General features: G+C 43.7%; 2 protein-coding genes across 9 annotated transcripts; both read left to right on the top strand.

Annotated features, from left to right (window-relative positions):
- Positions 1 to 208,553: 208,553 nt before the first annotated feature.
- FAT3 (FAT atypical cadherin 3) lies at positions 208,554 to 849,051 on the top strand. 8 transcript variants are annotated; one of them, XM_025188675.3, is made up of 29 exons: positions 208,554 to 208,811; positions 349,200 to 352,508; positions 487,341 to 487,655; positions 613,269 to 613,330; positions 664,433 to 664,747; positions 666,704 to 666,914; positions 667,323 to 667,391; positions 682,433 to 682,572; positions 702,050 to 702,325; positions 704,730 to 704,940; positions 711,914 to 715,987; positions 725,378 to 725,574; positions 726,282 to 726,435; positions 728,829 to 729,062; positions 756,555 to 756,944; positions 759,511 to 759,725; positions 762,372 to 762,509; positions 766,389 to 766,532; positions 768,301 to 768,498; positions 771,248 to 772,046; positions 790,586 to 790,720; positions 791,623 to 791,780; positions 808,518 to 808,986; positions 826,885 to 827,038; positions 828,267 to 828,922; positions 832,068 to 832,181; positions 839,419 to 839,478; positions 842,543 to 842,578; positions 843,197 to 849,051. In XM_025188675.3, exons 2-29 carry the CDS (start codon positions 349,217 to 349,219, stop codon positions 843,814 to 843,816), a joined length of 13,836 nt encoding a protein of 4,611 aa, XP_025044460.3. In that variant the 5' UTR covers positions 208,554 to 208,811; positions 349,200 to 349,216; the 3' UTR covers positions 843,817 to 849,051. The 8 variants fall into 8 exon arrangements, with proteins under 8 accessions (XP_025044460.3, XP_075775488.2, XP_075775491.2 ...); XM_075919373.2 differs by lacking the exon at positions 208,554 to 208,811 and adding an exon at positions 208,940 to 209,096; XM_006112202.5 differs by lacking the exon at positions 208,554 to 208,811 and adding an exon at positions 317,247 to 317,596.
- A 198,643-nt stretch (positions 849,052 to 1,047,694) lies between these two features.
- LOC102444642 (melatonin receptor type 1B) lies at positions 1,047,695 to 1,050,958 on the top strand. The gene has a single exon (XM_075919372.2). The coding sequence runs from the start codon at positions 1,047,817 to 1,047,819 to the stop codon at positions 1,048,576 to 1,048,578; it is 762 nt and encodes a 253-aa protein (XP_075775487.2). The 5' UTR covers positions 1,047,695 to 1,047,816; the 3' UTR covers positions 1,048,579 to 1,050,958.
- The last annotated feature ends 102,475 nt before the right edge of the window (positions 1,050,959 to 1,153,433 follow it).

Raw genomic sequence — 1,153,433 nt, 5'->3', positions numbered from 1 at the left:
TGCCTGGGCCTGCCTTGTTCTTGTCCAACACTGGTCTGCTCCCGCCCTGCTTGGTCCTCACTCCAGCTCCACCTCTTGACTCCAGTTCCCAGGATCTGACTTCTGCTCCAAGCACTAGGCCTGACACCCAATCCAAGCACATAGATAGGGCACTGGAATAGAAATGGGTTGTCAGTTTTAGTTGGCTGTATTGCCAGTGACTTCATCACATGACATAACATGTAATTAAAGATTAATCTTTAAATCCTGGAAACTCCAGGACAATCCTAGTAGGTTGGCAAACCTAAAATAGATGGACTTCAGCTCTGACCCAGTCTGGAAATCTTTGTGCTTACCATTAGAGTGGCTATGCTGACACCTGTTTTAAACCTCTGAGCATGACTAGGATGATGAGAAGCCTCAGCTGTCTAAAATTAACCCAAGGGCTCATGAAGTTAATAAAAGCAGGCTGCTTTCCTTAATGCTTTCTAGCCCCTGCTATTTCCTACAGGAACAGAATGGCAGGGGCTGAGTCTAAATCAGACCCTGGAGGCAGATGTGGTCCATTCTGGGGGGGCTGCACCTCGTACCCAGTTTCAGTAAGAGCAGCAGCAGATATAGGGCAAGGTGAATGGGGTGGCTGCCCTGGGCCCCGCGCTTCAATGGGCCCCGCGCCAGGGCTGGTGTGGACTGGCCCAGCGGGGTACCGGGAATTTCACAGTGGGCCGTCTGCTGAAGGGCCAGCTGGCGGCTGCTGGAAGAGGAGGGAGATTGTGACAGGACGCCGCAGCTCCACACTTTAAATTCCCCAGCGCCAGCCAGTACGGGCCATGTGGGGCCAAAGGAGTGCATGCATGGTATGCTGAGACACCGTACAACAGCCGAGAGGGGAGATGCCTGGGCATGGCATAGCGTGACATCACGGCACAGGACTTTAAAACCGCATGGCCCAGCATTGCACCGCTTGGTTCACTATGTGGTCTGGAGCCTGGGCCGGGGTTGCAGCCACCCTGCAAACTGGAAGGCAGAAGGTGGATGGCAGAGGAAGGGGCTTGTGCTGAGCGGAGGGGGGCAGGTCAGGAGAAAAAAGGGGAAGGCACCAAGGGACAGCGTGGAGGAGAGACAAATGCCAGGAGGCCAAGTAGAGACAATGAGGAAAAGGGCAGGAGGGGAGGTGTCAGTGGGAGGGGGACAGAGTGTTCTTTTTCTGTAAAGGGAAATCCTGTCTTACTAATCTATTAGAGTTCTTTGAAGGGGTTAACAAACATGCGGACAAGGGGGATCCAGTAGATATAGTATACTTGGATTTTCAGAAAGCCTTTGACAAGGTCCCTCCCCAAAGGCTCTTGTGTAAATTACATGGCCATGGGATAAGAGGGAAGGTCCTTTCTTGGATTGAGAACTGGTTAAAAGACAGGAAACAAAGGGTAGGAATAAATGGTAAATTTTCAGAATGGAGAGGGGTAACTAGTGGTGTCCCCCAAGGGTCAGTCCTGGGACCAATCCTTTTCAACTTATTCATAAATTATCTGGAGAAAGGGGTAAGCAGTGAGGTAGTAAAGTTTGCAGATGATACAAAACTGTTTAGGATAGTCAAGACAGAAGCAGACTGTGAGGGACTCCACGAAGATCTCACCAAACTGAGTGATTGGGCAACAAAATGGCAAATGAAATGTAATGTGGATAAGTGTAAAGTAATGCACATTGGGAAAAATAACCCCAACTATATGTACAGTATGATGGGGGCTAATTTGGCTACGACAAATCAGGAAAGAGATCTTGGAGTTATCGTGGACAGTTCTCTGAAAACTTCCTCACAGTGTGCAGCGGCGGTCAAAAAGGCAAATAGGATGCTAGGACTTATTAGGAAAGGGATAGAAAATAAGACCCAGAATATCTGCCCCTGTATAAAACTGCCCCTGTATAAAACTATGGTATGCCCACATCTGGAATACTGTGTACAGATGTGGTCTCCTCACCTCAAAAAAGATATTTTGGCCTTGGAAAGGGTTCAGAAAAGGGCAACTAAAATGATTAGGGGTTTGGAACGGGTCCTATATGAGGAGAGGTTAAAGCAACTGGGACTTTTCAGTTTAGAAAAGAGGAGACTGAGGGGGGATACGATAGAGGTCTATAAAATCATGAATGGTGTGGAGAGGGCCGATAAAGAAAAGTTATTTATTAGTTCCCTAAATAGAAGAACTAGAGGACACCAAATGAAATTAACGGGGAGCAGGTTTAAAACTAATAAAAGAAAGTTCTTCTTCACACAGCGTGTAGTCAACCTGTGGAACTCCTTGCCAGAGGAGGCTGTGAAGGCTAGGACTATAATAGAGTTTAAAGAGAAGCTAGATAATTTCATGGAGGTTAGGTCCATAAAAGGCTATTAGCCAGGGGATAAAATGGTGTCCTTGGCTTCTGTTTGTCAGAGGCTGGAGAGGGATGGCAGGAGACAAATCGCTTGATCATTGTCTTCGGTCCACCCTCTCTGGGGCATCTGGTGCTGGCCACTGTTGGCAGACAGGATACTGGGCTAGATGGACCTTTGGTCTGACCCAGTACGGCCGTTCTTATGTGATGGTGGGAGAGGAGAGGGTAAGGGCATTGGGGGCTAAAGCGGGGAGGAGGAGGTGCTGGGAGAAGGCTTGAAAGGAGGGGTGGGCATGAGGAAGGTGGAGATGGAGCAAGTTGTGAGGGCACAGGGGCATGAGGGGAATGGGGCAGAGGGTGGTGAGAGGGTGGGCATCAGGGAAAAAGAGGGCAAAGGGTGCAGGGGCAGTGAGGGAAGAGGGAGGCACCAGGAGAGTGCAGGGGTAAGGGAAGGTGCAGGTGCCAGGGGATTCTGGGGTGAAGCAGAAGGACAGACATCCTTAGGGGAGGGACTAGCACCAAAGGAGAGAGGCAGGGCAGGTGTGTAGAGGGAGGTGTTAGGATGAGGAGGGGTAGCTCACATGATCAGAGTGGGGCTACTGAAGGAGTGGGCCCAGGTGGGATGCCTTTTTTCTATTTTTTCTCCCAGCGAAAGGGGGGGGCCCAGCGAAATTGTGCTGCCCTGGGCCCCGCAAAACTCTCATCCGCCCCTGAGCGAGAGAACAATGGAGCTCAAGTGACATTCCAGAGAACACCTGCATCTCAGGAGATGCCTAGAGGCCTGAGACCCAAAGGGGAGGCATTTGACCCAATCAGGAGACTGAGGTACAATTCATGTGGTAGCCATGGCACAAATACTTCTAAATGGCTAATAATTAACTCTTCTCCCAGATGCAGGGGAGCTGACCCCTGGGCAATGTGGGGAGGAGGTTGGTTCCACACGCCCAGAAGGGGTGGGGCTGAGAGCAAAAGGGGAGGGGCTTAAGTCAGCCAGCCCTCAGCTCCACTCAGATCACAGCATGCCCTACAGCATTGCCTGGAGTGTGCTGCACAGTGCTCCTGTCTCCCCAGGCAGCCCCGAGAGTCACCTGGTGGCAATTTAAAGAGCTTGGGGCTCCAGACCTCTTTGAATCACCAAGCCCTGAGGCAACTGCCCTGTTTGTCCCTCTTCTGCTCCCCCACAGCAGGCCTGCCCAGACCAAAATAAAAGTCTTAGCATGATCCCCGTCTCCCCTGTCCCCCTCCGCTTGCTACTTCACTAGTTAACATCTTTGTTCCGTGGAGCTCAGTGAGTTAATATATCATAACAAAGGCTGCTTCGTTCCTCAGATTTCAAAAGTTATATTACCATTTTAAAGCCGTACTTACAACACGGGCAGAAGAAAGCTCAGAAGGGGCCACTAACAAGCAATCTCTTTACAAGTATCGTAGCTAATAAGAGAGCTGCGCTCATAAACTAAACAGGACTCCCCTCACCTCCCAAAAAGGAATTCCAATGAGCTACTTTAGCAGTGAACCTATCCAGTCCTTTGTTGAAATGTTGATACCTCTGTTGCCTTTTTATTCAGTTGCCTTTGGCTTTTCCAAACACTTCCCACTGACAGGTTGACATGTGGATTCTATATTTCCTGTTAGACTTGCTGCACTTTAGTTTCATAGTATTATTTTTTAAAGATTGAGAGAAACTGAGCATGTTTCTACTTTACTGGTGACATCAAAAACTCACCATATTCCAGACTGATTTCCGGGTTAAGTTCTAATCTTGGCATGTGTGCACACCAACAGACATGCTCTCTCTCTATTTTATATGGGTGCAAAGAGTCACACAAGAATTGTGGTTATTTGCATATCCTGTCTCACTTCTAAAGTCAGTATCCAGACAGAGTTGTTCTTCTGGTACAGTTTTAGCTCCTTGAAGGCTGTTTAAAAGAAAGCTGTACTGAATCCCTAGAAATGAAACATTGGTCTGCACCAAAAGGAGGAAATTAAATGAATGATTCAAGCCCACTTCCACTTGCTGAATGCTACTTGCCACCATCAATGGTTTGGCTAAGAAAACACATGGTTGGGTTAGTTGTCAGAAGGAGATGAGAAATCAGCGTGACGTGTTGGTTTGTGCCAGTTAGTCACTGAGGGTCTGCCATTGAAATGCCTGGACTGGAGGCAACCAGGATCTCTTTCCCAAATTGTGGCAGTATGGGCAGGGTTTGTCCTGTAGCAATAGGAGTTTCCCCAGAGCCAGATTCCCTGAGATCTGCACATCAACTTGCAGGAGAAAAGAGCAGTCTCTGCCCTAATTTTTACACTCAGCCTCCTTGAGAGCACAGCTTCCAAGGATATTTCTGCATGTTAGTGTAATCCACACTAGGCCTCTCATACAGGATGGCTTGGGTTATGCTACCTTTTGCAAGTTATCTGGCTAGGAATAGTGTGAGACCCTAAGAACCACAGGTGAAATTCTGGCTTCCGCAAAGACAATGGGAATTTTGCAACTGACTTCATTGGAGACAGGATTTCAACTCACATGTTGCAATCAGAGCTGCCTCATCCATAGGGTGGTTTGGGGCAGCCACCCCAGGCCCTTTGCTTTGGGGGGTGGGGCCCTGTGGCAGCCATCTCAACATGTTGGACCTTTGGGATTATCTGGGGGCCTGGCACAGGGCTGCCATAACTGTCACCCCTCTCACCCCCTGCATGCACCATGGTAGCAGGAGCCAGAATGACACAGCAGCTTGCTCCGCTGTGCCCTGTCCCACTGCCCTCCCCCAGCCCACTCCATGGCAGCAGGAAGCAGAATGCCCTATCCCTATCTGGTCACTCCGGCTCCTGCCACTACAGTGAGTGTGGGTGGGGGACAACCCCTGCTGCCGCCTCAATGTAATCCCCCAGCTTTTGTTGCTCAGGGGAGGGGACTCGGACAAAGGGGAGGAGCAGGGTCAGGGTTTGGAGGAAGAGATGAAGTGGTGCGGAGCAGGAGCAGAGATGGGGCAGAACCTATGGGAGGGTGGCCCTGGGCCTGGGACACTAGGGGATGAGGGTTGCTCTAGGCCCAGTGTCCCTCTAGGAGTAGTCCTGGTTGGGATGATACTGGGACAAGCAAGGGAGGTCTATGTTTGGCTATTAGAGACATTAATTAGACCCAGATGAACATTTAAAAACTAAACACTTTTCAAATGTACAGTTCACAAAATTTGCAATGATATATGACAGAGAAAATAATTTGCAATAAAGAACAAAAACAATTTTTTATTAGAAAATAGTTCTTTTTTTGCAAAGAAAATAATAAAAATAGAAACAACTCAGATTCATCTGGAGAGTAATTCAAATGTGGCCAGGGAAGCTTTCCCCAGGATGAATCTGGTCTAAATAGTTATACATTTCCTTTACATCACATCCTCTTCTTTAATCTTTGGTGTTCAGTATGCAATTTTATATGTGTTTTGTATTTACATTTTGCCTTTTAACTACAAGTCTGAGAATTACTGGTATGCAGGTTGTTTAATGTTTAGTGCCATTTCTGCTTGTATTGTCATTATCTTCTACGCTTCATGAAGGTTTTTGTGGTTTGTATATGAATTTAAGTTTTATTTTTATTTCTTTGTTATCTGCATATGAGTTACTGTCAATTGTAAAAGAATAGAATATGTGTATGTAAATATATGTAATTAAATATATATGCATATATATTTAATTTAAATGAATACTTTGTTTTCTATAGTGCCCTCCATCTGCACATCCTAAAATGCTCCATACATCATGATGCAAGTAATTACGATCCATTCCAGTTTACAGACACATAAAGAGGCTCAGAGAAGTAAAGTCTGTTGCTCAGAAACACGTAGGAAGGAAGGGTACGGTACTTGCCCAGTAAATCGGGACCAGACTTCCTATGTGATCTTGGCAAGGTCCCTTAGACTCAGAGGCTATATCTAGACTGTAGGCTTCTTGCGCAAGAAGCTTTTATCAGGAGAGATCTTCCGCAAAAACTTCTTGCACAAGAGCACGTCCATACTATAAAAGCACATTGAGAAACTGATGCACTTTTGCAAAAGAGCATCCAGACTGCATGGACGCTCTCTTGAAAGTAAGCTCTGTTTGCTATGTACAGAATAGCCACCAGGGCACCTGTGCTTTTTCCTCTTTCCGTGCAAAAAATCCCTCTTTTTCGTCCATACATACCTTTTTGAGAAAGAGTTCTTTCGCAAAAAGACATTCTTCCTCGTAGAATGAGAAATACCTACACCGGAAAACCCCTCTGTTCTTTTGATTTTTTTGCACAAAAACACACATGGGATGGGGACGGTCCGCAAGTTTTTTCCAAGAAAACTCTGTAGTGTAGACGTAGCCAGAGTGCCAAAGTTCCCCACCTGAAAATGGCAATAATACTTCCTTACCTGCCAGGAATATTATAAAGGCACAGTACATTAAAGACTGTGAAGTACTTTGAGGTCTACTGGTAAATAGCGCTATATGGAGTTACATATTATTAATTCAAAACTCTTCAGAAGTAAGTACAAAACATATATAAAAGGGGTTAATGAACACCGAAGAATAAGAATAAGGACTTTTCATTGCCTCAAATAGCATTTTGATTATGTCCTCCATCTGGGCACATCTATACAGCAGGGCTAAAGCCAAAATAAGCTATGCAACTTGAGCTACATCAATTGTGTAGCTTAAGTCGAAATAGCTTATCTCGGCTTTTGATACTGTCTACATAGCAGGAAGTCCAAGAAAGAGCACTCTTCCTCTGACTTCCCTTATTCCTCATACAATGAGGGTTACAGGAGTTGGAGTAAGAAGTCCTCCAGCTTGACATTTTTTGACATTATGTCGAAATAACGGCTTGCTATGTAGATACAGACTGTTATTTCAGAATGTCAGTTATTCCAAAATAACACTGCTGTGTAGACGTACCCTCTGTGAACCACAATGAAGTAGTCTCCTGAAACTGACACCTCTATTTGGCCCAGTTCCTCTATTAACAGTCTGGAAAATTATATCCTATAACTATATGATGAATTTCATGGGGGTTTTTCCTGCAGCAGGAAGTAGGATAGTAAATTCCAGTTGTTGCTGTGCTGACCCCAAGGGATAATTAGCTCCTTGGCCCATGAAAAGAGAAATTGCTCTTGCACATTTCTCAGGGGTCCATCTGTTGCTGAATGAGATTTTGTGTCATTTACTGTACGGTAGCTCATAACTCCTGCCAGCCACCAGTTACTATAGATGAGCTCCATGCTCTAATATCATTGATACTGAAAACAAGCCGATGGGCTGCACCACCTGCTGCACTGAGCACATTTTTTGTACAGTTTCATAACTGGATAGAAATTGCAATGTGAACAGAGCATAACACCGAGCAATGAAAACAGACTGGGGTGTATTTATAGTGTAAAACTACCACATTATCATTAGCAGCTCGCATTGACTGATACTCCAATAGGGCTCTGAGCTCCTGAGCCAGGCTTGCTGTCCTAATGTGCTGTGTGATGTACAAATGCATAGTAAGAGTCAGTCCCTGTCCCTGAGAAGTATATGGGCTAACCACTGAGTTTTTCAGAGCTCTGCTGCTAAGCTTCAAAGGCCATTAGTAAATGACCCAGCTTTTCTGTTCTTGTTGTCAAGAGCTCACACCCCAGCATCTTGGTGTCCCCTTCAAGATTCTTGCAAGCAAACAACATCAAACTGAACATGTAAAACTATTTGGGGGAAGGTAGAGTAATATTTTTGTTGGGGGGAGGGAAGGGAGACAAACAGAAGCCAATCACCCTTGTGGCATTCACAAGCAGGAAATGATGGAGAGATTCCTTTTCTAAAAGTAGCTAGGTTGCCACTCATAACTGCCACATGTAAAAGGAGCCATTTTAACATACTTATAAAAGCTAGAATCTATAGCAGAGTCCATTACAGAGGCAGGAATGTCACAGTAAAACTGAACCATCTGTGTGCCTTATTTCAGGGACCACACTAACCCTTTCAACCCTTTCCCAATGCTGCTCTTTTCTGCAAAGCTCCATACAACAACAAAAAAACAGGCTGGTTTCCTCAGGATGGCAGTTTGGTATTTACTGAGTACAGGACTTGTATACCTAGAACTGGCAGGCTCCACAGCAGCAGCATTCCAAACCTCCCTCCCCCTCCAAAAAATCCCCACACACCCTCACCTTGCAGGGACATTTAGTACAAACACTTAATTTTTTTCCTAACGGAAATTTGCCACTCCATTTTAATCCAATTACAATATAGCTGTTCCTGCAAACAATATATAGATTGAACCTCTCTAGTCTGCCACTGTCAGGTATGCTAATATCAATGGTCCAGCATGATTTTAGTTAGCTGGGTGTCTACTTACCATAGGTATGGCCAACTTTCCTTCAGTCTTATAAAGTTTGTTTATATCCACCAGTCCTGGCTCTCAGTGTTCTGTGCTGTTATATAGCTCTAATTTACCCCCAACATGTCTTCTAAGAGCCCAGTAAGCAGTGGAAGTGTTGGACAATATTGACCTCCCATGGTATGGAGTCACCACTCAGGTCCTGAGGGTGCCGGACTAGAGAAGAACAACCTATACTAGCACCCTCTATAAAATGCACCTCCCAGTTATCTCTGGATGTGCTGCCTTCACTGGCTACCAGCAATATTCTTAGAATGTAATAAACCCTCTAATGCAGAGTTACTTTATTTCGTTTCCACTGTGCGTGCTACACAGAGCTATTTAATTCTCTAGGGTGCTGTCTGCTGGAGGAGGAGGAAAGATGAAATGACAATTGTTGAGAGACAGCAAGGACTAATAGGGACCTTGTGGGAGGCAGGGGGGCGGTCTCTTCTCACCTCTACCACTGATCTACTTTGTGACCTTGGCAAGTCACCTCACCTTTGTGCTGCTGTTTCTTCTCCACCCTTTTGTCTGTTTTGTCTGTTTAAGGTCACAACCCCCTCCACCCAAATTCCTCTCAAATCCCACACCCCCTCCTGAACCAAATCCCTTACCCCAAGCTCTCTTCTGCACCCAACCTCCATCACAGACCCCACACAACTTCCATTAATATCATGGAAAGGCAGGGCCCTTGACAACTTAACAAATTTTTGGAGTGGCCTCTCATCAAAAATTATTGCCCACCCCGCTTGTAGATGTTTTCAGAGAACTACATGTTTTGCTAGTCTATAAAGTACTACCAGACCATTTGTTGTTTTTATCCACCCAATGTGCAGCAGCAGTCAAAAAAGCAAACAGAATGTTGGAATCATAAAGAAAGGCATAGATTTAAGAGAAAAAATATTATATTGCCTTTATATAAATCCATGGTATGTCCATATCTTGAATACTGTGTGCAGATATGGTTGCCCCATCTCAAGAAATATATATTGGAATTAGAAAAGGTTCAGAAAAGGGCAACAAAATGATTAGGGGCATAGGACAGCTTCAGTATGAGAAGCAATTGATAAGAGTGGGACTTTTCAGCTTGGAAAAGAAACAACTAAGAGGAGATAAGATAGAGGTCTATAAAATCATTTATGGTATGGAGAAAGTAAATAAGGATGTATTATTTATTCCTTCTCATCACATAAAAACTAGGGGTCACCAAATGAAATTAATAGGTAGCAGGTTTAAAACAATAGGAAGCATTTCTTAACACAATGCACAGTCAATCTGTACTCCCGGCCAGAGGATGTTGTGAAGGCCAATGCTAGAAACGGATTCAAAAAAGACCTAAATAATTTCATGGAGGATTAATCCATCAATGGCTTTAGCCAGGATGGGCAAGGATCATATCAGAAGCTGGGAACCTTCAACAGGGGATGGATCACTTGGGGGTATGTCTAAACTACACTCCTTTTTCGATAAAGATATGTAAATTAGACATATCAAAATTGTAAAGCCGGGATTTGAATTTCCCACACTTCATTTACATAATGGTGGCCGCAGCTTTTTTTTTGAAAACTGGCTTTTCGAAAAAAAAACAGCAGTCAAGACGGGGATCATTCGACAGAAATGCCCCATTTTGAAAGATCCTGTAAATCTTTCGAAACTGGGCATTTCTGTCAAACGATCCCCATCTTGACCGCAGGTTTTTTTTCCGAAAAGCGACTTTAAAAAAAAAGCCCTGGCTGCCATTATGTAAATAAAGCATGAGAAATTCAAATCCCAGCTTCATTTACAATTTTGATATGTTAATTTACATCCCTTTATTGAAAGGGGGATGTAGTTTAGACATATCCTTGGTGACTACCTGTTCTGTTGATTTCCTCTAGGGCACTTGGCATTGGCCACTGTCAGAAGACAGATTACTGAACTAGATAGAGCTTTGCTCTGACCTAATATAGGTCAGCATAGGAGTCCCTGTCCATATGTAGTGGTCTTCACTCAGGGTCCAGTTAAGTAATGTGGCCTAGTGGTCACAGCCACAACCCCAGACTGCCCAAGAGTATTGTGGGGAAGGGAGCCCTGGCACTCCCACTCCAGCAGTCTGCAACCCAGGGCACTTTGGGCTACCAGTAGTCTGGCAACCAAGGCTGCTTAAGGCTGTCCTCCCTAAGCCTCTTCCTGTAATACCTTTCTTCTCCCCTGCTCTCAGGATCAGCTGAGTGCAAGGTCTTCTCATGATGGGGAAATCCAAACCAAAAGTAGTAAGAGGAAATTACCAACGTCCAACATCACAGAATACTTCCCTCACTGGTTGTTTCTGGTGTGGATCCTCCTTCCCTCAGGAAGAGCACCTTTGGACAGTGATGTCAGAGCCTTTAGGCTTCCTTCCACTCTGTGGGAACGTCTACGCTGCGTGGCTCTTTTGAGATAGCAGAGGTATCCCAAAATACTTACCTCGCATCTAAACAAGCCACCTGTAATTTTGAAATATTTTTCGAAATAATGGGTGCACTATTTCGCCATCCCAGTAAACCTTGTTGTACGAGGAATAAGGGATGGCTTGAAATAGTGCATTATTTCAAAATTTGGTGCTGTGTAGATGCGCCAAATTTCAAAATGAGCTATTTCAAAATGGATTTGAGATACGATACCAATTTACATAGCACAAATTGTGTATCTTATTTCGAGTTTAGGGTGCTGTGTAGACGCACCCTGCATGCTGGAAGTTTCTCTCTCTTTTAATTCCTCCAGGAAATAGAGAATTTGTTGCAGGCCTGGCTGAGCCCACAATGGCTCAAAAGGAGGTTTGTACACCCAACAGCACCATCCATTGTGCATCATGGGAGATACAGTCTGGCTGAGTAGCCCAGCCCAGAGAGGAGAATGAGGTTATGAGAAAAGCTGAACTATACTTCCTATTAAGCACAACGGCAGCATTTCTAAAGTGTAATATTTCAGTTTCAGACAGAATGCCGGGGGTTTAGGCATTGACAGGAAGGGGGTTGGTGAAAAATCAATTTTTTTCCACAGAAACCACAATAAAAAATGTTTAGTCCAAGCCCCAGTTTTATGGTGAAAAATTGTTTTGACAGAAAAGGTTTGACTAACCCTATTAGCTAGTAAATATTTGCAGAGCGCTTTGTGTAGCATCCTTTGCTAGTCTGTAACCATTAATTTGAATCAGAATTTCTAAAGGACATTTCTTCCCTTTTCTCTCTACAAGATATTGACATAGATATTACTGATGGTGATGTGCATAAATAGCTAGGATATGATACACTGCTCTCTTTACATGGGGAGCACACTGAGAAGAAGAAAGGCATACATACAACCAGGTTTTATAGAGCTATGCAAAAAAGCCAACAAGAAGGCACAGAAATAATTAATGTGATATTTGGAAAGCTGTTTCTCAATCTCTCTCTCTCTTTCTCTCTTTCACCCTCCCTGGGTTGGTTACCTTCTACAACTATTTATTTTCTTGATTAAATGATTCTGAGCTGTGCAAAAGAGACTGTAAATCTTCTGTTCAGCATAGCACTGCTGCTGTACAGACTGTGTGTCCCTCAGCCATTTAGTGGGTCTTTAGTACTTTATTTGCAGCACTTTTATTTTTGAGAATAACTTAGAAATCAGCCTGGGCAGTTCTTTTCTTTCCATCCACCTTTTTTTATTCCTTAGGTAAGTGCTTCATTGAGGTGAGCATGATTTTAATCGCTGACCTGTACAAAGAAAAAATGAATCAAGGAGCCAGTCATGCAGTTAGTGCAGAATAGATACTGTCACTGATAATATGGTCTTATTCCCTGCAGTGTACTGCCATGTGCAGAGCCCTGTCCAGTGCAGTGCGGGGCCTGGAGCATCACTTCCCAGTGCCCCATGCACACGGCCCAGGTCAACTCCCCCTTACCGCAGGCCCTACCTTCGTTCTGATTTTGCTCACCCCACCCTGGCTCGCTCCACCCTTCCCCACCTCTGCTCCACCCATATTCTTCCCCTGCTCTGCCCTCTTGTCTGCTCCCCCATGCAAAGCAAGCTAAGGGATTGCCTGAGGGCCTGGCATATGGTAGAAGCAGGGGTGCCCCCCATACTCAGTGCGGTGGGGCACCAGAGTGCCCAGCAGTGTGATTTGCTCCGCCCTCTCCCAGCCCACTGTGCTCCACTTGAGCCCATGCAAGGGGAGGTGTGAGTTTGCTTTCTTCACTTTCCCACCTGCCAGCCAGAGCTGGTGCTACAACCTTGTGGCTGCTGGCTGACTGTGAGGCTGCAGCAGCGGCACGGGCTCCCCAATGCATGGAGGAAGAGTAGGTGGTGAGCTCCCACCACGGACCATCTGGGAGGCAGCTGCAGACCACTAGTGGTCTGGGGACTGCACATTGAAAACCACTGCTGTACAGCATACCTTCTGAACCAGAGGTTATGGGCTTAATGCAGGCAGCATTGGATGAACTTGTGGGGGCCTGTATTATGCAGGAGGTCAGACTAAATGCTCATGATGGATCCTTTGGCCCTTAAATATAAATCTATGAACTATGATGCCTCAAGCTCCCACCATTTTATTTGGGCAAGATATAGCCCCCGTGTGGTTCTGGTTCATGACAGAACAAACAAAAAATGCAAACAAAACATGCCAGTGAATTCAGTTACTGTTTGCAATAAAAGAGATACATTATCAAGCTACTGGATTAATCTACGAATACAACTAGACATCTCCACAAAATGCCCTGAGCAGAACTCTGTGGTGCAATACATAAATGTGCAGCTGCTCTCAGCACGGTTACATAAGGAAAATCAGACTGGTTCTCTTGGACAAGCTGTTCATTGATCAACAGTGCCACTTCCGACAGCATGAGGTGAGACAAACAGAAAATCAGTCCAGTGACAAGGAACAAGGAGAGGCAAAAGCCGAAAAGGTTTGCTTGATGCAGAGACTCTGGTAATGAAAAGAGCACAGTAAGAGAATGGTGTCACAGTAGGCAATTCTATGCTTCAGGTCCCTTGTTTTAAACCAGGACCCAATTAAATATATACTCTAACCACAGGTGAATCCTCATTTTGCCACCTTGTCCATGGATTCACCATAAAGGGTTATGTACATTCACAGGAATAAACTAGTAAAGTCGGGGTGCCCACAGACATCCTGCACCCCTGGGTAAGCAGGAAGGGCAGCTTCAAGTTCCCAGAAGAGGAGGGACCTTGAGCAGAAAGAGAGAGGCTGGGGAAGGAATCCTTCAGTTCTGCCTGGAACGCGCCACTCTGGGCCCTCCCCCAGTCCTCAGAGCCATCTGGAATGAACTACAGTGGTGCTCCAGTGGCACTTTAAAGAGCCCGGGGCTCTGGCCACAGCTGCTCATGCAGCAATGGGCAGGAGCCCTGAGCCCTTTTGAATAGCCAGGCCCCAAGGCAACTGTCCCCTTTGCCCCTTTCATGTCAATAGGCCTGGGCAACGTGCAAACTAAATTCAGGATCCTGAGGCATATTATTCTCACTCTGCGAGTCTGCAGCCACCACCAGCTGCAGTTTCCTTCTTGTTTTTCCATTTCTTATATCCTTGCCTGCTAACTTCCTGGTTACTTGATTGCATCTTGTTGATTTGGGAAGTACTTTTTACCATTTGACCCTTCCATGTCTCCTTCCTTTTCTGTCTCTTAGAAAGTGTATTTACAGTTATCGGTGTCAACATACCAGTCATGAGAATCATCCTGCCAGATTTCACCTGGGTCATACTCTTCCTTTCCACTTCACCAATAGGTCATTGTGTGTCTTTCCATTTCACTTCTTAGTCATGCTGCTAATACCATTCATTCCTGGTATAACAATCGACCAAATGTAGGGGTAAGTGTGAAACTGTGCAGCTTACACCTTCTGTATAACATATACATGACACCCACTCAGACCAGTTTACATCTGTTTCCCAATGCATAACTTACAGCAGTCAGTAGGTGACATGCTATGGCCTATGTCAGGCAGAGGTCAGACTGCATCATCATGACGACCTTAAAATCTATAAGTTTATGAACTTGCCAGTAAAGCCAATCACCCTCCTTTTTATTCCCATCTGCACATTGGCTCAGAACATCTCCCTTTTCTCTATAATAGCGAATTGGAAGTACATGCAATATACTTTGAAGTGGAAATTAAGCTAGATTTTAACTTTGGTGACTGGACCCTGTTTGCTTAAGTGAAGGCCTTCTAGTCCAAACATTGTCCTCTCATCACAGAAGGTATCCATCACAGGATGACTGTCTCCTTTAAGGGGAGATGGAGCCAGCCACAGCTGTGCCATAATTAATTAGGAGTATTGGATGGTAACTGAACAGTCACCTGGAAGAGCCACCTTCTTTGTTGAGATTTTATTAGCTTGGCCTTTTGCTACCCCAGAGGAGGGGTTAAGTTTCATTTGTGACTGGGCCAGAGGGCTAAGCTTCCCCCATGGATCCTCCCATCACGTGGAATGCAGGGGGGTGCGCCAGGCCCCTCAGGTGATCCTCAAAGCTGTCTTATAGGGGCATGGGGTTCCATGGAAGAGAGAGGGTGGGGTGATGGTGGGAAGGGAGGGGACTTGGGGCTGGTAATGGACAGACCCCCCAGCCCACGAGGAGTCCTGTGAGTCCTAGGTTAGATTGTTCAACCACTCCAGCCGGGGATGGCCCATGAGCCGGGAGTCTGAGATCCTGGTCTCGTGGGTGGAGCTGAGGAGACCCAACCAGGGGAACGGAGGCAGGAAGTGCCCCAAGTGCCATACTTGGTCACTAGGTGATGGTACAGGCCAGACCCCCAAAACAGCATCCAGATTGTCTGTTAATCTCAGACCCTCATCCTGACACTGGGCCTGCCTTCTCTCTCTTCTACTGGTTTAAATTGAGACTTATCCCAGTGCAGTGCATGGAACTGACCGCAGTGTTAAACTGGGCTAACCAAGAGCAGAAACAGGCCCAACCTCAAAGCATCCCTTGAGTAGTTTCCAACAACTTCTCCCATCTTTACTTGCATCTGCCACAGAATGACTCTTGGAGACAGTCCCTATATTTAACCCTGTGGTGCCTCCAGGTGAGGGCTGCATTACATCCGTGGGAGAAGCTACAGGGATATAAAAACATACTTAGTTGCTACTTTTGCTCTGGTGGTCCTGTGGCTAACTAAAGGAATTTGACCTCAAAGACTGCCGCTCCTTTATCTTCCAGAATCATTTACTTCATGAAAAATCAGTAACTCCTTTCAAATATGTTTGCTGACTGTATTGTGATAGTTTTGGAAACAAAACTCACTCACTGTAAAACTCTTCTGACATCATCTATTAAAATTCTTTGAGGTTATTAATGGGTTTTTACAATACTCTCAATTATACAGATATGCTTATGGTCAAAAAGAGTTAACCAAACGGTAGTGTAATTCATCATTCAATTGCAGTAAGTTGCAAATTAGAAGTTGTATGATTTTCTCCACCATGACCGGAACAATAAACATAAATTTGCATCAAAACTTGACCACTTTAACAAATCCTTTGCAAAATGAAAACTTGTTTCATTAAGAAAAATATAAGCTGCCTGCTTAAAAGACAGCTACTGGCGGTACCCAACAATGATCCCTCTAATTTTAACATCCATGTATAGATATTTTTTAATGTGCATCAAAGCAAGTGCAGATGTGTATCACGAATAGAAACACATGCTGTTGGCTGCGGGCACTCTGCTAATCAGCTGGGCAGCATTTGAATTGCTCCTGGGTGGCTGCCCAAGTGCACAGCGTACAAGGAACATTGGTACCCACCACTGCACAGCATCAAAGGTCATCAAGTGCACTCAGCCTGTCATCAGCTACAATACTTTAATAGCTTTGTGGTCAACCCTCTGCTCCTGCTGCTGGGTAGCTTGCAGCCAAGGTTTCTTTCATGTCCTCTGGCATGAAATGTTTCAGTGGAACATTTCCACATGCTTAGTACATCAGGCAGCTGATCTAAGGAGGCATCAGCAAGGTGGGTTCCACCTACAGTTTAAATTATATTATTTACTGAGCAAAAACACCCTCCAGATTTGTGAACACTACTTTCTACCTAATTTGTCATCCAAGCTCAATGGAGAGCTTTACAGCTATTGGCCCATGTTATGGCTCGGTGTGAGATACACTTGCTATAATTCTATGGCTTGTGGTATGCAGGAGTCAAACTAGATGATTACAATGGACCCTTCCAGTCCACCCAAAAATCTAAGGGTGAAATCCGGTCTCATCACAGTCAATGAAAAAATTACCATTAACTTCAATGGGGCTAGGATGGTTGGCAGAATTCTGCCCATTTTGCAGAGTAAGAAGCTGATATGCAGAGAAGTAACATGATTTGACCACATTACAGAGGAAATCAGTAACAGAACCTAGACTCCTAACTGTGGACCCTGTGCTCTAATCATTGCCAGACACAATTTAATTCAAAGGTTCAAATGTTCAAATGCTTCCTTTTCTCCAGGTATATCTTGCAGCAAGGGGGCAACGTGTGGGGGGCATGAGAGGGCATGTGCCTTCCAGACACCATGGGCATGATATGTCTTTAATTTGTGGAACCACTGCCACAGAAAGTCAATGAGGCCCAGAACTTAGCACAATGTAAACAGGGATTGGACATTTATATGGATATATCCAGTCATAATTAACAACAAAAATTCAAAAGGGACAATAAGCTTTGCGATTCAAAGCTTAAATTAATCTCTGTTTTTTAGAGATCAGGATCAAACCTAATGTGGGCGGAGGGCCAAATATCCCAAATTGTCTTCACTTACCCTGAGATCGACACTCCAGAAATATATCTCCCAGGATTCAATTTTGCAGGTCTAGTAAGGACACCATAGAAATTTGATTAGTTGAGTCCAGCTGGAATTGCGTATCTTTCTCTGGTAGTGTAGACCTAGCCTATGAGTGAGATCTTTAACTGCAAGATTCTCTCTCTCAGAAAGAGATATAATCCCCATTGGTTGAGATATTATGCTTCCGATTCAAGAAAGCACTGGAGCAGGTGCTTAACTTTACACATATACTTTACACATATACTTTACACATAACTTTACTCCATTGACTTCACTGAGACTTAAACATATGGGCTGCGTCTAGATTGGCATGATTTTCCTGAAATGGATGCTTTTGCTCCGAAAAAGTTTTCAGTTAAAAGCATTTTCGGAACAGTGTGTCTAGATTGGAATGGACGCTTTTCTGCAAAAGCACTTTTGCGGAAAAGCGTCCGTGCCAATCTATTCATGCTTTTCCGCAAAAAAGCCCCGATCGCCATTTTCGCAATAGGGGCTTTTTTGCGGAAAACAAATCTGAGCTGTCTACACTGGCCCTTTTGCGCAAAAGCTTTGCTCAAAAGGGACTTTTGCCTGAACGGGAGCAGAATAGTATTTCCGCAAGAAGCACTGATTTCTTACAGTAGGAAGTCAGTGCTTTTGTGGAAATTCAAGCAGCCAGTGTAGACAGCTGGCAAGTTTTTCCAGAAAAGCGGCTGATTTTTCAGGAAAACTGGCCAGTCTAGACTCAGCCATGCTGACTTTAATGTTCTGGTTAAGTGATGTCCTGAATGGGGGTGCTTTCCTGAATAGAGGTCTTAATGCTCAGCTAGTCAAATGAGTAGTCAGCATTGTAAAATTGAAACTTTTCATGTTAGATAATATTTGTGCTGACTTATATCCCCAAGCCACATTTGGTTTATTTTTACATGCCAGGGAGCCAGACACATCTACAAAACTTTCCATGCAAAGAAATAACGAGCAGATGCTTTCACAATGAATGCTTCAGTTGTGCCTTCCCAAATCCAATAAGCCACCTCTGCCTTTTCAGTTCTCTACAATGTTGGGGTAAATCAATGGTACTCCCTTGAGTAAAGATCTCAGTTGGGGTAAATCAATGGTACTCCCTTGAGTTCACTTTACTTTGACTGATCTATTCCAGCTCAGGATCTGGTTCAATTACTTGAACTGGATCAGAACAACTAGCAAATAAAATACAAACCAAAATGAATCAAGCTAGCAGAGTATTTGGATCCCTGGATCCCTACTTACAAGCTCTATGCAGCACCTGTTCTCTGAAGCAGTCTGTTCAGCCCAGCTTTGCATAATCAACGTGTCTTTTGACCACTGCATCTCAGAAAGTCGCAGAGGGAACAACAGCCACAGAGTTGCCACTCTTACTAAATTCCCCTACACCATACCTCAGGCTTGAATATGCAATGCTTTATCACTGTGAGGAACGCCTATGAACACAAGCCATCCCAGTTACTATCACCTGTATGACAGTAACAAGGCCCTATTGCAGTACAAACACACGAGGAAAGAGAGTCTGTGCCCTGATGATTTTATGGTTTAAATAGAAAAGGCACACAAAGGGTGGGAGAAAAGCCCACTGAGGACAATGGAACTCTTCATACCAGGGTTCCCTTGTGAGTTGTCCAACAGAGAATCGCAGAAGTAGAGTCTACAGGAGGGGTGGGCAATAATTTTTGCCCGAGCCACTTCAAAATTTTTTGAAGTAGCCCTGGGCCACCCCAGAAGGGGCAGGGCCTAAACAGCTACCCCATCCCCAGACCATGATTGGCAGAGGCTTGGCACGCTCCCCCACCCCCAGGCCAATCAAGGCTTGGGGGCCGGGGAGCACAGGAAACCTCCTCCCACTCTGTGAGGAGCACGTGGCACATTGAAGTGCCATGGGCGCCTCACAGGGCCGGGGCAGGGTAAAGAAAGCTTCATGCAGCTCCCCCACTCCGAGGCCCTGATTGGCTTGGGGGTGGGGAAGCATGTGAAGCCTCGTCCGCTCTCACATTCCAGCCCCAATGATTCACCCAATTGTTCACATCCCATATGCCGCTGCCCACCCATCACCATCATGGATTGATTACTGGACCCAGAAAGTCTGGTAGGGCTGTGAATTAAATCCAGGTCTCTTCACACCACAAGACCACCCTTCCTCTCCACCAGAAATGATAGAGGGAAGAGGAAGGAAGAGCTAGTTTGTGTAAGTGCCATTCAATATACAGTACATAACCATTGCAGACTCAGGCCTATAATTTCTGTGTCCTTTTCATACCAGAATCACCCCCAATAATATTCACTGTAAAATGCAGATACTTCCAACAGTAACATACAGTGTCTTTACTTTAACAGCGGTGCTCCTTTATCACGTATTTATTTTAGGATCTTCCCTGTAAATACACAGATACAGAGCTCCGATGTAAAACATTTATTTTTTTCTAACAAGATGCTTCCCCTATGAGCCACGCTGTGCTGTAATTAAGTCTGAAAGAGTAAAGTGGCCCTACCTAACAGGAGTCATCACAGCAGGTTCATCCTTTTGTTCATATAATCCAAAGAAAAATTGTGTTAGATGGACTCCCATTTAGAAAAAGACACAAACACGCATAATAACTTGTTAATGATTTTAAAACCCCAACAAATCCTTGGTAACATTTATGCGTGAGAATTCAGGTAACCGCTGTCTTCTGAAGCATGAAGAAAAATAAGAAGGGTCCTGTGGTTAAGAGTCCAGCTTGAGACTCAAGAGAGAGACGCTCAATTAGAGTGATCTTGTGCCAGTCACTTAAGTCCAGTTCCTCCAAGGTACTTAGGCATTGAAATCAATGGAGTTAAGTGCCCCAATTCCTCTGAAGACCTGGGCTTTAATCGCTATGGGAAAATGTTTTAAGATATGTGTAAGTCCCATTTTCAAAAGTGATTTGGGCACTTGGGGTGGGATTCACAAGAGAGACCTAGGTACCTAAGTCCAACAATTAGGTGCCATTGGCATTCACGAAACTCCTGTGTCACGGATCCCCAAAATCAGCCCACTTTGGAACAGTGCTCAAGATCCAATAGGAGTCCCTCTCTGCCACTAGGGTAAGTCATGGTGCCTCACCATCTCCTCAGGCTGCCTCTGGGCCGTCAGCACTCCTCCTTCACACCAGGAGCACTGCTCAGTGAGTCCAACTGTGACGTGTACAATATGAAGGAGCAATGCACCCTCGCAAGCATCTGCAGTGACACTCAGCCAGCATCGTCAAAACCAGAGTTTATCAGCTGAGTGGAACGCAGCACAGGAAGACTTAGGTTAGCACGGAGGTTACAGCAGAGACTATAGCCCTGACTTCTCATCCAGGCATGGGGTGCTCAAACCCTGCTCTGTCCCAGGGCCTGCCCTCATTCCAGCCCTTCCCCTAAGCCCTGCCTCTGCCCTGCTTCTTCCAGCCTCAGCTCCACCCCACCCTGCCCCCATTCCACCCCTTTCCTCAAGTTTCCTGCACCCACACCACCACTTCCCCTGCTCCTCCCCTTCCCTCTTGGATGCAATGAGGAGCAATGGTAGTTCGAATTAGGAGCTTTAATTCGAACTACCTAGCCCATGTTGCGTGTAGCCGTTGGCAGGTAGTTCGAACTACCGGGGCATTTTAAAATGGCGGCACCCGGGAACATGCAAATAAAGCCTGGGGGTATGTCTACACTACCCCGCTAGTTCGAACTAGGAGGGTAATGTAGGCATACCGTACTTGCAAATGAAGCCCGGGATTTGAATTTCCCGGGCTTCATTTGCATAAGCGGGGAGCCGCCATTTTTAAAACCCCGCTGGTTCGAACCCCGTGCAGCGCGGCTACACGGGGCACGAACTAGGTAGTTCGAACTAGGCTTCCTAGTTCGAACTACCGTTACTCCTCATTTCACGGGGTTCGAACCAGCGGGGTTTTAAAAATGGCGTCTCCCCGCTTATGCAAATGAAGCTCGGGAAATTCAAATCCCGGGCTTCATTTGCAAGTGCGGTATGCCTACATTACCCCGCTAGTTCGAACTAGCGGGGTAGTGTAGACATACCCTGGGATATTTAAATCCCGGGCTTCATTTGCAAGTTCGAATGACTACATTAGCCTCCCTAGTTTGAACTAGGGTATTAGTGTAGACATACCCTTTGGGTGCTCCATGGCACACACAGGGCTGCAGAGAGAAGAGGCAGGGCCTTGGGCAGAAGGGATGGAGCTAGGGCTAGCCAGCCCTTCTGGGGTACCCAGAGCATATCATGCAGCACTCTGGAGGCAATTTAAAGAGCCCAGGACTCCTGTGACAGCCCTGGGCCCTTTTAAATTGCTGGGCCCTGGACACCTGTCCACTTTACCCCCCATGTTGGCAGCCCTGGGCACAGACTAATCTGGGTAGCCAGAACCCAAACATTGTCTGTCCTTCTATCTTACCCTCTTCATCAAACTCCCAGGTGTGTGCCCTGCCTCCTTCCCACAGCCCACATTTAACTTCCTCCTCACACACATGCCCCTCTCCCCACGGTACTTTCTCCCTGAGCTGAGGAGATGCAGCTCACCCTCCCTCCTGAAAGGCAGGTCAGTACAAATCTCTCTGGGTCATTGGTTGCTAGGTGTCCATGTCCAGGCAATTGGGTTTGTCATTGCCTTCTCAAGTGTGCAACTGATATAGGAATTAAGGACCAGACCGCAAGGCAGTACTCGCCTTGGTTTAGCCTACCCCAAGAGTACACAGCTCTTTTCCTTTAACTTGAAACAACACAAGGAAACTGAGGCACACATAGGCTTCATAACAATATTGCAAAATCTCCCCACTTCATCACATCCTGCTAAGTTGCAGTCAAACCCTGTCACTGCCTGAAGTCCCTGATCCACAAACATCCATTGGCAACTAAGAGCCTAAATACCTCAGCAGATGTGGACTTACGTGCCTGGCTTCCACTGTTAAATTCCCCAGTACTTGCATTTTGACACCTGGGCCTACATAGGGCCTCCTAAGTCCTGACACTGGCCAGCAGTCCAGCACCTAATTCAGCCCCATCTGAGCCCCAGCAAGATTCTCAACCTAGACGTTCCCCACCCATCTGACCTCGGGGTCCTGATCCACTAGATGTCTTCTGAGCATGTCTAACCCCAGATGGTGGGAGGCTGAGGAGGAACTATTGCCTGGACTTTCTTTCTTCCCTAGATCATTTTTCTAGAATACTAGTCGGCACACTCATCCAGGATGTGGGAGATCCCAGGTTAAAATCTCTACTGCGTGTTATAGGATTGGGATTTTGAACTTGGATTTCCTGCCTAGCTCAGAAGAGCATGATTCACACTGGGCTAGGGAATATTCTGGTGGATGCATCTCTCAATCTCTCTTATGGAAGCTGTACCTAAATAGTTATTATGCCCACCTCCCAGGTGGGTACTCCAACCAGCAGGCTATCAAATCGCGCTCTCTCAGCCAATGAATATTTTAGAGGCCCTAATTTCTGTTGACAACTACAGTGGTACAATAATGTTTGAAGCCCAGGAGGGTTAATCCTCAATTGTTGTGAATCAATATAGTTTCATTGCTTACACCAATTAACACTTGCTGCGAATCTAGCCCCATTCCTTCATTGCAGATTTAATTCAGACTGGCTGCTGGAGCTTTATTCGTGTTCTTTAACTCATCAAGAGCCAAAACAAAGGCTCCGCTCCACTTCTGCTGGGTGAAGGGAAAATAAACAAGTGGAACTGGGTCAAGGAAAGGGTCAACCCTTTCTTTTGCATACAAAGAAGCCTCTTCACAAGGACAGAGATCTGTCTAGAACCTCTTTTCATCCTCTTTTAGGATTGCTTCTGGTTTTGCTGCCAGCATGCACTTCAGGTTCTCAGACACACCTGCACATCTTTTGAAAGAGCAGCTGCATCACCTTCCATGAGGCACGAGTGGTGGTGGGTGGAGTTTAGAGCTTATATTTAGAAATGAGGAAATGAACTTATATTTGGAACTCCTGCTCCAGATGGCAGAGGAGAAACAGCAATAAGCAGGGAGATGTTCTCCTCAAAAAAGAAATGCTCTTGGAAGGTTACCAGGTAGCTTGCTGAGCAGCATGGGCTGATCAAAGGTAAGAAGCAGGGAGATGAGATGTGTGGGCCAGGTAGTTTCATAAATGTGAAAGAGACTTTACGATTTTTGTTTCCTGAGGGTATAAAGTATGATCCTGTCTGTTTGCTGGGCCAAATCCTCAGTTGGAGTAACACTGTGAAGTCAATACAGCTACACTGTTTGATGCAACTTGAGGAGCTGGCTCCGTATTCCCAATGAATTGTTGTCATCTTCAGGTTTTGTAAAGTCAATCCCAACCCATGATTGACCCTGTCCTGGGAATAAACAAAACCCCACCTCCCATCTCTACTCCACTAGGGAAGCTAGGATGAGGCACAGGGAACATTTAAAGGGCCTATGCCTATTCCAGTTTTATTGGAACATAATAGTGTGACCTTCAATGTCATGATGCAATCCTGTATGTGCCTGATGTTGCGCAACCAATCTTATTTATGAAAATTTCATCAACCCCATCTTACAAGATGTCAGATGTGCATGACTGTTTCCACTGTGCATTACTTAGGAATGTAAATTATTTACTTGGTTTGTTTCACCGTTTTGTTATGTGCTTCCTCCCCCACCCTGCCAATAGAGAGTTCCTGTACAGCATTAAATGCAGAAGCATTTTCCTATAGCAATATATTTTAATAAGAAAGGGGGAAAGTTTCCAGACCTCAATTATTTATGTTCATATGGGGAATATTTAAAATTCTCCTCTCCGAGAAGAAAGGAATACACAAAACGCATGTATGATTTCATCAGTTGGAAGAGAGCAACCCAGAGGATTTCTGAATGGCACCAGCTCTCCTTCTGAAAAAGACCAATATGGTCCGATCCTCAGCAGATGTAAACTGGCAAATCTCCACTAACTTCAGTGGAGATATGCCAATTTATATCGAGTATCTGGTGCGTCAAATGAACAGGGATAATTTTGATAGGATTCTGAAGAAAATATTTTTAAAACCTTCAGAATTTCATAGAAAACAGTAATATAGCCATATTTTGGGATTATGTAGATTAAGGTTCCATGGATAACTAGTCTATACATGGTGGGTGCATCTAGACTGGCAAGATTTTGTGCAAAAGTAAGTGCTTTTGCGCAAAATCTTGCCACCTGTCTACACTGGCCACAAGTATTTGCGCAAGAACACTGACTTTGTATTGTACAAAATCAGTGGTTCTTGCTCAAATACTCCAACACTCCCGCTCAGGGATTATTGCGCAAGAGGGCCAGTGTAGACAGACAAGTTGATTTTTTGTGCAAGAAAGCGTCTACACTAGCACGGATGCTTTTGTGCAAAAGATGTCTTTTGCGCAAAAGCATCCGTGCCAGTATAGACACTCTCTTGCGCAAATACTTTTAACAGAAAAACTTTACCATTCAAAGTATTTGCGCAAAATCATGCCAGTCTAGACACAGCCGGTTAGTAAATTACTACTAGAAGTTTTAATAAATAATCAATTCCTATCTGTTTTATATAGTTCAACAGCACAATAGATCACATCTTGTAAACATCTATAATACACTAGAGTTATGTGCTTATAATCACCTACAATGCACAGACTTAGATTTCTAACATGGTTCTGATCTCTATCAGTCATTTATTAACTCTTTGTCAACCATTTATAAATTAACCCTTAGCATAAATCATGACTTGTTTTTAGAAACCACCTATCACGTATTAGCAGGGATATAACTCTTATAGGTCAAAAGTTATCTTCTGTTCAGTTTTGTAGGACGTGTTCTAAAAAGTCAGTGATAATGCAGTATCACTTCTACCTTCTTAAAAATAAAAACCCTATAACATTTGAGCAAAATGGGGGAGCTTCAAAGGCTACTACATTTCAGCAACATTCTGTAATGAAAGTCCATTATGAGTTTCATTATATTCTTTTTAGTAAAGAGGAAGCCCAATTCTGTGTAAATTACAAAATTACATTAATGGAACTCTCAGACATAGGACAAATTCAACCATTCATTGAGTTATGGTCTAAGCCTTTGAAGTAAAAGGAAACTGAGGGCTCTTGGTATTGGGCCTTAGACTCTGGCTTATAGTTTTCATGAACTCTCTGAGACCCTGTTTCTGAGTGGTTCAAAATCAATTAGGGTATGTCTACACTACCCTCCTAATTCGAACTAGGAGGGTAATGTAGGCATACCGCACTTGCAAATGAAGCCCGGGATTTGAATTTCCCGGGCTTCATTTGCATGAAGCCGGCCGGCGCCATTTTAAAATGCCGGCAGTTCGAACCCCGTGCCGCGCGGCTACACGCGGCACGGAGTAGCTAGTTCGGATTAGGCTTCCTAATCCGAACTAGCTGTACTCCTTGTGGAATGAGGACATGTAGCCGCGCGGCACGGGGTTCGAACTGCCGGCATTTAAAAATGGCGCCGGCCGGCTTCATGCAAATGAAGCCCGGGAAATTCAAATCCCAGGCTTCATTTGCAAGTGCGGTATGCCTACATTACCCTCCTAGTTCGAATTAGGAGAGTAGTGTAGACATACCCTTAGAGTTGTGGCTAGGTAGCATCTCTCAGGAAAAGGGCCTGAATGAAAAGGATCTGTGTTAATGATGGACAAAACAGAGAAGTCAAGCAACTGCTAACGTAAGAGACCTATTTTCCCCTGTTCTGTAGATGACCATTTCTGTTCACACAGTTTCATCTACCATCCTCAGGCCAAAAACCTGCAAATCTACCTTTCCACACCTGCCCCCTCTCTCTCACTCCAGTCCCACATCTCAGCTGGGTTCTGATGTCTCCTTCTTGATCTCTCATTGTTCCTTTGGCCAAAACAAAAGCTGTCTTCCCTACCATCTCCCCCAACTCTCTGTCCCAGTCACTCCACAGTTGTGCCCCTCACTCCCACAATTCTCTGTCAGTGATACATCCACCATTATCACTTGCTCCCGTTACTATTATTCTATTATTCTCTGTTTCTTTTGATAGCACCGCAATCATCTCTGTCTCCCAGGCAACTTCACCTGCTCCTTGGACCTTCCCGCATACACTGCCAGGCCATGTCTTCCCCAGCATTTCTCAGGTCCAACTCTTTGTTCCTGTCTTAATATTTAAATCTCTAATCCTCTTTTCTCGTGACCTTCTAACATCAACACTGTCCATGTTCAGTGCATACAAAAGACAGCTGCTTAGATCCAGTTGAAATCGGTAGCAAAAATGGAGGGGGTTTCAGCTCAATGTGATTGAAAAGATATAACCACTTTAATATTATCTAAATTCCCCTCTGTTCTTCCCCTACCCTCTACGGTGTTTTTGAAATCTTAGCTATCAAGCAGGAAGGCATTTAGGCAGGTATTAAAGTCTAAGCAGTTAAGATTATTCAAATTTTCCATGACTGTCTTCAATGCAACTGACGTGCAATTACTAAGAAAAGTTCTTAGTGATGCTTCCAAGTTGCATTAAGACATACAGGAAATATTATTTTCTTTCCTTTAGAAAGGCCCAGCTTTGTAGCCAACAGTTGTACAATATTATTTAGTACTTCTGTAGAGCCAACAGACCCTAGTCATCAGCAGGAGGGATTGAGCCTGCAACCTTGGGAGCTAAAGCCATATGCCTCCACAGCATGAGCTAAAAGCCAATTGCCTCTCAGCTAAGGCTGCACAGCAGACTTTGCTCTCCCTAGTCAGTGATCTGTTACACTTCCACCCAAGAGCCCTCAGGCAAGAAAGCACATGGGTGGCCTGTACATGGATGGAATGGGTCAGCTGGCACAGCAACAACAGCAAAACCAAATGACAATTTCCTCAGCTGGCAAATATTAGTGAGAAACTTTCACAATTTGCCTGCCAGCTCTTTCCCCACCTGCAGGAAGGAGCAGCAACCCACTGGCAGGTACTGGCCTCCCAGAGCAACGTCTGGCAAGGCGAAAATCCCATACAGGGGAGTAAGAATACTCCTTATGTTACCTTCCTGCTGTGCGTGAGGAAGAGAGAGGCTCATAACTGATCCCCTAATCATCAGATTAGCTTCCAAACTTCTGGATGCTTATCCAAATTCAACCAAACCATTTGATCTTGGTCCATCACTAATCACAGGGGTCTGGCTGCCTGCCACTCCTTTAAGAGACACAGACATGCCTTGTAGTCCAAAAATCATAGCTACAGGCCTTCTTTTGATTTGCTTACGTGCTGCGTGTAAGCTGCCCGATCCTTTTGCAGTAGGGTAGAGGAATCTTGTAAATCTCAATAACCAACATACATGGAGCATGCAGGCAGAGCAGAGGGGACATCAAATAAACACATGTCCAGCTGCATTGGCCATTGTTGGCAAGTCCCCCACACAGAATTTAGGATTTTATTTGGTGCAGAGCAAGTTTTGGAGGCTTTGATTTGTTTCTCTTTTTTTTTCTTCCTCCCACAGCTCCCCCAAAGTTATTTTTTGTTAAACATCAGAACACTTTTACATTTCCACTAGGTCCCACAAAAAGAATGCAATACCAAATTACAAGGACTGCAGACTGAAAACATACAGAGCAGCCTAGACAATAAACTGTCTATGGACATAAACAGAGTCTCTGTCTTTGTCGCGCTCCCGCACATACACGAAAAAGCCTAATGAATCAAACAGTCATATGAGACTTGAGGCTTCTGGCTGCACAGCCGGCCAAATATGCCCTATAGAGTGGGAGCTGTTAATTTAGCATGACTTTCTGAATAGATACAAAATGAGTTGACTGGTAGCATCTCACTTGCCAAAAAAGCTCTGTTTTGTTTTTAGAGCACCCAGAGATTATGAAAACAAGTTTTCTGGACAGAGTGACTGGGATGAAATGGTTTCTCACGCAGTGTGTGTGCTAGAAAACCCAAAGCTGAGTCTTCGAAGTGCACACAATTGCTTTTTTTATTAACATATTAACCACTGAACAAAAATAAGCACTTAATGCTGCCGGCATACAGCTCATATTACATGGTGAGATTATCTGATAACTTTTCATCTCTTTCTGTGCACATCCAGTTGTTAGTGGACTAGGAAACGTATATTCCATATATATTACAATAAAACTGGCTTACAAAGCAGGATCCTACTGCCAACACAAGTGCTCCTCTTCTTTCCGATACTTCTTAGCCAATAGCAATGCCAAATGAGAATGCTCAAAACCCGGGTCAGACATGAGCAAGCCATTTACACCATGCTGGTAGCTTTAATATGAACTGACTAGTCCACAGATTGCCACAGTGTAAAAGGATGGATGATTTTTCAGTTCTTGCTTATCCCCATATGCTGTCTGCTGCTCTAAAGTGACTATTTCAGAGGCATTAATTAAGGGCTAAGCAGCCAAAATCATGTAGTAAAGCAACTGTACTGAAAAACCATATAAATATGTGTGTGTTAGGGGTGGGATATCACTTGAGATGTACTTTTTTCACTATCTGGATTTCCTCATATAACAATTCCCTTTCTATTTCTTGCTTGCTTATTTTCTGTTTGTTAATCAAACAAATGAATGGTCAGAAAGTTGAATACCACAACAATAACCCAGACCTGCCATCACCTTCTATTATCCATCTTACTCTTCCAGCTACCACCCCTCTTCCCCCCTCCCTACACACACACACCTCTTGCTGCAAATGATAAGACTATCTGATGGGGGGGGTGGATATTGCCCATTTAGCAATTTATTGCAAGAAAAAGGCCATTGTGATAACTAGTCTTGCTGGAGTACCATTTTAATAATCAGAATGGAAGTGATTTGTCAGGCCAGCACAACTATGTTGGAGCTGGAACTCTTCACCTGGCTGTTTGCTTCTGTTCAGTTTCATTTTTAGCCTCTCTCCAAACTACAGGAATAAACATTTCATAAAAGCATCTATTTTAGTCCAGTTCTGTGGTCTCTAGCCACATAAATTAAAGTAACATCCCCAAGCTACCACATGGTATTTATTCAAAGGCCGGAGAGGAATTCTATTTTCAGAGAAAATTAGAATATAAATGGAGGTGAAAGTCTCTCTTTCTCCCTTTCTCTTTTGCAGAACAAGTCACAGACATTGTTCGATGCTTCAAAGCTAACAATAAAGGCCGTCATCTTATTCAAGTTGCTGTGCTCAGTGCTTTTGTTCTCAAAATCTATTTCACCATGTGTAAAGGCTTTCTGAGGAGTTAATATATACTGTATAAGTATTGTCTCCTTATAAAAGAATTATTGCAGTCTAAAAATAGTGGCAGCCTCACTACATGCATTTGAGATTTTCATCTTACGGAGGGAGCAAAGTTAACATCCACTGAGCAGATACAAAATTATTTACAGGTACCATCCACAACAACAAAATCCACCACTGGAGTCAGAAGACACCTCTGGGCTGTGTCTAGACTGGCCAGTTTTTCCGGAAAATCAGCCACTTTTCCAGAAAAACTTGCCAGCTGTCTACACTGGCCGCTTGAATTTCCGCAAAAGCACTGACGATCTCATGTAAGATTGTCAGTGTTCTTGCGGAAATACTATGCTGCTCCCGTTCGGGCAAAACTTTTGCGCAAAAGGGCCAGTGTAGACAGCTCAGATTTGTTTTCCACAAAAAAGCCCCAATCGCGAAAATGGCTTTTGCAGAAAAGCGTCCATGCCAATCTAGACGCTCTGTTCCGAAAATGCTTTTAACAGAAAACTTTTCTGTTAAAAGCATTTCCGGAAAATCATGCCAGTCTAGACGTAGCCCTGTTGTGTAATAGAGATATCAGTCTCCCATAACTCTGATCCACAACAGTCCAAAAGCCAGGGGGGGAAATAACTTAAATTTCTTACAGGTACTGTCTTATTGCAACCCGCCATCCTTTGGGAAGGCATGTATATTCTTAGCATATTTTTGTCTACACTAGCAAGGAGGTATAACAGGTAATTCAAACTAGGGCTTTATTTCGAACTACTGGGTCCCTGCCACGTGTAGACGTGGGCAGTTAATCCGGACTTGTAAATTTCAAAAATGGCGACCGGCCGGGAAGATGCAAATCAAGCACGGGATATTTAAATCCCAGGCTTGATTTGCAACTTTGAATGCCTACATTAGCCTCCCTAGTTCAAACTAGGGGACTAGTGTAGACATACCCCTAGGCTATGTCTACCCTGGCAAGTTCTTGTGCAAGAACATTTTGCGCAAGGATTCTTGTGCAAGAACTCTTGCGCAATAACACGTCCACACTGCCATGTGCTTTTGCGCAAGAGCATCCATGGCAGTATGGATGCTCTCTTGCACGAGATAGCTCTGATGGCCATTTTAGCCATAGGGCTTTCTTGCACAAGAAACCCCTGCCGCATGTCCACACTGCCCTCTTGTGCAAAAGCTCTTGGGCAAGAGGGCTTACGCTTGTTAGAAAAGAGGATAGTTCTTGCGCAAGAAGCCCTGTCTTCCGCCACTGTACTGTAAATCTTCTTGAGCAAGAGAGGGCGGACAGTGTGGACACTGTGGGTTCTTGTGTAAGAATAGCCATTCTTGCTCAAGAACCCGCCAGTATAGATATAGCCCTAGTCAGCTCTATAGTACCTCCCAGCCAGATCTTTAAATAGCTCCCTGCTGACTCCTGCCAAGGCTTAGCACCGGGATGCACCCCCTTATTTTCATCTTTGCCAACAGCACATCTGTCTTTGCAGAACTCTTGTGTTCACGCATCTAATACATTTCTGTGTTTCCCAAAGTCCTGCCCACATGATGATTTTCTAAATCACTGTTAAATGGAAATAAAAGGCCCAAAGGCTTGGATGAATCACCCATGCTTTTAATGCCCTTTCTTTATGGATCACCATTATTTATGTACCATTCCACAATAACAGCGGAAACCTCATTTTCATGGAAATCAGCCTTCAAGGATTTCAGACTTATTTGTTTATTTAATGACCTGTTAGAGATGTAAACTTTAATTCAGGTTAAATCAGCCCTTCCCATATCACTCTTACAAACAGAGCCACAGAAGAGGTCTGTGGAAATGAATAAAACTGAAACACGTAATTTGCTTTGTTCTTGTTTGTGGCCATGGGCTACATGTGGCCCAATAACATCACAGATGTGGCCCAGCTCAGCTATCTAAAGGCCCACTTGCCAGCTGGAGTCTGCCAAGTTACCATAACAGAGTCTGATCCAGACAATCCCACCACTCAGCACAAAGGATTGGAACTGAGGCCTGTCCCCAAGAACCCTGAAGTCCAGGACAGCCATGCAGCAGAATCCAGAGCAGGCAACTGGCCCACAGCACATTGGGCTTCTGTGTCCAGGGCTCCCAGCCTTCCCCCACAAGCTCTGCGGTCCAAGGTACCTGGCCAGCCCCACTGTGGCTGAGGAAATTACAAGACAAAGGTCTGGGGCTTCTGGTTGGCCTCACGGGGTCTGGGGCTGCAGCACAGAGAAGGTTCGGCAGCTGGCTGGCCCCATACAACATGGATCCAAATTGGGGTCAGGATCCAGACTTTCACTGCCCTGCCACCCAGCCCCTGTAGCCTAGGCAATGCATTGTGGGCTGCATATGTAGCCCACAATGTGTAATAAGTCAAGAACCCTTGGCTTAGAGCAACTGAATAGTATTTACAAAAAGGAGGGTGATCCAGTGGCTAAGATGCAAGGCTGTCTTGGGAGAGCTGGCTTCAGTTTGCTGGGTCACCTTAAGTTTTCTATGTGACCTTGCGCAAGTCATTCTGATGCTCTTGAAAGGTTTATCCTAAATCCCTCTGGAATGGCATCCCAGTGCATCAGCACCCACCTCTGGTCAGGCAAGGCATGGCACAGAGTCTGCTCCGATCAGCCAGGGGGTCTGCCCTTCTTGTCTGAATATTGGGCTTAAGGTCATTAATTTCTGTCTGACTGGGGTGTCCCCTTATGACTGGCTGAGGTTATTTGCATGTTGGCCTCGAGAGGCCTGGGACACCCTTTAGTTCTTAAGTCTTTGTTAGTGGGTAGGTTGGGAACCAGGACCACCTACTCCAGTAGGCTCCAGGTTAGGTCCTTTAACCCAGGCAATCAGAATAAGTCCCCAGCAATTCTCCTGCTGTATCCTGAACTCCATCCTACCTCCCTTGCTGTAATGAGTCATCTGTGAGCCTGAAGAAGGCATTGAGACTGATGAGTCATCCCTGAGTGTACTTACCTGAAGGTGCCACATCAATCAGCCAAGACTCAGACCATAAGTTCACTCTAACTAGACTTCCAGTGACAGTAGCCACTCCCGTCTTCTCAGCATGGCTACTTTGCTGGGAATAGCCCCGCATAGCTTGGTGTGGGACAGATTACTCCCACTCCTGCTCATACTCTATCTAGGCTGCTCCTTCTTCTCCTTCTTCAGCCTTGTTCCTGCACTGACCCCTGGCTCTGAGCCTTGCCCCAGTCACTAGGACTGACCGTGGTTACCTCAACCCCTAGGCCTCACTAACTACTTCTCAGGTTCTTGCACTTGGTCCTTAAATTTCTGCAGCCTGTGGTTCTGGTTGTTGACAATCTGGGGCAGTTTCTCACCAGCTGGCTGGCAAGACCTCCTTCTCTAGCCTGCTTGCTCTTCTGGCAACTGCCCCATATCTCTTCTTCTCAGCATTTTTGTTCTCTCAGCTGCTATGAGGCTGCCAATCCGCACTGGTTGGCAGCTTCTGCAGTACCTCCTTGGTTGCCAGGCACACACACGGTCTATACACCCTATGATTGTCCCATTTTCCATTGTACCTAAGTTTTATATCCTGCTCATGCTAGTATCTGAGCACTTTCCAGCAGTGCATTAGGCAATATGACTATATATCTATTCTTGTGCTGTTTGTTCTCTCATCCTCTCCCAGAAGAAGGAGAAGCATGTGCAGAGGAGCATCAAATTTTGATCTGCACCTGAGTCCCATTGACTTTCCATGGGACGTAGCGGCATAGGTGACATTGCTACTCTTAAAAATAGATCTGGGATTCCTAAACTCTAGGAGGTTTGAGGAAGTTTATCTTTAATCTCCCTTTGCCTCAGTTCCTCCTCTGTAAAACAGGGCTAGCACTTCTCCACATAGCAGTGTTGTGAGGCTAATGGTGTAGCAGAGTGTGAATGAGCTCTCCCCTGACATCTAGTGATGAGTTGTGGAAGAGACCTTCAGGAGCTGACCTCATTTGCATGAACACACCCATCCTGCCTAGGTGCTCAGCATAATGGGATTGTTTGCCCAAATGATCCCTTCTATCTGGCGTTAGATCCCCAGTCTCCTTGTTATTGGGGGCAGGAGTAATAAAGGGATGTTATCCTTGTGTGCATCAATGGCAGCAAACTGTACTTGGGGCTCACCATCAGCTAAATGGCACTTGCTAGACAGGGGACATGGGTGCCAAAGCTTGGTGAGCTGTGAGAGAAAGGGTGGGGATAGGTATTAGTAACAGAATTTGTTTAAGGGTGTTGTTTACTATTTAACTCTGCATCTGTTCATTGTGCAATAACAGGTCTGATTAAAACTCAATTGAGAATCTTCTTACACAGCTTGGAACTGTAGGTTAGAACTTCATACACCTATGCTTAAGCATTAGATTTGTTTTGGAACAATGTCTCTGAAGCAGGAGACTCCCCAGTGTGCACCAGCAGTGAGGCTCCCTCACTAACAGCTGAAATCATTGAGAGCTGTGTTAAGTGGTAGGACCTGAAAACATCCTGGCTACGTCTAGACTGGCATGATTTTCCGCAAATGCTTTTAACGGAAATGTCTACACTGGCATGTGCTTTTGTGCAAGAGCATCCTTGCCAGTGTATACGATCTCTTGCGCAAGAAAGCTCTGATGGCCATTTTAACCATAGGGCTTTTTTGAGCAAGAAATTCATGTTGCCTGTCTACACTGGCCTCTTGCGCAAAAGGGCTTATTCCTGAATGGGAGCATCAGAGTTCTGGTGCAAGAAGCCCTGATTTCATACTTTAGAACATCAGTTTACTTGCACAAGAATACGTGGCCAGTGTAGACAGGCAGGAAGTTTTTGTGCAAGGCGGCCACTTTTGCGCAAGATCATGCCAGTGTAGACACAGCCCCTGTTAGTGGGCAGCTGAAGTGCAACAATTGGCTGGCAGGGTGGTGGGCAGAAAGGAGTTAAGTGCTGATTGGCTGTCAGAAAAGTAATGAGTGAGTAAGGTGCTGCCTTAGTCCCTCTCTACCCAGGGTGGGAGGTGAATTCTTCCAATGCACCTTTGTGCTCTGGGTCTGCAATGACCAAGGACAGCAATTGTGAGCAGGGTGCAGAGAAGGGATGGGCACATGAAAGGGACTTTTGGTCACTGGACTTAAGAACAAACAAAACAAAAGATATACCCTGGGATGGGGCTTTTGCTCATGCTTTTGTGTTTATTATTCCTGTTCGCAGTATTTTCTCAAATTAATGCTGGGTCACTTCCCTCCTTTTATTAAAAGTTTCTTTTTTACGCACAGACTCTGTGCTTGCAAGAGGGAAGTATTACCTCTTAGAGATGCCCAGGTTGGTGTGTAATTGTCCCAGATCACTGGGGGCTCAAGATAGGTTTGTATTGTTGAAGAGGAACCCCTAGATATTGAACCTAGTCCTTGTTGCTGCCAATTCCAATGAGCAGAAGAGTTACAAATATAAGAGAGACAGTACTCAGATAAAGTATGGGGCCACACAAATAATGCACAGTGTGACTCCTCACAGAATGCTAATTTCAAACTGTGCTCTGTGCACAGTGCCTGGCACAACAGAGCCTCGATCTTGGATTAAGATTGCGGTAGTGGCCCCTAGGTACTACCACAATACAAATACTAAATAACAATACTGGTGTAAAGTGGCTGTTAAGGCTGTGATTTTTAAGGCACACCTGCAGCCAAAGCAGGGCAGCTCACTCAGCCCTGACTCACCTCTTCAACAGAGCCTGCAGAGATTCATTATTCCAAGGCTGGCCTTATGGCTCAGCAATGTGGGCAGCTACCCAGGATGCCATGGTCGGGGGACGCTTTGGTCAAGTGGCTGCAGAAGGGCTGTACTTACCTGGAAGGTGGGGGGAGGAGATAAAGGGGGAGCGCAGGCAGGAGCCAAGTGCTCACATGCACACACACCCTCTATTCTCCTGGCAGCATGAACCTGTAACACTGCTACCATTCCGCCTGCTGCTACTCTGTCTACTCATCAGACACCCACTGCTCAGACACCAATATCGAAGGGACATCAAAGAAAATTTGTCCAAGGCACCATTTTCCCTAAGTCCATCCCTGTATCATTGTCGTGCTGCAGCAGCCTATCCCTGGGCAGGGCCTTGGTCATGTGACCCACTAGAATGCGTATTTCACTGACCCGTCCAGAGCTGCAAATAGCTCTGTGCAGCAAAACTATTTGACCAGGACCCTGTTGTAGCCCCCATAGTGTTACAGCCTCCCTTGGCTTCCAGCCTGCCCCTGATCCTGTTCCTGCCCCAGCCTTGCCCAAGCCTCATTCCAGCCCATTCCTGCCTGGTCCATGCCCTACTCCAACCATGTTCCATCTCCGTTACTCATCTGCTCCAGCCCTGCACCCTCCTCCAAACCTCCCCTCCCCCCTCCCCCAGCTGTTGGGCTGACTCTCACCTAGCTTTGGCCTTTTGGCCCGCATCTGGACTCTGAACACGATCCTGATTTGACTTGCCTACAGACTCTGAGCTCAGTCCTGACTCACAGCCTGTCCCCAAACCTTCATTCAGTATTGCCCTCGGCCTAGTCCTGACTGTACATCCAGTTTCAACCTTTATACTTGTTCCTGGCTACAGCGCCAACCAACAGGCCTGACTGCCTTGAACCCAGTGCCTGACACAGGCCAGCAAATGAGCCTGTAAAGGTTAGTGGCAGCTATTCCATTTTTAGATGCCTAGGAAAGTGGCCTGATTTTTTCAGAAACACTGAGCATACAACAGCTCCTGTGTTAGTTGTAGTGCAGTCAATGATGCATGTTGTGTTTGCTTAAGTTTTGACCTAATCTGTACTGAAGCCAATCACATATATGGGACATAGTGTCACATTTCACTCTGAAACAGCTGCCAAATTATATTGTCCTAGGCTATGTCTACACCAGAAGCAAGGGGTATGATTCCACTGCTTTGTCACACAAACTCATGCTAGCTTGCCAAGCCGAAGAGCCAATATAAATAGCAGTGTTACCACCGAAGCACAAGTAGTACATGGCTAAGCGCTGCCTAGTACACACTCGCCAATTTCAGGCAGGGTTGTGCTCAGCATGGCTCGGCCACCCCTCTGCTCCTGTGACTGCTGCTACAGTTAATGGGGTATTTTGCTTCAGCATCAGTGGCAGCAGGCTCAGACTGATAGCTTGACATAACTAAGGTCAGAACATGTGACTCTCCAGGTATTTCAAACTTTTCAGGATTCTTCTTTCCCAAAGAATCTCTAGTAAGTCTTTTGTTATACGGCCATGTCACCTATGGAAGCATTTCAGCTCTCTTACAAAGCAAATGCTCCACTGCAAATTTCATATGCCCAAAAGCTAAAATAAAAGCGGTGTCTCCTAATGCTGCCCAGATGCCTTTGTTAAAAATTGACTGAATTACTGAGAGAACTATGTAATTGATGTGATTTAAATCTGCCTGGTAGTGTATTAAAGTTCTTGCTATGAAAAAGCATCAAGGAACGTGCTGCTAGATTTTTTTTTCACAGAAGGAAAGGCTTGTCAAGCACAGGTGTGATGGGGTCTACCCGGCCTTTATGGCTCTCTACCAGCGGTCTTGCAGTCCTACACTACACTCTGCCTCGGGAAGCAGTCAAGTAACCAGAAAGGAGAACCAAAGGTGGGTCCTCCAGGCCTCTTTAGAGAGCTCTGATGGAAGCACCAATCAGACAGCAGCAGATGCAGATAAAAGGGGCTGCACTGTATTGAAGGTCAGTTCCTGGCTCAGATGGGTAAGGAAGGGTGAACCTCTCTGGCCAAAAGTGCTTAGGGACAACCAGAGTTTGTTTCTGGCTGCATGTGCTCAAGCTGGGTTCGCAGCTCTACGGAGCTAATAGGCTGGGTAGGAAGAGGCCTACCAAAGAAGCATCAATGAACTGAACTCGAGCAGCATGTGGTTGGTGTGTATAGGTCCACTGGGCTGGAACTTGGAGTAATGGGCAGGCCCAGATTCCCCACCGCCACGGTGGCATGAACCACAAGGGAACTGGATTTATCTGAGAGCCCAAAGAATGGGCTAATCTTAAAGAGCAAGCGCACGGGCTGAAGATCCTAGCAAGGGCAATGGGACTGTTCATTTATTAGACTCTTTACTACCCTAATGGGGGCTCATTTGGACTTTGGGGCTTGGCCAGAGGGCCAAGCCACTGAAGACTCACCAACATCAGACAGCAGCCAGCTAAGAGCATGAGGAGTGAGGAAAGGACTGTAGTTCATGCCCAGACTGTAGGAGGTGTGTCAGAGAGGAGTGCACCCATTATAATGGGGAAGGGAAAAAAAAGAGCCATGGGAAGGAAGAGATGTAAGCCTGCTTCAGTGAAATGCTACTGCATGTTTTAAAGGCAAGAACATTGTCAAGAAAGGTGTACAGAAGGGCTAACTACTATTGCAATGTAGAGGGTAAACTCCAAACCAATGAGAAGAGATCCTAGCTGTCAACCCAAATTTCTATAAAAAAAGTCAAACCATAACAAAGTATCAATAAAGAATATTTCCTTCCATGTCCATCCACTCTTTAGCATCTCTGAAAGCCTGAAACTCCTATCCACGTATGCAGTGCCCTAATCTACTGCATGCTAGAAACTGTACAACACAGAATAAAAGATAAAACATATATAAAATGCAAGTACTCTTGACTTATTCAGAATTCCCGTCTAACATTTAAATGAATAACAGGGAAGAAAAGGAACACAACGTACATAAAAGGAAACACATCCCATGATGTTTGACTCTTTAGACAAGAGGCTATTATAGCTCACTTAATAAAACATCTGTAGTATCAAATTAATGTAGCAAAAGACAGTCAACTATTGGGAAGCAACATACTTTTTTGGGATTACAGAAAGATTTTTGTCTCTTTAGTTCCCCCAACAGCACAACTTGCAGTTAATATGTGCTCATTATAATCCAAAAAGGGGTGGCAATTGTTTGCCAACATGTTTGATGCCCTTCCTTGCGCCTCTTCCTTTTGGCTCTTTCCATGTAAAATGTTATATGTCAAGCTCACATTCTTTAAGTTTTTTGCATGTATACATGCCCTTGGATGTACTCATGGCTTCTATTGAATTTACTAGAAGTCAGGTGAGTCCATCTAACAGCAGAATTTTGTCTTGGAATTAGTCTTTTCTGATGCTAATCAGTGTAAAAGTTTGGGAAAGGTACGTGTGTAACTTTGGAGTCATCTTTATCTAGTATTCAAAGATCTCCGTAAGTATTAACTGGAAAGATCTTGGCCTTTGATATTTTGGTGCAGCATTGAAACAGTGTTTTGAAATAAAAAATTCAGAGTCCTGTTTAGGGTTTCATTATTTTCTTTAGTTGATTGTTAGTTGCAGGAGAGGAAGCTGTCATAGGAGGTTTTAGAACTGTGCAGTGGTTAGGAACTGAAAAATATATGGTTTATTGGAACTTTTCTCCTTTCCTCCTATGAGGAATCTTGGTCAATTTAAAGTGCTTATAGGCTGCTAATTTAAAGAATACATGGCAGACCTAATGTGATCATGCTAGATCAGCTTGATGAACAGCTTTGCCGCTGCATTAGGAGCAAATAGGGCCAGAGACATCTAATCTGGAGGCCAGCAAAGAGATTATGGCAAACAATATGAGTTGCATTCATATCAAATAGTTCACGATCCTTATCCTTGCCACAAATAATCTAGGGACTGGCAGGAATGTTCTTGGAAGCAGCCCATTTAGGTGAATATTAGAGATTCTTCACAGAGCATGGATGTTGAAATCATGGATGTAAATATTCACATTGGCAACAGAATCTAATAAGAATTACAGTTATCCAGTGAGGGAACAGATATCAGAAGGAATGACCATACTGGATCAGACCAGTGGACCATCCAGTACAGTATCCTGCCATCTACAGTAGCTGACACAAGCTGCTTCAGAAGAAGGTACAAGAACCCCTGCAGTGGGCCAGTATGGGATAAATTAGCCCTAGGGAAAATTTCTTCCTGACTCGCACTAATTAGAGGTTGGTCTATGCTCTGAATTATGAGGTTTTATATCCCTGCAAAAAGTAGTTTATTTTTTAAAATAGTGCTGCAATACATACATAACTTTGTGTCTTATCCAACCTAATCCACATACCTAACATTTTGAATAATAATTACTTGCAATGAATTGTTTGTGAATAACCCACAGATCAGAAAAGTATTAATGGAAATTTAGTGAATTATTTTAACTGATTGATTAATCCAAGAATAAGCATAAACTGCTTGTGAACAATTCATGAACAGGAAAAGAACCTATGTTCATTAAATAAATTAGCAGCTATGGATTATTCACTCAGCTCCAGCAGAATGCAATTTCTGTAGAAGGATTAAGGTCTCCTCTCCTGTGAAAAGGGTGCTGAACTCGTTAATGTTCACACGTCAGAGTTGAGTTGTGTCCAAAGCCCAGATCCAAGCCAAAAGCTATTGATTCCTGTGACGTTTTTTAGACTTCCTAAAAAGTCCCCTCATAGATCATCAATTGCTTAAGAAACAGGAAATATAGGGTAGGAATAAATGGGCAATTTTCAGATTGGAGAGTGGTAACTAGTGGTATACTCTGGGGAATCTGTACTGAGACAGTGCTATCACGAATCTGGGAGAAGTGGGTAAATGGCAAGGTGGCAAAGTTTGCAGATGATACAACAATACTCAAGATACTTGAGACCAGAGCAGGCTGAGAAGACCTACAGCAGGGCTACTCAACTTCGGAAGTCACAGGGACCACAGTGATATTCACAGCACATACTGAGGGCTGCAAATTAAGTGTGGTTGCATAGACATACAAATGTATATGCAAATAGTTTCTTTCACACTGATGGGCATGAATACAAAGCACTTCCCACAATACCTCAGTGCTCCCGGCAACTCTTCCTTGGGGCCTAGAGATGCCAACACCCTGTACCCGTCTGTTCTAGCCAGCCCGTCCACTTGCGTCTTTCAATGCTCACCCTGCCTAGGAGACGCTTCACCATTTTGGAGCATGTTTCCAGTGGAGGCCATCTTCAAAGGATTCCACCAGCGGGCTATGTATGGAGCACCACGTAAACCCAAACCAAACCGCAGGCCACAAACAAATGGGCTGTGGGCCTCATGTTGAGTAGCCCTGACCCACAGAGTGCTCTCCCAAAAGTGAGTGACCGAATTCCATCTGCCATTTTGTTGCCCAATGTTGATAAATGCAGAGTAATGCTCATTGGAAGACATAATCCCAACTCTACATACTAAATGATGGGATCTAAATTTGCTCTTTCCACTCAAGAAAGTAATCTTGAGGTCATTGGGGCTGGTTCTCAGAAAACATCTGCTCAATATGTAGTGGCAGTCAAAAAAGCTAACAGTGTTAGGAATCATTGGAAAAGGGATAGATAACAGGGCAAAAAAATGTATAGTGTTGCTATATTAATCAGTTAATTAATTCATCTACGTCTTGAATACTGCCTGCAGTTCTGATTGCTCCATCTCAGAAGAGATACATTAGAATTGGAAAAGGCATTAAAAAGGCCAAAAAAAAATGATGAGGGGTATGGAACAGTGTCCATATGAGTACAATTTTAAAATACTGGAACTATTATACTGGAAAAGAAACTAAGGGGACAGAGATCAATAAAAGCATGAATGGTGGGGACAAAGTGAATATTTACTCCTTCACATAACACAAGAACCATATATCACCCAATAAAACTATAGGGAGCAGGTATACAAACAAAAGGAAGTATTTCTTCACACAACACACAATCAACCTGTGAAACTCATTGCCAGGGGATGTTGTGAAGGCCAAAACTATGACTATGTTCAAAAACAATTAGATAAGTTCATACAGCACAGGTCCTTCAATGGCTATTAATCAAAATGGTCAGGGAGGAAGCCCACAGGTGCTGACTCCAGGGATCCACCAAGGCCAGAACATCCACCGGGAAAAATTAGCAGGCACTCAGCACCCATGAGAATCCTACTTCCCTCCTCTGCTCCCCTTCTTCCAGTGCCTCCTCTTGCCAGCAGCCCCACTGACCAACTCCTGTCCCTTGCTCCCAGTGCCTCCTACTGTCACAAAACACTGGATTGCAGCATTCAGAGGCTCTGGGAGAGAGGAGAAGGAGGGAGGACACAGTACACTTGGGAGAAGGGGAAGAAAGAGGCAGTGGTGGAAAGAGGCAGAGTTGGCATGGGGAGTTAGTGGAAGGCATAGACTGGGGGCACGGCTTGGGGCAGGGAGAGAGGTCAAGCAGACATGGGTACCCATGATGCAACCCCATGCTGTGGGTGTTCCTAAAGCTCCCCCAGCTAGATGCTGAACTGAATGACAGCATATAGGAATCTCGATAACTGCCCTGTTCTGTTCATTCTTTTTAAAGCTTCTGTCATTGGCTACTCTTGGGAGACAGGCTAGTGGGCTAGATGCACCACTGATCAGACCCAGCATGGCTTTTTTATGGGCTGGAATTATTTCTGATCTACAGTCTCTGACTCCAGCCTGACTCTTGCCTCCTGATTCCAGCCTGTTAATTACCTCTGGTGTCCATCAGTGTCCTGACTCGAAACTTCACTCTTGCCAGTTGATCTAGTGGTTACTCTAATCTCCGTTCACTGACTTCCACCTTGTGGCTATCCTCAACACCTGCCCAGCTTTGATATATAGACCAAAATACCTGTGCCCTGGTCTCCTTCACTGTAGCTCTCAACAAGGGATACACAAAGAGGTCTTCCAGGGGTACATCAACTTATCTAAATATATGCCTAGTTTTACAACTGGCTACATATAAAGCACTAATAAAATCAGTAAAAACTAAAATTTCATGCAATCATTTGTTTACACTGTTCTATACAGTATACACTGAAAAGTAAGTACCATATTTATATTCCAGTTGATTTATTTTATAAGTATATGATAAAAATTATAAAAGAAGCAGTTTTCCAGTACTAGTGTGCTCTGACACTTATATTTTTATGTCTGATTTTGATAATAAAACTTGATTTTAAATGAGATGAAACTTGGGAGTACGTTAGACAAATCAGATTCCTGAAAATGGTACAGAAGTCTGGAAAGTTTGAGAGCCACTGCTCTGCCTTCTGCAATGTACTGCAGAGATAGGCTCCTAATATGGTGTTTAGATCCAGAGCTGACTTTTCCTAAAGTTCTTGCTCACATCCAAGCTTTATTTCAGTACTGTTCTTTCTCTAGCACTGAGATTAGATGTCAAGTGCTTAGTATGCTCCAGCTCTGAACTTTGGGTACAGCACCCATTATTATCAATACGTTTTCAAGGAAATCTTAGCCTTGCATGATTTATAATCCATTTCTATTTTGATCTTTCTCTTCATTCTCTTCCGTTCTCCCTTTTCCTCCCTGAAAGCAATCCAAGTGTTTGTGTTTAATTATATTCAATGCACAGTTTTTCCATGATATTATAATCCCCCTATGGAGAAGAACTGTTAACAAGCACTGCTTCACTAGTGTTAGAAAAAAGAGAGGAAGCTGTTACTAATCAACTAAGACCGCAACATCACTTCTCAGCTGATGTGCAGGAGTACAGTACATGCTGACTTCCCATCCCAGGAGGTCATGTATGCCATCTCAAACCAGCTTCTCTGACTAAGAGCAAGAGTCCTCATGAATCAATTGCATATGTTGTTGAGGGAGCTATGCATCTTCATCAGATTTAGTAATGCTTCATATTTGCATTTTTAATAGCTATCTCTGCTTCCGTTTATTTTCCTTAAAAACTGTACTCCTCAGCTCTTTTGAACAAATCACTCATACCCGGCCGCGAAGGTTATCATCTCTCAAACTCTGTAATTAAACATACAACATAATTTGAGTGATGAAGAGCTGCAATTGTACCTGTCAAACTATGAGTAAGTAGGGCAATTGGATACAGTAAGACATTTTCCTTTTAAAAAGTAATAAATGTATAGAAGAAAAAGAGCATTCATAGTGTAGAGTATTGAAGGCAGTCATTTCAGTTGATACTTCAATGTATCTCCAGACAAAGGGTAGATGAAAGAATAAGGCGAAATAATGAGATGAACTTGGGATCTTTTTAAAATGACTAGTCATGCTAGGCAAAATAATCCTTTCCTATTAAAATATATGTTAGTAAGTAGAGTGACCATATTGATTGTTTCCTTCTCATATGATCTGAAAAAGCAACCTGTCATTTAGCGACAGGTTACTGTCCAGTTACTATCAGGCTAGGCATCAAGATTCCTGGATCTGTTCTTGCTCGTATACCAGCTCATTGGGTGGGAGTAGGGGTGGTACTGTCCCAGGAGGGAGGAGGCGTAGAACACTGAATCCTGAACTTGAGCCGTAAATTGTTCCCCTGTGAGACCCATTATTCCACCGTAGAGCGGGAGGCACACATGGTAAAGTGGGTCTTCAACGCCTTCCGGTATTACCTCCTAGGTAGCCCCTTTACACTCGTCACAGACCATGCTCTTCTAAAATGGCATCACAGTATGAAAGACAAGAATGTGCGAAACATGAGCTGGTTCCTATCCCTCCAGCCTACTCTTTTCAGGTGACACACTGGCTGGAGAAACCCATGCTAATGCTGTTTTTTTTTCCCTTGGTCAGCACGGAGAGGAGGCATCTCCCCTCCTCTTCAGGGGGAGGGTGCGTGGCAGGATGTACCAACCTTGCACTGGGCCTGAAAGAGTTAACCAGGGCTACCTGGCTGAGAGAGCCCCATCCCCACAGCTGGAGGACAAGTATAAAAGCCAGTGGAGCAGCTCAATCAGGGCTGACCGCAGCAGAGAAAGGAGCTGCCACCAGAGTGCTGCAGGAAGAGCTATGGAGAGACCAAACTGCGGAGGCCACTGTTATATTGGAGGAGTGCAGTGAAAGGACCTGGGCCCCTAGAAACTGGAACACTCATGAGGTGGAGCACACTTTAGAGAGGCCGGGAAGGCCTAAATCCCTGCCTCAGAGGTGGGCTGGGAGTACCCACCCCATAACAATCTCCCTAATGGGTTCAGAGAGAACAATCATAACCCCTCTCAGCCTTCTTTTTGCTACACTAAACAGGTCAAGTTCTTGCCGTCTTCTCTCCTAAAATAAGCCTTTCATTCCCCTTGTCATCCTACTAGCTGGTCTCTGCACTTGTTCAAGTTTAAAATCATCTCTCTTAGACATTGGTGACCAGAATTGTGCATAGCATTCCAAATGAGATCTTACCAGTGCCTTGAACAATGGCATTAATACTTCTCCATTCTGTACTGGAAATGCCCTGCCTAATGCACCTTAGGATCACATTTGCCTTTTTCACAGCCACAACACATTGGTGACTCATAGTCATCCTATGATTGACCCATACACGCAGGACTCTCTCCTTCTCAGTCACTTCCAAGGGCTAAAGCCCCAGTATTGGGCATTCCCTGAAAGCTGTGCACTTGTGCAGCCACTCAAGAGAGATTCAAATACCACCCAGCTGATTTACAGATGCCCACAGCTAGGTTATTTTGTACCAGTGGTGCACATTGGCACATGCCTCATGCACATAAAAAATTATTCTGCATGTGGATGGAAAAAATCCGCACATGGATGGAAAAGATTACAGGGAACACTGGTTACTATTAAAAGCAACTAAATATCAAGGTCTTCAGATTGCAATAGCTCTGTAAATGCAACACAGAATTCCTATTGACATTATTTTTAATGAGTCACAAAGAAAACTGGACTTTGAAACCCATTTTTAAAAAGATGAAAAATATTGACAGTAAAGAACCAGTGTGTGTTCTCCTACCCTCCCTTTACCCCACAATAAATTAAAGGGTTAATAAATACTTATTTGGAACAATGAAATAAAAATGAAAGTTTGCTAAATTGTAAAATTAAAGCTTTGTTAATTTTTAATAATTTGATAATTTTATGTGGATATTTTAATAATTTGTAGTATGGATAGCGAATGAGTACTAATAAAATAACACTTAGGTAAAGGCCTTTCCTGGCATGAGTGTGTTTTTTGCCAATTCAGAAATTTATATAAAAACAGATTAGTTTAAAATTGTGATATTGTTGGCATGATTGGTAGCATGCTATGCTGGAAGACCCAAGTGATACACAAAAAGATAATGATAAAGAACCCCCTTTTTAAGATCCAGAGTAGGCTGATACAAAAAATATGATATCAACTTCAAAATCATCAAGAAAAATGCAGAAATCGGGGAACCAAAGCTTGCATGTGCATTATGTACAGGTTACTTAAAAAATAAAGGGTTGATGTGCTAAAAGCCAATTAGGTAATTTGGAATGTGGAAATGTATAAAAGACTCAAGTGAACTTGGGTCCAATTGGAGAAACAGCCAACCGGAAACAAAAGCATGGAGCGTTCAAGACCAGATCAGGCAATCGGGAAGGCAACAACTATCGTGAAAAGTGGAAATACTTCCTGGAGTCCCCAGATGTGGTAACTTGGTCTTATTTATCTACTCAGTCTCGTCTGTTGTTGTTTCGCATAAATGTTTTCAGATACAGGGTGTGTCTATGCTGCAACACTATTTCAAAATAACTAGCGCTATTCCGAAATAACTTAGTTTGTGTCTACAGAGCAGGCAGTTATTTCAAAATAGTGTCAAAATAATGTCAAGCTGGAGGACTTCTTACTCTGACTCCTGTAACCCTCATTGTAGGAGGAATAAGGGAAGTCGCAGGAAGACTGCTCTATTTCGAAATAAGTGATGTGTAGACACTCCCTATTTCAAAATAAGCTATTTCGAAACAAGATACACAATTGATATGGCTCAATTTGCATAGCTCATTTCAAGTTAAGCCCTGCAGTGTAGATGCACCCTAAGTGACAATAATTCTGTCTCAAATTGTATAAGTAAGGGCAAAAATTGATTAACATTAAATTGGGTAGACTCATGATGCAGTTTCCCTATTTTACCCCCAATACCAATTAATAAAATAAATTATTATGATTAGCCCCTAATTGCATAACCTTACACTTTATACTAATGACTTTCATCCCATTTCTTTCACTTCAGTCTTCAAGGTTCTAGATCTTTATTAGATCTTGTCTTACGAGATAAAGAGGAACAGATCACAGAACTAAAAATTACAATGGTAGCTAAGGTATGAGCGATTATGACTTGATCATATATACGTAAGCAAGAAAAATAAAATCCAGACCAGTAATACGTATATATGTGATACTTTAAGAGGTCTAGTTTCACAAATTTAAAAACAGTTATGAGACTCACTAGCTATCAGGAACAATATAATCAGAACATGAATGATAACTGAGAATAATTTAAGAACATCTACAGCTTGAAACTCTCTAGTATGGCTACATCCTTGGTCCAGCATGGTTTTAGTTAGCTGGATGTCCACTTATCATGGATGTGGCCAAGTTTCCCATTGTCCCATAAAGGTTTTTTCAGCCACCAGTCCTAGCGTTCAATGTTCTATGTGTTATTAAGCTCTAATTTACCCCTAAATATCTTTTAAGAGACCAGTAAGCAGTGGAAGTGTTGCTAATGCTACGAGACAATATTGACCTCCCCTGGTCCAGTAAATTCTCTGGGTCCGCACCAGTCAGGACCCAAGGGTGCTAGATTAGAGAGGTTCAACCTGTATAACAAATAGAAGAAAGGAAAGTTTGTAGTAGTTAATATAAATTAGAAATTAGGACCTATAGATAATTGCTAAGGGAAATAAAGGAACACACAGAGAACTCTATGGCTTGCAGAGTTACAGACATTCAAGGAGTTTTTTAATATATTAGGAACAAAACGAATCTTAACAATGGTATTGGGCCCATTACTAGAAGGAAATGGTAGAATTATCAATAATAATGAAGAAAAGGCCACAGTGTTCAATAAATATTACTATTCTATATTGGGAGAGTAAACAAATGATATAGCTTCTTTATATGGTGACACTCCTCTTTCCATTCTACTAGTATTTCAGGAGGATATTCAAAAAATAAGCTACTAAAGTTGGATATTTTTAAATCAACAGGTTCAGATAATTTGCCTCTAAGAATTTTAAAGAGCTGGCTGAGGATCTCACTGAACCATTAATTTTGATTTTTCAGTCCTGGAGTAATAGGGACGTTCCACAAGACCGGAAGAAAGCTAATGTGCCAATTTTTAAAAAGGTAAATTACCCAAGTAATGCTAAGCCTGTCAGTCTGACATGGATCCCAGGCAAGATAATGAAGCAACTGATATGGGACTCAATTAATTAAGAATTAAAGGAGGGAAAATGTAATTAATGATAAACAACAGGAGTTTATGAAAAATAGATCCTGTCAAACTACATATCTTTTTTTAGTGAAATTGCAAGCTTGATTGAATATACTAAGATTTGCCTAATGCATTTGACCTGGTACTACATTAATTTTTTTTTATTAAAATACCAAAATGATTAACATGGCACACATTATATTGATTAAAATAGCTAATTGTTGAGTATCAAAATGTATTTGTAAACAGGAAGTCATCATTGAACAAATTTAACAATGGAATCCTGCAGGATCAGTTCTTGGCCTTATGCTATTTAACATTTTTAACAGTGATCTAGAAGAAAACATAAAAGCATCAGTGACAAATTTTGCAAATGACACAAAAATTAGGAGAGTGGTAAATAACAAAGACATAAAGTCACTGATTTAAAGTCATTATCATTTGGTAAACTGGGCACAAAGAGTTTGCATTTTAACACATCTTGAAACAAAGAATGTAGGCCAGACCTACAAGACCAAGGACTCTCTCCTGGAAAGCAGTAAGTCTGAAAAAGATAGGGAGTAGTGGCAAACAGATGAACATGAAATTTCCGTGCAACAATGTGACCAGGAGTTAATGTAATCCTGCACTACATAAACAGAAGAATCTCTAGGAGTAGTAGGGAGATTATTTTTTCAAACTCCTTGAATGTCTGTAACTCTGGATTTGGCACTGGTGCAACTGCTGCTGGAAAACTCTATACAGTTGTGGTGTCCACACTTCAAAAAAATTGTTCATGAACTGGAGAGAATTCTAAGATGAGCCATGATCCTTCTAAGAGGATTATAAAACAAGCCTTATAGTAATAGATGCAAACACCTCAATCTATTTAGCATAACAAAGAGAAGGGTAAGGTGTGACTTGATTATAGCCTATTAGTAGCTACATGGGGAACAAATGTATAATAATGGGCTCTTTGATTTAGCAAAGAAAGGTATAACATGGTCCAGTGCAGGGGAAGATGACCATTTCGCAGGGCCCAGGGCAGCACAATTTGGCGGGGCCCCCCTTTGCCACGGAGCATGCACGGTGGCACCACACGCATGCGCGGGGCTTCTTGAAGCGCGGTGCCCGGGGCGGCCGCCCCACTCGCCCTGCCCTATATCCACCCCTGGTCCAGTGGATGAAAGCTGAATCCAGACAAATTCAGACTGAAAATAAGGCATAATATTATTAATAGTGAGGGTAATTAAGCACTGCAAAAATTCACCAAGAGTCAGGTGGATTCTCCATATCTCATAATTTTTGCATCAGGACTGGATGTTTTTCTGAAAGATATGCTGTAGGAATTATTTAGGGAAATTCTATAGCTTGTGCTATAGCAGGTAAGACTAGATGATCACTGGTCCCTTTCTTGCCTTGGAATCTATGAATCTGTTCATCTTGTTAATGAAAAATAGAGATAATAGGTTGGATAGGGTTAGACTGTAAAGGACCTTAAAATGAATATAAGGAGCTTTTGTTTGACATAATAGAGAAGAGGGAACCTTTGTAGGAATGCAAAGAAAGGGTGACATGGTAAAAGTGGTAGTCTGGGGAAAGGATTTTTGCAGTAGCATTCTCAATGGATATGACTGGAGCAAGTTTCATTTAAGCCAGAGAAAAAAATGTTGCACTAATCAAGATGTGAGATGACAAGAGTTTTAGCAGTGTGGATGGATAGGAAAGGCCATATCTTAGAGATTTATCCTGAAAGAACCTGTAAGATTTAGACATAGCCTGGACATGAGGAGTTGGACTGAGGTGTGAGTTGAAGATGACACCCAGCAGGTCATGGGAGTGGTGAAGGTCTCCATGGGGGATTCAGAAAAGAGGTAGCAGAGAAGGGCTGGGGGAGATTAAGAGTTCTGGTGTAGCCACAATGAGCTTGAGCTCATGGTTAGACATCCCCCAGGAGATGTCATGCCACTGGTTTGGCCCTGTATAGGATTTATAGCTGCTTAATTTTGAATAGCTAGGATTCCCCACCTGTTTTAAATACCTAGCCAATAACACTGTGATGCAGCCTGACAACTAAAATGTTCCGATTTAGGAAGATTCACTTTGCTAAATCATAGCAGTGCATCTGAACCACTGTCTGTCTAAGTTTAACAACATCTGGCAAATAAGCATTGATTCATTATAATGTTTATAGCGCCATATGGCGATATGTCTGCAATGTCACCTGCAGGTTGAAATAAAATCCTTGTTAACACTATTCCTTACACCACACACACACACACACAGATATTCACAATGTTGATTGCAATTGTGGACTAAGAACACATAAAAGAAACCTCAGAAACAGCAACAGATTGCTATGAAGCCTTAATTACAAAAGGGTTTAATGCTTTTAATTACCATGGAGCCTAATAAACCAGTGATGTTTCTTGTTTTCACTACAAACGCAAGCATTTCTGCACCATAGGAAATGACTGATAAGCTACCATTCTGGTCAGTAATTATTGTAAACTTCTGGAAGCAAAAGAATCCAAGGTCATGTGCATCCAAGATGCATATACATAAAGTCATTTTCACTCCTTTCTAGCAGTCTCCTATGGAATATCAAGTACTTTCCACTTTCACTTGGGATTCCATGTTTCCTCCTCAAACAAGGACATTTTGAACTCATTTTAATCTTTCATTAGTGGAGTTTACCAAATTGTCTGTTTTCTGAAGCCTTGCTCTTTAAGAGTGTACGGGGGAGTGAGTGGGGAAAAAAAGAATCAAGACATTTTTCTGGTGCATGCATTGGGGAGGTTTTCCTGCTCATTTCCTTTTGTAGGCAAAGTGAGTATTCTATTCTATTTTATCAACAAAATCTTGCCTATCTCTAAGCACAAGATGATTTACAGGGCACATTTTAGACTAATAAAGATGAAAACTTTTGTGGCGAAAACATATGTTTCAAGGCTATAGGATATTTATTTTTAAAAGCCTGTATCATCAGGCATCACTTCTTGCAAGTCTTACATCTGTTCATGTTTTAAACGTTCATGGGCCAGACAAATTAATGCACTATATTAAACTGGTAGTTCTCTATCTGCTGGCAAGCAAATTAAACTATTACTCATTTATTGGAGGCCTCAGCTTTCACACTGAAAATGTAAAACCAGCTGCATTTTGAAGGTGGTTTGTGGCTTACATTCACAGAGAAACAGGAGTTTTACAATACATTGCCCAGTATGCTAAAAAAGCAGCACAACAGTATGGAAATGGAGATGCTTATATTTGCATTTTTTTTCCAGATCAGTATCCTCTGGCTTATATTGTGCAGAACTGATGAATCTCATAGTTGTGCATTTCCCCCCAATTACTATTTAATTTTTACTTTATTTCTCCCAAAATGGGTGTTAAAATGAAAAGTAAGTAGCAATTAGGGGGTAAAATGCACAATTATGTGATTCTTGACATCTAGCACAGCTTTTTAATAGTGATAGCAAATTAAGCATGACAGCCCAGCAATTTTACCCTGCTTTTGGTCAGCTGGGGAAGGCACTATAGCCTTGAACCTGTGCCCAATGAAATCAGTAACCAAGTGTTGCCACTGACTTCACTGGCAGATAAACTGAGCTTGAGGTCAAAATCCAGATTTTAAATGGTGTTTGTGATCATGAAATGACTAGATAACACTATATGTTGTGTCAAAGTTTTCAAACTTGGGTACCTAAAGGTAGACCCTAATCCATAATTAGGCATGTAAATAAAAGCATCCTGACTTGCAGAGAAGCTAACCATCACAGAGCTCAGGGAAATTTACGAGAGCTGCAAGTTCTCCCTAACTCTGAAAATGAGTCAGCTTTCATTTAGATGTCTAAATATGGATTAGGTGCCTAATTTTAGGCAACTATATTTGCAATGCTGAGCCTTGCATCATAAAGATCAAGATGACATCCAACTAATGGCAGACATGGGAGATCTTCTAACAGTTCTCATGCATGCCTGACAGGAATATCAGCAGTATTGCATTCTAGAAGAACCCAGATAAGAATGATCCTGCTGATCATTATTAATATAATAATACCACCAAAAGGCCCCAACTGAGATCAGCGTGCTATAGTGCTAAGAACTATACATTGACAAAATGGGAGAGAGAGTTTCTGACCCTAAGAAAAGATAAAATAGACTTAGGAAGAAAGAGAGTCCAGTAACACCTTGGTTTTATGAACACTAATTTTCAAAAAAAACAGTAACACAAGCCACTTTTCTTGCTAGAAAACAAGAAAAAAATCACATAATATGAGTGATGGTAACACTTCTTCATGTTCTGATGTCTTCAGAACACTGGAAATCACTTTTCAGTGGTTAGAGAGACCAGAAAAAAGGGATGTGATGCACCAACATGCAGCATATGCACCGGCCCTACTATCATTATGGTCAGTTTTATGCATTTTCAATGTTAGGAACTCTTCCATCCCCAGCTCGTTCATAAAATAGAAATTCTGCTAGCCATGCTCCCCATTTTATAGCTGGGGAACTGAGATGCACAGTAATTAAGTGAGTTCCCCACAGTCGCAGGGTTATTCTGTCCCACATCTGGCAACCAAACACAAACCACTTGCATCTCAGTCCAGTCTTTAACTCCAAGATCACCCTCTCCCTTACGCTACATTCTAAAATCAGTGGGTAGTCCTTTCTCTTCCAGAGCCTCCTTCACAACTCAAAAGAAAATAAAAATATTGTAGGGAAAACATTTGGGCCTCAGGTGCTCAAGTGCACACTGGATATTACCAAAGAAAGGGCATAGTTATAGCTCTTCTATGAACACACTGTATTTCACATGACCCTAAGGCATTCTAAGGTGCCCACACTGAAATGTCTGGCTATTGGGCACAGAGGAAATCTAATTAAGAAGAAAAATAAAAAATAAAAACTTTGCCTTTGAGGCTTTAAACAGTCTTCTTGACAGAAAAACAGGTTCTTCGTTTTGCCCCAAGTTCACTCTCTACTGAAAGGTTTTCTTTGAAAAGGAAGTGTTTTAATTTTCTGACATATAAACCAAGCAGTGATGTTTTTATACAGTAGTTTTTATACAGGAACTTTCTGAGCAGTGGACAAACTAGTGATCTGTATCCACAGACACTCACAGGCACATTCCTTTAAAGGATGGTAGTACATAGGCAATTAACTTCATGAAAAGTAGTAGCTGCTGCAAGATTTCAAAATGGTTACTCTACTGTCCAGTTAAATGGGGCATCTCAGGACACTCAGAACAGTAGCAGCTTGTATTCTACTCAGTTAAACCTTGTTCAAACTGTATTAGAAAGGAGATTTGTAGAATGGAGGGTAGAATTGACAGAATGTTGCAAATTTTTTCTTAATAAAACATGCAGATCTTCCTCATGCTATACACCATATTGCTTCTATGGAGAAGGAAAATCTCCTGAAGGCCAAAGGCCCAGCTACTCAGTTTCATTTGGCTTCCAAATTGCAGCTGAGAAGGAAGGTCCTACCTGTGCTATTCGTGGTATTTTTAATTTGAGGACATTTTCTGTACTGGCTTCAACACAGATTAGCATGGTGCTGGCTCTAGTCTGTCTGATAGCTGACTTCCCCTAGTTGTGGTCAGCCACATGCAGATTGCTAGAGTGCAGTAGGCTTTCATCACGCACTTTCCCCATCCCAAACCACTCACCCACAGGGTATGTCTACACTAGCCCCCTAGTTTGAACTAGGGAGGATAATGTAGGCTTTCGAAGTTGCAAATCAAGCCTGGGATTTAAATATCCCACGCTTGATTTGCATCTTCCCGGCCGGTCGCCATTTTTTTTTTTTTTTTAATTTACAAGTCCGGACTAACTGCCCGTGTCTACACACGGCAAGGTCCTGGTAGTTCAAAATAAAGCCCTAGTTCAAACTACCTTTTATTCCTCCTGGAATGAGGTTTAACAGGTAGTTCAATTTAGGGGCTTTAATTCAAACTACTGGATCCCTGCCGCATATAGACGCAGGTAGTTAGTCCGGATTTGTAAATTTCAAAAATGGCAACCGGCCGGGAAGATGCAAATCAAGCACAAGATATTTAAATCCTGGGCTTGATTTGCAACTTCGAATGCCTACATTAGCCTCCCTAGTTCAAACTAGAGGGCTAGTATAGACATACCCACATAGATTACAGGAGTGTTGGCATAAGAGGCAGCTACTCCAACTCCTCCATTGCAAGGTAATCCTTAGGTGACAAGACCCACTTACCTTCCAGCACAACTTGAGAGGTTCAAAGAGGCAGAGAATCTGACCCAAATGTCCACAGGATTAGCAAGAAAATGCATAGATTTTAAAATTAATAGATTATTATAACCTTTATAATCATCTAGTTTGACCCTCCCACATAACACAGACCACAGAACTTACCTAGCATAACTCCGGTTTGAACTACAGCTGGGCTCTTAGAAAAATATCCAAATCAGCAGTGATGGGGAAATTCATCCCTTGATAAATTATCCCAGCAGTTAATTACCCTCGCTGCTAAAAATCTGCACCTTATTTCCAGGCTAAATGTGTTTATCTTCAACTTCCAGCTATTGGATTTTGTTATACTTTTGTCTGCTCGACACTGAATGGACCATTATCAATTTTTGCTTTGCAGGTAGATACTTCTAGATCTAGACACCCCTTAACCTGCCCTTTATTAAGATAAATACATAGACTTAAAGAGCCCAATAAGGCTTTCATCATTTTCATGGCTCTTCTCTGAACCCTGCCCAATTTAGGAGCATCCCTACCCTGCCTGAGTCATGGGCAGTTTTTCATTCTAGATCGGGGTCTCAAACTCCCAGCCCACAGGGCAATCCTGCCAAGAGTAATTGCACGATCCAGACCAGGTCTCCTAGTGGGCTATAAGGAAAGAGGGGGTCCTATCCTTTACCAGCCCCCAAGGCCTGCCCTTTCCCACCATTGCCATGCCCTCTCTCCGTCATGACACCCCATGCCCCAATCACGCAGCTTTGGGGATTACTAGGAGGGCCTAGTGTTATGCAGCAGCAAGTGCTGTGGGGGAAGCAGATCAAGTGCACCCATCCAGTGCGCTCTGCTTCCCCCATAGCTCCTGCTGCCATGGGAAGTGTGGGGGGACGGTCCAAACCACCTCCACCATGTGGTGCCAGGCTCCTCTGGTTATCCCCAAAACCACAGGCGATGGGGTGCCATGATGGGGAGAAGGCAGGGCAATGGCAGGAAGGGGTGGGGTTTGGGGGCTGGTAAACGCCAGTCTCCCACCAACGGTACACCAGGAGTCCTGGACTGGATTGCACAATCTCTCCCACTGGAACAGGCCTGTGAGCCAGGAGTTTGAGACCCCTCTTCTAGATTATGATGATTCAGACAGACCAATGACTTGAAGGTAGGGTGGGGGGAAGAGAGGGGTTCCTACATCCCAATCCAGTGTCCTAACCACCACGCTGGGAGTGTCTGTTTTACTCTTACCTCTGCCCCAACATACTTTTTAGACTAAATTATTCCAACCATCTCCACGTTTATACCATTGGATGGCTGCTGACATTTCAAAGGAGCACCTCTCAGTGGGCACACACACAAATGCCATGTTAGCTCTCTAGGTGAGCATTCACCAGCATGTACTGGAATTTCAGACACGTGCACTGAGTAAACTAGGCAGCATCTTTCCTTCCTGTTGTCTGAAACCTATGGAGGAGAGAGAATACAATGGACTAGACGCGGGTTCGCCAAAGTGCAAGAATGCCCCACCTAGAGGCATGTGAAGTGAAAGACAGATCATCCCAGATCTGCAGTCCATCAGTGACATGCCTAGGCTATAAGAAAGGCATGGCAGTGCACAGAGGACAGGGTCAAAACAGAGATATCTAGCAAGCAATATGCCTTTCATGGTGCCGACCCACAGGCCACAAATGCTACACTCCCTATTGTTTTCTTTTGGAAGCCAAACTTTTAGTGGCAGTAAGTATGACACAATGGTGATGAGGGATCCAGCTGAGAAGTTACATGATCTCACACATATAAGTGATATCGGCAAAAGCGACGAGGAGTCCTGTGGCACCTTATAGACTAACTGAAGTGTAGGAGCATAAGCTTTCGTGGGCAAAGACCCACTTCGTCAGATGCATGCATCTGATGAAGTGGGTCTTTGCCCACGAAAGCTTATGCTCCTACACTTCAGTTAGTCTATAAGGTGCCACAGGACTCCTCGTCGCTTTTGCAGATTCAGACTAACACGGCTACCTCTCTGATATAAGTGATATGTATCAGTATCTGAGAAGTAGTTGCTGTGTGAAATAATTCATCATAGGGGTCAATTCTCTAGACTTACTGCTTCAGTACAAATATAAATGAAGTCCAGATGATGCCTGCCATTTAGGGTGTGTCTAAACTACATGGCTCCATTGATGGAACCATGTAGATTAGGCTGATCAGCAAAGGGAAATGAAGCTGAGATTTAAATAATCGCGGCTTCATTTAAATTTAAATGGCTGCCGCGCTGAGCCGACAAACAGCTGATCAGCTTCGTAGGATGAGGTTTACCGGGGAGGTCGAGAAAGGCTTTCATGTCGGCAGGCAAGCGTCCAGACTAGCGCGCTGAGCCGACAAACAGCTGATCAGCTGTTTGTCGGCTCAGCGCAGCAGCCATTTAAATTTAAATGAAGCCGTGACTAACTGAAGTGTAGGAGCATAAGCAATCGTGGCTTCATTTCCCTTTGCCAAACAAACAAATCTGTCGACGGAGCCATGCAGTTTAGACGTACCCTAAGGGTGCATCTGCACAGCACCCTAAACTCAAAACAAGATACACAATTTGCACTACACAAATTTCATATCTTATTTCAAATCTATTTCAAAATAGCTTATTCTGAAATTTGGGACATCTACACAACACCAAATCATATATATAGTAGGCCAGTGTCTATGAGTCTGTAACGCCGAAATGCTGGCTGTTCTCTCTGGGAGGCACTGTTGCCTGAAATGCTGGCTGTTCCCTCTGGGCGGCACTGTTACCTGAAATGCTGGCTGTTCCCTCTGGGCGGCACTGTTACCTGAAATGCTGGCTGTTCTCTCTGGGCGGCACTGTTGCCTGAAATGCTGGCTGTTCCCTCTGGGCAGCACTGTTACCTGAAATGCTGGCTGTTCTCTCTGGGAGGCACTGTTACCTGAAATGCTGGCTGTTCTCTCTGGGCGGCACTGTTGCCTGAAATGCTGGCTGTTCCCTCTGGGCAGCCCGTGCTGCATGGGGAATGCGAGGCCCAAATGGCCGCTTGCGCTGCTTGTGCCGCTTGCTCCCCAGCTAAGCTGCACAGAAGTCAGCCGAGTGCCACGGTGGGAGGCGAAGGGGGGTGGGACGGTGACATGCGGCGTGACAGTGGCTCCAGGTCCCACCCACTGGCCGTGAACATCACCGCCCCGCCCCCCTTCACCTCCTTCTGTGGCGCTTGGCTGACTTCTGCACTGATCAGCCAGGCCGCCGCGGGGGAGCAAGTGGTGCAAACGGCCGTTTGGGCTCTGCACCCCCCATGCAGCATGGGGAGTGTGGAGCCCAAACAGCCATTTAGGCTCCGCGGTCCCCCAAGTGAGAGGCAGAAGGGGGAGGAGAAAAGAAAGAGAGAGACGGAGAGAGAGGTAAGAGGTGGAGGAGAGCTGGGGGGGGGAGGCAGTAGGAGGAGGAGGAGAGAGAGAGACGGAGCAAGAGACCGACGTGGAGGAGAGACCTGAAAATCCTGTCTTATGATGGGCTAATTGACTAGTTTCAAAATAATGCGCTTTTCCAGCCATCCCTTATCCCTCATGCAACGAGGCTTACCAGGATGGCAAAATAGAGCACCCGTAATTTCAGAAAATATTCAAAAATATGTATAGCTGTGGGGGAGCTATTTCGGGATACCTCCACTATCCCAAAATATCCATGCAGTGTAGATGTGCCCAAAGAGGCTGAATTATGTGTTCACTGAGACTGGAGCATAAGTAAAAGATGCACTATGTCTGCCAGATAGAACAAGGCAAACTTTGCTAAATCTGCCTCCAGATACGGACCTAACCATGTTCTAAATGCTGTTTGTTTCAATTATATGGTATACTCCCATTGAGCCAGACCACGGTAATAGGGGAATTAGAAGCTATTTCCCCTGTCCTGGCTGTGCTCAGAGACACAGCTGATGGAGGTGTCTGACTGGTGGGGTGTCTTATCTTCTAGGAGAACTACCCTCAATGTTCTATAGTTTCTCTGTTAACTGATTTCCAGCTTTCTCTTGCAACATAAAATTCAGCACCAGGAAGATTAGTCAAAGAATTTTAACAAGAAAAAATTGGATACCCTGGGAAAAGTTGAATAGGAACAAAACAAAACAAAAATAGAAACAGTTAAATTGCAGACTTGCTTCCATCCTAATTAAGAGTTTATGCATGAGCTCCAGAGATGTGACTATTTACTTAAGAATATTTTAGTAATGTTTTGTACAGCTGTTTCTATGTGAGGTTTCAATTAGCATAGCATAATGACAGCCCGACATAATACTGCTTCCTTTAGAGCTGTTGGAGGAGGCCAGGCAGTAAGAGGGCTGGGAAAAGCTCTAAAAAGCTCAAGAGTGATGCAGAGACAAAGTTGTAGGGATAATAAGGTTTTCCTGATTCTAATAAGGCTCATTGATCAATGTTAGAAGAAATTAACTCTTTTCTGTGATTCCTTAACATGGTTTTGCAATATGCTATTTAAAGATGATTAGTATTGAACCACCTTAAACAAGAGGGGAAAAATAGCAAAGTTCAACCTTCTGAGTTATTCTTTCACAGTTTGTTAGTTAAGCACATTGAGATCCATGGAGGGAAGACTGTAAGCATTTTCAGGACTGCACCCATGGGTTCTTTGTACTGGTACAGCTGTTGTTAACACCTGTCCTAGACTCAGAGGCTGCGTCTAGACTGGCAAGTTTTTCCAAAAAAGCAGTTGCTTTTGCGGAAAAACTTGCCAGCTGTCTACACTGGCCGCTTGAATTTGCGCAAGAACACTGACGATCTCATGTAAGATTGTCAGTGTTCTTGCACAAATACTATGCTGCTCCCGTTCGGGCAAAAGCCCTCTTGCGCAAATGCTTTTGCGCAAGAGGGCCAGTGTAGACAATGCGGTATTGTTTTGCGCAAAAAAGTCCTAATTGCGCAAATGGCGATCGGGCTTTCTTGCGCAAAACCGCGTCTGGATTGGCACGGACGCTTTTCCACAAAAAGTGCTTTTGCGCAAAAGCGTCCGTGCCAATCTAGACACTTTTTTCCACAAATGCTTTTAATGGAAAAACTTTTCCGTTAAAAGCATTTGCAGAAAATCATGCCAGTCTAGACGTAGCCAGAGTTTTTAAAGCCAGAAGAGATCATTGTGGCCACTTAGTCTCACCTCCTGCATAACACAAACCCTGACTGGTGCTATGACAAAACAAGTATGAGTAAGAAGAATAAAAAGGTGGTCTAGGAGGGCAAAGAGCCATGATTAGTACCATCTCTTTATGAGGTTGTGGCTTGTTAGCCTGTGTCCCTTCAGTTTTCTTTTCTTTGTATCTGATGAGGCCTATTTCTCTTAACTGTCCCCAACACGATAGGTCTAATTTTCAAACTTTTCATCAGATTTCTTCCTCTCCCCCAAACTCTCTTGAAAGCTTGATGCTCATCATAGAATGTTCTATTACAATTACAGCCTCAGAAGTGATGGGGAGAGCAAAATAATTACCTCAATGGTTGTATATGTGATATGCCCATCTTCCTCATTCCTTATCACTGGCTTGCATACAACATCCAAAATCATTGTCATGACTCTGGCACCACCCTCACACACAGCTCCCTGCCCTGAGCTCCACACACCTCCAAGCCCCTACCCTGACTCGTGCACCCCCCCACATCCCCACCCTCTAGTCTGAGCCCCCCTAAGCCTCATGCCTTGAGCTCCCTCCCATTCACCCCACGCTTACATTTGTTACAAGTACTGTTGTATCGACCCCCAACCTCCTGCCCTGCGGTCCATTTCCGCACAGGGTGTTTCAATATGGCAGTCCCTGCAAAGGACATTCTTGCATGGATGCCCAAAAGGAAGAGAAGAGCCACATCCCACAGAGGGATGGTGCAGATGACAGGAAAGGACCAAAGGACACCAAAGAGGTTTGGAATAGATATATAGATGTGGCGGGGGAGGAGTATTTGCATATTCCTCTACGCCACAGTGTTATACTCTATGGGTGTGTCTAGACTACGTGGCTCTGTCGACAGAGCCATGTAAAGTAGTTTACTCGGCATAGTCAATGAAGTGGGGATTTAAATAATCGTCACTTCATTAAATTAAAAATGGCTGCCGCACTGTGCCAACAGTCAGCTGATCCAGCACAGTGCGGCAGTCTAGATGCGGCATGGTTGACAAGGGAAGCCTTTGTTGACCACTCTGGTATGCCTCGTGAAACAGATCCCTTGTGCCTCCTGCAAGGAGGATTACAGGATCTTTCTAAAAAGGCTTTCTTTCTCGACAGAACTCGCTCTAGACTGCCGCTTTTTGCGGACAAAGTGCTGAGTCGGCAAAACACAGTGGCCATTTTTATGCAATTTAGGCACCGGATATTTAAATCCCTGCCTCATTTGCAAAGTCGACCTGCCTAATCTGCATCCCTCTGCCGACAGAGGGATGCAGCCTAGACATACCCTATATGGGTAGGAGGGCAGAAGGGAGGAAGGAGAAAGGGGCATAGCTGCCTAGCTTAACTTGTGATGGCAAAGCATTGCAGGTCTCAGAAGGGACTAGATCAAGGCTTTATGGGCAGTACAGTGCCTTCGTACCTCAGGGGAATGCCAAGAAGCATTCAGCCCCCAGGAATGTCTCCCAGAGACCCCTAGTTCACCCACAGTTATACACCCTTGTGGAGTGCAGCCTGCCCCCTCTCCTGGCACAGATCTACTCTGGAGCAAATCTCAGACTGTGTGCTGGAACCCCAAAGAGGATCGTGACCCATTTTAATGGGTTGCCAGGGCTTGTATTAGACTTGGGGGACTTGGGGCTGAAGCCAAAGACCAACCACGCCTTCCCAAGGCTGAAGTCCTCAAATTATGGCACCCTGCAGGATGGTTTTGCCTCCCCCCCATGTCGGGGGGGGGGGGTCGTGTCAGAAGGGGGTTGTGGCCTAAGGTCCCAGTAAATGGCACGCCCATAAACTGCCTACTTAGTCCCACACAGGTGCTCAAGGAACCCATGCAAGGTGCAGAGGAAGGCCGACCCCCAACCTAGCATCCAGCCTGGTGGCCCGGGAGGGACAGCCTGAAACAGGCACCTCTCTCCCAGCCTGAACACAACCACAGCTCAGGTGTCCAGGCCCCAAGGAGCCCCCTGCTGCAGTCCAGGTGATCCAGCCCCAGACAACTCTCCCCACCACCGCTGCACCTGGAGTGGCCTGGGTGGCCTCGACCCCCCCCCCCCCCATCTCACCATGGCCGGAGTAGCCTGGAACCAGAGCCCCCTTTCCAGGCCGAGCCCTGGAGCCCCCCCTTACCTTACACCAGGCATGTCAAACAGGTGTCTGGTAGGCTGCATGCAGCCCAATCGAAGTTGTTTGCGGCCCACCAGTACATTTTTATAAAAGAATAAAGTGTGGCCCGCTGGTCGCTCTGAGCACATAGCCAAGTGCAGATCACAACCCGCCAGCCGTCCACTCTGTGCACAGCTCCCCAGTGACTGCTATGGCTGGCCAGCCACTCTGTGTTTGGCACCCCAGCACATGCTCATGGCCAACCGGCCGCTTGGTGCTCCAGCACGTGCTCACAGCCAGCCAGCTGCTGTGCACAGCATCAAGCACCTGCTCACCGCCAGCCACTCTGCTCACACCCCCCAGCGCCTGGAGGAAGAACTGTGGTGGCAGCGGCAGCGATGGCAGCTCCGGGACCCAGGCATTCGGTTGGAGCAGAGACTGGGAAAGCCTGGCTCTAAGGGAGGGGTGAGGCATTAGGTTGAGGGGCAGGGCTGGGAGTGCCTGGCTCTGGGGGAGGGGGAGACATTAGGTTGTGTGGGGCTGGGAATGCCTGACTCTGGGGGAGCAGAGGAGGATACTTTGCTAATATTTTGTTTTTTATGTATTTATTCCCAAATAAAAACACAACATGTATTAATTTTATATCAATAGATATGTCCTTTTTTTGCAATTACACACATAATTATGTTTATGCAAAACCTCAAACTTACAAAGTATCTCAAATTTTCACAGAAGCATGTTCTATTTGATTAACCACTGTCTATACTTGTTTTTATGTCAACAAATTATTTATCATATAAAACATTAAAAAGTACCTTAAATTTATATTTAAATTAAAATATATATGAGCCAATAACAACAATTTTACACATCAAATTATTGTATCATAGTCAAACAAAACCTGAAAAAATATTTTAAAATATACCTAAAACATAATCTATAATAATAAATAATTACGATTTTCCAATAGAAGTACATTTTCTTTGGTGGCCCTAAAAGCTATCAGTTTTCATTTGTGCAGCCCTCAGTAGCCTTCAAGTTTGACATGCCTGCCTTACACCCTACCCTCTGACCCTATGCCAGCATCCACACTCAGGCAGAACTCTTGAACTCCAATTCTCTGTTCCAGCCACGAGCCCCTCAATCCCGTTCTAGAGCTCACACACCCAGCTGGAACCCTCACATTCCTGCACCCCAACTCTCTGCCTCAGGCCTAAGCCCATTCCTGCACTCAGAACCACTTGACCCCATCCCCGCCACATGAATTCTGTTATGTAGATCAATATGAAGGTGATGTGCTGCACATCACCTCCATGTCACACATCACCTTCACACTGCACATAACAACATCATTCCACTTGGGTGGAAAAAATTAGAGGCAACACTGGTTGTGTTGTAACAAAGATGCCTTGCAATTAAAGCACTGGGACTTGGTGTATTCAGTTCCTGACTCTGCAATGTTCTTCCTGTGTGACTTAAGGCAAGTCACTTGATCTCCACTGTAGCTCAGTGGACAAGGCTGACAGTGGGATCCTCAGCTACTCTGGGGCTGAGAGCAGGAGCCTATGCTGTCAGCTCTGGATGTCTGTTGTCAGCCCTGGGGCCTGCCTTCATCCTGAGTGGCCAACAATGGAAAATCGCTGAAAAGTAATAATGGAGTTTATTACCACAAATGATAAAAGTCTTTATTACTTTTCAGCAATTTTCCATGGCTTCTTCACAGCTCAGCCACAATGTTATGACAATCATCCCGCAGTTTAAGCAGGGCCTTAATTATTAGGAATTTTTCCATTAATTTCAATGCGAACAGGGCAAGGGCCCATATGAAGAACCTACACAAACCTGATATTATATGATTTGCAGCAGCCTCAGACTTTCTCAGAACCAATGTTCCCTCTAATCTTTTCTATCCGTGTGCAGAATAATTTTGTATGTGCTGTAAGACATGTGCAAATGTGCCCGAACAGTAGAAACAATAACTCAGCTGTGGGTGCTCTGCTAATTAGCTGGGCAGCATTTGAATTTCTCCTGAGCAGCTACACAAGCATACAGTTTATAGAGAACAATGCCTGGACTAATTCTAATCTCACTCGTATCTGTGCACATCAGAAACAAGTCCACTGAAATCAATGAAGTTATACCAGGATATACCAGGGTACTTACAATCAGATTCAAGCTCTACTTCTCAGGTTCTGCTGGCATCATTCATCGTGTCAATGCACAAAAGAAGAAACTAACAAAAATATTCATTTCAAGCTCATTGGAAGCTCAGTAGAATAATCAATATTTACTGAAAGAAAGGGGGGAAATGGAAAAGAAACTTGCCGTGGAAATGTCATCCTAGAGGTTTGCAAATAAAATTTATTGTGAGTAATTGGGGAAAACAACACAACTGTATAAGTCGTGCCTTTTATAGGGGCATTGTTGAGATAAAACAACCCCTTCCTCCCCCCCCCCCCATATTTAATTGCCTTTCACTGTTTCATTCATGTTTGCTCACTTTTTGCATCTCAGTTAGCTTGGACAGTGTAGTAAACTTGGTCTTCATTTTCGTTTCAAGTCAATTTCAAGCTGATTTTGTTCAGTTTGATTTTATGATGAACCATGACAATGAGCACAGCACATACCTATATCAAGTAATTGCATGATTGTTTTGCCACAACTGTCTTCCTTCCTCACCTCTTCCCCTGTTGTTGATTGCCCTAATTGTTGTGTACCCTCTGATTTACAATCTGAAACATATAGGAGCACCCTTACGCACAAACATATTCCCTTTGAAGTTAAAAGGCTCTACATAAGAACAGGTGTCTGCCCATGTAAATCTAAATGCAGGATTGGTATTTAGATTGTAAACTCTCTGTAGGAAGAGCTATATATTCCTAATTGCTCTGCAAAGAACCTAGTGCTCTTTTCTCCCCTGAAAAATAATACATACCATTTTCAGATGGAGAATTTTTCCATAAGAAAAGATCATATTGTCAAAATCTAAACTTTCCTTTTGAACACAATAAAGCCAAACAGGATATTTTTGTTTCAAAATTATTTTTCATTTAGAAATGTATTATATTATAAACTATAATGTTCATTTGTAAAGTCTAACTCAGAGTGAAATGTTTTGATTTTATCGAAAGGGAGTTTTTTAAATGGCCTGCAATTAATTCTATGTTTTTAATTTTGTTTTACAGGAAATGTCAGCTGTTTTTGTTCTTATTCTGATGCATAACAAAAACATTTGGAAATGCCAGAATTTCCTATGGAGTGGAAATTCTGAGTTTCAACCTGCTCTATAAACAAACAATAACAATAAATTTATACAAATTATTTAAGCACAAAATCCTTTCAAAAAGCAGTGTCTAATATTGGCCTAGTTTGAGTCCCCATTATCCTTTTAAATTAAGCCTAGAATATCACTTGAAAAATGAATATTCTGAGTAGGTATTTTCCATTGATTTCTAGGGAACCATGGTCATTTATACCTCCAGAGGATCCACAGAGGATGCATTTATGAACATTTCTTCCACTTATTATAATGCTACTTATTTCATTAGTATTCTCTGTATTAAGCAAGGGAACTAGTCTCAGACAAGTAGATTTATTCAGAAATTATTTGAATAATAGCATAAAGAGCATACTTATAAAGTTTGCAGATGATACAAAGCTTAAAGGGGTTGCAAGTGCTTTGAATGCCAGAATTAGAATTCAAAATGATCTTGACAAACTGGGGAAATGGCCTGAAATTAACAGCACGAAATTTCAATGAAAAGAAATGCAAAGCACCACACTTAGGCAAGAACAATCAATTGCATAAATACAAAATGGGAAATGATTACCTAGAAAGGAGAATTGCAGAAAAGGATCTGGCGATTACAGTGGATCACAAGCCAAATGAGAGTCAATAATATTATACAGTTTCCCAAAAAAGGAATATAATTCTAGATGTATTAGAAGGAACCTTGTGAGCAAAACATGACGAGTGATTCTCCCATTCTACTCCACATTGATAAGGCCTCAAGAAAGCATTGTGACCAGTTCTGCTCATGAAGATTGTGAAAAAATTGGAGGAAGTCCAGAGAAGAACAACAAAAGTGGTCTATACGGGGCCAAATTTCAGAAAAATCTTGTCTTTCAGAACATCCCTTATTCCTCATTGTGTGATTGCTGAAAGAATGCATCTGCTTTTTTGGAAACTGGTCTGGAGGTATCCTGGAAAAGCTCTGCAGTGTAGACATACCGTTAGTGACTGAGAACAGGAAAAAAAGCAATAGGCTTATATTGCAGCAAGGGACATTTAGGTTAAACTTCCAAACAGTGAAGATAATTAAGCAGTGGAACAATATTACTTATGGAGGGTGTGCATCACTGAAGAGTTTTAAAAATACATTAGGCAAACACTTATCAGGGATGGTCTAGATCAGGGCTACTCAACTTTGGAAGCCCTGGGGGCCATAGTGAGACTCACAGCACATGCCAAGGGACACAACTTAAGTGTCGTTGCATATGCATGCAAATATATATGCAAATATATGCAAATAACTTCTTTCACACTGACAGACATGAATACAAAGATTTTAGGCAAGAATACATAACACACAGGCCCCATGTTTAAGTCCATGTTGCTGATATTAATAAAATGCAATATTTACCCAATTTCTACCTATATGACAGTACTTTTAATGAGCAATGACAATCCAGGAATTTAACTACTAAAATGCATATTAACAGAAGACCATTATATTGACTACTTTTTTGTTTTGGCTTCCACCCACAGGCCATGTGTTGAGCCGCATGTTAACCCAAACCGCACTGTGGGCCGCAAACAAACAGACCATGGGCCACATGCAACACACGGGCCACGTGTTGAGTAGCCCTGGTCTAGATAATATTTAGTCCAGTCTCAGTGCAGGGGATTTGATTATACTACCTATTGGGATCCTCTCTACTCTTACATTTATATTATTACAGTAGCATTTAGATTTTCAAAAAGCCTCTAAGCACCGTGCGGACAAGTAACAAGAAGACACCCTTCTCTAACAAGATGTATAATTTGCATTTGCCAAGACTCAACAGTTGCATGAAACAATACATGGAAGGGTGGAAGAGACCACTGAGGGTATATCTACACTACCACCCTAGTTCGAACTAGGTGGTTAATGTAGGCAACCAAAGTTGCAAATGAAGCCCGGGATTTGAATTTCCCGGGCTTCATTTGCATCTTGCCGGGCGCCTCCATTTTTAAATCCCCGCTAGTTCGGACTCCGTGCCCGCAGCTACATGCGGCACGGAGTAGGTAGTTTGGATTAGGCTTCCTATTCCAAACTACCGGTACTCCTCGTGGAACGTGAAACGAGGAGTACTGGTAGTTCGGAATAGGAAGCCTAATCCGAACTACCTACTCCGTGCCGTGGGTAGCCGCGGGCACGGAGTCCAAACTAGCGGGGATTTAAAAATGGCGGCGCCCGGCAAGATGCAAATGAAGCCCGGAAAATTCAAATCCCGGGCTTCATTTGCAACTTCGGTTGCCTACATTAACCCCCTAGTTCGAACTAGGGTGGTAGTGTAGACATACCCTGAGAGAACAAGATAACAAGAAATTATCAAGTTTTGCATGATAGTTTCAGCTTGCCACCTGCCTAAGCAAGCCATTCAGATTCAGTGAATACATTACTACAGTCCCAGATGCTGGAAAGAGACTTTTCCACTGTATAATCTGTTGACTGATGCTGAAACAATCTGTATCAACGGGGGTTAGACCAGAAGTCCCCAGCTGTGGGGTGTGCCTAAGGGAGCAGTCAGGGGGTGCAGCAGGACCTGGACCAGCGCCCATGTAGGGTGGAAAGGGAGCGTCACCCTGCCCCACTCTGCACCCAGCTCCACTCCAGCCTCATCTTGGACTTCTGGCTCCCAACCATGACTGTGGCTCTGCTCTCAGCCCCAGGTCCCAACCACACCTCAGCCCCCAGCTGTGGCCTTGACCATGGCTCAAGTGCCCAGCACCTGCTCTCAGCCCCACCTCCAAACTGTGGCCCTGCTGCTGGTCCTGACCTGCTCCCAATTGCAGCTCCCAGGAGATGCAGATAAATTCCATCACTGGTGGGGGAGGAGGGCAATAGAAAAAGATTGGGGATGACTAGATTAGACCCTCAGCCTCTTCCTGTAACAATTCATTTTAAGATCTGAAATGTTCCTGGCACATGCTTTGATTTTTTTCAAAGCACTTATCTTCCATGAGGAGGAACAGAATGCTACATACAACAAGCTCGAGCAGCGAAGACAAAAAGATGACAGTGGAATTGAATAAATGGAGGAGATTTACTTTGTCAATAAGCAGTAGTTACCTGAAGCATTAGAACAGAGTACTTCTTGCATATTGGAGAGGGATGGCCTAATCTACCCATTTCCTTGAGTAACTTCTCCCCTACACCTTCTCTAGGCTTGGTGAAAAATTAAAAATGAATCATACTTTTTTCTTGAACAGCACTTTTCATCCACATAGGAGAACACAATCCACTGGCTGGAAATTGATGAATTCAGACTGGGAATAAGGCATATATGCTTATTGGTGACAGCAATTAACCATCAGAACAACTTCCCAAGGGTCGCCGTGGTGTTTCCATCATTGACCATTTTTAAATCAATTTTGGATGTTTTTTTTTCTAAACGCTAAATTCTAGGAAGTATTTTGTAACTACAGCCCATGTTACACAGGAGGTTAGACTGGTTGATCACAATGGTCCCTTCCAGCCTTAAAACCAATGCATCTATTCTACTCCATGTAGGCTCTTACACTACTCTCATCACCACAGTATCAGAACACCTTCCAGTAGTGTATTAAGTGTAATGGCTGACATCTGGCCACATGACTAACATTTATTTTGATTCCCAGCTTCATGCTCAGTTCATCAATTAGGCTCCATCTGGTTGTTTAGTAAATAAACGCTATGCCAAATTTTGCTTTCATTTATATGCATATATAACCTACACATCTGCTGGGTGTGGTGTATTGTCCCTTGTAGTGTCACTAAGACTACTTACAGAGATAATCATGAATTTTCTCTACAACCTTAGCTAATAGCCACCTTGCTTTTAGCTCATGTGATACTGGCTCATATATAAGCTCCAGAGATGCCATGTTCAGTTCCGCCTGGCGGCATTACATGTAGAATCCCAACAAAGCTGGGGATGTAACAAAGAAGAATTTGGCCTGCTTGTTCCAACTCATCTGAATAGCTCTCTCACCTATATGCCAAAATGAATTTGCCAGAATCTTGTGATGGATCCCAACTACAGATCCTTTATTCTATTCTCCCCTCAAACTGACATACATACAGATACATTTTGCTCATTCCGTTAGTGGGGCTTTCATTGGTGAACAGAACAAATTCATAATACATGATGGAGAAAAAGCAAAATTATTCCCTTATGTTTGTTTCAAAACAAGGAGCTTGGCGTTTACAACAAAACCAAATTATTTAAAGTATCTTGTTATCCATCCACCACCACCACCAGCAGCCCTCTTCATCCATATAACCCCAGTTACACTTTGACATGGGGTGTCCCAGAAAAATCGAATCCTTCAAGTAACTGAAACTTTGCTTCTCATAAAAACTCATCATAAGAGGAAAATGTCAGCAAAAAATAATACAGAATACCCAGGTTTTGGTTAATACCCATCTGCTAAGTAAAATGTACTGATAGGATAAACATAAAAGAGTGTATATTTTTATAAAGAAGCTTACAGAAAACATGTTTATTAGCGCTTATGTATGTTATATTATGCTTCTAAGAGCTCACTCCGAGGGATTATCTCTAACTCTTAATTTGCAAATGTTGATACTTTTGCATCTCATTATCTTTAATACAGACTTTGTAAATTATACAGTCACTGCTGGCAAAAAAAAAAAAAAAAAATGCTCCAAGAGATTCTACAGATCCTTGACATACAAAAGGATGTTTAATACAGTAAAATTCCAATAGTCCAGCATCCAGTTGTCCGACACTCCTGATAGTCCGGCATCAACTGGAACCCGGAACTGTGCAGGTCAGCCGCTCTCACGGCCGGGCCTCTGTTAGCCGCATGCACGCTAACGGCCCCCAGCACACACAGCGTCCAGCCTGCACGTGCTAGCAGCCAGCCGCTGAGCACAGGCAGCTGCTTTGGGACCTGGACATAAAGTTGGGGGAAAAGGGGGATTGGGTAACAGCAGGAAGGGTAAGTGTTTGGCTCTGGGGAAGGGAAGGGGAGGGGAGGGGGATTGGGTTTCACACGGCATCCTGGCCAGCTCATTGAAAAACCGGCCGCTCGGCACACATGCCCCAGCACCTGGAGGGAGATGCACAGCTGTACCAGTAGCTCTGGGACTCAAGCATAAGATGGGGGGGGGGGATTGGGTTGGGAGTATGCCCCCTTCTAGTACCTCCTGGTACTCCAGCATATCCGAAAATCCAACACTACCTAGGTCCCAAGGGTGCTGGATTATGGGAAGTCTACTGTATCAAACATTTTAGCTCCATTCATAGCCTACATAGATGAAGGATGTGTTCTGGAGCTGCGTCATTAAGAGTCTGTACAAGTTAAGAATAGGAACCGCATGATCGGGCAGATGCATGAGTATCCAATTTTAATAGACTAAAACACTTTGAAAAGAAATGGCATTGAAAGCCATTAATGAGCTGCACTGCTAAGGAGTTTCAGAGTAGCTAGGCTATAATACTGGAAGTACATTCTTAATATTAGAAAAAGAGAGAGAAAATCTATGTAAAGTGCTGTAATTTTTCTGAGGTTGTTCTTCATAATAAGCACACTATTCACTTGTGCTCTGCAAGGCTTAAATGACAATGAAAAACTGACAGAAAACATTGGGTCTATTTGCATGTGCAAATTTTTAGAAGTTTGCTATTGTAAATTGAAAACTGTACACACAGTATAGTTCTGTGCAACCTTTGGAATTCATTATTTGAGCAAATACGAGTTATCTGGAGAACGGAAAGTGTATGCAGATTGTTGATTGCCTGAATATGCAAAATGCAAAATAGTCAGGCCCTCAATTTGGATGTCTAAACTGAATGCCATTTTGTGGGGGTTAATAATAAAATAAATCATAAAAATAATAATAATAATAATTAACAATTCAAGTGACAGTCGTCATTGTGAACTATGTCAGGATGTCACTATGAGAGTAAAGTCCTTTATCAATAGAACAGCTTGGCTGGGCAAGCTTCCCACTCTAACCGTCTATAGGGTGGAGCCAGCAGCAACCAGGCCCAGGTCCAATAACGAGGAGTTCCTTTTAAAAAATACAACATAAAACCAGCTCAAGACCCCATCCAGTGACCTGAGAAGATTACACTCCACCTTTGGGCACCTCTGTAAACAAGTGTGCTTTGGTGGGCCACTACTGAGAGTATCTAATTCAGGATGAACTGTTTAGAGACAGGGCAGTCATAGCCCAAGACTGGTGGTCCCTCACTTACAAGGCACACAAACCAGCCCAAAAGAGAGTGGGTATGTCTACACTACCCCCCTAGTTCGAACTAGGGAGGTTAATGTAGTCATACGGAGTTGCAAATGAAGCCCGGGATTTGAATTTCCCGGGCTTCATTTGCATGATCCCGGCCGGCGCCATTTTTAAATGCCGGCTAGTTCGTACTGCGTGCCACGCAGCTACACGCGGCACAAACTAGCTAGTTCGGATTAGGCTTCCTAATCCGAACTAGCTGTACACCTCGTTCCACGTTCCTCGTTCCACGAGGCATACATCTAGTTTGGATTAGAAAGCCTAATCCGAACTATCTAGTTTGTGCCGCGTGTAGCTGCGTGGCACGCAGTCCGAACTAGCCGGCATTTAAAAATGGCGCCGGCCGGGATCATGCAAATGAAGCCCGGGAAATTCAAATCCCGGGCTTCATTTGCAACTCCGTATGACTACATTAACCTCCCTAGTTCGAACTAGGGGGATAGTGTAGACATACCAAGTTTCTGTTTCTCTGCACCAACTAACAAGAAGTTATACGAGCAAGTCCCTCAGACATTCCATTTCCCCTGTATCACCACCAGCAGCACCGCTTGTATGGATGAGTGGTTAAAAAAACCAGTCTCATCAAATAAAAAGTTCTTCTAATCCCAAAGGACCAGCAATATGCCCAGGTCAATGTGAAACTCAGACCTTACCCAAAATAATGCTGTGGCCAATCCTTTAGGGTATGTCTACACTACAAAGTTAATTCGAACTAACAGCCGTTAATAGCGGCTACACATGCAAACCGCTAGTTCAAATTTAAATTTAGGTAAACCTCATTCTACGAGAACTAACGCCTAGTTCGAATTAAGTAGTTCGAATTAAGGGCTGTGTAGCCACTTAATTTGAACTAGTTGGAGGCTAGCCCTTCCCAGGTTGCCCTGGTGGCCACTCTGGACCAAACCAGGGAAACTTTTCTGCCCCCCTCCTGGCCCCAGAGCCCTTAAAGGGGCACGGTCTGGCTACACTGCTTGTGCCAGTTGCAAGCCTGCCAGCACCCAGCCAGCAGACCCTGCACCTGGCACAGCATGAGTCAGCCACCTGCTGACACCCAGCCCTCCGCCTCCTCCCAGGACCAGGCTGGCGGCTCCCAGGAGCCTGCCCGGGGCCACAAGAAGTGGGCACCTGCCTGGTCTAGTGCGGAGATCGTGGACCTCATCGAGGTTTGGCGGGAGGCCTCCAACATCCACGACCTCCGCACTAGGCACAGGAATGCGGCTGTCTAGGGCAGGATAGCTGCCAGCCTGGCCACCAAAGGCCACATGCGAACCCAGGAGCAGGTTTGCATGAAAATCAAGTTGGTCCAGTGAGACCCCCAACCCTGAGTCCTGAGCTTAGAACATAAGAACATAAGAACAGCCGTACTGGGTCAGACCAAAGGTCCGTCTAGCCCAGTAGCCTGTCTGCCGACAGCGGCCAACACCAAGTACCCCAGAGGGGATGGACCGAAGACAATAACCAAGCGATTTGTCTCGTGACATCCATCTCCAGCCTCCCACAAACAGAGGCCAGGGACACCATTCCTACCCGAATTAGTTTTTAGGTCTAGATGCACTCATTCGAATTAGCTTAGTTCGAATTAACTAATTCGAATTAAGTTAGTTCAAATTAGGGTATGTCTACACTAGCCCCCTAGTTTGAACTAGGGAGACTAATGTAGGCATTCAAAGTTGCAAATGAAGCCCAGGATTTAAATATCCCGGGCTTCATTTGCATCTTCCCGGGCACCACCATTTTTAAATGTTCCACGAGGAGCAACGCTAGTTCGAATTAGAGATCCTAATTCGAACTACCTACTCGGTGCCACGTGTAGCCGCGGGCACGGAATTCGGACTAAGGGACATTTAAAAATGGCGACGCCTGGTAAGATGCAAATGAAGCCCGGGATATTTAAATACCGGGCTTCATTTACTACTTCGAATGCCTACATTAGTCTCCCTAGTTCAAACTAGGGGGCTAGTGTAGACATACCCTAAGTGCTGTATTGTAGACATATCCTAAGTATCTAAAATCTAATGGTTTACTCATAAAAGAAAGAAATGGAAGAGAAAGTTAAAATTGTTAAAGGAACTAAATACATACAGCAATTGCAGAGTTCTTAATTCAGCTTTGTAGCACTAATGGGCAAAGTTGCTTGCTTAAGTCAAGATTCTGGTTACTTCCAAATCATTGGAAGGACCTCAGTCCCTTAGTTACAATGCTCCCATTAGTATAAATTAATAGTCCAGAAGCTTGAGCAGTGGAGAAGCCGGAGCAGGAAAGAGGCAAGGAGGAGGCATTTTAAGGGCCTTTTATATCTTCTGCCATGTGGAGGGAATCCCATTATCCTTACTATGGAAAATTAGTCCACAAGATGGTGTCCAGTCACATGAGCCACCACATGGGCATGACTCAATTCCTTGCAGAAAGAAGCTCTTGCCTACATGCTAGTCAACATTCACAGGAAAGTCCATTCAGTGTAATGAAGAGTCTCCCCACATCATTGTGAGTTTAAGAGTCCATTTGATGAGCCACTGAACTTTAACATTCCTCCGAGGCATGGGGTTCTCCATCCACTGACTCTGCCTACAGGCATCTCCCCCACAGTTCCCATTGGCCAGCAACTGCAGCCAATGGAAGCTGCTAGGGTGGTGCCTCCAAGTAGGAGCAATGCATAGAACCACCTGTCCCCCTTCTGGGGCCTCGGGAACATCCTGGCTGCTTCTGGGAGTTGTGCAGGGCCAGGACAGGCAGGGAGCCTGCCTCAGCTCCACTGTGTCACAGAATGGAAGGCCCCTGCGGTAAGAACCACCCAGCCAAAGCTAAAAATTGCTCCCGCCCTCTGCACCTGAACCTATTGCCCCAGCCCTGAGCCTCCTTCAGCACCCAAACTCCCTCCCAGAACTTGTACCCTATACCTCCCCCTACATCCCAGCTCCCTGCCCCAGGCTCAGCCCAGAGCATCCTCTCACACTAGAACCTGCACCCCGCCCCACAAGCCAACCCCCAGCTCCATCCCAGTGACAGTGAGTGAGGGTGGCAGACAGCAAGTGATGGAGGGAGCGGGAATGTGCAAGTGAGGTGGGACCTCAGAAAAGGAGCACGGCAGGGCAGGGCCTCAAGGAAGGGGCAGGACAGGGGGCGGAACAAGGTTTGGGGTTTGTGTGATTAGACAGTTGGCAACCCTAGCAGGCTGGGCAGAGACACTGCCGCGCCATTAGTGATTTGAGTGCTTTTGGAGAACTTGAAATAACAAAAGGCTACTAATGAAGGCTGTTTAGCTCTATCTTTGAACAGTGGGGAGAACCAGGTGAAACCAGTCCAGGACCCCTTAGGGAGAAACACATGTCCTTGCTGGGACACCTGTTCCCACCTCTCTCACTTTCACAGAGGTCTGGCATTCAAGCCCCTAGATTAATGAGATCCTTCTAGTTGAGGGCGACCCCCTCATTTGGAACAGATTAAGTACAGTTCTGCTCCCTTTTATTCATACAATGAAGACAACAACATTGATAACAACATTTCACTACCCCTGCACTCAGCACTAAAGTAATTAGTAACCCAACCTCAGCCAAAGTTGATCACTTTGCAAAACCCAGCTCTCTCTGCTGGCTATCTTGGCAGGGTAGGTGTGTTCATGTAAATCAGGGGTGACCAACCTGTGGCTCTGGAGCCACCTATGGCTCTTCTGAAGTTAATATGTGGCTCCTTGCTCAGGCACCAACTCCGGGGCTCTAGCTATAAGTGCCAAATTTCCAGGGCCCAACTCCTGACTCCACCTACTCCTCCAAGATATTGTGCCTTGCTCCTTTCCTCCCCCCCACAGCCTACTGAGTGCCATGAAACAGCTGATTGCAGTGGTTAGGAAGCATGGGGAAGGAAAAAGAGGCACTGATTGATAGCGCTACTGGTGGGCAAAAGATGCTGGAGATGGGAGAGGAGGCACCTGATGGGGCTGCTGACAGATTATTGTAGCTTTTTGGCAATGTGCATTAGTAAACTGTGGCTCCTTCTTCAGGCTCAGGTTGGTCACACCTGATGTAAATATAGTTTGCTCCTGAAGTCTCTCCACCTCTCAGCTAACTGTCAGGGGAAACCTCCTTCAGACCCTGCATACACCACACCAATATGACTTACTGAGGTTATTTCAACATCCATATCCACTCGTCTTTGGCTCATTTGCTGCGACTGCCAATTTTGTTGATGGTATCTTGATATGGACACCTGTTCTCTGGGGAACAAAACAAGACCACGAGTTCATTTCCCTGTCCTATAAGACACTAATGAGCTGCTTGATCTCAATCCAGACTTTTGAGTTCTCAAATATAAAAAGGCCTTAGATGACAAAATATTCCTTTTTACATTCATGTGTCTGAAGCCTTTGCTGTTGCTTTTCATTTTGAAGGGTCTCAAAGACTTGTACAGACTCTGTACAGGGATCACTTTGCCAGCCCCTGAAATATGACTGTCACTATGAAGGAAACCCAGCAGCAGATCTGTAACAATATTCACTACGAAGTGAAGGGCAGCTTAACTAGGTGTATGGATAATATCAGCTGCAGCCACAAAACACAGGATTAAAGGCCATAATGGATAGACTCTGATGTTTTAGGGCATTATTCAACCAGTAATGGATGGGGATAGTACAAAACATCTCCAGGAAGTAAGTTATTCTTTTATTTTCCCCTGTGGCATTTCTCACACGTCCCTCTGAAGCGTCTGGTGACAATCATGGTCAGAGAGACGATCCTGGGGTTTCTGTGATTATACAGTTGGCAACTCTAACAGGCTGGGCAGTGGCCCAACACAAGTGGTTCCTATGTCCATAACTTTAAAAGGACAAATTCTGCCTTCTGGTAGGCTCCTTGCAAATTGGTGCATTTTAACAGATGTAAACAAGGGCAGAAATTGGTCCAGTTAGAAAAAATTAATGGAAGCAATCCTGAGTACACTGAAGCTTCAGAGAAAGAAATACTTAAATAATGTAACCTTGTATAAAGAATAGCACATTCCTGGCCATGCTTAGGGGCTGACTGTCCAGGCAGGTGCTGTCATGCTATTCCTAGAAGATGTAACTAAATCTTATAGCAAAACATTGTTCTTGCTGAATTCCTCTTATTGCAGTCACTGAAGGCTACGTCTAGACTGCAGGAATTTGTCAGCAGAGGCAATGCAAATGAAGTGCTCATTAGCATTTCTCCCACTGTCATTTGCATAGTTTCTTCTGATACTTTTTGCGGAAGAGGTTTTTGTGCAAAAAAAAGCAGTGTAGACGGGCCATTTTGTGCAAAAACACCCTCTTGTGCAAGATCCAGTATACCTCCTTTTTTGAGGCATAAGGGATCTTGCTCAAAAGGGTTTTTTTGCGCAAAATGGCCCTGCCTACACTGCTTTTTTTTGCGCAAAAACCTCTTCCGCAAAAAGGATCGGAAAAGACTATGCAAATGACAGTGGGAGAAATGCTAATGAGCGCTTCCTTTGCATTACCTCTGCCGACAATTGCTGCAGTCTAGGCACAGCCTCAGTGTTTCCCTGTAGTAGGTTAAGTTATAAGCCTGTGGCACATTCTGGTGTCAGTGAGAGCTGTGTCTTTACTTCAAAAAGGGTGGGGTTTGCACTGAGATCATTATTTTGGTATATAATCCAAGTGGAGATAAGACCCAGGCAGTTTTTGCCTTCATGGACCTTGCTGAGATAAGCCCTATTCCCCCATCTGAGACTGACCTTGACCAGTTACCCTGAAGCAAAAACTACCTGTGTCTTGTCTCCACTAGGATTTTACATGAAGATACCAGACCTTTTTTTGGTGAGGACACCATCCTGGGCCATCAGTGAGAGCTGCCCATAATAGGCCAGTTTCCTAGCTGCTGTAAAGTATTACAACTCATTTGATGTTAATGGCAATTTCCAAACATGACAATATGTGTACATCAGAGTGCAGTGCTGGTTTACCTAAATCAAGGTGTATCTGAGGGCAGCAGTGCATCTATAGGATGTACATTGTAATGACAGCATCCTGCAGTTGTACACTGTTCTCTGCTTTATCAGTCTGCCCCAGGAGTGAGATGTAGGGAATTACCTGTTTTCTGTTGTTTCTGAGACTTTCATAAAACTTATTGAGGGTGCTTATTGAGACACAAGGAATGCAAGGAGAAATGGATTGAAAATGACTCCTGAGCCCTGAGGACATTTCACAGCACTAGCATAGGACCAGGTGGCTTGTAAAATATGTAGGAGAGCTCTGGTTTTCCACTTCAATATCTTCTCCTTGGATCAACATTTAAAAAAGAGAGTTTCCTCAGGCCTTCTAGGTGACTGTCCTGAGACAGCATCACATGTTAGTTTCATTTTTGTTTTGTATAATATTTTTTAAAACTTTCCCTGTGATCTGATGGAAATGCACTTTACTGGCTAAATGAGTTCCAAAATTAGGGCCATACTCTGAGAAGAGCAGAGCACCATTAGATCCTGTTGGAACAACAGACTCTTCAATGCTTGTGTTTAGTGTTAGCAGTTGAAAGCCCATTGTATTCTATGCTGTGAACGATTCTCCATAGATTCCCATGCCATAGTTTCTGAGCACCCTCAAATAGGGCATTAAGCAGGGTGACTGAACATTTGTCACATGTTGTTTATTCTCTCATGGTGGTTACGTCATAGTTAAAAGTGATTGAAGAGATGAGAAACCCAGATCCCCAAAGGATTACAGGTAGGCTCCTAAGTGCTTTTGAAAATGGCACAGGCTCTGAAGTATCATTTTCAAAAGTGACTTAGGGCCAGATTTTTAAAAGAATCTAGAAACCTAACCATGCAAGTAGGTGCCAAATGGGATTTTCAAAAGTAGGTTAGCTACCTAATCAGCTTATGTATAACAGATATATACCTTGTCCTAGAGTACACATGACAAGTTGCTTCTTGTCACATCATCTTGTTTCAAGAACATAACAAGATGTTTTTCAACCTTACAGTGTTTCTGTTTGCGGACAATTGTACATGGAAAGAATCACAAATCGGCTTTTGTTCACTCTGATTGTTTTTTATGTAGAGTGTCTGTTTTGGAGTGCCTTCTGGGAAGAAGTCTAATGACTAAATACATATATACCACAAATTATATGTATCCTTTCCTAGATATACTTTTCATTTGTTTCTCTTTCCTCTTGCAGTTATAACCCAAAACCTCCCAGGACAGCAGAGAACAGAAACAGAAGCGTTCAATGATCATTGCACAAACGGGATAATATTTGACTTCTCAGTCTTTGTTATAAAATAATCTGTTTATCAGAAAACTCCATGTTCTTTATAACCTACATGCCATGTAATGCCATGTCATCCCTCATGCAAAAAGGAATACCTGGGAGCCATCTTGCCCTTGTCTCTGCTGTGTCCAGACTCAGGGTTTTTTTCGAAAAAAGTAGCCTTTTTTCGAAAAAACTTCACCTGCGTCTAGACTGCAGCCGCGTTCTTTCGAAATTAAATCGAAAGAATGCGGCTTTTCTTTCGACGGTGGTAAACCTAATTCCACGAGGAAGAACGCCTTCTTTCAAAAGTGCTCTTTCAAAAAAAGGCGTTCTTGACAGCAAACAGGCTTTTTAGAAAGAGAGCATCCAGACTCACTGGGTGCTTTCTTTCGAAAAAGCGGCTTGCTTTTTCGAAATTCCGCGTGCAGTCTAGACGCACTCTTTCAAAAGAGGCTCTTTCAAAAGAGGCTTTCGAAAGAGGCTTGCAGTCTAGACATAGCCTTTATGTCTGGTGGTCTAGATTTCGAAAAAGAATCTGTTTTTTAAATTTACATTACCAAACATGAAATATTTGTGTATTTATTTACTATATGTCAAATTAAGCCACAGTGCTCCTATCAAGAATATTCAAGGCACAAAGCCTTCCAGGAAGCTGAGTCAGTTTGCAGTCCTCCGCAATGTGTGTCTTGGTTTGTGGCTGTCCACATGGACATAGTGGACTGTTCCTAAAACACCACCGGAATTCTGCTGCAGCATAAATTCCACATCTGGTATGAAACCAAAACATTTGTGAGAATCACTAAATATTTGGGTGGGATCAAATTTCATGATGACTCCAAGTATTTTAACCCAAAGGAGCATTCCTTTCCCTATGTACACAACCCACATAACTGCGCTGTGATTGTTGTGTACTACGGTGGCATGAGAAGAAGAATGTTTCCTCTCTCACGTCCACTGACAACAGACACAGTTACTGTGATACTGTAAATCTCATATGCACACTAGGACACTGCCTTAAAAATTTGGTCTTTGGTCCTTCAAGCCCTGTACTGCTTGAGCTAAAGGCGAATTACATTAGAGCTCAGTTGTGCCTTTCCCTTTTGGACTCAGTCATGTGAGATGCTAAGCATGTCTGCAAGGGGCTGAACACTCTCAGGGTAAATCTACACTACAAAGTTAATTCGAACTAACGGATGTTAGTTCGAATTAACTTTGATAGGCGCTACACTAGTGCTCCGCTAGTTCGAACTTAATTCGAACTAGCGGAGCACTTAGTTCGAACTAGGTAAACCTCATTCTACGAGGACTAAGCCTAGTTCGAACTTACTAGTTCGAATTAAGGGGTGTATAGCCCCTTAATTCGAACTAGTGGGAGGCTAGCCCTCCCCAGCTTTCCCTGGTGGCCACTCTGGCCAACACCAGGGAAACTCTATTGCCCCCCTCCCGTCCCCGGACCCCTTAAAGGGGCACGGGCTGGCTACGATGCCCGTGCCAGGTGCAAGCCTGCCAGCACCCAGCTAGCAGACCCTGAACCTGGCACGGCTCGAGCCAGCCACCCGATGCCCCCCAGCCCTCTCCCTCTTCCCGGGACCAGGCTGGTGGCTCCCGGGAGCTTGCCCAGGACCGCAAGAGGCAGGCACCCGCCTGGTCTAGTGCGGACATCGTGGACCTCGTCCACAACCTCCACACTAGGCACAGGAAAGTGGCCGTCTAGGGCAGGAGAGCTGCCAGCCTGGCCACCCAGGAGCAGGTGTGCATGAAAATCAAGGTGGTCCACTGAGACCCCCGACCCTGAGCCCTGAGCTTACAATGGCCGTCCTGGGTCAGACCAAAGGTCCATCTAGCCCAGTAGCCTGTCTGCCGACAGCGGCCAACCCTAGGGACCCTGGAGGGGATGGACCGAAGACAGTGACCAAGCCATTTGTCTCGTGCCATCCCTCTCCAGCCTTCCACAAACTTTGGGCAGGGACACCACTCCTACCCCCTGGCTAATACCACTCCATGGACCCAACCTCCATCACTTTATCTAACTTCTCTTTAAACTCTGTTCTAGTTCTAGCCTTCACAGCCTCCTGCAGCAAGGAGTTCCACAGGTTGACTCTTTGCTTTGTGAAGAACAACTTTCTGTTACTAGTTTGAAGCCTGCTACCCATTCCTTTCCTTTGGTGCTTCTAGTTCTTCTATTATGGGAACTAATGAAGTACTTTTCTTGATGTACCCTCTCCACCCCACTCATGCTTTTATAGACCTCTATCCTATCCCCCCTCAGTCTCCTCTTTCCTAGACTGAAAAGTCCCAGTCTCTTTAGCCTCTCTTCATATGGGACCTCTTCCAAACCTCTGATCATTTTAGTTGCCCTCCCCTCTCCCACCCTCTCTCTTCCCCTCTCCCACCTCCTTTTCCCAGTCTCCCCCAGTTTTGTTCAATAAAGAGAGATTCTATTTTTGACCACACGTTTTCTTTATTTTGTACATCAGGAAGGGGGGCTAGGGAAGGGTAAGTGGAAGGAGGTGAGGGAGGAATGGGGTACGAGCCCCCGATGGAGAGGACTGGGCTGGCTCTGTGGGCTTCTGGGGATGGAAGCTCTCCTGCAGCCCCCCAATTGCCCCCTCTCCCCAGATGGCAGCCTGCGGCAAGTGCAGCCGGTCTGATGGCCAAGTGCTGTGATGTGCCCAGTGTGGGTACTCCGGGCAATCCAAGCCAGGACTGCTTTGCAAGCAGGGCACCCCTGAGAACTGTCTGTCTGGGGTGGGGGTCGGGTCCCTTTAAGCACAGCCCTTGGCTAGCCTGAGACAGCAGCTCCACGCTCTAAGTCCTAACCTGATGCCCTGCCGGCACTGCTTCCGGCCATCCTTAACCCCGGTTCAAGGTCCACTTAATGTGAAAATGCTTGTTCGAATTAGCAAAATGCTAATTCGAACTAGTTTTTTAGTCTGGATCCGTTAGTTCGAATTAGCGCTGTAGTGTAGACATACCCTCACAGTGGGAGCAAAGGAAACATAGTACCTCACAGGAGTGCTTTGGGTTTGGGACCCTCCAAGCATGTCATTTAAGTATGGGGTAGGCGTGGTCCTATCTCCTCCTTGCTCACTTGGGTAAATGTCGCAGTCTAGGGGGCACACAGAGCAAGCAGTCTCTGCGCTCAGGGCACATAACAAATACATGTGTCTCCTCCTTCCACTCCGGGGGCGCAATCAAGCCTTAGCTGGCAGTAGTAATCAGGTGTTCGTGTGAGGCCCAGAGGTGAAGGAGCTGGTGGGCTGGGGCACACGGCTGCAGGAGGAGACATGGGGCACTCCAAGTCTGGGTCCCAGGGCTCTCCTATGGGCTGCTGTGCTAAGCAGCAGGCAGACAGACGAGTGAAAGGGCTGGGCAGAGGCACCCCCCAATGGGTGAGGTACTGCCTCAGTCTCAAGGTTCTCCCCATTCAAGATACATACCAGGACATTGCTTCCTGTTTCCCTTCCCATCGCTGTGAGGGAGTGAGGGGGGAAAGTGCAGTTTGCTATGTTCCCCTCACTCTGGCTAGCGAGGGCAGGAGGCAGACAAGCTGTGCACTTTCCTCTCCCTCACAAACAGGGACAGGAAGAGGAAGAGCAATCAGCATCCTGGTATGAATCTTGAGGGGGGTAAGGGAGGCTTCAGCCCCTGTTGCATTCCCTGTACATACCCTTACACACACCAACCCCTTGCCCTGGGTCTCTACATGCCCAGGTCCCTAACCTGCACCCCTGTATACCTCCAGACCCCTGACCCAAGCCTCCACACCCCCAACTCTGACTTCTACACCCCCCCAACCTCTGTGCTAAGCCCCTCCTCACCCCAACTATCACTCCTGTACCCCCACACTCCTAGCTCCCTTCCTTGAGTCCCCCACACCCTGAAATTCCACAACCCCCAGCTTTGAGCACCGAACACTCTTACATTTCTTATAGGTACTGTCATAATACCACATGGGCTGTGTCTACACTGGGCCACTTATTCCGGAAAATCAGCCGCTTTTCCGGAATAAGCTGCGAGCTGTCTACACTGGCCCTTGAATTTCCGGAAAAGCAACGATGCTCTACTGTACAAAATCAGCCGCTATTCCGGAAAAACTATTCTGCTCCCGCACGGGCATAAGTCCTTATTCCGGAACACTGTTCCGGAAAAGGGCCAGTGTAGACAGCCCAGTAGTCTTTTTCGGAAAAAGGGCTTTTCCGGAAAAGCAGCCTGCCAATGTAGATGCACCTTTTCCGGAAAAACTGAAAACGGAATAGTATTCCGTTTTAAGCATTTCTGGAAATTCATGCCAGTGTAGACACAGCCATGGGGAATTACTGGTTAAACTGGAAAAGATAGGGATTAATATGAAAGTTGAGAGGTGGATAAGCAACTGATTAAAGGGGAGACTACAGCGGGTCATATTGAAAGGTGAACTGTCAGGTTGGAGGAAGGTTACTAGCGGAGTTTCTCAGGGATCAGTTTTGGGGCCAATTTTATTTAATCTTTTTATTGCTGACCTTGGCACCAAAAGTGGAAGTGTCCTGATAAAATTTGTGGATGACACAAAGTTGGGAGCTATTGCCAATTCAGAAAAGGATCAGGGTATCATACAGAAAGATCTGGATGACCTTGTAAATTGGAGTGATAGCAATAGGATGAAATTTAATAGTGAGAAGTGTAAGATTAAGCATTTAGGGATTAATAACAAGAATTTTAGTTATAAGCTGGGGACACATCAGTTGGAAGTAACGGAGGAGGAGAAGGACCTCGGAGTCCTGGTTGATTATAGGATGAATATGAGCCGCCATTGTGACATGGCTGTGAAAAAGGCTAATGCGGTCTTGAGATGTATTAGGCGAGGTATTTCCAGTAGGAATAAGGAGGTGTTAGTGCCATTATACAAGGCATTGGTGAGACCCCATTTGGAATACTGTGTGCAGTTTTGGTCTCCCATGTTTAAGAAGGATGAATTCAAACTGGAACAGGTACAAAGAAGGGCCACTAGGATGATCCGAGGAATGGAAAACCTGTCTTATGAAAGGAGACTCAAGGAGACTCAAGACTTGTTTACCTTAACCAAAAGAAGGCTGAGGGGGGACATGATTGCACTTTTTAAATATATTAGAGGGATAAATACCAGGGAGGGAAAGGAATTATTTAAGCTTAATACCAATGTGGAAACAAGAACAAATGGATATAAGCTGGCTAGTAGGAAGTTTTGACTTGAGATTAGATGAAGGTTTCTAACCATTAGAGGAGTGAGGTTCTGGAACGGCCTTCCAAGGGAAGCAGTGGGGGCAAAATATCTATCTGGCTTCAAGATTAAACTAGATGGGTTTATGAAGGGGATGGTTTGATGAGATAACATGATCTTGGTAATTAATTGACCATTCATTATCAGTGGGAATAGGTCAATGGAGGAATGATAGGAGTTACTATAGAGAACTTTCTGGGTGTCTGGCTGGTGAGTCTTGCCCACATGCTCAGGGTTTAGCTGATCGCCATATTTGGGGTCGGGAAGGAATTTTCCTCCAGGGTAGATTGGCAGAGGCCCTGGAGGTTTTTCGCCTTCCTCTGTAGCATGGGGTACAGATCACAGCTGGAGGATTCTCTGCATCTTGGGGTCTTCAAAGTATTTGAAGGCTTCAGTATCTGAGATATAGGTGAGAGGATTATTCTAGGAGGGGAGGGTGAGATTCTGTGGCCTGCACTGAGCAGGGGGTCAGACTAGATGATCATAATGGTCCCTTCTGACCTTAAAGTCTATGAGTCTATATAACAACCTCCCCCCCCCAAACCTCCTGCCCTGAAGGGCCCCCCAAGGGGTGTGATAGGACAGTACCTGTAAGAAATTTAAGTTACATTCTTTCATACACGTGAAGCCAGGAGTGTGCATTACAGGTGAACCAGCAAACCCACTTGTCTCCTCTCTACTACTCACCCAAAGCATTTCACAACTCAATGAGGAGTAACGGTAGTTTGAATTAGGAGCTCTAATTCGAACTACCTAGCCCATGCCGCATGTAGCCGCGGGCAGGTAGTTCGAACTACCAGGCATTTAAAAATGGCGGCGCCCGGGAACATGCAAATAAAGCCCGGGATATTTTAATCCCGGGCTTCATTTGCAAGTTCGAATGACTACATTAACCACCCTAGTTCGAACTAGGGTGGCAGTGTAGACATACCCCAAGAGAGGAGCGCACAGCCCATTCTGCTTGTAGATACAGAAAGTTAGAGAGCACACCAGAAGCACCCTCCACGGAGTCATTGGAAGCCTGGGGGGCCTCCTGAGAGGGGGGGACTGGCTCCAAAGTCAGGAGCAGCTCCTGGCTCTCTGGCATCATTGCCTGGCTGGCCTCCTCCTCCATATAATCATGCTTCTCCTCTACCAACCCGACCTGCTGCAGACTGATGCCAGGTGGATCTTGGCCAGACTCGATGACCACGGCAGGGGAGATGACCAGTTCCTCTCCCAGGATGGCATCCAGCTGGTCATAATAGCAAGAGGTGTGAGGTGCCGCCCAACACTGTCCATTCTGCTCCCTGGCCTTCTGATAGGCCTGGCACAGCTCTTTTGTTTTGAGCCTGCACTGTTCCCTCCAGGTTCCTATTATGGCCTTTTTCTGCCAGGCTGATGGTGATCCTGCCATAAGATATTGGAATTCCTCTTCTTGGTGGGGAGTTCCTGGAGATTGGACTCCTCCCTCCACATCTCGATGAGGTCCAACACCAAGGATGCATCTAGACTACATGGCTCCATCAACAGAGACATGTAAAGTAGTTTACTCAGCATAGTCAATGAAGTGGGGATTTAAATAATCCCCTCTTCTTTAAAATAAAAATGGCCACCATGCTGTGCTGGCAATCAGCTGATCTGGCACAGCGTGTCAGTCTAGACGCGCGTGGTCGACAAGGGAAGCCTTTGTTGACTGCTCCGGTATGCCTCGTGAAACGAGGATTATTTAAATCCCAGCTTCATTGATTATGCCGAGTGTTATAAGTTCTCTCCTTCTTTGGGGGTGTCTCCTCCTCCCCCCACCTTACAGTGCTGAGATTGTTTGTTGGCGCGGACGCCTGCGTTTTAGTTCCCTTCAACCTCTTCCTCCTCTATTAGACACTAATCCCGGATATAGCCCTCCGGACGTATTTAATTGGTTGGCCCCTCGGACTGGGGAAGAGAGCTCAGGCCCATCCTCTCTCCGAGCCCCAGCCCACGGCCTTAAGGTGGGGAACTTCATCCCTGCTCAGTGGAGGGGGTCGTAGCCCCTAAACCCTCCACTCATGGGTTTTGCAGTCCCACCCTGGGCCACTTCTTCCCTGTTCCATTATTTAACCCCGGTCTGCCAGGTCGGGGTCAGGACTCAGCACTGCCCTCCCCCACTCCGTGTCCTTACACCCGGCGTTCAGGGTGCGTGTCTCCACGTCTCCCCAGCTGTCTCTCCCAACCGGTCCCCTTTCCTGCTCGCCTGCCTCTCCCCCTCTGGCTGCCCCTGCTTCCTTTTAAACCTCCCATCCCAGCGTCTGGAACCGGTGCCCCTCTGACGTCCCCGCCCCCATCCTGCAGCATCCCCTGCTTGACATCGCGAGTGATGTCATCCGTGAGCATCTGCGACGGCGGGCGGGCTGCGTTCCCCTCTTTGCCGTCCATGCTCGTCTCCACTGCTCTCCAGCTGGGGCTTCCCAGTGCACTCCCATCTCTGCTCAGCCCCCCCTCGCGCTCCCAGGCTTGAGGCTCAGGGACGGGCTTAGTGCGGGGCCAAGGCGCCCCGTCACACTGAGTAAACTACTTTACATGTCTCCGTCAACGAAGCCATGTAGTCTAAACACACCCCAAAAGTCTCTCCATAGTAGTCCGGGCTAAAGTTATTCTGCATCCCTGTGCAGCAGAAACTGTGGAAGCAGAAATGCTGGCAGCCATCAGAGTATCTGAGAGAATGTAGGGAGTGATCATCTCGTGGTGTGCTGCTCACTCACACAGGGCTCACGAAGCTGGCCACATGGGACAGACCCTTTTCCTGTTCTCTGGATGTTTAGAGCTCAGCAGAGGAAGAGCAGTGGAGATGCCAGGTGTGGCCACAGCAGTCAGAGCTGACAGCTGCAGGAGGCCTCCGGAGGCCAATTAGTTCGAACTAATGGCACCGGAGCATCCACACAAACGTTACTTCAAGCTTACAAATTCCGAATTAGCGTTATTCCTTGTGAAAAGCAAGAGTATAGAGTTCGAATTCCATGGCCCATTATTCCAAAATAATGGGCTTGGTAGCATGGTTGCACCACTTACAAATTCAAACTTGGGGATTATTTCAGACTAAGGTCCTAGTGTAGACCAGGCCTGAGTTAAAATCCTAAAAGTTTTCAGACCCCCAGCAGATGAACCCCGCCCACTCTTCTGTCCTGTCTTGCAACTGAAAAATGGTCGTGATGTCCAAGTTTGTAAGCAGCTGCAGAGAGCACAATGCCAGTCATATTGGCCTACAGAGTCACTGGATGCAGTTCATTATTGTGAACTGCTGTGGGACACTGTGAAAATGAAAGGTGCTAGATAACATCGTCTTTTATTCTACAGAGACATTGCAAAGCAAACTTTGTTCTTAGAAAAATGATCCCCTCCGGTCTTTTCTGTCTTTTGAGCTGATTCTGTAGCTAATGTATCCTGTGTGCACTGACAGAATCAACATGGAAACTATTGTGGGTTTTTTTTTTTCCTTCCTCTCTGACAAGAGGATTTTTTTCCTGGTACCAAAGCAATCACAAAGAGCTGGCCATGAATAAAAATCACATCTCAGTGACTTATCCTGTTGGATATAGATGCAAGGAATTAAAGCTACATCAAGTTCAAGGTGCAATTTCATCACCCACTGCAATGGCCCCGATGTGCATGACCGAGGAAAGATGTAGATGCATCAACAGCAAATGAGAGTTACTTTGACATCATTCCCTGTATACTGGTTTATGGACCCTTTTCTGGAGCAAGATGTAGCTCATACAGTCATATCAGAAAACAGATCCATACTCACACAGCTAAGTAATGACAGAGATACCAGTACACACAAACCACCACATTAACTCACATATTTGCAGAGCAGCTATAATATTTAGAAGCATTTCAGAGCCTGAGTCTGCACCAGAGAAACTTTGTTCTGAACTTCCATGAGTGCAACATCAAAACCTTAGGGTATGTCTACACTACCCCGCTAGTTCGAACTAGCGGGGTAATGTATGCATACCGAACTTGCTAATGAAGCCCGGGAAATTCAAATCCCGGGCTTCATTAGCAAGTTCGGTATGCATACATTACCCCGCTAGTTCCAACTAGCGGCGTAGTGTAGACATACCCTTAGTGCGGGAAGTGTGTCATTAGTGTTTGTTTGTTAAACTTGCACAAAATATGAATTATGATGGTCACCAAGATTCTGACTCACTCTTTGGCTGTTTTTCAGTTGAAGCATCATATCAGTCCTTGGCTGGCCTTTTCCATTCATCCATTACATGTTTGCAACGGACTCAAGCTCCGTCACATTTCATTTTCCTCCCTTCCCAGAATTCCCACATTGCCCCTTTTGCTTCAGTAACTGCACTAGTTCTTGCCCTCATTCGTTTTAAAAATACTCTCCCCACACACTTTGCTATGCTATTCTGGCAGGATTTAATTCATCTTGCAGCTTGCTCTATATTTTCTATCCTTGATTCATTATTTGAGATGATACCACATGGCATTTCTATAGTTCCTTGCCTCTGCAGATCTCAAAGTTCTGCGCAAAGAAAATTTATTATCCCTGAGTTACAAATAGTGAAACTGAGGAAAATGGGGGTTCAGGCCAAACCTTCCAGAATTAGGTGCCTAAAGATATGGGTGGATATTGGTGGGATTCCACCAGTATAAGACACAGTGGAATATATAGAGAACCAGTCAATTGGGTATCTGTTTTTTCCACAAACAGCAGTTTTGCAGCATTATATAGAGGGAGTTTTGTTTTGCTGCTGCCTGTGCAGCAGAAAAAAGAGAACCCTTGTTTGCACACTATTCACCACATTTCACAAGTTCTAATATCATCTATAAAGGGGGAAAAAACATTGTTTTTAATGTTAATGGTGTGCCTGTGGATTTTTAATTTTGACCAATGGAGCAACACCCATTTATACCAGCTAACTCAATCTTAATACAGCCTGAGAAGAGAGACAGATTTTAGGATGACTTTATGGTGCAGATGAAAGTCTATCAAGCATAACCTGAGACCACTAGCTTCATTTTGCTCACAATGTAAGGGTTTCTTTTAAATTCTTGTTATGGACTGAAGTCAGCATGTCCATGCAATAGTTGCATCTAGCTTTCATCATTTGTTTTAATCACGTCAGACTTGTTTTGCCTCCAGACATTTTGCTATGACAACAGTGATTAATAAGTATAATTCAGCACGGTTGGTATTATTAAGAGAGTAGGATTTAATGTTCAGGTGACAAACACGTAACTTATTATTTTAAAGGAAAATTCTTAAATTAAGTCAGAGTTTAGAAAATATTTTGTCTGCAGTGGATAAAGCAATGTTTTCCTGTAGCACTCACTTTGTAACACATTCATACTAATTAATGAACCATATCATTTATATCAAATCATTAGAAACAAATGGGCTACCAGATTAAAAATTTAGAAGAGTTTTCTTGTCAATTAATCATCCTTTATGTATCCAACAAACAGGTTATTTTGCAAATACATGGATGCAGTCCAATTCCATACACAATCTCTCTGTATGTAGAAGCCAAATTCAGCTTGCAAAATGGGCCAAATATTTACATATAGAGAGAAAAATCAGAAGTGATTTCCTCAGAAATAAACAACTCTGATCAGCCCAGAGTGCCAGTCTCCGTTGCTCACTTGTTAACTTTTCAAATAAGTGCCTTTCTGCTTTTCACCAGGCTACCCTCACATTCCAGAGGCACTCCCTATAAACATGCACCAAGCTCTCTCACTACTTCCTTCAGACTTCTCCTTTGCTGTGATGTCTCCCAAAAAATCACCCATAGTGAAATGGCTGATGAGCTGAAACCACTGCTTGTCATGTTGGCCAATATTATCTCATTGTTTCCATGTACTACCCTTTCCATCTATCTGTAGCCATCTGTGACAGGGTGCAATTCACCACTGTGGCACCCCCTGCTGGATGCCACAGGGGCCAGCTGTGCTAAACTGTGCACCCTCTTCCAGTGGCATCTCATTGCCCCATTACTTCTACTCCAGGGATTCACATCACTTCCAGAGCCATGGTGTACTCTTTATGACACAGCTCTCTGACTGTGACACACTCTGTGCCCCTCCCCCTTCTGGGGGAATGAACTGCAGTCTGACAGTCCAGCCACTTTTCTCATTGATAAGTGGGGGCAGAGGAGGGACCTGAGCCTACTCACTACTATGAATCCCAACTCAGAGACCCTCTAAATGGCAAACGTATGCTGTGTCCTTTTTCAAGTGCCCACTGTACTTCCCTAGGCCACTTCCTAGCAGCCCCCAGCATCTTCTCCACCCATGTCTCAGGGCCTCAGTCTATCAGCAATCAGCCAGGAGCTTGCTCTCACTGCCCTGGCCCTGCCCAGCACGGTTCTATCTTTCTTCCTCCTGCAGTGCAGCCAGTTCCCTCCTCAGGCTCCAGGGAGCAACTGAACTTGCTCTGTTCTGTAACCCTTCTTGTATTGCCTGCCTGGCCCTAATTGGCTGCTCCTCTCAGGCCCTCTCTGGTTGGCTGCTCCTGTGCAGCCTCCCAAGGGCTCTATTACCCCCTTATGGGTCAGTGTGAGGCAGACACCCTACCACACCATCTATGGTCTCCTATATGTAGATTGTAAGCTTCTGGGAGCTTGGATAATTTTTTTGTTTTCTGTTTGTACAGCACCTTGCTTAGTGGGGTCCTGGTCCACAACTAGAGATCCAGGTGCTGCTGGAACACAAATAACGAGAACAACCACTAAAATCGATTCCAGGTATTAGACACCACCTGGGATAAAGTGACAGAGCAAATGGATGAGGCGCTACCTGATTTCTGGAACAATATGAAGTGTCTTTAATTTCCAATTACTTTAACCCCACTTTATTCCCGTCACTCTTAGAAGACACTTCACACCTCATGGGACTGGACCTGAGCAGCCAATTTAACATTAAGGCCTGCCTTTTAGATAAAGCAAGGCATTGGATGCAGGGATTTTTTTCTACCAGAGTCTGTTTTTTTCCACTTCTGCCAGGACAGTCACGTGTCTGAGCAAAAACAAATATGCACTTGTTAGCAGGATGCCCAACTTGTGTTATGGGTGAAAATGGCTGTTTGGCTCTGTACTGTGGGGAGTGCACCTGCTGCTGAGAGACATGTCTATAATACGGATGCCGGGATTGAAAACATGACACCTACAACATCATCAAAGCTTTCAAACTGGGTGCCTAACAATAAGCTCTCAATTCTATGTTTCAACACTTAAATAAAAGTAAGATGCTGTGCAGATGTGCTGGACACCTGCAGCTGTCCTCAGCCTCAGATTTATGGCTGCTCTGCACCTTTGAAAATGAAGCTGCTTTTATTTACCTGGCTAAATATCAATTTAGGAGCTTGACTTCAGGCATCCAGGTTTAAAAATTACACTGTATTGTTATAGGGGATTTATATAGTCTCATGGGTGCCAAGGGAGCTCAGCTACTCATAGTAGAGGTCTGCTTAGGCCTAATTTTAAAGTCTGACTGGAAACAAGCCCACGCCAAGACCACCCAAATGCTAACTGGCCTGAACTCAACACTTACCCCCTAATTTGAGTCATTGCCGTCACCAGCACCTCATCCATGGGTCTCAGCCTGGGGACTTCCTGCTCCCCACAGTCCACCATGACTGCATCCATTTCTGGCTACCTTCTGCCCATGGGGTTGGTGCAGCAGGTGCTGCATGCGCCACTCTAGTCCGTCACTTTGCCTCACCGATTATGGCCTGAGAGACAGTGTGACTTGGCAGCATGCTCGCTGTGCGAGGCACACAGAGAGTGCAGCAAGGTGGTGGTGCCAGTAGGAACAGGACATGCAGCCACTACTGCACCAGCTCCACAGACAGGAGGAGCCAACCAGAGACACCTAACCCAATCCAAGCCCGAGAGTGTTGAATTGGTTTCAGACCTGACAGGACCAGAACCTAAAACCAGTTGCTGGGGCCTGTCAGGTTTGAGGATAGGTACCAGGACTCCACCTTACAGATCCAAACCTCATAGCCCTCGAAGAATAAAGACCTTATCTCAGTCTGAGTACTGCACAGTGCTAAGCATGTTGCCAGGGTTCAGGAATAAATAATAATAATAGTGGCAAATGGTCTGTGTCCAAAAGCAGAAGCTGTATGAATTAGAGGGCTCATAATTTGCATTGAATGTGGAGTTAGATTTACTTCCAACTCAGATAACAATTAAGCATTTCACCTCACACACACCATAAACACAAACATGAAAAGCCTAGTGTGGGGGTCTTGCACCTTATGCTCAGGTTTGAGAGCCTTCAGCACCGGCTTACTTTATCTTCAAAACAAGCCACAGGGCCAGTTTCTGCCCCCAGGCACATTTGAACACAGAACCAATGAAGCAGAAGTCATCCTATAGCTTCCTAAGAATCGTGTTTAAACAATTATCTGATTTATACAACTGTTCTGTCCATGGGGGCAGACCATAGGTGATTTGTGGTAGCACTTGGGAAGTGCACCCCCTTTGCACACACCGAATTTTTAATTGCTAAATGGGGTGCACGTGTCCCTTCCCTGCCCCTCTGGGTGGTCCTCCCTACACCCATCACCCCTGGGCTAGACCATGGAATTTAGCTCAAGCTTGGAGTAACAAACAGCACAGAAGTGTCTGGAAGTCACAAGTTGCTCCTCACTTCTTCTACTCTGGGTGAACTCAGTTGTCCCAGCCCTATACCTGAGGTTCATCTTACTTGCCTCTCTGTGGGGATGCTAGCCAGTGAGTTATGTGGATGGAGCCTCCTCACATTCTTGCCCCAGCCCATGTACCTGTAGGGAGGGAAAGTAGGAGCCTGCAATAGCTTCTTTCCTCCCAGCGCATAGAGTAGAAATGAGAGTAGTTTACAGGGGGAAGCTAAGGGGCGTCTTTCCCCACTATAAGGGCACTATAAGGGCCTCATTACCCTAATCATGTGTATGAATTTTCCATAAGAAATTATTGCACTAGGAATATGCCCAGGCAGCTACAGAACCATTGGGTACCTATCCATCTGAGGACCATTAGCTGACCCATCTGAGGAAGAACAAGGTGAGAAACTGCTCATAAAGGCTTCTGAGAGAATACACCTTTATCAAGAGTGGATCAACTGGACACACACATCCAGACCTCATGTTCTTCTAAATTAACAGATCCTTTAACAGCACAATAGCTTGTATTCACAAGATGCCATTCAATGGAAAACTGACTTTGGATTTTTTAAAGCCCTCTCTAATGAGAAATTAAAGCTAAAGAAAGATCTTATCAGGGAGATTTGGAACACTGTCTTTGGGCTGAGAAACAAAATCCCTGAATGCACTTTTGTGCTTGCAGTCAGTGAATGTTTCTGGCTTCTTTAAGGAATTTCTTTAGTTAGCTATTAAAAGAGATTGGAAACAATCAGATAATCTCTTGCTGATGATTTTTGGAGTAAAGCATGAAAAGAACTAGAGAATTTGATCCCTCATTTCCACCTCTGCTACTTACATTCTCTCTAGATATGCTCACTCTTTTGGTGTAGACTGATTAAACAACATCTGAATGTCATAAAAGGAAAGGAAGGTGGGGTGTGTTACTGAAATTTTTGGCCCAAAAGAAGATTCATCAAATTTCCTTGTAAAAAAAAAGCCATAGACTCCATTGTGAAAGAGTCTTGTACATATTCAGCTCCAGGGAAAACTGTACTATTTCCTTAGGGGTACACTGTCAAAGGCATAATGGCCAAATTAGGGTCTCAAATCCCATTGGCATCCAAATTCCCATTTGTGGCATTGAAAATCTCCCTCTACATGATAGGAAGAAAAGAAAAGTTTCATGCTTTCCTATCAAGCCTCTTTCCAGAGTTAGTCCATTTCTATTGGAGAGGAATCTTTGAGGTAATTAAAGCACAATTTGTAAAAGTAGGGGAAAAAGGAAGCCACTCTTGTTGAGCTGCGAAGATTATCACCTATTCCATCCGGAGTGAGGAGTAACTGGCCTGTACATTTTCTAGCATTGCTTGTGAAAATCTTATGAATTCTGGAGTGCAGGTTTCTCTTGGGCTTGTAAAATTCTAGAGGCATCTCTTCACTAGGAAGAGTGTGACTTTGAAACCATTTTAAGGAACTATAAATGCCAAATGGGTAGTAGCTGAACATTAGGGAACAGTGTTTAGGCACCATAATCTGTATAACCATGCAGTGCAGTGCACTTCTCTCTGACTCGTGAAACATTTCTATATTTTAAGGAACATGGTAGTTTTATATAGTCAATACAATACTCATGGATTTACTAGCTAATAACGGAAAGTATAGATAGTTCAATATTATATATTGAAGTTAGCAACACTAATGAAACAATAGGAGTCAGTATTAGAACAGCATTTAATTAACAATTTAGCAGGGATGTATTTCAACTGAATGCTTTGATCTGATACTTACAAAAGGGAGTTTTTGAAGTGGTGTGGAGTAGGAGTGAGTGTTATTTATTCACATTCTTTATATTAAACTGGCTCAATATAATCTGGGGCCTAGCATATATCCAAAATTGGAAGGAGGTTTGTTTGCTGAATCCAGGTCAGACGCAGCCCAAGACTCGGGAAACCTCACGAGAGCAACTATATGCATTAGATTTCCTAATTCTTGCGACAGCAAGGCTTAACAAGAGTCTTGCAGAAAGTACACATCCAAATGCACATTGCACATCCAAATGGAATATCAAAACCAGATTATTTTAGATCTGAATATCACCTACTGGGCCTGTCTCCAAGGCAAGTGGAAGTAAGTAACAAAATTGGTACCTATTACCAATGGATTCATATATAATGTTTTGTAAAATTGGAACTCTTGATGCTGCAAGTGAGCAATATGCCAACACCACAAAATCTCCCCATTGCTTCAGCACAGCCTAGAAATGTACCATGACCATCCATTATTCAGTAGCTATAAAAGCAAGAGCATTGAAATCCATTGACTTATCACAATATTACAGAAGAGATTAAAAGGACCTATTAGATCATCCAGTTTTTTTCCAATGTTCTGTCAGTCACATTTTGAACAGTCATCCTTTGAATATGTGGGCTTATTTCTCTTAGAATGAAAAATATAAGTAAAGGTTATATTGTTTCTTTCTCTACTAGCCCTACTTAATTGCTTTCTCTGCACCTGCTTTGAAAAAAGATGTTGAAACAATACTTTCAAGTAGTCTGACAACTTCATTTAAGATTCCAAGACTAGGATATGGAAGTTCACTTAGAAAAATTATCTCTTGGGTTTAGCAGACAGAGTAAATTAAGGGCTACATTTGAAAAAGCACATGTCCATTTGCACATGTAAAAAATGCATGCTGACTTTTGCACACATTCTTTTGCAAACGTATCAGGCTATTGCATGTTCAATCAGCCCCTGCATGCACAGTTACCTGATTTGCATGCATTTTTAGGTCAAGTAGGTCTCTGCTCTTTTGAAATGTAGTTCTATCTGTCTTCGGTAACTAACTATGTCACCAAAGGAAGCAGCATATCACAAGTCTGGAGGCTACTAAATAGAGCATTCACTTATTACTGTAAGGATTGATTTAAAGATTGCTGAAGTCAGTCAGAGACTTTCTGTTGTACCAAGTCATTACACTAGCAGCATTAACTGTGAGAAAGCATGTTTTTGACTGACAGACATGAGGACCAAATTGTTCAACTGAGGATGGAAGAAATAACAATCATCTCATTAGGATGAAACATAGATGTAGAAACATAAATGAGAAGATCAACACTATAACTTTCAAATAAGTCCTGCATTCAAGTACTGGTATAAGCTTAAGTGGCAGACAAATAGATTTTCGCACAAGTCACTTCACTATCATTTGGCACCCTATTGTCACAGCCATTTTTGCTCAGATTCATGTCACATCCCTGCTATTTTGATAGCTGTCTTATTGTAAAGTCACCTTGCAGGACTCTCCTATAGCCTGATTTTTTTCAACTTTATTGCTAAAATGATTTGTTTACCATTTGTTTACTTACAAAATTTACTGGCAACCAGAAATAGTTGCTCAGTGGCTATGAATAAAGCTATAGGATATTTGCAGGACAGTCTTCATGAGCACTGAGTAATAAAAGGGTAAAAAATACCATTACAGTATGCAAAACTGATGGCCACCGAATGTGCCTCTCTCAGATAGAAGTTACAGTTTTCTCATTATATTATCAATTCATTTCACTGATAAGAATGGTAAGCTCAAGACACTGTCATGGGGAATGGAAAATAATACATCTGTGTCTGTTTTCTATTCATACCAAAAACACACTGATGAAAAACACAGTACATTAGCCGTTGAATAGTAATCTGTTATGATAATGATTCCATTGCTCTCCTGTGGGTATTGAGTTCCTTGAAAACAGTGCAGTTTGTCACCTAATGTTGAAGTTAGTTCCTCCTCAAACAAACCTTGGTGAGTGCATTCATATGTTCTGTGATCCTACAGTCAACATCATACTAGCAAATGTATTTACATGTTGATTTAAAAAATAATTAAAATAACATTCTTTTACTTTTCGAGCTGTTAAAGTGTGACTATTTTGTTTATGGAAAGCTGATAGTATAACTACAGGTATAATTAAACCTACATTTTTCTTCAGTATGCCTTTAACAGAGTCTACAAAGAAATTATGATCTTGCCCTAGCTTTGGGAGACTTCTTATATAACTTAATTTCTCTACACCTTAGGTCCCCAGCTGTAAAGTGATGTTAATACTCTGTTGTGTCTTTTGGGATAGGAACAATGTTCTCTCTAAGATTTTCCTTTTGTGAGCAGAGTGGGTTTTGTCTTGTGCACCAATATCGAGATCATGTGTGCTTCTACGGATACCTGTCACTGTGGTACCCACCAGTTACTAACAAATATCTTGTATATGTTTTTTAAATGTTATGGAAGAAAGTGTTACACTGGGAACGATGTAACATGTTAATTTAGAGTGAAATTAGACCTCTTCTGACTAGATGTAACTGATCCCAGAGTCAAAAGTGAGGTTCGCCTGGTAATCTGTATCTCTATCACCGGCAATTTATGGACCCAATAATGAGGCAAAACAAATTTTGAGGCCAAACCGTGTATTTTGAATTTAAACAAACACAAACAGGAATAATAAACACAATTCGCCCACCCTATCCCTAGAATCCAAGAATATTGGAAAGATCCCAATACAAAGAAAAATACAGGACTATGTAGCACTTTAAAGACTAACAAGATGGTCTATTAGATGATGAGCTTTTGTGGGCCAGACCCACTTCCTTAGATCAAATAGTGGAAGAAAATAGTCACAACCATATATACCAAAGGATACAATTTAAAAAAAAGAACACATATGAAAAGGACAAATCACATTTTAACCAGAAAGGACATTGTCTCAACAACTTAATTACCTGCATCCTGCTTCAAAAGCCTTTTAAAACTGCACTTGAAAGGGAATCCTCTGAACTGTTATTCATGCTAAAATTCGACATTTTGCACAGGGGTCTTAAAGACTCTAGTTATCTTACCCATTACAAAGATAGCTTCCCCAATTATCACCTCTAATATCATTAGCTCACAGACATTTACCTTCCTCCCTCCCCCCCACACCCCCCTTCTGTTCTGAAATTTGATTTGTCCTTTTCATATGTGTTCTTTTTTTTTAATTGTATCCTTTGGTATATATGGTTGTGACTATTTTCTTCCTCTATTTGATCTGAGGAAGTGGGTCTGGCCCACGAAAGTTCATCATGTAATAAACCATCTTGTTAGTCTTTAAAGTGCTACATAGTCCTGTATTTTGCTTCAGCTACACCAGACTAACACGGCTACATTTCTATCACTATTCTAAATACAAAGAAAGGTATACTTTACAAAACATGTGGCGATTGGTGCCCACAACCTTCTACTTTGTGGCTAATTGGAAGCCTTGAAGGAGGACAAGCGAGGAGATCCCTCAAAGCAATAATCCTCACCTCCTGGCAGAAGAATGCTGGAAGGACCCTCAATCACTTGGAGAATGGCTCCTCAGGATACGGTACTGGTCGCCCTTCAGCTAAACCGTCTGGTCCAAAAGTTAATTGGTGGTAGATGATAAGTCCAGTCTCAGTCCAATGACTAGCCAAATATCCTCCACATAGGGCATTCCCACACACAAGGTGGCTAATGTGTCAAAACCAAGGCCTCACCAAATCAAAACCATTAATCCAAGATGACAGGGGAAAAGGATTGGAACCACAGGGACTTGGAAAGATCAAGGAAACCAGAGGAACCAACCAAACGCCTCTCGAGCCAGAGTTTATATTCACTCTGAGGTGGGAAAAAGATGTTGATGAGCTGAGTGCAGAATTAGGGCCATGTACAGCTGGTGAGTGGAAGTGGAGTGAGTGCCCATTTTAGGAATGAGTGCAGTGATGATAGGGCTGAGTGCAGCTGTTACAAATGAGTGCACATGGCTTAGAGATGGGTGCATAGGTGGGGTCATGTGCACAAAGCTGTGGTTTTGGCAGGAAGCTGCATCTGAGGAAAAAGCATTCCTTCAACAAAATGGAGATTCTATGGACTCCATTTTGTATGCCCTTGTCAACATAAACTCATGTTCAGGGTAACAAAATAATACTAAAACAAGTGATAGTTAACAAGGTACATGACTTTAAATAATATGGAATCAAATAAATACAATTAGTACTGCCAAATTTTCAGCAGCCATGTGGAATCTTTTTATATACAGAAGTGTATATATGGTCTCTTTTGGAAAAGGGGTCCTTCCTTCCTTCATCAGATGCAGAAACTGGATGTTTTCTCAGCAATCAAGGATTAAGCCCCATTTGTGAAGTATTTTGTTGAATGCCTCTCCTTAGTACTCCTGGATTTTGCTTTCCATTTCTGGTTTACGTGAACAAGGGTTTGATTCTTTTGAGTTACTTTCGGGCTATATCTTGCCATAGACTTTTAAATAGATCTCAGCATTGGTATTAATGAACAGCTTTGCTTTTAAATGGTAGCACAATATGGCCAAATTCTCTCTATAGATTTTGTGATAAAAGCCAATGGGCCAATTTATTGCACTCTTGCTGTCAGCCCAGTCCTGTTTACTGGAGAGATGCCCATGTGAAGGAAAAAAGAAATCTTTGGTCACTTATGTTGAACTACATTGAGGCCAGGGAAGCAACCCTCTGCCACTGTATTTGAGCCAGGACCTTTTAATGAAGTGGGATACTGTAGAATATGAGAGGACCACTTTATGTGGCCTGTTGCTCCCTTGTAATATGAGGTTTGTGCCACATGATCTTATGCTGTGCATTGTCTCAGGTTTTGCCCAATTTAGGAGAGGGGGGGGACACCAACTTGCCTTCTTCTACTGCCTGCACAGTATTTGCCTTGTTCACAGAAGGGCTGAGTCCCACTTTCATACTGTACTCCCTGATCCACTTAAAAAACAAAACCACAACTTCCACTACCTTTAGGCTTCCTGCAAATCTGAGGTTCAAGATGTCAGTCTGGTCAGATTCAGAGGTAACAAGTAGTCCTGTGACACCTTAGAGACTAACAAAAATATATAGAATCATGAGCTTTTGTGGGTAAAATCCACAAAAGTTGATATATATTGGTTTCTGTTATTTCTACTTCAACTCATCTGCTGAAGTGGGTTTTACCCACAAAAGCTCACGATTCTATATGTTTTTGTTTGCTCTGCAGTGGTTCCCAAACTTTTCGGCATCACACCCCCTTTTTGATTTTTGAAAAACCCTCATTTTGAATTACGACCCTATTCTCCAAAGCACTTGCAGCCCCTCCCAGTTTCATACCATCTGCAAACCTAATAAGCATACTCTCAATGCCAATATCTAAATCGTTGATGAAGATATTGAACAGAACCGGTCCCAAAATGACCCCTGTGGAACCCCACTTGTTATGCCTTTCCAGCAGGACTGTAAACCATTAATAACTACTCTCTGAAAACAGTTATCCAGCCAGTTATGCACCCACTTTATAGTAGCCTCATCTAAATTGTATTTGCCTAGTTTATTGATAAGAATATCATGCAAGACCATATCAAATGCCTTACTAATTAATCCAAAAAGTCATGACCCACTCCTCCTTTAATTCCTTCTGGAGACCCACCTCCACATGCAGCCTATAAAAATTCAGCCAGTTAAGGCAGGATTGCTAACCCTCAATACGCAAAAATAATGAGGCAGACCCCCAAAAATCATGCAAGTGGCTTAAAATCATGTGATTTATTGAAACAATAAATGTTGCTTTCTGACTTCCTAGTCTGTACATTTGCTAACTTTGTGTTTGTCAGCTTTTCTCTACAAACATGAGGTCTAGAAACTTACTTTTTTAAAATGAAATCTGAGACTCTGAAATAGTCACATGAATCCAGGAGCTGGGGCTTACATTCAAATATAAGAATGGCCATAGTGGATCAGACCAAAGGTCAATTCTGTCTTCTAATGTTGTCCAATGCTTCTGAATAAACAGAACAGGTAATCATCAAGTGACCATCTCCTGTTGCCCATTCCTGGCTTCTGGCAAAAGAGGCTAGAGATGCTATAGTGGATCTGTCCTCCATGATTTTATCTAGTTGCCTTTAGAATCCAGGAAATACATCAAATATCTCAAAACCTCATGATAAACCTGTGAGAGTTAGCTAATAATGTTAATGATGGCTAAATTGAGGAACTGATAGGGATTAATAAAATTATTTTACTTATAATTAAAATAAAATGCAATATAAGAGTCATTTATTTGATTATATCTTCTTCTGCCCTGTGTATATCATCTTTATTAGAACGCAAGTATTTTAGGTCAGGGAGTATCTCTATGTATTTTGTATAGTGCCTAAAACAATCCTAACTGAGATTTCTCTAGACACTACTGCACTATGTCGTTAAAAAATAATAATAATACTAAGCACATCAAATAACAGGAAAATCCATTCACAGCAATTACTATTTGATCTGAGGAAGTGGGTCTGGCCCACGAAAGCTCATCATCTAATAAACCATCTTGTTAGTCTTTAAAGTGCTACATAGTCCTGTATTTTGTTTCAGCTACACCAGACTAACACGGCTACATTTCTATCTCCTTTCATAGTAGTTACTCCATGAACAAATGAAAAAAAATCCCTAAAATATATAATTTATTATCCTGAACCTTTATGAGCATTAGAATAGATTATATAAGGATATGGGATAAGAAATCTTTCAGTTAATATTGGTTATCTTTTTAAAAGACATACCCTAGCTGAAACAAAAGTTATGGATTAGAGACAGAAATCATTGAGTGAGGTTCTATGTGCTGTGTTATGCAGGAGGTCAAATGGGATTATCATAATGGGCCCTTCTCTCCTTAAAATCTGTTAATCCTTTACCCACTGATGTCTCTGAGCACACAATCAAGCCCCATAAGACCAGAACTTGATAGGTGAGGGCAAAAGCCACTCCTACTTGTAACAGAGGTGCTCCACTGTAATGCTGGCTTGGTTTTTTCCAATTTGTTTCTCTTGTCCTAATCAATAAGAAAATCTGTGCAATAAAACCTTAAGAAGGAAAACATGCTGACTAATTAGCTGGATTTTTTCTAATTCCTGAAGTAGCTAACCCATTCCACTTGCTCACAAGATCATTAGTCAGCAAATCTCTTCCATTTAATCTTTGGTGGACAAAATGAAAAGGTTCACGCTTTATATTAAAGGTACATAAACTGTGTATTAAATTATGTTAAAGGTATATGAATAGTTTGTCAAAAGTTATTAAATGATTAACAGATGTTTTAATAAACTGTTTACCAATTTCTAGAATCCTACAAGTCAAAAGGTTGCTTGTAACTATGGCTTATATCCATCTATCATTCTTTTTATTTATGAATTTATACACATACACTCACGTCTGCAGCATATTCATGTAATCTGTTTAAATAAAAAGACTTCTTGTGAGTATGGAAAAGCAAAAAGATTATTTTTACTCTTACCACTTGTTTAAGAAAAATAATATAAATACATGTAAACATACTAGTCTCTTAGCTTCAACCATTTTAAAAACTCCTCTGTTAGAGGCGACTTGATTAGATGCATAAATCCTGTGACTGTTGTCAATATTCCTAATTAAAAGAGACAATTTCAAAATCAGCTGTAGCACAGAATGCAGATAAATGTGGGTGTGAACAATAAGGGATTGCTTTATTATAAATCTGCATGACTAACATTTTCACAGTGATATGTAAGGAAGCTTATAGCATCTGTTTCATATGTACCAAAATTCAATTAAACTATCAGCCTTGAATTGCTGTAGGATAAATATCAGCAATGGAAAGTTTGACTCAATTATTTTAAGATTTTTTTAAACATCAAAAGGTCACAATTCAGGTTGCTGATGCCGGCAGATTTATTTTGTGATAATTAAATAGTTTTATCACTTAGATCTGTGAGTTTTTAAAGGTCTGTTTTTCAACAATTATTCCTCCTTGGTTTTGGCAAGCTCCCCTGAGCTATGTTTGCTGATGTTCAGAAAAATACAAGGCCAGACCCACAAATGGTATAAATTTGGTAGTTCCACCAAAGCTTAATTAACTGGACACTTACACCTGCTGAGGGCACTCCTCATAGTCCCAGATGCCATCTGTTATTTCTTAAAAGGAGATATTTACTTTTGTGAAATGAGTCAAATAGGCCCTAAGCCTCCAGTGACTCAAAAGCATAAATTTATGTTTTTCTTTCAAGCGTTTTCATCCTTCAAATCCTCGCTTCCCATATGACTGACAGGAACTTTGTCTTATCTTAGATCCATTCCTATTTTACTGATCTCTTTCTGAAAGAAGTTAACCTCTGACCATGTTAAAGGCTGATACCCAGACTCGCCAGCCACGGGGAATGTGTGTGCTAGACAGCTAATCTCCTTTCAATTCAGAGGAAAATGTATTCCAATATTTATTGCCAGATAAAACCTGCTGATAGGTAGTCTGCTTTCTCAGCACATAGCACATGTTGTGATAAGCATCACAGCTAGTAACTAGGAATTAGATCCTGCAAGCAGCCCCTTGTAACCACACAAAGCCCTACTGGAGTCATTCAGGCTCTGGACAGGGGCTAAAGTCCTTCCTCCTTTCCCTCCATAGAGCCAGTTGCAGGATGATTGGGTCCTTACACCGGTAGGGCACAATCTTACAAAACTGTAATATTCCAAGTGATGGTCTGCTGTGAAAAATGCCTTTTGAGTCATTGTGCCCTACAGTAAGGGTTTGCAGGACTGGGAAGGACTAGGAGATTGGTTCTGTGTGTTTAAATATCTAATGAAGAGAAAAAAAGAAGAAATAAAATAATGGCTTATTTCTATCTGATACTGTCCTCCATCTTGCCTGCACTAACTGCCAAGATGGATATACAAAAACCTGTGCTTCTGCGTGTTCTCTTTAAAGCTTATGGAAAACTGCAGTCCACTCAGAGCAGGAAATGTGCAATCCTCAGGGTGCAAATCACTGCCAGAGGGATGGAGAGGAAGAAAAGCTATGGTCTACTCTTCTTCTGCACCAGCCTACTTTACTGGCTAGCAATGGATTGGGGAACATGCCTCATCATCCCTCCCTGAGCTCCTTCAACTCCACCATAGGCCTTGTCTATGTTTACCTGGAGATCAATTCGCTGAAGATCAATCTTTCAGGGTTTGATTTAACAGGTCTAGTAAGGATCCACTAAATCGAATTCTGATGGCACCCCCATGGTATTCCGTGGGTTTGTGAGGAGTAAGGGAAGTCAATGGGAGAGTTTTTCCCATCTACATACTGCAATTGGGCTATCGGGGAAATTCAATTTCAGGTACATCAACTCTAGCTATGCAATTCTCATAGCTGGGGTTGTGTACCTTAAATTGAATTTCTCCCCCAGTGTAGACCTGGCCTCACTGTTGGACTAAGAGGCTAACTATATAATCTGTATAACTGTATCAGTCTTTATTCAGTCTTTCATCCTACTAGAGAATGAACCCATTTTAAGCTTAAGGTTTGACCACAAGAGTACCTCTTTTCTGTGCAGGAGATGGAGATTTCTTGGCAGCTGGCCCCAGACAGTGGAATGAAGGGCCAACCCAAACTTCACCACCTTGCACTCCAAGAGCAAGGCTCGCTTCTTCAGCTTGTCTTCTCTAATAGAAATCTAGAGCAACAGGTGCATCTCAAAAAGAAAAGCCTTCCAAAACAAAATATGCCACTTCACACACAGCTCTCTCCCTGGGCAGAGCCTGGGAGACAGGGCAAATCACAGGTGACAGATGTTTAACATTCCACTTAGGATACTCAGGCCTGGCCTACACTAAACCAGGCAGATCAGCTTGAGTTATGCCATCCAGCTACACAAAATGTAGCACACGCCACCATCGGCTGCCCTTACTCTTCATGGAATAAGGAGTACAGGATGTCAGCAGGTCTGCCCTCAGCATTCGATTTGGGGGGGTCTACCCTAGACTCGCTAAATCAAATGCTAGAAGATCAATCTCCATAGACAAGCCCTCAGATATTGCAGTGAGGAAGACAGAATAAAAACCCAAATAAAACAGAATAGAGCCAAATGCTGCCCTTAAATGCATGCAGATCACTCTTAGGGCACTTCTAGACTGCCTGCGTTTTTTGAAAGAAGATATGCAAATTTGGCGTGAATTTGAATATCTTCTTCCGATCCTGTTTTTGGAAGAGTTTATTCGAAAACAAAAAGCAGTTCAGATGCAGTTTTTTAAAAAGACGCAGTTTTTTAAAAAGAAACTCTTTTTCGAAAGACACCTCGTTTTTTTAGGAAGAAAAGTTCTTTTGAAAAAGAGTTGTTGTTTTTTTCAAAAGAACCACGTCGAGATTGCTTTTTTTTTTCGAAAAAACTCTTCCAAAAAGAGGATCGGAAGAAAATATGCAAATTAGCATCGAATTTGCATATCTTCTTTCAAAAGCCGTGGACAATCTAGATGTGCCCTTACTGTCATGAATAGGAAATGTGCCCATCTCCAAAGGCATTAGTCCTCTTTAATGTGAGACTGGTCACCTATTGGCCACATGTGTTTAAATATCTCATGTACAGAGATAAGAAGAAAACTGTGTTGAAGATTTGCTTTTCCATGCAATACAGCATTTGAAGTGATCACCATTAGTTCACTAACAAATATGAGATGAAAGGCCCATTGCCAGCTGGATCTTTGTGCTTTTCTAACGTAACTAAAAGTTTAAAAGTATCAGAAAGGTGATAGCTTATTTCTCATCAATTTACTACAGAAATGTAGATTTTCTAAAGACTTCAGCTGCCGTGTATTTCACATTAGTGCCCTACAATCTCTGTAATTCTTGCATTAGTTGCATTGATTGTTAATCCATTTGATTTGGCAGCTAGCTTCAATCAGTTATATTAGTTGACTTAACATTTCTAAGAAGCTTTAGAAAGTTTCCTGTCTGCCAAGTAAGTGAAACTTGAAACAGTATTGAACTTAAAGCTCCTCTTTATGTCTCTTTTTTAAATTGAAACCTACAAATTATGCTGATTGCTACCCCATTGCTACCCCATTGCTGCTGTGCTGTATCCCCATGTGTCACCTTATCTTGAGCTACGCCTGATTCCTGCAAAATGTAAGCACATAAGTGAAGTATGTATATTATATTGTCCCAATGAAGACACTAAGGCCAGGTCTACACTAAAGGGGAAAGTTGACTTAAGATATGCAACTCCAGCTATGTTAATTCTGTAGCTGGAGTGGAAGTATCTTAAATCCTGTTTTGGCACCATCCACACAGCAGGTGGTTGACGGGAGCAAATGCTCACATTGACTTCCCTTGCTCATCATCAGGAGCAGGACTACTGGCCCTGATGGGAGTGCCCTATCAGTTTGAATTAGCATGTCTTCACTAGACCAGCTAATTTGAACCCTGAAAGTTCAACTGCAGCAGTTTCTATCTTCTCTGTAGTGTAGACAAGCCCTACGTTTATTCACATATGTAAAGTAATTCATGTGCTTAAGTGTTTGTGGAATCAGGGCCTGGATCTGTGACCTGTTCACAGAAAGATTGTGTTTTAGTCTATGATTAGCACCAGTACAATGGGGTCCCTGACTGAGATCTCTGGGCTTCTGCTGTGCCACAAATAAAAAACAGGATGCTTATCTGAATCCATAGAAAGTCTAGATTTATAATTCTTCAGATTAATTGGAATCTATATCCCAATGATATCTTGGAACTGCCTATCCTAGCCTTCGCACTCCACTGACTTTCTCTTCTACTTCAATTTTCACGGAATGTCATTTAATTAAGTAGCTGCTTGCTAGGTAATTTCTCTATTGATGGTAAAAAATTGTGCCTCATTCTGTGAAGAGCACTTCATTAATAAGATGACAAGACCAGGCAGGACCATTGCCACATTTCTGTTTTGAGCAGGCCTTTTGAGACTGCATAGTCACCTCAATGATAATCCAGTTTTATGTGTTTAATTATGTTTATTGTAGTTCCCAGTGAATGTTCTCAGGGAAGTAACAGTGAAGAACAATTGGCATACTGATATGCAAAGCTTTACAAAAGCCTTCATATTTCTTGTTTGCTATAAACCTGATTCAGTATTTAATTACATTAGTGTAAATCAGAACCAGCTACACCGGGATCAGGGAAGTTACACTGGGGTAACACTGTCAAGGGAGAAGAATCAGGACCTGTCTATCAACCATGTTAGCTCCATATTCCATATGCCCTCAAATCCCTCTGTCTCGTCACAAAAGCCCTCAATACCTTGCCAAATAGGTCCTAAAGTCCTGCCTCTGCTTCTGTTGAAATCAGGGGGCACTTGAGTCTCATTTTCACTTAAAACCTCTGCATTTTGTTTTGGCTATTAAATTACATTGACATCCATTTTTCCCACTGCCAAAGCACTGAAACACACCCTGGCTACGTCTACACTGGCCCCTTTTCCGAAAGGGGCATGTTAATTTCACAGGTCGTAATAGGGAAATCCACGGGGGATTTAAATATCCCCCGCGGCATTTAAATAAAAATGTCTGCCGCTTTTTTCCGGCTTTTAGAAAAGCCGGAAAAGAGCGTCTACACTGGCCCCGATCCTCCGGAAAAAAAGCCCTTTTCCGGAGGATCTTATTCCTACTTTGAACCTGTGACCTGTGAAATTAACATGCCCCTTTCGGAAAAGGGGCCAGTGTAGACGAGCCCCCTTAGTGTAATTCACTCCAAAAAGAACTGTCCTTCAGTTATGATAACTGGAATGATAAGATATTGCAGGCTGGTTTCTACACTCACTAACACACTGCCACTGTATTGTAGGGTATAAAGTATTATTTTATTACCGCTATCTTTTGTGACACTCCACTCTATATTTGTTATATTAATATTATTATGATATGATTATAGCATAATGATGATGTATTTTATGCAAGATAAATCATGTAAGGTGTCATTGAAAAGATTATGATTTGCTGGAGATTATTATCGTATTTGTATGCATGTATCATTTTTTGTATCTGAAGCTATAAATAACGACTATGTATCTCTACTTCAAATGTAGCTACACCAAGGTAATGCCCATGAGACAAGATGCTTTCTGTCCAGATAGAAGGTGGGGAAGAGTCTATTCAGGGCAATCAGACATTAGAAAAAACAATAGGGCTTATGAGAAGCTCATCTCCAACCTGGGGAGCATTCGTAAGGATAAGTGTAGACAGCCTGTAAACAATGGCTTCCATGACTCTCCAAGGACATCTTGGGATGTCAGTCTTTTTCCACAAACTGGTCTTTGAAGTAGGAACCAAGCTTTGAAACAAAGGGTTCCCACTATACGCTAAAGCTATATAAGGCAGGGAGTCATCTCATCTGATGTTCTTCATTCCCCATGCTAAAGGACTCCTGGAAACACCAGAGGAACATGACAGGAAGTGCTGAATCCAGGTTCAAGGGATTTCTAGCCTATGAAAGACTGCTGATTCCAAGCTGTAAAGCAAGTGCAGCCTGCCTCTTGAGAATCTGCAGCATGCTTGTATCATTTCTCAGGGTGCGAATCTGCTAATTCATATTCAACCTACTTAGTATCTTAAGGTAAATTTGTGGAGTTTATTTATTTACTGGGTAATCGGTATTGATCTCTTTGCTATCACTTTAAATCTGTCTTTTGTAATTAATAAACTTGTTTTGCTTTAATCTGAACCAGTGAGCTTTGACTGGTATGCTTGGGGAAAATCTCTGCTTGTTTACCACAAGTGTGCATTCTTCTCTTCACATTTAAGGAGAGGCAGATGGGGTATTAAACCCCTTTACTGGCCAGATTTGATCAGGGAAGGACAGAACTGCTCTGAGGCCTTAGGCTTAGAAACTGGTGGTTAGAGACCCTGCATATAAGTTCAGCTGGATGCACCCCTACCTGTGTGAATTCTGGCAAAAATGCAGGTTGGAGGGCTTTGCAGCTTGTCACAGCAGTACAGTGTGAGAGGGAGGCCCAGGCTGGTGTGTCAGGGGGCTCAGTGGTACCTCAGTTCCAGGGGCGACCCATCACATCATTAACTTAGGAAAGCCAGGCATTTAGGTAGTTATGATATCAAAGGAATCTCTCCTTAAGTCAGCCATTTCTTCTACACTATTTGCCAGTTTTTTACTGCTGCTGAACAATTTCATTTTTCAAAATTTCTCTGCCTGGTTTGGAGAAAGTACTAGAACCTGGGATGCCTGTATTACAAGGTCAGTTCCTTAGCTATTGTACTATTGGCCATCCTGGAATGTTGTTATAACTGGCAGGTTTCCTGAGAACATTTCTGTTTAGACAAAACTGCATTTTTTTGACAGAAAAAATGTCTAATTGTAACAGACAACATGATATATTGTAGCAGTAAGTTTGATTAGTTTTCATTGTTCACACCATATGAACATCTGGGAAGCAATTTAATTTGCCCACTACTACTGAAGTATATTTAGACAGTTCTTCTCCTGATACCTCCATATTGTGAAAATCCCCTCCCTGTGGTAATTCTACCTAGAGATTGGCTAGGCAGAAATCAATATTTTTTATAATTTTGATGGATAACATGGCTGTGTATATTTCAGCTTTTTTTAAAATTATCAACTAAAATTTTCACAGCTGTAGGAAATTATAGGCTGGTCAGATAATCATAATCATGCAAAAACACAAATTATCCGCATCACATGTCTAATATACAAAGTAAATACCCTTAAATCAAATTCTAAAAAGTTCTCAAGAAGCACTTTTCTTAGTTTTCCTCTCTGTAAATTTTTATTAATATGGGTGGAAATATTTCACACTGGTTTGCATGTGTATTGTGAAATTGACTATGGCTATGTCCCTGGTGCCTGTGTAGCCTAGTGGCTAGGTTGCTGAGGCTACAGCTACACTGCAGCAGTTTGTCAGAAGAGGAAATGCAAATGGAGCACTCATTTGCAAATCTTGCACTCATTTGCATATTCTCTTCTGATCCTTTTTGCAGAAGAGGTTTTTGCGATAAAAAGCCCTATGTAGGTGGGGCCATTTGTTGGAAAAAATCCGTTTTGTGCATTTCCTTTTCCGACAAACTGCCACAGTATAGACATACAGGTGAGTTTCTGGCCAAGGATCTGCAAATGACTCCCTATCCAGGTCCTTACATTTGGGGTGTGGCCCCAAGAGTCTAGATTACTCTTAGTTGGGGCTTCTCAGTAGGTTCTCCCTATTTGTGGGTCTTTTGTCTGAATACAGCCTGAATCAATCAGCCCAACAGCTTCCATCCTACTTATCCACAGTAGGATGGTCAGCTTTGCTGGATCCTGAAGGCGTGCTCATGTTTGCGGGGCTTTCTAAAGTTGTATTTCATGTATGGATAGTCCCTGGGCCTCTGCCCCAAACCACCACACGTAAAACACAGTCCTGATCTTGTGTGGCACAAGGATCTTCACTGGGTACCCAGCAGGATGGGTTACAGTAGACTTCCCCGAGTCCTGGGTTAAGTAGGGGCCTCCAGTTAAGCCATGGTCTCCCAAACAGGGAGATGGTGCTGTGCTATTGAGTTGGGGCATGTGGATATGCCTGAACCCACGAGGCTTTTCAGGAGCAGTAAGGAGGAGAGGATGTTCTTGAGCTACCACAGCCCCTGCTCAAATGTTTCCCCAAAAGCCTCTGAATCATCATCAGGCCTCATTTTGTCAAGCTTGAGAGGAGCAGGTGAAGGCACAGGCACAGGAACATGCAGCTCTGCTGGGGTTGTGGGTTGCAGCCTCTTGCATCAGCTGCTGTTGTTGGGCTGCTAATTCACCAATTAGCTGGTGCTGGTGCTAGACTATGTGCTGCAAGAGCTGCTGCTGTTGCTGGATTTCACTCAGCCATCCACTTCAGCAACAGCCCCATCTCCATTCACAGGCAGGGCTCACACCCACTTTTTATTTTTCCTTTGTTCAGTCCCTTGAGCAGGACCAGGGCTCTGCCCACATTCTCCATCACTTGTGGCCCAGCCCCTGGTGGCTGTGTAGCCTAGTGGCTAGGTCACTGAGCAAGCAGGTGAAAAGGAGGGGCACTGCCTCCCTGCCCCCCCCCCCTTGTGTTCCTGGCCCAGGAACTCTGAACCACTCTCTACCCAAGTCCTTAAAGTTGGGGAATGGCCCCTTGAGTCCAGATTCCCCGTAGCTGGGGCTTCTCAATAGGTTCCCCCCTTTTCCAGAGGGATAGGGTGGGAGATTACTTGCTCCGCTGGCTGCTGAGTGGACAGGCTCTGGCTCATGCCCTGAGACTGCTGAACTGGGATCCTGTCCCCTTGCAAGTCAGCCCTAAACTGAGCCAGGCTCCTTCCTTGTCTCCTCTCTCCAGGCCTGGCACTAGTTGCAGGTAAAGCAGGGCAAGGCTAGCTGGGCCCAGAGGCTTTCTTTAACTCCTGGGGTGCTGGACCCTCCTTTCTCTGCTCCCTCACATTGACATTTATGGCCATTTACTTACAAAAATCGAACTCTTGCAAACCTATCTACTGAGAACAGTTTATTGAAATTACACAGATAACAAAGAATTCTTTGCCAGTCCTACAAAACATTTTTCCTCTTGCTCCCACCCTCCAACAAAAGAAATTGTTATAAATGACAGCCTCCTGACTCTCCCCCCTCCCCAGAAATTAAATAACTTTTGTTCCGGGTTCCGACCTCTCCCTCTGCATTAACAAGGGCAAACTATACCATCTTTGTCTTTATAAATATATATGTTTTTAAAAGTGTTAGTGTAAGCTAGAAATGTTTCTGTTTTCATGTCAGTCTCATATTGGCCCCCTGAAAGAGCAGGAAACCAGCTGAACTGCCAGCAAGCTGGACAAGCATCTATGCATCTCAAGAACCACCCATTAAATAATACTGAATGTACAGTATGTCAGGACAGCGTTTTTGTACATTCCCTCAGTCTATCATAGCAGCTCTGCGCAGGTAGCTAGCATAATAGACATCAAGAGAGCCAGATGCAGCCCACATGTTGTATTTTGCCTGACCCCTGTGCTAGATGCTACACAAACACACAGCAAATACACAATCCCTTCTCCAGAGAGTATACAATATATGTACAAGACAAAGGACACAGGCAGGCAGGGGAACACAAGGAAGTAGTGAGCCATCATTTCCTTCCACTTGTCCCTAACAGGCTGTATTTTAACAATTAAATGATTAAATAAGCTGGATGAAATGTTCATTTTAAGGCTTTTGCCTTTTCACACATAAATTACATTTCTTGTTTAATCTCTGCTTTTTTTCCTAATGAGCTCTCTCCACACACACTAATGGCTCACAGCTAGTATCTCTCTTCAAACGAAATGATTGGGAAGCGGTGGTGTGTTCTCACAATAGATAGTAATGTTATTCTCTCAGCATCTAGATGTGGTTACACAGAAAAGACAGGAAAACACCATCATTCAGGCACGTCCAACTAGAACTGGGTGAAAAAAAATCTGTATTTTAGAAAATATATTTTAATGAAAATTCCGATGAAATATAGGTTTTTCATGATGTTTCAGGACTGAACTTTCTTTTTTATTAAAATTGATGACAGTGAACCACCTCCCATGTAAAATTGTGAGGCTGATTCATGCCTGAGAATAGTGGGCCCATCCCCATAGTCAAGAGAAATGAGCCACAGGACTGGGATTCTAGGTTCAATCTTACCTGCAGTAAAAGTAAGTAAATGTCATTGCACTTCCATCACTATCATGTTATGGGGAGAAAGAAAGACCTCTTGCACTGGTTCTTTTTATAGATACAAACATAAGTAAATGTAGATAATCGCAGTAAACCATGCATGTATCACTGCCCTCTACTGGATGAAATCAGAACTAGTCAGGAGTGTTATAGAGCTAGCTGCCTGTGCTTTTAGAGCAAGGGGATTTAACCAGTGTTCCCTGTAAGCTGTGAGCTTGGGTAGCCACTCAGGAGAGATTCAAATGCCACCCAGCTGATTAGCAGAGTGCCAACAGAGCCCACAGTCAGTGGCATGTGTTTCTATTGATGGTGCAAATCTGCGCATGCCTTGATGCGCATAACAAAATATGTTCCACACGTGACTGGAAAAAATTAGAGGGAACTTTGGATCTGACTCTCTCCTATTGTTGCTGTGGAGAGTCCACTTGCCCTCATGGACAGCAAAGTGACAACTAAATTTACCGAGTAAACACAGGTATCTGACTATATACTGGAGACAGTTTTATTCATATACAAAAACTAGATTGCAAAGGGCACTGCTCTTCCAGCCCAGGAAAATGTGAGATTTCAAAAACTTTTCACATCCTGAATTGGGATAGAAAGTCATTTAGTTTGCAAACAGACCACCTGAACAGTAATTGAGTTCAGGTCAAGCAAAATGCTTCATTTTGATCATTTTGAAGCGTATTTATTTGTGCCTCCTTTTTTACTTATAATTAGATTAAATTTTCATAAAAAAAAGTCATTTGAACCAAAATATGGACTTTCTCATTTCAAAAATTTCAAAATGCAACATTTTGACAACCTCTAAACTTGTTTCCAGTTTTTGAAACAAGAAAGTAATCAACGCCAACACTTTCCCAATAATGGTTTTCACAATGAAAACCCCAAACTCCACACACACACAAAAGCACAAACTCTAAATAACAGCACTGTGTGCTTGTAGTTTCCCCCTGTATGTGATACAACCACTACGATCAGTTGAAAGTTATTTTACAAGGAAATACCCTACTGCAGCTATATCATAATTAAGTTGAATTTTGGTGTACTTTTTCATCATTCAGAAAATAGTTACAATTAACTTCTCTTCATATTCTTCACATCCCACAGAGTGCTCCTTCCTTCTTGCATTAGCACTACTTGTGCAGTTACTTAGAATGGCTATTGGCTTTTGTTTGGCTGGATGCAGGACCACCAATGGGAAAGGATAAGGGGGGCCACAGGGGATAGTTGCTCCAGGGCCTGGTGATACTGCAGTAGTGGTGATGCCCTGTGCCCCAAGCCCTTTAAATCACCACTGGAATGCCACAGTAACTGGGGGGGGCATACTAGTGTCGAGGTGGTTCTGAGGGCTGGGGAGGGGCTGGCTTGTTGCACGTTCTGCCCTGGCCCTGCCATTTGTGCTCGAGGTCCTGCCTCTTCTGTAAGCATGGAGCCAGGCTCCTCCCCCACCTTGCCCAGAAGCATGGCATGGTTGTTGGCTAACTGGCTCCTAATGCTTTTCATCAATGAATTGATTAATAGCATTAGGAGATAAATTTATCATCCGTGTTTGCAGGGGCTTGAAAAGAAGGTTGCTGAAGTCAAAATTGTCGGGTGGGGAATGTCAAATTACAAAGTTGAGTATCAAGTCAACAAACTAAATTTGCTCTTGACGATGGTTTTAGCATATGTGGTGCCAAAGATGAATGATGCTGATTAAAAAGGAGTGAAGAAAGGATTATCACCTCAGTGTGGATCCTGCTGGTGTCATTAGCACTACCATTCAAATAAAGCATGTTGAATTTTTCAGTGGCTTCATAGCTTTACTGTGAAATTGCAGGGGTCATTGTGCACTGGTAGTTGAGTGCAAAATAAGACAAAAGTGGAAATAAAGTAGGATATAGCCAGAATAAAAGCACACAAAGAATGAGAGGATATGGTGGTTCTGTGGTTTAAAAATTGTGTCTTCATGGGGCTTCATTGTGGATGAAATATTTGTATTGGTGCTGCCAGCTATAGTGAGATATCACTTAGAATGAGCAGAGATGCTTACAGTCACTATGAAAGAGCCGATAGTCAATGACTGAAAAAATGTAAAGCGCCATTAGTGTTAAACATTATTATTGTAATGATAGTAATGGGCTGTCTGAAGGGACAGTGTGGTCCAGTGGCCACTACAATGGACTGAGATTCCAGAGACTTTCATTTCTGCCGCTAACTTTCTCTTTCCCTTGTTCACAGAGATGTAGCCATGTTAGTCTGTAACTTTAAAAAAACAATGAATAGTCCTATAGCACCTTAGAGACTAACAAAATATATATATCCATCTGAGGATGTGGGTTTTGCCCATGAAAGCTCAGGATTCGATATATAGATATAGATATAGATATATAGTTAGTCTCTACTATAAGGCCATGTCTGCACTACAGATAAGATTGAAGCATCTGCAGTCAATCTTCCAGGTTCAAATTAACAGGGCTAGTGAATAGGGTTGGCAGATACTTTGAGCAAAAAAATTTTTTGGGGAAAAAAAAGGTCACTGCGCCTTTAAATCCCACAATCCCCGCTCCCCGTACCCCTGCCAGACGCAGCAAGGGAAGAATGTCCTCACTGGCCTTCTGTCCAAGAAAAACAGAAAATACCAGACATTTTACATGTCCGATATTTTCTAGTTGTTTTTACCAGAAAGGGGCAACAAATAATGGACTGGATGAAAACCGGATACCTGGCAATCCTACTAGTAAAGACATGCTCGTTTGAACTGAGAGGGTGCTCCCATCAGTGCTGGTAGTCCTGTTCCCATGAGGAGTAAGGGAAGTCGAAGGGAGAGTGTGCTCCTTTTGACTTCCCGCAGTGTGTCTGGTGCCAAAATTTGAGTTAAGATATGTTGATTTAAGCTATGCAACTAATGTATCTGAAGTTGTGTATCCTAATTCAAATCCCCTAGTGTAGACCATGGGTAAGATGCTACAGGATTACTCGTTGTTTCTTTCCCTTAGGTAAGTCATTTAATCTCTCTGTGCCTCTCACTCTTTCCCTGTTTTTCTCTCTTTAGACTGTAATCTGTGTGTGTTGTGCCTATCTCTCCTTGGGTGTTTGTTCAGTGCCTCACACAAGGAGGTCCCAATCTTGGATGGATCCTAATGTAATATAGATAATTAATAATAAATATTCATTAAAAGATTTGCAGTGTGAGTGCATGATATCCAAACAGGCAAAAACAACGCGCCCAAGTACAATGCAGACATTTCATGCACAGTTGCATCCCCATTAAAGGATGTGTTCTAGCATAAGCTCCATTCCCATTGTGGTAAGCTTGATTTTTTTTTAAGTGTGCATTACACTTATGAGATTTTCCAGTAAGTTATTAGTTTTTCATACCATTACTTTTAGCTGTACAATCAATCACAGATAGCTTTAGATATTCAAAATGTTGAAATAGGTTCCTTAATATGCAGTATTTTAAGTGATTAAACTTCATTTACCTAAAAAAAATCTGATGTGTTGATGACAAGAGCTGAATGTCACATAGTGGGAGATAAATTGCACTAATTAATTACAATGGATAAAATAGCTACATAACTGTGCACCGTTCCTTAAAGTAAGAATAAGTAATATTTTCTCTGCATCTCATAAAAGGAGCATTAAAATGTTATGCATGACTCCTATTCCTATCTGAAGCTGTGCTATAGAAATTGCAAAGGGGCTCTGTCCAATAATAAATTACTTGCAACAGGTGGCCAAGATTTTGTTCTGAAATTTTATTTCCAGTGCGTACATTGATGCAGCCTATTTAAGCAAACTTGCCTTGCTGTATAATCCAGATAAGAAGAAAAAAAAATTGAAAGGGCTTATTAACCCCAAAGCACAGAGTGAAACGATGTCCACACCCAACAAAATGCTCTTTCCTGGTGTTTCATTGAATGTGACTTCTTCTGGCTGTGTTTTCTGTGACTGTGTGTAGACTACAATGATTTATCGGGAAAAGGTACACAAATGATGCTCTGCAATTTGCGTACCTTTTTCCGATAGTTTTTTCGGAAGAAGCTTTTCCAAAATTTGGCCCATCTACACTGTGCCAAATTTTGGAAAAACCTCCTCTTTTGGAAGACCTCTTCTTCCTTGTGGAAGGAGGAAGACAGGACTTCTGAAAGAGCGCATATGCTCTTCTGCAATAAAAAGCGGAAGAGCAGACACGTTCCCTGGATGCAGCAGAGTTTTTCTGGGATACCTCTGTTGACGTGCCTGTCTCTCCTTGGGTGTCTGGATACCCCAGAGTATAGATATAGCCTGTCAATAAGCTACACATGGCAAGTCATGCCTGACCAATCTGATTAGCTTCTATAATGAGGTAATTGGCTCTGTGAACATGAGGAAGTCAGTGGATGTGCTTTACCTTGACTTTAGCAAAGCTTTTGATACGATCTCCCACAATATTCTTGCCAGCAAATTAAGGAAGTATGGATTGGGTAAATGGACTGTAAGTTGGACAGAGAGCTGGCTAGATTGTCAGGCCTGCTGGGTGGTGATCAACAGCTTGATGCCTGGTTGGCAGTCAGTTTCAAGTGGTGTGCCCTAACGATCGGTTCTAGGGCCAGTTTTGTTCAACATCTTTATTAATGACTTGAAGGAAGGGATGGATTGCAAGTTTGCAGATGACACTAAACTAGGGGGAGAGGTAGATATGTTGGAGGGCAGAAATAGGATCCAGAGTGACCTAGACAAATTTGAGGATTAGGTCAAAGAAATCTGATGAGGTTCAACAAGGACAAGTGCAGAGTCCTGCACTTGGGATGGAAGAATCCCAAGCATTGTTACAGGCTGGAGACTGTCTGGCTAGTTCAGCAGAAAAAGACCTGGGCATTACAGTGAATGAGAAGCTGGATATGAGTCAACAGTGTGCCATTGTAGCCAAGAAGGCTAATGACATATTAAGGTGCAATAGTAGGAGCATTGCCAGCAGATCTAGAGAAGTGATTATTCCCCTTTATTTGTCTCTGGTGATTATTCCCCTTTATTTGTCTCTGGTAAGGACACATCTGGAGTATTGTGTCCAGTTCTGGGCCCTCCATTACAGAAAGGATGAGGATGCATTGGAGAGGGTCCAGCGGAGGGCAACCAAAATTATTAAGGGGCTGGAGCACATAATCTACGAGGAAAGGCTGAGGGATTAATCTACAGAAGAGAAGAGTGAGGGGGGATTTGAGAGCAGCCTTCAACTTCCTGAAGGGAGGTTCCAAGGAGGAGGGAGAGATGCTGCTCTCAGTAGTGACGGATGGCAGAACAAGGAGCAATGGTCTCAAGTTACAATTGGGAGGTCTAGGTTGGCTATTAGGAAAAACTATTTCACTAGGAGAGTGGTGAAGTACTGGAATGGGTTACCTAGGGAGGTAGAAATCTCCATCCATAGAGGTTTTTTAGTCTTGGCCTCACAAAGCCCTGGCTGGGTTGATTTAGTTGGGATTGGTCCTGCCTTGGGCAGGGGTCTGGACTTGATGACCTCCTGAGGTCTCTTCCAGCTCTATAATTCTATGATTTTATGAGAGTGTTTATGTCTTTACCATGACTGCCTTAATTAGCATGTTTGTCAGAAAAGCAAATTTGATACTCTGTTTGCACACCAACATGGGCTGTGACAATGCGATGGTAAATCCAAAAGCCCAGCAGGCCCTGGGAGAGTGTGTCACCCTTAGGAAAGTTCAGAAGGAAAGAAAAACTTCAGGCAGGTTAAAATGAAGTGTCAAGTTTTAGGGCTGAAAAATGTTTCCTTAAACTCAAATTTTACTTCTGTGTCTCCACTGTGCGATTTTTAATGAAGAGACTCCAGGTAGTGTTTGCAAGATGCACTCTGACCCAGCAAACTTCATATCTTACACTTCAGTCTGTATGAATTGTAATGAAAAGCAAAGGGGTATTCCTCTCTCTCTCTCTTTCTCTCTCTCTCTCTGTTTCTTTCTCTCTCTGGCTACGTCTAGACTACGGTGTTTTTCCGGGATACAAATAAAAACAATACATTTTGCTTTGCCCATCTTGATAATAATTATAGTATAATGCACTGTAATAGCCTCTGTGCTTTAGTAACATTTTATCTGTTTTTTTCTCATCTACAGAGTTTGTTTGTCTGTTTGTTTTTATTCGCCAAAATGGCAGCTGTTTTTAAAGCTACGTCTACACGGCCACTTTATTTCACTGCAACTTTCTGGCTCAGAGGTGTGAAAAAACATACACAGGGCCAAGCGCAGCAAGTTACAGTGCTATAAACCTAGGTTTAACAGGCCAATGCTCAAACCACTGAGCTATCCCTTCCTCCACAAAAAAGTGCTATAAAGTGGCAGTGTAAATGGGCTTCCAGCGCAGGGAGCTGCACTCCAAGTGCAGTTAGCTACTCCCCTCAGGGAGATGGTTCACACAGAGTGCTGAAAGAGCTTCTCCCAGAGCTCCTGCTGTGGCCACACTTTCATTTTAAAGTGCTGCCATGACTCCCGATATCATAAGCGAACAGGAAAAGAGTGACTTCAGGAAAAGGAAAAACAAACAAAAAACCCACCACAACTCTCCGGTAGAGAGGGAACCAGATTAGTATTAGCTACTGACCAAGCAAAGAAAGATTATGAAGGAAGATTAAAAAGACTTAGACTTTTCAGCTTAGAAAAGAGAAGCCTAAGGGGGGATATGATAGAGGACTATAAAATCATGACTGGTATGGAAAAAGTGAATAAGGAAAACACTTATGCCCACCATATAAGAACTAGGGGTCACCAAATGAAATTAATAGGCAGTAGATTTAAAACAAACAGAAGGAAGTTTTTCTTCACTCAGCACATAGTCAATCTGTGGAACTCCATGCCAGAGGATGTGGTAAGGGCTAGGACTTTAAAAGGGCTCAAAAAAGAGCTAGATCGATTCATGGAGGTTAGGTCCATCAATGGCTATTAGCCAGGATGGGTAGGAATGGTGTCCCTAGCTTCTGTCGGAGGCTGGGAATGGGAGACAGTAGAGGGATTACTTGATGATTCCCTATTCTGTTCACTCCCTCTGGGGCATTTGGCATTGGCCACTGTCAGCAGATAGGATACTGAGTTAGGCTCTGTTTCTCCAGAGATGGGTGACAGGGGTGGGATCATGTGAGGATTACCCGTTGTGTCCCCTCCCTCTGGGGCATCTGATATTGGTCACTGTTGGCAGACAGGATACTGGGCTAGATGGACCATTGGTCTGATCTGGCTGTTCTTATGTTCTACATTGAGGCCCCAATCCTGCAAACCCTGGCAAACACGCTTCAAGATAAAGAACTGGAAAATGTTTGTGGTGACAACTTTAGGGTGACTTGTACAAATAAAACTACTTTAAAAAAATCTACTTATAAAAATACAGGGTGTTGTTACTACTGCCAACTTGTGAGTCAACCTCAACATGAGCGTGCTTCTCAAAAAGGAAGACATTTTCCCAGGAACACAGTGTTCTGTATGACTTGATTCAGGAAACACAGAACAAGTGTCATTAATGTTCACTTTTTAAGCTAAAGAACAGCTTTGACCCAGTATATGCTCATTGGGCTATTCTCCCCCTCTGCACGTTGCCCATCACACTGAATGCTTATTTTCCTAGACTGTTTGTTCCTGATAAAGAAAGAACAAGCTCTACTCAGTGAAGCCATGGATCCTGAACAGCCAGGTTTTAGCTGTAAAGAAAATACAAAATGTCTAGAGAGCCAGGGAATTTCATATGTCTCCAAAGTAGTTCCTAGGACACCATATGTAGCACCACAACTGTCATACAAGGACCTACAGTCTTCAATTAAACACACAAAAATGTCTGCAGGATTGTGTCTCTCTTTCCCGGGGAGCCACCTGCCACCCTGCGCTGCTGCTTCTGTATCAGAGGCAGTAGTGTGGGGTGCCAGGCGGAATCTGGTCCACAAAGGGACCCAGTTTAAAAACCAGCTCCCCATGCCGACCAGCTCAGCCTGCCACCCCACACTGCTGCCTCTGATTCAGCCTCTGTCTGCAGTGTGCCCAAGTTTGCTGTGGACAGAGGCTGCTTTGTGGGATGCCAGAGCAGCCTCTGTCCATGGGAACTTGGACCTTCTGCAGACAGGGGCTGCTGCCGTGGAGCAGCCTCGGTCTGCAGTGAGCCTGGGACAACCACAAACAGAGGCAGCAGCCTCCCCTGTCCTCCTCCCTCCCCGCAACATGCTGCTGCAGGTGGCTCCACAGAGCTGGTGCTGGGGGGAGCTGGCTTCCCCCAGTACCAGCTCTGGTCTCCCCTCCTGCTGTCTCTGTAGGAGGCAGCAAGGGGGGGCAGGTGGGTCCGTGGAGCTGGCACACATGGAGAGCCAGTTTGAAAGCCAGCTTCCCATATATGCCAGCTCCCGCCTGCCCCCTCTCACCTTCCATGCTGCTGCTTCTCTATCAGAGGCAGCAGTATCGGGGTGGAGAGGCACGTGGATCTGGTGCTCGTGGGGAGCCGGACAATGGACACTGGATCCTGCCTTTCCCCCCACTTGCTGCCTGTGATACATGTGATTAATGCAAAGGCAGCAAAGAGAGGGGAGTGCATATAGTCAACAGGATTAACCGATATGCCAAGGCTTATCAGTTAATTGTGTAGTCATTTACACATTGACATCCCTACTACCTCTACTACACAAAGAAAAATGTTCATAACTTATTTTTTTCTGCTGGGGGAGAAGTATTTTTATTATTTAAATTACAGTAGTGCCTGGAGGATCCCAGGACCTCAAGATCCCATTGGGCTGGAAACCGAACAAACACATAATAATAGGCTGTTCCTGCCACAAAGGAATAGACAAGGCAGATAAAGGTTGAGAGAGAAATTAAAGGCAATGAGAGGTTAAGTGACTTGCCAAAGAACACATATAACACTGGCAGTAGATGTGCAGGTTACATACTTCCCTTACCTCAGGATGTGTGTCCCGTGTTTCAGAAACATAAGTTGAAATTCCAGACGAGCCCCTCACATATAATGCCAACAAGCAGAACTGAACCTGGGAACTGATTAGCTTCTATGATGAGGTAATTGGCTCTGTGGACGTGGGAAAGTCAGTGGATGTGATATACCTTGACTTTAGCAAGGCTTTTGATACAATCCTCCACAATATTCTTGCCAGCAAGTTAAGGGAATGTGGATTGGATAAATGAACGGTAAGATGCTTAGAAAGCTGGCTAGAAGGCCGGGCCCAGCGGGTAGTGATCAATGGCTCGATGTCAGGATGGCGGTCGGTTTCTAGCGGAGTGCCCCAAGCTTCGGTTCTAGGACCGGTTTTGTTCAATATCTTTATTAATGACCTGGATAAAGGGATGGATTGCACCATCAGCAAATTTGCAGATCACACTAAGCTAGGGGGAGAGGTAGATATGCTTGAGGGCAGAGATAGGGTCCAGAGCGACTTAGACGAATTGGAGGATTGGGCCACAAGAAACCTGATGAGGTTCAACAAGGACAAGTGTAGAGTTCTGCACTTGGGATGGAAGAATCCCAAGCATTGTTACAGGCTGAGGACCAACCAGCTAAGTAGTAGTTCTACAGAAAAGGACCTGGGGGTTACAGTGGACGAGAAGCTGGATATGAGTCAACAGTGTGCCCTTGTAGCCAAGAAAGCTAATGGCATATTAGGTTGCATTAAGAGGAGCATTGCCAGCAGATCCAGAGATGTCATTATTTCCCTTTATTCGGCTCTGGTGAGGCCACATCTGGAGTATTGTGTCCAGTTCTGGGACCCCACTACAATAAGGATGTGGACACATTGGAGAGGGTCCAGCGGAGGGCAACCAAAATGATTAGGGGGCTGGAGCATATGACCTATGAGGAGAGGCTGAGGGAGTTGGGTCTGTTTAGTCTGCAGAAGACAAGAGTGAGGGGGGATATGATAGCAGCCTTCAACTTCCTGAAGGGAGGTTCCAAAGAGGATGGAGAGAGGCTGTTCTCAGTGGTGACAGATGGCAGAACAAGGAGCAATGGTCTCAAGTTGCGGTGGGAGAGGTGCAGGTTGGATATTAGGAAAAACTATTTCACTAGGAGGGTAGTGAAGCACTGGAATGGGTTACCTAGGGAAGTAGTGGAGTCTCCATCCCTAGAGGTGTTTAAGTCTTGGCTTGACAAATCCCTGGCTGGGTTGATTTAGTTGGGATTGGTCCTGTCTAGAGCAGGGGGCTGGACTTGATGACCTTCTGAGGTCTTTTCCAGCTCTATGGTTCTATGATAACTCTGGAGCGTAGTAGTGCATGACCTTCTACCACTTGCTCTAAAAACCAATCAGCTCTCAGCTTAGGCTGTAGAGCAAATTCTTTCTCTCTGTAAGTAGTCTAAGTGCCACTCCATGGGACAGTGCACCACACCCATTAGGTGAGTGGGTTACACACACAGCCAGTTATTTGCAGCACTGAAAAGAGAACCTAACTCTTCTGATTCCCAGTCCAGTGCCAATAAAGAGTCTCCACTTTGGGTAGGGGGTGAGATTCCCAACTTACACAGACAAACGTCAATGAGCTAGTGAACTAAAAATCAACAATGTAACATGGGCAGCAGAAAGAGATAGCAGGGGCTAGCTGTGCTGAGTACAAACCCATGGGGTTCAAGGAGGGTTGTACTTGACATGGCTAGCCTATGCCACCACTCACTGCTGCCTGTGATCTCCCCCACTACACTGCTACTTTTTGCATGCTAACTAAATTACAGCTAGTGCATGGAAGCATACACCCCCAGTTCCATGTGGAGACCTTCCCTCAAAGTAATTGCATGGGATAATAACAACCGGGGCGGGGGGAGGAAAAGATAGTGGGGAAGATAGCTTAGGTGACTGAGGGAAGGCAGAGAATTAAATCTTAAAAATAACACGTTAAAATATAATCCAGGTATAAAGGCAATGAGCAAATGGGTAAATGTTGGAGAGTTAGGGTCAATAATGAATTTGAGACAGATTCTGTCACTCTACAAGAAAAATGAATGTGGCTGCTGATAGAGCAATGAACCTCTCAACAGGAAAATATGGTCCTTAGTGTATAAATAATAGAGATAATTTGTATGGTTCGATTAGGTTTATTGAACAAGCAGATAAAGTCTAATGGAGCAAGGGATTTTACAAATTGTCCGTGGACCCTTTTCTCTAGTGCACCATAAACTTACAGACATCAACTATCCATCTCTCTACCCCACAAAATAGCAGCAGATCATCTAATCCAATAAAAAATAACAGATCAAGAACTTCCAGGTAGTCCACTTTACTGTTCACTGTGATGGACAACAATGCAAAACACCAAGAAAGATTTCTTGTCATCCTAAAACTGCAAGTTCTTTGTATAAAGAACATAAGAACAGCCCTATGGGTCAGACCAATGGTCCATATAGTCCAGTATCCCGTCTTCTGACAGTGGCCAATGTCAGATGCTTCAGATGAAATGAACAGAAACGGTGAATCATCAAGTGATCCATTCTCTGTAACCATTCATAGCTCCCGGCAAAAAGAGACTAGGGTCACCATACTAGCTCATCCTGGCTAATAGGCATTGATAGAGTTATCCTCCATGAAATGATTTAGTTATTTTTGAACCCTGTTCTAGTCCTGGCCTTCACAACATCCTCTGGCAAGGAGTTCCACAGGTTGCTTGTGTGTGGTGTGAATAAGTACTTTTTGGGGGGTTTTAAACCTGTTGCCTATTAATTTCATTGAGTGAACTCTCATTCTTGTATAGTGGGAAGGAATACCCGTCATGATTGTTCAGACCTTTATCATATCCTCCCTTAGTCACCACTTTCTGAGGCTGAAAAGTCCCTCTCTTATTGCTCTCTCCTCATACTGCTGCTATTCCACACCTCTAAACGTTTTTATGTCCGTTTCTGTACCTTTTCCAACATGAATGTATCTTTTTTTGGGATGGGGCAACCAAGTCTATATACAGTATTTAAGGTGTAGGCATAAGCATGGATTTATAAAGAGAAAATATATTTTCTGTCTGATTCTCTATCCCTTTCTAATGATTACCAACAGCCTGCTATGATTCCCACTGCACATTGAGTAACTATTTACAGAGAACAGTCCACAATAACATCAAGATTTCTTTCTTGAGTGGCAACAGCTAATTTAGACCTCATCATTTTATATGTACAGTTGGGATTATGGTTTCTAATATGCATTATTTTGCATTTCTCCATATTGAATGTCATCTGCTATTTTGTTGCCCACTCACCCAGTTTTGTGAGATCCCTTTGTAAACTCTTCGCAGTCTGCTTTTGATTTAATTATCTTTTGTTGTTTTGAATTATCTGCAAATGTTGCCCTTTACTCTTTATCTCTTTTTCCAGGTCATTTATGAGTATGTTGAATGGTACTGGTCCCAGTACAGACCCCAGGGGGATTCCACTAGTTACCTCTCTCCATTCTGAAAACTGATCATTTATTCCAACTCTTGATTTTCAATCTTTTAACCAGTTCCTGACCCATGAGAAGACTTTCCCTCTTATCCCATGGGGTATGTCTACACTAGCTCGGTAGTTCAAGCTAGGTAGGGTAATGAGGGCAAGCGGAGTTGCAAATGAAGCCCAGGATTTAAATATCCCAGGTTTCACTTGCATGTTCCCGGGTGCCACCATTTTAAAATCCCCCTTAGTCAGAACTCCGTGACCGCGGCTACACGCAGCACAGACTAGGTAGTTCAAATTAGGATCTTCATTTGCAACTCCGCTTGCCCTCATTACCCTACCTAGCTCGAACTACTGAGCTAGTGTTGACATACCCATGGCTAGTTACTTTCCTTAAGAGCCTTTGGGGAGGGACCTTGCCAAAGGCTTTCTGGCAGCAGCAGATATAGGGTAGGGCAAGCAGGGTGGCTGCACCGGGCCCCGCGCTTCAATAGGCCCTGCACACGCACTACTACCTGTCAGCTGTGGCTGTGGCGCATGCGCAAAATTATGCTGCTCTGGGCCCCGCGCTTCAATAGGCCCTGCACACGCACTACTACCTGTCAGCTGTGGCCGTGGTGCATGCGCGAAATTATGCTGCTCTGGGCCCCGCGCTTCAATAGGCCCTGCACACGCGCTACTACCTGTCAGCTGTGGCCGTGGCGCATGCGCGAAATTGTGCTGCCCCAGGCCCCGCGCTTCAATAGGCTCCACGCCCTGGGCCCCTCAAAACTCTGATCTGCCCCTGCTTTCTGGAAATCTATATACTCTGTATCCACTGAACTACCCTTGTCCACACACTTGTTGACCCCAAAATAAAACGTCCTGTGTAACCATGTTATTTCGAGAGAAAACCCTTCTCTCAAAATAACTGTTATTCCTCATACAATGAGGTTTACCAATTATTTTGAGAGAAGGGTTTTCTCTTGAAATAATGCAGTTACACAGGGCATTTTATTTCAAAATAGTGCCCAGACGCGATTATGCTAATGAAACACGGGATATTTAAATTCCGGCTTCATTTACTATTTTGAATGCCTACATTTGCATCCCTATTTTGAAATAGGGTGCAAGTGTAGACATACCCTCAGTGTTGCTCTGGACAATGCACCACACCTCCGAGCCATACAGCAGCACTGATTTCACATTAGAAGTGAAAATGAGTAGTTTGGTTCTTATTGAAATGGCTCTTGTACCCCAGACTGGTCGTAGAATGGTAAAGGCTTGTTGTGCCTTTTGTATTCTTGCACTGGTGTCCTCTTCAGTTCTTCCATTCTTGCTAATAATACTCCCCGGCTGTGTCTACACTGGGCCACTTATTCCAGAAAATCAGCCGCTTTTCCAGAATAAGCTGAGAGCTGTCTACACTGGCCCTTGAATTTCCGGAAAAGCAACGACGCTCTACTGTACAGAATCAGCCGCTATTCCAGAAAAACTATTCTGCTCCCGCTCGGGCATAAGTCCTTATTCCGGAACACTGTTCCGGAAAAGGGCCAGTGTAGACAGCCCAGTAGTCTTTTCTGGAAAAAAGCCCCAATCGCAAAAATGGCGATCGGGGCTCTTTTCCGAAAAAGCGCGTCTACATTGGCCACAGACGCTTTTCCGGAAAAAGGGCTTTTCCGGAAAAGCAGCCTGCCCATGTAGACGCTCCTTTTCCGGAAAAACTGAAAACGGAATAGTATTCCGTTTTAAGCATTTCCGGAAATTCATGCCAGTGTAGACACAGCCCCCAAGTATACAAACTGGTCAACTTCTTGCACTGCTTTTCTTTCAATTGTAATTTCACCTTCCTGTCTGTTGTTAATATGCATCAACTTGGTCTTCTCTTGACGAATCTTTAAGCCCACTTGCTCAGCTGTTTCTTGTAGGGCATCCGTCTTCTCTTGCATATGCTCTAATTTATCTGCAAGCAGGGCTAAGTCTTCTGCAAACTCTAGATCTTCAAGCTTACTAGTCTGAGTTCATTGGAGTCTCCTGCCTTAGTCAGCATATGCTGTTTTTGTGACCCAGTCTAGGACAATCAGGAAGACTAATGGAGAAAGAAGGCAGCCTTGGCGTACACCTGTTGTGACCTGGAATTTTTCCAACAATTTTCGATCATGAATTACTTGGTTGGAGCATTCTTCATACAGTTTCTTGATGATGGTAATCAGTTTGCCTGGAACTCCATAATGTTACATGATGGTTCAGATGAACTGCCTGTCCACACTGTTGAAGGCTTTCATTAGGGCTCTGTCTAGACTGCACCCCTTTTGCGGAAAAGAGATGCAGATTAGCCACAGTGCAATTGCAAATGAAGCGGGGATTTAAATCTTCCCCGCTTCATTTGCATAAACATGGCTGCCGCTTTTTTCCGGCTCAGGGCTTTGCCAGAGAAAAGCGCCAGTCTAGGCGGGGATCTTTCAGAAAATAAAGCCTTTTCCGAAAGATCCCTTATTCCTCTTAAAATCAGCCTTGAAGACTTCCTCTTTTGTAATTGCCCCGTGTTGATGTCTAGGGGTTCTCCTGCTTCTAGCTGTGTTGGATTTGTTGGTGGTGGTCTGTTTAACACGTCTTCAAAATGCTCCTTCCATCTGGCTAGCTGCTCATCCACTGAGATAAGTAGCTGACCATCTTTCTTTTTGGCCAGTCTGTTTGGGTTTCTCTTCCTTCCACTCAAGACTCAAGTTGTATTATACAGGGTTTTCAAGTCCCCTTATTTAGATGCTACCTCTGCTCTTTCTGCAATCTCATTTATGAAATTTCTTATATCCCTACTGAGACTTTTCTTTACTTCCCCCAGCAATTTCACGGTATCTGGATGATGCAGCTTGTTTCCAGCCTGTAATTCCAAGGATTGCCTCTGAAGTCGTATTAAAAATTAGTGTCACATTAGTTATCCTCCAGTCAGTTGGTAGAGAAGGTGATTTAAATGACAGAAGATCTGCAGTTTCACATAGGAGTTCACATTTACCTAGAACTCTTCAGTGAATGCCATCTGGTCCGGGTGACTTATTACTATTAAATTTATGAATTTGTCTTCTATTGGAACCTCAATCTGGGACAATTCCTCAGTTTTGTCACCTAAAAATTAATGATTCAGGTTTGGAAAGCTTTCCTAACGTCCTTAGCTGTGAAGAGTGATGCAAAGAATTGATTTAGTTTCTCTGCAGTGGTCTTATCATTCTTACAACCCTCTCTCTTCTACATGGCTATAATGTACCAACACACATTGTGTGTTATAGAAATAATGATAAATTAATGTATAAAAAATATACCTGAAAGAAGACAAAAGCCTGTGCTTTGATATTCCTGTTACTTTAAATAAATTGATATCAGTTGTAACTATTGGCCAAACAGTCATTTCCAACCAGTTGGAAGGAGTTCGCTTCATCTACAGAATCATTTAGTAGCATTTTTTTATTTTATCTAGCTGAAAAAAGTGACTGCTGAGAGACATAGTTATGGCAATAATAAAAGTTTGGCAATCAAATCCAATTTCAGAGAGATTTCAGCAATTGTATCTCTGAAGTTTTAACAGTTATAGCAATGATATTAGCAATCTAAACTACAGACTTACTGTAACCATGGATTCTCACCTGGTATACCTCCCTCCCACCCACATGCTTAAAAAAAAACTTAAAGAATAAATAGAAACTCCAGTAAAATCCACTTTGTTGTTTAAAACTTATAACATAACTCTTATGAAGCTTCTTTGCAACTTGCCCTCTTTCTACACAGCAAATGTAGTGGTCTGAAACCTGTGCTTGTTTCAAATCTGCAAGTGCCTGTCAGTGTTGCTTTTCCCTGCCCAAAGAACAACTACTTTGGAATAAGGATGTTAAGAGGTGGGTAATACACTAATAACTGGCTGGATAACCATTCTCAGAGAGTACTTATTAATGGTTCACAATCATGCTGGAAGGGCATAATAAGTGAGATTCCGCAGGAGTCTGTTTGGGGACTGGTCCTGTTCAATATTTTCATCAACAATTTAGATATTGGCAAAGAGAGTACACCTATTGGCTATGTCTACACTGCACCCCTTTTCCAGAAAAGGGATGCAGATGAGACAAGTCGGAATTGCAAATGTCGCGGGGATTTAAATTTTCCCCACTGCATTTGCATGAACATGGCTGCCACTTATTTCCGGCTCGGGGCTTTGCCGGAAAAAAGCGCCAGTCTAGACAGGGATCTTTCGGAAAATAAAGCCTTTTCCGAAAGGTCCCTTATTCCTCTTAAAATCAGGAATAAGGGACCTTTCGGAAAAGGCGTTATTTTCTGAAAGATCCCCGTCTAGACTGGCGCTTTTTTCTAGCACAGCCCCAAGCTGGAAAAAGCGGCAGCCATGTTCACGTAAATGCAGCGGGGAAAATGTAAATCCCCGCTGCATTTGCAATTCCGATTTGTCTCATCTGCATCCCTTTTCTGGAAAAGGGGTGCAGTGTAGACACAGCCATTAAGTCTGCAGATGATACTAAGCTGAGAGGAGTTGCAATTGATTTGGAGGATAGGGTCAAAATTCAAAATGATCTGGACAAACTGGAGAAATGGTCTGAGGTAAATAGGGTGAAGTTTAATAAGGACAAATGCAAAGCACTCCACTTAAGAAGGAACAATCAGTTTCACACATACAGAATGGGAAGTGACAGTCTAGGAAAGAGTACTGCAGAAAGGGATCTAAGGGTCATAGAGGACCACGAGCTAAATATGAGTCAATAATGTGTGTCTGTTGCAAAAAAGCAAACATGATTCTGGGTTGCATTAACAGGAGTGTTGTGATCAAAACATGAGAAGTCATTCTTCTGCTCTACTCTGCTCTGATTAGGCCTCAATTGGGGTACAGCTAGACTACAAGTTTTTGTCAGAAAAAGGTACGCAAAATGCAGAGCATTTTGCGTACCTTTTTCTGATTATTTTGCCGGAAGAGGCTTTTCCAACATTTCGCCTGTCTAGACTGGGGCTTCTGTATCCTAAGAGTATTGTGTCCAGTTCTGGCAACCACATGTCAAGAACGATGTGGAGAAATTGGAGACGGTCCAGAGAAGAGCAATAAGAATGATTAAACATGAGCTATGAGGGAAGACTGAAGGAATTGGGCTTTTTTAGTTTGGAAAGGAGAAGACTGAGAGAGGACATGATAGAGGTTTTCAGGAATCTAAAAGGGAGTCCAAGGAGGAGGGAGACAAATTGTTCTCCTTGGCCTCTGATGATAGGACAAGAAGCAATGGGCTTAAACTGCAGCAAGGGAGGTTTAAGGTGAACATTAGCAAAAAGTTCCTAACTGTCAGGCTGGTTAAACACTGGAATAAATTGCCTAGGGGCTGGAGATATTTAAGAGCAGGTTGGATAGACATCTATCAAGGATGATCTAGATGGTGCTTGGTCCTGCCATGAGGGTGGGGAACTGGACTCGATGACCTCTCGAAGTCCGTTCCAGTTCTAGTGTTCTATGATTCTATAATCATATAGTCAATAAAATTTTTATCAACTACACAATTAGTCAATAAGAGAAGGCTTCCTCAATCCCAGTTTGCACAGGGTCCAGGAGCTACCCCTGTTGCACCTCTGCAGTTTAAATGTAGTAAGAGCCAGGTGCACTAGCAGCCCAGCTCTTACTATATTTAAACTACAGAGGTGCAGAGGAGTAGCTCCTGTAACCGGCGTGAGCTGGGACTAAACCAGGATTGCTCAGTCCCAGCTTGTGCAGAGTCCAGCAGCACCTGTTCAGTGGGTCCCAGAGGGGAGCTGGGATCCCCCGTGGACAGGGGCTGCTGCTGGATCAGCCTATGTTTGTGGCCACCGTGCAAAGGGGCTGCTTCGTGGAAGCTTCCTCTGCCCACCCACCCCGCACTGCTGCCTCTTTTAGATATAGCAGTGTCGGGGGAGCAGGCGGCACAGCAGAAATAGTGCTGGGGGGGGAATGGATTTTAAGCTAGCTCCCCAAGCACAAGATCCTATTTCCCCACCCCTCTCTGCCTAGGCTTATCGGATAGTCGAGGACTCACATCCCTACTTTAAAAACTAATGGGCTACGTCTACACCCTTTTCCGGAAATGCTTAAAACGGAACAGTTTTCCGTTATAAGTATTTCCGGAAAAAGCGCGTCTACATTGGCAGGATGCTTTTCCGGAAAAGCACTTTTTCCGGAAAAGCGTCCGTGGCCAATGTAGACGCGCTTTTCCGGAAAAAAGCCCTGATCGTCATTTTCGGAATCGGGGCTTTTTTGCAGAAAAGACTACTGTGCTGTCTACACTGGCCCTTTTCCGGAACAGTTTTTCCGGAAAAGGACTTTTGCCCGAACGGGAGCAGCATAGTTTTTCCGGAAAAACACTGACAATTTTCCAGTAGATCGTCATTGCTTTTCCGGAAAAGCAAGCGGCCAGTGTAGACAGCTCGCAGCTTATTCCGGAAAAGCGGCTGCTTTTCCGGAATAAGTGGCCCAGTGTAGACACAGCCATCAGGTTTATTTTATTCAGGGTTTGAGGGATGAAAGAGAATGTTGTGCCTTCTAATTGGTCAGAAGCTAAACTGAGTTTGACCAATTAGTCATGCTCTCCAAGGCTAATGGCTGGACTTCATGCCCAAATTCCTCCCTGTTCACATCCTTACAGCCCCATTATATTCAAAGGGATACACAGTGATTGTTTGTGTTTATGGCCTGTATATCAATCAATGTTTGAACTGGGAATGATCATCCTTGATCCATCCCATGACTACTCCTTCCCTGAACTCCTGTGTCTGTCACTAACTTATCGGGTTGGAGTTATTTTCCTGGGTGCTGAAGAACTGGCCGTATAGCCCCCCAACTCTTTGATAGCTGCCTTTATTTGATGGCAGAGGATTGGAAAGCCAAGTACAGCCATGTGTTAGGCTTTGTTATCCATGTCCTGCTCATTATTAGCTGTGTCGCTGTTCAGTCTAGAGACCCCCAACCGCATTGTGCTGGATAATGTACAAACATACAAAGGAATGGCCCTTGCCCTTACAATCTGAGTATAAGATGAGAGAGAACAGGCCATATTTGGAGAGAGGAAGGAGGGTTGTGCACAAGGCTATACTGAGATAATCCAGACCTGCAAGATAACCAGTAATCACAATGGCTCCTTAGGAGGTCGTTATTCCCAACATAGGCATTTTTTGCCATATCGTTGTAGGGACCTCAGCTAGATCACAGGGTATGTGAGACCCAAGGCAGCTTTTCTGGGATTTCAATGTAACAAAGAATGTCCAGTGCAAAAAGATTCTAGAGCCACAGTGAGAACCAAACCTATAGCACATGACTATTACCCCTTGAGCAAACAAAATTTGTATATATGAAGCCACAGTTCATTCCACCAGAACTGACTTTCCACAACACCCACACGCGGAGCCACATCCATATTTGTTATAAATCAGCACTGTTGTGTGGACTTCAGTTCAGTTGCCTGAGTCCCTTCACTACCATGTGTTTCAGGAAGCAGCACAACTTTCATAACTGCTTGTTTTGGAGGCACTAGAGAATCATCTGCCAAAAACTGCCACGTATTGACTGAGCTCTGATCTACTCTCCCTCTCAGCCTGAATTAGAACCCATGTTTATCTCCCAGAGACTGAACTTCAACCTACCTGAAGGATCCTGAAATGTCATGGCACATGATTTTACTTAGATTTAATTCCTCTAATTGCAGCCAGTTATATAACTATGGCAATTAATATTCTAACAATGGTTATCAAGTGACGAGTTTGAAGTCTCACATTTATATAGTTATGTCTTTAACAATGTTGTGATAAGTAGCGTTAAAAAGGTTATGAGGGTATATCCCTTTTCTGGTATGCATGTCTGTGAAATGAAGTTTATTTTCTATTATTTCAGCTGAATAAAACCCTTTCCCTTTCTTTTTATATGTTTAAAAAGTTTTACAGTGGGATAATTACCACGGACAGATAATTTCATTCGGAGCAGATTCTGCCACCTTTATTCACACTGCATAGTTTTTTATTCCTTGAAATAGTCCCATTGTAGTCAATGAAATGGCTTCTGGAATAAAGACAGCTACTCGGTGTAAGGAATATCAGAATCTGGCCCTTGAAAATGGAAACATGAAAAGCTGCTTTTCTTTCCTCCTGTTGTTTGAGTCTTATGATTATATCTGTCAATAAATAAGATTTGTGACACAACAGTTAGGTTTAAAGGCATCTGTGTAGGCCACCATGATTGGAAAATGTAAGAGTTTATTAGAAAATCAGAACATTGGAATGCACAATAATTCACAGGCTAATCAGTGCTGAGAATACTCTGTTCATTACAGATTTCCATTCAAACTCCATGAGGAAAGATGGTCTCCAAGGTTTAGATGCTTACTTTTTTTAATTGACTCAAAACACTACAGTCACATACCTTTAATCAGTGAAGCCTAATATCACACGTCACAGAGCCTTTCCTTTTCCAGCTAAGCTGTCCAGGAGCAGAAATGCTGCCTGGCACGGTGCACCACAGTATGACAGAGACCTACCTCTCCAGATAACATGCTGGGATGCGGACGGAAGGGGATGGGGAAAGCACATGGGTTGTGGTCTAAGGTTGGTACATGGAGGAGACACATGGGGAGATCTCAGGGAGAGGTCTGTTGCCTCCAAAACAAGCACTCCCCATGTGACCTCCTTACCTGACCCCCTTTGACTGGTTCCCCCTTTGTGTCCCTCCCCACTAGTCATTAAGAGTTTCATTTTCCCCGTAAAACAGTGGCAAATATTGTTCTACATATACTCATTCCTAAAAACAGGAGATCCTTTTAAGTCTAGAGGTGTGATAATCATTAGTTCTTCATAAATACACTCTACAGATAGAAAGTAAGAAGCTGGCAGGAATGGACTATATGGAATAGTCCATTCTCATATAAAAGAGCAAGATTTCCAAAAGTGTCTAAGGCGGGGGTGGAGAACCTTTTTGGGGTCCCGGGCTGCTCACCCTCAACAAAGTCTGTTGGGGGCTGCACACAAGTGGGAAGCAAAAAAAAACCCCTTACTTATGTGGTCCCCAACTTAGAAGGAGAAAGATACCCTCACACACCAGCCCCCAGGTTCCCCACTTCTAGTGTAAGGGCTTCTTTATACCTAGTTCTCAGCAAGCTGAGGTTTGTGTAACACCGACAGAACCCAGTTGTCTCTGAGTGGAATTGAACCTGAGACCACTGGAGTTTAGTGCATGAGCTTCTACATGAGCTAAAAGTCAGTTGGCTTGGTTAAAACTGTAGGGTAGATTCATTATTCCCTGTGTACGTGGTCTCAGTGTCACTAGATGGGGCAGTGTCACAGAAAATGTGTGTGTTACAACCACACTATCCTGCCCCACACTAACTACCTGTGTAGATTCTGCTGCTGCACACTCTCCTTGTGGGCCTGTTTCTGTTCACTTTATTCATGCTTCACAACAGAGTAGATCAAAGTACACTGTGGAACTTGTGATGTGCGGCAATTAGAGTGCAGCAAGCTAGCGCTAAGTAGATTTGATTTACACTACAACTTGCTGAGAATTTAGTGTTTGCACAGACAAGGCCTATGTGACTTAAGAACGCTAGTTCCCCTGAAAATCAATGTGCAGCATCAGGCCCCAGGAGTACAGGAGTGCCACCCTCCCCAAACTTTCTTTCTGGATTTGGCAAGTTTTTATGCTGCTCTACATAAGTTTAATCCCTATTTTATCTTTTAGCTTGATTACTTCCCAAGTTATATGCACATACCAAATAAACAGGAATGACGGTATATCTTCCCTTCAGCAGTCTCTCCCCTGTGGGTCATAAACTTTATCCCTCCACCCATTGAGAAGATGACAACTAATCTACTCATTGCAGGACTAAAGGGTAATGGGAAGGCCCATCTGGTTCTATGCAGGTGAAGTTCCCCACTCATACAAGACTCAGCCAACAACTTACTGTCCTGAGCTATTAAGTCAATTGGTACACTTAGTAAAATAGACAGATATAAAATTAATTTAGCAACCAACTGAACTTCCAGCAGTAAATCAGAATGCATGGCTTTTACTCCCACAAACAAAAAACAAGTTTGCTACCTATCTTGGAGCTGATTATGTGATCTGATTTTCACAAAGGACTCTCTCTTCTTTTAGGTTTAGAGGTCTAATTTCATACGCTCTGTGGTTGGGTCAAAACATACAGAGACAAATCCAATCCCTTTTCTGTGGCCTCTGATGGTGCCTTTCTGACAGAAGTAATGCACAATGAGGAGCCTTGGAGGTGATCTAAGTTATGTCCATTTGTAATGATTCTCATGGGGCCATGATGTTATCTGGGACAGCTGAAGTGCATCATGCTCAGACGCAGCCTTCCTACTCCCAATGCAACCCCTATACCAGCCAGAAATTCCCGCACGAAAGGGGAAACCTCAGCTGCCCACTTGCGACACAACGTTAGCAGGGCTAAGGATTTGACCCATAGTGTTTAACCTACTTTTTAAGAGACTCACATAAAACATCAGCCTACCACCCTACATTAGCAAGTGTTCCTACCTCCCATATCATTGTAAAGCAGCGATTCTCAAAGTGTGGTCCACGAACCACTAGTGGTCTGTGGCTGCCTCCCAGGTGGTCTAAAGCTCAAGCTCAGCCCCGTCTTCCTCCCCCACACAGCGGGGAACCCACGCTTCCTCTCTAGCCTTGCGACACTAAAGCTCCAGCTTCTGTCTTGAAGGGTGCGCAGGGTGGGAGGTGAAGAAAACCCCGACCTTCCCCGCCAGACCCAGCTCACACAGAGAGAAGCAGATCACCTCTCCCTTCTCCCCCCCAGCAGGATCTGAGCTGGAAGCCAGAGCTGTTGCTGCAGCCTTGCAGCCACGCAGGCTGCAAGACCGTAGCACCATCTCCTGCTTCTGGCTCATAGGATGCACGGTGGGGAGGTGGGAAAGGAGGATGCAATAGGGCGAAGAGGCCGGGGCGGCCTAGCAAGTGCAGTGGGTGGCAGCATGGAGCCGAGTGTGGGGCCCTTTGCTGAGATGCTGCAGGTAGCTGAAGAGGCCTTCTGCGGTGGCAGCTTCGAGCTGGCAGCCGAGGTGTACAGCTCAGAGCCGGCTGAGCTGCCACAGCCCGAGCAAGGACTCTGCCTGCGCCGGGGAGACGCCCTGGCCTGCATCCACTGCGTGGCTGAGGCCCTGGAGGCCTACAGCGCCGCCACCCACCTGGCCTGCCTGTGGCCCGAAGAGCTGCGGGAGCCAGCCGAGAGCCTGGCACTCCGCCTGTGCAAGAAGGTGATGCACCTGCCCCCCCGCCACGCCAGCGCTGATCAGCTGCTCGCTGTGCCAGCGGCTGCTGTGTGAGCAGGTGACCCTGCTGCTGCGCTGAGCCCACTGACTGTGGCCACTGCCACCAGCCCCACCGCACCACCACTGATGTGCCTCGACAGCTCCTGGGTCAACATGTTATTGGGCAACCTGCCGGCTCAGGCTCTCTGCTGTGTGGGGAAAGAGAGGGACTGAGTTCCCCACTCCCCACCCTACTGGAGGAACAGCAGCACCGTGACATGCTGTCCAGAGGCTTTCCCCGCTGTTCCCATTGTCCCGCCAAAGGGAGTGGCAGGCGTGGGGTGGGGGAGGGGCAGTGCTTGGAAGCAGCAGGGGCACAAAGCCAGGTAAGTGCCCCCCCTCGTGCCCTGACCTATGCACCCCAATCTCCCTCACTCCCTCTCTTCCCTCCACTAAGACCCTGCACCCCAGCTTGCTTCTTCAGCCTCCCTTGCCCTGCACCCTCCATCCTTGCCAGATACACCACTCCCAGCCTGCTCCTACACCCTACCTCCCACCCAGACCTTGTACCCTCACCCCTTCCTGCACCCCACCTCTTGCTCAGATCTTGCACCCATCCCTATTCCACTCACTGGCAGCCCTGTTCCACACACTGAACCCCTTATTTTTGTCCCCACCCCAGAACTTCAGGGGGTTAACAAAATCCACTAACTCCAGAACCCCAGAAAATTAAATCTGGCCTATGGGAAGCCCCGAACCTCAGTCTTCCGTGTCCCGTCCCCTCACCCCATGGGGCTGGAGTTTCAGAGGAGTGAGGTGTCTCAATTGGGGGCACATCAGTGAGGGTTGAGGGGTTTTGGAGGAGTTATTTTGCTTCTCACTTGTGTGGTCCCCAAATGATTTTTCTGCAGGTCAGTGGCCCCAGAAAAGGTTCCCCACCCCTGCCATAAATAAAGAAAAGATTGAAACCTTTTGTGTTGGGCATAAATTAATATTTTACTATGTTTAAAATGAAGTTTGATAAACATGAGAATGTTAAAACACTTAATCTGCTTAATAACTTAAATTAAACCATTCTCCCTAGTGTAGCACTAGCTTGGGCGCAATTATGTAACTGACAATGAGTTTCCATTAGATACTGATGATCCATGGAAAGTTTTGCCTTGAGCCAAGTGGTCTATGGGTCACAAAGTTTGAGAACCACTGCTGTAGAGATTCTGTGACCACTTTTTAACCCTAACCAAAACAAGGCACAGTGAAGTATTTCATCCAATTATGGAAAGGAATTAAAATATTCTGTAGGATAGATACATTGTCCAGAACTTATGGGACAACCATAACACTCAAGAATTTCTCCATGCAAACCCTTTTAAGGCTGGGAGTTGAACAGCATAACTACACCGCACTATATTCTTTTAGAAGCAGGCCAGAAAAATGATAATTAAGTTAAGTACAGTCTTCAAGAATCATTTACAATTTCAGTAATGCACTGGATCTTCTTTTATTACTGACTCCAATATGTATTTTTGACAAAAGGGCCCCTGAACAAAGCATTTAATTTCTTCAATTTAAAACATCTTGCAAGAAGTTGGGGTTTTTCTATCCAAACTCTGGAATACCCTTTAGTCCTTTAGGAGACTGCAACAAATCTTTCTGTATCTTCTCAAGGAAAAACAGAAAAAAATGACAATTAAAAAAAAACACATGATCTCATCTAAATTTAGACCATTACACTATTTATTCACCCACAGACTTTTATTTCTTACCTGTTAAATTTCACTGCCTGGGAGCACAGCCAAAGAACAACTGCTGGAATTAACACCCTCTGTAAAGAAGCAACATTTCAGATATTTTGGGAATGTCCCCATAGTTCTTCCAGTTCTGATGAGGAAAATATCTTAGAAGCAACTAAAGAGATGATAGCAGTTAATTGGGACCCCAACCCTCTGCTTTGTCTTTGGGGAATGATTACATCTAATAACTGTGAAGTTAAAATCAAGTAAGCAATATTTTGGAATCTCAACACTTTGTGCAAGAAAACGTCTTGCCAGCACATGAAAATCTGAAAACTTTCCAAAAGCAAATGCTCTCCACAGATCTTTCTTGATGGAAGAGAGGAGTTACATGTTGGACATCAAGGGCTGCATTCAATATTTTACAATATGAAATTAATTCTCTAAGTGCAATGGAAAAAACTGGGATAACTAAAATGTTTGTAATTACAGACTGCTATAGAGTAATACAAAAAGGCCTGATGGAGGAGAGGGACCATAAGTGGGGTTTAAATTGCCCATGCAAAATACTGTTACACTTTGGTTCGGTGATGTGATGGGAGCCTCAAGGGTTAAAGCTGACTTCCCACAGAAAACTACTGGATGATGGTGAAACAAATTATTTTTATTAAGTGGAATGATTTTTTCATCAAAACTAACAATTAGCAAATGTTTTTTTTAAACTAGCAATTGATCAATACTTTTACAGGGTAGAAAACCCTAAACTTAGCTGTACTTAACTAATTACAAACTTCTTTGATTACAATTCAACCATACTAAATCACTGTCTCTAATTTGCTTAACAAAAATACAAAAACAAAGACAATATAAGGATAATAAAAACTTTGTCCAAAGCCAGCTCCTCTATGGTTATTTTAGGGCAGCTGGTGGAATTAGTCATAAATCTACTTTTACAACTTAACAACTCCGGGGCTTCTATTTCTAACACTTATACTTAGCTTAAATACAACACTACTACACAACACAAAATTATACAATTTACACAGTGTGGTTAACAGAACTTAGATACGCCTTTACAGAATTACACAGTGAAATTAACACAATTTAACTATTAATTAAACCAATAACTAATACATTTAAGCAATACTTACAAATCTAGCAACAATAACAACACAAAGACACACTAGAACTCGGAGCATGCTCAGGACTCGTGCACCCCTATATTTGACTCGAAGGGTGGGGAGGCAGCCTCAGGGTGATCAATCCTTTAGCCGAGCAAAAAAAGACACGTGCCCTCAATACACGGAACCTCCGTTGAACAAAGGGGTAGAGGGTCTTTTATATAAAAATTCGGTGTCTAATACCATGTTAGGGTCTGCATTTGGCAGGGCCTGATAGGCTAGTGATGAGGTAGTATGACAATACTGCCCTATAGGAATTTTCGTGATGTATGCGTGATCCCCTCGTGGACAGGACCAGATGGGGCATAGTTAGTATGAGACAGTTGTGTTTTATTACTCTATGTTTTCTTTTTCTCTTGCCTCTAAGACCGGTCAAGCTACGGTCAAATGAGGCTTATCTGTAAGTGCAGCTGGGCACTATCTAGTCATGCTCACCTCCCTATTTTCTGGTACCTCTGAGTTCCAGGATGCCTGTAAGGTCAAATTCCATTCACAAAAACTGCATTGTGCTTCCCATGTTCCTCTGAGGTCTGGGTTTTGTGTGAGGGGCCTTGTGTGGCAGGATGGGCTATACGCGAAGGCCATGGACAGAAAAAGCCTGCTTTACAACAAATACCATCCTCGTAGAGAAGTTCTCCAGCCAGCATAGAAACAGCATAATGGTTCTCCACTGGCCTTGCTTCATCACTCAGCCATGGAGGGTATGACTACTTCACAGTGTGCTCTGGCTATTCTGGTACAGCATAACAACCCTTACAGAGTCAAATCGAGTAACAAAAAATCCTGAAGCTAAGCAGATGGCCTATGGTTTGGGATGGCTTTGCAGCACTTCCTGTAAGCTGAGCAGTTGGGCAGCCACCCAAGAAAGATTCAAATGCTGCCCAGCTGATTGGCAGAGTGCTCATAGCCTCCCACAGCTGGCAGCATGTGTTTCTATTGGTAGTGCACATCTGCATATGCCTCAGTGCACATAACAAAATGTATTCCATACATATCTAGAAAAATTAGAGGGAACAGTTGGTTCTGAGTGGTTTGGTGTAGTCCTTTTCTCCTATGCCCCCTGTCCACTCCATGATTAGCTATTGGCTTCTATGCATTATTTGAAATACCATTTTATTTGAAAAGTTTTCTAATGACGGTTGAATCGAGCACTCAAAAGGCAACAGATTAACTGAGTTCAAACTGAAGTCAAGGTTAAATTCATCTTAAATTGAGTCTCCTTAAAATATTTCTCTTTGCATCAATATTTGGCAAATAAGGCACTGAACTATCAGTACAGGTTGAACCTCTCTAGTCTGGCACTGTCTGGCCTGGAACATCTCTGGTTCAGCATGATTTTAGGTAGCAGGATGTCCATTTACTCTGGATGTGGCCAGGATTCCTGTGGTCCCACAAAAGAGTTTGTTTACAGCCGCCAGCCCTGGCTCTCAGTGCTCTGTGCTCTTATTTAGCTCTAATGTACCCCTCAGTGTCTTCTAAGAGCCCCATAAGCAGTGGAAGTGTGGATAATGCTGCTAGACAATATTGGCCTCCTGTAGTTCAGTAAATTCTATGGTTCAGCACTGGTCAGATCCCAAGGGTGCCAGACTAGAGAGGGTCAACCTGTACAACTTTACATACATTAATGCACTTTCAACTTGTCTATATGGAGAGTCAGCACATGACAAATGGGAATGTACATACAGAGCAGGGGTGGGGAACCTAAGGCCTAGGGGCTGGATGCACCTTGCCTGGATCCAGCCCCGAGGCTCAGGGCACCCCTTCCAGCATTGGAGAGCCCACTCTGGCACTCCAGTGCCCCCACCATCTCCCTGTGGGGCTGGAGCACACACAATCTACTAGCCTAGGAGCCTTAGGCGCTGGTGTGTGAGGGGAATGTGGGGAACGTCTCTCCTTCTCAGTCGGGGGCCATGACAGTGAGGGTGTGGGGGGGGGTGGTTCCTGATTCTCACTTGTGCATGGCCCTGACGGATTTTTCTGTGTGTCAATGGCCCCTGACCCAAAAAGGTTCCCCACCCCTAATACAGAGCATTCCAGCCTACAGCAAAAGGCATTACCAAACCTGTAGCACAGCTTCAGGGTTCACCCAGCCAGTGAGTGTGCAACAAACTAAGGATATGTCTACACTAGCCCCCTAGTTCAAACCAGGGTGGCTAATGTAGGCATTCGAACTTGCAAATGTGTAACAGTACTCCTCCTGCAATGTGTAACAGTTAATCCGAACTAAGTACTTAGTTCGGATTAACTTCTGATTGCCACGTGTAGCCACGGGCAGTCAGTTCGAACTAAGAGAATTTTAAAATGGCACCCACCTGGGAAGATGCAAATGAAGCCCGGGATATTTAAATCCAGGGCTTCATTTGCAAGTTTGAATGCCTACATTAGCCTCCCTAGCTCAAACTAGGGGGCTAGTGTAGACATATCCTAAAGGATTGTCAATTTCAACCCCAGCTCATCACCCAGGAGACATGCCCTTCTGCTAAGAGTGGGCCTCTCAGTGTGAGATAAGCACTTAATTTGTTTAGGACCTGATCCATTCGGTAGCAAAGCTCCCACTGAATTCAAAGGTACCAGATTGGAGCCTTAAGTTCCTTAGGAAATGTCAGGGTTCATACATTTACCATGATGTGCTACCATGTAAAACACCTGTTGCACCTAAACTTCTGACTGGAAAAGGAATCCTTTCCTGCTCACAAGAGTGTGTTAAAATATCACAGAAGTGTATTTGCAAAAACTACAATACATAACCTGGGAGACAGGCATTGGCTAGGAAATTATGGAAAACAGGGTCATGTTTTTCCATGTTTTATTTTAAATGTAGAAATCTGTATGACTGTGTACTATGATTTATACTAACACATTGCAGTCATCATTCTATTTTGTTTCTCCTTTAGGTTCCCAAAGCTGATTGCTAAAAGTTTTCAGTTGTGTGAAGAAGAGAGAAGCCTGTGATATCTGAAATGCCTGATGTTTTTCTTATCTGGCTGAGTAGAATAGCTCTTGCTTATAATTCCACTGAGAATGACGTTTCATTTTTAAACAGTCTTAGATATGCATTTGGAAACAGCTCTGGATCAAGGAACTTACATACTCAGCTGCCTTGTAAAGATTGTGTTGTTGAAGATAAATTCTCAAGAATATTGTAAACAATTTTCAGATATGACAGAAATGTATTGTAAGAACCTTGGGAGAAGTCCTGTCTGCATTAAAGTTAATGAGAGTTTACAAGTTTTGTCATTGACTTCATTGAAGTCAGGTTGTTCCCCTACTTGGTTTGTTTTAATACAGTACCACAAGAAACTTTGATAGAAATGTAGCCATGTTAGTCTGGTGTAGCTGAAACAAAATACAGGACTATGTAGCACTTTAAAGACTAACAAGATGGTTTATTAGATGATGAGCTTTCGTGGATCAGATCCACTTCCTCAGATCAAATTGTGGAAGAAAATAGTCACAACCATATATACCAAAGGATACAATTAAAAAAATGAACGATTAAAAAAACTTTAGCTCTTCTACTCTTGCAAACAAGTGCCAAGATACTTTAAGGTTTAGGTCAAATGTCCCTGTTTAAATGTCCCACACAAAAGACAGCACTGTATCCCCCAAAACATGCTGTAGGGCAGGGGTGGGAAATCTACAGCCCCTGAGCTGGATCTGGTCCCTCACTTGCCTGGATCCAGCCCCAGAAGTTTAGGGGGGCCCCCTTCAGTGCTCTAGCACTGCAGCCCGCCTGGACACCCATCCATAATTGCAACCAATAGGAGCAGCAGGAGGTGGTGCATGGGAGCAGTGAGTGACACAGAGTATCTCCCCCATCACCCAAACCCTGCACTCCCACGCCACTCCTACATCCTATTGCCCTTCTAGACCCCCTCAAGCCCTAGCCCACACCTACAGCCTCTTCTGCCCAGACCTCCACCGCCACTTCACTCCTGCACACTACCTCCTGACCAGACCCCAGCCCACTCCTGTTCAGATCCCATACCCTCACTCTGCTCCTGCATCCTACTGCCAGCCCAGCTGTCCCACTTCCAGCCCACTCCTGCATCCTGTCACCCTCCCAGCCCCCACAATTCCTTCCTGCACCCTTCCTCCTGCCCAGGCCCCACACCCCAAGCCCACTTCCCAGCAGCACCCTTCCACACACTGACCCCTCTAATTTTTTATCCAGAGCCTAAGGGGCCCCACAAAATCTACTATCCTGGACTCCTCCTAGACTCTGGTGAGTGAGGGAAATGTGGGGAGTGTCTTTCTGCTTCTCAGTTGAAGGCCACATCAGTGAGGTGGGGTTTTTCTGCTTCTCACTTTTGTATGGCCCCCGACTGATTTTTCTGTCAGTCAGCGGCCCCCAACCTAAGATAGTTTTCCCACCCCTGCTGTGGGGACTAGGAAGGAAGAGGGCCATCTACTGAATCACCAGCATGATTCCTACAACTTGCTGAGTTGAGTGAAGGCTTCCAGGGACTAGGCTTAACATTGTTTAACTTGGGAAACTGGGTGAAATCATAGTCTGAAGTAGTAAGCTACATTTGCAAGTTTTATTAAGCTTGGCTTGACTGGAAGGCATTCTCTGGAGAGTTTAGAGGGATGAATATTTTTTTTCAAAGATTCATAAAAGTCAGTGAACATCATATCTCAGGGGATATTTTTCTCTTCTTGAGAACAGTATATATATAAGCTGGAGTTACCAGGCATTGCTCTGGAAACCGGAGGAACAAAATGTAGACAAACAGTAGTCCATTATCTTTTTTTGAATGGTAGAAAAGTTGCACTGATTTCTATAGGGAGTAAAATATAGGTCCGCGTCATCCCTGGAGGGGGGGTACACGCAGAAGGGGCGCCTCAGCATGCGCCTGGGGCTCCAGGTGCCGCGGGGGGCAGGGCGGTGATCGAGCCGTTGTGCGTGTGCGGGTCGGGGCACTGCGTGCCAGCGCGGGGGGGGGGAGAAAGAGGGTCTCTTATGTAACCTTGCAGGTGGGAGGGGGTGAGTCCTGGATGGCGCTGGGGGCCACAGGCGGCAGGCACAGGACCTAGGGAGAGCGGGGCAGCCCGTGCAGCGCAGCACGGCAGGTTACTTTTTTATTTTTACAGCTTGAGCTCGGGCCCAAAAGTGCCTTAAAACCTTGTCCTGGATGAAAGGTTATCCCATGCAAAGTTTGGTTGCTGTAGCTCTTATACTGTCCAAGTTATTAGCTCACAAACTTACAAACATTCTCTTTTATATATTAGATATATGTACACACACACACACAGACCATAATACAGCCCATAAAGTTCTGCAAGAAGAGGTTCTAACATCCTCCTGTATACACACTCATTAAGGCCTAGATTCAGCAAAGCAGTTAAGCATGTGCTTGTTACAGTGATACAGAGAGAGGTCATTCCATTTTGCAGAGGATTTAAATATTATGAAATATGGTTAATTCCAACAGAAAATGAAAACCCAAATCTTTTTAATTCAGTGCACCAGGGTCTCTGACTGAGAGATAATCCACCTCTCCTCAGGCCACAGACTTTTGAAGCCTTATGGTCTCCAAATACAGGGCAATCTGCCTGGTGGGTTGCCCCAGAATTTCGGATCTTAAGATACTACGTCCAAAGCACTCCACCTCATCATCTGCCCATATGTCAGGTCCTTGAAGCCCTGAGATCTGTGTGACTCTGGGGAAGTTTGTCGAAGTCTCCTGCAATGGGCTTAATTTCATATCAATAGCTACATTTCACAGTATGTTTAGTTGAAATGCCATAATTTTATTTGAAAGTTACTAAAAAAAAAGTTCTCTTCATAAGCTTGATTTAAAGTAGGACACTTCCTAAGGGAAAGAACTTCAGATAAGAATAAAGATACCACACAGGCAAATGCACGTGGTGACATTTCAGTTTAATTAAGAGGAACACTGTACAAACAGTTGTTATTAATATCAAAACAAATCTGATTCCAAACTGCTGCTGGCAGATAAATTAAAATAAGGTGCATGCAATTGACTGTGCCTGAAACCAGGCTGCTTTGTGCTATCCCCAAAGAGAGGCAGCAAAAGCTCTATGAATAAGTACCATCTGAGACCTCCAGAGAGACAGAGTGGTGCTGCAGACAGGATATTGGCCGAGTATTCAAGAGACCTGGGTCCTCTTCCCAATTCTGCTGCTCACTTGGTTGTGTTACCATGAATTGGTCCCTTTTCCACCACAGATTCTGCCTCTGTGAAATGGCATTCTCTTCCTTACAGGGTCCTTTGAGAGCTGTGGATGACAAGCACCATATCAAAGAATTTTTGTTTATTATTAAATATGTAAGCTGCGCAAAGACCATCCTGTCTGGGGTGAATTTCACCCACTTAAAACAATTGCATTTACATTTACCTGAATCAGGACCTCCTGTTTGTGTGACAACATTAACATGACAGCAGTCAGTTGTGGATGGGACATCAAGGCAAAAGGAATTAGAATTCAGTGCAGTGACTGTCATTAAAAAGCCATCTTTACCAACATACAATACCGAGGTACCAATCTGTCTCAGCTGCGATTCTCAGCATTGCGGTATCTGAGCACCTCACAATCGGCAATATATTTATCCTGACAATGCCCAATGAGGCATTATCCCCCTTCTGCAGACATGAACTGAACCGTGCAGAGACTTGCCAATGGTCACCAAGAAGCAGGGAATTTAACATGAGCTCTAAGGTACCACTTCACCATCCTTCCACTCCAATCAGAGCCACTCCGATACCTGGCTTATCAATAAATTCCAAAAATGGTAGAATAGGATGATGTGCCATGTACCAGTGCATGGTCACTACTGACAAATTCCAGTTTTTAAGAATAACTTCACATTATTGTGTGACGCTGTTGCAAAAAAAAGCAAACATGATTCTGGGATGCATTAACAGGTGTGTTGTGAGCAAGACACAAAAAGTCATTTGTCCACACTACTCTACGCTGATTAGGCCTCAGTTGGAGTATTGTGTCCAGTTCTGGGCACCCCATTTCAAAAAAGATGTGGAGAAATTGAAGAAGGTCCAGAGAAGAGCAACAAGAATGATTAAAGGTCTAGAGAACATGACCTATGAAGGAAGACTGAAAGAATTGGGCTTGTTTAGTTTGGAAAAGAGAAGACTGAGAGGGGACATGATAGCGATTTTCAGGTATCTAAAAGGGTATCACAAGGAGGAGGGTGGTTAAACACGGGAATAAATTGCCTAGGGAGGCTGTGGAACCTGTACCTCTGGAGATATTTAAGAGCAGGTTAGATAAATGTCTATCAGGGATGGTCTAGACAGTACTGGGTCCTGCCATGAGGACAGGGGACTAGACTCGATGACCTCTCGAGGTCCCTTCCAGTCCTAGTATTCTATGATTCTGTGATTATGGAGAATGATAGCTATTTTTGGTAGCCACTTAGCTGCCTTCAAAAGTTTTGGCATGACTTCATTCTCTAGAAGTAATCACACTGATCCTTTCTGAAGGATCTAAACTGGGACATCATATGGCAGTGGTGGGCAACCTATGGCCTAAGGGCCACATGTGGCCCACCAAGATTCTGTGTGTGGCCCAGGAGACGTGTTTTTATCATTGCCCATATGCAGAGTTGCCAGATTCCACTGGTTTCTGTCTGTGTAGTTTTTTTCTACTAGTTTTACTAAAATGTCACCCAGGGAGAACAAGGACACATGAAGTGAGGTGCATGCTTCCTGCAACGACATAGATTGCGAGATGCCCTGTGCTTTTTCTGCATCCAGCCAAAGTGTCACTCTGGTTCAATCCGCACACCCTGCAAGTTCAAAGCACACAAGCTCAGTTAGTAAAACTACCCTGTCCCAGGGGAACGTCTAAGTTATGACAATCTTGTGCCCACTGAGATGAAGGAGGGCCCCTCATGTGGCCTACTCACTAGCCTGGGTTGCCCATTATTGACATATGGGAAAAGAGAACATATTTTCAAATATCAGATGGGTAGGTGTGTTAGTCTGAATCTGCAAAAGTGATGAGGAGTCCTGTGGCACCTTAGAGACTAACAGATTTATTGGAGCATAAGCTTTCATGGGCAAAGACCCACTTCGTCAAATGCATGCATGTCTATAAGGTGCCACAGGATTCCCGTCGCTTTTGCATATTTTCAAAGTTACTGGTGGGAAGTACCATGAATGCAGTACAGAGAAGTCTCTATCAACAAATAACATACATATACCATACGGAAGATGGTGGTTTCTCCTCTGCACATGCAGGGTATTAAGGAAATATTATGTGCTTTCTTACTCATGCAGGTATCCAGATTTCTGGTTATGTCATGGTGAGATTCTGAGTCAATTTGAGCCTGCGACCATCTCTTGAATACAGGTGGTCAAGGAATGGGCAGGAGCACTGACTGGAGCTATATCTAGACTGAAAACTTCTTTTGGAAGAAGCTTTTCCAGAAGAGATCTTCCAAAAAAAACTTCTTCCAAAAGAGAGCTCCACACTGCCAAAGTGTATCAAAAAACAATCTGCTTTTTCGACAGCATCCACACTGAATGGGCGCTATCTCGCATGTAATCTGTGATTACTATGGGCAGAATGGCACCAGGGCACCTGTGCTTTTTCCTCTTTCCTCTTCCTGCAAAAGAACTTCCTCTTCCCCATCCACATATGCCTTTTTCTGAAAGAGCTCTTTCGGAAAAAGGCTTCTTCCTCATAGAAACAGGTTTACTAATTTCAGAAAAACCCCTCTGTTCTTTCGATTTTTTTCAAAAGAACGCAATTGCAGTGTGGACGTAATTGAAGTTTTTCAGAAAAAACACTGTTTTTCTGAAAAAAAAACCTCTGTAGTGTAGACATACCCTGTGTGGGGTCTTGTTTCTCCCATTTCATCTCACGCCACCATTGCTACAGTGGCTGATGCAGCTGACCCACCACTGAGGGTGTTATGGACTATGTAAATGACTAGTTAAAATTAGACACAGGCTGGAGCTATACAGGAAACCAGGAATCAGTCACAGTTTGGTTCAGAAGCAGTGCAGTTACAGAGTGCCCCTTAACTAGACCTTGTGATCCACAATCAATCCCTGCATAAGTGTCTGAGAAAATGGTGGCTACGTCTAGACTACATCCCTTTTTTGTAAAAGGGATGTAAATTAGACGTATCGCAATCGCTAATGAAGCGGGGATTTAAATCTCCCCCGCTTCATTAGCATAAAAATGGCTGCCACTTTTTTTCGGCACGGAGCTTTGCCAGAGAAAAGAGCCAGTCTAGATGCTGATATTGAGGAAAATAAAGCCTTTTTGGAAAGATCCCTTATCCCTCTATGAAATAAGGGATAAGGAATCTTTTGGAAAAGGCCTTATTTCATAGAGGGATAAGGGATCTTTTGGAAAAGGCTTTATTATCCTCAATATCAGCATCTAGACTGGCTCTTTTCTCCGGCAAAGCTCCATGCCGAAAAAAAGCGGCAGCCACTTTTTATGCTAATGAAGCGGGGGAGATTCTTGCCTGTGGGAAGAAAGTGTTACAGTTTCTTGGATTCACCGGCTACTACAGGAGAGACATCCAAGGATACTCTAACCTGGTTGCCCCATTGTTCAGATTAATTGCAGATGAACCCCAGCTCAGAAAGCAAAGCCAGAGGTTCTCACTAAGATACCCATTTTCACCTAGACAGAGTAATGTGACCAGGCCTTATAAGAGCTGAAGATAAAGCTCACTACTGCACCAGGATTGGGGTATTCTGATTAGTTTACCATTCATGCTCCAAACTAAGCATCCATGAAGGGGCTAGGAGTTGTACTAACTCAGGTTCAGTCTGGGAAGGAGAGAGTTTGACTTTATGCCAACAGGGGCTTAATTCTCTTAGAAAAAAATATCCTGTCCATAAAATGGAGGTTTTGGCATTAAAATGGGCAACCACTGATAAGTACAGAGATTATCTTCTAGGGCACAAATATATTGCTTATTGACCACAATCCACTGTCCAACATTACCAGTACTGCCAATTTGGAGGCAATCAGTCTCTATTGGCCTGGGGACACGGGAGAGGCAGGGTAGCTGTAGGCCAGATCAACGCTTGGCAGGCCAGATCCAGCCCACAGAAGCTCTCTTGCCAACCTCTGAACTAGAAGGACTACCTTGAATCTGTGGACTCATGCCTATAACTGAATCCAGCATGAGTCCACTGGTTATTTCCTATGCTTTTTAGTTGAGGGAATGATAGAGAGAATGTATTATCATAATGCTTGAAGCCACCAAACATCATCAGAAACAACACTGCGACTGCAAGACATAGGGCTTCCCCACTAACTCCTGGAAATAAGGTGCTAGTGGGCAGGAAGAATAAAGGAAGACAGAGACTGATGAACAGATGGGAACCAATCCCCTATGTTGTGACCAGATGACAAGAGGACCTGCCTATCAGTGCTGTACATTCAGAGTCAGGAGGAGAGGAACAAGTGATACACCAGAATTAAATTACCCCATGGCTACGTCTACACTGGCATGATTTTCCAGAAATGCTTTTAACGGAAAAGTTTTCCGTTAAAAGCATTTTCGGAAAAGCGCGTCTAGATTGGCAGGATTCTTTTCCGCAAAAGCACTTTTTGCGGAAAAGCGTCCATGGCCAATCTAGATGCGCTTTTCCGGAAAACAAATCTCTGCTGTCTACACTGGCCCTTTTGCGCAAAAGTTTTTCAGAAAAAGACTTTTGCCTGAACGGGAGCAGCACAGTATTTCCGCAAAAGCACTGACAATCTTACATGAGATCGTCAGTGCTTTTGCGGAAATTCAAGTGGCCAGTGTAGACAGCTGGCAAGTTTTTCTGGAAAAGCAACTGCTTTTCCGGAAAAAGTGGCCAGTCTAGACACAGCCATTGTGTGTTCCTATCAGTGAAAACAACCAATCAGCAGGCAGAGAGGTACAAATGGCCAGAACTTGAGAGAAATTTCCCATTGGAGTCAGCAGCAGGGAAAGTACGCACTGGGGGTTCCATAGGTTGACCAGGTTCTAAAGGGCAAAGCAAACTAGTGGGGGTGGGGGTGACACCCACTGGGGATACGTGGGGCATGCGGGCTGAGTCATGTAATGAAAGGGAGCTAGGGCATGGTGTAATGAGTCACAAGCCACAGACCCAGACCATTTTGACTCAGACCGTCTATACTTTCACCTGGAGAAGCCTGACCAGACTGAAAGGATCATGAAGCAGACAGACCAAACTGAGCAAAGTCTGGACAAACCTGAGAGGATCGAAGGGCAGAAAGAGTTGGACAACCAGACTGGACAGGGAAAAGGGACTGGGTCATCCTCTTAACGAGTAGGGGGGAAGTGTACCACAAAGTCCAGTGAGGTTCAGTAGCAGTGGTGGGAACTATGAGATATGAACTGCTAACTGCTGCATGTTGGGAGAGCTTCCCAATTCTTGTTGTGATGGGACCCTGTGCCAAGCTAAGGTGACTTCGGCCAAGTGGGTCCCCCACTAATGGGATCACTTAGACCAATAGTCTGTAGTTTCTCTGTGGGCAAAACAAATAATTTATGACCCTGTAGCCTCCGAGCTGGAACAAAGCAGATGCACAGGGAAATTAGCACCTAACGAGGGGCAAAGTAGTAAGTGGCCTGTGGCCCCTGGTGGCCCAGTGCAGGGTTGATACTCGCCGTCACACCTACCAGGAAGTGCCCTCTGCCCTCTCAGAGGGAAGTTTTAGAACTGAAGCTGTGAGCAAGCAGCAAAGAGAGAGGAGGCCACTAGACTGGAATCCTGGTCTGTGTTTCATAGAATCATAGAGCTGGAAGAGACCTCAGAATAAAACTTTATTCTTGGTGGTTTGTCTGAGTCTAAGGTGATACTCACTGGCACATCTCTGGCTGGGCTGCTCTTTCTTCCAGTATCTTTGCCATTGCCAAGCTAAACACCATGGATCATCAGGATAGAGGAGTCATGTGTGACCTTCTTCTTCCATAGCAACAGTGTACACAAGAGGGCCAGCAGTGACTGCCATCAGTTAACTCTTCTTTTGGCAAATGACTCACAGAGAGTTCATAAATGACTCCGAAAAAGTAGGCCAACATCATCTGTGATGTCAATGGCATTGCATTTATTTAAAAGTGTGTTGAAGTTGGCTCCATTAATTAAAAATGGGACTGGTCCCACAAGCACTAAATTTCTCTCCTCATAACGTAAACATGGTGATAGACATACCAGCTGCCTGTAACCTCTGGATTCTCCCTTGTTCTGCAGCCTAATCTCTTAACCAGATGTCTTGCCTTGGTTTTATTATAATAAAAAAGCAAGTCGTTTGTGCCCTAAATCTGATTTATACTGTACAATGGGCAATATATCTAGTGTGCCAACATTTTAGGAATAAATCTAGCAAATGTACAAATTGTAATATCTACATCTGCAAGTTTAGTGCCTTTATATAGACAACTAAACTCAGTCGGCAGCTCAGCAAATTTATTTCTTGGCAGTAGTTCAGTTTTGAGATAGAAAGAATGTTCTTTGTAAAAGCCTCTGTTCTTAAACATCTTTGCATGTCTTAATTCCCTACCACTTCTTCCTTCCTAGCCAGTAATTGCTTTTAAGTTGCAGTTTTTTAAACCTGTAAAAGAATAAGTGGAAATTATCAAAGCCAAGAGAGCTGAGACATCAACAAAGTTAAACAACAATCAAGGCAGCATTTTATCTTGCACTTAGATTTTACGTCTGAACTAATTATCTCAACCTAGATCCTGGCACAACTCACCATTATAATGGAAGGGATGTTTTAATGAGAAACCTACATCTTTATATAGTCACTGTGCTTTGAGTCATTTCACATTGAACCATCATAGGATCAATACTACAGAGCACACCAGTGTACTGTAGTATTGTGAACATCCTGCTGACTGGCATTCAGATTTCCATTTAATTGTGCTCTTATTTAAAATTCTGCTGCACCTGCAGTAGAGCAAATGAAATCTGCAAGCCATTTTGTATGGTTATGAACAAAGAACACTTTAGATACATGTCAGGTAAGTGCTGTAGACCATAAATCAACAGATGAAGATATGTTTAAAAAAAACCCTGATTCTTCAGGCAGGCAACCCTGAAGATGTTTAACAATGAATTTCTCCACAATGCAATGTCCCCACTGAGGCTGGACAATGGACCACATCTGTAATGATAGAGAGAAAAGAGAATTTTCTTCAACTAATAATTCTTTAGATTTTTCTGTGGGTGAGAGTTGCCATAGGTGAAGCATAAAAAGAAGGAGAAATGTCAAAATCAAGAGTTTCAATAGACTGTCTCATACATCTTTGACAAACATACTCAACAGATCTGTTTATGACAAGTGTGGGGTCAATTTCTAGTGGTGCTTTAGATATTGGTGATTGTCAGTGGTATCTCTGGAATGTTATCTTTCAAACTGCAGTAACTGAGGCATTCAAACTTCTGTGATACAATTTCCCAGAGCTCCAACAGACTTCTTATATATTTACAGCAGCCTGGAAAGAAAGCCAACAGAGCCTGGAGTCTCAGGGGAATCCTCAGCAAATATTTTAAAAATAAATAATGTACATTTAGTTCCCACACTTCCCAATCTATTCACTGTTTAACTTTTTATTGATAAGAATAAAAGGCTGTTTTGCTGATGCAGTCACAAAGCAAAGTAAAATTACTGCACAGTAGTGGAAATATTCTATTTTCTTCAAGCTGCTAAATCTACTCTTTGTTTTAAAATAGATGTTACCATTGGTTTTTCGGAGTGGGACTTTCAAGATTTTCAGCTAAGTTGTGCCTGCAGAATATGAATGCCTCTGAGAGCACATGTGCACATACATTCATACCACTACTTGCTTGCAGACCACAAGAGTTTGAGTGCACAAATGCATATTCTGCATGTTTGCCTGCGTATGCATGTTCTGAGTGCATAAAGTAGGCACTTATGTTTGAAAATTGTGACTCAAAGCTCATGGTGTGTGTTTGTAGAGGAGGGAACTCAGAATCCATTGGACAGCAGTGGAGTAGCACATGCCATGGCAGAAGATGGAACATACTTTGCAACAGAGTCATGTGTACCTCCCCACACACTATATATAGTCCACTAGTTAGGAGACAAAGGGACCACAGATCAGAAGGTCTCCAATCTGCTGGGCTTAGGGGATAGGGCATTCGCCTGGGGAGTGCAGGGTTGGGGGCTTGAGTCCCACTCCCTACCCCCACCCACCCCGGGAGCAGCCAGACAGCAGCCACCGCAGGCCGCCGCAGGGATGGAGCTGACTCCCAATTAGGAAGGCAAGATAAGGGACCCGCTGAAGGTAGGTAGGTGGGGTGGGTTCTGGAGTGGACTAATGGATAGACCTCCATTCTGCTTGGGGGTGAGTGTAGGTTGCACCACCCAGCTCCTCCCTGTTCCCAGCTCTGCTCCAGTCTCCACCTGCAGCAGCATTCCTGACTACCAGCCTCACCCCTAGCCTTGGCACAGCTCTGCTCCCGGTCCCAGCCTCAGCTCCAGGATGCAGCTCTGTTCCCAGCCTGGGGCCAAAAGCTGAGTTGTACCTGGTTGGTGTTCCGGCTGTCAGCCCTCATTGCAACCCAGTTGTGTCTCTACTCCCACTCTGGCCTCACACCCAGAGGTAGCCCCAGCAGCTGGACCAGCCTTGGCCCCCCACCCCTGTTTATATCCTCCCCTCCCAAGCTGCATCCCCATTCCTAGCCCCTGCTCTGGGAGCCTTGGTAGGCACGGATACAGGAAAGGAGGGGGGGTGTAATCCTCCAAAAGTTTGGGAACCGCTGCTATAGATAGACATTCTGTTCTTGGCCCACGGTGACATAAGGATTGAAACAGTCTCTACTGCTTGCTCAGGAGGGACTGCCATATGAACTGGGGCAGGGCCAACCCTGGGGCAGGGCCAACAGGGCCAACCCTATAGACCTGTCGGACAATTCAAGAACTACATTTTTACAAAGTTTGAACGGCATCCAACTAAGCTAAAATTATAGATGGGCCTGATGACAAGGTGATACCCCATCATGGGCTAGTATCTGTTATACCTACATGGTTAGTAATTTAGCAGCTTCTCAACCAGAGGGAGTGGGACTAATAGGGTGAGGTTATAACTTAATGGGCAATTGCACCTCATAAAAGGCTGAGGGCGTCTCTACATTAGGAAATTATTTCAAAATAATAACTCCTGAAATAACTTTTTTTCAAAATAAGCTTATTTCCCCAAGGAAAGCAAGAGTACCAATTTTGAAATAACTAGACTGTTATTTTGAAATAACGGGCTTGGTAGTGTGGGTGCTCTGCTTATTATTTTGAAATAACTCCCTAGTGTAGACATGCCCCCAGCCTTTTATGAGGTGCAGGTGTCTCCATTAAGTTATAACCTGACCCTACTAGTCCCACCCCCTTTAGTTGAGACAGGAAGAGCAGAGACAGCTAGAGGCGGTGGACACTTCCTTTGGGGGCCTAGGTTTGGGGAATTGGAGGGTGGGGCGTGCTAAGGAGCCTGGGGGGGAAATATTGCCCAGGCAGCACCAGAGCTCTGGCAAAGGGGCAAGCACTCACCTTAGCCTGGGTGATACTAGGCAGGCTGAGAAAGTGGTCTGGCCTGGGCAGCTGTGGCATGGTACCCCTGCTTCGCCATCCCAGGCAGCCCCAGTTTGGCTGCTGCTTTTCTGTCAATTGGCAGTAGCTCCTGTCTGGCAAGGGAAACAGCCCTTCCTCCTGCCCCCAAAACCACAGCTTCACCCAGCTGCCCCTTCTCACCCAGTCTGGATCCTGCTCCCACCTCCAACAGCCTTCTCCCTGGCACTGCCAGGGCTGGCCCGGAGGAGAGCCTGGGTCCTGGCAGCCCTGTTCACCCCCTTCCTGGGTACAGCAGAAATAATGTGGGGGAATATTGTGGAGACCCCCCCCCCCAGCAATTCCATTGCAAAGGCACTAACCCCTAGGCTCTCTAGTTCCACTGCCCCTGGAGACACTCATGGGAAGGGGCCTGAGTGAGTGTCTCCAGGAGCATAGACATGCCAGGACAACTCAGTCTGAGAGGCCAGTGCTCAATACCAGAGTTGGAGAGAAGACTCCAGAGTACCCCAGAAAGGGCAATGAAGACAAAGCCCAGGGGATTTGCTGAAACACTTTGGGCTTAGTTTAAACGTAGTCACTTAGGGTATGTCTACACTACCCCGCTAGTTCGAACTAGCGGGGTAATGTAGGCATACCGCACTTGCAAATGAAGCCCGGGATTTGAATTTCCCGGGCTTCATTTGCATAAGCGGGGAGCCGCCATTTTTAAAACCCCGCTGGTTCGAACCCCGTGCAGTGTGGCTACACGGGGCACGAACTAGGTAGTTCGAACTAGGAACTAGGAACTACCTAGTTCGTGCCCCATGTAGCCACACTGCACGGGGTTCGAACCAGCGGGGTTTTAAAAATGGCGGCTCCCCGCTTATGCAAATGAAGCCCGGGAAATTCAAATCCCGGGCTTCATTTGCAAGTGCGGTATGCATACATTACCCTCCTAGTTCAAATTAGGAGGGTAGTGTAGACATACCCTCAGTTCACATTTTGTTACCCCAAAAGGGATCTAAATTCGAAGCATCTCTGCCAGCAGGCTCACTTGTGCCCAAAGGCACATGGCCTGCAGAGGGCAGTAGAGCAAGAACCCCTGCACTTAGGGGCGCTAAGGCAGTGGGTACCAGAATGTACAGCCCTGGGAGAACTTGGATTGAGATCTCGATTTCTGTGCACACACGCCAGGTACATGCACACACACAAAGTTCATCTGATCCATTATAACACTGAACTGCAAAATCGGACTGTGTCTTGGGGGTAGGGATTGGGCTCAATCTGATTTGCAATTGAAAATACTCTCTCTCTTCTCCAGCAGTAAGATTCCACTATCCCAGAGCTTTAAAACAAAATCAAAAACCAATCCACAACCCTTTTCTTCCCCATCTGCCTCCTCAATAGCTGAGAAAGCAACGGCTTCCCATGCATGCAGATATACGAGCACATCCCTTGCCAAGCAGGCAGGAGCTGACCGTTATTTCTAACTGCAGCTTGCAACGGCTCAGCACTGCAAAATATTCTTTCTTCCTTCCCAAAAAAGGGAAATGTCGAAGTGCCCAAACTCCTTGGCAGCTTAAGGTTACTTCTTCATACATTGTACTTGCATATTTGCAAACCAAACTGGGAGTTCTGGAAATAACAATAAGCCTCTGCTTTGCCCTTACAGTATATTACAGACTGGATAATTTTATCCCTGACTTTAAAGGACAGCCACTCCAGTGAGGAGAGTGGTCATTCTTTATTATTTATTTATATTAGCTGCTGAGTTACTGCAGTTGAAATACCCTTGCAGCAAACAGCTGGCTAAGTCGGCACATGGAATGTGGGGTATTCAGATCTTTTTGGGAGAGGGGCTGATCTTACAGCTAAAGCTCAAGGCTGGGAATCAGATTACCTAGTTCACTTCCTGGTTCGGTCACAGGCTTTCTGTGAGACCCCAGACACTGAGGCCACGTCTTCACTGGGGTAAATCAACGCTGCTGCAGTCCATCTTTTGGTGTTCAACATAGTGGGTCTAGTCAGAGGACGCCCCCATTGGCAACCAATAATCTAGCTCCTGCAAGGAGCAAGAAAAGCTAACAGGAGCATTTGTTCCTGTCGGCCTCCTGCTGTGGAGATGGCACTAAAACTTGAATCAAGGTATATTGACTCCAGCTACATAATTAGTGTCTCTCGATTTGACCTTCCCCTTTAGTGTAGGCCTGGCCTTAGGGTATGTCTACACTGAAGAAAAACATACACAGCAGGTTTGTGTCAGCAAACTCTGGCTGCGGGGGCTATAAAATTACAGTGTAAATGTCTACATTCATGGGGTCCTAGTGCTCAGATTTCAGCCCAAGCATCTGCCCTATAATTATATAGCCCCACAGCTTGAGCTCTGCAAGCCTGAGCCAGTGGATACAGGCCAGCTGTGGATGTTTTGTTCCAGACTATGCTTACACAGTTACTTGGACTCAAGTCAGTGAACCCAGGGAGATAGAGCCCAGGGCTCAAGTGTCTACACTGATTGTAAACCTTAGGTAAATAATCTTCTAACCTGATATGGAAACAGTGGCTCTGGATTCCATACTGTAGCACACAGACCTCCGTCAAACCAGCCAGTTCCTAGACTCCCTGGCATCCTCCTAAAATGTGGCTGCTCTAGACCTTTAGCCATGGGGCACTGTAGGAAAACTTAACTGTCCACTCCGCGTGTTATAGGAAGCTTGAACAGCCGGCCAATATATCCTGCGGAGCGATCATTGTGGTCTGTGTACTCCCAGCAACAGGAGCCAGGCTCCCAGTAATGCCAACAGGCAGAACCGAATCTGGGATATCTGGAGCTTGGTGCTTGAGCCTCTACTGCATGAGCTAAAAGCCAGCTGGCTGGTAGCTAAGGCTGTAGAGCAGACTCATTAGTTCCTATGTAAGTGGTCTGTCTCAGTGCTTATAGATGGGGCAATACACCACACACAGAAGGTCTGTGGGTTACACCAGCATTATGGAGGAAGTGCCAGTTGAACAACTTCTCTTGCTTGTGCTTCACTCCTGTGTCAGAAACTGGGCTGAGTTTCCATGAGATGCAGGTGGATATTTTGGGAGCATTTTCTGACCCACCACGGGCTCCTGATGGAGCAAGAGGAAGAGGACACAGACATGGCAGATGTGAATTGAATGATGCTGTTCATGGCTATCAGTGTAGCTCCTGATATCCCCTAATAAGGCGAACGCTTTTGCATCAGGATCACAGGCACAGACTGGTAGAACTACATCATCTAGTAGAGCTGGGATGACCAGTAATGGGTCCAGAACTTTTGCATTAGAAAGCTATATTTCTGGAGCTTTGTAATAGCTGTCCCCACCCTCCAGCATAAAGACATCTGCATGAGGGCTGCTATGTAGGTCTAGAAGAGGGTTGGTTTAACCATGTAGAAGCTGGTTACCCTGAACTGCTACAGATCCATTGCCAAGCTGTTTGGTGTTTGTAGCCCAAGGTCCAGTGTGTTTCAGCAGCAGCCCTGGGAACTACAAGTTGTGGACCACAAACTGCAGCATGTTGGGAGAACTTCCTGGTTCCTGCCAGGATGCGCCCTCTGCTCCCAGCAGGGTCTCAGCAAGGACTGTGCTAGAAGCAGCACACAGGCTGCATGCTGAGAGGAGGGGCTGCTGAACTGTTTTCCTCTTCTATGGTTTTTACAGAATAAAGCCTGTTCCTGGTGATTTGTCTGAGTGGGTCTGGTCTGAGGTGGACCCCCCCCCACACACACACATAATACACAATGCAGAGCACACCAAGCAGCCTCAGGCCTAGCCTCCCACAGGGGTGTAAGAAGTCACAAGGCTTCCCCTATGCTGAATAACCTCACACTGGGCTAGCCAACAGGAGGGGTTACATTTTTTTTAGCTAGAAAATAAACTGTGGTAAAGTGGTGTCAGAGGTTTCTGATGCAATCAGTCGTGTGGTTTGGCCCATGCTGGTGGGCAAAGATATTTCTGGGGTAATTGCTGGTTTTGAGACAATGGATTTTGCAAACTGCACCAGGTCATTGATGGGACTTCTCTGCCCATAATTTGCCCTCCTCCAGCAATACAAAAACATAAACCATGGAGAGTACTGTTCCATGCTCAAGCAGATCTTAAGGGACCCCAGAGTCCGATTTAACAATGTCGGCATGGACTGCACTGGAAAAGTCCATGATGCCAAGAGGGGTTTTTGGCTGACTGGGAACATACATTCATGGACTGGCTGGGAAGATATTCCCACCAAATGGCATTGTCATAAATGAGTGACTGCCCCCACTGTTATATTCTCAATGGTCCTCATTCAAGTGTTTACCTTTATTATTTAAAATATACCTTGTACGATGTAATACAGGCTTTCTTAATAAAATAAAAAGCTTTATTCATAAGCCTGTATTAGGAAAGTGCTACATTAACCCGTTGCCAAGCAGCCCAGCTGCCACTGCCACACCAAAACACCAATAACACTAAAGTCTTAAAATAATATGTCCAGACAAGTGGAAACAGTGAAACCAGGTACTAGACAGCACCCGCCCAACTGTTGCATGTCTTCACCCTGACCCCCATTCTCCTTTGCCTTCCTTCCACATTTGCCATCCACTTGGCACCAGGGAAAGGGGCAGAGGCATCCATGGGAAGGAATCAATATGGAGGACTGCATGGGGTACAGGTCCCCTGCCCAGCTGTTCACAGGGCCTGATTGCATGAGCTTCCCAGCCCTTAAGCTGTACACGTTGTTTCTGGACTATAGCACAAGAATCATAGGCACAAAGAGCTACAAGAACCACAGAGTGGTTTCAGGGGATGGTACAGATACAACAAGAGCTGGTCTTCTTGTGACCATTAGAAATAGCAGCTACTCAGACAGTTCTTTCTGCTGAGCTCCATCATCCTCCCCTAGCAAGTGCCCGTTCCCTTGCTGAAACCCTGTCTCCAAGCTGTGCAACCAGTCTCAGACTTCTCTATTTCTGTAAGTCCCTCTGTCCGTGATACTGAACCTGCTTGCTGTTTCTCTTCAGAACTTCAACCAACAGCTCATCACAGAAACACTTCCTCTGGGAATGGTCCGTGAAGGTACATTGACTCAAGCTTCTGCTGCAGTCTAGGTATACCATGGAGGTGCTATCATCTGCAGAGGTTGAAGGGCTCAGGATAGGGCAAGCTACAACGCACACGACTACTGGGAGTGATTCACTGTCCCATATAGTGGCACTTAGACCACTTATACAGAGAAATAATCAGTTTCCTTTCCAGCATTTGCTGAGAGCCAGCTGGCTTTTAGCTCACACGCTACATGCTCATGCATTAAGCTCTAGAAGCCCCAGGTTCAGTTCTGCCTGTTGGCCTTATAAAGGCAAGGAAGGTTATTGTCTGAAACAGCTCAGATTATTCCGACCAGCATAAAATATTTAAGAAATACAGGTGCATATATGCTGTAAATTCACTCTGCAAAGGGTAGGAAAATAGACTATGGAGTCAAAATAATCATCAGTGTAACTTAGCACTTCTGTGTTTGCATCTTATCAGGATTGGAACAGGACTGTAATGGAGAATGCAAATATGTGTTCCGCCTTTTGTCTACTTTCATTTCACTTTATACTATTCCTAGGAAATGTCACAAGAAGGCAATAGACACATCATCCAAGAAATTTGGCTTATCTCAGTTTTCACAAAGGTGACTTAGGGACAACAGATATGCAAACTGTCATATGTGGTGGAGGAGTGTAAAATTAGAAGACTCAAAGGTGGACTCCTAGACCGTGCTACTCTCAACAATTTCTCAGTTAGGTGGCTGAACAAGCTAGATATTGACTTGTGACACACAGAAGATGATGACCATGGTGAAAATGGATTAGGAGAATTTTCTAACCCCTGCAAACAAAGGCAGAAACATCGCAAGCAATATCAATAGTAAACGAAGCTATAATTCCCCTGAACAACATGAGATAATATGTTTTCCATCCAAGTTAAAAGCAGGAACGCTTAACCGACAGCACTGCCAGGCTATTGTCAGACAAAAGAGCTGCAGTGGCTGTTGTATGCTTCCAACTCCAAGTATGCACTTGAAAAAGTTCTTGTAAAATTAATATCTAATGAATATTGTAGGAGAACATTCTGACTCTCACTATTTTGAAAATTGACTGTACAGTACAATAAACAGATGGAGCCACAAATAGAACTTTTGTTTTTGAAGTGGAAAAATGTTTAATAGGAAAGTACTACAGCAAGAGAGTTGGAATCCCAAGCCCTTTGTTTTAATGTACCTACATCACATTTAATTGACTTGGGGGATGATGCTGATAATCAACTTTTTAAGCATGTAGAAAGTAACATGAGGGGAAAAAATGGCATGAAAATGCAGCTGTAGACCAGCAGTGCGCAACCCATGGGTCATGGCTGTCTTTCTGGGGGGTCACAGTGCTTTGATCCGGGCCAGCTGCCATTTTGTTTTCTCGGCTCAACATCCAACATACATGCATTGGGGGCGGGGAGAGTGGCAGGGGAGAGGACCAGCCCTTTTTTTTTTTTGCTCAACAAAAATCTTCCTGGCCCTGGGGGTGGGTCGCGAATTAAAAAAGGTTGAGCACCATTGATGTAGACAGTTCAGTGCACAGTCATAAAATATTAAAGCTTCAGAGGGGTAGAAAAGTTAGTCTGTAACAGGAAAAACTTTAAAAAAAACCCAAATAATCTGGTAGCACTTTAAAGACTAACAAAACATGTAGATAGTATCATGAGCTTTTGTGGGCACAGCCAACTTCTTCAGATGACCAGAGTGTTGGATGTCCAGAATCAAAATAAACAAGGAAGGAAGGGGGGGGGGGGGAGGAGAAGGAAAAAATTGGGGGGGGAGGGGACAGAAAGAGGCAGAGGGTAGATAACTATAAAAGAGAAAGTCGAGTATGTATGTAACTAGAAAAACTGGAAAACAACAGATAGTCTTTTAACACCTAAAAACTAGATAGCTAAAAGAGGCAGATAAGAATCATAGTTAGCAATTAGAGAGGAAGAGAACTAAAACCAGATTCTACACAGACATAAAGAACCATTGGCACCTTCATTGTTTGGTTGGTTAATAATGTCCCAGCCATCCAATATCTCGATTTAAACCATTAGCATGAGACTTAAACTTGTGAATGAATTGTTGAAAAGAATTGAGGAAGATACTATAAGTGGAGATAGTTTACCATGTGTTAACTATTAAAGAGGTATAGGCGTTGTTGGAGACATTGGGAATTATGGACAGAGGAAGGCTAGGAACTATATTATAGAGTTATAAAAATAAGAGATGGAAGAGACCTACTAAGTCAGGTAGGCTACCCGGGCCTATGTGAGGACCCTAATACCAATCCAGTAGTCTTATCCATTGCACTACAGCAATGTACAGGCAGTCCCCGACTTACGCGGATCCGAGACCAGGCTCGCCCCGGAGGACACGGACTGTGGGACCTCGCGGTCCTGCCGCCCGTGTACTCCGGGGCTTTCTCCGCGTCTCCCTGGCGCTACTGGACCAACTCGGCAGCACCCCAGCTGCTCTGCCCCAGGCGTCCTGATTCAGCCTCTGCTGGTCAGTTTCAGCAGCGGCTGAATCTGGACGCCAGTTCCGACTTACATACAGATTCAACTTAAGAACAAACCTACAGTCCCCATCTTGTACGTAACCCGGGGACTGCCTGTACTGAATCACTACCTCTAACAGTTTTAGTGCTTAAGGCCTACTGACCTGCAGCCACTCTCCAGGTCTCTGATTGGCTGTACAGAAAGCATTGTCATTGGATGCTTGGACTGTATGAAGATTCTAACAGGAAGAGGAAACTGTCTGAGCAATAGACCATTGCCTGCTGATTGCTATTTTGCCTGACTTTGCCTTTGTCTCTCTGACCAGGCCCCACTGCCCATGATGGCCCCGATACTGATTGACCTTCTAGCTATCCAACAACTGCACACACTTAATCATTGCTCTGGACTGCCACCAGTCTACCTCGGCCTTAGGGCATCATATAGCGTATAGTCCTGCTTTACAGCCCAATTCCAGATTATCGGAAGTCTACTCTACCTGCTTAAATACTGTGATGAATCAGGTCATTAAGTTACCCTTGGCCAATATTTTCCTCCTGCTAGTTCTTTAAACGCATTACCCTGTTTGTTTCAACTGCTGCTTGTGACTGTACGTTCCATACATTAGCTGTGCTCTCTCTAAGGAATTCCTCTTAAATGCTTTTAGCGCCTGGGCTATAACTTAAGTATGTGCCCCTGCTGTTCTCCTGCTGTTCCTGTATTTGACATGAGCTAATAATAGCCTTGTAGCATTTATCTTCTCTATTCCCCTCAGAATTGTGTTTACCTTAATGAGGCCTTCCTACTTTCCAAAGAATCCTCTGTACATTTTCCATTCTCTTTGAATACCAGATTCCTTGAGCCGTGTTATCATTCTGGTTGCCTTCTGTTATGTGGTTCCCATTTCTGGTGTGCAATTTATGTAATACGTCAATTGGAACAGCACACGACATTTGACTTCACTAGCTCCTTGCATTGTGGATAAATTTTACCAAATTACATTGAGCACTCTTGCTTCCAATGTGGATCACAGAACTGCATTTGCTGTAAGTCCCTGCCTGATCTAAAGGGTCAAAGACGCATTCACCCATAGCCACAGACAGTCTATAATATAATCTCATCATAGAGCTTTCATCCTGCCATAGAGACATTATATGCCAAGCATGTCATACTTTAACAGTTTATCACACCACCATTTGGTGGTGGCTACCAGTATTGAAATTTATAGGGAGCTGAAGATACAGATTGTAACTGCAAGACAACATGTAATGCTGGGGAGAAACATCCATAAATTAATAATGTGCTATAAACAGGCTTGGCAAATTTTTATTTTTATAATGTTGATGGATTCTACTGATGTTTATTTAAGCATGTTTTTATTTTTATTTATTTAAATGTTCACAGATGTGAGAAATTATGGGGAATCAAGTAATGACAGTAGACACTGCAATTCAAAAAGTTAAAGCTTTATAAACCATTAAAACACACTGTCAACATCACCTATCAAAATATGCAAAATAAATAGCCTTAAATCAATAAATCATACCCATTTTTTATTTCACGCCTGTTTTAATTCATTCACTTTTCCAGCTGTAACAAGCCTAAATCCAAAGTCTCAATCACTGGTTTTGACTAACAAATTCTCAAGAAGCATTTCTCTTCCTTTGTCTATCTGTAAATCTCCATTTTTATACTATATATTATTATTATATTTTTATCAATTTGGGTGACGTGAAATCAATGTAGACCAAAATTTATCAATACAAATCCAATTCTTAGAAGTCTCACTACAGAATAATACACTGCCTGGGAAGATGTCTGCAAAGGGCAAGGCATTAGCAAAGGGAAATACAGGGGAAAGCAATGAGCTCCTGTTGACTTCGACTTGAGTTCTGAGTGCTTAGCACCTCTGAAAAATCAAATCCTTCCTTCATTTACTCATTTGTAATGTTTACTTCTCAGAAGTGTCATTAGATTGAACTGATTAATATCCATAGATTTCACTGTAAGGACTGATGATGCAAATGCGCAACAATAAAATCAATAGTGAAATAGCACAACACATGAGTAAGGGAGGCAGTGTGGTCTAATGGATGAAGAACTGGTCTAAAGCCCAAGAAAATGGGGTTCCGGTCCCAAAGAGCCAATAGAATTAGCAATTTATCTGTGAAATTCTTAGGCAGAAGCTGAATAAGAGCCCCCACTAACAGAGATCATCAATGTTTCCCTTGAGCAGAGAGATTTGCAACTATCCCCACAATAAATGACCAGTTACTGCAGCCATTGCCCAGTTTCTGCTATTCCATTAACAAATGGGCTAGTTCAGATGCTCTTTAGAAATTGTCTTCTGGTCTGCCCAGCTACTGACATTTCCCTGTATATAGGTCTGATATTTCATTAAGGTTGGCATAAACAATCAGTTCAGGATAACAACAGCCCACCAGTTCAACAACATGGGCCATTCAAGAGCACATTCAAGAGGACATCAACTCAGTACTTTATTTTCATTCTCTCTCTCCCCTGAATAATGCAAAATTTCAATTCTCATCTTCAAAGCCTTCCATGGTCTTTGCCCAAGTTACCTTAGGGTACATGCACACTGCACCATAACTCAAAATAAGATACGCAATTTGAGCTACGCAAATTGTGTATCTTATTTCGATGCTATTTTGAAATAGCTTATTTTGTCATGCGCCAAATTTCAAAATAAAGCGCTATTCCAAAACGCCCCTTACTCCTTGTAGAATGAGGTTTACAGGGACGTCAGAAAAGGGAGCCCAAAATAATGGTATCCAGAAATAGCATTGCAGTGTAGACATACCTCTAGATCCCACCAGTTCCTTCAACACCATGACTTCTTGCCATGGCTGCATTCTTCTGGAACAGCAGAGCTGTAAAGCTCACATGTGCAGGAGATGGGACTTGCTCAGCTACCAGCTGACAAATCTGGAACTCACTCCCAGTAAAGAGTAGAATAAACATGAACCACAACACTGTCAGAGAAAGCTGCAGAGCACATTACTTCTAACCACAGTAAAGCCACATTTCTAAAATAAATCAATAAATTGCAATTTAAAAAGAAAACCACAAAACTCAGCACAAAACAAAGTCCAGGCCCCAATGACTGTGGAGCAGTGGGAAAGAGATAAATATATCTATGGGTATGGTTTATAAAACAGGTACCAAAATGGTATGTACCATATAAGACTCTAGATAGATAAAAAGATAAGTCATGAAAAAATGCACACCAAGGAAAACAGCATATTGTAATCCATTCTGCGATAATAGAATCCATTTATAAATATAAATAAACTCATTTATATTTTGTGGGTTCCATTATCATTGGGCTGTGTATTTATAAAAAGGAAGGAAATTCATTCCCCTGGTTCAGAGGTTCTTCAATACACAGAGACAAGGAACAGACTTGTACAGAGTTAGGAATTTCTCTGGCTTACTCCACTGCAAATAAATCACTGATGTAATACTTCTAAAATGATAAACAAGTGCAGCTTGTGTCAATAGCAGCAATTCTGCAGCTCTTCTTACATATTTACTGCCTAGAAATGTATTAAAACAAGTGTAGTAATAGCAATAATGTTTGTACTGCCTATACTCTGAGGATTAATATTAATCATGTTTATTACACAGTAGCCTCATTGTCTTAGGTACTGCACAAACACAGAGTAGTGGACAGACCCTACCCCAAAGGGCTTGCAATCTAAGGACACACAAAAGGTATAGAATACACAAGCAGAGTGAGCAATGTGATGGCAACAAACGTAACATTAATGTAACTTTTCTTTTACTTATGTCATGGTGTTAAGCCAAAAGCACTTACATCTGCTGTTTATACTTGCTCTGAGCTGATATGAAAATATTCCCAGACAAGGTAGCAGTGCAGAGGCTTGAGTGTTTTACCAACAAAAACTTATACACTAATAAATCTGAAGGGTACATCTACACAGCAGCATTATTTTGGAATAACTGATGTTATTTTGAAATAACAAAATGTGCATCTATTCAGCAACCCATTATTTTGAAATAATGTCAAGATGAAGGACTTCTTACTCTGTCTCCTGTAACCCTCCTTTCACAAGGAGTAAGGGAAGTCAAAGAAAGAGTATTCTTCCTTTGACTTCCTGCTTTGTAGACAACACCAAAACCCGAATTAAGCTATTTTGACTTCAGCTATGCAATTGACGTAGCTGAAGTTGTGCATCTTAATTCAACTTTTGCCCTGCTGTCTAAATGTTCCCTTAGTCTATTAGGCCATGTCTACAATATAAAACTATTTTGAAATAACTAAATTTGACTTAATTTCAGATTTTACAAAATCGAAGTAGCATGTCCCCACTACAGGGAAGCTTCAAAATTAGTCCGAGGCAGGCTCCGTTAATGTGGATGCACTACCTTGGACTTAGAACCCCAGGGAGCTGTGGGAGGCCTCATGAAGGCCAATAAGTTTGAATTAGCAGCACTGGAGAATCCAGACTACCGTTATTTTGAAATTACTATTTTTAAATTAGTGTTACTCCTTGTGAAAAACAGGAGTACAAAGTTCAAATTCCACGGCCCGTTATTTCAAAATAACAGGCTTGCTAGTATGGACATACCGCTTATAAATTCGACCTTGTAGGGGGAGGGTTATTTCAGAATAAGGTCCTAGTGTAGACCAGGGCTAAGGTGCCAGGGGATTCCTTGTTGTTTTTGCAAAAAAGTAGTTGCTACTTTAGGATGAAGGGGGCATGGGCATCACCTGGGGAGGGAGCAGAGGCATAGCAGGGGCAGAAGGCAGATGTGGAATGAGCATAGCTGGGGGGGACAGGAGGGTGGGAGCCAGGAACAGCGGCATGAGGCAGGTGTGCTGCCATGCTGGACATGATGGCACACACGCAGTCACACTGCTCGAGGAACTGGCCCCAATCACGTTCCTGCCACTCGAGGTTGGCATGGACCTTGTGCTCCAGGGTCTGCTCCATGCCTTCCAGGACAGTGATGTGCCCCCTGTGTCTCCCTCTCTGTATGTTCTTCACAGCTGGACCAGCCAGGAGTGAAGGGCCAGCCAGTCCACCACAGCCACCTGCCAGAGCCCAGGGGACACGAAGGCGCGCCAGGGTCCAGGAGAAGCTGATGCAGTGGCACATCACTGTCCTGGAGGGCATGGAGCAGACCCTGGCACACAAGGTCTGCGCCAACCTCGAGTGGCGAGAACGTACCTAGGGTCAGTTCCTATGCTCCCTCCCCAGGTGATGCCCATGCCCCCTTCTCCTGCCCCCCCTGCCAACCCTGACCCCGCTCTAGTTCCCCATCCTGGCCACCTCCCTGTGCTCCCCGCACCCACCTGACCACAACCCTAATGAGGACCCCACACCCGAGGTAGCACATGGAGCCGCCCACTATGCCCCACACAGTTATGAGTCCCTCTCCCAGTTAGGAGCCCCCTGCCACTCTCAGTTAGGAGCCCCCTCCCCCACCCACCTTTTGTTGATGTAATATAAATAGACAATATTTATTGCTGAAAACCAAAGAGGTGTGTTTATTGTGAAGTCAGGGAAGGGGGGAAAGGAGGGGTTGAAGTGGGGAAGGGAAGGAGGCGGCCTTGGGGAGAGTTACTGGAGTGCTTGAGAGAACCTCATGGCCTCCCGGATGTGCACCCCGGACTTGTGCAAGAAGCCTGCAGTCTAGACGTAGCCTGTGTGTGTGTAACTGTCTTATGTTAAAGATTGGCAGTTGATTCCTAAGAAAGAAAGAAAGTGAATCCTATTATAATTTCTATTTCCCATATTTTGAGGGCTCCTATAGAAAATCCTGCTGTAGTTTCTTGCAAGGATAGGAATTCATGGTCTGTGCAAGTACTGTAAGTCAGATAGAGGAATTCTGTAGCACAAAATTGTTAAGTACATTGACTTATTTCCCTGATACATAGGGTACATTAATTCCACATGGGGAGGTGGGAGTCAGCTAAATGTCATATACATATTACCATAATTCCTGATTTAGAACATTGAGACACCAAGATATTAAGTGACTTGCTTTAAACCACACAAACTTTGTGACAGAGGCCACAAGCAGGCAGTATCCTGGGTCCAGTGTCTTTACCACACAACCATCCTTCCTGCTTGTGTTTACACTCTGTAGTCAAGAGTAGAACAGGCAGATTTCTATTGCACAACCCATATGGGCTATTAACGGTTCAAACAGTCAAAACTACCCGTTGGATTTCAAATCACATTTAATGTGCCAGAAAGTTGTTTTTGTTCATGTTGGACTTTGGTCCAAATGTACTCAGCCAAAATTGCCAGAACAAACAAAGGCTGGTGTAATAAACCATATCTGGGCTCGCTCTAATCACATTTGCCTTGGGATCATCCTAGGTTTAGGTAATTCAGGGAGGACATAGTCAGTAAAACTGAAAAGAGGACAGGTTTAATTGGGTCCTGCATTAAGCTCTACATTCATCAAAGAGATCTAGCCAACCCTAACTACCACGATCCCTCCAGCACAAAAGGACACAGTTCCCTAAATACCTTCTGAATAAAAGTACTGTGGTCTGATCCTGAAAGGAACTGAGCATGTACTGGAAAGTGCTGAGTATCCTCAACTCCTATTGTAATTACATTAACCTCAATAGGAGCTAAGGGCATTCAACAACTTTCAGAATCAGGACCAAGGACTCATTCTTCTACCCATTGAAGTCAATGGGAATTTTGCCACTGATCTCAGAAAGAGCAGGTCTGTCCTCTTATGTCTCAATCCTGCTAGGTGCTGACTGTCCTCAACACCCATTGAAGTAAATGGGATTAGGCATATTTAAGTGCTTTGCAGGACGGCAGCCAGAATGTTCACGATTTTGAATCGAGCAGAATCGAGCCTCTCCAGCCATATTCTCAAGCCTGAGTAACTCGATGTAATCAAAGGCAGAATTTGGCCCTTGATTTTAATCTAATAGAAATCAATTAGGCTACGTCTACACTGGCCCCTTTTCTGGAAGGGGCATGTAAATTTCAGCAGTCGTCGTAGGGAAATCCGCAGGGGATTTAAATTCTTTGAAGTAAGAATAAGAGCCTCCGGAAAAGGGCACTTTTTCCGGAGGATCGGGGCCAGTCTAGACGCTCTTTTCCGGCTTTTTTAAAAGCCGGAAAAAAGCGGCGGACATTTTTATTTAAATGCCGCGGGGGATATTTAAATCCCCCGCGGATTTCCCTACGACGACTGCTGAAATTTACATGCCCCTTCCGGAAAAGGGGCCAGTGTAGACGTAGCCTCACTGTCTCTGAAGAACCCATATAGTTGCTCTAATATGGTTGCAAAGGTTATCATATGTCTCATTGCTAGAATTGAGACGGTTCTTGCATTGTTCAAGGGATATGGGCCCAGATCTCCAAAGGTATGTAGGAGGATCTGGCCTGTGATGAATCGGGCTTTCTATTGCTGTATTTCTCCCCAAACATATGGCTAAACCACTATCCATCACGGCAACATTTTAGTTTAATACAAACATTTCATAACAAGCCCCATTCTCATCTTTTCCCTCATTCTTTGTCTCATGAAGAAATGTGTGACAGGTTATATACACATAGGCTACGTCTAGACTGGCATGATTTTCCGCAAATGCTTTTAATGGAAAAGTATTCCATTAAAAGCATTTGCGGAAAAGAGCGTCTAGATTGGCATGGATGCTTTTCCGCAAAAGCACTTTTTGTGGAAAAGCGTCTGTGCCAATTTAGACGTGCTTTTCCGCAAAAAAGCCCCGATTGCCATTTTCGCCATCGGGGCTTTTTTGCGCAAAACAAATCTGAGCTGTCTACACTGGCCCTTTTGCGTAAAAGGACTTTTGCCCGAACTGGAGCAGCATAGTATTTCCGCAAGAAGCACTGATTTCTTACATGAGATCGTCAGTGTTCTTGCAGAAATTCAAGCGGCCAGTGTAGACAGCTGACAAGTTTTTCCACAAAAGCAGCTGTTTTTGTGGAAAAACTTGCCAGTCTAGACAGAGCCATACAGTCTTGTATAGGCTGGTTTATGAAAACTGAAAAGAAATAAAATATATTACTAAAAAATAGACGCATCCATCCCACCTTTCGATGAGAAATGCCATTGTATGTGATGTCAATAGCCCCTGGGTATCCTAGAGAGGGAAATTAAAATGGCATTGCTATTAACAATCAGAAATTATATTTTGGGGTATTTCAATCTGTTCTCTTGCAATATGGCTGTTGCTCAAGTAAATTGGGTTTTGTTGTTGTTTTTCTTCCCCCTAGTAGAAAGTCTGATTGGATTCTTTACATATGGTACAGTACATTCCAGCTGTCCCTATTTAGCAGAGAATGCCCTGTTTGGGGGCTGGGTTTGTTTTTGTTTTGGCCTTAATTAGCACTGAAATGTACCCACTCCTCTCTATTTTCATCCAAAAATAATCTTTTAATCTAATGCATTTCAGTGGGTCGAAGGGGGAGCTCCTGATTCCACCTCCCACAAGATTTCCCTGTTTAGTAGCATTCAGAGCTTGGCACCCAGGACATCGAGAGGAAACACGGAGAAGCTGTGCTAGTCTCGCTCCCTCTCCCTGCCCTGGATTTTCATGCTCACAGAAATAGACTCAGTAGCCATCTGTACCTCCACTTCTAAGCAAGTTGAATGTCAGCATTCCTGGGGCTCTTCCAACATTACACAGCTCAGGGGAAGCTGCTGTTAGCTAATTCAAAAACCAAAGGGGCTCAACATTTTCCACTATCGATATGTTCCCTTTCATCCTGTGGGTCTTTAAAAAATCCACATGTCTCTGTAGCAAAGAGGGAGAAGTATTATAAAAGGACCTCTTCAGGTAGGTCATACTAACTCTTCCCCCAGGAGGAACCGCATGCAGACTCCTGAGTTTGCTTAAGGAAGAGTTTAAAGGAGAGAGCCCTCTTATGCCCTATTAATACTAGGAAAAGGGGGGAGGTATTTAAAATGTGATGGTTAAGGTGCTGTAAAAGTCTGGTGTAGACAGGGCAAGCTGTAGTTTTGCCTCCATTCAACTGGTTGAGATGAACACCAGACTCCCAGTTTTCTGTTAATATTTTTTAAACATTCAAAAAGCCATTTTTCATCAAAAAACATCCTTTTCCCGCCATCACTAGAGTGCTATATTTGGAATGAGATAGGAAGGGTTAAGCTTCAACTGATTGTGTACAATGACTTAGGCCCACATCCTAAAGGGTATTTAAGCTTCTAACTTCCATTAATTTTAATGGAACTTAGAAACCTACATCCTTTCGAGGATCTGAAGCTTAGGATCTGACCCAAAGCCCATTGAAGTCAATGGGAAGATACACATTTGTATGTTGCACATAAACCCCTTGAATTCAGCTAGTACAGAGAGAACAGAAAATACTCTTGAGCTGAAGTCACTAGTTTTCTATCCACAGGCATTCACCTCCCAGTAAGAACGAAAAGGCCCATGATTCAACTGATGGCACCATTCTCTCTGTTCCCCTTACCAAAGGGTGGATCCCAAAGAGCGGTCATTTTAAAATTAAAGTCTTGCTATTTTACTGGTAGTCATGTGACACTTGCTAGTTTTCTTAAATCTCCAGCAGCTCTGGGAGTCATGAGATTATATAAGAATCTGGGGGGAGGGTAAGTTGCGTTTCTGTTTGTATTTAATGTAAGTTTCTAGTCTTCCTGGTGCTGGAAAAAAGCTTGACATCATTACTCCTAAAGGCTTGAAAACCTGAAAGCAAATAACCCATCATCATCCCCACTAAATATGGTGTTTTTAAAATTATATGATTTCAATGCCAACTTCATGGGCAGGTCTGACCCATGATTTCTGAATACATATAATGTCAATATCAGATACAATGGGTTGGATGGGGCCTGTATGAGCCTCTGGTTGCCAGAAGCAGCCTCTGGCCTCCTTCAAGGAGTATCTCAGCTGCCATTTCATATAAAAAGTATGTTTCAAGCTCTTTTTAATGCAAAGATGACATAGAAAATGTAAGTTGATTATGAAGGTTGAAACAAGCAGTTGGGTGTCACTCCTGGTGGAACTGAATGGTTTCCAAAGAATCTTCACTCTAAGGTGATGAGGTATAAAAACTTTGCAGTGGACAATGAAGAGTTGGAAGTGAGTGTATCTGCCACCCACAACTCCAGCATCAGAGCAGAGAGCATCTTAAAGGCTGGGACACAGCTGTCCAAAGGGGCCCAGAGAGAGAAGTATCCTGTGGATCTCAGACAATGGTAATTTCCTCTTACTACTTTTGGTTTGGTTCCTGCCCCCAGGCAAAGGCTTTGTGCTGAGCTAGTCCTGGGGAGGGGATGACAGGAAGAGGCAGAGAAGAAAGCCTTAAGTAGCCTTGGCTGCCAGACTATTGGTAGCCCAAAGGGCCCTCGATCAGAGCCTAGTGGAGTAGAAGGGCCTGGAATCCCAACCCCACAACCCCTTTGGCAGTCAGAATTTTTGGCCATGACCACTAGACCACATTCCCCAACCAGACCCTGAATGAGGACCATTACACCTCCCTAGAGTCTCTCGGACTCCTATCTATGCACAGGGTTGTAGGGAATTTTACAGGGTTCACTGAAAAATTCTGACATCTTGCTGAAAGGTGCAGCACTCTTTGAGGCTGGAATGAAGTTTGCTGCTGCTCACTTGGGCGGTTACCACATGCTTACCAATTATTGCTTTGCCCATAGCAGCTGCTACAGGAAGAACTTTCTTCCTGTTCGTTTCTTGGAGTACTACAGGCCATGCTGCATGGTCCCTGGCCCCCACTGCTTGTACACAGGAGGAGAGGAGGGTCAGCTAAGCTGCTGCTGGGCTGCATTAAGTTCCTGTTTGCATCTCTGTCACCTGCCCATCCCCTTCCTCACACACACAGCTTGAGGAACTAGCCAGGAGTTATACGTGACCCTTCCACCTCTAGCCAACCAATCATCAGAAGTTTATTGCTCACCAAATCAATTACCCCATAGCGAAAGGAGATGCCACGGGATAATCATCCATCATTACTACTGCTTTGAGGAACAATGGCTAGGTCAAAGGCTCTGAATGGGGGAAGAAAAGCGTTGGGTCAAGATTTACTGGGTCAGATGTAAGGGGTCAGTGTTCCCTCTAAGTTGCGTGCTTCAGCAGCCACCCAGAAGAGATTCAGATGCCACCCAACTGATTAACAGGACTCTTTTACTTATGCTGGCTATTTATGCTGCATAAACAGACTGTTGCTCTGTCTTCATAGAGCGTCTGGATCTTAGCTACAGTTACATCACTCGCACATGCTCAGTCTTGACCATTGCCTCAGAATTCTGATTGACAGCTCTGACCTTTAAAACAAGTTCTGGCTGGCATGAGTGAATTCTGACTAGTGAGAGGCTTAACTGACTGACATTTCTGCCACTCCTCCCTGTACTGCACATCTTAGTAGTACGATACTATTGACCATCTGGCCTTTCCCTGGGCAAGTCTGGTCTTTGCCAGGCCACATTTTTGCACATGCTCAATGGTTGCTAATCTTGCACGTGCCCACTGAGCTTACCTAAGAGCTACGATTCTTCTGAACCACACTCACATACACTTGGCTCATTGCCAACACACATTTTTTTTCTTTTATGAAAGCCTAAGTTATTGCTAAGCATGATTAGGGTCAGTAGCATCCATCCCAGAGTGGGTGATTTTTACTTATTCAGAAGGGAGACCAGAAACACTGAGAGTATGGCTACACAGCAGCATTATTTTGGAATAACTGATGTTATTCCGAAATAGCATAGTGTGCATCTACACTACAAGCCATTACTTCGAAATAATGTCAAGTTGGAGGACTTCATACTTCGACTCATGGGAGCCCTCATTTCACAAGGAGTAAGGGAAATCGAAGGGAGAGTGTTCTTCTTTTGACTTCCTGCTGTGTAGACCGAGCCAAAAGACAAGTTAAGCTATTTCGACTTCAGCTACACAATTGACATAGCTGAAGTTGCATAGCTTAATTTGATTTTAGCCCAGCTGTGTAGAATACCCTAAGTTATTACCAGAGAAAACTCTACAGTCTCTCTGGGTATGTCTACATTGCATTCCTCCTTCGAGAGAGGAATGCATATACAGACAAACAAAATTGCAAATGAAGTGCTGATTTGAATTTCCCACTCTTCATTTGCATAATGGCAGTCAGCCACTTTTCCGAAATACCGTATTTCAAGAAATAAAATGCAGTCCACATGGGGTTATTTTGAAAAGAAACCCTTCCTTCAAAATAATCTTTAAACCTCATTTTTAAGGAGTAAGGGTATTTCGAAGGAAGGGTTTCTTTTAGTAATAACCACATTTATTTTTCTCGAAATACGGTATTTTGGAAAAGTGGCCAGCCACCATTATGCAAATGAAGCACAGGAAATTCATGCTTCATTTGCAATTTCATTTGTCTGCATTTGCATTCCTCTCTCGGAGGACTGCAATGTAGACATATGCTGAAGTGAGGCACAGAGGGTAAGTAAAATGGGAATGATAATACTTTTCTCCCACACATTATCTTTCTGTGGGGTAGCACACTTTCTTACGTGTTTGAACAGTGGGGCCCCAATTCTGACTGGAGTGTTTAAGCGCTAATGAAAGATTAGAATATAGAAAAGAAAAATTAGAATATAGATTTTGGTTCCTAAAACTGTGTATGTTCCTCTATAGCATGCAGCTACTTGTATACAACTTGTTGCCATTTTGCTTTAATTTCTTTCAAATTATTGGTCCTTTTTACAGTTCACATGCAGATCATGCATTTCACAGCTCAAGCAAAAGGCTGCAGGACATGCCACTAGGTCATATGAACCAGTCAGCTTGACAAAAGTGCATTGGCTAGCGTTTTCTCTCACAGCATAGACATATTATACATACAGTCAAGGAACAAAGAATACATGCATCAAGACACTACTAATACAGTTACAAAGCAAAAACTACTGACCTGACATAATTACTCTATAAAAATTCATTGTAGCTGTGTTTTACTTCATTTGCATATATGACTGTGCAAATACAGAATAAATGGATATCAGGTACATTAAGAAAACGGCTCTCTCTAAATTCCTGGGGAATTAGAGAATAATGCTTTTGACACAAATATACTTTGTTTGGACAAGTATTCAAATTCTGTAGGGTTATAGGTTATATGACTTTCCAGAATGTACAATGCTACATTGCATGATGGGAATGCTATAGCTAAAGCTTCACATAGCCAATTACGGACTTAGCCCTCAGGGAGCAAAAGGATTGTTGCCTCGTTAAGGGAAAAAGCCGGATACAGAAAAGAAGATTTTCTCTGTGAGTTAGTGTATGAGAGCAATTTAAAGGAGAAGTTTGCTAATATGTATTTAGGCACAATTCTGAGAGGTACTGAGTGCCATTAGCTCCCATCCAAGGCAGTGAGTGGGAACTGAGAGAGTTCAGCAATCAGCACTTAACAGAATTGTGCATTTTGTTCATATGAATTTTCATTCTGAACTGAACAAAATATACTGGATTTATTGTAAATAAATTGTTCTTGTCTTTGAAGTCACAAATATGGAGGGGAGCACTTTTGTGCTATAACTAATATAATAATCCTTGTTAATACTTTTTGTATTGTACAAATATCCATTCGTGTTCTCACAACACCCTCTTCTCCGACAGGTAAGGCTGGATTTCAGTACTGGTGCATCTCCAGTTCAGAGACTGAAAGCCAAAGCAGAGACATACCGATTTCTCTGGCATCACAAAGTCAGTCCTTGGCAGAGGCAAGATTGGAGCTCAAAACATGTCTGATGCCAGCGCTTGTCCTCATATAATGCTGTCTCTCTCCAGCATGCTTGAATATGCAGATGAAAGTTGCCCATGTGGCTGGTAATTTGTAATTCCATCTGTGATATAAAGTGTGGAGTGATGGCCTAACTCTACTCCCATTAAGTCAGCAGTTTAATGTAACACACACAAGATGTGATTAGGCATACTTTAATGCTAATGATAGCCCTACATTTCCACTAACCATATGCTAGACGTTAGTCACCAGTGACTAAACAGCATCATGATGATTCCAATGTAGCATTTCAAAGTTAAATACCTATATGAAGCAAAAGCAAAAAAGTGTTCTACTGATTAGAGCAGCATACCAGTCATTTGGTATATGGCCTTGGGCAATGGAAATTAAGAGCTGACATATTGAGGATCTGAGCCTTAGCTTCTCTTTCCTTCAGTTATCCTGTTTCTACTATGTCTGTCCCCAATCCTACAACCTCTTTCTTTTATGCTTAACTTTAAGCACACTTTAAGTCTCTTTGACTTCAGTGAAACTGCTTGTAGTGCACATTCTAAGTTAAGCACATATGTGTCTGCAAACTCCAGCCTTATTTGTTTTTGTTCTAGGGGTGTTGAGAGGTTCAGATCATCTGTGTTTGTAAATTGTTTTGAGATGAAAGGTATTGGGCTAAGATACTATGATCTGTGTTGTACAGGAGACTAAATGATTGAATGGTCCTCTTTGGCCTTAAACTTTACGAACTTTATAAACCAGATGGAATGATGCAGGGATACAAAATGTTCTCTTAATGAGATCAGGAAAATTGGAAAACCACATAGTAAAGAAAGCTTCAAAAACAGAATTTAATAAGTAATGAATGACCACACCAATGTTAGCCATCTAGTGGGCATATGTAGTAAGCAACCATCAGCATATTAATCCTCATTCCCACCCCCACTCACTGCATTATTCCAAAGTGTATCATTTTCAGAAGTGATCTACTTCCATATCTAAATTGAATGACAAGAAGAAAACTGAGAAACTAATAACAAGCAGAGTTGGGCTTGACCTACAATATTCAGATCCTGATTTCAAAACCCTCTGAAGCATGAAGGTGTCTGGATTTAGTGCCCCAGATCAGGCACATCTCTATTAATATTGTAAACAAGCATTATAAGTGCAATAAGCTCTCAACATCATAACCGAGAGAAAAAAATCGTATTTAATGAATGCCTTGCCTTGAGTTCCATCAGCAGGGGGTGCATGTATTATTCAGTTATATACCTAGCACCATTATGGAGTTGCTCTTAATTAAACTACAAGTGGAACCTCTCAGGTAATCAGAATTCAGGGCTAAGTTGCACTTATTCCACCATCAATATATAATAGACAGTATTAATCAAATTTAGAGTTCTTAGTTTTCAGTGATTATTTAATGCAAACAATGACTCATTTTAGGAGATAAAAATTGTTCTTTTAATATGATTCTCTCTTTCTTTAGCTAATAATTTGTAAAGCACCTATTGCCACAAAAGTAACCGAGCAAGAAACAAATGTTTAAGGGCTATAATGAGGGACAACCTGAGACTCAGGCTATTCAGAATTCTACTCCATCTGATCAGCTATGTGACATGTTGTGAAATTCCATTGTGAAATTCCAGTCACTTTTCTGTGCCTCTGTTTCCCCTCTCACAATTTATCTAACTTCTCTACTGAGACAACAAGCTCTTTGAAACAGGGACTCTCTCTTGCTATGTTTCTACTGGGCCTAGATCAATGGGGCCTAGTGAATATGAAAATAACATGAATAATTAGCTGCCACCCTGACCCATCTACATATTTCCAAAAGCTGTTCCTCTCCTATTACATCCTAACACCATTGTTCCTCTTTAGTCTTTCAAAATTATGCAGATCACGTCGTATATGAATTATACTTCAGGGGACTAAAATAATAGCAAGATCAAGCGATTTATTTGGGACATTCCTAGAAAAAGGGGAATCCATATGAAGATCTCAAAGCTGCAAACCAGCATTTGCATACTGTCGTATTATAGTTCCCAGAAGATAAAAAAATATATAGAAAAGGAAAAATATATTATTTGGTTGGGAAGCTGTGGAATCAAAGAGCTTGATAAATTGATGAATGGGATTATATGATATGGTAGCCTGTGACTACAGGGGACAGGACTCTCTGACCCAGGAAGTCTACACTACAGGACAAAGTCAAATTAAGATACACAACTTCAGCTATATTAAATTAAGCTTCTGTTGCAATTCTGCACATATTCCTAACAATTTTTAAATGATGTAAGAACTTTGCATTCCTATAGTATCTTCCATTCAAGGATCTCACTGGACTTTAAAGACATTAATCAAGCCATTTAATGCCCCTATTTGGTATGTGTCATACTCATTTACAGAGGAGGAAAATGAGGCTTTTCTCCAGGTCTTATTGAGTTGAGAATATGGGTCATCCTCGCTATAAGTCCAAGATACATTCTGAAAAAACTTGGACTTATAGCAAAACAACTGAAAGTGGGGAATATTTTCCAGCAGCTGACTTCCATTTACACAAATTGGGAGGGTGGAGGGGTCTGCACAACTTAAGAGCAGGGAATGGGAGGACTTATAATGCATCCGTTCCTACAAGCGTCAACAACTTTAGTGTGGAACAGATGTATACCAGGACAATTTATAGCAGGGACACCCTGTAGAATGCAGAATACGTAGCTGGAGTCAACTTACTTAAGCCGAGCTTGGTAGTGTCCCCACAGCAGAGGTCTTTGTGTTCAGTTTAGCGAATCTGAACTAAACTCACTAAATCAAACAACAGACCATCAACCGTGGCAGTGGCAATCTTCCTTTTAGTGTAGACAAGGCCTTATACACCTTTCTGATACGCCATCAGTGGCATTGTCAAGGCTGTTCCCCACTCTGGCATTATGAATGCAGAAGTTGGGAGCCCGCAAGAGCACTCCAAAACCTTGCCTCTACAGGCTTTGGTACAAAAACTTCCCCCCACAAAATCCTAATACCCAGATTTTGGGGGACTTGCTGCCACCATCAAGTGCTTTTGGACCCCAAAATAAAACAATTGGGGTAGACACTTGAAATCAACCCCAGATGTACCCCAAGCTCTTTTTCTCCAAAAGAGCTTGAAAAAGAAAAGAGAAAAACAAGCTGCAGTCTCTGGAAGCTGACCCCTCAATCAGAGGCATGCAGATACACACAGACAGACCTTCCAGGACACAAGAATCAACCAGTACCAGTTAATTAGAAAAAAAAAATGTTTCATTATCAAAACAAAACTACAGTTGCAAGCATAGTAAATTGGCTAGATGGAAAGAGACACCATTTGATATAAATACCCAGGGAAAACCCCTGGGCTGTAATGCTTAGTTATAAAAGAAAAAAAATAATTAACAAGCTCAGACATGGTTTCCAAACCCCTAAACAAGGAAAACAACAAAATCCTGACTATCTAAGCTTTTCCCTACTTACACATTTTAAGAAGTCTGTTCTTGGAGAGAGAAGCATCTCCCTCAATACCTGGGAGAAACTGCTGTGATCTCAAACAAAGAAGAGAGAGAGAAAAAACTTTTTTCCAGTTTGAAATTCCTATCTGCATTGTTATTGGCTGACCGCCCAACACCTTTGCTAGGCACCTGAGTTAACCCCTTACTCACCAGGTGCTGGTCAGCGCTCCTGATTATGACAGGCACAAATACAATTTTAATTAAAATTTTGCTCTTCATGTAGCCATTTAGACTTGTATTTCCTCTTTTTTTAAAAAGACTTGGGGGGTTTTATTCTGGTACCATATACATTTTTTTAGAGAACAGTTGTTAAAATTTCACACAGGAAGCACATATATAAGAATTAAGAACCAACTGACTTCTCACAGACTTGTCAATGGGGGAATGTGACGGGGCATCAAGACCCCGCACTGAGAGCCAGGGGCTCTGCGCCCTGGCAGACAAGCCGCGGAGCAGATACCAGCTGTGTGCTGGCTGCTCCCAAGCCGCGGCTCAGCAGGGACGCCGAAGCTCAGCTGAGCAGAGACGCCGCGGCTCAGCTGAGCGGAGGCGCGGCTTGGCAGGACAGCCCCGCGGCTCAGCTGAGCGAAAACGCGGCTCAGCTGGGTGAGCGCCAAGACGCCGCCGGAGAGGTGCTGGGGCCAGCCCTAACGGGCCGAAAGACCAATCAACGGTGCTGACCAGATCGGGGGCAGGACGAGCGCCGGTGTGCCGGCCCGGCAGGAGCGTCAAATACCACCGGGCAACGCGAGCAAGGGGAGGCAGGACGGAGAGACGGGACTCACCAGGAGGGACCTTGGCATTCCCTGACCCGTCGCCCTGCTGAGACTCGCCGCCGCCGGGGTAAGGACCACGGAAGGGAGAAAAGGAAGTAGCCCAGGGCAGGGCGGTGAGGAAGCCTGTGGGCTGATGCGTTTAGGGGCACACCCCCATCAGCCGGACCCAGACTGGCAGTCAGTCGGAGTCCTTAGGGCCCTGGGCTGGGGCCCGTGAGTGAGGGTGGGCCCGGACCTCCCTTTTCCCCCCTCCGCGTGGGGGAACGTGTCGGATGAGGAGCACTCAACGGTGAGGGGCTGGAGAACCTCGCTTATGGGAGACCTGACGTCCCAGGACGGGGACGACACGGGCAAGTCTAGACGTGGCGGACTCGCATCTTCCCGTCCCCCTTTCTCCCAGATAGGAAAGGGAGGGTCAAGGCAGTCACGGGGAACATCACTGAGTTTCTAATGTTTCTAATGGGGTTCCACAGGGTTCGTATGAGGCATGACAACAGTCAACATTTTCACTAATGATCTGGCAGTAAATATAAAAATCACTCTGGTGATTTTTTTGTTTTGTGATTGGCACAAAAATTAATGGAGTGGTAAATAATGATAAGGAAAGTGCAGTCTGGAATGCTTGATAAATGGGGCCAGTTCAAACAAAATGTGTTTTAATATGGCCAAAGGCAAAGCTACTCCTCTAAGAACAAGGAACACAGGCCATTACTACAGAATGGGGGATTGTATCCTGGAATGTAGTGATTCTGAAAATGATTTAGGATTCCTAGTGGATAAGCAACTCAACATGAGCTCCCAGTGCTATGTTATGGCCAAAATAACCCTAATGCACTCCTTGGATGTATAAACAGGAGTAGCAAATAGTAGTAATTTGGTGTTATAAAGCATTGGTGGAATATTCCATATAGCTTTGATGTCAACATTTTTTTTAAAGAATGCTGAAAAATTGGACTGAGTAAAAAAAAGCCACAAAATGATTTGAGGGCTGGAAAAAATGCCTTAAAGTTTGAGACTTACAAAAATCAATCTGTTTATCTAATCAGAAAGAAGATTGAGAGATAACTTCATTACAGTACTACCTTCATGAGAAGGAAATGCCAAGTACTAAAAGGGTCTTGAATCTAGTGGATAAAGGCACCACAAGAACCAGTGGTTGGAAGTAGAAGCCAGACAAATTCAAATTAGAAATGAAACACAATGTTTTAATGACAAGACTAACGATTGCAACAAATTACCATGGGAATGACTTCCATTTATATAGTCCCTTCCACTGAGAATCTCAAAGCACTTTAGCGACTATGAGTTGATGCTAGAGTAGAGGTGCTACTGCACCTCCTGGCTTGTTGTAGTAACAACAAAACCCAAATACTGTACATGGTTTTCATGATTTCCCTCATCAGAACCTCTGCTACATAAAATTGTTCCAGCACGCCCGCTATGGATCAGATTATCTGAGCCATCTGACCTGCATTTCATGCAGGATAAAGAAAGGGACAAAAGTCATGATAATCTACCTGCATACTTCCCTGGCAGTGAGTGTGCCAGCCCAGTCTCTAGTGAAAAACAGAATGAAGTCTGCTCTATTTTATAGCAGGTGCGCAGGGCTCTTAGTAGTTCAGCTAGATACCACAGCATCTGAGTCAGAGCCCTTTCTCTCTGGCATGCCCTTTCCTTACTAGTTTAAGTCTGTTTGGTGCCATGAAACTAATCCAAAGGAGCCAGAGAGGTGATCAGCTGAAAATTCCTCCTGTGATGGGGAGCTCTCAACTCATGTGTATCCGAATTAGGCCATGTGTTGGGCTTAGGTACAACAATATTAATGTTTTTTTCCCAGTTCATAGCTCCAGGACAGTCCCTTGGCACTGCTGCAAGATGATGTAGGTCACAGCAGATCCTAGCCTGTTCTAACTTATGCTGTGACTAGGTCTTCTTAGTGCAAAGAATGAAAGAGGCAGGGGCCTACACAGACATTTAACTATGGCCCCTATTGGAGGGGCACATTCTGTGCTGATCCCTCCCCTTCCCCAGGAGTAGCTCCCTCTGCCTTCCCTCCCTCCACCCCGAACTCTGTCAGGAGATCACTCTTTCTTATCCCCTGCACTGGGCCCGCAGAAGCTTGCTCTCTCTACCCTCCCTCCACCACAGCACAGAGCCACTGGAGTTCTGTGTCCCCAGTGAATACTAGGTGGTGGGGGGCTGTGCCTCTCCTTGCTCCTCATACATGTGCACATCCCTGTGATGACCCAACCCTTTCTCCTGGACCAAGCAGGTTTTGGCACAAGAGAGAATCTGAGTTGCTGGCTCTGAACACTGGAGGCGGTAAGGCAGGATTCTTTTTTTCCCTTAAAGCAGGGATTCCGTCTCTTTATTTTGTCTGAAGAATACAGACTACTTCCTTCAAATGTACAGCACGTCATCTGTGAGGAAAGATTAACTTTTTTCAAGATTTACAGTAAGGCTGTTACTTAGTTTAGCATTACAGTAAACCCTCGCCATTCACAGTGGATGTGTTCTTGACACGAATGGTGAAATCTGCAAATACTGGGGTTGGGGCGAAGCGGAGTGAGTGTTCTGTTTCCCCGTGGCACCCAGCTGCTGCAGTGAACTCCCCGCAGCTCCTGGATGCCATAGTCAGGGCCTCTCTCTGGCCCTGCACTCACCATGGTGACTGGGAGCCATGGCGAAACAGTGTAATGGGGGGACAGGGCAGGGCAGCAGGAGGAAGAGGCGGGGTTTGGGGACAGGAGAGACCTCTGAATATGCAAAATTGTGAATAGCGATTCTATGAATCACAAGGTTCTCTTTATACTTAATTATAAAATTGCTGCTTAAATAACTTTTACTTTTGGACTCATGAATTAATTACTGATTTCTGATAATTGAAAATCAACTTGCTTGTAAATTTCATCAGCACTTGAAGAAAAGTCTACTTTCAAACTTTATCATTGTGTTAATTTTGATGTACTGACAAGTTTCATCATAACTTGTTTTTTTTTCCTTCTCCATCACGATGTTGGTTGACAAATATTTTTGACAAGTTAATGGCTACTCCAGACTCAAAGCTTTTGGTTAAAAACAATAATTATGTTTCTAGCACTTGTGTTTCTGCAGAACATCTTGAAAACATGAAAGAAGCATCGCACACACCAGTTAGAAACTTCAAAAGAGTCTCATTGGCCTGCCAGTAATGATCCTTTTAACAAAAACAGCATCTTTCTGAAAGGACACAGCTGGCTCAGGACCATTTCCCCAGAATTAGAGCTGCTTTGCATCGCCAGAGTAAAACGAGCAGCTGGAACATACCAGTGACTCTGACCTCACATTTTTAGTATTCCAAGCAATAGCGATGTAATCCACTAGTGTGTTTGTATTACAAGCCCTCTTCCAAATCTGGACCCAATCCACAGACTCCACACCCTAAGTTACAGAGCAAGTGAGCGAGCACTGGTAGCTCATGGGTTTAGCTCTGGCGGTCCCAGCCGGTTCCAGTTCTGTTGGCCAAGATGGAGGCTGTCACAATGGCATTTGTCAGAAGGTTAATGGTGCTCATAGCTTAAAGTAAGGTTTTATCTGATACCAGGCCTGTTTGAATATGGTCTTTCTATTTAATATATAGAAAACTGAGAGAATTAAATGTAAATTCATTCCCATGCCAAAGTTCTCTTACATGTTGAGCCCCCATCTCTATCTTAACAATAGAGCCCTCTCCCTCGTTTCTAGAGAGGTTCACATCATACGAGATATGGCTGGTGATGATCCCTTTTCTCCACCACTATCTGCATAATTGCCACTCTATTTCCTCCTGTAACAATTGTACTACTACCCTGTTAGATATGGGCTGCCCTTATTGCCATGTTGGGCTGATGATAAAATGTATCAAGTAATCATAGAACACTAGAACTGGAAGGGACCTTGAGAGGTCATCAAGTCCAGTCCCCTGCCCTCATGGCAGGACCAAGTACCATCTAGATCAGTGGCCACCAACCAGTAGATCAGGATCCTGGTAGATCCTGGAGCATTTGACAGGTGATCTTGACAGATTTGGCCGGGTGGCTATCAAGTACCAGCACTTCAGCTGCTCCTCCCCGGCACTGCCATGCTCCTCCTCTGCCTTAGAACTGTCCCCACCCTGAGATTTCCACTTGCTAAGCACGGTGGAGGAGTCACTGATGTCAGGGATGATGAGGCTCTGCCCTTCTCCACCAGGAGCCGCTGCTGGACATGCTGGCTGCTTTCAGAAGTGGTGCAGGGCCGAGGCACGGGGCACTGAACCACTATCTGAAAGATGCCTGTGGTAAGCAGTGCCCAGCCCACATCCTGACCCCCCGCCCTGAACCCCTTCCTGCATTCCAGCCTCTGCCTCAGGGTCAGCCCAGAGCCCCTACCATACTCCAGACCCCTTGTCCCAAGAACAGAGTCTCCACACCCCCTGCTCCAGGCTGGTGAATGTGAGTGAGGATGGGGGAGGGAGAGGAAAGGGAGTAATCAGGGCAGGGCCACAGAAGTGGTGGGGAAGGAGCGGGGCCTTGGAGAAGGGGCGGGGCAAAGGTATTTGTGTTTGAGGTAGATTGTGGGGGGGAGCAGCTTAAGTGTGGGTACTTGATAGCTGCCCAGCCAAACCTGTCAAGATCACCTGTCAGAGGCTCCAGGATCTACCAGTAAATCCCAGTCCACCAATTGGTGGCCACTGGTCTAATGATTCCTGAATCTATTGGTTCCTGAGTCCACTGACCTGCCCATGGAAATTTAGACCTTTCTCTAGAAAAGCATTAGGCTTAATGGGCATTAGGTGCATAAATATCTTTAAGGATGTGGGTCCTAATCACATTTTTCCCTTAGGGCAGTCGGGAGAGAGGGATCACTCATCTGACACACTCCATTGCAAGAGGGCTTTATATCAATGAGTATGGCCAAGCTACTGAAAGACTCATAGGCTTTTATTTTCCCTTGGGGCAGATTCCTGTGGATTTGAATCTTTCAATTAAATGTTTCCAGACATACTGAGAACCAAAATAATCAGTGTGTTTGTTTGTAAAGGGAGCTCCCCTACCATAACCACACCATCTCTCTTACTTGGCTAAGTAAATACAATGGCCTCTGTTAAGCATTAGGTCAGACTAGATGATCATAAGGGTGCCTTCTGGCCTTAAAATCTATAGAAATATGTAACCTTTAAAACATTGTAGATTTATAGAATCTTCTGATATCCGGATATGATAAATGATGGATCAAGATAAGACAACAGGTTTTGGGGGGTGGGGAGGGGGAAACAATCCTTAAGAGATACTCTCTGGCATTGTTTAATATTGTTTTATCATACCCTCTGAATTTGTCTCTGTTCCTCCCACATACACGCAAGATATGTTGTCCATCATTTCTCTTGTGGTGGTGCCTTGGTTCCCCTGTCAAATAGCAGCACCCACTTGTGCTAGGAGCTGTACATATATAGAACAAAAAGATGACTTGAAGTCTAAGAGCTTGAAGTCTAAGTCTTACAATCTGTGTTCTGCCATTAGCAGCCTGGAACTCAAATGCAGTGTCTGAAAATCATCTATTTTCAGTGGTCTGACAGGGTTCTATTAACAGCAAAAAAAGCTTTTTCATCAGTGTTAATTTGCAGCCCTATTGAACCTGTTTTGCCGTTGCCTTCCTGAATGGGGCTTCCCTTAGCATTCTGACACTTGTAGACACATTGACCAATTTATTTTCTTTCTCCCCCTTCCCCTGGCATCAGTAGACTTCTAATCTTCCTAGCAGACATGCCTTTTACACATACAATATGATCACTAGCACAGGGGATGCTGTTAAATAGAGAGACATAGCAGTGGGTTAATAAAAGGCCTTCTGAAGAATTAAACTACTTGCCAGTTGCCACAAGAAATGTCACACACAGGATATTAAAAACTGTATGTCATGGAGTTTAGTGGTGCATGCCTGTTTATACCCAAGGTCCTGCAGATTGCCTGTCTGGCTGAAACTGACGGCTGAATCTGCAGTTCACCTCCACTATCTCTTGTTAATCTGCTAGCAAAAACTCTTCCTTTCACTTACTGCATTACAAGATATGAGAAGCTCATTTGCTGTGAGTTGAAATGGCCTCAGCTAGTATAGCTGTGTCACCTCTAACCGCAAGAAAATGTTTCCTTTATTCTATTCCATTGCTAATCCTCACCCTGCGTACATTAAATTTTCTCACCAGACTTAATTGGGGCATCGTAATGAGAGCCATCCCCCTCCTTGCAGCCATTATTTCTAATATTTTGCATGGACGTGCTTTATGGATGTTAAGTCATCTTGATATTATATTATAGGTATGAACTGGAAAAATACAAAGTGCACTGACCTAGACATCAGCATGTTATTTTTGGAGTGCAACCTGCCTGAATTAAATGACAAAAACATCAGTAGAGCAATGGAAAGATTCTCTATGTTACATTCATTTTAAGAAAGTAAATAACACAAGAAATAGGCTCAAGATCATACTTGAGTGGTGAAAGAAAAATACTTAATCCATCATCAAAGACATTTAGAATAAAGAACTACATTTTGTCTGTGTTAATTTTTATATTACTTTTGTAATTTCTGTGAGTGCTCTTTCGTAAAGCTCTAATTACATTGCAAAAAATTAATGTTGTCATCTGATTCACTTGGATGCTGTGATTGTCTATATTTAAGGGAGACAGTCTAGTGGTTCAAGCACAGGAACTGGAGACGAAGGGCTCCTCTACACTGGCGCTGTAACTTTCTCACTCAGGGATGGGGAAAAACACACCTCCAAATGCAGCAAGTTGCAGCACTGTAAAGTGCCAGTGTAAACAGGCTCCAGGCACTGTTATCTGCTCCCTCATGGAGGTGTCTTGAGCTCTGAGCCAGCTCTCTCCTAGTGCTCTTGCTGTGACCACACTGCTACCATAAAGCGCTGCCACAACTGTGTTTTAATCTTAGAAGTGTACGCAAAGCCTAGTACTCTTGGGCTAAGTCTAGACTGCAAGCTTCTTTTGGAAGAAGCTTTTCCAGAAGAGAACTTCCAGAAAAAACTTTTTTCGAAAGAGAACGTCTACATAGCAAAAGCACAACGAAAAAGTGATCTGCTTTTTCAAAATATAGCATCCATATTATTTGGACACTATCTCACATTTCAGTTGTGATTACTGTGGCCACAGTGGCCACCAGGGCACCTGTGCTTTTTCCTGGAGGCCTCTTCTTTCGAAAAAAACACTCTTTCCCATGTCCACAAACACCTTTTTCTGAAAAAGCTTTTTTGGAAAAAGGCTTCTTCCTCATAGAAAGAGGTTTACTGCTGTCAGAAAAACCCCTCCGTTCTTTCAACTTTCTGTTGAAAGAACGCAATAGCAGTGTGGACATAAGTGTAGTTTTTCTGGAAAAATGGCTGTTTTTCCAGAAAAATTCTGCAGTGTAGACATACGCTTGTTTTCTAAACCAGATTTAAATACTGAATCTTCATGAAACCTTAGTCACTTATTCAAGATTGCTTCCTCAGTTTCCCATTCAAGATTGCTTCCTCAGTTTCCCATTCAAGATTGCTTCCTCAGTTTCCCATTCAAGATTGCTTCCTCAGTTTCCCAATCTGTGAAATGTGGGCAGTGGCGAGTTAATGTATACAAGACACTTTAAAGATTAAAAGCTATATATACAAAGCAACGATACACAACTATTTGGTTCCTTTCATAACAGTGTAGCAGACAGAACAATACCCCAGACAAACCATTATTTAATTGAATTAAACTTTACTGAATTGAGTTGTTTAGGAGTTTATTGAATTAAAAATGCAAATGTGTATGCACTATGGGGGAGCTTACATATTTCCATGAGAAAGAGGGACCACAGCCCTTCAGGAACTAAAATCAATGGTGTTTGTGGGATAGAGGAAGGGGAAGAGGGTGTAGGCAAATTCATTCTGGTTGTAGCACTGGAGAAAGCAGCCACCCAGCAGCTGGAGAGAGGAGAGGAGGCCCAATCCTTAAGAAAGGGTTGGAAGATTTTTGACCTACTGAGGCCGTTGAAAACGTAGATGCTGGGTCTAATCTGAAATTGTGATGAACTTGTCACCACAGGAAAAATCTCTGTGGGGTCTAATCACCAACCAGAGCCCTTGTTGGAATGACAGGGTGATCTCTAGTGAGCTTATCAGCATGTGCTTTGGTTTTTGTGGTGTTTTAAGAATGTTTTCTCTGAAATGATTTCACCTTAATCATAGAACCATAGGGCTGGAAGAGACCTCAGGAGGTCATAGAGTCCAACCCCGTGCCCAAAGCAGGAACAACCCCAACTAAATCAGCCCAGCCAGGGCTTTGTCAAGCCAGGACTTAAAAACCTCCAGGGATGGAGATTCCACAACCTCCCTCTGTAACCCATTCCAGTGCTTCACCACCCTTCTAGTGAAATAGTTGTTCCTAATATCCAACCTAGACCTTCTCCACTGTAACTTGAGACCATTGCTCTTTGTTCTGCCATCCGTCACAACTGAGAACAGCCTCTCTCCATCCTCTTTGGAACCTCCCTTCAGGAAACTGAAGGCTGCTATCAAATCCCCCCTTACTCTTCTCTTCTGCAGACTAAATAAAACTAACTCCCTCAGCCTCTCCTCATAGGTCATGGGCTCCAACCCCTGCATCATTTTGGATGCCCTCTGCTGGACCCTCTCCAATGTGTCCACATCCTTTCTATAGTGAGGAGGATGGCCATAACTGGACACCTTGTTAATTATCCCTTGGTTTTGTATTCTTTCTTCCATAACATTTAATGTGCATACTTAGAAAGGGCTATGTGGCAGTTACTTAATTGTGGCAGATACACTGTGTACTGTCTCTGGGGAGAGAAGGGAACAGGCCCATGTAGACAGTCTGTTTATTTTATTTGTTTTGTTTTGTTTTCCAGGTAGGTCACAGTATAGTCAAGGAGCTGTTCAGTCTGGAAATATCCCAGTCAGAAGGGAGAGAGATGGCAAGGGAGCCGGAAGCCTTTGCTGGATCATAGAAGGGGAATACAGATGCAGTTGCCCTGAACTGTGACAGACTATTACATCAAATGCTTATCCACTCCACAAAGCAAACAGAAATGGGAAAGTGTTCACTGTGTGTAGTTTTGGAATGTAACGTAGCTTTTCTGCAAACATTGCCAGATTGCCTAATTTTTTTTAACTCTGTTTACATGTCTTTCAGATACTCCTTTCCCTTGATAGGACACAGAGGTTTTGCTGCTTCTGGAGTTACATTTTACTCTCATTTGAAAAATGTTGCTGTGAAAGAAGATATCACTTTCAATTTTAATTATGGCTTTTCCCCCTTCCGGAGGGATAATGTCCTATGACACAGAATTAAAGAAATACAGTATTGACAATGATTCCAGATGCCAAATGGTATGCAGTAGTAACAGCCAAAAAGAAAATACAGGCAGTCCCCGGGTTACATGGATTCGACTTACATCGGATCCCTACTTACAAACGGGGTGAGGCAACCCCGCACTAACTGATTCCCCCCAGCAGACCAGGGAGAAGCGAAGCTAGCGTCCCCCCTCCCCCCAGCAGACCAGGGAGACGCGGAGTGGCTTTTCTCAGCAGACACCTCAGCTTGAGAATAAAGGACTGAGGGAAGTGAGGTGTGGGAGAACAAAACTGAGCTCTGGAGAAATGTTTGGCTAGAGTTTCCCCTACAATATGTACCAGTTCCGACTTACATACAAATTCAACTTAAGAACAAACCTACAGTCCCTATCTTGTACGTAACCCGGGGACTGCCTGTACTTTTCTTTTCAGATGGGTATTAGTCCTGAAATAAGTCTTTTTTTAAGAAATACACTTGGAGCCATTCACCTTGTTCAGGGATCCTATCAGATCTCACAAACCTGGGTGGTGGCGTACTTGAATAAAAACCTCAGAGGGATACTAGGAGCTGCAGAAGGTTGTGACATTGATTCACAAGTACCCCTTTTTCTAAGTCAGCACTGAACCAACATCCCAGGATGGTGCTAGTGCGGTCTGTGCAGGTGGGATTCCTGTATTTCAGCAGATGTCCAATTAATATGCTAACCACTGTGAATCATAAAAGATTCTGAGACACTTCTTGAGGATTTGAGGACCCCAGTTCAAATGGAAACTCCAGTTCAAATGGAAATTCCAGTCAAATCGCAGCTGGGACAATTACACTCTGAGTCCCCACATTCCTTAGACACTTTTCACTGGATATGCCATTTGTCACCTCCATTCTTAAACTGCAATGTCCAGTTGCTGAGGGCTATTAATAGCTGTGGGATGTTGAACAACTGCTGCATTTCACTTCAGAGGTGGCTCCCTATCAGTAGTGACTCTCTCTATTTTGTACATTTTTACAGCTTGATGGCCATTAGCCAGGTAATGGCAACAGCTGTCATTTTATTAGATGGGATAAAAAGACATTACAGATATAAACTTTAAAGCTTCAGTGCATAAGCCAATCGCAAATTGTCTGGTGTCAGCAGGATAAAACTTTCTCTCTCAGCAGGTTATTCCATCATTGTCTATTGCAGGACTTCTTACACCTTCCGCTGAAACACTTGTTCGTGACCACTGCCAGGGACAAGATGCTGGATTAGAAGGACTTTTATTCAGATCCACATTGGCAATTCTTGTTTTCCAACTGCCCTGAATATGGTAATTCCTAAAGCAACTGCATGTACCTCTTGCTATCTATTTGTCAGCCTTCCTCCTTCCAGTTACTCATCAGCTGCTCCTTGCTCTCTACTGGCCATTTCTAAGATGCACTTTCTCTGCTGCTCCTCTCAAATTTCTCAGCTCCATGGCTTTCTTCTCTGACCTCAGCTCCCCTCCCAGTAACCTTGTTTCTCAGGCAGCCCCTACCCTTTGTGCTTCGCTCAAGTTCCTTCTCTACCCCTCTCCCTAGGACTGACAGCCTGGCTCCATGGGGAGGAGGGAGGGCCTGCTCTGCACCCTGGAAGGCATGGAGCCTGGGACAGAAGGAATGGGCTGGAGCTAAGCAGCCCTCATTGTTGCCTGGAGAGTGCCGCACCTCCCGCAGGCAGCCCTCAGTGTTGCAGAGAGCATGCCGCGTGGTGCTCTGGCAGTGATTTAAAGGGCCCAAGGCTCCAGCCATTGCTGTTGAGTTGTATACCACCCAGGCAGTTGCCCTTTTTTTTTTATATCACCAGGCAGTTGCCCATCGGCAGGCCTGACCCCACTATTCTGAGGCTTACTCCTGACTGCTCACCTACTGTTCTTTCAAGTCCCTCCTTAGCAGGTTAGTGGCAGTCCCTCCTCCTGCTCTGGGTCAGTGGGAGGCCATTTCACCTCAACAATCAGTGGGCATCATCCAGAGCCAGGGAAACTGCATGCTGGAGGTATCCTGAGTTCATCTCAGGTTAGCCATTATGGGATGATGGTGAAAATACTGTTGTCAATAGCAGAATCTTGATTGAGGAGATCTTCAAAATTCCCGTTCCAGCATGCATTGACAGCTTCCCTTTCTTTGCTTAACTTCTCTCCAGCCTTCAGTGTCAGAGTGGCTGGCCCTCAGATGCACAGGCCACAAATGGTTTTAATGGCATTGGAAAACCCGTGCATATCATAGGTTTAATGAGGTGTTAAAGCTCATTTGACTTACCAACCCATCCCCTGGTCTTCACCTTCTTTGAATCTCTGTGTTTACTTCTTGCTGAGGAGACTTCTTTAGCACAGAATTGATACCCTTCTGCCAGGCACAAAAGGCCTTACATTGGTGATCAATCAGGTCTTGTATTTCCCAATCATTTTCATCAAACCAGTCCTGATGGTTCCCAGTAGAGAATTCTAGCATGACTTCACAGACATTGAGAATGCTACATCTGAACTAGGAATGTAAAATCCCAGTTAATCAGTTAACCAGTTAACCATCATCTTTATCTTGTTTACTGATTAAACAGTGGTGCAAGGTGTGGCTGGAGCCGCTCCCCTACCGCGGGTGGGGGCTGCTGTGACCAAGGTGCACCCAATGTGGTTGGGCCCTGCTTTGGCCTAGCTGAAGCACTCCCCACCTGCAGCAGGCCCCATAGGACTGGAGCAGCTACCTGCCCAAGACAGGCAGAGGGGGCTGCTCCAGTCCACTGATTAACTGTAACCTATAGAGGCAAGGTATTCAAGGTTTCTTCCGGGCCCCCATCTTCTGCACTCCGAGTGCTAGAGAGGGGATCAGCCCTGACTGTCACCTTGAACTAACAGACACACCGGTGTCAGAGGCCCAGATGAATAGAGCTTATCAGGACCCAGCCACCCACTGGGCCTTGTGTGTCCTTTGCCCCCCCACCCACACATACATCTTTTTGCAATGTCCCAGTTTGCACTATCTGTAACTCGAGTCCAAAACTGAGCTTCTTAGGAGACTACGAGTCAGTTCCTGAGGAGCTGATCTGTCTCCCCCGAATCTGCCCTTGGTGGTGGTAGGGGGATCTGGGCCTCCCCTCCAGATCCCGACCCAGGGCCCTAAGAGTGTGGCTTTGCTCCACTGCTCGGCTGGTGGGGGCCAACCCCACAACTCACCAGCCCACGGGGTCTCTCCCTATTGGGAGTCAGTCTGTTCTACCCCTGCCCTGGGTCGCTTCCTACCGCCTTCTCCGCTATGACGTTCGGAGTACTTTCCATTTTCCAGGGACTGCTTTCAGCCGCCGTGGCCCCTGGGCTCACCAGGGCAGTCACCTCTGCCTGTCAGTTGCCCCTCACCACCTTCCCTTGTCCCGCCGGCTGCCTGCCAAGAGGCGAGGATGCTCACACACCTTGACTGACCCCTCGCCCTCCCACCCCTCCCCTAGCGCATTCCGGCCACGTTTTATGACCTGCACCGGAGCCGTGACATCTGCACCAGTAGCGGCCCTGGTGCATGCCACACAACGCCTGGGGAGGAGGGGAGGGCCTCTTTCCACCAGAGTGTCCCGCGGCTTCCCCCCCGGATAGTGCAGGGCGCGAGCGCAGTGCGGTCACATCTGCCTTGTCACAGAGCTGAACAAACAAACCACCTTGCTGCACCGGGTCTTAATAATTATGATTAGAATTAGGCCCTGTTCCATTGATGCCGTATATACAGATAATGAGAGGCAGATTCTGCCTTGACCAACTTGCAGTCTAATTAGAGAAGACAACCAAAGGCTGGGATAAAGTCATTATCCCTATTTTTCAGATTAACTGAGTTTTAGAGAAATTAAGCAACTGTCCAAGGTTAGACAAGAGCTGGGAATTGAACCCTAATCTCCTATGTTTGAGGCCAGCATTTTAAACACAAGTCCATCCTTCCTCCAATTAATTATATAGACTGCTATCCCCTCATGTCTCCTCCATCATGCTTTTATTAATTAGCCTGTTGCTTGTAGGTATCATAGTCGAAATAAGTTATCATGAGGAGGGTTACAATAATTTTCTTCAGGAAATATGGCATGCATTCTTGTGAGTGAAATTAGACCCAAAAGGGAATAGAAAACCAACACAGTGCGAGCTGGTCCTTTAAGAAATGTAGGAAACACCTAGAAGAGTAAGTATCAGCCAGTAAGGGTGATGCTTACCAGTTAACCGGTTAATCATTCATATCCCTAATGTGAACACATCCTCGGTACAGTTGATTCATTCCAGATATCTTTCTTTCAGATTTGTCAGTTTTTCACTAAGGTGCTGGCGGAAGAGATCACAAGTTATCTGCACCTTGAATGCCTCCATATAGATTTTGTCTATATTATTTCCACTGAAGCCATCACTTTGGCGCCAATCTGATGGTCATGATCAAGTGGATTAGGTGGTGATTGGTACAATAGCCATCACTTCCAGTCACAGCTTGAGTAATGCTCATGTCTTTGTGATCCTGATCCCAGACAACAACATAATCAATCATGTGCCAGTGCTTGTGTAAGCCCTCCTGTTGGCTAGCCATTGTGAGGTTATTCAGCATAGGGCAGGCATGTCCAAAGTCCGGCCCACGGGCCAATTGCGGCCCGTGTTCCGGTTTAATACGGCCCCACAGGTAATTTGGCAATATCTATCTTTTATGGCCCCCAACGAATCCATATGTATTGAGATGAATACATTGTAAAATCTCAGTTAATGTCAGTTGGTCTAAATCAGTTATAAATATATTTGGACACAACATGTATACTTGGTGTTATGTTCCTGTTCATATTTCTTTAACTTAAAAGTTGACAGACAACCTTTATTACCAATAATATGTAATGTACTTTACAATGTTCCTGACATATATTTCAGCTTCCTGGATTTTTTTTTCATCTGGCCTTCAGATATGAAAGGCAGAGTGATTTAACACCTGTTTAGATTTGTCATCCATGTGACGAAATGAAAAGTATGCTGTTTGCAATAAACTTTGCATAAAATAGTTAATTTGCATTTAATTTTAATGGTTCAAAGAATGTCAGGCAAAATGGTCGGCCCTCACGCATGTTCACTTCATCAAATCTGGCCCTCTTTGAAAAAAGTTGGGGAAGCCTTGTGACTTCTTACACCACTGTGGGAGGCTTGATGTGCTCTGTGTTGTGTATTGTGTTTGTGTGAGCGCACTTCAGACTGGACCCACTCACAAATCACCAGGAACAGGCTTTATTCTGTACAAAACATAAAACAGGATCACAGTTCAACAGCCCCTCCTCTCAGCATGCAGCCTATGTGCTGCTTCGAGCTCCTTGCTGAGACCCTGCTGGGAGCAGAGAGCACATCCTGGCAGGAACCAGGAAGTTCTCTCAACATGCTGCAGTTTATAGTCCATAACTTGTAGTTCCCAGGGTTGCTGCTGAAACACACTGGACGTTGGGCTACACCTAGATCATGGGTATTGCTGTCTTGCTACTCTCACTTCATGTATATTATTTTGCAGACAATAGGTAAACCAGGAGAAGGAAAAAGAGAGCTAGTTATGTCACAAACATTGAGTTATGGACTAGTCTCCAAAGAAGAGTGGACTTTTTTTTATCTATTGCAACTGGAAAAGACACAAGGTGGTGGCTGACAATCTCTAGATGGGAGATCTCACTTGAAGAGAGAGTTGAGTAATGTCCAAATGTGATGTGTTATGGAAGAAGGAGAAGAGCTGTTGCTTTACATGATTTATGTTGCCAACTCCTCCAGTACTGTAGTTTTCAATGTACAGTAAGAACAGCCAGCGGATTAGACAGGCATCCTTTCGGGTAAAGTTGTTCTTAGGTGGAAATCAAAATAAATGTAAAAACCAAGGGTGACATCTCTAAAAATTAATAGGAGTTTCAAAACATGTAGAATCAAGGCCTTTTTGCTCAGCCTCTAAGGTGTCTCAAGCTGTCCAACCAAAAGCTGAGGCAAACAAAATAGTCACTTATAAAGATTCCAGTCCTATGGCTATGTCTACACTGCAACACTTTTTTGGGATACTGGAGTATCCCAAAATAGCTATCCTGCATCTTCACAGCAAGCCCATTATTTGGGCTTGCTATTCTGACGTCCCTGTAAACCTCATTCCATGAGGAGTAAGGGACATTTCGGAATAGCGGGTTATTTCAAAATTTAGTGCCTGGTAGCCCACGCCAAATTACGAAATAAGCTATTTTGAAATAAGATCGAAATAAGATACACAACTTGCATAGCTCAAATTGCGCATCTTATTTCAAACTACAGTGCAGTACAGAGGTAGCCCTAGTGTTCCTGCTCCATAGGTAGACTGCCGGTCTGAACTGGGAGTGAGAGTCATGGAGGCAGTACTCCTTGGAGTACTGCAATAGAGGCACTTCAGCACACCATCTACCTTTGCCCACCTCCGTGGCAATTGGCCTGTGGTAATGTACATTCTTTTCTAGGGCAGGCATGTTAGCTTTGTAGAGAGGGGATGTCCATGTCCCGCAAAGCCCTTGACTCTTTTCCATTCCTCCACATTGTCCTTGGTCTGTCCGATAAGGACCAATGGTGTGTAAAGTGTCCTTTAACTTCCCTTGGGCCACATTAATCATCTTTCTCAACCATTACTAAATGAATAAACTGCCTGTGAGTGGGCCCGTGACAGAGTGCCAACTGTGGCTCCCTGCGTATCCAAGTGATTGAGTAACAGAGAAGATTACAGGTTTAAAGGGGGGGGGGGCAATTAGCCTGTTATGGAGGAAATGTTGACATGTAGGGGCACTGAAGTAATTAGCCCAACAGGGGAAGATATCTAATTGCTAGCTGTGGCGGAGCACACTGAGTGGAGGTCTTCACTGGACCCATGCATGTACTGTGTTCTGTAGTGCTTGTAACAGAGCAGTGCTGGTTCACAGTAGCAGAGTACATGCATCTTGTGAGTAAGGGTGTGAAAGGTTAACCGGTTACCATCACTCTTAACAGGAGAGGCTTATTGGTTCCAGCTAACTTGTAAGGGCTGGAGCAGCTCTCTACCTGCTGCAGGCAGGGGGCTGCTCCAGCCCTGTGGGACCCGCCACAGGAAGGGCTGCTCCGGCCAGCCAGCACAGCCCCTGTACGTGGCAAGCCCAGCCTGACTCCCCACACCTCGCAGGTTAGATGCTGTCTTCCTGAGAGTGGAGCCAGCAGGGACTGCTGGCCCCATTCCTGGGGAGCCAGCTGCAGAGCCCACAGCACAGCCTCCCCTGTAGCAGCAAAGCTTCCTCCCCAGGAGAAGGGCCGGCGGCATCTCTTGCCTACTCTGCTTGCTGTGGGCTCTGCAGTATAAAGCTTATTTACTTTCCTCCTCCTCAACAGCACAGGGGCTGTCAGATGGGGAGTGGCTTTATACTGCTGAGCCCACAGCATGTAACTGTGTAACCTCTAGGATTTTCAGCAGTTACATGATTAGCTTTTTTAAATGAACTTTTGCATCACTAATTGTGATTAAGAGACCACCCACACAGGCCAGGCAGAGTAGCACACTGGGAAGTATGAGGATCACCCTCTGATACAGTCTTATTACTTGACCAAGTAATAGAACGTTTTTCCTCTCTCTGTCTTATTTTTCTTTCTCTCCAACATTTCTACTTATTATCAAGTGTCATCCAGCATAAGCAACCACCACGTACTGAAGAAGTTGGTAGGGAATGACACATCTGGAAGCAGACAGAAGTGGGTGGGAAATAAAAATCAACGGCTTAGATTGTACCTGCCAAGCTGTCACAGATAACGGCTGCAAACATAAAAATATAATAAAAGGAACATGAATATACAGCAATAATTGTGCCAAGTATCAAGGCTTTTACCAATAACTAGTTTCTAATTCAATAATTCTCTTATGAGCAGCTTTCAATAAGAAAAAAAATGAAGCATCAATAACTGTAAAAGAAAAGTGGCATGCATAGATCCCTACTGATAGATGTCTCCCCTAATGGGAGATGACAGCTATGAAATGAGACCATGAAATGTTGGCACTTGTATATATATTGTTTGTATAGTTTTTAAAACTAGGTACTGTGAATGTCTACAACAATGGAAAAACCTGTGAACCCTACTCTCTCTTAATTATTAGCTTCAAGCCTGCAAACAGGAGTTTTGTGAGGGACTTCTCCAAGAAAAGGAGGAGTAGCTATGTGACTGTTGGAGTGAGGTCTGTGTAGGGCAGTGGTCACCAACCAGTAGATCAGGAACAACTGGTAGATCTTGGAGCCTTTGACAGCTGATCCTGACTGGTTTGGCCCAGAGGTTATCAAATGCCAGCACTTCAGCTGCCCCTCCCCACACTGCTGTGCATCTCCTGCCCTTTGCTTTGGAGCTGCCTGCCCCTGTCAGGAGCCTTCTGCTTGCTGTGCAGAGCAAGGAATGGAGAGGGAGGACACTGATGTAAGGGTGCCCCCTCCCACCGTGCATTCTGTCTTTGCTGGCTGCTTTTGAGAGTGGTGCTGGGCCAAGCCCGCCTTAGCCCCACTGCACCTCAGCCAGGAGCCACTTGTGGTAAGCAGTGTCCAGACAAAGCCAGCTCCGAATCTCTGTCCCAGTCATGTACCCCCCTATACCCTAAGTCCCTGCCCTAGCCCTGAGCCCCCTGGACCCAAACTCCCTCCCAGAGCCTGTAACCTGAACCATCTCTTGCACCCCAATTCCCTGCCCCAGGCTTAGCTCAGAGCCCCACTATCACTCCAAATTCTTTAGCCCAAGTACAGATTGTATGTCCCTCCCCCTCCCCCTGCCCCTGCCTGGTGAAAGGGAAGATGGGGAGGGAGGGAGGACGGAGTGAACAGAGACAGGGCCTCAAAGAAGAGACATGAAGGAGGCGGGGCAAGGGTATTTGGGTCTGAGGTAGATCCTGGATTGTACTTAAATTCAAAAAGTGATCTTGTGCTTAAAAAGGTTGGAGACCACTGGTGTAGGGGCTTGTGTACTGAGCCTAGTGGCCTGCTAGGGAAGGCTGAACGCTTGTTAACAAGGCTTTAGCCTGCCAACCTTTGATCCCTAGCTCTTTTAGGCACCTTTGGCAACAGGGTGGGGCTAACTCAGGGAGAACCAGGGTTCAAAATACAGCTTGCAAGTGGCCAGAGGAGCTAAAGCAGTGGTAGGGTTGCCAGGTGTCCAGTTTTGAACTGGACAATCCAGTATTTTAGCTTTCTGTTCGGGAAACAAATTGAGAAAATATAAATGAGGATTTATAAATGTCCGGTATTTTCTAAATAAGTTGTAATGTAGATTGTGATGTAATGTCAAGTGTGTCTGGTATTTTTGTTGAAACCATCTGGCAACCCTAAGCACTGGTTTTCAACCAGCAGTACCCCTAGATCAGTGCTTTTCAAACTTTTTTTCTCATTACCCAGTTGAAGGAAATTGTTCGCAACTCGCAACTCAACCAAGTTTGACTCGAGCGGGCCTGAGAAAGAGAGCTTTGGGGTATAGGAGAGGGCTCCAGCTTTGGAATTGCAGGGGTCAGAGCTGGGGCAAGAGGGGCTTACCTTGAGCAGCCCCTGGTCAGCGGTGCAGTGGGGGTGCTAAAGCAGGCTTCCTGCCTCTCCTGGCACTGCAGACCATGCTATACCACAGAAGCAGCCAGCAGCAGGTTCCCAGCCAATGGGAGTGTGGAGCTAGTGCTCGGAGCAGGAGCAGTGTGCAGATCCCTGTGTGCTCTCTTTGCCCTTTCCTCTCAACCAAGGAGGTGGGCCTGTTGCACAGTCTGTGGTACCAGGCTAGGCAGGTAGCCTGACTTACCACCCCTGCTGGTCACCTGATCTCCCTGCAGCAATGAAACCTAGTCTGGGTCACGACCCCATAATTTGAAAACTGCTGGCCTAGAGGTACGCAGAGGTCGTCCAGTGGATAAGTCAACTCATTTAGACTTAGGCCTACTTTTACAACAGGCTACATAAAAATCTCTAGCAAAGTCGGTACAAACTAAAATTTCATACAGACAATGACTCACCGTGGATAGTTCTGTGAAAACATCTGCTCAATGTGCAGCAGCAGTCAAAAAAGAAAGGTACCAAAACTGAAGGGTATGGAACAGCTTCCATATGAGAAGAGATTAAAAAGACTGAGACTTTTCATCTTAGAAGACAGATGACTAAGGGGAAATATGGAAGAGGTCTATAAAATCATGACTGGTGTTCTGAAAGTGAATAAGAAAATGTCATTCACCCTTTAATATACCACACACAAAAAGGGTCACCCAATGAAATTTACTTTCAGTGGCTTACAGCTCAGCTGGTAAAATTTTGCTCTGGTCAGAAACTTGATGTATAAAATCTCAAGTCTTAAACAGGAAACGAGTATTTTACAACACTAATTCAGATTGTATTTGTTTTTGCATTTTGACAATGAAAAAAAACGTTGTTGCCCATTAAGGGTCAAATACAACTCCCACAGATGTTAATGGAGCGTCTCCTATTTCAGTGGATGCTGGATCACACCTCAAGTCCATACTGTAGTTTTCACTACACCTGGGAAACACCCAAAGAAGCCACTTTGGTGTTATGGACCAATCAGTCCCAAGCTGTGGACTTGATCTTACTAACAGTCATGCCTATGCTTAACTTTACATTGAAAGTGACATCAAAGGGATTATTCCTCCACATAAAGTTAAGTGTGTGCAAGTGTCTGTAAGCATGGAACCTTGGCCCAAAGGACTGACTGAAGTGACTGCACAGAGCTACTGGGGATACAATAGCTTCCTCAGAAAATCCAGTAACTTCTTGACTACCCTGTATAATGTCCTGAATTCTAGAGTTGTCGGTGTTTGCATTGCAACAGCACCCACAAAATCAGCTTCTTTTATTATCATCAACTTTTTATTCTTATTTTCATGTCAAACATGTTTTGCTATTCTATAAAATCTTTCATCTGATCAGCATTAAATAATCTTTTCAGCATTAAATAAGCCTCATAATTATTTCTCAATGTATTTATTATTGTTATAATGGCCTACAGGCCCCATCGCAAGATCAAGATTCCATTGTGCTAGGCCCTGTAGAGAGACACACTAGAGGCTGTCTACACTGGCAAGTTACTGTGCTGTAACTTTCTTGCTCAGGGGTGTAAAAAAATATGCCACCACCCTGAGCACAGCAAGTTAGCTATTCCCCTCATACAGGTGTTTACCTGAGTCACACAAAATGTCCAGTATTAATTCAGGATTTCAAGTCAGATATCTTGCATGTCAAACTAGTAGCATATCTATAACACCATTCTGCTTTTTAATCAAGGTCTTACATGGGTATTCTTCAGTGTAATATTTCAGTGCTCTGCTTTTATAGCCAAGCAAACTAAAAGGGAGGTTAAGGGACTTGCAAGGGTTACACTGCAAAAATCAGGCTACATCTTTGCTGCAGGCTTTTTGTGCAAGAAACTTTTTGCAGAAAAGATCTTCTGCAAAAACTTCTTGAGCAAAAGTGCATCCACACTAATTTTGCGATGTGCTTTTGCGCAAGACAGTGTGCAAACTGCATGGACGCTTTTACGCAAGGAAACTCTGATGGCCATTCTATGAATGGCTATCAGAGCACCTGTGCTTTTTCTGATAGGCTCTTTTTGCACAAGAAACCCCTGTTGAGCATCCACACACACCTTTTTGCGCAAGAACTCTTGCGCAAAAAGGAGTTATTCCTCGTAGAAGGAGGTATACCTACACTGCAAAAAGCCCTCTCTTCTGCCGTTCTACTGTAAATGTTCTTCCGCAAAAATGTGCTTGAGGTGTGGACGCTCTGCAGGTTTTTGCGTTTTTGCGCCAAAACCCAGTGACTGAGCTGTGACTAGAATTTAGAACTTCACTTAGTATTCCATGGTCTAATCCTGAAAAAGTACTTCTTGCTTTCTCAAACTCCCTAAAAGAAAAAATGGTACAACCCCTGGTTTCAACTCTGTAAACAGGATTCATTCATGGAAAAAGCTATCAAATTTGATACCCTCCCATTGGAAAGGAAGTGTTCTGGTATCACAAATATGTATCTCCTAAGGTCAACCCAGCTCAGAATCTGTTCTTTGAAACTGGCATATCTGATATCTTTGAACCTAGGATAGAGGCTAATCAGATACACTCCTTTTAGAGTTCGTGGTGTGCCCAGTTATGCTAAAGCGATTCTTGATGGATTGTGGAAGGAATTTAAAGGGAACAAATAGAAAGGAAAGGCTAAAAAGATCTGAGCTGACTGCTGCCTCTACCTTTGCCATTGTCTCCTTGTTTGCAATGGCATCAATTAAGGAGATAAGTCCACTCTTATGTTTCCCTTTTACTCAGAATGACCTCACTGTTGAGGGTTTAAGTCAAACCTTTAATGTTCCTTTAATATGGTTCCAGGGAAGTTAATAGTATTGTGCTGAAAATCACAATCTAGCATTATACCAGTGAAGTGTTTTGACTTGAACTGTCAAAATCAATTTTTGGATGCATGATATCATTGTCCTCATGAAAGGAAATAGTCAGAGGGGAACTGCAGTTACTATCACAATAATACAGGCAGTCCCCGGGTTACGTACAAGATAGGGACTGTAGGTTTGTTCTTAAGTTGAATCTGTATGTAAGTCGGAAGTGGCGTCCAGATTCAGCCGCTGCTGAAACTGACCAGCGGCTGACTATAGGAAGCCCGAGGCAGAGTTGCTCTGCCCCGGGCTTCCTGGAATCAGCCGCTGATCAGTTTCAACAGGCTGAATCTGGACGCCAGTTCCGACTTACATACAGATTCAACTTAAGAACCCCAGGAGTCCCCAAGTCAGCTGCTGCTGAAACTGATCAGCGGCTGATTCCAGGAAGCCGGGGGCAGAGCAACTCTGCCTCGGGCTTACTGTAGTCAGCTGTTGGTCAGTTTCAGCAGCGGCTGACTTGGGGACGCCTGGGGCAGAGCAGCTGGGGTGCTGCTGGGTTGGTCCAGTAGCGCCCAGAGCGGCGCTGCGGGACCAACTGGCAGTGCCCCAGCTGCTCTACTACAGGCGTCTGGAGAAAAGCCTGGTCAGCTGGGGGGGGGCGCACTAGCTGCGCCCCCCCCCTCCCCCAGCAGACCAGGGAGACGTGGGCGGCAGGACCGTGACGCACCGCGGTCCCACCGCCCAGGTCTTCCACAGCTTTGCTCCCCGTCTCCCTGGTCTGCTGGGGGGGGGGTTACCCCCCCAGCACACCAGGGAGACGCGGAGCAGCTTTTCTCGCCCCGGAGGACGCAGGCAGCGGGACCGCAGTGCATCTGGGCATCCCGCCGCTCCCGTCCTCCGGGGCGAGAAAAGCCCCTTTCGTAACTGCGGATCCGACATAAGTCGGATCCGCGTATCTCGGGGACTGCCTGTACTCAATTGCAATTGCAATGGCTTTTGTATTAGAACTGAGGATCTTCCTTTTTAAATGGCAATTACAGATCAAGATAATCCAGCTATAGCACCCATCCTCAATTACTAATATGATGACACCTAAAGGCCCAGCAAGGTACCAGAGTATCATTGTGCTAGGCACTGCACAAAACAAATAACACAAAGATTTTCCCTGACTGAGAAGGATTATGAGAGAGTGAAACAAGATGGCAGGCAGGCCTGCTGATGGTGGGGACAAAGGAGGGGGGATGGTGGGGACAAATTGTCCTGGGGCCTTGCAATTCAAAAGGGCCTGGGGCTCCTGGACACCTTTACTGCAGCAGCAGCCAGAGCCCCAGGCCTTTTAAATTACTGCCAGAGCCGCACACAGTGTGCTCTGGATGGCTCTGACGGTGGGGGTGTAGCACTGTCTGGGCGGTGCTGAGGGCTGGCTACTCTGACCCCACCCTTTCCAGACTGAGGCTTTGCCCCTTTTGGGAATGCAGAGCCGCTGTCCTCATCTTGCCCAGGGGCCTGGTGAGACTGTTGGCTCCCCTGCTGGCAGGAGGAAGATTTTTAGGCGGGATCATTAATCCTTAAATCCAAAGTATTTAGCTAAAGCCTTAGTTGTTAATGGCTAGTGTGTCCCTTGTTAGTTTCATAGATTTTTAAGATCCCACTGAGAACATGTAACCAGACCTCCTTTATTACACAGGCCACAGAATTTCATCCAGTTACACTTGTGTTGAGCCCAGTACCTTATTAAATAGTTGGCACTACTGAAAATCAGCCTGTGGTGCAGTTCCTTCTCAGAGAGAGTATGCCAAGATGAGTATAAAGACATGCGGACAAATGTCCCTAAGGAAAACTTCTGCTGTGGGCTCCATTTAGCTGAATTGTGCCTCCACATCTTGTTTCTAAAGTAGAGCAATTTGTTACAGTTTGTCACAATTTATTAACTCTTAACACTGACTTAGTGTTATAATTAAAATATCTCTCACTACCAGCAGATGTGAGAAGAAATCCAAATTGGAGTGGGAAGTTTGCACCTAGTTCTGTAGCATCATCTGGTCACTGAGTACCATGCTCTATCACTTCCCAACTAGGTTCAGAATATATGATGAGAAATTAAACTGTAGGACATGCTTCTGTTTCTTGATTGCAGATCCACAAACATCTGTTACTGATGTAGGTGATTTTGCCTCTGAGAGAAATAAAAAGTGATGGCCAATTGATATAGAAATAAATGGATTTTTTTTTGTCAAATGATGAAACTGAAAACAAGAGCATTGGCCAAGCAACTCCTTAATTTCATCCTGTCAGATGATTTTTTCAAATAACTGTTTTAGATCCCTATTCAGCAAAGCCATTACACATGTCCCTAAATCCATTAATAAAGTATTCACCCATATGCTGAAAGCATGTGCCTTTCTGAATTGATGCTTTAAACAGTAGATTGTAAGATATAATCTTGATTACTTATGAGATAAAAAACTAAACTTGGAATATTTTCAGTTTTGATGTTCTTTTAAAAAAAACAAAAACAAAGCTGGTGTATATGAACAGTAGAATGGCACTGTGGTATCTGTTATAGGCAGATATAGTAAAGGTATCTTAAGAGTGTGATCAGCATTGCTATTGGCTGCTTGTGGACTCATGCAAATTCAGTAAATGGGCATCCCTCATGTCTACCTCTGGTATTATAGTTGCCAAAAGTTAAAACAACTCTTTTTAAAAAAAATTTCATGCCTTTTTGGGCATAGGGCCCAATTATCCCCCCTGCCCTTTAGCAGCTTGAGGCTCAGTAAACTGTAGGTATGTCTACACTGCAATTAAAAACCCATGGTTGGCCCATGCCAGCTAACTCAGGGCTTGTAGGATTCAAGCTAAAGACCTGTTTAATTGCAGTGTAGACATTCTGGGTCAGACTGCATCCTGAGCTCTGGGACCCTCACCCTCCTACGGTTCAGAGCCCAGGTACCAGCCAGGCCCCGGAAGTCTACATCACAATTGAACAGGCCATTAATCTGAGTCTAAGTCAGTGGGCGCAGGCCACTGATGAGTCTTTAATTTCAGTGTAGAAAGGCCAGGCTGGGCAATGAGTAATTTCTTACACCTGTGTAAAAATAATCAGTAGTATTTTGAATTAAGCAATTGGCAATTCATATCAGATTTGATTCCTTTCAAAATTACTTTCACAACAGCCCTGGGGAACAACTTCTATTAAGATATTTTTTCATTATGCAAATAGTTTGATGTTTTGAAAAATAGCAGGGTTGCTAACATTTGTTCTGGTGAAGTAAAATGTGTATTAATTTGCCTAACCAAGTGACTCTAAAATAGTGTACAAGCAGCCCTTTGCATTAATTCAAAATGAAATGTCAGTGTTTCATAATTCATGACAATATGCTGAGATTTATTTTTAATAGTATGCTGCAGGTTCATTTAAGATCAGATATAAAGTCAGTCTGTCCTTTCTTGGAGCACTTGGAAGCCTTGTCTCACTTCGTTTTATTTTTTTTTTAAATTTACATTAGCTGAATAATCAATAACTACATTTTCACCATGAATTAGATTAAAAGTAAGATCATATATCCCTGTAGTGGGTTATTAAGATCTTCATTAATGTGGTCATCTTTGCAGGAAGGTGTTTCGCTTGCTGTTTGTAGAAGATGGCATATGGGAAGCACAGAGCTATTTCTAGAATGGTATGTGGAGTGTGATTACATAATAAATCAGACATGATAGTTGTATTATTTTGTTTTGAATAGTAATTCTATAGATGGTTATGTTTAGGGGCAGCTGGATCAACTAGACTGAGATGGGACTTGGAGTCAGGACACCTAAGTTCAGCTGCTGATTGACACAACTCATTTAACCTCTCTGGGCCTAATTCTGCTTTCAGAGCAGTGTAAATCCAGGTAATTCCACTGAAGTTAATGAAGTTACACTATTGTAAAGCTGATATGAGAGGACAGTCTGGTCCTCTATACCTTAGTTACTCCATATGCAAACTGTTTTCCTCCTTTAGGAAAGTAATCTACAAATGAACAAAATCCTACATCCATACAAAGTGATATTGCTAATCAACAGAATTCCCTCCCTATAGTGGATAGTTCAGAGAAGAGCAGCAAAAATCATTACAGGGCGGGAGGGATTGATTAATAAGGAAAAACTGAATTAACCACTAATACTCATTAGCATTTATCTACTGTAACACTCAGTAAATATATAAAAGGAAGCTTGGCAGAACTAGACTTTTTATTTTTTTATAATTCTGACAGATAATATCAATGTTTATTTTTAAGCACTTTTTTCTATTTTTAGCAATTAAAATGTTCAGAGTTGCAATAAATTATGGGGCTGTGACAATTATATAATGACAGAAGACACTGAAATTCAAATTGTTAAAACACAAATTGTCATATGTCAAAATACACAAAGTAAATATCTTTAAATCAAGCTCTGATAAGTTCTCAAGCAGCAGTGTTTTTACTTTTCTTATATTTAAATTTAATTAATTATCAGTGGAAGTATTATGTCATCCGTTTGCTGTGTATGGTGAAATCAATGCTTACTGACATTTACTGATAATAAATTCCAAGCTGATGTGTATAAGTTTGGCTAAATAACAACAAAGGAGATCTATACAGATATAAGTCTGTAAATATATGTAGGGTGCATTACCAAAGGGTAGAATTAAGACAACAGAAATTAAGGCCAAATAGGGTGGGGATAGATGGAATAGAGAAAGAACCAGCCCTGACTGTGAAGTCCATAATCTTGGATCTTGTGGAACAGTTTTAATAAACTAAACCCTATTCTAGGAGACATTTAAAAGAAAAGTAAACAAAGGATTGTGCAATATTGTAACACATTTAGGGCACTGCAGTCTCCCTACTCAACAAACACAGCCTCCTCCCATTTGAGCTGAAGGTAAATATAAGCAGTATAAGAACTTTGACACACAGTTCTGATTCTATCCAGTAGAGGGCATAGGTGTACACATACACTAACCAGACTGGCTCATTGGAGCACAATCTAATATGTTTTATCCTAGTATTTTAATTTCTAGTTAGAGGAATTTGTGTTTGGCTTTATTTATGTTTTTTGAATGTTATCATTCACCCATACAGGCATTTCAAAAATATAAAGAAAAACACACAATACCTCAAAAACTTAAAAAACAGGCTACATTTAGTCACAAGTTTTTTTGAAAGTAAGGAGCACTATTTGTACGCTAGGACCGAGGCGCTCTGAGTTCCTGGCTCTAGAGGGGGATTATGATTTTTGTGGGACCCTGGGTCAGAGAAAGGCAGGACCTGCTCTACCTCTTCCACTCGCAGTCTCCCCTTCCATCTCTTCTCCTGCAGGAGAAATGAGGGTCAAGGCTTGAGTCTTACCCTGCCGCGCCCCCGTGCCTGATGCTTCTGCTGGGGACCGAGATAGGGGAACATTAGCTTCCCCTACTTCCCAACAGGAGCAGTTGGCAAAGGGATTGGGGCAAGACCCTACAACCTGACCCTATTCCCTGACAGGAGCACTGGGTAAAAAGGGAGAGTGGGGTCAGAGTATGGGGGTGTCCATTTTTCTGCCCCCCCAAGTGGTTGGGGCCCTGGGCATACACCCCATTGACCAGTGGCTAATTTGCCACTGCCTGGCTCTGCCACAGACTTCTTGCCTGACCTTGGCTAAATCAGTTTTTCTCCCAATGCCATCTGTAATAGACTATATTTCCCCTCCTACTTATGTTTGTCTTGTCTGTGCAGAATATACTGGTAAACTCTTAGCAACAGGAACTGTTCCTTAGTTGGTGTTTGTATAGTAGCTAGCACAATGCCTTCCTAGTCTCAGATGTTACTTCTTCAGACTACCATAATGCAAATATTAGTAAGCTCTTAGTAGTAATAAGTTTTACTGGGTGACTCATTATGAGAAAAACAAACATGAATATAAAATGACTTGTAGTGTATTTTTGTTTTAGTAAAAGGTAACATTTTTATGTATTATTTTATTTGTATTTGTAGTTAGAGTTTTTAAATAAACAATTTGTGTTTGATGTTTGTTTTTTGATTTGTCAGTATAGCCTGTATAGTGTGATTAATATGGGCTTGCTGTTTTTTCCCTCACCTTTACACTAATTTATAATCTCAGATTGCCCAATGCATCCAGAGTGTTTTTTGAGATCTGTGAAGGAAGACATGCTGTGGTTTTCATGGGGAACTTTTCTCCTGTCCTCTGATTAGAAGTCATGCTTAGCAACTGTGACCAGCAGTAAAGGGTTGGGCAAGAAAAGAGTGAAAGAGCAACAGACTAGAAAATAAACTAAATTAGCACTTCAAAGCACTTGCACTGATGATAGCTGTCTTTCTCAGATGCATTGTGTAAGCCATAAGGAAGCAACTGTACCAGCAGGGAACTGGACTCCAGCTCTACAAAGAGAGACAAACTCAATTTACAGATGATGTACCTTTACTGTAACATCCCACAAAAATAAGGATAATTGAGCATCCCAAATGGAAAGAAGCTGATAAGTATATAAAAATGTTCTGAACGGTAGAACAAGAGAGGTGCCTTAGGGCAAATTTACCCTAAGAGCAGCAAAGGTGCCATAATGGATCCACAGTTCAACAAGAGGAATATTCTTATTGTGTAACAAATAGTAAGTACCATAGTATATAAAAGCCTATCCCAGTACTCAAAAATGAAGAGGCTCTCAACCTAAATAACTACAGAGGCATAATCTACTCTCATATTTCCTGCTCTCAACAACCGGAAACTGCCAACCAATGGAGTAAAAACCTGAAAATGCTCGGTGCTAGACCCTACATCAGGAGTTCTCAGACTTTTGATTATCGTGACCCCCCTCTAAGTTGCTCACGACCCCCTGGGGGGTCAGGACCCACAGTTTGGGAAACGGTGCCCTACCTAATACCAATATATGAAACACTGGGGCGGGGGGGGGGGGGAATCAATCCTTTAGACTGCTACAAATCCTTGTGCAGTTATCACAGCAGACTACCCTCACTACTGCAGTGAAACTAGCAAAGCTAAGCTGGACTCTTACCAAGTGTAGAATCCAGGAGTACACACTACACATGAAAACTGAAAACCCTTAAGCACCCATTCAACCCCAATAGGAACCAATAGGGCAGAGAAGAAATGGAGACACCTACTCCACTGTCTGACATACAAGACAGCATGAAAAAGATATTTCCCGTAATTATGGACCAAGATAAAAGATTTTTCAAATCGAAAAAGAAAAAAAGGGGAAAACTGCTATAAGAAAAACAAGCAGTAAAAGAGGAAGCATGGTTCTAAAATTAAGCTGCTAGCCTGGTTCATGGAATATATAGGTTCAGTTCTTTGCTCCACCCCAGGCTTCCTGTGTGGCCTTAGGTAAATCATTCAGGGAGCAATTTTTAAAAGTGCCTAAGTGATTCAGACACCTACCTCCCATTTTTTTCATGGGCATTAGGAACTCATCATGGGTGCTTTTTGGAAGTCTCATGCTTAGTCTCTCAGTCCCCTAGCTCTAAAACGGGGATGATAGCAGGTCCCTCCTTCACAAAGGTGTTGGCAGGATAGACACATTAGATATTGTGAGAGGGGGCCATAGGCTGTGACTCATCATACACAGCCCACCTGCTAGGGGATCAGGAATAAACAGTAAGGACCAATGGGCCAGGGGATAAAAGCAGAAACGCACTGGGAACTCCTGGCCTGGGCTCAGGCTTTTCCATGCCCAGTGTGTCTCGCCCTGCCTGCCACTGAAGTGCTGTTGCACTGAGCTGAGGGTGTGCGCCGGTGGGCTGGGTGGCGGCAGCTGGGAGGATGTAGGAGGGTGGCAGCAGGGGACGGGAGAGACCGAGAACTCGGTGTCTGCTCTGACGGGAAGGCGGCAGGCGTGCGAGAGGAGACGGAGCGAGCGGTGTGTCTGTGGTGGGAGGCAGCCGGCAGACTGGGAAGAGAGGGAGCGTGTGCGCGTCTCCTGCCTGAGCCGAGCGGACACGGAGGCTGAGCGCCCGTGTTTCCCAGCGAGCAGGCGGCGGGAGCGCGGTGAGTGTGGCTCTGTCGGCTGGAGAGGCTCCACGGGGGGTTAACGATGGGGGGGGGGAGAGGAGGCGGATACCCTGGAGCGGGCTCTCTCCCGGTAGGCTGCGCTGTGATCAGCTCGCCCCCTTCCCCCTGCGCTCCGAGCCCGCAGGCAAGCAGAGTCCGGAGCTGCCGAGCGCGCCGCGCCTCCCGCCTGGCCCCAGTGCCGGCTTCGTGCTGCTGCCTCATGGAGACCGGGCAGCGGAGGCAGAGCGGGGAGCCCCGGAGCTGATGCCATTGGCGGGAAGGGTGCGTCGCCTTTGCTGCTGGGGGTGGGCCGGCCCCTCGGCAGAGCCGGGCGGGCGCGGAGGGAAAGCGCGTGGAAACTTTCCACCTTGCAAACTTGCCTGGGCGTGCACCGCCCGAGCGGCCGCAGAGGAAGATGCAGCCGCTGCCCCGTGCACGCTCCCAGGGGCTCGGCGCGAGAGGGAAGTTTGCACGTGCGAGTTGCCAAACTTAAACCGGTTCGGTTTCGGTAAAGCAGGAGAAAGTCCCCTGCGGGCAGCGGAAACCGCCGAGCAAGTGCCGCGGCGCTCTGGCCGAGTTGTGCTTTTGCAAAGGGGGAGAGCAAGTGCTCCTCCGCCCCCTGCCCGGTGCGGTGCGGTGCAATCCTGCCTTGCTCCGCATTAAGCCCAGTCGCAGGCTGGAGAGTGCTGTGTGTGTATTTGGGGGGGAGGGAGAGCTTTGTGCTTATGCTGTTCAGCTGCGTTTGTGACTAGCCAAGCCGGTCGCGGTGCCTGGCTGAGGCTTGCAGCAAGCAGGCGAGGGCTCCCGTGTGGGAGGGGGATTCGCTCTTCCTGCCGGCGTCTCGCGGCGCGGTTTGCTCGCTGGAGGTGCGGGGGAAGGGCCGGGTGGCGTGCGGCGGCTCGCATGGGCGCGGGCTTCCCCGGGAGGTGGCGACGCGGCTGCTGAGACGGGGGAAGACACGCTCAGCTGCTGCCTGCTCGGGGCTGGTGGCGAGGACTCCGCCCGGTGGGGGTCGCCCAGGGGAAGTGCGTGCAGTGGGCAGTGCTGGGGGGAGGAGAGACAGCTTCCCCCACTGCTCCCCATTGAGCCCTGGGGCCGATCGCTTTCACTTGGGTTGCTGCACGCTTGAGTCAAGTTCGGGTTTTTGCTGGGGGGAGGGGGTTGAGCCTGGCAGTAACCGCTCGCCTCTCCCTCGGCTGCTGCCTGGCCAGAGAGCAGCCTTCGCTTTGCCTTCTGCAGTTAATGATTAGTTCAACCTTTGTAGGGCAGCCGCGGGAGGGTTGCTGGGGCGGGCCGTTTCCATCCCCGCTGCATTGGTTTGCAAATAGGACTGAATTGCCATTGGCCAACATCAAGGGGCTGAAGCAAATATCAGATGACCGCGTTTCCAGTTGCTGGTAAATCTAGGCACGGAGAGATCTACCGCTGCCCTGGTGTGGGGACTGGGAGATGGGGCCTTCCCACCTCTAGCGTCAGTGAGGAAGAAAATCCAACCTCTTTTGCAACTCCTTGAACCCTGCTGGATTATTTACGCGGGGGGGAACAACCAGGCACTAAAGAGCCGTATCGGTGTGTGCCTTGTACTGTGTTCTTGGCGGCTTCGTGCCCTTGCTTTGTGGTTTGGAGAATTAAGGTTTGGCGATTGTCCTCAATGCCATTACAATAAATGAAAGTAAGAGGGACATAAAAGATTAAAAACCCCGGCACTGTGAGAGCGCTGCAGAGCCGCAAGCTTCCCTTCCTGCAAAGAAAATGCTCCGGGAAATGAGAGCTTTCCCTCTGCGCTCCTTTTCTGTCCCCTTGCATTGCTCTCAGAAAGGAGCAGCGGCATTTGCTCAGGGGTTTGTTTTAAAAAAAAATCTAACTCTGCCCCGTAGAGAATGTATTCTCCACATTTAGCTTCCTTTAGTGTTGAAGGGAGGCTTTATGAATGATCAGGTTCCTGGCAGAGGATTTAGAAGCTGAGAGCGCGCTCTGTGAATTAGAGGGGAGAAATTCTGCACTGTTCTCTAACAGCTGAGGGAGTGCTTTCCCTGGTCGCTTAGTTCTGAATTGAAGCAGTTATATAGGGGGTATAAACCTCAGCTTAGAAACCAGGATGCCACAAAACAGCACGGGTCCAGTTCTTGCTGCCCTTTTTTGCTGATGCAGAGTTTATCTTTTCAATTTAGCCAAAGTTACTCTTGTTTCCTTGAAAAAAATCCGATGATGGCACTAGGGAAGGAACAAACAATCCCTCTGAAGCCAGTCTGTGTTCTCAAAATGCTGCTGTGAAAGAGTTTGGAGAACTGTGTCATTATCATTGTGCTGAAAAGATGTTGCAGGCAGGTTGAGAAGCCCAAATTAAAACCATTTGACTGGTGTTCCAGAAACCTGCGATATGGTGCTGCATATTTTTTTATGTCAACTATGCATCTAGTGTCACAAATACTCAATAAGTTGCCTTGACTGTACTTGCCTTTAGATGTCAAGCTTTTTAAATGAGCCAGAGACTTTCTAATTAAAGATTGTATCTTTTGGAATCTTAATATCTGTATAGTAATACATACTAACTAGCAATAAACTGAAGACGCTCATTGACTTGTGTGTTGGGTTGCTATTTTACTGCTGTGATGAATGGCAGGATGAAATGCTAGATTCCTTTAATGCTGTTCTTGTTTCTGAAAAGTGCATTTTATTTTATCAAGTTATGTTTTCATTGTTGCTATCATCAAATACGGCAATGTGACCAGATGGTATGTAGTGGATGGATTATGTCAAATAGAATGAAGTGGGCAATTATAACTGAGTAGAGTGTCTAGCCATTACTTGCTGATATGATTTAGTAGCTCTTATTCCATTATGAGCATTAATATATTTGGAGTTCTCTGATGTTTCTGACGCACACAACCAGTACAAATGTTGCTCAGATTAATAGTTTTCTTTTACTCATAGGAGAAATATCTGTGTAGTGGAATAGGATTTGTTATCCTATGTGGTCCCAGTACAGGATACCTTTCATCTCTTGGATGAAGGTTTAAATCAAGCACAGGTCAATAATGACAGAAAGGTTTGGGGTTTTTTAACCGTCTTCTGGCTCTTTGATTGTTTATGTGAAGGGTTTCTTGACTTGTCTTTAGTTCACATTACTAGCGCTGAAATCCTGCTTCCACTGAAGTCAGTTGGAGCTTTGCCCCAGGTAAGGATGTTAAGAAGTAGGTAACTGACTAATCGTGCAGTCAATATAATTTGTATCGACTACACGATTATTCGATAAGAGGAGGCTGGGATCCAGGGACTAACCTTGCTGCAGTTTAAATGTAGTAGCAGCTGGGCAAGCAGGTAACCCAGCTCTTACTATATTTAAAAGGCAGAGGCGCAGCTAGGGGTAGGTCCAGGACCTGGTATAAGCTGGGACTGAGCAGTCCCAGCTCATGCCAGGTCCCAGACTGCTGCACCTCTGCCTCCTCTGACTGCAAACCTCTTCTGCTAAGCCCCTTACCCCCAGCATGGAAATGGTGCTTGAGGGCAGTTCCCGCCCCCAGCACTGGCACCTGCTTGCATCCCCCTCTTCCCTCACCCCCACTGCCTTTGATACAGAGGTAGCAAGGTGGGGGGGAGGGAAGCAAGTAGTTGAATAGTGATTTTGATTACCCGATAAGCCTAGGCTTATCAGGTTGTCAACTACTTGACTAGCCACTTACATCCCTAGCCCCAGGCTTCAGTGGGACCAGGATTTTACCTTCGAAGTAATCCCTGTGAGTTTGGGAGTTACATTGGTACCTAGTGTGGAGTAGGGATGTTAAAATGCATTTAATTAATCATAGAATCATAGGACTGGAAGGGACCTCAAGAGGTCATCGAGTCCAGCCCCCCGCCCTCAAGGCAGGACCAAGCTCCATCTACACCATCCCTGACAGATGTCTATCTAACCTGTTCTTAAATATCTCCAGAGAGGGAGATTCCACCACCTCCCTTGGCAATTTATTCCAATAATTGACCACCCTGACAGTTAGGAATTTTTTCCTAATGTCCAATCTAAACCTCCCCTGCTGCACTTTAAGCCCATTACTTTTTGTCCTGTCCTCAGAAACCAAGAGGAACAAATTTTCTCCTTCCGACAGCCTTTTAGATATTTGAAAACCGCTATCATGTCCCCCCTTAATCTTCTTTTTTCCAAACTAAACAAGCCCAGTTCACGAAGCCTGGCTTCATAGGTCATGTTCTCTAGACCTTTAATCATTCTTGTCGCTCTTCTCTGTACCCTTTCCAATTTCTCCACATCTTTCTTGAAATGTGGCGCCCAGAACTGGACACAGTACTCCAGCTGAGGCCTAACTAGTGCAGAGTAGAGCGGCAGAATGACTTCACGAGTTTTGCTTACAACACACCTGTTGATACAACCTAGAATCATATTTGCTTTTTTTGCAACAGCATCACACTGTTGACTCATATTCACTTGTGGTCCACTATGACCCCTAGATCCCTTTCTGCCATGCTCCTTCCTAGACAGTCGCTTCCCAATAAGGGAACAGGCTATCCAATAAGTTTCTGGACTGCATTGGAGACAACTTTCTGTTTCAGAAGGTTGAAAAAGCTACCAGAGGAGAAGCTGTTCTGGATTTGGTTTTAACAAATAGGGAGGAACTAGTTGAGAACTTGAAAGTGGAAGACAGTATAGGGGACAGTGATCACGAAATAATAGAGTTCATGATCTTAAGGAAAGGTAGAAGGGAGACCAGCACAATTGAGGTAATGGATTTCAGGAAGGCAGATTTTGATAAGCTCAGAGAACTTGTAGGTAAGGTCCCATGTGAAGCAAGACTGAAGGGAAAAACAACTGAGGAGAGTTGGAAGTATTTCAAAGGGACGTTGTTAAGGGCCCAAAAGCAAACAATTCCGCTGTGTAGGAAAGATAGAAAATATGGCAAAAGACCAGCTTGGCTTAACAAGGAGATCTTGCATGATCTCAAAATAAAAAAGGAGTCATATAAAAAATGGAAACTAGGACAACTAACAAAGGAGGAATATAGGCAAGCAACACGGGAATGCAGGGGCAAGATTAGAAAGGCAAAGGCACAAAATGAGATCAAACTAGCTACAGGCATAAAGGGAAACAAGAAGACCTTTTATAAATACATTAAAAGCAAGAGGAAGACCAAGGACAGGGTAGGCCCACTGCTTAGCGAGGAGGGAGAAGCAGTAACAGGGAACTTGGAAATGGCGGAGATGCTCAATGACTTCTTTGTTTCGGTCTTCACCGAGAAGTCTGGAGGTGTGCCTAACGTAGTGAATACAAGCAGAGAGAGGGTAAGTTTAGAAGATAGGATACACAAAGAACAAGTTAAAAATCACTTAGGAAAGTTAGATGTCAGCAAGTCACCAGGTCCTGATGAAATGCATCCCAGGATACTCAAGGAGCTGATAGAGGAGGTATCTGAGCCTTTAGCTATGATCTTTGAAAAATCATGGCAGACAGGGGAGATTCCAGAAGACTGGAAAAGGGCAAATATTGTGCCCATCTATAAAAAGGGGAATAAGAACAACCCAGGAAATTATAGACCGGTCAGTTTAACGTCTGTCCCAGGGAAGATAATGGAGCAGGTAATTAAGGAAATCGTATGCAAACACTTGGAAAGTAATAAAGTGATAGGGAATAGCCAGCATGGGTTTGTGAAGAACAAGTCATGCCAAACTAATCTGATAGCTTTCTTTGAAAAGATAACGAGCCTTGTGGATAAGGGAGAAGCGGTGGATGTCATATACCTAGACTTTAGTAAGGCATTTGATACGGTCTCGCATGATATTCTTATTGATAAACTAGGCAAATATAACTTAGATAGGGCCACGATAAGGTGGGTGCATAATTGGCTGGATAACCGTAGTCAGAGAGTTGTTGTTAACGGTTCTAAATCCTGCTGGAAAGGGATAACAAGTGGAGTTCCTCAAGGGTCTGTTTTGGGACCCGTACTATTCAATATCTTCATCAATGATGTAGATATTGGGATAGAGAGTACTCTTATTAAGTTTGCAGATGATACCAAACTGGGTGGGGTTGCAACTTCTTTGGAGGATAGGGACATAATTCAAAATGACCTTAGCAAGTTAGAGAAATGGTCAGAGGTAAACAGGATGAGGTTTAATAAGGAGAAATGCAGAGTGCTCCACTTAGGAAGGAACAATCAGTTCCATACATACAAGATGGGAAGCGACTGTCTAGGAAGGAGCATGGCGGAAAGGGATCTAGGGGTCATAGTGGACCACAAGTTGAATATGAGTCAACAGTGTGATGCTGTTGCAAAAAAAGCAAATATGATTCTAGGTTGTATCAACAGGTGTGTTGTAAGCAAAACTCGTGAAGTCATTCTGCCGCTCTATTCTGCACTAGTTAGGCCTCAGCTGGAGTACTGTGTCCAGTTCTGGGCGCCACATTTCAAGAAAGATGTGGAGAAATTGGAAAGGGTACAGAGAAGAGCGACAAGAATGATTAAAGGTTTAGAGAACATGACCTATGAAGCCAGGCTTCATGAACTGGGCTTGTTTAGTTTGGAAAAAAGAAGATTAAGGGGGGACATGATAGCGGTTTTCAAATATCTAAAAGGGTGTCACAAGGAGGAAGGCGAAAATTTGTTCCTCTTGGTTTCTGAGGACAGGACAAGGAGTAATGGGCTTAAAGTGCAGCAGGGGAGGTTTAGATTGGACATTAGGAAAAAATTCCTAACTGTCAGGGTGGTCAAATATTGGAATAAATTGCCAAGGGAGGTGGTGGAATCTCCCTCTCTGGAGATATTTAAGAACAGGTTAGATAGACATCTGTCAGGGATGGTGTAGACGGAGCTTGGTCCTGCCTTGAGGGCGGGGGGCTGGACTCGATGACCTCTCGAGGTCCCTTCCAGTCCTATTATTCTATGATTCTATGATTCCCATCTTGTATGTATGGAACTGATTGTTCCTTCCTAAGTGGAGCACTTTGCATTTCTCTTTATTAAACCTCATCCTGTTTACCTCTGACCATTTCTCTAACTTGCTAAGGTCATTTTGAATTATGTCCCTATCCTCCAAAGAAGTTGCAACCCCACCCAGTTTGGTATCATCTGCAAACTTAATAAGCGTACTCTCTATCCCAATATCTAAGTCATTGATGAAGATATTGAACAGTACGGGTCCCAAAACAGACCCTTGAGGAACTCCACTTGTTATCCCTTTCCAGCAGGTTTTAGAACCGTTAACAACAACTCTCTGACTACGGTTATCCAGCCAATTATGCACCCACCTTATCGTGGCCCTATCTAAGTTATATTTGCCTAGTTTATCAATAAGAATATCATGCGAGACCGTATCAAATGCCTTACTAAAGTCTAGGTATATGACATCCACCGCTTCTCCCTTATCCACAAGGCTCGTTATCCTATCAAAGAAAGCTATCAGATTAGTTTGGCATGACTTGTTCTTCACAAACCCATGCTGGTATCACTTTAGTACCTTCCAAGTGTTTGCATATGATTTCCTTAATTACCTGCTCCATTATCTTCCCTGGGACAGACGTTAAACTGACCGGTCTATAGTTTCCTGGGTTGTTCTTATTCCCCTTTTTATAGATGGGCACAATATTTGCCCTTTTCCAGTCTTCTGGAATCTCCCCTGTCTGCCATGATTTTTCAAAGATCATAGCTAAAGGCTCAGATACCTCCTCTATCAGCTCCTTGAGTATCCTGGGATGCATTTCATCAGGACCTGGTGACTTGCTGACATCTAACTTTCCTAAGTGATTTTTAACTTGTTCTTTGTGTATCCTATCTTCTAAACTTACCCTCTCTCTGCTTGTATTCATTAAGTAACCATATAACTACTGGTGTGCATGGGGAGCTGGTGCGCATGAGAAGCTGGGGTTTAAGTCAGCTCCCTGAATGTACTGGCTCTTGCCTGCTGCTTCTCTCTCCCCTCCCGCCCCCCGGCACTGCCACCTCTGATACAAAGGCAGTAGCAGAGGGGGCAGGCGGCTCCCCACGAGCCGTTACACAGGGAACCAGCTTAAAAGCCTATTTTAAAAATGTAATTTTGTTCGGTTAAGAGGTGTATTTGTGGAAAAAAGTGACTAAAAAAGAATGAGCCTGATTTTCCTTTCACTTAAACAAGTGGAAGTGCCTGGTCTTGCACTGTTAATTTTATCGTTAACTTAAGTGAGAGAGGAGCATTCAGTGCAAGTCCATTTAAAATCATTAGAGTTGATTTTAAATCAACTCCAGTGCAAAAGAAGTGTGAGATTAGCCCACCGACTGTAGCCCACCGACTGTAGCAACAGCATAAACACAAAAGACAATAGGGCAGGTCTATGAGAAAGAGACTGAGATCTAGTATTCCACTTCCTTTCCCTGGACTGCACAGACTCCCAGCTCATTCCTGTGTGCAAGTGCAGGGAGTTGATTTTGATCTCTAAAGCCTTTTGTGGTTTGGGTTGTGTGGCTCCTGAAGGCCATTCCTTTCCTTGTGTTCTAACCTGATCCCTGATAACACCTCAGTCTCAGATCTTGTAGCTCTGGGTGCTGGAGGCAGGTCACTTACTGTGGTTGTCCAATGACTGTTGCAGAGCCCTATTTTTGACACTTCAAGCAAGCTGCAAATTTTATTTATTTGCTTTGGGTAAAATCCTCGCCCTACTGAAATGGATTGGGAAAAAAAATCTACTTATGTCAATAATGCTTGGATTTAACTCTGTGGTGGTGGTTTTTTTTGTTTTGTTTTTGTTTTTTCTCTGAGGGTGGGTAGGGGGAAGAAGGATATGTGTTCTGGGCTCTGTGTTGGAAATTTCTCTTTTATCTTTAGTTGATATTGAATTTTGTTGTTTTTTCTGGTGATCTGCCTGAGTGCCAGCCTAAATGTCAAATACATAAAATGCATATCACCAGTCAGCCACTTTTTCTTCCTGGGTTATAACTTTTCTAATCACGCTGTTCTTAGGTCATGCACATAACTCCCATTGAGGTCAATAGCTGTGCCCTGATCCATACCCACATGCAAAGTACCACTCCTTCTGGTTCAACCATCTTCTCTCTGATTTTCATGAACTCCTGACCTGTCTTGTGATCTGGGAGAAGCCTGAAAAGAATTTCTTACCAGGGTAGAAACTTGATTTGGGAGGCATAAGAACCAGGGGTGGGATCCACAAACGGATGTAGGCATTGCAGTGCTCATTGTCACAGCACCCAGCTTTTCGGCACTTACACAACAGCACTGTAATCCACTGCTGGTGGGGAGAGCGGTCCGGAAGAAAGTGATCTACAAAAGCCATCTCACTAGGCGGATGGCCATTTATGCTAAGCAGTGGTAGATGGTTGTGTCCTATGCTGCACCCCTCTCTATTTCTGCTTAGTGATCCACAAGTGGCTGCCTTCAGGCAGGTGGATTAAGTGCTTGCCTCATGCCCACACATATAGTAGATAATGGAGAAGGAGATCGTGGTGCGGCTGCCCAACTTATAACTGGTGGTGAGAGCACATACATGGAGTGTGGGAGACACTGGTCAGTTCTCCCTTCTGATCGAGGTAGGAAGGATTTGAATAGACATTTCCTACCTCTCATGACCGCTCTAACCACTGGGCTATGGGCTAGTCTGAGATGGGGGCTTCCTTTTAGCTCTCGTGTTGAAGTTGCTGCATTATGAAGAAATTATGAAAGAGGAGATTAGAGTAGAATCATAGAAGGCCATCAGGTCCAGCCCCCTGCCCAAGGCAGGACCAATCCCAATTAAATCAGCCCAGCCAGGGCTTTGTTAAGCTGAGACTTAAATGCCTCTAGGGATGGTGACTCCACTACTTCCCTAGGTAACCTATTCCAGTGCTTCACCACCCTCCTAGTGAAATAGTTTTTCCTAATATCCAACCTGGACCTCTCCCACCGCAACTTGAGACCATTGCTCCTTGTTCTGCCATTCATCACTACTGAGAACAGCCTCTCTCCAGCCTCTTTGGAACCTCCCTTCAGGAAGTTGAAGGCTGCTATCAAATCCCCCCTCACTCTTCGCTTCTGCAGAATAAATAAACCCAACTCCCTCAGCCTCTCCTCGTAGGTCATATGCTCCAGCCCCCTCATCATTTTGGTTGTCCTCAGCTGGACCCTCTCCAATGCGTCCACATCCTTTTTGTAGTGGGGGCCCCAGAACTGGACACAATACTCCAGGGCTACGTCTAGACTGCAAGCCTCTTTCGAAAAAGGCTTTTTCGAAAGATACTTTTGAAAAAGCCTCTTTCGAAAAAGAGCGTCTAGACTGCAAGTGGTACTTTCGAAAAAGCAAGCCGCTTTTTCGAAAGAGAGCACCCAGGCAGTCTGGATGCTCTCTTTCGAAAAACCCCTGTTTGCATTCAAGAACGCCTTTTTTCAAAAGAGCACTTTCGAAAAAAAGCGTTCTTCCTCGTAAAATGAGATTTTGCGCCATCGAAAGAAAAGCCGCGTTCTTTCGATTTAATTTCGAAAGAACGCGGCTGCAGTCTAGACGCAGGTGAAGTTTTTTCGAAAAAAGGCTACTTTTTTCGAAAAAACCCCTGAGTCTGGACACAGCCCAGGTGTGGCCTCACCAGAGCCAAGTAAAGAGGAATAATCACATCTCTGGATTGACTGGCAATGCTCTTCTTAATGCAACCTAATATGCCATTAGCCTTTTTGCCCCCCATGTGACTCCTCCCCATGCCAACTCTAGCCTGGGGGAGGCCTGGGATAATGTCCCCTTGGTTCTAGACCTTGCTCCTACCCTGCTTCTTCTTGCCCTGCCTCTCTCTCCCCCTCCCCCAACACCTTCGCTGAGCGACATGGCCTGCGGGACTAGCGGGGTCCTGGCTGTGGCAGCAGGGGTCAGGCTCACCTGCAGTGGTGCGGGAAGTAGAGCAGCATGGCTGTAGCTCGCTCTGCTCCTCTCGCAGTGTCGCTCCACTTCCCACCAGTGACTGCGGGGAGGAGGTGAGGTCCTGCCCCTCCCGTGAGTGACGCACCTGGGAGCCAGGGGAGTGTAGCCACCTTGCTCTGCTTCACCCTGCCGTTCCGGTGACTGCAGGAGTGCTGGTGCCAGCCCCTCTTGGCTAGTCCCCTGGTCTGCCCAGAGGCTCTGGCCTTTTCCCCTACTGCCCACAGCATTTGGGGGGGATGAAGCCTGCCCCTTCTGTTTCCCCCCCATATCTCTCTGCTTGTTGTCACATGCGCGCTCTTTCTCTCTGACCCAATGACCATATAAGTATTCACAGCTGAACTGTCGCTAGGGCTAGAGAGTCAGAGACTGTGTAGTCCAGTGGTTAGGGAGCTATGTGGGCAGTGACTGGTTAGGGAACTCTATGAGAGGTGGGAGACTTTTAATCAGAGTTGTCCCATCTGTATGATGCTTGGGGAGGGCAGGGTCCATGGCAGTTGCCTTAATCATGCTATGGGCAGCCCTGGGAGATTACTTGGGGGGCCTGGTACAGAGCAGCAGCAAGAGCTGCCCTCCCACTCACTGTGGCAGCAGGAGTCGGAGTAACCTAGCAGCCTGCTCCGCATTGCCCCACTACCTTCTTCCAGCCCGCTGCACTCTGCTGTGCCACGGCAGTGCAGGCCTCCTGAGGGATGGCCTGCTTTTAATTTAACTGGAGTGCAACAAGCTCAGTGAGAGGGATTGAGGAAACCTTGCATCAGAACATCCCAAAGCTCTGTGGGTTGAGAGGAGCCCCTATTTCATATCCTCTCTCTCCCTGTTCAGGGACAGAAGAAAGAGCTGTGCTCTAATTATTGGGCCCAAATCCTTCTGCCACCAGAGTTTGTGTGGGACCCGTGCTGAGAGGCTGCTCATCAGATTTGGCTCCACATGTGATTTAGGTGACAGAAGATGCATTTTTCTCTGGTTCATGAATCACTCTGGGATGGGAAACAGGTGCCTGGAGGGAGGCAGCAATGCATGTACTCTAAGGGGGACTCTTATTTGAAACACTTAGGTGCCAAATGTATTTAGGTGCCTGCAGATTTGGTAGGAGTTTTGTGGATTGCAGTGGAGGCAAACTTGGGAGTTAGGTGCCTAAATCTCTTTGTGGATCCATCCATAGATGGCTTGACTGACCTGAAATTCCCTTCTAGCTTCAGTTAACTTAGTGGATTTTTTTGGGTTGTAATAGGAGTATATCATTCTGTACAGTTTTAGTGCCTGATCCTTAAATTTACTGGGTGGAGTTTTCAGAATTTCAGAGTTGGCTAATTTGCCCATTGAAATCAAGGGGAATTTTACCATTGACTTCTGTGAGAGAACAGTTAGGCCAATTCTGTGGGCTTCTGCAAATCCCTTTGTGCGTGTTCCCAGGAAAATTACACAGCAATTTTGGTTTCAGTTCTGAATAGCATGTGGGTTGGAGGGAGTGAAAGATTGGGAGAGGAATTCATTTTGATGATTTTCCTCCAGTGCTGGTGAGAAATGGTTTGTTTTCCACCAACTCTGAATATACGTAACACAACTTGCTGATGTGTATTGTGCAAACCAGTTGTAAATAGCATTTTGAATCCTGCTCCTCTCCCCCTCCCCCCCCCGGACTTAAAAGATTATTCTAGTTGTTGAATGAAACATAGTTACAAAAGGTAGCTGTGAGTTTAATTGTAGCTTCAGGACTCGAATTAAATCAAATTCCAAACAATCTGATAGAAATTACAACCACTTGAATGTTGTTAAAGGTTAAAAGTGAGCCATATTGAGAGGAGCTATTAGTGCTTTACATTTTTAAGTAGAGGAGGTTATTAATACTTCAACTTTATTTAGAACCTACATTTTGCCATATAACTATCTGAGCACTGCTTAGGGTAATGCAGATTAAATTTAGTGACAAGTGCATATAATGATGGTATAAATGTCCATTTTGCCATCAGATATGTTGCACTGTTCTTTTAAATGTTAAACATCATGATGTCTCCCATTGCTTATACAGATTATGGCATCTAGAGCGTCTTAAACTAGAATATCTATGTTCTGCCATAGGGCGAAATGTTCTGTTGACTCTTCAGATTTAAATGTTGAGATAATTTTGACATGTACATGGCTATTTTTAAGACTGGGATTTGGAATTCTGTGTTTCCTTTAAATGGCGATTAAATAATGGCAGCTCATACTGTTGTTAGTTGGGCTATGTGGAGTCATGTAAGCTGTGAATCATATGGCATGAGTAGGGCTGTCAGCTGTTATTTCTTTGGAATGACCTATCTTTATGGGTGTGTGTGTGTGTGTGTGTGCTGCACTGTAATGCATACGAGGGATAAGTATCTACTCCTTTCCCCTATAGCTTTGTTACAATAGTTTGAAGTAGTCATCTAAAGATTAGTGTTTTCTGCTGAGATCATAAGAGGAGGAGCCTAAATCCCTTGGGCACCTTGAAAATCTCAACTGGCTTCTTTGCATCATCAGTGTTTTGGATAGCCTGTGTTACTTTCTGTGCCCTCATTGTCTCTGTGCCTATGTTACTTCTGTTGTAGTGGCCACATCTCAGAAACTTCACTCTCTGCTAGGAAGTCTGAAATTTCTCAAGTGAATAAGGTGGGGGAAGGAACATCAACTTCTGCAAAAACATTTGAAATAGAAGATTTTTCATCCAACGTCTGAACAGGAAGAGAGGAAAATGTAATTATTTTTCCTGTGGCCAGAAGAAGGCTTCAGATTTAATTAAAGACCTTACTAGCGAGAGGCTGTTCATTCTGGTAAGAATCCCATTGCCTTCACTGCTTCCCAGAAGCCTGGGGTTAGGTATGATTGGGATGTTCAGGTCTTGTATCTTTCTGCATCTTATCTGGATAGTGTGGCCTCCATCTGTGGTTGACATACAGGTTTTGTCCTGATTTAGGGAATGCTCTTCTTGCTGACTGTTTCTTTTTTTAAAAGCCGATACAGAATCCAGCTGCACTTTTAATTTGTTTTGATGGGTTCGTAATTTGTGCAGTTATTAGTTGCCTTTTAAAATTGGGAAGCGTTTTTAAAATCTTGCCATCAATCATCAACGTTTTAGTGATTTCCCCCCCCCCCAATTATGAATGCGCTTTGTGCTATGGTTCAGGTTTGTGCTATTTGCCATATTTTTATGGCCTTTTCCAGGGCTTATCCTTACTACATGGTGGATCCATGCTGCAGTGATTGATCCACCAGTGATTGATTTATCATGTCTACTTAGACACAATAGATTGATCTGTGAGAGCGCTCCTGTCAACTCCAGTACTCCTCTAGGATAAGAAGAGTAGCTGCCTCCACTGACCTTACTGCATAGAAGACACTATGGTAAGTATATCAACTTAAGTTACACTATTCGTGTAGCTGAAGTTGGGTGGGGTAGATCAAGGGACAGGGGCATAGTGTGGACTAGGCTTTAGTCTTGATCTTGTATCTTCTGTTTGCAGTTTCCAAGTACTTGGTGCAGCTCCTGTTTTGGTAGGGGTTTTTAGCCTGAGTTATTTGTGCAGAAGAATATTTCAAATCCCAGTTGAAGACTCTCTTGGGATAGTTTTATCTGATTACTGAAAAGTACATTGATATGTATAATTAGTGCTACGTGTATTTACTCTGTGCTACCTAGATAGTGTTTGCCCAGCCATGCAATACAGTCAGGAAGAACTAGGAATGGCTATATATTGTTGGTTCTCTTCAGGAGGTCACAAGCTTCTTTGCTGGTGTCCTTTTGAGTCCTGTACTTTAGGCTGGGGCTTGGAAAAGTACTGCAGAATTGTAGGTATGCCTTAAAGCAGTGCAGGATTTGGTTCCTTTTTGTTGTTCCTCCCCCAACCATTTTCTCTTCCCAACATCTGTTGCATGGGTCACACTTGAACACAGTTGTCTTTCTGTGTACATAGAGCAGGGTTTTAAATCATAGAATCATAGAACTGGAAGAGACCTCAGAAGGTCATCAAGTCCAGCCCCCTGCTCTAGGCAGGACCAATTCCAACTAAATCAACCCAGCCAGGGCTTTGTCAAGCTGAGACTTAAACACCTCTAGGGATGGAGACTCCACTACATCCCTAGGTAACCCATTCCAGTGCTTCACCACCCTCCTAGTGAAATAGTTTTTCCTAATATCCAACCTGGACCTCTCCCACCGCAACTTCAGACCATTGCTCCTTGTTCTGCCATCTGTCACTACTGGGAACAGCCTCTCTCCATCCTCTTTGGAACCTCCCTTCAGGAAGTTGAAGGCTGCTATCAAATCCCCCCTCATTCTTCGCTTCTGCAGACTAAACAGACCCAAGTCCCTCAGCCTCTCCTCATAGGTCATATGCTCCAGCCCCCTAATCATTTTGGTTGCCCTCCGCTGGACCCTCTCCAATGCATCCACATCCTTTTTGTAGTGGGGGGCCCAGAACTGGACACAATACTCCAGATGCAGCCTCACCAAAGCTGAATGAGGTAAAAGTCTATAAAATGTCAGTTGACTTGCTGGTGACTACAGACATGAATTGGAATGGTAGGAGGCTAGGAGATGAAGTGGAAATGTGGAGGGATAGCAGTCCAAGAGTGATACAGATGGTGCATAGGGTGCTACCTGGCCTTGGAACTAGTAGAAGGCAGCTGCAGGAGAGCAGGAATCTGGCAGTAGCAAAGTTTTTGGGTGTGGTGATGGAACGGTACAGAAAAGGGCATTAAAATGTAACTGCCTTTTTCCTCCCCAGGTTACTCAGGAGCAGGTCACATGCACAGGTGTGCCTGGGCGCCTGATGCTCTTAACATAAAAGGAGATCCTGAGTACCCCAGTGGTGATGTTGTTTAGTTGGGGAAAACCTATCCACAGTCCCTTGCTCATAAAGAATATACAGTGGCGGTGCCTCCACCTGGCTGGCTCTGTACACACTTAATGATGTGCCTTGGGAGCCTCCAGGAATAAAATTATTCCAGCAATAATCTGGATCTAACTCCAGAACAATTATAAATAATATACATATAATTGATTACATGAAATTGAGCACACTTTTACTTAAACTCTCTTTGAGTTGTTAACAGTGAATAACAACAATTAACAAAGCATACAGAAGTAACAGGAACTTATCTAGCAGGCATTTGCACTGCCACCACCTATCCCACTCTAGAGTGTGCACTCCTCTGGACTCAGAGTCCCAGAGGGTACGTCTACACTAGCCCCCTAGTTCGAATTAGGGAAGCTAATGAGGGCGACCGAAATTGCAACTGAAGCGCGGGATATTTAAATATCCCGCGCTTCATTAACAACTGAAGCGTGGGATATTTAAATATCCCGCGCTTCATTAACATGTTCTTGGGCGGTCACCATTTTGGAAATTGACTAGCCCAGAATAACTGCCCGTGTCTACACAGTTAACGAATTAACAGTTAAATCTCATGGAATTCGAACTAAGGGGTTTATCTCAGAATAGCGCTTCTCTGCTGCGTGTAGACGCGGGCAGTTATTCTGGGCTAGTCAATTTCCAAAATGGTGACCGCCTGGGAACATGCTAATGAAGCGCAGGATATTTAAATCCCGCGCTTCATTTACAATTTTGGTCACCCTCATTAGCTTCCCTAGTTCAAACTAGGGGGCTAGTGTAGACGTACCCAGACACTTGCAAGGGCGCGCTTGAAGAGCAGCAGCTGTAGTGGAGTTTCTCTGTAGTTGATGTGTGTGTATGTGAGTCCAAGCTATGCAGCAGCTCTGGTTCACTGGGCTGGCTTCTCTGCCTTTCTTTGGACCCAGAGTTAGTCTATACAGTAATTCCTCATTTAACACGGTGGATACATTTCAGAAAATGATCGTGCTAAGTGAAAACGTGTTACTCGGGGTCAATTTTCCCATTGAAAATAATGGAAAAGGTGGGGGTTGTGTTTCAAGCACACGTGCGCTCGCAGCTCCAGCCTGCACTTGTTAGCAGCTGGGACTGGGACCTAGGGTTAGGGGAGAAAGGAGACTGGGTTATAGCCGGGAGGGGAAGTGTTTGGCTCTGGGGAAGGGAAGGACAGGGGAGGGGGCTTTCAGCTGGCGGCTCGGTTTTCCCAGCTGGCTGGTCACTGGCAGCTGCGCGGAGCTTCCTCTGCCTCCTTACAAAGCAGCAGTGGTTTGCTGCTTGCCATGCAGTTCCCCGGTGACCCCCTCTGACCAGATGCCTTGCGTCCGGCCAGAGGGGGTCATCGGGGAATGGTGCTGCAAGCGGCAAACCTGTGCCGCTTTGCAGGGAGGCAGGGGAAGCCTCGCTCAGCTGCTGGCCACCGGCTGGCCCTAGGGGAAATCGTGTTATTGCGGGGACGGGGTTGTGTTTGAAAAATGCCCCCCCCCCCCCCAAAAAAATCATGAATCACGAAAACGTGTCAAGTGAGGAATTACTGTATCGCTGAGGTCTGTCCCAGGCAGCACTTTCCCAAAGAACCCAATTACCCAGCACACAGAGGAGGCTGAGAGGGTAATGGAGTCCTTCTGAGCCACAGGCACAGCCAGAGAGTTTCTTCCCCTCCAGGGCAATCAGAAACAGCCTGCTAGATCCCAGTTCCAAAGGCTCTCGGTCCCAGTCTGTAGCTGCAACATAAATGCTCCTGGACTGGATAAAACTCCTCCACAGCAGCCTGGCTCTCTTTTGTTCCAAAAACAATGGCAAATCCACAGACTCCTGAGAGTCTCTCTCCACATGGGGAGCCTCAGGCTAAAACTTCCTTCCTGGTTTTCCTCAAGGGCTCACGGGAATTGTAGTCTTTAGAGCTAGATTGCAGCACATAGGATCCTCTCAGAAAAAGTCCTCAGCACCTTTAGTAAGGGGACTACAGAAAGGAAGTAGGAGGAAGGCATGAAAAGGGACAGTGATAGGAAAAGATTCTTATCCATATGAAGTGTAACATTTTCTGGACTTAATACTTGGAAAACTTTAGATGGGTAATGTTATACTATTTGAAATATTGGTGAGCTAGTATAGAACATGTTTTCAGTTTTCTTTGTCATTTATTATATTTGCAAGCAGAAAACTTGTTTGTGTATGTAATAATATCTGGGAAGCAGTGTGGTCTAGTGGGTAGGGAATTCTGTTTAGAGTATTCCTCAAATTCCTAGTTCTGGTGGTGACTTTGGCAAGTCACTTAACTTCTCTCTGCCTCAGTATTTTCATCTACAAAATGGGGATACTTCGGCTTGTCTAACTTTATTTAAAGCAATTTGGAATCTTTGCAAGAAGAGAGCCGTGCACGTTCATTGTAATGAGCAGACTAAGGCTACTTTAAAATCCTTTTCATATAAGCCCAGACGTGATTTTTTCACTTGGACTAGCTTACATTTGAAAGTCCATTTGTAAATGGGTTTTACTAAGTTAAATGTTAATTTGGAAGCTAACGGTCACTTTGGAGAAATCTTCAGTTTTATTATTTCTCTGCTCTATAAATGTTTCTTACCCAGAATGTTTTTAAAACAAATCTAGCATTCCATCATTCCTGCAGACATAGCTGATCATTCACAGTCTGCTTGAACTGCATGCGCTGCCCAGAGTTAGTCGTTCTGGTGTGCTGTGAATCTGCCCAAAAAGGATAACTGACAAGAGAATGATTTAGAAACATTCTCTAATGATATCTGCTCCCCCCTCCCTTTTATTTTTGCACAGACTAGTGTGTATTTGGTATATGAACGAGAATTCTGTTGGAAAAGAACAGCAGGTCAATATGGAAAACACATCCTGCATATATTGAAAAGTAATTTGTTTCCTCATTGTTAGATACTAAAGAAAGAGGAGCAGGCTTACTTCCTTGCTCGTTTTGAGTAACCTTATTGACTTAATTGGAACAGTCGTATGAATAATGCTTACAGAATCAGATCTTTATGAGAAACAATATGCGGCATAATCCATTAAAGTGCTCTGTGTATGGAATGGGAGCTCTATGCACAGAGCACTTGCAGGATAGGGTTCATAAATATTATTGCAGTATATTTTTATAAAGTAAGTAAAGCTGTGCTTAAGAGATCTTAAAGGTTTTAAAATCACCGATGATAAAATTCCAAGTTCTACAGCAGGGGTGGGGATCCTCAGGCCCAGGGGCCAGATGCTGCCCCCAGTTTGCCTGGATCTGCCCCCCAAGAGCTAGTCTCACTCGCAGAGTCGGGGAGCCTGTGCTGGTGCTCTCTCCCCCTTCCCTCCCCACTGTGGGGCTAAAGCACACACAGTCTACCAGCCTGGCACCTCTCCAGGCTCTGGTGTGCGAGGAGAATGTGGGGAGCAGGGTTTCCCAACCTATGGGTCAGGACCCAAATATTGGTCACCATTACATTTCAAAAAGGTCGCCAGATGGCTCTTAAAGAGCCATTCACCCTTTTTTTTTTTGAATTGCCCCGGGTCCCCAAGTCTTCCTGAATTGTCAAAATGGGTCCCCATCTGGAAAAGGTTGGGAACCGCTGGTGGGGAGTGTCCTTCTCTGTCAGGGGCCACATCAGTGAGGGTTTGTTTTTTGCTTCTCACTTGTGCATGGCCCCTGACTGATTTTTTTTTTTTTTTTTTCTGTGGGTTAGTGGCCCCCGACCCAAAAAAGGTTCCCCACCCCGGATCTATAGAGTGAATTTTATGGGAGCATTTTACCTGTTCTGAGTACATAAATATATTTATTTCTGAAAGTTAAAACTTTGCTAAAAGGTGATAAAATGATTTAGAATGTATTCTTATCTCCATTAACTGATGTAAATCTACAGCATCTGCTTTGACATTGGTGGAGATGCTATAGATTTACAGCAGCCTAATTGAGATTAGACTGACTTTTTGAGTTTTAGACAAAAGGAAACATGAATGCCTTTTCATGTGTGTGTTTCCCTGCCAAAAGAGACTAGATGACTTACTCTTCATACTTATCATGTTGTTTGAATTTCACACCCAAATATTTAGCAGTAATGATAGCAAATATTTTAAAACATTAACCTGAGCTTTAATTAAGGGGCCTAATCCTGTGCTTGGTTAGGCAACTCTTAATGAAAACAACTGGAATTATAATACATGGTTACATTTGAGGATAGAATTTAGCTCTCTCTAAAATGCTGTTCAGTGGGAGAGCTAGCAAAACATCCTTCTAAATTAAGATGTCCTGTGGCATGGCATTTGATCAGGTATGTCTTATGAAAACCAAAAGCAACAAGAACTCCTGTGGCACCTCAGAGACAAACGTAGTACAGCATAAGCCAGCGGTGCGGAACCTTTTTGGGAACAAGGGACTGTGTCGGGCGGCTTCCCCAGTTCAACAGTAAAAGTTGGTTCTCCCCAGCACCGTCTGTGCAGAGGGCAGAGGCGTAGCGGGGACCAGGCACGAGCCGGGAATCAGGTGATTCTCAAGTTGTACCCAGTCCCAGACACTGCAAATCTGCTTTTTAAAAGTATTGAGAGCCTACCAGCTCTTAATACATTTAAAAATCAGAAGCACGGGAGGTTGGACCCATCGCAAGCAGCAATGAGCTGTCCCGGCTTGTGCTAGGTCCCCCTTGCTGCACTTCAGTCCTTTAAATGTATTAACCAGCTTTTACTGGGGAAGCTGCCCGACACAGCCCCTTGATCCCAAAAAGGTTCCACACCCCTGTCTCTTAAAACATCTAAAAGGCAGAGCTGCAGTGGGGTCAACCGCCAGGACCAGGAGCTAACCCTGCTGCAGCTCACCTGTTTATAGACTAGTCGATGAGTTGATTAAACTAAATTTTTAACATCCCTCCTGTAAACCATTGATAATTACTCGGGATGGTTTTCCAACCATTTATATACCCACCTTTTATAGTAGCTCCCTCTAGGTTGTATTTCCTTAGATTGTTTATGAGAATGTCATACAAGTCTGTATCCAAAGATTTACTAACGTCAAGATGTACAACATCCACCACTTCCCCACAGTTCACAAGGCTTCTTACCTTGTCAAAGAAAGCTATCAGGTTGGTTTGACTTGATTTGTTCTTATGTATCACCTTATCTTCCAGATGGGGGTGGGCAATAATTTTTGATGGGGCGGGGCCTCTCCAAGATTTTGGTAAAGTGTTCAAGAGCTGCACTTTTCTATGGAAAGGTTGTGGGATCTGTAATGGAGGTTGGGTGCAGAATAGGGATGTTAAATTTAGATTAATTAACTAATTGAATAGTCGAGGGGATTTCTATTGACTATTCGAAGGCAGAGGCACCCTTATCGACTAATCGAACTGCTAGGTTTTTGCTACATTTCAAAAGTGGAAGCCCTGCAGGGAGCACAGGGCCATTGCGAGACACTCTGCCTGAGCCTTTGAAATGCAGAATTGCAGCAGAACTGGTGCAAGGGGAGTCTGCTTCAGTGAACGCTCATGCCGTTTCCCTCTGTGCCTCTACCTCTACTGCCTACCGTGGAGATGGTACAGCAGGGAACTAGCTTTTAAGCTGGTTTCCCCCAGCACTGGCTCCTGTTCTCCCCCCACCCCTCGGCTGCCTCTCTCTGCTGGAGGCAGCAAGGGGAGGGTAAGTGACTAGTTGATTATCCAATAAGCTTATGCTTATTGGATAGTCGACTATTCACTTACGTCCCTAGTGCAGAAGGGAGCTTAGGGTAGGGGACTGGGGTATGAGATGCCAGGTGCAGGTGCTTTGTCTGGAAGGTGTTTTCTTGGGCAGGGAATTTAATTTGAAATAGTGGGCTTGCTGTTAGGGTTGCCAGGTGTCCAGTATTGTACTGGATAGTCCAGTATTTGCGCGCCCTGGTTTAAAAAAAAAAATCAGAAAATACCGGACATGTGCAATGTCCAGTATTTTCTGACTTTTCTGGCTGCGCACCTGACAGAAGCTTGGCGTGGGTGGAGGAGTGGCTGGAAGTCACGGCTGGGAGGCGGGGCCGTGATTGCCGCTGGGAGCCCTCGGTTGAGTGTGAGGAGGAGGAAGGGAAGCCTCCTCCTCACTCCTGCATCGCTGGGAGCCTGCGCAGGACAGGCAGCAAAGGGCCCAGGTCAGTCCCGCTCTCCGCTGGCCAATTTGCTCACCTCTTCCCCCCCCCCCCACAGTTCTCCCCCACTTCCCCTGCACCCCGCCCCAGCTCTGCTTCCCGCCGGCCTGTTCCTCTTCCTGATCTCCCCTGGCCAGCGCTGCTGTACTTCTCCCCGTCCCTGCCCCCCCTTCCTCCCAGCCAATGCCGCTGCACCCCCCCAGCTCTGCTCCCCTCCTTCCTCGTGGCCCCCGAGCTCCCCCCAGCTGTTCTTCCTGCCCCCCCTTACTCCTGGCCAGCGCCTCCCCCTCCTCTGATATCCCGCAGCCAGCCCCATTCCGCCCTCCCCTCCCCCACCGACCACCCCTGCTTCCTGTTGGCTCCCCCATCTTCCCCAGCCAGCCCCGTTGCCCCCCCCCGGCTGTTTCCCGGCCCCCCCCCTTCCTGGCCGGTTCTCAAACCTTCCTCCCACCCCAATGAAGCATGTCTAGTTGTTGTTGTTGTGGGTTTTTTTTTAACTACTTGTTCTCTCCCCCCCCCCCTTTTTTTTCCTTCAACATTTTTTCCTGGTGGTTTTTTTTGGGGGGGAGAGGGGTGTGTTCGGTATTTTTGTTTCAGCCATCTGGCAACCCTACTTGCTGTGTACATGCACGCTACATTATTCTGAAATAACACTGTTGTATAGACATAGCCAGAAGAGTGCAAAGGTTTAAGACATCTTTGCTTCCAGAAACTCATGTTTATTGCCAGGCATAGTTTGGCTCATAGAAGACTCTAGCTGTATGCTCAGAGTACCACAAACACCAGGACAGTTGTGTGCTCCGAGTTTTCTTTCTTTGTAACCATTTCCTTTTATAGTTGGCTGTCTTCTTCAGGCACTGTGTGCATGTGAGCTAAAACAGAGCAGAGAGGAACGTGGAGGGGATGGGAGAGAGGAAACATAAATCCCAGTTCTTTTACTGTTAGCTAGTGAGGCTTGCTGAGTAGCAGCAGGCATTAGCAGACACTTAATTGTGCACAAGGTAAGCTTGGCACATTTCCAGCGTGTCACTGAAGTAAGAATTATGCTAATCAGTTGGGACAGACGGCGTGTATTGATTGTACTTAGGTGTTTCTTTCCCATTAAGAACCCTTTAATAATAATATAAAGATAATAAGAAGTTATTAAAAGGTAGTTATCTTACGGTTCTTTAGATGAAAGAGTTTTTTGATATGTTGTCTGGGTATAAACTCTAGGGCAGTCAAGAGCCATATCTAAGTGCTGAGTCTGTTATACCATACTGCATCTATCATTCAATAGAGAATTATATGGGTATGCAAGTGATGATTGATGACCGTTTAAGGACAGGGAAAAGCAGATGTGTCACTATCTAGGTTTCTTTTGTACTAAAGAGCCAGAGTGTTTAACTGCTGGGGATATTTTTTCTAGGTTCACATGCTGTAGAAGGTGTAAAGTAGGATAGGGATCTTAAAATGCATGCAATTGTGTAACTGGCTGCCGAAAATTTCAGTGGTTACATGCGGGGCGGCATACAGCTTCTCGGGAATGTGTGCTTGCAGAAAGCTTGTAAGTTGGCTTGTGGTGTGCACTGGCTGCCACTCCGCACTACCTTTTCTGTATCAGAGACAGTAGTGTGGGGAGGCAGCTGGCTCCCGGTGCCCATCGGCTCCTGCCTGCCATCCCACTCCCAGAGAACCAGATGCGGTCTGCGCCAGCTGCCTCTGATACAGAGGCAGCAGAATAGAGTGGTAGTCAGCTTTCCAGGGGCTGGTGTTTGCTGGAAGCCAGCTTTTAAGCTGCCTCTGATATAGAGGCAACAGCATGGAGCAGCAGGTGGCAGCTTCCTGTACATACTGGCTCCAACCAGTACATACTGGCTCCCCAGACTTTTAAGTCAGCTCCTGGCGAGTACCAGCTCCCACCTGCTGCCCTGCACTGCTGCTGGCTCCCCGTGAGCTGGACCAGGAGATGTATGTAACCGTTTGGGTAACACATAAGTTCGTGCTTATTGGTTACCTGTTTAAACAGCTATATTCTTACATCCCTAGTGTAGAGTAGTTTGGTTTTCATAAAGTGGTGTCGTTTTTTTGTATTTTGGGGGAACTTAAGACCTGCAGCAAGTTAGGACTGAGGTAACTAGTCTGTAGTTATCAAGCAACAGAGAAATCAGAAAGGGAAAAAAGAGCCATCTAGTTCTGTCCCAATGCTGTGTAGCTCAGTGAGCTGAAAGAGGCCCCAGGCAAGCTGCAGCAGTGACAGAATGAGCCTGGGGGAATCTGGCACTGAGATGGTGTAGGTGGTTTAATTGGTTGTTCATGATCCAGTGTTAAGAAATCCATTAAATAAACTCAGCCACTGAGAAGGCCATAAATTCTAACTTACAGCTAAAGATAAAATCCAGCTCCAGTGTTTATCCAGATGCAGAGCAGAAACCCATCGAGTTCTGCTGTAGAGGCAGAGGCTGGGAGTAGATTACTCATGGCAGGAACTACCCAGATTATTAAACAGAGTTCATAGTAGCTAGGGAGGTAACCATACTTAACTGGTTAACCGATTAAAAGGAGAAGCAGGCAGGAGGCCGCTCCAGCCTGGCTATAGCAGCCCCTGTCGGTGTCCACTTCTTCCCCCTGCAGACCTGCCATGGACAGGGGCTGCTCTGGCCAGGTTGGATGGCCCAGTCTGTTCCAGCCTCCACTGGTTAAGCTTTCACATCACTAGTTTGAGCCTAAATGGAGATTTAGACAAATCTCAGTGCATAGGGTTGCCAGATGGTTTCAACAAAAATACTGGACACACTTGACATTACATCTCAATCCACATTACATCTTATTTAGAAAATACCGGACGTTTATATTTTCTCATGTATATCTTCTCAATTTGTTTCCTGAACAGAAAGCTCAAATACTGGACTGTCCGGTTCAAAACCGAACACCTGGTAACCCTATCAGTGCACTCTCTGAAAGGCTAGATATAAAGGTGGAGCCCACAGATCTCAATGCATGGATGGATGAGAAGAAGGTATTAACTCTGTTAGCTATTGGGAAACTTTCTGGTGAAAAGGAAATACTCCACCAAATGCTTTTAAAATCTTTTTATTTACTTGTTATCATCATTATTATTTATTAATTTCTTTGTAGTCTAGACCTTGACAAAAAATAAGAGACTACCATGGCCTTACAAGATTCCCTTGTGGGCATAGTTAATTCCAGAGCATTCAAGAGAGACCATTCTTGATTTAACACACAGTAATATACTGGAATTGGTTGAAAAATATCTGTAGTCATGTCACTAAGTAACAGTGACAACAAGGTAAGTTTAGTATTCTGAGAACAGAAAAATAGTGGGACAAATTCACACACCCCTTGTACATTAATAAGCTGATAACAGGAATGAAATGACCCATTATATCTCCCACAACATCCTCCCCAAACAAATCAGACAACCCAGACTGAGCCTTCTAGGAGTATGTTGCATCTGTTTCTGACAGTTGTAATCTCCCAGCTATTTCTTAAAGTGCAGGTTTATTCTGAAATAGGGATGTAAGCGACTTCTCAATTAGTTGACTACCTGATAAGCGTAGCTTTGTCGGGTAGTAGTCACTACTTGACTAGTTGCCTGCCCCCCTTGCTGCCTCTATCAGAGGCAGCTGGGGGGAGGAGCAGGAGCCAGTGTTGGGGGAGTTGGCTTAAAAGGACATTTCCCTCCAGCACCGTCTCTGCAGGGGACGAGGGAGACAGACGCAGCAGAGGAAATGGCACACACTGAGACTGAGCAGTCCCAGCTCACGCTGGGTCCTAGATGCTGTGTGTCTGCTTTTTAAATGCAGTTAGAGCCTTGTGGCTCTTACTACATTTAAAAAACAGAGCTGCAGCAAACCCCCTTATCAACTGAGGAATCAATAGAAATTCCATCAACTACTTGATTAGTTTCCTAACTGCTGTTTAATGTCCCTATTCTGAAAAGAGATTTTTGTTTTTGGAGTCCATTTTTTTTTTAAGTCTCAGTCATTTCCTTAACAGATGTGATGAATTTATAACTGAAAACATGGCATTTTTGTCCATTGGCAGCCCTCTATGCTTAACCCTGGGATTTTAACATTTAGCTGGGTTTATTTCTTCACACACACATTTCCTATGATGATAGAGCAGAATATAGCCCATAGACTCTCTCACCCTCTGCATCTCTGTCCTTAGTTTATACCCTCAATTGCTTTTATGGAAGCGTGTTAGCACCAACTTGGGGTGTAACTGAGGGAAGACTTTATCTAGCAAAATCTGTGGTCTGTTGCTATTTAAAAAGGAAAGATTTTTAGCTTGTTTTACAGATCCCAGGCAGAGTTTGCAGATCAAATTATTTACAATACTTGTTTTCACTTTTAAAGTCTGACGATAAAAGATTCTGAAGATAAAATTGCCTCTCCATTTTCCCCAAACACCACCCTCATTAAACTCTATAATGTAATTTGTACAGAATGTCATCAGAAAAACATGGAGGAGGAGGAGTCCTCAATTTAGTAGACCACAAATATTGTCATACAAGTTGTAGGTCTAATTTTGCTGCATTAGGGATGTTTCTACTTCCAGATCTAATATGCAGTGAACTAATTTTCTTCCTTTCTGCTGTCCTTGCCCATTTCAGATTTTTTTCATAGGCTCAGTGAGTCTCTGTGTTCAGAATTTCAAATTTTACCAGCAGGAAACTTATGTGTCTTGTTTCTTTATTTAATTTTAAATAGAGAAATATCAAATGAAATAGCAGCAGCTTATTAGTGTGTAAATTTGCAGCCAAAACCAAACAGTTGTGTTCTAATTAACATGACGGTCTTGGAGATGCCTACCTTCTCTCTTCGTACTTTCCATTGCCGAGGGACTATTGGAGGATTGTACTTGAAAAGATTCTAAATCTTCTGATGTAACCTCATCATTGTGACATACAGTGGTGTGCATTGTATTGGGTAAATACCTACCTAGCCTAGTCAGAAAAATAAAAACACAACCCTTGGATACAGGTTTCCTTAGAATTTAGTTTTAAGCTATCCACAGCAAGTGTATTTTTTTCATTACTTTCTGGAACTAAAGATATATAGAGATAATTTGATATTCATATCTAAGAGGAAGTGAGAGGAAGAAAAATGTGTGAATAAGATACATATTAGGTTACATCTTTTAATATATTTGTAGTTCAAAGAATATGGATCAGAGATTATTACAAGTTTTAAGTTTTCTGGTATTTTGTAAAGTATTCTTTCCATTACAGTGAGTTAATTTAGCCCCACACTCCATTTGCTAATTTGTGGTGCATATGATTTCCATCTCATTAAAATTAATTTCTTTGCCATGAGGAAAACTTGCTCAAGTCATTTCTTCTGATCTTTGGTAGTGTCACGTAGTCTCAGTAAGACTAATAGCGTAAAGTGGTGCAGGTTTCATAGTATTTATTATACTCATCATTACAAAAAAAATTAGCTTAGAAATCTTCCCATTGCATGTGTAACGGGGTCAATGTCTTAGAGCTGTTATGCCAAAATATCAAGATTTAAATCTACTCCCCATCTATAATTAGTATCTCTCTCTCTCTCTGAGAGGAGGGGTAGAGCTAAGCTGTCAATTTTTGCAGAATTGTAGCTTACACTTAAAAAAACTACTGATTTCCTAGCTCTCACTCTTGTAGCGAATTAAGAGCTCTTTGAGGCAAGGGCAGTCTTTTGATTCTCTGTTTCTGCACCACCTGTCACACTGAGGTCTTGGTCCATGAATGGGGGGCAGGCAGGATGTTGGCATAGCTTCCGTCCAAGGGGGGCTCAGGCACCCTGTGGACAGAGGCTGCTGCTGTGGACAGAGGCTGCGCTGGCATCCCACCTGCCTCACCTCCACCATGCTGCTGCCTCTGTATCAGAGGCAGCAGCCCAGGGAAGGGAGGGGGAAGGCGGCTCTGTGGGATTCAGTGCTTGTGAGGAGCTGGCTTAAAAGCCTGCTCCCCCGAGCACAGGCTCCTACCAGCCACCTGCAATGCTGGCTCTGTGGGAGGCATCGGAGTGGGGTGATGCCTCTGCAGAAACCAGCATGCTTGGAGTCGGCTGGTCTCAAATATCCATTGACATTTGTGTGTTATCCAGATGCTTGATGTCCCCTAGGTATCATGACTGTAGATCATGGGCAGGGAATCTTTTTCCTAAGAGGTCACTGACTCTCCGAAAAAATCAGTTGTAGGCCACACACAGCCTTTGCACAGTTGGGGTGAAGGTGAGTTGCAAAAACTCCGGACTTCCCATAGGCTCCAGCTTGGGGTCAAAGAGAAGGGGATCAAGATGCTGGAGGGGGCTCTAAACTGGAGCAAAAGTTTGAGGTGAGGGCTCCACCTGGGTGTAGGCTCTGGGGTAGAGCCGTGATAAGGTTTTCAGGATGTAGGAGGGGACTTTGGGCTGGGGCTAATAGGTTTTGTTGCCAGATTTGCCCATTACTCTGAGGTATGCTCATTTATTAGGGTTAATCTGCTGGGGTGGGGTTTGATAATTCTATCCATGTGCTGTTTGTGTTTCCAGAGCCCTTGTCAACACTAGGGAGTTATTTCAAAATAACTCCCCTTATTTTGAAATAACAAGTGGCGTGTCCACAGTACCAAACCCATTGTTTTGAAATAAAGGGCTGGTTATTTTGAAATAACAACTCCTTCTTTCCACAAGGAATAATGCTTATTTTGAAATAGTTTATTTCAAAACAGCAGTTGTGTGGACATTCCACTGCTACTGTTTAGAAATTACTCCCCAGAGTCATTCAAGATATTTACTCCCCAGTGCTTCCTGCGGCTCTAAGTTGAGGTATCTGCTCCCGCCTCAGCCTTGTGGGATCTCTGCTGTGGACGGGACTTCTCCGGCCAGGCTGGAGCAGCTCCTTCCTGCGGTGCGCCTGGGCACCCCACAGGCAGGAGCTGTTGTGGTGTCCTGTCTGAAGCCATGTCTGTCTACAGTGGGCCCGGGCACTCTGCAGGCAGGAACTGCTCAGACAGAGCTGGAGCAGCCCCCCTGCTCATCCCTCCTTTAATTAGTTAACTGGTTAAACAATATGTTTAACTGGTTAGCCCAGGCGTGGGAAGATGGAGTCCACGGCCCACTAAGATATCTGATCTGGCCCCCAGCTGTCTTGCTGGTGTTCCGTCCCCAGGCCAATTGAGACCTGGGAATGGGGGAGCATGCAAAGTCTCTTCTCCCCACCTGGGGTGCATGGCACCAGATGGAAGCAATTTGTGGTTCGCTCTAGGTGCTGCGGGTCCCAGGCAGGGTGGGGATGGGAGATAGGGTTGCCAGATGGTTTCAAGAAAAATACTGAATACACTTGATCTTAGATGGGGGGGGGGGAATCAGCTGGCAGGGAGCAGGGCTGGTCAGGAGGGGGTTGGTGGGAGCAGGGCTGGCTGGGTGAGATCCGGGGGCAACCGGCTGGTGGGGAGCAGGGCTGGTCATGGGGGCTCGGAGGGAGCTGGGCTGGCTGGGGGGAACCAGTCAGCGGGGAGGGAGCTGGTCTGGGTGCACGCAGATCCTGGGGCGGTGCCTGTCCTGCGCATTGTCCCAGTGGGGTGCACAAATGAATCCAGCCCCGGGGATTCCATCCTGCTCCAGCCCTGCCCCCCCATGCGTAGTTACATACCGCCTGGCTGGTAGATACGCTCATGCTGCATGAGTGTGTCTACCGGTCAGGCAGTACACAACTATGTACTGATACTCATGATGATAATAAAACTAATTTAATTAGAAAATACCACTGCTAAAATTCAAGAAGTGGGTCTTTCTGCAAAAATTATTGCCCAGCCCTGGATTAGCCAATTGAATAGGATTTAACTGGACAGTAGTGCCAAGTTGCCTTGGACTCAGCAGGCTGGGCTGACTAGCACTTCTTAAGCTTCCATCCCCGGTTCAGTGTATTCTTATCCTCACTTTTATAACACAACTATTCTACGGTAAACTAGTCAATAAGCAAACTCCACATGGTTTGTGGGTGCTGTAGAGATTTTTATTTTAGGTACAAGGAGCGTTGCTGCAGAGCAAATGGGGAGGCCAACCCCCCCCCCATCCTTGAATGGAAAGTTATTTATTTCCAGACAATAACCATACAGTCACAATATTAAATCTAAATTTAATCTGATGACTAAAGTCAGGGCTAGCAAACCATAACTGATCACATAAAGCAAGGTCGATAGACTATACTTAGAGGGCAGGTCTAGACTACCCTCAGCTTCCAAAAGAAGATATGCAAATTCCACACAAATTTGCATATCTTCTTCTGATCCCTTTTTCAGAAGAGGTTTTTTTGGGGAAAAAAAGCCATCTAGATAGGGGGGGTTCTGCACAAAACCCCCATTTTTCAAAAGAACCCTGTAAACCTCATTTTGTGAGAAATAAGGGTTCTTTTGGAAAAGGGAGAGTTTTGCGTGAAACACTTTTTCCAAAAAAGGGATTGGAAGAAGATATGCAAATTCAGCTTGAATTTGCATATCTTCTTTTGGAAGGAGAGAGTGGGGGAGAGAGAAGGAGGGAGGGACGGATGGACGGACTCAGGCCATTCCTGGCTATGAGCAGTATTCTTTCCAAGGAGCTCATAATACAATTGGGCAGCTTCAGTATTTCGGATACCAATAGAGGATTTATTACTAGAATTGGTCTGATCTGGGTGCATGTAGGCATGTGTTCATTAGCATCTGGAGCAGAGATTTCCCATCAGGCAATGCCTTCCTGCTTTTGGGTCATGGAATCAGAGGGTTGGAAGAGACCTCGGGAGGTCATCGAGTCCAACCCCCTGCCCAAAGCAGGACGAACCCCAATTAAATCATCCCAGCCAGGGCTTTGTCAAGCTGGGACTTAAAAACCTCTTGGGATGGAGATTCTACCCTTCCCCTCTCCCCCCCCCCCCTTCCCCCGAGGTAACCTATTCCAGTGCTTCACCACCCTCCTAGTGAAATAGTTGTTCCTAATATCCAACCTAGACCCTCCCCCACTGCAACTTGGGACCATTGCTTCTTGTTCTGCCATCCGTCACTACTGAGAACAGCGTCTCTCCGTCCTCCGTCACCGGGGAGGGGGGGAGAGGGGAGTGCATTGGGATGGGGAGATGCTGGGGGGGCCTGGCTCGGGGAAGGGTGAGTACATTGGGATGGGGGGGCTGGCTCTGTGGTAGGGGTGAGTGCATTGGGATGCTGGGGAAGGGCTGGCTCTGGGGGATACGTGGGTGCATTGGGGTTACTTATAATTTTTTTTTAAATAAAAGATACTTTATAACAAAAGGAAAAACTTAAAAAATAATAGTCTGGTTACATTTTAAAGACTAACAAACATATAGATCAGGCATGTAAAACTTGAAGCCCGGTGAGGGCCACACTAATGAAAACTGATAGCTTTCAGGGATACCAAAGAAAATGTACTTCCGTTGGAAAGTTGTAATTATTTATTATTATAGATTATGTTTTAGGTATATTTTATAATATTTCTTCAGGTCTTGTTTTAATATAATAGAATAATGTGGTGTGTAAAATTATTTACTCATAAAATATTTTTTAATTTAAATATAAATTTAAGGTACTTTTAAATTTTGTATATGATATATAACTTGTTTTGTTGAAATAAAAACAAGTATAGACCATGGTTAATCAAATAGAACAGGCTTCTGTGAAAATTTCAGATACTTTAAGTTTGAGATTTTGCATAAACAATAATTATTCGTGCAATTGCAAAAAATTGACATATTTAATATAAAAGTAATATACATTTTGTGATTTTTATTTGGAAATAACTAAATAAAAAACCAAAACATTTTAACAAAATATCCCCCCACTCCCCAGCACTCCCATATCCCCGTTCTAACCCAATGCCTCCTCCCTCTCCCAGATCCAGGCACTCACAGCCCCTCCCCCAATACCTAATGCCTGGGTCCTTGAGCCAGTGTTGCTGCCACATATTTCTTCCTCAGGCACTGGGGAGGCATGAGCACAGCAGCCAGCTGTGAGCAGGCACTTGGTGTCTGTGCAGAGCAGCCTGGCCAGCCGTGATCTGCACTCGGCCACGTGCTCCCAGCGGCCAGCGGGCCACACTATATTATTTTATAAAATGTAGTGGCAGGCCACAAAAAATTTTGATTGGGCCATATGCAGCCCGCCAGAAGCCTGCTTGACATGCCTGATGTAGATGGTATCATGAGCTTTTTGTGGGCACAACCCACTTCCACCCACAAAAGCTCATGATACTGTCTACGTAAGGGGTAGGCAATAATTTTTGATCAGAGGCCACTTCAAAAACTTTTGAAGTAGCCCTGGGTCACTGAGGAAGGGGTGGGGCTACCCAGACCATGGTTTGTCTGGGGTAGGGGAGCCCCTTTGCCCCCTCCTTCCCACTTTGGACCCATGTAGGGCAGGAGTAGGCTTCTGGCGCTCCCCCACCCCCAGGCCAATCAGGGCTTGAGGGCAGGGGAGCGCGAGAAGCCTCCTCCTGCCTTGCAAAGAGTATGTGGCGCTTGGAAGCACCATGTGCTGCTCTCAGGGTGGGGGCAGAGCAGAGAAAGCTTCACATGCTCCCTTGCCCCCAAGACATAATTGGCCTGGGGGCAGAGGAGCAGCAGGGCCTCGGTGGACCAGATCCAACCCACGAATGCCTTTTTGCCTACTTCTGATCTACATGTTCTGTTAGTCTTTAAAAGTACTACTAGACTGTTTTGTTATTTAAGTTTTTCCTGTTACAGACTAACTCAGCTACCCCTCTGAAGCTGATAAAAAAGGGTTCTGTACTATACCATTTCTTTTTGCCTCCCTGTTTCCTTTCTCCTTTGGCAAGTTGGGCAGGCAGGAGTTTTAGTAAAATGTATCAGATGTGCATAGAGTGCCCACTCTACCTCAGCTGGTACTGGATAATCAGAGCCTCCGTTCTAAAGGAGTTGGCATGACTGAAGTGATAGATCACCCCACATTTTGTTGCAGATTTTCCATCTCCCAGTCATAGCAGAGACTTGAGAAACCCATGTTAATCCCAACTAAAAGTTTTATACATGTTTGGATGTTGTGATTGTGAACACCTGGAGAGGCAGTCTGCTCAAGGCAAAGTTGGCCCTGAATCTTGATATCTATGGCTTCAGTTGAATGGCTTGTATGAAATTTGGAAGAGCAACTCAGAGAGACCTCTCTCCTTTACTTAAGGATAGAATATCATTGCAGCCTGAAGGAACAAGTCCTCATGGCAGACAGAAAGCCACGCTTGTAGGGTATCCTCAGCCTTAGGCTACTTACTGCTTCAAGTGCCTTCAACAAAATGAGGGTGATTCTTGTGTTGTGTTAATTTTATATACGTTTTTCAAAGTGTTATTTTAACAAGGAAGTTAATCTCTTACATTCATAACTTTCATGTAGTTTTTTGCTGTGCGATAACGTGAAAAACAATTGAGTTAACTAGGTAAGTAAATGGGTAGGAAGCATTACAGACAGGAGTGGCTTAAAGCGGGCTGCGGCAGCTGGTTCCCCAGGCGGAACGCGCGATCGGCACCCCCACCTGCACGGCCGTCAAAGGGGTGATGTCATCATCATTGGGCGCTGTTGAAGGTGGCGCCCTAGGCGACGGCCGAGTTGTCCTATAGTCACAGGCCGCCCCCATTACAGATTGCTTACAATAAATTTATTAGGTATCTTGTTAGTCTTTAAAGCGCTTCATAACTTTTTTCTTTTTGTTTTACCAAGATCAGATTAACATGGCTACCTCTCTATTACAATAAATACATCTTTTTTTACTTAATTAAAGCAATGTGTTACTCATTTGCTGTAGCAGTGGTTTTAAATGGTTGAATGAAATATATTGATGAAATTCATATTTAGGTTGTATAACATTAATTTCTCTTGTGTTCTATTAAAACGTACATATTTCAGAATTTGACATTTTTTCATGTAAAAGTCATGAACCTAATGAGAATGGGATATGAACAAATTAAAGAGAGAAAAAATATTTAACAATGTAAACTACAAAACTTTATAATTTATATGTCTGTAGTTAGTAAAATAAGTAATTAAACAAATATTCTAAGAAGTAGATTTCTTTACAGTGGTGTAGTGAGGAGGGTGCGGGGGGGTGCCAGTATAGTCCCCCTTCACTCCCCCTGTCATCCCTCTGCCTGCTGCCACCAGCTGGAACTACCTCCTCTCTGCCCCCAGCCCGACCCCCTCCACCTCTGCCAGAGGGTTAGCGCGTGTGGAACCCAGCCCCAGACGGGAGGGGGTCAGGTAAGACATGGTACAAACTCCCCCCACTCCTCCCAGGGCCAGGCTCAGCCCACCCTCAGGTTCGGGGCTCACCATTTGGCTGGGGGGGGCAATTTTGCCTTTAACTCCGGGCGCATAACACTCTCGCTATGCCTCTGCTAATACGCCATTAGCCTTCTTGGCTGCAAGGGCACACTGTTGACTCATATTGAGCTTCTCATCCACTCTAATCCCCAGGTCCTTTTCTACCAAACTGCTGCTTAACCAGTTGGTCCCAAGCTTGTAACAATGCTTGGGGTTCTTCCGTGCCCAGTTCAGGATTCTGCACGTGTCCTTGTTGAACCTCATCACATTCCTTTTGGCCCAATTCTCCAATAGAGTCGTTCCATACTCTATCTCTATCCTCCAGTGTGTCTACCTTTTCCCCCTAGCTTAGTGTCAGCTGCAAACCTTGCTGAGGGCACAGTCCATCCTCTCCAACGTTCCTGCTAAGCCGAGTGGCCGCACAGCTTTACAGGTGATTCATCAGTCCCACTCAGTCAGAGGCTGAGGGCTCAGTGCAGGGAGCTGACTGACTGGATGGGGCTGATTCATCACCTGTGAAGCTGTGTTGCTGCGCAGCTTAGAGGGAACACTGATTCCCTCAGCCAGGTCATTAAACCAGCCCTAGAACCGAACCATGGGGCACTTCATTTAATACCAACTGCCAACCAGAAATCGAGCTGTTGATCGCTACCCATGGCTAAAGCAGATTCCCTGTCTTCCCTGGCCCTGCACCACTCCTGGAAGTGTTTGGTGTGGCCCCTAGATGGAGAGCTAGCTGCTCCACATGCTGCCCTCCCCTGCAGACACTATCCCTGCAACTCCCATTGGCTGTGGTTCCTGGCGAGTGGGAGCTGTAGAAGCAGTGCCAGCAAGTGGGGGTCCCTGATCCCTGCTAGCAGGTGCTTGCAGCACCAGCCCAGCAGGGGGAATGAAACTCTATGCTTCTGGCCTGCAGCATGGAGACTTGCCCCAGGCCGGATGTAATTAAGCAGGGGAATGGATCCAGCTCATGGGCCAGAGATTCCCTACCCTGTGTAGATGATTCCAAATATTTATGCATTTTCAGACTTGTCTGGATTCGTAATTTTCCTACAAAAGACAAAAACGGCCATACTAAGTCAGACCAAAGGTCCATCTAGCCCAGTATCCTGTCTGCTGACAGTGGCCAATACCAGATGCCCCAGTAGGAGTGAACACAACAGGTAATCCTCATGTGATCCATCTCCTGTCACCCATTTCCAGAGAAAATGGCTAGGGACACCATTCTTACCTGTCCTGGCTAATAGCCATTGATGGACCTAACCTCCATGAATCTATCTAGATCTTTTTGAACCCTGTTAAAGTCTTCACAACACCCTCTGACAAGGAGTTCCAAGGCTTACCCTGTGTTGTGTGAAGAAAAAACTTCCTTTTGTTTGCTTTAAATCTGCTGCGTATTAATTTCTTTTGGTGACCCCTAGTTCTTGTATTGTGGGAATAAGTAAGTAACTTTTCCTTATTCACTTTTTCCACACTAGTCATGATTTTATAGACCTCCATCATATCCCCCCTTAATCTTCTCTTTTCTAAGCTGAAAAGTCCCAGTCTCTTTAATCTTTCTTCAGATGGGATCCGTTCCAAACCCCTAAGAATTTTTGTTGCCCTTTTCTAAACCTTTTCCAATGCCAATATATCTTTTTGAGATGAGGCGACCATATCTGTATGCAGTATTCAAAATGTGGGCATACCATGGTTTTATATAGAGGCAATAAGATATTCTCTGTCTTATTCTCTGTCCCATTTTTAATGTTTCCTAACTTTTTTATTTGCTTTTTTGACTGCTGCTGCAAACTGAGTGGATGTTTTCAGAGAACTATCCACGATGACTCAAAGAGCTTTCTCTTGATTAGTTGTAGCTAAATCAGTCCCCGTCATAGTGTATGTATAGTTGGGATTATGTTTCCAATGTACTTTACTTTACATTTATCAACATATTTAATTTGGCATTTTGTTACCCAATCACTAAGTTTGGTGAAATCTTTTTGAAGTGCTTCAGTCTGCTTTGGTCTTACCAAACTGCTCAAGACAGTTATCTGCAGATTTTGCCACTTCACCGTTTACCCCTTTCTCTAGATCATTTAAAAATAAGTTGAATAGGATTGGTCACAGGACAGACCCTTGGGAGACCCCACTAGTTACCTCTCTTCACTCTGAAACCATTTATTCTTATCCTTTGTTTCCTGTCTTTTAACCAGTTATCAATCCATGAAAGGACCTTCCCTCTTATCCCATGAGAACTTACTTTACTAAAGAGCCTTTGGTGAGGGACCTTGTCAAAGGCTTTCTGGAAATCTAAGTATACCATATCCACTGGGTCCCCCTTGTCACACGTTTGTTGATTCCTCTCAAAGAAGAAACCATGTTGACTTTCCCTCAACAAATTATGTTCATCTATGTGTCTGACGACAGTTTCAACTAATTTGCCCAGTACTGAGGTTAGACTTACTAGTCTGTAATTGCCAGGATCACCTCTTAGAGCCCTTTTTAAATATTGGCGTCACATTCGCTATCTTCCAGTCATTGGGTACAGAAGCTGATTTAATGGATAGCTTACAAACCACAGTTAATAGTTCAGCAATTTCACATTTGAGCTTTTTCAGAACTCTTGGGTGAATGCCATCTGGTCCTAGTGACTTGTTAAGTTTCTCAGGTTGCTCCAAAACCTCCTCTAATGACACCTCAATATGGGACAATTCCTCAGATATGTCACCTAAAAAGAATGACTCAGGTTTGGGAATCTCCTCAATAACCTAAGCCATGAAGACCGAAGCAAAGAATTCATTTAACTTCTCTACAATGATTTTATCATCTTTGAATGCTCCTTTGGCATCTCTATCATCTAAGGGTCCCACTGGTTGTTTAGCAGGTTTCGTGCTTCTAATGTACTTAAAAACAGTTTACTATTTTTGAGTTTTTGGCTAGCTGTTCTTCAAACTCTTTTTTTGGCGTTTCTTCTTGTATTTTACACTTAATTTGATGACGTTTATGCTCCTTTCTACTTTCCTCACTAGGATTTGACTTCCACTTTTAAAAAGATATCCTTTTATCTCTCACTGCTTCTTTTACTTGGTTGTTAAGCCATAGTGGCACTTTTTTTGTTTACTGTGTGTTTTTTTTTAATTTGGGGTATACATTTAAGTCGAGCCTTATGGTGTATTTGAAAAGTTTCCATGCAGCTTGCAGAAACTTTACTGTTGTCACTGTATCTTTTAATTTCTGTTTAACTAACCTCATTTTTGTGTAATTCCCCTTTCTGAAATTGAATGGCACAGTGTGGTGCCTCTAGTCTCTTGGCTATTGTGGAGGTTGGAAAGACCTCTCAACATAAAGCATAGCAGCCTCAGGTCTGCCTATTGGTTTCTCTGCAGCCCAGAGTCCCAGCAGCACTTTAGATGTATGCCTTCTGTGCTGAGGCTTGTGCTGGTCTTGTGGCAAGATAATTATCCCCTAGTGTTCTGAAACCTCTTTACATTTCCTGTGTTCTGTCTGAGCGCCGTATAGAGACTGGCATAGGGCGTGATACTTTTTGGAAGGTGCTGTTAAGCATTTTTAAGCTTTGGTGATGCTTTGTTTGAACTGGGTTATATTTTTCTTCCTCCTGCAATTATGTCTAGATTTTGAAAAACATGCTGGGTGAAATTTTTACAACCTATGCTCTGAAATATTTTAAAAAAAACTTATTTATAGAAAGCTATTTCTGTAAAGTTCTCTGAGTGCCTTCAGGTTTTTCCACCACTTGTTGCTAGAATCTTGAAGGATGATAATGTGTTTTTCATAACCTTCCCATGTATATTTTTAGTTAATATTTTAAGAGGCGCTTTATTATTTGAGGAGAATCATGTCTCATTTTAAGTTGGTAATAGGTGCATGAAAGTGGCACACTTTCTCTAAAAAGTGTAATTGAAGGTTCAGTAAAAATAGCTTCAGGCTACGACAAATATTTTCTTTAGTGTGGCTGACTCATTTTATTGATATATATTGTTTTGTAAAGTGGGGGTGACTTGCATTGTTTTCAGCCAAAATAACTCTCATCAATCAATGTAAGTGGGTAATTTATTTGCATAGTCTCATTGTGGAAGTGTTCCAGAGACATGATTTTTTTTTATCATGCACTGCTAGACTCAAGAGAAGAAAAATGAAGTAATACTTTAAGTTCACAGTTAGTCATAAGCTATTCTGCAACTTTTCCTCCCTTCGTGAAAGCATTTACATTTTCTTACTATTGAACACTGCCTACAGTGGAATCAGACCAAAGCAAGGATTAGAAAGGAAATTATACTTTGTGACTCAGTGCTTTTGTCACACATTGTTAAAATGTAAATGAGATGCATGCAGAGAGGTCATCTGTTGTATTCAGTGGGCAAACTTGTTCCTAAATGTTCATTGCAGAATACATTCAAAAGCATTAACCATTTAATTACACACTGTGGGGCTATAATACAGGTATGAATATTTATTCTGAATTTTAAAAGTGTAAAGCACTTTGCAAGTGCTTCATATTATCACATATTAAATATTGGTTAATTGAATAGTTGAGTAACCTTATGGATTCTTATCTGTTACTCGACCATTCTATCGTCCCTAGGATGGGGCTGACAGCCAGGGCACTCTGGCCTCACTCCTGAGGAGTCCCCTGACAATCTGTACAGCAGCCACTGTATCAGAGGCAGGAGTGCAGGGTGCTAGGTGGCAGGTGGTCTACGAGGGGAGACAGTTTAAAAACCAGCGCCCTGTGGGGACCTGTTTCCCTGTGCTGCTGCCTCTGATAAAGTGAGGGGTGGCAGCAGCACCTGTCCTTAGTTTGGATTAACTGTTAAACCTCATTCCACGAGGAGTAACAGTTAATCCGAACTAAGGACTTAGTTCGAATTAACTTTAAACTGCTGCATGTAGCTGCGGGCAGTTCGTTTGAACTAAGGGGGATTTAAAAATGGCAGCTGGATGGGAACATGCAAATAAAGCCCGGGATATTTAAATCCTGGGCTTCATTTGCAACTCCGGTTGCCTGATTTGCCTACCTAGCTCGAATTAAGGAGTTAGTGTAGACATACCCTAATAGTTTAAATGAGTAACTGGTAAGCTGGTTGTTTCCCCATGAGGCAGCAGCACAGGGAAGCAGCTGGGTGCCTGGGAGCGTGGCTGCAGGTGGGAGCTGGTATGTGTAGGTAGCTGGCGTAAAAGTCACCTCCCTACATGCACCAGCTCCCAGGTAGTCAGCTGCCATCTTGTTCTGCTATCTCTGTATGAGAGTCTGTAGTGGAGAGCAGCAGCTGGCTTCCTGGGAGTGGGGCTGGCAGTTCATTGGCTGCTGGCCCCGCTCCTGGGGAGCCAATGTGTATCCGCTAAAATTTTTAGCGGCTACACAGTTACAAAAATAATAGTTTTTAACACCCTTAGTTAAAGGTAACATATAAGATCATTACAACTGTAAGAAGTTAGTGGGAAATTGTTTTGTATTTTTTTTTTCTGCTTGTTTGTGGATTGCCACTTGCTGTGTTTGGTCTCTTGTACTTTGACTCCTCACTTCCTCATGTGCACTAAGGATAAGTAACAGTTAATTTACTAGTTGAGTAGTTGATGGGCACTTCGGCATTCCTCCTCTGAAATGCCCCGCAGAGCTGGGGTCAACTGGGGATCTTCAGCTGACCGCGGGTTCTGCGCAGCATTTCCCCAGAAGCTGGGGGCAGCTGGGGACTCCCCAGCTGATCCTGGGTTCCATGGAAATGCTGTGTTGGAGTCCGGAATCAGCTGAGGAGACTGCAGGTGACCCAGGGCTCCACGTGTGGCAGCACCACACAGCTGATCCCGGGATCAGCTGTGCGGCACTGCCCCTTTGAACGCCGCTTCGGTGTTTCAAAGGGGCAGCCGAACAACTGATCCCCAACTCAGCTGTTTGGCCCTGCCACTTTCAAGTACCCCCTTTGTCCTCTCCCCTTCTTTGCTGCCTCTATCTGATAGAGGAGCAAGGGGGGGAATCAGTTAGTCGACTGACTATCCGATAAGCAAATGCTTATCGGATAGTTGACTAGTCGAATAGTCCTTAACATCCCTAATGTGCACACCAATCCCCACGATGCTATATCTGTGTCTGCTCAGAAGAGCAACAGCAAATTAAAAATTGAGCAGGCAGCCAATTGACACATGGAACATCTAATCTGCTTGATCTTGTCTACACTAAAGAAACTTAGAATAAGTTCACAATGTTGCTAATGTTCTTCTAAAACATGATATCCTTTTAGTTTTATCTTATGAAGATATGTGAGGTGGACTTCCATGTACGTTTAGATAAGCCTTTTGCTCTGTACTTTTCCAATATTGCATTTTAAGGAGTGATTTCCCCTTGGCTCTTTGAAAACTCTGCTGCTTATACTGAAAGGGACATCATTTAGTGAGAGGGCTGCTGTGGTGAACTATTGTTGCCACAGAAGTGAGGGCTGGAATCTAAATTCCTAACTCCTAGGACCCCTGAGACTTCAGGATACAGTGTAATATTGAGAGAAACCGAGCTAATGCTGTGACTGTCCAGATGTTACCCCACTCACTTCAGCATCCGATACTGAGGCATACTCCTGGTCGAATTCTTGGTCTAAAAATTAACAGTATTTAAAAATTCTGCATATTTTGTTTGTCAAAATAACACAATTTAATCATGCCAGTTTCAATTATTTTGTTGAGTTATTTAAAATAAAATTAATGGAAAATGGGAGTGTGGAGATTGGAGGAAATCCTCAAATTACCTTTGTCTAATAGTAATGTAACTAGGTTTGAATCTTTATTTCTAATTATTAGTCAACAAATATAAGTAGCCATATTCTCGGTATTACATCATAGGCAAAGTACTGGAGAATCAAATTCACTATATACAGGCAGTCCCCGGGTTACATGGATCCGACTTACATCAGATCCCTACTTACAAACGGGGTGAGGCAACCCCGCACTAGCTGCTTCCCCTCAGCAGACCAGGGAAACGTGAAGCTAGCGCCCCACCCCCCCAGCAGACCAGGGAGACGCGGAGCGGCTTTTCTCAGCAGACACCTCAGCTTGAGAATAAAGGACTGAGGGAAGTGAGGTGTGGGAGAATAAAACTGAGCTCTGGAGAAATGTTTGGCTAGAATTTCCCCTACAATATGTACCAGTTCCGACTTACATACAAATTCAACTTAAGAACAAACCTACAGTCCCTATCTTGTACGTAACCTGGGGACTTCCTGTATATTGGCAGCTGACCATCTCCAGAAAGGCCATTCGTAAACAGATCGCAGAGTACATTTTCACTTGAAAAATTTTCAGTCTGAAAATGTATGCCAATTATAATCATTAAAGCATCATAAGCATTTATAACACTCCACTTTCATTTACAAGATGCTTCCTTTATGCCCTCTGGCAGTGTAAAGGGATGTTGCAACTTTTTCACCCATTTTATCCTCCTACAAGAATTCACTAAGAATGGGAACAACAAATTAGGCAAGCTGCTACATTATGCTCTGCTTGAGGGGACAGGGCCTGCCTCATGCCTGCTTTGAAACACCCCAAAGCCCTGCCTCTCTCTGCTGGGCATGCTGCAATCATGAGCCAGAGACAGAGTCTCTTGCTTACTCACTTGTAGGCCTGTCCATCCCTACCCCCTATAGTGATTGATGTCTCCTCACACAAACATGCCCAGGCACCACACCACACACGATGCTGATTATGTTTCCTGGATGCTTTGGGCTGTCAGGGAGGAGTGAGTGATGGCTCTTGTGGCTTCCCTTTGCTTCCCCATGGAAGTAATTTTTCTGGGGTGAAGCAAAGAGATCTGTGGATGACATGAATGCTGCACCAGTTCCCTCAGGAGAATGAAGAGCTAGGTAGAGCAGCTGTCTTCATTGCAGATTTAGCCTGGGCATTTCCTAATCCCCCTTCTATCCACGCACAAACCTCTCCCCTTAGTTTAGTGGTGCTTTCTGATGAGGATAGCTCACCAGCTGGGACGTGTGGGATAGAAATCTGATGGCTTTTCATTTGGGCTAGTAATCTCCTTTTGCAGTTTCACTCAAATGCTAATATTGTCCAGTGCCTTTCTCCCACCCATGTGCCTGGAAGGACAGTTTCTCTCACAATTTATTGGATGGAAAATCACACAGAGCTGCTCCACTCTGAAGTGCCCCCACAGTCTTAGGGTGCATCTACACAGCAGGACTTAACTCAAAATAAGTTATGCAAACTGAGCTATGTCAATTGCATAGCTTATTTCAAAACTGGGAGCATCTACATAGCACTTACTTCGAAGTAGAACACTCTTCTTCCCCTTAATCTCGTACAGTGAGGTTTACAGGAGTCGGAGTAAGAAGTCCTCCAGCTTGACAGTATTTTGAGATTATTTAGAAAACTGCCTGCTGTGTAGACGCGGACTAAGTTATTTCAAAATAATGCTAATTATTTCTAAATAATGTTGCTGTGTAGATATACCCCTAGTTACACATGGGTGAGGACAGCACTAGTGAAGAGGCCGTAATTTGCTGATCAGCCAAGCTAACTCTGTAGAGAAGACTACAACTGACTGGAGAGTGACAGTTCCATTTCCAATGAGGTTCTGAGTTTTCAGAACTGAAACAAATGGGAGGTCTCATGGTTAGGGCACTGGTCTGGCATGGTAGACCTAACTTCAAGTTTCTGCTCTCCCTGATCACTCACTTATAGAAAGTCTCTTTCCTTCCCTATGTAATTTCCAATGGAAATTTTGTGAAAATTAGTATAGCTTGGAAAATTGGAAATATTCCAATTGGCTCTACTGAAGACATACCCCAGGTATGGCACTGCTGTTTTCAACAAGCTCCCTAGAAGATTGCTAATGGCTATAACAGGCACTGTATAATATGTGGACTCAAACTGTGAAACTTTGTGGGCAGAAATAGGCTTTTCTTAATGAGGGAGGGAGCACATTTTTTAAAATGACTTTAAAAACTCAGCAGTGAGAACTCGTGAGCATTCAGTTTTCCACCTAGGAGCTAAGGAATTACTTGAGCAGTCATATTTTTACATAAGAATGGCATTTTTCTACAGCCAGCAGTGGGGAACCTTTATTCTATTGGGGCCACTGACCCGTAGAAAAAAAATCCGTCAGGAGCCACACACAGAAGCCCTGAGGGGAGCAGCCGGAGGCTCAAGGCTTCCCCTAGGCTTCGGGGTGGGGCCAGAAATGACACATTCAAGCTGTGAGTTGGGGCTCTGGGTTAGAGCAGGGGGGTTGAGCTGCAGGAGGAGGTGAGGGCTCCGACTGGGGTGCAGGCTCAGGGGTGGAGTTTGGGATGAGCCGTTTTGAGTGCAGGAGGGAGCTCTGAGCTGGGGTCAGTGGGTTTGGAGTAAGGTGATAGGTAACAGCCAGCATGGATTTGTAAAGAACAAATCATGTCACACCAAACTAGATGGGGCTACTATAAGGTGGGTGCATAACTGGCTGGGTAACCATTCTCAGAGACTAGTTATTAATGGTTCACAATTATGCTGGAAGGGCATAACAAGTGGGGTTCCGCAAAGGTCTGTTTTGGGGCTGGTTCTGTTCAGTATCTTCATCGATGATGATGGCATAGAGAGTACATTTATTATGTTTGCAGATGATACCAAGCTGGGAGGGGTTGCAACTGCTTTGAAGGATAGGGTCAAAATGATCTGGACAAACTAGAGAAATGATCTGAGGTAAACAGGATGACGTTTAATAAGGACAAATGAAAAGTACTTCACTTAGGAAGGAACAAACAGTTTCACCCATACAGAATGGGAAGCGATTGTCTAGGAAGGAGTAAGAGAAAGGGATTTAAGGATCATAGTGGACCACAAGCAAAATATGAGTCAACAGTGTGACACTGTTGTAGAAAAAGCAGACATGATTCTGGGATGCATTAACAGGGATGCATTGGGCTTGTTTAGTTTAGAAAAGAGAAGACTGAGAGGGGACCTAATAGAAGTTTTCAAGTATCTAAAAGGGTGTTACAAGGATGAGGGAGACAAATTGTTCTCCTTGGCCTCTGAGGATAGGACAAGAAGCAATGGGCTTAAATTGCGGCAAGGGAGGTTTAGGTTGGACATTAGGAAAAAGTTCCTAACTGTCAGGGTGGTTAAACACTGGAATAAATTGCTTAGGGATGTTATGGAATCTGTATCACTGGAGATCCTTAAGAGCAGGTTGGATAGATATCTATCAGGGATGTTTTAGATGATGGTTGGTCCTGCCATAAGGGCAGGGGACTGTACTTGATAATCTCTCAAGGTCCTTTCTAGTTCTAGTGTTCTGTAATTTTCAGGATGTTAACATGTACATGGTTCATTGATAAGCCTGGGCTCATCGGTTAACCCACGTGATTACACTCACACACACGCACCCTCTGTATCCAAGGCAGTGAGGTGGGGGAGTCAGAAGCTGGTACACAAGGGAAGCCGACTTTCAAGCTAACTCCCTGCTTCCTCCACATGCTGCTGCTTCTGATACAGAGACAGCAATGTGGGAGAGAGGGCAGGGAGGAGCTGGTACCAGCTCCCCATGCTTGCTGGCTCCTGTGGAGTTACCTGCCCCCTGTGCTGCTGCCTCTGGTAAATTTCAACCATTACCCATTTACAAAAATAAACTTATATTAATAGCCCTAGCTTGGAGTACAGGAGGGGACTCAAAGCAGTGGATGGGAGTTGGCGTGCCAGAGATAGTGTGGACTCTGGCTGGGGTTGTGGGCTCTGTGGTAGGGGTTGGGATGCAGGACAAGGTTCATGATGCAGACTCTGGGAGGGAGTTTGAATGGAAGTGCGGGTTCAGCCTTGGAGTGTAGGTGCAGGGTCTGAGAGGGAGTTAAGTTGGAACCCCCTCCCACATCTTGGAGCAGGGGGTTGGAAGGCAGGAAGAGTTCGGGGTGTGGACTCAGGTGACTCCCAGTTGGTAGCATAGTGGGGCTAAGGCAGACTCCCTACCTGCCTTGGTTCATGCCGCTCCTGGAAGTGGCCGCAAAGTCTGGCCCCTAGATGGAGAGGCAGGCAGCTCTGCGTGATGTGCACTACCCACACCTGCAGATGCCTCCCCTGCAACTCCCACTGGCCATGGTTCCTGGTCCGTGTGAGTGGCAGAGCTGGTGTTGGCAGATGGGGGCAGCACTTGGGGCATCCCCATTGAGCCTTTGCTAGGGGCCTCCGGGACATGCCATTGAGGTGTCGCTCGCAGCTCCCGAGGGTGCAGTGCAAAGAATTCCTGCGGGCTGGATGAAATGAAGCAGTGGGCCAGATCTGGCCTGGGAGGTGCAGTTTCCCCATTCTTGCTCTGTATCTCTTACCTGTGGAGTAGAGGGAAACCAGCTATTGTCTTCACTCAGTGTAATGCTTTAACTCTCTCCACCCTTGCAGAATGAGAACTCAGTTGAAGCTGTTTCATTTTAAACTAGAGTACTCCTTGGTTAACAAGTGGGAAGGGTTTCTTTCTCAATGGAGTATTCAATGAGGATGAGTTGAAAGGAGATTTTTATCTAGCAGAGAAAGGTGTAACACAATCCAGTGGCTGGAAGTTTAAGGTAGACTAATTCAGACTGGTAATCAGGCATAAAATCCCAATGGTGAGATCATTGAAAGAATTTGCAGGAGAACCTCAGAGTGACATATACCAGAGTTCCAAACTGGCTATCAACCAGACACCTCAGAAACTTAAGTACAGAATCAGTCAGCAGCAGACAGAAACCCCACCCTCGCACACACAACAATAAACATACAAACAAACAAAATACAGTGCTGTGTTAAACTGCCTTTTAAAAAAAGAAATGCAGAAGAAATTTTTTTCTTAATAGTTTCAAAGCTGTATTAAGTCAGTGCTCAGCTGTAAGCTTTTGAAAGCATAACCGTAACATGTTTGGTTAGAATTATGAAATGTTTGAGATACAAACAGTCTCCATTCCTGAAGGGTTTGAAACTGAGGTTCTACTGTAGGGTCATAGTGGATTTTCTGTCACTGACATTTTTAAATCAAGATTGGATTTTTTTTCTAAAAGTTATGCTTTAGGATGTAGCTAATGATTTTAGTTTATTATCCAGTTATGTGATGATAGGAGTTAGAGATGTGAGGGAGGATGTACCAGAGGCAGCAGCTGGCTCCTGGGGCATGCGTGGTATGCAAGGGAAGCCGGCTTAAAGGCTAGCTCCCAGTGTGGACCAGCTCCAGGGGAGCCGAGTGCTGCCTGGCGCTGTGCCATGGGCAGGGGGTGCTCCAGTCTGACCAGAGCAGCCCTTGTCTGTGGTGGGTCCAGCCCAGGCATACCACAGGTAGGGACCACTTTAGCCCGGCTGCCTGAACCTGTTTAATAGGTTAACCGGTGAAACTTAATATTTAACGGTTAACTAACTAAGCCGGATTTTACATCCCTAGATGTTAGTAAATTACTAATTTTGGTACCCCATTTGAGATACCTAAGGCTCAGTCTGCAGGTACCCAGAAGAACACACATTTGTACCCCCAAGGGGGGTATAAAGGAGTTCCAAAAATACTAAGAGCCATTTTGCAGATCCAGACTTTTTTTCCTGAAAAAAATCCCCCAAATTCCTGATTGTGTGCTCATTAAAGAATTTCCATGACACTTCATGGAAGCATGAAGGGTGTTAAATTATTCATGATTTTTTGGTCAAATTTCAGGGAAAAATAATGCTAGCTCCCTATAATTTCACCTTATAGTTTAAGTTTAGAGAGTGCATTGTTCAGTTCCAATCAAACATTTTTAAAGTAGATTAGTGGTGTATGATGGCTGTCACTCCAACTCAGAGTTGGCTATGCTTGAGTGGCAAATGATTCCCCTGCATTGTGTATGTACATTTACAAAATGCTGTTAGAGCGAAGGAATTAACGAACTGGAATGCTGATTTTAGCGTATCCCTCTAGATTTTGCAGAGCTTCACTGAACTGAAATACCTTCTTTGTTCTTAAAACAGCCCCCACTGCTTCGGCTTTTAATTGCAGGTATTACAGCTGTTGAAGAAAAAGGAAAAGATGACTGGACAATTATGTTCAGAAGCTGGGGATATGTCAGGGTCCAGACTTTAGATCTTTCCTCATTCAAACTCAATCACAGATATACTTGTATGCTAGAATGATTTCGTGGAACACAGAAGCTCTTTCTAATATTAACCTGACCCTAAAGTGCATTGTGTCTCATTATAGGCACTGGGTTGAATAAACTGATTCGACAATAAGCATGTAGGTCTACAGGGACTGCAGTTCAATAATAGAAACAAACAGGAACAGATATTTAATATGCTGATAGAAACCTGAGCCTGATAAAGGAAGAAAAGGAATTTATTCGTGCACAGAGGCACCATGACTTGTGGTAACTGTGTGTTAAAGAGGGGAAAAAAAGAACAAGTCAAACTTGTGCACTAAAATGCACGTGCGTCTTGCATATCAGTCAGCAGTTATAAGTGGAGAACTTCTGTGTGAATGAGCTGAATCTTTTCAATCCAGACATGTCAGTAATTGGCATCTACCAAGCATTCTGTCACATCTGCTTTTTACTTCATTACCTAGTGATTGACTTCTTAGGTTTTACCAGTTCATAAATCACCTTATTTAGGGAGGCCTCTTACTTTGCTTTGTCTTGTGTTTTGTTTCTGGTATATGGAAAGATTGATACTCTTCTCACAGTCAGGGGGAGATTCAGCTGCCCTGCTTTTTTTTCCTTAGGTCTATCTCTATTACCACGGGCCGTCGATCTAAGTTACGCAACATGAAGACGTGCCCTTAGTGATGTAGTAGAGCTTCTTGCATGCAGCATCATAATAGAGCGCAAGACTGGCCATGCAAAGTGACTTTACATAAAACAGATGCCACAAAAGCAGATTGACTGTGCCCATCAGTGGAATGCTTAATACAAAAAATGCAGAATTAAAGACAAAGGCCTAGATTCTCAAAATGAATTAGGTGCCATTTAAATTATTGTTTTCAGTGTTATAATTGTGTTGGTCCCAAGATATTGGAGACACAAAATGGTAAAGGTAATATCTTTTGTTGGACCAGCTTCTGTTGGTGAAGGAGACAAGCTTTTGATCTATGTAGGGCTTTCACCAACAGAAGTTAGTCCAGTAAAAATACTGCCTTATCCAACTTATCTAATTAAAATCAATGGTATTTAGGTACCCTCAAGAACCTAGGCCAAAAATCTTACCTTTGCTGAATTGAGTGTGGTAGTATGAAGTTGCCTATATTTGAAGATCCGAGAGGAGATGAGGGAGAGGGATTGTGCTCTGTAGTACGCATTGGGTTGGTCCTTTTGTGTCCATTCCTGTGATATTATAAACTGAGGCCCTGATCCTGCAAGCCAGTGCTCCTGTTGAGTTGAATTGTACTACAGGCAGTCCCCGGGTTACGTACAAGATAGGGACTGTAGGTTTGTTCTTAAGTTGAATCTGTATGTAAGTCGGAACTGGCATCCAGATTCAGCTGCTGAATCTGGACACCAGTTCTGACTTACATACAGATTCAACTTAAGAACCCCAGGCGTCCCCAAGTCAGGCGCTGCTGCTGAAACTGATCAGCGGCTGAATCAGGACTCCTGGGGCAGAGGAGCTGGGGTGCTGCCGGGTTGGTCCAGTAGCGCCCAGAGCGGTGCTGTGGGACCAACCGGCAGCACCCCACCTGCTCTACCACAGGCCCCGGGCTTTGCTCCACATCTCTGTGGTCTGCTGGGGGGGGCACTAGCTGCGTCCCCCCCCCCCAGCAGACCAGGGAGACGCTGAGCAAAGCGGTGCAGGACCCGGGGCCGGACCCGCGGCCACTTCCATATCAGCTGATCTGGAAGCGGCCGCGGGTCCGGCCCCGGGTCCTGCGCCGCTTTGCTCCCCGTCTCCCTGGTCTCCTGGCTCCCGCAGCAGACCAGGGAGACGGGGAGCAGCTTTTCTCGCCCCGAGGAGGCGGGCGGAGGGACCAGGCGTCCCACCGCTCGAGTCCTCTGGGGCGAGAAAATCCCCGTTCGTAGCTGCGGATCCGACGTAAGTCGGATCCGCATAACTCGTGGACTACCTGTACTCGCATGCGTCCTGTTACAAAACTACTTAGGCCCTGATCCTGTAAATACAGGAGTGAGAGCCGAAGATAGTCTTAGAGTTCAGGTTCATGTACCTAAAAAGGAATATCAGCCACTATCTCCTGTTGTGGCTGTTAAAGGTAATCTATTTAGGATCATCCAGGGTTTAACCACACCCTTTTAGAATTTCAACAGGGCTAACGGGATTCTGTAAAGTAACAAGAACAAAAACCAACAAAATTGCCTTTGGCCAGAGATTAGGGCTGGGGAAAAGTCTGAAAAGTGAATTTTTGCATTAAGTGAAGAAATGTGTGAAGATGGGGAAGAGGATCTTTGATGGATAATCACTTAAACTGTTCCTCAAGCTTAACGCCTGGTGTTTGTTACTAAGCAAGCACATGAGTAAATACAGCTTATTTCCATATGTGGGTGAAAGGTGAACTCTTTACTCAAAAGACTTCAATATGCCTTCATGTGTGGTTAAAATAATTCCATATACTAACTATAGCATTTGTAACTAACCATGTTTGATGGTTCTTGGAGGGAGGGAGGGGGGGGGGGAGAGGGGGGGGGGGAGAGAAAATATGTCATATTAGGATACTTGACTTCTTTGTTTTGTTCCATGTTGCTTGGTTGAGATGACAAGAAAATGAAGTGGAGCTTTTCTGTCTGAAATATTTATTCTCAGAGTGCTTTAACATGTCTGGAATCAGGGTTGTTTTAAAGTTGAAAGTATCATTTGGATTAGATTGAATCTTCACTCAGGAGTGTAAAATGCGATAGCAATTTTATATGTATGCTGCATCATTCTGAAACTCTTGAAAATCACAAAGCAGTCTTCACTTTTCAACTGTATTTCTGTCCTCTCAGTTATTGGGTAGGGCGAAATCACTTGTATGTTCAATGTCAAGAGTTACATTTTCTCTAAGAAGAGAAAGGGGAGAGGAGAAGAGAAAATGAAGTGTTAGTACACTGACAGCATAATCTTCAGTAATGACCTTATCTTTAGCTGCCATTTTCTTAATGGAGTTTGCAGGCTGAATTTAGAGGTTTGTCTGCAGCTCTTAACGGGCTGACACCAACTCTTAAAACATTGCAACGTGGAAAGGAACTGAGGACCAAAACCTGTGTTTCTGGAAGGCAAACCTGCCATGGGAGTCAGTGTAAGGTTTGCTTGCTTTCCTGTATACAATAAAATAATCATGTTATATGTATAAATGGGCTCACACAATAACTGGATAATTTCATGTAGGATAGATCTACCATCCAGGATATTTAGGGGTGCAACTATGCCCTGATGTCCCTAAATTTACAACTGCCATAAACATCTGTCAGTGACAGGATACTGGTCTAGATGTGTTATACTTAAGAAGCAAACGGGATCTTTTTCAAAGGGGGAAAAGGCAGTACACCACACTTATTGTAAATAGAGCATAGAAATCAGCAGGTATGTCAAGGCTATTCACTCTTGCACTTTGAGTGCAGAAGGTGGGGGCCTGCAATAGGGATGTAAATTTAGATTAATTGGCTAATCGAATATTTGATGGAATTTGCATCTATTATTTGATTAGTCTGTAAGCCTCCACCTTTGAAGTGTAGCAACTGCCCCAACACTTCAAAGGCAAAAGTGCTGTGGGGAGTACAACATTTCAAAGCAGCAGCATTGCATGGAACCTAGCGTCAGCCACTCCCCAGCTGGCCCCGGGCTGTACGCAGCGTTTCAAAGCAGCAGACCCTGGCTTCCATGTGGCCGTACATGGTGTTTAAAAGCAGCAGTGGAGCACCTTGAAGCACCCTTGTTGTTCCCTCCCCCACCCTTGCTGCCTCTTTGTGATAGTAACTGGTGTCAGTCTTATTGGTGCTTGTGCCCGCTTAGTGGCCAGTTAGGCTGGGCATGAGAAAGAAGCCAGGTTCTGTTTAAAAAGTTGCAGTCTGATGTTCTGAAGTTGTCTTCATAGGACTAACCCAAAATTTCACGGCTACACACCCCAATTTAATGGTTGTAAGTCCCAACTTTAGTCTATGGGGTTTTGCAGTGTCATGCTGAAGTCATCTAATTCTTTTACCTGAAGGCTGCTTCCATTGTCTTGCTCCATCAGTACTTTGATGAATATCCTGGGAGCATCTGCAGCTGGTTTACCTTGTTCACAGGTGTATGCCCTTGCTTTAGAGTCCTCAATTCTGCCTCTCTTGAGCCATCCTGAATTTGACCGATTCCTGTGTTCACGCCTCCTTGTTAACCATTCTAACCATGTGGTTCTGGAATCTTCTGACTCTTGTCTTCCCACTTTCACACATTTCTCTCACAAAGGACAGTTCATTACAGAGAAAGGAGCAAGCAGAATGTACTTACAAAGTTTAATACAACTTGTAAACCATTTCTTACAAATGTATAGTACCTATAATAACTAATTTCTCATTAACTTATAATACCTAATACAAAATATATATTAATACCTAGCAGCTGCTATAAAACAAAGTCTATGAAACAAAATCTATATAAGTACATAAAGCAAAGCTATAAAATACTAATTACTACTTCGTATCAGGCCTACAGATAGACCATTGATCTGAGTCATATGGTCATTCTTATGTTCTTGTTAATTATATGCATGGTGACCATTCAATTTTTTCATGTTTATCCTAGTCTGTCAAGTTGCTGAGCAGACTTCAGTTCCTTTGGTTTCTGTGTTAGGATCTCTGCAGCTAGCACCACTTGTGAGCAAAACTGATCAGGAAGAACATCTAAACAAAACAAAAGTGGAAGTTTAAGAAAATCTTATCCGGTGCCTCCAAACCCAACAATGTCATTACTGCAAAAGAAAAGGATTTGTTGGTTTTAGGAAATCTAAATAATCCTGGTTAAGAGAGGAAATGAAAGTGTTCACAGTATCTAAGTACATACATAAGGAGAAGAATTCAGATGAGTGCATTTTGATCAAGCAGACAAAGGTGTAACAAGACTCAGAAGATGGGTTGAAGCTAGACAAATTTAGAGTAGAAATAAGGCTCCTCCCCCCCCCCCTTTTTTTTTTTTTACAGCAAGTGTAATTCACCAGTGGAACAATGACTCTAGAGGTTGTGGTATACACATTGTAACTTAAAGACTTTCATTCAAAACTGGATGTTTTTCAGTAGTGATACGGTAGCTTGTCTAGAAATCATGGTTTGATGCAGGAGTACTTGATGAAATTCTCTGATCTTGGTTATGCACAATATCAGAATAAGAGTCCCATCTAGTCTTAAAATGTGTGGAAAACCTTGCCAGGATCAGGTCCATTTTTTGCTTTCATTCAGTTATTTTCTGTACATCCTGTTAGTGGATATGAACCTCCCTGTAAACTACCCGGTTATTATAGTGTGGGAATAATCCTGTTCCAGGGAGGTTTTGCTTGCAAAGCAATGAATACAGTGACTTTTGGTTCAGTTGCATTCTTGAGCCAGGTGTGTTTCCTATAGCTGCATCTCACCAGGGCACTCACTCAGTGTTATAGCTTGCATTCATTCTTTATCAACTGGTTTGTTTATGGCATCAGTTGTGTCAATTTTATGGATGGGTACATAAGATTCACTTTTTTTTTTTTAGGAGAAACTCATTTGCATCAGTTCTGTTTGCTTAATGCTGTTTAGGGTGAAATGGTTACTCAAACAGCTAGATGCCATTTTCAAAGGGGATTGATTGGATAATACCAAGATGGTAGATGTATTGAGCTGCATGGCTGTAAAGGACACACAAGAGGCCAAGGGAAAAGCACCCCAAGTCATTGTTACATAGTACCTATAAAACACCAAGCTATTTCTAAAATACTGAACTAGGTTCTGGCTTTTCCCCATAGCACCTCATTATCTTTCTCTCCCCTTCCCCACTTATCAAAATAGTAACATAAAACTTAATAGAAGAAAAGTGAAATTCCCTGAGAAACATTCACTGCACAATATAGTTAGCCAGTTCATTGAACTTAAGTGCTGTATAGAATCAAAATGATGTAATCATTAAACATGTGCATAAGCATTTACAAAATCCTTGGTTATCAACTTGGGGCTATTCCCCTAAAATCAGTGGGGCTGCTCTATTGAGTAAAGCTGAGTGTGTGCATAAGCAGTTATAGGGGTTATTGATATTGCTTTCAGTGATGTTGCTGCACGTTTTGGTAGCTCCAAGAGGTTTGACAAGATTATCTTAAAGTTTTGCTGGAAGCCCCACTGCTGTAGCCAATGTCAAAACTGATCAATATGTTATTACCAGAACTACTGCATATATATAGTAAAGGGAGATATTCCATAATTTGGGCCAGAGGAGCATCTGCTACTTGGAAAGAAAGCAGGCTGCCTTGGAGAACAAAGAAAATACTATTTACTGTGTGATACTGCATCTGCGTTTATTCTCATCAGTATCTGCCCTAGACACTAGCCGTATTTCTCATGATTATGCCCTGGAAAAGATGGGTCAGGCTACAGTTACTCTTTTGTTTTAGTGCCTCCAAAAAGGCGCTGGAGGGGCCCTGCACTGTATCTAACACAGCAGCCTCCAGTCCCATATAGGTTCTGCGTTAAGTAAACTCTGTCAGGAATGCTTGATGGTAATTCCATGGGATGTTTACAACCAGCAAAAACAGAGGCATCTCTTCAGGGCTGTAGGGACTGATGCATAAGGGTTACATTGGTAAAACAATTGTCATTTACCCTACGCAAATGTTCCCCAAACAGTGAAGTTGGATTAAAAGGATTGCTCGAAGTGTGCAAAGAGGACAAGTTTGTGCATGTTTTTTTATCAGTTGTCCTGTTTGGGGTTAATGACAGTAAAGGGGAAGGCAAAATGCTCGGGTCCCCAGAAATCTGTGCTGGAGGCCTGCCAGGGCAGAAAGTGCATAAGCATAGCTGCAGGTGGCTTGTTAGGATGTAGTGAAACAGTTTTATAAATCCCTTTTTCTATGGAGCAAATGGCAGTAGCACCAGAGACTAAGAGATTGTGCTTGGAAAGTAAAGTAGATAATTGTATGCAATTAGATCCAGGTTAAGGAATTAGACCTTGGCTATCCAACATTCATGTCATTAATGCAACTCCAGGTTACATAGCCAGGTGTAACCTACACCTACTCAATATGTTACTCTGTCTCTCTCTACTAGTGGCTGGGCCACATGCAAATGGTGATGGGCCTGCTACAGACTTGGCTAAGAAACCTGGTTCTCTTAGATGATATGGAAAAGGCTCATGCTTTTAGATCTAGAAGTTTCAGGTTTGGTCCCTATAGCTGTTGACCTGCCTACAGGTATGGAGTACCAGAAGAATGCAACTGTAGATCCATCTTGGCATCATTGTAAAATACTAATTCAATGGCAGCTTTACAGTGGCATGGTACCACACCACCATAGTGGTAGTAAAAGTTCAGAGAAATCAGTGTAAACCATAAGTTCTCCAGACTGGTCTTATTTGCTTTATGTATGTTTCTATAGTAATAACTAAAGGCACAAAATGCAACCTGTTCTTTCTGTGACTGAAAACCTGATCCTAAGTTGCAGAGGATCTGCTGAGCAGAAGGCAGTGACAGCTGAGGATGTGGGTTGGGCTTCTATAGAGAACATGGGAAGTGACTGTACTTCCTTCTCACATATTCTGGTAATACTGGAAAACAGCTGGATTATTAAGATGCAGCTATAGTTATAAATGATTTGAAAAGCAAATTTTTGGTGCTAAATAAATAATTGTAAAGTGCAAACATGCCTTGGAGGACAAAAAGACACACTAATCATACCAATGTGCCCTAATAGTACTTTACATCGCTGCTGAATTGGTAAACACTTAAAAAAATCTGTCTGCTTTACATACCATCACTGACAGCTTTACACATAACATACTGCCCATACATTCATAGTATACCTGGTTTCACGAGGCTTACCTGTGTCGATGAAGAAAGGCTTCTTTGTCGGGGCATCGCGTCCAGACTCCCCCGATCTGCCGACAAACAGCTGATCGGCAGATCGGGGCAGCCATTTAAATTTAAATGAAGCCGCGATTATTTTAATCGCGGCTTCATTTCCCTCTTCCGATCTGGCTAATCTACATGCCTCCGTCGAAGGAGGCATGTAGTCTAGACACACCCCCAGAGACAGATTTTCCAGGACACAAAAATGAACCAATACCAGGCTAATTGATAAAAGTTTGCTTTTTTTTTTTCTAAACTAAAACCATAGTTGCCAGCATAGTGACTAGATGGAAAAGAGCCACCAATTAATCTAGATACTCAGGGGGACCCCCTGGGCTCAGGACTTAGGGTATGTCTAAACTACATCCCTTTTTTGATAAAGGGATGTAAATTAGACATATCGAAATTGTAAATGAAGCCGGGATTTGAATTTACCAGGCTTCATTTGCATAATGGTGTCCATGTGTGTGTGGTGTGTTTTTTTTTTTTTTTGAAAAGATGCTTTTTGGGGGGGAAAACGGTCAAGACGGGGATCTTTTGACAGAAATCCCCTGTTTTGAAAGATCCTGTAAACCTCATTTGATTGTGTAGCACCTAATAAAATTATTAATGCTTAAAAAAATTTAGATGCAGCCACTGACCTATGGAAAAGTCAATCCGAGGCTGCACCGAGGTGAGAAGAAACGCCTCCCCCCAAATAACCCCCAACACTTCACTGATGTGGCCCCTGACCTGAGAAGCAGAAATTCCCCTTGCACATCAGTGCCTAGGAGGACCCAGGCTAGTAGATTTTGTGGGTCCCTTAGGCCTTGGGGTGGGGTCAAAAATGAGGGCTTCAATGTGTGGGAGAGGGCTGCTGGGAAGCAAGTTTGGGGTGTGGGATCTGGGTGGGAGAGAGGGTACAGGAGTGGGTTGGGGGTTGGTGGATCTGAGAGGGTGGTAGAGTGCAGGAGCAGACTGGAAATGCAGAGTCTAGGTGGGAAGCTGGGTGGAGGAGCAGACTGGGGGTAAAGAGTCTGCCCAGGAAGTAGGGTATAAGAGTGAAGTAGGGGTGGGGGGCATGGCTGAAGTGCCAAAATCCAGCTCTCCGATGCTGGGGGCGGGGGGATCCTGAGACTTGGGGTGGGAGCGGGGAGGGGGACAGATCCAGATAAGCCAGGGGCCATATCTTGCCCTTGGGCCTTAGGTTCCCCACACCTGGCCTTAAGACTGAACTGTGAAGAGCAGCCTGGGATTGTATAAAGACTCTTGCAATCTGATCCTTTTTATTTTCCATCTGTCAAAGCTTCATCAGGGGAAGTTTGAGTTGCAATATTGAGCTCTCCTAAACTGGGTTCACCCTGAATCTGTAGCGCCCCGTAATCCCACCAATATCTACTCTATATCCATGGATACCCACTGTTCATTTGTGCAGCTATTGGAGTGGATGCAGATACAAAAAAGGCTGGGGGAGGAGCTCTCTAAATGCTTCTACCATGGAACTTGTCCTATTCTACCCTGCTTCCCAGCTTTTACTGGGGAGCGGAGTTGGGATGCGCTGGGTGAGGAGCAAGGCTAGGGCATGGGTGCTTATCCCCCTCACTGTTAGGAGCACCTGGCGGGGCAGAGTGAGACAAGCACCCGTCCCCTGGCCCTACTCCTCAGCAGGAACACCCCGACACATACACAGATGCTACTCCTGAGAATAATCACTCCGAGGTGGCTTGCTGCTGCTGTGGTGATGCGGATATGCATAATAGGCGGGGAACGGCTAGCGGATCAGATACATGTTGGTTTTAGTAGATGTGTATTGGATGCGGATCCACATTTTTATATCCACACAATGCTCTATGAATATGGACATTGAACTATAACTTATGAACTAATTCTTAGAGGACTCTTTGCAAATCCAAAGCTCACCATCTTTCCTATAAAAGCGACAAGGAGTCCTGCAGCACCTTATAGACTAACAGCTGTATTGCAGCATAAGCTTTTGTGGGCAAAGACCCACTTCGTCAGATGCATGTAAAAACGAAGTAGGTCTTTGCCCATGAAAGCTTATGCCCAATACATCTGTTAGGGTATGTCTACACTACAAAGTTAATTCGAACTAATGGACGTTAGTTCGAATTAACTTTGATAGGCGCTACACTAGCGCTCCGCTAGTTCGAACTTAATTCGAACTAGCGGAGCTCTTAGTTCGAACTAGGTAAACCTCATTGTACGAGGACTAAGCCTAGTTTGAACTTACTAGTTCGAATTAAGGGGTGTGTAGCCCCTTAATTTGAACTAGTGGGAGGCTAGCCCTCCCCAGCTTTCCCTGGTGGCCACTCTGGCCAACACCAGGGAAACTCTATTGCCCCCCTCCCAGCCCCAGACTCCTTAAAGGGGTACGGGCTGGCTACGATGCCCGTGCCAGGTGCAAGCCTGCCAGCACCCAGCCAGCAGACCCTGCACCTGGCACGGCTCGAGCCAGCCACCCGACGCCCCCCCCGCCCTCTCCCTCTTCCCAGGACCAGGCTGGCGGCTCCCGGGAGCTTGCCCAGGACCGCAAGAGGCGGGCACCCGCCTGGTCCAGTGCAGACATCGTGGACCTCATCCACGACCTCCGCACTAGGCACAGGAAAGTGGCCGTCTAGGGCAGGAGAGCTGCCAGCCTGGCCACCCAGGAGCCAGGAGTTCTGTATGGGAACTAATGAAGAACTTTTCTGTATGCACCCTCTCCTCCCCACTCATGCTTTTATAGACCTCTATCATATCCCCCCTCCATCTCCTCTTTTCTAAGCTGAAAAGTCCCAGTCTGTTTAGCCTCTCTTCATATGGGACCTGTTCCAAACCCCTCCTCATTGTAGTTGCCCTCCCCTCTCCCACCCTCTCTCTTCCCCTCTCCCACCTCCTTTTCCCAGTCTCCCCCAGTTTTGTTCAATAAAGAGAGATTCTGTTTTTGAACACAATTGTCCTTTATTTTGTACATCAGGAAGGGGGGCTAAGGGAGGGGTAAGTGGAAGGAGGTGAGGGAGGAATTGGGTACGAGCCCCCGATGGGGAGCACTGGGGTGGCTCTGCGGGCTTTTGGGGGTGGAACCTCTCCTGCAGCCCCCCAATTGCCCCCTCTCCGTAGATGGCAGCCTGCGGCAAGTGCAGCCGGGCTGATAGCCGAGTGCTGTGATGTGCCGAGTGTGGGCACTCAGGGCACTCCAAGCCAGGACTGCTTTGCAAGCGGGGAACCCCTGAGAACTGTCTGTCCGGGGTGGGGGTCAGGTCCCTTTAAGCACAGCCCTTGGCTAGCCTGAGAAAGCATCTCCACGCTCTAAGTCCTCATCTGATGCCCTGCCGGCACTGCTTCCGGCCATCCTTAACCCCGGTTCAGGATCCACTCTGTGTGGACATGCTAGATCGAATTAGCAAAATGCTAATTCGAACTAGTTTTTTAGTCTGGATGCGTTAGTTCAAATTAGCTTAGTTCGAATTAACTAATTCGAAATAAGTTAGTTTGAATTAGCGCTGTAGTGTAGACATACCCTTAGTCTATATGGTGCTACAGGACTCCTTGTCGCTTTTGCAGATCCAAACTAACACGGCTACCCTTCTGATACTTGACATTTTTCCTATGAATCTCATCTCAAAACCATATTAACATCTGTTTGCATGTTGATTTTTTTTTTAACCAATGCTCTCTTCCTTTTTTCTTTTCTAATACATTTTAGTTTAGTTATTAAAGATTGGCTCTAGTGTGTATGTGGGGTAAGATCTGGAATATTAATTAACCTGGGAAGTAATGTGTCCAATCCTTTGGGAATGGTAGAACTTATATGATGATTAAGATGTTCAGCGATCCTCCTCATATTTGATTTGGGTGTTTTAGAGGAGGTCTAAGGCTGGGTTGCTTAAAGTATTGTTAGTATTGTTAGTTTGTGGGTAACCAGCAAAGTGTAATAGAAGCTGTTTTGTGCTAGCTTAGTAAATCTATGCATTGGAATATTCAACAGCACTGGGGATTGTCTGCCCCATTCTTTGCAGTTCACCCTAAAATGAGTGATCTCAGGTGGCTCCTTTGGGACCCTGGTCACAGCAGGTAATAAAGGAATATTTGGTAACATTCATTTCTGTGAATGTTCAGAATTTAGAATTCTTAGAATTCAGTAGCTTTTCCAGCTAGAGTGACCTCTGGCCTTTGGCTGCTGTGGGAGGTTTTAGATCTTGTGCCCCCAAGCAGTCCACTTGGTCAGCAGAAAGTCTGGTTATGCTGTGAATCCGTCTATTTCATCTGCACTGATGGGGACTGCAAAGTTGCACTAGAAGGAGGACAACTGAAGCTCTTCTCTAAGTGACAGCACTTGCTTTCTGATTATGTTGGATCCCCTTGAAGCTGAACAGTTTGTGCACTGTATACCCAGCAAAAAGCATAAGTAACTCTTCTGTACGAACACAGATCTGTGTTCTTGCCCTCATCTGGCCAAATTCAGAAATCATTTAGCAACAAGCAAAAATCCCCTTCACTGCTCTCTGAGGGCCTATTTTGATTTGTTTCAGGACAATACATCATTTTTTTTTAAAAAGTGAACTTAAAAATACCCAACACAGTGGCTTTAAAAGACTGCCATGACTGTGCAACAGTTGCGTAGCTACCAAATGGTAAATGGCCTTTCCCCATGTAAGTGCTGTTTGGAAGCTCCACATGGGAGGCAGCCCACAAAGGAAAGGAACATAAGACCCAGATGAGAATCATCAGAGAACTTCACTTAGAAGCTATGACCATGAGACGTGACCAAAAAACAAATGATACATTTGTGAAAGTTAATCCATCCTCTGGAGAGTATTTCTGTCCAGTGGGTTGTAACTCTTTTGGGGCAGGTCAGGTACAGATCTGAGCATGCAGTGAGTGCCTTTAATAGAGGGTAGTTGTGAAATACCAACTTATACCATCTACAAAAGTCTTCAGTAAAGAGGATGATGGTCAATTGGACCACATATCCACAGCAGGTAGGATAAGAACTAAATAGCTTAGTTTGCAAAAAGCATGAATTAGTTTGAATATTATGAAAAGATTTCTAAGCACCAAAACAGGTTACTTACGAATTCCTGTGCTTGTAAGTTTTTAAGAACAGGTTAGACAGATATTTAGAGATGGTCTAGGTGTATTTGGTCCTGCCTCATTGTGAGGATGAAGGATGAACTCTAGATGGCCTGTTGAGATCCTTTCTAGCCCTACATTTGTATAATTCCATGTAACCATTTTGTCTTGTGGCAAGCATTTTGAGATGTGGCTGCTGAACAAGAGAGACTGCTAATGAAAACAGTATGTTGACGGAGAGATCAGGCCTGCAACTTTCAGCTGTAGTTGAGCGCTCAGCACCCCTCCGGTGGGATTAGGTACCTTGCCCAATTGGCTCAGAACAGAGAAGTTTTGTAATTGAAAATATATAGCGTGTCATCACCTCCTGCAGACCCAGTAGCAGAAAAGTACTTTAGAATCTGTTAGAGAATGTAATGCTTCATATAGAAGTTTTACTGTGGGGTATAATTCTCTATCAGATTCCACAAGAAGGTTTTAAAAAGGAAAACGTATAAATAGAGAATTCAAAAATTGAATTCTGTAGGATTTTCCAAGATACGGGGCTGCTTTGGTATGCAATGAGGTTTCTCCTTGTCCTCTGGGACAGACAGGCAAGACTAGAGGTTAGTCAGGCTGAAGGCTACTGGCATCGTGTTTGGATTCCCCTTCTTCACTTACCAGTTTGATTTCCACCTATCAAAGAACTCAGGGACAGGAATGGAACATGTAGCTACCCTGGCTGCTATTTTGAATGCAAGGCAGAACAGAGAAAGTCCTCACCTTCTGTTTTTCCTGCAGTTACCCTTCTGTGCTTGGTTCCTTCTGTTCACACTTTGAACTCATGTATGTTTTGTGTGATTTGCTGAAGCCAATCGAAGTTTTTTCTGAGTAAAGATGATGGCATTGGGCCCTACATTTGAGAACAAGAGTGTTGGATTTTCTTTTATCATTGACATTTTGAACACTTTTTTTTCTTTAGCTGATAACACTATCTCCCATGAGGATCATTCATGAAACTTGAATTTAGTCATTTTCAGTCATCTAAGATGTATTCCAGATGGTTGTAGGTTGGAAAAACTTGTGAATGTTAAAAGCAATGCAGTTCCGTAAAGTACACTTGACATTTGCTGATCTGCTCCACTGTCCATCGGTCCTGAGGGAATTCTGCAATTTTACTATGGTTCCAACAGCAACAATTGTAGAATTCCCCCAGGACTAATCTGGATAGCAGGGGGATGCATGTGACGCTGGTAGACCGGGCATTACCTCGTGTGAAAGCCCCAAGCCTCATTAAACACTTCTTAAGAACACATCACCAGAAACCAGTGTGTTACCTGTGTGTTATCATGTTCAGTATAGATATTTAATGCTAAGTTGATAAAAGTATGTTTCGACTTTATAAAATGCTTGTATGGCTGCTACAGGTATTGATGTCACTCATAACCTCTATAGCCCATGATATAAAGCTATACTGAGTGTTTGCATTGTAAACATTCTGTAATTGTGTAACTCATCAAACAATAAAAGAAACATTGATTAAGGTAAAGTGTTCAACCGTAGCGCATCGAAGGCAAATGAATTTTCGCATATCATCAAAGGACAGATTTTGTTGACTTCATAACTCCCTCCAGGAAAGAGAGCCCTAGGCATAAACTCATCCCCTCAGTTGAAAGACACTTTGAATTGACAGAATACTATAACTGTCACTTTGAATCACAGACTGAAATTCAATGCTTGCTTGCTTTAACTTCTCAGTAACTCTAATTTATTTTTTTCTAATTACTAAATCCTTAGGTAATTTATTACAGCATTGGCTACAAGGATTATCTTTGATGGTGATCTGAGGTATGTGACTGGTCCCTTGGGACTGGAAGTTACATGAATATTTTGGTGATCTTCAGTGTAGATGACCAATTATCACCAAGTACAGCTTTCCTGGCAAGATAGACTGGGGAGCTTACAGGACTATCTGTGACTTCATGGTTAAATTGGGTTAGAGTGATCCAGGGGTTGACATTTGTTACTGGGTTGGTGAAATGTAATTATAGAACATATCATCAGTCCAGGGTATTTGCGCTGCTTACAACAGTCCGACCTGAGGTAGGCACATATAGTTGTGAGCCAGTGCAGACTGCATGACAATGGTAAGTGGTTTTTTTTTTAAAGAACCTAGAATTTTGAAAGGTTATGATTTCCTATTGCTGTTCTTCTGCCTAGTCTATCCCCTTCTAAAACCCTTTGGCTATTGAGCCATGCTCCTAAGAGCAGTAAAGTTTTCCCTTAATCTGAGTTTGTGCTTCTTTAGACTAGCTCTTTGTTCCTGGGAGAGAAAACGAAATTAACATCTACTGAAGAACACTGCACAGCTGTTATCTGAGATGGAAAAAACAGGGACCTTACCAGCCCTCTGTCTAGCCTGAAGCCACAGAAAAGCATGTAATGGAAGCAACATGAAAACATTTGGCTCAGTCTCCATTAGTTGCATTTATGCGATGGATTATCTAAAACCTGGTAGCCTGCTTTTCAGAAGTGCTAAGAAAGCACAAATCCCAGTAAAGTGTTTGGGAAATTGCAGGTTCTCACCTTTGGAAACTAGGTCCTGAATCTGTAAGCTGTTCCTTGTTTAAAAATCTGTGCATTTTGAAAGAGTTTCTTTAAACTGTTTTTCTGTAGCCATCAGAACATAAACTGCAATGTATTTTTGTTTGTCTCCACTCCACCTTTTTACAGTCTCTTTTTCATTCTCCAGATAATTATCAGCTTGGCTATCTGTGTGGCTAACTATCCTATCATGAATGCTGCAACTTGTCTTTGCCTTTTAAATGACAAATTAGTCCACATAATCATCAGAATGCGCTAATGGTTCTTAAATAAGGAAACCCAAATCCCATTAAAAGGCTTTGCAATTCACCCAGATTTTTGGCCAATATGTAAGATGCCAGACAGTCAGTAAAATAATTTAAATGACTGGTATCCAGTACGATTTTTGTGTGGATTTTTAACAGTTTGAGTAGGAGGAGGACAACTGTCTTATGTTTGGGTAGTATAGTAGTAGTTTATTTCAGTAAAATGGGAATCAGTGAAATAGAAGCTGTAGAACTTTTGAATATGAAAAGTGATACAAATCAAAAGGTGGTTCCGGAGGGGTTGTGACTAATCATATTTTTGGGTGGAAGAATATGTAAAATTTAATTTAAAACAAAAACAATCCTATTAGGTGTTGTTAGATGTGAGCTGAAAAATGCAGAGATCACCACCCCCAGCTAAGGTTCAGACTTTAGCCTAAAAATGCAGAGTCATGAATGTTTTTGGTCACCTACAATACAGAGGCACAAGAGAGATGATGAAGTAATGTTTTTGTTAGACTAAAAGAAAATCAATATTATAGACTTGTTGCTTGATGTTTTTTACTTGAAAACAATAACAATGATTTTAAAATAGGAGCACAACAATGTTTCTTTAAACCCAGGATACATTTCTGGCAACCATTTAAATCTTGTTTTTTTTAAGCATTAATAATTTTTTAAGCATTAATAATTTTAATTAGGTGCTACACAATCAATTGAGACAGACATGATCGTTGGCCAGAAGAGTTTACAATCTAAATATAAAACAAGACTAAACAAGAGTGGAGGTATTAAGAGGAAGAGGTTGCAAATATAAAGTTGGTACTTTCTTAACTACATTCATGGCCTGAAAACAGTTTTCACTGGTCAGGGTGAACAGCAGCTGTGCCACTGCACCTCCCTGAGAGCTTGATCCAGTGACAATTGAAATGAATAGAAAGGCTCCCATTGACTTCTGGAAGCTTTGAATCAGGCCCAGGGTTCTAAATAGCAGCACCAGAAACCTCCAAGACTTAACTATTTTCACTCTGCTAGGGCACGTCTACGCTACACAGACTATCGACACTTTTTAAATGTATTAAGCACCGTCAGGGAGCAGCTACAGTTTAAAAGGAGAAGCACAGATGGGGGAGACCAGAAGCGTGCCTGGAATCATATGTGTAATACCTTTTAAAAAGCAGAGATGCAGCGGAGGGGACTGGGAGCAAGCCTGGACAGCTGATTCCCGGCTTGCTCCCGGTCCCCCCCTGCTGTGCCTGGGCTTTTTAAATGTATTAAGAGCCTGGCAAATCTTAATACATTTAAAAGGCAGGGCCGCAGTGAGGTTAGTGACTGGAGACTAACCCCCTGTGACTCTGCAGTTTTCCACCTTATCGACTAATCAAGTCATCAATGGAAATTCCATCACTACTCGATTAGCTGATTACATGCAGTTTAACATCTCTACTGCCACTCTATGGCTGCGGATTTAAGAGACTTCCACTGCAGCTATGTCATTTATGTAACTGGAGTTGCGTATCTTATTTCAACCTTCCCACGTAGTGTAGACCAGGGGGGGTGATCCCAAAGAAAAGTGCAGAGTCACAGGGGGTTAGTTTCTGCAGTTTTCCACCAGTTTGGGACAGTTCTTAGGTTTAGCAGGGGAGATCCCAAAGAAAAGTAGAAGGACAAACATAGCATCTCTCTTTAAAAAGGGCAACAAAGAGGATTTGCGGAATTATAGACCAGTCAGCCTAATTTTGATACCTGAAGAGATAGTGAAACAAACTGATAAACAGTCAGTTTGTAAGCACCTAGGAGAACAGAATTATCAAGGTTGGCCAGCATGTGGATTGATCAAGAACAAATTGGGCCAAACCAATCTATTTTTCTTTTTTGATAGTGTTACTCATCTAGTAGATAGGGGAGAAGAGGAAGCAATTGGCATGATATAACTTGATTTTTGATGTAGACCAGGACATAGGCAGTTCAAAATACTGTTTGGAGCTATAGTGGTGTGGTCATGCCTAGTGGTCAGAGCAATTGCTAGGCACTGGAACCAGAGTTCAAGCGAAGCATCAAAGCTGGAGTCAGCATATTGCTTGGCAAACTCTCGGTAGGCTTTCTGGTCATCTTGGGTCTTATGGAGCTTCTAGCTAATGTATGGCTGCTGGATTAGGAACAGTCACGAGTAGTTCAGATTAAAATCAAAGATGACTCCTTTGGGGAAATAGGAGTTTTGTCTTGTAAACATGTGTTCCACATGATTTTGTGCAAATGGTGCATGGGGTAGTTGCGGGGACCAGCCATCCCAGTTTTAGTTTATGTAGCACTGGGGGGGGGGTCTTTTCCAGAATTTGATCCATTTTTCCCACCTGACTATTTGTTTGGGGCTGATTGGCAGAGGTGAGACGGGTGTGTATATCGCAGGGCTGTAATTCTTGGAGGTCCCGAAGGAACACATATGCGCTCTTTCACATAGACTGTACCAGCTTGGACTTTGTGGGGGTGTTTCACAGATTTTAATAAGGCATTTGACACAGTCCCACATGACAGTCTTACAAGTAAATGATGTAAATGTGTAAATGAAATTATTATAAAATGGATGCACAACTGGTTGAAAAATTGTACTCAAAGTAAGGATGTTCAGAAGTGGGTAACTGGCTAATCGTGCAGTCAATACAATTTGTATTGACTACACGATTAGTTGATTTGGGAAGGTGCTCAGTACTGGCTCATGCCAGGTCCAGGAGCTACCCCCGCTGCATCTCTGTAGTTTAAATGTCGGAGGAGCTGGGCAGCCTGGGTGATCAGCTCCTACCTCATTTAAACTGCAGAGCTGCAGCGGGACTAGGTTCCAGACCCAGTGCGAGCTGGGACTGAGTCGGGCTTGCTCAGTGCCAGTTCGCATGGGTTCAGCAGCCCCTGTCCACTCTGGGCTCTACTGGGGAGCAGCAGCAGTACAGGATGCGGGTAGGAAACACCACTGAGACATCGCTGGGGGGGAACCAGATTTAAGAGGGCTTGCCCCAGCTCTGGGTCCTGCTCCCCCGACTTGCTGCCTCTGATACAGAGGTAGCAAGGGATGAAAATGTGAATAGTCGACTCGACTACCTGGCAGCCTAGGCTTATTGGATAGTTGACTACTTGCTTCCATCCCTAACCAAAGAGTACTTATTAGTGGTTTGCTGTCAATCTGGGAGGGCATGTCAAGTAGGATCCTGTGGGAGCCTGTCATGAATGTAGTTCTGTTCACCATATTCATTAGTGACCTGGATAATGAAGTAGAGAATGCAAATTTAATATTTGTGATTGACACCAAGCTGGGAGTGGCTGCAGGCACTTGGGAGAATAGGATTCAAATTGAAAAGTACAATGATAAAGTGGAGAATGGGTCTGAGATTACCAGGATGAAATTTGATAAAGACAAATATGAATTACTACTCTTAGCCAGGAAAAATCAAATGCATAACTACAAAATGGGGAGCAAGTCAAGTGACTAGGCAGTAGTACTGTGTAAAGGAATCAAGGGTTTCCCATTGCACTCCTTGTCAGTACCCAAGCTTAGGAAGTTAATGATCCAGCCAGCAGATCAAATATGGTGATGAATCCTGGTCTTGTGCTACCTGAGGTATGTTGTGCATATGCTAAGAAGAACTGGATCATAAATTGAATATGAGGCAACAGTGTGATGCAGTTGTGAAAAGGCTAATATAATTCTGGGGTGGGTTAACAGGATTGTCATAAATAAAACACAGGAGGTAAATGTTCCGCTCTTCTTGGCAATGGTGAGGCTTTAGATTAGGGGTAGGCAATAGTTTTTGATAGGGGACCACTCCAAGATTTTGGTAAGTGGTCATGGGCTGCACTTTTCTATGGAGGAAGTGCGTGGTCTAGGATGGAGGTTGGGTGCAGAAAGAACTTGGGATAGGGGCCTGGATTTCAGGAGTAGGTGTGGGGTCTGATTGGGAGTTTGGCTGAAGGAAGGAAGGTTATGACCTGGGCAGGGGATTGGGCTGCAGGGTCCAAGATTGGGTATGGATGCAGGAGAAGATTCTGGCCTAGGTGAGGAAGTATAGGAAGGGGTGCAGCATTTGGGAGGGAGTTGTGACCTGTGGTGAGAAGGTGTAGTGGGTTTGGGTGGTGACCCGGGACAGAGAGTTGGGGTGCAGGAAGGGATGGGGTGTGAGGGGCAGGCTCTGGCCAGGAGGCGCTTACCTAGGCAACTCCCGGCCAGCAGCCCAGCAGGCCACTCAAAACATCTGGCTGTTCCTTGCAGCTGTTTTGGAGCTGAGAGATTGTGCTGGAGGTGGGGGAAGCATGCAAAGCTTCCCCCTCCCCTCTGTTGTTTCAGACATCAAATTGAAAAATGAGTTGTTCTCTCAGTTCTTGTCAGATGCTTCTTGGATAGTGTTTTTTCCTTGTGAGACTTGGCATGTATTTCATCATAGAAGATCTTACAGATTAACAGGTTGAGCATGAGAGTTCATATAACCACTACATTCAGTGTATTCCACAGCGTCAGTTGTTTTCTGTCCATCACTTCCCTTTTCAATCCATTTAACATGCATCCCTTTAGGGCTTAGTCTCATATCTTACTCTGAAATATATATAGTAGTTAAGTGGGGAGTTGATTTCACATGAATGGCTTGTTTGTCATCAAAGCGGGTGGGATAGAAAACTATCTCTGACATGAACAGGACAATTCTTTAGATATCTTATTTAATGCTTCAGCTGAGGCGCTAGGGTCATATTCTTCAGTATATTGATTTGGAAAAACATTTGGACTCTCATAAGTGCAAATGTTTGCATATTTAATGTGGTTGGGACTTCAGTTATTTGCATTAGAGATTGTGCTAGCTCTGATTTTAATAAGACAGGTATTTTTTTTCCGTAAGTAAAATAAAGAAAAGGATTAGTGTAATGACACAAGTTAATTTTTTTCACTGGAAATAATGATTTCCAACAGCCACAATAATGCACAGTATTCCCCTAGTGGGATCTCGAGTCAGGAAAGAAATTAACTCCTGTTAATACTGTATATTAAGTTAGCACTGGCAAACAAAATTGAAGATGAAAAGAAAATGAAGGGGCAGGAAAAGAGGCCTCATAATTCAACACTTGACAGTGCCATGTGGGACAATCAGGTTTAATTTCAAGTCCTGGGTATTTTCTTCGAAGTCTTGCAGATGAAGAAGAAATTGTGAAAGCGTGAGCCAGATCTCACTTCATTGGAAGCCAATAGGCGTTACCTCAGACTCTGCTATTAGATCCAAGCACTCTGTTTTGGCTGGAAAACGGATGCAGTATTGACCAACTATTACTCCTGAGGGCATTCTGGGCCCAAAAATTAAAAATTCTGCACCAAAAATTCTGCATCCAATATTTTAAAATTCTTCAAAATTCTGAAAATGTTGTTTGTCATATAAATGTGGAGATTCCAGCATGGCAGTGGGGAGCACAAGCCATTGGCTACACAGAGGTGGGCAATGGCCGTGCAGCTCCCTTGAGACATGGACTCAGCGGTGCAATCGCATCCAACCCTGACATGGGCCTGGCCCAGCAACACCTCCGAGCTCTTCCCCTCAGTGTGGACAAGCAGGATCAGCAAGGCAAGATCCAAGTGTAGAGGGGCTTAGTGTGTGGGGATCCAGGTGTGGATTGAGGGGTTTCTGAGTAGGGCAATTTGGGTGCAAGTAACTCAGTGGGGGATCTGGGTGTGTGTGGGATCTGGATACGCAGGGGCTTTGTGGGGGGTTCTGGGTGCAGTGATAATGGGACTCTGCAAAGGGCTCCAGGTAAAGGTGGCTGGGGTTTGGGGGTAGTACCTGAGTGTGAGAGGTCCAGATGCTGGGAGAGTGGGCCTCAGTGGGATGGGGATCCAGGTGCAACTTGTTGGGGCTCAGTGCAGTGGGGAACCACCACCACTCCTCCTATCCATCACAGGGGGATAATGTGTGTAGTCGATAGGATTAACGAATAAACTCTGGCTTATTAGTTAATCGTGTAGTCGACTACAGGTTGACATCCCTTCCTGGGCACCCAAAACATACAGCCGGGGAGGATCACGTGACTGCTCTTGTGACTTCCCTTTTGCTTTCCTGTCAGAAAATCACTGTTCTGCAGGGAAGCAAAGAAATCTAGGGCCATAAATTCTATGTATGTGCAGTGGCGCAGAATTCCCCCGGTATACATTACAATTATAAATTGAAAGGTAAATAGCCGTAGGGCTTGTAAAGTATTTGTTAATGTATTCTTACATTTTTGACATTGCTTTGGATGGAAAAATCAAAAAGGCCTTATTCTGATCTTGTGTATGCCTATGTAGAATTGGTGGAACTTGGTGGATTTCATACTGCAAGGGGCTCCCATTGCAAGAAGTGTTGATTACACTAGTCCCATCTGATAGTGCAGGCCACATGCCATGAGTTTGGAAGCAACTGCTATAGGGTTCTAAGCATGAGGCTCTACAGCAGTGGTCCCCAACCATTTGGGGTTGCCGGGCGCCAGGGGGCGTGGCCGTTCGCCCGCCGGGGGGGCGGGGCCCCCCATAGCCACATTCCGGGGCCGGCGCTCTCCCCTCAAGCGCCGTGCGTCCAGGGCCGGCGCTGGTGCTCTCTCCTCCCCCTCCCCCAAGCGCCGCGCGCCCGGGGCCGGCGCTGGCGCTCTCCCCCCCCCTCCCCCAAGCGCCGCACACCCGGGGCCGGCGCTGGTGCTCTCTCCCCCAAGCGCCGTGCACCCAGGGCCGGTGCTAGCGCTTTCTCCCCCCCCCCATGCGCCGCGGGGGGGTGAATCCGCGGCACCCCCGGGGCCGGCTCCAGCACCGCGCATGCGCCACGTGCCCGGGGGCCAGGCCAGCCCTGAGCACTTGGCGGGTGCAGAGAAATGCCCCCGCGGGCGCCATGGCGCCCGCAGGCACCGTGTTGGGGACCACGGCTCTACAGACTCTAACTTTCTGTGCGTTCTCACCGATACTGAGTAACAGGCGACTGCCAGAAGTAAAAAGGGCAAATACCTTATGCACAATGGATGACATTTTCACAAGTACTGAAGACCTAGTTTCAAAAGTGACTTAGGCACTTTGGCACCAAAGTCCCATAGGCTTACATTGATACTTACGTTCCAAAGTGTCATATTTGAAAAGGGGACCCAGGTTTCTAAGAGATTTGATGCTTACCCAGCTACGTTGTTGCAACCCAGAGCTCAAACCAGCTGTTCCCAACCCACCACTAATGGCCGTCCACTGTATGGGAAGTAAGGCTAAATGTCTCAGTTTGACCTCTCCACACTTTGCTGATGTTCTTTATCCTGCTGCTGAAGCTACTGCAGTCCTCCAACTGGTAAATCTTTTCCAGCTGTGAGAGTTCAAGTGCCAGCACCCAGGGTTCTTACTGCTTAGTCTTCTCTCCACAGCTGGCTCTTAGGATGCTGTCTCTGGCCAGACTGGCCTTCAGTGATTTGAGATGCATTTGCCTCAAACACAAGGGTGCAGGTGGCTTGTCGCCATTTGTACCGGATAGAGTATGGATCCCTCTGTTGGCTAGAAATAGAACCGGGTAGTGGAGTGGTCTTCACTCCTCAGGTCCTCTTCCTCCAGCTGAGCTAGAGTGGGGGGGAGGGATCCTAGTAAAGAGCCAACAGTTTCAGAGCAATACAAACACATCCCAGGGCCAAGCAGAACATTGTCTTCAGATTGGATAGCACTGTGCTAAGTCCTGAAGCTAGAAAGTTAAACTATGAACAGTTAGTGAAACTAACCTGTGGCCTCGTTTCCCTTCCCAAGCTAAGGCAAAGCTCCCTCCATAACCCAAAAAAACAAAACATTCCACAAATGAGTACGAATGTCTGAAGTTCTATTTTATGTTTTTATCTCCAGCATCCTATTTTTTTTCAAAAAACTAAAAGAATGCTTTTAGTGTTCCAGTTCCTGCCACTACAAATGCTTTGCTAAATCAGTTTTTTTTAAACAGCATCTATCTATAGAACTTGCCATTGCTGTTAATGCAGTCAGAAGTTTGGACAGTGTTCATTTCTCTTGTAATGTGGCTAGTTCTATTTCTGCTGTGTGCAAATACTGTCCGATCGACAATATTGAATTGCAGTCCTGCCTTGTATTTGCCAAATGTCCAGGTATTATTTAGTTATCTTTGTCTGCATTAACAAGCCAGACAGGACTAGAAGATGAACAAACCTTAGGGTCTTTCTCTAAGGAGAAATTGTCCCAGTGCGAAGGGCTTATAGGGGAGGACTGACATGATTTAGTAGACTCTTGGGTGAAGTGTCTAGATGTTTGTCCCATTAAGAAGAAATCGAAAGGAACCTGTCCTCAGTATGATGGCTTTACAGACATCACGCTAAACCAGAGCAAGATATGGAACAATATTGGACGGGGAAGCCTTGCCCCTCAATAGCTGCAGGTCATGTTCCAGGTGGAGGGAGGGACAGTATAAAAGGGCTCCGGGAGACCAGAGGAAAGGGGAGAGGAGGTATAGGAAGTGAGATTGAGCTCTGGAGCTATAGGCAGTGACTAGGGTACTCTGGAAACAGTGATCAGGAGCTGTATTGCTTCAAAATACGAATTAAAGGTTAAGAACAAGACTTTTTCCCAAAAGATGCATGTATTACATAACCAATAGAGGTTACAGCAGGAGGCAAGTTTTATAGAGAAACCAAATAGAAATTGGAGGCTGCCACATATTCATGGCACTTTGAATATTTGAGCCTGATGCTGGTAAATACAGGTTTCAATGGGAGTTTCAGGTACCTGCACTTCCTTACACCCCCTAACATGGGGGTTCAAACTTCATCGCACTGCGATCCCCTTCAGAACAACAAAAACTTGAGCCTACCCAAGCCTACCACTCTGTGTGGAGGGGACAAAGCTGGAGCACCGCTGCCTTGGCAGGGAGCATATAGGTGGTGCCTGCTAGAGATGTAAAAAGCTGTTTAAAAACGTAACTGTGTAACCGCTAAATATGCTACTGGTTACATGGGCTGCGGACTCTATGGTAGAAAATTTACATATAAGCTTATATATACTGCAGAGGAAAGATGTTAAATAGCGAGTAATTTGCTAGTCGAGTAGTCGATGGAATTTCCATCAACTACTTGCCTAGTCAATAGGCACTTCTGCATTCTGCTGGGGCTCTTGTACGTTTCAAAGGAGGAATGCGGATCTCCGTGTGCAGCCTCTAGGGGTGAGGTCAGCAGCCAGTGCACTCTGGCCCCACTCCCGATGAGCCTCCTGCCACTCCACACTGCTGCCCCTGTCTCAGAGGCAGCAGCATGGGATGCCAAGCAGGAGCTGTTTCGTGAAGGGAGCCATTTTAAAAACCAGCTCCCCTCGCAGACCAGTCTAGGGGGTGTCTGAGCTCTCAGACCCGGCGCAAGCCGGCAGTGAGCCTGGCTGCCTGCCCACTTGATTCCTAATACATTTTAAATGCAGAGCTGTAGCAGGGGTAGGTCCTGGACTTGGCACATGCAGGACTGAGCCAGGCTGCTGGCCAGCCAGCTAAAAAATGTACTGGGAAAGGGGAAATGCATGTAGTCTATAGCACTAACCTATAAGCTTTTGCTCATCGGTTAGGTTAATTGACTACTCTATTACATCCCTAGTACTTGTAAGAAATTTTAAGTTACTTTCACCACTGCTCCAACCCACATTTTGAGAACTGTTGCAGAATGATCCACCGCAACTGAGCATGCTGTGGAATAGTTGGTCACAACCCTGTACTTCAGAGGCTGCTTCCTGTAAGTGGTGCTGTATATTTTTAGCCCTTGGAATCTATTGGCGTGTTCCTGCAATTTTTGAAATTAACTGCTTCCTGGTGCTATGGCATGATTTTGGTGAGCATTTGCGGATATAAAACAGTGTTTCTCACAGTGATCTGAGAAACCTGCTATCTGTCCACACTGGTGTGTTTACTTACTGGTGCCATGGCCATGGAGCCTCGTGACTCCCATTGGCTCCAATTTGCTATTTGCAGCCAAGGGGAGGTGCGGGAAGCAGCGGCCCAGCCTATGTCACTTCCCATCGCTCTCCTTAGCTGCAAACGGCAAAATGGAACCAATGGGAACTGTGAGGCTCCGTGGCCATGGCATGGGTAAGTAAACACACCGGGGCAGCCAGTTAATAGATTTCTCAAAGTCGTTTTGCAGATCACTTTGAGAAATAGTAATATAAATCCATGTCTGAAATGTTGTGATTCTTTCTGAAATTACTTTACTGTGTGTTGTGTTACTTACTATTTTAGGTTGCATCTGCATCATTCCTTAAGCATCATAGCAACAGCCAGATAAATACAACCACAATATGTAAATAAAGCACAGCTGAAAGTATGTCTAAAGCTCTCTGTGTTATAACATTGCAGCGTCCATAATTCTTGGCTAGTAATTGGGAGAAATACCTTCGCGGATTATATGAATTAGCTTGCTTGCTATATTGCTTTAAAACCATATGATTACATTTAGCAATTTTCTCTCATCTGTATGTATGGGGATTCTCAGTAAAAAGTCAAAATTTGTCAACAGTTGTAATAATTTTATCCTATGTGAAAAATCAGAAATAACATTAGGTGATACTGGAGACACGGGTATGTGTTAAATCTTGGGAAATGTTTACTTTGTATCAATGATCAGTACATGTTTGACATCTATTAACATTAAGAGCATAATGCATGCAAATAAGGTAATAGACTCCACAATGTTTGGGATTTTGCAAAGAATTGCCTATACAGGTTGAACCTCACTAGTCTGGCACCTGACTGGCGACAAACCAGAGAATTTGCTGAAATATTGGAGATTAGTATTGTCTAGTAGCATTACAAACACTTCCACTGCTTACTGGGCTCTTAGAAGACATTTAGGGGTAAATTAGCTAAATACCAGCACAGAACACTAAGAACCAGGCCTGGTGACTGCAAACAAACTTTATGGGTTGATGGGAAACTTGGCTACACCTATCATAAGTGGACATCCGGCTAACTAAAATCATGTTGGACCATGGATGTTCCCAGACCAGAGAGCACTGGACTAGAGAGATTCAACCTATCTAAGCATCTGTTTTATTGATTCATGTTTTTTGGCTAGCTACTTTGGGTAGAAGATAATATGCAATCAAAGACTCGATTGTGATAGCTTTGGGGCAGTGATCTTTGTGTCTGTTGGTAAAGCGTCTATCACAGTTTTTGATGCTGAAAAATTGAAAAACTCAGTACTTTTGTTTTCCTACTCTAATTTTTTTTAAAATCAATATATAAGGAAAATCCCTTACCTTTTCTTTGACCAGCTTATGAAAGCATTCAACTTTTTTTTAAAAAATTGTATTTTCCAATTAGTGCTAACTCGAATTCACTTTAATTTGAGGAAGATTAACAAAGTTTAAAATATACACTTTTTATAGTATCTTTATAAGCCGAATTTATTTGTATCCTTTTTAAAAAAAAATTGATCAATGTAAGAGGTAAGGATGTAAGTGAGTATTCGACTACTTGTATTCTCCCCCTCACCTGCCTCTATATCAATGGCAGCAAGGTGGGAGGGCGGGGGAAAGCAGGAGCCAGTGCTGGGAGAGACAGCTTAAAAGCAGTTCCCCCCAGCACCATCTCCGTGGTGCTACCTGCCCTCCTCATGCTGCTGCCTCTATCAGGGGCAGCAGCAGAGGGACAAGGGGGGTGTGAAGCAGCCTCTGCCTGCGGTGAGCCCAGGTTTGCTGTGGGCAGAGGCTGCTCTGGTAGCAACCCCTGCCCACAAGGGGGTCCTGAGCAGGGTGCCTGGCTCTTTCTACATTTAAAATGAAGAGTCGCAGGGGGGTTGGTCCTGGATGTGGTGTGAGCCGGGACTGAGCCGGGCTTGCTCAATCCAAGCTCATGGCGAGTCTGGGACCCACCCCTGCTATGGCTCTGCATTTTTAAATGTAGTAAGTGCCAGGCAGGCAATCCGCCCAGCTCTTACTCCATTTAAATTGCAGAGCTGTAGCAGGGGTAGCTCACGGACCCAGTACGAGCCAGGACTGAGTGCTTTCCCTTATTGACTAATCATGTAGTTGATAAACATGTTACTCACTCCATGATTAGTCAAATACCCACTTCTTAACAACCCCAGTAAGAGGGGTTTTAAGGTTTCTTTTTTGCTATCCCCTGCTCTCAATTGGTAGAGGAGCAGCGTGCATGCTAGATAGTTGGAAGTTGGCAGATGTGTCTCAGGTTCCTGACAGACTATAGAGAAACTGTGACTTGCTCCATTGACTTTAGTGGGGACAGGATTTCCCCGAGATAAGTGACTCATCCTAGGTCACATGTGCTGGGTCAATGGAATACCATAGAACCCTGGGCTCCTAACTCCTAGTCTGGTGCTCTGTTGAGGTAGGCTGGCAATGTAGAGCACTCATAGATTTAGATGCATATATCTAACCACACAACAGCTGCTGAAATCTATAAAAGGATTTCTGCAGCGATTTCAAGTCTCGCCCCAGACCAGTATGTGACTGTGATGTTGTAAGACTAGTAGATGAGATTTGGAAGGGTAACTGGCTAGCACAGAGTGAATAAACTGGAAAAGATAGAGAAATACAAAAGAAGTATGCAAGCAAATTATTATAATAATCTGGAGTATTCTAAAAATGGGTCAGGCATTTTCAAATAGAAATGTGGTTATCTAGCTGACAGCATCTCTTTAATCTTCAAGTTGCTCTTTACAATAATTTCTTTCCCCTCTGTCAGCTGACATGAGTGCAGGAGTAGATTTTTTTCTGATTAATGCTTTATATATTTTCCTGGGCTCCAACTAAAATAAAGTTGCAGTATGTTTTAGACTTTTTTTTTTTAATTGAGGGAGGTTTGCTTGTGGGAACATTTTTAAGAGCAGACTCCATTAGAGAATATAGAAGGGTGTTCTTTTGAAATAATGTATTTTTAGTTTTGGTCTCTTTTAATCCTACTTGGGAAGAAAATTAAAGAATGAACAGATTGATTATAGTATATTTCATGCGTAAAGCTGGAATGGAATGTCAAGTCATATTCCCCATCCCTCCAGGGAGGAGATACAGTGATATCTTAAATAGCCCTAGGTCGGAGTATATTACTTTAATAATTCAACATTTTGAACTGGGTGAATTAGAAGATTCTCACTGAGCTGAGGGTCATGAGTTCAGGTATGCAGTTATGATATGAACGGGTCGGAATATTGAGAAGGGAAGACAAGGAAATATAAGGGGCCTGCAAATATTTGCTTCTAATGAGGCAGAAACACAGGTTCTTTTGTCTTGCCCTCTCACCCCATCACCTAGAGGTGGCCTCAATTCAAACTGATCTATCCTTTAGCTGCATAGGAGTGGCTAAAATATAGCTACTTCATTTCCCCTGCCAGAGGGGTTTTAGTGCATAGTCACAAAATCTTCTGTTTTGATTTATGTTCAGGGTGGTTTTTTTTCTGATTTTCTTGCGAGAAAGTTGATTGGGTTCACTTCTTTCTGATCAGGGAGAACATTTTTGTGTCAGTTTAATAAATCTGTGAATAACTATGATGTAAGACAATCATGATAGAATTGGTGTCACAGAGTTAAAAGAAGAAAAACAACAACAAAAAGCATTGATTCACTCCCAGTGTGTAAAATTAATGCATAAAATACAGTGTGCGCAGGAAAGCTGGGTCAGGGATAGGATATGCAAAGATACTCTGATGTTAGAAGCTGGAAAATGCAGTACCTGGAACTTGCATTGTGTGATCTGTGTGCGTGTATTTATTAAAAACAAAAGAAACCCATTTTCTCGGAATGGAGCAATTTAGTCCATTTACTACTGCTAATGATATTGCAGCTAGGGGAGAGCAAAAATCCTCTATGGCATCAGAAGACAGAGCAGCTTTCAAATGATTTCAGTTCCTGCATTGGCCTAAGATAAATTGTTTTACCTCTCTCTCTGCACCCTGCTGGTGTTCTGCTAAACTGCTGCCTCTGGACCTGGTCCATAGCCCCCTGAAACAGTGTGATCTCATGGATAGGGCATTCGATAGAAAGTCAGGAGACCATGGCTTGGGGAGGCAAGCCCTTCATCTCTGGCTCACCAGAGCCCTGACTACCTTGCCAGCCCCCGTACCATGTGGCTGCTGGCCCTTGCCCTCTGTCCTAGGGCAGCAGCTGTAGCCTGCCCCAGAGCGCCAGACTACTTGCAGGCTCCAACATAACCAAGAATGCTCCCCCCCTGTAGCTGAGCTGCCAGCTCCAACACTGGGCAGCCTGAGTGGCCCCAGCACTGGGAAGTCAGGAGGCTCAGTGCAGCCCCCAGCCTTTGCCACTGAAAGAACAGCTGGGGGAAGGGACTTGGGGGACTCCAGCGGAGCATGCTCAGGGCCAGATGAGGGAGTTTGGGAAGGCAATGCCTTCCCCTGCCTATGATACCCACCACCCATGCAGGAAACTTAGTTTTTGTTCCTAGCTGGGCCTCTGACCTGCTGTGTGACCTTTGGCAAGTTTCTTCAGCTCCCTTTCTTCGTGTCTGTCTTGTCCACATAGATTGTAAGCGCTTCCAGGCAAAGATTGTCTCTTGTTCTGCAGTGCCTGGCACCCTGTTGCGTCCAGGCGCCGTGCTACGACAACACAATTAATGATAACAATGACTGGAAAGACCCTCATGGATATCCCTGGGCTTTGGAGCTGGTCCTGATTCAATGAGCTGCACACTTGTCTCCCTCAAAATGTAGTGCACCAGCAGCTCCCTTTAAAACCAATAGATGAGGGCACTTGTTGCCCTTGCAGAATCTGGCACCGTGATGTCAGATAAAGCCAGGCCTCACTGGCACACCTGAGGGGTTTTTTAATACAGGCAAGGAATTCCCAGGGCTCTCCTAGACTGACACAGAAGGGAGGAAGAAGAATTCAATTGAATTAATTTAAAATGATAATGCTTGCCAGAGTCATCCTCTGAAGGATGAGTGAGGGTTTTGTGCATTTGCCAGAGAGCTGTGAAGTTGTCAGCCATTTCAGAGAAGGAGGCGGTTACTTAATAAAGGGTTCCAGGCAGGTAACAGAGCCAGAAGTGATGCTAAGACCACCTTCTGTGCAGGTGCCCTTCCACTGCTATGGGTGGGTAATGACCCAGTTGTCATCTATTTGAAACAAATCCCTTCTTTGGTTTTCTTCTCATCCCCTGCATGTCCCCGGGCACTCCATTTCACACATCTAAAAGGTGACTGGATGGACTTCCTCTTGACCTGTGTCTTCAGGATTCTAGCATCCAGATCACGGCTTCTTCTACAGCACTTCCCTCCACACTTCTAAAGGCAATGTCTGAATAATTCTTATTTATTAATAATAATGTATGTTTAATTGGAGTATTTCATTCTGAAGATCCTAAAGCATTCCACTTTAGATCCAGCATCACAGAAATGGGAGCCCCATTAGTCTTGGAAAGGGGGAGGGGACCATATGATGCACAGGGGATGGGAAGCTTTGGTCAGTGACACCTTAGCAAATCCCTCTGCTTACTAAAAGTGCTGTGGGGTCTTTGCCCACAGAGAGCAGAAAAAATTCTAAAGGTCATATCTGAAAGTTCCCCATACAGTGAAAAGCGTATAACTCAGGATGCAAGGGCTGTGTTGATCCTACTGGGACTTGAGGCTGCAGTTTGAGAGAGTTGGTATTTCAAGCCAGCGGCTTAGATCAGTAAGCATGCCCTTTGGACAGCTTTTTTGGTAGTGATCTGCTCTGAATGCAGAGAAAGGAGGATGAAAGCTTTTCTCCTGTAGTGATCTGTCTGTATTCTTAGGCTGTGGTAACCTGTTAGTCAATACTGCAGCTTTTCTCAAACAGCCTTTAATAACTTGACCAAAACCTAGTCTTTCCCGTCACAGAAATAATTGTCATATTTTGATTTGAGGGACCCTGTTAAGGCTTTTAGGCTTTTGCTACATCTACTTTGACTGGTGCCATCTGACAAGAAGGTTTGTGACCTAAGAGGCTTAAACTGTTGCTTTCTGGCATTCCTGGTGTAATGGACAGGAGGAATACTGACCAGCACCCGGTGACTAAGGGGCTAAGCTGAGGTAACTAACAAAGGTGTTGGCCAGGGGACCGGGAGAGCCAATCGAAATAGAAAGTTGAAATTTGAATTGTATATAGGTTCCTTGCCTGCTTTCTTTGTGTGAGAGACAAACCAGAATTGAAACACAGTGATTTAAACCCAGACAGGACTACCATGTCTCCAAGGAATTCAGGGCATGGGAGAGGCCTGAACAAAGAGAAAATCAGAAGTAAGTAAAAGGGAAAGGTGAGTCCAGTTGCGTTCAGGGCAATTTTCTTTATTTTGTGGTTTGGTTTGAACTGCTCTGTGTGATTCTATGCCTCCCCTTCCCATTTACTACCTTGCATTGTGCCCAGAGACTTTTCTCTGTTTTTTTATTTGTTTTCCCTAGTGCTCTGTAACATCTACCAACCAAGTATGCTTTATCTTTTTTTTGGTAATAAAAATCACTTTTTTCAAGGTGATGATTTGATTATTGAGTCCTGGAAGGTTTCTCAGTCTGTGTGTATCTGCATACCTCTGACTGAGGGGTCAGCTACCAGAGACTACAGCTTGTTTTTCTCTTCTCTTTTTTCAAGCTCTTTTGAGGCAAAAGAGCTTGAGGTATTTCTGGGGGTGATTTCACCCCTGTTTTTTAGGGATAAAAAGCACTTAATGGTGGCAGTGATTCCCCAAAATCTGTGGATTATGATTCTGGGGGGAAGTTTTTGTAACCAGTGCCTGTAGAGGCAAGATTTTGAAGCTCGCTTACAAGCCCCCACCTTCTGCACTTGGAGTGTCAGAGTGGGGAACAGCCCTGAACCTTGGTTAGCTTACACTTGTGTTTCTATGGCTTTAAGAAATTGCTGTGTGATCAATGACTAGGATGAAAATAGCTTGTCATTAAGAGCTAAAGTCAGTGTTCTTGAAAATCAGATGTGTGTAATATTTTATGTAGCAGACTTTCCTTTTAATAAAGGAGAAGGATTGCCTGTTGGTTGACTCGGGAGATAGGTCATGGATTACACACAAAGCAGTGATCTCCAACCTTTTTAAGCATGAGATCTCTTTTTGAATTTAAGTGCAATCCAGGATCTACTCCAAACCCAAACAACTTTGCCCCACCTCCTTCCTGCCCCTGCTCACTCCATTCTCCTTCCCTCCCCCATCCTCACTCACTTTTATCAGGCTGGGGGCAGAGGGCTGGGGTGTGGGGGAGGGGGATGCAGGCGCTGATTTTGGGCTAAAGTATTTAGAGTGTGGGAAGGTTTCTGAGCTGAGCCTGGGCAGGGAGTTGAGGTGCAGGAGGGGGTTCAGGGTGCAGGCTCTGGGAGGGAGTTTGGGTGCAGGGGGACTTGGGGCTAGGGGCTGGTGCAGGAGGGTGTTGAGTCCTGGGGCTGGAGTTTGGAATGTGGGCTCCAACTGGGCACTGCTTACCACAGGTGGCTTCTGGTTGGTGGTGCAGGGGGCTAAGGCAAGCTCACCCTTACCCTGGTCCTGCACCACTCTCAACAGCAGCCAGAAAACTCCCTCCATCCTTTCTCCAATCTGCTCTGTGGAGAGGTGGTACAAGGTGTGGGAGGGGCTCTCTGATATTAGCACCCCCTCTCCTCTTCTTCCCATGCCCTGCCCAGCAAGCAGGAGGCTCCTACTGCTGAGGGCAGGAACAGCATAGCAGTGCTGCGAGGGGCAGCAGAAGTGCCAGAACTGGATAGCCTCCCAGCCAGACCTGTCAAGATCACCTGTCACAGGTTCCGAGATCTACTAGTAGATCCTGATCTACTGGTTGGTGACCATTGCATAAAGCAATGGTTCTCAGCCTGCTCCGTCCCCTGATCCTATGTTACCACAGAAAGAAGTTATGAGATTCCCTCTTCCAGCCAATTCAGCACCCTCTCCCCTTTATCCATAAATAAAGAGAGGGCATGCATGGACCTCTGACCTGTCCATGATTCCCCTTTTTCTGAGAACGTCTACATAAGAGCAATTTGTCAGTTCTTGTTTGTCAGTTCATTTGAGCAGAACATAAGACAGGATAGTTTTGAAGAAATTTGTACAGCTACTGCTCCTCATCCTGGCTCTCTACTGGTCCTAGGATTGGGGCTCTGATATCTTCTCCTGAGCTAAATTCACACACACAAATTGCAGACAGTGAAATATAGAATCAGAATACTTGCACTTAAAAAAAACCCAAACCTTTTCATAAGTTACTAAACCTGTAGAGATTTCTTTAAAATTAAAAAAAAAAAAGAACCTCAGATACTTTAGGCTTTGAATTATTATAAAAGGAAGATTTGTGACTTGCTGTGAAAGCATTTAATACTAGGTAAGTGTATTGATCTAGTAATATAGCCTGCAGACTTAGCTGTAAATAATTGTACAGTAGCCTACACATTATCAAAAATAATTTAGAAATGTATGAGCGAAGAGGTTATAGACTCTTGGAGTAAATCAAATAAAAGTTAGAGGGAATCTGGATGATGTAATAAATTTTTAGAAAGACTGGTATGAAGGACTGAGGGGTGAACAAAAATGTTAGGTGCATGAAAATTTCATTAACAATGATTTGCAATATGAGTCTGCAATGCCCCAATTTTCCCCTTTCCCCTCAAAAAGGATTTTAATGGAAAAATCTACTTTAAGCTGCCTTTCTAGGAAATTGTGTGAGATTTCTCCCTGCTTACACTCGTGTAAAATCAGATCAGACTACATTAAAAACCACAGATTTACACTGGTGTAAGTAAGAGGAGAATCATGTCCTTAGTTACTGCTTCTCTGAGCTTTCTTTAAGTATATCTTATTTAATACTAGCTGGAGTTACCTGATGTTGCTCGGGAAACCGGAGGAACAAAATGTAGAAAAACAGTAGTCCATTATCATTTTTTGAATGGAGAAAAGTTGCACTGATTTCTAAAGGGATTAAAATATAGGTCTGTGTCATCCCTGGAGGGGGTGTGCGACCCCGGGTGGAGGGGAGGTTACACGTGGGAGGGGCTCCCCAGCTTGTGCCCAGGGCTGCAGGTGCCATGAGGGGGCAGGGCGGGTGCCCGAGCCATTGTGCGCATGGGGGTTGGGGCACTGCATGTCAGTGCGGGGAGAGGGTGGGGAGAAGAGGGTCACTTATGTAACCTCGCAGGTGGGAGGGGGCGAGTTCCAGACGGCGCCGAGGGCCACAGGTGGCGGGCACAGGACCTAGGGTGGGCGGGGCGGCCTCTGCAGTGCGGCGGGTTACTTTTTGATTTTTACAGATTGAGCTTGGGCCCGATCAGGTCCAAAAGTACCTTATTACCTTCTCCTGGATAAAAGGTTATCCCATGCAAAGTTTGGTTGCAGTAGCTCTTATAGTGTCCAAGTTATTTAGCGCACAGACTTACAAACATTCTCCTTAATATATTAGATATCGTGGGGACTGATCCGAATCCCTTTGAGAACAATGGAAGACTTACATAGACATCAGTATACTGTGGATCAAGCCCCTGCATAGTAATAATGAATTGTCTAGTGTAGGGATGTAAAAATGCATTTGTATGAAGTGAGTGAGGCAGCTCTGCACTGATGTATGGATTGTTTGTTATAGGCCTATCAGAAGTCCAATGGCTAACTGAGCACATTGCTTTTTATAGCCCGTTATGTAGCAATCTACAGTTCACAAAAATGTGAAAATACCTGTCATGCCATGTAGACTTCCTTATTAAAAGGTTAGTCTTCGTTGAAATTTGCATTAATATTTTAATCAGATTAAACTTCTATTACAGTTCTTGGGAATGCCATTTAAAAAAAATCAAGTTTCCTTTAGCATTCCTTCTTAATACTTTCTTAATTTGTATTATCCAAAGCACATTTGGAGAGGAACAATACTAGATATTTAAAAGGAGACATTTTCTCTCAACACTTATTTTTTCCTTTTAATGAGAAGCTTCCTGTTTTCTGTGGAAAAAATGGGCCTTTAATTTTTCTGGCATTCTGTGTATCTCTTCAAAAACAAAGGAATGGTTAGAGTCAGAAATAGTGTATCTGTAATGTTTTATCTAGGAGCCACACACACATTCTAAAGTGAAAAGTATAAAGGGCATGCACAGCTTTTTTGTTTCAGCTGACGCTCACTTTGAAGGGAGACTTGTCATTCTCTTTTACTTTGTTTGCCTGTGCCTGAAGGCAGTGTATTAAAAATAATAAATACTGTGATTAGTACCAGATGGAATAGCTTAGTAGTTAAAGCATCAGGTTTGTACATAATGGAGTCCCCAAAACCACAGCTCTAAACCCCATGAGTGTCTTGACACAGTACTTCTGAGAAATAGCTGCAGAATTGTAGCATCACTGTGAATTCCCCTCTTTGTGTGAGTTCTCATCTACACTGCAGTCCTTGATGCAAAGCTCTAAAGAGTCTGTTGAGCCTGGCTTGGGTCTTCCTCACAGAGGTGAATGTCCCAGTTTTGTTTGTTTGTTTGTTTAGATTTAAGTGATAGGGAAGGTGCCTATGCAGGAGTTCTAAGCACCCCCAACATGCAGTCTTACAACAGCATAATACACCCTGTAGTATGGAAAACAGACATTCACATAAACCTCCCCTCAACTCAGCCAATCTGGAATCCGCTACAGAAAAGTTTCTGCTCCATCTTGCCAGGGAAGAGTCTATGTGGCTATTTTATGGGAGTCAGGCAGGGACCCAACTGGGCCCCTCCCAAAAGTAAGTAGATGAGTGAACTCCTAGAATGAGGAGAATGTCTGTCTTTGTAAAGCACTTTGAGATCTGCTTATGAAAAGGGCTGTAAAAGAGCCCAAGTGATCATTAGTTCACTGTTGGTTGGTTGTTGGTTGGTTGAAGCCTGATCCTGCAATTCTTAGAAATTTAGAGTTGGATGATTCCTGGAATCTGATTGAGACATGCCCTACTATGAGGTGATACAGGAGGGAAGAACAGCCTTGGGTCTCAGACATTTTTTCCCCCATTATATGGAGCACATCTTAACAGAAGGAGGACCGGAGATCACCGACTGTCTCATGCTCGATCCTGAGGCAAATGTAGCAGTTGTTTACCCAGGAAAGTAATAGGAAGCATATAATGTATTGAAAGTTACATCTTCGTGGGCTTTTGTTTTACTTGGTTGTACCTAATACAGTAAAACTCCTGATAGTCCGGCATCAAAATGGCAAGAGCCTAGGGAGTGAGCTTCGGCAAAAAATGAGTCACAAGGTAACAGCGGCAGCAGCTGAACTGAGCAAAAAGGGTAAAAAAGTCTTAAACCTAAAACATTACAGTATACTGTATACAGTATGTACAATAAAAAGGGTTAAGAACACTTTATATACAGTATATAATGTATACAGTGTATATATATAACCAGTTTATAGTACCTCCTGATAGTCCGGCATATCTGATAATCCGGCACCACCTAGGTCCCATAGGTTCTGGATTATCGGAACTCTACTGTACTCCTTTTACAGAACTTCAGGCAGCCAAGTGTATTTATCTTCATTTCCCATATTCAGGCTCCTTTCCCTCAAAGTAAACTTACTTGTGGCCATCACATTGTAGTTGCTTTACCTGCTGGGACAATGTTCTTCAGAAATACCCCACAGCTTACACAATTTATCCAAATTTTGGAGAGCAGTATTAGCAAGTTAGGGAAAATGTAAAATGTAGTCCTGTAGACCTACTTCCCGCATATTTAAAACACTTTGCATATGCTAACAAGAAGCGTCTGCTAGACCTTTCATCGGAAATATGGGCATTTGGTTCCTGTACAAGCTAGCAGTATGTAGCACGAACTGAGGTTGATAGAGCGTATGTATTGCTTTACGGGTCATTTTGAGAGACTTGAACCTTTACAGGATCTCTGAGGGCAGTAACACAGAAGTATGAGAGTAATGTACACCCAGGATTCAGAAAAGTGTTAAAGCCCCCCAAAAGGCAGCATTTGGAGTAATTTTTCAGAATGCCTAGATTCAGAATATGAAAAGAATAGATCCATAGATTTTTAAGGCCAGAAGGGACTAGCTGAGTATCCTGTATAACCAGAGGTTCGATAAAAATGGAATGATAGTTAACTGGACTGGGGCTTGGGAGACTGGATTGAGCTGTTTACTCTGCAAAGACTTTGTGTGTGACCTTATTGTCTCTGGCTCAGAGCCTCAAAAGTTATTTGAGCATCTAGCTCCCAGGAGAGTAAGGCACCTAACTACTTTGAGGCTCTGTGCTTATGTGCCTCAGTTCTCCATCTGTGAAATAGAAGAGATTTGTTTTGTCTCTATTCTTTGTTGTTACTGTATATTGTCCAGCTGTACCAAAAAGGACAGCAGACACTTTATGGATTTAATCAAGCCACAATGTTATTGTTAGGGATCTGCAATGACCCAGCTGGGCAAGCAGTTTCCATGTTTATTCAAATAACTACTCAGGGCTTCCAGAGACTGGTGCAGTGCCCACACCACTGCAGGTCCTAACCAAACCTAATGTTGGCCACCTCGAGGGGAGGGAGGGTGGTTGCTGCCTTGTTTGCTGTCTGGGGAAAGGATTTCAAACATCTGGGCTTGCACCTTTTAAAACCTTTCACCCTTATGTTTCCGGGGATGAGTCATCATCACTATGCTGATCCCACCCATATTGTTGGAGAAGCTTCTGATCCAACCCAGTAAGCCCAGAAAATCCCCCCTCCTCCCTGCTTTAGGTACAGTGTGGTCATTTATACAGTCCCACCACAGTGGGATCCTGAATCTAATTGGGGTTTCTCTAGGTACTGCTGTAATGTTATAAAAAAGATGTACCGGTAGGTATTTGATTTTTTTTTTTTTTTTTTGCTTTTTACTTTTCTAGTTAACAGTGCACTAGTATAGGCCTCCTGTTTGCAAAGGGGCAAGCTATTATCAGTTAACATGGCTTCATTTTGCCATATGATTAGGCTGTAAGAATTGTACCAAATTGAACAAGCTGAGCAACCTTTAATATACACAGGAACAAGATTGCAGGATTGGATTATCAAATGGGAATAATATGTATTGCAGATTGATAAATGCTTGGAATCTCCATTCAGGACACTCATGTAACACTTGCAGCTCCCGTGCAGTGCATGGGAAGAGTGTGCTCAAGTGGCTGTTTCATAGTCTGAGACATCTGGTGATCCGCAGTTACAGATCGGTTGTGTTAGCGATGAATTAATTTTCAGAAAATTTTGATTCTATTTAGATGAATCATTTTAGCATGGAACTCTCCCTCTGGGTTACACACTTGTGTGCTCATTGTGTGGAAGGCAGGGTATGTTTTCGGTTCATCTTGCATTTAGTGCCAAAAATGTAGTTAACAGTATTTAGCAATGGGGTCTTCTATGTAGTCGTTTTTAATGCCTCCTGTTTGCCCTTCCTCTTAACTCTAGCAGCCACTTGCTATGACTTTGTTGAGGAAGTGGAGAAGAGAGCCCTGATAAGCCGCTTGGCAGTTCCCCCGAGGGTCAATGCCGGTCTGTTAGCAAGGACTGATGTCTGAGTAGTGGGACTCTGCCTTTCCTCACAAACTCAGTGGTTTGCCTTGGGGATGTTAAATTTAGATTAATTGGCTAATCGAATAGTTGATGCAATTTGCATCAACTATTTGATTTGTCGATAAGGGCACCTCCACCTTTGAAGTGTAGCAGCAGCCCCAGGGCTGCTGCTGCACTTCAAAGGCAAAAGTGCTGCAGGAAGCACAGGGCCAGTGGGAGACTTAAGCAGTTCCCTGTTGGTCCCGTGATCCCTATGAGTCCCCAGCTTACCCTGGGCTCCGTGTGGCGCTGCTGCTTTGAAACACCATGGGGAGCCCAGGGCCAGCTAGGGAGTGCCCCGGGCTGCATGCAGTGTTCAAAGCGGCAGCGCCTCGTGGAGCACCAGAACAGAGATGTGACTGGGTCAAGGGGGCTTTACTGTCATTGTGCTTTCTCTATGCTGTGACCAGATCCAACTTGTGCCTTGAACAAGGGTTTTATTGCCATGGAAAACTTGGGCTGATCCTCCTGAGAGGTTTACCATTGAGGTCAGTGGGAGCAGGCCTTTTATGTAAAGCGAAACACAGGTTGTGCTTGCTTATGAGTAAGGCTCTGTGTGGAATAAATATAGTCCTGTGGACAGCCACAGCTACGTTGTAAGGCATCTTGTTTTATTAGGAGCATCTTTGTCCATCCAACCACAGTGAACAAGGTGAGGGGGGAAAAAAATCTGTCTAAAATGGGGTCCGTGAATTATCTTGTGAAGCCATGGCTTGGACATAAAAATCCTTGGTTTTGGTGGTTTGATAAACATTAGCGATGTAACTAAGGAGAACTCAGTGGATTAAATTGACTTAAAATTATCCTGATGAGCTATGCTAGTGTAACCCACACACCAGGACAAGGACATTGTGTGTGCACTTACTGGGGAAACTGTCCTTCTGGTTCCCTTTCTAAATGCTGATTAATTGCAAATCTTCAGTCTTGGTAATTCTTTGGCATATTATAGAGTGGCATTTTCTACTGAAGAACTCTGTTCCCATTTAAAAAAAAATCCTCTAATATCTTCAGAGCACATCATCAAGGTAAGGCTAACTTAAGTTTCTTAAAGTGGGTATTTGGAGTTCTCTGTGACTGCCTTTTGGAGAACAGTGAGATTTATTTTTAATGAGAACTGAAGAATAAAAAAATAGTATCCATGGAGAATTGTAGATCAAAGGTTTCTTCATTATAAAACAAATGAAAGGTCTCTATTCTAGAAGTGATGAATAAATTGATAAATTTTTAATAGGAAGAATAGGCAATAAATGGTAATTTAGTTCTTTTGGGGCAGAGGATCATTTAAGCAGTATTTAAGAAGTCTGATTTTATTCCTAATTTTGAAGGATTCAGATATTACAATCTATAATGATATCTAAGGGAGTGAATGGGGAAGTCTGTAATTTAGTTCAGGCTGTGGAACTGTACCCTTGGCTCACAGACCAGTGCTTTTGTCCCTTCCCTCCCCCTGCCAGTGAGACATACCGACACACAGCTGCTCCTTTCCTCTCATAGTGCTGCTGATCGGATTCTGAACTCCTCATTCAGACGATACCATCCAGCCCTGCCCTTTGGCAGCTGGATGCTACATCAGAGTGGCCACAAGTAGACTTTAAGGCACTTTGCTGAATGCCTAGGAAAGCACAAGCTTCCTCAGCAGAGAGGCCTGCTTCTGCTGGCAGGCGGTAGGATGAGCTGAGCTCTCCCATGGCATGCGAATGAGGCCAAGCCTTGGAGCCAGATAATGGTGGCTGCTGATCCTGCACTGTGCTTCTGAGACGAAAAGAGAAGTGTGGGAGCAGGAAAGGCTCTGGGCTGCCCACAGAATGGACTGACCCAGTCCCCATTCTCACTTTCAGGAGCAGCTGCTGTAGCTCATCAGCCTTCATTCTCCGAGCCTTCTCACTCTCCCTTTCTCTCATTAATGCTCCTGACCTCCCCTTGGCACTGCATCGCTCCCCTGACTCCAGATCACCTCCTCTGTTTGGTGATGGGGGGCAGGGAACCCCAGAAGAGAGGCCCAGAGGGGTATCTCTGTTAGTCTGTAACTTTAAAAACAGGAAGTAGTACTGTGGCACCTTTGAGACCAGTGATGAAAGTAACGGAACATTTCTTACAGGCACTGTCCTGTTGTAACCTGGGCCCCGGCCAGCTCTTTAAATAGCTTTCTGCTGGCTTTTGCTGCAGCTCAGCCAGCTCTTGCCGGAGCTACACACTAGGGCGCACCTGCTTTCTTTCAGCTCTCTTTGAGACCAAAAAATATATATAGTATCATAAGCTTTCATGGGTAAAACCCACTTCATGAGAGGAGTACCAGAAGAGAGGGCGAGACATTGAAGGGGGGAGTCAGAAGCGATGGAGAAAGGGTCCTCTGAAGAGAGCGTGGGTGACTTGAGGAGAAAGATACTCCTGGTGGGGGGGATAGTCGGGCGAGAGAGAGGGGGAGGATGTGTGTGAGAGAGAGAGAGAGACAGACAGACAGACAGACAGACACAGGCACTACTGAAGGGACGGTGGAAAGAGGAGGGCTGGGACTGCTGGGAATTAGGCTAAGGAGAGGCGCTAGAGAGTAACTGAAAGATGAAATGCACAATGCCTTGAAAGGAAGAAAGGCTGGGGGTGGATGGAAAGAGTGATTAATTATTGCACTCTATAGAAATATAAGACTGAAAGAAAACAGACATGGACTGGACAAAGGAGGGGAGGGCACATACTCTGAAATTCACCTAGGTTGGCCCGCAAACACAGCAGTGATGGGTTGATGGGTGATTCAGAAATGTGTGTAATAATAACAGCACTAATACATGCCTCGGGCTTAGTGCCAGTAACTACTCTATTAGCACTGATAGTGTCTTGACTCCAGGAGTGCTGCTCTATTATACTGGGCTTTTTCTGTTTGTATTTATCCATGACCCACTTTTCACATTTGAAACCCTATTTTTTTTGTCAGTAGTAGGACAGTGTCCAATCAACCCGTTTCTGCAAGGAAACCCTGTCACTTCCTGTAAGAGTGTCTTGTGTACCACTCTGTCACCATCTGGGAACTGGCAGTGTCAGAGGTCAGGAGAGAACATAAGCATCCGTGGAGCAGGGACCTTTCAGATGTGTTCAGGAATTTCAACTTTTCTGCTTGCTTTCAATTTTATTTCTTTACGTGTCACTGTGCCAATCAACAACGGATCCCTATTGTTTTTCTCTTTCTTTCTCAAAAAATGTTAAAAGAATAGAAGTAATTGATATTTTTATAAAAAGAGTATATTCAGCCATGCTTTTTGGTTGGCAGTCTGTATGGCTAATACCCTTATTCATTTTATGCATTCCTTCTTCTGATCAATTTTTACGCCTTGATTTTTATGTCCTACCTCTCACAAGTATTGTGTACTAAAAGCGCTACAATACCTCTGCACAGTGGTGTGTTATCTTAACAGAGCTAGGTTGCTCAAACACACCTAATGCCCTCAGGTGGCAGCTATTTCGATGTGGGAAATATGCTGATACTTACAGTTGTTTAAATTCTGACTTCTCTGTTACCTCACAGCAATGCAGGGGAAAAATGTGAGCAGTATTTGCAGTGCTTGTAGCATTTTTTAAGTACTCTGCAAATATTCTGTTAACATAAATTAATAGATTTTTTTCAACCAGAAAAATCTGTGCTGTGCATCCTGGTTTAAACCCCTCCCCTCCCCACACACACCTTTTTTAGGGAAAAATGGTGATTTTTGTAACCACTTTTATATTCTTGATTCAACTCATTGTGAATAAAGTTTGGAAATGGTTAGTCATGGCATAATTTTTTGCATGCTTTCTGCTTACTTGGAATCAGAAAATGTATGTGTATACTTTAAACCTTTCACTGAATTCCTGATAAAATGCCTAAGCTTCACAGCTGGTCATGGTGGCAACAAACTACAGACTGCAAACCTAGATGGATGACTTTCAAACTTTAACCCTTAGTAAACCACAGATGAGTGATTGTATCAGATATTTTAAGCTCTTCTTTGCCCCTGATATCAAGACACTCTGAAACAAAAGAAGAGAGATGTATTTGAAAGTTTAATAATTCAGTTTCTTAGCTTGTAACAATTTTAGATGGTAAATGAATGATCTGATATTATTGTCAGTAAAGGTACAACTAAAATTGAACAAATCAGTAAGTAGGAGGGACATTTATTTTTCTAGATAGTTAAGGTCTGGCAAAGCATGTGTTTCAAGAAATGTAATAATACTGTCTCGGTACCTATGGGCTTACTCAGTGTCACTGATCTTGTTGATTGTGGATGCTAGTTGGAAATCAAAGACCTGTGTCCTAAAAGATGTAAACAAAAATAAATATTGTCAGGGCCATTCACCAATCTGGCACTCCAAGGCTACGTCTACACTGACCCCTTTTCCGGAAGGGGCATGTAAATTTCACCAGTCATCGTAGGGAAATCCGCGGGGGATTTAAATATCCCCCGCGGCATTTAACTAAAAATGTCCGCCGCTTTTTTCCGGCTTTTAAAAAAGCCGGAAAAGAGCGTCTACACTGGCCCCGATCCTCCGGAAAAAGCGCCCTTTTCCGGAGGCTCTTATTCAAAGTAGGAATAAGACCCTCCGGAAAAGGGCACTTTTTCCGGAGGATCGGGGCCAGTGTAGACGCTCTTTTCCGGCTTTTTTAAAAGCCGGAAAAAAGCGGCGGACATTTTTATTTAAATTCCGCGGGGATATTTAAATCCCCTGCGGATTTCCCTACGACTACTGGTGAAATTTACATGCCCCTTCCGGAAAAGGGGCCAGTGTAGACGTAGCCCAAGTGTAGAAGGTCAGGGCCCACAAGAGAGCTTCAAAGTCTTGCCTCTTACAGGCACTGGTTACAAAAAACTTCCCCCCAGAAACACAATACACAGGTTTTGGGGAACTGCTGACACCATCAGGTGCTTTTTATCTCTAAAAACGAGGGGTGAACACTTGAAATCAGCCCCAGAAATACCCCAAGCTCATTTGCCCCAAAAGAAAAGAGAAAAACAAGCTGCAGTCTCTGGTAGCTGACCCCTCAGTCAGAGGCATGCAGATAGACAGACCTTCCAGGACACAAGAATGAAATCATCACCTTAAAGTGATTTTTATTACAAAACAAAAAGATAAACTTGATAAAGCATACTTTGTTGGTAGATGTTACAGAGCACTAGGGAAAACAAATTAAAACACAGAGAAAAGTCTCTGGGCACAGTGCAAGGTAGTAAATGGGGAAGGGAGGCATAGTATCACACAGAGTAGTTCAAACCAAACCACAAAATAAAGAAAAAATGTCCTTAATGCAACTGAATTCACTTTCCCCTTTACTTATAATTTTCTCTTTGTTCAATCCTCTTCCATGCTCTGAATTCCGTGGAGACCTGGTAGTCCTGTCTGGGTTTTAATCATTCTGTGTCTCTCAACTCCTGATTTATCTCTCCAACACAAAGAAAGCAGGCAAGGAATCTATATCCAAATTTCAATGTTCTATCTCTATGGGTTCTCCTGGCTGCCTGGCCAACACCTTTGCTCGCTGAGTTTAACCCCATAGTCACCAGATGCTGGTCAGGACGCCTTCTGTCCATTACAAATATAGAAGACATCTTGATACTAAGGTATTCAACTTGGAAAACCCCTACAGGCATCCAGCTCACTCTTCATTAAGCATTTTTTTGGGGTCTAACTCTGCTTCACACCGTTTTTACACCATTGTAACTTCATAGACCAAGGTGAGTAGCAGCTGATTTTCAGTGCTGTATCAGATCAGAGAAACACCTCATGGTATTTTACCCTTTCTAGCTATACATACCAGGGGTGTTAAATTTGGGTTTATCAGCTAATTGAATAGTCGATGGAGTTTGCATCGATTATTCAATTAGTCAATAAGTGTGCGTCTGCCTTTGAAATGCAGCGAGAGCCCAGCTGGCTCTTGCTACATTTCAAAGGTGGAAGCGCCAAGGGGAGCACAGGGCGAGCAGGGAACTCAAGCAGTCCCCCATTCGTCCCGTGCTCTCCGCAGTACTTTTTTTTTGAAATATTGCAAGAGCCCCATTCTTGCTACATTTCAAAGGAGGAAGCACCGACAGTTCCCCATTGTGCCTATGCTCCCCTCTCCTCCAGAGATGGTGCTCGGGGGAAGCGGATTTTAAACTGGCTCCCCCAGCACCGGCTTCTGCTCCCTCTCCCCCCCCTTGCTGCCCCTCTCTGACAGAGGCAGGAAGGTGGGGGGAGCCACTAGTTGTCAGTAGTCGACTATTCGCTTACATCCCTAATACATACAAACTTTTGAAAGTTGTGTGTGAGCCTCTTTTCAGGAAAATAAATCCCATTGCCCCTCAGTTCAGCCTTGCCGTGTTACTGGGATAATGTAGGGGAAATTTGTACTGTCACTGTTCCCTGCTTTTGGCCAAAAGATAATGAACTCTTCAAGGGATGATGTTGAGTCAAATTTGGCTCAAAATTTAGCTTTTGTAAAACTTGCTCCTAGAATACTTGACAGCACTAGAAATAGGTTTGGTTTTGTTATTTTAATCCAGGGAAAAATTTGTTTCAGCACATGAACATATCCTTGCAATGTAGGTGACCTAAACATTGCTGCTCTATGTTGATGAATGAGAACTTGATGAAAGGGACTGGCCAGTTTGCATTAATTCCAGATATGAAAAATAAACATTTTTATTTCTTTTTTCACTATTGAAGTTGGTGTACTTTGTATATAACTGTTTTTACTTTTAATAATCAAAATGTTATATGATGTTGTCATAATACAGGTATTGATCTTATTTTAAAAAATATGATTTGGCCTGGGTGCCTTCCTTTGATTATTTATAGTGCCAACGGGAATGCTGGGTGTTGTCTCAAGGATTTATTTAACTAGTGGTTTGGAACGGCTGGTGCTTGAGAATTAAAGCTTTACTAGCTGGCCTTCAGATATCTCCCATATATATTTACACCATCCCTCAGTGTTCAGTGGTGCCTTACATATCCCCCCACCTTTGTATTTTCCACACACTCATTTATCTTCAAGCCTCATCTGGTTCCAGCTTTTGTGCCGATTCAGCTGTTTGAGTTTGACTTGGTTTTAGGCCCGCAGTTTCTGAATGTGTTGGATGCATGTGTTTTCATAGCAGGACCTGGATTGCTGCACTTCAGCTTCTGTAGTTCACCCTGTAGAAATCGTTATCTGTGAGACTCAGGGTACATCTATACAGTCAGTGGCAGCAAGCTGCCAATCTCCAGGGGACCAGCTTAGACTTCGGAGGTTGCACTACCACATTAGAAACAGTTGTATAGATATTGCAGACGTTAATTCCTTAGGTGTCATTCAGAAGACACAACTGCTAGGAGCTCAATGCCTTCTAGTGCCCTACCAACTTGAAGGAAATTCTTACATTCATGTTTTCTAAGGTGATGTCTTCACTATGCAGAAGATTGATGATACTGCAGTTGATCTTCATAGTAAAGATCTGCTAAATCGAACTCAGAGGGTGCCCCCTATTGACGCTGGTACTTATGCTGCTTGTGAGGAGTAAGGGAAATCCCATTGACCTGCTGCTTTGGAGACTGTATGGAAACTCGAATTAAGGTATGTCCATGTCAGCTATATAATTGATATAGCTGGAGTTGCATGTCTTAATTCGACTTTTCTCCTGCAGCGTAGACCTGGCCTGAAGTAGGAAATTGTGTCTTTCTGTGTTTTCAGCAGTGTCTTGCACACACAGTCCCCAGTCTTGACTGGACTGTAGAAATTTGTCAGAACCAGCACTCTAGATTTTCTTTGGACCCCAGTGTAGTTAGGTGGATTTACTGCTGTGGTGTCTTCACAGGTCTCTGGCTCTGTCGATGATGGTAACCAGAAGGCTGCTTGCACGTGTGCTCAATGATGTGGGCCCAATGATCACAGCAGACCCCAAGAGAGCCCCCAAAGTCCACAAAACAGACACGGATAAAAGGTGCCAGGTCAGGTTTATTGTAGAGCGAAGTACGGTAACAGTTGTCAGAAGACTCTGCTGAACCACTATGCACATGTACTTGCCACAATGGAATGACTCAATCAGTGGGAAATTTCCACTTGCCTCCCCTCCTCCTGGTCATACAAAGGGTGTCCCCCCCAAGATACCACCTTATATACAGGTACAACAAGTCACACCTTACTACTGACACTGTCAGGTTGCCACCCTCTGACGCTACTTAGACACCACCCATCACCCTGTACTTCGTGGTTTGATTAGATTATTTCTATCCATCATACTGTCATTTTAGACCTTTTCCTGAACCTGGGTCTGTATTTGTGAGGAATGGGTACCAAGGTCTTTTTTTTAATGAGCTGGTAGTACCATGTGATTTCCACTTATGACCAGTACCAATTATTATTCTGCACTCGGGCCTATTAACAGTTAATGTTTTGCACTCTCAGTCCTGTTTGTGCCAAGTTCTGTGAGCAGGGGCCTTCCTCTTGCTCACAGCTTAGCTTTGCTTTATGTGAGAGATGTTTTGTCTATTGTTAGCTAGGCCTCAGCTCCTCAGGCCAGTCCTGTGCTGCATGGGGTTAAGTTTTAGGCCTTTACTTACTATATCCAGTCTTAAGTACTGAAGCAGGTCTGTGCTCTCAAGGTGCAGATTAGGGAAGTTAAATTTAGATTAATTGGCTAATTGAATATGAATGGAATTTGCATTGACTATTCGATTAGTCGATAAGGGCCCCAGGCCTATTGCTGCACTTGAAAGAAAAAAGCCCTGCAGGGAGCATGGGGCCAGCAGGGAAATCAAATAGTCTCCCACTGCCCCATGCTCCCAGTGGCGTTTCAAAGCGGCAGTGCCACATGGAGCCTGGGGTCAGAGCCCCCAGGCGGCTCCGGGCTCCATGTGGTGCTGCCACTTTGAAATGGCACAGGGAACACGGCATCAGGCTCCATGCAGAATTTCAAAGCGGTAGTGCTGCATGGAGCTCAGGATCAGTGGGGGACTCCCCAGCTGACTCTGGGCTCCACATGGTGCTGCCGCTTTGAAATGCTGCATACAGCCTGGGGACTGCATACAGTCTGGCCCCGGGCTTCATGTGGTGCTGCTGCTTTCTGACGGAGGCAGCAAGGTGAGGGGAAGTGACTAATTGACTAGTTGTTCACATCTCTAATGCAGACAGTGTTTTAGATTTTATTTGTGAAATTTGGTTTCCTGCTAATTCAGCGTGCAGATCATTTGAAAAAAAAAAGTTAACCCAATGTAAGAAAAGAGGGATTACCCAATATAGCTTAAGGTAAAGGTACAAATGTGTTCTCTCATTTTTAGATCAGTGAGCTTACAAAAATTCAGATTTTCATTTTGATTACTTAAAAACAAATGAATCTGGCTAGCTGGTTGTTCCTTAAGCTGGTAGAACCTGGATAGATTGTGGAATCAGAATCTTTGGCTCATATGTGAGAGGGGTCGATTTACTGTAATGCTTTGTCAGCTTCCCTCTCTAGTTCTTTGTAGCCTCCATGAATCTCCTTCTGAAAGCATGAGATCAGTATCTGTACCGTATTATTCAAATTGGTTTCCTCATTGCCACTGTGCCTGCTAGGAGGGAGTGGAGTGAGCTGTTGTTGATCTATAATGCAGGCTGCTCCAATTAGTTTTAAATTGAGACACAATGACCCATAAACCTTCTTGAATTCCTGTCCACAGTGGCTTCTAAGATCCTTTTTAAACCACAACATGGTGCTAACCATTTTCCCCATATCATTTATTTATATATGTTTGTGTTTCCACCCAGCAGAAATCAGGGTTCTTTGTAGGCTGGTTTGGCCCCTGCTCTGAATAGCTGGCAAGATAAAATGACAAATAACAACCAAAGGGGCAGGGGGAAGGGTATACCACAAAATGGTGATCAGCTGGGTTATGGGCACTTGTCATTCATATTTTGTGTCATTGTTAATTAAAATCTTTGTTACAGAATCATAGTTTTATGGGATTTTTCGGGGGGGGGGTAATCAGAGCTGAAATGTAGGAGGAGAGAAAATGGTTAGAGGAAGAGAGAATATCTAAGGAGTCGCAGTGCTCAGTGAGCAGCAGTGCAGAGTGAGGATCCCAGTGGTGGGAGAAATCCAGAGTGCATGTTCCTGAAATAAACAAGTGAGCCTGTGGAGGGATACATGAAGGCCCTTTCCAGCTGTGGCTGCTGCTGTGCTCCATGTGAAGTGATTTGGGCTCTATATCTGGGATGGAAGGGAAAGGGAAGTACATGTTGAACCTCTCTAGTCCAGCCCCTTGGGACCTGACTGGTGCTGAACCAGAGAATTTGTCAAACCACGGGATGTCAATATTGTCTAGCAGCCTTACCAGCACTTCCACCGCTTACTGGGCACGTAAGGTAAATTGGAGCTAAATGACAGCTCAGAACTCTGAGAGCCAGGACTGGTGTCTGGAACACATTTTATGGGACCGTGGGAAACTTGGCCACGCCCATGATAAGTGGACAAGAAGGAATAAGAGATCCTCCGGAAAAGGCTTTATTTTCTGGAGAATCACGTCTAGACTGGCGCTTTTCTCCGGTTTATCTCCAAGCTGGAAAAAAGCGGCAGCCATGTTAATGCAAATACCGCGGGGGATATTTAAATCCCCCGCGGATTTGCCTATTCCAAAATGCTACATTAGCATCCCTTTTCCGGAAGGGATGCCAGTGTAGACACAGCCCTAGAGTTCAAACAACTGTGGTACCAGCTTAAAAATCTCTCATCTGTCTCTTGATGTGAAGAGAGTCCTGGTTTCCTCCCTCAATCCATCAGTTCCCGTTTGGGGGGCTGCTGATGGGAGAAAGGTCACAGAAAACGCAATTCTGCTTTTAAAATTTCTTTTTGGGCTTTCAGATTCACCACTGACATTGCTCTCCTGGGTTTTGTAGTTCAGGCAGAGCAGAAAATAAGCCAAGAGCTGAGGACTGCAGAAGCTTGGGCTGGCTAAGACACTTAACCTACTGTAGCTGATGGGAATCTCCATGTAGAATGACATGCTTTTGTGAGCATGTGTGCATAACAAGGAAATGGGGAGGTGAAGACATCAGTGTATAGACAGTCTGATTGACAGCCCAGCTGGTGGAGATCAGTAATTGGAAATTCATTGCACATAAATCTTCCAGTACTTACCATGAGACATAGGAAAAGATCTAAGTAGGGAAGCACTTAACTCTTTCAGAGCACTCGTAAGATTGTCAGCCTTCTAAATACTAAGCCAATGACTGTATTTTACTTTAATTGTTTTCATAGAAAATTATGACCGAAAAGGTAGGGACGTAAAATCCCATTTAATTAGTTAACCAGTTAAAGGTAAAGTTTAACCAGTTAATTGATGAAATGGGGATGGGCAGAGGGTGCAGCTTCAGCCTGCTGGGCTAGAGCTGCCCCCCTGTATGGCGCAGCCGGGCTGGAGCAGCTCCTGCACCATGTGTTGGGACTGCTCCAACCCAGCTGCTTCTAGCCCTGAGCTGGTCTGCCATGTGGGTAGGGAGTTGGTAGCCTCATGCAGGGCCAGAAGCGGCAGCCTCCTGCTCCACTTCCACCATGCGAGCTGGCAGCCCTCTGCCTATGGCAGGCCACAGATGGGGGCTATTCCCAGGTAATGGTTAACCATTACTTAGTAAGAATCACCTGTTAAGGGTGAGGCTTACCAGGTAATGGGTTAACTGATTAACCATTACATCCTTAGAAAAAGTGCCTTCAACTGATAGCATTTGTTTTAAAAGCTTTAATTATGTAATGCTTATTTCTGACCTGTTGTGAAATGTCTCTAAATTTTCAGCTTGTTCCTGAAAACATGCCTTCAAAATTTGCCCCAGGGAATGCATTTTTCCTTTGCGAAACTACATTTGCACCTGACTTGCATTTCCATATTCGTGAGTTTATTTTGTTTCAGACTCTCTACTGGAGAGTCTGAAATTGGATTTTCTGGGGCTGAAAGATCCCTCTTTGGTTTTTCTCCCAGACTGTGGGAGTCTGTGGCCACATATAGTTATCTACACTGGGTAGCTTATGTTGGGGCCCTGTTTTAAGTCCTTGCAAGGGGAACCTTCCCTTTGTGTGGCTGCGTGTGTCTTTTCTAGTGGGGGATCAAAAGAATAATGTTCCAACAACATTCCCTCTAATTTTTTCCATCCACGTCCAGAATAAATTTTGTTCTGTATACCAAGGCATGTGCAAATGTGCACCACCAGTAAAAACACATGCTGCTGGCCATGAGCAGCAGTAGGTGCTCTGCTGATCAGCTGAATCTTGCCTGGCTGGCAGCCCAAGTGCACAGTTCACAGGGAACAGAGTATTCCAATGAACTCCAGAATCCGTTCTTCCCAGAGCCAATTCAAAGGGGAGAAGGCCAACATTTCTTACTTTTGGGTATCTGTGTAGCGGTTTTTTTGGGAGTCCAGGTTGGGTATGTGTGGGGTTAATTCTGCCAGGCTTATCCTGGCAGTTTGCTGTACTCTCCAAAAGACACCAATGGAGATCTCCTACATGGGAATCACTCCAGTCCTTTGCTGCTTAGGGTGATTTCTCCCCCCGATGACAGCAGTTTACTCCTTTTAAAATGCCTCCTCGACTCCTACCATACATGATTGTCAGGACTAGCCTCACCCATGATTGCCAGGGTTGGAGTACTGGGGCTAGCCCTGCACATAGGGTTCCTCAGATGCCTTCCTCATGAGTCTGGGGCCTGTGTACCCCATCACATGTGCCTGTGAACATGTAAATATGGCTATATTCTACTCCCTGATGCTGTGGCTGATTGCAGGTGCTGGAAACAAACCAGATACATTGTTACATATTCCATTTTTAATCAGTTTAATCATTGGTGCTCTGTCCTACAGTTAATAGAGTTTGTTTCTGTTGATCACATTATGCATTATTTACTTTGGCAGTCTGTTTTCTGATCTGCTATTTGAATATTTGTCTCTCAATTCATGTCGATGTGAAGTATAGGCATTCAATGAAGAACACTATTTTAGTAACCCTGCAAAATGGAAGGCCACTTAACTATCTACTATCTTTGCACGTGCACAGGGCAACTTATAATTATCTAGGGAGTGAAATACAGTGCTAGAATGTGATAACAAAATAGCTAATGTCCCTAGATTTGTGATGTTGCTTAATAATGCTGCATCATAGTCAGGTATTTCTATAATTCAGTCATGCAGTCCATGGAAATAAAATCTTAGTAAATTATTGCTTGTAACTTCATTTTGCCTTTAAGATGTAAAAATGTCTAGACAAGTGTTTTGCGCTCTTAAAATACAGCCTTTGGATTAAAACTGCTATCCCTCACCTTTTGCTTTTCTTGCAAGGCCGATCATAAGTACTACAGAAGGATTCCTTAAAGGGAAGCTCTTGGCTACATTCTTAGCTCATTTTCAGAGTACTTTGTATTAATTATATATGACTGCAGTGTTCTGGCTCCTGATTACTAAATCTCCCATTTTGGGCTCCTTATAATGGGCCGTATGTTCTTCTGTTATCATGGGCAAATCTTAGCAAGGAGTAGTGGCTTAGTTTCTCCCTCAGTAGCTGCTTGAGTTATTCTCAGATCTTTGGCCAGATCTGTTGCTTCCTGAACGGCTGTTGGCCTTATAGTTTTTTTATTTTTTTTTTTATTAGTTTCTTCTTTGGCTGTTCAAATTAGCCTCACATCCTGTGTAAATCTTCCATAACAGTTTCCATTGATAGCAGCTAACTTGAATTTATATAGCATCTTTTATGCTGAATGACTCTAACATGCTTTATTTATTTAAAGGGTTCTAAGTGCCTGTAGTATCTGGATGCTGAACTAACATATTAAAATATACAAAACTGTGATCACTTATCTGCCCTGAGAGGCTAGTCTTGCCACCGCCTCTTCCAAGAAATCTTTGTAAACCTAATTACAGTACATGTATGGTGTGGTGTTGACTTGAACACAAAAGCATATTCTTTTTGCACCATGAGCCTCATTCCTCATCTGTCTCCATCCTGGAGGATGCCATTGAGTTCACAGGATGTATTGATGAGCTCTCTGGTTTTTCCTTTAGACTCATTTGTGTGTCACATGACTGTTTGGTGTGATATCTCATTTAACTCCTAACGTGTCAGGATTTGCTCATCACCAAATGTTGGATGGATTGTGGTAGCCTTTTTTCTTCGGGATGTGAAGGGGCCAGATCTCACCTCTGTGCTGGCCACTTTTCTCTCAGTGAAAGGAATGTAGCAGTGGAAACTGGCCCCTAAAGACTGTATTTTGACATGGGGAGGATTGCTCCTGACAGGGACTGTGGAAGATAGCTGTATTGGCTGCCTTTTGTGGACCTTAACACAAGCCCCACTATCAGGAAGAGGAAGAGTGAGTTGACGATGGAGCTGGCCACATTACAAAACAGAGAGAGATCAGGCAGTGCTGCAGCTCATATACCATCCTGGTGAGGCTGCCATAAGTTAGGCCTCTTTCCAGCCTCCAGAGCAACCTTGGATTAGGAGAACCATCTTGACCACCTTTAAAACCACAAATCCCTTTAGAACTACTTGACCCCTTTCTCCCCTGAGCTGTGAGTTCTCTGGTATATGTCTCAGAAGTGCAGCATTGGCTTTTTCCCAATGTCAGCTTAAAAGAGGGGGAGTGTGTTCTGGGGAAACATAGGGCACAGCTACATTAGTAAGTTCGTAACAGCACAGGTGCACCCGTGCAGCTACGCTGCCCTGAGTTTTCTAATGTAGCTGCTGAAAGTCGATGGGAGAAGCTCTCCTGCCAACATAGCGCTGTCTACACCAGCACTTCTGTCAGTGTCACATTGCTGAGGTAGGTGATTTATTCACACCCCTAGTGACATAAGTTATGAGGACATAAGCTGTAATGCAAATATAGCTTTAGTTGGCTAGAGTCAGGTCTACACTGGACCTGGAAGGTCGGGTTAAGGTTTGCAACTCTAGCTATGTAAAATAAGTAGCTGAAGTCGGCTTATCTTCAGCTGAGCTTGGCGCAATTTTCACGGAGGGAGGCCAATGGGAGCAAATGCTCTGGTCGGCTTCCCTTATTTCTTACGACTATGAGGAGTACCGGAGCCATGCTTAGTGTTTGATTTAGCAGGTCTTAGATATACCCACTAAATCAAATGCCAGAAGATCCATCTCTGGCACAGCAAGTGAAGATGTGCTCTAAATATTGACTTGTAGAGAAGACTTTACCCACTGAATCCCCAGCATCGCTTTGCAACATTTTCATTTTCCCCATGGAAATACTGAGTAAGCCCACTGATTCTTACCACTCTGACTACTAGTAGGTCATCATGCGCCAGTGAAAATTAGTTTGTGAGGTGTGTGACTCCTTCCTGCCTCACTCCTTTACTGAATGGTTCTTCTTTCTCCGGTGATATCAAGCTACCCATAATCCCTGCCTCTCCCTTCTCATATGCCTTCTTTCAGTGGAGCACTGGATTTTTCTCATCAGCCAGTTCTGGGCTCCTTTTGCCCACTGTCTTTCCACTCTTTCAGAGTGTCTCTGGGAACATTCATAATCCTTATGCCTCTTTTCTGCAGGTAGGTCTCAGATTCTGATGTGGCTACAAGGTTATTCTCTTCATGGGGATGTGGATCTTTGTTGTTATCATCGGCACTATTTTTGTGCCTTCCACCAAGACTCCTTGGTCAGTTAAAGCCCATGACTTGGGCATTTCTGCCCTCTTTCATGAGTCACTATAAAATTCATGTGGACTCCATGCTGCTTTTGGGATTCCTCCAGCCCCACTGTGGGGTCACTGACATGCCACATAGCAATTTATTACATCTAGTATTGTAGCTTTCATTTGTATTCGACTTCCTTCTCCCTGCCTTCTTCCCTTGTTAATAAGCCTATGTGGTGGTTTGATTGAGGCACCTTTGTTTGAGGCACTATGCATGTGTATGGTACAGTACAGTCCCTGCTGCAAAGCATTTATAATTTGAGGTATAACCGAGGAAGGGGGGAGGAATAGAAGAGGACTTGCTGCCGAGAGAGATTGTGACTTGCCTAAGGTCACAAATGAAGTCTTGTAGCAAAGCCAGGATTTGTACATAGATTTCCTGAATTCTGGTTCACAGCTTTAACTGGAGGACCGTTCTTTCTCTGCAAGCATTGTTGTTTGACAGATAACTGAGTTCAGACCCTGCAGTAGGCTGGAAACAAAATAAACCTACAAATATGGGAATGGTACAGTATAGTCATGGAGTACATATGTTTAACAGGGAATTCCTGAGCAGGGGCAGGGTAGAAGAAGGAGAGTGGAAATAGGTGCAGAAATTTCCTAACAACAGTTTGGTGGGCCTCCGTGATTAATGAGAGTGGGAGTCTAATAATCTAACCTACCGGCTGGTGGTCGCAAGTTCCTGAAATGCAATTTCTAAATAGGAAATTGGCCTTTTATCTTTGATACTTGCTACATAATAGATCAGAGCATTAGTCAGCTGAACCTGCATGGTGGTTTATTGTGCAGTTGTAAATTGTAATTATCTAGCTAACCATCTCTGATGTTAAGCTCCATAAAAGGTTGGTTTTACTTTTTTTTTAAATCTACCATTGCATGTTCATTCTGTTTATTCCTCTATTAAAATGTAAAAGAAAGGGAACAAATCCAAATTTACTAATCTCAATGAATCATTTCTGTGGAAAGTATGTATATACCAATTCTCAGAAACATGACACAAACCCCCCTCATTTGGTAAATATTTAAAATGTTCAGACATTTCTCTCATTCTTGTATAAAGACAAATCAGCATGTATATTCCATTGTTCCTATTTTAAAGTGTCAATGCTTTGAAGTCAGGATTTATTTTATTTGGTTGTGCGTGTGTATGTGTGTGTGTGTGGTCTGGCTATGTGGCTGTGAATATGCAGGATACATTGTGCTAAACAGAATTGAAAGGAAAAGAGAGACAGAAATTCGCCAATTTATTTGCCTTTTAATCATCAAAAACAATGTCTTTTAAAATCCATCTAAACAACCTAAATAAATATTGCCTCGGGCTTTAAGTCTTATAGAACAGGAGCGGTTAAGTTGCAATGAGCAGAATTGGCGATGCTTGTAATAAAGTAAATTAGCAGTTACATGGTATAAAAGTGTCCATTTTTTTACCGTTTTAATCTCCCCATGTAATTAGGGTCAAAGATGTTGGAGAAACATGTATGCATTGCAGATTTCTGATGTTTATTTCAGTGCTGACGTTTTTTAATGTAACTTCTTTCAGAGAGAAAGGGGGGAAAATCCCTAGCATGTTTGCATTACAGTTCTGTAGTGTTCAGTGTTGCTCCATTAGCACTGGTCATTAGTTCTTTCCTTCAAAGCAGTGAATGCTGATTGTCCTTTCTCTTTCAGTACTAGCCCTACTTCTTTGATAAATCATTTTAGCTTGGACTTTTACTTAGATGCTTGTTACTTCTCTTGTAAAGTGGGTTTCCGTGCAGATGATGAGAGGAGAGGATGATTCATGTTGCATTATCACTCCTTTCCCTAAACTATATTAAATCAAACATTAAGATATGTATGGTCTATTCAGTGGCATTTCATTGCGGTGTCATGAGTGGGTAGAAGTTGAGACTGTCATCATTTTATCTTCCCTCTCCTCTGTCCCCAGAACCACGGGGCAGAGGAGGTCTCTGAATCCTGTGAAGGGAGAAATATGGTGGCATGTACCAATCCCACAGTTGGCCTAAAGAGGGTCTGTGGGTGGAGTTAGCCTCACCCCACTCATCTGTAGTAAGTGTCAGACCTGGAGGGTGAAAACCTGAGGCTGAACCTGGCTCAGGTAGGGCCTGACCAGGAAGGAGAGCAGATATTTGGCTCTCAATGAGAGAAGCATGTCTGGAGTCTGGGAGCGGGTTGCAACTGCTGGCAGATGGAGCCTCCTGGAAGGGGGGGAACTCCAAGAGGGAACCCAAGGCACTTGGAAAGGAGCATCTGGAAGTGAGTCCACTCAGGATTCGGTGAACTTGTGGAGGGGCCTGCAGGGAACAGGAAGCTGACAGCTGAGTCATGGATTGCCGGTGGAGAGGGAGGACCCTGGCTTCCTCCCACCAGTCCATGGAGGAAGTCTGAGTGGAATTACCTTTCTCCAGCTTGGGGTAAGGACAACTGAAACTCCCTGGTCCCAGGGATAGAAAGCAGAGTTCAGGCTTGGACTGAGGGTCCAGCATGAAAGCTGATGGACTGTTGGTTTAACCCAGAAGGGGTGGGCATATAAGTAACCTGGACAGGGAGAGAGGAAAGGAAAGGTTTGAGTAGCAAGAAGCAGACTTCCATAGGGCCAGAACAGCAGGGGACACTAAAGGAGAAGAGCCTGCAATTGCACATCCAGGCTCCATGAGCTGTGCTAGCCAGTGCTTCCAGGTAGCCAGTCTTGCAGAGCCCAGTGAGGCACTCAGGCTCCAGTGATGGGAAGCCAGAGGCCGGGGGAATCTTAAGAGCAGGGCAGGTTTAAGACTGTTTGACCCTATGGGCACTTCTTTCTGGGAGACCAATCTGTGGGAAAGGAACCCCTTGCTCCAAGCCAGGATCGACAAAGGAAAGCTGCCTTCTTACCCATCAGGATCAGCAGGTGCATGGTCTGTTATGGTGGGAGATGTGGGGCCAGGACCATCTTCCTTGGGTCTGGCAACTGCTGCTTCTCTCTGTGCAGGAGGCTGACTGTAGACTCAGGAAGACACCAATGAATTGTTTATAGTTAGGTAACATTTTCCAGCCTTCTCACCAAACTCTGAGAGCTGCTTCTGCAGGCCTTTCTTCTGGCTCAGAAATACAGTACCAAATGGGGGACTCGGATTCTCACATCTCCACTAGGGAATCACCATTTCCCCAGTGTAATGTTCTACTAAAACCAAGATGTGCAGTTTTATTTACTGTCATGAGTAACCTAATTCCTCTTGCACATGCGCGCACTCAATCTGCCTGCTGTTGATTGTGATACATGGGTACTATATTAAAAAAGTATACTGTACTTCACATAATAGACAAAGGAAACCAACCCAAAGTCACACTCTGGTTGCTGGCAAACACATCTATGTGTGTGTTTTTAAAAATTGGAGAACAGCCGAGTGTTCATTTCCTCTGTGCTGTGAAGCTTATTCCGCCTATGCTTGGTGGGGAATGTGAGGACTTGTGTTCACTGGCAAGAAACTTCTGCAGAGGATGGTAAGCTGCCAGCTCACAAGAGTTCATCCTTTAGGACTGATAGGAGCTGCTTCTGTCCTTTAGGCCATATTGCCCTTTAATTCTTGCAATTTGGAATAAAAAGGAAGTTTCTAAGGAAGCAGCACTTCACCAGCATAATCAGTCCCTCAATTGTCCATAAAATGGACTAGAATGAGCCTGAAGTGTTTTGGGGGCTAACAGTTTTTGACTTTACTTTAAAATCTGAAATATTTCTGTACATATGAAGTGAGCAGTCTTGTTATTAATGCACTGGACTGGGACTTGAGAGATCTGGTTTCAGTGCTGTGCTCTGCCCCAGACTTTCCTTGATGTCTGTGGGGAAATCACCACCTAATTTTTCAGAGCCCGAGATTTCCTGTCAGTAGAATGCTGGTGCTAACACTGTTCTACCACACAGAAGTATTGGGAAGAGAATGATGCATTTGCTTGCGAGTCAACACCTGGGCTCAGTTTTTTCTATCCATGGCCAGCGGGAGCTTGATGCACAGTGGAGTTCAGGCATATAGACTCAGGGAGAAGGAAGAATAATTCTTCAGTGCTCTTTGTGCCTGGTTTTTCAAATGTTGCATTTGTAAACCTTAAATGGAACCACTGATTTGTTCTCGCTATCCAAAGTTTGGTGTCTTAAATCTTACTGCCTTATGGAAGGGAGATGAAAGTTTGGAGGGTATCCTCAATAGGACAGCTTGGCTAAGCATTGTTTGGAAGAGATCTTGGTAGATCATAGACTTAAACTGAGATACATTGTATACAGCGAAAGCTTATTATGTGAACCACTCAAGTGCAGTCACTTCTGGAGAGGTATGTAACTACCTTTTAACAACAGGAGTTAGCTCTACATTGCTATTTACGGTAAGAAATGAACTTCCAGTTGAAACTGCCAGGATCATTTAGCTCAGCAGAATGTAGTATCTTATAGTATAACACTATAAGGCGACTGAGGGCGGAAGTCCTTTCAGAAACAGGGAGGGCACCATAGAAAGATGAAGAAAATAATCTGAACGTAAATAACCTTATTAAATAGCATATAAGATGTAGAGGAAACTGCCAAAAAGAATGAAATGGAATGGAGGTAATGTTGGACAGTCATTAAATTGCAGTATTTTATTCTGTTTTTTCCTCCCTTCAGTTAGTCTCATAACCTTAAAATTATTTAATCATGGGCTTTTTTTATTCCTTTAACTCTTCAGTATCTTCAGTAGCACTTGTGCATGAATGTCTGAACATTTTGAATTGACCTTATTCTTATGGAAATGCGATCTCCCATTAATTTAACAGGATGGATTTGAACCTGCTGCTGTAAACCCAGCTGTTCAGTCAATGAACTAACTCAATGTTTTTTTATTGTGGTTGGTTTGTAGATTAGGACCACACCAGAAACAAAAGGAAATAGCCGATACTGATAATTCAAACTGGTATTTGTGTGCAAGTCCACTTCTGGGTTTTGTTAGCCTGAATTTTCACTAGTCCATGAGAAATAAAATATCTGTCTTCCTTTGCCTAGCTAGTGACTGTCTTTCATTTCTTTGATTTGAAAATATGGATTGAAAATATGTGCAATGGAGAAAAGTTCTTACCTTGAGACTCCCAAACAAGCAGGTCAGATTTAAACACAACGTTAGAACATTCTTCTATTAATGCGTGTTGTGCAAATTATATCAGTCAGTTGTAGATTGGATTGTATTAATTTGCAATGGCAGGAGTTAAGGCTAATAATTGCTTTTTCTCCATAGTGAAAGCCTGCAGCAGATTGTTTTTACATGGCAATCTGTGATTGATAGTTCAGTGAAAATAGGACCAGAGAGGGTTACTGCTTCCTACCCGCTTCCCCTTCAAATTAAAATAATTTGCAGTCTAAAGTGCATTGTGGCACGTGCTGTTGGTATGAGCCAGTGAACACATTACTGATTCCCTTAAAGCAACGAACTTGTTAATGCATTTCATTTACCAACCTATGCAATTATAGTGTGGGGAATCCACTTAAAACAAATGAGCTTCTGATACAATCCCCAAACTGGTCAGCAAACTTCCTGTCTATTTAAGAGTACATTAGACAACAGAAATTGACCTGGTGAAAGTCAGTTTGAGAGTTGTACTCTGTCCATTGATTTGAAAGATCTGATATATATACTGTGGAGCCTTCATTGAAGTAAGTTACCAACTTTATGGTTTTTTCAAGTTTCTAACAAATGGTTAACATAGCTTGTCACTTGCACTGGTGGATTTTTCTCTGTGCTGTTGGATCATCCTGAGATGGATGAGTAAGGTGGTTCCCCCCCCCCCCCAAACTCTAACAGTCACCAATTGAATGGCTGCTTTATTGTTCAACACTGCTAAAACACAGCTTATTTTAGATCAATCATAGTAAGGAGCTAGCAAAGTACAGTGTTAATTGGGTCCACTGGAATTCTTATTCTCCTGGGACCCAGAGCTTTGTTGTGGGGGAGGGGAAGGCGAACCCAAGGCGAACTGCATAAAATATAAGTGCATTAGACATCCAGGCTTCTGCCTGCATTGCTGGAAGTGGAGACGGCTTTTTTTTTTTTTTTTGCAGAATTTGGAAACTTACTGTTTCATTCCCATTCATTTTTGGAATTAGCTCTTTTTTGTGTGTGTGGAGGAAAAATGATATGTTTTATTGTATTCCTCTCTTTCCTGCAAAACTGCAGAGCTCTGCTTTGAAAACTGCTGCCCTAGAGAGCAGTTGCTTGGCTATCCTGTTAGCATTGTTCTAATGCTCATTCCATATGTATGTCACATAGAAGCTCTCTCCTCCTCCTCTGCTCCCCTTCCCCCAATCCAGGCATTTGCTCCCCCCCTTCCTAAAGACAGACTTTATTTTTTTTCCAGAAAGCTTGCAAGCAGGGAAATTCAAACTTAATGATCCTGTACAGTTGGGTTATGTATATAGCCAAGGCCAGTTCCTCCCAATGCAAGGAACTATTACTATTTTTTGCCTCTCTCTCCTTGTGTAAGCACAAGGGTTTTCGAAATTAAGATCTGTAGTTCTTTTTGCTTTTCCTCGTTACCGTGGTAGCATGTATCTCTGTTGTGGAAGAATGAAGCAGACAGGCTTGAGTTTTTTATGTTCAGTGCTTTTGGGACCACTACTGAGAAGTCCACAGAGGGATGTGTACAGCAACTGTACCCACTGAGTTTATTATGCTTATTGGTCACTTATTCTGACTAAAAGGTAAGGGCTTCTGTAACGTTTCTGTTAAAAGTCTTTGTGCATTGTTTTGTGCAGTGATTGTTTGGTGTTTGTAACTAATTGGTCCATGAGGAGGAAGGATATGAGAGTTTTTGATTTACATGTTGTACATCAACTAGTCAAAGCTCTTTATATCTGGGGTAGGGTTTTTTTTAATGTCATTACAAAATAGGATGGATATTTGCTAGCACATACACCATGTATTTCTGAAGAAAAAAATTTGTTTCCTGAATTTTTTTCCTTTTCATCACAAGTAGTTCTCCCACGTTAATATTGGTTGAGGTATAAAGGCAAGCCAAAAACTTTGCATCTTATCCTTTTCTACTCCTCTTTCCCAACTAAGAAATTCATTTTCTTTCTCTCTCTCACTCGTGCGCGCGCATACACACACACACACACACACACACACACACAATATTTGGCAAATATTGTTCATTATTTCTTTTTACAGTAATTAAATATACTCAGATACTCTTTGCAAGGTAAGAATGCCACAGTTCAGCAGACAGCAGCTTATGCCAGTTTTAATATTATTGGATTACAGTGCATACTGTGGAAAGTTATTAGTTTCCACAGAGACCAGTTTAACTGGGGGTGTTTGAGGGAAAAGATATGGTTGCATTGAAGCTATCCTATCCTGGGAATGGATAGGGGCTTAGAGAAGCACGTGAGATATTATTTCTTCTTATGTATTGTGCACAATAATGATAAAGTTTTATTATGTCTGTGGAACAGAAAATCAAATTATGGATTGTTTTTTATTGAAGGTTACCAGAAGAAAATGAGTAGTTACCTAAAAGGAGAGCCTAGAAGGCTTTTTAAATTATTCTTTATAATCAAAATCAGATTTGTAAAAATAATTGTGTGTGATGCAAATTTTATGGGAGGAATAAAACCTTCACTAAACACAAAGCAGCACAGGATGCTGTATCATTGTGATCTTTGCAGAAACCTGTTAAATCTATAACCTTCACGAGCAGAAATCCCTTGCCCAAGTCCATCCTTTTAAAAGCTCTTAGCTCAGAGGGCTCTGTTTTATGAAACATATTTTGGCATTGTAAAATGAAAGTGTATGCATTCACTATTGATCAATCCCTTTAACTGTTACATATTCTATTTATTTTGGTGGTTTAGCTGTAACATTTGTAAAGGCTGCATTGCTTTATTAAGTACTGCATTTGTAAGGCTCCATCTTATTCATTTATAGTTTTTGGTTCTCTGCATAGAAAAATGCATCTGTTTAAGTGCTTTTGTTTCATCTGTTTTAAAATGATCAGTAGTAGATTCAGCTGAGCAAGCTTCTTTACTAATCTTACTTTGCTTTGAGTCTTGCCTGTGCATATTTAAATAACTGGAAATTCTGCCAAATGTCCAATGCATTTAGTTTGCAGTGCTTTAAAATCCAAAGGTGTGAAGAAAAAGACAGCCGGCCCGTCTTAAGGCATGAATTTCTTCATTTACAACAGTTGGGGTTTTTTTAATGTCATTACAAGATGGGATGGATATTTGCTAACACATGCTCTGTGATGTATTTTCCCATGATTGCTGCTTTATATGAGTACAAAGAAAACAGTCATTTAGATAACTGACGTCCTTTTTAGAGTATAGAAATGAAAAAGCAGTAATAAGTTAAAAATTGGCATCTGCTAATTATACTGAATACAGATTGTGAGCTCTTTGCAAGTCTTCCCTTTCCTTAGTGTTGTTAGCATATTTTAGCACTGGTAACCAAGGGAAAGGAAAGCGACTTGAACATTTCCACATAAAAATGATGACTGGTGAAGATTTTTTTAATGTTTTTGTCCTCTCTGAGATGGAAGGATATCATATGGCCATGTGGTTGCATGCCTTTGGGGAAATTGAAGAAAGATCATTGAGACAGAATTGTTTAAAAATTCCTATTGATTCATTTTGACCCATATTGACCCACACATAACTTTCAGGCATGAAACTTAGTTCTCAAGCTAGGTTAAAACTTGGGAATTTTAGATGTTCTTGGTCTCTGAATATTTGATTCACTTTTGCTTCTTGAAGGGAAAAACGGTTTATTTGTTCTCATCTGCAGGCATTCATAGCAAGTATTATTTTGATCTCTTAATTCCAAAAACTGCAAGTGCACCAGGAGGACCTTATCTACCTCAGAAGTTATGATTTGGCCTCTTTGCTTTCTCATTGCGTAACAACAGCCCTAATCTGTGGGGACTGAATGGGAATCTGTCTGAAACCACAGACGTCCATTGCTCATGCTAAAGGACCATGCCCATCTGTTTGAAGCAGCATCAGATTCATAAACCTCTTGTGTGGTTCAGCCACTAGAGGGGGGGAAAGAGCCACTCTATTTTAGTGTGGGCTATAGCTGAGTACCAAGTTTCTCTGAAGGAGGGATTAGTTTTCTGTATATTGCAAACTCCCTCCTAGTTATTTGTAGGATGAAGGCCTCTAACAGAAAAGTTAGCACTGGGGAGACTGGGGCAGCAGTTTTGGCTAAAGCTGTTGTACTAATCTATGCCATCTACTAAGGGCAAACCCCATGGGGCTGCTGTTTCTGTCATTCAACGAGCCTGCAGTGGTACATGATGTGGGAGCTGAATTGTGTTGCCTTGGCTTGATGACCTGAGAGGTTGATAAAGGGGTCTGGTGCTTTCATATCTTGATTGTTGGCTTGAATGTAATTCTCAATGGTAATTAGTCAAAATTATTACTCACTAGTTTCTTAGTGGATTGCAGATATAAGTTGGTGGTCTTGTTCTAGTTCTAAATGGACAGATGTGCATCTCACACAGTTGGCACTAATTGATTATAACTCCATCCCCTTGTCAGTGTTCTGTTCCCAGAGGCGAAAGAGACAGAAGATGGTAGAACTTTCCTGCAGTGTTTCTGGCAGGTTAGGGTTGAAGCTTATTGCAAGGGCTGTGTGGAAATCTTGTGCTCTGAATTGTTGCATATTACAATTGCGTCTTTATTTTTTCAGTCATATGGGCCTAATTATGCTGAAAACTCAGGGAGAGAAAGAGAGAGAGAGAGAGAAAGAAAAATAGTTTTTTTTAGTTAAGCATGAAAATACCCTGTTTTTAGGTTAATTGCAAAAAAGTCTGTCTCTCTACTAGGAATTCAGCACCTTTCATGACAGCTGTTGTTTGTTCTTGCAAGGAGCTTTTTGAAATAATGAGGTATTTGTAAGAATAATGGTTGTAGATTCAAGCCTTAAATTAACTTAGAGACTGATCCAAAGTCCATTGAAATCAATGAAGCCTTTTCCTTGACTTTATTAGACATTGGATCAGGCCCTACTAAAGTGTATATTTGTGTATGCCTGGGTCTATGCACCCAAATGTGTTGAGAGCTTTATATTTTAAGAAGATAAATATAATTACTAAATTAAAACTATTTAAAACTTCAACATATTGTTTGCTATGGGCCCAATCCAGCGCCCACAGATGTGAATGAAAAATTCCCATGTATTTCAGTGGGTGTGGGATCAGGCCCAGTAAACAAAAGAACATCTTTATAAAGAAGTGTTTTCCTCTGCAGTCCCTTCCCTCATAAGTAAATAAAAGATCAGTTTTTCTGCATGGGAATGTTGAATTTTAAACTGACACAACTAAGTGGCCAAAAGACAGGCTTATTGCATAAATAAAATATGCAGGGTTTGGTTGTTTGAACTGCATTAGCATTATAATGGAGAACTGCATGGTGAGTTGGCTAAGGTGGCCAGGCAGAACTGGGGGTGCTTGTTGTGCGGAAATACTAAGAACTGTGAATTCTTTCCTGAGCCATAACTAAATAAATCCATGTCCTGAGCAATTAATGAATACAGAAGTGTGAACAACTTTAAGCCACTTGGGATGTTAAAATATATATACTGGATGGTACTTTTGTTCTTGTTCATCCCCATGTTCTCTGAAAGAACCAGAAAAGTAAATTTTCCTTCCGAGGGCCAACTTAAAGGTGTAACTGCTGTTAAATCCTATGTCTAATCCAGCGCACGTTATGCTGAAACTCAGCCTCTGAAACAGATTATCTTTTGGAAACATCTAGGAATCCCAGACATTTTAGCACCGAGATTGGAGCAGCTGAATAAGGAATACTGGTTCCCTCTGGAATCCTCTTTCAGCTGCTAGGGCTGGTTATCCCTCAGACACCAAGTAGATTGTCTAGCATTCAACAATAATACCGTGAATACATTTAGTGCATTTCATCAAGAGATCTCAAAGTGCTTTGTAGACATAAACTAATTAAACCTCACAACATGTCTGTGAGGTAGATAAGTGGTAAGCACAACTTACAGATAAATAAGATAAAGCACGTAGAGGATAGTAGCCTGATTTTTCATGGTACTGAGTGCCTGACATTCCTACTAGAGTGAATATGAGATTCAGGTGCTCAGTAATCAGGCCATCAGTAACTTGGCTGAAGATTTTTCTAATTAACTCTTGTACCCTCCATCATCAAAACAACATTGCTATTTCATACCAGTAAATCAGACGTGTAAATATATATATATATATATATATATATATATATATATATATATATATATATATATATATATCTCCAATATGGAGGCAGTGTACGATCAGTACCGCTGTAGTTCAGTTCATGGAGGTATATTTCCCTATTTATAGTTCTCTGCTGTTATCTTTTAGCTTCTTGCAGCTGTGAAACCATTTCCAAAGCGGAAGAGCTCTTGGAAAATGAAGGGTGGAAAAACAGTGCTGTGTGATAACCCGGAAGAAAGCCTCTGATGAATGCAGGGGTGGGGAACCTCAGACCTGGAGGCTGGATGCGGCCCTTGGCTTGCTTGGATCCAGCTCACAAGGCTTTTGGCCTCCATCAGCATTGGGGAGTCCATGCTGGCACCCAAATCTCCCCACTGCCATACTGTGCATGTATGAATCATGAAGAAGACAAGATGTGGGCAGGGAATAAAATTCTTGTGCATGTATCAGTCCACCCATTCAGAGGTATTGCTGAAACAATGAAAAGAGGAATGATACAGCAAAACACACTTTTAACCTTTAGGAAAGAACATTAGAGTGGCTTCCTACATCCCTGTAGAAAAGAGACCTTACTGTGCACTTCTCGTGAAAGCGGGAAGTCCGTATCTCTGGTCTAGTAGAATCTGGAGTCCCCCGTGGATGTCTAATCATTATGCTACATAATTGCAACAAAAAAGAAAATAAGGATTTACAAAGGGGGATGACTCAGTGGCTGATGTGTCAGCCTTTTCTTTTTGTACTAAGGCAGCCCCTATTATTATCAATATGGAAGAGACTCTTTGACCTGCTGTTCCAACGGTCCATTAATGACTGATATTGAAATAGGCACAACAGATTGGCATCTGTAGATTACTAGAAAGTAAAATATCTTCATTGATTACTTATGGATGGATTCTTAAACTGGAATCTTGCTTTTTTGTATGATTATAACATAAGAAAGACACAGGGTCAAGGACAATTGCTACGGGCAATAAGATACCTGCACTCTATCTTCTTACTGTGAGCCTGGAGCTAGGTCACTATATTCAGAGCATAGGAAGTTATGGACCATTGCTGTTTTTTTGACATTGTAGTGGTCTGAATAGTAAGGAAGATGTTGATTTGAGTGGAATTGTCTGGAGATTTGCCTTGACCAGTCTTACTGTTAGAAAGATAAAGAAAGAAATCAATGCTGGAGAAAAGGATGAGGTAGACAGGCAGTGTGAATGAAGTAGGGGTTAGCTAGCCCAGCTAGCTAGAACTATCAGATATGTTTAGGAATAAATTTTGGGAAAAATCCCATCATTATGGGACCATGAGCATGAATTCAGCAATTCTAATGTAATACAGGGTATATGTAACACATGAGATATTTTAAGAGAGAAGAAAAAGGAGTTGCTGGGGAACCTATGGTTATAGTTTCTAGAACTTTTAACAAAAGTTCTTTGGTAGAGTCACCCACTAAAAACATTAATCTAGCAGGATCAGCCAGTATGGCATAAAAGTGATTTTTCAGAAACCATTCAATCTCTAAGTATCTGTGAGAAAGAACTGTTTGTGATGGAGAGAAGAGATTAGTGAATTGCTGCAAGAATCAGCATTTCAGATGGATTGTCACATTTATATATCTGTAATCTGGAAGAAGAAATGTGCAGTGAGGACACAATTTACTGACATCAAAATGAAAAGACTAATATTCTTAAACACTAGAAGATGCCAAAAGAGTGGGGCAGATAAGTTGCCTTCAGAACTGTGCCAAAACACTAAGGGTACGTCTAGACTACAGAGTTTTGTCGACAGATACTGTCGACAAAACTTCTGTCGACAAAGCAAGCTGCTTTGCATCTACACTACCATGTCGACAAAGGACAGTTTACATGCAATAACACCTTCTGTCGACAGAAACTCTGTCGACAGAAGGCGTTATGCCTCGTAAAATGAGGTTTACCAGCGTCGACAAAACTGCTGAGTTCTGTCGACGTTATGTCGACAGAACTCAGTGGTAGTGTAGACGCAGGTATAGTTTTGTCGACAAAAGCCCACTTTTGTCGACAAAACTCTGTAGTCCAGACACACCCTAAGAAAGAGAAAAAGTAAAAAAAGATAGGGTGCTAAGACTTCTCACATAACAGCAGCAAAAACAGAGTCCTGTGACAGAATATGTCTTTGGATAGGAGCTTCGGGCACATTGTTCGAGCACTTAGCTATATGTTTTGGAAGTAACATTTGAAATAATGAGGAATCCTGTGGCACCTAAAAGACTAACAGATGTATTTGAGTATAAGCTTTCATGGGTAAAAAAACACTTCATCAGATGCATCTGATGAAATGGTTTTTACTATGAAAGCGTATGCCCAAATAAATCTGTTAGTCTTTTAGGTACCACAGGACTCCTCGTTGTTTTTGCAGATATGGACTAACATGGTTTATCCCTCTGAGATATGAAATAATGTATGGCTATATTCTTATATAAAAGGCACTGTATCCGTGGAAATGATGCACCAAGAAGAAACCTGCATTTAACGGTGATGTAAAGATCATGGTGAAAGATGAGATTACTGAAGACACTGGAATTCTGAGCTGTGTCCACTGCTAAAAGTAGAGGACACTAAAGCTCAGTGAAAGAGTGCCTGGGTCAATTAATGTGGTATTTCTTTAAATAAAGGTTGTTATATAGAGCAAGCTACTTGGGCAATGATGAGAGCAGCTACTTGTTTTCCTCAGTAAAACCTGAGACATATTTCAAGAACAGAAATAATGTGTGAGGGTACAAGTGGTAGCCACAAGAAGTGCAGATCGATTTTATATTGGCTTCCTGTCCTTAAAGCTGCCCATGGGCCTAGAAAATAACACTGTATGTGGAATAAAAGTGATGGGAAATAAATATTTGTTTTTAAATTGCTTCTAGTAATACAGCTGTAACTCAGCCCATGAATATGAATGATGATTTCTCAGCATTAAAGAAATACATTTCAGACCAATAGGTTCCCTAGAATTCCAGTGAAAGGTTGCAAAATTTCTACTGATGCACCTGGAAGTTGTGTGCGTATGAAAATGTCTTGATATTATTTGTTGTTGGTTGTGAGATTTAATTGAGGCTCAAAATTTAAATACTTATTTTGCACACAGCTCTCATAGGCAAGTAACACTGTCTGATGCATGTGCCATGTGATACTTCATGCAGAGGCTCTCTAGCAAGATGCCAAGAGAGGACTGTTCATACATGGCAGACAAAATGGTCCTTTCTTTATATGCAGCTTATTAGCTTTTTTCAAACTATAGCATGTCTAAGCTATCATTGTGTCAGAGGAATTGACAGTTTTCATGCTAAGAAACTGTCCAGCAGCATTGGAATTTACATTCTAGGTGATTTAGGAGGTACATTTATACAGTACTCTCCAACTTCATTACAACACTGTTTCCTTGGATACTGAGCATTTAGCATATCATTACAAGACAAACATTAAAGATGCTTGGTTGTTATAATGGTTTTAATAAAGGTTTCTCTTAGTTCATGAAAGATTGTTATTCTCTTTACCAGAGAGGAAAAACAAGAGGGAAATTATTTTGTCAGCTAATTTTTGCAGCTTACTTTGAACCAAGAGCAGGTTGTGTTTCCTAATATCAGCAAAACTTGTATGTTGTTAGTGGAGTTATATTGTTGAATGGGGTTTAAATAGGTATTGAAGTGCCACTATTCATTTCAGCTTCAAATTCATGCTGCTTTGTTTGTGTAGACTGTAACAGCAGTGAAGAGAAGCTGTTTAAATGCTAGGTGACAAGTAAAATCTGCCACATTTAGAATGAGTGATGTGAAGTGTAGTTTTATACTTAATTTACCTTTTTTTAAAAATAGTATTGCATTTATTTGACTGCACCTTGCTAGTTTTGGTTAGGTTTCTTGTAACTACTGTTTGTTGTAATAGAGAATCTTTTCTCCCTCAGCCCATACTGTGTGAGTATCAATGTAAGTCAGTATTTTCAAACTTGGGTGCCTAAGCTAAGGTGATGAAAGCTGTAGTTATCTAAAGTCGTATCAATACAGAGAGGTAGTGTGCAACAAGCTGTGTTGTAAATTGACAGCAGTCTAGCCTGCTGTGTACACATCAGCCTGGTGGACATGGCCACCATGGACTAACTGTTCTGTAATATGCTCTGATTACTGCTGTTCAATTTCAACCAGAATGTGTGGTATACGCCATACGTATGTGTATCTGGATTTTTGATAGAACTATAGCTCTGCGATACTTATTACACACATCATTTATGTTTATTGGAAATGGTACTTGATAAATATTGAACTCATTGGAGAGTATTTTATATGTCAAATACAATCAGTGTTTAACTGTTCTTTTGAGACTGCTTAGGACTTAAGAATTTCATAGCACAACAAGGATTTAAACCCTTAAATGTAGACCCTGGCCACTCTACCAATATCTGCTTTATATTCACAGACCTGTGAATCCATGAATGTTGATGTGGCAATTTGTGGACCATTTTTGTGGATCAAAGATCAGATGCAGATATAAATTTTGTATCTCAAACCCTACAGTTGTATCCCACACCAGCATGCTTTAGAACTCAAGCTGTAGAGGTGCCTATAGTGAGCTCCAGAGGTCCCAGGTTTGAATCTGCCTGATGGTGGTCATAAATTCTGGGCTCGTTGGGGATCTCAACTGGGTCTCTGAAGCTAGGGATGTGCTTCCTCAGTTAGGGGAAGAATGTAACCCACACACCTAGTGTGGTTCACTGTCCCAGGTAGTGGCACTTAGACCACTTACAGTAAGAGATAAGAACAAGGGAGCTCTACAGCCTAAGCTGAGAGACAGCTGGCTTTTAGCTCGAGTGGTAGAGACTCTTATAACTAAGCTTCAGAGATCCCAGGTTCAAATCTACCTAGTGGCAGTTACAAGATATTGGTATATTATATGCAGATACAGGACTCTACTTAAATGTCTTTAGTTCAGTGAAACATTACTGCAGTTGGACTCAGTTGAAATTATATATATATGTTAAATAAATGTGGCCACTTCCTTAAAGGGGTTGATTTAAGTAGGAGCTAGCTTCTCTTAGCATTAAAAAGTCTCCTTTAGTTCCCTATATTTTCTCTGTAGAGGCAGTATATCACAGCTCATTTAATAAAATATAGTCATCATTCCAGAGAGAGACAAAATACAGAGAATAATACAATAACATTTGGACATAAATTTCTGGAACAGGTGTAAGATGGTGTTTTTGTAGTACATTCTGCTTTACAGAAATTCTCTTCATAGTAGCTTTCAAATGCCAAAAGCTATTCAGAGCCTTTCTTTATAAAGGATGTATAGAAATATATTAAGTTTACAACATTTTTTTCCATACCCATAAGAGTTAGCATGGCTCAATTGTGATGCTATTTTTCTGTGTGTATTTATATTATTGCAAGATTTGTCTTACTGCATTTAAGATTCCTACTGTCTTAACTCTTTCTTTCTGTTCGTTGCTCATGCCTCAAAAGAACCAAGGAGGCTGAGATTGTATCCTTAACTCAGGCAAAGTTCCTTTTGACTTTAGGGACCACTTAGCCAGGGCAAGGCATGCATGATCAGGTGTGGATGGAGAAATAGTACAAGTGACAACCAATCATTGTACAGCAGTTTGTCTGTAAAGGATTACTGTGTTTTAACATGTGAAACATCACTTTCAGCTGGGTTTTCTGTGATTAACCTTTCCATACCCATGGCAGGTGGAACAAAACACTGTTATCTACATTGGGATATGAGAGTCCCAGAAAACAGCTGTTAGTTTTTTCCCCTCCATCTTTTATCACGGAAACTGGTGGGCAAACCCTTGGCTGCCGCTGAGGAACATGTGGCACAGGTTTGCTGTAGATGGAGGTTGTGTATAAGTAGCAATTTGCCTTTATCCTGGGTACCTGTGTACAAGTGTGTTCTCTGTGGTGTAGGGAAGAACAGATAAAGGTCTGCTGTATCTTATACCCTCTGCTAGTGATACCAGAATAGGAACCACATAGGGTCCCTCAGTTAATAAGGAATTAAAAAACCCTTTGGGGTCACCTGAGCTTCACTGTGGGGAATCCAAGGGGAGTAGAGACCATGAGAGTATTTGGACTGCATTAAGGAGGAGATGATCCCAGAGACTACCTATGTTCATATTTTGCACTTCTGCAAAAGCTACTGCGACAAGTGCCTTGTGTGGGTAGGATGTCCTTTGCGGGCGGAGCTTGGAAGTGAACACCCACTTTTTTTTTTTTGCCAGTTTGACCTTGGGTCACAGATAGTAACTGACTCAAGGAAAGCCATTGGAAAGTGATAGGGTATTTAGGAGATGAGCCCATTTACAAGGGAGGAATTGAGAATTTGCAGCTAGATTTTTTACAAGTATATTGGGGTCAGACAATTTTTTTGTTTTTACACTGGTTGCCATTGTGTAGGCAGCAGTTCGCATGCAGCACTGCCTGACCTACTGCTGTAAGCTTTCTTTTACTCTGAGTACAGGGAACTAATAATGCAGTTTCTCAGTTACCACGCTGTGGATAAATGTACAGTGTCAGAGAGCAGTCACTGTAAAAAAGGGAGAGGGGTGGAATAATGACACGATCCATTCTTTTGAAATTGTGACACCTGTAGTACGTGTGAGTACTATTGTAGTGTGAAACATTTCTGGACAGAACTTTGCAGACACTGGAACGTGTTGTAGGAAGGCAGGGTGATCTGGCAGGTAACATATTGTTGGGAGCCCTGGAATTCCTGATTTCTAACCTTGAGTCAGCCACTAATTTCATGTGTGCTCTTGAGCAAAGCCAATTGTCTTGGTTTACTAAAATGTAAAATGGGAAAAGAAATATTTTCCTTTCATGCAATGGTGTGTGAGGATTAGGGATTTAATGGAAACCTTTTTCAAAAGCATCTAAGTCTCATTTTCAAAGTTGTGATATGTTCTGTGTTTCAGAAAGTTAATGGGACGTAAATGCTTCTGGAAACCTTTACCCAGTGTCTTCAGTGCTTTCAAGAAGTATATGATAGGGTGTTTTGCAATAGTCACGGTGCTCCAGCATGGCTAAATTTGAAGCTTTCCATGCCTGCTGTAGTGTTTAGCACATTTAACTAGAACACAAAGCTTGCCAAGAGAAAGGATGTGCATTGCTTACTTTCTGCAACCAGTAACACTCGTCATGCTGTTCTCTGCTTATTCTTCAAGCTGTATTCCTGTTTGATAGCTGATTACAAGCCTTAACCAAAAGGAGGATATGGCTCTGTTAATGAGAAACAAAAGACAAATGGTACTGTTTCACCTATGAAACTGGCCCATAAATGAAATTATGCTGTTTTAGAGGATTTCCTTTAATATCAAGTAACGGTAGTTATCTAAGGTATTTTTAAGATGTCTTACGTAATATCACAGGCAGTGGTCATCATGCAGTTCTAAAATACTACATGGTGGTGCATGACATACTGCCATGAGGGAAATAAATGCTGGATTATGGATGTAAAGATTTGATTATTCGATTAGTCGATAAGGGTGCTTTTGCCTTTGAAGTGTAGGCTGCTGCCCACGGCTGTTGCTACACTTCAAAGGCAAAAGCACTGTGGGGAGCATGGGCCCAGTGGGGGGAACTCAAGCAGTTCCCGGCTGACCCTGTGCTCCCCACAGCATTTCAAAGCAGCAGTGTTGCATGGAGCCTGAGGTCAGCTGGGGAGTCCCTAGCCGACCCCAGGCTCCATGCAGTTCTGCCTCTTTGAAACGCTACAGGGATCTCTGCATCAGGCTCCATGCGGAGTCTCAGCAGCACTTGAGCAGCCCAGGGTCTGGCCTAGCCCTACCGCTTTGAAGCACCCTCTCCTCTCCCTCTTTCCCCGCTGCCTTTTTCTGATAGTAGCAGCAAGTGTTGGGGGAAATGACTAGTTGCCTAGCCTGTCAACTGTCCAATAAGTATTTGCTTATGAGATAGTCGACTAGTCATTCACATCCCTGTGCAGGATCTCAGTAACACTGCTTGGTTGACTTCTTAAAGTAACCCCTTTACTATTTTTCCTAGAAAAAGAATGCCTATATCTCCTGTTGAAATCCTGATGTCTTTGTTATTAATTTTCTGCTTTATATTGTACTCTTGGTCTCACTGACTGTCCTGAAAATGTTAATTAAACGTAAGATTTATATTAGAAATATTTTTTTAAAAAATACCCCACAAACCAATAAATGACTGCTTAAAAAACCCAGCCAAGCAATAAATACATTTTTTAAAATATGAAGCTTTATCCCTTTGAATTTTTATTTAGGAAACACACATGTATGTGGTATGTGTGAGTGCGTGTAAAATGTCAGTGTAAAAATGTGTCAGGTACTAAAGCAAGGGTGTCTGTAGCTTCAGTGAGAGGACCCGTGACCATTAACTTGAAGGCAATAGCATATTTATAAGCCTGCATTCATAGGGCACAAATAGGGGACAAAGAGACATATTCCTCTTGGTGGGATGGCATGTGCTTAACCCTAATTGATGTTTTTGCATGTAGAACTGCAGAATCGAGGGCTTGCCTTTGTCACTGGTTGTCAGACTACTGATGAAGTGTGGTATTTGTTTGTGGAGTGGTTAGCTCAGTGAGGATAGGATAGCCAAAGATCATTCACGGTTTGACTATATCTAAAATAGTATCGTGAAATACTCCATTCACAGTAGAATCGTAGAATCATGGGGTTGGAAAAGACCTCAGGAGGCCATCAAGTCCATCCCCATGCCCACAGCAAGACCAACCTCAACTAACTCATCCCAGCCTGGGCTTTGTCAAGCCGGGACTTGAAAATCTCCAGGGATGGAGATTCCACCAGCTCCCTTATTAACCATTTCCAAAAATACTTCAACTATTCGATTAGTCAGTCAGTCGATATTTAACATACTTAGTTTGTAATTCCATGGATTGTCCTTCCCTTTTTTAAAGATGGGCACTAAATTTGCCTTTTTCCAATCATCCGGGAACTCCCTCAATCACCAGGAGTTTTCAAAGATAATGGCCAATGGCTCTGCAATCACATCAGCTAACTCCCTCAGCATCCTTGAATGTATTAGATCCGGCCCCATGGATTTGTGTATGTCCAACTTTTCTAAATAGTTCTTAACCTGTTCTGTCCTCCTTCCCGTATTTTGTTGCTTAGTGCAGCAGTCTGGGAGCTGACCTTGTCTGTGAAGACAGAGACAAAAAAAAAAATATTGAGTACTTCATCTGTTACTTCATCTGTCACTAGGTTATCTCCCTCATCCAGTAAGGGTTCCGCACCTTCCCTTACTATCCTTTTATTGCTAACATGCCTGTAGAAATCTTTCTTGTTACCCTTCACATCCCTTGCTAGCTGCAATTCCAATTGTGCTTTGGCCTTCCTAATTACACTCTTGCATGCTCGAGCAATATATTTATACTCCTCCCTAGTCATCTGTCCAAGTTTCCACTTCTTGTAAGCTTCCTTTTGGTGTTTCAGCTCTCCAAATAATCAGATTGGATCACCTTAGATGGCTTGAGTCATAAGTTCTCAAACTTTTTTTTTTCTTTCAGATATTCATGTCCCGCTGTTTCTAAGGAACAGCATCTCAATGATGCCTGGGGTATAGAAATCTATCCTGGTCGATGTGCTGCTGCACCCTGCACTAGCAGGAAACAGGCATCTGAGCTGCGTTCTTCTCCCTGTTTACCCTTTAAGTGGGATTATGCTTGTGACATGAATTCTGACTTATTTATTTATTTAAAATATTTTTACCCCACCTCTCTATATAAGTTTTCGAGGTGGCTTACAACATTATTAAAACACTCTGTGTATACACACTTATGCACGCGCACACACAATTACAGATAAAAAGTAAAATTCCACGTGTTTGTGCAATAAATATTGTACTAGCATCTTTTATCCATAGACTGGCCCATACCTACCATTTTAAGTTTCCCTATTTCTGCATATACAGCTACTGAAATAGGTATACAGTCCTCTTGAGTTTCAAAGGATTCTCCCTATGTAAGCGCAAATACTATCCTATTGTACCCTGGAAGCAGTAGTTGTAAATCCCATATATTTTCCTTATTGTGTACTGTGACCAGCGAGTTTATACAATAGCATGTGTGCTGTCTTAGGGAATACCTCAGCATCCAGCATGGCCAGCAGAGATTCTGGAACTGCTATATAGCAGCAATATAGCTCTTAGGTGAAAATTATTTGAAAGTAGTTAAAACAGTAAAAAAGCCACTTGTGTCCCAGTTCAATGCCTGAACTATGACACTATCCTATTACCTCATGTACAGTTCTTAAAAAAGAAAAAAATGTCTAGTACTTCTCAGTTCTTGTCTAATTGCCATCCACATTTCCTCCGACCCATTTCCCTTCCCCAAAGCCACATGACTCTGAACTCTCCTTTCTGTGTGTCTATGTTCTTCTGCCTCTAGGTCTTCCCCCACCTCTTTACTCCTGGAGTACAGCCTCCCTGATCCTTTCAACTGTGCTTCCACCCTGTCCTTGGATTCTCTAGCAGTACCCTTCTCCTGGGTACCTTAAGTCAGTATTAAGAACATGGTGGAACTGCAAGATACTAATCATTCACGCTGCATTATGTCAATTCCTTCCCCTTTCCTAGGGCTGTATATTGGTTTAACAACTAGGAATGTGATCGTGTACAAGTTTAAACTAGGATTGTCATCATGTAGACGACTACACAATTAACCGATAAGCCTAGGCTGTATCAAAGGCATGATTAACAGATACGCTACGCTGTATCAGAGGCAAGGGACGGGAGAGGGCGGCGCAGGAGCTGGTGCCTGATAGAGAGGCAGCAGCGCGGAGGGTGATGGGGGCAGGCTTTCACGCCAGTTCCCCACACCTGCTGGCTCTGCAGACCCACCTGTGCCCCTCCCCCCCTTTGCTGTCTTGTAAAAAGGCAGCCGGGAGTAGGCAGGAACTGGTGCTGCAGGGAGTTGGCTTAAAAGCTGGTTCCTCCCAGCATCCGCTCTCTACTGCTGCCTGCTCCCTCCCCTCTGGCTGCTGCCTCCTATCAGAGACAGCAGAGTGGGGCAGAGGGGAGGCTGCTGCGAAGCAGCCTCTGTCTGCGGGGGCAGGGTCCCAGCTCCCCATATCCGCATCCCATAGAGCAGCCTCTGACCATGGCAAGCCTGGGCCCAATTGGACACAAGCTAGACAATCAGACCCCCCATGGACAGGGGATGCTGCTCTTGTATCAGAGGTGCAGGTGGCAGGCAGAGCAGGTCTGTGAGGGGAGCCAGTTTAATGGGGGGATGTTTTTTAAACTGGCTTCACTCGTGGAAAGTCTCTGCCTGCTTCCCCATGCTCCTGCCTCTGAAATAGGGGGCTCCCTGGGAGTGGGGCAAGGAGCACACTGGCTGCCAGCCCTGCCCCCAGGAACTGTCAAATAGTTGTGTAACCACTAAGAAATCATACAGTTACATAGGTATTGAATTATACAATATCGGACATTCCTAGTTTAAACGGTTAACCAATGAACCTGGGATCATCAGTTAATCTTCACGGTACATGTGACTCCTCCCCCCCCCCCCCCCCCGCCCCGATAGCAGCATAGAAGAGGTGGGGAGCAGGCGGGATCTGGTGCTCATGGAGAGCCAGCTTTTTAGCAGGCTCCCTGCAAGCGCTGGATTCCGGAGAGCCGCCTGCCCCCAGCCCCCACCCCTCAATGCTGCCTCTGTATCAGACCGACCAATGAGAGCTGAAAAATATTTCTGGGAGCACTGAGGCCAGCCAATGGGAGCTGAGACATTTTGCTAAGGGGGGGGCAGCCCACAAAGCCTCCCCCTACCCTCCGTGCCCAGAGCAGAAAGCCGCAAGGATCAGCCAGCCATTTTGAGCAGGCCAGAATCCTCTCCTGCACCCATACCCCCTCCCAGGCCCTGCACCTTAAGCCCCTGCCCCAGATTACAAACCCCCCTTCACCCAAACTCTCTCGCAGACCCCACACTTTCTCCTGAACCCCAGGGCCTTACCCTGAGCTCCTTTCTGCATCCCGTCTCTGTCCCGGACCCTGCACTCCCTCCATAGAAAAGCGTGGCCCTTGACCACTTACCAAAATCTTAGTGTGGCCCCCCCGATAAAAAATTATTGTCCATGCCATATCGTCACACTTTCTATAGGAGGAAATGTCAATACAAAACTCAAAGTATTATAATCAAAATAGGTATATGCTTTTAAAAAAAGCCTTTGAAAGGTAGCCCCATGAACTAATTTGATGATTTTGAAGCTGCTCAGTAGTTTCCCCCTTTTAAAGTAGTTGACAGCATTGAAAAGTACATGTCAGGATGTGGGAAGGGGGTATTGGTACACACACAGCTGAAAAAGTGTATATCGTTCTTTGTTTCCTGCCAAATGGACCACTAGGGGACAAGCTAAAATTCCCTAGTAAGATCACTCTGTGGAATTCTCCTTCTAACACAGCTCACTTGGTAGTAAATTATTCCTTTTTTTCTCTTTCCACAGCACTGTTTTGTGGAGGGGGGGGAGGAGGGGGAGGACAGAAGGGGTAAAGATTTGAAAGGCTCTATCACCACACCAGCATCTGAGGAAGACAACAAATAACTGAAATCATGTTAGTAAGTTTGAAGTATTTAATGGTGGACTGATATATGACATTAACTGGTGTTGTATGGAAATATCTTCTTGCACCTGGTATAAAACAAAGCAAGATATTCATAATACATTGCTGAGTGGTTAAATCTTCGCTTGCTTGGGGCTGTCTTGAATTACACTTCCTTCATGCTGAGTGGGCTTTTCTCCTGCAAGATTACATTCAGGCTGCAGAAGGATTTGCTGCTATGACAGAGGTTAGAATTTACTGCCTTGCCTGTTGCAAAGGGATTACTCTCTGCAAAGGTCATTTTCTCGTCAGTAGCATATCTACCATCAGTCAGGTTCGTTCTCTCTCTCTCTCTCTCTCTCTCTCTCATGTGTGTTTTGGGGCCAGCCATTAGTTTTTCAAAGCCTCGTGATGCAACCTGAATTCCAGTTTTCAGTCTTTTATTTCTTTTCCTAGGCAATAGTACCATTGCTTCTTGTTAATCTGTTTTGAGCTATTGTTGGGGGTCACGAAAGGAACATATATGTTACTGCCCATTGGCAGACTTCTTTTAAATGTTTCCATTTTGCACCTCACACTATATGGTATTTGACAAAATGCAGATTATTGGCCCTGAGTAAATAGGTAAATACTGTTAAGGAATCCTTGGCAACCTATAGTAAAACTTCCACCGTTGTGCACTGTGATGGTTTGGTGACAGGAGTAGAAATCTGGTCTTTGTGCTTGCAAACCGGTCTACTTCTGATTTAGCTCCAATCAGTTGGAGCCAAAAATGTACTTTGAGTCTGGACACCCTAGTTAAACTGTTTCCTTCCAGTTGAGGGCAATGGCGTGCATGCACACTAGTGAGTTTGTTACAATATAGACAACAAATCATGACAGAAATCTTTTCCTCTTGCTATTTTGCTGCTGTTGTTGCCTGTTTTATTATGGTGAAATGCACATAATTGGTTCCCAGTTCTTCCAGAAGCAAGATGTTCTCCCTGTGCCACTGTAGAACCCCAATGCCATCCATAGGGTTCCTTATGTGTTCAGAGATCTGCCTAAGTGGAAACTGCAGGATTGGGGCCTTGGTGACAGTGTCTCAACAGATATGTAACTGTGTTGTCTACAACAGTCTAAGTGACAGGAAAGAGGATTCAGTAAGATTTAGGGTGATTCTAACAAAATCTTGAGCTGCTGGTCATACTTCGGATGTGTCACATTGCTGTGTTATTTCTACTTCAGCATTGATCAGGAAATAGAATTCTGCTACTTCCTATACGCTGTCATTAGAATCTGTAGGGCAGTTAGGTCCAATTCCCACATGCACTCATCAGCCTGTTAAATTATTGATTTAAAGAGCATGGTCTCAGAACATAAAATGCCAACATTAGATCGCTAACGCAGGGCTTAAACACACACACCGGAAAGAAAAACTTTACAGATGTCTACTGTGATAGGCCACTCTCTCAGCAGATCACTGTTCAAGTCGAGGGCTCTGAAGAAAAGGAATGAATTTGGCATTGGCAAAGCTGGACAAAAACTGTTTGTTTACCCCCGCCCCCCGATACCTGCTTCTTGAAACAGGGTGAGCTTCCTCTCCCAGCAGCTCATTTGGAGGATAAGTGGGGCTGGAGGCTCATCCTATTCTTGAGTTGTATGTGAAGTTTGAGGCACAGATTAGTTTCTCTTGCTTTTCAACTAGGGATATATGCGACTGTTCAAGTAGTTAACTACCCCATAAGCTAGTCTTAAGGGATAGTTGAATTGACTACTTGCATTCCCCCTGCAGACAGCGGCTGCTGGATCTGGCACGAGCCGGGAATGAGCAAACCTGGCTCACACCGGGACCGGGAGCTACCGCTGCTGCAGCTCTGCATTTTAAATGTAGTAAGAACAAGTTGTATTGACTACGTGATTGGCCAACTACCTGTCTCTTAACATCCCTATGTTCAACATTCTGCTTTGTCCTTCCATCTCATGGTAGCCCTGAGGGAATTCTCCACTGTGGTGGCAGCTGTCCTCCAATCTGACAAATTCCATAAATGATCACATCCAGCCAGCTGGCTGGTAGAAATGCCATCTCAGCCCACGACCATGTAGGTCTTTGTCTCTTTCTACAGCTTGGACCTCCCTGGTCTGGCACCCTCAGAACCTGAATGCCTCGAAGGAGGGAGTTTGCTGAATGAGGGTAGGTCAAAGCTATGGCTCTTCTGGGGATCCCCTCGGCCACCGGCCCAACCAGTGTGCTGTCCCCAGTTGTTGGCAGGGCTCCACTCCCGGCTGTTGCCCCACTCCAGTCCATGGGCCTCTCTGCCCCTGGCTAGCAGCAGCTCTACGCTCGCAGCTGGCACGGGCTCCATGTTCCTAGCCATACGTGGTGTCATAGCTCCTTCCCCACTCTGGCACAATAAATGCAGGAGTGGGGGCCAGCAAAAGTACCCAAAACCTTATCTACCAGGCTTTGGTATAAAACTTCCCCCCAAAATCTTAACCTAGATTTTGGGGATAAAATCTCCGCTGCCACCACCCAAATATTAAGAAAGCAACCAGGGAGAGACTACTTGGGAAATCTCATCCCTAACGTTCAAACCAGAACACACAAATTAACCAATACCAGGTTAATAAAAAAGAAAAGAGAAAGAACTTTTATTATCACCAGAATATTCCTGTTGCAAGCATAATGACTAGATGGAATAGTAACAAAATAATATACTCAGGGAGGAGAAATGTACCATGGGCCAGGAACTTAGGGTATGTCTACACTACCCTCCTAGTTCGAACTAGGAGGGTAATGTAGGCATACCGCACTTGCAAATGAAGCCCGGGATTTGAATTTCCCGGGCTTCATTTGCATAAGCGGGGAGCCGCCATTTTTAAAACCCCGCTGGTTCGAACTCCGTGCCGCGCTGCTACACGCGGCATGAACTAGGTAGTTCGAACTAGGCTTCCTAGTTCGAACTACAGTTACTTCTCATTTCACGAGGAATAACGGTAGTTCGAACTAGGAAGCCTAGTTCGAACTACCTAGTTCGTGCCCCGTGTAGCCGCGCTGCACGGGGTTCGAACCAGCGGGGTTTTAAAAATAGCGGCTCCCCGCTTATGCAAATGAAGCCCGGGAAATTCAAATCCCGGTCTTCATTTGCAAGTGCGGTATGCCTACATTACCCTCCTAGTTCGAACTAGCGGGGTAGTGTAGACATACCCTTAGTTACAAAGGAGAACAAAACCCATTTTTAAATGCACAGACCAGATCCCATTTCCCAAACAATAAAACTTAACAGATGTATCTAAACTTTATCCTACTTACAGACTGTGAAGAGTATTTTCTTAGAGGGAGACATCCTGTCCCCTTCAATAGCAGGAGAAAAAAACACCCAGAGACAAAGGAGGGAAACTCAAAAATCCCTTCGTCCTAGTTTGAGATTCCTACTTACATTCCTATTGGCTAACTCTTCCTGAGTTAGGTATCGTTAACCCCTTAGTCCCCAGGCTGCTGGCTAACCCTCATGATCATGACATGGGGCTTCCCTGTTCTGGCTGCGGAGGCTTCCCTGTTCCCGTCTGGTAGTGGATCCTTGCCCCCAGCCAGCAGAGGCTCTGTGTCCCCAGCCAGAACACAAGGGCTCTGTGTCCTTGGTCCAACTACGGATGTTGCTGGGCCAGAGAATCCCAGTCCACAGAGGTTCAACCTGTAGCAGATGGCCTGCACAAGAGGCTACTATAGCTGGTCGAGAAGCTAATCTGATGGACTTTTTATTTGGCTTAAAGGGTCTCAAAGAATGGACTGCCCCTTAATTGGCACTTGTTAAGGATATTCAGGATGATCCAAGAAGTGTATATATCACTGCCCTTAAGTAGTAAAAGCTCATTCCTTACAGGTAGGGTGAGCCCCTGGGTCAAAAGCATCTGACGCAGTAGACAAATCAGTCCAGTGGTCTCTGAGCACTCAGTTCATACATTCCCATTGCATTAACTGTGTGGGTGGTGGCGCTGCTTTAAGAGGCATCACTCAGATGCATGAGGACACTGGCCAAGTTCACCCCTCTCCCCCAATCTGACCTAGACTGCAGCCCAGATTGTGGGAGCCAAGAGGAAAAAAGGAAATGTCACTCTGACATTGCACTACTGTATTCCATGAAGGGCTCCAGCGATCTAGGAAGTTTGGATCAGATGGGAGCACTCTGTGATAGAAGTTATTGACTGGTTTGTCAGAGTGGCTGCTAACAGGATAGCTGAATGTAGAACTGTGACTTGCCACAGCATGGTCAAGCTTGTCTTTCTTCACGTTTAAGTTCCTTCTGAGCACTGTCCCTCCCTTCATTCCTCTCCACGTTGCTTCATTTACATGATTGTCAGATGCTCACATCATGTCTTTGCACCTTTGCACCTTCTACACCCCCATGCCATTCCTTCCTTTAAGTGTACTCCTCAAGATGTGCAGTTACCAGCGGCTTGCTTAAGGAACAGACAATGACAGTTGTTGATTACCGTGTATCAGTGTTCCCTCTAATCTTTTCCATCCGCATGCAGATTTTTCTACCTATGTGTAGAATTTGTATGTGCACATAGGCATGTGTGAATGTGCACCATCAACAGAAACAAAGTCTAGCTGTGAGCACTTTGCTAATAAGCTGGGCAACATTGGAATGTCTCCTGAGCAGCTGCAAACACCTCCAGCTTACAGAGAACCAGGCTCATTGGTATATGAGTACATGTTCATATCCCTATTGTGTACAAGAAGAGGCTGCCTCTGGTAATTATTGCTGTTGTTTCTTTCCATTGCAGTAGTGCTTATGAGTCTTACTCCTAGATCAGGAACCCCCCTTTCCATTTCACCATTGTACCATGAGAATGGGCAAAATCCAGCCTGTCAAACATTTTTCCTTCAGCCCACCATGACCCTCCAGACTGGGCAAGAGGAAAATGTCCTGTGATGCAGCAGAGTTTAAACAAGCAATCTGCCTGCCTGTCGTGGCCCCAGCCACACTGCTCCTGGAAGTGCCATGGCCAGAGACTGCTGGCAAGTATGTCTCTGCTTGCCCTTTGGGGGAAGGGGAACAGCAGGTTTCTGTGTGCTGCCCCTGCACTATCCTCACAGCTTCCATTGGCCAGAAAGATGCCAATGGGAGCTGTGGGGAGGCAGTGCTTGCAGGTATGGGAATTGTGCTGAGCTGATGATCCACTGCTCCCCACGCCCCAACTGGTGCACAGAAACACTCTTGCCAGCAGCAGTCAGCAGTTTTGAGTGGCATGGGGCCATCGTGGCATGTGGGCAACCAGAGTGCCCCGCTGTGCTGCCGGCTGGGAGCCACCCATGATAAGTGTCTCCAACCTGAGCCTGAACTTGGCACCCTCTCCTGTGCCCCAGTCCCTGCCTCCGATCAGAACCCCCTCCTGGACCGAAACTCCCTCCCACTCCCTGCCCTCTAAGCCCCTGCCCAAAGTTCCTTCTTGCACCCAAACTCCAACCCAGGCCCTACATCCACTCATTAATGTTGTTGTTGGTTGTCTCTCAGGAGCTGAGGAAGACATGTTGTGCACTTCATTTGTGGAGACGCATGTGGCTCTGGAGCCCAAAGGTCGAAGCACACATGCGGCTACAAATAGGGCATGGGACGCCGGTTGTCAGGACAGGAGAGAACACAGCTCTATGTCGTCTTTCACATGCAGCTGCGAGGCGTTGGCGGCAGTTGTCCTCAAACTTTGTCACTGCTTTTCTCGTAAAGGAACGCCAATTAGTCCTGTCTGCAGCGACTAGTTCAAATTGTCGAGGTTGAACTCCTGTCCACTGCAAGTTGGTCTTCAGGTTATCCTTATACCTCTTCCTCGGGCGTCCCTCTTTGCGACTACCATGTACCAGCTCCCCGTAAAACAGCTGCCTTGGGATCCTACTTTCATCCATGGGGAGAACATGGCCAGACCATCGAAGCTGGATCTGGAGGATCTTGGCTTCGATGCTTGTGGAACTAGTTCTATCAAGCACTTCTTGATTAGTAATTTGGTCCTGCCAGCGTACTCGCATGATTGATCATAGGAAGCGCATGTGGAACTGCTCCATCCGCTTGATGTGCCTATGGTACAGGGTCCATGTTTCACAGCCATACAGGAGAGAGGTGAGGACCACAGCATTATATACCTTGAGTTTAGTTGACAGGCGAATATCTTTGTGCTGAAGAACTTTAATACGCAAACTCCCAAGTGCCTGACTGGCTTTCTGGATCCTCGTTGTAATCTTTGTCAAGGGATCCATCACTTGATATTGTGCTGCCCAGGTACTTAAAGCTGTCCACTACCTTCAGTTGTGTACCATCAATAGTGATACATGGCTGTGGAGGAGCACTGTTTGGTGCAGGCTGGAAGAGGACTTCTGTCTTTCCGAGGCTAAGAGAATCTGTCAGTGATGGTCTGCAGGTGGTCCTCTTGGTGTGCCATAAGGGCGCAGTCATCAGCAAACAGTGCTTCGGTGATGAGCCTCTCCAGTGTCTTGGTCTTTGCAGTAAGATGTCTCAAATCAAACAGTGAACCATCCAAATGGTATCTGATGTAAATACCAAGATCTAAGTCTCTGACAGCATGCATGAGGACGGGAGCAAAGGACAGGTTAAAAAGCACTGGGACAAGTACGCAGCCCTGCTTCACGCCATTGGAGATGTTGAATTTCTCAGATGGCACACCATCCAAGAGTACCTCTCCTGTCATGTCGTCGTGAAACAGCTTGATGAGTGAGATGAACTTCATTGGGCAACCCACCTTCCTGAGGATGATCCACAATGCATCTCTGTTAACCGTGTCGAATGCCTTTGTCATATCAATGAAGACAGAGTAGAGATTCATATTCTGCCAAGGCACTTCTCTTGCACCCATCTCACTACGAAGATCATATCGACAGTACTGCGGGCAGAAACCACATTGTGACTCTGGGAGACTCACTTCTGAAACTGTCGAAATCAGCCTGATCAGGATGATGCGGGTGAAGATTTTCCCGGCAACAGAAAGCAGCGAGATACCTCTGTAGTTCCCGCAATCGGCTCTTGCACCCTTGCACCCTTATTCTTGTACAGAGCAATTATCACGGCATCACGGGGAACAGATGGCATTTCTTCCTCTTCCCAAATACTGGTCAAGACATTATGAAAAACCTTAAGTGACTCCTCATTAAATGCCTTGTACAGTTCTGTGGGAATTCCATCCTTGCCGGATGCCTTGCTGCAACTCATCTGCCTTATGGCCTTTCTAGCTTTGTCAATAAATGGAGGATCTCCCAAGTCTTCAAGGATTGGCTTCTGAGGAATCTGTTCCAGTGCTGACTGATGGACTGATGATGGACGGTTCAGGAGCTGACTGAAATACTCTTTCCATCGGTTATTAATGCCAGCCTTATCCCTAATCAATGTGGTTCTGTCTGCAGACAACAAGGGGGCAAAGCCAGACTTGGAAGGACCAAAGACAGACTTGATAGAGGTGAAGAACTCCCTTGAGTTATTTAAGTCAGCGTAGTGTTGCTCCTATTCAGCTTTCTTCTCCCACCAAAATGCACGATCAGTGCGGATTTCTTGCTGAGCCTGGGCCTGGAGAAACTTAAACCTGTCTTTCTTTGAGATGGAGCCTGGGTCATTCTGCCACTCCATAAATGCCTTGTTCTTCTTGGCAAGCAGGTCCTCAATAGTACTGTTGTTCTCATCAAACCTGTCTTGATGATTGCGTTTCTTGGGACCCAGCACTGACTTCGCTGTCTTCATCACGATTTCTCTAAACTGGCTCCACTTCTGAGTTGGGCCTCCAATCAATGGTCTGTTGGCAGTCAACTTTTCATCAAGGCTTGACTGGAACTTGCGCAAATGAGAAGGCTGCTGGAGTCTGGCAATGTTAAAGGCTGTTTGAATGAGCTTTGGGCATTTGGGGTGATGCTGAGCAATGTGTATTTTGAAAATACTGCGGACAAGCCTATGGTCAGTCCAGCACTCTGCTCCTCGCATGGCTCTGGTGATAAGAACATCCCGAATATCACGCTGACAAACAATGACATAATCTACCATGTGCCATTGTTTTGATCTAGGGTGAATCCAGGTAGTCTTGTATCTGTTTGCCATCCTGTTTGTAATGAGGAGGTCGTATTCTGCACATTTGCTCAACAGCAATAAGTCGTTGCTGTTCATCTTACCAACACCATGTTTGCCTAACTCTCTCTCTCATCAGCTGTGGTCACAGCCAACTTGGGCGTTGAAGTCTCCCAACAAGATCAACTTGTTGTTGGCTGGCACTGAGCATAGAATGGAACTGAGATTGATGTAGAACTGTTCAATTGTCTCCTCTGTGCTGTTCATGGTGGGAGCATATGCACTGATGACTATTGCATGCCGCTTGTGACTAAGGGGTAGGCATAGCTTCATGAGCCTCTCATTAATATAGACAGGCAGGTCCGAAAGTTGTTTCATCAGACTAGTCTTAATGGCCAGGCTGACTCCATGAATCGTATCCTCATTCTGCACTTTCCCTTTCAAGAAGAAAGTATAACCACTAGCTAACTCAGTGAGAAATCCTTCTTCAGCAAGCCTGGTTTCACTCAAGGCAGCGATATCAATACCGTAGCATGAAAGCTCTTTAGCGACTAAGGCTGCTCTCCGATGAGGTCTTACTGTATCCTCATGGTCCATGAGCGTACGGATGTTCCGCGCTCCCATTACCAACTTTTTTTTTTTTTTGCACGACATAACCTTTGCATGAAAAATATTATTATAGTGGGAAAGCCTTTGCACAGAGATGATCCCACTCTCTCGGTCTCAGAAGTCGGAATCTAGTGGCAGGAAAAAAATCGTTACTTCTGGAGACTACCTAGGCTGCATTGGATGGCCATGTCACCTTAAATACTCTGACATGCCTCACACATTCCACAGTGCGCTGCTGCAACGCCTTCTCAGCCGTTGACTCATAAGGATTTCCTCCGCCTGATCTGTCGAAGCAGTCTTCGCATGCTGGGGTGAGCAAGTCTCTAACTCACCGAGGGTTTCAGTCCGATCGGTTACACTCACCTGGTTTAAATGGCCTGTCAAAGCCATTGCATGGGGTGTGGCCGTTGCTGCATGCAAAGCAACTACGTGGAGCCAAAGGTGAGAGCTGGGTGCCGGTAAAAATTGGTACTACCATGCAACCCCATACACTCCACTCATTAATGTAATGTTAAAGAAAAGTGCAGACTGTGACCACTTCCCAAAATTATTGCAGTGGCCCCCCTGTAAAAATTATTGCCCACCCCTGTACTAGATGATGTAGAAACGCAAAACAAAAGGAGGGACCCTGCTCAAAGAGCTATGGGTCTAAATGCACCATCAGTTCAAAATCACCACACCCTATAATTAACAGTCATGAAAGCCATATCTACACTGTGTCCCTCACCACTCCTACATTGTATATGCTTGGGCAGGAGAAAACGCCATAATTAGTGTACATAGTAAAGCCCAACAATATAAAAATAGCCCTGATCCTGGTGTCTGCAAAGCACTTAAAATTCCTCCCTTATTTTGAGAGATCTAGAGCCACCTTGGCTGGCTTCCCTGCATGTTATAACATGAAATTAAAAATGAAAGTCTGCATTTGTTAATAGAAAACTAATTTCTTGCTTGTAGGCAATGTCGGAAAATTCTTTGGTGTGGTTCCTGCCCAAACATTTCAAAATCAAATTGAAATAATAACAATCTTACGCATTACTTCAAAGAGCAACTTTTTTTTTGGCAAGGAGTGCTTATTAAGTGACATTTCTCATTTTTTCTAGGTTGCTTTGTACTTTGTTTCTGTAACTATCACATGACATTTCCTGTGCAACAACCATGCATGCACGATTAGGCTCTTTAAAAGAAATATCCGATATTAAAAGGAACTAGTAAATAAAATAACCGAGTACATTCCTATGCCCATTGAATAAGATATCCCCCAGGACACTGAGCTATTTTGAGGAGTATGAGGAAGTAAGAAAAACTGCAGTTAGGGGCCTTTTACTATAAAATGTACCCATTATATCTAAATCTGATGCGCCCTAACATTAAGGGCTGGTTTTCCTAGTGCTAAGCCCAAAGCGGTAGTCACAAATAAGATGTGTATGTACTTTTTTTGGGTGGAATTTAGGGCCCAGTGGTCAAATCCTGATCTCATCTATATTAGTATAAAGCCAGGGTAACTCCATGTACTTCACTGAAGTCACACTGCTATAAAACCAGAATAATTGAGATTTGGTTTTGGCGTTAGTTCTTTAACTACAGATTGGACTGCCTTGGACTGACACCCTTGGGACCTGACTGACAAAGCAGTTTGCCGGACCAGGGAAGGTCTGGGAAGGGAAGAGCCCAGCCTCCCCACTGGGGTCCTCTCATCATTCACCTGGCCCTACTGCCCTGAACCCCTGCTGGTGCTAGTGTCCCCACTGGCTTTCCAGCCCCACCGGCTGTTGGCTCTGGTGTCCCGCGGGTTCCGCTGCCCCACTGGCCAGCTCTGCTCTAAGCCACCAGCAGCCTAGGGCTCTCTAGTTTAGCAACATCTGTGCCCTTGCTGGACCAGAGGTTCAATGTGTGTTTCTGAAAACAGAGCCTGGCTGTGACGTGTTTCCACACAAGTAAAGATACTTGTTATAAAATCTGTTTGTGTTGCCCTAATATGTTCCCTGCCTTATGGTAGTTACCTGAATTTTTCATTAGGTGTTTTGGATAATTAGGTGTTTAAGTCTCAGCTTGACAAAGCCCTGGCTGGGTTGATTTAGTTGGGATTGGTCCTGCCTTGAGCTTGATGGTCTCTGAGGTCTCTTCCAGCTCTATGATTCTATGATAATATAAATGTACATTGTAATATAAATATCTGTTTTATTTCTCCTTCTGCAGCATGTTGGTCCCTTGGTCTGGCGAATGTAAGGGTGAACATGTGGTACATCATTTTTATTAGCTGTAATTAATATAATGGAAAAACTCCTCTCAAGGAGTTGAGTATAGATGTCTTGGGGACATGTGTAATGAGCATGAATGGACTCTGTTGCAGAGAGAAACTAGTTGGAGGAAGCTGTTTTGTGGACTTAGCGGGAGCTAGGCCACCAGACTGGGTATAAGTGGGATGCTACCCTTCACTGTGTTACTCTGAGGCCTGTTGCTCTGAGGCTGCAGTGCTGCTGTTCAGCTGAAATGTAAAATCATTTTCTGTTGTAAACCTGCAAACATTTCACTTGGGTAACTGCAGAGGGGTACATTTCCTTTGAGTGGTGGATTGAGGCCATGATTGCAGTGGAAAGGGAAGAGTCTAAAGCACGCTTATGACAAAGGCATAAAATAGTGGTCCGCCTGGTAAATTATTTGAACCATGCCACAGCGTATAACCAACAGAGCCTTTTATTTTGGTATTAATTTGCTTTCACATGTTATAATTTCTGTTTCTGTACGTCAGCCTCCATGCCAACTTTTTTAGTGGCACAGAGTTTATTGCTGACGCCTTCTCTTGTACAACAGTGTCTGCCACACTAGGCTGAAGCAGCATTTTTTAGAAGCAACTCCCGGAATGAATCACATGAAGTCCCGTGGAAAATAAGGGAGTCTTATTTTGAAGTTTTAATGGGTTTGCTGATTTCAAAGAACAGCAACTGCTCAAATGTTTTTGATGCATGAGATGGCAGTAAAGCCCCATCTTTCCTCACCAGAAGAGAAAGTGCCATCTTAACTTTTCACCCAGGTTATTGATTTCTGATAAATCAGGGCTTGCAAATGCCTAAAGCATGTTTCCATGAGGAAACTGCACCCTCTGTATAACTTCATGCATCCAGGGGTTAACAGTGTTATTTGCTTTTGTGAATTGCTTGATATGCTCCTAATAATCATATTCATGTTTAAATTACAGAATGAAGCCAATCTAACTGTGCAGGGGTATTTGTTCAGTAACAGACCCAGCCCGCAGGTTGTATTATCTCCAGTAAAAGAGACTTCTGTTGTCTCATTTATACAACACAAAAGAAAACCTGACGGGGAGTGAGATGGGGAGAAGAAATTGCCTATGAAAATAACTTGAGAGAGTTGATCAGTGTTATTGATTAAGCTGTTAGGCTGTAGAATAAAGAGTCTGGAATCAGGAAGCTGAAGTATGTAAAATGAACATAACATCAGTGAAATACATTGATTGCCTTTAGTACTTAAAAGTGCAACTGTCATACTGTTACACTGGAAGTATTAACTCTGACTTGAATTCACATTCTGAAACTCACATGCAATTTGTACCTCTCCCAATAAATATTGAACTCCCATTGGAAACTTGAGCTAACCTTTGTTGTTATCAACAACTCTTCTTACCCCATTTCTGCCCTATATTCTGACATTTCCTTTATTAGAATTGCAAGCAGCTTTGAAATGTTTCCTTTTCTGTGAAAATCAGAGGAATGGGGGTCTTATAGTAACTGTCTTTTAAAAGAGACTTTTTAGTCTCCTAACTATTGGGAACAAAATCTCTTAAGGTGCCTGAAAAAGTCAGTTTTTTCAATATTGACATACCATTTCATATTAATTATGGCAAAACTCCAATACATTTAAAATCAGTGGAAAGACTCCCATTGATTTAAATAGCTTTTAGGTCAGGTTCTATATACAGGGAATTTTTCTTACTTGACTTTTTTTGGTAAACTTACTAATGAATTAGCTAAATCTTTTTAAAAACAAGAAATTATAAAGTAGAAGCAATCTTGAAAGTGTCATGGAACAATAACTCTTAATATGTTTCAGCAATGTACATTATTTTGTATTTATGTTTTTTAATTGTAGACATTCATAATATATATGGAGTGTTATGGCAATACATTAGTGAATATACTCAAAATACCTTGGTATTGTGCTTGGAATGAAGTGTAATGGTTTTATTAAAACAATTTTGTAGAAGAAATCTGCTTGTTTTCTGAGATGCTAGAAAAATTTGTATTGGGGGCGTGCTGGAATGCATTGAACTAAACGGTGAATCTTATATGATGGAAACCACTTTAAACCAGTGGGTGTGGTAGCACTGCTACTTCCAGCACCTATGCTTGTTTTTAGAGAAAACAAGACAAAGCAGGAAAACTAACTACTGTACACACACAATCTTATAATGGCTTAGTACAGGTATGGGCAATAAGTACCCTGTGGGCCAGATGCAGTTCCTCAAGGTTAGCCCCTCTCTATATCAATGACCTAATCTCCTCACTACTTACTATTCTCCTAATTTAGAAATTCCAGAGATGTTGTTCCCTATGAATATGAAGTTTTGAACAGTGTACAATTAATAAGACAACCAGCAACTACAGAATAGTGAGGGCAGAAATGTTTAAAACCTGGCTCATTCACTGTGCATTCCGTTACATGCACACACAATGAGGCAGAGAAGGCACATGGAAAAAACAAAGTTTGTGCTCATGTAATCGCAGGCTATAGCATAATATATGTGCACAAGGGGGTAGAGTTAATGTCTTTCAAATAACCTTAATTTTAAGCAATCTTAATTTGTTCTTAATTATTTTGTATAGGAATATATAATTATAGTAACAAACTGGTCAATGTTTATGTATACCATTGTTCGCTCCTGGAACTAATGAAACCTACTATTTTACCATTCTACATTGTCTGCACACAATTTGATACTTGCCCACCGCATCATTACAGATTTAGTAATAGCCCCTTTGGATAGCATCCATTCTTGCCTGAAATACCAGGTTAAAAAGATGGGCTTTGTAGTATGCTCTCGAAGTCAGTAAGTCTGGGCTCTTGTCGATCTACTAGTGATAATGGTCTGCAGTCACTGTGTGTCATTTATCCTGTCTTATATTATCCTGTCTGGGGTTTTGTGGGTATTTTGTTTGTCACAGTGTTTTTTATTTTTGATGGTGTGTGCACGTGCATGTGTGATTGGTCTGATTTCCTGTTGCTTATAATCCAGTAATATATAGTCCTATATGTTGATACAATGGTGTGTCCTCCCACAAGTTTCTCGCTATTAGACTAACATTCTCTACTTCAGTTCTACCACACTTATTTGTCAGCTAAGGCCACCACTGAGGCTATGTCTAGACTGCAGGCTTCTTTCGAAAGAGGCTCTTTCGAAACCATCTTTCGAAAGAGCCTCTTTCAAAAGATCGCGTCTAGACTGCAGGCGGATCTTTCGAAAGAGAAATCCGCTTTTTCTAAAGAGAGCGCCCAGCGAGTCTGGATGCTCTCTTTCAAAGACGGCCTATTTACATTGAAGAACGCCTTTTTTCGAAAGAGGAACTTTCGAAAGAAGGCGTTCTTCCTCGTAAATTGAGGTTTACCGCCATCGAAAGAAAAGCCGCGTTCTTTCGAATTAATTTCGAAAGAACGCGGCTTGAGTCTGGACGCAGGGGAAGTTTTTTCGGGAAAAGGCTACTTTTCCCGAAAAAACCCCTGAGTCTGGACACGGCCTGAATGTATTATTTTTTAATAATGCAATTACTGAACACTTTATTTGCAATAATGGCATTTTTCAGTGATGATTTCTCCCCTCCCCCATATTAATTGATTAATTATTCTTTTCTCTTCTTTTGCCTTAGGATGAAAGAATGATGTGATGGAGGTGAATATGGGCTGCTGGTCAGGCACACGGCCCCCATTGTCGTACCTCACCCTCCTGCTTGTCAAGCTTTTGGCCTGCATTTGCCAGGGGCTTCAAGGGACAATACCACTTGGCTTTCACTTTACACATTCCATTTACAATGCTACAGTGTATGAAAACTCAGCAGCGAGGACCTATGTCAACAGTCCCAGTAGAATGGGCATTACCTTGTCAGATCTTTCATGGGATATCAAATACAGGATAGTGTCTGGCGATGAAGAGGGCTTTTTTAAAGCAGAAGAAGTCATAATTGCCGACTTCTGCTTTCTCAGAATAAGAACTAAAGGTGGGAATTCTGCTATATTAAACAGAGAAATCCAAGACAATTATTTATTGATAGTAAAAGGGTCTGTCAGAGGAGAGGACTTAGAAGCATGGACAAAAGTGAATATCCAGGTTTTGGATATGAATGATCTAAGACCTTTGTTTTCACCAACAACTTACTCTGTAACAATAGCAGAAAGTACTCCTTTAAGGACTAGTATTGCACAGGTGACAGCAACAGATGCAGATATTGGGTCCAACGGTGAATTCTATTACTACTTCAAAAACAAAGTTGATCTCTTTTCAGTTCACCCAACCAGCGGAGTTATTTCTTTAAGTGGCCGATTAAACTACGATGAGAAAAACAGATATGACCTTGAAGTTCTGGCTGTGGATCGTGGGATGAAACTTTATGGAAACAATGGAGTTAGCAGCACTGCCAAGCTTTATGTTCATATTGAACGTATAAATGAACATGCCCCAACCATAAATGTGGTAACCCACATACCCTTTCCATTAGACAAGGAGCCTACATATGCTGTTATTAACATTGATGACCTAGATGAAGGAGCTAATGGGGAGATTGAATCTGTTTCCATCGTAGCTGGAGATCCCTTAGAACAGTTCTTACTGGCTAAGGAGGGTAAATGGATGAATGAGTACAAAATCAAAGAGAGAAAACCTATTGACTGGGACAGCTTCCCCTATGGTTACAACCTTACTCTTCAAGCAAAGGACAAAGGGTCTCCTCAGAAGTTTTCTGCAGTCAAATTGGTCCACATTGCTAGTCCCAAGAGAGAAAGTGTCCCAGCAAAGTTTGAAAAGGAAGTTTACGATGTGTCTATTAGTGAAATTTCCCCCCCTGGAGTGGTAGTTGCTATAGTTAAGCTGGTGCCTGAACCACAAGGTGTGGAATATAAAATATCTCCAAATCAGGATGCTGAGTATTTTAAAATTAATCCCAGGACAGGTCTTATTGTCACTGCTTGCCCTTTGAAAATAATTGAGAATGAACTCTATGAGTTAGAAGTAGTAAACAAAGATGGTGATTTAAAAGCACAAGTTATTGTCAGGTTAGAAGATGCCAATGATCACATTCCAGAGTTCACACAGCCTTCGTACAGCTCCTTTGTCAATGAAAGTGTTCCTGTAGGAACCAGTATTTTGTCCGTTTCAGCATTTGACAAGGACAGGGGAGAAAACGGATATATAACATATAGCATTGCCAGTCTGAATTCACTGCCTTTTACCATAAACCAGTTTACTGGTGTTATTAGCACCTCTGAAGAACTGGACTTTGAATCCTCTCCAGAGAGCTACAGGTTCATTGTCAGAGCCTCAGATTGGGGTTCTCCGTATCGTCATGAAAGTGAGGTTAATGTTACCATATACATAGGCAATGTCAATGATAACAAACCATTATTTGAGAAAGTGGCTTGTCAGGGAGTGATTTCATCTGACTTTCCCATTGGTGGTCACATCACGGCTGTATCTGCAATAGATATAGATGAACTAGAACTGGTGAAATACAAAATAATCTCTGGAAATGATCTTGGGATTTTTTATTTAAATCCTGACTCTGGTGTGCTGCAACTTAAAAAGTCTCTTGTTAATTCTGGTATAAAGAACAGCAATTTCGGTCTTAGGATCACAGCTACAGATGGAGAGAATTTTGCTGATGCTATGTTCGTTAATATTTCAGTAGTACATGGGAAAGTGTCCTCAAAGACTTTTAGCTGTAGAGAGACTAGAGTTGCTCAGAAGCTGGCAGAGAAATTGCTCAAGAAGGCAAAAGCAAATATGAAGTTGAATTTGGAAGATGGCTTCCTCGATTTTTATTCGATTAACAGACAAGCTCCATACTTTGATAAATCCTTTCCCTCTGATGTAACAGTTAGAGAGGACCTTCCAGTTGGTGCTAGTATCCTGAAAATAAAGGCCTATGATGTGGACTCTGGATTTAATGGGAAGGTTATCTATACAATTTCTGATGGTAATACGGATAGCTGCTTTAATATTGACATGGAAACCGGATTGCTTAAAGTTCTTATGCCCATGGACCGGGAGAAAACAGAGCTGTATCTCCTTAACATTACAATTTATGATTTAGGTAATCCCCAGAAATCCACGTGGAGACTACTGACTGTAACTGTAGAAGATGCAAATGATAACAGTCCTGTTTTTTTACAGGATAGTTACTCAGTTAATATTTTAGAAAGCACAAGTATCGGTACAGAAATTATCCAAGTAGAAGCCAGAGATAAAGATCTAGGATCTAGTGGTGAAGTGAGTTACTCAGTATTGACAGACTCGCAGCAGTTTGCCATCAATAGTTCAACTGGAGTAGTTTATGTGTCTGACCAACTAGATAGGGAATCGAAAGCAAACTATACACTAAAGATAGAAGCCAGGGACAAATCTGAGAATGGCCATCAGCAATTTTCTGTTGTTCCTCTTAAGGTTTTTTTGGATGATGTGAATGATTGTTCTCCAACTTTCATACCATCTAGTTACAGCGTGAAGGTCCTTGAAGATCTGCCAGTTGGCACTGTAATAGCTTGGCTAGAAACTCAAGACCCAGATCTTGGTTTGGGAGGTCAAGTGCGCTACTCTTTGGTGAATGATTACAATGGACGATTTGAAATAGACAAAGCTAGCGGTACCATCCGCTTGAACAAAGAACTCGATTACGAGAAACAGCAGTTTTATAACCTGACCGTGCGTGCTAAAGACAAAGGACGTCCAGTTTCCCTCTCTTCCGTTTCTTTTGTAGAGGTTGAAGTGGTGGATGTTAATGAAAATCTCTACACACCTTATTTTCCTGACTTTGCAGTCATTGGATCTGTAAAGGAAAATGCCCGCGTTGGAACAAGTGTGTTACAAGTGACAGCTCGAGATGAAGACTCTGGAAGGGATGGGGAAATCCAGTATTCCATCAGGGATGGCAGTGGACTCGGAAGATTTAGCATAGATGAAGAAACTGGTAAGCTTAGAATCTTTATTTTATTGACTTTAATCTTCATAGACGTTGTTACAAAAGCAAAGCATGGGGATAATTTTTTCACTTGAGAATGTAACATAAGTTCAGATCTTCATAATAGGCAAAATAAATTTGTAAATATCAACGCTTCAGACATAAATGCGATAAGGTCATTACATGGACACATCCATACCACGGTGGGTGTATAATACACATTACTTTGTAGTTAACATACAGTTCCACTGAAAAGCAATGGTGGCTATGCAGTGATTCCATTACAGCTATCATTTTATCTGTTGATAACTGTAAATTAATCAAGTCACTCCTGCAGACTGTCTCTGCATTCTTGACCTTGACTAACCAATAAAGTAAATGAAGAATGTGAAATAGGCTTAAAGATGAAATCATTCCTATTTCTGTGGTGGGTATTACTCATAAAGCAAGCTTGCTGTTGTTTTTCTTAACATTCAGCAGTTTAAAACAATATGTCATGCTGCATCATATGCTTTCAGATAACACATGGCTTAGTTTGTGCTAGTATTGATTCTCTTTGTACTAATGTTTCAGACATGCACATTAGAAAACAATATTTGAATGCTGATTAAGAAGTTTATGTTTTAAAAGATTTTAACTGCTAAGCCACCTCCATTATACAACATAAAAATCAAGTAGGAGAAACTGTGTAGTAAAACACAGTTTTAAAGCTGGCTGTTTAAGTATCTAATAGCCGTTGGCAATAATGGTGCAGCTGTGATACTAGATTAAGTGTGGAAATTAGAAAACATTAGTTTGCATCTTAAGAAATTAAATTAAATATGTTGGGTTTGCTGTGGTTTAAGTCAACCATGTGTTTCTTTTTTCTAAAGCTTTTAATTTTGAATGTGGTATTAAAGCATTAGATTAAAAATGTATCTTTTGGCTAATTCAAACTATTTAATCAAATATCAAAATTCTAAACTGAACATTATGAAAAACAGATGTTGGGTCTAATATGAAATAAAAGCACTGAAATCATCTTAAAGCTGTTTGAACTACAGTCTATGCACTGCAGTTGGGCACAAACAATGTATTTATAGCACTTTGGCCAAAATAGTCAGATGTGGTTGCCTGAAGCCATATTCAGGGTTGTCATTAAAACAGCCTCTTTGTAAGTGCTGAACTCCTCAGCTGAAGACAATGGGAGCTGTAGATGCTTGGCCTACATTGATTTAGGTAAATGGATTTAGGAGCATAGCTTTAGATGTGCATGGTAGGGGCCAACAGCCTTTCTGGGCTCCAGGGCAAGATGGGAAAGTCCAGCTCTGCACCCTGTGGCTGGGGCTTGGCAGCCCTCAGTGCTGCCCTCAGTGCTGCCCAGAGACTGCTGCGACTCTCCCATGCTGCCCACTAGCATTGTTTTCCTGGTGCAGGTTTGAAAATTTCGGTGTACAATTTTATCGAGTGGCATAGTATCCTACAAACATACACACACAGAGCTCTGGTAGAACTCCCTCTGACCTGCCACTCACCATGCTGTTGTGCTGATCTCCCACCTCACTGAGCTCCATATGCTTTTCAGTCTCTTGGCTCTGCAGAGTCCAGGCACAGCTCTTGGCTGGAGTCTCTGCACACTTCGCGGGGAGGTGGAGGCGGGGGAGGAGGCAGGTCATTTGTCTAGCACTTCGTCCTGGTAGCTGAGACCCCCACGGTTTAACGGCATCGTCCCTGGGATTTGTGCTAATCTGTCAGATTCCACCTTCTCTCAGAACTCCAGCTGTGTAAGGGCTCTCAGTATATAGTTCATGACAGTAAAAGCTAACTGACAACTAGACAGGCTTTGCACAGGATAATATGGCTAAACATAATATGGCTACGTCTACACTGGCCCCTTTTCCGAAAGGGGCATGGTAATTTCAGAGATCGTAATGGGGAAATCCGCGGGGGATTTAAATATCCCCCGCGGCATTTAAATAAAAATGTCCGCTGCTTTTTTCCGGCTTTTAGAAAAGCCGGAAAAGAGCGTCTACACTGGCCCCGATCCTCCGGAAAAAGCACCCTTTTCCGGAGGATCTTATTCAAAGTAAGAATAAGATCCTCCGGAAAAGGGCGCTTTTTCCGGAGGATCGGGGCCAGTGTAGACGCTCTTTTCCGGCTTTTCTAAAAGCCGGAAAAAAGCGGCGGACATTCTTATTTAAATGCCGCGGGGGATATTTAAATCCCCCGTGGATTTCCCCATTACGATCTCTGAAATTACCATACCCCTTTCGGAAAAGGGGCCAGTGTAGACGAGCCCCATGAGTCTTTATTTGGATAGCATGAGAAATGCACAGATTTAGACAAAATAACCACACCTGTATGTATTTTCTCATCTCAGTCTCTCTGACCTCTGCTGTGAGGACCCTTCTTGAGCTTCCTCTATTTGTGGTTTCTTCTTGAAATGACTGCTGAGATAAGCTCTCTTTTATAACTTCCCATCCCCTTTGTCAAGTGACCCCACTGTTCAACTTGATCAAAGTCCCTCATCAGGTGATCTGGGTAGACTGATGCTTCTGGGTAGCAGCTAACTCCTTGTCCAACAGCGCCTCTGTTTGAAAAGAAGATCATCAAAGCTCAACAACCCTCTGTTGCTTTCTCTGGACCGTTATTGACTTGAAATTTCAGACCAATATGGAGTCAAAAGAACAACAGAAAAGGTAGCAAGCCTCACATTCAAAATGGAATTTGCAGCCTGACACAGATACCTAGAAAGAGCCTGCGATATCAAACAGAATTCATAAACTGTGCATATTCCCCAAAGTGTCACATTTAGGGTTGAGCCAAACAAGCCCAGCTAAAGGGCAGTGGAAGTTACCTGGTGAAGTTAGGAGTTTAGTATTCATTAAACTGGAAGGAATTGTTAGAGAACTGTCAGAAGAGTTAATTATTGCAACACTGAAGAATCTCTTTGACTAGATAATCTATTTTGTATCCTGGATCCCAATTTGTTTAAAAGATTTGACAGCCTAGATCAGCAAAAGACATTGCATACTTAATTAACCATGTGCTTGACTTCAATAGGACTTGAAGTAGATTCTTAAATTAAGTGCTTGCTCACATGCTTTCCTGAATTGAAGCCTAAATTAATTAATCTTTACGATAGTCCCTTTAAAATAAATATAGAAATAAATATATTTTTCACATAATCAAACAACTCCCTGATATTAATTATTTCATAAGACTATTTTGAAGGATTACCTCACAGCAAAGCATTTAAAAATATTTTTTCCTTTGGTTGTCCTTGTATTGATACTTCAAAAAAAAAAAAAAAAAAAAAAAAAGCTGCAATGAAATCAGGTGCTTTTTACCACCCAGAATGGTGACTACAGTTGCCATCAAGGCTGTGTGGATTTCCTGGTTTTGGAGTCACTCCAGTTTTGCACCTTTGTAAACTGAGCGCAGAATTTGGTCTGTTTGCTAAATGGGTGATATCCTTAGAGTTTTGCTGTAGGGCTAGTGAAAGCCAAAAAGCTGAAACATGATTCAGCTTTCTAGAAGCAATGAAGCACTGAAACCACAGAGTGAATTCATTTACAAGAAGAGAGCTGTTTGTTTACATTTTTATGCTTACTTTGTCACCTTTTAAACTGAACTACTTATCCAGTGTTTGTGTAAGTGGATGTAATTCCGACTTTACACTGTTGTCTGTATCGCTGTATTTACTAGCAAAGCTACATTAGAACAGCCATACTTGCCCAGTATCCTGTCTTCAGACAGTGGCCAATGCCAGGTACCCCAGAGAGAGTGAACAGAACAGGTAATAATCAAGTCATCCATCCCCATCACCCATTCCCAGCTTCTTGCAAACAGAGGGTAAGGGCTAGGCATTAAATGTTTAATCCTGTTTAAAATGTTAACCAGTTAGACTGTAGTTTAACCTGCCCATCGCTGTGGCCTCTCCCCATTTTTGTATCTATGCAGCACTCTTATGATAATGCTGCTCCACTCAGAGGTGGTTTTAGGCCTTAGCTGGAGTTCTGTGTCCAGATTGGTCACCAGTTATGTGGAAAGGATGCAGAGAAACTGGAAAGGATCCAAAGGTGAACAACAAAGACGGTCAAAGGGATGCAATGCTAGTCATATGAGCTAAGACGGGGGAACTGGATACATTTAGTTTGGAAAAGAAGAGATTAAAGGGGAAGGGGGGGAGTATGATAGTACTTTTGAGATACTTGAAAAGGCTGCCGTAAAACAAGATGGAGAAAAGCTGTTCTCTTTTGCTACAGGACAAATGGCAGTGGGTTAAAATTACAGTACTTAGGGAAAACTTCTTAACTGTCAGAACAATAGGACAATGGAACAGATGTCTAGGGAGATTGTGGAAGCTTCTTCATTGGAGGTTTTAAAAAGGAGGCTAGATAGCCATCTGCCTTGGATGGCTTAGATACAACAAATCCTGTGCATTGGCAGGGAGTCAGGCTAGATGACCCATGCCACCCTTCCTAACGGTATGATTCTGTGGACAATTTTTTTCATTCCTATGTGCTAACTAGAGAGGCAGTTTATCTCCTTTCCATGTATACAGTTCCAAATTCATGGGCTTTTTTCCCCCTTCTTCATTGCTTGGCCTATTCTTTATGGGTATGTCTACACTGCACACTTATTTTGGAATAAGCTATTCTGGAAGAAATACTCCGAAATAGCTTAGCTTACCTCGATTTAGAGACCCAGGAAGCACTAGGGAGTAATTACTTTGAATGGCCCTGGAGAGGAGCTGTTTTGAAATAGCTGTAGTATGGATGCTCCCCTGCTGCTATTTCAAAATTGCTATTTCGGAATAGGCTTTATTCCTTGTGGAATAAGGTTTACAGAAGTTGGAATAAACAGTCCGTTATTTCGAAATAATGGAATTGCAGTGTAGACGTTCACATTGTTGTTTTGAAATCACGGCCGTTATTCCAAAATAATGGTGCTGTGTAGATGCACCCAAAGTTTTCTTATTTGGCTGCTTCTGATTAGTTTGTTTGTAGGCCAATATTTTGCCATTAAAAAGCCCATGATATGATATTGGCTGTTACAGAGTCTGATGACCGTGTTCTGTTTCCTCAGCCAACACTGCTTTTTGCAGTGGGTTGGTGTGTCCCTCTCTTTAGTTTTCTTAGACATGCTTGGGATTTACATTCTGTGTGTAATGCTGTTACACGTGGATCCGAATGTTGGAATCTCGGTGGTTGTATTTCAGTAGACACTGAGGCATCCACATGTGTACTGTTTACTACTAATGTGAGGTTCTAGATTCCAGGAAAACAATGCTAGTTAAGGAAAAACTCATTCCCTGCATCCCTCGTTGTCTCTTGAAAGGGTAGACCATCTAAGACAGATGCTGCTTGCTGTTTTCTCAAGTTCATGGGCTTCAAACCAATTTAATTGTGTTTCCTATACCTGATCTCTTGTTCCCTATCTGGTACTTTCATACATTTATCTTCTGGTTATATCTAGTTATCAATGACTACTTTCTCCTTCAGAGGAAAACTGTACAAAATGGTTTCTGAATCATTTGGAATACTGAAATCTACTAAGACAAGTAACATGAACACAGCTCTATTATGTATTTTAGTGAGGTCACAGTGTGCTTAGGTTTTTACATTGGTCAAGCTTTAGAAGGCTACGAGTAGCATTTTGAAAGTATCCTGCATCAATACCCTCCGTTGTTCTTTATCTAGACAGTAAATATGGAAGTATTTCCACTTCACTCTCTCAAATCCTCATTTTTATATTTCCATGGTGTGATGACACACCATTTTTAATTCAAGCTCTGCCTTCCATTCTGGCATCTGCTCACAACAATTTGCCCAGGTGATGAAACTCTTGGTAATAGGCTTGCATTTACCCCAACCTGGTGAAAGGAATTGGCAATGGTTGAAACAAAATGAAATGATTTCTTAAACAGAGAGACAGGAGACACATAGTGCCTTCTAGTATTGTGATCTCAGTATACTTCATGTGCATCAATTAATGTATCCTCCTGGCCCCCCGATGGAAAGAACAATCCTCTCTCTAGTTACAGATGAGGAAACTGAAGCACAGAGTTTATAGGCTCTGATTAGGGAAGCACTGAAGCATGTGCTTAGGTTCCAGTGAAGTCACAGCTATATATAGATGTGGATAAAACTCTAATGTTGTTAAAATCCTGTGGGATCTTTAATATCCATGAAAAGGAGGGACAACATTTTCTAAAGCTGCTCATTCATTTAGGAATCTAAATCCTATTTTCAGAAATCACTTAGGAGCCTAAGTCACCCCCCTCAACTTCCAGTATACTGTTTAACTCTGAATTTTTCCTTTTTAGAAGAGTGAATAACTGAGTTGACCCTGTCAGGATATTTACTGTCGTCCTAGGGTTTTGTTTTTTTTACCTGAAACTTTAGACCAACAAAGCCAAGACTTTAGTTTTAAGAAATGTTTCTCGTTCCTAAAAGATAAAAAAAAAAATTAAGGATTCCACTAAAGGAGATGGAATTTCAAATGATTACAAATTATATATAGTGATTCACTGTCACTAGTGCAGCAATTTGATGCACAGTTTTGAAGCCTTTAATTTTTTCTCAAGAGTGATTGAAATATCCTGACAAACTGTGTCTAGAGTCCAAAAAAAAAAAAAAAAGCCAGTCACATTTGGACAATATTATGGCTTAACTTTACATGCAATGGAAATATGAAACACCAGGAAAAATACTGTTTACAACAAAATAAGCCTTCTCCTGTTCTCTCTATTTGGAGAAGAAAATAAATGTATTGCTTCAGATTACTTGCAGCTCTCTGCTATCTTCTAAAATAGTTTTGTAAATAATGAGTATGCAAGTTGAAGGATGCTGCCATTCATCATCACAGCTTTAGGAATTATGGAGTTTGATAAATATTTATGTGGTGCCAGCATAATGTTTCATTGAAAAAGAAAATGAAACGAAAATGAGCTACGGTATTTTTATTGATGAAAGTATTTTGTATTTGCTGACTAAATCTAAAAGTGGAAACTGCGAATAGGCGACGGGACAGATCCCTTGGTGATTACTTGTTCTGTTCATTCCTTTTTGGGCACCTAAGATTGGCCACGGTCAGAATACAGGATACTGGACTAGATGGACTTTTCATCTGACCCAGCATGGCTGTTCTTATGTAAGAATTGCATGCAGATTTCAATCCAATTTTATTGAATTCCTGGTTCAAGTATTCACATTATTAGGTATAATGGGATACTCCCAGTTTTCATGTCAAATTAAGGCATTTACCTGGGGTGGAATTTTCAAAAGTACCTAGCTGACTTAGATTCTCAACTCCAATGTTCAAGAATGACATTAAGTATATAAAAGTGTCTCTCATTGGAAGTCAGTGGAAGCTGGGTCATGGGAGATGTAGTTCAGCCAGGGAGCTTGGCCCACAGAGAAGAATGGGGGCATGAGGCACCTGAATTAGAACCCCCATCAGGTAGAGCCACGGCATTTTCCATGTTGAATTTTTGGATTTGAGCTAAAAGTCTTCAGCAGTAAATTTTTTCTATTCAGTTTTCCCCAGAAAAATATAAAAATATCCACAAGGAAACAAACAACAATGTTTCTGCCTAGCTCTACTGCTGAGGAAATAAGGATTCTGATATACACAAAAAAGTGGTAGTATCATCATTGTTTATTGTTTTCCTTCAATGTTCTCTTCTCCAGTACCTAGGTACTGGTCTGGATGTGCTTTTGAGGTCCCTTCCTGTCCTGTTATTTTATGATTCTGTCTTTCTGTTAGCTTTTAACTTAGCCTTAAGTAATAACAAAATCAAAACTTTGTAAAGTTCCTGTGTGGAGGCTAATGTTTCTGACATTTTTCTAGGAACAAGTAATAACAAAATCAAAACTTTGTAAAGTTCCTGTGTGGAGGCTAATGTTTCTGACATTTTTCTAGGAACAATTTAGGTTTTCTACCTCTTAACTGTAAGGGATATGGTGACGGATAACAGCCATTTTTTATTTTTCTCATTGCATATGCACAAACAGTTGTTCATTTCTCCATATTTATGATTTATTTCCCCTTGTAACATTAGAATGCTTGTTATGACAAAATTCTGTTCTTTGGGCTGTGCATCTGATCTTACTGTGATATTCTGTCCTCGTTGCCTATAGTGGAAGTTCCGTGGAACAGAATTTCAGAGGTGAAATCCACTGTGTGGTTCAGGGAGCAGAATTCTGGCCTGTATCTGAGACTCTGGAAGCTTGCCCCTTCCACCAGCAGAAGTTGGTCCAGTAAAAGATAATACCTCACCAATCATGTATCTCTCATATCCTGGGACCAATGTGGCTACAATAACACTATCAAAATGCTTTGTCTGTGTCAATTGCGAGTACAGCATTCTTGTGAAATGCATTTCTCTGCCGATAGGAGTACTTTCTTGTTCAGCTCTAAATTCTCTCTGGCAGTGCTTCAGAATATAGTCTTTCCCCACTGATGGCATCCAACCAATTTCTGTAAAATTAATGTTAAGATAATCCTTTTGTTGTTCAAATTAATTGCAACAAAAACCTATTTGTCTTTGATGTAATCGTGTGTATGTATATACATTTTGCTGTCACAGCTGACTGCAAATTACTAAAAGCATGAGGTCTGTCTTGATTTGACAGGGGAAATTTTATTTTAATCATTTAAACTTGTATAACATACATCAGCCTTTAAAATATTTATGTTTAAGGTGCCCTAATATAATTATGGCATATTTTGAAAGTTCACTTATGTGGAGTCAGTTTCACAAAATTATTCCAGTCAAGCTGTTCAACTCACAGCTTAATACCATGTAAAATGGTTTATAATGCACAACTTTTACAGCTGTGTGTAATTTTACATGTTTTTCCTTCTTTGGAATATGCCACTAGAGAGCCATCAAACATCACTGTCATTTGCAACCACCTTTATTATCCAGGATGCTCCTGATAATAAAACATTAATTCTAGATCATTTGAAATAATTCTATATGGTAAGAATACACAACCTATATTTTTCCTTAGCTGTCACCACTTACTGTATCTTACTAACATTAATGTGTTACCAAAAAAAAAAAAAAAAAAAAGACAGACAGACAGAGGAATCCAAATATATTGAAGGCAGGAAGGAAGGCTAGCTTTGGATTTTGGCGGTGGGGTTGGTTTGTTTGTTTTTGAGAGAGGGGGAAGTTCATACTTATGGAGCATTTCTAGTGCTTTGAAATAAATTATCAAAAGTGTATGGCCAAGTGTTTCTGTCTCTGGCACATCTTGTCATAGTTCCATGTCTAGTTGCACTTCTGCTCCCATTATGACCTTTTTGTTGCATGCCCTGCAGTGTCAGGCCTAAGATTGTTAAATTGCGGTTATCTGGCTCATCGTGTAGTTGAAGCAATTTATATTGACTACACAATTAGTTGATAAGGACTGCTCCACAGAGCCGCAGAAGGGGTAGCTCCAGGAGCTGGTTCATGTTGGTACTGAGCAGTCCCGGTTTGTGCCAGCTCCAGGAGCCACCTGTGCTGCAGTTCTGCATTTTAAATCTAGTAAGAGCTGCCGGGCTCTTACTACATTTAAAATGCAGACACGCAACATCCCAGACCAACACAAGATGGGACTGCTTGGTCCTGGCTTGCACAGAGTCCAGGAGTCAAGGCTGGCCACCGCAAACAGGGACTGCTACCAGAGCAGATTGTGGTCACGGCTAGGGGCTACTGCCAAAGCAGCTCCTGCACTGGGCCAGCCCAGGCTGCCATAAACAGGTGCTGCTTGGTGGCAGCAGCCCCTGTCTGTGGGCAGGGACTCAGCTTCCCGCTGGGATCCCAGCGGACATGGGCTGATGCCAGAGCAGCCTCTACCCACAGTGAACCTCTGCCCGCAGCTGGCAGAGGCTACTTTGCAGCAGCCGCCCTTATCCTCCCCCCATTGTCTCTGGTAAAGATGGTGGGGGGGGGAGGAGGCTGGAAGGGGAGGAGAAGCCAGAGCAGTGCTGCAGGGAGCCGGCTTTTAAGCTGGCTCCCTTCCACCGCTGGCTTCTGTTTTGTAGAGGCAGCAAGGTGTGGGGGTGGGAAGTGAGTAGTTAATACTCTAGTTGACTGCCTGGTAAACTTATGCTTATTGGGTAGCCAACTAGTCAACTACTCACTAACATTCCTAGTCAGGCCTCCTGCTTTTTCCTGAGTGTTGGGGGAATTATGCAGTTTTACCACTCTTAGACTATGTCCTGGACTACAGTACCCTGCATGTCAACCATGATTAGCCCACAAATCTGATAGTTCTGGTGTATGCAGTTCCTTTCAGGTATATGTAGCCCTGGTCATTTTGTCCTGCTTGGTTTTCTATACCCTCCTACTAAATTAAACCAATACATGCCATAGTGAACATCTTAATAACCAGGTCAACTTACTGCATTCAGAAATTATAACAGTGCAGCCCCAGGTTTGTCACACACACACTGTTCATGTGGAAATGACTTTGTTTTCGAGGCTGTGGTAGTCAATTAGGAGCAGAATCTGATAACATCATTCCTATTTAATTCCTCATTTCTCCACGAGTGATTCCATGGAAGTCGGTGAGATGACTTATAGCTACTTAACATGAGTAATTACCAGGATCTAGCCTGTCCACCTTTTTGCACTGGTTGTTGCCAGCTCTCATTACCAAATAACATCCTTCCTTTCGAAGATGATCTTACATTTTCATATGCATTTGCCCATGTTTTAGTCATGCTTTCTTCACACGAAGATAGTCTGTATGTAAAAATCCCCATCTGTCTAGTTTTGTGTTCTGTCTTCTTTTTATATCCAGTTAATCAGTAATTTAAATAGCATTAGATATAAAAGTTTGACATGTCATTCAATTAATGGAGATGTCAAGACACACTGCACAAAAATAATAGTGTTCTGCTTCTGTGACCTGTCCTAGACGGGGTAAGGGGGATAACCTCCCTGATCAGGAATTAAAAACTGAACAAACCTCAATTTCAATTACTGTGAGCACATCAGTGGTCCTGCAGTTTACACAATTCTGTATTTTATTGGAAGATAAAGGCAGATTTATAAGGCCTGATGCTGCAAATGCTACTGTTTGTAGCGTTCATTGTTGGCTGTAATACTATTGAATTCAGATTGATTTGAGTAGGACTGCATCTGGTAATAATCCAGGAGAAGTTCCGTCTGTTAGCCAATGCTTTTCTACTAATTAAACGACTTTTTTCCATTTTGATGTTGAGCCAGATATTTTAGTTCACAGGTTAAAAGCTATAGCTCTTTGAATTGATAGAAAATAAGGAAGGGTCAATAAAAAAAATGCAGCTGTATATTTAAATGGGAAAAAATTATTTGAGTCTGGCTTTCTTTGGAGAAATGTCTGTCTGTTGTGATTTGAAAGGTCTCTTTCTGAAATGATTACAGATTATATCATTCTTAGCATTTATGTATAAATTGTAACCAAATGCTGCTGTTGCTTCAGTTTTTTCATTGTCTCCCTTCCTCATGAGCCCCAAAGCTCTGGTCTGTGCCCTGCTGGTCTCTGGACAACTCTCTCCTCTTAGGTCTCCCAGTCTTCCCTTCAGTCCATTAAAAAAAGCTGCTTCTAGATTTGTTTTTCTCTCTCCTTTAATTCAGTCATCCCTTTTCCTCACGCCCTCTGCCAAACTTCAAATCTCTCCACTAGCAACCCACCCAAGGCCCTCATGCAGCAGAATATTTTTAAAGTGTGTTTCTAATTGTAAGCACATGAATACTCCCATTGACTTCAGTACCTACTCACCTCATGGAATCTGGGCCAAACTTCACTGTCAATCCTTCACTTGTGTTTCATGTCTTGCTATTTTTACTTCTTGGTTGATGCTGTGTTAACTCTTTATGCTTCCCTGCATCTACTCATGGCTGCACTCTTTTTATTCACACTGTCCCTATATGCCAGGATGAATCTCATTTCCTTCTCTTCCTTTAAATCCCTTCTCAACACTCCTTTCCATCAAGCTAGACTTCAGCTCTCCTCTGGCTCTCGGGCTACAGTTTCCAACTTTCTTCTGACCGAACAGAACTGAGCACCCTCGCCCTGGCCCTTCCCCTCCCCCTGCCTCCCCCCCTGAGAACCCACCCCACTCGCTCCTCCCCTCCTCCACTATTACTTCTCCTCCCGCACCTTCACTCTCTTGCTCGTTTTCACCGGGCTGAGGAGTGTCCTTTGTCAATGGCTGCACGGGTGAAGAGGACACCTGACCACTTCACTGAAGCCACGGTGTGTGAGTCTGTATGAAGAATGATAAAGTTAAGTAGCTAAATTTTGGAAAATTAAAGGAAAATGTACGTGCTTTGTATTTTTTTAAATCCAATCGTTTAAATAGTGTTATTTTTATTAAGTTAATTTTATTATGGATTTCTTATAGGTTTTTTCCATTTTTAAGTAATTTTTATTAAAATGGGAATTCCATCAAGTTTATTTTTTCCTTTATCCCTATAAATTCTTATCATTTGCTGTGGTTTAACAAAAAAAGGGCTATAGTCAGTTTACTTTCCTATAACATTTTCTTCTAGTTTTCAAACCTTAAACATTAATTTAGCTGTGCCAAAACAAAGCACTACCATAAATATCACTTTTCTGAAAGGTTTATTGAGAAGCAATCCTAGTCTAGGTTCATCTTATTTTTCTGGCTCATCTTGGTTGACTCTCTTTCAACATTCAGTCAATGTCATGTCAGTTTTGAGGACTGTAATTGATCTGGTGATTCTGTCCCTCTTCAGTATGGCTTTATGAGAAGCAATCCCATTCCAGGCACATTCTGTTTTTCTGGCACAAACAAATCTTTAAGATATGACAAGAGGAAGCTGCATACCTAATTTGTGGTCTTAGTTCTTGCCATATAGGAGGAGTTCTTGTTCAGAGACACAGACAAACTCTCTAAAATATATAATATTTATTTACTTATTTACTTTTTTGGTGTTCTCATTTCGGACCCCATGCAGCAATGTACTGAGAATTTCCTGTAGGGTCCAGAGTATCTTCAACTGCCATTGACTTCAAAGAGAGTTGAGAGGACTTTCTTACGACAGTTTTAGTTCGGGACAGTTTAACCTCAGGAAATTATTCTTATGGCATAGTATGAAGACCAGGAGCTTTGCATGACTCAGATAAATATATCAGACACTTATTCAGATAATGGTAGCATGCACCCTTACATTAGACAGGAGAAAATATGCTTTGAAGGTCATCCACAAATTGACGGGGATTGGGGGTTAGTAAGAAATTCCCGCTAGGGCAGATGAGATGTTCTGTTTGGATCAGTTAGTTTATTGTGCAATATGCAGCATCCCTGGTAGCTATGTTAGTGTTGATTTTTGTTATAATCCGGTTGTAATTAAGTGATAATGGTAATGGAATTTCTCACTGTGTGTCCAAAAAGCTCTTGTCATATGCATCTTTGGGCTAGAGACAAAGCCTTTTATTTTCAGAGTGGGAGACAACATTGTAGAGCCACAACTCTCTGAAAGAGATCCTGTGAGTCAGATTGTGTAACACTGTGAGACTGCTGGCAACTCTGTCAGCACATGGCAACTATTCTCAATGCAGTTCCAGTGTGATATCCGGTCTGCCCTTTAACAGTGTAACACACCTTTGGCGACCTGCCAGATGCCCTTAATTTCCATGGACTTCTTCCCAGGTGATTTGCAGTCTCTTTTGAACTTGCCACCAGTAGGAATGATTAATATCCAGATCTGGCCACTGGCTGAGTGGTGGAGTGTCCCAATTGTTGGGAATCCTTAACAGGGCCAGAATCTGTCTAGCCAGTTACTTACATGGCCCTCATTAGGGGAATGACAATTTGTAATGAATTATTTCTACCAACAGTACTGAGGACAGAAAAGTCTGTGCCTTCAGTACATGCATTCAGAACAAATGGGCTGAATTGCATCATGTCACCTACAGAGTTGTAGTCACCACCAATGCACTAATGAGATCTGGTGCTATGTGTTAGTGTCTGCTTCCTTGACAGCCTGTTGCTAGTTTTAGCTTTAACAGGTAGTTGAATCTCAGGAGCGAGCACCTCCGGAGGTATGAAATTTCTTCACAAAGAACAGAAAAAAAATAACTGAAAAGAAATAATGTGGTTTAAAACGGGGCTGTTTGCAAGGAGACTGTGGCTATTTGCGGAGAGTGAGTAGGGCTGGTGTTTAGCTGAGTTAAATAAAAGGCAAAAGCTGTTAAATAAAGAAGATTTCATAAAAGCCACTGATAACTCCTAGAGCAGAGTGCTGCCTGAAACCTTTCAGCATGTTTATAGACACTCTAAAAGCATGGCATGTGTCACTGAAAATAAGACACTATCCGGGTTGTGATTTTGTAAATAAAGTTACAGTTTGGACTGGTGAAGCTGTGAGTGAAAGAATGAATTTTGATGCTTTGGGTCACAGGATGTGTTATGCTATAAAAGTCATTCTCAGAGAGTGGTTTGGAATTTCACCTTGTCTGGGCTGATCAGTGAGGAGAATAGCTTGGGGAAGTATTTTCTCATGAACAGGTACTTCACCGTCCCTCAATGCATTCCCCATGGGCCAGAAACCAAGTGGGTCTTCCCATGTGTGTGGGAGTGGAGAGATGTTTTGTGGAGGCTTTTCTCCAGTGCTCCCAGAAGCTTGTTGTATCATGGAGAGAGGGATAGAGATTTCATAATTAAAAGCCAAGGAAGTGGTGAAAGTCTCTCTGGCTAGGGATCACCTGAGCTTCTGTGTCCTCTTGGATTTTTTTGTGGTCAAATAGGACTTTAAATTCATGCTATAATAACTTTGCATTCGCCATACCGACACAAAGGATAGTGAGAGCCACATAGTTTTATTAGCCTTACTTTTCATTGGCCACAAGCCATGATAGCAGGCAAATTACTGAACTGTTACGTTATTATAGTGCAGGGGAGACTACTTGTTTTCTTTCTTCATTACTAAAAATCTCCAACTGAAACATTCTTTTAAATTGGCTCCTCAGCTATTTCCTGCCCTTCTCCCCCTCCCCCACCAAACCTAAACTAACTTTCTCCTACCTTTGGTTTGATGGTTTGGACAAAAGGAAAATTCAGGCAGCTCTAGGAAAATTTCTTCTTCCTTCACATCTCTCAGGCCCATTAACCCACTATCTGAATCCCTCACAAGTGTTTATCTTCATAATGCCCCATTATCTCCATTTTACAGATTGGGATTTGAGCCACAGAGAATAAAAGATTTGCCTGATTCGCGCAGGTTTTCTGTGCCATAGCAGGGACTAGGACCCAAGTCTCCCAAGTGTTTGGGCACTAACCCTTTTTCCTCCCTCTGGCCTTTGTTCAGCCCCCTAATTAAAAGAGTTGAGGTTCCCAGCCTTGGAAGGTCTAGCTAGAATGTGAATGCTGCCAGAAATGATTCTGGTAGTCAGAAGGTGCTCAGATAATGCAGACATCTGGATATCACCAGTATGCAGAAACAAATCTTTCCATCTAGTCCCAAATTCAGTGCCCTCAAAGACTGGATATCATTCTGCTCTTCCTGAAAGCAGAAGAAATTTCTGAAAGAAATTCCAAGACTGAACCCACAGATTTGACCAGAGACAGTGGCGGCCCGTCAATACAGGTGAACTAGGCAGGGTGCCTAGGGTGCCAAAATAAACGGCCGTTGAGGGGTTTGGAGGCGGGGGCGCCTATCTCACGCTGATTGCACATTTCGCCTAAGGCGCCAGTTGCCGGCAGCTTGTTTAGGGCCGCTCCTGACCAGAGACCTTTCTGAATTATAGGTGGCATTAGAGAAAGATGAAGATACTCAATTGTAGGAACAAGAAGGGAAAAGCATCACAGTTAATGAGCAAAGTGTCAGGGTTTGAGAGGAGAGAAGTGCAATGTCTTGCAGTGCCAATAAGCCCTGAAAAAGAGCACAGTAAGTAAAGTATTGAGCAACCTAACTTCCGGTAGAAGAAATGTAGATTAGTGACTTTGAGACTTTTGTTTCTCCTGACCTAGTTGAAAAAAATTATGGATGCCTGTGACCCAACATAATTATATATTTTGACTAGAGTGCAGGCTCTGGGGTAGGGCTGGGTATGAAGGTTGCAGGAGAGGGGTCCAGATTTGGCACAGGCTTACCTCTAGTGGATCCCTTGCAGTGGTGTAGCGGAGGTGCGAAGGTAGGTTTCCTGCCTATCCTTGTACTGTGGTATGCACTGTTCTCCAGAAGCGGCCAGCAGCAGGTCCAGCTTCTAGATGCAGGTATGCAAGAGGCTCTGTGCATTGCTCTTGCTTGCAGGCACTGCCCTCCCCACCCCCCACCAGCTCTCATTGGCTCCCACGTCCAAACTCTGTGGCTTGCTGCTTCTGAGGTGAACACAGTCCACAGTGCCGGGACAGATAGGAAGCCTACCTTAATACCCCTGCTGATTACCTACACAAGAACATAAGAATGGCCATACTGGATCAGACCAAAGACCTATCTAGCCTAGTGTCCTGTCCTCCAACCATGGTCAATGCCAGATGCCCAAGAGGGAATGAACAGAACAGGAAATCATCAAGCAATCCCCCACCTGTCACCCATTCCCAGCCCCTGATAGAGGCTAGGGACACCATTCAGACCCATCCTGGCTAATAGCCAATGATGGACCTAACCTCCATGAATTTATCTAGTTCTTTCTTGAACTCTTTTAAAGTCCTGGTCTTCACAACCTCCTCTGGCAAGCAGTTCCAAAGACTGCCCATGCGCAGTGTGAAGAAATACTTCTCTTTGTTTTAAACCTGCTACCTATTAATTTCATTTGGTGACCCCTAGCTCTTTTGGGAACAAGTAAATAAATTTTCCTTAGTCGCTATTTCCACACCAGTCATGATTTTATGGACCTCTATCATATCCCCACCTTAGTCTCCTCTTTTCTAAGCTGAAAAATCCCAGGTTTTTTTAATCTCTGTTCATATAAGACCCGTTCCATACCCCTAATCATTTTTATTGCCCTTTTCTGAACCTTTTCCGATGCCAATGTATCTTTTGAAATGAGGTGACCATGTCTGTACATAGTATTCAAGATGTGAGTGTACCATAGTTTTATACAGAGGCAATAAGATGCTTTTTGTCTTATTCTCTGTCCATTTTTTAATGATTCCTAACATTCCATTTGCTTTTTTGACTGCCGCTGCACACTGAGTGGATGTTTCTGGAGAAATATCCACAGTGACTCCAAGATCTCTCTCTCGAGTAGCTGTAGCTAAATGAGTCTCCATCATATTGTATGTATAGTTGGGACTACTTTTTGCAATGTACATTACTTTACATTTATCAACATTAAATTTCATTTGCCATTTTGTTGCCCTGTCACTTAGTTTTGTGAGATGTTTTTGAAGCTCTTCACAGTCTGCTTTGGTCTTAACTATCTTGATCAGTTTAGTATCATCTGCAAATTTTGCCACCTCACTATTTACTCATTTCTCCAGATCATTTATAAATAGGTCACCTTACAGCAAAGCAACCCAGTGCCTGGCTCACTACATCCCAGTTCTGGGTCACAATCCACAGTTTGAAAACTAATGATGTAGATGATTCTTAAACAATTAGAGAGAACTTAGGGGGATGGAAGGGCAGTAATGTGTAAATAGTCACTTTATTCCTTGGCTTGAAGACTAATTAGACATTTTCTGCTGTACTACTACTTGGTTCGGCACACGCATAACTCATCTATGCAGGTACAATTTCTAAAGGAGGTTTGTTGCTAAAGGAACCCTCTTGTTTAAAGTGTTTTGGAATGGAGCTGGTAAAAATGTTTGACTTACCAAAATTCAGTGTAAATATTCTTGTAGGGATTTTTCTTCATTTTTGTGACAGGCATTTGATATTTTTCAACTGGCCTAAAATGGTCAGAATTTTGGGGACATTTTGATTTAAGAAAATATAAAATGTTTTTAAAATGTCTCTGTTTCACCACGCCTAAATTGCTGACTTTAGGAGGTTTATGTAGAAAGTTTTAAACAATTTTCATTATTTGAAGACATCTGGCTTTGTTTCTTTATGTTGACTGATCAACCAGAGAAGGGTGTCTGATACTGTAAAGGTTTGTCTAAACTGAAGATTACATCATTATAACTCTGCTGGATGAAAGAAGGAACTGGAAGTTATAACTGATTGCCAGGATCTCTGTTTTCATCAGGCTTTTGGAGAAAAGGGGAACGAAGATGGAATAGGGCAAGGTGTGTGACTGAAGGCTTTATTGGACTGTTTTACTCCTGATTACAGCTGGATATTGTGAAGGGCTTAGGCTGATTGGGCTGCTTATTTGTATGCAATAATATATGTGATGGCAGGGCCCCTAGAATTTTGGTTAGGTTTTATTGCTTTTATTTATAGTGATTTCTAAAACAAAAATAGAAAATTTAGGGTCACTTACAGTAAATTATGTAGGGGAAAAGCATCCCCCAGACAATGAGCCTAACCTTTTCATGCATCTCTTTCCCCATCTATACAATGAGTCTAATGATTACCATTTCACAGAAGTGCTGGGAGGCTTGCTTGACTAATAGTTATAAAGAACTGAGAGTGCCTATGGTGGAAGTCAGTATCCAAATGCACAGTGTGGTATAAAACAGTTGCTTGTTTGCTTGCAGTGAAAGGATTTTAAAGGGACCCACTTCTTTCCTGTTCTGTTCTCCAAGGAAAGCTTTTGAATCACAACAACCTTTGAAAAATAGTACATTTATTCCAAATAATTAATTCCCCCTCCTCCCAGTTAACTAAATTTGTGTGCTGTTCATTAAAAACAACACATTAATTTTAATGTAAGGTTTTTACTGTGCAGGAAAAATTGTGCCACCTATGGGAAGACTGAGATGCTTTTAAAAACTCTACCTGCAATCAGGGAGTTGGGCTTCTAAGTCAACCTAGCCTTTAAAAAAAAAACTGCTTGAATCTTTATTGGGCCACATTTGCCTTTTGAAACAGTCTGATAGTGTCCCCTGGACCATTCAGGTTGTGCAGAAGGAAACCTTTGATATCATTTATCCTGGCCAGGTCATGGAATTTCTCCAAAATAATTTTTCAGCGTGTCTCTAGAAAAACCTTGATTTAAAAATTACCGGTGATGGAGAATCCATTACGATCCTTCTATAAATTGCCAGTTGTTCCAAGTATGCCTTACTTCCTGGGAGCAGTTCCACTTAAGTTATTGCAATCGCAAACCTGCTTATTATTGGTCTCTGTTGTCTTATTTTACAAACAGAACTGTAGGCTGGATCTTGTTCACCAAGGTTAGCCCCTAGTGGGCCCCCACTACTATATTTACCTGCACAGCTGTAAGTACAGGCAATTGCAGTTCCTGTTAGCCACGGATCACCATTCCCAGACAATGGGAGCTGCGGGGAAGCAGTGTTCCAGTCTCTGCTCTCCCATTGACTGTGAAAGGTGATCCGTGGGCAATGGAGCTAAGGTCGCTGGTACCTGCAGCCGTGTAGGTAAATATAATGGCAGCGGCCCACTAGGGGCTAATCACAGCAAACTGCTACCATGTTATTGCCCACTTCTGCTATAGATATAGTCCCTGATCCTGTAGAATTTGGTATGTACAAACTTCATTTCCCGTGTGGGCCTGTAACTTGTAACCTCCCCCAGGCCACTGTCTATAACTATTTGTTTGTTGTTCAGATTTCCAATGTAATTATGATGGATTGTTATTTGTATTGCATTAGCCCCCAGGAGCCTCACTGGTGGACCAGGTCCCTATTGTGCTAGCTACTGTACACACACAGAATAAGAAGAGTGTCCCTTTGTTTAGCTTTGGAAAGGCACTTGAGATCAATATTTCTCTCTTGACTTATCCCATGAAAGAGTTTCAGCAGCCATCAGTTTATATTAAGTGCTGTTTTCTAAGAGTAATTGTCCTGTCAATAAAAAGTCATGTTCTTGTTTTCAGTACAATACACGGAACTTTCCTGGTGATGAGAATGAATCTCAGGAACTGATTTCCATATTATGGGCTTCAGGCCAGGTTATTAAGGTAGCACTTAGAAACAGAAAGAAGTAAATCAGTATTGTCTATAGTTAGAGCCCTGCAAATCCGCAGAAATCTGCTCCATGTCCGTGGACTGTTTTTGTAGATAGTGGATCTGATGTGGATACAGCCATACAGGGCTCTCTACTCACCAGCTGTGCTGGCCTGTGGCATCCAGCTCAGACAGCCCAGGGGGTGTAGCGCACTTGGGACCAGTGGCCAGCAGCCAGTGTTGGGATTGGGCAGCAGACCGGAGTTGGGGCTGTCCAGCATCCATTTGCCATGCCACTTCCTGCAGGGATTGGAACGGTGGAGCCCCGGTGCTCTATCCCTCTGCCCCTATGTGGCGTAGCACTCTCAGCTGCTGCTGTCATTCATGGGTCCCTGGGAGCCACTTTCCACAGCTCCTGCCCTCACATGGTCTTTCTCCGTCAAGAGTCCGCCCCCCTCCTCCATACACACACTCCTCTCCGCTTCCACCCTCCTTCAATCACCAGCCCTTGTGAGGAGGCTTGTGGATGCAGATACACATAAAAGCCAGCTAGTAGATTGTGGATTGGAGGCATGTTGATTCTGGAGGATGCAAACTGGATGTGGGTCTGCATTTTTTGTATCTGGCCAGGGCTCTACCTATGGTGTCAGAGTTTTGGGTCCAGACTGCTAACGGAATTTTTTAAAGAAGGCGACTGCCTTACCGGATAGGATTTAATTGTATCCTGTTGATTTACTTACTACCTTTCATACTGTAGTATGAAACTAAGCAGGCTAGTCTCTCTCTCTCTCTCTCTCTCTCTCTCTCTCTCAGTTTTAATTTCTGGTTCTCATGTGCTGTGTCCAGCAGACTGATCATAGTGATGTGGTTCCTAGCACTGCAATGAAATTTGTGTCATCCTGGAAGTTTGGGAAGAATAAAAACCAGGAATGAACATTTTCACTGATATTACACATCAGGATTTTCTGTTCTAAAAACATACACCTCTGTCACTTAAGTGAAAGAAGATGAGTTTGGGGAGTAAAATTTTCATCCTGATACAGTGTAGGAATGTAAAATCCAGTATGTAAACACATTGTTTTACCAGTTAACAGATTAAAGGGCTTGGGGGGTAAGTGGCTGTTGTTGGCTAGAGTGGCCACATCACCTCAGGCAGGAACTGTCTTGGCCAGGCTGGAGCCGCTCCTTCTTGTGAGGTGACTGGAGCTGCCATGGCCAGAGGCTGCTCTCACTGGAGCAGTCCCTGCCCACAGGAGGAGCAGCCCGCTTCCCACGGCAGATGGGGATCTGCTCCAGCCCCGACCAGTTGACTGGTTAAACATTCACATCCCTAGTGCAGTGACTGAAGGGTGCTATACTCACAACCCCAGAAGCAGATTCCACTCTGTCCAGCAGCTGTGAGTAAGTGATATGCACAGTAACTTCAGAGCATCCCATACACTGGTTTGTGCAGCACTCCCTTGTTAAAGCAGTGCATAAGTAAAAATAGATTTTAATGATTAGTAACTGACATAAATGATCCTCTATTAGTCTGGCTACATTTTTAGATGAAATATTGACAATAATGATTAGGGTTATTGGCAGTAGTAAACATAGGGTTGCCAATGTCTGGTTTTCGACCAGAAAGTCCAGTCAAAATGGCAGTGTTCGGCCAGATATACTGACTGGACACCAAAGGTCTGGTTACCAGATAGGAGTAGGGTTGCCAGGTGTCTGGTAGTCACTTGGTATTTTCACCTCCTGTCCGGTAAAAAAAATTCTGGCTTTGGTCAGGAGGCGAAAATGCCGGACACCTGGCAACCCTACAAACACTCAGTGCCCACCCTCCTCTTCCTCCGGAACCACCCTACCCCCAACACCCCCAGCCCCCATCCTCAGTCCCCATGCTTACCTGGTTCCGCAAGGCTGCTGGCACAAAATGGCTGCTGACCAAGCAGTGCTTCCCGTGGGTCTTCGTGATCAACCGCTCCCCGTTCCTATCCCTGCACTCACTCTTAAAGGGGACATGCTGTTTTAATGCTGTTTTGTTTGAAAAAATTTTTTTTTGCACAACAACTTTGGTGTCCCCCCCCCCTTTTTTTTTCCTTCTACAGAATTTTTTCCCGTGTTTTTTTTTTTTTTTTTTTTTGGAGGGGGGGGGGGTGTTCGGTATTTTTGTTTCAACCATCTGGCAACCCTAGATAGGAGAAGCACCACATCATCAACCCACACCAGCCCTTGTTCAGCCACTCTGCTTCCTACTTTTATCTCATGAGTACACAGGCTGCACGTTGGGAGTTGGAGCTACTGGCCTAGCCCTGGAGCAGAAAAGCAAGGGAGGGGGAAGTTGGTGGAGGGAGGGAGGTGGAGAGGATTCAGCAGTGAGGAGAGGGGAGAATAACAAGAGACTGGGGTGGGGGAAGGAATGGGTGGTGGAGGGGCTTGGAGGGAAGAGGCAGAGGGGGGTCGGAATTCGGAGGGGAAGAGGTGGTGTGGGACAGGGCCTCGAAGAAAGAGTCAGGGTACAGTGTCTGATTTTCAGAGACAGATTGCACCTCTGAAATCCAGGACTATCTAGTCCAGCAACATCTGTGGTCTGGCAAGGACCACAGATGTTGCTGGCCAGAGAGCCCTGGCAGGTGGGAATGGGAGTCCAACGGGGGGTTGGCGGTGGCCTGGGATCCCCTGGCCGAGCCAGCCATGTAGGGGCTGGTGGTGGTTGGGAAGCCCCAGTCTAAGGATATGAAGGACTAGTTGACTATCTGGTAAGCAAAGGCTTATTGGATAGTCGACAGGATAGTTGACTAGTCGTCCCGTTTCCCCCCCCCCCCATCTTATAGCGGCAGCAAGGGGACGGGAAGAAGAGGGGGTACTTCAAAGTAGCAGTGCTGCTTGAAGCCTGGGGCAAGACCCTGGGCTTCATGCAGTGCTGCCTCTTTGAAAAGCCACATGCAACCTGGGGCCTGCTGGGGTGTCCCTAGGCTGCACGCGGTGTTTCAAAGCGACGGCCCCGCTTGGAGCCTGGAATCAGCAGGGGAGTCCCCAGCTGACCCTGGGCTCCACGTGGCGCTTTCGCCTTTGAAGCACAACAACAGCCTTAGGGTTGTTGCTACACTTCAAAGGCAGAGGCACCCTATCAACTAAACGAAGAGTCAATGCAGAATGCATCAACTATTCGATTAGTCAGTTACCCGATACTTAACATGCTTACCTTATTCAGACCTGCGCATGGAGGGCTGAGGCCGGGAAGTCACAGCCAAGAGTCCTGGCCAGGCAGGAAGGTGCAACCCCCAGTGGCGGGGAGGGGGGAGGGGGGATGGTGGCTGTGAGGCCTGCTGTAGAGGGGCAGATCCCACCACAGGGCTGATGTCTTTGACCTCCCTTAGTCCGGCAAACTCTCTGGTTTGGGATCACTCATGCTCCAAAGGTGCTGGACCAGGGAGGTCCAACCTGTATTAGAAAGCTAGCAACCCTAAGTAAACTGTGAACCACCCATAAATGTTAACACTATTACTTTGTCCCCTACATACTGTATTTTTAGTTTGGTTCTCAATCTAATGTTAAATCCATACTCCAGGAACCAGGAGTGAGTTTTAGCCCTCTAATTGCCCAGTCTCTAGCTACTGGAAATAGTTGTTTTGCTTTTTTTCCTCTGTGTAATGTTAACATTTAGGTGCAAACTCTTAATTACTGTAAATGAATTATAGCAATAACACAGCCAATTCCATGTAAATGACCATTTTGTTCCTAGCTGTTTCAAAGGGTTTTCCAATTTTGGAATAAATATATAGAGTGCGGGGGCTCTTTAAAGGTCAAAACTGTTTACAAAGCTCTTTCCTGCTTGGCTTTGGTTTAAAAAAAAATTAAACTGGGTTTCTGAGATAAGTTAATATATTTACCCAGATTTTAAAAGGTAATTTTCAAGGATACAGAGATATTATTTACAATGTATATAAAAAGATTACAGAGAATTAATATAATTGTGTAAGAATATTAAATAATCTCCTGGCTTTTGCTGTGAACCGTAACATACATTCATTCCCATTTATTTTCTGTTTCCACTTACCTCTGATCTTCAATTAACTGGAAAGTTGCATTGCATTTTCGGTGCTTTTTCCTTTCTCTCCTGAACATTTTCTAGTTACTTCATATGCATTTTAGTGTCCTCAGCCCTGTCTCATTGTAGGCAGTTTTATGCCCTCTCTATCAGTTAATATCTAAGCATCTCCCATACATTAGGGCCTGATTCAGCAAAACACTTAAACCTTACTGAAGTCAGTGGGATGTAAGCACATACTTAAGTGCTTTGCTGAACAAGGATGAGATTAGTTATGCACTTCGCTGAATTCAGGTCTTCATGAATTTGTCTTCATAGCTCTTGTATGAGATAAGGAAGTGTAGTAATCTCTGTTTTATAGCTGGTGAATTAAGGTACATAGAGAAGTTGCTTGCCTAGCATTGCACCTAAAGTTTGTGTAGAAATGAGGCTTGAACATACAACTTTAGAGTTATAGTTCTGTAATCTAATCACAAGACTATCCTTCCTGGTGCAGCATGAGCCCTTATCTTCTCTCTTTTTTGCCATTTATTGCTTTGAGTTCATGTATTTGGTCTTCAGGAGATGCACATTGACTGATGCAGGCAGTGGCAAATGGTCTAATTTGCTTTGTTGAACATGCTACAGTTTTGTTTGCTATAGCTCCTATTGGCCTCTCTTCTGTTGACCTTGAAGTAGATGTTACTTCAGCTCTTGTAGAGCAGTGGGCCAATGCAGTGTGGATGTCCTCTGCCTTCACTTAAAATGCATTCTAATTCTTGCTGTTGAGCTGCTGTCACATCCTCAAACTACCTTTTGTAACAGCTACATCTTACTTCTCCTTATGACATTGCTGTCTCTTCTCTTCAGTGCTGGCAGATGGGGTGAAAGCTTGCCTGAAAGGGTCTTGCTTTGCACTTTCTATGGGATTCTGCTTTCTGTTTCCCATCTTGGCCCTCGTTGTGCTTTTACAGTTCTCTCAGTCCTTTTGATGGGACTTGAGATCCTCAATCCCTTCAGTGCTTTTGAAAAATCCCACCCCAAATTCATGTGGGCTCTACAAACTCGTGGTCATTTCCATTGTTTTCCCTTGCAATCAGGAATGATAGACATGAGTAACAGTGACATTTTAGGAGCTTCAGGAGGTAGCCGAGTTAGACTGTTACAGAAAAAAACAACAAATGGTCTGGTAGCACTTTATAGACTAACAAAACATGTAGATGGTATCATGAGCTTTCGTGGGCACTTCTTCAGCTGACCGGAGTTATGAGTAGGGGATATGAAAACTAAAAATAAATAGGAGAGGGGGGAGAAAAAGAAAAAAGGAAGGGGTGTGTGAGACAGAGCATCATTAAGTATTTGGAAAATGGGTACTTAAACCTAAGTAGATCAAAGTAAATAGATAGATGCTAAGACAGGAAGGATACCACTCACAGAGCTGTTAGCACCTTCAGTGGTTGTGTAGTAGGTAGTGTCCTAGCCAGCCCATATCATGATTGAGTCCATTAGTATGTGAATTGCATTTTAAATATTTTAACAGCCTCAGTGCGTATACACTTTTACATGCACCAGGCTTGGAAGCATACCCCCTTTGAAAACTTGAACAGTTATTTTCCTTTATGACTCAGTTGCTGTTGTGCAGTTATTCAACACATGACTGTTCAGGTAACCTCTGTGTGTCTACAGGCGGGGGCATGAGTTTACACCAGCTTGGGTACCAAAGGAGTTGTTGATGATCCATCCCCTCCCCTACCTCACTAAGAGTTTGAGAGCAGGTTATTGTCATCTGTTTTCATAAGAACAGCCATATTGGGTCAGACCAATGGTCCATCTAGCCCAGTGTCCTGTCCACCGATAGTGGCCAATACCAGATGCCCCAGAGGGAGGGAATACAATAGGTAATCATCACCTGATCCCTCTCCTGTCATCCATTTTCAGACAAAAAGAGACTAGGGATGCCATTCCTACCCGTCCTGGCTAATAGTCATTGATGGACCTAACCTACATGAATCTATCTAACTCTTTTTTTTTTGAACCCTGTTAAAGTTGTAGTCTTCACAACATCCTCTGGCAAGGAGTTCCTCAGGTTGATTGTTTGCTTGAGTGAAGGAAAACTTCCTTTTGTGTGTGTGAAACTTTCTGCCCATGAATTTCATTTGGTGACCCCTAGTTCTTATATTTTAGGAATAAGTAAATAACTTTTCCTTATTCACTTTTTCCACACCAGTCATGATTTATAGACTTCTATCATATCGTCCCCCCCCTTAGTCTCCTCTTTTCTAAGCTGAAAAATTCAAGTCTTTTTAACCTCTCTTCATATGGGACCCGTTCCAAACCCCTAATCATTTTTGTTGTCCTTTTCTGAACCTTTTCCAATGCCAATATATCTTTAAGATGAGGCGACCGCATCTGTATACAGTATTCAAGATGTGGGTGTACCATGGTTTTATATAGAGACAATAAGATATTCTCTGTCTTATGTACTCTGTGGAGTACTTTGCATTTGTCCTTATTAAACTTCATCCAATTTACCTCAGACCATTTCTCTAGTTTGTCCAGATCATTTTGAATTATGACCTTATCTTCCAAAGCACTTGCAACCCTTCCCAGCTTGGTATCATCTGCAAACTTAATAATCATACTTTCTATACCAATATCTAAATTGTTGATGAAGATATTGAACAGAACCAGTCTCAAAACAGACCCCAGTAGAATTCCACTTGTTATGCTCTTCCAGAATGAATCTGATCTGTTAATAACTACTCTCTGTAAACGGTTTTCTAGCAAGTTATGCACCGCCTTACAGTAGCCCCATCTAGGTTGTATTTGCCTACTTTAGTGATAAGAAGGTCATGCGAGACTGTCTCAAATGCTTTACAAAAGTCTATATCTACCATGTTCACCCCTTTTTATCCTATCAAAAAGAAGGCTATCAGATTCGTTTGATGTGGTTTGTTCTTTACAAATCCATGCTGGCTTTTACCTATCACCGTATTAACTTCCAGATGAATTTCTTAATTACTTGCTCCATTATCTTCCCTGGCATAGAAATTAAACTGACTGGTCTGGATCCTGGGGGAGAGGGGAAAGGGGAGTGATCTGGGTCGGGAGGAAAAGGTCTGTAGTTTCTTGGGCTCTTGTTAACTTTTTTATGGATGGGCACTCTATTTGCCCTTTTCCGGTGTTCTGGAATGATTTTTCAAATCAGATACCTCCCCTATCAGCTCCTTGATTATTCTAGGATGCATTTTATCAGGCCCTAGTGAGTTGAAGACTTTTAACTTGCTCTTTCTTTATTTTAACTTTGAAGCCTAGCCCATTTCCAATACCACTCACTATGTTGGACATCCTGTCATCATCAATTTTCTTGATGAAAACTGAAACTCAGGAGTCATTATGCACCTTTGCCATTTCCAGGTTTTCTGTTACTGTTTCTCCCTTTTCACTGAGCAGTGGGCCTACCCATCTTTAGTCTTCCTCTTGCTTCTAATATTTTTGTAGACTGTCTTGTTACCATTTGTGTTATCAAGATTTAGCTTGTTTTGTGCCATTGTCTTCTAATCTTACTCTCCCATTTTTGCGTTATCTTCTTATATTTATCCTTTGTAATTTGACCTAGTTTCCACTTTTTATATGACTCCTTTTCTGATTTGTAGATCATATAAGATCTAATGGTTAAGCCAAGGTGGTCCCTTGACATACTTTCTGTCTTTCCTATGCACTGGAATAGTTTGCTTTTGGGCCCTTAATAATGTATCCCTTTGAAAAACTGCAGACTCTTTTCAGTTGTTTTTCCTCCTAGTCTTGCTTTCCATGGGGCCCTACCTACCAGCTCTCTATTTCCTAAAATCTGCCTTCTTGAAATCCATTGTCTTTATTTTGTTTTCTCTTCTACCATTCCTTAGAATCATGAACTCTGATTCATGATCACTTTCACCCAAGTTGCCTTCCACTTTCAAATTTTCAACCAGCTCCTCCCTATTAGTTAAAATCAAATCTAGAACAACTTTTCCCCAGTAGCTTTCTCAATCTTATTAAAAAAAATTGTCTCCAATGCAATCCAAGAATTTATTGGATGATCTTGTTATCTCAAGGGAGGCTGGAAGCCTTTGTTCACTGAAGGAGCATTTTTTTTTGGATTCTGATGTCTACACAGGAATTATGCTTTTGATTTTAACAGGGTTTTTTAAAAAGTGGGTTGAGTCTGTTTTGGTCACACTCCATGACACACACTGTATGGCTACATCTAGACTGACATGAATTTCCGAAAATGCTTTTAATGGAAAAGTTTTCCATTAAAAGCATTTTTGGAAAAGCGCGTCTAGATTGGCAGGACGCTTTTCCGCAAAAGCACTTTTTGCGGAAAAGCGTCCGTGGCCAATCTAGATGCGTTTTTCTGCAAAAAAGCCCCGATCGCCATTTTCGCGATCGGGGCTTTTTTGCGGAAAACAGTACTATGCTGACTACACTGGCCCTTTTGGGCAAAAGTCTTTCGGAAAAAGACTTTTGCCCGAATGGGAGCAGCGTAGTTTTTCCGGAAAAGCACTGATGATTTTACATGAGATCGTCAGTGCTTTTCCGGAAATTCAAGTGGCCAGTGTAGACAGCTGGGGTGAGAGTAAATAAGTGATTGTGGAATACTTTGTTAGTCTGTTTGTTAAAGGAATCCAATTTTAGACTTTTATAATGATCACAAGGAGGACTTCACAGAGTCTTAGGAATCAGAGATGGAAATGACACTGAGCCTCTGGCCTTGTCCCTCCGTTTTCCCATTGCAATATTTCCCCTGACGTGTATCTAGAGTGTTCTGTTAAATCCAATTTTGAATGTCTCTGGCAATGGGACTTCTTTGAATTTCTTTGCAATGCTTATTGCACGCTCGAGCATAAGGTGGTGGGTTTGATCCTTTTGCAGAGAACCAGGGTTATAATTTGCCAGGTGCTCTGCAGGTCTGCACCACACTTTCATATGATACTTTCAGGAACTTAATAGGGTTATTATTACTCTTCAGCTCCTGCTTCTTCCCTTCTGACTGGCTTCCCTGTTCTATTGCTGTACATAGCCCTTCTCCTCCCCCTGCTTCTCTGACCTCTCTATTCCACTGCTCTGCTGAATCCCTTCTCCTCATCACCTCTGAGAGGCAGCTTAGATCAGCAGCAGCTCTGCTTAGACCCCTCTTACTGTTCTCTCCCCTTGTGTCTGTCTGGAAGATAAATTCTAAGGCTCCTCCTTTCCTTGAGGGAGCTTATTTCTCTCTGCTCCATTCCTGCTTGTTCCCCTGGTTGTGATCGTCTCTGACTGGCATCTCAGTGTTGCTATGCCTGATGGCACTCAGCCTGTCTTCAGAGCCCTAAAAGACAGGCTGCCTTGTGCTTTCAGAAGGGTTGGAGAACTGTTAGCTGATTGTTTCATCTCTGCTCCCCTTGCTACCAGCATGTCTCAGTGAGGGAAAAGCAGGAATTAGCCCATCGTGTCACCCTGCATAATTTGTGAAAGTCTCTGTGTACTAATAGTGTTGTATAGCTCTTAAAGTCTGCCCTTCTCCCACTTCTGTCATTTTGGGGTAATTTTATTCTCTCTGAAGCAAGAGTCTATCCTCCTGGTATTTGAGAGACAGACTTATACCTTATGGCATGAGAAAAAGCAAATCACTTTCTCTGCCCCTCTTGCTTCTCTCTTCAGGTGACTCTCCACATTGTGACATGGAACTTCCATAACTGTGTCAGTACAATTAATCGAGGATTCGTTTTTGATCCACCAGGCTCTACAGTCTATAGCTTCATCATTATATTCATAGGAAGCTTGTCTGGCATGAAGACAAATAAACGGTTTCATGAGTCAGTGGTTCAGAGAACTGGAGCTGGAGCCTTTAGGTGTCCCTTGGCTCCCCATAAGAACAAGGTTTTAACTGCAGTTCATTCAGTTTCTTTCCTAATTGTATTTTTAGCACATTAGAGGGCTTCTATTCTTATTGGCTTTGTACCTAATTAGCTTGTCCCTAAATAAACGCCACAGTGCCTCCCTAGCTACATACACTGAAAGGGAACATGATTCTTACTGCCCCTATTGTAATCTGTTTTATGTTGCATAGATATGATGAATTTGTATCACCTTTCAACTGAAGAGGCCCAGTTTATAGCTGGTTAGCTGGGAAAATATGTATATTTTAAGCATGTATTTTATTTTTGGATGCTACCATGATCTCACTGAAGGTCTGATTAAAGCAGAGTACCTCCTACATCCCCAAACCCCAATACAGCTCTTTAGGTCCCTGAGAATGTAGTCCTATTTCATTGTCTCGGTCTGTGTATTTATCATGCATCCCCCCACACTGTGGTCTCTTTTCATGGTTCCTTTGGTGCACTATGGATGCTCACCTATCTACCTGCCATGGCTAACCTGACTTTTAACTGTGAAATGTCCTTCATATTGCTCACAGTTTGTGCATATGTCTGGATTGCCAAGGTTGTTCTCTTCAGGGTTAGTTGGAGGGAAATGCTCACCAGGAGGTAAATGTAATCAAGTGATTAGACTGTAACCACACTGTGAACTCCTAATTTAATGAAAAAAATCACCCAAACGATAAAGTGTGTAATTATGCTAAATTCCACAACATTTGGGTCACAAATGGATTCTTCCTCATGTACAGATGACATCAATTAATTCCAGTTATAGCTGTCTGTTAAGCAGCAGATTTGGTAATGCTTTATATTAAGTGGACATTAATTCCTGCAAAATTATGATGGGATTCCTTCTGAATTGCTTATTACTGCCAGACGAATATCTGGAGAGTTCCATCCTCATCCTAATGCAAGAACAATGAGCATCAGAGGAAATGATAGGAATGCCTTGCTTACTGTGACTTTATCCCCCTTGGGAATGTATCTTTGCTTTCCAGCTTTTGCAGATTTTTTTTTCAGCCAATTTAACTTTCCATTTATTCGCCTGACTTTGCAAATGATTTACAATTTTTTTTTAAAGTTAATTTCAGTGCTGGTGAAAGGAGCCTGTTTGACAGCCATGGAGACTGCCGTCATCTGCTTATCCCCAGATAAGGTCTGACAAAGTCTCTGCTGCAATATGAATTCCCCCATGCTGCTCAGCCGAACTTCAAACTTGTCCTAGAGGACAATATCTCTTCCTGATGTGAGCAGGATGATACTGTCCAGTCTTCATATGCAGTCAGATCTGGGGTTTTATACTGAGACTTCGTGTTGTATTGCTGTTGTACTTTCCCACTAAGGGTGGATACCACACTCGTTTTAGAATAGTGATAGAAATGTAGCTGTGTTAGTCTGGTGCAGCTGAAACAAAAAATAGGACTATGTAGCACTTTAAAGACTAACAAGATGGTTTATTAGGTGATGAGCTTTTGTGGGCCAGACCCACTTCCTCAGATCAAATAGTGGAAGAATTTGTGACAATTTTCTTCCACTATTTGATCTGAGGAAGTGGGTCTGGCCCATGAAAGCTCATCATCTAATAAACCATCTTGTTAGACTTTAAAGAGCTACATAGTCCTATTTTTCGTTCACACTCATTTTAGGCACTAGACTAAGTTTACTGACTAATATCATACAGGCTGTCTCCTGGGAAATTCATATTCCACCTTAATGAGTCTTGCTCGTGTCTGTTATGATGTGGGTACGAATTACAGGACTGAATCAGAGAATTGAATCTGGAATTGATTTAAAAATGGAATATAGCAGAAAATAGTTTATTTCATTGATTTCAGAAGAACATCACTAATCAATTTTGTTTTCTCACTTTAGTTTTGTTGGCTCTTAATGAATTATACATTATGTAATATACTTGTCTTGTTTTCTTGCCCTTTTATAATTCCCATAAGAAAATACTCCTTTCCTGTCATTCTACTCCCTGATTTCTTCCTGTGATCTTTTATTAAATCCAACTAAAATCCGCTAGCCAAATGATATACAGAATTCTTCCTACATGACCTCAACATTAACATTAATAATGGGAGCATACTGTATTTGTTTTCTTTATTAATTTAAATTACTAACAAAGTGAGTTAATCAGGTAACATTCACGTTGGACCTACATACTTGAAATGGAAATGATTTCTTGTCTCCTGAATTTTTGCATTAGGTGGAAAATTTCAAAGAGCATTATGGCAGCTGCATTAGAATATCTTTGAGGATTCTAGTTAAATATTCTGTTTATAAGTGCTGCTGCCTAGTGATCTAATGAGCATAATATCAGTCTCCCATTGCATTATATCTCTGAGATTTCCTGCAGTCAGCAAATGCATCTCCCTTCATGCAGCATGTAGAGCTGTTGTCAGTTGGTGTTATTTAATATGATGGGAGTAAAAACTAAATAAATTCTGTTTTAAGTGCTGTCAAATTATCATTTTTAAGTCTCAGTCCTTGTATTTTGTATTTTAAAGAAACCCCTCATTTTAGGGCATTCAGTAGAAAATTAGATCAGTGTTGTAAGATAATGACTGTATTTCACAGTTGCTAGTTTAGATTGCAGGGTAGTGCATTTACAGAAGTACCCACTCTTTTTTAAAAAAATGGATTAACTGCACTTGGATTTTCTTGGATTGTTGCCAGCTTTTGGTGGGTTCTTGTATGAACTATTAGGACAAAAGAAACACTTTAACATAGGCATTCAGGGCATGACATTATGGATGTAATTCCTGAAGCTGCAGGAATGATTTCAATAAAATAATGTTGGGCTGTATAAAGTCACATTGTAAATTTGGGATGAGATTTTTCAAAAGCATGGCTAAATTACCATTGCTACAATGGAAGCAGATTAAAGCCAGCACAGAGTGTCTTTGCAAACCTCTTCTCTTAGTATCTACTTTATATAGTCATAAATGCATGTACAGTATTACACTCAAAAATACATTAACAGAACATAATTGAGATTGCAAAATCAAGTACTCAGAAGTTAGTAAGTGCCAAAATTAAGGTTACCTGGGCAACCTTAATTTGGCCTCTGTGGGTGTGCAGTATTATACAACCTTTAATTATATGGTAACATAACAATTTTTTCAGCAGGATTCTTGCTTCATTTGGCAGACTGGATGGATTTTGTTTTACTCTCAATGGACAATGAAGTGACCCTAGTGCTTATGTACAGCATATGATTCAAACCCAGCTCTAACGTCAGAATTACTAAGTTACTCTTGGGTTTTTTTCTGGTGCTCATCAGTGTACGATCTGGGTGCTTCAAAAACGTCATCTTGATTTCACTGTGCCCCTATGGGATGAACATATATTATATTTATTTTACAGACAGGGAAGCAAAGTACAGTGAGATTAAAGTCACAAGTATCTGGTAAATGTTGGGTGCTCAATTTCAGACACCTGATTTCTCAGTGTATGTAGAATAATACAGCACTGTATGTTCAAAGTACAACTCCAACTGATTTCATTCACAGTTGTGAGTGCTGAGCGCTTCTGCAAATCAGACCGCAGAACCAAACTTGGGAATAGCTGAACTGTTTTGGTTGACATTATCCAAAAAAATCTCACCCTGAGACATGCAACTGGCATGGAAATTTCAGCCCAACCTCTTAAAAATTTGGCAAAATTACAATAAATTGAAAACAGTATCTTATAATGGAAAATGTTGGGCAACCTTAATAATAGGCGTGCTACCAACCCTGACTATAATAAGAATGATGTGTATAAAATTACATATTCCCCAAATCAGAAGTTGTATTCATTTCTTCTGGCCTTTTCTACTTTACCTGCCTATATTTATCGTTTGAGGGTGGCGGGAATGTTAGTGTTAGCTTACAGATTTGAATGTTTGTTGTAAATGATGTGTAAAATCAAATAACCTTTCACTGATAAGTTCGCAGCTGAGTGAAAACAGAAGTGGCTGTACAGTGTGTGTTTTTTTAAAACAGGTTTTTGAGCCTATAATGTGAGAAAAGTCAGTATATCAGCAGTTAAATACTTTTCTAATTGCAAAGTCTCAGGAAGCAATTGTCATGCTTAGCAGGGTGGTTCTTCATATGCACACATGAGTAAGAATACAGAGACGCTGTTTTATTCTCTCAAAAGTTCATGTACACTGTTAGAAAGTATTTATCCTGAATAACTCTAGACTGAATACAGAATATTTGAGCAGTACCTGGTAGGGATGTAAGTGACTAGTTGATTAGTTGGGTCAACTACTCATATTCCCCTCCCTCCCCCCTCCCTTCCTCACCTTCCTGCCTCTGTATCAGGAAGCAGGAGCCGGTGCTGGGGGGAGCAGCTTAAAAACCAGTTCCTGCCAGCACTGTCTGTGGTGCCTCCCTGCCCCCTGCAATGAGGGGTGGGGACAGGGGAGGCTACTGCAAAGCAACTTCTGCCTGTGGCGGGAAAAAGGTTTGCTGTGAGCAGAGGCTGTTCTGCATCCCACAAAGTTGCCCCTATTAGCCGGGGGCCCCAGAGGGGAGGTGGAACCCTCTGTGGATGGGGCTGTAGGACGGGTGTCTCTTACTACATTTGAACTGCAGAAGTGCAGCAGAGGTTAGCTCCTGTACCTGGTACAAGCCAGGCTAGCACTGGGTCCAGGACCTACCCCCGCTGCAGTTCTGCAGTTTAAATATAATAGGAGCCAGCTTGTCTGCATGCCCGGCTCCTCCTACATTCATATTGCAGAGCCGCAGCGGGGATAGCTCCTGGACCCAATGTGTGCCTTCCCTTATCGACTAATCGTGCATACCAACTTCATGATTAGTCAATTAACTGCCTCTTAACATTCTTTGTTCCTGGCCTAGCTGAAAGTACTTAAGTTGATTCTGAGCAAGCTTAAGTAAGGGGTTACCTACTGCAGAGCCTGGATACTTATTACTTCTTGATACTTATTTAGGTCCATTTATATCTACTTAGTCACATCCCATCTTGCCATTACCTGGGAATGAATCGGCTTTATTTCCCATCAGCTACTGGGCCAGGTTTCTGCCAATTTCACCTGTGAGTAGGTCTGCACCTGCCCACAGTTCACAGTGTGGGCTTGAGTAGCTGTGTGTCCCCTGCACATGCTCTGGGTGTGAACTGAAAAGTTCCTGCTTTGCATTAACATGCTCAGCCAGGATTACATCAGTGAGAAGTAGAAACTTTTTAGTAGCACTCACAGTGTACACACAGGGGAGTTACAACACAGTACATGGGGCACATTGCCATTCACAAACCTATAGTCCCACTTGTCGGGCAGTGTAATGTACCCTTAGTTATATAACGTAAACATTTGCACCATGGTCCCTTTCCTGAAGGTTTTTTATTTAAGTCCACCCTCTTTTGCCTTCCCTGTCACTTCCACTACCATCACTTTGTACATGGGTACACGTTAAATTTGGGATTTTGATGTTAAGTACCTAATACGGGACCTGACTTTCAAAGGAGCCAAGCACCTGCAATTTCCACCAACTTCAGTTAAAGTTGGAGGACTCAGTATCTTTGAAAATTGTGTCTCAGAGCAGTGATAGGCGGCTAGGCTAGTGTGTGGAGCACAGAAGTGGCCCTCCTTCATTTCAGTGGGTTGCAAGATTGTCATAACCAAGACTGTTCCTGGATAGGACAGATTTGCTAACTGCCCTTGTGCACCTGGAATTTGCGGGGTGTGCCAATTGAATTGTAGCAGCACCTTGACTGGATGCAGAGGGAGCGTACTTCTTTCACAGTAAATATTGAGTGCAATCAGCACCCACCTCATTTCATGTGCCCATGCTTTATATGTGTATCATTTTAGTCACACCAGGAGGGGGGAAAAAACAACTATACGAATGGAAATCTGCAGAATCTTGCATCCTTGCATGTGGGCAATGGTAAACAAAATGTCTCTCAGATCTCACACAGAAGCCAGATAGGCCGTATGTGGCCCTCAGGCTGCAGATTATCCATCACTAATCTAGAGTACAATCCAAAATCCATCGAAACCAATTTCCTGTGAACTTTTTGAGGAAGCCCTGATCTAAGGGCTTTACTATAGGCTCTCAAATTAGAAAACTTTGGTCAATGTCCATTTCAGTTCTATTGTGTGATTCTATTTAATCTCTGCTCCTTTCTCATTCTGCCCTTCTCATCTAGGCTGAGCACAAAGCAGCACATCTTGCTAATTATATGGAGAGGTTCAGGCTTAGAAGCAGGATGAACAATATATTGGGAAGTTATGATTTATTGGCAACATGGTTAGAGCTACTGGATACCCCTATGAAAGTGGTCTTGAAACATGATACCCTGCTAGCACTGTATGTATTGTGGTCTGACTGGTGAAATATGAAAATGTTGCACATTTATCAACAATAGCAGATAATTCTCAAGGTTTGGGGTGGGGAGGCGAATCTCATTTTAGTATCAGCAGCAGCAAGGGGGGGGAGGCGAGAGCCAGTGCCCGTGGGGAGCTGGTTTCCATGTATGCTGGTTTCCAGAGAGCTGTCTGCCCCCATCCCTGCTGCCTCTCAGAGTCAGCAGTGCGGAGGGTAGGTGGGATCCTGGTGTTCAGGGAGAGCCAGCTTAAAAACTGGCTCTCCATAATCACTGGATCCCGTGGAGCTGCCTGCCTCCTCACCCCCGCACTACTGCTTCTGACTCCCCTCATGGACTGACTCCACCTGCTGTCCTGTGCTGCTGCCTCTGATACAGAGGAAGCAGTGTGGCCTAGAAGGGGACTCGCGAGGAGTCGGGCCAGGAGCTCACTGACTGCCGGCTCTGCCCCGCAGGGGGAAGCATTTTAGTAACCGTGTAACCTCTGAAATTTGTGTGGCTGTAGGATTGCTAAAATAAATGATATCTAAAATCCTTATTAAAAACATTTCCATAAAACATTTTAAACTCTGTCAATCATTTTGCTATCTATAGTTTACATGCTGGTGCAATGTGGGATAAGGGCCTTTCGGTATTTGTTTGGGGTGGTCTCCAGACCTGAAACAGACAGTGGGAGAAGGGCAACCAGAGATCCCCGTAGCACATGTATTACAGAGGAGTGGGACATGCTAACTTCTTCCAAGATACTGTTATTCTGTGACTGTCAGATGTTTATGAACTAAGGGAAGTTTTGCACCCATGCTACAGTTCTTATGAAAACAAGCCACAAAGGGGATCATATCTAATCCTTTACTGACACACACACCTTGACTTGGAGAAGAGAAAGTTGGATTTGGAAGGAGGAGCAAAATGTCCCTTTTCTAAAATGTTTGCAGTGAAAAACTTGTCATGTCAGACAACTTTCTTTACAAACTCCGTGGTATCCAGTTATTCTGAAATAAAAGTTAAAATCACAACAAGCATCTAGACGAGTACAGGCAGTCCCCGGGTTACGTACAAGATAGGGACTGTAGGTTTGTTCTTAAGTTGAATCTGTATGTAAGTCAGAACTGGCATCCAGATTCAGCCGCTGCTGAAACTGATCAGTTTCAAAAGCAGCTGAATCTGGATGCCAGTTCTGACTTACATACAGATTCAACTTAAGAACCCCAGGCGTCCCCAAGTCAGCTGCTGCTGAAACTGATCAGCGGCTGATTCCAGGAAGCCGGGGGCAGAGCAACTCTGCCTCGGGCTTACTGTAGTCAGCTGCTGGTCAGTTTCAGCAGCGGCTGACTTGGGGACGCCTGGGGCAGAGCAGCTGGGGTGCTGCTGGGTTGCTCCAGTAGCGCCGCTCCTCGGCGCTACGGGAGCAACCCAGCACCGCCCCAGCTGCTCTGCCCCAGGCGTCCAGTAGCGCCGAGGAGCCGCTGCTGAAACTGACCAGCAGTGGCTGAATCAGGACACCTGGGGCAGAGCAGCTGGGGTGCTGGGGGGTTGGGCCAGTAGCGCCGAGGAGCGGCGCTGCGGGACCAACCCAGGAGCGCCCCAGCGGCTCTACCCCAGGCGTCGTGGGCAGAAAAGCCTGGTCTGCTGGGGGGGAGGGGGCACTAGCTGCGCCCACCCCCCGCCAGCAGACCAGGGAGACGTGGAGTAAAGCCGCAGAGGACGCCCGCAGCGGGACAGCCCAGACGCACCGCGGCTGTCCCGCTGCAGGCGTCCTCCGAGGCTTTGCTCCCCGTCTCCTTGGTCTTCTGGTCAGACCAGGGAGACGGGGAGCAGCTTTTCTCGCCCCGGAGAACGCGGGCGGCGGGACCATGGCTCATCTGGGCGTCCCGCCGCTCCCGTCCTCCGGGGCGAGAAAAGCCCCGTTCGTAACTGCGGAGCCGACGTAAGTCGGATCTGCGTAACTCGGGGACTGCCTGTAAATTGCTTTCACAGTAAACACAGGATTGTGAATAAAGTGACAATGATTTTTTTTAAACAAAAACAATAAATTAACAAGCTTGTTTTCAAATTTAGCTGTACAAGGTAAGCCCGTAAGCACTTGTTTGTTCTTTTTTATGACATATTGCTTTTCAGCCATGCAGTATCAACAGGCAGGAAGAGTTATCTGATAGGAAACACAACTAATATAGCTTGAGAAAATAATATATGAAGTCAAACAGAGTATATTTATGAGCAATATTGAAAACACAGTTCATGGGGTAAAATACCATCATAAGACTAAAATACCATCATAATAAACTGAATGCCTGGCTTATAGGCTATGTGGGATATAAATCATTTTAAATCAATTTAGTTACTGTTTCTTAGCAATTTGATAGGAAGGAGAAACATTGTAATTGGTAATCAAATGCTCCTTTGGGAGCTTCAAAACTGCCAGATGATTTTGTAAGTACACGTTAATCTGTTTGGGGCAAATCCTGAGAAAACATACATTCTCAGTGTAAAATTGGTCAGAAAACAGATGCAAGGAGAAACATCTCAGAACTCGAATAGGGAAGGAATGCGTGATTTTCCCACAATGTAAATACAACCCTGGCTCTGCTCCCCTACCAAGTCAAAGGCCAATCTACTCATGTTTTATTCTCTAAGGGTATGGCTACACTAGCCACCCTAGTTCGAACTAGGGTGGCTAATGTAGTCATTTGAACTTGCAAATGAAGCCCAGGATTTAAATATCCGGAGATTCATTTGCATGTTCCCCGGCGCTGCAATTTTAAAATGCCCGGTAGCTCGAACTGCCTGTCCGCAGCTACACATGGCACGGGCTAGGTAGTTCGAATTAACACTCTTAATTCGAACTACTGTTACTCCTCCTGCAATGAGACCCACCCACTCACTTGGCAGTTGCTCCTGAACCCACTGGGCTCTGATTGTCTCTGAATCCCTGCAGTAGTGTAAACAAAGGGCTATTCCAGGGAGCTTTGAGAATGAGCGTGTGTATTAGACTGTTTTGAAAGTTTGTTTGTTCTGCTGTTGAAGTAGCCAGTACAAAAATGTACTTTGAATGGAGTTACGTTTTATGTAAGGAAAAAGACTTTGTTTAAAAGGTGCTGTTTTTGTAATGGAGTGCCAAGGGTTTATAAATCTCACTTCCTTTCTTGCTTTTCATTTTGTCCTTTCTACCCTTTATGTACTTACTGTGTTCTCTCTGTTTCTCTCTCTCACTCACCATACAGCGGTAAAATTTAAGGCTGGATCCTCTACCAGATCCTCTAGTCTGACCATCTGTGTGTCAGTCACCAAAACCACCTTTCACCCACACACTAAACCCAACCACTGATAACTGAAGAAGGTATAAAAGCTTCAGAGGGGTAGCCGAGTTAGTCTGTAGCTGGAAAAACTTAAAGAACAACAGTCTTGCAGCACTTTAAAAGACTAACAAAACGTGTAGCTGGTATCATGACCTTTTGTTGGAAGAAGTGGGTTGTGACCACAAAAGCTTATGATACCATTTGCATGTTTTGTTAGTCTATAAGGAGCTGCAAGACTATTCTTCGTTTTTGAAGAAGGTATGATAGCCCACTGGAGATTGGACTGTTATGTCACAAGAAGAGAATGGAAGGGCCCAAGGAGCACTGGTCCCGGCCTTCAGACAGATACTGAGAGAGATCCAGATGGTCCTGGCAAACAACCCACATCGTGGAGAAAGGCAACAAAACTCCCAAATCTCTGCCATTCTCATATGGGGAAAATTCCTTTCTGACCCCATATATGACAGTCAGTTAGACCTTAATGTGTGAGGAAGAAACAGCCCATCCATGCACTTGAGAGAGAATGTTTGGTGCTACCTCAGAGCACAAGCTTTCTTCTTCCAGTGTACTATCTCCTGTAGTGACCATGCTTCAGAGGTAGAAGACCAAAAACCTGAACAAATGCACAATATATCAGAATGCAGGGGATATGCGGAATCCCTTCCTGACTCCTTGAAGCCTGAGATTTTAGGAGCATTCTGACATGAACCAGAAGGGAACCTCAGGGCTGCTGAGCCCTGTCTCCATCATCACAATCAACCCCACCATACAATCTCATTGCTAAATTAATCTGCTTCTCTCTTAACTACTTAAGTTGTGTGTTCGTACAATTCCTACTGGAAGGATATCCACTTTCTGATTTCCAATCTGAACTTGGTCATGACCAATATATATGCATTTGTTCTAGTGCCCCCATTATCGTTTTATTATTAAGATCTTCATCCCCCCTGGTTTTTATGCTCATTGTGTATTTGTAAAGAGTAAGAATATCCCCTTCCAACCTGCATTTCACTAGGCTAAGCACACCCTACTCTTTTAGTCTCCTCTTGTAAGAGCGGCTCTCTGTGCTCTTCATGGTCCTAGTACCTCAGCTCTGCACTGTTCTGGTTTGAATTAATCTTTCTTCAATTCTGGTCACTCACATTCTACACAGTATTCCAGCTGAAGTCTTACGAGTGCCATGTATAAAGTTATTAATAGTTCTCTACCAACTGGACATGCCTCCTCTAACACCTCCTCAGATCACATGTGCCTTTTTCGCAGCCATATTCCATTGATGGCTCACAGTTATCCTGTGAATGAGAAACACCCTGCCGGGTCTTTTTCTCCCTCAGTTGCTCCCTACTGATAAACCTTCTGTTTATATCAGAAATACTTGGTATTAGACATGAAGCTTGTGATTTGCACCTTGTGCTATTAAATTTTATTCCTTTTCTCTTACTACAATCTTCAAAGTCATCCAGATCTTCCTTTATAATCTGATCCTTCTCTGTTGATAGAAGTTAAGTTCTACTGATGATCCTCTCAACTTTGTATTGTGAATAAATTTCATTAGCATACTCCTATTTTTTGTGTCAAGGTTATTAATAAAAATACAGAAATAAGATCACTGCCAAGACTGATCCTTGAAGAACTCCATTAATAACCTCCTTCCAGTTTGAAAGTCCCCCTTTCAGCACAACCTGCTTCTGTCTTCCTTTTAGCCAGTTCCTTTCCCACCTTATTAGTATACATGGTATACTGATTCCCATAGGAAGTCTCATTTTCTCTAATTTAACTAATAGTTTCCCATGAGGTGTTGTGTCAAATGCTTTCTTGGAATCCATGAATGTTAAAACTATTACATTTCCCTAATCTAAAGAATCAGTTAGCACCTGAACGATGGATCTCAAGTTATTCTGGAATGATCTACCTTTGGAAAACCTATGTTGCATTACATCTCCTTTTCCATTTACTCTCATTAATTGAATTTTTCTTTCCTCAATATTTATTCTAAAGCCTTGCATGCTACTTAGGTCTGTCTCATCCCTTTCTCTGCTCAGTATTCTACCCTTCTACAGCTCATGAGAATCAGATAATTAGGAACAGATTGGAAGCCGTGCTGGGCTCATCAGAGAAGGATTGCCAAGTTGCTACAGATATGAGCTGGAAATAAAGAAATGTAGTTGTTGTGGCATGCTTAAAATTCTTGGCTCTGTCCTGTGGAGTCTGGGGGGCCGGGGAGGAGAATTGCCTGTTTGCTGAAGCTCATGTAGGGAGTGAGAACCATGTACTTGTTTTGTGGTTGTTCATAAATTCCACCAAAATGTTAGTTGGTGGTGTTTTTATTTACACAGGTAAAAGGCAATATGTTTTTGACTTCCCACCCCCACTCCGCTTCTACTTTACCACCAAAAAATTGTGTAGAACCTCTATCATTGTTGTAAAAAGATACTTTTAGGAAACTGAAACTAGGATAGATGTTGATATCATATCCAGTCATCATACTGTATGGTTCATATAACAGATATCAGTAACAGACATACTGTATATTATTTTTTGTATACTAGAGAGACAAAATAGACAAGGTAATATGGACCAACTTCTTTTTGTGGAATGTATAAGCATTCAAGCTACACAGATCTCTTCAGATCTGGGGAGAGAAGCTGTGTGTCTGAGCCTAAAAAAGAAAAAAGAGGCTTCCTTTATCTTTTGCCCCTCATATCCTTGGACCAATGTGGACACAATGCTGTAAAATCACTATAATGGAAACTTAAAATCCAGCAATCCAGTATAGGTTATATAGTAACTGGGAATGGAATATCTTATTTTCTTGTTTCCTTTATAGAAGGCACATACAGGCAGTCTCCGGGTTACGTACAAGATAGGGACTGTAGGTTTGTTCTTAAGTTGAATCTGTATGTAAGTCGGAACTGGCGTCCAGATTCAGCTGCTGCTGAAACTGATCAGTTTCAACAGCGGCTGAATCTGGATGCCAGTTCTGACTTACATACAGATTCAACTTAAGAACCCCAGGCGACCCAAGGCTTTGCTCCCTGTCTCCCTGGTCTGACCAGCAGACCAAGGAGACGGGGAGCAGCTTTTCTCGCCCCGGAGAACGCGGGCGGTGGGACCGCGGCTCATCTGGGCGTCCCGCCACTCCCGTCCTCCGGGGCGAGAAAAGCCCCGTTCGTAACTGCGGATCCGACATAAGTCGGATCCACGTAACTCGGGGACTGCCTGTAGTGTACTAGGTGCTTTATAAGGAACGAAAAACTTGGGTTTTCAGTCAGCTTGTTACTTTTGAATTATGCCTTTGCAAAAAAAAGCAAATTAAGTTTTTGGTTGCATTAACATAGTATACAGGTCCCAAGAGACAATAATACCTCTCAACTTGGTGCTGAATAGGCCTTGGCTGGAGTCTAGTGTCCAGTTTTGGTCACCAACGTATACAAAGGAATGTAGAGAAATGGGAAAGGATCCGGATGATCAAAAAGATGAAATGCAAGACATATGAGCAAAGGCTGAAGGAACTGGGTATGTTCAAAAGCAGATCCTGAGGAAAAGACATAATAGTGGTCTTCAAACTGGTCTCTCTTGTCACAGAGGGCAGAACAAGTGGCAATGGGTCCAAACTACAGTTTAGCAGTTTGAGTTTAAATCTCAGGAAAAAAACCTTTCTATCTATAAAAATAGTAGGACAATGGAATAGACTGACTCATAGAAATCAAAGTGTCTCCTTTACTGTAGGTTTTCAAAAAGAGACTGGATAGCCATCTGTCTTGTACGGTTTAGACACAACAAATCTTGCATCTTGGCAGGGGGTTAGACTAGCTAACCCTTGTTCTCCCTCCTAACCTTATGGTTCTATGAATCTAAATTTGAGTGGTTTTTTTACTATTGTCTATATAAATGTATTTAATATTAATGTTTTAACAATTTCATCGGATGCATTCATTGGTACTTTGTAGAATTTGCTTCACTTTTTAATGTTTTGTGGGTGTGTAACTGTTTTGTAAATATAAAGATAGCTAATGAAAGGATCTATAGCAGATAATGTGTGTAGTTTATTTGAACTGCTCTTTGAGCTATCTAATATTTCCCTTTTGCATAACAACTTATATTTTCCTCTCCCTGCTACCCAGGTTATCCAGGAGCTGAATAGGCTGTGCTTTGAATGGATTTTTGTGGTGACTTTTCTTTAATGTGTTAAGGATTGAGTTTATAATCTTGTAGTAGAAGCTAAATTGTAAACTGATGATTTCTGGAAGGAAGATAATGCTAGATTGGAGAGATGGGAAGAAAGCTCTGTTGTTAGGGTCTGATCCAAAGCTCTTTGTGATTTCTGAGGTTTGCATCATTTCCATATACACTATGGGGATTTGTAGCTTCCAAGGGCAGAAAAGACTCATCTAGTCTGGAATCCTTTACAACATGGGCAACAGTAGAACCTCCCCAAAATGATTCCCAGAATCTGTCTTTTAGAAGAATATACAGACTGAATTTAAAAATTGCTAGTGGAGAATCCACAACGGGCCTTGGGTAGCCTGAGTTTGCTGAGTACGGATATCATACTGGATTTGTGCCATGTGAATTGCCTAAAGCAACTAGTATGAATTTGGAACGCTGAAAAAGAGTTTGGGACTCCAGTAACTAATGTGTAAATCATGTGAAATTTCCAAAAAGAGGGAGGCACAAACTGGCAAAACACTGTACATGTACTCTATACCCACATGTGTCCTGCATGCACATAGGCAAATCCTCAGCAGGTGTAGATCAATTTAATTTAATTATACCAGCTCAGAATCTGGAGCTTGGGCCATTGCTTTCCCTTCCCTTTCTTTTTCCCAAGCTACAAAGGCTTCACTGTCACATTCTGCCAGTTAGTGTTCAGTGCTTTGAATGGATAATGTTTCCAACACCATTTTTAACTTATAAATATTCTGTATTTACTATAAAAAAACTGTCAGTTTTTTCGTGAACATGAAAGATTGATAGTGCTACCCCAGGAATTGAGTGTGGTTATTACCAAGCAAGCAATAATAAAGCAAGCTGCCCACACTTTCCTCTGCTCTTCTGTCTTGCTCTGTTGCACCTAATTGTTCCAGACTGTGAGCAGAAATGACCAGTTGTGGGGGGGCGTGGGGAGTGGTGGTTTTATGAAGTCTAGAAACAGGGAGATGGATGAAACCATCAAACTCATTAGCACTTCTTATCCAGTGAAAATTTTAGTCCAAGTCTGGAGTGATAAATAGCCATTGCCGTCTGCCATCTGACTCTGCCTCCCTCAGTGCAAAGGCACATTACCAGGGTGTCTCTGACTGGCTGCTGCCCCCAGATCTCTGCTTCACACTGTGAAGGAAAAAATCCCTATAAATTGCTGCTGACTCGGTTACTGTGGTGCTGGCGGGCCAAGAGTTTGCATATGGATTTGGGAGGTGGAGGCAATGGTATGAAAAATGGCTGTTCCCTTCCACCTGTAACTCACCACACAGTGAGCCTGAACCATTCAGAGCTCTTTCCTGAGTGCTTTCGCCAGGTTGCTCTGGGGGAGAGGGAAAGGATTTGGGATAGAGGGATGGCTCTCTAGTTAGCTTGCTGGATTGGGAAAACTAGGCTTCTCTCCCTGCTTCACCATAGACAGGGTATGTCTACACTACAAAGTTAATTCGAACTAATGGACGTTAGTTCGAATTAACTTTGATAGGCGCTACACTAGCGCTCCGCTAGTTCGAACTTAATTCGAACTAGCAGAGCGCTTAGTTCAAACTAGGTAAACCTCATTCTACGAGGACTAAGCCTAGTTTGAACTTACTAGTTCGAATTAAGGGGTGTGTAGCCCCTTCATTCGAACTAGTGGGAGGCTAGCCCTCCCCAGCTTTCCCTGGTGGCCACTCTGGCGAACACCAGGGAAACTCTATTGCCCCCCTCCCGGCCCCGGACCCCTTACAGGGGCACGGGCTGGCTACGGTGCCCGTGCCAGGTGCAAGCCTGCCAGCACCCAGCCAGCAGACCCTGCACCTGGCACGGATCGAGCCAGCCACCTGATGCCCCCCAGTTCTCCCCCTCTTCCCGGGACCAGGCTGGCGGCTCCTGGGAGCTTGCCCGGGACCGCAAGAGGCGGGCACCCGCCTGGTCTAGTGCAGACATCGTGGACCTCGTCCACGACCTTCGCACTAGGCACAGGAAAGTGGCAGGAGAGCTGCCAGCCTGGCCACCCAGGAGCAGGTGTGCATGAAAATCAAGGGGGTCCACTGAGACCCCCGACCCTGAGCCCTGAGCTTACAATGGCCGTACTGGGTCAGACCAAAGGTCCATCTAGCCCAGTAGCCTGTCTGCCGACAGCAGCCAACACTAGGGACCCTGGAGGGGATGGACCGAAGACAGTGACCAAGCCATTTGTCTCGTGCCATCCCTCTCCAGCCTTCCACAAACTTTGGGCAGGGACACCACTCCTATCCCGTGGCTAATAGTACTCCATGGACCCAACCTCCATGACTTTATCTCACTTCTCTTTAAACTCTGTTCTAGTTGTAGCCTTCACAGCCTCCTGCAGCAAGGAGTTCCACAGGTTGACTCTTTGCTTTGTGACGAACAACTTTCTGTTACTAGTTTGAAGCCTGCTACCCATTCCTTTCCTTTGGTGTCCTCTAGTCCTTCTATTATGGGAACTAATGAAGAACTTTTCTTGATGCACCCTCTCCACCCCACTCATGATTTTATAGACCTCTATCCTATCCCCCCTCAGTCTCCTCTTTTCTAAACTGAAAAGTCCCAGTCTCTTTAGCCTCTCTTCATATGGGACCTCTTCCAAACCTCTGATCATTTTAGTTGCCCTCCCCTCTCCCAAGGGAAGGGTAGACTAGGGAAGGGTAAGTGGAAGGAGGTGAGGGAGGAATGGGGTACGAGCCCCCGATGGGGAGGACTGGGCTGGCTCTGTGGACTTCTGGGGGTGGAAGCTCTCCTGCAGCCCCCCAATTGCTCCCTCTCCCCAGATGGCAGCCTGCGGCAAGTGCAGCCGGTCTGATGGCCGAGTGCTGTGATGTGCCAAGTGTGGGCACTCAGAGCACTCCAAGCCAGGACTGCTTTGCAAGCGGGGCACCCCTGAGAACTGTCTGTCCGGGGTGGGGGTCGGGTCCCTTTAAGCACAGCCCTCGGCTAACCTGAGACAGCAGCTCCATGCTCTAAGTCCTCCTCTGATGCCCTGCCGGCACTGCTTCCGGCCATCCTTAACCCCGGTTCAGGGTCCACTTAATATGGACATACTAGTTCGAATTAGCAAAATGCTAATTCGAACTAGTTTTTTAGTCTGGATCCGTTAGTTCGAATTAGCTTAGTTCGAATTAACTAATTTGAACTAAGTTCGAATTAGCGCTGTAGTGTAGACGTACCCACAGTGTGTGTCATGCTGAGCAGGGTGGTTCCTAGGGGGGTGCAGAGCCCAGGGCAACCTCAACACCTCCCCACCCCGGCCCCAGGTGTGGGGCTTGGGACAATTCTCCTGCCCCAGTCTCTGCACCCAACCTGCCCCATTCCATACCTTCCTCCAAACCCCACCCCTGTTCCGCCTCCTCCTGCCCTGGTTGTACCCATTCTTCCAAGTGACAAGAGCCACTTGGGGGATTGCTGAGGGGCTTGGCACGGGATGGCCGCAAGGGGTCCCTCCCTTCCCCTGCACTCATTGTGATGGTGGAAGCCAGAGCAAACTAGCAGCCATCTCCCAGCCGAGTCGCTCTGCTTCACTGAAACAGCAGGAAGCCGAGCTCTCCAGCTCCCTCCCTCCCCCTCAGCCATTCAGAGCCTCATTTCTCCACCTATGAAAGGGGGATAATAGCAGTTCCCCCTTCCCAAAGCTGTTGTGAGGATAAATACGTTAGAGGGTGAGGTGTTCAGATGCCATAGTAATGGGGACCTAGCAGGGATAATATGCTATGCATTTAGGTCTTGATTCTGTTTCCATTAGAGCAGGACTGGGGCATTCATTACCATTAGTACGACTGGGGCAGTCATTAGTCGGGGGAGGGGCATGTACCATCAGATCCAGCGGGGAATGTCACTGTGCCTATAACTTTTCTTGTGTGGGTGAGAGAGGTTATAAAATTATTTAATCATGTTTGTCATGACAGTGAGGGTTAATTATCCAAGTACCCATTCATCTCTACCTCTGTGGAGTGTGTGTGTTTGTGTGTAATAGAGGGAATAACAGCAAATGTTGGCTTCCTGGATGCTGATTCCAAGCACAACAGTGCAGCGCTAAAGTACATTTTTTTGTTTCTGGCTTTCACCTGTTAGACCATGGATCTAAATTAAAGGAGATTGTGTATCTCCTAGAACTTGAAAGGTCATTGAATCCAGTCCCCTGCCTTCACAGTAGGACTAAGTACCATCCCTGACAAATTTTTGCCGCAAATGGCTTCCGGAAGGATTAAACTCACAACCCTGGGTTTAGCAGGCCAATGCTCAAACCACTGAGCTATCCCTCCCCCTTCTGCCTCCTAGTCTTCTTTCATTCTTACCAACGAATGACTGGCTTGACAATACTATTTCATTGGGATTCTGTGTGTTGCTAAAATAAGGAAGTTTTGACATGCTCACACTGTATTCCCACCCCGCCCCCTTACTTCCAATGCAACATGTTGATGTTGCATTGGAAGTAAGGGGGCGGGGTGGGAATACAGTGCATGTATATTTTAAAAGGCTTATTAAAGTCAGTGACAGGGGTCTTGAGGAAAATGTTAATCAGGCAGGCTCTTTGCAAGTGCCCATTTACTGCAATCTTCTTCCTGAAAACAACTGTGTAAGTACTTAACCACTTGCCAATTATCCTGCTCCAGGACAAACTGTGAATGCTTTTCCAAGTGAGAAGGGAATCAATGGAAGCTTTGATAGGAAACCCACTAAACTTCAACAAGCCAATCGCAAGGCTGCTTTGCCCTGTAGCAGAAGATGTTAAAAGAATCCCTGGTCACTTAGCAGAAAATTAATATTGACGGTTTTAGGGCTTTTTACAAAAAATAGTCTGTGAAGCTTGAGTCCCATTACCTAAGGAAACAAACAGCAGGACTGTTAATAACTAGAACGTGTTTTATAATAATCAACTATCGCTCTTTAATCTTTCCTGGAAGGGATGATAACTTTAATGGTGAGCTTACATGCCACTTCAGATGCTAGCTAAAGAATGAAATAGCTCTTGCCTCAAATGAGATAGTAATACACTCATTTTCTTTTGGTGTAATGAGTTGCCTTTGCATAGTTTTGTCACAGAGAAAATCTCGTGTGAATCTTCTTCTCATGAGATGTTTTGTTCAGTGTCTTCCCAAAGAATGGTCTTATTCCACATGCTACAAGCCACAACATTTTAATCTAAGAAATCTGCTTCTTACATTTCAAAGAATATTTCAGATTGAAATTTCTGCATGATAATAATACAACCCTGTTTATTCTTGTGTATGACCAAAGGCATCTAGGCACTTCACCAAAAAAGACCCCAAAATATAATTGAGCATAAATGAGCAATTAGATCAAAGATGTTCATGACAATAACATAGCCTCATCGCCAGCAACTAATATACAAACATTACATAAATAAACAATGCCATATACATAATACAAGCTTTATCCTTACCTGTTCAGAACTAGAGACCATCTGGCTGCATTTTATCTAATCTAAGCATACTTTGACACCAATTTCCTCCTGTTTACATGAATCCCATTAGGCTTTCAATGCTGATTCTCTGAAAATTTATCATTTTATGTCCTAGTCCAATTCTGTTCTATTTATGTAGCTTTTTATACCTCCCTTCTGACCACAGAATCTGAGCATCTTCCAGTAGTGCGTTAATCGATGTCTGTCATGTGTGGTTTGTTCTGGTTCTCACTCTGTATTCAGTGGGAAAACTGTGTGTGCAATAAGTGTTTGGAAGGATTTTAGTTTTGTTTTTGAATGCTCAAGTCACTTTGTGTTTTCATTAGAGAAGGCTAGTCCAGGAAGCAAGCCTGGCAAACGGTGGTGAGGTTTGTGGCTTGTCCTTAGCTCCAGGCAGAGTTAGTTCTTCGTTCTTAGCTGAGGCCCTGAGGAAGTTCTGTCTACCTTGTAGCTTTACCCTTACTGTAGTGTGTTCCATTTCCCTCTGTCTAAACGTTATCCTTATGGCACAGAGTTCCATTGTGCCTGAGGAATGGAGTTGTCAGCCATGGTATTCATCCCAGAACTTTTAGGGGATCTCTTGGAGGACTGGGCCGCTGAGCTGAGCTTAAACTCTGTGTAACCCCCAAGGAGATTACTTAGATTCCTGGGGCTCGGTCTGCTGGCAGCTCAGGGAGAGGCACGCTGAGTTTGCCTTGGCTCCCCCTCCCTGCCAGGGACAGAGGGTGCCCGGCAACCCATAGGGCCGTGGTCACCAACAGGTCGATCGCGAGGCCTTGACCAGTCGATCGCGAGGCGTCCTGTCCGCCCTGCCCCCATTTCCCTCCCACTCCCGAGAAACCCCACTACCTACCTCCAGTGAAAATTGAGATAGTGTAGGCTTCCCGGGGATGGACAGAAGTCCCTCAGCTTAGCGACACTTCTGGAGATTCCGGAAGTAGCACTAGCTGCTCTGCTGGGTGTACTGCGGGAGGGAGCATCAGCTCCCTGCACCGCACAGGAGGGGTGAGTCAGCCCTGGGGGAGGCGCATGTGCGGGGTTTCCCTGCACCGGGGGGGTCGGCCCCCGGGGTAGGTGCGCGCGAGGTTTTCCTGCGCCAGGGGGTCCGCCCCGGGGCAGGCGTGCGCACGCACGCTTGGCTTCCCTGCGCGGGGGGGAAGGGGCGGTTGGCCCCCAGGGCAGGCGTGCACGCGCGGGGCTTCCCTGCGCCGGGGGGGAAGGGGGATCGGCCCCCCGGGCAGGCGTGCACGCGCGGGGCTTTCCTGCGCCGGGGGGTCGACCCCAGGGCAGGCACGCGCTGGTTTCCCTCTGGGGGCAGATACAGGGGACTCTCTGCTTCCCCTGCCACCCCACTCCCCACCCCCCAGCCACAGAATTCTGTCACCCCTCCCCTCCCCTCCCCTCTCCTTCTCTCCCGTCCCCATCCCCTCCCTCCGCTCCCCGAACTCTGTCCCCATTCCCCTGGCCCCAGCTACAGAACTCTGTCCCTTTTCCTGTCCCCACTGGCACTCTGTCCCCTGCTGCAGAACCCTGACCTCTGCCCTCTGCCCTCCCAGCACCCTGTCCCCTCTCCCCTTCCCCCAGCCACAGAACTCTGTCCCCACAAAATGTATAATTATAAATGCTTCATTTTAGATTTAAATAGCATGAATAAAAAACAGATCATTTATTTCATAACTATAAACACGTGATTTTAATTTTATACATTGCATAATTTAAAAATAAACTGTTTATCAGAGTGTGTAAGTAAGGGCTGGGGATAGCAAATGATGGACAGGAGGAGAATAGAGAGGGTGGGGCTTCAAGGAAGGGGCAAGGCGGTAGATCTTCGCCTGTTTGGAGATTTAAAAAGTGATCTTGGGTGTAAAAAGGTTGGAGACCACTGCCATAGGGAGTGAGATGCACCTCCCAGGGAGTTCAGGAGGGGAAGGAGGAGCCATTGTTGGGGGAGTCTGGAGCCAGCCAGGGCAAGGGGAGGACTGGCTGTGTGGGACCTAGTAAGCCCCAGGCCTGTATGCAGGGTTCCCCCTGAGAACTAGCCTCTTGGCGGGCAGGATCCCTCAGCTGGGTTTTATTTCTCCACTGTTGATTCCCAGTTTGTGGAGTTTGCTGGGAGGCTTCCCCAGCCAGGCTGAGTTGGCTCTCAGGCTCCCTGGGTGAGACCAGTCACTGCATGGTCAACTCTGCTCTGTCTGCTGGTTCGGAGCTGCTGCCTGCTGTGTGTGTCTGAATGCTGGGGAAGGAGATTACAGTTTGAATTTTGGTGCAGTTGTGTGGCCTGCACCTTGAGCCTTGCACCCCTTTGTGGTGAGGGGAAATTCTGGGACCGTAGCAGCCTGATTCCTGCCTGAAGAGGATTCCTGCCAGAAGAGACCAGCCGCTCTGCGGTGACGGAGTCATCTCTGAACCTGAGGCTCCTTCTTGGAGTGTGTGAGGGAATTTGTTTGAGGATTTTATAACCTGCTGCATAGTAAACCTGTGGAGGGATTTACTGCCTTCTCCCATGTGAGTCCTTTGGGCTGTACTGGACCCAGTCAGCCCCACTGCTAAACCACTGCAGAGAAGAAATTTGTGGTCATAAGTCATCAAGGGCCCCAACAAAGTACACGTACCAACAGGACACTAATCTTACAGTTGCTGGGCACTGGTGACCCTAAAAATAGTGTTTTACCCTGTTATATTTCTCTCCTGTTTAATATAATTGTGTTTGTATTTGTGTGATTTTTTGGGAGTCTCCAACTATCTGGCAAGTACGTGGGGATTACCCTGGGTTAGAATTTTCCTCCCAAGCTGCCCTAGTGATCCTGCCAGGAAGGAGTGAGGGTGGTGGAGGCACCGCCAAATAAATCCATCGGAAAAAATAAAGTTGAGTGGATGGTGGGATCCAGAAGAACCCAGACCTGTCCATCAAAACCTGTAAGCAGATTGGCATTAAAGAAGGTAACCGGGTGGAGAAGGGGCGCTACATCTGTAAGGCTGCTTTTTTGCTTCCGTCAACCCTTCCATGCTTATGTGAACACAGTGATATTAACTGTGAATTTCAATAACTTTTTTGTGTTTTTATGTATTGCACGTACAAACCATAGATGGAGCCCTAAGTTTTCTGGTATTCTGCAGCCACTCCCACAGCCATGTGCTTGCCACAAGAAGTAGCTCCTCTGTGTTTGGCAGAAAATATTTTGCCTGCTGTGTCCAGCTGTGTGGGAGTGCCCCATCAGATACAATGGGAAATCCAACTAATTTTGTTCTCTGCACCTGGGCCTAGCAACTCAGTCTCCAAAGGTGAACCTGAGAGAGAGAACTTTTCAGGAGCTAGGCGAGTGGAGTGGTGGGCTACGGAAGGAGGAGATTCCAAATCTCTGCAGTAGTAGCTTCGTGATTCTGCAGCATAGTAGATCTAAGCTCTACAGCAAGCCCACCCCCTGCATGACAACACTTGGGTCTTTGTAGGAGAGAAAATTGTGTGGCCACTGGGATTCAGAGTGGCCATGCCTTGGAGATCAGGAGGTCTTGCACTACCGAGACAATCCTCTGACTTCCTGCTGCTCATCTGCTTTTGGGTGCCAACGCTCTTTTGGTCCAATGTGGTGTTCTTTGGCAGGTCTATTCTGAAGCATTAGTAGAGAGCGAGTGTGTGCCATTGACTTATTCACCATCACTTAACATTATAATAGTAATAAAAAATCCTATTCTGTAAATTGAAAGAGGGCTTTGTGTGCACTCCAGCATGCTGGATTTTTAAATGGTATGTCAACATGACATAGAAACCAGAGTGCAGTACATTGTGCTAGAATCTAGATCCTAGATTCTGCAGTACATTGTGCTTCTTTCTATCGTTGGAAATATTCATCCACAGAAGTTTCTATTGAAATAAATAAATCAGGTGTCTAACTAGGGATTTGGGAATCTAACCAGAGAGGCTCTGGTTTGAAAATATTGGCTGGCTTGTCCAGACTATATTATTACTCTCTTTTGGAATGCAAACTTTTTGTGGTAGGGAATGTCTCCTTCTGTTTGTACAGTTTTATACAATCTACTTTAAATAAATAATAAATATGTTAATAGTAAAATAACACTGAGTTACAATATAGCAGATGTGGTGGACAGAGGAAGTATGGAATCCCTGGTCCTTGTGTGGTTTATTCTGCAGTCTTGTGGGGGAAATAACTTGTGTGAAGAATTCTGGAATGAGAGAACTTTTGGGAGCAGAATGGGGGTATGTCTACACTACAAAGTTAATTTGAACTAACAGCCGTTAGTTCGAATTAATTTTGATAGGCGCTACATATACAGACCGCTAGTTCGAACTTAATTCGAACTAACGTAGTGCTTAATTCGAACTAGGTAAACCTCATTCTACGCGGACTAACGTCTAGTTTGAATTAAGCAGTTCGAATTAAGGGCTGTGTAGCCACTTAATTTGAACTAGTGGAATGCTAGCCCTCCCCAGCTTTCCCTGGTGGCCACTCTGGGCACCACCAGGGAAACTCGTCTGCCCCCCTCCCGGCCCCGGAGCCCTTAAAGGGGCACGGGCTGGCTACGGTGCCCGTGCCAAGTGCAAGCCTGCCAGTACCCAGCTAGCAGACCCTGCACCTGGTACTGCACGAACCAGCTACCCGCTGCCACCCAGCCCTCTGCCTCTTCCTGGGACCAGGCTGGCGGCTCCCGGGAGCCTTCCCGGGTCCGCAAGAGGCGGGCGCCCGCCTGGTCTGGTGCGGAGATCGTGGACCTCATCCACGATCTCCGCACTAGGCACAGGAAAGTGGCCGTCTAGGGCAGGATAGCTGCCAGCCTGGCCACCCAGGAGCAGGTTGGCATGAAAATCAAGGTGGTCCACTGAGACCCCCGACCCTGAGCCCTGAGCTTAGAATGTCTGTACTGGGTCAGACCAAAGGTCCATCTAGCCCAGTAGCCTGTCTGCCGACAGTGGCCAACACTAGGGACCCTGGAGGGGATGGACCGAAACAATGACCAAGCCATTTGTCTTGTGCCATCCATCTCCAGCGTTCCACAAACTTCGGGCAGGGACACCATTTCTACCTCCTGGCTAATACCACTCCATGGACCCAACCTCCATGACTTTATCTAACTTCCCTTTAAACTCTGTTCTAGTTGTAGCCTTCACAGCCTCCTGCAGCAAGGAGTTCCACAGGTTGACTATTTGCTTTGTGCAGAAGAACTTTCTGTTATTAGTTTGAAGCCTGCTACCCATTCATTTCATTTGGTGTCCTTTAGTCCTTTTATTATGGGAACTAATGAAGAACTTTTCTTTATGCACCCTCTTCACACCACTCATGCTTTTATAGACCTCTATCATATCCCCCCTCAGTCTCCTCTTTTCTAAGCTGAGAAGTCCCAGTCTCTTTAGCCTCTCTTCATATGGGACCTGTTCCAAACCCCTGATCGTTTTAGTTGCTCTCCCCTCTCCCACCCTCTCTCTTCCCCTCTCCCACCTCCTTTTCCCAGTTTCCCCGAGTTTTGTTTAATAAAGAGAGTTTCTATTTTTGAACACACGTGTCCTTTATTTTGTACATCAGGAAGGGGGGCTAGGAAGGGGTAAGTGGAAGAAGGTGAGGGAGGAATGGGGTACGAGCCCCCGATGGGGAGGACTGGGGTGGCTCTGTGGGCTTCTCGGGGTGGAAGCTCTCCTGAAGCCCCTTGATTGACCCCCCCCCGGATGGCAGCCTGCGGCAAGTGCAGCTGGTCTGATGGCCGAGTGCAGTGATGTGCCGAGTGTGGGCACTCCGGGCACTCCAAGCCAGGACTGCTTTGCAAGCGGGGCACCCCTGAGAACTGTCTGTCCAGGGTGGGGGTCGGGTCCCTTTAAGCACAGCCCTCAGCTAACCTGAGACAGCAGCTCCACGCTCTAAGTCCTAACCTGATGCCTTGCCGGCATTGCTTCCGGCCATCCTTAACCTTGGTTCAGGGTCCACTCAATGTGGACATGCTAGTTCGAATTAGCAAAATGCTAATTCGAACTAGTTTTTAGGTCTAGCTGCACTAATTTGAATTAGCTTAGTTCGAATCAACTAATTCAAATTAAGTTTGTTCGAATTAGTGCTGTAGTGTAGACATACCCTTGGAGCTTTAGTGGTCAAGTAAAGAACTGTATACATCAATGGGGGGTAAACACCAGGGAGGGAGGGAGAACGGTTTAAGATACAGGATGCTGTTGGCACAGAACAAGTGGATATAAATTGAATAAATATTAATCTGGAATACATTTAGGCTACAAATTAGATAATTTCCAACCCTCAGAGAAGTGAGGTTCTGTAAGAGTCTGCTAATGGGAGGAGTCATGGCATGGTTACCTTCCTAGGGTAACCCACTCCAGTGTTTCACCACCCTCCAAGTGAAATAGTTTTTCCTAATATCCAACCTAGACCTCCCCCCACAGTAACTTGAGACCATTGCTCCTTGTTCTGCCATCCGTCACTACTGTGAACAGCCTTTCTCCATCTCTTTTGGAACCTCCCTTCAGGAAGTTGAAGGCTACTCTCAAATCCCCCCCCGCTCTTCTCTTCTGCAGACTAAACAAACCCAAAAACAATATTGCTACCGGTTTTCTTCACGAAACTAATGTGTGAATAGAGAGGAGCAACTCTTTAAATGTCGGAGATGTGCTAGCATTTTACATAGAAAGGGCCAAGTCATTTTGTAACTCTAACCAACTGTTTATAGAGTGGTAGCTGATAGAATGAAGGGCCTCCCTATCTCCACTCAGAGAATTTCATCCCAGATCACATGGTGCATTTGATTGTGCTGTAGTCAGGCAGGTGTTTCACCTCTAGCTAACATGACTGCTGATTCCACGAGACTGCAGGGCCTCCTTGGCTGCTTTCCTAGAGCAGGTCTCTGTTCAGGATATCTGCAGAGCAGCAACTTGGTCATCAGTGCACACATTCTTGCCACACTGTGCATACCTTGTCAGGGTAGGTATGACACTGGCATTGGCCAGATAGCATTGTAGTTGGCATGTGTGACGGCGTGTCGGGATTTTCCCATCTCCTGCACCCCCGAAATGGCATGAACAGACTCCACCAGCCAGTAGAATGGAGGTTGTTTATTGCCCCTCCAGGATATAGCACAGCACAGATGTAATCTGGTTACAGGAACTGGGGGCTAAGAGGCCTCAGTGCTCCCCTTGAGATAGGGGAGTCCCAGCCCCCCTCCCCAGCTCCTTCTCCCCTGCTTTCCAGCCAGGAACTAACTCCTCCTCTCCAAGCCCTGCCCCCCAGCCAGGGCAGCATTCCACCTTCCTTTGTTTCTCCCCATGGGGGGTGGCTGGTTCAACAGGTTTGGAGTCACCTTTGCATAATGAGGTTTTCCCTGCTGGGTCTTGCTACAGACAGCAGAGGTCACCACAGCCCAGCAAGTACCCCCACTACGTCACAGCATGTCCATGTATTCCGAACCCCCACCTCTTTTACAACTGGTCAGGAGTCATGTGCCTTGGAATGGTTATGTGGCAAGTTGACAAGCACTTGAAGAAGAACAAACAGTTACTAACCTTGTGTAAGTGTTGTTCTTTGAGATGTTTTTCATGTCCATTCCAAGACCTGCCCTCCTTCCCCTCCTATTGAAGTTGGCCATACCGGCACTATGAGCGTGCAGCTTCAGAGGGCAATACAGCCAAACCAACAGATACCACTGTGGGAAAAAGTTCTGGTGACTGTGCTGTGGTCCCACATACACCTACATAGGTATGGACATGTGCAAGACATCTCGAAAAACAACAGTTACAGAAGTAACCATTTTTTGGTCATAAAATGCAAACGGGCCTACAACTGGGGACATTCTTCAAAGAACTACAAGTAATTCACAGGGTGAGTAACATTTCCTTTTCCCTCCAAAGTTCAGTGTGTGTCACAGGAACTAGAATCCAATTTTTCAGGACACAGTCTTGTTCAACAAGATGGCTCCTCAGGGAATGGATGCAGAGAAAGACACGCGTCTTTCTCCATTCTATGATAAACTGGTACAGTCTGTGTCTCTTTATTCACAGACAAGCCAATCCTCTGTCTGTTTCAATGTTCCTTTTTACTTCCAAATGGTTTTGAGGTTTATAGTTTATTTTTGATGATTTTCTATTGACTTTTCTCTGTTGCTGCTGTGGTGGACAGTTGAGCAATTTGTTATATAATTGGCTATCCAAGAAGGGGTGACAGCTCCCTCCTGCTTGAATAAATGCTCACCAAGACACATGATGCCTCAGTAAATCATTTTTACTCCAAGACCATAAAAGTATAATTTTGAATAAAGTTACATTATTCCTTACATTTTACCTATATACACATCTCAGAGTGAGTATTGAAAAGTTATAAGCATTCAATGCAACTACCCTTTCAGGATTATTTTCCTCTCAAAGTGGTGTATTAGGTGTAGTGAGTTTGTCAGGTCTGAGGCAGGAATTGCTTAGCACCACAGGAGTTTCTTGGCGCCAGTGGCCTTCTGTGTCATAATTCTTAACAAGCCAGAAGACTAAACCTACTAGCTATTATTTAGTGGTGTGGGGCCTCTTAGTGATGGCCCAGGTAAATGCATTGGTGAGAAGGCAGTCAGTCCAAACAAGTAAGTGGTAGATAGGATTTCTACTGGAATTCTCTCTTCAGTTTTTTTCAGGATGGCATCTTTCCTAGAGCCTGCTGTCTAGTAAATAAGTGATATTTTGGGCACATCACCCCCTCAGCACCTCTCTCCTCCCCTACATCACAGTCTATTGATTGTTTGGCAGAAGTTAATTTGTGCTGCCCGTCACTGACTTCCTTGTTGGTGTAAGGGTGGGAAATGGAGGGGTCTCTTTTCTCCTTCCCCCAGTATCTTGGCTGCTGCTCTGCCTCTTCTTCCATTTTCTGTTCTCTTCCCCTTTGAATACCTCAAAGCCTGCTTTTCGAGCCGTGCAGCACCTTTCAAAACTCTGGCAGGGAGAAGAATGGCATGATTTGTGTCAATTTCACGCAAGGGCAGAGGGTTCTGGATATAACTTGTGAAACTGGCTCAAGATTAGCCCATTTAGCTCTGACTATGGGAAAGTTAGTGGTGTCAACAGAAGCAGGACAGGGGAGTTATCTGTCTGCAAATGTGGAAGGGCAGGCTCTGGATCAGTTAATGGGCACAAGGTTATCTTTGCAACCTTTAAATGCAGGAGCTTAATTTTTTACATTTGAGTGGAAGTTCACATTCTACAGATGGCTTTGATAAGTAGGCAAATGGATTTTTTATCCCCTGTTGGTTATTGCTATGAGTTGAGCTGAGAGTCAGGTATTAAAGATATCTGGGAGAGGGAAGCGTGTAAAGGCATTACAGGCCTATAACTAGAAAGGAAAGAAATCCAGTCTTCGCAAGAATAGCACATCATAAGAATGGCCATACTGGATCAGAATAATGGTCTATGTAGCTCAGTACCTGGTATTCCAATGCTAGCCAATGCCAGGTGCTTTAAAGAGAATGAACAGAACACAGAAATTGTCCTGATTCTGGGAGTCAGAAACTTAGGGACACCCAGAGGATGGGGTTGCATCCATAACCATGTTGGCTAATAGTCATTGATGAACCTATCCTCCATGCACTTACCTAATTCTTTTTTTTTTATTCCAGTTATCTTTTTGACCTTCACAACATTCTCTGGAACAAGTTCCACAGGTTAACCAGGCATTTTGTGAAGAAAAACTTCCTTTTGTTTGTCTTAAACTGGCTGCCTATTAATTTCATTAGGTGACCCCTGGTTCTTGTGTTATGTGAAGGGGTAAACAACATTTCCTTCTTCCCTTCCTATCACTCAAGATTTTTTAGACTTGTATCATATCACCACTTAGCCATCTCCTTTCAAAGCTGAATAGTCCCACTCAGTTTAATTTCTCCTCATATGGATGCTGTTCCATATCCTTAATCATTTTTATTGAACTTCTCTGTACCTTTTCCAATTCTAATATATATTTTTGAGATGGGGTGATCAGAACTTCACACAGCTTTTCATGTGTGGGTGTACTAGTGATTTATATAGTGCGACTATGATACTTACTATCCATTCCTTTCATCGTGATTCCTAACATTCTGCTAGCGTTTTTGGTTGCACTGCACTTTAAGCAGATGTTTTCAGAGAACTATCCACAGTGATGCCAATATCTTTCTTGAGGGTTAACAGTGTATTTAGGCCCCATCCTTTTTATGTATAAATGGGATTATGTGTTCCAGTGTGCATTATTTTGCATTTATCAACATTGAATGTTAATATAATAATATATGGAGATACACCTATCTCATAGAGCTGGAAGGAACCTTGAGAGGTCATCGAGTCCAGTCCTCTGACCTCACGGCAGGACCAAGTACGATCCCTGACAGATTTGCCCCAGATCCCTAAATGGCCCCCTCAAGGATTGAGCTCACAACCCTGGGTTTAGCAAGCCAATGTGCAAACCACTGAGCTCCATTTGTACACCAATCCTCCAGTTTGGGGAGATCTATTTAGCACTCTTTTTGGTCTGTTTTGGACTTAACTCTCTTGAGTAATTTTTTTATCTCTGCAAGTTTTGCCACCTCATTGTTTGCTCGAGATCATCTATGAGTACATTGAACAGTACTGGTCCCAGTACAGATCTCCAAGAGACACCACCATTTACCACTCTCCATTTTGAAAACTGACCATTTATTCTTACCCTTTTCCCCTACCTTTTAACCAGCTACCTAATTCATGAGAGGACCTTCCCTCTTATCCCACAACTGCTTACTTTGCTTAAGAGTCTTTTGTGAGTGACCTTTGCAAAGGTTTTCTGAAAGTTCAAGGATACTACTATATCCACTTTATTGCAGGCTGAACCTCTCTAATCCGAAACCCTTGGGAATTGACAATTTCTGAACCAGACAGTTTGCCAAACCATGGGAGGTCAATATTGTTTATCAGCATCACCAACACTTCCGCTGCTTGTTGGGCTGATAGAGGACATTTAGGGATAAATTACAGCTAAAGAACAGGACAGAACACTGAAAGCTAGCATTGGTTGCTGTAAACAGATTTTATGGAACCACAGGAAACTTGTCCTCGCCCATGAAAAGTGGACATCCAGTAAAATCCTTCTAGACCATGGATGTGTCTGGACCAGAGATCTGGACTAGAGAAGTCAACCTGTACTCTTGTCTGCATGTTTGTTGACACCCTCAAAGAATTCTAATAGTTTGGTGAAGATCAGGTGATCTCTCTCCTGCCATCCTTCTGCACCTTCGGACAAACAGAGGCTAGGGACACCACTCCTTATCCATCCTGGCTAATAGCCATTAATGGACTTAACCTCCATATATATATTTAATTCTCTTTTAAACTCTGTTATAGTCCTAACCTTCACAACCTCCTCAGGCAAGGAGTTCCACAGGTTGACTGTGCGCTGTGTAAAGAAGGACTTCCTTTTATTTGTTTTAAACCTGCTGCCCATTAATTTCATTTGGTGGCCCCTAATTCTTATATTACGGGAAGAACTAATAATAGTCAGTCAGTTTACCCTGTACTGAAGGTAGGTTTACTGACCTGTAATTGTTAGGATCACCTCTGTTTCCTCTGTTTGTTTAAAAATCCGCATTGTATTTGCCATCCTCCAGTCATCTGGTACAAAAGCTGATTTAAGTGGTAGATTGCATACCATGGTTAGTAGTTCTGCACTTTCCTATATGAGTTCCTTCACAACTCTTGGGTAATACCATCTGGTCTTGGTGAGTTCTTGGTCTTTAATTTGCAGTTTGTTCCAAAACCTCCTGTATTAACACCTCAATCTGGGACTCTTCCTCAGATTTGTCATCTAAAAAAGAATGGTTCAGATGTGGGAATCTCCTTCACATCTTTGGCAGTGAAGAGCTATGCAAAGAATTCATTTAGCTTGTTTGCGATGGCTTTCTCTGCCTTGAATGCTTCTTTAACACCTTTATCATCTGGTGTCCCCACTAATGGTTTGGTAGGCTTACGATTTATGATGTGCTTAAAAAGTACAGAGTGATTTAGCAATAAAATACTTTTTTCCCCCTTGTTGAATCCCTTCTAATGATGCCACCATCACAGTTGAAATGCATTCTTGACTCCAGTTGTAAATCAATACAATTTTGTATTTAGTTTCCTAGAAGAAAAAGTAGAAATCCTAGGGGTGGATAGACAGGCAGATATAACAACTCCTGTATCCTGTTGCACAGGACAAGGAATCATCTTGTCTATTTCTTTAAGTAAAAGTAATATATGCATAGATTTTATTTAGTTTTGGTGTCCAGGGTACTGGAGTCCTTGCAGGGCTTACTTTCACCTATTTGGCAGATCATGCAGTCATTTCCCGATACTATTAATAAGCATGATTTTATCAATATTTGCAAAATATCTGAAAATAACCAATCAAACTTTTTAGGTTTTTCCTGCAATGAAAGGATATTATCACACAGCATGATTTCGAGTGAGAGAGTAGTTTTTCTCTCCTTTTCTTCCCTCCCCAAAGAAGTTAAGAAAAATTCCCCCAAACTCCTTAAAAAACAGATCTCTTCATTCAGGAACTGGTTTGTAGAAGCTAAAGTTGCACACTCCACTACATTGTGGCTCCATAAATTTTACAGTTACATATTTAGAAGCAAAACTCCATTTCATCCCTCACTGAAGCAATAGTTGATACAGTTTATCTAATTTACCACATCTTAATTATTATTCATTAGTCTCTGAGGTTAAGTAAAAACTATTTTATAAATCCCTGTATTTATTGTTGTCATATGAAGTGTTGATATTGTTTTATTGCTTTTATGTGTTTTCCTTTGTAAATGAAATGAATATAATATTGCCAATGAAGTTTGGCCCCATCTGTATCTCTTGGCTGCCATTCAGAAATCTTCTTGGCTGGCCAAATTTCTCTCTTTCTATAGCCTATCTCATGTAGTGGTATTTACGTTTAATGAATCTTTACTTGTTTCCATAGCTATTTGGCAGCTGGAATGACAGTTTCCCTGACTGACAGCTTCACTTTGTGCATGTGTTTGAGAGATTAATATGAGCAGTTTCCTCTGAAACATTTTAACCTCTCTTTTGATGGTAATGAAAAATTGGTAATCAAAAGCCAGTAAATCATTACTGAGGGATTGAACACTTTATAGGAGTGTTTACTAATATCAATTGTGAATTGCACCCAAACTTAAATCAGGATTGACCAAAATAAGACATCAAACACTTTTCTAAAATGAAGTCCACAGATAACAATGAAGGGTACACCATGTAGTTCCCATTATGCACTGCTTTATTTCAATCCATTGTTTCATAGTTAAAGCCTATTGTGCCTCTACTCTGTTTTATTAGATTCAAATATGATTTTTGGGAAAACTGGGAAAATGTTCCATCAAGTTTGGATGCCTTGTACATGTAGGAGGTACTGTTAAATATTGCATTTGCTGCTGATATTTCTTATTTCCCATTTCAGGTGCAGGGGCTACCACAAATATTGTAGTAAAAAATAAACAGAGCTCATGTAGCAAACATCCCCTTTAAATGGAGCTCACTGCAAATCTATATTAGTTTTCACTGAGATGCATATACTTTCTGCGCTAAAAATAAAAATATTCAGTTTTGGAAATATGTGTTAAAAACAAGAGATAAGTAAATGGGTTTTGTACAAGCAGTGGTTTTCTCAAAAAAACAAACACACACACACAAGCCAAAGTCTGATTGCAAGACTTAGTAACAACATTAAGAAGAAGAATTTTTCCCCCCTTCCTAAAAATATCCTTTCCTGATTTAGTGCACCTGTCAGGCACTCGTCAGAAGATGTCAGTAACTGAAATTCCCCAAGTGCACACTTTGCTGCCTTGAAAAATGCATGCTATGTTGTTCAAGGGAATGTTTATGGCTCAGGCATTGTATTCAGACAACTTATACAGCTAGATGTTACCAGCAGGAGAACTTACATCAATTTTTTAAAGTAACTGAAAGTCGGAACAATAGATGAATAGATAACAAAATTATTTTTTAAATCCAGGATGAGCCAGTTGATTTCTAACACTAATAGTCTGATCTAGCAGAAAACATTGTCTGGGGTTATGAGCCTGGGTAGGCCAGCAGTGATCCTAATCAGGGGAAAGCTCAGCTAACTGCTAAAGGATCCGAGGAAATTCTTCTTGGGATTGTGTTATGGGACTATTGCATGCATCCAGAAAAATTAGGACTATTGCTATTTGCTAAGGGTCTTGATCCTGGGCCAACTGAATGGCTCACATTGACTTCACTGGGCTATGACTGAGGTCTTCAAAAGCAGAGAAGTAGCACTGTGCTTTTCACTGTGTTCATATGGGAATGAAATTAAAAGATTTAAGGAAATTTGGACACCTTAGCTAAGTTTTTAGAGGGACTTTTTCTCCATGTTACAAATCTTACACAGCTCTTTACAACTGGTAGCTTCTTCTCAGAGGTGACTAAGTGCTGGAATGCTGCTGGTCAGATTTTGAGATGTGTCGATACATGAATGAGCGAACCAGTCTTCCCCCCCATACTGCACAATGTGCTGTACAGTCCATGTATTTCCTGATCATCACACATTTAACCACAATTAAAACCAATACAATAAGGTGGTATTTCGAGGTATGATTTTGCATTCTTTTGCCTTCATTTGTTATTTAAATTATGTCTAATTTATGTGAGGGGCTTTTTATATTTGTATCTTATGTGTTGGTTGCCTTTTACTGTGTAAGTAGGTGCCCATGGATTATGCAGAGATAGGAGCACTTTATAAATAAAATTATTAATGTTATTGTTATATCTTGGTCGGTCTTCAGTATATTTATTAGTGCTAAATATGCAGCAATTAAAGGATATGGGCAATTGATTACTTCTTGGGAATGAATATACACTACTAAATGCATTTTATTTTCTAGGACACATATGAATTAAATTAAAACATGCTAGGTAAGTATACTGCCAGACATTTAAAGTGAGTTACTGTTTTTTAAAATAGCCATTGTATGTAAATTGCATGTTTAGATTTTTGTTATTAAATTTCTGCAAAATTTATTAAAACATTCAAATCCTAGCCAGAAATGTCTAATACAAAGCAGGATTTTACAGTAAATCAGGAGAAATATAAATAATAGAAGAACAAATATTGAAACAGTATAATATCCTTCCCCAAAGGAAAATAAATTAGAAAAAGCTTCATCCAGCATAGCATAGTTGAAGTATGCACATGCCTGCCTGCACATGTGTATGTGTGCATGTGTATGTGAGTGTGCACAAACACACACACACACTCTCTCGCTGTACATTTAATAAAATAATTGGTTACATAATAGTTAATAGATATAAATCCTCATGTTTTGATTTTCTTTTTTAATTTAGGGCCTTATTTTTAAAACATGGATGCACAAAAATACACAGTAGGGTTCAAACAGATGGAACAACTAAATGAATTAGTTGCATGTACAAAGCAGATAATTGTACATATAATTAACAGTTTTCACCCAGGCATACGTATTTAGCATTTTACAGCATTGGGTTCTTCTTTCGAAAATTTGCCCCATGGTCAGAACACAGCAGTTGGAATGAGACTGAATTTCCCTTTAATTCTGTTTTTTAATCACAGTTAAAGAGGCTAAGGGCTTCTGGGCTGAGATTATGTCAGTATCTTTGGGCAGTGTTCGTTACATTCCAACAAAACATCTTCTCACTTATGGCAATAATAGGATACATATTTCCGTTAACCAGTACTCTGTGACATTGCACTCTGTCTCTGCAGATGAATTGTTCGTAGCTAGAGTTGCGAAGCCTGAGACAAAATTACTGTTTTTCCAAATTGCACTTTCCCCGAGTACTAGTATTTTTAAATATTTTGTGGCCAAAGCCGCTGCACCCCTTTTTTTGAACCAATATATCATTAAAAGAATACAGGTTGGACATCTCTGATCAGGCACACTTAGGACTTGACCGGTCCCAAACCAGGGCATTTGCCAGAATAGAGATGGTTCCCTGCCACAGACCCCCACCTGCCAACTCTGCCAGTTGTGTGTGTGGGGGGGGGGGAGGTGGAGGGACTCCTTCCAGCCCCTGTCGGGCTGCCTGCTGGGTTTCTGATCCTGCTGCTGCTGACCCAGACGGACTGCCTGCTGCACTCCAGCAGTCCGCGCTGCCATAGATTCCAGCTCCACACTACCATCGGCTTTCAGGGGTTGGCTGTGGCCCTCATTGGGCTACCAAGGGCTCAGGATCTGGTCCCATCCCTGTGGCAGCCTGTGGGCTCTGGCCCTGCTTCCGCGGGCTGTGGGGGGCTCTGGCTCCATGCTTCTGTGGGCTGCTGGGGCTTTCTCCAGCCCCAGACCCTGTCCCACTGCCATGGGCTGCCAAGAGCGTGGGCTCCTGCCCCATGGTATCCCACAGGCTCTGGTCCCCCTTCCAGGGGTTGTCAGGGGCTCCAGCCCCATATTGCTGGGGGCTGCCGCCAGCTCTGGCCTTGGTCCCTCTTCCATGGGCTGCCCAGGGCTCTGGCCCCGGCCCTGCGCTGCCATCGGTTGTTGCCGTTCCAGTCCTGTGCTACCAGGGTCTTCCCCGACCTGGTCCCAGTGCCGCAGGCTGTCAGGGCCTACCACCAACTCCTGCTGCTTCAGCCCAGCCTTTTCTGGATTGCTCTCCTGCCACTAGGCTACCGGGGTTCTCTGACCCAGGACCATCTGTGGGGGACCAGAGAATTCTGGTTTTGGGAGGTGCAACCTGTAGTGTCCACCAAACTTCCCAATAAATAATCTAGGCATTTCAGCAGCTTCCAGCAAGAGTTATGAAGCTGCTTGTGCCAAATGAGCAGTTGGTAAAATAAATTTAATTATAGCTTGTTTGTGATCGAAAAGTTTTAGCTTCAGATCATACATTTAGCCTCATAATTATGCAATTTTCGGTCTGTGGACTGAAAATAAAATCTATCTGTCTGTCTCGCATTGAATCCACATTTTGAGAGATTTGCTTGCAGAGTGGGTGGACTAATTTAAATCATTGATTTAAATAATTATTTAAATCACCAGACATTCATTGATTTAAATCAAGTTATCAAAAAAGCTAAGACTCAAAGGCTCTGTATCCCATTGTCAATCAATGAAGCCTTTCTCACCTCATAAGATTTGCTTCTCTGAAAAACTTGGCAAATGCATCTGCCCCTCGGTATCTTAAGCGCAATGGATACTGTGTTATGCTGAATACGCTTAATTGCACTGTTGCCCTTTTTGCATTGGCTACAGCCTGTCAACTTTAGGATATTGTCAGCAGCTTAGTTGTGCTCCTGAGCGGCTCCTGAGCGGCTCCTGCACTTACATCTCATACATATTCAGTTTGGAAGACTTGTGGAGATTTATGTGCTTAATAGCCAGTATCAGGCTTTTCTGAAGAGCCCTGGAAAAGAATTGCATGGGCAAACTGAGGGAGACAAAATGGGAGAGCCAAGAATGGCCAGCAGCACAAACCACGTGGCCTACAAACAATTCGTTCCTCTGTTGTCTCTGGCAGCAGAGGAATTTCTGGGCCCCATGACAAATGAAACCAGACCAAGCAATTAGGAGGAATACTCCAGTGCACCAAGTTCCAGGAGAGATGTGTTGAACTTCAATGGTCCCTTCCAACAGTATTGCTCTCTGGGTACTTATGAGACTCGACCCATAGCTCAGTGGTCCAGTCGAGCAGAGCTGCAAGGGGATTACTTATGTGCTTCAGCTTCTCTGGAATGCTCAGCACTTGGCAGGATTGAGCCAAGCCCTTATACTGTAGCAATGGAACATAATATTACTTCTGCTGCCATCAGTAGTCAGACAGTTCGCTGACTGGTCCCCTCCCTGGCACCCTCTCCAGTGGAGATGAAGACTAAATAAAACATGGGGACAGTAATGCTCTCCAACTTCCAGAGGAGTTCTGTCTCAGCAAGCCTGGAAATACCCTAGCAGGGAAATAGGGAAGCATGCACTACTGGAGTTTTTAGTATACCTGCTTTGTAGAATATGAGGGAATAAAGTAATTCTATCTCCACAACAGTTACTCTGACATCTTCACTTTCCAAAACGTCTAGAAAGAGAATAATATAACTAACTCGGAGATACCAACCGTCCCAGCGGGCAGTGTTCATGTAAGAGAAATGACTCTTTACACAGTGGATTTCACTTATCACAGAGGAGGTAATAAATGGACTATTGGTTAAGTAGACACATATAGCTTTTCCAAACTAAATACATTTGCTTCATTTTTCTGAGCACTGCTTGTCTTTCGAATCAGAGGGAGGGGAATAATTGGCAAGTGTGCTAATGAGATGAAGGTGTTACAGAGATTTAATTTCCCGAAAAAATAAATCTCCACAAGCTGTGTAAACATTTTTGGAGGGGGAGGGGGAGCGGGTGATAAATGACAAAGATATTTCTGAGTAACAATTGCCTGTTTCTTTCTGTCCAAGAGACTCAACAAACAGTCGTGGCTTCCCAATAGCTTTCAACAGTAAACTACATTCTGGAAAAAAATAATCCCTCCCAATCTAAATAATTTGTAGACCGTGACTGGAAAATAAATGTAAATAAACATAAAGCACCCAAGGAGAGACTCAGCAGGATTTTGCTTATTTTCAATAATATGTCATTTTTGACTGGAGATTACCCTGAATTGCTCTTTGTGTTCGTGCATGCATGTGTGAGTGAGCGAAGTGTGGTGGTACACACCATAGCACATATTTAAGGCTTAGTTTTCCATGTAAGGCAGGGATTTTTTGTTATGTGCAAAGAAAATAGTGTTCCCTACCCAAAATGATAACGTACGACTTGAGTGCACAATAAGTTTTCTGAGATAAAATTAATTTTGAAAAAGGGTCCTTTTAAGAAATTTAGCAGTTCATTAAACACTTTTTTTTTATCCCAAATGATGATAATGAAATAGCAGACTCTTCAAACTTTCCATATTGCTACAACTCAGTGAAATCTCATGCATAGGCTATAATCAAAGACATTAATTGCAATTATGCTTTTATTGTATTGAATTGTTATATAGTCTACAGACAAAACCAGGTCAATATTGCTCCACCCTGTTCTCCCTCTGGTAGATCTCTGGCCTCCCCATCACTTTGGGTATTACCACTGAAACCCCTTGCTCCAAGTAAACCCTTGCTCTACTACTGTGTCCTTTTCATGAAGGGTCTTCTCCTGCTCTCATTGACTTTAATAATGCAGCATGAAACCCAGAATCCTCTTTCTTTACCCTCCTGCCCTAGTTTTTGTAGACCTGTCACCCATGTTGATGTAATAATAGATATGTAGCCGTGTTAGTCTGGTCTAGTTGAAACAAAAATCAGGACTATGTAGCACTTTGAAGACTAACAAGATGGTTTATTAGGTGATGAGCTTTCGTGGGCCAGACCCACTTCCTCAGATCAAATCAGATTTAATCTGAGGAAGTGGGTCTGGCTCACGAAAGCTCATCACCTAATAAACCATCTTGTTAGTCTTTAAAGTGCTACATAGTCCTGATTTTTGTTTCACCTTGTTGATGTCAGTGCCATTTTACAGCCCTGATCTCTCCCATCTGTGGATTCAGGCTGGGCTTACACAGATACCCCAAATAAAGTGAATATTTATTTCCTTTCATTTAGGGAAGCCATATTCCACAGTTTCATATCCTGAAAGTGTATTTAGTGAGTTTGCCTTAAAAAAAAAGTTAAAGATTACTTGGAACACTAGATAATTACAGCAAGAAGCCAATTGTAGAAGAAGGGCCAACTTCACTAGTATGCCTTGGTTTCTTGCCGCTGGTCCAGTTTTGCAAAACAGAGTTAACTGGCTAGTGTTCTTTGGCAAGTTTAGTCTCGAGTGTGTTAGTGAATTAGTCAAAATTTCAAAAACGAATGTGTTAAGGTACATATCATAGGTTTTCGAACATCCCATGCGATGACATTTAATAATTTTTAGAAAGACCAAGGAAATTCCTCCACAAAAAAAAAAACACATTAAGGTGGATTAGTACGTGTCAGTAATTTAAAAGATTAACTTAAAAACCAGTGAACAGTCTTTCAGCACGATAGAGACTAAGAAAACCTGTAGATGGTGTTATGAGCTTTCGTGGGCACAACCCACTTCTTCATCTGAAGATGAAGTGGGTTGTGCCCACGAAAGCTCATAACACCATCTACAGGTTTTGTTAGTCTCTATGGTGCTGCTAGATTATTTGCTGGTTTTTAAGGTTTTTTTCCAGTTACAGACTAACACGGCTACCCCTCGGAAGCTTTTAAAAGATTAAAGCATACATGGAGGTTTCATAAATTCTAAGGCCAGAAGGGACCCTTGAGATGATATAGTCTGACCTTCACTATAGCATGGGCCACAGCACTTTACTCAATTAATTGCTGATTGAACTAGAGCGGATCTTTTAGCAAATCATCCACTCAGGAATTACTAGTGATGGAGAATCTGTAATAACCCTTGGTAAACTGTTCAATGGGAAATTACACTCACTGTTAAAATTTACACCTTATTTTTAGCCTGAATTTGTCTAGCTTCAATTTACAGCTTTTTGGATCTTTTATGTCTTTCTCTCTTAGGTTGAGGTTTGTTTCCTGTGTAGATACTTACAGACTGTGATCAAGTCACCTCTCTAATTTAGTTAATCGCAACGGCTTAAGCTCCCATATAAGGGTTTGTGAACACAGGGAGGATAATCCTCAATTTCAAGGAGATTAATTATTTCTGACCAACTCCGTGTGTGGACAGGCACTGCATACCCCAGGGAGTTTACAGTTTAATTTTCATTTCTAAGAAATGCAGGCTGTTAAGATATGTGAGTGCCTAGATAAACCTCTTAGGGTATGTCTACACTACCCCCCTAGTTCGAACTAGGGGGGGTAATATAGTCATACGGAGTTGCAAATGAAGCCCGGGATTTGAATTTCCGGGGCTTCATTTGCATAAAGCCGGCCGGCGCCATTTTTAAATGCCGGCTAGGTCGGACCCCGTGCCGCGCGGCTACACGCGGCATGGACTAGCTAGTTCAGATTAGGCTTTGAGGTGGAACGAGGTGTACAGCTAGTTTGGATTAGGAAGCCTAATCTGAACTAGCTAGTCCGTGCCGTGTGTAGCCGCACGGCACGGGGTCCGACCTAGCCGGCATTTAAAAATGGCGCCACCGGCTTTATGCAAATGAAGCCCCGGAAATTCAAATCCCGGGCTTCATTTGCAACTCCGTATGACTATATTACCCCCCCCCCCAGTTCGAACTAGGGGGGTAATGTAGACATACCCTTAGTTATTCCGAGATAAACCTCTTAGTTCGAATGAACTGTTAAACATCATTCCACGAGGAGTAACACTTAATTCGAGCTAAGGGGTTTATCTCGGAATCCCACTTCTCTGCTGCGTCTAGATGCGGGCAGTTACTTCGGGCTAGTCAGTTTCCAAAATGGCGACCGGCCGGGAATATGCTAATCAAGCGTGGGATATTTAAATGTATCCGATCTTACAATGTATTCTGCATGGGACACATCCCTACATTGCCCATTGGCTTTGGAGAAATGAACCTCTTTAGAGATTGGAATATTGCTTCTCTCTCTTCTCTTCCCCCTCCCCACTTCCATCACAGGTATTGCTGGATGTGTGCTTGTGTCTTTCAGCGAGATATTTACAATCTCTTCTGTTCAACTCAGTAGGGTTGATATCCTGTGATGTCATTCAAGGATTTGTCTTTACATTGCTAGCTGTCAGTACAGGAACTGCTTGGTTTGTGTGTTTGCTCAGTGCCACGCACAGCAGACCACCTCACCCAAGTTAGGGACCAGCTGTTTTGCCGACAAAACTTGAACAACGTCCGTATTGCAATTGTGTTCTTTCGTAAGAAATTGAAAGAACAGAGGGATTTTCCCGGCATTGGTAATCCTCATTGGTAAGAACTCTTTCGCAAAAAGGCGTGTGTGGACAGGGAAAAGGAAGTTTTTTTTCAGAAGAAGAGAACAGAGCACAGGTGCTCTGGTGGCCATTCTGTCCATAGCAATCACAGCTTACATGCGAGAGAGTGTCCATTCTGTCTGGATGCTCTCTTTCAAAAAAGCAGATTGCTTTTTTGATGCTCTTTTGTAGTGTGGACGCTATCTCTTCCGAAAAAAGCTTCTTCTAAAAGAAGCCTGTAGTCTAGATCAGTGGTCCCCAACCATTTTGGGTTGCCGGGCGCCAGGGGGCGTGGCCGTTCGCCCACCGGGCGCCCGGGGGGGTCAGGGCCCCCCCAAGCGGGGCCCCCCCATAGCCGCATTCCCGGGGCTGGCGCTGGCGCTCTTTCCCCTCCTCCCCCGCTTCCCCAAGCGCCATGCGCCTGGGGCCGGCGCTGGCTCTTTCTTCTCCCCCCCCTTCCCCAAGCGCCGCGCGCCCGGGGCCGGCGCTGATGCTGACACTCTCTCCCTCTCCCCCCCCCCCTTCCCCAAGCGCCGCGCACCCGGGGCCGGCGCTAGCGCTCTCCCCCAAGCGCTGTGCGCCCGGGGCCAGCGCTGGCGCTCTCTCTCCCCCCTCCCCCATGTGCTGCGGGGGGTCAATCCGCGGCGCCCCCAGGGCCGGCGCTCACCGTGCGCCACGCGCCCGGGGCCGGCTCCGGCACCGCGCATGCGCCACGTGCCCGGGACCAGGCCAGCCCTAAGCACTTGGCGGGCACCATGGCTCCCGCGGGCACCGTGTTGGGGACCACGGGTCTAGATATAGCCTCATTGCAGAGCCTTTGGCCATTATCTTTGAAAACTCGTGGAGATCGGGAGAGATTCTGGATGATTGGAAAAAGCCCATCTTTAAAAAAGGGAAAAAGGACAATCCAGGGAACGACAGACCAGTTAGCCTTACCTCAGTCCTTGGAAAAATCATGGAGGGGACCCGCAAAGAATCCATTCTGAAGCACTTGGAAGAGGGAAATGTGATCAAGAATAGTCAACATGGATTCACCAAGGGCAAGTCATGCCTGACCAATCTGATTAGCTTCTACGATAAAGTAACCAGCTCTGTGGACATGGGGAAGTCAGTGGATGTGATCATAGAATCATAGAATCATAGAATAATAGGACTGGAAGGGACCTCGAGAGGTCATCGAGTCCAGCCCCCCGCCCTCAAGGCAGGACCAAGCTCCGTCTACACCATCCCTGACAGATGTCTATCTAACCTGTTCTTAAATATCTCCAGAGAGGGAGATTCCACCACCTCCTTTGGCAATTTATTCCAATATTTGACCACCCTGACAGTTAGGAATTTTTTCCTAATGTCCAATCTAAACCTCCCCTGCTGCACTTTAAGCCCATTACTCCTTGTCCTGTCCTCAGAAACCAAGAGGAACAAATTTTCTCCTTCCTCCTTGTGACACCCTTTTAGATATTTGAAAACCGCTATCATGTCCCCCCTTAATCTTCTTTTTTCCAAACTAAACAAGCCCAGTTCATGAAGCCTGGCTTCATAGGTCATGTTCTCTAAACCTTTAATCATTCTTGTCGCTCTTCTCTGTACCCTTTCCAATTTCTCCACATCTTTCTTGAAATGTGGTGCCCAGAACTGGACACAGTACTCCAGCTGAGGCCTAACTAGTGCAGAGTAGAGCGGCAGAATGACTTCACGAGTTTTGCTTACACCTGTTGATACAACCTAGAATCATATTTGCTTTTTTTGCAACAGCATCACACTGTTGACTCATATTCAACTTGTGGTCCACTATGACCCCTAGATCCCTTTCCGCCATGCTCCTTCCTAGACAGTCGCTTCCCATCTTGTATGTATGGAACTGATTGTTCCTTCCTAAGTGGAGCACTTTGCATTTCTCTTTATTAAACCTCATCCTGTTTACCTCTGACCATTTCTCTAACTTGCTAAGGTCATTTTGAATTGTCCCTATCCTCCAAAGAAGTTGCAACCCCACCCAGTTTGGTATCATCTGCAAACTTAATAAGCGTACTCTCTATCCCAATATCTACATCATTGATGAAGATATTGAACAGTACGGGTCCCAAAACAGACCCTTGAGGAACTCCACTTGCTATCCCTTTCCAGCAGGATTTAGAACCGTTAACAACAACTCTCTGACTACGGTTATCCAGCCAATTATGCACCCACCTTATCGTGGCCCTATCTAAGTTATATTTGCCTAGTTTATCAATAAGAATATCATGCGAGACCGTATCAAATGCCTTACTAAAGTCTAGGTATATGACATCCACCGCTTCTCCCTTATCCACAAGGCTCGTTATCTTATCAAAGAAAGCTATCAGATTAGTTTGGCATGACTTGTTCTTCACAAACCCATGCTGGCTATTCCCTATCACTTTATTACCTTCCAAGTGTTTGCATATGATTTCCTTAATTACCTGCTCCATTATCTTCCCTGGGACAGACGTTAAACTGACCGGTCTGTAGTTTCCTGGGTTGTTCTTATTCCCCTTTTTATAGATGGGCACAATATTTGCCCTTTTCCAGTCTTCTGGAATCTCCCCTGTCTGCCATGATTTTTCAAAGATCATAGCTAAAGGCTCAGATACCTCCTCTATCAGTTCCTTGAGTATCCTGGGATGCATTTCATCAGGACCTGGTGACTTGCTGACATCTAACTTTCCTAAGGGATTTTTAACTTGTTCTTTGTGTATCCTATCTTCTAAACTTACCCTCTCTCTGCTTGTATTCACTACGTTAGGCACACCTCCAGACTTCTCGGTGAAGACCAAAACAAAGAAGCCATTGAGCATCTCCGCCATTTCCAAGTTCCCTGTTACTGCTTCTCCCTCCTCACTGAGCAGTGGGCCTACCCCGTCTTTGGTCTTCCTCTTGCTTTTAATGTATTTATAAAAGGTCTTTTTGTTTCCCTTTATGCCTGTAGCTAGTTTGATCTCATTTTGTGCCTTTGCCTTTCTAATCTTGCCCCTGCATTCCCGTGTTGCTTGCCTATATTCATCCTTTGTTAGTTGTCCTAGTTTCCATTTTTTATATGACTCCTTTTTTATTTTGAGATCATGCAAGATCTCTTTGTTAAGCCAAGCTGGTCTTTTGCCATATTTTCTATCTTTCCTACACAGCGGAATTGTTTGCTTTTGGGCCCTTAACAACGTCCCTTTGAAATACTTCCAACTCTCCTCAGTTGTTTTTCCCTTCAGTCTTGCTTCCCATGGGACCTTACCTACAAGTTCTCTGAGCTTATCAAAATCTGCCTTCCTGAAATCCATTACCTCAATTGTGCTGGTCTCCCTTCTACCTTTCCTTAAGATATATCTTGACTTTAGCAATGTTGTTGAATTGGTTTCCCACAGTATTCTTGCCAGTAAGTTAAGGAAATATGGATTAGATAAATGGACTATACAGTGGATAGAAAGCTGGCTAGATTGTTGGACCCAACGGGTAGTGATCAACAACTCAGTGTCAGGTTGGCATTCGGTTTCAAGCGGTTCCAAGACCAGTTTCGTTCATCATTATATTAATAACCTGGATGAGGGGATGGATTGCACCCTCAGCAAATTTATGGGTGACACTAAGCTAAGGGAGAGTTAGATACATTGGAGGGCAGGGATAGAGTTCAGTGTGACCTAGACAGATTAGAAGATTGGGCCACAAGAAATCTGATGAGGTTCAACAAGGACAAGTGCATAGTCCTGCACTTGGGACAGAAGAATCCCAAGCATTGTTACAGGCCGGGGATCAACTGCCCAGGTAGCAGTTCAGCAGAAAGGGACCTGGAGATTACAGTGGATGAGAAGCTGGATATGAGTCAACCGTGTGCCCTTGTGGCCAAGAAGGCTAATGGCATTTTAGGTTGCATTAGAAGGAGCATTGCCAGCAGATCTAGAGAAGTGATTATGCCCCTTTTTTCTGCAGTGGTAAGGCCACATCTGGAGCCCCCACTACTGAAAGGATGTGGACACATTGGAGAGGGTCCAGCGGAGGGCAACAAAAATGATTAGGGGGCTGGAGCACATGACTTACTAGGAGAGGCTGAGGGATTTGGGCTTACTTAGTCTACAGAAGAGAAGAGTGAGAGGAGGGGGCATTTGATAGCAGCCTTTAACTTCCTGAAGGGAGGTTCCAAAGAGGAGGGAGAGAGGCTATTCTCAGTAGTTGAGGGATGGCAGAACAAGGAGCAGTGGTCTCAAGTTACAGTGCGGGAGGTCTATGTTGCTTATTTGAGGAAAAACTATTTTACTACTAGGGTGGTAAAGCACTGGAATGTGTTACCTAGGGAGGAGGTGGCATCTCCATCCCTAGAGATTTTTAAATCTTGGCTTGACAAAGCCCTGGCAGGGTTGATTTAGTTGGGGTTGGTCCTGCATAGGACAGGGAGCTGGACTCGATGACCTCTCGAGGTCTCTTCCAGCCTAGGATTCTAAGCCCTGAGCTCCCTTGCCAGCTCCATACACTGCCATTTCCCTTCCCTTTCCCCCAGCTAAAAGTGACTTGCCCTCCAGCCCTGTGGCCAGAACTGCCCCATGCCAAGCCCACCCACCAACTCAACAACAAGCATGGCTCCGGCCAGCCAGGACTCACCCCTTCCCCCTGAGAGAGGGAGGTTGGTGAGTGTAGCAAGCAGGGGGTGCAGCCCCCTAGTATAAATGTATAACAATAATTTGTTAATTGTAAGTCTTGGCAGATATAATGCACAGTGTCTACTTATAGCTTTAATGCGCTTCTCTCAGCTGACAGAGAGGTTGACATGACGACTCAGTAGGACCTTTCATTCTCTCACTTCTGACAGTGAAGCCTCTACTTTTACAGTCCAAACTATTTCCTTGCAAAGTTTCAGGTGTCGGCCCTTTTCTCTCTCCTTGTTTCTCTCATGTCTTTAAAGTAAACAAATGTAGGTGTAGCGGTTGTGGTTCTTGTTTTAAATGTTCAAAGCAGTTTCCTCATTCCTTTGCTGAACTGAATATTAGCTCAAAGTTACACAAAGTTAGTTACATAGAAAGTTTCTGCCCAAAGTAATGCTTTTCAAAAGGCATTTATACACTGTGTAAATTGTCGTATGTAGTTAGTTTTCAGGATCAGGCTCTTAGCTTGCGTATTGTCTGAGCGCATGGTCCCAGCTGCCTATGTTCTACAGAATGGTTCTCTTCTCTATAGACTTCTCTGTTTGAGCTCAACAAATAATACAAAATAATATATCAATGTTTGAAAACAGAGTTGCCCAGTGGAAATGCAATTCTGTAGCTGGTGATTGTATAAAAGGCTATAATGCCTGTCAAAGCTCACTCTTGTAGCAGCGCGCAGTAGCTGAAAGCATCATTTTACTTTTCATATTCTAGGCTATTTGCTTAGCTCTATCAAATTTATTCACTTTTAGAGGCCTGGTAATTCTCACAGTTGGGGGTGGGGAATAGAGCAAAAGAAATCCTAACATTAAGGCCTGCCAAGAAGAATAGGAGAGCTGGGCTTTGTGGGTCTGAGGAAGATCAAACAGAACCTAATTGGTTTAAATGGCCAGTGTAGTTGAGAAAGGAGTACTTTTCCTATGTGGGTAATTTTTACTGACAAGATGTAATGCATTCTGTTATAACGCATCAGTGTTTTCCGGAAGAATGAATCTCGGTAGGACTCTGATAATATTCAGAATTACTGAGACGCTCATTGTGCACTTTCTAGTCTCTGGAACGCAGAGAAAGTTAGGCTACAGTGTTCTGAGGAGCTACAATGAGCCCGGGTGCATTTTGAGAGCAGCTGAGGTATCCCCTGAGCCAGCTCACTTAAGTGTGTTCTGGTTCTGCTACTTAGCTGGGAGAGGATTTCATCTGTGTAGAACTGGAGTGTCAAAGCCATTCAAAGGAGAGGGCCATTTTTAATAATTGCCCATGGGTCAGGATATAAATCCAGTATCAGAGGGGTAGCCGTGTTAGTCTGGATCCACAAAAGCGACAAGGAGTCCTGTGGCACCGTACAGACTAAGGGTATGTCTACACTACCCCGCTAGTTCGAACTAGCGGGGTAATGTATGCATACCGCACTTGCTAATGAAGCCCGGGATTTGAATTTCCCGGGCTTCATTAGCATAAGCGGGGAGCCGCCATTTTTAAATCCCCGCTGCTTCGAACCCCGTGTAGCGCGGCTACACGGGGCTCGAACTAGGTAGTTCGGACTAGGGTCCTATTCCGAACTACCGTTACTCCTCGTGAAACGTGAAACGAGGAGTACCGGTAGTTCGGAATAGGCACCCTAGTCCGAACTACCTGGTTCGAGCCCCGTGTAGCCGCGCTACACGGGGTTCGAAGCAGCGGGGATTTAAAAATGGCGGCTCCCCGCTTATGCTAATGAAGCCCGGGAAATTCAAATCCCGGGCTTCATTAGCAAGTGCGGTATGCATACATTACCCTCCTAGTTCGAACTAGGAGGGTAGTGTAGACATACCCTAACAGATTTATTGGAGCATAAGCTTTTGTGGGCAAAGACCCACTTTGTCAGATGCATGTAGTGGAAATTTCCAGAGGCAGGTATAAATATGAAGGCCAGAATAAGGCTAGAGATAATGAGGTTAATTCAGTCAGGGAGGGTGAATAAATCCAGGACTGTGTGTTTGTGTATATATAGCTATATATTAGAGATGTGGCTGTGTAGACAAGAAGCTTTTTAACCAATCAGCCTGGGTTCATTGGTTAACCCTTTTGGTTACATGCAGCCCCCTCCCCCGGCTACCTCTGCATCAAAGGCAGTGGGCTGAGAACAGGTTCTGGTGCCCATGGGCGGGGGGGGGGGTGTCAGCTTTTAAACTGGCTCCCTGCTCATGTCAACTCCTGTGATGTTGCCTGTTCCCCCACTCCCCAGCTGCCTCTCAAAGAGGCAGCAGGGAGGGAGTGGGAGCAGGGTGCTTGCGGGGAGTCAGTTTAAAAGCCGGCTCCCCTCCAAGGTACTGCTGCCTCCCCGACCTGTGCTGCTGCCTCTCATACAGAAGCAGCAGCTTGAGGGAGGGAGGGCAGGCCGCAGCCAGTACAGGTGATCCCTGTGCATACCAGCTCCAGCCGAGCCAACTGTTCCCCCTGCCTCTGATACAGAGGCGGCAGGGTTGGGGAACAGGAGCTGGTGCTTGCAGGGAACTGACTTAAAAGCTGTCTCCCCGCTAGCACCAGCTCCCTCCCCTCTCACCCTGGGTAAATATGTATCCACTGAAAATTTCTGCAGATACACGTTTACACAAATAAACGATTTTTAACATTATACTAGCACAACTTGCCCCTCTCTGACGGGAGACGTACATGTAGCCTCCTTCCTCCTTGCTGTTCCCAAGGGCGGGGAAGCTTGGGCAGGCTCAGGTTGCACGGCCTCCTCCCTCCCCACTGCTCCTGGGGCTGGGGAGGCTTGGACCGGCTTGGTCTGTGGGGCCTTCTCATTCCCCACTGCTCCAGGTGAGGAGTCAGATTGAGGAGACTTGGACTATGTGGCCTCTTCCCTCCCCGCTGCTCCAGGGATGCTGGGGTGCCCGCGCACTCTTCCCCTCCCTGTGGTGGCGGGAGGGCGTGAGTGCATGTAGCCTCCTCCCTCATGGGGGGGGGGGGAGTTTGGGCTGTGCATCCTCTTCCCTCCCCGCTGCTCCAAGGATGCTCGAGTCCATGCGTACATGCTCATTCCCTCCCCGTGCTCAGCATGCTGCTCCTTTTCCTCTCCTCCCCATGGTGTGGGTGGGGCTTCAGTGGAGGGGGTGAGACTGTAGGGTAGGGTTGTGAGCTGGCTCCCTGTAGAAACTTCTAAAGTCTTCTCAAATGTTCTCTGTGGCACATGACGTGACAGACACCTTTCCTTCAGTGGGGACTTTTCCAGGGAGAGTGAGGGAAGAATACAGTTTTTATGTAGTATGTAAACTTGCATTTATTATTTGTTCAGTACCTAGTAGTTTCATTCCGTATTACTCAGTGTGAAAATTAGGGATGTAAGCGAGTACTCAAGTAGTCGATTATTCACTTCCTCTGCCACTGTGCTGCTTCTGTGTCAGAGGCAGCCAGTGGGGGGAACCGGAGCCAGTGCTGGGGAGAGCTGGTTTAAAAGCTGGTTCCACCCAGCATGTATTCCGAGGTGCCACCTGTCTCCCCACCTTGTGCCACCTGGCTCTTACTTGGAATACGTGGAAGAGCCATAATTTCATTGATAAGCTCAGAGAACTTGTAGGTAAGGTCCCATGGGAAGCAAGACTGAAGGGAAAAACAACTGAGGAGAGTTGGAAGTATTTCAAAGGGACGTTGTTAAGGGCCCAAAAGCAAACAATTCCGCTGTGTAGGAAAGATAGAAAATATGGCAAAAGACCAGCTTGGCTTAACAAGGAGATCTTGCACGATCTCAAAATAAAAAAGGAGTCATATAAAAAATGGAAACTAGGACAACTAACAAAGGATGAATATAGGCAAGCAACACGGGAATGCAGGGGCAAGATTAGAAAGGCAAAGGCACAAAATGAGATCAAACTAGCTACAGGCATAAAGGGAAACAAGAAGACTTTTTATAAATACATTGAAAGCAAGAGGAAGACCAAGGACAGGGTAGGCCCACTGCTTAGTGAGGAGGGAGAAGCAGTAACAGGAAACTTGGAAATGGCGAAGATGCTCAATGACTTTTGTTTCGGTCTTCACCGAGAAGTCTGGAGGTGTGCCTAACGTAGTGAATACAAGCAGAGAGAGGGTAGGTTTAGAAGATAGGATTCACAAAGAACAAGTTAAAAGTCACTTAGGAAAGTTAGATGTCAGCAAGTCACCTGGTCCTGATGAAATGCATCCCAGGATACTCAAGGAGCTGATAGAGGAGGTATCTGAGCCTTTAGCTATGATCTTTGAAAAATCATGGCAGACAGGGGAGATTCCAGAAGACTGGAAAAGGGCAAATATTGTGCCCATCTATAAAAAGGGGAATAAGAACAACCCAGGAAACTACAGACCGGTCAGTTTAACGTCTGTCCCAGGGAAGATAATGGAGCAGGTAATTAAGGAAATGATATGCAAACACTTGGAAGGTAATCAAGTGATAGGGAATAGCCAGCATGGGTTTGTGAAGAACAAGTCATGCCAAACTAATCTGATAGCTTTCTTTGATAAGATAACGAGCCTTGTGGATAAGGGAGAAGCGGTGGATGTCATATACCTAGACTTTAGTAAGGCATTTGATACGGTTTCGCATGATATTCTTATTGATAAACTAGGCAAATATAACTTAGATAGGGCCACGATAAGGTGGGTGCATAATTGGCTGGATAACCGTAGTCAGAGAGTTGTTGTTAACGGTTCTAAATCCTGCTGGAAAGGGATAACAAGTGGAGTTCCTCAAGGGTCTGTTTTGGGACCCGTACTGTTCAATATCTTCATCAATGATGTAAATATTGGGATAGAGAGTACGCTTATTAAGTTTGCGGATGATACCAAACTGGGTGGGGTTGCGACTTCTTTGGAGGATAGGGACATAATTCAAAATGACCTTAGCAAGTTAGAGAAATGGTCAGAGGTAAACAGGATGAGGTTTAATAAAGAGAAATGCAAAGTGCTCCACTTAGGAAGGAACAATCAGTTCCATACATACAAGATGGGAAGCGACTGTCTAGGAAGGAGCATGGCAGAAAGGGATCTAGGGGTCATAGTGGACCACAAGTTGAATATGAGTCAACAGTGTGATGCTGTTGCCAAAAAAGCAAATATGATTCTAGGTTGTATCAACAGGTGTGTTGTAAGCAAAACTCGTGAAGTCATTCTGCCTCTCTACTCTGCACTAGTTAGGCCTCAGCTGGAGTACTGTGTCCAGTTCTGGGCGCCACATTTCAAGAAAGATGTGGAGAAATTGGAAAGGGTACAGAGAAGAGCGACAAGAATGATTAAAGGTCTAGAGAACATGACCTATGAAGCCAGGCTTCATGAACTGGGCTTGTTTAGTTTGGAAAAAAGAAGATTAAGGGGGGACATGATAGCGGTTTTCAAATATCTAAAAGGGTGTCACAAGGAGGAAGGAGAAAATTTGTTCCTCTTGGTTTCTGAGGACAGGACAAGGAGTAATGGGCTTAAAGTGCAGCAGGGGAGGTTTAGATTGGACATTAGGAAAAAATTCCTAACTGTCAGGGTGGTCAAATATTGGAATAAATTGCCAAGGGAGGTGGTGGAATCTCCCTCTCTGGAGATATTTAAGAACAGGTTAGATAGACATCTGTCAGGGATGGTGTAGACGGAGCTTGGTCCTGCCTTGAGGGCGGGGGGCTGGACTCGATGACCTCTTGAGGTCCCTTCCAGTCCTATGATTCTATGATTCTATGAGAATAGTCTCACCACTGATGCAGATTGCAACTTTTCCATGCCAACCTGTTTTGTACAATTCTTGTCTATATCCATAAAGGATCCACCCAACATGTTGGAGGTCTTCCTCTTGTTCTTTTTACACCTCGTGGATACCAGTGAAGTATATGCGCTGTCCATCTGTTACCTTTCAGTCTTGCTACATGGCCAGCCCATCTCCTTTTCTGATCGTACATAACTTGGCTGGTATTGTTTACACCGCTTCGTATGCGCAAATAATTGACAGTAACATGCTGTAGCCTGCTTACACCCACCATGCAGCTTTCCATTGCTCTTTGGGTGATTTGGAGCTTTAATTCCTCTGTAAGTGTTGTGTTCCAGGTTTTGCAGCCATAGAGCATTACTGGAAGGATGCTGATATTAAAGAGATGGGCTTTCATGGTGGTGGTGGAAAGTTTGGTATTGACAAAAACATTGCACAGACAATCCAGCCCAACCTCCTCCTCTTGCTCAACTCCAGGCCCAACTCATTGTCTATTTGCAATGCTTGTCCAAGATACTGTGACAAAGTCCCTTGGTAGTTCCCTGGGGTTTCTGTGCTTCTTGGCGGTTACTTGAGTGCCTCAGAGACTCATGGAGTCCCCTTTGTTGCCCTGGGATTTCCCTAGAGGCAAGGGTCCCCGCTTACCAAGTCATTCTCATCACAGGCCAGTCCCTGGGGTTCGGCATTCCTTGCTCTGCTCTGCTCTCCAGCTCTCTTCTGTGCACCTTCCAAAATCCCCCATACTGCCTGGGAGGAATCCTTTTATAGGAACCCCAGAGGCCTTAATTGGCAGCAGGTGCTTAATTAACCCCAGCAGCAAGCTGCCTCCTAATTAGGCCTCTATTTTCTACCTTGGTATTCAGGTGAGGCTAATTTGGAAACAAGAAAGCATTAACCCACCTCCCATTTTGGCTGCCTTCTATAAGAGTTTTGTAGTTTGCAGGTTGTGGTCTGTCACAATACATATTGATCTATGAGCTCGACAGTCTGTCCATATAACTGCACGACGTACTCTGAACAACATACATTTTTCATCCACTTAGTTTTTCCAGCGTGGACGGTCAGGCCAATCTCCTTCACATTCTTACCTATGTCATCAAGGAGGGTTTGCAGTGTTGTGGGTTTCAAAGCATTTAGGACAATGTCATCTGCAAAAAGGAGCACCTGAAGAACCTCGCCATCAGTCAGAAATCCATCTTTCACTTCGATTTCCCACAAGATGTTTTCCAGGACGCTGGCAAACGACTTTGGTGAACAAATGTCCCACCTGGCTCTTACTACATTTAAAATGCAAAGCTGCAGCGGTCCTCGCTCTGTCCTGGCTCAAGTCAGTCTGCGTCCTACCCCTGCTGTGCCTCTGAAGTTTAAAAGTAGGAGCCAGGCTGCCTGTGTGCCCAGCTCCTACTACATTTAAACTGCAGAGCTGGAGCAGGGTTAGCTCCTGGACCAGGATGAAATGGGACAGAGCGTCTTCCCTTTTCGACTAATAGTGTAGTTGATACAAATTGTATCAGTTACACGATTAGTCAGTTACCTGCCTCTTAACATCCTTAGAGAAAATATATGCCCATTTAGGCCACTTGCTGCTTCTTTCCTCTCTCTCCTCTTTCTGCTTCCTAACTTTCTGTGCCTCTCTTTCCCTGAGCAAATCTCAGTTCAGTGTCCTAGAGGGCCCCACTTCCACCCTTTTTCCTTCCACTGAAATGATCAGCAGTGAAATAGTTATTGGCGACACTGAAACATCCTTATTAACTTTAGTGTTCACACACCAGTGAATTAATAAGAATTGGGAGTTCACACCTCTGAGTCATTGTTTCAGGCTATCTGCAAACTCAGTCTGACATCAGTTATTCTGGTCATATTTGAAAGTTTATTTCTGCAGCAGGGAGAGTCCGAAACTTACTTTATTTGTATGGGTTTTTAGATTGTTATTATGTCATGCTGGCCAAATATATATATATCATTCCTACTACATCCTGCCCCTTCCTTCATAATCACGCTATCCCAAATGCAGCAGCACTGATACAGTTCTAATGTACGGGAAGGGAGGCTGGCTTTCTGGAACTCAGCCTGAGGGACTGACTATACCTTTGTCGTGCTTTGGAGTCCAGTTTCAAAGGGTTTCCAGCCACTGCCTCCCTACAGAGTTAGGTTGGGAAAGTAACTGCAGCCCAGGTTTTCATTTATCGACTCTGCAGTCAAGGGGTATTAATGTGTGCTTTCCTAAGATTCCCATCTCCATGTGCCTTAGTGGTGTCCTCGTTCAGATTTAGGAGGAATGAGAGAAGTGAAGCTCCAGGTTTTAGGAGAAGCACACTGGTCTGATGGTGCTACTAAAACGTTGCTTTTGTTTTAGTGAATGGATGCCAAAATGTTGTGTATCTTGAACACTTGATAGATATTAGCCAAAGTTTGTTGGTTTTGTACTACATTTTTACTTACCCACTTTGCCAGCTTGTTCTATCAAATATATTTTAAATAAGAGTCAATTACTAGAGTACAAAATGCTTCTCCCTTGGTTTAACAGGGCCTAAGACAGTGGTGGGCAATAATTTCTAAAAGGAGGCCACTTCAGAAATTTCTTCAGTGGCCATGGACCACCACAGAAGGGGCATGGCCTCAGGTGGAAGGGGTGGGGCCAAGAGACTTCTTGTGCTCCTCTCCACCCTGATTGGCCTCGGGTGGGGGAGCGCAAGAAGTCTTTCCCTTCCCTCCTCCGCCCCACCCCCTAGAGAGAAATGCCAGCTGTTTTAAAACAGCTGGTGGTTCCCTCTAGGCACCTACAGGAGGAGACCTCATGCGCTTCCCTACCCCCAGCCTTATCAGTGCCTGTCGGTGGGGGAGTGCGTGAAGTCTCCTTGTCCCCGCAAGAGCACGCCACAGCTAGAGAGGTGTGTTACTCAAGCCGCCGTGCACTCTTGCAGGGGTGAGGAGACTGCGTGCGCTCCCCTGCCCCCAGACCCTGATTGGCCTGGGGTGGTGGAGTAGCAAGGCGGCTGCAGGCTGGATCCACTGGCTTGGTGAGACGGATCCGGCCTGTGGAGGGCCCTTTGCCCACCTCTGGCCTAACACAATGTTCAACTAATCTGTTTTTTTTTTTAAATCAGCTGTTAACCTTTCTGTCCTCCTGCCCTCCCGTCCTGTCTAAATTTTGCTATATTTGGATATTCAGGTCCAAATTAATCTTAGACCACTGTTTTTAAAATGGTTGAGATTTTTTCCTCATTCACAGATAAGACAAGGAACATAAACATTGACACTCTAGTTGCATTAAAGAGGCAGTAAATAGTTAAGCAGTTTTTTGGTTCTGGGCAGTTTGCTGTTTTATTTTTATTTTGCAGTAAATGAGTGATGTTCTTCGAAGGGAGCTGACGCTGGAAAATCAGAGCTCTACTGAAGCGTAACTGTGATCCCTACATTGTCATGTTCGGTGCAAGTCCAGCACAAAAGTGAAGCTTTTGGGCAAAGCTAATTATGCATCTGAGGAAAACCATCTGATGAATATTTCTGTGTGTTCCTCTGTTAGCTTGTGACAATGTATGTCCTTGGCTTTGGATTTGAAATGGTTTTCAAAATAGCTTTTTTCCATGTTGTACACCTAGAAACAATCCATAACACAAAAAACAAATGACAAACAGGCGGTCATGACTTGTTAAACTAAACTGGCACTTGGTAAGAAGAGTATAGGGCTTCATGTGAATACAGAATTAACTTTGTGAAATGTTTCTAACTTTTTTCTGTTGCTTTGGGAGCCGTTTGTATCTGTCCTTTACTGCAGCATTGCTCAGATTTTCATTCAGTTGCATAATAACAATAGGTTTGCTCTGTAGCGGTTGAATGCTGTGATACTGGTCACATCATTGCTGCTCAGCAATCTTAAAATTATAATGTGAGGAGTTGTCTGCTTTACAGATTTCATAAGTATAACTAGAAGACTTACTCTGTGTTGCCTGGGTTCTTCACTGCAGGGGACTGGTGGTAAGTTTATTATGACGGATAACTTGACATTATTTGTAAAGAACAAATCATGTCAAACCAATCTGATAGCTTTTTTGATAGGATAACAAGTGTTGTGGATAAGGGAAAAGGGGTGGACGTGGTATACCTAGACTTTTTAATAAGACATCTGATACAGTCTTGCGTAAACTAGGCAAATACAACTTAAATGGGGCTACTATAAGGTGGCTGCATAACTGTCTGGATAACTTTTCTCAGAGAGTAGTTATTAATGGTTCACAATCATGCTGGAAGGGTATAACAAGAGGGGCTCTGCAGGGGTCTGTTTTGGGACTGGTTCTGTTGAATATCTTCTTCAACGATAGATGATGGCATAGAGAGTACGCTTATTAAGTTTGCAGATGATACCAAGCTGGGAGGGGTTGCAAGTGCTTTGGAGAATAGGGTCATAATTTAAAACGATCTGGACAAACTAGAAAAATAGTCTGAGGTAAACAGGACTAAGTTTAATAAGGACAAATGCAAAGTGCTCCACTTAGGAAGGAACAATTCATTTCACACATATAGAATGGGAAGTGTGAAGTGTCTGTCTAGAAAGGAGTACTGCAGAAAAGGATTTAGGTGTCATAGTGGATCACAAGCTAAATGAGAGTCTACAGTGTGACACTGTTGCAGAAAAAGCAAACATGATCCTGGGATGCATTAACAGGAGTGTTGTGAGTAAGACAGAAGAAGTCATTCTACTGCTCTACTCTGTGCTGATCAGGCCTCAACTGGAGTACTGTGTCCAGTTCTGGGCACCACATTTCAAGAAAGATGTGGCAAAATTGGAGAAGGTCCAGAGAGAAGCAACAAAAATTGTTAAAAGTCTAGAAAACATGAGCTGCGTGGGAAGGCTGAAGCAATTGGGTTCGTTTCGTTTGAAAAGGACAACACTGAGAAGGGACATGATAGCAGTTTTCTGGTATCTAAAAGGGTGTCACAGTTTGGGAGCGGGGAGGAAACTGTTCTCCTTGGCCTCTGATGATAGGACAAAAAGCAATGGGCTTAAAGTGCAGCAAAGGAGGCTGAGGTTGGACATTAGGAAAAGCTTCCTAACTGTCAGGGTGGTTAAACACTGGAATAAATTGCCTACGGTGGTTGTGGAATTGCCATCACTGGGGATATTTAAAAACAGGTTAGCAGACATCTATCAGGGATGGTCTAGACAGTGCTTCGTCCTGCCATGAGGGCAGGGGATCGGACTTGAACTCTTGAGGTCCCTTCCAGTTATAATATTCTATGATTCTATGATTACCACCAATTAGTATTACTATTGTGATTTATTGTTCTGTAATTGCATTTGCCTTGAGGACACTGTCTATCTGTCTTTAAATTCTGTTGAGCCTGAATCTAAATCTTTGCTTCACAGAATTTAGATTAATGTCCATAAAGTCAGATACAGATTTTCTGGCTCTTGTCTGCTCATTACAAACAGAAATATTCTAGAGTGCAGTCACCTGTTCTAAGAGGACAATGCCAGTTAAAGCCTTCTCCAAGGCATACGTTTGATAAGATTTGTCATTCTTTTGTCTGCAGATCAGAGACCCTGCATTTTAATTTACTATACATAATGCTTTCTTAATGAGTTCCAGTGGATAGCCATTGAAACATGCCACTGCAGCTGCTGGTGTGATTATGAAAAAAGAGTCTCTTATTTGATTTCCGTGATATTCCATGATGGTAACTAATATTTGCGGACAGAGTATCATAGAGGAAGAAAACCCCCTCCATTTAGACTTCAGTATCTCAAGACTAAGGTGCTAAATCAATTTATTTTGTGTGCACGTGTGCAAACTACTGATTGAAACCTAATGAAAGTCTTGAGAGACTCTGTTTTGCTTTGTATGAGAGAACCAAGTAAAACTAGTAACACTATTAGGATTTTTTTAAAGGACTAATTAATTTCCTACTATAATACCAGAAGCATTTTACATAGCTCTCACAATAAATGCAGATGGAAGAGAGGAATTAAAATAATAATAAAAAAAACAGATGGACTGAAGCTGCAGAGCTATAATAGAAATAATGCGTAAATGCTGTTTGTTTACATTTTTCTTTTTTTGATTGGTTTGTCTTGTTTAACTTCCATGATGCAGCAGATTCCTATTAGGGAACGGTTATCTGGTACGCATACCACGTGATGCTCGCTGCTTATGATTAACTGGCTTGGGCTTAAGGAGCACCCCCCGCTGCAGGCAGAGGGCTGGTCAAGCCCGGTGCAGGGAGGAAGGCGTGTCAGCCTGACCAGAGCAGCCCCAGTCTGTGGCAGGCCCAGCTCACCGCAGGCAGGAATGCTCCAGCCCAGGCAGAGCAGCTCCCATCCATGGGTGGGGGGTGGGGCCACTCCAGCCCAGCTGTGGCGGGCAGAGGGCTTGCTCCATCCCTGCCAGGCTGGAGTCCCTCTCCTCCCCCCCCCCCCTACTCTCCCCCCCCCGCATGCCTCCATTTAACCGGTTAATTGGTTAAACAGGATTTTACAACCCTAATTTCTATGCGCAAGATGCTGACATGTTCGCTTTGCATGGGTGTCAGAGCTCTTTGTTACATCAGGCAATGTTGTAACATACTGAACAAGGTTAAATGCTGATGCATTTTCTGAAAGAGGCTACCATTGAATTATTGGGTTGTATGGTTTTCTAAATTATCATTATGTGTATGTTGCTAAGCCTAGAGGCCAGGATTCCATTGTGTATGAGGCACTTTACAAACATATAGAACTAGAATAAAACAGATGATTAGACGTAAATACAACCTTAGGTTATTAATTACTGTTCAGTGGAGCACTTCTTTAAATCCACAAGGTTTTCAGTTTCTTTAATTATCTCAGTTTTGATTATTTTATCCCACCTATCCCTTCCCACTCATGCTTGGGATTTTCTTGCTTACCATCTGTTTGCATACCTCATACATCATCTTCTCGGGTTTTACATGCATGAGAATCTATTTTAGATTCCTACTGTAAGCGAAACCTGGTAATTATGATACATTTTCTAAAATACTTCACTGTATGTTGGACAGTTACATTCATGTTTGTTATTGGTGTGTGTGTGTGTGTGTGTGTGTGTGTGTGTGTGTGTGTGTGTGTGTGTGTGTGTGTGTGTGTGTGTGTGTGTGTGTGTGTGTGTGTGTGTGTGTGTGTGTGTGTGTGTGTGTTTGTTTGTTTCGTGGCGTAGAAGAGGCCTGCCCATCTGTAATAAAGTCAATGGGGCTTTGAACAAATGGAGGGGTTTGATTGCAGGATTAAGCAACAGATCAACATTTTAAAATATAGGTAACTAAAATGAGGCTCCTAAAACAAGGCAACATTAATTCAGGCATTACCTAGCTTTTAAATACTAGACTGTAGCCTTTAATGTTCTTTAATATAGTTTTTATATGTAATTTTCTATGACTTTAAAAAAGCAAGCTAAAAAAAACAAATTCTGTCGTAGGCTGCTATTTAGATACTAACATGGTTCATCGGTAGGGCTGAAATGTCTAGATCCACAGCCACTTGATCTAACAAAATAGTGGGTAGTGGGATAGGTTGTCATGCACTGGGTGAACGAGCACTTAGAGGGAAACACATTGCTTGCTTGTAGGTTTCACAGAAGTTTGATGATAGCACAGGAATGGTGAGACCCAAGATATTGTGGGTTCCATTCCAAGCTATGGGAAGGGGGTGTGTTCTAGAGATCACTAACCCTCTGCCCTTGTCCCCTCTCCTGTCTTCTTCCCACCTTCTGAAAGTCCTGATCTCAGTCTGCTCCCAAGGCTGCCCCATTGCTCCTTCATGCTGCCTGGGCACCAGTTGGGGACATATGGGAGTAGAGGAGAGACTCTCTCTTCTATTTTCTTGTGTCCAACACCACAGTGGCCCATAGCACTTGGGAGCAGCAGTTACAGGAAAAATCCTGCTCAGTTCATGCAGCCCTGGAATAGAGCATGCTCAGTGTTGGTAGAATCAGAATGGAGAAACCAAACACTACCACACTGTCTACTGAGCCAAACATTAGCACATTGTCTACCTGACATTTGTCTGAGAACTTATACAAAACAACATATTGTTCCCCAATTGTGTTCTGATAAAGGGTTGAAGCATTTTTGCTGAATTTTCGAAACAAAATAGCCCCCCCCCCCAAAAGACCCTCACTCTGAAGGAAGCACCCTGAATGAAAAATGTCAACTTGAATTGAAAACCAAGTCATACAAATAGGAGTCTACTTCAGTCACAGAGAAATCATACATTGTTTGTGGGTTGGTCAAAGCATAAAGAGCAAATTTTGTAGATGTCTGCATACATTATATTCCAGTCCACCCCCTCTTCTGCTCCGCTGCTGGTGGCAGGTTGCTTTCAGAGCTGGGCTCCTAGACAGTAGCTGCTGCTGACTGGCCACCCAGCTCTGAAGGCAGCACAGAAATAAAGGTGGCAATACCACAATCCCCCTAAATAATAGCCATATTTTATTGGGGAGACCAGATTTCATGAACCATGGATTTGGTAGGCCTCTACTTGTAATGAATATTTCAGACAACCTTAACTTTAAGCAGCACTACCTGCCTAGGCTATAATATTATTTTTGTGCGGGTGCACCCACATGTGAATATTTAAGAAATTTTTATTATTTTCACATTAATTCATCAATATCAATGTACTGATTAAAATGAAACAACTTAGTACATATTTTGGAAAAATACCTAGCAAAAATTTGGGAGCTTCGAAATTATTCTTCTTTGGTATTTATAGAGATAACAAGGAAAATGACTGCTTCCAAGTAATGTAATAAAAATGAGGACTCTCTGTTACCCCTCATTAAAGCAGACCACTGTACACTTATTTTTCTCTGTGATTTTTGTGTGTGCCTTATTCATTTTCTGACTTACCATCTGTCTTTCCTTGGCAAAACAAAGGAAAAAAAGAATTTGTATGATATGGTTTGAAATATTATTAATTGTATATTTTGCATGAGATAGGGTAGTTGCAATTAATAGTGAACATGTGTTTGAAAATTCATCACAGGGCTTTCTTTTATGCTTTATGAAGTCCTATGCAAGCTCTCTGAAAATGTTTTGTGCTTAAAAATTCCTGAATTATGCAAGAAAATTCTATATACTTCTCAAAAGAGTATAGTCTGTCCTACATACATTAATTATTTATTAAATAGAATGCCTTTTTTAAAATTGTTTTTTGGTATCAGTAGCACATTTTTTATTGGGACGGACAGAACTGCACTCACTGTTAGTAGCATGAAATTAATGGATAACCAGTACTCATGCGGGCTGACTTTATCAGACATGTAGTCCTGTAGCTCTTTCGAGATGAATCTCTTTCTGTGTGCGTGTGTGTTTGTGTGTGTGTTAGTCCCTAAGATGCTATAAGACTTCTTCTTTTTTTAAAGTTACAATCTAATACTGCTACCCCCTGAGACTTTTCATCGGACATGATGTACTTTGATCTCAATGTACTGATTCTTGATATTCAGAAAGAAAATATTATGCTGGTTGGTTCTATATAAATATTAAAATGCCGTTTGAACCTCTCTAGTCCGGCAACCTCAGAGACTGAATGATGCTGAACCAAGGGAGGTCAATATTGCCTAGCACAGTAACCAACTCATCCACTGCTTACTGGCCTCTTAAGAAACATTTAGGGGTAAATTAGAGCTAAACAACAGCATAGAACACTGAGACCCCAGACAGGTGGCTGAAAACAAACTTTATGGGACTACGGGAAACTTAGCCTCATCCATCTGGTTAACTAACATCATGCTGGACCACAGATGTTGCCTGACCAGAAAGTGCCGGACTAGAGAGGTTCAGCCTGTATCTATAAATACATCATGAGGATAAACATCAGGGAGGGTGAAGAGCTATTTAAGATGAAGGACGTTGCTGGCCAAAAACAAATGGGTATATACTAGCCATGAATAAATTTAGGCTAGAAATGATAAAGTTTCTAACCAATAGAGGAACAAGATTCCAGAATAACTTCCCAATGGGAGTAATAGGCCAAACAATTTAACTAGTATTATAGTGGGCCTCGGTAAATTTAGAATTGGGATTATATGATGAGGCTGCCTGAAATAGGAGATGGGATTCAGTTTCCAGGAGGACCCCGCTTGTCCTGTGTTCCAAGGTAATCGTTTAGCTAGTTTTGTAAAGTACTACAGTTTGGTCCTCCCTGATCTGGTTCCTTCAGGACCTGACCTTTCCCTAACGAGAGAGAGTTTGCTGGACCAGGGGAGGTCAGCCCCTCTGCCAGTAGACTCTGAGCTCTTTCGTCGTCCATCAGCAGACTCAGCCAGGCTCCCCTCCCAATCCCCTGGACCTGCCCCAAGGCCTCTTCGTCTGAGCCACCAGTCCGCCTGCCCCTGGGGCCAATGCCACCAAGCTCCACGGCTAGCCCTAGGGCCGCTGCTGGTCTCTGCAGGCAGCTGTGGGATGTGGCTCTATAGCAGCCCCAGGCCACTGGACTTTGTTGTCCCAGGGCTGCTGCCAGGCTCCTGGCCACTGTGCTTCGCAGTCAGCCCTGGGATGATGAGCTCCACTGCTCTGGGGCCAATGGTGGCAGGGTCTGCTGCTCTAGGGCTGCTGGCAGTGAGTTCCACTGCCCCAGGGCCACTGCTGGGCTTGGCTGCCTATGTGCTGCTGGCAGGCTCTGCGGCCAGCCCTGGGCTTCACCATCCCCAGCCTCTACGGGGCTAGTCGCTGGCCTCCCAGGACTCTCTGGTCCAGGGACTCTCTGGTCCAGCAACATCCGTGGTCTTGCCAGACCAGAGAGGTTCAACCTGTTTTTAGTAAAACTGTTTAATTTAAATCCTCAGCAACTACCTAAAAGTCATTTCTCACCGTTTCTGCCCTCCGTCTAGTTCATAGAATTTATTTTTTGTTCCAGCAGAGAAACCATTTATCTTTTTCTTAAGTCTTGCCAGCAAACACAGAGTGTGTTGTGTGTCTATTCCTGCAGTGTGACAATTCTAAGATTAAAATTTCCACCAGTCTAACCTAATTGATTTTTCTTTTGAGATCCACCAGTTCAGCAGAGCCTTGGGCCATTTTTCATCAGATTGAACATGATTTTCATCTGCCTTTAATGTTGACCAGTCGTTTCAAGCTGCAACTCTGGCTTAGGAGAGTAAAAAGAGAGGAAATAGGCGGTGATAGCTAAGAGAAAAAAGGAACATTTGCCCTGGGGTTCGCATTTGTCAGGGCTGATCCCCTCTCTGGCACTCTGAGTGCATAAGGTGGGGCCCCACAAAGACCTTAAATATCTTGCCTCTAGGCTCTGCTTACCATAACTCTCCAGAGTCACAGATATATTAGCTCTGAGAAATAAACAAAAGCTGATACCATCAAGTGACTTATCCCTGAAAAAGCAGGAGGGAACACTTAAATTCCTTCCCCAGGAGTACCTCAAACTCTTTTGCCCCAAAAGAGCTTGAAAAAAGAAAAGAGAAAAACAAGCTGCAGTCTTTGGTAGTTGATTGCTTGTCTTAGGCAGGCAGACCCACAGAGAGCCCTTTTTCCTTTCCAGGACACAAGAATAAAAAAAGTGATTTAAAAAAAAAAAACCAAAGGTATACTCGATTGATTGTTAGGTATTACAGAGCAACTAAGTAAAACAAATTAAAGCACAGAGAAAATCTCTGGGAACAGCTCTTAGACTATGTCTAGACTACAATGATCTATCGAAAAAAGGTACGCAAAATGCGCTCTGCGATTTGTGTACCTTTTTCCAATAGTTTTTTCAGAAGAGGTTTTTCCAAAATTTGGTCCGTCTACACTGGGCCAAATATCAGAAAATCCTCCTCTTTCAGAAGAGCCCTTTTTCCTCGTGGGAGGAGGAAGAAAGGGCTTCTGAAAGAGCTCGTCTGCTCTTCTGCAAAAAAAAGTGGAAGCACAGATGTGTTCCCTGGACTTGGCGGAGTTTTTCCGGGATACCTCCTGGAAAAACCCCATAGTCTAGGGGTAGCCTTAGATAGTGAATGGAGGGGAGGCATGGATTCACACAGAGCAGTTCAAACCAAACCACAACAATAAAGCAAAATACCCTAATTGCAACTAAATACAGGTTTCCCTTTATTTACTCATGATCCTTTCCCGGTTCAGTCCACTTCCATACCCTGAATTCCTTGGAGGCATGGTTAATCCTGTCTTGGTTTAAATAATTCAGTGTCTTTCAATTCATGGCTTAACATCGCTCCATAAAAAGAGCTGGCAAGGTGTCTTATACAATTCAAATTTCAGCACTGTATGCCCATTGGTTCTTCAGGCCCCCTGCCAACACCCTTGCTAGCAAGAAATATTTGACTTTCTTGAGCCTGAATTTGCATTTTGTAAGAGGCGGGAAAGTCTGTGTGTGACAAGAGAGATGGTACTCAGCAGACCATTCCCCGAATGTGGTACTGACTTCTCATCTTGTGAGGTTACGTAAGAGGTGCTTCTGATGGATGCAATTTAAAGAAAAGCTGCCACGCTCAAGCTTAATCGATAACAAACCAGAACACCAACCCAGATGGCAAGCTGAAGCACTAAGAGATGCAAGGTTGGATTGTTTCAAAAGTATTCAGACACCTAACTTGTGTTGCAATCAATAGGAATAGTTAGGTGCCTAAATTCCTTTAAAATTTTAGTCTTAATTCAATTCCAAAAGGTCATGCAGAAGTCTGTGATGTTAGTCTGTAATTGAACCAAAATCACCTGAGTGAGTCCCAATCCAGTTCCTTAACTGTGTGCACATTCTTCATCCCTGAAATAGCCTTTCCCTTCCAAACAATAGGCAAGAGGAGAGTCGGCGTCTGTGTTTATAGTGGGCTTTTGGAGTTATATCTCTGCCCATCCATCACCGTTTGCTCACCACGGTTGTTTTTTGAATGTTTTTGTGACTGTACATTATCAAAAGCAATATGTCAAATGATGCTTTTTCTGATGCAGTCATTTGTTCTAGCAACCATGCCATTAGTTGTTTCTGATTTTAACGCAAGTGATTGTGGTGGTAGCCTTCACTTTGAAATGGGTACTTCGTTTTATCTCTCAGTCTCTCTTTTTCTTTGTGTGTGTGGGTTTTTTTTAAAATCTTTCAGATGGTTTCTTCTTACTTGAGAGTTAAAGTTGTTTGTTGTTTTGTTTTGTTGGCTTAAGCATAAGATCCTGGAAGTTCAGAATGTTCCAGTAATAGAAGGATGGTGTGCTATAAATGGACTTTAGGAAGCAGATAGTGCTTTTCATTATCTGAGAATAAGAAAACATGCTTCATGAACCGCAATAGTTTCATGAAACAAAGGTCAAGCCCCACATTTTAAAGGATGTTTTCAGCTTTGTTTTTAAATAGTTTTTTTATTCTAGGTCCAAATTTTGTCTTTAAAAAAAAAACCTCATGGAACTTTTTTCATGACTATTACTGTTACAGGATTCAAACTACTTGGGTGTCTTTCTGTTTTTATTGTAGGTAGGGTCGCCCAAAGCTGTTAGCAGTACTTCTTATTCTGCTCCTTCATGGATATGCTAGGTATGCCAAGACATTTGGTGATCAAGAAGCAAACAAGCAAATATAGTTTACAGGCATGAAGGGTGAAAGGCTGATAAATGCACAGTATGTAATATAGGGACCAATGTGGTGTTTTGTTTACCTAGATTTTCAGTATCCAGTTTCTAGTATTGGAAAAGCCCATTGATTTTTTTTCCAGCTAATGTTATTTTGATTAATTTAATGATCCTTGGAAGGATGATGGATGTTACAGGTCCTAGCTTTGGTGCTTATTTTGTTAAATGATCAGAATACACATGACAAGAGTAACTTTAGTGACTCTATCAGACCTGGGAGGCAGTAGGGAGCTCCCAGAGGAATTGATAAAACTACACAAAATTTGTTTAAGGGCTGCAGAAAATGCTTTTCAGTGGGAGACTTAAAAGAGCTCAGTCTGTTAAGCTGATCAAAAAGAATATTGAAAAATGACTTGATTACAGTGTATAAATATCATAGGATAAAAGTACCTGGTATTAAAGGTACTGTAGTCTAACAGAGAATGGTAAAACAAGACACAGTGACTAGAAATAAAAGCCAGGGAAAATCAAATTAGAAATAAGGCCCAAGTTTTTAACAGTGAGCATGATTAAACATTACAACAAATATCAAAGGAAGTATTGGATTCTCCATCTTACAATGTCTTCATGTCAGGACGGGATTCAGTTCTGGAAAATAGGCTGCCGTCTAACAGAAGTTATTGGACTCAATGCCAAGGTAACTGGGTGAAACGCTGTAGCATGTTGTGACACACAGAGCTTTTGGCAAATGTCCATTGTTCATATTACATAGTCCTCAGCTCAGACCTTATAAATTCATCACACCAAACATATATCTGGCAGGATACTTATGCCTGATGGTAGGGATACGGTCCAGAGCGATCTAGACAAATTGAAGGATTTGACCAAAAGAAATCTGATGAGGTTCAACACGGTCCTGCACTTGGGCCAGAAGAATCCCAAGCACTGTTACAGGCTGGGGACTGACTGGCTAACCAGCAGTTGTGCAGAAAAGGACCTGGAGATTACAGTGGATGAGAAGCTGGATATGAATCAACAGTGTGTCCTTGTAGCCAAGAATACCATTGGCATATTGAAGGGCATTAGTCAAAGCATTGCCATCAAATCTAGAGAAGTGATTATTCCCCTTTGTTCAGCACTGGTTAGGCTACATCTAGAATTTTGCATTCAATTCTGTGCCTCCCATTGCAGAAAGGATGTGGACGCCTTGGAGAGAGTCCAGTGGAGGGCAACAGTGAGGGGTGATTTGATAATAACTTCAACTACCTGAAGGGGGGTTCCAAAGAAGAAGGAGAGAGGCTGTTCTCAGTGGTGACAGATAACAGAACGAAGAGCAATGGTCTCAAGTTGCAGTGTGGGTGGTCTATGCTGGATATTAGGAAAAATTATTTCACTGGGAGAGTGGTGAACCACTGGAATGGGTTACCTAGAGAGGCAGAGGACTCCCCATCCCTAGGGGGTTTTAAGTCTTAGTTTGACAATGCCTGGCTGGGATGATTTAGTTGGGATTGGTTCTGCTTTTAGCAGGAGGTTGGACTCCCTGACCTCCTGAGATCTTTTCCAACCCTATGCTTCTAAGACAGGGATGTTAAATTTAGTTAATCCACTAATCGACTAGCTGATAAGTAGAAGAGCCACAGCGGGGTTAGCTCCTGGTCTAACCCCCTGTGGCTCTGTCTTTTAAATGTATTAAGAACTGGCAGGGTCAGCTGATTCCCAGCTCAAGCTGGGTCCCCCACACTACACACCAGCTTCTTAAATGTATTAAGAGCCTACCAGCTCTTAATACATGTAAAAGGCTGGAGCACTGTGCAGGGGACTAGGTACAAGCCAGGACAGCTAATTCCTGGCTTGTGCCAGGTCCTTCCTGCTACACTTCTGATTTTTAAATGTATTAAGAGCAGGCAGGCTCTTAATACATTTAAAAAGCAGAGGTGCAGCATTTGGGACTGGGCGACTTCCCTGTCCCCCTGCGGAGACCGTGCTGGGGGGAACCGGTTTAAAGCTAGCTTCCCCTAGTGCCAGCTCCCCGTCCTCTTGCTTTTGCTTATCAGATAGTCAACTAGTCGCTTACATCCCTATCCCAGAGTAGGGTGGTTTCACTTCACTCCATTGAACTGTAGCAGCACTTTGATTTCGTGCAGAAGGAGGGCATAGCTCTAACAGTCAGTGTTGCGTGCAGTCAGCATGCACCTCATTTCATGTACCTTGCTAGTTTTGACACTGATCAGTTGGGGAAAAAACATTACAATTAATAAGCAGCAACTAAAGCTGTGGGTTGATTGTTGCTATGGTGAAATTGGATATGGTTTCTTCTGAAATTTCTCTGAACTTCTATTTTTTAACAAAAACCATTTGCTTTGTGAAGAAGAACTTTCTGTTATTAGTTTGAAGCCTGCTACCCATTCCTTTCATTTGGTGTCCTCTAGTCCTTCTATTATGGGAACTAATGATATTTCCATAGTAGGAAATGTGTAAAAGAAAGAAAAAACCCTGATGTTAAAGATTACAAAGTGTCTGACCTTGGCAGTAGCGTTCTAGATACAGTCATTAGACTAAAAAACAAGGTTGACTGTCCACACAGAAGCGATGTCCAAAGTTAAATCTACTATTGAGAGGGAGGGAGAAGATAGATGGGAAGAAGAGGAGGATCATGAATGGGACGATGACATGCCATAGAAGTGATATTCATCCATTCAGATTGAGAAGCAGATGTTTAGATATCTTAGATGTAAACAAAAAGAACCATACGTAGCAGACATCAGCTTTTTGATGCATGCCCTGGATGGGGATAGAGCGATAGAATTGAAAGCCATATGGAGAACAAGCAGGACTTTGTGATTGGGGCAAGGAATTAATTGTAGGACACCTTTGGAAGGTTATTGTTGATACTGTATAGGGATGGGAGGGTACGTCTACACTAGCTCGTTAGTTTGAGCTAGGTAGGGTAATTAGGGCAACCGGAGTTGCAAATGAAGCCTGGGATTTAAATGTTCCTGGGCGCCGCCATTTTAAAATCCCCCTTAGTCCGAACTCCGTGCCCACGGCTACATGCGGCATGGAGTAGGTAGTTCGAATTAAAGATCCTAATTCGAACTACTGTTACTCCTCGTGGAATGAGGAGTGGAATGAAGGAAGGCAGGCAGCTGGTCTACACGGGGAGCTGGTTTTTAAATACATCGTTTTTGATATAGAGGCAGCATGATGTGGCTGTGTGCTCCCTGGGAGTGGGGTTGGGAGTGCACTAGCTGCTGGTCCCGCTCCTGGGGACTATCAAATAGTTGTGTAACCACTAACATTTCATGCAGTTACATTACTGTTCAGTTACACTATATTTAACATCCCTACCAGAAACATCCATAGTCTGGAATGAATTTAGTTAGCTGGATGTCAACTTTTTGTGGGTGTGGCCAAGTTTTCCACAGTCACATAAAGTTAATTTACAGCCACAAGTCCTATCTCTCAGTGTTTTGTGCTGCTATTTAGCTCTAATTTATCCCTAAATGTCCTCTAACAGCCTAGCAAGCAGTGTTGGTAATACTGCTAGACAATATTGACCTCCTACGGTCCGGAAAATTCTCTCGTTTGGAAACGGTCAGGTCCTGAGGGTGCTGGACTAGAGAAGTTCAACCTTTAGAAGGACAGAAGTCAAACTTAAAAGCATTTAGTGAGATTGTGCAGGGAAAATAAGCATAAGTGAGAAAAAAAGAGATTGGAGTTGGAATGATAGCTAAGGATCCAAGAAAGATAATGTAAGATTTTCAGCAGGTAACAGCAACTTTTATTGAGACAAGAAGAGATCAAGTGGATATAGATGTTGGTGATATCAGGAGCAAAGGTAAGAAAACAGAAGGTGACAAGTGAAAATGAAGAAGGGAGGTGCTTTCTTCATAGGGTATGTCTACACTACACCGTTATTTTGAAATAGCTTATTTCGAAATAACGCGTCTACACACACAATGCATTTCAAAATAGCGTTTTGCTATTTCAAAATAGTGCATCCACACTAATAGGTCGCTGAATTGTATTTAAGGCCTGTCGGAACTGGTTCTGGCAGGGCATCAGGTCAGGAGTGTGGCTGCTGCCTGAGGCTATCTGAGACCTGTGCTTAAAGGGACCCACCCGGACAGCCGGTTCTAATGTTTTCCTGCTTGCTTGCCTACCTCGCTGAGGGACAGCAAAGCATTTTTTTCTCTGCGTGCTCTGGTTGCCCTCACTCAGGACACCACACGACTCTGCAGCAGGAGCCGGAGCTGCCCCTGGGCACTCTGGTGCTTCTCCTGGACATGTTGCTGCGAGCCTTGTAACATGTTCTACAGTCAGTAACAGTCTCCCTGGTGTGCCCCCACTGGGGGCTTGTGCCTCATTCCTCCCTCACGTCCTTCCACTTACCCCTCCCTAACCTCCCTTCCTGCTGTACAATAAAAGACACATGTGTTCATTACAAAAAAGCCTCTTTATTGAACAAAACTGGGGTAAGTGGGAATGAAACTGAGGTGAGACTGGGGAAAGAAGGTAGAAGAGCGGAGGAGGGGGGGTGGGAGAGGAGAGGGGGAAACCTGGGAGGAGAGAGCTGGCAGGGGGAGGCAAGTGGAGAAGAAGCTCAGGGCTCAGGGTTGAGGGTCTCCCACTACTGTGGGTGCAGGGGCCTCGGTATCCCTGGGGGTGTGGAGAGGGTGGGGAGGAAGAAGCAGGAGGGGGAGGAGGAGTGGAAGGAGGAGCAGTAGCTGAGGAGGCAGCAAGCTCTGCCCCAGAGTTGATCACCACCCAGGATACATGGACTGTCATGCCCCCAAGGATGAGGTCCATGGCATCAAAATAGGGGCAGAGGTCTGGGTCTGCTGCTGGTTGGGAGCTGCCCCCTGTGGCCCTGGCATACGCCTGCTGCAACTCTTTTATTTTCATGCGAACCTGCTGGGTTCGCATGTGGCGTTTAGTGGCCAGGCTGGCAGCCATCCACCTGTAGACGGTTGCGTTCCTCTGTTTAGTGCGGAGATCATGGATGCTGGATTAGGTCCCTGATCTCTACTCTGGACCAGGCAGGTGCCCGCCTTCTCTGGCCCCTGGCAGACTCCTGGGAGCTGGCAGATTGGTCCTGGGAAGCGGTGGAGGGCTGGGTGGCACTGGCTGTCTGGCTCATGCTGAGGCCACTGGGTCAGATGCAGCTCCGGGAGGGGAGGAGGAGAGGGAGAGGAGTTTTCTTGGTTGTGCCCAGAGTGACCACCAGGGCACCCTGGGAAGGGCTGGAGGCCCCCTATTTCGAAATAAGCATCTACACAACGCTTATTTCAAAATAGCAATTTTGAAATTGGTGTTATTCCTCATGGAATGAGGTTTACCGATTTCGAAATAAGCCCTCTGCTATTTTGATTTAATTTTGAAATAGCGGTTTGGCTGTGTACATGCTGGTAAAGTTATTTCGAAATAACGGCTGTTATTTTGAAATAACTTTGTTGTGTAGATGTACCCAAAGACAAGATGTAGTTGCTGCTGCCTTTACTATAGCTATTTGAGGAGGAGGATCTGCAGATGGATCTAGGAAGAATGAGCATGATGCAACAGAACTGTGGCCCTCCTTTTGTCTTAAATATGAACGTGACGCTATCATAGCAGTTAGTGGGCAAAAAGATGGAGACTGATTGAGTTAGCAGTCAGTTGTGAGGAACGTGTACTGCAAACTACACATTCCCCTTCTCTGTATCTTGGTACACAAGGTGAACGGAGTCTTAGATGTCTGGAATAGGGATGTTAAATTACAATCAGCTAATCGAGTAATCAGCAATGGAATTTCCATTGACTACTCGATTAGTTGATAAGGAGGGTACTTGCAGAGTGGCAACTGAGTTAGCTCCTGGCCTGGGAACTAACCCTGCTGCAGCTCTGCCCTTTAAATGCATTAAGAACCGCCGGACTGTCACAACTTGCTCCCGGTTCCTCCCTCCCCCCCCTCCGCCCCACTGCATATCTGCTTTTTAAATGTATTCAGAGCCTGGGGCTTTTAATACATTTAAAAAGGAGACGTGTGGGGGGGAGGGGAGGAGCCAGGAGCGAGCCAGGAATCAGCTGTCCCAGCTCACTTCTGGTCCCGTTCTCCCCTTCCTCCCCTCTCCCCCAACTTGTGCCTCTGCTTTTTTAAATGTATTAAGAGCCCAGCAGCTCTTAATACATTTAAAATGCAGAGCGCAGCTGGGAGGACCAGGAGCGAGATGGGACAGCAGATTCTTGGCTCGCTCCCAGTCCCCCACTATGCCTCTGACTCCCCTGCCCCCCCCAAAGATGGTGATGGGGGGGGGGGAACCGTCTTTTAAGCCACTGCCTTCTCCCAGAATCGACTCCTACCCCTCCCCCCCGTCCCCGCCGCTTCTCTTTACTAGAGGCAGCAAGGGAGGGGAAGTGTGTAGTCAAGTCACTACTCGACTACCCAATACGCATGTGATTATTGGATAGTCGGCTGGTTGCTTACATCCCTAGTCTGGAGAGAATGTTAGTACATAGTGAATTAAACGCTATTTTACTGGACCTGCTGGACAGAGGCCCCAAAGTGTGCTGCTGTCTTTCCAGGCACGGGAAGGAGATCATGGTTGATCCCTATACCATTGTGAATGTGAGCTGGTAGATGGGTTATATAATTGAAGGATACAAGTTGGTAAAGAGCTAAGCGAAGGTTAGAGATAGTGTGTGTTGACAGAGGGATTGGAAGGCATAAGTGATTCGTAAATGAGAAATCCATTTAGTATTAATAATTTATCTCTCTTGATGGGTTAATTTTTTAAAATGTTCTTCTTTTAGTAGGGAAATAATAAAACAAGAGAGAAGGGGTAGACTGGTGACCTATCTAGTCCAATATCCTGTCTGAAGCCAGCACCCATTACTTCAGAGGAAGCTACAAGGGATGTCGATAGGAGATAAAATGCCCACATGGGAATTATCTTCCTTTCACTAATCACCGTGTTCCCTTGGGATCCACACCACTTGTGAAATGACGTGACATTTCCCAGAAAGCAGGATGGGCTAGATTATCGCAGTGGCAACTTCCGACTGTGAAATTATTGAATCTGCTTGTGTGAGGAGTACTGCTTTCTGAGAGGTGATCAGAGTCACACTTGTATCAGGAGAACCCCAAGCGGGCACATGAGAGGCTGAACTATCCCCCTATGGACAGTGGTTTATTACAGTTGTTCGCTTGAGTCATTGCTGGAACTAAAGCACCATTATTGACCTGAAGGGGGATTTTTGCCCTTGTGTTAGGCTCTCTGAGTGGACTTAGAGACAGCAAGGCCTTTTGCATCCCTCTTGTATGAGTGGTGAGGGGTGCAGGACGTCCTAGTCCACCATATGTTCATGTTTAATAGCAGTTTATAAGTATGTGAACCTTTCCTATGGGATATGGAAAGACTCTGGGGTGGTGTAAATTGAAATGATGCAAAGTTTATTGTGCATTTAACTGAATTTAAATACCCAGAAACAAGCACGAGGGGATTCTTACCATTTGCAGTTATTGGCTTTAATAAATATTCTTGTAATTGAATGTGATTTAATAAAAGCAATTTATTTCCAGCCTTTCAGAGTATGTGTGTGACTCCCTGGTGAGAAGGCAACAGAAGGGGGTTAATCAAAATAACTCTTATTTTAACTTGCTCTCTAACGCAGGGCGGGAAAAGAAATACTAAGCTACTCTGATGAGTGAGTGGGCTTTTTGTGTCATTACGTACTGCTTGCGATGAAGGATACTACACTTAGGGATTTATGGTTGAGACAGCAGGGGCATTTCCTTGACCAGACTGATACTTTCAATACACCCTTCTTTCACATCTGAAATAGGGATGTAAAATCTCAGTTAATCAGTTAACCAAGTTATCCTGTTAACTGATTAAACGGGATCCTGCTCCTGCACTGTCCCCCCGGTGCACGGGCCTGCCGGCTGCCACTGCCATACTCCCCTCCCCCAAATGTAGATAGATCTATATAGTGGATAAAACCCTGGCCCTGTTGGAAGTCACGGAGAAAGCTGCCACTGATATCAGTAGAGCCAGAATTTCACCCATTATGTATATATTTACTAGAAGATTTACCTGGAATTGCTCTGGTCCTTCAGGGCAGAGGGCTGGTGGTGTGGGGGATGTAGGAGTCAAGGCATAAGTTGGGGGGGCTCACAACAGGTAGTGGTCAGTGCAGGAGTCAGGGTAGGGGCTTGGGTGTGCGGGTGGAATAAAGGCAGGGGGTAGATGTGCTGGCGTAGATGTAGAGGGATGCGAGATGTGTGAGGGGCTCAGGACAGGGAAATCGGGGCAGGGAACTGTGAGGTCGGGGGGTGGGAGTGTTTCACTGGAGCTGCCCAAAGTGGTGACGATGGCATTGCAACTGTCGGCTTCCCCGCCCCCCCCCCCGCCCCCGTGGTTTCTAGGGGTGGGAGAGGGCTGCAGTGAACAGCCCTGGCCATGGCTACTCTGGGAGGGTGTGGGACTGTCCAGCCCTGGCCTCTGGTGGGGCTCCTGTGGTGGAGAGAAACGTGCATCTTGGCCCCGACCCCTGATGGTTCTGGCCCTGGTCCCTGATGGTGCTGATCTGGGGTGGTGGGGCTGATAGCTGGCAGACCCATCCCTGACTGGAAGGAGGAGTTGGGAGTGAGGAGGCCACTTAGCTGGGTCGGAGGCTTGCAACATGGAGAGCCCTAATCCCAGCTGGCCACACTCTTTCTGATGTGGCTCCGTCCCCCCTCCTCCGAAGTTACTCCACAATATCGTTATTGTTTACGCTTGCTTTCTCCAGTGCTTACTCTGCAGTATAACTATCCCTCCTATTAGCCCTTCCCTTTCTGTGTTATGGAAATCAGTCCCATTCCAGGCATCCCATTTTCTTGGCACAGCCAAGCCACAACCCTTGCTTTAAGTTAGGATAAGAGGAAGATGCGTACCAAATTTGGTGGTCCTAGCTCCTATCGTTAAAGTGGAGTTCTTGAACAAGCATCCTCACAGACAGACGGATGGACAGACTGACAGACATGCGCACAAACTCTCAAAACATATCTCCCTCTATATAGATATAGATGTATTTATCTATCATTTCTATGCAAATATATGCTCCTATTAGTGCTCCAGTACTAAAATGTGCACAATTTAACATAAATCACTTTACTCTTCATGTTAACATGAACCCGTGTGTACTCCATGCATAGAAAGATTATTAAATAAGTACCTGGGGATAAATGTGAGTGATCCTAATGTGTGTTGTTTTAATACAAATAGCATATTGTACATGTTATAAGAAAGTGTAAAATTCCTTGAGGCACCAGTGAGCCTGTCATGTTACTTTCACTTATCCCTGGGCTGACTGAAAATGGGTTGTATGACCAACTTGTTGAAATGCCATTTTGAAATAAAAGTTTGGAGTCACACGTGACCTCATTCAGTTAAATGGTTAATCTGAAAATGTCTTTCAGTTAATTGAGGGATATTATATTATCTGTTGAGTTTGAAGTTAATGGCAGCTAGTGGAGGGAAGTCGAGTCAAATACCCATCATACCTACAAATAGTGGTGTTGTGTCCATAGTTTACTGTATTTCTTGCATGTGCACCAAAACCCGGTTTTGACCACCAAGCTTGTGTGAGGGTGGGAGGTAAGGGGGGGGAAGACAGTTTGATCTAAAGAAAACAGGAATCATGAAGTGAAGAGTATGTCAAAAGAACATATTTAATATTACTCTAAAATAGCATTCCTCCCCCGAGCTGATCTGTGAATATTTTATTACATGAATGTGAAACAAGATTCATGATTACAAATTTATGTAAACACCACAGTAAGAACATCTCTTTGGCAGGATTTCCTAACTGTACAACTTTTATCCCTATACAGTGTCTTTCTTTAGCTTACTGCCTGAGTCCATGTCGTTTTAAATCACCTCATTCTCTACACTCGTTCTCTCTCTGAAACCACTTCTTATTAACGCCAATAAGGTATTTTGATTTGGGACATAGTGTGTAAGGCTCTGTACAAACTGAAGTTGAATTGCATCAGAATTGTATTATGCATTTTCCTGATCTTGCAGTCCTAATTTAGCCAGATACTTAAGATGTCATTTAGTCCATCTATATTCAGCACAGATGTTACACACACACACACACACACACACACACACACACACACACACACACACACACACACACACACACACACACACACACACAAATATACTCTTGCATCCCATTGAAATCAATGGGAGCCATGGATTTAATGTAAGTTCCATTAGGACCTGAATGCCTGGTGGAAGTCAAAGGGCAGTCAGTACCAACAAGAAGGTGTTCAACACAAAGGTACTCAGAAGATCTTTAATCTATTCCCAGCTCTGCCACTGTTCTGCTTTGTGGCCTTGACCAGTTTACTTCTTCTCTGTGTATTTTCCCCCTCTGTTTGTTTTGTCTATTACACTGTGAGTTTTGTCTATTACATCGTGTGCCCGCCCTGACCACCCAACACAAATGTCCGAAAACTGTCCACGATGGTCGACCAGGGCCTGGAGGACCATAGAAAAGTAGCCCTTTCGATTGATGAATTGGGCTGCTCGATGGGGCAGTGCACGGATGGCAATGTGTGTCCCATCGAGCGCTCCTCCGCAATTGGGGAAGCCGAGGGCAGCAAAGCCGGCCATGACGCTGTCCAGATCCGGTAGACAGATGAGCCTGTTGAGCAGCTCCGAATTGATGGCCCTCACCACCTGCAGAACGAGACAGACAACAAAGTGTTAGAAGGGGTGCCTTATGTCTTAGGAGGAGAACCCACCGCCCACCTTCCCTCTCAAACAGCCCGGGAATCCCCTCCTCAGAACCCCCCCCCCCATTCAGGGTGAGTGGAGGAGCTCCCTCCCACTCCCACTCCCACTCCCCTTGGCCCTTCCTGACAGTCTCCCTTCCCCCCACCCCAAACTGTGACTGTCCCCAGACAAGGACTTACCTCCATCAAGACGGCCCCGACAGTAGATCTCCCCACGCCAGATTGGTGTCCCACGGAGCGGTAGCTGTCGGGGGTTGCCAGCTTCCAGAGGGCAATGGCGACCATCTTTTCCAGGGGGATGACGGGCCGCAGGTGGGTGTCTTGCTGTTGCAGAGCAGGGGCGAGCCAGGTACACAGCTCCTGGAAAGTGGTCTTTCTCATCCTGAAGTTCCGTAGCCAGTCTTGGTCATCCCAGATCTCCATCACGAGCCGGTCCCACCAGTCAGAGCTGGTGTCAAACCTCCATACACGCCTGTCCACGAAAAAGTTCGGAGGCAAGGGCAGTGTGGCTGCCGGACGGGGGAACCCCTCGTCCCTCTGGTCTGGGTCCAGCTCGGGAAGGAGCCTCATGATTGTCTCATGAAGATGCAGCAACAGCTGCAGTATGGTGGTGTGGGGCCATCGCCTGCCATGGGGCAGCTCTGGCTCCATGCCAAAAATAAGGGTCTGCAAGCAGAAAAACCTCACAAGAAAAAAGCTGCTGGGGTGTCCCAGGAAGCTGAGCACTCCAAAGCAGCACTGCAATGCCTTGCAAAATTCCTCAAGGGACAGCAAAGGCAGCTGCAGGAGCAGAGCAACGGGTGTTCAGGAGTGTCCCTCTCACCACGCGTCTCTGCAAAGGGCAGGCAGGCAGCACCCGGAAGGAAATGCTGCCCCCATGCCCTGGCCGAAGCAGTTCCGGGTGGCTTTCAATTTCGAAAGAGCGTCCGGCAGTCTGGACGCTCTTTTTCGAAATAGCGGATCGATCTTTCGATCCGCGCATTGTAGTCTAGACGCACTCTTTCGAAAGAGCCTCTTTCGAAAGATGCTTTCGAAAGAGGCTCTTTCGAAAGAAGCCTGCAGTCTAGACACAGCCATGTTTAGCTTGTGGTCTGTTATGACCTGTAAATCCCTTTCTGAAGTTCTCCTTCCTAGATAATCACTTCCATTCTGTATGTGTGAAACTGATTGTTCCTTCTTAAGTGGAGTGCTTTGCATTTGTTCTTATTAAACTTCATCCTATTTACCTCAGACCATTTCTCTAGTTCGTCCAGATCATTTTGAATTATGACATTGTTCTGCAAAACACTTGCAACCCCTCCTAGCTAGGTATTTGCAAACTTAATAAACGTACTTTCTATGCCAATATCTAAATCATTGATGAAGATATTGAACCGAACCGGTCCCAAAACAGACTGCTATGGAACCCCACTTGTTATGCCCTTTCAGCATGCCTGTGAACTGTTAATAACTACTCTCTCAGAATGGTTATCTAGTCAGTTATGCACTTATAATAGTCCCATGTAAGTTGTATTTGCTTAGTTTATTGATAAGAAGGTCACATGAGACCGTATCAAATGCCTTACCAAAGTCTAGGTATACCAGGTCCACTGCTTTTCCCTTATCCACAAGACTTGTTATCCTATCAAAGAGCACTATCATATTGGTTTGACATGATTTGTTGTTTACAAATCCATGCTGGCTGTTACCTATCACCTTATTATCTTCCAGATGTTGGCAGATGAATTCCTTAATTACTTGCTCCATTATCTTTCCTAGCACAGAAGTTAAATTGACTGGTCTGTAGTTTCCTGGGTTGTTCTTATTTCCTTTTTTATAGATGGGCACTATATTTGCCCTTTTCCAGTCTTCTGGAATCTCTCCCAACTTCCATGGTTTTTCAAAGATGATAGCTAAAGGCTCAGATACTTCCTCTATCAGCAACTTGATTGCTCTAGGATCCATTTCATCAGGCCCTGATAACTTGAAGACATCTAACTTTTCTAAGTGAGTTTTAACTTGTTCTTTTGTTGTTTTATATTCTAAACCTACTCCACTTCCAGTAGCATTCGCTATGTTAGGCATCCCTTCATCATTAAACTTCTTAGTGAAGACTGAAACAAACAAGTCATTAAGCACCTTTGCCATTTCCAAGTTTCCTGATATTGTTTTTCCCTCTTCACTGTGCCTACCCTGTCCTTGGTCGTCTTCTTGCTTCTAATATATTTATAGAATGTCTTCTTGTTATCCTTTGTGTCTAGCTAGATTGAGCTCATTTTGTACTTTTGCCTTTCTAATCTTTCCCCTGCCTACCTGTGTTTTTTGTATATGTCTAGAAGAGAGAGTACAGAGTAGAAGATGGATGGATGTAAACTGAGAAATTACTTTAGGGCTTGGGAATGAGTCTTTCATTAGAATCTTGGTATGAAAATCTGTGGATTTATAAGTTAATATTGGTTGAAGCTGATGACAACAGTTTATTAGTTTTACAAGGCTTAAATTAAATATAATGCAGAGAGAGGCTATCAAATGATTTAATCTGAATAAATGCAGCCTATCTTCTGCAAGAAAGGGTGGAACATTTTCCATTAACCTGGAAGATGGAAAATATAAAATAGTCCTGAACATGCATTCCTTCACCGCATCTTTGCTTAAATCCCTCATTAAAAACAATAACAAAATCCTGAACTAATAGCAATCAGCTTGCTTGTACTCTACAACAGTGCTTTAAAACCATCTCCTTTCCCCTACGCTGCTGCCTCTGATAAAAGCTGGGTCCCTGTGAGCGCTGGCTCCCACATGCCTCTCCTCAGGGTGGGGAGGAGGGGAGGATGTGGATCCATGGGAGGTGGTATGCCTGGGGAGATGGCTTTTAAGTGACTCCCCGTGTGTACGGACTCCTGCCTCTCCTCCTCCTTCCTGCACTACTTCCCTGTATTAGAGTGCAGGGGGCAGGCAGCTTCCAGGTAGCTGGTTCTCATGGAGAGCCTGCTTAAAAGCCAGCTCTCAGCATGCACTGGCCCCTGCCTGCAGAGGGAGAGTTGGCATGTAACCATGAAGGTTAACTGATGAGTTGTAGACTATCACATCCCTTCTGTATTCCTACAGCACAGAATGGCCGTGCTGCCATGGCCTGTAGGGTAGCAGGGCCTCCTCACTTATGCAAGGGGGTGGGGAAGCAGTTCGGTGGGGACCACTTCCTCTTGCACACTTTCAGTCTGATACTCATGGTGCACTCCCTCCCCCTCCCCCCCCTCCCCCCCGTGTGGATGTAAGCAGGCCACTATCCAGCTTTGTGACTGACTGGTCTAGGTAAGCAAAGGGACCAAACTACTCAGGCAGGGGTCAATAGCAGAGTTCTAGCTGAGAAGTCATAATTTAGGGCTCAGATCTCCATGATGCTGAGCACCCGGATCTCCAATAACTTATCTGAATAAAAAGGAAAGGCTGAGGGTCAGTTGAGCATAGTCTTTATGTGCTTCTTCCAAAACTAACAAAACTCCACTGTATTATCAAGTAGGGGCCAGCCATCACCTTGTCTCCTCTGTTTGAATGGGATAACCTGTTCCTCTCTCCTTCACTTGTCTTCAGTTGATGTGATCTTTGGGGCAAGGGCCATCTTGTTTTGAGCTTTCACATCTCCCAGCACCCAGGGCCTGCTATCCAAAACAAATAATAAATAATAATCTTTTTTTTTCCCAATGAGAGAAAAAAATCTTTTTGCCAGTGTCTGAAGGTGGGTTGACAATCAAACAGACATAGGTAAGGAGTGCATGGCTGCGAGCATCTGAGCTCCCATATGGAATCCTGCTGGTGGCGATTTGGCCCGACATCAAATTAAAGGCAGGTCTGAGTGTTGGAGAAGCGAGCTGGAGGTTTTCAGCAACCTCCTTGTTGCTGTGTCATGGTAGAAGTGGGTGGGATGACTCAGAAGAAACACAGGAGTCGAACTCAGCAAGGGTTTCTTCTCAAAGAAAGAAAAATGTATTTAACTGGAAAGCAGAAACAGTGAACAGAACATTCTCTCAGCCTGAAGTTTAATCCAGCCCTAGAATCCTGAGTGATGAGCCAGCAGTTAACCGGTTAAACATATTGTTTAACCAGTTAACTGATTAAAGGTGGGCAGGGGTACCCCTACCCTCCGGTGGGCTGGAGAAGCCCCCCATCTCGCTCCATTCCCCACCAGTTATCCTTAACTGCTAAGCCTCATGCATTAAGGGTGAGGCTTACCAGTTAACCGGTTAAACATTCACATCCCTAGTTTCCATAGGTCAGTGTTTCCCAGATTTTTGAAAGATAAATCCCGTTCAGGAAAATAAAACAAGTCATGGATCCTTTTGTATCACTGTCATGTGATATTAAAGATGGCCTACATATCTTAATCTTTGCCATTTTCCCTCCCACTTAGTATTTTCCCTTCCTTGTTTCCCGTCCTCCTTTTCTTTTTTCCCCTACACACAGTTTAGGAAATGTTGAAGTAGCTATTTTAAATTTTTACTCTGTGTGTGTGTGTGTGTGTGTGTGTGTGTGTGTGTGTGTGTGTGTGTGTGTGTGTGTGTGTGTGTAAAAAATGCAGCTTTCTGTTGTCTGAAATGTTTTTATTTTTTTCAGTCAGCTATGATTCATATGAAATAATTAAGAGGATTAGCATAGAAAATATCATAATAGCTAATTTAATTAGCACCCATTGAAGTAAACAAGGTAGTTTAGACCTCAGAACTATTGGTTTAGGCTTTGAGCTAGGTCAGACAAAATATCACAACATTGGTTATGCTCAATTCAAGTAATGACGGTCTTTTGAAAACTTGATAAGTGCTCATCCGACTAACTAAAATCATGCCAGATCATGGATGTTGCCAGACCAAAGAGTGCTGGATTAGAATGGTTCAATCTGTACAAGGATTACAAACAAGAGTTAGAGACTAATAAAAATATATATAGTATCATGAGCTTTTGTGGAAAAAACCCACTTCTTCAGATGAGCTGGAGTGAAAAAAACAGTGGAGTGGAAAAAGATTACAAAGTCACTTTGTGTCCTGGTCCTCTCATATAGAGTTTTGCATCTCTGTTGTTTGTGATAAAAAGAGAGAGAGGAGGGGGTGTGAGTGTGTGTGAATGTGTAATAAGCGAATCACCAAAATAAGAAATGGAAAATCTGGCATGATTTCTCTTGAGATTTCTCTTCTATAACCCTTCCTGCATAATCACTTTTATGTTTCTGGTCTTAATTAGAATTTTGAGTGCAGTTATGGAAGACGTATATGTATCCCCTTGTTGATTCCTTCATCTGATTTGGCATCTACAAATGCATTTCTTAGGAATTAATTAAATTGCTTTTGACGAAAGGCCAGTTCTTTTGTGTTCACTGTTAATTCTTAGCTAGGTAACATGTAATTAAATGATAATCAGCTTGAATTTCAGCTTTATATTTTAGGTATATGCTTGTTTCTTATTTCAGACTTGTGTAGTCAGATGGCTATCTAGCTTTAGTGATCTGTAGAGAAAAACACACTCACTCTATAGGAGAAAAGACAAGGCTGTCAGTTTGAAGGGTTTGAAAGACTGCTGGTACCATATAAGGTTACAAAGCCAGTTTTTGTAAAATAAATCCTTAGTTTTTCTTGCATGACTTTTCACCGCTTTCTTTCTTTCTTTCTTTCTTTCTTTCTTTCTTTCTTTCTTTCTTTCTTTCTTTCTTTCTTTCTTTCTTTCTTTCTTTCTTTCTTTCTTTCTTTCTTTCTTTCTTTCTTTCTTTTTCAGTGTGAAGAGAAAGGATTATCAGTCCTGCGTCATCTTCATCTCCGTCACAGTAAGGGTGCTCAGTGCTTGAGGTTATAGCCAAGGTCATAAAAAGAGGCTTGGTAGTGGGGTGGATTGATTTAAATCAGTGTGATTTAAATAATTATTTAAATCCCCAAGTAGAAAGCCTCAATTTAAATAATCGGTTTTAATCAACTTTTCTATTAGTACTTCAGTTATTTTCTAGAAGGTACATTCACATTGGCTGATATCACTATTAAAATATATTGATTTACAACTAAATAGAGCCTTTATTATAGATTTTATACATCTTTGTGCTACCGAGGGGGATGCATTATACCTATATACATTTGTTTAAGCAATTATATCGCTTACTATTTTCAGATTCTTATTAAGCAATTATACTTTTTTAATATGCTAGAAGATGGCGAATGATGTTGCTTATTTACTAGATGATTTGATTTTTTGTTCATTGTCAGACTGTATTAGGATGATAACTGGAATTTAAACACAGAACACATCATATAAATATATTTTATTAAACAAAACAAACCCTTAATACAGTGCACAAGCTATTGTGCCATATTTATAAAGCTCAAAAGTTAGATGGTTTCCCCTAGATGCTTTCTTTATATAGAAAAGCAACCTTTAACTCAAAGCTTTTGGTAAGGCTTATGGGTTCAATATATTTACTTAAATTATTCAACTTTTATTTAAATTTTTGAGATCAAAATAAGTTTACACCCTAACATATTTTGTATTTAATTCAGAATTCTATTTTAAATGGTTTAAACTCAAGATTTCAACTGCTTATCTAAAAAAGCCAACCCTATTTTAACACCCCTATTTCTTAATCTCTTATTTTAGTTTTTTTATGAATATGACTTACACCTCTTTCATTAGGAAATTTATCTAATAATTCAAATTTTTATTGTTTCTGGGATAACTCACAGAATTTAAATACAGCCTTAACAGCAGATTTTGAGCATTGTTTAGACACTATATAACTTAGTTGCGTACACGCATCTGACAGTGCTTTTTACTCACAAAAGCTTATGCCCAAATAAAACTGTTAGTCTTTAAGATGCTACAAGACTCCTTGTTGTTTTTGTAGGTGTTGGTGTTCACAATTGCCTATCTGAAAATGTTCTTAAAAGATTCTTCAATTCTGAAAATTTTTTATAGGATTAGCTGGTGAGGACACATGTGGAGTATTGTGCATCCAATTTTGGGGCCTCCAATATAGAAAAGATGTAAACAAATTGGAGTCCAGCAGAGGGCAATGAAAATGATTAAGGGGCTAGAGCACATGCCATATGGGGAGATAAGGGATCTGGGCTTAATCTGCAGAAGAGAAGAATGAGGGGGATTTGCTAGCAGCCTTCAACTACCTGAAGAGGGGTTCCAAAGAGGATGGAGCAAGGCTATTCTCCATGGTGGCAGATGACAAAATGAGAAGCAATGGTCTCAAGTTGCAGTGGGAGAGGTCTGGATTGGATATTAGAAAAAACTACATCACTAGGAGGGTGGTGAGGGAGGTGGTGGAATCTTCATCCTTAGAGGGTTTTAAGGCCTGGGCTGGACAAAGCGCTGGCTGGGATGATTTAGTTAGTGCTGGCCCTGCTTTGAGCAGGGGGTTGGATTCAATGACCTCCCGAGGTCTCTTCCAACCCTTATCTATGATCTATCAGAGTTTGGTCTTTATTCCAAGTCTGACGTTTATCCCACTTGTCCTTATGACTATAACAACCACTTGCAGGCTAGTTAAGTCCCAAGTTAGCCAGAATTCCTTTTGGGGTTCTCTTTGATCTCTCTTCCCCTCTTAATTTACCACAATCTGTCTGGAAACATTAATGAATTCTGGTTTTGTTCAGCTAATTAGGCAAATATCCTAGCTCAGTTATTCTAACTGGAGTTGCTTTTTTTAAATGAAAAGTGATCTCTCACCTGAATGAGGTAATTTTGGCAAGCCATATGTGCTATAGCAGATTCAGGTATGCTATTTTTGAGAAAGCAGTAGGGTAATCTCTTTTGCCAGAAGCACAATGTTCACATAGGGATGGAGATGGGGGAGGGGAAGAGAGAAAATGACTTTTATTTATCTTTGGGCAATTGAGCAACAATGTGGTGTTCCTCGGGCACTCTGTGTAAGTGTAACATCAATTTAATAACATAAGAAAAGGCATTTTTATTCTAGTGTCTGGTTGTGATATTGTCTCAAGTTAATAAATTAAATTTAAAATGCATGCAGAGGTGTAATAGTGACATTTTGTTCTTTATCATTGTCAGCACTAAGTGAAGGGAAAGAATTTAGGAGATTAAGATGAGACAGAATTATTTATTTTTTTGAGTCTCCAAATGTATTACAGAAAAATTGAACTGAGACCATTGCTGGAGCTAACAATGGTGCAATAAGGAATTGCTGTTAAATTAAGAAAAGTCCAAATTTCATTCAGCATCCTCCAGACAGGAGATTTTTTTTATTGACTTGCTCCTTTGAGGCTGTATGCTCATTACAGTATGATCAAAATAGGAATTCTTTATCTGAAGGTGCTGCTCATCTTTGCTAGCTGGCTATATAGGAAATGAGGTGGTTAATTAGTTCAGGACATAAAATATTACATGGAATTTGCCCCCAACACTTCCTTTGTTGTCAGGGTCAGCAAGTGTAATTTTATTTTAATTGTGGCTGAGACACTGTCTTTCTTGTATGTTCATAAAGCGCCTTTCTCCACTTAATGACAAGAAACTGTTGGGAAATCATATTCTGTTCTGTGAATAGTAGTGTCCCTAAGGGAGATTATTAATATATAGAGGCAGGAAACAAAGCTGACTGATGCATGAATGTCATAGAAATGTTTTAGGGATTTTCTGCCATCCATGTCTGGCAGGATCTTTTCTTTATCTTATAGGAGACTTTTAAAAATTAAAGGTGAAATCCTGATTCCTTTGAAGTTGAAAGTTTTGGCATTGACTTCAGTGAGGTCAAGATTGTACCAAAATCTAATAAATAGCATACAGAAACTAGTTTCTATTTGCATACTGGAATTTCAGGATGGGAGATGTGTATGGGTCAGGATGGGTGGTCACAGTGAATGTTATAGAAGTGCTGTAACTATATCTTGTATAAAACTTCCTAAATTTCTAGTTCTTCCTAGTAGGGATGCCAAGGAGTAGTTGACTAGACAATTAACTGATAAGCCTAAGCTTATCTTGTCAACTACTCACATCCCCCCCTTGCTGCCTCTGTGTCAGAGGTAGCAGTGGGGGGAGGGAGCAGGGGAGGCTAATTCACAGTAGCAGCCCCTGTCTGCATTTCCCAGGCCAGCCTCTGTCCACGGCGAGCCTGGGTCCCAAGCTCCCTGCAGATAGAGGCAGCCTCTGTCCTGAGGGAGCTTGGAACGGCTCCCCATGGATAGGGCTGCTGCTACCCCGTGCCGCTGCCTCTATATCAAAGGCAGTTGCATGGGGTTGCAGGGTGCTCCCCGAGAGTGGGTCCAGGACCACGCTGGCTGCCGGTCCTGCCCTAGGGACTATCGAATAGCCCATGGTAATCAATAACATTTTGTGTGGTTACACAATTATTTAATTATACGGTAGCTAACATCCCTACCATAGACAGTGCTAAAATACAAGGAAAAGATACAAGTTTCCCACACAGGGGATGTATCAAATCAGTCTCTCAGTGGTTCCAGAGTCTGGTGGCAGGCTATGTTGAACCCTTTACCACTAGTTGGCTGGCTGCACCCAGCCTACTCTGGTAAGGACTGAGTGTTCTCTGCTAGTCTGTAAATGAGCCTCATACGGAAGTGTCCTTCTTACTGTCCAGCTCCTTGGTCTGCTCGTTTTAAGCTCCTCCCTACCCCCCTTCTGACCTCTCCCATTCTTCCTGTTGTCACCACCCACATCCTTATTTTCTCCATCTGTTCTTTTTGTTTTCAAATATGCCACTGTCTTCCCATTCTGAAAAAAAAACTGCCCCGAAGCCTTTCTTGGTCTCTGAGGATAGGATGAGAAGCAATAGGCTTATACTGCAACAAGGGAAGTTTAGGCTGGACATTAGGACAGACTTCCTAACTGTTGGGGTGATTAAACACTGCAATAAATTGCGTAAACGCTGCAATAAATTGCCTAGGGAGGTTGTGGAATCTCCATCTCTGGAGATATTTAAGAGCAGGTTAGATAAACATCTATCAGGGATGGTCTAGATGGTGCTTGATCCTGCCATGAGGGCAGGGGACTGGACTCAATGACCTCTTGAGGTCCCTTCCAGTTCTCGTACTCTGTGATTCTAAGTCAGTGCCCCCTAACTCCTACCGTTACTGCTGCATAACGGTGAGTAACTCTGATCTCCTTCCTGTTGCCTCTGACTACAGTATCAGTTCTCATTGACTTCTCTCTCTGTATCTCCTGCAAACAGGTTGTTGTGCTTCTGCAGTATCTCCAAAATCCCATTCCCTGATATCCATCCTTCTGCCATTGTGTCCCAGATAGACCACAGCAAGCTGTCTTTTTTTGCCTGATAGCCAGCCATCTCACATAAGAACTTTGCTGCAAAGCCCATCTTCCCCACCTTTTTTATAAGTTATACTCTAGAAACTTCCAGAGACCCCAATAAGAATGGGGACTAATTATAATTTCTGCCCTTATATCCTTCAGTATGACTTAAGACTACGGGTAATAAGTGTAATCAAAAACAGAAGGGAAGGGAAAGCAGGGAGCAAGGAAACAGAAATATGAGTATATATTGAGCCTGTGAACTTCCGGTTCCTGTTCCTCACACACCTGCTTTGTTGTTTCCTTGCACAAGTATCTCAGTGCTTTCTCCTGTGCTACCCACTGCATCTGAAATTACCCTCATTGTGTCTGAACACCTTGCTGTGTCCCTGTACTTCAAATTCCAACTGAAAGCTCCCATTGCCAATAGTCCCTTGGACAATGACAAATGCATTTTAAAAAAGAAAGAGGGCTTGAACTGATATGATGTCTCATGTGTCAGCTTCCCAGCCAATGCCTTGATCAGTATACTCCTTCCTCTTTGCCTGATGCTTATTTCTCTTCTGTACTCTGGTTCTCCCTTACTCAGTTTAGAAAGTAATCTCTCTGGGGCAGGGATCTTGTTTTTACATCGTAAGTAAAGTGCCCTTGGCATATCAGGTGTATCATATGAATGATAGATGATAAATCTATTGAAGAAAATGACATTTCACCATTGTAAACCTGATGTGGTGTGAGACCAGAATCAGGTCCATAAATTATAAGCATTTCAATTTTCAGAACTCTGTAGTCATCAGAAAGAGAAGGTCTGAGTCCTTTAATGCTTTAATAGCCTGGTACAGTGGCACTTAGAGTTTCAAAAATGCTTGTGAGTCTTATCATTTTACTGTTATGGTGTGGGTTTGATAATGAGGACAGCAAAAAGCAATTCCAGACATGTGATCAGTTTATGAATGGCTGTAACATAGTGGTTTAATATTGCAGCTCTGCAGGAAACCCTGTACATGCCTGATTATCTTTACCTATTTAAAATAAAACAATTATTTATAGTGGAAATAAAAATAAAGCATCTGTTTGTCCTTGGAGGGAAACATAACCTGTGCTTTGCTATGATGGCAGATGCATATATTGGGATTTCTGTCTTCCCTAGTGCTTTAACCATTTCTGTGAAAAGTACGGCATGCCTTTGCACTTTGCACTGTATGAACTTGTGATAAGTTTGCCCACTGGTAAATTTAACTGCAGTACAACAGTGTGCAGTGTGAGGTGTTACATGTTTACCTAGTTTTGCAGAACGTGTCTCATTTTGCTTGCAGGACTACAATTGGTGGAGGGATATTTAAACCTTTGGATACACTGAAGTCTTGGTTAATAATGTAGGAATCTTGCATTGGGAAAGTTGTGTGTGTGTGTGTGTGTGCATTTATCTTTTTTACGTATCCTGACTGCCTCTGGAAGAGTTAGCAGATGTTTCATTTGAGTCATGATGCTAGATGTCACTGAATGGAACTGGTGCTTTAATTAGGTGGCAGCAGATGCTTGTTTGGTACTGCGCATGTTAAAGAGCACTCGTGCTGAGAACGGCATTGTTCTCTTTAGTACCATTGCTGCCTGCAGTGATATTTTCTCATAGCTTCTGCTTCCATTTGGAATTCTGTGTTATATGTGGGCCCTTAGCCACTGGATTACTTTTTGATTGTATTTAGATGGGGAAGATCAGTTCTGCATTTGAGACCTCTTAGAAGAATTTGCCAATCACCATGCTTGTCAGCATTCCAAGATCTGTCATTTCAGGGTTGCCATTTGTTCTCAGATTCCCCCTAATCTGTCCACCATGTTACATTTTTGACAGGGTTTATAACCATACAGCTTACATGTACAACACCAGTTCCACCACTGTGGCTTTGAAGACAAGGCACAAGATGTCTCCTGGGGCCAATTACAGCAACTGCAGGAAAACTGCTCTGGAGCTAAGAGTATTTTCTTTCTGATACTCCCAACCTTGTCTGGCCAGCAAAGTGAGACTAAGTTCAGGTGTTTTGACCACAGGTCCTTTTGGATCATATTTTTGGGGAAAAGAACCATAAATGCACAAAAATTGTGGTACACAAGATTTTAATAATTTCGCTCAGACACTGGCCCTAAGGATTCCTGTATATGCCTGTTTCAGTTAGTACCATTGTCAATAACAGGGCCTTTTACAAAAACTGCATTGTGATTTATTTATTTACTTTGCTGGGTTCAATGCCTGGCCACCATAAGTTTTTTTTTTTTTTTTTTGTACAAACTTCAGACTTCGCTATTGTATAGATGACTACCTATTACATTAACTGTATTACTCTAAGTGCCTAAAATATTGCTTCTGCACAGTTCAAAATTCCATTTATCTCTTCCAGATGTTTTAGATGAGAGAGATGTGAAGTTGTATTGTTCCTGACTCTGCCATAGATTTGTCCGGCTATTAAATGGGCTCACTAATTCATATGTCTTGTGCGTTTAATTAACATTTGTAAAAGAGTACAAGATCCCTAGATGGAAGGCATGATAGGTAGAAGTTCAAAATGTTAATTAATAGGAAATGTATCAATTCCATCACTTTCTGTGAAGTAAAACTTAGAGGGACGCAGAAGTTTGATTTGCAAATTCTAAAATATATCAAATAATCCAAATTTTACAATGATTCAGCAAGGAAAATAAAAATGATTAAACTGCAAAATGTTTCAAACAAAACATTTGCTCTCAACAACAATAAAAATAATATACTTCCATGGTGCACTAATAAAGCAAATACAAATTTCCAAAGATAACTGCCTTTTTCTCATAACTGATCATTTTTCTGATCTTCTGCTTGATAGGTTTTTAAGATACATTCTGTTTTAAAGGAACAGAACTTCCCAAGAATATAGCTTTGCATTTCACCTTGTCAAAGTGAGCTTTGTAAAATGAGTTAGTATCAAGCATGTTGTCAGAGTCTCTGGTGCTCAGAACTGGGCAAGTGGACATATTACATCTCAATTAAGAACAGAAGATAAATGTGTGGTAAATGCAGTTCATAGGTTAGAGTCATTTAATGGAAGAAATGTAAATTAAATTGGAAAACGATCTAAGGGATCTATAGGAGATAAGAATGAAGGAAACTCAATTAGAAGAAACCATGGTTTCTCCTGCTGTTGGATTTGGGATAATTTCCTGCCTTTTTATTGCTACTGTAGTTGGCAAAGATGCATTTTAAATAAAACAATAAAATAACATTAAATTGCATTCTATGGTTTGCTCATATTGCCGTTCCTTTTACAAAAAGGAACCCTGATCTAAAATACCACGTAAATAGCCAATGGCATTGTTTTGCTGGTTTAAACACAGACTTTAGGTTAGCTTTGGGCCAAGCACAAACAATATTTAAAATATGTTTTGTCACAAAGCAAACAGTACAAGAAGCTGTTAAAAGCTAAAATATTCTAGAGTGCAAATTCTAATGCCAAGTGCTCATCAAAGTGTAATCTAAATAAGAATATTAATTTGTAAGGGAGCCTATGCAGATAAAAGAAGTGTTGGCTTGTGTATGCGCTGGCCATTGATTTTTCTTTTATGTTGCCTTTTCTTTTTCTTCCCTTACATTTGGCATATGTGTCTGCATGTGTATAATATGTACAAACTTCTGCATATACAGTTTTACTGACACAGATAAATGTGGTGCAGTGATAGAAGGCTCTGCAAAGCATAGCCAGCAGTAAGCACGCATCTGTGCATCCATAGTAAAACTCTTATTTTCTGTGGTTTATTTCTTATTAGCCCTTGCAGCTAGTAGTTTTTCTCTAGCAATAATATAAGAAGTATTGATACTGCCACATTTCATAATTTACTTTTGGGGTGTGTTACGGTCTCCCTCCTGGTGGGGGGGGTCTTCACCCTGTGACTCTTCCCTATTAACCAGGTATTAGTCCCTTTGTGTCCACCTATGATGCTAGAGTTACTCACTCTGCGTAGTCCATGGCCTCCTGCGCAGGGAGGGTAGAGAGACCTGGGCTTTCCCTCACTCCAGGTCTCAGCCCAGGACCCTAAGAACAGGGCCAATGACCTCCTGTTCGGTCGTTGTGGCCGTGCCCACAACTCACCAACCCGCGGGCACTCCTTCCACCCTGTCCTGGACTTCTTCCTACCCTCCTGCTGGTCTCCAGAGTGCCGCTCCCTTTGGGTGAACCCAGTCGGCTCCCACCAGTGTGGTCCGTCTGACTTCCCCCTCGCCAGTCTGGTCCAGTCCTGAGCATGGCGGTCGTCTCTCAACTCTCCCTCTCACCAGAGTCACTGTCCTCCTTCTCCTGGTCGTCCTCCCCTCTCCAGAGGGGCCGCCTGCTTTTCAAAGCTGGCGCCCTCCCACTGGGACGCCGGCGCAGGTGCTGTTCCGCTGGCTGGCAAAACGGCGCAGGGCGCTACTGCGCAGGCGCCCGCAGCTACAGTGGAGAAATCCGGACACAGCTGCCCGAGCGCCGCGGTGCTGGTGCAGAGCGCTGCGTCAGTGCGGGGCGCGGAGGTTAGCCCTTCGCGGGCTCCTGCCACCCCGTCACAGGGTGTCATATTTTCCCCTTTTAGAAAGATCAGTCTGTATAGTTTAGGGATATTAGCTATTGAGTAACTGAATAATAGTGTAACTGCATCAAATATTAGTGGTTGCAAGAGCTCAGGCCCCCCGCAGGGAGAAGTTGCTCTATGGCAGCCTCCCCTACCCCCGATTGAGGCAGCAGTGTGGGAGCAGGGGGGCAGACAGCTCCCCCCAAGCGCCAGCTCCTGCCTGACCCTCACCTCTGTGGGAGGCAGCAAGAGGGGTGCTGCACACAGCTCCGGGGAGCCAGTGCACACAGAGAGCTGATTTAAAAGCCAGCTTCCCTAAAAATTGATTTTCCATGTGTAGCAACTCACACCAGTCCCCCTTCACCTCGCTGCTGCCTCTGTATCAGAGGCAGCAGTGTGAGGGATGGGGCAGGTGGCTTCGTAGGATTCGGTGCTCATAGGGAGCCAGCTTAAAAGCCAACTTCCTGCCTCCCACCTCTTCCTGCCTCCCACCTCTTGCTGCCTCTGTATAAGAGGCAGCAAGAAGTGGGGAAACACATGTAATCGATAGGAATAACTGATAAGACCTGGCTTATCAGTTAATCATGTAGTCGACTACACATTGACATCCCTAGCGTAGTTTTAAAACACTCTAAATTTGAGGTGTTGCGATTTTTGGCTACAAATTTCAGCCTAGTAGTGTTCAGCAAATAGCATAAAATTGATCATAAATAAATAGATATCATAAAGCAAGTATTTATGTTGTGTCCCTGAGCAGGATACAAAATGGATGAAGAGAAATAGGTCTGCTTGGAAATGGAGACAGTAATGATCTTTGGCTATACAGGTTAAACAGTGTATGGTTTCCGGACAGTGTATGGCAGTGCAGTCCAGTTGCACATCCGATTTGTCAGAATAGTTTCACAATCCCTTGTTCTCTAACCAGGAATATTGAGCAGGAAATAATAGGTGTTAGAGTTTAAGAATTACTGTGGTTTCCTCTCTGCCGGAGGCTTTACAATTTTGCTGCACTACTGAGCGCTGATGAAGTGTGTTGGGCTGCCACTTTTGGAATGGATTATTCATGCACTAGAGCTTATATGGTTTAGAGCAACACTCAAGTTGATACTGTTAAAGCTATTTTGGTTCTTTTCTGGCTCTCCTAAGCAAATGTGCTTTAAGGAACAGGCATTTGCTCCATCCAGATAAAATTCTGTTTTCTTTCCAGTGAGCCTCAAGAAAGTACTATTGGCATTAAGGCAAGTTGATTATGAGAATTTTTTTGAGTATAGGATTGTGTTGGTAAATACACCAACTATGAAAAGCCACACTAGGGTGAAAATGTTCACAAATCTTTGTGGAAAGATAATCTAGTTTCACTCGTACAAGAAAGAAAATAGAAAATGTCTTTGACATGAATTCGTGATTCAGTTTCTTGACAATGTGCTTGAAAATGGCTTTGGAATTGATGTGGATGTTGCAGTTGTCATTTTCAAATAGTACTTAATTTTGAATTGAAATTGTTATATTGATATGATATGGTAAAGACAATGTCTGATTTAAGTTATTTAAGAGTAATGAAGGATAGAATGTTAGTCTGTAAAAAACGTAACCTTGAATGATAGAAAACCTAATGTGGCTTAAGAAGGGGACTTGCACATTTTCAAGTGTTACAAAATGCAGGTTTCTCAGAAAAGTTAAATTAATATCAGCTGCCACTTGCAACCTCAGTGTTTGTCTCATCAGAGCTCTCCTAAATGTAGCAAAATTAGGCCCAGTAAATCAGTGGGAGATCCTCAGGGAAGCCCATGTCCTGCAGGACATTACAATGGTGATTCACTAGGAGGCATTTGCGATGTTGAGACTTTGCTAAACCAATGTATGATGCTAGCAAATGCACAATTATTGGAGGTTCTGTCATTCAGTTAAAATATGAACCTAGGGTTCTCACTTAATCTTACCATTAAAGAGCCCATGACGATTTATCTATCGGTAGTGTGCTGGCTATTATGTCTGAGGCAAATTTCAGCATAATGATTATATTTAGCCTGTCTGATTTCCCTTGTCACATTACTGGTGCTTGGGCAACTATGCATAGTGGTGGAAGTGGGAATCAACCCCCCTTTATCAGATCAGGAGTCATACCTAGTGGTTAGAACAGGAGAATTGGCGTCAGGAGTCAGGAACAGAGCCATGGGATAGAACTGAAAAAACTTACAAAACAACAAATAGTTCTGCAGCACGTTAGAGACTAACAAAACATGTAGATGGTATCATGCGCTTTCGTGGGTACAATCCACTTCTTCAGATGAAAAGCGCATGATACCATGTACATATTTTGTTAGTCTCTAAGGTGCTGCAGAACTATTCATTTTTTATTTATTTTTTCAGTTACAGACTCACACTGGGTTACCTGGAGTGATGCCAGGTTGGGTCCACGGCAGGAGGCTGGGAACAAGCAGGCATGGGATCTGTTACAGCCATACGCGCATGCTTTCATCAGCTGCTGGTACTGCTGGATTTAAGAGCTGTTGGGCTGACTCTTCCAACCAGTCAGGCCGGCTGTGTTTGTTAGATTGCCCAGAGACTAGCTGTGCTGCAGTCCCAGATTCCTGACACTTGCTGTTTCAGTTTGACAAGATAGGGTTCACTTCTTGTCCTAAGCTGTTGTATGGGGTTTAGAGTTGCCAGGTGTCCAGTTTTTGACTGGAACATCTGCTCTGAAAGGAGGGACACTTGTGGCTTCCGTCACCCCCACTGACTGGTCCATTTAATGTTTGGTTGGCACAGAACTGCCAGGCTCCCCACTCAGCTCCACATGGCTCCTGGAAGCAGGCAGCATGTCCAGATCCTAGGTAGAGGGGGGCAATAGAGGGCGGAGTGGGGGCTGGCCCTGCACCTAGGAGCTGGTTGGTTGTGCCAGCCACTTCCTGGTAGCTGGCTGAAGTAAGCGCCACCTGCAGCCCTCACCCACTTCAGCATCCCAACCTCCTGCTCCAGCCTTAATCCTGAGTCCCCTCAAACATGCAAACTTCCTTCCGGAGCCCACACTCCCTCCCATGCCCCAACCTGGAGCCCTCTCCCATACTCTGAACTCCTTGGCTCGACTCCCACTTCCAGGCCAGAGGCCCCCTTGTGCACCCCAAATCCCTCCTCCCCTGAGCCTTCACCCCTTCCTGCACCCCAACACCGTGCCCCAGCCTGCTGAAAATGAGAGAGTGAATGAGGGTGAGGGAGAGCAAGTGACAGAGGATGATGGGATGGAGTGGGTGGAGACAGGGCCTCTGAGAAGGGTCAGGGCAAAGATGTTGGGTTTTGTGCAGTTATAAAGTTGGCAGCCCTGGAGGTTGATGTGTGCTATTAAACAGCTGCCATTCCAGAAGTGGTCATAGTGATGCTAAGTCCCACATGGTCACAGTTTTTGAAATGCTTTTGGATGGATACTGCTATATAAGTGTATTATTACTGAGAAGATGCTGCTTGCTTACCCTCTATTCGATCTCTGAGGGACTTCCCACATGCACTGTGCTGATGAGGTTACATCAATAATAGTACCTAACTGGGTCATGGGTAAGATAAATGCTGAGTTTACTATAGTTCCCTAGTTTTATAACCTTCACAGTTATATTGAATGTGTTGCTAAATGACTAATATAAATAGTAAGATCCTGTTAGTCAGTGCCATATTCTGGCAATGCACAGTGGTTAAAGTGATGTCACCAAAGAAATGGGATGTTATAGAGGCCATGAAATGGAGGTCTCTGGCTTTGGAGGACGTGAAAACCTGGAATTTTTTTTTCAAGTATTTTCCGCTCGCAACCCTGATTAACCCTGGTTAATTTGGTGCTTTCAAGAAATTGGTTCAAAGAACGCGATTGCTAGAATTTTCGTATCAGCGTGCAATCTTTAATACCCGTAGAAATTATATTAGTGAGAATTGGCTCCCGATTTCTCTTTTATAAAGCTGTCAAATGCAATATAGTAGCAAAAGCAAGGACTTCATGTTGATGCAGCATTAAATGTGTACAGTCAAAAGTGGCAAGAAGTAAGAGATTTAAGCTTCTGGCAGGAATGTTAACTAGCTTCCATTGCATGTTTCATATGGTTTACAGTGGTATGCCTTTACAATATAAACAATATAATACTAATCTATGCATTTAAAGAGAAAAATGACTTTAGAAAATTTTATACATGTACAACTTTGTATGGAGTTTTTGTTGTTTATGGGACCATTCCTTGGCATGATCTGATTCTCATTTCAATTTATGGGAGTTTTCCCCATTCATTTAAATGGTAGTTGGGTTAGCATTTTAATATGCACTACAATTTACAGATTATAATATATTAAAAGGGGGGAGGGGCGAATTTTCAGTCAGGAGCCAAGACGCAAGCCCCTAAATCCTGCTTTTAAACACCTTTAAGCACCTACATAAGTGGCATGATATTCAAACTTGCTGAAATGGGGGCAGTGGATTCTGCTTGCTATAGGCCATCTGCATGCTTGGGTTGGTTTCTGTGCTTACTGGGACCTCACTAACATTCAGAAGAGTAGCTAGGGGTTCATGACTTGAAGGGCCCTAAAGACAGATGGGAAACAGTACATGGGTTACCTTGTACTCCTGACTTCCAACAGCTTTAAATCAGGTCCTTATCATGCAAACCAGCTCTTGCAGTAGTTATCAAGAGCAGTCAGCATATTAACTGGACTGAAACTATTTACTTTTGTATATTGTATTGACAGTTTATCTCTAATGGAAATAATCAAACATCTACTGAAGGAGATAGACCAGTGTGGGGCAACCTAGGCCAGCGAGTGGGCCACATGAGTGGCCCTCCTTCATATCAGTGGGCCACAAGATTGTCATACCCAACATATGTCCTGGGAAGCATAGTTTTGCTAACTGCGCTTGTGTACCGAGAATTTACAGGATATGCTAATTGAACCATTGCAGCCCTTTGATTGGATGCAGAAGGAGTGCATAGCGCTCATCATGTTGTGTGCAATCAACGCACGCCTCCCTTCACCTACCCTTGCGTTAAGTGCATGTCACTTTTGTAATACCGGTAGGAATTTGGCAACCCTGAGCGTGGGCAACGGTAAACAAAACGTCTTGTGGGCCACATATAGAACCCCAGTGGGCCACTGGTTGCACACCACAGGTATAGACACTATTTTTATAAACATCAAGGCTTAGCTTATGAGAACTACCCAGGCGACAATTACCTGGGATAGGCATAATATTAGCTCTCTTTAAACCCTACATTTTCTTCCTTAATCTTCAGGAGAAAAATCTTATCTACAAATCATGATACTCTTTACTTTTTTAAAAGTGGGGTGCCTTAAAAGTTTTTTTCAATATAATCTTTACTTTCCAGTTTTTCAAAAATAGTATAATTGGTTAATGCCAGGAGTAGGAGCTAGGCCTGATCTTTGGGATTATATTTGTGAATCTCATGAAGAAAATCTGCAAAGCGACTTCATTATCTGCCTTCACATCCCTCGTTAAAACTCTTTTTTTTCTGTGATGGCTGCAAAAAACTTAACAGCAGCTGCTGGTCCGCTGAAACCACTGCTTGTCGTGCTGACCGTGTTTTCTCATTGTTTACTGCTACTCCCCTGTCTGCCTGTCTATCCATCTGATGTTCTTTTATCTTTGATTTTATGTTCCTCCTTCTTAGAATATGTGCCTCAGGCAGCATGTGACTGGGATTCATCACCATGTTTGGTCTACTGGTTGGATCATTACCTTCCACTACTTGGACCAGGTACCGACAGGGAGAGTGGTCTGACCACTGATCCATGGCTTGTAGTATGCCCCTTTAGGCAGGGACTATGTTTTGTTTCTGTGTGAATACAGCACCTACCATAATAGGATACTAGTCCATGACTAGGGCTCCTAGCCACTACAGTTATACAAATAATAAAATTAAGGCTTTTTTTTTAAGTTGTTAGCTTTTGTAAGATGTCATTATCCAAATAATCTTAAATTTATTTCTGCTAACAAGGAAACATTAGCAAGGAACAAGGCTTGAGTGACACGTGTTTTGTGGGTCTTTGAAGAGGCTTATGAGTAACTAGCCACATTTAAAAATTAATCTCTTTTTGGCGCGTGAACTTTGACGAAACAGAGTTTTATCATGTTGTTTATATTCATGCTTACTTTGGTGTAATGCAGTCACATGCTCATAAGCATTTTTATTTGGAGCCCTAGTGATTTTCTGGTTCCTAAATTGTTTGTGTTTGACCACTTTGAGTAAAGGTGGAGGAGTGAAATCCAGTTCTCGCATGCCGTAACAGTATTTCTTCTTGTTTGAATGAAGATCACTATGTTTATTCCACCTATGGGTGCCAGTGCACCTGAGTCCAGAAATGTTTGTTAGCAGCGTCCATTGACCTGCATGTGCATAGTGCGTCTACTCATGCCCCCAGCTGAGGGTATACTAGGTAAGATGCACCCAAATAAATTTTAGTCTTTAAGGATTCTATTTTGTTTGCCCAGATGCAGACTACCCCTCTGATAATGCATGCTGTATTTTATATTTTTCATCTTAGTGTAGTTTTTCAGTGTATGCCATAGGCAGGGATTTACCATTATCAATGGAGAAAATGGCTACCCCTGTCCCTTTTTTTTTTCTTTTTTGGCTGGTGAAAGAGAGAAGACTGGCCTCTAGGGGTACCTCTACACAGCAGCACTATTTTGGGATAACATTGTGAGTATCTTAACAGCAAGACGGTTATTTCAAAATATATTTGAAACAACGGGCTGTTTATTCCAGATTCCTGTAAATTTTGTTGCATAAGGAATAAGGAAGACACCAGAATAGCAATTTATTTCAAAATAAGTGCTGTGTAGACAGCTCCAAATTTCGAAATAAGCTGTTTTGAAATATACAATTTCATAGCTTATTTCAAGGTATGAAAAGTTGCACACAACCTTTGCAAAACTAACGGCTCTGCTGGCATGTTGCCAAGAGCCCAAGGGCTGTGTTTAATTTACAGAGAAATGTGCGTAGGATTTTAATCAGAGATAAATGCACATTGTTGTTGTTTTTCATTTATAATGTTCTTAGTTCACACAGTGATTTGAAAATCACACAGGTCAAATGTACTTTGAGGGCTGTAGTGAAAGGAAGGGAGGATAAAGGATGGTCTTTTTTCTGACTCTAGCGTCTTGGTATCTGGGTTTCTCTCTCTGTGATGATACCATATGCATTAGGGAATGAAACATCAGGCTTTTCGGGGCTTGCAAAGTTTTGTTTTCTATAGAAACGTTATAGGAAAAACGTAGTTACAAATCTAACAACTTCCACAGTGGATGGAACAAAAAGCCTTCTCGTATACTATCTATCTGGAACTCAGCTGTCATTTATAGAAATTTAGTGAGTCTTTCATAAAACATGGTGACAGTGGATGGGAACATTGTATGTCAAAGTGTTTTTCAAGTTCAGCTGAAAAAAGGTCTGAAAATAACTCAGACCTCTTTTACCACCATCCCCTACACTATAAAGAAAAGATTCTGTATTACTGATGATGATCCTTGACACATCTTGATTTGTTCACAACAGGGATGACTGCCTCACTTGTATTTCTCTTAAAATGTATTGGCAACTCAGACATGAATAATGTCATACCGCATCCATGAAAAAGCTTGTAGCTGAAAGCACAAATCTCGACTTCTCTCTACTTTTGTGGCCATTGAAAAAAAAGTTCCTTTATTCTGCAAATATTTTCACAGTTTTAACTACCTTGGATATAAGTTGTTGCTTGGGAGTAAAATAGTGGCTACGGCTTTGAAGAGGGCGAAATCTTCTCTGAGCCTCTGCATTCATACATATTCTCCACTCTTCCTTCCTTATTCATTCTCACTAATGCACAGCTGTTACAGCAGGGGTTCTTAATCTTTTTACCTTCACACGTCCCCTGAAAGTGAACTTCATGTTCACACTCCCCCCCCCGGAGCCATTTTGTGCACAGCCTAGCCCCGCCCCCTCACCTGACAGGAAGCTAAGGGGCGTGGCTAGGACTATAAGAACTCTGCCATGGAGCTCTGTCAGGGCTCAGCCTCTGTGGGAGACAGAGGCCTGCCCAGAGCTCCTGGATGACGAGGCTGAGACCTGGCCAGAGCTTCCCACAGCCGCCTTCCCTCAGGCCAGCAAAGGCTTCCCTGCCTGGGCCACCGAGGCCTGGCCAAGCCAGCCAGCAGGGCTACCCTCTGACCTAGAGGAACCCAAGGCTCTACTGCTCCTGGCGATTTGGAGGACCGGCCTGAGCTGAAGGCCTGGCTCGAACCCCGAGGCCTGCCTGAACCCTGGGACCTGGCGAATTAGCTGGACGCAGCCGACTGAGCTAATTCCCAAGTCCGACGGCTGGTGGTGCTGTGGGGTGAGTGACCCCGTTACAATGCCTAAATGAATAATATGAGCTTTTTACTTTGAACCTTTTCCTAACAAATTTACGTAATATTTGAAGATGAAAGTCAGCAATGCTCGCGTACTGTTATTGTAGTGTGTCGTCACATAGGCCTGACTGATTTGTACTGCTATTGTAGTGTGCCAATCTCTAGAAGTTAATAAGAAATGAATGTTTATAATTTTAATTCATAATATTAATTATGAAGAAATCTAAACTTTAGAATTTTATCCAGTGAGAAGGCAATTGCAATAAATTTTCTGGGAGGCACCTCACACCTCCCCTGTATCCCCTTCACACCTCCCCTGGGGAGGCGCACCTCACTGGTTAAGAACCCCTGTATTACAGGAATACATTCAAAACAAGGTTTGAATTGTCTAGTAGAATCTTTTCCACCTTCTAATGTCTGTGATAATATTATATCAACCACTCTGAGATATGCACACCGATTTCATGCCAATGAAGTGAACAGCACACATTGGTAGTGAAATGTCATCATTCAATTCCAGAGTTAAAACCACACTGAACTGGATCATTCTGAATGTCTGCAGGATGTCTAAGACCTTTCTTATGATTAGTTTCAGTCTAGATGATGTTCATCCCGCGGCGCCAGTTCTGCTTACCAAAAGTGGCCCACTAGGCACTCGCATTCCACGCCCGGCTCCACGCCAGCGAGCCGGGCTTCTTACCCATTTAAAGTTTGAGAATAGGTTGAGATCGTTTCGGCCCCAAGACCTCTAATCATTCGCTTTACGAGATACAACTGCGGAGACGGACGAGCGCCAGCTATCCTGAGGGAAACTTCGGAGGGAACCAGCTACTAGATGGTTCGATTAGTCTTTCGCCCCTATACCCAGGTTGGACGACCGATTTGCAAGTCAGGACCGCTACGGACCTCCACCAGAGTTTCCTCTGGCTTCGCCCTGCCCAGGCATAGTTCACCATCTTTCAGAAGATGATGTGGCATTGGTTAACATTTGAGAAGTTTTCACATCTATAGAGCTTAGACGTTTTAAAATAAAGTTCTCTTTCTGTTGAAAGGTGGGGTGGGAGAAGGCACCAGTAGATCACAGCAAACATCAGATGGGCTGTTAGTTGTCCCCTGGATCCTGATCCAAAGCCCAGTGAAATTAATGGAAAGGCTCCTGTGACTTCATTGTGCTTTGGCTCAGGTATTAGGAACAAAGGCCATGTCCAGACTCAGGGGTTTTTTCGGGAAAAGTAGCCTTTTCCCGAAAAAACTTCCCCTGCGTCCAGACTCAAGCCGTGTTCTTTCAAAATTATTTCGAAAGAACGCGGCTTTTCTTTCGATGGCGGTAAACCTCGTTTCACGAGGAAGAACGCCTTCCTTCGAAAGTTCCTCTTTCGAAGGAAGGCGTTCTTCAATGTAAAGAGGCCGTCTTCGAAAGAGAGCATCCAGACTCGCTGGGTGCTCTCTTTCGAAAAAGCGGATTTTTCTTTCGAAAGATCCGCCTGCAGTCTAGACGCGATCTTTCGAAAGATGCTGTTTCGAAAGAAGCCTGCAGTCTAGACATAGCCTAAGTGGATCCTGTAGATGTTTCTGTAGCAGTAATAAATGTGGAAGAAACTATTGGGCTTCACTTGGGAGCACTCTTGTGGGGAGTTCCAAAAGACTGTGTTAGCAGAGGATATGGGGAGGAGCCCCATTTAGAAAACATCCAAATAAAAGCGGATAAACTTTAGCCTGTTTCTCAAGTTCTGGTTTCGTGGTAGGTGAAATGACAAGACATACCAAGTAAAGGAAATTAATCTGTAGCTGAAGCATTTCAATAAATCATTTTAAAAATCCATTGGAAAATACCTGTTGGCTGTTGCCAATGCTCATTTTGTGATTCTTTCCCTCTAATATGCAGAAGTGCAAAGTTACTATTAACAGCAGTCATAAAATTAAGTAAGGTCTCAGAAAATACATTTATTGTCACCTCAATACTAGTGGAATTCAGCTTCATAAACAGCCGTTAATTTCCCTGCACATTCCCCTGCTCTCCTTGGGAAAAGAAAAATCAATCATTTCAATTTCTGTTAAAGTATCTCAAATAATACCTCTTGACTTTTTGATAAATTAACATATCTGTGGCTATTTATTCTGCTTCTCTTTTCGTTATCCCTTCCAAGTTGGATTTATTTATTTGTTTGTTTATTCCCAGAGCATGTTGTTTATTATGGGCTCTTTTCATTTGCAGAATGTCATTTCTCTTCTGGACTTCTAGGTATTTCCATCACTCTTCACTACATATTTCATTCAGGTTTCGACAGAAAGTCATTATGTGGCAAAGCTTGCTGACAAGGGATATTTAGAATAGACTCTCCCTTTGTCCTGAAGCACTGTGTTACTTCCTTGTGTTAGGTGATTAATGTATCTGATCAGTAAGGACATGGGCCTGATGTTGCTGCCAAATGTTTTTATATTGCTGGAATTCATGCCATTTGCTCCCTCGCTATCTGTGGTTGGGATTGAAATTCTAGGGAGCTCTTATCATATAGGATGTTCACAGTAAAAGAGGTTTTGGGTTTTTTTGTATTTAAAAACTTTTAAAGTGCAGAAGTGAGTTGGTAGCCTTAGTATACTCCATAGTGGACAAGTATTCATACTTCAAAACCCTCTACTAACTCACTGTGTGGGCACTCTAGTCTCTCCAGTGTCAAGCAGAAATCAGTGGGGAGGGTGCTGGATATGTCACAGTTTCAGGGCAACTGCACCTGCATTTTCACCTCCATGGCCTGTCGAGGGCATCCACTTAGAGCTGGGGCAAGGAATTTTTTTTCAGAGAGTGGCCACTGACTCTTTAAAAAAAAAAATTACACCATCCAAAAATCAAAAACACCCTTACCAGTGAGAAGCCAAGAAAGAAAACCTGAACCACCAAACCCCCTCATTATTCACTTGCTCCCAATACTCCCAAAGTGGAAAGCAAAAAACCCCAAACCCAAACCTCACTCATACTTTGCTTAACACGCACCATGCTCCAGCCCTGTGGGCGGGAGCATGTGCTGAGGCTCAAGGCTTGAGCCGGATCAAATTAAACTGTAGGTTTCCCACCATTGATTTAGGATTTTCTGGCTCCCAACTGCTACTTCTCCTGAGTTGAGATCCACGTCTCACTCTCTCCTGACCAGGGATTTTAAAGCTGCTCAGCGCTCTGATCTACACGGATATGTCTAGCAAACAGTCTACCTAAAACTCCGGGCCTGCACTTTGCTTTCTCGAAGGGCAATGACGAGTGTATTGCTCACAATTACAAGTTATCACATAGCTCCACCTAAGCAAGCTCATTTATTCTTAAACTAAGTTACCTCTCCTGCAACACATTCTCTCCTTAAAGGCAATGCACAGCAGTGGCGTAGTGAGAGGGGAGCGAGAGGTGGCAGCTGCCCCCGGGCACTAGGGTAGGGGAGGTGCCAATTTAGTTCCCCTCTGCTCCCCCTGTCATCCCTCGGCTCGCCTGCTCGTCCTCCACCTGATGCCGGTGGCTGGAGCCTCCTCCCTGCCTCTCCTCCCCCAGCCCAACCCTCCTCCATCTCTGCCGGTGGGTTAGTGCATGCGGAGGCCCAGCCCCAAACTGGAGGGGGTGGGAGAAGATGTGGTACAAGCTCTCCCCCCTCCTCCCAGGGTTGGGCTCAGCCATGCACCAGGTTCGGGGCATTTGCCCCCGAGCATATAACACCCTTGCTACACCTCTGAAGCAAAGTGAAGTGGGTGAGCAGAGCCACTTCTTAGCCACAGTGCTGGTCTCTCCAGTTTGGTGTGAGGGTGGGACCATGGATTTGTCCCCTTCCACACACGCCACTAGAGCTAGTACTGGAGAACTAGATTTAACCCGTTTAAAAGGATAATCGATATCTCACTGCAACAGGCTGGAATCGTGATTGAGTCAGGCTTTTCCTTGGGACTCCCACTGGAGCACAGACTTTCTACCCGAATCAACACCCATAAAAAATGGCTGGTTTGGCTCCAAGGCACAAGTGCAGCCCTGAATTTGTAAAGGATGACTCATATCTCTTCTGATTAGCTTAATAATTGTATAAGTCTTCAGGCTGCTATGGAAAAGTCTTGTGCTCTATGAGGTATTCAAAAACAGACCATTAGTGTTGGCCCATGAACAGAACTGCCTCCTGAATGATAAACGGATGCATTTAAACTCCTTATCTAATACAAAATGCATCTGTGGCCAAATCCAAGATTCTTGTGTTACCATCCTGCCCTATAGCTTCTTCACTAATTCTTCTCTGTTAGCAGCATGACTTACATTGCTCCAAACTGTTCTTGTAAATATAGCTCATTCTCACGGTCAGCTGCATTGATGTTTCTGCCAGAATTTTAGCATTGGGTTAAGGTAACTGAATGGTCTCTGTATACACTCCAAAGTGGTGGAAAAAATACAGCTGAAAGTGTTTATTTTGGTACTATTGCACTGTCACTACATGTTTGTCACTCTTTAAACACAGAGTCTGCTCTGAAGTCAATAGGAAGTTAGATTCTGAAATTAGGATTGCACCTATGTAAGAAATTCTGTGCCACAGGAGTGGACATTTTAAGGGCCCTATGATGCTTTTACAGAAGTCCATGTAGTACGTGTTACTGATTTCAGTGGAAGAGAAAAGGGTCCGTATGTCACTTTAGACTGAATTGAAGGTGGATGGATGGATTTTGGAGAAGAAAATGCATGGGGTATGGTTAGGGCCCTACCAAATTCATCGTACATTTTGCTCAGTTTCATGGCCACAGGATTTTATAACTCCTAAATGTCATGATTTCTGCTATTTAAATTTGAAATTCCGCTGTGTTGTAACTGTAGGAGCCTTGACCCAAAAGGGAGTTGTGGTAGGATCCCAAAGGTTATCGTAGGTGTGTTGCAGTATTGCTGCCTTTACTTCTGAGCAGCTGCTGGCAGCAGCATTGCCATCAGAACTGGGCAACTGGAGAGCGGCGGTGGCTAGCCGGGAGTCCAGCTCTGAAGGCAGAGCTGCCAATAGCAGCAGTGCGGAAAAAAGGATGGCAGGTATGGTATTGCCACCCTTATTTCTGTGCTGCCGCTGACAGGGTGCCATCCTCAGTGGGGTACTCAGCCACCAGGCATTGCTCTCCAGCTGCCCAGTTCTGAAAGCAGTACAGAAATAAATACCACAGCCTCCCCAAAATAATGTTGTGTCCCCCCTACAGTTCCCTTTTGGGTCAGAACCCCAATCAGTATATCAGAGGTTAAAGGCATAGAAAATACCAGATTTCATTGTAGGAGACCAGATTTCTCAGACCACACCATGTTTTTATGATCATGAATGAGGTAGGGTCCTAGGTACAGTTGAATATGTGCTAAAGGGTGGCAGTTCTACATAGTCACTCAGAGTGGGTAGGAAACCTAGTGACATTTTCTATCCTCAGGAGACAGAGTATTTGACCCTTGATTAAATAAAGAGTTTGATAGGTTTCAATGGCAAATCGTTTTATTTGCTACCATTCATGTTTCAGACTGTCGATTAGCTGGGACATATACAGTGAGTGGCAAGTTATCACTGTTTTAATTTTAAAGCAATGTCAGTATTATAATCTTCATCCACTGTCTGTTTCAATGTCAGTATAGCTCTTCTGTAGTGACCTCTAAGAGAGCCTTTTCAGAAGGGGAACTGTCTTCTTGACATCAGTTGTGGTCACCTGATGCCGTCGTTCTCAACCTGTGGCCTATGGGCTGCTTGTGGCCCAATCAGCACATAGCTGCAGCCCACGTGACATCCTCAGGGCCATACAGGTGTTATGTGGCCAGTGTTTCCTCAGCTTTTCCTTACGGTAAGGATGGAGGTGTTGAACAGCATTTGAGAACAGATGGCTGAGGATAGATTCCTAGTGTCATAGTGTCCATATGTATGTTTAATGATTTAGTCATTTTTGTAATTGATATGTTTTATACATATGTGTCATACACTCCTGCTAAACACCAAGTGAAGATGCACCTTTCATTGTCTTTGAGTAACACATAATACTCTGCTTACTGTCTTTCCTGCAGGAGTTATATATACTGCGGATGTCCTTGACCGAGAGACAACCAAATCCTACTGGCTAACAGTGTATGCAACTGATCGTGGTGTTGTCCCACTCTACACTACCATTGAGGTCTATGTGGAAGTTGATGATGTGAATGACAATGCCCCTCTGACCTCTGAACCCATTTACTATCCGGCTGTCACGGAAAACTCCCCAAAGGATGTATCTGTCATTCAGATCCAGGCCCAAGATCCCGACTCAATCACCAATGAAAAACTGACATACAGGATTACAAGTGGAAATCCTCAGAACTTCTTTGCTATCAATCCAAAAACAGGTAATGAGATCCCACTCCATTTTGTTTCTTGGTCAATTCACATCCTGTACAGAACTGTTTTCTCTCTGTATCTCTTGCATTGGACTCTTCAGAAGATGGGTTAAAGAGTTTTTTTTTAAAAAATGCTCAGGGAAAATTGTTGCGCATTTTTTCCCCAACAGTCAAGTTTCAATTTCACAGTTGATTAACTAGCACGACAGTAACCATAGCTGCCGTGTAAGGATCATGATGTCGTTGTATACACCTTTGTGACCATAAACACCTACACTGGCAGAGGATACATCACAATGTTTTCTGTGTGCTTTTATGATGCTATTTTTCTTACTCATTTTTTCATAGTTTCTTAGTATTACCCATCAACTTCACCTGAAGGATGGGACTTTGCTGGGCTAAATACAATTAATGCAGCTAAGGAAGATTTACCGGTGGACTTGAGCTGTTATAGTTTATGGGACAAAATGCCATAGCCCATATGGTTGTAGACTGAAAGGGTTGGGGAAGGGATGGGTTGGAATGGCAGAGGCAGGTTCTGGCTGGGAGGCACTTACCAGGAGAAACCTGAGGCAGACTGTCTGCTGCAGGCATGTGGCTCTGTACTGGACTGGATTGGGAGATGTGGAGAGAGAGGGGGAACAAGGAGGGAGAGAGAATGCTTCCTACACTGCCCTCACTCCCAGCAAAAATACTCAGCTCCTGTTATCTAGAAATGGAGAGACTGGCCAATGGGAGCTAAGAGACTTTGCTGGGGGGAAGCGCGAACAACATGACAAGTCTCCCTCCTCGCTCCCCAGCCCTCTAGAGCAGAAAACAGCTGGCTTTTTAAAGTGTGAGCTGTCTCTGCCTAAGAGTTCCGGCAGTGCAGCTGCGGGTTGGATGCAGCCTGCTGGGAAGCCTCTTGCCCACGCCTGCTGTAGACTGCACAAGTCCAGATTTGTCAAGTGCAAGTTATTGAGCTCAATACAAGAGTTAACTGGATGCAATTTTAGACATACATTGTACAGCAGGTCAGGCTACCTGATCTAATGGTCTTTGGGTCCTTAATCTACACAGACTAATACCAGCTGGGGTTCTGAGCATGTGAGATGTTACAGATATGATGCTATCATTGCGATGTGGCTATTCTTCTGAGTTGCACTGAAGTCACCTGTTAGCTTACCCGAGTCCCAGTTCAGCAGAACACTTAAGCACATACACACTGATATCACTGGGCTTTTGCATGTGCTTAAAAGCTTTGATGAAGAAGGCTGCTGTAAGTGCCACACCTTAGTTGGAAGACCAAGAATTAGCACACAGGAATAGAAAAGAATGGCATAGGTGGTTGAGCCTGGACTACTTTTGTTATCCTGCATGAATAAGGATAAGATAAGATAACGAGCCTTGTGGATAAGGGAGAAGCGGTGGATGTCATATACCTAGACTTTAGTAAGGCATTTGATACGGTCTCGCATGATATTCTTATTGATAAACTAGGCAAATATAACTTAGATAGGGCCACGATAAGGTGGGTGCATAATTGGCTGGATAACCGTAGTCAGAGAGTTGTTGTTAACGGTTCTAAATCCTGCTGGAAAGGGATAACAAGTGGAGTTCCTCAAGGGTCTGTTTTGGGACCCGTACTGTTCAATATCTTCATCAATGATGTAGATATTGGGATAGAGAGTACGCTTATTAAGTTTGCAGATGATACCAAACTGGGTGGGGTTGCGACTTCTTTGGAGGATAGGGACATAATTCAAAATGACCTTAGCAAGTTAGAGAAATGGTCAGAGGTAAACAGGATGAGGTTTAATAAAGAGAAATGCAAAGTGCTCCACTTAGGAAGGAACAATCAGTTCCATACATACAAGATGGGAAGCGACTGTCTAGGAAGGAGCATGGCGGAAAGGGATCTAGGGGTCATAGTGGACCACAAGTTGAATATGAGTCAACAGTGTGATGCTGTTGCAAAAAAAGCAAATATGATTCTAGGTTGTATCAACAGGTGTGTTGTAAGCAAAACTCGTGAAGTCATTCTGCCGCTCTACTCTGCACTAGTTAGGCCTCAGCTGGAGTACTGTGTCCAGTTCTGGGCGCCACATTTCAAGAAAGATGTGGAGAAATTGGAAAGGGTACAGAGAAGAGCGACAAGAATGATTAAAGGTCTAGAGAACATGACCTATGAAGCCAGGCTTCATGAACTGGGCTTGTTTAGTTTGGAAAAAAGAAGATTAAGGGGGGACAAGATAGCGGTTTTCAAATATCTAAAAGGGTGTCACAAGGAAGAAGGAGAAAATTTGTTCCTCTTGGTTTCTGAGGACAGGACAAGGAGTAATGGGCTTAAAGTGCAGCAGGGGAGGTTTAGATTGGACATTAGGAAAAAATTCCTAACTGTCAGGGTGGTCAAATATTGGAATAAATTGCCAAGGGAGGTGGTGGAATCTCCCTCTCTGGAGATATTTAAGAACAGGTTAGATAGACATCTGTCAGGGATGGTGTAGACGGAGCTTGGTCCTGCCTTGAGGGCGGGGGGCTGGACTCGATGACCTCTTGAGGTCCCTTCCAGTCCTATTATTCTATGATTATTCTATGATTCTATGAATGCTGCTGCAGAATGGACACCCTATTGTGTTTATCAAGCTGCCTCCCATCTATTCTCTGCCTTGCAAACCTCCCTAGCCTGATGTGCAATTGACAGCACATTCTGTGGCCACAAAAGTGGTAGCATATTTCATAGCAATAGGCAGAGATTTTTCAAAGCAGTGTGGACTTTCCACACCTCCCCCTCCCTATGCCTCTGTTCATTCTAATGAAGGAAGCCTGCATGGCCAAATGCCTCTTGCACTGCTTTTAAATAAACTTCACTCCGCTTTTTTTAAGGACTTACATCTGTTAGCTTTCAAGTAGAAAAGGAGCAAAACGAGAAGGTGTATGCGCACTCCACGGTATATACAGTCAGTTGTGAGCAATAACAGGTGGTAAATAACTTTCAGTATTTGGCCAGGCAGCCTATATGTAGTAAAAGAATCAGTGGAATTCTTTGCAGGCATAACCCTACAGGGCTGGCCTTAACAAGTGCTCTCACTTGTGTATCTGCTACATTTACACAACCTAAGGCCCAAATCACACCCCTTCCCATGATAAGGAATGGGAGAGGAGGATTAATCCATCAGTCCTGCCTCCAAATCCCCATTGTGAAAGAAACCCCACTGAGCTGGATTGTAATAATGCATTTGCTTCCCCTGCATTGGCTCCCCAAATCTTGCAGCCCAGTCTGTTCAGTGGAACTGCACTTCCTCTGATGCCAAGCACACTGGAGCAGGGACCATCTTTTTGTTCTGTGTTTAGACGGCAACTTGTACAGTGAGGTTCAGGTTCAGCAAGATGGCTACAGTTATACAAATAGTAATGAAAATAGCTAGAAGAGAGCCGCCGATCAGTGAAGCAGGACTGTTTCTTCTCACAGGGGTGCCTCCTTTCTTTTCAACAGGGAGTGCACTTTGAAGCTTGCTGTGCTTAGTTTTACAAGGTAAAACTATCACATGGCTGGAACTTAGAGGCTTCAGCCATTCCCCTCTAATCCCTCCAAACTCTGAGATCTTGTAGTGCTGACGGCAAATAAAACTTTTATTAAAACTTTTAATATTTAACATTTATATTTCACTGGCTCAGGAAGGACCTTATTGTGCTATGGGAACCCTCTGGCTAGTGTATGATTTGCAAAGGACTATGTACATGTGGGCTACATCTGCTCCTGTTGTGACACCTACTTAAAGACAAATAAAAACTCTGAAATCTTGGCAGGATTCCTCCTCAACCCCTCCCCTCAAAAAAGTTCTTCTGTGGATGGATTGATGGCATATGTATGTAGTGGTTCTGTGGTGCTGAGAAAGGAGGCTTTCAGTGTTAAAGCTGGGGATTGGAATCACAGTCTCATTAATTATTGAAGTGCTGTGGGGTTTAGCTGCACAGTTCTTGGTGACAGCAATGGGAGAGAGCCGAGAGAGAGACATACAGTGTTAGCTTTAGTAAGTAGCCTTCAGCTAGCTGCCCAAGCTACTTTTAAATCTCTCTCAAACCACAATTTTTTTCTCACTGATACTGTTTTTATAAGAAACAAGTTCACAGTTATGGTGTTTTCTAGTAATTAAGAAATATATTTATAATTTTCCACTATATACTGAAGAAACTTGTCTTAGACTGTTGTGTAGCATGCTGGCTTTATATGCTATCTGACATTCCGCAAAGCTGTAATTTATGTAGTTCTTTGCAAGGCAGACTTATATGCTGCAATATGTTGTAAAATAAGTAAAGATTAAAATGTTTAATATGAACCAAGATATAGCACAGTTGGTGATGTGGCAGTCTAAGTCAGTAGTGTTTGTGTGTTCCTGTCTCAGAATAAGACTATTCAGCTATGCCCTGCGGATCAATACAGTTCTAAAATGTTAGCAATAATAATCTTTCATCTATGACTAGTCAGGCTTTGTGGGTGGAAATTAAAGTAGTGCCAAATTTAGGCCTCTACTGACATGGAAAGGAGTCACTGAGTATTCTTGCACACAAATCATAAATTCAACAAATCTTGGCTTTGTTTTGTGGTGTGTGGATTGTGCCATATTTCCATAGAATCACTTCTGGTTTTATAGTGCTGTTTCTATACACTCAGTTCACCCATTCATACATGGCCAAGTTTTCCACCTTCTCTTTCTTCTAAGCTTGACTTCATCCTCTTCAGTGCTTATGCCAGTCATATACACGTGTATAATGTTGATGGGATGGGTTTGCAAGTACCTATCCATATGTTTATATTACACCAGAGAATATCATACACTCATCACCATAGTATATGGACCTCTGGTGAGGTATGCCATTGGGATGCTGGAGATTTTGGTTTGATTCTTGGCTGCGCCTCAGGCTTTTGGCAAGTGATTTAAGGTGAGATTTTTTATGGGGTATTTTGGTGCGGACTTAGTGTGCAGATCGTTACTTAAAGAGATTTTCCAAGTCCCAAGGCTCCTCGCTCCTGTTGAAAACAGTGGGAGTCAGGTGCTCAGGCATTTTTTATTACCCCATGCAGTGCCTCTCTGCATCCTTAGATACCAGGTATGTTAAGAACCATATCATAGGGTAACCTCTGAAAATCTCAGTAGTTACACGGTTACCCATGCTGCAAAGCTTTATACTGCAGATCCCATAGCAAAGCCTCCCCAGGAGCAGGGCAATCAGCCCTTACCAGCCCAGCTCCTGGCCTTCTCCCCGGGAGTGTAGCAGGATGCTTTTGCCCATCCGGTTCCCAGGGAGCGGAATTTGCTGAGTGTAATCAATACTGTTAACTGATAAACATCTACTTATCGGTTCAATGGTTAGTCATTTATTCTCAAACATCCCTACTTGATACCTTTAACTAGTTGGTCCGTAGCCCTTTGCTTCCTATCTGTAAAATGGAAATGATAGTAGTCAAGGTGTCTCTCACATCTCTGTACAGAAGAAGCACTCAAAGGCAAAGATTTCTGAAGTTTATAGGCAGCGCCTTGTAAAATGGAGCCCTCTTCTTGGCTGTAGGCGCTGATGAAGTACAAATAAAAATACTATCAATTTAGTTCACTCTAAAGTGAGACTTCCCCTCCCCCTCCTGGATGAGGAAATCTTCCTCAGAGCAAGAATCACAGAGTGAAGACTTCATCCAGATGGTCATGACAAATAGGAAGGCATTAGCGCAGTCCTAAAGTTTTTCTGATGTTTTGGGGATTGGCATATGAGACCCCACCCATTCTCGCCTCTTGTAGATTGTGCTCTGACAGAAGAGGATGAAGAGGAAATTATGACCCTGAAAAGTCACTTCTTCCAGGTCCTTGCTCCAGAGTATATGTTTTTGTGTGGATGTCACAGCTGGCTCCAGTAACCCTTGTTTCTACACCTGAGAGGAAAAAGACAAAAAGAAACTGTCAAAACACAGCAGGCATTTTGAGGCAAATGCTTCCTCAAATTTACATTCCTCCTTTCATGTCCTAGATTTTGTTACATTGTATAGCTAAGTGGCAACCAGCGGGCTGTGATGTGCTGATATGTGTAAGTACAGGCACCAAGCCGATAATGTAGTACATGAGTGTGTATGAAATCATAAATCATCTATGCTCTCTTTCAGGGAGCTACTAAAGGTTGATTTTTCCTGTAGAACAATGAATGGTGTTCACTTAATTTAACAAGGCTAACAGGACATCTCTGACTTTTACTGATTTATTGTGCAGAGGTTGTTTAAATTCAATATTGACCTTTTTCATGGATAGACGTGAACTTCAAATAGGAAAGGACAAATGGTAGCTGCAGCATGGACATGGTCAAAATAAGGAAACATGTTCAAACTAGTTTTGTAGACACCTGTACTTAAAATGGCAATGAATGTGTCTCCACGATTAGTGCTGCTCAGCAAGTGCATTTGCATATGTATGATGAAGAGGTAACGTTTTCAAAAGCACGTTAGTACCCAACTCCCATTGATTCCAATCTCAGTTAGGCACATAGGCACTTATTGAAGATGTAATTAGGGGGCTACCTGCCCTCAAATCTGTCCCCTTGTCTTATTTTCAAAAGTGACTAAGGGCCAGACTTACATAGGTTTTTAGGCCTCTAAAAATGCAGATAAAAGCATTAGTAAAACCTGTCACGTTAGGTTACTAAGTACATTGGTAAATCTGACCCCTAAGCAGTAAGGTTCCTAACTGCTTCGGGAGTTAAGCTTCTAAGATATTTGAGCACCTTTTAAAAATGTACCCATAGTATCATCCTTTTTCATGGCTAGACTCATCACACCCACATGCAGGTTTGCCTTCTTGGCCTGTCCTCCCTGCAGGGGGTAGAGCTCAGTCTTACTTTGACACAGGGATATGTCTAGACTACAATCCTCTGTGACCAGAGGGATGTAAATTAGACATACCGAAATTGCTAATGAAGCGGGGATTTAAATATCCCGCGCTTCATTAGAATAAAAATGGCCACCGCTTTTTGCTGAGATGGCAATTTGCCGGCAAAAAGCAGCAGTCTAGACGGGGATCGGTCGACAAGGAAAGCCTTTTCCGACTGATCCTGTAAACCTCGTGGCACCCTCTGGCGACAGAGGGATGTAGTCTAGACATACCCTTAGGGTGTGTCTAGACTACAGTGTTTTTATCGAAAAAAGTGGCCTTTTTTTGAAAAAACTTCCCCTGCGTCTAGACTGCTACCGCGTTCTTTCAAAAGTAAATCAAAAGAACGCGGCAGTTTTTTAGACCGAGGAAAACCTCATTTTATGAGGAATAACACCTTTTTTCGAAAGCTCTCTTTCGAAAAAAGGCGCTATGTAATGCAAACTGTGCTTTTTCGAAAGAGAGCATCCAGACTGTCTGGGTGCTTTTTCAAAAGTACTGGTTGTAGTCTAGACGCCTTTTTTTCGAAAGAGGCTTTTTCGAAAGTATCTTTCAAAAAAGCCTCTTTTGAAAGAGGCTTGCAGTCTAGACGTAGAGTTAATATGAGGCAAGTAAATAAACTTCATGAACTCATGGGATACATCTGTGTGTATTTATAGGTGCATATGGATATAAAATCATAGAGTGAAAGATAAAAACAGACAAGAACTTTGGTGTTGTGTGAAGTGTCAATCTTGAATTTCTAATCATTACTAGAAGTGCAGTGAGGGAAGAAAACTGTTGGAAATTCCATGGCCATGCTGAAGAGTTAACATTGAAGCTAGTATCAATTATCTTTGAGAAGATGGTAGAAAAAGATAAAATAAATCAGAGGAGAGAGTTATAAAAAAAGATTGATTAGGGCCGTAAATTCTTATTTTTATTTCATGTATGTAGGTGTTAATTTCACAGCGGAGTATAGCAGTAATTTACTGCACTGATTTATTACTTTTTAGTGCTCTGAAAGAAATGATGAATTTTAGTTCAAACCATTACTTTTTTTGGGTGGGGAGGGAAGAAGGAGAGAAGAAGGGACAGTTCCAGATTATTTGGACAAATCTAATGGGCTTCTGTTCAGTCTAATGCAGATTATATTAAGACATATTTTAACTAATATGATTATAGGCAAATTCAGCTGTCATTCATACCACCGTAAATTCAAAGTAAGTATTGATTTTAATGGAGTCACACCAGATTTATATTGATGTGTTTGTAATTTAAATTTGGCCCTAATTTGTTTGGTGTGTTGCCAGTACACTTTAGTGTTTTCCATTTGATTTAACAGTGCCTGACCAAGAACACTCTCAAATGGACTTTTTGCTGTTTTTGCTGAAACAGACTAACTTGGCTACCCCTTTGAAACTAATATGTGCTTACTTTGGAACATGAGCTTCATTAACATAATTGGAAATGATAATGTAGCCCAGTGTTTGATTTAGTTTAGTGCTTCCTGGCTATGGAACTACCTGGCTTTTCAAATACAGGCAGTCCCCGAGTTACGGACGGGGATTTCTCGCCCCGGAGGACTGGAGCGGCGGGATGCCTGGTCCCGCCGCCCGCCTTCTCCAGGGCGAGAAAAGCTGCTCCCCGTCTCCCTGGTTTGCTGGGGGAGCCAGCAGACCAGGGAGACGTGGAGCAAAGCAGCGGAGGACCCGGCCGGACCCGCGGCCGCTTCCAGATCAGCTGGAAGCGCCGCGGGTCCGGCCGGGTCCTCAGCGGCTTTGCTCAGCGTCTCCCTGGTCTGCAGACCAGGGAGACGCTGAGCAAAGCGGCGGAGCACCCGGGGCCGGACCCGCGGCCGCTTCCAGATCAGCTGGAAGCGCCGCGAGTCCGGCCGGGTCCTCCGCTGCTTTGCTCCACGTCTCCCTGGTCTGCTGGGGGGGACGCAGCTAGTGCCCCCCCAGCAGACCAGGGAGACATGGAGCAAATCCGGGGGCCTGTGGTAGAGCAGGTGGGGCACTGCCGGTTGGTCCCGCAGCACTGCTCCTTGGCGCTACTGGACCAACCCGGCAGCCCCCCAGCTGCTCTGCCCCAGGCGTCCTGATTTAGCCGCTGCTGATCAGTTTCAGCAGTGGCTGAATCAGGATGCCTGGGGCAGAGCAGCTGGGGTGCTGCTGGGTTGGTCCAGTAGCACCGAGTAGAAGCCGCGCTACTGGACCAACCCAGCAGCACCCAAGCTGCTCTCCCCAGGCGTCCCCAAGTCAGCCACTGCTGAAACTGACCAGCGGCTGACTACAGGAAGCCCGAGGCAGAGTTGCTCTGCCCTGGGCTTCCTGGAATCAGCCGCTGATCAGTTTCAGCAGCAGCTGACTTGGGGACGCCTGGGGTTCTTAAGTTGAATCTGTATGTAAGTGGAACTGGTGTCCAGATTCAGCCGCTGTTGAAACTGATCAGTTTCAGCAGCGGCTGAAGCCAGTTCCGACTTACATACAGATTCAACTTAGGGACTGTAGGTTTGTTCTTATCTTGTACGTAACCCGGGGACTGCCTGTACTACAGACAGATTCTGAGAAAGGCCTGGATAATTTTATGACTCTATGAGCTTGTATAGGGTTAATGAAGGCCAGAAGCGCAAATGGTTGGGAGAAACATAAAATGTCTCTGACCAACCATAAAGAGTGTTGAGCAATTGGTAAGCTGTATTATGAGACTGTTGGCTTGTCTCCCCCACTGGTGGATTGACGCTGCAGAGGTTGATACACTGGATTGATTTAGTGGTCTATGACTCACAAATAAAGGTTTTTTGCTTTTCTTCTGGCTTTTTGGGTTGGGAGTAGTAGTAACTCTAATCCCATTTCCCTCCAAGAGGGGGAAAAAAGCTTGTGTAGCTTTTTGACTGCTATGTTCAGAATGGGATGCTGAGGCATAGAGAGATAAAGCGACTTGCTCGAGATCACTCAGGAAGTCTTTGGTAGAGCAGAGTTTGAACCCAAGTCTCTGGCTAGTGCCCAAATAAGAGGACTGTGCTTTCTCTTCCAGTCACTGAGGCTATTTGTATAACTGCTCATGAACATGACAAAGGGCATCACTATCTATACCAAAGTAAACATATTTGCATATTTTTCTACAGAAAAATACAGTTTGATATTTTTCTACAGAAGATCAGTGTTATTTGGTGATGTGCCTCTAGCTGTTACTACTAGGCAGAGGCCCTATCTCAAGGCCATTAGAGTTACAGTCTACATCTACAAACTAGAAAATGGAAGAGACACAGGGTACCAAGTCCATCTCCACGCTGATGCACATTATTCCCTGTAGTATGTTTCCAGTTAAGTCCTCCATGCAATCCAGGTTTTGGTTTTGAGCCAGTCCTATAACTTCTCTGTTTCCCTATTTTTAGAAATAAGAATGGTGTTTGCCTACTTCATGTCACTGTGGTCAGACTTAATTCCCATGGAATGCTTGAAAGGTGAAAAGTGTTGCCTAATTGACAGTTACTTAAAAATAAGCTATCTTACCCATTACCAAGATAGCTTCCCCAATTATCACCTCTCATACCATTAACTCACAAACATCCCACTCTCCCCACCTCTTATATCATCAATTCACAGACACTTACCTTCCTTCCTCCCCCCCCCCCCCCGCATCTCCCTCCTGTTCTGAAATGTGATTTGTCCTTTTCATATGTGTTCATTTTTTTTAATTGTATCCTTTGGTATATATGGTTGTGACTATTTTCTTCCACTATTTGATCTGAGGAAGTGGGTCTGGCCCACGAAAGCTCATCATCTAATAAACCATCTTGTTAGTCTTTACAGTGCTACATTGTCCTGCATTTTGCTTAAAAATACAAGGCCATTTGCCTCAGGAAGCAAGATGCATCTCAAGCCACCCTAAAGCAAATCAGTATAATCTAGTTGTACAAGGGTTTTCAAACTCTGTGTTGCAGCTTGTAAGGGCATGTTGGTAGCTGGCTGTGAGATGCTTGTTTACCTGTGCCTTCACAGGTATGGGCGATTGTGCCTCCTATTGGCCACAGATTGCTGGTTCCAGCCAATGGGAGCTGCAGGAAGCAGTACAGACTGGGACACTGCTTCCCGCAGCTCATATTGGCTGGGAATGGTGATTCGCAGCCAGCATGAGCTGTGATCACCAATAACTGTGGAAGCACAGGTAAATAAAGCATCTTGTAGCTAGCTACCGACTTGCACTTACAAGCTGTGATCCAGAGTTTGTAAATCGCTGGTCTAGCGGCTAGGACACTAGAGCAGGAGTTAAGAGCCTTGCATTTGGTTCCCAGCTTGATTTCCCACCTACTATGTGATTCTAGGTGGAAACAGTTCATTTTCCTGCCTCTCTCAGTCCATCTAGTGACTGAAATTTCTCCTGAGAATGGTGTGTAAGTGTGTGTAATGCTGCCCTGATCTCAGGTGGTGCTAATGTAATGTTGCTTTTAATACAATAATAAATAAAACATTTCCGTCTCCTCTGATTAGAGTAGTTTCTGCTGAGTTTTGTTTTGTTAAACATCAAAGGCAATTCAGCTTGCTGAAAGTTCCTGATAGCAAGAGTTTCTCTCTCTTTTTTATCAGAGGGGTAGCCGTGTTAGTCTGAATCTGCAAAAGCGGCGAGGAGTCCTGTGGCACCTTTGCCCAGTTCAGTTAGTCTATAAGGTGCCACAGGACTCCTCGCCACTTTCTCTCTTTTTTAAAACTTTACCAACAGCTCTGCTTTTACTCCTCGTAATTGCCAGCTCTATTTTTCTGTAATCAGCACATTTTAATTGGCCCACAGAACATTTTGCAAATCTCAGTGATGCCACCTTTGTTCCTGATGAGTAGCAGTACACTCCATGAGCATGAATATTGATTTAATTACATCATTGTGCCATCAATCATTAATTCTACCATCAACTTTTAAGCAGAATATTGTTTCAGTGGGGAACTCTTAAAAAGGTTGGTATAATATAGACAAATAAGTTAATATTGCTTATAGAGGAAATTGCTGTTCCATAGGAAGGAGGTTGGCAGAATCAGACCTTTATAGCTAGATCTTATTAAGTCAATGGGAATGTTTTTGTTGACTTCAGCGGGACTTAAGATCAATCCCTTTCAAAAAGGAAAAGTAGTGATCCTAATCCTGGGACACCCTCTGCATGCTTCCCTGCAATTAAATAATTCCTTTCGGTCTTCCTGCCCATACAGAACTTGGATCTCAAAGCCATTTGAGATGTGAAAGTTTGGCATTAATTCCTTGTGAATGTAAATTATTGTAAATGATTTCAATTACCTTACCCTGTTCAAAAGATTAGCAAGCCAGAATCTCTCTCCTTTTCAATTCAATGCTGGTTATCATCTTAGTTCTAAAATGCTATTTTGTCTCTTAGTATCATTTTTTATTAGTAACATTTTGAGGCACTATGATTGTCATAAATGGTCAAGCAAATAGCTACACTTTGATTTACTGCACACAGTCTTTCACCTCCCACTGATACCCAAGATTAGTAATTAAGGCTGTTATATACTTACGGAATAATATTCATTGAATTGTTTTCAGAGACGGAGACAAAATTGAGATCATTGGATAAAAGATACTATAAATTGTAACGGCAAAATATTATTCCTGAAGCAAAGGCACACTAAACATTTGCCAGTATATTTTTTCCAAAAGATCTATATCACCAAGGTATTTTTCACTTTATGTCCTAAACTATTATTATTAATAGCAGGAAACCAAATCCAAAAAACACCCTTCAATAATGATGCACTTCTGTAATTCAAGACTGCAAGTCAGAGTAGAAATCGACAGGCGGAAAGAGAACTTTTGAGAATTATAGGAATATAGATAACTTGAACAGCTGAGTTCTTGCTGTGATCAGAGATGCAGGGGGACTAAGGGCAGAGCTCCGAGTATTCTAATGTTAGATCAGCTAGAGTTGTTGGTATTTTTAATTACTACCACTTTACAATCATTCACTTAATTTGCAGCTTTTCCCTTCAGTGATCAATAAACTGTAAAACTTCATTACTAAAACAGTACCACTCAAACAATATTTGGAATAACACTTTGTGCTATTGTCACAATATAATGTGCCTATATCACAATATAAATGGGAAATTACAATCAAGCATGTGTGTATTTAACCCTGTATTTAACCCTGTGCTAGTTAACATTTTTATAAATTACCTGGGAGAAAATGTAAAACCATCACTGATAAAGTTTGCAAAGACACAAAAATTGAAGGAGTTGTAAATAAGAAAAAGGATCAGTCCTTGGCACAAGAAAGAAATCAGTCCTTGCCAAAAGAGCAATCAATATCTATCTATTGGCATACTTGATGCAAACAAATATGCATTTAATATGGCTAACTGCAAATATATACGTCTAAAAGCAAAGAACGAAGGCCATGTATACATGATGGAGGATGCCACCCTGGGAAGCAATCACTCTGAAAAAGGTTTGGCGAGTCGTGACAGATCATTAGGAGAACTTGAGCTCCTAGTACAATACTGTGGCCAGAGGCTGCATACAAAGGGAAATCACAAGTAGGAGTGGAGCGGTTATTTTATTTCTGAATTGGGCACTAGTTTAACTGCTGCTGAAATTCTGTGTCCAGTGCTGATATCCACAGTTCTAGAATCATAGAACTGGAAGGAAGAGACCTTGAGAGGTCAGAGTCCAGTCCCCTGCTCTCACAGCAGGACCAAGCACTATCTAGATCTTCCCTGATAGATGTCTTTTTAACCTGCGCTTAAATATCTCTCTAGTGATGGAGATTCTACAAGGAGAATATTTTTTCTCCCTCCTCCTTGTAACACCCTTTTACATGCTTGAAAACTGCTATCATGTCCCCTCTCAGTCTTCTCTTTTCTAAACTAAACAAGCCCAATTCTTCTCTCTTAGGTCATGTTTTCTAGACCTTTAATCATTTTTTGTTGCTCTTCTCTGGACCCTTCTCCAATTTCTCCACAACTTTCTTGAAATGTGGTGCCCAGAGCTGGATACAATACTCCAGTTAAAGTCTAATCAGCACAGAATAGAGTGGAAGAATGACTTCTCATATCATTCTCACAACATTCCTGTTAATGCATCCCAAAACAATGTTGGCTTGCTGCTGCTTCTTCTTCTTCTTTTTTTTTTTTTTTTTGCAACAGTGTCACACTGTTGACTCGTGTTTAACTTGTCATCCACTATAACCCCTAAATCTCTTTCAGCAGTACTCCTTTCTAGATAATCACTTCACATTCTGCTTGCGTGAAACTGATTGTTCCTTCCGAAGTGGAGTACTTTGCATTTGTCCTTATTAAACTTCATCCTGTTTTCCTCAGACCTCTAGTTTGTCCAGATCATTTTCAATCATGACCCCATCCTCCAAAGCACTTGCAACCCCTCCCAGCTTGGTATCATCTGCAAACTTAATAATCATACTCTCTTATGAAGGATGAGTATTCTATAGGAAGGAAGAAGGATGTTGATAAATTGGAGAGGGTTCAAAGTGGACTACAAGAATGATAAAAGGGTTAGAAAGCATGCCTAATAGTTATAATGGTAGACTCAACTAGTTCCATCTATTTATCTTATCAATGAGAAGGTTGAGGGATAACTCTGACCATACAGAGCTAATGGGTGCACAGTTTTTCAGGTTTGCTATGTGTGGATTTTCAAGACCTCTATGTGTGAAAATCCACACATAGCAAAACTGTGTGGGCGCAGTCTACCTTCTGAGGATTGAGGTTTGAATCACTGATGATAGAGTATGATGTTGCTTGGTTTGCTAAAGAAAAGGATATTTTGAGAAGAAATCCTGAGAAATACATGAAAAATGTATGCACACTGTACTTAAATTGATTTCAAGCTACTTTTTCGTAATGTTAAAAGTGTGGTATAACCAACGTCATGAATAAATAAAGGAGCTAGCTCTGATACTATGCTTAGCTTCACTTGTGAGAGATGATGGGAGACTGTTAAAATTCATGTCTAGCATTTAGAGTACTCTTAGAATAGAAGTATATTCTGAACAGTATTTTATGGGTGTTTTTTGTGACAAGATATACAGTATGTCAGTCATCAAAAAATAAATAAGTGCAATCCTGTGCCAAAGCTGAGTTCTACTCCTTCAACTTTTATACAGTTCTCAAATACAGTACAGACTTCCCTTGCATAGTGGATCTATTTAGTCCTTGTGTTTCCTACAGCTGGAAAACAGGGCAGGGTGGACATGGTATAGCAACTATTGTAAAAAAAAAAAAATTGAAATTATGATTTTTAAATTTAGTCTTGGGCCAAAGTAATTACACTTACGTTCCTGTGGGCTAGCCTCCCAATTCCATATGAAGCCATCTAAATTCAGGAAGTGGCCTGATTTTCAGAGCAGCTGAGCATGTAGCTGGTAGGGATTTAATTGAAAACTGGGGTCTCCGAGCACATTTTGAAATAAATCTAATTCTGTTTCAGTGTCTGCATCCCTGATTTTATCAAGTAGTTTAGCATGTACCTACCTTTGTACATGAGTATTGTTCTGTTTACCTCAGTGGGACATTCCACATGCTTAAAGTTAGTCACTTACTAAAACAGTGTTTCCCAATTTTATTTGACCATGGAACCCCTATAGTTACCTTAAAAAAAAAAAAAAAAGGCCCCTGCCACATTTTGTTGAGCAAAAAAAAAAAAGCCCTCGCCGTGGCTCTGTCTCTTTAACGGAGGGCGGGGGAGTGCTGGCTCTTCGCGGAACCCTTGCTTTCACTTCGCGGATCCCCAGGGTTCCCCGGAGCACCAATTGGGAAACACTGTGCTAAAACATCTTGTGGAACTGGGGCTTTTACGTATACATTGACAATGAACTTTAAAGACACTTGGATTTGACCAAGTTGATTGTTAGAAAAGATTGCAAAACCTTGTTTTAGGGCATTGCAAGCTGGGATGATGCCACTGTTTTCTCTGGGAACTTGAAGGCTTTAGGATTTGGCTGATGTCTCATATCACCTTGCTGCACGTTTATTTCCCAGAACCACTTTTCCTTCAGAGTCTTTTAGGTCAACTGATGCATACATAATATGTGTTTTAAAGCTAATATAATGTATATTGTAAGCATATTCTTGCTAAGGGTGTGAACAGTTAACTGGCTACCTTTGCCTGTGGCCTGCCTCAGGTGAACAGCTGCTGCTTCAGCTCTGCATACGTCCTGAGCTAGATCACTGCATGGAGGGGAGCAGGAGCCAGCTGCCCTAGAAGGGGCAGGAGCAGAAGCTGCCCCACTGGTGTGGCTGCTGTCTCTTGCTATCGGCCTCCCTGAGCCTTGTGTGGGGCGGGGGAGGGGTAGGAGAATGGAGCCCTCACCGCAGGCAGGGCTGCTGGCTCCTTCTGCAGGACCTTCCCCTGTGTGGACAGAGTGGCGGCAGCGTGTGTGTGTGTGTGTGTGTGTGTGAGAGAGAGAGAGTGAGAGATCCTGCTTAATCGGTTAACCAATTAAACCTAAGGTTAATTGATAAACCAGGATTTTACTTCCCTAATTCTTGCCTCCCCCAGTCTCTCTTTTTCGTAAAGAAACAGCTGGATTTCTCAGATAGGCACTGGGATATGCTTTTCTATGTTCTTGAATAGTGGAACATTAGGCTGCAGTGTTCTCATTCTGGTGCAGAAACAAGCTAGAAAAGTATGTTTACCCACAGCTCTGAAGTTCCTTTAGGAGGTATTGGACATGCCTCCTTTTAGCTGTAGGCATTAATGGATACCCCATAGGACTCACCACTTTGGTGGCTGAACATTCAGTTACATTGTTTACACCGCTATACGTGTAATAATCACTTGCCTTACAGTGAGAGACTAAAGAAGTTCAATCTATGTAGTTTAACAAAGAGAAGGTGGCTTGGAGATGAAGAGACAAATAGATCATGCTCTATAAAATAACATAATCCTCAGTAAGTGGCTAAAAGATAGGAAACAAAGTATAGGCATAAATGGCCAGTTTTCAAAATGGAGAGAGGTGAATAATGGGATCTCCCAAGCAGAGCCATCCTGCCCATAGCGTGGTTGGGGTGGCCACCCAATGCCCTGTGCTGTTGAGGACTCTGTGCCAGAGGTCCCAACCTCCCTATGGATGGGGAGAACCAAGGGATTACAGGGGCCTGGTGCGGGGTGACATCAGGGATCATCCTCATCCCCATCCAACCGCCCTCACTATGTGGGCAGTGGAAGCCGGAGTGTCCTGGCAGCCTGTTCCGGTCTGCCTGACTACCTTCCCAGCCGGCCACACGTGGCTTCGCCATGGTGGCTGGAAGCAGAGAACTCCAGATCCAGGGCACTGCACTTCCTTTCACTGCGGAGGAGGGTAGGGCAGTGGGGTGGAGCAAGCTGCCAAGTCACTCTGGCTCCTGCCACCAGGGGATGAGGAAAGTGACCTGTGCTGCTGCCGCTGTGCCAAGGCCCCTTAATGTCTCTGGGCATGTTGCTCGGTTGAGGAGGTAAGGGAATTGGGGGATTGCCCCAGTCCCAGCGCCCCCCTCAGGATAGCCCTGTTCTCAAGGATCTGTACCATGGATCTGTTCAGTTCAACATATTCATTAATGGTCTGGAAAAGGGATTGAACAACAAAGTGGCAAAATGGCAGATGATACAAAATTATTCTAGATAGTTAAGTCTTAAGAGTGTGAAGAGTTCCAAAGAGATCTCACGAAACCTGGTGAATGGGCAACAGAATGGCAAATAAAATTCCACATTGAGAAGTACAAAGTAGTGCACAGTTGAAAAAAATTAGTCCCAACTACACCTGTATAATGATGGGTTCTAAATTAGCTGTTACTACTCAAGAAGAATTCTGGGGGGGCATAGTGGATAGGTCTCAGAACTTCAGCTCAGTGAGCAGCAGCTGTCAAAAAGGCTGGTAGAAGTTCAGAAACTATTAGGAAAGGGGTAGAAAAAATTACATAATGCCACTATATAAATTCACAATGCACCCATACACTTGAATACTTCATCTAGTTCTAGTTACTCCATCTCAGAAAGGTTAGAGTGGGATTAGAAAAGATTCAGAGAATGAAAGAAAAGATGATCGGTGGTAGGAAACAGCTTCTGTACAAGGCAAGACTACAGTGATTAGGGCTGTTCAGCTTAGAAAAGAGATGATGGTGGGGGCATATGAAAAAAGTTTATAAAATAATAGATGGTGTGGGAAAAGTGAGTAGAGAAGTGTTACTACTTTTCTACCATACCAAAACCAGGGTCACTCACTGGAATTAATAGGTGGTAGTTTCAACACAAACAAGAAGAATGCTCTTTTTTACATAATGCTCAATTTTCCTGTGGAACTCATTGCTATGGTATATTGTGATGTCTAAGAGTGTAACTGGATTAAAAAAAGAGCTAGATATGTTCATGCTGGATAGGTCCATCAATCAGTCTTAACCATGATGATTAGGAGGCATCCTCATGTTTGAGGGTGACTCTAAAGCTCTGACTGCCAGAAGCAGTCAGATACTGTAGACAGGATACTGGACTATCTGGACAATTAGGCTATGTCTAGACTACATTTCTCTTTCGAAGGAGGAATGTAAATGAGGCAAATTGAAAGTGCAAATGAAGGGCGGATTTAAATATCCCATGCTTCATTTGCATATTTGTGTCCGAGCGCTTTTTCGAAAAAAGGTTTTTCGAAAGTGAAAGCGCAATCTAAACAGGGTTCTTAAAAAAAAAAGAAAAAACACCTTTTTTGAAAGAACCCATATGCATTTTTTCAGGAGTACGGGTTCTTTTGAAAAAGGTTTTTTTTTTTTTAAAGAACCCCGTGTAGCCTGTGGTTTCACTTTCGAAAAACCCTTTTTCAAAAAAGTGGTCGGACATGAATATACAAATGAAGCGTGGGATATTTAAATTTGCGCTTCATTTGCACTTTTGATTTGCTTCATTTACATTCCTCTTTTGACAGAGGAATGTATTTTAGATGTGCCTTATGTCTGACCCAATATGGCCTTATAAGTACCCTTGTGGCAAAAAGATTTCTGATAGCAGTGGACTATTTTATGTAGCAAAGAAAGACAGGACTCAAAGGTTGGTGTGATGGATAGGAAGAGTGCTGGCCAGCAACCAGTGACTAAGGGGTTAAACTCAGGTAGCTAGCAAGGGTGTTGGCAGGGGGGCAGGAGAACCAATGGGGGATACAGTGCTGAAATTTGAATTGAATATACATACCTGGTCTACTCTTCCTTTGTGTGGATTCTAAGTGCTGCAGGGACCAGAATTATCATAAACCTGGACACCCCGGACGCCCCATCATCTCTGGTATTGGCACACTCACTACTGGTCTATCCAGCTATGTAGACTCTCTCCTCAAACCCTACGCAACCAACACCCCCAGCTATCTCCGAGACACTACTGACTTCCTAAGGAAACTACAAAACATCGGGGTTGCAACTTCTTTGGGGGATAGTTTACTGACAGACCGGTCAGTTTAACGTCTGTTAAACTTCTTAAACGTCTGTTGCAACTTCTTTGGGGGATAGAAACTGACAGACCGGTCAGTTTAACGTCTGTACCAGGGAAGATAATAGAGCAGGTAATTAAGGAAATCATATGCAAACACTTGGAAGGTAATAAAGTGATAGGGAATAGCCAGCATGGGTTTATGAAGAACAAGTCATGCCAAACTAATCTGATAGCTTTCTTTGATAAGATAACGAGCCTTGTGGATAAGGGAGAAGCGGTGGATGTCATATACCTAGACTTTAGTAAGGCATTTGATACGGTCTCGCATGATATTCTTATTGATAAACTAGGCAAATATAACTTAGATAGGGCCACGATAAGGTGGGTGCATAATTGGCTGGATAACCGTAGTCAGAGAGTTGTTGTTAACGGTTCTAAATCCTGCTGGAAAGGGATAGCAAGTGGAGTTCCTCAAGGGTCTGTTTTGGGACCCGTACTGTTCAATATCTTCATCAATGATGTAGATATTGGGATAGAGAGTACGCTTATTAAGTTTGCAGATGATACCAAACTGGGTGGGGTTGCAACTTCTTTGGAGGATAGGGACATAATTCAAAATGACCTTAGCAAGTTAGAGAAATGGTCAGAGGTAAACAGGATGAGGTTTAATAAAGAGAAATGCAAAGTGCTCCACTTAGGAAGGAACAATCAGTTCCATACATACAAGATGGGAAGCGACTGTCTAGGAAGGAGCATGGCGGAAAGGGATCTAGGGGTCATAGTGGACCACAAGTTGAATATGAGTCAACAGTGTGATGCTGTTGCAAAAAAAGCAAATATGATTCTAGGTTGTATCAACAGGTCTGTTGTAAGCAAAACTCGTGAAGTCATTCTGCCGCTCTACTCTGCACTAGTTAGGCCTCAGATGGAGTACTGTGTCCAGTTCTGGGCGCCACATTTCAAGAAAGATATGGAGAAATTGGAAAGGGTACAGAGAAGAGTGACAAGAATGATTAAAGGTCTAGAGAACATGACCTGTGAAGCCAGGCTTCATGAAGTGGGCTTGTTTAGTTTGGAAAAAAGAAGATTAAGGGGGGACATGATAGCGGTTTTCAAATATCTAAAAGGGTGTCACAAGGAGGAAGGAGAAAATTTGTTCCTCTTGGTTTCTGAGGACAGGACAAGGAGTAATGGGCTTAAAGTGCAGCAAGGGAGGTTTAGATTGGACATTAGGAAAAAATTCCTAACTGTCAGGGTGGTCAAATATTGGAATAAATTGCCAAGGGAGGTGGTAGAATCTCCCTCTCTGGAGATATTTAAGAACAGGTTAGATAGACATCTGTCAGGGATGGTGTAGACGGAGCTTGGTCCTGCCTTGAGGGCAGGGGGCTGGACTCGATGACCTCTCGAGGTCCCTTCCAGTCCTATGATTCTATGATAACCTCCCCAATAACACCATCCTTGCCACCCTGGATGTAGAAGCACTATACACCAACATCCCACATGAAGACGGATTACAAGCTATTAGAAACACTATCCCAGAGGAAACCACTGCCAACCTGATAGCAGACCTATGTAACTTTGTTCTCACCCACAATTATTTCCAGTTTGAGAACAACTTATACCTCCAGATCAGCGGCACAGCCATGGGTCCACGCATGGCCCCACAGTATGCTAATATCTTTATGGCTGACCTAGAACGTTTCCTCAACTCCCGTCCCCTTTTACCCTTCTCTACTTACGCTACATCGATGACATCTTTATGGTCTGGACGCATGGCCAAGAAACACTGGAGACATTCCACAGAGATTTCAACAACCTACACCCCACCATTAACCTCAGCCTGGACTATTCCACACGAGAGATCCATTTCCTGGACACCACAGTACAAACAATGGAAAATTAGACACCACCCTCTACAGAAAACCCACTGACTCATACAGTTACCTACATGCTTCCAGCTCCCATCCAGCACACACCATACGATCCATCATCTATAGCCAAGTCCTTCGATACAACCGCATCTGCTCTAATCCCACTGACAGAGACCAGAAACTTCAGGATCTCTACCAAGCATTTATAAACCTCAACTACCCACCCGGAGAAATAAAAAAGCAAATTGAAAGAGCCAAACGAATACCTAGAAATCATCTACTACAAGACAGACCCAAGAAAACCAATAATAGAACACCACTTGTCATCACCTACAGCTCCCAACTTAAACCTGTCCAACACATTATCAATAAATTACAGCCTATACTGGAACAGGACACTAAACTCCAAGAAGCTCTGGGAGACAGACCCATAGTCTCCTATAGACAACCACCTAACATCAAGATGATTCTTACCAACAACCATAGGACATACCACACTCTAATACCAACCCTGGTACCTTCTCTTGCAACAAACCCCGTTGCCAGCTTTGTCCACATATTCACTCTGCTGACACCATTATTGGGCCTAACCAAGTGAGTTATAAGATCAAGAATACATATTCCTGCGCATCCAGAAATATAATCTATGCCAGTGGTCCCCAACGTTTTGGGGCTTCCGGGCGCCTGGGGGCGGGGCCGCTCACAGGCCACGTGACTGGGGGCGGGGCCAAGCATGCGCCGCACGCCCAAGGTCAGCACTGGCATGTGCTGCGATCCCGGGCAGGGGCTGCCCAGGTTCCGCGCGGTGCCCCCGGGGCTGGGGCCGGGGCCAGGGCCAGGGCTGGCGCGGCGCCCCCGGGGGCGGGGCCAAGGCCAGCGCGAGGGCCGGGGACGGCAAGGGCACGCGCGGCGCGTCCGGGGGCGGGGCCAAGGCCGGCGCCAGGGCCAGCAAGGGCATGTGCGGGGGCCAGGGCCAGGGCACGCGCTGCGCACCCAGGGGCAGGGGTCAGGGTCGGCACCGACACGCGCGGCGCACCCGGGGCCAGGGCCGGCCATGCGCCTGGGGCTGGCACCTGCCGCACTCCCGGGGGCGGGGCCAGCCCAGATTGCACCGCGGGCGCATGTAAAGGGCCCAACGGGTGCCATGGCGCCTGCGGGCAACGGGTTGGGGACCACGGATCTATGCTGTCATGTGCCGAAAGTGTCCGTCTGCTATGTACATTGGACAAACGTCTCAGACACTTCGCCAAAGAATCAATGCCCACAAAACAAACATTAGACAGGATCACAAAGAAAATACAGTTTCTTGCCATTTCAACCAGGAAGGACACTGTCTGAATGACCTAATCACATGCATCCTACTTCAGAAGACTTTCAAAGACTTTCAAATTCCTTGAAAAGGAATCCTCTGAACTGGCATTCATGCTAAAATTTGACACTCTCCGCAGGGGGCTGAACAAAGACCCCAGTTACCTTACCTATTACAAAGATAGCTTCCTCAGTTATCACCTCTAATACCATTAACTCACAGACATCTTCCCTTCCCCACCTCTAATATCATTAACTCACAGGCATTTACCTTCCTTCCCCCCTCCTCCCCCCCGCATCCCTCTTCTGTTCTGAAATGTGATTTGTCCTTTTCATATGTGTTAATTTTTTTTAATTGTATCCTTTGGTATATATGGTTGTGACTATTTTCTTCCACTATTTGATCTGAGGAAGTGGGTCTGGCCCTCGAAAGCTCATCATCTAATAAACGATCTTGTTAGTCTTTAAAGTGCTACATAGGCATGAAACAAAATACAGGACTATAAGAAATACTGGACATGGGAGTAAACTGGACCTGGAAATACAGATCAGCATGGATAGTGAGTAGAGGGAAAAGTGTATCTCGTCATGATCAGGTTATTTTTCTTTATTTTGGTTGTTTGGTTTGAATTTCTTTGTGTGAATCCATGCCTTCCCTCCCCCATTCACTATCTAAGAGTTGTTCCCAGAGATTTTTTCTGTGTTTTAATTTGCTTTACTTAGTTGCTCTGTAACACCTAGTAATCAAGTACGCTTTAGCAAGTATATCTTTTTTTTGTGTTAATAAAAATCACTTTTTTAAGTTGATGATTACAGATGAAAAGCTGCTGGAAAGTAACAGGTATACAAGTCTGCTTGCCTAGGCTGAGTCGTTAGCTACCAGAGACTGCAACTTGTTTCGTCTTTTTTTTTCCAAGCTCTTTTGGGGGCAAGAGCTTGGTGTACCCCCGGGGGAAGAATTCAAGTGTTCCCCTCATTTTCTTTTAGGGTAGTTCACTTGATGGTGGCAACTTTTGTTTTTGCTTTTTCTCAGAGCTAGTGCATCTGTGACTCTGGGGAGTTTTTGTCAGCAGAGCCTATAGAATCAAGGTATTCAAGGTTTCTTGCAGACCGCCCCCCCCTCCCCTTTTACACTTGGAGTGCCAGAGAGGGCTTCAGGCCTGACAACTGGAAGTTGAAAGTAGGCAAATTTAGGCTAGAAATAAGGCTCCTCATTTTTTAACAGTGATGTTGATTAACCATTGCATCAATTTAGCTAGGCCAGGTGTTTTTCTGAAAGGTATGCTCTTGCTCAGTGAGATGTGGGATGGATGCAGGAATGACTTGTTGAAATTCTATGATTTGTGTTCTGCAGATGGTCAAACCAGATGATCATAATGCTCCTTTCTGGCCTTAAAAATGAATGAATCAATGATGCATACTCTAATTTTTTATATAATTCTTAAGATCTCATGCATTCAGATAACAGATTTCCTTTAATGTGTGTCTAGAATACCATTATACTGGGCAAGGTTGTTCAAATAACCCCAGCACATTTACCATAAAGGTGTGTGTAATGTTTCTGCTACAAGAACAGTCTTAATGGCAAGTTGCCTCAAAGTGGAAACATGATACTTTCTGTTGTGATACTCAAACATTTGCAGACTGTTTTCAAATCACTCAGTGCTAGCAGAATGTAATGAATCTTTTCTTGTTAAAAATTTGAGATTAAAAGTTCCCTATCAGGTACAAAGCAGCTGTAGATGCATTTGACGAGGTATATGATAAGACTGGCTTGTTCTTTTTCTGGGGACAAACAACATATTTTTCATCTTACAGACTTCCTGTGATTTGCTATGCTTAGAGAAATTAATTTTGACTCTTCACACTATTTAATTTTAAATAATTATTCAAGCATACGTAACCACAGACATTTACGTAAACAGATGGATGAGTAATTATGCATGTAATTAGAAATTACTCTTAAAATACAAAAGTGCATTTAAATATTCATCTGCCTTTTAAAAAAGTAACAAATTCACTGTTTTCAGAACCTGCAAAGTGATTTTATTAGCAGAAAATTTTAAAAGGACTCTTCCCCCTTCCCCTCCCCCCACATATCAGGCAACTATTATCATGTGACCATAACATGAACAACTGTATGATCTAACTGCTTTAGCTATTATCCTTCCCCTGCTTTGAGTTTTGTCAGTACTTTTCATTGTGTTTAGTACAAAATTGATTTGCAGCATTGTTGGAGAAGGGATCGTGCGTAAAATTTAAAAGCAACAAAGTCCCATTTCTAAAAGTGACCTAGCAGCCTAACGGCAACTGATGGTCAATGGGACTTGTCATTTTTGAAACAGAGTGTAGTCTTCAAAGTCATTTAGGTGTGTAAAATTTTTACCCTTCATTATTTTTTTCCAGAGAATTGACTAGCACGTTGTTGCATGTGGTCTTGAGATACAGCCATTGGAAACCATGCAGCATTTTAACTAAGATAAACACAAGTAGATTGCACCAGGATAATTGAGTCTATTTGAGCACTGTGGTAAGGAGATGTACCTCCATTGTTCTAACATGGCGCTGCTGATCCACAGAAAAATCAAGTGGGGGGGGGCCACACAAGTGAAAAGGAAAAATAGAAAAACAAATCCCCACTGATGTAGCCCCTGAGTGAGAAGGAAAAAGACACTTCTCACATTCCCCTTGTACACCAGAGCTTTGGGGGACCCCGGGCTAGTACATTTTGTGCAGTCCAGCCTCACAGTGGGACAGTGGGAGTGGGCTGGAGTTCTAGCACAGGCTCCCCCGGTGCTGGGGAAGAGCTCCAAGCCTCAGGTCTCCAGATCCAGGCAAGCGGGTGGCCACATCCGGCCCCCAGGCCTTAGGTTCCGCACCACTGTTGTAACGGGTGGTGTTGCCCTTGCTTTTGCAACAGCAAAGTATGTCTCTGTCTGTTATTTTATAGTTGTTTTTTTTAAAAAAGTTTCAGTGATTATCTTGAAATACAGACAGGTTAAGATCCCTGCTCTGCTCCCATAAATCAGTGGGATTTTTGCCACTGTTGTAGCCAGAAGCAGAATTGAGCCCCAATTGAGTGTGAAGTGAGAAAATGAGAGCATGCAAAATAATAATTTGCTTGATGCAAATTCACATCTAAGATAACTGTCTAAATTGGCTTCTGTGTCTCTATATTAAATTAGTTTTAAATTATGTAGTGAAAATGGAAAAAACAATCCTCTAAGGTATTTTAAAGAATGGATATTTTCCAAACTTTTGTTTCCTTTGGGTATGTAATTTAGAGGCAGAGAACATTTTTGCCTATTTGTTTTGTGATATGTACTATAATTTGTGGGATTATTCTGTGTTTTTTTGTTTTTAAACAAACTTAATATAAGGAAACAGCATTTTTGCTGATAGTCTTTTGGCATAATCTCTCAGTGAAGTTGATCTAATTTACATTGCTCAAAGGTGTGAAAAAGCCTCCTTCATCCTCTCCCCCACGACAGAATGACATGGATGAAGCCGAAGTCTGTAATGTGGACATGGCCTTTGAATTCCTTTCTGGTGAAGACATTCTATGCTAATGGACGAGCGCTTTCCCACTGACATATTGCTGAGATGGAGTAATAATGCCCATGGGAGATTATACCCTGCCAACATAGTGCACCTTCACCAGGCGTACTACTGTGGCGCAGCTGCACTGATGTACTATCGTTGGGTAGATTTCCTCTAAGGCCGTATGGAATTCTTAGGCCATGTCTATATTAAACTGTCCATGTCTACATTAGACTTCGGCTGTAAACATGTCGTTTGTGGTGTGGAGAGGTGTGATCTTTGACTGACAGCTGTCCCAGCAGAAGTCACTAACCACAGACACAAGTTGTACTGGCAAAACTGTTTTTTACTAGTAGACTTCTTGTATATCACAGGCCATATGATTTCAGCCAGAACTTACCTGCATTAATCCTGATAACTTGTATCTGACTGAGTCATGTCTTCAGACAGGTCTTGATTTGAAGACAGGAAAAGATAATGAATCCATTGCTTCCCTTGGTAGTTTGTCCCCTTGGTAGTGGTTAGTCGTTCCTGCTGCTAGATATTTGTGCCATATTTACCATTTGAATTGTCTGGGTTTTAAATTCCAGTCATTGTTTCTTGTTACACCTTTCCCTGGTAGGTTAAAGAACAATTTAGTACCAGGTATTCTGCCCATGAAAGTACTTGAACACTGTAATGAACAGTTACCCCATTATGGAAGGTGCAGTATGTTACTGTAATGCAGAAAATAGAGAAAGCCCACACCTATGTTAATTGTTAACATAGGTGTGGCCAAACTGTAACTGGCCTCTAGATAAGAAGCAGTACATCGTTTTGCTTCCTCAAAGCAACAAATGACAGTTGCATTACAGTGTACCCAAGAACTTCCCTGCTGGCCTTTCATAGCCAGGAAGGATGAGGGTCCAACTTGCATATGGAGGCTCAAAGCTATCTAAGCACCTCTCTCTAATGTGAGGCCATAAACACAAAGGCTAGGCAGTCCCTCCCTTTATTATGCTACATTTGCAATATATCCTGGCCCTCTCTGGTAACTTGGAGGACCATGAGTTCTATTGTCATTGCACAGCACCTCCACAATCCCAGAAGTGGCTGCATGTCCCCTTAACACCTATGTGCGGAGGTGATCAGGGAAGCTGCACTAATGTCTGAAATTCAGACAGAGAAAACTCAGAGTATCGTAGCAAGTGCAGATTATAACTTATGTCAGATGAGGTGTCTGTGTATCCCAAACTGAACTGATTAGCCACTTTATTTCTTTTCAAAGTATGGATGAATATAGTTTAGTGATTTGTCATCCTGCATAGATTTTCACCCTAAAGAAAACTGTACTGAGTTATTTTTAAGGACAGTAGATTTAGAGGGATGAAGGTTTTTTTTCACTTTTTCATCAATTGCTGCCTTTACGGACAAAAGCTAAGGAAAATTAGTACCATGTCTAAATGCATAGTACTGTAATAGCCATTTCTTTGGGGGCATGAACATCTAGCCAGCTGATTTAAATTTCCAGACTTCTCAGCTCTCTCTGACTATTAAAGAATGGATGAAGACCATGCTTCTGGTATTTTTGAAAATTAGTATTTTTCTATAACTGCAAGGTAGTGACTCTTAGGGAAGATTGTATTTGTTTTTGTTTTTTCTTTGCTGTCAGTTTCAGGCCTGCATACATTGCAGACCAACATGGTTGTGAGTCTATCAATCATGATTGGTGAGTGATGTTGTGTGCCACAAAAAGGAATAGTCCAATCTTGTTTAATCTGTCTCCTTGGTACAGTGGTCATGTTTCTACTTGTCAAAGTTTAGCCACTGGGACTGTGGATGCTGCTTCTCTATGCTAGTGGATCCTTTCCCTTTTGCTTACAATGTGGTGTTCAGTTCATTATGTGTGAGATAAACATGTTAGTACATGCAGCAGTGTTAATCCAAAAGACACCTAAAGCATTTTACAAACAACAGAAGGTGACACATTATACATAAGGACCATCTTGTTTACTCATGAGTAAGGCTGTTGCACATTCCGAGACTTTCTGGGAACTCTGCAGCTTCTGCAGCAGTCAATGCAGCTGACCCCTGGGGCCACCCAAGCAGCTGCTTCTCTGTAGCCCTGGGCCACCCTCCTGCCAACCAGGAACGTCAGTAGCCACCCCACACCCAGAAGCTGCAGCACTGTTTCCCCTCTTCCCCCACTCCATCAGCACCTGTGGTGCCTTGGAGCCTCCTCCCTCCAGAGTAACAGCAGTACCCCTGGCACTCCCCAGAGCATCCAGGATGTAGTTATGGGTATTTGTAATACAAGTCATGGAAAGGTCACAGTCGGTAAACAAAAATTCACAGCTCCTCTGTGAATTCACGGGCTGTGAATTTTTGTTTACTGACTGTGATTTGTCCATGCAGTTTGATGCAGGTGAGATTCTATGTCTGTGTTTCAGACTAGCTGACCTAATGGTCCCTTCTGGCCTAAAAATCTATTAATCTGTGTTCCAGGTTGTTGCTGCTGTAGCAGGCCGTAAACCTGGCAGTTGTTTTAGGATAGACCTGATGTGGAAACACTCTTGCCTGAGTTGTTCTTTCACATAGGTCAGCGATATTGCAACCAGCGTTAAAAATGGTATCAGTGAGAGGCAGGTCAGGATCAATGACTGCAGAGGGCATTCTCTGTCTCTCTTTCACGCTTTTAAACCAGGGGTGGGGAATCTTTTTACTATAAGGACCATTGACCCACAGAAAAAAAAATCAATCGTGGGCCACACACAGGACTGTGGGGGAACATGCAACCTCAGAGCTGTCCCCCGCACTGTGGTGAGCTAATACTTGTGGTTCCTGCTCTGCAGGAGGGTCTGGAGACTTATGGTGGGGACAAAATATTCAGGGTTCAGAGTGCAGGACGGGGCTGAGGCAGGAGGATGTAAGGGCTCCGGATGGGAGTGTGGTCTCTGGGGTGGAACTGGGCATGAGGGGCTTGGGATGCAAATGGGAGCTCTGTCTGGTGCTGAGAGGTTTGGAATGCAAGAGTGAGCTTGGGTTGGGGAAGGAGGATGTGGTGGGAGCACTAGGTATGGGAGGGAGTTAGGTTTTCTCGGGGGTCTGACCTGGGGCAGGAGGTTTGAGGTAAGGGCTCCAGCACTTACCTCAGGTGGCTCCCAGTCAGTGGCACAGTGGGGCTAAGGCCAGCCCTGCCTACCCTGGCTCTGGGCTGCTCCTGAAAGTGGCTGCTATGTCTGCTCCTAGATGGAGGTGCGGCCAGGTGGTTCCGCACAGTGCTTACTCTCCACCCCTGCAGGCATCTGCCCCGTAGCTCTCATTGGCTACAGTTCTTGGCCAATGAGAGCTGTAAAGTCAGCGCTGGGGATGGGGGCAGCGTTCATTGCTTCCTTGATTGTCCCTGCTGCCCCTAAGCGCAGGGGTAATATGGCCGCTTCTGGGAGTTGCACGTAGCCAAATGGACTTTTAACGGCCCGTCAACCCTAGCCTCAGGCCCACAGTGCGGAGACTTGCTGTGAGCTGGATGAAATTAAGCAGTGGGTTGGATCTGGTCCACAGTATGTATGTTCCCCCCACCCCCTTTCTAAAAACATGACCAATGTTGTCAGCTCTCTCAACTCTTTTCCTGAGTGGTAGCATTTTGCCCAGGGCTGGAGCCAAGTTTGGCAATGACATGAGAAGATTCAGCCCTCACATGAATTTGAACCCTGCCTGAGAGAACTGATTGATTGGCTCTCTGATCATCTACTGCATCAGAAAAAGCTGAAAGCTGCTGTAAGCAGAGATCTTGCTTGCCCTGCACAACTGGAAGCTATTCTCTCTAGGTGAGAGTTGTGGAAAAGCTGGAGGAGAAAGGGCCCAGCAGCTGCTCTATTCCCTTTCCCCTTCCTTATGCACAGGGGTGAGACAGCTCATCTGTAACTCTCCCTTCCCTCCCAGCAATTCGAGGCCTGGGAAAGTGCAGAAGGTCCTCTGGTGCTGCCCCCTCCCCTCCAGCCTAGAAGAGGGTGAGGGGAGTTCCCTTTCTTTGCCCAGCTGTACTGCTCCCCTGCAAAACTGCAATATGTACTGTGAGGCATTTGTCAGTTCCGAGGACAATTAGGTTTCTTCACAAGTGTAATTTGTTGCTAAATTCGTGCCTGAGATGCTGTGATGATGGGCACTTTAGAAGTGCCAAGATGAAATTCTTTTCTATTCTTTTCAGGTTTTTATCACACACCTGTCACCGTGCTGGCTGAATGCCTTTCAGAACTGCATTAAATGGCACTGCTAGCATCTCTGGATAGGTATTTACTTGCTATGAATAATTAAAAATATTATACTGCTCAGCACCTGAGCAAGATTGGGGCCCATGGAGACACAGTCACTGACCTAAAAAATCTTACCATCTAATTAGCTTTTTAAAGAAGAGACTGAAATGTAATCTGAACCCTGGTAGGAAGGCATGGATTTTAAAATGAGAAGATAATGTCGTTTCCTGTAATCATCCATGGATCTGGGCTGTTCTTCTGAGCACCAGTCTCAATAGATATTTCTTACTATCACAGGACACAAGAGATCATTGCAGACGTCTTTCTAGTGTCTCTACTTACACATTCACAGAAGGCTTCAATCTTGCTTTTTCCTCCAGTCACTTTTTTTCCCTCCTGCTCTTCCCCACAGTTACAGTTCTCAGTGGCAGCTAGGAACCACCTAGGGAGCTTGGGCAGCTGTGGGGAGGCCATGCCTTCTATCAGTCTTGGACAGGTGACCAGAGTGCCCAAGAACAGCTCCTGGCCTGTATTCATGCCCCCAGGATACACAGGCCAGGGCAGATAGAAAGTCCACGGCTCCCCATGGTGGCCCGGGCTCTCTGGGCAGCTCTTACCACCCCCTGGCTTCTGTCCAGGATATGGGGCAGAGCCTTGGGACAAGGGAAGAGCAAGGAACAAGGCCCCGTGGTGGAGAGGGATGTGGGGGGCCCCAAGGTTCTTTCTGTCCAGGGCCTAATACATTCATCTGCCTATGCTTCTGTTCCATGATACTTATCTGGCACCCTTACTGCATTATGTGGGTTTCTCCCAGTCTTCTGTATATTTATCCTCACAACATCTCTAGGGCAGTGCTCCTGTCCTCCATTGTATAGATGGGGAACTGAGGCCCAAAGAGATTAATCACATGTGCACACAGTAGCCGAGAGGTATGCTTTGCAACTTGAGTAGCAGGAGTGCTGGAATGGTTGCAAATCATACCTCCCGGCTACTGTGTGCACAGTGGGGTACAGGAAGCCATTGAATGAAACTGTGTATGCAGCATATATGATGGAAGTCAGGCATTTGGTTGCTATTATTGCTTTAAGGCAGTGTTTCTCAAAGTGGTCCGTGAAACCACTTTGAGAAAGTTGGCAGCTGGCTGCACCGGTTTGTTTCCTTACCGGCGCCGTGGCCACGGAGCCTCGCGGCTCCCATTGACTCTGGTTCACCATTTGTAGCTAAGGGGAACTGCGGGAAGTGGCATGGGCTGGCCTGCCACTTCCCCCGGCTCCCCTTGGCTGCAAACAGCAAACCAGAGCCAGTGGGAGCTGCGAGGCTCCATGGCCATGGTGCTGGTAAGTAAACAAACAGGCGCAGCCAGTTAACATGTTTCTCAAAGTGGTTTAATGGACGACTTTGAGGAACACTGCTTTAAGGTAAGGGATAGTGCTTCCTCTTCCAGGACCTTTAGTTCCAATTCCCACCGGGTAGACATGCTTGTGGTAACTGTGCAGAGCTAGTGTGTTAAAGAGTATGTGGCTGGGATGGCCACTCGAGTATGTACCCAAAGGGTTGGGCAAATTGTCTGTAAACATGTATTCTGGACTACTGCACATTCTGCTGTACCACTCTGCCCCTTTTACATGCCATCTGAAGCAGAGCTCGTGTGTGTACATCTTCCTGAGCTGGGACTCACATCTCCCAGGGGCTGTGCAGGCATATGCTAAGTGATTTGCAGAAAGAGCCCAGCAACTGCTCACTTCTCTCCCTCCTCACCTGAGAGCAGTGAAGTTGGGACAGCTCTTGTGCTGTTTTCCCAGCACTCGCTGTGACAACAGACCTGGTAAGTGATAGGGTTGTGTGTGAAGAACCCCAGGAATTGTCTTTCCCTGTACTGCCCCCAATGTCACATAGGAAATCTGCAGATCAGGGAGTTGAATCATCTCAAATCCCAGGGGTGGGAAACCTTTGGGGATGGACCCGGACTTTAAGGGTTGGGACTCCCTGCTCCAGGAGTGAGAGGAGCCCTGAGAAACTCAGGAGTCAAAAAGACTCAGCCTTGATTATTTAGGGGAAAAAAAGGCTGGTTAAAAATCGTCTCTCTTGATTTTTGGGAGAGGGAGAGGCAGAATGCACAATTTGTGACGTTTGGTTTTGAACATGGCATGTCTTGTTGCGGGAGAGGCTTGGGGTATGTCTACACTACCCCGCTAGTTCGAACTAGCGGGGTAATGTATGCATACCGAACTTGCTAATGAAGCCCGGGATTTGAATTTCCCGGGCTTCATTAGCATAGAGCCGGCGCCGCCATTTTTAAAAGCCGGCTAGTGCGAACCCCGTGCCGCGTGGCTACACGCGGCACGGGCTAGATAGTTCGAACTACATAGCCATTATTCCTCCTCGTTCCACGAGGAGTACAGATAGTTCGGAATGGTTACGTAGTTCGAACTATCTAGCCCGTGCCGCGTGTAGCCGCGCGGCACGGGGTTCGCACTAGCCGGCTTTTAAAAATGGCGGCGCCGGCTTTATGCTAATGAAGCCTGGGAAATTCAAATCCCGGGCTTCATTAGCAAGTTCGGTATGCATACATTACCCTGCTAGTTCGAACTAGCGGGGTAGTGTAGACATACCCTTGGTGAGCTGCTGTCCTCTCTGGAGTGAGATCCCAAGTTTTTCTTTTTGCAGGGAATTGGTTAGTGGGCCCCACATGCTTCTCCTTGAAGAGGAGACCCACCACCAAATGGGTAGGGCAGTATGTGCAGCCAGCCCTACATGAAGTTCCCTACATGCAGGTCCAGCGAAAGAAAGCAAATGATATGTTGTAAGCATCCTAGGAGAGGGACCTCTTTTTTTCCTTTGGTTGTTCACTACTTACCACAATGGAGTCGTAGTTCATGACTGGGGATCCAAGGTGCTCCCAGAATAGAAATAAGCAACAATAATAATAATTGGTGAGGAACCAAGTACTTCTATACCTTCCGCGCCCCCCCCCCCCAAAAAAAAACCCCACGTTTGATTTGGGCTGCTTTTTATCTTGTCTAGAGGAATAATAATTAATTCTGTTCTTTAAATCCTAGATATATATCCTATGTGATACATGTGACTGTAGCTTAATGAGAAAAGGAGAGTATACAGGGCTGTTTCTGAAAATAGAACATCTTTGTCAGCAGTGGCATGTTAGAATATCATTTTTATACTGATTAACATATACTAGCAATTAAGCAGCTTTAACCTTTCAACCTCTATGCTGCTGCAGGTTAATGAAAATGTAAAATGGAGAATATGTCCCTCTGAAGAGGTTACATGAAAAAACATGTTAAGTATGACTTATCAAGATTTAATTTACACAGCAAATACAATTATTGTTTTGACTCTGGCTTTCAAAGGATAATGTCCAGAAAAAAGAATTGCTCCAGCTAAAAGCTATTTAGTAATTAGGTTTAATAACTGAAGGGAGGCAGAGCCGGAAGAGAACACTACTTTACTATTTCTCCCTTTCTTTATAGTGAATCTAATAAAATAGCAAAAGTGCCATCTCAGATCAAAATTCTTCACCTAGATCCACATCTTAATGCTCTCATGATATTTTGTTCTCCGCACATGCACAGCTCACAGAATGGTGGGAATAGGAGATTCAGGTGTGTAGTTATAGTAGAATATTAGTGTTAAGAGTCACCGCATATATGTGAGAACTGAGTTTTGTTCACAAGTTTTAGAGCGAAAGGCCATTGCCCATTGGCTTGAAAAGTGACCTGAAATTATTAATCAAGTTCAAAGGTACAGAACCTTATGCATTAATGAAGATAAAATTGTCATTTAAAGTACAGTCATTTTTAAACACATCAGTTTTTGATAGTGGCAATTCTGCACATGTTCAGTACAGGTGCTTCTGCCTGGCAGCATTGATGAGTTAGGAGCAGAGTGAGAGGGCTTTTTAAACTGTGTTCAGCTTCACTTCTGCTCTCTAGTATCCTGGGTAACTGTGAAACCATCAAGGATTATGTCAGCTTCATGATTCTGCTACACGTAAGACCATAGCAGCAATACAATAGGTATTGGAGGCTCTTTCTTTTTGAATGGCTAAAATAATGGAGACATGAAGTCAGAGACTCCTTCCCACCCCCAACCTTTGCAGCAGCCAGGAGGCTAAGGGAGGGATATCTCAGCTATCATGTGCTCCTTCCCCGTACTGCAACAATAAAGAGTCTGGGGACGGACTGGAGTAACAGGGATCTTCTATTCCTTCTTACTTGCAATACCAATGAGGCTTTGGAGAAGAGTCCCCTTTATGGTAGTTAATTATAGGGTGGAGCTTCACAGCTCTCCTAACCAGGCTGTATAAAAGAAAGCCCACCACAGGTTGGGCCCATAAAAAGTACTCTGGTAGAAGTCCCAGCACATTCTTGCTTCTCAGCAACTTCTCAGTTGCCTTTAGCCTCCCCCTTATCTTTAGCTGTTTTATCTATCTCAAACTAGCATGTGGTTTAAAACAAATATTCACACACTGTGTATTATATTAATGGGGCAAATTCCGATTACCTCCCCAAAACTCCATTGCCACACCTTTAAATAAAGGCAGAGCTTGCCACCAACATATGAAATGTATTTCTGAATCTATAAAGTTATCTATAAATAGCAACTGGCCAATAAGCAATGAAATATCAGTTTGGGAAATAATACAGACTCTGATTAAATAGTTACACATCAATCCTACCATTTTCAGACATCACCTAGCAAGTGTGATAATGTTGCACTAATTTGACTTAGGGATGTCAATATGTAGATGACGTCACGATCAACTAAGCTTGGTTTTATCGGTTTATCCTGTTATCTACACGCTTCCCTCCTGCCCCATGCTGTCTCTGTATCAGAGGCAGCAAGGGGGGGGGAGGCAGGAGCTGGTCCCCCCCGCCATGCTTCTGCCTCTGATAGAGAGGCAGCGGCGCAGAGGGTGAGGGATGCAGGCAGGAGTTGACACACATGGGGAAACTGGCTTTTAAGCTGACTCTCTGCACATGCTGGCTCCATAGATACACCTGCTCCCCTTGTTGTCTCTTCAGAGGCAGAAGCATGGCAGGGGCAGGGAAGGCTGCTGCGAAGGAGCAGTGGGCCTGGGCTCGCCACAGACAGAGGCTGCACCGCAGCAGCACCCCCTGTCCATAGGGTTCTGAGCTCCCAATGGACAGGGCTGCTCTGGGCCAGAGCAGCTGCTCTCCATAGGGAACTCAGACCCCCGTGGACATGGGCTTCTGCCTCTGATACTGAGGCAGCAGTGCAAGGTGGCAGGGGGCTCCCCAGGTTTGGGGCTGGGAGCACGCTGGCTGCCGGCCCCACCTCTGGGGACTATTGAGGTGGGGACTATTGAATAGTCATATAACTGCTAAAAGTTGACGCGGTTATACAACTATTCGATTGCATGCTATCTAACATCCCTACTTTAAGTATGGGGCAGGCTCCTGCATTCTTGCAACAACAAAAAGGTGTCTTAAGTAATATCTGCAGGTAGTACTGGGTGGCCTTATGCACTCTGAGCTGGGCAGAGCCTCAGAGGAGGCACAGTGTGGGAGAGCCTCATCCCCCACTAAAATGTATAGGAAGTGGGATTAACAGAGGTAAAACCCCAAAGGAAGCCTTAACTGGAGGTAGGAGATAGATAGATTTTGGAGCTTACTAGAAGCTAGAGAATAAGGACCTGCAGACAAGTGCCCTATCCCCAAGGCCACTCAAGGACCCACCCCACCTTCAGGGGGTCCTGCTTTGTCCATCCTTGAGTCAGCTGATGTTGGCTGCCCAGCCGCTACCTGGGTTGGTGGAATCGAGCCCACCATCTTAAACTCCCCAGGCAAATAACTGATCTCCTAGTCCACTCCAAAGCCCACCCCACTTCCTTACCTTCAGAGGGTTCCTTATCCTGTGTTGGCTGTCTGGTCACTCCCAAGGTGGACAGAGGGTGTGACTTGAGCTGCAGGAGTAGGGGTTGGGACTGGTCCTTATTCTCTAGTTAGCAAGCTCCAAAGACAGATCAACCCACTCTTCTCCCTCCAAATTTTAAAAACAAAAACTCAAGATTTTTATGCCAGTCTCATGAGTTTGGGTTTTCTGACACATGATTTTTGAGATCTGTGTTGGCAATACTGATAACATTGTTTAGATGAATTTTTCCACTGTATCTCTGTGTGCCAACACTACCCTCTTGCACTGTTTTAATCCAAAAGCATGTCTAGAACTTGAACCCAAATATGAAATCACACTTCTATTTAATCAAATCTGGTCTGTGCTCATGAAGCACTACTAGCATAACATCTGTCTGCGTGCTTCCTACAGCTTTCTACACCTCCCCAGTATCCTGTCTGTTCTGTTAGCAGCTGGATTAGTGATGGGGAGTTGTAGCTCTGCATAGTACTTTAAACAGGACATAATGATACAGTGAAAAGGTGGCACTTGCAGTCATCGGTCATTTGGCCATGTTATCAAATGCCTTGCTACAAAGCACACATAGTTAAGAGTTTTCCCAAGCAGACCCTAGATATAATTGGGGAAGATGTCTCTCAAGGCAAGTTTAATAAAAGGGCAAACTTCTCATTTTCACAACATTGAGATTGATTCAACATCCCGAGTCCTTGAAATAGAACAAAATCTGATATATGTCTGAGACACAAACTGATGGAGGTTTAGGAGAGGGTGAGACTGCTTGTCAGTCTACCATTATGACACTGTACGGGGGACGGGGACACTCTCTTTCTCTCTCACCTTGTGTGTTCCAAGTTAAATACATATTTAAGTGTGTATACTCATAGAATATAAGAAGGGCCATACTGAGTCAGACCAAAGGTCCATCTAGACCAGTATCCTGTCTTCTGACAAGGGCCAATGCTATGTGCCCCAGGGGAATGAACAGAACAGTAATCATCAAGTGATCCCACCCATGTCACTCATTCCCAGCCTCTGACAAACAGAGGCTAGGGACACCATTCCTATGAATCCTGGCCAATAGCTGTAGAAATAGAAGCTTGATGAACCTCCTCCATGAATTTGTCCATCTCTTTCTTTATCTGAAAATAAAAATCCATTCAGTTGGTTTTAACAATACAAAGTACAGTCACGGTGGTTCTAGTGTTCCTTTCTTGTGGAAGCTACCACATATGTTCAACCCATTTCCTATCATTTGCACTTTGTAAAAAGACAAAAAATTGTCGGGAGGGTTTGCAACTCAGATTCTTTCCTTTTGAGCAGTCTTCTGTCACCTGCATGTACAACTTAGTACCTCATCACAAATAGGTTCATGCAAAACCAGTAAAGCCATTGTCTTTGGGAGTACATTTGTGATTATGTGTTTAAAAGGCATTGATTTTGTGATATTCAAAAAAAGAGAGCCAATGCTACATCCACCTTCACTTAAAATGACCCATTCTGTTCTCTGGCCTTTCCTGTACATCCTGTGTCTCTATAACAGTCTTGTTTTCCAGAGAAGAAACTATCCTTAGTGTCATATATGGAGCCTACTATTTCTACAGTGCTTAAATAATAATATACTAAGCCCATAGACACTAGAGATGGAGAAGACTTTTTGATTGATCATTGTATCCCCACAAAAGATGTTGGATATTAAACTGTGATACAATATTTAATCGTATCTGAAAGGAGTAAGTCAAAATGCTTATTGTATCATTGTATTTTTGAAGGCATATTGTATAATAAAAGAATGGGAACGTTGGTTCAAATTAAAATTAACCTGATAATCGGGGAGTAGGAGTAAGAAGGTCACCTTACAAGAGCTTTTGGCTTTTAAGATTTTCTTCTTCAGGAAACATCTTTGTGAAAGTCAAAGTTCACTATCCAGTGAACTTAAAATTTTGTCAGATGAGCCATTTATATAGGGCAAAATTAGGACATACTATTTTCCCATTTCTCCCTCCCTCCCTCTCAATTCTGATTCTCATATTTATATTAAGGTTCTTGGATTTGACTTCTGATATTGCTAGGAAAGAGCAAATGAAAGACACAACTTACACTGCCGCTGAAGTGCTGAAGAAGAGATATGAGGCTCTTTAATATAAAAGGAATGTGTAAATCTAAGAGACAGGTTTGCCTGAGGCTTTCAAAAATATTCCATAGGCAACAAAAAATGGAAAGTACCAAACAATTTTAAATGAGAAAGTAGATACAATACAAATGTGCACAATTATTTTAACTCTGGTCTTGTCAAAGACGAACAAGTATGTACCTGAGGGCAAGGCGGAGCAGAGTGAGAGGATAATTTTGTCCTGATATGATTGAAATAGCAGGACAAATCACCAGGACCCTATTGCTATACTGAGCTTAAGTTGTTTAAAAAAGGAGTGTTGAGGACTAAATGTGAGGGACTACAGGTTGTACCTCCAAAATCCAGCACACTCTGGTCCAGCAATATCCCTCCTCTGGCAGGACCAGAGATACTTCTGAACCGGAGAGCCCAGAAGCCTAAGGGTGAGAGGGACAGCTAAGGTTGAGGCAACAGTGATTGGCAGCCTTGCTAGAGGCTCCACAGGACTGGGGTCAGAGCCCTAGGATAGCCTCCAGCATCCTGTGTTAGCGCGAGGCTAGACTGGAGCTGGAGTTTCCTGGTTCCCCATAGGAGTGCAGGGCCAGGGAACTGCAACAGCCCCCTGGGAGCATGGGGCTGTACTAGAGCCCTTCAGCAGCCTGCTGGAGCATAGGGCCAGAGCCCCACAGCAGCCCACTGGAGCACGGGGTCAGCGCCGGAGCCCTGCGGCTACCTCCAGATGGGCGGGGCTGGAGACTCATAACAGGAGCCGGAGCCTGTTCTGCCCAGGGAGCCAGCAGTAGCTGAGCAAGCAGCCCAGCCAAGTTTGGGAGGGGATGGTGGGGTGCCTGCTTGGGGCATCCTGCCAGCATCAGGTGATGGGCTTGGGAACAGTGGCAGGGCACCTCCCCAAGGCTGGCAAATTCTCTCGTTTGGGACCAGTCAGGTCCCGACAGTGCTAGACCAGGATGGTCCAACCTGTAGTCTCAGTTCTGCACAGCTAAAACTTCATGTGGGGTAATATTGCTCAAGAAACAAGGACATTATGAGCACATAAAAAAAAGTTGTATATGCAGCTTAATTACAAATGCTAGTGACTTCAGTAAGAGATAGGATAGAAAGTGTGCTGTATGTTAACTCATTTATGCCATTCCCAAAGAGTTTCACATTGAGGCTAATGAGTCTTTTGTTTTTAAATAAATATGGGGTAATTATGAGAGAATGTATCTACTTTAAGATTTCATTATACTGGTGTAGGGGAGAAAACAATAAAACCAAACAAAAAACAGTTAAATGGCACAGTGAGGGGACAAATCGTCCTCATGCATGAAGAAGAAGCTGAAGCAGGCATGTTCAATGAGGATGAAATTTTCTGATATTTTATCTGCTAACATTGAAGTCATGTGCAAACTACAGTTTTTCAAACTCATATGTTACTTGACCAAATCTATGCAGATTTTCACAGGGATGGAAAAAAAATCGTGACAAGACTTGCCAAATTTTAAGTCCTAGCTTGGGGCCAGTAGAGCCTTTCAGATGAAAGGAATCAAGGATATTTAATGTGGGGAAAAATAACATTTTTGCCTGGCCTAATTCTCAAAAACAGCTGAATCTGTTCAACTGAAATCCTTCTCTTCTCCCTCTAAAAAGTCACCCTGGGGCAGACACCTGGAATGTAAAATTTCAGCCCAAATTGTTAGTTTGGCAAAGACATTAGCAGCTGAGAGTAGGATGTTTATATGGGGAAGTGTCAGGCAACCTTAATAATAATCAGTGCTGCCAGCTCACTTAAAATACTCAACCGAAGTCCTGACTGATGTTTAGAAGTTCATGGCATGTCAGGAGGTACATTTGCCTGAGGCAAGCCTGACAGTGCATTATTTTGGATGTATTGTACTTGTTCACTTTTTAGTAATAGTCTAGTGGATTAACCATCGATTTTGGGGGGGGGGGACTTATTAGGGCTATTAACAATAAAATATACAAGAAAGAGGTAATGTAATATGTATTTGATTCCTCTAGGAGCTATAGCAAATTGTAAAGAATTTATAGTACTAGTGCACATGGCATGTATGATTGTTTTTTAAAAAGTTGAAGCTTACTGTGATGCAGAGGCACTCATTTTAGATACTATTGTTATATTTAAATCACCTTCTTGGCTAGGTAAGTATTTTTTTGCTTGATCAGATTGACGGAGGGAGTGTCTCAAAAGTATGTTCTGGAGACCCAACTTGTGTTTGTATTTCTTGGGAACAGGAGGAAATCTATCCTACTTTTACCTCTGTAGCACTTGCAATAGAGAATCTAATAAAACTTTCAGATATTACCTCACCCAGTTCTTTTTTCCTGCCTTTACTCACTAATTCTGGAAATTCTAATTGCTGTGAAATTTAGAAATAAGAACAGAAACAGCCTCAGAAAGATACTTCATATCTTTTAAATCTGTGCAATTCTAAAGATGTTATTAGAAATAAGGTTTTTCTCTCACAGTTGTTCTTGCTCTGTGTTGGAAAGCCATACGGATAGCTAAACCTCACTTTAGAATGATTCAAGGGTCTAACTTCTCTGTTGGCATAATTCCATTGAATTCAGTGACATTATGCCAGCAGGCAGTTTCTTCCAGAGCCTTTTGGAACTGAATGCACAAATCTCTTTCCCATCCACTCTGGTTCTTCCCCAGACTTAGTTTCATCTTGGGATGCACAGTCTAACCACAGAAGATGTGCACAAAGCAAATGATTGCAATTTTCCAGGCATTCTCTGAGGAAGGTTTTAACTCCAGCAAATATGGAGGGCAAAGTCCTTTCTAAGAAAAGTGGGTTATTTTATTGTTTGAAGGATTATGAGGCTTTTGGCTGGACACATATGGACAGTTTGCTTTGTATGTTTTGGGACAGATTTGCAAAGAGAAAGGTATAAAATAAATACTGACTTAGATGCCTGGGAGCAAAATTCTGTGCTTACTGGCACTCATTACAACTTCATTGGCTCAGTTTAAGTCAGATGTGTTACAAATCAGTACAGAATTTTCCCCTTCCACTGTTAATGGAAAAAAGTAAATTCCACATCTGACCTGTCTTTTTTTCTCTTTTTGTAATTTAAGGTGGAAGCACAAAATGATAACACAGATATTGGGAATGTCACATACTTGGGGATTTTCCTACCTGATGTAGGACTGCAGGTTTTATCCATGTTAAACCGTTAATTGTAATTAGAGGCACTCAAACACTGCCAATAAATTTCAAAGGGATTGGAAATGCAAACCTCAGTTGTTTGGATGATACAGGTGTTCTACTAAAGATAGTGAATGGGAAGGCAGCTAATTCTGTTGAATTCTTTTATTCCTTAGTTCCTCTAAATTAAATGTAAATTAGTTACAATCATTTTACTTCCATTATCCACTCTCAGCTAGCAATCTTGATATCAGGTTTTAAACCGCAAGAACTAATCAATCAGGTGAAGTGTGACTTCATTTTCTGTAAGCAAATGGTGTTTCTGATGGGGAATGGAACAAGTAATTTGATCACATTTTAAGCTGCATTGAATATGTTACCTAATGACATATTATGTCAGTAGTGTTAAACTTTTATTTTCTAACATAGCACATTTTGAAATCGGGGCAAATGTTTGGAATGGTAGAGATTTGTCATCGAAATAGCCCCACATGGAGAATGAGATAGCAATAATAGGAAGGGGTCATTCAGAATTACTCCTGTTGTAAAATCATTTGGGGGGTTGGAATGATGGCAAGAAAAGATATACTGCGATCAACAAAATGCCATATGTTTTCTGAAATGGACTGCATTCCAGCAGGAGCTTTCTATGAGATAGGCTTTTAAAAGTCACAATGTTATCTGTGCCTGCTGACTGCCACTGTTTCAGGACATACGGGATCAGGCTAATAAGCACAAAGCTACATAAAATCTGTATTGCAAGTAGATGCTCCACAAGTTTGCTTCACTGAAGTTGGTTAGTCTTGACTGTTCAGGGTAACTGTATAATGGCACAGATCTGAATTCTCAGGAGGATCTAACTATCTTGGAACATCAGTTTGTTAAATCCCTTCATTATTATTGTTGTGGTTTTTCCCCTTATGTCAGTCGCTTGCTCTGCAATGGCTTAAGATAATCCATATTTTGTATCTTTTTATTAATAGATTTAGAGCTATGTTGAATCCTTGCCCACTCGGATAATCCACTAAAATCCCAACACAAACACAGAACATCCATGTAATATTTCCTACATTGAGGGAATGAGTGAAAGAAAAGTGGTATGCTTTTTCATAATGAAGCAGCTACTTCTATTAGTAGTAGTAATTAGATAACATTTTTTCAGTGGCATATATTAGAAAGAGGAAAAAATCTGCATGACAGCTTCATCGTTTCACCCTTGTTTCACTTGTTATATTTGTTGGGTACCCCGAATTGTGTATAAAAAGCTCCTTGGTAGGTTGAATTTACATAGTAAATTTTGAATTAAACTACTGTGCTTCATTAAGTAACATTACTAAATCTAAGTTATTTATTCATGTTAGATACACTTTTGGGCTGCTAAATTTCAGAAAACATGTAGATGTGAGAAAATTGGAACAAAAGACATTTTTATCTTTAGAGGCTATTCTTATTGAAGGCCTGCTGAAAAAATAGCAGACACTTCGTTGGTATGAAAGGAACCATGCTGAATATATATCAGCACCACTGGTTCTTCCACACAACTTTTCAGTGGTCATCTACCAAAGTGCAGGAAGTTATATCGGAAATAGAAGGGTATCTGCACTGTTTTTGAGAATGGACTTGTATCTGCCTTTTGGTGTGTCACAGTGTGCCTGAACGTCAGCTATCTCATTTAGGTGTGGGGTAGCCTTGACTGCTTGTTGGGATATGAGTGAGATTTTTTTCTGTCTGTTCAAACCAGGCACGCTGAAAGTGGTTAAAAGATGATGTGTTTGTATGTACTACTATAAAGGAGCAGTGCTGTATTGTAAACAATTCCTTTCTTTCTGGGACAGTGCCATGAATTCTAGAAATGCAAAATCATATTACAGGACGATCCTCCCTTGCCTGGCACCCTCAGGGCCTATGTGGTCCCGAACCACAGAGTTTCCCGGACAAGGGGAGGTAAAGGCTCCCTATCCAGGTGTAAGGCTCTGCTCATAAGAACGGCCGTACTGGGTCAGACCAAAGGTCCATCTAGCCCAGTATCCTGTCTGCCAACAGTGGCCAGCACCAGGTGCCCCAAAGAGGGTGGACCGAAGACAACGATCAAGCGATTTGTCTCCTGCCATCCGTCTCCAGTCTCTGACAAACAGAGGCCAAGGACACCATTTTATCCCCTGACTAATAGCCTTTTATGGACCTAACCTCCATGAAATTATCTAGCTTCTCTTTAAACTCTATTATAGTCCTAGCCTTCACAGCCTCCTCTGGCAAGGAGTTCCACAGGTTGACTACATGCTGTGTGAAGAAGAATTTTCTTTTATTAGTTTTCCTGCTACTCATTAATTTCATTTGGTGTCCTCTAGTTCTTCTATTTAGGGAACTAATAAATAACTTTTCTTTATTCGCCCTCTCCACACCACTCATGATTTTATATACCTCTATCATATCCCCCCTCAGTCTCCTCTTTTCTAAACTGAAAAGTCCCAGTCACTTTAACCTCTCCTCATATGGGACCCGTTCCAAATCCCTAATTATTTTAGTTGCCCTTTTCTGAACCCTTTCCAAGGCCAAAATATCTTTTTTCAGGTGAGGAGACCACATCTGTACACAGTATTCAAGATGTGGGCGTACCATAGTTTTATACAGGGGCAGTAAGATATTCTGGGTCTTATTTTCTATCCCTTTCTTAATAATTCCTAGCATCCTATTTGCCTTTTTGACCGCACTGCACACTGTGTGGAAGTTTTCAGAGAACTGTCCACGATAACACCAAGATCTCTGTCCTGATTTGTCATAGCCAAAATAGCCCCCATCATACTGTACGTATAGTTGGGGTTATTTTTCCCGATGTGCATTACTTTACACTTATCCACATTAAATTTCATTTGCCATATATTACCAACCACCTGACCAGGACAGCGATACTGACATTGAAATGCTGAGGGAGATTAGAGAGGCTACCAAAATAAAGAACTCTATAATAATGGGGGATTTTAATTACCCCCGTAGTGACTGGATACATGTCACCTCAGGAAGAGAAGCGGAGATAAAATTTCTCAGTGGCTTAAATGACTGCTTCTTGGAGCAGCTGGTGCAGGAACCCACAAGGGGAGAGGCAATTCTTGATTTAGTTCTGAGTGGAGCGCAGGATCAGGTCCAGGAAATAACCATTACAGGACCACTTGGGAATAGTGACCATAACATAATAACATTCAACATTCCTGTGGTGGGAAGAACACTTCAGCAGTCCAGCACCCTGGCATTTAATTTCAAAAAGGGGAATTACACAAAAATGAGGAGGTTAGTTAAACATAAATTAAAAGGCTGGGGCTGTGCTCTCTGCCACCTGCTGCTGCTTCCAGCCCCCCCACCTTCCACCAGCTCTGCCTGGGGCTGCATCCCACACCGTGCCAGCCCTGGACAGGAGCTGGCCCTGCTGCTTCGAATCATGGCCAGGGCTGCACCCCTAGCTGCCGGCCCACCTCACTATAGCACCTTTCAGGGCTGTGCTTTCTGCTGCCAGCCCCAGCCAGAACTGCGCTCCTGCTGCCTCCAGCCCCAGCTGGGGCTGTGCTTCCCCACCATGGCAGCCCCAACCCAGACTATGGTTCACACTGTACCAGCCCCGGCCAGAACTGAGCTCCCCACCTCACCAGCCTCACCGGGGCTGTGCTCCTGGCTGCTAGCCCCTCTGCCTCTAGCCCTGGCTGGGGCTGCGCTTCTTGCTGCCAGCTCTGGCCAGGTCTGCTCTCCCCATCGTGCCAGCCTTGCCAAGAATGCGCTTTCCACCGCCAGCCCAGCTCAGGCTGCACTTCTGAAACTGGGGAGCTGGGGCTCTCTGGTCTAGCATAATCCATGGTCCTGCGGGACCACAGATGTTGCTGGACCAGATAGCCCCAGATTTTAGAGGTTTAATCTGTATAAACCAAACTCAGTGCTCATTTCTTTGTAGTGTCTCTTGGATGAAATGAGTACTGGGTACGATTTGTGCTGCAGTGTGAGTAACTGGTGGAAGCTAGTTTTGTATGATTTGAGATTCTGTTCTTTGTTCAATTGTGCTAAACGAGTTCATTAGCACACACGGAGTATCATTTTACTCAGTGCATGGAGAAGACTCAAGAAATTAAAATACATTCTTTAAATTAGTCTACCCTATGCAATTGCAGAATATAGGAAAAAAATTAATGATTTTTTGTTTTATTTCAAGCTTTTATCTCCTAGGAGAGCTGGTGTGATAAGCTCTTTCACGAATTTTAAAGATGTAAGACAATGCATAGATTCTGTCCAGTCAGACATTTGATGTTTTTTTATTTTGAAAGTACGCACTTCACCTAGTAAGTAAAAGTGGGTAATGCATAATGCAAGAGGGAACATAAGCAGAGTAATAGTTGATGTGTCATTCCCACTTCATTTTCTTTAGAGTTTATACTATACAGTCTAATCTAAAATTCACTTTTAGGTCAATTTTTTCACTCTCATTGATATAAATGTTGTGCTGGTGACAAGTTCCAGCTTTGACCATCCCAGAGACGGTGATTGTTTGTGTGATGTAGAGACCAGTTGCCTGAAAACATAACTGAGTCCATCAAATATGTGTCAAATAATATAATGCAGGGATGACTGGCCCGCCAAGCCACACAGTTCAATCTTCACAAGTTTGAGAGTAGAAGCACACTTACCAGGTGTTGGGGCTTCATCATATGCCTGCCAGGATTTGGGCCTTTGACTCCACTTCTGCTGAAGCCTTTAGCCTGTGCCCTGCAGGGCTGAAGACCCAAGACCTCCTTCCCTGCCAGAAGCTTCTGCCCCACTACCTCCCTGGAATACAGAGGTTCCTAGGACACCCTCCTCTACCCCCGCAATTTAATAGCTAGAGAATGGAGGCGTGGCAAGGAGGGCTCTTTGAACTGCACTTTAACTTTAAATGAGGAGTGTGAGGCTCACAAGCTATGGGTTGGCCTCGCTGGTAATAGTAACTGAATCGTTTTTTACCTGTTAGATCTTTAACAATCCTGCTACTAGATTTTAAAGAACTGTGCTTTTTCATATGCAGCCAGTTGTAAGTTATGGTATTGGAGCGCTCTAAGTTTGTGACAGGATGTCCTGTGGATCCACTAGAGCCAACAGCACTTGAGCCTGCGGAACAGGTAGCAGGTCTCAAGTCTCCATAGCTGCAGCCCTTGTTACATCTGCCAGCTTGGTCCCCGCTTCCTGGTCAAACAGGATATACAGGCAGTCCCCGGGTTACGTACAAGATAGGGACTGTAGGTTTGTTCTTAAGTTGAATTTGTATGTAAGTCGGAACTGGCGTCCAGATTCAGCCACTGTTGAAACTGACCAGCAGCGGCTGAATCGGACACACCTGGGGCAGACCAGATGAGGTGCTGCTGGGTTGGTCCCGCAGCGCCGCTTCTCGGCGCTACTGGACCAACCCAGCAGCACCCCAGCTGCTCTGCCCCAGGTGTTCCCAAGTGAGCCGCTGCTGAAACTGACCAGCGGCTGACTACAGGAAGCCCAAGGCAGAGCTGCTCTGCCCCGGGCTTCCTGGAATCAGCTGCTGATCAGTTTCAACAGCGGCTGACTTGGGAACACCTGGGGTAGAGCAGCTGGGGCGCTGCCGGGTAGGTCTCCGCAGCACTGCACCTTGGCGCTGGGGGACCAACCCGGCAGCCCCCCAGCTGCTCTACCCCAGGCGCCGGCGAGAAAAGCCTGGTCTGCTGGGGGGAGGGGCGCACTAGCTGCACCTCCCCCCCCCAGAAGACCAGGGAGACGTGGAGCAGCTTTTCTCGCCATGGAGGACGCGGGTGGCAGGACCGCGGCGCGTCTGGGCGGTCCTGCCGCCCACGTCCTCCGCGGCGAGAAAAGCCCCATTCATATGTAGGGACCCGACATAAGTTGGATCCACGTAACCCGGGGACTGCCTGTAGTGAAAGGCTGGCTCAATGAGTAGCGTGCTAGCTTGTTCTTTGTTCTAGCAGAAGCTTCCTGTATGATCTTCAGCAAGTCACATAATTTCTCTCTGCCTTACTTCACCACTAAAGGTAATAAAGGGGCACTTCCCTACCTCACAAGGGTGTTGAGAGGAAAAATTACATTTAAAAATTATGACTCACTTGGGTACAGCGGTAATGGGGACCTTATACAGACCTCACACAGATAGATAGGGTTGTGGGGCATGTAGGCAAAATAAAGCTAAAAAACAACTTTTAATAACCCACAGAGTTTAAAATAGGTTATTACTTAAGTGGGTTTCTTATTTAACAAAATAGAATCACACTTTAATTAGGCTTTTACTTTAGAGCAGACCTGGGAAAAATATGGCCCGCGGGACAGATTCTGCCTGCAGAAGCAGCAGGGAGCCCCAGAAAGGCTCCCCTGCTTGCCCCACAGCTCCGCACACTGCTCAGAAACACGGCTGCTGGGACCCATTTCTGTTTCAAAACTGTAATCCTGGAGGTGAGGAGGGAAAGCTTCAGGAGCTGCCCTCACCGCCAGCACAATCCCATTGGCCGTTTTCTGGCTAGTAACTGGCCAATGGGAGCTGCCTCTTTGAATAACAGGCAGCCAAGAAGAACCATGCCCTCTACCCTCACACAAGCACATGGCTGGGCAAGGAGACTGATTGGCTGGGAAACGTTTTAAGCATGTTACCCACTGAGCCAGCCTTTCACTATATCCTGTTTGACCAGGAAGTGGGGACTGAGTTGGCAGATGTAACAAGGGCTGCAGGTATGGAGACCTGAGACCTGCAAACCTTTAGCTCCATAGGCAGGCAGGCTAGTTTGGCTGCTGGCCAGTAAGTCTGACCAAAACCTTCCTCTGGCACCCCAACCCTCTGCCCCCCCTCAATATATACAAATCCTCTGCCCCCTGCTTGCAATCATACCCCCTCCTAGATCTGGCACCTCAATCTCCTGCCCCAGATCACAACCCCTCCTACCCTAGGTCACATCCCAAACCTCTGCACTCCAGTCCCCTGCCCTACGTCACAATTGCATCCTTTACCCAAACTTCCTCCCAGACTCTATTCTCCCTCCTGCACCCCAAACCCTTACCCCAAGCTCCCTTTTACACCCAGCCTCCATCCCAAAACTCCTCTTCCATTAATATCATGGAAGTGTGCGGCCCTCAACCACTTTTCAAAATCTTGGAGTGTCGCCCCCCCCCAATCCAAAATTAATGCCCACCCCTGCTGTAGAGTGTCTGCAGAAGTTTTGTCATCTGTCTCATATAATTCCTTCACACCTCAGTAATAACTCTTTTTCTGTACTACTGAAGTGCAGCCGCAACTGAAGCTGGGGAGGTGCTAGCTAAGTAAAAATCTTCCCATAGCAGAGTGACTTGTCTATTCTGTAAAAGGCAGCCAAGTCTACCCACACAGACTGTTGCTGGCCAGGGATTATGGAAGATTCAGGCAAGGAGAGCCAGCTGGCCGCAGCACAGAATGTTTGCAAGTGCCTCCATCCACTCCATATGGTAAGCTGGAAAAAGCAAAGAAGATAATCTAAAATATATCTCCATTGCCACCATGAAGTTACAAAGGACAAGGGTGTGAAGCTGAGGGACAGCCAGGCAGCCCAAAGTGGTCACAGACTTACTACAACATTAAATTACCTACAAACTGCAAATGTTTTCATAATCTTAAATTTGGAAGCAGTATTTCTCCCTTCATTTGCATTAACGGCAGGGAGAACATTTGATCTTCTGCTATCTCTCCGCTGATCTTTTCCGGCAAGATTCAGAAATATATCAATCTATATACTCCTCATTACTGTAATATCTCAAGATTATTATGGATCATGTACAGTAAATAGTTAAAGACCATAGTCATTATTAGATCCCTAATGTACAAACACACAGGTGTGAACATAGTCCCTGACCAAAAGAGCAAAGTGAAAAAAAAATGGTTTAAAGGAAACATGCATTTCCAAAGGGTGGGTTTCTGTTTATTTCTCTCTTGCACATTTTAATAAGATTCAGGTGTGGTTTGGGCTTCCTTGACGGAATTGTTAACTAAGGGTATGTCTACACTACAAAGTTAATTCGAACTAACGGATGTTAGTTCGAATTAACTTTCATGGGCGCTACACTAGCGCTCCGCTAGTTCGAACTTAATTCGAACTAGCGGAGCGCTTAGTTCGAACTAGGTAAACCTCATTTTACGAGGATTAAGCCTAGTTCGAACTAGCGAGTTCGAATTAAGGGGTGTGTAGCCCCTTAATTCGAACTAGTGGGAGGCTAGCCCTCCGCAGGTTTCCCTGGTGGCCATTCTGGCCAACACGAGGGAAACTCGTCTGCCCCTCTCCCGGCCCCGGACCCCTTAAAGGGGCACGGACTGGCTACGGTGCCCGTGCCAGGTGCAAGCCTGCCAGCACCCAGCCAGCAGACCCTGCACCTGGCACAGCTCGAGCCAGCCACCCGATGCCCCCCAGCCCTCCCCCTCTTCCCGGGACCAGGCTGGCGGCTCCCGGGTGCTTGCCCGGGACCGCAAGAGGTGGCCACCCGCCTGGGCTAGTGCAGACATAGTGGACCTCGTCCATGATCTCCGCACTACGCACAGGAAAGTGGCCGTCTAGGGCAGGAGAGCTGCCAGCCTGGCCACCCAGGAGCAGGTGTGCAAGAGAATCAAGGTGGTCCACTGAGACCCCCGACCCTGAGCCCTGAGCTTACAATGGCCGTCCTGGGTGAGACCAAAGGTCCATCTAGCCCAGTAGCCTGTCTGCCGACAGTGGCCAACCCTAGGGACCCTGGAGGGGATGGACCGAAGACAGTGACCAAGCCATTTGTCTCGTGCCATCCCTCTCCAGCCTTCCACAAATCTTGGGCAGGGACACCACTCTTACCCCCTGGCTAATAGCACTCCATGGACCCAACCTCCATGACTTGATCTCACTTCCCTTTAAAGTCTGTTCTAGTTCTAGCCTTCACAGCCTCCTGCAGCAAGGAGTTCCACAGGTTGACTCTTTGCTTTGTGAAGAACAACTTTCTGTTACTAGTTTGAAGCCTGCTACCCATTCCTTTCCTTTGGTGTCCTCTAGTCCTTCTTTATGGGAACTAATGAAGAACTTTTCTGTATGCACCCTCTCCACCCAACTCCTGCTTTTATAGACCTCTATCCTGTCCCCCCTCAGTCTCCTCTTTTCTAAGCTGAAAAGTCCCAGTCTCTTTAGCCTCTTTTTATATGGGACCTGTTCCCAACCCCTGATCATTTTAGTTGCCCTCTCCTCTCCCAGCCTCTCTCTTCCCCTCTCCCACCTCTTTTTCTCAGTCTCCCCTAGTTTTGTTCAATAAAGACAGATTCCATTTTGGAAGACACATTATCTTTATTTTGTACATCAAGAAGAGGGGCTAGGGAAGGGTAAGTGGAAGGAGGTGAGGGAGGAATGGGGTACGAGCCCCCGATGGGGAGGACTGGGCTGGCTCTGCGGGCTTCTGGGGGTGGAAGCTCTCCTGCAGCCCCCCGATTGCTCCCTCTTCCCAGATGGCAGCCTGCGGCAAGTGCAGCCGGTCTGATGGCCGAGTGCTATGATGTGCCCAGTGTGGGTACTCCGGGCACTCCAAGCCAGGACTGCTTTGCAAGTGGGGCACCCCTGAGAACTGTCTGTCCGGGGTGGGGGTCGGGACCCTTTAAGCACAGCCCTCGGCTAGCCTGAGACAGCATCTCCACGCTCTAAGTCCTCCTCTGATGCCCTGCCGGCACTGCTTCCGGCCATCCTTAAGCCCGGTTCAGGGTCCACTTAATGTGGACATGCTAGTTCGAATTAGCAAAATGCTAATTCGAACTAGTTTTTTAGTCTGGATCCATTAGTTCGAATTAGCTTAATTCGAATTAACTAATTTGAACTAAGTTAGTTCGAATTAACGTTGTAGTGTAGACATACCCTAAGAGTCCAGTCTTGATTCTGTTGAACTCATACCATCATGACTGGCTCTGGCTTGAAATTCCATTTGCCAAGCCGAACTCTGCTCCCTTCTTACATTAATGTCACTTGGTTTGGGAGACAGATTCTTCTCTCCTTTATAGCCCTGAAGGATTTCAGAAGCATATTTTGAGGGCAAAACTTGGCCCACATGATCTTCATCAGTGACACCATTGCATGACTTAGGTAGCTGTATAGCAGTGGTCACCAACCAGTAGATCGGGATCTACCAGTTGGAGCCTCTGGCAGGTGATCCTGATTGGTTTGGCCAAGAGGCTCTCAAGTGCGAGCACTTCAGCTGCTCCTCCCCCCCACTGCTGCTCCTCTTCTGCCCTTTGCCTTGGAGCTTCCCCTTCCCCTGGGGAGCCTCCTGCTTGCTGTGCAAGGCAGGGGAGGGAGAAGAGGGTGCTGATGTCAAGGTGCCCATGGAACAGAGATGAGGCACAATAGGACTTGGGATGGAGTTTGCTGGCTGCTTTAGGGAGCGGGCCAGGGCCAGAGCAGGGGTGAGCCTGCCTTAGCCCCACTGCACCACCACCCAGTGAGCCACCTGAGTTAGGCAGGGCCCAACTGGAGCCCACAGCCTGAACTCCTACCCCAGTCAATAACCCCCTCCTGCACCTCAAGCTCCTGCCCCAGCCCCGAGCACCTCTGCATCCAAACACCTTCCCAGAGGCTGCACCTAGAACCCCCTCCTACTTCCCAGCTGCCTGAGCCCCAAGCTCAGCTCAGAGCCTCTCTCTCACACTCCAGATCCCTTAATCCAAGACCAGAGCCTGCACCCCATCCCTCTGCCCCAACCTGGTAAAAGTGAGTGAGGATGGGCAAGAGAGGAAGGATGGAGTGAGCAGGGGCGGGGCCTTGGAAAAGGGACAGGAGGGAGGCGGGATAAGGGTATTTATATTTGAGGTAGATCTTGGACTGCACTTAAATTCAAAAAGCGATCTTGTGCTTAAAAAGGTTGGAGACCCCTGCTGTATAGGGTTAGCTGTTTAAAAACTTCTCTTTTTACCTGTAAAAGGATACAGAGTGATTGGAGACACAGTATTGTTTTTGCAGTCATTTGCAGAACAGAGATAGCTGTTCTCTGCCTTCTCTTATTGGAGAGGGGCAGAGCTTTGGGCTTACAGTAGCACTGCTTACTCTGTTCTACTTTAAAGTTTAGCCTCCCCACTACACTTTAAAGTAGAAGGGGCTACGTTGCCAGAGCTTCCTATAAGCCAAATTCAGAAGTTCTGGCAGTTTACAAGACTCCTATTTCTTAAGACCACCACTGCGACAAAGAAGACACACATATTAAGAATTGCACAGAAGCTGTTATACTTGCTAGGATAAAAGTTATAGGGTCTTTATTCTTCAGGGGCAATTGATCATCCACTGGGTAAAAATAATTTTTTTCTCCAGGATGCCTGGTATTGCAGAGACAGATACATACTGGGGGTTTTACATGCCTTAGGAAGCATCCAGCAGTGACCAGTTTTGGAGATGTAATGCTGGACTACTGTAAATGAATCATTAGTTTATTTCAGTAAAACTATTCTTAGCCTCTTCTAAACAATGAGAGGTGACATTGTCTCCATCTAAGGAAAGCAACTCAGAAGAAATTAATGAAGGACACATACATGAATGAATAAAAATATATGTGCTTTGGAATACAAGATTCATAATTTATTCTTGAGTTCACTGGTTGTCACCCATTCACATTGTTTTTGGCTCTGATTTAGAAATATTTGTGGAAAGCACAAGACAGAGAGGTCACAAAAGCCATAGTTTATGCAATAAAGCAGTTCCTTCAAAGAGATTGTATTATTTTAATCCTTTTGGCTGCGAGAACACCTAACCATAGAACATGGACATGAACGATGTAAAATTTCGATTAGTTGATAAGGGCACCTCCACCTTTGAAGAGAAAAGTGAAAGCGCTGCAGGGAGCACAGGGCCAGCGGGGGACTCAAGCAGTCTCCCACTGGCCCTGTGCTCCTCACAGGGTTTCAAAGTGGCAGTGATGCAGGGAGCCCAGGTTTAGCTGGGATGCTGCCGTTTTGAAACGCCACAGGGAGTCCAGCGTCAGGGAGCCCAGTGTCAGGCTCCCTGTGGCATTTCAAAGTGGCAGCACTGCATGGAGCCTAGGGGTCAGCGAGGGAGTCCCCAACTAACTCAGGGCTCCATGCGGCGCTGCCACTTCCTCTCCCCCCCCGCCTCTTTCTGATAGAGACAGCGAAGGGGGGGAAGCGACCAGTCGACTAGTGTGTCACCTATCCGATAAGCATTTAGTCAAATAGCCTACTAGTCGTTCACATCCCTAATGGATATGTAACTACAATCCCTGTCCTGATAGATCTATCAGAGAAACTGTCATCTTCCTGGGGCAATAACTCATAGGCTTTGTCTACACTGTGAGTTTTTGCGTCAGAAAATATTTTAATGAGGAACTCAATAGCATAAGTTGTGATCTCATTAGCATATTTTCTGCCATTTCTTTTTGCACAAGGGGTTTTTGTGCAAAAAAGAAGCAGTGTAGCCTCTTCCGTTTTGCTCAAAAACTCCATTTTGTGCAAGATCCTTATGCCTCTCCTGGAGATCATGACTTATGCTAATGAGTCCCTCATTAGCATATTTTCTGGTGCAAAAACTCGCAGTGTAGACATAGCCATAGTGAAACATGTAATAGGGATTTGGTAAAGCTCACTCTGATCTTTTACCTAGGGATGTCTTGTCCCTCCCCCCCCCCCGCCCCCCCATCCCCAGTCTCAGTATCTGTCTCAGTTCTGACTGTTACCTGTAGAACTGGATAGGGATCTAAAATCACATTTAATTAGTTAACCAGTTAAATGTTAAGTTTAACTGATTAAATCGGGATAGGTGTGGGAAGACAGTGCTGGAGTGGCCCTATCACCACAGACAGCGGCTGTGGACTCCTAGCCTGTTCAGGAGCAGCCCTCTGGCAGACTGCGGGCGCGTGGCTGCTCCCCAGGTACCAGTTAACTATTACCCAATAAGCATCACCCATTAAGCTTAACATCCCTATCACCAGCAGCAAGACAATGTTCATATCCCAAAGCGGTAGTTGCTGCACTTCAGGAGTAAGTGTGATGCTTTGTGTACTTTAAATGCTTTGGAGTGCTTCTGAATGACACATGAATAGCTAGGGGAGTTCAATTAGTGATCTAAGCATTAGATGGCAAATGCCTTGATTCTCTGGAACTAGAGGTTTGATGTTGGCAGAATCAACTCAGTCCTTTTTCCTGTGCTGGCACATGAATTGCAGACCATGCAGCTTATTTTGTTTTCCTATTTTGGATGAGACCTTAAAACCAAAGACTCTGCATGATCTTTGTAGAAATTAGAGCCTGTTGCATTTTTCTAATAGTTGGAATTTGCCAAGCCACTCAGCACAATATTTTACCTCATGCAAAATCTGTAAAATCTGCCTTCAGAGCTCTCCTGAAGCCTTCAGATGCTGGCTGTTCTTCAGTGTAATACCTCTCCTACAGTATAAATTTCATCGAATGACACTGAGTTCCTGAGAATAATAATAAAATGTGCTAAAACACCTTTTTCTGCAGTAGAGATGGAATTTGAAGGCTCCAGGACTGCATATAGTTTTTAAGCAATTGAATTCACTCAGGATGAAAACTTCATAATTTTAACTTGTTGTTATTATTGTTATTATTATTATTTATTATTATCATCAATAATAATTATTCTTTATTATTCATTTTAGTATTGTAGCCTATATGTTTTTAAGAATGATCTGAAAATCATATTTCTAAAAATGTGGTGATTTTACTAGGGTTATAAATATCCATTAAAAAAGTTAACCCATTAACAGGACAGCTGAGATCTGTTCAGCCCACCATTGGGCGAGGGATGGGGGCTCCTCTAGCCTGGCTCTCCATGGGTGTGTGTGTGTTGGCTGCTCCATCTGGCTAGAGTCTTGCTGTACCATTTGTGGGGGCTGCTCCAGCTGGTCAGGATTCCACCGTGCCACACCACAATCGGGGATTGCTCCAGCCAGCTTAGGTTCTGCTGCACTACAGTGAGGGAACTGGTCCAGTTGGCCAGGGTCTGGCCAGCCAAGCTGCAGTGGTTGGGGAGACTGCTCTCCCTGCCTGTCCCTCCTGTTAACCAGTTACCTGTAAGCATTGGTAAGGCGAATGCTTCCTGGGTAACCTGTTAATCAGTTAATCTTTTACATCCCTAGATTTTACAGAATCAGTGTGCTACATACTATTTTATTTAACATCCTTTCATGACCTGGTAATGATTTCTAGTCAGCAGCAATGTTCCCAGGAAGGTGTGACATCTTGAACCTTCAAAATGAGAAAGGGGAAAAAATAGCAGTGTGTACATTTCATAGGCTGACTTCCCTTTTTAGCCTTGCTACTCAGGATGTTGAGTGTATGATTCTGAAGCTGCTGGATTTTCCTCTGAGCTTGTGCAGGTCACCTTTAACAAGACAGGTTCCTAATAGTTTGTTTCAAAGGGCAGGCATAGCAATTGTCACATCTGTTCTTTGGATAGTCTCTGACAAAATAAAGAACACGTCCATTTTCAGCATTTGTACCAAGACTTTGTTCATATTAGCCCCCAACAGTGAAATGCCTGACTCCTAGATAGAAATTCTGTGAGCCTCCCATATAGAATCTGATCTGATTAGCTGAAGTGGGGCTTGTCCTTGGTCCATGTTATTGTAGATAGCAAATTAGGAGAGAACCTGCCAGTTGTCTATAATGCACTGAATCTTTTCAGAAGGCACATATCTGAGACAAAGCATCTGAAGCAAGACCAGTCAGAAAAAATGATTCAAGGACTCACAAATTTGGTGACTTAAAACAGATTGTAACACAGGACTGAGCACTTCCTAGGGCTTAATTCCAGCTGCCAACCTGTGAAATTCCCCTTACTCATATGTTTCTGAGGAGAGTTGTCAGAAAGGTTGCTGAAGAGGCAAAAAGGTGACCAATTGGTACTCACACTATGAGGACTGGGCTGATGCCCAGAGGAGGAACTCTTTTTGCTTATGTTACCTTGTTTAGTTTGAGTTTTCCCTCTGCTGAGTAGTTGCATTTTGTTTTCACTTAGTCACTGCACTGATTTACCCAGCCTAATTAGAAGTGTGTTAGCCATTTAAATGAACAAATTAAGCAAACTGCTCCAGCTCCCACTGGTTAACCAGTTAACCATTAACATCCCTAGTATTTACCTGTTCTGAGACTGAAAGATGCTCTCCCCACTAAAATATAGCCAGTGTATCTGTAATTCCTCTATTTTATCCTATACAATGCAAATGACACCTATTGTCACATGTGGGATGTAATAACTGAGCTTCAAGCAAGCAATCTACAGCAGAGGGTAAAAACAAGTTTTATTGCACCTGTGGCTTGATGAAATTTTAATGAAAGTACAAACTTCACTCAACACTGAAAGCTAGACAGAATATTTGACATGGTTTTTATTTATTTGTACAAAACATCCTATTTTATATTTGATTGTGCAACATTTGTGTTACTTTTTCTGCCTAATATATCTTGGGAACAATGTCTAGTGGGAACCAGACCCATGGTCAGTTATTCCCATCTCTGCCCCTGATTGACTTGAATAACACTGTGACTTTGTACCTAAGCACGTGCCTGAGTTCAAACATGAATAGTTCTATTGGCTTCAGAGGGGATTAACTGCATGTCAAAGTACCTTACTGAACCAGGACCTTACATAGCACACTACAACTATCATTTATTCATCACATCATTCATATGAAGATATCAGTACCCACATTTTTAAATCTGGGAAAACTAAGACTCAAAGGACTTAAGTAATTTGTTCATAATCACTCAGGAAGTTAATGTCAGAGCTAGGATTGGATATTCTGAATTTAGACCTAAGACAAATGTTAAAACAAATGGCAGAAAATTGCACCCACATACTGTTTTCACCAGTTTTTGTCCTGTTTTTCTCATTACGTCTGGAAACATGAAGTAGAACATTGTACTCCCTAGTTTGCATAGTCTTTGGTAGACTCCCATGGGAATTTTGAGACATATGTTTATTCATAAAATGCTTTTGATTTGATCTTTTTTTAAAAAATAATGCAGAGTAGAATTTTTTCGCATCTCTGGCAAATTTGAAAGGATAATTACTGTTTTGCTATACAATCTTAAAACAAATTAACCAAGTAGAAGGCAGTTTAAAAGCAATTATTTGACATAAACTGAACGTAAACTCTGGTGCCAAATTTTCAAGGACACCAAAGTGAAGTCAGTGGGACTTGTGGGTGAAATCCTCCACACCTGCTGCGTGTGAGGTACGTCCCATGTAGTGACACTTAGACCACTTACAGAGAGAAAGAATGAGTTTGCTCTACAGCCTTGCCTGAGAGGCAGCTGGCTTTTAGCTTAAGCAGTAGGGGCTCATGCACTAAACTTCAGAGGTACTAGGTTTGGTTTTGCCTGTTGGCATTATATGGGCACTGTCATCATTTCTGAAAATCACACCATTTATTTAGGTGCCAAAATGTATGCAAGCCAGTTTTTTAAAAAAACACTGCTTTAGTTAATATGTGAAGGGAAACAGTGAATAAGGTAGTCACACACATCCTGACCACCTGAAGGACTCTGGATAAAGTCATCATGTGATTTATGTCTGTGTGTAATAGTGTTATCATTTCACCTTTCTGTTGTCTTTGCAAAATTGAAATACACATATATATGGTTATAATGATAAATCCCATAATAAAATCTTAATTACAACCAAAAAAAACCCCAATTTGTTGGAAGAACAATTAGCAAAGAAACAGCTGCTTCATTAACATACAGATGCAGGATAATTGCTTCTGACATAAAGGGGACATTGAGAACACTCAAGTGTAAAGATTCTTACCAACTTTTTTACCCATGCAGGCTATGCTGTCCCATGGCCATGAGCTTTACACAACAACCTATGTATCTATTTTAGGTTTTATACCCATCATCATGGTATCTGAGTACTTTCCCCTGAAGAATCATAGAATACTAGAACTGGAAGGGACCTCGAAGGTCATCAAGTCCAGTCCCCTGCCCTCATGGCAGAGCCAAGCACCATCTAGATCAGGGTGGGCAAAATCAGGCCTAGGGACTGGATCCAGCCCACCAAGCATTTCTCTCCAGCCCACCCAGATTAGCAGAGGTGCATACTTACAGCCTGCCGCATGTGTTCAGCTGCACCCCCACCTTGCTCCATCTGCAGCAGAGCTGCTCCCAGGATTCTCCTGCTAGCTATATGTGTGTTGGGGGAGAGGGGGAAATACTGTAGGCAGGATGTCCCCCTGCCCCTGTACCCCATCTTTGCAGAGCAGATGTCAGGGAGAGGAAGACACATAGCCAAGCTGTTCACATTTCAAGTATGGATAAGCGACTCAGAGGAGTGCCTTGTCTTAAGAGGCAGTGCATTGTTTCTGAGATTTCAGTTGTTGTGCGCTCTTGCTCGTGCAAGTACGCGTGCACGCACACACACACTTACTTCTCCTCATATCCTATCTCTGCAGAAAGGGGAAGTGAGGAGACAGAGTAGGACAGCTTTCCCCGTCTTAGAGACCGAGCACAAGAACAGCCATACTGTATCAGACCAACGGTCCATCTAGCCCAGTATCCTGTCTGACGACAGTGGCCAATACGAGATATCCAGAGGGAGGGAACACAACAGATAATCCTCTTGTGATCCCTCTCCTGTCACCCACCTCCAGAAAAACAGAAGCTAGGGATACCATTCCTACCCATCCTGGCTAATAGCCACTGATGGACCTAACCTCCATGAATCTATCTAGCTCTTTTTTGAACCCTGTTAAAGTCCTAGCCTTCACCACATCCTCTGGCAAGGAGTTCCAGAGGTTGACTGTGCACTGAGTGAAGCATGTGTCTTCTCTCAGAAACTTACCTATCAGCAGCCAGTACATACACTCTGTGCCACTGTTATACACAGTCTGTGCCACACTGTCTCTGTGCCTCACACACACAATATCACTGTCACACACACACGCACTCTCCAGTTCTCTGTGCCACACTTGCTCAATCTGTACCACAAAGTCTGTCTCACACACACAGTGTCTCTCTTTCACACTCACACATTCTTTCTCTCCCTCTGTAGCCCTCAGTCCCCCCACTTTTTCAGGAGGCCCCGCTCCTTCCTGGGGGAGCTTGGAGCCAGCCCCTGACCACATACCAAAATTCATGAAGCACCTCCCCCTGCAAAAATTATTGCCCATCCCTGACCTAGATCATCCCTGATAAATGAAGTCAGTAGCTATAGTGAAGTGGTCTTCATGGAGTGTGTCTCTCTATGGCGGTCAAAATTCTGCTTGGGATAGGGATTGGAGGTTTTAAATGTTTTTAAATTTCCTCTGTTGGGCGTGGGTGGTAGTGGTTTAGGGTAGAAGGAGAGTGGGGGTAGCAACCTGCTTGCCTAAGGGTAAAGCGCCTAAAGCTGTCCATGGTACCCCTGTAAGATGGTGAGAACAGGTTGAATCTCTCTAGTCTGGCACTCTCTGGTCTGGCATGATTTTAGTTAGCTGGATAGTCACTTATCATGGGTGTGGCCAAATTTCTTGTGGTTCCATAAAGTTTAACTATTACCAATTCTGGCTCTCGGTGTTTTATGCTATTAGTTAGCTCTAATTTACCTCTAAAAAACCCATTAAGCAGTGGAAGTGTTGCTAATGCCACTAGACCATATTGCCTTCCCGTGGTTCAGCAAATTCTTTGGTTCAGCACCGATCAGGTTCTGAGGGTCCCAGACGAAAGAGGTTCAACCTATACTCAGATATCACAGTGATGAGCATGGTATTAAAGCTATGACATTTTGAAGAATATTTACCATGAAATGGTAATTATTGGTAGCTGATGGATTTTTAATAGGGACCATTGTGCTCTTTCACCAAAAGTGAGATTCTCCTACCATTTAACTATGGGACCTGCATTTTACCTTATTAAAGAAACGTCAGGGACAATTTTGAAAAGTGCTTAAGGAACAGATTTTCAGAAATATACTGAGGTGCCTAAAGATGCAAATGGGCATCTTTCAAAAGTACGTGAGCAGATTAGGCATCTAACTTCCATTGATTTCAATATGGAAATTTGGCCCTAAGTGACTTCTGCACCAAGGAGTCTGAAGGTTTCTCTACCCTGAAACTGTTGTGCTTCAGTGTAGAAACTCACTACAGTGATGGGAGGAGTTAATTCACCTCCCTGAGAGTTGAATTCTTCTGTTCACCCAGCACTGTCTACACCAGGGGTTATGCTGGCTTAATGACGTCTCTCGGGGATATGAAATGTTCACACTCATGGGTGTCATAGTTGGCTCAACCCAATTTTTAGTGTAGATTGTAGTGTGAGATTTTAGTATGAGATTTAAGTTCCTAAATCACCTAGGCTTTTTTTTTCCAAATAGTTACAAAGTCTGCTTATGATTCACAATTATGTCTGCAGTATTGTTTCTTGGTATTGCTTTAAGGAACACGTGAGGTTACAACACTGAAAGATATACAAAGAAAAATACATTTACAGTAATCTTAGGCATTATTGAATTTACTATACTATATTCTGTGATTTTAAAGCTGACAGTGACCCTTTAATCCAATGTTTTTGTAGCTCCAGCGGACCAACGGGATCAGAATGGTGCCATCCACTCCAGTCTGTATATCCCAAACATGTCATTTTGAGATCTTTAATCCTTTGAATTGCACTGACTCCAGCCCATGTACCCCAGTGCAAAGTGAACATAAAACACTGATAAATCAGACTGTTGATGATTTATCCCAATTGACACTTGTGTACATGATTCTGCAACAAAAGCACCTGGGCCATAATATTTTTACTTTCCTTTTCAGCTACATTTTCTGAATGTTTGTTTTCTGCTGCTGTAACTTTTCAAAGACCTAGATAATGTTTGTTTCAGTTGCAATTGTGAATTACAAGTCGTTTTCACTGCAGTATTGTGTTTTCTTTTAGAACTTCCATCTGGAACTGACAAAGCATTAGCATCCTCAGGAGGTAGTTACTGAAATATAGTGTACTAATTCAGAAGTTATTTATAAACACACCAACGTCTCAGCACAATAAATACAGTTACAATGAATGCAGATAGCAGTGCATTCTTAATTTCCAAATCAGGTGTTTTAGGTTTGTCAAAAATAGTTTGACAGGGAAACCTGCATTCTCTTTTCACATATGCTGGTGTGAATCAGGTACAATTCCACTGAAATCTTTGGATTTTATACCATTGCAAGGTCTACATTTAGTTTTTAGCCATTAGTGTAACCTGAGTAGCTGCTCCAGTGCCAGCACCCATTGTAGGCACACGGCATTGGAGCAAATCATGGTGCTCACTGATATAATGTTTTTGCATTTAGGGTGAAATATTAGTGCCATTGAAGTCTATGCCAAAACTCTCATTGGCTTCAGTAGAATCAGGATTTCACCCTAGAAGTTTTCACAGCTGTACCTCTACCAGTGGGTAAAAATCCTTCTCCTGGTAACCTTTTACATCTGCACTTGAAAGGGAATCCTCTGAACTGTCATTCATGTTAAAATTCGACACTCTCCAAGAAGGAATGAACAAAGACTCTAACTATCTTACCCATTACCAAGATAGCTTCCCCAATTATCACCTCTAATACCATTAGCTCACAGACATCTAACTCTCCCCACCTCTAATATAATTAATTCACAGACACTTACCTTCCTTCCTTTCCCCCCCCCCCCCCCCCCCGCATCTCCCTCCTGTTCTGAAATGTGATTTGTCCTTTTCATATGTGTTCATTTTTTTTAATTGTATCCTTTGGTATATATGGTTGTGACTATTTTCTTCCACTACTTGATCCGAGGAAGTGGGTCTGGCCCACGAAAGCTCATCATCTAATAAACCATCTTGTTAGTCTTTAAAGTGCTACATAGTCCTGTATTTTGCTTCAGCTACACCAGACTAACACGGCTACATTTCTATTACTCTCCTGGTAAGGCCGTACTAAGAAGAAAACTTAAAGCCAGAGCATACTGAATAAAAGTAAATGGTTATCAGCCTTGCTTATTCTTGGAGCTGGACTTCTAAGACTCCTGTCTTTGGAAGATATGGGTTGTGCCCATGAAAGCTCATGATACCATCTACATGTTTTGTTAGTCTTTCAGGTGCTACTTGACTATTTGTTGTTTTTTAAGTTTTTCTTGTTACAGAGTAACTCAGCTACCCCTCTGAAGCTTTTGGGTATCAGACAGTATGCCCCATAGGGTGCCTCTACATTGCACCCCTAGGTCAAAATAAGGCATGCAATTTGAGCTACGCAAATTGCGTATCTTATTTCGATCTAATTTTGAAATAGACCACTATTCCAAAATGCCCCGTAACCCTCGTGGAACGAGGATTACAGGGGATGTTGGAATGGTGAGCCCATTATTTTGAAGTCTATTTTGAAATAACGTGCTGGTTCAAAAGACACGGAATAGCTATTTCAGGATACCTCTGGTATCCCGAAGTAGCACCATAGTCTAGATGTACCCAGAGTGTTTTGAGGATCTAGCTGTTATTTTCTGAGTAGAGAGCAAACATGTCAGTCTGTAACAATCACTGTATCATTTGTTCCCCATAATGGTAAGTCACTCCAGGCATTTGTAATCATCTGAAACTTTGAACAAGCATGGAACCTCTCACTGTCAACAGAGCCCAGCTGCCTTTTACAGCTCTCAATTGGAAAGGCCAAAAAAAAAAGTCAAGATTCCACCTTTTAGTAGACATGAAATCAGATCAGTCTTCATAGCTACTTTTAAAGCTCTTCTATGCTCTTAATTATGGATCCAGAGTAATGACATCCATGAGGCAACTTGTTTGCTTCATTTTATTTGCATGCAACATGCCAGCTTTAATAAAAAGAAGCAATCTCAGGCACGTGGTAATGCTAATGTTGCTGTTCCGCTTTGTGGTTCTGAAGAAACACAAAGTGTTTTAAAATAAATATTTATCTTTAAAATCACCCTGTAGTATTAGATGCTAGTGGAAGTTGTTAGTGCTCCATTCATATTGTTTTTCCTGTCAGATCTCAAAAGGTTGCAGAGTATAAACTTGTGATATTCAGTTTCTGAATAATCTGAGGCATGTTTAAAATCTTAATATTTGCAATTAGTCCTTAAAGTACGTACATGCTAATGTAAAGAGTGGGGAAACAGCACCAATGGAAAATGGTTAAACCTGTGCTTAAGTGCTTTGCTGAAATGGGGTCACAGTAAAAGAAGGGGAAGACTGTGGCATTTAGAAAGAAGTCCTGAATAGATGTGGTACAGAACCACACTGTATCAGCAAGAATAAGAAGGAGACTTTGCCTTCACTCCAGAGGAAGTGTGGTGTTTTCCAGAGTGGGATAGCTATCACATGTCACTTGTCTCACTGTAAGGGGAAACAAGGCATTTGCAGTGTTTATCCTGATGTAGTAGATGAGTTCAGCACTGTTTCCCCTTCGTTCCCCCCGAGTGCCATGTCCCTGCTGTATTTTTACAGTGGGATAGCTAACATGCATTGGAAAACACACTTTTTTGTCAGGGAAGATATTGTCCATTTTCGAGGCTTATGAGAGGTATGCATTGTGTAGGTTTGCAGGGAGTTCTGTGCCAGAAATTAAAATTCTGAACTCACTATTTTAAAGATTGTCAAAATCACACAATATAATCTCGCGGATTTCAGTTATTTTCTTAATTTATTTAAACTACAATACAATGAATGGAGAATGGGAGTGGGGTGCATTGGACAAAACCCCCAACCCCCCGTGCCTTAATAGTAATATAGCCAGGTGTGACTCTTTATTTCTAGTTATTAGCAGACCCGTATGCATGGGTGCAGGTTGTGAAGGGTGCGAACGCACCCCACTGTGGTCCCCCAAGTAAGCATGCTCCTGCATAGGGCTGGGAGCTGCTTCAGCTGGACTGTTCCAGCTGGTTAACCGGCTAAATGTTTGGTTATCCTAATGTTTAACCAGTTAACTGATTAAATGGGATTTTATATCCCTAATCCTTACCTCGTGATACTTATGGTAACTTCTTCCCCGGTACATGGAGCAGCCCCTTGCCCACAGCCTAATATGGGCGGAGGATGGCCTTGCAGCCGGCAGCCTCACAGAGCTGGGAGCAGAAGCCATAATAGTCCTACAGGCTGGGGGATGCTCCAGCTAGGCTGGAGCTGCCACCCACCTGTGGGATCTCACTTAATCGGTTAGCCAGTTAAACTTAATGTTTAATCAGTTAACTGAATGGGATTTTACATCACCCATGTGGGGACAGGTAATGATGCACCTCTCCGACCCCTGTTGAGTGTCCTGCCCCCTGTGGTGTATTGGGGGTGGGGGTGAACAAGAGCTAGTAGTTCCTGTGCTCCTCAGAACTGGGAATTCAGGGACTGCTACTGTGAATGTCCTATGTGCTGCTGTGGGGCAGAGACGGGGGAAGCTTCTTGCTGAGCCATCTGCGTCTGCACCTTCTCATGGGATCTGCCCATCATCTGGGCCTAAATACAGATCTTTGTCCTTCGCTCTTGATCTGTGCCAGAGATCCTCTTCCCATCATTGTGTTCAGAGCCAATAACGAATTTCCCTATGCAGTGCACAGAACAGATAGAAATTCCCTGTGTAGCTTTTTCTCCCATTCCTATGCAGACTCATCACTTACATGGTGCAGGTAGGTTTGAAAAGGTCTCTCTTCCTGGGTAAATTGCATTCCAAGAAAATCAAGGACAGATGCTTCCCTGGCATGTAAACATATACAACCCCTTTGAAGTCCTTATAAGCCAAGGTGGAATGGAGCTCTGTGTGTCTTCTTTATAGAATATAGAATCAGTGGTCATTTCACTGATCTTTCTGATTTTTCCTCTTATTCTGTTTTGCATTGGCATTTCAGCCTCTGCTATTGACACATCGTGTTATCAGCACTTATGGGGAGGTGGCTGGTTAGAGTGTATTCAGATGCTTTGTCTGCCAGCACTTGCTCTCTGTTAGCAACGCACAGTAAGTCAGTGATGTTGACATTTGTGTCTTAACCTCCTCCCACCCCCAGCACACATACATGCCTTCTAAGACAGCGCCTGTCATCACCGCGAAAGACACCCGAGGCTACTAAAGTTAGTATCTTGAAACTTGCCACCATCATGTTGTCAGCTTGAGCCCTCAAAAGACTTAAACTGATAGCACTGAGAGCAGTGCTGTTACTGTCAAATTTCAAAGATAAATGCGCGTAGATACCATACTCACTCTTACTTTTCTTTTAATGTAACTATTGGCAATGATCACATCTCCCTCTGGAGAATATCTGCTGCTGCCTTGAAGTCTCCCCTGCAAGTTGTTTCCTACAAAAAAATATCTCATTGATTCCCAATTTTTTTTTCAGAAGGTGCAACACATTTTAATAGAGCAACGGCCTATGGTGACATCCCCTTTACATTCAGAATCACACAACATCCCTGTAACTACGTTAGCAGTTGATTACATGGAAAAATGACATTAGGAAGATGTTTAATGTATTTTTTAGCTGTCTTAATGCAAGTTAACCACTGAAAGCAGGATGTCAGCACTATCTGACCTCCCAACTCTACAATGACCATGAGAAAACACCCTCTTTTTGTTGTCTTGTAAACCAATCTTTTTGTGAAATATTTGAGTGTCAAGCTTTCAGGTTCTATTAGTTCTTGTGCCCCCTAAAATGATTGTCAGAGCTCTTAAAAACATACATTCTTGGGCAGCTGGTTCATACTAAAAGGCATTATATTTTACATCTACGAGAAACCTGTTGAGGCAATTTAGGAATATTATCACAGTGGCTTGTTTGACAGACAGCCCATAGCAGAAGCCCTGTGATTTTTAAGAGGTTTGGGTTCTATTGGTTAAAGAAACAGTTAACCAATAAAGTACAGAACATATGTAAGACTGCTATTATTAGAACTGTCAGGATAGATTTATTCTGCTCAATTGCCTTTCTCAGCTATTAAGCTTGGTTCTTGTTTGCTTCTCGTGTATTCATTGTATTGAGTCCAGTATGGACCTGTCATTATTACTGCCTTTCCTCTTTCTTTGTAGCTGAAACAATGGGTCACTTATAATTCCTTCCAGGAGAGGGAGACAGAAAAACACAGATTTTGCTAATGCCACTTGCCTTTTTGCAAAGGGAATGCTGCTTTTCAGACTCAGCTAGTTCCTCTGTGTTCCTCCTCTGTTCCTCTTTTCTCTTCACTTCATTTTTAGATTTTGTTTTTGACTAGTTGTAACATTAAAAGGCTTCTGGAGAGCTGCTCACCTGTGGACCCTCCTTTATACCTGGATTTGGTCAGCCAGCAACAATAGCACATTTTTTTGATAAATTTCATACTAGAGTTGTTGACACATGTTCTGACAAACATACTGCATGCTCCAAATACGAAGCTGATTGGAAGGAAGCATGTAACAATAGAAACAACAATGTAAACCAGATTAATTCAGAAAACACTGACAGAATGCTACACGTGAAATGGGTACTGAAGCTGTGTAAATGGGGATGTATGTATGTACTGCATATGTGTGAATATGTGTCAGCATTTGGCCTAGGCTCAGCAACTAGTGTGTTCATGCATTTGGGTTCCATGTTTCCCAAATGTACAGAAATGTTTCTAATGATTTGTGGTGAAGCTTTTCAACAGACGGTTGCATACACAAATGTTTGATACTGAAAATTTTGAAAACAGTGAATATTCACATAATGAGGGTTAAGTTACTTCTAAAGACCCACTGACATCTCATGGGAAAAGTATATATAGTTGGAAACATTGAATGTACAACATAAGTATTTATTTTTCAGTGATCCAGCATGTATTCTCAGAACATCAGCTTCACTTCTATTATTTTCAGAATTCGTGTTTTAATAATATCCTCTGTGCCCTTAAGCCAGTCTCCCTGACCTCATGCCACTTGATTTCCCACCCTGCCTTTCCTACTAATCTTAGCATCTAGCTTTGTTCTGCTTCTTGACATAATTTTACTACTGCCTGAGTGAGAGCCTTCTCCTCTGCAGTTCCTGCAATAGGCTTACATTCTCGCTGCATTTTGCTGCTTCATTTATTCTTATTTGCAGGTTGACCTAAAACTCATCAATACCACGTCTGTATTGTCTATTTGGACAGTATTATTTAATTCTGTGTTGTATTGGTGTATGTGTGGGTGTGTACCAGCGCATGCACCCTACAAAATAAAATTATATTTCTGTCTCGCTTGTTAATTTGTTCCTATAGGAACATATACATGAAAAAAGGTCACTGTTGCTTTGGAACTTATTTGCTTCTATTGTTCTGTTTATTCCTCACTGGACATTGGGAATCCTCTGATTCTAACATCATAATACAATAGAACATCGATTTTGTGAGAATCAGTCTCATGAATAACCAGTTATACAAACCATTTTTCCCTATGAAAAAAAATTCCTACACAATGGAAGTGATAATGATGAAGAACCAAATCAACATTTCTTCCATTCCAGTGCCTTCTGTGTCCTGGAAATATGTTTGCAGTTGTATGATGGATAGGAAGAAAGTAATGCTATATACACCATACTGCAATTTATGCAGCATTCCTACTGTAATTTTGAAATGTTCACCTTTCTGAACTCCTCAATCCCCAATTAGTTTGCAAAATGGGGCTACTATTGTAAATTGTTGTGGAGGTGATTATGAAGTCATATGCATGTGCTCATGGCTGCTTTCAGGTAAGGTCTAAGGCACAACAGAGGTAGGTAGGTGGCTTTCTATGCAAACCAACTGATTTTTCATGCTAACTTCTCTAGTAATGAAAACGTCCCCACCGCCCCCTCCAGAATATCTACTATATCAGCAGATTTTTTTTAGTATGTTTTCCACAGTTTTCTCAGAGGAGTCAGTGACTTTAAAAATGAACTGCAAAGAACCTGTGTCATTAAATATTTCATCGCAGTTACAATCTGCTTGTCAGTTCAGAAAGTGAACTCATCATTTTTGTTTTGAAATAGCATATTTTAATGAAAATCAACTGGCTCCCAACTGGGTCTGCTGCCTGGTTGTAAATTACTGCTGTGTTGGGGCAAACAAAGAAAAAAGAAGAGGAATTAACACTTAATATTTTAAATGTTGAAATTGGTTTGTGAACTGTTGGGCTACAAGTACAGTATACATACTTAATAGAGTCTTGGGAAACAGCAACAGACAGCTAGGGGACAATAGTTGCTCAGCGTAGGCTTTATTACACTATTGGTGCTAAGTATCACCTATAAGGTGCTGTGTAGGGGCCTTTCTTTGCACAGAACCTAAGGGAGTTCTGCACATCACTGGAGGTAATCAGAGTCTTACAATATCTAAGCACACAGCTTTTATTATTTTATTTTATCAAGCAATAAGCAGTGGGAATTAGAAACAATACTACATAAATCATCAGTGCAACTCACTGCCACTATGTATTGAACTTAGTAGTTTTTTTAAAAAGTTATGATACTAATGAGATTATGTACAGGTGCAATATATCACTAGAGCCCAGCATATCTGCAGATACCTGCTTTATATCTGCAGATATCGGTGTGTATACCCATGACTTATTTTTGTAGATGCAGATATAGATTCCAATATTGTATTCCCGGAGGGTTCTATCTACCTCCCTCCCCCATCCCTGTCAGAGCTGTTCCCACTCTGGCACTCCGAATGCAGAAGATGGGGGCCCACAGAAACCTTAAATACCTTGCCTCTATAGGCTCTGCTTACAAAAACTCCCCCCAGTCACAGATGCACTGGCACAATCACAGAAGCTGCCACCATCAAGTGATTTAACCCTGAAAAAAACAAGAGTGAACACTTGAATTCCTTCCCCAGGGCTGTGTCCAGACTCAGGGTTTTTTTCGAAAAAAGTAGCCTTTTTTTGAAAAAACTTCACCTGCATCTAGACTGCAGCCGCGTTCTTTCGAAATTAAATCAAAAGAATGCGGCTTTTCTTTCGACGGTGGTAAACCTAATTCCACGAGGAAGAACGCCTTCTTTCGAAAGTGCTCTTTCGAAAGAAGGCGTTCTTGAAAGCAAACAGGCTTTTTAGAAAGAGAGCATCCAGACTCACTGGGTGCTTTCTTTCGAAAAAGCGGCTTGCTTTTTTGAAAGTTCCGCGTGCAGTCTAGACGCTCTCTTTCGAAAAAGGCTCTTTCGAAAGTATCTTTTGAAAGAGCCTCTTTCGAAAGAGGCTTGCAGTCTAGACATAGCCCAGGAGTGACCCAAAAGGGCTTGAAAAGAGAAAAACAAGCTGTAGTCTCTGGTAGCTGACCACTCAGTCTTAGGCAGGCAGACACACAGACCCCCTATTACTTTCCAGGATAGAAGAATCAAATCATCATCTTAAAAAGGCGATTTTTATTAACAAAACAAAAGATATACTTGCTAAAGCGTACTTGATTGCTGGGTGTTACAGAGCAACCAAGTAAAACAAAAGTAAAACACAGAGAAAATCTCTGGGAACAACTCTTAAATAGTGAATGAGGGAGTGAAAGCATAGATTCACACAGATAAGTGCAACCAAGAAACCAGAACGAAGAAAAATACCTGGATCACAACTGAATACACTTTTTCCCTTTACTTACTACCCGTGGTAATCCATATTTCCAGGTCCCAGTTCACTCCCATATCTAGTATTTCTTATAGACATGGTAATTCTGATTACTGTATCTGCTCCATCCAGCCCTTAACTTAGAATCCACACAAAGGAAGAGCAGACCAGGTATCAATATTCATTTCAGCTTTTAGCACTGGATCCCCATTGGTTCTTCTCCCCCCCCCCCCCCCCCCCCGCTACCTTTGCTAGCTACCTGAGTTTAACCCCTTAGTCACCGGGTGCTGGCCAGCACTCCTCCTGTCCATCACACCAATCTTGTATCCCCATAGGGTTTTACCTATCCTCCACTCCCATCCCATGTTCAGATTTTTCACACTTGCTTTCTGATCACCCTAACCTACATGGGTCCAGATGCTGAACCAATAGGGTAATTCCTGTACTACAGTTCAGACCCCAAAGGTAAAACTATAGATTCTGATTATACAGTTTGGCAGCAACATTGTGCCAGTTTTTTGTTGGTGTGGGTATGTGGAGATAGGTGTTAAATTATAATTCATTCCTGTAATGATTCTCTATCTTGAGAGAGAGAGAGAGAGAAATGGGCTATTAAGGTTGGAAGTGAGACGTGTACCAGGAAATAGGTGAAATAGTGACCAGAGAATGTATAAATGGGCCTCAGCCAAAGCACAAAACCAAAAGGCATAATAAAGCCAAACATACTGTATTGTAAAATGATCCGCAGTGCTGTAGGATTCCAGCACTCAATTATATCTATATATAGCATGACTTCAGCAGTGTTTCATGGCTGTCTGTATACGGCATGATAGAAATTTTAAGTTTCAAGCTAGGCTGAATTGTATTTTAAAGGATTTTTGACCCTGAAGCATTTTGAAGCAATTTGTCCAATGCTTGAAATCCAGGAGTGCCTGCTGCTTTCTGTCTAACATGTGACATGGTTAAGTTTGTGGAAGTAGAGCTGCTGTTTAACTCAGTCGCTGCTGTGCTGCTTGCAGCTACTGTCTTTTCTAAAGCGATTCCAAGCTAATGCTTATTGTTCACTTTTGATGTCTCTGCACTTAATTAATAGTAGCAATATCTATACTAGATGATTATTACAGGTTTTGTAAAATGAACATCCTTTTACAACCCCTAATAAATCATTCAGGGACAAGTGTCTACATTATTTTCAGTATGAGTAAATTATGCACAGGGGCAAAAAGCTGCTAAGAACAAAACTCCAGAGTATTATTCTCTTGCTACATTGCCCTCTATGCAATATGAAATGTTGGGGAAAATGAAAGACTTAATATTACATTGTGACAGTCAGTTGTAAAGAGGGCTAAGGGTTGGCCCCTGGTTCTTTGTTCAAAATGTAATGATAATAATACATTTTAGCCCGCTTCTCAAATAAAATCTAACACAGAGTAGCAAAGACTTTTGTTTACCACTGCTTTTTATGGGATTGTCACCTTATTAGCCACAGACAAAAAAGAAAAAATGGTCTATTAGATGCAGAAACTGAATAAATTTTATTTTAACCATTCTACGTTAGTTGCTCCGAGCCACCTCTTATGGGCATTCGTAAGGAATTACCATCAAGCAAAAATGATCACAGCTACAGTGAAAACAAAATCAATGCAGCGTTAAAAATGACAACATCGATAAGATCAACATTGGTAATCTTTGTGGGATTTTCCATTGAACCAGCATAGTATGTTAATTTCTACAGTAGCGCTTGTAAGCAGAGACAGTATTTTTTGTAAGGTGTCTTTAGGATGAGGTGGGATGGTTGTGAGCTTGGTTGTTCTAGGAGGCAGCAGTGAACCAGATGGTTATGCCCCTCTTTGCTATAAAAGCTGCAATTGCCTTTTTACTTGGCGTGAATCGTTCCAAGGAAAGATAAGTGGACTTGGCTGTACAAATTATAGCTAAATGCTTTTAAGTAATGGGGGAAGATAATTCTGAATTATCCCTTCAAAAGAGCATGTTATCACTCGAGCAGAGGAGGCAGCTTTCATGTATATCCCATGCATTTTTGTTGCCTCCGTTCTTGGCAGTAGACAGATCTTCTAACACTGGATTCAGTTTGGTTTATTTTGAGTGAATATGTAACACTTGTAATAGGGGCCAGATAGGCATTCCTGGGAAATTAAGCTTTCTGTAAATCCACAGAAAATATACAACACAAGCAGCAACAGAGTGAGCTTTTTCACATTGCCTTGCCAGGAGAGAAACAACCTCTAATAGAAAGGAGCTCGTAGATTGACTAGAAAGAATGATTCCATTCACTGCTTTGCAAGACTTCCTGTGTGACCGTGGGCAAGTCACTTTACCTCTCCAGTTCTCCATCTGTAATAGGGATATGACTGGCTAACCAGTTAACAGGTAAGCATCACCCTTACTGGGTGATGGTTACCGGTTATGGTTAACTGGTGGGCTGGAGTAACCCACTGGCCACCATGGGCAGGGGGCTGCTCCAGCCCCGTGGGGCTCGCCATGGGTGCGGGCGCTCCAGCTTGGCCAGAGCAGTACCCGTCCGTGGAGGGCCCAGCCTGATGAGAGCAGCCCCAGCCCATGGTGGAACTCTAGCCTGCCTCTGTTCAGTTAGCTGGTTAAATATAGTGTTTAACCAGTTAACTGATTAAGTGGGATTTTACATCCCTAGTCTTTAATACGGGAATAGCACTACTGTGGATAAAGAAGACATTGAAAAGATTTGAGGATCTTCATACAGTAATGGGTGACATAATTTACCATAATGAGAGAAATCCATAAACATTCAAACTTTGTTGTTTCTAACATCACCCACATTCTGAACTCTGGTACCTCAGTGGAATTTGTTCAGCTGGTAGTTACTAAACCCTGTAAATGTGAAGGCAATTATTTTAGATGGGACTGAGATGTTTAGCTGCACTTACAAGAGGTCTCTGATACAATGTGTGCATTGAATAAACATTGGTGAAACTCTTGCTGCTTAGTGAAGTACGTGGTGCAGAAAATCCCCCTCAGAAGAGCATTAGCTTTGTGACAAAATTCACAAAGTGTAAGTGGCCAAATTAATGCGGCTCCTGCATAGTAGTGTTCATTCTATCAGACTGTAAGCTCCTTGGGTCAGGACCTTGTCTGCTCACTGCTCTCTAGAGTACAGTTCATATTTTCATAATAATATCTGTTTCTAATCCTTGTAACTGTGAGGCTCCATTGCCTTACTCTTGTTGAGAACTAATTAAACAACACTGTTAAACACAAGCATACACTCATATGTGAACAGATGAACTCTCATGAGTCATTGTCATAAAATGATGGAACCACTAAGAACCTGCATTCCCTTGCATGTTCTTATGACGTTGTAGACAAACACTTCTAAGAAAAGTGGAATTATTCCAGCATTCCCTGGGTGAATGTATGATCATATTCTTTCATGTTTAAAGTGTGTAGTGGAGCTCTAAACCCCTGGGCCTGAATACTGTCAGGCATTTTCTAGTGGAAAATATTGTGGGAGTGCATATAGTCCAAGTCCCTTCATCATTTGGCTTGCTCTCAAGTGATTTCTTCTGTGCAACAACAGGACAGAAGTGACAATCCGTAAAGAAAGGGAGAGGTCAAAAACTCCCTCTGTTGCAAGACAGCTTCCAGTCCTTTGACAGTCAGGCAGTTGTTGACAGACCATTAAGAGTTCTAAAATTGATTTAATTTTTTTATTTAAATGAAATATGGTTTGGTAGTGGAAGTAAAAGAAATGGCCAAGTGCTTTGACATACAGAGAAACTGAAAAGGGAGCTAGAGTAAAATAACTGGGGAGAATTGGATTATTTTCTTTACAAAATTATATATTCATAGAATCATAGAATAATAGGACTGGAAGGGACCTCAAGAGGTCATCGAGTCCAGCCCCCGACCCTCAAGGCAGGACCAAGCTCCACCTACACCATCCCTGACAGATGTCTATCTAACCTGTTCTTAAATATCTCCAGAGAGGGAGATTCCACCACCTCCCTTGGCAATTTATTCCAATATTTGACCACCCTGTCAGTTAGGAATTTTTTCCTAATGTCCAATCTAAACCTCCCCTGCTGCACTTTAAGCCCATTACTCCTTGTCCTGTCCTCAGAAACCAAGAGGAACAAATTTTCTCCTTCCTCCTTGTGACACCCTTTTAGATATTTGAAAACCGCTATCATGTCCCCCCTTAATCTTCTTTTTTCCAAACTAAACAAGCCCATTTCATGAAGCCTGGCTTCATAGGTCATGTTCTCTAGACCTTTAATCATTCTTGTCGCTCTTCTCTGTACCCTTTCCAATTTCCCCACATCTTTCTTGAAATGTGGCGCCCAGAACTGGACACAGTACTCCAGCTGAGGCCTAACTAGCGCAGAGTAGAGCGGCAGAATGACTTCACGAGTTTTGCTTACAACACACCTGTTGATACAACCTAGAATCATATTTGCTTTTTTTGCAACAGCATCACACTGTTGACTCATATTCAACTTGTGGTCCACTATGACCCCTAGATCCTTTTCTGCCATGCTCCTTCCTAGACAGTCGCTTCCCATCTTGTATGTATGGAACTGATTGTTCCTTCCTAAGTGGAACACTTTGCATTTCTCTTTATTAAACCTCATCCTGTTTACCTCTGACCATTTCTCTAACTTGCTAAGGTCATTTTGAATTATGTCCCTATCCTCCAAAGAAGTCGCAACCCCACCCAGTTTGGTATCATCTGCAAACTTAATAAGCGTACTCTCTATCCCAATATCTACATCATTGATGAAGATATTGAACAGTACGGGTCCCAAAACAGACCCTTGAGGAACTCCACTTGTTATCCCTTTCCAGCAGGATTTAGAACCGTTAACAACAACTCTCTGACTACGGTTATCCAGCCAATTATGCACCCACCTTATCGTGGCCCTATCTAAGTTATATTTGCCTATTCTTCAAGTGCTTGCTCATGTCGATTCCAATTGTATTTGTGCACACTAGATGCATGGTAGTTGGAAGTTTTTTCCCCTAGCAGGACCTGTGGGCTCAGCTTAGACATCCCCTGGAGTCAGGTTGGCGTAGGCACAATATATATAGTTCTGCTGATCCACAGCCACTTTGGTTCTTTATTACTGCTTGTGACGGTTAGCCAAATTTCTCATCTCTGTTACTTTGGCAAGCCTTCTCTCTTATCAGTCTTCATATTGTTATTTTCTGTAAGTAGTTAGGTCAGTAGTTAGTAATTGTAGTTAATTAGTCATTACATATTTAGAATTATGGTAAGGAGCTGTTTTGGGGGGTACCTACAGTTCCTCTCTCCTCCCTTCCCCCGAGATGTACCTCAGTTCCCAGGATATGCACAACTCGTAACAAGCCTATGTCCAGAAGTGACCCTCAGTCTTCCTGCTCAAAGTGTCTGGGGGCAATGGCATCAGAAGGACCACTGAAAGATCTGTAGGGGATTCCACCCCAGCATTCAACAAGAAAGGGACCAATGGTTGAAGATCCTTCTGATGGAGATGACACTGCATCTTCACTCAGAGCAGGCTTTGGCCTAGCCAGCACCTAGTATTTCAGCATCAGTACACAGTGCTCCAGCATTGACATGGGAACTTTGGCACCAAAAAAGGACTTGGTTAGAGACAATCACCATCAGCAAAGTTCCTTGTAAGGGGCTTCACACAGCGTGCAGCACCGTTCCCAGTCGCTGATGCTCTGTAAGAAGTTGTTGTTGGACAGAGAAGTGCTTACCCACACAGAGACTGGGACTGAAGGATTTGAGGGCAGTGAGACTTGCATTGGGCCAAATAAGCATGGCACCTCGTGGCTCAACAAGGGGTCAATCAAGTCAGACTTGTCAGGACTGCTTGCCCCAAGAGAGTCACAGAGAGGTATTGTAGTTGTCCTCCATGCTGGAGATCTTTGAAGTTACAGGAGAACTCATCACCTTCACGGTACCACCTTTTCCATCCGAGAGAGACAAAAAATCACAGTACCCTTGAGAACCTCGAGGCTGTCCTGAGGTAAGCCAGTGATGATTCCACATCAGTCACTGTCGCCTCAACTCCAGTACTTTTTGGCAACACACTTGTAGGGGAGAAGCACCAGCCCTCAGTCTGTCAGCACTGCTCCCTGACAACATTGGGCACTGCTCCCCAGTGGTCTCCCTACAGTGACTCCTACCAATTGAAGGTAAAAGCCTTTGTGTCCAGGCAGAGCCAGCACAGATCGGAGCACAGATGCCTGAGGATGGACAAAAAGAGAGAACAGTTTCCCCCAATGCCGTGGCCTGCACAATGGCAGACCCCAGCCAGTTGCCATTTTGGAGTCACTGGGCGTTCCATCAAAGCCAGGGTTTCTATTCCGTAAGGTTGGTGTTGGTGGCCTCAGAATCCCATATGTCTCCCCCACCTGCCTCAGTGCAGCTGCCCCATACCATACAGACCACTACACCAGAAGACTCACCCCCACATGGTCCCCTCAGTGCTGAGAGCCAGGAGCAAAAACTTTTCCCAGTTAGAACATTGTCTTCATCCTCACCAGGCAAGGTAGTGCCTTGAACCGCTGTGATTCCTACACTTGAAGACAGTAGGATCCAGCAGTAGCTCCAGAAGATGGTGGCTCAGAACCTGGGCCTCCGGGTCATGGAGACATCTGAGTCATTGGACACCCTGGTTGACATTCTGGCCTCCTGTGGAGCCTCCCGAGTTGCCCTAAAACCCTACAAGATACCACCAAAACAGTATGGCATGCCCTCACCTCCGTGCCTCCAGTGGTAAAAAAGATGGAGAAAGTATTTTTTCTCCCCTCTAACAAGCTTGAATACTTTTATTTACACCCACCACTGGACTCTTTAATAGTGGTGGTGGCAAATGAATGGGAACATTAAGGGCACAAAGTTGCATCCCCTAAAGCTGGAGATGCAAATAAGCTGGATCTCTATTCTGTTCTACTGAGGGGGCTCCAGCTTCAGATTTTCAACCACCAGGCAATCCTTAGCAGATATATCTTCAATTCCTGCAGCACTATGTCAAAATTCAAAGAGATTCTAACAGAAGACTCAAGGGCAGAGGTTTCTGCCTTAGTTGAGGAGGGCAAGTTTGTGGCAAGGGTTTTGTTCCAGATAACCTTGGATGTTGCCTATTCAGCTGCGGCCATGAGGAGAAGCTCCTGGCTATAGGCATCAGGGTTCCTGTATAAGGTCCAAAAGACCATCCAGGAACCTCCCATTTGAGAGCTTGACCCTTTTCTTTGATAAAAGAGATGCACAGCTTCATAGCAGAACAGACCGGAGTATTCTAGTAAGTGTAACAGAAACAACAGCAAGCAGCCTCCTCCTTCATCAGTTCAAGTGAAAGAGTCCACCAGTCAAAAGCGAGCCTTTTGAAGGTGCACTTAAGGGAGATGCACCCCCTTCGAACACTGGATCCAACCAACTCCTCATCCTTTTCCTGCTGACTATCCTGTGTGGGCCCAAATTGTGTCAGACTATTGAGTACTCCACATGGTAGAACTGGGTTATTCTTTGCAGTTCGTCATCTTCTTCCCATTTCACCCCCTTTCCCTGTCCCTCGTCAGGGGCCCCTATCACAAGCAATTTATAATATAAGAAGTGTTCATGCTCCTAAGCATGGGGGCCATGGAAGCGGTTACTTGAGAGCTAAGAGGTAAGGGGTTCTATTCCTGTTATTTTCTATTTCTGAAAGACAAAGGTTGCCTCTGGCCCATCCTGGGACTGAGAGTCCTCAACAAGTTCAAGAAGAATCTGAAGTTCTAAATGGTCCCAGGAGACTAATACGTGGCCCTTGATTTGAAGGACACATATTTCCATATTTCAGTAACCCCAGATGTACCTCAGGTTCATGTTGAACCACAATCTCCATCAGTTCACAATCCTCCCCTTAAGATTGTTGGCAGCAGGTCACGTGTTCATCAAGTGCATGGCAGTCATGGCTGCTTTTTTGCAGAAGCACCGTGTGATGGTGTTTCCATATGTCGACAACTGTTGATCAAAGTCTACTCCAAAGCACAAGTGGATGCGCATGTATATCTGATAAGGGCAACTTTCAGTAACATTGGCCTCCTACTGAATGAGCAGAAGTTAACTCTGTCCCCTGTCCAGAGGACAGATTTCATAGAAACAATATTGGACTCAAAACAGGTGAGAGCATTTTTACCAGAGACACAGTTTCCAGCCCTTTTACAATGACATACACAGCCTTAGACAATTCCCTACCAACATGGCAAAGAATTGCCTGAAGTTCCTCTGTCAGATAGCTGCCTATACTTACATCATGCAGCATGCCAGACTGAGGCTCCTACCCCTTCAAGTGTGGCTAACCTCAGAGTGTTCCCGCAAGCTGCATGTGCCGAATTCCCTTCTCCAGACTTCATCTATCTCTTTCCCTGGTCACAAACACATCAGTGATGGGGTGGGAAGTACATCTCAGGGAAGCACCGGAGGATCTCTTATTCCTACTTTCAAGGGCTTATTTTCCGGAGAATCACATCTAGACTGGCGCTTTTCTCCGGCTTATCCCCAAGCCGGAAAAAAGCGGCAGCCATGTTAATGCAAATGCTGCGGGGGATATTTAAATCCCCCGCGGATTTGCCTATTCCAAAGTGTCTAATCTGCATCCCTTTTCTGGAAAAGGGGTGCAGTGTAGACACAGCCTGGGACTTCTGCATAGCTCGCTTAATACACCTGGAGGCATATCATCTCCCTTAAGTTCACAATAAGTTGGCAAATCATCTTAGTGGGTATTTTCACAACCATGAGTGATCCATCCACATGGTCTTCATGAACACCATCTTCCAACTGTGAAGAATTCTCCGAATATACTTGTGTGCAACAAGACACAATAGGAAGTGTCCTCATTTCTTCTTCCTGAATCACAGCCTGGGCTAGGATGTAGACACGTTCCTTCTTCTGTGGAAGGGCCACCTCCTTTATGCATTTCCACTCATCCACTACTTCCACTAATTGTTACTCAATGTTCAGAAGGACAAAGCGTCAGTGATATTGATAGCTGCAACTTGGCTATGTTATTACTGGTACACACATCTTCAGGAGCTGTCAATGGAAACTACTGCTCCTCCCAAAACTGATAACTTAGGACCATGGCCATCTTCAGCACCCCAACCTTTAATCTGTCCATCATACTTAGAATCATCATGGCCAAACTTAATGGTGCTTGCTTGCTCTGATTCAGACAGGGAAGTTTTCCTTGGCAGTTGGAATCCATCTGTTACAGCCACCTACCTAGACAATGGAAGAGATTCACAATTTGGTGATTGCAGAAACACTCTCCTACACACTCAACTTTGATTACCTTCTGCACTTGAAGCAGCAGGGGCTTTCTGTGTCATCAGTAAAAGTCTACTTGGCTGCCATGTCCGCCTTTCACCTAGGTGCAGAAGGCCAGTTGATCTTCACTAACTCAATAGTTGGAGGCTTTCTTAAAGGACTTGACAGGCTATACCATCAAGTATAGCAGTTGATCCTGGCCTGGAACCTTAACCTGGTTCTTTCCAAACCATTGTGACCCCCTTTGACCCATTTGCAACATGCTCTTTGCTCTGTTTCTCGTGGAGGGTAGACTTGTTTGTGGCAATAACGTGTCAGGAGGGTATCTGAGATTAAGGCCGTAGTGTCTGAACCTCTTTACACAGTGTTTTATAATGACAAAGTTCAGTTTGGGCAGCACCCAGCCACCCTCCCAAAGATCATCTCCCAGATTCATGTTAATCAGAATAGTTTTCTCCCAGTGTTTTTTACTTCAAGTTGTATGTAAAAACTCTTTGGATGTTCATTGGGCATTAGCCTTCTATATTGAATAGCTGAAGCTGTTTAAAAATCCATTCAACTATTTGCCACAGTAGCAGACAGAATGAAAGGGCCTACAATCTTCTAAAAGAATTTCATCCTGGATTACATCATGCATCTGGACATGCTACAATCTGGCAAAAGTACCTAACCCTTTCCTGATGATGTACTCTACGAGAGTGCAGGCATCTTCAGCTGTGTTCTGGCTCAGGTTCCAACCCGGGAAATTTGCAAAGCTGTCACATGGTCCTCAGTCCAGACTTTCATTTCACATCAGGCCACTAATCAGCAGGCTAAAGATGTTGTAGCTTTCAGCAGAGTGATGCTTCAACCAGCAAACCCAAGAACTCTGACCCTGACTCCTGGTTCCTGCTGGGGAGTCACCTAATTGGAATCTACATGAGCAAGAAGAATAAAAAATGGTTACCTGTCATTTGTAACTCTTGTTCTTTGAGATGTGTTGCCCATGTCCTTGGGAGGAGTGGGTCCCTGTATGCTACAGCTAGCACTGCCCTTGCAGCAAATGGGAGGAGGGTGCTGGAGGCAGGGGGAGGGAAGGAGGAGTAGGGTGAGTAAATCCTTTATTTTTGATTTTCCATCTCTTCCATCTGCTTATGCCAAGTATTTATCTTTAGATGATTTAGTTTCCCCATTAGGCAAATGAACCATAATAAAAGCAGCAATAAATTAACTGAGCTATATAATATTGAATATCTTGTGTAGATGGAGCAAAGAAACAGGGAAAAAACACAGTTGCTAGATATTCAAACTTGGAAAGCATTAGTGAATAAAACAAAGTTTATGTAGCCAAGTCTGTGTGTGTTTATAGAATGCGTTTCTATGTCCTCGCTCAATTTTTTCTGTCTCTGTTCACTCTACGGCTGTCACGAGTTTGCCACACATAATTTGTTATGAAACAACTCTGCTACAAATAAGCAGGTGACTTATATCTACTGTTTAAGATTATCTGTGCACTTCCTGCTGATCAAGTTTAGAATCTTATTGCCCTGGATCTTCTTGATCCCACCAAAAGTCCGCTGAACTTACATCTGAGCAACTTCATAGAAGCAAACTAGCATGCCCCGAAGTCGTTAGGAATGTTATCAGTCCTGTCAGGGAAGGTATCTTGCATAGTCACAAACTCCATCAGTTCCTGTAATTCTGACATTAATGTGTAACATAAGGCCAAGTTTTTCCTAAAGAGTTACAATAGTTGGTAGTCATAAGAATGTAAGAACTGTCATACTGGATCAGACCAAAAGTCCACCTAGTCCAGTATCCTGTCTTTTGGCAGTGGCCAATGCCAGGCGTCTCAGGGGGAATGAAATAGAACAGGTAATCTTTAAGAGATCTATCCCATTATCCATCCCCACTTCCTGGCAAATAGAGGCTAGGGGGACAATCCCTGCCTATCCTGGCTAACAGACAGTGATGAATGTGTATGTCTAGTTCTTTTTTAGCCCCTGTTATAGTCTTGGCCTTCACAACACTCTCTGACAGAGGTCCACAGGTTGACTGTGCATTCTGTGAAGAAATACTTCCTTTTGTTTGTTTTAAACCTGCTACCCGTTAATTTCATTTGGTGACCCCTAGTTCTTGAGTTATGAGAAGGAGTAAGTAGCACTTCCTTATTTAGTTCATGCATTGATTCTGTTCCTTGTCATAACTGTCAGTCATCACTGTCCAGCAGATGGAAAATAATAACATCTTGTAACACCTTGCACAATGGAGTGCTAGACACTATAGTAACATAAATAATAATTAAGGAAACAAGTGAATAGGATCCATCAGATTCAGTCCCTAATTCTCCAATCTAGATGAAACTTATACCTAAGGTCCTTATTGCACATGATCATTAAAGATCCTCTGTTATATTTTGCAGGACAAGGGTTGCTGAAGTATCTTTTGTATCTTATGAATAATTATGTGTTGTTTTCCTAAAATTCCCTATTCATTTTTTATTGATTACAGTATTCCTCATTACTTACAAGTTGTTAGGTGGTATTGTTGATAATGAATACACGTATTAACTGCAATAATGATTATGGGCCATTTAGGACAAACTACACGGCTACTTTTATTTGGAAGAATTTCTCATTTGTTCTCCCACTTGTGCTGGTTATAAGTTCTTTAGGTACATTACAAAATCAGTAGTCAAAGCCAAGTTAAAAAAAGATGGGAGAAGGGAGACGCTCTTAAAACAAAATGTTCCCCACTGCAGAATGACCAACATACCATCATTTTCACACACCTCCATCTGGAAATAACTTTCCCATCCAGATCATTAAGGGGCTGAGGTGCTTGACTTATGAGGCAAGACTGAGAGAACTGGTCTCATTTAATCTGCTGAAGAGAAGAATGAGGGGGGATTTGATAGCAGCCTTCAACCTCTTTAAGGGGAAAGAGGTCCAAAGAGGATGGAGCCGTCTGTTCTCAGTGGTGGCAGTTGACAGAATGAGGAGCAATGATTTCAAGTTGCAGAGCGGGAGGTCTAGGTTGGATACTAGGAAAAAATATTTCGCTAGGAGGGTGGTAAAGCACTGGAATGGGTTACCTAGGGAGGTGGTGGAATCTCCATCCCTAGAGGTTTAAGTCCCAGCTTGACAAAGCCCTGGCTGGGATGATTTAGTTGGGGTTGGCCCTGCTTTTAGCAGGGGGTTGGACTCAATGATTGTCTGAGGTCTTTTCCAAACCTAATTATGTATGATTCTCTGATTCCCTCAAGATGAAGAAGGAGGAACCCCTAAAATCCTCAAGGAAACAAGCAAGATTTACAGAATGTCCTTAATGCCACCCCATCGAGCTTCTGACATGCTGTGGGGAAGAAAAGATGTGAATTTATTGGTTACAAAGCCCTTACCCAAGAACACACGGCCAGGGTGAATGAAGGGCAAGCAGCACTTTAGCTTGGGCATCTAAGCGGATTACAGTTACTTCAGATGATTGTGACTGAAGTACCATACAGGGAGAGAAGTGTGTCTCAGGCAATTGGGATCTAACCCATATATGTTTTTCAAGATGAAGCACGACTCCTTATGCTTTATCCTGGAACCTGTTGATATTCAACATATTATATGTAACATGCTCTGTCTGATCACCCCTTAGTTAGAGAATTGCCACATTCAGTAATAGCTATTCCTGTTTGCATGTATTGATCTGTCTAAGCTACACTTCAGAAAGCATTTTGGGGAAATGCTGAAAGTTAAGCATGTGCTTTGCTGACTTTAGTATGTCTGCTGTTTTCCTCATTCAAGAACTTAACACATTTTGGACCCTCAAAGGTTACCAGTTAAGTGGAATCTTTATTGTTAAATGAAATGAAGCCACATGAGAAGTGTGTACTTTTAATGCTCCAGTTCTGGCTAGCTATTCATCCAAAGTTCAGCATCAGTGGGAGTTTGAATGCAGTGTTAAGGCAGGGATTTAGATGACTGAATCTATGAAACTGGTAAAGCTCTGATCTTGGAAGCAGCAGCCCCTGTCATTCCTTGTTCTGACTCTTGTCTTTTTTTTTAAACCCATTTTTCCCTCTTGTGCTGTATTATTTGCTGAAGCACAAGTTCCTGAATCCATGACCAAGGCAATCTCTTGCAGCAGCTGAGGCCCTCGTTAATGAGGGTGTGATCACAAATCCTCTTGTCATCCAGAAAAGCAGGCAAAGCTGGCAGAATGCTGCAGCATCAGCATTAATAGCTGAACCAATTTGATATTGCAACCCCAAGTTTAAAAAATGACTGTCAAGTCAATTATTGTTCTGGGCACAGCACAATTGTAGTACTGGCTGCAAGCCATGTCTCCATCATGACAGTTCAGTTTGATGTTACAAAAAAAAAGAGTTTCGGCTATAAACTTCTAACAACAGGAAATCCTTTTTATGTAGAATGAAATTCCCTCACCCACCAAAAACATCAAAAAGGCAAGAAGCACAATACAGAGGTAGACAAGAGCATGAAAGGGCTGATTTTGAGGTAGTGCATTTCTTAATTAAGAATCAGCAAATTAGAATCTATCTACTTATCTACCATGAAGCTTACACACAGATGTATTTGTATCACAATGGCTGAAAAGACCTCTTGATGCATAAAAGGGAGTATCTGTTGCTGCTCTGCAGTCTGAGACATTTCCTTCTGAGGTGAGAGATTCTGGGTCACTGTGGTTGTGGCTGTTTACTTTTAGACTTATTTCACTGCTTTATTAAATCAGACAGACTTTTTAAGAAGTATCACTTCTAAAATGCTTATCTGCACTGACAAAGGTACATTCATGGCCTCATTAACCTCCTTACTGTGAGAAGAACAGAAACTGAAACACAACATTGATAAGCAAACAGCCTGGGCTATCTTTGCATCAGCACCATGTCCAAAATTATATTCTCACAAGCTAAGAAAGCTGAAACACTTTGACTAGGTTGTCCTCCTTCATCAGGGTTTCTAGTTTGAGGTTGTTGGTACTTGTACTGCAACGTCACAAAGGTGATTTCTCACTCTTAGGTGCCTTAAACAGATTTAGGGGCTCTTGTATAGGGTGTATATGGGCATGTCTATGCAACAGCAGTATTTTGGAATAATGGATGTTATTCTGAAATAACGGATTGCACATCTACACAGCGTGCCTGTTATTTCAAAATTATTTCAAAATAATGGGCTTCTTACTCTGACTCCTGTAAACCTCACTGGATGAGGAGTAAGGGAAGTTGGAGAAAGAGTGCTCTATTTTGAAATCAGTGCTGTGTACACATGCCCAAATTCGAAATAAGGTATTTCAACTTAAGCTACACAATTGATGTAGTTCAAGTTGCGTAGCTTATTTTGAGTTTAGCCCTGCTGGCTGGGTGGCTGGGTGGGTAGGTAGGTAGGAAGAAAGATGCAATAAACGCTATTGCAGTACTGAAAGTCCAACTTTTCCTTGTTAATACTAACATGATTTTGTTTTGAGGTATCAGAGATTTTATGGCACCAAGGGAAAGCTTCAATACAAGTATAGTTGTATCCTCTGATTATAAATAAGCTTATAGAATTGTAGGGATGGATGGGAGCTCAAAAAGTTATTAAATGCAAACCTCTGCAAGGCACAGGAGAAAGTAAACCTAGACCATCTGACAGATGTTTCTCCAACCTGTTCTGCAAAACCTCCAGTGATGGTGATTCCACAATCTCCCTTTGAAGCCTACCCCAGAGTTTAAGTACCCTTAACCAGCAGTTGAAGTCAATGGGGTTATTCATGTGAATATTATTAGTTACCTGCTTTAAGTGTTTTCCTGATTACGGACTTAACCTATGGGAGGTGTGTTTAAATTCAAATAAGATTCACAGCTCTACTAGTGACATTTGCAGAAAAAAACCCCGCAGCATTTACAAATTAATTCAGTATGTATTTTAATCTGTGGCAATAGCACAGAAGATCAGACATTTTTTTAAGTAAGTGATTTAAATTATTCCACATGAACACCAAGCATTCTGTCAGTATTTAACAGATAATATATATTTAAAAGACGTCCCCCTCCAGGAACAAAATAAAAATACATTTCTAGCATATCCCTCAAAATAGCACTGGAGGTGGTGATGCGGGAGATGGAAGGAGAATGCACACAAGAACGCAGCTAGGGAAACAGATACAACAATGGTTAATATTAGAAAAATGACCATGATAAAATGACCATATGGTATCACTTTAGCTCAGTGTTCTGGTTGATTTCAGTGTCCAGATTGCAGATGTTCTTTACAGCAGCAAAGGTGTAAAGTGTATACATTTCAGCAGCAAAACCAGAACACCTCAGGGCTCTGAAAATGCCTGGTCACATTAATGGTTGGAAGAATTGCTTCTGATGATTACCACTTGCTGGTTTTTTTTTTTTTTTTTTTTTTTTTTGGTTTTGGGTTTTGTTTTGTTTTTTGCTTGGAAGGATTCTGAGTCTGACATCTCAGTAACCTGTAATAATTTGTTTTGGTCCAGGAGCATGATTAACTTGTAACATTGTCATTTTATCTTTTATCTATTTTTTGACAGATTTTGATTAATTCTCCACTAAATGAGTTAATTGGTGCACATTATTACAATGTCAAGCTTTCCTGTAGTATGATGCCTTTGTCATGTGATTAGCTGTCCTGAGGGCAAGAAACCAATAAAAATAACATTCTTTGCTTGTTATTTGCACCACTACTCTTTCATAATCTATCATCAACCTATGTGTTTCCTATTTGGGCAGAGTACAAAGTTAACTACAGTCACTGCCACTTCATATTCTATGAAATATGATCACATTGTTTATATGAGAATTTATATGGCTCTTCATATAAATTCATCAGCAGCTTTCCCTTACAGAGCTTAAAAACTGTACCATACTTATTACCTTATTCTGTATTTTACCAAAAGGTATAAAGTACCACATGACAAATGATGGCAGAATTGGGTGTTTCCACCATTAATGCTGCCCTTATTTGGAAAGCATGTTCAGCCATATAGCCAATCTTCCCTTGTACAAAAATGAACCTTTTAAAAAAAATTGTATTTTAAGTTTTTGCACTTTATTTATGTCAGTCTCTGAAAGACATTTCGTGAAAAGAACAATTCTTAAAATCTGTGGATATGAATTGTAAGATAAAAAACTTAATTGCAGTTTAGACTTCAGATTTATTTGAAAAGGGGATAATGATAGTAATTACCCAGTTTGAGTTTTGTAGGAGGCTAATTAGATCCCAAAAGCATTTGTATGCACAAGGCAAACCATAAATACAAAAGACCATCTGGTCCTTATCAGCTTACAACACTAACACGGTCTGTAATTATTTTTGTGATATTGTTTTGATGTTGACATTTTATGTTGCAATCCATCCTGTCCTGGTTAGGGAATAACCTGTAGTACTGGAAAGTCCTGTTGGAGGAAGGTTTTGTCCTAGGTTTTTCAAGGTGTTGACTCGCTCTAGGTATATGTTGTGAAAGATTCTGTATTTTGTCTGAACTACAGATACATTTTAATATTTTAGTCTGTCAACAAGTCATTATTTTTTAACTGAACTCAGCTGTCTGTGTTACCTGAGTTCTAGCTGGGGCTCTGCTATAATCTGATGTTAATAAAATAATTTCTAAATATGTGAGGCAGGGTTCATCAGGCCTTGAAACAGTTTTTAAGTCTTTGAAATTTTACTTCGAATCATAGCGAGAACTCTGAAGTCCTTATTCAGGACTGGAGCATGACTCCCTGGTTTGTGTGTGAGCATTTACTCCTGTGCATGTGGCACCCATCCAGCTTCCTAGGGAGAGCCACACATAAGTTGGAGGAGTGGCAGGTGTGCTACATGTCATCCCTCCCACCAATCTTGCTGAGAATCTACTGAAAACTAACAAAGCAACATTTCAGCTGAAGCTTTTCAGTAGAATTCTTCCAAACTACGTTGTGACACTAACCATGGCTACCAGGATTGTGTGTGGTGCACCTTGCTACCACCTGCCCTTAGCATATGGAAGTCTTGTTTGTTCCTGCTGTGGATTATCTCTTGACTCCACCAGTCTCTGGCAACAGAAACACCATCTTCTGGGCCTTCTCAATTCTTGATCTTTCTGTAGAGGTTAATGATAGGATCGTATTAACCTGCATAGTCTCTAAGGGTATGTCTACGCTGCAACACTATTAAGAAATAACTATCACTATTCTACATCTACACAGCAGGCAGTTATTTTGAAATAATGTCAAGCTGGACAACTTCTTACTCCGACTCCTGTAACCCTCATTTGTATGAGGAATAAGGGAAGTCGGAGAAAGAGTGCTCTATTTTGAAATAAGTGCTGCGTAAATGCTTCCTATTTCGAAATAAGCTATTTTGAAATAAGCTACACAATTGACATAACTCAAAATAAGCTACGCAAATTGAACTAAGTCCTGCAGTATACATGCACTCTAAGGTGTGTCTGCACAGTATCGTAAAGTCGACATAAGATACTCAGTTTGTGCTACATAAATTGCGTATTTTATTTCGATTGTATTTTGAAATAGCTTATTTCGAAATTCGACATGTCCACACAGCACCAAATTTTCAAATAATGCTCTATTTCAAGACATCCCTTAACCCTCGTGGAACGAGGGTTACAAGGATGCTGGGATAGCGTGCCCGTTATTTCAAAAAATACTTTGAAATAATGGGTGCATTTCAAAGACGTGGGGTAGCTATTTTGGAATACCTCTGGCATAGTCCCTCTGTCTAAATGTACCCAGAGTGACTCTATGGAGTACCCAGTGTCTGTTCCACTGACCTTTCATAGAACTCTGATTCTCTAGTTTCAAAGGAAAATAACACACTAGTTTACTAGTTTCACTTCAGGATCATCACTCCACTCAATAACCAAAATATATCAGAACACTCTTTGATGCTCATCTGAAAATAGGGTCCTCCCTTCTTTCTCATTGTTTACTTCTTCCTGTCAATGTTCTTCTGAAGTCTCTGCCGGCGTTTGGTTTAGCACGCTAAGCAACTTCTGTCCTATAACACAATATAAAATGGCCCACTAGAGAGAGGAGAGTCTACCATCCTGGTCTAGAGAAGTTTGTTTTAAAACACACTAACTTCATGACCTTCTCACTGCTGATCTCGAGTATATCATTTTTAGAATATACACATAACACTTCATATGCTTTCTGTACATACATCTCACAGAGATTATGCTGACCAGTGTGATACTTGCTTTCAGTAGAAAACTTCCATGGCCTCTTATGGTGAACTCATGGGATCTTTGCACATTGATTTACCCCTCTGGAAGTTGGCAGCAAGAGTCCTTGAGTCATATATGGAATTACCCTTGGGGCAGGGAAGATCTAGCATGAATTGTGAGTAGGATAATAAACAGAAGCATGCAGATCCTCTTGAGGATTTTGGCATTGTCTAGAGTCAAAGCCTTCAGGTTCCCATTTATTCAATGCTCTGTTCAGTCCGGTTTTGAGTGACTCCATCATTTCAAGGGCCTGATCCCTTTCAGTGTTGGAAAAATTCTCCTGATTTAGGCTAACCGTTCCTTTTCCTTAATTCATCCTCTTACTTCTCATTATACGCGGACTACCTGAAACATCTCTCCTTGGTGGTTACATCCATCAAATTCTTGTAATATGAAAGAGGTGTTTCATGTTTATTATAAAGCAACAAATGTGCTTAAGAGGTAGCTTTTAGAAACGATATTCCAGTGGCTGAATATGAATGCTTTTCACTGAATGAGAGAGAGCTTTTTGTTTCACAGGTTGTTCTCTGGTTTTAAAGGCTGAGATTTCACATCTGTACTTGAAGTGCTGTTTTATTGTTGTTTTAATTAGCTGGGAACTCTGGAATGGATCAGGATTAGGGGCTCTGTTACCTGCCTGTCCAAAAATGTACTGAAAGAAAACAGTTTCTACTTATTCGTCTTCCATTCTAAAAAGACAAAAATAGGGAGGGAAACTCAGTTACAACATACAGGCTAAGTGACCTGGATAATGATAGGCATTTAGTTAGTTACTTCCATTTTATTTCTTTAGCCGAAAAGAACACTCATGCAAATCATGAGGGAAACAATCCTTGTCGTGAAGGTCTTTTTTCATGTAGATCTTTCACCCAGTGTGAAGAAGGGGGAATAATTAAAAAAAAGTGCCTGGAAAATCACAACATTTGGCAGGAGAATTTTGGTAGGTATAGTAATTTGAAATACTCTTCAGCAGTGTTCCCTGTAAATTGAGCACTTGGGCAGCCACCCAGTAGAGATTCAGTCTGATTAGCAGTGTGCCCATAGTTGGCAACATGTGTTTCTACTGGTGGTGCATATTTACATGTGTTTCTACTGGTGGTGCACATTTACACATGCCTAAGTGTGCAAAAAAAATGTCTTCTGCATATGGACAGGAAAAATTGCTCGTCAGTACTTCAAGATCTGATAATGAAAAGAACTATGTGTTGTTGTTGTTTTAATTCATGCTTTCAGAAAGACTAGATTTGAATATGATGGTGTCCTTGAAAGACCATAATTAAATCTCATAATATTTTCTTTAGGAATGTTGATTCCCTTGGACCAATTGTACTGAGACGCTCCAGCTGCTTTGTTCCCTTCTAATCATGCATAACAGTCATAAACCCCATTTAGCTGGTCAGTCAAATTGGGTTTCAGCAGCTTTGCATCAGTGGAAAGCTGTCAGGGTGAACTAGTAAACTTGTGCCTTTTTAAGACTTCCCTGGAAGCACAGCGATACAATATATACAGTGAAGTTGCATTTTATGACTTTTGATCATCTGGTGATCTTATCACATAACAAAAAATAAATTGCCTTCTGCCCTAGCCAGGAGTGTGGTATCCAAAAGGTTAAGCTAAACAAGAAGAGCCAACAATAAAATGTGTGAATTTAATCCCTAATATAAGACTGCTAGGAAATAACAGTATGTTATTACTAAAATTGTTTTGGGGGCTTATGTGGAATCATTTTTTGGTTCTCTTCTGGGATGAGGGGGGAGTATAGCTGTTTGTATGAAATTGCTTGAGATTAGTCGTGAAAGTGCTGTTGTGTGTGTGAAAGAGACAGATAGGCCTGCTGTTTTCTAAGGTGATTGAAGTAAATGGCTTTGCCACAAGCTAGTGCTGAAGCTAGAGAAGAGCATTTATATTGTGTGATGCAGTCTCTTCTCTTCTCCCCTCCCCCTTCCACTTTGGCTGCTCCTCTCTTTCTGTCCAGGATCTCAGTCCTCTCCAATTCTGCTCCAGTCTCCATCCTCCTTTTTAAAGGACCTGTCTTTTATCACTGTGGCATCCCCCAGCCCACAAGTTCTCTGGAAGGAACAAGCCATTCTTGGGGCAATAGAAGTGGAGGATAAGAGTTAAATCCCAAATGTTCATGCAGGACGGCCACCATATTTTTTTTTATTTATTTCTATTCAATACAGCATGCAAAGAGTATATTTTCTAGACAGGACACTGTTCCAGGTGTTTTATCAGGCCCCATCCTTAGCATATTTCTCTTTGTCTACGTGACATGGGATTTTCTTCACTTGCCAATAAAGTTGGCAAAAAATAGCTAATAAAACTTGCATTTTCTAAGCAAAATAACAAAAATTGGTAACGCATTTGAAATGTTTTTGCTTAATGCCATTTTGGAGTTTGAGAGCCATGGAAAAAGTTATCAAAAATTTAGGGTGTGTGTGTGTGTGTGACAGAGAGAGAGAATATTTCTATAACTTTATAAATGATTATCAAATCATTGACAATTTTGGCATGGAAGACCAGTTCATCAACTCATATAAGTCTGGTTGGCTCCACTGGCTTCAATGAAGTTTTGCCATTTTACACCAGCGTAAGATCTGGTCCTCAATTCTGACTGACAGAAGCTGCAAATTCTTTTTTGGTTTGTGTAGCTTTTAGTGCTGGTTTCTGGGAAGATCTCTCTCTCTCTGCTCTCTTCCCCCCCCCCCCCCCCCTTTGGTTTAAGAAGCCTTTTGAGCGATATTCAGATTCAAGAAAGCCAATCATATAACTTTTAGGGAGCCTCCCATCAGTGTTTGGAATTTCTTGGAGATTGATCAGGAAGCTGTAAACTCTTACAAGCCTGTACACAGGAATCTTGGGGGGGAAGGGGGGTCCTTTATTTTTTTGTAAATGTGGACTGCAAGAGTGTGAATGCACCCTCATAGCCCTACAAGTAAGCGAGAAAATCAGCCCCAGCCTTCCACCAGTCGACCAGAGCATGGGGGGGGGGATGTAGGCTCAAGCAGCATGCTGCTCCTGCTTTCCCCTGGCCAGCTGGAACATGTTTATGTAACCCACACACCCAGATAAGAACAAGGGAGCAGACACTTCGCCAAAGAATCAATGCCCACAAAACAGACATTAAACAGGATCACAAAGAAAAAACAGTTGCTTGTCATTTCAACCAGAAAGGACACTGTCTGAATGACCTGCTAACCTGCATCCTACTTCAGAAGACATTCAAATCTGCACTTGAAAGGGAATCCTCTGAACTGGCATTCATGCTAAAATTCGACACTCTCCGCACGGGACTTAACAAAGACCCCAGCTATCTTACCCATTACAAAGATAGCTTCCCCCATTATCACCTCTAATTCTATTAACTCACAGACATCTCCCCTTCCCCACCTCTAATATCATTAACTCACTGGCATTCACCTCCTTCCCCCCCCCCCCATCCCCATCCCCCTTCTGTTCTGTAATGTGATTTGTCCTTTTCATGTGTGTTCATTTTTTTTAAATTGTATCCTTTGGTATATATGGTTGTGACTATTTTCTTCCATTATTTGATCTGAGGAAGTGGGTCTGGCCCACGAAAGCTCATCATCTAATAAACCATCTTGTTAGTCTTTAAAGTGCTACATAGACCTGTATTTTGTTTCAGCTACACCAGACTAACAAGGCTACATTTCTACCACTATTCTAACGCCTAAACTGAGCACCAACTGGCTTTATAGTTCAAGCTGTAGAGACTCCTACACTGAGGTTTCAGGTTCAAATCTGCCCTGTGGCAGGTCCATGTTTGTGTGTTTTCACACCCTTTGTACACTCCTACATATGGGCCTGTCTTAATATGAATTGTATTTGAATTGCACATGCATGGATTCACTTGTGTGTGATATGTTCAAAAGCAACAAAATGGTTTGGGGTACTCAATCTAAAACAACTCAAAGGGGCCTGAGGTTCATTGGTGAAGGCAGGCCCTTTTAAAGTGTCTTGAGGATGACACTCAGAAATGAAAGCATCCAGAATCATTGTTGAAAACTGTGGGCTGTATTGTTGTGTTTGCATGCATATGTTCCTTGCTATATTTATTAAGGTTGAGAAATGAGGCACTGAAAATCCCATGGAGATGAAAAATGTGGCTTATGTAATGTACTTTTGTGTACAGTACTCTAGATGTTAAGATATTGTCTCTTTATATTCGTATGTATTTGCTCTTTAAAATTATGTACCTATATGCAAAATACAATTCACAATATCTCTTAATGAACATTTATATTCACTAGACAGTTCTGCTCAGTAATACAAATTGCATCTCAGCTGAAAACTGAGAACTTTATTTTTTTAAAGGACAGCAAATATTGGGAATGGGTAATCAGCGAGTAAACCTGTGATCAACTTTCTGCTCAGACTGGCCTTTTCTGGAAGCCAAACATTGATCAGTGGGACCCAGATCTGTCGGAGTCATGTCCTAACATTATTGGGTAGGTGGGAATTTACTCAAAAACTCACCCATTTGATTTGCTGTTGGGCATGTGAATGAGCACAAATTTATATTGTGAAATTGTTTTGTAGCCTTCTCTTGCTTTTTGGCTTGAGAAAGAGGAGTTCAGCATCCTTACAGAAACAAGCAGGTTGCTCTAAAATCTCTTTTTTGGAGAGAGTGAGCAAATTGGCTCATTCAGTACTTGCAACTTAACATAAGCTTTGTTAAAGGAGATGGAAGTGTGCTAGGGATGCAGAGAACATGAAGGATGCTCAAAAGTGCCATAAGAGCAAATGGGCAAGCACTAATGCGAGCCTCTGGTAAACTTGTCAAAGGGAGAATGTGACTGATGCTTCGGCTTCCTTGGTACAGAAGCAGGAACCGAAAGGCATGACTGTGAAGCTACTGACTAAAGATGCTCATTATCACAAAATTTTAATGATGGCTGCTGGATGACAGAGACATTGATTCATCACTGGAGCTAGCCAGGCGAAGGAGAAGCCGATACAGTTGTCAGTCTGATCACTAAGTATCTGGATGCTTCACATTCTGACAGCTCTATCTGGTATGTATGTTATAAAATCTTCTTAACTGACACTCGAGGGGAGAACCCAGAAGGTCTAGCTAATTTATCATCTACCTGTGGTATAGCTACAGCACCTGTCATCATAGAATCAAAGTACTTTCTTCCCATTGCTGTTCAGCAGAAGTTCAATGCCTGTCCAGAAAGGCTGAATGAAGGTTACAGTTTCTAAGCTGCCTGTAGAAGATACAGTATTTGCAGTACCGACCACCTGCTCTGTTCATATTTATCTTGGCTATATTCCCTTTTTTGCTGCCCAAAGAGGAGCAGCAGCTGGAACTACAATACCCCATTCCATCTTACCCACCTCTTAGGCTTCCTAAAGGGCTGAGATAGTCAGAGCTTCTCCCTGGCTGGCCACTTACTTTGTCAGGCAAGCAGTAGCAGCAGTGGGTTGGGGCCCCAAGACTGCGTGGAGAGCTGTAGCAGCCCCATGCTGCTACGTGCACACAGTACTCACAGCTGAGGTGGAAGGCAGTTCGGGAATAGGGCAGCAGCCCTGCCCAGCAGCCTTCTGTTCCTGGAGCAGATGGTGTTAGGCTGTCGACAGCGTCTCCTTCAAGATCTCCTGATAATATGTGATTGTCACCGTGACTTCAGAACATGACCTCACTGCTGGAGTCACCAGGCCCAAGCCTGTTACGCTCCTCAATGGCTAATGCACTCCTGGAGCAGCATGGGGAGGTCTGGGCTGCACAGATAACAAAAGCTTCTGTCCAGAAAATGGGGAAAGGACTTTATTGACTAAGACAGGGTGCGGTCACAGAAGACCCCTTGGGGCTGCTTTATGGTGTGCTGATATAGCCACTGACACTCACTTTCTTGTTCTCTGGGACTCCTCACCAACCTGTCCTCCTGGGCCAGATCTCCTGGTCACCCCCAGCCAAGGCACAGAGCCATGAACACCACCTCCCTCCCCTGAAGAGCAATGCAAACGCTGCACCCAGGAAACCAAACCCCAAAGGGGACCAGATCCCCAAATAATATAATTAAGTACAAACAGTAGGATTTAAGTGATTGCAATTGGAAATTGAGAGAGCAAAGTAAATTACAAATTTAAAATAAAACACGCAGCTAGTTTTAACACACTAAAGCTTATTTCAAACTTACCTAAAATTGTTCTATTTTGGACAAACCTTCAATCCCGGGAAGATCTTTTTCTTCATAGGGTCCCCAGCTATTCCATTGGGAGTGTCATGCCAGCCAAAAACAAAGAGACTGATAGCTTTTAAGTGTAAATAGTCTTTCTTTTGGGTGGGAATTATTTGTTTCTACACACACACCCTGGAAAATTACCTGGTTAAACAGAAGTTGGTTTGGTCACATGTTTATCTAGGACCAACCACTGCTCAAACTTAAGAGACAAAACCAAGTGGTTTAGAGGCAATTAAGTTACTCACCCAGGTTGTCAAGCATTGGAAACTGTCTTGATGGTTTTCATTTGCACATTTAAAACCATAGACCATTCCACATCCTATATTTCTAACTTACATACAAGAGTGATACATACACCAAAATACAGATCCAGCAGATTGAGACATTAAAATGAATAGGATACATGTGGGGGGAAAAATTCCAAGATCTGGATACATCTACACTGTGGGCTAAAGTCGAATTAAGATAGGTAACTTCAGCTACATTCATTGCGTAGCTGAAGTTGAAGTACCTTAACTTGGTATTTGGCGCTGACTGCACTGCAGGAAGTCAAAGGAAGAACACTCTTCCTTTGACTTCCCTTATTCCCCATGAAATGAGGATTACAGAAGTTGGAGTAGGAAGCCCATTTTTTAAAAAAAAATTATTTCAAAATAACAGGCTTGGTGTGTAGACATGCCCTCTCAGTCTGACCTGAGGGAAAATTCCTTTCCACCTCACATATGACAATCGATTAGACCCTAAGCATGAAAGTAAGAACCACATAGCCAAGCATGAGGGAGCTAATGCTCAGTTCCTTGTCAGAGCCCTGGCCCACTCTGTCTAGCGTCCCATCTTCAGTCATAGTCATCTCCGATGCTTCAGAGGAGGAAGACAAACAAAACAAAAGTGTAGGAACATAAGAATGGCCATACTAGGTCAGAGCAAAAGTCCATCTAGCCCAGTATCCTGTCTTTCAACAGTGGCGAATGCCAGGTACTCTGGAGGGAATTAACAGAATAAGAAATTGTCAAGCAACCCCCTCCTCCCCCTCCCCTGTCACCCATTCCCAGCTTCTGTGACGAGAGGTTAGGGACACCATTCCTACCTATCCTGGTGAATAGCCATTGATGGACCTATTCTCCATTAATGTATCTAGTTCTTTTTTTAACCCAGTTAAAGTCCTGGTCTTCACTACATCCTCTCACACCCAGAATACATTTGTCAGTGGGAGAATCCTTTCCTGACCGTTGCATGTGATTGGCTGAAGCTCTGGATGTATGAGATTTTACGAACATCTAATATACATCAGGAGTGCTCAGGGCTGCCCCATCAAAGACAACTCTATCATACAATCACACTCATAAATGTATCCGTCTTTCTCTTAAAAATTAAGAAGTTTATCCCCATGACTTGTATTGGGATGCTGTTGCTGAAGCTCAGCTCTCTGATGATCAGGTAGTAGCCTGGAGATGGTAAAAAGGGATTAAACGAGTTTAAGGCAAGACTGCGACTCACCGTATGTGTTCACACAAGGAAAGGAAATTCCTCTCTCCTCATTATGTATCTGGGCAGGTTATCCAAAACTTGGCTCCAAGCATGTCCAAATAAGCAGGCCTATTTACCCACTTACTCCATCCTTTCAACAAGTGGCAGGGCATAAGTAGAACCTTGGTTCTGCCCTTTCTATTCACTGACTATAATAGCCTAGCTAGCACTGGGGATCTGGGGGAGGAAGATATGTAGTAATTTACTACTGGCGTAGACCAACAGTAAACTACTCATCTCTGGAAGCAAGGAAGAAGCAGGGTTGTAGTTGTGAGTCATGATTTATCCTGTGTTATCTTTATGATGGTGTAGATTAGACACAAGCCCTTCTTTAAGAATTTAAAGACCAATTAAAGACATAGGTCCAGATTTTTACAGGTAATGTTGACATCTAGGTTCCATTTAAATCTGTGGAGATTAGGCACCTAAATATCTTTAAAAATCTGGCCCATAGCAATTTGAATAGTACTGTGGGTCCATATTAAGAATCTTTGCACGTACATTCTTAAAATCTGATGGTATTCATCCCATAATCACAGTTTCTGCACTTGGTTGAAAAAACACATACAGTCTTAGACTTTTTTTGGGGGGTGGAGCAAGTTCAATAATTTGTCCCTAACTAACAATATTATTACCCCCATCTCTATCTGTGTTGTACTTAGACTCAAATTGCCAGTATCTGACAGCTGGCAAATAGTGTAGTATGAGATGAGAACGCTCTGTGCCAGGAACTATTACTGCAAGCAGGCGCTAGTGTGATGACAGGTTTGAGAAGTGGCAAACACAATCTGAGAAGTGACATAGAAAGGAATTTCCCAGTTATTTCTGCTTCATTGCTTGTTGGGCAGCAGGAAGGTTATAGAGAAGTACTGCTGACTGGAAAGGTCCAGTGCACATTTTCCAGACGTGTTTCAAAATAATCCCTCTATAATTAGAGTCTGCTATTTATTTATTTATTGAGAGAGACATTCAACTGTTGACAGCTGAGGTTGAAATCTGAATTTAGCCATAAGCAGAGCTGCAGATGCCCGTGTTTTCACATCAGTAATAATAATCATTGTCTGACTGTATAAACAGTAAGACTTCAAGACTAAATTGCCAAAAGAAAACAAGACTTTTGAATACTAATGTGCTTAGGAATGTTAGCGAGTAGTCAGCTAGTTGACTACCAGATAAGCATAAGCTTATCAAGTAGTTAAGTGGAGTTTAAACTGTATGAAAGGCAGCAAATGGGAGGGAACAGGAGCCAGTGCTGGGGGATCCGGCTTAAAAGCCAGTTCCCCCAGCACCGTCTCTGCAGTACGCCTGCCCCCTCTATCAGAGGCAGCAGGTGGGGTGGGGGGAGGGATAGGGGATGCTGCTCTGGCAGCAGCCTCTGTTCACAGTGGCCAGGGCTGGCTGCCAACAGGGCTGTTGACAGAGCAAGCCCTGCCTGTGGCCAGCTCTGGCTACTGAGAGTAGGGGCTGCTGGACTCGGTGGGAGCCAGGACCGAGAAGTCCCAGTTTGCACTGGTCCGGGACGCTGCGCCTCTGCATTTTAAATGTGGCTCTTACTACATTTAAAATGCAGAGCTGTAGTGCAGGTGTCTCCCAGAGCCAGCACAAGCCAGGACTGCTCAGTCCCAACTCGAGCCAGCTCCGGGAGCTAACCCCGCTGCGGCTCTGCAGAGCAGCCCTTATCAAACTGAAATTTTACAGATAGGCAAAGTGAGAAAACGTATTTGTTTGTTTTAAGAATATGTTCCTTATTTATTTAATAGTACAAAGTGCAAGGTCATATGTTTAGGGACTAATACCAAGAATTTTTACTATAAGCTGGGACTGTATCTTTTGGACAATAAAGACCTGAGTGTATTGATTGATCACAGGATGACTGTGAGCCCTTGTCATTTTGAAATAATAAGTGGAGCGTCCACACTGCCAAACCCGTTATTTCAAAATAAGGGGCTGGTTATTTCAAAATAGTAACTCCTGCTTTCTATGAGGAATAATGCTTATTTTGAAATAGTCATTTCAGTAGTTATTATTTCAAAATAAGTTATTTCAAAATAATTTCCTAGTGTAGACATGCCCTGAGTCACCAGTGTGATGTGCCAGGTGAGGTATTCACCAGGTGAGGTATTTCCAGTAGAGACAGAAACGTATTAGTACCATTATACAAGGCCGTGGTGGGATGCCACAGACAGTATTCCAGGTGAGGTCCCACCATGGCCCACAATCTTCAAGAAATATGAGCTCAAACTGGAACAGGAAGAGCAGGTAGGGCAATTAAAGGAATGGCAAATCCACTTTTTGAGAGGAGGCTCAAAGAGATGGGCATATTCAGCCAAAACAAAAAGAAGGCTGAGGGGAAATAGGATTGATGTATATAAATACAGCACTGGAATAAATGCCAGAGAGGGAGAGGAGTTATTTAACTTATGCACCAGCATGGACGCAAGAACAAATGGATAGAAACTGGCCATCAGCAGGTTTAGGCCAGAAATTAGATGAAAGATTCTAACCATCAGAGGAGTGAAGTTCTCAAACAAACTTACAAGAAAAGCAGTGGGAGCAAAAAAACTGACTGGCTTCTGAGCTTGTTTTAAGCATATGGGGGGGAATGGCATGATGGCACTGCCAACAGTAGTATGCAGCTGATCTGCAACTGCTAGTAGAAAATATCTCCACTGACTGGTTATGGGACACTAGATGGGGATACCTCATGTACCCCTGAGCACCCATTCAAAGGCTGGTTGCAATCTGGCTCTGGCACCAGAACAGGCAGAATTGAGTTGTCTGGTCACCTCATTGAGAGATTTGTGAATTATTAAAAGTGTAGCTGAGAACAATTACATACAGACTGCCCCATCCCCACCCTCCCTCATGCCTTTATTCCAGCACATGGTCCCAAAGTGCCAGCTCCATGTCAGATGAGAATTTCCCTCTGCCAGGTGAATGGGCCATATATAGCCAAATTATGTCCTCTTTGCTCCACTCAGATATGACCCTAGGTCTCACTAAGACTGAGAATCTGGCCCTACTCTTTTTTTCCTGAAATTTTCATTGACAAATTGAAAACTGTAATATTTTGTTTTGGGAATGCTGCTGTGTGGTGCCTCATGGGAATTGCTGTTCAGGTGTCTTCTGCTCCCTTTCCTTTCTGTAAGCTGGGTCCCCTAATTGGATGACATCTCCCATGATATGCCACAGTATCTTCTCATGGGTAATGAAAAGTGATTGCAATGTGGGAGTCCCAGGTTGGGGAGCTTCGTAAGCAACATAATCCATATGAGAAGGCCAGCCCTTAGAGGCAAATAGGGACATGAGGAAACCAAACTACAACTCCCATGAGGTTCAATACTGAGATATCTAAATCTAAATATTTCAATTTTTGACTGAAATATTTTGGATGGAAACTGAAAACTCTTCAAGTTTTGGGTGTTTAGTTTTCATTCCTTGAAAAACCAACATTTTCTTTGAAAAGAAGAGATTTTTTTCACCCAACAGTACATTTAATTGAAACCCCAGCTTCCATCGAAAAAGAGTACTCATGCACAATTTTCAACCAGCTGATTTTTGGGGGGGGGGGGGGGCTATGAAATCTCTGCTGAGATTTGCAAGGTAGACTGCCGTTTTTTGGAGAGCAAAGTAGTAAAGCATGACATAGTACATATCTACTAGTTCTTGAGGATAGTCCATGCCAGACTATAAGTAGTTTACTGTAAATCAGACTGGGGCTAAACTATTTTTCAGTGAGGGATCTCCAGTTCAACCTCTGTGTCAGGTTTTGTCATGAAAGTGTCACTTATACCAGTCCAATTAAATATGGAAATTCCTTAAATATATAGCTGTTATTTCATGTGTAGAGCTAATGGAATTCTTGGTTATATTTCTGTCTCTTGTACACACTGGCATTTTTTTAATAGCTTCTTCCTGAAGTTAACAGTCTAGCTTTTCTATGCCTTTGACACTGGCAGTTACATGGCTATGTAAGAACTGGCTTGAGGAATTGTTGAAGTAACTTTTCATGTCTGGAATTGCTTGGTGAATACTCTGCCACCTCGATTCTCAATATTTTAAGACTTTTTATAGCCAAGTTGGTAAAAAATGCTCCTTGTTTTCCTCAACTTTGCAAACAGAATGCATGGGAATTCTGCATATGCCATGAACCAGAGTGTTTGACATCAGATTTTAATTATATATGATTGTTTTTGCCTTATTTTTTCCATCGTCTCAAACAATTATTGTTATCCTTATAAATCTGTCTTCCCTTCCTTTTTTTCCTATGTAGTCAAACTTTCACGGGCAAGGAAGGATGGTACAGGTAGGTAGCACCATCTGTACAGTGAGGATAATAAGACTTCTCTATCTCACAAGAGTCCTGGGAGTTTAACAATTGTCAGGCACTCAGATAATATACTGTCATGGGTTATAGATGACCTTCAGAACTCTAAAACCATTTTATTTTTAAAATGTATTTTAATTCATCCCAGATTCAGAGTAAATGCCTGAATTTGGGCCATTCCCAAATTGGTGAAAATCCTGTCTCTAATGAAACCATGCCATTCTCTTTGCAATGCTCTGTCCACTTCCTTTTCTGACATACTTGGCCAAAATCAACTCCCTTCCAGTGAGTCCAGAAATCCAGGCCAAATTTGACCCACTGTCAAATCAGTTCTATATTTGCTGCTTTTCCCTCTGATACAATTTTTGCAGTATGTACAGTAAATTGCTCTCCCAGCTGATTCAGAAAAAATGCTGAATGTTTTCCTGTTGCATGCATGATTCTGGCACCCTTACTGTTTCTGATGGCAACGTTACTTCTATTTCTATGAATCCTAGAACTCTAGGCATCGGCTGGAGAGAGGCAACCCTCCACCCCACCCCCCAAAAAAGCCAGACAGTAAGAATAGCACTGCAGCTGGAACTACAAAGATTGTGGGAGATGGAAGAATTAGTTTTGCCCTTGAGAAACTTTGTGGAAAACATAAACCAATGTTATAGGTTATTTATTAATTTATTTTTACCCAGCCTCACGTACTGAGTTGTTATAGACCAGATCCATCAAGCATAATTTCATAAGTGTCCTGTAGGTGTCTTTATCATTACTGTTTATTAGTTTATCTACCGTTAATAGTGTGCATAATGTAAATATCTTTGTGGGAGTATGGTCTGTTGGCTAGGGCACTAGCCTAGAGTTAGCAGGGACTTGAAACTAGATCTGCCTGCACCACAGACTTTCTTTGTGACTTTGGGCCTCAGCTCACATCTGTAAAGTATGGATAAAAGCACTTTCTGTGGACAAATAAATTAATTTGTCACCTACTCAGATGCTGTGGCAATTGAGGTATTGTACCATAAGTACAATGTTAGATAGAAGGAATCTGTGCATACCTGCCTAGCACAGTGAGACCCTGCTTAATGACTGTGTTTCTGAGGTGCTACCACAATACCTAATAGCAATGTGAAAGATCACCACATGGGAGTTTGGGATCCCTGGGAATTCCAGCAGTGAGGGTTTTTCTCCTCCTTTTACCCAGTTATGATAAATTCACTTTTTAAAATGGCCCAGAGTTACCTAATGAATTCATGATTCTCCCATATAGATTTCCTTGTACCCTGGAGAAAAAGACTCGTAGTATAAATGTAAGGAGAATGGGTGCAAATCATTGTATTGTGCATCAAGCACTGTTCTTGCTTGCCCAACCACAGAAGGAAAGCAGCATCTGGTTTGATATGTTTGGAGGTTGTTTTAACCCTGGATTACTTTATTCTTCAGATTACATTCCATAAGAGGCAGTATTTTTCCCAGTACTAGTTGACAAGCACATGGTCCAAGCCTCTTTAAAAACAAGGCCAAGCATTTTGGCAGGTCCCTTTTGAACCGCAGAGCTCAAGTGCTGACAGTTTAGGCCTGGTTGAATGGAACAGCCTCAGGACGATACTGATTAATGATGCAGACACAATCCTGAAAAGAAATGGTTGAGCTAAAGGGGGTGATGTCACCCCTAGCAACAGATGGGAGACCTCCTTCTCTCTCTCCTGGTGCTGCTCTTGTGTTCAATGTTTGTGAATAAAGAACAATAAGGCTACCACGGGGTTAACTGCCACTTTTATCAGTGCCTTTGTGTTAGCTTAGCCCTTTCATTAGAAATGTCATTGGCTGAATTGATTATTTTTTTGTTTTGCTGTCCAAACGCAGAGTTCTAATAGAAAAATCACAAGCAACTTTTAGCTCTTGAGACCTCATGCTAAAAGGGGCATAATAGCACGTAAACTCTCTTTCCTGCAAATGTGGCAAAACCAATTGAAAGTAGAGTTGTTTTATAGAGGCTTCTGATATTCCAGCAAATTGTTATGGGTCAGTGGCTATTTCCATTGTAAGCCTCAGCTGCTCACGGTAGTTGAAAATGTCAGTGTTAATTACAATTAGGCTAAGATCTTGCCTGTACACACAAGTGGTGCCACTTTAATGACACTAGTATATTTAAAGCAGTACAACTCCACCTAGTGTGAACGCAGTATAAGGTGCTTCTACTCATATAGCTTATTCCCATATTTTAAACCCATGAAAAGGCACCTTTATACCAGTAGGATTGGGTCCGTTAGGGGTTGTCCTGGTGTAACTATTTTTTTAAGTTTCACACCTAATTGACATAGTATAAGGCCTAAAATGTGGCATGGAAACTTGCAGACCGAGTGCTCACTTTTTTCTTTTTATCTGGCATGTGTATGTATAAATGGAATTGTGTATATAATTTACACTGTTTTGATTGAAGATAGAGGGACCACTTTTGCCTTCTTCCCGATCATCTCTAGCCTTATATGCTGCTCCAGTAGCATAAAAAAGTCCCAAGGGGCTAGAGATTACACCGGGCCACTGAAAGGACTTGGGCAAATGGCAAATGCCAGAGGAGGGACAAAGTGGGTTGGCTATGGGAGAGGCAACAGGAGAACCTGGGCTGCTCTGCGGCCCACAGGCAGATTCTAGAGCTGATCTGATTTACACCAGAGGTCTGTCTGTAACAGCCCATAATCTAGAGGGACTTCAGGTTGCATACAGCCACCTTGGTGTATGTTCTTCCTTCCCTTAGGCTGCATCCTCTGTACTGTACCTCATAGGAGTCAGAGCCAAGTCTCCTAGGTTTCAGTTCTGCCCTCAGTTGATCCATTGACTTGCAGTAGTGTGACTAAAGGGAAAATACTCCATCTATTGATACTGTCTAAGGTTTGTAGGTAGACAAATGTTTTCCTTTTGAAAAATAAATTCATTTGATTTGTATTTGCCTTTCTTGCTTTAACTGACAAAAATAATGGCTCAAGTTTTAAAATGTAAATAAGCGGACTAGTGAACATTAACTGTTCCACTGTGCCTGTCATTTGCCCTTGGTTTGGTACCTTCATCCTGCCAGTGGAACAGAGTCCTTTGCAAGGCACAGATCTGAAGCACCCTTCAGTGCCCTCTCACCAGTGAAACACAAAGAAGGGTGTTCAGTGCAATGTGGTTAAGATCTCCTGGCTGCATGAGTAAGTCCTCGAATAACTAGATTGACTGCCTTCTGCAAAGGGTTGATTTCCGTATCAAATATCATGTATTAACATACCTGTTAACTGTAGCTTTGCAGTTCTGTTTTATTACTAGCTTTCTTTGATACTTAATCCATGGATAGTTGGAAATGAAGGTGCAGTGTAGGCATGGCATATTCAGCATGAGCCTTCACGAAAGGAAGTGTCTCTTCACATAAAGCATTATAAGCTTGTGAAACTTGTTTCCAGGAAATGTTGTGTAAGCTAGAACTTTAACTGTGTTTGAAAAAGAATGAGTTAATAGAGGATAGGTTCATCATTGGCGATTAGCCAGATGGCCAGGGATGCAACCCCATGTTCTGGGTGTCCCCAAACCACTGCCTGCCAGAGGCTGGGACTGGATAATAGGGGACAGATCTCTCCATAATTGCCTTGTTCCATCTGAAGCATCTCTCGTTGATCACCATTGAAAGACACAATGCTAGCTAGATGAACTGCTGGTCTTATCCAGTATGGCCATTAAGTGGGCTGGACATGGTCTGAAGTGTGTTATAGAGAGATATGTAGCTGTTGGGGCCATCACTGTGGGGTTTGGGTACCAACAAAATTACAGTACATCAAACCACATTGTGCAGGGTTGCATTCCCTGTCTTATCACTCTATTATGATGCCATTATATAGAGAGGAAAAAATGTGTGTTTATTCTGAAAAGTGGTAACATTAGTCATCGTTCTGATTTCTGCGTCATGAAGATTCCACATTCATGGGCCAGCTTCCGAGAAATTCCTATCCGGTGTTCTTGTGTGACCCTCTCCCGCACCAACTCCAGTGGCGGGGAATGAAGTTTGCTATGATAGGGGATGTGAGAGTTGGGCCTTAGAGAGGTTGACAGTGTTTCTCTTCCTTTTAAAACAATGTAATAGAATTTGTTTAGCCTGTGCCATTTGCTGCATTTCCATTGGTGTCACCACATTGTATATATTCCCGTCACTCTCAATAGGTATAATCTGAACATGAAAATTGTTTTGGATCCTCAAGGGCCAGTTGCTGGCCTATCATGGAAAGAGCCCTACAGGACGTCCACATTACTGCTTTAGTAGGAATATACTGATAGAAAAAGGAATAATATGGGCGGGTGGGAGGATAATTGTTTGTCCAAGGCAGGGGCGGGCAAAGGGCCCTCAGTGGGCTGGATCCAGCCCGCTAAGCTACTGGATTTGGCCCGCAGCTGCCCTGCTGCTCCCCCACCCCAGGCCAATCAGGGACTGGGGGTGGGGGAGTGCACAAAGTCTCCTTGCCCCCACAAGAGCTCATGGTGGCTAGAGAGACACCATGTTTAAAACAGCTGGATTTTATTTTAGGCTGCTGCACACCTTTGGGGAGAGGGGGAAGCTTTGTGCACTCCCCGCACCCAGGTCAATCAGGGCCTGGGGACAGGGAGCATGAGAAGTATCTTGAGTTCTTGCCCCACCCTGCCAGGGGTGCGCAGTAGTTAGAGAGAGACCCTGGCTGTTTTAAAATAGCTGGCATGTCTCTCTAGCCACTGCACGCTCTTGGCTGGGCACCTAGAGGGAACTCCTGCTGTTTTAAAAAAAAATCTGCATTTCTCTCCAGGGTACAGGATGGGAAAGGGAAGGGGAAGACTTCTTGTGCTCCCCTACTCCAGGCCAATCAGGGAGGAGGGGAAGCATAAGAAGTTTCCTGGCCCCGCCACTTCTGCCCAAGGCCCCGCTCCTCTTCAAAATTTTCTGAAGTAGGCCCCTTTTAAAAATTATTGCCCACCCCGGTCTGGGTATACCACATCCACCACTTCTTCCTTATCCGCAAGGCCTGATATATTAAAGAAAGCCATCAGATTGGTTTGACATGATTCATGCTGGCTGTTACCTATCATCTTATTATTTTCCAGATGCTTGCAGATAGATTCCTTAATTACTTGCTCCATTATCTTTCCTGGCACAGAAGTTAAACTGATTGGGTTGCTCTTATTTCCCTTTTTATAGATGGGCACTATATTTGCCCTTTTCCAGTCTTCTGGAATCTCTCTCAACTTCCATGGCTTTTCAAAGATGATAGGTGAATGCCCAGATACCTTCTCTATCAGCTCCCTGAGTATTCTACAATGCATCTCATATGGTCCTGGTAACTTGCAGACATCTAAGGGTATGTCTACACTACAAAGTTAATTCGAACTAACGGACGTTAGTTCGAATTAACTTTGATAGGCGCTACACTAGCGCTCTGCTAGTTTGAACTTAATTCGAACTAGCGGAGCACTTAGTTCGAACTAGGTAAACCTCATTGTACGAGGACTAAGCCTAGTTTGAACTTACTAGTTCGAATTAAGGGCTGTGTAGCCCCTTAATTCGAACTAGTGGGAAGCTAGCCCTCCCCAGCTTTCCCTGGTGGCCACTCTGGCCAACACCAGGGAAACTCTATTGCCCCTCTCCCGGCCCCGGACCCCTTAAAAGGGCACGGGCTGGCTACGATGCCCGTGCCAAGTGCAAGCCTGCCAGCACCCAGCCAGCAGACCCTGCACCTGGAATGGCTCGAGCCAGCCACCCGATGCCCCCCAGCCCTCCCCCTCTTCCCGGGACCAGGCTAGCGGCTCCTGGGAGCTTGCCCAGGACCGCAAGAGGCGGGCACCCGCCTGGTCCAGTGCATACATCGTGGATCTCGTCCATGACCTCCGCACTAGGCACAGGAAAGCGGCCGTCTAGGGCAGGAGAGCTGCCAGCCTGGCCACCCAGGAGCAGGTTTGTATGAAAATCAAGGTGGTCCACTGAGACCCCGGACCCTGAGCCCTGAGCTTACAATGGCCGTACTGGGTGAGACCAAAGGTCCATCTAGCCCAGTAGCCTGTCTGCCGACAGCGGCCACCCCTAGGAATCCTGGAGGGGATGGAAAAAGACAGTGACCAAGTCATTTGTCTCGTGCCATCCCTCTCCAGCCTTCCACAAACCTTGGGCAGGGACACCACTCTTACCCCCTGGCTAATAGCACTCCATGGACCCAACCTCCATGAAGTGATCTCACTTCTCTTTAAACTCTGTTCTAGTTGTAGCCTTCACAGCCTCCTGCAGCAAGGAGTTCCACAGGTTGACTCTTTGCTTTGTGAAGAACAACTTTCTGTTACTAGTTTGAAGCCTGCTACCCATTCCTTTCCTTTGGTGTCCTCTAGTCCTTCTATTATGGGAACTAATGAAGAATTTTTCTTGATGCACCCTCTCCACCCCACTCATGCTTTTATAGACCGCTATCCTATCCCCCCTCAGTCTCCTCTTTTCTAAACTGAAAAGTCCCAGTCTCTTTAGCCTCTCTTCATATGGGACCTGTTCCAAACCCCTCATCATTTTAGTTGCCCTCCCCTCTCCCATCCTCTCTCTTCCCCTCTCCCACCTCCTTTTCCCAGTCTCCCCGAGTTTTGTTCAATAAAGAGAGATTCTATTTTTGACCACACGTTTTCTTTATTTTGTACATCAGGAAGGGGGGCTAGGGAAGGGTAAGTGGAAGGAGGTGAGGGAGGAATGGGGTACGAGCCCCTGATGGGGAGGACTGGGGTTGCTCTGCAGGTTTCTGGGGGTGGAAGCTCTCCTGCAGCCCCCCAATTGCCCACTCTCCCCAGATGGCAGCCTGCGGCAAGTGCAGCCGGTCTGATGGCCGAGTGCTGTGATGTGCCCAGTGTGGGCACTCAGGGCACTCCAAGCCAGGACTGCTTTGCAAGCGGGGCACCCCTGAGAACTGTCTGTCCGGGGTGGGGGTCGGGTCCCTTTAAGCACAGCCCTCGGCTAGCCTGAGACAGCAGCTCCATCCTCTAAGTCCTCATCTGATGCCCTGCCGGCACTGCTTCTGGCCATCCTTAATGTGGACATGCTAGTTCGAATTAGCAAAATGCTAATTCGAACTAGTTTTTTAGTCTGGATGCATTAGTTCGAATTAGCTTAGTTTGAATTAACTAATTCGAACTAAGTTAGTTCGAATTAGAGCTGTAGTGTAGACATACCCATACTTTTCAAAGTGATTTTTAACTAGTTCTTTTATTTTAACTTCTAAGCCAACCCCATTTCCACTAGCATTCACCATGTTATGCATCCTGTCACCATCCATTTTCTTGACGAAAACTAAAACCTCTGAAGATTTTAAAAGGGAGCTGGATTATGGCAGAAAACATCTCACGTTCCCACAGATTTTGTGACTTCTCTGTGCATTATTTTTATCCCACAGTATCCATGTATTTTTTATGTTGAAAGAACAAGCTTGGTCCTGAGCTTGCCTTAAAGCACAATCCTAGGAGTCAGAAGATACGTGATTTAAACCTGGTTTTGCCAGAGATGTTCTGTTTCATTATCTCTGCACCTGAGTCTCTTCTTTCTATAAAACGGGAGAAATATGGGCCTCAGAGGGGGTTAGCTATGAGGCTCATTAACGATTATGAAGTGTTCTGTAATCTTTAGATGAGAGGTGCCATTGAAGTGAATAAAACTGATATGCATGTTTGTTTTTATTCTCTTCTTTGTTCGAAGTGTCAATTGAAAAATTATGAAATTATTCACAAGTTGAATTTAATGTCCAAGTTTCCAAGATATTGAAAAGAATACAGAACTTAAAGTGATTTAAGTGTTAATTTCAGTCCTATGTCTGAAGCGCTTTTGGTTCTTTCTGGTTTGGGATTAAAAAAATGCTTTACTGATCCTTAAATCAACCCTTTGATGCTGTAAAACATCCAGAAAGCAGAAGTTTACTGCAGTGGCTCAAACTGTAGACCCCTGTACTGGCTGACATCATATACTTGTAATTGGGAGCTACACGCTTTGAAATGAATTGGGCAAAGATAAATCATTTCAGCCTTTAGATGTAGATAGTGAAAGGAGCAGATATGTTCCATGCTCTCTGTTGAGGCATGTCGTGTGCAAAGCAAGTTGCTGATGTTATGGAGTTATAATCAAGGATATTTGCTCTTTGCCAAGTAATGGGCTTGCAATCCCATTTTAGTGGAATGTGTTCTTGATACAAACTACCTTAACTCACATGGAACTTAAACTTATTTCTTACTCCCCGATCAAAACTTTCAGGCCTGAGCACCTCACAGAGAGGAACATTAGGCGTATATGTCTGTAATCTTGTTTCTTGTTCAAGATATGTTCCTGATGACTTAAATGACTGAACCCTCCCTCCCCCCCCCCCCCCCACACACACAGATTGTAAAATAGAAAAGTGGATCATTTTGACCACTGTACAAAGCCTTTCATTACTTACTGAAGGAGAGCAAAGCAAGCAGAAAAGAATGCCGTGCATCCAAAAGCATGCCCCAATCTTTCTGCTTGTTCCCAGGGTTCTGACAACAGTGCTGCTATGAAAATAGCTTTGAGGAGGAAGAGCATGCTGGGTAATGAGATGCAAATGAGTACACCAAACATTCCACTTTGCCTCAGAATCACAGTATCCAGTAGCGCAATAAGAAGTATTGCAAATGAGTCTGAATAAGTTTTACCCAAACTACTTAGGCAGCATGTGGTGTTGCTGCTGCTTCTGACCTTGCAGTAGCCATGAAACAGCAAAAATGCCTGGCTAGAATAAAAACAGAGGAAGGTAGGAGTAGGGATGTGAACAGGTAACTGATTACCCAGGTGATGGCACAGTCCTAGCCCCGGGACCGGAGTGTCCTACAGCCTCTGGCAGCAGCTCTGGGGCTGGCAGTCTCCCAGTCCTGGGGCCATGGCTAGAAGCTTACTGACAGCAAAAGCAGCAGCTCCCGCCCCAGGGCTGGATCCTGATTAGTAAGTTAACCGGTTAACGGATTAATCAGGATTTTATGTCCCTAGTTAGGAGAGAGGGGATGGAGAAAAAAGAGAGATTATTGAGCAAGAGAAATAATTATACAGATAATGGGAAAAGAGATGTTGATGGAAATGTAGCCACAGCAGCCTGTAGACATGATCTTGCTCCTTGGGCTGGGAACACTACTGTGCACAGTGGGAACGTGTCTGGTCTCTGTTGTCTGATTGAAAGAGCAGCATCCATACTCCTTCCTCCTCCAAATGGAAGAGGTCACTGTGCGTGACCATCAGAGGATGATGAAGTCAAAGATTGGGGAAGAGACTCAAACAAAAAAGAAAAGGGAAAGCCTGAAATGGGGGTAGGGAATGGAAATGTGTTTAGGCTCTGTAAGAATGATGGCTGAAAGTAACGATGTTGTGATGGAGGAGGAGAGACTTTAAAGAAGAAGGAGATGGGTGTGTCCTTGGAGTTGTAACAGCCCCCAGCAGCATTCCAGCCCAGCTTTTGGACATTCCTTCTGCTGCCCTCACAGATTCTCCCATTCAGTACTCCACCACCTGCCTGTGTTACCCTGGAGACCAGCATAAATTATATAATGGTTCCTTTGGCTTTAAAGTTTATGAATTGGAATCCAAGTCCTCTTGGTCCTTAACTCAGCTCTTTCCATGCTCCCTCTTTTCTGTCCATGTTCACTCCCTTGCACTCATCTTTTTGTTTATCCATCCCTTACAGCTTCCTCATTCAGTTCCTTATTTCATTTCCCTTTGAGAATTTCTCATCTACTAATATTTGAGAGAGTTTGTGTGTCTGTTTGTTCAAGAACTCCTTCTAAATGGTAGGAGCTAGGACCGCCAAAGTTGGTATGCAGCTTCCTCTTATAACTTAAGGCAAAGTAAGGGCTTAGATTGGGGGGGAAGGGAAGCAAAGGGGCATGCTGTGTGTGTCTTCCATGTTTATGGCGGGGATGTGCTTCAACTAAGTTCCCTTTCTCTTGAAGACACCAGGCCTGTTTCTCCTTTATTTACCTCTGTGTTGTTCGCCCCTCTCTCAGGCACTCCTAAGGCACTTTACAGGGCTCATGCATCTGAGTAGCTGTCTGGGGAGAAGTGGGGAATTTTCATTTGGAGGGGGTAGAAATTGATTTTTGTAGGACCTGAGAGAGGAGAGAGTCTGTTCTCCGCTGCTGCTGTTCATATCCAAGTTATTATTTATCAGGACATCTGAAGTCTGAGATGGTTTTTATGTTTATGATGAAATCCATTGAAATAATTTTTTTTTTTTGTCATTTGGGGATTATTCTGATGGACAAGGGAAAGTATAAACCCTAGGTAAGAAAAGGAATTTATTTCAGTAATTGAAGATTTTCTCTTCTCCCCCCGCCCTCCCCTAGCCCTTTAACAATTTACCTCAGAGAACAATTAATGAGTATTACATTGGTGCTTTGCAGGACTAATAGGTAATAATATCTATCGCTCACACAGTGTTTTTTCTCTATAGGTCTCAAGGCACTTTTCAAGGCAGAGCATTGTTATCTCCCATTTACTGTAGGGGAAACTGAGACACAGAAACACAAAATGACTCTTGTAAGGTCACATAACATGCTGGGAAGGAATCTCAGGTCTCCCAGAGCAGTTGGCTAGTCGATGAGCCACTTTGCAAATGGTAACAGTTCTTATATGTTCCAGGGTATTCATTAGGTCTGTTCCTGAGATAAATATGTCATGAAATAAGACCATAAATCTTGATAAGAGGCTTCATTTTGCAGCTCTGCCTTCTGCCTCTGGCTCAGGGAAGCTCACACCGCCAAGGAAGAATTTTTATTAGAGATGAAGATGGGATTTACCTGATGTTGATAATAGGCAGTCAGCAAAGGGCACTGCTAACATGGTGCTTTGGCTGTTCAGATAAACCTTGGCTTTGCTAGGCTGCAGACAATTGCTTGTAATAAGGAATCAATCCCTTTATTCTGATCACAGTTGGGAGAAGAGGGAGGTGTTTACCAATTGTCAAGTATAGTGCTCATTCATAATGTGGGTGGAAAAACGTAAAATCACTTTCCTTTAAAAGGCGACAAGAGAGTCTGGATTAGGAGGCACAAGCGACAGCTCTGTTAGGGGATGAACTGTCCACTCCTCCCCTACAATTGATAAAAGAAAATTCCAAGGCTTCACCATGCTGTGACCTATGCATATGGGTAACAAAAGCACTGGCTGAGGACTTAATCCCCCACCCTTTTTATGGCGTCGTCAAATGTTAGAAGCTAAGATCAAGCAATGGTTGGTAATGCATTAAACAACAGAATGGCAGAATTTGCACATCTCCTTACTGCTGAGAGCACCATCACCTCCCCTTTCCTCTCTTTCATGTTGTACAAGTTTGCTTTTCTTTTCTAAAGAGTGAAACCGATTGGCATAAATTCTAACCATGGGCTAGCTAGGCTCACTCAGTTTTCTGCAGCATTAGCAGGCCTTTGTGCATAGAAAAATTAAAGGAAATTGTATAATGATCATGTGTATTAGATACTAAACTAGCCAGGAGTTAGATATATTTATAGCTACTTCTGCAAGTACTAATTAGATGCTAATTACAACCAGAATGGAAAGCTGTAATTTCTCATTGAAAATGAAAGAATGACCCTAAGGAGTTGTTAAAATCTGCACTGAGGCATCGTATTAACAATTAGTTGTTTAGGAGTCACTGATTTTTTTTTTTTCTGAAGGGAAAACACAAAGGAGACAAATGTTTTTATTCTAATTTATTTATTCATTTATCTTTAAATAAGAAACTTGTCATACCTTTAATCTGAGAATCAGTGTGGAGGAGCATTGCTGTGAGCTTGTGTCCTCCGTGACAGCCCCCCACTTTTTAGGGTAATTGTTCAATCCTTCCATGGCATTGAAGCTATCATAGACGTCTCTGGGCTATTGAAGGCGATAACACAAAATCATCCATTAATGATGGCGTGATTGAAGGGCCTTGGAGGTTTGGACACTTATAATATATGTTTATATTTTTAAAATTATAAATGCACTTACAAATTCTGTATAGAATGATATAGTTGAAGGCTACAAGTGACCACAAGCTCTCTTGTATATCATGAGCCACTAAACACTGCCACACCACCAGAATTAGATGAAAGTATTACAGCTCTCAGAACATTAAAGTATTGTGTGCCACGGGCAGAGAACAGGAGGGAAAAAGGTGCACCAGAGTAGTTCAGATAATTGATTTAGTTACACATAACCAGATTAATTTCAAGCCAGCTCCCTGCATGTATCGGCTTCTACAGAGGCTGGGGGGCAAACAGGAGCCATCCCGGGGGAAGCCAACTTAAAAGCTGGTTCCCCCCAGCGCTGACTCCATGGTGCCGCCTGTCCTTCCACCACCATCCCACACTGCTGCCTCTATCAAAGAGCCATGTAACTGCTAAGATTTCATGGGGTTACACAGCTATTCAGTTACATGATATCTAATATCCCTAATATACATATTATTTAATAACTATTTAAATGGATGGCCAACTAGCTGTGGAAAGGCTGAATGGGAGAGAGAAGGAAAAATCCTACTATCCTCATACACATCTCCCCCGGTATATACAAAAGTTTTTTTCTGCCATGTGACAGAATGTCACGTGGCAAAAGTGGCCAGAGAGAGGGGGATTAGTGAGGGAAGTGAGCAGGGAGAAGCCCCCCTAGTGTAACTAATGAAAGGATTGCACCCATTTCCGTTGAACTCTGCTTTAATCTCAATGATCCATGTGTTTGTGATAGCCAGGCATTTTTGTTACAACATATCTCTAGGAGGAAAAAGCCTGAAAAGGGTCTTAAGTTGTACAAAACGAAGTAACTAACAAGTCAGCTTGGAACTGCTGTCTTTGCTGGCTTCTCTTGGCATAGAGAGTGCAGTTCAAAGTCTCTGAACTGGTGCTCATAGCCATCGATGAGGTTGGTCCTGGCTTCCAAGCTACACCCAAATAGGTGAGCTCACTCTCTGAAGAAATTAGAATGACTGTGAACTTCATCCCATGCAGGACTAGCTGGCTGTGAGTAGGATCTACTCTCTCACCTGTTCACACCACACACACAATGAATTAAGGATTCTTCAAACTGGGAAGAAAGAAAAAAAAATATATTATTGCTTTCTGTGTTAAATAACACAGTTTTCTGAGGCAGCCTTACTATGGCATTGCTACCACTCTCCCATAATATTGGAAGGCTCTCAGAGACTAGATTAAGAACAGTTAGGATAGAAAGAGGGATGATTCAATGGTTAGGGCCTTGGAATACCACACCGTTGGTTCTCTGCTGTAACAAACTTCCTGTGTGACCTTCAACAAGTGGTCAACAAGGATGGAGGCTGGCTCAATTGATTAAGAGAGCTTTAAACTAAGAATTTGGGGGAGATGGTTGGGAGATGCCCAGGTAATCTCTACGCCAGATTTTAACACTGAGAGGGAGAAAAACGAAGTAAGAAAGGATATTGCTGGGGGTAGGAGAATGAACCTGAGGAAGGGTGGGGTGGATACTAGTCTAATAGGTCATATTGGAGGTATAACGTCCGTGCCAAATTGGGTAAAGAATGTGAATGAGGCCAAACAGCAAAAATTAAGATGTTTGTACACCAATGCGAGGAGCCTAGGTAACAAAAAGGAGGAACTAGAGCTATTGGTCCAGGAAGTGAAACCAGATATTATAGGAATAACAGAAACATGGTGGAATACTAGGCATGACTGGAGTACAGGTATTGAAGGGTATGTGCTGTTTAGGAAAGACAGAAATAAGGGTAAAGGTGGTGGAGTCGCATTGCATATCAAAGATGAGGTAGTTTGTAAAGAAATAAAAAGTGATAGAACGGAGAAGACAGAGTCTGTTTGGGCAAAAATCACATTGGGAAAGAAAACTATCAGATCCTCCCCTGGGATAGTGCTTGGGGTGTGTTATAGACCACCAGGATCCAATTTGGATATGGATAGAGACCTCTTTAATGTTTTTAATGAAGTAAATACTCATGGAAACTGCGTAATCATGGGAGATTTCAACTTTCCAGATATAGACTGGAGAACAAGTGCTAGTAATAATAATAGGGTTCAGATTTTCCTAGTTGTGATAGCTGATGAATTCCTTCATCAAGTAGTTGCTGAACCAACAAGGGGGGGATGCTATTTTAGATTTGGTTTTGATGAGTAGCGAGGACCTCATAGATGAAATGGTTGTAGTAGGCAACCTTGGCTTGAGTGATCATGAGCTAATTCAGTTCAAAGTAAATGGAAGGATAAACAAAAATAAATCTGAGACTAGGGTTTTTGATTTCAAAAGGGCTAACTTTAATAAATTAAGGAAATTAGTTAGGGAAGTTGATTGGACTAAAGAAATGATGGACCTTAAATTGGAGGAGGCCTAGAATTATTTGAAGTTAAAGTTGCAGAAGCTGTCAGAAGCCTGTATCCCTAGAAAAGGGAAAAAAATTATAGGCAGGTGTGTTAGACCAAGCTGGATGAGCAAGCATCTCAGAGAGGTGATTAAGAAAAAGCAGAAAGCATATAAGGAGTGGAAAATGGGAGGGATCAGTAAAGAAAGCTACCTTATTGAGGTTAGAGCATGTAGGGACAAAGTGAGACAGGCTAAAAGTCAGGTAGAGTTGGACCTTGCAAAGGGAATTAAAACCAATAGTAAAAGGTTTTATAACCATATAAATAGGAAAAAAACAAAAAAAAGAAGTAGGACCGCTAATTACTAAGGATGGAGTAGAGGTTAAGGATAATCTAGGAATGGCCCAATATTTGAACAAATACTTTGCTTCAGTCTTTAATGAGGCTGATGAAGAGCTTAGGGATAATGGTAACTTAACAAATGGGACTAAAGATATGGAGGTAGATATTACCATATCTGAGGTAAAAGCCAAACTTGAACAGCTTAATGGGAGTAAATCGGGGGGCCCAGATAATCTTCATCCAAGAATATTGAAGGAACTGGCACATGAACTTGCAAGTCCATTAGCAAAATTTTTTAATAAATCTCTAAACTCAGGGGTTGTACCATTTGACTGGAGAATTGCTAATATAGTTCCGATTTTTAAGAAAGGGAAAAAAAGCGACCCGGGTAACTATAGGCCTGTTAGTTTGACATCTGTAGTATGTAACATCCTGGAAAAAATCTTGAAGGAGAAAGTAGTTAGAGACATTGAGGCTAATGGCAATTGGGACAAATTACAACACAGTTTTACAAAAGGTAGATCGTGCCAAACCAACCTGATCTCCTTTTTTGAGAAAGTAACAGATTTTTTTAGATAAAGGAAATGCAGTGGATCTAATCTACCTCGACTTTAGTAAGGCATTTGATACAGTACCACATGGGGAATTATTGGTTAAATTGGAAATGATAGGGATTAATATGAAAGTTGAGAGGTGGATAAGCAACTGGTTAAAGGGGAGACTACAGCGGGTCATATTGAAAGGTGAACTGTCAGGTTGGAGGAAGGTTACTAGCGGAGTTCCTCAGGGATCAGTTTTGGGGCCAATTTTATTTAATCTTTTTATTGCTGATCTTGGCACCAAAAGTGGAAGTGTCCTAATAAAATTTGCAGATGACACAAAGTTGGGAGCTATTGCCAATTCAGAAAAGGATCGGGATATCATACAGGAAGATCTGGATGATCTTGTAAATTGGAGTGATAGCAATAGGATGAAATTTAATAGTGAGAAGTGTAAGGTTATGCATTTAGGGATTAATAACAAGAATTTTAGTTATAAGCTGGGGACACATCAGTTGGAAGTAACAGAGGAGGAGAAGGACCTCGGAGTCCTGGTTGATTATAGAATGACTATGAGCTGCCATTGTGACATGGCTGTGAAAAAGGCTAATACGATCTTGGGATGCATTAGGCGAGGTATTTCTAGTAGGGATAAGGAGGTGTTAGTGCCATTATACAAGGCATTGGTGAGACCCCATTTGGAATACTGTGTTCAGTTCTGGTCTCCCATGTTTAAGAAGGATGAATTCAAACTGGAACAGGTACAAAGAAGGGCCACTAGGATGATCTGAGGAATGGAAAACCTGTCTTATGAAAGGAGACTCAAGGAGCTTGGCTTGTTTACCTTAACCAAAAGAAGGCTGAGGGGGGACATGATTGCACTTTTTAAATATATTAGAGGGATAAATACCAGGGAGGGAGAGGAATTATTTAAGCTTAATACCAATGTGGACACAAGAACAAATGGATATAAGCTGGCTAGTAGGAAGTTTAGACTTGAGATTAGACGAAGGTTTCTAACCATTAGAGGAGTGAGGTTCTGGAACGGCCTTCCAAGGGAAGTAGTGGGGGCAAAAGATCTATCTGGCTTCAAGATTAAACTAGATGGGTTTATGAAGGGGATGGTTTGATGAGATAACATGATCTTGGTAACTAATTGTCCATTCATTATCAATGGGAAATAGGTCAATGGGAGGGATGATAGGAATTACTATAGAGAACTTTCTGGGTGTCTGGCTGATGAGTTTTGCCCACATGCTCAGGGTTTAGCTGATCGCCATATTTGGGGTCGGGAAGGAATTTTCCTCCAGGGTAGATTGGCAGAGGCCATGGCAGTTTTTCGCCTTCCTCTGTAGCATGGGGTACAGATCACAGCTAGAGGATTCTCTGCATCTTGGGGTCTTCAAAGTATTTGAGGGCTTCAATATCTGAGATATAGGTGAGAGGATTATTCTGGGAGGGGTGGGTGAGATTCTGTGGCCTGCACTGTGCAGGGGGTCAGACTAGATGATCATAATGGTCCCTTCTGACCTTAAAGTCTATGAGTAAGTAACTTTGATTTTCTGTTTCAGTTCTCCCATCTGTAAAATGGGGCTTATAGCAGTTCCTGCCTCATAGGAGTGTCATGAGGATAAATACATTGTCAGATGCCCAGTTACCTCAAGAATGGGGGCAACACAAGCAGTGTTCCCTCTAAGCTGTGCGGCAGCACAGCTTCACTGGTGATTAATTAGCCCTGCCCAGTCAGTCAGCTTTGTGCATGGAGCCCCGAACCCCTGACTTGGCGGGGCTGATTAATCACCTGTGAAGCTGTGCTGCCCTGTAGCTTTGAGGGAACATCAAACAAAAGTACCAGATATAAATTCCCAAATAGGCCAGTAGACAAATGCTGCTGACATATGAGGATCTTGGAGTTCATGAGCGGAATATTGGTGTTGTGTTCCCTTCGCATATTCTAAATATACCATCCAAGAGTTAGAGGAAGAGAATGAGAAATAAATTATTGAAAGTCAGTTTATGCATATAAAAGTCACATTTTGCTCTGTTATATCTGCATAACTCAAACAGTGGTTTTAACACACAACTAACGCCATGGTATTCGCAAGCTTCCTTGGATACAAATTTTCTCTGTCTTGAGAAGACAAACTGGCTGCTAGACTAGTTACTAGAAGGCTTATTATTGTGTATCTCTTCCTTCTAATGTTACTGTTCTCAGAGATTATTTTGTAATGTAAGTATGTACTTGTATCAGAAGATGAGGTGGCTATGAAGACCCTCTGTGTAGTATGTGTTAGCAACCTCAGTAAAATGTTTGCAGTCGGATAAACATATCTTTTCTTGTATGCCTGTTTTAACAGTTATACATGGATCTTTCAAATTTGCCACTGGGAACTGTAATTATATGGTGGTGGTTCTTTTATATTATATGCTGATATTCATAGTGAAAGACTTGGTTGCATTAGAAAAAAAATGGGTTTGGCTTGTTTCAGTTTTAGAGTTTGTTAGGCAGACTAGAATATATGTTTAGCCTGGATATGTGGTACATATTTTAAAGTAACATAATTTGTGTATTTAAAGTGAGAGATAATAAAATGCATATGGAATGGACAGACACTGAATATACTAGCATGTGAATACACTTCTCCCTCCTTTAATCTTGATTAATGATGAACATCACAAGTCCTGGCATAGAATATGAAAAACCACCATTTTTATAAGAGTCCCAGTACTGTTTATGATTTTGAAACGCCTAAGCTGAAATTGTTGTCATAGCACCTCTCAGAAGCTGTCATTTATATGCTTACTATCTTTTTGAAAGATATCAAACTATATGGGCCAAATTTTCAAAGCCTGCCTCCTGTAAAACTGAAGTTGGTTGTGTAAACAGAGAACTGTGCATGTATCAGACTTGCATGTCAATTACAGGCTTTGTGCACCCAACTGGTATGAGTGCCAATTTTATTAGCACAAATCAGGCATCTGTCTTTGAAAACTTGGCCCTGTCTATACACACTCACACAAATGTCTTAACCCCCACAGAAATGGAGAAATAGTGCCATCAAGGAGCAAACATGCTGAAAATGTCAACCTGATATCATTCATCCTCACATTTTGTCACCCTAAATTTAGAATTTTGATTATCTCTTTACTTGAAGGAATCTGCCCTTTTCATGTTTTCTAAAACTCCCAACACCACCCTCTGAGGAACTTGGAAACTAGTTATAATAAATGCAGCTGTCTTTGGGATAGATAGTTGTTTAACAGAGCACAATAATAGCTATAGGTATGTCTAAACTAGCCCCCTAGTTCGAACTATGGAGGCTAATGTAGGCATTCGAAGTTGCAAATGAAGCCCGGGATTTAAATATTCCAGGCTTTATTTGCATCTTCCCGTCTGGTCACCATTTTGAAATTTCATTAGTCGAGACTAACTGCCCGCGGCCACACACGGCAGGGACCCGGTAGTTTGAATTAAAGCCCCTAATTCGAACTACCTGTTGTTCCTCCTGCAAGGAGGTTTAACAGGTAGGTCGAATTAGGGGCTTTAATTTGAACTACCGGGTCCCTGCCACGTGTAGCCGTGGCCAGTTAGTCCGGCTAGTGAAATTTCAAAATGGTGACTGGATGGGAAGATGCAAATAAAGCCCGGAATATTTAAATCCCGGGCTTCATTTGCAACTTTGAATGCCTACATTAGCCTCCATAGTTCGAACTAGGGGGCTAGTGTAGACATACTCTTATAAAATAACATAGATGCAATCTAGTAGGAATACCATATTCATTTGAAACAAATAAATGAATTTAGGTAAGCATCAGAATTAGCTTTATTAGCTTAATTGGCTAGAATGTGGGACTAGTATATTTACAAGTATTATTAATATTGGTTTTAATATTGTAGCAGCATTGAGGAGCCCCCCTGTCCTAGGCGCTCTACCAACATAGAACAAAAAGAGAGTCTCTGCTCCAAAAGAATGAACAAGTTAAATAGATTTTAGACTATGTAACCAGAAAATAGCTCTAAATTTTATTTTCACACTTCAAAAAAATTATGGTCACAAAATTCTCTCTCACACACATATCTTGATGTTGCATATTTAATAATTTCCATATTAATATTGTTGCAGTTTCTGAATTTTTCTAACTGCCAGCACAACGAGCTGAAGCTGGTGAGTCAAAATCAAAATGATCTCATTTCCTCTTGCTCCATGCGCTGCTTATTATGAGAATTGTGGGATGACAACTTGACTGGAAATTTTGTAGCCAATGCACAAAATAGAACACTCCTCCATAATCATATCGGCTCCCCAGTTCTGACGGTTAGTTTAAAAAAAAAAAAAAGCCAAATTCTGTCCTTGAATGCATGTTCCAAAGACACCCATAGAAGGCAATATAAGCTGTGTATTTTAGCACAGAATTTGATCCACTGTTTGTCATTAAAATCAAGCAGCTTTCTTTCAAGAAATGCATCAGGGACAAGTAATTGAAAAGAAAAGGTGCTATTTCAGTTGTTTGGGGGAGAAGGAGCTGCTTGTATTTTACTTTAACCACATGTTACAAAGAAAGCTTAAATGTTTTTTAAATGGTAGCATTTTATGTTTAGCTTATTTCAAAGAAAGAGTTTGTTTCATTCTCATTGTCATGTCAGCAAAACCAGTAATGCGGTAATCTTTAAAGTAATTGCATGGTCTTCCTAATATTTTCTTCAGTATAGTATCATTCATGTAAGATCAGAATACATTCTCTCTAAATTAGAGGTTTACATGTGTAATTATATAAAATGATATGTTTGTTTATATCTCCAAGCCAAATTTAAATTATATTCTGTAATTTATCTTTGATATGCAATTTCACTATGTCATTTGCTAATTTATTACGCTAGATGAATGTGCTTTTAGACTGTTTAAAATGCCTCTCACTCATTGTGGATAATAAAATTGCCCTGATTATTGCTATCCATTTCTGCTCTGATCAGTGGTTAGAACAGTAGGCATGGAGTCAGGAATTCAGAGTCTGTGAGATGTAAGGTGAGTCACTTACCTGTGTCTCAGCTTCTCTTCCCGTAATATGAGGGTGATAATACTTGTTAATCCTGCAGCGGATGCTTATAAATTGCTTTGAGGTCCATGGACGAAAGGCTCTGGAAAAATGCAAATTAAGACTAGACAGACTTCTCTGGACCCACAACTTGACCTGGATTTAGACTGTTTTGATGTTAACAAAAGTTTAGTAGACTCCCCACTTTAAGCATCTCTTTGGGAGCAGATGTGCCAGAAGGTCAGTTGATAGGATGTTCTTGTCTGGTTTGAGTGGAAGCCAGAAATGTCAGAACATTGCCCATGCAAGCCAAGACACTGGATTAAGCCTCTGAAGCTTTCTGGCTAAACAAAGTTCTGTGATTACAAAGACATCCCCAAAGCTGAGCAGGGGACCTTCTCCCTGTCCAGCGCAGGGTAAGATGACTCTCCTTGACATCTGCACTCTAGGAACAGCATCCTCCCTTATGCCAGATGGCCTGGGAAAGACTGGATTGAGCATTTCCCAGCTGGCAGCTGAGAAATGGGGCTGCCCTTTGGACACAGCAGCAAACTATCTTCCCAAAGCTTCTTCTCCCCTGCATACGGCAAAGGGGAGCATGGCAGCAGCCCCGAACCTTCCTGCTCCACCAGCTATCAATAAATACAGCTCTATTGTCACATTTACCCATGGCCTGCTGGTTGGCATTGGATGGGTTATATCAGTGCCCCCCTTTCAAAAGAGGATGATACTCACTAAGACATCTGTTACAACACCAGTGGTTGAATTCTGCTCTGATAAAAACACATGAAATTCAGCTGAAGTCATTCATGGTGGGGCTGACATCACTTGCTCACCATCAACAGTTTTTAAAGGGAACGTTTATAGCTATGTCCGTGTTAGATGATAATTTGATTGAAGAGCATATATGAGGTATTGTTCCATATGGAGACTGATGGCTGCTCCTCTCTTCCTGTAGCCATTCCTTTGAAATTGTATGTCCCATTTTTGGAGTAGGGACTTGCTCTACATTAGTACATGTTGAACTGCTCTGATCTGGGACTCTCCGGCTGGATATAAGAACTCTTGCACCAGAGAGCCCCAGGAAGCCAGTGCAAGGGAGCGGAGCTGGGAGCCCAATGGCTTGAGTGCAAGGGATACTCTGGAGCTCAGGGGAAGTGGAGCCTGGCTGACCGTGGAGCCCTTGTGGCCCTGGGGCAATCCAAAGAGCCTGGTAGCAGTAGAGCCCAGCAGAGCCAGGAGCCCAATGAGCTGGGTGCAGAGGACCCTGAGCAGGTCTGCTGATGGACTCCTGGAGAGCCAAGAGTCCATCAGCAGAGGAGCCAGAATTGACCTCCCCTGGTCCAGCAAACTCCCTCCCAGGGTGCCAGACTGGGTGGGAATGGTCCAACATGTATTTAGCATTATATTAAAAGATTTATATGGTCCTGTCTGGGGGCGGGGTGTATGCAGCCAGGCCAGCTTGGCATGGCTTCACTGGGTTGCCGGGTGATGCTGGGATGGGGGTGAGCTGTAGCTCCTGTAGGAGAGGGTTGGGGCTGTGCTGCCCGGTCCCAGGAGAGAGCAAGATGGTGATCCCCAGCCGGCCACTCCTTTCTTGGTGTGGCTGCCCCCAGTGGTCACTGTGCAGTATTGCTGTCCCTCCAATCAGCTCTGTTCCTCCATGTTATGGAAAACAATCACATTCTAGGCACAGCCCATTTTTCTGGCACAACCAAACCCCAGAATGGGAGCCAGATTTGCTTGGAGCCTCCGGATAGAACTATAACACAAATGCCTGTAGCGTAAAGAAAAGCCCAACAACCTTACAAAAAGCACACTTGTGAGAACTGATCATAGTGACCATTCCTTTTGCCTGTCCAGTGGCATGTGTCAGGGTGTTTCACCAATTTAAAAGTTCTGTTTGAATAGTCATTGTAAAACTTTCATTTCAAAAGGAGAGCAAAGTGTGCTCTTCCCAAGGGCGTGATTTAAGGTAGAAATCATAAATAGAGTTGCCAGACATCAGGCTTTTAACTGGAACACTGGTTGAAAAGGACCCTGGTGACTCCAGTTAGCAGTGCTGATTGGGTCACTAAAAGTCCAGATGGCAGCACACTGGGGCTAAAAGGCTTGTTGTCTGCCCTGACTCTGTGTGGCTTCTGTGGCCAGCATGTCTGGTTCCTAGGCAAAGGGGCAGCCGCAGGTCTCTGTGCACTGCCCTTACCCCTAGTGCTAGCTCCACAACTCCCATTGGCTGGAAACTGTAACCAGTGGGGGATCCCGCAGTGGTGCCTGCAGGCATGAGCAATGCCCCTTCATCTATAAGCCAGAGGGAGAATATGCTGATGCTTTTGGGAGTCACGTGAAACTGAAGTAGGCAGAGAGCCTGCCTTAGCCCTGCTGTGCCACAGACTGGGACTTGCTTGAGATAAGCATCGCCTGGCAGGACCCCACACCCCAAACCTCATTCTACACCCCAGCCCCTCTGTCTCACATTGGAACCCCCTCCCGCATCCTAACTCCTTTCTAAAGCACATCTCTCAACCCCCAGCCCTGTCCCCTCCCACACCCAAATTCCTCCTAGAGCTAACATGCTGCACTCCATCCTGGACCCTAATCCTTGCACCAACCCCATGCCCACCATAAAGCCCCCACTTCCCACCAGATCCCTCACCCTCTCCCCCACCCCAGCCCTCTGCCTCAGCCCAGTGAAAGTGAGTGAGGGTGCAAAAGAGCAAGCAACAGAGGGAGGAAGGTGGATGAAGGGATGTGGCCTTGGAGATGGAATGAGGCTTCAGATCGGGCAGGATCAGGGTGCTGGGTTTTATGTGGTTAGAAAGTTGGTGAGCCTATGTCACTAACTATGATGATTGACATGCAGCACATTTGCAAAAGTGTTTGGAAAGGTGTGGGTTGCATTCGAGTATCTGACCTTCCGTCCATACTCCTTATGCATGTACATTTCTGGCTTAAGAAGAAGTTGGGCACCATTTATAAATAGTGTTATAGCAAAAAAGAGAGTGGGAAGGAGGGAGGGCCTAAAAGAGATGAGTCATATCCTCAGCAATGGTGTAAGCGCCATTGATACATGCCCTTGCCTTGAGCACAGGTTTCTGTAGTGGTGTCTTAATGCCACAAAAGGCCTTAATGAGTTCCACTTGAAAATCTTGTTGGTACTGAAACATTTTCTTAAATACAGTAGATGCTCATTAGTAGGAACATATTGTGCCCTTTTGCTATGTTGCTCCTTAAGCAGCTGTTGCTGTTCTAGGGGATGTCAGTAAGTCACCATAGGGAATGGTTGCTCCTAAAGGGTGCATGCCCTTACAAAGTGTTGCTGCAAACAAGCATTTTCCTTGTTCTCATATATGATTATTTGCAGTGTCACCAAATAGAGTTGCATGCGTAGTACAAACCTGACATCCACTGTGACGCCTTACTAAACCCACACAACTTCAGTTATTTTTCAATGCAGAGAACAGAATTCTATCCAGCTGAGATTGAAAAGGTCTATTGTATTTTTTCCATTCCTTTGCTAGCACAGGATTATTCCCAATAACAACAGTATACAGTTTGTTCTGATGTTTTGTCAAGTCTAGTCTGGTTTAAATCACTTTCTCTTGGGAGTCTGTTTTTCACTCTAATAGATCTTGCAGTGAGTCTGAAATATCAGGAAAAATGTAATTGTTAATTTAATCCGATTACTCCTCATAATTATGACCTCTGTTTTAGTGGTGAATGAAGTGATTCCACTTAAGTAGAAAGCGACAGTGTGTAGAGTGCTTTGACATTAAAGGCATTATATAAATATAAGGTGTAATAATAATAATTATTATTATTATTTATTATTAAAACAGATCAAGGTCATCATCAGGGTAGATCCTCTCATTGAACAAGTATGTCTTCTAGCTCAGTAATGGGATACTACTGCTCCTGTTTTTAAGTGAACATGAAAAATGAATACTTGCAAAGTATATGGTACATTTATCTTCAATAAAATATATACCTCTGGGAATATATACATCTGGGATTCAGTTGTCTTAGTACTAGTCAAAATCTACCTCCAAGACAGCACTCAGTATATCTTGCTATTCAAAGAAACACTTTGTGTGAGGTAAAGGTGGAAATTTTTAATTGCCAATGAGGAAGAAATAAAAGCGATAACTGTTTTAACAAAATAGTAAGCTAAGTAAATTTTGGAAAGTCTGTAAGAGTGTCTCATATTTTCTTTGTTTCATCTAAATCCTGCATGAGGTTATTAGTTTATAGAAGAGCATAATTTAAAGTAAAGTTTCTTGATCTTTTTAATGTAAAAAAGTTACTCTGTTTAAAGGCTCTTTATACATAGAACAAAATGATGAAATTACAGCACAAAATCTTCAGTGTACGAGAGCTGGAAATCATTATACATACAAGTAGCTATTACAGAAATAAACTTCTTTGTCAAATATAATAACAAAAAAGAGATAAAAAACATTGGAAAGTTAAATAACAGAATGCATTGTTCTGCATTGGCACAGAAGTAATCAGCATCAATTGTTCAAGAAGTCTACAATCTTTAATGGGGTTCTTGCTGTAAAATTACACTCATATGCAAATGATTGAAATTCCTAATTGCAAGACAGTTTGTGAATCTTCACTGAGGTTTTTTAATTTACAACACTAGCTACAGTGTATTAACTGTATAAACACAATTATAACACATTTTCAGTTTTTACATTGTATATTTTTCCCATTACAGATTCATTTTCAGGCAAACATGGATTGTGGTGATAGCTGACCAAGATCAAGAAAACTAGGCATGATACTGTTCCCCCAACCACTAGCCCTAACTTTGGAGAATTAAGCAAATAAACTTGTTTCTTATCGTCAGTGGGGAGAGACATTGACAATCAAACATTCTCCTTTTTCTCGTAGGTCTGATTACGACAACATCAAGAAAATTAGATCGAGAGCAGCAGGCAGAGCATTTTCTTGAGGTAAAACTCTGATGGGGAATACAGGGGGTTCTCTGTCTTCAGTTCTTACCAGTTTTGAGTAATCAGCGTAAACTTTGTTTCTGATACCACACCTGTTGTCTAATTTTCCTGTTAATTATAAAATCAGGGTTTTTCCCCCTATTTCTAAGGCAAAGCTTTACCCTCTCCTGTTGTCTGAAAGAGTTGCACAAAGGAGGAATCTGACTCACTATGCAGGGGAAATAATTAAGTTGACAATCCACATAATGCTTTTAAACTGTAGAAATAGACAAATATTCCCTTTTTTTGTAATCTCTTTCGGTTATAGCAAGTTTTTGTTACTTGTTACAACAAGTTAAAATATTTCAGAGAAGCATTTGATCTTTCAGTTGACTGTGTCCCTTTAATGAACTTCTGATTCTGCACGTGGATATCTTTGCACCTTGTGATTGCTGCTGTTGAAGGATATTGGATTGTTCCCCGTATACCAAATTAAACATGTTTAAATCTTTGAAGGAGTGAGACCTAATATTGCATCTTGAATCTATATGCAAAACCATATAATGCGAGTGGAAGTGAAAACTGGTTTTGCTCACTTTGGCTGGATTATCAGGATGGTTCATTTTTGAAATTTCAAATTTAAACCCATCAACTACAGTTTGAGTAAGAAATTATTTTTTGCAGTGGAAGGTTTATTTCAACTACTATTTCTCAATAGTATGTGTCCTCTCCTCTGAATAACTATCTATAATATGCGTGCCTCTGAGAAAACTGTATCTGTGTATTGACAAGTCCAATAAGTGATTTGTGTATTGCCACTCTAAAAACCATGTGATAAAATGTTTCCATCCTTTTCCATATACACTTGGCTCTGATTTCACTGTAATTTATTTTACTGAAATTACTCCTGATTCATAATGGTACAAGTGGAAAACCAGGGCCACTGTGTAAGATTATCCTGTAGACACAGGCATCCATATAATGTTTTCAGAAACTTTCCTCATAGAAGTGTGAACTAAAGACTATCAGGGAATATCTGGATATATTAAGCACTTTACAGGAGCAGAATTGTGGGGTTTTTACATTCACTATTTGGCAGAAGAATGTAATAATCCCTTGCTTTCAGATATTCCTTCCCAGGGTTAGTACTGCTTGAGGGAAATTCCTGAGCTCTTGGCTTAGTACAGAGCAACAAGAGAGGAGGGTTAATTTCTTACCCAACCTGCTATTCTCTCCCTCTCTCTCCTTGTATTTTTCTGCACAATCCCAAACATCCCAGGCTATAAATAAATGAAAAAGTATAAAGGGAATTTTTTCTCCTTTAGGGGATTTCTTCAGTTGGAAAGTTAGCTAAGTAATTCTTTATTTTGATAACTAGAGATTTTTCAGCTTTTATTGCTGGGGAGATAGCCAGCAGAAGTGAATTTGGCATAGATTTTTAAAGTATTATTAATGAGAAACTTGGGTCTTAGACTAGGTGTATGAGGTAATATCTTTTATTGGACAGATTTGAGTCTGTAAGTCTTTTTGCATCTGTGTTTTCTCGGGAGATCTGAATGAAACACACCAGATGCCAGTTTTCCAAAGGATTCACCCCCAAAAAGGAAGCATTATACATCTTGACTTTAGCAATTACCTTGACTTGACTTTAGCAGATACAATGATATACCTTGAACAAAATACAGGACTATGTAGCACTTTAAAGACTAACAAGATGGTTTATTAGATGATGAGCTTTTGTGGGCCAGACCCACTTCCTCAGATCAAATAGTGGAAGAAAATAGTCACAACCATATATACCAAAGGATACAATTAAAAAAATGAACACATATGAAAAGGACAAATCACATTTCAGAACAGAAGGGAGATGCGGGGCGGGGGGGGAGGGGAAGGAAGGTAAATGTCTGTGAGTTAATGATATTAGAGGTGGGGAAAGGTAAATGTCTGTGAGCTAATGGTATTAGAGGTGATAATTGGGGAAGCTATCTTTGTAATGGGTAAGGTAGTTGGTGTCTTTGTTGAGCCCCCCATGGAGAGTGTCGAATTTTAGTATGAATGACAGTTCAGAGGATTCCCTTTCAAGTGCAGATTTGAAAGTCTTCTGGAGTAGGATGCAGGTAATTAGGTCGTTGAGACTGTGTCCTTTCTGGTTGAAATGGCAAGAAACTGTTTTTTCTTTGTGATCCTGTCTAATATCTGTTTTGTGAGCATTGATTCTTTGGCGAAGTGTCTGAGACGTTTGTCCAAGGTACATGATAGCATAGATTATATTTCTGGATGCGCAGGAATATGTATTCTTGATCTTATAACTCACTTGGTTAGGCCCAATAATGGTATCAGCAGAGTGAATATGTGGACAAAGCGGGCAACGGGGTTGTTGCAAGGGAAAGTACCAGGGTTGGTATTAGTGTGGTAATCATCTAATAAACCATCTTGTTAGTCTTTAAAGTGCTACATAGTCCTGTATTTTGTTTCAGCTACACCAGACTAACACGGCTACATTTCTATCATAATATACCTTGATTTTAGAAAAGCTTTTGATGCAGCAATGGTCTTCAACCTTTTTAAGCATTTGATTATTTTTTGAATTGAAGTGCAATCCAGGATCTACTTCCAACCCAAACATCCTTGCCCTGCCTTTTTCCTGCCCCTTCTCTGAGGCCCTCCCCCTGCTCACTCCATCTTCTCTCCCTCCCCCATCCTCACTCACTTTTATCAGGCTGGGGGGCAGAGGGGTGGGATGCAGAGGAGGGGGATGTGGACTCTGATCTTGGACTAAAGGATTTGGAATGTGGGAGGGGTTCTGAGCTGAGCCTGGGCAGGGAGCTGAGGTGCAGGAGGGGGTTCAGGGTGCAGGATCTGGGAGGGAGTTTGGGTGCAGAGGGACTCGGCTAGGGCAGAGTTTTGGGGTTCAGGACTGGGGTTGGGGTTCGGAATATAGGCTCCAACTGGGCACCGCTTACCACAGATGGCTTCTGGGTGGTGGTGCAGGGGACTAAGGCAGGCTCACTCCTACTCTGGCCCTGCAGCACTCCCAAAAGCAGCCAGCAAACTCTCTACATCCCTGTCCCCCCATCTGCTCTGTGGAGATGGAGTACAGGGTGGGGGAAGGGGCTCCATGACATCAGCACCCCCTCCTCTTCTTCCTGTGCCCTGCACAACAAGCAAGAAACTCCCGGGGGAGAGGGGCAGCTCCAAGGCAGAAGGCAAGAGCAGCACGGCAGTGCTGAGAGGGGCAGTTGAAGTGCCAGCACTTGATGATGGCCTCCAGAATCACCTATCAAAGGTTCCAAGATCTACCAGTAGATCCCAATCTACTGGTTGGTGACCACTGTGATAGTCTCCCACAGTATTCTTGCCAACAAGTTAAGGAACTATGGATCGGACAATTGGACTATAAAGTGGATAGAAAGCTGGCTAGATTGTTGGGCTCAACAGGTAGTGATCAACTACTCGATGTCTGATTGGCGGTCGGTTTCAAGCAGAGTGCCCCAGCCATTGGTTCTATGGTCAATTTTGTTCAACATCTTTATTAATGACCTGGATGAGGGGATGGATTGCACCCTCAGCAAGTTCGCAGATGACAGTGGAGAGAGATATGTTGGATCGTAGGGATAGGGTTCAGAGTGACCTAGACAAATCGGAGGATTGGGCCAAAAGGAATCTGATGAGGTTCAACAAGGACAAGTGCAAAGTCCTGCGCTTGGGATGGAAGAATCCCAAGCATTGTTACAGGCTAGGGACTGATTGGCTAAGCAGCCGTTCAGCAGAAAAGTAGCTGGGGGTTACAGTGGATGAAAATCTGGATGAGAGTCAACAGTGTGCCCTTGTAGCCAACAAGGCAGTTGGCGTATTAGGATACATTAGGAGGAGCACTGTCAGCAGATCTAGAGAACTGATTATTCCCCTTTATTCGGCTCTAGTGAGGCCGCATCTGGAGTCCAATTATGGGCCTCCCATTACAGAAAGGATGTGGACACATTGGAGAAAGTCCAGCGGAGGGCAACGAAAATGATTAGGGGGGTGGAGCATATGACTTATGAGGCAAGCCTGAGGGATTTGGGCTTATTTAGTCTATAGAAGTGAAGAGTGAGAAGGGATTTGATAGCAGCTTTTAACTACCTGAAGAGGGGTTCCAAAGAAGATGTCGAAAAGGCTATCCTCAATAGAATGAGGAGCAACGGTCTTAAGTTGCAATTGGGGGGATCTAGGTTGGATATTAGGAAAAACTATTTCACTAGAGGGTGGTGAAGCACTGGAATGGGTTACCTAGGGAGGTAGAAGAATCTCCATACCTACAGGTTTTTATGTCCTGGCTTGACAAAGCCCTGGGCAGGATGATTTAGTTAGGACTGGTGCTGCTTTGAGCAGGGGGTCGGACTCAATGACCTTCTGAGGTCTCTTCCAGCCCTATGAATCTATGATCTTTAATGGCAGGGCAGAGGAGAATGTTCTCATATTACTTATAAAATTCAAGCTTTAGCTTTCTGAGCTGGACAGTTTTACTCAGATTTTTGTCCAGTTTAGAAAATATTGATTAGTCTACAAGTTTTTGATGGGTGCATATGTAAAGAAATGAGATGATGTGTTTAGGGTGAGTCATGAGGTTTAGAATTGAGATTAATAGGATAAAATTGAGCCCAGAAAAGTGTAGGCAATCAGCAAGATCTGAAACAACCTCTTGGAAAGTAGAAGGAGCCCTGCCCCTTGGGACTTTTAAAACTAAACTGGGAAAACTGAGCAAAAACTTACTGCAGGGAATAGAATTGTACACTGGCAAGGAGATGAAGTAGATGACTAGTAGGTCTTTTTCATTTGCTAATGAAAAGTTAACATTTGCCATCTCTACAGCATACTTGGAGGCAAGTTCAGCATAACAACAACAAATAGGCTGTTGATGATTCAGAACTGAGCGGTCTGATGTGGGCACATTTTTATGACGCACTTGAAACATTTTGTGAAATGTTTGACTCTCAATGTGTTTAATTAACCTCCTAGGGAGTCCTTAATTGCCAAGATTACCATGGTCTCCCAATAATATGATTATTACCCTTCCGGCTTTGTTTCACGTCCTCTTTCCAATAGAGACTATCTGGCATAAAAAAAAAGTAAAACTGGCTCCCTCTGAAAGGATCTTATTAGAGCTTGACCCAGCAACCTCTATTTCCGCTTGCACGGTGCATGTATGAGGCATTGATGGACGTTTCCTGGTTAGAATGCCTTTTAATTGTTTTTAAATCGTCATGGCCTTTTCTCAACTTGAACTTGATTGAGGCACTGTCTGCAGACAACACAGTATGTAGAGAACACATTCCATTGGTAAAAGGTCTATCTCCGCCCCATTCACAATAGCTATTAAAGAAACGAGGCCAAATGTGATTGTGGGGACTAATAGCTATGATACTTTGCAGTGTTGTAGCACATTCATTCATAGCTCTCCAACGGCTTCACACTGGTGCTTTATAGGCAGAGCAAATAGGGCACACAGTGGTCAAGCAACTTGCCCGGGGTCACAGAATAAGTTACTGGCAATGTTGGTCTCCTAATTCCATTATTCCATTCATCCTTATTCCATTCTGTCACCGCTGCCCAGTGTAAAGCATCCTTCTGTTAATCTAGGTAGTTAAATGCCCCCTGATTCACACCATAGTTTTGTTCCTCCCAGTATTTAGTGAATTCATCTTCACAACACCTTGTAGGACAGGGGGCTATTTATCATGATCCTCATTTTACAGATGGGGAGCTGAAGCACAAAGGGACTTGCCCCAAGTCACATACAGAGCCTGAGAAAGCTTTGGGCATTAAACTCAGATCTCCTGAACCCCAACTGCAGGTTGAACCTCTCTGGTCTGGCACAAACTCTGGTCCAGCATGATTTTAGTTAACCAGATGTACGCTTATCATAAGTGTGGCCAAGTTTCCCGCAGTCCCATAAAGTTTGTTTACAGCCACCAGTCCTGGCTCTCAGCATTTTGTGCTGAAGCTCTAATTTAGCCCGGATATCTTCTCAGCGCCTAGTAAGGCCATATCTAAACTACACCCTTCTGTCAGCAGAGGGATGTAAATGAAGCACTTTGAAAGTGCAAATGAAGCGGGGATTTAAATATTTAAATAAATGTATAAATCCCTGCTTCATTTGCACTTTCTAAGTGCTTCATTTACATCCCTCTGCTGACAGAGGGGTGTAGTTTAGACGTAGTCTAAACTGCAGAAGCATTGGTTATGCTGCAAGACAATACTGACCTCCCATGGTTTGGCAAATTCTCTGGTTTGGCACCAGTTAGGTCCTAAGGGTGCCGGACTAGAGAGGTTCAACCTGTAGTGAATTCTTCTTATAGACTATGCCTTTTTGTAATGATCTGTCTTCCAGTGTGTGTCTTTTTATAATGAACATCCATGTCTGTCGTTAAAGGATTCTGCACAAGTCAAAGAATACATGCAAAGGAAGACATTATCTTTCAGAGCCTACTTATGTGATAGGAATTCAGAAAGACTGAAGTCTATCTAGCTAAAATGGCTAAAAGATTCAAATTGGGTTTTTTTTTGTTTTTTTGTAAATACACTTATTTATTTCTTTGAAAAAGACAGCTTTTAAATCTTCCATGAAACATATGTTGTTCTTTTTAAAAAGATAAAATAAAGGTGGTGGGGTTTTTCTTCTTTTTTTGTTTTTGGTAAAATCATGTCATAATTCTAGGGCTTAGAACTTTATTACATAATTACTGCTTGGTTGCATTTTGTGTGGCTGATGTAAATGGGTTTCAGTGGAACGCATACTGCATGGTTTCTCGTTATACTGTATGCTTACTAATAGGACATTTCTAGTTTAAATAAGGGGGGAATGATCAACTTCTTACATTACTTTCTAAGATACAACAACTCAAATGCAGTTTCTTAGGTTATTCTGTGGAATATTTTAAATAGATCCATGCTTTAAATGTCACTCTGATAAATCAACTGAAATTATGATAGTTATCTGCTTGTTAAGCAAGAGAATTAAAATAAATACCTATATTTCAAAATGAGATGTGATTACAGTTTTCAGAGAATCTACCTTTATTCCCCTGTAATAATTGGACATTGCAACATTTTTAATAAATCTTTTCCAGCTGCTTCTGCATGCCTTCATCCAATTTGCCTCCTCTGTCCTAGATTTGTGTCTCTGTCATGTTCTAATAATTCCACCAAAGAGAAACCATTTCATGAAGGATCTACAGTCTTGTTCTTTGCAGTTTACTCTGAAACACTGAGAATATAAATAATTCCTGTTCTTCTCTACTATGTACATGTGCAGCTTGATGGGAGATTGTTTAATCCAAGTTACAGCTCATTGATTTCTACATTCATTCTGTAAAACAGATCTGAGTCACTATATGTTCTCAATTTCAGTAGTTTCAGAATGAGCTCTTGCAAATGTTGGTTCAAGCCATTGTGAGCAGGCATCTGTAAAATTTACTTGCTGATTTTTGTTGACTCTCTTGCCCTTCAAGCCTTGTATTTAACAAGGGGATTGGCCTTTTGTATAGAGAAGATTCAGATTTCAGTGTACAGTTCTTAGCAGAGACTCCAAAACCTGAGCACTGCATGACTGGAAGGTTCATAAAAGCTATAGTAAAATGTTATTTCTTCTTTTTACCCCACTAACACAATTTCAAAAGTGCCTAAATACCTTAGTCAAATTTGAAAATGGGAAGGAGGCTCCTAAACACTTAGAGTACCTCCACACTGCAAAGAAAAATCCATGACACCAGGTCTCAGAGCCTGGGTCAATTGGCTTCGGGTCAGGGGGTTTGGACGAGGAACTAAAAATAGATTAAGAACTCAAGCTCAAGAGTTCAAGCTTCCAGACCCTACTCCCTTGCCAGGTTAAAGAGACCAGGACCCAGCCCAAGTGGGAACACGTATGCTACTAATTTTAGTCCTCGGTGACCAAACCAAGCCTGAGTCCATTGACCCAGACTCGAGACACAGTGCTGTGGGTTTTTCTGTGCAATGTAGGCACACCCTCGGGCACTTTTAAAAGTTTACCCGTAGTCTGTCCATGTTTAAATACTTGACAAGGGACACTGTAGTTTCTTACCTTATACGGTAGTACTTTTTTAACACAGGAATTGATCAAAAAGTATTTTCAGTGGAGTCTCAGAAAAGAACAAAAAGTAGCTGCTAACAGCTATTGCAGATAAGCATGGGTGACATTTAACTATCTTAAAGAGTTATAACTTAAGGGTTTTTAAGAAGCTGTTGTGACAGATTTGGCTCTTGAAATTTCAGCTCAAGAACCATTATTAATAAAGGGAAAAAGTGTCTTGGCTGTCTCCCTGCTTACTTTTAACGAACTTTGTTCAATCAGAATGTTGTAACAGCACCTCTGAGATGCCTTGCTTGTGTAGAAATAACGCTCTCATCAATCTTGCTACTGTGCTGCTTTAGTATAGTTCTGAGAAGGATGTCAGTAACCATGCAAGAGGCTGTAATGAAGATAAATTGGCAGATCTAATGTAAATGCCAAAATATCAGGGTCCAGTGAAACATGTTGGTTTCCATTTACTGTGAGTACAGTAGCAAAAAGCAATATATAATCTATGTTGCGTAGCGTGTATTTATGTGCAGTAATCAGAGGGAAACATAATTACCCCTGCAATGCAGTCAGAAATAGATCCTTCTAAAAAGTTAGTTTTCATCTATAATGGAAAATTGAAACCAAAAGGGGAATTCTGATATGTGGGACGTTGCTATCCCATTTGAAATTTGTCCTGATTACCAGATTGAGGAAGAGTGTTATTGGAACCCTGATGTCCGCAAGTGGGTAAGGATTTTGGTTTTGACATCTCACTCAAAAGACGACACTTAAAATAGTGCAGTGTCCTCCTAATCCTATGCCAGGGCATTGGTTTGGTATGGAGCCATATGGAAGAATTTCATCTCACCCACACTACTTTCTGAAGTTTCCTTGGTTTTCTTTGGAAGCCTCCCATCCATGTACTGACACATTTAAACTTTGCTTAGCTTCTTAGATGCAGCTAGTACTATAGACAAGTTAATTTAAATATTAAATTATGAATTCGTGTTAACATTTATTAGTCATATAGCTTTAGCTTTGCTCACTGTTGGAAAAGAAAACTGTGCATTCCTTCTTGGTGACATACTAGTGATGGGGATATCAACTAAGGTTCAGCTGGCTCAGCTTTTTTAATCTGAGGTTTAAGTGTTGCTAAGAGGGCACATGCCTTTCTGTTTTTGTTTTTGTTTTTAAATTGAAGACCATTAAATGATGCAAGAGAAAACTAGTAGTATAGGAAGGCAAACTACTACTTATAACTTGACCTTAAAATTGTTTAGTTAACAGTTCTCTGCAATGGCTCTGCCGTGTTTTCCACAAGGAAAAGAGAGAGGAAAGTTGTAGGCCATATCAAGCAGCTGGGGAGAAAACCCCATTCAGGATGAGGTGAGGGTGCCCGTCTTGCACTGGTCGCTCTCATATTCTTCACTTTTTATCCCCAGTCCATGTCTCTAATTCCTCTCACCAAAGTCTGTATACTTCAGCCCCCTTGTTCCCAGGGTGGGATGACCCAATGGTCACAGTCCAACTTGCCCGTTTGCAGAGCAGCACAGTTCAATATCCCCAGTCGATATTTTTTCCTTCCTTGTGGGGGAATACAACCCAATGGTCAGAGTCTAGCAAAGTATGGTTGATAGGGGAAAGGTTTACATCCCCCAACAGGGGGGTCCAGGCCCTCCCACTCCAAAGGACCCCAGGCCAAGGCCCTTTTAGTGGCTTGCTCTAGCGGGGAAAATTCTGGCCACAAACCATTGACTCTCCATCATCCGCTCACTCACCCTGTAGCTGTTGCCATCCCTGGGCTGCTTCCTGCTTCAGCAGTCTCGGCTCACTGATAAATCTCCAGTTCCCCTCTGTCTGGGATTCTGCTGGTGTCTGGAACCTGTAAGGTCTCTGCATGCATCTAGCCTTCAGCCTGCATGGTAGTGCCCCAGACGAAAGTTCTCCCAGACCCTGCACCCCTTCCTACTCCTCTCCCCCAGATCAGAGTCCTCTCCTGCACCCATACTTCCTCCTGGACTCTGTACCCCAATTGTGTGCCCCAGGTCATAACCCCCTTCTGCACCCAAACTCCCTCTCAGACCCCACATCCTGTCCTGTACCACAGTCCCCTACTGCTAGCTCCCTTCTGCACCCAACCTCTGTCCCAGGCTCTGCACCCCATCCATAGAAAAATCTAGCCTTTGACCACTTACTAAAACATTGCAGTGTGCCCCCTCCTGAGCACAGTGGTGGCACACACTTAAAAATGTCATTTCTCTGAAGGTCTTGCTGCCAGAAACTGTCAACAAACTTTCCAAAGGCAGGGACTGGCTTTGGAGGTTAAAATCATTGCTCAAGAGCCAGATTTACATATGACATTGGACACTACTTCTCAGGAGTATTGAGGCATAAAATGTTACAGAGCAGAATGTGAAAGAAGTCTGGCTGTGATTACATCTGTCTGCCATGATAAGTGACTCATAGACGGACTATAGCATCATCTCTTACTAATGTGACCCAATAACACAAAGAGTTATCAAGTGCATGACTGGAAATATGACTACTTCATTTGCTCACTAAGTGTGATCTGTCCAAAAGGTCTGTACAATAATTTAAACCTGCAAAACAGCTAAGGCATGGCAGTGCTACAGATTTTTTTTTCCTTGATAACCACAAGTTTCAGTGGTTTCCAGATGTTGGGTTTTTTAGATAGCAACTTGAGAAATTAGATTGTACACGAGACCAAAAAGACAAAGTTGTGTGAAATGTAAAATAATGTGAATGTTGCTGAAAGTGAACAGACATTTTTATTTTATTTAAGTCCCCTTAGGCTGCTGTGACAAGTATATGTACATCACTGAGGGCATAATTTTTACCACAGCAAGAAGAGACTGTATGTATATCTGTTAGGAGGTGACTGTGATCCACAGTCGATACCTTTAGGTGAGAATGACTGTAAACCCTAAAAATGCTTGTGTGTGATATTTCCATAAACTCTAGTGAATTGGGGCATCCCAGAGGAATTTTGTGTTCCACTCACGTTTACTGCAGATCTTAACTTTTAATTTTAAAGTATTAACCAATTACTTCATTTAGGCTTTGGATTTTTATCTTCCTTACAAATGTATTTAACAAAACACAGAGGTTGAAGCTGCAGCAAGAAGTAACATTGGAAACAAATGGTTACATATAAAACAAAATCATCACATGCATTCTAGAACCTAGACTTAATTAACAAGATTATCTCATGCATTGTAGAATATTACTCCTCTAAAATCCTTGCAATGCTTTACAGTGCTTTCATGAGACAAGTACACTGCCAGCTGGCCTCAGAGGTGTAGGATTCAAGTTGTTTTCTGGCACCTCAGGGCATGCCAGAATAATCCTTTATCTTTATTCAGAAACAGGACACCCCTGTGCTGTTCGTTTCATCTTGTAGATGTCCTTCCTAGTAGATTTCACTTCTTTTGCCTGTAACTCTGTATGCAGATAGGGACTTATTATGTGACATACAGTGCATAAATGAACAGACAGAGAGATAGATGTCTAATACCATCTCTGAAGAATGTAACCTCAGGATGACCTGCTTTGACTCCAAGACCTTAAGAACATATATATCTCAGCTAAAATTAACTCTTTGATATCCATACTTATATTTTGCATTGATTGTGATCACCAAAGAGCTACTGGCTCTCATTAGAACCCAATACCACTCTTCGATGAACTTTTATGTATATTTCTGACCCAGGGGATCTCTGTAAAACCTTATTCAAGCCCTGTGCCCTCTTCCAGGTGGTATCAAGTAGGAATGTTAATAGGTAATCAGTTGAATGGTTATCCACTAAGCATCACCTTTAACAGTCCCTGCAGGGAGACCGGGAACTGCAGTGGCACCCCCGGTGTGGGGCTGGGAGCAGCCCTTGCCTGCAGCAGGTCCTTCTTTAGCCCAATCCCAGTAGGTGGGGGACCTGGATTGACCCTCCACCCACCCCTTTTTAATCAGTTAATCAGTTAAATGCAGTGTTAGCAGTATGTTAAACTGTTTAACTGATTAAATGGGATTTTATATCCCTAGTGTCAAGAGACCCCCTAGGTCTCCCTTCCTCTGCAATGCATTTCCACAAGATCAGATTTTACCAGGCAACAAGATTCTAAGAGATGAACTGAGAGCAAAATATTTTGATCCAGATTTGATACTTTGAGAGGGCACGTGGACATTGGGTCCAGTGGTTCAGCCTGACTCATTATAAAGATACAGGTTGTTTGCAAAATATTAATCCAGGTTCCGATTTGGAACATCCCTTTCCCTCCCTAATGATCAGGGTAATTTGAGTACAGCACTGTCTTTTTCTGTTCTATATAGGTTCTTATCCCATGCTCATTTTCATACTATCTGCATTCCTTTCCATGATGCATTAAGCAATGTGACTAGCATCTGTCAAGTTTTGTTTGTTCTCCTGTCCCCAGGGGGAGAAACATGAGCACTGGAGTGTCTTGTTTTACTAGGTCTTTGTTTGTTTTAATTGCCCTTATGACTTACTGGTTGTTTTAGCTGACTTGTGGCCTCAAAAGCATTCTGTTTTATTCAAAAACGTTTATCATATTTCATTTGTAAATAATACCGTAAATTTTTGTCACACTTGTCATGAGAATGTCCCATTGGCTTTATAAAAGTGAGGGGTCTGATCATGTGAAGTGTGGAGCAGCTCTTCAGAGCTGGGGTTCATAAAGGAGAATGTCAAGAAGTGCTCATCATCTTGGGCTGGATTCTGATCTCACTGAGCTTCTCTTCACTGGAAAATGAGATAGTGTAGGAACATGACCTTTTGGTTAACTGACATGTTGAATAATACAGCATTGCAGGCACTCACATTTATCATAATGTCAGTGGACATGCTCATATTCTCACATGACCTAATTTTCTAATTAATACTGGCCCATTTAGGTAATTTTAAACTCCATTGATCTCCATTATTCCTGCTTTATCATGGTGTGAGTTGGGAACCTGCAGCCAGTCCCACTTTTATTTCTGATCTATATTTTGAGAGATCACCTCACTCTTTGCGTATGGACTAATGAGTATGGACTTACCCACAGTAAGAGGCAAGTTGTGGTTTCTAGAACATATTAGTTAATATGAGTTAGCTATACAGAGCAAGCTGTCTTTTACAGATAAGGAAAAACTTAAAAAACAATGAATAGTCTTGCAGCACCTTAAAGAGTAACAAAACATGTAGAATAGTAATAGATATGTAGCCATGTTAGACTGGTCTAGCTGAAACAAAAAACAGGACTGTGTAGCACTTTAAAGACTAACAAGATGGTTTATTAGGTGATGAGCTTTCGTGGGCTAGACCCACTTCCTCAGATCAAATTGTGGAAGAAAATTGGCACGACCATATGTGTTCATTTTTTTTATTGTATCCTTCGGTATATATGGTCGTGCCAATTTTCTTCCACAATTTGATCTGAGGAAGTGGGTCTGGCCCATGAAAGCTCACACCTAATAAACCATCTTAGTCTTTAAAATATGTAGAAGGTATCATGAGCTTTCGTGGGCACAACCCACTTCTTCAGATGAATTGAGTTATTAAAGATCCCGTTTCTAAATAAATAGGGGATGGGGGGGAGAGAGAAGAAAAAAAAGGGAAAAGAAATAATTAGAGTGTCCATGCTACATGAAGCTGATAGAGAAGGTACTAAGTGTTCTTAAGTACCCATTGTTTGTTTTTATGTTATTAGGATGTAGGATGTAATGGACCATCTGGCCAGTTTCTTTATTCATACCTCTGTCATAGGAATCAAAACTGTAAATGAAATTAAGTTCTAAGGCTTCCCTGTGTAGTTAGCTTGTGGAATTGGCTGAAACAATAGGGTGATTTTGAGATCCATTAGTAAGTTCTTGGGCAAGTTAAAATATTCCCCAATGGGTTTCTGTGTGTTGCCAATTCCACAAGCTAAAAGGGTTAAACTGGGTGGGTAAGTGTTTTGTTGTTAAAACACCCAACATTCTTGTGTCCTTGTGAGGGTTGTTAGAAGTTTGCTACATCCATGAGGAATTAAAAAGGAACACACAATAATGGTTTTCCTTTCCTCTTTGTTTTAAACCTTTTCTTGGCAAGTAAGCTTATGGAGGCAAATTCTGCAGTTCATTTCTCTCTTGTTTTGTCATAATTTTGGAGTCCTGAGTGCTGTAGCTTTCTTTTTGATGAATAAGCTCAGAGTTTAGTTCAAGATTCATAAGTTTTTACTTTATTGTACATTTCTGAAGATGTGCCATTCTATTTTATTGATTGGAGCCCACTCAAAAGGTTCACAATGGTATAATTTATTTCCTTACTGTGTCTTGTCCAGAGCCTCTTGCCACACTCCATGCTTTCCTAAACAAAACATCATTGTGGAGGACATCTTGGTTTACTAAATCTTCACACTTGTTTTTTATGAATGTACCGGTGTTTTAATCTTCTGCAGAAATGGCAGAGAATCTTTCACATGATTCTTTTTGAATGTACAGAGCCGTTGTGTTATCTGAAGCATAGCTACATTAGTCCTATGTCATGTTTTTGTTTCAATTACTGTACCTAACAGCTGCCATGGATTTTTGATCTCTGACTATATAGAATACCATATACAGACATACATTCTTTGTGGAGGTTTCCAACTGTAGCTTCATAGTTAAGATTGAGTTCAGTATTGAACTTAAAGCAAGGGATTCGGTTTCCTCATTATGTATTAGAAATACAGTGTATCCTCCTGGAAATTACAGCACTTACTTTTTCAGTACAGAATCAATGTTCTGAGAATTTACAAGCAAAGCTATTGATCAGTTAAAATTAATTTTAAAATGAATCCTTCTTAAAGTATCAAGGCTTTTCTTTTCCTGATTTTGACTTGAGCTTTTTCAGTCTATCCAGAAGTCGACAGAGAGATCAATCACAAATCAATCTGGTGTAGTAGATATGTTTTGTGAAGATTTTTGTAGGTTTAATTGTCATTTTGCCTTCCTCCCCCCCACAAATTACCTTTAGAACTGAAGGTTTCTCCCTTGTCAGTGACTGAAGGGTAATGTTTTCACTGATGTTCCCTGTCAGAGAACCACAGAAACAATTTCCTTTCAGAATAGATACCATCTCTGTTCTCAGAGCAAGGGAGGCTGTCCTTAGCAAAGATGGCCACTGCTTACATTCCCTACCTTCTCTCTGTCTTCTGAACATATAGGACATCACTGCCTATCCCATGGGCACTTTGTCTTCACTCTTAATTGGAACACTTCTTCCTGTGAGCTGTTAGGGTATAGGTATAATTTTGATTCTAATTTTAATTAAAAATTTAATTTAGTTTTTGGAAGGAATGGTACATTGACATTCCAGAGACTACAAAAACACCACTTTCCTCTCCATATACCACATGCTTCCCTTCTCCATCTCGCCACTAAGTTTACTGAGCTTGGTACTGACTGACAACTATTGTCTCACGTTTCTCCCCTTCAGTGCCATACTCAATCCTTTTTGCTTTCTACCTTCTACTCCACAGAAACAAGTCTCCCCAATGACTCAAGTGACCTCATTATAGTTCAGTCTCAGCACCTCTGCCTCCATCCACAGCCTCCTTTACTGGTTGACCTCACTGATCATATCTTCCTCCTTGAAGTCTCCTCTTGGCTGTCGTCTCCTGGGACGCTCCAGACTCTGCTCCTTTCCCCGGATGATACTCCTTCTCTGTCCCACATCTTTGGATGTCCCATAGAACTCTGTCCTGGATCCAGTGCCTTTTCCTCACCTATCATTCCAAACATTACCCCACTGTTCTTTATTTCCCTCTTCCCCATCACATCACCTGTGAGCCAATTTCCAGCTAAGCCTCTCCCTACTTACCTGTTCTTTAATCTTACAAAATTACCACCTCTCCTACCAACATTACAGTTAGGTAAGTAAATAGACAAGACATCCAAGAAAAAGTAGAATATGTCACAAACCCTGGAATCCTATAGGATTTATTTATCTCTCAATTTTACAAAATAATTTATTATGTCAGTGAAAGGTGTATTTTTCGACAGACATCAGGTAGTGAGCATTATTTGTAACATGACACAAATGAAATATTTACTAAATCTTGGGTATAAGCAGACCTCTAATCATGTTGGAAATACAATTTAATAAATATACTAAACATAAATATTTTTCCCTAAACTTATTACCCTAAAGTATAAGAATCCTATTGCCTTGCTGTCTCTAACATAATGGATTCTCTCTAAAATAGTGATACATGATAGGGTTGAGAGATTAGGAAAAAAAATCTAATTTGTAGGTTAATTCATCTTTGTATCTACTTCATTGACATGGTTATTCATCATCAGAATGGATAAAAGAAATTTAGCTTGATCACAATCATAGACCAAACAGGGGCCTATCCTGAAATATAATTTGGACAGAGAAGTATAGAAACCCTACAGCAAGAAGTAGATGAATCTCTTTCTTTTGAAACATAATATTGCTCTTTGGAAATCTTTCATGCTGAAAAAGCTACAGTGTTAGTTTGGGGTGAAGGGTGGGGGTTGTCATGGCTCCTTCCCCACACTGGCATGATAAATGCAGAAGTGGGGGCCAGCAAGTGTACCCCAAAGCCTTATCTACCAGGCTTTGGTATAAGACTTCCCCCCAAGATCTTAAAAACCTAGATCTTGGGAATAAAACTTCCGCTGCCACCACCCAAATGTTGATAAAGAAATCAGGGGAAAGATCATTTGGGAAATCTTACCCCTAAAACAAAAATCAGGGCACACCATTAACCACTGCCACGTTAATAAAAAGAAAAGAAAGAACTTTTATTATTACAACAATATTCATGTTGCAAGCATAATGACTAGATAGGAGGGTAACAAAATATACTCATGGAGAAACTCCATGGGCCTAGAACTTAGTTACAAAGAAAAGCCAAAACATCTTTAAGCAGTGCCAGATATCAGATCCCATACCCAATCCTTAAAACAATAAAACCTAACGAAACTACCTAAACTTTACCCTACTTACAGAAAATGAAGAATGGTGTCTTGGAGAGAGAGAGACATGCTTGTACCTCTCTGTAGCTGCAGAGAACTCTCCCAGGAGAGACAAAAGGGAAGAAAGGAAAAAAAACCAAATTCCTTTGTCCCAGTTTGAAAAGTCCCACCTACATTCCTATTGGTCACAATACCAGGCTAGGTGTAGTTAACCCCTTAATCTCCAGGCTGCTGGCTAACCCTCATAATCATGACAGGGGTTATACAAGGTTTGGCAAAAAACTAAACCAAACCCACTCTCTCATTTGAAACACAAAGTATTTGAATGGGCATATTAACAGAACTAAATATTTGCAAAATATCATCATAGATTTAGTGGGTTTCTTTCCTTCAAATAATATAGGAAAAATCTAAGTTTTGAACATTAAAAATCTTGGTCTAGTATTTTACAGCTTATTTTCTATGAAAGCAGCATTTTATCATTAATTATTACAACAATGAAGATTTTAATACAGGCAGTCCCCGGGTTACGTACAAGATAGGGACTGTAGGTTTGTTCTTAAGTTGAATTTGTACGTAAGTCGCAACTGGCGTCCTGATTCAGCCGCTGCTGAAACTGACCAGTGGCTGACTACAGGAAGCCTGAGGCAGAGTTTCTATGCCCTGGGCTTCCTGGAATCAGCCGCTGATCAGTTTCAACAGCAGCTGAATCTGGATGCCTGGGACAGAGCATCTGGGGCGCTGCCGGGTAGGTTCCCGCAGCGCCGCACCTCGGCGCTACTGGACCAACCCAGCAGCACCCCAGCTGCTCTACCCCAGGTGTCCCCAAGTCAGCTGCTGATGAAACTGACCAGCGGCTGATTCCAGGAAGCTCGGGGCAGAGAAACTCTGCCTCGGGCTTCCTGTAGTCAGCCGCTGGTCAGTTTCAGCAGCGGCTGACTTGGGGACGCCTGAGGCAGAGCAGCTGGGGTGCTGCTGGGTTGGTCCAGTAGCGCCGAGGAGCAACGCTACTGGACCAACCCAGCAGCACCCCAGCTGCTCTACCCCAGGCGTCAGAGAGAAAAGCCTGGTCTGCTGGGGGCGGGGCGCACTAGCTGCCCCGGCCCCCTCCCCAGCAGACCAGGGAGACGCGGAGCTGCTTTTCTCGCCCTGGAGGACACGGGCGGCGGGACCGCGGCGCGTCTGGGCGGTCCCGCTGCCCGCATCCTCCAGGGTGAGAGAAGCCCCGTTCATAAGTACGGATCCGACATAAGTCGGATCCACGTAACCTGGGGACTGCCTGTACTTTGTTCCATAGCCTCAGATATATGTATTTCCCCTGTGGATTCTATTTCCTTCCCCACCTTTTTCAGATAATTTTAAAATCATCATATGAGTAAATGAGTGCCAAGCCTGTTCTGCGAAAACTGGTTATTTTCTGGTTTTAAAGAAACAAACAACAATCATGTAGTAACTAAAACTGTGGCATGTGCTGGGGACGCATTTATGAAAATCGTTACTTATTTCAAGTATAAACTCTAAATAATAATTTCCATGGAAGTGCATCTTTGAGATGGTGAAGTTCCCTGATAAAATTTGTTGATTGAGGGACATACTCAAAGCTTCAGGATTAATTTGCTCCTCTTCAGGATGAAAGAGTAGCCAAAGTATAAAACCACTGGGTTCAATATATTAACCGGTGCTAGTGCTCGCTCCTCCATCACTTTCCAGCCTGGCCCAAAACCTGTTGACTTGGGCAGAGATGTGAACAGAAATTTTCCGAAGGAGAGTTCCCAGGGAGAGGATCTCTCTCCAGTAGGATGCTTGTCCCAGTGGAAAGCTAGTGTGTACTCGTTGGCCTCATGGCCTGGCTCAGCTTGGCACATGTCTTGCAGAGCAAGATGCCGACAGGTTAGTGGGACTATGGCCTCCCCTGCTAGCCCACAGCACTAGGACTCTAGCCAGGGCTCCCCTTTTCATTCAGGTGGGTCCTTGTTACTTCTTTGGGCATGGCCAGGAGGGGAGGTGGCAGCTGCTGTGTTTCTGGCCAGAGCCAGACAAGGGGGCAGTATGGGGTTTTAGGTCCCCTGGATTCCTTCCCTCATTGTTGCATCTATGATCATGGGAAAACCATCACAAGCAACCAACTCCCCACAGCCTTGTGAGTTGCAAGTGTAACTATTTCTTTGTGAAATTTAAGGTAATATCCAAATCCAGGCCATGGTGTGTCTTCTCTGCATACACTAGTGGCATTTACTGAGTCCTGATATAATTAAGGATCTTTCAATGTTTCTGTTATAAGCCTCTCGAAATAGTATGACTGTACAAATTCACTCCAGGCTGAGAGGCCAAGTCTGAGCAAGGGAGTGACATTTAAAAAATAATAAAATAAAATTTGCTTTAATTTCTTATCCTCAGGCAGCCATGTCCTTGAAAATCTGACTCAGTGTGAAGGTATCAAGTCAAATGTCTGTTTCTCAGGGGTGGGAGGAGAAGCAAGGACTAAAAAAAGACAGAAGGGTGTGGTTTTTTTAATGTTTTGTAATCCAAAAAGATTTGTGTTGGTTTTCAAGGGGAGGAGTTTAAACACACCTGGTTGCAGAGAGGGCAATTGTAACACTGTATCTTAATCCTTTAAGGTTGGTGGTATCACAAATCTACATCCTAACTTTGTGATTTGGGCTTATCTCTGCTTTTAGCCTTTCCAGAATATAGACTTGCCTTGGGATATTTAAATGGCTGATTTAAAATGCAGGTTTCTGTACCATTTCCCAAGCATTTTTAGCACACTGTGCATGAGCAGTGAAATATGAATATTCATAAACTCATGGAATCATAGGGTTTGATGTGACCTCAAGAGGTCATCTAGTCTGCCTTCTCTCCCATACTGATACAGGACCACATACACTTAGGCCAAGTGTTTGTCCAGTTCTGAAATACTTCCAATGATAGGGATTCCACAGTCTTCTTTGGTAACCTTTTCCAGTACTTAACTTGTTGCAGGTCTTTTAAACCCTCTCTGAATTATACAACCTATCTTTTACTCAATAGTCCCTGAATGAGACTTCAATATTCTGTCAGGTCAGTAGTCCATGAATTAAGGCCTCTTTTTGAAAGAGGGCATCACTTTGGCCTCTAATTTTACACACTCAAATAATAATTGTGCAGATGCAGAAATTTGCCAATGTGTTTACTGTACTCTGGTGCTGGAGCTCTGCTTGCCATAGCAGGTAGGCTAAGAGGAACAGGGAGCTAATAAAAACATAACATAAGAACATACTGGGTCACACCAAAGGTCCGTCTAGCCAGTATCCTGTCTTCTGACACTGGTCAAAGTCATGTGCCCTAGAGGGAATGAACAGAACAGGGAATCATCAAGTGGTCCCTCCCCTGTCACCCATTCTCAGCTTCTAACAAACAGAGACTAGGGATACCATACCTATCCAACTAAGGCTGGTTTTACCACAGCACAGAGTACTAACCATTATATGATTAGGAGCTGGTTAAAGCTCTTTGATTCTCAAGGCCAGCCCCATCCATAACATCATTTAGAGTTGCTACTACGATGCTCTGTTGCATCACCGATGTAGGGTGCTTCTTGGGCCCTGATGTAGTGGAGGATAGTAGAACTCTGCCACTACCTCCTGCAAAAAAAAGGGGGATAGAGAATAAGACAGAAAATATCTTAATGCCTCTATATAAAACAATGGTACACCCATATCTTGAATACTGCATACCGATGTGGTTACCTCCTCTCAAAAAAGATATATTGACATTGGAAAAGGTTCAGAGAAGGGCAACAAAAATGATTAGCGGTTTCGAACAGGTCACATATGAACAGAGGTTAAAAAGACTGGGACTTTTTAGCTTAGAAAAGAGGAGACTAAGGGGGATATAATAGAGGTCTATAAAATCATGACTGGTGTGGAAAAAGTGAATAAGGAAAAGTTATTTACTTTTTCCCACAATATAAGACAACTTGTGGAACTCCTTGCCAGAGGATGGAGTGAAGACTATGACTTTAACAGGTTTCAAAAAAGAGCTCTATAAATTCATAGAGGTTAGGTCCATCAATGGCTATTAGCCAGGATGGGTAGGAATGGTGTTCCTAGCCTCTGTTTCTCTGGAGGTGGGTGACAAAAGAGAGATCATATGAGGATTACCTGTTGTGTTCCCTCCCTCTGGGGCATCTGGCATTGGCCACTGTTGATAGACAGGATACTGGGCTGGATGGACTGTTGGTCTGACCCAGTATGGCTGTTCTTATGTTCTTATGCCTCTAACCCAAATACCTAGCAATGGAGATTGATGCATTGGGCCTGGCAACAGACACTTGTTCTGTGCATGACGATTCTCAGCTGGAAAGTTTGCTTCTATATTCTGTCATGCTAAAAAATCCACCAACTTGTTTCAGAACAATTAATTCTGCCCTGACCATTCTCTCTCTTCATCCTGCTAAAGAATTAATTGGATGCCCATAAAATGAGTCAAGATAAATTCTGATTCTTCTCCCTTGTGTCAGTCCAGCATTATCAAATTAGGGACACACACTCATGCAGTGTTTTATTATCCCCTGGATCCCATTTGTTTGATGGCAGTCTTTCAAACGGTAATGGCATTATGAAGTTGTCTCAGTCTGACACTCCTGCTCATCATTGTAAGAACCAGTCATTTTACCAATTGCACTAGATGCTTCTTATACTAAAAAGATAATTGGGATGCCACTCGCCGTGGCCCTCAAACCTCCTTGTATAAATCAGAGCTATATGCAAATGGCTGTACTCTTAACTGTCATTTCACAATAGTGAAAAATTTACATGGACTGATACTCCTTACACTTCAGCCACATTCTGTGACTTGGAATCCAATTATCACTCACCTTGGCTGATCTTTGACTCTCCTCCTCTGGTCTCCCATGTGTAACCAGCTTCTCCCATTAGCACACTACAGGGAGAATAAACAGGTGAAAAATGAGGCTATGTAAATCCATCACGGGATTATAGTGCCCCCATAAACTATAGGAGTGAAGCTTGAGCATTTTTTTCTCATTGATAATATTCCAAAATGGAATTATTTGCTCCGTAGTTGAAAAGTCCTGAAAGTGAAGTCAGACAAGGACAGATACCTACTGAGAATTTGCGTATATTGATTGCTTAGGAGTGAACCAGTGTAACTATAGACAAGAAGGACTTGATCCTGCTCCACTGAAGTCGGTGAAAGCTTTATTCTTGGCATCAGTGGTTACAGGTCATGGAAATAAATGGATATTTTCATCACTATGGGCTTATTTCACCTGTCTCCAGAGGGCTAGTAAAGGGCCTATGCGCTACTAAAGGGCCTATGCGCTATTGATCCTTGCAAAAATAATAGTTAAAAAACCCACTATAGAAGCACAAGAATAATGGGATTTAAAAAATCAAAAGATTTATATGTCTGTCGTCTTAAAATTCCATCTCTCCTGCTGGAATGAAAGGTTGTTCTTTTTTAATTTTCAGGTTTATAAAGATGCCATTCCTGAGCTCATACTGTAGACATAATCTCCTGTCCTGAAACTTTTTATGGAAACTTAAAGACATTTCCTTTGGGACATGAAATCTCTTGCAAGATATTTAGAATTTTAAGTGTTTGGGATTGGATTGCCTATATTAGGCAAAACAAGAAAGCGGCCCTGATCCTACACATTTATTTCTGTAAGTAGCATGAGACAGCAGCACACATGCTGAAAGTCAGTCACACAAACAATTGCTTGTAAGATGATTCCTCTATGAGGGAAGAATGATCCAGCAGGAATAGCTGATTAAGTACAAATCACTGATCTTGTATATAAGAAATAGATACATTTTTCAACAAAAAAGGGATACTTTTTCATAGTGTGTAAATGTTTTGTTTTTCCTTATCTACTGTGCTGTATCCTGTCAGTGGTATACATCTTTTGTATCCTTTTCTTTAGACAAAAGCTTGGATCCTTTAGGCACTTGTTTGGCATGGCGTACAGCATGGAGCACAAGGTTAGGCAAAGGCTATATGTTCACTCAAGGAAAGTTAGTACTGGAGATGAAATCCTAGCCCCATTGAAGTCAATGGTAACAATTCCACTGACTTCAAAGAACCAGAATTTCACATCTGACATAGTTCTTCTCCACTGAGCAGATTGCAATAAATCTGGTTCATTAGACAACATGCACTTGATTCAACAGGGAAATGCTTGCTTGCCCGTAGCCTCTCGCTGTGTATTGCTCGCAGTCCATCCATCTTACCATATCTCGGATGTTCAGATAAAAACTGAAATAAAATGACTACACCTGGTTCAGGGCAACAGTGAAACAGTCCCTAAATGTATTCAGAGCCATATCAACTCTGAAAAATATGATTTTGCTACTTCTGGTGAGAACTGGAGACCCAGTGCACCTGTGGGAAGGAAAAGCTAGCATTTATCATGGCATCAATAGAATTGTTAATGGAGTTCCAGTTGCAGAATCTTTGTGCTGGTCATAATAGGGGAGCCAAACCTGACACAATTTGGCTTTCACTTCCCAGACTGGGTTTTCAAGACGGATAACAACATTAAAGGAGAAAAAAAATCATGAAGATATAAACTTCTCCAAAAACAGTATCTGAAAGGAATTTTTGGTCCTGTCCACTACTAGCACGAGGCTAATCCTGAAATAAACTAGCAATATTGACCGCCAGTTCATATGAAAATCCAGAATAGACTAGATTACAGGAGGGAATTTTCCCTCATTCCTCTGGACTAACATTCATTTTAAAGTTATGGGATACAATTGAGAAATAAGCAGCATATCAGGAAAAACTCCCTCAGGATTGAGTGTTGTAGGTTTTGGAATAGTCTCACAATGTTGTGGCACAGCTCTGTATCCAATAGGACATAGACAGAGATAACTGGAGTTACAGGTAACAATCTTGGCCTCGCCTGGAAATGGACTAATAATCAAATAGGTCTTTTCTACTTGGAATGCATATGTTGATAAGAAATCTTTTTATCTAGCAGAGTTTTTTAACATAAAATCTTTAGAAGCTTCATTTTAAATGTCAGAGCATCCATAATAGAACTACACACAAGGTTGTATCATCCACATAGATGCAGCTATTTTTGGCATGAGACATGGCAACCATTTGCTAATTGTAGTACAGTTGAACCTCTTTAGTCCGGCAGTCTCTGGTCCGTCAACATCCATGGTCCAGCATGAATTTAGTTAGCTGGATGTCCACTTATTATGGGTGTGACCAAGTTTTCTGCAGTCCCATAGTTTGTTTATAGCCCCCAGTACTGGCTCTCAGTGTTCTGTGCTGTTATTTAACTTGAATATACCCCTAAATGTCTTCCAAGAACCTCTAGTCAATATTGACCTCATGTTGTTTAGCAAATTCTCTGGTTTCGCACCAGTCAGGTCCCAAGAGTGCTGGACTAGAGAGGTGCAACTTGTACTGCACTATAGGACACAATGGCTGTTACCCAGGTGCAGCGGAAGTGGGAATTTAGGTGGGCAAAATATATTTACCCAATGTGGGATTTGGTCAGTACAGTACAATAAACACCGCACATCTTTCAATAAATGCCAAGGGCTGTTTAAAGAAAATGGACTATGGGACATCTGTATTGTCTCATCTGAGATAGCACATCCAACATTACAGCATGTGCACAGTGCTACACTAGGCAGTGACATTGGCTGATTATGAATCGGAAGGAAGAGTGCTACTTATTAAATCATCAATACAATTCTGGGACGTTTCCCATAAAACTGACCTACACCAACCCTGCTTAGCTTGGAGGAGCAATAGTTAAAAAAAAATGGCGTGTCTGCAGACTGTAGCTAGGACATTTCTGTTGTTGGTTAGTTTTTGACACTGTCTGGTAAGTGGAATCATACTCCTCACTGCCTGTATAGAGACAGTTAAAGCATAAAAGAAATTGCACAAGATAGGGGGTGCAGCTCAGGCAACGTGTTGATAGCGGTTGTGACAAGGCACTGCTCTTAACACTGCTCAGGCGCATCCTAGTGGCCCACCTGGAAAATTAGCTCATATCCACAAGTTGCTTAGTCTGCTATCTGTCTCTATGACCCTTCTCTTGCTATGAGGAGTTGCCGCACTTCTCCTTAATGGCTTAGTCCTCCAGCCAGCTCCCCATCATCCTCCCCTCCTGGGGGGGTCTCTCCAGAGTCTGTCTCCACACAGTCTCAGGCAGTCTACATCTCCACTGCACTGAGCACACTACTCCCGTGATGGCTTGTAGGGGAAGCTGGGACCGTTCCTTACACTGGGCTGTAGTATAGTCCATGGGCCCTCAAATGGGTAGTGCAGGTCTGTTCTATCAGCCAAACTGCTCCTCTCCTGGACTGCTTCCTGAATGCCTATTACAGGCTCCTGCTTCCCCCGTTTGTGTCAGGGACTGTGACTGCAGCTCCCTGGCTTTATAGAAACCCTTTCTGTTTCTGTTCAGGTGAGCTTTATCCACAATTAAGCTTCCTTGCAGCCTACATCCCCTGCAGGTGCAGCCTCCAGCTAATTGGCCTCCCTTGCTTTTATTAACCTTTCCAGGACTAGTGTGGGGTTGAACACTCTTTCACAGTGATAATAAAATCTTATGTCTTTGTTCATGGCAGAATTGTTCTAAATGACTCAAGAGATTAAGCTAGCCGATGTGAAAGGGAGAAGATTAGAAATGAATAGAGATCATCATAATTCCAAGAAAACTTTGAAAAGGGTGCTTAGTTCCTGCTGATAGTGAAGATTGGAATCATGGAAAGCTTTATGAATAGAAAATGAAGGGTAGATGAATCTCTGTGAGAATGATAATGTGATGAACTGAGTAGCAGATGCATACCTCTCTGCAGGCATGGGGACTTTTAAGAGGTGTCAGGCTGGGAGTGACTCTTATTTTCTGAGGTTTAGAGATAAGAGTTTTGAAGGAAACAGTTATCCACGAAAGTGGAGTGAGGCCAGGATACACAAGAGCAGCTCTCAATGTCAGTATTTGATCACAAATTGCCTTCAGCCCGAGAGATAGAAGAATCACAAATGACTAAAGTAGATGTTCCATTAGGAAAGGAGCTACCGGGCGGGGCAGCCTTTGCACTAAACATAGATGTGTAAAACCTGAACATTTCTTCCACGGGAATAGTATAAGAGATCATGAAAAGGCCAACAAAACCTTGTGACCTTGTGAAGTTTGTATAAATAATTATTTGCTGGTGCAGGGACTAAAAGCTGTGTGTTCCCGGTGTACACCCTCGCCCTGGATACAGAGTCAGTCTCATTCTCTATCTGTCCCAATGACCATTTCAGTATTTTATACAAAGCAGAACAGCTTCAGTGGGAGAGAAAAGAGGATGGGAGGGGGCACAAAAACCTTGGCGATGTATCCACTGGAAGATGGGAAACTTGGGTTCAAGTTCCTGCACCATAGCAGGCAGAGGGATGATTTGAACCCAGCTCTCTCACATCCTGGGCAAGTCCTCTATTCACTGGGCTGTAAGGTATAAGAGGGGCACCTCCTGCTGGTCCTTATTTATTTTCCTTTGAGAAAGGGCTGGGCTGGCTTAAGTGCCTAATTCTCGAAGAGTATTCACAGCCGTGATTCTTGAGCACAGGGAGGTGCCTCTCTCCAGACTGGATTGAGGTACCTAACTCCCTTTGAGGGGCATGACTTGAGCTTCATCCTTCCCCTCAGCATTTCCTAGTGACTAGTTTAGGGAGCTCCCATCTTGGCATGCTGGCATTGGTGAATTGCACTCTGATGCACCTAGCTGTCCCCATGCCTTGCCTAATGAGCCTGGGCAGCTAACTTAGGGCTATGAATTCCACTAGGTAACTCAGCATTTGCAGTTAGATGTTGCAAATCCCCTTATGGATCAAGCCCATAGGAGCTAAGTCTCATGGTCAGTGGTTCTGAAACTCCTATGTGCGTAAATCACATTTGAAAATGAGACTTAGGCCCAGATTATTAAGAGCCTTTAGGTGTTGCTCGTCTCAGTGTTGCAACACCTGACTTAGGAGTCAAAGTCCCAAGACACTTCGGCATTTGAGAGACCAAAATCCTTCAGATTCAGATGTCCAGGTGTCTTTAAAAATCTGACCCTGAGTCTCACTGAAAGTCAATAGCACACACATTCCTAATCATCTGGGTGTTACAATGCTGAGCAGAACAACCTTAACAATCTGGGTTTCGGCAGCTCTGTGTTTAAATCCCCCATCTGTAAAATAAGGATGCAAATGTTTCCCTACCTCATGGGTGTATAATTAAAGTTTGTGAGACCCCATCATAATCAGGAGTGCTGACCAGCACCTGGTGACTAAGGGATTAACTAATGTCTCCTGTCCTTAGCCAGGTATGGGGTGGTCAGCCAATAACAATGCAGGTAGGAATTTTAAACTGGAGGGCTGTGTCTACACTGGCCACTTATTCTGGAAAATCAGCCGCTTTTCCGGAATAACTTGCCCGCTGTTTACACTGGCCCCTTGAATTTCCGGAAAAGCACTGACGATCTAATGTAAAATCATCAGTGCTTTTCCGGAAAAACTATGCTGCTCCCGTTTGGGCAAAAGTCCTTTTCCGGAAAACTGTTCCGGAAAAGGGCCAGTGTAGACAGCCCAGATTTCTTTTCCGCAAAAAAGTCCCGATCGCGAAAATGACGATCGGGGCTTTTTTCCGGAAAAGCGCATCTACATTGGCACGGACGCTTTTCTGGGAAAAGTGCTTTTCCGGAAAAGCATCCTGCCAATGTAGACGTGCTTTTTCCGGAAATACTTATAACGGAAAACTGTTCCGTTTTAAGCATTTCCGGAAAAGGGTGCCAGTGTAGACGTAGCCAAAGACAGGGGTTTTCTCTCTCTGTTCCTTTGTTTGAGAGGCAAAGCAGTTTCTTCCCAGTACTGAGGGAGATGGGAGACACTCCTCTCTCCAAGAATGGACTTCTTACAATGTGTAAGTAGGGAAAAGGTTAGCTAGTCTTGTTTGGGGATGTGGAAATAATGTCTGAGCTTGTTAAGTGTTTTTTTTTTCTTTTGTAACTAAGTCTTCAGCCCAGGGATTTTCCCTGAGTATCTATATCAAATGGTGGCTCTTTCCATCTAGCCAATTCACTATGCTTGCAACTGTAGTTTTGTTTTGATAATAAACAATTGCTTCTTTTCTTCTAATTAACCGGTAATGGTTGATCTTTGTGTCCTGGACGGTTTGTCCGTGTATATCTGCATGCCTGACTGAGGGATCAGCTGCCAGAGACTGCAGCTTGTTTTTCCTCTTTTCTTTTTCAATCTCTTTTGGTGAAAAAGAACTTTGGGTATCCCCAGGGTTGGTTTCAAGTGTCCACCCCTGCTTATGGATTCAAAAGCACTTGATGACGGCAGCGGATTTCCCAAAATCTGGATATTAGGATTTTGGCGGGAAGTTTTTGTACCAGTGCCTGTAGAGGCAAGGTTTTGGAGTGCTCTTGTGGGCCCCAACTCCTGCATTCATCGTGCCGGAGGGGGTAACAACCTTGACAGACCCTCCGATATTAGGAGCCAAGTAAATACCATAAACAGACGCCAGTTAGTTTTCAGCATTAATTCTTGAGTGTACTAAAATTGTGTCTGGTTATCGGCACCACATTTGAGGAAAGAGCTGAACAATTTGCAGAGTCTAGAGAGCAGCAAGAAAAATGATGCGAGGTATAGAAAATGTTCCCTGTGAGGAAAGGTTGGAAAAATTTGGATAATTAGGCTGTAGAAGAGTAGGCTGAGGGGGGACATGAATGGTCTTCAGACACATTAAGGACTATCAGGGGGAGGAGAATTACCAATTCTCCAAGTTACAAGCCATTGGACAAGAAGTAATCAGGTAGATTCACTTTAAATATTAGGAAAAAACATTCTTATTTGTGCTGTATTTTGTTCTTTATTTTTGTTATATAACCTGATGTTGGCATAAAGAGTCATTTGAGTTCTAGACTCTTTGTTCTTTCTGACTAATATGCTAAGCACCATCAACTGTCAAGGATTTCAGTTTGAACTCTTGTTGGCACATTTGCAAAGTCATTAACATCTTCTAGAAAGCTGTTATCTTTTCTCAGGGTTGGTATTAGTGCACCTTCTTAGCACGTTACAAATGCATTGTTAACCATGCACATTTCAATTAGACCCCATTTGTATCCGGCAACCTATCAAGCTGATAGTCCCATATTGTATTCTGAACTACTCTCTGTTATCACAATAGTCAACAGTTGTCCTCTGATAGGAAGAAGAATATGGCACCAATGAGATAAGGTTTGTTTAACAGAAAATGTGATATTCAGTGTTATGCAGTCAGTCCATCTAAACCCCCCTTCATCTTCCACTTGTATCCTAGAGAAACACATATGACATCTTGGGAGCTAGCACACTTATTGTGTGAGCCAACATGACCATATAGTGCCACGAGTCCACGTAAGGTTTGTTGTGCCTATTAAAGACATGATTCCTACCGTGACCACTAATGTAACTACTGTTTGCAATTTTGATTATTGGGTTTATCCATGGTTAATAAATTATATGCTGTTGATCATCTTCGTAATTTAAAATGATCTCTTGAGACCATTGATCACAGTTAAATCTACAACTCCCTTCAGAATTATGACCCTACTTGTGTATCTGTGACATTTCAGGGTGCAATGCAGACTAGTGCGAGGCTGTGGCAACCCTGCCATGCAAACTTGGGTGCCTCAAAAAGCTTTGCTGGGTAGCTTTCCCTTCGACTTCTCTCAAACAGCCAGACAGCCTGCAGCTTACACCTTGAGTGTCTGTGTATAGTTGCAGCCTGCCAGCTCCACGAGAGTCACACTCTGGCTTCCACCAGCTTTAGTTTCCAACACAGTCCCAGTCCTGGAATCCGCCCCAAACACTTGTTCTACAATGTGTTCTACGCTGATCAATCAGAGCCGTCCCATCAATAAGATGGTTCAAGTGGCTGTCTCATACCTCATGCTTCAGGGACCCTGCAGTGGTCATCTCAACCATCCTATGGATGGGATCCAAGGATTACCTGGAGGCCTGGTAGCAGGGGGTCCCCCCTGCACTCATCGTGTGGCGGGGCAGGATGGAGCAGGGGTTTGGTCTGTGCTGAGGGTGGGGTTGCCCCAGGCTCTATACCCCCATAGGGAAGGCTTTGAGATCAGTTTCCCCCTTCTTGTAAGGGGATCAATATACAGTAGTTTAAATAGTGGTATCCACCCAGTTCACTTTAAAGACAACACTGGGTTATTTTTAATGAAAGAATAAAACAAGTTTAACTCCGAAGAGTTAAAAGTGAGTTCAATTATAAAGCATTAAAGCCAGAAATGATAACAAGTGAAACAAAGATAAAATGCTTACTAGTACTAACATTTAACAAGCTTTAGACTTGGTTCAAGGTGGGGTCCCCTACCACAGATTTCCAATAACATTGCTGACCAAATTCACAGGCCAGGATCTGCTCCCAAAGACCATTTATTTGGTTTTCTTAGCTGAAAGATGGAGAGAGATGGATAGGGAGAGAGATCCTCAGGTGTTTTTACCCTCACTTTATAATCTAGTCCCCCTTTAAATTGGTAAAGACAGTTTGCTTATGTAGGCTACGCCCTTTGTATGTGAAGCGACTTACAAGGAGCTATACATCTACTGTGATTGCCGAAGAAAAGAATGAGCCCAAGAAACAAGAGAAACACTGAAATTGATGCAGTTGTCACAGACTGCCCCAAATTCTGAACCTCCAGTACATTAACTGACCATATTTTGTTATGCCATTTAATAAAAAGGTGATAGAAATGCCTGTGGAGTTCACAGTGTAGTCGGCAAACTCCCACTCTATAGAGTTGAGGGGCAGCCTCTAAAATCTATAGGTTGTAGCATCACAGAATTGATGTACATAGTCTCTGCAGGATTAAAATGGCATATTGGACTGCAGGATCTATGGTTTCCATAAGCCACAACTCTGCATTAAAGATGAGATATTTGTATTTGGCTCCATATTGACAAGTAGATGACACACTTGGCTTCAGGGAAATGACCAGCAAAGCTTTCGAACCCAGTTTGTCTTGAAAGTAAATAAGCATCATGTTTCTTCAGTGTGTCCCTTTACCACTTTTTAATTAAAAAGGAAAGGTGTTTTTCTAATATTATTTATTTTTTTATATTGCTGTAGAGCAGGAGTGAGGAATCTTTTTTGGGTTGGGGGCTGCTGACCCGCATTAAAATCAGTCAGGGGCTTCACACACGTGGAGCAGCAGGGGTACTGGAGCTCCAGCATGAGCTCCCCAATGCTGGGAGGGGGCCTGAGCCTTGGGGGCCAGATCCAGGCAAGCTGGGGGCTGTGTCCACACACCAGGCCTGAGGTTCCCCACTCCTGCGGTAGAGCCTTCAAGCCCTGGTCCTGGATCAGGACCTCCCTGTGTTAAGTCCTGTACAGACACAGAACTAAAAGACAGTCCCTGCCCCAATGAACTTACAGTCTAAATACAAGACAACAGATGGATATAGACAGATGGGTGAGAACAAGGAAAAACAAAATGTTCTAGGTCAGCATGATAGGCAGTGGTCCCTGCACAATATCAGCTTATCTGAAGTCACATTTTACAGAGGCAGCACAGCAAAGGAGAGTTTTGAGGTGGAATTAGAAGAAGAATAGCAGTTTTGTGGATGTTTCCAGGCATGTGGGGCAGGATGGGAGAAAGCATGGTGGTATATTTTTGAAAACTCCACAGATGGACAGTTGGCTCTGGCATCATGGGTAAGCATTGGCAGCTTGATAACAAATGAGAGATAATAGGTAGGATTTTCTATTGACATGTAGCACACTGCTGTGCTGTCATGAGAAGTTAATGGAGTAATATCTCTTTGAAGCTTTACACTTTTCCATTCCAGAGTGCAGTAAATACACTTAGTGCACAAAGATTGATAGTGTTTCCAAGTGTATTGAACCTCTGAACCAGTGTCTGCGGGGGACCATATTTTATTTATAAAAGGATACTGTACAATTTTTATAAGCTAAAAATCCTTGTCTGTATTACTATTAATAACTTAGATTATTACAACTAAATGTAAATTTAATTTGCTTTTTATGGTTTATTCGTCTTGTTTGTTTCTTAAGCTTTCAAACAGCTAGGTCAATACAATAAATGCCTGTATTTAACTTTTGTTTGCACTGGTGTTTTAGCTACATTCATCTCAGAAAATGAGAGAGAGAAGGAAGATGAGGGAGTAATATCTTATTGGACCAACTTCTGGAGGTGAAAGAGACAAGCTTTTGAGCTATACAGACCTCTTCTTCAGGTCTGGGAATGATAATCAAAGTGTCATGGCTAATTTCAAGGTGAAACAGATCCTTAGGCATAAGCAAGGGACAATTGAAAATGAAGTGTGCAATTAACAACTCTGTGGTCATAAGACAAAGGATGGTTAAGGGGCTGCTCTGATGATTGTAATCAGACACAAAACTGGTGTCTCTATTCTATAGTATTCATCACCAACCAGAGGACTGCGATTAACTGGTCATCCTGGAGAGATTCCCTCAGTTGTTTGCAATCTCCGATTTCAATGTGGCCCAAAGTCAGTGGGTTTTCTAATCAGCTACCTAGAATGTTTATCTCTTTAACAGTCTATTGTTCAAACTTAATTGTAAATTACTCATTTATCAAATCTGGCCAAAGTGAGTAATTAATTTTCATAATTGAAAACATAAGAGTACCAGATTAACAGCTCTCCAGTGGGAGAGAAGCGGGAATGAATCCCAATGCTATAACTGACAGTCTTATCTACAATAAGTGTTGAGTTGTTTGTGTTTTTCAGGAATTTGTATGAGATTAAATGAACTAAACAGCTGCCCACCTCATGGCTGTTTTACTTCCCGTATCTCTTAAATCTCTTGTGTGTTGATTTTTATATCAACAAGCCCTAAATTTAGTACAGAAATCACATATTTTACAAAAATTATTGTCCTAGAGTTCCCTAAAGCACTCAGACATTTTATTTTTCACTGAATCACACAGTAATCATACCTTCTACAGACACTAACTCCAAAGAGCAGTTTGACTGTGTTTATGCTCTTACCCTTAAGGATTCTAGGCATTGTTTTAAATGAATCCTCTGGAACAATGTAGGAACTATTACCTTCTTCCTCTGAAGTGCGGGTACATGTTGCATTTCTCTGCCTTTAACTTTTTCTTGCAATGCTTCAGCCTTCAGAATCTTTAACTTCTTTCTTCGTGCTAATGTCCACAGATGCATTGTAGTGAATAAAGCAGTGTGCTTGCAGCTCAGAGGCTATACCACACCAGGCAGGAGACGGATGCCCTGCCTCTTGAACCCAAGCCTGCTCTCTGCTCAAGTTCCAGCTCAGGGATTCTTGAATGACAGGTCAAGTTCCAAATGATCCCCAACATTGCTACTGTTTCCTTGAGCTGGGCTTCCGCTCCACCACCTTTCTTGGTAAACCCTTCCTTCAAGGATAGGATCACAGGGCTTCTGTTCTCCTCTTGTCTTTCTTCCTTGTGGAGAGTAACTGCTGGTTTCCATGGTTCAGCCCCCTTTGGGTATGTCTACACAGCAGCATTATTTCAGAATAAAAACTCTGAAATAGCTTATTTTGAAATGGCGCATCTGCACTGAATGAAGCCTCAATCGCATTTAAGGCTTCGTGAAGCACTTCAGGCAGGGCATCAGGACAGCAGTGACATTCACAAGCTGACTTGGTTTTCACCAAGTGGCAGAGACAAGAACCAGATTGACCATCTGATGATCAACAGTACATGCAGACGCTGCTTGCAAGATGTGAAAGTGAGGAGAGGAGCAGATGTTGGTAGTGATCACCAGGGCTCGCCAAACCACGACGAGCCCCGCTCACCAGCCACGCGGTTCGGCGCACTGCGCATGCGCTGATCGCACTGCGCATGCGCTGATCGCACTGCGCGGCTGTGCCGGCTTGTAATCTACTTGCCATGGGCGAGTAGATTACATTAATTGGCGAGCCCTGGTGATCACCGTTTAGTGATGGCACTTGTGAAACTTAAGCTGCGAAGAACAGATATTAAGACATCCATATAAAGACACTTCAGTATTGAAAAGCTATGAGATGCCACCACAAAGACTTCCTTCACCATTCAACTGAGGAACAGATTCCAAGCTTTGCAAGATTTAAGGGATGACATATCTACCAGTATCACAGATAAAATCAGCATGGTATGGGAACAGATTGCATCAGTCTACACAAAGAGCACCGAGGCCTGTCTGGGTTTCAAGGATAGAAAGAAGAGGAAGGAGTGGATTAAGCCTGATACGTGAAAGCCATCGAAGAGAGAAGGGACATAAAGAAGAGACTGGTAGATGCCAAATCAGCCAGAATTCAAGAAAGATACAAGCAGAATTACAGAGAGGCAAATCGAAAAGTAAAGAAGTTAGTGAGGGCAGACAAACAAACTTTCATGGAGGACCTTGCAACAAAAGCTGAAGATGCAGCTAATCGAGGGGAGCAAGGAAATATGTACAGAATCACCAAGCTTGTTTGTGGTAAGTATCGTGGTAGGACAAGTGCCCCCATTAAGGACAAACAAGAGCAGTTATGGTCAACAGAGAAAGAGCAAGAAGCACGCTGGACAGAACATTTCAGAGAGGTTCTGAATAGACCACTATCTGAAGAAGAAGTGGACATTCAGGAAGCTGAGGAGGACCTTGATATTAATATTGATCCACCAGAGAAAGAAGAAATTAGTGCAGCCATCAGATCCCTGAAAAATGGAAAAGCTCCAGGACTTGACAACCTGGACATGGAGTTGTTTAAAGCAGACCCAGAACTTGCCGCTACTATTCTTCAACCACTGTTTATAGCAGTTTGGGAAAGACAAGAAGTAACCAAGGACTGGGCCAAAGGAGTCATCATCAAGATTCCTAAGAAAGGAGCACTCAGCAACTGCAACTATTAGTGCAGGATCACCCTTCTATCCGTACCCAGCAAGGTCCTAGTCAAGGTCATCATCCAGTGGATCTCAGATGCTGTCAACAAGTCTCTGAGGAAAGAACAAGCTGGATTTTGCAAGGGAAGAGGATGTATAGACCAGATTTTCACCCTGAGAAACATCATAGACCAGTGCACAGACTGGCAGAGACAGTTGTACATAAACTTTGTTGACTTTGAGAAGGCTTTTGACAGCATACACAGAGAAAGTCGTTGGCGCATTCTGAGAGCCTACGGAACCCTTCTACAAGTGGTCCAGCTCATTAAGTGTTTTTACACCAACTTCACATGTAGCATGAGATACTGCGATCTGTCTTTAGAAGTCAAGACCAGGGTTAGACAGGGATGCGTCATGTCTGCACTACTCTTCAACATGGTGATTGACTGGGTGATGCGGAGAACAACAGCAGATGCATCAAAGAGTATCAGATGGACACCTTTTTCCACAATGGAAGACATTGACTTTGTGGACAACCTTGCATTGCTTTCCCATACTCATCAACACATGCAGAAAAAGACACAACGCCTATGCACCTTTGGATGCCAGGTTGGACTAAAAGTTAGCCAGAAGAAAACAGATTATGATTCTCAATATAGATTCACCAGCACCAATCAAGATAGATGCTGCAGGCTTACCTAGCACAAACAGCTTTACGTATTTAGGCAGCATCATCTGCCATGATGGAGGCACCAAGAATGGCATCTAGAGCAGACTAAGTAAGGCCAGAAATGTCCTCAGGAGTATGAACAATGTATTGAGATCTACACAGTACAGTGTCCACATCAAGCGTAAGCTGTACCAGAGCCGTGTCATATCAACACTACTATATGGCTCAGAGTGCTGGCAGATGACAGAGTGCAGCCATGCCAAGCTCTCATCCTTTCACACCACCAGCCTTTGTAAGATACTTCGCATCTTTTGGCCAAAAACAATCGCCAACCACAACCTGTTCCTGCGATCCCACCAGGAGTACATGACTACTATCCTTATGAGAAGACACTGGAGATGGATAGGGCATGTGATGAGAAGGGAGGCAGACGCTATTGTAAAGATAGCACTTCACTGGACGACAGAAGGACGATGGAAACATGGGAGGCCCAAGACAACATGGTGGTGTACTGTTGAGGCAGACATGAAGAGAATGAATTACAAGTGGGACACACTGGAGAAAATGGCCAAAGACAAACAAAAATGGAGAACCTTCGTTGCTGCCCTACACGCCAGCGGGTGTAATAGGCATTAACTTAACTGGATGGAGTTATTTCTCTCTTGGGCCCCAAATGAGAAGTCAACTAATCCATAATTTAATTACCAAGTTAAGCCACTGAAAGAGCCTTGAATTCTTCCGGGAGTGCTGTGTGGTAAATGTTAGGAAGTTTTGTACAAATCCCAATGTTACATGCTTTTTTAAAGTTACCAACCTTACTGCAGCTTCGCAAGGTCATAAAGCACAACTTTAGCACCTCGTTCTACTGCTTATAGCCCTCTGCAGACTGAATGTCTGCAGCCTATTATGTACTTCCTGTTTTAATGTAGGTCTCCTATCAGCTATGATAAGATGAGGTTTTTATATGCATTGGGGAATTTTGTTTAATAAGACCCATTACTGTAATTTTAATTCAGATCAGTCTTTCTTACAATGGTCGGAGAATTCATTTCCTTAGCAAATTCAGACAGGTGTCTTCCTTCAGTAAAGTAGCCTCTAAGTCCAGTTTTATCCTAGTATTGTAAAATCCTGGTTAATCAGTTAACCGGTTAAATCCTACGTTAACCAGTTAACTCAGTGGTCACCAACCAGTAGCTCAGAACCTACTGGTAGATCTTGGAGTCCCTGACAGGTGATCCTGACTGGTTTGTCCAAGAGGCTATCAAGCGCCGCTCCCCCCACTGCTGCACATCTCCTGCCCTTTGCTTTAGAGCTTGTCCTTGCCCCCAGGAGCCTCCCACTTGCTCTTCAGAGCAGGGAAGGGAGAGGAGGGGGTGCTGATGCCAGGGTGTCCCCCTCTCCTACCCTGTATTCTAGCTCCACAGAACGGAGGGGGGGGTCACAACAGGGCTTCGGATGGAGGGAGCTTGCTGGCTGCTTTGGAGAGTGGTTCAGGGCCAGGGCAGGGATGAGCCTGCTTTAGCCCCACTGCACCACCACCCAGAAGCCACCTGAGGTAAGCAGTGCCCAGATGGAGCCAGCTCCAAACTTCTGCCCTAGTCATAGAATACTAGGACTGGAAGGGACCTCGAGAGGTCATCGAGTCTAGTCCCCTGCCCTCATGGCAGGACCCAGTATTGTCTAGACCATCCCTGATAGACTTTTATCTAACCTACTCTTAAATATCTCCACAGATGGAGATTCCACAACCTCCCTGGGCAATTTATTCCAGTGTTTAACCACCCTAACAGTTAGGAACTTTTTCCTAATGTCCAACCTAAACCTCCCTTGCTGCAGTTTAAGCCTACTGCTTCTTGTTCTATCCTCAGAGGACAAGATGAACAATTTTTCTCCCTCCTCCTTATGACACCCTTTTAGATCCCTGAAAACTGCTATCATGTCTCCCCTCAATCTTCTCTTTTCCAGACTAAACAAACCCAGTTCTTTCAGCCTTCCTTCAGAGGTCATGTTCTCTAGACCTTTACTCATTCTTGTTGCTCTTCTCTGGACCCTCTCCAATTTCTCCACATCTTTCTTGAAATGTGGTACCCAGAAGTGGACACAATACTCCAACTGAGGCCTAACCAGTGCAGAGTAGAGCGGAAGAATGACTTCTCATGTCTTGCTCACAACACACCTGTTAATGCATCCCAGAATCATGTTTGCTTTTTTTGCAACAGCATCACACTGTTGACTCATATTTAGCTTGTGGTCCACGATAACCCCTAGATCCCTTTCTGCCATACTCCTTCCTAGACAGTCGCTTCCCATTCTGTATGTGTGAAACTGATTGTTCCTTCCTAAGTGGAGCACTTTGCATTTGTCTTTATTAAACTTCATCCTGTTTACCTCTGACCATTTCTCTAATTTGTCCAGATCATTTTGAATTATGAGCCTATCCTCCAAAGCAGTTGCCACCCCTCCCAGCTTGGTATCATCTGCAAACCCTCTCCTACGCTAACCCTCCCCTGCACCCCAAACCCCTGCCCTAGCCCTGAGCCCCCTGGACCCAAACTCCTTACAGAGCCTCTAACCTGAACCCCCTCCTGCACCCCAACCCTCTGCCCCAGGCTCAGCTCAGAGCCCTTCTCACATTCCAAATCCCTTAGCCCAAGACCAGAGCCTGTGCCCCAGCCCTCTGCCCCGCCTGGGGAGAGAGGGTTGGAGAAGGGAGGACGGCGTGAGCAGGGGCGGGGCCTCAGAGAAGGGGTGGGAAGGAGGCAGGGCAAGGGTATTTGGGTTGAGGTAGATCCTGAAATGCATTTAAATTCAAAAAGTGATCTTGTGCTTAAAAAAGTTGGAAACCGCTGGGTTAACTGATTAAGGACAGTATCTCAGCAGGGGGCTGCTCCAGACCAGCACCTCTGGGCTACAGGAGCTAAGCCGGCAGCCCTATGCAGGAAGGGGGGAATGGGTGGGAGCAGGCTGCCAACTCCCAACCCCCTCATGGGGCTGCAGCAGCCCTCCACCCATGGTGTGCCTGCTTCCAGGCACTGGCTAACTGGTACTCATGCACATCGGACATTAGGTTCTCATTAGGTACTCATTCACACTGGACATTAGGAAAAAATTCCTAACTGTCAGGGTGGTCAAATATTGGAGTAAATTGCCAAGGGAGGTGGTGGAATCTCCCTCTCTGGAGATATTTAAGAACAGGGTAGATAGACATCTGTCAGGGATGGTGTAGACGGAGCTTGGTCCTGCCTTGCGGGCGGGGGGCTGGACTCGATGACCCTCGAGGTCCCTTCCAGTCCTATGATTCTATGATCCCTAATGTCTCCTGCATTGAGATATGCTAGATAGCCATTAGTTCACCAAATTCTGAATACTAGTCATGTAATGTTAGCAGATGCCATTTTATTTCTTTTGGCAGAAATCTTCTCCACACCTTAGTGCCCACAGGAAGACAGAGGAGCTCCTTACATAAAATCTACTTTGTTTTGGATGTCTGTAATTAAAGGATGCCCCTACTTAGAATCATAGAATGCTAGAACTGAAAGGGACCTCGAGAGATCAAGTCCAGTCCCCTGTCCTCACAGTGGCGGTGTCTAGACTACAGGGTTTATTTTGAAAAAAGTGACCTTTTTTAAAAAAACCTATACCTGCGTCTAAACTACCATCGCGTTCTGTCAACAGTAAATCGAAAGAACACGGAGATTTTGTCAACAGCAATAAACCTCGTTTTACAAGGAATAACACCTTTTTCAATAGAGATCTGTTGAAAAAAGGTGTGTGTGGATACAGGGAGCCAGTTCTTTCGGGGGGAAAAAAGACCTCCATGAAGAAGTCCTGGTGGACAGTCCAGCCTTTACATGTTGAGCACCTCTGTGGTTCCTGGTCGCAGCCTCTTAAAGGCACAGGCACCCAGACAGGCATTGCTGTCAGGAAGTCAACCAGAACACCCGTGCTAGCCATGTCCCAGCCTCAAGGCTCCACTGGCCCTTCTCAGGACAGTGAGGAGAACCCACCCAGGGGCACCAAAAGGCGGGCACCAGCCTGGTCTGGCCCAGAAATAAAAAACCTCCTGGAGCTCTGGTCCCAGGAAGAGGCCCTGCAGGCCTTGTAGTCGCACTGCATTAATGTGGACATATATGGGTGCATGGCACACGGACTGGCCAAGAAAGGGCATCACCCCCGCACCATCGACCAAGTCAGGGCCAAGGACAAAGAGCTGTGGCAGGGATATGCCAAGGCCTGGGACCAGAGCTCCCTCTTTGGGGCAGCCCCACAGAGCTGCCCTTACTACCAGGAGTTGGAGCAGATTCTGGGCGGTGGGGAAGCCCAGACTCCACTGTGTGTGGTGGAGTCCGGGTTACCCCACCACATCATGGACTGACCCCTGAGGGAGGACAACCGGGCAGGAGAGGCGGGAGAGCCGCACTCAGAGGAGGAGGAGAACAATGAGGCAGCAGGGACCCTTTCCCAGGAGCCGGTCCTCCAGAACCCAGAGGCTTCCCAGGCATCCGTGGACATTGGGGAGGGATCATCAGGTGAGTGCTTTGAGGGGTCACCACACACAGGCGGGTTGGCAGTGTGGGGGGCCATCTAGTCCCATTGCCACTGTGGGGCCCCTGTGAGGCTTTCAAGCCGCTGCCCAACTCACACACAGTGTCACTTGTAACACCCCTGAGTCTCCTGTTCAAAGGAGAGCCCTTGACAACCACAGCATGCCCTCGGGGACAGTGGGGGTACACACAGACATTGATTGTCTCCTCCTCTTTTCCTCCACAGCCAGACCCTCCACCCAACAGGGGAGCACCACACCCGCTCCTCCACAATCCTGGACCCGTGGCACCCGCAGGCACTGGCATGTGTACACAGACCTGCTGAAGGAGCATGTAGTAGCTCTGCAGGACCTCAATAGGACCCTTCAGCAGAGGATGGACCCTTCAGCAGAGGCCGAGTGGCGCAACAGGCTGTTGGATGAGCAGATCCAGCAGTGCACTTCCATGCACAATGCAGGAGGTCCTCATCTTGCCTGCCCCTGTTGCAGGCACCGCTCCTCCTGCACGCCAGGCCCCTAGTATCAACTGCACGATTGGCCAGATAACTTTGTAATGTAGACATACCCTAAGGATGTAAAATTGTGGTTAATTCGAACTAACAGACATTAGTTCGAATTCACTTTGATAGGCGCTACACATGCAAACCGCTAGTTCGAACTTAATTTGAACTAGCGGTGCGCTTAATTCGAACTAGGTAAACCTCATTCTACGAGGACTAATGCCTAGTTCGAATTAACTAGTTCAAATTAAGGGCTGTGTAGCCACTTAATTCGAACTAGTGGGAGGCTAGCCCTCCCCAGCTTTCCCTGGTGGCCACTCTGGGCACCACCAGGGAAACTCGTCTGCCCCCCTCCCGGCCCCGGAGCCCTTAAAGGGGCACGGGCTGGCTACAGTGCCCGTGCCAGGTGCAAGCCTGCCAGTACCCAGCCAGCAGACCCTGCACCTGGCACGGCTCGAGCCAGCCACCCGATGCCCTCCAGCCCTCCCCCTCTTCCCGGGACCAGGCTGGCGGCTCCCAGGAGCCTGCCCGGGGCCGCAAGAGGTGGGCGCCCGCCTGGTCTAGTGCAGACATCGTGGACCTCATCCACGACCGCCGCACTAGGCACAGGAAAGTGGCCGTCTAGGGCAGGAGAGCTGCCAGCCTGGCCACCCAGGAGCAGGTTGGCATGAAAATCAAAGTGGTCCACTGAGACCCCCGACCCTGAGCCCTGAGCTTAGAATGGCTATACTGGGTCAGACCAAAGGTCCATCTAGTCCAGTAGCCTGTCTGCCGACAGCGGCCAACACTAGGTACCCTGAAGGGGATGGACCGAAGACAATGACCAAGCCATTTGTCTCGTGCCATCCATCTCCAGCCTTCCACAAACAGAGGCCAGGGACACCATTCCTACCCCCTGGCTAATACCACTCCATGGACCCAACCTCCATGAATTGATCTCACTTCTCTTTAAACTCTGTTCTAGTTCTAGCCTTCACAGCCTCCTGCAGCAAGGAGTCCCACAGGTTGACTATTTGCTTTGTGAAGAACAACTTTCTGTTGTTAGTTTGAAGCCTGCTACCCATTCATTTCATTTGGTGTCCTTTAGTCCTTATATTATGGGAACTAATGAAGAACTTTTCTTTATGCACCCTCTCCACACCACTCATGCTTTTATAGACCTCTATCATATCCCCCCTCAGTCTCCTCTTTTCTAAACTGAGAAGTCCCAGTCTCTTTAGCCTCTCTTCATATGGGACCTGTTCCAACCCCCTGATCATTTTAGTTGCCCTCCCCTCTCCCACCCTCTCTCTTCCCCTCCCCCACCTTCTTTTCCCAGTCTCCCCGAGTTTTGTTCAATAAAGAGAATTTCTATTTTTGAACACACGTGTCCTTTATTTTGTACATCAGGAAGGGGGGCTAGGGAGGGGTAAGTGGAAGGAGGTGAGGGAGGAATGGGGTATGAACCCCCGATGGGGAGAACTGGGCTGGCTTTGCGGGCTCCTCGGGGTGGAAACTCTCCTGAAGCCCCTTGATTGACCCCCCCCTCCGGATGGCAGCCTGCGGCAAGTGCAGCTGGGCTGATGGCCGAGTGCTGTGATGTGCCGAGTGTGGGCACTCAGGACACTCCAACCAGGACTGCTTTGCAAGTGGGCAACCCCTGAGAACTGTCTGTCCAGGGTGGGGGTCGGGTCCCTTTAAGCACAGCCCTTGGCTAGCCCGAGGCAGCAGCTCCATGCTCTATGTCCTAATCTGATGCCCTGCCAGCACTGCTTCCGGCCATCCTTAACCTCGGTTCAGGGTCCACTCAGTGTGGACATGCTAGTTCGAATTAGCAAAACGCTAATTCAAACTAGTTTTTAAGTCTAGATGTGCTAATTCGAATTAGCTTAGTTCGAACTAAGTTAGTTCGAATTAGTGTTATAGTGTAGACATACCCTTAGTTGGATTGTCCTGATGTAAATAAGCTTGTGCTTGGAGAATGGTGTTTTGTTGGTTGTGACTGTGGAAGTATCTTTTTGTTTCCATGCTGTTCAGAGTTTGTGGTGTGTGGGCGGACGTTGGAGCAACTTTAAACTTGCAGGCTGTGTCTACACTGGGCCACTTATTCCGGAAAATCAGCCGCTTTTCCGGAATAAGCTGCGAGCTGTCTACACTGGCCCCTTGAATTTCCGGAAAAGCAACGATGCCCTACTGTACAAAATCAGCCGCTATTCCGGAAAATCTATTCTGCTCCCACTCGGGCATAAGTCCTTATTCCAGAACACTGTTCCGGAAAAGGGCCAGTGTAGACAGCCCAGTAGTCTTTTCCGGAAAAAAGCCCCGATCGGGAAAATGGCGATTGGGACTCTTTTCCGGAAAAGCGCGTCCACATTGGCCACAGACGCTTTTCCGGAAAAAGGGCTTTTCCGGAAAAGCAGCCTGCCAATGTAGACGCTCCTTTTCCGGAAAAACTGAAAACGGAATAGTATTCTGTTTTAAGCATTTCCGGAAATTCATGCCAGTGTAGACACAGCCGCAAAGTTTTTGGGGGGGATGGTGGGGCAGACTTTGAAAGTTGTTTTGTTTTGTTTTATTTTAATATCTTTTATTTTAATCTCTCTTATTTTAATCTGTTTTAAATGTGGGATCTGACAAAGCAGGGCTGGCAATAGATCAATAGAGTAGAGAAGAGAGCTAGTTAGGGACTGGAATAACAGTTCAGTTAAATAATCCTATCTTTGGCTGTTGGCGTTTTTTTGTTTTTGTTTGTTTATTCGTTTGTTTTTTTGTTTTTGTCATTTACATGCCTGAAAGATGAAACTTTAAGTAACACATCAGCCTCGTCTGTCTAACACTCACAGCTTTCCATGTGATGCTCGAACCTGGCAATTTGAAAATCTTATGTCACCCAAGAGAAGCTTAAATGTAAAGGTCTCCTTCAGGGTGTACAGTTTTGAGCAGAATTAACAAACTTCACAATTAAAGCAAAATGTATATTGATTACTTTGGATGCATTAATGTGTTATTTATTTAACATTGTAGCCATCATCTCTTCAATAGTTATTTGAATAAATTTGAATCATGTGACTATATTTTCATTCTATTGATGTTCCAGAAATTGGGTTTACACATTTTAATATATTGATAGCCCCCTGGTGGCGAAGAAAAGCCTGATTACACTCAATTTATATTTTCAACATTTTCTTAATGATGAGGAAATTGGGAATTCTTAGCACTCATTGTTTAAGAAAATATTGAAAATATAAACTGAGCCTAATGGGAGTTTTCTTTATGATCGTGGGTGCTATATAATAATTAGATTTTCTAGCATCCTCTTGATTCACTAGTGGAGTTCGGAGGGTTCCCTTGTAATTTGTCATATCTGTCAGCTGCCATAGGCAGAATAGATTTTGTTCTGAAAAAAAATAAAAATAACTGTTTAAATGTATTTATTATATGTCCCATTTTGTAGACAATGTCTAAGATACTCTAGAAATGAGATGGATCCCAGTTCTACAACTTGCTCCACATTAGTAAAATGTGAAGCCCATGGTACATCTGGCTTGGACTTTAAAAAAATCTCAATAAAAGAATTCCAGAATTTGGAAAGGGATATTTTAAAGATGTTCTGCTTAGACTTAAAGAATATTGTACTGCAAAACATTACAAAGAAAATTCAATTCTACTTTGAAAGCTTTTCGTTACAGGTTTGGGCATTGGATTTAGTTAGTAAAGAATAAAACAGAGGATTTTAATTCGCCTTTGAGAAGCAATCACAATATGCTTTTAACTATATAGTCTGTACCAGTCCCTTCCTAAGAGGAGAAGCTAGGTTTGTAAATTTAAGAAACTAGAAAGTTCACATTTTTATAAGGAAAAAAAAACAACAAAAATGCAGCTAGAGAAAAACACGGATTCTGTAGCAACTCCAAATCATGAAATTGACTCCATAATCACTGCTGTCTAGTAAAAGGGCACCTTCATGTATATCTAGTTCTGTCCATGTGCACCAAAAAACTGCATTAAAAGAATATTACCAGATTGCCAAGTCAAGTTCTGAAAAGTTAGGGTACGTCTACACTAGCCCCCTAGATCGATCTAGGGAGGCTAATGAGGGCGACTGAAAGTGCAAATCAAGCCTAAGGTTTAAATATCCTGCTCTCGATTTGCATGTTCCTGGCCAATTGTCATTTTAGAAATTGACTAGCCCGAAGTAACTGCCCGCGTCTACATGCGGCAGTGAAACGGGATTCCGATTTAAAGCCCTAACTCGAATTAGCTGGTATTCCTCCTGCAATGAGGTTTACCAGCTAATTCAATTTAGGGGCTTTAAATCGAAATCCCGTTTCAGTGCTGCGTGTAGACGCGGGCAGCTACTTCGGGCTAGTCAATTTCTAAAATGACGACCGGCCAGGAACATGCAAATCAAGCGCGGGATATTTAAATCTCGGGATTGAATTGCAATTTCAGTCGCCCTCATTAGCCTCCCTAGATCGATCTAGGGGGCTAGTGTAGACATACCCATAGAAAATGTCAGCATTCATCCCCCTTGTGCATGTGCATTATGACAGCCTTTGCTTATGTTATCTTATACTATTTTTTTCTCAGGACCCTTGCCTCATGCAATGGTGACTAGATGTTACTCCCATAGTAAGCAGCTATTCAGTGGTTTGTTTTCTCCCGTTTGTGCCCCCCTGCCTTATTTATTGCATGCTATTCAATCCCTATTCTAAAGGCAGACTCTTTTAATTTCCTTGTGACCTTTGTATAGGTCTCATCATTATATAATCTGAATTCTTCACAAATATTAATGAATGTATTTTTATAATACATCTGTGAGATGAGGGTTATTATTATCCCCATTTTGCAGAGGGGAACTAAGGCACAGAAAAATTAATGTCAAAAAGTATCCACTTATTTGGGGTGCCTGGTGGGAAATGCACAGGAACTGGTGATATGGCATTTTACATGTTTAAAGCACAGCTGCTGTTGAATTCAGTGGCTCATTACTTCTGCAAATCAGCCCTCAGTTTCAAGTCAGTCAATCAGAAAATGAGTAGTACACAATTAATTACTATTTATAAAAACTTTGTATTAAGTGACTTGTTGAGTATCACATAGGATCTCTGTGGCAGAGATTGAGATAGAATCCACTTCTCCAAGGCAACATTCAACTCCCTCAGCCATATTTTTTTCTCTCCTTTTGGAGTCCCCTGCTTCACGCACTACAGACCTTTCAAATTCTGCAACAAATGAATCAGGGAGTCCAACAGATGGGGCTTCTTCACTACACAACCCTGATCTACGTTCAGAGAACGCCCAGACTGTGTGATGAATGAAGCAGGAATCCTGTGTCTGAATAGCATGTGAACATGCAATAAAAGTAGTACATATGCACAAAGGGGCTGAAATAAGGTTGCAATAGGCAATGGGAACATTGAAAGCAGAGGAAAAATTTGGGTGCAGTTCAGATGTTCAGCCCATCACAAACCTGCTGAAGTTATAGGGAAAGTCATGCCCTGCCCCAAGCTTGGATGTAACCCATTGTGCCTGGATTCTTCAGAGTATTTAGCTGCTAAGATCTAAGTCTCTACTGAGGAAGCGTGAGCTGTGATTTTTTCAGTCTAATAAATTTAGCCCCATTTGGGCAGATTTTCATGGGGCCAGTAAAAGGCCCATCCCCGACATAAAAGCTATCCCTCTGCCAAATATCACATCCCTGCTCGTGAGGCACTAGAGCTCATCTCACAAAATGCCCTCAGAACTTTTTGACATGGGTGAAACTGCAAATTTTTTCTCAGCCTTGTTTTCAGAAACTGCTGCATAATTTTGGCTAACATTTTTTTTTAATCAAACCAAAGCAAAAATAGCACCCCAACGTGAGACAGACACTTAACAAGGAAAATTTCAGCCCAGACAATTAGGCTACGTCTAGACTGGCCCCTAATTCCGGAAAAGTCATGCAAAGCAGGTAAGTCAGAATAGGGAAATCACTAATTCCTACTTTCAAGGGCTTTATTCCGGAAGATCGCGCCAGTCTAGACGCTTTTTTCTGGCTTTTCCCTAAGCCGGAAAAAAAGCGGCGGACATGTTTATTTAAATCCCGCGAGGGATATTTAAATCCCCCACGGATTTCCCTATTCTGACTTACCTGCTTTGCATGACTTTTCCGGAATTAGGGGCCAGTCTAGACGTAGCCTTAAAGTTTGGCAAAGTCGTAAGCAGTGAAAACAAGATATTATAATAGACATATCTATAATATTTTTGTTTGTATTCTCCATTATTTGCAGCGGTCCACTGGAGATTTGGAAAATGTAATAGTGTCATATTTCATTATGCAAACATCAGTATTTCCCCACTCTGGCATTTTCTGGCATTTTCTGTCTATTAGGGACAGTGTAGAAATAATAAACAGCATTGCATTGTATTTTGATTTGTGTTGAAATGAGCATGTCTCAGTTTTGGTTTAGTATGCTGAATTCTTGCTGTACTGCCAGTATTATAGATTATTTTATCTCTACTAGAAGCAGAAATCCTGGAATAGGATTTCTTTAACTTGAGTTCATACCAACTGCCTGTTTTGCTCTGCATCAAGAGAGCAGAAGTATGGTGGGGTCATCCTTAACAATGGCATATTTTTGTGTATTTTTTATATTGGTGATAGATTGGGGGTATTGCTTTTTGTTTAAAAATGATCTTGTATTCATGGGTTTATTGAGTGAAGAAACTGCTACTTCAAGGGGTGTTTGCTGCACAATAGGAGAGAGGCAGATTAGCTACCACTCATGCAGCCTTTTAAAAATTATAAATAGTCTTTTAATAAGTGCAGTGAGGAGGAACCGTGTGGCTGAGCTCTTCAGCAATGAGCAAAGTCTTTCACTTCTAGGTTGCTGGTCATTCCAGTAAAGACTGACAGATGGCGGTTTAGTGGGTTGTGAGAAATACAGTGATTGTCTCAGTCCAGTTCTCAGCAGACAAGTGTTCACATCTCGAGATTGAAGTCCCAACCGGCACTAATTGGCATCTAGGTTAACAGTCTCTGAAGAGAGAAGCCTAAGACTGATAAGGCTACGTCTACACTGGCATGCTAATTTTGAAAGGGGCATGCTTTTTCGGAAGGGGCATGCTAATTTTGAAAGTGGGAATAGGGAAATCCGCGGGTATTTAAATTACTTTGAAGTAGGAATAAGAGATCCTCCAGAATAGGGCTTTATTCCGGAGGATCAGGCCAGTCTAGACGCTTTTTTTCCGGCTATTCCCCAAGCCGGAAAAAAAGCGGCAGACATGTTTATTTAAATCCGCGGGGGATATTTAAATCCCCCGCGGATTTTCCTATTCCCACTTTCAAAATTAGCATGTCCCTTCCGAAAAAGGGGCCAGTGTAGATGTAGCCTTATCAGTCTTAGGCTTCTCTCTTCAGAGATTGTCAACCTAGATGCCAATTAGTGCCGGTTGGGACTTCAAAGTAGGAATAAGAGATCCTCCGGAATAGGGCTTTATTCCGTAGGATCGGGCCAGTCTAGATGCTTTTTTTCCGTCTTTTCCCCAAGCCGGAAAAAAAGCGGCAGACATTTATTTAAATCCGCAGGGGATATTTAAATCCCCCGCGGATTTCCCTATTCCCACTTTCAAAATTAGCATGCCCCTTCCGAAAAAGGGGCCAGTGTAGACGTAGCCATACAGTTCTAGAGCAGGTCCCCATCGCCAAATGAGTGGTTGGATGATGTAGGCAATTTTGCATGGCTGATGTGTGCTGCTCTAGCAGTTGTTGTATGTAAATAGAAGGTTTGAGGCTCCACAGATGTCAGTCCAGCAATTTCCATGGTTTCAGTTTTTAAAAGTGTAGTTAACAACAGGCAAAGAGGAAAATAAGTTTCCTTCCTTCCTAGACAAAGCTGTGCTTCTGCTGCTGATCCCAAGATCTCCTCAGCATTTACTCGAAAGCTAGGGTTCTAATGGGATGGAGTGAACAATGTCAGGGGACCAAGTTTCCAGAATAGTTTTGGTGTGGTGTTTTTGAGGCCCAGGAGATACTTTGTTTGGTAAGGAGAAAAAAAAATACATTTAGATCAAAATAACCCACTGAGCAGTTAACCCAGTAGCACTATCACTGTGAATGGTCAGTACTGCCTGACTAGAAAGTATGTAATATATTGGCTCACCATCCTCAAAAATTGCTACTGTGGGAATTGGCATATTAGCAAATTTAATTGAAAGTTGGGATGTAAGGCTACGTCTACACTGGCCCCTTTTCCGGAAGGGGCATGTAAATTTCAGCAGTCGTCGTAGGGAAATCCGCGGGGGATTTAAATATCCCCCGCGGCATTTAAATAAAAATGTCCGCCGCTTTTTTCCGGCTTTTAAAAAAGCCGGAAAAGAGCGTCTAGACTGGCCCCGATCCTCTGGAAAAAGCGCCCTTTTCCGGAGGCTCTTATTCCTACTTCAAAGTAGGAATAAGAGCCTCCGGAAAAGGGCACTTTTTCCGGAGGATCGGGGCCAGTCTAGACGCTCTTTTCCGGCTTTTTTAAAAGCCGGAAAAAAGCGGCGGACATTTTTATTTAAATGCCGCGGGGGATTTTTCCCTACGACGACTACCGTATTTTCCGGCGTATAGGGCGACTGGGCGTATAAGACGACCCCCTATCTTTTTAATTAAAAGATAGGGTTTCATCTTATACCCCAGCGCCCTTCCGCCTCCTTTGCTCCCGGTGTCCCTGGTCTGCTGGAGATGGTCCCCAGCAGACCAGAGGCACCGGGAGCAAAGCCGCCAGGAGCGCCTGGGCTGCCCCGCCGCCAGAGCCCCTCCGCGGCTTTGAAAGCCTCGGGGGAAGCCGGCGGGGGGGCATCCCAGGCGCGCATGGGCTCCCCCCCCGCCGGAGCCCCTCCGCGGCTTTGAAAGCCTCGGGGGAAGCCGGCCGGGGGGGCATCCCAGGCGCGCATAGGCTCCCGCCCCGCCGGAGCCCCTCCGCGGCTTTGAAAGCCTCGGGGGAAGCCGGCGGGGGGGCATCCCAGGCGCGCATGGGCTGCCCCCCCTCCGGAGCCCCTGCGCGGCGCGGAGGGGCTCAGGAGGAGGAGCAGCCCATGCGCGCCTGGGATGCCCCCCCGCCGGCTTCCCCCGAGGCTTTCAAAGCCGCGGAGGGGCTCCGGCGGCGGGGCATCCGGCGTACAAGACGACCCCCGATTTTTGGGGGATGTTTTTTAACTTCAGAGGTCGTCTTGTACGCCGGAATATACGGTAGTGAAATTTACATGCCCCTTCTGGAAAAGGGGCCAGTGTAGACGTAGCCTAAGAGTGTAACCGTTTAAATGGTTAACCAATAAGTAACAGTTTATTGGTTTCCGTTATGGTTATGTGCCTGCTCCCAGCCCCGCTCCTGGGAGCTGGCTCCTGTCCCACGCTGCTGGCGCTCTCTCTCAGAGCCCACAGTGTGGGGTGGCAGCCTGCTCCCCAGGAAAGGGCCTGGGAACTGATGTGCATAAGCTGGCTCTCGGCATGCATCGGCTCTGGCTGCCAGCCCCGCTCCTGGCGAGCCGGCTGCACTGTAGGCTCTCCAATATAAGCTTTACACTGCAGAGTCCACAGCGTGTAACCATATAAATACTAAGATTCTCAGCAGTTATACGGTTACATTATTAACCTTTTTTTACATCCCTATCTGAAAAACAAATTTCTTTCATGCAAGCAGAAGTCGCTTTCTGTCTTCTTACTTAGCTTGTTAAAATTGTACTTACAAGATAGAGGGAAAGTTTGAAATGTATATTGATTTTAAAAAAATATAGGAGTGTATTACTGAATCTCATGAACTCTTGTTGATCTTGGATCATTTCATTTTCACAATATTTCATAATTAAAATGATCAGTAATTCTGTTTTAAGTCTCTGCCAACTTCTTATTTAACTCTTGTTTTCCTCAGATTACAGTGCTTATTTATTACTGTTAGCTCACACTATAGTTACACAATACAACAGGAATTTTTACTAAGTATGTCTCTGGTTTTGTTATGGTGATATATGTATCTCTGTTTCCACTGTAGCCATACAGATCATGGCATTAATGCACTGCCAGATTCTGGTTAATGAATGAAAAAATGACAGTGATCATTTCAGGATTTAAGAAGGAATGTGTTATATTTGTCATAAATACTATAAAGACATCACAATTATATGAATCAGGAAACTTCTAAAAACATACAAAAATTGCAGTGGTACAAAGGTCAAATGTGATCCCTTGGTGAGCAAGTGGTTAATTCCAGTTCTTTTGTCACTATTTAGGGGCTGCTTGAGGGACCGAGGCAGGAGAATGTGTTTTGGTAAAAGTAATAGACTTCTACATATGAGGCTCTAGGTTCTGAGTTGAACCCCAGTTGGAGAATTTTCTGTGCGCTCTTTTTTGCTGACATGAAATTGTTGGATTTCTTATTATAAACATAAAGGACTTTGCTGACTGCCAAAGAGTTATTTTTTTCTTGTGGGTCATTCCATCTCTTTACAAAATTTCTTTACATTTAATAATTCTTCTTATTTCATCCAGGTGACTGTCACAGATGGAGGTATCTCTCCCAAACAATCTACTATTTGGGTAGTGGTTCAAGTTCTGGATGAAAATGATAACAAGCCTCAGTTTCCAGAGAAAGTCTATCAGGTCAAGTTGCCTGAGAGGGATCGCAAGAAAAGAGGGGAGCCAATCTACAGAGCTTTTGCATTTGACAAAGATGAAGGACCGAATGCAGAAATTTCCTACAGCATCGTGGATGGAAATGATGATGGGAAATTTTTTATTGACCCTAAAACCGGGATGGTTTCTTCCAGAAAGCAATTCACAGCAGGGAATTATGACATCTTAACAGTAAGAATTCCTTAACTAGAATAAGCTCACACCATTTGATGTTTCGAGAATATTTTTTTAAAGTTAGTACAAATAATGTCACATAGTTTTCCCTAATTTAGGAATTATATGTAAAATTTTAACCTATTAGGAAATGCTGTCTTCATATGTTACTATAGATAAAGAAATGAGCTCTTTTTACCCTGGATGTTTTTGTGTTCTAGCACAGAGATTGTTTAAATGGTAGATCTTGAAAGCATCACTTTGCATTTCCCCCTGAGCATTGGAAAAACAGAATGATGGCTTGTCTATACACACAATGATTATACCGCTCTAACTTTGCTACAGCCCCCCTTAGTGTGGATACGGTGATATTGGTATATAAGTAATTATATTGATAAAGTTTATGATTGTAATAATGTGTACTAGTATAAAACATTTTTACACTAGTATAACTTCATCCATACTAGGTGTTGCACTGGAATAATTGTTTCAGTACAACAACAACAACAACAAAATCACAATCCTAACCAAAATAGTTAAGGGAACAAAAACTGTGTTCAGACCTGGCCTAAGAGAGACAGGAGATGTCTTGCATTTCTTGACAGAATCAACTTTACAGGCATATTAAATCCATAAATCCATATGTATTGAAACAATCTTCTGTTATTTGAAATGATTAATGATAGGCACTTAAAGGATAACGAGAAACTGCAAAACATTGAGTGGGTACTAGTGTCTGTAGGGTGCCACATCAATCGATGTTTCATCCCATCTTATTTTACATCTTCATTGGGGATCTAGGTGTCAGTGTAAATAGCACTGTGACCAGGTGCCTATCAGATCTCACACTGTGACTTGTGAGCAAGGTTTCACTCACTTCCAGGGAATTGGCTTAATTAATAATAAAATATTGTATTATAAAGTTCTGCTCAGGTCTTCTCCCCAGGCTAACTTCCTACCAAGATTTCTACCCCAGGACTGCTCAGGATACATCCCTGATCTTCTCTCTGGCTGTGTCCAGACTCAGGGGTTTTTTCGGGAAAAGTAGCCTTTTCCCGAAAAAACTTCCCCTGCGTCCAGACTCAAGCCGCGTTCTTTCGAAATTAATTCGAAAGAACGCGGCTTTTCTTTCGATGGCGGTAAACGTCAATTTACGAGGAAGAACGCCTTCTTTCGAAAGTTCCTCTTTTGAAAGAAGGCGTTCTTCAATGTAAATAGAACGCTGGGTGCTCTCTTTCGAAAAAGCGGATTGCTCTTTCGAAAGATCCGCCTGCAGTCTAGACGCGATCTTTCGAAAGAGCCTCTTTCGAAAGAAGCCTGCAGTCTAGACATAGCCTCTGTCTCTACAGAGCCCACCTCCTTTAAATCCAAGTAGAATAATAAGCTACCTGCTATACTTCACCAGGACCTCTTAATCTATTTCCCAGCATTCCACCTGTTACAGTTCACCGTGCCACCTTTATCTATTTCCCAGAAAGATCAACTCTGGCTAACTGGATAAGGTATTTCAGGCAAATACTATCAATCTTTTAAAAAGTGTGTTTATCACATTAATTGATGCTATAATCATATATATTTTTCAATATATCCTAAAGTACATAACTCAAAAACACCCTAAAATAAAGGAAAACTAGTCAAACACTCAGGACATTGGCATAACTGACCAAAGCACCCACATGAAGTTGTATTTGCAACCCCCATCCTCTTATCTGGCACATTCAGTTAACTGGCAACCCCCATTCCACTGTACAAGTCCCATGAGGCCAGCAGCCTTTCCAAATCAAATGATTTTGAGTTTTGCTGAACGATCAACTTTTACGTGAACATTTTTGACAAAAAATATTTTTTCATTTTTGTTGAAAATTTTCACAGATATATAAACTCAGCTTTATACTGGTGGCAGGAGTAGACTCAAGAGCATTGACAGACCTGCATGTTAACTCTAACCCTATGTGTTCTCCCCATGTGTAATAGATAAAAGCAGTGGATAATGGACGACCCCAGAAGTCTTCAACTGCACGTCTCCATATTGAGTGGATTAAAAAACCTGCACCCTCACCTGTATCACTGACTTTTGATGAGCCCTTCTACAACTTCACTGTCATGGAAAGCGATAGAGTCACAGAAATTGTGGGAGTGGTGTCTGTGCAACCCTCTAACATACCTTTGTGGTTTGATATAGTTGGTAAGTTTGAACCCGCTGCTATGAAATAAGTATCAAGAAAACATCTTGTAATGTGTGGTTTGGAGAGTGAGAAAACTAACAAAAATTATCACCCAAATTAAAAATGTGAAATGCTGAAATGAAAATGTCTAATTTAATATAATAATAATACTCATGCTCTTGTTATGACCCCTTAGCTAAGCTGAAAAGAAAGCGCTATTTGGCTGAATTGTTTTTTTTTTTCATAGTATGTTATTTACTGCAATCTTAATGTTGTCTGTCATTTAAATTCTATTGTCATACTTTGCTAATCTCATTTCTAAATGTATTTATGGTACTTAGACTTGCTGTCCCTCATTTCTCTCTTTTCTTCACCTTTTTTTCTGCATTCTGTTCTTTTTTTTCTGCTTCCGACTGCCCTGCTTCAAGGTGGCAAGCATGCTCGAGAGATGTTCTATATTCTACAGACAGCTTGTGGGCAGAACTGTTCAACAGAAGGTACCCTTAGTGCAAACACATTTGCTAAAATACAACTATCCAAGCTGCCTTTTTTTTTTATAAGTTCTTTGAAGCAAATTATATTACATCTTTCTTAAGTGCCTGTGACAGGATGGACTTAATACATTCTTTTTTCTGACAGCTTTTATCGTATCCAATTATTATCCCTTTCTTCACGGATTTTCACAGTTTAACACGCACCACACAAAAAGAATGTTAATGTTTTACAGTTCAGTGCTGTCCCTTTAAAATGGGGGGGGGGGGGAATAGGTGTGAGCAGTATCAGCATGTGGGTTGTAAATGGAGCCACCAAATGATCCTTTTGAATGCAAGCTGAAAAAAGAGAAATAAGTTTAGATGTGAGATTTCAAGCTCAAAATTGGCTAATTTGCCTTCCATAACTTTATTTTAAAAGGTGGGGGAATGGAAAGCAAGCATGTCTGGTAAAAGGCAGTAGAGGACATGATAGTGGTGGTATTCTAAATGTGAAGGCAGAAGCAGTAGGTCTGTGGATATTAGAAAAAGAAGGAAGGAGGAGTATTCCTTGGCTGTTGGAACAGAGATAGGACTCAGCATTCCTAAGAGCTGCTCCCAGCTCTGCCATTGGTATATGTGTTTGGCTTTGGGCAACTGATTTAACATCTCTCTAACCTTTCTGTCCTTACCTGCCAGTTTGTGCAGAGGTGGACGGGAAATGTCTGTGTTTCCTTTCTTATCTGTAACTGGGTTTCTGAGATCCCTAACATCATTGAAACTAAACCCAGTGCTATCACAGTGCTCTTGGGTCCCTGTTAGCCCTTTGGGAAGAGCAAAACAGGGGTCCAGTGTCTCCCTTAGCATTCTTCAATAGTTTTAGCACAGCATGAGCACTTGACATGAGCATTATGTTTACATTTCCTTCCTCTTGCTGACCCTACCTATCCTCCCCAGGGGACCCCCCCCCCCACACTGACTTCTTTGACACCTTTTGAACTTCTTGTTGGACTCTGCCCTTCATCCCGTTTTGTCTTTGGTTCAGTGAATTCCAGCACTCTCATGATAATGCTCTCAAGTTTAAGTCTGAGAGAAGGCCGCTGCTTTCCAACTACATTCTTACGCATCATTATAACTATTCCTTTTCCGGTACCTCCTCGTAATGGTGCTCAACATGGTTATTGCTCAGAGGCCGATGAAGAGCATGCATGGTAATTAGAGACCTTATTTTGAAATGTAATATGGTACCTACAGCTAGAGTAGCTTATATACTTTTAAAAATAGTTTTTAATTTATTTCCCTCCCTCTCCCCCCAAAAAAATCCTAACATTGTCCTTAAAGGCTGTAGGGCCTCTAATTCAATTTACCTTAGGGCCAGTGACAGTCCTCAAATCCTCGTAGCAGGCCAGTGGGCACCATCTCTGGTATCAAGTATCGGAGGGGGGGGATCTCTGCCCACTGCCTCCTCCTGCACCTACTGCCCCCAGAAGATTTAAATCCTGCTGAGGACTCCCTCCACCACTGGCAGCACAACAGAGCTAGAGAGGCTCCCAGCTGCTAGGTCCACGCCACTGACGGCATGTCCCTGTGGCAGCATGAGCGGTATGTGCAAAGCTTTCCAGTCCATGGGTGTAAGATGTGAAACTATTAACTCATGTTTTGAAACTGACTAGATATCAATGGTACCAACTCTATTGATTTGATCACAAGCCTCCTGATAATTAGGTTTTTTTTCCTGGAAAATCTCAACCACGTTATTAGAATTAAGCCAGATCAGGGAGCTTTACTACCTGATGCCTCATGCATCACTATCAACTGTGATTGCTCTAAGACCAGGCAGGCCTGATAAAATAACTTTTTCCAAAATTTTCATGGGCCAGATTGGGGAAGTGCTTAGGGCGCAGATGGCCACCAGGCCATGAGTTTGAGATACGTGCTCTGGGGTTGGATGCTGGAAGATGTTGAGCCAATACCAAGCAGTGTGAAGTTCCTAACATCAGTTGACTTTCATAGGACTTCTGAGCAGGACTGAGTCCCTAGTCTTCATTTGTGGCCATCTACTGTAGTAGTAGTAGTATTTCTACTTCAGTAGTGCCTGTTAGGGATGTCAATGTGTAGACGACTACATGATTAACCAATAAGCCTGGGTTTATCAATTTATCCTATCGACTACACACATCCCTCCTCTCCCCGCCTTGCTGCCTTTGTATCAGAGTCAGCAAGTGGGGGGAGGCAAGATCCGGTGCCCATGGGGGGCTGGCTTTAAGACAGCTCCCCACAAGCACCAGATCTGCCTTTCTCCAACACTCCCATGCTGCTGTCTCTGATAGAGAGGGGACAGCACACAGGAGTAGGGGGGTATGCGGTAGCCAATACAGGTGGAGAGCCGGCTTTTAAATGGCCCTCCATGTGTGTCACCACCACAGACATTCCTACTCCCTCCCTTGCTGCCTCCCATAGTGGCAGCCCGGCCTCCCTGCAGACAGAGGCTACTCTGGCATCCCATGGAGCAGCCTCTGTCCACAGCAAGCCAGGGCCTGCCATGGACAGAGGCTGCTCTGCGGCTGCAGTCCCTATCCTCAGGAGGTATGAGCTCCCCGCAGACAGAGGCTGCTCCGTGGCAGCAGCTTCTGTCTGTGGGGAGCTTGATACCTCATTGACAGGGGCTGCTGCCATGGAGCAGCCTCTGTCCACGGGGAGCTCAGCACCTCCCCCCCCCCCAAACAGGGCTGCAGCCACCATGCACTGCTGCCTTTGTATCAGAGGCAGCAGCCTGGGGCGGGAGGAAGGAGCCGGTCTGCATGGGAAGCTGGTTTTTAAATCAGCTCCCCTTGTGGACCTATTCCCACCTGCCATCCCGCACTGCTGCCTCTGATGTAGAGGCAGCAACATGCGGTGGCAATAGCAGGCATGAACTGGGATGCCAGCGTAGTAGGTGTTGTGCAAAGAAAGAACAAAATGGTAGTCTAACACAAAGACCTTACAATATAAGTATTTTACAGTTAGATTAATTTAGCTGCTTCTAACGTGTGTCAGTTACCGTATGGTAAGCTGCAAGGGACTGATAGCTCCAGACATCTCTTTGTGAACAGCAGCAACCGTGTCCTGATCTGAATTTTGCACCTGTATCTCCATGTGTGTCTCCAGGAGCCCTGCCAGCATATGCAAGGGCCAAATATAGCCCAGAGCTTGGAGTTCAACTTTTGTGCGTATTGACTTCATAAAACAAAAGAGAAGCAGAGTGACCATAGGAAATGGTTACCCTTTAAACTAGCTACAGGCATAAAGGGAAACAAGAAGACCTTTTATAAATACATTAAAAGCAAGAGGAAGACCAAGGACAGGGTAGGCCCACTGCTTAGTGAGGAGGGAGAAGCAGTAACAGGGAACTTGGAAATGGCGGAGATGCTCAATGACTTCTTTGTTTCGGTCTTCACCGAGAAGTCTGGAGGTGTGCCTAACGTAGTGAATACAAGCAGAGAGAGGGTAAGTTTAGAAGATAGGATACACAAAGAACAAGTTAAAAATCACTTAGGAAAGTTAGATGTCAGCAAGTCACCAGGTCCTGATGAAATGCATCCCAGGATACTCAAGGAGCTGATAGAGGAGGTATCTGAGCCTTTAGCTATGATTTTTGAAAAATCATGGCAGACAGGGGAGATTCCAGAAGACTGGAAAAGGGCAAATATTGTGCCCATCTATAAAAAGGGGAATAAGAACAACCCAGGAAACTACAGACCGGTCAGTTTAATGTCTAGGGAAGATAATGGAGCAGGTAATTAAGGAAATCATATGCAAACACTTGGAAGGTAATAAAGTGATAGGGTATGTCTACACTACAAAGTTAGTTCGAACTAACGGACGTTAGTTCGAACTAACTTTAATAGGCGCTACACTAGCGCTCCGCTAGTTCGAATTTGAATCGAACTAGCGGAGCGCTTAGTTCGAACTAGGTAAACCTCATTTTACAAGGATTAAGCCTAGTTCGAACTAGCTAGTTCGAATTAAGGGGTGTGTAGCCCCTTAATTCGAACTAGTGGGAGGCTAGCCCTCCCCAGGTTTCCCTGGTGGCCACTCTGGCCAACACCAGGGAAACTCTATGCCCCCCTCCCGGCCCCGGACCCCTTAAAGGGGCACGGGCTGGCTACGGTGCCCGTGCCAGGTGCAAGCCTGCCAGCACCCAGCCAGCAGACCCTGCACCTGGCACGGCACAGAGCCACCCACCCGATGTCCCCCAGCCCACCCCCTCTTCCCGGGACCAGGCTGGCGGCTCCCGGGAGCTTGCCCTGGACCGCAAGAGGCGGGCACCTTCCTGGGCTAGTGCGGACATCGTGGACCTCGTCCACGATCTCCGCACTAGGCACAGGAAAGTGGCCGGCTAGGGCAGGAGAGCTGCCAGCCTGGCCACCCAGGAGCAGGTGTGCATGAAAATCAAGGGGGTCCACTGAGACCCCCGACCCTGACCCTGAGCTTACAATGGCCGTCCTGGGTCAGACCAAAGGTCCATCTAGACCAGTAGCCTGTCTGCCGACAGCGGCCAACCCTGGAGGGCATGGACCGAAGGGCAGGGACCCTGGAGGGCATGGACCGAAGACAGTGACCAAGCCATTTGTCTCGTGCCATCCATCTCCAGCCTTCCACAAACTTTGGGCAGGGACACCACTCCTACCCCCTGGCTAAGACCACTCCATGGACCGAACCTCCATGACTTGATCTCACTTCCCTTTAAACTCTGTTCTAGTTGTAGCCTTCACAGCCTCCTGCAGCAAGGAGTTCCGCAGGTTAACTATTTGCTTTCTCAAGAACAACAACTTTCTCTTACTAGTTTCAAGCCTGATACCCATTCCTTTCCTTTGGTGTCCTCTAGTCCTTCTTTATGGGAACTCAGGAAGAACTTTTCTGAATGCACCCTCTCCACCCAACCCCTGCTTTTAGAGACCTCTATCCTGTCCCCCCTCCGTCTCCTCTTTTCTAAGCTGAACAGTCCCAGTCTCTGTAGCCTTTCTTCATCTGGGACCTGTTCCCAACCCCTGATCATGTTAGTTGCCCTCCCCTCTCCCAGCCTTTCTCTTCCCCTCTCCCACCTCCTTTTCCCAGTCTCCCCCAGTTTTGTTCAATAAAGACAGAGTCAATGTTGGAAGAAATGTTATCTTTATTTTGTACATCAATAAGAAGGGGGGCTAGGGAAGGGTAAGTGGAAGGAGGTGAGGGAGGAATGGGGCATGAGCCCCCGATGGGGAGGACTGGGCTGGCTCTGCGGGCTTCTGGGGGTGGAAGCTCTCCTGCAGACCCCCAATTGTCCCCTCTCCCCAGATGGCAGCCTGCGGCAAGTGCAGCCGGGCTGATGGCCAAGTGGTGTGATGTGCCCAGTGTTGGTACTCCGGGCACTCCAAGCCAGAACTTCTTTGCAAGCGGGGCACCCCTTAGAACTGTGTGTCCGGGGTGGGGGTCGGGACCCTTTAAGCGCAGCCCTCGGCTAGCCTGAGACAGCATCTCCATGCTCTAAGTCCTCCTCTTATGCCCTGCCGGCACTGCTTCCGGCCATCCTTAAGCCCTGTTCAGAGTCCACTCAATGTGGACTTGCTAGTTCGAATTAGCAAAACGCTAATTCGAACTAGTTTTTAGTTCTAGACGCGTTAGTTCGAATTAGCTTAGTTCGAATTAACTAATTCGAACTAAGTTAGTTCAAACTAGCGCTGTAGTGTAGACGTACCCATAGGGAATAGCCAGCATGTGTTTGTGAAGAACAAGTCATGCCAAACTAATCTGATAGCTTTCTTCGATAGGATAAGGAGCCTTGTGGATAAGGGAGAAGCGGTGGATGTCATATACCTAGACTTTAGTAAGGCATTTGATACGGTCTCGCATGATATTCTTATTGACAAACTAGGCAAATATAACTTAGATAGGGCCACGATAAGGTGGATGCATAATTGGCTGGCTAACTGTAGTCAGGTTCTAAATCCTGCTGGAAAGGGATAACAAGTGGAGTTCCTCAAGGGTCTGTTTTGGGACCCGTACTGTTCAATATCTTCATCAATGATGTAGATATTGAGATAGAGAGTACGCTTATTAAGTTTGCAGATGATACCAAACTGGGTGGGGTTGCAACTTCTTTGGAGGATAGGGACATAATTCAAAATGACCTTAGCAAGTTAGAGAAATGGTCAGAGGTAAACAGGATGAGGTTTAATAAAGAGAAATGCAAAGTGCTCCACTTAGGAAGGAACAATCAGTTCCATACATACAAGATGGGAAGCGACTGTCTAGGAAGGAGCATGGCGGAAAGGGATCTAGGGGTCATAGTAGACCACAAGTTGAATATGAGTCAACAGTGTGATGCTGTTGCAAAAAAAGCAAATATGATTCTAGGTTGTATCAACAGGTGTGTTGTAAGCAAAACTCGTGAAGTCATTCTGCCGCTCTACTCTGCACTAGTTAGGCCTCAGCTGGAGTACTGTGTCCAGTTCTGGGTGCCATATTTCAAGAAAGATGTGGAGAAATTGGAAAGGGTACAGAGAAGAGCGACAAGAATGATTAAAGTTTTAGAGAACATGACCTATGAAGCCAGGCTTCATGAACTGGGCTTGTTTAGTTTGGAAAAAAGAAGATTAAGGGGGGACATGATAGCGGTTTTCAAATATCTAAAAGGGTGTCACAAGGAGGAAGGAGAAAATTTGTTCCTCTTGGTTTCTGAGGACAGGACAAGGAGTAATGGGTTTAAAGTGCAGCAGGGGAGGTTTAGATTGGAGATTAGGAAAAAATTCCTCACTGTCAGGGTGGTCAAATATTGGAATAAATTGCCAAGGGAGGTGGTGGAATCTCCCTCTCTGGAGATATTTAAGAACAGGTTAGATAGACATCTGTCATGGATGGTGTAGATGGAGCTTGGTCCTGCCTTGAGGGCGGGGGGCTGGACTCGATGACCTCTCGAGGTCCCTTCCAGTCCTATTATTCTGTGATTCTATGATTTATTATTTTTTTTCTCATATCCACTTGCCTGTTTGTTTAATTTGGAACTTACCACTTCACATGGGAGGCTGCCTTCTGTTGGGCCTTTCTAATCAATAATGGTTGAAAAGTCAAACCCAATTCCTGTTTTCAGCATGTATTCAATATTTCTATTGGGTCACACCGGCTCCCAGCAATACATTGTAAAGGTCCTGTACAGAAGAGCCCATTTTCTCGGTTTTTGTTAGATTTAATCGCTATTTGATAAGAAACTCATTTTCAATGGAATAGAAACTCCAAGATAGTTGCATTTTTTTGTTCCCATGTAAACTGAGCCCTCTTTCTGTCTTTGTCTCTTTTACCCCCTTGCGTTGGTGGTGGGAGTGGCACAATAATTAGTATGCTTCTGTAACCGCATTAGCTGAGCTGCACGGGGCTGATTGTTGCTTGAGTAGCATGTTGCACAAAACCCTTCCAACACTCTCCCAGTGGATCTTTCTGCATCCCTTCCTCCTACTCCTGAGAGAGGCCTTTCAAAGGACAGGCATCTTTTAAAACTAGAGCAGCACCTTCCTACCCCTTGGACTTAAATTCCAGCATCCCTGGCTATAATAATGTAAATTCTTTCCCTTTCTTTTAAACCACATTGAACGAGTTTTCAGTGAGTGCCAAAAACATGCGACTCCCCAGCTTCTTTTGTGATGAGAAATTTATGTACAATATTTCTTGACATTTGTATCCCTACACCTTATGTTTTTGCCCCATCTTCAGCTTCTCAGGAAAATCACAGCCGTGGATTTTCTAACAACAGCTACTTTGCTAAAATTTCAAAATATTTCTGCAGTGTTCTCTTTCTAAGATAATGTTCTAATATGAAATCTTGCTTTGTATGTTACGTTACTAATATTTCTAACATATGCCATGTTTTAACTGAATAGTACAGTATAATTTAGAGTATTTGGTACCTGTTTTGTCAGCATGTAGATGAGGGATGTAAGAAACTAGTCAGCTAATCGACTAACCGATAAGCAGGAGCTTATTGGTTAGCAATGTCAACTAGTCGCATCCTCCCACATCCCCCACGGTTGCTCTGCATTACAAGGGTCAGAAGCTGGCGCACAAAGATGCCGGCTCAGTACCTTATCCTGGGACTCAGCATTAACTCCAGTTCTTCTGCTGGCATTCTGCATTACAAGGGACAGGACAGCAGGGGCGCAAAGACGCTGGATCAGTCCCTGCTTCCGTGGGTCATTGGGCAGCCCTGCTGCTGCTCTGCATTGTAAGGGACACGGGATGCGCCGGCTACCCTGTCCCTTATAGTGCAGAGTAGGAGTGGGGGAGGTTATGCTGGGACCCGGTGCAAGCCAGACTGAGCATTGTAATGGCGATCCTTATCAACTAATTGAGTAGTTGATAAAAAGTAACCACATTTTAACATCCTTAATATAGATAAATTTTAGATCCATCAATACTAGAAAGCTAAATTTCTCATCTTGACCTCTCCCTAAGTCTGAGTAACTAGCCAATTAGCCCGTCATAAGACAGGGTTTTCGGGTCTCTCCTCCACGTCGGTCTTCTCTCCTGAGCTCCGGTCTCTCGCTCTCTCTCCTCCTCCTACTACCTCCCCCTCTCCCTCTCTTAGCTCTCCTCCACCTCCTGCCTCTCTCTCTGTCTCTCTCTTTCACTTCTCCTCCCCCTCCTGCCTCTCACTCGGGGGACTGCGGAGCCCAAATGGCCATTTGGGCTACGCACTCCCATTGCTGAATGGGGAGCGCGGAGCCCAAACGGTCACTTGCGCCACTTGCTCCCACGCGGCGGCCTGGCTGAGCAGCGCAGAAGTCAGCCAAGCACCACGGTGGGAGGCGAAGGGGAGCGGGGTGGTGACGTTCATGGCCAGGGGGCGGGGCCTGGAGCCGCTGTCACACTGCACGTCACCGCCCCGCCCCCCTTCACCTCCCACTGTGGCACTCGGCTGACTTCTGAGCCACTCAGCCGGGTCGCTGTGGGGAAGCAAGTGGCCATTTGGGACCCACACTCCCCATGCAGCATGGGCCACCCAGAGGGAACAGTCAGCATTTCAGACAACAGCGCTGCCCAGAGGGAACAGCCAGCATTTCAGACAACAGCGCCGCCCAGAGGGAACAGCCAGCATTTGAGACAACAGCGCTGCCGAGAGGGAACAGCCAGCATTTCAGCCTCTCAGACACTGGGGGTATGTCTACACTACCCCGCTAGTTCGAACTAGCGGGGTAATGTAGGCATACCGCACTTGCTAATGAAGCCCGGGATTTGAATTTCCCGGGCTTCATTAGCATAAGCGGGGAGCCGCCATTTTTAAATCCCCGCTGCTTCGAACCCCGTGTAGCGCGGCTACACGGGGCTCGAACTAGGTAGTTCGGACTAGGGTCCTATTCCGAACTACCGTTACTCCTCGTGAAACGAGGTGTACCGGTAGTTCGGAATAGGCACCCTAGTCCGAACTACCTAGTTCGAGCCCCGTGTAGCCGCGCTACACGGGGTTCGAAGCAGCGGGGATTTAAAAATGGCGGCTCCCCGCTTATGCTAATGAAGCCCGGGAAATTCAAATCCCGGGCTTCATTAGCAAGTGCGGTATGCATACATTACCCTCCTAGTTCGAACTAGGAGGGTAGTGTAGACATACCCTGGGCTACTATATATATGATTTGGGCTGTATCTCTCTGTCTGCAAATGCCAGAGAGTGTTTGATTCTTCCTTAGGACCCTGGAATCTGTCCATTTCCTTTCCATCATCATGCCTCAGGGCAGTAGTTCGGCTGGGCCATTTTTTCTATTAGCCTCCTAGGTTTTATAACTCACTTTGGGGCAGGACCACGCAAGAGTTCCCCCTCCCTACTTCTGGGGGAAATATTATTTTGGGCTTATGCTCCCTATATTAGAAGCACCCACCAAACTCCTTTTCTATTGCCAGCCACATCATAGCAAAACATGGCAAACCTGAACACCCGGAGTTGCTGCATCTGTGCAAAAACCTGCCCAGCAGCTGAGTTCAGCACATTATGCCTGTGGGTGCTAGGGGAAAGGGCTGAGAACTCTCCTTACTTCAGCCAAGTCTCCTTTGTAGATACTTCCCTAAACTTAGTTTAGTCTTCTTTCATGGCTGGGGCTTGACTACACTTTTACCCTCTAAGCGGAAAGTAAAACTCCAGAATGGAAACAGCAGAAAAATGTATAAGAAAAGCCACATTTCCTCACGAGCTCCAGAGTATACATCTCTATGGGGCTCTGCAATGGGCAGTTTCTCAGGTTCATCTCTGGACATTGCCTTTAGCATTATAAAGTCTTCTATTCAGCCTGTCCTTTGCAGCAGTGGTGTTCATGGTCATTTTGATGCTAACATTAGCCAGGCTAATTCCATCTAGAAAGTCACGTGTCCATTCTTAGCTGGTACTGTTTTAGGAGCCCATGACAAGAAACCAGCAACCCAGAAGTTCCTCTCCATATTTGACAGGAACATGGGTCTCTCATCAGCTTAAAAAAAAAGTCCCCGATCTCTTCGCAGGTGATCACACAATGAGGGTTTAGAAGAAATACAAGGAATGTGGCCAGTCTTCCAGGTACCAGGGAGTCTCATTCAGAAAGATGCAGGAGCGAATCTGCAAGGAATGTCACCCATCCAGATTTATATCTAGTTCCTGGGTCTTCTAGTCTCTTGCACAGAGATCACCCTACATGCAAGGCTACACAAAAATAGCACATCAAGTTTCCTCATAGAAGCCTAGAATTTTGCAGTAGAAGAGGACGACACAATCCATGGCCATAATGATTCAGGCCTCAAGTTGAGACTAAGCTTGTGTGATAGGATTCTACCATCCCAGCCTAAATCCCTACTTGCTGAATGGGGATGTCAGCTACTCATGAAGGAGCATGTTTGGGGAACCACAGTGCTCAGGGATCAGGGACAAAATCAGAGAGTTTCTAAAACATGAACTTCCTAGAGATAAAAAGACTAACACTCTCCATTTCAGGGGCCACCTCAGAAAGCAGCTATTTCAAGGTGATGTAGAAATCAGCAAGAGGCCCACCAGTAGCTTTGGGTTCTAATTGGTAGCATTAGGAACAGTCACAGCAAACCAGCTGTTCCAGGAACTTAGAGTGCTTTTTCCTCATGCTTAATGGCTTACCTTAAGAGAATTGAACTGTGGAGGCAAATGTCATCCTTGTTTGTCTCCTTTCATCCTAAATTCCTCGTCTTGAAAGTTTCCAGCTATTCTGTACCTAGGTATGAAGCTCTGCATCGCTGAAGCTGCAAATAGATAAAGAGAGGATTGGAGTCCTTTAAATATGTTCCACAGTAGTGGATGGGGAGGCACTGCAAATGAAATCTGCCACCTCCTTAGCCTTCCCCTAAAAGCATCCTTTGGAAGGAAATTGGCCCAAGCATTGGTCATAAAATAATTTAATTCCGCTAATTTTTAGGGAAGGCAAAAGTTCTATTTGTTTTTGTCTTTCTTCCCTAATTTCTGCATTGTTGCTTTCTACATCCCTGAAGTCTTGAATCAGGGAAAGGCAGGTTCCAGAAGTAAAATCTTTTTATTATTTTGTTTCTGGAAAACACCTGTTCCCCATTGAGTGCTTCTATCATTGCCTCCTTGGAGTCTGTCTATGTAGTGAATACATTTGATGAAGCTGTTACAATTACAAATGTCTGGCTAATTTACTAGTAAGGCTTTGGCATTCCAATACACTTTTGAAATCACTCACTTCATGAGGGATTGTTTATAATGTAGCCAAGCCCTAAAAATAATGTCTTTCTCTGGTGTATGAAAGAAGAGAGGCACATCTCAAAAATATCAGGCTGTGCGAGAGGTCACTCCCATAAATGAAATAATCAAGTGACAAATTCTCGTTATCTACAGCTGATGCTAAATACAAACTACCCATAAATCTGGCCCTTAATCCCAAAAAAGATTGGTCTGATAACAAACTTCATACCAAAATACAGACCCAGTTCTTTGACCTTGCCTGTTCTCACTAACACACTATTTAATACAAAACTGAATCATGTAAAATAAACACAGCTCAACCCCTACTGATGGGTAGGAGGGACAGAAGGAAGAGGAGAGAGGGAGAGAAATATATCATGAACATAATTTTAGAAGGCCATGTGAGAGCCCATGGTATTAATCCAATTGAATTACATTTCTTTCTTTTAGGGTTGGGATTATGTAGCTGGTCAACCTTGTCTGTGACTTGTAGAGCAAGGAAAGTTGAGAGTTGTTTGTTGCACAGTGTTATACAATCTTCATTGTCCTTCTCCTAAACACTATATTTAGCAAGCATGGAAAAGACATTTAAAAACTTGTACAGGCAGTCCCCAGGTTACGTACAAGATAGGGACTGTAGGTTTGTTCTTAAGTTGAATCTGTATGTAAGTTGGAACTGGCGTCCAGATTCAGCCGCTGCTGAAACTGACCAGCGGCTGACTACAGGAAGCTCGAGGCAGAGTTGCTCTGCCCTGGGCTTCCTGGAATCAGCCGCTGATCAGTTTCAACAGGCTGAATCTGGACGCCAGTTCCGACTTACATACAGATTCAACTTAAGAACCCCAGGCGTCCCCAAGTCAGATGCTACTGAAACTGATCAGCGGCTGATTCCAGGAAGCCCGGGGCAGAGCAGCTGGGGTGCTGCTGAGTTGCTCCAGTAGCGCCACTTTTCGGCGCTACTGGACCAACCCAGCAGCACCCAAGCTGCTCTGCCCCAGGCGTCCTGATTCAGCCGCTGCTGAAACTGACCAGCAGCGGCTGAATCAGGATGCCTGGGGCAGAGCAGCTGGGGTGCTGCCGGGTTGGTCCAGTAGCGCCGAGGACCGACACTGCGGGACCAACCTGGCAGCGCCCCAGCTGCTCTACCCCAGGCGTCGTTGGCCAGAAAAGCCTGGTCTGATGGGGGGGGGGGCACTAGCTGTGCCCCCCTCACTAGTTGTGCCCCCCCCCCCCAGCAGACCAGGGAGACGCGGGTGACGGGACCGCTGAGACGCGCCACGGTCCCGCCCGCATCCTCCGCGGCTTTGCTCCGCGTCTCCTCAGCAGACCAGGGAAACGCGGAGCATGCGGGCAGCGGGACAGCCCAGACGCGCCGCGGCTGTCCCGCTGCCGGCGTACTCCGAGGCTTTGCTCCCCGTCTCCTTGGTCTGCTGGGGGGAGCCCCCCCAGCAGACCAGGGAGACGCGGAGCAGTTTTTTTCGCCCTGGAGGACGCGGGCGGTGGGACCGCAGCGCATCTGGGCGTCCCAACGCTCCCGTCCTCCGGGGCGAGAAAAGCTCCGTTCGTAACTGCGGATCAGACATAAGTCGGATCCGCGTAACTCGGGGACTGCCTGTATTGTTAATGTCTCAATTTAACTTCTTGGAAGTTTTCAAGGCAGAGTTTCCTTGGAAGTGTGAGCTGATAACGTATGATTTTTTTGTTGCTCATTAAGATGGTTATTAAGCATTTTGAATTAAAGTCTTTCGTTTTGTTTCTCATGGATATTGGTGTGAAACATTCTCTTTGAAAAGTGCACTCTGTCCCAAGGCTAGCTTCGTTTCAGCCCAGATTTGCTTGCAACCATAGACTCCCTTCTTCAAAAGAATTTTTCCTTGTGGTTGATTTTTTTTCCACACAGTATTTCCCCAGTAAATCAATTAAAAGCATTAATTGGGAAATAACCTCTCTCTTTTTTAGGTTAACTTAAAAATACCCCCTAAACATAGGATCTTACAGAGATTTTCAAATAACTTGGTATCTCCATAACTTTAATTAAATGTCAAGGACAGTTAAGGTTTCACAAGCAATTAAAAAGTGTTAAGTATATTTAACGGCTGGAACAGTAAGAGATTTAGCTATACAGAAAGGAGATGAGAAATATGAGCCCTTCTTTTCTCTGTAAATCACAGCAGATAAAATTTCAGTGTTTTAATGGAGGCCCGCATTGTGCCTGAGAGGCTTAGCTCTCTGGTGGGCCAATGCAGGAGACAGGTTCCTCTGGATCTCACCAGTATGCAGAGCTCCTGGAATGCTACTGATATTTAATTAAAATAGCGTAAGAGTTCTTTCTCAGCCTAGTCTTATTGCTTCTCCTCCCTCTCCCCAAGCTTCAGAAAATATCAGCATCAGAACTATAGTAAACTCCTCTTTATAGTTGAGTAGGATGGCCAGAAGGCAAACTGGGAGGTAATAGACACCTGTGTAAGACAAAGCCCCGAATATTGGGACTCTCCCTATAAAATTGAGACATTTGGTCACCCTGCGGTGGGGGAGGGAGAGAAGGCTCAGCAGCAGTTACTGCAATCATACATCTTTGCACAATGAGCAGTTCTCACTTATGAAGTGTAGCTGTGGTAGAATATTCTTGGTACCCCTTTAATCTTTGGTTGTTTATGGCTTCCCCTTATTCTTTTGTTCGCATTTTTCTACTTTATGAGCTGCTGGAATATTTTTTGCACTGCTGTAGGTAATTTGGTTTGGCAGCACAATTGTGTATTTTGAACAAGTCTTATATAAAATATGGAGAGAAATGCTAGAGGTTTATTTTGGTTTAGATTTTTTTTTTTGGTGTCTTCCTTGTCAAATCTTTTAAATTATTCCTGAGAGACCGATATTATTTGACCTCTCCTGACAAATATTTACATGTCCTAGAAATTAGCATTACTTTTCTCTGTTTTTTTTAATGCATCATAAACTATTCCTTTTAGTCCTTGAGCTCATTGACATAAAATGTACACAATTGACCTCCTGCTCCCTCCCAATGAATTTCTTAAATCAAAATGTATGCTTGTTCATTACAAGAATTGGAGGGCACATCTGCTGTGGGTTTATAACCCTTACAATCTTTTTTATAAACTCAGTTAATTATGCTTCACTTAAGTATATTGTTGAAGCTTTTGCATTCAGGGCATTTTTATAACGTGTGTTACACTATGCAAAACTGTGCTTTGAAACATAAAGTATTTTAGAACAAAAAGTATCACTACTCTTGAGTGGGTATGTGTAAAGAAGGCCCTAAACATGGTTGTCAGTACACAGATACTCATAGATATGTTGTCTATGGAAAGTTTCCAGAGAGAGCTAATTGGATTGTGTTTTTGTGGACGATTAGGAGGAAATTTCGATAGTTCTTTTGATGCTGAGAAGGGCGCAGGCACTATTGTCATTGCAAAGCCCTTGGATGCAGAGCAGAGGTCAATATATAACATGACTGTGGAGGTCACCGATGGAACAAATGTTGCAACCACTCAGGTACACCGTCATATTATTTATGTGCATGTTTTTCATTTGTGTCTGGAATCTGTGCAATTTTACAAAATAACTGTGCCATCCAAAATGAAAAAATATTCTCTGGGGAGCAAATTAAATGATTTGGCATTTGGTGAATATTTTGAATTATATTTCCACTTGCTTTGAAGAGATTTGCACATTTAATACTGCAACCAAGATTCTACCCACGACTGCGGGTGTATATATCCGATGGGAGCTAGGCACAGATATTGACAGCACAGATTTGTATCATAGAACAATGTTCTAAAAGACTTCATCTTACAACTGTATTTCTGCTTGTGTGTGTGTGGATATTACTGTAAAATACTGCAGATTATTTTCTGTCTCTTTTCATTTTTTCCTTCCTTTATTTTTAATACTGTTCATACCTCTCAACCTACCAAGGCCTAAATGTGGTACATAATGTATGGCAAAGACCCAAAATGAGGGACAAACACAAATTATTCAGGCAGATAACTTGTTCTGTGGGGGTCCTTTTTTTAGTGTCAGTGACTATCCAACCTCCATTCTATATGTCAGTAATTTTCAACAATAAAAGTTAGGGGATGATTTTTTGTGAAACATAGACAGCTTTGGGACTAAAAGGAGAGATGTCTGTCAAAGTGAGGTACAGTTGAGAGGTATGGATTGGTTAGTGCCTTGACTCCTAACTCAGAAAAAAAGCATGAGTGTGACATGTGCATGAAGCCTATATCTCATACTGTTAGGATGAAATTTACAGCAGCGGAAATATCACTCCCAGATTAAAAGTAGCCTGCGGAGGAAATGAAAAAATTAGGCTTGTAGTGTTATTTGTTTCTTTATCATGCACAAAGATGTCATGGCAGATACTTTTTTAAAATCTTACCATTATCAGAAATGTCTGGTTTTGGTTGGATGAGTTATTCAAATAATTACAAATAATAATTACAGATTATTTTTGGTTGGATGTAGTATGGGAGCAATCTCAGGCTGGATTTGAAAAGTAACAAAAGTCTCAAGTAGAACATCCCTAAATCACCAGTGCATTGTGAGCAAGAGTACATTTAACATTGTAAGGTGCTCAGATACTACAATAATAGGAGCAATTTAAGATACAGCAATAACTATCATTTCCTGTGTGATGTAGAATGAACAATGCTGACTAGTTTTTTTCTGGAAATTATATTTTCTTATGTAAACATAGGAATTAAAATAAAAAAAATTCTCTTGTACAGTGTGAAATGTTAGAAATGAGAATTTATAATAGGATAAAACTGAATAGAGTTGCATATAGTCACATTCTCCAATTCTCTTTAAAAAAAATTGTGCAGAGGTTTTTTATCTTTTTAAAAAGTTTAAATTTGCCAACTTAAAAGGGATAAAAAGATCTGAGCTGTGTTACTCACTTTCAGTTATTTAACAAAATAACGCCCATGTGTTAAGTCAAAATATATCATTTATAATAGAATAGTAGAATCTATTGAGTTCCAGGACATTACACTGTAGGCATAGAACCACCTTGTTTTTAATATTACTTTCAGAAATCTTTTCTGGAAGAAGTGGGGGGGGGGGGGGGGCGGGGCAGAAAGGAGTGGCTGCATTTATAAATTCCTTCCCTTCATTAAAAAAAAAAAGTTAAAGAAGCCAACTTCCATCCACCCCAGTCATGCTGGGTTTGCTACAAAACAGCTGATCTTCATCATGCTTAATGGAACCATATTTCCTTTTATTCCACAGCACTTGTTCTTTCTTTATATCTTTCTGGAATTTGGTGCATTACGCAGTCAGAAGTGGTAAATGACATTATAAATATCCCAAAGTTTTTCTTGGTTCAGTAATTTGATGTGCAGTGAAGACCTGTATACCAGCTTCAGGTTCTTCAGTAGAAGGACTGTGCACTTATTAAATTTGGATAAACTACTATGACTTCCTTTGCCCCCTGGTCTTTCATGCTGTATGTGACCATGTTGTGTTAGAGATTAGTTTTCAAAAGAAAAAAAAATTAAGAAACCCAAAAAGACCTGAATGCAAGGGTCTCAAACTCTTGGCCCATCGGCTGGCTGGAACGATTGCACAGCCCAGGGCTTACATGGCGGGGGAGGGCGGAAGGGGGTGCTGACCATTACTGGCCCTCAAGCCCTGCCCGTTCCTGCCATCACCCTGGCCTCCTTCCCCTATGGAATCCCATTCTCTGAGCATGTGGCTTCAGGGTCAAGAGGGGGGCCTGGTGCCACGTGGCAGCAGCAGTTACTCCCCACCTGTACTCCCTGCAACGGGATGAGCTGTAGAGAAGTGGAATGAGTGTGCCCGCCCAGTGTGCTCCACTTTCCCGCAGCTCCTGCCTCCATGGACGGGAGGGCACAAGCACTGCTGCTGCGCAGTGCCAGGCTCCTTCCCCCAGTGATCCTTGAAGCTGCATGCTTGGGGGATGGGTTGTCATGGGGAGGGAGGAGAGGGCAAAGCGATGGCAGGAAGGGCAGGACTTGGTACCGGTAATGGACAACCCTCCCCTCCCCCACCCGCTGTAAGTCCCGGACCAGATTATGCAGTTGTTCCAGCCGGGACTGGCCTATGGACTGGGAGTTTGAGATCCCTGCTTTAAAGCTTCTCATGTAAGTGAGAGGATATTTGCGGGGGGAAAATGATGTTAAGTTACAGAGATCCATGCAAATTGGTGAGACACTATTTGTGTTAATGCGCAGTTCCGACTAACTATGTTGCCCCTCCAGCAAGGCTGCAGCCACCACATTTTAATTGCAGCAAAGATCTATTTGAATGCAGTCTTGAGATGATCCAAGCAATGTGGCAGCAATAGTTGTCAGGGAAGAATATTGATGTACTTGATATATTTTTGGACTGTGAGTATGATGATACCTATTAGATTGATTAACTTCTGGGAAGGCTAAGCCAGGGGCAAGCCAGGGAGGGGTTTTGTTTTTTCTTCACTTAATTCATCATTGTTGAAGGCAATGTGATAATTTATAAAAGGTCTGAAGTTATACACTATCTCTGAGTTCGTGAGCAATACGATTCTTCTACGTATTGTCTTGTCACACTGGTCTTTGGGGGATATCTGCTGTTCCCACACTTGAATCAGCCATGGAACTAAGGCCCTTGGACTTTGTTTTAGCCACAGGCCATAGGAACTATTCTTGGTGATGGAGTATATTGTCTTCAGTTGAACAAAGAGGGGCTTCTGCTGGCAGGGAATCAAGGTAATGGTACCCTGTTTCACACTCCTTTCTCAGTATTGACCAGCCCTGATGAAATAAGATCAGGAATAGAGCTGTCCAGAAAACAGAAATCCCTTCCCATGAAAAAATTGGCATTTAAAAAGAAAGTTGTCACAAACCAGGACAAAATGTTGGGGGTTGATTTGGGGGAAGGGGGGAGGGTTGGTGTTTTTTTGCAAGAAAGTATTTCAAGAAAAAATAATTTTAGGAGAACTAAAACAGAAAAATTCAGCTTTCTGGCTGCCCACCTGGAAATGTCTACTCAATTTCACAAGAACCTTCCAACTCAGGTGCTGGAAAACCACAGCAAATGCTTATCCTTCCTGCCTCGTCTGCAGTACAGGGGATGAAGAGATAGAGACCCTGTTCACTCAGCCTCCTCCACAGCTGTGGCGACTGGAGAGGCAGAGAGCCCCTGGGGGAGAGGCTAGCATCAGGGTGTCCAGGCTGGCCACCCTTTGGGAAAGCTTTTGTCAGTTTCACTGTTAGACTGTCTAATTGACAAGAGACTTCCCAGGAGGCAAGCAGCCATAGAGCCCCATTTCATGTTTTCCAATGGAACATTGAACACTTTCTAGCAAAGTAAAATGGATAAGAAAATCACTTATGTGATAAAAATTCAGCCAACTCTAATCAGCAGCCTCACTGGCCACTTCTCCAATATTTAGGATAGCAAATCCCTTTCTAGATCTGCCTTAGTATCCCAATATCTGTGCATCTTTAAGGGGCAATTTCTGTTTCTTTGGAATTCCTATGAAGTTGTTATGGAATGGTAGACAGGGAGTGATTTATTTCTTTCAGGTCCAGTACTACCAATCTTGCAACTTTATTAGTTGGTTTTTCTTAACGCCCCAGCTCTTGGAGTTGTGCTGTTACATGAGAACATAAGAACATAAATATGGCCTTGCAGGATCAGATCAGTGTCCTCTGACAGTGGCAAGTGCTAGATTTCAGAGGGAAAGAACAGGACAGGACAATTATGAAGCTGTCACCTAGTCCCAAGTTATGGTAATCAGAGGTTTAGTGACATGTAGAATATGGGGTTGCGTTCTTGACCATCTTGGCTAATAGCCATTAGTGGATCTACTCTCTATTAACCTATATAATTTTGGGTTGAACCAGGTTAACAGTTTTGGCTTTCACAACATCCCCTATCAACAAGTTCCATAGATTGACTGTAAACAATATCCCCTAGTAACCAGTTCCACAGTATTAGAAGGGTAACCCTGTTAGTCTGGATCTGCAAGTGATCTTTGCCCAACAAAAGCTTATGCTCCGATACATCTGTTGGTCTGTAAAGTGCCACAGGACTCCTTGTTGCTTTTGCAGTTCCACGGATGGACTATGAAGAAGTATATCCTTTTGTTTGTTTAAAATCTGCTACCCATTTATTTAATTGGATGACCCTCAATTTGTGTGTTAGGTGAAGAAGTAAATAATACTTTCCTCTTCCCTTTCTCCACACTATTCATTATTCTGTAGACCTCTAACATATGCTCCTTTGTTGTCTCTTTTCTAAGCTGAACAGAGCTAATCTTTATATGGAAGCTGTTCCATACTTCTAATAAGTTTTATTGCCCTTCTCTGTACCTTTTCCAATTCTAATATATCTTTTTTTTTTAAATAAGACACCAGAACTGAACACAATGTTCAAGGTTTGGACACACCATGGATATATATAGTGACATTATATTTTCTGTTTTACTATCTGTCCTTTTCTAATGGTTCCCTACATTATGTTAGCTTTTTTGACTTCCACTGAACTTGAAGCACATGTTTTCAGAGAACTAGCCATAGTAACTCCAAGGACTCTTTCTTAGTAGCAACAGCTAATTTAGACTCTCTCATTTTGTAAATATACTTATTATTTCCAGTGAGCATTATTTTGTACTTATCAACACCAAATTTCATCTGCCACTTTGCTGCCTAGTCAGTTTTGTGAGATTTCTTTGTAACTCTTCATAGATTTTGAGCTAAGAATTTTGAGTAATCCACTATCATCTGCATACTTTGCCACCTCACTGTTTGCTCACTTTCCAGACCATTTAATGGGTATTTTGCATAGCATGAGTCCCAGTACAGATCTCTGGTAGACAGCGCTATTTGCCTCTCACCATTCTGAAAACTGTCCATTTATTCCGATCCTTAGTTTCCTGTCTTTTAACCAGTTGTTAATCCATGAGAGAACCTTCCCTCTTATCCTAAGATTGATAACTTTCCTTAAGAACCGTTGGTGTGGGTTCTTGTGGAAGTCCAGGGGTGCTATATTTTTCCACATGCTTGTTGGCACTCTCAAAGGACATTGAGAGATTAATTTAAGAAACAACAAATATTCTGGTAGCACTTTAAAGGCTAACAAAACATGTAGATGGTATCATGAGTTTTCGTGGGCACAGTCCACTTCTTCAGATGACCTGAGTGTTGAATGTCCAGAACCAAGAATAAATGGGGAAAAGGAGAAGGAAAAAAAATTGGAGGGGGGGAGGAGAAGAAAAAGAGGCAGTGGGTAGATAATGCCCCACTGCAATATACATCAGACAAACTGGACAGTCCATATGGGGAAGAATTAATGGACACAAATCAGATATCCAAGAAGGGAACACACGGAAACCTGTTGGGAAACCCTTTAACCTCCAAATACACAGTGAAGTAAAGGAACTCCACTTTATTCACACGTTTAATTCACATGCAGATGGTTTAAATTGGGATATTAGATGGCTGGGATATTATCAACCAACCAATGAAGGTGCCAATGGTTCTTGATGTCTGTATAGAATCTGTTGTTAGTATTCTTCCTCTTCAAGTGCAAACTAATGGTTCTTATCAGCCTCTTTTAACTATCTAGTCTTTAAGGTGCTAATAGACTATCTGTTGTTTTTCAGTTTTTCCTGTTACAAATTGGCTCTGCTTTCCCTTTGAAACTTATCTACCCACTGCCTCTTTTTCTCCCCTCCCCCTCCAAATTTTTTTCCTTCTCCACCCCTTCCCTCACCTCCCACCTTCTCCCCCTGCTCCTTCTCCCATTTATTATTGGTTCTGGACATCAAACACTCCAGTCATCTGAAGAAGTGGGCTATGCCCACAAAAGCACATGATACCATCTATATGTTTTGTTAGTCTTTAATGTGCTTCCAAACTATTTGTTGTTTTTTAAGTTTTTCCTGTTACAGACTAACTGGGCTACCCCTCTGAAGCTAATGAGAGATTACTGAGGCATGATTTCCCTTAACAAAAACTGTATTGACTCTTTCCCAACAAACAAATTGTGTTCACCTATGTGTCTGATAAATCTGTTTTTTACTATAGTTTCAGCCAGTTTGCCTGATACTGAAGTTAGGTTTACTGGCCTGTATTTTCCAGGATCTCTCCTGAAACCTTTATTAAAAATTAGTGTTTCATTAGCTATATTCCAGACATCTGGAACAGAGTTTGATTTAAGTGATAGGTTATATACCACAGAGAGCAGTTCGGCAGTTTCATGGTTGAGTTCCTTCAGAATTCTTGGGCAAATACTTACTGGTTCTGGGGACTTATTACTGTTTATTGTACTGATTTTTTTCCCCAAAACTACCTCTGTTGGCATCTCAGTGTGGGACAGTTCCTCAGATCTGTCACCTAAAAGAATGGCTCAGGTGTAGGAATCTTCCCCACATTCTTTGCAGCAAAGACGGATGCACAGAGTTCATTTAGCATCTCCACAATGCCTTGTCTTTGGGAGCAATTTTAGCTCCTTGATCCAGTGGCCCCATAGTTGTTTGGCAGGTTCCTGCTTCTGATGTACTTTAAATACATTGTTGTTAGGTTTTGTGTCTTTTGCTAGTTTCCCTTCAAATTATTTTTTGGTTGAACTTCTGTTATCCCGGATTCCCTGGTCCAGCAACATCCGTCATTCAGCAGGACCATGGATGTTCCAGGACCAGAGAGTCCAGGTGGATGGCTGGCAGCTGGGCTCCCCGCAGCTGGGCTGCCCACTGCACCATGTCTGGGTAGCCAGGCACATCCCAAAGGGGCTGCCTGGCAAGGCCAGGAGCATAGTGGGGCAGCCCGGTGGGGCCAGGAGCCCAGCATGCAAGGAGCAGGGCTGCAGTTGGGCTGCCCAGTGTAGCAGGAAAGGAGGTGGGGGGAGTGGCAGGGCAGTGAGACTGTTGACAAGGGGGAGAGGGCCAGGAGGCCGGCAGCCGGTCAAGGGAGCCAGTAGCAGGGGAGCCAGATATGATCTCCCCTGGTCTGGCAAAATCCCTCATCCAAGACTGGTCAGGTCCTGCGGGCGCCGGTCCAGGGAGGTCCAACCTGTACTTCCACACTGGACTTGCCAGAGTTTATGTTCCTTTCTGGTTTTCTCAGTAGGGCTTGACTTCTAGTTTTTAAAGGTTGCTTTTTTGTCCCATACCACTGTTACCAGATTTGCCCAATACTCTGAGGTATGCTCATTTATTAGGGTTACTCTTATGGGACTGGCGGGAGGTTAACAATTTTATCAGTGTGCTGCTTGTGCTCACTTGTGCTCTCATATGGAGCTGAATTCTCTCCCTGCTGTCAATTCCCCCTCCCACTGGAGCTCTCCTGCAGGAACTAGGTTCCTCAGGATGAGGTTCTTCCCACCTTAGCAACACACACAGATGCTCACACCCACTAACAGAGCACGCCTGAAAGGACTGGGTACTCGGCACTCACAAGCGACCCCTCATATGTCCCTGGATTCAGCAGGCTGGGTTAACAACAGTGGCACACTGCACCCTCATGAGCCTTTGGACTCAGTGGGCTGGATTAAACAGCACTTTAAGCTGCCATCCTCATAAGCCCCCAGGTTCAGCACCCCCTATCCCCACTTTCACACCACAGTCATTCACTGATAAATTACAAGAGCAAACCCCACAAGATTTTGGGCAATACAGGGATCTTTAGCTTTTGGCTTCCCCATTTGCTCTGCAACAACGCCCCTTGAGGAAGAGTGAGCGAAAGAGAGAGAGAGAAGTAACCAGCTTAACAATGAAAGTTATTTATTTTATATATAGGGAGCCAAACACACATAACAGTTACAATATTAAATCTAAATTGGAACTGATTACAGATGTTAGGGCTAGCTAACCATATAACAGTTTACATAGGGCAGAGTCAGGAGGCTAGGCTTAGAGATAGGTAGTTGGAGGAGGGGCGGGGAGGGGAGAGAAAGTGAGGAAGAGAGAGACCTCACCACTCCCTGGAGCTTGCACAGATCTGGGTTCCCAGATGATGATGGTAGCCGGGGGTCCAGAGGGCAGGAGACGAGCAGAGCCCCCAGCATGATCAGAAAGGAGATGAAGAAGTCTCTATGGAATTGATGCAGTTTAAATCCAGGTATCGGAACAGTTTTTCTTGGGCAAAGGTAGGAGTTTTTATAGGGATAGGACAATAGTTGAAAGAGAAAGAGGTGAGACAATAGAGACTGATCACCTTGGTTATGGGTGATGTTCCTTGAAGGAGCTCACAGTGAAACTAGGCAGTTTCAGTATTTTGGATGTCAATAGGATAGTTACTAGAATTGGTCTGATAATGACTAATTTGGGTGTGAGCAGGCCTGGGTTCATTAACATCTGGAGTAGAGATTTCCCATCAGGCAGTGCTTCTCTGCTTTCGGTATCCCATAGTTCTCTGCGGTTCCTGCCTTGGAAGAGCTGGTCTCCATTCTGTATGCTAATGAGATGTCCCTCTGTTTGATCTTCAATGCAGATGAGGCTGGGGTGTTTCCTTAATTAGTTTAGGTGTGTCTTCCCTGGCCTTTTCATTGCTTTGTCTGATTCTAGCAAAGGCCTAAGGGAAGGTGAGGGAGGATAGTTTTCCATGAGTGTCACTCCTTGGCTCCCCAAGAGCACAGGGCTGGTAGGTAACACCACTTCTTTTACTCTCTTGTTTAATCACAGTGGCATATTTGTGTCCTCTTACCATTTTTTTTAAGAAGCAGTATATAGTTAGTTTGAGCCTCTGTTATGATGATTATAAGTAGTCTCCGTGCAACTTGCAGGCATTTCAGAAATACTACTTCCTCTTGGTTTTTGTAATGAACAAAATTTGTATTCCTCATAATTGAGAGAAAATAGGAACCCTGAAGGCTCAAAAAACAGACCGTACAGAAAAAAAAGCCTAGATATATTGTTTTTAAGCTACAGATCTCATTATTTATAAACCAGTCTCATGATTTTTGGTGATTTGGTTCATGCTTTATGAATGCTTAGGGCTGGCAATACTGCAGCTTCCTACTCCCACACGTTTTTTTCCATGAGCAATATTTGTAGTTCTTGTTAAAAATGCTTTTGCCCAGCCCAGCCAAATTGTCTTCCGGTTGAATGAGTCTCAACAGAGCTATTGTTCATGGATCTTTCTCCTCCTGTCTGCAGAAAGCCATGGAATTTTTCTGCTCATTAGAATCCTTTAGATGGCACATTCAGGATGTAGAACTTGTCTTTGTACAGGGCACATGTTTATTTTAGGAAAGAGTTTTGCTGAAGTGAATACCTAATAAATCATAGTGATCTTTCACATGGTTGTTGTTGCATAATGTCAAAAGGCTTGCCTTCAACTTGCAGTGGCTCTGGATCAAAACATAGGTGAAGCATTGTCGCCCTCTATAGCTCTGTGTATGCACATTAAAATTTCTTTCAGCCCGTCACCAGCTTGCTAGTTGTTAAACAAACTGGAACCTTCACTGAAGTCCTTTTTCTGCTGTCTCCTGATGGCACTGATGTTGCACGCTCTAGGTCACTGTCAGAGCTGTTCTCAGATGAATCACAATTCTAGAAGTCTTATCTGTGCTGTTACATTAGTAGCTTTCAGTAGTGCACAGAACTGAGATGAAGTTACATTTTGTTTTAATTCAGTTCTTTACTTTTTTAGGTGGGGCAGTACCCTAGAACTAGAATCACCTGTCTCCTCAACCATGCTTTTTCCTCATGCACAACCCCTGAAACTATCTTACCACATGCCAGTCTGTAAAGTGGAGGCCATGTGTAGTGTTTCATTTCTGTTTCAGCATAAATTCAACAATGTTAAAGCATGAATGGCTGGCCACTGAAGATGGTGCAGGAATTGCTTGCATTTGTATTCAAAGTTTAGAAGAGCGGGAGGGAAAAAAACACCTTTTCAAGATGTAGCAAATAAGCTTGTGTGGTAATGCTTTCGAAAGCAATATTAAATCAAAGTAGGTTTTCAAAACCCATACAAAAGCGTAAGCTGAGTTGCAGCAATTCAGGCACTTAATAGGTTGTACTACAACATAGTGCCCTGACCAAGCAATTAGCCCAAGAGGATTCTTCCAGCCTCAAATATCTGTAAAGCAGCTCCTGGCATGTGTCCAGTTTTTATTCAACTATGTTTTCCCTCAACCAGAAGTATTTGTGATGGGCAACATTAAAAACAGCTTTAGAGAGACTTCCTGCATTAGGCTTTGTTCTGCTTTGATTTGATTGTATTTCTCTAGGCCTGTCACTTGCCATTTTGAATACAAAGTCTCTGGTATTGCTCTGAGAGTTACTTTGCCTAATTTATAAGCTTGGAGCTCCACGAGGTCCTTTATTTGAAATTTGCTTTAACTGTGGGAAATAGGAAGTGAGTAGGGAGAAGGAGATCTTTTATAGCGAGACACTTGTTCGGACTGCAAATGAGACAGTGGACAATGTAACCAGAAATGGGCAAGCTTTTGTAGAGCCTGCTACATATTGGAAAAGATATTAGGTTTCAAGGATATCTGGGCAAGGATTGCTGGGCTGGAAGTTTGCTTTATGAGCTTGGATAAAGTCTTTCAGATAACGTTTGCATATGAAAAGTGATTTTATGGGTGACCTCAGTAAAGAGGAATGCCCGAGGCCATCGCTATTTAACGGAACACAAGCATTAAAAATTTTCATTGCCTCTCGTTGTGGAAACAGAATGTAGAATTTTAAAAATCATTTTATTTTAGAGAATAGGAATTGTGACTGCATAGTGCTCCACTAACTTATGATATTAACATTTGATTGTTGTCCATCAAATTGACAACAACTTTGGGCAGCTGCATCTAGTATCAAGGGAGCCAGCAGCCCCTGTCAACCCCAGGGCAAGGTGTGTGTGGGGGAGGGGGAGCCATGTTCCATGCTTCCAGAAGGAGGGGGGCTTGGGTAGAAGGGCATGGCCGGGGGCAGCCAGTCCTCATGGCCGCCCAGACCGTGGAGAGCTGCTGCTCAGAGCATGCTGTGCGTTGCTCCAGCAGCAATGTTAAGAGCAGCGGCAGTTGGGAGCCTGGACCCTTTTGAATTGCTGAGCCCTCCCCTTTGTCCCACTCCCCGTCCCCATCAGCAGGCCTGGCTAGTATCTACATGTTTTTCAAAGCCAGTCTTGAGGTGTGCCAATGAATCTTTGTCTGATTACAAGCTTGCTTGACCCATGAAGTGACACTAATGAATGGCAGTTTCATGTCCGATTTTTCAATTGGGAAAAAAAGAAACGTGTTTGAAACATACAACAACACATTCATTGTTAGTCTTGGGTCCAGTTCTTTTAATAAGATGTCATTCTTTTAAAAACATAAGACACTTCCTTTATGGTAGGATGGTTAGGTTTTAAGGCTTCAGGAGTGAAATCCTGGCTGCACTGAAGTCAATGGGTCCAGGATTTCACTTCTCAACTCTTGCACAATCTGGTAAATACTTGTGTATTTGAGTAACTTTACTCACATGAGTTGTTGTCGGCAAGAATAAGTCTCAGATCCGACACTAGGTTCTCAAAGTACAAAGGACGCTACACAGGTATCTGTCAAACACAAGTAGTTTATTTCCTGACAGCTAACAGCTGCCCCCCTTAACTAAAAGAGCAACATAACAAAGAAGTGGCATATCTTACGTCCCTTCCTGCTTGCCGGGGATCCCAAGTCGGCTACGGACGAAGTGGGAAGTTGTCTCAGTTTTTGAGGCACCCAAAACCCATTGGTAAAGTCCAAATTGCCGGTTTTTGGTGCAGCCTTAAATACAGTTCTCTTGCCTTGTTTTGCAGTTTGGAAATTTCCAGGGGTTACTCATTACGTGCTGATGTACGGCTTAGCTGTTAGTTATCGATCTGGTTCTGATCTAGTTCTACTTGTTCTTTGGCCTTGTTTACGTGATCAGTATGTTAGGGTAAACAGATTTGCTTATGCGTTCTTGCCCTTTACCCTTATCTTATACTTGTTCTTGCTATACTGGCAACAATGCTTATCTTAAATGGCGTATGTTCTCAAAGACTTGCTTCTGGCTCATCAGATATAGAGAAAGGGGGGAAAGAATGCAGGCCTCACCACCCCTAAACTTGCACATACAAAGTTCTTCCGCAATTAATCCCTACATGAATATTCTGAATTCAGCTCACCTTATTTAATGTTACCCACATATGTGTAATCAAGACCCACTTGTATGTGTGCAGTGTTCATGTTACCTTAACATTGTTCCCTTTTGGAAGAGAAGGATTTTTCCCCTCTGGAACTCATTTTTATTGTATAAAAGTCATCCTGAAATGCAGGAAATCTTCTGCAAGATAAGGAAACTTTGTAAGGTGACAGGACTAATGAGGAAATAGATCAGAAATAGACCTCTGAGACTCAAGTGATCTGGATTCCATTCCCAGCCCTGCCCCAGACCCAGCCCCAGAAATAGATAAGTCATTTAACAGCCTATTGCCATGCCCTAATGGGTCACAGCTGAAGACGCCAGATTCAGGATGAACAGCTGAGAAATAGGACAGGCCGCCCAGACTGACTATTATTCTTCCATTAGATATACCAAGTCAGTTACAAAAGTATATTGCTATCTCACCACGCTGGTTAACAAAGAAGTCCAGACTGTAGTTTCTTAGGGCATTCCAGCACTCATTTCACCACCCAGACATTAGACTTTATGATGTTTAGTTATTTAAAACTAGTTATTTTAAAAAAGGTTCTTCTAATCCCCAAATCAGCCTCATAGCCAGATCAAGATATAACTCAGAATCTTACCCAATAATTATGCTATTGCCAATCCCGTAGTATCTAATATTAATATTTACAGGCAGTCCCCGGGTTACATACAAGATAGGGACTGTAGATTTGTTCTTAAGTTGAATTTGTATGTAAGTCAGAACTGGTACATATTGTAGGGGAAACTCTAGCCAAACATTTCTCCAGAGCTCAATTTTATTCTCCCACACCTCACTTCCCTCAGTCCTTTATTCTCAAGCTGAGGTGTCTGCTGAGAAAAGCCGCTCCGCGTCTCCCTGGTCTGCTGGGGAGGGGGGCGCTAGCTTCACGTCTCCCTAGTCTGCTGGGGGGAAGCAGCTAGTGCGGGGTTGCCTCACCCCGTTTGTAAGTAGGGATCCGATGTAAGTCGGATCCATGTAACCCGGGGACTGCCTGTATAAGAAGAAAAGAAAGAGGAGAGAGTTGAAATAGTTAAGGAAATCAAATACCCATAGTCATTGCAAAGGTCTTGCACCAGGTTTTAAGCAGTAATGTTACAGACTGCTGGCTTACCTTTCAAAAGATTGAGGCTTATTGGGACACCATCAGCTTAAAAATCAAACCTGTCAAAATGATTTACCTATGATTTTAACATGTGACTTCTAAAATTACTAGAATGTAAAGAAGTTGGAAAAAACAAAATTATATACGTGTTTGGTGTGAGGATTTGGCAACAGTTTGTGTATAGTCAGTTTTCCGATTTACAGTCAGTTTCCAATGTTTTTGTTTGGGTGGGGAGAGGACTTTCACACAGCAATAGAGGAGAGAACATGATAAGTTACAGGAAAAATTGATTATAAAACCATAACAAATTGGCAGGGATATAGATGGGCAGGTGACAGAACCCAAAATTACTATTTAATGGACTAAATTGAAGTTAATAGTGTCATCTTCAGTCATTAATGTCCGTAACACGCTATAAGATCTCCAGATGGGAAGGTGCTATAGAAATTCAAAGTACATAATAAATAGTACGTTTTGAACTATGGATTCCTTCGCACACCACTAAAATGAAGTCATCTTTCGAAAGGAAGTTGGCAGCCATTAAATAGCAACTGTCCAGATTTCATAACAGTTCAGGACAGAAAGTGAAGAGAAACTATCCATGAAACTACCAAGGACATTTAAAGTGCAAATTTCCATGGGATTTTTAATGATCATAGCTCATTGAAATCTCAGTTTTTATGTGTTATCCCAGGAGCACCCCAGTGGTTTCTAACAATGCACTGGAGCATTGATTCAGAGCTGTATCAGAGAGAATGCACTTAATTAATTACTGCTATGATCGTCTGTAGCATCTTGGTTTACATTTTGGTCTTTTGATGTTGACCCAGCTAAGCACTATTTAGTTTGAGATTGAATGATATAATAGATGAAGGAGTTGTGATTGCACAGTTGAGGTGGTGAATCAAGGCATGTGCACATCACTGGGTTGGGATATTGCACCTACTTTAATGATTGCCACAATGGAAGCAGAAACCCTGCACATAAACTGGCAGGAGGCACCCATGCAGTTTGTATAATCTTACACAACACAGCCACAATGGTGTTGGTGGTTTAATGTCCCCTTTGTAGCAAGTAATTCAGTGCTGTTAAGACTACTCACTGTGAACTCTCACATTTGCATAGCCATTGTTTCCTATGGAGTGAGTGGATTGAGCTACCTCTAACATTAGTTTAGAAAAAACCCTCACGTGGCAAGATGTAATGATCCCAAAATGAATGTAATCCATGCTGTAATAATAGCTGTTCTCATGTTTTAATACATCTAAAATCTCTAAGTGCTACATCATTTTTTTAAGGATTAATTTATCTCAATGAGGTTAGAAACATAGCCCGATGCATTATGTATATTAACAAAAATCAAACTGCAAAGAGTATGGGAGATTAGTCATAATTATAGATCTGAGTACACTTCTCTCAGTCACCCACCAACAAATAACCTAATACAGCTTCCTCCCATCTCCATATCTACATAAGCTATCAAAGCGTAAACTTTCCCAAATGCATAGTCACATGCTAAGTCCTTTATAATAGCTTTTAGTTATAGCCCATTTCATTGCAACTGCTTTTTTAGTCCTCAGGCTAGGTCATTGTGTTTGGTGTTCGCAACTGCTTGTGCTCTCTGGTAAAGTATTCAAGAAAGCCTTCCAGACCTGGAAATCAAAAGTTTAATTTCCCTCTGAGGCCAATGTCTTTTCATGTGGTACTGTGGTATCAGATTATACACATTTTTCCTCCACTAAAACAAAAAAGTGTGGGTGAGCTGGGCTGGATCCAGCACTGTAATGAACTCTTCCTGGTGCACAAGGACTAGGTTGAGGCACTTCTTAATGCGAGAGGTAGTGTCCCAGAGGATAGGCAGTTCACCCAGCAGACATGCACTTGGTTTATAACCGGGGCTGAAAGTAACTTAAATTCCGTATAGGTCCTATTGTATTGGAACAGTCCCGGGGAGAGGGACCTCAGAGCATGGGGTTGGCGAAGTCATGATACAACAGTACCTGTAAGAAATGTAAGTGTGGGTAGAGTGTGGAGGGCTCCAGGCAGGATGTTGGGGAGTGTTGGGATGTGGGGGAGCTTGGGGCAGGGAGAGGGAATGTGGGGAATGCAAGAATTGTGCAGGGACTTGAACGTGTGGGGGACCCAGGGCAGGAGGCTGGAAGTGGGGGGGAATGCAGGAGTTGGGCAGGTGCTTGTGGATCTGGAGGGCTCCGGGCAGGGAACTGAAGGTGTTGGCAGTGCAGGAATGAGGGTAGGGAGTGTGAAGGAGGCGTTCAGGGCAGGCGGTTGGGGTGGCTGTGGACAGTGCAGGAGTCAGGGTTGGGGCTGAGGAGCAGCTCAGGGCAAGTGTCTGAGTGTAAGGGGGGCTGAAGCTCCCCTTCCCCCCAAGATTCATACTGGGATGCTGCTTGCTGTTCCCCTTCCTGGTGCTGTCAGGGAGCCAAAAGGAAAGTGCACAGCTCGTCCATCCCTTGCCATTCCCAGCCAGAGTGAGAGGAATGCAGCAAACTGCACTTTCCCCTTGCTCCCTGATGGGAAGGGAACAACTAGTCATGTCCCCGTATGAATCTGAGAGGGAGGAGCTTCAGCTCCCCTCCCTCCTCTGCACCCCCTCCCCACCCTTCCAAAGTGGCACTCTGGAGGAGGCTCGGGTCTAGGGCAGTCCCAGCCCGGTGTGGGGTGCCCCACTCCCCCTCTTTCCCGCCAGTCCCTTTCAGCTTCCTGGCTGCCTGCTGCTTAGTACAGCAGCCGACTGGTAGCTGGGCTGGGAGCATGCCATGCCTTCCACTGTGGCAAAGTGTCCCAGCCCTCCAGTTCCTTGTGCTGGAGCAAGGTGTCAGGACTCACCAGCTTACTTTCACCCCTATTTATAACTACATCTCCTAGACAGTGTTTCAGTCCATTCTCTTATCTCTTTCTAAAACTTTTGAATAATAGGATCAGTCCATTTACGGCTGTCAGCCTGTGAGGACTATTTTTTTTTAAAATGATGGATTCCCTCCTGTGATATATTATTCTTCATCTACAGTGTTACACGCATTCTTTGTAAAAGTGTATCGAGTTTCCCAGACATCCTCTGCAGCAGAGAATGTTTTTCCCCAATGCAATGAAAGGTGCAGCTGTATTTGTTGTTGTCAGTGTAACAAACACTTTTTTTTTGCCCTCTTCTATGATTGTGCAGCCAAGGTTTCAGAAGTAATCAATAGATTATGCAGGCTTGAAACCAGACCCATAGCAGGGGTCTGATTCTTCAGCTAGTGCTAGACACATTTTGTGGTATACTTATGGTTACATATTGGCAAAAACTTGAAGGTGGGGGTGATGATTATCAACCATTTGAATTGTGGAAGCATCTAGAGCTCCCAGTCAGGATTTGGGGCCCTCTTGTTCTTGGCACTACACATGCATATATAATGAAAAGAGAGCCCTGCCTTTAACCTATGAGGAGAGGGAGCAGATGGATTCAATAACCTCATGGAGATAGAGCCGGTTAACAGTGAGCCATTACCAACAGTAGAATACCCAACATTTTCATCAGACCACTGATCAGTGTTGTGTGGGCATCACTTTGTAGTTGACTTGTAAGGAGGGATTTAAAGAGGGCAGTGAAGTGTCTGTTCAGATTTTTATGGGAGGCTCCTCCCAGGCTTTAGACAAAGGACAGGGGTAAAGGCGAAGCACAGAAGTGTGTGAGGGGAAATTGAATACATGGGTGATAAAGGCTAATGCCCCAAGCACAGCATAGTCAGGAGGGGATTTCATATTTGACACTGTTACCCTGGGCTTGAATAAAGACATTAACTGGTTAACACATTACAAAGCCAATTTCCCCTGCCTTTGACAGTCACATTTTCACATCTATGAATGGGACAAATCCAGTCCACTTAATTAGCCTCATTAATACGGGTCCTACAATTGACAGGTACTTCTTTTTCTGTCATACATACCTTGGTTTCTGTTATTTATTCCAGCTCCTCTGATAAAGTGGGTCTTACCCACAAAAGTTCATGATACTATATATTTTTTATAGTCTCTAAGGTGCCATAGTGCCTTTTTCCTCCCCGGGGTTACTCGGGAGCAGGTCACACTCATAAGTATGCCTGGGCACCTGATGGTTTTAACCAAAAAGGAGTTCCTGAGCACCCCAGTGGTGATGGTGTTTAGTTGGGGAAAGCCCTTTCCACCCCTTTGCTGCTGTCCCTTGCTCATAATGAATGTAAAATGGCAGTGCCTCCACCTGGCTGGCCTTGTACACACTCAGTGGTGTGCCTTGAGAGCCTCCAGGAATATACTCATTCCAGCTATAATCTGGATCTAATTCCAGAACAACAACAAATCATATACATCTAATAGACTACATTAAAATAAACAATCTTTACTTAACTTAAATAAACTGGGTTTAACAGATTAACATTGAATAGCATTAACAAAGTGCACACAATAATTGGGACTCATATTTCTAACATTTGTATTAACAATATTGATTCCACTCCAGAGTGTGCACACCCCTGGACTCTCAGTCCCAGACTCTTGCTTGCGTAGGTGCGCTTGAAGAACTGCAGCTGTAGTGGAGATTCAGTCCAAGCTAGACAGCAGCTCTGTCCCAGGCAGCACGTTCTCAACCAGGCCCAGTTACTTCCTGCCTCATGCTGTGCCTATCAGAAGCAGCCTGCTAGATTCCAGTTCCATAGGCATCTAGTCCCAGTCTGTAACTGCACTCTAACAGCCCCTGGACTGGATCAAACTGCTCCACAGCAGCCTGGCTCCCCTTCTATTCCAAACTCCAGGAGCAGAGTTCCAGACTGCTAGGCCTCTCTTCTCATGCACATGGAGAGGGAGAGATCTTCCATACCAGAGTCCTTCCTTCCTGTTTTTCCCAAGGGCTCATGGGAATTGTAGTCTGAATTGCAGCACACAGTCTTTTCCAGACCCCCCCCCCCCCCCAAAAAAAAAAACAGGCCCCTTTTGTAAGGGGACTACAATAGGACTACTCATTGTGTTCAAAATTACAGACTAACATGACTACCGCTCTGATGGAAATGTAAGTTACTTCTAAATAAATGTGGCGTTTAGCCAGTGCCCTTAGGTTGGAAATGTGGTCCAGTTTACCTGATTATAGATCTGGGTAGCCTTGAATTGATCGTTGGCCCAAATTCCCACTCCTACAGTAAGATTGTTTCTTAGAATGTGGTGAACACCTGCAGTACCCATGACTGTTATGTCTGGATGCCAACATACTGACTGATAGTACATCACAGTGCAGTATGTGGGGACAGAGAAGGATACAGGATATAATGAATGCTTAGACTGATAAGAGAACAGGAAATGCAGGAAAATGATCAGATTTGTGGCCTTGATAATGTGAAAAAAATGCTCAGAATGTGCATACAACTCACACAAAGCTAATCTCTTTATAGCAATGCCAAGTTCCAAAATGCTAAGTCACCCCAATTTTTGCTGGAAACCTTGGGGTTGTGAATCTTTTTTTTTAGCCAATTAAATGTCCTCTCTAAGGTAGGTCACTTTAATTAGGATCAGTTAGCTTTCCCATAGAATTTGCTTGCTATTTATTTTGTTTGTGGAGGTGACTGTTTAAGATTAAATAATGTCTCTTGATTCCTGTGCCCTAGCATAAATATGACTAACCTACTGTTCAGTTGTGTTAAACAAATCATATTTTTAAGTGCCTATTGAGTGAACTTACTTGATTTCAATAATGTGTAGTCAGAGTTGATTTATCTATCTATTTATTTTGTGTTAACTGTAGGTTTTTATCAGAGTATTGGATAACAATGATAATGGCCCGGAATTCTCTCAACCAAGTTATGACGTCACGATTTCAGAAGACATTCTCCCTGATACAGAGATACTGCAGGTCGAAGCTATAGACAGGGACGAGAAACACAAGTTGAGCTACACTATTCACAGCAGCATTGATTCAGTCAGTATGAGAAAATTTAGAATTGATGCCAGCACAGGAGTATTATACACTGCTGAGAGATTAGACCATGAAGCTCAAGATAAGCACATCCTTAATGTAATGGTAAGAATGGAATGTAAGATTGATACCTAGAACACAGTCATTGATATTGAAGTTGTATATTTGCTTTAGTCTTTGGATGAGCAGAGAATTTTCAGTGTGGTAAATGGTAATTAAATTAATCTTTTCCTGAACTGCTATGCACTGATTTTGTATTTTTCATTTAAATTCTGCAAGACATATTACCAAAACATTTTATCTATTGTGAAATGGTTTGCCATCTTGAGGGAGAACAAGCAAGAAATATTTTTATGTCTCGGCAACTAGTCCTTTCATTGGAGATAATTTGTAGAGTTTCTGAAGAGATGCTAAAAATTGTTTGAGAGGTTGGTCATAGAAGGATTGATTTCTTGCCATTCACAAAACTGCAGCCTTTGGAAGCATGGCAGAGTGGTTTATAGTGTACTTAGGTTTATTTCAAGGTAGTAGAATATTCACGTACCAAACAGCTTTTAGCTATGTTTTCAGATATTGGAGCAGGCAGAGAAAAAATTAATTGTTGGTTTGTATGGTCAATGTGCCTAAATTATAGAGCTGAAGTTGCTCTGTTTTAGTGTGGAGGTTGCATATTATGAAGTGGGGATTAATTTCAAAACAAAAACCTCATTTAGCTTAAACACTGTAACCTTCTAATTTTCTTTAGCCGTCTAAGAGCCCTGCAGAATAAGCCCTTTGAAGCAGCACTGTATAGCTTGTCAGATGCAAGGCTAGCTTTAGGAGGAAACAACCAAGGCACCATCCTCTATTCATCTTCAGGCAAGCAGAGCTCCAAGAGAAGGCAGGCTTGTTATGAGTGGGATGTGACAGGAGTAAGAAGAAATGCAGACACAGCTATAAAAGAAACAGAGGCATGAAAATCATTGCTGGGACTGTGTGTTTGACTTAAGGATGTTAAGTATCGGGTAATTGACTAATCGAATAGCTGATGCATTTTTGCATTGACTATTTGATTAGTTGAAGGGTGCCTCCGAAAAGCGCCAAAACCCGGGGTCAGCTGGGGACTCCCCCCACTGACCCTGGGCTCCGTGAGGTGCTCCTGCATGGAGCCCAAGGTCAGCAGGGGAGTCCCCAGCTGATCCCAGGCTCCACGTGGCGTTGCCACTTTGAAATGCCGTGAGGAACCTGATGCTGGGATCCCTGTGACATTCAAAGCAGCAGCGCCGCACAGAGCAGCTAACCCCAGGCTCCATGCAGCGCTGCCACTTTGAAGTATCCCCCTGTTCTCCTTCCCCCCTTGCTGCCTCTAACTAATAGAGGCAGCAATGGCTGGGGAAGCGACTAGCACTAGCCGACTAGACCTTCACATCCCTAGTTTGACCTCCATATGATGCAAAGTTTGCTTGCTTTATTTAAGAACCACCAAAATATTCAGGGTACTCTTATGCCTGACACTAGGGTCTTTGTTGTAGCCAATGCTGAGATTTGGGATGTGGGAGTGAAAGAATCTACAGGACTAAATAATTGGCCCAGATCTGTGAGGTTTGACCAATTCCCACTGATGGCAGTTTAAGTGAAGAGTGCTCAACATTCCTAGAATCACCACTATTCTTTTTACCATGGGTATTGTGATCTTCAAAAATGAATGTACTTATTTGCCAATACAAATATTCACATGTACCTGTGTGGTGGGTTTTTATGTGCAAATGATTAGATTACTGCATAACTGTTTACTGTATGTGCAGTCACATTTTTTTTGTGAAATAAAGGAATTAAGCTATGTAGATGTGCACTGTAGTTAGTTGCCACACTTTGGTGACAGTGACATTCATGGCACATAGCAGTGTATATTTTATTTGTCAGCATTGCTGAGCCTTTGTCATGGAGGCTATGTCTGCACTACAAAGAAAAGTCGGAAAAAGATACGCAAATTGCAAACTACAAAATCTGTATCTTTTCCGCTTTTCTTCCGAAAGAGGCTTTTCCAACATTTGGCCCATCTACATGAGACCAAATGTCAGGAAAAAAAACAATTTTTGGAACATCCCTTCTTCCTTGTAAAATGAGGTTTACAGGAATGCCGAAAAAAACGCATCTGCTTTTCCGATTTTTTTTTCAGAAAAGCAGACGCAGTCTTTGAACACAACAGAGCTTTTCCAGGATACCTGTGGAGTCTAGACGGAGATGCAAAACTGAACATCAAATGAGATGATATGGCAATATTTTTTGAGAGTTTAAAATCTCTCTCTTCAGTCCGAGGGCAGCAGGAATAAATTTATAATTAGTTAAATAAAAAAAAAAACCACCATGTCCTTTTCTCCTCTTGATTTCTCACTTTGTGCCACCTCTTCTTTTTGTCCATCTTTTTTAGATTTTATGGCCTATAAGGTAGAAAAATTCTGTATTGTACAGTGCATTGTAACTGCTAATAAAGTTATTTCAGGATGTTTCTCCTGCATTTTTTCTATAGGTTCGAGATCAGGAGTTTCCTTATAGAAGAAACCTCGCCAGAGTCGTCATAAATGTGGAAGATTCCAATGATCACAGTCCCTACTTCACCAGTCCTTTGTATGAAGCCTCGGTGTATGAATCTGCAGCTATTGGATCTGCTGTTTTGCAGGTCACTGCTTTGGACAAAGACAAAGGAGAAAACGCAGAGCTTATCTACACTATAGAAGCAGGTTAGGGACTGACAAGCTTGCAACATAAAAGCATTCTGTAAACTGAAAAGAGGGATTATGTTGGCTTTATTCCATAGATAGGGTAACTCTAGGAAATCTTTATGGATTCTTGATCCTAGCTATCCCCAGATGAAAGTGTACGAAGAGTACAAATTTTTGTTTGCTGTTTTCAACATTTAAGCTACTGGTCAGAGAGAGCTGGCTTGATTTAATTAGATGGCTATTGAGCCTTTTGCCTCTAAGTCATCACCCATAAGTAAGTGACTGAAAGTTGTTCCATCTGACATCTATTTTTTGTTTTACTGGCTTCATTTTAGTGCAGTGGGTAGGATGGCTTCATCATAAACTAACACTTTGACAGCTAGTGCTGACTGTCTTCTTTGTTGACAATTTAATGAGAGGAGCAGGGAGACTGAGGCCACTTTTGCCAGTATTGGATATGATATTCCACTTCCTCCAAACCAAGATTTCTCTGCATGCAAAGACCCTAGTATTGAGGCATTTTATATAGGATAGAAACGTGTTTTGGCTGATACAGCTTATGCCGATTCCCACTGAATCGGTATAAGCTATACCAGCAGTAGCACTTTATTGCTCATATAAGCTGCGTCTACATTGAAAAGGTTTGCTGGCATAGCTATACGAGCAGAAATTTTAAATCCTGTTTAGGACTGAGCAAGACTTTTGGGAAACTTGCATTGCTTTTGCCCCTGCTGTAGTACTGCTGTGGAAAAACAGTGGGTGTGAATCTTCAAGGATGCTAGTGCAGTATTTTTCATGGTTTAATTTCCCTAATGCATCTCTGTGTGTATGCATTCATATATATGTAAGACATGAACATTTTATTGTTTTTTGAGTTTAGAAGCCATTTCCAAAGCCGGAAATTAATATGCATTCAATAGAAACACTTGGAAAAAGTGAGAAAATAGAAACTCCTATCTCTTAGATTGCTTTTGTGTTGCTGTTGCACTGTGCACTTTGCAGAAATGCGAGTTTTCCATTTTAATAATACTAATATTTGGCACCTAAGTCACACTTCCCAACTGTGGATGACAAAGAAAGGAATCCCATACTCCATGATGGTCCCAATAATTGATCAAGTTACAAACTTCACACATTAGACCCCGATCTTGCAGGATGATCTATGCAAGTGACATTTATGCTCTCCCCAAAATCCATGAATTTCGATGGAGCCATGCTAATTTACACCAGCCAAAGTTCTTGCTCATTATTGTTAGTAGCATAAACCTATTAATAGATAAACACTAAGCATACCCATTAAACCATGGTTCAGAAAGTTCGACATCAGAGCCAAAATATCTAGACATTGATATATCAAGAGAGTTTTCCAGTGGCCACAGAATATTTATTGTTTGTGATATTTGTGAAGCCTTAGTCTTCCCAAAACAACCAAGGCTACTTACCCAGCCCCGAGTAAAAACATTTTCTTGATTCTGTCTCAGGTTGTTTAAGTCAATTAGAAGAAGTTTAACTATATTGAAATAAGATCCTCTCAGATCCAAATAAGAGCGCCTGCACAGCTCTATGCACTACATACTGTACATTGAACCGAGCAACTTTCTCATGTTGACACACCCTAAGGGATCCCCATTCTCGTTCACCCCTCTCTACTCTGGAGGTTTTGTAAGAATGACAGGAACTAAAGCCACTAAGAAGATAATGTCATAAGCTGTTCAATACAGAAAACAGTTAAATACAGATCTGTAAAGCTGACAGTCTCAGTAATCATATATATTATTTAGGTATGTATTCAGAATGTGTGTTTATTATTTATATCACATTTTTTCAAGTATCTAAAAGGGTGTCACAAGGAGGAGGGAGAAAAATTGTTCTCCTTGGCCTCTGATGATAGGACAAGAAGCAATGGGCTTAAACTGTAGCAAGGGAGGTTTAGGTTGGACATTAGGAAAAACTTCTTGTCAGGGGGGTTAAACATTGGAATAAATTGCTTAGAGAGGTTGTGGAATCTCCATCTGGAGATATTTAAGAGCAGGTTACATAGACATCTATCAGGGATGGTCTAGACGGTGCTTGGTCCTGCCTTAAGGGCAGGGGACTGGACTCAATGATCTCTTGAGGTCTCTTCCAGTTCTAGTGTTCTATGATTCGATTCGATTCTATTCTATTCTCTACAGGTCCCAGCTTAGATCAGGCACATTGCACAAGGCAGGGTTCAGCTGCATAGAAACAGTCCCTGCCCTGTGCGATGGGGTTGTGTGTGATGGTGGAGGGCAGAGCTCCTTGGGCTTACTTCCTGTTTCTCTTAATGTTCCTAAAAACTCATGCTTCAGCATTCCTTCCAGTCCTTGCAGGGTCAGAAACAGATTTCCCCCGCCCCGAATATTCGGTTTTTTTTTAAATGTCTTTCCTCTGGAGCATCATGGACAGCCATGGCTGGAGGTAGGACATTGGCCAGGGAGGGCTATTTGCTCTAAGATGGCACCAAGTATTTTCTCACTCAGGTGCTTGGTTGGCTGGTTCTTGCTCACATGCTCAGTGATCACAATATGTGGCATTGAATCATAGAATCATAGAATACTAGGACTGGAAGAGACCTCGAGAGGTCATTGAGTCCAGTCCCCTGCCCCCATGGCAGGACCAAATACTGTCTAGACCATCCCTGATAGACATTTATCTAACCTACTCTTAAATATCTCCAGAGTTGGAGATTCCACAACCTCCCTGGGCAATTTATTCCAGTGTTTGACTACCCTGACAGTTAGGAACTTTTTCCTAATGTCCAACCTAAACCTCCCTTGCTGCAGTTTAAGCCCATTGCTTCTTGTGGAATGGGAAAGGAATTTTCCCATTCTTGTGGAAATTGGGAAAGGAATTTTCTTTCATATCAGATAGTCAGGGACCTTGTGGGATTTTTTGCTTTCCTCTGCAGCATATAAGTCACTTGCCAGGATGATCTGGGTATCTCAGTCATTTCCCTGCCATTGCAGGGGTCTTGGGTACCTTATTCTTTTCCTGTTCTCTGTTTGTGGCACATAAAAGTCTAGTCTCCCATGGACTGTAATACGTGGGTTGTTATTTGGTTGCTGGGTTTGGTGTGCAGGTCCTGGGTGATGTTGATGTTCCTGTCATATGCAGGAAGTCAGACAAGATGATCCCTTCTGCCCTTCAACTATCTGAGCTTATGATCTAAATAGACATGACAGATAAATGGTGAAAGCAGAAGCCCAGAGAGGTGATGTGACTAGCCCATGGTAAGTGACAGGGTGGGAATAGAAGCCACGTGTCCTGAGTTCCAATCTGGTACTCTATCCATTGGTTCATACCGCCTCTCTACTGGTTTTGTCTCCTCTGTCCTTCTTGTAAACATCTTCCAGCATAGTCAGCCAGTGATGAGATGAGCAGCTCCAGCAGAGTATCAGACAACTTACTCTCTGGGGAAGGACCTCATCTCAAGCTCTATGGACAGAGAGCCGTGGCTCTTTTTGTCTGATTTAATTTCATCTCCTTGCCAGAACATCTGGCTCTATGCATGGATAATTCGGCAGTGCTCTTATCAGCCACACAAATAAATGCAACAGAGCGTTAAGTTCAGATGTAGTGTGATGGAAAAATACAGTTCTGCATAGAGTATAACACTGTTCTGCATTTGCCTCTTTGAGAGAAATAGATGGAACATTTTTTATTTATGGTAGCCCTTGGGAATGGCACTAGATTAATAACCCTGGAGAAATAAGTCCTGCTTATCACAGAACAAACATAATAAAGGCAGCTGCATTGCAAGTTTACCCACACTGTCACACCAGTATGCCTCAACCTCTGCGTAATGGATCACCCCAGGGAGAGAGGGCACCCAGCTCTCTATCACTGTGCTGTTAAATAGGTGTTTGAATAGTCAAGATAGAGAAAGAATGAGTGAGGCAAGGGAAAAGAGACTTGCCCAGTGTAAGTAGCAGGGGTAGCAACAGAACCAGTGACTCCTGTTCCATTAGCGGGATCAAAGGTGAACAAAACACTGTTCAAGGTCACCAGACCTGAAATTCTACCTGACACAGATGCCAACTGAGTGATAAAGGACTCCTTGTTCCATAACCTGAGCCATCTACTCCTCCCATGCTCTTCCTTCATGAGTCACTCATTGGGATTTCAAAGGAGGAAGGGGGATGGAGTGAGGGCTTGAGATTGGTCTGTTGCTTTATTAAAGTGGGTAGAGCAAACTGGTCAAGAATTACACACATCCTTCTATTTTTACTTCTATTTTTATTAACCCATCTGTCCCATAACCCACTCATTTGTCTTGATCTTGTCTGTGAGATTGGGAGCTCTTTGGATGAGAGACTGTTATTTATTGTATACTTGTACAACACTTAGCACAATGGGACCCCAGTCTGGTTGGCGTCTAGGTACTATCCCAATACACATAGTAGAAAATGTAGCATCAGTCTTCTGGGGAGTGAAGGCATGGTTTCAGTGTCATCAGTGTGCTCATCCTCATGGGAATCTGTAACCCTGGCTTTTCAGGCCACATCCTCACTCCATGGAAGATGAACACTGCCACAATCGGTCTTCCAGAGTTTGATTTAGTGAGTCTAGTTAATACTCTCTAAATCAAACGCGGAGAGCTCCCTCCTCAGCCTCTACCACTCCTGCTCTTGTGAGGAGTAAGGAAAGATGGCGGGAACATTTGCTTCCGTTGGCCTCCTACTGTGGTGATGTCACTAAGTTTGGCTGAAGGTAAGTCAACTCCAGTTACGTATTCTACATAGCTGGAGTTGGGTACCTAAAGCCAGGCTGCTGGCTCTAATGTAAACCTGACCTCAGTGAATAGTACAAAGTTTGGTTTAGCGAGCACATCCCCTTAACCCGCTGTAGCTCCCATGGGTGTGAGTTTAAGTTATATCTGTCTGGAAGAAGCCACTATCATACTGAGCACTGATGTTTGTACTAGCCTCCATGCCTCAGTACTGGTAGTCTTAGCAGTCAGTTACAGCTTTGAGAGAATCTGGTTTTATTTACTTTTGCGGTAGCCACATAGTTTGTTCCCAAGCTGGAATTTTCCACAGATGTTGCTCTCTATGCAACTCTGTTGACCAATGGATTCCATGCAGTAGTGTATGAGAAATGTTCTCCCATGGGTCATGGGCTCTTCTCTATGGCAAAAAGATCACAACAGTAGTTTCAATGATAATCTACTATGACAGAAAGAATAGGTTGAAAATAAAGATCAGAATTGTATATAAATATTGTCTTTTTGGCTTTGGAATGAAAATGAGAAGAAGGAGCTAACAGCTTATATTTGTGAGTGCGCACACATATACACATGCAACTTAAGCAACTACATAAGATGCCACACACTCACAAAAATAGCCTAATAGAGGTAGCCTGTAATAACAGGTAAAAACTGGGACAGACCTTTAAGTTTTGCATCTGTTTCCAGAAGAACAGTCTCAGAGTATATCACATATTAGTTTAAAAAAACACTCTGATCCAAACACATTATTTTCTCTTTTGTTTAGTCAGTGACCTCTCTGTATTCACATTCTAACACTGATCTCAATACATTTTCTAAAAAATCTTATTACTATCTCTTTTCACCAGAGATCAAATAATAAACCTCTCTGCCACAAAATATTTTTCTCTATTTTATATATTTTTGTTCCTTGTACATTTTCTAAATTCTATAGTAACACTTTGTAGCATTGAGCTGCAATAATCTTCATGATAGTTGCTTAATAGACTCTTTATTTCAGAGCATGACTTGTTATCCTTTTATCAAGGAATTGGCTTATTAGTCTTTGATCCTTTTTCTGTGTCTCAGGTATGCAAATATTGGACAGTCTAATTCCATAATTTTGTGGAATTTTACTTTTGCATACAGGACACTGCCCAGATTTTCAAACCTGGGATCTTAAAGTTAGGTTTTTAAACTAATGTGCTACCTAAGAAATAGTGTGAATTTCAGAAATATTGAATGCCTGCAATAACTATTATGATTATTTTAAATCTTTAAAATCAGAGAAGAAGATTTGGTTTTAATCAATACATCTATAGATGAAGATTTTCAAAAAGGGGCTCTTAGAGCTATATTTAGGCACCTGAGTAAGTGGTTCAATTTTCAGAAGTACAGGCAGTCCCCGAGTTACGCGGCTCCGACTTATGTCAGATCCGCACTTACGAAGGGGGCTTTTCTCACCCCGGAACTCGCGGCTGGCGGGACCACCCAGATGCGCAGTGGTCCCGCCACCGCGTCCTCCAGGGCGAGAAAAGCTGCTCCGGGTGTCCCTGGTCTGCTGGGGGGGTCCCCAGCAGACCAGGAACACCCCAAGCAAAGCTGCAGAGGCGGCGGAGTCCCGCGCCTCCAAGGCTTTGCTCCGGGTGTCCCTGGTCTGCTCGGGGTGTCCCTGGTCTGCTGGGGGGGGGGGCGCAGCTAGTGTGCTCCCCCCCAGCAGACCAGGCTTTTGTTGTGGACGCCTGGGGTAGAGCAGCTGGGGTGCTGCTGGGTTGATATTAGGGGGACCTACCCGGCAGCGCCCCAGCTGTTTTGTCCCAGGCCCCAGATTCAGCCGCTGTTGAAACTGATCAGTGGCTGATTCCAGGAAGCTGGGGGCAGAGCAACTCTGCCTCGGGCTTCCTGTAGTCAGCCCCTGGTCAGTTTCAGCAGCAGTGGCTGAATCTGGAGCCAGTTCTGAGTTACGTACAAATTCAACTTAAGAACAAACCTATAGTCCCTATCTTGTATGTAACCCGGGGACTGCCTGTAAGTGAAAGTTGCAGGATGCGCAGCATTCATGAAAATCAGGTCACTTATATGAGTATCTAAATATGGCTTTAGGAGCCCAGATTTACGCACATGTTTTTTTTTAATTCTATATCGTATTACCAATAATTATTTGTGGAACAAAGTGGTGGAATCATAGATTAGTTTTATTATAATATATGATTTTTAGTATTTTCAAGATTTCACTTCTAACATAGCTTTCAACATTTGTTTTAGGGAACACTGGAAACACATTCAAGATTGAACCAGTTTTAGGCATCATCACAGTATTGAAGGAGCCAGACTTGACGACAATGGGACAGTTTGTTTTATCAGTCAAAGTAACTGATCAGGGTTCACCACCACTGTCTGCAACAGCAATCGTACGCATTTCTGTGACCATGTCTGATAATTCCCATCCCAAGTTCGCACACAAGGAATACCAGGCAGAAGTTAATGAAAATGTTGATATTGGAACCTCAGTCATTTTGATTTCTGCGATCAGTCAGTCTACACTGGTTTATGAGGTCAAGGATGGGAATGTGGATGGAGCCTTTACTATAAACCCGTATTCTGGAGTCATCACCAGTCAAAAGGCACTTGATTACGAACGCACTTCCTCTTACCAGCTCATCGTTCAAGCAACTAACATGGCCGGCATGGCATCAAATGCCACTGTCAACATTCAGATTGTTGATGAAAATGATAACCTGCCAGTTTTTCTCTTCTCACAATACTCAGGCAGCATAAGCGAAGCTGCTCCTCTAAACAGCATTGTTCGGAACTCAGCTAACAACCCACTGGTGATAAGAGCCACGGATGCCGACAGTAACCAGAATGCTTTGTTGGTCTATCAGATTGTGGAATCTACTGCTAAGAACTATTTCACTGTAGATTCCAGCACTGGTGCAATCAGAACAATTTCCAATTTAGACCATGAAACCATCGCCCACTTCCATTTCCACGTGCATGTTAGGGATAGCGGAAATCCACAGCTCACAGCAGAGAGTCCAGTTGAAGTTACCATTGAAGTAACTGACATCAATGACAATCCTCCTGTCTTTAGTCAAGCTGTGTTTGAGACAGTTTTGCTTCTGCCCACCTATTTTGGTGTAGAGGTTCTTAAAGTCAAGGCTACAGACCCGGATTCAGGGGTTCCCCCTGAACTAATGTACAGTCTGATTGAAGGCAATGTAGATCATTTTTTGATTGATTCAAATACTGGAGTACTCACTATAAAAAATAATACTCTTTCCAAAGATCATTATATGCTTACAGTAAGAGTGTCTGATGGGAAATTTTATAGCACTGCTGTGGTGACCATAATGGTAAAAGAGGCCATGGATAGTGGGCTACATTTCACACAAAGTTTTTACTCCACTTCTATCTCAGAGAACAGCACTAATATCACAAAGGTAGCCGTGGTGAATGCAGTTGGAAACCGTCTCAATGAGCCTTTGAAATATGGTATATTAAACCCGGGGAACAAGTTCAAGATCAAATCCACCTCGGGACTTATTGAAACAACCGGCATCCCCTTTGACAGAGAAAAGCAAGAGCTGTATGAACTGGTTGTTGAGGCAAGTCGTGAACTAGATCATCTGCGTGTGGCCAGGGTGGTTGTCAGAGTTAACATTGAGGACATCAATGACAATGCTCCAGTGTTTGTAGGGCTACCTTACTATGCTGCTGTACAAGTTGATGCTGAGCCTGGTGCCCTAATATATCGAGTGACAGCCATTGATAAAGACAAAGGTGCAAATGGTGAAGTCTCCTATCTGCTGAAAGAAGACTACGGGCATTTTGAAATTGACAGGCAGACTGGGAGTGTCACTTTAAGAGAAGCCTTCAACTCTGATTTATCTAATATAGAATATTTAGTTATCATCCTTGCAAAAGATGGTGGTAATCCGTCCCTGTCTGCTTCAGTAGAACTGCCTATCACTATCGTTAATAAAGCAATGCCTGTATTTGATAAACCCTTCTATACAGCTTCAGTAAATGAAGACGTAGAGATGCACACCCCAATTCTTAGCATAAATGCAACCAGCCCAGAGGGCCAGGGTATCATTTATATTATTGTTGATGGAGATCCCTACAACCAGTTTAACATTGAGTTTGATACTGGTGTTCTGAGTGTCATCAGCCCATTGGACTACGAAGTAAATTCTGTTTTTAAGCTGACAGTACGTGCCAGTGATGCTCTCACTGGTGCTCGGGCCGAGGTCACTGTGGACTTAATAATTAATGATGTAAATGATAATCCTCCCGTTTTCGATCACTCAACCTATAATGCCACCTTATCTGAAGCATCTTTGATTGGGACTCCTGTGTTGCAGGTTGTTGCTGCCGATGCAGATTCTGAAAATAATAAAATTATACAGTACCAGATTGTCCAGGATTCCTTTAACAGCACTGATTATTTTCACATAGATAGCACAAGTGGCCTAATCCTAACAGCCCGTATGTTGGATCACGAACTACTACAGCAGTGCAGCTTAAAAGTCAGAGCCACTGATAATGGATTCCCACCGCTGAGCAGTGAAGTTCTTGTTAGCATTTATGTGACAGATATGAATGACAACCCACCCGTTTTTAACCAATTAATATACGAATCTTATGTGAGTGAACTAGCCCCCCGGGGCCATTTTGTGACTTGTGTCCAAGCTTCTGATGCTGACAGCTCCGACTTTGACAGACTGGAGTATAGTATTCTGTCTGGAAATGATCGAACCAGCTTTATCATGGACAGCAAGAGTGGCATTATAACTTTGTCTAACCATCGGAAACAGCGGATGGAGCCAATGTATAGCTTAAATGTCTCTGTCTCGGATGGATTATTCACCAGCACAGCTCAGGTGCATATCCGGATCCTCGGTGCTAACCTCTATAGCCCCGTGTTTTCTCAGAGTATTTATATGTCAGAGGTGAGAGAAAATGCCGCCCCTGGAACTAAGGTAATCCATGTAAAAGCAACAGATGGAGATTCTGGTATATATGGCCAAATAAATTACTCTATAATAAATGATTTTGCCAAGGATCGATTCTTCATTGATAACAATGGACAGATCCTAACTACTGAGAAATTGGACCGAGAGAACCCTTTGGAAGGGGATATCAGTATATTTTTGAGGGCTCTTGATGGAGGTGGAAGAATGACTTTCTGCACAGTAAGAGTGATTGTAGTGGATGAGAATGACAATACTCCCCAGTTTATGACAATAGAATATAGAGCAAGTGTCAAAGCAGATGTTGGAAAAGGTCATTTGGTCACCCAAGTGCAAGCATTAGATCCAGATGATGGAGTAAATTCAAGGATCACCTATTCATTGTATAGTGAAGCTTCTGTTTCAGTGGCAGATCTGCTTGAAATTGATCCTGATAATGGATGGATGGTCACCAAAGGTAACTTTAACCAGTTGAAAAACACTGTTCTGTCATTCTTCGTCAAAGCAGTTGATGGTGGCATTCCCATGAAGCATTCCCTTATTCCTGTCTATATCCATGTTTTACCTCCAGAAGCTGTTTTACCTTCCTTTTCCCAACCTCAATATTCTTTCATAATACCAGAAGACTCTGTCATAGGAAAAACCCTTGACATTTTGCATATTTTACCAAGTCAGGATGCTATGTATAGCACTGTTAATGGTGAACTAGCCGAAAACAATAAGGAAGGGATTTTCATTATAGACCAAGATACTGGAATCATAAAGCTAGATAAGAGACTTGACCATGAGACAAATCCTGCTTTTCACTTTAAAGTTGCAGCCACCATTCAGCTAGACAAAGTGGACATTGTATTAACTGTGGATGTAGAGATTAAAGTGTTGGATGTAAATGACAACAAGCCTGTGTTTGAAGCTGCCAGCTATGAAGCTGTCATAATGGAAGGGATGCCAATAGGAATTAATCTTATCCAGGTTAAAGCAATTGATGCAGACTCGGGTGCAAATGGGCAAGTCACATATACGCTTGCAGCGGAATCAGAGCTGGACAAGGTCATGGAAACCTTCACAATCGATAGCAACAGTGGGTGGATCAGCACATTGAAGGACCTAGATCATGAAAAGAATCCCGCTTTTACTTTTGCAGTGGTGGCTTCAGATCTGGGGGAAGCTTTCTCCCTCTCATCTACCACCTTGGTCTCTGTCACTGTGACAGACATAAATGACAATGCTCCAGTCTTTGAACATGGGGTATACAGAGGATCTGTAAAAGAGAGTGACCCACCTGGGGAAGTAGTGGCAGTTCTCAGCACGTGGGACGAAGACACGTCTGAGGTCAACCGGCAGGTTAGCTACCATATCACAGGTAAGAAACTGCAAACGGCTTTTGTTCTTGAAACCTGTCATTATTGAAGAACTGAGATTTAGTACAGGTTAGCGTAAAAGATTTAGCTGGATTTCAGGACCGTTGTGAGCCTGCAAACAAGTCAGTTGTATTTCTCTTGGTTTTATTGTTCTCTTGGATTTATTGTTCTTAATTTGACCAGAATTTTCTAGTAGTTAGTGAAGCAGAGAGAGAGACAGAGATTTGTGTGTGTGTCACTCACCCCCCTTACTCCCCTTAGCCCCCAATTTCCCAGTCTGATATTTCATGCTGTGCTGCAATGTAACGAAGTGTATCCCACCATGATTGATGTGTCAGCATGGGAAGGATCAGAACTTAATGCATCAACCAGGGAAAATGAAGAGCAGTTATTCTCAGGAGGAAAACCCTTACACGCTCTTTTTTTAATTAAACCCTTCCCCTTCCAGATAGGAAATTTCATTTAAAAATTCAATTTAAAAAATCACTATCTGTGGAAAAATTGATGTGCACAGTAAATTAGGGAGGGAGGAATGCCTCACTTTTCCCAGTTACCAGAAGCATTGTATCACAAAGCAGGGAGGCTCCTCATTGATGTGCAGTTGCTACATATAGTACGATGTAAACATGGTTATTTCATTAGCAATATTTTTTCCAAGTGTGGTAGCATTGGCTCCCATCATGTTATATTTATTGTCATTCTTTTTTTCCAGAACAGAATTAGATGAATGTATATTTTAGGGTGATGGAAGGAGGTAGAGGAGGAAATAGGTTGTGGTTATTTTCACCATGCCTATATTGTCTGTATTCTCTAGTACATTTTTGGGAGTGAAGTTTTGGTTCTCTCTGTCTCCCATCCTGCCAGAGCTGCTAATATATTGCAATGACCTGATTATTAAGGTGTGTACCACTCTCTGCAATGAATAGAATTCAAACTGCTCAGGGCTTTATCATAGACTCAATCCAACTACCAAGTAATGAGTAAAAATAACAAGTTTTGTTTAGCACAAGTGGCACAAAGTTTGTGTATTCAGAGCTAGAGGATCTGAATTATTTTCCTGCTTTTGCTGTCAAATAAAGAATGGCTGTAGCATGTGATATAACAACAGTTGTGAAATCCCAGTTACCATGGATTTATTTTCACATTTTTTCAAAATACCACAGGTTTCAAATGATTTAATAATTCATTTTGAGTCTTTATTCGGTTGGAAAGTAAATTCATCCATACCTATAAAGGCTAAACTAGTGTATTAATAGAGTATCATATAAAAGTGTATAAAGATAGGACATGCAGGATAGTTTTGTAAATAAGGAACAAAACTGAAAGGCAGGAGTCCTTTTCCTGACTCAGCCACACACTTTCTGTGTGAACTTGGGTAAGGCACTTCAATTCTCTGCTTCATTGTCCCTGGTTTATAAAATTGGAATAATTATGCCAGCCTGCTAGAGGCTTTGTGACATTTATTTAATAATTGTCTTATGAAGCTTTGAGATCCTTACATTGAAAGTGTTATAGAACAGCAAAACAGTGGTGTTCAAATTAGGAGTAATATAGAGCACTGAGGTACTTATTAGCAAGCATTTTTCCCATTTGCATAAATTGTCCTGAAGTCTTAAATCTCCTGTTCTAATGCACAATACAGACACATTATGTATTAATCCACTTTCATTAATTTGACAAAAATATACCATTTTAACAGTGGACTCCTCCTACAAGACTTAAAAGTTTCAAAACTGTCCCTTCATGATTCTCTCAAAATGCTGCTACTGAAAAAACAAGAGGTTTAAAAGGTATATATGATACCATTACAAATGCTAGAACATAATATCAACAAGGCTTTATCTTCATTTTTAAGACATCCTCTTAGATATGGGAAATTGTAGAATGAATCACCCAGAAAAATGTAAATTATATTGGTTAAAAAACAAATATTAAAATACAGTTTGCATTTTCACTAATGAAACATTCAATTAATACTTCAAGTACAAAATGAGTTCAACTAGTGCACTTCATGAGATCAAATTAGCTAAGGGTCTTTTTCAGTGACTGTCTCATCTTGAAGGTATTTTGAGACCCAGAGTATTTTTCTGTAAATACAGTCACGCCTGACCCGTTCACTACACACTTGGAACAATTATGGATCACTGAATTAAAAGGAAAAGAAAGTAAATGACAAGAGTGGCATTTGGTGCACTCCAAATAGCCTTTCATACCTGTCCCCGAGGACATGCAACACACACAGAATGTGTGGGGGGGAAATCACCTTTTAGATGAAGCATAAAATCAAAGCTCCAGCCACTTATGATGACTGAAGATCCTGTAGTACTTTTCCCAGAAATACAGTCATTATTCTCAGTGTTCTGGCCAAATTCTAATATAGATAATAACACCCTCCAGCATACCTCTCCCAGTTCTAGTTTAACATAGACACAGTTCTTCAGTTCAAACCTGTTTTTCAAGCTTGCTGTGTGCTGGTAAATAGCTGCAGTTTTCTAACCCAGAGCCATCTGCATTTCACTGATGGAAGAAGTGATGCCTGTGTGTACATTTGTTGACAGTCCTTGTAATACAGTCTGGGATCCATATCAATGAAAGGCACAGCTGCCTGTTAAATATCAGAAAATTCCTGGCAGTGATAGCTGCCAATGTAAGTGGCACTGCCATTTTTCTTGGGTGAGCAGTTTTGGCCAGTTGCATGCAATAAACAGAACCCTGTATTTACTGTGGGGTAGTGCCCTTATTAGTGCATATATTGCAGGTGCTGTAAAAGTGTTTACGTATCTGAGGGCTCGTCTTCTCAGGGACACTCAGGAAAATTAAGGCAAATCAACTAAAAGGTGTGAAGTCACTTTCAAGGTGGAGGGCAGGGTGGCCTGATACAAGGTGAAGTGGCCTTAACGTAGTATAAATTAAGGCCACTTTACTCCTTAATGAAGGCATCCACACACCACGTGCAATTGACATCACACCTCTGGTTGACTTACTTTAACTTTCCCTTGTGTTCCAATGTAGTCATGGCATAGGATATGGTTTGAGGCTGTTAAGAGCCGGCACAGTACTTAAGTCACTGTTTAACCTTAGGCATCGGAGAGTTCATCTCCACTATGCTGGGGATTAATGCTACAGCCATCAAGCCACCAGCCATCAATGTATTGCATCTGCGTAGATGCAGTAAATCAATTTCCGAGCACTCTCCAATCAAGACTGGTACCCCAGCAGGATGAGACAAGTAGCTGGCAACGATGGGAGAGCAGTCCCCGCTGACTTTACCGCACACAAGATGTTGCTCTAAGTAAATCAACTTCAGCTACACACTGTTTGCATAGCTGAGGTTACATAGATTAGATCAGCAGCAGGGTTTAATATAGACAAGGTCTTAGTTGTCCCACCGACATCAATGGAAGTACTACAGAATTTGCAAATTAACCATGTGTTCAGGTGATTTGCTAGATCAGAGTTATAATCTCTGGCACATTTTCTGGTTGCTTCTGTGGATCTGCCAGCATTAGTCTTATCTGCCATGTGCATCAACCAGTTCATCCTTGGCCAGGGTCAGCGGTCAGGCACTGGTCTAGACAGATCATCTGTCCAAGTAGGTAAGCCACCCTGAGGATGTCAGACCGGTTGTCTGCCTAGAGTATGTGGTAAATCTCTGGCTGCCCATATTGACTAGTGCTCACAAGACTTGGGCTGCCTGGGTATAAAAGTGTAATGTAGATCAGTGGTTCTCAACCAGGGATACACATACTTCTGGGGATACACAGAGGTCTTCCAGGAGCTATTCAACAAGTCTAGATAAGTATTTCTCAAGGTGGAGGTTGTGATCCTCAGGGGGGTCGCAGGATAGATTTAGGGTGTTACAAGTGCAAGACTGGCACTAGGGTTAGCAAGCAGAAGAATTACCTGAAGTCCCACGTCATAGGGGACCCTGGTAAGCTAAGCTACATGCTCCCGCTGCAAGTAGTGGGGCTGAGGCTTCAGACAAGACTCACAAATGGAAAATCAGGCTCAAGTATCACACTGAAATGTAAGTACAGTATTCATGTTCCAATAGGCTTATTTTATAATTATACAGCAAAAATGAGAACATGTGCAGTTTTTCACTACTAGTATGCTGAGACACTTTTGTATATTTATATCTGATTTTGTAAGCAAGTAGTTTTTAAGTGAGGCGAAACTGGGATGTGTAAGACAAATCATACTCCTGACAAAAAAGGTACTGGAGTCTAGAAAGGTTGAGATCCACTGCAGCTCTGACTCTGGGACCCTCTCCCCCTTGCAGAGTCTCAGAGCCGGGATTCAAACTGAAGCCTCAGCATCTTACTGCAATTCTGTAGCCTGGGGTGGGCAGTAAAACGGTGGCTGTTCACAAGGGTTAGCCCCTGGTGGGTCACTGCTGCTATATTTACCTGCACCTCTGCAGGTACGAAGCTCTCATTGGGCAGGAACAGCAGTCCATAGCCAATGGGAGCTGTAATCCCTCTGTACCTGCAGAAGTGCAGGTAAATACAGCAGTGTGGGGGCCCTCCACGGGCTAGTGCTGCTGGACTGGATCCAACTTGCAGGCCTGTATTTGTCCACCTCAGCTGTAGCCCCACAGCCAATGCCAGCTAATGTGGGCCAGTGGCAGGTGTTTTCTTGAAGAGTAGACATGCCCTTAGGGCTTGTCTCTACTACCAGGGCAGACCAAAGTTATGCTACTCCTGCTATGTGAATAATATAGCTGGCATCAGCATAGCTTAGGTTGACTTACCCCGGTGTCATCACTGCATTGGAGAAATTCTTCCATTGACTTACCTTAATCTTCTTGGAGAGCTGGAGTTCCGGGATCAACCAGAGAGTCCTCTGCAGTTGATTCAGTGGGTCTTCACTAGACCCACTACTAAATTGATCCCTGCTGCACTGATTGCAATGGCATCAATTTCCCTCTAATGAAGACCAGCCATTAGAGTCATTCAGGTAGAACTTCTAGGAGCCCTGGGAGCTCAGGTATTTGGGGAAGGAGTTATATTGGCAGGTTTAAGAATATTGTCCTAAAAAGCTAAGGTCATAGAGAATTTGGTGGGTTGTCTTTATTATTTGGGCTGCTCAATAAGTATGTGTACTGTCTTTAATTTTGTATAAACACTATTTGTTTTAATATGCATAAAGCACCTACAGTTCCAAATAGATACTGGAAATTTTGAAATAAATGAATATGAAATGCGAAGAAAAAAAATAAATAAAAAACACTCTGTTTACACTAGGGATGGGGAAGACACTGTGAAAACTCATACGGGCAACATCTAGTTTTTAGCTAGCCTTTTAGCTATAACTTATGTAGATACGATTTAGTAATGATGTGTATCAATGTTTGTTTATTTTGCATCAAAATGTCTGTGAATTTAATTGTGTCTAGCTGTTTTTTCTTTCATTAAACTTGAATCCAAGTTAGTTTTGTACCATTTGCTGGCTAGAGGATGAGGGAACCGGGCATTAGTCAAACTTCAAATAACAAAAGATGAAAGATAATGCAGATCCTTTTAGCCTCAGTCATTCTAAAAATTTGCTTTTATTTGTAGCAAACACTTCAATGTTGTGACATTCAAAGCAGAACATAAGAAAACTGCCAACAGATTTTAAAGAATACATTAATACTTGTAGTCAGGAGGTTTCCATTTAAAAATTCTATATTATTCATAGTGAAAAACTAATTAATTAGAACGCCCTTAGGACAGAGAACCTGCTTAAATATGTTAGTGAAAAAATTAATTAATCATTGCAGAATGAGATCTGCAGCAGGGCATACATATCAGTGCTAGAAAATGGTTCCCTGATCCACAGCTTTTTTTTCCCTTTCCTTTTGAGAATATTTCCCTGACAGTATTTTACTGTTTACATCTCATTATTTCTGTAACACTTTATCATATGCCTTCAGTCTTTCATCAGCAAAATGTAGTGCCAGTGCTGAGCCATGGAGAAAGGAAGGATAATGATAACAAAAAAGGAAGAGATGTATGAATCAACTCTTTGATTCACATGTTTTTTGTTTATCACTAAGGTTTCTTGGTCATTCAGATGAATCTTCTAACAGCATTAGGGAAAAATGTGGGCTCTTAAAGACCCAAAAATGTTATACATGCTCCCATAATTCTCAGGGCATGATATAAAAGCTATTTCATGAACAACACAGTGGTAATGACTATAGTAGTACCAGCCACCCAACCGATTAAAGATTTTATCTCTCCTCTTCACTTAGTAATTGGACATACATGAATTGGGGATACAGCTTCCTATTAACTGAAGCTTGTTAATCATTTTCTTTAACCAAAGTACATGTATAGTGCAGAAAAGCATTGGATGCCACCATGAAGTTAAACACATATACTTAAGGCTGTTTTGTTATATTAAACAGAACTCTTGCTCTGGCTGGTTCACAACTAGCTGTGGAGAAAAAATATGCTTCTTTATCTGGATGCGGTACTTAAATGGGGCTATTTTAACGTTAATCTGCATGTGCCTGCCTTTCTTGGCAGCCCGATTAGGATGTTCTTCATAGTTCAGTAAAATGAGTGGACAGACTTTCAGTGACTTGCCTAGACTTTGGATGCATGCAGCCCATGTCGCATAATGAAATACAATGGACTCTCTTTTGGGGAACTCCATTACTGTATTTGTCACAACACTTCTTCAATAAAGGCCTGATTCAGCATGGGAGATCTGTGAGAGACCTGTACTTTCACAGAAGTCACTGGAAGTTGAAGGTCTTGCAGGATTAGAGCCTGTCACCAATGGTTCACTATCAACAGAAAATGGCTCAAGGTTTGATATGCTGATTTTATATTTTAATATGAATGCACACATTCTAATGGTTTTAAAGATATGTAATTGATCAATAAGCTGAGCCACAAAGTTATTTCTCTAATCAAATAATACAAATAGAGTTGTATAACTAATAAAGACTGAGGGCCAGATGTCACTCCATTAATTGTAATGGAAATAGGACAATTTACAAAAGTTTGAGTATCTAAGTCATTAATATTTAAAGCATAAAGGCAGTGGGGACTGAGTGTGTGCCCTCATAGTCTGATGATTGATATACACACATGAGGGCTCATCTAGACTATGCTGAAGATTCGAAACAGGAATTCCTACGGAATTTGCATATCTTCTTCCGATCTCACTTTCAAAAGCAATCAAGACGTGGGTTTTTTTGGCAATCCCCCCCTTTTCGAAAAGCCGTGTAAACCTAATTTTTTGAGGAAAAGCGGCTTTTCAAAAAAGGGGGTTGCAGAAAAAAAAAGTGTCTTGATTACTTTCACTTTAGAAGCTCCACTTTCGAAAGTGAGATCAGAAGAAGATATGCAAATTCCCGTGGAATTTGGATATCCTCTTTCGAATCTTCCATATAGTCTAGATGAGCCCACAAAGCTGAACATATGTATTGAGCATTTCTGTTTGGTTTTATGTTCAGAAATGTGTCTCATCTGCCCTCTTTTCCCTGGGGCCTATCTACACTTATAATGCTGTGCTGCTGTAGTACTTCAGTGAAGATGCCGCCTGCGCAGACAGGAAAACTTGTCAGCGTAGGTATATCTCCTCCCCAAGAGATAATAGCTAGGGCAGCAAGAGAATTCTGCTGTCGACCTACCACTCTCTATTCTGGGGTTTAGGTCAGATTAAGTGTGTCACTCAGAGCATCCCTGAGTGATGTAGTTATACCAACCTAATTTCCTAGTGTAGACCAGGCCCCTGAAAGACTTCATGGGGAACTGGCATGAGCACGGGGGAGATTTTTTAAATTTCATAACTTTTATAACTTGCTCTTTGTTTTTGTTAATACCCATTTACTCAAATACTAAACATAAATAGTTGGAAAAAAAGATTAAAAATTTATCTTTTCCATTCGGGACCAAGAGATCTCACAGCACACATCTAAAATACTGAGTGAGCCCTCCAGCAAAGCCAAGGAATATCAGACTTTATATTCTTGATATTTCTAAGGAGAAAAAAAAATCATGAAAATCACCATTTGGCTGCTTTTGTACATCACAAAGAAGTAAGGCCTATCTCATCGGACCCTACTCCTCTCCCACTTATGGTTTTTTGTTGTTGTTGGGTTTTTCTTCTTCTTCTTCTCTTAAAGGGGAGATTGCAAAGGTTTAAAACAAGAAGAAGAATAGTATCAAACTTAGCTTAGTGGAAAAAGCTTAAATAGCAGTATAGCCTGAGTTATAACTTATTCATTGAAACAATGTGGGGCTTTTCCATCTCCTCATTGAATTCATGCAGTGTCTGAGTTCATTATAAACAGATGCCATTCTGCCTGAATGTGGTAAATACATACATCTAGTTTTACAGACCAGACATGTTTTAGGAGCTGTATGCACAAATAGGAGGTCACAATAACCTGACCTGAAAAAATTTCCAATTTAATGTGACAACATAAAGGCAAAAATTGGAGAACAGGCTATAAGAAAGGAAGATAATTTGACAGTGATTGTCTTATAGAAGAGTTGGGGGAGTATACTTTTTCAAATTCAGGTGTGAGTAACCATTAGAAATGTTATTGACAAAGAACTGTGCCCCTTTTCACATCACTTTTAATTCCTTGTATCCTCAGTGTGTGAAATGACATTATTCTCCTCTCTGAGGATCATGGGGGCAAGTCGTTCTTTCTACAAGCTGCTTTTGTCTCCATGCAATTTAATGATGTGGAAAAGTAATATTGCCAGGTTTGGTGTCAGTATTTCAGCATAATAAAAATCTGTTCTGCTTCATCTCCTGCACTCCTAGCTGGCTTTCACTCCCTGATAAATTTGATCTAATTGCAATGCTTATCTTTGAACTACTCCTTAAATGACCCCTTGTTAGGGCTATTTAATACTAATGTGTCTTCCTGTGTCATGTAAACTTTTTTTAAACTAGAATCCTAATGAGTATAAGCTCAGCACAGCTGTATGATAAAGCGTTCATTACAGGATTCCTTAATAGAACCTACTGCCATTCCTTGATTGCATAATCAACAGCTAATGAAATTGTCTTGGTAACAAGAGCAAACGTGTATTACATCCTCTCTTGAGACTAAGTAGAAAGACAATTGTACCATCCTGAGAAGACTATTGATTGTTCACAGTTTGAATTTGATTGTTCTTAAAGAGCATTAAAGAAGATTTTGTTCTCGTTTAATATTATGGTTGTACTTTCATACAAGGGACCACAAATGCCTGGGAGCATAATCTTATTACAGATTTCCAAGTTTGCTGGTTTGAAAGCAGTTATCATTGTATGAGGAAAAAATGATAGTTGCTTACTTGTGGCACCTTTAATCTGCATCTATATTTATGTTCGAATGAGTGCAAAGCTCTGAAAAGCCTCCATAAACCATTGTTTTGTTGCTTGCTTCTTTGTAGGAGGGAATCCCAAAGGGAAATTTGCCTTGGGATTGGTTCAGAATGAATGGAAGGTTTATGTGAAGAGACCACTAGATCGGGAAGAACAAGACTTTTATTTTCTGAACATCACAGCTACTGATGGTCTCTTTGTAACTCAAGCTGCTGTGGAAGTGATAGTCACTGATGTTAATGATAATAGTCCTGTCTGTGATCAGGTTAGTCAGCAAATGTTATTTTATTGAACATACAGTATTCCTATAGAGTTCACTATTATTGCCATTGATTTCCAGTTTCATATCTCTTAATTTCTTAGCTTCATTCATGGTAAGCTCTTAGTTCAGTGGCTTCGAGTGGTTTGGGAGATGATGGTGGGAGTAGATAGCTCCTCTAAAGCAGGCGAAAGGATAGTATTTTAGAGAACACAGCTGTGGAGGAAGTGAAGCTAATCCTTCACCACTTTGGTAGTTTTCTTATAGTGCAGTGAGCTTAGCCACCAGAATTTTAACTACCATGATGTCTAAACCTACTCTGAGCATAGACGATACTGTGGTAAAATACCAGTGTCTTGTTCTTGTGCTCCCACATTCAAGGATGATGTTGTGCTGCGATAGTAGTGAAATGAGGGGAGAGTTTAAGAAAAAGTCAGGGAAACAGCGTATAAGGTGTGTCTGCCATTTTATTCCTACCACCTTTGCAGTCCTATTCATGTTTTTAATTTTTGTTGTTGTTTTGATACTTAAAAGCTTAAGATGTTATACAACTGCGTTAAAGTTCCTTAAGAAAAGTTTTATTTTATATAAAAATGTTGAAGGTACTTGTAAGTGCATGCACCATAGACAGTAACCTGGTAAAATAATGTTTGCGCAAGGATAACATAAACTGCTGCTATTGCATGCTCTATGTTTTCTGCTTTTGTCCCTAGTTTGCATACACAGCATTATTTCCTGAGGACATTCCATCAAACAAAGTCATCCTCAAGATCAGCGCCAAGGATGCAGACATCGGGTCCAGTGGTGAAATTCGGTATTCGCTGTTTGGGCCTGGGAACAATAAATTTTTTTTAGATCCAGAAAGCGGTAAGGTGACAAATCTTTTGTCTTCGCATGACATTGCTAACCCTGGCCACCAGTTGGGGCCAAAGTTCTCGACAATTACTGCTAATGCATTTGCCATTAAAGTGTCACATATGGACATCTGAACTTCTGTTGTCAGTTTATATTATTGCAGGCATTTATTGAAGGTGACAGTTATAAGACGGTAAAGGGGAGGGAACCCGTGGGATGCATGGGAGGGGTGGGGCCAGAATTTAATCCTCCCATTTCCCAGCAAGACTTTCAAACCAGTTGTGGCCATCAGTGCTTTGAATTGCAGCCCACTTGGCACAAAAGCATAAACATATTGATCTTCAGGACATGAGGCAATGACTATATTTACATCCAGGCTTCTGTGGAGGAAGGGCCATGGATATGGTATTTGTTAGAACGTTGAAGTAATGTGTGTGGGTTGAGGGAATATTGCTAATTTGATATGTGGTTTGTGGGAACATATTAATCTTTTTTATTTGATTTTTTTAAACCTCCAGGGCTGTGTCTACATTGGCATCCCTTTCCGGAAAAGGGATGCTAATGAGACACTTCGAAATTGCAAATCCACAGGGAATATTTAAATCCCCCGTGGATTTGCAATTCCGAAGTGTCTCATTAGCATCCCTTTTCCGGAAAGGGATGCCAATGTAGACACAGCCCAGGATTATTTCTTTCAGTTATAAGGTAAATACAATTAATTACAAATACTGGTTCCCAGCTCATTTTTATTATTAGGCTCCTGGCTTGTACCACATTAAGTGTATGTCTACACTGCCAGGTTTTGTCAACAAAACTGATGTCGACACCCAAAAGTCGACAAAAGTAAAATCACCAGAGTGTGTTGACACTTGCTCCCCCTGTCGACATATCGTGTCCATACCAGGGGTACCATCATCGACAATATAACCATGAACTGTGGGTATGTAGCCCACCGTGCCGTGTTGTGGGAAGGCAGAGCTGATCCCTGTGTATCTTGGGATTCCTTCTAAGTTCTCCCCTAACCTCTTCAGCTGCCGGGAGCAGCATCATGAGTAGCTCTGTGAGCTCTCCCTGCTGAGGAATGCCAAAACAGCACAACAATCTGTCCTCTTCCTATAACAGCAGTCTTACTGCTACTGTGTTCCCAATGCAGGGCAGAACAGGAGCAGTCCAATGATTTGCTCTTAGATTGTTCCCCAAACAGAGCACCTAACTCAGCTGTCAGACACTTCTTGGAGTTAAGGGGCACATGGTTGCAGGGCAGCTAAATCAAAGCTGAGCAGAGTAATCAGGTCAGACACTATGGGATACTGACACAAGCCAGTTCTGTCAACAAAGCAAACATGGGTTCTTTGTCAACAATAAAGGGAGAAGAAAAGAAACAATGTCTCTTGTAGGAACGGAAGTGTTTTGTCACCAAGACTGGGGCAGTTTTCCCAACAAAAGTCCTATTGCTGTGTGTATGCTCTCACTATTTTGTCACCAAAAGGCACGTTTTTGACAACAAATCTTTGTAGTGTAAACAAAGCCTGTATCAAGTCCTTCCTTAAACAGTGCTTCTGCCTTACTAATAGGAGGCACTGCATTGGTCATACTGTTTTGGTACTATAAAGGAAGAGGTTGAAACAGTGAGAGGTGTTATTAATATGTTAAATGTGGGCAGTTGTCCCCTATCAGAATAAAGTGTAATGCATTTAAACATGGGATCTGGCATATAAAAGGCCGAATCAGTCCTGCTAACTAGTACCAGATGCTTTACTGATATATTAATGGTTGAAGACTATTTATCTGTTTTATAAGAAGTAAATAATATTTAAAACTTGAGTATGAACAAACTACCCTGGGGTTGCTCTTAGTGCCTATGATCTGTACCCATTCTTTGGCCTGTAAGGTGCATGTGTTTGTGTGCCTGAGAACGAGATGTCTGATCTAATCTGGAAGGCAGAGGCACCTACTGAGAATCTGAGCTGTTTGTTGGCAAAGTTCAGAATTACGGACCTTTACATTTGATTATCTCTGCTGTCATCAGTAGATTTACAGTGCATTTATGTGTTTGGAAATCTGGAGAGCCAGGGAGATTCAAAGTAACCAGAAGGCAGACATGAAAAATACTGTTTATTATACTCTCAGCCAAGGGTGAAATTGTAGGGCTTTGAAGGTCATCCAGAATGGTTTACCCAACTGCATTTGAACTGGCAGTTAACTATGGTGGATAAATAGAAATAAAAATGAAACTTTCAGGATTTTGTATTCCACTCAATGCTGGATACTATTATTTGCTTCTTTTCCCCTTCTTTTTTTCTTTTAATTCCTGAAAAATATGTGATCTTTCTGGTACTATAGTATCTGGAAATGGATGTTCTGTTATATTAATAATGATGATTGCTACTTTTACCCAATTTTAGGTGAGTTGAAAACCTTGGCTCTTTTAGACAGAGAGAAAATCCCTGTGTACAACTTGATTGCCAGGGCAACGGATGGAGGGGGAAGGTTCTGCCAGTCAGAAATCCACCTTGTTCTACAAGATGTTAATGATAATCCACCAATGTTTTCTACTGATCACTACACCGCATGTGTTTATGAGAATACAGCCACTAAAGCTTTGTTAACAAGAGTCCAGGCCACAGATCCTGATGTAGGTAAGTAAGTAATGTTACTGAGAATAACTAGCACCCAGGAAAAATGCACAGTGGAATTGTGATAGAGATGACACCTTCTTCGTCTCCTCTTTTTCTCTTTATTCACCACTTCTGCTTTTTTTCCCCCCTCTCCCTTTTGTTAGCCCCTTTGCTGCTGCACATTGTTGAGTGCGGCATGGGCATATAAGTTTTGCAATGGACAGAGAGAACTAGTCACTATTGTCTTACTGTAGTGATTGCTGTTAGCTGTTATGATGAATTTCCAGTGAAGTTTAAACTTTTGTGCTACAATGGCCTTGAGTTCTTTTAGAGCTGAAGTTCCCATGCCTGCTTTGGTATTATGAAAGCAATGTGGCTATATGCCAGTAGAAATCTATACCTGGGTAGAGAAATTATAACAACTTGGTTATAATTTTACTTGGCTGTTATACAATGGTTTTATGTTGGAAAAAATGAGTATTTTACATACACTGGAGATATTCTGGTTATTTTCTTGCTGATTTTTTTATTTGCAGTCTTTTGATATTCAAGTGACTTAATCATGAAATCTGAGCACAATTTTTTTTCTTGTAACACAAGTGTTACATTGGAAAAGTCTTTGCTATTTTTCATCTAAATTTGTTTCATGTAGATAAATATAGAGTCTGACAGTTTTTTTCTGTTCTCTGCTTTATTTTTGGGAGATGTTTTATGAAACCATCTCATGAGTGATGTTACCTATAAACCAGGTTCTTCCACTGAATGGAAAATGCTTTTTGGTCATATTTTTCTGGATTATAATAGGTGCAGATGAGGTCTTCTGTTAAGATCTCTGCTACATTCAGTAAAGTTAAAAGAATGAGCTGCAGACATTCATTACTATATCTATAAAGAACATATTATGCTCCTGGGTTAAAAAAAAATCAGTTATAGTTCATTGTATGATCATGTAGTAAAAAAGCCAATTACTGTTAGTAAGCCACTACATGTGTTGCAAACCCAGTGTTTTTATTTTCCACTGCTCTTTTAATTAGCCTTTTTTCTCATGTATGAAGCGACATTTAAAAAAAAAACCCGCAATGAATTAAGAAAAAAAGTTGTCAGTGAAAGTTTGTGCTAAAATGAACTTTACATAAGGAGATGGTGAACTATGAAAAAAATGGAGGTAATTGCTACATTCTCTTTCTGAGACTGCACATTTTTAGAGGTAGTTGTGTGATGACAAATAGGAATGGGTATATAGACTTCCTTTTAATGATTAGAGCTATAAATCGCAGAGGGCTGTGTAAGATGTGAGGGTTACTCTGGTTTATAAAACTGATTTTAATACAATTCAGAGTTTTATTAGTCATCACTAAAAAACATATTTCCACTGCTGTAGAAAAGAATGAATTAAGATATGATGAGTTTTTTTCATAACATAAGCAGTTAAATCTCTGGAGAGATTTGAAGGTTCCACTCACTTTGAAAATATCTTTGTTGCTTATAATGAGCCCAGGAACATATTTTCCATGGAGCATTTTACAATCAGTCTATAGCTACATTGACAGTTTTTTTCCCGGCAGAAGATATGAAAATAGCACTCTCATTTGCATATCTTTTGCCATTCATTTCTGTGGAAGAGATTTTGCCGCTAAAAAGCCCAGTGTAGACGGGGCCATTTGTCAGAAAAAAAACCTTTTTTGCAAGATCCCTTATTCCTGAAAAAATGAGGATCTTGCAAAAAAGGAGTTTTTTCCGACAAATGGCCCTGTCTACACTGGGCTTTTTAGCAGCAAAATCTCTTCTGCAGAAACGATCAGCAGAAGATATGCAAATGAGTATGATTTGCATATCTTCTGCCGAAATAGAACAGCAGTGTAGACATAGCCTCAGTGTTAGCATCTGCCAATTCCTATCCTACTTCAGTCCTTGCTGAACCATGGACCCAGCCTATGTGGAGGCAGAATTGTGATTTGGAAAACTTGCATCCTGTGGACTTTTCAGAAGAATGAAGAAAGGAATGCCAGCATGGAAAACATAGAGAATTCGAAAGACAAGACAAGTTGTGGGCTACAGGAACTCTTCCCATGAAATATAATAAAGCATAGGGGGAAACTGGCATAACCTTGAATGAAGATTGGTCAGATAATTTTGGGATATTGAGAGCAATTTCCAGACAGTAGAAAGATTCAGGGCCATGACTCAAGTTATTGAAGGCTTTTGTTGTACAGAACCTGCTGCTCAATATATTATTTAAAACAGAGATATGCCTTTTGTTGTTTGTTAAGGACCTGGTCGTGAAATGTGCTAAGCATTTCCTAAGAAGCCTTTTGAAGTATATGGAAGTTGAGGTTGTCATGTTGTCTGTAGTACCTCATAACTGGTCAGAAAACAGGGCATATGCTCCGAAGTGGTGGTATATTCTATAATTAGATTTCACCAAGCCAGTACCAACTGACCACTGCTGGATTACTATATTAATCTTACCACCGAGGCCAAGAGAGTTCTGTTAGGCTCCTAGTGCATCTTGCCACCCAGACAAACGAGGGATGTAAGCGACTAGTCAACAAGCATAAGCTTATTGGATAGTTGAGTAGTGACTCGACTAGTTACTTCCCCACCCGTGCTCCCTTTTTCAGAGGCAGCAAGTGGGGGAGCAGGAGCCAGTGTTGGGGGAGCCAGCTTAAAAGCCAGTTCCCCCCAGCACATTCTCCGTGGGGAGCAAGGGAGGCAGAGGCGGAGCTGATTACTGGCTCGCACCCAGTCCCAGATTCCATGCCTCTGCTTGTTAAATGTATTAAGAGCCAGCTTTTACAGTGCTACAGTGGGGTTAGCTCCTAGGGCTGGGAGCTAACCCTGCTGCAGCTCTGCAGTTTCCCCCACTTATCGACTAATTGACTAATCAACTAATTCCATTGATTAGTTGATTAAATGCAATTTAACATCCCTAAGACAAACTAGACAAACTGATTAACGATTATTAAAACCAAAAATCACTTCATACTAGGTCACTCCTGATCTCGAAGGGTCAATCACTTACCCCAGGTCAAAGGACAATCTTATCTCACATCAAAGACAATGCTGTAACCAGTTTTGGTCTGTAATACACTATCTAGAGCTTTATTAGCCAAGAATTAAAAAATGAGAGTTATTGAGAAGTTAATGTAGGTAAAATACATTACAAGTGAGTCAAGAGTTTGTAAGTGCAAATGATCAACAGAGGTGAAGTAATCTTCTCTTTTTTTCTTAAGTCTCTCAGGATTACTCAGAACCACTTTGGGAATCTCTATCTTGTATCTGGAATGCTTCCTGAAAGTGTGCAAACAGATGAGAGATATAGCATTGCACCCAAGGCAGATTTTTATAGCTGCTTTCCCGAGAAAGCATTCTGGCACGTGTTCCCATCACAGAACGGGTCTGTAGATTTCCCTTTGTTGGATGCCAGGAACCCAGACTTTGAAGTTAGCAGACTTTTCATTTATAGTTCTAAGGCTTCAGTCCTGGTAAATAGGCAGTTCAGTTACAGAGACATGCCTAATACATTTAGTTAAAGCCATCCGCCAATCTTGAATTGGTTTTCGTGAACAATGTCATAGCCAGAAACAATCCTCCTTTCGTTTTCATGCAGTTTTACACATTTAGTAAATTCTCATCTGAATGCTAGTATGTGCTTTGATCTAGGGTTAATTAAAAACAGTGATATATATTGTAAAATAGCGCTCAACAGATAAATGAATATAATACCATCACATTTCCTTGTTAATCATGCCAGCATACAAGTGAATTGGCCTGATCACATTACAGTGCCTTTTGACACTCCTTTGATTTCTATTAGCATGTGAGTGAATTAACCTGTTGCCTTGGTTGGAACTGGCAACCTGCTTGACAGCATCACAGATGGTATTCAGCACTATGCAGGATTTGAACCTAAATTGACTAATTTATGTTTAACACATTCACTGATTTTTGTTCACTTGGCTGGTTCTGGAAGCGTAAGAATGAACTAATCAAACCTCTGTTGTTCTACTGAACTCTTGGATACACAGTTGCTAGCTCCCAACAGTACTAGACAGACACACATGCTGGAGGGAGACAAGAAGAGGAGGGCTGTGCTTTCCAATTTTACAACTTTTGGTCAGAGAGAATTGCTTTTGATAACAAGGAGCATATTCAAAAACAGGGAAGGTTCCATTTTTATATTATTCCTCTGCAAATATGGATGGTCCAAACTGTGAATTACCTGGGCATTCCAAAGAAAGGACATGAGCTACACAACTCCTTTTGTTACACTAAAATTATAGCACGGCAATCCTCCCTACTTATACCGGAAATTCATGCGTTTTCACAGAGCTGCCTGTATCCTACACGCTAGTGAAATGATCCTTCATCCCATGGGTTAGATACAATAAATACCATGTAATGGCTTTGGGATCTAGTTGTACAGTGTAGTGCAAAAACTCCCAGGTTTGCAGACTACAATAGCAATATGATACATGGAATCTCTTGTACAACACCTACCCTATGAGAAAACTTGTTAGAGAAATCCAATGGGAGTTATGTGCCTGGACACTTTAAAAAAATCTACTACTTCCAATTAGGCAGGTACCCATCCTCATCTTCAGGTGCCTACATCTTCTAGAATTCTGGCCCCTACAGCTTTAATATTTTTGGTGGCTAATCCAACTTTCATTTCCTTTATCCAGTATTAGTGGTTTTGGCAATTTATAGAAGACTAACAAGCTCCGTCAGTTTACCATTTTATTTGTTTAGTTAGTTGATCAAGGGAGATATGATATACTAGAGGTACCATTCAGCCATCACCATCATTACAATTTCTAGAAATTGTACATGATAATTTTCTAAGTCAAAAGCTATTGTACCCAACACAAGGGTAACTCCATATCTTACTATATATTTTAGAAACTGTGTGTGTCTGTCCATGAGTCCATGTGTTCCGGAATTCGTCCTAAGCAGTAAGAGCTCAGACCACCAAATTTGACTTTATTAGTGACAGGCAAAATAATGGAAAAGATATGTGATTTAATTAAGTACTAAAAGAATATAATTACTGACAATCAACAAGGTTTTATGAAAAAGAGTTAATTGTGATTAACAAATAATCACAATTAATTGAAGTTGTAAGTCACTGTTAAATAATAGAATACCAATTGAAATTTATTAAATATTTTGAATGAGTTTTTCTTTATTTTCAAATATATTTGCTTTCAGTTACAACACAGAATAATACTTACCTACATTTCCTCTAAGCTGTGTGGATGCACAGCAACTGTTAAGCACTGCACAGGCATTTAGGGCTGCAACAGGGAGAGGTGCCTCTTCCTGCCGGTCCCACGATGGGGAGGTCCCTCTTCCAGCCTGCCATGATGGGAAGACAAGCCTTTCTCTGCCAGTCCCAGCATGGACCTGCCCCAGATTTGCCACTGCCAAGAGGTAGGAGCCCCTCCCCTGGCCCCAGCATGGACCTGCCACAGCTGTAGAGAGGTTCACCTCTACAGGCCTCAACCCAGCTCCAGCAGGGACCTGCCTTGGCTGACAGGAGAGGTGCTTCTCCTCCCTATCCCCCACCCCTGCTGCTGTTGCTGCTGCTCTGGAGAGAGAGAGAGAGAGAACTGGGTAAGTCCTCTCTCCCCATCATAGCCCCTGGGCAGCTTGCATCCCAAACCCCTCATCCACGGCCCCAGCCAGAGCCTTCACCCTCCACACACCCTAACCTTCTGTCCCAACACTGAGGCCCTCATCCCGTCCTCACACTCCAATCCTCTGCCCCAGCCCTGACCCCCCTCCCACACTCTGAACTCCTCAGCCCGACCCCTGCCACATGCATTTTGTTATGTGCACCAATATGAAGGTGATGAAACACATCACCTTCATATTGGTGCAGACATAATAGAATTCCTTCCATGCATGCATGGGAAAAATTAAAGGGAACACTGGTGTTCACTTCATATTACTTTTTTATTGAAAATATTTGCACTGTAAAAATGATTTAAAATAGCATTTTCAATTCAGCTCATGTGTACAGTAGTACAGCCTCTTTTATTGTTAAAGTCCAATTCACAGCTACAGGTATTTTTTGTTATATAACTGAACTCCAAAACAAGTGTGGCAAGGCCCTCGCTCAGGCCCCTTGACCTGGGACCCCTTTTTTGGCCACAAATCACCTTCAGACCCTCTCTTGTGCAATCACCCATGTCTTTTTATTGTCTGTGTCAGCTTCCCACCACCTTCTATTTACAGAGCTTTGTTTTTCCAGCAGCTAACTCAGCTCCCCTCTCTAGCTGGCTGGTGAGCACACTCAGCCACACTCTGTCTTCTTCCCTTCCGCTTTTCCTCTTACTGCCTTATCTAACCCTCTGGCTAATGAGGCCCACTGCTGTTTCCCATTAGCCTCTCAGGCATGGGCTTGCTCAGCTGGCTGTAATTGGCCTTTCCAGCCAGGCTGTACAGGCAGAGCTCTGGCTTAGCCAGCAGTCTGTCACACACTTCCCCCCTTAGGTACCGCCAGGTTCTGGCCTACCAGTCTTTAATTCTCTCCATGCTTGGGAGTGGCCCACCCCTCTTTTTCTTAGGGGATGTTCCTTTTCTCCAGTCTGGGTGATCCTTGGAGATCCTGTTTGGGAGTCCTACCTTCCCTGGGTCACTCTGGCCCTTGCTAAAGGCATCCCTTTGGGGTAAATCCCCACTTGTGCCCAAGTACTCCCTTCGGGGCTTCTCCAGGAGGCTCTTTCATTCTCTCCCCACAAAAGTTACAGTGGAAGGGACCAGGCCCGTAAAATTCAGACATTGCCCACAGATCGTCACAGCAAATGGACCTCTGTCAGGGCTCTTCCTCCAATACTGCTTCAGCCAGCACTGGGGGGAGGGAGGGGTCAAGGTCTTGCCCCCCTTGGTGCAGTACCATCTGTGCCTCAATTTACTTATCTCCCCAACCAGGGTTGAGATCGCCTTTTCTGGGGGCTGCTCTGGGGAGAGATCCAATTGTGCCTCCTCTCTTTGGGAGGGGCTAAGGCTACCTATCACCCCCAGACATGCTTCCCATCTGTCTGTCCCCACAGGGTTAGGACACCGTCCCGCTATGTGCCCTAGTTCCCCACACCCAGAGCACCGACAGCTTATGCTTCAGTCTCCCTCCAGGGGACCTCTCACCTTTCCCTAAGGCACCCCCCCCACATACACCCCTACCTTTCCCTAAGGCCTCTCTCTCTCTCACACACACACACACCCCTACCTTTCCCTAAGGCTCCTCTCTTTCTCTCTCTCTCTCTGGTGGGCCAGTCCCAATCCCAACCTATGCCACCAGGTATGGTAGCTGGTCCACTACCCCCCACTCGTTTCCGCCATAATCTTCCCCTCACTACCAGCGGCACCTGGGCTACAGTATAGGACCTCTTGTCCCTCTGAATACATTCTAGCATCACCTGTGCTCCAGGGACTATCCAGTCCGTCCTCACCCATCCCTTCCACACTAGTGAGTGGGCTGACAAAGTCCATTAGCCCACGCAAGACCTTTCTCCCCACCCACATCGGGACAGTGGGCAGACTCTGCCCTTTACCAGGTCTTCCCGCCTGAGTCCACCCACAGTCCATACTGTCCAAGCAGTCCTACTTCCTATGCCCTGCCCTCCCATACTGCCACAGGGGCTCCTCCAGCTTCCTCCATGGGTCCTTGTCCCTGTAGGGTCAAACTTCTCTCCAGGGAACCGCCTAGGTATACTCCTAGCTGGTGTAGGCTGGTGACGCCTGACCCACACATGGATATTCTCTGGTAGGGCTTGCAGCAACTGCTCGACTATGAGCAAGTCTATTATTTCTTGCACTGTCCATGTCTCTGGTCTCAGCCAGCAGGTTGCCCAGTCTGCTAACTACAGGCAGTCCCCGACTTACGCGGATCCGACTTATGTCGGATCCACACTTACAAACGGGGCTTTGTTGCCCCGGAGCTCACAGGCAGCGATCAGCCACCTCGAGCTCTGGGGCGAGAAAAGCTGCTCCCGGTGCCCCTGGTCTGCTGGGGACCGTCTCCAGCAGACCAGGGCCATTGGGAGCAAACCCGCAGCCGCGGCGGGTTCCCACGCTTTGCTCTGGCAAAGCCTCAGAAGCGCGGGACCCCCCCGCTGCTGCAGGTTTGCTCGCGGTGTCCCTGGTCTGCTGGAGACGGTCCCCAGCAGACCATGGGCACCGCGAGCAAACCCGCAGCCGCGGGGGGTCCCGCACTTCTCAGGCTTTGCTCTGCAAACCAGGGGCACCGTCTCCAGCAAACCAGAGGCACCGGGAGCAAAGCGGTCCGGCCACAGCAAAGCCTCAGAGGCGAGGCACCCCCCGCTGCCGCTTTGCTCCCTGTGTCCCTGGTCTGCTGAGGGGGGGGGGGTGCAGCTAGTGTGCCCCCCCCAGCAGACCAGGCTTTTGTTGTGGACCCTGGGGCAGAGCAGCTGGGGTGCTGCTGGTTGGTCCCGCAGCGCCGCTCTGGGCACTACTGGACCAACCCGGCAGCACCCCAAGTGCTCTGCCCCAGGCGTCCTGATTCAGCCGCTGCTGGTCAGTTTCAGCAGTGGCTGAATCAGGACTCCTGGGGCAGAGCAGCTGGGGTGCTGCTGGGTTGGTCCAGTAGCGCCGAGGAGCGGTGCTACTGGAGCAACCCAGCAGCACCCCAGCTGCTCTGCCCCAGACGTCCCCAAGTCAGCCACTGCTGAAACTGACCAGCGCTGACTACAGGAAGCCCGAGGCACAGTTGCTCTGCCCCGGGCTTCCTGGAATCAGCTGCTGATCAGTTTCAGCAGCAGCTGACTTGGGGTTCTTAAGTTGAATCTGTATGTAAGTCAGAACTGGCAGTCAGTGTCAGCAGCGGCTGAATCTGGACGCCAGTTCCGACTTACATACAGATTCAACTTAAGAACAAACCTACAGTCCCTATCTTGTACGTAACCCGGGGACTGCCTGTAGTAGGCAAATGTCTGGAGCCTCACTGCTGCTGTCCATCAGGCTGACCAAAACTTCTGATGGTATTTTTCTGAGAACAGACCCTTCTCGCTCCAGAAGAGCTGCCCTCACCACCTCATAGTTTCTGGGCTTGTTCATCGCCTAAGGACATGTAGGCTGCTTGAGCCTCTCCTGCCAGGTAAGGAGCCAGATGCAGGGCACAGGTAGCCCTCTCCCATCTGGTGTCCATGGCTACCCACTGAAACATTCCCAGAAAAGCATCCGGGCCATCTGCTGGGCCCATTTTACAGACTCCTAGGCCTAGTGGGCAGGTATCAACCCCTCCCCCGGGATTTACCACTTGCTGCAGGAGCTGCCATTGCACCTTACTTTGCTACTTAATAAAGTCCTGCAGGCTTTGCTGCTGCTTTGTCTGCCATGTTAGCAAAGCCTGTCTCTCTGCCTGGTGGGACTGCTGGAAAATGTCAGGGCTTGCTGCACTTGCTCTTGTTGTTTGATGAGCCACCTCAGGGTCTCCTCTATCTCCGGGCTACCAGCTGTGTTTGTCGGCACTGAATCCCACTCCTGATACCACATGTGGCAAGGTCCTCACTCAGGCCCCTTAACCTGGACCCCTTCTTTAGCCACAAATCACCTGGAGACTCTCTCTTCTGCAATCACCCATGTCTTTTTATTATCTGTGCCAGCTTCCCACCACCTTCTATTAACAGAGCTTTGTTTTTCCAGCAACTAACTCAGCTACCCTCTCTAGCTGGCTAATGAGCACACTCAGTATGGAATGAGGGGCCACTCTCAGCCCCTCCCTTCCACTTCCCCCTCTTGCTGCCTTATCTAACCCTCTGGCTAATAAGGCCCACTGCTGTTTCCAATTAGCCTCTCAGGCATGGGCTTGCTCAGCTGGCTGTAATTGGCCTTTTCAGCCAGGCTGTACTGACAAAGCTCTGGCTTAGCCAGTTGTCTGTCTCACAATGTAAAACTTTAACGCCTACAAGTCCACTCAGTTCTACTTCTTATTCAGCCAGTTGCTAAAACAAACAAGTTCATTTACATTTACTGAAGATAATGCTGCCCACTTCTTATTTACAATGTCATGTGAAAGTGAGAACCGCTGTTCTCATGACACTTTTGTAGCTGGCATTGCAAAGTACCGATGTGCCCGACATGCTAGACATTCATGTGCCCCTTCATGCTTCAGCCACCATTGCAAAGGACGTGCTTCTATGCTGATGACACTCGTTTAAAAAAATGTGTTAATTAAATTTGTGATTGACTCCTTCTGGGAGAAGTGTATGTCTCCTGCTCTGTTATAACTGCATGCTGCTATATATTTTGTTATAACAGTTTTGGATGATGACCAAGCACATATTGTTCATTTTAAGAACTCTTTCACTACAGATTTTAAAAAATGCAAAGAAAGTATCAATGTGAGATTTCTAAAGATAGCTACAGCATTTGACCTAAGTTTAAGAATTTGAAGTGCTTTCCAAAACCTGAGAGGGACTGAGGTATGGAGCATTTTTTCATAAGTCTCAAATGAGCAACACTCCGATGCAGGAACTACGGAAACTGAACCACCACCAAAAAAAAAAAAAAAAAAATCAACCTTCTGCTGTTGGCATTTCAATTAGATGATGAAAAAAAAAAAAAAAAAAAAAAAAACCTGTGTTGGTCCATTCTGCTTTGGATTGTTATTGAGCAAAACCTTTCATCACCATGGATGCAGGTTCTCTGGAATGATCATTGAAACATGAAGGGACATATGAACCTTCATCGCATTTTGGCATGCAAATATCTTGTGATCCTGGCTACAACAGTGTAATGTGAACGCACATGTAAACAAACTTGTTGGTTTGAATAAGATGACTTAAGAGGAGACCTGTGACACCTTAAAAACTATAGGATTCTTCATTGTTTTTGCAGATACAGATTAACAAAGCTACTTTTCTTCAGACTTGTTTGTTTGAAGTGATTGACTGAACAAGAAGTAGTGCAGAGTGGGTGCGTAGTTCCTAAAGTTTTCCATTGTTTTATTTTTTAATACTGGCTTTTTGTACGTACAATTGTTTGTGAGTTTAGCTTCCATGATGAAGAGATTGCACTTCAGCACTTGAATGAAGTAAATTGAAAAATACGCTTTCTTTTGTTTTTTACAGTACAAATATTTTAATAAAAAATAAATAACGTGAGGCCTGTACACTTTGTACTTTGTGTAGTAATTGAAATCAATATATTTGAAAATGTAGAAAACATGCAGAAATATTTGAATGGTATTCTGTTATTGTTTAACAGCATTATTAATCATGATTGATTTTTTTAAATTGCTTGACAATTCTAATTCTGATGAAAAATTCAAACTATACAAAATCAGTAGCACACATGTTAAATGGATTAAGAACTGGCTATCTGACAGCTCTTATGTTTAGAAACATAAGGAGGGAGGGATAGCTCAGTGGTTTGAGCATTGGCCTGGTAAACCCAGCATTGTGAGTTTAGTCCTTGTGGAGGCCATTTGGGGCAAAATTTGTCAGGGGTGGTACTTGGTCCTGCTGTGAAGCCAGGGGACTGGACTCAATGACCTTTCAAGGTCCCTTCCAGTTCTAGGAGATAGGCAATCTCCATTAATTTAATTTAAACCTACCACCATATACCTCCTATGGTGGTAGATTTGTAAACAGAATTAGTTCACATAATTGTTGTAGTGGGTTTTTATTCATTTTAATGCTTCTAGAACTGCTAGCACCCCTGCAAATTGGATTCCCCCTTTTCCTAGTTCGTACTGGAAAAAATCAATTATTTGCATATTTCCAGTCCGGCATACCATAGCATGCATCTGTGGGGATTTCCAGGGAGGGTATAACAGGGTTCTCTAGCTTGCGCTTTTCAGTCATGTTAGATCACTGTTCCCATAGAGGACAGCTTGCTTACTAGATCAGCAGTCGTGGGCTACAGTGTGGTGAGATTTTGATAGATGTTTGGCTGTGTTTATGTGTTACCTCTGTGTGCCACCCCAGCCCTGTTCAGAGAGCTGGCACAGCAGACCTCAAGCAACTGCCCAACAACCACATGATCCATTAAGGGATGAAGGCACCAGGCCAGATTTATTGTCAGTGAAACACAGTAATAGTACCTGGAGTAAATGCCTGAAATATATCTAGCACTTTCTTCTGATTCTGATGGAAACAAATTGCTTGTTCATAATTTCTTGCATCTCTTCCTTGGCGATAGTTTTTCCAACCAGAGCTCAGAATCTTTCGTAGGTACATATTTTGAAAACATCTAGATTTTTGTCCAAAAGAGCTTCAATTCTTACAGCCATATGTTAGCACTGGCTTTATGTTTGAATTGAAAATTCTCAGTTTTGGTTTGATTCTGGATATCATTGATTTCCATATGTTGTTGAGTTTAGTAACTGCTGTAGATGCCTTTCCTGCCAATGTAGACGCTCCTTTTCCGGAAAAACTGAAAACGGAATAGTATTCCGTTTTAAGCATTTCCGGAAAAAGGTGCCAGTGTAGACGTAGCCTTGGAGCATATGTCTCTCTCCCCTGAGGTGAAGACGTGCCTAAGGATTATCTGTGCTGGGATGGGTGAAACATCATAGATACAGTGTAAGTGTGCAGTTTTGGGAACGATTTCTACAAGCATAAAGAAAAGTTTTGTCTACACAATAAAGCAGTGGTCCCCAACCTTTCGAGGTTGTCGGGCGCCAAGGGGCGTGGCCGTTTGCCCGCCAGGGGGCGGGGACTCTTGCGCGCCCGGGGGCGGGCCCCACCTAGCCACGCACCTGGGGGCGGGGCCCCACCTAGCCACGCGCCTGGGGGCGGGGCCCCCCCATAGCTGCGCGCCCGGGGGCAGGGCCCCCTCCAAGGGCCGCGTGCCCGAGGCCGGCGCTCCCTCCCCCCTCCAAGGGCCGCGCGCCCAGGGCCGGCGCCCCCTCCCCCCGCCGAGTGCCGCGCGCCCGGAGCTGGCGCTCCCCCCCCCCCTCCCACCGAGTGCCGCGGGGCTGGGGCCGGCGCTCCCCCCACCCGCCGAGTGCCGCGCGCCCGGCGCTCCCCCCGCCAAGCGCGCTCCCCCCGCAAGCGCCCGTGCGCCATGTGCCCGGGGCCAGGCCAGCCCCGAGCACCTGGCGGGCGCATTGAAATGCCCCCGCGGACACCGTGTTGGGGACCACGGCAATAAAGCAACATATCGTGAACAATCTCTGTGGTGCTTCAAAACATCCCCTTAGTTTTGTGAAGTGGTGCTTTTAGTTGCAGATCTGTCCTGCTCCTTTGAAAGACCGCAGTCTCACAGCAGAACACAGACTACATCTAGACTGCAAGCCGCTTTCGAAAAAGAGCATCTAGACTACAACCAGTACTTTTGAAAAAGCGAGCTGCTTTTTTGAAAGAGAGAACCCAGACAGTCTGGATGCTCTCTTTTGAAAAAGCACAGTTTGCATTACATAGCGCCTTTTTTTGAAAGAGCACTTTTGAAAAAAGGCATTCTTCCTCCTAAAATGAGGTTTTCCACGGTTGAAAAAACTGCCGCATTCTTTCAATTTACTTTCGAAAGAATACGGCAGCAGTCTGAACGCAGGGGAAGTTTTTTCGAAAAAAGGCTACTTTTTTTGTAAAAAAAACCCTGTAGTCTAGACACACCCACAGATTGCTCTGAGATGTATCTGTCAGATTGAAGAATATATCCACACAGTGGGTTATTTTGTATGATAACCTTGATTGCTCTGCATCTTGTATGACTCCTATGGCACAGTATCTCTCTGGTTTTCCTTTATTCAGATTCTGTTTCCTCGGTTTGATTCCTTTAGGATTTCTCTGGATATTGCCAAGGCCCTCAGCAGAAGGCTTCTGGTAGTGGAATGTCTGTCTAGGGGTATGTCTACACTACAGCACTAATTCGAACTAACTTAATTCGAATTAGTTCATTCAAACTAAGCTAATTCGAATTAGAATCATAGAATACTATGACTGGAAGGGACCTTGAGAATTATTGCATTTAGACCTAAAAACTCATTTGAATTAGCATTTTGCTAATTCAAAATAGCATGTGCACATTGAGTGGACCCTGAACCGAAGTTAAGGTTGGCCGGAACCTGTGCCGGCAGGGCATCAGGATAGGACTTAGAGTGGGGAGCTGCTGCCTCAGACTAGCTAAGGGCTGTGTTTAAAGGGACCCAATCCCCACCCCGGACAGACAGTTCTCAGGGTTCCCTGCTTGCTTGTCTAACTCGATGAGGGACAGCAAAGCAGTCCTGTCTTAGAGTGCCCTGAGTGCCCTCACTCGGCACATCACAGCACTCGGCCATCAGCCCGGCTGCACTTGCCGCAGTCTGCCATCTGGGGGGAGTCAGTCGGGGGGCTGTCAGGATCCAGGAGGCCCTGCAGGAGAACTTCCACCCTGAGGAGCCCACAGAGCCACCCCAGCCCATCAAGGGCTCGTGCCCCATTCCTCCCTCACCTCCTTCCACTTACCCCTCCCTAGCCCCCCTTCCTGATGTAAAAAATAAAGGACACGTGTGTTCAAAAATATAAACTCTCTTTATTTAACAAAACTGGTGGGGGGGATTAACCTCTGGGGGACTGGGAAAAGGAGGTGGGAGAGGGGATGAGAGGGTGGAGGAGGGAGCTGGAAGGGGAAAGCCAGGGGAAGAAGGAGGAGGAGAAGTATAAAACTATGGTACGCCATATCTTCAGTACTGTGTACAGATGTGATCTCCTCACCTCAAAAAAGATATTTTGGCCTCGGAAAGGGTTCAGAAAAGGGCAACTACAATGATTAGGGGTTTGGAACAGGTCCCATATGAAGAGAGGCTAAAGAGACTGGGACTTTTCAGCTTAGAAAAGAGGAGACTGAGGGGGGATATGATAGAGGTCTATAAAATCATGAGTGGTGTGGAGAGCGTGAATAAAGAAAAGTTCTTCATTAGTTCCCATAATAGAAGGACTAGAGGACACCAAATGAAATGAATGGGTAGCAGGTTTAAAACTAATAAGCGAAAGTTCTTCACACAGCACATAGTCAACCTGTGGAACTCCTTACCACAGGAGGCTATGAAGGCTAGAACTATAACAGAGTTTAAAGAGAAGTTAGATAAATTCATGGAGGTTGGGTCCATGGAGTGCTATTAGCCAGGGGGTAGGAACGGTGTCCCTGGCTGCTGTTTGTGGAAGGCTGGAGATGGATGGCACGAGACAAATCGCTTGGTCATTGTCTTCGGTCCATCCCCTCTGGGGTACCTGGTGACGGCCGCTGTCGGCAGACAGGCTACTGGGCTAGATGGATCTTTGGTCTGACCCAGTACGGCCGTTCTTATGTTCTAAGCTCAGGGTCGGGGGTCTCACTGGACCAACTTGATTTTCATGCAAACCTGCTTCTGGGTTCGCATGTGGCCTTTGGTGGCCAGACTGCAGCCATCCTGCCCTAGATGGCCGCATTCCTGTGCCTAGTGCGGAGGTCGTGGACGTTGGAGGCCTCCCCCCAAACCTGGATGAGGTCCACGATCTCCGCACTAGACCAGGGGGGCGCCTGCCTCTTGCAGCCCTGGGCAGGCTCCTGTGAGCCGCCAGCCTCGTCCTGGGAAGAGGCGGAGGGCTGGGTGGCAGCGGGAGGCTGGCTCATGCTGTGCCAGATGCAGGGTCTGCTGGCTGGGTGCTGGCAGGCTTGCACCTGGCACAAGCACTGTAGCCAGACCGTGTCCCTTTAAGGCAGTGGTCCCCAACCATTTAAGGTTGCCGGGCGCCAGGGGGCGAATTAAGTGGCTACACAGCTCTTAATTCGAACTACTTAATTCAAACTAGGCGTTAGTCCTCGTAGAATGAGGTTTACCTAGTTCGAATTAAGCGCTCCACTAGTTCGAATTGAATTTGAACTAGCTGTTTGTATGTATAGATGCTATTAAAGTTATTTCGAACTAATAGCTGTTAGTTCAAATTAACTTTGTAGTGTAGACATACCCTTGGTCTGATTAAAGCAGCATTGTGCACATACAAACATCAAAAAGTGTGTGGTGCTTTTTAGGCAGGGTATCCAGGTAGTGCAGGGAATGCATTAAATTCAGCACATGCCATGTCATGCAGGCTCTGCTAGTTGGGGCTCTTGTAGAGCCTTGTGTGTAAGTAAGTGATAGTTTCCCTCCCGAATATGAGGGTGATGTGGACATACTCTACTCTCAGATTAGACTCCGTCCCTTCTGGGGTGCATTTGCCTCAGCTGGTGCAAAGAGAATGAATCAAGCTCATTATATGTTGTTTTCTATTTCTATGCATGGTTAATTTGTACCTGTAGTTACCTCAACATGCCCTCTCTTTGAGTTTTCCCCTGTGTTGGCTGGGGGGGAAGATACATTTTCAGCAAAGATTTCAGTAGCTACAATTAATATCTGTTCTGTCTGAAGTTCTGCTCCTTTTCGAAGTGTTTAAACCTTTGTGAGTACCAAGGGAACTACTAAAACTCCAATAAAAATGAAATACCTCTAACCACAGGGATGTGGATAATTCTCTGATGTTTGTGTGCCTATACATATAAAGAATTAAGTTAACAAGATGCATATCTGTGTGTATGTGTAAAGAATTAAATTGACAAGGTGCATGCCAGTCATTTCCCCACCATCCATTTTACTTTTATGGTCTGTCTTTCCCCAATCTCTGCCTTTTCAGATTGCAGAGTATGCTATATATATGTACAGTATATCTATTACACACGTGCACCCACAGATATACCGGGTGATTTCAAACTGAGTCCCTCCTTTGTGTTATAGTTTTTGGTTGCACCCACAACCTGCACAGGCTGGGTGGCCCACAGAGGAGAGTCAAAGGATGCAGGTGGTACTCCCTTCCCAAGCTTCCAAGCCAGCTGGCATTGCTGCTCTCCCTCCCCCCGGAAAAAAGTCCACTGGGAAGAAGCTGTTGCTAAATGGAAGAAATTGGGGGAGAAATGAACAAGACCCCATGCACCACCTGTTGTGTATTGGGTTGTAGATATAGATCTTGTTGTTATAGTAACTGAGTAGGTCACTGGGGTCAGCCCAGCTGGTCTGGGCTTGTTCTAGTTAGTTCTGTACAATGCAATAAAATGGACACTTGCAACTACTCAAGCTCTCTGCATTTCCACTGATTTCTTCCTATACTGTGAAACTCTCCACGACATAACACCACCCGTCCCTGCCCTGTTGTCTCTGGTTTTGATTAAAATTTGGGGTAATAGGAAAGGCCAGGGGAACCATCCTAAGATTAATAATTACAGTAATTTGCTTACAAAAAAATGGTAACTTGAAAAGTTCACCAATCTCTTTATGGCATAGCCTTCTATTTTTTCATATTCATAGCCTATTTTTAATTATGATTGTCATTTCTTTTTGTTGAGCTTTAACAGTGTGATTTTTATCTGTGGCAAAAAAAATATTTCAACCTTCTTTTTTTGTTTTCTTTTCTTTCATGTATTTAACAAGACAAAAGAGAGAAAGCTAGCTGACAAAAAGTAGAGAACTCTTTTTGGAAATTCAGTTATAATTCAGTAAATTAACTTCCCTGGAGAACACATTTTTTTTAATTACTTGATGGAGGTGGATTAAAACAAGGAAGAGAAACATGCTGTAAATCTTTAATGTTTAAAAGAAAAAGTGGTTGTGTGGTGTCCTCGGCAGGCACTGTCAACCACAGAAAAGCAGATCAATAGCATGTCCAGAGGGAAAACTTGCTCGAGGCATTATTTGATAATCCTTATTTCTTACTCATCTTGGTCCAGGTCAATCGTTTGTGTGACACTGTTGACTTTGGTAGTCCCTCAGCCTGGGCTCATCTATAGTCTCTTTCCGTTTTTTGCCGAGTCCCTGTGAGAACTTCCCATGCGTGCACTTACGCCCAGGGTCCATTCTGAGTCTAGTTACCACCCTTGCTGTCAGAGCTCCCCTGTTGCTGCCACAGAGGGTTGGCTTATTGCAGCCTTACATGGCTTCTTGCCCATATCAGGCTTGCAATGCCCATCTGCCCCCAAGCAAGGCAGGAAGAGAAAGGGAAATCTAGGTGCTCCTCTTGCTTCTCTAGCACACTGGCAATCCCTGGTAGCCTTTCCTCCAGGGTAAATACCCTCCTTTCTTATGGCAAGCCTCACCTTTTTAAGCTCCCCTTCTCCAGGTGGAGCCCATTCTACAGGTGTGCTTAACTAGCGCTGCCTGCATGCACAAACATCTTTAGGCTACATCTACACTGCAGGCTTTTTGCGCAAGAACAGGTGTTCTTGCGTAAAAACTTGCAGAGCGTCTACACTGCACGTGTGTTCTTGCGCAAGTAAATTTACAGTAAAGCGTCAGAACAGAGGGCTTCTTGCACAAGAGTTATTCCTCTCCCCATGGGGAATAAACCCTCTTGCACAAGAGCTCTTGTGCAGGAAGGCAGTGTAGACAGGCAACAGGGGTTTCTTGCACAACCTATGGCTAAAATGGCCATCTGAGCTTTCTTGCGCAAAAGAGCATCCACACTGCTATGGACGTTCTTGCACAAAAGCACATCTCTTGCGCAAAAGCACGTGGCAGTGTGGACATGCTCTTGTGCAAGACCTTTTGCGCAAGAACTCTTGGACAAAATAGTTCTTGCGCAAGAAGCCTGCAGTGTAGATGTAGCCTTATTATATAGCAGCAGGATAGGGCTGTGTCCCATCTCCCACAGCCCCTCCAAGACCACAGAAGTTTCTTGCTCGAGCTTCAGGCCAGTCCCAAGCTGGGATCCCTCTAAGCTGCGCAACTGCCTAATAAGCCCCATGTAGTGGCTCAGGGCTACCACACATGGAGCTGCCATGGCCTCTTCTCGCCCAGCTGGAGGAGCCCTCCTCCATCCCTAGCAAGGAGCTCCCATGTCTGGGAAAGAGCCATGCCCCTCTGGCCTCAGCAGCAGGAATAGATAAAGAAAGGGGCTGTAGGGGCTGCAGTCCAGGGCCCTTAGGGTAAGGGCACTAAAGGCATTGGAATCGGGGGGGGAGAAAGAGGGTTGTTCAGAGCATTCTTAGCTCCTGAATGCTTGGGGCAGAAAAAACAATATTCCCTAATCTCATGATGTGCCCCCAAGCAGAAAAACAAGGCCAGTAACCACTCCAGAGTCATCTCCTGATATAGGTGCCCTGTACAGTGAATATAATGAGATAGCTGTATTGTAGCTTGACAGTACTTATGGAGAGGCCGAGTAACGGAGTACCTACTATCCCCAACAGCTAGTTTTGCTCCACTCTATAAGTTGCTTTTTCTCTAGCACAAAGTGGGGGGTACTGTCTCAGGTGCTGAGGGTCCCATTGTATCCTTGTTCTCATATTCCCCTTGTTCACAAGCATAGCCAAAGGTTGTGTCATCACACTGTTCTTATTCAGTGGCTTTGATGTGGGCAACCTAAGCTAGTGAGTGGGCCACATGAGTGGCTCTCCTTCATCTCAATGGGCTGCAAGACTGTTGTAATCAAGACAGTCTCCCAGAATAGGGTAGTTTTGCGAACTCTGCTTGCCTAGAATTTGCAAGGTGTGCTCATTGAACTGTAGTGGTGCTTTGACTGGATGCAGAGGGAATGCACCGCTTTTACAGTCAACGTTGTGTACAGTCAGCATGCATCTCACTTCATGTGCTGTTACATTATGTATGTGTACATGTCACTCAAGTAATACCAGTATGAAAAAAAACAGTATGGCCAGAAACCAGCAGAAACTGGCAACCCTGTGTGTGAGCAATGGTAAAGAAAATGTCCTGCAGGCCACACCAAGAACCCTGAAGGGCTGCATTGTGGCTCTCAGGCTGCCCAACACTGATTTCAGACCAGAAGGGGCCATCACAATCATCTAGTGGGACCTCCTGCGCATTGCAGGCCACAGAACCTCACCCACACGCTCTTGTAAAAGACCCTAATCTCTGGCCAATTTACTGAAGTCTTCAAGCCATGATTTAAAGACTTCAAGTTACAGAAAATCCACCATTTACTCTAGGTGAAACTAGACGTGATCTGTGCCCCATACTGCAGAGTCTCTGCCAGTCTGATCTAAGGGAAAATTCCTTCTTGATTTAAATATAGCGATCAGTTAGATATCGAGCCAGACACTCGGGAGTGTTCTGTAGTAGCTCAGAGCTTTCCCCATCTAGTGTTCCATCTGTGGCTCTTGGAGATATTTGGTAATAACATTTGTAACACACTATTATGTGCAACCTTGTCATGCCATCCTTCCCCTCGAAAGGCTGTTCCAGGATTTCTCTCCTCCAAGGATTAGAAATCTTCATGTAATTTCAAAGTTGTTGATGATGAGTTTATATTGTTCTAGTTCCAACACTGGCCCTCAGTTTAAGTAACTCCCTTTGCTCCCTGCTGTTTGTTCCTCTGATGTATTTATACTGAGCAATCCTATCTCCCTTTAACCTTCAAAGCTCCTTTGGTCCATTCTTTTGATCATCTGGATAGCCCTTCTCTTTACCTATTCCAATTTGAATCCATCCTTCTAAAATATGGGAGACCAGAATTGCACATGGTTTTCCAGATAAAGGCTCACCGGTGCTTTGTACAATGGTAACAACACTTCCGTATCGTTACTGCTTCTGTCTTACCTGACACGCCGTGGGATTGCATAAGCTTTTTACACAGCTGCAAAAATTGTTGTTGTTAGTCCTTCAGTGCATGATCTTGCACTTTGCTGTTTGCAAGGTCAACCAAAACTTCCAGTATGCTGTTCCAGTCCTCCTCCACATTGGCAATACTTCCTAACTTTGCGTCATTACCCCAGACTGGATTCCCTTTGCTACATGAGTTTCCTGGAAGTCCATAGTGGCCTTTCCTACAAAACAAATGTAGCTTTTTGCTGTTGTGTCACCTTTTTAAACTTCCCTTTTCCAGGTGTAGTATGTTGTGGAGATGCACATACCTAATGTTGCCTGAGTGCATGAGGGTTTGTTTGGTCTTTCAGTTGGAGGAAGGGGAGCTGCTCCATCATGGGAGTTACACTAGGAACTAGGGATGTAATAGTGTAGTTGATTAACTGATAAGCAAAAGCTTATAGGTTAATGCTATAGACTACATGCATTTTCCCTCCACCCCCTTGCCAGTAAATTTTTTAGCAGGCTGGCCAGCAACCCGGACTCAGTCCTGCCTCGCACTGGGTCCGATGAGCAGGAGCTTATTGGTTAGCACTATCGACTAGCTGCATCCCTCCTCCCCAGCTGTGGCTCTGCAATATTAAGGGATAGGAGGGCCAGGACTCAAAGGCACTGGCTCAGTCCCTGCTCCAGCAGATTTCTGAAGTTTGATTAGAGACCTTCAGGAGCAGGGACTGAGCCAGCGTCTTCACACTCTGGCCCCCCATCCCTTAATATTGCAGAGCCGCAGCTGGGGAGGAGGGATGCAACTAGTCGATAGTGCTAACCAATAAACTCCTGCTCATTGGTTAGTTGACTAGTCATTTACATCTCTAGTATATTACACAATGTCTCCATGCTAGAGACTTGGCTTGTGTTCACATAACAAAGGGCAATAGTCTATCACAGTGCAGTACAAAATCTACGTATAAAATTTCCTGGTTTATTCCTTTATTAAAACTACAGTGGAATCCTTTTATAGTAATAATAATACTTGCAGAGCTTTGTATGTTCCAGTAGTTCATGTACAATGCTGCTAAGGACATTAGAAATATGAACTGTGTCAATAAACTTTGCACTCCTTCTTTGGCCCCATCAAGTGTATTTACTCCCTCAGACACGAAGCCAGATGGAGTCAGTCTCTGTTGCACTTTGTGAAGCTTTCTTCGTGGTTCTTTTCGGTTTGTGCAGCAGCTTCTCTTTACATGTATTTTCCCCACAAAATCAAGCATCAAAATCTGGATCCATGGAAGGGATGAGGCAGAAAGGCTGCAAGTGCGCTGCTTGCAAACTCCTTTTGTTCTGCTTTTAGATGTAGTTTGAGACCCACCAAGGAACAGTATCTGTCAAGGTCCCAGTTGGATTTCTCAGACTCATAATGCAATCCTGATGGTGTAGTCTAGCAGCCTGTTTTCACAAGGAGTGACTACCGCTTCTGGTCCTGTTTCCACAAACAGCAATTCTCCAGCTTCCTCTCATGCAACAAAGACGGGTCTTGATAGGATCACCATTGTCTTACACAGCAGAGCAAGTGCTGCAGGTGCCATTAGTCTGGGCCATGAGAACCCATAGTATCTGCCTCTAAGATTTAACAAGATTTGGATTTTCCAGTTCTTCTCAGGGGTGTTGGCTCTGATTTGGGGCTAAGAATGAGGGGTTTGGAATGCCAGAGGGGGCTCTCAGCTGCCATTGAGGGGTTTAGAGAACAGAAGGGGGATTAGGGCCGGCACAGGCGGTTGTGTGTGGAAGAGGACCTCAGGGACACAGGCTCAGAGCAGTGTTTAGCTCAGTCAGTGCCTGGAAGCAGCAACACATCGTTCTGACTCCTACATGGAGATGCTGGCAGGTGACTCTGCACACTGTCACAGGCACCACTCCCTGCAGCTCCCATTGGTCATGCTTCCCAGCCAATGAGAGCTACGAGCATTGTGCGTGGGGTGGAGGCAGCATATGGAGTCCTCTCCGGCTCGTACACGTAGGGGCAGCCAGGGGGAACATGCCTGTACTTCCAAGAACTGCTAGGAGTCACAGTATGGGTGGACCAGAGAAGCCCATGACCTTGCTCCCCAATGGGAGCTCGAGGGTCAGATTGAAATGGCTGATGGACTGGATTTGGCCCACGAGCTGTAGGTTGCCCACCCTAAGACTAAACAAGGACTCTGTTGTGCTAGGAGCTGTACATACACAGAATAGCCCTTGCCCCCCGACCTTGCAGTTTAAGCCATGTGTGTAGTAAAGATGGCACTGGTCTGGGACTTAAGGGATCTGAGATCAGTTCCAAATTCAGCACATGCATCCTGTGTGACCTTGAGCACATGACTCTGTGTCTTTCTGTGCTGCCCTTAGTGCCTCATTAGTGAAATGCAGATAATACAAGGGTGGGAAAATTCCGGCCCATGGGCTGGATCCAGTCTTCAGGGATATGCGGCCAACGAAAGCTACGATTGCCTGATATCTACGGAGATGCACGTAAATATAGTAGCGGTAACCTGCTAGGAGTAACGCTTGGTGGTCTGCTGTTTTTTTTATTACCCATCCCTGAGATAATACTTCCTTTCTGCCACGATTTGTCTGTTTAGATGGGACAAGGACCATTTTTCTACTGGGTCTTGCATAATGAGGCTCTGATTTCAGGTGGTGAGAAGGATTAACTAATGTGGTACATTTGGAGGCTATGGTAATACAAATAACAATGGAGTATAATGCTGGCAATTATATGTCTAGTTTTTAATTACATTTGAATGTTTAAACCACACCATAGGTTATCAAGGACTGCATAAAAACCTTATTCTCTGAAGAGCCAGCTAATCTTAATGCAATTTAAATGGGGTCTGTTTTTATTCCTGCCATTGCTTTTATGTAAGCTCGGTTGGAGAAAATAGAGTCCCTCAGCTCCCCCTGGCGTGAATACTGTCCTCCTACTCTGTCAAGCAGAAAACAAATGTGATTTGTGTGGCTTTTGATCAGTCATTTTTGTAATGCTTTTCTACTGCTGTAAAGCAGAATAATACTGTCACAAATTTTAAATTAACAAAATATGCCTAGAAGGGATTGGTAGCTCTTGTGGGTTTGATTAATGTCAGGCTTGAAAAGTTCTCAGACAATAAGGGAAACAAATATGCACCTGAGAGATGCTAAGAATGGGGAATCTCCAACTCAGTGGATCTTTGTGTTTTAATAATATTTTCTAATTGCAGTTCCTAGGATCTGGGCATAAAATAAACCAGCAGCCAGGGAACTTGAGGGGCTTGAGTCAGCATTCACTTTTACAAAGGTTTCAAATAGCTATCCTCCTAAAGTGTAGAAAGAGCAAACAACCATATGGTACCTTCCCTTCAGACCTCATTACTGCTGACAACTTTAGCATACACATCTATGCAATCTTTGAGCTCTGCTCCCCAAGGATATTCAGTGTAGGTGCACAAGTTTGCCCAGGATTAGAAATTCTTTAATAGCAATGTCTGCTGGTCGAGGCTTGTATCCTATCCCCTGTTAAAAGCACCACTGATAGCATAAAGAGTGGTACAAATTATTTTTCTACCACTCATGAGCTGGGCTCAACATTGACCTCAGCCTCTGCTTCTGTGTCAATTTTTTCTCTTGAGTGATTTTCTTAATCAAATGTATAAATATTATAGGGTATGTCTACACTACCACCCTAGTTCGAACTAGGGTGGTAATGTAGGCATACCGCACTTGCAAATGAAGCCCGGGATTTGAATTTCCCGGGCTTCATTTGCCTAAGCCGGCCGGCGCCATTTTTAAATGCCGGCCTGTTCGAACCCCGTGCCGCGCGGCTACACGCGGCACGGGGTTCGAACAGGCCGGCATTTAAAAATGGCGCCGGCCGGCTTATGCAAATGAAGCCCGGGAAATTCAAATCCCGGGCTTCATTTGCAAGTGCGGTATGCCTACATTACCCCGCTAGTTCGAACTAGCGGGGTAGTGTAGACATACCCATAGATAGCACTTTTAGTTCGGAGAGTTTGGCTTGTAGTGACAGTGAGCGAGCTGGGAATTTGGGGTGGAGAGTTCCGCCCACCAATTCCACCACCGTTTCAGGAACCTATTATGTGCAAAATTCCAGGCTTGAAGCCTTGCTTTGCCTGCTCCTGGGGTTTCCTGATGAGCAACCTGCATAAGACTTGCCTGTATTGCCTCTGGGAAGTTCATGTCCCTTCCCTGCCATATACCAGGAAGTCTCACGAATTCACGCTCCAGAGACACCTTACGAAATTCTCATGAGGCCCTAGTCTGACTATCATCCATCTGCTCCCATTCCACTCACCTAGACCCGCTGGTGAATTACAAAGCTTGGATGTCGAAATATTGAATTACATCAAGTTCCTCAAGAACTTCCTTCCTGGAAGAAGGAAAGTTAGTCTCAGGATCTTCCCAATGGAACAAACACAGTGTCACACTCCTTGGCTACCTCAGTAGTCATGAGAAGGGCTTTGTGGCTGCAGATCTCAGTGTTCCCAAAGGGTAGCAGCCTCTAACAACAAAACCAACTGGACACTGTGTACTCTAAAATCACTCACACGATCCTCAGCTCTTGAATGATGTATACTCCGGCACCCTATAAAAAATATGCCTGGCCTCCTCCACCGCAACATTGCCAAGGACACTTTCTATACAAGGTATTCCCTTTTGGCCTCTTCATGGCCCCAAGAATATTCACAAAAATATTTGCAATGGTGGTCATACACTTTCACAGACAGAGATGCCCAATATTTCACTGTGTGGACAATTGGCTACTCAAAGAGTTAAGTTGAGGTTAGGACTACAACAGGGTTTAAAAGAGAACTAGATAAATTCATGGAGGTGTTAAGTCCATTAATGGCTATTAGCTCGGATGGGTAAGGAATGGTGTCTCTAGCCTCTGTTTGTCAGAAGGTGGAGATGGATGGCAGAAGAGAGATTGCTTGATCATTACCTGTTCGGTTCATACTGGGCTGGATGGACCTTTGGTCTGACCCAGTATGGCCATTTTTTTGTTCTTATGAGGTACGTCACCATTTATAGATGGAGATAAACAATCTACGATACACACTTTACGTATCATCTTATGCATTAATACTACGTTTGGTACCTCCCCTTGTACTTTCCTCCAAAGTATTCCTATTCACCACCCATTGTGATGCTTTCACTCCTGTTGTTTCAAACTATTTTATCATGTACTAAGTTGGGGTGTCCTTGTACTGTCCCAGTGGAATGTATTTACATATTTTGTGTGCTTTTAGCAGTGCTAGCAGTCCTAGTGCCAAGAGACACTGACTTGCAGGCAAACATCTGCTTTTGGCAAGGCCTGTCTGTTCCTCATAGTATAACTCTTGCACCAGGCCCAGGCTTCAGGCTCTTTCTTCCTCCTACATGGGGCAGCTATACCCTTAGACAGATTTCAACCCATGGAGACAATGTTTTGTTCCTCGAAATACATTTTAAACTTTTATGATGTGTGTGCAATGGAATGCAGGCAAAGTTGGTAATGAAAGAATGAATGTAGTTCTCCATCTGATGTTCCTGGCCAATGGGAGCTGTGGGGATGTTGCCTGCTAGTGTAGGCAGTGTGTGGAGCCTTCTGCCCCCTCTGCTAAGAGCCACAGGGACATGCCAGCTGCTTCCATAAGTGGCACAGAACCAGGGATCCTTCCTTAGCCCCAATGTGCCATCAGACTAGTAATCCTAAAAGCCGGATTAAAAGACCTGGCAGGCTGGATACAGCCCTCAGGTTGTAATTTTCCCACCCCTGCTGTAGATTATCCAAATTTTTGATTATCCAATCAAACCCCATTCCCAATTCGATAAAACTAAGGAGCACTGCTCTATTTGTTTTCCCAGCTATACATGGCTGTTTCCCAAAGATGTTCTTTCAGGCAATGCATTTTCAGCATATTCTGTTCTATTATGAACTCTTCAGGATAGCAACTGTCTCTCCCAAGATTTGTACAATACATAGCACAAAACCAGAGGCCCTGGTCTTGATTTCAGTAGTCACTACTGGAATGTTGTATTAACACCTTGGGATAGGAGAAATAGATGTACAACAGCTGCTGTTATAATTCGTGGGAACTTTTACATGCCCAGTATAAGGGCCCATCCTTACTCAGGCTAAGCTCATGCTGAAGTGATCTTAGTAAAAACTGGACCCTAAACATTTATCACAGCAATTATGACAAAATATTTTTTCTCGTCACTTTACAACTTAAGGTTCTCTACAAATATTAATCTATCCAACCCCAGTGAAGTCAGTTCGTATTAATATTGCCATCATACAAATGGAGAAAATGAGAGGAAATGTTATTTACTTGCTCAAGCCACAGAGTCAGCACCAGAGAATGGGTTAGATCTCAGGAGTCACTGGTTCTCATTTCTGAGCCTTGCTTCTGGACTGCATTGCCTGTTGATCTTGCTAAAGGGTTACCATACTTTTTGAATCCACTCCCTATGATCAAGTGTAAAGGATTTCACAGATAGCTCACCCAGAATTTTTGGTGTAAGAAAGGCTACATGGCTTCTCCTCCTGGCTACGTCTAGACTGCAAGCCTCTTTCGAAAGAGGCTTTTTCGAAAGATACTTTCGAAAAAGCTTCTTTCGAAAAAGAGCATCTAGACTGCAATCTCTTCTTTCGAAAAAGTGAGCCGCTTTTTCGAAAGAGAGCACCCAGGCAGTCTGGATGCTGTCTTTCAAAAAAGCCCTGTTTGCATTCAAGAACGCCTTTTTTCGAAAGAGCACTTTCAAAAAAAGGCGTTCTTCCTCATGAAATGAGGAGTACCGCTGTCGAAAGAAAAGCCGCGTTCTTTCAATTTAATTTCGAAAGAACGCAGCTGTAGTCTAGATGCAGGTGAAGTTTTTTCGAAAAAAGGCTACTTTTTTAGAAAAAACCCTGCAGTCTAGACACAGCCCCTAAATCACTACCTCCTTGAGTATCAAGATTGCAACTTTCAAGAATTTTTTGTAATGAATCTTTGCTTCTCTTTCAGGTGTGAACAGAAAGGTGGTCTATTCCCTAGTGGACTCTGCAGATGGTTACTTCTCTGTGGATAGATCATCTGGAATCATCATTTTGGAGCATCCACTTGATAGAGAGCTGCAGCCTTCCTATAACATCACTGTAAAGGCATCGGACCAGAGCATTGGGTTGACCCTGTCTTCATTTGCTACAGTTACCATTACAGTGCTGGATATTAATGACAACCCTCCTGTGTTTGAGAGAAGAGACTATCTTGTTACAGTGCCTGAAGATACCTCACCTGGCACCAAAGTGATAGCTGTTTTCGCAACAAGCAAAGACATTGGTACCAATGCAGAAATTACCTACCTCATCAGGTCTGGGAATGAGAAAGGGAAATTCAGGATCAACTCAAAGACAGGTTTGCAATACAACACCCACAAAAAGAGTTTCTCTAAGTCAGCGCTTTGGGGCAATCTGTAGAACTCCGTGAGTTACAAGGACAGCTCTCTCCAGCCTTTCATTGTGGAAGTAGTTTTACACAAGTTCCAAATGAAAAAGAGCGGTGTGATTTAGGGCCATATGCAGCCACAGGTACTCATGAATCAGTGGCCTAGATTGTAGAATAGCAGAACCTAGTCCTTGGGGCCCAACTATGCAGCCCAGATTCATATTCACAAACATTTAGACTACGTCTACACTGGAGGCTTCTTGCGCAAGAACTGTTTTGCACAAGAGTTCTTGCGCAAAAGGTCTTGCGCACGAGTGCGTCCACATTACCTTGTGCTTTTGTGCAAGAGCATCCATGGCAGAGTGGACGCTCTCTTGCACAAGAAAGTTCTGATGGTCATTTTAACCTTAGGTATTTCTTCTGCAAGAAACCCCTGTTGCCTGTCCACACTGCCTTCTTACGCAAGAGCTCTTGCACAAGAGGGCTTATTCCTCGTAGGGAAAGGAATAACTCTTGCGCAAGAAGCCCTCTGTTCTGACGCCTTACTGTAAATTTACTTGCGCAAGAACATGTGTGCAGTGTAGATGATTCTCAAGTTTTTGCGCAAGAACAGCCGTTCTCACTCAAGAAGCCTGCAGTAGACATAGCCTTACAGTGGAGCAACTCAGGTGCCTGCTGGTGTGAGCAAAGGCTCTGAGATCCTGCCCTTGAGGACTAACGTGCTGTGCTACCAGATGTCTTGCTGCTGATGCTCAGTAGAATGGGAGAAAACTGATCAATGGACAGAGCAATGCCTACACGAAGAACCTGTCTCTGACATTACAGTTATTCCTCTGTAGAACAGCATTGACTTCAGTAAGGTTGCTCCTCTTATACACTATTGCAAAAGTAGACTTAAACCTTTATGTTTTCATTGTAAAAACAGATGGCGTGGCTTTTTCAAATACCCAGAAACATAGGGTATTCCAAAAGGCTACTGCTGTTCAGTCTCCTGGTTGAGATCTATTCATTATCCCCATTAAGTAACAGCAGTGAGCTGTCATATCTTTGTGTACCTCTCCCAGTTAGGATTCCCTCATCCTGCAATATTCAGGAGGAACCATATGGACTTGCCACCTGAATTTCTTGCCTGATTAATCTGCCGTTTGTGGGCTGAAAGTAACAGTTGTTTAGGGGCAGCTATAAATGTATCCAGTAGCCTAGAAATTCTCAGAATGACAAGTTCACTCGTTTACACTATTCTGTGTCATAAATTCTCTTTCTCTATGGAAATTATTCACTTACAGCTAAAGAGCTGTATAAAAATAAGTAATGGAAGTGTGTTTTAACATCTGTTTATTCCAGCCAAGAGTAGGTGAATTTATACCATGGAAAGAGATACTTAAATATTGTTAAATTTGCATTTGACAATGAAACCAAGGAGATGAATCAATAAAAGACAGAGGTGCAGTTTAATCGTACAGGAAGAAAAGAGCACTTATTATTCATTAATGCGTGACAGCTTCATTATCACCAGTTTAGATGCTGGAGCTGAGATTCTAGACAGCCATGTACTGATGTAACATGCCAGTCGGGGCTTGAAAAATAACTCCCCTCAGTCATGCCATTTATCAGTAGGAACTTCCTTCAGGCAAGTATAGGCTTCTCCACCGTCCTCTTCAACATGCCTGCTCTCAGGAAGTCATGCTTGCTGATCTAGCTGGGGCTGCTACAGACCCCTTTCTCTCTGTGCAAACAAACCTCTGGCTAATGGCTTGTATTTAAAGTGATTCCCTCCCAAGGGTAGCACCAGTTCATGAAGTTAAGAAGATGAAAATGTATTCAAATGATTGGACAAAGAGAAACTCTGCTGCTGCAGTGTGGTGAGATGTGGGTCAGTGTTGTTAAATTTGCGTACCTGAAGTAAGGCTCCTAAGTCCATATTTAGATACCTCAATAAAAAGAGCCTGATTTTCAAAGCTGTTGATCACTCACCAGCTCCCTCTTTGGGTGAAGTTGTGGATATTTAATGCTTTGGAAAAATCAGACTTCTTGTATTTAGGCTCTTAAAGATCAATTTAGCCATGTAGGTTTGAAAATTTTGGCCACGATGTTTATTGGGTTCAGAACATTGAAAGGTGATTCAAGATTTCTGAATTCTTTTTCCAGTTCTGCCACTGACTCTTTGTGAGCCCAGGAAAATCATAAAAGTGTGCTGCCTCAGTTTACCTATCATGGCATTACTGTAATAAAAGCTACCTTGAGTCACAATCATTAATCACTTTGAACCACTTTAAGGTCCTGTCCTGAGAAGTGATATTTAAGCTCAAGTTATTGTATCTAACTAAATTTATATAAGAAGAAAAGCAGATGTCTAATTGTATATTTTCCTTGGATTTACTGGCATTGTCATTTGAGTAGCATTATGTGGTATTTTGCTCCGGTGCTAAATATTCTATTCTATAATATGTTCCAGCCATCACTAATGTTGTTAATATTACTGTACACAGAGTTTGCTTCTTTATATTTGTTGATGTTTTCTCTCTTTTTTTCAAAGGATCCATTTCTGTAATTGAAGCTCTGGATTATGAAATGTGTAAAGACTTTTACCTAATAGTGGAAGCCAAAGATGGTGGGATGCCAGCCCTAAGTGCTGTTACTACAGTGAACATAAATGTAACGGATGTTAATGACAATGCACCAAAATTCAATCAGGAGGCCTACAGTGCAGTCATCAGTGAGGATGCAGCAGTTGCTGATTCCGTGATTATGGTGAGTGTGTATATGTGATTTCAGACAGAAAGTCAAGACAAAGTGTTGCAATAAATACCTGTGTGCATAAGTATATAATAGACATTTTTTCTGTGGCTGTGCAGATGATAAGCTATAGTAGCCACTATACCTTTTACCACCTCACTTGGGCTATGTCTACACTGGCGTGATCTTGCACAAATACTCTTTAACGCAAGAGTTCTTGCATTAAAGTATTTGTGCAAGAGAGCGTCTACACTGGCATGTGCCTTTGCACAAGAGATGTGCTTTTGCGCAAGAGCATCCGTGCCAGTGTAGATGCTCTCCTGCGCAAGAAAGCTCTGATGGTCATTTTAACCATCGGGCTTTCTTGCGCAAGAAATTCATGTTGCCTGTCTACACTGGCCTCTTGCGCAAGAACAGTTGCACAAGAGGGCTTATTCCTGAGTGGGAGCATTATAGTTCTTGCTCAAGAAGCACTGATTTCACACATTAGAACATCAGTGTTCTTGCGCAAGAACTCCCCGCCAGTGTTGACATGCAGCATGTTTTTGCGCAAAAGCGGCTGCTTTGGCGCAAAATCGCACCAATGTAGATACAGCTCTGCAGTCCTTCTGGTTATCTGTCTTGTCTAGACCAACTATTAATGTTCCAAACTGCCAATCAGCTCTCAAAGCTTCTGCCTATTACCAGTTTTTTTCCCTCTCAGTATTGCAATCTACCCTGGACCAGTAGGAAGTGAAATGTAATGTCTAGTGGAAAGTGAAGTCTAATATCTATTGGGAAGTGAAATCTGGTGTGTCTAATGGCTAGAAACACATACAATTTCTCATTGAAGAAGCAAAATGTATGGCTTTCCAGTGAAATAAAAAGTGTTGGACTCTAGCCCTGGTGATGCACAGCATAGCATACCTCAAACTCACTATTTTGTTAGTCTCTAAGGTGTCATAGAACTACTCATTGTTTTTAAAATACCTTCTATTGTATCTGAGACACCTGACCCCAATAGGGGAGGGCTGTTTGAACTAATAGCATTAAAAGGTTTTAAGGCAGAGATTTAAAAGTCTCCTACAGGAGCTAGACATCTAGCTCCCTTTAAAAGTCACTTAATGTCTTTGAAAATCCCAGTCTAGATTGTCAAAAAAATGTCTAAAATAACTTCTCTCTAAAATGTGGATAGCCATCTGTCTTGGATGGTTTAGACATAACAAATCCTGCATGTTGGCAGGGAGTTAGACAAGATGATCCTTGCAGTCCCTTCTAACCCTGTAATTCTTTGTGACCTAAACAAAATGTATGTTTGTTTGTAGCAATAAGGAATGCTCATTGGTACTTATTTCTTATGACTTATATCACACACACACGGGTTTTCCTCTTGCAAGTAATTGTCCCATTCCAAATTCATGATGAGAAAACTTTTAGATAAATTTGTGCTGTCCAATAAGTTATTTCTACTAACCTAATGGAATGTAAATGTAAGGGGACTGTTAGCCCCTTACTAGAACTCTGTGGGAGTTTTTTGGTTTGCCAGCTCCCAGTATCAAAAGGGGAAGGGTCCATGAGACTGACAGACCCCAGAGACAATGGAAAGCAGCCAACACTCCAGCTCAGCCTGATTGACAAGTTGAACAGGCCAGTGAGAAAAGCAAGAGGCCAGGACCCGTCCTCCCTGTGAGCTGGGATTGTTCAGGGTCTCTCTGAGCAAGAAGAGAGCTGGGAGACAGCTAAGAGCAGTGCAAGCTGTGTGGAGAAGAAGTCCTACAGCAACAGAGCCAGACACAGACAGCCCAAGGAGTGCAAGCTGTGTGGAGAGACAATTTTTGCAGCAGCAGAGCCAGACACACACAGCTCAAGGAGCGCAGACCCTGTGTTGAGCAGCAGACTGGCAGTGCTCAGAGAGCCAAAAGGAACAGAGAAGCAACGCAAGGAGCTGGAGACTGGCCAAGCAGCACACTCTGCAGCTGGATGTGGTGAGCAGCTGGGACCTGCAAAGTGTGGGGAGAGAGGTCTGGCCACTTAGAGCTTGAGGCTGTGTGGTCACTGCCAGAGCAAGCGTGCCCTGCCTGCAGCCCCCTGCAGCACATCCAGGGCCTCTAAGGGGCCTATAAAGAAGAGACTGTGGACTGTCCTTACACCCTGCAGGCTGCTGTTTTGATGTCCCTGTGCTACAGAGCAGGGCTGTGTGTTCTCATTTAACCATCCTCATTTTTTCTTATTCTTTTCTCTTTAATCAGTTGTTGTTTAATAAATTGTATTTGCTTTGAACCTTATGAAGTGATCACTGGGCCAAGAAATCATGCAGTGTAAAGAGAGCACCTCGGAGTGGGGACACCCTAACTCCTGCCCCTAGTGACTATAGGGTTGGGGATTATGCCCCAGGAAATCTGGGCCCAGCCTTGTTGGGGTTTCGAGGGCTCTGCTACTCAAGAGAGTGGAGGGGGAGCCCTCAGGATCAGGAAGCCGTGGGGTAAAGGAAGTGGGAGCGGGGACTCGGATCCTTTCGCTGGTCCATTTCACCGGGGTGGTATAGAAGCCAGGAAAGTTCCCCACAATAGTGGGACCATTCCCCCACTTACATAAAGTTATTCCTCTGCAGTTTTGATCGTGTATTGTGCCATAGAAATGGTTCTTAATCTGTATAATTAATTTTATTCTTTTCTCAAAAAGTTGATAGCAGAAGACCAGGATAGTCCTACCAATGGCCAGATTCATTTTTCCATAGTGAATGGCGATCGAGACAACGAATTTTCAGTTGATTCTGTTTTGGGACTTATAAAGGTGAAAAAGAAATTGGACAGAGAAAGGGTAAGATAACATGAGCTGGACTTTTTTCTAAACTTACTAGAAATTGCATATGTCTGTTGACTTAGCTGTGCTACTGGCTTTCTGCATGACTGCAGGCTTGTCGTTAATGTAGTCTGCCATTGTCACTACAAAATATTCTGTCATCCATTTCTAATATTTCTCAGTTCACTCCTCCTATCCCACACCTTCTGCAAGCAAACTGAGCTCAAAAGGCTCCCCTTTCTATTGGCATGAGATCAGATAAAAAAAAAAAAAACCTGTGACAATGCAAAACACTGTTGTGTTAATAGTTGCCACCCTGTTTCCATCATTCACAAACACACATACACAGGGTCATCTGATACTATCTACATCTTTTGTTGGTCTCTAAGGCACTGCAAGACTTTTCATTATTTTTAAGTTTTTCCAGTTACAGACAAACTTGGCTACCCCTCTGAAGCTTTTGATCATTAGCAAGGTTATGTTGTGACCTAGCCAAGCTTTACCAGGTAGACATAGGGTGTAATGTTGCTCAGTGTTTCACAACCCTTTTTTATAAAGTACCCATTTTTAAAACCAAATTATAAGTACCTCCAGTACCTACAGTTTTCAGACACATAACATTTTTTTCTACCATTGCAACTCATTTGTTTAAACAACTTAATTGTAGCCGGATGGGCGATGAAATTTTGGGGTGTAAAAAGTACAAAAATAATAAAGCACTGTAAAACTTAAAACAAAAATTCAGTTTTCTCCACATTTCAGTTGTGTTGACGTACCCCCCAGACTTCTCTCGTGTACCCCTAAGGGTACTCGAACCACTGGTTGAGAAACACTGCTATAGTTAACAGACCTCATTATTTTCTTTACCCCAGTAACACATTCACTCAAGATGACTTACTTAATCACTACTTCATACACCTTTCAGATAACCGGGCTTGACAAACAAAGGTGGTTTGCCTAGTGTTAATGTGTACATTGGAGAAAGTTGCTTCAATAATCTTACAGCACATAGCGAAATCCCTGTCTGACTTCCCAAACAGTGTAGGTAACCCTAGGGATGGTAAGGACACAGAAGTCATGAGGGCAGTGTCTGTGTGTGTTCTTTTCTTTGCTGTGGTAGATAGGTGCTATATATTTTTAATTGTACAGTTTAACTTTTGTATTTGCATGAATGTAATATCTGTGTTTAGTAAGCGGCAAACTACACACACACGCGCATTGTACAAACATGTATGTAAGACCAAATTCACCACTAGTACAGGCAGGGGCAACTAAATGATGTGAGCAGAATTGTGCCTGCTTTCATCAATAGTAAATTTGGCTCATTGTCTCTCATGTTCTTTGGAGGCAATACAACAAGCCCAACTCTGAAATATGTAGAATATAGCTTCAGGAGGTAGCCGAGTCAGTCTATAACAGGAAAAACTTAAAAACCAACAAATAGTCTAGTAGCACCTTAAAGACTAACAAAAACATGTAGATGGTATCATGAGCTTTCGTGGATCATCTAACGAAGTGGTCTGAGCCCACAAAAGCTCATGATACCATCTACATGTTTTGTTAGTCTTTAAGGTGCTACTAGTCTATTTGTTGTTTTTTTAAGTTCATAGAATAGAGGATATACTCTAGGATAGGCGTGGGCAATAAAATGGAAATGGGTCACTAGAGGTAGCCGCTGGTGGGCCACTGCCACTATATTTACCTGCAGCTCCACAGTTTCAGGTGATCATGACTCCCATTGTCAGCCAACGGGAGCTGTGATCCCCTGTACTTGTAGAGGTGCAGGTAAATACTGTGGTAGGCCTGCCAAGGGCTAACCCTGGCACACGGGGTCTGGCCCTCAGGCCGGTATTTGCCCACCCCTGCTCTGGGACATCAAAATAGGGCATCCTAATTTAGTATTGGCTAAACTTTTGGAAGGAGAAGAAACAGTACTCATTTCAAAGAAGTAAACATACAGGCAGATTCAGTTCTTAAAGCTAAAGCAAATGATAGACTGGAAAGACAAAACCAGAAAATAATATTGTTGGAAGAATCTCCAACAACCAACTCTAAATCAGTCATAGCCTAAAATACAGGGAAATAAGAAAACCCATTCCCCAGATTCTGTTGTCATGTTTGGAGCCTAATGTCACAGGCACCCAGTGATCTGTGCTGTAATCTAAGGTAAAGACATGTCCCAAAAGCATACTGACAACTGCTCCCCTAATGACAGGTATTGTATGGATGTTTCTAGTAAGTACCCGGAAATGTCTGTCTTTTTAGTGGAAAGTATGTGATATCCAGATGCAAACCACTTCTCTAAGCCAGGGGATACAAAGGCATGCATGTTACTAGCTCTACAAAGTGTTTTTCAAAACATTAGGCCACCTCTCTATGGACTACACCTCGGTACTTTGCAAATGTCCTGTTAGAAATGTTTCATGTTAAGTAGGTAATCAAACATGCTCTCAAAAGTGTCTTGGAAACTATTCGTGAAATTCCAGTTTGATTAGAATTTGACTAACATGCTGCAGTTGACACCCAGGAAGTATTTTCTGTGCATGCTTGTAAGTTAAAGTAGTAATGGCTTATTTTGCATATTAAACACAAGACACTGTGCTGTTAGTTTTCTAAGTACAGGCAGTCCCCGACTTACGTGGATCCGACTTACGTCGGATCCCTAGATACGAACGGGGTGAGGCAACTCCCGCACATGCGCAGCAGCATTCCCGGGGCTCGCTCACCTGGGTCCTAGGATCCTCCTCCTCCTCGGGCCGGCTCCAACTGGGGTCCCGCAGAGCTGCGGGGCAGAGGAAAAGTGCCTCCCCACGCCCGCTGCCCCCCCCACCCCCCTGCCAGCAACAGGCTGCCCCCTCCCCTGAGCAACAGGCTGCCGAACAGACAAAAGCAGCCTCTCTGCCCCTCCTCCCCTCTATACATGCCGGGCTCCTGGAGCGCAGCAGCGTCCCCGGGGCTCGCTCACCTGGGTCCTAGAATCCACCTCCTCCTCCTCTTCGGCCGGCTCCAACTGGCCTCTGCCTGCAGCAGCTGGCCACAGGGACAGGGATCCCGCAGAGCTGCCGGGCAGAGGAAAAGTGCCTCCCCACGCCCGCTGCCCCCCCCCCCCCCGCGGCCTCGCATCCTGCACGCCTCCCGCCTCCCCCCTGCCAGCAACAGGCTGCCCCCTCCCCTGAGCAACAGGCTGCCGAACAGCAGACAAAAGCAGCCTCTCTGCCCCTCCTCCCCCTATACATGCTGGGCTCCCTGGGCAAACAAAGACTCCACCAAAACAAACAAAGTGCTGGCCTCATTGTGTTAGCAAAAAAAGGACCCTCCTCCTAGAACCCTGGGTGGTGTGTGGAAATAAAGCTATTAGCTCAAAGCATGGTGCAGAGCTGTTTGGTATTTGATGAGTTACTCCTTTAGTCCTGAGTTTGTCACAGGGACAGAAATAGATGTGAAATCTTCTGAACAGGGGAACAGACAGCAAAACAAACATTAGAGGGGAGTTAACCTTTCCCTATGCTATCCAAAACTAAAAAAAATGTTTGGCTAGAGTTTCCCCTACAATATGTACCAGTTCCGACTTACATACAAATTCAACTTAAGAACAAACCTACAGTCCCTATCTTGTACGTAACCCGGGGACTGCCTGTATGCCATTATGTACAGTATGCATTGTCTGTTGAAGCTCTTTTAACATGGTGCAGCTATTCAGATTATTGATAACCTTATAAAACAGAGCTTGGGCCACAGTGAAGCATTAAAGAGGGAAATATTATACAGAGGGCAAGAAAAATAATGAGCCCAGACAGCTTTCCAGAGAATATGGCATGTGGCACACAGGGTGGAAGGAATGATAGCTGAAACGTAGAATCCCTTTCACACTGATTTAATGTTTTCACCTTTTTGCAGGTGTCTGGTTATTCATTAGTTATTCAAGCAAGAGATAGTGGCATCCCTCCTTTGTCATCATCTGTAACAGTCAACATAGACATTTCTGACGTGAATGATAATAGCCCTGTATTTACACCGGCCAATTATACAGCTGTAATTCAAGTAAGTTTATTTTGCACAAGAAAAACATATCTGTCCTTTAAACACGAAAGCATTGGGTTACCCTTAAGTTACTTTTGATGATTTATCGGCCCAAGGTGCATCAAGTTGTCTCCTTTCAAGCAAAGGCTAAGCCTGTTTTTCTTAACTCTTTGTCAGGACTCTGTTTTCTGAGCATCCTCAGCCTCAGAATCTGCCACATATTTTACCATTTAGCCCAGTTCTTCCAGAAACTTTCCCTTTGTCTCAGAAATCCTTTTTATTTTGCTTCTGCAATTATTGCTATTCCAGCTGCCATTTTGGACTCTCGTGTCTTTCCTGCCCGTCTCACAGATAGACAAAGAATTAGCTCAAACTGTAAACAAAAACTTCAAGCCCTCCTAGATCAGAAGGGTTTGGAGAAGAAGAGAGAAGCAAATGGGAGAAGTCTGGAATTTCCAGTTCCCATATGTTCCTGGAAAGAGATTCTGCAACCTTAACTTGCGAATTTCCATGTTTGGTACTGTGAAGATGGATCTGTCTGTATCAGGGGAATGGTCAGAATTGTCAGGCCCCTAGGTAAGGGGGGCGAGGTCCTTTTCTCTGGAAGGGGCAGGCCTTGGTCAGAGGGGGTGGAGGTCTGCAGCCAGCCCTCAGTTCAGCACCACCTTTCCCACTCAACTCTTAGCATCACCTATAGTATGCTGCCTGGGACTACTGCGGTGATTTAAAGCAGCCGGGAGCCCTGGGCCCTTTTGAAGCTCCGTTGGCAGGCCTGATCTATCTATTTTAGAGTAGTATACTGCCACCAGTCACTGTGGTACCTCAGTGCCTTTGCCGTTATTCTTGTTTTTATGGGAAAGCCATAAAAGTGTCTCTGGCACTTCTCCCTTTATATGGTCAGAGCTCTCTTTGAGGTATGTTTTTTGTGGAGGAGTTGGAAGAGGATCTAAACCTGCTTCAGCATTTCCTGTGGGATAGCTGTGAACATTGCATGACAATGCCGCATGATCACATGGGGATGCAGTCATGAAAAATGTTATGAAGCAGCATTACGATAGGATTACCCTAACAGCTTTAGAGGCAGTTAAATGTTCTGACTGGCAAAGCACATCATCGCCATCAGGGCCAGATTAAGGGGGGAGCTAGCCAGGCAGCTGCCTGGGGCATCAACCCATGGGAGGCACCTGATGACAGCTGTAAGGGGCGCTGTGAGCCCAGCCGCGCAGCACCCCTTACAGCTGCCATCAGGTGTCACGTGCCCAACTGCAGCTATAAGGTGCGCAGCGTGCCAGGGGGTGGGGCCGCACATGCGTTGTGCACCCGGGGGTGGAACCACGCATACATCACGTGCCCGCTCCCTGGGGCGCAGGAATGGCTCAAGCCAGCCCTGATCACTATGGTAAATGCATGTTGGTCCTGCCACATGTAGCAGTGGCTGGCCCTATCCTAATCTGGGTGATGTGCAGATAAGAGTTTAAAGTTTTCTTCACTTTATTCAGTGTACAGTGGTTGGTTAAAAACCCAACCCAAATGTGGTCATGTCACTAGAGATGGTGTATCAAATTCTGCTCTCCGTCATCTCTGTGCTCCCCTTCCAGTCAGTCGTGTTGCATGTATGTAACAGGAACACGGTATTGGAATGTAAAAACTATGGAATGCTGCTGCGAAAAAACCATTTTCTTATGTATTCTTAATGTTATTTTAGCAATATCATTGTCAAAATAAATCGTAATTTTAACATTAAGATATATCATTGTAATCTCTTTCTATACACTGTGTATACATAAAGGAGAATAAACCAGTGGGCACAAGCATTTTGCAGCTGGTAGTGACAGACAACGATTCTTTTCACAATGGACCCCCCTTTACCTTCACCATACTGACTGGCAACGAAGAGGAGGAATTTATGCTGGACCCACATGGAGTTTTGAGATCTGCAGTTATCTTCAAGCACATGGTAGCCACTGAATACGTGCTCTGCGTGCAGGTATGGCCTTATTATTGCACATCAACACACACCAAGAAAATCTCTTAGTGTCATGTTATTTTTGCCACTGTTTTTATGTTGCCTGTTTGCTTTGTTTTTAATTGATTTTATTCAGTGACTCAATATAATGCACTGCAGTATACAATGCACAAAATACGACATTTCCTTCACTGCTCACAAACTCAATTTCATATAAATAGGTAACCAGCCACCTTGCTGATTTTATTTGTATGGAATGGGATTTGTGAGTTTCAAGCATGTGATTTAAGATTTTCATTTATTTTTTATAAAGCTAAAGAAAGAAAGTAGGGAAATGGAATATGCAGGAAAAATACCTTCTCCATATATAAACAAATAACAAAAAGAGCAACAAGAAAATATTGTTATAAGGAAGGAAATTACATCAGTACCTAAGTCCACAAATACATTTTCAGAAACAGGCCAAGACTTCATGAAACTTGTCCAAGTTTGTTTAGTTTATAAGGGAGGTGAAAATAGAGTTAATAATCGACATCACTACTGAAGAGCTTTGTAATCAGAGTAATTTTTGTCTGTTTCTCTTCACGGGCAAAACAATTGGGTGTCATGCTGCAGCAACTTCATTGCAACAGAAGAGCAATATGAGCCACACAGGCAGAAGTGGAATAATAATCTAGTCCCATATTTTCAAAAACACAAGCTTCTCCCACTGTTTTGTTCTACTTAATTTCTTTAAATATAGCCTGTGCACTTCTTTCCAGAGACATGGTGCCATGGAAAGTTTGAAGGGATAATCATGTTAGTTCTGTCTAGTTAAAATTGCAAACTATGGTGGTGATGGTTTGATTATTGTTTTAAGGACCTAAAATTGTTAAGTATTGAAACCAATTTTACTCAAGCCTTATAGAAAAGAAAAACACCCTTTCCTTAGCCTTTGTTATAAAATTGCCAGTTTTCAGGCCAGATAATTTTCCTAAGCAAAGTTCTGGTGTGGTCCTAAATAGTGTATGCAATGGAAAATGTGGTTGTGATTTTAGTTGTGTACCCATGATTGTGACAGAAACGGAGTAAAAGGCAGGCATCATATTCTAAAATGTATCAGGATGTATAGAAAAACATTGTGGCTGACCTTTGGAGGCTTCCATAGACCCTTCGTATTCATTTCTTATTTAAAGGATTCTATAATTTTAAAATATTTTTTCACATTGGAGTGTTTGGAACCAACCAGTGTATCTGACAGGTCAGGTCAGGTCAGGTCAAGAGCCTCTCTCTCCACTCTGCCACCAGCCCTTCGTTGATTTTTATTAAAATTAAATTTGGAGGAGGGACAGATCAACAGCATTATCTTTTTGGCTTTCCAGCCCTATTCGGGGTAAGCAGGGATGATTTTCACTGTTCCTTTGAAGGGATATACCTAATTCTTAATAGTATTGTGTATTTTTTCTTTTTCCTTGTTGACCACATTCAATTCTCCAGTAAAGATCTTCAGATCAAGTGGCAGGTCTTGTTCTTTTGTTCTATTCCCCTTCAGAATAAGTAGTAAATCTTAATAGCGAGCTGAATGGAGCATTTTTATTACTGCCCAAAAAGGACATTGATCCAAGTTTGCACAGCCTTTTGTCAGGAGGGCCTTGAGTTTTTTGTCAGACCTGCTCAATTGCTCTCTATAAAAAGTGCAAATGATGCTATCATATGTGCTCTGGGTCACAGAGTCAGCTGTCCAAGCTCAGTTCTAGTCTCATATTTTATTGTTAGAAACAGCATGCATCTTATTTCATCTTTGGAGGGTGATACATTTTCTTTATTTCAGGCATGGTTTTTGATTGATTTAGGTAAAGCAATACAGAAAGCAGTATTAAAAAGAAAACCCTAGCTTTCTAAGATCTTCATAAACTAAGCAGGATCAAGGTGAATCAGAAACATCTGAAGCATGTCCAATCGCTGTAGAAAGCGGTGTTGATGATTAAGGCTACGTCTTCACTGCCAATTCTTACGGCAGAAAATATGCGAAATCAGAATCTCATTAGCATATTTTCTGCCGTTTCTTTTTGCGCAAGGGGTTTTTGCACAAAAAGAAGCAGTGTGGATGGGGTTTTTTTGCGCGAACCTCCTGTTTTGCGCAAGATCCTTACGCCTCTCTGGGACAGACATAAGGATCTTGCACAAAACGGGGGCTTTGCGCAAAAAAAAAGTCTACACTGCTTCTTTTTGTACAAAAACCACTTGTGCAAAACGAAACGGCAGAAAATATGCTAATGAGATCACGATTTATGCTAATGAGTCCCTAATTAGCATATTTGCTGCCAGAAGAACTGGCAGTGAAGATGAAGCCTAAATGTGTGGCATACTCTTCCTTCAGTCAAGTAATGAACTACAGCTTCATTATGTTCAGGAGGGACCAGCATTCCAATGGGAGTAGGATTAAAATAAAAAAAACAGTTGACCATTTATGGTAATTAAAGAGCCCATTTAATACCAAAGAACAAGTTCTATCTGCTTACATTTCAGTCTGCCGATATGTTTCCACCTGCAGTTCACATAGATATAGTTTTCCTCATTTCCCTAAGATGTTTTTGTATTCCACATCAGAGGTGGCAGCATTGCAATGTGTTCCTGGATATAAATAGTTAGTAAATAATGTTTGTAAAGTGCTTTGAAAGAGTCTCAGGATGGCAGACTATACAAATACAGTAGTAGGGAGAAGAAAGATATGAGGAATTGTTATTATTGATTGTGATTTATGTGTGTGCTTCTTCCCAAATTAACCTAGGCAAAAGATTCTGGGAAGCCTCAACAGGTGTCCCACACTTACATTCAGGTGCGGGTTATTGAAGAAAGTATTCACAAACCTACAGCCATTCCACTGGAGATCTTTATAATCACCATGGAAGATGACTTTCCAGGGGGTGTCATTGGGAAGATACATGCCACGGATCAAGATGTGTATGATGTTCTCACTTATACTCTGAAGTCTGAGCAGAAAAGTCTGTTCAAGGTTAACAGCCATGATGGCAAGATCATTGCACTGGGAGGGCTTGATAATGGCAAGTATATACTGAATGTTTCGGTCAGCGATGGCCGGTTCCAAGTGCCCATAGATGTCATAGTCCATGTGGAACAGCTGGTTCAAGAAATGCTGCAGAACACGGTCACTATCCGATTTGAGAAAGTTTCCCCAGAAGATTTTGTGGGGCTCCACATGCATGGATTCAGGCGCACCTTGCGAAATGCAGTGGTCTCACAGAAACAAGATAGCCTTCACATTATCAGTATTCAGCCCGTGGCTGGCACCAGTCAGCTTGATATGCTGTTTGCAGTGCAAATGCACAACAGTGGATTCTATAAGCCTGCTTATTTGATTCAGAAGCTTACCAATGCAAGGAGACACTTAGAAAATGTGATTCGCATCTCGGCTATCTTGGAGAAGAATTGTTCTGGACTGGATTGTCAGGAGCAGCACTGTGAACAGAGCCTGTCTATTGATTCCCATTCCCTGATGACCTATAGCACAGCGCGAATTAGTTTTGTGTGTCCCCGTTTCTACAGAAATGTACGCTGCACATGTAATGGTGAGTGCAACTCCCTCCTCACCTTCAGTCTTCCCAAATTATGGGTTAGGATAGTTTTTATTTCTCTGATGCAGATTGGAAGGGGCAGATCAATTCATTTAGCTAAAGAGCATTTGGCAAATGTGTGGTGGGAATTGATTTCTATGTCTGTTTAAGAGTTGATCATGTTTATTGATGTAAATGGAAGATGGTGAACTTTCACCTTCTGTTACAAAGGCCACTTTACTAGAGGCATGGTAATCAGAGCTATCCACAAACCTTCTGCCATTGTTTTCCACCCACTCAGTCACAGTACTGAAATGTACATGCAGTGTGGTCATGTCAGAAACTGCCCAGTGTGTCTTTACAGACTGCACTTAAGCCTTTTTCAAGTGAAGATGACCTTTGACCTATGAGATAAAGATGGAAAGGTCTTTTTCATTCTTTTTCTGGGGGTGGAGGGAATGAAAGCCAATAGCGTATTTCATTAAGTAATTGGGAGCAAGTAGCCCTTCTGACCTTTTGGCCTACATTTGGGCTTCCAGGTGTGTGAATTTTTGTGTGGTTGGTTTTTGTTTTAACCATTATAGGGCTGGTTCATGAAGGTATTTCATACAGGAACAGACAACTTAGTGTTTCACTAAGTTGTCCGTTTTCCATCTGCTTCTGAATGCTAGGTAAAAAAACCTAAAGCAGTTATAATGATAAAGCTGTTCCTTCAGTTTGCCCAGTTACTTGTTCCTTATTCCACCTTGCTCAAGAGTGAAATAAGAAGCTGCTGTAAAATCAATACATTTAAAACTCCTTTCCCATAAACACACACACATAGACAGGACCTGCTGCTGCTGTCAATGGGCAAAACTCCTGTGAAATCAATGGAGCTGCAACACTTTTGCAAAGAATTTGGTCCATAATGACTGTGCACCACATTTACTCTCAGATCTAGAGGGCATATCTTCAGTTCAATAACCTAGCCTCCTTAAGGGCTTGCTCTTGCTTCCATTAATCTCAATGAGTGTCTTACTGTGGACTTCAGAGGGAATTGGGTCCAGCCCCAATGCATGGAACTTCAGCTGCAGCCACTTGAGTCCTGCAGAGGGGAGATAATAGGGCCCTTATAGTTCAGCACCAGTGAGAAGATCAGAACATTGAGGTTGAGATCTTTTATGCTCATTTAAGGGCAGAATAATTGCCTGGCTAATTGTTAAACGATCGTGTTAGTGTTTGAAACAGCGTTAGATCTATTTTATAGCAGTTCCTGCTATTAGCAGCTATACAAAATCTGTGCAATTGAGACTTTCATAGAATAGACTGAACAGTCCTATTGTATCTTCTAGCCCACCCCCATGCCAGTGTAGGACTATTACAACAGAAGGGTTTCAATGGGGAATACACACCTATCTCGGGAGATTGATAGAACTCGCTGACCAGGAATTTTTTCCTGATATTCAGTCTACATTTTCTCATTCTTAATTTCATTATTGCTAACTCTATCCTATGTTTACCACCCAAAGCAGTTAACCTTAGTCATTTGCTTCCTTCTGATGCTTCTAGAAAATTAAGCTGCCTCATTCTCGTTAATGTTTGTTAAAGCAAACCATAGATAATTCTTGTAATTGGTCTTTCTTTATGTGTGTATGATAAAGCATAATGTGTGTGACTGCATATTTATAGGCATATAAATATTGCAAGTGGGAAAATAGTGCACAAAATACCTGGATGAATTTCCTCATAGTTCCTTTACTGTGATAGCTTTGGAAGACATGTTCAGCAGAATCATGTATTTGTTTTACCGTGATAGCTTTGGAAGACATGTTCAGCAGAAACTGTATTTGTTTCCAGAGTAGTTTAATGATCTAGCCCAATAAATATTGATCAATTGAAGCATGAAAAACCAATTAAAATATTACATCTCTTTTCACTGATCAGATTCATTTATGACCCAGAAAGCCTGAGTTTGAGGTAATTCACACATTCAGATTCGGAATGTCATTCCCACTGGCAGATGCCACAAACGTACAAATTATGCATGCCAGCTGTGCATAAACCAGATTATCTTGAAGAGCAAACTGAGCTATCAAACATCAGGGTACTGAGAGATTAGTAAACAGGTAACATGTGAACCGCTACAGATCCAGCAGCTCACCTCAGTTCAGGTAGGATAAAATCCAAAAACTCAGATACCTCAATTCAAGGGCGTAGCCATGGGTGGGCCTGTGTGAGCTATGGCCCACCAGTTTATCTAGCGCACCATTCAGGGAGCGAAATCCAAGCATGGGGGTTTACCCAGCTTCACCTGGCAAGCCCGTCACCGGGGTTGGGGCTTGACCCCTCTGTCCCAGCGCTCTGGCCAGGGAGCAGGACCATGGCTAGCTCTCCTCTGCCAGGACTCTCCCCGCCCCATCCCTCCTATCCTGCTCTCCCTGTTACCCATTCTTTCCCATCCACCAGAAATTGAAGCCAACCCAGCCCTTCTGGCTACACCAGTGTCTCAATCTGAACCTTCAACGTCAATAACTAAAAAATCTTGCAATAACTGGCCAACTCCTGAGATTTCTGGCATTTTTGCTTCTAGTCATGTGAAAAATGACTGGAATAGCCAGCTATTTGCATTTTCTTTTGGCAGGTTTCAGAAGCAAAATGATCATTTGTTTTATATTATCCTTTTTAAAAAAAACTAAGAAAAGATTTGGTTTGGATTTAGTTTTAGGGGGAAAGTAGGTTAGTTTTGTTGGAACCAGTTTGTCCATTAACATCTTGTTCACAATCCCATTTCTAACTCCTGATTAAGGTGACTTTCCAGAGCAGCTGAGTTTGCATTACACTAAGCAGTGCTTCAAACCTTGGGTTACAAATATGCTTCTATTGGGGAGAGCATTGAATGTTGTTCAGACTTAGGGTACATCTAAACTACGTCTCTTTTTCGATAAAGGGATATCAATTAGACATATCAAAATTGTAAATGAAGCCAGGATTTGAATTTCCTGCATTTCATTTACATAACGGTGGCCACGGCTTTTTTTTTTTTGAAAAGCTGCTTTTCAGAGGGGGGGGCGGGAACCGCAGTCAAGACAGGGATCTTTTGACAGAAATGCCCTGTTTCGAAAGATCCTCATTGAGGGTTAAAGGATCTTTTGAAACAGGGCATTTCTGTCAAAAGATCCCTATCTTGACCGCGGGTTTCTTTGGGGTTTTTTTGGGGGGAGGGGTTTCGAAAAGCGGCTTTTCGGAAAAAAGCTGCAGCTGCCATTATGTAATTGAAATGCAGGAAATTCAAATCCCAGCTTCATTTACAATATAAAAAAGGGGATATAGTTTAGATGCACCCTTACTCAGGAATCTGCAAACATTGTTCTCAGAAGTGTTGTAGGGAAGTACAAACTCTCACATCTATATTGGAGAGCTCATGGCTGCTTCTGTAAAGTGACAGGCACAGATTCCTCTGCCTTGTACCCAAATCTAGAAAGAATCCAGGCATTAGGTCTAGTAGCGTTACACCCTGTACATGCTGCGGACACTCTGCCACTAATAAATAAAAGAGCTCAACATTGAGACATGCTGTGCCTCCTTAGGTCCCTTGTAGGAACTCAGCCCACACCACACCTGCTAAAAGGTGCTCAGTACTTCTCATGCTGAGTCTGATGGGTCCAGTCCTACATCCATGGAACTCAAATCCCCATATCAGTGTTGCTAGACTCCCACCCTTTGCTCATTCAGATTCCTCCAAAAGGCCTCCTGACTCCCATAAAGCCCACAGATCCTGCCTCTTGTTAAGCCATCATGTTATTTCAGCTAAGAATACTGAATGTGAGAAGGTGACAGTATCTTCCCATTCAGTCAGCACACAGGCATTAAATAAAAATTGCCTGATTTTTTCCCAAGGGGCAGAATACGTATGGCACAGGGAGTCATTTTAATTATTGGACACCAAATCATTTTTATTTTAAAAATTACCAGAAATATTTATTTTAGAGAAATGGTAAGCTAGCTCTTATTGTTTCTCTTATTGCCATGTTATGGTTAACAGATTTATTTGGGCATAAGCTTTTGTGAGTAAAAACCACTTTGTCAAATGCATCTGATGAAGTGATTTTTATCCAAAAAACCTGATGCCCAAATAAATCAGTTAGTCTTTAAGATATCACAGGACTCCTTGTTGTTTTTGAAAAATAAGCACAGTTATTATTTATGATCATTTCACTATTAAAGAGAGAAAAAGAAAGCGTTAAATAAATTAACGCACGAGGGGGTTGCATGTGAGGGATGCTCACTTTGGAGTCTTTTATATGCATCTACTTCCTATAAATTCATAAAAATAGGAGTACACACTGGCTTGTTCAGATTCAAAGTTGGTTGCTGTCACCCTTTCATTGACTTGATGCCTTCAGGGTTGGCTTAGATGACGCATTCAGCTCCTGGATATATAATCTGTTTAATGAATATACAACATTTCTTTCATTGCCTTTGTTCTTCTTGTAGACTTTCAAAGCTAGTTTTAACTGTTTCTTTTTATGTGATCCATTGTATGAGATATTCTTTCAACTTTATTAGATTTTGACAGAAAATGCAATTCTATTTATAAAAAGTCCAAACACTCCTTTATTTAAAAGGTTTTAGTTCTCCAAACAGTCTTTTAAAATTAAATAACTCTTAGAAAGTTTTTTTACAGCTTAATATAAACAAATGTTGATTCTTATAATAATTTTTGAAGCGTTGTCTCATTTTCTGGAGTTAGATGAGGTTTGCTTGCACAATACAAGTATTTAATTAGCACCCCATTAATATAACTATTCTATACTTAAATGATTACTTATATTAGTAAGCAGTTATAGCATCAAATGACCTTGCTATATTTGTACATTAAACATCTTATTATTCCTGCATTTAGATGTGTGTAAGCACACATCTCAAAAGACTTTTCCTTTTCTACATTTAAGAAATAAACAAAAGCTTCAAGCATCTTCAACAACATATTTTTCTCTCAAGTTTTTAAGAACACAAGACATTTTTCTTGCAAGAGAGTGGGGGCTGTTAGAACCCATGTTACCTAGATTTATTGCTCTGATAACACACATCCTACATTCCAATCACATTCAGGTTTTCTCCTAGAAAATGAATATTTTACATGGTTTTTCATCTTGATGTTTGTTCTTGGGGGATAGGAATAGAAATCTTTCTCAAGTTCTTTGGTTAGTTTTAACATTTTGTAACGTAACTAACTAAACATGTGTATTATTATATTCCCAACCATTCTGACTGTAACATACATGTAGCTATAACTTAATAGTCAGTAAGGGTGCAAACAAGCTTGTAATGATCTAATACAAATAAAAAACAATTAATAGTCCTGCAGCACCTTACAGACTAACAAAAATGTAGATAGTATCATAGAATCATAGAATAATAGGACTGGAAGGGACCTCAAGAGGTCATCGAGTCCAGCCCCCCGCCCTCAAGGCAGGACCAAGCTCCGTCTACACCATCCCTGACAGATGTCTATCTAACCTGTTCTTAAATATCTCCAGAGAGGGAGATTCCACCACCTCCCTTGGCAATTTATTCCAATATTTGACCACCCTGACAGTTAGGAATTTTTTCCTAATGTCCAATCTAAACCTCCCCTGCTGCACTTTAAGCCCATTACTCCTTGTCCTGTCCTCAGAAACCAAGAGGAACAAATTTTCTCCTTCCTCCTTGTGACACCCTTTTAGATATTTGAAAACCGCTATCATGTCCCCCCTTAATCTTCTTTTTTCCAAACTAAACAAGCCCAGTTCATGAAGCCTGGCTTCATAGGTCATGTTCTCTAGACCTTTAATCATTCTTGTCGCTCTTCTCCGTACCCTTTCCAATTTCTCCACATCTTTCTTGAAATGTGGCGCCCAGAACTGGACACAGTACTCCAGCTGAGGCCTAACTAGTGCAGAGTAGAGCGGCAGAATGACTTCACGAGTTTTGCTTACAACACACCTGTTGATACAACCTAGAATCATATTTGCTTTTTTGGCAACAGCATCACACTGTTGACTCATATTCAACTTGTGGTCCACTATGACCCCTAGATCCCTTTCTGCCATGCTCCTTCCTAGACAGTCGCTTCCCATCTTGTATGTATGGAACTGATTGTTCCTTCCTAAGTGGAGCACTTTGCATTTCTCTTTATTAAACCTCATCCTGTTTACCTCTGACCATTTCTCTAACTTGCTAAGGTCATTTTGAATTATGTCCCTATCCTCCAAAGAAGTCGCAACCCTACCCAGTTTGGTATCATCCGCAAACTTAATAAGCGTACTCTCTATCCCAATATCTAAGTCATTGATGAAGATATTGAACAGTACGTCTTTCGTGGGCACAACCCACTTCTTCAGATGACTAGAGTAAAGGGGTCCAAGTTGCAAAATAAATAGCAGAGAAATACAGGGGATGGGGAGGGAAAGAGAAGGAAAAAATTGTCAATTACATTGTCCTTGCTAAATGAAGCTGATAGAGTGGGTTCGAAGTACTCTTAAGTACCCAGTGCTAGGGATGTAAGTGAGTAGTCAACTATCCGACAAGCATAAGCTTATCAGATAGTCAACTAGTGACGGAACTAGTCACTTCCTCTTCCCCCTTCCTGATTCTATCAGAGAGAGGCAGCAAACGTGGGGGGAAGCTGGTGCTGGGGGGAGCTGGCTTAAAAGTTGGTTCCCCTCAGCGCCGTCTCCGTGGGGGGCAGGGAAGTAGAGGCACAGCAGGAAACGGCGCAAGTGGGGACTGAAGCAGTTTCTGCTCATGCTGCTTCTACTGTGATTCTGCCTTTGAAATGTACAAGAGCTCCAGCCAAAAAGCAGAAGCTCTGCAGGGAGAGTGGGCTCTTGTATATTTCAAAGGCTCAGGCATGACAGGAAGTGTGGGGCCAGAAGTAGTAGCCCTTCAGGGAGCGCAGGCTCTTATACATTTCAAAGTCCGCCACTGGCCCTGCGCTCCCTGCGGGTCTTCCTCTTTTGAACTGTAGCAAGAGCGCCCTTATATACTAATCAAACAGTTGATAGAAATCCCACTGACTATTTGATTATTTAATTAATCTAAATTTAACATCCTTACCCGATGCTTGGCTATTTATGTCATTAGGATGTGGAATGTAGCAGGTAATCCAGTTAAGGTATTTGTTTAAACCTCTTTTGCAGGCACTCTTAAATAAATCTCAAAGTTACTGTATTATCACAAGCCAATTTCAAAAACCAGCTCGAAAGGGAAGCTGCAGAACTTAATTTCATTTACAAATTTGACACCTGCAATAGAGGTTTAAACAAACAACTTAACTGGATTACCCAGTACATTCCACATCCTAATGACGTAATAGCCAAGCACCCTGTACTTAAAAGCACTTAGAACCCACTCTATCAGCTTCATTTACCATGGACACTCTAATTGACAATTTTTTCCCCATTTTTTTCCTTCTCTTTCCCTCCCCATCCTCTTTTTCTCTGCTATTTATTTTGCAACTTGGACCCCTTATCTCCAGTCATCTGAAGAAGTGGGTTGTGCCCATGCCAGTTCATGATACTATCTACATTTTTTGTTAGTCTCTAACAAACAGGACTATTAATTGCTTTTAAGATTTTCAGTTACAGATTAACACAGCTATACCTCTGAAATTAATAAAAAAAATAGATACTAATTAATATCATTTTTGCATTAATACCGAGGTCTCTTCCCTACAACATGTAACCTCTTTTTGAAGCCAATACATCTCCCATGGTTGGAGAAAGTTGGCTGGATTCCATTTCTCTTTGAAGCACAATGCTTTTAAGATACAAAAGTATAGATTACATGCAGGGTGAGACTTCCCCCCATAGCATAATCAGCCTGTGGAATTCTGTGCCACACAAGGTATCAGCAGAATCCAGGTATAGAAGAGATACAGTTTAAGAAAGTCTGCCCTGGATTGAAAGGGTCCTGTTTTTAAGAAGGAGAAAGGAATTGTCACTGGGTTGTATCAGATACTAGCTGGAGTTACCTGGCATTGCTCAGTCCCGCTCCCTGCTGGCCGATTAGCTTCCCCCACCCCCAGCCCTACTTCCTGCCAGCCAGTTCTCCTCCTCCCGATCTCCCCTGGCCAGCCCCTCTCCCTTCGGCCTCCCCCCACCCCCATCTCCCCCAACCACCTTTGCTTCCTGCCAGCAGTGCCCCCCCCATCTCTCCCAGCCAGCCCCGCTGCCCCTCCCCCTCCCCCTCAACCAGCTCTGCTTCCCAGCCCCTACCCCTTCCTCTCGGGCAGCCCCACTCCCCTCCCAGCTGGTTCCTTCCCTGCCCCCAATCAAGTGTGTCCGTTTTTTGTGGGTTTTTTTGGACTACCTGGTAAACATAGCCACAGGGGACAGGGCGTGTGCCCGCGCCGTTTTGCGCGTATGGGTAGAGGGAGTCCCGGACGGTGCTGGGGGCTGCAGGTGGCGGGCACATGGCCTAGGGTAGCACCACGGGCTATTTTTTATTTTTACATGTTGAGATCTGGCCCAATCTGGTCCAAAAGTACCTTAAAACCTTCTCCTGGAGGGAAGGTTATCCCATGGAAAGTTTGGTTGCGGTAGATCTTATACTGTCCAAGTTCATAGAATCATAGGAATAGAAGGGACCTCGAGAGGTCATTGAGTCCAGCCTCCCACCCTCAAGGCAGGACCAAGCTCTGTCTACACCATCCCTGACAGATGTCTATCTAACCTGTTCTTAAATATCTCCAGAGAGGGAGATTCCACCATCTCCCTTGGCAATTTATTCCAATATTTGACCACCCTGACACTTAGGAATTTTTTCCTAATGTCCAATCTAAACCTCCCTTGCTGCACTTTAATCCCATTACTCCTTGTCCTGTCCTCAGAAACCAAGAGGAACAAATTTTCTCCTTCCTCCTTGTGACACCCTTTTAGATATTTGAAAACCGCTATCATGTCCCCCCTTAATCTTCTTTTTTCCAAACTAAACAAGCCCAGTTCATGAAGCCTGGCTTCATAGGTCATGTTCTCTAGACCTTTAATCATTCTTGTCGCTCTTGTCTGTACCCTTTCCAATTTCTCCACATCTTTCTTGAAATGTGGTGCCCAGAACTGGACGCCGTACTCCAGCTGAGGCCTAACTAGTGCAGAGTAGAGCGGCAGAATGACTTCACGAGTTTTGCTTACAACACACCTGTTGATACAACCTAGAATCATATTTGCTTTTTTTGCAGCAGCATCACACTGTTGACTCATATTCAACTTGTGGTCCACTATGACCCCTAGATCCCTTTCTGCCATGCTCCTTCCTAGACAGTCGCTTCCCATCTTGTATGTATGGAACTGATTGTTCCTTCCTAAGTGGAGCATTTTGCATTTCTCTTTATTAAACCTCATCCTATTTACCTCTGACCATTTCTCTAACTTGCTAAGGTTATTTTGAATTATGTCCCTATCCTCCAAAGAAATTGCAACCCCACCCAGTTTGGTATCATCTGCGAACTTAATAAGCGTACTCTCTATCCCAATATCTACATCATTGATGAAGATATTGAACAGTACGGGTCCCAAAACAGACCCTTGAGGAACTTCACTTGTTATCCCTTTCAAGCAGGATTTAGCACCGTTAACAACAACGCTCTGACTACGGTTATCCAGCCAATTATGCACCCACCTTATCGTGGCCCTATCTAAGTTATATTTGCCTAGTTTATCAATAAGAATATCATGCGAGACCGTATCAAATGCCTTACTAAAGTCTAAGTATATGACATCCACCGCTTCTCCCTTATCCACAAGGTTCGTTATCCTATCAAAGAAAGCTATCAGATTAGTTTGGCATGACTTGTTCTTCACAAACCCTTGTTGGCTATTCCCTATCACTTTATTACCTTCCAAGTGTTTGCATATGATTTCCTTAATTACCTGCTCCATTATCTTCCCTGGGACAGACGTTAAACTGACCGGTCTGTAGTTTCCTGGGTTGTTCTTATTCCCCTTTTTATAGATGGGCACAATATTTGCCCTTATTAGAGCACAAACATACAAACATTTTCCTTTATAGATTAGAGGGTAGGATTCCCTTATTGTATCACATAATGGGTCTGACTGAGGAGAAGCTGCTGTTAGTACTCAGAGCTCTGAGGTAGAAAGTGTTACAGAGAGCTGGTATAAAATGTGAGGAATGAGACCCAGAGGTGTGTGAAGCAAGTAGAGACAGGCAGAGTGGAAATTGCTGCAGACTGGAAATAGCTAGGAGAATTTGGATCAGGGAGAGGTGGTCAAACATCCCAGCCAGTTCCACTAACCTTGGGACTGTAGGATACAAATTTCTGAGGCAGGCTATGATATTCTGTTAAGAACCCCTATTCTAAATTTGGAGTCTGGGACTGGGACACAAACACAGTACATGATGGTTACCCCCCACACCTAGCCATGGATGTGAGACAGGACAGGACACATTCAATGGTACTAGGAACAAATGCACAGTTGTCAAGTGCTCTGCTTAAATCCCCAGATGGACCACATCCTGCAGAGATACCTTCTTAAAGCTGACAGACATATCACCACTTAACACGTAACTGATAATTGATGTCTGCTTTGTTTAAATACTTGTTTTACTGGAAAAACTATGTAACTTTATATTATTGCTTTTACTTTACCTCACAATTAGCACCTACCCAGGGGTCCAGGATTTTACCCGCATCACTTTGATCTGCTCATTGAGCATCCTATATAATTAGTTGTAACCTATGGTTTGGCAGTGTTCACTGAGCTCTAACAAACGACGTGACACTCCGACAGCGCTGTGTGTGTAATAAAGTCTCTTGCTTGCTTCACATATGGTGTCCAGATTCTCTTCCTTCAGGAATAATTCCCAGGTAGTTAGAAAAGATGAAGATTCTTGGTCACCCTAATCCACGAGTACAACTGCAGTCAAGCCAACCCTTAAGCATTCAAAACTCATGTCCCTTTCACCCCACCCCCAAAAAACCCCATGAGATTGCTTTAAATCATGAGGGGTTTTTTTTTCCAATAATAAGATTGCGTTATTTTTATTTGTCTTCTATATCTGTATATCTGTAGCCCTTAAGAGTCACTTTCAGATTTTCCTTTGCAACCAAGAAACTTAAACATTTGTTTTTTAAAAAATGAGATCTGAGATTTTATAAGTAATCACGTGTATCTGGGATCTAGGGTTTCAGAAAAACACCAAACACCAAGACATGCCAACACTGCATATGTGATTATATGGTTCTGGGTGATTCCTGCTTATATGTACAGAGATGAAGTAGTTGTCACAGTTAGAGGTGAGAAAATACTCTCCCCTTCATCATACTGGCAGGGACATTGGAGTAGTTCTACCTATTTCTACATCAATAAACAGAGATCATCAGTCAAAATCAGGCAGACCCCTCCTATAATTTCCTGGCATTTACTGGCTGACCTTAGTTCCATGTTTCTGTGCAATAGTTTTTTGGAAACAGTTTTATGATTAGCAATGAGAATGCCATGGATTTCGAGGATTTGCTGAGGGAGAAGAAAATCAATCCTAATCGATATTGTTGAAATTCTTTTGGAAAGAACAAAGAATGGTAAAAATACTGGATTTTAGAGTGGAAATGTCATATTTCAATAATGTCTCTGAGGGGTAGTTGTGTAAATCTGTTACTGAAAAAACTTAAAAAACAGTGAATAGTCTAGCAGCATCTTAGGGCATGTCTAGACTACATGGCTCCGTCCACAGAGCCATGTAGATTAGGGCTGTAGGCAAAGGGAAATGAAGCGGCGATTTAAATAATCGCCGCTTCATTTAAATTAAAATAGCTGCCGCGCTGTGCCGATCAGCTCTTTGGTAGCACGGCGCTGTAGTCTGGACGCTCTGTGGTCGACATCAAAGGCATTTGTCGACCTCCCCGTTATGCCTTGTGGGATGAGGTTTACCGGGGAGGTCGACGAATGTCTTTGATGTCGACCGCGGAGCGTCCAGACTACAGCGCTGTGCCACCAATCAGCTGATCGTCATAGCGCAGCAGCCATTTTAATTTAAATGAAGTGGCGATTATTTAAATCGCTGCTTCATTTCCCTTTGCCGAGTAAACAAATCTACATGGCTCCGTCGACGGAGCCATGTAGTCTAGACGTGCTCTTAGAGACTAACCAAAAATGTACATAACGTTAGCTTCCGTGGGCACAACCCACTTCTTCAGATGCAGTTAAGGGGTGAAGGTTGCAAAATAAATAGCAGTGAAAGAAGGGATAGGGTGGGAAAGAGAAGGAAAAAAATGGGGGAAAATTGTCAGAGTGTCCATGCTAAATGAGGCTAACAGAGTGGGCTGTAAGTGTCCAGTACTTAGCTTTTGATGTCATTAGGGCAGTGTTTCCCAATTTTATTTGGTCATGGAACCCTTGTAAACTCAGAAGAATTTCGCTGAAACCCTACAGCTGGGGGGAAAATTTGTCGAACCAAAAAGAAAAAGCCACTACCGCCACCAGGAAATTTTGTCGAGCAAAAAAAAAAAACAGCCCCTGGAAAGTGGACCTGGGGGCCAAAATGCAGTCACACATGTCTGAAGAGGGCTTTGGCAACCCAGAGTGGCAGTGGGGGAAGGTAGGTGTGTGGAAGCTGGCGCACCGGCTCCGCTCTATCCCTTTGTGGGGTAGGTCAGGTTCTTGCAGAACCCTTACTTCCACTTCCAGTTCAGGTCTGTGTTCCAACCTTGATTAAAGATGTCAAATTTGTAAATGAAGGCAAGTTCCTCAGCTTCTCTCTCCAGCTGGTTTTTTAAATTGCTTTGCAGTAGTATCATCACCTTTAGATCCATTAATGAGTGCCCCAGCAGGTTAAAATGTTCCTCGACAGATACACACCTCGGGATCCCTTCCTCCATTCATCCGAGGAAGTGGGCTGTGCCCACAAAAGCTCATGATACCATCTACATTTTTGTTAGTCTTTAAGGTGCTGCAGGACTATTCGTTGTTTAAGTTATCTCAATTATGGTATTTCAATACTGGCTCTAAATCTTTGACAGCAAATAAAGTATCCTCACATTATTTTACAAGTTTACTCAGTATAGTTACTAAATCTGTCTGAAAATGCATGTTAGCTAAAGCAATGCAATAGTGCACTATTTGTCACTTATGCACTTCTAACCATGCAGATAGGCATAAAATATTTCTTCTCACAGTTTGAATATTTTAAAACTTCTGTCACAGCTATGAAATCCACTGCAGCAGTATTAATACAAAGTTGATTTGCTTGTAGTTTGCCTAAAAGAACCATTCGTGGTCTGCCAGGGTAAGCTTACATCTTCACAGGGGTAATGAATGTATGAGATTTTTTCCATATGCCTTTGGACATGGAATGATGAATCTGAGCTATGAATCAAGAGTCAGAATCAGCTAAAAAGTGGCAGAGGCTGATAGAGAAGCCAAGTATTGATCTATTGCTTAATGTCAGAGATTTTGGTTAAACGGTGAAGGGTTGTGAAAATGTACAGTGCCACATTCTGAAATCTCAGCATATTCACAGGCTCTGGGGATTTTGCCCCAGTGGCTTGTCTATTTGTCAGCTTCAGAGAGTGTCATGTGTATTCAAAACCAGATATACACCTAATAAAAATGGATTAAAATAGCTGATAGAATTGAACAATAAATTATTACCTTTCTATAGAGCCATTCTCTAGAGAATTATGTCCTTGCTAGAGAATTCTATAGGATTGTTGCTTAAAAAAATAAACAAAACCACCCGTGGAAAACATCACATTCTCAGTTAACTTCTTAGTTTTACAGTATTTTCTATAGAATCCTGTTAAATTAAATTTCCATTAAGTCTGTTGATTTCCTCCCCATTAGTATCATAGAATCATGGAATACTAGAACAGATAGGGACCTTGAGAGTTCATCAAGTCAAGTCCCCTGGCACAGTTCCCTGGAAGGATCAAGCACCACTAGATCATCCTTGACAGATGTCTATTTAACCTGCACTTAAACATCTCCACTGATGGAGATTCCACAACTTTCTGAGGCACTTTATTCCAGTGCTTAACCACCCTGCCAAGAAGTTTTTTCTAATGTCCAACCTAAACCTCCCTTGCTGCGATTTAAGCCCATTGCTTCTTATCCTCTCATCAGAGGTTAAGGCAGGTCAGGGTAAAATACAGCCCACAGGCCGCCACTGGATCCGGCCCGCACGTGCTGCAGAGAGCTCTATGCAGGCTCCCCACTTGCCTTGCCCTACCCGCACGCCGCTCAGAAATGTGATTGTGGGGCAGTTTCACTTTAAAAACGAAGCCTGGAGGGGAGAGGGAAAGACTTTAGGAGCTGCTCTCACCTCCAGTACAATCCAATTGGCCGGCTTCTGGCCAGAAACCTATGGGAGTTGCCTCTTTTAATACCAGGCAACCAGGAAGCACAAGGAGCTGGTAGTTATTCACAGAGCACATTGGCTGCAGCCTGTGTGGGGATGGGGAAGGCAGGGAGGCTTATTCAGGAATGGGCTGCTAGCTGGTAAGTCTCCTGGCCAGAGCTTGCCTCTGATACCCCAGCCGCCCCCCACTCCTGCCCCTACTCCAGGTACCCAAATCCTCTGCCCCTTCTACACCCATACTCCTCTCAGATCTGGCACCCCAATCCCCTGCCCCAGGTCACAGTCCCCTCCTGCCCAAGCTCAGAACCCAACCCCCGACACCCCTTCTGTACCCCAATTCCCTGCTCTAGATCACAATCCAACCCCCTGCACCTCAGTCCAGTGCTCTAGGTCACAACAGCCTCCTTCACCCAAACTCCCTCCCTTACTCCAAGCTCTCTTCTGCAGCTCCCTGATCCATCCCTGACCCTGCATCTCCTCCATTAATATCATGGAAAAGTGTGGCCCTCAAACTACTTTCCAAATTCTTGGAGTGGCCCCCTGTCAAAAATTATTGCCCATCCTGGATTAAGGAGAATATTTTTTCTCGCTCCTACTTGCTACATCCTTTTAGGTATATGAAAGCTATCATCATGTCCCCTCTCAGACTTCTCTTTTCCAAACTAAGCAAACCCAGTTCTTTCAGTCTTCCCTCATAGATAATGTTTTCTAGACCTTTAATCTTTTTTTTCTTCTCTGGACCGTCTCCAATTTCTCCGCATCTCCACTCTGTCCAGATTGTGCTGAATTATGACCCTATCCTCAAAGCATTTGCAACCCCTCCCAGCAAGGTATCATCTGCAAACTTTATAAGCATGCTCTCTCTGCCACCATTTAAATCATTGATGAAAATACTGAACAGAACAAGTCCCAAAACTGATTCCTGCAGAACCCCATTTGTCATGCCCTTCCAGCATGATTGTGGACCATTGATAACTACTCTCTGAGAATGATTAACCAGCCAGTTATGCACCCATCTTATGGTATCCACACCTCTGTTGCATTTCCCTGGTTTATTGATAAGAAGGTAGGAGTTGAAATGTAACAATACATTACTATTGTTATGCATGAGAAACTAGGAGAGCAAAATAATATTTTTATTTGACCAATTTCTGATGGTGCAAGAGAGACAGTTTCCTGCTTATGCAGTGCTTTTTTTCATTATTATGCATGTTAATATACCCTATTATACTGATTAATAAAGATTCATAATTTCTCATCAGTGCTCATTTACTGTGCAGACCTCTCAAATGTTTGACTAAGGCGGGGAGCTGTTAAAAGATTAAATTGGCTGTGTTGCACATCAAGTGTAGATATTTGTACTCTCTGCCATATTTGTCCACTTTAAAACCTACAGTAATAATTTTTCTGTTTCCAGAACTATAGTCCCCGGTAATTTGAGCTATGCTTAGCCTTAGCCATGCTTGGCTTGTACAAAAGTCTGTTAGCAGTAACATAGTCACTTTCATAACGGAGGAGGGTTGGATTGACGTATTACAACTTTGTTACTTTCATTATTCACTATAATAAAATACACTAAATATACACATGTTCAAAATTACATTAAATGACATCAAAGTAACATTAAGATTGTGATACAAAGCAGGGACAGCTGATATTCAATAAAGGCGGCTCTCCTGTTGTTAAATCTGCTCTGATGTGTATATACCTTGTGTTTGCCGGACAAGAAAGTGCTAATCCTTCCATCCCATACCACTATCCCCCCCCTCTCTGTGTTCAAGCCCTGGATCCAAATCCACAGAAGCAAAGAAATCTCAAGCATAGGCAGGCATGCAATTTTTCCAAGTCTGTGCACAACCACACATACTTCCCTAGAATGTCCCACAAACTCATCCAACAGCAGAACTCAGCCCAGTGTATGTTAATTTCCTTTGCTTTTCATTGTAGGGGCAACAAAGAAAGTGTCTCTTTGTTGAAGCATTTGAGGATTGATGCGGTAGGCTTCAATGGTTTGCTCAGAGGCTGTGTGGTGATTTGCATCGTGGTTTACAGGGTATACATGCCTTGTCAGACTGCAATAATCTAACTGTATATGAATTTAAGAGCTTTTAAAAAGGGGTGGGTAGATCCTGATCCAAAATCCATCAACAATGGAACTTTCCATTGACTTCCATCAGCTTTAAATCAAGCCCCTAGCAGCCATCTGGGTTCATTTCGCATGTTTAGGGAATTTTTTAAGTGCTTCAAGTGCCTTGTGTTGTAAGAAAAGATTTTAAGCAAGATTTACAAATCAGGGACTTACTTCTGTCTCCAGACTAAACCCTGAAGTCAGCAGGAGACCTTCATAGATGTAGGTCAGACCAAAATTGTATCCTATGTTGGCAAACCTAGTCAAAACCCTCATGGAAGTACTGACTGAGCATCAGCTGTCATGACTTTTCAAAGTTTAAGTAACTTTAACCCGTTTACATGCCTCTAAATACTAAATGCAATTTGAATAGTTTATAGATTATTTTGCCCAATTTAAGTCTTTAAATTGCAGCTAGCTATTTAGAATGCCAAATGCCTCCTATCTTAAATATATATAATTTAAATTAACCCATCTGGTTTTTTTTAATTTAATAAAAGTCTCCACCCTGAAATCTTTGTAGGAGAATATTTAGCTTCAAAGACGAAATTCCTGTGCACTCCTCTTTCTTTGTCCAGGATCCCAGTTGTAGTGGCATTTATGCAGCCAATAATTAGGCGGGAGGTTAGGAGCAGGAGTTCCAGTTAAATGGGATTGCTTTCCCCTTCCAGTAGGTTCCGGGAGATAGAACAGGGTGACTGTTCCCTCCTGTCTGCATAGAACTCTCCATGCCTGAAGCCCACACCAGAAATCAACATGGCAATGATCAATCTAACAACCATCGATTTATCACGTCTGCTTAAGCACAATAAAGCGATCTCCAAGCACTCTCCTATCGATGCCGGTATTTCACCAGGAGAAGAAGAGTAGCCGCTATTGATGGGATGCTAATTCTAGTTTAAACAAGTAGGGATTTTCCATCAACTAGTCAATCAGTCAATAAGCGAGGGAGTCGCAGCAGGGTTAGCTCCTGGGGCCGGGAGCTTACCCCGCTGCAGCTCTGCCTTTTAAAAGTATTAAGAGCCAGTAGACTCTTAATACATTTAAAAGGTTGGAGCGCAGCAGGGGGGAACTGGCATGAGCTGGGCCAGCTGATTCCCACCTCGTGCCAGCTCTCCCTGATGCATACCAGCCTTAAATGTAAAATGGCTGGAGCACAACAAGGGGACCTGGCATAAGCTGGGAATCAACAGTTCTGGTCGCATGGGTTCCCCCCGGCTGTGCTTCTGCTTTTTAAATGTATTAAGAGCTGGCAGGCTCTTAATATATTTTAAAAGCAGAGGCGCAGCATCTAGGACTTGGCATGAATCGGGAATCAGTTGATTTCCAGCTCACGCACAGTCCCTCCTACTCACCCTGCCTCTCCTGCCCCCCCTGTGGAGATGGTGCTGTGGGAGGAACCGGTTTTTAAGCAAGCTCCCCCCAGCACCAGGTCCTCCCCCTGCTGCACCGGCTCCTGCTCCCTCACCCCCACCCCCCGGCTGCCTCTGATAGAGGCAGCAAGGGGAGGGGAAGTGACTAGTCAAGGACTAGTCGACTATCCAATAAGCTCTTGCTTATTGGATAGTCAACTAGTTGCTTACATCCCTAGTTGATGGGAGAGCAGCTCCCACAAACCGGACCACGCAGTAGACTCTGCTCTAAATACACTGATTTCAGCTACACTCTTTGCATAGCCAAGGCCATGTAGATTAGATCAGCGGTGGGGGTTAGAGTAGGCAAGGCCTCAGAGTTTTGAGGCAAGTCAGATGGAAGATGTAGCCCCAAGTAATGTAGTTTATGAATTAGCTCTAGATCCCCTCCAGAGAGGGGTTCTGGAATGAAAACATTGGCAGAGCCATCAAGGTACCAGTAATGGTAAAATAATCATATCGGTCATAATTGTCTTATGGCAATACCAAAGCACTCAGTCAAGGAATTTCTCCCCATTGTACAGTCCACGGTACATATACCTATTTAAAGGACATCTATGCCTCAAAATTTTACAATCTACATTTAATTCTGTTACAATTTTTAAGTCTCTTTCTGCTTCCCATTGCCAAAGCACTGTTTTATGTTGTATTCTTAACTGCATTTTTTTTATTGATCACAGGAGGGCTGTGTCCTGGGTCCAGCGATCCCTGTATGGAGAAGCCATGTCCAGGGGACATGCAGTGCGTGGGGTATGAAGCTAGTCGAAGGCCATTCATCTGCCAGTGCCCACCAGGGAAGCTTGGAGAATGTTCAGGTGCAGATTATGCCAAAGGAGTAATCAGGACATACTTCTGAAGTGTGATTTTTATATAAGTGCTGCCATTTTATCATAATACGGGAAGTTGGTATTGAAGTCAATGAGAGTTGTGTATGCACAATACCTCTTAGGAGTGTTGTAAAAGAAGCTGGTTATGCAAATCTCATGCTGTGTATATATACCTATTTCTATAAGCAAAGCTCCCATTGATATGAATCTGATCAGTATGGCGACCCAGTAAATGTGGGACATTTGAGAAGACAATTCTTTCTAAAGAACTATTATTGGATACTACCCAGCTACTTACAAAGCATTTTGGGATCCTTTAGGAGACATATTATATAAATTCAAGGTTTTACTTGTTATTAACATTCATGATACCAGTAATGCTAATATAATCATATTGGTCATAATTTGTGATAAAAATATGATGCTATCTTGAAAGGAACATTTATTGAACCTTGACATTTTGCTCATCTTATGTTAACCACCAAAGCACCAGCTGCAAAGTCAAGCAAATAATTTTCATTGACTTCAATTAGCTTTCAGTAGGACTCAAAGTCAGAACCACCCTGATACAAGCAGAAGGTGCAGATCAATAAGAAAATTGTGTTTTCTGGTGCTCTGCTAGAGCTCAGTCCTTCTCGCTTTACACCTTCCAAGAGTTCCAATGAAATCAAAAGGGCGTCTATGATTATTCTCCCAAAATCTGTAGTGTATGGTTTACAATGGAGACAAGTTTTAATCAGTCGAAGGTGGGTTTTAGTTAAAAGTTTCTTCTTCGTTACCTGCATATGTTCCATAATTAACTTCATTTGCAATTTTAGGATAATTTCATGTGTCTCTGCTCATTTCAGAATATTAAAAGAATATGTATCTTCTCAAAATGATTATTTCAGGGCACACTTCCCTTAGCTTTGCTGGGAATAGTTACATCAAATACCGTGTTTCTGAGAATAGCAAGAAAGAAGAATTTAAGCTGGCTCTGCGTCTGAGAACCTTGCAAAGCAATGGAATTATAATGTACACCAGAGCAAATCCCTGTATAATTTTGAAGGTAATTAAAATGCTAACTTTCCCACATTTATTTTTTGATTATATGCTTCTCATTGGCTCTTGATTTGGGGAATTTTGTTCTCATTTCTGTTCTGGATTAAGAAGATAAAGATTGATCTGTTTCATGGTAACAGGGAAAAACAGCCATTTCAACACAAACAACAAACAAAAAGCAGCTTGAGATGCATTGTAGTAGCAGTATTCTTTGAATATGGACCATTGGGAACTGTATCTTATATGACCATTGTATGTGACAAGATGCTGTAGCTAATCTACTTGATATGTACCACCTCACCATTCAGATGATTGTGGATTCTAAACACACACTTGTTGAAATGGCTGTTTTTCCCTTGCAGCTATGTGATTGGAAAATATGCCTTTACAGCACCGAATCACAGTTAATTTAAAAAACAATTTTTTTAAAAAAAGCTGCTCTGGTTGAATGTGGTGGCTTATGTAATCAGTGAATTAGGTTTGTTTTTCTAAAGGGCTGGGGGTAGATAGAGACACCTATTATATTGAATGACATCTCCATGACTTTTTCACTTTTTGCTGAACTGCCTAAAAACTGGTTGGATGAATGGCCAGATTTCTGTTGAGCAGGTTAAAAGAGGAGAATAAACAGTTCCAACAGCCTCCACATATAATATTTCTGCTATAATCCTTAAGGAACTGAATGAAAAAACTGTGACTGATTGTATCTTTTCCATGTACTGTAACTCAACATTGAAAGAAAGGATACAAAGCCTTTTGTATTTGTGTTTGCAATTTTTAGATTTTTTGTTCCGTTTGAATGTTCAGGGAAATTTAAAACTACTACAGCAATTTTTAAGGTCAGCAAATATCTCGTTAGCTGTTGGGCTTAAATACAAAAAATATTTCATGAGCCGGAACAACAGATTTATTTGGTCATCTAATGAAGCAGGTTTTTGCCCATAAAAGCTTATAAATCTGTTAGTCTTTAAGGCGCTGCAAGATTCCTTGTTATTTTTGCGGATACAGACTAACATGGCTAGCTGTCTGATTCATGAGCAGGAATATTGTGCCTTTCCTGGCAGGCAGGGAGAGCAGGGAAATCTTAGCACAGTTTAGGCTTGTGTGAAACCCAATGAAGTCAGAAATCTAAGGAAATGTAAAAAAGGTCATTGCTTGAACATATGTCATTTGCCTGACAAAAATGGAGCCTGGAAGATCTTGTCTGAATTCTCCATTGCAGTTAATTGTAGCAGGAATGGGAATTGCATGTGATGATATGATCTTAGAAAAGTACTTACAACAAGCAGATGGCTTAGGTGGAAGATACCTCATGCCCCTTGAAAATTGCTAGAAATTCGCAGACACAAACTGAAGTGGGATGATGATGATGATGGAGGACTTTGAATCATGTGTCTATTGTATAACACTACCGTTGTAAAAGAATCAGGGCGTGGTAAAAACAAATTCTTCCCTATAACCATTATAGTTATTAGAAAATTATGGACATTATGCTCTATGTAATCTGTCTGTCTATTTGTCTATCTTTACTTGGCAGATTTTTTTTTAAAGACCTATGGTAAGCTTCAAGAGTAATGACATTACCTGTAGAATCCAGAATATATCTCAATGTCACATGTGTTCCAGTAAACAACAACATTGAAGTTTGAATTGGATACTCAATTTTATTTTTTATTCTAATTTTTTCTATGGTGTTCTGATGCAGGATTAATAGGTTCATAATGAATAGAGAGCTGCTGTATTTCCTTGCAAAGGTGGCTCTCCATGGGTGTCTGAAATAGCAATTCAGACATGTATCACAAAAATAAAACTGCATTAAAAGAACATTATTGAGTTTTCTAAGTCAAGTATGCCAAGATAGAAAATGCCAGATTTCTGCAGTTCAGCCCCCCCAGGTCTCAAATCAGGCAGCCAAAAAATGTTCAGGAAAGATGTGGAAAAAATTGGAGACGGTCCAGAGAAGAGCAGCAAAAATGATTAAAGGTCTAGAAAACATGACTTATGAAGGAAGACTGAAAGAATTGGGTTTGTTTAGTTTGGAAAAGAGAAGACCGAGAGGAGACATGATATTAGCTTTATGGTATTACAAGAAGAGAGAGAAAAGTATTTCCCTTAATGTTTGCTGATAGGACAAGAAGCAATGGGCTTAAATTGCAGCAAGGGAGGTTTAGGTTGGACATTAGAAAAAAGAATTCTAACTGTCATCGTGGTTAAGCACTGGAATAAATTGTCTAGGAAGGTTGTGGAATTTCTATCATTGGAGATATTTAAGAGCAGGTTAGATAAACATCTGTCAGGGATGATCTCAATGTGTTTAATCCTGCCATGAGGGCAGCGGACTGGACTTGATGAGCTCTTGAAGTCCCTTTAAGTTCTAGTATCCTTAGATTCTATGAAAATGAGGAACACACATATACTTGTCACCTGTGAAAAATGTGGTTTAAGTGCTTTGCCTAGAACAGTGGTCACCAACAAGTAGATTGGGATCTACCAGAAGACCTTGGAGTCTCTGACAGGGGATCCTAACTGGTTTGGCCAGGAAGCTATCAAGCACTGGCACTTCAGTTGCTCCTCCACCCACTGTCATGCTGCTCCTGCCCTCTGCCTTGGAGCTGCCCCTCTGGGAACCTCCTGCTTGTTGTGCCAGGTGTGGGAGGGAGAAGAGGCAAAGCGCTGTTGTCAGGGTGTCCCTCCTCCCCCCCACTCCTGTACCCTGTCTCCACACAGAGAAAAAGGAATGGAGGGAGCTTGGCAGTGCAACTCTCTGTCACTCTCTGACACTGTGCGTGTCTCTGTCATTCTCACAAACACACCCAACCCATCTTCCAACCCAACACATACAGGGGGGAGGGTTGTGGTTACTTCTTTTACTGTTTGCAAAGTGTGTTATTTTGGGTTTTGACTGGTCTGTGCATTTCATAATTTTCATTCCTCACTTACGCTTCAGCCCATTTGAGACTTTGGCTCCTACATACCTGAGCCACTTGTGAAAAGAGAATTTGACTCCTAAATCTCTTAAGCAACTTTGAGAAATTGATGCTATCTAGGTGATGTGAGGATAAATGCATTACAGATTGTGAGCCATTCAAACACGATGGTACTGCCAGTCATCTGAGTATCTAAAATTAATAGATTAGACTGTGGTCTCTAAGTGCAATAATGTTATTCAGAATATTGGAGTGTTGCTTTCATTTAAGTTAAATATGAGAGTATATTTCAAAGAAGGGGAAAATGGATTGACCTGCAACGGGAAGAGCATTGTGGCCCAGTCCAATAAAGCACTGAAACCTTTGCCTGATTTCATGCACAGGAAGTCATTGAGACTATACATGTGATTAATTTTAAGCATATGCCTAGGTGCATTGCTGGATCAGAGCCAGAATGATCAGCATGTAACAGAATCAAGTCCTAACTGAGGGTAGAAAATGGAACAGTATTGAGGCTACTGATTTTTAGGACTTTGTGTGAAATTCTCTTGAGGCCAAAAGAAAGATATTAAGGGCATATTGTACGATTGATTTTTAAATAGGCCTTCCCCACCACCACTGATACCTACTTAAAAATTGATAGCACAATATGCTCTTTAATGTTTAAATGACCAGCTTAATTTTGGAAACTCATACATTTATGATAACCTGAGGGATGGAAATGCTCCATAATCATAACACGGTGTCCTTCCTCTATGAATAATCAATTTCATTGAACAAACTGCTTGTCTACCATCCTCTGAAAAGCTTACTAGTTACAGTATGTTAACATAATAGAGGTGTTGTATATTTTGTTGTTTCAAATGAAGCAATTTATCCATTGATTTAGAGAGGTCAGCCATTCTAAAAGTAAATTCTTTCAGATGTGTTCCTCCTGATTTTAAGATACTGAAGCAACATAAGAGAGATGTCATTCAGTAGCATTCTATCTAGTGACAGGATGGATCACTTGATGATTCCCTGTTCTCTTCACTTCCTCTGGGGCACCTGGCATTGGCCACTGTTGGAAGACAGGATCGTGAACTAGATGGACCTTTGGTCTGACCCAGTATGGCCATTCTTATGTTCTAGGAATGATTACACATGCAGAAAACTGTATAATGCGTTCTTTTCTCTTGTGTTATGCCTGTCAGTGAAAAGTAATAAGATTAACCAATATTTTGGATCATTTTGTTTTTGGATGAGACTCCTCATTTAAGTCCTACTTGCTTTATAAAATCAAAGAGATTTTAAAAATAAAGACTGGTCTTCCTGTCATGCAATGAATGTAGCTGTTGAATTTTATAGGGCAGTCATATGTTTTTCAGTCCTAGCAGGTAGTGTGAAACTTTGCATTGCTTATGTAAGCAAGGTCAGGATAAGCTCTACCCTGACATCTGGGGGTGAACTTTGGCAAGTGATGCAAAAAGATTTCAGGGGCTGATTCATTTGCATAGGCACACCCACTCTGCCTAGTATGTGCTCTCAGCAGCCAAATGGTCACTTTGGCCACTGCGGGATCTCAAGTTTCTCTGTTATTGAGGCAGTGGGGATAAAGTGTTGTTACCCTGATTATGTGAATCAAATAGTGGAACTGTTTCGCCATAAACTAAGTACAGTAAACTTCCGATAATCCGGCACCTTTAGGACCCAGAGGGTGCCGGATTATCAGATATGCCAGACTATCGGAAGGGGGAGCTATGAGGGGGTCTATGGTGGTGTGGGGGGGATGCCACCCCAGACCCCTCATAGCCCCCCCTTCCAATAGTCCGGCTCTGCCCCAGGTGTCCCCGATTCAGCCGCTGCTGGTCAGTTTCAGCAGCAGCTGAATCGGGACGCCTGTGGCAGAGCAGCTGGGATGCTGCCGGGTTGGTCCGGTAGCACCACCCCTTGGCGCTGCGAGATCAACCCGGAAGCACCCCAGTTGATTTTGGGGACGCCTGGAGCAGAGCAGCTGGGGTGCTGCCGGGTTGGTCCAGTAGCACCGAGGAGTGACGCTACCGGACCAACCCGGCAGCACCCCAGCTGCTCTGCCCCTGGCGTCCCCAAGTCAGCCGCTGCTGAAACTGACCAGCGGCTGACTCCGGGAAGCCCGGGGCAGAGCAGCTCTGCTTCGGGCTTCCCGGAGTCAGCCGCTGGTCAGTTTCAGCGGCGGCTGAATCGGGGACAGCTGGGGTGCTGCCAGGTTGGTCCGATAGCACCGCCCCTTGGCGCTGCAAGACCAACCCGGAAGGACCCCAGCTGCTCTTCCCCCGGCTTCCCCAATTCAGCCGCTGGTCAGTTTCAGCAGCGGCTGAATCGGGGAAGCCGGGGGCAGAGCAGCTCCAATGGTCCGGCTGCCCGGACCACTTCCGGGTTCCTGATGGTGCTGGACCATCAGGAGTGCCGGACCATCAGATGCCGGACCAATGGAGTTTTACTGTAGCACTCGCTAGACAAGGGGCATGGGTTCCAAACCCAGTCAGACTGAGAGAGGCTGGGGACAGGTCTTTGTACCTGGTGGTGGGGGCCCTGTCTGAGGGCCCAAAACACACTGATTGCACCTCCTCCTCTCTTGCTGGCTTTACTGTGGGCCAATGGTGCACTTGCACTGAGGCTCTTCTACTGCGAGCTGAACTTACTGAAGAGCTGAAATCACTGTGTACTGAGGGGAGCCTGGTGCCATACTGCTGAAGAGCTGAAATCTACTGTGAGCTGAAATCACTGTTGCTGAGCTACTAACAAAGCAGATCGTGGGATGCTTGCAGAGCAGTTTGTGGGGGCAACTGGTGGATGCAGGCGAGCGGCTGGCAGGGACGAGCGACGGGCGGCCGGTGGAGCAGCGGTGGGACCTACCAGCTGGTGGCTGGGGAGCATGGACCGAGGTGGGCTGGCGGAGCAGACACTGCTCCGTGGAACAGCTGGAGCGGCTCACAGGACAGCAGGTGGAGTGTGGTGGAGTGATTTGCGTCAACGGCGGCAGCAGAAACCTATCAAGAGGCGGAACCACCGGTGGACCGCGTAAGGTGCATCAACCCCTGCCCCCTCCATTGCACCCAGGTTGAGATGGTAAAACCCTGCCAGGTGAACTTTTGAATCCTGGGGCGGCACTGACCCGGGGCAGAGACTTTTGGGATGTCGGACTTTGGGACTTTGGGTGATTTTTGGGTTGCTGGACTCAAGAGATTTTTGGGGTGTTGGAATTTTGGGGACCTTGAGTTATTTGTGGCTGGGGGTGGGTCTTTGCTCATGTCTGGTTTATGAATCTGAGTTGTGGTGTTTTCCCACTTCAATGCTGATGTCGGTTACCTTGTGTTATTAAAGATTTGCTGCTATACCAAGGCTCTGTGCTTGCGAGAGGGGAAGAATTGCCTCTTTGAGGCACCCAGGGGTGTGTGTAAGATTTCCCAGGTCACTGAGTGGGGGCTCGAGCCGGCGTTGTATTATGTTGTTGGGAGGAGACCCCTAGATATTGAACCTGGCCCTTTCTGTAATTAACTTGTCCTGGCAGAAGGGTTATACTTACATAAGTGAATTTTATACATTTTAACGTATTACCACAACATCGCCTTGTGCAAGGTAAGATTGAAGTTTGGGTGTGATCTCAGGTGTTGCTAGAGTTGAAGCAAATATTTCAATATGAAATATCCCATTTTACATCCAAGAACCTGAAATGTAAGCCCACTGGCAAACCATTTCCCAGGATAGATCAGTGGGCACTGTGTGGTATCCAGGGTATGTGACTGCAGATGCACTGTGCAAGCCGAAGGCAGTTCAGGAAGAACCATTTGATCATTTTATTATCTGTGTTGATGTGGATGTTATCCAACCCCCTGTGCTAAGCTAAGATTGTAATGTAATTTACAGTATTCATTCTGCTTATTGAATGATACAATTGAAATGAGCCAAATTGCATCACCCTTTGGAAGCGCCTATGCACTTCTCTGCCAATATCCCATATTTCATGAATTTTATATATTTGTTTGCTAGGACACGTATTTATATCCAACTATATAATGACATTGCAGCACATGCAGCTATAAGGAGAGAGACTATAAACACTCAGGTAGGAAACACTCAGCTGTTCAGGAATTAACCAGTTTAAAGAAACACTGGTTGCCCTGCTGTGAATCTATAGCATCATCCTTTAATTTGACCTGAGTGGGTCTCCACAGAGATGCCCCAGTTTGTACTACCACAGGATGGCGCAGTTGCACATCGCTGTCTGGGCACAAATAGAATCAGAGGCTCAGTTCTGAGATGGTCATCCCATTAGGTCCAACGGCATAAAAGCTATTGGCCTGGGAATCTGCAGAACTGGACGTGAGCACTCGCCTTTAATTTCATTTTCATAACATTTGCTAGCATTTACTGACTTCAGACACAACTTTAGCTTTGTTTCCCCATCTCTCTCAATGCAGTACCAAAAATTAAATTCTACCTTGACAACTTGTCCTAAATAAGGGCAACACCATCTCCGTAGGTGGAGACCAGAGGTGAATTGTGACTCAGTGAGCCACAATTTCTCCTATACTCATTGCCTGCTCTGGGGTAAGGAGAAACTGGCTTCACCTGGTTTTGTGCAGCAGTTCTCTCCTCCCTGTGTGTCTATCCAGACCCTGTAGACAGCAAGTACAGTGTGTGGGGCCAGACCTCCTTCTCCCTCAAGCCCCTTCTCACCCACTTGCTCATCGCAGATAGCTCATGCTCTGATGTCACAATTTGAGCAGTTTACTTCCCTTGCAAGCTCTAACTGTCAGTGTGTTTGTCTTTCCAAAGCACTTTATGGCCTCCATTCATTTTGTGTCTGAACAACTCACAAACTTTAATGTGTTCAATGTAGGGCTATTATCCCCATTTCCTAGATGGCAAGCTTAGACACCCATTGTCACATAGGATGTCTGTAGCAGAGCAGGTCATAACAGAAGAGCAGCCATATTAGGTCAGACCAAAGGTCCATCTAATCCAGTATCCTGTCTTCTGACAGTGGTGAGTGCCAGGTGAATCAGAGGGAATGAACAAAACAGGGCAATTATCAAGTGATCCATTCCCAGCTTCTGGCAGTTAGGGTATGTCTACACTACCCCCCTAGTTCGAACTAGGGGGGGTAATGTAGTCATACGGAGTTGCAAATGAAGCCCGGGATTTGAATTTCCTGGGCTTTATTTGCATAAAGCCGGCCGGCGCCATTTTTAAATTAGGCTTCCTAATCCGAACTAGCTGTCCGACCTAGCCGGCATTTAAAAATGGCGCCGGCCGGCTTTATGCAAATGAAGCCCAGGAAATTCAAATCCCGGGCTTCATTTGCAACTCCATATGACTACATTACCCCCCCTAGTTCGAAGTAGGGGGGTAGTGTAGCCATACCCTTAGAGACTTAGAACACTCTGAGCATGGGGTTGCATTCCTGATCATCTTGGCTAATATCTTTGATGGACTTGACCTCTATCAACTTATCTTATTCTTTTGAACTTTTGGCCTTTTCAATATCCCTTGCCAATGAGTTTCCACTGATGACTCTGTTTTGTGTAAAGCAATACTTTATTTTGTGTGTTTTAAACTAGCTGCCTATTCATTCTATTGGGTGTCCACTGGTTCTTGTGTTACGTCAAGGGATAAATTCTGTATTCCTTTCTTGTTCTTTCTCGACACCATTCATGATTTTATAATATCTCCTGTTAGACATCTCTTTTCCAAGCTGAAAAGTCCCATTTTTAAATCTATCTATGAAAGTGATGAACCAGAGGTTTGAGGATTGTCTAGGGGTAGTTTTTTGTGGCAAGAGACTGGGGCTGTGAAGGAGGAAGGCCCGAGATTTAAATGCACTTAACCAATTACAAACTTTATTAACTACAATTTGATTATATTAAGTCACTTTCTCTGATTCGTCTTAGACAGCGCAGCATGCAAAAAAAGAATATAACAAATAAAACCAATACAGCGATAATAAAAACTCCTTCTGTAGCCAATCCTTCTATGGTTATCTTTGAACAGCTGGTGGAGTTAGTCATTAATCTACATCTACTTAACAACCTCTAAATATGAAATGGTTAATACAATATAGTAAGCAATACTCACAAGCCCAGAAACGATTACAATGCACAGACACAAAACAACGCGTAGCATGCTCCAGATTCGTACACCCTTTCGTGATTCAGTGGGTGGGAGGCGGCCTTGGGTGATCAACCCCTCATCCAGGCTGGACGATACGTGCCTTCTATTTTTTGATACGGAACCTCCTCGAGCTTCGGGCTCAAGGTGCTTTATATTATAATTTTGACATCCGGTGCCATATTAAGGTTCAGCTTTAGTTGATACTATGATTTGATATCCGGTACCATATTAGGGTTCCTTCCTGTTTGATATGACGTCTGCCTCAAGGCATTGTGGTCAGTGCCTGATGCAGACATGACTGGCACACGTGAAAGCTAGCTATGTTTTTCCTTTCCCTGTTCCAGGTGCTTGTTAACTGGTGTATTAAGACAGCTCATTTCTCTTATTCCTATCTTGTCCTGTTTTTAGTGCTCGGTAACCTAACTTTTTTCCCTATTCTTATCTTCCTGGCCCAGGTGCTTGCCAAGTTCAAGTTCCGTTTACTGGGGACTGCGCTGGGGCTTGAAGGCCCCTGGCCCGGGTGCTTGCCAAGTCCAGTTCCGTTTACTGAGAACTGTGCTGAGCACCCAAGGGAATTCAAGCTCTGTCTCTGGATCCGCATCCGCGGCCTGTGTTTTTCTTGTGAGGGGCTTTTGTCTGGCAGTATGGGCAATACGCACGAGGCCGTGGTCAAAAGGACCTGCTACACGACAGAAAGCTGTTCCATACCCCTGAATCATTTTTGTTGCCCTCCTTTGTACCTGTTCCAATTCATATATATCTTTTCTGAGATGAGAACTGCACACAGTTTTCAAAGTATAGAGGCATTGTGATATTTTCTATCTTATCTGTTCCTTTCCTAATGGTTCCTAACATTCCACTAGTTTTCTGACTGCTGATGCACATTGATTGGATATTTCAGAAAATTATCAACAATGACTCCAAAATCTCTTTCTTGAGTGGTAACAGCTAATTTTGATTCTGTGATTTTTGTATGCATAGTTAGGATTATGTTTTCCAATGTGCGTTATTTTACACTTGTCAACATTGAACTTCATCTGCCATTTTGTTGCCCAGTCACCCAGTTTTGTGAGAACTCTTTGTAACTCTTCACATTATTCTTTGGACTTAACTGTCTTGAGTTATTTTTTATCATTTGCAGATTTTGCCGCCTTACTGTTCACCACCTTTTACAGATTATTTATGAATATATTGAACAGCACTGGTCCCATTACAGGACACTAAGGGACACTCTTATTTACCTCTCCATTCTGAAAATTGACCATTTACTCCTAAACTTTTTCCCCCTGTGCTTTTAACCATTTACTGATCTATGAGAGGATCAGTCCTCTAATCTTAGGACAACTTCTTTTGTTTAAAAGCTTTTGGTGAGAGACCTTGTCAAAGATATTGTGAAAGTCCCAAGTAACTATTTGCTGGATCACTTTATCTACATGTGTATTGATCAAAGAATTCTAATAAACAACTGAGGCATTATTTCCCTTTAGAAAAGATGTATTGACTCTTCCCCAACAAATCATGTTCATCCATGTGTCTGATAATTCTCTTCTTTCAAACAGTTTGCCTGGTATTGAACTTGGGCTTATGGCCTCTAATTGCCAGGATCGCCTCTAGAGTCTTGTTTAAAAATTGGTGTCATATTAGCTATCCTCCAGTCATCTGGTATAGAGGCTGATGTAAGTGATAGGTTACATATCACAGCAATTCTGCAATTTCATATCTGAGTTCATTCAGAACTTTTGGTTGCATACCATCTGGACCTGGTGACGTACAGCTATTTAAATGATCAGTTTGTTACCAGAGCCTTGAATGTAGGTCTCCCAAGTCCTAGGCTAGATCCGTAACCTCAGACCATTCTTCCTCTCCCCATGTCTTGCCCTGCGTATATTTTCTATTTACTTAAATGGACGTGATGTTTCAGAGAATACAGAGAAGCAGTAATATTTAATAAATACACCAGCAGGGAAGAATAAAAGAGATGAAAAAGAAAGGAAACAGAAGATGAAGCTACAGAAGATGATGTGTAAAGCATTTTTAAACGTCAGATCCTTTAAAACATTATCTCTCAGATAACGTCATGTTTGTCCCAAGAGCATGTGTATGGTGCTGTATTTAGATCAATAATTGGAAAAGCATGCTACGTGGATACCGGTAAAAGTCATGTCCATAATGGGCTTGTCAGGGTATAATGAGCCTTATGGGAGCTGTATGTATATAATATGCAGGAGAATAGACTTCATAGTAAAAGCCTTTAGGGAAAGAACTGTATTTACTGCTCATGTAATGGCTACTTTTCAAAGCACCTCTTCTACCTTCCACCCCACCATTTGTATTTTATATTTAGACTATGCCAGGCCAAACTTTCAAACTGCCTATCTAAACTGCTCCTATAGAATTGGTGTGTTTATTTTTTGCATGGGGGGGAAAAAACCTGCTGCTTCTTGATTTAAAAATAACTACTATAGATCGTGGGGCCATCTTCATGATCAAAAGATTTCTCTTCAATTGATAGCTTATTAGGCCAGTTTTTAATTTAAATTTACATGCTAACAGCCAATTTTTAAGCCCTCTGAGATAAGATTTTGAAATGGACGACAAATCGAGACTTATTCTTATGTACACCTCTCAGCCTTTTTTTTAATTTTTTATCTTTGGGTGTAGAAGACAACAGTTTAGATTTCCAAACTCTGTCAGTTAAGTTTGTTGTGTTAGACACATTTCCAATCTTCCTTAATCCCATCAGACTCCTGCAGGTTTATGTGGTAAGGAGTTTTAAATAAAGGGTTCTTCTTAATAAACTGATAAGGCCAAACTCTCTTCGCCTCTATCCCTTTAATCTGCTAGGCACCTCCTGCATGTAAAGCAGCTGAAGAGAGTCCCTATGTGACATATGGTCAGCTTCGCCAGCACTGTGCCCCTACCATCTTAGTGCTAGGCAGTGGAACGGCCTCTTTAGAGCCATTTTCCACTAGCATAAATCGAAGCAGGCCCATTATACTCACAGCAAGTCCAAATCTGGCCAGTCTCAGGGTTAGAGGCTCAGAGGGACGGGGCATATAGATGGTAAAGAAGTTGGCCGTAGCTGGGGATTCAGCCCATACCTTTGGGTACGTCTAGACTACAGGGTTTTGTCGACAGAAGTTTTGTCGACAGTATCTGTCGACAAAACTTCAGTCGACAAAGAGCGTCTAGACACATTCAGTTCTGTCGACTAAACAAGCTGCTTTGTCGACAAAACCCTGTAGTCTAGACACAACCCTACATGCAATAACACCTTCTGTCGACAGAACTCTGTCGACAGAAGGTGTTATGCCTCGTAAAATGAGGTTTACCAGCATCGACAAAACTGCCGAGTTCTGTCGACGTTATGTTGACAGAACTCAGCGGTAGTGTAGACGCAGGTATAGTTTTGTCGACAAAAGTCCACTTTTGTCGACAAAACTCAGTAGTCTAGACACACCCTTTGTCCCCAATATTTCAACAAGATTTCCAAAACTCGGGAAGTGGAAAAAATTAGTGTCAAGCAGAGGGGAAATCCCATGTGGTCATTTATATTTTGGGTGAATCCAAGTTTGGAAGAAAGTAAAACCTAAAGCACAATCTCTAGAGCCAAGCTGTGCACAGACAGACACATTTCAGTGAGTGCATCTAGTGACTATATTGAGGTGTAGGTCACAGACAGAATAAGTGCTAATGGGCAATACCCCTCTCTTTTACTGATCAGAGGAAATTATTTCCCTTTCACTGTTGTACAATATCTCATTGCCAACTGCAGCGGTTGTTTACCTGCAGCTGTGTTTGCAGTGGTGGGCCAAATGCGGCCCCCACCTTGCCTGAATCCACCCCCAAGGCTCAGGCCTCCCCACCAACATTGGGGAGCCAGCACTAGCACTCCAGCCCTCTCACTGCTCCCCTGTCCCATGGGGCTGGAGCACACAAAATTTACTAGCCTGGGTTTCCCAGGCTCTGGTGTACAAAGGGAATGTGGGGGGTGTCTTTCTCCTTCTCAGCCAGGGACCCCATTAGTGAGGGTTTCGTGGTTTTGTTTTGTTTTGCTCCTCACTTGTGTATGGCCCCCAACTGATTTTTCTGTGGTTCAGCAGCCCCCGACCCTAAAAAGGTTCCCCACCTCTAGTTTGTTACCTGTGGTCATTGTGTGGTTGGCTCCAGTCCCTAGGAGCTGCTCCTGTTCCATCTTCTCTTCCTATTATCTAGCAGCAGCTACTGATAGAGCAGGGGGTGGGCAATAATTTTTGGTGGGGGGCCACTCTAAAATTTTGGAAAGCGGTCAAGGTCCACACCTTTCCATGGAGGAGATGTGGGGTCTAGGATGGAGACTGGGTACAGAAGGGCGCTTGGGGTAAGGGACTGGGGTGCAGGAGATGATGTGAGGCCTGAGAGGGAGTTTTGGTGAAGGAGGGGGTTGTGACCTAGTTCAGGGAATTGGGGTGCAGAGTCTGGGTGGGTGTTTGGGTGCAGGAGAGGATTCTGGCCTGGGGGAGGAATGTAGAAGGGGGTACAGAGCTTGGGAGGGAGTTGTGACCTGGGGCAAGGGAGTGCAGGGGGTTTGGATGGACCTGAGGGAGGGAGTTGGGGTGTGGGAGGAGCAGGAGTGCCAGAGGCAGACTCTGGCTGGGAGGCGCTTACCTAAGCATCTCCTGGCCAGCACCCCAAGGCAGGCTGGGCTCCCTACCAGCTGCAGCCCCAGATCACTTAGAGCTGCAGGCTATTCCCTCCATGAGGCTTTCAGCTCGGGAGGGGGAATGGGCTTGTGCTGCCTCCATCCACCAGGCCAATTCTCAGTTCCTATTGGCTAGTTGTTTCTAGCCAATAGGAGCTGGGGGCAGGGAGATCATATGAAGCTTCCCCCTCCTTCCAGAGCAGAGAGCCATCGGACTGCACTTAAACCCACTGCAGCTCTGTGTGTGTGAGGGTACCAGCAGGGTGGTCTGCGGGCCGGATCCGGTGGCTTCACAGGCCGGATCTGTCCCCCGGGCTGTATTTGCCCAACCCTGTAATAGAAGCAGGTAGGCGGACACTTGTTTCTTGTTTTCAGCTGCTTCTAACCATGCTCTTCTTCCTAATGATAGGCCTGTTGAAGTGGCTAGACCAAACGAGGTGGAGCCAGCAACATGTGACTTGCCAGCTCTCTCGAATGAGCTGCTTTGGGAACCTGTAGACAGACTAGTTGGAGTCAACACTCTTGGTTTCTCTTCTCAACTCTGCCCCAGTTTGCATTTTGATCTTTGGCAGCCCAGCTAGCTATTTTCCCTCAGTTTTACCCCATGTGTAAAATAGATAAAATGGCCATATATATAAACCACATACAGCCTGGGCTGATGCCAGCTTCTGCCAGTGTAAGTTAACACCAAAAGTTCACTTAGTAGAGTTTCTGCTGGCTGGAATGCTGGGAAGTGCACGTTCTGTGGGGGGTAAACACACAAGGACAGAGCTGTTCCAAAATGAGACTGCTGAGGATAAAGACTATTTAGAGAATGTGATAACGCATTTTAGGTTGCAGTGCAGATGCTATTCAAAATAAAGCTGCACTGCATGCAATAAGGATCAACAGAAACCACCAAACGTTCACCAGTAGCCTAATCTAAGTCTCTAGGGCTAAAAGAATAAGGGTACCATCCTCATTCTGCCAAATGTCTGTTTCTACCCTGAGGCTACGTTAGCTAAGGCCTGAAGGCCATTTTCCTTTCTTTGTTCTACACTAGAGCTGAAAGCTGAGACGTGCCCATTTTGTGTGACTTTTAAGGGAAGAAGTATTTCTGGCAGCAGTTAAATCAGAGGCTGTGTTGTCAGTTGTATCAGTCACCATGCTCCTGGTGAGAGGGCGGACCTGTCTTTTCACAACAAGGACAAAATATGTCCTTTCAAGGACAAAATTTTCTGAGAAATAAAAGTAAAACAATGACAAGGGTTTTAAAAGCATGTGGGCCCAATGAATGTATTAACACATTCAGGAAAATGATCCTCAACTCTGTCAGCCATTACAGTTGGTCCTCCGGTAATGCTCACAACCTTTACATAAGCAGGTACTCCAGGAAGCCAGTCTTTGTGTTCTGCATTGGGGGCATGAAGACTTTCATCTTTCTCACAGTGCTGGCAAAATTTCTCTCTGATAGAGCGTCAGGTTCAGGGAAACCCAGGCATACATTTCCACATATCACTATGTCAGTATTTGCACTAGTCCTCTCACAGTTTTCAATGGATTATATGCTCTCAACCCTTTCATAGGGGAAAGTATTAGTTCCAATTTATCAATGGAGTACTGAGGTGCAGGGTGGATCAAATAACTTCCCCATCGTCATACAAGGAATCCGAGGCAAGAATCAAATGCAGGTCTCCTGAGTTCTAATCCATCCTCCTTGTTCCTAACTCCTAGTGTGGTCTGGCCGGCTGCTCCATTCATCTGCAGGCAGTCAGAGGAGCAAGAGAAATGGTAATAAATAACCACCACCACCATCAATGAATCCCCAGCTGCCTCAAAGGGAAGAGGGAGGAGACTGGACCTTTACCTTGTGGTGCTGATAATGTTTGAATTAAAGGTTTGGACACCACAGTGATGAGCTCCATACAAATATGAGGGAAGGAAAGAAAGTAAAAGCTCTTTGGCCATTCTTGCGTTTTTCCATGTTGCAGCTGGAGTGCAGTGAAAGAAACTCCACAGGACGCAACTGACTTCTGGTTAACCAGGATTTCACTGTTGATAGAAGGGAGTGAACTTGTGACATTTGGAAAAACAACAAAAACACTGTTTCTCCCTGAAAGCTACAGGGAAGCAGAATCTGACACCCAACAAATGTAAACTCCATTAATCCTTTCTGTTTGTGTTAGCACCAAGAGCCCCTGCTGAGATTGGAGTGCTATTGTCCTATGCACAGGCACAGAACTAATGTACAGTGCAAGGCAATCTTTGCCCCAAAGAGCTTCCAGCAGACAAGAGTGGCACGTGATGGTAGGGGAAACAGGCACAGAGATGCCCAAAGTTACATGACAGAGCTGGGAATGGAAACCAGGTATCCCAGCCTATTGCCTTGTCCCCTGGATTACACCATCTTTCCCCCTACCCTGCCCCGATCCTCTCCTCTAGTGTGAAACTTATTTAAACTTCTACCGCTAATGTACAGTAAGGGTGTGTCTAGACTCCGTTGATGGAGGCATGTAGATTAGACAGATCGGCAGAGGGAAATGAAGCCACGATTTAAATAATCGCAGCTTCATTTACATTGAAATGGCTGCCCCACTTTGCTGATCAGCTGTTTGTCGGCAGATCGGGGCAGTCTGGACGCGCCGCTGTCGACAAGGAAGCCTTTGTCGACCGGCGCAGGTATGCCTCGTGAAACCAGGTTTACCTGCACCGATTGACAAAGGCTTCCTTGTCGACAGCGGCACGTCCAGACTGCCCCGATCTGCCGACAAACAGCTGATCGGCAGAGCGGGGCAGCCATTTAAATTTAAATTCATTTCCCTCTGCCGATCTGTCTAATCTACGTGCCTCCGTCGATGGAGGCATTTAGTCTAGACACACCCTCACAGTGTATGTCTGTGAGTTGTGCCAGGGTGAATGGTTGCTACAGTAAACCACAATAGCTATGGAGTGTATCAGACTAGTTTTAAGGACACATTAAAAGAAGGACTGTAAGATCAATGTTTCTTTGCTTTTACCCTCACAGGTTGTGGACGGCAAATTGTGGTTCCAGTTGGACTGTGGAAGTGGCCCAGGCATTCTGGGAATTTCTGGCAGGACTGTTAACGATGGGAACTGGCACTCAGTCTTCCTGGAGCTTAATCGGAATTTCACAAGCTTGTCACTTGATGATAGTTACGTGGAACGGCGCAAAGCCCCCCTCTACTTCCAGACCCTGAGTACAGATAGCTCTGTCTACTTTGGAGCCCAGGTGCAAGTGGATAATGTACGGAGCCTAACTGACAAGAGGACAACCCAGGTCTTGAGTGGTTTTCAGGGCTGCTTGGATTCCGTTGTCCTGAACAACAATGAACTGCCTCTCCAAAACAAGCGCAGCAGCTTTGCAGAAGTGGTTGGCCTGACTGAATTAAAGCTTGGCTGCGTTCTGTACCCTGATGCATGTGAGAGAAATCCTTGCCAGAATGGAGGGAGCTGTACTAGTTTGCCATCTGGTGGTAAATGTCTTGAATTACATTTCACTTTTGCTGGGGCGGGGGAAGGAGGGAGGGATAGAGTCTGTGTCTCATTAGGTCTGTGTCTTGTTCAATCTATCGCAGTGTTGTTGGTCCCAGGATATTAGAGAGCCTTGGTGGGTGAGGTAATATCTTTTATTGAGACAGCTTCTGTTGGTGAAAGAAACAAGCTGTCATGCATCACAGAGCTGAAGAAGAGTTCCAAAGCTTGTCTCTTTCACCAGCATAAATTGGTCCCATAAAAGATATTACCTCACCCTTCTTATCTCTCATTGAGTCTATATCACAAGTCTTTCAATGCAGAAACATGTTGCAAAAGTCTCATAAACACTATCAAAGGCCTTTTCTGGGGTTGGCAAAATTTATAAAAGCTGCTTCATAAACAGCAACTAAATGGCACTCATCCATTCTCACTGTGTTAGTATTCAAGGAGAGATTGTTTTTTACTAGGTGTTACTATAATCCTATTTATACAGACACCAGCAGCATAACAATTATTGAAGTGCTCTGCTAAGACATTCAAAATCCATTTACAGCAACATAGGCGGCAAACAAAAATGGTGATATCTCATATCCATCACTAGCTGAACAATGCGGTTGTCTTTCTCTGTATAACCCAGCACAGATTGTTATGTAGACTTCCACAGACACCCATCATCCAATCTCCAGTACATAATTTGATTATATATCTGTATATTAAATTGTGTGTGCATAGTATTATAAAACTGGAGACAAAAATCATGTCTCTGGGGAACTGAACTCTTTAGGATCTTGGTACGGGGCAATGCCAGCAGGCCATTGTTTTGACTCTCACCTGTATTGGAGTTGACTGTTCCTCTCTAGACGCAGTTTGACAGCTTGTGTGAAGTGGATTTTGTAGCATCCCAAGCTAATTCTCAATGACCAGTTGTCCAAATCACAAAACACTGGAAGCATTGGCAGTCCTGTCAGTGAGAGAGTCTTGAATGGGTGTGGAGGCAGAGCTACCTGCCCCATTTTTAAGTCTGGGTCCTCCCAGTCAGAGTCTGCAGCACAGGAAACAACAAACTGCTGTGTGTGCCAATTCAGTGATTCATTTTCCAGGTCTGTCAGGTTGGCACCTCTGTGCACGCCATTGCTGTGGCCCTACAAATTCCCAGGGCCTACTCCTCAGGCTCCTCTCGGCAAGGCTACATGGCTCCCTCAGATAATGGGCCCTTTCCCCAGACCTCCTTCCATTCACACATCTAGCAGGGGTCCTCTGTGCAGTATCCACTTGGACTCCTTAGACACATGGGCACTATCTGGGGTTCTCTGCTTGATAGCCCCTTCTGGAGCCCTGATGCTGACCCTGTGACCTGCATGCCTGTCCTTGCTTTTCCTTTTTTGCCCCCTGTAATCAATTGATGTCAGGGCACAGTGGTCCCTCCTTCACCTGAGAGGGGAAGCCTTTCATTGTTTTTGTGGGCTCTGATATTAGATAGTCTGCACCTACCACAACAAGGACCTGTTAGTAATAGTGTTACTTAGCATCCAACCCTGCTCAGAAATTAAATAGTTCAACTGACCTGAAATTCACATTTAGAAATGGAAGAAAATCTGCAGGAAACTTGCACGCTGTAGTGTCATTCCCTCTGTACTGTATACAAACAAGATTGAGCTTCAGCAGTATTGCAAGAAAACACAGGAGCTGGGTTTTGACTGCCATAGGGAAGAGGTTGTGTAAGCACTTTCCATGGTGCTCTTGTGCAGAAGGCAGCCATAACTGGTCAGTCTGGGCTCCATCAGCGTATGGAGCGGCACGCTTAGGGTGTGTCTAGACTAAAGGATTTTTTTAAAAAGTGGCCTTTTTTTGAAAAAATTTCCTCTGCATCTAGACTGCTGCCACATTCTTTCAAAATTAAATCGAAAGAATGCAGCAGCTTTTTTGACCACGGAAAACCTCATTTTATGAGGAAGAAAGCTTTTTTTCAAAAGTGCTCTTTCGAAAAAAGGCGCTATATAATGCAAACTGTGCTTTTTCGAAAGAGAGCATCCAGACTGCCTGGGTGCTCTCTTTCGAAAAAGCAGCTCACTTTTTCGAAAATACTGGCTGTAGTCTAGACGCTCTCTTTTGAAAGAGGCTTCTAGTTTAGACATACCCTGAATGGCCTCCAGATGTCATTGCTTGTGTAAGGTACCTTCTTCACAGCTCTGCTAGTGGGACTTTTAATTCAGCCCACATCACCTGGCTGACATCCCAGTATTTAGCATAGTACTTCCTAGTTTGCCTGGTTCACAGCAGACAAGATCAGGGATAGGGATGTAAAGGTTTAACAGGTTAACTGGTGGGGGCTGCTCCAGCCCAGCGACACGCGGGAGGGCTGCTGCAGCTGGGTCGGAGCACTCCCTACCCCCATTTTCCTCCCTTAATTAACAGGTTAAATAATATTTTAAATCCCTAATCAGGGCTGTGTTGGGGAAGCTGTAAACTTACAGTCAATGAAGCAAGTTCAAAGCTAGTTAAAAGAAATGAACCCACAGCACTTGCATTACCACCAAGCATGGCAATCAGGCTTTGATGTGCAGCACAAAGACAAACGTTGCAGCTCAGATACATGGATAAGGTCTTTACCTGCAAACGTAAAGGAAGAAAATAAGCTGCAGACAATAAGGGCGAGAGGGAAAGAAAATAATTCTGAGTGAAAATTAGGCAGTGGCTTTTGAGAAACAGCTAAACAAGATTATTTAAAGCCCCAGGATGTAAAAATAAAACTTGAACTCAGATTCCATATATGATAAACTAGGTCAGATATTCACTACGTTAGCAAAATGGGAAAAATAGGAGCTGCACTTTCTATTGATTTTGCTAGCATCTGTTTATGGTAATGGTAATTCTTTTTTCCGACACCTTATGTATTGCCAATTTACTTGGGGACTGTGAAAGGAATGCATGTGGCTTCAAATGTTGAGTCCATTTTATTATTAGAATAACATAAACGGTTCAAGTCAAGATAATTTACTTCTGGAATCCAGGCGCTGAAGTTATTTAGACTTGCATGTTATTGCCTCAATGAGGAAGCAAGTGCCCAGAGGGGATATTTCAGCTGTCTCTAGTTAAGAAATCTGTTTGCTCTTTTTACTGTTTCAGCAATATATGTAAATACAGGATTGTTATAGTATCATAATTTCAAAGCTTTGGGCCCTAACTATACATCAATGGCTCTATAAACCAGCCCACTATGGCAAGTCATGGCTATTTTTTTTCCACTAGGCAAAACAATCCTGTTAGTGTGAGCCATCCTCAGTATATAAAAAGAGCATATAATTAAATTGGGTTGAAAGAAGAGCCCTACACCATGTCAAATGCTAGTTATATAACCACAAATTGTAACATGCTTTTAAGGATGGCAGAACATTGCTCTTGCTGGCACAGATGGTAGCACCTACAATTGATTTGAAATAAAATAAAATAAAGCTTCATTTTTATCTTAGGAAAGGAGATGGCAGCTTTTCTTTGGAAGAAAAGCACACCCAAATATGTTTTGCTACCAACAGGGCTCAGTTCTGGTCCAGTTAAGTCAAAGACTATAGAGATAACATCGCACATTACACCACATAGAAGGTCATTGAAGTCTCTGGAGCAAGTTGCAACTATGAACAAGGGTGTTGGAATCTGTACGAAAGAGAATGGAGTTCAGTATAAGAGCAGAACCCAGTTCGATAAATTTTGAATTGCATTTTCCAGAGTAGCCTGCATACAACTGTGAGGTCCCTTTTCTTATAATAATTCTGCTATGATTTACAGTGAAATTAAGAGAAAAAGAAGAGAGCTCAGATTTATAGCTACAAACAAACATTGTAATGTCAGAGTTATCAGCAATGTATCAGGAGCCCTGAGGGTCAAGCCTGATTTACATATAATTTGCATTAATTATGTAAAATAATGCAGACAACCATAATGCTATCCTTGAGGTGATACCTTCCTTCCTGAATAGAAATGTCTGATTGTTTCTAGAGTTGCCAGATGGTTTAACCAAAAATACGGAACACCCCCCACCCCTCCCCAAAATAAAAACACCAGGGAAAAAATTCTGTTGAGGGGGGGAAAAAAGGGGGAGACCAAAGTTGTTGAGCAAAGAAAAAAAAAGGACCCTGAGAGTTAAGAAAGAAAGAAAGAAAGAAAGAAAGAAAGAAAGAGGGATAACTTTTAATAAATAAATAAATAGGGATAAAGCATGGCTCCTTTAAGGGCGTGCAGAGTCAGAATAGGGATAGCAAGAGGACAAGTTGAGCTTCCCCTTGCTTCAGGTCTTTAGGCTTTTTGCTGGTGGCCATCTTGTTTTCTTGGTTGAGCCAGAAGGCAGCTTCCCTGCGGAACCAGGTAAGTGGGGGAGGGGCAGGAGCTAGCCCAGTTGCTGAGTGTGTCATAGGGTTGCCAGGTGTCCGGTATTTTCACCTCCTGGCAGGGAAAAAAACATTTTAGGTGTCCAGTATTTTCTGCATTTTTTTACCGGACGGGAGGCAAAAATACCAGATTGTCTGGGTCAATACCAGACACCTGGCAACCCTAGTCTGTTCGCTGGCAATAAAACCTCCATTTGATCAACTTTGGCTTCCCCCTGCCATTACAGCTTTCGAGGCATTTTAGGACTTGATAAGCTGCATTGAATCTCATGCCATTTTTGGACACCCTAGAGAGACAGCGATAATGTGTATGAAGAGAAAAAAGATTACTCCCACAGATCAAATCTTATTACAAAGATAAAGAGAAGGGCTGAGACCAGAGGCCTTTTGCAATAGGTTCTCCAAAATTAAAGTATGGTGGACCCTAAAGGTAGAAATGTAATGTATGAGCAGCTCAGAACCTGCAGACCACATGCTTTTCATGTATGGCACTCCCCACCAATACAGATAACAGCTTCTGATTGACCTGTATAGGCATTCTGCTCATGGATGGAGCTTAAGCATATGGTCCATAGGATAATGCTAACCAGGTAAGGAATACATGTGCAAAAGAATCTAAAACCTTAATATCAAGTCCTTGACATGAGGTATTAGGGGCCAAAGCAATCGCTCACATAGGATTATGATCAGTTAAACTGATCATGGCAAGGAAGAAAGATGTGCTGGACTGGGACTCAGGAGAGCTAGCTTTAATTCCTGGATTTGCCACAGACTTGATGCTTGCCTCTCTACTTGTCCTTTAGGCCAGGAAATGTCTACACTGCAGTCAGGAGAGAGCATCCCAGTCTGGGTAGACAGACATAAGCTAGCTTTGCTTAAGATTGCATGTGGAAAATAGCAGAATGGAGAATGTGGTATGGACAGGGTAGTTACCTGAATACAGACCTAGGGGGTGTGGCTGGCTTTGTGCTGAGACAGTTAACCTATGCTGCCTACCATATTGGCGTGACCACAGTGCTATTTGTAGTGCACTAACTTGAGCAAAGCTAGCATGTGTTAGGCTGGGAGGCTCACTTCCAGCTGCAGTGTAGATGTACTTTCAGTTTTCCAAGACCTCAATCTCCCAACTGTTTAAATAAATGGGAATAGCATCACTTTGCAGGGGCATTCCACTGAATTCATTAATGTTTCAGAGAGACTAGTGATCCTGGCCTATACTGCAGAAAACATCATCATAAGAATAGTATCGTTAAGATGCAAAGCCAACCTGTCAGAAAGATTGGCTCTGCAACCTCTGTTTGGTCCCCTTTGTGTGTGCATTATTGTAAAAGTCTTTAAATATGTGATCATATGCTATATTCCACAGGACTCCTGCCTCAATCAGTGCACAGGTTATATAGTGCTCACTTAATTAGCTGCTATTCAGTATTTTGTTTTCTCTTTGTTCACTGTATGGCTTCATGCTTTATTTGCTGCACACTATTAATTCAAGCCCTGTTCTAAATACAGAATTACTAATTTTCCTATTGGCTTTTTGTGGCATACATCACATGTAGCAGACAATGGTAAATGAAAAGCCAGTGCATAGAAGTTTAAGCTAATCAAATTCAGATTGGAAGTAAAATATTACTTTTTGACAGTGAGGGTAACTAATCATTGGAACAGCTTAACACAGGACAGGCGGTGGTATATTCTCCATCACTGACAATTTTTAAATCAATATTGTATTTTTTTTTCTAATTCAGACAGGAATTAATTCAAGGAAGGTCTCTGGCCTGTGTTGTGCAGGAGGTCAGAACAGATGATCCCAGAGGTCCCTTGTGACTTTATCTATGATTCTAGAGTAGCTGTGTTCTTTACAAACATTAATTTATTTTCACAAAACCCATGGGAGGTGAAGAGGTGGCATTGTCCCTATTTTACAAATGGGGAAATGAGGCACAGAGCGATTAAAGTCAAAAGTTTCCAGTAATTCTGAGTGCCCAATTATATATCCTCTTAGTTTCAATGCCTACCCTGCCATTAGCCAAGAGCAGCCCTTACAGGGGAAATCCCTGTAGCCATGGACTGAAGGAACCATGCTGTGTGTGAACGCACCATACACACTTTGGTCAGCCCTAAGCTGTGAAGAGATGGCACACATTTAGATGAAGTCTTGTGAGATTTTTAGCTACTAAACATCTAGAACAGTGTTTCCCAAAGTGTGGTCCATGGACCAGTACTGGTCCTTGGGAAAAAAATACCAGTCCTCAGCGAACGATCCTATTAACTAGCACGGTGGTGGGATGGCTGCTTACTGGCAGGGTGGGAGGGAGCCCAGATTGGCGCTGCCAGGGTGTTCCGGGCTCCCAGATTGCCTATGCGGTGCTGGGTTCCCCCAAGACCTGGGCCAGGCTGGGCGGAAGATGCAGCTGGGATTGCTGGGTGGCAGCGATCCCCGTGCATCTCCCCACCAGAGCTCGGAATAACGAGCAGGATCCCAGGCAGCACTTACTTCCTCGGTGGGTGGTTGAACGAGTTTTGCCCAGTCCTAGTGTCCTGCTGCCCGCTGGCTCCTCCAGAGCGAAAGAGGCAGGGGCAATCTCTCTGTGCTTGCAGCACAGCACTTGGTCACTGCCAGGAGAGCGCAGGCCACTTGGCAAGGTCAGTGCTCATCCTCAGGGCCACGCCGGTGGCAGTAGGGCCCGGGAACGGGGCTTCGTCTCCCCGCTGCTGGGCGGTGAGTCCTGTAAGCACAACGAGCCGGGCCGGGGTCTGTCCTGCGTGCCGGGCATGGGGAGGTGCTACAGTAACTGCCTTTTCCCACATGCCCTGCCTCGGGGCGTGGGGAAGCCTACCAGCCACCGCTTTCCCCTCCCATTCCCGGCATGCTGCAAAGTACGTGCAGCAGCTCCAGGCTGGCAGTGAGGGGCTACCTGGTCTGGGAGTGCCAGCCTGCCTCCTTGCATGAAGCCAGATAGCAACAATGTGTCACGTTCACTCTTTGTGAACTTTGTTGTGTGTGTGCTTGTTTTCAATATGCTCCCTGAGGATTTTGTATTTTCCCGTGTGATGCGCACGCATTTTCATGCGGCCGAGCCTATGTCATTGGTTTTCATGTCACGTGACACAGCAGTCTCGGTTTGTTTCTGCGCTTTGCAACAACGTGTACGTCTTCTTAAGTTAACTGCTTAAGTTTTCTTCGTTTATTTTCAATTAAATACCTTCTCGTTTTCATCTTCAATATGGATCATAGAATCATAGAACCATAGAGCTGGAAGAGACCTCAGAAGGTCATCAAGTCCAGCCCCCTGCTCTAGGCAGGACCAATCTCAACTAAATCAACCCAGCCAGGGCTTTGTCAAGCCGAGACTTAAGCACCTCTAGGGATGGAGACTCCACTACTTCCCTAGGTAACACATTCCAGTGCTTCACTACCCTCCTAATGAAATAATTTTTCCTAATATCCAACCTGGACCTCTCCCACCACAACTTGAGACCATTGTTCCTTGTTCTGCCATCTGTCACTACTGAGAACAGCCTTTCTCCATCCTCTTTGGAACCTCCCTTCAGGAAGCTGAAGGCTGCTATCAAATCCTCCCTCACTCTTCGCTTCTGCAGACTAAACAGACCCAACTCCCTCAGCCTCTCCTCATAAGTCATATGCTCCAGCCCCCTAATAATTTTGGTTGCCCTCCGCTGGACCCTCTCCAATGCATCCACATCCTTTTTGTAGTGGGGGGCCCAGAACTGGACACAATACTCTAGATGTGGCCTCACCAAAGCCAAATAAAGGGGAATAAAGACATCTCTGGATCTGCTGGCAATGCTCCTCTTAATGCAACCTAATATGCCATTAGCCTTCTTGGCTACAAGGGCACACTGTTGACTCATATCCAGCTTCTCATCCACTGTAAGCCCCAGGTCCTTTTCTGCAGAACTACTACTTAACTGGTTGGTCCCCAGCTTACAACTATGCTTGGGATTCTTCCGTCCCAAGTGCAGGACTCTGCATTTGTCCTTGTTGAACCTCATCAGATTTCTTGTGGCCCAATCCTCCAATTTGTCTAAGTCACTCTGGACCCTATCTCTGCCCTCAAGCATATCTACCTCTCCCCCTAGCTTAGTGTCATCTGCAAACTTGCTGAGGGTGCAATCCATCCCCTCATCCAGACATTAATAAAGATATTGGATAAATGGCTGAAGAATGTGACTGGAAATACAACTAACAAATGTCCAAATGATGTGCAGCCTAATACAAGTGAGAATAAGAAGATAAAAACTCCTTAGACCTGCAGTTATTCTGATGAGTATTTGAAATTTGGTTTTATAAGCGTTGGTAGTGATAATCACTTGCCATTATGTATAATTGGTCATGCAGAACTATCCAATGAGTGCATGAAACCATCAAAACTGAAACGCCATTTGGAATGCAAACATCCAGAATATACAAGTAAGCCATCGATTTTTTCATAAGATAAATGAATTATCTTCTGCTAAAAAAAGCATGAAAAGTGCACTTTCTATGTGCTCTTCAAATGAAAACTTTGTGTTGGCTTCATATGAAGTTTCAAAACTAATAGCGGAGACATGTTATCCACATACTGTTGGCGAAAAGTTAATACTTCCAGCATTGCATATTACATCCCGTATTTATGGAGGAAAAAAGGGAAATCAGTTGGGTTCTCTGTCTTTATCCAACAATACAGTGAAATGTAGAATTAAAGATATGGTGAAAAATATTGAAGAAACTCTCCTACGTCGAATACAGAATAGTCAGTTTTTTGCATTACAAGTGGATGAAAGCACTGATAGAGCTGACGCTGCCAATTTGGTGTGTTTTGTTAGACATGATTACAAAAGCTCCATTCAAGAAGATCTCTTATTTTGTAAACCACCTCCAACAAGAACAACGGCTGTCGAAATTTTTAAGCTAATCGATGATTTTATTATTCAAAGCAATATTGACTGGAAAAAATGTGTTGGACTGAGCAGTGATGGGGCTCACACTGCGCTTGTCCCTTGGATTCGAGCTCTAGTGCCAGACTGTGCACGGATTCATTGTAGTATTCACAGAGAGGCACTATCTGTGAAAACTATGCCATCACTTTTGAGTTCCACTCTTCAAGAATGTGTGAAGTTTATAAATGATATAAAATCTTGTCCTTTGAATTCCAGAATCTTTACTGCTGTGTGCAATGAATTAGGAAGTGAACATGAGCATCTGTTACTATTCTGTGAGGTTCGATGGCTGTCGAAAGGAAACATTTTGAAACAACTCTTTGAAATGAAGGATGAAGTTTTATTGTTCTTGGAGTGACACCCTCCATCAGCAAAAGATGTTATATTTACATTTAAAGACCAGTTTCATGAATTTGATTGGTTAACAATGGTGGCTTAGTTATGTGACATATTTTGTCTTTTAAATGACTTAAGTCTGAATTTACAAGGTACTAAAATGAATATTTTCAAAGTTCACGAAAAAGTTGAGGCAACAATTAAAAAACTTCGTTTATGGGCACAGCGAGTTAAGAGAAACTTTAAATATTTTTGTAATTTAACTGAATTACAAGAAAAATATGCTGAAACTAATATTTCAGATGCGATTTCTGCAGCAATCAAAGAACATCTCTTGGGGCTAATATCAAGCTTAAATGAATATTTTCCTCCAATTGATGCCAGTAACATGTGGATTAAGAACCCGTTTACTGTTGACACCGAAAATGAAGAAATATTACAATTGAATGCATCAGAAGTGGATTAATTAATTGAACTTTCCTGTGACTCTGCCTTAAAAGAGAACTTTGATAAACTCTCCTTGATTGATTTTTGGTTGAGCTGTAGAAATGAATATTCACATTTATCTGAGAAAGCAGTCAAATTCTTAATGCCTTTTGTCACGACATACAAGTGTGAAACTAGTTTCTTGTCTCTGGTTTTCTTCAAAAATAAATATAGAAATAGATTGAATGTCGAACCAGATTTGAGGATAAAACTTTCTTCCTTTGCTCCTGACTTAAAGTTGCTATGTGATGCAAAACAACATCACCCTTACCATTAGTTCTCTTTTTAGTTATTTAAAAGCTATAAAGTGTACTCATAATAAATGATTTATATTCGACTCATTAAATTATAAATAAACTTTACAACTGTTAAAATTCTACTGGTTAAATTGTAATTAAGGTAATAACAATAAGTTAGGCAATATTTTATATCAAGATTTATATTACGTACTATTATTATTGTACGTGAACATTTATTCATTTTCATTTTTTATATGTATTTATATTTTTGGGCTGCAAAAAAAGGTACTGAAAAAAATGGGTTCCAACTAAAGTAAACAGTTTGGGAAACCCTGGTCTAGCCAGCTTTCTATCCATCTTACAGTCCATTTATCCAATCCATATGCCCTTAACTTGCTGGCAAGAATATTGTGGGAGACCGTCTCAGAAGCTTTGGTAAAGTTGGCACTGGGGGCTTTGGGAGGACCAGAAACAATTTTAACAATTAAGCAAATGATGAATATACAAATATGCAAATAAATATTACCAGTCCTCCGAAAGCTCATGAATGGATTTACTGGTCCCCAGTATCAAAAAGTTTGGGAACCCCTAATCTAGTTCATTTCTAGTGATAGGGTGACCAGATGTCCTGGTTTTATCAGGACAGTCCCGATATTTGAGGATTTGTCTTATATGTGTGCCTATTACCTCTCTGTCTTGATTTTTCACACTTGCCAATCTGGTCACCTTATCTTCCAGGTATGCTCAAAGTCCAGTTTTTTCAAAGGCATATAGCTGGGCCATACTTGGTTGGATTTTCACAGTGATCAAAAAGTGTATATACCTGACACAAAGGCCTGTCCTTTGCAAATTTCAAGTCTCTACTCCAAATAAAGATGGCAGCGGGGCTGTTCAAAGAACAGTTGTTGGAAAAATTTAACATGGGCTAAACAACATATTTTTCCTTTGCTTTTTTGGAGGGGGGGGGGGAGGGCGAGAAGGGGGAGAATTATGCACTGTGTCAGCTGAGTGTTTACCCGAACACTCAGCCTGAGGCAGACATTCCGCATGGAAAATTTCAACCCAAACAGTTGGAGTTTGATAAAAAATAGAAGCTACTGAAAAGCCTCTAAAATGACTGAAACTGATTTGAAACATGCCACAAAAGAAGGCCAGCTCACGCTGCAGGTAATAACTGAAAACAGGAGCATATTCATGGTAAAAAGAATTGGCAGCTGTTTGGAGCATCAAGTGAACCTAAGAATAGGCAGCAGCTCAGAGATTCCGGCTGGAGAATCTACCAACAGCAGACACTCTGCATGATGGCTGCATGGAATGATCCCCTCTGCTACAATGGCACGGTGACTCCCTGCTTACAACTTACACCAGAGCCAAGCAACCTACATGTATAGATGGAAGCCTGCATAGTAACGCAAGTGTCAGCGCTTACTGCAGGCTCCTCATCCGCGACCACACGGAAGTTTTACTTGATTGTTCCAGTCACTTTATATCGCCAGAAAGGGAGAGGTGAGTAGTGGAGGAAAGGAAGACGCTGAAGTCAAAGTGAGGTGGCTTGAGGAGAGATGCAGGTTGGCAGGCTGATGGTAAAAGCCTAATTAAAAACCAAAGGAACACTTCCTCAGCTGGTGTCAGCAAGCACTGCTCCTGTTCACAGCTGCTGAAGAACTGGCCCAATGTTTGCTGGGTGATGTATATCAGAGAAATGCTATATTGAATATGTGCACTTTAAAAAGCACCAGCATGACAAAGTCTGCTTGAAGATGCTTGGACTTTAGGAAAAACCTCCTGTCAGGGTGGAAAAAACTTTGTGGAATCTCTATCACAGGAGATATTTAAGAGCAGGTTAAATAGACCTCTGTCAGGGATGATCTAGCTGGTTCTTGGTCCTGCCATGAGGGCAGGGGACTGGATTTGATGAGGCCTTGAGGTCCCTTCCAGTTCTAGTGTTCTATGATTCCATGTTAGTATCTATGTTACTATTTATAACAATAAATTAACACATTTTATCTGTCATCTTCCTCTGATCCCTTTTGAAATATCAGCAGTGACTCATACTGCAGTGAAGTATACAGGCCAATGTTTTCAAGCACAGATGCATAAAGCTAAGCATTTAAATCCATCTTTAGACCAGAATACATGACCTGACTTGAAAAGGTGTTGAAGTCTGCAAGGCCCCTCCCCCACTGGGTTCAGTAGCAGCAGGATCAAACCATAGACTAGGGTTTTCCAAATGTTTTTGGCTTCAGAGCCCTTAAAATACTGTGATAGTTTTGTTTCTACTGAATTTAAAAAAAATCAGAAAATAATGGGATCCTTGTTATTTGAGATACAAGTTTTCATACTTTAATGGAAAGAATGTATATGGGTTGTTTTTCTTTGCAAATCCGTTTAGTATCAGGAATAATGCTGGAAAGCTGGATTCTTATACTTAGGAGCAGCATCAAGTTTGCTCCTATCTTTTGTTTTTGGTGTGGCATGATACAAAAATCCAATTTCACAAAAATATGTTGTAACAAAAGGAAGGAGCTCACAAACTGCAAATTTCACAACTTTTGGATACTCTTGAATCAGGTCGCTTCAAAAATGAATTAGCAGATGTTTGTTGAAATTTTGATTGAGTTGGTAATCAGAAGTCATGTCAACTCTCGTAATCTTGAGTTGATAAGCCAACTGGCTGTTATTAAAAATAGATTTCTCGCCCAAGAATGGTTGTAATTTGTGGTGGGAGAAAAGTATTCTAAAAAAGAGGAGAGCAAGTCACACAAGTGCTGTACAAAATCACTGCAAATATTTTCATCAAGAATGGAATTGGTTTGTCAAAAAAGTAATTCAGCATAGAAAAGCAGTCAAAGTTCTTTTCTTCTAGAGACAATGGCCAAAATTCCAGTTTCCACAATAGCAATGAAATGTTATCTTTTACAGTCAAAATGTTTGTGCTCTTCCTTGCAATGACACGTTAACTTCATTCAACTTGATGAATATATCTGCAAGGTACGCAAGTCTCAGCAGACATGAATAATTTGTCAAACAAGCAGACATTTCATGTTTTGATCTACAAAGTTAACTAATACTTCGCGACAAAGCTCAAAAAGCCTTATGACCACTTTCCCTCAGCTTCATATATTGAAGGAGCATTGTGTGCTGACTGTCAATTTCTTCACACATAATTTTGAACAGTCTGGATTGTAGTGGTCTAGTTTTTATAGAATTAGTAATTTGCACTGCCTCATCCAGAACATTTTAAAGTGGTACAGGCATCCTCTTAAGAACAAGAACTCGTCTGTTGAGAACACAGTTTCTGGTGCAGTTTGGAGCCACTTCCTTGATTTTATAGCTCTGGTCATTTTCCCAACCATTACAGTACCGTGGTGTTGTCACTACACACATCAATGCATTTTTCCCAACTAATTTCATGTCCTGTAATAAAGTTGTTAATACAGTTAAATATTTTTTTTACCAATCATATTGCTCTGCAAGGATTCACATATTAGCAAGTCCTCTTCAATGATTTTATCAAACGTATAATCAACAAACACAAGTAACACTGCAAGCCCCATCACATCAGTGGACTTGTCTAGCTGCAATAAATACCAGCCCTTTCTTGATGCCAGCAGCAAGATCTTGAATGCAGCACGTAACAGTATTGTTTGACAGCAGCACTGCTTCCACTTTTTAACTAGAATGCTCACGAAGCGTAAACATTACAATATCTTTTGCACAAGGCTTGATGAGTTTTTCTACAATTGTATGCTCTTCTCCAGCCAGTGCAATACAGTAGCTCACTTTTTAGGATGTTTCTCTTGCATTTTTTTGTTTGATTTAATAGTTTTCATTGCTGAGAGTTTACTGTTTGAAAATGCATCAAGCTTTTGCTGGGGGGGGGGGAACCACTTGTGCTTTTTTCTTGGTGTTCAGAATGATTTATTTCTGAATGCCTCCATAATTTTTTCAGGTATCTGAGAAATGTTGGAAAGTACTTTGTTGCACACCACACACTGCACATTAGGAGCATCTTAATTTCCAATGCATGCAAATAAATCCAAAAGAGAAATAACTCTCATCAAGTTGTGTTCCTGGTTGCCTGCTGCTAATTTGGTGGATGTGTGCGGTTTCCCTCAGACAGCTCACTTTCTGATTCTTCAATCACAAAAGGCTGCATTTGTCTTTCTTTTCCTGTCTTGGCATTTCACTCATTTCTTCCTGCCAAATTCCAATCGTTAGAAGCCAAAGTTTCTTTTTTTAGCCACTTGTCCATGGAGAATAAGTTTGGTAGTAAGGGCAGGCTACAATGTACAGTATTGCGAAAAATTCAATGAAAACACAGCATGAAGAGCACTGTATTGCAGCGGACTACTGTCCGAAGAATGCAGGAAGTAAATATCATCTTAAATCTTTGACTTGTAACAAGCTAGGCCAGATGGTTAAACTGGGAATTTGAAGCATCTACTATAAATCATCAGGCGTGCAGCTTGCATGCAACTTGCTATATACTGCTGCAGCGTGCCTTCTACTGTCAGCTGTAGTCTCAGTGTTTCGTTGAGCTACGCATAGTTTTAAATATCCTGTGCCCCCATTTCATGTTGCAATGTCAGGCCTGTTTATTGAATATTGCTACAATAATTTTCAGTATAAGAAGTTATTTATAAAACCAGTCTTAACAATTTTTATCAAAAATCAGTGCGCCGTACAACTCAATTTTCTCACAGAGCCCCTGGACCCATCCTGCGGCTCTGCAGAGCACATTTTGGGAAACCCTGCCTTAGTCTCTTTGAAATGTATTTTTTTTCAGTGCAGAAAAGTAAATGGTAGTTAGTGTTTCCTCTAAGCTTGCCTGCCTTTGTGAGGGAAGTAGATTTTGTTTTTACTTCCCATAATGCCAGTGGGATAATAGCTAACTGTATCACATGGTGTGTACTGTCAAATACAATATATATTGTACCTCCTCTGTGGGGGCTGAAATCTGAGCCCCACATCAGGACATAAGCCAAAGGGGGTTTGCTTCAGGGTCAAACCTTGTCATAAAGGGAGGTATGGGATTCTTTGTCCTGATCTGCAGTTGCTGCTATAAAACAAGGGCACAGACACTTTTGAAGGGATAGGAAGGAGTAAAGGGACTGGCCAGTTTTTCAGCCACGGGAATCTGCTTTATGCACGGTCCTGCTGACAATTGCACCAGCATGCTCAGTGTTTCATTTCTATAGTTCCACATGTGAAATCAGTGGAATCCTCTTGAAAGTGTTTTCAGTGGCTTGGACTAGCTGTACAACAGAAAAGCCTTCTCCTCACTGCCTTTGGTCTCAAGATATTAGAAAAATTAGGCCCTAAGATTAAATTAGAGACAAATATGGAATCTATATCTTGGGATTTGCATGCGTTTTTTTCCTAACGCAAGAAATTGATCCCTACAGTTAGATACTGTGCTGCTTAGTGTACTAGGCTAGCACCTGCATGCATTTTAAAAGCCATATAAAGCAATAAAATTCAGTTTAAGTATAAGCTTATATGACAAACTTTTTTGTTTTGTTTATACACTACCTTGCACCATGAAGCTTAATCCATCCTGAGTTCAGGTTTTACAAATGCTGCTCTCATACAAATGGAATTAAAACAACAAACAAAATTCAATGTTTTTTTTTATTTCCAGTGGCTATAGGTTTACTTTTTGCAGTGCAAACATTGTAGCATCAGGCTTTATTGCATGGGAACATGAAAAGTAAATTGACTAACTTCTTTTCAAGCTTGGAAAAATGCAAAATGTAACAAGAAAATCGTATTTTAATATAATTCTTGGTAATTATTAGTAACTTAAAGAAATTTGATTTATAAAAATGTTTTATTTAGTTTCATACTGTCTGATAACAATTAGGTCACAAATCTACTAAAAATGTTAGTTCAGCTTTTACATTGTCACATAACAAACTTAATACCCTCATAAATTTGTTAGTCTTTGAGGTGTCACCAGATTCCTTGTTGTTTTTTCTGATAAAATGCTTTGAATAAATTATTTTTGTTAAGTTAAATACAGAGAGATTATAATGCTTCATATAAAAACAGAAACACTTTAGTGTTTTGGACTATAGATGTCACTATTGAGTCATGGAATGGAACTGACATAAGCTTGATGACTTGTGCAGTGATTCTTTTCCAAACTATTTGTAAGCAAGTATGTTTTCCAGCTAACAAGAAATCTTCCTAATAGGCTGGAATCATGATATAAATCCAATGGTGGTCAGTTTTGCATCTCTTTAGGCCACTTTGTTTGTGTGTCCAAATCTTTGAATGTTCAGAATGTCTGAATTGAAACAAAACAGAACCCACCAACTGCCTCCTCTTGAAAGTTTAGCACTGATACTACAACACGGGAAATATGTGGTTTTGTGATACTTGCAGTTGTCTACTAGGCCTAACAGCAGCATTAACAATATAAGATTTGTGCTGAGGAACTGGAAGTTCTAGTAACTGCTGGATTCTATTTCTATCTGCAACCCACTTTCAATGTGAGACTGAGTAGGAAAGTTGGGGCCCAGACTACAATTTTGAATCCATGCTGTTCCATCAATTTCAGTGGAGTAAATCCTGATTTATACCAGGGTGTAATTATTCAGGTTCTTAACCACGTGCTGCTGTGGGTTAGCTTGGAGTATTGGTGTCATAGTGCTTTCCCACCTCCCTCAGGCAGTGGGTGGGTCAGTTACTGCTTGTAAACCACGAGAAATCTCTTGTATGACAGATTAGATAGAAATGTTAAGTACCATTAGCTCTGTTATCAAATCAGTATAATGCAGTTTTCTGTTCTAGTGATGAGATTAGTAAACTCTGGTGTACCATCCTTATAAATGACTGAATTAAAAAATAGTTGCTAAGAGCCTCAACTCATTTATTTATTCTGTAGAGAAGCCCTGAGATATGTGGGGGCTGCTTCCATTCATGTGCAAAGTCTCTTTTCAAAGATAAAGTTAAAAAACAAAAACTGGTCTAGTAGCACTTTATAGACTAATAAAACATGTAAATGGTATCATGAGCTTTTGTGGGCACAACCCATTCAAAGAGTAAGAAATGCTGCCATGTTGTAGAATCTTAGAGAATTTTTTTTTAAGGACAGTTTTTATCTGAAAGTTAAGGATAAGTTACTGACCGGAAGTACTTAGGGGGTGTCACCTGTTGGGATTGAATCCAGGATTCTAGATGTAAAAACATTTGGCTGCACTCCTTGAACAAAAGCATCAGCTCCATTAGGGCACAGGCAGTTGCAGATGAATAAGCCTCTTATACGGTCTATTCACCAGCAGGGGACAAACTCTCACACTACTATTAATGTGAATTCCTGTGCAACACCGCCTAGGACTCCATGTAACTCTTTCAGTTTACCTGACAGCTAATAATATAACCCGACTCTACCTGTTTTGACGCTGGTATAACCAGACTGTACTTTGTTTTGACCCGACAGCTACTAATATATCCAGACCCTACCTTGTTTTGACTCCTGTTGTTGCTTTTGTTTTTATTTTCCCAGGTTATCAGTGTAGTTGCCTCTCTCAATTCACAGGAAGAAATTGTGAATCAGAGATCACAGCCTGCTTTCCAAATCCATGTCGGAATGGAGGGTCGTGTGACCCAATAGGCAATGCTTTCATCTGCAATTGCAGAAGTGGACTGACAGGAGTCACGTAAGTGAGCCACCAGTGGAGAAATGTCATCTTTGAATCATTTTAATATAAGGTCTTTTTCACATAGATCATCTTGTATGCAAAAGCCTCTGGTTATTTAACAAAGTATAGTCAAAGCACATGGCTTACCAAGAAGCCATATTAACATAATCCAAGAAATCCATGAGGCCAGAGTTTTCAAAAGTGAGTATTTAAAATGTTATCCCTAAATGGTTCTTTACAGCAGGGATTTCATTGGAATTTGGGCACCTAACTCCCATATGCTCCTTTGAAAATCCCATTAAGGCAAGGAAAGCTACTGAGTACTCATCAGTTTTAAAAATTAGGAGCCTCGCTCAATACATCATTTAAAAAAAAATCTTGTCCTTAAGCAAATATCCATTGCAGAAGGAGAAAAATCCCCCAACCTGCCCCTCAACTTGCTGCCCATATTATGTGTCTTCTCTCTTATTATAATTCCTTCAGCTTCACTGCTCACCAATTCCCCTCTGTATTTAAGATTCTGGTTCTAATTTCTTCTGCTTTTTCTAACATTTGCTAATTCTATCTCCATTCCTAAATTCCTTTTTATACTCCCTATTACTCACACCTTGCGTGAATTTGTACAATTTTGAGATCTCCTTTCCCCCCATTTGGTCTCTTCTATTTCCATTCCCTTTCTCTTCCCAAATAATCTAAAATATTATAGAATTTAATAGACAATGGCAACCTTTTGATAAATTATTTGAACTATTCTTTGGAATTGTACAGCTGAGATATTAATTTGTATTGAGTCTCCTGGGATGATCCTAAACACCTAGAGAAAAATTAGCATTTTTATTACATTCTGTGAGCCAGATTCGTTGCTGTATTCATCTGGTTTTGTACCAGTTTCACTCCACTGAAATCAATGGAGTTGCACTGGCATAAAACTTGGAAATTATGGAATAGTGAATCAATCTTAGGCTTTCCCTGAGGAGTAGGACTTAGATTAATCAATTCTTTTCTCCTGCGCTTTGTGTGTGTGTGTGTGTTTGTGTGTGTGTGAGAGAGAGAGATTAACTTAAAAGGCAGCCAAACTTGTTTCCATATTTAGAAGATTTTAAATGTTATAACATGGCTGGATAATAATATGATCATTTCTCAAGCACTGGCAGAGTACAAAACACAGTTACTGCTTGGACCATCTACCTAAATAATTGCTGAGGATTCTTCTCTGAAATGTATACCCATGTCTTATTCTCTTTAGGTGCGAAGATGATGTCAATGAATGCGAAAGAGAGGAATGTGAAAATGGTGGCTCCTGCGTCAACGTATTTGGCTCGTTTCTATGTAACTGCACTCCTGGATATGTGGGACAGTATTGTGGCCTCAGGCCTGTGGTTGTACCCAACATACAAGCCGGACATTCCTACGTCGGCAAAGAAGAGCTAATCGGAATAGCAGTTGTACTTTTTGTCATCTTTGTGTTGATCATCCTCTTTATAGTTTTCCGCAAAAAAGTGTTCAGGAAAAATTACTCACGCAACAATATCACCCTGGTTCAGGATCCGGCTACTGCTGCTCTGCTCAACAAGAGTAACGGGATCCAGTTCAAGAACCTACGGAACAGTGGGGACAGTCGCAATATCTACCAAGAGGTAGGGCCACCACAAGTCCCTGTGCGGCCCATGGCCTACACCCCCTGCTTCCAGAGTGAGTCGCGGAACAATTTAGACAAGATAGTGGATGGACTTGGAATTGAGCATCAGGAAATGACAACGTTTCATCCAGAGTCTCCTCGGATACTAACAGCAAGGCGGGGTGTGGTAGTGTGCAGTGTGGCTCCCAACCTGCCAGCAGTGTCTCCCTGCCGATCCGACTGCGACTCCATCAGGAAGAGCACCTGGGATGGTGGTACTGAAAGTGAGTAGTGCCATGTTAATATAATATAATGGAGATTGCCTATCTCCTAGAACTGGAAGGGACCTTGAAAGATCATTGAGTCCAGTCCCCTGCCTTCACAGCAGGACCAAGTACTATCCCTGATTTTTGCCCCAAATCCCTAAGTGGCCTCTGCAAGGATTGAACTCACAACCCTGGGTTTAGCAGGCCAATGCTCAAACCACTGAGCTATTCTTCCTTCCCCCTCCCTGTTATGCAGGGTGTTACTTTCCTGTTCTAATGCATATTATAACCGCTGTTGTCAGAGTACAGCTGTTACATTAGCTCAATGGTGGCAGAATGAACTGGGATATACTGATTGGTCAAGCCTAGATAAGTTTGATGGGTAACACTTTAAGAGTCTTGTTGAAAGCGAGATAGGCTAGGTATTTACAGTTGTTACATTTCACGGAGAAAGTGATTGTTTAGTTCTGAAAGGATATAATTAGGTATAATTAGACTAGGTATACAAGTGTTCTACTTAGACACATCAAAATATGACTAACCACCTACTTTTTATATGCGTTCAGATAGTTTATTGAGGAAGGACTCCTGTCACATGATGCAATGCATTTCTACTGAAAAGGAAAATTTCAGGCTAAATTTCATGACTGAGCTCTCTGAGCTTGGGCAATCAGTCTCATGAGTGGTATTTAGAACTAGGCTAGACAAAGCACTTAAAAATTAATGCAGGGAAATGAATTAATAAGTATTCTCTATCTCTAATATTTATAGTGCTCATTGGAAGAGTGTAGGCTGCTTTTATAACCACATTTTCAATCTATTACTTTGTCATTTGTGCTGAATGTTAAAACCTTGCACAATCTGTTGTCTTCATATTTAAACTATTTGTGCTCCTAGTACAAATACTATTGTGCTCCTAGTACAAAAACTATTTGTGCTCCTTTTTCACTGATAAAGTACATCCTCAATTTCTGTGTGCTCTATCTAGATTTAGGGACATAATACGCATCTGGAAATAGCCGTTTCCAAGGGCCCTATGTTAGGCCATATGTCCCTCTGCCTTTATTTTAAGGCAGTTCTTGATAGATACCTTGAGGGTCCTCAAGGTTTTCATTTTGCTCATTATTTTTTTCTTCTGAGTAATTTCATCATCCTATTGTTCTGTTACCCCTTGAAAAACCGCTATTGTCTGGTTTAAACTGAAACTTCCAAATGGAGTCCATGCTACAACCTTTATCATAAGATAGGAAGTTCCATTGGTTTGGAAAGTATTAATTGAGAACAAAGGGACATATTTAAAACTAGCTTACACTTGTTGCAACCCTTAACTTAAATTGGGTAGTGTAGATGAGGTCAGAATTTTGGCTGAATATACTTCTAGCATTGCACAAGAATACTCTTTATTTACTGAGCATATAATTCTCATACTTTCTGGTAGTGTTTTAATTTTTGATTTGCCACTTATATTTCAGACAACAGTTTGTGCAGGTATAGATGTTTTTCTTACCTATAAACATTGATCAAAAGAATACAGACCTAAGTAACATTATTACAGAATTTAATTATTCCACTTCTAATAATGGCTCAAATGACAGTTGTTTGACTGTATATTTGTCAGTGCTTAATTACATGTCTTATGTGGTGTGTTTGTATTTTTGCGTGGAGGAGAGAGGATATATTTCAGCAATTAAATAAAGAACCTTTCATAAACTGTTTAGGAGTTAGGAGAAATTGTCTAATGCTTGAAAATCTTTGGAGGAAAGGCCCTGTGAGTGGAAGGTATAATCACTGAGAACTATTCTCCAAAGGCAGAGTAAGTAGATCAATGGCCATTGAAGTTAATGGAAAGATTCCCATTAACTTCAGTACACTATAGCGCAAGCCCAGTGTGAGATCCTGTCCCATGACAGTGAACAGTAAAGATCAATAATCTATTATACAAGATATTTATCCAACCATTTTAAATCATAATTGTAATTGGTTCTGATCCCACACAACAGTCATTTGGGAAAATTTAAAACAGCTGCTGCTTCAATGCTTGTGCTGTCATTAGTCATTTAAAACCTTGTTTGCTATTGGACAGGTGTTTCAAAAGCATAATTCGCATCTCTTGATTGGCTGACCTCTTGACCAATGGATTAGGTCAGTGGTGGCCCATGGGCCAGATTTGGCCCACCAAGCCTTTGTATTCCACTCACCGGGACTCTCACACAGGCTCCTTGCCTGCTACAGCCTCAGACCACTCAAAACGACTTGTTGCTGAAACCATGTGCCTCTAGGCACTGAGCACCACTTGCAGGGAGGAAAGGGTGAAACTTTGTGCACTTCACCTGCCTTCAGCATAATCCTCGCAGCTCCCATTGGCGTAGGATTGTGCTGGGACGGAGCAGCATGTGAAGTGGTACAGAGGGAACCCAGCAGCCAGTCACTTTGAGTGGCCTGGGGCTGCAGCAGACAGGGAGCCTGCCTGAGGACATAGGTAAGTGCCTTCTGGTTAGAGTCTGCATCTGGCACCCTAACCCCTCCTGCCTTCCAACTTCTAGCCCCAGGTCACCACCCAAACGTCTACATCCCCCATGCCCTTTCCCCAGGTTACAACTCCCTCCCAGACTCTGCACCCCTTCCTACAACCTCTCCCAGGACAGAATCTCTCCTGCACCCATAACCCCTCCACAACCCTGCATCCCCTGGGTACCCCAATGCCTTGTCCCAGGTCATAACTCAAACCTTCTGTCCCACTTCTGCACCCCTGCCCCAGGTCAGAATCTTCTCCTGCATCCTTACCCCTCCCAGACCCTGCACCCCAATGCCCTGCCCCAGGTCACAACCACCCAAACTCCCTCTCAGACCCCACATCCTCTCCTGCATCCCATTCCCTTACCTCAAGCACCCTTCCACACCCAACCTCCATCCCAGACCTTCCATCACCCCTATAGAAAAGCTCAGCTCTTGACCACTTACCAAAATCTTCAGAGTGGCCCCTCATCAAAAATTATTATCTGCCCCTGGATTACGCTGTTTCCACAGTTAAAGTAAATAATTTTATTCCAACAAAAGCAAGAGGAACCTATTTGCAACATTGAACTCACTCTCAGAGGTATAACAAAACATAAGTGCATATCCACACAGTACCATTTTGCTTTGTTTTTTGCTATCAATGAAGGTAAAGAGGTTGATGACGCTGAAGAGGTGACCTGTTTTGCAGGAAGTAATAAAGGCAGCAACTCTGAAGTTCAGTCCCTCAGCTCCTTCCAGTCAGACTCAGGTGATGATAATGGTAAGAAATGATTACAGTATTATTGTATTGGGGACACGTGGACAGCTGACATTGCCACTGTTTTTAGTTGTTTACACATGTTGTCAACCCATCCACAGCCATTATAGAGAGAGGGCTGGAGTCTGGTAGAAAATCTCGTGCAATCTGAATTTGGGAGCATGGAGCTCCTAGGTTCTAAACCACTCTGTGATTCTTTTATTCAATTAAAGGAAGAATCATTAAAATCTTGGTGTCTGGAGCTTTACAGTGGAGCCAAAGTCCAAAACCCAAGGAGAGTAATAGACCTGGATATAGAATTTCTACCACGCAAAAGCAATAACATTTTTCAACCTCGGAGCAATCTTTTTCATGTATCGTGAGTCAATTCAAAGGAAAATCCTATAAGGTTTGCAAGTTTCATTTAGGATTCCTGACAAAAAAAAGAAAATCCACTACCGTTAGTGGATTGTCTGTGGTGACTTTCATGCTACCAGTGACAGCTATTCTATGAATGATCAATACCATTATATCCCAAATCAGAGAAAGTTAGTGGCCTGCTCTCATATCTTTGAATATTATCTTAGTGGTTGACATAGGTTTATACAAGGCATGAATAACTGGGACCTAAAATTAAGCAACTGATCAAACCTCTATTTGTAATGACCGGGTATGTTAAGCAGTGGTTTGAAAAAAAGGCTAGAGACTTCTACCATGAAAGTAGAAACCTTATTCAGATACATCAAGATGATTATCACAAAGAAATTGTTCTTAGAATCTTCAACAGTCAATTAATGAATCATCTGAAGATTTAGTTCCCCAGTCATCTTGTACAGCTCTTTCAGTGCTCTTAAATATTAGAAAAAGCACTTAAAGTGAAGTGCACTCACAACTCCTTTTGGTTAAGCTATGGCCTTTTACTCACAAGCAGCATAGCAGTTATTTTTGTTGCACTCCCAAGTGATTTCCTGGAGGGGAAATTTTTCTCATCATTGGATCACACAGCTGCTTCTTTGAGTGTATTCCACTGTGGGTTACACATGCGCACCCTGTGCCTAGAGCCACAGAATTTGAAAGCAGTGCTCACTGGTCCATGCATGCACCTTTGTTCGCCTTCTGTTTCCAAGCCAAGGTGGGATGGAGGAACGACCTCTCTAGCCTCTCCCAGTGTTGCATGTCCAGGTAGCAAACTTTACTGTCCACAGCTTCAATTTTAACAGTTCTAATAGTCTTCAAACAATGTTTAAAACTATTAACATACCCCATTTGGGTCCTGGACTATGCCCAGGACTCCAGGCTTTAGAACTCTGTGCTTACTGCTCATCATTCTTCTTAGTCAGTGGTGACCACCTGTGCTGCTGTGAGGAAGTTCACCTTGCAACAAGGTGCAGTATCTGATAACTGTTCCCCAGAAGGAAAGGAACTTCATCTCCTTAAATAACTCATGGAGAACATGAGGCCCCAGGTGGACCCAGGCCTCGGACCACCCTCCCGCATACATCGGCCTGATTCAGCGAGGAGTGTGCCTCCTTCTGAAAAGTCTGACTCTGGTGTGGGACAATCTACCTCCACGGCCCCTACAGTGGGGACCTGTCGGGAAGCTAGGAAACATTCTCATAAGCATGCGACTATGACTTCTTCTCAGACCAGCTGAAAACAGCTCTAAGGCATCTCACCAGCTCAGCTCATGGGTTTTTTAGTATGCCCAAAGTCCCAGAGACACAACAAGAAACATTGGGCTCCACTGGTACCAGACCCTGCTCTGTTGGTATTGTTTTCCCCAGCCTCTTCCAAACTCTGGGATCTGATGGCACTGATGAAGTCCAATCATCACCAGCCTCAAATACCACCCTCCTCACCAGCTCCAATGGCCCTGAGAAGCAGAAACCTTCTCACACTGGGGAGATCCAAATCTGTTGATACCCCACAGGACATTTTGGTCTCCTGGATCGAAATCTCTTTCTGCATCAGGCCCATCAGTTCCAAGGGGAATAATATCACCTCCGACAGAACTGACTGCTGGAAGGAGCGTATCACTTGTGCCATACACAGAATACATCTCCCCTCCAACCTCCCGTTCCAACATAGCATCCCAACCACTAAGCATCTTCCACTGCTCCCCAAGGCTCTGACCCAGCAGAACAGTGCTCAGTCACCCCCGTCTGCATATTCTCCACCCGAGGGCTTGTTATTTAGATGGGCATTATTCTTAGAAAGTTCATGCTACACAGCCTACAAAATGTCTTCTCTAATAGTTGAAAGGACTCTATTAGAAAATGTTCTCTTGTGCAAAACAAAGAAGCATTCTTCCAGAGACTACAGATATCCTCTCATCTTCGACTATATCCTATATTTGAAGACATCAGGTTTTTCCATCAGCTCCTTGCAAGTGCACTTGGCAGGCGTCAGTGCATACCATCCACCTTCTCAGAGCTATCCAGTCTTTGCCTCACCACTTCCCGATAGATTCTGGAAAGACCTAATTAGAACCTTCCCATCCACTCAAAATTGTGCCCCCCAATGAGACCTAAAATGTGTTTTCTCAGTACTCATAAACTCCCTCCCCCCATTTGTGCTGTTAGCTACTTGCTCCATCTTTCTCATTTCCAGGAAGGTTGCTTTCTTTGTAGACATCACCTCAATGAGAAGGATTAGCAAACTTGGAGTGATGATGGCAGATCTTCCATGCAGTATATTCTAAAAAGATAAGATTCTTTATGTGAACACCCCAAATTCACCCCTACCAAAGTTTTGGAATTTTGCCTTAACCAATCCAATCTCTTACTTGTGTTCTTCCCCAAACCACACACATCCACAGAGAAACCAAGACTCCACTCCCTTGATGTCCAGTGGTCCTTGGCTTTTTACCCACTGAGAACAAAACCAAGCAGGAAGTCCTTGAGAGTGTTCATATATAGCAGAAAGAGACAAAGGGCCCTTGCCATTTCCACCCATTGAGTCACCAAATAGATCTCTGGCTGCAATCGACTCTATCAGCTTTTGAACCTACCACCACCTCATGGGGAAAGAGCTCATTCCACCAGACCACAAGCAGCAACTAGGGCATCTCTTCAGGAGGTACCCATCCTGGACATCTGTAAAGCACTCCTGCGAGAGATCAATTTGCATGTTTGTCAGACATTATGGCCTTGTGCAAGACTCTTCTGTTGATTCCTCCTTTGGGACTGCATTACTCCATTCAGTCCTACAATCTACACCCTCACGCCCTCCTACTCACTCACTGCTTGTCAATCACCCCCATAAAATACAGCTGGAACCATCACATCTGACCAGAAGAAGAACAGGAAGTTACTTACTTCTAACTGGAGGGTCTTCAAATATGTGACCCCATCTATTTTCTGCTATCCACTCGCCTTCCCCTCTGCTTTGGATCTTATCTGATTTATAGTAGAGAAGCAACTGGAGTGGCGGTCAGTCCAACCCATCCTTTGTCTCTTCAGACAAACTCGTGAGGTAAGCCAGGGGGTAAGCATGCATGGACCAACAGACACAGCTTTCAGATTCTCCAGCTCTGGTCTTATGGTGCACATGCATAACTCACAAGGGAATGTACAGAGAGGGACCACACATTTAAAAGGACCTCCAGTTGCAGGTGAGTAACCACCTCTTACTCACTTGACTCACCATTTTTCTACCCATACCTTAAAAATAGAAATGTTGATATTTTTACTTTTTCTGTGGTCCTCATATTGTTTGAGCACCTCCCACACAGGAATGAATATATCCTCTACTCCCTTGTAAAATGGTGTTATCCCCACTTTTCAGGAGAGTAAACTGAGGAACAGTGTTATTAAGCATCACACAGAAAAAGGCTGATGTAGCCTGGAACAAATGTGTCAATCTACAATCTCCTGAAACTCAGTGAAGTACTTTAACAAATATCACCCTTTTTCTTTCCATCGTAAGATGTGCAGAATTTTCAAACCCAAAAGTATAAACACAATAAAAAGCTCAGAACATGTGTTCCTGATGATGAAAAGTAAATGGTCCCAGTCATACGTTGTCCAGTGCTAGATTGAAATTCTCCTCTTGGATCCACATCCCAGTGTGGAATGGGTGCACAGTATATAATTGAGGTTTTTACCATGGCATGAAGGGGAGAATTTACTCATTCTTTTGCAGACAGGATAGCAATTTGGCTATCTTTTTAATTCATAGGTTACAAAAAGACTGACTGTAGCTGGATGGTTGCTGTCAAACAAATGATTGTTTTCCTTTTCCGTTACTGCTGAATGAATTGGAAAGATTCATCTTTTTTTATACAGTTGATTATTTGTTTCTTCCCTCTCAAAATAAGTAAAAGAAAACAAGATGTACATTTTTATTTAAAACAGAAGGAGCAAAGACTCAGTTTCCTTGCAGTTAAGGATGTCAAGCTTCTATGCAGGATGAGATCAAATTTTCAAAACTGGCTATTTAATCCTGCATTATTTGCTTCACTTCTGCAGCATATGCAAAACATATATGTGCATGTACATGCAATTACATTTTATGCCAACCACATTCTAACTAGTGTTAAGTGCAGGCTTTTCAGATATCTAATCCTTTAAGTCAATAGTAAAAATTCCTACTGGGAGGTGGATTGGACCCATTGTGTTTGCACAAATTTTATGGAAGCAGAATGTAAAATATGTCCTTTAAGGATAAGAATTCTCCTTCAATATCCACTGAAATCAAGGCTCAGAGAGTTTCAGAGAGAATAGGTAGGCCCTTTAAGTCGTCTGAGTCATCTCACAGAGGTCAGTGCAGTGTGGGGTATTCTGGTTTTTGTGATTTTTTTATTAGTCTGAACCCTAAATAAGTGCACAGAAAGGTGCACACTTGGTCCCTCACTATTAAAACTGTTAAGTGTATCTTCAGGGGTGTGTCTAAACTACATGGCTCCGTCGATGGAGCCATGTAGATTAGGCTAATCGGCAGAGGGAAATGAAGCCGCAATTTAAATAATTGCGGCTTCATTTAAATTTAAATGGCTGCCGCACTCTGCTGACCAGCTGATGATTTACCTGCACCGGTTTACCTGCGCTGGTCGACAAAGGCATCCTTGTCGACAGCGGCGCGTCCAGACTGCCCCGATCTGCCAACAAACAGCTGATCATCAGCTGGTCGCAGAGCGCGGCAGCCATTTAAATTTAAATGAAGCCGCGATTATTTAAATCTGCCAGTGGTTTAATCAGGCTCTTGCTCAGGAATGACTCAGCATCTCACATTACCACACTGTAGTTCCATTCTAAAGGTAGTGCATGAATCAGTCCTGCAAAGGTCAAAGTTGTTGCCCCTGAGACTGCATAGATGCTCCCCAGCCATGTCCTCAAGAAGAGACAAAGGAGGAGTCATTATTACACTCTTTCCCATCAACGTTGTAAACAGTCCTGCCTGCAACACTGACTGTCCTGTTCTGAGACCGGGCAATATGTTGTGTCCTGTAGTGAAAATTATTAGCAAAAGTGTGTAGAGTTTTCATCTTCCATTGACTCAGAAAGCTCGTTCCTCATACTGAAGGAAGAGAGCTCATCTTGCTGGAGCAGGGAATAGTTCCTGTAGAAGTGCCATTACAAACATAAGCTATTGCTACTTCCTCTTGAGAGAAACATCATACTCTTCTTTCAGTTTGTATCACAACATGGGTAGAAAGCATCCATTCCCAGGGAGTGTTGGTTTGGGGCCTGCTTGATAGATATCCATAGCTTTGATGAATTCATCTCACAATTCTAATTTCTTTTGAATGCTTTTTATTGTGAACATTTAATGTGCGTGGCTTTTTAAAAGGTGACTTTAAGTCATTTTGAATGGGTTTAAAGTGCTTGTCTCAGTTTGTCATGCACAGAGAAATGAGCATTAATTTTTGTGATAAATAAAGGGAAACGAGGCCTTAAAATTCCTTATTAACTTTTATGGGAAAAAGAATCCCCGCTCTCAGCACAAAGGTTTTGAGAGCACACTCTGAAGGCAAGTTACTGTTTCCTGTGAGAAGGAATATTCAATGGATGGGCAAAGAAGCAAACTTAAAATGGACATTGGCAGGTTACTATTGTATTGGGGGTCTAGGGTGGGTTAGTTGCTTGAAGGATCAGAGGCATCATTTGCTGAGATCACTGATTTTTTCCACAAAAACTGTCCCTGTTCACTATGACCCCATCATAGTGAATCAGTCTATGAGGTCAGCACAGCTGAAGGATATGGCTTATTTTGGTTAACCAGGGCTTCCTCTGCTAAATGACTGTCAATAAGAGATGGGTATTTCTGGCTCAATAAGGGGGCCCCTTCCCAAGAGTATTAAGTTGAGTCGTAGCAATTAGGGATGGGAAAGGCTATTAGTCATGAAGGGCCTACTCCACCACCAATTTAATGGAAGCCTTTCCACTGATGTCAGTGGCCTCAAGTGCAGAGGCATAGCCCCTCAGCAAGAGAGGAATAGGATACTCATCAATATAATGCTGCTTATTCAGAAACCTCCTATAAAAGTTTGTTCTCAACAAATGTCCAGTCTTGTTTTGCCAAGCTGTGAGATCTGGAGATGGTTCAGGTAAGCATCTGAATGTGGAGTAGCTCATCCAAAATCCAGAACTTTTTGGAATCCACTCATTGCTACTGTCAAGAAGTCCATGTTGTACAGTGTTTTCTGGTCTTGTATTTAACCTTGACTGGTCTCAGTTAATTTACTGGTAAAACACTAGTGTAGAACCCACAGCACGTTCAACATCTTTAATTTAACGCACATTGAAATTTGGACTGAAACTACTTGACCGAGTCCTAATTATAGTAGTACTGCTTGACATCCCCTGGGTATTATGCTACAGGGTTCACACAGTAAATAAGTAAAATATCTTGATGGGGAAATAGATTAAGTTGAAGGCTTAACGCCATTTCTGTTCTTTGTGATTGCCGCACAGCACAGTCTCTGTAGAGGTCTTTGAGCAAGAATTAATTAGAGATTAGTGTCAGGTAAAACTGTTTAGCTAATTGAATCAGCTGGGCAGTCCTGTTTGAATTTTCAAATCGATATTATTCATTGCAGGTGCCTTTTTGGAAATGCTGCTTTGGAATTTATCACCATGTGATTGTCTGAAATGAAATGTGTTGCAAGCCGCTGAATAATTCGTGAATTGTTTGTCAGCCTTTTTCATGCCAGTTCTGTCTGAGAAATTTTAATGTGTGGTAACATATTATGTGTGTTTTTAAATACTAACCTAAAGCTGTCCTTCCCCTCCCTTTATTTCTGTTCTCCCTTTTCCACAAGCCTCCATAGTGACTGTCATACAGCTTGTCAACAATGTAGTTGACACTATAGAAAATGAAGGTATTTATTTTTTTATTATTATTCTGCAAAATTACCTCCTTTATTCTTTGTTGAAATACAACAGCAGAACCTCACTAATCTACGCTGACTAGAAAACCCATACCAGATGATAGCTTTGCAAATTAGCAAGGTCACAAAAAACAAAGCAAAATAAGAACTAAGATGATGCATCACAGAATGTATTTTGGTAGTTGTGAGTCCCATCCAGGGTAGAGAAAGTCACATGTGTCATTCAGGTCAATGGGAGTTATTCCATTGACTTGAATCAGAGCAGGATTAAGCTCATGATGTAGCCACACTGCTGTGCCTAGCGGACTATGCATGGGGATTGTTTAACACCTGATCGCAGAGGAGCTAAGTTCTGCAGCTCTGCACTCCACAGGACCCACAAAGGGAGGATGGGGAGTCTGAAGGTAGGTGTGAGCATAGGAGGCAGATGATCCCAGATGCCACAATGCCAGCACAGAGATTGTGCAGAAAACCATGGGTATGCTACTAACAGAAACATGTCCTGACTTTCAGCATTATGGTTTCATCGTCCCTCATTGATTAAAACACTGGACTGAGATTGAGGAGCAGCTGGAACACTGACTTGCTTGGCAAGTCATGTGGCCTCACTGTGCTTCATTTTCCCCACCTGTAAAATGGGGACAATTATACTCTCCTCATTTGTAAAACAATTTGAGCTCTACTGATAAGAAATGCTATGTAAGAGCTAGGTTTTATTCTTTATTTGCAAAGCTGATCCAGTCTGGCTTGCTTGGTATTTCACCCTTATTTAGCAAGTATAGTTTTGTGCAGCCTTACAGACTGCTGCTAGCCTAGGCTGAGTAGTGTTCAAGGATGGACAAATCAAATACTGATGTCTTTATTATAATGACAATAAATGGTAAGCTAGTTGATTTTGTGCCTGGCTAATATATTTTCATGGCAGTTTTTGAAGGTTCATTTAGCCTGAATTGTTTATGGTATGGTACTTGAAAGTATTTGTACACTTACTTATTTCCTGAGATCTACGGATATACTCTTAGCAGTTGTTTAAGTTATGTAATATTATAAAATCAACACAATGAGATAATTGATGTTAACTAATGAAATAGGCTCCACCCCAAATTAAAAAAATATGCCAATACCTCAGTGTCCCAAGACAAAAACATGAAAAACAAATTGGCTGCACACCATGACCTAAAGGTCAGTTGACTCAAGCCAGTGTAGAAGTAAATTTCAGAAGCCTCCACTGAAAATGCTGTGCCCACCTCCAAACCCCTGCCCTCGATGCTTTGTGGTAGAATTGGTAAAAACAATGGATTCCGTGTCACAACAAGGCCTGCTGTTAAATCCCTGCTAGGGAGGCAGAGAGCACTATTTCATGTGAGAATTGTGGGTGAGCCAGGTCACAAAGTAGGGAGGTTCTGGTCAGGGCCGACTCGAGCCATTCCTGCGCCCCAGTCAGCAGGCGTGTGACACATGTGCGCCTCCGCCCCCGGCGTGCTGCGCACCTTATAGCTGCAATTGGGCGCGCAGCGCCTGATTGCAACTCTAAGGAGCACCACGCAGCCGGGTGCACGGCACCCCTTACAGCTGCCATCAGGCGTCCCCCATAGGTTGGTGCCCAAGACAGCTGCCCGGCTAGCCCCCTCCCCGCCTTAATCCGGCCCTGGTTCTGGTAGGTAGTGAAAAGATGAAGCTGCTAAGGGACCTGGTACACCAAGGGTACAGTATAATTTCACTGACTAAAGTCCGCTTTGGGGAGAGCATAATACCGGTTACAAAGAGTGCTGTTAGTGTAATCCAGAAGTCCTGAAACTGTGGGGCACATCCCCCCAAGGAACATTCGGGGGGTCAAGGGGAACACAGATGGGTCAGGGCCAGCCCCCACAGGGGGTGGGGAGGGAGTGCCACCTAGCTCCAGGCCCATCAACAGGTGGGGCAAAGGGTACATTTGCCTCAGGGCCTGTTGATTCAGAAGAGCTGGGGCTCCTGGCCACTGCTACCACAGTAGCAGCTGGAGCTTGGGGCCCTTTAAATCGCTACTGGAGCGTGGGCTGTTCTGAGGGCTGGCTGGGAGTGGGAGGGACCATAGTGAGCTGTGCTGAGGGCTGACACACACCCACCCACACACACCCCAGGACCTGGCGAAACTGTCAGCTCCCCTGCCTAGCTCCATCCTTGGCCTGGTCAAGGCTCTACTCCAAGCCCCACCCCCAGCGGTGTGGCCCCAGCCTCAGCTGCCTTAGCCCATCCATGTCCCCCACCTCCCAGAGCCACAGCCCTGCTTTCAGACCTGGCTGGGGATGAGGGCACAAGGTAAAACATTTGGGGACCACTCCAGGCTCTTTTTGGATAATATTTGCATGACTAAGGCTTTGCCTACACTTTACAGTTTAAGCGCTGCTGGGAACTGGGATGGTTCCTCCCTGCACGCGCACACACTTTTATTTCAGCCCTACCTTGGATTCGTGGACCAGTAAATGTTAAGGCCAGAAAGTGCCCTTATGATGATTTAATGAGTGTGGGGATCAAGTGTGTGGGATTTGGGAACATACAGTGTTGGGCAGTATGGCCAATGACCCCATTGAATGGCTATTGTATTCTCTTCTGCTCCTTATACTGTGCCCATCACCAGGCTATCTAAGCTCAGGTGGGCCCAGATTTGTTTGAACTGGCCCTGAACATGGTAGATTCTTATTTTTCCATTTCAAAGTCAACCAGAGAGAGAGTTTATATAGTTATAAACCTTTCTGTCTCTGGGTGGCCCTTTCATATTTAGAATTCCAGCTTTAATTTAATTGTATATTTGTTAAGGGAGTGTAGATCATTAAGAAGATGAAAGCAAAAGAATATGACTTACTGATAGAAGTAATATAGTGTTTCCATATATGTGTGTGTGACTGGACAAATTTATCTAGGATGTTAAATTAAGGAGCAATTCAAAATGCTATTAAAACCACATACAGCCATCTGTATCTTAGACGTATGCTAAGAGTTGTATTTTCACCTGTAACAAAATGCTGGTAGCAAGCTTTGAATTACCAGCTTTTACTTTTCACTTTGTACCTAACAGTGTCTGTTATGGATCAAGGACAGAACTACAACAGAGGTGACTTTTCTGAGATGCTTTCTGTGTAAGGGTGGGGAGGGCATTCGTTTGCATTTTCTCAGTATTGATACGCTTCATCTGTTTTCCCTCTTCTGAATTAGATTATGTCCAAATTCTGCATGCATGAGAATTTTTCCATCCAGTGTTATTTCAGGGGCTGTCGATATTTTTCGATCTCTCAGCCATTCACTTTGTGTGTCCTGTATATTTTCTCTCCTGCCACAAAGTTGTTTAAGGAGTTGACAAACGTGCTATTTTGAGCATGCTGGATTTTGTTTTAATCCCTTGTGAGAAATTTTCACAGATTTCTAGTATTTTGCTTTCTTCAACTCATAATTTCTAATACACTTCCTTGCATCCTTCAGTATGGAATGCTTTCTGATGGTCACGTGTTGTTTCTTTTAACCTTTGTGTTGGCATCATGATGTAAAGTTGTTTTTCTCCGCCTCTGGGGAGAGCATGGCTGAACAGTTTTAGTGGGCTGTGGAGCATGCTGATATTTGCATCTACGGCTGAAATGTGTTGTGAATATTTAGGGTTTGCTCTGTAACAGGTGCATGCAATAGGTTTGTTCTTATTAGTTACTCTCCATCCTAAAGAGTTTGTTCCTCTTTACAGCCTATCATTGGGACACGTCTGACTGGATGCCAAGTGCTCGTTTGTCTGACATTGAGGAAGTGCCCAATTATGAAACAGCAGATGGGGGCTCAGTGCATCATGGAAGTAACAGGGAGCTGGAAACGGATTACTACCTTGGTGGCTATGACATTGACAGCGACTACCCTCCTCCTCACGAAGAGGAGTTTTTAAGTCAGGACCAGTTACCGCCCCCTCTGCCAGAGGATTATCCAGACCAATATGCAACCCTTCCGCCATCACAGCCAGTCTCAATTGCTAGCACACTCAGCCCGGATTGCCGACGACGACCACAGTTCCACCCTAGCCAATACCTCCCTCCTCACCAGTTCCCCAATGAGATGGACACTGCTGGGTCTCAGACAGTGAATGAATTTAGTACTTTTGCTGTTGTCCCAGGCCAGAGTGCAGAAAACGTTAGTGCTGGTAAGCTGCCCTTATCCTTGCACAACTCCTTGGATGCTTCCTCATCTGACATCTCCGCCGGCTGTGGCTTTGACGATTCTGAAGTAGCCATGAGTGACTTTGAAAGCGTGGAGGAGCTCATCCTAGATAAGGTTCACATTCCATTTGTGGAGACCCAGCATCAGTCACAAGTGTAAAGGAGACTTTTTTTTTTTTGTGGGCATTTGGTCCAATTAACAATCTAAATACCAAGAAGACATTTTGCTAAAGATATATCTCTGTATATTGGGCAAGGCAAAAATACAGTATAACCTATTAACTTGTTCAGAACTGATACTGTATGTGCAGACACAAAGAGATCGGCTGTGTTAAGCTCTGTGCCACAGAATTGTTACAGACATTCTGGAGACTATGTACCTTCTATTTATTTCTAAGAGTACACTCAGAGTTTCCGAGGGGATAAACAATTTCACCTTTTAAATTCCTGTTCTTCATCCTGCTATTTTACATGGTATTGTATTATTAAAAGTGTTACAATCTCTCCCTGCAGTATTTAACAAATGGGAGGATGATTCCAAAAGGCACTGTTGCATGAAATTTTAGGTCAGCTAAAGAGTGGGGGAAAAAAGATCATTAAGTCTTCTATGTTAAACAATTCCATTGGTTTTATTTTAAAAAAATTCCAAATATTGTGACATTTAACCCTAGAGGAGTTTCCCTCGCTTATGGCCAAATTCTAATACTTTTATTTTGGGTGTCCTTACAGCTTTTTAAGAACATTCAGTATGCTGTCATATTCCAGTTAGATTAGGTTTTATTATTTTCCACATGCATTCTGCTATAATCTTAAGTTACGAGATCAACTTCAGTTGAAAAATATCCAGTGCTCAAGTTTGTGGAACAGATCTTCAACTGGTGTAAACTGATGTCATCAATAGAGGTATGTTGATTTACATCAATATCAGCTCAGTATCTGTCCCTGTATTCCCTAAAGGGATTGATAGGTTCAGAACTCCCAAATACTATTCACCAGAGTTAAAATAACTTTTGTATAATACTGTAAAATACAGAAACAACACATCAGGTTAATTTTACACTTCCCTCAAACTGACTGGCATTTTACATTAATCATCCCGAGCAGGCTAACTGCAATATGAAAAACTTTTTTCCACTCCCTGCAGTAAAAATATGTGCCCTTTACTCAATCCTGTGAAGATATTTTTACTACAGTTATGAGTACTTCTGCAGCATTTGTACATCTCTGTGGCTATACATTGTAAATTGAATGAGAGGTCGTCACGTTGCATTGATGTTTTATTACTCTCTTCTTTCCCTAGCCGAACTCAAACATTCTGAAAGTTTACTGAATAGCATAAGTTAAGGATGAATGGATGCTCTTACAGTTTTTTCATGCTGCTGCTTTATCCTGTTCTTGGTCAAATAAGTTAACTGGATAGTTTTTAAGAGAAATTCTTGACTGTATTGAATTTTACCCAGTTGGTTATCATAAGTTACTTGTTGGCTATTTCTTTCCATACAACTGGTGATTATTCACAAATTGCCCCAAAAGAAAATAGGTTATTGAGAATATGAGTTGAATAGTTGGGTAGCTTGTGGCACTTTTAATAAAACATCTCTAAAATGTGCAGTATAAACCTGATATTTCAGTGCTCCCCTCCAGTATATCATGCATCAGTAGAAGATTGTTTGTCTTTGGATCATGCAACAGTTCTTCATTATAAAACAATCCAGTTACAGTATGCAGAGGTACATCAATTAATAAAGTGGACGTTGGGCAAGAGAATGTACTGCACATACAATATTATGAAGTACTTGCCTGCATTTAGTTCTTGTTCATTGAATTTATGAATGTCACTTGGTCTCCTCAAAGTAGACATGTTTCTGTAAAGTGGTATGTTCTATATGTGTTCATTGTACATTTTAATTCCCCTTCCCTCCCACTCTCCTGCCATTTTAAAGAAAAATACAGATTTCCAATATATCACGATTGCAAGGAAAATGAGGGATTTCCCTACAAACCAGGAAATAGTTTGGCTAAGGCCAAGGCACAGATTCAGTTATGCAGCATGACCATGCCTTGCTCATAAAGTTTACATTGGTTGCAAGGAATAGATTAGTATTATTTCAAGGACGGGAATATTTGAGGGTTTTTTTTAAATGTAAAAGCTGCAAGTTTAGCTCTTGTGCAATAGGTTTAATGCTGATATGAATTTCTATGATTTAATACTTTTAGCACATGGCTGTGACATACATGGGGTTTGTTTCAAGTCAGTTGTGACATTCTACATTTTGAACTATGATGCAATGAACTTTTTTTTTTTTTGCCCCTAACTAGTTATTGAATATACTCACCATCCTCTGCAGAAAAAAAATCCCTGAGACGCGGGTATCTTCACTTACTTTCTTTGTAGGAACATATCAAAAGTGTCACAAAGGGAAACATGATTGGTAACATGGTAAGTGGCATACCAGAAAAGACAAATGATTCTTACTAAGCTTGTTGCCTCAGCATTATCTTGTGGGCTTCAGTATATACTTATAGCTTCAATATATACTTCCTTTTCTCTCTTAAATTCTGTTACCATTTCATTTAATCAAGCGCCAGTTTGTTAATGTACTATGGGGAGGGGATATAGGAACACCTAATTAAACTTTTCTGTGTTGTTAATGTTTTATATACCTCAATATCTCCTCTTCTCCAAACTAAATAGGTGTCTTGTATTCAGTCTCTCCTCAGACAGAAGCCACTCAATGCCTATCCTCACTTTTGTTGCCTTTCTGATTCTCTTCTAGTTCTCTTCAGTGACCAAACCTTAATGCAGATCTCATGGTGACAACCTTCCCGAGCAGTACAGCATGTAGTAATATTCTTGCATTACTTTCTGTTTGCTTGGCACTACAACTCAGCATCTTGTTTGTTTGTTTGTTTGTTTTTTTAATTAATGGTGTGCTTTGATTAATCATGATTTTTCACCTGAGAAGTGACAGTATGAACCAAGTGATTGCAGAAATAGGTAGTTTACGCTGTTCCATCTGATCTGTATTACTCTGGCCTATGATTTTTTTCTGTTGCTGTCTTCTCAGCTGCCTAGTCAGCCTTTTTTTCAGAATCCCTGCTAGTCTTGACTTATTGTCATTTGTGCCTGTGTGGTATCACAGTTCACATTCCAGTAAATGGTTCCATGATATATTTCCCTTCGGATTCCTCTGTAGAGGATTTTCATAGAATTACTAGAATATCAGAGGATGCTGTTCTGCACAAAATCAGTCACTGATGGTGAACACCCTCTTTGCTTTTTATTTCTTAAAAGAATGCAGGAACTGGTCAGAAAATAAACTCATATCTTTATCAGAATTTTTTAGACTTCCATGATGTTTCTGGGTCTTAGTTACATGATGCAAATTTTCTATTTTTGACACGGGGTCAGATTCTCATTTACACCAATGCTCCTTTTCAGTCTTAAAATGGATGTCAATGCCATTTTCCCTGTTAGAACCCTCTAAAGCAGCCTTTAAAGCATAAAGGAGAATCTGGCCAGTATGTTTTTCTTAATTATTGTTAATATTTTGCCTCCAGTTTATGAGCTTCTGAGGGGGAAAAACTCGCTAATGCTCTGGCTCCTTTACACTGAGTAAGAGGGCCTAAAAGTCCCATGTGGAGGTGGAGGAGGATTTGCCTGGCAGAAGCACTGCAGGAGACAGCCAAAAGGCTGTCCTCCCAAGGGTCCTTTCTCAAGGCAAGATTTGGAAGACAGGCTCTTAGAAGTAGCTCATGGTCAAGAAAATACATGGTCCCCAGCTCCACTTGGGCTGCACCTCTCAGAGGCACAGCACAAAATCTCACCAGGTGTATGTTCCTCAGAGTTTTGTTCAACTAAAGTGCTCAACAAAAAAATTCTAGGCTGTTATGAAGCCTTTGATATGTTATGCAATGGTTGTTGTTGTGCCTCATACAGTTTTCCAGCAGGTTCAGCAAGAATGGTGCGTATATTCATGTCATACTCCTAAAATCATGCCACAAACTTTAATCCATCAACCCAGTGGCTCAAGGTATGGTAGATCATTACTGTTGATGTTTGCAATGCTTTTTTTTAAAAGGGTGTATCAATAATTAAGGAAAATAGCTATTTTAATCAATAGCGGAAATGCGTCTTTGTTAGATCAATATTACCATTTTCACCTTTTTAAAAATTATTACATACCTAATTATGGATGTTAAAATATTCTAAAGGGGAGAGGGATTTCTTGAGGTTCATGGTGGTACATGCTCTATGATTTAGTTCTCTGCATTTTTGCCAGTTTGCATCTCTGTCTTCACAGTACACACCAGTGATACAAGCCCTAGAAATTAACAGTATTCATATTATTATCTGTTGCCTTTAGCCTGTATTTTGTAACCTAGACTTATAAAGTCACCCATGAACAGAAAGGGCGTTGATTTACTTATTTCCACATCTAATGGGGGAGGAACGGGTGGGCGGGGAAAGAATAAAATGAAATTCATTTCTTTATGTAATAACAAAAAGCAATAATTACAAATACGTAGTATTACACAAAGGCCATAACTTGTCTTTACCAGTGTTAAGGATGCACTTGAATTGTATTATGGGAAAGAGATTGGAACCCTCAGTACTGTAATTATTCTTCTGTCATATGGATACCTGAATTGCTACTATTTAACAATGTTATGAGCCCATACTACTGCTTTTCAGGAAGTGACAATGCATTTGGGAAATGGAAGCAGTTCTCCATAAAGCACTGTATCAGAGGGATTGTCGTGTAAATTTTACCTGTGGCAAGCAGGCTGGTTTGTAAAAGATGTATGTTTTGGTGTTTAAAAAAAAGTTTATAAAATAATGTATATAATGGTTTCAAGTTACCAGGCTTTTGTAGATATTTGATGCCAATCAGGTCGCTTTAAATTTTGTTTGAGATAATTAAAAGAGAGTCATCCAATTTGGTTTAAACTTTTAAGGTAATGGCAAAAAAATGTTTTAGATTTTAAATAATGGTACTTATAATCATTTCAAATGTACTGTAACTTTCCTTTTGGTTCAGCTCTTTTCATTTAACTTTTTCTGTTTTGAAGATGATGTTTTTTATTGACTTTTTTTAAATCAATGTGTTTTGCACAAAAACTAGAAACATGACTATTATGCCATGTTAAGTAGCTTTTAAGATGCATCATTTCTTCATTGACAAAAAAGCCCAACCTTATGCAGAGGAGAAGGTAATCACTTCGAGTGGATCTCACCCCCATCTGACAATTAATTGTTCCTTCATAATTGCTATTGGCAGTATTGTCTTGTGTTCTTTTGCTATAAAATAAAAAAAGTGTACAGGTTTGTAACTGCCAAAATTTGCTAAAGTTGATGGTTAAAACAAGTTTAAGTAAAAAACAAAAAAACCTACCGTGTTTACTATTTATTGATCTTTACTTTAGGACACATTTTGAAAAGAAATATTTAGATGAGGCACATTCTGAATTCTGCCAGCAGTCTAGGGAAAATCCACACTGCAATGTATATTGTAATCCAGAAAGTACTGCACTTTTCAGATTCTTCAATATTGTTGTAGCACAATAACAGAGTGAGACCATGTTGTGCTAGGCAATGTGTACACAATTACTTAAAAAAAGGTCCCCCTCCGAAAGATCTTTCAGGCTGCTAAGTTTTGTGTACAGGTGTTCACCACTTCAGAATTTAATGGATTCCTCTTTCCACATCATTCACTTAACTCTAGACACATTTGCTGAGATCTTCTGACCAACCTGCTCCCCATGTGCTGAGAGGAAACACCAGTTCGAAGTAAGAACAAAGAATATTTCAGGACCCTTCAAACACATTCTGGGGCCCTGGGAGGAAGGCTCTTCTGTGTCCCCAGAATAGGCAGGGCTTCGGGCATAAGGGGAGAGGCTCAGGTTGTACAGCCCTCAGCACCACCCAGGGGGTGCCACGCCTCCCCCAGGCAGCCCTCAGTGCTGCCCAGGCCACACAGCGCTGTGCTCTGGCATCAATTTATATGGCCCAGGGCTCAGATCACTGCCACAGTAGCAGCAGTGGCCAGGGCCTCTGTGCCCTAGGGCAGTTGCCTCCTTTGCCCACCCATCCCTGGGCCTAACAAAGCATCTGTGGCCCCCAAGGGAATAAAGCTTTTGTTATGGTTCAAGGCCTTTGTTTGAACCATATTAATTTATTTTGTTTAATTTATTTTCAGACTTATCCAAAGTTGCTCGAGTCCTTAACTCAAGGTCTTTTATTTTCCAAATAACATGTACATGCTTTATTTAAATGCTTGTATTTGTCAAAAACACAAGTGTTATTTTTATGAAGCTAATTTTCAATTCAGATATTGGAAAAAAAGGATTGTTAAAATGTCTGCTTAATTATTTTAGTATTTTTAAATGAGAATTCCATCAGGTGCATTTTTTCTGCATCCCTATCAACTTTTATAATTCGCTATGTTTTAACAAAAAAGGGCTATAATTAATTTGGTTTCCAGTAACATTGCCTTCTAGTTTTCAAACCTATTTGACTTAGCTGTGCCAAAACAAAGGACCACTTCATATTTTCTCTCTTTTCTGTAATGTTTTTTGAGAAGCAATCCTATTCCAGGTTCATCCTATGTTTCTGGTTCATATTGGGTCAGTCTCTTTTAAGATTCACTCAGGTCAATTTTTAGGACTACAGGCAGTCCCCGGGTTACGTACAAGATAGGGACTGTAGGTTTGTTCTTAAGTTGAATTTGTATGTAAGTCGGAACTGGTACATATTATAGGGGAAACTCTAGCCAAACATTTCTCCAGAGCTCAGTTTTATTCTCCCACACCTCACTTCCCTCAGTCCTTTATTCTCAAGCTGAGGTGTCTGCTGAGAGAAGCCGCTCCGCATCTCCCTGGTCTGCTGGGTGGGGCGCTAGCTTCGCGTCTCCCTGGTCTGCTGGGGGGAAAAGCAGCTAGTGCGGAGTTGCCTCACCCCGTTTGTAAGTAGGGATCCGATGTAAGTCGGATCCATGTAACCCGGGGACTGCCTGTACTTGATTTGGTGATTCTGTCTCTTTTCTGTTTGATGTTATTAGACATAATCCTATTCCATTTTCCTGGCACAATCAAACTCTTATCTTGCTTTAAGTTATGATAAGAGGAAGCTTTTGTATACCGAATTTGGTTGTCCTAGCTTTCAGTTTATGAGAAGTTCTTGACCAAACAGACAAACAAGCTTTCTAAAATACATAATTACTAAGGTATGTGAGACAATAAAACTATGCTTATAAGTATGAGTAATGAGATGAGGTTAAAGAAGGTGAATTTAGGACTCAGCCTGAGGAAAAGTACTATTACAGTATCCCAATTAAGTAGTGTGACACGTCTATGACTAAACTGAGCAAGGGCTGGAAAACCTATCTCAGTGGCTATCAGCCTTTCCAGACTGCTGTATGCTTTTCAGGAGTCTGATTTGTCTTGAGTACTCTCAAGTTTTATATAATTTAAAAGTGTCACACTATAAAAATTGCTGAATTTCTCATTTTACCATATTATAAAACACATCAATAGGAATATAAATATTGTACTTTATTTTAGGGTGTGGTACTTGGAGCAGTACTAACATGTCAAGCAGATTTCTGTATGACATTTTAGTTTGTACTGACTTTGCTAGTGCTTTTTATGCAGCCTGTTGTAAAACTAGACAAATATCCAGATGAGTTCATGTACTCCCAGGAAGATCTCTGTGTCCCTGCAGGGGTCATTGTACCACTGATTGAGAACCATTGGGCTAGATGACCTGAAAGGTCTAGTCCATCTTTAACCTCCATTAGAACCACTGGCAACATGTTCCCTATTCTAACCCTCTTACAAAGAGGCATTCCTAGTTGCAACAACTTAGGCCAGAAGGGTATCTGAGCTCAGGGCCCTAACATCGGAGCCCCTCCCATTCCCCCCCTCTGTATTCTATCAGGACAGAGTACAGCTTTGACTCCACCTGCTTTCCTCCTGAAGGTCATGTCATGGTTCCACATAAACCAGAACATTTTCTTTCTGGTATTCTACCCTAAGCTGTACTCTAGCAGCAGGTAACAGAGACTCCATTCCTTGCAAGGCCTTTTATATCAAGAGAATGGGACCATTCAAAAACTCAGTCCAGCTATTTGTAGCAGTGGCAAACAGAATGAAAGGCCAGCCTGTATCATCCCAGTGTATCTCATCTTGGTTAATGTCCTACACTCGGGACTGCTACTACCTTACAGAACTGACGGCACCTCCACTCACTGCACACTCCACCAGGGCACAGGCCTCTCTGTTCCTGGCTCAGCTACTCAGGAAATCTGCAGAGCAGCAACCTGGTCCTCCATCTACACTTTCACTGTGCATTGTGCAGTCACCTGTCGGGCTAGGGATGACGCAGCATTTGGACAAGCAATGCTCCAATCAGTGCAAGACTCCAACCCTGGCTCCTGAACTTCAGTTTGTGAGTTGCCTGATTTGACTGCTCGTGAGCAGCACTTGAAGAAAAAAATGGTTACTCGACTTCTCGTAACAGTTGTTCTTTGAGATGTGTCCACTCCAGTACCCACCCCCCTACCCTTCTACTGGGGTAGCTGGCAAGAAGAAACTCAGGAAGGGGCAGGGCAGCAGCTCTCTATTGGATACCATAAAGCCGCCATGCTGGACGCCAATCCCTCAGATAACTGCTAAGGGGAAAATCTTCAAGCTACTGTGCACATGTATGCAAATACACCTGACTGGAATGGACTTAGCAAAACATTTTGAAGAACAAGAGTTATGAGATGGGTCGCCAGGTTTTTTCCCTTCAGCAAAAGAAGCCATTTATCTAACAATGCTCTTCGGTCCCCCATGGCTGTAATATCTCAGCATCCCACTGATAGAGACTGCAGAGTCCTCTGTGGGGGACCAAATGGCAGCAAAAACCGACTGTAGGGTCATTAAACTTAATTGAGTGTCCCAATTTTCAAATCGAAGACTCCACTCTTGGTAGTATTGTTTCCTGCTTCTTTCCCTCCCCCCGCCCAGTTAAAAATAAATCACCCCTGTAACTGGGACTCTCTCTGCAGTGTGGGAACAGTAATTTACAAACCTCCTGCCTGCTCTTTACCAGCAGTTAGATGCTGTAAGGAAGAGAGACTTCCGAGCCCCAGTTCCTCTCTCATAAATAAGGGCTACAAACCACAGGGAACAGATTCCAGGGGCCAGTAAGAGGAAAGAACAGTCTAGCAGCAGAGGGAGGAATAACTTCAGTTATGACTTGTTTCTAGAGTAGTTCAACTCTCATGGGGGTATTTTCTCCCCTGACATGACAAGGCCTCTCTCTCACTCTGGCTTTCCGTTTCCTGGATAACACTTGTTTCCCGGCACCTGCTGATGCCAGCTTCTTCAATTTGCCAAAAAGAATCTGGATTTTCATTTCCAATATTTTATGCCTTGCTTCTGTTCTCCCTTATGCCAATGTAAATCAGGAGGGACTCCACTGAAAACAGTAGAGGGAACCAGTGTAGAGTCAATGGTCCTAGGTCCTCTGGAGAGCAGAGAATTCTGTTAAGCCCAAAGAAGTGCAGTATTGTGTAGAACTAAATTCAGCTTTTTCTATCTGGTCACTAGTTGTTTTAACGCATAAGTGTCATGAGCTTGGATCCCAGGGCCAAATGCTGCTGCACACAGGCTTAGCAGAGAATTAGGCCCTCAGATTCCATGTGATGATCAATTGGGTGGGTGCACCATGGGATGCCTTGCTTTGTGTGTATAGCTCACCATGAAGCAAAAAAAATGCACATTCAACACTTACTTTTCTCCTTTTGCAGGGTCACCTTTCACCATATATTTTCTTTAAAAGAACTTAGGGTATGTCTACACTACCACCCTAGTTCGAACTAGGGTGGTTAATGTAGGCAACCGGAGTTGCACATGAAACCCGGGATTTGAATTTCCCGGGCTTCATTTGCATATTGCCGGGCGCCACCATTTTTAAATGTCCGCTAGTTCGGACTCTGTGCCTGCGGCTACACGCAGCATGAACCACGTAGTTCGAATTAGGCTTCCTATTCCGAACTACCGGTACACCTTGTTCCATGAGGAGTAACAGTAGTTCGGAATAGGAAGCCTAATCCGAACTACCTAGTTCGTGCCGCGTGTAGCCGCGGGCACGGAGTCCGAACTAGCGGATATTTAAAAATGGCGGCGCCCGGCAATATGCAAATGAAGCCCGGGAAATTCAAATCCCGGGTTTCATTTGCAACTCTGGTTGCCTACATTAACTGCCCTAGTTTGAACTAGGGTGGTAGTGTAGACATACCCTTAGGGAATTAAATGTATAGATAACTATTAATATAATGTCAGAGTAATACATTGTTAGTCTCCAAAACCAGGAGGGCAGATTGCAACAAGTATATTAATTCAGCTTCACTAAACATATAAAAGGTGAAATTCTGGCTCCATTGAAGCAACACTCCCATTGACTTCAGAGGGGCCAACATTTCAACCATATTTTTTTCGGTCCCTGTTTACCCGGTTAAATGTACAGTTTAATAAATATGTTACTATTTGTGTGCTGAGATCAAACCCTCAACCCTACCTCGTGCATTTGTTATTTTATTGGACACATTTAGTGCTACTGCACAGCAGCTTTACCGACGCTGGTGAGCTCTGTGATGCTGGTGAGCTCTCATTGTTGAAGGACTGACTCCCTCTATACTGGACGTCAGGGAACTTTAACCATGTCAATCTCATTGTAATACTGCAATTTATTCCATTTGATTATTAACTGAGAATAGTTACTGGGCTTGGTGCTGAACAGAACAGAGCAAAAGGCACAGTTACTGGTACATGGCACTTGAAAGAAAGGGCTAAATTATAGGGCGATGGAACTGGACAGGTGAAGAGCCCAAGCATAGGACAGAGTGAGGGAAATTTATTCACTGGTACCACTTACTGCCTGTTTTAAAAGGATGCAACTTGCTCCTGTACCTAGCACTGGATGCTAGGATGTCTAGTAAGTAGATGTGACCATTTCTGTGCCCCACCCAAACCCTACAGGTATGCAGTGCAAAGAGGCTGTCTGCACGCTGCAGTCGGGAAGCCCCAGTGTACTGCTGTACTTACTCACCTCTGTGGTTCTTCTTCGCCAGGCCTGGGAGTCCATTACCTAGAAACAGGGGGAAGGGGGTACATCATGCCTTTCAGCCAGCTGCCCAGCCTTCCTTGGACACTGTTCCTAATGGGGGAACTAGCGCTGCAGAGTATAGACAGGAACAAGGAGTTTCTAGGTATGAATTAGGGGGCTTTTGAACACCAAGTTATTACAATTGCAAAATTACTAAAAGTGGTAGTCTGGTGAAAGAAAGGGCTGGTGGGCCTTTGCTAATAACTGAGCTTCACTGTCTAAGCTTCAGGGTCATGCTCCCACGATTCATCACATGGGCTCTTTTCACACACAAAGGGGTGTAATACCGCAGACAAGCAAAGAACTCTTCATTATTATTAAGTAGCTATTCATTGAATAGAGAAAATAAGCAATAACAAGCAACAAAGCAGGGTGCCTCTCAGTAACCAAACCAGCACAGAGAAAACTTTGCCAGCTTTGTCCCTTTGTAATAGGTCAGGATAGCGATGCAGTAAATTCAGGGTGCACTGGTGTGGAGTCCTGCCAGCTCTCCTGCTCCATCAGTGATGATAAATGTTCAGCTGCGTGCTTTTTCATAAGCTCCCTCAATATATCATGTCCACTCTGCAGGTAACCTTTCTACCTATTTCTCCCCCACTATATTTTATAAATTCATATGGACTTATTTTGCTAGCCACCCAGCACGTCCATACCTTATCTGCAGGGCTTTTTAGGAAGAGGATGAGGGAGTTGTGGGGTTTTGTCATGTTATATAGCAATTCCTACAGCGGACAGCTCACTTACTTACCAGATTAGCGGTCAGGGTAACCAATGTAGTAGGTCAGGACAGCAATGTAGTAAATTCAGGATTCACTGGTGCGATGTCCTGACAGGTCTCCTGCTCCATCAGTGATGATAAACGCTTGGCTGTATGCATTTTCATACACTCCCACAGCATATCATTCCAGCTCTGTGCAGGTAGCTAGCATAACAGACTTCAAGAGAGCCCCCAAGGACCACAGACTCAGATAAAATACGAAGGCACCCGGGTCAGGTTTACTCTTGAAAAAAGTACACTAAGAGTCATCAGTAGCCAGACAGCCTCTGAGCCCCAATGCGTTTGTACCTGTGACAATGGACAAGCTCAGTCAATAGTATGGATTTCATTATTGCCCCCTAGGCCAGACAAAGAGTTAAATTGAAGTACCCCAACATTTATATGGAGATAAACAATCTATGATACAGACCTTATGTATCATCTTATGCATTAATGCTACGTTTGGTACCTCCCATTGTACTTTCCTCCAAAGTATTCCTATTCAGCACCCATTGTGATATTTTCACTCCTGTTATTTCAAATTATTTTATCATGTACTAAGTCGGGGTGTCCTGTCCTGGTGGAATGTATTTACATATTTCGTGTGCTTTTAGCAGTGCTAGCAGTCCTAGTGCCGAGAGACACTGACTTGCAGGCAAACATCTGCTTTTGGCAAGGCCTGTCTGTTCCTCATAGTATAACTCTTGCTTACTTTGCTTCAGGCACCAGGCCCATGAACCGGCTCTTTCTTTCTCCTACACATGGGAGAGGGACCCAGGTCCTTCTGGGGACAGACTCCTGTAGGATTGCGAGTTCACTGATGTTGGTGGGACAAACCCAGGTTGGGGGCTCCTTACTACTATTTTGTCCTTCCCATCTTGTTACTCAGCTCAGGGCCTGACTTGAGATCACTCTGAGGTGCTACCACAATATAAATGGAATTAATCATTATTCGGAGACCTATCTGGACTGTTCTCAGGCCATGATTCAGGGTTGTGTAGTGACTGAGTCTGTTTGTAGGATCTTTACCTCAGTTGCTTTAGAAGTCAGGGGAGCGTATGCCCCTCATTTTCAGGGTGCCCAGTTTGAAACTCTTGGGCCTTGAAACACAGAAGTGCGGAAAACTCACAACTACAGCTGAAGTCAATGGAAGCCAGACACACACAGCACTGCGGCTGTGCCTGGTCTGAAGGCGTAAACCCAGCATTTGGAGTCAGGGCAGTTTTAACTAGGATCTGGGCTCTGTCAGTGATTCACTGCCTGTGTGGTTACAGGGAATTATTGTTGTCTCTGTTTCCTCAGCTCTTCCATGAGGCTAATCATGCCACCTTGTGTTTCCATGTAAATGAATTCATTTTTTGCGATACACTCAGACACCACAGTAAGAAGCGTCCTGGAAAAGGCCACGGGAAATGATTAATCATGTGTGCACTCCACGCCTTGGACTATGTGCATCAAAGAAGGCAGAAACCACTAATTAATGAAGAAGATAAAGGTATTGAACAGCTGCCTCCTTCCAGGAAGTGCACTGAAGGAGTTTGGGCTCCTGCGTTAAGAACAATATGCCACAAGTAATGAACGACTGAGGGGCAGAGGTTAAGGTTACATGGACAATCAAAATTCTGCATTTCCTAATTTTGGAGTGTGTGGCTTTGCAAACTAAAGGAACATTGCATAATATAATATCAGGTGGTGCTGCTAGGCTATTCATTGTTTTTCAAGATCATACAGAACAGTCGTCCTTAAACTGTGGGCTGTGGAACACCTGTTATTCGGTCATGAAGTGTGTGCTGGTCACTTGGACCCAGCTCCTAACTCCTTGTCTCTGGCTAAATTTCATTCAAAGAATCTAAACATGCATTAAATAATTTCCTGATGTTACTTTCCCAAGGCTGCATTTTCTGAAGTTGCCACTGTCATGTAGCATTTGGGATGTCATGTGATCAGGGCTGCTGATGCGGAGAGGGCAAAGGGCCCAGTGATTCAAGAAGGCACAGGGCTCTGGATACCACCACTACTACAGCAGTGGTGGTGCTGGACCCTCCCTCCTCCCTGCCCCCCCCAGGCCCTTTAATTTGCCTCTGGAGCTCTGGGTGGTGCACTCCAGGAGGCATTAAGGGTTGTCTGGAAGGTGTGGCATGGTCTTGGTGGCCCCAAGAGCTGGCTGTCTCCAGCCCTGCCTCTTCCGCTGCAGCCTCACCATTTCTGGGAGGCTGGCAATTTTCTCCCCCTTCCCCATACACATTCACAAATGAGAGGTGAGAGCATTTGGACTACCTTGAAAGAGGTTTTCTAATGAAGTAGCTAACACCAAAGATTAGTATCAATGGGGCAAGCTGCAGTTCCACCACAATATAATTGGTCAAAGTCAATCCTAGACTTTCCCATAAAATTTACTTTAATGGCTACAACAAAGTAGAACTAAAATTTAAGACTATACTTGGATGAAATCGTAGTCAACTATAGTCAACAGGAGTTGTGCCATTGACTTCAATCAGGCCAGGATTTCACCCTGAGATTTTACAATGGGCCAATTGTCATGGAGCAATCTCTTGGGTTTTTTCCACCCTAGTGTGCACATGTCTTACCCAAATGCTTGAGAGATTCTGATACAAATTATTTGGTTACATTCTGTGTTTGGAACAGCTGTATCTAATCATTTACACTGAAGAGATGTGTCCATGATTTTAAAAGCCTACCCTTTAGAAAATGAAGTCTCTGCAATTTAGAAAACAAGGCAATCTACAATATTTGAAGGAAGAAAAGGATTTATAATTTCTAAACACTGATACACAAGAACAGGAGGCTTCCACATTTAAATAAAATACTCTGCACAAAACTTTTACAGATCAATATCATAATTCTGAACTGTTAACCTTTTATATTCCTACACATCTATGGGTTACTTCCACAAATCTGCACTTGCAATTCAACCGAATGGCCCTTTTGTAGATTTGTGCTGGATTAAAAAAAGAAATCTTGTTTTGGACATATTTTATATTATACTTTATAAAGGTTGAATACATAATTAATAGGTGTTTAATAGACAACAATAAATTGCTATAGAGCTTAATAGGTCTACAGGTTGCTTATAACATCTTCTAATGTGCTTATAATAGGATACATAGATCCCTACATTAATCAGAGGGTAAACTAATGGCTTTAGAATTGTAAAAGGTTAACCAGTGGATATACTATTGGTTATAGTGTGTTATGTTCAGCATGCAAGCATTGCTATTATCAAGAGAATAGTAATACGCTCATTTATTTCCTCCTGATAATTGCCCTCCACCTGCAACAGACATATTAAAGACAAGACCTTATAGCTGCACATTTAAAGGAAAAAAATAAAGGGTATTTTTAGCATTGATATCCTTTATGACAAGCTGATACTTTCTGCAAGTTACTTCTGTAGAAAGAGCTGCACACCACCATCAGTCCCAGTACCCAACATGAAGTGCTTCTGATCACTCAAAATGCTGACGTTAAAAACACAACTACAAAGAGCTCTTACAATGCTCTACTGGGTTTCACCTGAATCTCACTGTATTTATTGTGGAAAGGAGTCACAGTCAGTAGCTCACCTGCAGTGAAAAAGAAGTGTATGACACTAACAGGCTGTATGACAAATCCTGGGAGATGCTGACCAGCCACACTGGAGTCAGAGGTCACTCCCTTCAGTGGGAGTTCCAGGCTCTGAGAATTGTTCACAGAATCATAGAGCTGGAAGAGACTTCAGAAGGTCATCAAGTCCAGCCCTCTGCTCTAGGCAGGACCAATCCCAACTAAATCAACCCAGCTAGGGCTTTGTCAAGATGAGACTTAAAAAACTCTAGGGATGGAGATTCCACCACCTCCCTAGGTAACCCATTCCAGTACTTCACCACCCTCCTAGTTGAAAGAGTTTTTCCTAATATCCAACCTAGAGTGTCCCGATTGTAACTTGAGACCATTGTTCCTTGTTCTGCCATCTGTCACTACTGTGAAAAGCTTTCTCCATCCTCTTTTGAACCTCCCTCCAGAAAGTTGAAGGCTGCTATCAAATCCCCCCTCTCTCTTCTCTTCTACAGACTAAATAAACCCAAATCCCTGTCTTTCCTCATAGGTCATGCGCTCCAGCCCCCTAATCATTTTGGTTGTCCTCTGCTGGACCCTCTCCAGTGCGTCCACATCCTATCTATAGTGAGGGGCCCAGAACTAGACACAATATTCCAGATGTGGTCTCACCAGAGCCGAATAAAGGGGAATAATCACTTATCAGGATCTGCTGGCAATGCTCCTCCTAATGCAACCTAATATGCCATTAGCCTTCTTGGCTATAAGGGCACACTGTTGACTCATATCTATCTTCTCATCCACTGTAATCCCAAGGTCCTTTTCTGCAGAACTGCTACTTAGCCATTCGGTTCCCAGCCTGTAACAATGCTTGGGTTTCTTCCATCCCAAGTGCAGAACTCTACACTTGTCCTTGTTGAACCTCATCAGATTTCTTATGGCTCAATCCTCTAATCTGTCCAGGTCACTCTGGACCCTATCCCTGCCCTCCAGCGTATCTACCTCTCCTCCTAGCTTAGTGTCATCTGCGAACTTGCTAAGGGTGCAATCCACCCCTTCACCCATGTCATTAATAAAGATGTTGAACAAAACCAGTTGAAGAACAGATCCTTGGGGCACTCCGCTAGAAACCGAGCGCCAACCTGACATCGAGCCATTGATCACTATCCATGGGGCCCAACAATCTAGCCAGCTTTCTGGCCATCTTACAGTCCATTTATCCAATCCAATTCCCTTAACTTGCTGGCACTAATATTATGGGACACCATAACAAAAGCTTTGCTAAAGTCAAGGTATATCACATCCACTGACTTTCCCATATCTACAGAGCAAGTTACCTCATCATAGAAGCTAATCAGATTGGTCAGGCATGACTTGCCCTTCATGAATCCATGTTGACTGTTCCTGATCACTTTCCCCTCTTCCAAATGCTTCAAAATGGATTCCTTGAGGATCCCCTCCATGATTTTTCCAGAGACTAAGGTAAGGCTGACAGGTCCGTAGTTTTCTGTCCTTTTTCCCTTTTTTAAAGATGGGCACTACATTTGCCTTTTTCCAGTTTTCCGGGATCTCTCCCGATCTCCACAAGTTTTCAAAGATAATGGCCAAAGGCTCCACAATGACACTTGCCAAATCCCGCAGTACCCTCGGATGCATTAAATCCGGGCCCATGGATTTGTGTGTGTTTAGCTTTTCTAAATAGTTCCTAACTTGTTCTTTCCCCCGCAATGGCTGTCCACCTCCTTCCCATACTATGTTGCCTACTGCATCTGCCTGGGAGCTGACCTTGTCCGTGAAGACAGAGGCAATGAAAGCATTGAGTGCTTCAGCTTTTCCCACATCATCTGTCGCTAGGTTACCTCCCTCATCCAGTAAAGGCTCCACACCCTCTCTGATCACCCTATTATTGCTAACACGCATGTAGAAACCTTTCTTGTTATCCTTCACATCCCTTGCTAGCTGCAATTCCATCTGCGCTTTCGCCTTCCTGATAACTCCCCTGCATTCTCAAGTAATATATTTATACTCCTCCCTACTCATCTGTCCAAGTTTCCACTTCCTTTTTGTGTTTAAGCTCACCAACGATGTCCCCAGTAAGCCAATCTGGTCGCCTAATATATTTGTTTGTCTTGCTGCACATCGGGATGGTTTCTTCCTGTGCCTTTAATAAGCCTTTTTTTTAAATACTTCCAGCTCTCCTGGACTCCTTTCGCTTTCATGTAAGCATCCCAGGGAATCCTGCCCATCAGTTCTCTGAGGGAGTCAAAATCTGCTCTTCTGAAGTCCTGGGTGTGTATTTTGCTACTCTCCTTTCTTCCTTTGGTCAGGATCCTGAAATCTACCATCTCATGATCACTGCTTCCCAGGCTGTCACCCACCTCTACCTCCCCTACTAGGTCCTTGCTGTTTGTGAGCAGCAGGTCAAGCTGCGTATGGCTCCTGGTCAGTGCCTTCAGAACTTGTACCAAGAAGTTATCCCCAACATTCTCCAAAAACTTCCTGGATTGTCTGTGTACTGCTGTATTGGTCTCCCAACAGATATCAGGGCGATTAAAGTCGCCCATGAGAACCTGTGATCTGGAAACTTCTCATAGGGTATGTCTGCACTACCATCCTAGTTCAAACTAGGGTGGTAATGTAGGCAACCAGAGTTGCAAATGAAGCCCGGGATTTGAATTTCCCGGGCTTCATTTGCATAAAGCTGGGCGCCGCCATTTTAAAATGTCCACTAGTGCGGACTCCGTGCTGCACGGCTACACACGGCATGGACTACCATTACTCCTCGTGAAATGACTAGGAAGCCTAGTCCGAACTACCTAGTCCATGCCGCGTGTAGCCGTGCGGCACGGAGTCCGCACTAGCGGACATTTAAAAATGGCGGCTCCCGGCGTTATGCAAATGAAGCCCGGGAAATTCAAATCCCGGGCTTCATTTGCAACTCTGGTTGCCTACATTACCACCCTAGTTCGAACTAGGATGGTAGTGTAGACATACCCTATGAGAAGTTTCCAGATCACAGGTTCTTCCCCCTTCTTCCCCTTGCTTCCCCCTTCCAGCTCCCTCCTCCAAGTTTTCCCCTCTCTGCCCTCTCCCACCCTCTCTTCTGCCCCCTCCCACCTCCTTTCCCCAGTCTCCCCAGAGGTTCATCCCCTCCCCAGTTGTGTTAAATAAAGACAGTTTCTATTTTTGAAAATACGTGTATTTTATTTGACATCAGGAAGGGGGGGCTAGGGAAGGGTAAGTGGAAGGACAAGAGGGAGGAATGGGGCACAAGCCCCCAGTGGGGCAGACCAGGGAGACTGTTAGTGCTCCTCAGGGTGGAAGCTCTCCCACAGGGCCCACTGGATCCTGACAGCCCTCGATGGTCCTCCTGGATGGCTGCCTGCAGACAGTGCAGCCAGGCTGCTGGCAACGTGTCCATGAGACGCAGCACAGTCCCCAGGGGCAGGTCTGGTTCCATGTTGCAGAGTGCCATGATGTCTTGAGTGAGGGCAAGCAGAGCACTCCAATACACAAATGCTTTGCTGTCCCTCCGCGAGGTAGCCCAGCAAGCAGAGAAACCTGAGAACTGTCTGTCCAGGATGGGGGGTCGGGACCCTTTAAGCACGGATCTCGGATAGCCTGAGGCGGCAGCCTCACACACTAAATCCGACCCTGATGCCCTTTTGGCACTGGTTCCGGCCAACCTTACCTTCGATTCAGGGTCCACTCAATGTGGACGTGCTATTTCGAATTAGAAAAATGCTATTTCGATTTAGTTTTTGTGTCTAGATGCGTTATTTCAAATTAACTTAATTCAAATGAACTAATTCAAAATAGCGCTGTAGTGTAGACATACCCTTCGGGTTATAGTAGGCAAACAGCTGAATAAAGCTCCAAGAATGTGTCTATACATGAAAAGGCAGATGCATACTCAGATGTATAAGAAAGGGAATATTGTAGGGGTATGTAGGATCCTAGTAGCATGGTACATGGTATGAGTGAGGCCATTACTGAAATAATGTGTCTAGTTCAGGTGTCCACATTTCAAAAAAAGGCTATTGAAAAAATGGAGAGCATTCAGAAACAAGCTAGCAGACTAATTTGGTATTTGGAAAACATGCCGTAGAGTGAGAGACTTAATAATTTCAACCTATTATGTTATCAAAGACAGAGTTAAGATTTTATTTGATTTCACTGTACAAATAACTACATGGAGATACCTCTTTAATTTGAAACAAAAAAAGCCCGTAGTAAGAGCCAATGATTGGAAGCTCACACTAGGCAAATTCAAACAAGAAGTAAAATGTACATTTTTAACAAGGAAAATAATCACCCATTGAAACTATTTACCTAGGGACATGGTTGATGCCCCACCCACCACTTCACGCCTTTAAATTAAGACTGGATTTTTATCTAAAAATATGCATCAGTTTAAACGGAAAACATGGATTTGATGCAGAAATGACTAGGTGAGGGTGATTGGCCTGTATTATGTAGGAGGTGAGACTATATGATCATTCTGGCCTTAACCTTTATGGATCTATTAGTATAATAGTGAGGTGAATAAACTACACTATAGCCACTCCCACAATATATTGGCAAAGACTGTGTCTTGGCATGGGAACACTTTGAAAAGATTTTTTTTAATAGTCTGGTGTTTGTAGGTGACACTAACTTTGTTTCTGATTGTGAATGCTGGTTTATAATGATATTTCCATGTTTTATTTTATTTTATTTTATTTTGCATTCAAATTTGTAATCCAATGTGGAAGTTTCACCCTCCCAGCTGTAATAATGAAAGCACAAGCCTTCAAGAACATTACATGAAAATGCCTTTTGAGTGGATTTATCATTTACAAAGGAATTACTCATGTGCTCGGCAGCAGGAATGAAACCATTTTCTGAATTGTCAGGAAGGTGGCTTGGTTATTTTCCACCTTTTTTTTTTTTTTAAAGCCTGAGATGTTTTTGACATTAGATCACTGTTTTGATGTGGTTTCTTCAGTAAGGATGTTACATAACAGTTAATTTACTAGTCGAGCTCCTGGACTCCATGCTGTGCTGCCGCTTTGAAATGCACAAGAGCCCCCGCTGGGCCCTTGTACATTTCAAAGGAGGAATGTGGGACTCCGTGTGCAGTCTGGGCCAGTGGGAAGTCGGTGTGCCAGCTTTGAAATATACAAGAGTCCCCAGCAGGGGCTCTTGTGCATTTGAAATCATCAGCGCACCATGGAGCCCAGGATAGGCGGGGGAGTGGCAGTCCCCCATTGACCCCGGGCTCCATGCTGCACTGATCATTTCAAATGCCACGCGGAGCCGGGGTCAGCTGAGGACTCCCAAGCTAATCCCAGGCTCCGTGCGGCATTTCAGCAGAAGCTGAGAACAGCTGGGGACTCCCCAGCTGACCGTGGGTTCCTTGCAGCATTCCCCAGAACTCTTCTTCCCCCCGCCCCTTTGCTACCTCTATCTGATAGAGGCAGCAAGGGGGAGGAAATCAACTAGTCAACTAGTCGACTGACTATCCGAGAAGCTTTTGCTTATCAGATAGTCAACTAGTCGACTAGTCCTTAACATCCCTATTCTGCAGAGGATACTACTTTTAAAGAGGAGAAGGTAATGGAATTTATCAGCTGAAGGAAAATTACTCATCACTCACCATAACTGAAGAAATAACAAAGACTTTGAATGTTCAGAAGAATTGACTCAAGGGATGTTCAAACCTGTCATGTTTTTGACCCCATAAAACTGCTTCACCATACTTGCATACACAGATAAGTCACTGAAGGTACGTCTAGACTACATGCCTCTGGCGACAGAGGCATGTAGATTAGACTACCCGGCATAGGAAAATGAAGTGGCGATTTAAATAATCGCCGCTTCATTTAAATTTACATGGCTGCCGTGCTGAGCCGATCAGCTGTTTGTTTCCTATGCCGGGTAGTCTAATCTACATGCCTCTGTCACCAGAGGCATGTAGTCTAGACGTACCCTCAGAGAGGGAATAAAATGAGGTTAACCAATGAATTTCAAATGAGTGTTTTTAAACTTATCTGTAAAATCAAGGATGTGTTGAAATTGGCTGTACATAAAACTCTGCTATACGCTATTAGTGTTATTTGTACTACGGTGGTACCCAGAGGTTCAAGTCAGGATTAGGGCCCCATTGTATTAGATACTGTACAAATACACAATCAGATACTTCAATAGCTTCAAACTGTCTTGGGAGGGTGTGGAAATTCCCTCACTGGCCATTTTCAAATGGGGCTGGCTAGCCATCTGTCTTGGATGGTTTAGACCAGGGCTGGACAAACCAAGCCCTGGATCTGGCTCACCAAGCCACCAAATCTTGTGGATGCAATGAAGATGCAGTGGGGAACCTCAAACAGGCTCCATCCTCACACTGCTCAAAAAGTGGCTGTGGAGCCTTGTTTTTCTTTGAAAAGCTGCGAGCCTACCAGGAGGGAGAGAGGCTTCATGTGCTGCTCCCACCCCCAGCAGAATCCCATTGGCCAGTTTCTAGGCAATTGCACAAAGCATCCCTTCTCCCTCCCCTCAGGCTTTCAGCTATTCACAGACCCACATTGCCCCTGCAGCCGGTGCAGGGGCATGGTAGACAGGGAACATGCCTGAGAAACCTGCTGGGAGGGAGTCATCCAGGTAAGTCTTCCAGCCAAAGCCTGCCTCTAGCACCCCAGACTCTCCCATCCTCCGTTTCCTCACTCCTTGCCCCCCATCCCACATTACCCAAATCTTCTGCTCCTGCACCTATATCCTCTCCCAGACCCTGCAGCCCAGTCCCCTGCCCCAGATCACAACCCCCTCCTTCACCCAAACTTCCTCTCAGACCCCTCACCTTCTCCTACACCCCAGTCCCTAACTGCAAATTCCCTTCTGCACCCAACCTCATCACACACCCCACACCTCCCCCATTAATATAACGGAAGAGTGCGGCCTTTGACCACTTTCCAAATTCAGAAATTATTGCCCACTTCTGGTGTAGACACAATAAATCCCATATTCTGTCGAGGGGGTAGATTAGACAATCCTTGTGGTACATCTAACCATGTGGTTCAATGATTCCATGATAGCTTTCAACCTAAGTTCCTTTAACAGCAAATGGCTAAGGCTGAGATTTACAAAGAGGCTAGGGGAATCCCACAGAGTTTCAGTGAGATTTGGTGCTGGGTGTCCATGAAGAATCCTACTTAAGTGTGTGATTTCAGGCATGTTGTGTAGATATTTGGAGAACATAAACATACCTGTGGGCCTGATCAAACTATGGTCTTATGTCTGAGAACTTACCAGCAAACATTGGAGCATTACATATCCTGGCTTCCTGATGGATTTCCTAGATTGCCAGTTCTTCATCTCAATTGGCCAAAAGAGTGTTGTAACCAAGAAGGTCTGCCAGGATAGGGTAGTTTTGCTAACTGCTCATGAATACTACTTATTTGCCAGTTGAACCACAGCAGTGCTTTGATTGGACGCAGAGGGAGCACACAGCTCTCACAGTCAACGTTGTGTGCAATCAGCACATACCTCACATCATGTGTCCTTGCTTTATGTGCATGTCACTTCAGTAATGCTGGTAGGAAAAAAGACACGGATGGAACCCAGCAGGATCTGGCAACCCTGTGAGTGAACAATGGTAAACAAAATGTCTTGTGAGCCACACACAGAATCCTGGTTGGTCACATCTGGTGCTCAGGCTGCCCACCACTGTCCTAGCCACCTGAGCAGATCTGGCACTCGCCAGCAGAAGGCAGAGGTAATGGCCCAACCAATAAACTGGGCTAAACTCGGTATTTCTGTTCGGCATTTTTAAATTACTTATGGATATGAGACCAGTTTCTATCTGTCTTTATCTGACTGTCATTCTTACATGGTGCCTACTGCTGTGTTTGGTGCCTGATGTAAAGGTAACAGGGTTGACCTTCATCTGTGCAGTGTTGCTGGCATTGTACTCCAGGATGATTCATGATCTCCCCCAAGGTGTTCACATAGATATTGACTGTATTTGGGGAGAGGATGGTGGCTGAGGCAACATCCAAAGGGGGATGCCTAGAAATGAAGGCGCAGATGGAAGATTTTGACTCCCAAAGAGTGCTGGAAGGGGTTCCCTTCCTTTAATCACTGTGAGGGAATTGAATCCTTGAACTGTGCTCGCCTCCCTTTCGCTGTCGTATGCCTCTCCTCCTCCCACCAGGGAGCACAGCAGTCCTGACAGGTAGCAGCATCTCTCCGCCTACCAGGAAGCAATGAGGCAAGAAGAACTGTCAGCTTTGTCCAGTGCAAAGACATCAGCCTGCCCACCTGATTCCCTCCTCAATTCTCCCATCTCCTTTGCCTGGGAGGATGGAGCCTGCGTCAGTCCCCGCTTTAATTCCTGGCTGCATGTGCGTATGCTATTACTAGCCCGAGCCCTCCTGTCTGTCTGAAAAAACCCAAAAGAATATGTAAACAAAGAGAAGAAAAGGAAAGGCAGGGAAAATAATAATAGTACCTACTTCTTATCTATGCAGTGTTGTAGCTTTGTAGGTCCCAGGCTGTTAGAGACACAAAGTGGGTGATATGCTATTTTTTATTGGATCAGCCACTAATGGTGAGAGAGACAAGCTTTCGAGCTATAGGGAGCTCTTCTTCAGCTTGTCTGTCAGTCCCAAGTGAGAGCTGCTGAGTGTCCTTGCACCCTGGTCTTACCACAGGTTCCCAACGCCTACCGTCCATTGTTCTGCTCCAAAACCATGCTAAGTTCACATGTTCAGTCTGCCTCTTCTGTGATAATCGTTAGGGCATATAAGGTTCCAGGTCTCTCTTCTGGGGGTTCTCCATTGATATGTGATGATTCCATGTGTTGATGGCTCATTCAGACCTCCCCACCCAGCCATGTGACCCAAACACCTCATGCCTTCCCTCTCTTCCAGGGCAAGCAGCTTACCCCTTCTGCACCGCTGCAGAGCAATACCAAGACAAATGAGTCCACTGACATGCACATTGTTCATAAAAATATTACAGGAAAGTCCTACTTCCATCACACCATCTTGTGAACAGCTTCTCCCACTTTGGGATTATTGCAGCCCTGGGACATTGTATGTGGAGCTGGCTGAGAGCGACTGTTATGGCTGTCTTTTCTAAGGTAGGATCTGCCGGCTCCTTACCTTAGAACTGAGAGCTCTATTCTCACAGCTGAGGTATTTTGAAAATCTAAGGGCTTAATAGCTCACTCTTTCCTGTCACCTTGATATGGGAAAACATTCTCCTCTTGAGCACAGGCACTACAAGAGGAGGGCTGGCTGTGAATGGGTGCATGCCAGACTCGCTCTGGGACAGTGTTGTTGTGAGTCCAATATGATGGCAAGGAGTTCTGATAGCACAGCACCATTTCTTCTCCTTCTGCTTTGCCCTTGAGGACTTGGTGCAATCTGCATTGCTGGGCAACTAGTTGTATTGCTTTGTAGCTAGCTCTTCGTTGCCTCTGCATGCCAAGAGGGGGAGCACTCGTCATAGGTAAATCCCAGGCACAATGTGTTTTAGTTCGGAACCATGAAGATGTTTATTTTGTTACAAAAAAAAATCTCAGTATAGAGAGACCTGAAAGCATTATTTCTTGTGGTTAATTTTACAAGTAAAGCAGGGAATGAAAGAAGTTTCTCTGCATAGGTGGAAAATATTTCAGAAGCAGAGCTGGTATTAGGTGGCACCTCAGTATGATGCTACCTCAGACAGTTTACTTTAAGAGATTAGTCACAGGGGTAGCTGGGGTGTCTTTTGCTTTTGATATTATGATTGTTTCCTGCAACAAAAATCTCTAGCTGTGGTAACCTTCTTCTCTTCACTGGGATTTGGCCATTCTGTGTCGATTATATTAAAAAACAAATAAGCAATTGCATTGCATTGAAATTAGCACAGCAAGTTGCATATGTAAATATAGCCAGAAGGGAATTCTAAGTCAAAAAATTAAAAATTCTGCAAAAGTCTGCATATTTTGTCTATCAAAATAATACAGTATAGTCACACCAGTTTCAATTATTTGGGGATTTTATTTTAAAATACCTGTCCGTGAATATGTCTGTAACAATTCGGACAACAGAAAAGATCCAGGGCAATTTTTTGACAAATAGATTCATTAGTAGGCATATCAATAAAGAAATTTGATTTATATTTGATTTAAACTACAACACAGAAACCTATTTCCCACGCCCCTCTAAATGGTGCAAAATCTGGGGGAATCAGGGGTAATAGAGGAGTTGAAAGAGAGGGAATTAATTGCTGGGAAGAATCCTGCGAGTAAACTTGAAAAGTTGTTGCATGTGGGTAGGAGAAGAATGAGACAGGGGTTTTTGGCAGGAGAGGGTGGGAAGCATTGTTAGGGAGTAGTGGAGCCTCCCCAAACAGATCACAAGTAATCCTCTAGCCTCTCGCATTCTGTTAGGCACATTTGCTCTTGACCCCATGTGTCCCTGCACCCTCAGTCAGCCACCCCCCTACCTCCTGTCTCCATGTGTCACTGCATCTCCCGCCCTGTCACATCCACCCCCACTCCTATTCAGCTCCCGCCCCAATCTGCCCCCACCCATTAGCCCTTCTATGTGACTTTCTCCAGCAGCCCATGTGCCCTGCACGGTCTCCCTCTCCCATATCTCATACTGCCTTTCCTCCCCCCACAAGTAGTATGCTATGAGGAATACAGATAGTGCTCCTCTCTATCTGCGGCTGGCTGCCTCTTTTCTGACACCATAGCTATCCCTGGTGATCAAAACGCATAGCTACAGTGCCTCTCCAGCAGAATGAATTTCTGCAGAAAAAAAAAAAAGCAGGGAACATGGTGGCACAGATTTCCCCGGGTGTAGCATATAGTATTTTAAGATTTCTGGTATGGATTGTTTTCCCAAGGTAGAATTCTGTTCTCAGATACATGTGTGTTATAGTAATATCTCTATAAGTAGAATAATATGTGTGCTTCACAGATACTGTGTAAAATCTGCCACTTCCCACCATACTTTGCATTTCATAGATTTTAAGGTAAAATGGATTATTATGATTGTCTATTCTGACCCCTTGTTCAGCACAAGCCATGAAACCTCACCTACTAATTCCTGCATCATTTGAGCTGTAGCATGTTTTTTAGGAAGATAGCCAGTTTTGAGCCAAAAACTCCAGGTGATACAGAATCTGTCACATCCTTTAAGTTTTCCTGTGGTCATTTAACCTCACTGTTACAAATGTGACACTCTATTTCCAGTATGACTTCGTCTAGCTTCAACTTCCAGCCATGGGAGTGTCTTTTGATGAAGTGGCTATCATCAGATCCCGCAGTCCTCGTGTCTGAAATGACAGCACCTGCGTGTGGTTAGACACAAAGCAGACATTGCACACTAAATTAACAATAAGTTCCAATAAATTTGTCCTGGATAAAACAGAGACATGAATTTGACATGGATCCAGCAATATCTAACCATGGTGAACTGAAATGGAGTGGGGGAGGAGTGAAAAAAACGAATGGAAACATTTGAAACTAAGTTAGTTCGAATTAACGTTGTAGTGTAGACATACCCTTTGTTTCTGAGTGATCCTCTCCCCTCCGACTGAGGGGAGCTAAGCAATCCTGGCTCCTCATTGGCCAACAAACTCTCTTTACAAATCAGTCCATCCACAACTCCCCATTGGCTTTTGTAGGAGTTTCCAGTCTATTCTGTCCCCAGACTCAAACAGGGTGGCAAATGATGTCTAGAGGCTCTGGAGCTATTTTCCAGAAGGCCTTTAGAGACTCAGTGAAGAGTTCCAGGAGCTAGCAAATTCCTAAGAGGGTGTGCAATGTGTGTATTGTGTAGGAGCACTATGTACTACTTGGGGTTGTAAATACCTGTGAGCAACATAGGTTCCCTGAATGCCTGCAAGCACAATGCAGTCATTGAAGTGTAGGTGTTCATCACAATAAGAACTAGACACAAAGAACCTCTTCAACTGCAGATCAAGTAACAGTCAGCAAACATATTTGGTTTAGTTCTTTCCTAAAGGACTCGGATGACAGGAACTACTTACACTGATGTAGTGAAGCCTTCCTTAGCCTAATCTATCTGGTTGTTAGAGGTTAAAGAAAAGTGAGCTAGAAACCAGAAGGACAAAGCTAGGTGAATAAGGAAGGGGAATGGTATCCACTAATTATGCACTAGAAAAATGTTGCATATCAATTTGAAGTACTTGTACATTATTCACAAGGCTCTCTAACACAGGGAGACTGGGAGTAGGGGGAGAAGTTTAATATTTTATTAGGAAAATATTGAAGTTCTGTTTGGGATACTTTGCAAAGGTGGTTTAAAATATAGGGGTAGCATATTACAATAGCTTCCTGGTGGATTAAGGTTTTTTGGGGGCATTATGTTGTAATATGGAGACTATTTTTTCACTCAGGTTATGTTTACACAGCAACATTATTTTTAAATAACTTAGTCTGCGTCTACGCAGCATCCAGTTATTTTGAAATAATGTCGAAATACTGTCAAGCTGGAGGACTTATTACTCCAACTCCTGTAAACCTCATTGTATGAGAGTAAGGAAGTTGGAAGAAAAGTGCTCTATTTTGAAATAAGTGCTGTGTAGACTGAGGTGGCCACCCATGGCTTGTGAGCCACATGCATCTCTTCAACGAAAAAATTGCAGCTCCCGCACCCGAGGCTCACGGCTCTTCAAGGGGCAGCATGTTTCTGTCTGAAAGAGACAGAGCTGGAGTCGCAGCATCCCGTGCAGACTTAAAATGGCCACCTTAAAAGAGCAATGCCTGCTCTGCTCTTAAATGAGCAAGCTGTTTTTGCTCGACCAAACATGGTGGCCGGGGCTTTTTTTCTTTTTCTTTTTTTCTTTGCACCAACATTTTTCCCTCGGCTCTTTGCGCTGTATCCACCGCTATTTTGGCTCTTCAACTGTAATGGGTTGGCAACCCTCCCCCCTCACCCTTCCTCAGATATACAGCCCTGGGCACCTGATATGAGGTACCTGCACTGCTGTGGTGGGGCACATGACTGCTCTTGTGGTTTCCCTTTGCTTTCCAGTCTGAAAGTTATTTTTCTGCAGGAAAGCAAAGAATTGGTGGGGGGTATGAATTCTGCATATGTGCACAATTCCTCCAGAAGTAGCTTGTGCACCTAGCTGCAGCGCAGCAGAATTCAAAACAGTGACCAGAGAGGACATGGTGGTCACTGTGGGACACCTCTGGGAGGCCATAAGCAACACAGTTTCTATCCTGACACTGCATCCCTATAATGATGTTGAAAAAAGCTCTGTACCTCTCATGTAGGTAGCTTTATTAGGTTGGTGTAAGAGGCCAGTGAAAGCATTGTACACCTCCTAGTTAGGTTGGTGTAAGCTGCCTTACCTTTGTAGTGCAGACATGCCCCCAAGTTCTGAGTCAAAAGCCATGCACTATATTTCAAAAAGCCATTTTTATGAAAAAAGAACAGGAACCAATAAGAAAGACCAAATGATCTATCAAGTGGACCACAAGCTAAATATGAGTCAACAGTGTGTCACTGTTGCAAAAAAAGCAAACATGATTCTGGGATGCCTTAACAGGAGTATTGTGAGCAAGACACGAAAAATCATTCTTCCACTCTACTCTGCACTGATTAGGGCATTTCAACTGAAATATTGTGTCCAGTTTTGGGCACCACATTTCAAGAAAGATGTGGAGAAATTGGAAAAGGTCCAGAGAAGAGCAACCAAAATGATTAAAGGTCTAGAGAACATGACCTATGAGGGAAGACTGAAAGAGTTGGGATTGTTTAGTTTAGAAAAGAGAAGGAGGGAGAGGGCATGAAAGTGGTTTTTAAGTGTCTAACGGTATGTCTACACTGCCACCCTAGTTCGAACTAGGGTGGCTATTGTAGTCATTCAAACTTGCAAATGAAGCCCAGGAATAAAATATCCCGGGCTTTATTTGCATGTTCCCGGGCGCTGCCATGGCTACACGTGGCACGGGCTGGGTAGTTTGAATTAAAGCTCCTAATTCGAACTACCGTTACTCCTCCTGCAATGAGGAGTAATAGTAGTTCAAATTAGGAGCTTTAATTTGAACTACCTAGCCTGTGCCGCGTGTAGCCGCGGGCAGGTAGTTCGAACTACGGGGCATTTAAAAATGACGGCGCCCGGGAACATGCAAATAAAGCCCGGGATATTTTAATCCCGGGCTTCATTTGCAAGTTCGAATGACTACATTAGCCACCCTAGTTCGAACTAGGGTGGCAGTGTAGACATACCCTAAAAGAGTGTTACAAGGAGGAGGGAGAAAAACTGTTCTCCTTGTCCTCGGATTATAGGACAAGTAGGAATAGGCTTAAACTGCAACAAGGGAGGTTTAGTTTGGACATTAGGAAAAACTTCCTGTCCGGGTGGTGAAATACTGGAATAAATTGCCTAGGGAGGTTGTGGAATCTCCATCATTGTAGATATTTAAGAGTAGGTTGGATAGACATCTGTCAGGGATGATCGAGATGGTGGTTGGTCCTGCCGTGAGAGCAGGGGACTGGACATGATGACTTCTTGAGGTCCCTTCTAGTTCTAGTATTCTATGATATTATGATACTAAGTTCTTATACCAAAGCCCCTCCTCTGCATCACAGTTAAGGTTTGATTCCCGGCATCTCTATTGACACTTGATTTGATGACTCACTAAATGCAGTGAGTTTGTAGAGGCAGAGATGCACTATTTTCCCCTTCTTGGAAATACACGACATTATAGGGATAAGTGGGCTTAAAGAAAGCGTGTGCGTCAATGGATTCTGCATGCTCTGAAAAAAATAGTTTATTCCATGCAGTTGTTTACAATATGTTCTTGAATGTGTGCATTCTTTTTACTTATCGACTCAACTCTTCCCCCATATCCTGGATTTAGAGGGAAAAATGCATGTTACTGTAGGATTGCTCATTTTTAAACATCTCTCTCACACAATCACAAAAACAATTCTCTCAGTAGAATTGTCATTAAACTTTAAGTCTAGGCCTAAGCTATTTGATGCATCAGTTGAAATATCAAATAGAAAATGTAATCTCTATATATATTTTAGAGTGCATCTGGCTGTGTGTCTGTCTGAGAGGCCGTTTGTTCAAGAACTTCTCCTAAACAGTAAGAGGTAGGGTCACCACATTCTGAATACAGCTTCCTCTTATCATAACTTAAAGCAAGGTCAGACAGGACATCCAGAAGCCTAAGGAAAAGGGCAGTTTTCCATAACATGTAAAGGGAGGAGCTGTTGTTCGGAGGAACATGATACTGAGAGTGGTCACTGGGGTCAGCAAGCCTATATGGTAGAGCTGTACTGCAGAATGTCCACTGGGGGCATACCACCAAGGGAGTGGCCAGCAGGGCTGGGTCTCCTCCATCTTGCCTGCCAGCACCCTGAGTAAGTAGCTCCTTGCCCCAAGCCCTTTACCCCCTACCCAGCTCTTGGCCATAGTGCAGGGAGGGAGAGAGAGAACAGGCCTCTGGTTCCCAGCCGCCTGCACCTCCCCCCGCTCCACATCTCCAAGGCCCTGCTCTGAAGGACTCAGGGAACGCTGGCAAGTCTGTTAGTTGCTAACTTTATATTCATGCTTCAGAATCATGCACTGAAAGGGCAAGGTGGAGGGAGCAATACAGTTGTACAGGTGAATTACAAGATGAGAAGGTACCTCAAATAGTCATCTAGTTCAGTCAGCTGCACTCAAGGCAGGATTAAATATTATCTAGACAAGGGCTATTCAACATGTGGCCCATGGTGTGGTTTGGGTTTACACAGGGCTCAACATGTGGCCTGCAGGGGGGATCGTTTGAACATGGCCTCCACGGGGAATGTGCTCCACAACAGCAAGTCAATATAATGGTCTTCTGTTGATATGCGTTTTAGTAGTTAAATTCATTGCTCATTGCTCATTAAAAGAGTTGTCATATGGGTGGAAATCAGGTAAATATTTCATTTTATTAATATCAGCAGAATTGACTTAAATGGGGCCTTGTGATGGGGCAGCTTCCGCGCCCCGCACGGCCGAGGCGCTATCCTCGGCGTGCTGGAGAGAAGCGGCAGACCCGTGCTGGCTCCGGCCCTGCGTGGCCTGCTCCGCCGTGTCCAAGGGAGGCCCCCCACCAACTGGAACTGGGGCACGGTCCCCAGTCCTTAGGGCCCTTGGTCGGGGCTCGGAGTGGGGGTGGTCCCGAACTCCCCTACCTCACCTCGCTGACCCGCCGACTCGCCAGAGGAGAGGTGAATTTTGGAGAGGACCACCCCTGCTGGACGCGGGGAGGGCAGGTGACGGGGAGCACACAATGAGGAGTTTTCTCACTGGACAGCCAGCGGGGCGTGGGCTGGCGGGCCCCGGGTGGGACATGCCCACGCCCCCCCATAACAGTCCTGCATGTTGTGTAGTCTTGCCTTAATCTTTATATTCATTCCTGTCAGTATAAAAGAAGCTATTTGTATATATATTTGCATATATATGCAACTACACTTAAGTTGCGGCCTTCGGCATGTGCTGTGACTATCATTGTGGCCCCGGGGTGTCTAAAGTTGAGTAGCCCTGATCTAGATCATTCCTAACAGGTGTTTGTCTAATAAAACCCTTTAGTGAGGGAAGATTCCACAATCTCCCTCACCAATGTATTCCGGTGCTTATTTATGCCACCCTACCAGGAAGTTTTTCTTAATGTCCAACCTAAACCTCCCTTGCTGAAATTTAAACCCATTGCTTCTTGTCCTATCTTCAGAGGTTAACGAACAATATTTCTCCCTTCTTCAAGTAACAACTTTTTTATGTTCTTGAAAACCGCTATCATGGTCTCCCTTTGGTCTTCTCTTCTCCGGTCTAAACAAACCCAGTTGTTTCAATCTTCCCTCACAGGTCATGTTTTCTAGACCTTGAATCATTTTTGTTGCTCTCCTTTGGACTTTCTCCCATTTGTCCACATCTTCCCTGAAATGTGGCACTGTACAGGGTCAAATGTCAGCGGGGGGGCCCTGACCCTCTAGAGTGCCCTGCCAGAGGGCAGTTGTCATGCCGCAGTTGTCAACAAGTTTGTGTGGCACATCTCGGCCTAGCCATAGGTTGAGTGACAGGGTTTAAGGCTTGGCTAACAGTTTATAGGGCACAGCCCTGGGTCAAGGCAGGCGAACAAACATTTACCATAAGCAATTCAATGGTTTAGAGCTTCGGCCGGGTCCCAGCCTGGCAGGAGTCAGGTCTCCTCACTGTCAGAAAGCCAAAAAGCGCAGGGGTTTTTGCCCTACAGGGGAAACCTGCCACTCAAGGGAAGGAGTGGTGGGGGGACGCGGGCCCACTCACTCCACTGCGTCCTAGCCCAGCGCCCTGATAGTGGCAGTGCTGAGGCCACAGGGTCGGCACAGATCTGGGCTGCTACATGCCAACTAGGTCTGTAGGTCAGTGGGGATCCAAGCTGCAACACGCTGACTAGGTCAGTGGGTCAGTAGGGATCCAACCTGCCACATGCTACCCACCCGACTTCCATCTCCTCAGCCGCCCCAGGGTTGGCTATCCCTGGGCTGCTTCCCAGTTCCCCCCGGGTGCCTATCAGGTTCAGGCACTGCTACTTAGGGTCCGCTGGCAAGGGAGGTTCTGGCAGGGTGTCCATGGGTTCCAGCTCAGGCAGGGGCCCAGGTAGAACGGTCCAGTTATCCGGGCCCGGCAGGGGTCCTGAAGGGCTCAGCAAGTCTTCAGGCCATAACAGTGGACTCAGCCTGGGCCAGGGATCAGGGGCCGGCAGGAGTTCTGGTGGTCCAACCCAGTCCTTCCCTCGGTGCAGAGCAGCTGAGGCCAGGTGTCTGGCCTGTTTGGCTGCCGGGCTCTGACTGCACTCTCAGCACTTATACTCCCAGTCCCACCCTCTGGCTTCCTGTCGGCGGAGCTAGGTGAGGCTGGACCCGCCTACCAAGGGGTCTTAGAGGGCCCTTCCTCTGTCTGGTCAGAGGGAGGCCATGTTGCTGTCCTAGACTCATTACAGGCACCCACAACTGGACACAACATGCCAGCTGAGGCCTTACCAATGTGGAGTAGAGCAGAAGAATTAGATGTATTAGTAATTTCCTGTAACTCCGGTTAATATAATTAAGGTCTCCAAACTACCAATATGATTTTATTTCTGGTGGTCAGTATCAAAACATAATATTATATTTCTGTTAACAACCGTATAAGATATTCTTCTGGATCCTGTATCTCACTGTGTGTATAAATGGATGACTGTGATTATTGGCTGGATCACAGTGAGATTTCATGGAGTTTAAGGGGTATAATGGACCATTAGTTCATCTAATCTGACCTGTATATGACAGGCCATTGAATGTCACGCACAGGTCTCTGTATTGAGCCCAATAACTAGTACTTGACTAAAGCATATCTTTCAGAAAGGCATTCAATCTTGATGTGAGGGTATCAAGAGATGGAGCATCCACCAGATTTATTGATAATTACTTTCCATGTTTAATCACCCTCACTTAAAAACTGTAATCAAGGCACCACTCAGTCTTCTTTTTTGATGAGCTAAACAGATCAACCTCTTTAAATCAATAGGACCTGGGCTACACCTAACTATTAGATCAGCTTAATGACATTGTCCAAACCTGCGACTGTACAACATATAGATAGTCAACGGTTAACTTAACCCTCGCTGGGAACCTGACTAGGACGAGGGTGGGGGGAATTCTGTTGACCAAGCTGCTGCCCCTAACAGACATGGATTAACTGCATTGATAGAAAAACCCTTTCCATTGATGTAGGAAGCATCCACACAACAGCATTATCGTGGCACCATTGCAGCGCCATAGCTGTGCTGCTGTAGCCACTATAGTACAGACACAGACACGCAATAAGGCACTTTCTGTGAATCATTTTTGTGGCTCTTTTCTGCACCCTCTTGCAATTTTTCAACATCTTTTTACAATGTGGACACCAGATTTAGATGCAGCATTGTGGGACTGGTCTCAGCAATACTATGTACAGAAGCAAAATCACCTTCCTTCTCCTACTCCCGTGTTTATATGCCCAAGGATCCCATTAGCCCTTTTAGTCCCAGCATCACATCAGGAGCTCATGTTCAGTTCATGTATTTGTCATCCCTGTTCAGAGTCATTATTTTCCAGGATTCGCCATTCGACAGGACATGATGCTATTGTGGCTACGTCTAGACTGCAGGCTTCTTTTGGAAGAAGCTTTTCCGAATCATCTCTTCTGGAAAAGCTTCTTCCAAAAAAGCACATCCACACAGTAAAAGCTCGTCAAAAAAGCAAATCTGCTTTTTCAAAAGATAGCGTCCACACTGAATGGATGCTTTCTTGCATAGAAGGCCACTCAGAATGACTTCAGGCAGGGCTTTAGGTCATCAGTTGCATCTGAGTGCTGTTGCCGAAGCCTAGCTAAGAGACGCGCTTAAAGGGACCCCCTTGGACAGCCGTTTCTCTGCTTCTGCTGCTTTTTGGGACACCACAGCATTTTTCTTTGTGCCATGGAGCCGGAGCTGCCCTTGGGTATGCAATGGCCCCCCATGGCCATGCTGCAGTTTCTGCAGCACTTTGTGCCGGCTGCCTTCCTGGCCCTGCACAAACTCCACACAGAGCTCATTCATGAGACCCTCTCCCTATGTGCAGGAGCAAGACCTTTGCAACCTCCCCCCATAGTGGAGAGGTGTTTTTGGAGGCTGGACACCAGTTCTGACTGGTGAGACTGGCTGGTCATGGAGTGGTGGCTCCACAACTTCTGCATGCTGTGTGCCTAGCTCGCCCCTGCCCTCCAACCACACAGCACCCACCTATGGCCCACCATCCCCCTGGAGAAGCAGGTCACCATCGCCATCTGGAAGCTCGCCACCCTCAACAGTTACTGGTTGGTGGGCAACCAGATCGGCATGGGGAAGTCCATCATCAGGGTCCTCCTCATGGAGGCAAGGCACTCTCAGGCTGCAGTCCCTGCCATGGCAGGGGGGAGGGAGGGGAACCCTAGAAAAGGGGGACCCTTGGGAAAGAGGGGTTTAGGGAGTGGGGGGACAATCCCCATCCTTGGGGGATTATGCCATCCCACCGTCACACAGCCCTGCTTCGGGGGGGGAGGGGCAGCCTCATAGGGGTGGCTTCTGAGGTGTTGAAGGGAAAGGGGATGGGAAAGGGGCAGGCACCTTTCAAGGGCTCACTCTCTCATTCTCGGTTTTGTGTGTTTGTCTCCTCCTGCAAGTTGTGAGGGTCATTAACTCCATCCTGCTGCACAGGGTCATCCACTTGGAAGACATGGACCCAATCATGGCTAGATTTGCTGCTCTGGGGTTCCCGAACTGCACTGGAGTCATAGATGGGATGCACATCCCAATCCGTGCACCACAACATTGAGCGGCCCAGTATATCAACCGTAAAGGCTATTTTTAAATTGTGCTGCAGGCCCTGGTCGACCACCATGGACATTTCACTGACATTTTTATCGGGTGGTTGGGTAGGGTACATGATGCCTGCGTCTTTCGAAACTCGAGCCTGTACAGCAAGCCGGAGGTGGTCACATTCTTCCCTCGCCATGACATTCCAATTGGGGATGTGCAGATGCCACTGTGCAGCGTGCGGGATGCGGCCTACCCCTTGATGCTGTAGCTAATGAAGCTGTACACTGGCCACCTGGACCCCAGCAGGGACCAATTTAACTCCCACCTCAGCTGGGTGAGGATGCAGGTGGAGTGCGCCTTCGGCCACCTCAAGGCACATTTCAGTTGCCTCCTGACCTGCCTCAATGTGGGAGAGCACAACATCCTCGAAGTTGTCTCAGCATATTGCATCCTCCACAACACTGTGGAGAGGAAGGGGGAGGCCTTCCTCCCAGGGTGGGGGACAGAAGCCGGCCGCAAGGAGAGATTCTTTGAGCACCCATGGACACCAGGCCCATCAGTTGGGGGTGCGCATCTGGGAGGCCCTTAGGGAGAGTTTCTTTCAAGGACCCCAGTAACTCTCCCCAAGGCCTCTCCCCGAGGGGTCTCTGGTTTGCTCCAATATCCCTTTCCCACCACAACTCCCTCCTTCCCCCCTCTGAATAAAGACACCTGTTTGTATTTTTACAGAACGAACTTTGTATTTATCTTTCATTTAAAAAAATCTGGGGAGGGGAAGGAGGGCTCATAACCTGGAGAAGGGCTCAGAGCTGGGAATTTTGGGGGGGGGGGGGCGGCTGGATATGTCACCTTTGATGTGGGGACCATGTCGAACTTGTGGTTGTGAGAGTCCTGGGACCACAAGGGGATTGGCAGGATGATGGGCTGGAGCAGGGTCAAGGATGGCAGGAGGGCAGGGAGAGTGGGGGCATGGGCATCACTTGGGGAGGGAGCAAAGACATCGCTTGGGAGGCAAGGGGAGGGGGAATGGGCACAGCAGGGGGGTTGGAGAGTGATAGACAGGAGTAGCAACAGCATCTGGGTGAGCCATCATTTCCTGCATGATGGCATACATGTTATCGCCCTGCCACACTAGCTGGTCCCACATGTGGGTCTGCCACTCTGCGTTCTCCCGGACCTTCTGCTGCAGGTTGTGCAGGACACCCAAATGCTGCCTCAGGAGGGCTTCCTGGACCCTGGAGCGCTTTCGGGTCCCCCGGGATCAGGTGGCTGGCTCAGGTGTCATGACTTGCCCCACAGTCCCGGCTGATCCGGCTGTAGAGAATAAAAAGAGGGAGAGACGGTCAGTCATCCATGCAGCTACTGTCCCTGAGGCCGTGCTCTCCTCTGTGAGCCGCGACCAACAGTCCTCGGGCCAAAGGAGGGGGATGTCTTGGGAGCAAGGCCACGCAGGCTCTGCCTCACAGGGGTCCCAAGGTGCCCAGGGAACCAGGCCAGCCGGTTCCCTCCCTCCTCCCCCTTGGACAAGCAGGCAAGAGAAGTGTCAGGCCACAGTGGGATCCCATGGGCGGCAGAGGAGCCTGGAGCACCCTGGCCTGCCATGGGGCTCTCTCATACACCTGCGCCTCGCAGTGCTGTCTGCTGGAGCGGGTGGTGCCTTGCATGTGCAGGCATGCCCGTGTGCTGTGTGTGTGTGTCTGGGGTCATACCTGTGCCCTTGTGGCTAGCCTGCATCCAGGCATCCCTCCCCCAGGGCCAGACATATGTGTCCTCCCCTGAGCCTGGGAACAGGAGCCTGGGGGTGCTTAGGGGTTGTGTGCTAAGTCCACATGGCACACAGTAACGCTGTATGTGGTTCCATGTGCACAGACTGCAGCACAATGTCCAGCCCAAGCAGGCCGAACGACGCTCACACCCCATCCCCTCTGCGCCCGCCTCCCCCACCCTGTGTGCATGACAAACTGAGAGCACTCACCTGAAGATCCCTCCCCGGCGTCAGATGATGCCTGCGATACGTCCAGGCTCACAGGAACCGGCTCCAAGGACAGTATTTCATTTGTGGCCGTGTCCTCCTCCTCCTCCTCCTCCTCCTGCCCCTGCTGTCCCTCCTCCTCCTCCTCCTCCATGACCTCTGGCCAGGTGACGATGGGCATCTCTACCCTGGAGTTGACAACAATGGGTGGGGAAAAGGCTTCCACAGCCCCCGCCCCCAGAAGCTGGTGAAGCTCGTTAAAGTAGGGGCAGGTGTGGGGTCCTGCTCTGGAGCACAAGCTGCGCTCTCAGGCCCTCACGTAGCTCTGGTGGAGCTCCTTCACCTTACGCCAGACCTGTTCTAAGGCCCGGGGTGGGTGTCTCCTCTCCAGCAGGGCCTTGGCCATCCGGCCATAAATGTCCATGTTGCGGCATTTGGGGCAAAGATCCTGTAGATTTTCCTCTTCCTCCCACAGCTCGAAGAGGGACAGGACCATGAGAGTGCCTGCTGCTTGCTACCCCTCGGTGGGTCCTGGGCGCTCTGGTTGTGCTCCCTGCAAGAGCCAGGGGAGTCTCGGTGGGCTTGTGGCTGTGCCATGGACCAGCAGGTCAGTGTCAGGGAGAGCCACGGGGTTAGGGTGCTGCTTCAGGGCTGTGTTCCTACAACAAGGTTTGTCCAGGGTGCCTGCAGCTTTATGAGGAGCCAGGCGACAGGAACTATAGAGTTGTGATTACTTTGTACACAGTGTCCACCAGGGCACCTGTGTGATTTCCTGGGGGCCTCTCCTTTTGAAATAAAACCCTTTTCCTGGTTCTCACACACCTTTTTCTGAAAGAGCTCTTTTGGAAAAGGCATTCTTCGCATAGAAAGAGGTTTACCACTGTCAGAAAAAACCCTCTGTTCTTTGGATTTTTTTCCAAAAGAATGCGATTGCAGTGTGGACGTAACTGAAGTTTTTCAGAAAAATTACCATTTTTCCGAAAAAACCCTGCAGTGTAGACACACCCACAATTACCTAGATGTGTTCCTCTTTTAACTCAGCGTCCTAGCAGTCTGTCTCTGTGGAGCTGAAAAACCCCAGTTCTACCCTACGTTGCGAGGTACATTTGGGCTTTGTCTACTAATAGTGTGTCTGATGTCAGCAGCACATGGATTTGTTTCAGATTGGTGCCTGAACAGTGGTATTGTCTGAATTGCACAGGTTCATTAAAATGCCTGGCTCCTTCTACTCTTACAGCCCTGTAAGGCTTTGTTTATGTAAGCCTTGTTTTTCTTCCTAGCTGGTTTGCTAAGGAGACTCAACTGCCATTTTTCATATTTGAAGAGAAGCTAGAGAAAAAAAATCTGACTTAGATCCTGGGGATTCATAAAGGGTTTTCCAGTGCCCTGTATATGCTCTTCCCTTAGCTAAACTGCTCTTCCATCCAATGTTTGCTCTTATTTTTGCCAGCCATGTGTGGAATACATTTTGTAATGTGCACCAAAGCATGTGCAGATGTGCACCATTGGTAGATGTACAGGCTGCCACCTGTTGGCACTCTGCTAATCAGCTGGGTGGTATTTGAATTGCTCCCGGGTGGCTGTCCATGCTCACAGCTTACAGGGAACACTGTCCCTATCATAGCAAACTGAGGAATGGCCTTATCTTTTAATATAAAGGACAATACATACCAAAGTATAAATAAGTGTGGCTAGATTTCTCAACACTGCTCTCAGTGCCTGAGAGCTGCCTGGATCCTGCAAAAAGAAGTGAGGTTTTGTTGCATATTTTTGGACATGATGAATGTATAGTATTTAGGGTCCAGGCTATAGTAGCAAGAATGTTGCCATAAACAAATGTTAATCCCATGAGGTTAGTTCACTGATTATCAGCTCAGGTGCTTAGAAGCAGAGACGATGAATTGAGCTGAACATATATTGTCCACTAGGGAATGTGTTTAATTCATGGCTTAGAAGCCAGTATATTGCTAAACTAAAGTCACAAGACAGGTAAAAACTGAATATTGGAGAGCTCCTGGCTTGAAGAAAGGCAGGGTGTGAGCAGGTCAGTCAAATCCAGAACTTCCTTATCCTCCCTGAGTGCTTGTGGCCAATAGGAAATTGAATGCACTGCTTCCTAAAAATAACTTGTGTGTCACTCTGTATTCCACTGGCAAACTCGGCAGCCACGTCTCTCATCAAAGGTCAAGTCACCTAGTGAACGAGCTCAGAAAACATACTTATAAAATGAGAGCAGGTGGTGGGTGCTCCTACACTGACCAACCATACTGATTATTACAGGGATTAAGGAAGAGGATCTAAATCCCACCTCAAATGCCACTGTCCCTACTTCCCACTCTTTTCCTTACAAACATGCACTACTAATATATATGGTCAGTGACAGGCTCTATATGCTTGCTGTGTATGGAAGTACAGTATCATTTATGCCAGAGCAAGTACAGTCGAGTCAGACAAATATGTATAAGGGCATTTGAAAACTATAAAGGGAAAGAATGAGAAATAATGGGACCAAATGGTGTTTTGCCATTGGCTGCAATGGGACTGGTATTAAGCCCTGTACAGCAGGCTTCAGGCTAGAACATTCTTCCTGCAGCGAAACTTTGCTGTTGGGAACATGGAGATACCAATGTGCATCGTGGCCTAGGATGGATTTCAGCATCATCCTCATTTTACAAATGGTGACATGAAGGCCAGACAAATAACCCTGTGGACCAAGAGTTGAGCTGATGCAAAATGGCCAAGTTCTATTTCAGGCATTTAAGCTATGCAGATTTATGCTCGCTCATTTCCAACCTATGCCCAGAAGCTAGGCCCCCAAATTCAAATATAGGCCCAAAAATACACAGTGGACTGACTTGAGGAAGTACTATCATCACGGTTTCTGTATGTCTGAAGAGCAGGACATTTTTATTTAAGTGCCTAATTTTAGGCACACTTTGTTGAAAACGTTGGCCTAGGTAACTTGACAAGGACACATCTTGATTTAGCGCTAAAACTGGGATTAGAAGAGAGCTCTTTGACACCCAATCTTGTATTAGCTCCACTGGATGCTTGTGTGGGGGTCAGGGACTCTAACCCAGATGGCCTCGGATCGTTGTCTGACTGCAAAGAGACAGGCAACACCAGCAAGGTCCAATCACAAGCTCTTTATTGAAGAGTGCACACAACAATAGAGAGCGGCCCGTCTCCAAAGAGAACCAGCCCCGATCACAGTTACAAGTAGGTTTATATAGACAGTTCCATCGCGTCACAGACTACTCAATTAAGCAACCCACCCCCCTTTGTCGGTTAGAAGCTTCTAGTATTCATGCTTACCTAGCCAATTATACAATGTGGCCTTAAACAAGTCATAATGCATCAGCAACTCTCTTATCAATCACAGAAGACAAGTACCAGGAACAAACAGAGGGCAAAACAGGGAGTTAAGATCAGAGGGAGAATAGAAACAAGGAGTTCCTTGATCAGTTCTCAGAACAAGCGGTTCCGCTCCACCTCAAGTACAAGAATGCAGTTTTTCACTTAGTTTACTTCTGCTCTAGTTCTGCTCAGGGATTACCCAGAAACCTTTGTTAGCTTCTTTTTGGTTTTCCTTAGGCCCTCTTTTCTAGGGCCTAACATTTGCTACATCACCCACTGTGAGTACTTCATGTTACTATAGTAATTCTAAGGGAGTGTTTACACTTGAACTGCTGTAGCTCTTTAGTGTAGATGCTACTAATGCTGACAGGTGGGATTCTCCCTTTGAAGTAGATAATCTGCCTCCCCAAGAAATGGAAGCTGGATCAATGGAAGGATTCTCTCATCCACCTGGTGCTGTCTGCTCCAGGGCTTATGTCAGATTAATTATGTTGCTCAAGGGAGTGATTTAACTTACAAACAATAAGTTCTGTGGCACATTAGAGACTAACCAAAATCTACAGAATCATGAGCTTTCATGGATAAAACCCACTTCATCAGATGAATTGGAATGGAAATAACAGAAACCAAGAGATCTATATAACAGCAGAAGAAGTACCTGTCAATTTTAGGACCCGTATTAATGAGGCTAATTGAGTGGGCTGGATGTGTCATAGCTTTTGATGTGGAAATGCAGGTATTCAAGCCCAGAGTATCAGTGTCAAATCTGTAGATGAATTCCAGTTCTGCAGACTCTCTCTGTAATTTGGTTAGTGAAATTAACTTACCTCAGTTTAGTTACATTGATGCAACTTTTGTGCATGGACTCTCTTTTATATTGGATTAAAACTGTACAAGTGCAAACTAAACCAGTATAACCAGTTTTAAACTAACACAAGAGTCCACATGTGAAAGTTACTCTAATTTAATATAACGGGCATAAAACCACATCTCTAGTTACACTGAGACAACTTTGTGCGTATCCTGCTCCTTTGAAAATAGAGGTAAGACAGCTACGTGTTGCAGCTTCTGTAGCACCATATGTTTTTGTTCCAAGCATACTGCTGTACTGTGTGTTTCCTGATGCTAGGAAAGAAAAATTGCCCAATGTACTGTGATGGAAATAAAATCACCCTTTAGACCATTAGTGTGAACAATAATAATGACATGACTAAGATGCTCTCAGCTGGGGTTTTTTCATCTTTACCAAGAGAGTTCATGCTGGGGTAAAATGAACTCTAAAGAGAAGTGAGTTTGAGATTTAGATAAAACAGTAACTTGAGATACTGTGTTGAATTTATCCTGTTGGGAATTTTAAGAAAAGCTTTGCTAGGACTGAAAAGAAGCATGGACAGTGGATATAACAGACCAGGGGAAGACTAAGCCACCCAAACAGCTAGGCTGTGGCCCTGTCTACACTCCATCTCAAGGCTGCTTTTCCCACCAGTGAGAGCTTGTGCAGCCAGGTATGGGCAGGTTGGAGCTTGGGCTGCTTGGTGGGCCAGGACAGCCACTGGTCCAGAGCTTGGGTCAGCCAACAGCTTGGAACTCAGGGCCTGTGGGATGGCTCAGGCCATGGCTTGGAGTGACTCATGCTGGCTGGTGGGCTGGGACTTGGCATGGCTTAGGCCAGCCAGGTGTGTGCATGCTGGTGGGCTTGGAGCAGCAGGCAGGCTGCACCTCTAGGTGGCTGGGCTGGAGCTTGGGGAGGCTTGGGGCAGGGTTTGAGGCATCTCAGGACATCTGGGCAGAGGCCAATGGACAGGCCCGAGCTCATCTGGCTACGGTGAGGGCTGGGGACTCCTCCAGCTCTGGTGGGGAAGGGGGGCTAGTGGGGGTGGGGTAAGATCAGGGCCTCAGGCTGAAGAGAAGGAAGCATCCCTGAACAGGGGATTCACGTGCCACCCATGAAAAGAAGTACCAATATCCACCCATAGCTCTCAGAACTTCCTCTTCAGTCATTCTGGCAAAAGGCTTGGCATTGCACATCTCCTGAAGTGCATGGGATGTGAGGGAGCTCAGTGCTTAGCATGGTCCAATCCATTGCTAACTCTGCAGTGCCATCTTCTACAGACAGCTGAAGCATCACCCACTTGTTTTTACATCACTCCACTGTTCATCCTCTTTCTTTGACTCGGCTCAGACCTCTCCCATGATTGTCTCTTGGGTTCACCTACACTGCAAAAAGAAGTCTCCAAGCTCAGGTCCACTGAATCAGGCCATAGTCATATGGCTAAAAATGGCAGTTTCAGCTGTTTCCACTGAGGCTGGAGTCTGGGCTGTGAGACCCTCCCCTCTTGTTGGGTTTCAGAATCCAGGTTTCAGTTACTTCTGCCCAGTGAGAATGTCTATTGTTAGCCAGTAGAGTTGACTGGGGTTCTGAGACTCACTGTCTTGTGGACTTTTATGCAATGTAGATGCATCCTTTGTCTCCTTCTCCAGCACCTCTCTCTGTGTTCAATTTGCCAAAACATGAAAGTTTGAAAAAAAATTAAAAAGTGGATGGTGGACATGGGAGAGAGGGGGGGTAGAAGCCATTTTTTAATAGAAAAAATTGACTATGTTGGCTATGAACAAGTATATTTTATACTTCTTGGGTCATACCTTCAAGCAGAATCTATTGCTTTTTGGTAGTCATCAATCAATAGTCAATGCAAGAAATTTTGTTACAATGATTAGTTATTGGGATTTCTTGTTCCGAGTACCATTTTTCAAAATTTCCATCCAAAGTAACATCAGACTGGTGTATCAGACAGAAAAGCCCCAGTGACACCACCGATTTTTTTTCTTTTGTTCTTTGTCAGTTGTTCATTATTTTTAAGTCAGTAGGGTCTAGTGACCCAAACTGTGGTCAGGACTCCAATATATTTGGCATTGTGCAAACATGCAATAAAAGGCCATTCCTGCTCCAAAGATTTGACATTCTAAGGGATAAATTATAATCTTACAGCCAGCTCCACATAAGGGGTAGCAAGCTGCTGCACTGCCACAGGAGTAGGGCATGGTGCATTGAAGGAGGGGAAAATAGGATGGAGCCAGGTTTCTACTCTCTCATCCTCACACTTGGGAATTTTTCAACATTTTTTGTCAGAAAATATTGAATTTTCAAAACCATAGTTTTTTTGTGGGACAGGGTCACTTTCAACAAATTCTGGAAAAATAAGTTTCAAAACATCTTTGAAATGTCCATTTTTATTTGAGAAATTTAGAAATAGTTTCATTAAAAATGTAAGCTAATTGTATTGAAAAAAGATAAAAAGGGCCCAAATCAAACACAATATTTTGAAATGACCAAAATGAAACATTTTGGTTGGCCTGAACCAAATCATTGTCTAGATTGCTGGTTCAGGGAAATTTTTACAGTTTTGACTTTTCATCTCTATTTGAGCAGGGAAAACAATTCAAAATCTCATATTTGTTCATGTTTTGAAAAATCCTTTCCTGCCCAGGTTTAGCTCCCACCCTATAGAAATAACAGCTGGAACTTGGTGTCAGCTGCCTTCTCCCAAGTGCACTGAGTAGTAACATAGGGTGTATTTAGACTACAGGGTTTTGTCAACAAAAGTGGACTTTTGTTGGCAAAACTATACCTGTGTCTACACTGCTGCTGAGTTCTGTCGACAGAACTCAGCAGTTTTGTCGACAGCTGTAAACCTCATTCTACAAGGAATAACGCCTTTTGTCAACAGAGTTCTGTGGACAGAAGGCATTATTGCATCTACACTGTCCTTTGCATCTACACTGTCATGTCAACAAAGCGGCTTGCTTTGTCGACAAAATTGGATGTACTCTAGACACTCTTTGTCAACAGAAGCTTTGTCAACAGTATCTGTTGACAAAACTTCTGTCGACAAAAGCCTGTAGTCTAGACGTACCCATATATTGCCCAAGTAGAAGAACAAATGGGCAGTTTTTGTCCCTGTACTCTGCTGCGTAGGCATGTGAGATTGACAATGGAGTCTTAAATAGACAAGACAAAAGGGTGGTAGAAAGAGGTAAAAGTGGCTTGTTCATCTCCTCTTGGTTAACCATTTTCTATTTTAGATAGTCCTTTTCTCCCATAATAATGGCCATACTGGGTCAGACCAAAGGTCCATTGTGCTTAATATCCTGTCTTCTGCAAGTGGCCAATGCCAGGTGTCTGTGATTGGGTTGGGGAAAACCCCATCCAGTATGGGATGAGCATGCCCCATGTCTCATAGGATATAAAGGACAGGGTGTATGTATTCTACAGAGAAATTGATAGCCAGTTAGCGAACTAGAATTTTGAGTCAGTGTGTTTTGGTTGGAATCTCCTCCTGCTGCTGACTCAGTGGCACGTGTTCCTAGCACCACCAGTGTCCTGGACTGGGGTGTGGTGAAAAGGGAGAGCCTATACCCCCTATTCAGGCTGCTGGTCCCCTTTTTTGTGTATGGTGACTCTCTTCCCAATTCACTCTGGCTGCCAGACCTTACTGTCCCGCTGACAGGGGTAAATCAATTGATGCTGGCCATTAGGCTTTGGCCATTGACTTCGGCCATTAAACCTAATTACCTACTAGGAAACATGGGTACTGACTCTGTGAAGTGTTATGTTTCTCCCTAGTCCTGGCTGAAACCTACAGAGGTTAATGGGGCTGCTAGAGTCCAATAGGAAATCTTTTATCTGGGACAGGAGAGCCTCATATGTTTAGATCCCAAATTCCAGAGTTCAGTTCCTGTGGCTGATGTGGGGGACACGGTGTTACAGAAAAATAAAATGTTCATAAAATGAATGAAGTTTTCAGCATATTCAGCTATGTTGCATTATTCTCTCTCTATATATATTTAAAAATATTTTCCTGTGGGGCGACAGAGTGACACCATCACGTCATATGCATCCTCATGTGCTGCCACAGCTGCCTCTGCTGCTGCCCTCAGCTGCTTGCTGTGGTCAGCCTTGGCACCATCCTGTCCAAGCATAGGCTGTTCCCGCTCCGGCTACCATTTCACACCTCAGGGGCCTGTGCCGCTGGGGAGGAGCTGATGCTGCTGGGGCTGGGTCCCCCTCCAGACCAACCTCCTGGCCACCCCGCGTCTCCTGGAGGAGCTGCCACTGCAGCCACACCTGGGTGAGAGCCACACATGGGTGCTCTGGGAAGGTGGGAGCTGCACAGCTTCCTCCCTCCCCAAGTGCTCCAGGGAGGTGGGAGCTGCATGGCCTCCTCCCTCCCACCTCCAGCATGCACCATCCCCCTCTCATCTCTGCCAATGAGTGGGATAGGGATGGGGATGCAGGATCTGGGCAGGAGGTTGGATGCAGGAGGGGGTGATGGTGCAGAGTCTGGCTAGGAGGGAGGGTGCAGGAGCAAGGGTGAGTACAGGAGCAGCTGGTGGTAGGGTGTAGAGACCTGAATGGTGGGGGATTGGCAAGAGTAGTGGTCAGAGGCGGGGGGTTTGGCATGCATAGCGGGCTAGAGGAGGGTTGGTGCATGTAGTGGCTGGGGGAGAGGGGTTGGGGAGCATAGCAAGCAGGGTCCCTTCTGCCATCTGAACCAGACCCCTCCACCTGAAGCTACACTGTGCTGGGTCTCATCTGCCATTTGACACTTCCCCTCCGGGCCGCATACATCCCCTCCACCATCCGAGCCTGACCCCTCCCAGCCTCTTCACACCTTCTGCCGAGACCCCTTCTGCCCACTCCTGCCCCATCCCCACTGGCCAGACACCCTGCCCCCACTCTGCTCCTGCCCTCTCCCCACTGGCCATACACCTACCCTCACAGAGAGGAGGGTTGGTGAGTGTAGCGAGCAGGGCATGCAGCCCCCTAGTAAATTTGGAAGGAACTGAAAGTCAGTATTGCCAGAGAGCTATTTGCTAGTCAGGAGGAGTCCCTGTTGTAAACCTGTCACCAATGCCAGCAGCCCCCCATAGATGTGAAATAACATGGATGGAATGAACATACAAGCAGCATGACTTATCACCTATGAGGCAGGCCCCGTAGATTATGAGCCAGGCTCATGGCAGAGCTATGTGGTTAAAGCATCCACTGTCCCTGCTCCCCATTGCAAGTACTCTGTGAATACATGACATCTCATTTGGCGCTTACCACAGGCAGTACAGCGACTTTCCAAAGAGGGAATTACTATTAAATAAACTCTCTGATTATTATAGGTTAGCTAACAAACACTTCTGTGATTCTTCTTGCACTGTGGGTTTATTTGTGGCTTTTTAAAAACACTTTCAACGGGCTCCATTGCTGTCTCAGGTCTAGCTGTTAAGCTCTTTGGGGCATGACACATCCTAGCAGTGACTTTGAATGTATATGTTATCTTTGAGTCCGTTACAAATCATTATTCAATTTGAGAAGCGCCATTTTATTTCAGACGATAAACAAGATGGGTAGCTCTTTCGGAACAGCCATTTACATCAGGGGAGAGAAGTTGATGCAATAAGGAGAAATACATCACTTATCCTCGACCTCTCTTCAAAACTCAGAAAACCTCTTACTTTTAAATGCTTCCATATACACCTACTGAGGACACAGTTTCATTTCTGAGCTAGCCAAGGCCACACAGATGGCTTCAATCAACACAATTAAACCACTTCTAACTGCTAACAGTATTCTGGTCAATACCAAATTAATGCTCCTTCCACCAAAGATATCTGGCTTTTTTTTTCATTTAACATGTGATAGAAGAAGTGGGCGAAATAGCCATATCTGAACTGTTGGATAATCACCATATTTGATGCTGATGGCAACCTTGGTGCACATGTTGATAAGGGGATTTTACCTTGCCCAGTAATCCTAGGCTCCACTTTCAACTTACACCATCACCAACAGCACCATGAAAACAGGTTTTATGTCACCTTCTATCCCCAAATGTATCCGTGTGGGTGTTTAGTAGATTTGTTGATACAGTTTGAACCACTCTGGTCTGGCACACTCAGAACCTGACTGGTGCCAAACCAGAGAATTTGCCAAACCACAGGAGGCTGATATCATCTAGCAACATTACCAAACATTTTCACTGCTTACTGGGCTCTTAAAAGACATGTAGGGGTAAATTAGAGCTAAATAATAGCACAGAGCACTGAGAGCCAGGGCTGGCAGCTGTAAACAAACGTTATGGGACCTCAGGAAACTTGGCCATGAGTGGTCATAAGTGGACATCTGGCTAACGAAAATCATGCTGGACCACAGATGTTGTTGGAATAGAGAGGCAAGGAGCTCCAAATGAAACATCCTTGGACAATTATATGAGTCATTTTAGATGCTGTAGCCTCCAAAATTGTGATTTCAGCTGATAACATCAAGGATGATTATAGGGAAGCACTTGCCTACAATAGATTAGGAAACATCCAGGGCATTATCCTTTAGGAAAAAAATTGCAGAGAGTAAAACCTGAAAGGATTTTTATGGGTCTGCTCACAGTAGAGCATGAGGGAACTGCCGGCAGCAAAGAGCACTTGATTCTTTGCTTTTTAAAATATCCCAACAGTACCCTTCTTATTGTTGCTCTAAGCTTCCACAAACTTCAGGGCCAAATCCTTACAGAGACGTGTATAACTATTTCAAAGAACATTTGAAATTTTACCAGAAAAACTAAGGTCTGTAAAATTTGTCCTTTAAGAAATGCAAATTTCAAATACACCTGGCATCCTTCCCTATGCCCTCTAAGAGCTTTGCAAACATAAAAATACGTGGTTCACCGAGTGGTTATACTGTGTGAGGACCTGGCGCTATTATCCTCCATGCAGAAGGATCTGCCCAAAGCAATGCAGGTCCTGCACAGCTGGGGAGGTGAGAAGTAAGACTGGCTTCTCTTTCATAAGTCTCAGAGGGGAAAACATGATAGTCTGGATATGCAAAATATTTGATTCTTTTTCACCCTGACTTGCATTAATGCAAACAACTTCTGCCTTATATATACTCCTACTTCTGTAACTTCTACTCCAATTCATCTGATGATGTGGGTTTTACCCACAAAAACTTATGCCCTAATAAATCTGTTAGTCTCTAAGGCTATGTCTACACTGCACCTCTCTTGAACAAAAGTCTATGCAAATGAAGCATGGATTAGCATATTGCTGCACTTCATTTGCATAATTAATTAGGGACTGTTTTTGTGCAAGAGGCTTTTGTGCAGAAAGGAGTTGTGTAGATGGCTCCTTTTTGCGCAAAAAAACCCTCTTGCGCAAGAGCCATTCTTCCTCATTTTTTCAGACAAAAGACTCTTGTGCAAAAATGGCCCCTAATTAATTATGCAAATGAAGTGTGGCAATATGCTAATCCATGCTTCACTCACATAGGCTTTTGCACAATAGAGGTGCAGTGTAGACATAGCCTAAGGTGCCACAGGACTCCCCGTAGTTTTCTCTTTCATAGTTAAACCGAAATAATGGGTTTTGAACACAAAAGCTCATGACATTATTTATATATATTTGTTAGTCTCTATGGGTATGTCTACACTACAGTGCTAATTCGAACTAACTTAATTCGAATTAGTTAATTTGAACTAAGCTAATTCGAACTAGTGCATCTAGATTAAAAAACTAGTTCGAATTAGCATTTTGCTAATTCGAACTAGCATGTCCACATTGAGTGGACCCTGAACTGAGGTTAAGGATGGCCGGAAGCAGTGCCGGCAGGGCATCAGATTAGAGTGTGGAGCTGCTGCCTCAGGCTAGCTGAGGGCTGTGCTTAAAGGGACCCGACCCCCCAACCCGGACAGACAGTTCTCAGGGGTTCCCCGCTTGCAAAGCAGTCCTCGCTTGGAGTGCCCTGAGTGCCCACACTCAGCATATCACAGGACTCGGCCATCAGCCCGGCTGCACTTGCCGCAGGCTGCCATCCGGGGAGAGGGTCAATCGGGGGGCTGCAGGAGAGCTTCCACCCCGAGGAGCCCACAGAGCCACCCCAGTCCTCCCCATCGGGGGCTCGTACCCCATTCCTCCCTCACCTCCTTCCACTTACCCTACCCTAGCCCCCCTTCCTGATGTACAAAATAAAGGACACGTGTGTTCAAAAATAGAAACTCTCTTTATTGAACAAAACTGGGGGAGACTGGGAAAAGGAGGTGGGAGAGGGGAAGAGAGAGGGTGGGAGAGGGGAGGGCAACTACAATATCAGGGGTTTGGAACAGGTCCCATATGAAGAGAGGCTAAAGAGACTGGGACTTCTCAGCTTAGAAAAGAGGAGACTGAGGGGGGATATGATAGAGGTCTATAAAAGCACGAGTGGTGTGGAGAGGGTGCATAAAGAAAAGTTCTTCATTAGTTCCCATAATAGAAGGACTAGAAGACACCAAATGAAATGAATGGGTAGCCGGCTTCAAACTAATAAGCGAAAGTTGTTCTTCACAAAGCAAATAGTCAACCTGTGGAACTCCTTGCTGCAGGAGGCTGTGAAGGCTAGAACTAGAACAGAGTTTAAAGAGAAGTTAGATCAAGTCATGGAGGTTGGGTCCATGGAGTGCTATTAGCCAGGGGGTAGAAATCGTGTCCCTGGCCTCTGTTTGTGGAAGGCTGGAGATGGATGGCACGAGACAAATGGCTTGGTCATTGTTTTCGGTCCATCCCCTCCAGGATCCCTAGTGTTGGCCGCTGTTGACAGACAGGCTACTGGGCTAGATGAACCTTTGGTCTGACCCAGTACGGCCATTGTAAGCTCAGGGCTCAGGGTCGGGGTTCTCAGTGGACCACCTTGATTTTCATGCACACCTGCTCCTGGGTGGCCAGGCTGGCAGCTCTCCTGCCCTAGATGGCCACTTTCCTGTGCCTAGTGCAGAGGTCATGGATGAGGTCCACGATCTCTGCACTAGACCAGGCGGGCGCCCGCCTCTTGCGGACCCGGGCAGGCTCCCAGGAGCCGCCAGCCTGGTCCCGGGAAGAGGCGGAGGGCTGGGTGGCCGCGGGTGGCTGGTTCGAGCCGTGCCAGGTGCAGAGTCTGCTGGCTGGGTGCTGGCAAGCTTGTACCTGGCACGGGCACCGTAGCCAGCCCGTGCCCCTTTAAGGGCTCCGGAGCTGGGAGGGGGGCAGATGAGTTTCCCTGGTGGTGCCCAGAGTGGCCACCAGGGAAAGCTGGGGAGGGCTAGCCTCCCACTAGTTCGAATTAAGTGGCTACACAGCCCTTAATTTGAACTAGCTAATTCGAACTAGGTGTTAGTCCTCGTAAAATGAGGTTTACCTAGTTCAAATTAAGCACTCCGCTAGTTCGAATTAAGTTTGAACTAGCGGAGCGCTAGTGTAGCGCCTATCAAAGTTAATTCGAACTAACGTCTGTTAGTTCGAATTAACAGACGTTAGTTCGAATTAACTTTGTAGTGTAGACATACCCTAAAGTGCCACAGGACTGCTCATTGTTTTCCTAGACTCATCAATCATTTCTCTCTCAGAACTGAAATTCTTTCAGATGGTTCTTTGAATACAGTCTTCATTTGCAGTCCATAGAAGTCTTGTGTAACAGGTAAGCCTCTGTGTAACAGGTAAAATGAAGATTGAGCTTGAAAGGAAAAGTTAAGGAAATGTCCAGCCCAGAAAGATGTCATCGTTTGCTGGTAGCTGCAGACCCTGCAGCATTCCTGTCTAGAGAATGCTGGTTATGAAAAAATAACAGTTACCTGGATTGCTCTCAATACTTTTAATTTTTCCCCTCCAAATTGGTTCCAGAATATCTGTGTTTTCAAATATTGCAAAGCACAGTGTAAACAAGCCTGAGTGTTCCAAGGCAGCCAAAGCAACAGTAAACGTGAGTTTAAAAAACACAAAATAAGCTAATTTTGGTACTTAAAAGTTAGGCTCAGATTGATTTCTCAAATGCTTCCAAAATGCTTTATAATTTTCAGATTAGAAAAAGCGTCCCTACTCTAGTGGTTAATTTATTTTGCTCTATTTCTTTTCTGATTGTTTAGATACACTTTCCTTTTCACTCACTCACTCACTCACTCACTCACTCACTCACTCACTCACTCACTCACTCAAGGTATGTCTACACTACAGAGTTTTTTCAGGAAAAACGGCTGTTTTTCAAAAAAAAACTTCAATTACATCCACACTGCAATCGTGTTCTTCTGAAAGAAAATCGAAAGAACAGAGGGGATTTTCCGACATTGGTAATCCTCATTCTACGAGGAAGAAGCCTTTTTCCGAAAGCGCTCTTTTGGAAAAAGGCGTGTGTGGACGGGAAAGAGGATGTTCTTTCGAAAGAAGAGGAAAGAGGAAAAAGAACGGGTGCTCTGGTGGCCACTTTGTCCATTGTAATCACAGCTGAAATGCGAGATAGCGTCCATTCAGTATGGATGCTATCTTTCAAAAAAACAGATCATTTTTTGATGTGCTTTTGCAGTGTGCATGCTCTCTTTTGGAAGAAGTTTTTGTGAAAGATCTCTTCCAGAAAAGCTTCTTCCGAAAGAAGCCTGCAGTCTAGACATAGCCTCTCACTCACACACACAGCTATAAAATTAGCTAGCAGACAATTATCAGAGGGGTAGCCATGTTAATCTGAATCTGCAAAAGCTGCAAGGAGTCCTGTGGCACCTTATAGACTAACTGAAGTGTTGGAGCATAAGCTTTCGTGGGCAAAGACCCACTTCGTCAGATGCATGTAGTGGAAATTTCCAGAGGCAGGTATAAATATGCAGGCCAGAATCAGTCTGGAGATGACGAGGTGGATCCAACCAGGGAGGATGAGGCCCACTTCTAGTGGCTGATCCAGCTTCCATCCTGGACACTCCACACGATCCATTGTTTACAGCCAAGCACTGAGGTACAACCGCATATGCTCCAACCCTTCAGACAGAGACCTATACCTACAAGATCTTCAACAAGCATTCAGTAAACTACGATACCCACACGAGGAAGTGAGGAGACAAATTGACAGAGCCAGATGTGTACCCAGAAGCCTCCTGCTATGGGACAAGCCCAAGAAAGAAACCAACAGAACACCTACAGTCCTCAGCTAAAATCTCTCCAACGCATCATTAGTGATCTACAACCCATCCTGGACAATGATCCCTCGCTTTCACAGGCCTTCGGAGGCAGGCCAGTCCTTGCCCATAGACAGCCCGCCAAACTAAAGCATATTCTCACCAGCAACTACACACCACACCATAATAACTGTATCTCAGGAACCAATCCATGCAACAAACCTCGGTGCCAACTCTGCCCACATATATACACCAGCAACACCATCACAGGACCTAACCAGATCAGCCATACTGTCACTGGATCATTCTCCTGCACATCTACTAACGTAATATATGCCATCATGTGCCAACAATGCCCCACTGCTATATACATTGGCCAAACTGCACAGTCCCTACGTAAAAGAATCAATGGACACAAATCAGATATTCATAGAATCATAGAATAATAGGACTGGAAGGGACCTCAAGAGGTCATCGAGTCCAGCCCCCCGCCCTCAAGGCAGGACCAAGCTCCACCTACACCATCCCTGACAGATGTCTATCTAACCTATTCTAGGAATGGCAACATACAAAAACCTGTAGGGCAGTGGTCTACAACCTTTTTACACCCAAGATCACTTTTTAAATGACAGACCAAGCCAAGATCTACCGCCCCGCCCCTTCCTTGAAGCCCCGCCCCTTCCTTGAAGCCCCGCCCTCTCTATTCTCCTCCTCTCCATCACTTGCTCTCCCCAATAGTTATACTGCTGCTTTTTTTTTTTTTTTTTTAATTCTTTTGTAGGAAGAGGTTTTTCCAACATTAGGCCTGTCTAGACGACCAAATGTCAGAAAAAAAACCCTTCTTTTGGAAGCCACCTTATTCCTTGTGGAAAGAGGAATATAGGGGTGACCAAAAGATGCTGTTTGCTCTTCCACTAGAAAAGCGGAAGAACAAACGCAACCCTGGATGCAGAAGAGTTTTTCTGGGATATCTCCAGAATCCTGAAGAACTCCTGCAGTCTAGCTGGACCTTTGCTGTGTTGAGACAGGATGTGTAGGCTCTGGGGTGGGAATGAGGGATTTGGGTGTGGGAAGGGGTGAGAGGTGCAAGCTCTGGGAGGAAATCTGGATGCAAGAGGAGGTAGAGAAGGGGACACTGGCTCGGGGAGGGGGCTTCAGGCTGGGCAGTGTTGGGATACTAAGCAAGCCACAGGCTTGTGGATGTGAGGGTGCAGGAATTTGGGTTGGAGTATGTGAGGGGCTCAGGGCAGGGGGCTCCAGTGTTTGATAGGCTCAGATCTAGGGTCTGGGGAAGGGGGAATGCAGGAGTGGTTGTGACCAGATGGGGGTTTGGCCCCAATTGGGGGGTTTGTTGGCCAGGCTTCATTTTTAAATAAAACACAAAAAGTTTCTGCATTGTCTTTATTTATGAGAATGGCAGGGAACCTGTCTTGAGTCAGGGGTCACTGACCCATAGAGAAGTCATTTGGGAGCAGGGGACATAGTACCGGGGAGGGGTGCTAGTGGGTTCTGGGGCAGGGAACAGGGTGCCAGTGGGGACAGGGGAGAGGGGTCAGGGTGCCAGGACAGGTTCCTGCAGCAGGGAACAGGGTGCTGGGGGGGGGGGGGGGACAGGTTTCTGCAGAGGGGAGCAGGGGGTCAGGTTTCTGCAGTAGGAGACAGGGTGCCAGAGAGAACTGGTTTCTGCAGGGGGGCAGGTTTCTGCAGCGGGATGAGGGGCAAGGGAGAGGGAACGGGGGGCCAGGAGCGAGGGGAACAGGATTGGGGCAGAGGAGAGGGAACAAGGTTGGGAGCAGGAAGTTCCCTACACCAGCCATGGAGGGAAGCCTCCGACCCGCACTCCCTCCGGACTGACCGCAGGGCAGCCGGGCTGGAGCGAAGAGAAGCGGCTGCCCGGCCAGCTGGCCATGGCGCTCGGTCAGGGTGCCACCAAGCTCCACGTAAGCAGGCGCAGAGGGGAAGCCGCTGATCAGCTGGAGCGCGGGGCAGCCTCTTTCAGCTGAAAGCCACAATCAGCTGGCTGGGGTGTTTCAGCCCTCCCGTCCTACCAGCTCCCACCATTCCTTGCAGCTACTCACCTGTGTTGTTGCTCGGTGAGTAGCTGCTCCTCAAATGAGGAAATCTAATGTAAATATACTGCGCAGGCGCGCAGTTCAGAGAGGGTTCTAGAGCTACCCTTAGAGCCCCTGAGATCTACCGGTAGATCTACTGGTTGGTGACCATGGCTGTAGGGGAACACTTCAATCTCCCTGGACACACAATTGCAGATCTAAAGGTAGCCAACCTGCAGCAAAAAAACTTCAGGACCAGACTTCAAAGAGAAACTGCTGAGCTACAGTTCATCTTCAAGTTTGACACAATCAACTCAGGATTAAACAAAGACTGTGAATGGCTCACTAACTACAAAAGCAGCTTCTCCTCTCTTGGAATTCACACCTCGAGATCAGCTACTAGAAGTGGGCCTCATCCTCCTTGATTGGATCCACCTCGTCATCTCCAGCCTGATTCTGGCCTGCATATTTATACCTGCCTTTGGAAATTTCCACTACATGCATCTGACGAAGTGGGTCTTTGCCCACAAAAGCTTATGCACCAACACTTCAGTTAGTCTATAAGGTGCCACAGGACTCCTCGCTGCTCTAGCAGACAATGTAACCCTCCACTTCATCAATCAGGATGTAAAATCCTCTGTTATTGTAGCAGTAGATGTAAGATGCTATTTGTTATCTCATGTGAGTGTTTTGGCTAGTGGAAGAGTGTAAGAAAAGGGCTGAGACCAAATATTAATTTCATGTGAACAAAATAGCCACAAGTACTTTCAAGGCATTATAGACCTGAACAGAATTCAAATCTATGATAATGTTTGTATTTGCAAATTTACAAATGAGATCTAAAGAGATTTATTTTATGACCTGGATCCATGTATATTTGCCCCACTATCAAATTGAGGTTTGTATCTCCTGTTCCTGCAGGAGGCTTTGCATTTTCTAAAGTTAAATTGACTAATAAGGATTCCTGCTGATTTATAGGATATCACTGGGAGAGATAATGAGTTTACCATATATCAATGAATAGGTAAGCATGTTTCTAATAGCACTCGATAATGAATCACCATTGAAGTATTCAGGTCAGTCTTCTGACAATAAAAGCACAGAATTTTGCCATCTCAGGAAAGAATCATATGATTAACTTTCCCGTGATTTTTTGGCAGCAAGAGAGGAAATAACCCTATCTCCTTCAGCAAGACAGATTTTAGTGAAAACCTCTCCACAGAGATACATACATGCCGCTACTCAGTGAAAGATCTCGAACAGCACAACAGTGGTTCTCAACTCTTCGAGACTATTAGCTCCTTTCAGGAGTCTGATTTGTCTTGTGTCCCCATGTTTCACCTCACTTAAAAACTATGTCCTTGCAAAATCAGACCTAAAAATACAAAAATATCATAGCACACTAGTAATGAAACATTGCTTATTTTTTTGCTTTGTCTATATGAAATTTTAGTTTGTACAGACTTTGCTAGTGCTTTTTATGTAGCCTGTTGTAAAGCTAGGCAAATGTCTAGATGAGTTGATGTGCCTCTGTGTGCTCCCAGGGTACATGTACCCACAGACACTAACTTCTGCTCTAGTTGGGGGGGGTGCATGACCCATCATTGCAATGGCCCCCACTCCACCCATTCCCCCAAGACTCCACCCCTGCCACACCTCCTTCTACCCTCTCCCTCCAAATGTACATCCTCACTCCTCCCCCTCCTTTCTGGAGCCTCTGCTTATCACGAAACAGCTGTTTCATGGAGGAGGGAAGTACAGGGAAGGAGGGGGCAAAAAAGGAAGCTTTGCTGCCGGTAGGTACAAGAGCACCCATTGACTTTTTCCATGTGGGTGCTCCAGCCCTGGAGCTCCCACAGAGTCAGTGCCTATGCATGTATAGCTGGTTGAGAGTCACTGGGTTACTTTATTATATGAAAGAAACTTAGGTGTATAAGAACATCCAGATCTTTTGATTTGTTCCCAGAACTTGGACATCAGCACTCCTATGAAAAACTAGGCCTTTGCTTCCCAGTCTTGTTCACTTTCTGACAAATTGGGATGATACTTGCTTACCTGCTATGAAAGAACAACACTTAGTGGCTGGTCCACCAAGAATTTTTCACAGCATTCTGGGCCATGCTAGCCTTAGAACAGTGTTTCTCAAATTGGGTCCATAGCCCACTTCGAGAAATCAGCTTACAGGCTGCTCCAGTTTCTTTATATAAAGGCTCCGCAGCCACAGAGCCTCACGGCTGCTCCTAACCCCCATCCTTTTACAACTGCCACGGTGTTGATTGCTCACTTCATTTTGAATGGTCACCTACAACATGTGTTAATGCCTTATGAATTACTACAGAGAATACTTTCCCAGGTGTTTGGCTGGTGGGTTTTGCCCAAATACTCATGGTCTGTCTGACCCCTTGTTGAGCGAATTTTCAGTGGGTAAGATGTGCAGAGACCTTGGGGATCGGGTGGACAAGGCTGACCTCCTCTGCAGTATGTGGCATGGGTCACTTGCTGGTTTCAGCTGATTTAAATGGTGGATTCTCTGTAGCTTGACATCTTTAAATCATGATTTGAGGGCTTCAGAAACTCAGAGTATGTCTACACTATGGGACAAAGTCAAATTAAGACATGCAACTTCAGCTACGTTAATTACATAACTGAAGTCAAAATACCTTAACTTGGCTTTTGGCGCTGTCTACACTGCAGGAAGTCAAAGGGAGAACACTCTTCCTTCGACTTCCCTTACTCCTCACGAAAGCAGGGTTACTGGCATTGACCAGAGTGCCCCTCTCAGTTTGAATTAGATGTCTTAACTAGACCCTCTCATTTGAACCCTGGAAGATCGATAGCGGCAGCTTTGATCTTCTTCTGTATTGTAGACGTACCCTCAGAGACTGTGGGTCCATTACAGGAGTGGGTGAATGAGGTTCTATGGCCTCCAATGTGCAAGAAGTCAGACTAGATGATCATGATGGTCCCTTCTGCCCTCAAAGTCTGAGCCTATGGTAAAGCCCTACCACGATGTCACCCTTATTTTGTATCTCTTTGATCTTTATCCAGAGACTTTCAGCTGGTGCGCTTCTCACTTCGTTCAGGGTCTCAGAACGTGTCTCTATTCTTGATGTATAATGCAATATCTCCTCCCTTTGTATCCTTCTTGTCCTTCCTGAGGAAGCTATTTCCCTCTATATAGGTATTCCAGTCATGAGACTTTTTCCACTATGATACCAATTAATTAATAATTTAGCTTATTTATTAACACTTGCAGTTTTGCTCTTTATTCCATATACTTCTAAGTCACTGAGCAGATTTCCCTCTCGTTGCTTCTATGACCCTTTTGTAATCTGTATCACCACAGTGCAGATGACACTGCACAAGTGGGCCTGATACACAACCTCTGCTAGAGCTGACTCTGTTGAACTAGGCCCAAGCGTAGCAGACCTGGTGGAGATAACTTTGTTAAACCAGAGGTAACCCTGTTTCTCTTACATCTCCAGAGCACTATGGAAATCATAGGACAGTTTTAATATGGCGAATGTGGACGGGCTTGATTTGGGGAGTATATGTACAGGCTATGCACCTAACACCCCTGTTGCATTCATTTTTATTGCAGCAGCAGCTTTGGAACAAGCTGACTTTGCTGTGTGGGACCTTGCAGCTGCAGACCATAGTGGGACCTTCTAGGACTGTCTTCATTGCACTGGAACGGATAGGCTGAGGAGAACTGTATGCCGTAGCCTCCCACTGAATGTCCCTCATCTTCCTGGCTTGAGGAGTGAGGTATAGGTGTGGTACAGGGGTTTAGGTGTATGGAAATTGCATTTTAACAGGAGCTGTAGGCTCTCTATATCCCAGACAGTTGAAAATGACTCAGAGTGTGGGGTCTTCCTTCTCTCTGGAATTTGCTAATTTCATCTTATGATGTATATCTGCTTCCTAAGTAGATGTTCATGTTCCTTCTTTCCAGGGACTCTCGAGTGCCTTGTGAATGGGGGAGGATCAAGCCCAGAGTCTATTTAAAAATGAATCTCTAAGTATTGTACTGAGCCTAGTCCTTGCTACTGCTAAGAACATTTGACAGAAGGGTTAGATCTTACTGGGCTGGAGCTTCTGGTTAAATTCCATTTGTGCTGTGGTGCAAAGACAGGTATTCAAATGCAGCTTGGGTTGGTCTGTGAGTGGCTTGAGGCTTTCAATCCAGAACAGTTTTGGAAGTGGTGTGAGTCTCTGTAGCCATCATTTCTTCATCCTCTACTCACCCCTTCCCAATACGAAAGCCTGGGAGAACAAATGAGCTTTGCAGTATGACCTGGAAGTTAGCAAATTCAGGCTTTGTTGAACAGATGGGGGAGAAACAGCATGGGTGAAATTCTGGCCCCATTGGAATCAAGATTAAGAACTCCCATTGACTTCAGTGAATCTCTGGATTTCATGCTGTGTCTTGAGGTCTCTCTAGAGCAGGGAGGGAGGAATGTTTGAAAGTGGAATATTTGGGAGCATCTGAGTTTAGTTCACTGTATTCTTATATAGGTTCTATATGGCCCCAGAGCATTCATTATGACAAAGTGAACTAAATAGATTTGGGTATAACAAGGGTTATCTCCTATGAAAAGCTTTTTATATCAGCCAGGGGTTACATAAAGCAAAGTAGGTGAGTTTCACGCTGTTGTTTTCAATTGATCTTGACTTCATAAATAAATGACGAGGCCTACTTTTCAATCATTAAGAAATGTCAGATCTCTTGGATAAAGTCCTAAAGTATCACATGTAGGTCCTTAAAATAAACAGTAGGTGGCCTCAGAACATTCCTATTCTTGTTCAGTAGAACAGAAGGCAAATACAAGTGACTGGGGAGAACCCTGCTGATTAGTGGTGGTTCTGAAAAGTTCCCCTAATTAGGTGAAACGTGCTGAGACAATTCTGCAGCACAGGATTATGTTTTTTTTTACCTAAATACTAGGCCATACATCGAATCTCAAAGTAGGTTGATGCGATCTAGTCTCATTGGACTGTTTTAAACCCAGTTTTGTCTGTTACAATGCCTCATGTGCTGGGAGAGTCAGACAGTTTGTTGAGAATACTGGGGAGGATAAGAAATCTTATACTCATATTTGCCAAACCTACTCACTAACCTATGAACATGAAAACGGTTTGGAATCTCAGGTTAGAAACTCTCTGCAGCTCATATGCTGTATTTTCAAGTCACATGGCAAGTCATTTGGAAATTAATAGCACTGTTAACTATTATAAGAATTGGCCTTTCTTTTATGGGGAAATTATTGCAGAGGGTAATGAGTCAAAATAGCTATCATCCACAGACACCAGCACTTGGCAAAGGAAAAAAATATGCTCTAGTTCAGCCAGGAATTATTTTGTTCCTCTGGTCTCTGTTATCCAGGAAGTCAGACCAGGTGATCACAGTGGTCCCTTCTGGTCTTGCAATCTGTGAAAGTATGATTTAAATTGAGAACAAATCTGTTAGTTCATTGTGGCCTAAGTCAGATCAGCTTTCTATCTCCAGACGTGTCATAGCCCTTTAGACTTTTGCCACCTGCTCCTAGGGTTGCCTCCAGGGGCACGTCTACAGAGCAGGGCTAAAGCTGAAATAAGCGACACAACTTGAGCTACGTTAATTGTGTAGCTTAAGTTGAAATAGCTTATTTCAGCTTTTGGTGCTGTCTATACAACGGGAAGTCTGAGTTAGAGCACTCTTCCTCTGACTTCCCTTACTCCTTGTAAAATGTGGGTTACAGGAGTCAGAATAAGAAGTCCTCCAGCTTGACATTATTTCAACATTATGTCTAAATAACTGCTTGCTGTGTAAACACTGACTATGTCATTTCAGAATAACAGGAGGACTGATGCTCCAAAGAACTGCCCTCTCTTGGATCCAACACAAACTCAATGTGGTAGGCATCAGTTTACTATGTAAGGCTTGGTCTGCACTAAAAAAATCCACATCCCTGAGTGAGATGAGTAAGCAGACCTTATTTCCAGTGTCTGAGCTGAGTTACACCACAACTAATTTAATGCATTCACATCAATGTATTGCTTTATTGCCACTGTAGTTATTTCCTCTGTTAAAGCTGGGTTTGACAAGTCTCCCACCCATTATAAATAAGCTGAAAGTGTGTTCTATTTTCTGAGCATTACACTCTTTGCTACTAAGAGACACATTAGTTGTCATTTCTGGTGCCTGATGGAAGATTTAAATTTGCACACTAATTCCAGGTGACAAGTTTTTGGAGAGGGAGGAACTTTGAATTCAAAACTAAGAAAAGACTCAATACAAACAGTACTCCCATATTTTTGTAATTTTTGGTAAGAAAAAATGATATGGGACATATTAACTGTTGGCTAGCAGCTTCTCTGGATTTTCCCTGGTTAACTAAATCTGCTTTATGTAGATGCCCAGCTGCTTAATAAACTCTATTTAAGATTTTTATCTTGGTTAAATTATATCTATATCTATCATCACACCAGTCATGCACTGTACCAATCAGATGTAGGTAGAAATAATAATAATAATAGTTCATACCCAGTGTATAGGGTAAGCCATAGGAGTATGTCAAAGCTCTTTATAGACACGAATTAATTCAGGTCACATAGCACCAAGAGCTTCACAAAGACAAGCATTATCATCCTCATTTTAGAGTTAGGAAAACTGACACACAAAACATTTGTATGACTTACCCATTGTCAGAACAACAGAAAGGCAGGATCAGAACAGAAGTGATGTCTCTAGATAGCTAACCATGTGATTGATGCACTATGGTATATTTATACCTAAACAGAACCCAGAGGAGCTAGGGGGAGTATCATTATTTCTGTATTTTAGTGCACCATTGTTTGGGTTCTGACTGCCAGAAAGATCACAGCTCTCCCTACATGGTTGATAAAGGCAGTACTCATAGGCTGCGTCTATACTGGCAAGTTTTTCCGCAAAAGCAGTTGCTTTTGCGGAAAAACTTGCCAGCTGTCTACACTGGCCACTTTGAATTTGCGCAAGAACACTGATGATCTCATGTAAGATTGTCAGTGTTCTTCTGCAAATACAATGACTCTCCCGTTCGGGAAAAAGCCCTCTTGCGCAAATGTTTTTGCGCAAGAGGGCCAGTGTAGACAACTGAGAACCGTTTTGTGCAAAAAAGCCCTGATGGCGAAAATGGCGATTGGGGCTTTCTTGCACAAAATCCTGTCTAGATTGGTATGGACACTTTTCCGCAAAAAGTGTTTTGCACAAAAGCGTCCGTGCCAATCTAGACACTCTTTTCCACAAATGCTTTTAACAGAAAAACTTTTCCGTTAAAAGCATTTGCGGAAAATCATGCCAGTCTAGACATAGCCATATAGAGTCATATCTGCAAATCCTTGTAACTCTATGAAGTCAAAGGAATCAAGAGCGTCTGGACCATGTGAACATCAGGCTCATAGAGCAGGAGGCAGGGTGTAGTAAAACCAGCCAGTGCTTACTTGCAGGTGTATTTCTGTAATTCTCTAAAGCAGGGGTGGGCAAAAGAGCCTCTGCAGGCTGGATCTGGCCCACTAAGCCAATTGATCTGTCCTACAGAGGTCCTGTCATTCCCCCACCCCAGGCCAATCAGGACCAAGGGACAGGGGAGCGCATGGTGCTTAGGGTTAATCTTGGCAGTTGACTCTAAGTGCTGTGCACTGGAGAGCAGGGAGTGAGAAACTTTGTGGTCCCTCCATCCCCAGGGCCTGTGGATGGGAGGAAGTGTGGGAAGTCTCCTCCCACCCTGCCCCCATTCTGCAAGGAGCAGACTTTGCATACCCCCCTCCATCCCCAGGCCCTGTTTGACTTGGGGTGGGAGGGTGCGTGCGACATCTCCTCCCACCACCAGGAGCGTGGGCACCTATAGGGAACTGCCAGCTGTTCAGAACAGTTGGTGGTTCTCTGGGGGAGGAGGGGCAAAGATTTCTCCGCTTCCCCCAGACCAATCAGTGTCTGTGGGTGGGAAAGCACGGAAGTGTCCTGACTCCGCCCCTTCCACGTGAGGCCCCATCCCTTCCGGGGTGACCCAAGGCCACAAATTTCTGAAGTGGCCCCTGGTCAAAAATTATTGCCCGCTCCTGCTCTAAAGAAACAGACACATAAAATATATTTCACAGATGGGCAAAATGACTTATGTATCAAAAGGCTACATGACGTGCCCAAAGCTGCATAGTAAATCAGTGGGGTGGTTGGAAGAAAGAGCTAAGGTATCCTGTTTTCCAGTCTAATTAGGCTGCACTGCTGCTTTGAACGTGAAAAGTTTGTTCTTGACGTAAAGCTTGTCTTAACTATGCATGAGATCAAAGACTATTTAGAAAGACTTGGATGGAAATGCAATTCTAAATTTGGTCACCTGCTTTTGACACTCTACTAGTGAGACCTGTTATGGTGTTGCACCATGTGACATGTCATCTGGGTTTCCTCTTGACAATGTACATATTGATTCCTACACCCCACTGGTTTTAATATTTATTGTTGAATTTTCATGCCTTTACTTCTCCCTCCACCCATCTCTGCTTGCTCAGCAGTGTGCTTTAAAGCCAATGTAAAAGCAACTGCTTTGAAGCTAAATAACAGAAAGCAAAGAACTAGAGTGACCACACTGGAGGCACAGGCATCTTGGGTGCAGTTATTGCTCTGAAAGATTGCATTTTGTGTTCCCAATTCCCTTAAGGATTCTTCTATTATCCAGGAATCAGAGCAGTGAGTGTGGGTCCTGTTCACTATACAAACAATGACTATGATGTCCTAGCTCTTCCCATTGGAGTTACAGACTATTTTGTTGATGCAGAGCAGAAGCACAGAGTGCACACAAAAGCCTCCTGCCACAGCTTTATCTAGGGGGATCCTAAATGCTTTGATAATTGTGCCATTTCCCTGGGCAACAATAAACTAAAAACCTAGTTCTCTTCAAATTTCTTTTTTATACTTGTTGCTGTAGTCTGTTTCTGTGATGTCCTTTCAGAAAGGTATCCAAACGTTCTCTGTCTTCTTGGAGAAGAAGTAAAAGAGTAAGTCTTGTTTAGTACATCTTTGCTGTAAAAGGGCTTTTACTGTTGACATTCAGAACCCAAAACCCCTCTATGTTTATTCTGCAAGGAGAAAATCAGCTGGAACTGGGTTGGGGAGCCCACTGTAGAAAGACTGTGAGGTTGAAACTCCACAGATTTTGAGGACAGGCATTTCATGGAGCAGCCATATTCCATAGCATGCACCCCTCTGCACTCTGTTGATTCCTACTCAGAAATTCACATGGGCACGTATACACAGCAGGGCAAAAGTTGAATTAAGCTACACAACTTCAGCTACGTCAGTTGCATAGCTGAAGTTGAGGTAGCTTAATTCAGCTTTTGGCGCTGTCTACACAGCAGGAAGTCAAAGGAAGAACAGCCTTTGACTTCCTTTACTCCTTGTGAAATGAGGATTACAGGAGTCAGGGTAAGAAGTCCTCCCACTCACCATTATTTTGAAATAATGGCTTGCTGTGTAGATGCACTCTTTGTTATTTCGGAATAACATCAATTATTCCAAAATAATGCTGCTGTGTCGATATGCCCCGTGGGTGCATCTACACTGCACCGTAGCTCAATTCATGTATCTAATGATTTGAGCTATGCAAAAATTTCAATCTTATTTCAAAATAGCTTATTTTGTATTTTGAAATAAGCCGCTCTCCCCAAACGTCCTTTATTCCTCATGGAATGAGGTTTCCAGGGATGTCGGAATAGCGAGCCTATTATATTTTGAAATAACACGCTTGCTTTGAAGACTTGATAAAATAAGAGAGGCTATGTCTAGACTTCAGTGTTAAATTGGAAAAAGATACGCAATTTGTGGTATGCAAATTGTGTATCTTTTTCCGATTTACTTTCAAAAGAGGCTTTTCCAAAATTTGGCGTGTCTACACGGTGCCAAATTTCAGAAAAAAGTGCTCTTTTGACACATCTATTATGCCTCGTAGAATGAGGTTTACAGGGATTGCAAAAGAGCGCATTGGCTTTTTTGAAATTTTTTTAGAATTTTTTTAGATACCTCTGATATCCTGGAAAAGCAATGCAGTTTAGACATAGCCAGAGTTAAGAAGAGGTTTGATAGAGGAGAGAGAAAATGATTGGAGTATTAGAAGTGGCAGGCTATTTCAAGCATGAAATATGGCTAACAGGTAAGAGTGGGTGGAAACATGTGGGCCCAAATCTTACTTTCAATTACACCAGTATAAATCTGCAGTAACTTCTCTGAAATCAGTGGAAGATTGAATAGAGAGTGAAATTTTGTCCAAAAGGAGCAGTTAGGAGAAAGCAAGATGTGCATAGGGACTACAGTCAGAACAAAATCAAATATCTGACTAAAAGGTTATGTGTTGTCTTGCCTAATGTTTAATACCCTTTTCAAAGTGTGACACATACCAGCCAAAGTGTAGGAGGTGATTCTAACGTTCCTCCCACACAGAGTCAATGTCAGTGGCCTAACCTTCCTCCCACACAGAGTCAATGTCTTTACCTCGAATCCTATTCAGCTCGCAATCATAGAATATAATGCGTCAGTTCTTCACTGTCCGAAAAATACATCCTGATTTCAACAAGAACCGGGACACAGACATGTGTGTGCAGTGCTTTCCTGAGCATGCTGTGGCACTTAACAAATAGTGCATCACCAATAGCTACAAAAGTATGCCATCTCCAACTCCTGAATAACTCTGGTCTCCTATGCCTGTTGTACACTAAAGAGGAAAGTCAACTTAAGATACTCAACTCCAGCTACATTAACGACATAGCTGAAGTCAAAGCACCTTAAATCGCGTTTTGGCGCCATCCACACAACGGGAAGTAAAGGAGAAACCACGATCCCATCGGCTTCCCTTACTCCTCATGAGGAGCAGGACAACTGGTGCCAATGGGTGCACCCTCTAAGTTTGAATTAGCGACTTAGACATTGCAACACTCAATAATGCAGAGCCTAATTTTTAGGCAGCTAGCCACATAGCAGAATCCACAAATCCTGGGGTACGATAAACTCCTTATACAATGCATGGGGTGAGTTAGGCACCTATGAAGGTAATCCACAAAATCCAGCAAGCTGAGGGGGAGGGGCAGGGAAGCATCTAACTACCCAATAGCAGACACCAAAGACAGGGATGTGTTCTAAATCCCACCTCTCTCAAGGTGCCTATTTCCACTTGGGATGCACAATGGGAACTCTCTTTTTGGCCTCCAGAACCAAACACCATACAAAATAGCCACTCAATTTCCTTGTCACCTTTAGCCCAGAGTGTGGAAGACTGATTCAATTCTTCCCTCTGCCTGATGGGTGTTGGAAAAGAACAGGAGGATTCAGAGGTGGATGGAGTAGATGAGCTTTTTTATTGTAAAACAGTCTCTGAGGGATAGCCTTGTCTATAATTTTAAAAACGAGTATACCTGTGGTAGCTTAAAGACTAACAAAAATATATAGTATCATGAGCTTTCATGGCCAAAAGTCACTTCATAGGTGCTCATCTGATGAAGTGGGTTTTACCCATGAAAGCTCATGATTCTATATATTTTGCAAGTCTCTAAGCTCTGGTCTACACTATGAAGTTATTTTGAAATAACTCCCCTTATTTTGAAATAATAAGCAGAGTTTTCCACACTACCAAGTACTTTATTTTGAAATAACAGGCTGGTTATTTTGAAATAATAACTTCTGCTTATCTTGAGAAATAATGCTTATTTTGGAAGGATATGTCTACACTACAGCACTAATTCGAACTAAGCTAATTCGAATTAGCGCAGCTAGACTTAAAAACTAGTTCGAATTAGCGTTTTTCTAATTCGAACTAGCATGTCCACACAGAGTGGACCCTGAACAGAGGTTAAGGATGGCCGGAAGCAGTGCCGGCAGGGCATCAGATGAGGACTTAGAGCGTGGAGCTGCTGTCTCAGGCTAGCCGAGGGCTGTGCTTAAAGGGACCCGACCCCCACCCCGGACAGACAGTTCTCAGGGTTCCCCGCTTGCAAAGCAGTCCTGCATTGGAGTGCCTTGAGTGCCCACACGCAGAACATCACAGCACTCGGCCATCACCCCGGCTGCACTTGCCACAGGCTGCCATCCGGGGGGAGGAGGTAATCGGGGGGTGCAGGAGAGCTTCCACCCCGAGAAGCCCACAGAGCCAGCCCAGTCCTCCCCATCGGGGGCGTGTACCCCATTCCTCCCTCACCTCCTTCCACTTACCCTTCCCTAGCCCCCCTTCCTGAAGTACAAAATAAAGAAAATGTGTGATCAAAAATAGAATCTTTCTTTATTGAACAAAACTGGGGGAGACTGGGAAAAAGAGGTGGGAGAGGGGAAGAGAGAGGCTGGGAGAGGGGAGGGCAACTAAAATGATCAGGGGTTTGGAACAGGTCCCATATGAAGAGAGGCTAAAGAGACTGGGACATTTCAGCTTAGAGAAGAGGAGATGGAGGGGGGATATGATAGAGGTCTATAAAAGCAAGAGTGGTGTGGAGAGGGTGCATAAAGAAAAGTTCTTCATTAGTTCCCATAATAGAAGGACTAGAAGACACCAAAGGAAAGGAATGGGTAGCAGGCTTCAAACTAGTAACAGAAAGTTCTTATTCACAAAGCAAATAGTCAACCTGTGGAACTCCTTGCTGCAGGAGGCTGTGAAGGCTAGAACTAGAACAGAGTTTAAAGAGAAGTGAGATCAAGTCATGGAGGTTGGGTCCATGGAGTGGTATTAGTCAGGGGGTAGAAATGGTGTCCCTGCCCAAAGTTTGTGGAAGGCTGGAGAGGGATGGCATGAGACAAATGGCTTGGTCACTGTCTTTGGTCCATCCCCTCTAGGATACCTAGGGTTAGCTGCTGTTGGCAGACAGGCTACTGGACTAGATGGACCTTTGGTCTGACCCAGTACGGCTATTCTAAGCTCAGGGCTCAGGGTCGGGGGTCTCAGTGGACCACCTTCATTTTCCTGCCAACCTGTTCCTGGGTGGCCAGGCTGGCAGCTTTCCTGCCCTAGGCGGCCACTTTCCTGTGCCTAGTGCGGAGTTCGTGGACGAGGTCCACGATGTCTGCACTAGATCAGGCGGGTGCCTGCCTCTTGCGGTCCTGGCCAGGCTCCTGAGAGCCGCCAGCGTGGTCCCAGGAAGAGGCGGAGGGCTGGGGGGCATCGGGTGGCTGGCTCATGGCGTACCAGGTGCAGGGTCTGCTGGCTGGGTGCTGGCAGGCTTGCACCTGGCACGGGCACCGTAGCCAGCTCATGCCCCTTTAAGGGCTCCGGGGCCGGGAGGGTGGCATACGAGTTTCCCTGGTGGTGCCCAGAGTGGCAACCAGCGAAAGCTGGGGTGGGCTAGCCTCCCACTAGTTCGAATTAAGGAGCTACACAGCCCTTAATTCGAACTAGTAAGTTCGAAGTAGGCTTAGTTCTCGTGCAATGAGGTTTACCTAGTTCGAACTAAGCGCTCTGCTAGTTCGAATTAAGTTTGAACTAGCGGAGTGCTAGTGTAGCGCCTATGAAAGTTAATTTGAACTAACGTCTGTTAGTTCGAATTAACTTTGTAGTTTAGACATACCCGAAGTTATTATTTTGAAGTAAGTTATTTCCTAGTGTAGACATGCTCTAAGGTGTCACGGGACTACTCACTCTTTATTGCAGATACTTGTTCCAACTCGGACCCCAAAAACCTTGGCTAAGTGAACAACAAATAAACCACAGGTACACTCTTTTATTCAAGTTAGTATGTAAATACATATATCTGTTACAACTCCCCTTAAACTCTTAGGGTATGTCTACACTACCCCGCTAGTTCGAACTAGCGGGGTAATGTAGGCATACCGCACTTGCAAATGAAGCCCGGGATTTGAATTTCCCGGGCTTCATTTGCATAAGCGGGGAGCCGCCATTTTTAAATCCCCGCTCTTTCGAACCCCGTGCAGCGCGGCTACACGGGGCACGAACTAGGTAGTTCGAACTAGGCTTCCTAGTTCGAACTACCGTTACTCCTCGTGGAATGAGGAGTAACGGTAGTTCGAACTAGGAAGCCTAGTTCGAACTACCTAGTTCGTGCCCCGTGTAGCCGCGCTGCACGGGGTTCGAACGAGCGGGGATTTAAAAATGGCGGCGCCCCGCTTTATGCAAATGAAGCCCGGGAAATTCAAATCCCGGACTTCATTTGCAAGTGCGGTATGCCTACATTACCCTCCTAGTTCGAACTAGGAGGGTAGTGTAGACATACCCTTATTTATTAATGTGAATACTCATAGAATGAATAATAATAGCCATGTAATGAATATAACTATACCTGCTCCTGTTTACTGTTTACAGCACTTTTAGCTGAAGCATGAAGTTCTCACACCGCAAACTCCCTGAATCAGCAGTTTATGGGGTGAGGGTGGTGGAGGAAAGGAGATGTGACCCTGAATATATATTTCAGAGCGAATGGGAAAGAGCAAGAGAGAAGGAAGATAACATTGTTCTATACACAGGATCTTCATTAGAAGTTACATCCTTCATATAGCTATGTGCTTATCTATCTCAATCAAGTAGGAAGATAGGAAAAGGGGCATCAAAACACATCTGTAAATAAATAGGGACAGTGCCTGCCCATGCCCTTACAACCATCACCATGGTAGCAATTACTCAGGCACGTTATTTAACCGTTAGGTTGGGCAGAGCATGAGAACAGCTCTGTAACCCAGTGATTATGGTACTCTGCTGGGAGGTGGGACACCCATGTTCCAATCCCTGCAGTTCACCAGGGGGAATTGAGCTAATGCCCTAGGTGAGTACCATAGCCACTGAGCTCAAGGTTGAAAGAGAGATTGCCTCCTTCTTCTTGGTTGTGATCAGTATGTGCATACTAGATTGTGGCCTCCCTGCAGGCAAGATAGATGAGACAATATTTAACTTTACCAGGTTGGAGACCACATCCCCCTGGAACTTGGGCCTCAGGATTGATGCAACAGTGCAGATGCCAATAGGCAAAAATTTAGGGTGGGTCTCCACAGCAGCTGGGAGGTGTGTTTCCAATGTGGGTAGACACACATAGGCTATCTGCTCCAGTTAGTGTGCTGCAAACTACAAGAAGGCTGCAATGCCTCAGGCTAGCTATCCGAGTCCAGTTCTAATTGGCACCTCAGGTACTTGCTTGGATGTAGCCTGTGCCACAGGGCCATTTTTAGATGCTAGCCTGAGCCCAGGCAGCATGTCTACATCTGCCTGAGTTGGGAATTACACCTGGGCTACGTCTAGACTACATCCCTTTTTCGTAAAGGGGATGTAAATTAGACGTATCGCAATTGCTAATGAAGCGGGGATTTTTAGACGTATCGCAATTGCTAATGAAGCGGGGATTTAAATCTCCCCCGCTTCATTAGCATAAAAATGGCTGCCACTTTTTTTCAGCACAGAGCTTTGCCAGTCTAGACGCTGATCTTGTGGAAAATAAAGCCTTTTCCGAAAGATCCCTTATCCTTCTTGAAATAAGAAATAAGGGATCTTTCGGAAAAGGCTTTATTTTCCAAAAGATCCGCGTCTAGACTGGCGCTTTTTTCCGGCAAAGCTCCGTGCCGAAAAAAAGCGGCAGCCATTTTTATGCTAATGAAGCAGGGGGGATTTAAATTCCCGCTTCATTAGCAATTGCGATACGTCTAATTTACATCCCTTTTACGAAAAAAGGATGGAGTCTAGACGTAGCCCTGTTGTATAAAGATATTCTTAGGCACTCTGAGGACTTCAGTGGCACAAATTCAGGTATTAAAATAATTTAAGGTATCAAGAAATTTTCTCTCTGCATCCTGTCCTTAGGTGATATGTACTCAGTCAATTAGGGGATAGCTGAAATCCCACACTATTATTAAGTTTTTTTGTTTTGATAGCCTCTCTAATCTCCCTTAGCATTTCATAGTCACTATTGCTCATCTGATCAGGTGGTCAATAATTTTGATGGCTTCTTTTCACCCTAAAATCCAAGATGACTTGCTCTTTCTTATCTGCCCTTTCATGTTCTCTCTGGGGAGTCTCTCTTTGACTTTATTAGACACCATGGTGACATTCACACCAGTCTATCCAGAGCTGGGTTTTCCAGCCTCTGAGCTCAGATGTAGAAATCCTTCTCAGAAACCGAAACTGACAAGACATTGTATATAATGCAGCATCTCTCAATCTCTCACTACTGTTGCCCTTGTTCTTCTCATGTGTCATCCCTTGTTGTCTTGCTATGGAAAATTAGGGTGCAAATTCCTCCTCAAGGACAGGGACAGGCTTTTTCCTGATCTGTAAATCAAAGTGTGCATTTATGGCCTGATACATATAATCATTAACAATCCAGCCATTTCTTTTCCTTGGCCTTCTCTAGGCTAATGTTCCTCTCTAATCAGCCCAGACTTGTGTTCAATACAGAGCCAACTGGTTAATGTAGCTAGATCTCAGTGATATATGAGGAATGTTCTCAGCCATCATCAGTCAGATTGTGGCTAGTGCTGGGTACATTGACAAGAGTATTTACATAAATCAGCATGACCCAGACTTCAGAGTCTCACAGTGCCATTGCCTTGTCATCCAGAGCTCAAGCCCCTGGTTGAAGGGAAACACAGCCACATGTCTGCCAGCTGATCTCTGCCTTATAGTTTTTTCTCTTTCTAACCATGTCACTGATGCAGGGTTTCTGGAATCTTATCCCGCATCACTACACGTGTTATCAGTCTCAGAACTATCTAGTCTTTTGTAAACAACAGCAGCAACAAATCTAGCTGTACTATTTATTTCCCTCTATAGTTTTCTGGGCCGCTCATTTTCATACCTTCCTTTGGCCATTCATAGGGCCTAATATTTTTGTGTCTTGCTTTATCCTCTAGGGATGGGACTTTTATAGATGCTGAAGGGTGTTACATGTCCAGCTCCCACTGAGCCTTTGAAAATTTCATTCTGGGTTCTCAAGAGAGACTATGGGCCACATATTATGCTGCCTGTGGGACAGAAGTCTGACAAGGGGGTTACATTTTAGTGGTGGGAAGTATAATGACTCCGGAATGGACATGGAATGAGGTAGATACAGACAGCTCATCTCCAAGCATAGCCATTATGGTGGGTAGGGAAGAGGTATGGTAAATGGTATAGCTTGTACCTAGGTGGAAGAATTGACCTAGGTTTGCAGAAAGACCTACACATACCAGTCTGGGGCACCAGGGGAGCTGGGAAATGTTAAGTGCTGCCAAGAAAAGTTGTTACTGCTGCCAAATTTTTATGGCAGCTCAGAGCTGCTGTTCCTGGAGCTCCACTGTTAGCTGCCTGAGCAGAGGACACAACTTGCTGACTCAGCAGACCTCAGTGTTATTCATGAGAAAGACCACAGGCCTGGTTCCACGGTGAAGGTTCTCAGCCAAGTTTGTCAGCAAAGCACTGTACTCAGCCCCCACCCTGGGAGCTACAAGTACACTGACACGTATGCCTGCAAACATGGTGCCAGCTCATTCAGCAAGCCAGGATGCTGTCCCCATGGCTGTCCTTAGGATTTATGGGTCCCTATACAGTACTATTAAACTGGTGTCTCTATGCCTGATGGCAGCCCAGGATGTGGTGGGAGATTTTTTAAAGATGAGATTTTATAATCTTCAGCAACACACACATGAAATATTTTGAAAACAAATTGTAAACTAAGGTCCTGTTGACTGACACAGTAAATTCAGAAATGGACAGTATATACCGGAGGTGGGGAAATGCCTGTTAAATGGCTTTGTTACCACTTGAATGGTTCTTTCACAGGTTTAATGTTCCACTAATAGCTCTGGTAGGCTTTTTCACTTTTAAGTTAACTAGATCTCCTCCAGAGGAAGCAGAGCCACAGAACAGGGACAGGAAGAGATGGGTGGGTGGACATTAAGACTCAATAGTGCCTTGAATTTTTGGGTGCATTATGCAGGTCCATATTCTGTGTATGGGCAAAGATGGTCCTAGCTTTCCCCTGGGCTGGCCAAAGATGCCCCTCCTATGTCACTGAGGAGAACATAAACAATGAGAAGTCCTGTGGTACTTTATAGACTTAGAGATTTATTGGAGCATAAGCTTTCGTGGGCAAAGACCCACTTGGACATGCATCTGACGAAGTGGGACTTTGCCCATGAAAGCTTATGCTACAATAAATCTGTGAGTCTATAAGGTGCCACAGGACTTCTCATTGTTTGTGTCCCTTTAATGAACTTCTTATTCTTAGGAATGGGGTGCCATGGGTGAGGGAAAGGATGGGGCTTGGGTACCAGTAATGGACAGGCCCACCCCTGTTGTGAGTCCCAGGCCAGACTGCCCAACTGCTCTGGTCGGGGATGGCCCATGGGCTGGGTGTTTGAGACCCCTGATCTACAGAGACCCACAGGCATTTGACTTGAGGAACTCTAATTCTGTTGAACTGCTGTTGTTTTGATTTTAGTTGCAATTGTTTAAGCAGTGTAACTGTGGTATCTGCAACCTTCTACATTCTGCCAGCCCCAGTAAAATAGTTCTTCCCTTTAGCCGCATGTGGAAGGAGTTACTGCACTAAGTGGGGCATCCCTGAGAAAGGGAGGGCCGGAATTAATGTAGAGTGATGTCCAGTCGGAGAATGACTGGCCTAGCACTATGAAGCCTGCACGAGGCTCAAAGCAGAAGGGCTGCAAGGCAAAGAGGCTGAAATCACTCCCTGTGATGAGGGTAGTGGTCAGGAATGAGGAGGATGTCCAAGAAGTGAGTAAACCTTGAGGGTATGTCTACACTGAAAAGTTAGTTTGAACTAACTTTCCTAGGTGCTACACTAGTGCTCCGTTAGTTTGAACTTAATTCGAACTAACGGAGCGCTTAGTTCGAACTAGGTAAACCTCATTTTACGAGGACTAACGCCTAGTTCGAACTAGCTAGTTCGAACTAAGGGCTGTGTAGCCCTTTAGTTCGAACTAGTGGGAGGCTAGCCCTCCCCAGCTTTCCCTGGTGGCCACTCTGGCCAACACCAGGGAAACTCTATGCCCCCCTCCCGGCCCCGGACCCCTTAAAGGGGCACGGGCTGGCTACGGTGCCCGTGCCAGGTGCAAGCCTGCCAGCACCCAGCTAGCAGACCCTGCACCTGGCACGGCACAGAGCCACCCACCCGATGCCCCGCAGCCCACCCCCTCTTGCCGGGACCAGGCTGGCGGCTCCCGGGAGCTTGCCCTGGACCGCAAGAGGCGGGAACCTTCCTGGGCTAGTGCGGACATCGTGGACCTCGTCCACGATCTCCGCACTAGGCACAGGAAAGTGGCCGGCTAGGGCAGGAGAGCTGCCAGCCTGGCCACCCAGGAGCAGGTGTGCATGAAAATCAAGGGGGTCCACTGAGACCCCCGACCCTGAGCCCTGAGCTTACAATGGCCATCCTGGGTCAGACCAAAGGTCCATCTAGCCCAGTAGCCTGTCTGCCGACAGCGGCCAACCCTAGGGACCCTGGAGGGGATGGACCGAAGACAGTGACCAAGCCATTTGTCTCGTGCCATCCCTCTCCAGCCTTCCACAAACTTTGGGCAGGGACACCACTCCTACCCCCTGGCTAATACCACTCCATGGACCCAACCTCCATGACTTGATCTACTTCCCTTTAAACTCTGTTCTAGTTGTAGCCTTCACAGCCTCCTGCAGCAAGGAGTTCCGTAGGTTAACTATTTGCTTTGTGAAGAAGAACAACTTTCTCTTACTAGTTTGAAGCCTGCTACCCATTCCTTTCCTTTGGTGTCCTCTAGTCCTTCTTTATGGGAACTCAGGAAGAACTTTTCTGAATGCACCCTCTCCACCCAACCCCTGCTTTTAGAGACCTCTATCCTATCCCCCCTCCGTCTCCTCTTTTCTAAGCTGAACAGTCCCAGTCTCTGTAGCCTCTCTTCATCTGGGACCTGTTCCCAACCTCTGATCATGTTAGTTGCCCTCCCCTCTCCCAACCTTTCTCTTCCCCTCTCCCACCTCCTTTTCCCAGTCTCCCCCAGTTTTTTTCAATAAAGACAGAGTCAATGTTGGAAGAAACGTTATCTTTATTTTGTACATCAATAAGAAGGGGGGCTAGGGAAGGGTAAGTGGGAGGGGATGAGGGAGGAATGGGGTACGAGCCCCCGATGGGGAGGCAGGCTTCTGGGGGTGGAAGCTCTCCTGCAGCCCCCCAATTGTCCCCTCTCCCCAGATGGCAGCCTGCGGCAAGTGCAGCCGGGCTGATGGCCAAGTGCTGTGATGTGCCCAGTGTGGGCACTCAGGGCACTCCAAGCCAGGACTGGTTTTCAAGCGGGGCACCCCTGAGAACTGTCTGTCCGGGGTGGGGGTCGGGTCCCTTTAAGCGCAGCCCTCGGCTAGCCTGAGACAGCATCTCCACACTCTAAGTCCTCCTCTGATGCCCTGCCGGCACTGCTTCCGGCCATCCTTAACCCCGCTTCAGGGTCCACTCAATGTGGACATGCTAGTTCGAATGAGCAAAACGCTAATTCGAACTAGTTTTTTGTTCTAGACGCGTTAGTTCGAATTAGCTTAGTTCGAATTAACTAATTCGAACTAAGTTAGTTCGAACTAACTCTGTAGTGTAGACGTACCCTGAGAGACTTTCCTGGAGCAAGAAGTCTAGGAAGAGGCAAGGAGGGAGTAAAGTAGCCATGAGGAACAGAGCACTGTGAGAAACCCAGAAACAGGCAAGGGAAACAAGAGGCTGAGTAGGGAGGAGCCCAAGGATGGAGACAGAGCACACCTAGATTGCTAGTTAAAGGGTCTCTGGCCCAAACTCCAAAGCAATGGGTACACCCGGGTTCCCCTGCCAGTTAATGGGATACTGGCTCAAAGCTCCAAGCTGGGGCTGAAAGCCATCCAGCGAAGGTGTTTGGACAGTGGTCCTGATGGACTTCTTCACCACTACAAGCAGAAGATGTCCAGTTAGAGAGTGAGCTGAGAGCTGGAATAGGTCTCACCATGTAACAAGAGTTACTTTCCTAGGTGTAGATATGAGGAAGCACACTTCTGGTGAGTGGGAGCCCCATTACACTCAGCCTCCCATTCGGTGTTTGAAGGAGTAAAAGACAAAATACATTGTCTGATATTGGAGTTGTCATTCCTATTATGTTTCCACTGTGCTTGGGGAACCACAGAGGAGCTATTTCCTAGCTTGAGTGACACCCATTAATTCCTACAGCTGCAATATGAAACCCTGCAACTTGGTGGCTGAAGTGTTCATGTTTCAGAGATTCTGTATTCAAATCTGCTCAGACTGAATTATTACTATGCCAAATTCTGCCTTCAGGTAGGCAGGTAAAGCTTCTATTGCAGTCAACAAGCCAAATAAACAAGTGAGCTGAGGTTGTTTTGGATTGCTTCAGGTTGTTAAGCAACCCTACAGTCAATGTAACCCTTCATGGGAGGACCTCTGGTACCACAGAGCCACTCTTGCACTCCTGCTCCACCCTCTGGCAGTTATAATTCATGCAGGGAGGAGGGGGCAAGAGGAATGCCTCATTAGTCCAGATCTGAATGCACTTTCTTTTAACTTTTTATTCTTCTTTGTGACTTTCAATTAATTGTTGCCATTTTGTAAAAACAACATTAGATCAGCAAAACCACAAAGAGACCTTTGTTAATGTAGCACCACAGGAAGTGAAGGAGGCAACTTGCCAAGCTTATCTAAGACCCTTTGGCATGAACCAGGGAAAGTTTGCACAGGCTACTGAGCAATAAGAAAATGGAACACACGGTATCATTCAGGTGCTGACTAAATGTCATGACAATAAATTAAGTGCTGTATGAGAATTCTAATTCTGTAATGGAGGAAGGAAAACACTGGCATGATGGATCACTTTTTTCCAGCAACTACTCTTGTGAAGTTCAACTGAAGTCTATGGGATTACATAGCTGTAATTGATGGCAGCATGCGGCAAAGAGGACTGACCATAAAGGTCAGCCACATAAAGAGAGCAAGGACAATGAGTAGCCATGTTATTTTAATTAGCAATATTTAGCAAATAATTATTTTATGGATGTGAATGACCAGTTTGATGAATAGATGACAATTTGCATTTCTGTCTACCTGGTTTGTATGTCCAGTCATGATAATTGTATATGCAGATTTGCTATGCAACTGCATGCTAGTATTTTTAAAAATCAGGCCTATTATTGAGGTTCTGGTTTGTGCAACTTAGGTGAGAAAAACAAAGGTGAACTGAAGATTTATGAGGACTTGAGGCTGGTGTGCTGGTTGGGTTTTTTTTGTTTTTGTTTTTTTGTTTTTTTGATACTGATGGCATAATTAACAACTAACAACAAACAAGTAGTGGGAATTGCACTGAATGCTGTGCAGACGTGTGCACTTGAAGTCAGTGGGTTAGGCCCTCTCCACTAGCTGCTTCAGAGAACCACAGAATCTTGATCGTGTCATGTGGCCGGTGACTGAACAAGGAACCAGATTTCAGCTCCAGAATTTTGCTTGCAAAGGGGTTGGGTCACACTACACCCTGCTTTACCAAATCCAGCTAATCAATAGTCTTGATTAAATAAGGATCAGCTTTCCCCCTCGGGACTCGACTGTACTTTTCCCTGCACTCATACAGAGTGAAGTCAATATCCCCTGGCTGGTTTCCAAAACCAACTAGCTGAAGAGGATCTCATTGCTTGGTTTCCCCAAGGCCAGCTTGCTTCCAAACTCACTGAACCTGGGTTCCCACGCATGGGGCATAAGATAGGGAGACCAGCCATATATGCCAGAGCTGGGGCTAGAACTAAGTCTCAATTCTCCCAGTCCTCTGCACTGAACATTAAACTCACAGTATCTCTTCCTTTCAGAGGAGTTTAACTGTGCCCCAGACTCGTCAGAATCCTACCATGCTTGTTAATTTTTATTGTATCTTTTTTGCTAACGATGTGGGATCCAAAGCATGGTAGTTACCTGCAGAGTTATTCAGTGTTTAGGAAAGTGGCAGACACAGCACCAGCTTTATATTCTTTTCTCTTTAAGTGTTTTTGAAGGTTCCATGAATTACACTGATAGAAGCCAGTCTGGTTTCTCAGAATGCAGACAGCTTTTGATACAGAATTGCTAGCACCGTGTTATCTGACTGTAGAGCTGTTTTACACTTGTTATAGAGGATTGAGCACATGGCCCTATAGGGACACTTGCTTGCCATAGAGATGCTTTGATTTCATAGTCAGCCCATTAAGTCACTATGTTTTGTTCAGCGTGGTGCCAACAGCAATATTGTGTGATGTTTGGATGGACAGGAATATTTCAGAAACATTGTAAGAATCAGTTTTATCTAGTCATCTGAATCCTGTTATTCATACAGTCACAAAAGCTTATTCAATTACAATTCCAGCAAGCAGCTGCTTTCTTGATAGAGTGGTTTGGACAGGCTTTATTTTTACCCAGTTTCCTAAGACCTGCTGGAATCGTTCTCCTCTAGAAAATGTCCAGGCAAATGAATCCTGTCTTGTATTTATGACTAAAAACCGAACATGCACAAATTCCTCTGTTTCTAAAGTGTCCAGCACTTGATGGAATAAGCCTGGAGAAGATGTGATCTTGGAAGCCTGGCATGCTTGACTGTTATTTTACTTATGCCATCACACAAGGTATCTGCATTAAGCTCTGAACCAGTACTGCTTTATCAAACCTAACCTGATGATTTAGCAGAGACTGCTGCATTTGAAGAGACCTGCTTGTTTTGTTTTGCTTTCCTTTGGGCATGGAACAATTTAAAAGCCATGAGCCAAATCCAGTAATCTTTTCTCAGGCAAGAGTCCAGCTGGAGCTAATGAAAGTTCTATCTAATTAGTACTAGTACTGGAATTCTGTCCTTTAGAAATTTAGGTGACAATGCTCTGTAATCTCTGCACTGAATCCTGGATGGCTAACTAACGTTTATGAGAAAGCACACAATGGCACAGCCTGATATGCTACATATGTTAAACAAAAATGGGTTAGGATGTTCTAGAGAGTTTGTTTAATTAAAAAAGTCAAAAGATTCAGATTATTATTTGCATCCTACTACCTGTAGAGACATGTGTGTCATGAATCCAACAGTCTACGGGTCAGAGGGAACCATCACAAACCTCTATAAACAACTTTAAAATAGTATTTTGAGCCCTCCTCTGGCTGGAACAAAGGCCGTGTCCCTTACTGGGAAGCTGGGATTTGCTTGTTCCAATTGCTTAAAGATCCTGTTCTCGTGTTGCAGTCACAATCTGGGAAAGCTGTCACAGGCCTAGGACTGAATCCTGCAGTGAAGGAGGTATGCTGGGGGAAGGGCTGGAATCTTGCTGTGCTCCAGAAATTCTCAGTTGGCAGATGTGTATTAGGGCTAAAAAACTTCATTTCCCTGGTGCAGTGCACCCGTGTAACTGAAACTACCTCCGGTCTGCTCTAATTCATGATGGCAGCAAGAAGCCACTGCATCCTAAGATCTGCAGGGTGTGTGACAAAAAAGTGACATTGCTTTTACCCAGACAACAAGGAATGGCGTTCCTTAGGAGCCATTACGGAGGCTCTATGCAACCAGAATAATCTGCTTGTGCTGGGGAGATCCTCCCATAACCAGATGCACAAGCCTAAAAGTCACTTTGCGCCAAGAGAGTGGCATAAAGTGGCTCCATATTCAGCTGAGGATGAGGACCACTGGCTTTTGCAAGCATATATTAGACTCTCTGGATCTGAGCGGAAAGAAACCAGTGGCAATGTGTTCGGAAGTGGACATTAACTTGGAGGCGGGAATTCTTGAGTTGGTGCAAACTGTATTGCCAATCCCAGGCATTCAGAACTCCTCAGTCAGGACCCACAAACCCTGTGTTGGCTTAAAAATAATCAGATTTAAAAAATAATATATTTGGGGTTGAAATTGTTTGGCTTCTGCCATTTTTTACTTTTTTATCTTGATTTTCAAGCCTAACTCCATAACAATGAAAGCTAGAAACTTGCTTACTCGCAATGTATGCTGAGGTTCTGGTGTCTTTACAGGACTGTAGGGACAAAGGATTTAAGAAAAACTCCAAGCACCTTGAGAATCCTAATCAAATTTCAAGAGTTCACAACTCTGTACTTCGGAGTTACTTCCCTGAAGTCTGTGGGAGGGCAACCATTTACATCAACTGAGGATCTGACCGAGACCTACAGGCCTATAAATTGGGTGACAAAATCAGAGAGGTGAACTCAAGGGCATGAACGATGGGAAAGGATAACTTGAAGCTGAAAACAAATCTGAAGACAAGTAACAAGACGTTATTTAATATGGTGTAAAGGACGGGTGTCCTGCAGAAAAATGTTACACAGATACACTCACTTTGTTGTAAGGACAAAGGCAATTAAATACGGCTTCAAGCGGCGTTTCAACAGGGCAGCGTTTCATGGAGCTGGGATCAGCTGGAGTTCCCAGCTGATGCTGGGGTCCATGCAGCACAGCCCCTTTAAGGTGCCAGAGCGGTACTTCAAAGGGGCAGTGCAAGCAGAGCTAGGGATCAGCTAGAGCAGGGTTTCCTGATTTTATTTGGCCACGGAACCCTTTTCAGCTTAAAATAATTTCAAGGAACCCCTGGGGTTCCTAGAGAACAATTTGGCAAGCAAAAAAAAAAAGAAAAGCCCCGCCAGAATTGGTTGAGCAAAAAAACCCTGCAAAATACTCTGTCTCTTTAAGAGGGGGCGGGGCAATGCCGCATTCTCGTGGAACCCTTACTTTCACTTTGCGGAACCCTGGGGTTCCACGGAACACCAACTGGGAAACACTGAGCTAGAGTTTCCAGCTGATCCCAGGCTCTGCTGTTGCAAAGCCTGTTTGAGTGCTGGAGCAGCACTTCAAAGAGGCAGTGCAGCATTAATACCTGCGATGAACCCGTTAATTTTTTTAACAGGTTAATCCTGTCCTGCATTAATCGCAGGTGTTAACGCAGGTCAATTGACACCCCTAATTGAATTAAATAATAATCTTTTCAATTTATGTTTGAATTTTATCATTCATTAGACTTTAGAAAAGGGGATAAGTGACATCTTAGTGGACTTAAGATAAAAGAAATATTTTGAACTGTCAGTTACTTCTAATGGTTCATCTAGACTTAATGGCTACATTACCGTAATATATAAGCAGTTTATGTACTCTGTGTCAATTGCATCACTTTTACAGGTGCTGCAAAGTGTTTCTCTTTCTGCAATATAGTACAGTATTTCTTTCCAATTTTTTATCTTTAGAAAACTGATGCACTGTAATTTCATCTCTTTCCTCTTAGCTTTTATAGTAAGGTGACACTGAAACATTCTAATTAGTGTTATTCATTATGCCCCTATGGATATTATGCTGTATTGAATGACTGCTGTTTTGCTTTGTGGGTTGAGCATTATATTTAGTAATTTTCTTAACGGAAAAATCTAGAAATAAAGAATTGTTAAAACACCAGAAAGAGTGTTTGTGCAAAATGTGTCTTTGCTGTAACCTCGATTAGCTTTTTTTAATTTCCTTGTGGATTTGTTTTTAAGCAAAGGGTGTAATGTGAAATAATGGATGTACAGAGCACACAATGAAATCAACTATTGTCTATTGCCAGTGACCATTTCAATAAGAGATACCCATAGTTGCCTTCTTCTGATGTGGGATACAACTGGCTCAAGGGGCATTAATGACATCAAGGGGTATTATTCTGTCCTTCATGGAAAGTGAGTAGGGCCATTTGCAGTGGCCCTAGATTCTGGGACTCTTACCTCTCCTTGAGCTCCATGAGAAGGGCCCACCAGGGAAAAGAATTCCATGTTCTCAGAGCTCATGCTCAGTCCCAGGATACTAGCTTGGGAAGATGATAATAGTGGCAAGAATTCATGCCAAATGTACTTAGAAAAAGTTTTGAGCTCCAGCCTCCTCCCATAACGAAAGGCCAAGTCCTGGAACTTTCCAGACATCTTCTTCAGAATGTGACTGAAGGCACCATTATCCTATGCATGTCCTGCAAAGACTGCTGCTGCTTTGGGACAGTGGAGAACTCATGACTAGACTGAGTCTGACCTTCTGCCCAAGAAATATCATAGGAATCCACTGAGTAATTCCTGCATCAAGCCTGTATCCTGTGGCTGAGGTGGAAACACCAAAAAACTTGATTTAAAAATTTCAACTAATGGAGAATCTGTGTGTTTCCAATGATTAATAACTCTAGTCATTAAAAATTTGCACTTTATTTCTATCATGAATATATCTAGCTTCAGCTTCCAGCCTTTGTTGTTATGCTTTTGTCTACTAGATTAAATAGCTCTCTACTGTTAGATATCTTTTCTGTATGTACATACTTGTGGACTCTGATCAAGTCATCTCTTAAGATTCTCTTAGATAAACTAAATACATGGAATTTATTTAGTTTCTCGCCATAAGACAGATATTCCAGACCTTGAATCATTAGATCTTTTCTTAACCCCTTTCCAAGTTTTCAAATTCTTTGTGAGGATGGACACCAGAATCTGACACAGTATTCCAGTAGTGGTCTTGCTAATGCTATAGACAAAGGCAACACCATCTCCTCCTCGATATTCCCTTGTATTACAGCTAAGGATCACATCATTCCTCTTAGGCCACTTTACTGCCACTTTACTATGCTGCAATTTTTTCACTAAGGACTGTGAAAAAACACTCCCTGCCTTCCCCCCCCCCCCCCCCGTGTGCAACAAGTTACAATGCTGTAAAGTGCCAGTGTAAATGACACTGCTTTCCATGGTATAATCCCTTTAAATCACTTCTGTACCTAATGACTGAAAGATAGCTAATGTGATGCCAATATTTAAAAAAGGCTCTCAAGGTGATCCTGGCAATTACAGCCTGGTAAGTCTAACGTCAGTACTGGGCAAATTAGTTGAAACTATAATAAAGAATAAAATTGTCAGACACATAGATGAACTATACATACAAAATGATGGGGACTAATTTAGCTATAACTACTCAAGAGAGAGATCTTGGAGTGATTGTGGATAGTTCTATAGAAACATTCACTCAATATGTGGCAGAAATCAAAAAAACAAACAGAATGTTAGAAATCATTAAAAAAGGGATAGAGAATAAGATAGAGAATATTTTATTGCCTTTATATAAAGCCACCGTAGACCCATATCTTGTATACTGTATACAGATGTGGTCACCTCATCTCCAAAATGATATATTGGCATTGGAAAAGGTTCAGAAAAGGGCAACAAAAATGATTAGGGGTTTGAAACGATTCCCACATGAAGAGAGATTAAAAAGCCTAGGACTTCACATCTTAGAAAAAATGAGACTAAGAGAGGATATGACAGAGCTCTATAAAATCATGATTGGTGTTACAACCCCCTTCTTTACCCAGATTTCCTCATAGACTCATAGACTCATCGACTTTAAGATCAGAAGGGACCATTATGATCATCTAGTCTGACCCCCTGCACAGTGCAGGCCACAGAATCTCACCTACTCCTCTCAGATCTCACACTCTCTCCTGCACCCCAATCCTTTATCACAAACTCCCTTCTGCACCCAAACGTCATCACAGACCCTGGAACTTCTCCACTAATATCATGGAAGACTCCGTCCCTTGACTAATTTCCAAATTCTTGGGGTGGCCCCCCATCAAAAATTATTGCCACTTTTAACCTAGAATCTTTACTCTGACTCTTTGTCAGCCAGGGAATCCCTGTATGTCAAGAGTATTTCTTGGAGGGCAAAGAGACCACCACATCTCATTTTTAGTTCATGCTGTGTTTTTCACCATCAAATTGCCCAGAAAATCCTCCTTAGCTCACCGAGATCTAAGTTACTTAATGGCTATGTCTAGACTGGCATAATTTTCCGCAAATGCTTTTAACAGAAAAGTTTTTCCGTTAAAAGCGTTTGTGGAAAAGAGCATCTAGATTGGCATGGACGCTTTTGCACAAAAGCTTTTTGCTGAAAAGTGTCCGTGCCAATCTAGACACGGTTTTGCGCAAGAAAGCCCCGATCACCATTTTCGCCATCGGGGCTTTTTTGCGCAAAACGGTTCTCAGTTGTCTACACTGGCCCTCTTGCGTGTAAGCAGGGGCTGAACTGCTGCTTGCTATCAGCCAGCTAAAAGGAGGGGTGGGTGTGCCCACTACAATTGTTTAGCTCTGCAAGGTAATTAACTGTTAACTGTTGACATGTAAATACTGCTCAGGAGAGAATCCAAGGTGTGGCTATGTAAATGCCATTCAGCCAGGGCTGATGGAGGGGCGGTGCTGGAATGGAATATGGAGAATTGTATAAAATTTGGTACTGTTGTGGGGGTAACTAATTATGCTACCCCTAAATGTGGGAACTGTAAAACATGCCACCAGTGCTTGCAGGAGAGACACCACCATCATGGTAAGAGGTCTCAGAAGAACAAGCCTCCTCCCTTCCAGAGTTGAGTAGACAGAGCTGGGGGAAAGAGTTAAAGGACTTGAGTCAGCCTGCTTCACACCTGCCAGGTGTGAGCTATAAGACTGGCCCAGCCTGTACCTTTCCCCCTTTGTTTTAAGGACAGACCTAAAGCAGACTCCCTGAGGAGCCTTTTTGTTTGCTAGTCCAGTGAAAGCTGGATTCATTTGACAGCCCAGCTGGTGGCTAAAGAGTTGAAGTCACTGGGAGCTGAAATCACTGGTTTGGCTGAGAGTTGAAATCACTGAGCTGAAATCACTGGTTTGGCTGAGAGCCAGACCTATTGCAGCCAGTGAAGTGGGGGCGACCAGCGGCGTGGCGTGGAGCGGCGGCAGGCGAGGAGCAGCCATCAGTGGTGTAGTGTGGAGCAGCAGCAGGCGAGGAACGGCGACAGGTGCCCAGTAGAGCATCCAGAGGTGTGGGACGAGACAGCTGGTGAAGCATGGCGGAGTTTCATATAAGGTGCCCTCTATCTATCCCCCCACCCCCATTTCTACCCAGGTTGGGAGGTGAAACCCTGCAGGTGAACTTTGGGACTTTGGGTGGCACAGAGACTTTTGAGGACAGAGACTTTTGGGGAGTTGGACTCTGTGGACTTCAGGTGATTCTTGGCTGGGGTGGGGGCTTGGCTCATGTTTGGGTTATGAACTCTGTTTGTGGTGTTTTCCCCAAGCTAATGCCGTATGAATTCTCTCTCTGTTTCATTAAATGTTCTTTTCCTACACTCAGACTCAGTGCTTGCGAGTCGGGAAGCATTGCCTCTCAGAGGCGCCCGGGGTGCGTGAATTTCCCAGATCACTGGGTGGGGGCTCGAGCCGGTTCTTTGTGAAATTGACCCCAAGATATTGAACCCAGCCCTGGTTACTGCCAGGCCTACCCGGCAGAAGGGTTACATGCACAAAAGCATTTGCACAAGAGGTCTTTTTCCCGAGCAGGAGAGTCATTGTATTTGCAGAAGAACACTGACAATCTGACGTTAGATCGTCAGTGTTCTTGCACAAATTCAAAGTGGCCAGTGTAGACAGCTGGCAAGTTTTTTTGCAAAAATGGCCACTTTTGCGGAAAAACTTGTCTGTCTAGACGCAGCCAATATGTTTAAAGAGCTGAAGAAATAAACTATTTCATGGCCACCTCATCATGACTAAAATAAACATAAATCAATAGGAACTGATTAAGTGAAACTTCTCTTCAGGACTCTCTGGTTAGCATCACGTTTGCAGAGTGTTTAAAGTGATTCTGTTTACAATACTATAATCAAGCCTTCTAAAATCAATGTGCACTCAAAAGTAGCAAAGGGCAGGGCTAATTGCATGCTAAGCAGCCCCAACCTCTTATTTTACCATGTTTGATTAAAATTTTGTTATTTAAATCATTAGTACAAGTTATTTCTTTCATTTGTGAGTAAGGTTAGCTTGATAGAAGCCTCTGTGGGTTGCATTAAAGTCCAAAGAAAATGTTAACATAAGTTTTGTTCCATGCAGTGCTGTTGAAGACATGTCAGTCTCTGAATATTAAAGAGACAAGTGAGATGGTATATTTTATTGGGCCAACTCTTATTGGTGAGAGACAAGTTCTTTAGCTTACACAGAACTCTCAGACTTTTTTTTAAAGGAAAATTGGTTTAATCAATTCAAAGAATTCTGCAAATTACTACATTTTGACAATTTCCATTCTACCATCAATCTCAGCCTAGACCAGGCCACACAAAAGATCCACTTCCTAGACATTACAGTGCAAATAAATGATGATCACATAAATACCAGTCTATACTGGAAACCTGCTGATGGCTATATTTACCCACATGCCTCCAACATTCATCCAAAACACATCTCATGATCCATTGTCTACAGCCAAGCCTTAAGATACAACTACATTGACTCCAATCCCTCAGACAGAGATATGCATTCTTAAAATTACAACACCCACCTGGGAAAGTGAAGAAACAGAGGCAGAGGCCATAGGCCCCATAGCAAGGTGTTTGTGTGTGTTTGCGGGGGGAGGGAGGCTACTGTAGGACAGGCCAAACAAGGAAAGTAACAGAAAACCACTGGCAATCAACTACAACCCCCACTGAAAATCTCTCCAGCATGTAATCAAGGATCTAAAACTATCCTGGAAGAGGATCCCTCTTTCTCACAGACCTTAGAAGACAGACCAGTCCTTGTTTACAGACACCACCCTCCAGTCTGAAGCAAATACTCACCACCAACTACACACCACACAAAACAAACACTAACCAAGGAATTAATAATTAATCCCTTCAAAAACACTGTTGCCAACTCTGTCCACATATCTACATTCAAAAACCATTAGGAGAGCACGTCAATCTTCCTGGACACTCAGTAACAGACTTGAAAGTTGTCATATTTCAGAAAAAAAAATCAAAAACAGACTTCAGTGTAAAAATGCAGGGCTGGAATTCATATGCAGAATGGGTCTGAATAGAGACTGGGATAGGCTAGCTCACTACAAAAATGTTAATTTTCCTCTTTTGGTATTTATACCTTCTCATCAATTGTTGGGAATGGGTCACATACACTCTGATTGAATTGACCTTGTTAGGACTGGTCCTCCCCATAGTAATGCAATGTACTCACCTTTGAATAGGTATATATAGTTACCTGCCAAACTGAAGTTTCCATTTCATGCATCTGACAGAGTGGGTTTCAGCCCATGAAAGCTCATGCCCAAATAAATGTGGTATTCCTTAAGATGTCACAGGAGTCCTCAATTGTTTCACTTTCACTTTGAAGTTCTTTTGCTATTAAAAAAAAAAGATGTTCATCATAATTGTTCAGGCTGTAAAATACGAGGTGCACGATGGAAAATAGCAAGATCCACATCTAAATCCTCAGCATGGTGAATCTGTATTTGAAGTCATGCTTTTGTAGTGCTATGCCAATATTCATTAGATAAATAATTCGTTATATAGCAGGTCATGTGGCAGAAATAGTTTATGTAGTTTCGGCAGAAACCTGCAGATGAAGTTGTTCTAGTAATTGCAAGCCACCAGATCTACATGGATCTAATTAGCTGATTAAATATAAAAATGTCATTTGAGAATAATATCCAAACTAATTAGGGACAGGTGTGGAAACATCTTTCCAGATATGAATAGCTGACAGGCAGCCAAGGTCAAGTTGCTGAAGCATAGGATTCACAAGACCTGAGCAATCAAAGTGTTTTAAAAGGTTCGTTTCCTGAGGATTTAGAAGTGGAGGACACTCAGATAGACATGACTAGATTGAAATAGATACGGTTTTCAAAATAGATGTGGGTAGTGAATAATTTTTATATCTGTAATGAAAGTGCTGTTGGCCATTGACACCCATTAAATGAATATTGTTATACTAATTAAACATGCCACACACAAATGTTCCTGGTTTATGCTGCTGTCTGTGTTTTTTAAAGTCTGAATCCCACCCACCCTAAACTATGAACTCTTTACTCACTTCTGAATGCCAGGCAGTAAGGAATGATTCTTTTACCAACTTCATGTTTTAATTCTCCTGGAAACAATATTAAACTGACAAATATTCAAATTACAGGTAAAAAATAAAGCGTTTGTGTTCTTCACCCTGGAGTAGCATTCTCTGCTTTCCATTCCTGATGGGCAAAGGTGCTAAAATCTGCCATCAGCAACAGCTCTACTGTTCATGGGGTTACACGAGTGTAACTCAGGGCAGAATTTGGCTCAGAAAGTTGGGTCTGGGGTAGGTAAGATCACATCAAAGTGGCTCTGTCAGCACAAGGACCCATCATTCTCTGACACAGTATAAAGCAGCTATTTTAAAAATCAGTTTTTCAATACATTCTCTCACTTACTTTCTTTTATATCAGGGGTGAGTAACCTGTGGCCTGAAGGCTGCATGCCCTATGGAATCGACAAACTCCACAGGACCCTGGGCAAGGTGGAGCCCTGATTCTGCTCACCTAGAAGTGGAGGGGCCATGGGTGGAAGAGGCAGAATCCAGCACTGCCTGGAGCACGGTGCACCACCCTCCCAGCTCTTAGCACTGCAATTAGCACTGTGATTTAAAGGCCCCCAAGCTCCAGGACAAATGCCCTGTTTGCCCCTCCCCAGCAGTGGGTCTCTTCATGAAGCCCGTTGGGGTTCCATGAGTAGTCCGCAAGACATTTTGTTTATTGTTGCCCAAAATGGGTTACCAAATTCTACTGGTTCCATCTGGATAATGTTTTTCCTACCAGTATTAATAAAGTGATATGCACGTAATGCAAGGGCACATGAAGTGAGGTGCCTGCCAGTTGCACACAACATTGACTGTCAGGGTACATCTAAACTACATGCCTCCATCGACGGAGGCATGTAGATTTGTGTATTCGAAAAAGGGAAATGAAGCGGCGATTAAAATAATTGCGGCTTCATTTAAATTTACATGGCTGCCGCACTGAGTCGACAAACAGCTGATCAGCTGTTTGTCCGCTCAGCGTGTTAGTCTGAATGCTCCCCTGCCGACATCAAAGCCCTTTGTCGGCAGCCCCGGTAAACCTCATCCCACAAGGAATAACGGGGCTGCCGACAAAGGGCTTTGATGTTGGCAGGGGAGCGTCCAGACTAGCGCGCTGAGCGGACAAACATCTGATCAGCTGTTTGTCGGCTCTGCGCGTCAGCCATGTAAATTTAAATGAAGCGGCGATTATTTAAATTGCTGCTTCATTTCCCTTTGCCTAAAGCCCTAATCTACATGGCTCCGTTGATGGAGCCATGTAGTCTAGACACAGCCTCAGAGACATATGCTCCTGAACCCAACAAAACAGTGCCATAGCTCAGTCGGCACACCCCAGGAATTCTAGGCATGCAAACGCAGTTAGCAAAACTACCTTATCCTAGGAAACCATCTTGGTTGCAACATTGTTGTGGCCCACTGAGATGAAGGACGGCCACTCATCGGCCTCTCACTAACCTAGGTTGCCCATCACTGTTTTATAAAGTGCTTCCCTACAGAGCAACCTAAGGTCTGGATCCTGTAATTGTCCCCATGAGGTAAGCTGTGCCCATGTGGAGCCCAATGAAGTCACTGAGGGATGAAATCAACGGGAGTTAGTTGCCTATATACAGTGGAGAATCTGGTTCACTGTTATTTGACTGCATGGTAATGGGATCAAAGTTGGAGAACTGGAGGGTAGATGCCACGATAAGTAGTGTGCGCCCCCGCTCACCATCTTTTCCTGCCAAAGGAACTGAAAAGTGGATGTTAATGCTGGTTAAAGCAGAATGGTACTCTTGAGAAACCAATGCTGCTGATATGCACTGATTACTGTGCACACTGGGGGGTGGGGATGGGGATTAATTTAAAATAGATAAATTAAGGATCAGGAAAGAAGCTAGTGATGGAGGTCAGAAGTGAGACATGAAGCACAACATGGGATATGAAGAAGGAGAGGAGGTTCCATGGTTCATTGGGTAAAGGAGAATTCTGCCTTGGGGGGGCCAAGGGGAATCTTTTCCGTCCTTCCTGTATCTGCATGGAGTCTTCACCCTCCTGCTACAAATCACTCATTAGAACACATATCTCTTGATTAGTGCTGACCTCTCCTCCTCCTCGTTTTCCCTGATTGCATCACCTAATTTTGCTCTATTAATGCACAATAGGAACTGGTAAGACACAAGGGCTACGTCTACACTGGCATGATTTTCCGGAAATGCTTTTAACAGAAAAGTTTTCCGTTAAAAGCATTTTCGGAAAAGCACGTCTAGATTGGCAGGACGCTTTTCCGCAAAAGCACTTTTTGCAGAAAAGCGTCCGTGGCCAATCTAGATGCGCTTTTCCGCAAAAAAGCCCCGATCGCCATTTTCGCCATCGGGGCTTTTTTGCGGAAAAGAAATCTCTGCTGTTTACACTGGCCCTTTTGCGCAAAAGTCTTTCGGAAAAAGACTTTTGCCCGAATGGGAGCAGCATAGTTTTTCCGCAAAAGCACTGACAATCTTACATGAGATCGTCAGTGCTTTTGCGGAAATTCAAGCGGCCAGTGTAGACAGCTGGCAAGTTTTTCCGCAAAAGCAGATGATTTTGCGGAAAAGCTTGCCAGTCTAGACACAGCCAAGATGTCTCTGCAGCGGGAAGTGGTTCTCTGAGATTTCACTGTCTTTACCTTTCTCCTGCCCACTTCCCTTCAACTATGTCAAATGTAGGCCTCGAATCTATACAGTCTTAGGCATCCATCTGCACAGAACTCCTGGCAGAAACAGGACCTTACATTGGAAACCCTCCAATCCCAGGAACCATTGTTTTTATTTGCGATGCCAAATGAATGGTCCCATACAAATTATTAATAACCTAATAAGCTGGTGCTCTTTCCTGAAGGCTTTTTTTCCTCACCCCTTCCCATTTCCGAATTACCTACTTGGTGTAAAGCTCAGCACAGATCTATGCTGCTTGTCCCGAAGAGATGTCCTACAGAAAAGCATTTTGGAATGAGAGGGATAGAATTTGGCTCTTCTCTCTGTCTCCCAGACAACATATTGAAAGGCACAGCACATTTTAATCACTCAGTGATCATACAGATGAATGCTAATGGCATCAACATTATTAGCCATTAAACTTAGCAGAACGCATCTGAATAAATGTATTTCTCATGTCTCTTCTTATCTTTTAAAGGGGGAAGGTGATTTTCAAGAATGACTGCTAAGGATTCTTCAACTGTCAGGTTGTTACATACTTATAATTTTGATATCCAAACTATATACCTTGATTTTGTGAGAAGTGAATGGAGAGCATTCTGTAAGCTCCATTGTATTTTTCTAAGCTTTTATTTTCAGGCCTGCTAACATTCACTCTACCACAATACCTACTTACAAATCTCTTTGTGATCCCATTGGACTTTTACATTTATTTACATGAGGGTAAACATCACAGGTTCTTATGAAATGTTTACATGGGTTCCATTTCTGAAGCTGCCTACAAAGGCACCAGCTCTCTGGGTGCTCTGGGGCTGGAGCATCCCTGGGCAAAAATTATTGGGTGCTGAGCACCCACTGGCAGCCAAGTTTCCTTGCACCTCCTTGTACTCCAAACACTTCTTGCCTGCTGGTGGTCCTGCTGACCAGCTCTTCCCCTACCCTTCCAGTGCTTCCGGGGGGCCATGAATAGCTTATTTTGCAGCCTTCAGGAAGCTCTGGAAGGGAGAGGAAGGAATAGAGATGGGGTTCAGGTAGGGATGGGAAAGAGGTGGGATAGAGGCTTGGGGAAGGGGCAGAATAGGGGCAGGATGGGGCAAAGCAGGAGTAGGAAGAAGCAGGATGTGGGTGGGAGCTTGAAGGAAGGGATGGAGTCGGGGTGGGGCTGGGAGTGGAGGGGGTGGATCAAGCACCCCCTGGCTAGAGGGGAAGTCAGTTTGTATGGCTGCAGAGGCTGAAAATACCCTTCATGTAAATGGAGCTACATCGGATGCAAATTGCCCCTTTTCTATTCTTCAGCAGAGATACATACATTTGTATATACTTTAATAATACAGTAAATAGTATATATCCTCCAACTTGATTTAAGTCTTCAAATGTCTGTCTACCTCACCTGGTTCCTTTCCTGGACAAGCTAACTACGCTGTCAATTAGTTAAGACATTATTTTAGCACTCAGCCAACAGAACTCAGGAGCAACAATGGGTATAGCTAACTCACTAAAAGAGAGAGAGATTTATTATTTAGTTTGCCTCAGTCCTGTGAGCTTCAGTCACAGACCACAATCCAGCTGTGCTAGGCGCGAACACAGAACAAAAAGATGTACAAGAGACCCAACTGAGATATAAGAGGACAGATGTCTGCAATACCCAATGGTTAGTGATTGTCACTTGTGTGCCACTTGAATTAGCAGATTTAGTGCTGACCACACTCCAGACCAAATGGTGTTTAAGTAGAGAAGGGGTTAAAAGTTACCATAAACTGACTTTTCTATTGATGGAATCACATAAATCAGAAACATTGGTGTTTAGCATGTCCAATTCCCATAAAAGGGCATATTCTACTAATAGAGAAGACTTCATTTTTAAATCATCATTTAATTTTTGTTACAAAGCTCCCATGTCATCCAGTGTTAACTCATTATTCACAGATAAATTATTCCATAAAGCTGAGGGCAACCATGTGTGGCAGAAAAATGACCCACACAAAACTGATTGCTTTACATCCTTATGCGTGATGACTTGTCTAGCCAATAATAAAACCCTCTACAGGATGTTTGAGAAAAAATATTTGACCAGCTTTACAATTAATTAAGAAGCAATACTAGTTGTTTGGCTAGTCCCGATGTTAGTTATTTAGCATAGAATAAAATATTACTTACAATATTCTAGTCTTAAGTGACTTCTAATCAAAGCTATTTTATTCCTTTTTTAAAATGTACAGTAGTAGACAGTTGCGCAAAGGAAAGGAACCTACACTTTGGCCTTGGGCCCTTTCAAAATAGTATAGGAAAAGAGATCTTTGGTCTCGTCACAGTCAATTAAGAAATGGTTCAGTGCTAGACAATTCGGTTGTGTTAGTCAGCCCACACGTCAGTGAGTCACTTCCGCTTCATCGGCAATGGAAGCACACTGCAGCAAACTGCATCAGATCCATCTAGCCAATGGGTACAACTTGAATGCCAGAAAAAGTAAAGTGAGTCACTGAGTAATGAGACACAGCATTAACCTCATAAACTGGTCATAAGCAAACTGAGTTTACTTGTATTCTGATTAAGTGGCTTGTCTATACTTGGACTCCAATCAGCAAAGGATAAACAAATAATCTGTAATTGCTACTGAAAATTGAAATGCCTCTATAGCAAAATGTTAGATGATATGTATTATTAGTTACTACTTAGATTAAAGTAGCAACCAGAGGTCCTAGACAGGAGCAGAATCCTGTGTGGCACAAACATCTGCATCCATGCTCCATGTGCCAAAGAGCTAATATCATTAGCTGCTCATCGACACTAATCTCATCGACACTAACTTCCCCCACTCAGCCACCCTCTGTTCTAAAATCTGATTTGTCAATTTTATATGTGTTCACTTTATTTTTATTGTATCCCTTTGGTATATATGGTCATGCCAATTTTCTTCCACAATTTCATCTGAGGAAGTGGGTCTGGCCCACGAAAGCTCATCACCTAATAAACCATCTTGTTAGTCTTTAAAGTGCTGCATAGTCCTGTCTTTTGTTTCAGCAAGACCAGACTAACATGGCTACATCTCTATTACTAACTGAATCACAGACACTTAAGTTGACAGTAAATATAGGCGGATCCCTCACCCTGAAATAAAACAGTCACAGTTCAGAAACAAAATCAAGTAGAGCATAAAATATTGCGGTACAAATCCAGTTCTCAGTTATACTAGTGATGTTAAGTTTTCCAAACACAAAGAGCAACTGTATATCTTCAATCTGCAAGAGGCTTATTTTAGACTAAGGAAAACAATAAGAAGAAATAGCAATAGTAAACTCCGCATGAGAGAACTCAATGTAAGCTTGGTATTGAGGTCTGCAAACCATTTTGTAGTTGCTTCCTCTGGACCAAGCTAGCTCAGGTGAATGTCATGCAGGCTATGTCTATGCTACAAAGAAAAGTCAGAATAATATATGCAAATTGCAAACCACAATTTGCATATCTTTTTCTGCTTTTCTTCCGAAAGAGGCTTTTCCGAAATTTGGCAGGTCTACACGGCGCCAAATTTTGGAAAAATGTCCTCTTTCAGCACATCCCTTATTCCTTGTAAAAGGAGGTTTACAGGGATGGCAAAAGAACACATCAGCTTTTCTGATTTTTTTTCCGGAAAAGCAGACATGTTCCTTGGACGCAGCAGTGTTTTTCCAGGATACCTCTGGTATCCCGGAAATGCACTGCAGTCAAGATGTAGCCACAGTAATCCTGTTCAGCCTGCAAGCTAGAGAGGTGGAATTGGTGTCTCTATAAGGTATGTCTACACTACAGGACAAATTCACTTCAGCTACGTTACTTGCGTAGCTGAAATTGAAGTACCTTAACTCAACTTTTGGTGCTGTCCACATTGCAGGAGGTTGAAGGGAGAACACTCTTGCTTTTACTTCTCTTACTCCTCATGGAAGCAGGATGTCATGCAACCAGCATGAACCAGAATGCCCCTCTAAGTTCGAATTAGCATGTCTTCACTAGACCTGCTCATTCGAACCCTGGAAGATTGACAGCGGCAGCTTCAATCTTCTCTGTAGTGTAGACATACACTAATTGTTCAGCAACATCAATACAGGTGTCTCCACAAGACAGCTCTGTTTCCCAATATGGCTGCCATCTCTGCAGACACCAGTTCTTAGACACTTAAGAACACTGCAAACAGGAAACTTAAGTGTGATGATAGTAACCTGGAGCATGATTTTCAGAGGAGCTGAACAGCTAGTCTTTCTGAAGTCAGTCAGAATAGTGGGAGCTCAGTAACTTTGTGAAATCAGGCCCATAAGTTGAAATTTTCAGAACTGACTAGTGATTTGGGTACTTTAATTTTAGGTGTGTATTTTAGTCTCACTCAACTCTCATTATCTGCAGAGAGCCCTAAAGTAGACACTGCTTCCCTGAAGCATAGTTCCTCCCTTACTCAGGAATGATCTGAGCTGTTTTGTAGGTTAGGACAGAACATGTTTTGGGTGCTCTGTTTCTGGAGTCCATTGCCTCTCCCTGAACGCTGAGCAATAAAAGGGTCAACTAAAAGCCAATCAGTAAAGCAACACCAACAAAGCAGTCAGCCAATCAGAATGGAGGGGGAACCACCCTCAACCTCTTCCCTAAACCTCAGCCGAGTGGCAAGGCACTTACCTTATGTCAGCTAAAAGTATAGTAGCCATACACAAGGCCAAATACTATTAGAAGAATGGTGGTCCTGTGGCTGCAGCACTGGGCTGGGCTCTCAGGAGACTTTTTAGCTTTCCTACACATTTCCTCTCCAACTTTGGGCAAATCACTCAATTTCTCTCTGTTATCCATCTGTAAAATGGGATGTAATAGGATATCCTGGCCCTTTAAGCATAAAGCGATCAGAAGACCCCATTTCCAGGGAGTTTGCACAGTCAACCTGTGGAACACCTTGCCAGAGTATGTGATGAAGGCTAGGGCTATGTCTAGACTGCAGCGCTTTTCTGGGATACCTGTGTCATCCTGGCAAAGCAATGCCGCGTCCAAGGAACGCATCCTCTTTTCCGAAAAAAAATTCAGAAAAGCGGATGCACTCTTTTGCCATCCCTGTAAACCTTGTTCTATGAGGCATAAAAGATGTGTTGAAAGAGCAGATTTTTCCAAAATTAGGCGCTGTGTAGATGCACTAAATTTTGGAAAAGCCTCTTTTGAAAGAAAAGTCTTTTTCTGACTTTTGTTTGTAGTCTAGACCAGCAGTGTGCACCTGTGGGTTGCAGCACTTTGATCTGGGCTGGTATTTTCTTTTCCCAGCTCAGTACGTACACGTGGTGGGGGTAGGGAGAGTGACAGGAGCAGAGCGGCAATTTTTTTTTTGATCAACCAAAATTTTTCAGGACCCTTTTCTTTGGGTTCGAGGGTCGCGAATACAAAAAGGTTGAGCACCACTGGTCTAGACGTGGCCTAGGATTTTAACAGGGTTCAAAAAAGAGCTTGATCGATTCATGGAGGTTAGTTCCATCAATAGCTATTAGCCAGAATGGATAGGAATGGTATCCCTAGCCTCTGTTTGTCTGGAAACAGATGACAGGATTGGGATCACGTGAGGATAACCTGTTGTGTTGCCTCCCTCTGGGACATCTGGCAGTGGCTACTGCCAGCAGACAGGATACTGGGCTAGGTGGAAGGTTGGTCTGACCCAGTATGGCCGTTCTTATGGCTTGTAGTGAACAAAGTCCCAGCAAATGGCCTGGAGATGAAAGAGTGGAAGCAGATTTAGAGGGTTGGGGGATAAACTCAGGACACTGATTTTTAAGAGTCCCCTCTGCTCTGCCTTACCAGGACAGAAGAGTCTAACTCCAGCCCTTCTGCCTCCAATAACTGAGGGAAGGCAGGTCAATGCAGGGATCCCTCTGCAGCCCTGATGGCATGGAATTATTTGACTAATATCTGTTCGTCACCCATGCCATTTGCATAATTGGGAGTATACGATACAGGAATATTAATATCAATGCAAAATTCTCATTAAATTCAGTCATGTAGCATCAGACCCACAGTCGCAACCTCTTAACCCTCCACACATTACAATTTAAAAACTATTTCTAAAGTGTCACTAGAGTTAGAATCCAAAGTTTTATGCTATTTTAATACGTGGAACTGTGCCTTCAAATGGGATAAAGAAAAAGCCTCTGGTACTAGCCTTTTCTAAGGTGCTAAAATTGTGCTAGAATTAGAATAAGAGGACAAGTGAGAGGCCGAGATTAACAATCAGAATTTAAAATCAGCAATTTCATACTCTACTAGGGATCTAAACACTTTGGTAGCACAGTATCAATTCTTATGAGGCCATTCACTTTTGTAAGTAATGAACCTATAATTAGAGAGCAGAATAGCCGCTTATAAACTTCAAGGTCAGAGTCAGCAGCATTCTTTGTTCCTTCCCAGTCTATCTGTGAAATAGTACCTGGGAGGAAGCCACATGCTTCGTTCCACCCTAGAGTCGTTGGAAGGAAAGTGCCAGCATGGCAGCCAACTGTTAAAGGCAAGCAGAGGATGGGAGACATATGGCAGTCCATAATGTGGAGGTAGGCCAAAGTACACAATGTGATGGTCAGTGTGTGCTGTCATCATATCACTTCTCATTGCTAAGCTGCAAACACTGAAATCTAACATGTAAGTAAAAGCCGCAGTATTCAAGTTTCTCTTATTTCTATAATATATCTGTTTTACTCTTTAGGGGAAGAAAACTGCTGTTCCATCAAAAGGGTAAGATCAATTATTTCATGTAGAACTCTTGTCTTTTCTCCTTGTACATTATGCAGCATGATGAGGTCCTGTTCTATGGCTGATCCTAAGTAATTCAATAGTACAGATAATAAATAATATCACTGAAAAAATACACTTGCTAGTGGCAAGTCAGCAGATAGGTCTGGCAAGAAGACAGGAGCTGGTAGGAGAAGAACTATTTCACTAGGGCTGTGTCCAGACTCAGGGTTTTTTTCGAAAAAAGTAGCCTTTTTTCGAAAAAACGTCACCTGCGTCTAGACTACAGCCGCGTTCTTTCGAAATTAAATCGAAAGAACGTGGCTTTTCTTTCGACGGCGGTAAACCTCATTTCATGAGGAAGAACGCCTTTTTTCGAAAGTGCTCTTTCGAAAAAAGGCGTTCTTGAATGCCAACAGGGCTTTTTAGAAAGAGAGCATCCAGACTCACTCGCTGCTTTCTTTCGAAAAAGTGGCTTGCTTTTTTGAAAGTTCCGCTTGCAGTCTAGATGCTCTTTTTCGAAAGAGGCTTTTTCGAAAGTATCTTTCGAAAGAGCGTCTTTCGAAAGAGGCTTGCAGTCTAGACATAGCCTAGGAGGGTGGTGAAATACTGGACTAGGTTACCTCGGGAGGTGGTGGAATCTCCACCCCTGGAGTTTTTTAAGTCCTGGCTTGACAAAGCCCCAGTTGGGATGATTTAGTTGGGGTTGGTCTTGCTTTGTTCAGGGGCTGGACTTAACCTGAGGTCTCTTCCAGTCTAGGATTCTATTTTTGAAATGGAGATAAACCTATCTCCTAGAACTAGAAGGGACCTTGAAATGTCATTGAGTCCAGTCGCCTGCCTTCACAGCTGTACCAAGTACCATCCCTGACAGATTTGCCCCAGATCTCTAAATGGGACCCTCAGGGATTGAGCTCATAATCCTGAGTTTAGCAGGCCAACGCTCAACTGAGCTATCTCCTCCTCCCCTAAATGTGAAGACATTCTATGATTCTAGGAATGGAGTCAAAATGACAAGGATCTGCTTAGTTTCATTGCTTCCTAATAGTTTCTGAGCAACAGCTGTGAAACAGGGAAGACTCTTGTAAGTTTCTAGTAAAAGACTTTACTGCTGGTAAAAGAGGGGGTGGTTCTAAAGAGTTTTCCCCACACTAGTAGCAATGGAAGAGTAAGGCCCTGCTATTGCTGAACAAAGCATTCAAGCAGCAGAGTGAGACTTACTGGAATGTGGTCAGCTCATTTGCTGGCCTTCTATAGGTCATCGGGCCGCTGGAAATACAGCACACAACAGTAGCATGTGCACCAACATGAACTAGGAGTTATGGGGAGAAGACAAGAGTGACAAGCCGTATAACATTCCTACAATCTCTCTGCCTCTCATTTTGGATTCTTGTGTTTTATTGTTCTGAATTCTGAGAAGTAAACTGGTTATGCTGCAACCTTCTTGCCAGAGTGTTTGTTCTAATCTAACTTCTCTGTGACCGTGTCCAGACTCAGGGGTTTTTTCGGGAAAAGTAGCCTTTTCCCGAAAAAACTTCCCCTGCGTCCAGACTCAAGCCGCGTTCTTTCGAAATTATTTCGAAAGAACGCGGCTTTTCTTTCGATGGCGGTAAACCTCAATTTACGAGGAAGAACGCCTTCTTTCGAAAGTTCCTCTTTCGAAAGAAGGCGTTCTTCAATGTAAAGAGACCGTCTTCGGAAGAGAGCATCCAGACTCGCTGGGTGCTCTCTTTCGAAAAATGGATTTCTCTTTCGAAAGATCCGCCTGCAGTCTAGACGCGATCTTTCGAAAGAGGCTCTTTCGAAAGATGCTTTAGAAAGAGCCTCTTTCGAAAGAAGCCTGCAGTCTAGACATAGCCTGTGTTGTGAACATAACAGGAGGCAATGCGTGTTGTTGCTTGATGCCCACCCCTTCCTGTGTCTGGCCTCTCCTAGTCACCTGTGGGTCCCCAGCCCCATGAAAGTTTCTATGCAGGTGTGACGGGGCAGATATGCCCCATACTGAAGGAGCAGAGAAAGTCCTGCCCTTCTTCTCGGACTGGTATGCTCCAACTGCAGGAGCAGTATAAAAGCCAGAGGAGCAGCTTAGTCTGGGTGGATTGCCAACAGGGCAGGAGCTCAGGCTGGAGCTCCTGAGCAGACGCTGCCGCTGCAGCGGCGACAGCAGGAATGGGCCCAGGGTGGAGGTTTGAGCTCAGTGCGTTTCGGCGGGACGCCCTGCTGAGCAGGCAGTAGAAGCGTCCACTGCCAACAGGGCCCTGGGTTGGGGCCTGGAGGAGTGGGAGGGCCCGGGGACCCTTGTCTCCCTGCCCCGCAGCACTCGCTTCCCTGACAGCCAGGGGAGACTTACTAGAGGCGTAGGCCTCCAGGCATTAGTCAGGGGCACTAAACCTTGGAGTAGGCGGGTGGGCTGTATTTCCCCTAACGCAGGGGCACTGAACGCTGGAGTAGGCCGGTGGGACGTATTTCCTCTGATTGAGGGGCACTGAACCTTGGACTAGGCCAGTGGGCCGTACTTCTCCTGAGCAAGGGACACTGAACCCTCTGCAAGAGGCCTGTGGACCGTACGTCCCTTGAGTAAGGGATACTAAATGGGGAGGTTGATATCACGGGGGACACACCCCGTGGCAGCAGGGCTTGAGGCAGGGGGAGATGTGACTATGCCGGCAGTTGTCCTGTGGGCCAGAATGGGGCTTTGCATTGAGGGAGCCATTACAAATTCTTTTTGTCTCCAAGCTTCCAGCAGTTTCTTAGTTTCCAGGCTCCTAATGTGCTAGCGAGGAAGAACTGTTGCCACAACTTACCCCCTTTTTCAGCTGCACTCAGAGCAACAACCTCTTCTCAGTGCTGCAAACTTATTTAAAGAAACACTACTCAGTTAGGCAACTTATATGGGCACCTCTGTGGCACTACTGTCTTGTTCTCGAAAATCTCAGCTTTCCTTTTGAAAAAAAAAAAAGAACAAAACAAAACAAACCACCCTGCTGAAAACCTGGAGCCATAACTCAGGAAGGGTGATCATCTTTCTTCATTGAAGTGAGGGGTTCCGCTCAGATACTGACTGATGGTAGTTAACAATGCCAATAGCTAAATTATATCATTCCTCCTGTAAGAAAGAAGAGGGGCGATCACATTAATTGGGAGCAGAATCTCATTTTGATGCCATGTGTGGGTGAGGTCTGGAAGATACCACTTCCATACCTCTCCCCACCCCAGTACAGGATCCAGATTCACAAAAGTATTTAGACCCCCAAAGATAGGCACCTAATGGGATTTTTGAAAGGTACCTCTTTGAGTTTCAAAAGCACCTAACTCCCATTTTCTTCCAATGGGATTTAGGCTCTCAAGCATCTTAGCTGTGTTTGTAAATCTTGCTAGCTGCCTATCTGCACCAATACCTTCGGGAAGTTGGCCCAAGGACCCTAGCTGAGCTCATAGACAGATTCAAGCCCTTGCAAGGTTGTGACAACCTCAAGGAGCCCAGTTGAGCAGCCCAATCATATTTTGAGCATCTTGCCCAACCAGCATTGACTGGAATCTCCCGTAGGGGATTTGTAGGGATAGAGCTTATTTTGTGAGTTGACCATGAAAAAGTGCTGCCAAGTTTTTTCCTCCCCACACAGCCCTGGTTCCATGTTTCTTATTCATAATTGATCAGAGCACTGTGAAATACTTCTGCCTATGCCTCCTCCTTTTCACGGACCACTAATAAGCCCTTCTTCCACCTTCTCCTGGACAACCGTTGCTCTTGCTTTGCCTCGTGTTTGTCTACTCTTAGGCTTTGTCTACACTGCAGGGTTTTTGCGCAAGAAACTTTTTGTGGAAGAGATCTTCTGCAGAAACTTCTTGCACAAAAGCACATCCACACCTCAAAAGTGCATTGCAAAAGTGATGTGCTTTTGTGCAAGAGAGCGTCTGCACTACATGGACACCCTTGCACAAGAAAGTTCTGATGGCCTTTCACAGAATGGCCATCAGAGCACCAGTGCTTTTTGTAATAGGCTCCTTTTGAGCAAGAAACCCCTGTTGAGCATCCACACACACCTTTTTGCGCAAGGAGTTATTCCTTGTAGAAAGAGGCATACCTACACCACAGAAAGCCCTCTGTTCTGTGGTTCTACTGTACATTTTCTTGCACAACAACAAGCTTGAAGTGTGGATGCTCTGTGGGTTTTTGTACAAAAACTCTGTAGTGTAGACATAGCCTTATTTACACAGGGATCATGTCAGAGCAGGGAACATGGCTTTTTCTCTGTTTGGGAAGTGTCATTTACAGCACAATATAAATGTTTTAGAATACAAATAATAATAAGCACATAAGCAAGTCAAACAGAAGAGAATTACCAGGCAAGCATTCAGCATTAACATTAATAGACTACAAACAGGAGCAGAGACAGTCTAACATTCTATGGGGTCACTAGCCCATAATTTAAGCCCCAGAAATTGTTGGCACTTTTCTCAGGGAGTTCTGAGATTTGCTTCCTGGAGGTAATGAAGGTACTTAAACACTCATCTGTTCTTTTTTGGCACTAAGATTCTTATCCAGCATCTCCCCTCTGGACCAAAAACACAACAAACAAAAATCCAATAGCCGGAGCATGAAGATAATCCCTGTTCTTATTTAAAGTGTAAAATAGCTAAACCTCCAATTATCCCTGTGCTGTGGCAACTTTTGATGAACCCCGTTTATTGCTAAATATCTCGCTGCAAATAAAAACTCATAAATAAGATGTTATTTTGGTCCCTGGCTATTGTGTTTTAGGAACAGGGATGAGGAAATGAATTTAAGGCATTGGAAACAAATGTATATTCCTGCATTTTGTTGCCACAAATCAGTACAAAGCAAGTATAGCCTCTACCCCCTATTTCTGAATTTTGATCTCCGGAGAACACAATTAATAAAGTTTTCAATATTGGAAGATCCTACATGTCTAGGAAGATAGATGGAAAGGAGGAGAGAGTATACTTATCCTGAGAGGATGGAATCTGTGGAAATTTTTAATCTGAACTGTAAACTACTGAAAAAATATCTGTGTAAGGAGGCGGGGGGGCAGGCAGCACTGTGCCTACAAGCTGCCCCCCCCTCCACTCCGGCAGCTACAGTATATATTTAGGTACCCAGGACCAGATCCTCATCTGGTACAAATGAATGTAGTCCCAGGGATTCCAGTAGATCTATGTTTCTTTACACCAGGTAGGGATGTTGTCTCCCTCTCACCGTCCCCCACTGTACATGTTGATTTTTTTCAGAGGTTTACAGATTAGGTTAAAAAAGAAAAACATTTTCTACGCACCTGAGATTCCCAATGTGAGAGAGAGAGCCCTGTAGTGGGATTGGGGTCCCACGGATCCCACTGCCAAAGTAGTGGACATGGGGATAAAAGTTCAAGGAACAATGCAGGAGTGGGAGTGGGACTTAAAATATGCTGCAAAGATGAACGGCCTGACCAGCAGCAACTGCTCGCTGACTGCCCAGCTCTGAAGTTCTGTGTTGCTGCTTGTAATTTCCTTCAGAGCTAGGTGGCTGGAGAGAGGTGGCTGTTGGCTGGGGGCCATCCCCCACCCAAATACAGAGAAATTAAACTACGACCATAGCAGCTTCTTAACTTTGCCAATCTAGGTCTTCTATACAGAAATGGGGGACTCTTCCTCTCCTGCTTCCTAAATATTCCTACCTATCCCAAGGAGTAAGATGAGATGGGGGAAAGGGAAGTATGGATCAGGAGACATAGTGGGGCAAGGGAATGTGGCGTCGGGAGACTGAAGCAGGGAAATGTGGAGTGCAGGAGAAAGCTGAGGGAGGGCAGGAATGGGTGGATGTAAGAATTCTAAAGACTGATGGGAATGTTGTGTGTGGCAGACAAAGGCGAAGGGGCATGATACCTGGGAGACCAAGAAGGAGAGTAGAGGTGCGAAAAAATGTGGGGTATGGCCCTATGAAGCATCATTTCCTGACAGGTTTGAACTCTGCTGATCTATGCCTCTGAAGCCCACATATGCAGTGGTTTTCTGATCAGTATTCCCTGGGCATGCCCCCCTGTGATGGGGAGCAGTAATTTTTCTGCAGTTGCTCTAGCCACAAGTTAAATTCTGATTTCTGTATTCCAATAACAACTGCAGTAACAGCCCCAGGTCTCCCTCACGCTCCCACTTTGTAAATCTCCACCTTCCTCACTGTGCGTAGTGGCTACAGTGGCTCTCAAACTTTCCAGACTATTTTATCCCTTTCAAGAGTCTGATTTGTTCTGTGTACTCTAAAAGTTTCACTTCACTGAAAAACATGTGACATCAATATAAAAATACAAAAGTGACACAGCACAATATTGAAAATGGCTTACTTTTTCATTTTTATAATATAATTATAAAATAAATCAATTGAAATATAAATCCTGTACTCACATTTCAATGTATAATATACAGAGTGGTATAAACAAATCATTGTCCATGAAATTTCAGTTTGCACTGACTTTACTAGTACTTGTTATGCAACCTGTTGTAAAAATAGGCAAATATCTAGATGTAACACTGTATCAAATAACAGTTCCTTATTTACTTTCTCTCCGTCTGCCATGATTTTATAGACCTCTATCATACCCCCCAATAGTTGTCTCTTTTTCAAGCTGAAAAGTCCAAGTTTTATTAATATTTCCTCATATGAAATTTTGTTCCATACCCCTATATTTGTTGCCCTTTACTCAACCTTTTCCAATTCCAAACTTATTTTTGAGATGAGGAGGCCATCTGTATGCCGCTTTCAAGATGTGCATGTACCATGGATTTATATATAAGCAATATATATTCTGTCTTACTATCAGTTTCTTAATGATTCCCAACATTCTGTTAGCTTTTTTGACTGCTACTGTACATTGAGAGGATGCTTCCTGAGAATTATCCACAATAACTCTAAATTCTGGTCTACACTATTATTTCAAAATAATCCCCCTTAGGTCAAATTTATAAGCGGAGTGTCCATGATACCAAGCCCATTATTCTGAAATAAAGGGTTGCTTATTTTGAACTCTGTACTCCTGCTTTTCTTAGGGAATAGCACTGCTTTTGAAATAGTTATTTCGAAATAGCTTTAGTATGGATGCTCTGGTGCCACTATTTTTGAAATTACTACTCTCTAGAGTAATTCGAGCTAATTACTTCCCAGTGCTTCCTGGGGCTCTAAGTTGAGGTAGCACATCCACATTAACAGAGCCTGCCTCAGACTAATTTCAAGGCTTCCCTGTAGTGGGGACACACTATTTTGATTCTGTAAAATCAGGAGTTATTAAGTTGAATGTAGTTATTTCAAAATAGTTTCCTAGTGTAGACATGGCTTAAAAGCTCTCTCTTTGTATAGATGTATATTTGGGGTTATGTTTTCCAGTATTGTTTTTTATAGTCTCTCTAATCTCCCTGAGCATTTCACAGCCACTATCACCATCCTGGTCAGGTGGTCAGTCATATATCCCTACTGCTATCTTATTATTCAAGCATGGAACTGTTATCCATAGAGATGCTCTGGTATAGCTTGGTCACTTTAAGATTCTTATTTCATTTGACTCTGTTTTATTTCACATAAAGTGTCACTCCTCCACCCACACAACCTGTTCTCTTCTTCCAATATATTTTTTCACTCTAGTATTACTGTGCCTCATTGATTATCCTCATTCCACCAAGTTCCTATGATACCTATTATATCAATATCCTCACGAATGCGCTGGTTCTTCTACAGTGTATGAAGTGGTCAGGGATCTTTTTGCTTGGAAGGATGAGAATTACTGCTTACCACCTCACCACAAAATGCTCACAGCTGCAGATGTATCAGGGGACTATTTTCAGCTCTCTGCATCTTGAGCAGTTTAATTTGGGGACTGAAAGTGACAAACAATTAAAAGAATCCTTTAGGTCCCCTAGGATCCGGGCTGGAGCAATTCCTTCAGTACATTTCTAATAATGTTATGTCCCATCTGGAGTTTTATAACTAAAACACTGGGATTCACAATATGTGGTGTATGTTGCAATTTTCCATTATTCTTTCATTTGTGGGTTGACTCATCTGCCACACTGACCAAAGGGCCATCGCATAGAGCTTCTGCATCCTTCATAAATTGTCAGCTGTGCTCATAAAGTTTGTGGTATTCAACTTTCTTGCAATATTTGGGAATATTCTCTGTAACAAATTCAAAATGCACACAGATAAATTCTTAACCTCCTGTTTCTCCTTCATCAAAACCTGAGGGAGTAGAGCCTTAGAAATTACTATTGCCAGCATCAATTTTGGCATCTCTGGGTGCTATTATAAGTAAAATGCTGATGTTTAACTCAAAATTGGAGAGAGGGGTAGCTCAGTGGTTTGAGCAGTGGCTTGCTAAACCCAGGGTTGTGAGTTCAATCCTTAAAGAAACCATTTGGGACAAAAATCTGTCAGGGATGGTACTTGGTCCTGCTTTGAAGGCAGGGGACTGAACTCAATGACTTTTCAAGGTCCTTTCCAGTTCTAGGAGATCTCCATTAATCTCCATTAATATTTTTAATTTTATTTTAATAAATCTTTTTTTTAAATTCTAACTGGAAGTTCAACCAGGGATTCCAAACTCGGCACGAGCCATGGAAGTCACCTGCTCTGTTTTTGATAGTGAGCTCCACGCCCATACAGTAATGCTAAATACATTGGCATGCTAATAAATATGCATATGTTGGTTCTAACCACATATCACTTCTCTGCTTTTATTAGGCCTCAGGAAATGAAGGCAATTGGTTACCCCTCTCTTTCTTGTTGGCATAGAATGAGAAGCTTCCAGATCATACAAAGAGCCATTTGTCACTCTCATGCTCTGCATGTAGGCACACTTTCATGGTAGAACAAGGTTATTCTTGGATTCGCTATGAAGCATGTACAAGATTGGGTATGAATTTCCTCACACATATGTTCATCCTTATTACTCCTGAACTATAATTTGTGGAAAAGTCTGTGAACATTTTTCTTTCTTTTTTAAAAATAAGAATTAAGCCTAGTTCTAGTATTTAGCATTTGTTGCTCAAAGCTGATTTCTTTCACTTTTTTAATGCAGGCTGAGATGAAGCGTGCAAACAACACAACTTTGTTATGCATTGGAATGCCTTGTGAACTTTCAGTAGCATGATTGCATTGGCAGCAGAACTTCTGTCGTGTTAACATTCCCTGCCAATGAGGAATGGAATCCATAGGTAGCTCTGTCTTACATCCTCAGGCTCTTTTGCAAAGTCTGGGAGTTCAAGTTTATATTCTCTCTCTTTTGAGCTGCCATTATTTGTGGAGACTGTGTGGTGGTTTTGAGATTTCTTTGTCACTCTGTAGACGTATGCTTGGGGCTCTTTCATAGTCCTCTGCTGTCCCTACAAAAGCAAATGCTATAGACCAGGGGTGGCCAACCCATTCTGGGCAAAGAGCCAAGCTAGCAGTGGATCCAGCACAAAGAGCCGAGGCAAAGTTGTCGAGCAAAAAAAACCAACCAAACAAAAATCTCTGCCAAATACCAAGATCTTAACTTTTAGCTCGTCGTTAAATAAAATTGTTTGGCTTTTTGAGGGTGTGGGGGCGACTTATGAGCCATGGGTGGGCTTTGTGAGCTGCACCCAGGTGGGGGGAGAGCTGCATTAGGCTCATGAGCCTCGGATTGGCCACGGCTGCTATAGACTTTTTTTGATACTTGTAGTATTTTTGTAGATAAAGTACAGATGCCCTGCAGTGAGGCAGGGCAAAAAAAAAAAAAAAAAAACCCCTAGATCATCACCAATAGATGTTTGTGTAACCTGTTCTTAGAAACCCCTCAGAAGCCTTTTCCAAATTGCGATTAGATTATTTCTTTAATATCTAATCTAAATCTTCCTTTACATTTTTATTTATTGAATTTCATTGAATAAAATTCCGTTGAATTCAGACCAGTTCTCTAATTTGTAAAGCTCATTTTAAAATTCTGATCTACCCTCCTAAATACTTGCAACCCTCCCAGTTTGGCATCATCTGCAAGTCATATAACCATTATCTAAGTCTTGAATAGTACCAGACCCAGGAATGACCTCTGCAGGACTCTACTACACCCTCCAAGTTTGAAAGCAAAGTATTAACTACTTCTCTTTAAATACTATCTTTCAACCAGTTGTGCACCCACTTTATAGTAATTTAATACAGTCCACTTTTCCCTTGTTTACTTATGAGAATATCTTTCCATTCAAGCATTTTGGTCCAAAAAGCGCCCAGCAAGCCCTGTACTGTGTTTTGATCATGGAGTCCATATCGCTATAGCAAGGCTAAACACATTAGCATGCCCATAAGCAGCGGCGGATTTGGGGCAGGGCGAGTGGGGCGGCTGCATGTACGTTACCGCCCCGCCCCCCTTCACCTCCCACCATGGCACTTGGCTGACTTCTGCGCCGCTCAGCCAGGCCGCCATGGGGGAGCCCAAACGGCCGCTTGCTCCCCCCGTGGCGGCCCAGATAAGCGGTGCAGAAGTCAGCTGAGCACCACAGCGGGAGGCAAAGGGGGGGCGGGGCGGTGACATGTGGTGTAACAGCAGCTCCAGGCCCTGCTCCTTGGCCGTGAACATCACTGCCCCGCCCCCCTTCGCCTCCCACCGTGGCACTCAGCTGACTTCTGCACTGCTCAGCCAGGCCGCCGCATGGGAGCAAGTGGCGCAAGCGACCGTTTGGGCTCCACGCCCCCCCATGCAGCACGGGGAGTGCGGAGCCCAAACAGCCGTTTGGGCTCTGTGGTCCCCTGAGTGAGAGGCAGGAGGGGGAGGAGAAGAGAAATAGAGAGACAGAGAGAGAGGCAGGAGGTGGAGGAGAGCTGAGAGAGAGAGGTGGGGAGGCAGTAGGAGGAGGAGAGAGAGAGAGAGATGGAGTGAGAGACTGGAGGCTCAAGAGAGAAGACCGACGTGTGGAGGAGAGACCTGAAAATCCCGTCTTATGATGGGCTAATTGGCTAGTTGTATTATATTCTTTTATACACTAAAATCTTTGGTTAATTTTCAATAGCAGGTCTGTTGAGAGAGATTGCAGAGTTGTTCTGTGATGTTGCTTCAGCAACAAACCTCTTTCTATTAACATTAGTGCCAATCATGTATAAAATTCACAAGCTGTTCTGTCTTAGGTCCCTCAGCTCTTTTGCAAGATTAGGTGAGTCATGGGTTGATGTTATTCGTCTTTTGAACTACCATCCTTTTTTGTGATTAGGTGGTGAATCTTGGGATCTTGCACATCACAGTCCATATGCACTTGGACTCATTTCTCAAAGTACAATTCTCTGAAACGGGAATCTTTTCTTCTTTTTTTCGACAGAGGCTCAGCCAAACAATTTTATTTAACGACGAGCTAAAAGTTAAGATCTTGGTATTTGGCATAATAGATGATCAAAATAGGAAAGGCAGACTCCACAGAGAATGGGTAGATGATATAGTAGATTGGTGCGGAGCTAATCTACAGAAACTAAGCCAATCTGCACTGGACAGGGAAAGATGGAAGGAAATAGTGAGGGAGGCATCGGACACCAACGGGCGTTGAGCCCATGGTTGTTGATCATGATGATGACATAGGCTCATGATCCATTTAGATACTGCACAGAGGAAGAAGTCACTGAGGTTTAAATGTCCCCAGATATTATAGTCTTTTCAGTATTTACATACTGCTTTGTTACTTCTGTTGGGGCTCAGGAAATGCAGGGAAATGGTTCCGTCTCTTGTGCTCTTGTGCATGTTGAAGCTGCATTTGCCCCTACCAGCATTGGCACCTTAAAGTGCCCAGCATAGATGTAAACATTAGCTCTCTTAGGCTACATCTACGCTGCACATTTATTTCGAAATAAGCTATGTTGGAAGATGTGTTATTCCTCGTAGAATGAGGCTTCCAGATTTCGGAATACAGGCAGCCCCTGACTTACGCGGATCCGACTTATGTCGGATCCGCACTTACAAACGGGGCTTTCTCGCCCCGGAGGTCGAGGTAGCGGATTGCTACCTGCGAGCTCCGGGGCGAGAAAGCCCCGTTCGTAAGCTGCTCTGGTGCCCCTGGTCTGCTGGAGACCGTCTCCAGCAGACCAGGGGCACCGGGCGGGTTCCCGTGCTTCTGAGGCTTTGCCAGAGCAAAGCCTCAGAAGCGCGGGAACCCGCCGCGGCTGCGGCTTCAGTCCGGGTGCCTGTGGTCTGCTGGGGATGGTCCCCAGCAGACCACAGGCACTGGGACTGGAGCGGCAGCAGCGGCGGTTCCCTGCGCTTCTGAGGCTTTGCTCTGGCAAAGCTTCAGAAGCGCGGGAACCCGCCCACAGCTGCCGCTTCAGTCTGGGTGCCTGTGGTCTGCTGGGGATGGTCCCCAGCAGACCACAGGCACCCGGACTGAAGCCGCAGCCGTGGGGGGGGGGTCCCGCGCCTCTGAGACTTTGCCAGAGCAAAGCCTCAGAGGCGCGGCACGCCGCTGCCTCTGCGGCTCTGCTCCCGGTGTCCCTGGTCTGCTGGGGGGGGGGGGGGGGCACGGCTAGTGTGCCCCCCCCCAGCAGACCAGGCTTTTGTTTTGGCTCCAGTAGCACCGCTCTGGGCACTACTGGACCAACCCGGCAGCACCCCAGCTGCTCTGCCCCAGGTCCTGATTCAACCGCTGCTGGTCAGTTTCAGCAGTGGCTGAATCAGGACGCCTGGGGCAGAGCAGCTGGGGTGCTGCTGGGTTGGTCCAGTAGCGCCGAGGAGCGGTGCTACTGGAGCAACCCAGCAGCACCCCAGCTGCTCTGCCCCAGGCATCCCCAAGTCAGCTGCTGCTGAAACTGACCAGCACTGACTACAGGAAGCCCGAGGCAGAGTTGCTCTGCCCCAGGCTTCCTGGAATCAGCGCTGATCAGTTTCAGCAGCAGCTGACTTGGGGAAGCTTGGGGTTCTTAAGTTGAATCTGTATGTAAGTCAGAACTGGTGGTCAGTTTCAGCAGCGGACGCCAGTTCCGACTTACATACAGATTCAACTTAAGAACAAACCTACAGTCCCTATCTTGTACGTAACCCGGGGACTGCCTGTAAGCCACATGTTATTTCGATATTATTTTGAAATAACGCTATTGCCGTGTAGACGCTTGCATAGTTATTTCAGAATAATGGCCATTATTCTGAAATAACTTTGATGTGCAGATGTACCCTGGGTGACTGAATGACCCTAACAATGGATGTGAATTTTCTTAGCTGTGTATTCATCGTTATTGCACTGAAAGTATCTCTGTGTCCTGGAAAGTCTGTAATCAGTTTTAGTTTGCTTAGACTAGGGACAATTCATTTTTGTATTTGTATTATAGCAGTTCCAAGAGGCTAAGTTCTGAGCCAGGTGACTTAATGGGGTCTTTGCTTTCAGCAGCTTGCAGAGGGGCTGTAACAGGTTTTGTAGTGGAGGTGCTGAAAGCCATGGAATCAAATTGTAAATGCAGGAGACAATGGGAATCACTTTAAGCAAGGAGGTCCTACAGCACCCCCTGTACCCTAATTCCAGAATCTATGGCAGCTTGAAACCTAAAAAGGACAGATAAAGGATTGTGAGCAGCATATAATATATGAGAAAAGTCATAGTGATAAAAGGCATCTTGTCAATTCAGTCTTTTATTCTCCCTGAGTCAATTGATGTATTACGTGTGAAGGCTGAGGATATAATTGAAATCTGTACAGTGTGTGTACAGAGAGAGATAGGCAGATATGAAATTAACATACACTGTGCCCAACAGATGCTGAATCTAATCATTGTTAGCTGGAGATTTCCTTATGACTCACAACTATTGAGCACTGATTTCTTTTATTTTTTGATTTTTTTTCCCTAGGGTGAGAGCAAATTTCTAAAAGGGTCATTGCAGGTAAGCGCACTTCATGTCCCTTAGGATATTCGTTATAGTCCAACACATTAGCACATCAACCACATTGCACAGCATGTTTTGCAGTCTTGCTGCTCTTCTGCATTCTCTTCTGGAAAATATACTGATACCAGTGAAATGCAAAATGATGTAGGGAATCTAGCTGAAATAATATTCCATCTAGAAAATAATGAATTCTGTTAGCGGTGTTCACCATGCCAGTGTTCAGCAGTATTAATCAGGTTTGAGTATACTCTGGATTTGTAGAGCTGCAATATTATTAAACTTCCTCACTGCGTGGCTAAACAACCCTGCCATGTAGCTGAAAATTAAGCTACCAGACACTGTTCTTGGCTTAAGTCAGACAAATGATTAGCTCTATGGAGCTTACTTTGGCATAAGATTCATGTTGCTATTTTATTATTCTCTCTTTTTTCTTCGTGGATTTGTAGCCTAATTTATAAGGGGGGCATTTAATTTAGTTCATCATGCAGTAGTCTGGGACTTCTGCCTCTGAAGTGGCTACAGTAGTGAAGCTCTTAGTAAAATGAGGACCTTGGCTATGTCAACACTACAAAGAAAAGTCAGAAAAAGATACGCAAATTGCAAACTGTAATTTGTGTATCTTTTTCCGCTTTTCTTGTGAAAGAGGCTTTTCCGACATATGGCCCATCTACACGGAGCCAAATGTTGGAAAAACCCCTCTTTTGGATCATCTTTTCTTCCTCGTAGAATGAGGGTTACAGGGATGCGAACTAGCGGGGTAGTGTAGACGTACCCCTAGAAAGTCATCTTTCCATTTTGAGCGAGGCTAGTGAAATTGCTGGTACTGGCAGAGCTGGCTGATAGCTAAGGGTATGTCTACACTACCCTCCTAGTTCGAACTAGGAGGGTAGTGTAGATATACCCTAAGAGCTTTATAACATGATGCTTCTCCTGTCTTACATGTAAGAGTTCATTCTGAGGAATAAAGGATGCTTCCTGGACACAGAGCTGCCACCTCCCCTCCTTTGAGTGAATGATTAATAGTGAAGTTTTGTGTGGATTCAGGTTGTTGGTGGACTTTATGTTAAGACTGTGTCTGTGATACCAGGTTTAGAACCAAAACCAAAGTCATGGCTGTGATGCCCCTTTCCAAGTTATTACTTCTTTGCCCAGCAAATACATGACAGGAAATGCCCCGATCATGCCTTTAGGAGAGATTGTACTTGTCCTGTACTTTGATTTTTAACCTCTGTAGGAATATTGAAATTTGGAAGTCTCATTGCATTGGAGCATTTTCAGATGTTTGTTTTGTCCTTCCTCCTGTACCCTGCTCCACTCCCATAAAGACCTGATGCACATTTGCAAATGAGTGAGGCTTCAGGTGTGTGTATGTGTGTGTGCGTGCACATGTGTGTATTCTCAGATACAGCTAGAGCAGCGGTTCCCAACCAGGGGTACGCTTACCCCTCTTGGTATGCAGAGGTTTTTCAGGGGACACATCTACTCAGCTAAATATTAGTTTACGTTTGCAATGGGCTACATAAAAGCACTAACAAAATCAGTGCAAACTAAAATGTCACATAATGACTTTTTATACTGCTCTTGCTCTATATAGTATACCATGAAATGCAAGTGCAATATTTCTGTTGTAATTGATTCATTTTATAATCATATGATAAAAATGAAAAAGTAAGCCATTTTTCAGTAATAGTGTACTAGCAAGTTTATAGGCTTATGCATGATTTTTGTAAGCAAGTAGTTTTAAGTGAGGTGAAACTTGGGGCTACACAAATCAGATTCCTGAAAGGGAAGCAGTAGTCTGGAAAGACTGAGAACCACCGAGTTAGACCATCCACACTGAGAGCCAGGCTACCTAATTACAGTTTTCCTGACATATATTCTAGCTGGCTACGTCTAGACTGGTATGTTTTTCCAAAAATGCTTTTAACGGAAAACTTTTCCGTTAAAAGCATTTTCGGAAAAGCGCGTCTAGATTGACAGGATGCTTTTCCGCAATCGGGGCTTTTTTGCGGAAAACAGTACTATGCTGTCTACACTGGCCCTTTTGTGCAAAAGTCTTTCGGAAAAAGACTTTTGCCCGAACGGGAGCAGCATAGTATTACCAGAAAAGCACTGATGATTTTACATGAGATGGTCAGTGCTTTTCCGGAAATTCAAGCGGCCAGTGTAGACAGCTGGCAAGTTTTTCTGCAAAATCAAATGATTTTGCAGAAAAACTTGCCAGTCTAGACACAGCCTCTGTGTTATGTGACTATAGGGTCCTGTCATAGGGTGTGCAGACCACCTTCTGGCTTGGCAACTAGAGGTTTCATGGGAAAACTGGCTGCTCAGCTGGGATTGATTGGTGGCCTCACACCATCTGTGAAGGGCTTCAAGGAGATGGCTGCGGTGACTGCTAGAAAGATGGAAGGACTACAGTGGAGAGGTCCCTTCACCAGACTGGGATGAAGCTGCCAGGGAAGTTTGCCTTCCAGAGAAGGAGAACAGAATGAGAATTTGGGGAAAGCCTGCACAGGAAGCCTGTTGGGCCCAGACCTCATGACTTCAGACTGTTTAGTACCCAGAAATGGCACAAATAAATAAAGGCCTGGCCAGAGGACTGGGGATTATAACACATCGATAATCACAAAACTAAATAATCTATGGTGTGAAGAGGAGAAACTGAGTCACACTTGGTGTGGCATCCCAGATAGAGATCTTGTGAGGTGGCTGCAGAAGATCTCTACTGAACACATTCTGAATGTCAGGGCCCCTTTTCTGTGGGGGAGGGTAGAATCAGCGGGATTTACCAGCCTTTGGCCACTAGACACCAATGGGGCAATGACTGGACGGCGCATGTTCAGAACACTGCCGTCTGCATTTTGGGCCTTTGGTCATTAGGTGGCACTCCTCATGCAACAGGAGGAAGGTGCAGACAATGTGTTCCAAGTAGCATTATTCCTCCCCTCGCACACTTGTGAAAGTCACAGGGTGGAGTCGAAGAGTTTCTAGTTCTCATGATTTTGTCACAAGTCAAGCAAAATTAAGAGGCTTTATTTAAGATTCTATTTCTCCATCTCTATGCACATTCTTCACAAGTGCTGCACACCATCCCCACCCATTTCAGCCTTTGATCAACCCACCCCAGGATGCTGTCTCCCTCAATCAAACTACCTCTCCAAACAGCAGCTATTTGGGAGGGAAGGTTGAGGAATAGCTTGGTGTATTTGTAGGGTAATATGTGGAAAAGGGGGTGCCGAGAGGTTGGTCTCCTGTAGTGGTCAGAGTTAAGGCTGTGGTGTGCGCTCTGCAGGGCACAATGGTTGTACAAGTGGTAAGCTGTGTGGGTGGAGAAGGAGGTGTGTATTATTAGTGGCTTAACTTTTTTCATTTCTGTGATTTTGTGTAAGGGTGCAGCTTGTCTGTTTCACAGCAAAAGGGTTTTTTGTTAGGTTCTAGCTCTGAGAGTTCATAGGATTCAGCATTTTCTCTGTCCCAGAGCTGTTTTGGAAATAGTCAGACAAGATTAAATGTGGCAAGAGTTGAATGAGTATCGTTTTAGTTACCAGAGAGAGTTTTAAAAGAGACTACAAAAGAAAAACTATATCCTTATACTTCCTTGCCTTGAGGCATAAATCACCTCCTGGCAATTTCACCGGCATGCTGAAATTAAACAAGCCTCTTCATTTCTCTGGGTGTTGCACTAAGTCTAGAGTATGTGATTGCTTTCGGTTAACACTTTTGCTGAGAGCTGTTAAAACTCCTATTATAGCTTAAAACCACAGCTACTGGAAGAGGGCAATATGGAAGCACACCTCCTCACATACATTCCTGGACTCATCAGGCCTCATTCTTTTCTATACAGGTTCTCATACTGCACACATCAATGGAGAACATGAACACCTTCCACTAATACAGAGGTCATAAGAACATAAGAATGGCCGTACTGGGTCAGACCAAAGGTCCATCTAGCCCAGTATCCTGTCTGCCGACAGTGGCCAGCACCAGGTGCCCCAGAGAGGGTGGACCAAAGACAATGATCAAGCGATTTGTCTCCTGCCATCCCTCTCCAGCCTCTGACAGAGGCCAGGGACACAATTTCTATCCCCTGGCTAATAGCCTTTTATGGACCTAACCTCCATGAAATTATCTAGCTTCTCTTTAAACTCTGTTATAATCCTAGCCTTCACAGCCTCCTCTGGCAAGGAGTTCCACAGGTTGACTACGCGCTGTGTGAAGAACTTTCTTTTATTAGTTTTAAACCTGCTACCCATGAATTTCATTTGGTGTCCTCTAGTTCTTCTATTATGGGAACTGTAACGGGGCGGCCCCGCCCCGCACTCAAGCCCAGGGAAACCACCTGGAGCCAGGGGTGGAGAGGGCCCCACCCACACAGCCCTACTGGGCATGCTCCGAGGGGAGCCAAGATATAAAAGGCTGCTTGCCTGCTCAGAAGGGGCAGACTGCGACCCGAGCTGGAGCTAGCAACCACTGGCCAGAGAGGGAGTCGCCAAGGGAGCTGAGCGTGCTGCTGCCGGGCCTCCGCCGGGCTCGACCCCAACGCCGGAGCTGCCGACCGACCACCCGTGACCCAAGCACCGGACCGGACTCCGCCCACTCTGCGGCTGCCAGGGGGAGGACCACTACAGCCCGTCGACCGACGCCGACAGGTGGGACCGCGGCAGGCTGCGAGCAGGGGGTAGGAAGCGACCCAGGGCAGGGAGCTGTAGAAGCCCCTGAGGGCTCGGGGCGTTGCGGGGAGGAGCCCCCGCCGAGCCGGTGGTGGGAACCACCCGCCACTACTAGGGCCCTGGGTCGGGGCCCGGTGGAGAGGGAGGGCCCGGGCCCCCCTACCCCTGCTGCCCGAGACCCTGGCAAGTGGGGACCGGGGTAACAAACCCTGAACTGGGCCGTGAGGCCGTATTTCCCCTAGCACAGGGGCACCGAACTGTGACCTAGGCCATTGGGCCGTATTTCCCCTACGAGGGGGGCAGTGTACTTTGGGGACCAGGCCAGCAGGCCGTATTTCCCCTAAGAGAGGGGCATTTTACGTCGAGGGCTAGGCCCAGACGGGCCGATCTGGGCCCCAGATGGGGGTGGCAACCCCAAGACAGGGGCGAGCCCCCCGACAGAAACTAATAAATAACTTTTCTTTATCCACCCTCTCCACACCACTCATGATTTTATAGACCTCTATCATATCCCCCCTCAGTCTCCTCTTTTCTAAACTGAAAAGTCCCAGTCGCTTTAACCTCTCTTCATATGGGACCTGTTCCAAACCCCTAATCATTTTAGTTGCCCTGTTCTTAACCCTTTCCAAGGCCAAAATATCTTTTTGAGGTCCCCAATCTAGGGGCCAGGCCAGTTGACACAGTGGGAGTGAGGAGACAATGCCACCCAATTCTGTTCCTGGCCCCAGTTCTGGATTGAAATCTTACATCCAGGGTCTTGGCTGCTGGCCCCACGTCCAGCACTCTGCTTCCAGCCATGATTGCCTATCTTGTGTCCAGGGCCCCAGCTGCAGACCTTAGCTCTGTTCCTGGCTCCAGCTATGGCCTCAGCCTTGGCCCCCTTGCCTGTCCACAGCCTTCTGGCCTGGAGCTGTGGGCCTCACTCCTAGCCCCAGCTCAAGGGGGGAGGGGTGGGAGTGCAGACAGGTGAAAGGGTGGCACAAGGTAAAAAGTCTAGCGAGCAACTGCGCTGGTGCATTAAGCAATGTGACTGGCATCCGTAACATATCTGTTTTCATCTCCCTCAGGAGATTATATGCAGAGTTTGTTTGGGAATTTATTTATTGATATATTGTTGCTGTGTTTGTGTTCGGGAAGGCAAGGTCAAAGAAAGAAAGTAGTTTTGGTCTGTGTTGATTCTTAGTTCCTGGAGGAGTTCATTCCAGTCTTGATCCAGCACCTACATAGATTCTATCCTACACAGATGAGCATCACCCGTATTGCAGAAAGTTCCACTGAGCCAGAGAAGTGAAGTTGTTGAGCGTGGTTTTCATCCTGGTACAATGTCTCCAGGAGCACAAATGGGCTAGTTTGTTATGGCTCACCACTGATCTGATCAGAAGATATTTAGGTTTTTGTCCCATTTCAGGCTACAGTGTTAGAGGACACAGAGAGTTCAGTGTCTTGAGGACTCTCGGGTTGTGTGACCAGGACACATTTGGGCTGTGTCTACACTGGCATGAATTTCTGGAAATGCTTAAAACGGAATACTATTCCGTTTTCAGTTTTTCCGGAAAAGGAGCGTCTACATTGGCAGGCTGCTTTTCCGGAAAAGCCCTTTTTCCGGAAAAGCGTCCATGGCCAATGTAGACGCGCTTTTCCGGAAAAGAGCCCCGAGCGTCATTTTTGCAATCGGGGCTTTTTTCCGGAAAAGACTACTGGGCTGTCTACACTGGCCCTTTTCCGGAACAGTGTTCCGGAATAAGGACTTATGCCCAAGCGGGAGCAGAATAGTTTTTCCAGAATAACGGCTGATTTTGTACAGTAGAGCGTCGTTGCTTTTCTGGAAATTCAAGGGGCCAGTGTAGACAGCTCGCAGCTTATTCCGGAAAAGCGGCTGATTTTCCGGAATAAGTGGCCCAGTGTAGACACAGCCATAGTGAGGACTATACCAAATTGATAAGATCTGTATTAAAATGAATAAATAACAATAAATGTGATAACACACAAACAACAAAGAATTAATACAATTCTATAGCCCTACATCTCTAATCTTAAAGGCTACGTCTACACTGGCCCCTTTTCCGAAAGGGGCATGTTAATTTGTTTTGTCGACGCTGGTATACCTCATTTTACGAGGCATAACACCTTCTGTCGACAGAACTCTGTCGACAGAAGGTGTTATTGCCTGTAACGTTGCGTCCAGACTACGGAGTTCTGTCGACAAAGCAGCTTGCTTTGTCGACAGAACTCAATGTGTCTGGACGCACAGACAAAACTTCTGTCGACAAAACGCGGTAGTCTAGACTCCTCAAATACAACACATCTTACTGGCTAATCAACAGCCTGGGCCCACATTAGACTTGCTGGGTTACAGGACAGAAACTAAGGAGTGGGTCTCCAGGGCTGAAGCTGGAGCCATACAAACTGGGGCTGAATTACTAGAATTTGAAGAAGTTGCAGAGGCCTCATAAAATCAAAGAATCCCTGATATTTGTAAGAGATTTGTACCTTTAGTCATTAACACATATTCCAAAATGTACAGCCCTGGCTAAACAAAGGAAGGAGTGTGTATGCTTGCCTTAATTTGCACTTAAATAGTAAACAAAGTCATGAAGCAGGGAGGGAAAACAAAATAAGTTTATACCGATGGGGAAAAATCAAGGAATATTCTTCCACAGAGGCTCTGGGTCTCTTGGGTTTCAGTTGGAAATGTTTTACAGGAGAGGGACTGGAACAATAAAAAGTTGGGACAAACACCCCAAAATACTCAGCTCTCTCTCTCTGCCCACCATACATTAACTGCACCTAAAGAGACAAAGGATGCAGCCATTGGACATGGGGTGAGAAGTCCCGAGATAAAGAATTTGGTCAGTGAGATTGCTGAAAGCAGACAATGAAAAAATTTTGCTTTGAATTTGATATCGTTTGTTAAGTTAGTTGTTTTACCTTTATTTTTTTCTTGTAATCATTTCTGACTTTAATTCCTCATTACTTGCTCACTTTTAAAATCTATTCTTTGTAGTTAACCAACTTGCTTTGTTATTTTGTTGACTCCAGTATGTGCAAGTTGAGGTAACAGATAACACCACGTGGGCTACAAGCTGTGTGCATATTATTCCCTTTCAAAGAAATAATGGTCTTCCTGTATTTGCACTGCCCAAGAGAGGACTGAGCAGCATAGGGCATACCTTTCTGGGGGATGTGTGTTGGGATTACTCTGAGGCAGTGGTCCCCACTTATTCCAGACCAGGGAGACTGGGAGCAAAGCCGCGGAGGACCCAGGCGGCGGGACCGCGGTGCGTCTCGGTCCGCCGCCCGTGTCTTCCTGGTCTGCTGGGGTGGGGGGGGGGGGCGCAGCTAGTACGCCCCACCCCCCCAGCAGACTAGGATTTTCTCCGGACACCTGTGGCAGAGCAGCTGGGGTGCTGCCGGTTGGTCCAGCAGCGCCGCTCTGGGCGCTACTGGTCCAACCCAGCAGCACCCCAGCTGCTCTGGTCCTGATTCAGCCGCTGCTGGTCAGTTTCAGCAGCGGCTGAATCAGGACGCCTGGGGCAGAGCAGATGGGGTGCTGCTGGGTTGGTCCAGTAGTGCCGAGGAGCGGCGCTACTGGAGCAACCCAGCAGCACCCCAGCTGCTCTGCCCCAGGCGTCCTGATTCAGCCGCTGCTGAAACTGACCAGCGCTGACTACAGGAAGCCCGAGGCAGAGTTGCTCTGCCCCGGGCTTCCTGGAATCAGCTGCTGATCAGTTTCAGCAGCAGCTGACTTGGGGACGCTTGGGGTTCTTAAGTTGATTCTGTATGTAAGTCAGAACTGGTGGTCAGTTTCAGCAGCGGCTGAATCTGGACGCCAGTTCCGACTTACATACAAATTCAACTTAAGAACAAACCTACAGTCCCTATCTTGTACGTAACCCGGGGACTGCCTGTATTGTGGGCAAATCATCAATCAGCACATGTAGCCTGAATAGGACATCAGGATCTTTGAATCTCCATGGATGAGAGTCTCCACTATGTAAATCAAAGTTTGAGCTAATTGGCATTTTGTTCCTTGGATTTCTTTTATGTCAGATTTCATGCTTCTGTAGACTCTTGAGGCACTGAATTGCTCTCTGCTGAACATCAGAAGTATTTTTCTAATACAATTATCCACCCTTATAGAAAATTTCACAATAATTTAAATTTCACACCTTAATTATCTTTGCTAACACCTGCTGTTTTCTTGTCACCAAAACCAGATGACTGCCAAACAGGACATTTCCTCTTTCTTTGCTCCTTTTTGCCTCCCAACAAAAACTAGCATATGTTGTCATGCAAAAAATCCTCAGTGGCAATATTTTACTACTGTGCTAGCACGCAGAGGGTTAACTTCTGGCAATTCTTTTTCTCCTCCCCACACTATAACAACCTTTCACTGGATAAAACAAAAACTCCCAACATTAACAAAATACAGAGATGAAGTAAAAGAAATTCTATGTCTGGTTTTGAACAGATTGAGGCAAATGGAACAAAAGTGGGAATGTAATTATATTGAGAAGAAAATAGAAATGACGCTTCAACCTTGAAATTTTATTCGAGTGATCTGTAGACGTATGTCTGTGCTTCCATTCACAGTTTAAAACATACTCAGCACCTTCACAAGACTACACATTTTAGCAGTTTCTCTTTTAAAAAATAGCATAATCTGGCATGTGAATGAACCACAATTTTTCTCCTTTTTGTAGATCACACTCGCAGTCCTTGACACACACTGCACTTATATTTGTGACTTATCATCAGTAGATCAGCCCAGAGCCTGAGTTAGTGCCCAAACTCATCCTCCTCCTGGGATTTACCTTTATCCCTGAGGGTATGTCTACACTACCACCCTAGTTCGAACTAGGGTGGTTAATGTAGTCATACGGAGTTGCAAATGAAGCCCGGGATTTGAATTTCCCAGGCTTCATTTGCATAAAGCTGGGCGCCGCCATTTTTAAATGTCTGCTAGTGTGGACTCCGTGCAGCGTGGCTACACGCGGCACGGACTAGGTAGTTCGGACTAGGCTTCCTAGTCCGAACTACCGTTACTCCTCGTGAAATGAGTTATTTTGAAATAATAACTCCTGAAATAACTATTTTGAAATAGCACTTCCACACTATGTCCCCAACAAACTAGTACAGATTTATATCTAAATAGTATGTCCACACTGATTGGAGTCTGAATCTCAATTAAAGTATCAGGACAGCAGTCACTTCTTGTAGCTGCTTGCTGAGACTAGCTGAGACTCATGCTTAAAGAGGCTCCTCTCTACATCTGCATCTCGCACTCCACTTCTTCACTGACTACCCTCTCATTGGACACCAAACTCAACCTCTGCGCTCTGGTTGCCCTTGCGGATGTCACAGCACTCTCATCATAGAGCTGGAGCTGCTGCAAAGCAGTGCCAGGCTCTTTAGCATTGTGCTGCGCCTCATGATGCAGTTTGTGCAGACTGCTTATGTGGTGCTTCAAGACCTCAACAACCAGTCCAGGGACTGCTTACCTCAGCCCTGGCGCTTCTGATGGACCAAATCCCCCATCCCCTGTACACCATGGAATGCCACTTCTAGCGGAGGGAATCAGTTCTGACTGGTGAGACTGCATCATCCTGCAGGAGTAGGAGGACCAGCAGTAGCTCCAGAACTTCCACATGCAGAAGGCCACCTTCCTGGAACTCTGCAAGTGGCTTGCCCCAGCTCTCGGGTGATGGGACATCCATCTGAGATCCACAGCAGAAGCACATTGCCATTACGCTCTGGAAGCGTGCCACGCCGAGCACTCGCTACTGCTCTGTGGGGAACCAGTTCAGTGTGGGGAAATCCATGCTTGGGGTGTGCTTGTGCAGGTTTGACTATTCCCCTAGGAGGGTGGTGAAGCACTGGAATGTGTTACCTAGGTGGTGGAATCTCCATTCCTAAAGGTTAAGTCCAAGTTTGACAATGCCCTGGCTGGGATGGTTTACTTGGGGTTTGTCCTGCCTTGGGCAAAAGGTTGGATTTGGTGATCTCCCGAGGTCTCTTTCAACTCTATCATTCTATGCTTCTATGATGCTATAGGTGACCAAGGCCATAAACACCATCTTGCTATGGAGGATCATCACCTGGGGCAATGTGGACCCCATCATTGCTGGCTTTACTGAAGTAGGCTTCCACAACTGCAGGGGAACCATTAACGACACTCACATCCCCATCCTGGCCTCTCACCACCATCCCTCAGAATTAATCAATACAAAGGGGTACTTCTCAATGGCGCTGCAGGCCCTCATGGGCCATAAGGGCCGGTTCTCAGACATTTACATCATATGGTAGGGGAAGGCTCGCAATGCCTGTGTATTCCAGAACTTGAGCCTCTTCCACAGGATGCACACCAGCACTTTCCCCCCCACCAATGGCACAGTCATCATTGGGGACGTTGACATACCCATGTGCATCATGGGCAATGCAGCTACCCCTTGCTCCCTCGGTTGATAAAGTCCTACATGGGCAGCCTGAACCCCACCAAAGAGACCTTCAATGCCAGGCTCAGCACGTGCCATATTGTGGCAGAGTGTGCCTTTGAATGCCTAAAAGGAAGATTCCGGAGTCTCTTCTCCTGCCTGGACCTACGCGAGGACAACATTCCCCAGGTGGTGGTGGCCTCCTGTGTGCTCCACAACATCTGTGAAAGCAAGAGGGTGGAGGACAGAGGCTAAGTGGCTAACCAGGGCTTATGAGCAGCTGGGCACCACTGCCATTCAGTGAGCACATCAGGGGGCTGTGCTCATCTGGGAGGCCTTGAGGGAGCATTTCAGCCAAAGCTACCTGTGAGATTCTGCCCTGGGCCTCCCCAAAAGGGGTCTCTGCGTTGCCCCATGTGCCTTTCTTTCCTCCCCCCCCCCCCCCGCCCTTCCCCTGACCTCCCTTCCCACCATCCCCTGAAGACCAAATAAAGAAGCCTTTTTGTTTGAACACAAAACTCTGATTTTTATCTGGGGAAAAATACAACAAGGAAGGGACTGGAGAAAGAACCTATGGGGGCGGAGGATGTCAGGGAGAGGGACTCAGGGATAGGTCTGGGACTGGCACCTGCTTCGGATACCTCAGGAGGCATCAGCTGCCCAAGAGGTCCCACCTCCATATGTTTGTGAACCCTAGTTGCTCCTGGGGAGTGTTAGAAGGAGAATCCAGGGGGTGAGGGGAGTTGGGCAGGGAGTTGAGGGGGTGTATGGAGACAGGCAGGGAGTTGGGGGAGCGTGGGTGCAGGGAGGTGGTTGGCATGCTCCTCCACAGCCCTGCCCTCGTGGAGGTTGCTGATGGGTGTAATCTGGCCGGAGTTGATGTCAGTGGGGGGATGTGACTGGACCCCTGCCCAGAATGGCACCCAGCTGCTCTTAGTAGTGGCACATGTGAGGTGCCCCCACAGAGTGTCCACTTTCCTTCTTGGCCTTTGCGTAGTCCTGATGGAGTTCTTTTATTTTCACTTGCTCCGGCCAGGATGTGCCTGTGCCCCTTCTGGGCCAGGCTGGTTGCCATCTGGCTGTAGATCTAAGCATGCCTCCTCTTGGTGCAGAGATCCTGGATGCTGGTCTTCTCACCCCAAACCTCCATGAGATCAAGGATCTCTGCATCAGTCCAGGCTAATGCCCTCTTTTGCCCCTGGCCAGGGACTTCAGAGGTGGCTGCAGGCTTGCTGCCAGCCATGGGGATCTCAGAGGGAACACTGGGGTCTGCTTTGGCTGCACTGAATGGTGCTGTGTGGCACAGGGCTGGTGTGGTGCCACAAGTCCTTTCCCTGCTGCCTGCATCTTTAAAGTCCACAGGAAAAGGGGAGCAGGGGAGTTGTCAGATGTGTGGCCAGAGTGGCCACAAGGGCAGCTGTGAGAGGCCTTTGAAGGCCAACTATTTCTAAATAATAGCAGCTGAGCATCCACACTAATGCTATTTTGGAATAACAATTTCAAAGTAAGTGTTATACCTCTTCACAAGTAGGAGCTATTATTTTGAAATAACAAGCTCATTATTTTTAACTAACGGGCTTGATAGTGTGGACGCTCGCCTTGTTATTTTGAAATAACTCCCTCGTGTAGACCAGGGTAGAGAGACTGAGTTTTGGTCACACAGTGGGGTTGGCACTCAAGCTTAGGGCAGCTTCATTACACTGCAGAGCATGACATTTTTCACAACCCTGAGCAAATTGGTTAAGCTGACCTACGTTTGTCCTGTAAACCAACCATGTATTTGGTTTGCCTCTGGGCCCTTTCCATCCTAGATTCCTTATACCCTATCCCTGGAAAGGTACTGTCACCTCCCCAGCTGCTTTTGCTGCTGTAGAGCAGCAGTACTTCAGCAGCTTTATGCAGGGTTCTAAATAGAGTTGGTTAGAAAATGTGGGAGATGATTCTGAGGTAAATTTCAACTTTTCATAATAAGCCTCAATGCTCAAAATTTTCTGCATAAAGCAGATACTTTTCACACAAATGTCCATTTTGTTGAAAACTAAATTTCCCATTGTAAAATAGGGTTGATAACATATTTTGACTACTCCTGGCTGAAATCAACACAGGGCAGACAGGAAACATAGTCAGCTTGCACTCAGTGGTGTAATCAGAACACAATCCCTCTCCTTGGCATGTTTTGCTGGCAGTGGAACACAATTATGAGAAAAAGCCTCTCTCTCTTTTTGAGGTTGCTGCCTCACAGATATGTTGAGCCCTGCAGCATTTTCATCACAAAGACGTTCATGAATGGTAGTTTGTGTTTTATTTCATAGTGATTGGGATGTGTTTGATCTTCCTTGTGCTGTGTGAAACTCATCTATTCATTTGGATTTTGCCTTAGCTAAAAAGGTGTGAAGATGGAAATGGTTTTGGTTTGAGGGAGCCTGTCTATTCATTGAGTTTAAAGACAGAAAGGCCATTAGATCATCTATCCTGGCCTCCTTTATCATATGGGCTTAGATTCTCATCTGGTTACCCATGTGTCATGTTTCTCTGGGTGAATCATTTCAAATACATGCAGCTGGAGCTATGGTCACCATAGCTATAGTTTACCATCTTAGTCATGTTGAATAGCACCTTGATTTGTAAATAGACCATTGATTTGAATAGAACTACTCACAGATTGAAGTGCTATTTGAAAGTAAGGGTAAAAGAATTTCATCATTGCCAGCTTGTGTGATTATAATCACAAGTGTTGCAATTTTTGGTATTTTTCTTTAAGTCCTACTTTTAGAGTCTTGGGATCATGTGGGAATATCAGCTTCATTTTTAAAAAAAAAGAAAATTCTTGGCCTCCTGATTGTAAAGAGATACTTAAAATGTGACCAGAATGTATCCTAAAGGCTTAAAATCTAAATTGAAAAGAACCCCCAATTTATCCTTTTTATAAAACTCATTAGTTGAGCCAATTTAATGTTTTTTTAGGGCCTGACTCACAAGTTTTGAACACTTGGGATTGGCAATACTGGAACCTAACACTTCATAAGAATGATAAGAATGTATGTTAATCCTGGCTCTGTGACTTGGGGCAAACCACTTCACTTGTCTATGCTTCTGTTTCTCATTTGTTTATTTGGATTATAATCTCCTCTGGGGAGGGGACTGTCCTCTCTTAGCGTATGTCTCTCACTTAGGATAACAGCATTCTGATTTTATGTAAAGCCTCAGTGCGGAATCATACAACAAATAACAAATCATAATATTGCCTTTGGATGGACAGCCAAACTCACACGTGCTGCAGGTGAAGTCATTCTCATACAAGACCAGTGCATACTGACATCTCAGTGTTATCCATTCACTGAATATATCTGAAATGTAAATTCATTTCAGTTACTTCTAATGTTCTGAAGAGTCATATGATATCAGCCAAGCAAATATCCTTTCAGTTTATTCTTCCTATTTGTTTCTTTGTGTATTCTAGCTCAGCTTGCACAATGATGAACTCGTCTCTGGCATGCTTGAAATTTAGCTATCATCAGAAAATCATTTTTTTGCACAGCAAAGCTACTTAGCACGTTTCAGTCAGCTTCTTACTTTAATGACCGAAAACCACTTTATTTTATTCCAGTTATGATGTAGTGGCTCTGCAGATCCATAGACGAGGGAGCTGGATTCTCATTTGCTTACTGTGTTGTCAACAAAATGGTCAGGAAAATTCTAATGGTCTACTTGCGATAATGGAAGTGGCAGAAAAAACAGAGTTTCAGTTTTCAGAAGCTGGATTTTTAGTTTGTTGCTGGTCATCAGCAAAAACTTTTGAAATATCTAAGAAAGAAAAAATATGGATTATGTAATTTTTATAGCTTCAGAGAGGTAGCTGAGTTAGTCTGTAAGGGTACGTCTAGATTACAGGCTTTTGTCAACAGAGGCTTTGTTGACAGATACTGTCGACAAAGCCTCTGTCGACAAAGAGCGTCTAGACTACATCCAGTTCTGTCGACAAAGCAAGCCACTTTGTCGACATGAGAGTGTAGACGCAAAGGACAGTGCAGATGCAACAACGCTTTGTCGACAGAACTCTGTTGACAGAAGGCGTAATTCCTTGTAGAATGAGGTTTACCGCCGTCGACAAAACTGCTGAGTTCTGTCGACGTTATGTCGACAGAACTCAGCGGTAGTGTAGACACAGGTATAGTTTTGTTGATAAAAGTCCACTTTTGTCGACAAAACCCTGTAGTCTAGACACACCCTAACAGGAAAAACCTAAAAAACAACAAATAGACTAGTAGCACCTTAAAGACTAACAAAACATGTAGATGGTATCATGACTTTTGTGGGTGCAACCCGCTTCTTCAGATGAGTGGAGTATTAGAAGTTCAGGTCTAAGAATAAATAAGGAAAGGGGAGGGGGCCAACTCTGCCCACACATCTTCACAAGCAATTGCATCACTGGACCCAACCACATCAACTACCACATCAGAGGCTTATTTAACTGCACATCCACTAATTTGATCTATGCCATCAAATGCCAACAATACCCCACTGCCATATATATTGGCCAAACTGGACAGTCTCTACGGGAAAGAATTAAAGGACACAAATCAGATATTCAAAAAGGCAATACACAAAAGCCTGTTGGAGAATACTTCAGTCTACCTGGATACTCATTAATAGATCTCCAAGTGACCATTTTGTTCCAGGCCAATTCCACAAGCCAAATACACAGAGAAGGATTGGAACTTAACTTTATTTACAAGTTTAATTCTTATACAAATGGTATGAACAAGGACATCAGCTCCTCTCCCCACCCCCTTACCTTCCACATTCTATGACTTAACCTACCAACCAAACAGTGGAGGTGCTAATTGTTCTTATGAACTTATTGTAACTATTTGAACAATCTACTCTGTCTCTTTTTATTTTTTTTCCTTTCCCCCTCCTTTCTCTCTTTTTTTGTCTCTTCCCTTGCCCCCTCCCCTTCCCTTATTTGTTCTTGGATCTGGACTTCTAATACTCTAGTCATCTGAAGAAATGGTTTGTGCCCATGAAAGCTCATGATACCATCTACATGTTTGTTTAGTCTTTAAGGTGCTACTAGTCTATGTGTTGTTTTATAATTTTTATCGTTATTATTCTGATTATGGCCCCAATACTACAATACATGTCATGTGGATGGACCCCGTACCTTTATGATGCTCATTGCAGGACTAGACTTTAATATCAAAATCCAGGAATTATCTCTGAAACATTCAAAGAAATATAAAAATGTTTTTGCATATCTATATTTGTATATACAAGCAATGATAAAACAATATGATAGACCAAATTCAGACCTCATGTAAATGCTCATGCAAATGATACATCGTTGTTACCTGCACAGGTAATGGGACATTAGATGCTAAGCAACAACAAGGAGGCTATGTCTAGACTGCAGGCTTCTTTTGGAAGAGGCTTTTCTGGAAGAGATCTTCCAAAAAACTTCTTCCGAAAGAGAGCGTCCACACTGCCAAAGCGCATCGAAAAAGCCACCTGCTTTTTTGAAAGATAGCGTCCATTCAGTGTGGGCACTATCTTGCATGTAAGCTGTGATTACTATGGGCAGAATGGCCACCAGGGTAATTGTGCTTTTTACTCTTTCCTCTTCTTGTGAAAGAACTCTCTTTTCTCCATCCACGTATGCCTTTTTTCAGAAAAAAGCTTCTTCTTCATAGAAAGAGGTTTACCAATGTTGGAAAAACCCCTCTGTTCTTTCGACTGTCTCTTGAAAGAACTGATTGCAGTGTGGACATAATTGAAATTTTTTTGGAAAAATGGTCGTTTTTCCAAAAAAACTCTGTAGTGTAGACATACCCGGAGTGTGTAGAAAGGTGACTGGCTGTATCTAAGCCCTGCTGTATTCTAGGGAGTTATTTCAAAATAACTCTTCTTATTTCAAAATAACAAGTGGAACATCCACTCTAGCAAGCCTGTTATTTCGAAATAATAACTCCTCCTTTCCATGAGGAATAACGCTTATTTCAAAATAGTTATTTCAAAATAGGGGTAGTGTGAACACTCCACTGCTGCAATTTCGAAATAACTATTCCCCATAGTCATTCAAAGTAATTACGTCCCAGTGCTTCCTGGGGCTCTAAGTCAAGGTAGCATGTCCACATTAAGGGAGCCTCCCTAATACTAATTTCCAGGCTTCCCTGTAGTGTGGACACACTATTTTGAAATAGTTATTTTGGGAGTTATTTTGAAATAAGTTATTTCAAAATAATTTCCTAATGTAGGCATGCCCTTACAGCCTACTTTTGGTTCTACTTTTTGCTATTGATTAGTCCTCCCTTTTGGATGTGTAACTTACATCCAGCCACCTCAGAATTAGGTCTCATTGTGAACTGTCTTTGCTTTGTTTTATCTGGATGTGTGTGTGTGTGTGTGGGAGGCAGGTTCTTTTTTAAATCTTGAAAGATGTAATAAAAGCATTCTCAAATCTTGGATTTCCTATTAAAGTGCAGATACAGCCAGAAAAAAGTGACTATAATAAAAATGAGATCATTTTTGTTTGGCTTCATATTTTTCAGCCTCTATTTCAATATCAAAGTGTGCTCAGTATTACTATGCAGTGATTCAGTACCATTTTATGTTATTTAGCATAGCATCTAAAAGGTGCTAGGAAGTCATGATGATTGGTCCTGCCATTAAAACAGGAAAGCTGAATAATAGTGGAAAGGGCTGTTACAAGCAATCCAAATGGTTGAACTACAATCATATGGATTGTTAGTTATAAGTCTTTTTTTTTTTTTTTAAATGTATGTCAGTTCATGCCAACTGCATCTGTGTTTCTCCTCAGTTGTCCAACAAGAGAACCAATTCTCGGATTTCCAGCACCACAGATGTTGTTTTTCCAGATGGCTCTCTGTTTTCTGACTGGAATATTTCAGGCTATGATTCAAAAGGGCCCAGAGCTCCAGGCCGCTGCCACCACTACCACAGCTGTGGTGGCAGCTGGAGCCCTAGCCCCTATAAATAACCAATGGAGTACCACACAGAGCACTCAAGGCATGAGGTATCAATAAAAACAAATGTGATGCAGGTTTCCACAAGTTTTTTTGTGTGAAACAACCCACACCAATCATTCTAGTCTCTGCCAAACCTGTACTAACCCTTTGGTTTCATGGGAATGCCTTGTTCTGGATGAGCAGTGGGATGAAGTAGGGAAGCAAACCCCCACAATGAAATGTCAGCCCTCCTCATTGTCAAAGTGATTCTTCAGAGCCTCCCTGTTATTGATGACCATGACATGGGCTCCTCTAATGGCCTGAGTGTCTGGCTGATCAAACTATGCGCAAGGTGCCTCATTGTTCCACCATTGGGCAAATATTTCACCCTTGCTCTCACACATATTGGCTGTGTCTACACTGGGTCACTTATTCCGGAAAAGCAGCTGCTTTTCTGGAATAAGCTGCGAGCTGTCTACACTGGCCACTTGCTTTTCCGGAAAAGCAATGACGATCTACTGTAAAATTGTAAGTGTTTTTCCGGAAAAACTATGCTGCTCCCGCTTGGGCAAAAGTCCTTTTCTGGAAAAACTGTTCCAGAAAAGGGCCAGTGTAGACAGCACAGTAGTCTTTTCCTCAAAAAAGCCCCGCTCGCGAAAATGGCGATCAGGGCTTTTTTCCGAACAAGCGCGTCTACATTGGCCACGGACACTTTTCCAGAAAAAGTGCTTTTCTGGAAAAGCATCCTGCCAATGTAGACGCGCTTTTTCCGGAAATACGTATAACAGAAAACTGTTCCGTTTTAAGCATTTCCAGAAAAGGGTGCCAGTGTAGACGTAGCCATTATGTAAACAGTAGCATGCAGCCACCACCTTGGGGATATGATTCTCCAAAGGGTCCAGCCTATCACAGAGATACCTCCGTCTCCCTTTCAGTCTGCAAAAGGCACATTCACAATCATACAGCATCGGCTTAGCCTGTTGTTGAACTGCTCCTTACTGCTATCTAATGCTTCCTGTAACGCTTCATGAGCCAGGCTTTAAGGCAGGGGTGAGCAAAAGGGCCTCCACAGGCTGGATCTGGCCCACCAAGTAGGTGGATCCAGCCCACAGAGGACCTGCTGCTCCCCCGCACCCAGGCCAATTAGGGCCCATGGGCGGGGAGAAGAAACCTTCTCTGCTCTGCTCACAGGGAGGGGGGCAGAGTGGAGAAGGCTTCGCACACTCCCCCGCCCACAGGCCTCAATCGGCCTGGGGGCAGGAGAGCGCATGAAGCCTCCTCCTGCCCTGTGAGGAGCACATGGCGCTTTGAAGCACACAGGGCGGGGGACAGAGTGAAGGAGATTTTATGCGCCGCCCCCCACCTCCAGGCCTGAGGTCGAGGGAGCTGCGTGAAAATTCCTTTGCTCTGCCTTGGCCCTGTGAGGAGCCCACAGCACTTCAAAGTGCCACGTGCTACTGGCAGGGCAGGAGAAGGCTTCCCGTACTCCCCCACCCTCAGGTCCTGATTGGCCTGCGGGTGGGGGAGTGTGCCAAGCCTCTTCCAGGGCATGGGTGCCTAAGGGAAAGGGGGAGCAAAGAGGCTCCCCCACCTCCAGACCAATCATGGTTTGGGGGTGGGGTAGCACTTCCACTTCCTGTAGGTCCAGGGCTACTTCAAAAAATTTTGAAGTGGCCCCTGGGCAAAAATTATTGCCCACCCCTGCTTTAAGGGGTAAGCCACATCACTAGTATCCCTCTATGGGTATTTCCATATCCTCCATTATAATTTTCTGGTCGGGATAGAAACTGCCAGCATGCAGCCTCCTCTACAGACCAGTGTTCCTGAAGATGCATGTATCATGTACATTTTCATGCCACCCCCCATTTATGTCTGTGAAATGCCCATGGTGCTCCACAAGCATCTGAAAACCCATAGGGTATGTCTACACTACCCCGCTAGTTCGAACTAGCGGGGGTAATGTAGTCATCCGCAGTTGCAAATGAAGCCCGGGATTTGAATTTCCCGGGCTTCATTTGCATGAAGCCGGCCTGTGCCATTTTTAAATGCCGGATAATTCGAACCCCGTACCGCGTGACTACACGCGGCACGGAGTAGCTAGTTTGGATTAGGCTTCTAATCCGAACTAGCTGTACTCCTCATCCTTTGATCAGAAATTAAAGAGACTATTTTTTCTCCCTCCTTTTTGTAACATCCTTTTAGGTATTTGAAAGCTGTTATGTCCCCTCTCTGTCTTCTCTTTTTCAATCTAAACAAGCCCAGTTCTTTCAGTCTTCCCTCATAGTCACACTTTCTAGACCTTTAATCATTTTTGTTGCTCTTCTCTGGACCTTCTCCAATTTTTCCACGTTTCCTGAAATGTGGTGCCCAGAACTGGACACAATACTCCAATTGAGGCCTAATCAGCGCAGAGTGGAGGGTAAGAATTACTTCTCATATCTAGCTCACAACACTTCTGTTAATGCAACCCAAAATGTTGCTTTTTTGCAACAGTGTTACACTGTTGACTCATATTTAGCTTGTGATCCACTATGATGCCTAGATCCCTTTCTGCAGTATTCATTCCTGGACGGTCACTTCCCATTTTGTATGTGTTTGTCCAGATCATTTTGAATTATGGCCCTATCTTCCAAAACATTTGCAACCCCTCCCAGCCAGGTATATCTGCAAACTTTATAAGCATTATGCGATTATCTAAATGCCATTATCTAAATAGTCAATGAAGATATTGAATAGAATTAGTCCCAAAACTGATCCCTGTGAAACCCCACTTGTTATGCCGTTCCAGCATGACTGTGAACCATTGATAACTCTCTGGGAGTGGTTATCCAACCAGTTATGTACCCACCTTATAGTAGCCCCATCTGCATAGTATTCCCCTCGTTTATTGATAAAAAAAAGTTAAGCTTGCCAAGGAAATCACTTTAATTCCCTGACAAAGGGCCAAATTCTGCCACCCACACTGAGCTGCACATTACGGAGTGATGCCTATCTACACTGATTATGAGACAATCTGAAGTCAATTCCTATGCACTTCAGATTGTTCCACAGTCATTGAGGATAGATTTGGTAAAATCTGCCCATAAGTGAAGATGGGGGAAAAGGGAAGATGAGCATTTTGGGCCACCAGTATTATTGGGAAATATAGGCATGACCAACATTCTAATTTTAATTGTGCTTCTTATTAACACAAAGTACCTTAAGGCACAGGCACTGACTTCCTGGGTGCTCCAAGACTGGAGAATCCATGGAAAAAAATTAGCACCCACCAACAGCCAGTTCCCTCTCTGCCCCCTGCATCCCCGGTTTGCCTGCTACACCACTGATCATCTCCCCATCCTCCCTTCCAGCTCCTATCTTCCATATCCAGCTTTTCTGAGGTGTGCAGGAGGCAGTGAGTGGGATGGAAGAAGCAGGGATGTGCTTTGGGAAGGGGGAAGAACTAGGTGGGAAGAGGCTGGGTGTGGGTGGAGCAGAGCTGGGAAGAGGCAGGATGGTGCAGGACGGGGCCTGGAGCAAAGTTGGGACAGCAGGAGATAGGGTGGGATCAAGGTCTGGGATAGGAAGTTGAGCACTCCCAGGTCCAGGAGGAAACTGGTGCCTTTGCCTTAAGGCAACCTATTTCTGGCATGTCCCTAACTTCTGAGGGTATGTCTACACTACCCTCCTAGTTCGAACTAGGAGGGTAATGTAGGCATACCGCACTTGCAAATGAAGCCCGGGATTTGAATTTTCCGGGCTTCATTTGCATAAGCGGGGAGCCGCCATTTTTAAAACCCCGCTGGTTCGAACCCCGCACAGCGCGAACCTCGAACGAGATGTACCGGTAGTTCGGAATAGGAATCCTAGTTCGAACTACCTAGTTCGAGCCCCGTGTAGCCGCGCTGCACGGGGTTCGAACCAGCGGGGTTTTAAAAATGGCGGCTCCCCGCTTATGCAAATGAAACCCGGGAAATTCAAATCCCAGGCTTCATTTGCAAGTGCGGTATGCCTACATTACCCCGCTAGTTCGAACTAGCGGGGTAGTGTAGACATACCCTGAGTGCTTGACTTTGCAGCCTTTTTCATACTGATGACCTCTCAAGGGCCCTTCCATTTCTAGTATTCTATATTCTTTTAATGTAATATTTTGTTTGTAATGTCTTAAGTCTGAGACCTATTCTACAGTAGCCACCCCACACTTCTTCTTGGCCTAACTCTGCTTACGCTGGTGACTTTTCAGTTTCATAATACTGTTGTATGTTGTTTAAGGGCTGTATACCAGTAAACCCATGACAAGTTACGGCCAGTCCTCAGCTTGTACACACCTGAATAGCTCAGTTATTCACAGTGTGTAATCTACTTTGAAAGATTCAGTCCTCTGGGATCCTTGACTGAAACATATTAGTTAAATACCATTTCTATATTTGTTATTAAAATGTTCCTTACATTTTTACATTTAGAATTTTAGTCTATTCACTATTTCATTATCTTCTTTCCTTGAAACCTTACACATCTAATAGTTCTGATTATTTCTTTCCTCCTCCTAAGGATACTATACCCCCTTTTTACTTACTCAAATGACTCATTTTTTATATGCTTTTTAGTAATATAGCATTTGAAATGAAAAAGGTAGAAAAAAAGTGTTTTTTCACATCTTTCATTCTCTAACCTTCACTATGGCATCTCATAGCATTTAATTGTATTCCATTCATCCCCGTCCCTTCCAAGCTTGTCTTTATAAAGTTGATTACTTCAACTTTCCCCTCCCTTTTTAAAAATGAATCCTAATGGCACTTTGACCAGATTGCTTCCTATATTCTCCTTTTGCCTTTCTGTTTTCAGTTATATCCTCTGTGTTACTTAATAACAGGACCGACAGAGTTCTTTTCCTTATGTCTAAATGCTCATATTGAGTCAAAAAGCAATTCTGTACTATCTTCATAAACATACCTGCAGGCCTTTTCCTTTGTTTAATGAGTTCCTTTGTTTAGTGAGTGTTTGAATAATTAATATCTACCATAAATATAGCTTTGCTCTTTAACATGATTTTATCCTTTATGCAATGGGAAAGTGCTTTAGAGTACACAAAAACTATTACATGAGTATTGGATGCAAAAATATTTTCACCCTTCTTTAAGCTTCATTTTTATGCCTATTGAAAATATATCACATACTAAGTAGAAAGACTTCATTGTTTCACATTTAGACTTTGATCTCAAAGGCTTACAAACTATGCATGAAATTCATCCCTGGCCAAGGACCAGTGCAAGACCATTGCATCACTTCATTCTTACTTCTAATCATTATTAAGTGGTGCATAGGTTTTGTGTTGGCCTTCTTCCCAGAGAAGCCTTTCACTCTACATACATATCACTGAAGAGCAACTATAGATAATGCACCATTGTCAGGATGAGATAGTCATGGAGCATTCTATAGGCTTTACAAAAATATGCTTATGAATATGACAAAATTGGAATATGCTTTATGGAAGATTCTTCATGTGATATATCATTAGAAAGGTTATGATCTGCTGAATGTGTATATCCTATTTGTATGCATGAATCATGACTGTATTTGGAATTAGAAATATTAGGTATAAACCTGTATTATTAATGTATTCATGCTTAATGAGAGCTTTTAGTAATATTCAAGGAATTTAATGGCCCAATACCCAGGCCAATGATCTGTAAATAGATTTGTTTTTCCTGTAAGCCTGAATGGAGCGCTATGGTTGGTCATACCAAGACATGTGGCCATGTCACCTGATGCTGGGATCCCTCTTGGATGCTGTACTTTTCCACTGAACATGAGAAAAAAGTTTAAACTGAACGCAAAGGATTCCAGCTTTATGCAAAACCTATTTAAGAGTAAGGAGTGAGGTAATCTAGGTCATCAGTTCTCTCTGGCTATCCCATCCAAGATGACTGCTGGAAACATGTAAGACTGAACAGGGGGAAGGACTGAACAGAGACTGGGAGGCTTTCTAGTGTATGAAAGAAGCTTGTCAGAATGATTGTGAGGGTGAGATATTACATATAGCCAGTTTCTTAGTCTATTCAACTTAGCTTGCATGTTGTTTCTTTTTTGTGGTAACTTATCTTGTTCTGTGTGCTATCTCTTATGACCACATAAGTCCTCCTTTTTATACTTAAAAAATCAATATCATTTATTAATATACCCAGTGTAGGTGTTACCTGGGAGGAGGGGCAAAAAGTCTGTGCATCCCTCTTTATTCTGAGAATGAGGGTGAATGTTGACCTTACCTTGTATATAACTTTATACAGAGTAAGATGGATCTATTTAGCATGTATTTGGAAATTATTTAGGCTGTGCATTTGGGTGGTGAGGCAAGTCCCTCTGGCTGAGCTTTCTTAGAGTTGAGTTGATCACAGTGTCTCTATTATACAATAAAGAGCTGTGATCCTATCTCTGAGTCACTGCTGGAGGAGGCCTCAAGGCTTGGCTCGGTAGGACAGAGCTGAGGGATGCCCAGGAGGGCAGGAAGGTGGGCTTAAAGGTCTTTCAGTGCATGAAGTGACAGTCCCAAGGGAACCAAACCCATCGCAGGGATAAAGTGGTATTTTGGCCACGGGAAAAAAATCCAGGACAAACTCTGTTACTTTTCACATGTTCACATAGAGCAGATAGGACTTCATACATGAAGGCTTACTACAAATAATTCAGTCCATCTGACTTGGAAAGGAGAAAGATTTAGCTGAGCTTGCTGGGATTCAAACTTTAGGGCTTATGGAATGTAGGAATTTCAAACCCTTCCAATGCTGTACCATCCTTCCTGGCAGACATAACTGCACTCCACTTTTTTTTTCTTTATTTTCCTTCCATCTCACCAAGCAGCCTGTTACTCAGGATCTCATATGTGGTAGATGTGATCCATTCGAATCATTGAGAATCTGGGAAGCTCATACTCTTGCTAGCAGTCATTTAATTTCCTTCACATTGACCAATGCCAGATCTCCTCTCTGAATGACATGGCAACAGTGAGAAAACCACCCCAACCAACAACTATTATCTGATCAATGTAGGGTTGCTTGTCAACAGAACCACATAGTCATTGATGAACCTCCAGACTTTGCTCATTTAAGAGACCTCAAGGCCTCAGTCTGTGTGCAAGAGATCCTATATCCCCACTATGTGCCTTGCATGGGAGCGAGGCTCAATTCCTCTTCCTATGCTCTTAGCATGCACAGGTCAAGAGGATCTAGCACCATCAGTGGTACTGGATTCAAGCACTCTAAGCACTGAAGTCTTTTTTTTTCTCATGGTCATACCTCTTGATCTTCTTGTTTCCCCTCCCAGTGAAGTTAGTGGCAAGATTCTCATTAGTTTAAGTGAGTACAAAATCTGGCCTACCATTCTGTATATAAACTACAATTTATTATTCAGTAGCTTCATAAGTCTGCAAAACTGGTTAGAATATTTTAATGAGTTTACCATCCTAGTTGTATGTAGTTAGCTCCTCGCGTGATGAGATTTAAAAAAAAAATCCTCTTAAACAGCCTGATAACTTTTATTGACTGATTAAGTGAGGCAAGGTTTATACTAAAGGGGAGGTCAGTTATATTAAGGGGGAACAGGAAGGAGTGAACTTAAAAACAGAGTGAGAACTCCCCCTCTTTCCACTCTCTTTAGGAATCACCACTCTCGCCACCACCTTGGCTGATACAAAGCAACCTACCACTTCTGTTTCACTCCACTTTAATCACCAGGGGCAGTATAAGGCATATCTATTCATCATGCTAAGCCTTCAGCTCCTCTCTTTCTATATTTCTTTAATGATGTTCCATTCTGCAGTATAATTTCATGTAATGATATTGACAGATGATTTATGGTATTTGACTGGGTAAACTCCAGGCCAATAATTCTTGAGAAACACACTGTACACTCAGTGACAGCTGAAACAGCATCACCGATTTAAAAAAAAAGCCATACATGTTTTTTTTTCCTTTTTATCCTTAAGGATGTAGATGGAGCTTTCACAGCTGCATGTTAATTTAAGCAATAATGATTGAGGTGCGGAGCATTTTCTGGGGATTAATTGCCAGTTGGGGTGAATGCCTCTTGGTGCACCTTAGGTCCTCAATCGCCACACAACCCTTAATCTTCAGGAAATGCCTTTCACTTCTATCATTATTGCTCACATCAATATGTAGTCCTTAATGTCAATGTTCTGTCTACATTCCTGAGGATAAATCCTGGGCATTGAACAGAAGCTGGGTACATTGTTTCCTGTTATTGATAGAATCTTATGAAAAATTCTACTTCTGGATAAATTTTTTCATCCCCATGATTTTTTGTATTAAATTTATCAGAGAAGATTTTGAAACTATTTATTTATATAAAGATGTCTAGCATACATTTTAGCTGTTTTCATCAAGGATTATAAATCTATACAAATTTAGTAAACCTCAGAGTTCTGAACACCAGCATTATGAACTGACAACTGGCCTCATTTGGAACCAGAATGATGAAATCAGGTAGAAGTAGAACCGAACAAACAAACCTCACCAAACCCAAATAAACTACAGTACTCTCTTAGGGTGTGTCTAGACTACCTAGTTTTGTCGACAAAAGTGGACTTTTGTCGACAAAACAATACCAGCGTCTACACTACCGCGGAGTTCTGTCGACATAACGTTGACAGAACTCCGCGGTTTTGTCGACGCTGGTATACCTCATTTTACGAGGCAAAACACCTTCTGTCGACAGAGTTCTGTCGACAGAAGGTGTTATTGCCTGTAACACTGCGTCCAGACTACGGAGTTCTGTCGACAAAGCGGCTTGCTTTGTCGACAGAACTCCATGTGTCTGGATGCTCTTTGTCGACGGAAGTTTTGTCGACAGTGTCTGTCGACAAAACTTCCGTCGACAAAACGCGGTAGTCTAGACGTACCCTAAAACATAAACTATTTTTTTAAAAGGAAAAGGTAATGAAAAATAGGATTGGACAAGGAAAGGAAACTGTTTCTGAGCTTGTATCATTTAAATTAAGATGGTTCAAGGCAGCATTTTTCTTCTACATAGCAAAGTTTAACTGAATGAATTAAATGTTCCCCTGAAACCTTTTGAAAGAACCACTGTAACATTTTGTTCAAAGTTTTAAATTTCAGAGCTGCAAATTATCTCTGTTGCTGAGATAGCCGTAATTCTGAGGTTCTATTGTATACCACCTTTTGAAATACTGCAGTACTTAATGGAGGTGGGAGGAGGAGGGGAATATTGGCACTGTTGAAAAGGCAGGATTTCAATCATTTCAATTTTCATGGATTCATATATATACACTATGTAAAAGAAACAATCAGAACGATCAAGCTTATATTGAAATATGATTCAATATAGTTCGAATTAGGGTGGCTAATGTAGGCATTCGAACTTGCAAATGAAGCCCGGGATTTAAATATCCCGCGCTTCATTTGCATGTTCCCGGCGGGTGCCATTTTTAAATGCCCATAGTTCGAACTACTTCCCGGAGGAATATTCCTTGCAGGAGGAATAATGGAAGTTTGAATTAAGAGCTTTAATTCGAACTACCTAGTCTGTGCTGCGTGTAGCCGCGGGCAGGTAGTTCGAACTAGGGGCATTTAAAAATGGCGCCCGCCCAGGAACATGCAAATGAAGCCCGGGATATTTAAATATCCTTCATTTGCAAATTCGAATGTCTACATTAGCCACCCTAGTTCGAACTAGGGTGGCAGTGTAGACATACCCCTAAGAGAACCAGTCAGCCCATGAGAAGGACATACTTACCACCCCTTTTGTCACCAATCCCACTTCAAAAATGAGATCCAGAATATCTCTAACTATATGAATCCAAAATCTACATAGCACAGTCCAGGAAATGTCTTGCTGACTGTGAGAGCTTAAGTTGGCCTCCAGGGATTGTCATCTGAGTGGAAATTGAAGTCACACAGTTAATTCAGGCAATCACAGCAGCTCTGCAGAAAGAAACGCTGTCAACCCAAAAAGGGACTTTGTGGGATAGTAAACTGTACATCAGCATGGCACATAGTTCCCCTGCATCACCTTCTTCAGACTTGCAGAAAAGGTGGTCACACCTTCAAATCTGGTGTAAGGGCAAAAAAAAGGCTGTATTGAGAGCCAGGTGGAAACAGCACTGCCTCACCACCTCTCGGCTTTTATTGAACTGAATCCTTCAGGTCATTTGAGCATGCAGCATCAGCCAGCAAGGGTTCAATTATACATGTAAAGCAAAGGTCCCCATCTGTATCTTAAATATTGTATGGTAATTATAATGTTAACCACCTGTCCTGTATTCAGCAGCATGAAACGAGGAGGCAGGATCCCTGTTAACCCAAGATGAGCTGGCAGGCATAGCCAGTGAGCCCTGTGTTAGACACCACACTCTTGGTACATGCACATCCCATCCTACTCCGCTATGACAGGGCTCAAGCCCCCCACAAACTATGCTTTCTCTGGATTGTCAGAGCACCACTATGGCCTGCGACAGTATGTTATCAAGGAGAAAATTCAAGCCCCTTCCTTATTTCAAAGATTGTTTTTACCATTAGCTAGCACATCTCTGTGTCCTGTACCACATAGTGGACCCAGTTCTGCTCTCAGCGACACACACTGATCCCATTGATCTCAATGCAGATAATTTTTCAGAGAGACTGTGAAAGTACCTGGTTCTGGCACAGGATTATAGAATGTTTTATAGACATTAAGCTATTCATGTATGTCTTGTGGGCATTGAACCTAAACTTTAGCTTGCTGGCATAGGTAAAATTAAATTCTAGCTTTTTAAACATATTAACAAATCCTCACTACATACCTATGAGGCAAATGGACAAGTTTGCTTACTCCTATTTTAGGGTCAGAGCAATTGAGAGAGATGAAGTGACTTACCCAAGGCCATGTGATGAATCAGTGGGGACAACTACCTTACCACACAGTGATCACTCCTCTCACTCTATCCTGCCTTTCTAGCGATGATAAAATGATCAGCTGCTTGTAATGCAAGCTGACACACAGAGTTAACAGCTCCTGAATGCTACATGAGCAGGGTATTATGGTCACTCGGCCTAACAATATGATCCCTGTGACTTTGATTTCCATTTTAAATGCAATTAGTTAAGAGCAGCGGTGAAAGTAACTTAAAATGTCTTACAGGTAGTGTCCTATTGCAACCTGGGTCCCTGTCAGCTCTTTCAAAAGCTTCTTGCTGGCTTTTGTCACAGCTCAGCCAGCTCTTGCTGGAGCTACACACCTGGGAGCACTCACTTACTTTCACCTTTGGTTAAGAGATGATGTGGGGTAATGGAATTCACCTTTCACCTGTGGAAATGCAAGCTCAAATACTAGTTTTGATTGTTAGTTTATTTCATTCCGGTCTTGTATTTATAAATGCCATGAAAGCACCACACAAAACAGCAGCAGACATTCAAGAGTGACCTAGTATGGAGGGGCTAAGTTTAGGACCGGGGTGCATCAGCAGACATGTGAATGGAACCTGGCACTACACTGTGCTCAAGACACCGATAGTTCCCTTTTGAGCATTCATTTCACAATATACTAGGAGTACAAAAGATTTGTTCATGGCACTAAGTCTGGGGTGGGCAATAAAACAGCATCAGTTCACCAGGATTAGCCCCTGGTGGACCACTGCCATTATATTTATCTGTATCTCTGGAGGTATGGGCGATCGCAGCTCCCATTGCTTGGGAGTGCTGATCCATAGCCAATGGGATTTGTGCTCCCTATACCTGCAGAAGCACGGTAAATATGGCAGTGTGGAGACCACCAGGGCCCCAGGGAATAATCCTGGCAAACCAGATGCTCCCTGTAGGTTGGTATTTGCTCACCCCTGCACTAAGGGCAGTTAGTTGTCCTATTAAGATTTAGGAGCCTAACTCCCTTAGGGTTCTTTGACAATCCCAGCCTAAAACACTCTTGATTTTCTCAGAATATTAAGGGGGGAGGCAGAGATGGTGATGGCAGAAATGTAGCTTTATTGATTCTCTCCCACTCCTTTTGCCCTATCTCCTTTAAGAGCTCAAAAATAACACATTCTACTCCTGCCAGAGTATAACATCTTGGGGTGCAGTCCAGACCCGTGAGGTGCCCTGCAACATGGGGTGCCTCACAGTGCTTTCCTGCTGTAGCTGCCAACATGGGCTCCTCATAGTCAGCCTGCCAGCATGCAGTGTCTGCATATAAGCACAGCCCTGGTCCAACAATTCTGACTGCAGCACCCTGCTAGCAAACACCAGCCACACTTTGGCTTCCAGGAGTTACTACTTGCAGGATAACCCCATCACACTCCCAGTCCTGACTCCCCTGTCCCCCCCCCCCTCCCCCCAATGATGTGTTTTTCACAGTCCAACCCTTTCCTGGACACTCCAGATTGATGACGTCCATTGCCCTGTCAGGTGATCAATATACAACAGTCTGTTGCCTTACATGAAGTTACCCAACTTGGGCTTGATCTGACTCAAATATAAGTAAAGCTGTTTGTAGGGAAAAAAAAACCTGGATCAAATTGAAAGCAGGAGAGCAGCCCAGAGTCTGGCTTCCACCTGGATGTGCAGAGTTTAAATTACCATGAAATTAACTCTACTGAAAGTGTGAAGGTGTTTTAAAAGAGATGGTGCATTCTAACTCAAATTGCACTTTTAACTTATAGAGACATGTGATAACATAATGAATATGCTGAGAGGTGAGCTTTTATTCTCTTCTACTGGGAAACTGAAAATTCAAGGAATGCCAGCAGTAGCAACTTCTGTCTTCTGTAATTACATTTATGTTCGTGAAGAGTGTACACTTTTGACAACTGGTTAAAGATAAGTCCCTTTAAAAAACAGCAACAACAAAACACAGGAAACAGGAGTATGAATGTATCTTCAGGAAGCAGCCACACATTTTCAGGAAAAAAAGAACAATCCACAGAAAACAGCCTTGGGCAGCAGAATGATGTGTGGAATATTTGATCACGCCCCATACAGGTAATTCCTTAGTTTTGTATGAGCAGACACACAGAGTGTTAGACTGCTTAAAATAAATCTGCCTGGACCTACATCATTGAATAAAATTATTTTCCTTAGACTTAAAATGAGGGGTAGGGGCATAGAATTTTTCAAAAGAAAATAAAAGATTTTACTATTACTTTAAAATACTAAGGCATTTTTATATAACAGCTCAGTAGGAATACTTTTAACCACAATCATTGATCTGTTTATAGACTCGGTGGAAGTTATGTTGAACAAATTCTTTTTAATTACCCATAACTATTCTCAGTTCAGTTCTCCAGATTCACCCTTGATGAAGTACTACATCTTGCTTTAAGTAAAAGAATAAAAAGCAGGGTAAAGGTGATCTTTTTCAGAAAACTAAAAGAAGCATTTCCTAGAGAGGGCATCCATAGATATAACATGGGAAAGTATTCCTGGGAAAAGTCCCTCTGATTCCAAGCAATGCAACTTTCAAAAATGAGCTCTTGGACTATTGCCCAATTCTCAAAAGTGGTCAGCATTCAGCAGCTCCAGTTAGGGTCAATTGAAGATGTTGGTTTTCAGGAGTTTTGAAAAACAGCCACTCTTACTTAGGTGTCTAAAGATTAGGTGCTCCATGTTAGGTGACCATTTTCTTAAAATGTGGCTGAAGTTTCTGGATGAAATTCTTATCTCAGTTAAATCTTCATTGGTGAGGCTGGTGTACAGCAGCAAGCAACTACAATTGCAATGGAAGCTAATCAAGTCAAATGGCTACATCAGGAGTAGCACAATTCATTGCAATAATTCCTCGTTCATACTAATTGGGCAGTAGGTAGTGATATGTTTGATGGTCTGCTTTGGGGAACCACATTTGCACAGTAAAGAGTCCTTGATTTTCGATTTGTGCATTATATGTCTGCTTCTTCTTGTGCAAAAGCCCCCTGCGCAAAATGACAGCTCATTAAGTATGCAAATGAGGAGTGCCTCATTTGCATATGTTCTTGCACAAGAAAGCACAATGTAGACGTAGACTATGTGTGGGATCTAACATAAGGTGCATATTTTACAGTCCTGTTTAGGCCATTCTTCTTTTGATTGTAAACATGATAGCATGAACCTAAATAAATGCTCCCAAAAAGACTTGCTGGACTTAACACATTGCAGCTGGAGGTGAAGGTGAATAGGAAGACATCTTTTTTCCTGGATTTGCTGAGCTTTGCAGAATGTCTCAGCAGTTCAATATATCAGTGGGGAGAGTGATGTTAGAACAAGTAGCCATGACATTGGATTTGACCTCAGGGTTGCTGTGATGCACCGCATCACTGCATTCAGCTGAGTATCTACAAAAGTCGCATGTGGCTTCATCTGCTTCATATTGGTGCACAGTATTCAGGTACTGAATATACAAATGCTATTGCAGATATTTGCAACCCTGATGCTGATGTATCCAAGTTTGTATCTAATTTCTGGATTATGTTGGATCTCGTTTTTATCTTTGCAGATCATCAAGATGATCATGGAAGGTGAGGGTGCAGTCAAGTTTCATTCTGAGATTTGCACATTGTTTCCACAGAAAGCTATTTTTAGTGTGTTTTGGCATGCTCGTTGTCAATATAAGATATGTTTACTGGGTTTTTTTCCCCTAGGGTTTGGTTTGAGCTTCCATTTCTAGAAGTATTTTCTATAATATGGTTTGGAGGTACTGAGTTAATGCGTTCTCAATGTCATGGAGGTTTGTTACTTGGCTTGTCATGGCAAAATTATCTGCATATCCAAATTTTCATTACTTTCTTGGAGGTATGTCACTTATGTAAATATTAAAAAGGGTAGCACAAGTACAGAGCCTTGCGATAGCCTATTGTTTATGATATGGGGTGTGCTGGTCTTATTAGTTAGGTGAGCTGTCGAGGGATGTGCTCCACTCGAGCAGGATCCTGTGGTCAAACCCTCCCCCATGGGCCTATTTATCAGCATCCACATGGCCCAGTGGCCAGCGTCCAAGTCTCAGTTCTCCTTTATCAGGATGTATACAGCGCAACTGTCCCAAATACCAGTTCCCTCTATGGGGTAAATATAGCCCTAAGGCCTAGTCCTTGTAGCACTCCCCTCTGCAGGGGTAAATACAGCCCTGAGGCCTAGTCCCCCAGCCTACAGGAAACTAGCTCTGCCTAGGAGCACTGTAGAGGGCGGGTAGGGTGACCCAAGCCCTCCCATTTCACCGGGTCCCAGCCCAGGGCCCTGTTGGTAGTGGCTCAGTCCACTGCTTGCTCAGCAAAGATTTCCACTGCAACACGCTGAGAACTCGGGGGTCAATTCCCTGCCCTGGGCTTCTTCCTACCACCCCGCATGTGCCCCTGTCGCTGTACCTCCAGATTGCCTCCAGGGCCATGGCTGTCACTGTGGCTGCGGTTGCTGCTAGGGCTGTGGTGGCGGCTGTGGTGGGTCAGGCTGCGCCTGCTCCTCTGGCTCTTGAGCTCTCTCTGCAGGTCCTTCCCCTTCTGCAGTCTTCCCCATGTGAGTTGCCTCAGGGCATTTTATATTCAGGCCTGTCTGTAAGCATGCCCAGCAGAGCTGTGGGGGAGGGGCTCTCTCAGCCAGCTGTGCCCCACCCACAGTCTGTTCTCCAGTATGGGGCTGAGTCTCCCTGTCACATGTGCCTATAGGCATCTGTCACTTAACAGGGTCCATAAGAGGAAACATAAATATGTTTCAACGAAATTACTCCAGAAGTGCACTGGAATAAATAATGCAAGATTCTGTATATATGTTATTATCACATGACAGTGTTTAAAAGAATAGTGCAAGTACGGGAAAAAAATCAGAAAGGTTAAGGCCCAAACTGAATTACACCAAGCAAGATACATAAAAAGAAAAAAGAGATCCTTCAAATATATTAGGAGCAAGAGAAAGATGAAGGAAGCATTGTTCTCTAATTAGCAGGGAAGGGGAGCTAATACCTGATGACCTCAAGAAGACTGAGATGTTCTCTTTTGCTTTAGTTTTCACTAAGGAGTTTAATGGTACTTAGTAGCACCCAATGTAATAGATGTGGCCATATCTTGATTTTAGGAAGGCTTTATGACTCAGTTCAGCATGATATTATTGTCACGCTCCCTCGTGTTTTATGAAAATCGGTCTCTGAGTATGAATATGCATACCGAGACTTTAGCAGAATGCATGATGTAACATACTTTAAAGTTACAATCTGCTGAATGTATATATTCTATTTTTGCGCATGTATCATCCTTCTATGTGAGTTAGAAATATGAAGTGTAGATCTGTTTATAATTCTAAATGTGCTAGTGAGGGCTATTACTGATATTCTGGAAAGTTAATGGCCTAGTGCTCAAGGTAACGATGTATGAATGGTTTTGTTCTTCCTGTGAGCCCAAACTGTTGTTAGTCCTAGAAAGACATGCAACCATGCCACCTAGTACTAGAATCCATTTTGAATCTGGTATTTTTCCGAGGGGATGGGAAGACTAAACAAGGGGTTCCTGCCCTGGGGGAAGTCTAAGGAATGGGAAGCTATCAGGCTTTTGTCTTTACCTGGCTTTTGAAATAGTCTCTCTAGTCTAAGAGGATACACATGAAGAAACCTGAGAACAGAGAAATCAAAAGAATTCTAAATAGCTGTAGACCCAGGCCAGAGAGAAAGAAAAACTTTCTCTTGATCGATTTTACTTAAACAAGGACAAGAGTGAGGCACAAACCTTGGAACAATTTCTCTTAGTTTATTAAGGTAGCTAAGCATATTTTGTTTATTTTGACTTAGTAACTTACTTTGACCTGTCTGTTTTCAGTTGAAATCACTCAAATCCTACTTTTTATACTTAATAAAAACACTTACGTTTATTATCAAGCCCACTGTAAATAACTGTTACCTGTGCATGTTTCTCTTTCATTGATAAAGAGGGTGAACTTACAACCTTTCTGTGTGTAATTTTTTATACAGAGTAAGACATATTTATTAGTAACAGGTTTTGGTCCTGTTTGGGGCTGTGTTCCGGGGTGCTGTCAATGACCTTATAGCGGAGCTGGTTAGGCACCTATGTTGCTTTGAGGAGGAAGGGGGATTGTTACCCCAATTCTGTTCCTTGACTAGGTGAAACCAGGGCTTCTGGCCCAGCTGGACAGGGTGGTGGGGCACTCCAGAGGGTAGGTAAGTGAGCTCAGTGGTGTGACTAGCACACAGGGTGACAAGCCCAAAGAGTTCTTTGTGATAAAACACTCACCATTGATAAAAGCAAAGTAGGAAGATAAGGGATAGATGAATTACTATAAAGTGGAGGCACAACTTATTAAAAGACTGTACTCAAAAATAGTTATTAATAGCTTTTTGTGAAACGCAGAAGGAGCATCTATTCGGGTAGTGAAGGTCAGTCATGAGTTTCCTACTGTTCAATATTTTCATTAATAACTTGGATAGTGGAGTTGAGAGTATGATCATCAAATTTACAGATGATACCAAGCTGAGAGTGGTTGAAAGCAGTCTGGAAGACAGGACTAGAATTCAAAATAACCGAGACAATTTGGATAGTTGGTCTGAAATCAATAAGATTAAATTTAATAAAGATAAGTGCAAAGTACTTCACCAAAGAAGGAAAAGTCAAATGCAGTTACCTATTTGGTATAACTGATAAGGCAGTAGTATGGCTGAAAAGGATATGAGGGTTTTATCAGATCACAATTTGAATACAGTAATTCCTCATTTAACACTATAGATGCGTTTCTGAAAATGTTCGTGCTAAGTGAAAACTTGCTATGTGGGGTCAATTTTCCCATTAAAAATAATGGAAAAGGTGAGGGCTGCATTTCAAGTGGTGGTGGCAAAGTCAATTTTTTGTTGGTGCTTGGTCATCAGCATCAACATTAGCTGTCTAGCAACACAAGATATCTAGCAACACAAGTTGTTGCGGTTTGTTAAAACACAAAAATAAACATGTGAGTGAGCGGAGGAACGCTGTGATGACGTGTATTCATCCGCTCATGTGTATTACTACTGTTTTCACCAACTTATAGTACCACACGAAATAGTCCTCCACTTAATTATTTTCATGTTTTTTCGGGGATGGTCATGTTATTCGAAAAACGTTCCCTAAAAAAAATCGTGCTACTGCAAAAATGTGTTAAGTGGGCATGTGTTAAATGAGTAATTACTATATGTCAGCAAGGTGAGACAGTTGCAAAAAAGGGGCATGTCTACACTTCAAAGTTAATTCGAACTAACAGACGTTAGTTCGAATTAACTTTAATAGGCGCTACACATGCAATCTGCTAGTTAGAACTTAATTTGAACTAGCGGAGCACTTAATTCGAACTAGGTAAACCTCATTCTACGAGGACTAACGCCTAGTTCGAATTAAGTAGTTTGAATTAAGGGCTGTGTAGCCACTTAATTCGAACTAGTGGGAGGCTAGCCCTTCCCAGCTTGGCCTGGTGGCCACTCTGGGCACAACCAGAGAAATTCTTCTGCCCCCCTCCCGGCCCCGAAACCCTTAAAGGGGCACGATCTGGCTATGGTGCCCGTGCAAGGTGCAAGCCTGCCACCACCCAGGCAGCAGACCCTGCACCTGGCACAGCATGAGCCAGCCACCCGATGCCATCCAGCCCTCCGCCTCTTCCCGGGACCAGGCTGGCAGCTTCCAGGAGACTGCCCGGGGCCGCAGGAGGCGGGCGCCCGCCTGGTCTAGTGCGGAGATCGTGGACCTCATCCAGGTTTAGGGGCAGGCCTCCAACGTCCACAACCTCCGCACTAGGCACAGGAAAGTGGCATGAAAATCAAGGTAGTCCAGTCAGACCCCCGACCCTGAGCCCTGAGCTTAGAACATAAGAACATAAGAACGGCCGTACTGGGTCAGACCAAAGGTCAGACCAAAGCCTGTCTGCCGACAGTGGCCAACACTAGGTACCCTGGAGGGGATGGACCGAAGACAATGACTAAGCCGTTTGTCTCGTGCCATCCATCTCCAGCCTTCCACAAACAGAGGCCAGGGACACCGTTCCTACCCCCTGGCTAATACCACTCCATGGACCCAACCTCAATGACTTTATCTAACTTCTCTTTAAACTCTGTTCTAGTTCTAGCCTTCACAGCCTCCTGCAGCAAAGAGTTCCACGGGTTGACTATTTGCTTTGTGAAGAAGAACTTTCTCTTATTAGTTGTAAACCTGCTACCCATTCATTTCATTTGGTGTCCTCTAGTCCTTCTATTATGGGAACTGATGAAGAACTTTTCTTTATGCACCCTCTCCACACCACTCATACTTTTATAGACCTCTATCATATCCCCCCTCAGTCTCCTCTTTTCTAAGCTGAAAAGTCCCAGTCTCTTTAGCCTCTCTTCATATGGGATCTGTTCCAAACCCCTGATCATTTTAATTGCCCTTTTCTGAACCCTTTCCAAGGCCAAAACATCTTTTCTGGGGTGAGGAGATCACATCTGTACACAGTACTGAAGATATGGCGTACCATAGTTTGATACTTCCCCTCCTCCTTCTTACCCTGGCTTCTCCCTTCCAGCTCCCTCCTCCCAGGTTTCCCCCTCCCCTCTCCCACCCTCTCTCTTCCCCTCTCCTACCTCCTTTTCCCAGTCTCCCCAGAGGTTAATCCCCCCACCCCCAGTTTTGTTAAATAAAGAGAGTTTCTATTTTTGACCACACATGTCCTTTATTTTTTACATCAGGAAGGGGAGCTAGGTAGGGGTAAGTGGAAGGAGGTGAGGGAGGAATGGGGTACGAGCCCTGGATGGGGAGGACTGGGGTGGCTCTGTGGGCTCCTCGGGGTGGAAGCTCTCCTGCAGCCCCTCCGATTGACCCCCCTGGATGGCAGCCTGCGGCAAGTGCAGCCGGGCTGATGGCCGAGTGCTGTGACGTGCCGAGTGTGGGCACTCAGGGCACTCCAAGTCAGGACTGCTTTGCTGTCCCTCATCGAGGTAGACAAGCAAGCGGTGAACCCTGAGAACTGTCTGTCCGGGGTGGGGGTCGGGTCTCTTTAAGCACAGCCCTCGGCTAGCCTGAGACAGCAGCTCCACGCTCTAAGTGCTAACCTGATGCCCTGCCGGCACTGCTTCTGGCCATCCTTAACCCCGGTTCAGGGTCCACTCAATGTGGACATGCTAGTTCGAATTAGCAAAACGCTAATTCAAACTAGTTTTTAGGTCTAGATGCACTAGTTCGAATTAGCTTAGTTTGAATTAACTAATTCGAATTAAGTTAGTTCGAATTAGTACTGTAGTGTAGACATACCCAAGGCTAGCAACATTCAGATGGGGGTGTTTTAACACTTAACAGGAGTATTGCAAGAAAGGTAGGAATGCTAATTTTTCTGCTCTTTTAGGCACTGAGGCCTCAGATGGAATACTGTGACCAACTCTGTGTGCTATGCTTTAAGAAATATATGAACAAACTGGAGAGAGTCCAGAGGAGAGCAACAAGAATTATGATAAACGTAGGAAACTTGACCTATGAGGAAAGATTGAAAAAACTCAGCGTGTTGAGTCTTGAGCAAAGATGATGGGGGGTGGGAAGGTGATAACAGCCTTCAAATATCTTAAGGGCTTTTATAAAGAGGACAGTAAGTACAGGTTGAACCTCCCAAATCTGGGACTCTTTGATGTGGCGACATCCTTGATCTGGCAAGGCCATGGATGTTGCTGGATTAAAGAGCCTGGGAGTGGGAGCCAGTCTGGAGAACATGGATCTGTGGAGTTCCGGCTGGGACAGCAGCATCTAGGCAGGAAAACCCCAGTGTCAACAGGCCAGGAGGCATTCGGGAGCCTCTGCCCTAGCCAGGAAACCCCTGGCATCAATGGGATCAGGCAGCTGGAGAGCCTCTGGCAGTTGGGCTGGTGGCAGCCAGGCAGCCCTGGCTGGGGAACCCCAGGACTGTCTGGCGGCAGCAGGGCCAGATGGCTGGGAAACCTGTGGTGGCAGTGGGGCCAGGCAGTGACCCAGGAGCCCTGGCCCCAGCAGGGGAATCTCTGGAGGCAACCAGGGAATCCCAGGAAGCCTCCAGTAGCAGTGGGGCTGTGGATCCCCAAGGAACCCCCCGAGGTAGCGGGGCAAACAATGGCTGAATGGGGCTGGCAGCGGCCAGGTGGCTCTGGCTGGAGAATCCCTGGGAACTCCTCAGTGGCAGCAGGGCTGGCAGTGGCTGGGGCTGGCAGTGTGGCTGGCAGGGGAACCGCATGGAACTCCTGGTGCACTGGGCAGACAACAGGGTGGGGAGCCTCAGCTGTGCCAGCTTAAGGGGAGCAATGGCAGGGCAGGGAGCCCCAGCCTTGAGAGCCCCAGGAAGAGGAGCCGGCAGCAGGGCAAGCAGCAGGGTAGCACTGACCTACCCTGATCTGGCAATCTCCCTAGTCTGGGATGGTTAAGGTCCCAAGAGTGCTGGTTAAGGGGGTCCAACCTGTATTTGTTCTCTGTGTCCACTAAAGGCAGGACAAAGAGTAATCTGCAGCAAGGGAGATTAAAGTTAGTTATTAGAAAAAACTTTCAAACTCACTTGTGTTCAAAAGTAAGGTCTGTGAGAACAAGGAGGCCAAACCCTGCATGTCTAATCAACTAAAAATAAACTGAAATAATGCTAATTTAAACCCAACTCTTCCATGAGCCCTTGGCATTAGTTTATCAAAATCAGTTAAAAAAATCATGCTTTAAGTTAAAGTGGTGCAATTTTGTGTTTAGACAATCTTTAAGGCTAAGACTTGTCATCAATATCCTTTGTAAATAACACATAAAAGAATGTCCCAAAATCTTGATATTTTGAACCAATCCAAAATAAACAATAGGAGTTCCTTCCACAAAAGTATCCTACTGAGTGGACATTCCTCAGCTTCTGTCTTGATGCTTTAAGATAAAGGAGAATTTTATCTGCTTAACAGGCAAGACTCCAGCCTAGCATAAGCACAACACTTTTTTTACTTTCTTTCACTTCAGCACTTTAACAATCAGGGAACCCATTTAGCAGCTGTAACTCTTTATCATAGGGAATTGTAGAGAGCAGGTTCTTCATCTAAGTTGTGTCCCTGGGGTCTTCATTCATGTCATAGACTCATAGAAAGGTAGGGCTAGAAAGGACCTCAAAAAGCCATCAAGTCCAGCCCTCTGCTCTGAGGCAGAACCAAGTAAACCTAGCCTATCCCCAAGAGCTGTTTGTTCAACCTGTTCTTAAAAGCATTCAGTGATGAGTATTTCACAACTTCTATCTGTACTATCTGAAATTTCAGCTTCACTTCAGCTTTTCCCAAGTAAGAAAGGCAATTCCTTTGTGTTCAACTACTCACACTCACACACCACGTTCCCATGAGGAAACATTGCATACAAATGTTGCAAAACTATGAGCAGTGAACAGTGAGCTGTTTGTTTAGACTCTGGCTATGTCTATACTACAAAGATAAATCTTTTTTCCGATTTACTTCTGAAAGAGGCTTTTCAGAAATTTGGCCCATCTACATGAGGCCAATTTTTGGGAAAAAAAAACCCTCTTTTGGAACATCCCTTCTTCCTCGTAAAATGACATTTTTTTCAGAAAAGCGGATGCGTTCCCTGGACGCAGCAGAGCGTTTCCAGGATACCTCTAGTATCCCAGAAAAGCTCTGCAGCCTAGACATAGCCTTAGTCTTAAAGGCTGTTTTCATGACCATTTCTCTGCCCACTCTGTAACACCATTGGTCCCAATGTTCCAAATGTGGCTCAGCTTCTACAACAATGGAAGGTGATATAGCTAGAAAGTTTTCTCCAAACACACAATTGTTTTTATGGTATGACCACCTTTTCTTAAAATACTAAGGGGAGATATGCCAATATTCAGTGTTAAGTGTGAAACCTATACCATAAATTACAGCCAAATGCCGCCAGGAAAGTCTGATATTCACAGGATACACTGGATATTATTTATCATACATTGATCAATTTATTTGCAAAATTTGGGGAAGTAAGAGGAGAAGAGAAGTCATGTACAAGGCTAAGAGATCACCTATGTATTCTTGTTATATTAGAAAGCAATGTGGCCTAGTAGGGCATCAGACTAGAAGTGAAGAGATCTGGGTTCCTCAGGTCCTGGCCTATCCTTTGATATTCTATGTGTGTAACCTTGTGCAAGTGACTCCACTTCTGTACATCATCCGATTTAGACTGCAAGTTCTCTGGGGGTAAGGACATTATATCACGCTAATGTTTGTGCAGCCCCAAGCAATATGGGGCCCTGCTCCCAGGTGGTGCCTCTTGGCACCAGGGAGCTGACAGCCATGCCTGGCACCTGGGCAAGGATGGGGAGGAGCCAGCTCTGGTTTTCCAGAAGAGATGGGGCCTAGGGCAGAAGGGATGGGGTCAAGGGTAGCCAGCCACCACTGCTGCCTGGACTGTGGTGCCCGCTACAGTGTTGCTCGGAATGTGCTACATAGTGTCCCCACCTCCCCAGAACGCCCTAGGAGTGGCTCAGAGTGTACCCGAGGCATTCTGGCAGTAACTTAAAGGGATTGAGGCTCTGGATGCTGCTGTTGCTGCAGCAGCAGCACCAGCAGCCAGAGCCCTGAGCCTCTGTGAATCACCAGGCCTCGGAGCAGCTATGCCCATTGCCACCCCCCTTCATCTGCAGTCCTGCTTGCCCTACTGTAACACAAATAATAATGAATAGTGTATTGTATTATATTTAGCAAATGATTATGATCAGTAGTGCCCAACCTTATTACACAGGAGGTCCACATAAAATTAAGCACAATTTTGTGTGGACCAAACAGATGTTACATATTTTAGTAAGATTTAATGTTACCCATATTTTAAATTCAGTTTGTGTCATATATATTTAAACAGGTTGTTTCTATATATATTATTGTCTGTAGGCACACTTGTGTAAACTAAAATGGTTTAAACTTGATAACAAAATGCTAGTGAATGGTTTAGTGAACTGGCCATGAGTATCTTGTGGGCCCTATGATACGCTCTGTTGGGCCTTAGGTTGTGACTGGAATTATTTTAACTGGTGGGGAAGTATTGGAACATTTATAGCCACACAAGAGATGGTGTAGAAGGGGAAGGTGAGTTTACCTATTACAAGTAACTCACTGTAGCTGTTATACTGAATCTGAGGAACATAAAGTTCTCCTGGGTGCTACAGGTGTACAGTCATGGACTAATATTAGGGAGATTTGCTTTAGAAAATCATTTCTTGCCAAATCAGCCCTAAAACTCCAAGACTGAGGGAGAAGTTTCAGATAGAAGTGGATTACATGGACTTCTTAATTAAAATTAACTCTAAATCCAAAGCTCTGCCCTGTTTAAAAAAAAAAAGATGAAGGGTTGTTTGCTGCCCTTGATTAACTTATCTTGGTTAGTCAGGCCATTCAAACAGTTAGACAAAGGCAGAGAAATCAACCAGGAGCTTGGCAGCTAAGCCCCCTTCACCTACCCTCTTCTCATGGTGGAATGCCTTGCAGATGCCCCAGGATTGCAGCTGGCATGTCCTGCTGTCTGAGTTCAGATTCCTGGCTGTTTGCCATGTAGCTCCAGTGCAGTGCTGGGAAAGAGGAGGCCTGGAAATCCACACCTCCGAGGCTTATTGTTAATGAGCATGCATTGTCTTTAAACACCTCTTTCCCTGCCTGCAGCAAATTAGCCACCATGGGCCCTCCTCAACAGCCTCCCCCCAGCTATTACTGCCCTGGGCAAAGAGGAACATTGAGGTTCCTCTGTCACCATGCAGGGCCAGGCACTAGCATGAGAGCTCTGGCCCCTCAATGCCTCTTTACCAGAAGGGACCTGGACCTGTGTGGTTTAAGATAACCTGGTACACCTCCCACCTCTCTCTGGCACTGCTTCTCTCAGTGCCAGGCGAGACCACTGCTAGCAGTCTTCGGACAGTCACAGCAGTGGCACCGGACCCCTTGCAGCATGCAGTGATGCCCTACTTACACAGGCAGAATCCCCTGCACTCCCAACTTGGTCACAGCCCTATGCCAGTCCTACCAGTCTGTGCTGGAGCTCCCTTGACACAGACCACCTCCTATCCCAACTCTGCTGAGTCCCATCTAAAACTGCTACACTGAGCAGGGGGCTAGAACAATTTGTGCAGTGGGGGTGCTGAGAGCCAACCCCATCTACAATAGACACCACTTCAAGTCAGGGGATGCTGCAGCAACCCCAACACCTCTACTTCTAGCACTGATGGCACTATACTGAGCTCAAAACTGTGGGCCCCTTGCACATTACTCAGCCCCAAAGCCTTGTTAAACCCTGCACTAGAGTCTAATGGGGCATTGTATAGTTTCTGTGCAGCGCATAATTTGGTGTGTTTTACAAGGATGCAAGTTACTAAAATAGCCTTTAGTGGTGAACTTACTGTGTTTCCTAAAACTGAACAGGAGGGAAATCTCTTGGTAGAGATCCAGATTTGTCTAAGTGCACTTTTGAGAGAGGTGTACCACAGAGAAAGACTCAGTCCACTGTCCACAGCTTTCTCCAATTCGCAGTAACCTTCATTTTTATTAAACAATGTTTCCCTGCATCTGGCATGGGTGCCAGTCTCAATCTCACCCATGCTCGCTCTGATTGCGGCTCTCTGCCCCTTACCCATGCCGCTTCTTCTCTTCAAAGCCAGTGGTTTTCAACTTGTACTCCGTGCACCTGCGGGGGTCCGCAGACTAGACTGCCATAGGACTCCATCTCCATCTGAAATGTTTTAAGGCTCCACAAAGGTTGAAAACCACTGCCGCCGTTGTGATGCCTCCTCCCATGTATGCCCCTCCCCAGTGACCACCCTCCCTGGGCATGTTCCCTCCCCCGTGCGATCCCTCTCCCCAGTGCATGCCTCCCCTCCCCCCGGCAGTGATTCCCCGTCTCTCCTGTGGTTGCTGCCCCTCCCGCCTTCTGTGATCCCCCCCCCCCTCCTTGGGGATCCCCTTTCCTTACGCACGCTCCGATCGCTCGCCCCGGACTCACCCACAGCAGCTGTGTGCACGCGCCGCGTCCGCAGCTCCTCCCCCCCCGCCCCCCCCCCCCCAGCAGCGCGCTCCGCAGGGCGGGCTCCCCTCAGTCTCCCTCCCCCTCCCACCGCTCGCGGCGCGCGGGAAAGTTTGTCAGCGCGTGTGTGAGAGCCAGAGGGAGCGCGGGGGAAGCGGGGCGGGATTGGCCAGCGGCTCTGTGTCTCCTCCGACCCCTTCCCCCGCCTGCCCCAGCTGCTGGCGGGGCTGCCGGCCGGGGCGGGCGAGAGATGGGCGGCGGGCGAGGGCAGGCGGGAGGGGGGCAGGAGGAGGCTGCTGCCTGCAGCCCCGCCCGCCGCCCCGTAGCGCCTTCTGCCGGGGAGGCAGCGGGGGAGTGCGCGCGGGGCGGGGGAGAGCAGCCCCTTAAAGCCCGGCCCGCCGCCGAGCCCGGCTAGTCGCCAGAGCCGGGCACCCGGGGCGGGAAGGCGGCAGCCGGCGCTGCCCCGTGGAGCCCCAGCCCGGGCGGGAGGCTGCTGGGGTCGCGCCGGCAGCGATGCTGGAGAATGGCTCCCTAAGGAACTGCTGCGAGCTGGGCGGCCGCGGGGACCTCGGCTTGGCGGAGCGGGGCGAGGCGGCGGCCCGGCGGCCGGCGTGGGTGGTCCCGGCGCTGTCCAGCGTGCTGATCTTCACCACCGTGGTGGACATCGTGGGCAACCTGCTGGTCGTCATCTCCGTCTTCAAGAACCGCAAGCTCAGGAACTCAGGTAGGGGCGAGCGGGCTGCGGCCGGCCGCCGGGGGCCCTCTGACGGCAACAGCTGGCCCTTTCCTACCCAGCAGGGGGTGCCCGGAAAGCAGCCCAGCCACGCCTGGCTCCAGCCGGGCAACCTTTGTCCAAGGGCAGCTCCACTCAGCTCGAAACTCTGGCGCGCTCTCTGATGAGCCCGGCCACTGCCCCGCTCCTGTAGCGCTGCCACTCTGAGCTGCAGCTCCCCGGCCACTGCCCGGCTCCTGTAGCGCTGCCACTCTGCGCTGCAGCTCCCCGGCCACCGCCCCGCTCCTGTAGCGCTGCCACTCTGCGCTGCAGCTCCCCGGCCACCGCCCCGCTCCTGTAGCGCTGCCACTCTGCGCTGCAGCTCCCCGGCCACTGCCCCGCTCCTGTAGCGCTGCCACTCTGAGCTGCAGCTCCCCGGTTACTGCCCCGCTCCTGTAGCGCTGCCACTCTGCGCTGCAGCTCCCCGGCCACTGCCCCGCTCCTGTAGCGCTGCCACTCTGAGCTGCAGCTCCCCGGCCACTGCCCGGCTCCTGTAGCGCTGCCACTCTGAGCTGCAGCTCCCCGGTTACTGCCCCGCTCCTGTAGCGCTGCCACTCTGCGCTGCAGCTCCCCGGCCACTGCCCCGCTCCTGTAGCGCTGCCACTCTGAGCTGCAGCTCCCCGGCCACTGCCCCGCTCCCGTAGCGCTGCCACTCTGAGCTGCAGCTCCCCGGCCACTGCCCCGCTCCCGTAGCGCTGCCACTCTGCGCTGCAGCTCCCCGGTTACTGCCCCGCTCCTGTAGCGCTGCCACTCTGAGCTGCAGCTCCAAAGCAAGCTGAGCGTCACCTAAAACTGCTACATTGAGCAGGGGGCTGGAACAATTTGGGCAGTGAGGGTGTTTATAGCACGCTGTAAACCCGGTCTATAACAGACACCCCTTCAAGCCAGGGGTGCTGCTGCACTCCCAACACCGCTAGTTCTAGCACCGATGGCACTATACTGAGTCGAATCCGTGCCCCTGCCTCGGCCGCGCGCTAGAACTGTGCCAAACCCTGTACTCAGCCCTTGCCCTGGAGCCTAATGGGTATCGTATAGCTTTTGTGCGGCGCATAATTCAGTGTGTTTTATAAGGATGCAACTTTAGAATAGCTTTAATGTTAAACTTGAGGCGTTTCCTAAAACTGAACATTAAGTTCCCATTACAGGCAGTTCCCGGATTTGTATTGTTACTTCAGATCTTCAATAGCATTATTTTGTGACGTGAAGGAACTCAGTCTAAAGTAATAAAACTTTGTTAAGACTAGATCTAAGTTAGACACAGAATATTTCATAACATCTCTGTGCTAAATGAAAGACTACTTTTATGCTGCAAAATCTCGGTCGAATTTTATATCAAAGACATTTATTAAGAAACTCATTATGAACCCCTTCTTTGTTAATAAAATATAGTTGGCAATATACCATTATTAAAGCACTTTAAGCATGCATGCTGTGGGGCCCTGTCATGGTAACATAGTTCCACTTCTTTTGGAAACGTTTCCTTTATTTCAACGTTCTCTTCTTTCACATTCATTGTGGACAGATCTCGAATTGAAGGGAAATGAGGAAAATTCAGTCCCCAGATTAAGATAAATTGATGTACAAAAGATTAAGTAGTGTATAAAGAGATAAGTCTTCCTTTCCTAAATGTACTTTATACATATGCATTCCTCTTAGTTGACAGTGCAATGCATTAGATTTCATTTGCTATAAAAAGGCTGAAATATCTCTTTATCTTGTTTATTTAGAAAATGTATTTCTCATAGTTCAGTGGAAGCACAAGACTTGTACAAACATTGCTTTGGATATGTGATTTGCGCTATAGGAGCTAGGCAGTGGCCTTGACACTGATAACTGCTATCCATATACTAATTGGACTTGAATTTAACAGTAGGAGGAGCTAAGAACTATGGATTTACTTTGGCTTTTCAAAGTTAAATGGTTCCTTAGGAAACCTGAGATAAATTAAGTTGGAAAGAATATGATTACAATGATAACTTTTCTATTATCATTTGGTCAATATTTAAATACTATTGTATTTTTTTAAAAATGTAGTCTTTATTAGATTCAGTATAAAAAATAAGTAATAGGGACAGAACAATGGAAATACAGAAATAGAACCTATCAGGAAGGTATAGAACTGAAAAAGATTATTTTGAGTTTTCACCTAAGAGCAGTTTTATTTTAGCAAATGGTTGTCTTTACCCATCAATTGCGTAATAACTTGATATCATGTTTGTGTTTTTTAAAGGCAGGATGTGATTTAAAAAGTCATATAATATGGTTAAAACAATATGCTTCTATAGGATTAGAAGAAAGCTAACGAAATTCCTTCATATTTTTAAATTCCTCTGATTACACTGAGATATCTGCACCTCTGTTGACATGCAAATGCTGCAGGTGAGGAAAAAAATCTTACCAACCTACCAGTCTTTAGGCAAATAGCTTTATCAGTTACCAGGCCCTATAGATGTGAATCACTGTACCTTTGCATGACCCAAATACTGAGAGAATTGTCAGTTCTGCTGAGAATAATCCCTGGAGGTCTGGGTGTACCCTGCTGTGATTAGTGTCTATTGACTGATGAAAATGAATAGACTTTTTGTTTACTCATTTTTGAAAAGCTCACATGGACAAGGGCATCAAATCATAGAGGAAGAAGCGTGATAAAGACTTCTGTGTAGATAGGGAGATATGATTTGCTTCATTCATTTTACAATGTAGAAAAGGTACTGGTGAACATAATAGTAAGAATAAGCTTTAATTTAATTATTAAAGTACCTCGTGGTATCATAAGATGTCACCAGTGACAAGCATAATTTCATAATAGATTTATTAATGTGTATTATTAAGTCCAGTAATACCCACATTGTGCTAGCTACGGTTTATAATTCATGAGGCCAAGTAACAAGCTGAAGGTCAGGGAGAGGGACACAATAAAATTATTTGTAATATATACATTGTCTTCTTAACCTTAAATATTTATCTACACATGACTGTCCCACAAACTCATTTTTAGGCATCATGAAATAAATTACTCTTGAGGATGGTTTTTTTGGGGGGGTAGAAATAGGTAGTGGGTTATTGGTTAATTCAGAGATTTCCATTGGTAGAATGAGAGGGAGAAAAGATGTTAAGATGGATGTGAGAGAATCAGAGAAATGGGCATTCAAGACTAGAACCATTAATGGAGTAGTGGAGAAGGTGAGGGATAGTAAGATCCAATGATTTTTGAGGTGAAGAAAAAGAGAGAAGAGGCAGGAGTTGGAAAGGCAGGTGGATCAAGAGATGACTTTTTGAGGAGTCTGGAGCATAGTGGATATGGAGAACAATTGATCACCATCCTCTTTGTAAAAGCCCTTAACGTATTTGAAGACTGTTATCATATTCCCCCATCTTTTCTCAAATCTGAGTATGCCCAGTGTTTTTTAACCTTTCTAATTTTTTTAATTTTTTTTTGCTCTTCTCTGGGCTCCCTTCAGTTTGTCCACATCTTTCTAAAAGGCTAGTGATCAGAATGGGATGCAGTACTACAGCTGTAGCTTCACCAGTGCCAGCGGAATGGGACAGTTACCTCCTCTGTCTTATGTATAATAGTCTTGTTAATACAACCCAGAAAGGTGTAAGCCTTTTTCACAATTGCATCACATTAATGCATATTCATTAGTGATCCTTTGGCGTTCCCTGATCTTTTGTCAGTACTATTACTGCCTAGCCATCCCATTTTATAGTTGTGCATTTGATTTTTTTCTTCCTAAGTGCAGTACTTTGCACATGTCTTTGTTGAATTTTATCTTGTTGATTTTGAGCATATTTGTAATTGTGAAGTGAAAGGGCAGAGGAGAATCAGATATTGAGGAGGGTTAGGAGGGCATGAAAGTGGATGATTGTGGATGTCAGAGATAATAGGGGATGGGGGTCATTGTGACAGTGAAAGGGTTAAAAGAGGAGAGCAAGCCAAAACTTTGGTGTTGGTGATGGGGAGAATAAAGAGAGGGTGCTAGCAGAGAGGAAGTTGGATGAATTTTGGTCACCATAGTTTAAAAGATGCAGAGAAACTGAAAAGGATCCCAAGGTGAGCAACAAAGATGGTCTAAGGGATAGAATGCAAGCCATATAAGCAAAGACTGAAGGACCTTGGTATATTTGGCTTGGCAAAGAAAGTAAGGGGAGGGCATGATAGCAGTCTTAAAATACTTGAAAAGCTGCCTTAAAAAAGATGGAGAAATATTCTCTCTGCCAGAGAGGGCAGGAAAAGAGGCAATGGGTTCAAACCATAGCATAGCAGATTTAGATTAAATGTCAAAAAAACTTCCTAAGAGCAGTAGGACAATGGAACAAACTGCATGGCAAGTTGTGAAAGCCAAAAAGAGGCTGGATAACCAGCAGTCTTCAATGGCTTAGCCACAAAAAATCCTGCATCTTGGCAGGGGGTTAGATTAGATGACCCTTGTAGGCTGCGTCTAGATTGGCAAATTTTTCCGCAAAAACAGCTGCTTTTACAGAAAAGCTTGCCAGCTGTCTACACTGGCTGCTTGACTTTCTGCAAGAACACTGACTTCCTACTGTCTGAAATCAGTGCTTCTTGTGGAAATGCTATGCTGCTCCCGTTCGGGCAAAAGCCCTCTTGTGCAAATGCTTTTGCGCAAGAGGGCCAGTGTAGACAACGCGATATTGTTTTGCGCAAAACCGCGTCTAGGTTGGTATGGACACTTTTCCACAAAAAGTGGAAAAGAGTCCGTGCCAATCTAGACGCTCTTTTCCACAAATGCTTTTATCGGAAAACTTTTCCGTTAAAGGCATTTGCAGAAAATCATGCCAGTCTAGACGTAGTCGTAGTACTTCTACCCCATGGTTCTATGATTCTATGCAATAGTGGGACCAGTTCAGATCTTGACTACCTTCTTTCTAAAGTAGCTACGGATCTCTTCTGTTGAAGATAGAGCGAGAATTTTAGGAGGTGTATTAAAGTTTAATTATTTTAATGTGATTAATAGCTTTTTCTTCAGGAATCAAGACACCATTATGTCATATCACCCAGATTTAGACACACCTTTCTGTCTCAGGCTTTATACTAATATCTGATAATTACAAATTGTTTAATTATGAATCATCACCCATACAATTAAGACATGATCAAAAGGAAATCTGTTTCACAGCCTTCGTATAATGTGAGGCTCACACAACTGAGTGAAATAAAATGTCCCATTAGCCTTTATATAGAAAAGTGTGGGTTGGCATTAATGTTCAGCAGAAGAGGAGAGTGAAGAAAGTGTGGGGCACTGGTAGAACTGATGCTTTTAAGGTCTGATCTTTCTGTCCTTCTAGACTGGGAATTTAGCAGCATTACAACTGAAGGTTTGATGCATACACTAAAGTCTTCTTGCCTGCATATTTATACCTGTCTCTGGAAATTTCCACTACATGCATCTGATGAAGTGGGTCTTTGCCCACGAAAGCTTATGCTCCAATATATCTGTTAGTCTATAAGGTGCTACAGGACTCCTTGTCACTTTTGTAGATACAAACTAACATGACTACCCCTCTGATACTTGACGCAAAAGTCTGTTTCTCAGTTGTGCTTGTGGGAGAAGGAGTGAATTTATGAAGGTCTTTCTTACTAATTCATATTCTAATTTGTATGAAGCTGCTCCACATGTCCAGTTATGTAACTCTAGCCAGACTTTTTGTAAGACTCTGAGCAATCTTGGAACGAGGTGTACAGCTAGTTTGGATTAGGAAGCCTAATCCGAACTAGCTAGTCCGTGCCGCGTGTAGCCGCACGGCACGGGGTCTGACCTAGCCGGCATTTAAAAATGGAGCCGGCCGGCTTTATGCAAATGAAGCCCGGGAAATTCAAATCCCGGGCTTCATTTGCAACTCCGTATGACTACATTACCCCCCCCCCCAGTTCGAACTAGGGGGGTAGTGTAGACATACCCTGATATATGCTGGAGTAAGGGAAGGAAGGAAACAGCTCTGACTGGTGCTGGTGGACAGCGCTCGGGGATAGCCACAGGCGTAGTATATCCCCATTGGTGAGGACCAGGATGGGAGTGTTGTCATGGAGCAGAAGCTGAGCTGCCTTCCATGAGGTCATGGAGTTAAATAGATGTGTATATGTTACGTGATCTCACAAGGTGATATTGGTATGGGACTCACTGCTCTAGTGCACTCGCACTTGCACCAGCTGAGTTGCCCCAATCATGACTGCCCACCAAAGAATTTTAGTGGATTTTCTGCTGCTGTAAAAATGACCAGATTTATCTGGAATGTGAGCTCACAGGATAATTTATACCCTCTGACTTTTGGCATGGGGCCTTCATCTAGGCTTCGATCACAGCCAAAGGCTGCTTTACTGAGCATTGACATTTGGCCCAGTGGTTAAAACACTTACCTAAGAATCCGGAAAGCTGGCTTCTAATCATTGTTAAACCATAGATTTCCTGTTGTGACTGTAGACAAGTCTTTCATAGTGTGATTTTTTTTCACACCTCAAGCAATGCTGCTAAGTTTTAATTGTAGACCAGACCTCAGACTCTCAGTTCCTCAGTTCTCCATCTGTAAAATGGGGCTTATAATACTTCACTACCTCAGAGAAGTTTTGTGAGGATAAATACACTGTAAAGTGCTTTGAGGTCTACTAATAAAAGTGTTATTTAAGAACTAGTTACTACACAGATGTAATGTTACCCACTCTACATTCTTTTCTCCATCAATTCTTAGCCCATCCCTCTCACTCTTTCTCTATATACATACACTCATAAGTAGCACCTACTACAAAAGTACTCCCTGTTCTTGATTGAGGTTTATAGATGCGACTGTAATATAAGCAATAATAATTCCATTATTTCCGACATTGTTTCCTCAGTCATTAGAACTCTGGTATATACACAGATCTATCTATCTATCTAAAAATATATTGCTATATGAAAATGCACACATATCTACATAAAATAAAACATTCCTTCACATGGTACTTTTACAATTCTGGCATTCAATTTCCTACTAAATACATTTATAAACATGTAACTGTGTCTTGTGCCTTTGTTCTTCATTCTTTCCCTTTCCCCTTACCACTTCCTTTTCTTCTTTACATTTGGGTGTGTATTCTCCTCCATTGTTATTTTTAGCTTTTCCTTATCTGTCTTCTCTCCCTTAAATCTCCCTTCATTTCCCTCCTGCATTGTGTTCTCTCCCTCCTTTTCCATGTGCTCACTCAGACCTAATTTCTAACCCTCTGTATCTCCATTCTTTTCACCATCCCAGACTCTCTGCTCCTCCTCTTTTCTACCCACTCAATTGTACTCTTTTCTAGCCACCCACTCTTTCCCATCTCAATCTGTCATATTGCGGACAGTTTCCTGAAGGAACCAACCAGGAGCCATGCTTAATTTGACCTGCTGCACACAAACATGGAAGCATTTGTTGGGGAAGTAGATATGGGTGGCAAGATGAGCAGAGGTGATCATGAGATGGTTGAGTTCAGGATCCTGACCAAAGGAAAAAAGGAAAGCAGCAAAATACAGACCCTGGACTTCAGAAAAGCAGACTTTGACTCCCTCTGGGAACTGATGGGCAGGATCCCCTGGGATGCTAAGGTGAAGAAAAAAGGAGTCCAGGACAGCTGGCTGTAATTTAAAGAAGCCTTATTGAACGTGCAGGAACAAACCATCCCAGTGTACAGTAAGAAAAGCAAATATGGTAGGCAACCATCTTGGCTTAACAATGAAATCTTTGGTGAGCTTAAACACAAAAAGGAAGCTTACAAGAAGCAGAAACTTGGACAGATGACTAGGAAAGAATATACATTTATTGCTTGAGCATGCAGGGGTGTAATTAAGGAAGACCAAAGCACAATTGTAAATGCAGCTAGCAAGGTATGTGAGGGGTAACAAGAAAGATTTCTACAGGCATATTAGCAATAAGAGGATGGTCAGGGAAGGTGTGGGGACCCTTACTGGATGAGTGACAGATGATGTGGGAAAAGCTGAAGAACTCAATGCTTTTTTTACTTTTTTGCCTTTGTCTTCACAGATAAGGTCAGCTCCCAAACTGCTGCACTGGGCAGCACAGTATGGGTAGAAGCTGGGCAGCCCTCAGTGGAGAAAGAACAGGTTAAAATTTATTTAGAAAAGCAGGACATACACAAATCCATAGGCTGGAGATAATGCATCCAACGGTGCTGAGGGAGTTGACTGAAGTGATTGCAGGGCCATTGGCTTTTATCTTTGAAAACTCATGGTGATCAGCAGAGGTCCTAGATGACTGGAAAAAAGCAGATGGAGTACTCATCTTTTAAAAAAAGGGAAGAAGGAGAATCTGGAGAAATACAGACTGGTCAGCCTCACCTCACCTGGACAAATCATGGAGAGAATCCTCAAGGAATCCATGTTGAAGCATTTGGAAGAGAGGAAAATTATCAAGAGTGGTCAACATGGATTCACCCAGGGCAGGTCATAGCTGACTAACCTGGTTGCCTTCTATGACAAAATAACTGGCTCTGTAGATATAGGGAAGGCAATGGATGTGATATACCTTGACTATAGCAAAGCTTTTTGTATGATCACCCACAGTATTCTTGCCAGCACATTAAAGAAGTATGGATTATATAAGTGGACTATAAGGTGGATAAAAAGCTGGCTAGATTATCAGGCTCAATGAGTAGTGATCAATGGCTCGATGTCCGGTTGGTGGTTGGATCAAGTGAAGTGCCCTAACGGTTAGTTCTGGGGCCAGTTTTGTTCAATGACATAGATGAGGGATAGATTTCACCCTCAGTAAGTTTATGGAAGACACTAAGGGTATGTCTAGACTACAGGGTTTTGTCGACAGATACTGTCGACAAAGAGCGTCTAGACTACATCCAGTTCTGTCGACAAAGCAAGCCGCTTTGTCGACATCACAGTGTGGATGCAAAGGACAGTGTAGATGCAATAATGCCTTCTATCGACAGAACTCTGTTGATAAAAGGCGTTATTCCTCACAGAATGAGGTTTACATACGTCGACAAAACTGCTGAGTTTTGTCGATGTTATGTCGACATAACTCAAAGGCAGTGTGGACGCAGGTATAGTTTTGTCGACAAAAGTCCACTTTTGTCGACAAAACCCTGTAGTCTAGACACACCCTAAGGTAGGGAGAAAGATAAATAGGCTGGAGAGTAGAGATAGGGTGCAGCATGATCTAGACAAATTGGAGTATTGGGCCAAAAGAAATCTGATGAGGTTCAACAAGAAGTGCAGAGTCCTGCACTTGGGGTGGAAGAATCCAAGCACTGCTGCAGGCTGGGGACAAAATGGCTAAGCAGCTGTTGTGCAGAAAGGGACCTGGAGATTACAGTGGATGAGAAGCTGGACATGAGTCAACAGAGTGCCCTTGTTGCCAAGAAGGCTAATAGTATATTAGGGTGCATTAGTAGAAGCATTGCCAGCATATAGGGAAATGATTATTCCCCATTATTTGGCACTGGTGAGGCCACATCTGAAGTATTGCATCCGATTCTGGGTCCCCCGATACACAAAGTGAAGGGCAACTAAATTGATGAGGGGGCTGGAGCACATGACTTATGAGGACAAGCTCAGGAATTTGGGCTCATTTAGCCTACAGCAGAGAAGAGTGAGGGGGAATTTGATAGCAGCCTTCAACTTCCTGAAGGGAGGGTGGTCCAGAAAGGATGGAGAGAAGCTTTCCTCAGTGGTGACAGATAACAGAACACGGAGGAATAGTCTCAAGTAACAGTGGGGGAGGTGTAGGTTGGATATTAGGAAAAACTGTTTTATTAGGAGGGTGGTGAAGTACTAGAATGGGTTACCTAGGGAGATGGTGGAATCTCCCTCCCTAGAAGTTTTTAAGTCCCAGCTTAACAAAGTCCTGCCTGGGATGATTTAATTGGGGTTGGTCCTGCTTTGAGCAGGGGGCTTGATTCAATGACCTACTGAGGTCTCTTCCAGCCCTAAGATTCTGTGATTCTATGACAATAGTTATTTTGAAATAGAGTTAGAGTGGATGCTCCACTGCTGCTATTTGAAAATAACTACTCTCCAGAGTCATTCACACTAATTACTCCCCAGTGCTTACTGAGGCTCTAAGTTGAGGTAGCATGTCCACATTAAGGGAGCCTACCTCAGACTAATTTTGAGCCTTCCCTGTATTGTGAAGACACTACAGGCGGTCCCCGGGTTACGTACAAGATAGGGACTGTAGGTTTGTTCTTAAGTTGAATTTGTATGTAAGTCGGAACTGGTACATATTGTAGGGGAAACTCTAGCCAAACATTTCTCCAGAGCTCAGTTTTATTCTCCCACACCTCACTTCCCTCAGTCCTTTATTCTCAAGCTGAGGTGTCTGCTGAGAAAAGCCGCTCCGCGTCTCCTTGGTCTGCTGCGGGCGGGCGCTAGCTTCGCGTCTCCCTGGTCTGCTGGGGGGAAGCAGCTAGTGCGGGGTTGCCTCACCCCGTTTGTAAGTAGGGATCCGATGTAACCCGGGGACTGCCTGTATTTTGAAATAGTTCTTTCAGGAGTTATTGTTTTGAAATAAGTTATTTTGAAATAATTTCCTAGTGTAGACATGCCCTGTGGGAGCAGTGTATGCAGTATTTCCCCTGCAGTAAAATGAAAAATGTTCTATTGTGCCTATTGTTCCTAGGTACATGGCTTTGACAGTAAAAAAGGAGTGTCAGGCTCACAGGGGAAAGTTGCCAATTTTTCTCCAGCAGTGTTGTGTATGGATTTTCAGGTTATTCAAGAACTGTGATGGATTGACATCCTCTAGTCCCAGTTGTCTAATAGGACAGAACCCTTCAGCAGCACAAAGTTCATGTAACTGACAGATAAACCCCAATTTTATTATAATCCTCTAAAAACATTCCAGTGCTCACAGGATTTCAACACTTCATTAGGCTAAATCTGTGGTTTCCAAACTTTTTCAGGCCACAATCACTTTTAGGTTCACCTCTGTTAGCGTGACCTCCCTCCCCCCACCAGTCTTTGTTTTGTTTGTTTTTTTAATTAAAAGTACAAACTCCTACCTGTGAGGCACAGAAAAACTAGCCCCTGGCTGTGATGCTCTCTCTCTCTCTCAGCTCCTCTCAGGGACCCCTCACAAGCCAGCATCCAGACAATCCTGACCCTTAAGCCCCTACACCAACTCCCTCCCAGGAACTTCCCTCAATCCACAAGGGAAGGGGAAATTCCCTCAGGTAACCTGTACCTATGAGCTCCTGACCCTTGCATTTCCCCAGGACCACGAACCCCTTCACCCACAATCAGCCCTCTCTCAACAGTCTTAGCCATCAAAGGAACCCCCATCAATGGTGCCCTTGGGCTGCACAGCAGCATTCTCTGCACCTACGTGGTTTGTATGCCAGTTGCTATACTTCAGCCAACAACTCCATGCTTGTGTGCAAACTGACATTGGTTGCAATGTGCCAGAGTGAGCTTTTATTTCTCTTTTCCCCTCCCCTTTTACAGATGCTTTGTACATTTTCTCTCCCCATTCCCTTTTTTATTAAAGTCTCATGATGCCCTCATCCCATTACCTGGGGTTGTGACCTATACTTTGGTAAATGCCAAGCTCGATATTTTATTTTTCTTCCCCAATGTTATGATAAAATAAATTTACAAGCCCACCACGAGAATAGGACTTTTGATACAAATGTTAATGACGATATCTAATACATCATACTTTATTACAGAAGTCATTCATGCAATTTTGTGAAATAGAACAGTCTGACATCATACTGGAATGTTAAAATAAAATAGCATACAATTAGCAACCAGAACCAAATGCTCCTCTGGGACCTAGACCAATGAGAGACCATGTGCCCTGAGAGAGCTTAAGTATCTTTCAAGAACAAGCTCTTTAAAACCATTATTGCTCTGCTGTGTGTGCAAAGCTCTTGAGTAAATATCTGGGAATATCCATGCTATAGCTGGGTATGTGATTGGTAGCTTGTGTAGATGTACCTGCACCAGCTGTAGTCTAACAGCTTGCTAAACTTGCTAAACGAGGTAGAGTGGAACTGAGGGGCTATGTCTAGACTGGCATGATTTTTCTGGAAATGCTTTTAACGGAAAAGTTTTCCGTTAAAAGCATTTTCGGAAAAGCGCGTCTAGATTGGCAGGACGCTTTTCCGCAAAAGCACTTTTTGCGGAAAAGCATCCGTGGCCAATCTAGATGCGCTTTTCCGCAAAAAAGCCCCGATCGCCATTTTCTCAATCAGGGCTTTTTTGCGGAAAACAAATCTCTGCTGTCTACACTGGCCATTTTGCGCAAAAGTTTTTCGGAAAAAGACTTTTGCCCAAATGGGAGCAGCACAGTATTTCTGCAAAAATACTGACAATCTTACATGAGATCGTCAGTGCTTTTGTGGAAATTCAAGTGGCCAGTGTAGACAGCTGGCAAGTTTTTCCAGAAAAGCGGTTGCTTTTCCGGAAAAACTGGCCAGTCTAGGTACAGCCGTGGTGTGGGATGTGGCACAGACGGCACAACTGAGTATGTATGAAGAGCAGGTGGGGTTCAAATGGATTTGTGCAGCCCACACTGATGCCCGTAACACTGCATCCTCACTGATATTTTTAGTGAGATAACTTGATTAAAACTTGCATGGATATGTTTACATGAAAACCAAATCACACCCCCAACTGCAGTGTAGACGTACCCTATGAGATAGAATTCTGGAAACTTACTCTTAGGCTGTGAAATACAGACTGTAGGCTTCATTGCAATAATTTAATCAGAATTTACATCTTCACTTAGAACGCCTCTCAGTCAGAGCCTGAAAAGCACTAACGTAGCTAAAGCAAACAGCTTTGTGATTGCTTTCATGCTCCCCTTGTGAATAAGCATTCCCTTCTATGCACTTAGCATGAAAGGCAACTAACTTTCCTTTACTCAGCAAATGGTACTGTATGAAGACTCCTAAGTAGTAAAGTGCTGCTGCATACCTACAGTGTCTACTGAGAATGTGAGTTCTGTGGCACATGACCATGTGTTTCTTTGAAGCCTATGCACTGCCAAGAACACTGTTTACATTTTAAAATTGTAAAACAACAATGAAGACAGAGTGAGATTTTCAGAAGTGCTCAGCATTCAACTGCTCTCCTTTAGGCAGCTAAATGAAGAAACCATGCTTTCAAAAGTGCTTGGCAACTCTTACTTTCCATTGGAGCATCTGGGTGTTCAGCATTTTTGCAAATATGGCATATAGCTTATAGATAAATCTCCAACTCAACTATTAGCAACTTTGTCCAAATCCACTACTTACAGACACAGCACCCAGGAAAAGAGTTGTGCTTTTTAACTTAAAGGAGTTGCATTTCAGGGACATGAATGCATTCCTGTAGCATAAAAAATTAAGAACTGCTGATGAAAAAACTGGCAAACTTGGGACTCTGGTAGCATTGCCATTATTCCCATTACTGCTGCTGTCATTCAGGACAAAATGGTATTATGGTCAATACAATAAAATTATCTTAAGGGTCTGATTCAGACCAAAGAAAGCAAGGACACTCTGAGTCAAAGAGTCAATTTTCCCTTAATTTACCCAACTTCATCCTAAATGTAATTCCATTTAAATCAATGCAGTTGCACTGGGTACACACATGAGTCATTGTGAAGGATTCTGCTCCTATATGTTACGCAGGCAGAGTATAGGAACTATAAATAGTCTCTAACGGATTGAGGGAGAATTCCCTGGCTACAGGCAGTGTTGAACATTGTGAGTGGGCTTGCAAGTGGACCCTGCAAGCACCAGTTCCAGGGACTAAATTTGGACAGCCATAGTTCATATAACTACAGCCATGATGTCTTGTGGTACAAAACACAGGCAGCACTTGGAAGTTGCCATAACTTAGAGCAGTTGCCAAGGCTGCCTAAAATTAAGGCTGTTTTAGTCCCTAGATTTTGTTTACATTGTTTGTTAACCCATTTTGTTTACATATTCACAATGGTCACAAAACAGTGGGCTGTCTTAGAATACCACGAGGATGCCAGCTAAGGATGGGGCACTAGTATAAACTCTAATTCCTGCATTTGTAGGATTAGAAGAAACTTTAAATAGTAGTTTAATACCTTTGTTCTCTACCAGGGTTAGGCTAGATCAGTGCTTGGATAGGAGACAGCCAAGGAAAATGCAGGATTTTGTCAAACATATTATTGGTGACTGAGTAGGTAGCACTCTTCCCTATGATTCATTACTAAACCAGTGTCCTAGAATGACACTATAGGGGTACGTCTACACTACAGCGCTAGTTCGAACTAACTTAGTTCGAATTAGTTAATTCGAACTAAGCTAATTCGAACTAACGCGTCTAGAACTAAAAACTAGTTCGAATTAGCGTTTTGCTAATTCGAACTAGCAAGTCCACATTGAGTGGACCCTGAACAGGGCTTAAGGATGGCCGGAAGCAGTGCCGGCAGGGCATCAGAGGAGGACTTAGAGCGTGGAGATGCTGTCTCAGGCTAGCCGAGGGCTGCGCTTAAAGGGTCCCGACCCCCACCCCGGACAGACAGTTCTCAGGGGTGCCCCGCTTGAAAACCAGTCCTGGCTTGGAGTGCCCGGAGTGCCCACACTGGGCACATCACACCACTCGGCCATCAGCCTGGCTGCACTTGCCGCAGGCTGCCATCTGGGGAGAGGGGGCAATTGGGGGGCTGCAGGAGAGCTTCCACCCCCAGAAGCCCGCAGAGCCAGCCCAGTCCTCCCCATCGGGGGCTCATGCCCCATTCCTCCCTCACCTCCTTCCACTTACCCTTCCCTAGCCCCTTTTCTTGATGTACAAAATAAAGGATAATTGTGGTCAAAAATGGAATCTGTCTTTATTGAACAAAACTGGGGGAGACTGGGAAAAGGAGGTGGGAGAGGGGAAGAGAGAGGCTGGGAGAGGGGAGGGCAACTAACATGATCAGGGGTTGGGAACAGGTCCCAGATGAAGAGAGGCTACAGAGACTGGGACTGTTCAGCTTAGAAAAGAGGAGACGGAGGGGGGACAGAATAGAGGTCTCTAAAAGCAGGGGTTGGGTGGAGAGGGTGCATTCAGAAAAGTTCTTCATTAGTTCCCATAAAGAAGGACTAGAGGACACCAAAGGAAAGGAATGGGTAGCAGGCTTGAAACTAGTAAGCGAAAGTTGTTGTTCACAAAGCAAATAGTTAACCTGTGGAACTCCTTGCTGCAAGAGGCTCTGAAGGCTACAACTAGAACAGAGTTTAAAGGGAAGTGAGATCAAGTCATGGAGGTTGGGTCCATGGAGTGGTATTAGCCAGGGGGTAGGAGTGGTGTCCCTGCCCAAAGTTTGTGGAAGGCTGGAGAGGGATGGCACAAGACAAATGGCTTGGTCACTGTCTTCGGTCCATCCCCTCCAGGGTCTCTAGGGTTGGCCGCTGTCGGCAGACAGGCTACTGGGCTAGATGGACCTTTGGTCTGACCCAGGACGGCCATTGTTAACTCAGGGCTCAGGGTCGGGGGTCTCAGTGGACCCCCTTGATTTTCATGCACACCTGCTCCTGGGTGGCCAGGCTGGCAGCTCTCCTGCCCTAGACGGCCACTTTCCTGTGCCTAGTGCGGAGATCGTGGACGAGGTCCACGATGTCCGCACTAGCCCAGGAAGGTGCCCGCCTCTTGCGGTCCAGGGCAAGCTCCCGGGAGCCGCCGGCCTGGTCCCGGGAAGAGGCGGAGGGCTGGGGGACATCGGGTGGGTGGCTCTGTGCCGTGCCAGGTGCAGGGTCTGCTGGCTGGGTGCTGGCAGGCTTGCACCTGGCACGGGCACCGTAGCCAGCCCGTGCCCCTTTAAGGGGTCCGGGGCCGGGAGGGGGGCATAGAGTTTCCCTGGTGTTGGCCAGAGTGGCCACCAGGGAAACCTGGGGAGGGCTAGCCTCCCACTAGTTCGAATTAAGGGGCTACACACCCCTTAATTCGAACTAGCTAGTTCGAACTAGGCTTAATCCTCGTAAAATGAGGTTTACCTAGTTCGAACTAAGCGTTCCGCTAGTTCGATTCAAATTCGAACTAGCGGAGCGCTAGTGTAGCGGCTATGAATGTTAGTTCGAACTAACGTCCATTAGTTCGAACTAACATTGTAGTGTAGACATACCCTAGGTTAGTGCACTGTAGAAAATTTATACTGTTTAAAATACAGTAAGTAATCATGCAATTAAATTTTGTATTGACTGGGAGAAGAGATAAGGGAACAGAGTATCAGCTTGTATAAATTGGTCTAGATCAGGGGTTGGCAACCTTTCCAAAATGGTGTGCCAGGGTTTAACCCTCCTGCCCTTGGCCATGCTAATCTCCCTGGAGGAGGGAGAAGGGGCTCTCTCCACTTGGTCTCCTGCCCTGGGTTCTGCTCCGGCTTTTCCTGTGAGGAGGAGCAGTGTGAGAGCGCATGCTTCCCTGGAAGCCGGATGCAACACAGAGCTTTGGGGCTTCTCTCCCAGCAGGAAGCTGGCACTGTTTCCAGTCTTTTAGGGGGCGTGATGCTGGATCACCAGCATGGGCTGGGGTTAGGGTTGCTTGGGGGATGTTCAGGGAAATAGGCAAGGCAGGGCTTTGTGGGTGGATGACTCCAGGGTGTCCAGCCCCGCTGGGGGCAGGGTCCTGTGGGGGTCTGGTCCATGGCACCCTCACCTTCCTTCCAGAGACCAGGCACCCAAGGGTCAGTACAGCTATGAGGCAGGGGGCCCTCCCACATATTTTCCACTCCCCTCAGCCGCCCCCACTGCCGCCCAACCCCAGAGACACAGCCTGGGCAGCACTCACCCTCTAGTGCAGGGGTTTTCAAACTTTTTGGCCTGTGGATCACCTGGCTCAATACAAACCTTTCCGCAGAACACCACTTGCTAATGGAAGCTCACCATTAACTACATAATTATGCCCAAGCCATTTTGCTAGTGCTGCAGCTAGGGAGAATGGTTTAATTGAAATTATTAAACAGACTAAGCATTTTAACTTTCTCATGTTAGTTTATCAAACTTCATTTTAAATAAAGTAAAATGGTTTAAATGTTTTCTCTATTTATGGAGGGGGGGAATCTTTTCTGGGTTGGGGGCCACTGACGCCCAGAAAAATCAGTTGGGGACTACACAAGTGAGAAGCAAAAAAACTCCAAAACCCCCCAACCCTCACTGATGTGCCCCCAACTGAGACACCTCACTCCTCTGATGCTCCAGCCCCATGGAGCGAGGGGATGGGACAGGGAGGACTGAGGTTTTGGGGCTTCCCATAGGTCAGATTTACTTTTCTGGGTCTCCAGAGTTAGTGGATTTTGTGGATCTCTTTAAACTCTGGGGTGGGGACAAAAATGAGGGGACAGGGTGGTCTTGGTGGGAAGTAAGGTGCAGAAGCAGGCTGGGAGTAGGATATCCTTCTAGGAGGGAGGGTGTAGGAGCAATGGTGGATGCAGAAGCAGAGTGGGGGTAGGAGCAGGGTGGTGGTGGTGGTGGGAAGTACAGGAGCAAGGCAGAGTGCAGGAGAGGACTTTGGGTAGAGTGTGTGGCCAAGAGGGAGGGTGCAGGAGCAAGGGAGGATGGAGGAGCAAGTGGGGTATGTGGGGTCTTGGCAGGGGGAGGGGAGGGGAGTGAGGGAAATTGGAGTGCAGGGGTCTGGGCATGTGGGGGAATGCCTGGCTTCATGTTCCCTTTGCTTTGGCCAGCCAATGGCATCAGCGGGGAAAGCCTGCGGCCAGTGTGTCACTGTGTTGCTGTTCCCACAGTGGGTGGGTAGAGGAACAGCACATGGAACAACTTGCTCTGTCTGTGTCTGTGAGTTGGATGCAGACACCTCAACACGTAACAGGGACCAGCCAGAGCCAGGGGCTCCTACCCCTGTCACTGGTGTCATTGGCCCCACCCCATCCCTGCACTGTGGACTGAGTGTTGGGGGGGTTGAACCTTGAGAAGACCACAGCTCCTGGCCCCACTGCTTGGGCAGCCCTGGGGGAGGCAGAAGTGCCCCGTCCCCCGTTCCCACACACTGAAGTTCTGAGCAGGCTGCCCCGCACTTTCTCCCTCCTCTCACTTGCACAGTGAGCACAGGTGTGAGATGAAGGGATGTCAGGAGCAGCCTGTAGCATGTGCGAGTCACTCAAGGTGCTGACGTAAACAAGCGCTGATGACTGAGTCTTGCAGAGGGGGAGAGGGGAAGCGAGGAGTGGAGCTTGAGCCTTTTTGGCATCTGTACCGCCAGCTCTTGTGACCCATCAGACACTGTGCCTCAGCTGAGTGCAGCTGCTCAGAAGGTTTGAAAGGGCCTGGCGTCAGGAGCTGGACCTTGTTTTGGCACCTCGCATCTACTGCCAGGCTGGAACAACAGCACAAGTTCCCTGCTGCATGTATCACTCAAAATCAGCTTGCGTGCCACTTATGGCACAGGTTCCATACATTGCTGACCCCTGGTCTAGATCCAAATGATTCACACTAGTTGAGGATCCGGCTCAGAGTTGCATATACAAGCTTAACATTTGCATTTCATTACTTTGAGTTTTCAACCAGGCAGCCTAAATATTATATAAAAAGAAAATTATTCCTCCCTGCCTGAATAGTTACTTTGCAGAGAGGTAAAAATGGCATTCTTTCATTTAATGCTATCTTTTCTACTTTTTATTGCTCTTGAACATTATCCTTCCCTACTTTTCTATTTCTTTACTTCTCTCCCTTCACAGGAATGAATTTTGCATCCCCAAAAAGTGGGTGCAGTGAAACATGTTTAGTATAAGTGTATTTGATAGTGCATTATTACTTGTGGTTAAAATTATGGCGATCTTTAGCTAAAATATGCATAATAACAAGGGAATATTTTACGTCTGTGTAACTGTTTTAAATGTACAATGATACTGGAAGCAGCTGGAGCTGAGAAGTAAAGCCTGGTGAGCATTCTGTATCATGGGTAGGTTCAAAAGTTAACTGAAACATAAATATAATTTCAAAAAGCAGAAAAAGCATTCTTTATTGTACACTGAATGAAACTCAGAAAACATTTCAACAGAGTCATCCCTGGCATAACCTTTTTTTTAAGTATAAAGGCCTACCACTTAGATAAAGAAACGCTTGTCTGATTAATGGGGATCTGGCATCTTTTTGGGGCATCTACCTCTTAAGTCAGAGATCACTTAATCAGGAGATTAAACTAAGCACACCTGCAGCACAGTTATCACAGGGTAACTACTACTTAGAAATTTCAGTCTGGGGTCTGTGATAAAATGTAGTCAGCTCATGTGATTGTTGTTCATGATAGAATCATGAAAGTGATAATGATACTAAACTGTAGAGCACTCCATGAAAGGCATATTACTAAGCTTAGTGTACCATAGAGTCATCACAAAAGCACCCTCATAATAACTTACAAATAGCAAAAACCAGCTTGCCAAACACTCTTTTCTGATCTGATTGCCATGTTGGTCATGTTTCTCTTTTGCAATCAGGAGCAGCATGTATAACTTGCTCTCATATGTAGAAATAGGGCTTGCTACGACAGCCTTGGCCATCCTGATTTGTGTTGTGGGTATTACCTGTGAGTCTGTTTGCTGAGATCACCCAAACGATTTTGCAAAAGATAATGGTCCCAGATATGAAACAGTCACTAAGCTGTCCAGCATCTAATTTCAGCTCTTGGGCATTTTATTGCCTCAATTTTGAACAAAAAGTAATTAATTTCATATCCTGTAATTATGTCTTCAGGTAGATAATGTAAAAGGTATCTAATCTTCTTTAGTTGTGCTTACACAACACCCAGTAGATAAAGGATCTGAAGATTTTAATATCTTCTAGCTTTATTTAAAATTAGCTCCAGATTTAGACATTAAACAGAAATATCTGTTGCCAGGAAAGATAATATATGCTGCTTAGGAAGTCTGCTTAAACCCACCCAGCAAAATACTATTGCAGATGGCTTTTAAAAACAATATGTGAAACGAGGTGTACTGGTAGTTCGGAATAGGCACCCTAGTCCGAACTACCTAGTTCGAGCCCCGTGTAGCCGCGCTGCACGGGGTTCGAAGCAGCGGGGATTTAAAAATGGCGGCTCCCCGCTTATGCTAATGAAGCCCGGGAAATTCAAATCCCGGGCTTCATTAGCAAGTGCGGTATGCATACATTACCCCGCTAGTTCGAACTAGCGGGGTAGTGTAGACATACCCTTAGTTAGTTAGTTACTCATTCTTCCTACCTAAAAAACCCAAAATTTTTCCTTTATATCCCCACCACCACCCGTTAGTCAGCTAGCTAGTTTAGTGTTATGCCTGATTCACCGGGATTTAAACATTCCTCTTCATGTAACAACCCCATTCTGGTGTCAGATGGACACTCACAATATCTCTGCTGCCTCAGAGAGGCACGTTTCTCAAAACTGCCCCCACTGTACAAAACTAAAATCAAGAACCTGCTGTGACAGAGAACTATAGTTCAAGCTCATATTATTGAAAGAATCTCTATGTCCTGCTTCTCACCCAGGGCAAGAGTCCAAGACACCTCAGGCATGTAAAGATAAAAAGCCCATGAAAAAGTGAGCTTCCTCACTGCCTCAGAATCCTATGGCACCAAAAAAGTTCTCACTAAGAACTATGGTGCTGAGAACAGCTGTGGCTCTGCACCTCAGCACTTATGATGCAATGGGCATCTCTGGCACCACCACAAGAACAGGTCTACAAAAAACCCATACTGAGGCCACAGGGTGTAAGTTGTTTGCCCCCCATATGTCCGCACCACCTGTCATCAAGGATGCGTCATCAACACCGCAATCACTTCTGGTGCTGAGCATGACTCCCACGGCGGTAGCCAATGCTGCAACAGCACCGACAAGATCACCAGCCAGCTGGATGCTGAGATTACATCCAGCACCAGAAGTTGCTTCGGTGAAGCCAACCATGGCACTGTCAACACCTGCACAGTAATATATACAGCACAGAGATTTGCTCTTTTCTTCTACTTTCAACTCACCTTTCCTTGGCAGTGACCGCTCCCTGGGCAACCTAGCACTGCAACAAACACTTTAGCCATAAAAATTTTCAAGCGACAATGATGATGATGATGTAGATGTGGTCTTCTCTCCACAGAATTCTCCCCCTACAGATCACTCCATCTATTCTGCCAGAATCCATCCATCGTACACAAGACAAAGGGACATGCCACCCTGGTATGGAAATCTATGGACGTCACTTCCAATGCCTTACCAACAGTGGCATTATTGGAATCCATGGCATTTGTGTTATAGACACCAGCATACTAAGAAACATGCCAGGATACCTCAACATTCTCCTCCATCACAATCACTATTGTCTTAGCACTGACAGAACATAGAAGATACTCAAAACAATGACCATCTCCAAATATGTCCCTGGATACAAATGCATCTTCCTCGCCCGATGAAGCCGTCATGCCTCCTCTGCCTACTACTGCTGATGACTTTTCACATTTTCAAGATATATTCAAGCGTGTCTCTATGAAGCTCAATATCCCATTGCAGGAGGTCACAGAAAACCAGCATGAATTTATGAATATCTTACAAAATAGCCAATAGCCTCCAAATCCTTATCCATCCCCATTACAGTAGGCAATCCCTCCAGTGGTAGACAGTGTCTGAGAATCTCTTTTATGGTATCCCATTCCTTGCATCAGAGACGTCTGTTACCATAACTACAGATGCCTCCCTCACGGGATGGGGAGTACACTTGCAATACCATACAGCCCAGAGAATGTGGTCCAACACAGAGAGGAACCTGCACATAAATGTCCTGGAACTTAAGGTGTGCATGCAAATGATTCCTTCCCTTTATTCCCAACAATCAGAATATACACAGACAAGATGGTGGCTATGTTTTATATAAATCGACAGGGCAGAGCCTGATCACATACATTATGTATCCAATCGAGGACCTTCTGGAACTGGTGCTTAACACACAAGATAAAAATCATTGCCTTTCATGTCCCAGACAACCTCAACACTACAGCTGATGCACTCAGCAGAGCGCTCCCTTCAGAACCCGAACGACAAATCAACCAGAACATCCTATCTTGGATCTTCCACCAATGGGGCCACCCCACCATAGATCTCTTCATCACGCAAACAAACTGGAAGTATCAGCTCTTCTGCTCCAGAGTGGGAATAAGGACGGGATCCATAGGTGGCGTTTTCCTAATCAGCTGGTCCTTTCATCTCCTGTATGTGTTTCCTCCCATACGTCTCCTAAATAATGTCATACACAAAGTGAGAACAGATAATTCCAGAGTGATACCCATAGCTCCATCGTGGCCAGAACAACCCTGGTTTCCCTTCCGCACCAGGATGTCATGCTCCCCACCAGTTCCCCTACCAGAGACCCCAGATCTCCTTTTCTAACCAGGAAGCCAAACAAGTTATCCCAACCTTCACATGCTATATCTCAAGGCGTGGTACCTCAATGGTTTCTGCACAAGAGCTAGAATGTTCAGAACCAGTACAGCATGTACTACTCCATTGCAGGGCCCTGAACACCCACAAGACATACACTCCAAAACAAAAGAGATTATCAGACCATCATGTTGCCCCATCAATGGCTTCCATACTCATTGCACCTTAAACAATCAGGCCTTGCTATTAGTTCTATCAAGGTTCACCTGGCTGCTATAACAACCTTTCACCTTAAGACAGATAATTCTTCAATCTTGCACATCCCATCACCAAAAGATTACTAAAAGGCTTATAAGCACTTTATCCAGGGGGTTCTCCACTACCCTAATTGCCTCCCCTCTACTCTGGAGTTCCTGGCCTCTTTAAGGGGGTCTTTCTCTCTGAGATAGAGAAGATGTGGGTGGGGGGAAGGCGTGTGCATGTGTGATGTCAACACACTAGGAATGCGCAGCTTAGGATCCGTGCATGTGTGGCCCCAGGAACACTACTCTGAAGATGCTGAGCCTCGATGAGGGGGATCCTCCACCTGATGTGGGGTACCCACAAGGACACTCATCTGACCTCCTTTTATTCACTTTTTCCATGCCAATCATGATTTTATAGCCCTCCATCATATCTCCTCTTAGTTGTCTCCTTTCCAAGATGAAAATTCCCAGTCTTATTAATCTCTCCTCATTTGGCAGCTGTTCCATATCTCATATAATTTTTCTGCCTTTTCTGAACTTTTTCCAATGCCAAGATATCTTTTTTAAGATGAGGTAATCACATCTTCATGCAGTATTCAAATTGTGGGAGTACCATAGATTTATATAGAGGCAATAGGATATTCTCTGTCCTTTTTTAAATTATTCCTAGCAGTCTGTTTGCTTTTTTGGCTGCCGCTGGACATTGAGTGTATATTTTCAGAGAACTATCCAAAATGACTCCAAGATCCCTCTCTTGAGTGGTAATGGCTATTTTAATCCTGATGATTTTATACATATAGTTGGGATTATGGTTCCCAATATGCATTACTTTGCATTTATCAACATGAAAATTCATCTGCCATTTTCTTGCCTAGTCACCTAGTTTTGTGAGAACCTTTTGAAGCCCTTCACAGTCTGCTTTGGACTTAACTATCTTATGCAGTTTTGTATCCTCTGCAAATATTGCCATCTCATTTTTACCCCTTTCTCCAGATCATTTATCAATATGTTGAATAAGGCTGGTCCCAATACAGACCTGTGGGGACAGCACTAGTTACCTCTCTCCATTCTGAAAACTGAACATTTATTTCTACCCTTTGTTTCCTATCTTTTAACCAGTTATCAGTCCATGAGAAGATCTTTCTGCTTATCCCATAAGATCTTACTTTGCTTAAGAGCCTTTGGTGAGGGTCTTTGGCAAAGGCTTTCTGGAAATCTAAGTACACTATATCCACTGGATTCCCCCTTGTCCACATGCTTGTTGATCATCCCTTTGGAGTTCATGCTAATGGAGCAGCCATGCAAATAAAGCAGAATCACCTGTAGCCTTCCCCAGCTGTTCCACTTACACACCACTACTTTAATTAATATTAAGGCAGAAGTACTTTATGTCTGTGCATATTTTCCCCAAATGTGATTCACTTACATTTATGAGACAAAACATTTGGGGAGAAAGGGCTTCCCCTATTGATGATGTAATTTTGATGGACTACAATAACAGAGTTTCTCTATTTGTGAGGGTTTATCTGGCTGTCAGGTAAGACTGGATTAAAAAATGATCAGCCCACTACTTCCCTGGATTGTTGTGAGACATATAACAACTAACACTTTTCAACACAGCATTAATTCACTCGTTTGTTTACAAACCTACTGTGTATCATTATCAGATGACACATGTTAATGCATCATAATTTAAAGCCCTCTTTCCAAAGGAAGCAGATGGTAAGTTCTGGCAACAGCTTCTACAGACGTTCAATTCCATAAGTGTGGCAGTGTAAAACAGACGGAGGCTCCCACAAGGAAGAGCTAGGCTTTCCGCTCTGTAGAATTATGTTAGTTTATTACCAATGGATCTTTTCAACCAAAAACATCATCTGTTCTCATCCAGATGAGAAGTAGGGGTCTGGAGAGAACCAGTGGAAAAGAATGGGGAGAAGTGAGGGTGCCTCAATTAAACCAAGTCTTTAGTAACATTATTGAGCCTATAGTTAGTACGCACAAACACTCCATGTGGGAGGTAGAATTCAAACCCCCAACTCTGTCCTCCGTAAGCAAACACCATATCCTCTAGCCCACTCCAGAATAGCTGGCTTTACTTGTATAGGTTTGTATATGTGAAAGTTGAAAATCCCATGTCAGACAAGAAAAGTGGCCGTTTAATAGAAAGACTGTCTAGAACAGCCAAGCAAGCCTTTATTGAGCTTGGGGGGGCGGAGTGCAGGGAGGGAAAACAGGTGACGCAAACCCCCAACCCTATCCTCTCCAGCTAAATGCCATATCCTCTAGCCCACTCCAGAATTGCTTGCTGTGTTTGTATACATATATGCATGTGTGTGTATGAAAGTTGAAAAGCCCATAACAGACAGCCGGACAAGAACGGTGGCTGTTTAATAGAAAGGCTGTCTAATAATAACAAAAGGAAAGCAGCAGAGAGCTGTTCTTGAGCTGAATTGTATTTGCAACACTTAAGGGTGAATGTAGAAGAGGAAGAACTAGCCCACTCACAAAATATAAATCCATATTTGTGAGGCCTAAAAGGCACCATAAAGTTTTGTGAATAGACCAGACTTTTCTACCACCGGAAACTTCTTAATTTAATTTTTTTGCATTCAGACTGAGGCGGGTTATAGTTGGTCCAGACTGGTTTTCAGAGATATTTATATTAACAAAATAACATATCACAAACTTGTATGCATTCCTCTGTTTGTATAAGGAATATAATACAAATAATAGGAGAGTGTAAGAATGAAAATAGATTAGTTGGTTATTGGTGGGATATTACTAGAATACATCTGTGGTGTTTTATAAATTGGTATGTTACCCCCTTTTGTTAGCAGTAAATGAGTTTTTTATATTTGTAATACTTCACACAGGTTTCCTATAATTCATTGGTTGCAGTAATCAACAGTTATGGATTATTTCAGGTGAAGAAAATTATGGAGACATTTACTGATAGGTACAGGAAACACAATGCTTTTTCATTAGTAGAGATGTTTGCAGAGTTGTTGTTATTGTTAAGCACCCAGAGGCTTTTAGACATCATGTGTCACATAAACATACAGGCTGTGTCTAGACTGGCAAGTTTTTCTGCAAAATCATCTGCTTTTGCAGAAAAACTTGCCAGCTGTCTACACTGGCCGCTTGAATTTCTGCAAAAGCACTGACGATCTCATGTAAGATTGTCAGTGCTTTTGTGGAAATACCATGCTGCTCCCATTCGGGCAAAAGTCTTTTTCCGAAAGACTTTTGCTCAAAAGGGCCAGTGTAGACAGCAGAGATTTCTTTTCCACAAAAAAGCTCCATCGCGAAAAAGTGCTTTGTCGGAAAAGTGTCCTGCCAATCTAGACGCTCTTTTCTGAAAATGCTTTTAACAGAAAACTTTTCCATTAAAAGCATTTCCGGAAAATCATGCCAGTGTAGACGTAGCCAACCCGTAGAAACTTCTTAGTGACTTTCTTCCCTCCCTTCCACTGAAGTGCACTACACGTGGCAGTTCACTTGAAATGAAAATGTACTTAGTAACCATATGGTCCACACTGCAGGCTGGACTATGACTAACTGTCAGTGTGGAGGAAGGGTTCCTTACCTTGCTAATGGGATCTTATAGCTATGTGATGCATGGGGTGGAAATGCAGGAGCTGAATACTATCTCTCCCCTCAGGGAGCAAGTGGAGTTATAAATACACCCTCACCATCAAGTTTCAGTCAGCAGAGCTGGCTGACTGACTGGCTATGCAGGAGAAGTACCCAGTAGTTTGAAGTAGGGATGTTATATATAGTGTAATTGAATATTCGTGTAACTACATGAAATCTTAGCAGTAACATGACTATTCGATAGTCCCTAGTACCGGAGATGGCAGCCAGTGTGCTCCCAGGCCCACTCCTGGGGAGCTCCCTGCCACCCAGTGCAGCTGCCTCTGTATCAGAGACAGCAGCATGGGGTGGCAGGCAGGAACCAGCCCGAAAGGGGAGCCAGTTTAAAAACCAGCTCCTGGCAGTAGTGTGGAGTGGCTACAGCACTGATGCAAAGTCAGTAGTGTGGGGTGGCTACAGCCCATCTGTGGCAGTCCGAGCTCCCCATGGACAGAGGCAGCTGTGGGAGGCAGTGGGGAATGTAGGAGAGGCTGATGTGAAGCAGCCTCTGTCCACTATGGCCCATGCCTGCTGCAGGCAGGCTGGTCTGTGACAGCAGCCCCTGTCTGTGGGGGTTTGAGCTCCAGACTCTGTCTGTGGAGAGCTTGGACCTTGGACCTCCTATGGACAGAGGCTGCTACCAGGGACTAGCCAATGTCCACAGTAACAGAAGCACCTTCTCTCTGATAGAGGCAGCGGGGGGGGGGGGGGGGGGGGGAGAAGGTGCAGGCAGCACCAGCTCTTACCTGCCCCCTCTCTCACTGCATCAGTAGGAGGCAGCAAAGGGTGGGTAGGCAAGTCTGCAGAGCGAGCATGCACAGGGAGCCTGCTTGCTCCCTGCATGTATTGGCTCCAGCCTGCCCACTGCCCTCCATGAACAGGCAGATTTGGTGCTCGTGGGGAGCCTGCTTAAAAACAGTTCCTCACAGGCATAGGCCCCTGCTTCTCCACCCTTGCTGTCTCTGTACCAGAAGCAGCAAGGTTGGGGGACAGCACTGTAGTCAATAAGATTAACCAATAAGCCAAGTCTTATCAGTTAATCATGTAGTGGACTACACGTTGATATCCATAGTTTGAAGCAGAGTATTATAAAATAATGTGTGTTCCAATCGAATAGGCAAATCGAGGAGGAAACATAGCCTAGATCCTAAGTGTGCTTAGGTGCCTAGCTCCCATTGATTTCAATTGTGATTAAGTGACTAAACATCTTTAATGATCTGTACCAATGTCCCAAGCAGTAAATAATAATGCATAGAGGCCCATGATACTCCCTCTTTGGTAGTATTCCAGTGCACGGCTCTTTACTCAAGGCTGAGCCTAAGAGTATGACCTAGCCCTATGTGGAGTTTCACTATATGATGGATGTAGTGTTGCCTAATGGCTAGAGCATTAAACTAGTACTCAGGACTACATGAAAGCTGGGTGTGTTGCCAGCTTTCATTATATTTGGTAGTCCTCATAGTGCTGCAGCTCCTGGAAGCATGTGATTCTGTGGGACTATCAGATATTTTTACAATAGTGGTAGAAATGTAGCCGTGTTAGTCTGGTGTAGCTGAAACAAAATACAGGTCTATGTAGCACTTTAAAGACTAACAAGATGGTTTATTAGATGATGAGCTTTCGTGGGCCAGACCCACTTCCTCAGATCAAATAATGGAAGAAAATAGTCACAACCATATATACCAAAGGATACAATTTAAAAAAAATGAACACACATGAAAAGGACAAATCACATTACAGAACAGAAGGGGGATGTAGGGGATGATAGCATAAATTATATTTCTGGAGGCGCAGGAATATGTATTCTTGATCTTATAACTCACTTGGTTAGGCCCAATAATGGTGTCAGCAGAGTGAATATGTGGACAAAGCTGGCATCGGGGTTTGTTGCAAGGGAAAGTACCAGGGTTGGTATTAGTGTGGTATGTCCTGTGGTTGTTGGTAAGAATCATCTTGAGGTTAGGTGGTTGTCTATAGGGGTGTGTCTAGACTACATGCCTCCTTCGACGGAGGCATGTAGATTAGCCAGATCGGAAGAGGGAAATGAAGCCGCGATTAAAATAATCGCGGCTTCATTTAAATTTAAATAGCTGCCCCGATCTGCCGATCAGCTGTTTGTCGGCAGATCGGGGGAGTCTGGACGCGATGCCCCGACAAAGAAGCCTTTCTTCATCGACACAGGTAAGCCTCGTGAAACCAGGTTTACCTGTGTCGATGAAGAAAGGCTTCTTTGTCGGGGCATCGCGTCCAGACTCCCCCGATCTGCCGACAAACAGCTGATCGGCAGATCGGGGCAGCCATTTAAATTTAAATGAAGCCGCGATTATTTTAATCGCGGCTTCATTTCCCTCTTCCGATCTGGCTAATCTACATGCCTCCGTCGAAGGAGGCATGTAGTCTAGACACACCCTAGGAGACTATGGGTCTGTCTCCCAGAGACATCATCCTGCGCCTCCAGAAATATAATTTATGCTATCATGTGCCGAAAGTGTCTGTCTGCTATGTACATTGGACAAACGTCTCAGACACTTCGCCAAAGGATCAATGCCCACAAAACAGACATTAGACAGGATCACAAAGAAAAAACAGTTGCTTGTCATTTCAACCAGAAAGGACACTGTCTGAATGACCTGCTAACCTGCATCCTACTTCAGAAGACATTCAAATCTGCACTTGAAAGGGAATCCTCTGAACTGGCATTCATGCTAAAATTCGACACTCTCCGCACCGGACTTAATAAAGACCCCAGCTATCTTACCCATTACAAAGATAGCTTCCCCCATTATCACCTCTAATTCTATTAACTCACAGACATCTCCCCTTCCCCACCTCTAATATCATTAACTCACTGGCATTCACCTTCCTTCCCCCCCCCCCCCATCCGCCTTCTGTTCTGTAATGTGATTTGTCCTTTTCATGTGTGTTCATTTTTTTTAAATTGTATCCTTTGGTATATATGGTTGTGACTATTTTCTTCCATTATTTGATCTGAGGAAGTGGGTCTGGCCCACGAAAGCTCATCATCTAATAAACCATCTTGTTAGTCTTTAAAGTGCTACATAGACCTGTATTTTATTTTTACAAAGTATGTTTCTAGCCCACCTAGTTGAGGGGAAAACCTTGAGGGGAAAAGCTTGACCCATTTGGACCCTAAAGACTGAAATGCATAAGAACATAAGAACGGCCGTATTGGGTCAGACCAAAGGTCCATCTAGCCCAGTAACTTGTCTGCCGACAGTGGCCAGCACCAGGTGCCTCATAGAGGGTGGACCAAAGACAGTGATCAAGCGATTTGGCTCCTGCCATCCTTCTCCAGCCTCTGACAAACACAGGCCAGGGACACCATTTCTATCCCCTGGCTAATAGCCTTTCCTGGACCTATCCTCCATGAAATTATTTAGCTTCTCTTTAAACTCTGTTATAGTCCTAGCCTTCACAGCCTCCTCTGGCAAGGAGTTCCACAGGTTGAATACACGCTGTGTGAAGAAGAACTTTCTTTTATTAGTTTTAAACCTGCTACCCATTAATTTCATTTGGTGTCCTCTAGTTCTTCTATATAGGGAACTAATAAATAACTTTTCTTTATCCGCCCTCTCCACACCACTCATGATTTTATATACCTCTATCATATCCCCCTCAGTCTCCTCTTTTCTAAACTGAAAAGTCCCAGTCACTTTAACCTCTCTTCATATGGGACCCGTTCCAAACCCCTAATCATTTTAGTTGCCCTTTTCTGAACCCTTTCCAAGGCCAAAATATCTTTTTGGAGGTGAGGAGACCACGTCTATACACAGTATTCAAGATGTGGGCATACCATAATTTTATACAGGGGCAGTAAGATATTCTGGGTCTTATTTTCTATCCCTTTCTTAATAATTCCTAGCATCTTATTTGCCTTTTTGACCACCGCTGCACTCTGTGTGGAAGTTTTCAGAGAACTATCCACGATAACTCCAAGATCTCTTTCCTGATTTGTCGTAGCCAAATTAGCCCCCATCATACTGTACGTATAGTTGGGGTTATTTTTCCCGATGTGCATGACTTTACACTTATCTACATTACATTTCATTTGCCATTTTGTTGCCCAATCACTCAGTTTGGAGTCCCTCACAATTTGCTTCTGTCTTGACTATCCTAAACAGTTTGGTATCATCCGCAAACTTTACTACCTCACTGCTTTCCCCTTTCTCCAGATCATTTATGAATAAGTTGAAAAGGATTGGTCCCAGGACTGACCCTTGGGGGACACCACTAGTTACCCCTCTCCATTCTGAAAATTTACCATTTATTCCTACCCTTTGATTCCTGACTTTTAACCAAATGTCATTGAACCAAACGCAGAACCAAATGTATTATTTTTATTAAAAGAAATCTTGGGACATTGTGGGGCCTGACTCTGGAATGTTTGGAATTGGCAAAAACGCTCAGGAGACCAGAGTAGAATTCTCCACCAAAGGCCTGCTGTGTAATCTTGAGGTAATCACTCCACCTTCTGTTCCTCTGTTTCTCATCTATAAAAAATGGGGAAAAGGATCCTGTGCTGTGAGATTTACTGATAAAAAGTGCTATATAATAGATCATAATAATATTAATACATAAGCTCAACATAAGCAGATTCTACAGGAATTATTATTTTATTTACATGGGGAAAATGGGCATAATCAAATCTGTATTTTTGGGCCCTATTTTGTCACTCTTAATCATGTTCAGTGGCACTTATTCCAACAAGAGGTCCGACAGAGGACAGTGGGATAGCTCATTTTAGTAATAGCTGCTCTGTGTGATTTAAGGTTGTGGGACTGGGCCCAGAACAACCACATGTTTGGAATCTGAACATTTATGAACCAGTAAAAACTGTAAATATATCAAAGATTCTTGCATTAAACTTGACATTCACTTATTCAGGACACCTTTTGGGTATATCCTAAATTTTCATTGACATTAGATCTGGAAAGCCCTTTACTTCTCAGGATCAGATCAGATGGTTGGTTGTCTTTTCTGGAAACACAAAACACTACACACTTTTTACTTGTTGCTTTTCACAGTTCTATAATGTATTATGCCCATTTTAGCTAAAACACAAGGTGGCAATAGAGAGTCACATTCATTATTAATACTGACTGATTTCACTCTGGGACACTGCATCCAGGCAATGTTGCATATTTAGGGAATGTGCCAAATTAGCTTTTTAGCAGTGGAGCAGCATAAAAGTTTCTTTTATACCTGAGGTACATTATAAAAATGTCACAGACATAGGAATCAACATGGACATACAACTTTTACCTGTTGTACTGTACTTACTCTGTTTGGCTGTGTCTACACTGGCATGAATTTCCGGAACTACTTAATACGGAATACTATTCCGTTTTCAGTTTTTCCAGAAAAGGAGCATATACATTGGCAGGCTGCTTTTCTGGAAAAGCCCTTTTTCCGGAAAAGCGTCTGTGGCCAATGTAGACGCGCTTTTCCAGAAAAGAGCCCCGATCGCCATTTTCACGATCGGGACTTTTTTCCGGAAAAGACTACTGGGCTGTCTACACTGGCCCTTTTCTGGAACAGTGTTCCAGAATAAGGACTTATGCCCGAGCGGGAACAGAATAGTTTTTCCAGAATAGCGTCTGATTTTGTACAGTAAAGCGTCGTTGCTTTTCCAGAAATTCAAGGGCCAGTGTAGACAGCTCGCAGCTTATTCCGGAAAAGTGGCTGATTTTCCGGAATAAGTGGCCCAGTGTAGACACAGCCTTTCTGTAAATAAGAAGGATGGAGCAGGAACTCTGCCCACCCAATTATATTAAACTATGCTGTAAAGGTCTCTCTCTGTCATAACTAGTCTTTCAAAACACAAACGATATGGTCTGTTCTCCTTCTGAATGCAAACTCCCATTGAAGCAATTTGAAAAAATGCAAAACAAATGCAGTTTCAGTACTCAGAGGACTGTTTCCTGCATACTCCCTTCTTCTGCACACAGAACTCCCAGTTGTATCAGAGGGATTTCAATGTAAAGACCAAGGGAAGAATTGCAATCACCAAGTATTTGCATTTTCTTCTCAGGACATGCTTCTACTAACAATAAATACCCTCAATAGCCCATGGATCAAGGACTAAGCCCTCTACCTTACATTTGAAACACTTATTTTTTTTATATTGATCCTCAAAAGCTCAGGTGTGATGCAGCATTCCTAGTGAAATTATCTAGACCATCACTGTATATGAGCACTAGTCTTCTGCAGTTTCACCCTAAATATACTTTCGACCATGTGAAAGTAACAATAACATTAGGCCACTGCGACATTTAAACTAACTTACCCACATTTGCTAAGAGGATTGTGCTAACGCTTCTTGTCACAGTATATTACTTAACATAAAGATTAATTCATGTCCACGGTAGCTCAAAAAGATCCTAGTTATTGGCCCATGGTTTTCAAAGTATGAAAGATCTAATCCTATACTCTACCTGCAGACTGGGGCTAATCCTGCTGGCTTTTTTCGTACTCAGATGAACTAAGGTTTGCCTCAATATGTTTGTCAGGGTTTCTCTTCTTTAATGCATTGAGAAAGAATGAGAACAGGGTCATGTATTGTGGCTTGGTTGGACTCAAAAGTTACAGATTTAAACAAAGAACCAAAATAACATACATTTTGAAATTACTCTTTCTGTAATTCAAAGAAGCCAAAAGCAAACAAGAAAGCCAGGCAGCTAGAGGCAGCTGTCAAACTCCAGTCTCTTTTGACTATGTAAGCTGCTTACTGGATTAATTCTAATCATGCAATTTGTGCACTCAACTACAGACTGAATGGACACCTTGCATTCCATAGGGAAAGCAAGCTCCAACAGCCCTTTTCTTGACATGACATCACTCTGCACTATCTCATTTTGGCTCCACCCACTTCTCATATCCACCTACCAACTGAGCAGTACAGGAGGCAGCTACCAGCTCAGCAGAGGATGCTGTCTCTGACTGCATTGGGTTGGCAACATAGCATAGACAGGCACAAGAGGGTTCCTAACTGTCACAACTGGTCTCACAACTGAGCCCTTTAGCAGAGCCAGGCATTAGCCTAGGATCTATTTAAGCCATCAAGATTATGGATATTGGTTGCCTGTTTGTCTAAAGTAAGTGTTGTTGTAAAGCAGGCTTTTTCTGTCCATAGCCTTCGCGTATAGCCCATCCTGCCACACGAGGCCCCTCACACAAAACCCAGATACTCAGAGGAGCATGGGCAGCACAATGCAGTTTTGTGAATGGAATTTGATCTTATAGGCATTCTGGGACTCACAGGCGCCAAAAAAAAAATAGGGAGGTGAGCATGACTAGATAGTGCTTACAGATAAGCCTCATTTGACCGTAGCTTGACCAGTCTTAGGGGCAAGGGAAAAAGTAAACATAGGGTAATAAAACACAATTGTCTTACACTAACTATGCCCCATCTGGTCCTGTCCACGAGGGGATCACGCATACATCACGAAAATTTCTATAGGGCAGTATTGTCATACTACCTCATCACTAGCCTATCAGGCCCTGCCAAATGCAGACCCTAGAATGGCACAGACACCGAAGTTTTGTATAAAAGACCCTCAATCCCTTTGTTCGACGGAGGTTCCGTGTATTGAGGGCACGTGTCTTTTTTTGCCCGGCTAAAGGATTGATCACCCTGAGGCTGCCTCCCCACCCTTCGAATCAAATATAGGGGTGCACGAGTCCTGAGCATGCTCCGAGTTCTAGTGTGTCTTTGTGTTGTTATCGTTTCTGGATTTGTAAGTATTGCTTTAAATGTATTAGTTATTGGTTTAATTAATAGTCAAATTGTGTTAATTTCACTGTGTAATTCTGTAAAGTGTATCTAAGTTCTGTTAACCACGCTGTGTAAATTGTATAATTTTGTGTTGTATAATAGTGTTGTATTTAGGTTAAGTATAAGTGTTAGAAATAGAAGCCCCGGAGTTGTTAAGTTGTAAAAGTAGATTTATGACTAACTCCATCAGCTGTCCTGAAATAACCATAGAGGGGCTGGCTTTGGACGGTTCTTTTATTATCATTATTTTGGCTTTGTTTTTTGTATTTTTTATTTGTATGCTGCGTTGTCTTAGGCGAATTAGGGATAGTGATATAAGTGAATTGTAATCAAAGAATTGTAATCAGTTGGGTATAATTGTGCCCAAGCTTTTCTACGCAGTAAAAGTACTGAGCAATTGCTAGTTTAAACACCTACTTGTTAATTGCTGGTTTTGACCACTTAATAAATATCATTTGTTTCACCATCATCCAGTAGTTTTCACTGGATAGTCGGCTTTAACCCTTGAGGCTCACATCACATCACCGAACCAAGGTGTAACAAGTGTAACTCTTCTGCCAGGCCCCAAAGACAGCCATAAACTCAGGGCAATAGCTGGGGACAGATTCTTTTTGAAAAGCAGCAAGTCTTCATCCAGAGCTGTATCACTACATCTTGCTCTGGGAAATTAAATCATAACCTCCATGATCATCTCCTAGGTTGGTCTTCCCTATTAGCAAGCATTTCAGAATCCTTGGGAACACAAAACCATAAATATTTTTTGGAAAAAACAAGAGCAAATGAGAGAAACAAAGTATAATAATCATATAATATTTACATACAAGTTATTCCTTGAGCAATTCTGCACCAACAAATCAAAAATTCTGCAAAATTCTACATATTTTATTTGTCAAAATAACCAAACATAACCATGCCTGTTTATTAGTTTGGTAATGTATTAAAAGTATGTCTGTAACAATACAAACAACAAACAAAAGATTCCCCCAATAAGTGAAGTTAAATAATCCCCTGTGCCTACAGCAATCCTTACTGCAGGATCCAGGTATAAATTACCCTGAAGTAGGGGAGATGGGGATGAAAGCAGTTGATTAGTCAGTTGAGAGAATGCATTAGCTTTGTGGGGTCTATGCCTTGTCTCTTCCTGGGGAGAAGTGAGGATGCTCCCTGCTTCTCGGAGAGCAAATAGATCCCAAAACCCATTTAGCTGCTCCTAGTCCCTCATCCTTTTTCAACTCCTCCTCTCACAGGTATCTGGCCCCAGGGACTGTTCACCCTCCTCTCATACTCACTGCCCTCTCCTTCAGTGCACAGTCCTATGCCCTCACCTCTTTTCCCTTTAGCTACGTCTAGATTACAAAGAAAAGCTGGAAAAAGATACGCAAACTGCGAACCTCAATTTGTGTATCTTTTTCCGTTTTTCTATCTAAAGAGGCTCTTCCAAAATTTGGCACATCTACATGAAAAACCTGCTCTTTCGACACATCCCTTCTTCCTCGTAAATTTTCAAAAAAGGGAACACGTTCCTTGGACGCGGATTCCTCTGGTATCCCAGAAAAGCACGGCAGTCTAGACATTGCCTTTCCCACCCCACTGGCAACCCCTAGATTTCAGAACCTCCACAAGGCTCCCCCACACACTCCCACATCCACTTCCACCACAGGATACCCTCAGCTCCCTTCACTACCTCAGGGTCCCTTATGCTTCTCCCTTTCACCCTGACTGATCCCTTCCTTTCCTGCTCCATCCTCAGAGGCCTTAGACCTTAGTGATGCAGAGAGGAAACTGACCACCAGAGAACCCTGACTGTCTGCTGTCTGCATGTAAGAGGCATTTCGAAATAGCGCCTAACCAGGGCCATTCTACGTTATTCCTCCCCAGTGGTTCTAAATCGAGATAGCACATCTACATTAGGGAAACCTGCTTCAGACTCATTTTGAGGCTTCCCTGCAATGTAGAATAACTATTCTAGAATAGCTTATTCTGAAATAAGCATTCAGTGTAGACGTACCCTATTAGAAACCTACAAAACATGTCCTTTTGACTAGCCCCTATTACCTGGGAGAAACTAGTCTTGGTATCTCAGACAGAGCTCTCTGATCCCTTAATTAACTTGAATCCAATTTCAAAATCAGAGTTCACTATCTAGAGGGTTAGGATGGCCCATGTACTGTAGGGTTTATTTTGCACAACTTCTATATCTTTTCCTATGATCAGTAATAGTAACAATCTATTAGCATTTATACAACCACAGCACAGTCCTATTTCAAGTAAAAGAAAAACCAAAGTATGTGGAATTATGGGTAAGCAATATTATAACTTAGGTAAATGATGATAGCCAGAGCTAGTTTATGTAGAGAGTTTCATTCCTCCATACCTTCTAGTTCTAGTTTGCACAACTTGTCCCAAAACTCAAACTAATCTTTACATGTAGTTAACCCTGTTCCCACCCGTCTATATGCTTCTTGGTTCTGACCAGGAATATAACCAGGAACACAAAATGCAGCTTTGACCATATCCATAAGTTAGCCATGCGTAGGAAGTGCATTGCTATGCCAGGGTCCACCCTTGCACATGATGTAGGTCTTTTAATCAGTGGACAAAATGCCTTCCTCTTTTGGTAGGGCCTTTCATTTATTATCTTTTTTCTACACAATAAAAAGGATGTGGATGTTAATCATATAGAATTCAGAACAACCTAGGTAGATGCTGAATTTTGGTTAAACAACAGAAATTCTCCCTTAATTTCTTTCTCCCTGGGAAGAAGTTTGATCTTTTATAAACCTTTGATTACAGAACAAACAGGTCAGCTGTCCTGGCTAACATGAGGCTTAGCTGGGAGTCCAGCTGCTTTCTTTCAGCTTCAAGGAACTCAGATTAGAATCTACAGTTGGGATTTAACCCCAATCACCCCAGATCACAGCTATCCTGGGAACAGCAGGCACTTCCAATATTCAAGCTAACAGATACTAGATTTAAACAACTTTAGTTTCCTTTAGGAGACCTGCATTACTGGCCAGTTTAGCAATGTTTCTGCTTAGTGGTAAAAGTCACGCTGATAAGAATCTCTTTTGCTAAAGGACTTGCATTCCCATTCTAAAATAGCCAAGTAAGCTGGGATCCACCTATTGTAAACTTTGACTCTTACTGCAGATATTTGCAAACCTGTGCCAGACAGGCATACACTTCTTTAGAAGTAGAGCAAGCACCCTGCAATGGGGTAAAAAGCATTTCAGAAAATCATCAAAACATGGGAAACATGCCTTGGCATGTCTGACAGATCCAAGAGCTGTTGATTTACATATCTTTCTCTTAGGCTTTTCTCTATGGCTATGTCTAGACTGCAGGTTTCTTTCAGAAGAAGCTCTTCTGGAAGAGATCTTCCGAAAATCTTCTTCTGAAAGAGAGCATGAAAGAGAGGTCATCGAGTCCAGCCCCCCACCCTCAAGGCAGGACCAAGCTCCGTCTACACCATCCCTGACAGATGTCTATCTAACCTGTTCTTAAATATCTCCAGAGAGGGAGATTCCACCACCTCCCTTGGCAATTTATTCCAATATTTGACCACCCTGACAGTTAGGAATTTTTTCCTAATGTCCAATCTAAACCTCCCCTGCTGCACTTTAAGCCCATTACTCCTTGTCCTGTCCTCAGAAACCAAGAGGAACAAATTTTCTCCTTCCTCCTTGTGACACCCTTTTAGATATTTGAAAACCGCTATCATGTCCCCCCTTATTCTTCTTTTTTCCAAACTAATCAAGCCCAGTTCATGAAGCCTGGCTTCATAGGTCATGTTCTCTAAACCTTTAATCATTCTTGTCGCTCTTCTCTGTACCCTTTCCAATTTCTCCACATCTTTCTTGAAATGTGGCGCCCAGAACTGGACACAGTACTCCAGCTGAGGCCTAACTAGTGCAGAGTAGAGCGGCAGAATGACTTCACGAGTTTTGCTTACAACACACCTGTTGATACAACCTAGAATCATATTTGCTTTTTTTGCAACAGCATCACACTGTTGACTCATATTCAACTTGTGGTCCACTATGACCCTTAGATCCCTTTCCGCCATGCTCCTTCCTAGACAATCGCTTCCCATCTTGTATGTATGGAACTGATTGTTCCTTCCTAAGTGGAGCACTTTGCATTTCTCTTTATTAAACCTCATCCTGTTTACCTCTGACCATTTCTCTATCTTGCTAAGGTCATTTTGAATTATGTCCCTATCCTCCAAAGAAGTTGCAACCCCACCCAGTTTGGTATCATCTGCAAACTTAATAAGCGTACTCTCTATCCCAATATCTACATCATTGATGAAGTATCAGAGGGGTAGCCGTGTTAGTCTGAATCTGCAAAAGCGATGAGGAGTCCTGTGGCACCTTATAGACTAACTGAAGTGTAGGAGCATAAGCTTTCGTGGGCAAAGACGTTGCATCTGACGAAGTGGGTCTTTGCCCACGAAAGCTTATGCTCCTACACTTCAGTTAGTCTATAAGGTGCCACAGGACTCCTCATCGCTTTTATCATTGATGAAGATATTGAACAGTACGGGTCCCAAAACAGACCCTTACGGAACTGCACTTCTTATCCCATTCCAGCAGGATTTAGCACCGTTAACAACAACTCTCTGACTACGGTTATCCAGCCAATTATGCACCCACCTTATCGTGGCCCTATCTAAGTTATATTTGCCTAGTTTATCAATCAGAATATCATGCAAGACCGTATCAAATGCCTTACTAAAGTCTAGGTATATGACATCCACCGCTTCTCCCTTATCCACAAGGCTCGTTATCCTATCAAAGAAAGCTATCAGATTAGTTTGGCATGATCAGATTAGTTTGGCATTGACTATCAACAAGTTTATGCTCTAAATTAAGCAATAATTTCTAACATCAGAGGAGTGAAATTCTGCAATAGCATTCCAAGAGGAGCAGTGGAGGCAAACAAACTGACTTCACGAGTGAGCTTGACAAGTTTGATTGTGTGTGCAACTGCCAGTAAGAAAAATCCCCAACATTGAGAGATAGGATACTCAATGGGGAGAGGTCTGAGTCACTACAGATTGGACCTCCCTGGGCCAGCACCCTGGGGTCCTAACTGGTCCCAAATGAGGGATTTTTTCAGACTGGGGAGCTCATTTCTGGACTCCTAACTCAACTCCACTGGCCTCCCCGCTACTGGGCCCGCTGCCCTGCCAGCAACCTGCTGTGATTCTGTGATCCCAGCCCTGCCAGAGCTGCTGCTGCAGCAGCCTGCAATCTCACTGCCAGGGCTTCTAGCCCCATTGCGGCTGACCACTGTCCCACCACCTGGGCTCCTGCTCTGCTGGAGCCTGCTGACACTCCAGGCATCCTGCCATTGTCTCAGCCAGACTTTCAGCCGCTGGTCCTTCTGCTGCCAGCCCAGCTAGGTTCCCGACTCCTGCAGTGCTCCATCCTCTGGCCCTTCACTATGGGTATGGCTACATTGTGTGGGGTTTTTCGGAAGAGGTATGCAAATAGCGCTCGCATTTGCATACCTTTTTCCATTTTTTTTTCTGGAAGAGGCTGTAAACCTTGTTTTATGAGGAATAAGGGGGATTTCAAAAGAGTGTTTTTTTCCCCGATATTTGGCCCCATCTACACGGGGCCAAATGCTGGAAAAGTCTCTTCCGGAAAAAAAACACGGAAGAAGGTAGCGAGTGCTATTTGCATACTTCTTCCGGAAAAAACCTCCACAGTGCAGCCGTACTCTTAGACTCCCTGGTCTGGCAACATCAATGGTCCAGAAGGAGTCCCAGTTTAGAGAGTTTCAACATGAACAGACAATTCTTTCCAAGCATCTGCTTGATGGGTCTTGACCACATGCTGAGGGTCTAAGGAATCACCATATTTGGGGTTGAGAAGGACTTTTCCTTTTATTGGCAGAGATCCTGGGTGGTTTTTGCCTTACTCTGTAGCATGAGACATGAGTTACTTAGAGGTTTAAATTAATGGTTTAAATACTGTAGTGAATTCTGTGTAACTGGAAGTCTTTAAACCACAATTTAGGGATTTCAGTAACTCAGCCAAAGTTTAGGGGTCTATTTCAGGAATAAGTGTGTGTCTCACAATGTATAAGATATCAGATTAGCTGATCATGCTGGTCCCTCTGCTCTTAAAGTCTATGAGTCTATAATAAAAATAAATAAAACAATAACAAAATAATTTGCAGCTAAAGAAATAGAATAAGGTTTTCTTTTTAACAATTTTTGGGTGCCCAGTTTGAAACACCTTAATGGGACTTGCTTTTTCCACAGTGGTTGCTAAGCCTTATTAATAAGTTTGTTCTTTAAATTCCCATGATAGTCACTTAAATACTGTCAGAGATTAAGGATTTGACTATGTGGGGATATCCAGGAAAGTTAATCTAAAAAAAATAAAGGTATGCATTGGAAGTGTATTAGTTACATCATATTTAAACCTTGTGTGAATCTTTAATAAGTACAGTGGGCATAGTTTAATTCACTTCCAATATGAATTAAACTGTTCTCAATGAAGACCACTTTAATTCTGAATAACAGCAATCACACAGGAATTTAATCCACTTCAAATTCACATCTTTAGTTACTTTGGATTAACTTTCCTGTATGTCCCACTATAGAGAAATCCTAAATTCAATTTACTGTGAATATGAAGTATTTAAAAACAATATACACAAATATGCATAACAAAATACATAAACATTCCTGTCATGCTATCAAATGCTGGGTACAAACTGGATAATTGTGCACACAAATTGATTAGTAGATTTTCATTTGCCTCTCTACACACAAATGTTAGATTTTAACAAATGTGTGTTGCTGCAATCAGGGCTGATCATTTGATTCTCAGTAGCTGTATCTCACCACTGGTTGGTGCATATGTGCTTTATGCAGTGTGAGTCATTTTATCATGTGGCATTCCACTGGGCAGCTGTGTTTCTGATCAGTAAGAATGATCTTTTAGCCAAATGTAGCTGATGGAACTGAAATCTGGGAACCCATTCCCACGGGCACATTGTAACGATGAAATAATCATTCCAACTTCCTTAGCATGCTATAGCTTTAAACTTGCTGGAAAGAGTGTTTCCTGTATTAATATGGCAATTCTGTTTTGATAATATCAATGCTAGAGGCTGCATCATATTAAGGAACATTTGCTTGCTCAGAGAACTTCAAAGACATCAGTCCTTTGATTTCCAAAAGTTTAGATTATTTACATTAGAAAAGGTTTTATTTCCTTTTTCAAGCTACTCATTGCAATAATTTAACAATTTAGGACCATACTCTGCATTCAGCTCCACAGGAAACAAGATTCTGACCCTTATGTTGCAAATGAATAGCCTGAAAAAGCACAGAAAACATTATTTTGTTAGGCTTTTACACTTTATCTCTCTCCTAAAATGCAGTATACATTATACACTAATGTCACATTAATTTCGTGAACAGTTTGGAATGGCCTTGTTCATCATTGGAGGTATTTTCAAAACCTCCAAATGGATTTAGAAGTACAAGTCCCATTGACCTTTTGCATCTTTTCAGGGGGCTTTTTGTATATGATTTCTGTTCCTTCATGTAAATTCTGTGCATCTTGCTGTGACTAAAAACTAGTTTTCCTTGGTTGCTGCATATGCAGTATTAGAGCTTCTTGAAAATAGCTTCTTGACTAAATATTCACCAAATATTTTCCATTTTCCTCAAAAGATTTTCTTTCTTGAATAAAAACTTCACTTTCAGCCACTGAAAGCTGAATTTTTTCTATTTTAAATTAAACAATTTTCATTATTTGACATGTAACCCTTCTGCAAGGACAAGTTAATTGCAGCAAGGGCCGGGTTCAATATCTAGGGGTCTCTTCCCAACAACATAATAAAACGCTGGCTCGAGCCCCCACCTGGAAAATCTTACACACACCCCTGGGTGCCTCAAAGAGGCAATTCTTCCCCTCTCGCAAGCACAGAGCCTTGGTATAGCAGCAAATCTTTAATAACACAAGGTAACCGACATCAGCATTGAAGTGGGAAAACACCACAACTCAGATTCATAAACTAGACATGAGTAAAGACCCACCTTCCAGCCACAAATACCCAAGGTCCCCAAAAGTCCAACACCCCAAAAGTCTCTCAAGTCCAGCAACCCCAAAATCCCCTAAAATCCTGATGTCCAACACCCCAAAAGTCTCTGCCCCGGGTCAGTGCCGCCCCAAGATTCAAAAGTTCACCTGGCATGGTTTTACCATCCCAACCTGGGTGCAATGGAGGGGGTAGGGGTTGATACACCTTACACGGTCCACCGGCAGCTCTGCCTCTCCGTAGGTTTCTGCTGCCGCCGTTGACACAAATCACTCCACCACACTCCACCTGCTGTCCTATGAGCTGCTCCAGCCGTTCCACAGAGCAGTGTTTGCTCCGCCAGCCCACCCCGGTCCATGCTCCCCAGCCACTCCACCAGCTGTGGTAGGTCCCGCAGCTGCTCCACCAGCCGCTTGTCTGTCGCCCCTGCCAGCCGCTCACCTGCATCCACCATTTGCCCCTGCAAACTGCTCTGCTAGCCATCCCACGATCTGCTTTGCTAGTAGCTCAGCAACAGTGATTTCAGCTCACAGTAGATTTCAACTCTTTAGCAGTACAGCACCAGGCTCCCCTCAGTACACAGTGATTTCAGCTGTTCAGTAAGTTCAGCTTGCAGTAGAAGAACCTCAGTGCAAGTGCACCATTGGCCCACAGTAAAGCCAGCGTGAGCATTTTGGGCCCTCAAACAGATTCTTCCTTCCCCCCAGTACAAAGACCTCTACCTCTATCTGACTGGGTTTGGAACCCATGCCCCTTGTCTAGCGAGTGCTACTTAGTTTATGGCGAAATGGTTCCACTATTTGATTCACATAATAAGGGTAACAACACTTTATCTCCCCTGCCTCAATAACAGAAAAACTTGAGATCCCACAGTGGCCAAAGTGACCATTTGGCTGCTGGGAGCACATACTAGACAGGGTGGGTGTGCCTATGCAAATGAATCAGCCCCTGAAGACTTTTTGTATCACTTGCCATAGTTCACCCCCAGATGTCAGGGTAGGGCCTATCCTGACCCTGACTTGCCACAGTTCACCAACAGATGTCAGGGTAGAGCTTATCCTGACCCTGCTTACAGACAAAAGCCTGAAAATATTTGAAGAAAAATTGTATTAAAAAAAGTCTTCAAAATGTTTCATAAGATAAATAATGTCCTAGCCATCTAAACTTAGTCTAACCCTGTCCATAGTGCAGTTTAACCTGGTAACTCTAAAATCAGACTTCCATTTAATTAGCTAGTACCGAGTATTCTTCAGCCATTCTTCTTCCAGGACTAAAAAGAGATCAGTCCTTGAAAGTAAGACAAATACTGAGTATGTTCAATGATCTCACAGATATTTTCACAAAGGGTGTGTCTACACAGCACCCTAAACTCAAAATAAGATAATGCAATTTGTGCTATGCTACAGGGATGCAGAAATAGTACGCCTATTATTTCAAAAAATATTTTGAAATAACAGGCGGGCTTGTTAAGATGCAAAGTAGCTATTTCGAGATACCTCTGGTACCCAAAGAAAGAAGGCTTGCTGATGCTGCAGCAGCGCCTCCACTCCCTTCTTTGCTGGATTACCTTTGGTGAGGCCGCATCTGGAGTATTGTGTCCAGTTCTGGGCCCCCCACTACAAAAAGGATGTGGATGCATTGAAGAGGGTCCAGCGGAGGGCAACCAAAATGATTAGGGGGCTGGAGCATATGACTTATGAGGAGAGGCTGAGGGAGTTGGGTCTGTTTAGTCTGCAGAAGAGAAGAGCGAGGGGGGATTTGATAGCAGCCTTAAACTTCCTGAAGGGAGGTTCCAAAGAGGATGGAGAGAGGCTGTTCTCAGTAGTGACAGATGGCAGAACAAGGAGCAATGGTCTCAAGTTGTGGTGGGAGAGGTCCAGGTTGGATATTAGGAAAAACTATTTCACTAGGAGAGTGGTGAAGCACTGAAATGGGTTACCTAGGGAAGTAGTGGAGTCTCCATCCCTAGAAGTGTTTAAGTCTTGGCTTGACAAAGCCCTGGCTGGGTTGATTTATTTGGGACTGGTCCTGCCTAGAGCAGGGGGCTGGACTTGATGATCTTCTGAGGTCTCTTCCAGCTCTATGGTTCTATGATTCTATGATTTTAAGAAGGCAGATTTTGGTAAGCTCAGAGAGTTGGTAGGTAAGGTCCCACGGGAAGCAAGACTGAGGGGAAAAACAACTGAAGAGAGTTGGCAGTTTTTCAAAGGGACATTATTAAGGGCCCAAACACAAGCTATTCTGCTGTGTCGGAAAGCTAGAAAATATGGCAAAAGACCGTGTTGGCTTAACCAGGAGATCTTGCATGATCTAAAAATAAAAAAGGAGCCATATAAAAAATGGAAACTAAGACAAATTACAAAGGATGAATATAGGCAAACAATACAGGAATGCAGGGGCAAGATTAGAAAGGCAAAGGCACAAAACGAGCTCAGACTAGCTATAGGCATAAAGGAAAACAAGAAGACATTCTATATAAATGTTAGAAGCAAGAGGAAGACCAAGGACAGGGTAGGCCCATTGCTCAGTGAGGAGGGAGAAACAGTAACAAGAAACTTGGAAATGGCAGAGATGCTTAATGACTTCTTTGTTTCGATCTTCACCGAGAAGTCTGATGAAGGAATGCCTAACATAGTGAATGCTAGGGGAAACGGGTTAGGTTTAGAAGATAAAATAAAAAAAAGAACAAGTTAAAAATCACCTAGAAAAGTTAGATGCTTGCAAGTCACCAGGGCCTGATGAAATGCATCCTAGAATACTCAAGGAGCTGATAGAGGAGGAATCTGAGCCTTTAGAGATCATCTATGGAAAATCATGGGAGACAGGAGAGATTCCAGAAGACTGGAAAAGGGCAAATATAGTGCCCATTTATAAAAAGGGAAATAAGAACAACCCAGGAAACTACAGACCAGTCAGTTTAACTTCTGTGTCAGGAAAGATAATGGAGCAAGTATTTAAGAAAATCATCTGCAAACACTTGGAAGATAATAAAGTGATAGGGAACAGCCAGCATAGAATTCTAAAGATCAAATCATGTCAAACAAATATGATAGCTTTCTTTGATAGGATAACGAGTCTTGTGGACAGGGATGAGTCTCGGTGGACATGGTATACCTAGACTTTAGTAAGGCATTTGATACGGTCTCGCATGATATTCTTATCAATAAACTAGGCAAATACAACATAGATGGGGCTCCTACAAGGTGAGTGCATTACTGGCTGGATAACCATTCTCAGGGTATGTCTACACTACCACCCTAGTTCGAACTAGGGTGGTAATGTAGGCAACCAGAGTTGCAAATGAAGCCTGGGATTTGAATTTCCCAGGCTTCATTTGCATATTGCCGGGCGCCGCCATTTTTAAATGTCCGCTAGTGCGGACTCCGTGCCCCGCGGCTACACGCGGCACAGACTAGGTAGTTCAGATTAGGCTTCCTATTCCGAACTACCGTTACTCCTCATTCCACGTTCCATGACGAGTAATGGTAGTTCGGAATAGGAAGCCTAATCCGAACTACCTAGTCCGTGCCGCGTGTAGCCGCGGGGCACGGACATTTAAAAATGGCGGCGCCCGGCAATATGCAAATGAAGCCCGGGAAATTCAAATCCCGGGCTTCATTTGCAACTCCGGTTGCCTACATTACCACCCTAGTTCGAACTAGGGTGGTAGTGCAGACATACCCTCAGAGAGTAGTTATTAACGGTTCACAATCCTGCTGGAAAGATATAACTAGTGGGGTTCCGCAGGAGTCTGTTTTGGGACCGGCTCTGTTCAATATTTTCATAAACAATTTAGATATCAGCATAGAGAGTATGATTATTAACTTTGCAGATGATACCAAGCTGGGAGGGGTTGCATCTGCTTTGGAGGATAGGGTCATAACTCAAAATGATCTGAACAATTTGGAGCAATGATCTGAGGTAAAGAGGATGAAGCTTAATAAGGACAAATGCAAAGTGCTCCACTTAGGAAGGAACAATCAGTTTCATAGATACAGAATGGGAAGTGACTGTCTAGGAACGAGTATGGCGAAAGGGATCTAGGGATTATAGTGGACCACAAGCTAAATATGAGTCAACAGTGTGACGCTGTTGCAAAAAAAGCAAACATGATTCTAGGATGCATTAACAGGTGTGTTGTGAGCAAGACACAAGAAATCATTCTTCTGCTCTACTCTGTGCTGATTAGGCCTCAGTTGGAGTATTGTGTCCAGTTCTGGGCACCACATTTCAAGAAAGATGTGGAGAAATTGGAGAAGGTCCAAAGAAGAGCAACAAGAATGATTAAAGGTCTAGAGATCATGACCTGTGAAGGAAGCCTGAAAGAATTGGGCTTGTTTAGTTTGGAAAAGAGAAGACTGAGAGGGGACATGATAGTAGTTTTCAGGTATCAAAAAGGGTGTCACAAGGAAGAGGGAGAAAACTTGTTCTTCCTGGCCTCTGAGGATAGAACAAGAAGCAATGAACTTAAACTGCAGCAAGGGAGGTTTAGATAGTCCGGCTCTGCCCCAGGTGTCCCCGATTCAGCCGCTGCTGAAACTGACCAGCGGCTGATTCCAGGAAGCCCGGGGCAGAGCTGGACTATCGGAAGGGGGGGCTATGAGGGGTCTGGGGTGGCATACCCCTCCACCCCACCCCAGACCCCTCATAGCCCCCCTTCGATAGTCCGGCATACCTGATAATCCGGCACCCCCTGGGTCCTAAAGGTGTTGGATTATCAGAAATTTACTGTATATAGTATTCTTCCCACAGAATCAATGGAACCATTATTTCTGGTAAGTATCAAACTTTTAAAATATAAATTTTGATATCCCACTGGTTTATGCAAGAATGACTTGATACAGTCCAGAAGCACCAAATAGATGAAAAGGCTATTATTTAAAGTGAGACAACAAGCTTCAATTTTATTGCTGAAATTTCTTCTGTCTATAGTAGAAAAAAATCTAAACTCCTGTGTATTTAAATAACTTTTCTTTCCATTGTATTCCTGTATTCTTGATCTTGCATAGTATGGTGTGCTTTTGTATTGAAAATGGTGGAGGTGTTTCATTCTTCCTTCTAAGTTTATTAAATGGCAAAATAGCTGCAAAGGGATAGGGTACCAAAGAAAATATCTGTAGTTCAGCTTATTATGTAGCTACTTGAAATAAACATATGATGCATCATCCGGGTACCACAAGCCCTGCTCTTTCTGTCACTTTTCCCTTTGCTGTTTGTTGAATCCCTCTGGCTGTGTCTACACTGGGCCACTTATTCTGGAAAAGCAGCCGCTTTTCCGGAATAAGCTGCGAGCTGTCTACACTGGCCCCTTGAATTTCCGGAAAAGCAGTGACGATTTACTGTAAGAAATCAGCGGCTTTTCCGGAAAAACTATGCTGCTCCCGCTCGGGTAAAAGTCCTTTTTCCGGAAAACTGTTCCGGAAAAGGGCCAGTGTAGACAGCACAGTAGTCTTTTCCGCAAAAAAGCCCCGATCGCGAAAATGGCGATTGGGGCTTTTTTCCGGAAAAGCGCGTCTACATTGGCCACGGACGCTTTTCCGGAAAAAGGGCTTTTCCAGAAAAGCATCCTGCCAATGTAGACGCTCTTTTTCCAGAAATATTTATAACGGAAAACTGTTCCGTTTTAAGCATTTCCGGAAAAAGGTGCCAGTGTAGACACAGCCTCTGTGTTACAGTGGTAACCTGCCTGAAATGATTCTCTAGACAAATATCTGCTTACCAGTTTTTTCAATTACATTTTTGCACAAGGCTGTCTCTAACCACTGGAGTTTGTTACACTGAACTGAATTAATATTTATCATTTATTTTTAAGTTTATAAATGGTGGTAGAGTAGTAAATTGATGCTGGCAGTAAGGCATTTACTGTAGGAAATATCCACCAGTCTAAGCACAGTCACTAACAGCTGTAAGGTATTCACCAGCTGCTCAGCACAGCTGACATTTGTGTGATAACTTGTTTTGTAGGGCAGAGCTAGATCTCATGTACAGACAGGTAGCTACTGAAATAGCTCCTTCTTGCTAGTATATTGAACATGTTCATGTTACAAATGTTTAAAACTGTTTTCTTCTCTTTCATAAATATGAATATACTCATTTACCTCTTTTTTCTTCTTTCATAGGTAATGCATTTGTGGTTAGCCTGGCTTTGGCAGACCTGGTGGTGGCCTTGTATCCGTATCCACTGGTGCTCTTGGCCATTTTCCACAATGGATGGTCTTTGGGTGAAATGCACTGTAAGCTGAGTGGCTTTGTGATGGGACTAAGTGTAATAGGCTCCATCTTCAACATTGCTGCAATTGCAATAAACAGATACTGCTACATATGCCATAGCTTTGCTTATGACAAAGTGTATACCTGTTGGAACACAATGCTATATGTTTGCCTAATTTGGGTGTTAACAGTTGTTGCAACTGTGCCAAATTTTTTCATTGGATCTTTAGAGTATGATCCACGCATTTATTCTTGCACATTTGTTCAGACTGCTAGTTCCTATTACACCATTGCTGTTGTCATAATTCATTTCATAGTTCCTATCACTATTGTGAGCTTCTGCTACTTTCGGATTTGGATCTTAGTGATTCAAGTAAGAAGAAGAGTCAAATCAGAAACAAAACCAAGACTCAAGCCAAGTGACTTCAGAAACTTTCTCACCATGTTTGTGGTTTTTGTGATCTTTGCCTTTTGTTGGGCACCACTGAATTTCATTGGACTAGCTGTAGCTATTAATCCTTCGGAAATGGCACCAAAAATTCCTGAGTGGTTGTTTGTTGTAAGCTATTTCATGGCCTACTTCAACAGTTGCCTTAATGCAATAATATACGGACTTCTTAACCAGAATTTTCGGAAAGAATATAAAAGAATCCTAATGTCACTGTGGATGCCAAGGCTCTTCTTTCAGGACACATCCAAAGGAGGGACTGAAGGTCAGAAGAGCAAGCCTTCTCCTGCTTTAAACAACAATGACCAAATCAAAACTGATACCTTGTAAATGTGTTATGGTGAATGCAAAGGAGTGCCACTGAGCACTCCAATGATATAGTTATAAGATTACAATCATTCTTGCTAATGTTCTTTGCTTTCGATTTGAATGGTATATAGTGACTGTGATCCTGTCATCTTGATAAAACACTGTTCTAAACTCATAATTTATACAAGATACCAATTTAAAATCAGCTTCAGAATTAAAGTAGAACATGGATGCCAGCTGCTTTATTTCTGAGAGACTAACCCTGTCCTCCAAATGTGGATGAGGCACTTACTGACTTCAGTGGGAGTCATGCACTTTTATCCAAGGTCAGAATTTGGCTCTGAGAAAACATAATGAATGCATTTGCTTAGAGATCTAGTAGTTAAAGCTGAGGGCAATTTTTCCTATCATGTCTGTACATGGAGTTGATGTAGATATTTTGCTTATCCTCTGTATGTCAAACTTGGCATTTCTCAGCATGTACTGATAGAGAAACAAATTTTCCTTGTGTACTATAGAGGAGAACTTTGTCTTACCAGAGAATTTTAACACTAATGCCTTTCCTGACAGGGATTTTCATATATTTCCACCTCATTTTATTTATTCTATTTGTGTTCTGTATATGTTCTTGCTCTCTTTTTTTCTTTGGGATGATACAATGTAATTAGTCAATTGTTTACATGTTTATAGTAGTTTTGAGGATTCTTCTTCTAATATGTGCTCAGAATTCCCATTAGTACTAGGTAGAGTTGTGTGTATACTGAAAGGCAATAGGCATAAAATATCTGTACAGAAATAGTAGATATAAAATGTATAAATCTTGCCTTCTTAATTTTATATATAATATATATAAGTCATGTGAGAGCTGTAGGCTCCAAAAATATATGTAACAATGAATTCCAAACAGAATTGGGTAAAATGAAGGGGAGTCACTAACAGTGTCACTTTTCAAAAGTGCTCAGCATTGACCTAACTCTCAGTGGAGGCAGCATCTAACCAATATTGAACACTTTTGAGAAAACCTCATCTTAGATATTTAAATGTTTCCTGTATATGGAGCAGATGTGGTTGCTTGCAAGGGTGCCATTTTGGGAGGACAGGAGGGGGAAATGCCTGTGCAAACCAGGACACTGCTTGCTTTTCTTCCCGTTGCCCTGGCTATCAGTGAGCTAGGGGAAAGTACATGGCTTCAGTGCATGCTGGTGAAGGGAAGGGGCAGGAGGATTCACAAAATCCATGTACTTTCTCCTTGCTCTCTGATAGTCAGGTGAATGGAAAGAAAAGCATGCAGTGTCCTGGTATGCACAGGCATTTCCCCCAAAATGGCACCTTGGTACTCATGACTACTGCTGTCCCATCCGCCACCCTCCTGCCAGTGTTCCCTCTAAGCTGTGTGGCAGCACAGCTTCACAGGTGATTTATCAGCCCTGTCCAGTCAGAGGCTCAGGGCTCTATGCACAAATCTGACTGACTGTGCAGGGCTGATAAATCACCTGTGAAGCTGTGCTGCTGTGCAGCTTAGAAGGAACACGCCCCACCCCCGCACTCCTGGCCCCCCTTCAACCTCCCAAAATGGCACCCTTGGTTGCGTGTTTCAGTTGTTGTTTTTGCTCTACAAATATCAGTATGAGGTTCCGTCAGAGGTCTCTTAGTGTTATTCTACCTCAGATATGCACAGTTTATGAGATAAAGGGGAAGTTTTTTTGACCAGCTCTGCAAACTCAGACTAGGGGTCTGAAATTCAAGTTGGGTTCATTACTTTGCAAGTTTCACCTCCTCTAACAGCAAACATGCAGGCCAAATTACAAAATTGGTTACACTTTCACAGTTTTGCTATAGCCTACATAAATTGACATGTATCATCTTTATTACTACAGTAGCTATGCTAAGTGAGAAGGAAGGAAGTCAACTTGCCTTTTAACACTCCAGGTTGGGTTTACTGGGCTGGCCATTAAAAAAACGTTAAAAACTTGTGCACTGAGCAACTTAGATATGGAGTCATTAAAACACATTAAATATGGAACCCTATTTTCAGAGACAAATACAAATAACAAACACACTTTAATGGTTTTTATTGTCTGCCATCCTATCTATTTAAAGTCAAAACTGTATGGCAAAGTGACATATCTGATGATTTTCTAAGCTTCTGCCACTATTTCCTAGTATTGCTAATGTGCTCTCAAGCACTCGATCCTATTTGGCATGTATACTGCTTTGATGAAAACTAAGTGGACAGAGATCTTGGAGAGATCTAACCATTTTCTGTAGGATGGTAAAAGAGAGGTACACTCAGTGACCACTCACGGATTTAAACTGGACAAATGTATCCCAATGTTGTCTATAAATTAATTTAACTATTAGTAAGTATCCTTAAAACATACTTTGAAATGACGCTCTAAAACTTGCACCCTGGATTTTTCCATACCAAGATCCTGAATATAGAATTGTTGTGTGTGTGTAGGTCTCTTCCTGTGTGTGTGTGTGTAACATCCATCAAAGTCTAAGGGAAATCAGTGAGTGCTCAGGGAATTCAGGAGTGACACTAAATTTGCTCATTTCACAACATTATTGATTCAGATTTTTTGTCCTGAAAAGTCAGCTTAGAACTTGAAAGTCAAGCTAATGTTAAGAATAATTCAGAGGGAGCTCAGTTTATCATTTGATGATGCATGAGCTAAAATAACATGCAGTTCACACTGCTGTGTTAACTCTGCAGAACTAAATGAAAAATAATAATATTTTTCTTAATCAAATAAGCAAATATCCTATATGTTCATTGGAAGCAGATGTGAAAAGGACTTTGACATTTTTACAGAGTACTTTTTCTAATTACATTTGCACTTTCAAAATTAGAGGTCAAATTTTGGATTTATTACTCACATTGGTAAGCACATACATCAGAGATCCCAAATTAAACTAACGAGGCTATTCATGTTCATTACTACTTACTAAGATATATATGGATTCCAAAATCTTCATTGCAACTGGCTAAAAGAGGTCTGAACAAATGCTTTATCCTAAGGTACAGATTCTGCCATCCTTACTCTCATTTAGTACCTTGTTACCTTACTCCTCACGGCACCTAGATGAAATCAGTGAGGCTATTTGCAGCACAAGGTACTCTTATTCTTGAGTACTTTTGCAATGATGGTAAGCAAAACAAGTTTTTATATAGTATGTTATCACACAACTGTTAATTTTAATTTAAACCTGAAATCAATTAAATAATCCAATTAAACTAGATGACTAACACAGTTCTTCCATAGTAAACTCTCTCTTCATTTAGCAATACAGGCAGTCCCCGGGTTACATACAAGATAGGGACTATAGGTTTGTTCTTATGTTGAATTTGTATGTAAGTCGGAACTGGTACATATGTAGGGGAAACTCTAGCCAAACATTTTTTTGAGTTTTGGATAGCATAGGGAAAGGTTAATTCCTCTCTAATGTTTGTTTTGCTGTCTGTTACCCTGTTCAGAAGATTGCACATCTATTTCTGTCCCTGTGACAAACTCAGGACTAAAGGAGTTACTCATCAAATACCAAACAGGTCTGCACCATGCTTTGAGCTAATAGCTTTATTTCCAAACACCACCCAGGGTTCTAGGAGGAGGGTCCTTTTTTTGCTAACACAATGAGGCCTGCACTTTGTTTGTTTTGGTGCAGACTTTGTTTGCCCAGGGAGCCCAGCATGTATAGAGGGGAGGAGGGGCAGAGAGGCTGCTTTTGTCTGCTGTTCAGCAGCCTGTTACTCAGGGGAGGGGGCAGCCTGTTGCTGGCAGGGGGGTGGGGGGGGCAGCGGGCGTGGGGAGGCACTTTTCCTCTGCCCGGCAGCTCTCCGGGACCCCAGTCGGAGCCGGCCCGAGGAGGAGGATCCTAGGACCCAGGTGAGCGAGCCCCGGGAATGCTGCTGCGCATGTGCGGGAGTTGCCTCACCCCGTTCATATCTAGGGATCCGACGTAAGTCGGATCCACGTAAGTCGGGGACTGCCTGTACTTTAACAAAATGTCAGCAAAAAACAAATGGAAAATTACCTTGTATAGGTCACTAGAGGAATGAGAATGATGCTTCAGGGTTTTTTGTGATGATTTTTCTTTTGGGAGACTATTTGAGGTCTTTTCAACTATGTTGTCCTTCTTGATTTGATTTTAAATGTTATTAGTATTGTAGACATATTAAAAATGCAATTCCAGAATAAGTCTTACACCAAAACTAATCTTTAGAGGTGAAATTCACCCCTTTGAAGAGACTCTATTGCTGAGGTGCTGTCCATTCAGTCAGTTTGACTTTAGCACAGAGGGATGGACCTTTTACTTTTTCCAAAGAGTTTAAGTGAGATTATGTGGTGAATTGGTCATATGCCGGCTCTTTGCACAGGGATAATTACAGAGATGACTTTCACCTCAAAGAACATTTTCATAAAATATTCAGGATGGAATTCTGGAGTTACTGATTTCAATGAGGCCAGGATTTCACTCTAAAAGTGCTAATTGAACTGATTAATTCTGAGTAGCCCATTCTTAGGGGCAGAAGTAGATCTCTCTCCCTTCCTTCTTTCAATAATACATTTGGGTTTAGTATGATTAGTTTTTGCTCCAATTCTGATTTTAAAATAACTATTCCAGGCTGGTGTTCTAACAGTTAAATAAATACAGGAGGCCCCCGACGCATGACCACCGGAGTTCTGATCCCCACACTTACAACCATTTTTGTAAGTGTGGAAGGGGCCGAAAACCCCCTACTTAGGTCCCCAGCCTGCATTTATGATGGTGCACATTACCTATCATAAATGAGGGCTCAAGTTATGACGCCCTCCACTTGCGACGCTTCCCTAGGAACTGATTGCATCGCAAGTCGGGGGCCTACTGTAAATCTCTATCTGTACATAAAAGATTGTAAGTATTTGTGGATCTTGTATATAGTTTAATTTTTTCTTTGTAAAATTTCTTAAGTTAAGCTTCTATTACATATTTTAAAAACAATCCTCCCTCCATAGAATTCCTGTTCACTATAATAAATGGCCATTTTCACTGGCTGGATTCTACATTCCAAGTCTAAATAATAAATTCTAAGACTGCCTCAACCTCTATCAAGCATATATGCAGACAGTTAATAACATCAACTGTAGAAAGCATTATGGATTTCCTTTCAGCCTGTGTTAATTAGTCCTTCACCAACACCCAGAAAACAGAAATGTTGGTTTAATTTTTTTTAAATCTCTTTTTGTAAATATTTTACAATACTTCCCTTTATGTAATCTGTAGGGCAAGAGCTATTTTAATTTCATTGTAAAAAAATAATAATATGAATGTAATTAATAAGAATGTTTCATGTTGACTAGGTTGCAATAACAAAGAACTTGATCTCGCAGACTTCCCCTTGAAACCCACAGGATGGTGTGTGTTACATGTCCCCTCTGTTCTGGATCCACAGAAGAAGAGTATCACAGTGCTATCCATAAAGTCTGGTTCCTTAACTCCTTCTGATGAGTCCCATATGTTCAGTCCTAGAAATCCTCAGTCCAATACCTGGTGATAGCTAAAATGCTCCTATTGAATTCCATGCATACTGCATGATCAGGGTAAAAATAAAGACCTGATCTGGAATTTTTGTGCAAGCAAAACTCCCACTCATGCTATGGATTAGAGGATGAAGTCTTGAAATTGATGCCTTTAAGTTTTACATTTTTTTACCTTACATCTATGATAACATAGGAACTCATTCTTCAGCAGCGCAATGAAGAGTTGGCTAAGGTAATGTAATTGTACAATTATTCACTGAATCCAAAATGGATATCAAAGAACCAATTAACTTTTCTCTAGGCCAGGTGAGGTGGCCTTCTGGTTACAGACATGTAACATAATCATAATGAAATGCACAAGTACTAAAACTGCAGGAATGATGAGCTATGCCAATTTACATCAACCACGCCTGTGCTTTTTAGGTACAAAGTAAGGAATGGCTTATATTTGCTCTGTTTGCTGTTGGTTTTTCATATGTTCAGTGAAAATGTCTTGCTTTAGTGCCAAAATGGCTCTGCAATGAAAATACATGACAATTCACCTCCTTCCATGTGTACCATGTAAACGTTACCATTTCATCACTGAAAAAGCAAAAGCATGAAAAGCCTTGGAAAATGGCACAAAATAATTAGAAACATTCTACTACAGCTTAATTTTCCTGCCTCCAGCTGCCACCGTCCACATTCAAGGGAGGGGGCCAGAGAAAAATCTGCTCTACAGAGGCCAGGACCAGGTCTATACAGCACTTGACTTCTAAGCATATCTGCATGTAAGTTGTGTGTTCAAAAAGCTCAAGTTGTCATTGAACTTGTCAGACAGACTAGCATAAGGGCAGAATATAGAAGAATACTCATGGACTTACAATCAGCTCCAGACTTGACGAATCATTCACTCCTTTGTATCCTTTACTTTTTCCATAACATAAACACTCCTGGACTGCAGCGGAAGCTCTGAATGAAAAAGGAGCACAGACTCTAAGCCCATTGACAAAACATTTCTACACAGTAGTAATCACTCTTTAATAGCCTTGTGTTACTCGCACCTTTTTCCATGTCCTTAGATATCTTTCATTTAATGCATTATACTCAAAATAGAGGTTCTGAAGAAGTAGAAAACTTGGTTTGAACAATGTGAAACTGGATCATTAGAAATAAGGATGAAAATTTAATGCCGTTTAAGGAAGAACTAATGTGTACCCAAAGAACCAGAGGACAGGCTTTCCCACTGCACATTTGTGCAGCATCACCCATTAGGTAACTTGCACTACTGTTCAAGGTGAAAAAAAATCCATTTCCTCTTTAAAAGACAGATTATGCCTGGACTTTAGCCCATGCAGAGTGTAGGCATGGGATCATCCCCCGGTAGCATTGCCTATATAAGGGCTAGACTGAATTCCAGTCTGGGAACACAGGGATGGGGTGGAGGGTAGGTAGTAAGTTGTGCTTCATCATTGTACTTGGAAGCCTTAAATAGTTCAGAAACATAATGGTTCCTGGTGCCCCTACTAGAGTGGTACAATTTTGTGCCATCTTTTACTTGAGTTCTGCCTAAATGGCACAATCTAGCCCCTAACAATCAACATTTGACAGAAATTATGCTATCATCATTCTTTTTAAAGCTAGGTTCTTGTATTTGACAAGCACTGTGACTGTGGGTGATGTTCCACTAATAACTCCCTTTTGATAAAATGCCAAGACCTGCCAAAGAGTAAAACCCTCAGTGAATGATGCCGTCAAGGCAAGTGCTCAGTTTTCTTCTTGTGCTAGATGCCCGGAGCAACCACTTGCACAATTTACAGGACTTCCATTAGAAAGTCTTTCCTGACATTTGTAAAATGTTAATTGGGATGATATCCTATTCTGATATTCTTATAGCCTTAAAAAAAACTTAATGGCCATCACTACAGCAGGCAAATGGATTATTATGTGTTATCTACTGTATAATGATTACCTATAAAAGATTACTTAGACCATCTTTTTTCATACAAGGACCATCTTTTCATGGCATTTGAACAGCATCTCACACAATGGGCTCCTGGTCCATAACTGGGGATCATAAGTGCTGAAATAATATGTCTAATTTTTAAAAATAGGTATCTAAACTGCTGGTGATGCTTCAATTTTGAAAATCTGACCCCATGAGGGGCAGGAAGGAAGCAGTCCCAATATGCCTCAGTGTAGAGACTGAAATTGTTACTTGCTCATATCTCAGCAAGGCTTTTTATAGCCTCCTCTAAATGGTACCAATTAAAAATGCCAGGCAGGATCTCCCAAATTATCCAAAATGCTTACTAAAATCAAAGTCATGATCCTTTCTATCTAATCTCTCTTCTCTAACCATGTTTTTATGCCATGTTTTATCACTGTGGCATCTATAGTGAGCATGAGTTTTTGACTGAGCACAGCCAGAATCAGGCCCCTTGGCAGAAATGTGCCATAGAAAAGGTTAATTAAACTTAAAATTTCCTCAGAGCTTTACACAACAGCAAACCGCAAAAGATGAATGTCATTTAAAAAATAGAGGGGGCATCAAAATCTTTTTTCTCCTTCAATCTGAAGTGGAACTAATCTAAAATAATGTGCCACTCTTGCAGTACAGTGAAAGCCGCTATGTTGCAGAATTTCAAATAGACTTTTAATGAGTTATCATATTTTGCACAATTAGCAGCTATGAACTATTGAAAAGCTCCCAAGACTAGTGAGCTGCATGTTCTAGTGCCATTGGTTACAGCCAGTAGTATTTAATTTGAGCTCTGAAAAGCATGTTAATAGCCCTCTCTGCTATTTATCATAAACTGATGTGGCATTGAAGCCATCTGCATCAAAACACATTGTGCCTACATTTTTGGCATTTGAGTACAGAATATTTTATTTTAGAAAAAACCAGCATGACAATCTTGCATGTGAAAAGACATCATTCAAATGCATTATGTATAACCAATCACACTGCCACAAGTGCTGTATCACTTATGGGAACAAAGACGTAGCAATCCTGGAGTTTGCTCATTGAGTTAGTTAATTAAATGCGGCGCCTCCTTCAACTGTTTTTCAAAAGTTACTTTTACTTGTCAAATAACTTGTTCTATCCAATGAACTAATACTGCACAAATAAAGTTTCCTGGGTTTAACTGAAGCCTATGAACGGTATTATTTGTATTAGTGTTATTCTGTATCCGCAGAAATAACAAGAAGTCCAATGGCACCTTAAAGAATAAGAGTGCATCTAGACAGCACCTTTATCTTGGCATGTGCTATGCAATTTGTGTGTTAAAATGTATTTTGAAAAAGCATATTTTGAAATTTGACATTGTCTACTCAGAACCAAATTTCAAAATAACGTGCTATTTCAAGACATCCCTTAACTCTTGTGGAACGAGGATTATAGGGATGCTGGAATAGCATGCCTGTTCTTTCAAAATCTATTTCAAAATAACAGGCGTGTGTAAAAGACATGGAATAGCTATTTTGGGATACCTCTAGTATCCCAAAATAACTCCACAGTCTAGATGTACCTTAACAGATTTTTTGGGGTATGTCTACACTTGCACCCTAGTTCGAACTAGGGATGCAAATGCAGGCATTCGAAACAGTCAATGAAGCAGGGATTTAAATATCCCGCGCTTCATTAGCATGATCTCGCCAGCGCGCTAGTTCGAATCACAGCTGATTCGAACCAGGAAATGCGCTCTAGGATGCATTAGTTCGAACCAAACCCTTTGGTTCGAACTAACGTTACTCCTCATTTTTTGAAGAGTAACATTAGTTCAAACTAAGGGGTTTGGTTCGAACTAACACATCCCGGTGTGCACTTCCTGATTCGAATCAGCTGTGATTCGAATTAGTGCGCCGGCGAGATCATGCTAACGAAGCACGGGATATTTAAATCCCCACTTCATTGACTATTTCGAATGCCTGCATTTGCATCCCTAGTTTGAACTAGGGTGCAAGTGTAGACATACCCTTGGGGCATAAGCTTTCATAAGCAAAAAGCCACTGATGCATCTGACAAAGTGGATTTTTGCCCACAAAAGCTTATGCCCAAATAAATCTGTTTGTTTTAAGGTGCCACAGAACTCCTCGTTGTTTTTAATAGTATTATTTGTAAGTGTTCAGAACACTACTGCCACGACATTTTATTTTTTAATAAAATAAGGAACCAAGAGTTTATTACAATGCTGATTTCATGCAATGTTTTGTTAAATCTGTCTATCATTTCTGCAATGTTTGCCAGTTTCTATCTTTGTGTGCTCATTCTCTTTGACCAAGGAAACAAATTTACTTTAAACTTTAGCATTGTTCTTCTTATTAAAAAAATTAAAATTGCATCATAAAAATGGATTGATGAGTCTGTCATATTCTTCTTAATTGAAATCATTTTAAATTTTGAGATTACAAGAGAAATTGAAAAACAAAAGAAGCACCAAACCTCTCTCCTCTGCCCGTGTCACCCCTCCCCCCCCCAAAAGGGAAGTAGCCCAATCCAGGTTTAAAATACTGCATGAAACATACATGGCACTCAGTGCCATAATCTGAGTTACACTGAGCACAAATGGCCCTAGATTGAAATGATCTGGAATTTAGATCTTGATCCTGATTTAAATCTACAAAAGCTTGAACATTCCAAGTTAACATTCAGTTTGGTTCTGACAATTTGCTCTGTAAAAGTGTAAAATCCTTGTGACTTGTGTTTATTGGCTCAGTAATTTCCATATAAAATATTCTCAGTTTTCAAGTGAAAAGGATGTCTGTCCCCCAACCTTCAACTGCCAGCCCTGCAAAGTCAATCTAGAATCTGAGAGTCAGGTTGGTTCTTTCCTTCATGTTCACCATGACAGAACACAGCTTTTGTAAAAATGTCAGTTTTTACAGGCAAATTATGCCCTCAAGCTGTGTCCACCCTAGACTCTTTCCTCCTGAAATTTCCCACTGTTCCTGTCATTGGTGCAGTAACAACAATGAAACTTGTAGTACAAAGTGCCAATAACTGTGTCTCCTAAAAATGCTCAATGCAGCTCTAGAAAAGAGGGTGGTTAAATCACCAATGACCACCAGAGCCCTGGCCTACTACGGCTCTTGCCATTGCTACTGGAGATGGAAATTCAGTGATGGCAGCAGAGGATCAAGTCTAGTGTTAACACGGCATTAGTATCACTATTTAGTGACTATTTTGCAACCACCTTTGCCTTCAATGGGATGGAAGAACTGTAACTGCTTGGAACTCCCTTGGTGATGCAAAGAAAGAACAGTGACTCTGAAAAGGGACTGGTAGTCTTGATCAATAATCAGCTGAACATAAGCACTCAGTGAGATGCTGTGGTAAAAAAGTTAATGTGATTCTTGGATACCTAAACAAGGGAATGTCAAGTAGGAGTAAAGAGGTTATAATACCTCTATATCTGGAGCAGGTGTGCTACTGGAATATTCCAGTTCTCATGTCCACAGTTCACAAGCTGCTGTAAATATCCTGTTCAAAATACATGGGCTATGTAAAATCCTCACTCCAAACTTCAGAATGGTTTAGCCACTCTGTATTCCCAAGTAGAAAAAGGAAAGATGTACTTTATGATGTACTTGGGTGTAATAATATCATTAGGAATTCTTAAAGAGTGTTAAACTCAACACCAGAAGTGGTTCAGGGCAAGGTACTGCTTCTAGCATCACTCTAGTTAAAGCAAGTCTTGTCACAGAGGAAAATTATTTTCCAGATGAGTGTCAATATTGTACTCTAAGCGTACCAAGAATGTGCCTTTATTCAGAATCTACCTAGAATGGAATAGTTGATAGAGGAAGTTGTTACTGGCAGATTCTTTAATTGGGGATGATACTAAAGTTATGTTCAGTCAAGATAATATAACAACCCAGTCACAGAGGGAATATGAACGTATTCCCTATGCCTTATCTGCTACCTGTAAGGAGAGATGTGACCAGGAAGGAAGTGCTCCTAAACCTGTGTCTATTAAGGCAATGAATTGCCTATGGGGAATTTCTCCAGTTGTGTGTCTGTTGAAAACAGCAGCATGCCTACTGACAACAAGTATATGTCCAGCCCCATGGAGCAGACAGAAGGAGCCTCTCAGCATAAGCTAGTTGAGGATTTGTCAGCTCTCCCGGAGTTAGTTCCTGACTTAACTGAAGTGTGGGAAGGAAGTGTTCCTAAAATGGTGTCTATTAGGGGTAATGACATTATAACCAGATTGCATCCAGTTAATATCATGATTAAGTCCCAGGAATTGGAAAATTCTGTGTCGATCTTATCTGTTGGTGGGTAAGGCTATGACAACTTTGCTTAATCAGGTTAATATTATGGCCAGGGCACCAGGGAAGCATCATGGTGTTTTAACTGCAGGGATGGGGGACCTTTTTTGGGGGTTGGAGGCCATTGCCCCACAGAAAAATCAGTTAGTGGCCACACATAAGTGAGAAACAAACAACCCCAAAAAACACCCCAACACAAACCGTCTCTGATGTGGCCCCCTGACTGAGAAGAAGAATGACACCCCCCACATTCCCCTCAGACACCAGAGACTTGGGGGGGCCTAGGTAGCTTTTGTGTGCTTCACCTTCGCAGTGAGATGCTGGGAGGAATGGAGCACCAGCGCAGGCTCCCCAATGATGGGGGAAAGAACCGAGCCTCGGCAAGCCGGGGCCTGCATCCAGCAGAGTTGTCGACTTGAGTCCCACGACTTGAACTCTAGTCCGACTTAAGTCACCTAGATGACTCAACTTGAGACTCGACTCGGGTTCATTGTTTGTGACTTGAGACTCGACTTGAGACTTGCTAATTTCGTTAAATTGACTTGGTGAAAAAATTGTCCAAAAATGCCGCTGTTCTGATGTGCCCAGAGTGGTGATTGTGGCCCTGCCTCCCAGCCTGGGAATCCCAGCTGAGAGGCAGGGCCACAATCGCTGCTCTGGGTGCAAAGGAAGCCTGGTGGGGACGGGGGGAGTGGTTGGGAGTCCCAGCCACTCCCCCCACCCCTGCCAGGCTTCTGTGCAATCACAGGCTCCTAGCGCCAATTGTGGCCCCACCTTCCAGCCGCTCTCCCCCGCCCATGCCAGGCTTCCATCCGGTGCACAGCTGGAAAAATCAGAAAATACCAAACTGTCCGGTAGAACACCGGACACCTGGCAACCCTAAGCACTTCAGTCAAGTAAACAATTGTTATATGCATGAAGAGGTGAGATTTCAGATTTGTAAAAAATAAATTGATAAAAATATTGTGTTTACTTGTCAACAATATGCTACATTGTTGCGGGTTACTTTTCTTTAGAAACGATGCAATACATAGTGAATGTGTTCCATTGTTCTTTTGTTGTTCTGAACGCATCTAGGTGCAATTTCCGGTTTTAACATAGAGATACGACAACAACAATGCGAAAATAGTCTATTGGTTTGGGATTTGCAAAAATCTTTTTGATTGTATGTGTGTGTCTATTTATGAAATTTTACATTAATATGTTATTTTTTAAATTTCAAAGTGAACAAAAAGAAAAAAAGAAAATAACAATATTAAAATAATCAAAAAGTTAATATCCATCTGTGAAGAATGATCAAGAAAACTCAAACTGTCATAAACTCTGGATTAATTGATTTGACCAAAACCAGAGAAAACATGATCAGCAAAGTGCAAATTCTGTGGGATTGTAATCACTGATGGCATTGCAACAACTTCCAATTTTTTGCGCCATATAAAAATCCATCTGGGAAAGCACAGTGAGTACAAAAACTATCTGTGACAAACCACCATCGATCCCGCCTCTCGGTGTAAAATATCAGATTTCATTATAAAACATGATGATCAAGGTGTTTATGGAATAAATCATCCCAAACAAAGAAGAATAGTCAGTTCTTTGGTTAGGGAACTGATAATCGGTTGCTCACTACTACTTTCAATAGCAGAAAAACCGCAGTTCAGGCGATTTTGTCATGTGTTAGATCCCCAGTCACAAGAAATAAGTTGGTCTTTGGTTATGACAGAATTGGACAATTTGTACCATAATATGAAAGCTGATGTGTTGGCACTTCTTACCGAGGCAGACACAATTGCATTGACGCTCAACATCTGGTTAAATAGAAGAATGAGAGGCTTTTTAAGAGTAACAGCCCACATGATAATAAGGTACGCACTCGTGACAAAATTGTTGTCGTGTGAAAAGTTCCTTGGCCAGCATACTGGTGAGAACATTGCAGAAGTGTTTGAGAACATATGTGATTCTTATAAAATCAAGGATAAAATTAGATATGTTATAACAGACAATGCTGCGAACATGCGTAAAGCATTCACCATAGCATTTAACAACCATGAATCAGAGCAGCAAATTGATATGCAAGATAACACTTTGGAAAATGAAGAATTATGGGAAGACTTAAACCCAGAAGTCGTTACATCAGTCATCCATCATGTAAACTCAAGCGGACCTCCTCTGCAACTCACTGTTGGGGATGGTCTCAAGCAGGCGAAGTTATATGGTGCCCAGGCAAAAGTGTCAAAAATCTGCAGCCTTCTTCACACAAGTACCCTATTCAAGGAAGCCTTTGAAAGAAGGTTTGGTCTTCAAGCTAGTATTCCCCAAACCAATGCCACCAGGTGGAACAGTACTCTCAGACAAATAAATGCTTTTTTGTCCCTGGATGAAGAAAAGCTGAAACATATGCTTGAAGAACAAAACCAATATAATTTAAAACCCAGCCAGAGGGATTATTCCCAACTAAGAGAACTAGCGTTGCTGCTCCAGCCATTTCTGGATGCCACAGATAAAGTGCAAAGTGAACAGCATATTACGATTTCAGCAGTGATGCCATCAATAATTGGACTATACCCCCACCTTTTGGAATTTATTCCAACATACTTGAGGAACATGGTTACAGCTTTAAGAAGCAGTACTGAAACTTATTTCATTGGCATTTGCATTAATGCTGATTTGATACCATTACCAAATCCTTGGATGACACAGAAAAATCACTATTGGCTTTCAGTTATTTCGTGTACTTTCTGGCAGCTGTGTTAGACCCTAATTTTTGCTTCTGGTGGCTGGAAAAAATTAGTTCTGATTATGCTAAAACTAATGCTGTGAAAGCAGACATTGTTTCACAACTTCAGCGGTTTTGTTCAAATCTTCACAATTTGTCTGCCTCTAGCTGTACTGGCCGTGACAATGTCTCAAACTCTGATGCTGATGACCCACTAGTTAAAAAATCAAAACATGCATCCTCGTGTTTACATTTATCGAAGGCCAGCTAACCACCACACCACACCACAGCTAGGAAATTTTGATGATGAGCTGCAGCTTTATCAAGAGCTAGCTAAGATACCCCCAACAGATGATGGAATTGATGTGAAGTCTTTCTGGAAAAGTCATGGAGAAAGCCTTCTATTGTTGCACAAGGCTGCTATGAGTGTGTTTATGGTTCCTGCCAGTAGTGCACTGGTTGAAAGGGTGTTTAGCCAAGAAGGGATTGTAACGTGCCCACATCGTGCCAGACTGGGTGATAATGTGGTGGAAAAGATAATATTTTTCAAATGTAATACTGAATACTAACTTTGTTAATGAATGAAGACTTTTTTTATTTCTAATTTCATTTTTTCCACCTAGTTTTACATAGCTGTAGCTCAAGGCTGCTATGAATATGTTTGTATAAATACATAAAGTGTGTAGTTTGTTACCTTTTAGATGAGTAGTCAAAAACTAAACAAGACTACTAGTAGTTAGCAAGTACGGCAAGTATGATTCGGATTTGTGTTAATAAATGAAAACAGATAGGCTGTGTCTAGACTGGCAAGTTTTTCCGCAAAAGCAACTGCTTTTGCGGAAAAACTTGCCAGCGGTCTACACTGGCCACTTGAATTTCCGCAAGAACACTGACTTCCTACTGTCTGAAATCAGTGCTTCTTGCGGAAATACTATGCTGCTCCCGTTTGGGCAAAAGTCCTTTTGCACAAAAGGGCCAGTGTAGACAGCTTAGATTTGTTTTGTGCAAAAAAGCCCTGATCATGAAAATGGCGATCAGGGCTTTTTTGCACAAAAGTGCGTCTAGATTGACACGGACGCTTTTCCGCAAAAAGTGCTGTTGTGGAAAAACATCCGTGCCAATCTAGATGCTCTTTTCCGCAAATGCTTTTAACGGAAAAGTTTTCTGTTAAAAGCATTTGCAGAAAATCATGCCAGTCTAGACGTAGCCATAGTGATTATTGTTATTTATCGATATTGATGGCTTGTACAAAAGTGACTTGACATTTTTAAATTAAGCCTTGGGACTCGACTTGGGACTTGACTCGAAAGTGACTTTAGGTACTCGACCTGTAGTGACTTGAGACTTGACTTGGACTTGACAATAACGACTTGAAGACAACACTGGCATCCAGCCTCCAGGCCTAAGGTTCCCCATACATTTAACTGTATTACCCACTAGCAGTGCAGAAACTAGAGTCAAGGAGGGAATGAACCCTAAGCTTGTCAGTGGTAATCTGCTGGTGACCAGTTAGAAAAGCTTTCAGAGGGAAAGAGAAACAAAAGACAGAACTATGTAGCACTTTAAAGACTAACAAGATGGTTTATTAGGTGATGGTTTAAAGCGCTACATAGTCCTGTTTTTTGTTTCAGCTATACCAGACTAACATGGCTACATTTCTATCACTATTATACGTATTAGGTGATGAGCTTTCGTGGGCCAGGCCTATAGAGATTAGCATCTTGCATGAAAGAGGATTGCGTGAAAATCCTACTAATGTGCTAGAAGTGATTCTGCATTTCATCAAAGAAATTTAGTGTGATTTGACAGTAGACTAATGTATAATAATTAATTACAGTTTTTGCCTGGGATATCCATACTTGCTTAGTGGCACATGGTGTAGCTTCCTCATTAAGCAGTGTAGATGAAACTGTGCCAATAAATAACAATGGAGATGATGAGTCTAATTGCCTTCACAAATCTTTAATTGTGTTGGAGGTGATAGTGTCTGCATTTAAATGATTAAATGTACTGCTCCTATCGGATGGCATGGCTTTGTAAAGAGAGGCTGGGTCTCAACAGGAGATATATAAACAATGCATCACAATGAGCATGTGCAAGGACTTTTGCTGAATTAGAGGCAGGGTTTGCATACCTGTTTAATCCTTTCATTTGCAATTCACACCTGTGCTCTGTCTTTGAGCAATGGAAAAAGAACTGTGTAGAGCCCTGCACAGATACAAAATTTGTATCCACATCCCCATCTCTATCCACAAAATGGACCGCTAATATTTTCATTGGCATCCATGGATACAGATACTTGTGGATATAAAGCAGATAGCCATAAATTTGCAGTGTTCTAGATACAAAATTTTTGTCTACATCCACATCCGTGGATGCATATACCCGCAGATATAAAGTGGATATCTGTGGATTTACAGGGCTCTGCTTATGTGTTGTAGGCATGTTGCAGCTCCTGCACTTTGACCCTGCAATGCAGTGCATCTTGGTCATGGCCCCTCTCAGATATTCATCAGATATAACATCTGCTCATAAGTATTATAATTCCTACTGCTGGAGCACAGCAGGACAGACTTCCTCTCCCCTAATGCTGATGAGGTCAGGTCCAACACCTCAGCCTTGCGCCAAAGGAATCACCAGAAGCGCAGAGCACGCATGGTCCCCTGGACAGATGCACTGAGGGTACTCCGCACATCACCAAGCAAACAGGACAAGGACTTTCAAAATTTCTGAAGAATGTAAAGGGTGGGTCTGAGGGGTGGTCATCTGAGGACAGGACAGTAGCACTCAAACTGATGACCAAAGAGGTGAGAGCAGGCACTGTGGGACAGGTACGGCGGGTATATACACTGGCACGCCAGCACTGTAACTACTGCACAGAAAACTTTATGTCTGTCATCTATGTGGGCTACCTAAAGCATAGCAACAGCAATTTTGGTTATTTCAAATTCATATTCAGAAAAGAGAAAGGGAGGTGTAATTTTGTTAGGGATCAGGCCAGGTTCAAAGAAAGTCTAAATAAGTAATTACAAAGTGCAGTAGGTGTATAGAAAGCACACTGTACATTTCAGAGCATACATAATCTTGTTGCATTACACTAAAATCTTCTCAACAAAGGTTTGCAGGTGGTACTTGAATGGGAATGGTTTCTGTCAAAGCTGTGTATGAAGCCCATGTGAGAAAAAGTAACATGACACCAATCTAAGTACAAGGGAATGTATATGAGAAAAGTACTAACATAGATTACTCCAATGGTAAATCTCTGTGAATAACAGTCTCTGTGAAACTGAGTCGCTGCAAATGAATTCACAGGAGAACTGGGGGTCCAATCCATCATCAGGAGCTTTTCAGGCTTAGTTAAATTATTGATATGATTTAAATGTATGCTTGTAGTTTTTCAAACTTTCAGTGCAATAGTACTCCCATATTCTTTTAATGTGTTTTATTTATTCAAATGCCCTTGCTTTGTAAATGCCACGCTTATTACCAAACTCAAATGAAAAACAGTTTTCATGCATCATTTAAAAACAAGGGATCCAAATGAGTGTGCAGATCATTCAAGAAAAAACAAAGTATTTTCCTAGCCACAACCCATCCTCAATCAGCTCCCAACTCCATTCTTTCACCCAGATCTCTATCCCATTCTGAGAAAAATCCTGCAAGAAGAGGGAAGTTTTGCGTCATCTTAAGTTTACGAAATCCAGGTCCTGGTGAACCCAGGGGAGAAAGTGAATTCTAGAGAAGTGTAACCCACAGTTGAGTGTGTTCTACAGGTCCCCCTCTCTGCCAACCTATAGAGAATTTGAGTTGTTGCATCTCCTAGCCAAAGCGCTTTGATACTTTAATTCAAGTAGACCATCTCATGCTTTTAGCTCTGGAGGTTCAGTCTCTGGGGTGTTATCCAAGGTAAGTGTCCCACAAGCACCCCTCACTAAAAGTACCCTGTCCCAACCTTATTTATATAAGGAAGTCACAGATGATCACAAGCTGCGGTAACCCAAAATTGGAGATGTGCTCTCTCAGACTGCTGGTATTCAAACTATTTAGGGCTTTCAAGTTTTAAAATAATCAATAACATTACCTTAATAAGGAGATGGATCAGTAACCGGGGCTGGTCACGAAACACAGTGTAACATGTTCTGTCTGCATGAGTGCTGCTTAACAAACAGGCTGCCATGCTCTTCTGACACAGTGTGGGGGAGGGACTGGAGGTAATTTAGTTCCACACATCTCCCTTGGAACAACTGGGGTAGTGCACTGTTCTTAGGACTGACTGAACCAGAGTGGTGATGGGTGAGTAAGGGGCATCCATATCCCTCACTGCTACATAAGCAATAGTAAGTTATGCCTGGCCTTTACTCGGGTGCACAGCTGGGATGAGAAAGTACAAGGAGATTCTGTCTCCCTTTGCTTGGCCAGGTAAGGGCCTGTCTAAATTGCAGCCCCCGCTTCCATTCTGCTTCCCAGGTATGTCTGTATCCCAGCAAAGGTCATGGCTGCACTCCCTCCCCCGACTCATTAGCCATCTAAGCTGGCCAGCTGCAGAGCTGAGGGTGATCAGCTGCTCCCCAGAAAGGGAGGTACAGTAATGGGCAGGCTGTTAGGAATGAATAATACATTGAATAAATACAACAATGAAATGACTGCGTAGGAAGGAGTACCACAGAAAAGGATCTAGGGCTTTCGGTGGATCACAAATTAAATATGAGTCAACAATGTAACACTATTACAAAATAAAAGGGAATATCATTATAAGATACTGAGAGTAAAACAAGAAGTACTTCTCTGAATCTGCTCCGCACTGATAAGGACTCAGATGGAGTACTGTGTCTAGTTCTAGGCACAACGCTTTGGAAAAAAGTGGACAGATTGGAAAAAGTCCAAAGGAGAACAAAATAACAATTCAAGGTCTAGAAAATAAAACTTACATGTAAAGATTGAAAAACTGAACGGGTGCATCTAGACCGGCAAGATTTTGCTCAAAAGTGACCGCTTTTGCACAAAAGCTTGCCAGCTGTCTACACTGGCCGCTTGAATTTGCGCAAGAGCACTGACTTTATAATGTACAAAATCAGTGCTTCTTGCGCAAATACTTTTACGTTCCCACTCGGGAAAAAGCCCTCTTGCACAAGAATACTTGCGCAAGAGGGCCAGTGTAGACCAGGAAGAACTGTTTTGCGCAAAAAAGCACTTTTTGCGCAAAAGCATCCGTGCCAATCTAGATGCACTTTTGCGGAAATACTTTTAAAGGAAAAACTTTTCAGTTAAAAGTATTTCTGCAAAATCATGCCAGTCTAGACGCAGCCAATTTGTTTAGTCAGGAGAAGAGAAGATTGAGCAGAAATAAAAACTGATATCATAAGTACGTAAATTCTCCTTTATCCCTTGAGAACTACAAAAGAAGTAACTGGCTTACATTGTGGCTGGGTTAATTTAGGTTAGACATTATGAAAAAAAAAAACAACTAACTGCATTTGTAGGTAAGTACTGGAACAAATTACCTAGGATGGCTGTGGAATCTCTAGCACTCCAGGGCTACATCTATGCCTGACAGGTGTTTGTCTATAATGTTCTCAAAAACCTGGGCTATGTCTACACTACGAGTTTTCTCGGCAAAAAATATGCTAATGAGGGAGTCATTTGCATGAGTCATGATCTCAGTTGCATATTTTCTGCCGATCCATTTTGCGCAAGATCGGTAATCCTCCTTTTTTAGGGCATAAGGATCTTGAGGGAAAAGGGGGTTTTGCACAAAAAGAAAATGTCCACACTGCTTGTTTTTGTGCAAAAAACCCAGTACAAAAATGGATTGGCAGAAAATATGCAAATTAGATCATGACTCATGCAAATTACTCCCTCATTAGCATATTTTTTGCCAAGAGAACTCATAGTGTAGACGTAGCCCAGGTTTTTGAGAACATTTTAGACAAACACGTCAGGCATGGTATTTCTAAATGCTTAGTACTGCCTTGGTGCATGCTTCTATTGCAGTAGATGACTATGGAGGTACCTATCCATTCCTACATTTCCATTATTCTATGTGTTGCAAGGGAATAACAATGAGGTACACTCATTATAAGCACAATTACAGAGCCCTCTGGAAAATAATTACATCCTTTGTCACATGCTGTGCAGTTCTAACTGTAGTTGACGGAGGGTGGGGGAAGCTTTAGGCCATAATTATTTACGCACTAGTTCAGAAAGGCTTATTTTGGAGTTGTTTAGGCTGATTAAGTAAATACACAGAGTATATAGGGTTCTGCTGCTGTCCTTTTACAATTCATTTGGAAACAATTACAGCGCATTCACAGTGGGTGATTGTTAAATCTTGTATTATGAAACCACCATAGAGAGAAGACTTCCCTGCCCCCCATGCATAAGAATACCTATAGAGGTGGACAGAGGCTTAAACAACCTCTTCTTGACACAATGAGTCACACCACTCCCTTGGGAAATGTGACACAATGAGTCACACAATGAGTCACCCCACTCCCTTGGGAAAGCAGTGGCAGAAGAAAGACAATTCTGATGCAAAAAGTCATTGCAAATGACTTAAACAAAACCTCAGCTCTAAGGAACCCTATTCGCTCCATTGCAGAGATTCAGAGGGGCTGGCTGGATCTCCTATCCTTAACTGATTAGGAGCTTCTGGAATGACTCATACAGGCACTGCATGTAGATTTAACCGAAGAGTAAACAAACCACTGCAGGTTTAATGCTGCAGCTCACAGAACACAGCATGCGCTTTCTCCATTTGCAGCTAATTCTGCCCTCTCCAGTCAAAACCAAACTCTGGAATGGACTACAGTAACCCAGCTGCTATGCTTGCTATTATAAAAAGCCAGCCCAGATGGCAGCATGGATTCTCCACAAACACTACTATACTTCTGATTTTGGATTCCCCCGCAAAGCTCAAATTGGCATTGGCTTACCCCCCTGAGAATGCACATTTCAAGTCTCTCATCATTTCTAAATCTCCAGCAACCCACCTGAAAATATTTCACAGTTAATTGCTCACTTGATTTAATACAAATACCCTCAGAGCAAACTCCTACCAACATTTCACAGCAACAACTCAATTTCGCAATTAAAATAATTAAAACTCATTAAAAGCATCATCAACAAGTCTTTAGGTTAATTTTAAGCACAATCCAGTCAAGGCTTCTGTTTCTCTGTTGCAAGGAAACCATGACTTCCATAGGTAGTTAACATAAAAGAGGACAAAACTTAAATTTATTTTTGTTGGATGGTAGCTTTCACCCTCAGAAGATGTGCCATGTAATTCAACAAGCTGTTGGCTTCTGTTGACAAGGGGAAAAATGGCTCCAGATAAAACTGAAACAAATCACTTCTGCTTTTTGCTGGAGAGAGCTACCTCTAGGTCCAGGCTAAAGTTCCTATTTTTGTTCTTCTCTCTTTCTTTAAACTACCTGTTGGGTTAGGTTATTTAAGAAGCAACAAAGTGCTCAGACCTGAGTTCTTAGCAGTGGAAAAGAGAGCTTTGGAAGAATAAAGCTAAAGTTGAGAGAGATGAGATGTGACGTGGTGTTAACTCAAAACATTACATTTATGCAGCAGCAACATCTTTTTCCTAGTTATGGAATATTTTGGATACAGTGTCCATCAATGAAGCATCTAAGCACAGGGGTGGAGAGCATTTCACTGCTCTGCAATGACATTATGGAACTTGAAAAAGAGAGCTTTTAAGAATAAACTGAAAGAGGAGGGCCTGATGTACCGGGAATGAAGGTTGTACTAATTACATTGGGGAACAGAAGAAGAATCCATAAGGATAAGAGTGGGAGAAAATGATGGTGGATTCAGTGAGGCTCAGAACTGGCAATGCCAGTTTTGTGAAAAGAAGCATATTAAGAAACAAGAGCATCTATGAGGGCCAGGGTTAATTTGTAAAAGACTTTGAAGAGCAAGATGAGAGATATGACCTCATTACAATGAAAAATGGGGCACACAGAAGAACCTATGTAGCCTAAGAGCAAACTAACATGCTACCAAGCCAAGTAGTACTGTCCTCGTTTCTTTTTCCTTCCTAGAAATGAGAAACAGAAGAGAAAACAAATGGGATTCCCAAACTTAGAACCATCTTTCCTGCACATTGCCAGAAACTTTGTGATTTCAGAAAAGCTGGAAATCCATCCTCTAGTGAAAAGAAAGGCGTGATTCATATATTTTCAAACTTGCTAAGTGGTCTGCCTCAGACAGTTGTGGATGAGATTCTGAGTAATGTTGGTGTCACATTAGCCATCTTCCAGTCATTTGGTACAGAAGATGATTTAAAGGATAGGTTATAAACCACAGTTAGTAGTTCTGCAATTTCACATTTGAGTTCTTTCAGAACACTTGGGTGAATGCCATCCCGGTGATTTGTTACTGTTTAGTCTATCAATTTGTTCCAAAACCTCCTCTAATGACACCTCACTCTGGGACAATTCCTCAGATTTGTCATCTAAAAAGAATGGCTCAGGTATGGGAATCTCCCTAACATCTTCAACCATGAAGACCAATGCAAATAATTCATTTAGGTTCTCTGCAATGATCATATCATCGTTGAGTGCTCCTTTGGCATCGCGATCCTACAGTGGCCATGTTGGTTGGTTATCAGGCTTCCTGCTTCTGATGTACTTTAAAAAAAATTGTTATTACTTTTTAAATTTTTTGCTAGCTGTTCTTCAAATTTTTGGCCTTCCTAATTATATTTTCACACTTCATTTGACAGAGTTCATGCTCCTTTCTATTTTCCTCACTAGGATATAACTTCCACTTTTTAAACAATGCCTTTTTATCTCTCACTGCTTCTTTTACTGGTTGTTAATCCACAGTGGCACTTTTCCCTCTTACCGTGTTTTTTAATTTGGGGTATACATTTAAGTTGGGCCTCTATTATGATGTCTTTATAAAAATTTTCATGCAGCTTGCAGAGATTTTACTTTTGGCACAGTACCTTTTAATTTCTGTTTAACTAACCTCCTCATTTTTGTGTAGTTCTCTTTTCTGAAATTATATGCCCACAGTGTTGGGCTGCTTTGGTGTATTTCCCACCACAGGGATGTTAAATTTTACTACAGTACGGTCAATATTTCCAAGTGGTCCAGCAATGATCACCTCTTGGACTAGATCCTGTGATCCACTAGGACTAAATCAAGAATTGCCATTCCTCTTGTGGGGTCCCTAAAACCGTATATCAGTTGCTTTAGAGACCCTATTGTCCTACTTATCAGAGGGATAAAAGAAAGAAACTATAATAATATCATGATTCTTATTTGGCTGAGCCATTCCTATAAGATTCACTATGACTAATGATCTTTCTGATTGCCTGACAGACCCCTGTTTGTTTTAGATTACCTAAAATGAGTGGTTTTCAATCTGCAGGCCACATGAAGTGTAATTAACATACAGTTGTGGCCTAGTTTCATTGGTTATGTTTCATTCACTACTGTGCAATGTATTCATTAATCAATTTATTGAAATGCTCCCTGCAGATTTAAATTGGTTGTGACATTTTAATTATTTAATCTATTATATCATTTTTTATAAATTGTTAAGTAAAGATGCATTAACTCTAATCTAAGTCTATAGTGGGTGTATAGTGTTTATAACTGGTACTTTTCAGTTAGCCCCATTACATAAATCAGACCAGGAGCTCCCACGGCATGCAGTGATTGGCTATGTCTACACTGGCCCCTTTTCCGAAAGGGGCATGCTAATTTTCCAGGTCGTAATAGGGAAATCCGCGGGGGATTTAAATATCCCCCGCGGCATTTAAATAAAAATGTCCGCCGCTTTTTTCCGGCTTTTAGAAAAGCCGGAAAAAAGCGTCTACACTGGCCCCGATCCTCCGGAAAAAAGCCCTTTTCCAGAGGATCTCTTATTCCTACTTTGAATAAGAGGGCACGTGTCCGAAAGGCATGGTCCGAAACTGGAACAGTCCAAAGGGCGTTGAGAAGGCTGTCTTTTCCCGGGCCGGGGGATCCAGCGAGATTTGCCAATAGCCCTTTGACAGGTCCAAAGTTGTTATATAGACCGCCTGCCCCAGCCGTTCCAGTAGCTCGTCCACCCTTGGCATCGGGTAGGCATCGAACCGAGATACGGCGTTTACCTTCCTAAAGTCTATACAGAACCAGGTTGACCCGTCGGGTTTGTGGACCAGGACAATCGGGCTTTGCCACTCGCTGGCCGATTCCTCTATCACCCCCCACCGCTGCATTAGTTGTAACTCTCATTTGACCGTGTCCCACACCTTCCGGGGGAGGAGGCGGAGGGGCTCGCTCACACTTCGGCCCTCTTCTGTGATGATCCGGTGTAGCCCCATGGTCGTACGGCCCGGCCTCATTGTGAGGGTCCCCCGATGTCGCTGGAGGACCTCTCTTAACTGTTCCTGTTGTGGGAGTGTCAGTTCGGGGTCCCACCGGGGCTCTGGCTGTTCCTCTTCTTCCTCCCCTCGGGGCCCCAGGTCATCTCCCTGAGAGGGCAGTGCTATCAACAGGGTCTCTCGGGGTACCCATTTTTTCAGCAAGTTGATGTGGAAGAGCTGCGTTCCTTGCCTGCTTCCTGATAGCTTCACCTCGTAGTCGACCTCCCCCACCCTTTTAACTATCTCAAAGGGTCCCTGCCACTGCGCTAGCAGTTTGGACTGTGTTGTGGGGAGGAGTAACATGACTCGGTCCCCCGGTTGGAAGTTTCGCTGTCGGGCATGGGCGTCATAGTACCTTGTTTGGCGCTTCTGGCTCTCTTCCAGGTTCAATCGAGCGTACTCACCCAGCCGCCTTAATTTCTCCTGTAGCTGGGTGATATACTGGACCGTTCCACGTCCGGTAGCCGACGACTGCTCCCAGCCTTCCCTCAGGAGGTCCAGGATCCCTCGGGGCCGCCGGCCGTACAGCAGCTCGAATGGTGAAAAACCTGTGGAGGACTGAGGGACTTCCTGCACTGCAAATAGGAGGCTGGGGAGCATCAGGTCCCACCCCCGGGGATCTTCCTGTACGAACCGGTGCAGCATGCCCTTGAGTGTCTGGTTAAACCGCTCCACCAGGCCGTCCGTTTGGGGGTGGTAGACCGAAGTCTGTAGCCGTTTGATTTTCAACATTCTACAGAGTTTTTTCATGACCCGAGATGTCACATTTGGGCCCTGGTCTGTGAGGATTGCCTGGGGTAGCCCAACTCGCAAGAAAATCCACAAGAGTTCATGGGCCAGGGTCGGGGCCTTTGTATTTCGGAGGGGCACTGCCTCCAGGTAGCGGGTGGCATAGTCTATCACCACCATGATGAAGCAGTGCCCCCTCCCCGAAGATTCTAAAGGTCCGACCAGATCCATGGCTATCCATTCGAATGGGACTGCTACCACAGGTAGGGTACCAAGGGGGCCCTCGGCACCCTGGCCGGGGCGGTTTTCTGGCACTCAGGGCAGGACGCACAAAAATCCTGTATGGCTCGGAAGACCCCTGGCCAATAGAACCACTGCAGGACCTGGTCCAATGTTTTTTCGTGCCCCAGGTGCCCCGCTCAGGGGTTAGCATGTCCCAGCTCTAATACCTCCCGGCGGAATCGGGTGGGGACCATCAGTTGCCTCCGTTCTTCCCCCCCTTTTCCATCGTGACCCAGTATAATCGGTCTTCCCATACCTGGAATTGAGGTCCTTGAGTTGGTCTGCTCGATCCTTGCTCCATCCCTCCTGGCGCGACAGCTTGGTCCCAGGCGTTCTCCAGGGAGGGATCCATCCTTTGCTCCGTCATAAAGTCAGGTTCTGTTCCTAACTCCAGACAGATTGCCCCCCCGCGGGGCTCCCTGTCCTGTCCCCGACCTTGGGTCTCCGTTGTACGTCCCTGGGGTGCCAGGGGGGTCTGACTCTACAGCAGGGCCCCAAATCAGGGCTAGTCTCGTCCTATAAGGAGGGGGTAGGGCAGGGTCCTGGCTTTCCCCACCTTCCATAGTAGGTTCTGGCCGGTCAGGTGGACTTGTGCGGTTGGGTAGGCGCGGACGTCCCCATGGACGCAGCACATCCAGACGGGTTCTCCCTCCGGTTGGCTGTGGGGGACGAGGTCAGCCCTAATGAGCGTCACCGATGACCCGGAATCTACCAGGGCCCTAACGGGTTGCCCTTCCACCAACACCTCCCGGATGACGCGGTCTCCTGCGCCAGTTGTCTTCGCCGCGGTGCCGGGGAGTTCCCCTTAGTTCAGCGTGCAGTCCATCATGGGGCAGTCCCGTTTAAAATGGCCCTCCTGCCCACACTGGAAGCAGGGTCCCCGTGGTCCCGCTCGGGCCTCCCTCTGTGTCCGCTCCGCCGGCTCTTCCTCGTCGGTTCTCTCCAGACGCTGGAGCGGCCAGACCGGGGCTAAGCGAGGGGCATTATCCCGCCCTCGACGTACCCCGGGGGGGGGGGTGGCGTAGCCCGGAGGGGGGGGGGTTCCCGCCCTCCAGGTTTCCCCGAGGGCCGGGGTCCTCCTGCCTCTGGGCCCGGTAGTACTTCTCGCTGGCCACCGCCTTCTTCTTGTTCGGCCAGGAGATGTGCCTCCATCAGGGTCACGGCCTCGTGGAGGGTTGTGGGCTGGTTCCTTCGGACCTACCCACTGCCCATCCCAGGGTAATATGTGTACAAATTGTTCCAGTACTACCATTTTGGTGACTTGGACCCCCGTCTTCTGTTCCGGTTCCAGCCACCGATTGGCCCACTCCCGCAGCCGTTGGGCCACCGCCCGTGGTCGGTCCCCTGTCTTGAACCCCTCTTGCCAGAACTTCTGTCAGCAGATCTCGGGGGAGTGTCCCATTTGGTCCAATATTGCTTCTCGTACCTTGTGATAGTTCAGGGCATCCGCGATCGCCAGGCTGCGGTAAGCCAGCTGGGCGGGCCCACTCAAATAGGGGGCCAGCAGAGTGGCCCACTGTTCTGGCGGCCACCGGGCTGCTGCCGCCACCCTCTCGAAGAAAAGCTTCGGGGTCGTCCTGGGGACCCAACTTACTGAGGCGAAGGGGAAGATTGGGTCCTTCCCCGGCTCCTCCTGGTCCCCCGGTGGTTGTCCCCCATCTCCTCTCCGCGGTCTGCCGCCACTGGTCCTGTTGGGCGGCCATCTCCTGAATCAGTAGTCTTTGTTGCTCTTGGAATTGACTCGTCAGTTGCTGGACCAGCTGCGCCTGTCGCTCCTGCTGAACCTGGTTCTGCTGACGTTGGTTCCCTTCGAACCATTCTAGGAATTGCCGGGGCTCCATAGTTCCTTCCAGCTCCGTGGAGAACTCTGGGGAAATTGCCCGGTTTTACCGATCTCGCTCATCTGTGGGAAACAACGTTTATTCCCACATTCTCCACCAGTGTGACGGGTTTTTGCGGGTGCGAGCTCCACGCCCTCTCCCCCTTCAGTTCCTGAGCAAGTCTGGGGAGGGGGCGGGGCCCTGCGAACCCACCGTCTGGGCTTGTCTCTCTGACCCCTACCTGGATCCGAGGGTTGACGGCCGGTGAGGGGGCGATCACCCCTCTGCCCCTAACGGCTGAGGGGGTTCGGCGACCCCTTCGTCGGGCACCCCCTCCTCAGATTTGAGGGGACGGGGGGTCGCAGTGTCGATGCAGGGTCTGACCTTGGACCAATGTCCTCCTGCGGTCTTGGCCCCACGGGTTTAAGGATCCGGGGGAATTGCTTGTAGGTAGTGATGATGAGGGGAAAGGGGAGTGGGGGACCCGGGCCCTCCCTCTCCTCCGGGTCCCAGCCCGAGGCCCTAAGTGGGGGTTGACGACCAGCTATCGCCCTCCACGGTGGACGGGGCTGTTGCCCTCAACTCGCCCGCCCACGGACGCCAAAAGGGCCCTGCCTTGGGCTCCTTCCACTCCCCACTGGCTTGCCCCGGTAGCGGAGCAAGGCTGGGGTCACTCACCGCGTCGAAGTCGCCGGGCGAGTCCCAAGGCGAGCTGCCAACTACCGAGCCCGTCTTTCTTCGTCGCCCGGGGGGTTGGGGTCTTGGTGCTCTTGGACGCCAGGGCTTCTGCCGCTGCACTTTCCCCCCTCCTGCAGGGTCGTCCCCGGCCTTTGTGGTCGCTGGGGGATGACGTCTGGGTGGTGGGCCCCGCCCCCGCGGTGTCCCTACCGCCGCGGCGGCCCCGATGTGCTCCCGTGACCTCCGTTGGAGCGTCAGCTGGGGCGGCAGAGCCAGCCGCTTCCCTGCCGCCCGCGTTCTGCCCCGCCTCCCGCTCCCGGTCCCTGGCGGCGCTGCCGGGCGTCCGAACCCCAGTGCCGCCGCGCTGGCGTGGTCGCCTGCCGCGGCAGCCGCTTTTCCGGCCGAGCGGGGGGGGTTCTCCCCCGGCTGCCAGTGCGGACCCCGCTGGGTCCATTACAGCTACGTCTACACTGCAGGCTTTTTGCGCAAGATCAGCTGTTCTTGCACAAAAACTTGCTGGGTCTACACCGCACGTGCATTCTTGCACAAGGAAATTTACAATACAGCATTGGAAAACAGGGCTTCTTCCAGAAGAGTTATTCCTCTCCCCACAAGGAATAAGCCCTCTTGCACAAGAGCTCTTCCACAAGAAGGCAGTGTAGACAGGCAACATGAATTTCTTGGGAAAGAAACCCCTATAGCTAAAATGGCCATCAGAGCTTTCTTGCGCAACAGAGCGTCCACACTGCCATGGACACTCTTGTGCAAAAGCACATCTCTTGCGCAAAAGCACATGGCAGCGTGGACGTGCTTTTGTGGAAGACCTTTTGCACAAGAACTCTTCTGCAAAACAGTTCTTGCACAAGAAGCCTGAGGTGTAGACATAGCCCAGATGTTGAGGGAGAGGAAGAGGCATCAGCTAGGTGCCCAAATACAAGCCTGCCTGGATATGTACTCAAGCCATGCAGCTAGCCTCAGATTATGCCTGCGCTAGAGAGCTTACAGCAGGGCAACTGCACCAATGCAGCTGCACCACTGTAAGCTCTCTAGTGTAGCCAGTCTAAAATAATTTGAATCGAGCTCTTCTGTTGACTTGAATAATCTATCCCCAACAAAGCAGAAGTATCTAGCATTGTCCACACTGACACTTTGTTGCTTGGGGGAAGTGGCTTATTCACACCCCTACATCAAATAACATAAGTAATAGTGTAGATGTAACCTCTGCTGCTGACTTAGATCTTATCCAATAATCACGCTGAATGCCAATCCTTAGTAACTAAATCTAAAGGTTTAATAATAAAAGAAAAGTTATAAATGGTTAAGAGATCGTATATATACAAATGATTAATCATTGTTTGTAGACCAGGATCATAAGTGTGATGGACTGAACTATTAGCTTGCAAAAATCTCTCTGGAAATTACCTAAGTAGGTTGGAGGTCATCAGTCCTTGTTCAGAGTTTTTTTTTTTTTTTGTTAGAAATCCAGTCCAGAGAAATGAAGCAGGAAAGGAAGACAAAATGGAGATATATCAGAGGTCCTTTTATATCCTCTGCCAAGTGCATGGAATTTTACTGTCCAATACAAAGTTCACAGACTGCAAAATTACTGGCCCAGGGTGGAATCCAGGGTCACACGAGCCTATCATATGTCCTTACATATGTTGGTGACTCACAGGGGCAGCCATTACCCACATTCTTGATGGGGCATCTATAGGAAGGCTTACTGGGAGAGATGAGTTTCTAATATGGCCCATTGTTAGGCTGAAGTGTTCTTAATGGGTCATTAACTTATAGCTGTCTAATTTTGATATCAATCTTATCTGGTGGGTTTTACCCAGGAACGAACACACACACACACACACACACACACACACACACACACACACACACACACACACACACACACACACACACACACACACACGATATCCCAATTAGCAAATCATAACTTTTCCATTCATACTTTCAAGATTTCTTGTGTTTGTGTAACAGTGGTAACATCAGTGTTCTTGAATATCAGTGATGTTGTCAGGCAAGTTAGAAAGCTTCTCACAAATGTTGTTAGAAACTCTCACAGTTGGCTTGATATTGAAGTGTTTTGACATTGTACCACTTAGCCTTTGGGCATTTGTGGCATGGTGGAACAAGTTGTAGTCACATAATTGATTTTGCTAATCAACGGTCTGCCCGACAGTGATATGAAAGTCAGTATAATCTTGGGCTCTGAATAGAACAGTCAGAAATTTCTTAACTGCTCAAATGTCTGGAGTGTTTCCAGGAATTTTGCCTCAGAAGGATTCTCAGGATCAACTGAGAAGACTGACACACTAACATCAGTCACACCATACACCAAACCACAGCTCATTTGGAGGAGAACAGATGTGCTCATGAGACAGAGAAGATACACAGGAGAAAAGGAAGGGAACAACAGACTAGCCAACACTGACTGCTTGAAGATCACATCTTTAACTTCTGTGGAAAAATCTTTAGGGTATGGATTAAGCTCCTCAGCCCTAATATCAAGAGATAATTGAAGAAGGTAATAACAATAAATATAAATGGCCATATTAAATCACACATCATCACAGTGGCCAAACAGAAATATCAGGGGAAAATATTTGGTTTGTTTCAAATTAAAATGGATTTTTTTTAGGTTTTTTTTCTGAAGAAATAAAAAAAGACACTTTTTCCATGTTGAACAAAACATTTTGCTCACACGAAAAGACTTTAATTTTTTTCTTTAGTATCATTTTTGGTACTTTTATCCTTTTAAATAGGTTTTTAAACAAATTGTCCAATATTTCTAAAAAAAACCTCACCATTTAGAAATCAAAATGTCAAAAGCAAACTGTTCTACTTTTTAGATTTTTTTTCTCACTTTTATAGTTTGACTGAAACTATTAGCCAAATCTACCAGAACTCACATATAATTTTGGTTGGCCTGAAACCATATTTTGGGGGAAATTTACTAGTTGATCAAACAATAGCTTCCATATTTACTCACGTTCAAAAATGCCTGTTTGCTAATTCACCCCAACCCTTACATTTATGAAAAATTATATGGAAATGAGATAGTTTATTACATCTTGGGTCCTCAGTGAAAAGGCAAAAAAAAAAAAAAATCCATGTGATTCAGTAAAAGCAATACAAATAAACATTTTCCTAAGTGTAGTTATGAATGTCTCAACAAATAGGTCACCCAATTACATGATTATGGTCACATGGTATAATTCTCATGCTTCTCTTTTATTTAAGCAATTAAAGCAAATACCTAGAATTAATTTAATACTTGTAACTTTCCATGAACAAGAAGAGAAGTCAGTGTAGCTTATGTGACTTTTTGCTTAGAGCCCATCAAGTTTTTTTCAATCAATCAGTATGATTATATATTTTGCTAAATCAAAAATAAAGTAAAATAAAATTAAGCAGCATATATATAGTTGCCCAATGTCTGTGACTCTGTAATGCTGAATGGCTAGCTCTTCCCTCTGGCGGCCCATGCTGCATGGGGAATGCAGGGCCCAAACGGCTGCTTGAGCCGCTTGCTCCCCTGCGGTGGCCCGGCTGAGCGGAGCAGAAGTGGGAGGGGAAGGGAGATTGGGTGGTGATGTGCGGCATGACAGCAGCTCCAGGCCCCGCCCCCTGGCCGTGAACATCACTGCCCCACCCCTCTTCGCCTCCCGCCGTGGCACTCGGCTGACTTCTGCGCCGCTTAGCCAGGCCGCTGCGTGGGAGCAAGTGGCGCAAGCAACTGTTTGGGCTCCACGCTCCCCATGCAGCATGGGGAGTGCAGAGCCCAAAGAGCCATTTGAGCTCTGCGGTCCCCCGAGTGAGAGGCAGGAGGGGGAGGAGAAGACAGAGAGAGAGGCGGAGGAGAGAGAGAGAGTAAGAGACAGAGACAGAGACCGGAGGCTCAGGAGAGAAGACCGATGTGGAGGAGAGACCTGAAAATCCCATCTTATGATGGGCTAATTGGCTAGTTTCATATATAAAAATAGACAAAAGAAAAAGGAAAGTTGATTTATGTAAATCCTTGTAAATCCTAGATTATGAACTCTGGGCAGAGACTGCCTTGAGTTATTTGTTTGTACACTGGTATTTCAAAATGACAGGTACTTTTTTTTTCCTTCTCACTTCTTTAACAAAAATATGTATTTCATAGAAACCCCATCCTTATGTGACTCTAATCTTCTTTTTTTAAAAGTTGGCAGTCAAAGTATTTTTCATACCATGTTTTTGAACCATGAAATACACTAGCATTCAGGACCCTGTTTTCATCAAGCAAGAGGTTCAATGCATCATTGCAATATGTAACAATATGTTCCGACTATATATTTAACTACTAAACACTGTAAATGGAAATAGCATCGTTCACACAATGGACTGATCTGAACATTGTGTCAGCTTGCACTGGTTCACACTAATCATCTAGCAACAGAGACCAAAACACAAGCACTCAAATTAATAGACAACAAATGAAAGACATTCCTCTGAAGAGGGCAGCAATTTAAAATTGGCAGCAATTTAAAATCACAATTGCCTAGTTAAATTTTCATATAATTACCCTAATGTAACAAAGAGCTAAGTACACATAATTTAATTTGTATGCAGTTATTTTTTTCCCTAGTCTTGCCTCACAAATACCTCATCTCATCACTAGTAGGATTCTAGAAAACATGGAATACTGTTCATAGAACATATCAGTTAAATCAACTCTCAAAAGAAAATTATATGCATTTTTAAATTACATGAGTACAACCTATGATTGAACTGGAAACAGAAATCAGATCTTCTGAATCCCAGGCCAGTATCTTAATCACAGACCATCTTTCTTCTCTCCTTTAAGAAGACACTTGCTTTAGGTAAACACATGGATTGATCAGTGTTGTGGTCAGATGTACATTTGTACTGAAATATTAAATATCAGGGCCTAGCAGTGTTAGTTTTGTGAACATTAATGTTTTTGTTACCTTTGAAGATACTGAGCTGTTCAAGGTGTGAGGAACCACTGTGTGAGAAAGGGTTGCACAATCTAGCCCTGTGTCACTATGAAGAATTTGAATTGTATCTGTTGATTAAATTTTCTTATATTTTAAAAAACTTCAAATCTTTAAAATTATCCAACTTCTTCTCCCATTTGTCAGGAAGCCATTTCCTAATAGATGTCCGTACACAGACTAAAAGGTTATTCCTTTTCATAAATTTGTAAACCCAGTTACCTGAGCCCCCTTTAAAATAATCGATTTTCATCTCTGCAGCAATAAGTCGGGCCTTGAGCTTTATGGCTACCGTTGACACAGCACGTTGACTGTCTCTCTGGGCAAGAACCCACTTCACCAGGTTTTCTTCTAGTTTTGGCCACTTGGCTTTCTTTCCTCGGCGTGCTCTTTTCCAAGGATGTAATTTCTCTATCTCCGGGTTATACACATCCACGGGTAATCTAATATCTTTTTAACACATAAAAGAAAAACCGGGGGGTAACATGCGGGTGAAGGTTATACATGGGCGCAGGTTATGTATGCTAATTTACTGTACTGGTGGAGAGGAGCAGTGGGAGAAGCAAAGCCGATACTCCCCATAGGTGATTCTAATGAGGAGAGCATGACAGCCCCAGGCTGAGAGTCACTGAAGAAGGCTCTTGAAGCAGGGTCCCTATGCTTTGCCCAAGTTAGGGGCAGTGCCCACACCCCTCCCCTTAGTGAAGTGTTCAGGAAGGCACAAGAGCTCTGGGGAGACACTATGGTGCTATGAGTATTTTGCTGGTTCAACGATGTAACATGTTACACCCAAAACATGGCAGTTTCGATTTTAATTGTAAATTCTTAGGGATTTATACAGAACTTGACACGATGTTGTCCCAATCTGTAGTGGAACAAAAAATAAATACAATTCATACAGTAATTGATAAATAAGCCCATCCTTCATCCCAATCATGAAAAATCTAAATTAATGTTATGCTATTTTTCCTTTGAAAAACTACAAGTCTTTAAAGTTAATCTAAAAAGGAATTAAAAATTGCTAATAAGATTAATGACATCAAAGCCAATAATCAGGCATAATAAATATATGGGATCAAGTAAAGACTATGGACTGTCAGATTTTGTCCAAGGTTTTTTGTGCCCTTGAAAAAGAGAAAAAAATCTGAATTTTTTGGACCATTTGCATTTTCAGGAGAGTATCCTACTCCTGGGACAGTATACAGAGAAAAATATTTGGCTGCGTATACTATAGTCCTTTTGATTCCTCATTGAACATATGATGTGGGTAAAAAAGCAGACTTACTGACACCCTCTCTGCCTCCATACTAATGAGCAGAAAGCTGCATTGGGCATTTTTCTAATCTATCCCTTACATAAACTGATTTAGGAAAATGTGCCTGCAAATTGGTACTGTTCCGACATTCTTTTTGTGTCAGGGTCTCCCCAGCCAAAAAACCCCAAACAAAACAAAAAAAAACCCCTCATTTTGTTTTGTCTTTAAAAGCAGTAAATTTCACAATAAACAAACATTTCTTTTAACATGAGACATTGTAAAAGCGTGGCAATTTCCAGTACACCCATTTGAGAGTATTTTTCTTCTTCATTCTCTTTCTTTGCTGCATAAAAAAGAAAATTAACATGTTCCCTGTTAAATGTATCCTACTAGATTACGAATATATTGACGCCAACCAGAAATATTCACCATGGCTCAGTCATTTGGAGGCATGGTGGCATGGAGGCCACCTCCTTCATTGGAAATTAGTTTATTTTATTCACAGGTGTCATTCACGGGGGCTGGAGAGCAACGGTGTGGCCAGGGGCCTTTGTTGAGAAGTTTGCAAACATCAAGCGGCTTGACAAAAGCCACTGGCTGGAACATCAATCTCTTATCCTTCTGGGGGACGCCCATAGGTAAAATAAACTCATTTTCAACAGAACAGATGATCTAAACAACCTTTCTCCCCAGGACACTCCATGACAGACCATATCTATTTTTGTACATAAGAAGTCACTTGGAGTACTATACAAATCTCTGGGTATTTGCTGGCAGATCATTGATAAATCACACACTTAGGAAAGAAGAAGACAACTGAATGGATATGAAGACCTGACCTGTCCTGTTGCACAGGTTATTGCACAGCCAGCCACATCAGAGCAGGGCAATGCAGGGAAGCATGTGGATCAGGCAGGCAGTAGTTGAGTGAATGACTGGAAACAGTTTAGTTTTTGTCAGAGGGAGTGGCTGATATTCACACTTGAGAGTTGGGAACTAAGAGTTCATACAAATGCATTTGATAAACAAAGAATGTGCAATTATAAAATCTCAAATTCCATGTTCCACTTGACTGGAAAGATTATTCAAGATTAAATCCCACACTAGAGCCCTTTATACTTAAACTTACATTTTGTATTTATACAGGGCTTACTCCAATGCAATGATTGCCTGGGGGACTAGTATGGTAGTTCGGAATAGGCACCCTAGTCGGGGTTCGAAGCAGCGGGGATTTAAAAATGGCGGCTCCCCGCTTATGCTAATGAAGCCCGGGAAATTCAAATCCTGGGCTTCATTAGCAAGTGCGGTATGCACACATTACCCTCCTAGTTCAACTAGGAGGGTAGTGTAGACATACCCTTCCAAAGTTACAATTTTTCTTTTCTTAGCTAGCATTTTTATATACTGTATTCAAGAGAGGTTCAAGTATAAACTAGTGGGAGATACATTAATCTTTAGATAAACAAGATAAAATCCCTGCTTTCCAACCGTAATCAAAACTCCCTTCTTTCCACATCCACAGTATCATACAAATTAACTACTTTAAAGACCCAATAAGTCATCTGGTCCCCCACTCATAGGGAACAATGTGACTGGCCTATGCTCTGTTCACCAATGCTTTTCGGGTTTAGGTGATGGCCTTTTCTGTCAAGGTCCTGGTCCCACAAAGGGATCTTTAAGTGCAGGGGAATCCCTTTGTAGTATGGGGGACATAAAGATCTCCATACAGCCTATGGGGTTCTCTACTGCTCTTTCCACTCCCATTAGAAGGGGCATTGCACAGGAGGGACAGGGGAGGGGTTATATTCCCCGAATGCTGTGGGCAGAAGGGGCAAGGGACTGGCCAGAAGGAGCTAGAAGGGACCCCTACACTCCCACACTCGCTGTCAGTAGCAGAGGAAGCAGAGCAACACTCGGGGAGGGATGGGACAGTCCCTGCACTTATCTGTGGGAAGTTGAGCGACATGGCCAGAGGAGCAGTGTGAGCTGGGGCCACATGTCTCTGCTTCCCCCTATGTTTCCAGGGAGTGGTGGGGAAGGGTGGGAGGCAGACTCCTCCTGCTGGCACCAGCCATACTTTGAAGTAGGAATAAGACCCTCCGGAAAAGGGTACTTTTTCCGGAGGATCGGGGCCAGTGTAGACGCTCTTTTCCGGCTTTTTTAAAAGCCGGAAAAAAGCGGCAGACATTTTTATTTAAATGCCGCGGGGGATATTTAAATCCCCCGTGGATTTCCCTACGACGACTGGTGAAATTTACATGCCCCTTCCGGAAAAGGGGCCAGTGTAGACGTAGCCATACAGATTAACATGTCCACCCCTCTAAGAAATAAGTAGTAATGTGTAGGTATAGAGGTATCCCTGTATAATTTCTCAAAGAAGTGTTTCCTGACTTATGAAGCTTCTGTAGCAACTCCATAGTTAAATCTTTAAAAAACTTGCCATGATAAAGCCAACTTCACTCACAGCTTTAAATTATCCAAAAAGAGATATTTTCTGTTTGAAATGTATGAGATTTGCAACTTCAAAAAGAGCCAGGTATTTCGCTTTTGGACAAGTCTGCTGCTGGTTCTTTGCTAATATGCAAAAGAGGCTTGGTCAAACTTAAAGGGTTAAAGTCACAAGGAGACGTGCTCACATGAGGTACTCATGCTAACTGGATAATAGAGAAGTCCAGCACTACAGAAAATAATTGTATGCACCATAATTATAACCCTGAACATTGTGCAAGGGTGAGTTTAAGCGAACTGGAAGCTCACTGTGGGTTCATCGGATTCTTGTAATGAACTCAAAAAGCCTCTTCACTAGATATTGCCGCCTGATATTGTGCTAGGGGTTGGAAATGTTCAGACAATGTTCTGTATCAATCCATTACACTCCCCTTGTTCTGTTCCTCAGCTCTCAAAGTCTAATGGGGGTATGACCTACCAGGTAGGTTTCCCACCATGAAAACTTCCTGTACAGTCTCAGAACAGCTACTGAACATGTGTGGTAACTACTCTGGAAGTTTTTTCTGGGTCCTTCTAGCTGAGTTGCCCTGCCCTATGCCCAGCGACAGAGTATCTAGCTAAAATCTGTGTCTCCTTCCCACTGCTTCTCTCCTGCCTACCTCCTCATCCCCCCTTGGAGGAAAGGTCAAATGCTGTATAAAGTATATAGTTTACCTATTGCCTGCGAAGGCAGATGAGGCCTCTGCCTACCACTGGGAGAACTGTCACTTGCAAAGGGAGAAGGACCCCAGGAATGACCTAACCCCAGCCAGGTCACTACTGAAGAAAAGGCTTCAAGGAACATCCTCTCTAAGACACATTCCCATTCCAAATCTCTTCCTTCACACCTCACCCTCAGAAGGCGAGACACATTCATGGCACTAATTGCAATTGCTCAGGACCTACCTCTTGACAAATTCTAAGGCTTCAGTTGCAGCCAGAATTGCTCACTCCTCCAAGTACAGTAGTAGTCACACTATGAGGCCCTATGGCTGTACTGTTGTAAACTGTAACAATTTGGACCATGGCTGCAGAATTAGGTTAATCTCCCTCCTTGTGGAAGAAGCAGGCATTGCAGCCTGCCAGAATAAATTCTGTCCATAGGAGTTTAGGGAAAAATAAGCCCAGGAATCTGTGAAAGGTTATAAACACTAAGGACTCCTGCCAAGTTTTTAAAATCTGTAAGAACACAGAGGGAACTCATACAAGATTCCTGTATGGCAAAAATGTCCCATAAGAGCACAGGAGGAACAAGAGTAAAAAACAGCCAGTCTTACTACATCCAAGGCCTCTGTTCAGCATATACGATGTCCCATCTTGGCTTATTGGGCACTGAAGGTATTTGAATAAATCTACCCTCTCTATCTCTTCATCATTAGTTTTGATGTTTAAGTCCATATCACCAGTTACCAGGGTTTTACGATTTGTTTACATTGAATCACAGACTTACCTTCTCCATCCATTTCTTGAATTTCATTTGTGCATGCCTGAAGTCCTTCAGTATTTTCATGTAGAAGAGCAATGTCATCAGTGAAATCTAGATAGAATAATCCTCAATGATTTCACCTTAAGCCGCATTGATTATTCTTATATCCCTTGAGGCCATAATCAATGATGAGCAAGACCAAGAAAGTCAAACTGAAATCAGCCTCTAGCATTTTCCATTGTCATTCCAGTGGAAGTCACGTTTAAAGCTAAACATTCTGGATCGCAATGGCCTAAAGAACATGCTTGTGTGTGTTACTGGATCAGAGCCTCGCTTAGCTGCACTTTTTAAGGAAAACTCCATACCAAAGGCTAATCCTGCAAACCCGTGTCCTTTTGCCCACTGTTTGTGTTATTTCCTTGGCTATGGTGATATTACACAATAAATATAATAATACAGAAATCAAGCTAATTAATAAGATTTTTCCACCTTGTGGGCAATTAAATTACCAAAACTGAACTATAGATTGGATACAACAGGATTTAAGGAAGTCTCCATACAATCTGTACCTGAAATTTGTTCCCAGTACACTTTGTGTCTTCTGTTACTTGTGCTCGTTTTATTGTTCTTTGGCCTAGATTGGGATTGGAACAGTAATATACAAAATTAAATGTTTAGCTAATGCATTGTGTGGGATATGATGCAGCTTTGGCTGCTGGGAAATATTTTCTTTTGTAAATGCTGAATAAGAAATACGTATTTTAGGATTCAAGAAGAATGTTAACCTTCACAGACTATTAACCTTCCACAGAAGACACATGGGGTGCTCACAAAATTACTAAAGCATTATGAAACATAAAAAAATGAAGTTAAATTATTTTTCCTCTGGCTATATATTTTCCCAGTGTTTATTTAACTATTTGATGTTATAGCAGTATTAGTTCATACAATATTAGGGGGAAAATGTCTCTTCCAATCCACAAAGCCAATCTCTAATCCATTTTCCTGATCTCTGTGACATACACTGCACACAGACCTTCCCCTGTGCTCATACCTGTTGCACAACTCTTGAAGAGTCATGACAGAGATATGCAAGTGGATCAATACTATACTTGGATTCAATGGATACACAAAATCACTAAAACAGTGAGGCGCTCTGGTCACCCACCAGTCTGTGTATATTCCAAATTACCTTGTGCGCCTGATCCACTAAGACTCTTACAGGATGGGTGATACAGACAGCATGATTTTTGAACTCCAGCTGTAGAGTCTCAGATTTATAGAACTATAGGTCCCTGATGTAATACCCAGAGTTAGCCATCACTTAGTAGGGTCTCTGCGATTCAACTGCTGTGGACTTCAGATGCTTAGGATGAGCTTCTTCAATCCAGAGAAAGCATGTAACCCTACAGCTCAGTGCATGCTGTATATTCCTCTCTGTGTCCGAACCACAGGGTATAGGACTACAGGCCACCAACACAGAGCATGGGTGGCCTGTAGTCCTATACTCTGTGGTTCAGACCACAGCTAAAGCTGTAGTGACCCATGCATATAATTTTGGTAGTTTCCACTTCAGTCCCTGGAGAATTGAGCAATATGGTGCTGCTCACATCATGGACTATGCCAATGTTTCTCAACCTTTTTTTTTTTAATAAAGTACCCCCTTTAAAAAAAAAGCTATAAGTACCTCCCAGTACCTACAGATTTCAGACACACAAATTATTTTTTGACCATTTCAACACATTTATTTAAACAACTTAATCGTAGCTGGGCGGGCGATGAAATTTTGGGTGTAAAAAGCACAAAAATAATAAAGCGCTGTAAAATTTAAACAAAAATACAATTTTCTCCAAATTTCAGCTGTGTTGATGTATCCCCCAGATGACTCTCGAGTACCCCTAAGGGTACTCGTACCACCGGTTGAGAAACACTGGACTATGTTGATAAAACCCAGTGTCCTTTAGTGATTCAACCTATGCCATCATCAAAATGACACAGGTCAAAGAAATAAGGGAGAAGTCTCTTCCTACTGTACAGTATTAGCCTCAGTTCTGCAGTCAGAGCCATGCAGAATAACTCTTCTGCTCTCTAGAGACCCACTGACTCCGCAGGTGTGGGAGCCCACCTTTGAGCATTCCTTTGCAGGATTCACGTCTCACATAGTTTGGTACCTGTAGTTTTAGCTTGAACATATTGTGGGATCATCTGGGAACAGTCTTCTCTATGAGCCTTTGGGATGTTTTTGATCTCACTAGCCCACAATCTGTGCTCCGCCCTTTCTTCAATCTGTGCTCCTGTGCACCACAAAGGGGATACAATAATGGTGTTAACAGGAGATGTTCATTTGCTTTCTCCATTTTGAACCTTGTATTAATTCTCTCCCACAAAATTTTTTTAATGTTTGTAGCCACCTCCTAAGTCACTGCTGACCCTCAATGACAGTAAAACCCCACACAATGAGGAAATCTGGCCCCACAGCTTCTCCTGGGCCTGAAGTTGGCCATTGATACAACTCATTCATACTCTGGCACAGTAACTCCTTCTCCTCCTGGGGTCTGCCAGGCTCAGTTCACGTGCATGGCCATGGGCAGGCTCTTCAGGGTCAGCAGTTGTCTGCTTGGCTTGTCTGTCAGGCTCCTGGACTCTCTCCAATACACTTTTTGTGTTTTCAGTTTTAGTTCCAATATCTGCCTCTGTGCTGCTGTATCTGGGAGCTGCTGAGAGCCACATCTGTCAAGCCTCTAAACTTGCCAAGGTTGACTCCTTTCCATTGTGGGGTACCACCACTACTGCCCCCCCCCCCCAGCTAACAATACCAAATTGCCATTGAGCTGAACAAGCCACTAGGAAAATAGCCTTTGTCTTCTCCAGTTATCTGCCTGACCATACCCAATAAGAAAAGGAGGCAGCATTGTTACATGGACTGGAGAGGGGAATAGGTCCTGTATCACCTCCCCTTCATGGTGAAGATTTTCATGTTCCCATAAATGTCGTCGGGATGCAGGTTATATTGTTCAAAATGCAACCTTCTTGACTTTCCATCTATAACCCCTTTTTTCTTCATTTTCAGATTGCTTTTCAGATTCAAGTCCAAGGAGGTTTGAAAGTGACACTTTACAACTCTTTTCTGAAATTATCTGAAAATGTGACTTGGCGACCTTGCTATTTGGCTCTCCTCTAGCCACACACTCTTTCCCAAAGGAATTTGGAAGTCACTGCTTCAAAACAATTTTCCAAGCAAGCACACCTTCCAATATCTATTCCTAAGAAAGAAAGTACTTTCAGATAGATAATCCTTTTGTGTAAATCACATGAGGTCATTCTGTACCATCTGTTTTTTTAAGATGGCTTCCATATTCAATCCAAGAATCGGGATATGTTAAAGAAGAAATGGCACAATGATTCTGTCACAAAAATGATGGGCAAGAGCTCCCTCAAGGACTACTTGTTAATTTTACTGGTTTTAATTGGGTGGAGAAGCTTCTCCTAGGTAGCTTTCAAAAATGTATTAAATGTAAATTAGGATTACCCATGTTTTGTCCTCATTCAAAAGCACTTACTCACATCAATGAAAAAGTCAATAGAACGTAAGCACAATTTTAGTACTTTGCTGGACTGGGGTCCTGCAGTATACAGCAGCAGACCTCAGCATTTGAGAGAGAAAGAGAGAGAGAATCTAAAGATGTTTAAATTAAACAAGGTTTAAATGAAATTTTCCAGGAACCTGTCTTTCTACCTCTGAAGTTCAAATTTACTTCTGTTCCATAAGGGTAGAGGCTGAATTATTTAGTAATCTCCTGGTGTCCATTCCACTGTATTTTGATTAAATAACCAGCAAAATATAAATTATACCAAAAACACAACTCAATACACAAAAATAGTCTTATTATATTGCATTACAAAATATCCAGTCACATAGTTTCTAGTATAGTATTTATCATCTCCTAATGGCAGCTCTAATAATTCACTTGTGATTACCGTTAATTATAACAATATATGGTAACTATATATAGATATAAATATAGGTATAGAGATCTATTAATACAAAATACCATGTACCATGTACTGTACCATTTCTAATAATTAGAAATATCCCAAAAGTGACTGCATGTGTTCTCTCACAGAAAAACCTTTGAATAGAACAAAGTTGAGAAGATGAAAAGAAAGAATGCATAAAAATACTAAACCAATTCTTTGTCTCCATCTTATTTTCTATAATGTTTGTACTAATTTAGCACTTGTGCAGTGTGACGGGGCGAGCCTGTCATGGCCTTGAGGCAGAGGGACTGCCGCGCTCTGGGGCGAGCAGCCGAGCAGCCGCAGACACTGCTGCGCATCCTGTGGCTACGGGGTAACTTTAAAAGCCGACCCAGAGCAGCTGATCGGGGGGAGGAGAACATTGGTGCTGCAGCCAGGCAGTGGACCAGCGGGGTTTCAGCAGAGGGTCGAGGAGAGTGGGGAATGGCACGGGAAGATGACGAGAGGGGCCGGGAGTGGGAGGATCCTGAGCCAGCGACGGCTCCGGAACGCTTGAACCAGGTGCGGCCAGAGGCTCGCCAGCCTGGGCTGGGTGTGGAGGTCAGGAGGACCTCACTGGGATCCCCACCCAGGAGCCATCAGGAGGTGGCACAGGAGCACCAGGGCAGAGAGGTGGCCCCATGGGCTGCCCTCAGGCTGATACACCTATGACGAGCCAGCCCAGAAGACCCCTCCACAAATGATCAAATCAACAGGGTTTGGGCAGCGGGAGCCAGCTGAGATTTGGGGGAGCCCGTGTCCGGTGAACCAAAGGCCCAATGCAGAAGACGTTGGCTCTGGTGGGTAAGACCCGTGGCGGATCTTCCGAGTGCGCCACGTCATAGAAGTATTTAGGACTGGTAGGAAGAGGCTTGGGAGAGGGTTGTCTCCCTGAGAGGGTTGGTGAGTTGCGGTTTCTACCCCACCACCCAGGTAGTGGGAAGAAGCACTACCCTTTGGGTCCTGGGCTGGGACCCGGCTGAGAGGGTGGGCCTGGGTCCCCCTACCTTAACCCATGACTGGAGACTGAATGGTAGTACTTTCGGGGAACGCGACCGTGGATGGACTAGCTGGGTCGCAGCACGGTAATGCAGAGGTGGTTTGGGACAGACTCTATCGCTGCCCACATGCAGGATTGAGGGCCAGAGACCAAAAGGGCTCCATGGGTGGACAACGCGCGGATATTGCCCCAGATGGGAATAGCCCGCCACGCCAAAGGCCCTTGCCTGATTGCGTGTGTAGGCTTGCACCTGTAGGCAAGCAGGGCTAGAGTAAACCCAGGACAGGGTGCTCCGGTGACTCAAGGAAGACCTTAAATCACATTTCAAAAAGTAACAAACTCTGTGGGCTCCAAGGTCCTGAACTACTTAGCCACTTTCGAGGAAAAAATTTACCTCTTGAAGCTGTCCTACACTACTTAAAACTAAAGGGAGTGTTCTTGCAGTCACTTACAGCAATCTTTAATTTTAAGTAACATGAGTCATCTTGTTGACTTAAGTGGAACAGCTCACAATGATTACAGTTAAGCACAAGCGTAAGTCTTTTCAGGGTTAAGACTGAGGACTAAGAAGACAGATGACACATGAAAGTTCCCTGACCCCCAATACAGCAGTGGAACACTGGATAGCAGGATTCCTCGGTTCTTTTTTTGACTCTGGGAGTAGAGAGTGTGGTCTATGATCAGTGGCTACAGCCAGCACAGCCAAGTACATAGCTCTGGCACATGCCTTCTGAAAGATAATGTGGCTAGTGGATGAGACTGGTGCCTGTAATATTAGAGACATGCATGTATGATGTAACTTCTCAATTACTGTTGGTGTAAAAAGCAGGGAATGATAGCAAAATGCCTCTGGTGAAGCAAGGAAGTATGATGCCTTGGTCAGTAATGAGGATTATGAAACAGATGGATTATTATTAGTTATAGTAATTACTAGTAAGAAGTGAGCCCCGAACTCATGGTTTCCAGTGCACCTTTCCTCAGGGCAAAGAACATTCTGTAAGGAACATTTCTCTCTCAACTGAGATGCAGGAAGGCTTGACAGGACTATGAAATGTCTGACATTTGCTAGTTTGGAAGCCCTATATTTATACTCTACTCAGAGCAACAGCACAAGTTTCTCTATACTGTCTGGCCAATCTGATTCCTAATTTAGATCATTTTAGGGGTGAGCGTGGAGCTCACTTTCTGTGCCTATTTAATCCTGGACTCTCTGCTGCTAAACGGGTTGCCAATTAATATCCATCTTAGTAAACAGGGTCTGGACTGAGATCATAAAGCTCATTTCAAATAGGTTATCAACCAGCTGGCAACAACTTTCAGTCATGGTTGGTCTAGGCTAGATATGCACTGGCAAGTAGGTCCAGATTTTTAAGTATCTGTAACTGAAGTTGGAGCCAAATTTCCAGAAGAACTCAGTTGTTATTTAGGCACACAAATAAGGACCTGATTTTAAAAAGTGTGCAACACTCAACAACTCCCATTGTTATACTAAAAGCTAGCATTTCAAAAGAGCTCAGCACTATATGTTCTTTTGAAAATATTACTGGCTTTCCCACTCTGGGAAAGCCACTAATGATCCCATGCCACTTTGTTTACCTAAAGTGTCCATAGTCAAGGAGCCTTGCAGCTGCCATTGGTTCCGGTTCGCCATTTCCAGCCAAGTGGAGACAATGGGAAATGGCAAACTGAAGCTAATGGGAGCTGCAAAGCTCCATGGCCCCGGATGCTTTAGGTAAATTAAGTGGCATGGGCCCACTATCAGTGCAGCCCACTTTGAGGGACACTGCCATAAACTATTTTTTTTAAAGACAATTATTAACAAATGATTTTATGTTTCTTGTTTGATCTGCCAGAAGAAAGTGGAAGATGGCTGAAGGAAAACTGGAAACTTGCAAGAGGAGGTGTGAGAAAATTACTTTGACAGGCCATGTCTACACACCAGAGTTAAGTTGAGTTAAGTTACATCAACAATTATAAACTACTGTAATGATGTCACTTCTAAATGTTCACACATCTCTCCTTGTGTTGGCAGAGTGTGTCCACCAAACCACCACCTTTTGTCAACAGAAGTACTCTGCTCCATATCCTGCACATCATGGTGGTAAGATCACTACCCATGATGCAGTTTTCTCCATCCCATCATTCAATGGGTTTCTGATAACTTTCGCACCCTTTCTTCAATTATCCCTTGTAAACTTTGTTTCTGCCATCCCTGCCTAAAAGTACATAATCTTGCACTGATCTCCAGTCTTGTGATAATTATTATGATCACAACACAGCAGTATTTAATGAGTTGCAGTTCTTAAAACGAATCCATGGTGCTGGCTGTTCTGTATGCTGTGGAGAGAAATAATTCAAGTTTCAGGTTGTCATTTATGGAGCAGCTGCAGATGGTGAACCATCAATATTGGGGTGAGGAAAAAGCAACAAGTGGTGGGATAAGATTGTGTTGCAAGTATGGGATGATGAGCAGTGTTCATAGAACTTTTGGATACACAAAGCCACCTTGCTGGAACTGTGTGCACAAGAACATCAAAATGAGAGCCGCCCTTATGGTGCACAAGCAACTAGTGACTGCTGTGTGGAACCTGGCAACTCCAGACCAGTTTTCTCTTTAAGATTTTTCATCCTTGGGCGGGCTGAATTTTCTTTTGGGTAGGTTGAAATTTCTTCTGTGCAACACCAATATTGAGGTAGTATGTGGCTGTGCACCCACCAGTACAAACAAAAACCGTAGCTACAAATATATATTTTAAATAGTCCATAGGTGTGGAAGAAAATATATTAAAAACAAGGGATAATTAACAAGGAGCAATGCTTATGATTATTTAATATGAAATTAAATAAAAAGAAAATTAACACTACCCTTGGCTGAAGAAGTGGGTTGAGCCTACAAAAGCTTATGATAATATATATATATATATATTAGTTAGTCTAAAGTGCAACAGGACCACTGTTGCTTTTTAAAGTTTTTTTTAGTTACAGACTAACACGGTTACCTCTCTGAGACTTTGGAGTACATATATCATCATCCAGGGGCAGATGACCATTTTGCGGGGCCCCGGGCAGCATAATTTCGCAGGGGCCCCCCTTTGCCATGGCGCATGCGCGGGGCTTTTTGAAGCGCGGGGCCCGGGGCGGCCGCCCCGTTCGCCCTGCCCTATATCCGCCCCTGTCATCATCCATTCTAACAGACAGGGTTTCAAAGATCTTGCAAATAAGGTTTCATTCTACAAAACAGCTAGCATCACACCTAGAACTTGCTGCTTCTGACTTATAAGAATCAGAACTCTACCAGATAGCAAAGATCTGGCCTTAATGCCATGTATTTATTAGTAACAGAGGATTTTTAAAAAATCATTAAGATCAGAGTTTTAGATATCTGCAATGCTCTAAAAAATTCTGTTAAAAGAATCTTTTTCTTTCTTAACGTTAGCCATTAACACAGGGGAGGGCAATAATGTTTGATGGGGGGGCACTCCAAGAATTTGGTAGGTGGTCAAAGACCACACTCTTCCATTATATTGATGGAGGTGGTGTGGGGCTGTGGGCTGGAGGTTGGGTTCAGAAGGGAGGTTGGGGTAAAGGACTGGATTGTGGAATCTGGGATGGAGTTTGGGTGAAGTAGGAGATTGTGACCTGGGGCAACAAACTGGGGTGAGGAGGGGTATAGCGTCTGGGAGTGGGTGGTAACCTGGGGCAGAGGTGCAGGAGGGGGATGCAGGGATTTAAGCTGTAACCAGGGATAGCAGTTTGGGGTGCAAGGTGTGAGAAGGGGTTGTGACCTAAGGAAGGATATAAGAGGGGATGCAGTGTCTGGGAAGGCATATGGGGGCTGGAGCATGGGTGCAGAAGGTTTGGATTACATGGAGGTAGAGGGGCACAGGGTGGGGTGCCAGGGATAGGCTGTGGCTGGGAGACCTTACCTGGCTCCCAGCCAGCAGCCCAGCAGGTTCCTTAACCAGGGTCCCTACCTCCCAGCCCCTGTACATGCTCAGGGAAGCTGCAGAAGCCATGTTTATTGTGATCCCGGGGGATAAGGGAGGAGGGGCACTTCACATGCTGCCTGTCCTGCAAACAGGCAGCTGACATTGGTCGAAACCAGCCAATGGGAGCTACTGGGGGTGGGGGCAGCAAGAGAAGCCTGTTTCCCCTCCCTCCAGGTTCTCAGCATACACATGGCCCTGCACCCGGCTTTCTGGAGTGCCAAGTGGGTACAGGGCAGGCAGGGAGCCGGCAAAGGCTCTCATGGCTGGATCCAGTCCACAGATCATCTTTTGCCCAGCTCTGGAGCCAGCTTCTCTATTTGAGAGGGTGAGTGCCTTCCCCCCCTCCCCAGCCAATCAGCTGAGCTCCCTGCCTGTGTGTGGAGCTCTGATCCTCTGCACAGGGCTCAGAAAAGGTCTGTGCACCTGCAAAGGCACACAGCTTACAAGGAACCTTGGTCCAGACTGCTACCAGTTAGTCAAGAAACAGTTTGGAGCTGGGAAGTCCATCATGGAGGTGGAGGTAATGCAAGTGTTCAGCACAATTAGTTACCTTCTGCTATGAAATTGTGATAAATATCGTGAATATTACAATTTTGGCACTAGATCATCTTGTGATAGAGTACATCAACAGAATGGCTACATCTCTATGGTATTGTAGGTGCAGTGGATCACAGCAGGGTTGTTTCACTGACATCAACAAAAGGTGATCAGACAAGGTGAATGACACACACATCTTCAAGAACACTGACATTGTATGTGAGAACTTTCTTTCCAGATCAGATTACAAATGGAGCATGTTGAAATGCCCATAGTGAGCCTCAAGACCCCAGCATACCCCTTGCTCCTGTGGCTCATGAAACCTTACACAGAAACTTAAACAGCAGCAAAAAACATTTTAACAACAGTCTCGGGAGGCACAGCACCACAGCAGAATGTTCATGTGGCAGATTAAAGCATAACTCAGACTCAGATTCATAGACTTTAAGGTCAGAAGGGACCATTATGATCATCTAGTCTGACCCCCTGCACAGTGCAGGCCACAAAATCTCACCCACCCCTCCCAGAATAATCCTATCACCTATATCTCAGATATTGAAGCCTTCAAATACTTTGAAGACCCCAAGATGCAGAGAATCCTCTAGCTGTGATCTGTACCCCATGCTACAGAGGAAGGCGAAAAACCTCCAGAGCCTCTGCCAATCTACCCTGGAGGAAAATTCCTTCCCGACCCCAAATATGGTGATCAACTAAACCCTGAACATGTGGGCAAGACTCATCAGCCAGACACCCAGAAAGTTCTCTAGTAATTCCTATCATCCCTCCATTGACCTATTTCCCACTGATAATGAATGGTCAATTAGTTACCAAGATCATGTTATCTCATCAAACCATCCCCTTCATAAACCCATCTAGTTTAATCTTGAAGCCAGGTAGATCTTTTGCCCCCACTACTTCTCTTGGAAGGCCGTTCCAGAACCTCACTTCTCTAATGGTTAGAAACCTTCATCTAATCTCAAGTCTAAACTTCCTACTAGCCAGCTTATATCCATTTGTTCTTGTGTCCACATTGGTATTAAGCTTAAATAATTCCTCTCCCTCCCTGGTATTTATCCCTCTAATATATTTTAAAAGTGCAATCATGTCCCCCCTCAGCCTTCTTTTGGTTAAGGTAAACAAGCCAAGCTCCCTGAGTCTCCTTTCACAAGACAGGTTTTTCATTCCTCGGATCATCCTAGTGGCCCTTCTTTGTACCTGTTCCAGTTTGAATTCATCCTTCTTAAACATGGGAGACCAGAACTGCACGCAGTATTCCAAATGGGGTCTCACCAATGCCTTGTATAATGGCACTAACACCTCCTTATCCCTACTGGAAATACCTCGCCTAATACATCCCAAGATCATATTAGCCTTTTTCATGGCCATGTCACAATGGCGGCTCATAGTCATCCTATAATCAACCAGGACTCCGAGGTCCTTCTCCTCCTCCGTTACTTCCAACTGATGTGTCCCCAGCTTATAACTAAAATTCTTGTTATTAATCCCTAAATGCATAACCTTACACTTCTCACTATTAAATTTCATCCTATTGCTATCACTCCAATTTACAAGATCATCCAGATCTTCCTGTATGATATCCCGATCCTTTTCTGAATTGGCAATAGCTCCCAACTTTGTGTCATCCGCAAATTTTATTAGGACACTTCCACTTTTGGTGCCAAGATCAGCAATAAAAAGATTAAATAAAAATGGCCCCACAACTGATCCCTGAGGAACTCCACTAGTAACCTTCCTCCAACATGACAGTTCACCTTTCAGTATGACCCGCTGTAGTCTCCCCTTTAACCAGTTGCTTATCCACCTCTCAACTTTCATATTAATCCCTATCATTTCAAATTGAACCAATAATTCCCCATGTGGTACTGTATCAAATGCCTTACTAAAGTCGAGGTAGATTAGATCCACTGCATTTCCTTTATCTAAAAAATCTGTTACTTTCTCAAAAAAGGAGATCAGGTTGGTTTGGCATGATCTACCTTTTGTAAAACCATGTTGTAATTTGTCCCAATTGCCATTAGCCTCAATGTCTCTAACTACTCTATAACTGGTGCTGTCTTTTTGGCAGGTTAGACTTCAGTGAAGAAAATAGTCCCAGGGTCACAGCAACCCATGGCACTCTGCATGCGTTTCTGAAGCTAAAGGGGAAAGTTTCCCCCAGCGGTGGAGTGTTCAGATGGATCACCTGCTGTCTTATTTGGCACAGCCAGACACCAGGGCCATTAAAGGGGCTCATTGAGGGATTATTTGTATCAGGGATGCTTGGAAGCAGCATTTTGACAGACAGAGTCCCAGTAATGTGTCTTCATATAATGCATTCAGCCAAGCATTATTTACTTGCCACCTAGAATGACCTTGTAACAATTGCTGCCTGAGAGTTAATTGTAGACTACAAGTGCGACATTTGCCACTGTGTATTAATTTCTGCTGCAACCACCATGTGTAGGATATAAATAATCATTGTATTTATAAATCACATACAGATGTGTTCTGCCCGCAGTGCAATCAGAGATTTGAGCATCTCTTAATGAGCTTTACCTTCTACTCTTGCCCAATTCCTCTCCTAGCTCTTCATTCTGAGTTCTTCCATTTAATGTTTCAGAGGTTTAGCCATGTTAGTCTGTTTCAGTAAAAACAATGAGGAGTCCTGTAGCACCTTAAAGACTAATAAACACAGGACTCCTCATTGGTTTTCCATTAATTGTATTTCTCCACGCTTTGTGCTTGCTATCTGAATGATCAAACAACTGCTGAATATCTTGAAAGATGTCATCCTTACTCCTCCTTATCTGAGGGAGGCATTTTGCTAGTGAGTAGGAGCTAGCCCTCAAAAGCACATCTGCGGAAGCAAAAGAAACAACACCCAGAATCAACACTGTAAGTGCATTCAGTCTTGAATCATAAAAGTTATATATACTTTTCTCTCACCTGGCAAGCACACATCAAAGCAAATGCACTAAACATGGTGAGTTTGGTCCAGAGTGGGGGTGGGGAAGGTGCAAGATGGAACAAAGGATTTGGGTTGTTTCTGAATGGGATCACTGTAAGTGCCTAGGGATGTTACTCCAAGTACTGGTAAAGTTTTCTACAGACAGGGATGATCAAAGCTGATGTCTCACTAGAGAGAACAGCCGCAATGCAAGGGTGCATTTCCTGTATGCTTGTAACTTCAGAACAGGTCTGTGTGCTGCTTGCCTGTGAGCTGCTTTGTTTTCTGCAGAAGTAACTGTCAACTGGAGCAGCAAAGTTTTCTATAGCAGGGGAAGGAACAAAGCAGGTCTGCCAAGGAATCTTTGGCCAAGGATTGTAGAGTATCTTTAGGGGAATCTCCTGGATATCTCTATAGAATCATAGAATGCTAGAACTGGAAGGGACCTCGATAGGTCAAGTCCAGTCCCCTGCCCTCAAGGCAGTACCAAACACCATCTAGATCATCCCTGATAGATGTTTACTAACCTTTTCTTAAAAATCTCCAATGATGGAAATTTCACAACCTCCTTAGGCAATATATTCCAGTGCTTAACCACCCTGACAGTTTTTCCTAATATCCATCCTAAACCTCCCTTGCTGCAATTTAAGCCCTTTGCTTCTAGTCCTATCATCAGAGGCCAAGGAGAATAATTTTTCTCCTTCCTCATTGTAACAACCTTTTAGGTACTTGAAAGTTGTTGTGTCCCTCCTTCCAAACTAAACAGGCCCAGTTATTTCAGTCTTCCCTCATAGGTCACTTTTTCTAGACCTTTAATCATTTTTCAGAGGGGTAGCCGTGTTAGTCTGAATCTGCAAAAGCGACGAGGAGTCCTGTGGCACCTTATAGACTAACTGAAGTGTAGGAGCATAAGCTTTCGTGGGCAAAGACCTGCATCTGACGAAGTGGGTCTTTGCCCATGAAAGCTTATGCTCCTACACTTCAGTTAGTCTATAAGGTGCCACAGGACTCCTCGTCGCTTTTAATCATTTTTGTTGATCTTCTCTGGACCTTCTCTAATTTCTCCACAACTTTCCTGAAATGTGGTGCCCACAACTGGACACAATACTCCCAGTTGAGGCCTAATCAGCACAGAGTGGAGGGGAAGAATTACTTCTCATGTCTATCTTATAACCCTCCCGTTAATGCATCCCAAAATGATGTTTGCTTTTTTTGCAACAGTGTCACACTGTTGATTCATATTTAGTTTGTAGTCAGCTATGACCCCATATCCCTTTCTGCAGTCACTTCCCATTCCTTGGCAGTCACTTCCCATTTTGCATGGGTGAAACTGATTGTTCCTCCGTAAATGGAGTATTTTGCATTTGTCCTTATTGAACTTCATTCTATTTACCTCAGACCACTTCTCTAATTTGTCCAGATAATTTTGAATTCTGATCCTATCCTCCAAAGCACTTGCAACCCCTCCCAGCTTGGTATCATCTGTAAATTTTATAAGCAAACTCTTTATGCCATCATGTAAATCATTGATGAAGATATTGAACAGAACCGGTCCCAAACTGATCCCTGCAGAACCCCACTTTTTATGCCCTTCCAGCATGACTGTGAACCATTAATAGCTATTCTCTGACAACTGTTATCCAATCAGTTATGCACTCACGTTATGGATGGAATCCCAGAAGATCCCAGTGTGCATTAAACGTTTCCCATAGGTCCCCTACTGCATAGTTGCACAGTAGAAGGAAAATCAGATGCAAAGAGAACCATCCTAGTGTTAGTTTCTATCCCTTCTCCAATTTGCACTATGTACCAAAATAAAGGAGACCTCTACCTCATGTCACTGTGCAGTATCAAAGCAAAATGAGCACTTGCCAAAGCTTCCCTCTCCTGCTTCAGGCGCACCACAGTACTGGGCCTGGCTAGACCCCTCTGAAGTCACAAGCAGGTTCTAGACTATCATGCACTCTAGCCTAGAATATGGCTCTGCAAGCTTCACATCTACTGTTAGCTCACCAGGGCAACCTGCAGGAACTCAGCATTAAACAAGGATAACTGTAATAAGAGGTGAAAATTCCAATTACCTTGAGTGTAGCTGTTTTCCTGATGGGTTCTGCTGGTTATCTTGAAACTTTTTTGTGGCTGTGAATTAGTTTCTTTGCAGGGAGTTGGATGCCTGGAAATGGCAGAGCACTTTTCGCCTGATTGTCAGCACAGACTCACTGTCAGGACTTACAGGCATACTGCTATTCATACAGTCTAAGTAATTTAAGTAGTGGTCTTCCACTCTCAAACTCCAGCCCCACACACGTGAATGGAGGTGTAAGCTTTCAGAGTGCAGTGTGGGTTTAAAGTGTCTGCCCACAAATGAAACTGACATATGAAGTCACTGATGCAATAACTTTCAAGCAGTCCTTATGAATAGTCTCCTACCTTTATTCTGCCATTGAACATTCAGACAGTTTTGGCCTGTTGTGAGGCTGTCAGACTAAGTGCCAGCTCATGTCAAGGCATAGCAGGAAACCAGTCTGACTCACCTGTGCATTAGCTTTCTTAAAATAGATGTAAAGTTTAGACTGTGTTTTGTGTTTGGACTCTGAAATGCTTGTGAGTTGTAGTATGCACTAACCTGAATCCTGTGTTATGAGGTAATATTTAAGTCCGTGATGGGGAAAGTGTTTTGGGTTGAGGGCCTTTGATCAACAGAAAAAAATCACTCAGGGGCCATAGAATCACAGGGCTGGAAGAGACTTCAGGAGGTCATCGAGTCCAATTCACTACTAAAAGCAGAACCAATCTCAACTAAATCATCCCAGGCAGAGCTTTGCCAAGCTGGAACTTGGAGCCTCTAGGGAGGGAGATTCCACCACCTCCCTAGGTAACCCATTCCAGTGCTTCACTGCCCTCCTAGTGAAATAGTTTTTCCTAATATCCAACTGTGACTCATGGGCTCCAGGGTGAGTCATCGCCCCGTGACAGGAGGAGGTGGAGAGAGAACCAGCGGGGGATTCAAAAGGGCCGGACGGCCGTTTCGGAGGAGGAGGGAGGAATGGGAGAGTGTGGAGCAAGCGGCCAGAACTGGTGAGTGGCGGGGGGGCAGTCCTCCCCTCTGGCCGGACCACTGAGCAAGCGGCCCGACCCCCTTCCAGGCAGCAACGGACCGCTCCGGGAATTGACTGGCGGTTTTGGGAGCTCAGGGACCCAAGAACACGGATTTTAAAGGGGTAACTAGGGGCAGGCAACCCCGATGATGACAGGGCTGTAAGCCTGAGGGGGAGCCGAACCCCTGACACCAACCTAGACCTCGCTCACTGTAACTTGAGACCACTACTCCTTGTTCTGCCATCCGTCACTATTGTGAACAGCCTTTCTCCATCCTCTTTGGAACCACCCTTCAGGTATTTGAAGGCTGCTATCAAATCCCTCCTCACTCTTCGGTCGACTAAATAAGTCCAAATCCCTCAGCCTGTCCTCGTAAGTCATGTGCTCCCTCCCCCTAATCATTTTTGTTGCCCTCTGCTGGACTTTCTCCAATGTGCTCACATCCTTTCTGTAATGGGGCCGCCAGAATTGGATGCAATACTCCAGATGTGGCCTCACCAGTGCCAATTTAAGGGGAATAATCACTTCCCTAGATCTACTGGCAATACTCTTACTAATAAGCCCAATATGCCATTAGCCTTCTTGGCTACAAGGTCACACTGCTGATTCATATGCAGCTTCTCATCCACTGTAATCCCCAGGTCCTTTTCTACCAAACTGCTGCTTAGCCAGTCAGTCCCCAGCCTGTAGCAGTGCTTAGGATTCTTCTCTTCCCCAGAGCAGGATTCTGCACTTCTCCTTGTTGACTCTCATCAGATTTTTTTTGGCCCAATCCTTCAAATTATCTAGATCATTCTGAATCTTATCCCTACCCCCAGCATATCTACCTTTCCCACCATCTTAGTGTCATCCACAAACTTGCTGAGGGTGCAATCCCTCCCATTATCCAGATCATTGAAGAAGATGTTAAACAAAACCAGCCTCAGAACCAATACCTGGGGCACTCTGTTTGTTACAAGCGGTCAGCTAGATATCAAGCTGTTGATCACTTCCCATTGAGCCTGACAATCTAGCCAGCTTTCTATTCACCAAATAGTCCATTTATCCAGGCCATACTTCTTTAACTTGCCGGCGAGAATAACATGGGAGACTGTATCAAAAGCTTTGCTAAAGTCAATATATATAACATCCACTACTTTCCTCATATCCACAGAGCACGTTAGGTCATCGTAGAAGGCAAGTTGGTTGTTCAGGCATGACTTGACTCTGGTGAATCCATGTGGACTGTTCCTGATCATCAATCCCTCATTCAAGTGTTTCAAAATGCATTCCATGAGGACCTGCTCCATGATTTTTCTAGGGGTTGAGATGAGGCTGACTGGTACGTAGTTCCACAGATCCTCCTTTTTTTAAAAATGAACAGTACATTTGCCTTTTTCCAATTGTCTGGAACCTCTCTGAGCACTACAAGTTTTCACACATAATAGCCAATGGCTATACACCCTTGGATGCAGTAGATCCTGCCCCATGGACTTGTGATGTCCAGCTTTTCTAAATAGTTATTAGCTTCTTCTTTCACTACTGATGGTTGCTCACCTCCTTCCCATAATGAATCAGTTGCTCACCTCCTTCCATTATTTCTTTAAAGCTGACCGTGTCTGTGAAGACCAAGGGGAAAAAAAGCATTGAATACTTGAGTTTTTTCCTACATCATCATTAGGTTGCCTTCTCCATTCAGTAAGGGTCCCACACTTTCCCTGACCTTGTTGCTCACATATCTGTAGAAACCTTTCTTGTCATCCTTCACATCCCTTAACAGCTGTAATTCCAATTGTGTTTTATCCTTCCTGATTACACTTTGCATGCTCAAGCAATGTTTTTATATTCCTTCCTAGTCATCTGTCCATGTTTCCACTTCTGGTAAGTTTCCTTTTAGTGTTAAAGCTCACCAAAGATTTCTTTGTTAAGCCAAGCAGGATGCCTGCCATATTTGCTATTTCTTCTGCACATTGGGGTGGTTTGTTCCTGCACCCTCAATAAGGGTTCTTTAAAATACAGCCAACTCTCCAGACTGACAAAGAATCTCTCCCATTTCTTTGGATTGCTGGAGAAAATGACACAAATCATAGAGAGCAGTGATCCTTTCTGTGAATCGTCTCCAAAGTCTCCAGGGCTCTCAATGCAAAGCTTGGTACAGGGTGCCCTGTCACTCAAAGATTCATGCAGGAGAGCAGATATCGAACAACTCTTTTTTTTAAGTCTTGTGCAACCAAAACACCAGCCATAGAAAAGCCAACCCAAGAAAATTCAGCTGCCACCCCTACCTAAGTTGAACATAATTAATACTGTTTTATACTGTATTACTATACTGTATTTACTGTATTAAAACATTCTATGTTTGAACAGTGTTAGTAGGGTTCTATACTTTGTTATTCAATGTTTTTATGTGTAAAATGTGTACTGTAGAACCTGTCATTGTAAAAAGGTACACTGTTTGGGTGAAAAGAGCATTGTCAAAGATGAATGTGGTGATATTATGTATGCATCTCTCCCTTATTCCATTATTTCTTTAGAGGAAAAATTCCCATTTCGGTATCCAGTGCTCGTTTCAAGGATGCAACTCCGAGGCATACAGGGAACCTCTTTTATACCTCTGCATGATTGTACAAACACTACTGCTTAAAGAAATAGCTTATTTGAAGATAGTTCAATGCCATCTAGTTATCTTCTATCTTGGCTCATTTCCCAGGTATTAAGGGCTACATTATGTTTAGCCAGGACTTCCTTGTCATTTTCAGCAACGATTTTATGAGTTGTGCCTGAATGTCTACCTGTGCCACGTATCATTCATGTTGTGGCATGAGAAAATAAGCCCTAGAGTTCATTTGTTACAAACCTCCATAGGCCTCTTTTCTCTGCTCTAGGTTGGGAACCTTCGTTGATAAGGCTGCTATAATTAGCACTAACTCCACCAGCTCAGAGATTATTCACTTTGAGAACCCAACTGCTGTGTCTGCTCTGTGTCAGGTTTGGAATTCATCTGCCAAGGCAGCTGTGAGCTTTAACTATTTCAGTGCCTAGAATTTGTGATCTGAAAGTGAAGTGTCTTGGGCTGTAGCAATACTGAGACATGCTGTTCTTACAGGTCCATGCTACTCATAATCCTGTATTACTAATATGGATCCTGATGACAAGGGAAAGCACATCTTGGTTTGCAGGTCAGTCTCCTCCTCTCACTCTAGGTTGTTCAGAAGTCATCATTTATGTCAGAAGGTGATTATATTTGGCCCGGAACTGATTCACTGAGGACTGGGTGGAATGTAGCATGCTGTGAATTTTACTTCTCCACATCAACGCTGAAGGATCAGAGGAGGGCAAAATATCTTAGACGAGAAATCTTTTGGTAAAAAAAATCTTTCAAACAAACCAATTTAATTTGTTTGTTTTTCCTAATATTTTCATTACAAGCGATCCAACTTTTTATTATTAACTGTAACCATTGTCTTTAATGTGTAAGTGCTTTGCTGAATAGAGCCAGATTTAAGAATGTGTGTAAGTGCTTTGCTTAATCTAAGTCTCAAGGAGTAAAGTGACATGTCTATGTGCAGAAGAGAGGATTTGGGAAGCCTCACGAATGGACAATAGCACAGTGAACAATGGCCATGTCCAATATTTAGTTTAATATAACTATTGCCTTCCTGTTAAACCTTATATTTAATACCCATAATAACTATTATGAACTCCCTATTTAAGAATGCATTGTCCAAGCTGTTGATCAAATAAACTAAAGATTAGTAACTGACAGTTCTGTATTGTGGATTGGCTTATACAGATCTCTCTATTGCACACATTCTAACTCAGACTTCCCTAATCTATTTTTTTATTATTCACTGCCACATTCCACCTAGTGGCTAGTCTAGGAATTGTTACTTATTTATTAAAATGCAAGACCGTTAATTTTCAAAAGACCAAAGACGGAGACTCAGGTCTTTGTGCATTTGTGTAAATCATGCACACAAAAAACAGCTGATTACAGTCCCAACTCAGTTACTCAATTTGTACCCCATAACTGGGAGATATACATGTGAAATCATAGATGCACATTTTAGTTCATGGGCCTCCACTTCCTATTTGTCAGGTCCTTAATTCAGGCTGGTTTTAAATATTTATTTTGCTCATGGAGGACTTTGCTAAGAACAATCTACAAAGGGAAGAATATTAAGGCAAAGAAGATTAGTCGTATAGAAGGTCTTACTGAGAGACTGATTCGGCTTCTCTTCCTCTGGTTAATTAGCATTTAGAATATCTATGCTAATGATTCTTTTAGTTTCAAAGGGCTCTAAAGCGAGCCAGAAGAATAAGGATTCATAAAACATATTCCTGATTGAAAGTGGCATAGTACAGTGAGTACTGATCAGAGTACTATGCACAATGAATACAGATTGAAGAACTAGAACCTGAAATACTACCGGTAATATTTTCTTCATTTTACATGAAATAATTGTTTTTTTATTTCCTCTGCAGTTTACACACTAAGAGTACATTTTAGTGTGTAAAACGCCTGTTTTTCTGGAGAAACTACACTGAGGTCCACTCTGCAATTGTTTCTTTCGTCAGAAAGTCAAAAGAACAAAGAGGTTTTTCCAACAGCGGTAAACCTATTTTTACGAGGAAGAATCCTTTTTCTGAAAGAGTGAGCATATATGGACAGGGAAGAGGGGGTTTTTTCATCAATAATAATCACAACTTAAATGCAAGATAGCATCCAGTCAATGTGGACACTATCTTTCGAAAAAGCAGATTGCTTTTTCGATGCGCTTTTGCTGTGTGGACGCAAGAGATCTTGGAGTTATTGTGGATAGCTCTCTGAAAACATCCACTCAGTGTGCAGTGGCAGTCAAAAAAGCAAATAGAATGTTAGGAATCATTAAAAGAGGGATAGAAAATAAGACGAAGAGTATCTTACTGCCCCTATATAAAATTATAGTACACCCACATCTTGAATACTGTGTACAGATGTGGTCTCTTCACCTCAAAAAAGATATTTTGGCATTAGAAAAGGTTCAGAAAAGAGCAACTAAAATGATTAGGGGTTTGGAACGGGTCCCATATGAGGAGAGGCTAAAGAGACTGGGACTTTTCAGTTTAGAAAAGGGGAGACTGAGGGGGGATATGATAGAGGTATATAAAATCATGAGTGGTGTGGAGAGGGTGAATAAAGAAAAGTTATTTACTTGTTCCCATAATATAAAAATTAGAGGACACCAAATGAAATGAATGGGTAGCAGGTTTAAAACTAATAAAAGAAAGTTCTTCTTCACACAGTCAATCTGTGGAACTCTTTGCCAGAGGAGACTGTGAAGGCTAGGACTATAACAGAGTTCAAAAAAGAGCTAGATAAATTAATGGAGGTTAGATCCAAGGGGTAAGGAATGGTGCCCCTGACTTCTTTTTGTCAAAGGCTGGAGAAGGATGGCAGGAGACAAATTGCTTGATCATTGTCTTCGGTCCACCCCCTCTGGGGCACCTGGCACTGGACACTATTGGCAGACAGGATACTGGGCTAGATGGACCTTTGGTCTGACTCGGTTTGGCCATTCTTATGTTCACTCTTTCAAAAGAAGTTTTTCTGGAAGATCTCTTCTGGAAAAGCTTCTTCCGTAAGAAGCCTACAGTCTAGACATAGCCTAACTCAGGATCCAGTATTTCATTCAGTTCTCAGACTCCTTTTGTTTTCCTTAATCTTCCTTTACCCCACCTCCAAAGATTTAATTATCATGCTATACTAGATTTTAAATAAAAACCTGTCACCTGATGCCATTAAGTTAAACTCCTTCTGGTCTTTTATCACAGACAGGATATAATTGCTGCAGTTAACTGGATTACAATAGCCGTTATGTCATTATCACAGGAGCGCACTTCCTTTGCTGTCTGTATCTATTATCTCCTTAATCTGTCAAAAGTGATTAATAAGTTTCCACACTGGAAAACAAAACAAAACAAATGATTGTCTTTTTTTTTTGACCCATCTAATGATTCTGTTTGATGTATTCATTTTAATTTCTAACTGTTGCATGTATTCAGGGAAGTCGACAGTCTTACCAGGCCCCTGGGCAAGCTATGTGTTTGTGTTAGGGAGTTGGGGAGGCGCTGATTCCATGCTCCTGAAAGGGGTGGGGATGTGGCAGGCAGCCCTTAGCATCCTCAGACCAGCAATGAGTGCTGTTATAATTGTGAGTGTCACCCGTGGGAAGTGGGTACAGATTCATGAACTGCAATTGAGTTATGAAACATTGTTTTAAGGAAATATATTGTAAGACGACAGATTGAGTTAACACAGTTCTTGAGTTGTGACTGGAGGGGACTACAGGACCGGGAGTCAAATTAGCAAAACGGGTGCCTTGACAACTCGGCCAAATTGATGGGCAAACCAATGTGACCACTCTTTTGGGGGCCTTTAAAGAGATGCTTGAGGGGAGCCTGTAGCAGATGGACTGATGCCATGACACCAGACCTTGACATTGCTACATCAGCGAGGACCCCAGCCTGATAAACGCAGGACCTGCTCTGTCTTTGCTCCCTCACGTATCCCTTTCCATTACCCACTACCTGCCTCCTGTCCTTGTCCTGCATTTCACCCGAACCTGGAATCAAACATACTGCACAGTATCAGCATGGTAAGATGAAATAGCCTTCTCAGCTCTGCCGGAGAAGGACAAGTGAAGAGTGGAACCTTACTGCACCAATCAGATGATGTCTCTGACTACCAGGGCAAGCTAGGGTCCAGATCAACAGCTGATATTTGCCAGCCTAAAACATTTTTATTTTCAACTCAGGCTTAGTTCTGTTGTTCAAATCTTTCTGCCCCACTATGACAACCATGGTCCAGACAGCACAAGGGGATGGAAAGCACAAAGTAAGCAGCTGAACCAGCTGATTGCACATTGTGTTATTGCACTAAAAAGTGCATCAAATAAGGTCTTTTATAAAACTTGTTTTGTTCTGAACTTAAAGGACAATATGAGCGGAGGGTACAACAATGGAGGGGGCATATGACCTCCCATGTGGAGGTTGTATTCAGCTACACCTCGCAGCAGGGTGTGAGCAGTTAGGCAGTGCCACTGCCTTCCAAGCCAGGTGGCCAGTTCCAAGTAACAACCCATTGTCCAGCCCAGTGTTTCCCAATTGGTGCTTCACGGAAGCCTGGGGTTCTGCAAAGCGAAAGTAGGGGTTCTGCAAGGAGCCGGCACTCCCCCACCCCCTCTGAAAGAGAGAGAGCCGGCTAGCCAACTTCTTAAAGAAACAGCACACTTGTTTCCCATTCCTACCTGGCGATGCAGGGGTGTAGTGAGGTGGGGGCAGAGTGGAACAGTTGCTCCCGTCTGGCATCCTAGGGGGATGCTGGACAGGGGTGACCCCACGTGACCTACAGCAGAGAGGGAAGCACTTCTCTTCCCAAAGCAGCCAGTGCATGCTGCCTGAACAGCTGGGGCTGTGGCACCCGGTAACTTAGTTCCTTGGCCTTTCTGCGTGGTGGGGAGGTGGGAGGTCAGGAAACTCGGGGCTGTACAGCTCCAACTGTGCAGGCAGCACGCTCTGCCCTGGGACTCCCTGCACCCTGCCCCTCCTGCAGGATGGCATCATGGAAGTAAGTTGCTGGAGTGCAACAGCCCCTGCTGTTCAGGAAGCGCGTGCACCAGCTGTTTGGAGAGGGGAAGTGCAGTCACACACTTCCCAGAACCCAAAGGTGTTGCAGGAATGCCAGCTGCCCCTGTCTCCTGCTCCCACCAGCACTGTCCCCCGTACCCAGCAGCACCCTGTCCCTGGTCCCACCATCCTGCCACCCATCCCAGCACCCAGCAGCACCCTGACCCCAACCCCAGCCACCCACCCCAGAACTCAGCAGCACCCTGCCATCCATGCTAGCACCCAGAAGCATCCTGGCCCTGGCCCCAGCACCCTGCCACACACCCCAGGACCCTGGCCCCAGCCCCAGGACCCTGGTCCCAACCCCAGCCACCCCAGCACCCAGCAGCACCCTGTTACTTGTCCTAGCACCCTGCCACCCACCCCAGCACCTAGCAGCACCCTTTCCCAGACCCCAGCATCCTGCCACCCACCACAACACCCAGCAGCACCCTGTCCCTGGTCCCAGCATCCTGCCCCAGCACCTGGTCACCTGTGCCTGCACCCTGTCACCCACCCCAGCACCCTCTCCCATCCCTAACACCCACTAGCACCCTGTCCCCTGCCCCTACCAGCACAGTTGGGACCACATTAGTGAGGTTTGGGGGCTTTGGAGGGGTTTTTTGCATCTCATTTGTGTGGGCCCAATTGACTTTTCTGTGGTCACTGACCCTTGACTCTAAACAGGTTCCTCGCCCCTCTCGTAGATAAAGACAATGCTAAAACCTTTTGAGTTTGACATAATATTTTATTTCAAAATGAAGCCTGGCCAGCATGCCCCCCAATTGGGGCCAAACCCCCATCTCATTGCAGCATCATAACACTCCTGCACCACCTGACCCCAAATCTGAGCCTATCATACACTGGAACCTGCTGTCCTGAGCCTCTTAGATCCCCAAACTCCTGCATCCCCACATCCTCAGTCTTCTGCCACAACATTCCTGTACCATCCACACATCACAAATCTGTGTCCTGAGCCCATCATACTCACAAACTTCTTGCCCTGAGTCCCTCACATATCCAACCCAAACTCCTGCACCCTCACATCCACAAGCCTGTGGCTTGCTCAGCACCCCAACCTTCCACCTGAGCCCAACACTCCCCAGCCTGGAGGCCCCTCCCCGAGCCAACATCCCCTTCTCCTGCATCCAAATTCCCTCCCACAGCTTGCACTTCTCACCCCTTCCCACACCCAAATCCCTCATTCCCACCGCAGAGCCCACACCTCCTGTCTCAACCCAGTGAGCGTGTATAAAGGCTGGGGATAGCAAGTGATGGAGAGGAGGGGAACAGGGGGATGGGGCCTCAAGGAAGGGGTACGGTCTTGGGGAAGGAATGTGATTTTCATGCACTGGTGGGTCCCCCCCTTTTTTTTGCTTGACAAACCTAGGGGTTCCTTGAAACTCTGAAAAGCTGAAAAGGGTTCCATGACCAAATAAAATTGGGAAACACTGGTCCAGCCTATGGAAAAAACTGTATGACCCCGTCCCTGGTCCAGCTGCTCAGGCTGAGGATTAGCCTCCACAAAACAGAAGAGCCACAATAGAAGTCATAAAGCAGTTATTAAAGCCTCTCCAGTTTGCTGAGATTTCTTCTCATCCACTCATTTGCAACACAGTTTCTCCCTAGGTGTTGTGTACCCATCCACAGGAAGCACTGTCATTCATACCCATTCTCCCACCGTTACATTTATAGATGAGTACACAATATCGTGATTGCTGCAGAGGCGCTTTTAAGTCCCTCTCTTATTCCAAGATAAATGCTTGTGGAACTGTGTGGTTTGCATTGTTAAAAGAAAGCACCAAGCACAATACAAATATAGTGTCATATAAATATGTTATTTGATAGAAACATTCAACAAAAAGTAAAGCTGAAATGTGAAGGACAATGTGAAGGACAAACCATGGCAATTTACTGCACATAAAGAATTTGGGAAAAGACAATATTTGTGCACATCAGCCAGGTGTACTGGGATAATTCTTGTAGTGGGGGTGCTGAGAGCCATTGAACCTAATGGTAACTTCTGTAGATCATGGAAACCCCTTTTAGCCAAGGGTGCAGCTACACCCCTAGTTCCTATAGTTTCAGCAAAACTGAATGAAGAGATGGGAACATGGATGATACATTGGTAGAGAGAGAGCTTGGTAAGCTGAGTGCAAGCAAACATGTCTTTTAATTAGGGCTGTCAACTGATCACAGTAAACTCATGTAATTAACTCAAACATTAATTGTGATTAATTGCAGTTTTAAATGCACTGTTAAAATTTCAAGTGGTAAATATTTGGGGATTTTTTACATGTGGAAATAAAAGAGTACAGCCATCCCTATGTTATTTTATTGCCAATATTTATGCTGTAAAATGATGAACAAAAGAAATAACTCTGACATCGTGCCCCATAGATTTATGGAAATGTGCTTTTGAATGCATTGGTGGGAGTAGTATAAGATTTGGAGGGGCACATGTTCATGCAGAGCAGCTGCTCCTTAGTTCTCCCTCCTCCATGAAGCCCCTTAACGAAATGCATCTCTAACTTAATTTAGAACAGAGGAAGAGGCATTTGCTGGCTCATAGGTGAGGAGAGCTTACCATTGAATCACCAGTGCCACTAGGTTCTGGGCTTCGTAACCCTTCCTCCTTTGCATTACCTTAGAGGAGCTGCTGGCCTCACATGTGGAAGGCTGAAGGGATTTAGTTACTTTGTTGGCCTTTCATCATTATGTTTTAAGCAAAAAAGGGCAAGGTGCAAGCTTCTCCCAGAGCTGGCTGGGGGCTGTGCTGGGGAAGGGTGGCAAGGCGCGAGCTGCTCTCAGAGCCGGGTAGGGAGTGTGCTGGGGAAGAGCGGTGGCTGGAGCAAGGTGGCCATAAATGCAGGGGGGGTCATATGTTGGGTGGTCGTAAGTCAGGGGTCGCCTGTACTAAACATTAATTTGCCCCTTTCATGCTTCACTCACCATTCCAGAGGACATACTTTTAAGCTAATGATGCTTGTTAAAAAAGACCAATGTGTTAATTAAACACAATTAACTGTACAGCAGTCTCAGATGATGATCATGTACATTTTAAGAACACTTTTGCCACAGCTTTGACAAAATTCAGAGACAAAATGTAATGTGAGATTTCTAAAGCTAGCTAGAGCACTCAACCCCAGGTTTAAAAATCTGAAGTGCCTTCCAAAATCTGAAGGGGTCATGGAGTGGAGCGTGTTATCAGAAGTCTTAAAGAGCAACACTCTGATGCAAAAACTATAGAACCTGAACCCTCAAAAAAGAAAATCAACCCTCTGCTGGTGACATCTGACCCAAATGATGAAAGGGAACATGCATCAGTATGCACTGCTTCAGATCATTCTCAAGTAGAACCCCACATTAACATGGACACGTGTCCTCTGAACACGAAGTGCTAAATATGATATTTACATGCCAGAGAGGACACATGAATAAGACACTGGCTGCAACAATGTCATGTGAATGCCTGCTTTCACTTTCAAGAAGCAGGCAGCATTATCTCCTGCAAATTTAAATAAACGTGTCTGAGTAATTGGCTAAAAAGTGTAAACGACTAACCATGGATAATATGAATCTCCTCAGGGAGATGCGACTGAACCTTCAGTGCACAGAATTGAGAGTTAAAATTCTCCTTTCACATCCTGACTCCAATATTCAGCTCTCCCTAAACAGCCCAAACATCCTCCTTCTCTGGAGTAGCTACAGGCTACCTACCTTTGTAGCCTCCAGCTGCATCTTCCTTTCCCCACAAAGGAGCTATAACCTACTTTCTCACAATCCCATTCTGGGCTCAGCTCCCAGGGTTTTACATAGACCTTACCTGTTCCTGTCCAGCTGAGCTTCATTTAATCAATCCCAGTTCCCTGGCTGCTCCTCCAGGTACAGCCTGAGCAGTTAATTGGCCTGCTTGGCCACTTTAACCCTCCAGGTATTGTGGAGTGGGCACCCCATTGTATCTGACAGCTGAGTCAATGCTCCTAAGGTTACGTCTAGACTACATCCCTCTGTTGGCATGAGCTCAGCCTGAAACAACCAAACTTGTTTCTCCTGTGACATAAATAGCACTTTGGTCTCATTATAAGAATGATGAAAGGCCAACAAAGTAACTAAATCCCTTCAGCCTTCCACATGTGAGGCCAGTGGCTCCTCTAAGGTCATGCAAAGGAGGAAGGGTTACGAAGCTCAGAACCTAGTGGCACTGGTGATTCAATGGTAAGCTCTCCTCACCTATGAGCCAGCAAATGCCTCTTCCTCTGTTCTAAATTAAGTTAGAGATGCATTTCGTTAAGGGGCTTCATGGAGGAGGGAGAACTAAGGAGCAGCTGCTCTGCATGAACATGTGCCCCTCCAAATCTTATACTACTCCCACCAATGCATACTCTCTTTGTGTAAGTCCCACATCCTCCTCTCAGAGTGGCAGGGTAGGGTGGAGGCACAATAGTGAGCATTGTGTGTGGTGCCGGAAAGAGGGCCACCACTGGCGTAGCAGCAAAGAGGAGACCTTCTGCAGGGAAACTCCTCTGCTGGATCCTGATTTTTCTGTGAATCTTTAGTTTCTGCAGGATTTGAATGCCAAAACTTCTTCCCATACCTCTCTCCATGAGGCTGCAGTACCTCCTCTTACTCCTCCTACTAAACATGCAGGCTGTATCTACACTGGCATGATTTTGCACCAGTGTAGACACAGCCCCTCCCCCTTTTTTTTCCTTTGACAGAATTTTTTCCTGGTGGTTTTTTTTTTGGGGGGGGGGGGTCCGTAATTTTTGTTAAACCATCTGACAACCCTACATGAATCTATCTAGCTCTTTTTTGAACCCTGTTAAAGTCCTAGTCTTCACCACATCCTCTGGCAAGGAATTCCACGGGTTGTCTGTGAGCTGAGTGAAGAAAACCTTCCTTTTTTTTTAAAACCTACTGCCTATTAATTTCAATTGGTAACCCCTAGTTCTTATACTGTGAGAAAAAGTAAATAACTTTTCCTTATTCACTTTTTCCACACCACTCATGATTTTATAGTCCTCTATCATATTCCCCCTTGGCCTCTTTTCTAAACTGAAAAGTCCAAGTCTTTTTAATCTCTCTTCATATGGGACTCGTTCCAAACCCCTAATCCTTTTCAGAAAAGGGCAACAAAACTTTTCCAATGCCACTATATCTTTTTCAAGATGAGGCAACCACATCTTCAAGATGTGGGTGTACCATGGTTTTATATAGAGGCAATAAGATATTTTCTGTCTTATTCTCTATCCCTTTTTAAATGATTCCTAACATTATATTTGCTTTTTTGACTGCCACTGCACACTGAGTGGATGTTTTAAGAGAGCTATCCACAATGACTCCACGATCTTTCTCTTGATTAGTTGTAGCCAAATTAGTCTCCATCATATTGTATGTACAGTTGGGATTATTTTTCCGAATGTGCATTACTTTACATTTATTAACATTAAATTTTATTTGCCATTTTGTTGCCCAATCACTTAGTTTGGTGAGATCTTTTTGAAGCTGTTCGCAGTCTGCTTTAGTCTTAACTAACAGGAACAGTCTGGTATCATCTGCAAATTTTGCAACCTCTCTGTTTACCCCTTTCTCTAGATCATTTATAAATATGTTGAATAGGACTGGTCCCAGGGCAGACCCTTGGGGGACACCACTCGTTACCTTTCTCCACTCTGAAAACTCACCATTTATTCCTACCTTTTGTTTCCTGTCTTTTAACCAGTTATCAATCCACGAAAGCACCTTCCCTCTTATCCCATGACAACTTATTTTACTTGAGAGCCTTTAGTGAGGAACCTCATCAAAGGCTTTTTGAAAATCTAAGTATACCGTATCCACTGGATCCTCCTTGTCCACATGTTTGTTGATTCCCTCAAAGAACTCTAGCAGATTAGTAAGACATGATGTCCCTTTACAGAAACCATGTTGACTTTAGCTGATGGAGCAGGCAGCAAAATTGGAAGGTTCTCAACAACTCCCTTCAGGTCATTGTAAGAAAAAAGGTGAAGGTGGTGTCAAGACACATTTTGTTTACGTTTTAAGAAATTATGGCTATGTCTACACTACAGGGAACATGTCCACTTTTTTGGATCAGTTTCTGAAAAAGCGGGCACGCTCTTTCAGAAGCCCTGTATTCCTCATTGTATGAGGAACAAGGGCTCTTCCAAATAAGGAGGTTTTCCCCATATTCGGCCCTGTGTAGATGGGCCAAATGTCGGAAATGTCTCTTCCAAAAAAAAAAAAAAGAATCGGAAAAAGGTATGCAAATTGCGATTCACAATTTGCATACCTTTTTCCAAAAATAACCTGCAGTGTAGACATAGCCTATGTGTGTGAAGAAATAAAGCAGTTTTATTTGGCAATGTTTGTTATGGAGGCAGCTGTATAATTCATGGATATTAATAGAATCATGGATCTGGATCAATTTGTCTGGAGCTGATAGCTATGTGCTTTGGAAGCAGAAACCACCCCAGCACCAAGAAATGGAGCTTACTCATTAATGGTTTTATTGAAAAGTACTATTTATCTGTAGTGTAAAGTAAATGTTATTATGAATTAAAAATCTATGATGGTGTTTTGTAAATGTAAAAAATAATAATTGTGTTAAAACTAAGGTATTATAGAAAAGATTAACATTCCCTAGATTGGAAACAAATCCAACTAATGGCTTAGGGTTCATACTGTTAAGGAACTATTTAATAATGTTGGTTTATTAATGTGATAAGTATTATTGAATTTCACCAGTCTGCAGTCACTGGGGCAAACTTCGTTAAACTATTGACCAGACTTTATGGGCAAAAAAAGTAAACTTTTAAAATGCATATGCCTGCCAAGGTAAGCATCAATGAAACTGTTGGAAGCCTGACATGTTTGGAACTGGAATGTTGCTCTAAAAACAAGTTGGCAGACATGCTATCGGAACATGACCAAGCATTTCAACAGAAAAGAGCAGCAGAAGTACTGGCAGAAAAACTTGCACATTCAAAAGAATGCAGAATTAGCATCTAGAGTACTGTATTTTGAACACTGACAAAGCAAAGACATTATTGAGAGACTTTTTAACTGTTTTATATGTATGTTGTAAATGGTTATTAATGTACAAGATACATTAAATTCCTATAATGAAAGGTGAAAGGTAAAAACAATTGTCTCATGTATGGTAAATACATTCTATGTAAAATAAAGGAGACCGTCCATGACATAGAACACAAAGGGTTATCCACTTTTATCCCACAGGAAGGTTAAATTTGATGCAAGAAAGTAATTAGCATAGGGTAAGAAAATTCACAGGGTCCAATACTATAAAATTAAATTTAGAAAGCAATGCAGCTCAAATGGTGTGGAAAAATTGTTTTCCATCTTCAAATACTGTTGCATGGCAATGCAAAGGCTGGAAAGCCTCAGACTGGTATACCTGCACGTGTAAGGCATAATGTCCTATGGACAGAGTTGCTGCATATGGGTTCACCTTCTAGACTGGGGGGGGGGGGGGAGTTAGGGGGCCGCGAGCGGGTTGGGATACCTGTGGTATCCTGAAAAAACTCCGCCATGTCAGGGAACACTTTTGCTCTTCTGCCTTTTTTTTTCCCCCTCCAAGGAAGAAGGGATCTTCTAAAAGAGGGGTTTTTTCCCAGTGTGGACAGGCCAAATTTCTGAAAAGCCTTTTCTGAAAAAAAAAAAAAAAAAAAGTGAAAAAGGTACGCAAATTGCGGAGCACATTTTGCGAACCTTTTTCCAAAAAAAGTTGTAGTCTAGACATAGCCAATGTGAGATTACCCCAGAGTGGTCCCCAAGAACTCCTGACACAATTAAGAAAGATGGTAAGCTGCACAGGGATTGGCTCCTGAAAAGCAACCAAAGCAATCAAAAAAAGGAGTGATGCAGACTAAAATAAATGCAATGAGATGGGTAATGTATACAAAGGGAGAAGGTTTCTATGGGTATGTCTACACTACCCTCCTAGTTCGAACTAGCGGGGTAATGTAGGCATACTGCACTTGCAAATGAAGCCCGGGATTTGAATTTCCCGGGCTTCATTTGCATAAACGGGGAGCCGCCATTTTTAAAACCCCGCTGGTTCGAACCCCGTGCATTAGTGTCAGACCTAGTATCAATTCTGATAGAACCCCAGTAGAAACAAAACCATTCATTGACGATCTCTTTTAGATACTTTCACCAGGCCGCCTTCCGCATTCCTCCTCACTACTCCCCTGTTTCACCATGAACTGAAGCAGGGCACTGGAAGCTCCAGCTGAGTGGCTTGTATGAATTTCACTCAGCTCTTGTCATTGTTTCATCTTGATAAATGAGGTTAAGAATGGTTTCAGGACAATTCCACTTCTAATTTTTAACACTCCACAATCTCAGGGGAATTTCATTTTTTTGCTACAATAGTGAGGCTACATCTAGACTGCAGGTTTCTTTCAGAAGAAGCTTTTCCGGAAGAGATCTTCTGGAAAAACTTCTTCCAAAAAAGAGCATCTACACTGCCAAAGTGCATCGAAAAACCAATCTGCTTTTTTGAAAGATAGTATCCACACTGATTGGACGCTATCTCGCATATAAAGCCACTCGGAACCAGTTCAGGGAGGGCATTATGTCACCAGTTGCTTCCGAGTGCTGTTGCCTAAGCCTAGCTGAGAGATGCGCTTAAAGGGAACCCCCCTGGACAGCCATTTCTCTGCTTCTGCTGCGTGCTTGCCTACCTGTCCGAGGGACAGCAAAACTTTAGCAGTATGTGCTCTGGTTGCCCAGCTTTTTTGGATGACACAGCATTTTTCTTTTTGCCACAGAGCCTGAGCTGCCCCCGAGCATGCGATGGTCCCTCATGGCCATGGCTGCAGTTTCTGCAGGCTGCCTTCATGGCCCTCCACAAGCTCAACCTTGAGACCCTCTTCCTGTGCAGGAGCAAGACCCCTGCAACTGTAACCACCACCAAAGCGGATTTGAACTTGGGACCTTGGGAGCTGACTCTAGGAGCCTCTACCCTCTGAGCTAAAAGCCAGCTGGCTCCCAGCCTGTGCTGTAGAGGTCTCTTTATCTCAACTGTTGCAGTGGTTTAGGTGCCACTTGCAGTACTCAGTAACCACACTATGTGGGTTACACAACCATATACCACAGTGGAGAGACAGGTCTGGAGGCTGGTCAGTTCCGACTGGTGGGACCGGCTAATCATGGAGTGGTGGTACGATCAGCAGTGGCTCCAAAACTTCTGCATGCGGAAGGCCACCTTTTTTGAGCTGCATGAAATGATCACACACACAGCTACCGTCACCGCTCCTGCCTATCACCCTCCTGCCTCCATTCCCCCACTCCACCTCCCCGCTTAACACCTGTGGCAACTACGATTGTGACTGCTAAAAACGACAGCATCTTTTTTGGAAAAGTTACATTAGCATTTCTTATTATTAGTCATCCTTAATGCAGCTATGGTCAGACTTTTAAAGATATTTAGGCTCCTAAAGATGCAAATAGCACACTTTAATGCTCACCAAAATCAGTAGGAATTAGGGAACCTACGTCCTTTGAAAGTCCCACTGAGCACCTATCAAAAAGCTCAGGTGCCAAAAAATCTTTAAAAATCTGTCCCTAAGTGTTTTGTGCTCAAACACATTTTGTGTGCTCTTAATTTCATTGCTCTCATCCATCTGTATTTTCTTTCTGGCCATGGGAAGTGCCAGCATGATGAAATTGTCATTGGTCTACAGACCACACTTTTTAAAATTCTACAGCCTAGAAAATATAAATAAAAAATCTGCAAACGTCAGTCATTGCATGACTGAATTAAACCATCTCAAGCATGTTAGAAGTTTCAAGATGCATATGTAAAATAACTGACAGATATCTTTAAGAATCATAAAGATTATAAACTATGGCACTAGAAAAATCCCAGAAATATGATCCAAATTCAGAGATGATGCATAAAATTGGATCCTGTTATATTAACTTTGACTCATTTAAATCAACTTACACCTCAGTTTTCTGATACGCAAGGGAATCTACTTGGTGAAGAAATAGTGTCAAATACAGAGTTTCAGAGCGAATTTGTTCCAGGCTAAAGATCAGCACTGAAGGTTCATCAGGGAGATGGGGAGCTTATTACATGTTTTTATTACTGGTTGATTGTTTACCACTTTTTAATGTCTGATGATTAGTACCTGCTCCAAATTGCATGAGTGGAATAAGATTGAGAAACAACAAGAATGGCTGAACGGTTCACATATGAAATGCCTCTCTCTAGGTCCTGACTATAACATAGCACTGTAATTTTTTTCTTTTTGCTCAGATTGTCTTTGCTATAATCTGCATCTGTTCTGAAACCATTTTCCTGACGATCTTACCCACAATATAAAACTAGTTATCTTAAAGACACAGACAGCTCTGCAGGTATCAATACTCTTTATATCTAGAGATGGACTGGAAACAACGATCAAAGTAAAAATCCCACTGACTGCATGCTCTCCTTAAAATTAATCTCCAATGGCTTAATTTATACCTAGTTGTTCATGACACAAGGAAGGAATAAATATCATATCAGTGTGATCGTACCAAACATAAAATTAATCCCTTAATACTTTTTTATTACCTGAAGCATATTTTTATAGTGAATCATGTAATAAAAGTCTGCATTCAGGAAGCTTTTTACCAGTGAGACTGCTAGTCCAAATTACAGATCTCAGGCAACATCTTCTTAGATGCAGTGCATGTTAACAGAGGAATGTAGGAAATCTGATAAGGCAAGATTAAAATGTAATAGCAAATTATTTGCAACAACAGATAGTTAATATAACCAGAAACATCAAGGGACAAAAAATTTGAAATGCCTTTCCAGGTTCCATTTTACTCCTGGATGACAAAGTTTCACTAAAATTCTTGCTTTTGTATGACAGATGGAATATAAGGGATATGCTTCCTGATCTGGCCACATATAGATTGTAAATTTCCTGGAGCAGAAAACTTTCCCTCTCCTGTATCTATATAGGGCCTACCTCTGTGGGGTCCTAGTATGTGTCTGGGACACCTAGTCACTACAATAATAATAATGATGATCTGTGCTTCTTTCCCCTCTAATACAAATATATTGCTATTACATCATCATCATCAACAACCACCATGGGCTCAGTGCCCATTGGTGTCCGATGCCTCCCTCACTATTTCCTTCCATCTTTCCGTGTCCAGTGCAGATTGGCTTAGTTTCTGTAGACTAGCTCAGCACCAATCTACTATATCATCTACCAATTCTCTGTGGGTTATGCCTCTCCTATTCAGACCATCTATTATGCCCAATACCAAGGTCTTAACTTTTCACTCATCGTACATTCTGCAGATATGCCTGAATCGCTGTAACTTCTGTTGTATAACCTTCTGCAGTAGGTTCTCTTTCGGCTGTATCTTCCTAATTCCTCATTGGTGACGTTCTGCATCCATCCTATTTTCAGGATCTTTATGTAACAACTCCTCTTGAACACCAATATCTTCTTCGAATCTTTTGTTATCACCCATGTTTCACATCCATACAACATGCTGCTAAATACATACATTTTCAAGGTGCTCAGCTTTGTTCCTAAGTGAATCGCTTTACTTCTCCAGATCTTATCCATCGCCTTCTAACTCGCTCTTGCTTTCGCTATTCTAGTGCTATGGTTGTCCTTCTGGCTTCAGATGTTTGACAGCCTTGGTAGATCAGCGTGTGCCATGTTGATCGGTCTTGTGCCAGGGTCTTCCAGGAGGTGGTGTCAATATCCAGGGACTTGAGAGAGGCTTTAAGCGTATCTTTGTATCACTTCTTTTGTCCCCCGTGCGATCGCTTCCCTTGAAACAGCTCACCATAGAAGAGCTGTTTAGGGATGCGATGATCTGGCATCCTTGCAACATGGCCTGCCCAGCGTGTCTGAGCTTTCATCAGCAGGGTGTAAACTGACGGCAGGCCTGCTCTAGAAAGGACTTCTGTGTCTGGCACCTTATCCTGCCACCGGATCCTCAGAAGTCTGCGGAGGCAAATCGTGTGGAAGTGGTTCAGTTGCCTACCGTGCCTCCTGTATACAGTCCAAGTCTCACTGGCATACATCAGGGTAGTTAACACTACTGCTCGATAGATTTTAAGCTTTGTAGCAAGGCTTATTCCACGGCGGTCCCACACTTTGGTCAGCAGTCTGCCGAATGCAGAGCTTGCCTTGGCGACTCTGCAGTTGACCTCAATGTCAATTGTCACTGCGCGGGAGAGGGTGCTGCCAAGATATGTAAATTGGTCCACTGCTTGCAGCTTTTGTCCCTTCGCTGTGATGGTGGGCACTTGATGTTGAGCTTTCGGAGCTGGCTGGTGCATCACTTCGGTTTTCTTTGTGTTGATGAGACGGCCGAAGTTGTCGCATGCTGCTGCGAATTTGTCCATGCTGGCTTGCATTTCCTGCTCTGATCCAGCATTCAGGGCGCAGTCGTCAGCAAAAAGGAGATCTCGTAGCACAGTCTCCTTTATCTTGGTGACAGCCTGGAGTCTTCGCAGGTTAAACAGTTTCCCATCGGTCCTGTATCTCAGTCTGATTCCCAAGGAACTGTTCTGAAAGGCGTCTGACAGCATGGCTGAAAACATTATGCTGAACAGAGTCGGTGCCAGCACACACCCTTGCTTGACGCCATTTGTGACGAGAAAGGCCTCTGAAGCTTCTCCATCATCCAGAACACGAACCGTCATGCCGTCGTGGAACTGACGTACCATCAAGATGAATCTGTCAGGGCACCCAAACTTCGACATGATACGCCACAGTCCTTCGCGACTGACAGTGTCAAAACCTTGGTGAGATCCACGAAGATGGTGTACAGTTCACGATTCTGCTCTTGACACTTCTCTTGGAGCTGTCGGGCTGCGAAGATCATATCCACCGTGCCACACTCTTTGCGGAAGCCGCACTGAGTCTCGGGTAATAAACCCTATTCCAGGTGGTCAATCAGGCGATTCAGCAACACTCGTGCAAGGATCTTACCTGCGATGGAAAGCAGTGATATTCCTCTATGATTATCGCAAACTTGTCAATTTCCTTTCCTCTTGTAGAGGTGTACGATGGACGCGTCTTTCAGTTCCTGAGGAATAGATCCTTGATTCCAGAAGGAATGGAACAGCTGAGTGAGTTTGTCGACAAGCACTGCACCACCACCCTTATAGACTTCCGCTGGGATTGCACCAGATCCTGGGGCCTTGCCACTGGACAGCTGGCTGATGGCCTGTAAGGTTTCAGTCTCTGATGGTGAGACATCCAGGCTGTGGTTGCTATCCGCCTGGGGCATTCTATCAATCGCCTTGTTATTGATGGAAGATGGGCAGTTCAGTACGGATTGGAAGTGCTCAGCCCAACGCTGTAAAATCAGAGTCTTCTCAGTAATGAGAGTTGCACCATCTGAGTCCAGTAGAGGGGAACTCCCTGAGGGCTGAGGTCCATACAAGGATCTAAGGGCTTCGTAGAACCGTTTGGCATCGTTTCTATCAGCAAACTTCTGGATTTCATCTGCTTTGGCACTCAACCAGGAGTCCTGCATCTTGCAAAGCTTGCTCTGTACGATCCTGCGAATGTTGTTGAAGGCATTTTTCTTAGCTGTTGACGACGGGTCATTCTGATGAGCACGGTAAAGGCGATGCTTTTCAGCAAGTATGGCCTTGATCTCTTCATCGTTTTCATCAAACCAGTCCTGCTGTTTCCTGTGTGAGGGTCCAAGAACCTTTAGTGCAGAAGAGTGCACAATATCCTGGAAGCGTTCCCAGTCCTTCTCAGCATTTTCCTCTAATTGCAGCTCTAAAAGTTGGTTGCCAAGATCTTCTGCTAGTGAAGCTGCTGTGTTGGGGTTCCTCAGTCTACTGACATTGATCTTTTTCATCACAGCTTTGTTTCCCTGCGGACGTCTCTTTGGCTTGATGTGAAAGCTTAATTTGGAGATGATAAGTCTGTGGTCAGTCCAACAGTCAGCACTCGGCATGGCCTTGGTCACCCTTACATCCTGTCTGTCTTTCCTCCGCACAATGACATAATCAATGAGATGCCAGTGCTTAGAGCGTGGGTGCATCCAGGATGTCTTTTTGCGAGTGGGCAGGCGGAAGATGGTATTGGTGATGATCAAATCATGAGCCGCACATGTCTTCAGTAATAGTAGGCCATTGCTGTTACATTTACCGATTCCATTTTTTCCAATGACACCATCCCAGGCAGTGTGATCAGATCCTACTCTCGCGTTGAAATCGCCAAGTAGAATCAGCCTGTCAGTGCGCTTCACGGATGAGAGTAGGGCATCGAGATCTTCATAAAACTTGTCCTTTACTTCATTCGGATTCGTAATTGAGGGCGCATAAGCGCTGATCAGTGTGGCTTGCTTTCCTCTCGGTAGTGGAAGATGCAGTCATGAGTCGGTTGTTCACGCCCTTGGGAAGACTGGCAAGTTTGCGGACAAGACGATTCTTAACCGCAAAGCCAACTCCAGATTCACGACGTTCGTTACCGCTGCGTCCACGCCAGAAGAAAGTGTAACTACCTCCTGTTTCCATGAGCTGACCTTCATTTGCTAGACGAGTTTCACACAGTGCCGCAATATCGATGTTAAATCTTGTGAGCTCTCTGGCGACCAGGGCTGTTCTTCTTTCTGGTCGATCTGCTGAAGGGTTGTCTTGAAGCGTGCGTACGTTCCATGTGCCAATAGTGAGTGGTGTCACCTGGCATTTTGTTTGAAATTTTATTGTTCGACCGCATGAGATGGGATCCCCTCCAGCCGCGGTAAGCTGGCCAGGGTTCTATGAAGCAAACAATGTTTAGGGCACCTTTTCTAGCCCCTTCCTCTTACTACGGAGGTGAGCAGTGCAATCCTAAAGAGGGCTGCTCAGTCACTCAGGTAGACGCTGAATCCAGCTGTTGCTTCCGCCAGCAAGAAGACGACCATTAGACCTGAGCCACCTGTGTGCAGGTCCGTGGCTACAGCTCCCAGTGTATCCACACCTGCTGCTTCGTTGCTCGCCCGTCGCCACAGGACTTTAAGGTTTACGGGAATTAGGGGATGTCGAGATGTCAAGACTTGTGCGTGAATTGGATTAAAGTGAGGGAGAGGTGCGCATAGTCAGCCTCACTCTCTCTTCCCAGATTCCATCTTGCTCCAATGGCAGGACTAATGTCAAGACGGTTGGAGATGGGCTGGGTGCAGTGATTGACCAGGGCATCTTTCATGTCTTGCCGTGCTCTTAGCGTACCACATCGCTTGCAGAAACCACCTTCATGACCGTTGGTCCTATTCTAGTAGGTCTCATCTGCTCGATCCGCCAGAGTCTGTCTTCACATGCTCGGGATAGACAAGTCCCTATCTCACTGAAGGTCGATGACCCGACGGCTACTCTCAACCTGGTTTAGCCAGCCTGTCGAAGCTGTTGCTTGGGGTGTGGCCGCTGCACATGCTACAGCTACTAGGAGCCACAGGTGAGAGCTGAGTGACAAGTGGGGACCAAAGGTGGACGAGCTGCCCTAAAAGGACACGACATGCCCGTACATCAGAGGTGCTACCTCTCCCTGAACACCCCATACACCCCATATTGAATAGTGCACACTACAATAGAGAGCAGCCCATCTCCCAAGTGAACCAGCCACGATTTCAGTAACAAGATTATATAGACAGTTCCGTCGCGTCATAAAACATTTGCCCAAGCATCTCAGCCCCCCCTTAATTAGTTAGAAGCTTCTAGTGTTAATGTGTATACTTCATGGCCTTAAACAATTCATAATGCGTCAACAGCTTTCTTATCAGCTCAGAAGGCAAGTACCAAACAACAAGGAGACAGGGAGTTAAAACAACAGAGGGCAGAGACAGTTCGTTAAGATCAGGGTGAGAACAGAAACAGGGAGTTACCTTATCAGTTCTCAAACTAGCTGTTCCCATCATAGGCGCAGCCTTTCACTTACTTTATTTTGCAACTTAAGCAAGTATGTAGGGATTGCCCCTTGCTTGAGCCATATTTCTAGTTCTGCTCAGGGACTACCCAGAAACCTTTGTTAACCTCTTTCCTTGATCTGTCTTAACATAACTGCACTGGGCCCAATTCTCTAGGGCCTAACAATGAGAACTAGCATCCTGGAAGAGTCAAACATGACCAACATTGAAGCTATCATCATTTACCAACAATTTTGCAGAACTGGACATGTGGTCCAGATGTCTGATCAGTGTCCCTCAAAACAGATTTTGTTTTCTGAGTTGAAAGAAGGACAGAGGAGCATTGGGTGCAGAGGAAGCGATTTAAGGACATGTTGAAGGCAAACATGAAAAAGTTGCAGCATCATTATAGACACTTGGAAGAATTTTGCCCAGGCCAATCCCCATTTGAGAGTGGTAATCTGTGAGGGGGTGATGCAATTTGAGAAGTCCTAACACAGCACAGATGAGGCGAGGCAGAGAAGGAGAAAAGAGCAGCAAAAACTGCCCTGCATCCCTTCAATAGCCATGAGCATCTGCCCCTTCTGCGATAAGACTGTGGCTCCAGAATTGGGCTGGTCAGCCATCTACGGATCCACAAATAGAAAGGTGATAGAAAGAGGTGACTGCAAAGAAGAGAAAGAACACTAGACACGACAAATCAATCCCCACTGGATCGATTGCTGTCTGTCAATCCAGTGGGTAATGAAGACATGCCCCAAGAAAGCACATTCCTGACTGGAGAGAATGATACAAAGACACCCACATTTCTCAAAGAACTATGTAAACACTTTAAGAGATTGCATAAGAGCACACTGACCCCTTGTAAGATAAGGACGAGATGCATGATGATGTTCTGTTCTAGCTAGTGGGTACAAGGATACAGGTGATGACTAACATCAGGAGTGTAATACATAACCTTGTTTGTATCAGTGTAAAAGGAGAAGTCATAGGAGGGGTATCTTTGTTCTGGCGTAGGGGACAGGATCCTGGTATCCTGACTCAGCTTGTACCACTAGCATACACGTGCTAGTGTACATATACCATGCCTTCACCACCAAACTGAGCCTGTGGTCTTTCTTTACGAACAACTAGAACATTTACTCAGAATTGCTTGGATCCTTAAGGAGGGGCTATGGGCAGACGATGTGAGGAGTGCGGGAATCAGGGTTGGGGACACAGAGGAGCCAAGAGCAGGGGATTCTGGGGGGGGGGGGAAGTACCCCCAAGATTTGTACCAGGGCCCTTTGCTCTTCCCTTTCCTGTCCCTGTCAGAGATGGAGAGCAAAGTGCACAGCTCATCTGCCCCCTGCAATCCTCAGACAGAGTGAGGAATGAAGCAAACTATGCATTTTCCCCTAGCTTCCTGACAAAGGGGAAAAGCTAGTCATGTCCCCATACGAATCTGGGGGTGGGGGAGAGCTTCAGCCCCCCACCCTCCCTAAAGGGCACCTGGAGGATGAGAGGCTTGGAGCTAGGGCAGTCCTGGATGGAAGGGGGCACTTCCTAGCCAGCCCCTTTCACCTGCCTGGTGATTCTGTCTCTCTTCTATATGGTTCTATGAGAAGTAATCCCATTTTCCTGGCACAACCAAACCCTTATTTAGCTTTACGTTATGATAAGAGGAAGCTGTATGCTGAATTCAGTGGTCTAAGCTCTTACCAGTTAGGACGAGTTCTTGGGCAGACAGACAGACAAACTCTCTTAGATATATAATGTGATGATCCATGAAGAGTGTTTCTCAGAACAGCAAACTCATTGATATCCCCTCTCTCATTTTACAGTCTTCAGAACTTTGGATCGGAGCTGCTACATACATAGGGCTCGACAAACTGCTGTTTCTACTCGCCCATGGCGAGTAGATTTCAGCTGATCGCTCTGTGTACCTCATTCACCAGCACTACGCGCATGTGCAGTGCCAGTCTGGCGCATGTGCGGTGCAGGGCTGGCGAATAGTTCACACCGCAGTTTGTCGAGCTCTGCCTATAGGCTTTGTCTACGCTATTATTTTTTCCACAAGAGGCAATGCAAATGAAGCACAGATTAGCATTTTCCCATGCTTCATTTTCATGCTCTCTTTCATTCTGTTTTTGCGCTAGGGGGTTTTGTGAAAAAATGGGCAGTGTGGCCATGGCCATTTTGTGCAAAACCCCCTTTTTCTGCACGATCCTTATGCCTATCCTCTTTGCATAAAATGACCACAGCCACACTGCCTGTTTTTGCGCAAAAACCCCTAGCATAAAAATGGAATGAAAGACAGTATGCAAATGAAGCACGAGAAAATGCTAATCCGTGCTTCCTCCTGCGGAAAAAGTCATAGTGTAGCCGTAGCCATAGTGTCTGTGAAGTCATACACTGCATACCAACAAGAATGAATTCTGCACCTGAATATACTATTTAAAAGCTGATTACAGCGAATATATGAGCATGAGCAGGTTCACAGACCGCTGGAATAGAGATTTGTTTTCAATTCAAATGAATATTTGCAGAAAAGGTTTCCTGCGGCTCATTCTACATTACAAAGAGTTTAGTTCAGTCATGAATAATTCAGGAGCATCGTATATGCTGACAGAGCAGCTCAAATATTCTGTCAACTTCTTTTTTCAGAATACAGTGGCTTTGTTGGTGAAATGGAAGAGCCCAGTTTTGACCAAAATTTTTGGTCTTGCAATGAAATCCCCCAAAAATGTCAAAGAAAAATCTCAGCAATGTTTTTGTTTCTTTGTTTTCTTTAAATAGGAACTTTTTAACTGGAAAAGAGAAACATTTCTGAACCAGCTCCATCTGCCAACCAGACTCCAGCTCCTCTGTATCCCATCTTCATCATTAGATTTAAAGGAGTCTTTGTCTGCCCTATGGTTGATTTGCTGTTGCACACAGACAACTGTGGAACTCTGCCTAATTTATACCATTGAAGCATCAGACACACTGCCATTGGGAGTTGCAAACCAATGCAGCTGATATTCAGGGCAAAAACTCCTTGATCCACAAATGGGAGCTCTGCTAGGAGAGCTAAATGGTAATATCTCCCCATTGCTTCACATACATCATCCAGTTATCAACTTTTCAGGCCTGCATGTGATTCTCCCTGAATTATCAATGAATGCACTCTCTGTGCCAACCTGTGTCCAGGTCACCGGAATGGATTTAACCAGTTAGCAACATGTCAATCCCCTCTGTGGCTGGACTTGCTCAAGGTACAGTCTGTGAGTTACCAGGGATGAGCCAGGCAGCATCTTCATCAGGTGAGTTACTGGGAATCAACCCCCCTTTGCTGAGACCGCAGGAGATGTGCAAAGCTGTTCTCACACATCACAATAGCCATGCTCATTTTTCTGAACTACAGTAATACAGAGCTGACCTTATCAGTCACTTTATGGCCTCTGTGCAGGAAAGGGAGCTAGGTGGGCTCCCTTCAGCTGAGTGAGCCCATGTTTATTGGGAGGGTGGATTTTACTTCAGGGACATGTCATACTGCAGGGGAAGAGAGACTGGTACGGGGAGGCTGAGATTGCCAGACCCATTGTCTCTATGGGGTCCCCCCCCCCCCGGAGTGAGCAGCTGTCTAGGGGCAATATAGCATGATGCATGGGGGTTGATCCCAGGAGTACAATAGGGCGTGGGCTGGCTAGGGTAGCATTATGTCCCGTTTTTACCAGAACAGCCCCTTTTCTTATTACTCTCCCAGCTGGCCCTACTTTTTTGTCAAAACCTGGCATTTGTCTCAGCTGCAAGGCAGAGCAGGGACTCAGATGAAGGCAGCATAGCCTACCAGCAGGAAAGCAGAGAAATTTGCTGCTAGAGCTGACCCATGGGTGGTGCAGAGCCTCGGTCGGGGGAGGTGTAGAATTGGGGGGGCGGTAATCCGCTGCACCCATGGGTGGCACAGGATTTAGGGAGCAAGGGAGCGGGGAGAGCCCCAGCCATGTGCAGTGGGAGCTGCGAGAGGTTCAGCTCCAGCTGCAAGTGGCAAAAGAGGTCCAGGGAGGGGGGTCCGCCTCAGCCTAAGCTGTGGGCAGCACAGGGTTGGGGAGGGTGGACACCCTGTTGTGTGCAGCGCAGAGCTGAGGGGGAAGTGAGCTCAGTCCCAGTCTCAGATGCAGGTGGCACAGAGTGAGAAGGATAAGTCCCAGCCCCGGGAGGTATTGGGCAGGTGGCTCAGACAAGCCCCTGACCATCCTGTTTTTACTTTAAGAACAGCAGGGACGTCAGCCTCGTCGGCCACTGGGCAGAGTGGGGAGGCCCACCTCTGTGACCCTGGAAAAGGTGGGGCTTTAGGCGAACGAGTGGAGTTGGAACAGCCTGCCCTCAGTGCCGGCCAGACTGCCGCATGGCCCCCCAGGCCTCCGTTGCTGTGCAACACACTGTAGATATAAAACATATGTATTCACCAGACAATCACCATTTCATACAGGAAAGTGTTTACATCTTTCATTTCAGGTTTTATATTGTTCAACAAAATTTAAGAGGGATGCCAACTGAATGCTACACGTGTATGGAATGAACATAGAACAATGAAGCAAATGAAGTACAACACAATGTCACCAAGAAAGCAAGCTATGGAATTTGAAGATCTTCTGTTGATTGGAAGAGAATGAATATGTACTCAAATAGTTTTCGGTCCTTAGCAATTATACAGTTTTGTGGGGCTGGGGTGCAGCCAGGAATGCCTGTGTGGCTATACAGATAAAGACTGGCCTATTACCCTTGGTACCAAGTTACAAGATTGATCAGAAATTAAGGTTGGCATGTTTGTTGAATTCCAGTAGCTCAGCAACATTATGTTAGGTCTCTTTCATACAGTCTTAGTGCAGGAAAGATTTGGAGCAAAAACTTAAAATGGAATTTGCTGGTTTTTAATTAATGTTAAGTACTTACAGAACGTTGCAAAAAGCTGCTTGGCATCTTGAATGCCCAGTCTCCTGCTCTCATTGGAGTGTGTGCCAATATTCTTGATTTTTCTGGATTCTTGCCAGTACTATTTAATTAAGAAAAGTTTTGAAACAATAACATATTTGAAAAAAACATATGTTTAAGGGACCCCCATAGACTTCAGATTAATATTTAGAAGTTGAAAACTTATAGAAAGAAGTTCCCATGTTTACCTATACACATCAGCAACCCAAGCAGATGGTATTTATAATGGTTGTCAACATTTTAAGCAACTTATTGGTGGAAAATAACTTAGAAGCTACATTTTGTTTTCAATAGAAATATACAATAGAAACGTGTCCAAATTACCTGTGGAAGATTCAGATCCCTGTAAACATAGAGGGCACCTTGGGACCAGTGTGCTTAAGGATGATTACACAGTTCGGCAATCTTGTTAATGTACTTCACCAATTAGGCTTACAAAATTGTAACACGACTAATGATTTTGTAATTTAAAAAAAAACAACAATTTGTTGGCCGTATCATGCAGCAACATCTGGTAACTGTCTGAACTAACAAACAATAAAAAAAGCGAAGGAAATGAAAAAGCAGATTGTGGTTACTATGCAGGACCACAGAAGCTGGCGATGGAAAAAAAACAGGCTGGATGACCACACTTATCCCATGTATTGACAGGATAAAAATCTCATACCTACAAAAAATTTAGTAAAGTTTTTTGTAAAAATAGGCATATATAAATCTCTCTCAATTCACAGAGGATACCACTGAAAGTGACTAATTATTTGTATTTATTATTATTACCAGCTTTTTTTAGGTTTAATCTAATGCTTGCCTTCTGTAAATTGTAGTTACTACCTATGTCTGCTCCTCTAAAAACTCTAGCACGATCAAATATGTTTTCCATCTTTGACTATATATATATATAGAGAGAGAGAGAGAGAACCAGAGAGAGAGAGAGAGAGAGAGAGAGAGAGTCTATTTTGTTCTGTTTTCAACCATCTGGTGATACCCAGGTCTTTTTGTGAATGTTTTTGTGCTGAAAATATGATTTGCAAATACGAAGATTTTTTTCCGCACAAATTTCTAGGACTCTAATACCATTCCTTGACAATGTTCTAATGGTGTGAGGGTCTATAACTGCTTCCCAACCTCCCCGATCCTTTCCAATCTGGGCACTGAAGTCCCCAATAATAATGGGCACTTAGTTATGCTCAGTATTCCTTTTACCACATTTCCTAGTTCTGTATAGAAACTGTCTTTATCATCTTTGTCAGTATCATTTGTAGGTGCATGTATTTGTACTACCATACACTTTGTATGTCTGGATTTAAAACTTGCTGTGAGTATCCTGTCTCATACTGGATGCCAGGCCCTTACTGACTGTTTCACAGCTCTATTCATTATAATTCTGACTGCTCACTCATGTTTACATCTGTGACGGGGGCGGCCCTGCCCCGCACTCATGCCCAGGGAAACTACCTGGTGCCGGGAGCAGAGAGGGCCCCACCCACACAGCCTGACTAGGCATGCTCCCAGGGAAGCCAAAGTACAAGAGGATGCAGGCCTGCTCAGAAGGGGCAGACCACGGCCAGAGCTGGAGCTAGCGCCCAACCGCCCAAGTCGCAGACCGGACCACCAGAGAGGGAGTCGCCAGGCCTGCTGAACCTGCTGCTGCCAGGCCCAAGTCAGGCTCGACCCCAACAATGGAGCAGCCAGCCAACCCCCCGTGACCCAGGCACTGGACCGGCCACCGCCAACCCCAACGCTGACTGGGGAAGTGCCACTACAGCCACCCGACTCACGCCGACAGGTGGGACCACTCTGGGCCAGGGGCAGGGGGTAGGAAGCAACCCAGGGCAGGGAGCTGGAAAAGCCCCTGAGGGCTCGACGCATTGTGGGGAGGAACCCCCACCGAGCCAGTGGCAGGAACCACCCGCCGCTGATAGGGCCCTGGGTCGTGACCCGGTGGAGAGGGAGGGCCCGGGCCCTCCACCCCTCCTGCCCTGAACCCCGGCGAGTAGGGGCTCTGCTAAAGGACTAGACCACTGAGCCTGGATACTAAGGACTAGACCGGGAGGCCATATTTCCCCTACTACAGGGGCAGTGTACTTGGGAACTAGACCCGAGTGGTCTGGATTATGCCCCAGACGGGGGCGGCAACCCCACGCGAGGAGGGAGCCCCCTGACAACATCCACCTGAATAAATAATTTCCCCAGCTATTAACAAGCCTTGATCCTTCCACTGAATCTTACACAGTCCAAGGATATCGAATTTATACTTACTCGTGTCACTGGTTACTTGTGCTAGCTTTCCAGTAATATTCAAAGTCCATATGTTCCAGATGGCTATGGAAATATTAGTTCTGGCCATTAGAATTTGGAATATCGGGCACATGACTTCCCAAGGGCTTTCATCGTGAGCCATCATAATTGCACCAATAGTGTAAATAGGGATACAATGTAGAAAATTGTTAGGCAATATGGAATTCTGATGAAACTTATCAATGTAATGAAGGCATTTTACACTAACACCAAATGTTGTGTTGAAATGGATAGAGGATTAAGTCAGTCATTTGCCCTTGGAGTACAGCAAGAGTATATTCTGTCTCCATTCTTGCTCATCATTGATTATGGCCTCAAGCAATGTAAGAATAATCAGTATAGCTTAAGATGAAATCATTCAAGATTATTTGATCTAGATTTTGCTGATGACATTGTTCTTCTGCATGAAAATCCTGAGGGACTTCAACCATGCACAAACGAAGTTAAAGAAATGATGGAGAAGGTTGGGCTGTGATTCAATGTAAAATCCTGGTAATTGGAGATATGGATTTAAACATCAAAATCAACAATGAAGAGATAGAGAGGGTAGACTGATGCAAATATCTTGGAAGCACAAAAAGCCAATATGATACATGCTCCTGAGGAAATAAGAATAAGGATCAGCAAAGTGAACACAGCCTTTGGTAAACTTAGGAATGTTTGGAAACTTAATTGCATATCCTTACGTACAAAACTAAGCATCTACTCAGCTGTTGTAGCCATAGCAACCTACATCAGTGAAACCTAGCGACTTAGGAAAACAGATGCTCAGAAGTTACATGCATTTAATCATAAGTGTCTGGGGATAATATTAGGAGTAAGTTATGAGGAAAGAAAAATTAATGATGAAGTCAGGAAAATGGCTAAAACAAGGTCTCCAGCTCAAATAATTCATAAGAATAGACATCAATGACTAGGGCATATGTTATGAATAGATCATAACTGGCTACCAATTAGGCCTCTGTTAGAAGTCAGAAAATCCAACAAGAAAGAGGGATAAGAACATAAGAACAGCCATACTAGGTCAGACCTAAGATCCAGTAGCTTGTCTCCAAACAGTGGCCAATGCCAGGTGCCCCAGAGGAAGTAAAAAGAACAGGGAATCATCAAGCAATCCCTCTCCCATCATCCATCCTTTGGGAATGGTGGCTAGGGACACCATTCCTACCATCCTGGAGTGAAGAATGGGGGTGAGAGGAAACAACAGAGCAGGACAGGTTTCCCTTAAAGAAACAAAGCATGGCTGCTCTCAGAAACATTGCTGGCTGCTGCTGGCTCTCTCTCTCACACACACACACACTCTCTGCATCACTGTCACACACAGCCAGTCTGTGCCACACTTTCTGTGCCATACACACAAAATCAGTCACAAACACTATCATGCATACTGCCGCACACTCTGTCCACACACACCCAGTCTGTGTCACAAAGTTTGTGTCTCACACACAAAGTGTCTCTCTTTCACACACACACTTTCTTTCTGTAGCCCTAGCCCCACATCTTCAACCCAAAACCCTGCCCCTTTCAGGGGGATGGAGCTGGCCCAAGACCATGTACCAAATATGTGAAGTGGGCTCTTCCCCCCGCAAAAATTATTGCCCATCCCTGGGCTAACAAGATATTATTACTATAGTAACAGGGACTATGGACAAGGTCACCATTATACTAGGCTCTATACAAACACTGAACAAAAAAGACAATCTCTACTCCCAAAACAGCTTAGAATCTAAGCTTAAGACAGAATACTAGATATGGGTACAGACAGCAGCATACAAGGAAACAGTACAATATTTGCCATTTTTATTCATTCTTATCAGAGTATTTGCAGGCTCCCCAATATATACAATGGGAAATGTAACTACTGAATGAAATGAACATCCAATTTTAAAATGGTGTCCATTGCACAACAAGTTTTAATTCAATATTACTCATATTTCTAGAGTAGGGGGCTTCTCAAACTATCTCCTGGCCTTTTACCTCTGTATGCTGAGGTGGCATCCAAGGAGGTGTCATAAGGAGGAGGGAGAAAACTTGTTCATCTTGGCCTCTGAGGATAGAGCAAGAAGCAATGGGCTTAAACTGCAGCAAGGGAGGTCTCGGTTGGACATTCGGAAAAAGTTCCGAACTGTCAGGGTGGTCAAACACTGGAATAAATTGCCCAGGGAGGTTGTGGAATCCCCATCTCTGGAGATATTTAAGAGTAGTTTAGATAAATGTCTATCAGGGATGGTCTAGACAGTAATTGGTCCTGCCACGAGGGCAGGGAACTGGACTTGACGACCTCTCGAGGTCCCTTCAAGTCCTAGTAGTCTATGAGACTTCCCCAAGGTCCATGATGCCACTGTGTCGCTAAGCTCAATTCAGCTCCAAAGCCTGCAAACATGGCTGCCACTGTCTATGCTGAGGGTGAGATGAGGATAGAAATTAGATTCAAAATGATCAGGACAAATTGGAGAAATGGTCTATAGTAAATAGGATGAAATTAAATAGAATGAATGCAAAGTACTCCATGTGGGAAGGAGCAATCAGTTTCACACATAAAAAATGGGAAATGATTGCCTAGGAAGGACTACTGCAGGGATTTGGGGGGTCATAATGAACCACAAGCTAAATGAGTCAACAGCGTGTAACCCCTTTTTCCTCCCCCAGTTACTTGGGAGCAAGTCAGTCACAGGTGTGCCTGGGCACCTGATGCTCTTGACATAAAAGGAGATCCTGAGTACCCCAGTGGTGATGTTGTTTAGTTGGGGAAACCCTATCCACTCCCTTGCTGCTGTCTCTTGCTCATACAGAACATATAATAGCAATGCCTTCACCTGGCTGGCCCTGTAACACACTTACTGGTGTGCCTTGGGAACCTCCAGGAATAAACTTATTCCAACAATAAACTGGATCTAACTCCAGAACAACAATTACAAATCATAAATAATATACATCTAATAGATTGCATTAGAATGAACAACTTTTACTTACCATAAAGAAACAGGATTTAACAAATTAACAGTGAATAACATCAATTAACAAAGTACACAGAAGTAAAAGGAACTTATCTGGCTGCCATTTGCACTACCAATATTTATCCCACCCCAGAGTGTGCACACCCCTGGACTCAGAGTCCCAGACTCTTGCTTGTGTGGTCTCGCTTGAAGAACTGCAGTTGTAATGGAGATTCTCTGTAGGAAGGGGGTGTGTGTGGGTCCAAGCTATGCAACCCAGGTCACTGGGTTGACCTCTCTGCCTCTCTTTGAACCCAGAGTTAGTCTGTATCTCTGAGGTCTGTCCCAGGCAGCATTTTCCCAAAGATGCCCAGTTACTCACAGTCTCCTTCTGTGTGCTGGATGCAGAGTAGCTCATAGCCACAAGTACAGCCAAAGGTCCTCCCCTCTAGGGCAATTGCAGATCCCAGTTCCAAAGGCTCACTGTCCCAGTCTGTAAGTGCAACATAACAGCTCCTGAACTGGATCAAACTCCTCCACAGCAGCCTGGCTCCCTTTCTGCTCGAAAAACAGAGGGAAGAGTCCACAGACTACTGAGTCTTCCTCCACACATGTGGAGAGACTCAGATCTCCCAAACAAAAGTCACTTCCTTCCTGGTTTACTACAGGGCTCATGGGAATTGTAGTCTCTGGGGCTAGATTGCAGCACACAGGATCTTCCCAGAGAATAAGCAGAGGCACCTTTAGTAAGGGGACTACAAGTGTAACAGTTGCAAAAAAAGCAAACATTCCATTCTGAGATATATTAGGAGTATTGTAAGTAAGAAATGAGAAGTATCTCTTCCACTGTACTTTGCACTGATTAAGTCTCAGCTGGAGTATTGTGTCCAGTCACATTTCAAGAAAGATGTGGACAAACTGGAAAAAGTCCAGTGAAGAGCAAGAAAAATGATTAAAGGTCTAGAAAACATGATGTGAGGAAAGAACGGAAAAAAAAGGGGTTGTTTGGTCTGCAAAAGAGAAGACTTAGAAGGGACACAACAGCTTTCTTGTACACAATAGGCTGTTACATGGAGCAGGAGAAAAAAAAAGTCTTCTTCAACTCCGAGGATAGGGCAAGAAGCCATGGGCTTAAAATGCAGCAAGGGAGGTTTTGACTGGACATTTTGAAAAACTTCCTGTCAGGGTGGTTAAGCCCTGCAATAAATTGCCTAGGGAGTCTGTGGAATCTCCATCATTGGAGATTTTTAAGAGCAGGTTAGACTAACACTTGTCAGGGATGATCTAGATACTACTTAGCCCTGCCATGAGTGCAGGGGACTGGACTAGATGACTTCTTAAGGTCCCTTCCAGTTCTATGAGTGTAGAACTAGTTTATGACTGTGAGCTAGGCTTTAATAATCTACTATTGTTGTGTCTTGATGTTATAAGCATCATATGATCCACAATGCTGTTCTGGCAGTGTTGTACTAGCTTCTAAAATTCAGAATACAGTGAAGATCACAAGAGGACTCATAAATATTAAAGGACTTTTAACGGGGTGTATCAGCCCTTTAAGAGTAGAGGAGGCCAGAAGACTCTGTTCATGGGCTGAGGTTATAATAAGCAAGGGGAGGTGCTGCTGTGGCTACCAGACCCTCCCCCTCCCCGCCCCGCCCCGCCCCTTGTGAGGTTTGGAGGGATTTTTTTAAAACTTTAGAATCATAGAATGGAATCATAGGGCCGGAAGAGACCTCAGGAGGTCATCAAGTCCAACTCCCTGCCCAAAGCAGGACCAACCCCAACTAAATGATCCCAGCCAGGGCTTTGTCAAGCTGAGACTTAAAAAACTCTACAGATAGGGATTCCACCACCTCCCCAAGTAACCCATTCCAGTGCTTCAACATCCTCCTAGTGACATAGTTTTTCCTAACATCCAACCTAGATCTCCCCCACTGTAACTTGAAACCATTGCTCCTTGTTCTGCCATCCGTCACTGCTGAGAACAGCCTCTCTCCATCCTCATTTATTATGCCCCAGGCAGGTTCTGAGGCAGCTGAGGAGATGGTATATGCTGTTCAGTTTCCTTGGTTCATCAGTAATCTCCCTGAACTCCTGGGCATAGCAAAAGTATCTTCTGGACCAGAAACACTATTTTCCTCAAGTAGCTTAGGGTCTGGGGATGGGAAATTAATAGGCAGCAGATTTAAAATAAATTTTAAAAGTATTTCTTCATACCATACACGATCAGCCCATGAAACTCTTTGCCAGAGGATGTTGTGAAAGCCAAGAATATAATCGGGTTCAAAAAAGAACTTGATAAGTCCATCGATAGCTATTAGCCAAGATGGGCAGGGATGATGTCCCTAGCCTCTGTTTGCCAGAATCTGGGAATAAGCAACTGGGGATGGTTCACTTGATGATTCCCTATTATGTTCAATTCCTCTGGGGCACCTGGCACTCATCATCGTCAGAGGACAAGATACTGGTCTACATGCACTTTTGGTCTGACCCAGTATGGCCATTCTTATGTTCTTATTTTTGCATCATTTCAACTGAGTGTTTCAATGATTTTTTGTGATTAGTTATATTCGAGTACTTGGCCAATTATTTGAATGGCCTAAATTTGAGCCCACAAGGGGTAGCTCTAACTATATTTAAAGTTGAAGACAAAGTGTATGCAGTGATTTAAAAAATGGACTTATGGTCATATTGTCTTTAGAACCGTGCGCATGAATCAGTTCCAACACTGAACAATTTTTTTAAACATCTTATGAAAAGCTCTGATAAAATATAAAACTCACATTGAACATTTACACGCTTTGTTGAAAAGCTTCAAGGATTATTTTCCTCTTCCTGGTTCCAGTAACAATTGGAGCAGGAATCCATTCAATGTAGTTGTCAATGCCACCAAAAAGTTAACTTCATCTGTAGAAAATAGTCTAGTCGCTCTTGCATTTGACATCTCTTTGAAATAGTTTTTCAGTGAAGACCGTCTGGCAAAGTTTTGATTATGTTTGAGACTTGATTATGCTGAATTGTCAATCAAAATATTGACTTATTTAATTCCATTTCCCCACACACCACATTTATGTGACTGGACATTCTCTACATTTTCATATGTGCAATCAAAAGAAACCAACTGAATGTAGAACCAGATCTAAGAATACAACTTTTTACCATTGAGCCAAACATGTTTTGTCAAAACAATGTCATTCTTTGCATTAGTGTTGTGTAAGCCTTATTTTAATGAAGTCTTCTGTTTATATTTAATGATGATAAAAATAAAGAATAGTTTCTTGCCCAGATGTAGAGGTATCTCTGTCAAATAATAGATGACAAAATTAAGTGTCAGTGGTACAATAGTTTAAAAATAACAATAGGGCAATGATCTTAGCTCTGTGCCGGGGCTGGGGGAGACTAAGAGATCTGGCCCAACAGGACAGGGTGGTGAGAAGCCCCAGAGAGCAAGGAGCCATGTGTCAATGACTTTGTCAACACTCCGGGAAGCAGCCCCCAAGGGGTCTTTTGTGACCATACCCCATCACAGTAAATAAATGTCAGTAGGTTTGGGGGTTCACGAAAAATGTTAAATAAAAACAGGGGTCCCCAGGTTACTGAAGTTTGAGAACTGCTTGCGTGAGGAAACAAAATTACCTTTTTATTTAGTAAAAATATCAGGAAAGTGGGACAGTGTTATAATGGTTTTATTACATTATCTGAAGGTCACAGAAAAGAATGAGAGAATATAAACTACTAGGTATTTAGAAATTATAGTTGGTGGTGGCTATGGGCTATGCCAGTGGTTTTCAAACTTCATTGCAGCATAACTCCCTTGGACAACAAAAATTATCACATGACCCCCAGGTGGGTGAGGGGGATTGAAGACCAAGCCTGCTTGAGCCCTCCCACCTGAACCCTGTTGCCCTAGGTGGGGGGAGGCAAAGCAGGAGCACAAGGGCTGTTGTCCTAGGTGAAGGGCATGTAACCTTAGCCTTGGGCAGAGGGACTTGGGCTTCAGCTCTGGGTGATGGGGTTTGGGCTTGGACTTCAAATTTGTTGAGGTCCAAGCCCAACATCACATTTTGAGAATCCCTGGCATCCAGTCAAGTGTGCTGCACCATGAAAAGAAAAGAACAGGAGAGACACCGGTAGGAAAAGAAAGCTAGAGCCAAATGGCTGAGCTCCAGATAGAAATGGCTAGGAGAAGTGACTGCGAACAGATGCTGGCAGAATTGCTTTGTGTGGGTGTCCAAAGAGCCAGAGGCATGTGCAATCCCTCCTTTGGGTTGCAATGATGAATGTTATCTTTGAGCCATTACGGAGTATGTGCAACAGCTGACAGTTATTAAACTGATCCCAATTAGAGGGCTGGTATGATTCATAAGAGAGACTGCGGAGATCTCATAAGAGTCTGAAGAGAGATAACAGAAGGGGACGGTGCTGCAGCAGGATCCCCTGGAATAGGACTAGTACTCCATGCCTATACAAGTACCCCATTTCCTGAGTTCCATCTGTCTCCCTGTTATGTGTGTGTTGGCTCACAGTCTGGTGAACTGCTCTCTCTGCTTGGCTCCTTGCATTAACTTCTTAACACCTGGGGGGACAGAACTTTTACATTAGAGTGTCCAGGAACTACTCTCTCCAGAGCTCACGTATCATACATCAAAGCACAGTGCAGGAGTTATTTGTCCAGCCAAGCTGTTTATTGGCCTGTAGATTAGTTCAGTAATTAGGAAAGTTTGGTTTGCTATTAATCAAGATGGATCTTATTGTGCTTTTAAACGGAAAGGCTTAATATTTTATTATTCTGCAGTGGACTTATTTTAGTGGCAATAGGCATACAAGTTATCCTGTTGATTGATACCATTACACATTTCTTAATAAAAAGACAATGCTACTTAGGGAACCTACATATTACCAGAGGCCAAAATAAAATAAAACAAATAAATAATAATGCAGACCAAGCTAAGTTTAATGTTTCACTGAGATAAGGTGCCTTAAACTTTAATGTTTTTCCTATTGTATATTTATTTGAGTATTGATCTCTATCCTTACAGAAATAGGAGATTTCAGACTGGCTCATTGAGTCCCCTTTTACTGCTCATTTTAAAAAGGAAATGGCAACACAGTCTCATTTTCATCCTATTTTTCTCCATTTGTCTCACCTATTTCCCCTCCCCTACTATTCAGCATTGGTTCCCACTCATATCAATGGCAAAATTCCCACTGATTTTAGTAGCAGCAGTTAGACCAACACTGAGCACTTCTGCAAATCCCATTTTTATGTTTACAACACCTGCTATTCAAAGATCTCACAGTCCTTATACCCCCATTTTGCAGATAGAAAAACTGTGGCACAGTGATGTGGAAGGAGTACCATGCAAGAAAATGGAGCTGATCCAGTTTTGTTATGATTGGGTATGAAGTTTTTTGGAGCGGGGGATAAAATGGGGAAAGGCAGGAATGAGGGAAGTAGTAAAAGAAAGTAGGAAAAACAAGGTAAAGGAAAAGAGACAGTTTAAGGCTCATACAAATTTTTGGCATTTATTTCACTGTTTTTATTCCAAAGATCTCTATAAACTATAATGTAGGAAGACTTTAATCTGGCCCTCAAATCCACCACCTCTGGAGTGGATGATGTTAATCATTTAGCAACTCACAATGACATTACACATTAATGTAGGCCTACAGGTGAAGAAAAGACACAAAGTTGGTATTGGCTTCTTCTTTATCGCTCTTTTTCTGCGTTGGGTTTATCTCTTATTCGATAACACACTGATCTTCTTCATTGTAACTGCTTTCTCCCTATCTTCAGAGCAGACCCCTCCCCTGAGGATTAGCTTTGGACAGAGATGGATTACTGTTTTGTGGGGCCCTGGGCCCAAACAAGTGATGGCCCCTCCTCACTCCTTTCACCTGGAATCCCCCCTCACTTTCCCCTCCAGTCCTCATGCCGGAGAAATGGGGTCAGGACATAGGGGTTTTCTCTACTCTGCCAACCCAGTGCTCATGCAGGCAGGTGGAGTGGGGGAAACCCCAGCATTCCAATTCTGCTGTCTGGCAGGAGTGGAAGGGCAGCAGAGTGAGTCGAGGCATGGGGCCCCACATTTGGCCAGGGCCACTTGGCATGGATTCCTTTGGTCCAGTGATTAATCCACCACTGGCTGTGGACATAAGCAAGACTTGATTAAGCTCTCCCCAGCATCTAGTGATGCGCAGGAGAAAAACGATTTCATAAGCTGACCTTGTTTGCAGAGACATCCTACTCTGTCCACGTGTGCAGCATGTGGAGCTGCTTTGCTAAAATGATGAATTTTGGCTGGTTTGAGCTACAAATCACTCTAGTATGAATGCATGGGCAACGAAGTGCTGTTATCCTTACTGTATGAGTAAAAGGCAATAGAACATCCTTAGCCTGCCTTGTTCAAGGGGCTCACTCACTTGCTATGCAGGGGCTAGTCATGTCAAATCCCAGTGGAGCTGAGGGGAAGGGACAGATATTTCTGTATAGAGGCGTGGAGTCTGTATAAAGTGTCCTAGATAGTACATACCATTTGGCCTACCTGAAAGTGTTTCAAAGCAGAACTGATAAGATTCAGTTAAGAAATTTGTATAGTGGGGTGTAGAGAGCGATTGAACCAAACTGTAAACACTGTACACAATGGAAACCACTTCAAGCTACAGGGAGCAGTAGTAGCACCCCCTCCCACCCTGAGTTCTAGCACCCATGGATTCCTAGCCCTGGAATCCTTGTGGAGTAAATCAGGGCTAAGCTTCAGACCTTGTATGTGGACAGCATTGCAGGGAAAGAATACAGCAACTGCAGTGGCAATGAGGTTCCCAAGTATCCCCTGAAATCACTAAGAGCGCATCCACACTGCACCCATAGCTTGAAATGAGCTATGCAATTTGAGCTACGCAAATTGCATAGCTGACTTAGAGTATATTTCAAAATAGCTTATTTAGACTGCATCAAATTTCAAAATAAATTGCTATTCTGAAATGTCCCTTAATCCTCGTGGAACAAGATTGTTGGAATAGCCAGTCCATTATTTCCACAGCTACTTCGAAATAACGGGCTTGTTTAAAAGATGTGGAATAGCTATTTCAGGATACCAGAGATGCATCCTAAGAGCTAAGTGATGGAACCTCAGAATATGATGTTACAGAGAGCAGCAACTATGAGCCAGTTGCAGAGGTGGCAACAGCAGGGTAGTGCTGAGAGAAAAACTGAGCTAGTCAATGCAGAAAATATATCTTAAAAGACTTTCAGGGCAATATTACGCTGTGAGAGGCACATAAATCAGTCGTCAAATGGGTAATTGCCTTTTTCATTTCCCATTTTAGTTGGAGATGAATTAATTTGTATTGCAAATTAATTTAGCTGAAAGATGGGAATTATTTATCAGAAGGAAACTCATTAGAATTTAATTGCAGACACCCAGAGCTGCAAAAAAATTTTAAGATCTGTAAAAATCATATTGCCATTATAATTACTTCATTCACATAGGGGAAAAGGTGACAATTTGAATGAAAAAACTGCATTTACTAAAAGACAATATTTCTCATGATTTACAAAATGGAGTTATTAATATCACCCAGGAAACAATGCGCACAGAATGCTATGAATGCAACTGAATATGTCCAAAATTGCAGTGTTCTTGAAAGGAATGATAGGGAGCTTTGATTCACCATGGAATGTCCTTACCACAGAGAAAGCTCTTAGGGGTGATGGTTAGAAACTCAGCAGACAGGTGGTGTAAGTTAGCACAGCTCCACTGACTTCACAGCTGTAAGATGATGGCCCAAGATGTCTACCAGAAACTAAGCAGAATTAGCTAAGTCTCTGTGCACGTTAAGTATATAATAATCAAATATTCATTACCCAAAGAGGTAGAAACTTGGACACATGACTGGGGAGGAGTATAAATATATTACACCTCTGCAATTAGGAAGGCCAAAGCACAATTGGAATTACAGCTAGCAAGGAATGTGAAGGGGAACAAGAAAGGATTCATGAAGGGCAAGTCATGCCTGACCAATCTGATTAGCTTCTATGATGAGGTAACTGGCTCTGTGGACATGGGAAAGTCAGTGGATGTGATATACCTTGACTTTAGCAAAGCTTTTAATATGGTCTCCCACAATATTCTTGACAGTAAGTTAAAGGAATATGGATTGGATAAATGGATGGTAAGATGGATAGAAAGCTGGCTAGACTGTTGGGCCCAACTGGTAGTGATCAATGACTTGATGTCAGGTTGGCAGTCAGTTTCTAGCGGAGTGCCCCAATGATCTGTTCTAGGACTGCCACTGGGCGAGGCACCCCCCTGCACTCCGAGCGCAGGGCAAAGGACGCATCTATCCGGTGGCTCCTGGCTGCTGCGAGCTTGCCGCGCATGCGCACTAGCATCCCTGTGGCCGGAGGCCTTAGGACCTGGCGAGACTCTGCGTTGCAGTGAGGAGGCAGTCGCCTGCACTGGAAAAGGGGTCCAGGTGCCTCCAGTGAGGGGGCAATCGCGGTGGGCTGACGTCATCCCCAGACACCCACCCACAGGACAGGCGGGGGAGGTGCGGACGTCACTCCCAGGGGCCAGCCCAAAAGGAGGGCAGCCAATTTAAAAAGGGGAGTGTGCCCAAAGAACAGGGGGGAAAAGGAGGATCTGGGCTGGACTTTGAGGCCATGCCTCCCCCCCACCAGGTGCTGAGACCACAGGGAGAAACCCAGGAGACACTGAGGGGCCTGAGGGCCAGCGCAGCGCCCTCGGGTAGTGATGAGTGGCAGTTCTTGCACGAGGGACCCGGGATTGAGTTGGAGCTCTGACAAAATCCGGATAAGGCAAGTGAGAGAGAGACTAAAAGGCAAGGCTGGGCATAGCTGGAACCAGATTGGGGGTCCCAGTGGGACCTGGCCTTGCTACAGGGGGGCTACTCCAAAATTTTGGTAAGTGGTCACGGTCTTCACTTTTCTGTGGAGGGGGTGCAAGGTCTGGGAAGGAGATTATGTACAGACAGGAGCTCTGCTTAGGGGACTGGGATGCAGGAGAGGGTTCAGGGTCTGAGATGGAGTTTGGGTAGAGGAGGTTGTGACCTGAAGCAGAGAAGTGGGGCGCAGGGTCTGGGAGGGAGTATGTTTGCAGGTGAGGTTTCTGACCAGGGGCAGGGTATAGGACGCTGAGCAGAGGCTTTGGGTGGTGATCTGGGGCAGAGAGTTGGGGTGCAAGAGGGTTGGGGGACCAGCGGCAGGCTCAGGCCAGGAGACTCATGTAGGCGGCTCTTGACTAGCAGCCCAACTGACCATGAGGCAGGCTCTTTGCTTGCCACAGCCCCTGTATGCTGCTCAAAGTGGACGACTACTGGGGCCATGTGCCTCTCTGCACCACATAGGGGGAGACTTCACAGGTTGCCCCCACCTCCAGCACAATCTTTGCAGCATGCTGCGATTGTGTTGGGGGTGGAGGCAGCACTCAAAATCTCCTACCTTCCCCCCCCCCCCCGCACCACTGCAAGAGACACATGGCACCTAGAAGCCCATGAGCCCAGCAGCCAGCCATTTTGAGAGGCCTGGGGCTGCAGCAGGCAGGGAGCCTGGTTGAGGCTCCTGGCAGGCCATGGGCCGGATCCAAAGGCTTAGCAGGGTGGATCCGGACCCAGCGAATCCCTGCTCTAAAATCCACAATGGAGGTAAATGAAGGTTAAAAGATGAACTAGAGCTTGCTACGTCACTTGATTTTGAGCAGAACATTATGCATATGTTCACCAGAATTTTCTGTCACAGTGATGAGACTGAGGCAGGAAGATATAAAGACTGAGGCAGGAAGAAAGGGGTTTTGACGTTACCACTTCATGAAGATGAATGAGCAAGGTTGATATTGTCAGAACTGTTTGTCCAGGTGTAGAATAAATGAGCTGTTGAGCAATCTGAGTATGCACAGCAGAGCCCCACTGCAGGAAGAAGCCTTCAAAACAACATAGAAAAACTTGATATTCGATATTAAAGATGAGATGTTTGCACAATGCAGTAATGTCCACTAGAGGGAAGGGGAATCAGTGGATCAGTAATTCTAGTGTAATTGAGAAACATATGATAGCAGGGGCCATTCCAAGAGGGTTATAGTAGGAATGTTAAATTGTGGGTAATAGACTAATCGAATAGTCGATGTATTTTGCATCGACTATTCAACTAGTCTATAGGGTGTCTCTGCCTTTGAAGTGTAGAATCTGCCCAAGGGCTGTTGCTATACTTTAAAGGTGAAAGCACCACAAGGAGCCTGGGGTCAGCTGGGGACTCCCTGCTGAGCTTGACTCTATGCGGCTCCACTCATTCAAAGCCGTAGAGCTGCGTGGAGCCTGGGATCAGCTGGGCAGTTCCCAGCTTATCTTGGGCTCCCTACAGCACTGCTGCTTTGAAACACCACGGGAGCCCAGTGTCAGGCTCCTCCCAGCGTTTCAAAGTGGCAGCGTCATGTGGAGACTGGGGGTCAGCTGGGGACTCTGCCACTGAACCCGGAGCTCCGTGCGGTGCTGCCGCTTTGAAACGCTGCTACGGTAGCCTAGCATCAGGCCATTCCCAGCGTTTCAAAACAGCAGCGCTGTGTGGAGCCCAGGATCAGCTGGGGATTCCCTCGCTGACCCCAGACTCGGTGCAGCACTGCCACTTTGAAACGCCACCGTGGGAGCCTGATGCCGGGTTCCTGCAGTGGCATTTCAAAGCAGCAGCATTGCATGGATCCCGGAGTCTGGATCCAGGTTCCACATGGTGCTGCCACTTTGAAGTACCTCCCCCCACTTGCTGCCTCTTTCTGACAGAGGCAGCAAAGGGGCGGGGGGAGCGACTAGTCGACAAGCTTGTCAACTAGTCCTTCACATCCCTAGGTTATAGTATGTAAATATTTGTGTTGCTCAAAATGTTATCCTTACTCAACACTTGGGAAGCTAAGGAGTGGTTGTGCTATGACCAATGCTGCTTATGCTCATCATCATCATCATCTCTCTATCTGCCCTTCCCCATTTGTTATATCCGCCTGTTGGCACTTACAACTCTGTGTGTACAGTGCCTAACCCAATGTGTCCTTTATCCCTGAATGGGGCTTTGAGACAATACTGCAATTTAACTAACTATTACTGACATTACTATTATTTCTGCTCAGGTTTTTCTTTCACATCTTGGCTGGTGAAAATGCTTTTATGGTTAGCTATTGGCGTGGGAGGGGTTCAGCATCTTTCCCTTTAAAACTATTTTTGAAAAGTTCAGCTTTGAAATTCACCACTTGACCAGGATGCATTCAAGTTTTTATTACAGTGACATTATGATGGCATTTTAACGCACTCAAAACCAACTCCACAGCCTTCCTTGATAAATGTTTCAACACTTCAAAAAGGTAAAGTGGCTATGGGAAGATAAAGAGAAGGGAGTTTCAAGGTTCACGTCTTTTCCCCTAAATGTTTCTCCAAATAAATGTGTGAATCCAGGTTGTATTCATTCTCTCTCTGTCACACACACACACTTTATTCTTTCACACTGCCTCTTTCACAGTCCTGGGAAACAGGCCTCCAAAGAACACAAATTACGCCCTCCCATAAGGGAGCTGCTGTTTGAAATGAAACCACCTAACCTAGGAACAAATCAACCCAATTTCCTGTAGAAAACCAACACTGTTGATGATACAACTGAGTTTATGGCTATACCTCACACAGAAATCCAGGGGGACATTTAAAATAGTGCCTCTACCTTACACATGTAAGTCAGGGATTTCTTCACTGAAATCAATGTTATAAAACTGAGTTGAGAAGGTTATCTAGTCCCCAATCTTTGCATATGTCTTGGGAAGGCCCCCTGCACAGAACTGAATTTCTATCTGTAGCCTTGACTTGAGTTGCATAAATGATATTTGCTTGGGGATGCATGTGTTGATTACATAAAAACAGCTCTACTGGGTCAGACTAGGGATGTTAAATATCGGTTAATTGAATAGTCGCGTAACCTCATGAATTCTTATTGATTAGTCGACTAGTCTAGAGTCCCTGGGGGTGGGGCTGGCAGCCAGCGTGCTCTGGCCCCACTCCCAAGGAGCCCCTTGCCACTGTATCCGAGGCAGCAGTGCAGAGTGCCAGGCGGGAACTGGTCTGTAAGGGGAATCGGTTTAAAAATCAGCTTCCCTTGTGGCCTGGCTGCCTGCCACCCTGTGCTGCTGCCTCTAGGAAAGATGGCAGCAGCCTCTGTCCAAGTGGGATCGGAGTACCTGGAGCTGGCACAAACCAGAACTGAGCCATGCTGCCTGCCCACTAGGCTCCTAATACACTTTAAATGCAGAGCCATAGTGGGGATAGGTCCCAGACCCAGCGTGAGCCAGGCTGCTGGCCACCCTGCTAAAATATTAACTGGCAGAGGGGAAATGCATGTAGCCTATAGCATTAACCTATAAGCTTTTGCTTATTGGTTAATCAGTTAACTGACTATACTATTACATTCCTAGGTCAGAGCAATGTCTTCTGACAGTGGCTGATGTCAGATGTTTCAGATTGAATGAACAGAACAGAGCAATTACCAAGTGATCCATCCCCTGCCATCCATTCCTTGTTTCTAGCAGTCAGAGATTTAGAGACACTCAGAGCATGAAGTTACATCCTTCACCATTAATGGACCTATCCTCCATGAACTGATCCATTTCTTTTTTGAACATAGTTGTACTTTTAGCCTTCAGAATATCCTCTGACAAGTTCCATAGGTTGACTGTGTATGTGTGAAGAAATACCTACCTATTTACTTACTTACTTAGGGTATATCTACACTTGCACCCTACTTCGAACTAGGTATGCAAATGTAAGCATTCAAAATAGTCAATAAAGGGGGGATTTAAATATCCCACGCTTCATTAGCATGATCTCGCTGGTGCGTTACTCCGCTCAACAGCTGTTTCGAAAGTGAAAGTGCGTGCCAAGGGTTTTGGTTCGAACTAACGTTACTCCTCAAAAAAAACAGCTGATGAGCAGAGTAACGCGCTGGCGAGATCATGCTAATGAAGCGTGGGATATTTAAATCCCCACTTCATTGACTATTTCGAATGCCTACATTTGAATCCCTAGTTCGAACAAGGGTGCAAGTGCAGACATACCCTTAGAAACCTGATGCCTATTAGTTTCATTCGATGACCCCAGGTTCTTCTGTTATGTGAAGTTTGCAGAAGAGCAGTGCTTTGTAGGCTGATCTACCATGCAGATATCTCACTTGTGCTTCTATTCACCCAGAGGAAAGACTTGCATGAGACAAAGCTGCAATCATCAATGCACATTATTAAAAAACAAACACACATACCCTTGTGTAAAAGCAATCTGGTTGTAGGAGTCATGTATTGGGCCCTACTGTTGGCACAGCAGATCTACAAAAAGTAAAAGCTATAACCCAAGAAACCTGAAACCTGATTCTTAGCTTTAATGAGCAGGCAACAATATTGCAATATTGACAAAAAAAGTTTATATAAATTCACTGAATTTGATTCTATTCTGTTCAAAGCATACCAGCTTGTTTGCATGCACTAGATAAGATGTAAGAAAGTATTAAAGCATGAGCTGTATTGTGGCTTGTGTTGTTTAAGGCTGATATGTAAATTAAGCTGATAAATACCTTATGTACTGTACATAAATCATCCTAGCTAAGATGCAAGATAAGTTTAAAAATACAAAAAAATAATCTCTCCTTCCCTGTGGACTTTCTGTTTACCAGTTAAGGAAAATGAATGCTTTGCATATAAATGCAGAGCTAATATTCTGAATATTAAGGGCCAAATTCAGATCTGATATAAGCAAGGACAACTTCAAAATAGATATTTAAATAGATGACGACAGCATAGGAGATTAAAATAGAAATTTAAATAATCACTGCTATTGGGTTATTAGCAACCAAAGCCTACTAATACAGCTTTGCTCTAAGATGATAGAAGTCAATAGAGTTGTACCGGCTTACATTTGGTCCTCCCTGGCTACATCTAGACTGTGGGCTTCGTTCAGAAGAAGCTTTCCGGAAGAGATCTTTCAGGAAAACTTCTTTTGAAAGAGAGCGTCTACTCTGCCAAACCGCATCAAAAAGCGATCTGCTTTTTCAACAGAGTCTACACTGATTGGATGCCATCTCGCATTTAAGTTGTGATTACTATGGATGGAGTGGCTACCATGGCACCTGTGCTTTTTCCTGGAGGGAGGCCTCTTCTTTCAAACAAAACCCTTTTTCCCGTCCACACACGTCTTTTTCCGAAAGAGTTCTTTCAGAAAAAGGCTTCTTCCTTGTAGTTTACTGCTATCAGACAAATCCCTGAATTCTTTCGACTTTCTGTTGAAAGAATGCAATTGCAGTGTGGATGTAAGTGTAGTTTTTCTGGGAAAAATTGACATTTTTTGGAAAAACTCTGCTGTGTAGACATACCCCTTGTGCAGCCTAGCTGCCTTTTTTCACTGCTAGGCCTACAACAGTTATTTCAGAATATTAATATTGTTTTATGATTCTGTTTCAACTGCTCCATCTCCTGACCTCTAACTTGAACAAGGGATTTAGCAAACGCCATCACAAAGGGAAATAAATATCAAAGAAACTTGTCTCTCATGGCTCTGTTCTTTAGACAGAACCCTACTAAATATTTATGTTTTCATTTCTCCCAATATAATCAGCAGTGCATTCAACTAGGCCAGAGCAGCCCATGACATGGTGTAGCAGGCCCTGCCTGGCCAGGCTGGAGCAGTCCCCACCCAAAGCACAGTGCAATGGACCCTTCCGGACCCTCGCAGCCTCCCAACTGCAGTGCATCGTGAGCAGGATGCTGCTCCAGTCCGGCTGGGCCCACCGCCCTGCAGGCAGGGATGTGCTTCAGCAGCCCCCAGGATGTGATGGGCTGGTTAAACATATCGGCTGTGTCTACATTGGCAAGATTTTGCGCAAAAGTAGCTGCTTTTGCACAAAAACTTGCTGCCTGTCTACACTGGCCGCGAATTCTTGCGCAAGAACACTGATGTTCTAATGTAAGAAATCAGTGCTTCTTGCCCAAGAACTATGATGCTCCCGCTCAGCAATAAGCCCTCTTGCACAAGTGGCCAGTGTAGACAGGCAGCCAAGACATTTTGTGCAAAAGCAGGCTAAACGGAAAAAAGCCCTAGTGGCTGCTTGGACGCTCTGTACCTGCAGGCAGCTCCCGGACTTCGTGGTAACCCGAGCCCCTAAAGGCAGACGCATCCTGCAAAGGCCACGAGGCAGAAGCCTTTCTGCTGCCTCTGCATTGAGCTCTGCCACGCGGCTCCTGCTGTCCCCAACAGCCACCAGACCAGGATGGCCGCTCCGGGGTGGGGGGAACAGTCACCCGCACCCCCAGCGCAGGAGGCCCCAAGGGACAGAAAGTGAAGAGCCCCGTCCTGATCCCCAGGGGAGCTCGAGGCCCTCCTGGACCTGTGGGAGGAGGAGGAGGAGGAGGAGGCCGTCCACGACACCCGGGGCATCCGTCGCCGCAATACGGAGATCTTCCACCACATGGCCCAGGCGCTCTCGCACCAGGGACATCCAGCCCAGACCCTCGAGCAGGTCTGGGCTAAGGTGAAAGAGCTGCGCCTGGGCTATGTCCGGGCCAGCGAGAGCCAGGGGGCAGGAGCCGACAGCTGCCCCCACTACCAGCAGCTCCACCGGATCCTGGGCCAGGCAGCACCGCATGGCCCATCCGTCCCTGGGGAAATGAGCAGTGCCCCCCCATCACCAGGCCCAGAGAGGTGGGGGAGGAAGACGAGCCAGCCAGTGGGTCAGAGGACGAGGGCAGCACTGTCACCCTGCAAATGGAGGTCCTCTCCAGCAGCCCCAACGTCTCCCATGCATCCTCGGAGGCCGGGGAAGGATCCAGTGGTGAGTGTTGCACTTTGTCCTCACAAGGGCGGGGGGGAGCCAGGCTCCCAGTGGGGCGGGAGAGGGAGGGAGCGTCACTTAGGCAGCGTGAGCTACATGCTGTGTAGCATTAGCAGTATGCAGCACGTGCAGCACATGCAATCTGGTGACCAAGCGGCACGTGGCCGCAGCAGGCAGCTCAGGGCATACCTGGGACTGTGCTGCTCACTCACATCCTGACCAGGGGAGAAGGGTGGGTGCCGGCTGGAACCAGCCAGGGCCTCAGGGGCTCAGGCCAGAGCCCACAGCTCTGCAAGGGTGCAGCACACAGAACAGCACACTGTCCTATGCCTGGCGGTGAGGCACAGCCAGCTGTTGCTGGGAAAACCGCAGCGTCACAGCCCTGTGAGTGTGGCCCCCACTGAGTCCCTCGCCTGCTCCCGGTGCCTGGCTGGCCCCCCGAGGGAAGTCCCCACTGCGGCCACACACGTCCCTGGACTACTGTATTGTGAGGGCTAGCGGGAGGTGGAAGGGAGAAGTGCTCGGGCTGGCCCTAGGGCCACCTGAGTTTTGCTGCAAGGATGGTACACTCCCCAGTCACCCCTGGTTCCATCCAGGAGGCAGCCCACGTGATGGGGATCTGAGAGTCCAGACCATGTCTGGCATATGTGCTCCCAGGCACTGTGTGGGGATTCATCTTGCTCCCTGTCAAACACCATTGATTAGCCCAAAGCCTCACAGCCTCCCCCCGGCAGGGAGTTCCACAGGTTAACCCAACACACGCGCCCTCCCACCCCCCAAGGGGCCAGGGCACAGACCGGTGGTTACAATACATGAAGGAGCACCCTTCTCGGGGGGCAGTGCTGTATGCAAACATACAACACAAGGGGGGGGGATGAGTGGGCCCAAGCCACAGTACTGTGGTGTCACCGGGCCTCAGGGGTGGAGGGCATGGGGTGCGTGGACGGTGGCCAGGCTGCCTGACTGACCCATCCTTTTCTGTTCCCTGCAGCGGGACCGAGCAGGAGCAGGGGACCCTCCAGCCCTGCGGCAGCGGCAGCACCCCCAACCACCCAGGCCCTAAGCCGGCAGGTCTGGCAGCAGGACCACCTGCTTTGGTGGCATGTACAGGCCATCGAGCACATTGAGGTGGCCATCACCCGGCAGGTGGAGGCGGACGTTGAGTGGCACCAGCAGGCCTGGGGC

The sequence above is a fragment of the Pelodiscus sinensis genome, chromosome 1 (genome assembly GCF_052426305.1).
Source record: "Pelodiscus sinensis isolate ZL-2025 chromosome 1, ASM5242630v1, whole genome shotgun sequence".
NCBI lineage: Eukaryota > Metazoa > Chordata > Testudines > Trionychidae > Pelodiscus > Pelodiscus sinensis.
This window is presented reverse-complemented; position numbering and strand designations above follow the sequence as displayed.

Bases quoted from the DNA above. Each gene is read 5' to 3' on its own strand.
- FAT3 (XM_025188675.3), top strand. From the start codon at position 349,217: ATGGAGGTGAATATGGGCTGCTGGTCAGGCACACGGCCCCCATTGTCG. The intron at 828,923-832,067 runs GTGAGTAGTGCC...CTATCAATGAAG, and splicing joins CTGGGATGGTGGTACTGAAA to GTAAAGAGGTTGATGACGCT. The intron at 842,579-843,196 runs GTGACTTTTCTG...TCCTCTTTACAG, and splicing joins AGGACAGAACTACAACAGAG to CCTATCATTGGGACACGTCT.
- LOC102444642 (XM_075919372.2), top strand. From the start codon at position 1,047,817: ATGCACTGTAAGCTGAGTGGCTTTGTGATGGGACTAAGTGTAATAGGC.